Source organism: Gopherus evgoodei, chromosome 1, assembly GCF_007399415.2.
Source record: "Gopherus evgoodei ecotype Sinaloan lineage chromosome 1, rGopEvg1_v1.p, whole genome shotgun sequence".
In the NCBI taxonomy this organism is placed as follows: domain Eukaryota; kingdom Metazoa; phylum Chordata; order Testudines; family Testudinidae; genus Gopherus; species Gopherus evgoodei.
In genome coordinates, this window is record NC_044322.1 from 292,727,514 (window position 1) to 293,675,065 (window position 947,552).

Consider the following 947,552-nt stretch of genomic DNA (forward strand, 5'->3'; position numbering starts at 1 on the left):
CATACACGATAGGATTTAAAAACATTCCTAATGAATCACTTACACACACAGACACACGCACAAAACTGCTGCCATGCTGATTAAATTATCTGCTATTGCTTATGTCAGCACCTCCCCTTTTTGCTGCTATTACGGATTACATACTTGCCGTATCTAATCTTCAGAAAAAAAGAGAACTATGATTCGAGGGTTGTTTCTTTAAGTGCAGTCACCTGTTGGATGTCTAAAGTTTCTATCTATGGATAATTATAGCAGGGCCAGAGCCTCGCATTCCAACTTTGTAATTATTTCAATCCTCCTTACTTAGTTGGCCCTTACACTTTTGTCTTGCTAGCTCAGTGAAGCATATCAAGAATAGTTAGGCAAGACAGCACAATCCATCTCCCAAAGCATTGCTTCCCGGTGTTCAATGCCAGCGAGCCCAGGCCAACCAAACTTGCACTGTTTGTTTTTGCTAAAAAATAATTAATTTGAAAAACCACCCTGGAAGCACAGTGAGAAAGGGGTGAGGAGGCAGAAGAGAAGCAGTTTCTTTCCTGGGAAGCCAAGTGTCAAATTATTTCTCACTTATACACTTTATTCTGTACTTAAAATATCCTGCAGCCATAACTGGACAATAGCTGTGCCTGCTTATTCCTTCAAATATTAAATAACTCTGCAAAATAAGTATTTAATAGAAAAAAGCACCTTCCCCTTCATAATATTTAGTAAACAGAAACTTTGGACAGCGAACAGGTGACAGCACTTCAAACAAACCCTAAACCAAGGGTTCCCAAACTGAAGCTTGTGATCCCTCAGGGGGTTGTGAGGTTATTAGAAGGGGGGGTCACCAGCTGTCAGCCTCCACCCCTAAATACTGGTGCTCCTCCAGCATTTATAATAGTGTTAAACATAAGAGTGTTTTTAATTTAAAAGGGGGGGGGGTCGCATTCAGAGGCTTGCTTTGTGAAAGGGGTCAGCAATGCAAAAGTTTGAGAACTACTTCCCTAAACCATCAGTTCTTTCCTCATCTAAAGGATACACACTTTCCATGTCTAACCAGTAATAGGAGAAAAATGGGGAGCTCTAGGTCCCCTGAAAATTAAAAGATCACTGTCACCTATATTTTATTAAATTAGAAATCAGTCAGCTCAATTCCATAACACAAGTAACCTTTATAATTAGTGCAATAACATCCACGTTCTCTCATCCTGCCTCAAAGTCCTGTTCTCTCCTTACCTCACTCTTTCCATAAAGCTGGGACTTTGCTCACCACCCTAAAGGCCAGTAAATTTGGTCTATTCTGAATTGAGGAAGGGAATGTATCTGAGTGTCAAGCATCCTACATGCAGAATGCCTCTCCTAAACCAAGCCTAAGTGCCTTGCTGATTCCAACAGCATAGCACAGGTTGGAGAAGCAGACTTTTGGACCAACAGGTTAGAGATTATTTAAAGCTTGAACAAAACCCCTTTGTTTCTACCAGGAAACCAAGAGGCAGTCACTGTGAATTATGGAGCCCTGGTGATGTGATTTCAGTAAGATATCTTGGTGGCCTGCTACATTCTGTACCAGCTTCAGTGTCTTAATGGATTTTAATTATAGTACCATATCGCGTGCATTACAGTAGCCTCATTTTAGAGTGAAAAAGGGCGTGGATGATGTCTGTGGAAATGGACTGAGAAGGCTGTAGTTTTCTGGCCACAATTAGATTGGAGAAGGATTTTTATAATTGAAATCAACATTACTGACTAATTAATTGAAGTCTGAATCTCACACCCGAGCATTGTCTGCCTATGTACCACATGGAGCTTCAGCTAATCAAAAATGGTAACTTACTCTGCTGCAAACCGTGTGTAGGTCACAAATAAAGAATCATTGTCTTTGTAAGATTAATTTTTTATTAAACAGCAATACACAGATTAACATTTCTTACAAAAGACATGACACTGCGTAGCACTCTGAAATGAGGATCTCACAGCTGTAGGTATGTCCAGCTGTCATTATGGAAAATGTCCCCAGGCATGGAGTGCAAATGGTACTGCAGCAGGCTGGGAACATACAAAGAATGTTTGGGGGGAGTTTGTGAAGGACATGGAACACAGCTCTGTATGGGCTGCAGGGGGAGTCAAGCACACGTGTTCCGACTGGGACCTGAACATCTCTGTTCCTCCATGAGCTTTATCATCTGTTCCTGCCCTTCTCTTATCTGCTCCTGCCCCTGTCTCCTCTCCTGGATATTCACTTCTAGTTTTTCATTTACTGTCACTCTCCATGCTCTGTGCTCGCTATAAGCCTGCTCAGACGATTGCAGCACATCTTGAAATATGTCCTCCGCCAGTGTGAAGGAAGTGGCCCTCAAGGGCACATCTGAAGAAGCAAAAGAAATACACAGAATCAGTATTGTGCGTGCATTCAGTCTTGAATCATAAAAGTTGCATACACTGCTTTCTCACTTTCCATTGGCAAGCACGCAGCATAGCCAGAGCACTGACCGTGGTGAGTTTGGCCAGGGGAGCGGGGGAAGGAGGTGCAAGATAGGACAATGGGTCTGGGTGGTTTCAGAAGGGGATCAGTACAAGCGCTTACAGATACTATTCTGAACACGGGCACTGTTTTCCACAGATGAGGGGTGATCGAAGCTGAAATTACACTGAAGGTAACTAAAGAGGCAAGGATCCATCTCCTGAATGCGGGCGGCTTCAGACAGGATCCATATGCTGCTCACCTGTGTGCTGCTTTGGTTCCTGCAGAAGTAGTTGCCGATTAGCACGGCAAGGTTTTCTACAAGAGGAGAAAAAACAAACCAGCTCTGCCAAGGAACCTTTGGCAGAAAATTGCAGGAAAGTTTCCTGGAGGTCTTTATGGAGAATTCCCAGGAGATCTTGATGTGCATTAACAAACTTTTCTGTAAGACCCCCATCGCACAGCTGCACAGGGGAATGCGAAGCAGTTGCAAACAGTACCTAATGTTGTTAATTTCAATCCCTTCTCCCAAGTGCACCATGTAACAAAATAAAGGACACCTTTACCTCATGTAACCTTGCAGTATCAAAGCAAAATGAATATTTACCTGAGCTTCCCTCTCCTGCTTTAGGTGCACCAGAGCCAGGCTGGCTAGACCCCTCCAGAATCAAAAAGAGGTTCTGGCTTGCCACACCATTGGATGAGCCTGTCCCAAACCCTCCCTCCAGCTTGACCTCCTTGTCCACCCCTTCGTCCTCAGGGTTAACTCCAGTGGCCGCAGCCTCCAGTCCCCCAGAAGTGTCAAAGGGGCTCTGGGTGGTGGCAGTGGGCTCGCCAGTGAGCACGGCATGCAACTCCATGTAAAAGCGGCATGTTTTCAGTGCCACACCAGAGTGACAGTTGGCCTCTCTTGATTTCTGGTACACTTGCCTCGGCAACTTTATCTTAGCATGGCACTGCTGCGTGTCCCTTTCGTGCCCCTTCTCATCTATGCCATGAGCAATCTGCTCATAGGTGTCAAAAGTTCCTACTGCTAGGATCAGAGCTGCAACTGCACAGCCTCCTCTCCCAACAAGTCCAGCAACTTTGGTGTACTCCAGGCAGGAGCACATAAAGACACCTCTACCTCATGTATGGATGACTTGAGAATACCTAAGGCTGAATTTTATGGTCAGCTAAACCAAGGCACCCATTCTCATGGTGGCCAGTGCAAACAGTATAGACACACTGAAGTCGTACTTGAAAGCATGTCTGGTTGACCCTCGCAATTGGGAAGCAACAATCCATGACAGAGAAAGACGGTGGCAGATTTGTCATGTTGCTGTTAACTGCTTTGAAGCAAGGGGCATTAACATTTTATGTGAAAAACATGAACAGTGCAAAGCAAGGACACAACAGCCTGCAATGGTCATGGACAATCTTGTCTGTTCCACATGTAACCGTGCCTGCAGTTCTCCCATTGGTCTAACATCACAGATGTGTTCACCTATAGCATTCACAGGTGCCAACATTTTTTTCCTCCGGTGAATACTCCACTCCTGCCCCAAAGTCTCCGCCCTAATTCCACCCCTCTCTGCCCCATTGGACCCCTCCCCAAATCTCCCCCCCAGCCCTGCCTCCTTCCCCAAGCACACTGCATTTCCCCTCCTCCCCCCTCCCTCACTTACCGCACAAAACAGCTGTTTTGCGATGCAAGTGCTAGGAGGGAGGAAGAAGAAGCAGGACACAGCGGCATGCTCAGGGGAGGAGGCAGAGGTGAGCTGGATTGCGGGGGGCAGGGAGCTGCTGGTGGGTGCAGAGCACCCACCAATTTTTCCCCATGGGTGCTCCAGGGCTGGAGCACCCATAGAGTCGGTGCCTATGATAGCATTTGCTGAATCCTTGTACGTCCACACCAATGTGAGACTCCATCATCATTCTATGTAAGCAAATGTTTTAGTTGCCACATGTAGTTGACTCCAAATAAGAGAGGAAGATGTGCACAAGACAGCGTCTATTAAGATGTGATCTGCATACTGAAGAAGTTTGAGAAAACCCTGGTGCAAACTTTTAATTTTTTCTGCATTTTAAAACAAAACTTGGATATTGATTAGATTTACGGCTTTGTTACCAAAGATGATTACAAGATGGGAAAAATAAAGTTGCTCATGTGGATTCAATTATAGCATGAATGTTTAATGCCATAATATTACTTTACTAATACTAACAGACAATCACATTGGGAGCAGTTTTGCGAACCTTCCAGATTAAGCATCAACATGGTTGAAAGGATTTTTTACACATTATAATGTGAGCCAGTAGGTGGCACAAGAAAGCTGTTTCAGTCCTGCCCACAGTTTATCCCAGAGCATGATAGGATGAACCACCACCCTTCTGAACAAAATCTGATCTAGAAAGTTATGCACAAAGTCTATGAGTCCCATGTAGTATTTGCCTGGAAGGATGGTGTGGTTCCTATAGCTTTATTTTTACATGAGTATGTAGTATTTGCTCAATAAAAATTTGCCTTGATGAATGTTAAACAAATTCTGAAATGAGAGATGAAGTGTTTTGATCTGAATAGAAATCTAAAGTCAATTCACACACAAAAACATGCAGAGCCAGAGCCAATTTTATCAGGAGCCCATTTAAAGGGCCTGCAGATTCAGAAGACTGGAAATGGGACACCAAATTTTTCACATCTGGGTTGCCAGTTGAAATCCAGCAAAGGTCATTATTGACAGAAAGTTGTTACCCAAGGATGACTACTTATCAGTCTGTGGGAAAGGAGATTGTGAGCACAATTTGGATCCTGCTGGACAAGTTGCAAATTCATAATCAGCACTGAAGTGTCAGGCTATGCACTGAGTGAACCTAGATCAGCTCACACTGGGGAGCGGGTTCTGGGGCTTGCCCAGTGCCAGTGCTCCAGCTGGGGAGCAGGGCTGGGGGCCGCTTCACGTGGCTCCAGGAAGCACTGGCATGTTCCCTCTCCAGCTCCTTTGCATAGGGACAGCCAGGAGGCTCCGCTCCACATGCTGACCCTGCCCCAAGTGCCACTACCAGCTCCAGTTGTCCAGGAACCAATGTGCAGCAGAGCTACTTGGCCATGCCTCCACGTAGCAGCTGGAGTGGGGACATGCTGCTGCTTCTGGGAGCTGCTTGAGGTAAGAGCTGCCTGGAGCCTGTGCCCTGAGCCATCCCAAACCCCTGATCCCCAGCTCCACCCCAGAGCCTGCACCCCCAGTCGGAGCCCTCACCTCCCCCCACCCCAGCCTGGAGCCCCCTCCCACACCATGAAGTCCTCATTTCTGGCCTCACTCTGGAGCCCATACCCACTCCCGCACACCAATCCCAATTTCCTGAGCATTCATGGGCCACCATACAATTTCTATACCCAGATGTGGCCCTCAGGCCAAAAAGTGTGCCCACCCCGACCTAGATCCTAAACTATTCTCACTCTCCTGGAGGCTCCCAGATCAGGGACAGTGTGGGAAGCCAGAAGGAACTTCAGTCTCTCAGGCTGACCAGCCAGCTCTTTACTTCAGCACTGAATCTAGCTGAAATATTAAAAAAAACATTATTAATCCCATCAACCTAACACCTCTCTTTAACAGCATAGCATGTCAGGGTCACTGTGTAAACTAGAGGGCTGCACTCTGTTGCTTTTGTAGGCCAAGCAGTAGGTGTGCATGCTCGCCACGTACACTGGTGCCAGAAATTTTTCCCCTAGCAGCCCCTACCCTGAAAATAAAGATTCAGGGAGGTTGGACTCATTTGGAAGGAAAACTTATTCATCATCGAGCTTCCAGTTATGGGTGGAGAACCACCAGGCTCTCCTGGGGCGGTATGAGTTCAGCTCCCTGCCCAAGTTAGAGGACTCCCTTCAAGAGCGCGACAGGAAGGAGTTCAAAGCGCTGGTGGAGGAGGGCACAGCAGCTGCCAGGGCAACCCTGCAGGCAGCTTCGGATGCAGTGACCACGGCCACGCGGTCCATGGCCTCCATGGTGTCCATGAGAAGGGCGTCATGGCTCCTGCAATCTGGGCTGTCCAGCAAGGCACAGACCTTTCTGCAAGACCTCCTGTTTGATAGCAAAGCTCTGTTTGTGGAACAAATGGATACAAAGCTGCATGGCCTGAAAGACTCCCGCACGACTCTCCAGACTCTGGGTCTCTATGGTCTGGCTCCGGCTAAACCTAAGTTCAAGCCGCAACAGACTCTCGCTCAGGCTACCCAGTCAAAATACGAGACTGCTTATAAGAAGTCGCTGGACTATAAGAGGTGCCCACAGCGGCAGTCTCAGCCTGCTCCCGAGCCTGGGTTCTCCAAGGGCAAGCTAGCGGGGAAAAGGCGGTTTTGATGGGATGCCTGGGGGAGCCCTGCCAGTTCTCATCAGGGATCCACCCTCAAAGATTCCCTTCTCCAATTGGTTGTGTGGTTTCCTCCTGGAGTGGTCGCGGCTGACATCAAACCGATGGGTCCTCAACATCATCTCCCGGGGCTACACCCTCCAGTTTATTTCCTCCCCGCCCAACTACCCCCCATCCCCATCCCTCCTGGGGGACCCCTTGCACGAGGCTCTGCTTGAGCAGGAGATGGGGCACCTCCTGAGCCTAGGAGCGGTGGAAGCAGCACCGGGGGAGTTCAAAGGCAAGAGGAACTCCTCCTGCTATTTCCTTATCCCACAGGCCAAAGGGGGGCTCAGGCCCATCTTGGACCTGCGACGCCTGTAACAGTGCATGGTGAAGCTCAAGTTCATCATGGTCTCCCTGGCCTCCATCATCTCTTCCTTGGATCCCGGGGACTGGTACGCCGCCCTCAATCTGCAGGATGCATACTTCCACATTCATATATTTGAGGGGCACAGACACTTCCTCCATTTCATGGTGGCTCAGTAACACTACCAATTTATGGTCTTCCCATTTGGCCTGTCCACTTCCCCCAGGGTATTCACAAAATGTATGTTGGTGGTGGCAGCCTACCTCAGGTGCTGGGGGGGTCCAGATCTTCCCCATCTGGAGACTGGTTGGTCAAGGGCAGCTCCCAGTCGCAGGTGCGAGATCAGAACTCACTCCTTCTGTCCACGTGCACCACTTTGGGCCTGTTGGTAAAGAACACCAAGTCCACGTTAGTCCCGGTACAAAGCATAGAATTTATCGGGGTGGTAGGTGACACCACGTCGGCCAAAGCCTCCCTCCCACCAGACAAGTTCGAGACTCTGAAGGGTGTCATCAACACGATCACAAGGTTTCTGGTGACAACAGCCTGAGTGTGCCTCCAGCTCTTGGGTCACGTGCCGGCATGCACCTATGTGGTCCATCATGCCAGACTCAGGATGAGGCCCCTCCAGCTCTGGTTGGCCTCTGAGTTCTCCCAGGCCAGGGACAGGATGGACAAAGTCCTCATGGCGCCCAAGCCAGTGATCACCTCCCTATGGTGGTGGTTCTCCCCGAGAAACGTGCTCCAAGGGGTCCTGTTCAGGGGCAGGTCCCCATCACTGGAACTGGTATCTGATGCATTGGACCTGGGATGGGGGTCTCATGTGGGGAACGTTCAGACCTAAGGTCTGTGGCTGGCTCAGGATCTAACCCTCCACATAAACATCAAGGAGCTCAGGGCAGTATGCCTGGTGTGCAAGGCCTTCCACTTTGACCTGGAGGGCCCGGTGGTCAGGGTCTTCATGTACAACATGGCCTCAATGTTCTATATCAACAGGCAAGGTGAGGCCCAATCCTCTGCTGCGAAGCCCTCATGATGTGGGGCTTTTGTATAGCCCACGACATCTGCCTATAGGCCTTCCATCTGCCAGGTGCCCAGAACGCACGGGCAGATTGCTTGAACAGGGATTTCTCCTCTCAGCACAAGTGGTTTCTCCACCAAGAGGTGTGCACACTTTTCCAAGTGTGGAAAACTCTCCAGGTGGACTTGTTCGTGACTCAGCAGAACCATCGCTGTCCCCAGTTCTGTTCCCGGGGGGGTTGGCCTTGGATGGGGCACTATCTCCAATGCCTTTCTCCTGTCCTGGTCAAGCCAGTTTCTCTATGCCTTTCACCTCTTCTCGCTGATGGGCAAGGTCCTGGAAAAGATAAAGTCGGACAAGGTTTGGGTCCTTCTGATTGCCCCGGCATGGCCCAGGCAGCATTGGTACTGAACACCCACGGGCCTGCCGTGGCCATTGCTGTCCCGCCCAGACCTACTCTCCCAGGACCAGGGCCACTTCCTCCACTCCAAACTAGCGGCATTCCACCTCATGGCGTGGCTGCTCAATGGTGAGGTAAGAAGGAAAGGATGTGCTTGGAAGGAGTTCGGCGCATCCTTCTAGAAATTAGGTGCTCTTCCACGTGCCGAGCCTACTTGGCAAAGTGGTCTCGGTTTTCCAGATGGGTGGATGAGCATGGCGTTTCCCTGGTGGCCGCCCCGATCCAACTTATTCTGGACTACCTCCTTCACCTTAAGAGCCCAGGGCCTGGTGCCCTCGTCAGTCAAGGTGCACCTGGCAGCCATATCAGCCTTCCATCCGCCAGTGCAGGGCCACACAATATTCTCCCATGCTATGACTGGCTGATTCCTTAAGGGGTTGGTTCATCTCTTCCCATATATTAGGCCCTCTGTCCTGCAGTGGGACCTAAACCTGGTGTTGGCCCGTCTCACAGGGCCCCCATTTGAGCTGCTAGCCGCGTGCTCCTGGTCACATCTCTCATAGAAGGTGGCCTTCCTGGCTGCGATCACAGTCAGCTAGGCGGGTCTCGGCACTCAGGGCCCTGACCTCCAAGCCCCTGTACATGGTGTTTGATAAGGATAAGATCCAGCTCCACCCACACCCCTTGTTCCTCCCGAAGGTGGTCTCTGCCTATCACATGGGTCAGGACATTTTTCTGCTGGTCCTCTGGCCCAAGCCCCATGCATCCAGTGAGGAGCGCTGCCTCCACACGCTGGATGTGAGACGGGCTCTGGCTTTATACCTGGAGTGGACTAAGCTGTTCAGAAAGTCCTCGCAACTGTTCATCGCCTCGGCCAAGGGAATGAAAGGTCAGCCGATCTCCACTCAGCGGCTCTTCAACTGGATCACCTTGTGCATCCATACCTGTTATGGCCTGGTGGGAATCCCTCTGCCACCAATTGTGAGGACACACTCAACTCGAGTGCAGGCCTCGTCGGCTGCCTTTTTGGCCCGTGTCCCCATCCAGGACATTTGTAGGGATGCTACGTGGTCTTCAGTTCACATTTTCACCTCGCATTATGCGATTGTCTCCCAAACCAGGGAGGAGGCCGGGTTCAGCAGGGCTGTGCTCCATCCCAAGAACTTGTGAACTCCTACCCACTTCCAGCAGATCCAGCTTGGAATCACCTACTGTGGGATACACATGAGCAATCACTCGAAGAAGAAAAGACAGCGACCTTTTCCATAACTAGTGTCCTTCGAGAAATGTTGCTCATGTCTATCCCGCCCTCCTTCCCTGCTGCCGGAGTTGTCTGGAAAGAAGGAACTGAGGGTGGGGGGACCGTGCAGCGACCCTTATACCTCGCCATGGAGGTGCCATTCCAGGCGTTGCTGAGGTGCTCCCCTATGGGTACTGCTAGGGGACAAACTTATGGTATCGGTGCACGTGGTGAGCGTGCACACCTACTGTGGAACACACATGAGCAACACATCACAAGGAACACCAGTTACGGAAAAGGTAACTGTCTTTTCATGCCCCAGGGGCACCTTCCTCTTCTAGTCGCCCTCAAACTCCCTGTGTGCCACCCTTCCATCCCCTCTATTTCATGGACCCCCAGCAACCCCTCCCTTATGCCAGGGATTCTCTGTGTCCTTCATTCTCCCCCTATGCCAGGGGCACTGTGTGACCCTCTGCCATGTGGCAGGGGTTCTGTGTGTCCCCCAAGCTATTGTGCTTCATTGCCCCCCTCATTCTCTGTCCTTTCCCCCATGTTGCCATTCTTGCTCACACCAGGGTCTCCTATTTCCCCCCTACATCCCGCCAGAAATTCTCATGTGCTCTCACTACCAGGGGCTCTGTGCACCACTCCACTTCCCACTGCCCCACATATCAGGGGCTCCGTGTGCCCTATTCCACTCCACCATTCTTATTGCTCTTCTTTCTGATAAGTCCATCCAAGGTGTCAAAATCAAAAAGGGTTTTGGCCACTGAAGCCTAGAACATTCCCTGAAATTTTGGACTTGATCAGATGCAGCATTCAAAAGTTATCATGTTACAGACAAACAAGCAAAAAGAGAAATGATATCGAGCTGAGTGTAAGATCTCACTTTGTTCAGCCAACAAACTGCTGCAGCGCTCCTGTTGTGACATAACTTTTCAATCACACAAGCATGCCCACTCATCAACTTCTGCCTAGTTGCCAATCTCCCCACAACTCCTCTCTGCCCCTCCCACTGCTCTTCAGTTCCTCCTTCACCATTTGTTTTCCAGCTCTCCTTCCCAAGCTGCCACCCTGGCTTCTGCTACCCTCCTTTCCACTAAAATGTTCCTCTCACACACACACACCCATTTGCTTTCTTCTTTCTAGCTACCGCTTCTCTCTGCCTTTCTCCTCTTAGCAGGTCTTTCCATCTCTCCCCTGCTTCAATGGCTCCAGCCAAGCACTGCTTTCCTGATGCAATTGCTCTCCAGATGCCTCTTTCCCACTGGCCTTTCTAGTCCCCAGCCTCACCCCTTTTAAATACCTCCTTACCCACCTCTCCACTACTAATCCTGCTGCTTCCTGCCTACTTCTTCCCTACTCACTCCTCCAACTCTCCCTCATTGCAAAAGTTCCCCAGCCACTTCCTACCACTAAGCTTCTTTCCTCAGCTTGTCTTTCTAGCACTTTAGTGGCTTCCACATGCACACGCTCTTCCTGCTCCACTTGTCTCTTTCTCCTCCAGTTCCAGTCGCACTACTCTTTTCCACCTACTTATCATCCACTGTTCAGAAACACAAATCCCTGATGAACTCAAAGGTTCCAATCCAATCATAAGAAATTTCTCTACTTTCCCAGCCTTTCCCTTACTCCCATTTCACTTCCCACATGACATCCCAGCCATCCTCCTTGCTCACTTCATTTCCCCTCCATCACCACTAATCCATTTTGGTTCTTGTACCATGCTCATCAGTATAGTAGCTGAACACTTATTACCTTTCTGTCCCTGCTTAATCCATCCACTGCCCACAGCCCAATTAGGCTCTCTTTAGATCAGCCCCTTCTCCCATTTGCCTATACTCGGCTGATTCAATGATCACATTCTTTTCTTTTGTTTTCTTTCCCATCAAGACATTTTCTGGACAGATGCTCACTCTTAGTCTCCTTCCACCTCTTCATGAATCTCAAACAACAAGAAGAATTAGAGATTTAAAACACTTAGGCCTTGTCTACCTAGGAAAATTGACTCGCATACTGATAGCAGAATAAACTATTCCAGAGTAAGGTATTCTGATATAGCTCCCTGTGCGGACACTCAATTATGGAATAAAAGTCATTTTATCTGAAGAATTCTTCAGATAAAATGACTTTTATTCCATAATTGAGTGTCCGCACAGGGAGCTATTACTCTGGAATAATTGAGTTGTGGGGAGTTGCTATTACTCTGGAATAATTGAGTTGTGGGGAGATTGGCAACCAGGGAGAAGTTGATGGGATTAGCAAAATAGTTATTGTCATTTAAACAAAAACATTCATTAACATTTTTGGTAATGTCGATACATTTTGTGAAAAAATAAAAAAAAAAACCCCAAACCACAAAAAGATCAGTTTTGAATACTTTAAAATGAAATATATATTTTTTAATTTTACTTGAAAACAGTTTTCGTTTTTTGATCAGCTCTATAAGGAAGGGCCTACTCAATCTGTGTTGGGGGGAGGGGGTGCAGGATTTAGGTCTTTAATGAGGTTTGCATAGAATTTTTAAAGGTCTGCCGAATTTTGGCTTGAAGTTAGTGTCAAAAGAGTAAAAGCAAATATATCTACAGTTTCTAGTGAAATAAATCACAGGAGGAACAATAGGGAAGTAATTAAGATAATTTCCTGTTGTGCCTATCCATAGCTGTAGAACAAATGGTACATCTGAACACTAATTGTGAATTTTCACAGGTTTGGGGCTCTGAAATTTACATTCTTTTCAAGTAACTTTCTGTGTTAGAATTCCTTGTGCTTTTTTTTTTTTTTTTTTTTTACCCATTCACAGCAAAATTGATCCGTGTTTAAATAAACAAACGAATTTGGTAGGCTTTGATTTTCTCTCAGAACAGGTATTAATTATAGTATCTTATGAAAAACAGATCACAAATAAGTAATCTTTAAGGCACCTAAACGTTTTAAAAGTCCTCCATATTTGTTTTTTAATTATATTTACAGTCATACAGATATTGCTCCAGTTTCTCCCAAAACAACTTCTGCCTAAATTTTTATGCTGTAAGCAAGTTTTTACAGTAAAATTACACATCTTTCAAAATATGATGTATAATGGAAAATGCTAACAACTTTAATTTCAGGCATTTATTACGGTATTTTTGTAAAATTACGTTTTGCTGTATATTTTTTAAACCTCTCTCTTCCCTCGAATGTTGCTTGACTTCTTAGGTCCCAATTCTGCTATGAGCTCAATGCAATCGAACACCTGCCTCCCCCACAACCCCTTCCCCACAGAAATATCATGGCCTTTTGATTGTTTGTGGGGGCAAGGAATGTGATTTCTTTTGTGTTTGGTTTGGATACTGTCAGATAACTAAATTCCTAAAATATTTGACTGTCTCTCTTTCAGGGATGTTCCTTTATTGTCCACTCTATTAATGGGTATACTTGAAATATTGTTGCTAAGAAAAAAATAAAAACAAATAAAATCTTCAAATCAACTGCAGGCTCACATAAAACATTGTAAAACCATGCATGCAGCATTTACCAAGGCCAAGCATGTAACTCTGCATCATCTTTTTGAGGAGACCTGTAAATCATAACTCTGATTCTTTTGGGACATGACAGTGTTATTGTCACACGTTTGGCAATGTATTCCATAATGTTCCATACTACATGGCCTGGAGGACTGCAATATGCATGCAGAGCTCCCATTTGCCTGCAGAGAGCCCTAGTGAAGTCACTCGGGCTCTGCCAAAGTGTAGCAGGATTAGGGCCTAAGCCATTTTAGTGATTCTATTTCGGTCCTTGGGAGTATCAAAATAAATGGTAAGATTTATAGAGCTGTTGATGTAAAAAAGCCCTAAAGGTATCTGAGTTTCTGTTAACTAGTACACACATGACACAAACTGACAGAGAGCCAGTAACTGTTGGTTTTGGTTTCTAAATATTCAGACCTAGAGAGTTTTACATACTTTCTTGTTTGGAGGTATAAGACGGCAGCAGTTGGAATGGCTTTTTGTGTCATATATTGGGTCTATTAAACCAGGAAGAACAGAGTGAAATCATGGTTTAAATTAATATAAAAGGTTGGCTGTAGGGGCTGCACAACTGTTGATTGTAGCTCTTCAGTTTTAATAATAGTAGCTTGTTGGAATGTATAAAGAATCTGCATTAAGTACTAATGGAGGCCATCATACATTGATAAACAATCTGGCAACCGCTAATGGAAGGGTTATGTACCATACATAGAATTAAAGTTTTTTGTTCTTGATTAGATAAAAACCATATTACCTTGAATTTATGGATTTGTAATTCTGCTTCTTCTATGTGAATAATGGTACCATTATTTACCCACAGACCTATTTTTCCACCTTGTTTCCATCTTATATTGCTTTTAACAAGCTTACAGAGTCATAGTTGCTTGACTATCCCATGTGGGCAATACAGTAATTCCTCACTTAAAGCCATCCTGGTTAACACTGTTTCTCTGTTATGTTGCTGATCAATTAGAGAACATGCTCATTTAAAGTTGTGCAATACTCCCTTATAATATCGTTTGGCAGCCACCTGCTTTGTCCACTGCTTGCAGGAAGAGCAGCCCGTTGGAGTTAGCTGGTGGGGGCTTGGAACCAGTGTGGACCGGCAACCCCCCTATTAGCTCCCCGTTCCCCTAAGTTCCCTGTGCGGCAATCGCCCAGCAGGCTATCAATTGCCGGCAGTACAGCTGTCCCTCCCCTAACTGCCATATGCTGCTCCTGCCCTCTGCCTCGGAGCTGCTCCAGGGAGCCTCTTGCGTGGGGTGGGTGGTGGGTGGGAGAAGGGGGCTAATGTCAGGGTGTCCCACTCCCCCCTGCTCCTGCACCCCACTTACCCCATTTCCATGGGAGTGGGGGACTACACAACAGGGCTCAGGATGGAGGAAGCTTCCTTGGAGCAGCTGCTGTCTAAACTTGCTGATCTACTTAAAAAGGCAATGTACTTAGAGCGCGGTCGGCATACTTAAAGGGGCAAGCTATCTCACACTGGGTGTGTGTCTCTGTCTCTGTCTGACATGCTGTCTCCCCTCCCTCCATTCGTGTTGCCTTGTAGAGTGTGAGGCTACATTAACAACCTTGAGGGCTCAGCCAAAAGCTAGTTCATCATTTAGCAGTAAGGCATTCCCTGGGAAATATCTCACCCTCTTCCACCCTCTGACTTCACCACCTCAACCTAGCTTCACAATCATAGCTGTGTACAGTATTAAGCTGTCTGTTTAAAACTTGTGTGTGTGTGTGTGAGTGTGTGTGTGAGAGAGAGAGAGAGAGAGAGAAACAAATTTCCTGGAACCTAACCCCCCACATTTACATTAATTTTTATGAGGAAATGGGATTTGCTTAACATCGTTTCACTTAAAGTCGCATTTTTCAGGAACATAACTACAACGTTAAGTGAGGAATTACTGTAGTGTATACTTTTAAAATTATTTTAAGAATGTGAGGCCTCTGTACACTATGGTAATTAGGGCAGCAGAAATATTGGTAATAATGGGAAAAATGGAGTTTGATGCAATGAGAATTAAGTAGACTTTGTAATTAAATGCTCACTAGTCTTTAAAATTTTATATAGAACTGGGTGCATATTTAAATTAAATCTGTTCTATTTGGGACAGTTTATTAATCACGGAATTGAGATTACACAGCTTTGGCTTTCATACTATAAACATGATGACCCTTTTAATATGTTTTACAGTTGCTAGAATCTCTGTTTTCAGCTAACATATTATCTTTTATACCTTGCCAGTTCATACATTAAAGGTAATCTGTTTGCATTTTCTTTCTGTTATATTTCAATGCAACAGCCACCACAATACAGAAAAGGAAAAATATTTTCCTCTCTCAAGGTTTCAAGTTCTGTGCTTTTAGCCTTTCTATTACTTGTCACTTCAGGGGCAGAGTTAAGGTGAGCAACTGTTTAAGGATGAGCTCAAAAAGTGAATGGCCTCTGTGAAGAAGGCGGCATTTGATTAACATATTTATAGCATCAGTAGGATTTCATTGCAATTTTGAGGCTGAGAGTCCAAGAACAGTCCTTCCATGATGGAAATGAATGGGAGTTAAGCACCTTAATTCCTTTGAGGATCTGGGCCTTTATTACATTGAGGTCAAGAAGGATAAGAAAATAAGTTGCCTTTTCTCAAGTGTGAAAATAAGACTGAAAGGTATGGACTTAGTGTCAATCTTAAATGCTAACACTAGTGACAGAGGTGGACAAACTATGGCCCGCAGGCCACATGCGGCCCATGGGACGGTCCTGTCCGGCCCCCGAGTTCCTGGCCCAGGAGGCTAGCTCCCAGCCCCTCCCCCGTTGACCCTCTCCCCCGCAGCTTCAGCTCACTTACTGCACTGCTGGCGCACTGCTGGCGGGGCTGTGAGCTCCTGGGGCAACACAGCTGCAGAGCCTGGCCTATGCTGTGTGGTGGTAGCGGTGGCCTGGCCCAGCTCCAGCTGAGCAGTGCCACTGTAGCGCTGCCAACCACCAGTGCTCCAGGCAGTGTGGTAAGGGGGCAGGGAAGAGCAGGGTTGGATAGAGGGCAGGAGATTTTGGGGTGGTCAGGGGCTGGGATGTGGATAGGGGTCGAGGTGATCGGTGGGGATACAAGGGGTTGAATGGGGACAGAGGTCCTGGGGGGCAGTCAGGAAGGAGGGGGCAGTCAGGGGACAGGGAGAAGGGGTGGTTGGATGGGGCAGAGATCCCAGGGGAGCTGTCAGGAATGAGAGGAGGGGTTGGATGGGGCGGCGGGGTCCGGGGGCGTGTGGATGGGGCAGGGATCCCAGAGGGGCCGTCAGGGAATGGTGGGGTTGGATGAGGCAGGAGTCCGAGGGGCGGGGGTGGGCCACAACCCCCTCCCCTAACCAACCCTCTATACAATTTACGAAACCCAATGCGGCCCTCAAGCCAAAAAGTTTGCCCGCCCCTGGACTAGAACATAATTAAGTGGGAGATCCTTGTAGAGAGAAATCTTATCAGTAGGTAAGTACTGTGACACTAAACTTCAGGAGAGGGATTTAAAGAATAATTGAGGAAGTTAGTAACAACTTAATGGGAAAGTTGGGAAATGAAAATCCACACAATCACCATGTGGGCTTCCTAAGCATGTCTTATCAGAGTTACAGGTGGTATGCATAGCTAAGAACAAGGAGCAAGAAAAATACCATGTTAAATGGCAGGGAATATGAGATTTTTCACACTAAAATAATCTTTTTAAAAAAGCAACCTAACAAGTGATAACAGAACAGAATTTACATTTTGGTAGATAAAATGTAAAATGGAGATTAAGAGGGAATTTGAAGAACAAACAGCTACAAGTATAAAGACAAATATGAAACTCTTTGAGTATCTGAAAAGTAGGAAGCCTGCTGGTGAGACAGAATGTGTGACCAGAGGGCAATCAGAAAGAATGCTCCAGTTATTCTTCAAGGCCCCGACACTACACAATAAACCCCTGTACCTTGGCAGAGTGCCACTGAAGTCCGTGTGCAAGGGGCAATATTCAAGTTCTATGGATAAGGCCTCAAGTTCTGAAATTCTTCTGACTTATGTTGCAGCCATAATTCTGAGTAACAGAACAGAGAGACAGAAGAGAAGGGCATAAATGAGCATCTGGGAAACACGTCCCACAAGGTTAAGGTCTTGTGTATACCTGGGTGAGGCAGGGCGAGTGGTTTGAAGTACAGGGGAAGATAAGTACCGCCATGAGGAATGGGAGTGGGTGAACATCATTAAGAGAAGCCTGAGATAGAAAAAGAGAAGAGGAAACAGGGTAGCAGTGTGGGGATAGGGGTGGGGGAGGATTTGAGCTGAGGCGAAGGAGGCAGCAGCATGAATGGGTGAGGAAATACTGGGAATTTGTGAAGGGATGACGTGCAGTGTGGGGGTATTTTTCAGAAGGTAGGGATAGTAGCAAGGGAAAGGATAGAGACGAGGAATTGAGTCAGTGGGTTGGGATTTCATGGGCAAGGACTGAAGGAGGGATATTTCACTAGGGAGGTTGGTAAGATTTCATCAAGGGGTGGTGGTCTGAGGCACGAGTGTCACCAGATGTGGCTTGAGATGAGACAGTGAGGGTGATTTACTGGCAGTAGGGGAGTGCTGAGACAGTGGGCATGTAAGTGATGATGGTTTAAACTAATGGAACTAAAGTAGAGGTGTGTGTGTGTGAGAGAGAGAGACAGAGAGAGAGAGAGATGGTGGAGTTCACCAGAAGGGGGAGATTTTTCTAAAGGTGGTGAGGTGGGAGAAGGGTAAATTTCAGTGGGGAAATGAGTACAGAGGATCTTCGCTGGGTTTGGGAAGTTGCGTATAGCAGACAAATGGAGAAATGCCATGAAGTTGAGTTCAGGGCCTTGCTTCATTAGGACAATAATGTACATTTCTTTAACATTTTACTATCCTGCCCTTGTAAACTGCCTCTTTGAATAAGTCTGTGTTAAAAATCTACATTTGCATGGAATTTTGTGGATTTGGGTAATCTGGTTGCACTGCTAGAAGGCGACAGAAACATTAGACAATTTGCAACCTTTTAAAAAGGAACCAATTTTAAGGTGCCTAGTCTCAATACATACTAAATTTCCCCAAGTTTTTAAGAATGCACACCAGATTTAACCATATACATTTGAAACATGAGCGTTTATTGTTTTTTGATTTACAAAGGAGACCAAAATTAGCCTTCCAAATCCTGGTTGCAATTTAACTAAGGAGAAGAGACTCACTCCATAATAAAAGCTATGCAAAATTCACTATTTTAGGCTTACGATCCTTTGTCTGCATGCTGTTTAATACTTAACATAAAATAAAAGTGCATTTCTAGGCTTTGAAAATATCATGTGCTTAAGATTTTTAGAAGGAAAATGCTGTTCTGAAAATGTTTTCCAACTTAGTAAGTTTCTCCCTATTGCGGCTGAGGAAAACATTAAGTGAGATACTAAAACTATTTGGGACTTTATCCCTGAAAGCTCACCAGCACAGACACCCTTATTAAGACGCAAACATCTGATAGTCAGCATTTTTGCATTGGGCACTTAAACCAACCTCACCACAACATAATTTCTGTTAATAAATAACAGACTGTGAGGGTCACAGAGCCTTTTTTGGCATAAAAAAAACACCACCACATTTTTTGAGAAGCAAAAATATCTAACAATGGCTGATGCAGCTACAGCCCAGAAGGGATAGAAAATGTACATAATATATTGCATGGAAAGAACAGTTTCTCCGCCTCGGGTCCGTTTTTAGCTATTCTTTTGCCTCATCAGTGACTCTGGGAAGTGTGTGCAGTGGAGAAGAATTGGTATTGTGTTGGATGCATCTCTCTCTGAAGAGAATGCCCCTTTGCATACTGTCAGGAAGAATGCTACAGAGTGGAAGCAATATCTGCCACATAAATTCAGAACTCACCTGAAAGATATTAAATTTTACCGTTTTTACATTTCAATCATTTTCAAAATTGACAGCTTTATGGCCGGTGAAATAACAAAAACAAAAACAAAAACAAACAACCACAATCAAATCCAAGAATTTTCTTTTTTTGAGAGGGTTTAGACAAAAATGTCATTGATAAATGGAAATTAGAAAAATGTCAACGAGCTGTAGTATGTACATATTGTTGAGTGAATACTGTGGTAAATAATTTTAGTGCTGGGCAGAATTAAATTTTCTGAAGTTAATATCCTGCTTATTATTGAAAGTTTTCCAAAATATCCAAAAGGACTAAATGTTATGATTTGGACTAATCCCTTGCCTTGAAAAATACAAGAGGAATCATTCTAGACTGACAAGATTCAAGTATGAACTTTTTTTCTTCACAGGTGCCCCTCAAAAATACTGTCACAGAGAGTGAAACTTAGAAGTGAATTAAGAGATCACCAGAGCGCCGTTGAATGTTGGCCAGGTGACAGAATGCTAAAACTGGAGAGGAGAGGTACATGAGGTCAAAGTAGAACCATGGACTAAGTCTATTATTTATATTGTAGGAATCCCTAGAGGCCCCAGTTAGGGTCTAGGGCACCACTGTGCTAAACACACAATGAACCATCCCCCCCAAAAGAGTTTACATTTTAAAATCCATTAAGAGTTTTATTAACCAGATGGCCAAATTTGCAATGGAATCTGAATGAGATAGGAAAGAGATGGATGACAATGAGATATGCTCCAACTTCCACAGTTCCAGGTATCTGGATTTCCTTTGTTTAGGACACAAACTTCTATATCATGCTACCACATCTCTCTCCCACTGTCCCAAGATGCCTGCATCTACTGAAATAAGCAAATCATTCAGTGTAGTTAATATACCCCTTGTGAATCAGGAATAGGTGGATCATGCCGTTCCAAAACTTTAAAACCGCGAATGTCTAAAAACTCCATTACATTTCAGGGTATCTACCATGATATTCAGGGAATAAAGCTTGGTTGATCATGCTTCCTAGGCAAACTTCTGCCAGTTGATCTACAGAAATTTAGGGTATCCATGAATGCTGTAAACTTTACCCAAACCATCTGCTGTACTTGATAGTGAGACCTACACAGCTACAGTCTTAAGGACTGGTTAGCCCTAACATTATTTAGATTGGAAAGATACCTCAGTGTTTCTTAGCGAGTGAGAGAGAATGCCATGTCTTGACTATAGCCATCTTTCATTTCCAAAATTAAATGAATTCTGAGGGAATTAATGTAAATGACAAATTTCAGTTTGTCGTTTACCAGATCTGTGGACAGCAAAAGGAAGTTAGTAGGCATATACAGTAATTCATGAGAGTTGTAATCAGCTAGAGACTTTACAAAGCATCATTCAGTCCACTGTATATACAGGACTGTTAAACAAGAAAAGATTTTAATAGGAGAAATAAAACACCAGTAACACATACTATTAAACCAATTGTTTCTTACATGTATTGTAGGTAGGATCTGACAATGGTTCTGTTGAACAAGAACACCCTTTCTCAAATCTTCGGATTCAAACTTTTTGAGGTTCTGAGGTGTTCAGATAAGTTTATATTATCTCCTTTTCTGTCTGGAACCACAAGCACAAGGCAGGAAAAGATGTGCTTGTGGTATTTCTGGTCAGACCCTAGGGTCAGAAACCTCCCCAAAGACCCATTATCATTCTTATTCATGTATATTGTGGTAGCACCTGTAAGACCAAGATCATATCGTGCAAGGTGCTGTACAAACACCGTGTTGCTGTCATTGTGCCAGAGCCCTCACAATCTACATTTTCCAGCCCACTTTGCTGTGGGGGCAGCTTTCGGGATAACCTCTGAGCTGTGGGCATAGTTAACCAAGCCCCGGAGTGGGTGGCACTCGCCTGTTTCTGTGACCACAGGTGGGCTCCCACTAGGTGAGAACTGTCCATCCCGGCTGGGGCCCGGGCTTTCGGCCAGGCAGGGCTGTTCGCGGGAGCGGGCTCTCCTCACACGGGGACGCAGCGCAGCGGCGGGTTCGCACCGCTCTGCGCTTAGGACTCGAGCTGCCCGACAAGGACCCTTCCCGAGCCCCGCTGGGAAGCCGGGTCCCGGTGCCCGACGCCTCGCTGGGCTCGCCACGTGCGGGCAGGTGTCCCCGCGGGTAGGACGCCGCGCTCCGGGCAGTGGCAGGGCGGCCCCCCTCCTCCCCCGCACCCCATTGTTAAAGCCTCTCGGCCGCTTCCGCTCGCGCTTCGGCTCTGCTCGCCGCCGCCCGGCCCGGGGCGCTCGGGAAACTTCGGAGCAGCCGCTCAGCTCCTTCCGGGAGCGGGGCAGTGGGAGCCGCCGCGACTCACCTGGCGCCGGGGCGGACAGCGCCGCGGCCCCTTTCCCCGCAGCGGCGAGGTAGGGGAGCGGGAGCGGGCGGCGCGGGAGTCGTGCTGGGCGCTGCTGCGGGCGGGCGGGGTGGTGCGGAGACGGGGCGGGGTGGCCCCCTGCAGCGGGTAATGCGGAGCCCCCGGGACTAGCCCGGTAGTTACTCCCCCTCCCCACCCCGGAGCAGGCTGGGGGGCGCTCTCTGCTCTGGCCCCACCGGGGTAGCGGGCGCGGGAGCAGCCGGAGCGTGTAGAGCGGGGTGCCCCGGGGGGGGCGCTTCCCCGCGGGGGAGTAAGAGGGGGATTGTTGGCGGGGTGGACAGGGGCCCTCGGTGGGGGGGGCTTTTTGGGAGGGGCTGAGTGGTGCTTTCCCGTGGGGGAGCCGAAGAGGGGCTGTCCTGGGGGAGGGGGGTGGGATTGTTGGGGGGGGGGTTCGCAGCCCCCTTGGGGGGGTTCATAAGGTCCCCTCTGGGGGTGGGGGCGGCGAGTGAGGGTCCCCCCGGGGGGTGGAGGTGGGGCGCTGGGGGGGCGGGGCTCACTCACTCACTCCCCTGTGCTCTCCGCAGGCTCTGGTGCCTGGGCCCGTAGCCGCCCCTCCTCCCGGAGCATCGCCCATCTGCCCCGCTGGGAACATGGCGTCCGGCGGCTACCGGAGCAGCGGGGGCAGCACCACGGACTTTCTGGAGGAGTGGAAAGCCAAGCGGGAGAAGATGCGGGCGAAGCAGGCGCCGCCGCTGCCAGCGGCACCGGCCGGGACTGACGGCAAAGTCCCCGGGAGCGCCGCCTCGGCGGCCGAGCTCAACAGCGCCCTGCACCCCGCCGCCCCGCCGCACCCCCCGGAGCGGGGCGCGCCGGCCCCCAGCGGGGGCACGAACTGTGTCCCCGTCGCCGCCAGAGCCGCTTCCAAGGAGCCCCCGCCCCCAGCCGGGGGCAGAGCGGCCGAGCCTGCGGGGAAGCCCCCCGGCTCGCCGGAGGAGGAGAAGGCGGCGGCGGCGCCGGCGAAGGGGAAAAGCTCCGGTCCCAGCGCCAGGAAGGGGAAGGGGCAGATCGAGAAGAGGAAGTTGCGGGAGAAGAGACGATCGACAGGCGTGGTGAACATCCCCGCCGCCGAGGTGAGCCCCGCGCCCCTGCCTGGGGTAGAGGGAGAGTCTGGGGGGTGCTCAGGGGCTTGGTGAGCTCGCTACAGCCCTGCTGGGAGGCTGCACCTGAGCAGCCAGCGCCCAGCTGTGAGCTCTGCTGTCTGCCGATCCCGCCCTGGAGCTGCTCAGGCGGCGGGATTCCTTCTAGTTTCTTGCCGCGAAGGAGGCTTGTTCCCTCCTGCTCAGGATGAGGGGTGGGGAAGCTGCCTAACCTGTGAGCTGTGCTGTATCACAGGCTGCCGCTTAACGCGGGCTGAGCATCGTCCATCCTGTCCTCAACCCTTTGGGGACCAATACTCGGCCTGTCGGTGGCAAAGCTAAAGGTTTGGGTTTGGGAATCGTTTGGTGGGATTTTGGTGGTGTGCTGGACCAGGGTTGTAACATCATTCCCCCCCCCCCGTCATATTAAAAACAAGATTAAACAGTCCTCTGGTTCCAAACACTTTGGGCTGGGTCTGAGTCCAGTGTTGTGATGCTTGCATAGCTGCTGGCTTGGGCTCCTACTGAGGAAGGATTAGTGAACGTTGACAGGAACAGCATCTTCAATATATCCTTGATCACTTTTTAAAATAGTACAAGTATGACACTTTTTAGTGTGTCCTGGTTGAAACTAGGATGTGAAATAGTGTGTGTGTGTGCATTAGAATTGCAAAGTATTCATTAATATGAAACACCTTCCTAATTATAGTCTGGTTATCTCACCACTTAAGACTCAGTGTGGTGATCTTTTATCCAAGGTAATCTTTAATGCTTATCTTCTGTTTTTTGTCATCTATTACTCTAATCTGAAGGTGAGTTTTTAATCTTAATAAATATGTAAAATTAAAAAGTATATTGGTTCATGTTACTAATCAGTTACTTTACTGATCTAAACACTGAAGAAAGGAAATCATGGTATCAAGCTGTGGATAAATATTCAGGTGTAAATATACTTCTTAATCTAAAACAATTTCCTGCAGTGGAAAAAATGCAGTGGTTTGAAGTGCATTTTTTTGATGCTGAGAAGAATATTTTTATCAGCCAACACAACTGTTCTTTGTGGTTTGCTACTAGCATGAAAATCTGGCATTCATTTAAAATACTCTTATAGGAATTCAGAAGCATGATAACCAGATCATTTGCTTTTTACAGCTGAAGGCTAGAGGAGACTGAAAACAAAGCTGAATTGCATTCTTCAATTTTATATTGATAATAAAGAACAACACTATTTTAGAAAACATGTATATCACTCTTTCTTCTCATCTATTAGTGACTGCTGCATGAAAAACAATCTTTTGTGTCTTATGCAGCAGGAGAAGATGAAATCCTATTTTCCTCACCTGAAGTCACTAATCCTTTCTTTGTGATGATATAATCACTTTCACAGCAACCACTTGTAATACCAGAAGCATTGTCAGGTGAGGAATAAGCAGCAGGAACAAATGACGTCTTAAATAAAAAATTCTGTTTTAGGGCTCAGTCCCATAACTTTCACTCAAGTGATTAGCCTCATTTCTTGCACAGTCTTCACTTTGAAGTGAAAGGTTGCAGGACTGGATCCTAAGTACTCCCACTCTAGAAAGTGAGGAAAGTTGTGAGTTAAAAAAACACAACAAAACTCAGAGCTTGAAAACTTCCTTGATCCTACGTGCCTGAAGACTGATCCTTCTAGCCTGTGTGAAAAATACCTGTACCACCACACCTATTTAAATTAAGTACCACATCTGCATTTCCACCAAATAAATAGTTTTATATAATCAGTTAGTTATTTCTGCTCCTGCACATTAAACCAATAGTGTCCTGCCTTCTTATTGTTGCTCCCACCTCTACTGTCCTTCTCTTGAACCTGGGCCCTCTGCTTTTTGCTTGCACTCCCTTACTATTAGAGGAACAGTGGCTTAGGGCCTGCTACACTTTTTTTTTCTTTTTTTTTTTTTGGCTTCTCCCTCCCTTCAGTCACAAGTAGCCTGGATGGATCTGCTCCCTTACTTTCCCCTCTTATACTACTAAAGGAGTGGATTTGTTGGGGCCACTGTACTGCTGCTCTACTCCAAAGAGATAGCCAGCTTCTTTTTTCCCATTTGGTCCCAAATATCTGCTTGCCTTGGGTGACCACTTTTTTCTGTCTGTCTCTTTAAGAATAACTTCGCAAAATCTTTCACCATGTGTCAACATTCCTTGGAATAACTTAATGAAGTTTTTGACATGGTATATGTTTTGTCTTAAAACTTTGAATAACTTCATAGCCAGTAACAATAAACAAATGGTCCTTTCACACCTTTGTGTCTCTCTCTAAAATTAGGTACACTTTGACCAAGAAACTGATTTCTTTTTAATGTCAACTTTTGTTATAACATTTATATTTATGATGGTAGCTACATAAAATTACTTAACCTGCAGATCAGAGAGAGTGCTTTAAGGTGCTGATTGCATTTTTTATTTCAAATTGTTCTAGCTTGTGGGTAGAATTCTTAAGTGGTGAACATTGTATCTTGACAGGCAAATAGTTACATGAAACTGACTTTTTTGAGATCAGGCCAACTTCTTGAAAGTCTAAGACTAACATTTTTAAATAGGAGTATATGTAGCACTAAGAATTCAAAATTCAAGGCCAGAAAGGCCTCAAATCATTGTCTGATCTACATAACACAAGCCATTACATTTCATCCAGCTATCCCAATGTTAAGCCTAAAGATGTTAGACCCAAGCATTTCAGTTCTCTAAAGACTTAGGATATGTCTACACTGCATCTGGGAATGAACATTCTAGCCTGGGTCTGCAAAATTGCGCTAACGTGTCTTGTGCCATCTTGCTAAAAACAGCTGTGTAAACATTTCGGTTTGGGTAGGGTATCAGGCTCTGAAGCCTGCGGGGCTGTGAACTTGATAACCCAAGCCGCAACATTAAACAACATCTGCACAGCTATTTTTGGAGAACTAGTGTGAGGCTGTGGACCTGTCTGGAAGGTTCGCTCCCAGACGCTTAGTAGGCGTGCCCTAAGTTGTATGCCACAGACAGAGAACAGGCCACTGCAATGGGAGGGAATTGATTAGGTCAGATGCATTAATGTGGTGATCCACTCCCCATGCTGCAGATAGAGGTGAAAACTCAAGGTCTCTATCAATCTGACTGGAAGAAAAAAATCCTTGACCCCAAATCTGGTGGCCAATTTGACCCTGACCAAGACAAGACATCTAAGAGAGACGATTCTCTGTACCACCTCAGAATACTGATCCACTCCCCCCTCCTCCCCCCATGTTATGTTTCCCGCTCTGGACAATCTGTGACGCTTCAGAGGAAGGCTGATAACCTGAAAGTACGCTTGGCCAGTTATGAATGGGGAGAGAAAATATTCCTTCCTGACCCCTGCATGCGACTAGCTGAAACCCTGAGACGTGAGATTTGATTATAGTTATTGTCACTAAAAATTAGGGTGACCAGACAGCAAGTGTGAAAAATTGGGATGGGAGTGGGAGATAATAGGTGCCTATATAAGAAAAAGCCCAAAAATCGGGACTGTCCCTATAAAATTGGGACATCTGGTCACCCTACTAAAACCAGAGTTCATTAATACATAAATGTATTATCTGAACTTCAAGAAAATAGTCTAGCATAAGTACTTTATAAACCAAATTAATTATGTAATTAGTATTCTGAATTTTCGCTACATGTACTTCCTTTCATATGTTCAGCATATAGTTTGAGATGACACTGTGCACTTTAAAGCAACATGTGTACATAAGGTAAAGACATTTTCCCCTTTTACATGACTTTAAGACAAAACAAAAAAAACCCGTAAGTTTGCTGGACCTCTATACTTGGGTTGAAAATGTTAGAATGAGAAACACAGAAACAGTGGCACCGATTGATGCCTTCCCCTTTCAGGCCACTAGATAGATTTTTCTAATGCTATACACAGTGACTTAGCTGTTCTATATATTAACTTTAATAGGACAGAAGCATTTTTAACCCCATCAGCACTTTTAAAATTTACCCTGCTACATAGGCGCCGACTTCCCCTCTGCCTGGTGGGTGCTGGACCCATCTGCCCCGCCTCTTCCCGCCCCTGCACTATCCTCGCCCCACCTCCATTCCACCCCTTCCCCAAAGTCCCTACCTTTTTCCACCCCCTTTCTCGAAGTCCCCACCCCTGCCCTGCCTCTTCTTCACCATGTCCCCTGAGTGCACCTCATTCCCACTCCTCCCCCTCCTCACGGAAAGTCCTAAGTGCTGCCAAATGGCTGTTAGGCGGCTGTGTGTGGGGGTCGGGTAGGGGACGGGAAGTGCTGTGAGGGAGAGGAGCGGGGATGCAGTGTGCATGGTGGGTGGGGAAGAGGAGTTGAGGAGGGGAAGCTTGGCTGCCGGTGGGTGCAGAGCACCAGCTAATTTTTCCCTATGGGTGCTCCAGCCCCGGGGAGTTGGCACCTATGTCCTAGTATGTTCTAGGGATGTAAAATATTAAACGGTTAACAGCTAACCATAAGTATTAGTCTTACCATTTATATATTGCAATTAACATTTAAAAATGCCTCAGCAATACTGATGGGGTAGGGGGGCTGGAGCTTGTAGCTCCAACTTGGGGCACTGCTGGAGCAGCCTGTGTCTGGTGGAGATGGCACCACTGGGGGCAGCCCAGCAACCCCCTTCTCCTAGCTCTGCTTCTCTTGCAGCTGGCTGCAGCAGTGGGTCTGCCGGGGAACCACTGGCTCTGCCCGGGCACCGCTGCTTTTCCAGCAGCGACCCACCAAACTAGTGCACTTAGCAGGGCTGCCCGAGAGAGGGGGCAAGTGGGGCAATTTGTCCCAGGCCCCGCAGGGGCCCTGGAAGCCCTGGCCTGGTGGCGATCCGGGTCTTTGGCGGCATTTCGGTGGCGGGGGGCCCTTTGGTTGCTCCGGGTCTTTGGTGGCAGCTCCCCTGCTTTGCCCCAGGCCCCCTGAATCCTCTGGGCCGCCCTGGCACTTAGTAACTGGGAGAGCAAGGGGTAAGATCAGAACAAGGCACGTGGCGCCCAGCCTTGCATGCACAAACGATCCCCCAGCCTACTGTACTCCACTTCCAAGGAGAGAAAGCAAGGTGGGTGCTCCCCCCAAGCCAGGGGGGAGAACTTAACAATTAACCAATATAATTTAAATAATTTAATCAGGTACTTTAAAAAAATTATGTTTATATGCATAGTGTGTTCTATGACTCAACTGGGTTTTACTGTTTTTGTTCCTTTTCTTTGTGAGTCTTATATTCTCTAAATTCACCACTGAGATGCCCTAATGTATCGGTATTGAGAACTTTTAAATATGTATAGTGGCAAAAAAAAATCCTTAAGTACTCATAATGCTACTGTCCCTCCACCTCTGTTGCCAACAAGCAGGATGGCACTGGTGAAAAATGAGAAGTCTGGTCTGGTCTGGTCTGGGGGTGTGTGTGTGTGTGTGTGTGTGTGTTGGTAACAGTAAAAGGGAATAATCTGCTAAATACAAATTTGCATTGTAACTCTTATATAGTGCACAATAGTGTTCTAGACATAAGGCAGGAATAATAATAAAAGCTCCTGCTCCAGGAATATCCACTTCTATTTTAAATGTAATGCAATGGGTGAGTTCAACAAATAAGTAGTGGAATAGGGCAGGAGAAGGGTTACCTGTTTGTCTGTCCTGCTGTATGTCCCTATCTTTATGATTTCAATAGGTTATAATTTTAATGATCAGGTTTCTCATTCCTTGTTATCAACAAGAAAATAAGTTTTAGGGCTCCATCTTAAACACTTCTAGGAGTAAAGTGAAGCATGTTCTTGCATAATTGCATTGATTTCAATAAGGTCACTTTTTGCATAAGTGTCTGTAGGAGTGGGATTTTTAAGGGAGACTTGGAAATTACTACTAGGAAGAACTACTAATATTCCATTTTTGTTAATGGTAGAAGCATTCATCTTAGACCTGAGAGACTTGTTTTAGTTGTACAGTAGAGCTCCCTCCTAGTAATTTTGAGACACTTGTCTACTTGCTGGAAGTATTAACCATAAATCTACAAAGTATTTGTCATATCGTGTAAGCTGGTATGGTTTCTCAGCTATGCTAGTAGATGTTATATTTTCACATAGTACTTTGTAAATGTTCACTGAGGCTGCAAAAAATAGTAGCTATATTATGGACTACAATTTCCCCCATTATAATGAATTATATTTTAAAAGGGATAGTGAATCAAAATTTTACTGTTCAGCTGATAGACGCATGCATGTTTCTGATATATGCTGATGTAGGACAGCAAGCTAGACAGTTGGTTTTGATTTAATACCATCACTGACAGCATTTATGTTTTGCACTATGAAATGAAGTCATCTAAACTTAGAGGTGTTCTTTTGTTATTGACAGGGTGATGAATGATTTAAGAGGGTGCAAAGAACTCTGATCTGTATATCTCATACTTGTGGCTACCATATTCTAGACATAACAATCTCCTGACCTAGTTGTAAAGAATATTGAGAATCTATTAGTGAGAAAGAGCTAAAGGAGAGAACACCCTGGGGCTGAATCTGTTTTGTAGGGGTATTAACAGAAGTAATAGTCTATCTCTGTGTAATGGCTACAAGGATCTATCTTTCTGAAATCTACCTTCTCTTGGCTCATTCCCAAACACAATATTCAATAAATAGTAATATATCCCTAATCATTTTAGAGCATACTGTATCTGTGTTGCTTAATACTGCCAGAACTTACAGAAAGTGAAAGTTCTAAATGAGGCAGAGAAAGAAACACCCTAAAGGTAAAATTCCTGCTACCACAGTATTCCAGTGCGTTCTGTTGTGTGGCACAAGAGAGTGTAACTCAGTTTTCATTAGACAAATTTAGTGAGCAAATGCCCCAAGCAAAACATATTTTAAAATACCCCTTCGGTCAGTTTTAGTGAGGCTAACTCCTTCTCTACTCTCCCTCCCCTCCCTGTTAAGTACAGGCACTAGTATTATGGTAGAAGTCAAGTCACCAGGATTTAAGATCGGTATGATGCTTCAATGCCTATTAATGACGGACACTAACAGTGATTGCTGTGTCTTAGAATCCAGATCCTGGTGTGATGTTCCATTTGTTGCTCTTTCTCCAAGCACACTTAGAATAAGTAAAACTCATCTGATGCTGTTCTTCCTAGAAAGGCCAATATATGCTCCCTTGAACAGAGAGAGGGGCTACAACCGAACCTCAATCACTGAGGTAGTCTGTCTCTGTGACTTGATGAGCCATGATTCTACCATGAGCTCCCAGGCCACATCCACTTTGAGACCCTGTTTGTCTGCCATTGCATCAGTGTTGATTTCTGATGGGCAGAAGGGAACACTGTTCCAAAGATGAGTCAAGGCACAAGTTGCTGCCCCCAGCACAGGCAGACTGAGATAAAAGGTCATCAGATGCATGACCTGTCTTGGGTTCATTTGACCAAAGGCCAACAATCTGAGAAGGGTCTTTTGGCTCCCTGGTACCAATTTCCACCTCAGCATATGAGGTACCCTCTTAACTGGCTGACTACACTGCCTTTAGTAGTGACCCTTTGGCATTGCCCTGGCACTGAGTGCCTTGGTATCCAGATCCTCAGCACTGAGTCCTAGTGACCATAGCCCCAGTACATTCCGCTTTGATATCAGCTACCTCTGTGGTACCTGCTACCTCAGCACTATCTTGGCATCTAGGTCTTTCAGCACGTGTATGACTTATCTGTGTACCAGTCAGCTCACGTTGAGATATTGAGGGTAATTTCAGTTTGAGTTGTTAGTATGCCAGGTTAAAGAGATACTAAAGTCTCCTATTCCAAGATGGGGTACAACTGACAGAGTGGCCTCTTTCAGAGGAGTTTTCCTCCTTCTCTTCTTACTGAGCATAGCAGAGACTCATCTCTATCACCTTTCCATCCCTGGCTTTCTCACTGGGAGCCAGGGAAGGATTCTAGGGAGGAATCCATGATGGGAAGTAGAAAGAGGCCAGGGGTTTGTAGGGATTATCCTACTTAGTACCCCTGTGTGTCCTCCACTTCAGACCAACAGTGGTCTTCCTGGACACCCTGGGCTGAACAGCCATACTCCAGGAAGCTGGTTTCATTAACTGTCTCCAGGGCTAGGCCACCCTTTCCAAAAAGACAAATTAAGCTGCTTCAGACAAGCCAGTTGATATTTGAGAGGCAGAAGAAGGTGAGAACATAGCATAAGAACAGCCGTACTGGGTCAGACCAAAGGTCCATCTAGCCCAGTATCGGTCTACCGACAGTGGCCAATGCCAGGTGCCCCAGAGGGAGTGAACCTAACAGGCAATGATCAAGTGATCTCTCTCCTGCCATCCATCTCCATCCTCTGACAAACAGAGGCTAGAGACACCATTCCTTACCCATCCTGGCTAATAGCCATTTATGGACTTAACCACCATGAATTTATCCAGTTCTCTTTAAAATGCTGTTATAGTCCTAGCCTTCACAATCTCCTCAGGTAAGAAGTTCCACAAGTTGACTGTGTGCTGCATGAAGAAGAATTTCCTTTTATTTGTTTTAAACCTGCTGCCCATTAATTTCATTTGGTGACCCCTAGTTCTTGTATTATGGGAATAAGTAAATAACTTTTTCTTATCCACTTTCTCCACATCACTCCTGATTTTATATACCACTATCATATCCCCCTTTAGTCTCTTCTTTTCCAAGCTGAAGAGTCCTAGCCTCTTTAATCTTTCCTCATATGGGACCCTCTCAAAACCCCTAATCATTGTAGTTGCCCTTTTCTGAACCTTTTTTAGTGCTAGTATATCTTTTTTGAGGTGTGGAGCCCACATCTGTACACAGTATTCGAGATATGGGCATACCATAGATTTATATAAGGGCAATAATATATTCTCAGTCTTATTCTCTATCCCCTTTTTAATGATTCCTAACATCCTGTTTGCTTTTTTGACCACCTCTGCACACTGCGTAGACATCTTCAGAGAACTGTCCGCGATGACTCCAAGATCTTTTTCTTGACTCGTTGTAGCTAAATTAGCCCCCATCATATTGTATGTATAGTTGGGGTTATTTTTTCCAATGTGCATTACTTTACATTTATCCACATTAAATTTCATTTGCCATTTTGTTGCCCAATCACTTAGTTTTGTGAGATCTTTTTGAAGTTCTTCACAGTCTGCTTTGATCTTAACTATCTTGAGCAGTTTAGTATAATCTGCAAACTTTGCCACCTCACTGTTTACCCCTTTCTCCAGATCATTTATGAATAAATTGAATAGGATTGGTCCTAGGATGACCCTTGGGGAACACCACTAGTTACCCCTCTCAATTCGGAGAATTTACCATTAATTCCCACCCTTTGTTCCCTGTCTTTTAACCAGTTCTCAGTCCATGAAAGGACCTTCCCTTTTATCCCATGACAGCTTAATTTACGTAACAGCCTTTGAGGGACCTTATCAAAGGCTTTCTGGAAATTTAAGTATACTATGTCCACTGGACCCCCCTTGTCCACATGTTAGTTGACCCCTTCAAAGAACTCTAATAGATTAGTAAGACACAATTTCCCTTTACAGAAACTATGTTGACTATTGCTCAACAGTTTGTTTTTCTATGTGTCTGACAATTTTATACTTAACTGTTGTTTCAACTGATTTGCCCGGTACTGATGTTAGACTTACCGGTCTGTAATTGTCGGGATCACCTCTAGAGCCCTTTTTAAATATTGGCGTTACATTAGCTAACTTCCAGTCATTGGGTACAGAAGCCGATTTAAAGGACAGGTTACAAATCTTAGTTAATAGTTCCACAACTTCACATTTTGGGTTCTTTTAGAACTCTTGGGTGAATGCCATCTGGTTCTGGTGACTTGTTAATGTTGAGTTTATCAATTAATTCCAAAACCTCCTCTAGTGACACTTCAGTCTGTGACATTTCTTCAGATTTGTCACCTACAAAAGCCAGCTCAGGTTTGGGAATCTCCCTAACATCCTCAGCTGTGAAGACTGAAGCAAAGAATCCATTTAGTTTCTCGCAATGACTTTAAGCGCTCCTTTTGTATTTCGATCATCAAGGGGCCCCACTGGTTGTTTAGCAGGCTTCCTGCTTCTGATGTGCTTAAAAAACATTTTGTTATCACCTTTGGAGTTTTTGGCTAGCCGTTCTTCAAACTCCTCTTTGGCTTTTCTTATTATACTCTTGCACTTAATTCGGCAGTATTTATGCTCCTTTCTATTTGCCTCACTAGGATTTGACTTCCACTTTTTAAAGGAAGTCTTTTTATCTCTCACTGCTTCTTTTACATGGTTGTTAAGCCACGGTGGCTCTTTTTTAGTTCTTTTACTGTGTTTCTTAATTTGGGGTATACATTGAACTTGGGCCTCTATTATGGTATCTTTTTAAAAGCGCCCATGCAGCTTGCAGGGATTTCACTTTAGTCACTGTACCTTTTAACTTCTGACTAACTAACCCCCTCATTTTTGCATAGTTCCCCCTTTTGAAATTAAATTCCACAGTGTTGGGCTGTTGAGATGTTCTTCCCACCACAGGGATGTTGAATGCTATTGTATTATGGTCACTATTTCCAAGCAGTCCTGCTATAGTTACCTCTTGGACCAGCTCCTGCGCTCCACTCAGGATTAAATCTAGAGTTGCCTCTCCCCTTGTGGGTTCCCGTACTAGCTGCTCCATGAAGCAGTCATTTAAAGTATCGAGAAATTTTATCTCTGCATTTCGTCCTGAAGTGAAATGATCCCAGTCGATATGGGGATAATTGAAATCCCCCACTATTATTGGGTTCTTAATTTTGATAGCCTCTCTAATTTATCTTAGCATTTCATCATCACTATTACTATCCTGGTCAGGTGGTCGATAATAGATCCCTAATGTTATATTTTTATTAGAGCATGAAATTTCTATGGAACATGTGGATTCGCTTAAGATTTTTACTTCATTTGAATCTACATTTTCTTTCTCATATAGTGCCACTGGGCCCCCCCCCCCCCCCCAGCACGACCTGTTCTGTCCTTCCGATATATTTTGTACTCCGGAATGATTGATTGTGTCCCATTGATTGCTCTCAGTCCACCAGGTTTCTGTGATGCCTGTTATATCAATATCCTCCTTTATCACAAGGCACTCTAGTTCACCCATCTTATTATTTAGACTTCTAGCATTTGTGTACAAGCACTTTAAAAACTTGTCCCTGTTTATTTGTCTGCCCTTTTCTGATGTGTCAGATTCTTTAGGTGACTGTTTATCATCTGATCTGGCCCTTACATTATCCTCTTCCATCCTCTGCTCCTGACTATAACCCGGAGATTCTCTATCATTAGACTCTCTCCCCTAAGAGAAGTCTGTGTCCGATCCACATGCTCCTCTGCAGCAGTCGGCTTTCCCCCATCTCCTAGTTTAGAAACTGCTCTACAACCTTTTTAATGTTTAGTGCCAGCAGTCTGGTTCCACTTTGCCCATCTCTCCTGTATAGGCTCCCCCCATCGCAAAAGTTCCCCAGTTCCTAATGAACATAAACCCCTCCTCTCTACACCATCGTCTCATCCACGCATTGAGACTCTGAAGCTCTGCCTGCCTACCTGGCCCTGTGTGTGGAACTGGGAGCATTTCTGAGAATGCCACCATAGAGGTCCTGGATTTCAGTCTCTTCCCTAGCAGCCTAAAGTTGGCTTTCAGGACATCTCTCCTACCCTTCCCTATGTCATTGATACCTACATGTACCACGACCACTGGCTCCTCCCCAGCACTACATATACGTCTGTCTAGATGCCTCGAGAGATCCGCAACCTTTGCACCAGGCAGGCAAGTCACCATACGATTCTCCCGGTCATCACAAACCCAGCTATCTACATTTCTAATGATCGAATCTCCCATTACTAACACTTGCCTTTTCCTAGCAACTGGAGTTCCCTCCCCCGGAGAGAGAACCTCAGTGCGAGAGGCAACCCCAGCACCATCTGGAAGGAGGGTCCCAACTATGGGAAGGTTTCCCTCTGCTCCCATTGACTGCTCTGCTTCCCTGGGCCTTTCATCCTTCTCAGCAGCGTAGGGGCTGTCTGACCGGAGGTGGGACAATTCTACAGTGTCCCGGAAAGCCTCATCAACATACCTCTCTGCTCTCTTAGCTCCTCCAGTTCTGCCACCCTGGCCTCCAAAGTCCGTACGTGGTCTCTGAGGGCCAGGAGCTCCTTGCACCGACAGCGCACATACGCCACCCGCACACAGGGCAGGTAATCATACATGCTACACTCAGTGCAATAAACTGGATAGGCCCCACTCTGCAGCTGGGCTTCTGCCTGCATTGTCTCCTAGTTAATGGAAGGGTTGTTTAAAGGGTTATTTTAAAGCAAGAAGTTTTGAATGTAGTTTGGTTTATAGGTTTTAAGGGGACTAAAGGGGCACAGATAGAACCGATAAGGGACCCCCTCTCCCTTCCCACTCCCCTACCAAACTCCCTTGCGAAACTCCTTGTTAGCAGCCCCTGTTTGCAAAGCTCCCTGGTTGCTTGTGCGTGGCTTTATAAAGCCCTGGCCTGTGTGAATGCCCCGCCCACTGATTAAGGCTCAGCCAGTTACCAGAGGCTTCTAGCTTTCAAACCTTCCTGGTAGCTCTGCCTCCAACTTCCAGCCACAGCACACGGTCCTTCAAACAGCCAAACAAACAGACTGACACAAACAAGCTCAGCACAGAGCAAGTAACCCACAAACACACACTGCCGACAGTCACTTACCCCACAGATGCTGTATTTGCTCCTTCTTCACCTGGAGAACTCCCTTGCGAAACTCCCTGTTAGCAACCCCTGGTAGCTTGTGTGTGGGAGAACATGAGCTGCCAGGGGAAGAACTGCTGCAATCACTCCATCCTTCCTAGATGAGGCAGTTAATTTACCCATGTGTGCCTCAGTTGATGAATTTAGAGTATTTCTGGAACCTGATGAAATGCATGGAAGCAACTTTGCCTAGCCCCTTCAAAGTGTTTCAAGAGAAGCAGCACATGTCTGTCATGGTGGAAGACTGCCTGCATGTCACCACAGGCAGTGCTAGACATGTCTGGCACTACAGAATGCAAGATGGCCCCTGCAATAACCATGAGGAGGTCAGCATGGCTTCAGTCTTGAGGGATCCACAGGGTGGTCCAAGTAGCAAATGAAGGCCTCCTATTCAGGGGTAATGAAGTGGATGAGACCCTTCTCCATTTCCTTAAACTTATCAATATCACAGTCCTGTTTGGGCCTCTACATTCCTGCCTCATAGAGGAAGCAGTCGTGCCAACAGCCTTCCTTCAGACAGTGCTTCCTTGTCCAATATTACAGTGAGTCTAGAGAACCTCAGAACTACAGAGGAGGAGACAGACTCCATCATAAACAACTCTCTGCGTTTGATGTTGCCCCACAGTCTGAGGCTTCCACCAGGTAGCAAGCATGATGACATTGTCAAGATCTTGGTAGAACGACCTGTGGATCTCTGTGCTTAACACTCCCACCTCTTCTTTAGCAACTGTCTATTTTTATTTTCAGAAAGGTTGGTATTACCTTGGACTGGTGGATGCTGGAGAGCCTAAGCAAAGAGTATCTTATTCAGTTCCAATCCCTTCCCTTCCAATCTTCAGTATGTCAGCATTGTCTTTTGCCATTACAGGTTCCAACTTTTCAGTGCATTGGATTCTCAGGACTAGATTGTAGCCATTGACCTCCAAGATGCCTATTTCCATATACAGTAACTCCTCGCTTAAAGTCAGTTAACATTGTTTCGTTGCTGATCAATTAGGGAACATGCTCGTTTAAAGTTGTTAAATGCTCCCTTATAATGTTGTTTGGCAGCTGCCTGCTTTTTCCACTGCTTGCAGGAAGAGCAGCCTGTGCAGCTAGCTTGGGGGGTGGCGGGGCAGCCTCCCTACCAGCTCCACGCTCTCTTAAGTTCCCTGTGGGGCAGCCACTCAGCAGGCTATCAGTTGCCAGCAGTTCACCTGTCCCTCTCCCCACTGCCATGTGCTGCTCCTTCCCTCTGCCTTGGAGCTGCTCCGGGGAGCCTCTTGCTCGCTGTGCATGGGCGGAGAGAGGGGGGTAATGTCAGCGTGTCCCCATTTCCCCTGTTTCTACCCCTCCCCCCTGCTTACTCCATCCATAGAGCAGTGGGGAGACAGGACAGGGCTCAGAATGGAGGGAGCTTGCTGGCCGCAGCTATTCTGTCAACTTCCTGATATACATATTTAAAACGGCAATGACTCAGAGTGGGGTCAGCATACTTAAAGGGACAGTGTGTGTGTGTGTGTGTCTGTGTCTCTCTCTCTCTCAGAGTGTCTGTCTGTCTGCCATGCTGTCTCCAATCGCAGTTTCCAGTGGCCAATGGGAGCTGCTGGAAGTGGGGTGAGTAGAACTAGAATTCTGAAACAGAGGAGCATGCAATAGAGTTTCCAGGTGTCCGGTTTTGGACCGGAACGCCTGGTCAAAAAAGGACCCTGGTGGCTCCAGTCAGCACTGCGGATAGGACCATTAAAAGTCCGGTTGGCAGTGCTGCAGGTCTAAGGCAGGCTAATCCCTACCTGTCCTGGCACCACGCTGTACCCTGAAAGTGGCCAATAGGTCCAGTTACTAGGTGGGGCCGTGGAGCTATGCATGCTGCTCCCACCCTGAGCACCGGCTCCGCACTCCCATTGGCCAGGAATCATGGCCAATGGGAGCTGGGGTGGTGGTGCTTGTGGTTGAGAGCAGCACGCGGAACCTTCTGGCCCCCCTGCCTAGGAGTCGGACCTACTGGCCGCTTCTGGGGTGTGGGGCATTCACACCCCAGAAGCGGCCAGTAGGTCCGACTCCTAGGCCTGCCTTTGCGCTGCTGACTGGGAGCTGCCTGAGGTAAGGCTGCAAAGAATCCTGTGGCACCTTTTAGACTAACAGACGTTTTGGAGCATGAGCTTTGATGGGTGAATACCCACTTTGTCAGATGCATGTAGTAGAAATTTCCAGGGGCAGGTGTGTATATATACAGGCAAGCTAGAGATAATGAGGTAGTTCAATCAGGGAGGATGAGGACCTGTTCCAGCAGTTGAGGTGTGAAAACCAAGGGAGGAGAAACTGGTTTTGTAATTGGCAAGCCATTCACAGTCTTTGTTTAATCCTGACCTGATGGTGTCAAATTTGCAGATGAACTGAAGCTCAGCAGTTTCTCTTTGAAGTCTGGTCCTGAAGTTTTTTTGCTGCAGGATGGCCACCTTAAGATCTGCTATAGTGTGGCCAGGGAGGTTGAAGTGTTCTCCTACAGGTTTTTGTATATGCCATTCCTAATATCTGATTTGTGTCCATTTATCCTTTTCCGTAGCGACTGTCCAGTTTGGCTGATGTACATAGCAGAGGGGCATTGCTGGCATATGATGGCATATATTACATTGATGGACGTGCCGGTGAATGAACCGGTGATGGTGTGGCTGATCTGGTTAGGTCCTGTGATAGCGTCGCTGGTGTAGATATGTGGGCAGAGTTGGCATCGAGGTTTGTTGCATGGATTGATTCCTGAGCTAGAGTTACTATGGTGCGGTGTGCAGTTACTGGTGAGAATATGTTTCAGGTTGGCAGGTTGCCTGTGGGCGAGGACTGGCCTGCCACCCAAGGCCTGTGAAAGTGTGGGATCATTGTCCAGGATGAGTTGTAGATCCCTGATGATGCGTTGAAGAGGTTTTAGCTGGGTACTGTATGTGATGGCCAGTGGAGTCCTGTTGGTTTCTTTCTTGGGTTTGTCTTGCAGTAGGAGGCTTCTGGGTATACGTCTGGCTCTGTTGATCTGTTTCCTTATTTCCTCGTGCGGGTATTGTAGTTTTGAGAATGCTTGGTGGAGATATTGTAGGTGTTGGTCTCAGTCTGAGGGGTTAGAGCAGATGCGATTGTACCTCAGTGCTTGGCTGTAGACAATGGATTGTGTGATGTGTCCGGGATGGAAGCTGGAGGCATGAAGGTAGGCATAGCGGTCGGTAGGTTTTCCGTATAGGGTGGTGGTAATGTGACCATCACTTATTTCAACCGTGGTGTCTGGGAAGTGGACCTCCCGTGTAGGTTGGTCCAGGCTGAAGTTGATGGTGGGGTGGAAGCTGTTGAAATCATGGTGGAATTTTTCCAGAGACTCCTTCCCATGGGTCCAGATGATGAAGATGTCATCAATGTAGCGTAGGTAGAGAAGGGGCGTGAGTGGGCGAGAGCTGAGGAAGCGTTGTTCCAGGTCAGCCATAAAAATATTGGCATATTGTGGGGCCATGCGGGTGCCCATAGCGGTGCCACTGATCTGGAGATATATATTGTCATCAAATTTGAAATAGTTGTTGTGATGGAGTAGGGACTGTCTGTGTGGGGGGTGGGAGAGCAGGGGAGGACTTTAGGGGATGGACGATGCCAGAGCCTGTAACCTGAGCTAGGTAAGGGAGGGGAAAGGTCAACACCTTTGCCCGGGAAGGGGAACAAAGGAAGGGAGTGGCAGGAGGGAAGCAGTTTGAGTTTGGGCTTGGGGCTGTGTGGGTGGAATTCAGGGGATCCTAGCTAGGATCCAAGCACCCTGAAAGCCCAGAAGGACTCGGAGGAGGGGTCCTTACTGTGCCTGCAAGCTCTGCTGTAACCTGTGTTCCTGTTGTCCAATAAACCTTCTGTTTTACTGGCTGGCTAAGAGTCACTGTGGGTCCCAGGAAGAGGGGTGCAGGGCCGAACTCCCCCACACTCCGTGACAACTGGTGGCAGCGGCGGGACATACTGCACCCCGTGGACGGCGCTTCCTGAAGTAAGTGACTGGGGAGCAGTAAAACGAAGGGGTGGTTAACCCCTGGGAGTGTGTGCCCAGTGAGAAGGACTTTGCAGTAACAGGGTCCCCCGGGGGATTGCAGCGAGCGGTCCCAGGGGCGAAGGAGTCGGCAGCTCGACCCTGGCAGAGAGGTGGTGACCTCACGAAGGGCTGGTGCACTAGGGGTCCCCCCGGAAACCGTGGGGAGTGGCGAGCACCCCAGCCTGTGAGTGGCCAGCAGGAAGATGTATGCCAAGCGGCGCAAGTGTGACCTGGTGGAGCTGTGCAAGCAGAGGGGGCTGCGCCCAGGGAGACGCACCAAGGACCAGCTGATTGCCCAGCTGGAGCAGGGAGACCGCATGAATGAACGGAGCCCTGTCTCTGAGGGAAGCAGCCGGGCAGATGCAGCTCAGACACCAGTGTCTGTCCCCACTGGGAGCGGTCAGCCGGCGGACGAGGGCTTCCCGAGACCCCCCCTTCCTAGGCGTAGGGGAAGGGCGGGGAGGAGCCCAGTGTATACCGAGGGCACCGTGACACCCCCGGCCAGCAGAGGATCCGCCCGGCGAAGCTCACCCCCCAGCAGGGGATCCTCCCGGCAACGCTCGGCATCCGTGGAGCGGAGGCGGCTGGAATGTGAAAGGGAGCTGAGACGGGAGGAGCTCGAGTTAAAGAGGAAAGAGCTGGAGGAGAAGGCGAAACAGCGTGAACATGAGGAGAACCAGCGCCAACGTGAGTGGGAGGAAAAGGAGAACCAGCGTAAACATGAGCGGGAGGAGAAGGAGAAACAGCGTAAACATGAGCTGGACCTGGCCCGGCTGAGGAGCAGTGAGGCTCCGGCTGCGGTGAGTGAGGGGGGACCCAAGCCTACAAAGAGCTTTGATAAGCACTTGCTGCCCCGGCGTAAGGAGGGGGAGGACATAGATACCTTCCTGACGGCCTTTGAGAATGCCTGCGAGCTGCACAGGGTTGACCCTGCAGACAGGATCGCAGTTCTCACCCCCTTACTGGACTCCACAGCCGTGGAGGTGTACAGCCGACTGAAAGGGGCGGAGGCAGGGGACTACGAACTGTTCAAACAGGCCCTGCTCCGCGAGTTTGGGCTGACTCCTGAGATGTACCGGAAAAAGTTCCGGAGCCAGTGTAAAACCCGTGAGGTCACATACCTACAACTGGTCAACCGGGCACAGGGGTATGCCCGCAAGTGGACAGCTGGGGCCCAAACTAAAGAGGACCTGCTTGACCTATTCATACTGGAGCACCTGTACGAGCAGTGCCCGTCCGACCTGAGGCTGTGGTTGATGGACCAGAAGCCGGAGAACCCGCAGCATGCAGGCCAGCTGGCCGACCAATTTGTGGACAGTCGGGCAGGGGATGGCAGGGATGAGTCTCGAAGGAGCAGGCTTGCCTCAACGCAGAGAGAGAGTCATCCTGGGACCTCCCAAAGGGGGCCTATGGAGAACCCCCCCAAAAGGGGAACATCCAGCGGCAGGTCCCTCCGACCCACTCAAGGGGACCCACGAGATATGGGCTGCTATCGCTGTGGCCAACGAGGTCACATACGGGCCCAGTGCCCCAAGCTCAGGGACAGACCAAGCAGACCCAGCCCACAGAGGGTGGACTGGGTAAAAACCCAATCGGAGGAGGGGCTACATTCCCAGGAAAGGGGGGTTGGCAACATACCACCTGTGGATGCTCCAGGTTCCGGGTTTTTGGTTTACCGGGTGGGCGCGGGGCTGCCCCTCCGGAAAAAGTGCATTGTTTCCCTGGAAGTGGATGGGAGGAAGGTCACTGGGTACTGGGACACGGGCGCAGAGGTGACGCTGGCCCGGCCCGAGGTGGTGGCCTCAGATCGGATGGTTCCCGACACCTACCTGACCCTGATGGGCGTGGGCGGGACCCCATTCAAGGTACCCGTGGCAAGGGTACACCTGAAATGGGGGGCCAAGGAGGGCCCCAAGGATGTGGGGGTACACCAATATTTGCCCACTGACGTGTTAATGGGAGGGGACCTTGAGGACTGGCCTAGTAACACCCAGAGTGCCCTGGTCGTGACTCGTAGTCAGAGTCGGCAAATGGCACTGCTCCCCGACAACGGGGAAGGTACTCGACCTGAGGTGCAGGACCCTAACTCAGGGAACGGGGAACGCCCAGGGGCACAGTTCAGAGAGGCTGCGGCCTCAGACCCAGCCAGCAAGAGAGAGCCGGTCCCCATTCCTGTCCCAGCTGCTGAGTTCCAGGCCGAGTTACAGAAAGATCCCTCCTTGCGGAAGCACAGGAACCGAGCTGACCTTAGTGCGGTACAGACCATGAGGAGAGGTTGCAAGGAGAGGTTCCTGTGGGAGAAGGGGTTCCTGTACCGAGAATGGGCTCCCCCAGGGGAAGTAGAGTCATGGGGGATCAGGAGGCAGCTGGTGGTTCCCCAGAAGTTCCGTCGCAAGCTGTTGTACCTGGCCCATGACATCCCTATCGCAGGGCACCAGGGAATCCGGCACACCAGGCAGAGGCTGCTACAGAACTTTTACTGGCCTGGGGTCTTTACCCATGTCCGACAGTACTGCCAATCCTGTGACCCCTGCCAGAGGGTGGGGAAGGCCCGGGACAAGGGGAAAGCGGCTTTGAGGCCTTTACCCATCATAGAAGAACCTTTCCAGAAGGTGGCCATGGACATAGTGGGACCCCTCAGCAAGACGACCCGGTCAGGGAAGAAATACATCCTGGTGGTGGTGGATTTTGCCACTCGCTACCCCGAGGCGGTGGCCTTGTCCTCTATTGAAGCAGACACAGTGGCAGATGCGCTGCTGACAATTTTCAGCCGGGTGGGGTTCCCCAAGGAGGTCTTAACGGACCAGGGGTCCAACTTCATGTCGGCCCTGCTCCGGTCCTTATGGCAGAAATGTGGGGTCCAGCACAACTGGGCCTCAGCGTATCACCCCCAGTCCAACGGGCTGGTAGAAAGGTTCAACGGGACGCTGAAGATGATGCTAAAAACATTTATGAACCAGCATCCGCAAGATTGGGACAAGTACTTACCTCACCTGCTGTTTGCGTACAGGGAGGTGCCCCAGGAATCTACCGGGTTTTCACCTTTCGAACTGTTGTATGGAAGGCGGGTGAGGGGGCCCCTAGACCTGATGAGGGACGAATGGGAGGGGAAGGCCGCTCCCGAGGGAGAGTCAGTGGTGGAGTATGTCCTGACCTTCCAGGAAAGACTGGCTGAGCTCATGGGCCTGGCCAGGGAGAATCTGGCCCAAGCTCAGAGGAGGCAGAAGGTCTGGTATGACCGCACAGCACGAGCCCGTGCCTTCGCCACCAGGGATCAGGTGATGGTTCTTATCCCCATGAGGAGAAACAAACTCCAGGCTGCCTGGGAAGGGCCTTTCAAGGTTATCAAGCAACTGAATGAGGTAAACTATGTGGTGGAGCTGTCAAACCGGGCACATCACCGTCGGGTGTACCATGTGAACATGATGAAACCGTACTATGACAGGGAGAATGTGGTGTTGGCCGTGTGTGGACATTGGGAGGGGCAGGGAGATGACCCCTTAGTGGATCTATTCCCTGGGACAAAAGCTGGTTCCCCCCTGGAGGCGATTCCCCTCTCTGATCAGCTGACCCCGGGCCAGCACGCTGAGATCAGAGGGGTGCTGCATCTATACCGACAGCTGTTTTCCAACCATCCTGGACGCACTAATTTGACTGTCCACCGGGTGGAGACCGGGTCACATCCCCCTATAAGATGCTCCCCTTTTCGGGTCACTGGGAAAACTGCCCAGGATCTTGAAAGAGAGGTCAGGGACATGCTGGCTTTGGGGGTGATCCAGCCGTCTTCCAGCCCTTGGGCCTCGCCAGTGGTGCTGGTTCCCAAGAAGGATGGGTCAATCCGGTTCTGTGTGGACTATCGAAAGCTCAATGCCATCACCGTATCTGATGCCTACCCTATGCCCAGGCCTGACGAGCTCCTAGACAAGCTGGGAGGTGCTCGGTACCTCACCACTATGGATCTTACCAAAGGCTACTGGCAAGTGCCGCTGGACGCAGATGCCAGGCTGAAATCGGCCTTTATCACCCCTCTGGGGCTCTGAGTTTCTGACCCTGCCCTTCGGCCTCAAGGGAGCGCCGGCCACCTTCCAGCGCCTGGTGGATCAGCTACTGAGGGGGATGGAGAGTTTTGCCGTGGCGTATATTGACGACATCTGCGTCTTCAGCCAGACCTGGGAGGACCACATATCCCAGGTTAAACAAGTCCTAGACCGACTCCGAAAGGCTGGGTTAACAGTAAAGGCGGAGAAGTGCAAGGTGGGGATGGCTGAAGTATCTTACCTGGGCCATCGGGTGGGGAGCGGCTGCCTGAAGCCGGAACCAGCCAAGGTGGAGGTGATCAGAGACTGGCCTGCTCCCCAAACCAAAAAGCAGGTCCAGGCTTTTATTGGGATGGCGGGGTACTATCGAAGGTTCGTGCCCCACTTTAGTGCCATAGCCGGCCCCATCACCGAACTGTGCAAAAAGGGGAAGCCAGACAAGGTGATCTGGACTGAGCAGTGCCAGGAGGCTTTCCGGGCGCTGAAGGAGGCTCTGGTTAGTGGCCCCGTTCTGGCAAACCCAGATTTTGACAAACCCTTTATGGTGTTCACTGATGCCTCAGACACGGGACTGGGGGCAGTGTTAATGCAGGAGGATGAAAAGGGGGAGAGACACCCCATCGTGTACCTGAGTAAGAAGCTGCTACCCCGGGAACAAAGCTACGCGGCCATCGAGAAGGAATGCCTGGCCATGGTGTGGGCCCTTAAGAAACTAGAGCCATATCTCTTTGGGCGACACTTCACCGTGTACACCGACCACTCTCCCCTGACCTGGCTGCACCAGATGAAAGGAGCCAACGCCAAGCTCCTGAGGTGGAGCCTGCTCCTGCAGGACTATGACATGGACGTGGTCCATGTGAAGGGAAGTGCCAACCTGACAGCGGATGCGTTGTCCCGGAGAGGGGACCCTGAACTTCCCCAGGTCACTGGGCAGAGTGACCCCGCTCAGTTTAGTCTCGAAGGGGGGAGAGATGTGATGGAGTAGGGACTGTCTGTGTGGGGGGTGGGAGAGCAGGGGAGGACTTTAGGGGATGGACGATGCCAGAGCCTGTAACCTGAGCTAGGTAAGGGAGGGGAAAGGTCAACACCTTTGCCCGGGAAGGGGAACAAAGGAAGGGAGTGGCAGGAGGGAAGCAGTTTGAGTTTGGGCTTGGGGCTGTGTGGGTGGAATTCAGGGGATCCTAGCTAGGATCCAAGCACCCTGAAAGCCCAGAAGGACTCGGAGGAGGGGTCCTTACTGTGCCTGCAAGCTCTGCTGTAACCTGTGTTCCTGTTGTCCAATAAACCTTCTGTTTTACTGGCTGGCTAAGAGTCACTGTGGGTCCCAGGAAGAGGGGTGCAGGGCCGAACTCCCCCACACTCCGTGACAGTTGTGTGTGAGGATAAAGGCACAGTGCTCTGCAGCCAGTTGTGCTGTAGCATCATCAGGGATACTGTTCCTGACAGCTTGTATTCCATCTGTGTGTGGGATGTTCATGTAGAGAACCTCTACATCCGTGGTGGCTAGGATGGTGTTTTCTGGAAGGTCACCAATGCATTGTAGTTTCCTCAGGAAATCAGTGGTGTCACGGAGATAACTGGGAGTGCTGGTAGCATAGGGTCTGAGTAGAGTCCACATATCCAGACAGTCCTTCAGTGAGAGTGCCAATGCCTGAGATGATGGGGCGTCCAGGATTTCCAGGTTTGTGGATCTTGGGTAGTAGATAGAATAGCCCTGCTCTGGGCTCTAAGGGTATGTTGATTTGTTCTGGTGTTAGTGTAGGGAGTGTCCTGAGTAGATGCTGCAGTTTTTTAGTGTATTCCTCAGTGGGATCTGAGGGAAGTGGCCTGTAGAATTTGGTATTGGAGAGTTGTCTGGCAGCCTCCTTTTGGTAGTCAGACCTGTTCATGTTGACAACAGCACCTCCTTTATCAGCCTCTTTGATGATAATGTCTGGGTGGTTTCTGAGGCTGTGGATGGCATTGCGTTCTGCACGACTTAGGTTATGAGGCAAGCGATGTTATTTTTCCATAATTTCTGCCTGTGCACGTCAGCGGAAGCATTCAGTGTAGAGGTCCAGACTGTCATTTCGACCCTCAGGAGGAGTCCATGTGGAGTTCTTCTTCTTGTGCTGTTGGTGGGAGGGTACCTGTGTATCAATGCGCTGTTCAGTGTTGTCCTGAAAGTATTCTTTGAGTCGGAGATGGCGAAAGTAGGCTTCCAGATCACCTCAGAACTGTATCATGTTGGTGGGGGTGGCAGGGCAGAAAGAGAGTTCCCGAGATAGGACAGACTTTTCTTCTCGGCTGAGTGTGTAGCTGGATAGATTGACAATATTCCTGCGTGGGTTGGGGGTACCACGGTTGTGGCCCCAGGAGGCAGGTAGGAGTTTAGACAACTTACAGTCCTTTTTCCTTTGTAGAGAGGTGAAGTGAGTAATGTAGATCTCGTGTCTTATTTTAGTGAAGTCCGTTTGTATGGAAGTTTGGTTATTAATGAGAGTCTCTAGGTTGGAGAGCTCTTTTTTGACGTTTTCCTGTTTGCTGTATAGGATGCTGATCAGGTGGTTCCTCAGTTTCTTTGATAGAGTATGGCATAATCTCTCACTGTGGTCTGTGTAGTATGTAGATAGCAGTGGATTTTTTACCTTTAGTCCATTAGGTATGATGTCCATCCATTTGCATTTGGAAAGGAAGATGATATCTGTCTGTATTTGTGCAAGTTTCTTCATGAGGTTGATGGATTTCCACTCCATATGGCTAAATGCAGTGCCTTGCATGGTGTCAAGTATCAGAGGGGTAGCCGTGTTAGTCTGGATCTGTAAAAGCAGCAAAGAATCCTGTGGCACCTTATATAGACTGACAGACGTTTTGGAGCATGAGCTTTCGTGGGTGAATACCCACTTCGTCAGATGCATGTGCCCCAGCCTCCCCCCCCAAACCCAGATCCCCCTCCTGCACTCCAAAACCCTCATCCTCAATCCCAGAGCCTTCACTCCCCAGCTGGATCCCTCAGTCCCCCTGCACCTCACCCCCCTCCCCAGCCCTGATTTCTCCCCATCCTGCCCTGTGGAGCACTCTCCTGCACCCCAGAGCCTGCATCCCCAGCCAGAGCCCTTATATAGTCCAAACCTCTCAGCCATGGCTGTCCTCTTGCTATCCTGTTGCCAGCTATGCTATCTTGATTTTTATCATGTTTCACAATCTTTGGTGTTGAAGTACCTTCAGTGACATCTGCTTCTTGAGTCAAGCTGGAAAAAAGCAGAAACTTCTTTCCTTTGATCTTTTCATTTACAGTAGGTAAAAAATCTTAGGTATGATTTCCTCCTTCCTGCCCACAAATTGATGTCTGTTTAATTTGAAAAATGAGACTAAGTGAGTGGATTTGCATGGGTTGTTGGGAGTATATTTAGTGTAAGTTCTCTTCTCTTTCAGAGAGCTGTATATAACATTATAGGGAAAACATTCTTGCAGCAGAATTAGTATCAGTAGGTAACACAAGGTTGACATGAGCTATGTTTAACAGCAATGAAAACACTATACTAACGCTCCTAAAGTAAAAGTATATATTTCAAAATATTTTTCTTACAAAATTGTGAACACTGTTTTTAGATTTGCCCGTTTGACTATAAATCCAGCTTTCAAATAATGTCTGTTGCCAAATTGCAGTAATTACATTTTTGTCTAATGTTAGGGTGAACTAGTTTTGAGCAAATAAACTCATCCACTTAAAGCAATATGCTGTTGGAGCAAATCTGTATTGTGAACTTTATGTAACTCTTCAACTGTAGCTTTGAATAAAATGGCAAAACGTTGTGGATACATAGTTTTGGCTAATTGAAACTGTAAGCAATAGCTAAATCAGGTTTTTGGTGGTTTTTTTTTTTAAACTTGCTCATGCTGGGGAGATAAGATAACAAAGTCCCAAAACCGAAATTCCCGTCTTAAAACTTGATAACTCAAAGATTGAGTATGCAACTGTGGTTTTAAGATTTAAAGTTCATGTTTTGGTGACATGAATGGTTGTCTAAATGTTGGTATTGTGAGGGGAGGAGATATTAAAGCAGATGGCAGAACGTTGCAATTGGATGGAAAATGAGTTCTGAAAGCTTGAGAACTCTGTTTGGAAACAACGTAAGTATCTAATTCTGTGAGACGTGCCCTCTGCTCCCAGGTTTTGTCTAGATACCAAAAACTTCTAACACTAACTCATGACAAGTGGTAACAACAGTAGAAGATACTGTGTAGATAGATACGGTGTCCAGCATTTATTTATTTTACCGCTATGGAGTCTGAGCTACAGTGCTGCTTCTACCATTGTTACTGCTGGTGGAGTTACACTGATAATGAATTACAGCTATAAAGTTTGCCAGTGTAAATTGAACAAATTTGTTCCTGGTGGGAACATAGCTACAGTTTCTACATCTCATTGCCTGGTTTGTAACTTATTTTAAAAATAATGCAGCCCTCTCCCCTTTCTGTCTTTGTTCTCATCACCACCTCTTCCACTCCTGTATTTTTGTAGATGTTCCTGTCTTTTTGGTGTCTTTCATATAAAATGGAGAGCTCCTGAAACTGCAGTATTGGTGACACTGGAAACAGAAGTCCTCTTCATGCAGATAAAATAGGATAGTTCAACCTTCTGCATGCTACACTGCTGATGTGCTGTACTCCAGTTGTGGAATGATCACTTTAAGAGATGAGGGCAATCTTTAATCTTTGTTGTCTGGTGAGGCTTTCATCAAAGGTAGATTATGATGGTGATTTTTGTGTTGTGGATATTTGCAGTTGACCAGAGACTAGTAATTTATGTGCCACTGAATGCTGGTGACATGGGATGGACAGTGGTGAAAAGTAGCAGAAGTCATTATCAGTCCCCTCAGTTTCTTTTGACTTCAGCATTTATTTTTGTTTTGTTTTTGTTTTTTAAACTTCTGAGTGCAGTCTCTGGAACAGTGGTATCCCTTGACTAGTTTCAGCTTTAATAATTAGGTATAGCTATTCTGGACTCTCTTTCACTTTATCTTTAGGGTGCTTTATTCTCTCCATTGTATATTTCAAGTTTACTTGCAAGTATGGATTGACAAAAATTCCAGTGGGAGAAAATAAGTTCAATATAAGCAAAATGAAAATGAGCAATAATGTTTGTATACTTTTACTGGACTACACAAAATAATATTTCCTTCTGTCCTCTCACTTTATATTCTAATCAGTGGTTGAAAGTTTCCTTCAAATCTGTAGCCCGGTAACCTTTTTCTCTTGCCTTCTTATCAGGGCTGTCCACACTTCAGTCCTGTAGCAAGCCTCTTTATAAGCTAACCCTTTTTACATTGCCTCTTGACTGAAGAGAGATGATTGATCTACCCCTGTGACCTTTATAGAAAATCTGTGCTATGAGACTTCAGATTAAACCAATAGGTATCTGTGGAATAAGAGTACTAAAGGACAAGTATGGAGTGCATTTCATAATGCCCCCTAACAAGTCAGTGAATTTGTGTATAGCTTGTCAGTCCATGGTGTTCATTTTCAAAGCACTTGCTAATTGCTTGTGGTGGTTTGTAAAGTGTTTTAATCTTACCCTCAAGCTGGATGAACTAGAAATGCCTTATTTAATTACTAGGTTAATGGTCTCCTGCAATGGAGAAGACATTGCTTTTGGGTTAGTTAGGTTCTGTTGTTTCACAAGTGTAACTGTCATCCCAAATTATTAGTTAATTTCCAAGAGATTGTATTTCAAATCTAAACAGAATCTTTCTCCTTTCCCTGCTCTTTGTTCTGTAGAAACTACCTGGTGTTACAGTAGCTGCTGGAATTCAGGCAGTATTGACTTCTGTCGTAAGACCAGGGTATTAACCTTCATCCTGACCTAGGTCATGTGACTGGGGCCAGGAATTAAAGTCCGTTGCTTTCCAACATTCCTGTGTGACAAACCCTTATTACTCATGGCGTAGTTTAGTATAACAGACCATAGGCCTGGTCTCTCTTTTAGGGAAACTTTTTAACTTTCCACCAATGCTGGTAACATAGGGAGTTCTAGCATAGACAAGCTGCTGGCTTCTACTGGTATTTTTAACATTGTCACTTATTCCTGGTTCAGAGCAAATCTAATTGACATAGTATTAAATTCTGGCTACATTATGACCCTGTTTTGCTAACGCTGTGTTGGAACTGAACTGGATTAGGCAACAGCAGGGAAACTTTTAGAAAGTTTTTCTACTACGGAGAGGAAAATATTTATTTAAATGAATACTAGTAAGGTGGTAATTGTAATTCTAAAAGTAATTACATTTCTTTTACAACTAAACACTCTAGAGTTGAGTCTTTTGTTTAATTCATCACCATTTTGATTGGTTTTACCTTTTCTTCAGTTTGCTTGGACAAACAGATTGCTCATTTTCACTTTTTCTTGCGCACAACGTGCTAGGACAAGTCAAAGATACAAATTTAAACATGGTGAGAATTCAGCACCTCTCCTTTCTCAGTTATAACCCATGTTTTGTTGTCAGATTTTATAACGTGAAGCTATTAAGTCTGAAAAGGCTGTTCATATGGATTTTCTTCTTCCTTCAGCGCCCCCACCCCCCTGTATATAAATGAAGGGTATTCTATAGAAAATTGCCCAGATGTTTTTGGCTTTACTTCCAAGGCCATGTTGCTACCTCTCAGGATGGTAGTTGTCTGTCTTAATGCCCCAGCTAGTTCCAGAGTTGGGTGTTTTACGTGAGAATTTTAGATCTTAAGTATTTTAAACTAAGTTCCAGCCTTTCAGGTTGCAGAAAAAAAGTCTGAGATATGGTAGCTCTCTAAAAGCTCAAAAACCAGAAAGAAAGAAAATTAAAAAAAAACAAACCCAAATGTATCATTTTAAAAATCTCATGGTTTTCTCTTGTCTCATGATTTCTGAATGCTTGGACTTTGCAATACTGAGAGTGCCTCTTTTTGGACTGACACCTGAAAAGACTTGCATGGAGTAAATTGCAAAATACAGAATGGTTTGTTTAAAACTTTACTTTTTTTTGTCACTTTTTGTATTCGCCCTCTCCCTCCCCCCAGTACTGGAGGGCGCATGCTGGTGTGGGTGCAACTCATGGATTACAACCACACATTCCATTGCAATTAAACTTTTTTCTTTCTCTTTCTGATTTTGGACTCCCTTTGTTGCAGCACTGTAGTGACCCCAGGAGATGACTTCCAAATTAAAATTAATGTTTTCTACTAATACGTTCTAGGGCTGTCAAGCAATTAAAAAAGACTAACTGTGCAATTAAACTATAATAGAATACCATTTATTTAAATATTTTTCGATGTTTTCTACATTTTCCAATACATTGATTTCAATTACAACACAGAATACAAAGTATACAGTGCTTATTTCATATTTATTTTTGATTGCAACTACTTGTACTGTAAAAATAACAGATACTATTTTTCAGTTCACCTAATACAAGTACTGAAGTCCAAACTCTTTATCATGAAAGTTGAATTTACAGATGTAGAATTATGTACAAAACTACAGAACCCAAACCACTAAGAGTGTTGCTCTTTTAAGACTTCTGAAAGTATACTCCAGACCTCATGCCTCAGATTTTGTATGGTACTTCAGATTCTTAAATCTTGGGTTGAGTGCTGTATCTGTCTTAAAATGAACAACATGCTGGGTCCATCGGAGACTGCTCTAACATGAAATATATGGCAGACTGTGTGTAAAACAGAGAAGGAGACATACAGTTCCCCACCCTTCCCCCAAGGAGTTCAGTCACAAGTTTAATTAACACATTATTTTTCTTAAACGGGCATTGTCAGTATGGAAGCATGTCCTCTGGAACGATGGCTGAAGCATATGACTCTTTAGCACATCTGGCACGTAAATATCTTGACACTAGCTACAACAGTGCATTGTAATTAAGAAGTGAGCAGCATTATCTCCCATAAATGTAAACATACTTGTTTCTCTTAGTGATTGGCTGAACAAGAAGTAGGACTGAGTGGAGTTGTAGACTGTAAAGTTTTGGTTTTGAGTGCAGTTATATAACCAAAATTACATTTGTAAGTTTCACTTTCATGATAGATTGCACTGCAGTACTTGTATGAGGTAAATTGAAAAATACTATTTTTGTTTACAAATATTTGTATTTTTATCATTTTTACAGTGCAAAGTGAGCACTGTACACTTTATACTCTGTGTTGTAATTGAAATTGATATTTGAAAATTAAAAAAATCCATAATATTTAATAAATTTCAATTAGTATTCTATTTAACAGTGCCATTACTTTTATGAGTTAATTGCATGAGTTAACTGTGATTAACTGACAGCCCTAATATAGTCTTAATAAAACCATTGTATATTACAAGGTTGGTAGAATAGAATTTAGAACTTCTACAAGTTTAATTTTACCAGGTATAATTTGATAAACAGGCAAGGTGTGTCCAGATCAGGAGATGCCCTTCATTATGAAAATTAAAAATTAACGATTTAGAAATACATTTATCACTATCTAAATACAGAATGAGAATTTTTATTGTGTTGAACAAAAACTTGGAAAACCCAGATAGTAAAATCTCCCTATAGAAGCTGTTGGACAAAGATCTAGTTGGGAAGACACCAGCCTCCAAACTTAATCCTATAAAATGAAGATCCATCCATTCTGTTTCTCTTCAAAGTTGAATAATCCATACAGAGTCAGAAGATATGAATTATTCTATAATCTGTCTACGTGTCCATTCCAAAACTTTTTTTACTGATCTGGATGTGCATATACCAGATGAAAATTCCTGATGAAAAACCAAAGTTTCTTTTGAAATCTGGTCAACTGTCATGATTAATAGATCATATAGGTTTCTTACTGGAAGTCTTTCACTTCACATAACTTGAATGTGTGTGCAAAGTCAGAGATGGTGTGCAAGTGGCTAACAAGTGCCTTTTGCCTGTATGATTTGTTTGTGCTATTTCCGAGTGTGACAGAGAGCTGGAAGGTAGTGCGCCCCCATCTGGAAGTCCTTCGTGAACCTAAGAGCAGGAGGTACTAGACTAGGGATTCTCTCAACACAGTCTCTGGTGGTCTCCGAGTATGGCCCCCAGCTCTTGCTGGTGGTCACTCAGACAGTTTTTCCTAAAATAACTTAATTAACTTTAGAAAAAAGATCTATGAACATGTACACATCCAAATCACAGTCATTTATTTATGTAAGTTTTTTTTTTTTTTTTGCAGGCTGAATAATAAAAATAATGTAGAGTTGTCTCTTCTTTATTAGACCTAAACAGAATAGAAACACAGATAAGGTGCATGGCATGTTCTTATCTTGTGCTTTTTTGGTTGCATTTTTGTTTTAGATATGCTAGCTAGTAAGTCTGGTTTTGTGATATTGGTATGTTTGTTAATATCACTTTTCACAACAGCAGACTTGTTAGCTAGCTGGGGGGGAATGAAAAGTCATATTAACAAAAATACAAATATCACTCTTCACACCAGAGTTACTCAGCCCTGGCATGCTGGGGGATAAATTAAGCCTTGGACAAGGAGGGTAAGTAGGGAGGCAGTGAGGGCCAGGGCTGCTGGAGTGGATGGGTCAGGGGATGGAGCCTGTCAGGCCCTGCGGATGGGGGACCAGTGCCCGTGGCCGGAGCCCGCTGCCCCGAACCCAGAGCCCTGCTGCTCCTTGGAAGGTGGTGAACTTACACTACCTGTTCTCTCCTCTAGCGTTGTGACTCCAGAGTGGGGGCAGGGCCAAACCCATCCTGGTGGTCCCAGGGCAGGGGCCACTCTTTACTCCCATCCCTCTAGTCAATGCCCCAAAGGCTATGGCCGCAAGAGAAGCACCGGTGGCCATATTTGAGAGAAATTGTACTACACCAGGGGTTCAAATGAAAGCGCAGGACAATGAATGATAAAATGGGAATGGGCATGAGGGTCATAGGTTCACAATCAGAGATCCAGAAAGGTACACCCAGGATAGAACCCCAGACAGTACCCACTGCTTCTCAAATGTGTCAAGGGAGCCAGCGCATGTGGCCCAGATAAACTCTGCCCAGATACATGAGCCAAGGGAGGAGCAGAAATAGCCCCCACAGTCGCAGACCACCTCCCTGTCTAGCATGCTCCTCCTCCTGGGGTTATAAATGGGCACTTTGGCCAGCGCCAGAGGAGATTGATGAGGAGGTCTCTTGATTTCATGGGGCAATGGGCAGGATGTGCATAGAGGAGAAAGGTGTGTGTGTGTGTGTGTGTGTGTGTGTGTGTGTGAGGAGCTCAACAGGAGCTTCTGGAGCAGCCGGGAAAGGGGCTGCACCATGATGCACTGCAGGTATACATGTGCCAGGGTCTCCCTCACACCATGAAAAAGGACAGGAGTCAGATGGAAGTGAACTGCTCCAGGTACACACCCATGCTCACAGTACCAGCTGATATCCTCAGTGGTCTACAGGTGGTCCACTGGGGTTTCTTGCCCTCCACAGGTGGTAAAAGGTCCTGCCACTTGGTGTAGGGGCAGGACATGAGAGAGGAAATGAAACGTGTGGAGCATGAGCGTGTATAGATGTGCCCTTGGCACGGTTCAGAAGTGAACTGGCTGCATGTTGCACAGCCACCTTGGGTATGCAGAGGGGGTGGCTGGTGGGGCTTGCGGGGTAGGGGCCTGATGAAAAGGTCTGGAGGGCCTGAGTGAGAGGAGATCAGGGAGCACCTTCCTGCAGGACCTGCTCAAGGAAGTTTTGAGAGGCAGGGGGTAAGTTCGCAGGTGAGCCAGCACTCTGATCATGAGGCATCAGTCAGCTCCCCTAGAAAAGGGTGATAGGGGGATGGATGTTCAAGCTCATTGACTGATGGGGCTGGATGAGCTAGGTAGTCCAACAGCTGCAGGGTATAAGAAGGACACAGGAAAGAGAGTAACCAATGCTAGCTGAGCCCAGTGTTTGCAGAGATCTTAAGGGAGGGAGATCTCAGTTCTTCCCCAGCCCTGCGGAAGAGGGCTAAAGACAGAAGCACTATGTGTAATATTGCCGCATGGAACTCTGTTGTTGGGGATGGGAGTGTAAATAAATAACATGACGTTGCCACTCAGTGGACAGTCTGAGAGGTTCCTGGGGTGTCTTAGGACATGGATGGAGCACACCCTGTTACACCATCTTTATGAATGGAAATACTTAAATACTCCACCCTCCAAAGGAAGGTGAAAAGGAACAGAAACACTCAAATTTTGAAATATTTTTAATCCTAAAACATGGAAATATGACGATATGCAGATAAGCACAAGTGAAATTATTTTCTGACACATGATAGTCCTACAGCTAGTTTGAATGACATAATTCTAGATTTTCAGTGTTCCATAGTTGTACATATTATCCAGTAGTTTGTAAATAGTGATATGACACAAACAAAATTCTGTTATGTTTTGCAAAGTGGCTATTCTTTCTATTTCTTGTACTACTAACTTTACCTTGGGTTTTTTTTAAGTATATCATTTCTTTCAGCCAAGATGGGGTAATTAATATATTGATAAATCACAATCTTATACAAGTAAATTGCCCTGATTTTTTTTAAATTTGATTGACAAAACAGTTCTGGGAGGTACAGATAATCCTATAAAGTGTTATATAATAGGGGGGATTTCCCCTTTTGCTAATTACTAAATGTATACTTTAATATCTACAGTACATATAGTATGAGCAACTTAATGTTGCTATGAGAACGTTAACTTTTGCACTGTGTGCTTAATGCAGCATTAATGTTCTAGATTTAACTTACTAAATCTATTTTTAGCCATAATTGAGGATCATGTATAAAGCAAACTGGACCTTGCTTCATCAATGAAGTTTTACATGCTCTATTCTAAAAACATTTTCTTCACTACATTTGATTTCCATTGGGAAAGGGCACAGGTTTTGTCAACCGGAAGAGTTGGGGGGAGGGGGAGAGTCCCACTTGTTAGGCTTAGCAATATCTCTAAAACTTCAGTTATATAATTTAAAAAATCCTTCCATAACTCAAGTACACAGATGTGCCCTGTAAAGAAGCCTTGTAATTATTAGATTTGGTAAGCATTGCTTAAGAATCAGTTGTGAAGTGTGTAGCATACAGTATCCTTGAATGTATTGACTTACCCACCCACATTACTGATGTTTGGACTTTTGGCTTTACTGTGTGTCCTTTTTTTGCCTCTGGATGGTACTACTTTTTTTAAGTTAAAAGATGTTTTCCTTTCAAATGGAATAGTGTAGGTGGATAACTTTTGTTTCCCATGACCTCATGAAGCATGGGAAGTAACATAAAACAACTAAAATCTCCAAACCATGTTTTAGTCCGTGCCATTGAATGTGCTTGATCTGCAGCTCTTACTGTTGTATGGGATAGTGTCATTTTAAGTTAATGAAAACTATTGTGGCAGCTGCAAATATACCTGTGTAAAATGGCTAATATGCATTGTTTTCAACACAGTACAATATGCACTGTTCACCAGCTCATTAGTCTGGCATAAACTTCAATGAGCTAAAGGGGCTATACGTAGCTGCAAAGTTCAGGGTGGCTCCATGCAGGTGGGAGAGAATAACTTTTGTCCTCACCCCACCTAGCACCCTGAATAGTAGGGGAAAGCCTTCTGAACCACATACTGAAGAGGTTGCCCTCTGTGTACATGCTTGAGGATCTCCTCTCTAAGGAGGGATGGGGGCAGGAGTTGAATGGAGAAGGGCTCTTGCTGGAGGCTGCTTGGGAGGAGACTGGTGAGGCATTTGGGGCTGGGATATTTGGGCATGGGGAGGTGAGGGTGGCTGCAACAATTTGTGCTGGAGAGAGTCGTGGCTTGGGTAATGTGTCTGGGCAGTGTGGGGTGTGTGTATGCGTGCATGTGCGCACACCTATAGATTGCTTGGGACAAAAGTGTGCTAGGGCCAGAGCTCCTCCCCACCTTTTTATTAGTTGTTGACCTGCCATTGCTACTGCCATGGTTGCCTCAGTCAGCAGCAGGGCTTTGTGAGAGGTGAGGCAGAGAGGCTGTCTGACAGCTGCAGAGCAGGCACCACCACAGCTCACAGTGATGTTGAGGAGTGCTGTAGAACAGTGTTAGCAGCCCTGCCAATGCATGTTATAATTTGACTGGATGTTCATATTCAGAAGTGTCTGCATGCATTCTTTCCTATATGATGCATAAAAGCAGAAAGATGTTGAGTGCTATAAAAAAGATATGTTGCATGGATATAGATAGGTATATGTACAACAAGGCATTTAGCACTTTGCTTTTTTTCTAAATAAATTTGTTACAAGTTTAAATGCTAAACAATCTGCTCAAGTTTTTATTTGATGCTATTTTTTCTTTATATAGCTATTATCTCTACAACTTTTCAAAACAGTGAATCACTCTTGTAGATTTTTATGTAAAGTCTTTAATTTCCGTGGTGATGCTTGTGTGTTGTTTTATTTTTTTAGAACAGAGTGTATGCAAGTGTGGGGCATGTCAAAACTCCATTGTAAATTGGGCCCACATTGTTTAAAAATACATATCTTAACCTCCCCCCAACATATACATATATTTCCACTGGTACAACTAATTGATAGTAAAAACACTTCCATTGACTTGAAAATAATTTCTTAATAGTTAACAGAGGAATGTTTTGCCTTATGATACTTATTGACACCTTTTCTCCCACCTAGGGTGACCAGATGTCCTGATTTTATAGAGACAGTCCCGATATTTGGGGCTTTTTCTTACATGGTTACCTATTACCACTCCCTTTCATGCTTGCTATCTGGTCACCATTTCTCTCACCAGACAATAGAAAAGGAAAAGGAGGTTATGTGTATACTTAAGATGCTGTAGTAGTGCCACTGTAGCACTTCAGTGCAGGCACTCGTTGCAATGGGGAGGGAGGGGTTCTCCTCTCACTGTGGTTAATCTACCTTCAAGAGGCCATAGCTAGATCAGTGGAAGAATTCTTCTGTTGACCTAGCACTATCTACACTGGCGTTTAGGTCACCTTAACTACATCGCTCAGAGGTGTAGGGTTTTTCACACCACTGAGTGATGTCTGTGGTGTGGCTGGTAGTAAATCAGAAACTGGACAGACTGCAGTATCTGCCTACTCATCACTGGCAAGGGTGGGGTTTGGACCTGCTGCCTTGGCCTACTCCTGGGCTGCCCTCTGCAACCCCCAGTACCTTTTATCCCAATGCTAGGCCGCAGCCTTGGGCTTTCCAGGCTGGAGCTCCCCAGCTCCTCAGCCTTTCCCCAGCCCTGCTTCACTCAGGTACTCTGCTCAGGTCCCTGCAGCCAAGTCCATCTCCCTCTACAAACAGAGAGAGACTCTTTGAGCTTCTGGTTCGCAGCCTCTTATAGGGGCCAGCTGTGGCCTGATTGGGGCATGGCTCAACTGCAACTACTTCCCAATCAGCCCAGCTTAGTAGCTGCTTTCTCCAGCCACAGCCCCCTCCCAGAGCTGTTTTTAACCCTTCAGGGCAGGAGCAGGGGTCCACCCTGCCACACAGAGCTAGAGGTATAGAGAGGAGCACTCTTGTACGGAAGATGCTGCCTTTCTTCCTCCTCCACCCTGTCCCTTCCTGATTCCATAAAAATCACATTCTTACAGTAAAGGCATTAGAAATTAAGTGGCTAAGGACAGTGTCACAAGTCCAAAGATATACTTTGTTTATACTTTCTGCTGGTGTCTATTCAGGATCACTATACATGGATCCTTAACCTTCTTAAATCAACCATGATATGCTTTATCTCTCAAGTATTTGTTCTAGAGGTACAATCACCTCTTGAACTCAACTGTCTGTTGCAGAACTCCTCCATGTAAGTAGTAATAAAAACTTAATTACATTCAGTTTTCTGTGAAGTCAACTTTGATTAACAATTTATGTACACCTGTACCCTGATATAATGTAACCTAATATAACACACATTCAGATATAACACAGTAAAGCAGTGCTCCGGGGGGAGGGAGCTGCGCAGTCCTGCAGATTAAAGCAAATTTGATATAGAGGCAGTTTCACCTATAATGCGGTAAGATTTTTTGGCTCCCAAGGACAGGCCTTATATCGGGGTAGAGGTGTATTTTGGAAGATGTAAAGTCTAGTACAGTGGTCCTCAACGTTTTCATCTGGTGAGTGCCGGACAACAAGCCGAGGACTGTGGCTGGCGGACGAGCATCCGCTGAAATGCCGCCGATAAGTGGCAACGTCAATAGGCGTCGCTGCCTAAATGCCACCGACAAGCAGCGTCATCCAGAGGTGTCACCACCGAAATGCCGCCGAAAATCAGCAGCATTTTGGCGGCAATACCTCTGGATGCTGCTGCTTTTTGGTTGTCTGCCAGCCAGTACGCATGCGCACATAGATGCCCTGGTGGGTGCCATGGCGCCTGCAGGCACTGCATTGGGGCCCACTGGTCTAGTAGCTAGAACACGATACAGATTTAAAAGTTCTGGGTTCTGTTTCTGACTCTGTCCTTGACTTAATATGATTCTGGACAAGCTATTTAACCTTTCTCCTCTTTGCTTTTGTATTTTATAAATTGGTATGTTTCACAGTTATGTTCAGAATTTTTCCCCATAAAGCACTTTGAGATCCCCACACTAATATATCCTATATAAATATAATACTTAAGGTTCAAGAGCAGAAGTTTTATTGCATGTTGCCATATACTTGAATGGATGGATGAAGGTATGACTTATGTATACAGCAGGGGTCGGCAACCTTTCAGCGGTGGTGTGCCGAGTCTTCATTTATACACACTAATTTAAGGCTTCACATGCCGGTAATACATTTTAACGTTTTGTAGAAGATCTCTCTAAGTCTATAATATATAACCAAACTACTGTTATGTGTAAAGTAAACAAGGTTTTCAAAATGTTAAAGAAGCTTTATTTAAAATTAAATTAAAATGCAGATCTTATCAGTTTAGTGTGATCCTTCCCCTTGCTTTTCCTTGCTAAGTTTTCCAATGTCTGGCACGTATTTGGATACTTTAAGCTGCACACAGGCTTCTGAGTGATCACTTGTTAACTGGCTTCGAGAGGGACAGAGGACAGATTTCATGTGTGAAAATACCTTTTCACACAGGTATGTGGATCCAAATGCTGAAAGCATTGCAAATGCAATTTTCTTCAAACAGTTAAATTTCACTGGCGGGGATGTCCAGCAGATCAGAATAGAGGCCCCATGATCTCTCTCGGTAGCTTCAAGTGCGCGCCGCAGAACCACAAACTTTGATGTCCACAATTCTGAGCTTTTTAACTGAATGAATTGCATTTCAGAATCTTCAACACCCATCCACTGAAATACAGACAAATCCAAGTCGCTTTCATTGAACTTTTCAGGTTTAATTAGAAAAGAAAGCATTGGGCCAAATCGCTGGAAATCTTGAAATCTGTCAGAAAATTCTGATTCCAGTTCTTGCATGTACTTTCCAATCTTATCGACATTAACAGTGAAACGTGTTGATAGCTCTTTTATGAGTTGGAAGTAGCAGAAAGTACAAGTTTGAATACCCCTGGAAAAAACTGCTAGTTTCACAACAAATGCTTTCCAGGCTTCATAAAGATCCAAAACTGTTTGCCCTGCACCCTGGAGACAGAGGTTGAGTTTGTTTAGGTGAGCGGTGGTATCAGTTAGAAATATGAGCTTACACAGCCATTTGTCATCATCCAGTTTGGGGTAGTTTTGTTCGTTTTCCGACAAAAAGGCCTTGATTGCATCAAAACAGTTTACAAAGTGCACCAAAACCTTGCCACAACTTAGCCACCGAATGTTGCTGTGGAGTGGGATGTTATAAGCACTGTCCAGTGCTTGAAATTGCCTGTGAGTCAAAGCAGACAGAGCAACAAGGAAATTCACAATTCGCACCACTGTATTCATCACATTATTAAGCTCTGAATTAGAAATTTTAGCGCACAGGTTTTCTTGATGGATGATACAGTGAAATTTAACTCTTGGATGACCAATTTGATCTTCAAGTAATTTTGCAAATCCCTTCTGGTTTCGGACCATGGCAGGAGCACCATCTGTTGTCACACAAAATATTTTTCTGATGTCAACTCCTTGTTCTTCAAAATGGTTTACAAAACTTTCCAGTATATCTTCCCCCTTTGTTGTACCATGCAGGGGTTTTAGGCAACAAAATTCCTCTTGGATTTCATTGGAAGCACAGTATCTTGCAACAGATGCCAAACATGGAACGTCGTTTATATCCCCACACTCATCAACTGCAACACTAAACACTGCTGTTTCAGTGCAGTCGTCTGCTTTCCCTTAATGTTTTCTGCCATTTCACTTATGCGTCTCTCAACTGTTTTGGAAGAGATGGGCAGTTCTTTTATTCTAGATATGATTGTATCTTTATTTGGCAAATCATTGAACAGAATCTCCGAACTGCTGAGAAAAACTTTTTATATATTCCCCATCTGTTAACGGCTTTCCGCTTTTTGCAATACACTGTGCAGTCTTGTAACTTCCTTCTGTAGCTTGATTTTTACTTACACTTAAGCTTTTAAAAACACTGCTTTGCTTCTCATAGGCTGCTACTGCCTTTTTGATTGATTCAGTCTTGTTTGCTTCGTCAAGAAAGGTTTTCTCGTGCTTCGTTTCAAAATGTCGAACACTTGACGTGCGACAAACAACACTTTCATAACAGAAAGAACAAATAGCACGGTCCTTCTTTTCAATAAACCCAAATGCGTCTGTCCAAGCAGGCTGAAATGATCGGATGTCTAGCTTCGCTTTCTTAGGAGCTGCCATTTTGTCAAATGTTCCCTTCAACTCTCAGTGGGGAAAAAAATGCTGATAGAAGACAGGCACAAGGTCAAACACAGTGTGGTCTGAGATAAGCAATTTTAAGATGGGGGTGCTGAGCTGCACCACCTCTTGTCTTGTGTGCAACCCTCACTGTCCCAGGAACAGTGGGCCACAGCGGGGAGGCTGCAGAGCAGTGATCCAAGGCTAGGAGCAGAGCCCAGGGTGGCCTGCAGGGACTCCAGGCCAGAAAGCAGGCTGAGCAAGGCTGGAGATCTAGACCCGGGCTGGCAGGAGGTCAGCAACTGGAACCCCAGATCGGCAGCTGAGGTGAGTGAGCTGGCTGCGGTAGGGCTGAGCAGGGCTGGAGTCCTGGACCCTGTCTGGAAGGGGGCCTGCACAAGGTGAGTGGGGCTGCGGCATCAGGGGACCCTGGCTGTCAAGGGGCCAGCAGTGGGAACCCCAGAGCAGCTGCAGGCTGAGTGGCTCAGCCCGCCACCTCTCTGGGGTTTCAGCTGCGGTCTCAGCCTCCTGCCAGCCTGGGACTCCTTCCCTCAGGCCAGCAGCGGATGCTGAGTGGGGCTGTGGCTGGGGGCACCCCGGATGGCAAGGGGCCAGCAGCGGGAACCTCAGAGCGGCGGTGGGCTCAGCCCACCCTGTGTGCCATTAAAAATCGGCTTGTGTGCCATCTTTGGCAGCGTGCCGTAGGTTGCTGACCCCTGGTATATAGTAATTGCTGTACCTATCTTTGTAAAGAACCAAGATGTTCTCAGTACAGCACAAACATTTTAAAATACAATTAAATGTAATGAATATAAAAAAGGATTATATAATGCAAAAGCCAAATGATCTGGTGTCAAAAATAAATTTGGAAAAGCTGCTCCATGTGTTTAATGCTTAACAAAAGACAGAAGTTCTCTGGAAAAACCTTCAAATGTTCTTTTTATCTAAAGGCTAAGGGAGATGAACTGAAGCAGATATTTAGACCAAGTGAGTTCTGCACCTTAGAAACTGTTTTGTATGTAAAATATGATTCTGAAGTGCCATGGGGAAAGCCTAAAAATTGGTTGGTATCAGGTCACCAATATCAATCCAAATGAGATACTGCAGAAATTTACAGGATTCATAAGTCCTTGAGGCTGTCTAGAAGTAGGGAATTTGGCAGTGACAGAAGGAAATAGCAGCCCAGATGCTGAAATGCATGAGGTAATTGCCACAGTTCAGGGTAACTGCACCTGTATTTCCCCCTCTATAGTTCAGCAAGGTCAATCATGCTCAGGCTTCCAGCTCCTCTGGTTGTCACTTCTCTTGGGTGGAGACATGAATTTCATTCCGTCCTGACCAGGGTATTTGCAGGGTGATAAGTTTGCTGCTGTGTTGTTTCCAGCAAAAATCAGGCTGCCCTAAGGAAGCTACTCTGGCTTACTCTTTGGAGACTAATAACAGAGCGATTTCCCCGTCATTATAAGGTAGCACATAGCACTTTCTGTGGAAGCCTGTTGTATTCTTAAGGTAAAAGCACTACAGAGAAAACATATTAATAAAAGAACCTGCACACATACTAAAGCTTTACAGAGATCACCCCAACCCTAACATGGGCTCTGGCAGGAGCAGACCACTCAAGGAGTTTCCTTATGCTTTCAAGTTCATCACAGCTTTGGCTCAGAACAAGCACACAGTCTTATGGGGCTTCAGTAGGCCCAATCCTTTCAACCATTCCCTATGGGTGGGGCCTTCCGTCCATGAACAAGAGGCCCTGTCCCTTTGCTGGATCAGAAAGAAGGCCCTGATCTAATTTAATAAAAAAAAAAACAGGCTATTTATCCAAAAATCCTTTTTGTCTGTTTGTCCTTGGGGAATCCAGTTTGAATTAGTATGTCCAGTTTGTGTTTTTCTCTGGAGATATTAGTGTGGGTGAATTTGCTCCCTATCGAAACAGACCATTGCTTTTTTTAATGCAATAGTCTCTGAAGTTGTTAAGCTTCAGTAATGTTTATCTTAATTTCATAAGGTTTGTCTAATATTGTCAGTCCGTCACAATAATGTACTAACAACCCGAAATATTCTTGACTGTAACTTTTTGGCTAAGTTCATTACCATCCTTATGGAAATTTCAGAAATCTCTGGATTCTCCCCTCTGCCCCCAAAATCCCTCCCCAAAAGCCACTGGTAAAGTCATATTTTTCTTTACCATCCATTAGTACCTCACACTGATATTTCTTTATTTAGTGGACAGCAGTTTATTTCTAATGTTATCTAATAGGTGTATTTTGGCTATTTTAAGGATGCACGAGTTTGTAGGGTAGATTTATGCTAGTGTAATAAATCCTGTATCACTAAAATATTTAAGTGCATCCCCCTGGGAATAAATTAATGAAAAGTACTGTATCACTTATTTTGAGCATGGGCAAGAAAGCTTGGTCATTCTGTATTCTGAAGAAATCTAGATACTGTTAGAACTCTGCCCTCCCTCCACCCCCCAACCCACAAAAGGAAATTAATATGAGCAGGGTGTGTGTATGTGAGAGTAAAACTTATTATACATATATTTCTTGGGAGAACATTAATTAGAGGCTTATTTATAGCTAAGCTCTCAGTGGTTGTAGCATTTGCCTTCTATAGCAATAGTTTGTTTTTTAATGCAGGTGAAAGGCTAGTTGCTCTGAACTGAGCTGCTCTTTATCTGATACCTTTTTTTAGCTTTGGTTTCAGCTTCTGGCTCAAATAACCCTAGTCTTCCAAGTAACAAAGTGTATTGTGATAAGTTTAGTTTTTACATGACTTTGTTTTTAGATCATTTCTTACCCACTAAGAATGAACAATATTAGGAGAATTTAAACATTTCCATTTTTCTTATCTCTTTACCCCTTAGGATGATCTTCTTTCTAAAGCTGCCTGTTGAAGTGTGAACCAGCTCATACACACATGCTAAAGTTTTCTCAGGAGTCTCAAGTCAAGCAGCTAAATAAGTGGGTTGACTTTGAGGTTCTGAGCACTGAGTCCAAGAAGTATATTGGAACTGTGGGTTCTCACTCTCTCTAAAAATTAAACCACTCATTTAGGTGGCTAAGTATAGCTTTAGCTGTCTAAATTTAGGCACTAAATTTCAGAGTTGTTAGTCCTAATCTTCTCTATTAGGCATCTTGAATGGAAAGCTATTTTCCTACTTCTTGATGTTTGTTTCTAAGATAGAGGAATGAAAAACTCTGAGACAGATCTAATTACTTGGTGGATAAGGTCCTCCCCATCCCCCACCTTACATGGATTCCCAGTGCTAGCAAGACATGGAAGTTTTAGTATTTCCAAATATATTAGGATTTTTTAAAAAGTAGATGGGCCATAAACTGCCTTTAAAAATTACCAGGTAAGACAGCTTTGTGCATAAGTGTTCATAAAGACTTCTTGCATTCTGATGAGACTAAACATGTATCTCTGTAAGCAAGAAGACTTAAGTGGGTGCTTCTTACAACTAAATGCCAGAATTATCACCGTATTTGATACAGTCATTTTTAGGAAGATGCTGAGAAGGGAAACTGCAGGACACTTCCCACATCTGTAATTTTTCAGCCACTGCATAGTATCAAACTAAAATAGGCATAATATAGGCCTGTGGTGCATGTTTGTATTTTTCTTTTCTTTTTTTTTAAGAGCAAATTTAAACTTGGAGCCTGCAGATATCAGTTCAGTTCTGTTAACTTTACCTTAAAGTAATTTGAGCATAGGTGCTAATTTATGTTGACTGAGCAGCTCAGTGTCAGATATCGCTTCTTATTTTATGTGCTCTGGCAGGAGCAGACTTTCAAAATCACACCTAACAAGTTTCTTTATAGTTTTAGTTCATCACAACTTCATCTCAGAACAAGCACACTTTCTTATCGGGCTTTGGTAGGCCCTATCATTCCAGCCCTTCCCTAAGGATGGGGCCCTCCATCCACACGCTGCTCAACTTTTTCTAGAGTCAAAAAGTAGGATGTTGGAGCCAGTCAGTTGTGGGTGTGTGCACGCTTGTGTGCACTCTTTTTCTGTCTCCTTCGTTTGTCTCTTGTCTATATGTAGATTTTGAGCTCTCTGGAGTAGGAATTTTGTCTCTACATTGTCACAAGTTTAGCAGTTATTAATACTGTACAAATGGTTAAGATTAAACTAAAATTAGATGGCTGAACTACTGCAGTATATTATTGGCCATAGTAAATGCAATATGATAGAAAATATCTTCACTCTACATTTTATTTTAGATGCACATTTTAAGTAATATAGGCTTATTGATTTTTTTATGCAAGTTTAGCGTTAACATACTCAATATGTTTACAAGAGCATGAAAACAAAAATAAAAAATGGTTGTCTAGGGAGAGCCACTAGAATGCATTCTAGTTTTGAATAGTGCTGTCTCTTAAAATAAGAAATAATAGCCATGAAGGCAGCTCAGTCTCATCAATCTGTTGCCTTCTCTGCTTTACTTAGCAAGAAGTGCTTAAACTTTTGTTTTGTTGGCTCTAGTAAAATAAATCACAGTTTACTCTCACATATCCTGAATATTGTACATAAAACAGACCGGCTAACGCAGTGGCCCCCAAACTTTGTCCCTCCCTTACTTGCAATGGAATCTGTCTGTGACCTCTGCTGGGAACGGGGCCCAGAAGCCGAGGCCGGAGCTGGGGATAAGGGGCACTTCCCACCCCTTGTGGGGGCAGACCAGGTCCCACTGTGCCCTCTGAATGTTCTTCCATCCCCCCTCTCAGGGGGCATGCCCCACAGTTTTTGGGGACCACTTGGTGAAGGATTGACTAGATTGAGTCCCTTTTGATTTCTGGAAAAGGATTAGTCCAAAATCTGATTGAAGTGGGTTGGGGAAGACGTGAGGAAGTTTGATCTCTGCTTGCTTGTTACTCAGTACTTAATTATATTCTTTCACTTCCAATTTAATATCCTTTTCTTTTCCCCCTTTGTCTCTTGTTTTTCTTAATTTTCTTCTTCTCTTCCCTGCCCTCTGCTCACGTTTACATATGATTGTTTTAATAATAGCGCTTGCTTAATCGTAACCTCGTCTTGAAATCACTAGAAAATATATTGGAAGATGATGAAAGAAAGCACTAAGCTCTGCTGCAGGAGATATTTAAAATTGTGTTAATATCAACGAAGCTGATGGCTGGGTTCTCATCTTGTTTAGCAAATGCTTCTAAAATGAGTGTGTGTGAGGCAAAGCAGGCAGTTTTAAGCTGTCATGTTGACAAAGTCCAGAAAAAAGATTTGGAAAAGAAAGAAGATGGGTAATGGAGGATGTTCATGCCAAAGAGGTGCATATCATGCTTTTAATTATCCATAATGAAATGTATATATTTGTAAGCATGTCCTAATAGCAAATGCTGGTATTATAATGCACATAAATGTATATGTGCTCTAACTAAAGTGAGAAATTAACTATTTTTTCTATGTTCAGACAAATAAAGCTACTGTATTTACATAATAGGAAGTTTAATATGTTGACCCAAATTTGAGATAAACATTCAAAGACATTTCTTTTGGTTTCTTCGCAGTAGTGAAGGCACTAGGTTCTGTGTGGCAGTACCCTACCTGAGGTAGGCAAAACAAGAGACTGAATGGAGGGAACTAGAAAGGGAAAAGTAAGGGCTTCTCACAGAAGCTCTAAATGCTCTGTGGTCAAGGGCTGTCTCTGCATCTGCGTACACCTGTGTGTTCTGCTGATAGTGCCTAATGAAAGAGTGCAGGGTACCCAAATCGCAGCTTTATGAACTTGTCCATCTATGCCTCCTTTCTCCAAGTTAGGGGTGGCCCTGGAGTGAGTTCTGAGTCTCACTGGACAGGAACTTCTGTAGCTTTGTAACCCTCCTGAATAGTGAACCTATGTCCATTTGACTGTGAAAAAGATTCCCTTGGACCATGCAAGAGAAATGGAAAAGGCTTCCCCTGAAGATTTCTCATAAGCCTAAGTATGTTTGAAAGGCCCTTCTTAGGCCAAAGCTGTGTGGAGAGTTTTTCCACTTGGTTAGAATTAAACATACTCTAAAGTGAGGTCCTTTTTATGCATGGTGAAAAATCAGGGATAGGTGCAAAGGGCCACCTGGTTGTTATGCAAGACAAAGTACAGAGGACTACAGGACAACATAGAGAGCTCTCTTGTTCTGAGTGAGGTGACTGTCCTATGGTACCAGGAATTTAGTTTTAGGACAAGGAACTGCAAATCTACAAAACAGAGGCTTAAAAGAGCTGTGTAACCCAAGAAAGGCTAGGTTTAGGGTTCTAGAGGAAGTATACAAACCAGAAGGGCAGAGACAGGTTGTCACTTTCAGGAAAGATGACATCTCAGGGGATCTCATTCTCTCTTACCTTTTTACCAGTCCTCTTAATGTGCTTTAACACAAAAGCTTGAATCCTACAGAAGCTAGCTCTTTGATGAAAAGCTTCTGTGGGAAATATGAGATAACTGGGATTCTGGCTTTCTGGCCAGACAGACTCCTGTGCTGCAGCAAGAAGAAAACAACTGTTTCTCTAGCTTGAGTCCTACCATGTGCAGAAAGTTAGCCTCTGCAGTTGCCTCTGGTCACTGCTTGTATTGTGACCAGAGAAATGCTGAAACAATCTACCTCGAGTGTTTCTCTTGCAGTAGCCTTTCTTGTGGGATCTTGAAGTGTCATTCTACAATCCTCCTGCTTTCACTGATTGAAACCTCTGTTACCTCATTGGCTGAACTTACTGCTGGAGTTATGACAGATGAAAGCAGCAACAGTCAACCTGTATCCCATCTCCCATTGTTAGAGAAGTTATTGAAAAGGTTGTGGTGGGGTAACTCAAGCAGTTCTTGATTCCTCAGTTTTTCTTGACCTTGGTCAATCATCTAATTATAGACCTGGATATGAAACAGAAACCGCATTGGTTGCGTTATCCTCTTCCAAACAGTGGATGAAGATAGTCTAGATCTGTTCATATCCTTTAATTTTGCTGATGATAAGACTTCATGGAGTTGTTGGTGAAAACCAGTGGTTCTCAAACTTTTGTACTGGTTACCCCTTTCACATAGCAAGCCTCTGAGTGCAACCCCCCCCTTTTAAATTAAAAACACATTTTTATATATGTAACACCATTATAAATGCTGGAGGTGAAGCAGGGTTTGGGGTGGAGGCTGACAGTTCACAACCCCCCCCCCCGTGTAATAACTTACAACCCCCTGAGGAGTCCTGACCCCCAGTTTGAGAACCCCTGGTGGAGACTAACAAGTGTATGGATCTGCTCTTGAGTTGCTCTAGTTCTGTCCTTGAGAGAGTACATAGAGTAACTGAGGCAATTAATTTGCTCTGAGGGTTCTCTTGCAGAATGCCATAGGAGTATAGATTGTCACTTCTCTTGCTCAATGTGTATGAGACTGGGAGGAGAGTTAATGATGAGATAGGAGGTGGCAATGCTTTCCCTGTGCTGAAAACACTCAGCTCTGTTTGGATGAGTGCTAGTTATCTGAGACTTAATCCAGCTAAGACTGAAAACAGTGTTGGTCTGCTCGGGGACATAGCTGGAACAGAACTTATGTTGATCCTCTTCATTGAGGGAATGCAGTCATCGTTAGCAAAAGAGGTGTGTAACTTGGGGGTAGATTTGGAACCTGCGATTCCCCTGTATGCAAGAGTAATGGCTATGGCGAAGATGGCTTTTTGCTATCTTCACCTGTCAAGATAAATGTATCCCTTTTCTCTTTGATACTCTCCCCGCTTGAAGGTAGATTTCTATAATGCATTCTCCATAGGCCTATAGAGCATAAAGAAGCTGAAGCTAATACAAAATGTTGTAACCTGTTTGAGTGCAGCTGTATGTTGGGAGCATGTTAGACCAGGCTCCATGATCTGTACTGGCTTCCAGTAAGCTGCTAAATGGCATTCCAAGTGCTGGCTTTATAGGATAAAGTGCTGAATGATACAGGACTGCGTTATCTGAGAAGTCTGTTGCTTGCTGGATTTATGCTGATTCTGACTGCTTGTACATTGTTGGGCTGAAGAAATGCTGTGCACAAAGGGAGTGCATGTCTTAAAGAGGCTAGAGGAAATATTTTGTCATTGTTCCCATCCTCTCCCCCCTCTTTCTGTTAACTGGGGTATAAATTCATAGAGCTGTGCTCATATGTATGCAAGGCAGAATTTAAAATAATTTTTAAGTAGCCTCTGCTGATTCCAGGGATGAATTAGACTGAGGAGGAGCAGAAAAGGTGTGCCAATGGACTGTGAGGATTATGAACTGGGGGTACCTGACTACATGGTATGGAGCTGTTTCCAGGCATTATTTACTCCACAACTGGAACCAAAATAACTTGATTGTAATTCACACCATAAGTTTTATATAAAAAGAGTGCTCTTAGTATGAAATGTCTGTCTGCACAGACTTGCACCAAAGTAAGGGCTGGTCTATGGGGTGAAGGGGTGGGGATCGATCTAAGTTCTGCAACTTCAGCTGAATAACATAGCTGAAGTCGACATACTTCGATCTACTTACCACTGTGTCTTCACTGCGGTGTATCAATGGGAGAAACTCTCCCATCGATTTCCCCTTGTGCTTCTCGTTGAGTTGGAGTACCGGAGTCGATGCTGGAGCGATTGGTGGTTGATTTATTGTGTCTATACTGGACACAATAAATCGGCCCCCGCTGGATCAATCGCTGCCCATCCATCTGGCTGGTAGTGTAGACAAGCCTTAACAGTGTGAATTACAGTTTTAGTTATTTCTATTGCAGGTTCCAAGTAGGCAGGCCCCTGGTCTTTGGAATGCAGGAGATAGGATGAAATAGGGACTAAGAGAATGGCAGATCATGGAGGGGAAGGATAATAGGAAAAATGTGCAGTAGTGCAGTGGGGGTGATCTAGAGGAGGATGGAAGGAATTGCCAAGGAGAGGAAGCATGCAGAGAGATAGGGAAAGGCAAGAGACTTCAAATACTTCATTTTCTAGAAATAAAATTAATGTTTGTGTCGATTTAAATCCTCCCTCTCAAAAGCTTTGTCTTCACTGTAAAAATTGTTTTTTTGCTTTTTTAAATTTGAATAGCTGTCTTAATGTAAAATTCTAGTGAAGCAAAGGCTCGGATGAAATTGTAATTGGTCACGGTCAGCTTTACATCCTCACCTGGGGCTGACTTCAATCAGCTATGTTGAGGTACAATTTTCCCTATTCCTTGTCTCTATCAGGATTTTACATCCTTGATGGAGAGATGATTTTTTCACGCCTCCAGTGAGGACACAGATATCTCCCTCTCCCCCTTGCTCCTTCCATAAATTTGCCAAAGTGTGCAGGAGGAGAACTCAGTTTTTGTGGCCCTTATCAGATTTGCCAGAGTTGAACTCTTGTCCTTAAGACCGTATACACCAATCATACTTTTGCAGCTCCTCCGGAAAATTGTTCCCTTGTCTAGTCTATCTGGAACCCACAACTAATGTTAAGTTTCTCCAGAGAAATTCTACACCTTCTTTAAAAATGCTTCAGATTTTTAAATACTTGGAAATGAGTGGTTGGGAGCGACATTAAGTTCAAAAAATACTTTCTAGTAGATCACATAACCCCATTTCCTGTTCAAGGGATTGTCAATAAATTTTTAGTAACTTGTGTTAACTCTTGCGCATACTATTGCAATTGTTCAGGGACAAGTTTAAGGTGATCAGTTGATGTAAATCAGTAGGGGGAGAAGCACTGGGATGCTTGCTGGATTCCTTAACTGGGCTTTTCCAAATGTCTTAAACCTTTTGTATAAAAAAAGTGTAGAAATTTGTAAAGAGTGCGATATTGTTGTGGGGTGGTAGCTAGCTTCCAAGGAAGGCTTTCAGCTGTTTGTCAAGTAAGCTTTTGTTTGGAAATAAAGGAGCAGTAAGGGCACAAACACTTTTTTGTGGTGTACTTCACTTTTAGCTAGGTAAGTCTGATCAGAATACTAATTGTAACTCTCAGCACACAGTTACAAATCTACCAGCTAGTGTTTTTATAACTCGTTAGTGGCTGTTAGTGGTAGAGATGAGCTTAAAAATAAAAGTGCCACTGTGAGTGGAAGTGAAAATGTATTACCAAGGAAGCCAGGTCTTCTGCTTATTAAATCTACCTTACCCTCAAGCATTTTCTGCCCATGACTATTTACATAGATTGTGACCAAAAAAGGAACTCCCTTAATCACTTGTAGCTGCAGACTTGACTTAAAGAATTTCCTCAAAATTGCAAGTTCGGTCATGTCCTAATTACATGAGAAATAAAATGCCTGAGGCCAATAGCAGCGAGGGCAGATGGGAACTCTGTCAGAAGCACAAGAGCTTATAAAACCATTAAACAATCTTATTAGTCTCTTGTCTTCCCAACCGCGACTTTTCTTTCTTCCTCAAAATTCTGGCAGTGCCAAGATACTAGCAGGACCGTGTGCGCTAGTAATTAAGGGGAGAAAGGACCAAAAGTCTAAATGTCCTAACAAGTTCATTTGAGGTAATGATGCATGATATCTATAGAAAAATTCCCATTGACAGGCAAGGAATTTAATCCATAATAAATGTTTCTGACATGAAATAAAGAACCACCTAGCCATGAAAAAAATAATCCTGTAGGAATTGCAGCTGACAGACCATCTGAATATAGTTGCACATTCTTTCATTTATACTTTTTTTTGTTTGCTTTAAACAAAGGAAAGTAGGAAGATGAAGAAAACACCTCCCTCCCCTATCCCCAAATTATCTTAAAGGATTGGAGAAAGAGTTCTCTTAAAATCTTTTTAACTCTAAACTTCTATAGAGCTATATTTTTGCCTCTCTTCAGATGGATGTTAAAGACTTATAGTGCAACAGCAATCCAGTTGTTTTATTAAAGCGGGAAAAAATGAATCTTTGACATTTAGTCCCCTTCCTACCTACGGGAATCTTCTCTCAGCATTGTTCTCTCCTGACTGTAGGGGAAGGCCCCAGCCATGTAGACTCCTACTTATATTCACAGAGGTAAGATCAAATGGGGTAGCAATGACTGAAGAGATTGGGGGAGGAGGAATAGACTGCTGCTGCTTCAGACCCATAATCTTAAGAAGCACAGGGGGCCGGAGTACTTCTCCCTATCCTAAGATTCTGTTGTAACTGAGGGGAGGGGAGAGGAGATGTAGAAGGGACTTCTTCATAGAGTAGATGAGAGGGTGTCCAGTTATCCTTTGATCTGCTGAGAGGGAAAGGAGATTGGGGATGTCACCTCCATGCTTCCCTGGTTTTTCTCTGAACTGGGGGAGAATTCTGGAGGTGGGGTGGGGGGAGGAGGGGGAGGTAAAGTCCAAGACTAGTGAAGGTGAAACACAACCTCATCCCACTGCAGCAGCTTAAAGGGTGGCTATAAAGAGAGCACAGATGGTGTGCCTGCGATCCTGGAGATGGCAGGAGGGAGTAAAGAGCTCAGGGCCAACTTAAATAATCAGCCTGAGCTCCCTGTAGCACTATCCGCCTGCTATCTTTCTGAGGGGGAGGGGAAAAATTCCTTCCATGCACCACTTTTTGTTTGTGTAAATGGGTGTGGTGCACAGACATAGGCCATGGCTACACTAGAGAGTTGCAGCGCTGGTGAGGGGGTTACAGCGCTGCAACTTAGGATGTGTCCACACTTGCAAAGCACGGCCAGCGCTGCAACTCCCTGGTTGCAGCGCTGGCTGTACACCTGGTCTGCCTCGGGTGTAGCGATTCCAGCGCTGGTGATCCAGCGCTGGTCAGCAAATGTGAATGCCCACCAGCGCTTTTATTTACCTCCGGGGTATAAGGAGGTATCCCAGCATACCTAAGAAGCCTCTCTGGTAATCATGCACACTCCACTGCCCTGGGCTCAGCTGACCCCACCTTTAAATGCCCTGGGAATTTTAAAAATCCCCTTCCTGTTTGCTCAGCCAGGTGTGGAGTGCAATCAGTCATTCAATCAATCAGCGACCATGCCTCCACGCCCCAAATGAGCCCCAGCATGGAACAATGCCGAGCTGCAGGACCTCATCAGTATTTGGGGTGAGGAAGCTGTGCAAGCACAGCTGCGCTCCAGAAGGAGAAATTATGATACCTATGGGCAGATATCGCAGTCCTTGCTGAGAAGGGGCCATGAACGGGACGCGTTGCAGTGCAGGGTCAAAATAAAAGAGCTGAGGAGTGCTTACTGCAAAGCCCGTGAGGGAAATCGCCGCTCAGGAGCTGCCCCTACAACCTGCCGTTTTTACAAGGAGCTGGATGCCATACTTGAGTGTGACCCCACTGCCAATCCAAGGAGCACGATGGAGAGTTCAGAGCAGGGAGAAGTGGGGGAGGGTGTAGAGGAAGCCGACAGTGAGGCTACTGGCGTGGAGGGAGACACCCCGGAATCCCAGGAGGCATGCAGCCAGGAGCTCTTCTCAAGCCAGGAGGAGGCTAGCCAGTCGCAGCAGCAGGAAGTTGCTGGTGAGGAAAAAACTGAGGAGCGTGCTCGGGGTAAGCAGATTTTTATGTTTTGGGAGAGGAGGGTTTGGGTTATGGCTGCCTGCATGCATGCCTAAACGTGGAATAGCCCATTGATTTGCTCTATCATGTCTCTGTAATCTGCCTCGGTAATCTCTTGAAAAGTTGCAGCCAGAGCGTGCACAATGTGCTTTCTCAAGTTTATCGGGAGAGCCACCGTAGTCCTTGTCCCGGTCAGGCTAACTCGTCCGATCCACTGTGCAGCGAGGGGTGGGGGGCCATGGCTGCACACAGGCAAGCTGCATAGGGGCCAGGGCGGAATCCACATTGCTGTAGAAGACCCTCCCTCTCTTCCCAGGTAACACGCAGCAGTGATATATCTGGCAGTAGGAAACCCTGTTGAGAATTTAGGGATACTTGAGTGCAGGGCGCCAGGTTCGCGGTCCCCCCCAGCCCCGCGGTGCGTTCCGGTCTCCCCACCCCCTTTCAGCACATAGCCAGCCACGCGGTGCGCTCAGGTCTTCCCCCCGCCCCCCCCAGCAGGCAGCCAGCCCCGCGGTGCGCTCCGGTCTCCCCTCCCCCCCCGCCCCCCCGTACCCAGCATGTAGCCAGCCCCCCGGTGCCCTCCGGTCTCCCCCCCCCTTCCCAGCACGTAGCCAGCACAGCTGTGCGTTCCCTCCCCCCCCCAGCAGGCCGGCAGTTACGCGGACCCCCCCCCCCGCCAGCAGCTCGCCACCTTCCTGTTCACTACTGTCCCCTGTGCAGGACACCAGCTACCTCCTGTACCCAGTGCAGATAAACCCCAGTGACCCATCGGTCAATTACCCCTCCCAGGTGCAGTTGGTGCAGAAACACTCACCCCATTGCTCGCCATGCCTTCGCTTCCCTGGCCTCTCTGTGTTATGTGAGGTTTGTGGGAAGGATGCTACAAAAAGTCTAAAAACTCCTTCACTGTGTGATAACAAACAATGTAGCCTCTGTGTATTACATGTTTCTATCTGTTTTTTTTAGTGACCTTGACTAATGCAGCGGGATCACCGGCCTCACGTCGGTTGCAGAACTTGAGAAAAAATCCGCGAAAATCAAAAGAAAAATTGATCAAAGCAGTTATGATTCACTACAACAGAGAAAGTAGGAAGACGCAGGAATGGAGAGAGAAAATGTATGAGTGGAGGCAAACAGAAAGCAGGAGAAAGGAATTGGCTACCAAAAAAACCTCAAAGCAGATGATAAGCCTCCTGGCTCGCCAAACTGAGTCTTTCGAGTCTCTCGTAGCCATGCAGGCAGATCTGTACCGTGGTAACCCACACCCCTCCCAAAGCTCTCTTTCTTGTTCCCCAGTATTTGCACAAAACACCTTTCTCCAGCAGCCAGTTTCTTATTACCCCCAGCTGCCCCCAACACCTGTACGATCACCTACCAGCCCTGATAACTACAATTCTTACTCTGTGCACTCCACCCCCATTACCCTGCAGCATAGTAATCCTGAAGTGCAGCAGACATTGAACAGTAATCCAAACAGGACATATTCAAACCTCTGAATGTACAGTCCACCACCCTAACCCCCCTGGCCTTTTATGTACTGTTCTTTGAATAAAGGATTTTATGGCTTTTACAATACGTTTTATTATTGCAGGAAGTGGTAAATATTGTACCCCAAGGTAGAAAGGAGCACAGCAAAGGCACCAAACATTACTGTTGGCTCTCAGCATCAAATTGCTCCCTTAAGGCATCCCTAATCCTTGAAGCCCTTTCCTGGGCCTCTCTAGTAGCCCTGCTCTCTGGCTGTGCAAATTCATCCTCTAGGCGTCGAACCTCGGATGTCCATTCCTCACTGAATCTTTCACCCTTCCCTTCACAAATATTATGGAGGGTACAGCACGTGGATATAATAGCGGAGATGCTGCTTTCCCCCAAATCTAGCTTCCCATAAAGACATCTCCAGCGGGCTTTCAAACGACCAAAAGCACACTCCACAGTCATTCTGCACCGGCTCAGCCTGTAGTTGAACCGGTCCTTGCTCCTGTCAAGCTTCCCTGTATACGGTTTCATGAGCCATGGCATTAAGGGGTAAGCGGGGTCTCCAAGGATCACAGTGGGCATTTCGACGTCCCCTACTGTGATCTTGCGGTCTGGGAAAAAAGTCCCGGCCCTCAGCCTCCTGAACAGGGCACTGTTCCGAAAGATGCGTGCATCGTGCACCTTTCCAGGCCATCCTGAGTAAATGTCAGTGAAATGCCCACGGTGATCCACAAGCGCTTGCAGAACCACGGAGAAATACCCCTTGCGATTAACGTACTCTGATGCCAGGTGAGGTGGTGACAGAATAGGAATATGCGTCCCATCTATTTCCCCTCCACAGTTAGGGAAACCCATTTCTGCAAAGCCATCCACAATGTCCTGCACGTTCCCCAGAGTCACAGTTCTTCTTAGCAGCGTGCGATTAATGGCTGTGCAAACTTGCATCAGCACCATTCCAACGGTCGACTTTCCCATTCCAAACTGGTTCGCCACCGATCGGTAGCTGTCTGGAGTTGCCAGCTTCCAGATTGCAATAGCCACCCGCTTCTCCACTGGCAGGGCAGCTCTCAATCTCGTGTCCCTGCGCCGCAGGGTAGGGGCGAGCTCAGCACACAGTGACATGAAAGTGGCTTTTCTCATCCGAAAGTTCTGCAGCCACTGCTCGTCATCCCAGGCTTGCAGGACGATGTGATCCCACCACTGAGTGCTGGTTTCCTGAGCCCAAAGGCGCCGTTCCATGGTGCTAAGCACGTCTGTTACTGCCACAAGCAATTGAGTGTCTTGAGCGTCAGGCATTTCAATATCATCGTCTGACTCCTCACTGTCACTTTGCAGCTGAAGGAATAGCTCCACTGCCATGCGTGATGTGCTGGCAACATTCATCAGCAAGGTCCTCAGCAGCTCAGGCTCCATTTGTAACAGAAATCTCAGAAATCGCGCTGCAGACTCACAATGCCGCCAAACTGCTCGGAATGTGCAGCAAAGCACAACGGGGCGTTGGAACAGGAAGCAGAAAGACCCGCACACTTCCTTCCCCTTCCCACAAGCCACAGCGCCAAAATGGGACGAGGTGCTCCGTGGGATAGCTGACCACAATGCACCACTCCCAACAGCGCTGCAAGTGCTGTGAATGTGGCCACACTGCAGCACTGGTAGCTGTCAGTGTGGCCACACTGCAGCGCTGGCCCTACACAGCTGTACGAACACAGCTGTAACTACCAGCGCTGCAAAACTGTAAGTGTAGTCATGGCCATAGTCTCCTTTTGTTGAGAAGGAGAAAAGGGTAGCAATATGGGCTGCTAGAGTCTTGGGAGAGATTAAGATAGGTGCTTTCTCCCCACTTTTCTCCCTTTCTCATCACTGCCTCTACCATCTCTGGGGACAGCTGACCCTTCTGGACTACCACAGATTCCCCCCCTCCCTTTCCTCTCTAAAGAAGTGGCAGATAATGCTTCTTAAACACTCCTTCCCTGTTGGTGCTTCCTGACTGGGGAATAGGTTCCCTCTTTGCTCATACCCACAACTGACACATTTGTTGAGGGGAACAAGCGCTCTTCCTTTCTAGATCTGACTGACTGTTGCTCAGGGCAGCAGGGGTGTGTCTCTTCTTTAGCAACCTGCTGCTGCTGTTGCTCTCCCAGTTGGTCTTGCCCTCTGCAATGATGCAGGAATATAGTTAAGCAGTTAGCACAAATTTTGTTACATTATGCCTTTAAAAAAAATTTTTTAGAAGATTGGCTATTATTTAACCTGTGTGGTTTTTCTTATGAAAAAGCGACATTATGTGGATAGCACAGTGCTTTAAGAACATAATGACAGAACAAATAGTGAATAAATTGGCTATTTATATTAAAATTTGAAATGTATCCTCAAGTGTTAATCTCATTTAAATAAGGTATTAAAGTCATCATAATCCTAAGAATAAATCTCCATCAGTTTTGGAGGGTGCCAGGAATTAGTGTATGACTTGGCCAAATTAACTGTTTTACGGAGTGAACAAGCCTACATGGGAACATAAGAATGGCCCTGCTGGATCAGACCAAAGATCCATCTAGCCCGGTTTCCTGTCTTCCGACAGTGGCCAGTGCCAGGTGCCCCAGAGGGAATGAATAGAATAGATAAACATCAAGCGATCCACCCCCTGTTGCTCATTCCCAGCTTCTGGCAAACAGAGGCCGGGGACACCATTCCTTCCCATCCTGGCTAATAGCCATTGATGGACCTATCCTCCATGAACTTATCTGGTTCTTTTTTTGAACCCTGTTATAGTCTTGGCATTCACAACATCTTCTGGCAAGGAGTTCCACAGATTGATTGTGCATTGTGTGAAGAAATGCTTCCTTTTATTTGTTTTAAACCTGCTGCCTATTAATTTCATTTGGTGACCCCTAGTTCTTGTGTTATGAGAAGTAGTAAACAACACTTCCTTATCTACTTTCTCTACATCAGTCATAATTTTGTAGACCTCAATCATATCTCCCCTTAGCTGTCTTTTTTCCAAGGTGATAAGTTCCAGTCTTATTAATTTCTTCTCATATGGGAGCCATTCCATACCCCTAATCATTTTTGTTGCCCTTTTCTGAACATTTTATGATTCCAGTGTCTCTCTTTTGAGATGGGGTGACCACATCTGCACACAGTATTCAAGATGTGGGCGTCTGCTGCACATTGAGTGGATGTTTTCAGAGAACTATCCACAATGACTCCAAGATCTTTTTCTTGAGTAGTAACAGCTAATTTAAACACCATCATTTTATATGTATAGTTGGGATTATGTTTTTCAATTTGTATTACTTTGCATTTATCAACATTAAATTTCATCTGCCATTTTGTTGCCCAGTCACTCAGTTTTGAGAGATCCTTTTATAACTCTTTACAGTGTGCCTGAATCTTAACTATCTTTAGTAATTTTATATCATCTGCACATTTTGCCACCTCACTGTTTACCCTTTTTTTCCAGATCATTTATGAATATGTTGAATAGGACTGGTCCCAGAATAGACCCCTGGGGGACACCACTATTTACTTCTCTCCATTCTGAAAACTGACCATTTATTCCTACCCTTTGTTTCCCGTCTTTTAACCAGTTACCAATCCATGAGAGCACCTTCCCTCTTATCCCATGGCAACTTACTTTGCGTAAGAGTCTTTGGTGAGAGACCTTGTCACTTATGGAGCAATTTTCAGTAAAGAGTGAAATTTGGCGGCTTTGTCCTGAAATCTTAAATCCAACAGTAATATTCTGAGCAAATCTGGATGGATTAACATACACAAAAACAGCACAGTGAGTGCAGCTTTCTCATATTTACTCAATACTGTACCAAGTACTGTACCAAAGAGAATGTCATGTTACAAGCATGGAATAATCTGCTCATAGAGGAAGACTTCTTCCTAATATCTCATCAGTTAGTTAAATTACATATTGAAGCGTGAATGTTTATATCGCTTCTAAAAACAAAACAAAAAAATACATCAAACAATTTTTTTATTCTCTGTTGTAGCTTTAAATGTTCTTTTTATCCATATAACTGGATTAATCCTTTTTTGAATCCTCAGCGTTGTCATGTTAGTAAAGTCTCCTTGTTCTTGTGTTTCAGGAGAAGATACATAGGAGCCCTTGACTCGCCTTGTGTATACCATTGTTTTTTATAGCTCTGTCATGTTCTTTCTCTATGTAGTCCCAGTTTTTCTCCAGTCTTTCTTCCTACAAAATTCTCTCTATACCCTTAGTTGTCATTGCTTTTCTTTTTCTAAATATTTTTTGAGGTAGAGTAAGCAAAGTGAATACAGAATTCCATATTAGGGTATTCCATGGATTCATATGTTGTTGTAGTTTCCCAGTGTTTTCAGGAATTTTGATCCTAGTTTTGTATATTTGTTTTCTTTGCTTTTTTCAGTGTATACACTGAACAGAGATTTTCATTAAACTGTCCACCTAGATTCTTTTCTTGAATGATTGTTAATAAAAAACCAAGCAGTATGTAGGGTAGTTCAAATTATTCCTTTCAGTGTGCACCTGGCATTTGTGAACATTGGATTTCATCTGTAATTGTGCTGCCAGTTCACCTGGCTTTGTTAGGTCTTTAAAATTCCTTAGTTGTCTTTAGTCTTACTATTTTATGTCATTTGCATCTCTGCAAATTTGATCACTTTGCTGTTTATCCTCTTTTCCTGATCACAAATCAATATAGTGAGCAGAACTGATCCTAATATAGAGCCTTGGGGAACTCCTCAAGATGTTATTTTTTATGTTATGTTAGGTTTTATGTTTAATATGGCAAGATAGTTTTTGTCTTCTAAGCAGTTTTAAAATACATGCCAGTAATTTATCTCTGTCCCATGACTAGTTTTCTCAATAACCTTTGTCAACTATGTAACTTGTACATTGTTACCTCTGTCATCTAGTGTAGTAGTTGGTTTTTAAGGAGATTATATATGTTCCTTAGCAGTTTAGTCAAAACTTCACTTCTTATATGAATCTGTCGTGGTCATAATACTCATAGCAAAACCTCTGTTGTACCAGTAAAATAATTAAATATATATATATAATACATACACATACACACACACACACACACACACACACACACACACACACACACACACAAAGTCACCTTTTGGATTTATAAATGGTTTACTTTTTAAAACTTGAGTGCCAAAGACCTGACAAAACAAAAAACCCTGTTCATTCAGATTGTAAATGCATGTTGCATGTACTACCTTCTATTTCTTCTCCAAGTGCAGATGAGGCAGAGCAAAGGTCAACCTTTAACCAGCTCCTCAAGTTACGTTAGTAGACTAAGCAGATGTAAATGTCAGGAATTTGCAGCCTTGAATTTAGTGAGGGCAGTATCATCAAGCTGTGTGTTGAAAAATGTGAGGGGACAGAGATCACAACAGAGATCTAAATAAATTCACCCAAAAGCAGGCAGTGTGGAATTAAGGTGGACTAGAGATTATTTTTTAATAAAATTAGCTAGAAAATGTGTGGTTGCTTTTTTGTTTGTTTTGTTTAAACAGGTGTGAGCATTTGGTTCTTTTTGCCTTTTGCTTTACAGTTGACACTCAGTAATGTTGAAGGCTATAAAGTTAATACAAGCAAGTTTCATTCTGATAAAATGTCTATCTTAACATTTCTTATTGGAAAACCTTTGAAGAATTTGTCCTTCATATATGTGATACTAGCTGCTTAAATGCAAACACTTATTTATTGTGTATTGATTGTTAGTTTTAATTTTAATAAAGCATATAGATTGACCACCACCATTTTAAAAAAAATATTTTGTTTTCATTTCTAATAGGTTTATGAAATGAATCTAACTGCTGAATCCTAAAAGTTTCCTTTTCCATTGTTGAAAACACAATTCTGTGCTCCAATACCTGAGCTTTTCTTCTTTTTCAGGGAACTGTAAATTGCAGTTGCTCTAGATCATCTCCTCTCCATTTTAGGAAATAGTGGAGTTGAAGATAGCACTAAGATAGTCATCTTTCAGCCCAATCAGTCTGAACTTGTACTGCTTTTGTCAACAAGACAAATTCTGCAGCACCAGACAGAACTGGTCGGCATCTCTGTACAAATAGTACTACTATTTTTAAACTTACTGCTCCTCCATCAGAATGTCTCTCTGTGGGTGTTTTTGGGAAATTCTTGACACAAGCTTAGTGGATGAACAACTGATCAGAATGTCCTGTTCATTCTAGCATTTGGTATGATTAAATCTAAATAGAAAATAAAAGTTTTATAGCAAGTAAAGGTAAACAGAATTCAGCTTTGTCATTCATTTGTCATGTTGTGTGCTAACATCAAATAGATGTCCAAAAATAAGGCAGAAGGAATCTGATTAGATGTTTTCATCCCATTTGGATAGTGAATATTTGATCTAAATTTTTCATAACCACTAGTGCACAGTAGTTGCCACCTGTTAGCTGAACACCTAAATTGGCATATCATTTTATTTTTTAACTCTGTTTAGCAAAATACTCATTCTCTCTCCCCTTGCCCCCCCTTTGGAGGATTCTGGGGAAAGTCAAGATGTAGTAGCATGGTATTTGAAACTCTTTAAATGCAATTCATTTTGAGAACCAAGCAAGATCTAAAAATAAAACTAGGGGGCAGTAAAAAAAAACAAAAAAAAAAACAACTTTTGCATTTAACCTAGAAACTGTCACGATTCAGGAGAGAACCTTTACCAGCTTTCTATAGTGTCATTATGATTTAAATCAAAAATCAGTGATGATGTATTCATTTAGGTCCTGATTTTAGTGGGGTAGTTAAGCAGGTACCTCACTTTTAAGCTCTTGAATTATTCCCATTGAATAATTAAGACTACACCTGCTTAAATTAGACATAGGCTTAAGTGCCTTATTGAATTGGAGCCTTAATGTTGCTGCTGATTATAGGTTAGTTAGAGACTGTGAATGTGGTAGGGCACTTTTGGATGATTTCCTGGCCAGGGGAATTTAAAATTAGTCAGTTTCATGCTTTCAGAGTTTACATCTGAAACTTCACAATATTTTAACCGTGGGGGTCAAAAGGTGGTCAGCGGGTGAGGGCTGCAAGGCTATTGTAGAAGGGTTGTGGGATTGCCATGCTTGCTTCTGCCGTGCTGCTGCTGGGGACGCTGCCTTCAGAGCTGGCCACCCAGAGAGGAAGGCTGCTGGCTAGGCACCCAGCTCTAAAGCCAGCGCTGCTGCCAGCAGCAGCTCAGAAGTGAGAGTTGCAAGCTATTGGGGGGGGGGGGTGGTACCATATGTCCAGTTTTCCTAGCAGCTTCCTTTCTGGGTTGGGGGCTGGCAGCTGGAGGTGCAGCCTCTCCAGGTGGGGAGGTGACAGCTGTGGAGCTTCCTGCAGTGGGGGAGGTTCCTGGAGATGGGTTTGACCCTCCCCGGGAGCAGCCTCTGCGGGGGGAGAGGAAATCTTGTCCCTCCCTATCCCTGGCCAGCTGCAGCCTGCGCAGGTTAGGAGCCCCTGGATTTCACGGGAGAGATCAGATTTCACAGTACATAGGGTAGGGCTTTGTAAAAGATTTAAGGAAGCTGGGAGGAGCAGGTGAACAAATCAACACCGTAACACACACAACTAAGTATGTGTTTAAGAAATATAGCTGAATAAGACATGTCAGACTCCTAAAACATTATCTGGAATTTTGGACATGGGGAAATCATTTTTTTGGTGAACTCTAAAAATTGGCCTACACTGTCTTATTTTGTGCTGAATCACAGAGCCAACTGGTTGTAGTAGTCATATGTACACCTGGGTACATCTGTTGAAATGAAAAATAAACTTGGTTAGGCAACTGATTCCAGTTTACTAAATTCTCATCACTGGATTCGTTCTTGTGTAATCTCTTGTGCAGTCACTTCACCTTCTGATAAATCATGTACAATTCAGGTTTGTCTCATTCTTGGGTGTAGGAAGGTGTGTATGTCTGCTAAAATAAGAAGTTGAGGAGGGGAGCGGGAGATATGTTTATGCGCATATTACTGTATCCTGAAAGGTCAGGTTCACTTGATCATTCAATTCATATTTCATGTGCTCTGAGAATGTACATGCTAGAGTGTTCAGAGTGTGCCCTTTGCATGAAGTTGCAGTGTGTGCTTGAAGTTTGAAATAGATGGTTGAGAAGGATGTAGTAAAAAAAAAAAAAAAAATTCTTGCAATGCCATATGAAAGCTAGTGGCAGTGAAAAAAGATGAGCAGGCTCTTAGTTTTAGATAGTTCATGCTCCAAGTGGTGCTCTGAAGTGTGCATTTTTGAAAGCACACATTTACTCTGTTATCCCAGTCAGAAATCTAATGCCTCTTTACAACACCAGGGGTGGGGGTGGGGGAAGAAGAGTTGGCCAGGTCGTGGTGAGGGGTGGGGGAATATACATTAAATTAACCTATTTTAGTATATGGTTTCATTGAGGGATTTGGTATGTCTGTGAAATGTTGAGTCATTCCCCTAAACAAACGTCAGACTGAGTGGGAGCAGTCCAATAATCTGTCAATTTGTGAAATTTTACAAACTTGATAAGAACAGTCTTTTATAGTCAGATTTGGATGTGGTAGTTCCCTCCTGCTTTATACATGGCTATTTTTATATAAAGCAGACCTATAACTAGCTAAAGGATTCACTTATATGAAACACTGACATTTCCTCAGTTCCAATCAGGGATAGATATCAACTTTCTTTGTTAAAGCCATGATTTGTTTGGCGTATGGTCCTTTGAAATGAGCAGTTTTTTTGCTGCACAGTTAGGAAATGTTTCTTGCAACATCCTTCATGGCAAATGGTGCTTCTGATTACTTATTTCTTCCAGGTCTGTTGATTCCTTTGTTCTCAGAAGACATGTCTGGATTTATGCCCAATAAATTCAGGCAAAACCCCCTCTGCTTCAAAGTTCTGTGCAGGGAAGCTTCTTAGGAAATACTAAGCTAGGCTTTTGCTTACAATGTAGAAAAGTTAATAACTAAATAAACCAGAAAATAACAAAGTTCATTTTGGGCCTATCAACAGAATAAGCTTTGCAGAAATGGCTCTAATTATTCAATGCCCACATCATGAAAAATGCCAGCCAGAGGGAACAGGAACAATAAAACTCATTCCCAAATTTGTAATGGCTCCCTATGCAGAACTGCTTTCAGATACCTAGGAAAGAGCCAACATTATATTGGACCTCAGGGAAGCTTAGAGTTCAATTTCTTCCCCCTCAGATTTGTCCTATCCTAGATCTCCTGGGATACTTCAAAATCCCAGGAAACTTAAATGATTTATAGATTTTTAAAGATCAGAAGTGATCATTGTGATTATCTGTCGGACCACTTGCAGTTAGGTTATAGACTTTCACCCAGTAATTTTTTTCACCAAGTTCTGTAACTCGTGATTGAACTAGGTCATATCTTTTAGATTGTTCATTTTGAGATTGGGGTGTTTGAACCTGAAGATTTCTTGAGTATTCACTATGACCAGTAGTTATTGGGATTGGATATATACCAATAAATGCTCAGAATTTGGGATGGAAGGACTTCTGTTATGCCATGGAACTCTCTCTCCAGGAGACCTTCTCTTCACCTCAGTTGATCATGAAGTGCACATACAGACATATTCGTCAAACTCAGACACCCAAGGTTACTGAGGTTTCAATCCAGAGTACATAGTTGGCATTCATGCTTAGTCTATTTGACCTTAATTCCTTTTATGTCTGAAACTTTCCCAAGGATACCAGTCATTCTGATAGCACTCTTATTGATGAAAGGCATTTGCCTTTACTTTGACGTGGACAACATCCTCATTCAAGTCCCCAGAAGCCATCAATACCTCCTTTGCCTTTACAGCTTTTCAGGAACAAGTCTTTGTCCTCAACTGAGGAAAGAGTATTCTTGTTGCTTGTAAAAACATTTTGTTTTGGAGATCATATAGGAAGATTTTCCTTTAGATAGTCCCTATAAGAGGGCAAGTTTGTGAGGGTGTGGGGGGGTATGGAAACCAGATTTCAGCTGTAACAGTATCATTCATAAAGAGCCAGTCTGTAAATCTCAAGAATACTTCATTCAGTTTGTCTATTCTTCAAGGAACCAAACTCCATATGAAGGGCCTACAAATATATAAAATACAAAGAATAATTATTTTATAGCCTCCTTCAAGATGTGATGTGAATGGCAAGGTGCAAGTACTCTGAGAAGTGAAGTTCGTCTTCGAGTGCTTGCTCATGTTGATTCTATTCTAGGTGTGCAGCAATTGGAGATTTTTGCCTTAGTGGTATCTGTAAGGTTGGTTGTGGTGCCCCCTGGAGTGCCATGCTCATGCTACGGTATATTAGGCACCACTGGCCCTATGCCCTCTCAGTTCCTTCTTACTGCCCATGGTCATCAGTCGGAGTGCCTCTGTCTCTTGCTTTGCAAGCGGCCAGTGGTTTTTTGTACTGTTTCAATCTTGTGCTTCCAGTTGTAAATAATTCTGTTTGTTAGTAGTTAAGTAGCTCTTAAGTGTTCAGTTAGAGTCTCAGAGGGGACTTTGCCCCTGGTGGGGCATGCCCCCTTCTCTGGATTTTAAGCCCTGCTCCACATGTAACAGGCATATGCCTGTTAGTGACCCACACAGTAATTGTCTGCAGTTTCTCAGGGAGTCCCATGTGAAGGAGCGTTGTCACATCTGCAAGAACTTTGGTCCTTGAACACAGAGGGAACACTACATATGTCTCAGGGCCCTCCTGATGCAGGCAGGCCTGCGCCCAGCCTTGGAGCTGGCTCAGTCCATAATGACACCTAGCGCTTCGGCCTTGGTGTGTAGCACACCTCTGGCACTGGACTCCTCTCGCACCATGCCCTGTCGCTGGTACCAAGAAAGAAGCCAAAACCGATGGCACCGGGCAGGCCTGATAAAGGTGCCCTGGGCAAAGGGACCCTGTGTGGGCCTTATGCCCACTCCAGACCTGCACAAGGACTCTGCCCTGAGGAGTGCCTCCCCCCGAAAAGACCCGCCACTGACTCAGGCGAGCAGTACAGGGTCCAAACCAATGGTGCAGTCGATACCTACTCAGCTCTCGGTGCCTGCAGAACCCAAGGGGCTCCCACCACAGCCTGCGCCGTGTTCAGCAATGGAACTGGCTAAGGCTCCCTCCGAGGGCAAGCCCGCCGGTAAGGCATCTCACAGGACGAGCAAGCGCCACCGATTTCCGAAGCCAAGGCAGAGCCCTAGGTCACCATGTTCTTGGTCTCTGTGGCCCAGGTCTCCCGGTGGTCATTACCAGTCATCGGTACTGTGTTCCCAGTCCCTGTCTTCACACGGAAGCTCTCCCAGGCATAGATGATTCTCTTCCCCCCCCCACCCCCTCCCGGCACCAGTTCACGTCACGTGGTTGGTTGCCGACACCAAGACCTCGAGACTGCTCCCCAACACAGTGACACTCTCCCAACTCCCAGTACTGGTCAGAATGCTACCGGAAGCAGTCACCGGCGGCAATGGTTAGCCTTGACGGCCCTGCTGTGGTCACTAGAGGGCGATGACTTTTCCAGATCAGAGGTTCAGTTCAGCCCCTCATCCAGGCAGCAACAGGACTGGGCCCCAGAGAGCCAATGGCCGACTCAGTGGCCAACTCTCGCCAACCCTCAGTCGCCGCATTGGAGAGGCCAAACTCAGCACCCAGGGCACTGCCAGCACTGGGTTCAGTGCAGGATGCTCTGATGACGCTTGCGGGTGAGGAGCTGGTGCCCATCCTCCCTGTCAAGGGAAGATGCCAGCAGGTCTCCCCCAATGGTCTAATCATCCTCCTCCTCCTCCCCAGCAAGATTGTGGTGGGCCCCTCCACAGCTAGCCCACCGGATGATTTCAAGGAGCTTCTGGCGCTGCTCTGTAGGGCAGGTTTTGAAATTGGGCCTCAAAGCAGAGGAGATGGAGGAGGAGGCAGATATATTGTTCAATGTGCTCTTGGTGGCCACCCCAGCCCAGGTCCCATTCTTGGTGCATGAAGGGGTCTTGAACATTGCCAAGTCGGTCTGGCAAACTCCATCCTCTATTCTGCCCACGTCTAAAAGAGTGGAGAAAAAGTACTTTGTCCCAGCGAAAGGGTTCGAGTACTTACATACCCACCATTGGCCATATCTGCGATTAACGAAAAGAATAAGCAGGGCTCCACCAGTTCCACCCCTAAAAATAAAGATACAAGGCAGCTGAACTTGTTTGGTTGCAAGATTTATTCTATGGCCAGCCTCCAGTTTTGGGTGGCAAACCACCAGGCCCTCTTGGGCCATTACAATTGTAACTTGTGGGACTCTCTATTCCAGTTTAAATACTCCACGGCCCAGGAGGTGGCCCAGGAGTTTGCAACCCTGGTGGAGGAAGGCACTGTGAGGGCTCAGTGCTCCCTCAAAATAGCCTGGGATACAGCCAATTTGGTACTTGGGTGGTCGCCTCAGAGGTGATTGAAGTGTAGTTCCTGGTTCCAGAGCACAGGCCTGTCCCAGGAGATGCTGGCTTCTATCTAGGACCTCTCATTTAATGGTGTTGGCATGGTCTCTGATCAGACGGCCGCATGGCTACACGGCCTTAAGGACATGCAGGCGATTCTCTCTGCTCTCTGGGGATGCATGCTCCTCAGGTGTCGAGACAGCCATTCTGGCCTCCTCCGCAACAGTGGCAGTGTCGTTATGGGCCTACAAGGAGATGGGACACCAGGTTTAGCTGCCACTGCCTGTCGTTGTCGTCTCGCTCCTCTACGCAGCCTTGCCTGATGAAGCACCAAGTGGGCCAGAAGTGTCATTTTGAGGGTGTGCCCAAGAGCGACACACCAGCCATCTGCCCAGATCTTTTCTGTCCTTTCCTTGACTGCCTCTCCCGTTATTGTTCGGCATCTTCCAGGGTTCCGTTGGACCGCTGAGTCCTGGATATAATCGCTTGGGCTATACCCTGCAATTTTTGGACCCCACCCCCTGTCCCTCTTCAGAGACCCATCTCATGAGCATTTCCTCATTCAGGAGTTTGAGAACCTCCTGACCTTGGGGGCGGTGGAGAAGGTTCCTTGAGATATGGAAGGAAGAGGATTCTGTTCCCATTACTTCCTAATCCCGAAGGCAAAAGGGGGCCTCAGACCCATTCTGGGCCTGCTCAGCCTCAACAAGTCTCTCAAGAAGGTGGAGTTCCACATAGTCTCCCTGGCCTCCCTCATCCCTTTCCTAGAATTAGGGGACTAGTACACCGCTTTCAACTTAAAGGATGTGTACTTCCATGTCTTCATATTCCCAAGGCACAGATGGTTCCTGCGCTTCATAGTGGCCAGATGATATTTTCGGTTCAAGGCACCACCTTTTGGCCTGTCCTCAGTCCCCAGGGTGTTCACAAAATGCGTGGTGCCAGTGGTGGCTTACCTCAGAAGTCGGGGGCGGGTCCAGATCTTTCCATATCTTGATGACTGGTTCATCAAGGGCAGGTCTCTGGAGCAGGTGCAAAGGAGCCTTGATATATGGTGCATTCCGCCTGGGCCTGTTGATCAACACAGAAAAGTCCACGTTAATGCCAGTCCAATGCATGGTTTATTGGGGCAGTTCTCAATTCCACACAGCCAGGGCCTTGCTTCCTGAGGCACCTTTTTGGGCTATGACGGGCTTAATCTCCCACATAAAAATCCACTCATTATGGCCCACATGTATCTGCAATTGTTGGACCACGTGGCTGCATGCACGTACATGGTCAGCCACGCCCGTCTTCATATGAGGCCTCTGCAAACGTGGCTGGCTTCAGTTTACACTCCTAGCAGGCACCCCCTAGACTGAGTAGTCATGTTACCGAGCCATATCCTACTGTCATTGGACTGGTGGCAGGATCCTGAGTCAGTGCTCCAAGGAATTCCCTTTGTGTCCCCGACCCCATCGCTCACCCTCATCTTGGATGCTTCGGATTTGGGCTGGAGAGCCCACCTGGGCGAGCTCAACACCCAGCGTTGTTGGCTACAACCCAACCTGGCCCTCCACATTAATTTAAGAGAGTTCAGGACGGTTCAACTGGCTAGTCAGGCTTTCTTGCCCCACCTGAAGGGCAAGGTGGTGCAGGTCCTGATGGACAATACCGCCACGATGTATTGAATTAACAGGCAGGGTGGCACCAGGTCTTCATCCCTTTGTTGAGAAATGCTCAGCCTCTGGGACTTTTGCGTCAGGAACGCCATTCACCTGGTGGCCGCCCACCTGCCGGGGACCAAGAACATCTTGGCAGATTGCCTCAGCAGAATCTTCTCGTCTTGCTACAAATGGTCGCTCCATCCAGAAGTAGTCAGCCTGATCTTTCACAAGTGGGGGAGTCCCCAGGCAGAACAGGAAGTGCCATGTGTTTTGCTCTCTGCAGGGCAGGGACAAAGGCTACTTGTCGGATGCCTTTCTGATGTTGTGGTTGGGAGTGATGATGTATGCCTTTCCAACGGTGCCCTTGATCCACAGGGTGCTCCTGAAGGTGAAGCAAGACAAGGCCAAGGTCATCCTTGTGGCCCCTTCGTGGCCGCGTCAGCACTGGTTCAGCATGCTGCTGAGTCTATTGGCAGCATACCCCCCTGCAGCTGCCTCTTCAGCCGAATCTGTCTCGGAACCATGGCAATTTGCTGCACCCAAATCTGGTGGCACTGCATTTGATAGCCTGGCTGCTTAGTGAGGAGGAGCAACCATGTTCCGCAGCAGGACGTCTTCAACCCAAGCTACCTGTGTGACAAAATGGAAGCGTTCTATGTGTTTGGGCTTCAGATTGCTGCATCTGTGTGGAGGAGGCCCCTCTGCAGAACATCCTGGACTATTTGCTGTGCCTTAAGCTCCAGGGCTTGTCACTGTCTTCAGTCAAGGTGCACCTGGCAGCCATTTTGGCGTTCCAGCCTCCATTTCAAGGCAAGTCGTTTTTTCCCCACTCTATATTGCATGGTTTCTGAAGGGCCTGGAGCGCATTTTCCCGCATGTGGGGGATCCGGTACCACCTTGGGACCTGAATCTTGTGCTGTCACCACTCACAGGTCCCCCCCTTCAAGTCCCTAGCTTCCTATTATCTACTGCTTCTCCTTCCTAGTTGCCATAAGTTTGGCCTGTTGAGTGTCCGAATTCAGAGCGCTAACATCTGAACCATCTTACACGGTCTTCTATAAGGACAAGGTTCAGCTGTGTCCATACCCAGCCTTTCTGCCCAAGGTTGTCTGCCAGTTCCATACTGGTCAAGACACATACTTGCCAGTTCTTTGTCCTAAGCCCCACGCGACAAATGAAGAATGCATGTTGCATACCCAGATGTGCTCTGGCCTACTACATAGAACAAAGCCATTCCATAAGTGAACGGAGTTGTTCATGATGATGGCAGAGAGGATAAAAGGTTGCCCTGTGTCTGCCCAAAGAATACCTTCATGGATCGCAGCCTATATCTTCTGCTATGAGCTAGCGAAGGTGTCACCACTGCCGATAGTGATTGCTCACTTGACTAAGGTGCAGGTATCCTCGGTAGCTTTCCTTGCTCAGGTGCTGATCCAAGAGATCTGTCGGGCCATGACCTGGTCATCTGTCCACACATTCACCTCACATTATGCACTGACCCAGGATCATGCTGGCTTTGACAGAGCTGTGCTACAAGCTGCATGACGGCGAACTCTATGCCCACCTCCATTGATATTGCTTGTGTCACCTAGAATAGAATTGACATGAGCAAGCACTTGAAGAAAAAAGTTACCTGCCTTTCCTAACTGTTGTTCTTCAAGATGTGTTGCTTATGTCGATTCCATTACCCGCCCTCCTGCCCCTGTGTCGGAATTGTCGGTAAGAAGGAACTGAGGGGGTAGAGCTGGCATGAGCACGGCATTCGAGGGGGTGCCACTGCCGGCCCTATGGATACCACTAAGGCAAAAATCTCCAAGGGCTGCGCAGATGGGCACACACATGCCTAGAGTAGAATGGACATGATCAACACATCTCGAAGAACAATAGTTATGAAAGGTAGGTAGCAGGTTTTTTGTTTGTCTTTTTTTTCATCGTGCCTGTGGTAGACTAACAGCAGGATCATTCAAGAGTGGTTGCTCCTTATCATTCTGTCAGGATTCTGTAGTGATGCTGGTTGTAAACTTTTATGTGGGCAAGTTATGTGCTTTAACTGTCAACACTCGGGATGTGACGCCACATGGTCAAAAAGAATAAATTACTTGAGCTTCTCATACCCAGGGAGTCTCTCAGAGCAATCTTGGGAAAGCCCAGAAAGCAATCCTGTAATCCTAAAATCTGTTAACATTATCTCTGTTACCAAAGAATTATTTATTTTATCAATAAAGCATACATTAAATGGATTAAGAACTGGCTAACTGACAGATTTCAATGTGAAATCATTATCCAATGGCGATGTTTCTAGTGGGGTTCTGGAGGGTGTTACTAGCCTGGACATTATTGAATACTTTTATTGATTTATCAAGTAGTAAATACCAAACCATTGCTGATAAAAATGTGCAGATAACTCAGAGGGTGCGTAAAAGAGGCGTGTAAATTATTCATAGGCTGGAGAAAACTTCCTTACATTGAGGCTACGTCTACACTACAGCATAAAATCGAAATTATTAAAACCGGTTTTATAAAATCGATTTTACGCGTCCACACTAGGGCACATTAATTCGGTGGTGTGCGTCCATGGTCCTAGGCTACCATCGATTTCCGGAGTGGTGCACTCTGGGTAGCTCAGTAAAAGAATGAGACCAATAACTTCGATTTCCGTCCACACTAACCCTAAATCGATATAGTAATATCGATTTTAGGGTTACTCCTCTCGTTGGGGAGGAGTACAGAAATCTATTTTAAGAGCCCTTAAAATCGATTTAAAGTGCCTTGTAGTGTGGACGGTTACAGGGTTAAATCGATTTAACGCTGTTTAAATCGATTTAACGCTGTAGTGTGGACCAGGCCTGAGAGACTTAAGGAGACCAATCTGGTTAGCTTCTCAAGAAGATTGAGAGTTAATTACACTGCACAGTATACCTTCATGAGGAAAGAAGTACCAGGTACTGTACTAAAGAGCTCTTTAATTTGGTGGAGAAAAGTATAAGGAGGCAAAATGCCTGGAAAGCATAGCCAGACAAATCCAAGTTAGAAACAAGGCACAATTTGTAACAGGGTGATTAACCATTGGAACAAACTAACAAGGGAAGTGGTAAACCAGGGATCGGCAACCTTTCAGATGTGGTATGCCGAGTCTTCATTTATTCACTCTAATTTAAGGTTTCGTGTGGCAGTAATATATCTTAATGTTTTTAGAAGGTCTCTCTCTCTCTCTCTCTAAATCTATAAACTATTCTTGTATGTAAAGTAAATGAGTTTTTTTAAAAAATGTTTAAGAAGCTTCATTTATAATTAAATTTAAAATGCAGATGTTATCAGTTTAGTGCAGTGGTTCTTAACCTGGGGTGCATGTACCCACTGGGGCAGGGGCGGTGTAAGTTTATTTTGCGCCCTAGGCGAAACTTCCACCTGCCTTCCCCCATCCCCTTGCACATCGGTTCATTGAGGGGCAAATCTGAATGAGCCTTAATAGACCCCAGGTGACAGCCGTGCCCAGGTTCTGCTCCCCAGACCAGGTTCCCCCCCTCCCTGCCCCCTGAACTCCCCTGGAGGGTGCACAGCCCCCCCCCCCACAAGTCCTCCCCACTCTGATGGCCCCCGCCCCGAGTCCACTCACTGGCTTTGCTGGGGTTGGGCCGCTGCAGCAGCTTGGCAGGGAGGAACCGCCTTTCAGAGGCACCAGAGAGCCAGAGCAGCAGCAAGCCCAGCCATGGAGGAGCCAGCACGGCGCAGGGGGGCAGAAGCCCTGCAAAGGCGGCGGTCTCGCTAGTGGGGAGCAGCCACGCCCCCCCCATCCCTCCTGTCTAGGCTGTGGCCTGGCGCCCCCCTGGGGGCTCCTGCAGGCTGCAGCGGATGTATGCGGGCACCAGCCACCATGCGCCCCCTGGCTCCCTCCTCGCCACATTTCAACAATCAAAAAAGAGGGGAGAGCCCTGCCCTAGCCCCACCCCATCCACTCCCCACTTCCCACCCTGACTGCCCCCTCCTGAGACCCCCTCCCTAACTGCCCCCCAGAACCCCACCCCCTACCTGTCCCCTGACTACCCCAGCCCTTATACACACCCCCAACCCCAGACCGACCCTCAAGGACTCCCACGCCCCATCCAACCACTCCCCACCCCTGACAGGACCCCCAGAACTCCCAACCCTCCCCCTGCTCCCTGCCTGCTCCCCAGGACTCCCCTTACCATGCCCATGCTGGTCAGATACTGGCTCCACATGGGCTGCTGCGGGCACAGCCCCTCCCCTGCAGAGTGCTGAGGCAGCAGGAGGGGGGGAGCTGCGGGAGGGGCAGCGGCAGCTCACACTTTCGGGAGCCGCAGAACCCAAGTGCGGTGAGGGAGCAGTTGGGGGGGTGTATGTATGTGGATATATGCGGGTGACGGTCCCTGTGAGTCCCCTAGGTCCCCCCTCGCAACGCTTGGGCTCTGCACCTCCTGGGAGCGTGAGCCACAGCTGCCCCTCCTGCAGCAGGCTCAGAGTCCCGCGCCCTGGCAGCTCATGCTCCCGGGAGCCGCAGAACTCAATCACAATGAGGGAGGAGCTGGGGGGGCACGCCTGCCGCCGGTCTGGAGTCCCAGCTGGCAGCCTGGGGTTCTGTTCACTCAGCCGGCAGCCAGGTGAGAGGGGCTGGCGGCCGGGACCCCCAGGCAAAATTGGCTCGTGTGCCACCTTTGGCACGCGTGCCGTAGGTTGCTGACCCCTGTGGTAGACTCTCAATCTTTTGGTATCTTAGCTCATGACTGACTGACTTTCTGAAAGATATGCGTTAGCCATGGACAAGTTATTGGGCTCAATATGGGGTAACAGCTGTTTTACACAGTGAAGTAAAATATTTTTTTTTCTTTTGGCAGGGTATTATTTTGCTCTGAAGATGTCCTTCATTGACATGAAATAATTGAATTACAAATACAAGTATCGTGTTTTGTTACCTGACCAGTTTTATTAAAAAATAATTTATTGTATTAGTGCACACATGAATTTTCCCTTCATATTTTCTTAACTATTACAATAAACAACCTTTATGATCAAGCTAACTTTGCTAATATGAAAATTAAATCCTTTTCTAAAGGAATGAGGTGAGGAGATACTTCTAAAGCAAAGCATGTCAAGGATTTAAGAAAGTTTTTGGAAGTTGCGTCTTCTGTGATAAATGTTAACATTTGTAGCCACTTAATCTGTGAACCTTTTTGTGAATAGTGTATTGTAAATAGGCTAGAACATCATCTTTTTTTATTTTTTATTTTTTTTTAAACCAGTTAATAGCTAGCTGTCTTTCGGTGTAAGCTATGGAGTTTGAGTCCATAATTGAACTACAACGTATCTTGTTATAACTTAGTAAAAATATCTTTTTTCCCCCATCCTTGGTCTTAAATTCATACCAATTGCCCAAATACTTTTTCTGCAAAATTGCTGGGCTAAGTGCCATTTAATTATTTATATATCACACTGTTAATTCTAGAATACCAACTGAAATTTATTATAAATATTTTTGGATGTTTGTCTACATTTTCAGATGTATTGATTTCAGTTACAGAATACAAAGTGTCCAGTGCTCACTTTTTATAATATTTTTTATTACAAATATATTTTGTTGCCAAGGCAGCTCCCAGCAAAGCGGATATTGGTTTCTTTGTTACTTTAATTGCCTATTCATTTCTTTAAGTAGCCTGTTGCTTCTTTTGGGGTTTTTCCCAGGTGGGGGTGGGCTATTTTTTTTTTCTTCTTTCTTTTTTTTTTTCTTCCTGCTTTAGAAAGCCTGTTTTGGCTTCTTTGTGTATGTAATTGCCCATTCATTCAAATTAAGAAGCCTGTTGCTTTTCTTTAAGTAGATTTGTCATTGAAGTGTGTGGCTTGTTTTTGGCTTGGTGACTGGCAGTGGGTGGTGCCTCCGAAATGGGATTGGCTTGATTTGGGCTTGTTGTAAAAAGGCAGTGCAGTCCTTTTTTTTTTTATTTTATTTTTTTAAAATCTTGCAGACCTGGGAGCAAGAGTATTTTTCAGTTCACCTCATACAAGTACATTAGTGCATCTCTTTATCGTGGAAGTGAAACTTGCAAATACAGACTTTTGTTGTTGTTGCAAAGTATTTATGTGACAGATAAGGGGCATACAAATGGTTAGCCTATCTGGCACTATCTTGCAACCTCTGCTACAACAGTGCCATGCGAACACCTGTTCTCCCTTCCAGGTGACATTGTAAATAAGAAGTGGGCAGCATTATCTCCTGTAAATGTAAACAAACTTGTTTGTCTTAGTGATTGGCTGAACAAGAATTAGGACTGAATGCATTTGTAGGCACTCAAGTTTTACATTTTGTTTTGAGTGTAATTAATTATGTGACACAAAAATCTGCACTTGTAAATTACAGTTTCATGATAAAGGGATTGCACTACAGTACTTGTATGAGGTGAACTGAAAAATACTATTTCTTTTTTTTTTTTTTACAGTGCAAATATTTGTCATGGAAATCAGTGTATTTGAAAATGTAGAAAATATCAAAGAATATTCATTAATGGTATTCTGGTATTGTTTAACAGTGCTATTAAAACTGCAATTGTTGTTTTCTCATGTTTAATTGCAATTTTTAAACTTGTTTGGCAGCCCTAATATATATAAATACATAAAGTGAGGCTATTAGATACAAGCTGGATGAGATAATGCTTTTTTTAATCAGAAAAACTTCTGTTCTGAAAGAGACAAGCTTTCAGGCTTATACAGGACTCTTCGGGTTCACCTAACATTTAGCCCAATTATCTGACTTTACATCCATGTGTCTTTACGTATGCATATGGCAAATATACCCATGCTGATAGCATATTTTCATGTCATGGTGTACTTCTCGAAGAAAGCTAAATAAAAGCACTTCCTCTTCCTCCTTATTTTGCAACTGAAAAGCTATATATGTAGAATACTTTAATTTTTACTAAGCTGAAGTTAGTGTGAATGTCAGAAGGAATGAACTATTGTGTTATTTTCCAAGAATATAAGTCATGTAACATTTTGGTTCTGTAGAGGTAGTTGGATTAACGTGAACCATGTCCGGGTAACTTAATGCATGAGCTATGCATTACCCTTGCACGTTAGAAGTCATGCATTTGAAACCTCCTCATTTTTATTCTTTAGACTTATGATTTGAACTATAAATGGGAGTTCTGGTTCTCTGGCCTCTTTCTCGCGGTATTAATGGAGGTCTGTTTATTCTCAAATTCCATTAGATATAAAGTCCTACTTCCCTTTTTTACTCAACCTTTTGCCAACTGCTGTGAAATGTGTGGCATTTAAAGCAAAACTAACCCTACAGCTTACATCAGTCACAGGAATAAAACACTAAATAATTGTTTTCATTTACTAATCTCAAATGTTTCACAGTTATGATAGCTGGGTCTGACGTTTTCTGGGAATTAATGTCCATGTTAAGGTCCTCTGCTTGCTGCTCCTCCATGCTGATTACTGCCACCTAATCCCCCTCTCTGGCAAATATTGTTTAAAGAGCAGTTGGAAAGGAAGATTTCAGTACAGTACTTGCAGCTGGGCTAAATAGAGACAGTAACTACTGATGTTATAATTTTTAAATAAGTGTCTATAAAATTAAAAATACCTACTTTAATACTTTGTTGCAGTCTGTTTTCTGTTGTGAAATTGTGTGACTATTAATGTTTAATTTTGTTGTTTCATACCTCTTAGTATCGGAATAGTCCTTTCTGCTGCTCAAAAAAGGCTGAAATTATTGGGAAAATGTCGGTGGCTGTCCTTATCTCTTTAGCTTTATGTCAATTTTCATTGTCATCCTATGAATATTTGTGTTGAGTCAGTCTTCCCCATTGACTTGGATTATGAGACAGTCGGTGGAATGGACCATACATCCAGGTAGTGCTGCAGTGCCCAACTACCAATGGTTTCTCTGCTTAAAAAGTGGTTCCCATTGGTTAATTCTGGGGCAGCATTTGGCTGCTGAGTGCCATGGCAGCGACTAAAAAAGGCACTCTACTGTCAAAAATATCCCGCGTATTGTATCTCCCTTCCCCTACCTTTTGGTGGTAGAATTTTATGTATTGCCTACAGACCATTCTAAATTACTTTACAGCCTTGCCGTTTTGCAATACTTGTTTTTATGGTAGATAATTCTGGCCTTGTTTACCATGGATGACTCCATGGTGAATGGAGAACTAAGGAAGTTATGATTCCACAAGAAGAGAGAATCAAACCTGAATAGTTGAGAAGGGGGGTAGATTTAGTAAGATTATTTTGAGATTCTTTGATATTTTTTAATATCTATTTTACTCTAATGACTGATTTATAGGCGGGCGGGAGGGAGGGAAATCAGGTTTGGCATACGCAAGCAGGAAATAGCCTTTAAACAAATGCCAGCAACAACAAAACCAAAACCCTTTTAGGAATTCCACTTGAATATAAAAAATTACAGGTAATTATTCAAATTAGTACTTTTCAAAAATTCAGTTGAAATCAACAGCCTACTCTGGAATCCGAACTTACTAAAAGCATAAAATATCTGGTAGTGATCAGCAGAACTGGTAGAATACATTTGTAACTTTTGAAATAACTTTTTTTAAGTTTAAATCCAAATCATTGCCCAAAACACAGGTTTTGCTGTTCCTCAAACAAATTTCAATCCTCCTAGGAATGCATGGTATCTGTTCTAGGGGTTGTCACATAGTGATTGAAAAGACTTGCTTCAAAATGTAAATTCTTTGCAAATACATTTTTGGTATTTAGTTTAGAGCCTGATCCTGCATGCATTTATGCAATCATAGGCAGGGCTGGCTCCAGGGTTTTTTGGGGGGTCGGGGGGGGAGGAGAAGGTGCTGTAATCGCAATCAGCTGCAGCTCCACTGCGCCACCGTCTTCCTTGGTGGCAATTTGGTGGCAGGTCCTTCCCTCCAAGAGGGACTGAGGGACCCGCCGCCGAAGATCCCAACTTGCCACCCCTTCCCCTTGGTCGCCCCAAGCACCTGCTTGCTGGGCTGGTGCCTGGAGCCGGCCCTGACCATAAATTAAGAAAAAGGGCCAAAATCCCCAGTGTAAACTAGCCACTATTGTAATTATTCTGATGCAGTGGGGCACACTGTATTCTTCCTCCTGAAGTGGAGGGATTATGAATTAAACCATCAGGAAAGACTTTAAAAATCAAAGGTATGGCTTTGGCTATATATTTAAAAGAAATCTTGGGTAAGATTTCTCTGAGGTCCCAATTTGGATCTCATCATTAGTAAAAATAAGTAGTGACACTGAAGTCATGGAGTTAGAGTCTAGCATTAGAATTGGGCCAGAAGTGGCTCAGTTAATGATTTTCAGCTGTTTTTCATGAACGGGGAGATAATGAGTAATATTCAAAGCTTGCACTCATGGGAAAACTGAACATTAGGAATACAGATGCACTCAGTGAATTAACTGCAGATTACATGTCTCTAACAAAAGGGTCCCCAAGGAGGTGTGTTAAGTCAAGACATGCTACTTGCCTCTCCCTTCCGTTTCACCCAAATTCTGCTTACATGAAGGACTAATCTGGCATATGGCAAGGTGTTTGCCATGAATGAGGAGGAGGAAGTGTTCAGTGAGTATTTTTGTTCTGTATTTGGAACAAAGCTGTGCACTAGCATCGCTAGAGGATGATATACTTTCCATTTCATTAGTAACCAAGGAAGCTGTTAAACATCATTTACGAGGGATAAGCATTTTTAAATCATTTGACCTGGATAACTTGCATGTAGTAGTCCTAAAGGAATTGGCTAAGAAGATTGTTGGCATGGCTGACAACTTTAATGGATCATGGAATATTGGGAATATTTCAGAATACTGAGAGAGTGCTAATGTTATGCCAAAATTCAAAAAGGCCAAATCAGCAAAAAGGATGACCTGGGTAAATATCAACAGGTTAGCCAGACATCCGTTCTGGCAAAATAATGGAAAAGCCAAAATGGGAGTCATTTAATAAAGAATTAAAGGGTAGTAATGTAAGTGCCAAGCAACATGGTTTTATATAAAGTAGGTCTTGTCCAACAAACCTGATTTCCTTCTTTGAGGAGATTACAGATTTGCTTGATACGAGTAACTACATAGATGCAAAATATTTAGACTTTCCTAAGGTGTTAGACAGTACCTCACAGCATTCTGATTTAAAAATTGACACTGTACAATATCAGTGAAGCACATGGTAAATGGATTAAAAAATGGCTGACATCTCAAAGTACTTGTCAATGGGGAATAATCATTGAATTGAGGATTTTTCTATGGGGGTTCTGTGAGTCTCAAAGGTATTCATCAGTGATCTCAAAGTAAATAAATCTGCTGACTTAATCCTATTCAGTAAACAATAATGATCAACAAATCGTGAATGATGACACTTACTGTCATCATAAGACCAAAATTAAAATAAACTTACAAGTTCATAGAATCATGGGACTGGAAGGGACCTCAGGAGGTCAGCTAGTCCAGTCCTCTGCACTCATGGCTGGACTAAGTATTACCTAGACCACTCTTGACAGATGTTTGTCCAACCTGCTCTTGAAAATCTCTAATGACAGAGATTCCATAACCTCCCTATGCAATTTATTCCAGTGCCTAACCATCCTAAGAGTTAGGAAATTTTTCCTAATGTCTGACCTAAACCTCCCTTGCTGCAATTTAAACCCATTGCTTCTTGTCCTATCCTCAGATGTTAAGAAGAACAAATTTTCTCTCTGGTCCTTGTAACAACCTTTTATATACTCAAAAACTGTTATGTCCCCTCTGTCTTTTCTTCTCCAGACTAAACAATTTTTTCAGTCTTCCCTCATAGTTCGTATTTTCTAGACCTTTAATCATTTTTGTTGCTCTTCTCTGGACTTTCTCGTTTGTCCACATCATTCCTGAAATGTGGTGCCCAGAATTGGATACAGTACTCCAGTTGAGGCCTAATCAGCACAGAGTAGAGCAGAAGAATTACTTCTCGTGTCTTGCTTACAACACTCCTGCTAATACATCCCAGATTGTTTACTTTTTTTGCAACACTGTTACACTGTTGACTCATATTTAGCTTGTGGTCCACAATGACCCACAGATCCCTTTCTGCAGTGCTCCTTCCTGGACAGTCATTTTCCGTTTTGTATGTGTGCAACTGGTTGTCCCTTCCTAAATGGAAGTACTTTACATTAATCCTTATTGAATTTCATCCTATTTACTTAAGACCATTTCTCCAGTTTGTCCAGATCATTGTCCTATCGTCCAAAGCACTTGCAACCCCTCCAAGCTTGGTATTGTCTGCAAATATAAACGTACTCTGTGCCATTATCTAAATCACTGATGAAGATATTGAACAGAACTGGACCCAGAACTAATCCCTGTGGGACCCCACTTGTCATGCGCTTCCAGCATGATAGTGAACCACTGGTAACTTGCTCTCTGGGAATGGTTTTCCAATCATTTTTGCACCCATCTTATAGTAGTTTGGTCTGGGTTGCATTTCATACCTCAGTGTGTCCCTACACTGCGAATGAAGGTGTACTTTTAGCACGGTAGCTTTAATTTAGCAAGCACAGGTAACATATCCAAGTATAGACTTGGCAGCACAGGCTAGCAAATGGAATACAAGCCCTTTGGGGCCCAGGAGATGTAGCCTGAGCTGTCATGTCTACACTTAATAGTCTTACTCATGCTAGCTAGCTTTAATCTAGTGTAGGTATGCCTACCTGTGCTACACTCAAACCTTCACTTGCAGTGTAGGCACACCCTCAGTCACTGCTGCAGGTTTTCTACAGGATCTGGAAGACATTGCTGCATTGGTTTACACTGGTAGGTTTTCTTTGCTAGCACAAGAGAGAAACTTTTAAAATGAAAGCGAAGTTCTGCAGAATCAGAATATGATTTGAGGGCTACATAAATGAATCAAGAAGGCTGTATTCTGTTAACAAGGTGGGATTTTTGTCAACAATGACCCAATATGGTTGGTTAATCTATGTGTGCATTTCGTGCATCTGTGGCAGAAATCCTCCCCTCAGCTTTCATATAAAAGAGATATGAATGTCAGCACTTACATGGACTATTTCAAGTGCTAATGCTAAGCACATGCCTTTTCTCCTTTCTGTGAACTCTTTCAATTTGTAATTTTTTTTTTTAAATACACATTTTTTTGTTAACTCAGGGAAGCAAAACAAAAAATTAAGGTACTCATTGAAAATGGAGAACATAGCTAGCATGCATGTCTGCAGCCCAAACGCTTTTAAACTGTGTGTTTGCACACATTTCTAACTCAGTTTTTCCAGAGAGAGTTCTAGCCCATTTTGGACAAACTATTAGAACCCAGTACAGCTACAATATTTTACACCTTATTTAGCCATGTTTTGTTTCTATTAGCTCTGTAATAAAACTAGTGTAGACAGGGCTCTAGGCCTGGTCTACACCTAAAAATTGGATTGTGAAAAAATTCATACCTGTGCAATTTAGTTGTCAACCTAATCTCCACTGTAGTTGCAGGTAGGCTGACAGAATAATTCTTCCGTTGACCTCGCTACTGCCTCTGAGAGGTGGTTTACCGGCATAGACCAAAAAACCACTACTGTCAATTGTAGGAAGTAGCTACAATACAGCGGCACAGCTGCAGCACCGTAGCTGTGCCATTGTAATACAGGCTTGCCCAAAGCCTTAAGAGCATATTTAATAATTATCTGAACAGTGTGCTGGAAGTCTGGATAGAGCATAACCATGCTAAGGAAAACAAGTGGTTTTGTAAACCTAATGCAGCAGAAAATTTACCTAAAACAGGAATAAAAGAAGCTTAAAACCCTAGAATGTTAGGTGGAATGTAACTGCTGTGTTGCAGTCTCTGTGGTCTTTCTAAAAATTTCCCACCGTCGTTATCAGTAGGTCAGCTCCACTGGAAGTAGCAGTGTTTGATAATGGTTGAGTGTAAAAGATGATAATGCTTTAATTACCAAGATGTGTGTGTGTCTGCCTGCTCTGAGCACTGTTAGACAAAGTAATAGCAAAAAATTCTAGCAGCTGTAGAATATCTGTCCTAAACGAATGTTCTTACCATTGCTAACACCAGTGGAGAAGAACCAGTGGAAATGGGAAACTGCTACCGTGGGAATTTTTAGGGAAAAAGTCTTACAAGACACACAGCCTGAAGGTTTGAGGTGATGACCTCATCTTGCATTTGTAAACCTTTAAGCCAGAAGCACAGAGTTTGTTCTTTTGAAGTATGTACGGTTAATGTGAGGTGACAGTCAGGTCTAGAAATGTTCAGTTCAGAGGCATACACTGAAGCAGAATCAGTTCAGATACACATCCAGACTTTGGGGTGTTTGAGTCATATTTTGAAGTATAAGTCTATTATGTTTGTCAAACTGGACTGGAAATCTGGGTGGGAGGTGGAAGCTGAAGAGAGCACTGTGGTGTTTCTCAAACAGAATAAGGAATTGCAGAGGGGTCTGAAAATAATATTTATTTTCACTTTTTTTAAGAGCAATCCTTTTTTTTTTTTCCTTTTAAATCAGCAAATGAAACTTGGCCACAATTTTGGATGAAGGTTCAGTTCTGATTTTAGCTGAACTAGTTCTCCCATCCTTAAATTGTCTAAGGCCTTATAAGATCTGTCCTAGCTGAGCTATTTCTGTTTTAATAATGCTTATTTGTATATGATGCTTCTGGTTTTTTCTCTCTGCCAAAGCTATGCAAAAGCCAAACATAAAATGGGAGGAAAATGAAGCATTTCTAAAGTGTTTCATTGTACACTATTCTAAAGGCAATGTATGTGTTCAAGTATCCTACTGCTTTTATGGGTTTTAGTGCAAGTGCTACAAAGGTTAATAGCTAGCCTGTCACTTCTATTGTAGCAAAATATTCTTTTAGCTAAATCAGTGTTAGTTTCCATTTAAGGAAGAAAGTCTGCTAGAGCCAGTGGTATTTACTAACTGCGCCTATGAAAACATTCCTTTTTACCCTCATGCTCACTCAGCCTTTTGTTTTCCAAGTGACATTATTACAGGCTTTAGCCTGTAGTCTGAGAAATTAAAAGCACATTTTAATAACATGAGTAGCAGACTCCTTATCCAGACTCCTCCCCACCTCCTCCAAATGGATTTATTATAGTGTAGTTGTAGCAATAACTCTAAATGTTTTTACCTGAACCATAAACTTTCTGGCAGTAACCTTCTTGGTCAATCACTGAATGCTGAGAGAGTTTACCACAGAATAAAAGTAGTGGTAATAGTAGTTTAATTTGCACCACATGGGATTTGGAGTTTAATTCATCTCATGGATGAATATCTTGTATTCATTCTCTCCCTCCCCCACCACCATACCCACCAATCTGAGTGAATGGTTTAAACTCAGAACCCCCTTACACACAATAGAAAAGCCAGTAAAGATGACGCTTAGCCCTGCTACTCTTTGCCTTAGCAGTTGAGTCCCTTGCCAATAAAATATAGAATAACCCCCAATAGTGTGCATGCCTATAAAGATCGTAATTTCAATATATAATATCTAGCTGTTAAGTTTTGCTTTTCATAAATAGCTCTCAAAGCACTTTACAAGGGAAACTAGTATCATTATCCCCATTTTACAGATAGGAAACTATATGTAGTTGACTTTTTGCTTCATCATTAAAGTGTCTTATTACTAACCGTCACTAGGACAAAGCTGATATCTTGCTAAGTATGTGACCTGAAAATACACAAACTGTAACGAATCTGTTATCCTAAAACAGCAGCCTCCCACAGGATTCTGAAATCTTGACTGCTGAATATTGGGCAGAGGACTTCTAATATTTTACAGTTAAAGCATGGGATAGCCTGATGTTAAGTCCCTAAACAACAAAAACTGCATCACTCCTTGAACAAACTGAAAAAGACCTTGTTAGGCCTCATCTGCATGGGAAAGCTTTTTTTGGTAGAACTAGTTTTTCCTACATAAACTCCCTTGTGTCCTCATGCAAGTTCTCTTTTTCTTTTATCTATTTGTATCTGTCTGTCGTCTTATGCCCCATTTAATTCACTTTGTGTGCAACACTACTCTATTCTAGAATGAATAATATTGGTACAAGTTTTGTGTGGATGCATCCATATTTCAGATTAGCTATATCACTTCAGTAAAGAATCCTGTGGCACCTTATAGACTAACAGACGTTTTGGAGCATGGGCTTTCGTGGGTGAATACCCACTTCCTCAGATGCATGTATTCACCTACGAAAGCTCATGCTCCAAAACGTCTGTTAGTCTATAAGGTGCCACAGGATTCTTAGTCTGGATCTGTAAAAGCAGCAAACACGGCTACCCCTCTGATACTATATCACTTCAGGCAGTCCTCCCACTGCTGTCCCATGCTGCAGTGCTTTTCATCATCTCTATTTACTTGTGTGCCCTCGATTGCTATGGGGTCATCTTGATTGGATGTCACCTTCCTGTTTAAATGGTACGCTCTCAGATGCACCCCTTGAGGTAAGTTCATATAACCAGAGTCTATTATAGGGCATGGCTGCTATGTTTCTGTATCATTCTATCTGGGAGTCCTGACTTCCTTGCTCTCTGGAAGAGGAGCATGTCCAGGCTATCTGAACAGGAGTCCAATGCAAAGATCTATAAACAGCCGTCAGAACAAATGAGATTGAAGGGCACTGCTGGCACAACACTCATTGCTGTTCCAAAGCTCTAATAGAATTATAAAAAAAAAAAAAATTGAAATAAAAACGCCTTCAGCAGTGCTGAAGGAGCTGCACCCAATTTTTACCTGGGTGGCCACCACAGATCCCCAGTGTTCAGGACAGTTTGGAAGGCACCCAGCCAATCACGAATGCCGACAAGGCAATTTCCCTAGATAGCCAAAACTTTGGCACATCGGAGCCAGGGACCTAGGAAAGAGATGGTCCCTGAGATGTGAGCAGAGAACCAGCCTGACAATGCCATATAGAGAACTTCAATCAGTAAGTATTATGTGCTGTACTACAGTAAACTGTCCAGGTACAGAGTGCATAAGGGGGTTTAACAGTTTTGTTCCAGGCACTGACTACGTGCCACCATGTTGAGCAGTTGTGAATTGTGAGAGTGGAGAAAAATGTTCTCTCCACCTGTTAAACTTCTATTGTAAATCACCCATTCTCCAAGCACACTCAATAGTATCAGAAACTCAAAAGGATTTATTTCCCTGAAACCACAAATCATGCAGTCCTGAACCAGACATGCCAGTTCCCACTATAGAAACGTAGGACTGGAAGGGACCTCGAGAGGTAATCTAGTTCAGTCCCCTGCACTCCTGGCAGGACTAAGTGTTATTTAGACCATCCCTGACAGATGTCTGTCTAACCTGCTAGTAAAAATCTCCAGTGATGACAATTCCACAACCACCCTGGGCAATTTATTCTAGTGCTTAACTACCCTGACAGGAAGTTTTTCCTAATGTACAACCTAAATTGCCATTGCTGCAATTTAAACCCATTGTTTCTTGTCCTATCATCAGAGGTTAAGGAGAACAATTTTTCTCCCTCCTCTTTATAACAACCTTCTATAAACTTGAAGACTTACAATGTCCCCTCTCATTCTTCTCTTCTCCAGACTAAACAACCCCAGTTTTTTTTTCAGTCTTCCCTCATAGATCATGTTTTCTAGACCTCTTAATCATTTTTGATGCTCTTCTCTGGACTTTCTCCAATTTGTCTACATCTTTCCTGAAATGTGGCTCCCAGGACTAGACACAATTTTCCAGTTAAGGCTGTATCAGAGTGAACAGATAGAGCGGAAGTATTACCTCTAGTGTTTTGCATACAACACTCCTGCTAATACATCCCAGAGTGATGTTCCCTTTTTTTTGCAACCACATTACACCGTTGACTCATATTTAGCTTGTGATCCACTATGACCCCGAGATCCCTTTCTACAGTATTCCTCCCTGGGCAGTCATTTCCCATTTTTTGTGTGTTCAACCGGTTGTTCCTTCCTAAGTGGAGTACTTTGTATTTGTCCTTATTGAATTTCATCCTATTTTCTTCAGACCATTTCTCCAGTTTGTCCAGATCATTTTGAACTTTAATCCTATCCTTGAAAGCACTTGCAACACCTCCCAGCTTGGTATGGTCTATAAACTTTATAAGTGTACTCTCTATGCCATAATTGATGAAGATATTGAACAAAACTGATTGGTATGCCCTTCCAGCTTAACTGTGAACCCCTGATGATTACTCCAGTCATTTAGGCACTATTTATAGTAGCTCCATCTAGGTTGTATTTCCCTAGTTTGTTTATAAGAAGGTTATGTGAGACAGCATCAAAAGCCTTACTAAAATCAAGATATACTACATCTACTGCTTCTCTCCCCCCTTCCCCAATCCACAAGGCTTGTTACACCATCACAAATCCATGCTGACAGTTACTTATCACCTCATTATTTTCTAGGTGTTCGGAAATTGCTTGCTTAATTATTTGCTCCATTATCTTTCTGGGTAGTGAAGTTAAGCTGACTAGTCTGTAATTCCCTGGGTTGTCCTTTTTGTAGATGGGCACTATATTCAGGACCGGCTTTATGACCTGCGGGGCCCGATTCGAATACCCGGCGGTGGTCCGGGGCTTTGGTGGCACTTCAGCAGCGGGGGGTCCGCTTGGGGTCTTCCTCCACCAAAATGCCACCGAAGACCCCCCTGAGTTGGGGCCTCTTGGGCACGGGACCCGATTCCAGGGAATCGGGGGTATTGACCTAAAGCCGGTCCTGACTATATTTGCCCCTTTTTCAGTCCTCTGGAATCGCTCCTGTCTTCCATGACTTCCAGAAGATAATTGCTAATGGCTCAGATAACTCCTCAGTCATCTCCTTGAGTATTCTAGGATTATTTCATCAGGCCCTGGTAACTTGAAGACATCTAATGTGTCTAAGTAATTTTTAACTTTGTTCTTTCTCTATTTGAGCCTCCAGTCAGTGAAAACTGAAACAAAAAACACTTCTGCCCTTTCCACATTTGCTGCTATTGTTTCCCTCCTCACTGAATAATAGGCCTACCCTGTCCTTCGTCTTCCTCTTGCTGCTAATGTATTTATAGAATGTTTTCTTGTTACTTTTTATGTCTCTAGCTAGTTTAATCTCATTTTGTGCTTTGACCTTTCTAATTTTGTCTCTATATACTTGTATTATTTTTTTTATATTCATCCTTTGTAATTTGACCTACTTTCCAGTTATAGGATTTTTTAATTTTATTTTTTTTTTTAGTTTCAGATCATTGAAGATCTCCTGGTTAAGCCAGGGTGGTCTCTTGCCATACTTCCTATCCTTTTCACGAACATAAGTGCTGCAACTCGGGATACTGGCGGTACTACTGCACCCCTTGCTTGAAGTGGTTTCCATTATATACAGGGTTTACAGTTGGGTTCATTAGCTCTCAGCGTCCCCACTATATCAGTTTTTCCAGCACCCCTGCTTATGCAGTGGGACTGTTGGCTCTTGTGCTCTTCTCCCTTTCCATGGACCACAAGCCCCTCTGATTTTCAGTTCTCACTCTTGTCCTTTCCTTCCAGAAATTTCAATGAGACTCTTAGCTTCACATTTCCTCACTTCTTCATTTGACCTGCAGCCCTGGCTCAACTCTCCCACTCCAAAAAGGCTATTCCCTGAACTTGGTCTTTACCAGGCACTGCTCTCCCTTTGATCTTTCTGATGCTGATTTTCCTTTGTTCAACCATTACCTGGTGTCTTTCATCATCACTCATCAGTCACTGCCCTTTTCCTCTGTCACATGGCCTTTCCACGTCTTCACGTTCATCAGCACTGATGACTTCTTGTCTGCACTCAGCCCGCTCTTCTCTTTCCTTTCTTTCATTGATGTGGTTGATTCTCTCCATGCTTCAGTCTTCTCTTATACTCTTTTGCCCCTCTCTCCCAGTGCAGGGGCCATCCTACTAGCCCCCAACCCTAGCTCATTCCCTATTTCTGCTTCCTCCTCACCAGGTGTGTCTGGCAGAAATCCTGTGACCAAGGTTACTATCTATTACAAATTCATTCTCTTCTCCTTCCATTTTGCTAACTAAACAATGTTACGTCTCCAACTTAATTTAATCCAATCTTATCTGCCTTTTTACCACCTTTGACTCACTCCTCAAATCCTTTCCTCCTTTGCCTGCACTTCTTTCTCCACTCAAGACTTCTTCCAAGAGAAAATTGAGAAAATTACATGACCTTCCCCTGCCCTTCAGTGTGGCTTCCCTGTTACAGATGCAGAACTTTCTCCTCTGCTGTTCTCTTTGCTTCAGTGACCCCATCCCATCATCTCCCTTCCATTACTCTTACTCTTCTGTTTAGCCTTTTACTCTCTTATGATTGTTCCCTCTCATAATACAAGCATGCTTTAGTCTTTCCCATCTTAAAAACAAACAAACAAAAACCCTCAAGTCCCCACTTGCCTCTCTAACTACTGCCCCATCTCATGTCTTTCTTTGATTTCTAAGGTCAATAAATGTGATGTTTATAATCACTGCCTGGAGTTCCTCTCCTGCACTTCTATCATAGACCCTTTGCAATCCAGTTTCTGTCTCTTGCTGAAATTCTCTTGCCATAGTCTCTAGTGACTTATTCATAGCTAAAATGCAGAACCAGTACTCCATCTTCATCCTCCTTGACATGTCAACTGCCTTTGACACAATAATCCATATTATTCTTCTTGGAATCTTGTCCTCTCTTGGCTTCCTTCACTCTGTCCTCTTCTGTTTCTCCTCCTATCCATTCAGAATTCTGCTGCAAAGATTTTTCCTAGCCTGTCGCTTTGACCATGTCATTCCTCTTTGCAACCTTCCACTGGCTCCACCTTCTCTATTGCATCAGACATAAACTGCTTGTCTTCACTTTCAAGGGACTTCCCAACTTATCCCATCCTACCTGTCAGGGGCGGCTCTAGCTTTTTTGCCACCCCAAGCATGGCAGTCAGGCAGCCTTCAGCGGCTTGCCCACGGGAGGTCCCCTGTCCCGTGGATTTGGCGGCTTGCCTGCTGGAGGTCCGCCGGTTCCACAGCTTTGGTGTACTTGCCGCCGAATCCGCGGGACCGGCGGACCTCCCACAGGCGCGCCGCCGAAGGCTGCCTGACTGCCGCCCTCACAGGGACCCGCAAGGTGCCCCCCGCGGCTTACCACCTCAGGCACGCGCTAGTGCCTGGAGCTGCTGCTGCTACCTGTCATCTCTCATTTGCTGTTCAGATGTTGACTTTTGCCTCTTTGGCCCATGATACTAGCCTCCATCACTCTCTTGTAACATTTTCAAATAAGCCTGTGTTTTTCCTCCCATTATACCCCATGTGCTTGGGAGGAGCTCCCCATGCACATCTGCAGCTACCTGATTGTCTTCCTTCAGATGCCTTTCTTTGAAACTCCCCTTTCCGATGATGCTAACAATCAGTTGACAGCCATTAGATTGTTGGTGTGCTGACCAATATTCTTTGTTTGTATTGTACCTCATCAATCAGTCTGGATCCATCTCTTGTCCTATAAGTAGAGCTTGACTACACAGTGCTGCCGAGTGAACTAGAGAGGTGTGAATTGTAGAGCCCTCTAATGTTTTGCACTCTGCAATGTATAGGTCCTACTGGTGAAAACTAAAAGGTACCTATCCAGTTTGCACTGCAGCACCATGTAGATATAAATGGTAAATTCTTCAGGGGCACAGATCATCTTTTTGTTCGGTTTGTGCTAGGCACTGTACATTGAAGTGGTCTTATCCATGACTAGGGCTGTTGGATGCTATGGTAATACGGATGATGATGTCTCTTTTTGAAGATGAATTGAGAAGATGTGAACAAAAGGAGTAACTGCTAGACTCTATACAACTCAATGACAGAGAAACAGAATAATCACAGCATGTGAAACGTGAATAGAAATCAGAATTCTAAAATGCCATAGACATGCAGACAGATATCCACCACCACTTCAACATCCTGAAGAAAACACCAAAAGAAAATAATTCCACACCTCTACATAAGTAGTGTCCCTAACATCTCAGAAACATCCAATAATTCTGAAGAGACTGAGCAGACCAGAGTGCACATGCTTTCTGGGACGGTGGGGTGTATAAGTGCAGATGGAAAACTTGGATCCATCTATGAGAAACCTCCAACATTTAGAGAAAAATCTGACTTTATAGTAGAACCTTGATGATAATGATTTTTAACAAACTCCAATTTGTACAAATGACCATTAATATGAACCCCATGGCACCCTTAATTAAGTGTTGAAGAACAAATCAACATCTCTTCATATTCCAATGCCTTCAGTGCACTGGAAATTGCTTTGTGGTGACGTGAAGGATAAGGAGAAAGTGATGCAGTGCACCAAACTGCAGCTTAAGCACTATAATTTTGAAATGATAAAGTTTATGAACTCTTCAATCCACTGTTAGTATTGGTATCACATACAAGGTATTGGTTATTGCCTATTGAGTGTCATTGCTTAGTATTCGTGTCTGGCTTAAACAGTATGGTATGACCTGAATCCAACCCTTCAAGTGTGGTAGTGATTGATGTAAACATTGAATGACATTCAGGTGGATAGCAACAGAAAACAAAGTATTAGCTCACTAAACCAGGAAATAGAAACATATGAAAGCCTCATAACTAACTTTTAACAAATATTTTCAATGCAACTTGCTATCAAGGTTGTATTGCAAACTGATGAAATTATTAGTTTACAAATGTAAGAGAAAATACATTTAGAAACACAGAATTGATAAACTCATTTGCTCAAACACTTCCCCCAACCATCCACTCACCCTGTAACTCTTTAAGATGCTAGCCTCTTGTCATAAACAGATAAGTAAGAGTTAATAGAACAAAAGTGCTTCATATCTCTTTTGCCTGGAAAGAGTTAACAAGAACAGTGAGCCTGGCTGTCACCTGATCAGAGGACCAATCAGAGGACAGGATACTTTCAAATCTTGAGGGAGAGAAGTTTTGTGTGTGCTGTTAGTTTTTGGTGGTGGTTCACTCTGGAGGCTCAGAGGGACCAGACGTGCAACCAGGTTTCTCTCCAATCTCTCCAATACAGGCTCTTATAAGTTCAGAATAGTGAGTACTAGGTGATAAGGTGAGCTAAGCTTATGTTTGTTTTCTTTATTTGCAAATGTGTATTTGGCTGGAAGGAGTTCAAATTTATATTTTGCTGAAAGGATTTTAATTTGTACTTGAATACTTAGGCTGGGAGGGTATTCCCAGTGTCTATAGCTGAAAGACCCTGTAACATATTCCATCTTAAATTTACAAAGATAATTTTTACCTTTGTTCTTTCTTTAATTAAAAGTTTTTCTTGTTTAAGAACCTGATTGTTTTTTTTATTCTGGTGTGAGACCCCAGGGGACGGGGTCTGGATTCACCAGGGAATTGGTGGGGAGAACGGAGGAAAGGGGGAAAGAGAGGCTAATTTCTCTCTGTGTTAGGATTACTGTCTGTCTCAGGGAGAATCTGGGAGGGGAAGAGAGAAGGAGGGAGGAAGGTGCATTTTCCTCTCGGCTGTAAGATTCAAGGAGTTTGAATCACAGTGATCTTCCAGGGTAACCCAGGGAGGGGAAGCCTGGGAGAGGCAACAGTGAGGGAAAGGGTTTACTTTCCTTGTCGTAAGATCCAGAGGGTCTGGGTCTTGGGGGTCCCCGGGCAAGGTTTTGGGGGGACCAGAGTGTACCAGGCACTGGAATTCCTGGTTGGTGGCAGTGCTACAAGTACTAAACTGGTAATTGAGCTTAGAGGAATTTATGCTGGTACCCCTTCTTTGGACGCTTGGTTCAGAGTGGGGAATTATACCATGACACCTCTAGTATAAGGGAAGGAAATAGAGTGCAATAACAATATACCAGTTTGCTTGTTTTAAAGATGCCCCAAAATATTGTAGTGACTATCCTAGTCAGTCTGTTTTTAACAATAGGTATCTTTTTCAGAGTTCTCTTGTAGCATCTAAGGCATCTGTTTGGGGCTTATCTACATTAGAATTTTTTCCCCAAATTCCCCACTGTTGCTCCCTCCTAGCAGTTGCTTCAGCAGTGATGCACACAAGGGTAGCACAAGTAAGAACATTGTTTTCACAGTAGTTCTCTCTCTCTCTGAGCAAGGTGAGACTACATGCTGGTAACATTGCATACAATCTTGAACTGTTTACATTACCTCCACCAAGCTGAACCAAGCTCCACCAAGTTGGTGGTTGGAGACCCTCTGCTGAGGGGGATGGAGACACCCATCTGTCGCCCTGACCGTTCATCCCGGGAGGTATGCTGCCTGCCAGGGGCCCGTATCCGAGATGTTACAGAGGCATTGTCGAGGATTATCCGGCCTTCTGACTACTACTCTATGCTACTCATCCATGTGGGCACAAATGATACTGTGAGGTGTGACACTGAGCAGATCAAGAGTGACTATAGGGCTCTGGGAGTACAGGTTAAGGAGTTTGGAGTGCAGGTGGTATTCTCTTAGATTCTTCCTGTCGAAGGTAGGGGCCCGGGCAGAGACAGATGCATTATGGAGGTGAATGCCTGGCTACAAAGATGGCGTCGCCAGGAGGGCTTTGGCTTCCTCGACCACGGGATTCTATTTGAGGAAGGACTGCTAGGCAGAGATGGCGTTCACCTTTCGAGGAGGGAAAAGGCCTTATTTGCGCACAGACTGGCTAACCTAATAAGGAGGGCTTTAAACTAGGTTCGATGGGGACAGGTGAGCAAACCCCACAGGTAAGTGGGGAACAAGACCTGGGAGATGGGTCAGAAACAGGAGGGAACACGGGCTATAATGGCAGAGAGAAAGGAGAGTCAGGGCAAACCTGGGAGGCAAGATCAAACCTGTATCTTAGATGCCTATATACAAATGCAAGAAGTATGGGTAATAAGCAGGAAGAACTGGAAGTGCTAATAAATAAATACATCTATGATATTGTTGGCATTACTGAAACTTGGTGGGATAATACACACGACTGGAATGTTGGTGTGGATGGGTATAGTTTGCTCAGGAAGAATAGACAGGGGAAAAAGGGTGAAGGTGTTGCCTTATATATTAAAAATGTACACACTTGGACTGAGGTGGAGATGGACATAGGAGATGGAAGTGTTGAGTGTCTCTGGGTTAGGCTAAAAGGGGTAAAAAACACGGGTGATGTTGTGCTGGGAGTCTACTACAGGCCATCTAATCAGGTGGAAGAGGTGGATGAGGCTTTTTTCAAACAACTAACAAAATCATCCAAAGCCCAAGATTTGGTGGTGATGGGGGATTTCAACTATCCAGATATATGTTGGGAAAATAACACCGCGGGGCACAGACTCTCCAATAAGTTCCTGGACTGCATTGCAGACAACTTTTTATCTCAGAAAGTTGAAAAAGCTACTGGGGGGAAGCTGTTCTAGACTTGATTTTAACAAATAGGGAGGAACTCATTGAGAATTTGAAAGTAGAAGGAAGCTTGGGTGAAGGTGATCCTTAGAATTGCAAACTCTATGATTTCATGAAGGGTAGAAGGGAGTACAGCAAAATAGAGACAATGAATTTCAGGAAGGTGGATTTTGGTAAGCTCAGAGAGCTGATAGGTAAGGTCCCATGGGAATCAAGACTGAGGGGAAAAACAACTGAGGAGAGTTGGCAGTTTTTCAAAGGGACGCTATTAAGGGCCCAAAAGCAAGCTATTCCGATGGTTAGGAAAGATAGAAAATATGGCAAAAGACCACCTTGGCTTAACCACAAGATCTTGCGTGACCTACAAAATAAAAAGGCTTCATATAAAAAATGGAAACTAGGTCAGATTACAAAGGACGAATATAGGCAAACAACACAGGAATGCAGGGGCAAGATTAGAAAGGCAAAGGCACAAAATGAGCTCAAACTAGCTATGGGAATAAAGGGAAACAAGAAGACTTTTTATCAATACATTAGAAGCAAGAGGAAGACCAAGGACAGGATAGGCCCACTGCTCAGTGAGGAGGGGGAAACAGTAACGGGAGACTTGGAAATGGCAGAGATGCTTAATGACTTCTTTGTTTCGGTCTTCACTGAGAAGTCTGAAGGAATGTCTAATATAGTGAATGCTTACGGGAAGAGGGTAGGTTTAGAAGATAAAATAAAAAAAAGAGCAAGTAAAAAATCACTTAGAAAAGTTAGATGCCTGCAAGTCACCAGGGCCTGATGAAATGCATCCTAGAATACTCAAGGAGTTAATAGAGGAGGTATCTAAGCCTTTAGCTATTATCTTTGGGAAATCATGGGAGACGGGAGAGATTCCAGAAGACTGGAAAAGGGCAAATATAGTGCCCATCTATAAAAAGGGAAATAAAAACAACCCAGGAAACTACAGACCAGTTAGTTTAACTTCTGTGCCAGGGAAGATAATGGAGCAAGTAATTAAAGAAATCATCTGCAAACACTTGGAAGGTGGTAAGGTGATAGGGATAGCCAGCATGGATTTGTAAAGAACAAATCCTGTCAAACTAATCTAATAGCATTCTTTGATAGGATAACGAGCCTTGTGGATAAGGGAGAAGCGGTGGATGTGATATACCTAGACTTTAGTAAGGCATTTGATACGGTCTCGCATGATATTCTTATAGATAAACTAGGAAAGTACAATTTAGATGGGGCTACTGTAAGGTGGGTGCATAACTGGATGGATAACCATACTCAGAGAGTAGTTATTAATGGCTTCCAATCCTGCTGGAAAGGTATAACAAGTGGGGTTCCGCAGGGGTCTGTTTTGGGACCGGCTCTGTTCAATATCTTCATCAACGATTTAGATGTTGGCATAGAAAGTACGCTTATTAAGTTTGCGGACGATACCAAACTGGGAGGGATTGCAACTGCTTTGGAGGACAGGGTCAAAATTCAAAATGATGTGGACAATTTGGAGAAATGGTCTGAGGTAAACGGGATGAAGTTCAATAAAGATAAATGCAAAGTGCTCCACTTAGGAAGGAACAGTCAGTTTCATACATACAGAATGGGAAGAGACTGTCTAGGAAAGAGTATGGCAGAAAGAGATCTAGGGGTCATAGTGGACCACAAGCTTAATATGAGTCAACAGTGTGATACTGTTGCAAAAAAAGCAAACGTGATTCTGGGATGCATTAACAGGTGTGTTGTAAACAAGACACGAGAAGTCATTCTTCTGCTTTACTCTGCTGGTTAGGCCTCAACTGGAGTATTGTGTCCAGTTCTGGGCACCGCATTTCAAGAAAGATGTGGAGAAATTGGAGAGGTCCAGAGAAGAGCAACAAGAATGATTAAAGGTCTTGAGAACATGACCTATGAAGGAAGGCTGAAGGAATTGGGTTTGTTTAGTTTGGAAAAGAGAAGACTAAGAGGGGACATGATAGCAGTTTTCAGGTATCTAAAAGGGTGTCATCAGGAGGAGGGAGAAAACTTGTTCATCTTAGCCTCCAGTGGTAGAACAAGAAACAATGGGTTTAAACTGCAGCAAGGGAGATTTAGGTTGGACATTAGGAAAAAGTTCCTAACTGTCAGGGTAGTTAAACACTGGAATAGATTGCCTAGGGAAGTTGTGGAATCTCCATCTCTGCAGATATTTAAGAGTAGGTTAGATAAATATTTCTTAGGGATGGTGTAGACAGTATTTGGTCCTGCCATGAGGGCAGGGGACTGGACTCGACCTCTCGAGGTCCCTTCCAGTCCTAGAGTCTATGAGTCTATGAACTGGAGGGAAATTTAGAAAAAATTGGTAGTATAGATCAGGGTTTCTCAAACAGCAGCTGCCGCTTGTGTAGGGAAAGCCCCTGGCGGGCCAGGCTGGTGTGTTTACCTGCCCTGTCTGCAGGTCTGGCTGATCGCAGCTCCCACTGGCCACGGCTCGCTGGTCCAGGCCAATGCGAGCTGCTGGAAGTGACCGTGGAGCAGCAATCCGAGGCCAGTGAGAGCCATGATCGGTCGGACCTGCAGACAGGGCAGGTAAGCACACCAACCCGGCCCACCAGGGGCTTTCTCTACACAAGCGGTGACCCCTGTTTTTAGAAACCCTGTTTCAGCATGTACATGTGTACTAAACTGAAGCTCCAACCCATCTATTTGCTGAAGGGAGGCACAGTTTTTTGTCTCTTCCTGCTGAAGCCTCCTGGCTGATATGAGAAAAGGGAGCCTTGGCCACTGTTCTTCCGGCCTCGCCCTTTTTTTGGAGGGGATGGCAAAGATATTTTTCTTTGGATAACTACAGTGCCTGTAGCTGCTCATGTTGTAACTTCTCCAAGCAGCGGCATGTAACTTACGTAATTATTGAGTTTCAGTTTTACAGTCTTCTGAATAGCAGCAGTGAAACTGACTGCAAAACTTGTATTTCCATGACAATCCATTTGAAAAGATTCATGTAAAATGTGACTTATAACCACCAGAAGCTTGAGGTTTCCCACAGAGAGTCCTACTCCTATTTCCACTCCCAGGAACATTTGTCAATTTTTGAACCGTTGTCTTTCTTTCCAAATGAGGCATCACAATCAACCCCAAAGCATCCCACCATGCAGTCTGTAATCAACTGTGGGCCACCTGCTTTTCACTGACCCTTTGCTGCATTCAGATGTTCTTTGATAACAAAAGATTTCTGCCTTTAATGTGCCGCTTAGTTGAAAATCCATGCTTATGACCATGACCAATATAGATGCTGAAATGCTCTACTTTAACGTGATTACCTTCTGCACTTTTGAAAGTTCCTTCCTTGAGATCAGATGTTTGAAGCCCCTGCTTGGGACACTCATGTTTATTTTATTATTTTATGTGAGTAGTAAGAGTCTAGCATTTTTTTTTAAAGAAAAGTGGCTAATCCTAATGTCACTGTGTTCCCCTTTTCAATAAAATAGTTTCTAGATTATAGACTGAAAGAATTGAGTGTATAATACCTGCCCTTTTATCCAGCGTAGTCACTAACCTATTACGTGGAAAGCACTTAGAGATATGTGGAGTACAAAAGGCCCTGTATAAGATCCAAATATTTGTCACACCTCTCATAGGTTATTAAAACCTGTTGAGCAGGTTCCTTGGAGGAGTGTTGAACAAGCCATTAAAGAGTCTTGTAAAGCTCCTAAATAGGCAGAATTTGAACATTCGATTCTTATTTGAACGCTGTTTGCCTATCTTGTAGTCACCATTGTTTGGCCTAAACAGTTCTGTAGTGCTGATGTTCTCTGTTAAACATCTGGAACATTCCACACCTGAGATGGCTGTGTTAATTGGTTTTGATGGATATGTTTGTAGACTAGCTAATTCTGCAAAGCTGTTAGGTTCTTTCCATACAATGAATTCTGTAAAAATGAAAAGCAATTGCTACAGGTTCAGCTAAACATTTCAGGAATTGCCAAAAAGATATGAACTAAATAAATGTGTGGCGACTCCGCCTCCTTTGAAGGTTTTTGGGGAAATGTACTATATCCTGAAATAGGAGAGTGTGTGTGTGTGGTGGTTTTTACAGTTTCAGAGGTGTGCATGACACTTTTTACAAATATAGGAAGATGAAACCTTATGACTGAAGTTGGACAGTTATGTGACAAACCAGTTTTAGATGTGACAGTAAGAGCAGACAGCGCAGCAGTGGAAACTGAATGCTAAGAAAAAAGGTGACTTTGAATGAGGGATTTGTAAGGTAATCCTTTCATACTTGCAGCTAAGTTTATCAAGCTTTTATAAATAATCAGCTGAGGAAGCAAGATGTTGGTTACTGCCAAAGTGAATTCCAGTATAGCCAAGTTCTTGGGCTGATTCTTTTGTGATAAAAGGGAATCTTAGAAAATATTTTAACCGTTTCAGTTCGGTATCTCTGTCTCCGGGGTTGCCTGCTTAATTTTCAACACCAGTGAATCCTTAGCACCTCAAACTTTTTTTTAAGTTGCTGTTAATATATTGTTTACTAGATTAAAAGCTTGTTTGCTGTAGACTAGAATGAATTTTGTTCTCTAACCAGTTTCTGTACAATCATGTCTGTCTTGCCTCCTAAACAGTAAAGTTATTTTTGTTATAAAGAAGTTTCAAAATGATAAGCAGTGGTGCTTGAATTCTGCAATTTCAGCAATTGCTCATATGTGTTCAAATGTGATGTTTAGTGTAAACTGATCTAGTTTGAGACTTTTCTTCCTTTAGAAAAACACCATTTTCGGCTATGGAAAAAACATAATCTAATTGTTTTTAGTCACTTCCACTAAAGTGTTTGTGTACAGCTGTGATTCATTTAAAATGTTTTCTTTCTACTAAGTCAAATTCAACTGCAAACTGGCAGTGAGTTGGGAGTGCAGGAATATCTTTGTGTTTTCAAGTGAATTAGAATGAAGAAGAAAACTTCCTACTTTTATTTTCCACAGTAGAGGTTTATAGCAAAACTGTTTATGCTACAGCATCAAATATTTATTGAAATGCTAGAAAACCTAAGGAATTCCTGTGGATTGCTAGTATTAAGATCAGATGTGCAAATGTCACATTGAATATCTGCTGTACCAGAACACAAGTGATTTGAAAGGAAAATACTTTTTTAGAGATTTGAATTCCTTTGCATGGAGCAGCAAAATTTTTAAAAAAGCAAGAAAAGTATGATAATCACTGAGGTGTGATACAGACATGAGTACAGTACTCCGATACTGCTAACAGAGACATGAATTCTTGTATTTGTTGCGTTTAATGATGTGGAACCATTTTATGAAGCGAAGCAAACTATTTCAGAGAAGAGTGGAATGCAAGGCAAAACAACACTTCAGTTGACTGATATGTCCTAATGGTCCAGATAATTGCAGCAGTAAGAGAACCTGTTTTTAATATACTCAGACTGTGATGAGATTTTGTAAATTTCTAACTTTGAAGTAATACCTTTTTAATTAAATCTACCACTTAAAGTCAGTAAAAGTCTCAAGTTTTATCACATACCATATTTTACTTCCAAAACTTAGAACCATGGTCACTAGAACTGAAAGCTAAGGATAGCTCTTCATAAATATTGTTACAAATATTAAGTTAAACATCTTGTGTTTAAAATAGTTGTAAATATTACGTCTATTTGAGCACGTCAGTATGTTTTCAGCTAGTGTATTTTTTTTTCTTGAGGATGGACCCGACTGTAACAGATTTTGAAAGTTGCTGACAGCTTGTCCATTTCAGAGGGATGGTAACATTCCTTGTCAGGACTTCATTAGCTGTAAGGAGCCACAAGGAGCAGACGATCCATTTCACAAGTGGATCTCAGCAAACTTCTCTTAGTGCATCTATATGCAGTCATAAGGCACCATAGCATTTTGTGGCTCTGCACAGCTCACAATTGCCTTAGCACGAGCTGGTGTACGGGTTCTGCTCCATGTTTCAGTTGGAAGGGGAGGCAATCTCCCCGCCCTCCTCTCACGGTAATCATGCAAGTTCAGGCTTACCCGGCTGCTCTTCTGTCAGGGAGTGAGCCTGACGCTACGCAATTCAGTTGCAGTCTCATTTGGAGTATTTGTGTGTAATGCACTTTGACAGTATTGATTTATTGTCACTATTGTGTGTGTCCTTTGAGCTCATGGGCATGGTGATGAGGGGTGGAGGAGATGCACTGCTCAATATGCTGCTAACTTAATATTTTTCTCTAAAATGTTGAGGGTTGGAATCCCATACCAATCACGATGTTAATGTCCAAAACTGCTAAGGGTATTTTCAATACCATTCTTAGTAACAAATAGACAATCCTTGCATTGAAAATCTAATGATGGGGAATAAAATAATGGTGGGGAAAAAAGTTTCGTCTCACTATGATTGCTACAAAATCTAAATTAGGTGCATTTGAGATGAAGTTGAAGCAGCAGAGGAAGAGGTTCGGTTTTTTTTTTTCTGATTAAAATAGCAACTTAACTACTTCAGAGGTTTTGTATTCTGTGTACATTTTGTGTAAATTTAAATGGATAGTCTTTTAAAAATGTAAAGAGTTTATTTGAAATAATTGCTTTCTGCTTGTTTTTTATAACTTTAAGATTTATGACATGATAGTTTGAGACAGCTTTCCTCACTCTAATCTCAAAGTTGAAAACTTTTTTCCTTTGAGGTTTTCCAGGGTTTTCACTTTATTAATTGAATATTTTGAAATGGGGGGGGGCAGAATCTGCACTCAGTTTTAATCTTCGTTTTTATTTTTCAAGTGAAGTATCATACATCCACTGTGTGACACTAATCTTCACTTCACTTCATTTGAGAAATCTTGTATCAGATCAATAGTTCTTTTTGTAGAAGCCTGGCTTTGTGAGAACTAAAGATAAATTCCTGTCTCTTTTTCATTTTAATTGTTTGGGTTTGTTTTGTTTTATTTGAAGTCTTGTGTTCCATCAGAGTGAATCATTAGGATAATGGCTGGTCTTCAGCTTCTAGTGTTATAGCCTGTAGCATTTTCAATGTTATAAATGCTAGAGTATTCTGTCTTTAAGAGAACCTCTTATTAGTAAGGCTACGTTTTAGTCACAGGTATTTTTAGTAAAAATCGGATGGGTCATGGGCAGTAAACAAAAATTCACAGCCTGCAACCTGTCCATGACTTTTACTCTATACCTCTACTAAAAGTTGGGTGGGTTGAACTGTGGCTGCTGGAGGAGGATGGCCCAGGACCCCCGCTGGTGCTGTGGTCGGGGAGGTGGGCTGCGGCGGCACTGCACAACCCGGGACCTCTGCTGGTGTGGGGCGGGAGGGTGGAGAAAGGGTTGGCAGGACTGGCGGGCTCCTTACCTGGCTCCGATAGGCATGTCCCTGAAACTCATAGGGGGAAGGGTGACCAGAGGGGCTCTGCATGCTGCTTCCGCCACAAGCACCGATTCTGGCAGCTCCCACTGCCTGGGAAACGCAGCCAATGAGAGACTAGGAAATGCAGGGACGTGCCGGTGGGAGACAGGGATCCCCCCCTCAGGTAAGCACTGTCCCGCTCCCCAACTCCCTGCCCCAACCCTGAACCCTCTCCCACACATCCAAACTGCTGCTCCTGGCCCAGGGGCTGCCTGGCTTGGCTAGCACCAGCACCCGCAGAAGTCATGGAAAGTCACAGAATCCGTGACCTCTGTGACAGTCACGCAGCCTTACTCATTAGTACTAGTTAGACAAGATGGATGAGGTAATATCTTTTGTTGGACCAACTTCTGTGGGTAAAAAAGCTACACAAACTACTGAAAACAAAATCAGACCACTAGATTTGTTTAATGTTAAGAGTGCAACTGAAATGACAAAAGCATGGAAACTTAGAATTAAGGCAGAAAATTCAGATTGACATTCCAGACTTAGCAAATGTTGCTGTGCCAAAAAGCAGGTCCAGTGGTGTGTGTTGAAGTGTCAGTCTGGTTTTTCTACTTTACCTCTACATTTCCTTTATTATTTCCTTTGTTGGGCTTATACAGGCCTGCAAATGTTGCTCAAGCCAATTGGGTGTTTTTGGGGGGAACTGACTTTTTCTTAACTACTATTTTTTAAAAAACAAAATCTACTTAGTTTCCCAAACTTGATCTCTATATTTAAACTATTTTAGCATGACCAATATAGAATCAAAATCCCATGTTAATTTAAACAAAATGCATAAATCTTGAACTAACCTCTGAAACTATTAATACTGATATATAAACTTCATAGACTGCTTCAGTTTTTGTTTGCATACAAATCCAAAATGTAAAATAGCTTTTTTCAGCTGAGTATTTTGTTTTTAGAGTCTGGATGAATATGACGATGATGAAACAGGACAGAAGGAGCGAAAGAGGGAAGATGCTATTACACAGCAGAATACAATGCAGAATGAATCTACCAGTGCAGACCCAGGGGGCTCGTACCTAATACAGGTGAGAACTTAAAATTTTGTTCCATTTAAATTTTAATTCAGTTGCTAATGCCAGACTTAAATTTGGTTAATCTCATGTTTCTGATTTCTGTTTCAACTCCAACCAAGCAGTAAACTATTTTGTAAGTGGAAACAAGTTATCAAAACTGGTAATCCATTGTATTACTTAAAATGTACATTGATTTAGTCATCTTTCATTTTTATCACATTTAAAATGCTCTTTTATTATATTTGTCTTGTTACCTGATTGTTGCCTGATTTTCTTTTCTTCTGCGCTGCTGCTGGCAGAGCACTTCCTTCAGAGCTGGGCTCCCAGCCAGCATCACTGCTTTCCGGCTGCCCAGCTCTGAAGTAAATGTGGTAATACCATGACCCTTCTAAAATAACCATGTGACACCCCCCATGCTCCCTCCAACTTCCTTTTGGGTCACAACCCCCAATCTGAGAGATGCTGGTCTCCCCCATGAAATCTGGTCTTTTGTGTGCTTTTACCCTATATATACAGATTTCATGGTGGGAGACCAGATTTCACAGTCCGTGACATGTTTTTCATGGCTGTGAATTTGGTAGGGCCCTATATATAAGCAAGCAGGCTAGTCCTATGGGCTACAAGATACTGATTTATATATGTTTAAACTTCACACACTATGATTAGTTTATTGATGTTTCTAAACTATAATTAAATTGAATGATTTCTATGAACAAATTTTCAAGCACAGGAAACAGTTTTAAACAATTAGTGTAGTATATTTTTAAAAACTTTATTGTTCATTGCATTGTCAAAGGAAAAATTTCCATTAAGCAAATATGCTAAGTGTTTTTTTAAACATTATTGAATGTATATCTGCCATCTTTTTGTTTTTAATGGTTAGACTGACTAAACTTAGTCACATGGCAAAAGATGTCTGTGTTAATAAATAAAGATACCATTTTCATTTTCAGGAAGTCAACAGATAATCTCTCACTTTTTTGCTAGTAAAAGACTGAGTAAGAATCTACAAACTAAACTTTTTAATGTAATTATTAAAATAAAATACTGTAGTAAATCATGTGTGGTAGCTTCTCCTCAGTTAAGATTGAGACTTATAATAGAAATAAGTCTGATCTTGGATTCCTCTCTAAAATGATAAAAATGTCCGGTTTGAGATGCCTAGGGCCTAATTTTTCCAATTACATAAAATTATATGGTACTATATATGCTCAGAGCACGTGAGCTGTTTCTCCGTAAATAAAATACGATCAAGTCTGTATTTTACTACCTATCTAGGGACTATTTACTTCTGTAATATTCAGAAGTGAATACTGACAAGCAGGGGCATTGCATTTCAAAGTATGGCACCCACAGATTTCAGTTGTATTTGTGCATTGTGAGCACTTCTACAAATTACACCCCAGTGTCTCAACTCAAGCACCCAGAAAATGAGAACACACCTTTGAAAAGTTTGGTTTAAATGGCTTGCCTAGCATCACATAGGAGCTCTCTGTGGCAGAAGCAGGGACAGAATTTCGTTCTCCAGGGAATCATTCAAGTTGCCTTACCCATGAGCTCATCCTTTTGCTTCCTTCAATCCCTTGCGTCTTTCACTGCACACTTTCCAACTTCTGCAACAAATGAGGCAAGGGTTCTACAGTTGAGTCTACTTCGCTGCATAATCCTTATTCATCCCCAGAGCAGGTCCATCCTGTGCACTGAATGAGGCAGGGATACAATCTCCTTGTCTCTTTCTGTTCTCCGAGGTGCTTTGTCCTAGTCTCTTGCCCAGTTGGTCACAGTTTTATGGAAAATAGGTCTTGTCAGACAAACCCAATTTCATTTTAAGGAAATTACAGGTTTGGTTGATAAAGGTAACTGCATAGATGTAATAGTCCTAGACTTCTGTAGGAAGCTTAGTGTAGTTAGTATGATACAATGTGAATTATTCACTGTGAGGGTAGGCCTACGTTAAGGATTAGTGTTAAACCCATTACTGTTTGTGATTTGTAATGGACACCTTTATGCAGGAAGTTAAAAGGAAGATTCTGGGAAACATGCTTTTTTGTCAGTGACATCATTGTCAATTATGCCACGAAGATAAATACAAACTGGAAATGGACCTAGTACTATGGAAGGGCTATATTAGAAGAAAATGGCTTACAAATCATCTGAAAAGACTAAATACAGTAACTCCTCACTTAAAGTCGTCCCAGTTAACATTGTTTTGTTATGTTGGTGATCAATTAGGGAACATGCTCGTTTAAAGTTGCGCAATGCTCCCTTACCACGGTGTTTGGCAGCTGCCTGCTTTGTCCACTGCTTGCAGAAAGAGCAGCCTGTTGGAGCTAGCTGGTGAGGGCTTGGAATCAGGGCGGACTGGCAGCCCCCCATCAGCTCCCTGCTCCCTTAAGTTCCCTGTGCAGCAGCTGCCCAGCAGGCTATCAGTTGTCAGCAGTTCAGCTGTCCCTCCCCTCACTGCCTTGTGCTGCTCCTGCCCTCTTCCTTGGAGTTGCTCCTCAGAGCCTGCTGCTTGCTGTGCAGGGGAGAGGGCAGGAAGAGAGGGGCTAATGTCAGAGTGTCTCCCTCTCCCTGCTTACCCCCTCTCCATAGAGCGGGCGGGAGGGAGGAGGGTCATGACAGGGCTCAGGACAGAGGGAGCTTGCTAGCAGCAGCTGCTGTCGCACTTGCTGACCTACTTAAAAAGGGAATATACTTAGGGTGGAGTCAGCATACTTAAAGGGGCAATGCATCTCTCTCTCTCTCTCTCGCACGTGCGCACACCCCCCCCCATGTGTGTGTCTGCCATGCTGTCTTCCCTCCCTCCATTTGTGTTGCCTTAACATTAACAATGTGTTAACCCCTGAGGGCTCAGCCGAGTGCTAGTTCATCATTCAGCACTAAGGCAATCCTTGGGAAATAGTCCATCCTCTGACTTCACCACCTCAACCAAGCTTCACAATCATCATTGCTGTGTACAGTATCAAATTGTTTATTTAAAACTTATGGTGTGTGTGTGTGTGTGTGTGTGTGTGTGTGTGTGTGTGTGTGTGTGTGTGTGTGTGTGTGTGTGTGTGTGTGTGTGTGTGTGTGTGTGTGTGTGTGTGTGTGTGTGTGTGTGTGTGTGTGTGTGTGTGTGTGTGTAAAAAATATATACAGTCTTTTGTCTGGTGAAAAAAAATTCCCTGAAACCTAACCCCCCTATTTACATTAATTCTTATGGGAAAATTGGATTCGCTTAACATGCTTTTGCTTAAAGTCACATTTTTCAGGAATATAACTGCAACATTAAGCGAGGAGTTACTGTACATATGATGCTTCCTTGAGAGGGACAACGAGAAGCCAAATGCAGAGTTAGTCTATGCAACAATTTAAATTCATTGGTTCAGTGTTGAGCCATGATGGGAATATGGCTCCAAAAAGTAGTTGTTAATAGGGAGTCATCAAATGGGGGTATTCCCAGTGGGGTTCTTCAAGGATTAGTACTGATCCCAATGCTATTAAGTATCTTCTTAATGATTTGGAAGCAAATATAAAATCATTGCTGAATACAATTGCAGATGACACACAAATTGGCAGACTGCTTTAATAATAAGTCATACAAAGCAATCTGGATCATTTGGTAATATGGACCTGCCCATTTGATCAAAATGAATTTTTAATACTGCCAAATGCAAACTTTCATACATCTAGGAACAAGAAATAAAGCCCCTACTTGCAGAATATGGGACTGTATCCTGGAAAGCAGTGATTCAGAAAAAGATTTTAGGGGTCATAGTGAACAAACAACTGAACATGAACTTCCAGTGTGACACTGTGACTGAAAGGGCTAATGTGATCCATGGATGTGGAGACAGAGGAGTAGTCAGTAGGAATAAGGAGGTGATGATGATTATCTCTGTATACAATATTGGTGAGGCTAATACTGGAATACTGCATTTGGGCGTGGTGGTAACATTTTAAAAAATGTTGAAAATTTGGAGATGGTCCAGAAAAGTACCATTTAAGCTAATTTGAGAGCTGGAAAAATGCCTTACAGTGAAAGACTTGGAGCCCAGTCTGTTTTAATTTATAAAAAAGATTTGTGGTGTGTAAGTACATTCATGGGGAGAAAATACTGGAAATTTAAAGTGCTCTTTAATCTAGTGGAAAAATCATCATAATGACTGAAGTAATAGCCAGACAACTTCAAGTTGGAAATAAGGCACACTTTTTTAACAGTGATGTTTATTAATTACTGGAACAAATTAGCAAGGAAAGTGGTGGATTCTGCAGCTCTTGGTATCTTAAATTCAAGACTGAATGCTTTCTGGAAAACCTGCTTTAGTCAGACACAAGTTATTGAGCTAAATACAGGAGTAATTGTGTGAAATTTAATGGTCTGCGATGTACAGGAGGTCAGACTAAATGATCTCGGGTTTCTTTCTGGCCTTAAAGTTTATGAATATTTATTTGTACAAGACTTCAGCTCCAAAGATCTTGCAATCAAAATATAAGATGAAACAAGTGGATACAGCGAGACGGGGGCACCAAGATACAGCAGGACACTTGCAGCTTGGCTTTATTTTCTGGCAGTCTTGGACTGAAACGTACACCAGAGTTCTACTGAAGTACTTCGAAGTAGTTTTTCCAGAAACTTCCGAAGGTGTGCCTATGGCCATTCAAAGGAGGAAGCACTGAGCCCAGTTGGAGACTAGGCATCAGTCTTTACAAAAGAAATCCATTGAATTCTTCAAGTGAAAGCTAATGGGTTTACAAAATCAGAATATTGTTTTGTTAAATGACCATGTTGAAAACAGAAATGCCCATCAAACATGCAAATAGCAAAAGCTGCCAATCCTCAAAACTGGGGAACCGTAGATTGCATCTGTCTTAGATGTCATTAACTTACGTTGGAATCTGCTGCTGAGAGTCAAATTGAAACAATTCCCCTCCAGTAACGCAGTCAGCCTTTGTATTCCTGACCATATCTGCAGATGTTCAAGAAGGCCAGTACTTCTCAATGCAACTGGATGAAACTAAGGGTATGTATACAATACAAAAGTAGGTCGATTTAATATAAGTCGTTTTTTTAGAAATCTATTTGAGTCGATTCTGTGTGTGTCCCCACTTAAGACCATTAGGTCAGTGGAGTGCGTCCACAGTACTGAGGCTAGCATTGACTTTCAGAGAGTTGCACTATGGGTAGCTATCCCACAGTTCCCTCAGTCTCTGCCGCCCATTGGAATTCTGGGTTGAGCTTCAAATGCCTGATGGGGCAAAAACATTGTCGCATGTGGTTCTGGGTACATGTCATCAGCCTCCCATTCTCTCCTTCCCCTTCCTTCCCCCCCCCCCCCCCCCCGTGAAAGCAATGGCAAAAAATAATTTTTCACCTTTTTTTTTTCCTGGGTTACCTGTGCAGACGACATACCATGGCAAGTATGGAGCCCGCTCAGCTCATTGTCACTGTACGTCTTCTGCAGTGCTACACAGCAGCAGCTCCTTGACGTTGCAAGTTAGCAAAGACAGTTAGCAGCTGTATTGTACTGTCTGCTGCTGTCTCCTGGTTCCTCCTGGCTGGCCTCAGTGAGGTCTGTTGGGCGCTCCTGGGCAGACATGGATGCTCCTGGCCCCCCTCGGTGAGGTCAGTCAGCGGCGCCTGGACATAAATGGGAGTGGCTCCAGGTCATTCCCTTCCTTAAGTTTCGTCTAATGGAAATTTAGTCCTTACTGGAATATCAGGCAAGCCTATCAAAGAACCAGAGAGGCAAACAGCCGCTCCGGGCAGAGCCCCAGACATCCCGCTTCTACGATGAGCTGCATGCCATTCTAAGGGGTGCCCGTACAACTACCCCACCCTGTGCTTTCCTCATCCCCCACCCCTCCCAGGCTACTTGGCAGTTATCCCCCCATTTGTGTGATGAATTAATATACAATGCATGAATTCGAAACAATGACTTTATTGCCTCTGCAAGCGGAGATCAAAGGGAGGAGGGGAGAGTGGTTGGCTTATAGGGATGTAGAGTAAACCAAGGGGGCGGTTTTTCATCAAGGAGAAACAAACAGAACTTTCACACCATAGCCTGACCAGTCATGAAACTGGTTTCAAAGCTTCTCTGATGTGCAGCGCGCCCTGCTGCGCTCTTCTAACCGCCGTGGTGTCTGGCTGCCCTTAATCATTTACTCTTTTCAAACTGAGTTCTGATAGCACTGATTTGTCTCCCCATACAGCAATCAGATCCAGTACAGTCCATGCTGGAGCTCTTTTGCGATTCTGGGACTCCATAGTCACCTGTGCTGATGAGCTCTGCATGGTCACCTGTGATGATCAGCGCACCACGGTGGCGAAACAGGATATGAAAAGTTTGTGGGTCTTTTCCTGTCTACTCGGCCAGTGCATCAGAGTTGAGAGTGCTGTCCAGAGCAGTCACAATGGAGCACTCTGGGATAGCTCCCGGAGGCCAATACTGTTGAATTGTGTCCTCACTACCCCAAATTCGACCCAGCAGGGTTGATTTCAGCGCTAATTCCGTCATCGGGGAGGAGTACCAAAATCAATTTTAAGAGCCCTTTAAGTCAACAAAAATGGCTTCGTCATGTGGACGGGTGCAGGGTTAAATTGATCTAATGCTGCTAAATTCAACCTAAACTCGTAGTGTAGACCAGGGCTAAGATGTGGATTCTTCTGCTCAGCTTCTAACATTTGTGCAATCTGAGTTGGAAGAATCCATACATGAATTTTGTTGTCCACTGACAGGACATGCTGCCCAAAATGGGGAGGGAGCAGGCTACCATTTAATCTTTCCAATGGCTAACTCTCTTGTAGCTTGGTGGGGTTTGCATCACTGAGCAGGTGTCTGCACAGATGATGCCCAGGCTATGATAGGGAAAGCAAAGGGGCCATCCATTCTATTGAACAGCTTTAGCAGTAGAGATGACAGTGGAACTGCAAAAGATACTTAATGAGACTAATAAATTTCACAAATTTTACAACCATAAGCCCACTAACGCATGCCTTTTCACTATTTTATGCAAAGAAATGGGCTGTCAACACTGGAAACTTCTTTTCCACATAGAAGTTTGTGTGCGAAGTTTTTAATCTCTTGTTTGAGCTCAGAGTAGATGCAAGGATTTTCTGTGCTGAATATGGTTTTCTGCCTTGCTGAATACCTCTCAGTTCAGCTTTGGCTTGCTCTGAATGCTTCTCTCCAGGGGCAAAACATGACATGCATTCTCTTCCTGGGTATTGTAACCCACAGGAGGTCATAGCTGTTGTCAGGGCAGAGAGTGGGAGCTGCCGTGGGGGGAGGGAGCACCTCAAGACGGATGAGGGGAGCTGCCGCAGGGGTGGTGGGGCGCAAGGTGGAAGTTTTGTCTATTGCGAAAAACATCCTTGCGCCACCCCTGGTCATCCCAGTTCTTTTAATGACACCTGGTGGGCCCAAGCATCATGTAAGAAGCTGCCTGATTTGTAAACAGAGACACAAGAGCCAGGCTGCTGGGAGAGGAGATTAGGACTGGAGGCTGACAGAAAGTTTGAGAGGGGAAACACTGGGCTGGGCTGGGCAAAGAGACTGAGACTGGGAGCCAGTAAATGCAGGGTAGGGGGCTGAAATCAGATAAGGAGACAGGATGCTGGGAGAGAGCGAGGGCTGGCTGAGCAAAAGAGCCTGGGACAAGAAGCATGGGGAGAGAAGTGGGTCACAGATTGGAGGGGGAGCCCATGGCTGGAGGAAGATCAGCTGAGACCATGGACACAAGGAACATGGATAAAGGAGGGCAAGAGAGATGGATCAGATGAGAAACTAGGGAGCAGGTCAGATCTGACTGGGCAAGGAGATTGAGACTGGGAACCAGTGAGGCAGGAAAAAGGAGATATGGTGGAGGGAAGATGGATCTGGTGAGGAGCTGGGATGATGGGGAATTTGATCTCTTATTTGGGCAAGGAATATGATGATCAGATGATGGGGGTGAGGGCTAACGGGAAGAAGCTTTTCAAGGAGACTGAGACTGGGATGTGAAGCCTGAGGAGGGGACAGTGAAAATGACTAGGTTAGACTCGGACAAGGAACCAGCACTGGGGAAGAGACCAGATTAGGAGAGAAGTGGTCCAGCTGGTGGGGAAATGGACAGAAGGGTCTATGACCACTAGAACATATTTCCCCTAGGGCCTGGAAGAGAACCCAGATTTCTGACGATTCCTCTCCTGCTAGCAAATATCTGTGAAGTCCACTGGCTAAGTGTCCCGCTTCCTCTAATACTGGTCTGCATAATTAATGGATGACAGCGTACTCTATCAGATACTCCGTTAGCGCAAGTGTCAGAGGTCTGTGCACTGGGTGTCACATATACTTTTCATATTTAAATGTGACTTATCGTTTAAGAGAAATCACACAGACATCTGTTTTGGCAGAAGAAAACTTATATATAATTATAGCAAGTTGTATATGTAACGATTGAGAGTTTAATCTCTGCTGGAAAGTTTGATGTGAACTCAGTATTCTAACATTTGTCAGAATAGATTGAACTACGGATGATAGACAAACTTTCCTTTTTTTTTTAAAAGTAACATATTTTCATCATCTGTGTTCAATAAAATGTACTTTTAGTACATCAGTGGTTTAAATTTAGATAGTTTTGTTCCGCAAATGCATTTCAATGCCACTAGAAAACATTAAACTTACCATGAAGTGTTTTATAATTGATTATGAGTTCCTGTATAAATATAATCATAAGAACTACATAAAAATAACGCTGGACCAACTTAAACTTCCCAGAACTGGGCATGTCACAGTAGAAGCTTCTTACTTCATCTTTAAGGCTTTTGTGCCCTTTAATTCTAGGGGTCTTAGTGCAGCGTGTTCTTTCATGTACCTTGAATAATTGTAAAGACAGAATAAGATGCAATAAGTCTGGATTTCTTGTCTTTTGTTTCTCTATATTCAATTAAGACGTCTCCTTTAAGAAATTTTTCAGTTTTTTTATGGTTTTCCCTTTCACAGATCGACACAGCTGAGATGAATATTTATTTACAGGATCATGCGAGTGCTAAATGTCATACTTCCTAACTCTGTATTAGTAGCCTGATCTATTACTTTTTCTTTCACCCTCAGGTTCATGAAGTTGTTTTCCTATCTTGCTTTCCTCTTTAGCCCAGGCCGTACCAGCTGGAGCTTTTGTATTGGCATGAGCAATGGGAAGCATAATAACTCAAACTCCAAGCCATTTTTTTTTATTTGGTAGGCAGATGCCCTCAATTGAAGGAGCAGATGTCTTTGCCAGTTCTTCCATATGCATTCCTCTGCTGACCAGCATCACTTTGTCTCCTCTGGAATGAACATAAGACTGATGGTTTGCAACCAGGTCTTTTTCTCTCAAATAACTAGGGAGAACAAGAAAGAAAATTTTATTCGTCTGTTTAAAAAAAAAAAAAAGACATGGTGCTGAATGCTGTTGCAGCTCCTCACAATCTTCCCTTATGGTTTCATATAAATATTGAGCAGGAGTGGTGATGACAGAGGGCTGTGACATTACTCAGCTGAGACAGGGATGGTAGACCTACTACCTTGCACTATAACTTGTAAAGGTTTTGAAAGGAGCAAGTGAAACCCCTTTAAACTCCCAGGTCCTCTAATATAGTAAGTAGCATCACATGACTGATGTCAAAGGCTGTTGATACTAGTAGCATGGATGTCTGGCATCTGTCCGCTACCCCTAAACTAGAGAGCACTCTAGTTAATGCTGTTTTAATGCCAGAACCAAGTTTGAAAGTTTGGCTTACAAGGATCCAAGAAAATCAGAGGGTGTCATTACTGGATATGGTTTCAGAGTAGTAGCTGCTTTAGTCTATATCAGCAAAAAGAAAGAGGCGTACTTCTGGCGCCTTAGAGACTAATGTATTTATTTGGGCATAAGCTTTCATGGGCCCACGAAAGCTTATGCCCAAATAAACATGTTAGTCTCTAAGGTGCCACAAGTACGCCACTTTCTTATTACTGGATATGGCTTTCTCTGTCATTTCTTTGTAGTACTGACAAGGTGATTGTTTTTCAGCATTGGGTTTTTGAACTATGTCTGAACCACAGAATGTTTAAGATTTCCTGAAAGCTTGCTTTTCCTGAGAAAGGTATTCATTATATCACTCAGTCTTCACTGGCTTTACTTATCCGAGAGAGCAGATCCATGTAACTGGTAGTCAAGCGAAGTTCATTCCGCCTGGAATCTCCAAGAACTATTTTCATGCAAATTGTGACATGAGCTTGAAGGCAGGTTACACTGCAATGATGTGGGCCATTTGAGGATCTAGATGGAAGTAGTAGACCTGAACAGGGCTTGGCACGTGGTGGACTCCTGCCAAATATTTTCATACACGTCTAATTGAGTAAAATTAGATTCCTTTTCTATCTTGCAGAAAACATAGGCAAAAAATATTTTGCTATAGAAACAGGTGTATAGATGGGTTTTCAAACGTTTTCATAGTGTGTATCATAATGTTGTCCTTCCCACTTACGGTTGCATAACATCATGGTGGCAAAAAGTGCAATTACTTGCATGAAAAAATGTTGATATATTTTTACTGCCAAGTGTCTGCTCTTGGGGGGGAAAAAAAGCTTCATTTTCTTGCTGCTCTTCATTTAGTCTCCTTCCATCTTTTCTGTTCCTTGCTCTCTCTTCTATACAAGCTTCTCTGTTCCCTGATGGTCACCTCCTGCCCTATTGTTTGGCTGCCCTCTCTCCTGAATGTGGTGCTCAGCTATTTGGTCCTTTTTTATCCCTGTTCCCTTGGACATGCTCCTCACCTGTCCCTTGGTAGCACCATTCTCATGGAGGCTCTCACAGGTCGAATTAAGTTCCCTCTGCCGGACACTCACCAAGCTGCTGTGTTTTTGGCCCCACTCACTGAACCAGTAGCTTCCCTTGCACTGGGTAGGCTGCAGCACACCCTCTCCACGTTGGCTTCCAGGAACACATCCTGGGAATGAGCTCCCTCTCTGGCACCTTCATGAAAATGGGACCACATGAGCCAGGTTGCTGACTCCCTAGACTCCTCAGTAGCCTAGCAGACCCTCTCCTTCAGTTCCACCTTGTGGGTACTTTGGGTTTACTGTTTAACTCTTCAGGGGCATGTGTTGGGTGATGGAAACAGACAAAGTAGGCTTTGCAAAGCTTTCTAAACACAAATTACTCTTCACTTGTATAAGAAAAAAATATACACTCTTGTCCCTGCCTAAGTTTCCTCATTGCTCTGGATAGTTTTCTGGGCTTATGTCAGAGTCTTCTGTGGAGTCCAGGGTTCTCCTTAGAATACTGGTCCCTATGGGTGTTCCACTGTGTGCACCCATGTGCCTGAGACCAGAAAAATTTGCTATTAGTGTCTGCAGCCTCCTGCTCCAAACCAAGGACATAGTGGGTAGTACAGACCAACCATCTCTCCTTCTCAGTTCCTTCTTACCACCAGATGGTCTGAGACAGAAGTTCTCTAGTGTCCCTGAAGCTTATTCAGCCAGAATTCCTGTAAATGTTGTATGTTTTTATCATTTTTAGAAAAACTTAGTGTTATTTTTAATGTATGTCAGCTTGTTAAGGCTTGGGGGGGGGCAGTGTTCCCCAGACCCCACTATGGCATGGTGGGATGCCCAAAATCCCAGGCTTTAAAAGCTGTCTCTTCTGCTCCCACTCCTTAGCAAGCCAAACAAAACAGGCACAGGAGAACAGACTTAGAAAGAATCTCATGGAGCGTGCAGTGAGGCTGCAACCTGATAGAGGCCGGGCAGACCCTCCTGTACAGCGACCAAAAGTACCAAGGAATGCATTGCCCAGTTGGACATTGAATGTAGGGGTAGGCAGGAGCAGGGACAGACTCCTCTTCCAGTGCTCTACACAAAAGCAGAAAGCACTCTTGCATGCCTTCTGAGAGAATCCCATTGAAATTGTCTTCCAAGAGGACCTCTTCCAACCTGGGAGAAGCACTTGGATCCTCAGAATTTTGCAAAGAGCCTACAGTGGATCCACAGGCTCAAGGGAGAAAGACTGTACCAACATTAGAGGTGGGGTCAGGATCGTTATCAGCACCAACTAAACATAAGCACGTGCTGCAGTTGACTGACACCAACAAGAGACAAGCATCCAATGGCTCTTCAGTGGGTCAGCAAGAAGGTATCTATAGTGAAGCCCTCTGCTGCATTGGTCCGGAGGGTGCATAGAAACATTCCACACATAAGGACAGCTTTACAAGTCTACAGAACTACATTATCCTTCCTGACCCAGAGTATCCTCCTGCTTTACACCCCGTCCTTATGAGAGAGATTTTGACTTCATTGGTACCAGGATGGAGCAACCAGAGGAGCCACTCTCCAATCCCTTCTACTAGCTGCAAAACATCCTTGTTCATGGTTCCAGGGGCCTCACCATGATAAATGGATCCCATGCTCTCATCCTCAGAGTTAGATGCTGAGGAAGAACTATTCTTCCCTCTTCAAACATGAGAATAACCTCTGGGCCCCCTTCTCAATTGCCTAGGCAGGTTTACTCTATCCAGGATTGGTGATACACCGTGCCTTGGGGTCCTCCCTTTACCGAAGTACAAACCATCACACTGGCCTTCCTGGAGACTGTGTGGGACATATGTGCACAGTAACCTGAGCTAGTTCAATCACACCTCAATTGATGCCAACCATCTCCACCAAGAGAAGAAGAAATTTTCTCTTCTCTGCCAACAAAAGAGAAAAGGAATTGGGACCGGATCCACTGATGCCGCCAGTCCAGACACGGCATCATTGTCACTGGGTGAGGCTGTGGCATCGTCTTCTCCATCTGATTTTTTGAGGCAGTTTCCAGACCTACTGAGAAGAATAGTAGACACTCTGAAAGTGCAGTTAGAGTAGGTACAAGAAATTCATGAACGTTGTGACGTCCTGCAAAGCACAGGGCCAAGAAAGGTTGTGCTCCCAGTCAATAAAGCCACTGTGGAGCTGACAAAGCTCATTTTGGCACATTCTGGCCACCTGATCCCCCTACTTCCAAAAGACTCAAGAAAAAGTATTTGTGTGCAAGGTAAGGGAGCAGAATTTATATTTATGGAACCGGCCCCAAATTCCATAATCTTCAGACTGCGAGTAAAAGGAGCAGATAACGCCAGGCAAGATCCGCACCATCAAGCATAGACACTAAACACCTGCACCTGGTAAGCAGAAAGGTCTTCACATCAACCAGCATGCAGTTTCAAGTAATCAACACTCAGGATTTACTTTCAAAATATGATTTGATTAACTATTCTAAATGGATGGAATTTACCCAAAAGTTTCTTCAGAAAAACAGAACACAATTTCAGGCACTGATAGAGGAGGGAAAACTGATAGCCATATCATCCCTGCAATCTTCTGTAGATGCAGTCAAGAGAGCTTCACAAGCCAAGGCTATAGCTATAGGGGTTATACACAACATTGTGGATTCACTCTTTGGGTCCCTTGAAGTACAAGCGAAGGTGGTATATTTGTCCTTTTAAGGTAGGAATATTTTCAGTGACAGAACAGACAAGTCCTTACTTTTCAAAGAACTCGAGGGCAACACTGCTCACTGGGGATCTGCACCCTGGCACCAAAGTGGAAGCACCACAAAACTGTCCTGTAGACCTCATACAATGCCCTAACACATTTTTTCCATCAAAGAGCATATGAACCTCCTTGAAAGAGAGACAAGCTGCATCATGCTAAACAGAATACTCTTCCTTCATCTTTCTGTTCTCAACCATCAGTCATGAAATAGTTTTGATAGCAGCTCCAGAGCTGTGAACAAACCCAGATGCCACTTCCACCAAACAAGTCTCCATTGCCTCAGTTTGGAGATTGCCTAGCTTTTCAGGCCATGACAAAAGACAGATGGGTCCTCAGTATAGTACGATCAGGTTATACCATCAAGTTCTCATTCCTCAAGCATCTAGGAGAGAATGCTTGTCTAAGAGGTAGATGTCCTTCTTCAAGGAGCCATAGGGCTAGTTCTTCTTCAACTCTGAGGGAAAAGGTTCTACTCAAAACGCTTCCTCATACCAAAGAAGAAAGGAGGATGAATGCCAATCTTAGACTCAGGCAACTCAATATCTTCATCTGCAAATGGAGATTCAGAATGGTTACTTTGGCATCAGTTATCCCCTAATTGATCAGAGAGGTCTGGTTCACAGCTCTCAGTAAGAAGGATGCCGACTTCCATATAGCAATTCACTTCTCTCTCAGAAGTTTACTATTGAAAATGACCGCTTCCAGTAAAAAGCATTTCTTTTAGCAACTGCCAAAGGTATTGACCAAAGTTCTCTCAGTTCTGACAGCTCATTTCAAATGCCATGGGTTATCAGTTTCCCCCTGGCTAGTTGACTTACTACTGATGGGAGAATCCTACCAAGAAACATTAACAACCACAGACTTGACCAGCTTCCAACAGTCACTAGGATAAACACAAAGTCCACGTTGTTGCCAACTCTGCCTGTAGGGATGACTGAGGATTCAGTCACTGCCAAGGTGCATCTCCCACAGGATAGGGTATAGACGATAAAAGAACTTACTGTGCAACTGAGTGTGAGGTTCACTCCTGTCTCATCCACCTGGATCACATGACATCCTGCATTTGCATAACCCTTTTATTGAAACTATCTTTGTTGCCTGCTGGCCTGGCTTCACTCAGTTTAGTCACCCAGCAGAGCAAGTTAGTCTCCCTCCCTCACAAAGTGTGAGCCTCCCTGGTCTAGGGGAGAACAAGGACCATCTGGGAGTGTATGGAAGTCCCATTTGCTCCATCCTCACCACATAAAACATTGATTACAGAAGCCTCCATGTTTGGCTTAGGTGCCCATCTGGAAAATCATAAAGCACAGCGCTCATGGTTAACATGGGAATACAGAACGCACATAAACCAGCAAGAACTATGAGCAGTCTGAGAAGCATGTAAATAGTTTATCCCTTCAGAAAGTCTCTCCACCTCCAGGGTGATGTCAGACAACGTGTCTAAGGTATTCTGTATCAACTAACAGGAGTGAGATCCACCTCTCTCTGTATAGAAGCTGTAAAACTCTGAACCTGGTGTATCTGTTGACAACCAGTGTGAGACACACACTTCAGTGGACAGCCTCAGCAAATGCTTCTCCCAGGACTGTGAGTGGGAGCTGCGAGGGAGGCACCTGTGGGCAGGGGCAATGTGCGGAGCCTCCCTGGCTGCCCCTTCGCCTAGGAGCCAGAGGGACATGTTGCCATTTCCATGACCTGCCTGAGGTAAGCGCTGTCCAGAACCCGCACCCAAACTTCCTCCCGCTTCCTGAACCCATAATTTCCAATCCTCACCCGAGAATCTGCACCCCTAGCCCAAAGCCTGCATCCCCTTCTGAACTCCGCCCCAGCCTGGAGCCCCCTCCCGCAGTCTAAACCCCTCATTCCAGACCCCACACTCCCAGCCAGAGTCCTCAACTCCCTGCCCCAGCCCAGTGAAAATGAGTGAGTGAGCCAGGGTGGTGGGGAGAGGGAGTGAGAGGGGGGGCCGGGGCCTCGAGAAAGAGGCAGGAGTGGGGCAAGGGTGTTCGGTTTTCTGCAATTAGAAAGTTGGCAACCCTAATATCTGCCGCAGTGCCTCAAAGTAGTTGGCCAGATATCCAGAGCTTGGGAGTAGTGGGCATATTACTTTTGCTATTTGCATATTTATTAAGGGGTGTGTGTGTGTGTAAAACGTCCGTGTATTTGTTTGTATCTTTCCCCACCCCATTCCCCCCAGAAATCTCATAACTTTCATCTTAGACTGTATCCTCTTCATGGAAAGGACTATGTTTTCATGTGTTTTGTGCATGTCAAGTACAATGGAGTCTTGATCCTCATAGGGACTTCTGGGGTCTACAATATGTAAATATTAACAATTGAGTGTTAATCCCAGGGATAAAAGAGTGTGTGTGTGGTCTAATCTTTGCCTATCCTGTTAGCCATGTTAACCAAAAAAAGCATACATTACATAATACTCTTTTAAATGGTCTTTGTTCCAGCCTTGATCGTGTGCAAATCAAGGAAGATGAAAATGTGAAATTTTTTTGTCGAGCTATTTAATTACAATAGATCAGCTTTTATTTTTCTTTGACTTTTAGCAGATTCTTGTTTAAATTTATTTTAGTTGAGTAATAAGAATGGATGAGGTAATCACCACCCAACAGTTCCACAAATAAAAAATACTTTTTTAGAACAGCTACTTATAAGTGAGATATTACTCAGTGAATAAAGATTCTCCATATTTTGAAATAATATCTAGAGAATTCTTAACAGAAAAAATATTTAACAGAGTAATTTTGGAAATCTGAATATAAAATCTTATGGGGAGTTTATTACTGGGGGTGGGGTTCCTCTGCCTGGAAATTGTACAGTTACAGTGGCATAGATGGAGCAATGGGAATGTGATGAAACAGCATACATACCAATACTCACAGCTTCAGGGGAACATGGTGTGAACAGGAGACAGGATGGAAGCTGCAAGTATAGCTTGCAATTTGTGAAAGCTTTACTGTGTAAAACAACTTCCGTGTTATTTTTGTGTGAAAATTTCCTCCAGCAATGGTCATATGGTTGGGCTGGGGGTTGGAATCAACTGTAGGTGGGGTTTCAATGACACTATAAATCCTAAGGATCAGTTCTCTCAAGGAGATGGGGAGTGGGGGGGGGTGGTCGGGGAAGTAGAGGGGATACTTCTTTGGCCTCTCACTATTCCCATAGCTATTTGTTCTGGGGTTCTGGAGCATACACTCTGCATCCTCTTTCTCTGCAATTCCCTAAGTTTAAATAAACATTTGGTAGATTTTTGTATTTTGCAGTGCTTAAGTTCTGCAGATTCCATGGACCTCATCACAAAATTTAAGTCCAGCTTATTGCAAGCACATCCAGATTTTCTGTAAACTACATGTGACCCAAGTGAAATAACCAGTAGGTGGAAGGAAAGTTAATCTGAATTGGTTAGATGAGGAAAGAGAAGAAATAGTCTTAAATTACATAAATTGTTAACAGTAACGTTTATTGTGACAGCTTTCAACAATAAAGTGCAAGAGATGAAAGGCATGCCTTTGAAGTTACTTTTAAGTACACTATTGATGCAAAAGTGTTTAACTACAACCTCACTTCTTAAATACGGACTCTATCTCTGAAAATAATATTTTCCTACTATAAAAGTATTACTAATGACTTCATACATTCATCTCTTCTCTCTGCCAGCTTCTTTGCCAGTCCATTTACTTGTTTGTTTGTTTGTTGCTTGTTTGCTTGCACTCAGACTTTCTCTGACACTCAGACTCTGTCCAGTCAGACTTTCTGCAGGGAGGTCTTCTTGAGACTCTTAGATGAGTTACTTTGTCTTTTCAGCTCTTGAAACAGAGTGCATTGTTTTACCAATTCACACAGTGTTTTAAAAATTAATATAATCAAAACCAAGTTCACAACTTCCAGGTGGGTGCCACAATAAAAGGCTATAAATATAAACCAGAGGTACATTGTACTATTCTTATCTATTAAGCATGGGTACTATGTACTGTGAAGACAAGACACAGATGAAGTCATTGTCCTTCCCCAAAGATTTTGCAGTCTCAAAGGAGTTTTCAGTTTGTCACAATCATTTTTATTTCATTTCCTTTCCCCCTTTTTTTTAATTTCCTCAGGCAAGAAACCAATGTTTTGCTTAAACTAATAATATGTCTTGGAAAAGTTGTGCAAGGCCCATTTTGTCTTAACAGATACATAATGCAGTTTATTATAAAAGTGCATAGATTTGTATCTTTCAGTTGTCTTTTGGATAACTAATGCATATTCTAATCTTTCAAAATAGAATGACAGCCCAAAAACACAGTTCTTGGCATCATAGTTCTGTTCTGCTGCTTGCACTGAGAACCAAAATAATACTTTAAAATGTGTGTTTGTTATAAAAATGCCAAAATAACATAAGCCAAACTTTACCAAGTCTGCAAGACAACTTTGCTGATCAGAATGCTAATTTATGGGGAGGTTATTATGTTTATCTGTTGTTTATAAACTCTATCTCTGTGTTTGATAGCTTTTTTTAAAACACAGCAGAATGCTCTGTTAATTGCTTTTCCAGTGTTGAAATACTTGCCATTTGCAGCAAACATATAGCTAGCTTGACATTCTTGTGTTCCTGATTATTTCCCTTTTCCTATCTTTGCCTTCCTCCAAAACTAATGATCTTAATAACACTGCCAAATTTTCCAACCACTATACACAACTCCGAATATGATGAACAGCTCTGCAAATGGACTTCAGAAAAACTGAAGAACCACTTACTGCACCTCCCATACAGTAGAAGGGACTGCCACAGACAAGAAATCATCACATGTTTCCCACACAGTGAAAGAAAAAAAAATCAGAAAAGTTACCTGGAAATCATGTAAGTAATCCAGAACAACTATTAAAAGAAACCTGATGACAGCCGTCCAACATGAAAACAAAAAGTTGAGCCAACTACCCACAGAACACCACTGGGAGAAACCATGGAACCAGTACCTACAACCTGAACATTACACAACACCCAAATATCAATTTATCTAGACCAGTGTTTCCCAAACTTGGGACGCCACTTGTTTAAGGAAAGCCCCTGGTGGGCCGGGCCGGTTTGTTTTCCGGCCGCATCCGCAGGTCTGGCCAATTGTGGCTCACACTGGCTGCAGTTCGCTGCTCCAGGCCAATGAGATCTGCTGGAAGTGACGCAGGCCGAGGGATGTACTGGCCACCGCTTCCAGCAGCTCCCATTGGCCTGGAGCAGCGAACTGCGGCCAGTGGGAGCTGCAATTGGCTGGACCTGCGGACGCAGCTGGTAAACAAACCGGCTTGGCCCACCAGGGGCTTTCCCTAAGTAAGTGACGTCCCAAGTTTGGGAAACGCAGATCTAAACCATCCCTGACTGGAGCTGAATTATCTGTAAGGGATTGAACTTCTGCCCCATAACAGAACCATGCTACCATGTGGAGAATTAGAAGAATTCTTCAAAGAATTCTTTCACAACAATGACACCACCACTCCACAATTACCACATCCTCACCACCAGTCATAACAAAAAATAATCATCTGATGGGACATCACAGAGCAGACAAAACCACACTCTTGATCATTACGTTGATTGCATTGGGGGAAAAAATGCCTATGAAATCCTTAACAAAGATCACATCTACTGAGGGGACAGCTATCCAGTCCCTGGTATTTAATGATCAGATAGTGATCAAACCTGCAGACAAAAGGGACACCGTCATAACCCTCAACTATGATGATTGTGTTAAGGAGGCCAACTGACAACTCTCTGACACCACCTAATATAAAGAACTCAAAGAAGACCTCACAGGATAGTTTATCCTAAATTTATGGGTATAATTAAATGCTTTCTCAGACAACTCCAAGAGAAATCCTATAAACTCATGCCCCAGGAACCTACCCCGGATCCTTCTACATGCTTCCAAAGAGATACATGTAGACCCATCATATCCACCCATGGCACTCTTACTGGAGTAATTTCAGGACTCATAGAAACCATCCTCAAACAAAAGACCACACAAAGGACCAGCTTCCTCCAGGACACAACCAACTTGCCCCACAAACTCCATGACATTAACAGCCTCCCTCAGAACACTATCTTTGCCAACAGGGTTGAAATTTCTGTGTACACCAACATCTCTCACAATGACAGCATGTCTGCCTGCCTCAAATATTTATAAGAAAATGGATAACCCTCAGATAGCTACCCCAAATACATCATCAAACTCATCCATTTCTTCCTCACCATAACAATTTTACATTTAACAACAAATACTTTGTCCAAACCATGAGAACAGCCATTGATACTAGTATGGCTTCCCTATATGCCAACTTTGAAAAATTATTTCTGGACAAGTGCACCAGGAAACCAATGATATACCTGCAATACATGAATGATATTTTCATCTTCTAGACAGATGACTTAAACTCCCTCATGGATTTCCATTTCAACTTCAGCAACCACCACTTGTCCTTTAAACTCTCTCTGGAACACTTCTAGACTAGCATCAACTTTCTGGACACCACAATCAGTTTCATCAATGGAAGCCTATGATCAGCTATATACAAGAGGCCCCCAGATCACCACACCTACCTTCATAGATCCGGTAACACACTAAGAAATCTATTCCGGCACTCAGATACCACAGAATATGCTCTGAGGAGAAAGTCTGGGATATATACCTTAGCACACTTTAAAACTGCCTTCACCAAACAAGGATACTCCATCAGATAAGTAGATTGCATCATGGAATGGGCCAAATACCCCAAGACAACCTGCTTCAATACACAAATAAAACCCTCTCTGACTGCACACCCCTAGTTGTCACCTATCATAGAAGATTAGGGTTGGAAGAGACCTCAGGAGGTCATCTAGTCCAACCCCCTGCTCAAAGCAGGACCAATCCCAACTAAATTATCCCAGCCAGAGCTTTGTCAAACTGGGCCTGTCATAAACAGATAGCTAAGGGTTAATGTCTCTTTCACCTGAAGCACCTGACCAGAGGACCAATCAGGAAACAGGATTTTTTTTCAACTCTGGGTGGAGGGAAGTTTGTGTCTGAGTCTTTGTCTGTCTGCCTGCTTTTCTCTCAGCTTTGAGAAGTGATTTCTGTTTTCTAATCTTCTGTTTCCAAGTGTAAGGACAAAGGGATCAAATAGTGAGTTATATGGTTTCTTTTCTTTGGTATTTACATGTCTATAGTTGCTGGAGTGCTTTGATTTGTATTCTTTTTGAATAAGGCTGTTTATTCAATATTCTTTTAAGCAATTGACCCTGTATTTGTCACCTTAATACAGAGAGACCATTTTTATGTATATTTCTTTCTTTTTATATAAAGCTTTCTTTTTGAGATCTGTTGGAGTTTTTCTTTACTGGGAAACTTCAGGGAAATTAAGTCTGTACTCACCAGGGAATTGGTGGGAGAAAAAAGTCAGAGGGAGATCTGTGTGTGTTAGATTTATTCGCCTGACTTTGCATTCACTCTGGGTGAGGGGGAAAGAGAGATTAACTCTCGGTAATTCTGTTCTCCAGGACTGGAAAACAGGGAGGGGGGAGTCCCTCTGTTTATATTCACAGAGCTTGTGTCTGTGTATCTCTCCAGGAACACCTGGAGGGGGGAAGGGAAAAAGGATTATTTCCCTTTGTTGTGAGACTCAAGGGATTTGGGTCTTGGGGTCCCCAGGGAAGGTTTTTGTGGGGACGAGAGTGCCCCAAAACACTCTAATTTTTTGGGTGGTGGCAGCCGTACCAGGTCCAAGCTGGTAACTAAGCTTGGAGGTTTTCATGCTAACCACCATATTTTGGATGCTAAGGTCCAAATCTGGGACTAGGTTATGACATGGTGGCAGCGTTTATGGGAAAGATAGAATCCAGAAGCCAGTAGGAATATTATATTTTTCTTTTCTCTGCTAGGGGCTTTTTAGCAGAGAGGGTTTGGTTTTCAAAGAAACCAGAGAGAATTTTTTTTCTGCTCTCTCTGGCAGTTTGTGGCTTGCATATTAAGCAAGAAGCCATGAAGAGACTGTTAAGGGTCTTTTGTCACACAATAGCACTCCCATTAGGAGTCAAATACCAGCACTATATACATGCAAATAAAGTGGTTTTTCTGGTTTACTTTACCTTGAAAACAAAGGGAAAAAGGCACTGTTGCTAGGCAGACCCCAGGAGGCAACAGAGCCTGCAGTTCAGAAGATAAACACTGGAGGGCACCCCAACACAATAAAACACCCCTAGTTGTCACCTATCATAGAAGATTAGGGTTGGAAGAGACCTCAGGAGGTCATCTAGTCCAACCCCCTGCTCAAAGCAGGACCAATCCCAACTAAATTATCCCAGCCAGGGCTTTGTCAAACTGGGCCTTAAAAACCTCTAAGGATGGAGATTCTACCACCTTCCTAGGTAACCCATTCCAGTGCTTCACCACCCTCCTAGTGAAATAGTTTTTCATAATGTCCAACCTAGACCCACATCCCGACCTCACCTTGAGATCATTGTTCCTTGTTCTGTCATTTGCCATCACTGAGAACAGCCAAGCTCCATCCTCTTTGGAACCCCTTTTCAAATAGTTGAAGGCTGCTATCGAATCCCCCCCAACTCCTTCTTTTCTGCAGACTAAATAAGCCCAATTCCCTCAGCCTCTCCTCATAAGTCATGTGCCCCAGCCCCCTGATAATTTTCATTGCCTTCCGCTGGACTGTCTCCAATTTGTCCACATCTGTTCTGTAGTGCGGGGCCAAAACTGGATGCAGTACTCCAGATGTGGCCTCACCAGTGCTGACTAGAGGGGAATAATCACTTCCCTCAATCTGCTGGCAATGCTCCTACTAATGCAGCCCAATATGCCATTAGCCTTCTTAGCAACAAGAGCATACTGCTGACTCATATCCAGCTTCTCTTCCACTGTAATCCCCATGTCCGTTTCTACAGAACTGTCCCCAGCCTCTTGCAGTGCATGGGATTCTTCCATTCTAAGTGCAGGACTCTGCACTTGTCCTTGTTGAACCTCATCAGATTTCTTTTGGCCCAATTCTCCAATTTGTCTAGGTCATGCTGGACCCTATCCGTATCCTCCAGCATATCTACGAGTCCCCTCAGCTTACTATCATGCACGAACTCGCTGAGGGTACAAGCCATTTCATCATCCAGATCATTAATGAAGTTATTGAACAAAACCGGCTGCAGGACCGACCCCTGGGGCACCCCACTTGATACTGGCTGCAAACTAGACATTGAGACATTGATCACTACCCGTTGAGCACGGCGATCTAGCCAGCTTTCTATCCACCTTATAGTCCATTCATCCTGGAACCCATTTGGAGTATCATCAAACAATTGCAATCATACTTGATGGGGCTCTTTCCTGAAACTCCTCTTCTGGCCTTCAAACAACCCCAGCCTCTCCAGGCTCATTGTCAGAAGCAAGCTCCCCATAGAGTAAGACGCCAGTTCAAAGTGGCAGACCTGCCAGAACAATAGATGCAGAACTTGAAGATGTATCTTCACTGCTATAATGATCAACACCCTCCCAACACACCTTTCAAGATCCAGACGTCCTACACATGCCTATCACAACATATGGTGTACCTCATCCAGTGCACTAAATGCCCCAGTAACTACTTTGTGGGTGAAACCAGACTGTCACCGAACTCGCACAGAAAAATGATAAAAGACAAAAACACCCTCTCACCTGTGGGTGAACACTTTTCACAAACTGATTATTCTGTCTGACCTACCAGTCCTCATCCTTATAGGAAACCTGCACACTTTCAAAAGACGTGCCTGGGAGCTTAAATTCATAATTCTGATGGATGATAAAAATCACGGTCTTAATAAAGACACCGGATTAATAGTTTATTATAGTAATCTGTAACCAACTAACTTCCTTTTTTGTCTATGACTACAGGAGTGTGAACGGGCCACTTCAGCTTGAATGTTCCCTTTGAGTATGTGCTAATTACTTATGCTAAGCTATCTGTTCAACCTTGGATTTAGCTGTGACACTCTGAAGACAGGTCTACACTTAAAAACACTGCATCAGTGCAGTTGCAGTGTGTAAGTGAGGACACTCCTATGCCAACGGGAGAAGCTCTCCCACTTATGTAGTTAATCCACCTACTCAAGAGGCTGTTGACAGGAGAAACTCTTCCGTCGACATAGTGCTGTCTATATGGGGGCGGGGATTAGGTTGGTATATCTACATTACTCAGAGGTGTGGATTTTTCGTACTGCTGAGCGACGTACTTATACCGATCTAGGTCTGTAGTGTTGAGCTGGTCAGAGTCCCTTTCCCAGACCCAAGGAAGAGCTTTGTGTAGCTCAAAAGTTTGTCTCTCTCACCAACAGAAGTTGGTCCAATAAAAGATATTACCTCACCTGCTCGCCTCCCCACATTTTCAAAAGACCTTTCTTACAAGTGGATGTAATTGTGTAGCTCACCAGCTGATTTGTCCACACTAAAGAAGCTGCCTTTGGAAAATTGTCCCCAGGTGTTTGCATTATGTATATGAAGATGGTGATCATCAATGAAATTAAGTGATTTTTTGAAAAAGCATTATAAAGTTCCTCTTCTCCATGGAGAACAGTGAAGTTGTATACTGTCTTGCAATATTAAGATGTCTAGAGTAATAGATCCGTAGAGGTTATAGGAACTACATTTTAATTTTTTGGTGGCTACTAATTCCTATGTAAATGGTAAACATTATCTGACATGATTTCAAGATTTTTCAGTAATGTGTGTATACATTATATCCCGCCAATTGCAATTACCTGTCGCTTCAGTAAAGACATCTGTGGGAAGATGAGTGGAGAACCGTATGCTATCTGAATTTAGTCAGCCTTTTAGTGCCTCACTTAAGGGGTTCAGAATTATCACGTATAAACATTATACAATATTAGGACACATTCATGTGTTTTTGATGGTAAATGGGATGGAGACTGGTGTCCTCTATCCAGGGGATAAATATGGCATGCACAGTAGAAATGTTTCCCTCATGACCGGGGAAAGCACTTTTAGAAGTGAGAGCATAACTGCTCTTATGTACTGATTCGGTTCTTTGCCTGTTTTGAGACTGTCACAGGATACTAGTTAGTGTCAGTCATGGTGCTGGATCTTTTAATACCATGGACTGATGTTCTGGGGAGTTAGATTGAGACCACCAAATTCTTTTCACATAAAGTAGCAAACAGCCATCTCTTCACGTGCTATTGATCTGAGCCATATTTTGACTAGTGGTTGAAGGCTGAAAAGTGCTATATCCCATATTCCATTTTCTGACCATCTGGTCTCCCATATATAAATATTTATATAGGCACTCTCTAAATTAAAAAGAAGAGGGGGCAGAATGGCATTCTGTGTAATTGCCAAATATTAGATCCATGTTCACATTGACTCTTCTGTCACTAGACTAATAGAGGTGAAGAATGGAGATCAAGGAGAGGAGAACAAGGAAGGATAGTAATTTTTGAACTCAAAGTGCTGGCAGTGCAGACCTTGGTTCCAGAGGGAGTTGCCTCTTGTATGTGATAGTGAATTTTTACCTTTTTTTACTGTGAGGAAGTGATTAAAAAGATCATTGTTCTTTAATTAAAAAAAAACTTTATTCAATGAAATATCATTTGGTGATCAAATGTTATTCTGGAGTATGGAGGAAAAGGGCTTAGAATGATCCCTACTCCCTGGCACCTGATGATTCCACTGTGCTTGTGAAATCTTCCAATGACCGTTATTGCTGGGTTTATGGCTGCTTGGAGCTACCTAAGTGGAACAAAGCTTGCTAAAATGTATAGAAGAATTGAGCTCTTCAAGTCCTCTTGCTCACTTCAACCTATTATGAATCTCTTAAACTCTTGTTGTTATTGCCCCTGTTGTGTGGTATTATTAGTGATCGAAAAACAAACAATGCAAGAATCATTATAATAATAATAATTAGTATATATATAAAATAACTCAGTGTAATGATATAACTAGGGCATGAAAAACTAAGATCTTGTGGACAGTTCAGGGGGAAGGAACTTGGTCATATTTAGGCGCACAAGCAATGAGCTGTAATAATAAACTTTGTACAAGTTAGCCCCTTCCTGTGGGATTTCCAGTTAATCCTGTCTTCTGTTTCTCTTGTAGAGTACAAACTGTTTTGTGGCAAATTACTTTCTCTATTCTTGTTTTATTAAATTTTAAGCATGGTGTTGTTGCTTTATAAATAACGCAAATAGTTTAAAGAAGTATGTGATGCTGTTTGGGACAAAAGTTTTTTTTTTTTTTTTTTTAGGGGGTTAGGGACAGGAGCATAGGATGGCTGCATTAACTTATGAGTGGTGAAACTCTATACAACACCATATTGTAATGTAATAAATTGGTACTGTTTCTTGCATCCTTCCACTTTTATAAAGCCATAGTCTTCACCACTGTGAGTTCACTGGTAAAGGGCCAGGGGAGGGAGGGAGAATCCTAAGTGAATAAATCTTGGTAAACTTAATGTAACAATTTTAAATTCTATTTCCTTGGCCATCCAGAGCTAGAAGTGACTGTTTCCTCTTTGAAAGCTGTCATCTACTAGTTTTCCAATGGTATAAAAGTCCCACTTCTAGCCATCATGAATTGTAAAATAGCTAACACTTGATGTCAGGTTAAAATAGTTAGCTTGCATCTTTCCATAATGAGATCATAATTTTCTTTATCATCGCTGGCTAATTTACTTTTGTACTCTTATCTATACTTAAGACATTACACCCTTAACACCCAGGATGCGAAGGGCTTCCAGAGACCTTTTACAGGAGCGGAAATTACAATATCTCTTACCTTTCACTTCACTGATGAACTTAGACCTTTAGGTCATTATCATTAATCGATGAGTGTCTTGTTACATTCTTTACTATAATCCGTGATAATGATTGCTCGGCCTCATTAGGCACCTTTTCCCTTGCTTAACTTTTCTTGAAGTGTTTCCTGAATTTTAAACTATTTTTATTTATTGTTGCAACCAGCTTGGTCTTTGACCAAAAAAAAATTGATTCCTCTTCTTTTTAGGACATCTCATTTAAATATTTGTAGACTTGCCCTGTCTAACTTCAGCCATATTTTCACTAGAATGAACATGTCCTACTTTTCCACATAGATCCCCTCTAAACCTCTGATCTTGAATGGCCACTGGGTATTGACGTGATTATATCCTGGCATATAGTATTTTTGTTTCTTAATATACATAATGTATTTTATCACAGGTACTGTAACAGAAAAAAATGTCCTCTTGACTCTCTGCTTGTCTTTCATTTTCCTTTCTACAATGCCAGAATCAAAAAGTGATAAATTATTTTTTTAATAATAAAGAGAAACGGTGAATTCTGCTTTCACTGGAGCTTCACCTACTCACATTTGGGGAGTGGGGAGGGAGGAGGGAAAACCACTCAGAGCCTGAAGAGAAACAGGTTGCTGTAAAACTCTCTGAATGCACACACAACAGTTTGTAAATTTTGTTTTTCAACATTTTTAAATGGGTAATCATAGGATACTCCTACTAGTTGGCATAATAAAAAAAAAAAAAAATTGCATGGTCATATTTTGGCCAAGATCCCTCAGCAGGGTATAAGATGTTATATTCATTTCTGCTGTTTCAGAGCACACCTTTCTACCAACCCCTCCCCCCCCCCCAAAAAACCCAATACAATTGGGGAAATGATTCAGGGTAGCTCGGTTTCTGTATTATTACAGAAAATGAATGCAACATTGAATAGTTATTCAATAAACTATCTATCTTGCTTTAATCCCAGAGCATCTCTGAAGACAGTACAGCAGCACCATTCACTTTTGTCCATGATTTGTTCCTCTATTAAGCCCCGACTGCTCGTGTCCCTGTGTACAATATCCTGCCATTTAGTTGGTGGTCAGCCTCTAGGACAAACTGGTCTTGGTTGTGCTTACGTTATTTTCTTTGCCACCATGTCATCTGTTTTTCTTCTGCATTATATATCTATAATTATTTGAATGGGCAGAATATCCTTTCTTCAAGATTAGTACAGCTATTGCTGTTAGCCAGTTGTCTAATAGCTCCTCTTGCTCAGATACCCCCTGTTTTTTTCCCCTTGTGCTTTGATAGCACTTGTTGCACTGGCTTTTAGCAGTTCAGCTGTTCTGTTGTCTATTCCTGCAGCTTTCCCATTTAACTGCTTCACTGCTGATAGCCATTCTGCCTGGCAAGCTGCCCTGTTCGTCTTGCATATGTAGAATGCTTGCTTCTGGGTGAAATGCACGGTTCAGCACTTTGTCAAAATGTTCCTTCCAGGTTTCCAGCAACTCTTTGGCATTTGTTGTCCATTCACTGGCAGCCTTCTTCACCACTTGCATCATTGACCTGATTGGGTTTTCACATAATTTCACCTTTTTGTATATTGTTTACACCTTGTTTTCTTGATCCCTTTTCTAGTTCTTGAGCATCTTCTTTCCAAAACCGTTGCTTGTCCAACCTTTGATTTCTCCACTTTACATAATGCTTCTACTGCTTTCACCTTCCCAGCATTCTTAGCTTGTTCACACCTTTCCTGTAATATTCTTGTTTCCTTGTTTGTGCAGCTTTTGTTTGCTTATGCATTCCAGTAACTTCCTTTGCTGTTTTGTATTGCTTCCTTGAATATTTTCCATCCAGCCTGTAGTGAGATTTCTTCTTCATCATCGCAAATTAATAGCCTGAAATGCCTGGCAAGCGCTACCTTATATTCCTCCCTCACAGAGCTATCCTTTAATTTATCAAGATCAAATTTGACTCCAGTTGCACCATCTCTTTCTTTCACTTTAACTTAATCTTAATTTTTCCTGCTAGAAGTTTCATTATTACTTTTCTACTCTGTCACTGTTGGATGTTAGTCCATAGAAGTGCCATCTGTGCCTTTTAATCATACTGTGGTCAGTCTGGGATTTTTTGTTTGGCCATCCTCCTACATACTGTTGGTTCACAGCACCTTATTCTGTTATTCATTGCAACCTTCTAGGTTTCCCCAAGTTGGCTACACCCTTTCACCACCCAGAGGATGCATCTCTGTGCTAGAAGTATCACAGCTGTGGTTGATGGACCAAAATATCAGTTAAAAATACCCAATTTGGAGTGTTGTTGCTGCAAGAGATACGGTTTCAAGGTCATAAAAAATAAATGTTCTAAGCCAGGGGTAGGCAACCTATGGCACGTGTGCCGAAGATGGCACGCAAGCTGATTTTCAGTGGCACTCACGCTGCTGGGTCCTGGCCACTGGTCAGGGGGCTCTGCATTTTAATTTAATTTTAAATGAAGCTTCTTGAACATTTAAAAAACCTTATTTATTTTACGTACAACAATAGTTTAGTTATATATTATAGACTTATAGAAAGAGACCTTCTAAAAATGTTAAAATGTATTACTGGCACGCGAAACCTTAAATTAGAGTGAATAACTGAAAACTTGACACAACACTTCTGAAAGGTTGCCAACCCCTGTTCTAAACTGAATGCTATGAACATTAAAGAAAAATAAAACTCCGTTAATTGAAAAAATTAGATAAGTAAACAGAAACTCTGAATCTTGGGACTGCTTGAGATGTAGAAAGCTGTTATATTGGCACGTTCTAAATTTAACTGTAACACTAAAGAAAAACGGGTCTAGGCAACATTGTAGACACTTAGTAAAAACCTGCATCCATTGTATAGCAGTGGTGGAAAAAAGCAAACATGTTCATGGCTTGTATTAAGAAAAGTAGATTTTTTTTTTAAAGTAAAATAAAACCATGAACCAGTGATGAGCACACAGCTGATTCGGTCAAGTTCGAAGCTCAAACATACATTTTGCAACATTTGAACTACTGTCTAGAAGTATTTAAAGATAATCTTGCAAACATAAACTGAATGCAAATGAACATAGTACTGTCTTACTGAGTCTGCAGACAGAATACTTCAACATTGCTGCTCAGCGGTTACAAAATGAAATTAAAATGCTGATCAGTTTTACTTTTGTCGTTCAGCAGTGACCCTAAAGAATCGTAGCAGTTTCACTCAGCTGTCCTTTGACAAACCTAGGAGCAACAGTAGAAGCGGACATTGGAGTTTTGATAAGGAAGGGTAGAATAATGGAGAGAGATCTACCTACCCATTCTGGAAGGGTCTTCACATTTATATGATTTCTACTAACCAAAGGCTGAAATGAAAAACTTCCAGTTGGGATCTAGAAAGAGTTTCCTTGTAGAAATCTCAGACCCTGCCCCTTAACATCTGAGTGGGGCAGGGCTCTGGATTTTGCAGCACATGGATGAGGCATTCTGATTTCTCATCAGAATTTTGGCTCTACCTTTGCTGTGGGGCCCTTTCTTCTTCTTCCCACCCCACCCTATAGTTACTATCTGCTACTTTTGCACTAGTAGATCATAGACCGAATAATATAAAAGCTAAATGATTATCTTGATCTGAAATTGCAATTCTAATTTTTAATTATTTGTAAATTGCTTGTATACAAGATGATTGAGTGTTCATAAAAGCATTACTGTATTTAATGAAAAGTATGAAATTATATTTTCCTTTTGTTCTTTCAATTCCTTGTAGGAATCCTCTAGAACAGTTTCAAGCAGATGTAAAAGGTAAGGGACTTAGTTTTTAAAAATGTTTCAATATTCTTTGCATATTGTGAACCTGTCTAAAGTGAAATGAAGTTGATTAAACATTTGGAATATTTGTCAACAGTAGGGCCTTCCTCCCTCTGCTTGATACCATGACTTGATTATTGGGCCAGTATTTAATCACAGAACCTGAGTAAGAGACGTAACAATCTCTTAATAGTTTTTATTGTTTTGCCATTTTTTAACCAACTAAGTCAGCATTTTGTCTGATTTTACTGGAGTTGGCGCTCTCCATAGCATTCTCCACCAAACCAGGTAAGTTGGCTTTTGGCTGAAGTGTAACATAGGAGCCACCTGTTTGTCTTAATATTGTGTATGAAGTCACTCCACTTGTTTGTGAGACAGTTGTCCTTGGGATGATTTGGTACTGTCCTATTCACCAACATACTGCACCTGCACTTAGGACTAAGAATCCCATTCACTGTTACAGACTAGGGACTGAATGACTAGGCAGCAGTTCTGCAGAAAAGGTCCTAGGGGTTACAGTGGACGAGAAGCTGGATATGAGACAACAGTGTGCCCTTGTTACCAAGAAGTCTAACAGCATTTTGAGCTGTATAAGTAGGGGCATTGCCAGCAGATCAAGGGACATGATCATTCCCCTCTATTCAACATTGGTGAGGCCTCATCTGGAGTACTGTGTCCAATTTTGGGCCTCACACTACAAGAAGAATGTGGAAAATTTGGGAAGAGTCCAGCGGAGGGCAACAGAAATGATTAGGGGGCTGGAGCACATGACTTATGAGGAGAGGCTGAGGGAACTGGGATTATTTAATCGGCAGAAGAGAAGAATAAGGGGGGATTTGATAGCTGCTTTCAACTACCCGAAAGGGGGTTCGAAAGAGGATGGATCTAAACTGTTCTTAGTGGTACCAGATGACAGAACAAGGAGTAATGGTCTCAAGTTGCAGTGGAGGAGGTTAGGTTGGATATTAGGAAAAACCTTTTCACTAGGAGAATGGTGAAGCACTGGAATGGGTTACCTTGGGAGGTGGTGGAATCTCCTTCCTTAGAGGTTTTTAAGGTCAGGCTTGACAGAGCCCTGGCTGGGATGATTTAGTTGGGGTTGGTCCTGCTTTTAGCAGGGGGTTGGACTAGATGACCTCCTGAGGTCCCTTCCACCCTGATAGTCTATGATTCTATACCTGCCACTGGAGATAGATATGCCCAACATCCTGTTCTTTATTCATTAATGTCTTGTTCGGAGCCTTTAAAACAAGAGTCTTGTGGCCTTAATCTTGGTACTTCAGAGAAGAATAGAGCTTCATTAGTTTGTTTGGTACAGTGGGGGAAGAGTATAAAAATCCAATAACTTGTAATTTTTGGCAACCTAGCAGTAATATAGATACAGCCATCCTTTACTACTCAGTTTCAGTAAGTTTATTAGGAAGTATTAGTGAGAATCTGTTGACATGTCAGCTAAAACAAAACAGCAATAGATTTTTGTTTTAAACTCAACCAAAGAATGTTCTCTTTTTAATGTCCGTTATTCAAAAGCTACTTTACCATGCCTTTTGGTTTTTCCTGATTGCATAAAGATAATCTTTTTGTTCTCTCTACCAAATTTATTTTCTGTCTTCATAGGCTATTGTATTAGAATAGTTGTAACCAACCCATAGTATCCCTACTAGTGTAGAGTGTCATTCTACCCCACAGAATTTTTCATTCATCCTTTTATGTCTGTGGCTGATATTCTACATTCTCGGTAGTCTTAGGGCTAGTCTTCACTAGAAGCGGTACAGTAGCACAGCTGAACTGTTGATGCTGTGCTGCTGTAGTGGGTCTGGTGAAGACGCTCTATGCTGATAGAAGAGAGCTCTCTTGTCAGCATAATAAAACCCCTTCTGTGAGAAGCTCTCCTGCTGACATAGTGCTGTCAACACCGGCACTTAGGTCAATGTAATTTATGGCACTCAAGGGACTGGCTTATTCACAGCCCATAAGCCACGTAAGTTTTACCGACATAAGCGGGTGGTGGTCAAGCTCTTAGTACTTGTTTATGTGGTCTGTGAGTACTTCCCATTCCTACAGCCTTCTCTTGTTCCTGGCCATTCATTTTCTCAAAGAATAATGAATGGAGTTGTTGTCCATAGCCTCCCACCTGGTCTCTTGTCCACTTTGCATTCAAACCGTCAGTTTCCTCCTCCACACTACCTGGGCCCAGTAGAGAAGACTCACTCAGAGCACAGGAGAGACAGGCTCCCTACTTTCAGGGCCAGTGGAACTGGAGCTCCTCAGTAGGTTAGAAGGTCAACCAGTACTACAGGTTTTATTGCCTGTCAGTGTACAAGCCTGAGGTGGATGCAGATTCCCCTCTCCTAGTTAAACACACATTCTATGGATAGAGAAGATTTTGTCTTGAGACCTTGTGGACAGGAAGCATCCTGCTTCTATTGCGGGGGAGGGATAGCACAGTGGTTTGAGCATTGGCCTGGTAAACCCAGGGTTGTGAGTTCAATCCTTGAGGGGGCCATTTAGGGATTTGGGGATTGGTCCTGCTTTGAGCAGGGGGTTGGACTAGATGATCTCCTGAGGTCCCTTCCAACCCTAATAATTTATTATTCTATGATTGACAACTGTCATGACTTGACCAGGCAAACTGAGTCTTCCTCACTAAATGACAGGACAATGAAAGTTCAGTATGCAGATCTTAAAGTTTGCAATTGTGGGACCCTGCCTTTGGATTGCCTGTAATCAAAAACCCTTCAACATTGCAAGTATCTGCCATTCTGCTACCAGAGGAAGCATTTTCAGTACAGAGCCAGTCTCTCCTTTTTGATTTTTGAACCTTGTTAAGGGCCTTTATCTAAGTCATCTTAGACATGGTTGTGTGAGGGATCCGCATTGACCCTTTCCTGGATGACTTCTGCTCATCACATCTTCAAAGGAGAAGCATTCTAGGATTTGGCTGCAAGCATGAATTTGTTATAGGCAAAAGAAAATAATCACCTCTTTTCAGTACGCAGGCTGTAACATCTGGGTATTGTCCTAGACAAAATCAAATGCAGCTACCAGTCATGTCATTGTGTTGAAAATCCTTCAATGAGTTGTCTTGCCCATGCAGGCTCTATAGAGGGCAAAGCAGTTCAATCTCTGAAATAAGACTGAATTGAAGCCCAGGATAGTTTTTCATAACCAGGGAGGAATCCTCATCCAGATTTTTGGCGATAAGGAGCACATCTAGAATCCCAAATGACGAAGATTAGTTATGCAGAATCAAAGAAAAGCACCACCTAGTTAGAGCACACTTCCTCTTTGTTTTCCACCGAGCAATATTTGACAAGCAGATTATAGTCCTTGCTAACCCCAGCAGCAATGACATTCTTTAATCATGAGAAGGAAGCAAATTGGGCAGAAAACCACATGTGGTCTCTCTATGTCAACAAAAAGGCAAACTTGTCAGCAGAGTGGCTCATTAGGAGAGAAATAGACCCCACAACGTTTAAGATAACCTAGAAGTTGATTCCCTTTGAAGGATCTGCTTACCCTGATTCAATCTAGAGACTGAGAATTTTGCTCACAGTGAATGAAATCCAGAAGTGAGGTTAATGGGTTTTCCCTTCAGAAATGATCCGCCCCGAGCCTTCTTTGTCATCTTTCCAATTCTGCCCACCAAAGGCTGTAAAGAAAATATAATTGGATCAGTTTTTACAGTGTCACAATACTCCTCATAGCTCCAAAAAAGGCCAGGTTTCTTGCACCTTATCCAGATATAAATGTGCCTCCATGTCCAGAAATGTTTCTTTCTAAGTCTGGCCATTCACCCATCCATATCCTCCTCTTCTGTGCTCAAAATCAAAGAAAGAATTAATTATTTGAGAGTAATTGCATATATGTGCAGACATTTTCCTTTTGTTCCATCAGTGAATCCTAAAGAGATGGACTGGCACGTAGTAGCCATGCAGAGGGAAGATAAAATCTACCTAAAATGGCTGAAGGTTACAGAAAGTTGACTGCACTGCACTTAGGGTGAAATCCTAACCACATTGAAGTCAACAGGAGCTTTACAACTGACTTCAGCAGAGCTAGGATTTCACCCCTGGAGCTTTTTACTAGCCAGTGGTCAGGGCAAGAAAGCTTTGTTGGTAAAGGGGATCTATGTATTGGAGAACATAAATGCCATCGAAAAACTTTGCAATTCTTTCCAGTGGATGGAAAGATTCAACTGCTTCTGATGAAGAAATATGCAAGCAGCAATAAAGTTCTTGATCCATGTTCTTGAGGAACTAGGGATGCAGTTCTTGGCCAAAGAGTCCTACGGAACACAATGTTTTAATAAACCCTCAGCCTACGCTGACACTATGTTTATATAACTTTTGATTTAATCATCCTCCCTCCTCGCCTTTTGTGCTGTGAACATCTCATTGTTAAGATTGTGAGATAAGAAGACCAAAAAGAGAAAAACTTTCTCATCATTTTCTTCCTTGAACTTTGAGGTCCCTCCAACTGACCCTCCCACAGAGAACTATATCTGAGGAGTAGTAGCATTTAAGGCAGTGGTTCTTAACCTTTACTGCAGCCTGCACCCCTTTGGTTCTCAAAATATGTTCTCACACCCCTTTATCAAAAATCAAAATATGTTCTCGCACCCCTTAAACCTAGATATATTTTTTTATATTACAATGATTGTTAAAAAATGTATAATGTTAATACATAGGTTGGATGAAACAAAGTAGTTGTACTTATGTACCTGTGCTTAATTTGTGTTTTCGATGATTTATCTTCTAAAAAAAACTGGCATGTCTTGCACCCCAGGTTAAGAACCACTGATTTAAGGTGTCACTTCACTTGTTGCCAATAATTAAAGGCCCCATTACAAATATCTACTTTGTAACATGATTAAGTATTTTGCTTTAATATTTTATATCTTTGAAAGCTATAGCTTTGAGAGAGACTCAGTATGCAGTCTTAAACACCAGCCAGGACAAAAAATCTGGTTTGCCTTCAATCATCTAGTAGTGGGAGGAAAGCTACTGCTAACACTATGGGGTATGAAAGGCCTAAAAAAGGGATTGAATACTTTTTCCTTTCTCAAAGCTTTGCTTATACAAAACATTCATATAAATGCTCTCCTGTGGCAAAATCCCACTTCCTTATCTTCCAAATGTCTTCAGTAATACCCTAACCCAGACCTGTGTGCATTATTTTACTCACTGCAAGCTGTCAAACCCCTGGATTTTTCCAGTCCCCACTTTGCTATGTGGGCACTCATTTTTTGGGAGTCAAGCATGCATCCTCTTGAAGTAACTTTGATTTTCCTGAGTGGGTAGTGATTATATCACCTGGCCTAAGAAACTAATTTATTTGAATGTATAATTTTTGGTTCTTCTTCGAGTGATTGCTCATATCCATTCCAGTTAGGTGTGCGTGCTGCGCGTGCACGTTCATCGGAAACTTTTTACCCTAGCAACTCCAGTGGGCCGGCAGGTCGCCCCCTAGAGTGGCGCCGCCATGGCGCTTGATATATACCCCTGCCGGCCCCCCCGCTTCTCAGTTCCTTCTTACCGTCGTGTCGGTCGTTGGAACTGTGGAACACAGCTTGGCTGCCTTCCACGTCCCTAGCTCTCCTTCGTTATACGTTCATAGTTGTAGTTAGTAGTAAATAGTTGTTAAGCATAGTTAGTTGAGTAGTATTTTGTAAATAGTTGTAAATATTTGTTAGCCGGTTTGAGCCGTAGCCCTTCCCGGCACCCGGCACTGGGCCCAGGCCTGGTTCGCCGGGCTTCAGACAATGCATGGCCTGTAAGAAGCCGATGCCGACCAGCAATCCCCACGACACGTGCCTAAAGTGCCTGGGGGAATCGCACATCTCGGACAAGTGCCGCATTTGTAAGGCTTTTAAGCCTAGAACAAAGAAGGAGAGAGACCAGAGATGGAGGAATCTCCTTATGGAAGCGGCACTCAACCCGGCAGCTTCTCAGACCGTCGCCTCTACACCGGCACCGGACCGCGCCGGCACCGGAAAGACTCCCCGGCACCGTCCTTCCCCGGCACCGGGTCCCGAAGCAAGGCCCTCGAAGTCTGCAACTCCATCCAGGCAGACTCGAGTGGAGCGCCCGGCACCTATCTCGGCCGCGGCACCACCGACAGGGATCCCGTCGAGTCCGATCCCTCCTAGCTCCCCCATAAGATCTGGGGTTGAGCTGTTGGTCCCATCAACGCCGGAGACTTTTGCCTCGGCACGGGGCCTAATCGCTCTGACAGAGCCAGCTCAGCCTCCACCCCCGGTACCTCCGGTGCAGGTTGTGTCCAGAGGCACGCCTACGATGAGAGCGCCGTCTCGGGACTCACGTTCGCTATCCAGGTCCCGTCACTGTGGACGCTCCCGATCTTGGCGCCGATCGCAGTCCCGGCACCGCTACCCTCGGCGGTACCGGTCGCACTCGCGGCACCGGTCATCTTCCAAACAGTCCCAGTCTGGTTCCAGTCACCGATACCGGCACCGGGACTCTAGGAGCCGTTCCCGCCGTCAATCAACTCTCCGGTCGACCTCCCGGCACCAAGCTGGTGGCAGGTCCCGGTCCCGGTCGACCTCCCGGCACCGTGTCGGTGGCAGGTCCCAATCCCACTCCCGGCACCGAGTTGGCAGCAGGTACCGGTCCCGCTCCCGGCACCGAGTTGGCGGCAGGTACCGGTCCCCGGCACCGAGAACATCTTCGGCGTCAGGACGAAGGGATGGCTACCAGCTGCGTTCGGCTCCTCCATGGCCCTCCAGACAGCCGTCTGTATCGTCCCAGGCGGACAGTGTTTATGCACTGGACACAGACAGGCACGCGGCCCTTTTTCAAGACCCTCCTCAACAGGACCAGGGACCGCAGCAGTGGGGATTCTGGACGCCCTGGGCGTACCACCAAGCCCAGGGCTCCCAGCAGCTTCCTCCTAGGCCTGCGACAACGGAGCACAGGGCGCTGGAGGCATCGTTGTCTCGCCCCCCTCCCTCTCCGGATGCGGAGGACAGGTCCAAACAGCAGGACCCTGAGCTCCCTCCGGAGTCAGAGGCGCAGGCTCAGACAGACCCCCCTATGGGCACTCTCTTGCCAGGGGTCTCCTCATCTTCTCCCGATGAGGCTGTGGCAGGCACGTCTTCCACCAGCCCTCCCCACTCGACCTCAGGGCACACCAGGACCTCCTCAGGCGCGTAGTGCAGAACTTAAACCTGCAAGCGGAGGAGGTCTCTGAGATCGAAGATCCCGTGGTGAGCATCCTCTCCTCAGATGCTCCCACCAGGGTCGCTCTGCCCTTTATTCGGACTATCCAGGCCAACGCCAATACAATCTGGCAATTGCCGGCCTCCATCCCCCCTGCGGCGCGAGGCGTGGAGCGGAAGCACATGGCCCCCTCCAAGGGCTATGAGTACCTCCATGTTCACCCGACACCCTGCTCCCTCGTAGTGCAGTCGGTGAACGAGAGGGAGCGTCATGGACAAGAAGCCCCAGCTCCCAAATCCAAGGAGGCCAGGCGTATGGACCTCCTCGGCCGCAAGGTCTATTCGGCGGGGGCCCTTCAGCTCAGGGTTTCCAACCAGCAAGCCCTTCTTAGCCGCTACGCCTTTAACTCTTGGGTGGCAGCGGATAAGTTTAAGGAGCTGTTGCCACAGGAGGCGCGTCAAGAATTTGCGGCAATTCTTGACGAGGGCAAGAAGGTCGCAAGAACTTCGTTGCAGGCCTCCTTGGACGCAGCAGACTCGGCCGCTCATACCCTCGCCTCAGGGGTTACAATGCGCCGCATCTCCTGGCTTCAGGTTTCTGGCCTTCCACTGGAGCTCCTATATACCATCCAGGACCTCCCGTTCGAAGGCCAGGGCCTGTTCTCGGAGAAGACAGACCCCAGACTAAAAAGTCTAAAGGACAATCAGGTCATCATGCGCTCCCTTGGGATGCATACGCCCGGGACACAATGCAGACCCTTCCGGCCGCAGCAACAGCAGCAGCGCCGGTCGTTCCCCCAGCCCCGCCAGCACCAGGACCTCAATAGGCACCGTGGCAGAAATGGCAGGCGCAGACAGTCGGGGAACCAAGGGGGGCAGAATCAGAGCTCCTCCAAAGCCCCGCCTGGACCCAAACCTTCGTTTTGAAGGTGCGCCCGAGGGCGCAGTACCAGTTTCCCCCACGGATCCTTCCTCCCCGTTTTCCAACCGCCTTTTGTTTTTCCTTCAGGCGTGGACCCAAATAACATCCGACCGATGGGTCTTATGCACTGTGCAGATGGGATACCGTCTGCAGTTTACGTCTTTCCCTCCCTCCCGCCCCCCACCCTCGTCCCTCTTCAGGGACCCCTCTCACGAGCAAGTCCTCCGCCAGGAGGTGCAGACGCTTCTCGACAAAAGGGCCATAGAGGTGGTTCCGGAGAACGAGAAGGGAAAGGGGTTTTATTCCCGCTATTTCCTCATCCCCAAGGCCAAGGGAGGCCTCAGACCTATCCTCGACCTGCGGGAACTCAAAAAACATCTGGTGAAGTTGAAGTTCCGCATGGTATCCCTGGGGACCATTATCCCATCCCTGGATCCTGGAGACTGGTACGCCGCCCTCGACATGCAGGACGTTTACTTTCATATCGCCATATTACCACATCATAGGCGTTTCCTTCGGTTCGTGGTCGACCGCCATCACTACCAATTCGCGGTCCTCCCGTTTGTCCTCTCTACGGCCCCGAGGGTATTTACCAAATGCATGGCTGTCGTCATTGCATATCTTCGGCGCAGTTGCATTCACGTGTTCCCTTACCTCGACGACTGGCTGATCTGTGGCACATCAGAGCTGCAGGTCCGCAACCACGTCCGCAGGATCAGCGGCCTCTTTACTACCTTGGACCTCATTATCAACGTGGACAAGTCCACTCTGCTCCCCACGCAGAGGATAGAGTTCATCGGGGCCGTTCTGGACTCCACCTTGGCCAGGGCCCTTCTGCCGTTGCCCAGGTTCCAGTCACTGTCGGCCATTATTCAACGCTTGCAGGCGGCCCCCCTGACCTCTATAAGGACATGCCTAACCCTCTTAGGCCACATGGCGGCCTGCACATTCGTGACAGGTTATGCACGGCTCCGCATGAGGCCCCTCCAATCTTGGCTCATCGCGCAGTACCGGCTGACCAGACATTCGCTGGACACTGTTGTCACCATCCCCCAGGGGGTATTGGATTCCCTCCGGTGGTGGCTAGACCAGTCCGTCGTGTGTGCGGGTCTTCCGTTTCATCCGCCCCAACCCTCGGTGTCCCTAACAACGAATGCCTCAGATCTCGGCTGGGGAGCCCACCTGGGAACCCTGAGGACACAGGGCCTGTGGTCCCCGCAGGAGGTGGATTTACACATCAACATGCGGGAGTTAAGAGCAGTCCGCCTTGCTTGTCAAACATTCTCTCATCAGCTCCTAGGTCGTTGTGTCGCAGTGTTCACCGACAACACAACGACCATGTACTATATCAACAAGCAGGGCGGCACCAGATCTTCTCCCCTATGTCACGAGGCGATGCGACTCTGGGACTTTTGTATAGCCCACTCCATTCACCTCACGGCTTCCTTCCTCCCCGGTGTATGGAACACGCTGGCGGACCGCCTGAGCAGATCCTTCCTCACTCACGAGTGGTCCCTTCGCACGGACGTCGCCCTCTCGCTCTTCCAGAGGTGGGGTTGTCCCCACGTGGACCTCTTCGCATCCAGGGGGAACAGGAAATGCCAGGCATTCTGCTCCTTTCAGGGCCGGGAACCTGGGTCTATAGCGGATGCCTTCCTTATTCCGTGGACGACCCACTTGTTCTACGCGTTCCCTCCGTTCCCACTGGTTCACAAGGTCCTTCTGAACGTGCGCAGGGGCAGGGCCCGCGTGATTATGGTAGCTCCAGCGTGGCCCAGGCAACATTGGTACCCCATGTTGCTGGACCTGGCCATAGCCAACCCAGTCCCCCTGCCCCTTCACCCGGACCTGATCACCCAGGACCACGGTACTCTCTGTCACCCGGACCTCCAGTCGCTGCACCTAGCAGCGTGGCTTCTGCGTGGCTGACCAGATCCAAATTACACTGCTCTGCCCCGGTACGTGAGGTACTCTTGGGCAGCAGAAAGCCTTCCACCAGAGCGACGTACTCGGCCAAGTGGAAGCGTTTCTCCTGTTGGTGCACGGAGAGGGGTTTCCTCCCTATGGAAGTTTCGGTCGCCAATATTTTGGACTATATTTGGTCGCTCAAGCAACAGGGCCTGGTGATATCGTCCCTTCGGGTTCACCTGGCGGCTATCTCCACCTTTCATCCGGGTGGGGATGGCCGCTCCGTTTTCTCTCACCCGACAGTGACTAGATTCCTGAAGGGGCTGGAACGTCTATACCCCAAAGTCCGCCCCCCTGCCCCTACCTGGGATCTCAACCTGGTTCTGACTCGGCTCATGGGACCCCCCTTTGAGCCGTTAGCGACTTGCTCCCTGCTCTATCTTTCTTGGAAGACTGCCTTTTTAGTAGCCATTACCTCAGCTAGACGGGTGTCGGAACTCCGGGCTCTCACGGTAGATCCGCCGTATACAGTCTTCCATAAAGATAAGGTGCAGCTGAGACCGCACCCGGCCTTTCTCCCCAAGGTGGTCTCAGCCTTTCACGTCATCCAGGAGATCTTCCTCCCCGTTTTTTTCCCGACGCCTCATTCCTCATGCAGGGAGCAACAACTCCACTCGCTTGATGTCCGTCGGGCTCTCGCGTTTTATGTGGAGAGGACCAAACCGTTCCGCCAATCCCCCCAGCTTTTCGTGGCAGTAGCGGACCGCATTAAGGGGCTTCCCATTTCCTCACAGAGGTTATCCTCGTGGGTAACGTCCTGTATCAGGGCCTGCTATGACTTGGCTCACGTTCCTACGGGTCGTGTGACTGCGCACTCTACCAGGGCACAGGCGTCGTCGCTGGCTTTCCTCGCCTGTGTGCCCATCCAGGAGATCTGTCGGGCAGTGACCTGGTCATCGGTCCACACCTTTGCTTCCCATTACATCCTGGTCCAGCAGTCCAGAGATGACGCGGCCTTCGGCTCTGCAGTGCTCCATGCCGCGACTTCTCACTCCGACCCCACCACCTAGGTAGGCTTGGGATCCACCTAACTGGAATGGATATGAGCAATCACTCGAAGAAGAAAAGACGGTTACTCACCTTTGTAGCTGTTGTTCTTCGAGATGTGTTGCTCATATCCATTCCACACCCGCCCTCCTTCCCCACTGTCGGAGTAGCCGGCAAGAAGGAACTGAGGAGCAGGGGGGCCAGCAGGGGTATATATCAAGCGCCATGGCGGCGCCACTCTAGGGGGCGACCTGCCGGCCCACTGGAGTTGCTAGGGTAAAAAGTTTCTGACGAACGTGCACGCGCGGCGCGCACACCTAACTGGAATGGATATGAGCAACACATCTCGAAGAACAACCGTTACAAAGGTGAGTAACCGTCTTTTTTATGGTGAAATGACATAAACAGGTTGTCTTTATTTGAATGTTTGATCATAGAGTGCATATCCACAAGAATCAACTTCTTTGTTAACATAAATTCAGTTGAAAATGTAGCATCATGGCAAGGAATTTAAACACAAAAGAGTTGGAAAAAAGAAAGTATAGATATGGTGCACTTTAACAGCTCATTTTGATTTCCATTTACTAGCTCTGGAGCTATTTGGTTTCTATGACCAAGTGTTTTTAAAACGTCTTAAAGTCTTAATTTAAGAAAACAACAAACTTGCAAATCACAGTTTAAAAATAACTCAAAGGTTTTGCAGTGATTCATGGATCAGACAGACTTGGCTGGATCAATTTACAATAAGAGTCAGATGAGAACCTCTTTGTCAAGTCTGGTTCCTCACTCTGGCATTTCGAGTGCAGGGGATGGGGAGCACAAGGATTCTAAAAATTAATATTAGCCACTTCAGGCTTGTATTAAACTCCCAAGGTTACAGCTTTTCTCTGACCTTGGATTGATAGATGCTGCCACCACCCAAGTGCAAAAAAAACCCTTTGAGAACCCAGGAATGTGCACTTGGGAATTCCTTCCTGTGGGGTACCCTCAAGCCCTTTCACTCCCTCCTCCGGCAAGAGCTGAGAAAGAACAACATAGGCACAAACCTATTAGGACTCAAAAAATCAAATCCTGTTCTTAAAAAAGGTAAATTTTATTAAAAACAAAAAGAAAATACATTTGGAATTTAGGCTTTTTGCTAAATTAAAAAAAAACAATTACAAGGATTAAGCATCAAGATACCTCTCTTGAGGGCCAACTTAATGGTTACAAGTAAAACAAAAGCATTTGGAAGTTAGCACAGAGGAGTCCACAAGCCATAAAGAAATAAGAGAGAAACTTAATTGTGTCTTCCTAGACATTTCCTGATCTATTTATATGTGTCTGGTTTCAAATTAGTATTTTCTAGGTATGATCTGATGGTTTTTCATACCTGGCCTAAAGCTTTTTACAGCATAGTTTTAGCCCTGTCTCTGCTCTCCGGGAGAACAACACAGACAGACAAAGGAGAAGTTTTTTTCCTAATTTGAAGAAGTTCTAGCCTTCCCATTGGCTCTTTTGGTCATGTGCCCACTCGCTTCCATTTGCCTATGCAGGGAGACTTTTTAAGCCTTAACAGGTAAAGGAAGTAGAGAACAATTACCAAGTGAGATTTTATAGCTAACCGGTTGGCTAGGTGTCCATAAAAGGCTACTTACTCCCCACGCCCTTTCATTTATCATGCTCTTAGTCACTCTTGTGGGGTATGCTCACCTGTTCGTTTTTATTCTGTACTGGAAATTGATACAATATGGTTTACAAATAAAATAGAAGCCAAACTTCTTGGTTTTGTTTATTTGACAGTACTGAACACTGAGATGAAGCCCAGCAGGTAGAAACTGCCCCCTCTAAATTCCAAGAGGTTGTATGTTGTGCTCTGAAATGCATTTTAAAAACCCTTATGTTAAATAAGTTGTAAGAAATTGGTAGAGCTTAATTGGAAGTACTATGGTTGAAATTCATAGATTCATAGATTCATAGACTCTAGGACTGGAAGGGACCTCGAGAGGTCATCGAGTCCAGTCCCCTGCCCTCATGGCAGGACCAAATATTGTCTAGACCATCCCTAATAGACATTTATCTAACCTACTCTTAAATATCTCCAGAGATGGAGATTCCACAACTTCCCTTGGCAATCTATTCCAGTGTTTAACTACCCTGACAGTTAGAAACTTTTTCCTAATGTCCAACCTAAATCTCCCTTGCTGCAGTTTAAGCCCATTGCTTCTTGTTCTATCATTGGAGGCTAAGGTGAACAAGTTTTCTCCCTCCTCCTGATGACACCCTTTTAGATACCTGAAAACTGCTATCATGTCCCCTCTCAGTCTTCTCTTTTCCAAACAAAACAAACCCAATTCCTTCAGCCTTCCTTCATAGGTCATGTTCTCAAGACCTTTAATCATTCTTGTTGCTCTTCTCTGGACCCTCTCCAATTTCTCCACATCTTTCTTGAAATGCGGTGCCCAGAACTGGACACAATACTCCAGCTGAGGCCTGACCAGCGCAGAGTAAAGTGGAAGAATGACTTCTCGTGTCTTGTTTACAACACACCTGTTAATGCATCCCAGAATCACGTTTGCTTTTTTTGCAACAGTATCACACTGTTGACTCATATTAAGCTTGTGGTCTACTGTGACCCCTAGATCTCTTTCTGCCATACTCCTTCCTAGACAGTCTCTTCCCATTCTGTATGTGTGAAACTGATTGTTCCTTCCTAAGTGGAGCACTTTGCATTTATCTTTATTGAATTTCATCCTGTTTACCTCAGACCATTTCTCCAATTTGTCCAGATCATTTTGAATTTTGACCCTGTCCTCCAAAGCAGTTGCAATCCCTCCCAGTTTGGTATCGTCCGTAAACTTAATAAGCGTACTTTCTATGCCAACATCTAAATCGTTGATGAAGATATTGAACAGAGCCGGTCCCAAAACAGATCCCTGCGGAACCCCATTTGTTATACCTTTCCAGCAGGATTGGGAGCCATTAACAACTACTCTCTGAGTACGGTTATCCAGCCAGTTATGCACCCACCTTATAGTAGCCCCATCTAAATTGTACTTTCCTAGTTTATCTATAAGAATATCATGCGAGACCGTATCAAATGCCTTACTAAAGTCTAGGTATATCACATCCACCGCTTCTCCCTTATCCACAAGGCTCGTTATCCTATCAAAGAACACTATCAGATTAGTTTGACACGATTTGTTCTTTACAAATCCATGCTGGCTATTCCCTATCACCTTACCACCTTCCAAGTGTTTGCAGATGATTTCTTTAATTACTTGCTCCATTATCTTCCCTGGCACAGAAGTTAAACTAACTGGTCTGTAGTTTCCTGGGTTGTTTTTATTTCCCTTTTTATAGATGGGCACTATATTTGCCCCCTTCCAGTCTTCTGGAATATCCCCCGTCTCCCATGATTTCCCAAAGATAATAACTAGAGGCTCAGATACCTCTTCTATTAACTCCTTGAGTATTCTAGGATGCATTTCATTAGGCCCTGGTGACTTGCAAGCATCTAACTTTTCTAAGTGATTTTTTACTTGCTCTTTTTTTATTTTATCTTCTAAACCTACCCTCTTCCCGTAAGCATTCACTATATTAGACATTCCTTCAGACTTCTCAGTGAAGACCGAAACAAAGAAGTCATTAAGCATCTCTGCCATTTCCAAGTCTCCCGTTACTGTTTCCCCCTCCTCACTGAGCAGTAGGCCTACCCTGACCTTGGTCTTCCTCTTGCTTCTAATGTATTGATAAAAAGTCTTCTTGTTTCCCTTTATTCCCATAGCTAGTTTGAGTTCATTTTGTGCCTTTGCCTTTCTAATCTTGCCTCTGCATTCCTGTGTTATTTGCCTATATTCATCCTTTGTAATCTGACCTAGTTTCCATTTTTTATATGACGCCTTTTTATTTTGTAGGTCACGCAAAATCTCGTGGTTAAGCCAAGGTGGTCTTCTGCCACATTTTCTATCTTTCCTAACCATCGGAATAGCTTGCTTTTGGGCCCTTAATAGTGTTTCTTTGAAAAACTGCCAACTCTCCTCAGTTGTTTTTCCCCTCAGTCTTGATTTCCATGGGATCTTACCTATCAGCTCTTTGAGCTTACCAAAATCCGCCTTCCTGAAATCCATTGTCTCTATTCTGCTGTATTCCTTTCTACCCTTCCTTAGAATTGCAAACTCTATAATTTCATGATCACTTTCACCCAAGCTTCCTTCTACTTTCAAATTCTCAACAAGTTCCTCCCTATTTGTTAAAATCAAGTCTAGAACAGCTTCCCCCCTAGTAGCTTTTTCAGCTTTCTGAAATAAAAAGTTGTCTGCAATGCAGTCCAGGAACTTATTGGAGAGTCTGTGCCACGCAGTGTTATTTTCCCAACATATATCTGGATAGTTGAAGTTCCCCATCACCATGAAATCTTGGGCTTTGGATGATTTTGTTAGTTGTTTGAAAAAAGCCTCATCCACCTCTTCCACCTGATTAGGTGGCCTGTAGTAGACTCCCAGCACGACATCACCCGTGTTTTTTACCTCTTTTAGCCTAACCCAGAGACTCTCAACATTTCCGTCTCCTATGTCCATCTCCACCTCAGTCCAAGTGTGTACATTTTTAATATATAAGGCAACACCTCCTCCCTTTTTCCCCTGTCTATCCTTCCTGAGCAAACTATACCCATCCACACCAACATTCCAGTCATGTGTATTATCCCACCAAGTTTCAGTAATGCCAACAATGTCATAGTTGTATTTATTTATTAGCACTTCCAGTTCTTCCTGCTTATTACCCATACTTCTTGCATTTGTATATAGGCATCTAAGAAAGTGGTTTGATCTTGCCTCCCAGGTTTGCCCTGACCCTCCTTCCTCACTGCCATTATAGCCCGTGCTCCCTCCTGTTTCCAACCCATCTCCCAGGTCTTGTTCCCCACTTACCTGTGGGGTTTGCTCACCTGTCCCCCTCGAACCTAGTTTAAAGCCCTCCTTACTAGGTTAGCCAGTCTGTGCGCAAATAAGGCCTTTCCCCTCTTCGAAAGGTGAACGCCATCTGCGCCTAGCAGTCCTTCCTCGAATAGCATCCCGTGGTCGAGGAAGCCAAAGCCCTCCTGGCGACACCATCTTCGCAGCCAGGCATTCACCTCCACAATGCATCTGTCTCTGCCCGGGCCCCTACCTTCAACAGGAAGAATCGAAGAGAATGCCACCTGCGCTCCAAACTCCTTAACCCATACTCCCAGAGCCCTGTAGTCACTCTTGATCTGCTCAGTGTCACACCTCGCAGTATCATTTGTGCCCACATGGATGAGTAGCATGGGGTAGTAGTCAGAAGGCCGGATAATCCTTGACAATACCTCTGTAACATCTCGGATACGGGCCCCTGGCAGGCAGCATACCTCCCGGGATGAACGGTCAGGGCGACAGATGGGTGTCTCCGTCCCCCTCAGCAGAGAGTCTCCAACCACCACTACCCTACGTTTCTTATCAGTGATGGCAGCAGACCTCCCAGCCTTAGGGGTACGAGGCTTCCCCTCCTTAACTGTTGGGGGTGATTCCTTCTCTCCTGTATCAAGAAGAGCATAACAGTTATCTTTTACCACAGCAGGAGGGTTTGCAGCAGGGGTGGAGCACTGCCTGCTGCTAGAGGTAACCAGCTGGCTGTGTCCACCCTGAGCCTCCTCCTCCACTGGTGTGTCCGATACACCCTGAGGCATCTCCTCCTCCACTGGTGTGTCAGTAGTCCCGTCAGCTGGGACAGCTACATCAGCTGTCTCCACATGGATACTGTCCAAGAATTGCTCATGGATATGGATGTTCCTCAGCCTAGCCACCTCCTCCTGTAGCTCTCCCACCTGCTGCCTTTTAGGGGTTGACTTTAACTCTTTAATGTTAAAGCCTTCTAGAATTTGTTGCTAAATGTATTGCTTCAGTGACTAAAAGCTCCACCCAGAACAGTTTCAGCTCCTGGGTCTCACTAAACCAAAATACATAACCACAAAAATATTTCGTAACATCAGGATTCCCTTTATTTTTGTGGGGTTTGAAATACTGCCCTTAACTTTATGTTTGGGCCTCACGATAGACTTGTAGTCTCAATTAAGGTGTCTTATGTTGGGGGTGAGGCAGCTACCATGGTGCTAGACATGAGTTTAATTAAGATGGGATGGGGATATCAGGGTCCTCTGCAGGGTCTGAGAGAAGAAAGTTGAATGGGCACATGCACTCTGATCTTTTCACTTTTAATCCTCTTGCAGCCCCTACTGATGTTGTGCAGAGTTCTGCACGCTAAATTGTCCAGCATAACAAAAGTCCAATCAATCTGTGTATATATAATGTATAAAAGTAAGCAAAAATTCTAGAGAGAAACTGGAACCAAATAGATGTGTTTCTGGCTAAGAAAATTGATTAGGAGTCTTCAAGGCTCCTGTAACATCGTGGTTTGGCATAACATAAGGCTGAAACATTCTAGAAATACAAAGAAATGTTTATAGTTTAAATAACCAAAATGTATTTTTGACTGGGTAACTTCGATGAGATGAGGTTGGCACAATTTGTGGATGCTGCTTATTTGGGAGCAATTGAAAGAGCCAGTAGGACAATGAGGTGTGCGGGGGAGCTGGATTGGAAGGAGCAGTGCTCACATCTGTCTGCTGGAACCCACTTCAGTGGTGTTATGCAACACCCTAGTCTTTTTGTCTCGACCAGGCCAAGTAGGAGAGAGCGCACCAGATTATATTACCACCTTCGTTGGCTTTGGCTAAATCATGAACAACACCTAGGATGTGATCTTAAGCTCCTGCTTTTACACTCTCCTTAGTGTGTTATTTTCCTTCTCAGTATTTTCTCCTGTCTTTTTTTCTCATCCATCTAGTAAGAGTTCAGCATAGCCAGCCAAGACATATCCACCTGCTTGCAATACTGCTGCGATCTTGTGACCTTAGAGACAAGCTCAAAGTAATGCCTTAAAAATCCTGAGGTTGAAAAGTTTGGCAGGTTTCAGAGTAGCTATCAAGACAGTGCTGTGCCTACAATTTCTCAGCCCTATTGGTTGCAAGCAAAAGAAAACAGAGAAAATGTATTTTTCTATCTGTCCTTTTGTTTTTCCCCTTTTTGTGTGAATTTGCCCCTTTCCTCCCCCCCATATGTTTGTTAAAAGGTTTTGATTATAGTAGTTACAACTGGGGTAGCTAGCAATAACTTTACAGAAAACTCTGGACTCTGCTTAAATATTTAATGTTGTAACTGTAACAAGGTTATTATTAAACATCCTTTCACTTGGGCCAAATTCTTCCCCTTATCAACATAACAGTGACTAGTGTGTTCAACGAAATCCATTCTCGTTTGCTAAACAGTCATGCAAGCATCATAGTCTGACACCCAAATGATGACCTGCTCAACTTAATGCCCAAATATGCCTTTAAATATAAGAACAGAAGCCTCAGTACAGCTATAATTAAGCTGTCAGATGTTCTTCCTGAAAAATTATAATATGAATTACTATACACTCTGTAGCCAAGGCAGCAAGACATTTCAGCTTCAGGTATTGAAACATGCACAAAAGTTAATCCAGTGCTAAACAAAACAAACACAGCATTGTTCTCTAGAAGTTACATTTTCACTTGGGTGGGACACCAAGGAAATTAGTTCCAGTTGCAGGGCCTCCAACTGCTGTGGTAACCTCTTTTTCTGTGAGAAGCAGGAACCTTCTAAGATGCTATTTTGTATGATACTACAAAATCTTGTAGGTAAGTAAACAATGCCTTGTATTCAATATCAAAAGCTGCTGATTAGTACTCAGCAGGGCCAGTTTGTTTGTTCATTGCTAGAAGTAAATCATCCGTACGCTCTCAGTTCTATGCCCTCATCTGAACTAAAACTGATAAGATTAAACAATAATGGAGTACTGGTTTAGCTGGAACTGGCACATCACCCTGTTGATTATCTTCTCAAAAAAGGAAGTTCAGGACAGGATGATCATGTGAAAGGTTATTAAACTCCAAAGATAGTTTCTTGAGTAAACAATGTTAAAACAACTATCCTCTATGTAAGCATATTCAGTGGCTTGCCCTCCTGAAAAAGTACCTTAATAACTCTCAAAAGATAGAAAAGGGCCAGCTTGTGTCTTTTAATCTGCCATGAAAGACACAGCTTCATTTCACTGGTGGCTGGCTATAATAAATGTCCTAAACACATCCAGAACTTCATTAATCCAAATGGAGTGAAAATCAATTAATAGAGGTGTCATAAACAGATAGTTAAGGGTTAATGTCTCTCTTACCTGTAAAGGGTTAAGAAGCTCAGTAAATCTGGCTGACACCTGACCAGAGGACCAATAAGGGGACAAGATACTTTCAAATCTTGGTGGGGGAAGTCTTTGTTTGTGCTCTTTGTTTTGGGTGATGTTCGCTCGTGGGACTAAGAGGGACCAGACGTCCATCCAGGCTCTCCAAATCTTTCTAAACCAGTCTCTCATGTTTCAAAATTGTAAGTAACAGCCAGGCAAGGTGGATGAGTTTTATTTTTGTTTTCTCAACTTGTAAATGTCCTTTGTTGCTGAGAGGATTTTAACTCTGTTTGCTGTAAGTTTGAACCTAAGGCTAGAGGGGGTTCCTCTGGGCTATACGAATTTGATTACTGTGTAAAGTATTTTCCATCCTGATTTTACAGAGATAATTTTTACCTTTCTTCTTTAATTAAAAGCTTTCTTTTTAAGAACCTGATTGATTTTTCCTTGTTTTAAGATCCAAGGGGTTTGGATCTGTGTTCACCAGGGAATTGGTGAAGCCTCTCAAGGCTGCCCAGGGAGGGGAAGGTTTTGGGGGGGACAAGAAGTGCTCCAGACACTGAAATTTCTGTATGGTGGCAGAGTTACCAGATCTAAGCTATTTGTACCCTAAAGTTCAGAGTGGGGAAGGAACCTTGACAAGAGGATATATATCTCTTCCCTTCTGCTTGCACTCTGTTCCCACAGAAGTGTTAAATCTGATCAGATTGATCTGAGAAATAAATTGACGGTTCTTTGCAATGAGAGAGATTTTGTTCCTGTGCTGAAGCAGTCCTCAGACTCCCCAAAATCCAGAATTTATCTGCTGATCGGCATTTTGCAGACCAACCTCATATATAAGAACAACCTCGTTCATGAGAACAACATAAATACCAAACATTCTGATGCTGTTTCTTACACTTTCAAAGCGTTCCATCACAGACTCTACGACTTTTGTAAATTGTCTGCATATTTTGTTGACCTCTGAGGAAAGACATGTTTGGAAAGGAGGGTTAGATGCCACTATCTGTATTCCATGAACTGAAGATTATGTGCTGAGATTATTCTGCAGCTTCATATAGTTCATGAGACCAAGAGTAAATCCGGTGTTTTATCCATGATTATATCCTGCATAGTGACAGTGTTATCAATGACCAACCACTTTTTGAATAGCAAGGACAGGAATTTAGAGCTTCTGGTAGACATTGCCTTGCACCCTTGGTATATTGCCTTGGATTAAGCCTATAGGAGTGACAGGAAATAATTTAATTCCTATCTGATAAAGGGACTCTTCTACCCTTCCACAAATTTTCTAATATTAGTCACAAAAGGACTGTGAAATTCCTTTCCCTGTGACAGGTTTTCTTCCTGTCCACCAGATCTCAAGAGGTCCCCAGTGTTGCTCTACTTTCCTGGGCGCCGTGTGTGGCTATTGGTGGGGCACAGCTATCAGAGTAACTGGCCATAAGATAATCGATGGTGTAATAAATTCTCTCCATCAGTTTTCTGTTTCAGCTAAATGTCTGATTCCTCTTTTATATATATGATCTTTCATGATTCTTCTTCCAACGCCACTTCAAAATTCTCTTTATAGCATGCCAGGTCATGCTCTTGGCTCTACTTGCCTGTTCATGAAGATGTTCCTATCTGGCATCTCTGGTACTGAGGCTAAGTGAATCGACATCAGCTATGGTTAGTAGGGGCTGTTGAGAAGTCAGTCTAACTCTTCCATCCACTTCTTCTACCCTGGTCAAATACAAGAAAACATTTATCTTTGTGGTTTCCTTTAAAGCAAGGATGTGAAGAGAACATTACCAATTAAAAATATCTTATTTCCCTTAAAGTATCCTTTTCGCTACCACTGAAAACAATCCTCTCTCTAGTTTCTTTCTTCCAAATTTCACGTAAAAGCACTGCCAAAGATGATTGACTGAAGCAAGTCAATACTGTTCCAGTCTTGGCAAAAGGGTTACTGTTGAGTAATGAGACTAGAGATTGAGCATGTTAGTTTTATAGTGTTCCGAGTCCCTCCTGGCACTCAGAGTATAGAATAGTAGAAAATACATCTTTTTAAAAACCAAATATTCTAGGATTTATGGGGTTAATCTAAAATATTTCTGTTCTGTTGTGTTGCAACGTGCCTATCCGGTCCTAGAAATATGCTTTGGGGTTTTTTTAAACCTTGTAAATGAAGAATAAACAGTGCTAAATATGGTGATAACTTTAAGTTAGGAAATTCCTTACAATTGTGTCAGTGTGCCTTGGAAACTTCACACATACTGGAGCATAACAATATTTATATCCATGAAAAGATCATCTCATGCCAAGTTATGCCTGCTTTTAATTTGCACTTTATCCATCCAGGTTTGCACATTGTCAAGGGCTTTCTCAAATTATGAAATGCATGGTAGTTAAATGAGCATTTTAAACAGACTCCTAAGTGTTTTTAAATGAAATAATATATGGTACAGTGGTGGTGTTTTGCTTAAGCATCCTAGGTACCCTGCATCACATGCTCATTTCAGTTATATGATTTATGATTTGCAGTTCCCTTGCTGGAAGATGATTCCAACTAGGTTTTTCTGCCCTTCTCTGGCAGTTGAGATTGTGTGTGGGGTGATATTCATTTACTCTTCCACCCAATCACAAAATATTTGCTTTGTTCAATGTACACACACAAACGCAAACACACACACACACACACAAAATAGGCTGTCGATTAATCATAGATAACTCATGCAATTAACTCAAAAAAATTAATCCCAATTTTCACACTGTTAAACAATAGAATACCAACTGAAATTTATTAAATATTTTGGATGTTTTTCTACATTTTCAAATATATCTATTTCAGTTACAACACAGAATACAAAGTGTACAGTGCTTACTTTATATAATTTTTTATTACAAATATTTGCACTGTAAAAATGATAAAATGTATGAGGTGAATTGAAAAATACTAAGTACTGTAGTGCAATCTCTTTATCGTGAAAGTGCAACTTACAAATGTAGGGTTTTTTGTTACATAACTGCACTCAAAAACAAAACAATGTAAAACTTTAGATCCTACAAGTCCACTCAGTCCTACTTCTTGTTCAGCCAATTGCTAAGAGAAATAAATTTGTTTACATTTACAGGAGGTAATGCTGCCCACTTCTTAATTACAATGTGAGAAGAGGCATTCGCATGGTACTGTTGTAGCTGGCATCGCAAGATATTTATGTGCCAGATGTGCTAAAGATTCATATGCCTCTTCACGCTTCAGCCATCATTCCAGGACATGCTTCCATGCTGATGACGCTTGTTAAAATAATGCGTTAATTAATTGTGACTGAGCTCCTTGGGGGAGAACTGTTTGTCTCCTGCTCTGTTTTACCCGCATTCTGCCATATGTTTCATGTTATAGCGGTCTCACATGATGGCCCAGCACCTGTTGTTCATTTTAAGAGCACTTTCACTGCAAATTTGACAAAATGCAAAGAAGGTACCAATGTGAAATTTCTAAACATAGCTACAGCACTAAAGCCAAGGTTTAAGAATCTGAAGTGCCTTCCAAAATCTGAGAGGGTGGAGGTGTGGCGCATGCTTTCAGAAGTCTTAAAAGAGCAACACTTTGATGTGGAAACTATAGAACACAAACCACCAAAAAAGAAAATCAACCTTTTGCTGGTGGCATCTGACTCATGATGATGAAAATGAGTCTACATTGCTTTGGGTGGTTATCAAGCAGAACCCATCATCAGCATGGATGCATGTCCCCTGGAATGGTGGTTGAAGCATGATGGAACATATGAATCTTTAGTGCATGTGGCATGTAAATATCTTACGACACTAGCTACAACAGTATTGTCCAAATACCTGTTCTCACTTTCAGGTGACATTGTAAACAAGAAGCAGGCAGCATTCTCTCCTGCAAATGTAAACAAACTTGTTTGAGTGATTGGCAGAATAAGTAGGACTGAGTGGACTTGTAGGCTCTAAAGTTTTACGTTGTTTTCTTTTTTAATGCAGGTTTTTTTGTATATACTTCTACATTTGTAAGTTCAGAGAACCAAAAAAGTGCCACCATGGCTAAACAATGAAGTAAAGGAAGCAGTTAGAGGCAAAAAGGCATCCTTTAAAAATTGTAAGTCAGATCCTACTGAGTAAAATAGAAAGAAACATAAATTCTGGCAAATGAAATGTAAAAGTATAATTAGGCAGGCCAAAAATGAATTTGAAGAGCAGCTAGCAAAAGACTCAAAAACTAACAGCAAATGAATTAAATACATTAGAAGCAGGAAGCCTGCCAAATAATCAGTGGGGCCAATGGATGATCTAAGGTGCTGAAGGAGCACTTAAGGAAGATACTGCCATTATGGAGAAGCTAAATGAATTCTTTGCTTTGGTCTTCACTTCAGAGGGTGTTAAGAAGATTCCCACACCTGAGTTAGTCTTTTTAGATGACAGATGTGAGGAACTGTCCTGATTGAGGTGTCAGTAGAGGAGGTTTTGGAACAAATTCATAAATTAAACAGCAGTAAGTCACCAGGACCAGATGGTATTCACCCAAGAGTTCTCCAAGAACTCAGATATGAAATTGCTGAACTACTGATTGTGGTATGTAACTTATTGCGTAAATCAGCCTCTGTATCAGATGACAGGACAATAGCTAATATAATGCCAATTTTTTTTAAAAGGCTGCAGAGGCAATCCTGGTGATTTATAGGCCAGTAAGCCTAACTTCAGTACCAGGCAGATTGATTGAAACTATCGTAAAGAACAGGATTATCAGACAGAGAGATGAATGTGATTTGTTGAGGAAAAGTCAACATTGTTTCTGTAAAGGGAAATCATGCTTCATCGATATATTAGAATTCTTTGAGGAGGTCAGTAAACCTGGACGGGGCATCCAGTGGATATAGTGTACTTGGATTTTCAGAAAGCCTTTGACCAGCTCCCTCATCAAAGGCTATTAAGCAAAATAAGCACTCATGGGATAAGAAGGAAGGTCCTCTCATAGTGGTGTCCCCCAGGGATTCTTACTGGGACCAATGCTGTTCAGCATTTTCATAAATGATCTGGAAAAAGGGGTAAGCAGTGAGGTGGCAAAATTTGCAGGTAATACAGAATTACTCAGGATATTGAAGTTCAAAGAACTGTGAAGAGTTACAAAGTGATTTCTCAAAACTGGGTGACTGGGCAACAATGGCAGATGAAATTCAGTGTTGATAAATGCAAAGTAGCGCACACTGAAAACATAATCCCAACTATACATAAGGAGTGATGGGGTCTAAATTAGCTGTTACTGCTCAAGAAAGAGACAGTGGAGTCATCGTGGATAGTTCTCAGCATTCATCTGCTCAATGTGTGACAGCAGTCAAAAAAGCTAACAATGTTAGAAATAATTAGGAAAGGGATAGACCAGGGGTTCTCAAACTTCATTGTACTGCAACCCCCTTCTGACAACAAAAATTACTACATGACCCCAGGAGAGGAGGCTGAAGTCTGAGCCCACCTGAGCCCCACTGCCCCCAGTATGTGTGTGGTGGTGGTGGTGGGAGCATGGGGAAGGCAAAGCCAAAGCCCGAGCCCCACCAAACCGGGGAGGGAGGCGCAAAGCTCAAGCCCCACCACCCCAGACGAGAGCAGCAAAGTCAAACATATGAGGTGAGATTAAAAAGACTGGGAATTTTCAGCTTGGAAAGAGACAACAAAGAGAGCATATAATAGAGGTCTGTCAAATCATTAATGATGTGGAGAAAGTGAATAAATAAGTATTGTTTACTCCTTCCCATAACATAAGAATCAGCAGTCCCCCAATGAAATTAATAGGCAGCAGGTTTCAAACACACAAACAAAGGAAGTATTTCTTAATACAACATACAGTCCATCTGTGGAACTCATTGCCGAGGATGTTGGGAAGGCCAAAACTGTAACTGCATTCAAAAAAGAATTAGCTAATTTCATGGAGAATAGGTCCATCAATGGCTATTAGCCAGGATGCAACCCCATGCTGTAGGCGTTCCCAGATTTTGAATGAGTGAAGCTGGATGGGGATGACGGGTTGGGTCGCACAATAATTGGCCTATTCTGTTCATTCCTTCTGAAGCATCTGTCATTGGCAGCGGTCAGAAGACAGAATACTGGGCTACATGGACCATTGGTCTAGCCCTGTATGCTCATCCTTATGTTCTTCTGGACGCAATGATTTTTATACACAAATGGGAGTTTCTTGCTTGCAATGTTGTACAGTTTAATAGCAGAATTTTTTTAACATTTCTTGATTCTAGAGACAGGAATGAAATAGATATTCAAGCCTGCTAGCTAGCAGAGGGCAAATTAAATAATGCTTCACTTTTTTCCTGCATCCTCTGTTTTATATATGAATTGATATCTGTAGTGACTATATAGCTCTGCTCTCTTTTGGTAGGGAGAGTGCTGGGCCAGTTCTGTCAAAAGAATCTGCTGCTTCCTTTGATTTGGAACTTTAAGTTTTACTGTTTGTTTTTTAAAGTCTCAGACAATCAAGAATGTTGTTGCCTTATCTGTGCCTCATCTGGTGAAATGCACTGTGGTTGCTTCCCAGTCACCTGTTCCTGTTTTCAGAAGTTTGGTCACTGGGGGCTTTATTTTCCTCAGTAAGTTTTGCCATCTTCTCTCTTTAGAGACTGAGGGTCTTCAGGGGATCTGTTGGAGGGAGGCTGGGGATCTCTTTAGTCTAACAGCATATTCCTAGCCACTTGAGCATTTCATTGGTTGTGAAGAGCTGGCAATGTCAAAGGAATCGTATTCCTGTATTCAGTTCCACATGTTGGCATCATCCTCCCATTTCAGCATCTATGACTTAGTTTTGGGGGCTTCTGATACATAATAGCTGTTTTTCCAGCCTTAAGGCCTGCTCTTTTTCACAATGTTCAGTTGCATGATAGCCAGGAAGCCTCAGGTTGGTTAGCAAAAGAACAAATATGGGCCACGTGGGAGCCCCCAAAATGCTACAATGGATGGCTTCTATTGAATAATGTTAAAGTAAGGATGGTAGCACTAGGGCCTCACTTTTTCCCACTATTGGACCTCTGCTTTATCTGAGAGTTTCCTGCTCAGGAACAGTCTCCTAAGCCACAAGTGATCCACTACTTCCATAGCATGTTTGAATCTGAGGATCAGTCTAAACATCCCCATCATCACCTTAATATCCTAGCTTTTCCCAGAACCACCTATGACCCGCTTCACGTTCTTTTTGGCCTGTTCCCCACAAATCAGAATGTCAGTCTCTGCTTAAGGGTTTGCTCAGATAGCTTCCCTTGTGTCCTCAAGCAGTATGAGTAGGGACTCCCCTGCTTTTCAGGACTCTCAAATCAAAGGCTGTAATTGCCCTACCAAAAAACACACTGCCTGCTTCTTCCAAAGTTTTTTTCCCCTAGATGTAACTAGCAGTTGTTGCTCAACTGGGAATGGGTAGTTTCTGAGCATTGTGATCCAAAAGATTCAGATCACACATTCCTTAATGGAAATGCAAATCTTGACCCATTCTAATCTCCTTAGCCCCTCCTCAAGGTGAGGTGTAAAGGATTTAACTTTGCTGGAACCTCAAGAGAAAATTGTTGACTCTCATCCAGCTCAGGCAAAGGAAATCAATTAAGTCTGTCTGCAACTGTCCTAATTCTGATCAGCTATAGATATCAAGTTCTTTGAGTGCTTACTCATGTCCATTCCGTGTTAGGTGTGTGCGCGCCACATGCACAGTCACCAGAGATTTTTTTTCCTCAGTGGTATCCCTCAGATCAGCTCTAGCACCTTCTGGTGCTGCACACTCATGCCCCAGTATAAGGGGCCTGGCTGGCCCCACACCCTCTCAGTTCCTTCTTATCTGTGACAGTCGCTGGAACAGCTTTTCTTGCTTCGGCAAGGCATTCATACAGTGTGTTTTCCTGTTATTCTGTAGTTTTAGTTATCTTCGGTATTAATTTTTAGTATTAATGTACATAGTATAGATAGTATTAGTATATATTAAATTAAATTAGAAGGGCTTCTTTTGCCCCTCGGGCCGGGCATGCCCCAGTCTCCGGGCTTCTTACCCTGAGCCGCCTGTGGCAAGCCTATGCTGGTGACCGACTGTCTGAAGTGTCTGGGAGAGGGGCTTACGTATGAAAGCTTTACCAGCTCTGCCAGGACTTCAAACCTTGTACAGAAAAGGACAGGCTAGGCTAAGGCTATCGTATTGGAAGCTGCAGTCAGACCAGTGTCAGAGCCAAGCTGGTCAGACTCGGCGCCAAGCACCTCGGCTTTGGTGCAAAGCATCCCTCTGGCACCGTGTGTTTCTTGGTACTGATCCCCCCCCCTCTCCTGTATCAAGAAAGAAACACGAGAGAGTGGTCCAAGAGGGAACACTCTCTGGTACCAAAGAAGGACATATGAGAGGAATGCAGCACAGTGTGACCTGCGTTGGGCCACTCCTTCACCCCTGTTTCACTAGTGGCACTGTCGACTCCGCCCTGCTCGCAGGTGGTGTTGAGTCCAGTGCGGGACCATCTGCTGACACCAGGGCTGCGGGGTCATTGCGGCACCAGCAGGATTGCAGCACCTTCTATCCAGATGTCTTGGCAGCCAGGGACCTAATGAGGCTCCCGGTTCCGCCAACCCTGATGGGAAAGCCACCAGCTCCAAGTGTGTCGAGCAAAAGGGAGCATGTGGCTCTGAGCTCATACCTGGCACTGGGCTCTTTGGTACCTACCAGAGGAAAACTGGCCCTCCTATCTTCACGAGGACTTCCCTCATCCGGCACGAATCCCCAGATCCTTGGCATTAAGCAGTGGAAGTTAGGGGTACCACTATCCCATGGTCTCCTCAAGAAGACTCTTCCTCAGGCAGAACCCTGAACACAGCCAAAGAGCCACCACCATTACCCATCCTAAATTCCACCGGATCTTGGTACAGCCCCCCTACCCTCACCCCGACACCTGGTCTGGAGGACAGTGGCCGATGCAGGTCAAGTGGTTGTTCTGGAATTCTTGGGGTTTTTCCCTGGTATTATGACCACCGTCCAGCCACTCCTATTCGGTTGTGTCCAACAGGAGGGCCCCTCCACCGCACTATCCAGCACCTGACCCAGACTCTCGTACCAACACACAGGACTTAAGCCTGGCCCTAAAGTTGGGACTGGTACTGGTACAGGCTTATTCTTCCTCCTCCTCCTTCTCCTCCCCAGACAAAGTGTTCTTGGGACTGAGTGGTTCGGTGCCACAGGATGACTTTAGAGATCACCAGGAGCTATTAAAAAGGGTGACTTCTAACCTGGGGCTATGGATGGAGATTCTTAAAGAGTCCTCTCCTACCCTCACTGACATTTTGACCATGGTGGCCCCATCAAAGGTGACTCTACCCCTCAACAGGACTATTATGGATCCTGTCAGGTCCCTATGGCAGACTCCATTTTCTCTTCCTCCCACCTCAAAGAGGGCAGAGAAGAATACTATGTTTCTGCCAAGGGATTATAAATACTTGTTCTCCCACCCTCCTTCTGGATCCCTTGTGGTCACAGTTGCCAATGAGAGGGACAGGCAAGGTCAGTTAGGCACAACCCCCAGGCCAAAGAATTTAAAGACACTCGACCTGTTCAGAAGGAAGATTACTTCCATGGGTAAGTTCCAGCTTCATATTTCCAACCAATAAACCTTGCTTAGGATGTACAATTACAACATTTGGGATTCCATGGCGAATTTTAAAAACTTGCTGCCACAGGACTCAGAGTTTTCCACCTTAATGGAAGAAGGGAAGACCATAGCCAGAGCTTCTCTCCAAGTGGCCCTGGATGCAGCTGACACTGCAGCCAGAACAAAGGGCTTTGGCAGCGATCATGAGGTGATGCTCCTGGCTTCAATCCTTCAGGGCTGCCACCTGAAGTCCAGTAGTCCATTTAGGATCTTCCCTTTGAGGGTACCTCCTGCTTCTTGGAGCAGATGGACTCAAAGCTCCCTGGTCTGAAGGACTCTAGGACCACTGTCAGATTCCTGGCCTCTATTCCTCAGCACTTTTGAGCAAACAGTTCAAGCCTCAACAGCTGATCTGCTTCTTGGCTCTGGCACCTTGCCAGGACTTGTTTAAAAAATGGAGGAGCAATTATAAGTGCAGACAACTGTCCATCTCCATTTCAACCTTGATACCCTGGTTGCACAGATACCTGGGAGGACCCAAACATAATGCCATCAGGTGTCCCTTCAAGAGTTCTGTCAGTTCACACACCGTATCCTGCACTCCTTTTGTTTTCAGACCGTCTTTCCTACTTTAGCACAGCATTGTCCCTTGGCACCCCATGATCTGAGGTGATGAGTACAATGGAAGAAGGTTACACCCTTCAGTTTTCTCCCACCCACCTCCTATCCCCATCCCTCTTCAGGGACCCTTTTCATGGGCAACTTCTAATTCAGGAGAAGCAAGCCCTCCTTTGGGTAAGAGCTGTGGGGTAGATGCCTCAAAACTTGAGTGGGAAGAGATTTTACTCCTATTATTTCCTAATCCTGAAGGCCAATGGGGGTCTCTGACCCATCCTAGCCCTGCATCCCTTCAACAATTATCACAAAAAACTGAGGTTTCGTGTAATCTCCCTGGCCTCCATTATTCCCTTCCTGTATCCAGGGGACTGGTACTCCGCCCTCGACTTGAAAGATGTCTATTTCCACAATCTACATTTTCCGGGGCCACAGAACGTTCCTCAGGTTTATTGTGAACCAGACCCATTACCAGTTTGCCATCCTTCTTTTAGGTCTGTCAGCAGCCCCTCAGGTTTTCACTAAATGCACTGCGGTGGTAGTGGCCTTCCTCGGAAGGCGAGACATTCAAGTCTACCTGTACTTCAGTGACTGGCTTATCAAGGGCTGCTCAGAGACTCAAGTGAAAACCAGCATCAGCCCGGTCCACGGCACTGCACCTGTTGATAAACAAGCAAAAGTTGACTCTTGTCCCTGTCCAGAGAATAGAGTTCATTGGGGTGGTGCTCGATTCATTTTTTTGCCTCAGACTTTTGGGTCACATGGCCTCATGAACTTAGGTAGTACAGAACGCAAATCTATGATGCCAACCAAGTCTGAAGGGCCTTATGTATTCACTGAACCGTCACTACTTGGATTCAGTGCTTACAGTTCCCACCCCAGTCCTCGCCTCCCTCAACTGGTGGAAGGATCCCCAGTCAGTGGCTGTGGGCATTCCCTTTGTCACCCCCCGCCTTCAGTATCCCTAATTTCAGATGCAGTCAGTCTAGGTTGGGGGGCTCACCTCGAGCATCTCAGGGCTTGTGGTCCTGGGAAGAGCTCTTGCTGCACATAAACATCAGATTGCTCAGCGTGATTGGCTTAGCTTGCCAAATGTTCCTACCCCAGATCACGGGCAAAGTTGTACGAGTGCTCATGGACAACATGGCAGCCATGTTTTACATTAACAGGTACAGAAGAACATGCTCTTCTGCCCTGTGCCAGGAGGCCATTTGCCTGCGGGACTTGTGTGTGAAACACTCCATCTACCTCAAAGCTTCCCATCTTCTGGGAGCCTGGAACGTTCTGGCAGATCACTTCAGCAAGTTTTTCTGTTCTCACCACAAGTGGTCTCTTCACCTAGAGGTGACCAGATCCAGCGGTGGGGGGGGTCTCCCCATGTCAACATGTTCACAGCCAGGCAGAACAGGAAATGTCAGCTGTTTTCCTCATTGCGCGGTCACAGCCCAGGTTCTCTCTGATGCCTTTCTAATTCCATGGAGAGAGCTCCTGTTCTATGATTTTCCTCCCGTTCCTGTGGTACACAAGGTCCTCTGAAAGTCAAGTGAGACAGAGCGTGGGTGATCCTTATAGCCCCTGAGTGGCTGCAACAACAGTGGTTTGGCATGCTGCTGGACTTGTCATTAGAGCTGGTGATGCTGTTTCTGCCCTGCCCAGACCTGATCTTGCAGGATCATGGCCGTTTACTCCACCTGAACCTCCACCTGACCATGTGGAAGCCATGGTTGAACCCAGCAGAACAGACCTGTTCAGAACAAGTCCACAGGTCTTGCTGGGTAGTAGGAAATTCTCTACTAGAGCAACTTACCTAGCCAAGTGGAAGTTTTTCTCAGGTGGTCTTCCCATCAAAGTCTTTCTCCAACTCGATTGCCCCTCCAGTCTATGCTGGAATACCTGCTCCACCTGAAACAACAGGGATTGACTTTTTCTTCAGTCAAGGTGCATCCAGCAGCAACCTCAGTCTCCCACCCTCTGGTGGATGGTAAATCAGTCTTCTCTCATGAAATGTCCATCCGCTTCCTCAAGAGATTAGAGAGACTTTACCCTCAAATTCACAAAGGGATTCCACCATGGGACTTAAACCTGGTCCTGTCAGGACTTACAGGTCCTCCCTTTGAACAGCTGGCACTGTTCCCTCGGTCGTTATTCTCCTGGAAGGTTGCTTTCCCAGTAGTGATTACCTCAGCCAGGAAGGTCTCGGAGATTAGGGTCTTATGTCTGAGCCCTAGTATATGGTGTTCCTTAAGGATGAGGTACAACTGCATCCCGATTCAGCATTCCTTTCAAAGGTGATCTTGCAGTTTTATAGTAATCAGGCTATTTTCCTGCAAGTTTTCTTCCTGAAACTGCACAGGAATGCAGAGGAGCGCCATATCCACTCACTGGATTTGATTAGATGTGACCTGGCCTTGTGCGTTGAGAGGATCAGCTGTTCCGTAAAACAATGCAGCTCTTTGTGGCAGTAGCAGATAAGATAAAAAGCATACTTCTTTCAGCCCAGAGTATTTCATTCTCCTGTATTCATCCATGTTGCGAGCAGGCGGGCATCCCACCTCCTGCCATCATGACCACCCATTCAACAAGAGCTCAGGCTTTCATCATCAGCCCAGGCCCAGGTCCCGATCCAAGGTGCGGCAGCTTGGATCACAGAAACCCCTTGGAAACTGCCATATGATGTGCCAAGACTACTTCTACCCCTGCCTTCCCTGCCAGCTCGGGGCCTCAGCACCTGTCCTGCTGAGCCAGACACTCCAGTCTGCTCCACAAAGACCCAGGGTCTGAATTACTTGCCCCAAAGCTGCAAGTTTACCTGAAAGCAGCTAACAGAATTGCTCTTGTCTTTAACACTCAGGTGCCCAATTCCCAATGGGGTCTAAACCCAAATAAATCCGTTTTACCCTGTATAAAGCTTATATAGGGTAAACTCATAAATTGTTTGCCCTCTATAACACTGATAGAGTTGCACAGTTGTTTGCTCCCCCAGGTATTAATACATTCTCTGAGTTAATAAGTAAAAAGTGATTTTATTAAATAGAGAAAGTAGGATTTAAGTGGTTCCAAGGAGTAACAGACAGAACAAAGTAAGTCACCAAGCAAAATAAAATAAAATGTGCAAATCTATGTCTAATCAAACTGAGTACAGATAATCTCACCCTCAGAGATGCTTCAGTAAGTTTTTGCCTCAGACTGGACACCTGCCAGGCCTGGGCACAATTTTTTCCCCTGGTACAGTTCTTGTTCCAGCTCAGGTGGTAGCTAGGGGATTCTTCATGATGACTCCTCTTCTCCCTTTGTTCTGTTCCACCCCTTTATATATCTTTTGCATAAGGCGGGAATCCTTTGTCCTTCTCTGGGTTCCCATCCCCTCCTTCTCAATGGAAAGACACCAGGTTAAAGATGGATTCCAGTTCAGGTGACATGATTGCATGTCACTGCAACACTTCCTTGCCCACTTGCCAGCACACACGTAAAAAAGGAAGACTTGCAGGTAAAACAGCTATCTGCAGCCAATTGTCCTGGTTAATGGGAGTCAAGATTCCAAACCACCATTAATGGCCCACACTTTGCATAATTACAATAGGCCCTTAGAGTTATATTACATATTTCTAGTTTCAGATACAAGAGTGATACATTTATACAAATAGGATGATCACACTCAGTAGATTATAAACTTTGTAATGATACCTTACAAGAGACCTTTTGCATGAAGCTTATTCCAGTTACATTATATTCACTCATTAGTATATTTGTATAAAACCATGTAGACTGCAACGTCACACAAGTCATCTACAGAGTAGCGACCTGGTTGTTGGTTCAGACCTCCTCTTTCCACTATGCCATCGCCCAGCAGGCCAGAGATGATGCCAAGTTCAGAAAAGTAGTGTTGCAATCTGCATGTCTATGAACTCCAAGTCCAGTGCTTCGGATACCGCTTGTGAGTCACCTAACATGGAATGGACATAAATAAGCACTCGAAGAAAAACCAGTTACTAACCTTTCCGTAACTGTTCTTTGAGTTGTGTTGCTTATGTTTATTCCACAACCAACCCTCCTGCCCCTCTGTTGGAGTTAGCCGCAAGAAGAAACTGAGAAGATGCGGGATAAGCCGGGCCTCTTGCACCAATACATGAGCACACGGCACCAGTGGGCACTGGAGCTGGCCTCTAGTGACCTCAACAGATTCTTCTTCAGATTTCTTCTTTGCAGCACACAGGCATAAGGAAATATCTGGCTCTCGGCACTAGATACAGACAGCACTTTTCGAGGCATGCACCCCTTGAAGGAATTAACCTGAGTTCCTAGAAACTCAGGGACTTTAAAGCAACAGCTGTGCAGTTCTGTATAGATCAATGAGAGGCAGATTGCATTGGGGGTGCTGGGAAACAGGTACCGCTGTCCTGCCTTAGAGGCAAGAAAAGAAAATCCAGTTGGAGACAGAAAAACCCAGAAATTGCAGGTCTGACCAAGCAACTGATTTTGTTTCTCAGAGAAGACACAATTACAGGTAAGAAGAAAATTAAGTTTTATTCATGTTGTCTTGAAGTAATGGTCATTTACAATATGAATAAGTCAATTTTACATGAATGTATTGGCACTAGGAGAAAAATATAAGGAACACAGGAAATATTTACTAAACTCTGTTTTTTACACTAGGCATATTAATAATGTTTAATCTTTACTTCACAGTGCAACTAATGCACCTGAAGATGATGGTCCAAATCGATATTCCCGAACAGACAGGACAGGATATAGCAGATACAGCAGGGATGCAAATTCTTCTGGGAATTCTGTACCAAGCAGTGCTTTGGAAAAGAGGGTTGAAGAACTTGAAAAGGTAAATACAAATTGAACTGATGCCCAATGTCAATTTCAAAATAAAATACCTTATAAATTCCATGAGGAGATACTAGCGCCATGCCAACTCAGTGTGGAACTCTGTCCCTCTCTAGTGGTGACTTGGCCAGGCAGAGATTGATGAGCCTGCCACAGTCTTGGCTAAGACACATGGTTTTTTAGCTCAGGCAGTAGAGGTTCATGCAATAAGCTCAACAGGTCCCAGGTTTGATCACTGATGATGACTGGGGTGGTCAGTGTTGCAAAAATATTAAGCAATGGTCCTAAATTTTTAATAAAAAGTAGCAATAATTTCTTGTGAATACCAATATGCATACAGAATCAGACTGTCTGAGAAGAATGTGAAATTTGTATTACAAATGCTAAATTGCCATTTGCTCAACCAGGGAATAATACCAAGGCTAAAGGTGATTTGATCAGAGAACCAACCATCTCCTGTTCTCCTCTCAGGCACTGAAACATAACCTAATCCCTTACAGATGTTTTCCTGGGCCACTGATCTGTCATATTCCTGATGTTCCATGCTCCCTCTGAAGTGATCCTTATAATATAATCTACCAAATACTCTTGAATCCTTGTAGATGAAAGTTGCTAAATAAAAATATTGTTTGGGGGAGATCTTCCTTCTGAAAAGGATGGGAGTAAAACACCAGGAAGCTTTTATATATATTTTTAGGAATTATGTATTCCTTGAGTTAATTTACATTGCCTTGTAATCTCTCCCTTCCAAAACTGGCTTCCTCCCAAACCAGTCAAAGTACCAAAAGGATAGCAAGAGATGAGGGAGGAGTTTGAATAACTTCTTCAGTAACTGAAGCCTCATGTATGACAAATGTTTCATACACCTTTGTATCCAGGCCCATGGGTGGGTCTTCAGGCTCTTATAGGTCAAGGAGGCCAAGTAGACCTTAGTCATACATCGGAGCAAAATTCTGCCTCTGAAAAGCTCACCAGCATGGTTACTTTAGGGGTTGATATTTTGATTTTAATATCCAATTTGGGCTTTGTTTCAGAACTCACTATAGGATCAGGGCTTGAGTTAGAAATTAATCAGTTAAAAGGTCAGCTTTAGAGGTCATCGCACTGGTGGGCTCTTCAGGGCAGAATTTTGCCCTAGACCTGTGACTAACAGATCTGCTTGGCCTCCTTGAGCTACAAGGACTTGAAGACACACTGCAGGATTTGTAGGCCTAGCTATCTGAAGAAAGGAGATTTCAGGTAAGAAGCAAAATTTGCCTAATTACAGAATTTTAAAACTGTCCTTTTTCAAATTAATTTTTAGGAGTGCTGGAAGAACATTCAATCTGAGACTGTTAATTTGTGCCTTTTATAGGAACTAGCCAAGGAGAGGCAAGAAAATGTAAGATTACTGAGGATGACACAGGACAAAGAGGAACAGATTGGGAAATTGAAGGAAGAAATTGATTTATTAAACAGAGTAAGTACATGTATTACACAAGGATGAGAAAAGCTTCCAAATTCTTCCATCTCTTCTTTTCTTCCCCACTCTCCCTATATTTTCCAGGACAAGATAAGGAGGGAATTAGGCATTTATTTTGTGTTTAACTTTTCACCTCAGATTTAATAGACTTCTTTCTTGAAGTGGCATCTGCCCATTCCCAGTAATGTGCCAGGGTTATAACTGGACCAGAGGAAACGTTTAGACACAGTGCCTGCATGTTCCTCCTTGCTGCTCTGAATCTTCTGAGAGGCTATAAAAATGGGTAGGGCCGGGCTTAATCATTCATTTCTTTCTAATCATAATAATGAGGCTCCTGATCCTCTCTGCTAACACTTTGACCCAGTTCTCTGGAAACTTGGTTTTCCAATACTTTTCTTAGACAAATTTTATTGTAGTTTAAATAAAACTTTAGTTCCAGTGAGTATTGATAATTTATATAGTTTTTAGGAATATTTTGGGCCTTTAGGGATCTTCTGCATCCTATTGCACATTCCCATACTCATGAGGGTAGATTCCAAAGCTGAGACCAATGTTTGAGAGGTGCTCCTCTATTTCTGCCACCTTCCTGGTTTCAGATACCCAGAGACTGTGTCTGCACTTTCTGTGGGAATGTTATCTCCCACGTAGGTGGTCTGTCTGCAAGACTTTCACCCCACAGGCTAGGAAGGAGCTACAGAACTGGTTGTAGGCAGTCTTCCTACTAGAGGCTCTAATGGGAAAGATGTTTGCTTCAGATACTCCTGGTTCCTTGAATGCTTTAAGTTTTGAGAGGTGTTCCTCAGGTCTTAATGCCCTTCTGAGGACTAAGACACCTGGCCATATTGCTTCACAGGTATCTGTCTCCGTACATAGAGCCATATTTAAAGATTCAGCTGGTAAGGATCTTATGATATCCGTATCCAATTGCTAGAAAGGAACTGCCCTGTTAAAATGTTGGCTTCTGGGTGTAGACCTAAGCCTAAAGGTGTTAATAGTCATGGATCCATCATGTATGAATCTGACCACCTCCACCTGCTGGCTCATTCCATTGACCAAGGCTTGTTTGAAAGCTTCAGCTGTTCCTTCAGAGTATAGGGAATCAGTTTTTCCCAGTGCCCCAGTTGATGGCCTTTGCAGATCCATGACTCCCATTTCAGTTCAGGTCCCAGGCCATGAATGGCCCTCAAACCTGATATTGGATCCGGTTGAGGGAGAATTGCAACTGGGACTCAGTTCTCTCTCTTTGACCCTTACACACAAGGGACAGAAGCATAAAACAGATACACAGGGATGGCTTCCTTTCCTAAGAGAGTGACATTTCATCATGGTTCCAGGGAAAAAATTAGGACTGCAGATATGGGAATGAAAACTTCTCAAGTTTCTGTTTCCAATTCCGTAGGCCCCCTTCAGTCTGTCTGTCTGTTTCTCTCTCTCTTTCTTTTTTGAAAACCATAAAACCAACAAATCATCCCCTATGAGGTTGCCATTACTAAGTTAGCCACTTATAACTCTGCAGGGACCTTTTCAATCTGTCACCTGTGGTGCAAATAGTCACCCACAATACCATAACAACGTACTATTTCAATAAAAAGGGGAGGGAAGGATTCCCTCCACCCAGCAGTGAAGGGAAGCAATATCCTATGACAGTAATACATCACCTATCTCTCTTATCCTGTGGCTGCCCATCTGGCAGGAAAGGACAACATGCTTGCTGGCCACATGAGCAGGAATCAGCAAGACTAGCGTGAATAGTCACTGAAGGATTCAGTGAGATGTGACACTCAGTGATGCATTCTCCTTTGAACCCAAGGAAGAATGTCCCTTCATCAAGACCATCTTTATCTTAGACATGACATCAGCTGAGTTTCTAAACTGCAAGTGCTTTTGCTGACCCCTTCCTTTATGGGCTTCCATGAGGACGAAATAGTTCTTTCAAAGGCAACTAAATTTATGCACAAGATGGTAACTGGCTTTCATCTTAACCAAACCTTGAATCTAATAGTATTTCTTCCAAAACCGCCCTCGTATCCCCAGGAGGTGAGGTTGTAGCCTTTCTTATATGTAGATCAAAAGACTGTAGACGGTTGCTGAGGTTACATTTTGTGTTTTCTGGTAAAAGTAAAAACCTAATGCCTGGCCAATTGGATCAGGCTGTGTATTGGGGAAAGCTAATGTCCCTGTGCCAGAGGGACTGAGAGATTGCCTTAGGACTAGATGAATGGGCTCTATGGCTTATCTGAGGCGTAACATAATAGTTGAGATCTTTAGAACTGCCTCTTAGAGCTCAATCCACCCATTCACAGAACATTATACAATGGACCTGCATTAGTTCAGAATTCCAATTTTGGAGATCAGTACTACAATTACTCCTTCGCTAGTCAGCCTCATCCCACTCTTCTGAGAAGAGGATGCACTGTTTATACATTCCCATTAACAAGAGTTTAGCAGAGGCCTACTCACAGAGGTACTGAAGGTTCCTTACAAATAGCTAGAGTTCTTCTAATTGTGCCTCTGGACATTCAAGCTATTCCTCCACCTTCCCCCTTTTCCTTAGAGTCCTGTTGCTATTTACTAGGCGGTCGATTTGTGGTGAAAAGAACTGAAGCTGTTGTGATGCCCCCTTTTATAGTCTAGCTCTCCGAACACTCAGAGCTGCCAGCGGGCATAGGCTCGCACTCCGACTTCTAGGCATCACTTCTAGAGGTTTCTGCTGGTCCTGCTGCACCAGTGATGTGTCCCCCATTAGTGTGGATATACAAAGGCTGTTCAAGGGCTCTAGTCAGTGGTAAGTAAATCTTCACTTTTGTAACTTGTTTTTTTAACAAATCTAGAAAACTTCTTAAGTTGTGTCCCGTCTAAGTAAATTAGGTTAAATAACTTTTTACTTCAAAGATTTTTACTAAAATCAGTCAGCAGATTATGGAGAAGCTTCTAGAACAAAAGATCCCTTTGCATTGAGAACCCGGCAAAAACCTTGTGCCATAAATGGAGTTGTCTCAGTTCAATGGCTGAGCTATTTGATGAACTTCTGCTACCTTTTAAAAGAAAGGGAGAATGGGTACATAAAGTTCCCAGCTGTCTGAAAGGAAAGGCATCTGAAGATATTAAACTGTTTGTTGACTTAGTTCAACTTTGGAGTAGTTTAGAGTTGGTCATCTGTGACCTCACTGGGGAGTCACTGTTGTTAAATGTTTGGAGAGAATATATTCAGAGAGCATTTGCACTCTGATTAAAGTATCAGTTGTTTAGTCATTTGTCATTTTGGTATCTGAAGCCTACACTTCTTTGCCACTATAGTTCTTTTATAATAAACAGTATTAAATAATGTAATTTTTTAAATCTAAAGTGGTAAAAGTCACTTACATGTATGCATCCATTATTATTTCTTTATATATTTAAACTACAGTCAGTTGTTGTTACTGGATTGTATTCAAGTAGCCCATACTTACAGTAATCCTTGGAATGTTATTTTTGTAGCATAAACATTCCACAAAGTCTTTTACATTTTATCTAATTTTTGAATAACTCTGAAATATTTTTGTCCAAAGGCTTTTAAACGGTTGTTTCAATGTAGTTGAGTCATCTACCATTTAGTTATAGTACATAACTGGTTGAGTTAGCTTAAAAAATAGGCATAAAATTATGATTACGGAAAGCTGCACTTCAGCCATTTTATTGAAAAGGTGCTGTTTCATTATTCCTTACAACTGTTTGTTCCCAATACATCTGTTGCTGACATGGACTTTGCAATAGAAAAAGCAAAGCCTACGGTGGTTAGTTAAAATAAGGTGCTATGTGTTCATGCATTGTTTTTACCTCTAAATACAAATTACAATATTTATGGATCATATTAAATGTTTGGTTCATCTTTGTCTTCAGAACAATTAAATATCATCTGTTTCAGAAAGCCAGCTATATTTTGATACAACATCTCTAAAGTGTTTGTATTTTTGTTAGGCACATAAGACATTCTGCTGCTAATATCTGTACTGCATGCTACACAGGACAAAAGAGTAACTGTAAAGATACTGCAGTGTGACTTTGAGCACTGATTGCCAAGCCATGTTTTGGTTGGCAGGCTGGAGCTTTTTACTGATGGCACGCTTAAGCACCTACTCCCAAAGGTGCACTTCTGGGATGCCCCCATCAAAAGAAACAGGCATATTCATATGATCATTTTGTTAAGTGTCAGAGTAGCAGCCGTGTTAGTCTGTATCCGTGAAAAGAACAGGAGTACTTGTGGCACCTTAGAGACTAACAAATTTATTTGAGCATAAGTTTTCGTGGGCTACAACCTACTTCATCTTCACTTCTGCTCCCACAGTGAAGTTTAACTGAAAAGCAGCACAGCTGCTATGGTCGGCAGTGCTGTAGAAGAAGGGAAAAGAAGAAGAGAAGTGGAAGGAGAAGGGGCAAAGGTAGAAAAGTTAACCTGGTGAAAGGTAAAAAGAGGTGGATGGTGGAAGTTTGGAAGAGAAAAACCAGAGATGGGGAATTAGGGTTTTCAGCTTCCTTTGCAATGAAAGCATGTAAAATCCCCACAATAGTTATGTCAGATGGAAGGGGAAGGGGAAAAAAAGGGATGAAAGATTATCCACTCCCCCATTCCCTTAATTTTGAAGCACACACTTAACAAAAAGAACAGGAGTACTTGTGGCACCTTAGAGACTAACAAATTTATTTGAGCATAAGCTATCGTGGGCTACAACTCACTTCATCAAATGCATAGACTGGAACATTCAGCAAGAAGATAGTTGTACATACAGAGAACATGAAAAAGTAGAAGTAGACATACCAACTGTAAGAGGTGAATCAATTGAGATGAGCCATCATCAGCAGGAGAAAAAAAACTCTGTCCACATATCTATTCAAGTGACAACATCATAGGACCTAATCGCATCAGCCACGCCATCAGGGGCTCATTCACCTGCATATCTACCAACATGATATATGCCATCATGTGCCAGCAATGCCCCTCTGCCATATACATTGGCCAAACCGGACAGTCTCTATGCAAAAGAATAAATGGACTAAAATCTGACATCAGGAATCATAACATTCAAAAACCAGTGGGAGAACACTTCAGCCTCTCTAACCACTCAGTGACAGACTTGAAGGTGGCAGTTTTACAACAAAAAAAAAATTTCAGAAACAGACTCCAAAGAGAGACTGCCGAACTTGAATTAATATGCAAATTAGATACAAATAACTTAGGTTTGAACAGAGACTGGGAATGGTTGGGCCATTACACTAATTGACTCTATTTCCCCATGTTAAGTATCCTCACACCTTCTGTGGGTCATCTCGATTATCACTTCAAAAGTTTTTTTCTCCTTGCTGATGACAGCTCATCTCAGTTGATTGGCCTCTTACAGTTGGTATGTGTATTTCCACCTTTTCATGTTCTCTGAATGTATAAATATCTTCTTGCTGTACGTTCCAGTCTATGCATCTGATGAAGTGAGTTGTAGCCCACGATAGCTTATGCTCAAATAAATTTGTTAGTCTCTAAGGTGCCACAAGTACTCCTGTTCTTTTTGTTAAGTGTGTGCTTCAAAATTAAGGGAATGGGGGAGTGGATAATCTTTCATCCCTTTTTTTCCCCTTCCCCTTCCATCTGACATAACTATTGTGGGGATTTTACATGCTTTCATTGCAAAGGAAGCTGAAAACCCTAATTCCTCATCTCTGGTTTTTCTCTTCCAAACTTCCACCATCCACCTCTTTTTACCTTTCACCAGGTTAACTTTTCTACCTTTGCCCCTTCTCCTTCCACTTCTCTTCTTCTTTTCCCTTCTTCTACAGCACTGCCGACCATAGCAGCTGTGCTGCTTTTCAGTTAAACTTCACTGTGGGAGCAGAAGTGAAGAAGCAAAGGAGGAATAAGAGGCAAGCTGGGGAGAGAGATGGGGGAAAGGCAGGCACAATATTGGGGGAAGGAAGGACAGAAGCAGAGAAATAGGATGCCTCTTTTTTTAATGAACCCTGCTGTTCTGTGGTCCCCTTACACTCGCCTTCTGTTGAAAAAAGTAAATTGCACTTCTAATTTTCAAGCCATCTAGCTTTAATCAGAACTCTGACGAGGGCAAGATATCGCTTTTTTCAACTATTTTTTCAAATAGAAAATGAAAATTGAAAGTGTGCTAACAGATACGTGTCATAAGCCTCTGACAACAAACTTATTTAAAAAAGAAGTCTTAAAATTTCATGTGCTGTCCTATGCTAATAAACTGTGTGTGTGTGTGTGAGAGAGAGAGAGAGAGAGAGAGAGAGAGAGAGAGAGAGAGTAGGCTACTAGGGCACTGTGGTGCGTGAAAGCCCCTGTGTTTTGCAAATATGAAATAACATGGGCACGTGCCAAGTGGCTTCTTACTATTAATCTCCTGACACAGTCAGTTTTTTATTATATATTTCGAAAAGTAACTTGTCACTTGGGAATGTGAAAGAATGTTTTGTCATGAGAGTAGCATTGGAAATATGTGAATTTTTAGCAATTTTCGCTTTGCTTCATTAGCCCTTTTAAATATAGATGCTGTGAAACTAACACTTCGTCGGTCTTTACCCTATAATCTCTTGGTTTCATGTACTGATCTCTTAAATTCCAGGACTTTTAAATTACTAGTTTAAGAATCCATTTTTGTATCCTGACAAATGTGTTTTTTGTTTTTTTTTCCCAAAGGACCTAGATGATATAGAGGATGAAAATGAGCAATTAAAGCAGGAAAATAAGACCCTCTTAAAAGTTGTTGGACAGCTGACAAGGTAGAAGATTCAAACCTCAGTGAGGAGAGAGAGATTTAAAAACTACTGATTGATAAAGTCAACATTACAATAATACTTCCTGTGTTGCAGTATGTTAAAATAACCAAGTCTTTATATTTATTATTAGGAAACCAGATGGATGTTTATTTTCATAATACATTCTTTTTCATTCAGTAAAATGGCATCAACTTTTGTGGGTATTTTTAACCTTACTTTTCACATCAACAATAATTAACAATTATGACATCTTTCAAAAACATTAAATTCATGGTGGTTATATTAGGTTTTGTCTTCTGACTGCATATAATCTGGTTATAGTAGTTTAAAAATCAGAGCACCAGGATCACTTTTGGTCTTTGTTGGGTGTATATTTTTTTCTTGAATGAAAGGAAGCAATAAAAATAAGCTTTGTTTACACAGATCCAAAATATATATTTTGGGAGATATTTTCATTTTGTTTCAGCCACTGTTATGTGTAGGTGCCTTACTGATGTGTAACATTTTGCAGATTGATTACTTGTTCTGAAATACAAATCTTGTATGTTGTGAGTTTTTTACTATATTTGAAAGACAAACAATGTTTGAGTAGCGATTTTCTTCTGTATAGCAGTTGTCTTGGGGAAAAATAACTTGTTTTATTAAAATTCAATAAATCAACTGTAGTTACCAACACGAATTTTTTTGTAACATGTCTAAGTTGTGCGCTATAGTATATCATAATGCTTGTGCTTTAGCAGTGAAATGCAAATTTACTATCCTACAGTAAGTTTGTTTTGTGTATTGAGAATATAAACAAAGCCTGGAGCTTTCATTTTGCAAAAGAATTAAAACATAATTATATTTAAATCTACCTATTTTAAATATTTAGTGCTCATAATAAATGAGAGTTTTAAGGGTTTTTAAAGCTGTGATAAAGCTTGTTATAATGTATGAAAGGGAAGTTTCATAAATTATTTAGGCCTTTGAAAAACATGAAGTATGCAACATACAATAAAAACATTCACTCTTGATTGCCACTAATGTGTATGAAAATTAAAGCTTGCATATGCAGTTAATTTTATCCACTTGGGGCAATATTCTAGCATTGTTTTTTAGTGCAAGATGACACTTTCGTGATATATAAACCACTGTCTTCAGTCACAAATAATTCTAGCCTAAAAATTCTTGCTAGACTGAAACTTATGCTTGGACTCATCCTGGTAGGGCATAACTCATCCCTGATTTTAAAAAATATGTAAGTCATTTGATTTACAAAATCAGCTTTAAAACCTTCCTGAAGTTCCAAGCATTCTTCCTCTCATAACCTGAATATACCAAAATACAAAGTTTGAAACATCTACAGTTTTTGTTGCCTTAAAATATAAAGATAACATTAATACATAATGATAGCCATCTACAAAGATTTGCCCATAGCTTCCATTTTGAGTTAAACAGTCTTTGTATTTAATGAGACTAAGGAATTCTTAATTTTTTAAATCCAGGAATTATCACTTCATGTTAGATGCTTTGGTTTCGTTCTGAATATTGAACAGATTACTTTGCTTTGTTTATTTTATATTCCAGTGAGAGAGGAGAGATTGAGAGTTTAAGACGTATTACACAGTACGGTTACCTTCTAATATGCTTGGAAGTTGTTCTCACAGTAGGAGTGAGCCCACACAGTCTTACTCGGAGCTTAAATCTTTAATGCAGGGTTTAATTGGCACAAGGATAAAGATAATGAGTGAGCACTAATCTATATCTTGCTCCAGCAATAATAAGTCCTTAATTTGATCACTTTTACAAAATTGGAAATTTAAACATGTAGAGGGGGAATAAACAACTTTATATAATATTCACACATGTAAGCAGTCTTAATGGATCTGAACCTAACATTGAAACTTTCTTTGAAATAGCATCTATTTCCCTCTCCATTTAATCTGTAGGCAAAATTTAAGGACTTGTAGAGTATGCTTCCAAATTTATATTTGAGGTAATACCAAGAGAATTTAGATGCTCAATGTCATATTCTGAACATACAGAGACCATAATGTCAAATATAAACAAAGTTATGAACTGGATAGTTCTAAATTATATTTCACATAGAATCACAGAGAAAATGTAGGCCTGGAGTTGATTTCAGGAGGTCATGTCATCCAGTCCCCTGTGCTGTAACAAAACCAAGTATAGTTAGACTATTCCTGACAAGTGTGTGTATAACCTGTCTTTAAAATCTCCAAAGACAGACTCCACATCCTCCCAGGGAGGCCTATTCCAGTGCTTAACTATCTTTATAGTTAGAAAGTTTTTCCTTGTATCTAACCTAAATTTCTCTTGCTGCAGATTAAGCCCATTACTACTTGTTCTACTTTCAGTGGGACACAGAACAGTTGATAACCATCATTGTTATAACAGTCCATAACACATTTGAAGACTGCCATCAGATCACCCCTTAGGCTTCCTTTCTTAAAACTAAACATGCCCCCCTTTTTTTAACCTTTCCTCAAAGATCAGATTTTCTAAACCTTTCATCATTTTTCTTGCTGTCCTCTAGACTCTTTCCATTTTTTCTACTTCCTTCTTAAAGTGTGGTGCCCAGAACTGGACACAGTAGTCCAGCTGAGACCTCACCATGTGAGTAGAGTGGGACAGTTACCTTCTGTGTCTTAAATACAGCATTCTTGTTAATGCATCACAGAGTATTTGCCTTTTTCACAACTGCATCACATTACTGACTTAGTCAATGTGTGATCCACTATAACCCCCAGATCATTTTCAAAAGTACCTAGTCAGTTATTCCCTATTTTTGTAGTTGTTCGTTTGATTTTTTTTTTTCCTTCCTGAGTGTACATTTTGCACTTGTCTTTATTGAAGTTAATCTTGTTGGTTTCAGACTAATGTTCCAATTTGTCAAGATCATTTTGAATTCTAATTCTCGCCTCCAAAGTGCTTTTAATCCCTCACAAGTTGGTATAATTTGCAAATTTTTTATAAGCATACTCTCCACTCCATTCTCCAAGTCATTAATGAAAATAATGACTAGTACTGGACCCAGGACAGACCTCTACAAGATCCTACTAGATATGTCCCCACAGTTTGATAGCAAATGATTGATAACTACTCTTGGAGTAGTTTTTTCAACCACTTGTGCACCCACCTTATGGTAACTTCATCTAGACCTCATTTCCTTAGTTTGCTTAGGAGAATGTCATGTGGGACTTATTAAAAGCCTTATTAAAATCAAGATGTATCATATCTGCAACTTGCCCCCATCCATTAGGCCAGTAACCCTGTCAAAGAAGCATATTAGGTTGGTTTAGCATTATTTGTTCTTGACAAATCCAGTCTGGCTATAACTTTTAACCCTATTATCCTCTGTGTGCATAGAAATTGCTTAATAATTAGTTCCAGTATCTTTCCAGGTATTGAAGTTATGTTGACTGGCCTAAAATTACTTAGTCCTTTTTGTTCCCCTTTAGTACTGTTTTTTCTCTCCTACTGGACCTCACTCATTGTCTGTGAGTCCTTAAAGATAATCGCTAGTAGTTCTGAGATTTCTTTGGCTGGTTCCTTGAGTAATCTAGCGTGGTTTCCATCAGGCCCTGAATACATCTAACTTATCTAAATATTCTTTAACCCATTCTTTCCTTATTTTAGCTTCCTTTCTCTCTTCCCCCCCCCCCCCTTTTGTTAACATTGTGTTAAGTATCTGGTCATAATTAACCTTTTAAGTGATGACTGAAGGCATTAAAATAGTCATTAAACACTTCAGCCTTCTTGATGTTGTCTGTTATTAGCTCTCATTTCGGATTAAGTAGAGGACCTACACTTTATTCATCTTTCTCTTGTTTCTTATGTATTTATAAAAACTCTTCTGTCTTGTAGTTCCCTTGCTAAGTGTAACTCATTTTGTGCCTTAGCCTTTCTGATTTTTGTCCCTATATCCTTGTGCTATTCTTTTGTTACTCCTCCTTTGCAATCTGTCGATGTTTCCACTTTTTGTATGTTTCCTTTTTGATTTTCAGGTCATTAAAGAGTTCCTAATGGTCCCTTATTATTCTTCTGAGCTTTTCTTCGCATCAGGATAGTTTGCTCTTTTGTCTTTAATATTGTCTCTTAGATAATGATGTATTTCAGTTCATGAAAGAAAACAAAGCAAATGGACCAGTATTTCTCTATATCTCATTACCTCATCAAAAATTAACTTTTTTTTTAATGAATTAAGTAAAAGATAATGGCTGAAGTTCACAAACAATGTTTTTTCCTTTTGACACATTTAATACGAGAGGGATTTTTTAATGGTATGGGAGAAGTATTTACAATAGACTTTCCTGGGGGCTTTTGAAGTAGAGTTTTAGCATTCTTGAAAATGACAGTGGTTCAACTCAAGAACAGTGCCATCATTAAGTGTGGTCCCTTTATACAAATTGTGGGAGTTCAGACAGAAAGCAGCCCATGGCATTAATGTGGCTCTGCATAAATTCACATATGTAATACCCTGCATGATCTTATGCAACTGCACCATGACGATCCCCCACACTTCAGCTGACAGTCCTGTAGATCTTAAATATTTCCAGAGGAAAGTATTTCAGTAACTGCAAAAATTTGTGGTAAGTTATGGTATTATCAGGCTCTTGGCAGAAGTTTGGTAGTCTCATTCTATAGAAAAAGATGCAGTACTTAGACTGATATTTGTGTAGCCAATACTTTTTTCTCTTAGGGTATCCTTAAACTCAAACATACAACAAGCTTTTAATCTAAGTAGTTTGGGAGGGTGTTACTTTAGCTACTCTAGTATAAGGACTTTTTGTTGACCGTTTACAGTTTGTTTACTTTCTCCTACCTAACTACTTATTGCTGGATTGTTCAGAATTAATGTAAATTGGGGTGAGTTAAATATCAGGAACACTGAAATTGAGCAATAGCTTAATAGGCCTTAAAGTGAAAACTCATCTAATTTGAGAAGGTTGTATGTTTCCTAAGCAGATCTGGATATTTTGTAGTAAGGTGAACCTAACATGCAAAAGGTTTTGGTTCACTAATGCTCTGATATAAATTGTGCAAGTAAATTTATGAGACAGATTTATGTACTTTCATCTCTTAAAAATAGGACCAAACTACATAGACTTAACATATCTTGTTTTTTTTTCTTAAATTGTGAACTTGGTCACCTTTTGGAAATTTTAACAAATGTCTGTGTAGACTATTAATAAAACTAATAGGGCAGACAACTGCTTTATCTTATTTTCATAATGAATGGTGCACGATATATTCCATAATGGATGAGCTGCCATGTATTAATTCATATTGTACTGATAATGCATTATGAGGTTTTTCTATGACTCTGACTGTCAAGTTCTGTTGTGTAGCAGGCAGATATGTCTGAAGACCTGAAATTTAAAATATCACAGGGAGATAATGACCATAAATGGTATGCATTAATATTTTGGGGATTTTTTTCTGAAGATAAGAAATTAATGGTATATGAATATTTTAAATAATCAGAATAGCTTTTTTAATTTTTAAAAGAATTAAGCTGTCATCCTTATGCTTTGACATTAGTTGTTGTACTTATTAACCAGAGAAACAGCCTATGTTTGAAAATGGGTATTTTTTATATCTTAAAAGCCAAAAAGTGTTCCCTTTCTATAAGTAGGTTTTGGATCATACATTCAGAAACACATTTTTTCTTTAAATGGATTCTTTTTTGGGGAGGAGGGAAGTAAGTAATTGATACTAATTTATCTATTTGGAATATATAACTTGGAAACAGGAAATAAACTGATAGTATCAAGCATCAAAGTATCAAGCATAACCTAGCAATTTGTTTCTCAGTTACTTGTACTGAGAATTAGCTAAAGTGAATATGATTGTCATTAACACTATTCAATAATATAAAGAGCTTTTAATATAGCTCAAACCAGCTGATTTTAATCTACATCAAGTGGCATTTCAGCTTGCCTACTGTACTAGCAACATGCAGATTTTGCTGCCGTAAGAGAGGTCAGTGGGGAAGGCTGGCGATCGCATTACTTTGTAAAATGTACTACTAACAGAGAGAGATGTAGGCTTCAACTGTTGTGTTGGAGCAAGGTCTTTGCTACTTTTTTCCAGCTGGAAGCAAAGTAATTCAGTGTAGTAGCCAAGTAGAGAGGTGATTATTGGAAATTATTGAAGCAAATTTATTTTTAAATTTAGGTATTACTGTCTTGTGTCTGCCTCTCAGTATTTCTTGAGTTCATACTTCTCTCGGTGAAGATGTCAGTTGTATTGATACATTTTCATCAGTATTGACTAATAATCTAGACAGCTGGCATCACAAGCAAGTACGATGGCCTTTGTCATGAAGGAGAACTGCCAGAGAAAACTGTTTATTTCCACCAACTCATTCAGATGGGAAATAAGGTGTAAAATTTTAACAATGATGGTAATTAATTATTGAAACAATTTATCAGTGGTTGTGGTAGATTCTCCACCACTGGCCATTTTTTAAATCAAGAGTGGATATTTTTCTGAAAGCTATGCTCCAGTTCAAACAAATTTATTTCAGGGAAGTTTTATGGCCTGTTCTATGCAGGAGGTCAGAGTAGATGAGCACTGTGGACCCATCTGCACTAGTATCTATGAACCCAGTGAATTCACACTCATAATCAGCTAATGGGAAGAAAAGCATAAACATGTGTTTTCCAACTTAAACATTTGATTATAGCATTTCTATAAACAGTACAAAATGAACCAATTGGTTATTGGGAATGATCAGGTAACTTGAAGATGTAAAAGAAAACTTCCATACCACTGTAGGTCTATTCCCAGCCAGTAATGTTGGTGTCGATACATGTGTAGACATGACTTTTACTTGTGTTGTGCATTTATGTAGAACTGCTTATAGTATGTATGCAGGACACAAATAATGTAACTATGCAGCTGATGTACCAAGTCATGATTTTAAAATGTTAACTTACTAAAATCACTTTTTCTGTATCTTAATGTATACCTTTCTCCTCATATTGCAACAGATGTACATTATTCTGTTAATTGAGTCCTATTGCTTTTATTCTTGGATTTCTGGTATACTGTTCAGGGTTGTGGTTGTGAGATTTTTTGTGGGGGTGGGGAGAGGAGGCAAAATTGTTATACCCACTACATTTTTCATTTAAAAATTTCAGTCATAATCCAGTCTTAAAATTTATGTACAGTCATTTTAAAATATAAGTTATATGTATCTAAAAAGCTGAATCATCACTTAGTTATAAAGAACTAAATGTTTTTATTTTTGAACGTTGGCTAGTTGTTTCCTATCTTATGATAACATCTGTTTTAAAAAAAATGGTATTGAGAAATTTACTTTTGCAGGTAAAAGAGATCCCTTTTAACCTACCAATAAAGACTGTGTGCCTTTTGTCCAAATAAAAACAAAATGCTTTTAAGTCTGAGTTTGTTCTTGAATGTGCTCAAAGAGAAATAATAGACTATGACTAAAATTAATACCAAATACACTCACTGGGGCCTATCATCAAAGTTGGGAAGTTCTCACATGTAAGTTGCTGTTAGTTTCATTATTTTTACTCTGAAATTACACTTCAGACCTATAGATTTAAAAACAAAGTATAAATTCAGATCCAACTACAACCTTCTTTGTGTCTGGCTGCATCTAATCTACTTTAGAACCACCTTCCACCTCCACCTGTAGCCTTCTGCTTGGTGGTTCGTTTACCCTGTATCCCATTTCACCTTCATAGACTGAAATCATAACCTACCTTCAGTAAGGAGATCTGGAAATGCTGCTTCTAGAGCTGTAAGTCCAGCTATTTCACTTGGGTGAAGGTCTTAGAAGATGTATCCAAGATGCTTCCTCCTGGAAGTGCTGAGTGCACTGATTCCACAATACACTCAGTCCCTCTGGGACTTGCACATGTGTGAATGCTTGCACTGTGTGTATGTGTGTGTACGTACATACATTCATAAGTACTCACAGAGGCCTCAAGGGCAGCCTAATACATAACACTTGTTCTTTGTTTAGTACAGAGCATTAGGGAAATGGAACAGATTTAAATGAATTATTTTGAAGCTTGTAATATTGATTTTAATCTTTTGATTCAAACAATCCACTTACTACAGGAATACCACAATTATGATGATGATCAATGTGTTTAAAAACACCTGCTTTGAATAAGACATGGTATGTGTTTGTGTTTACTGATTGGAATTATTTTTTAAAGATAAACCTGCACAGATGGTATCACTCCTACGTTAGTTCCTTTATGTGAGACTGATGAAGGTTGTTTTTGATTGGTTGTTTTTTTAACTCTGGAGCTAATCTTTCCAGTGAGGTACAATTCAGAGTTTCAAATGTTAGGTGTTTGCGTTGAGTATTTCAGAGCACCTCTGGTGCTTTGGCATCTGTTTTCATGCCACTTCAATGTCTATCTTTTGTGTCCCAGTTCTTGTTAGGAAACCTTAAGTCAAAGTGCATAAATGCCTGCTCTGCTGCTTTGCTGCCAAATTTCTTTGTTACAATTCAACATCTATATGATCTTGGTATTGGGGACATATTTCTTTGGTTGGTCCAATATTTCCCTAAAAGCACAACTATCCACTTTTCTTTTGTAGGTTTGGAATCAGTGGAAAAAGGAAGACCATTTAACAGCTTCAAAGCATGTCTGTATGGCAAAACAACATCTATGATTGGCAACCATTTTTGTTGTGTTATCTGGTCAAAGTCAAACACAATTTAGAACTGATAAAAGGAAATCTTTCTACACAGTGAGTAATTGGACGGTAGAATTCATTGCCACAGGAAGCGGTTGAGGCCAAGAACTTAGAAAGATTCCAAAAGAGATTGGACATCTATATATGGATAACAAAATTATCCAGACTTCTAATTATTGTAAACTTTGGAAAGGATATTAAACCTCAGGCTTCAGGATTCAAGACAATCTCTAGCTGTTAGAAATCGGGATGAGACCTTTTGTAGGGGGGGCAGGATTACCCTCATCTGTTTACAAACACTCCCTGGGTTACACAAACCTGATTTATGGAAATCTGGACTTATGGAATAAGTTCCCTTTTCTCTTTTTTTTTTTTTGCGTAATTGTCAGATATGTTCCCGACTTAGGCAAAACCCAACTTATGCAAGGAATTCTGGAACAGAAAGCTTGCATAAATAAGTGTTTTTACATCTTTCTCTGAAACATCTGGTACTGGCACTTGTAGGAGAGAGAATACTGGACTAGATGGACCTCGTATCTGATCGAGTATAGCAATTCCTGTGTTCCTACAACATGCCTGAGTGCCAGATATTTCTGCAGATGTCACACCACATGCTGTAGAAACATAGTGATCATCTTTTGAGTTCTCTTTGAGACATCCCAGGGAATCTCTTGTAAATTCAACAGTCAGCTGGCCAGAATGTTTTGAAGGGTTAATACTAAAGTCTTAAGTCTGATACAAAATTGTTGAGCACCAGAACTCTGTGTCAGGACTATTCTCTCACAGGTAAACACAATGGGGTGGCTTTACATCCTGAAGTTCCTGCATTTATTACCAGTAAAGCTGATGGCACTGCCAAGTATTTACTCATGGATGCATTCAGGACTTAAAGTCAGTGATGCTGAGTTTTGACAAGGAGCCAAGCAGGAAGTACCAAGAGAGGACCAGTTGCTTTCTGACATGTTTCTGTCAGGGTCTCTATACTGAGGTCTCCAGATGTTTCCCTCCTGCATTTATGTATTCAAAGTAGAGAGGTTGATGGCAGTTTTGATCTTTAGCATGTGTTCAGTGAGGTGGCTTTATCACACCTGGTCCTTTCTGAGACAACCGTGAAGCCCAGCTATCACCATTGCATTTCTTTTGGCATGTATTGACAGAGGGTATTGTGGAGTTGGAGCACTTCTTGCACTGAGACATGCTTGCACCCAAGAGTTGGCATTTCTGGTTCAGGAAATTCTGGCCTTATTGCTGGCATTCATAGCTCCTCTTGCCATTGCCTCAAAGGTGGATCTCCCTGTAGGCCTGATTGGCTTTAGGCAGCTGGATTCCATCACAAGGTTTAGCGAAAGATCAAGCACATGCCTTAAACCACAGAACTTATTTGGGAGGTAAGTGCAGACCTTTTTACACTTTAAAAAGACTGCACTTCATTCTCTTGGACTAGTCACTTGGGTCCCTCCATCATGGGAAGAGCTCTGTCTGGAAATCAGGCTTTCAGATCTAGGGGCCTTAATGGCTGTCCTCCCTTGTCTAAGGGATCTGAAGTCCTTGTTCAGTAAGCACTCAAATGTTTCAAAAGCCTTTAGTATTTATATAGTCTTCTATTACCAGTAGCAGGCTGGGGCTTTAAGTCAGCCTCAGACAGAGGAATCTTTTGTCTTGTATATCCCATGGTCACCACAGACTCCTCCACTGAACTACAAGACTGGACTACAAGATCCACTTCTTTGAAGAAAAACCAAACTTCCTCTTGAAAGCTGTGGCTCATCCTGGATGAAAGGGATTAAATTATTTCCCCTGCCCCTGCCCCTGCCCCCCTTACTTTTTTTGTAGGTCATTACCCTGGTAGCTATCATAGAGTATGTCTACACTGCAATTAGATACCTATGCCTGCTGGCTCAGGCTATGAGGCTGTTTAATTTCAGTCTAAACATTCAAGCTTAGGCTCCCACCTCGCAGAGCCCTATACCACAATTAAACATCCCCTTAACTGGAGCCTGAATCAGCTAACATGAGCCATCCATGGGTTTTTAATTGGAGTGTAGACATACCCTTAGATGTTAACACTAAATATGTTTTCTGGGAAAAGGCAAACATGATTTAAACAGTTTTTAACAATTCACTATTTGAACATTGACTTCACTTCTGGAAATAGCTAAAGGACACACATTTGCTTCTTTGTATCACTTAAATGAGTGGTCCTAGATAAAAAAACAACCTTTTCTTAATCATGAATGGATGGTACTTGACCAGTTTTTGCCAGAGCTTCTCTTAATCCAAATTACCAGAAAATAGGTGTTGCAGTACACACAATGAGCACAAACATTGTGCTAAATGTCTACCATTTAACCATGTGTAACAAATCAATATTGTTGTGCCTATTCTTTATAACTCTGGGCATTGTAAAAGGAATGTAATAATAATTTGTAAGAAAATGGGTTTTTTTCGGTGTTATGTAAGACTATCTGAAAAAGCTCCAATATGGTTATTGGCATATTAACATTGACCCATTAGTATTTATCCCTGGAACTCAGATGGATTCTGTAGACCAAGAGTTTGGAATGAAATTATTGTTTTTCTGTACTAATTCATGTTTTTGACTCAAGGCTCTTAATAACAATGATGCATTTTAGAAACATTTTAGTATTTGATTGCAGTAGTGTAGGTGTGGTTGTAATCAGCCACCAAAAATGCTTAAAGGGTTGGGAGGAGGGGAGAATACAAACTACCAAGTCTTCACGAGTTTAGACTCTTGAATAAACTTGTACAATTCTCAAATTTCTCCATGGATAAATGAAAGGAAAGATGTTAATTCTGTCTATCAGGGACATTCTCTTCCCATCTCTATTTATGTGCCTGCTCCTGCTTACTGTATTCTGCAACAAAATATACGTATAAAATGATGTGACACTTCATTACGCAGGCAGCATTAAATAGAGATGGGTGCTGGGGCTGAAAGAGGCCAACTACTTCTAGTGGTAAATTTCAGCTTTATCCTATCCATTAGATACTGGCTCTGGTCAAGGTTAACAAATGTAGGAGAAAACACTTAATTAAAAATTCACACACAAAATAACTAATTATGGAGGGTGGAGATTTAGGTTATATACAACAAGGTTACTTTGGCAGAGCTTCCAGTTGTAGAGGGGAAAATGGGGAGCTGAAGCCTCTGTTTAATAAGGGCCTGAAGCCACTCCTGCTGTCTAGTCAGTCCAGGATCCACTCCAAACAATAGTGGCTTCAGCCCTTCCTTTTCCTCTACCCTGCACAACACTGAACTATAATTCCTAGAAAGCAAGAGACAATAGCTCCTAGCTGCTTCTTCAAGGAATACTTTAGAATTGTGTTTCTTAAAAAAATAAAATAAAAAATAGTCTTTCTCAGTCCTGTCTGGTTTGTAGGCAAGGAATTGGGGCTATATGCCAAATCATACCACTCTTTCTGAATATCCATACCCCCACCCTCACTCCAGCCCCTAACCAATTGTAAGGGGCTGCAAACTGGCTAGGGTTGGTAATACTGTGTTGATGTTTTTGACTGGGTAGTCTATCTCTAAAACTGGCCCTGGTTATTTAGCATTTTATGTATCCCTTGCAGTGATGTGCTAGGAGTGGCTATTGGGTTATGGTGGGAGTCTCTTATTAAAATTCTGTCAGCAACTTGCAGAGGAGTTGTGATTTCCCTTTCCGGGCATGCTGTAAAATAAAATGTGCCAAAGATGAATTATTCCTGGGGCTTCTGAAGACAAATGTTTTGCCTGTGGAATGTACCATGTTGCATTATGTCAAATGTTTAAAAACAAAAAAGAGCTCTCCTATCTTTTAAAACATAAATGGGACATAGTGTTATATTGTCAATTCATTTTATGAACTTTGATTTAATTTAAATCACATGTTCTTGTATGTAGGTGCTTGTGTAATAGTTTAAAATAGAGAATAAAAGGTTTAAAATCACCCAATAAGAATATATGTAATGTACTCTTGTGTACCTGTATTTTAGGAACCGAGTATTGGCTAAATATTTGCAGTCCTGTGACACTTCCCGGGGGTACCCAGTGTGGTGAAGCACCTTTCTCCCACCTACCCTTAGCATAAGGAAACCTTTTCTGTGCCAGCTATGAGTCAACTCCCTGATCCCACTGGCCACAGGCACCACAAGTATTCCCCACTCAGCTTTTGCAGGCTCCTGCTGTCTACAGGTTAGTGATAGGTCCCTCTGGAGTCCCTGCTGCACTGGACACTTACAGTGTTCACAGAGTCACTGCTCCCCAAGAACCCATACACCCCAGCTTACCAGCTTCACCTCTGGTCACTGCTCTGCTTAGCACACAGCACTTAGATAAGTTTATAGTGAAAACAAGTAAAAGATTATTTGATAAAGGACAGGGATTCAAGTGACAGCAAGTAGAAATATTGGAAACAGATAGTTACATATAAAAACAATAGGTATTCTAGAACCTAGACTTACTTAACTAGTTACTGTCATGTCTTATAGAGAAACACTCATGCAGCCAGGCTTCCCTATGATCTTCTATTCATGAGACAAGTCACTCGCTCAGCTTGCTTCCTTAGTGAAAAAGATCCCAGGTATCTCTCTGTACCCTCAGTTATACTCCCCAATCCATTGTGTTTACTAGCAAACAGACTGCTTCCCTGATGTTTTTTCTGTGTGCCTCTTTCTTGTCAGTTACACAATCTCTCGATTTGGCTTAGGCTAGATTGGCCTCTGTTGTGAAGTGATCAATACACACACGATAAACCAGAGAGAGAGAAAAGAATCTCTTCCCTCCTACCTGACAGGAGCATGTTTTACCACTGTCTGGTGACCTGCCTTAACTCATGTACCTTAAAAACGTAATTTTCAGTACAGGTACATTATTCCTTAGACATTAGCTGTACAAATATTTCTCAATGATTATGATGACCAGTGTGCTCTTGAGGCTTGGTAGAAACTTCACCCTTTGATAAACTTAATATGCGTATATCTGACTAAGAGATCCCTGTAAAATTCTGTGCAATCCCTGTGCCCTCTGCCAATTGGCATCAAGGTCATGTGTCTGATTTTGGTTATTGGATAGGGCTTTGGTTAAATGCAGAAATGCATTAATAGATTCCTCAGCCACTAATCTCTTCAGTTCTGCAAACACACACACAGCTGGTACAGAGGGTGCATTACATGCCAAGACAAGGATTTTTTTATGGGAAACTGGTTAAAATATTGCTCACCTATCATTTTTTTTATTGGCAGACAATAGAATTATATAGAGTTTCATATTAAACATGTTACATTTAAGTGACCCTGGCACTATATTTTTTTCTTAAGTGTCCAACATTAAAGATTCTTTTTGGTTTTAGAACTAACATACTTCGCTCCTCTACACTATTTTAAATTATTGCACTGAATTTGTTTTTGTCAAATAGCCATGTCCTACAGGAAATTCTAACTAGGATTCGCAACTATGCTGGCTGGTGTCATGACCTAACAGTTTTTACTACATTCTGCTCATCTCTAGTACTGGCCGCTCGCAAGCTATTTTTCTCCATGTATTGTAATGTAACAGTCAGGGCCGCCCAGAGGATTCCGGGGGCCTGGAGCCATCGGCAGCGGGAGGTCCACCGGAGCCGCGGGACCGGCAAGTGGCAGGGGGCCCCCCCGCGCGGCGAAATGTCTAGAGCCGGCCCTGTTCGGCGGCGGGGGGCCCTTCCATTCTGGGACCCACCGCTGAAGTGCCCCGAAGACCCGCGGCGGGGGCCCCCTGCCGGCTAATTACCGCCAAAGCGGGACCCGCCGCCGAAGTACAGCCCGCTCTTCGGCGGTAATTCAGCGGCGGGGGGCCCCCGCCGCGGGTCTTCGGGGCACTTCAGCGGCGGGTCCCTGAACGGAAGGGCCCCCTGCAGCCGAATTACCGCCGAAGAGCGGGTTGCACTTCGGCGGCAGGTCCCGCTTCGGCGGTAATGCGATGGCGGGGGTCCGCCCGGAGCGGAAGGACTCCCCCACCAGCGAAGACCGGGAGGGGAAGAAGCTCCGGGGCCCGGCCCCGCAAGAGTTTTCTGGGGCCCCTGAGCCAGTGAAGGACTCCGGTCCAGGGGCCCCGAAAAACTCTCGTGGGGGCCCCTGCGGAGCCCGGGGCCTGGGGCAAATTGCCCCTCTTGCCCCCCCTGGGCGGCCCTGGTAACCGTAGTTATTGTTACAAGTAACACCTATGACTACTAAAACTGAAAGAGATTAGAGGGAAAAAAAGTTCTCTACTTTTTTCTATTTTACTATGTGTACAGTAGTTTTTATTGTTTCTGCTCTGAAGTCAGTTGAATTAATCAGTTTCTCCTGGTTTTTTTTGTTTTGTTTTTTGTGTGGTTCTTTTGCACAGCAAGGCCTGGGCTACTCTATGTGTGAAAATCGATCTAAGATAGGCAACTTCAGCTACAAGAATAGCATAGCTGAAGTTGATGTATCTTAGATCGACTTAGATTGATTTACTTCACATCCTCGCAGCGCGGGATTGATGCCCGCCGCTCCCCCATCAACTCTGCTTCTGCCTCTTGCCCTGGTGGAGTTCCAGAGTCAATGGGGAGCACGTTTGGAGATCTATGTATCGCGTCTAGATGATGAGATGTGATAGATCGATCCCCGATAGATTGATCACTACCCACTGATCCAGTTGGTAGTGTAGACATACCCCAACAGCAGGAGAAAAATATTTTGTATACATGTTTCTTTTGTGACTGTAGAACCACAAAAATGAGCAGGGGGTCTCAAGAAAGGCACTTACCTAAACCTCTTTGAATTCCTTTTTATTCTTCTTCCAGACAAACTCATTAGATGTCAAAGTTAGTGTGCCTTCAAGTGCTCTCTTTCTTCAAACTGCCTCTCTCAGTAACAGTCTGCCTAGCTATCTCATCCTTTTTTATTTTAAAACCTGTCTACTGAAATTTCAGAAGGCTTTTGAACATTATCAATATTTTATCTGAGAGAGCTGATAACAGATCAAATTACTTTAGACACCTTCTGCAGGAGTCCATATTCTGAAGCAGTGGTTCACAGTAGCTATAATTTTCTCCACCAATGGAAGCAGCAAAGAATTTGCAGAAAACTGTTCTCCTGTAGCCTAGCAGATTTTAATGGTCTCCTAATCCAGTAAAGTAGGTTGCCTTGTAGGATGTATAACGGTTACTGGAAATCTTTAATATTTCAAAGATGGTAGTGACAGACTGAAAGTTTCGTGCCAGCCTACATAACATGACTGAGGGGGGGGTTCCATTCCAGGTACAAGTACATGGAACTACTTCCAGAACACTGTTAGGGTGCACAGTGACGCTGATGTCTGGTCTGCCTACTCGGTAGATTAATAAAGTACTCCTGCTCTCCAGACAGTCTGTTTGATACCTTTTCAACTCCATTCCATTCTCTTTGTTAATATTAGTTATTTTTATTTTAGTTTCATTTGGCTGCTGTTTTCTTGAGTGTTCCACATCACAGAAGTTTAGTTGGCAATTTTCTTCCATTGCAGTTGTTCTGTTATGCTTCATTTTACAGACATCCCTTGATTTTTTTCTTTTAGTCTTCAAGAGCTAAAATCCCCTGAGATGCATCCAGTTATTTATATATTATTTTATCTGCCAAAGGATATCCCAGTGGATTACCAGCTTCCCACTTTCTTTCTCTGAGCTTTGAGAGTTCTGTAATTTTTTTGTATATTTTACTGGCCTTTTAGTCTAATACGAGCAGCCTAAGGCTCTGACAGAAGCGCACACAATGATAATATTCTGAGGCGCTCCTCGTGGTGCCTCTGAACACCCAACATTTTGACTCTGTTAGAAGTCCTGTGTGGTTATGCACTGGAAGCACAGAGATGTCCAGAGCCTACAAGAAAGTAATCCACTGAGATGAAGAACGGTTACTGGTAAATAATTTTTTTCTCTTAAGCCTTACACTTGCACCGTCTTATTAACCTGCTATGACTAGAGTGTTGAACCAACATATTAGAGGGAAGAATTATTAACCAAGTGCTGATATGGGGGGTCCAAAAGATAGTATGACTCAACTTCAATTCATGCAGACTGGCAACATGTCATTTTCTCCCCACCACCCCAAATCTCTGAATTTTTGTCCCTTTTTTTAATGCATGCTTACAGATTACACTATGTTCTGATACCGAGGAACAGGGAGGTTTCAGAGCAAGTTGGCTATTGGTTGTTCTGGAGTGCTCTGAGGCAATGAGACGCAGGATATAGTTTACTAAGCATTGGCACTAAAGAGAGATTTCCCCCCCCCCCCCCGCACTATGGCACAAAGCCATACAAAGTTCTCCAAAGAGATTGGAACAAAACATATTTTCCCTCCTCAATTACACAAGAATTAAAATAACATACTGTTTTAAGACAGAGAAAACAAATAGTACTTTGGTTTTTGGTTGGTTTTGTTTTTGTTGGTTTTTTTTTTTTTTTAGTCTTTGCGTTTATCTGTGCAAAAAATGTCCTAATTCAGAACTGTGGTGAGGAAAGTTAATCCTATTTTGTTCCTTGAATAATCTTCCATTCCTTGGTTTGTTAAACATTCTTGGCACTTGCAAGACAAAGAAAAGATAATACATAGTTCTGAAGAATAACCTTTTCAGTACTTATAAAATCAGATCCCTGTAAAACAAGATCTTAATAGAAATTTATAACTGAATCTTTTAAATGTCAAAATGGAAAAGTAATTTTCAGATTTTAGTGTTTTAATAAAAGTTGTTAAAAATCCACACAGTAACATAATTTACCAGTCGCAGAACAAATATACTCTTCAAGCATGTTTTAGAGGATTTGTCTCTGTTAGCCTTGGCTATAGTTTAAATACATAGGAAAAAAAAGGCAGCTTTGGCTATAGTTTACGTTACCGAGTGCTGGAAGTCCAAGATCGCAACAATTAGGTGTGCAGATTAAACAAGTAGCTGGATTTTCTTAATAGCACAGCTATTAGGTAACAGGCTTAGCATTGTAAGCGGCAAGACTGGTGAAAGGAAGCCTTTGGAATCAAATTAAATTTAATAGAGTCAGGGAAAATGCCTAGTGGATATATTTAGTCTCTGATCTTTCTTGACCAGTGCTTTTTAGTCTGCTCAACTGTATTGCAGTGTTCATACGAAAAATCCCTTTTTTTGTTGCTTAAAGAATTCTAGGGTGTGTCAGCAAGAGAGGAGCTGGAACAAAGGTCAGACTGCACAACCGGTAGGGGACTCAGTGGAGTTAGGTACATGTGTGGGACGATGCATTAGCTTGGGGCAATAGGAGGAGAAGAGACTCAGACATGGGATGGGCAAAGACAGTGCTGTTGGGTGAGATGTTTGTGTTGTGGAAAGAGCTGCCCAGCTAGCCAAGCAACCCTGAGCTTGCAAAAATGTGTTTTCAGTTTCAAATCTAAATCCCGAGCTTTCTGACGCTAGGACTGCTTGTTTAGTCCAATAGGGAGTGATGGCAGTGTGAAGGGAGTATAGAGGCAAGCGATCTTCAAGGCAAGAGATAACAAAAGGAGCAGAAAGGTAACAAATCAAAGTACAGTATTGCAAATAAAATTGATCAGGGAAAGTGTTAAAATAACTAACAAATGAAAATGGAGACAGCTAGTGAAATGCAAGGGAAGAGTGAATGGAGCCGGTCTGCCAGCAGACAGCCTGTTCCAGCATTCAGCAAAAATAATAGCAGTCAAACAGTCATCCAGAATGGCCTCCACGCTATACACTGAAAAGTAAGGGCCAAAGGTACTCTTTTTCAGGCAGTTAATTCTTTTTAGACACTAGCAGTTTGGTCAATCATTAGTTGATAAAAAATCTGAATGCTACTTTGTTGCGATCTTTAGTGAACGTGGTAGCAGATGTACTATGTATATTTATTTTTAGGACACTTCGCTTACATTTTTTAAAACGTGTCAGTGTGAAGCAGTGGAAAGAGAAATGAAGTATCTCTCTGCTCCACATGGCGTGATCAAACAGGAGAACAGAAGCAGCAGCAGATTCTGGCTTTAGAATGAGTAACTGAAATTAGGGAGGTTTTCTGAGGATGAATGGGTGCATCCTTCTAGTCTTTTGTTTGAAATTCATATGTTGGAGATGGGCAAGCAGCTATGGAATGTAGGTTGCCAGGGCGGGGTGGGAGCATTGCACAGAGGTCTGTGACTCAGCATGCACTGCAGACTGCAAACTGCACACACAGTTTCCCAGGGAGTTCATGAAGCAGTGAGTGAAATGTCTGGGATTTGATCCTTCCCAACAAGACAAGAAACTCTCTCTGATAATCAGGATACAGAATGGGGCATTGAGATACAGTGGTCACCAATAAATGGGCAGTATTTGCCAACACATATTACTTAGTTCATAGAATCATAGAAGTTTAGTCTGTAGAAGAGAAAAGTGAAGGGGGATTTGATAGCAGCTTTCAAATATTTGAAGGGGGGTTCCAAAGAGGATGGAGCTCGACTGTTCTCAGTGGTGGCAGATGACAGAACCAGAAGCAATGGTCTCAAGTTGCAGTGGGCGAAGTCTAGATTGGATATTAGGAAATACTATTTCACTAGGAGGGTGTTGACACACTGGAATGGGTTACCTAGGGAGGTGATGGAATCTCCATCCTTAGAAGTTTTTAAGGCTCGGCATGACAAAGCCCTGGCTGAGATGATTTAGTTCGTGTTGGTCCTGTCTGGATCTGTCTGTGTTAGCAGACAAAAAAGAATAGCATATTGATGTAGAAGGTAATTATACAAATCTGAAGAAATTTGGACCTCTCTGGAGATACATTTGTATAAAAAATAGTAAGATGACTCTCAGAATGCCAGACCGTTTTTCCCCTTCCCTGCTGGTCCCATCCTTTCCTTCTCTCCCTATGCCTGTAGGTCTTCTCCTATTTTATTATGGTTTCCCCCGCCTAACATTTTATGTCTATGTAGTATTGTCTGGTCTTGTAGCTTTCCATTTGTAAAGCTGAGTAATTGCATAATTCTGTTGGTGATCCTGTGAAACAAGCAGTATTTTCTGTAAATCATATACCTGTTTGTACTTCTCATTGTCTGCTTCTTTATGAAAATCAATAAAATTAATCACAGACACACAGAAATCTTGAGCTAGCTCTCCAGATTATATTAAAGGGCAAGTCACCCTATTCATGAGGGTGTTTCCTTGATAAAGGAGAGGGAGCTGCTGGTAGGGTGTGTTCCCTGAGAAGTCCTCAACTCAGGATTACACGTCCCCTTATGCACTCGTGTTTACTATATAGGAGCTTGGACTTATTACCATTCTGGACACACTGGAAAGCTCAGCATCCCCCCAAACCCAGCCCAGCATTTGGAGAGGCAATGGAAAGATGATTCGATGGGGTTATTTATTGGCATGGGAGAGTTACATTCTAGACCCACATCTGATTATGATTGGAAACAGAGGAAGTAAATTGTTTTAATGTCTTATTTTTATTTAGAATTTTATGTTTTGGAAGGGGTGCCCAGAGCTTGGGATGGGCATTCTAGAATCTGGTTTGTATACACATCTAAGTAAATAAAACGGCAGTTAAAAAAACAGATATAACAACATTTATTTAGACTCCATCTACATTCCCTTATTCTCATGTAGCCCTAGTTTGGGGGCTAAATGTTACAGCAAGCCAAGTGGAAGGCCTTCACATTAGAAAAATGTCACCCTACAGCAAGCAACAATAATAAGTATAAGGCAGGAATTTCCACAATTTTCCATAATATGAACCTCACTATATAGAGTATTGTGAACACCCCGCCTTCCACTGAGGATGGTAGAATACCCCTGTGACAACTACAGAAAATGCTTGCATAAAATGTTATTCACACTATCTATTTTTTCTCTTCCTGGCATTTCTCCTCCTGTTTGGGTTCTCTCTGAAAAAAAACCAAGGATCATCATATGACCCACTAGCTCTCCATAAAACACTGGCACATACTTCTAAGGACCACTGTTGGGGAACCACCACTGGTATTAAGTTGTTTATGAATCCCACATCTCTTCCACATTCTGTAATATGATGAGTGGAACTGAAAGAACAAAAGGTCAGGTTTCAGGAGAGACCTTGTCTGGTGTCATACCAAGGGAGTCAGGAAAGCAAGCTGGGTCAGAGGCTGCTTGCATTCGAACTCTGGAGCCATAGAATATAACACTGGCCTCTCAGCATATTTAGTAACAATCTCTTTCCTACAATGCTGCCTGTCTACTGACTGCTTGGCTTATTGTTAATGAAATAAGTTCTGTGTCATGTTTAGAGAATTGTGATAAGCCTTGGAATTTAAATTCATAACTGTTAGACTCAACAGAGACCCTTCATTGTATGACAGCAGAGGTGTTACTTTCACATTTCATTTTAAGTGGTTCCTTGCAACATGTGTTAACTCTTTATGCTTAATAATCTGTTTCACCTTGAATTTAGAGGGGACACACTGGTTAACTTTGCCAGACCTGAAGAAGAGCTCTGTGGAGCTCAAAAGCTCGTCTCTTTCACCAACAGATGGTCCAATAAAAGCTATTACCTCACCCCCAACTTGTCGCTCTGAAAATTGTAGACTGTGCAATAGGAGATGATATAAATTTATGCAGATACTGCAGGATCAACATCCAAAGTCAACTTTTTTGCTTCCAATAGTCAGATTATTGGAATCATGCAGTTCAAATGAAAACATACATTTCAGACAAGATATTTCGAACAAATATTTGTTAGTGTGAGCTGGTCTGTTAAGGACTAGACTTTCTGTTAGGGTTTATAGGCTCTTTGAGATTAACTAGGGAGGGTCATAGTATGGAGGATCATGTGAGGGCAGGACTACTTAAGACTTCCTGTGCATCACAGTGCCTTGCTGAAAACAGAGATTCAAGCTGAGCAGTATATGTTGTGAGGCACTTCTGGAAGAAGAAACAAGCCTCTGGAGGGTCTTAACCTGGGAGAGCCAGGAACAGAGAGTTCTGGAGTGGGCAACAGCTAGCTGGGAAACTCTTCAGCAGCCAAGGGTTTGAAGTATATCTGGGAATTGTCTGGATCAGAGGAAATAGGGAAACACCCAGGAGGGGCTCAGCAAAAGACCAGAGGGTCAACTCACTGAGACCTGAAGGAGTAAATGGCCATGGGAAGTACTGGAAAGGGCATACTTGGGCTTGGGGCAAACTACTGCCTACAGTTTAGGCTCCCATGGAGTCATAGAGTTGGAAGGGACTTCGGGATGTCATCTAGTTCAATCATCTGCTCAAAGTAGGATCAATACCAATTAAATCATCTCAGCCAGGGCTTTGTCAAGCCAGGCCTTAAAAACCTCTAAGGATGAAGATTCCACCACCTCTCTAGGTAACCCATTCCAGTGCTTCACCCACCCTCCTAGTGAAATCATGGATCATCAGGGTTGGAAGAGACCTCAGGAGGTCATCTAGTCCAACACCCTGCTCAAAGCAGGACCAAATGGCCCCCTCAAGGATTGAATTCACAACCCTGGGTTTAGCAGGCCAATGCTCAAACCACTGAGCTATCCCTCCCCTCATAGTGTTGCCTAATATCGAACCTAGACCTCCCCCACTGCAGCTTGAGACCATTGCTTCTTGTTCTGTCATCTGCCACCATTGATAACAGCCTAGTTCCATCCTCTTTGTAACCCCCCTTCAGATATTTGAAGGCTGCTATCAAATCCCCCCTCATGGCTAGGACCTTCCTATGATGTAACCTAAAGAAGCTCCTGCCTCAAGGATAAAGACTGTTAAGACCAGAGGCAAAAGCCAGCTGTGCTGTGTAACACAGGGATTGTGGTCAGCTCTGAGGAGGAGGAGAGGAGGAGAGTCCTGCATTGAGAATGAAGGAACTACTAGCCCAGATAGGGCAAAAGACATCGAGTCAACACTGAAGAACATGTTCCATTTGGACTTGTGTGTTTTGTTTGCATTCTTATTCTGATATGGAAAGAGAAAACCAAAGTACTAAAATCATCCTACAAACTTGGAGCTGACCAAATCAGCCACAGAGAGACTGAGGCCTGGTGGCACCAGAGAGTAAACTGCGTCATTTTGTTTAATCTGAAATCTATTGCAGGATTACTTGGCATTACTGTTTTAGGAATATTAGCTCACAGTCCACCTGCATTTTTTTCAATGTATATAAGTTATTATATCTTAACACAAGTTAAATATAACTACTAGAGCTATAGTAAAAGGGGGAGGTGAGAATGCATGGGTAAAAAGAGTGATGAATTTTGGCTTAGTGCTATCTTTATAATAAGGTAAAGGGATGCCTTTTAAACAAGAGACTTCCCAAGTGTTTGTAATAAGGAAGAGGCAGTGCTTACATCATTTTACTCAAATATTCACTCGCTAATTTGATTAAAGAGGGGAATTAATTTCAGTCTCTATTCTCTTGTACAGCTCCACATAGTAATTTAATTTTACTGCAAATATTTCATGAAGCAGTTTTACCCAGTCCTTGTAACTAAAACAATGAAAGATTATTTTGTACATATAAAGAAAGTGCTTTTTTTCTCTCTCTCTCTCTCTGTCGTCTTTCTTGATACAAAGTTCTGCTCTCTTCTTAGCATTTGAATTCCACGAGAAACATGGTTTTGATAAAGTCAGGTCTCTGGGCCAATCTGTTTACTGTCTTCCACATTCAACAGTCTTTTCCTGACCTGCAATGTTATCCTGTCAACCCTATTATAAATTCCAGTACTGCAGGTCACTAAATTAGAAGTGCTCATGATTTTTAGTAATTCAAAGCCCATTTGGCAGGAACATATAGGGTGTGTGGTTTGGATTAGAATCAAATTGGGCTTCATTAATCTGAGTTAATTTAGTTCATTTGATGTGAAACAACAAGAAAAAAATCTTAGTGTAATGGTAATCCGCTTCTGTGAGGCATGGACAATAGTGTCAAAGTGTATATTTATTAGAAACTAAAAGATTAATGCAGCTGCAGCATTAGCGTTACATAAAAAATGTCCAGTACTGAAAGAACAATTTTTTTGTAGGGCAATTGAATGATCAGAATAACTAATGAACATATTCAGACAGTGAATGTAGCTTATTTTAAGCCTGTAAGAGTTAAAAACTGCAGTAAAGTATTTATTTATTGTAAACAAGACTTTAATTGTCTTTTTAATTATAGAAAGAAAACACTCTGATCTGAGTTCATGAAGTCAGTTTAGTTACTGAACCAAAAATACATTCCCCACCTCCTCACCCAGCCCCAACCCTCAACTCCCTTTGTGTAACACTGGGACAGCCAAGGCCTTATCTCCAGGGGATTTGAAAAAGGACTCTGGCACTTAAGCAAAATCCAGGCTGTTCTTTCTTGAAGTTCTGTGCATCTGTGGGCGTTGGAACAACGTGGAGCTTGCCAAATGGAGCCTTATGGAAAGAGTCTCCAAGACAGCCAAATCCCATGTTTTGAAGTCTATTGAATTTACACTTGCCAAAGCAGTGGTGATCGTCTGTGGGATCCTTAGTGATTTAGAATTGGACAGCATAAAGACTTGGTAATCCATTTACTGAAAACTCTTGGGACACGTTTCTACAAAATGTTTTCAGATAGGCTGGAGATTAGTTCCTAAACGGCCTATGATGGATGACCTGAGCCACCTGCGAGTGAACTCTCCAGAGTCTTCTTCCTGCTTCTTTGCATTACTGCACATTCCAGTCACTAAGGATTATGGATGGAGGTTTTCATTGGTTTAGACACCCTCTGAAAACATAAGCGCATGTCATCACAAACACGTGCAAAGAGTCAAGATTTTCCTAGCGAAGGGAAAGCCCGAAGAGTGATGAGACACCATATTCTTTGTTTTCATGAATATTTAGGGCTACAGTATACTGAATTCAGTTTTACTAATGAAAATTGACATTTTCACTTGAATGAAGTAAAAGGAATTTTAGTGGACAGGAAAAAATATACACAATACAATATGCAAGTTTATTTTTCCCCAGGCTCCTTAAATAAAATGGCGTAAAAGGGCTTGTTTCAGTGGCTTTATGTATTAGAAACATGGTACCTTTGCAGTATGCCGACTGAATTTTGGCTCCAATGTGTTCTGCTATCAAAATGATTTGTGGTACAAAAAAGGCACTGGCCTCTTGACCTAAGCATGTATAATCTGTATAGAACACTTGGTATTTAAAAATAATACCTACCTCTGCTGTGGCTTGATCACTTTTCTGATGAAGAACTGAGAGCACTAACAACATCAGGTGGAAAGGATAATATTGTTTCACCTTTTTGCTGGGATAACAAATAGTCATAAACATGTTTCCTAGTTTTCTCAGCCTCCGTGAGTGTAAAATAATGATTAAAATATTAGCATTGGCATCTGTGCCAGCCAGTTGTTTATGAAGGGAGTGTTTACTACTGCAGATTCTGTGAGGCTCCTGTAGTCGAGACACCTTTTTTCAATTCTGTTGTGCTAAAAAGCATGAATTCACAGTGTGTTTCTGCCACCTTGTGCTGACTGTCACCCACTGCAACTATAGCTTAGCCCCAGACAAGCCTATAATTAATACTGAGTGTTAGTGTACTGAAAACTTTGACTCTTATGTCAGGTTATGAGTAAGAGCCAGGCTTTTGTGAAATGGTTGCATTAAAGTTTCACAACCATTTAAGGTTATTTTCGTACATGAACACACACAAAAGCTCACCCAAACTTTTGGATAGGCTCTTGTCTTCAAGTTTCTCCTAGCTTTTAGGTCACCAGTTCATAGTTTTTTATTTTTTAAAGCATGGCTCAGAAATAAGGGGAAGAACAATTTTTTTGAAGCGCACAAGAGATATAATCAATGTATTTAACTCTCCTGTGATGGCTCTGGATTGCTTTCAAATTAACTCAGCAATTCACTCGGCAGCTTCAGGGTCTCTTCCTAGTGACAGATAAGCCGCACCATGACACATGCTTTAGAGTCTCATAAAATTCATTTCCTTATGTAAAGGTTAAAGCAGTTTTTCTCCTGCATGCTGCACGACTTGATCTTGTTCTTCCTGGGAACAACCTGAACCAGTCATGCATGTGTATGAAGCCGTGGGTAGATAGGTATGTTTTTAATTTTAAAGACGCTGCCTGTTTTGTTTGTCTATTCCCTCATCTTCATTCCACTCAACATTCCATTCATTCAGAGACTCAAACTGTTTACATCGTCTGCAGCCCTACAGCTATCCAAGAAAGGAGACATTTTAATTTTTCTAAAGAGCTCTGTCTCCGGGAATTCCCACCACGGATTAATGGGTCTGTGTGGGGAGCAGGCAGGAATTTAAAGCTCTTTAAGCCCTTGGCAGTAGCTAGGCATGTCTCATAGTCAGTTCATTTGGCTGTAGTCTGTAGCTGCCCTGGGCCACTGAGACAGAGTGACTCTCAGTATTTCCCCCTGGAATTGAAATTAGGAAGGGGTTTGAATTTACGGGGGTGGGGGTGGGTGAGGGGGTGAGACCATGAGGGCAAAGGCGGGCAATATGGCACCATAGTAAAAATTGAAAAATGTGTCACAACCATTTCATTAGATTTAACTTATGTTTTAAAATCATCACACACATTAAAGCTGGCTGCTCAAGCCTTCAATGAAGCATGACCTCTACCTCCTTCTTGTTGTCTTCTTTCAGAACACAACATTCTATTCAACTGTAGCTGTTGTGACTAGAAGTAGCAAGAGATGAATTCCTACTTCTTTCATCCCAGGAAACATAGCACAAAAATTGGGCTGATACACTAGTAATGATTAAAAAAAAAAGTCGAAGTCAAATCTTCATTCATTCATTGTATGACATTCCACTCCTGTGTTCAAATTCTCTGTTCTGTCCTGATCATATGGGAGTCCCATTGCTGTCACTGTTTAAAAGACAAACATCTGTAAAAGCTACACAGAGGTTGAGTAGAATCCAGAAGTCACTGTTGTAGATTTGTGAGAATAAAGTCTGTGTACTTTTTCAGCTGGCTTAACAAATACGTCTTGTCCTCTTCACTTAAGGATTCAGTGTAAGAGCCATCATTAGCCAACTTCTGGACTGAAGCCTTTATTTCTCCCAGTACATTTTCAGTGGCTATATTTCTGATAGATCCAAGTGTAGCTTCTGTTGCTGGACAAAGATCTACTAATGTTGTAGCAGATCCCTGGATGGCATTGTTTAATGACCCAGGAGATTTCAACAGTTGACTTACAGGCCAGAGAATGGTGATTGTCTTTCCTGAATGTAGTAGCAAAAGTAGTCTACCAGTTTCACTACTTAGATCTGTCCCATCTTGGTAGATACTTCCCAAAGCCAGCAATAATGGTTTCACTAATTTTAAGACAACAGCCAAGGATCACTCTTAAGAAAGCCAGTGGGTTTTCCCAGTTTGGACTAATTTGAACGTAGAGTGACCAGACAGCAAGTGTAAAAGATCGGGACATTGGTGGGAAGTAATAGGTGCTTATATAAGAAAAAGCCCCCAAAATTGGGACTGTCCCTATAAAATCGAACATATAGTCACCCTATTTGAACTTTAGACCCAAAGGATCTTCTATTTTTTCCAAGATGTTCAATTTTTTTGACTCTTGTTGAAAAAAGAGTATTACGAAGACATTACATTTATATCTTTTTAAATGTCTTTTGAAGAGTCTGCAGTTTGTACTAGTGCTAGTTGAGTAGGTCATAGAATTGTAGGACTGGAAGGGTCCTTGAGAGGTCTTCTAGTTCAAGTCCCCTGCACTCAAGGCAGGACTAAGTATTATCTACACCATTCCTGACATGTGATTGCCTAACCTGCTCTTAGAAAACCCCAGTGACAGAGATTCCACAACTCAGTAGGCAATTTATTCCAGTGCTTAACTACCCTGACAGTTAGGAAGTTTCTCATAATGTCCAACCTAAACCTCCCTTGCTGAAATGTAAGCCCATTGCTTTTGTCCTAGCCTCGGAGGTTAACAAGAACAGTTTTCTCCATCCTCCTTGTAACAACTTTATATGCACTTGAAAATCGTTATTATGTCCCCGCTCAATCTTCTCTTCTTCAGACTAAACACATCCAATTCTTACAATCTTTCCTTGGAGGTCATGTTTTCTAGATCTTTGATCATTTTTGTTGCTTTCCTCTGGAATTTCTCCAATTTGTCCACATCTTTCCTGAAAAGTGGATCCCAGCACTGGACACCATATTGAGGCCATATCCGCAGAAGAATTCCTTTTCATGTCTTGCTTACAACACTCGCTAATACATCTCAGAATGATGTTTGCTTTTTTTGCAACATTGTTACACTGTTGACTCATGTTTAGCTTATGATCCACTATGATCTCCAGATCCCTTTACACAATACTCTATGGTAATTCCTCTCAGACTTTGATTTACTGGCATTGTGCATTTCACTAGAGCTTCATGCCTTCCCCTCCCATTCCTATTGCAGCTACTATTGTCCAGCTGCAGAGTCAATGAACATGAGGGCTCCAGGCCTATTTTCAGAGCTCTTTAGAGAGGTCTCCTTTGATCATATGGCCATCAGCAAGGTACCCAGCAGCATCAAGCTTTGTCCTCTGCTTGCTTTGGACCACAGTTGAGCTTTCAGTGCTCTCCTCAACTATACTTTCAGTGCTATGAACTTCATGCTTTATTGCTTCAAGGCATCCCTCGATGCTGAATGTAGGCTTCAGAGCTCCAGTTCAGCAGTATTTGAGGCATCCATCTCAACACTCTGAATGTTGCATCAAATTATTTTGTTACTTTCCCCCTTCCCCCTTCTCCTCTTCCTTTTTTCTTTTGGATAAAGTAGTAATCAAATGAAATGATGAAAGTGTTCAGAGAGTGCCTACATCATTCCCCCTTTTCCCCTCAACAAAGCTAATGACTGTACTAAGAGAGATGGTGACTGATGACCCAGTGAGGAAACATTCCAAAGCTCTCCTGGCTGCCCTCAGTTCTTTTGCTCAGCATGGCTTGAAAGTGGCCTAGAAATCCTTGAAGGCATTGGCCTCAAAAGATCCAGAGTTGAGACCGGTGTCCCTACCTGCAGCACTGTAAGTCTGAAAAGATAAGCCCTAGATCCCTGCTTCCACTATTTTGATATGACAAACTGTATCCTCCTACCTGAACTGTTGTATCTTGAATTGGTGTATCCAGCACTGATCAGAACATCAAGGCTCTCAGCATGTCCAATTTGACCATGATCAAGTGAAGAATACTTTCCATGGAACCTGGGCTGTAGTGAGAGGGGTCCATTCAGTGACATGACATCCAGCGCAACCTGTGCTGGTAGGAAAGCTGCAGACAGTATCTCTGTCAGTGGTACTCTGACAGCATCAACACATTGTATTGCATCACATGTTTGTGATAAGATGATCATTGCCTACGAAAAGGAAGAGGGATGTTACTTGGATGCGGAGGCTTTTAAGCCCTTACCATCTAAACAGGAAAAACCTCCAGGTTTTTAAAGGTTTCTGAGTGAATGGCCAGATGATCCCTTGAAGAAATCCAGTCCCTCATGGCAAAAAATGCCATGAAACCCACCCCAGTGCGTAAAAGAGGAAAGAAGTCTTTTGAAAATCACTATTATTATTTTTATTAATTATTACACACATTTTGAACGCATCCACCACTATAGTATTTGGGTACTCAAATACATATTACTGCAGCTCCATCTTTGGTGCTAAAAATTTGAAGATTGTCTAAGGAGGAAAAAACTTTAATTCCCATCATGATACTCAACAGGAGACTGCATATGATGAAAAAACATCCTTTCCTTTTACAGAGCTGGAAACTGCAGCCTGCCAGTTTCCATGGCTGCATACCTAGATATGCAGGAAATCGTTTTCCTTTAGTCTTTTGATTTCAGTATCTTGCAGATGCATTTTGTTTCAGTGATATCTATATGTAGAGTGTTGAAAAGTAGCGAAGATTTATAGGAGAATGTGCAAGCCTTCCATTGAAAATGAATGGGGTGGGAGTTGGTTTAGTCCTCATAAATTTTCCTTCAAGTCTCAGCTGTATTTTTTCAGATAGAACTGTGAATATCAAACCAGATACAGAGAAGACTTAGTGACTAATTCTCGGTGGATGAGAAGTTTCATACCCTAGATTCTAAATACACATCCTCAAGGCTTGGAAATCCTCTACATAACTATGCAAGTATCACATCTTAATCTCTTTCTGTCTTCCCTCATTTTCCACATAGTGGAGCTATAACTGCACTAAGAGAAGTGGAATGTGTATCAGGGATCAACACTTAAGGAAATCATAGTCTGAACTGACTCAAAGGTGCTGCCTGTCAACTGAAAGAGAAGGCGGGATAATTCATCAGTCTAACTTTGTGGATCGCTAGGTGCAAAAATTGGGTTCTGATCTTAATCCAGCATGAATGAGCAATGAAGTACATAGAGTGCTTCCTTGTGCCATGCCATTTCTTTACTTTATGATACAAATCTTATCTTACAGCAGTCTAGTATATTTCTCTCAAAGAAGTGAGTTGTTTGTTTTCCAGAAGAGGTCCCATAATGCTTTCATTTAGGAGTAGTGACTAGTGCCCAGTAGATAAGCTTTTCATTTCTAAAGTGGAAGTACATAGCACCTCAGTCTTGCAACTACGGCCTTGTCTACACCACCAGGATAAATTGACCTAAATTACCCTACTCCAGCTTAGTAAATAACATAGCTGGAGTCGACATAGCTTAGGTTGACTTATTGCAAGGTTTTCACTGCACTGTGATTGAATTACCTTACTCTTCTCGGGGAGCTGGAGTACCAGAGTCAACTGGAGAGTGCTCTGCTATTGATTTAGTGGGTCTTCAGGAGGTCATCTAGTCCAACCCCCCTGCTCAAAGCAGGATCAATCCCCAACTAAATCATCCCAGCCCAGACTTTGTCAAGCCTATCCTTAAAAACCTCTAAGGAAGGAGATTCTTCCACCTCCCAAGGTAACCCATTGCAGTGTTTCACCAAGCTCCTAGTGAAAAAGTTTTTCCTAATGTCCAACATAAATCTCCCCCACTGCAACTTGAGACCATTAGTCCTTGTTCTGTCATCTGGTACCACTGAGAACAGTCTAGAATAGATCCATCCTCTTTGGAACCCCTTTTCAGGTAGTTGAAAGCAGCTATCAAATCCCTGCTCATTCTTCTCTTCTGCAGACTAAATAATCCCAGTTCCCTCAGCCTCTCCTCATAAGTCATGTGCTCCAGCCCCTTAATCATTTTTGTTGCCCTCCATTGGACTCTTTCCAATTTTTCCACATCCTTCTTGTAGTGTGGGGCCCAAAACTGGACACAGTACTCCAGATGAGGCCTCACCAATGCCGAATAAAGGACAATGCTTTTACTTATACAGCCCAAAATGCTGTTAGCCTTCTTGGCAACAAGGGCACACTGTTGATTCATATCCAGCTTCTCATCTACTGTAACCCCTAGGTCCTTTTTTGCAGAACTGCTGCCTAGCCACTTGGTCCCTAGTCTGTAGCAGTGCATGGGATTCTTCCATGCATGAGGGAACCAATTATGAGGTAAAGGCTTGGAAAGAGGTATAGAAGTAGTGATACAGAAAGGAGAAGAATGAGAAGAATTAACACTTGAGCTGTTTGTTGGCTAGATGAATGATGGAGCACTGCAGAGGTGAGCCATACTGTCATAGATTAGATTAGCAAATATGTGGGATCAACATCTGAGGTGGGAGGCATCATATTATTATGATAAAAATATGGGGGAAGATGGAGCCTAATGAAAAAAATGTGGCCTTGGTACAGCAATGGTCCTCAATAGGAGGAGGGGAAGAAAACTGTGAGATTAAAATATGGTCTGGGAGCAGAAAGGGAACGTATGAACATGTGCAGAGTAGAGAGAGGTACAAACCATAGGAAATTATCCATTAATGCAAATGAGGATAACTCAATCATAAAAAGTTAATCACTCTGACGATGGTGGGAGTTAGTTTCTTCCACAATGTATTTTGTTTTGTAAATCTTCTAACATTCCTTTCATCTTGATGAAGGTTTTATATGATAAATAAGATAATACATCAGCTGGGCAATGTGTGATCTACAGTGGTTTGGGTAAAAATAAAACAGATTTTATGAGCACATCATGATGATTAATATCCTGGCCTGCAGGCCAGTGGAGATGCATTTATCTGAGAAACTTTATGACATGCTTAAACTTCTAAAAAAGAAATGGGGCTGGTCACAGGATATTCTCAGAGAGGGCCCCCAACCTCTGGAATTTGCTCCCTATTTTGGTCCAAAATAACCAACATTTGATTATCTATTTGGGGGATATATGAGGATATGGTGACCAAACAGCAAGTATGAAAAATAGGAACAGAGTATCGGGGGTAATAGGTGCCCATATAAGAAAAAGCCTCAAATATCAGGACTCTCCCTATAAAATCAGGACATCTGGTCACCCTATATGAGGATGCCAGCCTAGGTATGATGTGTGTTTTTTTTTCTGGATATTTTTATTGTCAGCTGATTAAGGTAAATTATTATCACCATTTGATAATTAAGCTTGCTGGGTGGAGGAGTAAATTTATTTGTATATTAGTATTTATGCTACTGGATTGGTGGCCGCTACAAGTCTGATTGAGGCACAGTGCTCAGAGCTTTTGTAGGTCTGTTCTTTTTAATGTTAAATCTTAAGAAATAACAAACTGTAAGAATATCATCATAATTTTAACATGAAATTTCAGTTGTTATAGTGACTGTAATCCAGGGATCGGCAACCTTCGGCATGCGGCTCGCCAGGGTAAGCGCCCTGGTGGGCCGGGCCAGTTTGTTTACTTGCTGCATCTGCAGGTTTGGCTGATTGCAGCTCCCACTGGCCATGGTTCGCTGTCCCAGGCCAATGGGGGCTGCAAGAAGCAGCGGCTAGCACGTCCCTCAGCACATGCTGCTTCCCGCAGCCCACATTGGCCTTGAGTGGCAAACCATGGTCAGTGGGAGCTATGATCGGCCAAACCTGCGGATGTGGCAGGTAAACAAACCGTCCCAGCCCACTAGGGGCTTACTCTGGCGAGCCGCGTGCTGAAGGTTGCCTTGCTGTAATCTCAAATTTAAAAAATGCTCTAGTATCTAAAGCACAGAGAGTTTCACAGCAGATCCCAGACTACAACCCACATCTCTGCACTTCTTCCTTGCCTTTGTCTGGACCTCAAATTCTTCATCTATAATATGTTCCATAAGTATGGAGCACTCCCACCTGTGTCTAAGGCCTGTTCTACACTTAAAAATTAGATCAACGTAGCTGCAGCTCTCAGGGTGAGTGCCATAGTTAAACCAACCCTACCCCTGGTGTATACTTGGAGAGGTCAACGAACGAATTCTTCCATCAACCTAGCTATTGCCTCCTGGACAAGTGGATTAACTATAGCGATTGGGGGAAAAAACCCTTGTGTCGATGTAGGATGCATCAACACTATGGTGCTATAGCTGCAGCACTGAAGCACCCATAGCATGGACATGGTCTAACCCAATGCATAGACTGTAGACAGGCTCCATACATACTCACTTTCTGGAGTTTCTTTGCTATTAATTTAAATGGCAACAAAAATAAACGTGGAAGTGCTTTCACCTGAGCTTGGCTGGTTTCTGGGGTGCTCCCTGCAGTGCCCCTCTGCTGCAGATAGACTCAAATCCTTTAATATCGTCTGGTAAAGCTATTGATCTGGCTGCCATGGAGATTCAACAGAAGAGCTCTCCCAAATCTTTGCCAGATCCTACAGTACGCTTTTACATCAACATACTTCCCTATAAAGCATCTTGAGGCTCAGTTCGCTATTTGTAAAGCACTTTGGGTGGAAGACACTATTGAACCGCAAAGTATTTATAGAACACAACATATGCTGAATATAATGCTGATGTGAAATTGGGAATTTGAATTTGAATTCCCCTCTGTTTTCTCTTCTCCAGACTAAACAAACTCAATTTTTTCAATCTTCCCTCAAAACATGACCTATAAGGGAAGATTGAAAAAATTGGATTTGTTTAGTCTGGAGAAGAGAAGACTAAGGCCACGTCCAGACTAGGAATTAAAATCGATTTTAGATACGCAACTTCAGCTACGAGAATAACGTAGCTGAAGTCGAATTTCTAAAATCGAGGTACTCACCAGTCTGGACGGCGCCGCATCGATGTCCGCGGCTCTCCGTGTCGATTCCGGAACTCCGTTCGGATTGATGGAGTTCCGGAATCGATGTAAGTGCGCTCGGGGATCGATACACCGCGTCCAGACTAGACGCGATATATCGATCCCCGAGCAATCGATTTTAACCCGCCGATGCCGCGGGTTAGTCTGGACGAGGGCTAAGAGGGGACATGAAAGCAGTTTTCAAGTACATTACAGGTTGTTACAAGGACGAGAGCAAAAAATTGTTCTTAACCTCTGAGGCTAGGACAAGAAGCAATGGGCTTAAATTGCAGCAAGGGTGGTTTAGGTTGGACATTAGGAAAAACTTCCTAACTGTCAGGGTGGTTAAGCACTGGAATAAATTGCCTAGGGATGTTGTGGAATCTCCATCATTGGGGATTTTTAAGAGCAGGTTAGACAAACACCTATCAGGGATGGTCTAAATAATGCTTAGTCCTGCCTTGAGTGCAGGGGACTGGACTAGGTGACCTCTCGAGGTCCCTTCCAATTCTGTGATTTGGATATAATCATGGAAATACAGGACTGGAAGGGACCTTGATAGGTCATCTGGGTACTGGAGATTATCCATACTATAGAGTTCCTTTTCTTCCCACTTGACCCACCCCTGCCCTCCAGGGACCCACCCCAACAAATGATTGGGAATCAGACGCTCTGCTTCTCAAGGTTGTGATAGAGGGTGTCCTGCCTAATACCAGGGATGAGTGTTCTACTCACCATATTTCCTTGTTCCAAAAAGACAAACAACAAAAAAACAAGGCAGAGGCCTATCCTGACCGTCAACCTCTCAATATTTTCATCAGGAAGCTGAAATTCAGCATGGGCACATTGACGCTGATAATCTCCTCCTTCCAGGAGGGAGTGTGTGTCTAGACATGAAAGATGCGTATTTCCATGTCGACATTAACCCATCTCACAGGAGGTCCCTCTGATTCAAGGAGGGGCAGTGGCACTACCAGTTTCATTTCCTCACCTACGGTCTTGAGACAGCACCAAGGTGCAGCACTGCCCAAATGCTAGGTGGACTGCATCTGAATGGGCGTGGCTTGTGCATGCGTGGACCAGCTGCCACACATGGTCCAGCTCTGTGTCCATGATGCCAGCAGCAACGTGGGGTCTGGCTCCAGCCCACCCTGCATGAATCAAACCTCAGCCATCCCTTGGTAGGGGGCTCATTGACTGTTCTGCTCCGGGGCCCAGAATTGCTGTTGGTGGGTCTGACCTCGGCTGTCTATATCAACGAGCATGTTCTGCTGGGGGGGGGGCGGTAAGCAGCGCCTCTCATGGTGCTGCTCTCCTGCTCCCCTGGGCAGGTGACCTTCAATATGCTTTTCCCCCATTCCCCTTATACCTCAAGTTCTCCTGAAAGTTTGCCAGGATGGGGACATGGGCATCCTCCCAACACCCTATTGCCCCCAGGAATTCTGATTCACAGACCTCCTGAGACTTTCCACCAGTCAGGTCTGGCAGTTCCCAGTTCTTCTCACAGAGGATCATGGGCAGCTCAGGTGCCTCAATCCGAGCTCCCTCCACCTCATGGCCTGGTGTTTGGGTGGGCATCAGACTTAGAATGTGCCAGGGCCAACTCCAAGTTTTTTGCTGCCCCAAGCAAAAAAAATTTCCCGTGCCCCCCCGGCCCTGCCCCAACTCTGCCCCTTCCCCAAATGAACGGCCCCGCCTCCCACCCCCGGGCGCATCTCATTTCCCCTCCTATCTGGGGAAGAAGCAGAGCGGCGGCGTGCTTGGGGGGGGAGAGGGAGCAGTTCCTCCGTCCTCCCCTCAGGGTTACTTCCTGCGGCCCTCCCTGCCCCCCTCACTGCTGTAGTTCACCTCCACTCCGCCTGCTCCTCTGAGCACGCAGCCACCGCTCTGCTTCTCCCCTCTCCCTCCCAGGTTTGCAGTGAGCAGCCCACTTATCCTCATCCTAAAGACAATAGGTTTAGCTAGTGGTGCTTAGTGCCTTCTTTCCCCCAGTAGAGGGACTCCCTAGCTTCATACACCCAATGACAGTATGTTTTAGGAAAGCGTTGCTCAGAACCATCCCACCAGTTGGTAAACCCATGCCCCAGTGGGATCTTAACCTTGTATCTCTCACAGGGCCTCCCTTCAAATGTATGGCAATCTGTATCATGAGCCACCTTTCCATGAAAGTGGCATTCTCAGTAGCCATCACTTCAGCCAGGTCAGTCAGTGAGCTACTGCCACGATGGCAGACCTCCTCTACATGGTTTTTCACATGGAGAAGATTTCCCTACAGTTACACCCCAAATTCCTCCCCAACGTAGTGGCTGAATTCCATCTCAACCAATCAGCCACATGCCTCACCTTAAGACAAGAAACTGCACTCCCTTAACGTCAGACACGCCTACTATTTATCTGCAAAGACCATTAGAAAGTGTCCAAGACTTTCTGTTGTGAGGGCAAAAGATCAAGGGGCGGGTCAAGCCATATCCTCACAGACAATTTCTACATAGGTCATGGGTTGCATACTAGAATGCTATAAGATAGCAAACTCTCCCTCTCCTGGGAGAGTTACAGCTCACTCTACGCAGGCGCAGGCTGCCTCTACGGCATTGTTATTGACCATCCCATTGCAGGACATTTGTGAAGCCACAACACAGTGATCTGGCCACTTGTTTACAGCACACTACACCTTGATTCAAGCGACAGTCATGGCTGCAGCAGTAGGAAGGGCTGTATTACAAACTGCTTTGCCACCAGCCTCCTCGCACCTATCTCCACACTAATCACTGCTTGCATGTGTTAAATACTCATAGGGACCATGACTGAAGACGAGGAGGTTACTTACTGTAACTGGAGGTTCTTCAAGATGTATGGTCCCTATCTGTATTCCACTATTCACCCTCCTTCCCCTCTGCTTCAGATTTGATTGCATTGTGGTAAGAGGAGGAACTGGAATGGCGTTGACCCAGACCGCACCTTATACCCTCGGTCAGAAGCACGAGAGAAGACATTGCACATATGCAGATCAACAGACACTGCTTGGAGAAAACTTTGGACTCAGGCACAAGGCATATATGCACACCCCACGTGTGAAATGTGGGTAGGGCCCACACATCTGTAAGAGCCTCCAATTACAGTAAGTAACCTCCTCTTCTTGTGTCTTGCTTAAAATATTCAATGTATAGTTCATTGTGAACTTTTAGTTGCATCCTGCATGTGCATGCACGTAGTATGGCCAGGAGATCATCAACAAGAAGAGCTTGTTTTTGTTGTAATGGTTCCGTATAAGTGTAAGGGGTTCTGTCATCTTATTCATTAATGGCTTTTCATTAATGACGTGGGCAGCAGTTGTGGTTTCTACGCCTTATTTGGTATCTTTTGGAGCTATTACACACATGCATATGGACCACTGTAAAAAAAGTAATCAATATTTGTAGGCAGAAGTGCCTACATGGATATTTATTACTAAAGTATCTGAACTTAGAGATGGGTTCATAATTCAGATCTGTTCCAACATAAATAATTTTGTGCATTGCCAAATGCAGCACCTCACTGTTCAGCTCTTCTTTCAAGATCATTAATAAATATCAGTTCCAGTACCGAGCCTTTTGGAACGTTACCATTAATTTCATGGCATATTGAAAACTGATCACTTATTTTAATCTTTGATTTATTTCGTAGCCATTTTTTAATCCATGATGAGAGCTCTACCTCTCAACCTATGATCACTTAATTTCCGTAAAAAATTCCATCCAGGATCTTGTCAGTCAAGATCAGCTCTGAGGCAAGAATGAGCAAAAACTCTGAGAACCTTGAAAAACATTACCAAAGTTAAGTGTAGATTGTCAAAGTCAACGATGCAAGTTAACCACACATTATTAATTTCAGTGAATCATATTTGAAAATCTGAACCCTCATGGTGTAAGAGTAGGACAACCTTTTATAAGAAAAAGAAACTCAGAAAAGCATATGAAAAACCTGTTGGGTTTCTGAATGTCACAGAAAATGTCTCCAAGAAATTGGCTTAATAAAATTGCCATTCTCCTAAAGAAGAAAATGTGACAAGTGGGATATGCGTGAGTACACTCCATTTTGTCTTTTGCCAGAACAAGTGGATGATAGCATTTTTGACGAGGTGTGAAACAATTGACTGCAATGGTACATTCCGAGTGCCAAACTGACAGACTTTCAATCAGGATTTACAGTCACAGGCCACTTCCTTGTGATAAGTTTATCTTGTCCCATAGATCATTTGTCCTAAGCCCATACTTGGAATTTTTTTGATGACAAATCCATGTTCAGTGCACTGGAAACAACTTCTTAGAGGTGATGTGAGTTATGTTTTAGGAAAAAGAGACAAGATGAAAGAATAGGCATCCCTGGCCAAGTGCAATACATGTGATAAGACTATAAGGGCTGAGATGTCCCTGGAATCATAGATAAGAGGGCTGGAAGGATGAAGTGGTAAAATGTTGAGGGATTTGTGAAGGAATGTGGGATAGGCTTGGAGATTAGATTTAATGTATAATGGCCACTCGGAATTATGCCTTCCTTGTCTTTGGCAAAAGGCTGCTTTTAATAGCACTGCTGTTTAGTGGCATTAGTTTAGTAGCCTGTGTAGTGTTTTCATGACTTAATGTTTTTAAATAATGATGATACATATAGTACCTGTCAATACTGAGAGTTAATAAATCTTCCCTGAATCAGTTTAAGAGCTCAGCTTGAGGAGTCACACGGTGGGCACAATCCTGTGTGAGGTCAAGTCCCCATTATTTATTTATATTGTGAGCAGTGCCTAGAGACCGCTGATCCAGGCCTCATTGTGCTAGGCACTGTACACACAGACAATAAAAAGACAATCCATGCTCAGGGAGCTTAAAAAGCTCAGTAAAACTCTTGCTTCCCATTGGCAGGTTTGGTGTCTCAGAAGAGCCACTAAGTATCACACAGGATATGTCCTTAGTAATTAAAGGTAATTTTATACTGAATATGGGAAAAATCTTAATAAACTACTTGGTGATGCTACCTGTTTCAGAGACCATTACTGTAGTAATCGCCAAGTACCATACTGGTTAATACCGCTTTGCAGAACATAACTCTTCACCCCTAAACTTTTGAGTGAAATTAGGTAATCTCAATATTTGCAATATTCAGTGTCTACCCTATATTAAGTACAGAGGAGTGTTGCAGCTAACGAGGTAACCGTAACTATTTATCTTCGGCAAAATTGCCGAAGGCCACTACTGTATCACTCAAAGACAGAAAATGATGTGTTTGTTTTTCCTGTGACCTAAGAAAGTCCTACCAACACTGGTATCTGTAGGAGTGGGGAAAAATAACTTTTAGCACGCTGAACATTCTTAAAAATTAAAAAAACATTAAGTGTGGATAATAAAACTGTGCCTAAACTGACACCAGAAACAGGAATCTGGCAGTAATTTTTTTTTAAATGCGTATCTTGAGAAATCAGTTTTAAGAGTAAGGAGTTGATCTGGCAATATATAAAATGAAAATACTAATGGAAAAATAAATAAGGAAACTGGCCCATACAGTAATCAGAATATATAACGTTCTCATTCTCATTTTGCATAAGTAAGAGGCAATTAGCTTTCTTTCAGTAACTCATGATGTGAAAAGTGATTGAGAGATGTAGGTCCTTGCTAACTGAGGCTGTCAGTTGGGAAAAATATTTTACTTGACAGTTGATTAGGGGTTAAATGAGCTGAATAAAATGAGTAATTTTTGCTGCTTTTCCCACTTAGTGTAACAGTGATTATCTGAAGCATTTTTCCCCTTATGTTAGTTGTAAAGACAAGATTAACTGAGTATCCATGGTAGAAAAACTGATTTTGGCTGACATAAGGCTAGCATTTTGAAAATCAGCTAAAATGGCTGATAAGAATGGAAACTGAGCAGATAACGGAAGCATGGGGGTTTGTTTTGTTTGTTTTTTCCTATGCGCTAGGACAAAGTGGAAAAACTGTGTTCAAGCAATCTCCTGCTCATATGGGATCAGAAGCTACTGAGCCGAGGCACCAGATGCTTCTTATGAACATGCAGAAGCTTAGAAAGAAAGGAGAAAAAGAAGCCAATTTCTCCTGATGTTGGTACCACTTGCAGCTCATGGGAAATTATGTACGCTGCAGCACCTCGCAGTTTCTCTGACAATATGTGGCTGTAGATTCCATGCATCATTTACCTGAAAGCCTGACTGCTCTCAAGATCACTTTGAAGACTTGAGAAGACGTATGACTGCTTTGTCTTGCTTGGAGCTGGCAGCTACACAAGGTTTTGGTTGGTTGGCAGGGGAACAGTGTGACTAGGGGAGGAGAGGACATTCTGAATAGTCTGCCAGCATTAGCATCTTAAGGCATTCTCAGCAAGGTCAGGTTTATCTGGTAGATTGAATTGGGAGACTGGCTAAGGGTTCCAGAAGGCTGTAAAGACACCCACTGACTAACTCTGAGCATCTGCTGAAGCTGCTGCTGAGACAATTCATAGGGCTAGATAAGAACAAAAGCAAGTCTTCTTTGGTTACATGGCTGCTTTGTTGATACATATATTTCTTCTTAAGGCTACCATAAAATACAATGAGTTGTGTCATTTTCCATATTTTGAGTTTGATCCTGTAAGCTGCTTGGCACACCTGTGAGGTGCTGAACTTCTTCATGGTGTTCAGTAGGCTTTGAGGGCTCTCAAACCTGAGCTGCAATCAAGCCTATTATGATCTTGGCACAAAAGGTAGGAGAATACTAATGAAATTTTATTGATGACACAAAGTTAGCAGGCACCAGCAATACAGAGGAGGATTGGCCTATTATACAGGAAGATCTGGATGATCTTGAAGACTGGAATGATAGACATGGCATGAAATTCAATAGTACAACATGCAAGGTCATGCACTTAGACTCTAATAATAAGAATTTCTGCTATAAGCTGGGGGCCTTATTGATTGGAAATGATAGCCAAGGTGAGAGCCTGGGTATGTGGATTGGTCACAGGATGACTGTGAACCACCAATGTGAGCCTAGGATGTATCAGGCAATGCATTTACACAGATACAGTGTTATTAATGACTTTGTTCAAAGCACTGGAAAGACCTCACTGGGAATACCGTGTACATTTTTGGTTACCCATGTTCAAGAAAGACGAAGTTAAACTGAAACAAGTATAGAGAAAAGCTATAAGATGACCAGGGAATGGAGGGCCTCTCGTATGAGATGAGACTAAAAGAGCCTGGCTTCTTCAGTCTAGCAAAAAAAAGAAGGCTGAGAGGGGATACGAGTACTCTTTATAAGAAAAGACCAGGGAGGGCAAAGAGTTAAAATTTAAGATGAAGAACAAGATTGGCACAAGAACAAATAGATATAAAGTGGCCATGAACAAATTGAGGCTGGAGATTAGAAGGTTTCTAACTATCTCAGGGTGAGGTTCTGGACCAGCCTTGTAAAAGGAGTTGTGGGAGCAAACAACTTAGAAAGAGCTGGACAGATTTATGAGTGCAACTATATGACAGGGTTGATTGTTGTGTGTGGGAGCAGGAGTTAGCAGCCCTGTGGCTCACTTCTGGTTTGTCTTATGTGCCTAAAGTTCCACCTGGCCACCTGCAGCGGTCAAGAAGGGATTCTCTCTCTCCCCTGCTGAATGTATTCAGTTTTTTTTTAAAAATCATCTTTCTCTGCAGCATCTGGGATGTCCATGGCTGGAGATGGGACACTGGGCAGGGTGGACCAGAGCTCTGAGGTGACATCGAGTATTCCCTGTCTGTCAGGGGCATGGCTGGTTGGTTCTTGGTGATATACTCAGGGTTTAACTGCTCACCATATGTCGGGGAGCGGGAAGGAATTTTCCCTGAGGTCAGCTTAGCTGTGACCATGGGGAGGTGCTTCACCTTTCTCTGCAGCATGTGGGTGGGGGCCACTTGCCAGAATTATCTGTCAAATAATGTTTTTGTCCCTTGCCTGTGACACATAACAGTCTAGGTTCCTGTGGACTGTAATACTTTGGTCTAATTTTCAGTTGCTCGGTTCAGTGTGTTGATGGCCTGTGCTGTATGGAGGTCAGATTAAATGAGCTGGTGGTCCAAGCTGGTCTTAAACACTGACTGTAAGGCTGTCATTTATTCTTAGAAAGGGCAGCACTAGAGCCCCACATTTAGCAAAGCTTTTAAGCATGTTCTTACATCTGTCCTTGTTGAGCAAAGCACTTAAGCATGTGCTTAATTTCTCTTTGACAGAAGTACTCTACTGAATAGGGATGGGCTGCTGAATCAAGGCCTAGAGGAGAGAGGGAACCAGCCTAACACACTGTACTGTGCAAATGCTATTCGAACAGTAAAGAGGATCATGGAAAACTACTCTTAGCGCTGAATGCAAATGAAATGATGTGGTGGCAGTATAACTGATAAACAAAATAATCTGGGATGTGTAAAAAATGAAAAAAAAATACAAAACCAATTCGAAAACAAGCTATACTTCTTGAACAATGAGGAGTCCAGTGGCACCTTAAAGACTAACTGATTTATTAGGGCAAAAGCTTTCGTGACTCCATGCATCTGAAGAAGTGGGTTTTTTACCCAGAAAAGCTTATGCCCAAATAAATCGGTTAGTCTTTAAGGTGCCACCAGACTCCTCATTGTTTTTGTGGATACAGACTAACACTGCTACCCCTGATACTATACTTCTTGGTGAACAGTTGTGCAATACAGAGGTTGCTGCCAAAAGATATTTATCAACAATTACCACTGTGTGGGATTCAACAAAAGAGTTATCTCCTGGTCTGAGAACAGGAAAGCAATGACAGTAGGTGGAGTCCCACAGAGTGATAAGTATTTGTAAATGTTAAATGACTGTTAAACGCCTTTATAAACTTACTTCATTTTTTACCATTCTTTTTGGAAGGAGTTACTTAAATCCTGAACCATTTCTCTGTGCTTTGTGTTGCCACTGGTCATGTTCCTCCAGATATTGCAGTCAAGTACCTCACTATTTGGAGTGGAAATTAAATAAAAAGATGAGTATTTCTTCTGATGTTTGTCACTTTAACACAAAGTCAATGGATAGAAGCCGGTTGGGTGGGCTCGCTTGTTGGCTCTGTATAGAAGCTAACGCATTTCCTGAAGGGGCAGTATGAGTTCTAAATCATAATGTAGACATCAATAAACACTTAGTACTTCAAACCACTTGGGAAAACAGTACTTGAGCTGTAAAAACAATTCATTGCGCTTGACTGATGGAAAGTAATGGAAGCACATTTACAGCGTCCAGGTTTTCTTCGTAGTTAGCCCTTATATTTACAGAGACCAGGCAGCTCTTAAGTTTGAGATTTTTGGTTACTTGTCCACTTGTATCAGAGTGAAGCCAGACTGTGACTGGGCTCATAAACATTAGGGAGCAACATCTTTTTTATTTTAAATCAAAAGAGTTGAAACACTGAGACATCAACAGGAAATAAAACATTTTTATTGAATATCTATGTATGTTATTTTAATGACAACTCTACTGGGGGATTTACTACACAAAGTGAAACAAAATATAAACCACCTCATCAAAAATGAAGGTAAAATACAGCTAAAGTTGTCAGCTCGTGGGTCACGAGCAATATGGCAGGATAAAACACCCCAAACATTTCTACAAGATACAGAGAAAACCCACATGTAGAAACACTCAAGCAGGCAGTAAATATACACAAAGGCAACTAGGATCTTTCTACAGCATCAGATTCTAATACTTTACACAGCTTTGTCAGAAAGGTACATGTGGCTTCTTTGAATATATCATCTTGGTGATATAGCAGGTTCGGTCTCTGACAGTCATAGTACATTACAAACCAATTCTCTGGTGACATTCAGTCTGGCAGTGTAGGAAGAGAATGCATTAAGAATACCTTAACACAATGAATCGGTTCTGGCAGTTTGAACCTGCAAATTTCTTGAATGAACAACTTAAAGCTGGATATCATGAAGCTGAATACCTGTTCTTGGCTGCAACTTTGTCAACCTAGTTCCTTTCTCTGGTGGGATTTGGTCCTTTAAAAAATATTCCAGCTTGACACTTACTGTGTTCACACGTTATCTCAGAATATGCCTCAGTTGTGCCTTTTCCATGTTTCACGTCAAAAGAAACAACTCTAAAAATGATCAGTGTTGCTATTCTTATATTTTGGAGCGGGGAGAGACTATAGTGGTTTCATTCATATCCATTTTGTGCTTCCCAATTTAATGAGAGTTGGGTTGGTTTGCTACACATGGGCTGAATTCTGTAGGGCTACACCTTATCCCTCATAAGTAAAATCTGGAGGGGCTTGGGGAATTTATTTTTCAGTATGGACTCCATTGCTCACACCCCTGTTTAGTTTAACATAATTTCAGGCTATAGCTTTATTTTATTTTATTTAAAGAAAATCACATTTTTTGGTGTTTAGTGGTACTGAAAAGAACTAAGTCTTCAAAGCATTATAAATATATTCACAGTCCGTAAAATAAAGTCTCAAAGGATGAGATGTGAGATAAAATGTAATGCCCAAAATGACAGGATGAAATGCTATAATCTGAGATCATATGCTGTCTAGCCATGAGACAAAACTGTCTACAAATGGGGGGGTGGAGGGAAAGGGGGCGGAATGTGGAATATTGCACAGTGCTGGACAAAATGCTGTGTGGTCATCCCAATCTATATAACATCCTTGCCCAATGCATAGCGTGTCAGTTCTAAATTGGTCCATAGTAACTAGAACTGATTGTGCTATGCATTCCTTCGGCAGTGCAGTAGAAGGGAATGGCAGTATTAGTACAATATCACTACGGAATAAATTGATTGCTATCCACTGAGAAAACTACATTTCTAAGCACACACGGCAGTCACAGTGGTACACAGAGCAGTCTTTCAAGACTCTTATGGAAAGACTAATAGCTTTATAATAGTGCCATTTACTACAGAATAACATTGAAAACATTTAAAAACTCCTCATGAAACGAGCATCTAGTATACATAAGAGGTTGCTTCAGTTTTCTTGAACTTGTTTGTTTTGTTTCACTTGTTTTTAAAGGACAAATTAAAACTTAAGTATAAATAGTATATAAAAAGGTCACTCGCTGTTCTCTTTTGGCTTACTTTGAAGTGCATTCAGAACTATGGCTAATTTTTGTCTTCTTTTGATGGGATTACAATACTGTCTGTTCACCATGAAACTTGTATAATAAACATACACAGCTGTGCTTAAAAATATTCTGCATTCCTTCTAATCTGTTAGTATAATAAAATATTTTGTTACAAAGTCTAATGTGCAAACTCATTAGAATCCTAGAATGTGAAATCACAACTGGAATTCACAGTATGTTAATTTTGTATAAAGGTGATAATGGAGAGCTACTTTTTTTTTCATGGTTCTATGCAGCATTTCATTACTGCTGAAATTCCCTCCCACCCCCTACACAATCTCCCCCATGTTGTTGTTATGTGAAATTACCTCCCATGGAACTGCTTCCTCAATTGTCAGTGTAAAGCCATGATTTCAGTTTTTTAAATATATACAGAAAAAAATGATCTATTGGCTACGCTTCCTTGAGGTCAGCCATGGAGCTGCTCAGATCATGCTAAGTTGCCTATGAAAAAGAAGTCTACAAAATTGGATTCACCCCTCCAAGGTGTACTGCGTAGGCATATCTTGTTATTTTAAATGGTTCACTTGAAAGCTCAGATTTAAGTTGTCCTTTAATATGTCAGTGTAACACTACTAGTGCCTTACAAGTTGGAATTTTTGCTGGAATGCAGACGATACAATAGTTACCCTATAATATATTATCAGCTCTCCTATATCTCAGTCAATTTACATAATTTAAAATAGAACATCTTATTAAAAACATCTAGATATACACAGATTAGGAAACGTTTACAACATACAAATACACGAACTAGAAATAAATTCTCAGCATACTGGTATATACAACTGTGTGATACAATAAATAATTTCTGTCATGCTCTATCTACACATCATATTGCTTAAAAGAAGAGTAGATCTGGGGGCAGTGGTGAAATGAAAGGCCTTTAGAGGGCTCTCTACATTTAAAGTTGTGCAAATTAAAACAGGATTTTAAGTACCACTCATCTGTGTTAGGGACGCATGGCTGAAAAAGGAAAGGACCCATATTACTGAGGTATTTACAGATACTGGCTAAAGAGCACTATGTGGGCAAATGCAGAAAGGCTTATTTTGTTTTTTTGTTTACTTCTTGACTGCAAGCATGGCGTCTACTTCTTCCTCAACCTGTAAGGTGTGCCACTGTGCAATGGGTCGCCTGGGGTTGGCCAGCATGTCTGACCAGTGTCGTAGCTCTGCTCCAGTGCTGTTGTAGCCCACAAAGACTTTCCCGATAGCATCATTCTTGCCAATCTTGTCATAGTCCAAAACAGTCACAACAACTTGTACTTTCTAAAAGGAGACAAGAAAGAGCAATGAGCAAGACCTGCAGGTAAATACAGTACAGAACTGGAATTCAGAGCTTGTGGCTGAGAAGGGGGAGGGTGGATAGCACAATAAGTCGTAGCAGATTCCCAATGATATGAGAATTCAAAGTCTGAAATAATACGTAGCAAACTACTATGAATGAAATCAAGATCAAAATGGCCATGTCAATTGATTGGTATGGAAGAGATCTTCTGTTATGGCTACGGAATGCACAGTGCAGCTCAAGAGGTGGCATACACCAGTGTTCTTGTGCTCCCCAGATCGTGGACACACAGCCAGTGTGTAGGGTGTGTAGGGTGGCTCCTCCAAGAGGGCTGCACCCTGGGTCTATATTCATTGATATCAAGATAAGATGATGTAGCTCCTGTTTCTGCATGTTTGAAGACATGGACATTAGAAAGATTCTAAAAGAAAGCAGTGGTTGGCTGAAAGGAACCATGTGAGTAGGGTTTGGGTGTGTGTGAAGTAAAATACGATAGCCAGGTATGGGCATACTTTTTTTTTTAGCCCATTATGAAATACATCTTCAAAACCACATGCAAATTTTTATTATCTTAATCAGCTCCGATAGGAAAAAAGACTGCAAAAGTATAACCTTCTGGAGAAGAAACCCACCCACAGAGCAAAACCACAGCTGTTTATTCTCTTCTTTTTATTTGGGCTTCTGATGTGAAATCCCAAACGAACAGAATGACATAGGAGTCAGAGTCCTATTGTTTTTTGCAGGCAGCAACAGAGCATGTGAAATGACTACTGTGCACTTTCTTTTTCCATGGAACAGGCTTTTGCAGGCACCTTGGAAGTCAATAATAATGCTACCTAGCTCTTATATAGTGAACTTCATCAGCAAACCTTAAAGTGCATTATAAAGGAGGTAAGCATCATTATCCTCATTTCACAGATGGGCAAGTCATTGCCCCCTCTCTGTGCCTAAGTTTCTCCAAGGTTGGTCAGTGGCTAAGCTGGGAATAGAAGCCAGGACACCAAAGCAGGACAACAAACAGCATGTTCCAGGAAAACTACTGTAGGTGGATCCTGAGCCAAAGTCCCTCCCACAGCTTTCTTCTAATCAAATTTCTTATTCAAATAAGGTCTGAGGCAATATTTTAAGGAAAAAACTAACAGCGTAACTTGTGTTTTTTGTGGAAAGATGATTAGACTGGCATAGGCTTGTCGGGCTAACTTGAGATGTGAATCTAAAGGTGTTGACGCTGGTGTAACTTATATCCTCCCTACTGTGTAAATTACACCCACAAACTCAGAGGATCAGATTCAGAAGTGTAACTTACAACTTCTTAGACTCGTCTCCTTGTTAGTTGCACTTTGTGTTCCAGGCCTCTTTTCTAGTCCTCCAGCATGTTAGTGACAGCAATGTAGACTCAGGAGACCAAATTCAGAGTTGTTACATAAGGGTGTAAATTACATTTAGGTGCATGAGAGAGTCTAAGACAAGTCAGGCTAATGTAATCTACATGCTGAGGAGGATGGGATGAGATTGGATATTACACCGTTTTATGTATTGCCTCCCATATGGCCCAGTCTAAGTGAATCTCAGGGTATCTATGTTGTGCATCAGTAAGTGCGTGTATACTCATTTGGTCCTTATTATTTGTCTGAATAGCACAAACATAACATATTCCCCTAGCATCTGAGATGAAACAGCCTCAGGCTGATTTAACTTAACTGTATACACTTTCCCTTTGAGACTTTCATTTTAAAAGATGAATGTATGCCTGTTTTCCTGACTCTGCTTCATGATATTATAAATGTACCCAGCTCCTAGATTCATGATAGACTGGGATTTGTTTCTACAGGTAGGTTTTATGAATTGCGGGAAAACGTAATTTACAAAGATAAATATTTTTAGTGCCAAGGGGTCCATCATCCTTTTATTCTAAAAAGGCCAGATCCTGCAGTCCTTACTTGCAGTAGTAGTTCCACTACAATTAATGGGATTACTCCTGTGAGTAAAGGCTTCAAGAGCTGAGTCATAATGACTCTTTACAGCCCCTTTCCATGAGAGAGTGCACAAATCAATGAGCCAGAGGAGGATATGAGAGCTCCAGGCATGTAAGTATTTACATAATCATTTATGGCAAAAGTGCCCATCAAACTCAGACTCTCTTCGCCAAGACCATTCATGATAAAATGCAATATCCTTCATGCTTCTATTTCTAGAAGCCAGAATGATGTCTTACAACATAATGTTGCTTGCAGTGTATTTGCTTTTATTGTCAATGATCATCCTAAAAGGACATTTATGTATTAGAGCAGGGTATGATCATTGCCTTAAAGTGTATTGGCTTTATCTTAATGTAAGACTGTTTAAAATTCTTATTACGGTACAAAATAAAATGCCTGATGTTACTGGGAACCATTAGCCTAATGACTAGTGGAATTTTTTTTTTTATTGTCATACCGCCAAGGTTGGACACAGTACAAACAGTGTTGTGGCCTTGAGAGGGTGGGAATGGAGGGCTCAAAGGATTGATCATGAAATGAGTTTCATCTTTTGGTCACTGGTTCAAATCTGCATGGCTTAACTAGTGACTGAAAATCATTGCCATCTGGTGGCTGATTGGTGGCCTATTTAAAATGTAGGTTTCAGTGCAAATGTCTGTGAATATTGCTATAAAAGACCATTAATAGCAATAAGCACCTGCATTAGCAATCTCAGCAGAGTGGCCAGAGTGGGCATGGAGGCTGAACTATTCTTTCACACTCAGAGGCTAACAGCTGAACACTTGCAGAACAGAATGGGGTAGCTGCCTATTTTGCGCTTGTCCTGTGTAGGATTTCACACTCCAGTGGGGTCGATTCAGCACTTTTAAGATAGCAGTTCACTAAAGTCTTTTTTTAAAAAACTCTGTGCTTCAGGATCACCTCTCTCTGTTGCACAATTCTGTGTGCACATATAGCTGCAGACTGTTCACAAATACACAAATCTGAATTTATGATGAGGTTGTTGAAAGACATTATTTGTATCCTGTTTTACGGTCCACATTGGTGCTGCTAACAAGCTGTTTCTACTCGTTTTGACAACTCTGCTTTGCCTCCATGATCCCTTTCTTTGCTCTCTAATGATCTTGGACCTGGTATAACCATTATTGCATTACCTGACATGTTAGTGGAAGTTTACCTGAGCAAATGTTATATTTGAAGTACCAAAGGTCACAGCAACATTTACAGTATTCATTTAAATAATGTTTAAATATGTTTTTCTATAAATGGAAGTAACATAGCCACAACTTACCTTTGAAACTAGTTTCTTATAACAAACACCTAAATACAGTGACTTATGATATTGGTCCCCGATTACACATTTTTGAATTGAGACTTCCTGATGAGGGAACCAGTAATAAAACCATTCTAACAGAACCACAAGAAAGTTAAATTTGAAACAATTAAACATGACAGGTAAAATTTTCAAATGTACCTAAGTCCAATTTTCATAAGTGACTTAGGCCAGGCTCCTCAAAGATATTTAGGCCCATTGATTTCAAAGAGGGCTAGGTGCCTAAATACCTTTGAAAATCAGGGCCTTGGACACTTATGCTCCCAAGAGCCACTTACAAAAGCATGTAAGTGAGTTAGGTGCCTAATTCCCATTAATTTTTTTATATTTAGGTGCCTGAATACTGAGATATTTAGATAAATCTAGCTACTAAATCACTTTTGAAAATGGGACTTAGCTGCTTTTGAATTTTTTTCTTGGTCTGTCAGTTAACTTACTTGTGTTTAAGCATTTTATTCCAAACAACAGGAACTATAACTGCCAGGGCTGGATTAACCTGTTGTGGGCCCGGCGCCAAACATATTTGTGGGCCCCCATGGAGGCAATGGAGCATGGCACTGGGAGGTTAGTCCCTGGAGTAAGAGGCCAGCCAGAGGCAATGGGGCATAGCATGGCAGGGGAGGCCCTGCTCTTCCCAATACGAGGGTACTATTTACAAAGCAGCAGTTGCCAGACGCACAGTGGCCTGCCTGGCTCTGTGCTGCCAGCATGCCCCTTCCCTAAGGGGTGGGCCTACGCCACACCACACTGCCCCCTCCCCCTACGCCCCCCCTACTCCCTATGGCCAGAGGCCACCCGGACCCACTATGCCCAGCACCGCCAGCTCCACCCACAAATGTACAGTGCCCTGCACAACACCACCCTTGCCCTCAACCCTACCACAACAGGCAAGCACCCCCCCCACAGAACCATTACTACCTAGTGCCCCAACACACACTGATTCTCTCTGCCCCTTCACAGCCTAGCACCCCCCAATGCTCCCCACAGACCCATTCCCCCAAGCCCTGCCACCCAGCCGCACTCACCTGCCCTGCTGGAAGGCGACTGTGTCTACTGGGCTGAGCCAGCAGCACAGCCAGGGCTGGTCCCAGGGCCGGGAATCACTCCGGCCCCTTGGGAGTGGCGCGATCAGCTAGGTCAGGGCCTGCCCAGCCAAGCCCTCTGCACTGTCTCCCCCCACACCTGGCTGAGACTGGCCAGACTTCTGTACCAGTCCCAGGCAGCTCAGCTCCGGGGAGACAGGTGGGGGCTCACAGGGGGTGGGAAGCAGAGACTGCCCGGAGCCAGAGGTGCATTGGGGTCCAACCAGGGGGTTGAGAGGAGCAGGGGGTGGGGCCAGGGAGTGTGGAGGAGCCCTCAGCCAGCCGGTGGGCAGGCCGAGAAGTGCAAGTGGTAGGCCGGGGGAGCCAGTGGGGTCTTGGGGTGCAGTGGAAGCAGAGCAGGCTAGGACCCCTTCTGAGCATGGGCCCGACTCCATGGAGCCACTGGAGCCTTTGTACTGAAACTGCACATCACACCTCCATCCCCAGATACCACAGATATGATGAGGCTAATTAAATAATGAATATGATATGGGAAAAATGGCCAAAACTCATTTAACTCCTATCCCTATAATTTTTGTCATTGCATTTCTTCTCTTACCACTATCTTCCTGTTTGGTTTTTTTTTTTTTTTTTGGAATCATTGCTTCTGACCATAAAACATCAGTTATCCATTTTTCACTGATGAATCAACACTTCATAAGTTCTGTGCATGTTATCATTTCCCTCTTGAAGCAGTCACACTCATCTACCGTAAAGCGGGGCTGGCACATAGGTGCTAATGAAGGTATGCACACTTCAGAATTAACAAGGTCCCTGTTAAATATTTATGAGGGCTGAGAAATGGAATTCAGAGGAAGGGGAAAGCAGGGTTTGACATTACCTGGATTTGCTCAAAGGGTACCTCAAAGCTGAACGATTCATTGTAGTAGGGGTTCAGAGTGTTCTTTTTAATTGTTGTCTTTTTCTTCTTCAGTCTCTTACCATTCTGCATCAGATGGATTTTCACATAGGGATCTGAATAATTACAATGAAAAAGCGTAGTTAAGAAATGCTAATCACATTAATGTGTATTGCAGGGGTAGTCAACAGGTGGACTGCTGGCCAAATCCAGACCACCAGATGCTTTTGAATGGACCTGAAATCTTTGTATTTACTTATAATTATTATTTATTTATTATTTTCTCTGGAGTCTGGACCTTGATTATTCCCTGACCAAGAAATGTGGACCTTCACAAAAAATAACTGACTACCCCAGTACAGAGTAATCTCTGAAATGGCTATTAGGTGAAAAATTAGACATGCTCATAGCAAACAATGGTCATTTAAACAAAGTTTGTATTTACATTGGATGAAATCTGATCAAGTGCTATATCTGGCATTTAAATACAAACTGTACTAAATAAGGTACATATCAGTTCTTGTTATATCCACTTATGCACAAGTCCAAGGAGGAGGTAAATCCCAACCTCACTCTGCTCCATGGTATATTATTCCTCTCTCTCATATCAGCATAATCTCTTTAGTCCAAGGACTGTTACATGTTTGTACAGAGTCTAGCACAATAGGACCCCTTTCACTGAAACTGGCATTTAGCACTACTAGAACACAGAGAATAATGATCTGGGAAGCCAGTCCCAGCCACTCTAACTCTGCATAATAGTTCTATCCCAATCTCCCCACACGTGCTGGTCCTCTTGCTCCCCCGAACTCCCATGTGCACTGGGTTTGATTGTTGTAGAAGCAGCCAGATTACATAGTGGTAGGGGACTACTGCGCTCTTTGCAGACACATACATATATAACTAAGTGTTGTTACTCTCTACTGCATTCTCATTGTTCATGAGTTTGTATGAGTACTGGTGGCCAGACGTAAGGAACAGATTTATCACCTAATCACAGATTCTTTGCACAAGCTCAACTCCCAGTGAAGTTACTGCTTTGAAATGATATCTTGGCGGCTAGAACTTCAGTTGAAATTGTGCCTGCTTAGGACATGTGCAACCGAGTGCTTAGTGGATCCTTTTTCCCATTCAGAGAATAGACTTACTGGACCCAGTTCTCCTCTTGTACCAGTGTAAATTAGGAGTAACTTGTTTTACACCCATACACCATTAAAGCACTGAGGTAGAGAGAATCAGGCTCTGTCATAGTATAATTCCCAAATCTGAACCTTAGTGTCCAAAATATGGGTACTAGCATGAATTCCCCTAAGCTTAATTACCAGCTTAGATTCTGTAGCGCTGCCATCAATCAGAAATTTCAGGGCCTGATACACTCTGGTCCCCCCAAACCCTTCCCTGGGGGACCCCCAAGACCCAGATTCCTTGAGTCTCAAAACAAAGGGAAATAAACCATTTCCCTTCCCCCTCCTTTCTTTCTCCCAGCTCCTTCCCGCCCTGGGTACACTACGAGACCACCGTGATTCAATTCCTTGAATCCCCACCCGAAAGGAATGTTCCCTTCCCCCTCCCTTCTTCCCTGGAGAGAGATAGAGAGATAAATGGAGAGAGCAGGTTTTTCTTCCCTCCTCCCTTTCCTTTCTCCCACCAATTCCCTGGTGAGTGCAGACTCCCTTCCCTGGAGTCTTACAAAAGATAACCCAAAAAAATCAATTAGGTTCTAAAAAAGAGGAAAACTTCAATAAAGAAGGAAAAAACATAAAAATTGTCTCTGTAATCAAGATGGTAAATATACAGGGTTTTTTAGCTTATAGACAATAGAAAGAAGCTTTCTCCAGCAGAAACACAATTTAAGCTACTTCCAGCAAGTACACATCTGCAAATAAAGAAAAACAAGTTAAAAGACTATGACCGCCTTTGTACTTACTTACTATTCTGAATAGATAAGAGACTGTAGCAGGGAGATTGGCAGAAACCTGGTTGCACCTCCAGTCCCGTCCAGGACCCAGAGAGAACAAAGCCAAACCCAAAAAAACACACAAAGGCTTCCCTCCACATGAGCTTTGAAAGTATCTTGTTTCCTGATTGGTCCTCTGGTCAGGTGTTGCAGGTCACTGTTTGTTAACCCTTTACAGGTGAAAGAGACATTAACCCTTAGCTATCTGTTTATGACAGGCTCACTGTCTGTAACATCCTGTATATTACTGCAGCCACGACTTCACTAACAACCTTTGTGGCTTTAGACAACAATTCTGCAATGTAAGCCACAAGGAAGCCTCCCCTAGGGCAAAACAACAGGATCTGTGCCAAATGCCTACTAGCTGGAAGTCACTCTTGGCATATCTTGCATGAAGGTTTTTATTAAATTATTTCTGTCAAAGAGAGCATAACTCCCTTCTGTGAAAGCAGGTGAGGGGGAGGGAAACCAGTGAATGCTTTGTTGTTAAATTTCCTTATCTTTACTATGAGTACACAATCTTTCAGGACTGTCCAATAGAATCAGTGCCTGAAGAATCTGGGAATAATTGCAACCTCCTACAATAAGGAAGTATTGTGTGAAAAGCTTTAAAACTCTCCTGGCTTTTTCCAGTAGAAGAGTTATTGCCCCTGCAGCCTCAACACTTGGTTTAGCACCAGTGCTTTTAGGGATTTGATGGTGTAAAGCAGATGGTTCTCTGCTCCTAAAGAAGTGGTCTAGATTGTCGGTTTTGCTAAGGCTCCATGTTGAGTGTAAAGCTGGTTTGAAATAAAAGACCATTTCAGCATCAGTACTGGTTGGAAAACAGTGTTAAAGAAAATCACAGACGCAAAGGACTAGTTTCACAGAGACTTAGGAGCCTAAATGCCACTAACCACTGGCCTACAGCATCACTTTCTCTCACTCTCTCTCTCTGGCCCAATACATATTTAACGGCTCGGTTCGAAAAAGAAAGGTTGAGAGAGACCCCAGCCCAGAATATCTGAGTGGTTGGGGCACTCTCATGAGAGGCGGGAGAGCCAAGTTCAAATTTCTTTTTCAAGGAGGCAGAGGAGTGATTTGAACATGGGTCTCCCACCGCCTGGGTGAGTGCTCTAACCACTGGGAAAAAGATTATAAGGGGATGGGAGGGAGGGCCAAGGCATCAGCTACCACCACCACAGCAGCAGCAGCACCAATGTTGTCTCTTTCAAAAACCCTCTGAAGTGCCAACTCCACTAAAGGGTTAATGGCTGTGAATCAGGGCAGAGGCAGGATCTTCCCTCCAGTCTAGATTTAGGCACCTAAATCACTCAGAGGGCTGGTTTAGGCCACAAGCCTCTCTCAGCATTCCCTAGCATTAGCAGCTTTCTGCTCAGCTTGCTGGGCTCTGTGAATCTCACTCTTATGCTCAAAGGAAAAAGATCAGGAGTCCTTGTGGCACCTTAGCCCTCGTCCAGACTAACCCGCGGCATCGGCGGGTTAAAATCGATTGCTCGGGGATCGATATATCGCGTCTAGTCTGGACGCGGTGTATCGATCCCCGAGCGCGCTTACATCGATTCCGGAACTCCATCAATCCGAACGGAGTTCCGGAATCGACACGGAGAGCCGCGGACATCGATGGAGCCCCGTCCAGACTGGTGAGTACCTCGATTTTAGAAATTCGACTTCAGCTACGTTATTCTCGTAGCTGAAGTTGCGTATCTAAAATCGATTTTAATTCCTAGTCTGGACGTGGCCTTAGAGACTAACACATTTATCTGAGCATAAGCTTTCGTGGGCCACAGCCCACTTCATCGGATGCATGCAGTGGAAAATACAGTAGGAAGATAGATATACACAGAGGACATCTAACTCTCCCCAGACATGGTACAGGGAGCCTAAGTGCCTAACTTGGGGCTATGGATCCGCTAGGCAGCAAGCCACCTAAACGGTGAAGTGGCCCATTAACACATCTGTAGTCATAAGACAAAGAGGGGTTTAGTGAGTTACACAATGTTATGATTTATTACAACAATCTGTAACCCATTAATGCCTTTTTTTGTCCTTGGACCACAGGATGTTAATCACTTCACCTTCATTGGTCTCTTAGATTACGTGCTAACTATTTATGCTAAACAATCTGTTCCACCTTGTATTTAGTTGTGACGCTCTGAGGTCTGGTTTACATGACAGACCTATATCAATATTGCTCCGGGGTGTGAAAAATCCACACTCCTGAGCGATGTAGTTATACCAACCTAATCCCCGCGTGTAGATCATGTCTATGTTGGCGGGAGAGCTTCTCCCGCCAACATAGCTATCACCTCTCAGGGAGGTGGATTAACAATGTAGATGAGAAAGCTCTCTCCAGCTGGCATAGAGCATCTTCACTAAAGTGCTACAGTGGCGCAGCTACGCTAATACAGTGTTTTAAATGCAGACATGCCCCAAGTACCTTTCCTAGATCTGAAGTAGACTTCTGTGTAGTTTGATAGCTTGTCTCTTTCACCACTAGAAATTGGTCCAATGAAAGATACAACTTTTCCCAACTTGTCTCTCTAATATCTTGGGACCAACACATTTATAACAACACTGCATGTAACCTGTAGTAGCCATTCACCTCAGAAAGCTGCAATCTGCTACAGTGAAGTGTGGTGTTAGAACTGAAACTAATAATAAAATTTCAACCAGTAAGGTGAACATAAGAAATAAGAACGGCCATACTGGGTCAGACCAAAGGTCCATCTAGCCCAGTATCCTGTCTTCTGACAGCGGCCAGTGCCAGGTGCCCCAGAGGGAATGAACAGAATAGGTAAACATCAAGTGATCCATTCTGTCTCTCATTCCCAGCTTCTGGAAAACAGAGGATAGGGACTCCATTGCTGCCCATCCTGGCTAATACCCATTGATGGTTATTACTTTGTTGTTTCCCTCCCTTATTATAGCCAAAAAAATTACCTGACTTCATTACATAATTCAACAACTTTTACAACTACTAGCAAAAAAAGATTGTATTACACATTTATGATTAAAAATATTTCCTTTACATTGTGGATTATCCCTCTAGAGCAAAGCATGACAAAGAATATGTAAGGATTTAAAGGAAAGGATTTTTCAATTAAAAAAATAAAATAAAGATATCCCTTTTAAAAAGAGCCTCTCTTCCACAAACTAACAGAAGCAAACCATTGCAAGAACACAGGATAACAGAGTAAAAATAATGATGATAGACTGTTCTTTTATCTGAAAAGTCACAGAAAAATACTGCAAGTGATTTTCAGTGATAAAGCTCAGTGAGGACAGCTATACTTTCTAGTTTTACCAAAGGCTCAATTCTGCCAGCATTCCTCATGTTGAGTGATACCTTATATGTGAATAGTCTTACTGAGTAATGTGCTATTCAACATGAGTAAGGGTGATAGACCTGACCACAATGGACAAAAGTTGTACAGCATGAATATAGCCACAACTCACAAGGCAGAACGAACTTCTTTGAATCAACTTTAATGGTTTACCTAGATCAAACTGAGACAAGGGCCCAGATTACCTCCACAATGAGGGGATCCTCTGTTGTGGATCTCCCCAGGTCCATGTGAAAAAGGAAGGACTGTATGTGTGGAACTTACAGGTACTCCCTCTGATAGGGCTCCCTGGAGCATAGGACTGGCCAAGCTCCCCTGCTAACTTCATATTAAGATGACTGTGAGATTAAATACTAGTTGCTTCTACTTCATTTGCTTTCTCATTAACATTTTATTCACAAATGCAAAAAAGCTGTAAAAATCATCACTCAAATTGTGCATCATGGGTTTTACAAAAATATCTCACGGGAGGCTAAGGCGGCAGCTTTTAAAGCATTGGGGTGCCAACCTGACATCCTTTGCTTTGTTGAAGTTTACCGTAAAAATGTCAGGGTGTTATTTAAAGGAAAACTAAAAGATCTGTGCTTCCTCTGAAATGGAAGTTGAAGTAGTGTCAACTAGGCGGTAAACACACTTATTGATTTTAGAGACAGTGCTACTAAAATACCAGAATCATTCTGCTAAAACTAATACCCAGATCACCACCACTTTGTGGATTGGGTGTACTTAATTTGTTAGATAATAAAAAAACAGTAATGTATTTGACGTTCAAGCGAAAATAATGTGTATCTCAGAAAATGGCACGTTTCAGTCAATCACCTGTGTCAGCAACATCTAAATTTCAAGATCAAGATAGAGTCTGTAAAGTGCAACAGAACAGAGATGAAAATATTCTGACAAACAAAATATGGAGCTGGAGAGCCTTTGTCTGCGGATTTTAAGATGAAAATCAAGTTGTAGTTGATTAGTCTTAAATGAAAAATCAGTATTATTTTCCTTCAGAAAGAACAGAATTTACAGAACACATGAATTTCCAATTGGTGAAACAAATTCTCTTCAGCACAGCAATGTCAATAAAGCAGCCAGATACGAATGGTATTACTACAAGGGTTTATTTTGAACACAAACATAAAAATAGTGCTCATCTTTGATAAATATTTGTCAGGACTCTGTTCTGTGGCAATCTAATTAAAGTATGAAAAGCTAGCAGATAGAAAGTTGACAAATTTGGAAACTGTGGTAGGTGAAAACATTGGAAATTGATTACAAGAGTGACGTGTGATTGTTTAAAAAAATAAATAAATCTGCACAGCTCTGAGTGGAGATCAGAAAAAAAAAAAAACCCAACCCCCCAAATTCTGTAATGCTTGATTGAGCCAGCATGCTCATTAATAGAGGAATAACCCAGCCAGACTAATCTAGTAATAAATGCAGTTGCATAATCATAACATTTCACATGACAAAATAATATGTCAGATGATACTTGGCAATTAAAATTGGTAATTGGGCAGAAACATAGGGTTAGAATTGCCTACAGTCAATTTTTGTTTATGAAGTTCAGGGTGCTAATTAGCACATTACACCTTTAAGGAGAAACGCTGATCAAAACTGATGACAAAGCAGTACCACAGAATGCCAAGTGTTCAGTACAGTTTCCATTTTAGGGAACAGAATGAACTGTTGAGAACAGCCCAGAAATGTGTCCAATAAAGTCAAATTTGGAAATGCATGTTTTATACATGGCTCTCAAAACGTATTTGGACTAAAGATGATTTGAAGAGTAAAGCTATAATGAGAAAGATATCAGCGGGCTAGAATTGCTCTCTCCCGGCTGCCACTGCACAGAGAGATGGAATAGGTTTGTACCAAAGGTTGAAGCAAGAAGGGCAATGGAATCAATATAGCACCATTCTATGCTGAGCCTGCTGCAACTCCTCCTTGCAACTACTGTGCAGACACGGCTTTGTGGCGATGGGAGGACAGCATGGGGAAGAGCTCCTTGCCTGCTCTAAGCAGCAAACATATTGAATTTCCATGGCAATTGTACTGGGGTTAATGCCGTTAGTCTACCCTATGCTGTCTCCTGCCTTTGGAAGAGGTGGGGCAGGGGTTTGGTTGGGGGTGGCAGAAACAGCATAGCTCCTGAGAAAGGAGCACAGCAGGGCAAGCCCTCCATGTGGCGTCCTCACCATGGCTGGATTTTCCCCTGGATCTTGGGACATCCTTTCTCCTTGGGCACACAATCCCCTCCCTTGTGAGAGAGTCAGTATGATGCTTGTGGCTTTCAAGCCATGGATAATTTGCCTTAACTTTTCTCCTCTGTGTATTTGTGTGTGGGAGGAGATAATTAAGGCCTCAGAGCTAACCTCTAAAGAGTGTTGAGTGATCCTTGGAACTGGAAGGAAAGCCAGAAGGTGAAAGATTGAACTCTCTGGGGAAGCAGCAATATATGGCACAAAGGAAAACACTGAAAAACCTTGTATTTAGAAACAATTCCCTTGGCATAAAATATAATTGTTTTTTTTTTCTTGCCAACAATATGTGCATTAAAATGGGATTGTGGAGTCCTTGGAGTTTATTTGGTGTTTATTCCTCAGCCATTATTAAGATTTCTTTGATTGGGACATCATCACAATTTCCATAACAGCATAACTCACTTGAGCGTTATGAGACAGATCTTGAGATGTGCCGAGTATCTTCTGGGTTCAGCTGGGGGTGGGAAAGGATGGGCTGCAAAAGTCCATTTTAGCACCCTGATTCTGCAGTGATTTCTGAGCCATCCATGGCCTTGGCAATACAGAGCAGCCTTTAAACCCAGCCTAACCAGCATGCTGGATATTCTGCTACATGGGAGAATTCCTGAAAGCTGGCCTTATGCCACCCCAGGGAATAGTGGCCATGGCCAGGGCAAAGAGTCATTGATGAGGTTAGTCTATGGCTGCCAGAACAGCCCTTGAGCATCATATGCAACTGGGTGTAAAATAGAGCAGCCTTGGAATTTGTTGTCCATAAGGTCTATATTTTTACATATCTTGACTGACTCTTACTTCTTTACATATCTTTAAATCAGCCCCTCTAAAGGAAGAGCTCACAGAGTGGTGAATTTTGAGATGAAGCATTTTATAAATGTGGTTTCAGTAAAATCAAACAGCTTTCTCACAAAAACAGCAACTTTTTCGATAGCAAGGACTTTTTTATACCTCACGGAATTCACATTTATGGGCTACATTCACAAAAAGACTTAGATGCCTAAATGCCTCTACAGGTGTCTAAATCCCAGATTCGGGGTCCACAGGGATTCAAAACCACCTGCTCAGCTGCTGCTAACCCCTCTAAACTTGCTTGGTGCCTACATTTTTACAGTAGAAGTTTTCTGGGCACCTATGTTTCTGCCTCTTAGCATGTATACAGCAGCCCCTTACCATGTATCCAGATGCATAAGCCTCAGTGCAATGCACAAACAAGGGAAAGAGAGGTGTCTCTCCGTCTAACTCATCTCTGGGGTCTGATCTGGTAAGCATGCTCAGACCTCGCCTACTGAAGCAAGCGCCTATAGGTGAGCTTGCACAAAATGGCTGATGGGGTGGAAGAGGAGGAGGGGAAAGCTGTTGAAGTTGTTCCACTGTGAATAAATAATGAAAGAATCATTGCACCAGAGGCAGAGAGTGAAAGCACAGGAAGGTGTGCCATTCTCACTTCTGCACTGCCTTCAGAGCTAGGCTCCCAGCCAGCAGTCGCAGTGCTTCCTGCAGCTGGGGAAGATTCCCAGAAGTGGGTCTGACCCGACCCCGAGAGCCACCCCTGCAAGAGAAAAGGAAGTTCTGTCCCTCTCCAGCCTGGCCAGGATTAGCAGCTGGAGCCCGGCACAGGGTAGGAGCTCTCTCCTGGGGAGCCCCAGCCCTGCCCCTCCCCTACAATAGCCAGATATCACTGGGGAAATCCAATTTCATGGTCCATGATATGTTTTTCATGGCTGTGAATTTGGTAGGGCCCTACTCATATCAATCTATCCCATAGCTCAGAGCACTCACTTGAGGGGTGGTAGATCCCTGTCAGAAAACCTTCTCCCTTTAGGCAGAGGGGGGGACTTGAACCAGGGATTTCCCACATCCCAGGTGAGTACCCCAACCACTGGGCTAAAAGTTATGAGAGAGCTGCTCCTCCTCCTTTGCAAGACCAGCATAGGTACCTAACTTCAAGAGAGGGTTTGCAGCTGAGAATCCCAAACACAGTCTCTGTGCAGCCTGGACTTGGGCCTGGATCTGAAAGAGGGGTAGAGCTTAGCACACATCCCTCAGCCAGGCGTCCCTAGCTTAGTTGGGAAGCTGCCTAACACCCTGACTTTTTGTGAAGCCCAGTCTAAGGTGTCACTCTCTCTCCTCATTCACTGAACAGAGAGCCTAGAAGCCTAACTCAAGCTTTGTGAGTTTTAGTGATTTTCTAGGCACCTAAAATTTATTCAGCATCACTAGTCTTAAATTTCTTTGTGAATCCAGCCCTATAAGTACTAACAATAGCCTCTAGGCTGCAAACGAAGTTAAAATGGGGAAAGAAGCCAAACACTATTCAAAAATAACCACCTTTCACTGTTGTACAATTAAATGAATATGAAGTTGGTCTTAAAATGCTGAATCTAGAGAATCAGAGAACATTGGGGCAAAGGAGGAAAACTGACAAAGAGCCAATGATTTACTCATCTGAGAATTTCAGGCTGAGATTGCTAACCATGGAAAGCAGACAGTAGAAACAGAAATGTTCAGAGTGGCCTGAGGACTATTTAGACAGAAGCTGAGGCTGTAATTCCAACCACAGTGGTCTCCAACCAGAATTGTACAACAAATATTAGAACTCCAGATGGGAAAAGATGCATTACATGAAAAAAAAAATACAAAACCCCAAAACAACCCCCACTCCCAAACTTATTTAAAAACCGCACAGCCTAGTGCTTAGGAGCCTGCGGTAAAGCTTACTGCCAAAAAATGGGCAATTGATCTGTCTCACTTTAATACTGGCAGCCATTTCAACCTAGCTACAGATATGCAAAACAAATTGTTTTAGAAAGCACAGTAAATTTGGGCTGAACTCAGCAGCAAAACATGCCTTATGTTTTAATCCTGAGCCAAAACTAAACGCCCTTCTGTAATAGTAAAGCAACTGAATCAAGCACTTTGATTACAAATGAAATACCAAACTACAAAGCAGTAAACCTGTTTCCAATGCATCAAATGGGGCACCAGCTTACTCACTTCAAAGGGGGTAGAGCTGCTTGTTGATCAGGCTTTAATGCAGATACAAAAATCCAGCATGTGCTTCTAGTTTGAGTAAGAAGGAGTGGTCCTTCAATTTAAGGCAACAACAATAACAACAATAGAAAGGAATGGTATTATACTTTGTGGCTATGCAAAAACACAAGCAGCGCGGGTAATCATAATCAAGCTGTAGTAGACTTGACACTAAATGATGGCAAGCATGAACTAGTGGGTATAACTCAAACCTACATATTATCTTTAATGGAATCTTTCTCAATACAGGAATCCAAATTGTGCAGCTATAAACAGCATCTCAAGGGCTTATTTCAAGCTAAAAGACTCCACACAGGGGGAAGTGGCAATCTATCAAGCTGGAACAAGAGGTTCAATGGGGTGCTGCTGAGATCGGTGCTGGCCCTAGTTTTAGTTAGTGTTTTAATGATAATGATTAATGCTATGGAAGAAGAAGGGCTAAACAGGATATTAGTTGAATTCACAGATATTATTAAATTGGGTGGTAGAGCAAATATGAGCAGGACAGAGAAAGAATACAAAGGGGCTTGGAAAGGTTAGAAATATCAGGAAGCCAACGGGAAAAAAAGATTCTAATAGAACCACAGAAATGGTTTCTTGCTGAAGCATCTGGAATACTGGGTATAGTTCGGAGCTCTCCAGAACCAGGACACCTATTTAACAAAGTAATTCAGAGAAAAGTAACAATATGATTAAGTGACTGGAGTGACTGACATGATGAAAGAGTAGAAGAACTAAATGTGAGCAGCCTGGCCAAACACTAAGTGGGATTATGATTTCACGTGAAAGACAATGAACGGTGACGAGAGGAATTGTTCAAGGTGTCGAAAGGGGGCATATAACTAAGAGAAATGGGGATGAAAATAACTAAAGGAAGTTTTAGATTGAACACATATCAGAAAAGAAATTATTATACTAGAAGAATCTCCTCTGGAAAGTGGTTGAAGTCGCACCACTTGAATCAATTAGAAATGGATGGGACAAAGCATTATAAAGTATATATTGCTATAGGGAATAATCCTGTATTGGGACGGGCATTGTCTACGCAAAATGACTTGATAGAGAAAAAAAACTATCTCTACCTAACTCTTGTCTACATTCCCAGAAACTACTAATTGAGACCAAAACAATGTCTCATGGTAAAAACAGCCCGGTCGCTGTGAAGTAACAAGACCTGATCCAGTCCCAAACTGACCTGAGGGCAGGCAATACTTCCACTATCACAGGATAAGAAAAGAGAATCTGAGTGACAATGTTTATCAAAAGGAAGTATATTAACAACAGCAACAAGCCCAATTAGTTTATTAGCAATTTACTGTAACAAGAATGTACATTTCATGTGATAGTATTCTAATGCTGCATCAACCTTTCAGAAGTGGTGTGCCGAGTCTTCATTTATTCACTCTAATTTAAGGTTTTGCGTGCCAGCAATACATTTGAAGAAGGTCTCTTTCTATAAGCCTATAATATATAACTAAACTATTGTTGTATGTAAAGTAAATAAGGTTTTTACAATGTTTAAGAAACTTCATTTAAAATTAAATTAAAACGCAGAGTCCCCTGGACAGTGGCCAGGACCTTGGTAGTGAGAGTGCCACTGAAAATCAGCTCGCGTGCTGCCTTTGGCAGGCGTGCCAGAAGTTGCCTACCCCTGTACTACAGCTTTGTGGCATGACAGCATATCAACATGGTTCTGCTTTTCAGCACAGGAAAAGAGGATGATACAATGTTTAAGAATAATCTCTCTCCTCCTCCCCTATCCAGAGAACTGGAAGCAACATATTTGGAAAGATGATAGAAGCAGAGAAAAAGGCTGCCCCTTATACAAACTACTGTGGTATGACTCTATTTACAAGCTACTCTTTCCTTAAATGTATCAAACATGGTTATGACTGGATATGACATACTCCTAATAAAAAATAAGTGTGTTGAAGAAAACGCAGAGAGGACAGGGAGATGATGAAATAGGAAAGTAATGTACGAGTGATTAAAAAGTAATTTATTTTATTTTAAATTCACATCTATATAGCTACATACATTATAAAGGTAAGGAAACCAATTATTCACGCCTGAAAAATACTTTTAATTTGTATAATTTATAGAGAAAAATGTGCAAAACTACAGATTGTACAACAACTGCAGAATTTTGTTTAAAAGTCCATTGCTGCTGCTTTATTGACAATGTTTTTCTTAGTTGAGCTCAGGAAAACATGCAGTCTTTTGCCATCTGATAGCGTGAAAGAGACATGTTTTATAATTCAAATCATTAAATCAAAAATATCAAACCAATGACATCTAATACTGTATGAATGCTGCAGTACAGAAAGAATAAAAAATACAGTCCTGGAGTTTTCTTCTTATAGCTTCTGCAACTACAAAGACCATCAAAGAAACCTGATCTCAACACTTCACAGCTGAGTGAGAAACCAGTCCTAGCTACGTTTTATCAAAGCTGATATTTATTTTCAAGAGCCTATCATGACTTTCCTACCACATTTTATTCATCAATGGATTTATATAAAAAGGATCCTACTAACTCAGATTTTTTTCTTCTCAATCTGAAACAACAACTTTTTTCTACCTGAGAAATTCATATTTGCATGTAGCTCAATGATGTGGGTTCTTTTAAGTGTCTGCATTTTCCTAGCAATCACAGCTTTAAGGGAAAAAATTCCAGCTCTTCAGTATATTTGAATGATTGTTGTGTTGCTTTTGCCTACCAAAATAATTAGGTCACCAACACCAGGAGAAAGTATTTGTTTAACAGACCCCTCCCTCCCAACACACACATACACACCTCTTCCCTAAGCAGCCTTTTCTGAATACACTGTGAACAGCTTTGTATTGGTTCCCCAAGACTAACAAAACTTTCTCCCAAAAGGCAGGAGCAACCTTTAGTGGCTCAAAGCTTATATCAACAATCCTACATTTGAAACCAAAAGCAATAAGATATGGACATCTACTTCTACATTCTTATTGACAGAGGACACTTTCCCCACTCTTTGCTTCCCTGTGTAGGGGCTAGTGACAAATACAGCCTGTGTGCTTCTTGCTGCCTCCTTAAAGGGGTGAGGCACTGGAAACTGCGCCCTTTCTAGGTGTGAAAGGGGCTGTTCTGGCCCATGGTCTCTTGACACTCCTGGAGATACTGGCTCTGTCCAAACTAGGAAAAGTGGGCAAGTTTAGATAGGGCTTAGTTACCAAAAGCTAGAGAAACCCAACCTAAACTTGATCACATTTCCTAGTGCAGAACAACACCCTTATCTCTGTTTTAGTAGTTTGAGATGTTATTTAGGTTCAATTTGCAACAGCAACTTGATCTTGCCCAGTATCTCCTTCTGGGATGCAGTGCCTTGTCACATTACCCTTTGTTCTGCTAAGCTGTTTATAGACACTTAATATACTAATGGAAGGGTGAAAGACAACTCACAGATGTTATTCGGAGATTAGGCTTCCAGGATTTACTGTTTTGCCCCATTGCATGATTTCTGCTTCTAAATAATATTAATGATCAGGGCCCCACTTCCTAAAAATGTCTCAGTGGAACTTTAGATTGCAACTATGCTAACTGGTAGCAAGACATTAGCTGAACAAGAAACAAGCTGCTGTCTTCAAATCGGGGGAAAAGCAATTTTACTGTTTCACAATAAAACTAACTTCTTTCCGCTCTCCACTCAAATCTGAAACGTACTGAAGGCAGACTTTGAATACAAGTGCTTGCAAAGATACATCTGGGGCTTAGGTGCATCTCTTCAAGAGCTATTTGTTATTCTTCTTGAAAAGTAGCAGCCGCTAACTTTGATGTACAGTTCTCTGAATAACTGGAATGTGACTGAGCTTCAGACCTCAAAAGATACATGCAGCTGTTGAAACTGTTTGGAAGAATGAACATGTTATTTATTGTATAACACCATATGTGTGAATGGCAATTTACAGACAGGTACAAGATGAAAAAGTTCCTGTCTCAAAGACAAAAGCCCTGGAAAGTATATAAGTGCTAATATTCAAGGCAGAATGGAGAAAAAGTATTCAAGGCTATCAACAACAGTGGTGAGAATACTCCAACACCAAGAACATTATTCCTGTTATCAGACAAGAGAAAAGAAGACCTGGCAAACTGCATCATTAGAAAAAGGGAGGAAGTGTTTCTGATAATGTGATCAGCAACTTGTGGGCCAATGTATCTCAGGATGCTTCAAATTCTTCCAGCCATTCGCTGATACAAATAGGTATTTAATTGACGTTGCAGTTTTGCTACTTACTGCATCGCACTTTGGCTTAAAAGGAAGTGAAACATGACACAAACCATCAGAAATCTGAAGGTACATGATAGTTTTCAGCTACAAATTTGGACTGCAGATATTCAATTCGGTACGAAAGTGGTTGAGCAGGCAGATCTTGTAGTTCACTGACTACTTCGATTAAATGTGAGCAGTTCAGCATATTTCTCTTTGCCATTCTATTGAGACAAGATCTGGACAAAGTCTAGTCAAAGGAACATCTGCTATATCAAAAAAAACAACAAACCATAAATCATGTATGAATTTCAGAAGACCTTTGAAATTTCAGAGTTGAAAGAATGAGCCTAGTGGTTTGAGATTATTACACTTATTGGGAGGGTAGGAGGACTGATAAATGTTTGTATTCAAGCTCAATAAAATGATATGATAGCTGAGAGAGGATAGATGGTGTTCTCTATCCAAGTCAAGGCACTAGTTATTGTAAGTGATACAGAAACAATGGCAGAAAACATTATGATGGTGGAGATATTTTTAATTTAGGTCATATTTTCTATTTAGGTACCTGTATTGAAATCAGTGGGAGTAAAGTGCCTAGGCACTTTTCAAAATCCCACTAGGCATTTATCTGTATCTTAAGGTACCTACATAGCTTTGAAAATCTAGCCTTTTATCTCTGAATGCTGAGAACTGGGAATGTCACCTGTCAATACATTAATAGTTTAAATTCTTATTATTTGCTGTCCATCCAGAGCTAGGGCAAGTGGCAGCAAGAATCTTAAATATGTGGATATCAGTAAGAAAGACCAAATGGTCTATTACCAAAAAATAAAAACACAAACAAGTGATCAGTGTAATATTCAGGAAAAACTATATTTGCCTTTATGACTAAAGAAGCTAGGTTGCTAATAACAACAGGAAAATGACAGTGAGGCTTAAAGAGGATATAGCTTTAAGAAATATTTATCCAAAACCAGACTACAAAAAACTGTTCATTATTTTGGGTGAAATAAACTCCCCCCCTCCACAGTACCAAGACCCAAAGGATTAAATTTCTTCAGAGAATAGGGCCCACACAAGGTTATTGCTCAAACAGTAAAAATTTCTGGATTTCATGAAGTGTTCAGAAAATTATCTGGAAAGCACTTTATAAACATTACAAAAGCTGATTATAAACAACTGGTCTTATCCCGATCCAGTGAATGGACAGCAGGTGTTTCACAGCACTGAAAAGTTTTAAATGTTTTCAAATACGTTTTTAAATGAAATCTCTATGTTTCCTCAATTCCCCTAACATTTCATTCCTTGTGTTGTAACTAATCTATTGGTACTGTGACAGCAGCACACTTTCAGGCTATAAGCTTGTATTATAAAAACTTCATCCTGATAGAGTAGACTTGGTAAAGGAAACCTCAAAGTTATTGGACATATGAGTTTTGAAATGGTTAAGAAAGTCTGTTCAGGAAAATAACAGAAAACAATTTGTAGCATTGGTGTAAAGTAAGACAAAGTGGTGATTTCAAGAGTAATGAAAGCACAAACTTTTAGAGTACGTGGAGCCCATTTTCTGTTCTGTATTAGTACAAGTACACAGATTTTTGTCTCTGCAGGATTCTCTTCTTGCTGCATTCCACAAGCTGAGAGGAGCTCTTTGGAACTCATACAAAATCTCTTGCTACCATATTAGGAATCAAAATGTGTAGCAGAAGCTTATGGCTGAGTGGGGATAATCAACAGGGAATGTGTTTGCCTTCCAGCTAAATGAGTAAAGCAAAATGGTTGAGGAAACAAAATAAATAACAGTAATAATAAAAAATGACTAGTAGGCTTTAGAATATAGTGCCCCATCACTTCTATCAGACTTTCTACTAAATCTTGGCTAGAAACCAGCAGATCTTATGGACACACAAGGAAACCTTGTTACTTCCATTTTGTTGTGCCTCTGAGCCATGAGTCACACACCAATCCTTAGTTTCAAAACTTAGCCAATATTTTTAATAAATCCTTTTGGGTCAGATACACAGCCCATATTGCAGTGAAGAAACTGAGCTGGTGTTAATTGGCATAGCTCTATTGAAGTAAATGTCAGTTCACACCACTTGATAATCTGACCATTCAATTTCTACTGAGATTTCCTGTAATCATAAGTGTAGTAATTCTTTCACTGGAGATCTGTCTTGTACTTCATAGAAAATCTCATTTAAAGTACATGCTTTTTAAATGATCCAGCCCTTTGTGTATGAAAACAGAGCTGTAGTACTTGATATCATACTTCAAAACATATCTGTGGCTGCTTTTTGCACCATCTGCAGCAACAGATAGCCTACAGGCTATTTACCTCATTGTGCCATCAGTGTAAGGAAGAAGTCCCAAGTGGAAATGATTAAAATCTATAGATTTTACTTCAGTTGTGTCATAGTATCTTTCCCCAATCTGAACCTTAGAGTCCAAAAGTTGGGGTACTAGCATGAATTCCTCTAAGATTAATTACCTGCTTAGATCTGATAAGCTGCCACCAATCAGGAATTCCAGTGCCTGATACACTCTGGTCCCCCCAAAACCTTCCCTGGGGACCCCAAGACCCAAATTCCTTGAGTCTTACAACACAGGGGAATAAACTATTTCCTCCCCTTCTCCTCCCCTCCAGGTGTTCCCTCTCTGGGCTCCTGGAGAGATATACAGATTCAAGCTCCGTGAATCTAAAACAAAGGGATTCCACCCTTCTCCCTCCCTGTTAAGTACAGACTCAATTACTTTGAGCCTCAACAAGGGGAAAAAAATCAGACAGGTCTTAAAAGCAAAACTTTTAATAAAAGAAAAAAGAATAAAGAAAATCACTGTAAATTCAAGATGGAATATTACAGGGTCTGTCAGCTTCTAGAAACTGGAGAAAAAGCTTCCTCCAGCAGAAATACAAATAAAGAAAACCAATTAAAAAGACTAAACCACCTTTCTACTTGCACTTACTACTTGAATAGAAAATTAGAGCCTGTAGTACGTCCAGTCACTCTCAGATCCCAGAGAGAACAAAGCCAAACCCCAAAAACACAAACAAAGGCTTCCCTCCACCGAGATTTGAAAGTATCTTGTTTCCTGATTGGTCCCCTGGTCAGGTGTTTGGTTCCCTGTTTGTTAACCCTTTACAGGTAAAAGAGACATTAACCCTTAACTATCTGTTTATGACAAGTTGTACTTAAACATTAGGCACTAAGTACTGAGAAGTGCTGGGACTAAAATTCTTAATCACTACATGCAGCCAGATGAAGCCCGATGCAGGAATTTGAAGCAACAGAAGTCCTTTGGAGAATCTTCCTTATGCTTCTCTCCGACTCTCTGTGGGGAGTTCCACAGAGCTCTGACCTTGGTCCCCTTCTCTTCTCCCTCTGGACCTCATCTCTGGGTAATCTCATCCACAAACACAAATTCAGCTACCATCTCTATATTGACAACTCAGATTTACTTCTGTACTCCAGACTTCTCTCATTCTTTCCAAACTAAAATCTTGGCCTGTTTCTCTGGTATTTCCTTGTGGATGTCCAGCTGTCAGCTCAAGCTCAACATGTTAAAACAGAGCTCCTAATATTTCCCACTGAAGATCACTCCCTACTTACCCTCCTTTCTCAATCACTGACGACAACACCACCATCCTGCCTGTCACTCAGACCTGAAACCTGGGTGTTATCTTCAACTTGGACCTCTCTATAGGTCGTCACATCCAGGCTATGTCTAGATCTTGCTGATTCTTTATGTGTAACATTGCTCAAATACATCCATCCTTATCCATCCACACGGCTAGAACTCCTGTCTGGTCTCTTATTTTGTGTCTTGAATACTGCAACACCTTTTTCTCTGGTCTTGACAAAGGCAGTCTTGCCTCGCTCATATCCATTCAGAATACTGCTATGTAGATCATTCTCCTGCTGGCCTATCACTCTGATCTCATCACCCCTCTTTTTGCATCTCTTTATTGGCTACTTCTTTTCTACTGCATCAGATACTTGTCTGTTAAGCTACTTCAAGGCCGCATCCTATCTCTCATTCATTATTGAAATGTTGTCTCCCACCTCCAAATCACTAATGATGCCAGCCTCCATTGCTCCCTTGTTAAATTTTCAAACACTCATCTTTGTTCTTTTTCCCATACTGTCCTGTGCTTGTGAGGAGCACCCCATGAATATTCACAAAGTTATGTCATTATCCTCCTTCATATCCTTCCTTAAAACTCAGTAGTTGTAAAGCCCACCAAAAACTTGACAAAACAGCCTGTGTGTGTGCTGATAGCACAGTCTATCATGCTGACTAATATTGTCTTGTTGTTTCCACATAGTCTCATGACCGTCTAGTCTGTGTTCGTCTGTTATCTGTCCTCTTAAATTTAGACTGTAAGCTCTTTGGGGTATGAATCATCTTTTTGTCCTGTGTTTGTACAGCACCTAACACAATGGGGTCTTGATCCATGATGTGGGTTCCTAAGTGCTACTGTAATACAAATACATAATAAAATAAATATTAAAATAATAAACAAATAAATAATAATAATAATCAAAACACCCAACCAGGTAAAGACACATAAATAAAGGATAGAAGGGAGAGATGCTCAGATGCATATGAGTTTGAGATAATTAAACTTAAAGGAGAAAATCTTGAAGTCTTTATTCAGGGCAAAATCCTATTGAAGTCCCATTGGGAGTTTGGTCTCTGTGAGGATTGCAGTATTGATAACCTTAAGTAGTCAAAATTTATGAGTCAGTCCCCCTTCCCCCCCCTTCCCCGAATCCTGAGATTTACTCATGAGGTTTTAGAACATGATAAAATGTAGGCTTTTTTTTTTTTTTGTTTCCCCCAATTTACCCTCTGGTTTCGGAGCCTTCTGGTTCATGTTTTCAGGTCTTTCTCACCAGCCATGAGGGCTAGAATTTACTTTAAAAAAAAAAAAAAGAAAGAAAAAGAAAGCTGAGACTCTTTCATAACTGCTGGAACTTTAAGAAAGAAAGAAGCTGGAACTTTAAGAAAAACAAGATAAAATCTTGCGGATTGCAAGTTTCAATCCTTTGTTATATGAAATGCTGTTTAAACCCACACAGATTAATAAAGGCAATTAATAATATGGCTCCCATGGAAGTTGTGGGTAGAGGATAGCGACTAGGTAGTACATTTAAGTTGTCTGTTGTTATTTATAGTACATATTGCCAAAAACATGAGAGACAGAGATGTGTGAAGACAATCTAAACAGGATCATGTCTTGTGTAATGCTTTCTGTAATTGCCTCAAGACTACACAGGCCAAGACCATGGTTTATAAGCAATGAGCTAACCATGTCAAATCCAGTGACATGGCACAAATATGGAAGATCAACTTGAATCAGGGCCTCTGAAATTGTTTTTGCATATATCTTCTTGCTGTAGTGAATAACAGATGGCACAGTGTAGAATAGCGTTACATAGAAAGAAGGTTACAAGTTAAGGTCCCAATCTTTCAAAGGACTTACACAGTTTCTTAAATTTACACATGTGCATAGTTCTATGGACTTCAGTGGGACTACACACATGGTTAAAGTTAAGCATATGTAAGCAGAGCCTGAATGAGCTTTCCTCTGACATCTAGTGGTGAGCTGTGTAAAAGGACTTTAGGAGCTTTTGCATGGACACACCCACCCTGCCTAGGTGCTCAGCATGATGGGATTGCTTGTCCAAATAATCACTTGTGGCTGGTGTTGGATCCCCTGTCTCCTTGTTATTGTGTCAGGAGTAATAAAGTGTTGTTATCCTTGTTGTGTGAACTGAGGGTAGCAGAACAGTACCTAGCATGCCGCAACTGAACGGCACTCGCTAGGCAGGGGACATTGGTTCCAAAGCCCAATGAAATGAGAGAGGGCAGGGCTAGGTATTAGTACTGGGTGCCTTGTTTAAGGGTCCTGAACACCATTTGACCCTTCTTTTCTCCATGATATAATAAAAAAACAAACAACTAATTTAGACTCAGTTGAGAGTCTTGTTACATGCTGGAGAGCTGAAATCACTGATATTGAGGTCTAAGTATTAGACCTACTTTGGAACAGTGTCTCTTTGGCAAGAAGCTACCCAGTGTGCACCAGCAGTGAGGCTCCCTTACTAAGAGCTGAAATCACTGACAGCTGTATTAAGTGGGGAGCTCTGAAGATATCTTGTCAAGTGGTCAGTAGGAGGGCTGGTGGAGAGGGCCAGAGAGTAGTGCAGCAATTGGCCATTGGGATGACGACTGACTGCCTGAGCAGTGGAGCATGTAAGGTGCCTCTTTACCACCCACTTCTACCCAGGGTAGGAGGTGAGCTCTGCGGATGAACCTCTGAACTCTGGGGTTGCACTGGCCAACTGTGAGTGGGGTACAGAGAAGGGATGGGCATGTTAAAGGGACTTTTGGGTTGCTGGACTTAAGAACCTGAGGGAAAAAGGACACTGCCCAACTTACTTGCTCATGATTTGTCTTTATGAACCCCAGTGGCTCTGTTTTCCCAAATTAATGCTGAGTTACTTCTCTCCTTTTATTAAAAGTTTTTGCTACACTCAGACTCCGTGCTTGCAAGAGGGGAAGTATTGCATCTTAGAGGCACCCAGGGGGTAATGTGTAAGTGTCCCAGGTCACTGGGTGGATGGGTGGGTGGCTCGAGCTGGTTTTGTGTTGTATTGTTGAAAAGATACTAGATACTGAACCCAGCCCCTGTTGCTGCTGGCTCCATTTGGCAGAAAGGTTACACACATGCATAAGTCTTTGGAGGATTGGGGCTTTTACATAGGAGAAATGGTTTCCGTAGATAAAGCATGAATGCTTAACATAATAGTAAATATGAGTGAAAGTAATAGCACAACATACAACAACAACATAAGCCCAAAGCCATTAGAACACAAGAAAATGCTCACTGCTGCTTGGCAGTCCAGGAGTTCACACTGAGACTGATAGACTCTACTCCTACAATTCCAATCCTACCTCAAGCTTTGCAAATTCCTAGGATTATAAAGGGAGTGTTCAGAATGCACAAACTTCCCTGATTTCATCTGAGCTGGGAGAAAGCTAGCATTTAGATTGGCAAGACTCTAGCTTCCTAACAGACATGGCGGCTGGAACTCCCTTTATTTAAAACTATATCGTTTAGCTTTTCATCCCAGGCATGTTACTCACTACCTCATAATATAATCATGCTAACCGTGAAGCAGACCCTCTCTCACCTCATGCAAACTAATATTTCTGCTGCATGTCAGTTTTCTTTATATCAACATTCGAACAGTAGATATTTCATTCTGAAATCCACGTGGACCCAGTTTTAGACAGCTGAAATTTCCACAGATGTAAAACCATCTGTATGGTAAGTAGGAGTGGGAAGAGGAGTGGGAGTGATACATTGCTAAGCAACAGCAGTACCTCTACCTTCCAAAAAGGCTAGAATTGTATTTGTGATGGTAGTCTTTGCCTGGGAGCATTGAGGAGGAAGCAAGGGAGTTGCTGCATACATGCCTAGACTAAGCCCTGTTCCCTTGGGCTTCTTTGACTTCCCTCCGGGTCTTGTCCCACTAACCTTTCCCCTGACAGAGCAGGAGCCTAAAGCAGCCTAGAGTGGGATTTGATTACAGAGGGACAGAAAGGGATGCTCTATTCCAGCACCTCTCCATGTATGGAAATAAGCAGTGGCTGAGGGGATGGAAGAAGAGGCCCTGGCAGTTGTAACTTGCGCTTTTCTCTGGCCTTTGCTAAGGGAAAGGAGCTGCTATTTTGTAGTAATATGACACTTCCTTTCCTCTCAGGCATACAGTCTCTATCCTCAAAGGTCTCTCTTCTATCAATGGCTTAATGGCTGTATGCTGTCATTTCACCTATTTGGATATACTGACATTTTGAGCCTTCAATCCGATGGAAGTCAGTCTTATCTGGCCAGCCAAATGGTCAAAAAACTTATGAACGCAACTACGCTTAGTGGCCATCAAGATTGCAACAGGACACACTCTATTCACACAAAACTTTAAAAGAAAGGAAGGAAATAAAAAAATAACAGGAAAGATTTGTGCATTCCTTTCCACCTTTATATTGCATGCAATACGTCAGCACACTCCAGCACTCCATAAAGCTTTCATTTCCATCTGTACCAAAAAAGCACTATGTGATCCCTCAGCAAACTCATACTCCAATGAAAAACCTTAACAGAGACCTCATATGCAATTATATCAATAGGTCAGCAGATCTATCAGAAATTCCATGCATTTGGGACTTTAACCTATTTTAACCTGTTGAGGTTCCTTTCTACTTAGAGGTGACAACAAAACCTGCCACTGATAGAGTAGTTTACACAGCTACTGACAGTTTTAAGGAGGGATAAGAAAAAATAAAAATGAAATAACTTATTTTAAAAGGGGGGGAATGTTCAAAGTAGCTCCTTTGTAAATGTTTTCTAGGTTGTGTTCATAGCTGAAGTCAATACTTAGATTAGTGTACTAGATGGGACTTTAAACAACCTCTTCCATCTTACCTCAGAGATTGGACTCCAGCCTTCTGAGGTATTTAGTGAAGGAGGGACTGATAGACCTTTTTTTAAATTTAACATGTTTATTACAGTAGTGCCTAAGGACTGACCAAAAGTGGTGCCCCGTTGTGCTAGGCACTGTACAAACAAAGAGAAGTAGATGGACCCTGCTCTAAAGAGTTTAGAATCTAAATGCACATGACAGCCACAAGGGTGGGGGGAAGGAGCATAACACACAAGCAGTGAACACTGTGATGATAGCAAACCACGTGTTAGTTCCACACTTTTTTTCTGGGTGGAGGAAAAGGGCGGGTGGGTTAGGGGACATAGAAAGCGGTGTTGCCAACTCTCATGATTTTTTTCATAAATGATGAGATTTTGGGGGATTCTGAAGCTTGTCTCATGATGCCGCAAGAGGCTCTGATCCCCTGGAGACGTTCAACCCTGTTGGTAGCCAGCAGAGTGTCTTCCCTCCGCTCACCATTCTCACAGGATGGTGGCTCTGGTCCTCCCCTCCCTGCATAGCTCCTGGCCTGGCAAGGAGGAAAAGGGGATGAAGAACCCCTTGAGCTGCCCCTCAGGCAGGAAGAGGGAGAGGGGACCCTACTGCAGCCCACCTCCCAGGCCTGGAAGAGGGAAGTGAAGACTTCCAGGAGCAGAGGTGAGGCTGGCGTTGAATTGAGAGGGGTGGGGGCCTGAGCCGATGAGTTGGCTGGGTTGGGACATAATTGATGTGGGGATTGGAAACGGGATTAATTGCTAGGTAGGGGATGGGCAGATTGTGGATGTGGAGCCAAAATCATCTTACCTCATACATAGCAATACTAACTGTGTGTATGTCTGTCTGTCTGTCTCTCTCTCTCTTTCATACTCCCACCTACAGACATGGATGGGTAGGGGGCATTAAAAAAAATCAAAAGATAGACCAAAACCCACCCACAATATATTAAAAAAAAGCTAAAGATGTTTTGGGCCAATCTCATGATTTTCCATCCATTGAGGTTAGCAATATCGGGGGTGGGGGAGAGGAAAGGGTTGAAAAAAGAGAGGGCAGGGGAGGAGAGGATAAGAGGACTATAGTTAGGGTGACTAGATGTCCCAATTATATAGGGACAGTCCTGATATTTGGGGCTTTGTCTTATATAGGCACCTATTACTCCCCCACCCCTTCCTGATTTTTTACACTTGCTGTCTGATCACCCTAACAGGTGTGGAGTGAAGTTAAGGTGAAGAGGCTGCAAGAGGAGAAGCATCAGGGTTGGAGCCAGCAGCCCATCAGTATAGGGCAGTGGTTCTCAACCTGCAGCCTGTAGGCCGCTTGCGGCCCAATCAGCACACAGCTGTGGCCCATGTGACATCCTCAGGGCCAAACAGGTAGTGTATATATTGTGCGGATGCGACCCACATAACATATAGAGAACTGCATATGCATCCCACAATGGTAAATATATTGAGAACCACTGGGGCAGACAAATTCTAAACAAATCTGTAGAAAGTTCTCTGAATGGCCAAATACCCTTGCTTTGGCTGTTTCTGCCCCCACTGGCTACAGTCTGTTACTGGCTCCTTTTTTACAGTTTTCTCACAAGCCTCAGAACAGAAAGCCCCAACTTTCACAATTCTGTATATAGGTAGGTGCTAGTGGGAGGGATGGCCTGAACTGGGTCTCATTTTACTCCCTCTCTCTTCTGCAAGTGAATGATGGCATTTGCACCACAACCAATCTGTCATCGGTTTGACAGGCATATTTTCTGTTATGGCTGAAATTATAAAATAGTCTGTAACAAACACTATCAATGTATAACTGATATTCTAGGAATAAGCACATGAGGATATTGTGGTCACAACAGAGGTCCCAAACTGTTTTCGATTTCTTGCAAAAGGGGTATTAAAAACGTGAGATAATCCAGTGAAATACTACGTTTTGGTTTTTCACAATTCAATGAGATTTTTACAAATAAAGCTTTAAAGCTCCTATTAAAACAGAACTCTGTAAACCAAACTTAACCTGTGGTGCAACACTCACTGCATCACAATAATCCTTTTATGGATTTCCCGTTCATCCTACATTTACTCTCACATGCTGCCCTTGGAGAACCCCAAAAGAGAGCCTCAACCTAAGTCCCTGGAACGGCACCAAGGCACGGTGTTCTTCCTTCATCAGTATTTTTGCCTCTTAAGTGTTTGAACATGTTATAAATGTGTCTTTACATGTGACAATATTGTTCTTTATCCAACCCCAGACTGAGAAACAGTAGTAGACAGCTAAAAAGACAGAGAGTGATTTAAAAAACCACCCTTTATATGTTTTACTTTTCATGACTAAGTAGGTCACTTTGCCAAACTTTTATCATGGATAAGAAGCCTTTGTCATATCCCATTTTTCACACAGTCACTAATGCAACCACGGAGCACAAAAGCTGAGAGAAAACCTCTTATAGCTTTCAGTTACTGACTACGTCAGAATATAGTATTAGGCACCTAAGAAATTTTTAACCTAAAACTTTATTGCCTTGAAAAATGGCTGCTCTGGAAGGAAAGAATGCATTCCAACATTTAAATGGTTATTATTGTTGTTCCACAATCAAATACATTTTAGGGGAAAATTGTTGGGGACATTTTAAAGAACAATCAATTTTGTATCACAGTAATAAGCATACTTACTGTACGCCAAAACTTGTAAGATGCACTAGATCACTTTATAAAAATGGAAGAAAGATGCTTTTGGGAAATTTGTAGCCACTTTTAGTGCATTGCTCTCATACTAAAGCAAGCAACAAAACCCAAACCAAAAAGAAGGTAGTGGCAATTTTAAATATTGCCGGTTCAATGAGAGCAAAAGCTAGTATTTTATTTTCCAGCATTTTGTCTGAGTCACAGATGACCATACAGTGCTAAAGGTCTCTAGCAAAATGTCAGCTGAGTCTCTTGCCCTTCCTCATGACAGAGACAGCCCTCCCTCTTGTCTGAGACAGCCACTGCAATCAGAAGACAAAAAGTCACAGATGAAGTCTAATGCTTAAACTTGAATTATGCGAAACAGCATGATGCTGATAAGCTTATTTTACAAGTAAAGCAGTTATTTTTAAACATTCTCATTTGCCACTAGTTCCTGGGTATTATATTGGCTTTCAGGCTGCCTCCGCTCTCTTGTTTGAGTTCTGAAAGAGTGCTATACTCATTCTTTCAAAGTGGATCAAAATACACACTTCATTTTAATGCAACAAGCCCTTTAATGACTATAGATTTAATAAGTCCAGCTTTGCTAACAACTGGCTGCCATAAGATCTGTATCATTACAGAAGTGAGACTATAAAAATCAACTGTGTAAAAATTTTCCTTTAGGAATACTGTAGTGCTGCCAACTTTTGTGTAATTTTATCGCAAATATTGAAATATGCTATGTATTTCTGAAAGCCCCAACTCTTGGAGGCATGGTATCACCTGAAAATCTCAGCTTTCACTTAAAACAAAAAGTATTTTTGTAACCACCCTAATTGTAAGGAAAAGCTTGAAAACCTGAACCCTAAAGGCTCAGAACCAGGAAAGCACCCAACATTTATTATTTTTTAAAAATGTCAAGGTTTTTGAACACACGGCATTGGCAATACTGATACTCTCCTTTAATTATCCACAGAAGAACATAAATCACCTTACTACCTCTTCTCTGACTAAAAATAATAACATAGCCATGATATAATCTTAAAAAATAGCAATGAAACCCTTTCATTAACAACCCTACCTGCCAACTCTCCCACCTTCTTTTGTTGGGGTTAGAGTGAGTAGCAGTATGATATGCTGCCCCCTCCACGCCCCCAGCGTTTTCTACATGTCCCTGCCTGCTGCTCTCAACCTGCTGCAGGTGGGATTTGTCTCACATTGAACTGAACTGGGTAAGGATCAGCTTTGTCTTTTATAGGTGCTGCAAAAGTTTTGGAGACGGGCTCTTCTTAGAGGTTTCAAACTGTGTTGGCTGATTCACTACTAGACTGCTGTGAGCTAAAGCACGCACCAGTTCTCAAAGCTCTGATCTCGGGTTATGCTTCTTCACTGCTATTTGATTTTTCATCAGAGTTCCTATAGCCCACGTTCAAAATGTGGTAGGAGAAAATAAAAACCGCTGTCAATTATTGTTATTTAGGTTGCCACTCATGAGCAAAAAAGTAAACAAATTTAGGAATCTAATCAGACAAAAAGTAGATCATTGCAGTCCTTGTCACAAAATCTTCCTGTGGCTTCCACAGCAAAGCAGTTGTGCCGCATAATTCTGATTCAGGTGCCAGGTTGTCCTGCTCTGTTACTATGGCAGTCAGACTTAGAGCTTTGGCAACACTCTCAAGACTAGCATGAAACAAGAATTCACTCGAGCCCAGGATCATGATACTTAGGAAGAAGATTTTCATAGGTCAAGAAAGAACGCTTCTGTAGGCTAATATGCTCAACGAATAAATTCAGGTTTCTTTCCCGTGGTCTGTTAGCATGGATTTATAAGATTTGGATTATTTAAACCACAGTTGTCTTACTTCTTGTTCACATGTTGTTTGCAGGATATTAGCAAGATAAGATGGGTGGGACAGTATCTTTTATTGAACCAATTTCTGTGGGTGAAAGAGACAAGATTTTGAGCTTACACTGAAGTAGAGTTCTGCATAATCTCAAAAGCTGGTCTTTCACTCTTAGATGTTGGTCCAATAAAAGATATTACCTCACCCACTTTGTCTCTTCCTATTTACATGTCAACTGTAGCTAGAAGAAAATGTCTGCTGACTTTAAATATGGTTGCCAACCCTCCAGGATTGTCCTGGAGTCTCCAGGAATTAAAGAGTAACCTTTAATTAAAGGTCATGTCATGTGATGAAATCTCCAGGCATTTATCCAACCAAATTTGGCAACCCTAATCTTAAACTATACTATATAAAACCAAAGCTGCTACTCAGATATAACAAATATACACATCACGTTTTGCCTTTTTTTACATGAAAGGGCATCTTACTTCCATTGTTGTTAAACCATAATTATGTCCTGAATCTGATCACATTTCCAGGAGCCAGTGCACATCCTCCCTTGCAGTTTATTTTTCCTCAAATCTCAGTTTCATTTGTAGATTTTAAGGCCAGGAGGAATCACAACCTAGTCTGACTTCCTGCCACAGAATCTCATGAAGTGATTTCTGCATCAAGCCGACAACTTCTGGTTGAGCTAAAGCGTACCTTTCAGAAAGGTATCTGATCTTGATTTAAAGACTTCAGATTAATGCAATTGGCTCACACAGTCTGTATTTAGACAATCTGAGCTAACTGCATTAATATACTTTCTTGTTACATACATTATAAGCCTTTTGCAGTCCCCTGATTGGCTTTGATGAGATTTAAAGAAACCCGATGAACCCAGACATTGCTAAGGAACCACAAGTACCTTTGAATTTGATGTATTTTTTTGCCTTATTTCTGTATTGATTCTTAGGGTATAAGCTTACATAGTAGGTGCACTAAAAACTCAGTACTTATTACTCATATTCAGAACTGGAGTACCACAGCAAAAGATGGTTACTCACCTTTGTAACTGTTGTTCTTCGAGATGTGTTGCTCATATCCATTCCAGTTAGGTGTGTGCGCCGCGCGTGCACATTCGTCGGAAAACTTTTACCCTAGCAACTCAGTGGGCCGGCAGGTCGCCCCCTAGAGTGGCGCCACCATGGCGCTTGATATATACTCCTGCTGGCCCACCCGCTCCTCAGTTCCTTCTTGCCGGCTACTCCGACAGTGGGGAAGGAGGGCGGGTGTGGAATGGATATGAGCAACACATCTCGAAGAACAACAGTTACAAAGGTGAGTAACCGTCTTTTCTTCTTCGAGTGATTGCTCATATCCATTCCAGTTAGGTGAATCCCAAGCCTTACAAAGGCGGTGGGGTCGGAGTGAAATGTGGCAGAATGAAAACTGCTGAGCCAGAGGCTACAGCCTCTCTTGACTGTTGAACCAGGGCATACTGCGAAGCAAAGGTATGGACCGAGGACCAATGGAGCTTCGCGACAGATCTCGTGGGTAGAAACACGAGCCAGCAAGGCGGCAGATGAAGCCTGAGCCCTGGTAGAATGCACGGTGATGTGGCTTGGGGAAATATGAGCCAAATCATAACAAGTGGGGATGTCCGCCATCACCCAAGATGAGATCCTCTGAGAGGAAAACAAGCAAGCCCTCCCTGTGGCCCGCTACCGGGACAGAGCTGGGGCACCTTAGGAAATGGTTCTGTCAGCACAATATAATGCGAGCACTCCACAGATGTCCAAGGAGTGCAGTGGTTGTGCCCATTGCGTTGAGCTGTGGGTAACATGAAAGGCCGAAACCACCTTAGGGAGGAAAGCCGGGTGCGGTCATAACTGCACCTTGTCCTTGTGAAACTTAGTGTACGGTGGAACCTCCGTAAGAGCTCTGAGCTCGGAGACCCGTCTGGCCAAGACTAGGTTGAGGTCCCAGGTTGGGGCTGGGTGGCGCACCCGAGGGTGCAAGCGCTCCAAGCCCTTGAAGGGCCTCGAACCCATAGAGCGTGAGTACACGGAACGTCCACCTTAGCCTGCTGGAAGGTAGAGATGGCTGCTGAGCGTATCCTCAGCGATGATACTGCCAGGTCCTGCCGCTGAAGGCCAGAGGCAGGCCAAATAGAGGGGGATCGAGACCTCAGCAGGAGCAAGATCGAGCGTATTGCAGCTGTAGAAGAAACGCTTCCACCTGGCCCGGTACGTTGAGCAGGTGGAAGGCTGCCTGTCACCCCCGACTCAGGTACGCAGCAGCCACCGTGAGGCGAAGAGGCTGCAGGTCCGAGTGACGAAGCCTGTCGTTGCCCTGAATGATGAGGTCTGGGTGGGGTGGAAGGGTAATTGGGTCTGTTACCAACAGGCCGAGCAACGTGGTATATCAGTGCTGCCTGGACCACTCTGTAGTGATCATGATGATGCGCGCTCTGCCCCTGCGGAGTTCGAGCAGGACCTAATGAACCAGTGGGAACAGTGGGAAGGCATAATGCAGTTGGCCTTTCCACGGCATCAGGAACGCGTCCAAGATCGATTCCGAGGAGAGACCCTGGAAGGAGCAGAACACCTGGCATTTCCTGCTCTCGCGGTGAGCGTGGGAGAAAGGACGTCGCCAGCTCCATCGAGTGTGCCATGCAAAAGACCCGGAAATGGATGGCCTCCTGACAAAAAAGGGGGGAGGACTATGTCCCTCCCTGGATACTTATGAAGCACATGGCCGTTGTGTTGGCTGTAAACACCGAGATACAACGGCCTCGCAGCTGCCGCTGGAACCCCTGGCACGCCAGGCGGACTACTCTCATTTTTGGGGCATTGATGAGGAATGCCAGCTCCCTTGAAGACCAAAGGCCTTAAGCTCGGAGGTGACCATGAGCACTCGAGCAGAGAGATGATGCGTCCGTCGTCAAGGGCAGTGAGGGCTGGGGCGGATGAAACCGCATCCCTGTCCACACCAAGGAGGGAGTTAGCCACCACTCTAGGGAGCCTAAGGTGTTCGAGGGAATGGTGACTACCATGACCATTGGCTCCCTGTCCGGGCGGTACGCCGAGGTGGGCCAGACTTGGAGAGGACGGAGGCGGAGCTTGGCGTGTTTGGTTACAAACTTGCAGGCAACCATGGACCCAGGAGACTGAGACAAGAACGAGCCGAGGTCGTTGGGAAAGCCTTCAGACCTCAGATGATTGTTGCCATCGCCTAAAACTGCAGTTGTGATAAGCAGGCTCCAGCTAGGTAGGAGACCAGGATAGCCCCTAGGAAGCCCAACCTCTGCGTGGGAACCAGAGTGGATTGCTCTATAGTAATCATCAGGCCTTGACCTGTGAATAAGACCGTGACGATGCCCACGCGCTGAGTGGTTTGTGTCTCAGAGTCTCCTCGGATAAGCGAATCGTCCAGATACGGAAAAACGCATATCCGACATCAGCGACGGTAGGCGGCGACTATGGCCGTAAACCAGGAGTATTGACAGTTGGCTATAAAGCAGAGGCATCTCCTGTGCGGAGGGAAGATGGCATTGCGAAAGTACGCGTCCTTCATATCCAGGGCGGCATAGTAGCCCCCAGGAGGCAAGGATGGAATAATGGTTCCCAGGGATACCATGCAGAACTTCAACCTTATCCTAAACCGGTTGAGTCCGTGCAGGACCAGGAAGGTCTGGGACCTGCGTTCGAGTGGGGGACTAGGGCATAACGGGAGTAAAACCCCTTGCCCCTTTCGTCCGCTGAAGGGGGACAGGGCTGGAGCAAATTAAAGGTGGTACCTATGCTCCATCGTGCGCAGGACCCAGCGATCTGAAAGTAACTGGGGCCACGCCAGGAGAAAGCGGGATCCCGGCCTGTGACTGGTACACCGCCCTCAGGCGAACCTTGGAAGGTTCGTCTTCGGTCCCAGTGGTAATTGCGAGGGACCTTGACTTTGGCTCTTTAGGGGTCCTGACATTCGTCTGCGACCACCTTGGCCTTGCCGTTTGCCAGAGTTCTGCCTCTGGCTAGGTACAGAGTATGGCGGCTGGGGCCAGAAAGGCCTGCGTTTTGGTCGCTGGTGTATGCATGCTGAGAGAGCGCATTAGGACCCTATTGTCCATCAGGCTTCGCAGCCTGGGACTGTCCCTGCCGCGAAGAGGCCTTTACCAGCAAAGGGTAAATCCTGAATGGCATACTGCAGCTCCGGCCGGAGGTATGAAACCTGAAGCCATGAAATGCACCTCATGGCGACACCCAAGGCCAGAGTCCTGGCCGCAGAGTCTGCTGCGTCCAACGAGGCCTGGAAGGACGCTCTGGGAACCTTCTTTCCCCCGTCCTCCAAGACGGCAGCGAACTCCTGGTGGGAGTTTTGAGGGAGAAACTCCTTCACCCAGGTGCTATAATTATCGCAGCTAAGCAAGGCTTGTTGCTTTGCTACCCAGAGCTGCAGGGCCTCTGCAGAGTACACCTGGCGGCCAAGCAGGTTCATTCGCCAAGCCTCTTTCGGCTTCGGGGCTGGCGCCCGCTGGCCATCATATCAGAATCGTGGTCCTGAGCATAAAATCTGCGCATATGGGATGACACGGATGCGTGTCTGGACGGCCATGGAGGTACTAAAAGAAGGCACAGGCAGAGTCTCTGACTCATTCGGACCTTGCCCAACTCGGCACCGGGGACCGGCACCGGGAGGCGTATCGGTACCTGGAACGAGATCCAGACCCGCAACCAGAACGGTGCCGGGAGGTCGACCGAGATCTCGAGGCTCGGGGAGAGGCTACAGGAGTCAAGGCACCTGCCGCGGTGCCGGGAGTCGGAACAGTGCCGATAGCGGGTCGGCGAACGGGATACCGACCGGTGCAGCGAGTGCGACCAGTACCGATGAGGAAAACAGCACTGGGACTGCCAGTGGTGTCCGGCGTGCCGACAGGACTTGGAGTGTCTGCGGGACCGTGATCATGAACGGTGCCGCTCTGCTGTGCTGACAGAGGACGGTCACCTGAAGAGACTGTATTACCCGCACCGGCGGTGTCGGGGTCAGGCAGCATCGACTCTGTCATGGCACTGAGAGCCCTCGCCGTTGGTAACGTCTCCGGCGTGGAGGGAACAGCAGGCTCAACCACAGTGCATACTGGGGAGCTGTCAGGCACCGGATTCGACGGCCCTCGTGGAACCGGGATCAATGGTACCGAGGTCGTCAGAGCTTCGGTAGGTGTCGGTGCCGGGCGGTCCGAGTTAGATAAACTGTCTGGCTGCGGTGCCGTCAGCACGGAAGCAGCAGGAGCAATAAGCTCAACCACGGCGCGTGCCGGGGAGCCGTCGGGCACCGGATTCGATAGCCCTTGTGGGACTGGAATCGACGGTGCCGACGTTGTCGGTGCCTCAGAGGCGTCGGTGCCGGGCAATCCGACTTAGACTAGCCCTCTGGCTGCGATGCCGTTGGCACGGAAGCAGCAGGAGCAGTCGCTCAACCACAGCGCGTGCCGGAGAGCCGTCAGGCACCGGATTCTACGGCCCTTGTGGGACCGGGATCGACGGTGCCGACGTCGTCGGTGCCATAGCAGGTGTCGGTGCCGGGCGATCCGACTTAGACGAGCTCTCTGGCTGCGGTGCCGTTGGCACGGAAGCAGCAGGAGCAGTAGCTCAACCACGGCGCGTGCCAGGGAGCCATCGGGCACCGGATTCTACGGCCCTTGTGGGACCGGGATCGACGGTGCCGACGTTGTCGGTGCCGTAGCAGGTGTCGGTGCCGGGCGATCCGACTTAGACGAGCTCTCTGGCTGCGGTGCCGTTGGCACGAAAGCAGCAGGAGCAGTAGCTCCACCACGGCACGTGCCGGGGAGCCGTCAGGCACCGGATTCTACGGCCCTGTGGGACCGGGATCGACGGTGCTGACGTCGTCGGTGCCGCAGCAGGTGTCGGTGCCGGGCGATCCGACTTAGACGAGCCTTCTGGCTGCAGTGTCGCTGGCACGGAAGCAGTAGGAGCAGTAGCTCAACCACGGCGCGTGCTGGGGAGCCGTCAGGCACCGGATTCTACGGCCCTTGTGGGACCGGGATCGACGGTGCCGACGTCATCGGTGCCGTAGCAGGTGTCGGTGCCGGGCGATCCGACTTAGACAAGCTCTCTGGCTGCGGTGCCGCTGGCACGGAAGCAGCAGGAGTAGTAGCTCAACCACGGCGCGTGCCGGGGAGCCGTCAGGCACCGGATTCTACGGCCCTCGTGGGACCGGGATCGACGGTGCCGACGTCGTCGGTGCCGGGCGATCCGTCTTAGACGAGCTCTCTGGCTGTGGTGCAGTTGGCACGGAAGCAGCAGGAGCAGTAAGCTCTACCACGGCGCGTGCCGGGGAGCTGCCAGGCACCGGATTCAGTGGCCCTGGGGGACTGGAATCGACGGTGCCGATGTCATCGGTGCCTCTGCAGGTGTCGGTGCCGGGTAATCCAACTTAGACGAGCTCTCTGGCTGCGATGCAGGTGGCACGGAAGCAGCAGGAGCAGGGGGCTCAACCACGGCGCGTGCCGGGGAGCCGTCAGGCACCAGCAGGAATCGTAGGCTTTCTCGACCTCGGAAGAAGGGAGCGGTGCCGAGTCGACATCGGTGCCGAAAGGCCTTGGTAGTACCGGCGGGGTCCGGTGCCGAGAAGGCGCTTCTGTCCACCGCTTGAACATCACTCGGCGCCCAAGGTGGAGGGGTAAGTGAAAGTCCCGCACCTTTTTGTTCTCGGCTTAAAAGCCTTGCAAATGGGGCACTTAGCTGTCAAGTGTGATTCCTTGAGGCACTTCAAACAGGAGTCGTGTAGATCTCCCTTCGGCCGCGGCTTCTGGAAGGCCGGGCCCATTTTAAAACCCGGTGAGCCATGCATGGGCTCCGGCACCGGGATCATGGAAGGGGCTACTTCCTGAACCCCGCTAACTAAACTAACCATGTTAGCAAAGAAAACACGTATAACTATACAATATATATATATAAAAGGGTTATAACTGCATAACTATATACGAGAAATACGAGTAGCTAGGGAAGTGGAGGTCAGCTAAGCCGCGCTCCACTGTTCCAACGACCGACACGGGCGGTAAGAAGGAACTGAGGAGCGGGTGGGCCGGCAGGAGTATATATCAAGCGCCATGGTGGCGCCACTCTAGGGTTGCTACAGTAAAAGTTTTCCGACGAATGTGCACGCGCGGCGCACACACCTAACTGGAATGGATATGAGCAATCACTCGAAGAAGAACACAACCACTGAGGAACAGAAAATATTGAATTTTTTGATGGTAACCATTTTATAGAGAATTATGTTTAAAGATGCATTGCACAACAAAAGGCATTGTAGAAGAGTCTGTACAGACCGCTCATCTAAATGTCTATTTACCCGGCACATATGACACTACTGAATTTACTCAGCCTTGGTTAATGGGGTATACCATTGCTAATTTGTGACTTGGATTATCTTTTTCAGAATAAGAATAAGCATAACAGGGAAAGTTGTTAGCATTATAATTCCACATCCCTTCATGGTCTTCTATCGGTGAATTTATAGAGTAGATCAAAACAAGATTTTGTGTCCTGGTAGAGTTTGTCAGAAGTAATTGGCAGGGTGCATCAACCTATTCCTATGAAGTCCTTAATGTCAACAAAACTAGTTGATTAGTTTCAAATATCATGTCTTACAAGAACAGCAGGAGATCTCTAGATACGCTTTGTACCATAATTCCCCTGTAGAATTATTTTTACCATCTAAAGAAAAGGTGCCCTTGACACAACTCTAGCATTTATTAGATTCAGTACTGAAATTTTTGTCATTTTTCCTGGCACTATTTGTCAATGGAGTATAATAGTAAGAATGTAAATTGTCTGTTAAAAAGGCTTCCAGTGGACAACTACATGCAATATAACCAGTGCTGTTTTTGCAGAGATGTAGGTATATCAGTATCTAAAAACAACTTGCCAGGGTTTCTGAAAAACAAACAGAAAAAACCAGCTTAACTATATATTTAAATAGTTACACTATCAGTGACCTACATTTTAGTTTGACTTTCATCTTCACACTATTTTCTCTGCAGTTGTAGAAGCTGGAAATAATGACTACTGCACAATGTAATGAGAGATGAAAAAAGGCATATTGAAATGAATCCAAAACTGTACAAATTGATGTCTCAAATTTACGTAATAACCATCATTCTAGTAACAAGAAAGTTGTACACCCAGCTCAAAAGAACAAGGGAAACATTCTTTCTATAAGAAGTATATGGGCTGATTATTTTATACTAATTTGCTATCTACTGACACACAAAAGATGTTCTATTATTGACTTTGTGAATCCCAGCTCAACTTATGTGTTGGAGGTAGAATATCGGTACAACATGTTTTAGGAGATTTCACTCCCCCTTTCAATCCACTCTGTTACATGACAGACCAATCACTCTCTGTATTCAGTCACAAAATTATGAATTGGGTATATTTCTGAGTCACTAGGGCCTTGCCTTCAGTGGAGATTTTAGCCACCAGCGTAGCTGGATAAAGTGCAAACCCCTTATGTAGCCTTGGTGCATTTGTGTGATCTGTGATTTGCATTCGCTACACTTCCTTAATAAGGTCAAGAAGTGATACAAAATTAACAAATGCCTATGGCTACTGAAAAGTAAAGTATATTCCATATAATGTAGCTGGATCCTGTTTGTCAGTGATGTCAAACACACAGCCAATGGGCTGAAGCTAGCCAGACTAAATGTATTTTTGTGGCCCTCATGCCACGTTCAGAGCCGTTCTGTGTATATTTTTAATTCACATGTCTGCAAAGATAACCTTCCAGATGTGAAATGAATGTGAACAACTGCACTGTTATCTTTCTGAGTCTGCAAACAGGCAACCTGTAACCCCAGAGGCTACCTGTACCGGAGAAGAGTGAACTCTCCCACTTAGCATTCATCTCACTGGGGTGTTCTCCCTAAAGCTTTCTGATGCCATTTTCATGTCAACATTCACAATTCGTTGCTGATAATTTTGGAAGATGGAACAGAGAAGAGGGTGAGAAAAAAAGCCCCAAATATATGTGTGTGTGTGTGTGTGTGTGTGTGTGTTCCTCCCACTGACATCAGTAGGAATTGTGCTGTGGAGTGAGGGTAGGGTGCAGAGCTAAATTTATACTGCGCTTCACAGGTTAGAATTAAAAATGGAATTTGCCCATCTCCGCAGAAAGTTCTGACACTCCTGCTGTAGGATATTTCAGACTGAAGTAAATACATATTTTGCCTGAACAAGGACTTCAGGATTGGACTCATTGCCAGTAAAAACCATACTCACAAAAACACAGGTAACCTCAGAAATAAGGATGACGCAGGCTGTCAAAAAATCAATGACATGTCTATTGCAGTGTTTCTCAACCTTCTTTGATACCAGAGAATGGCTTACTGCCTTCCTAAGTTGTGTCAGGGAGATCTCTGGGACAGACGCCAGTCCACTGACTGATTGTTGAGAAACATTAGTCTCCTGAATATTAATTGCAGTATACTGGGACAGGTGAGCTATATGCAGGCAGAGAGAAATGGCCAATGGCAACTGAAGTCACTGGGAGTTTTGTCTGACTTATGACTTAGGGCCAGACCATACTTTCCCCAACCTCCTTAGTAACTCACATAAGAGCCTGGAACAACTACAGGCTATACTCAGAGGAGCAGAGGGAGTGCTCTCTCTCTATCTTCCAAGTGGTGAAAAGCAGGCTGGAGATTATTCTGCTCCCCATCAAGGATAGTAACAATCTCCCTGGAGCAGAATAGACAGTAAGCTCTTTGGGGCAGGGACCATAATTTGTTATATGTTTGCATCATACAAAGAATAAGGAGGCCCTGTTCCATTGTTGGGACACCTAGTTGCCATTACATAATACAAACAATAAATAATAATAATGCCTCTCAGTGCTCTCCATGAATCAACCCCCAGTGCACTGGTTTAATATAGTTGGAAAAGAGTTCTAACAAAACAAAGTCAGAAAGACATTTCAAACTACCGCAAGTAGTGTCAAGTTCTCTGCTAGCGTAAGTGGGCACATCACCCTTGACTTAAATGAAATTTTGTCAAATTACACCAACAGAGAATTTCACAAGACAACCAATTAAATCAGGTTTAACGAACAATTAACTCAGGCATGTTTCCTTCAACAAAATCTGATTAACAGAGATCCATTGGACTTCCCTCCCACCATTATGTATACAAACAAAGTATTGGGGAGGAGCACCTGGATCTGTACTATCAACATGTGCTTAGGTTTTATTGTTATGTTGTCAAATGGCATTACACTGTAATAATTAATTACAACAGGTGCACTGCTTTTGATACTACAGCACATCATCTTCACTAGACTAGCTCAATTGCAAGCTGCTTAGGATAATGCTGGCCCATTGTTTGTCTTTTTCCTTTAAGTTTTCCTTCTTTATTTGCTCTACTCTCTTATTCCAAGCAAAACCAGTGATAACGTTTCCCCCTTTGACAAGTGCCTGAGGGACATCCCAACTTATAGTAATATCAGTCTGCCCATTTCTATTCAAATCAGTATATTACTACTTGTATTTAGTCATATCCACTAGAAATATCAGGATAAACAGCAAGGAACGGTAAATTTGTCAGAATTTAATAAATGCTGTCTAAACTCATCATTTGGACACATGGGACACCTTCCAGTATGATGCAATCCCCTTAGCAGTTCAAAATTGTAGGATTATTTTCCTTAGGCCTCATTGTCCACTGCATTGTACCTTGCATTGTTATTTTCATCTGTGAAAAGTGAATATAAAACCCTGCCATTCCGATCTGGGGGCATTTTATACCTACTTTGCAAAGGGGTAAATGACTAAAACCTTTCGTCCACCTAGGAAATCTGGGTTCATCTAGTCTCTAGAACAATTCCTTAATGATTTTTCTAGCTTGCAATCTGAAGTCCAGCTGAAGGGCTGATGGGAGAGAGTGAGTCTATCTTCTCCCTCAAATGATTTCTCTAATTCCAGATTTAAATAACAATATATAAATGTTATAAACGTATTGTCCTCATTTGTATATGAATAACATTTTGTGTTCTCCTCACATCTTACTTGAGTTGTTCAGTCCCTGCTCCCTTTTGGCAACTGCAGTTACTGCACTTGCAGCTGTGAAGTCATTTGCCATTGCAACTATAACCTCTTCTTGGTACTCTACTGCTCGAGTAAGTTAAACATGATAGATGCTTTGTACTCTCCCCCAGAGACTGATGGCATCACCTCTATTCACTGCAGTATGAGGTTAGGCCTAGACAGCGTCCGGTACTGACTTTAAAAGATACATCCCATGGAAATGGCATAGCCTTCTCTGAAATGTTAGTTGCATGTTCTGTGTGTACAGTATGTACACAGTAAGAGAGTCTTTGATTTGTTTCATTACAATAGGTTTTCTTGTTTAGTTAACAATACAAACACCCATGCACACAAAAATATGCTGTGTAATATTATTTGCTATAAATGTCTATGTATACTGAATCAGAAAAATATAGTGAACTTCACACCCTGTCCTGCTCTCATTCCACCTTCTCCGGCTGAGCTCACTTGCCACCTTCTGGAATCGTCTCTTCTGATCCCTGTGACATAACCTCCTTCTTTTTAAGGGGTTCTTCTAATATAAATCTAATATAATGTTACCTACTGTATTGTCAGAGTCCTGATACTCTTACCATACAATAGGTTAGACAGAAATAATTCTTTCATGCCTACGAGTGGCTTCTTTCAGAACATGGCTGATGCTGCACATTTCCCAAGCACTGGCACTACCTGGTCTGTGAAGAGAGGTCATCTATCTCAGGGCTGTCAATCTGATACCGGCATTAAATTAACTGAAAATGTTAAATTAACAAAAAATGTTCTCATGAACTTCAGTTTTTGTTTCTCTTCAATTTAGATATGTAAGGGCCTTGAAACTCATTTTTATCATTACTATTCAAGCAGATTTAACCTTTGCCTTTGGATGAAACAAAATAAAACCATCAGTGGTTGTTGTCTATCTTTTCACAATGTATTTGGTTACAGCACAAGGAATGTTCTCACAGCCATTTAAAATGCTCAAGTGGAGCAGAATATTGTAATTTTTGGGAACTGATAAAGTATTTATTAGTGCATGAGGGTTCTCAAGACTAGAACACATTAGTTTGCCGACTGTTATCTCAGAAACTTGTGTGCCCAATTATTCTGTTCATTGCTTCAGCTAGGTGCCATATGTAGATTCATGTTGTTGTCTTGTATTTTCTCACATATTTTGCACTCTCAGGTGTTTTAGAATTTCTTTGGCTTCTCATCACAACAAGCAAAGCAGCTTGAACAAAAACTTAATCTATTTTCTATTCTTACTTCCTTTAGTGGTGTAATCATGTGTAATTTTTGCTATCTACACTCAACACTGTTGGAGGATCAACTAAAGATTCTGCTTTAATGATTTGAAAAGAGAATGTCTTTCTTTGCTCTTGGCAATCTTATCCATGTCTAGAAAATAATGAAAGGAGTCCACTTTAGCTCTTGGCCATCTTCCCAATATATGCTTTGGAGTTAATGACCTATGGACTGTGTCTTTCTTTATTAAATTAGTTTCTTCCTTTCCCAAGGAGCTTTTCAAAATTCTAAGCCCCAGGCTTCCAAATTCCCCTTAGCCCTGGTATTCTGGTACCAGAAAATAATGTTTCTCTGTTCTCTAAACCACTGCTCTTTTGTGACACATGTATATGTCTGAGCCACCAAAACAAGTCTACATGACTCATGTTATTCAGAAATTTGCTCAGATGACCATTTACTGGGTAATATATTTTTCCAAATCATAAAATTCTGGTAACAAGTTCTGTACTTTAACATTTGTTATTTCTGGTATTAAAATACAGAAATGTGATATATTATTATCTGTTATGTTTTGATGATAGTGTCAAACAGGCACCATTAAGAGATAATCCCTGGCCTGAAATACTTACAATCTAAATGCAATGTAAAAACCACAAATGCTATATGTAAACACCATCTTTTTTACAGTTCCAGAGACTACAGCTGAGACAGTCCTTTAACTCTGATTTTTTAGATGAGTCCTAGGCAGTAGGTAGATTTTTTTCCTCCAACAGTAAAGAAGTGCCCATTAAAATTGAACTTTTAACAACACTTACCACATAATGGTTATATGTAAAACAAGTGTCTGAGACTGCACTCTATGGCTAAATATTGACAAATGCGGACTTGTTAATGTCAACCACTGTATTAAATAAAGCTCCTAAGTTCTCCATGTTAAGTCATTGTGTGACCACTTGGATGGATATTGTACTAATCTGAAAGAGGAATCTGAGGCAAGAGGTCTTCTTCATTCCAAACACCAAAATGAAAAGTAAGATTTCCCCATATTGTCGAATTGGTACAGTACCTTGCATGATAGCGTATTTATGAGTGTTGAAGCAGGGTCAACTGTCAGAACTCACTAGCAGAGTAAGGAAGGTAATCAGTGTGGTTGCAGTCAAAATGGCTGAACAATTCTAAACTGGATTGTCAGGCCATTGTCTCTCTCAATAGATGGCATATTTGGCATGACCCTGGCTGGGTTTATTTTGATTAACCTAGTCATTTTCTACATGTTTTTCAAAAAGCTTTTTTTTCTCAGAATGAACTCACAACAAGAAAGTTATTGTGTCTCAAATCTGAAACCTCTTAACAACTTCTATATAAAAAAAATCCATCCAGTACAGCAAGGATTCATGATGCCATGATTAGGTTACAATCTCCTGAACATATTGGTTGCTAATTTTCTATGGAAACATAGTTTCAGTTGATATTTCACTGAATATTTTGTCAACTGTATAAAAAGAAGGAAAAAAGAATCATTTTAAATGCTAATAGGGTGGCCAGATAAGCAATGAATATGCATAAAACTGTAATTATCCACAAGAAATATAGCAAACAAAAGTGACATTCAAATACCACAAGAATTCATTGACAAATATATTTACATTTTACATTCTTAAACCTAGAAATTTAAAGAACAGTTCTCAGTGTAATAGTTAGCTTATTTCAAAATTGGATACCAATATCCAGATGTTTACAATAAATTACTCTTTGTAAATAATCATTACTGGAAAAGGGTAAACAATCAAACAATAATTTAGAGTTTTTGATATTAAACACCCTATATACAAACAAATTAAGAAACATATTGTCTGTGTAATTCAGGAGAAAGCCAATTAAGCCTCCCATATAAAGAACAATAAAGTTCTTTCATATATGCCAAGAAAACAGAATCAACATACTCTTTCATAGGTAGATGTGACTCTTCAAAACATGTTATGATATAGCAGGAAACCATACATTAAAACTGGCAATATAGAATGGGAGCTAAAATTCTCCAGTATTTTTGTGTGAAAACTGAATCTCCACTCAAATGCACTGGACTTGAAATGTAATTTAAAATGTAATGATAAAACTCCCTAATTCCTCCAAAATAATTAGGTTGCACATAAATTGGCTTCATTATTTAAGAAGTAATAAAAATGTGCAAAAGGAGAACAATGCTATACAAATTCATTACAAAAACAGGCTGCACAAATTTATGTATAGAATGTCACTCAGTCATAAGAGAAAAGAAAGTATTTTTAGTAGCTGGCAGTAAGAATGACTAGACATGACCAATAAAGAAAGGCAAAAAAACCAAATCCCTTGCTGGGGAACAAAACACAGCACTGCACTGCTACACTTATGGCTACATCTGCAATGAGCTTTTTAGCCCCTTTGGGATACATCCTACAGTATTTGCAGTTTACCCAGGATGCTTTGGAATCTACTTTCCACTCTGAGGAGAAAATTTCTGCCAACAGCAAGTTGCCGCCTCTCAAACAGACATTATGTTCCCACTCTAAGTCTATTATGCAGTGAGTTATGCTGTTTTCCCAAGCTATCATCCACAGTAGTTTGGTTTGCCCTGATTCCAATCCAATATGTGATCCACAGAAGGCATCAATATGGGGCCATTTTTAACGCTGAATAGTGCTATAGTATCATATCTACTACATGGCAATATCTTAGGCTTTTGAAACCATTTTCATCATTCTATGGTTCCTGAATCCCACTAGAATTTGTGGGCTTTGGTTTTCTAGACATTTAGCAGCAAGGTTGACATACACCTTATTGAAATCTCAAATAATTCTGTCATGTTTAGTTCCATTCTTCTTTCATTTATTGCCAATTCCTTAATGTATAGGTGAAAATCCAGATGGAAAAATAAATACTTCGAAAATAAGAGACTTTCACTTATCAAAAACTCTGCAATGCATTTGTTGACAGCAACGAAGTGCACAAATATGTGTATCCTAAATGCCTGCCAGTGATGAACATAGATGTGGAGCATCCGCTTAATGTTGTGTGCTGGATGTTTATTCATTCATTAGTTCCATATTGCCCTGATTCTGAAAACTACAAGTTGCTCTCCTGTGGTCTGATGTGGGGGCAACTTGAGGGCATCTGTACAGTAGTGCTCCAGATGGAGGATTCTTCCCATTCAATGGATTTATTTGTTCATTAATGCTAACATTTACAAGCTCTTGTTTAGTAGATAAATAGCTTTCTGTTGTAGATTACAGAGTTCTACTGTTAACTGTAACCCATCCCAAATTGCAGCTATTTGTTCTAGTGGCCCTTTTTATGGTACATTTTTTCTGCCATATTTTGACCCTCTATCCTTTCAGTTTTACTTTTCATTTACTTTTACCTTCATTGTTATTATTACTTCTGTGGCATAGAAAATTATTCTGTCACAAAACTTTAAAAGTGTTAAATGATTAATTTCCTGTTTCATCCACTTCAGCGTACAGGTTCTCTCACGTGTAAAAGGGGCCATGTCCCTATATCAGATTGCTCCTCTGGTGCTAACAGGACTATAAAGGACAACTGGGTATTCCCTAATGTAGGGGAGGCCACCGTGGCATGTCTCTATACCACCCACTGCATCTTCTTCCACACAGCAGGAGTTCCAAAGGAGTAGTTGCCGTATGGCCAGTGTGTGGTTTGCTTCTGTGAATGTGTCCAGTCAGTGGAATGGCCCCTGAAAAACTGTTTTCAGCCATTGTATGTTAAAGCAGCCCTGTGGCATCTCTAAGGTATGCTGGGGGTCAGTTTGCTCCTCTGCCAGGCTCAGTGTAGTCAGAAAGGTGATTGAGACCTTGACACATCTGAAAATCAAGCCTAGGATCTTTTATGGTTGTTTTTAAATAAAGAGGACAGGATTGGAATTAATATCTTGTCAACTATATTGAAAATACCAATGCAAGTTTAATTAAAAAAAAGCAAACCATATGATTAAAAGTACCCTAAAATCTCACTGTGGATTTAAATTATGGCCTTTTAGAATTTCAGAGGAGTTTTGAACATGTGAAAATCCTGCAGTGTGGTTATTTCTCAAAGTTGAGGGTCTCTGAGCGAAATTTGTCATGTGCTAACAAGATCAACAACTGGCAGTTATGTTTTCTCTTATATTTCTGTATCTATAAGTAACATTTTTTTAAAATTACCATTATCATGTAACCATCTTAATCTCAACAGTTTAGAATCTTTTCTAGCCATACTTCAGCAGATTTTAATATCTTTGGCTCCTCCAAAATGACTTCTTCTCACATCTTTTCAGGGGGCTACGATAAATCATTTAATATAGCTTTGTGAATAATTTCAGTTGCCTCTACGATCAGGGGCGGCTCTAGACATTTCGCCGCCCCAAGCAGGGCGGCGTGCCGCGGGGGGCGCTCTGCTGGTCGCCAGGAGGGCAGCAGGTGACTCCGGAGGACCTCCCGCAGGTGTACCAGAGCCGCGGGACCAGCGGACCCTCCACAGGGACGCCTGAGGGAGGTCCACCGGAGCCGCCTGCCGCCCTCCCGGGGACCGGCAGAGCGCCCCCCGTGGCACTCCGCCCCAAGCACACGCTTGGTGTGCTGGGACCTGGAGCCGCCCCTGTCTACAATCCTTACCTAATCTTTTCATTTCACCTAGGGTAAATAATGTGGCTAGTTTCAAGGGTTAATGACTGAGGTTTTCAAAGCTGAGCAGGGTTTGGAGTTTGTTTGGGTTTTTAAGCCCTTCTGTGCAACAGACATGTGCTTTAATGGGAACTGAGTAGCAGGGGTGGCTCTAGGCATTTTGCTGCTCCAAGCACGGCAGGCAGGCGTGCCTGCGGGAGATCTGCCGAAGCCGCGGGACCAGCAGACCCTCTGAAGGCAAGCCGCCAAAGGCAGCCTGCCTGCCGCCCTCGCGGCGCCAGCAGAACACCCCCCGTGGCTTGCCGCCCAAGCACGCGCTTGGCGTGCTGGGGCCTGGAGCTGCCCCTGCTGAGTAGCTAAAAGGCCACATGCTACTACAAAAATATATGGACTGGAGATTCACTGGATTAATCTATTTATTTTAAAATAATTGTTTAAATGTATTACATTTGTACATCACCATGGCACTTGGGTGCTTCATATAGCTTACCATACACAATTAAAATGACAATATTTGCAACATGCTGTCAGACCCCCTTTATCTTGCGTGCTGCTGTTATCGCTAAAACGACATAAATAGGTTGCCTGGGCTGCAGTATAGATGGCAGAACCAATGCTTTGTAATGGAGCTTCAGTTCTCAACTCAAGCACAGCAGCTCAGTTAGGCAGCCTTTAAACCATGCTAACATATAGGAAACAGTGCACTCCCATATAGTACATAACTAATAACTACATTTAAAAGCTACAGTTATAACCCTCTCCCCACTGAACTCTATCTAGACCTGTTGAACCACAAACAAGGAAGTGGCCAGTGTCAAGCAGCAATTCAATTAAAAGCCTCTGATGAAAGCCTTAATTAAAAGCTTATCAGAATAAATGTGCCTCATACTATGTCGTGAAGTCCATCAAACTCTGGTCTGACAGAGTGCCACAGGAAATGAAGATGCGACGCTGCCAAAACAGCCTTGTTGTCAGTCTAGAGAGCTCTGTCTCAGGAGTGACTAGTGAGAGTCTATCCTGTCACTGCAGCAAGGAAGAGAAGGAGCTCTTCAAAATATTGACTTCCAGACTATTCATGACTGCAATCAGCACCTGGAGTTTCACCCCAAAGCCAATAGGGAGAAAGGGCAACACACAGAGCACAGGGCTTCCAACATCCTCTCCCACATCAGAGGTGAGCAGCAGTATTTTGCACCCATTGCAGGCTTCTGAGTGGGTGGAGTGGACAGCTCCCAGTAGGGGACACTGCCATATAATATTGGCCCATATTCTCTTTGTTACTGAAACCTAGTCAGGACAGGAGAGGGATGAGAAGCAGGTAGGGTGCAGTCAGTCAGTTACTTACAACTCCTCAGTTGTGACCCTGGTGTAAATTTGAGCAACCTAGGAGCTATTCCAGCTTACACCAGTGGGCTGTAGTTCCCAAGGGACCAAACACCAGTTGAGAATTGGCAGGGCACAGACTTGCTTCACTCTACCTTGCCTCCCCGTCCCTCCCCTTATCACCTCCAACATGCCCCATACACCAGAAGGGTAGTAAATACATGGGCTGCTTATGCTGGATTTATGCCATTTGAGAGATTCCCTTTGCCAGACAAATATTGAGATAGTAGGGACAGATTCCAGCCATTTTGTACCATCTGAGAAGTGCAAAGCACCTGGAACCGGGGGATAGGATCTGTCTCCCAGGCTACAAAGACGTAGATAACAATGACAAGAGGTGTAGTCCTGGATTCACTGAAGTTAATAGCAAAACTCCTACTAACCTTAACAGACTCAGAATTTCACTCATGCTCTGCATTACAAAAGAGAAGTTGCTTTATTTTTTAACTAGCCATACATAGAAAGGGGCACTATCGGCTACTACTGCTTCTATGGAGATCTTGGAAAAGGATAGACAACACCAGGAATCCAAAAGAGGGAGGAGAATAAACTCCTATCAATTCCTTCAAACACATTCCCCCACCAAAAAGCGTCAGTCCTATCCAGGTTAAACCTCAGTCAGATCATGCTTCTCCAGCCCTCTATCTTGGATACACACTGGGAATGTAGAAAAGACACAATTTGGATTTGAGAAAATGTGCAACTGAACATCAGCAGCACATAAGAGTCCACTGCAGCCCCAAAGTTGAAGAATCTAAAGGAAAATCACAATAAACCATAAGAAAATATTTTCCATTCCAGGTAAAAAGCAGCCTATTCAGTGTCAGCCATGCCTCTAGTTTAACAGATGAACATAACTGAAATTCATGGTCATTTCCATAGAGCAGCATTTTTATAGTCCTGGGGCATATTTTGATAATTGATTGATAAAAATATTGAATAGTACAGGTCCTACTAGAAAAATCTATCAGAAAAGTAATCTCCAACCCAGTTACAAAGCCCTCAGAGAAAGTATCCAGAAATCATTATAACACTATATAATTAGTTTATGATTTTATCAGCATGTGTGTCGGCAGGAGCAAAAAAAGAGGCTGCTCTTCAGTGAGACAATTCTATCACAACAAGTCTTACAATGCTATTAATGTAAAAGCCTCTCATTGTCTAAAAATCCTTTGCCATGGCAACTTAAAATCAGCTGCTTCCAAATAATTTTAAAGCTTAACCATCCTTCCTAATCCTTGAGCTGCAGACCTGGTATTTCAACCAAGAATATTAAATCTTCCTAATAGTTATATGCATTGTCTCTACAAAGACCTTCATGATGAGCTGTTCCATTTACCCTACAGGGACAAGTAATCATTTCAGGTCTACAATCAATCAATTCATGGCAGAAATTATTGTATCAGAAATCTCATATTCAAATCATTCAAAACTCTTGCCACACAGTACCAGGATGGAAGTGAACAGCTCTAAACTGAACCATAATTTTGTGCTGCTTTGCACTTGGTGACAGCATTGATCCTCTTATCATCCTCAAGGATATCTGATAAGAATTATCTGATTCAGTGGAAACTTGAGACAGTTTCAGCTACAGAGGTACCAAATAGTTTAGCAAAATTCAGGTACATGCTACTACTGAATGGAGTGGAGATTTTGCCTAATTCAATCAGCAAGACTGAATACATAGGAAAGTTAAAAGAGAGAACAGCAAAACTGACTTTTTTGTGGGTATAAAAATGCATTCCATTGCATTTTCAGTCACGATTCTTTCAACCTGCATTTTATTGTAAGTACTGGGTTGGATTAATATCATATGATTCTTAAATTTACATGCCACTAACAATGAATTATAAATAAACCAAGAAAAACAAAAGCTCTACCCCAAACATTTATCATATGTGCACAAAATTGTCTGCCCACCAGTATGATTCCCAACTCTCATGTTAAGGTGGTAGGGAGGAGCAAGTACATTTAACACAAATTGGTTCTTGTTTAACTTGACTATTCTGAACTGTTACTTAGAGTGCAAGCTTTTTGTAGTAGGGACTGTCTTTTTGTTCTGTTTGTACAGTCCACAAATAATAAGCAATATGGCCACATATATGGGGAAAAGGTCAGCCTGGATTGCAAGGCCAAAAGGAGGCAAACTCCTCCCACAGCTTAGTTCTCCTGAGTGCAGAAGGGCTCAAAGAACTTGTAAAAACAACGAGGAGTACTTGTAACACCTTAGAGACTAACAAATTTATTTGAGCATAAGCTTTTGTGGGCTAGAACCCTCTTCATCGGATCCATAGAATGGAACATATAAGAAGAGTATATATATATATATATACATACAGAGAAGATGCCGTATCAGCTCTGCCTATTCTATTACTAATGTTACAGTGGCACCTAGAGGTCACATTGTGCATACATACAGTAAGAACTAGCCTCTACCTCAAGACCTTAATAGACAATACAAATGGTAGAAGGGAAAAAAGAGGCACAGAGAGATGAAGTGACTTGACCAAGGTCACACAGCAGGTCAGTGGTAGAGATGGAAACAGAGCTCAGGTCTCCTAAGTCCTCACCACTGCCCTATTTACTACAATACAATGAGCTACACTCTACCTTTAACTCTCTGAATCAAATTCTGTTTCCTATTACATAAACACAAGGCGTCAATACAGGCAAAGGGACTTATAAATCAGAACAGAAACTGACCATTTATCTTGGATTTTCTGCCTCCCCATCAACTATATCAACTGGATCATGCACAACAGTGGTGCCCAGGCCATGGAAAATACTGTAATTTACACTGATGGGAAGGTTAGTGGCAAATTCCAGACATATATCATTCATTTCTCTTTCCCTTTTAGTCATCTCTCTTTGTTTTACCTCTTGGAAAATGTCAGAGTAGTGGTCTGAAGTAATGGCCACAACTCTCATTTAAATAACATTTTATCATTTGTCACTGGGCTTAACTCTCATTGAAATCCAGTCTTGGGTTTGTAGAGTTAACAACTTAAGGGAGCCTAATACAAATCCACCTGATTCTTCCTAATGCTCCTTTTTGAATTTGGATATCTCAGTTAGCTGACAGATGACTAAAATTGGATGTAGTCAAGTATTTCCCTATTGATTGCACATCTGAAAAAGCTCAGGTAGGCATTAGCTTAAGCCCAAAAGATTATTTATAGAGCTACTTGCATTAGAAGGTATTATATAAATTAAAGTGTCTTTAATTAATAAACAAGGGGTATTATGCGGGGAGATTTCCATCCAGTTGAAGGCTCCTTTGCTTGTCAGAGCAGTGTCCTGTGCCCAGCATCCTATCTACCGACAGTGACCAATGCCATGTGTCCCAGAGGGAGTGAACCTAACAGGTAATGATCAAGTGATCTCTCTCCTGCCACCCATCTCCACCCTCTGACAAACAAAGGCTAGGGACACCATTCCTTACTCATCCTGGCTAATAGTCATTAATGGAGTTACCTCCATGAATTTATCTAGTTCTCTTTTAAACCCTGTTATAATCCCAGCCTTCAAAACCTCTTCAGGCAAAGAGTTTCACAGGTTAACTGTGCACTGTGGGAAGAACTTCCTTGTATTTGTTTTAAACCTGCTGCCCATTAATTTCATTTGGTGGCCCCTAGTTCTTATATTATGGGATTTTTTCCTTATTCACTCTCTCTACACAACTCATGATTTTATATACCTCTATCATCTCCCCCCTTAGTCTCCTCTTTTCCAAGTTGAAAAGTCCTAGCCTCTTTAATCTTTCCTCATATGGGACCAGTTCCAACCCCCTAATCATTTTAGCTGTCCTTCTCTGAACCTTTTCTACTGCCAGTATATCTTTTTTGAGATGAGGAGACCACATCTGTACGCAGTATTCAATATGTGGGCATACCATGGATTTATATAAGGGCAATAAGATATTCTTTGTCTTATTCTCTATCCCTTTTTGAATGATTCCTAACATCCTGTGTACTTTTTTGATTGCCACTGCACACTGCATGGATGTCTTCAGAAAACAATTCACGATGACTCCAAGATCCCTCTCCTGACTCGTTGTAGCTAAATTAGCCTCTATCATACTGTATGTATAGTTGGGGTTATTTTTTCCAATGTGCATTACTTTACATTTATCCACATTAAATTTCATTTGCCATTTTGTTGCCCAATCACCTAGTTTTGTGAGATCTTGTTGAAGTTCTTCACAGTCTGCTTTGGTCTTAACTATTATCTGCAAACTTTGCCACCTCACTGTTTACCCCTTTCTTCAGATCATTTTATGAATAAATTGAATAAGATTGGTCCTAGGACTGACTCTTGGGGAATATCACTAGTTTCCTCTCTCCATTCTGAGAATTTACCATTAATTCCTACCCTTTGTTCCCTGTCTTTTAACCAGTTCTCAATCCATGAAAGGACCTTCCCTTTTATCCCATGACAGCTTAATTTATGTAAGAGCCTTTGTGAGGGACCTTGTCAAAGGCTTTCTGGAAATCTTAAGTACACTATGTCCACTGGATCCCCCTTGTCCACATGTTTGTTGACCCCTTCAAAGAACTGGAATAGATTACTAAGACATGATTTCCCTTTAGAGAAACCATGCTGACTTTTGGCCAGAAATTTATGTTCTTCTATGTGTCTGACAATTTTTTTCTTTACTATTGTTTCAACTTATTTGCCTGGTACTGATGTTAGACTTACCAGTCTGTAATTGCTGGGCCTTAGTATAACTGAGTACCAGCCCTCTGATTTATTCACAGTATATAAAGGCTCGATCTTGCACCACTGAGCCAATGAGAGTTTAGTCATTATCTTCAACCGGATCAGAAGCTGACCTTGCGGGCCAGATTTTTAAAGGTATATAGGTGCCTAAAGAAACAGTTAGGTGCCCAGCAGATTTTCAAAAGCACCAGGCGCTCAATTCCCATTAATTTCAATGGGAGTTAAATGCCTAGGCATGTTTGAAAATCTCTCTAGGAGGATCCTATTAGTACTGTTAGACACCTAAATATCTTTAAAAAATCCGGTCTTAATGCCAACAATTCTATTTTGCAACTCATTGTATTATTTGACTCAGTATCCTTTGCCAGTGAGTTCCAGAGGTTAGTTATATGTGGTCTTTCCTCTTGCCTGTTAGAATGTGCTGCTGCTTAACTTAACTGAATGCCACTTTTTTGTTTGTACTATGCAAAGGAATAAACAGGAGCTTGCAACTTTCTAAAATCCCAACTCAGTGAAAATTGAAATAAAACTGTTGCAAAAGATCCTTGTTATTTTAATAAAGTTCTTTATTACATTAAACTGTCTTTATTTTAATATGTCGCATGTTAAGCTTTACTCCAATAATACCCAAAAGATACAGCAGAGTAGCATGTTTGATATCATCCTGTAAATGAATTGATATAAAGCTTGAAAAATATGCATTTGAACCAATCCTAATACTTGGGTTTACTTAGACCTTTCCAGAGAAAGAGTGCATGCCAAAAATGAATGAATAAATAAATAAATACATGCACAAGTTTTATGTAGATTAGTGTGGCTATTGCACAGTTTGTACTGTTCTATGTTACTTTGTGTTTTATGATCTTTATCAAACCCATCGTGTGAACATGCTTTCAGCCTTAACAATCTGTGGTGATGCATAAATTGCACCTCTTGGTGTCTTTTGGAAAGCCAAGGTTATTGCCTTCCTGACAATTTGCATGACATTACTTTCAAATATTTTTCTTTGTGATTTGGTTTTAAGAAACTACAGTATATCACTGTGTGGAAGTCTTGCTAACCTAATTAAATCATCAAGTGATTTATTGTTTCTAGTATATCCTATTGTCTTTCCTACATTCTGATTAGCTTGCTAGACAATATCTGATCAGCGTGCTAGGCAATATCTGATCATATGTTGTTGCTTTTCTATGCCTTAAATTCCGTTTTGGAATTCATGCTATACAGTCCAATTTCATTCTTTGCAAGTAAAAATTGACAGGAAAATTGCAGGAAAGAATCAAAGAGTGTTATACGTAAATGTAAAAAAAGTTACTGCCTTACAAGTAAAATGCAGAATATTTTAAAAGCCATGAATTGCCTAAGATACAGCATAGACGTTAATACGCATTTCTCTCTCTCCTTTTTCAATGAAAAGGGACACTCTCAAGACCTAGATTTGATCGTTCTTAAACTGGCATATTGAGAAAGGTCCTCTGGATTTTAGAAAATGGTTACAATCACCCCCAACCCTCTTCAAGCTAAAAACAAAAATCCACCGTCAACAAGAAATTAAAAATAAATAATAGACAAAGTTCCTTCATGATTCTTGAGAGGCAGCCATCTCCCCATCAGAGAGAGCTCTAGCTAAATTGCAAACCCTTTTCTCAAAACTGTGCTGACACTGCTGACCATTTTTTAAACAAGGATGTTTCAAAAACTGAAGGTGGAGGCAAGTTCTACACTGAAATCAATGGGACAATTTGTGAGTATGTATATTATCAACCTGCAAAGGAGGGCAGACTATGACCCAAGGTAAGTTAAAGCTGTGTTGGCTTGTGTTTCCCAAGAAATGAGTGAAGTTAGGAGGCAGGGAAATAAATGTTCATTGTAAAGGTAAGGACAAAACAGGTGGAGGGGGAAATACTGTTTTCAAACTTTAGAGAGAGTACAGAAATGGAGAGTGAAAAATCAAAGGTAAATCATGTAAAACCAGGCGTGACACGATCCATGTAACTAGAAGAATATATTTTATTAAAACAATATTGAAATCAATGCAAAGCAAGTTTGTACCATATGGATATTTGAGTCACTGCCAAAAAAGTTGCACCCGTATGTCCCTTTGCCAGACAGTGAACTAAAAGTTGTGTGATGCAGTAAAAAGTTCAGGGAAACCTCATCATGCTTGTGTATACATCAGATGTGATGCTCATGGGGAAATACTGTTTGTATTCTGGCAACAACAACATAAGGTACTGATAGAGTGATTGCTACCAAGTCGGTCCTGAAGATTCCAAGTAGTACAATATCCAAAGATCATTTTAAAAACTATTGACCCAAACCTATGATATAAACAGCTTGCTATGTTGTTGAGGAATTCCTTTAGTCATCTTTACCCAGGTAGAATCTTAAAGCACTCCTAATTTCCTTTTGGTTATAATATAACAACATTATTATACAATTAAATGTAAAAAGGTCACAGCTCCTCCTTTCTCATTACTGAGGCATGTACAACAGCTGGATTTTGCCTTTAGATGGCAGCACTATCAACATTCACAAGCTACAGCAGTTCAGCTTTGCCTTATTACCCAACACGTGAACTAAAGAACCACAAACAGCATACAAAACACACACATATACAATATATGTCATTCTTCCATTTGATATGCTCGATTGCTGTAATAGAAGACTAACAAAAAAATTCCCCTCGGGCTCTTCACATTTTGAAGCAGATTTCATGGAAATTTAACTCAATTTCAGGAGTATAATTGAACTAACAATCTGTTCTCTCAGACAGGACGCCCCTTGCTTGATATTATGCAGGGCTGGACAGATGCCAAAGCAGATTTGAATGTACCTCAAAGCACTGCTGAAGAATGATTGGGTTTTTCTAAAAGCAAGATGTGTGTTGGGTAGGTCAGGCAGCAGCACTTTGGGTGATTCTATTCTTCCTTTTCATCTTCTATCAGTATTCAAATATGCTAAAACTGTAAACAAGGGAAAAATATAGCAAACAGAATGTAAACAAGGAAAGCCAATGTGTCTATACTAGGAATGACTCCAAGTAAGCAAGCCCTTATGCAAATAGCAATGGCTATGGTATGCTTAGGGACTCTGTGTGTTCTGTGCTGAAATCAAGAGTGAACAGAAGCTGCAGAAACTGCTTTATAAAATCTGTATGATTTAAGTCATTGAGTCTGGCTGTTGAAATGCAATCCTCAGATTCAGGGTCCTCTCTGGATACAGTACAATCAGAAATAAAGAGGAATGTAATGGCTTCTGGGAATGGTTATGAACAGTATAGAAACAAAAAAGAAAAACTGTATTAATTTCTTTTAGCCAGGGCTTGAAACCAGACACACAATAAGTAAATTGGAACAGAGTGAAATACAAATCAGCAAAGACTTTTTGTCTCTGCAGTTGGCAGTTGTACAGAACAATGTACAATCTTTTATATATATATATATGGGACTATATATACCCTTGTCTTTGGTCAGCTTATCTTAAGGCACTGGGGTACTCCAACAGTGCAAAGCCCATCCTCTGTAGGATTTTGAGTTGACTGTGACAATGCCTAGATATTATGGCATAAATATATTAGACAGACAGAGGGGGGTGGTGACCAGGGTACATAGGAGATGTGCTGATTGATTAATTGATTTTGATTACAAAACATAAAAGAACATCTATCCCAGGTTTGGGGGGGGGACGCGACACATACATAATTTTAATTTTCACTATGACTATCTTTGCAATAAATGAACAACTGTGTCCCAGATGACTTAATAACAAAATAAAGCCTCCTCCACAGCAAGCATAGAAATAAAATCTACCAACCTGCTTCCCACATGCCTGGGAAGAAAAATAGGCCTTGCAATGCACCCAGAAGGTAAACAAAGTTGGACTTGGAGAGGAATTCCAACCAAGTCAGATATGGTAGAGGCAGAGACATGAACATACTGAATTACACAGTAGTCTCTGTCTCCTCACTAACCCTCCCAACAGTCTCTTATACACACTGAGCAACAGAAAGGACAGAATAGACCGCTATGTTATCTTACATGCAGAGGTGCAATTGCCCACCCATCACCCTCTGGCTCCTCTCAGGGAAATAAGAATGGAGGCACCTAAGAGTGATGCTGTCCCACCCAAGCTGGAGTCCAAAGATAAGTCGGTAGAAACATGTGGCCAGTGGGGGTAAAGGCTGCTGAGAGAGCTAAAGGGAGAGCATGGACACTTGGGTCCTGATTCTTCTCTCACTTGTGCCAGTTTACACCAGTGCAAAACACCTCATCCCAAGAGTTACTCCTGATTAACAGGTTTCAGAGTAGCAGCTGTGTTAGTCTGTATCCGCAAAAAGAACTGGAGTACCTGTGGCACCTTAGAGACTAACAAATTTATTTGAGCATAAGCTTTCGTAGGCTACAGCCCACTTCATTGGATGCATGCAGTGGAAAATAAAGTAGGAAGATATCGATGTACATACAGAGAACATGAAACAATAGGTGTTACCATACACACTCTAATGAGAGTGATCAGTTAAGGTGAGCTATTACCAGCAGGAGAAAAAAAACTTTTTGTAGTGGTAATGAAAAATGGCTCATTTCCAGCAATTGACAAGAAGTTATGAGGAACTGTGTGTGTGTGTGTGTTTGGGGGGCGGGGGAATAAAGATGGGGAAATAGTTTTACTTTGTCTAATGACCCATCCACTCCCAGTCCTTATTCAAGTCTAATTTAATGGTTTCCATTTTGCAAATTAATTACAATTCAGCGGTCTCTCGAAGTCTGTTTTTGAAGTTTTTCTGTTGTAATATTATGACTTTTAGATCTGTAATCGAGTGACCAGGGAGATTGAAGTGTTCTCCGACTGGTTTTTGAATGTTATAATTCTTGACATCTGATTTACATAAAAGAATAAATGGACACACTGTAGTGTGTGTGTGTGTGTGTGTGTGTGTGTGTGTGTGTGTGTGTGTGTGAGTGTGTGTGTATATATAATCTTCCTACTGTATTTTCCACTGCATGCATCCAATGAAGTGGGCTGTAGCCTACGAAAGCTTATGCTCAAATAAATTTGTTAGTCTCTAAGGTGCCACAAGTAATCCTGTTCTTTTTCTTGATTAACAGAGGTGTAAGCGTGAGGAGAATCAAACCCTTTAACATAATAAATGGCCAAGAGGAGATCAATAACTAGTGCTACAAGAGCAGTTTCTACCCCACACCCAGGATTGATGCCTGCCTGACAGAAGTCAAAGAAATCTGCAGATTCAAGTAATTTCCGGAATGGCTTTATTACAACCTTTTCAGTGACTAATCCCAACACAGTAAAAGGTTGAAACCAGGCCAATTGTTTATCCTCACTGAATTTTGGTTTCTTGAGCAGAGGCCAGTATGACACGCCATACCTCAAAGTAGCACCCTGAAAACCCCATATTCACTACTGTCTTATAATTATGATATGTTTTGTACAAAGTATACCTTGTGAGGTATCATTCTAAAAGTTTTGATCTGTTAAACATTAATATCCTGTTCGATTGTAAGTGCTATCATCACATGTAAAGATATGACGTATTGCTATATGTATTACTGAAATATGTTGTGAGGTTGGGAACACCCACAACCAGCCTTTTGGTTACAACAAAGGAGTAGCCATCAATAGTCAGATGGCATTAATGACTTATCAATACAAGGGAGTAGCCATCAATAGCCAGATGGCATTAATGGCTCACAAACACACAATCCACTATTCCAGAGAGTCCTTAGAGAAAGCACATACACAATGGAGACTGCTTGACCAATGGGAAGTGAATGACGCCCCCCTTGTCACAGCAAGGATCTTTCTAGCAGCTGGGCAGAGACAGTGACATCATCACTTGGCCTCTCTCTCCCCTCACCACAACTCAACACCTGGAAGGACATCTGGAGGACAATGACTTTGAACTGGGGAAGTCTGGTCCCAAGCGGGAAGGTAGTTCCAGCCTTTTACCATCTGTCAGGGCAAGAAAAATAGTTTGATTAAACTCTTGTTTACACTAAAAGTTTAGGATTTAGAATGCATGTTTACTTTCTATTTTCTTAAGGTAACGATCTCTGACCTTTGTGCCTACCACTTATAATCACTTAAAATCTATTTGTAGTTAATAAACTTATGTTCATGTTTTATCTTTACAAGTGAATGTGTCTAAAGGGCCTGGGAAATCTGCTGAGATAACAAAAGCTGGTGCATATCCACTTTCCTTTGATGAAGTGGCAAACTGGATTTAGACTGGCCATAGCTTCTGATCAGTGCAAGATGGTACAGTTCTGGGGTGCAAGACTGGGAAGCTGGGAGGGAATTGGCTGGAGCCTCCTGTCATCAACAGATAGTTAAGGGTTAATAGAACAGGAGTACTTCATGCCTCTTTTGCCTGTAAAGGGTTAACAAGTTCAGTGAGCCTGGCTGTCACCTGATCAGAGAACCAATCAGGAGACAGGATACTTTCAAATCTTGAGGGAGGGAAGTTTGTGTGTGTGCTGTTAGTGTTTGGTTGTTGTTCACTCTGGGGGCTCAGAGGGACCAGACGTGCAACCAGGTTTCTCTCCAATCTCTCCAATACAGTATCTTCTATGTCCAGAATAGTGAGTACTAGGTAGATAAAGCGAGTTAGGCTTATGTTTGTTTTCTTTATTTGCAAATGTGCATTTGGCTGGAAGGAGTGGAAATGTGCATTTGGCTGGAAGGATTTTAATTTGTACTTGTATACTTAGGCTGGGAGGGTATTCCCAGTGTCTATAGCTGAAAGACCCTGTAACATATTCCATTTTAAATTTACAAAGATAATTTTTACTGTTTTTTCTTTTTTTAATTAAAAGCTTTTCTTGTTTAAGAATCTGATTGTATTTTTATTCTGGTGAGACCCCAGGGGACTGGGTCTGGATCCACCAGGGAATTGGTGGGGAGAAAGGAGGGAAGGGAGAGAGAAAGGTTAATTTTCTCTCTGTGTTAGGATTACTATCTCTCTCAGGGAGAGTCTGGGAGGGGGAGAGAGAAGGAGGGGGGAAGGTGAATTTTCCTCTCTGTTTTAAGATTTAAGGAGTTTGAATCACAGTAATCTTCCAGGGTAACCCGGGGAGGGGAAGCCTGGGAGAGGCAACGGTGAAGGAAAGGGTTTACTTTCCTTGTGTTAAGATCCAGAGGGACTGGGTCTTGGGGGTCCCCGGGCAAGGTTTTGGGGGGACCAGAGTTTACCAGGCACTGGAATTCCTGGTTGGTGGCAGCGCTACAAGTGCTAAGCTGGTAATTGAGCTTAAAGGAATTCATGCTGGTACCCCATTTTTGGACGCTAAGGTTCAGAGTGGGGAATTATACCGTGACACCTCCTGTGGAAGAAGGGAAAGAATTGACAAGGATTTGTAGAGGATCTTAATGCATGTCAGTTTGTTAGCAAGAGTTAGGCCAGCTGTAACCCTAATGATGTGAGACTTGTAGAAGCGAGGATAGTGTGAGGCGCATGGAAAAGAACTGTGTGAGAAGTTGTCACGACCTTGCACTAATAACCAAATATGTAGACTGGCACCTTCCAGAAATGAGAAAAATAAGATAGCAGGATGGCCTATGTATAAACAAAATGCAGTTGCTTATTATTGTCCGTATTATTGCTTGTTATTGTCTGTAAAAAAGGTATAAATGCTTGCTGTAATTGTTTACCTGTTGAGAGACCAGTCCGGGACTGGGGCGACCCTGTGTCCTAGGGCACTCCCTCCCTCTATTGTAATTGCTAGAGAAATAATAAAGTATTTGATTTTGCTGCACCCAAACAAAAAACGAGAACTGAGTTTTTCTCCGACACTCCCTATTTATGGTTCACGGTTAGCTGGGAGATCATTCATAAAACTAGTTAGGCATGTCCCTGCCTGAGGATGTCTTTGTGAGTGCAGTGCCTTTCAGAGGCTTGTAGCTTGACATCAGCATCACAATGTGAGAGGCAACCCAGGGTGGTGGGTTTGGAAGGCTCAGCAGCCCCATAATCCAGGTTGCACCCCAGTGATCCCACCACAGTCAGATAATATTTTTAAGAATAGCCATCACCATATCCCCCACCTCCACATGCATACACACAAGGTAACATGGACAATCTCCAGCAACAGCTGAGACAGTACTTCCCTACTTGCCTTCACCAGCCAGGATGGACGTTGGTCCAATTGCCATTGGACCTCTTTAACCTGGAGCAGCCCTAACATGAGGGACCATGAGTGAAAGTAGCAAGAAGAGAGGACTCCCCCTCAAAACAGTGCTGTGTTTCCACTGCAGTAGACAATTCTGTAAACATCCACATGATTTTATTTACAAAGTAACATGAAACTTTTTTCTAACCATTCACCCTGTCCTACCAATACTCTATAACCAAGAAGATGCAGCTCAGATTAACCCAGATTTAATCTAGCTATTGACCAGCTGGAACAGCTTTGCTCTACAACACTTTGTAGATGCTATCGTGAAGTCAAACAAACCTTTATTCATCTTCTGCACATCCATAGCTTCTGATCTTAAAAAAATCTACATGTTGCAAGCCCATGCTTATCACTAAAAAAATTGCAAAGGGTGCAGAGAAAAGGCGCAAAAATGATTTGAGGGCTGGAAAAAATACCTTACAGTGAGAGACCTAAGAAGCCCAATCTGTTTAGTTTATCAAAAGGGAGATCAAGAGGTGACTTGATTATAATAAATAAGTACCTTCAAGGTGAAAAAATATCAAGGACTAAAGGATTTTTTAAAGGTATAATAAGAACCAATGGCTGGAAGTTAAAGCCTGATAAATTTAAATTACAAACAAGGCAAACAATTTTAACAGTGAAGGCAATTAACCATTGCAACAAACTACCAAGGCAAGTGAAATAGTCTCGATCTCTTCAAGTCTTTAAGACTGGATGTCTTTCTAGAAGATAAGCTTTAGACAAACACAAGTTATTGGTCTAGTACAGGAATAACAAGAGGAAATTCTATGGCCTCTGTTTTACACGAGTCAGACTACATGATCTAATGATCCTTTCTGGCTTTAAAATATATGAATCTATGAATTTTCAAGGTAACCTAAGACAATTAGATGCTCAAATCCCACTTGCAAATCTCGTCCCAGGGACTAACTTTAGGTGCCTTAATTTAAAAATTTCAGCCTTAGGTTTTATCAACTCATTATTCAAATGATTATAAAATATTTCAGCATTCTTGCTTTGCTTGACATGGGAAGTGGGTAATTCTCCTGAGCTTTTTTTCCCTTTAAAATTATATGAAATTTTGTATTTTTGCCGATAAAGAGCATTATGAATTAGTATAATTTATTTTAATTTAACCTCATTTGCTGTGCCCTTATTGCACCTGCTTATGCAAACATTACCCAATTGCTAAAGACATACCTGATGCACTCAGATGCGATTATGAAGTATTATACATACTTAATTTTGTATGGTTTATACTAACCATGGGACACAGCCTATTAAATATTCTCAATACAAGGCATAAAATATTTATTCTTTTAAGAGAATCATAGAAATATAGGGCTAGAAAGGACTTTGAGAAGTCATCTGTTCTGAGGCAAGATCAAGTATGCCTAGACCATCCCTCACAGGTGTTTGTCCGACATGTTCTTCAAAACCTCCAATAATGGGGATTCCACAGCCTACCCTTGTTAACCTATTCCAGTTCTTCACTATCCTTATAATTAGAATTTTTTTTCCCTAATATCTAACTTAAGTCTCCCTTGATGCAGATTAAACTCATTACCTTTTGTCCTAGTTTCAGTGGACAAGGAGAACAATTGATCACCATCCTCTTTGCAATAGCCCTTAACATATTTGAAGACTTTTTATCAGGTCTCCCTCAGTCTTCTTTTCTTAAGAGTAAACATACCCAATTTTTTTTAACCTTACCTCAGGTTTTCTAAACATTTTATCATTTTTGTTGCTCTCTTCTGGACTCTCACCAGTTTATCCACATCCTTCCTAAACTGTGGTGCCCCAAACTTGTGCAGCACTGTCGTCAGATGTACTAACAAGAAGCTACCCAATGCAATGAAAAATAGTCTCAAAAGAACAGTCAGTCATTGGCTGTTTACCCAGTCAGTTTTGATAATTCACTAATGTGCTGGGAGCCACAAGCTCTCTCAATGACTACCAAATCGTTAAACTCAAAACACTGACATTTTTATTTCCATTGGCCACTGAACTCTAATGATGCCCCTAGTCTTCCTCATTTAGTATGATCCCAAGTGAAGGGACATAGCGACCTTCTTGCATAATGAGGTACACTCAGCTGTTCTTAATTCACTCCCCCTGCCAACCCCAAATCTGTAATTTAGGCTGATAACATCTAGAATAAAAGGACTGGAGATTTCAGAGCCCCGGCTGTTGTAGAAGGGCAGTCAACAAACTATACCATGCAGCTATTGATACACATTGCTCTCTCAGCTCCATCATCGTCCTACTTTTGAAAGAGGCAAAAATGGTAATTCTACACTTTCTGTAGCTATTTGATTATCCTCTTAAGTGGTTAATTTCCATGTAACTAAGTTACTGTCATGGATATTCTATCCCTTTGTACCCAGTAGCCCAAAGACAGCTTGGCTTGTGTTGCCCAGGTATGACCAAAGCCCATGATCCTGATTTCTCTGTCACTTCTGCAGGGTTATGGAAATAAACCAGGACAGGTAAAGTTGCTGGGGAGAGAATGCCATTACATTACAGAATCAAGCTGATGTTCACAGAAAGCAGAAGAGGAAATGGATAACTGAAAGCGGAGAATCCAGGACTCAATGAAAGAAGAAATTGTGTTGTTCTCCTAATTTTCTTTACCTTGAAACAGAAGAGCTTTAATTTGGCATAGTTTTGTAACTTGGAACTTTGCTTTTATTTTTGTTTGGCAATCTAATCTCCCAGCTATCAAGAGAGAGCCTTCCCTATGACAAGTACACATTTTCTAACATATTTGATGAATCTTGAGTCTTCAGACTAGTAAATGAATTTCCACAAACAAACCACATGAAAAAGTATATATAAACTGGCAATACTGCTAGAGAATAAGAAATATGTAACCCATTTTCCTATATATTTTATTACAAGAAAAGTATACATTAGCAATAGAAGTGCCAGAACCACTATTTCCTATACATTCACAGGTATGTTTTCAGCACAGTATTGGGCATTAGGCGTCTCAATTCTTATTACTATAAACAACTACCACTGACTTCAGTGGAAATATAGGATCAAGGCTTTAATTTGTGATTTTTTTCCCTTTCCTTTGAGATGCACACACATGCCAGTTTCCCACCTAGAAACAGAACAGAGAAGCCTATAAAACAGTCACACACAAAATAGTCACATCAATCACCTGTGCTGCCCACACAGGGCTTAGACAAGGGGAAAAAAGCATGTAAAATGTAAGTAATGTGTAATCAGATTTTCAAATCAGTTTTATAATTTCATTAGAAAGTAATACAAGCTCCCTAGAACTTGAAGTGCACAGCAGTGCCAGTAAAATGCTTGTGGTGTTTTACAAATCATGTGGCTTTACAGAGTCCCTCCCCTACCCACAAAATCCTAAACTATATTTTTCAAGTTTTTGCCAAAATTTAAGCATTAATCTAAAAATATATTTATTCTGGTTCTTTCCCCCCCTTGATTTTAGCATAATATTTATTAAAAAATTATTTCTTATAAACAATTATAGCAAAAACCAAGAAATAGACAGCAGCTTTACAGCCAGTATCTCAACTGCAGCAGCTTTCAGTATTACTAAAAGCAAATTAAACCTGCTGGGAAGCCTATGTGCAACTCTGTTTGACTAATCACCTCAAGAACTCCAGCACTGCAATACTAGCTACTAGCTAGTATTTCTGAATCTATTTCACAGCTGCTCATATTATTATGATGTTCTTGTAGAGTTAAGCCAAATCTTGGATATTAATAACTACATTTTTAATAACAATTATTAACAAGTTAATAATAATTATATGTAGATAGGCCTTCCTCTTGCTTGGGGTTGCTGTACAACAGAATAAAAAATACAACATAAATTAAACAAAAATCTTCTTAAAATTAGACCATATGAGAAAATTTAGTTTTAAAAAGGCAAGATTATTACTTTTTAAAAGTGTAAAGGGAAGGAATGGAAAATGAGCACTGGAAGGATAAGTTCTCTTCCTCTACACTTTTTTTTTTTCAGATCTGAAGTTGAGATAATGACCAGTTTGTTTACAAGGTTCATCTATCAATCTGACCAGTTGATTGTTGATCACGCTATCCTTGATCAACGTGTATTACTATAGGGGTTTACACATGTAATTAGAAATATCTCCCTATCAAATAATCCATCTGCTAAAATAGCTACTGTATGTTAATTCTGAATGGATCTATATGTCTTTTGCTTGAAGTAAAGGGCTTGTACTAAAGCTTCGGAGAGCAATGTTTACAAGCTCGGTACAATTCTAATTTAATCGTTAATCGGCACGTGCAATCTATTTCTCACCCTAGGCATTGCAAGAAAACATAGCAGAACAATTTGACTCTGCTGAAATAATGTCTCTTCTTAGTAGGAATTGCCATATTTTAGACAGTTCATCTAATTCAATATGCAGTTGCAGTCAAGTAGCCTGTAGCAGATGATTCAGTGGAAAGTGCAACCCTCTCTTCCCTTCCTCCACTGACTCCCCAAATGAACAAACATAGGGAAATCTATGTTTCTTCCTAACCCAGGTTGATGTATGCCCTGAAGTATGAGGGTCTACAGCTCTTAATTTTGATATAATATGGAGATTTTTAGCCAATATAAATGTCAAATCCCTCCAGCTTTCAGCCTCAGAACTGGCTTCCCCAGTTGAGGAAAATGATCAACTGATGGATGGAAAGGACAGAGTTGGATTGGAGGGACCAACTCCCTTAGGCCTTTTCTATAATCCGAAATAGCAACCTGCCAGGTAATTTCTGTGCAGGTAAAAGACTGCACAGAAATTACCAGCTGTGCCAGAGCAGACAAAGGCTGGGATCAGAGAGGTACATTCCGGTTTACACAGTGATATGAAGGACATCATCAGGTGATATTCTGATCAACATAGAAGAGTCAGTTTCAAAACAAGGGTGCTATGAAGATGATATACCTGGTTATTTTGGGTTGATCCCATCCCTGCGCAGGTGGGCAATCTAACACAAACAGAATTTACCTTGGTGTCACACATGAGGCTGTTCGGGAGGGATTAGATAACTATGCAGGCTGCACTCATCTTTTGCCTGTGTTTCTGTCAGTCAGTGACAGCTTAGATGTTAAGGTGATAGTCATTACAGACAACCCTAAAATGGCTGGATAGCTTCTGTACAGAGTGTACAGACTCTGATGGAATCTTTAGGATTAATATTGGTGGATATGTAGTTGTTGTGGTGTTTGTTTTTTATTGTTAATTTTGCCTATTAATAAATCTCTTTTCTTTTCCTTTAAGGTTTTTTGCGTTATTCTTTCAATATGGCTAGTAGCAAGGTCACAGCACTCAGTGTATTTCTCTTCTACAATATTATATGTATTCATGTTGGCTGGCTTTTAAGGTTTTTTATATTTTAATGAAGTTATTAAAATGAAAGTTCTGATGTGCATAATTCATGAGCATTCACTATCTCTTCAAAAATTCTGACTCTAAACTATTTTCTTCTTGTCAATGACTTTTTTTTTATAAGACATCCAAGAAAGCCTTTTAAAATGTGAAGGTGGTGTTCAAAATAGATTTTTAATTACAGAAAACTAGCTTTATTTCTGTTGTAATATAATTTGATCCCTTGGGATAGTTTTATGTTTATGATATTTTGCTTTGCAGACAAAAAGATGCTGAAAATCTGATTGTATTTTCTATTTATAATCCATTAATACTGAGATTAGTTTAGAAACATAATGGGCTGGATTATGGGCCAGCTTCTCTTTTATGCCAAGATCTGCTTGATTTTGAAGAGAAGACCACTAAGGAGCCAATTACAATTCGATTCTCTTCCCAATTCTTTTTAAATCCTGACTCTGGCATAGATTAGAGCTGTCTAGGGGCTGCCATAATTTATGGAACCTGGCAACGGTTCTGAAGTCACTGTCCAATGCAGTGCACTCCAGCCATGCCCCTCTTCACTCTTATGGTCAGCTGTCATAGCCGCTTGCCACACAGGCTTTATGCCTGCTGGGGAAATGCAGACAGTATCTGCAGAGAGGAGGCTGTAAATCTGGGCTTACTTTGTGGGCTGTACGGAGGGGCTGAGTTGCAACCCATTTTTGAAATCTTTTTAACTTGTCCAAATAATATAGATGAAATTTTGAACAGCTCCTAAAGGACTTAGGAGCCTATATCCCATTGACTTGCGAAGGGACTTAGGTGCCTGAATTACTTAGATGCTTCTGAAAATTTTACCTATAAAACCACGTGGCAAGGTCTTACCAAATGTTGGCAAACAGAGAATCTTTTCATGCCCAACATTTCTAGATAACACTTTCAGATATCAAAGTGCAGTAAAATATTTAAAATGTCATTTTTACATACAAAATTGTTTGCCAGAAGCCCTCATTCAGCAACAGCAAGAATTTCCACTTGTTCTGTTGAGCTGAGGAACTAGGGCCAAGCAGTTCCAGTTTTCAAGCTAAGGCTTGCTTTAGTTGCTGCCTGATGTTGCAATTAATTTTAAGGCCTAGAAGTTTATTGCCCATTCCTGAAAGCACTTAAGACCATCCCTATTTAGGGAAGCACTTAAATGCACCGTTAACTTTAAGTATGTCCTTAAATCCCACTGACTACAATAGTAAATTAAAATGCTGTCCTGAACAGGAGTGTCTTAGAACAACAACAACAATTTCACAAATTGCTAAATTAAGGTTTATGAAGCTATTGGGCTACATCATGGCCAGTTCCATGTGGGGGAAGAGAACAAAGGACGACTGCGAGTATGTCTACACTGAACCTCCCAGCCCAGCTAAACAGATTCAAGCTAGTGTGCTAAAAATAGCAATGTAGTTGTTATGACTTGGGCTGGAGTTGGGGCTCTGAAGCCTAGGAGGTCAAGCCCAAGCTCCAGCCCAAACCATAATGTCCTCACTGTTATTTTTAGCATTATCGCTCAAGACCCACTAGCGTGAGTCTGTGTATCTGAGCTGAATGGGTCACTCCCAGCTACAGAGTAGATGTACCCTTAGGGTACTAGTTCCTACTCCCTTAAAGTGCTGCACAGGGATCTTCCTCCATGTGAAAAAGGCACTGCACACATTTACCAACACCAGCAACAAAACCCAAAAGGTGTGGGATAAGGCATGAAGGAAACCTGCTGCCCTCTCTCTGATGCAACTGCAATGTGTGTGCTGCCCAGAAGCATGCCCATGTCAGAATTCCACAGGAACTGGGGTGCTCCTCCTCCTTTGAACATGCAATACAGGTAACAAACTCTTCTGTGGGGCACAGAGTTCAGGTGTAACATAATGCTGTATCCCTTCCTATTCCCCCTGTCGCATGCCCTTCTCACAACAGGAAAGGATAACAAAAAATAAAATGGTTTTTAACTTAAAAGTTTGTGAAAAATAGAGACAAGTCTGCTGTTTTTCAAGTTTTTTTTCCATGTGACACCTACATAATTTCCATCTCCTGCTAATGGCCTCCTCCGAGTGACAGTAAGTGCTGTTGAATGTGTGGGCAATATTCAGTTTAAGATCATGTTTGATTGTTCACATATTCCCAACTCCACCGTGATGCACTTCTTTCAGTTTTACAAAATGAAAAGCAATTTTTGCTTCTGGGGGACAGAAATCACAAAACTATACTGGGAAAGTTCGTTTGTTGGGATCACATCCTGCTGCCCCAACTTACACTGAATAACATATTATTCCAAGGGTAGTTCTACTTGCAGAGTAAGATGCTATTTAGTGTGAAGCGGGGGCAGAATCTGGGTCTTTGTTTTGAAGGTTGCTTCTGCGTGATTTATGTGGGAGAGAGATATTCCATAGTAAAAACTACTCCCTCACTTTAAACCAAAATTATGTCACCTTTAGGCCATGCCTACACTACAAAGGTAAGTTGACCTATGTTAGGCTGACTTACAGCCATCGCAGTAATTACTGATGCCAACTTTACCCTCCCTCTTCCATTGAAGGTGCACATCCTTGACAGGAGTGCTTCCACTGACTGAAGAAGGGCAGTGTAGGGAACTCAGAACGAGGGCTCTCAGATCCATGCAGCTCCCCAGTGGGAGCCCAGCTGCCCCCCATGGCTCCTTGCCTACACGCTCCCAGTCAGGAGCAGGGGGAGGCTGCCCAGGGTTTCTTGCCTCCAGCAGGGAGATCTACACCTGGAGTCCAGCTGGCTGCCATGCTTCCAGTCTAGGGAGCAGGGAGCCAGAGCAGCAGGATTCCCAGTAGGGAGTGGGGAGCCTGGGTAGCAGCCCAAGCTGGAACCCTGAGAGGCAGCCTAGCTTGGAGGCAGCAGACAAGAATGACAGCTAACAGTCGCTGTAAGGAACGCAGCATCTACACAGTCACAGTGTCGCCCTTACTACACTGACATAAGTCCTACTCCTCTCGTTGAGGTGGTTTTATTAGGTCGGCATAACAGGGTAGTTACATTGGAGGGAGTAGCATTTCTGGGTGTACACCTCCGCTGTTTTGTCAACAAATGCTGACTTTTGTGACAAAACTGTGTAGTGTAGACAAGGCCTGGGTTTTTATATTAGAGATATTGTATTTGCTGCTATTTGTGACTGTCAGGCAAACAAAACTTTTTTGGAGGGGATCTCAATTCATGTGTTGCAAAATGCTGATGGTCAACAGCATGGAGGACTGTAATTTGCTGCCATCTGTGATCAATCATCTTGATTATTTTTTATTTAAATTCTATGCTATTATTTTTAAACACCTACCCTAGAATAAGTTTTGTATTATGTTCTGAACGGCTCCAAATAAACAGGTTCTGGCAGGAATTCATATATCTACAACTGACCTCAGATCAGTGACTTTCAGACACCCCACTTTCAGACACCCCACTGCTGGGTCCTATTGGGTTTGCTTGTTGCTGAGGAGTGGTGGTATCTTTAGCATGGTTGGTCCTAGCAAAGGAATGCAGAATCTAATTCTGTTCTAGAAATAACCTCTTGCACTATTTGAGGCATTTCAGCACTTAGAGCAATACTAAATAAGCTTATTTGCAAAACATTTTTATGATAACATTTTCCATCTGAAGTTGACAGAATGCTTTTAATTCATTGAGGTTTGTAAATTTCAAAAGATTTTGTGGAATTATCACCCCTTTTCAACAGATGAGAGCGCCAAGGTACATAGAGGTTAGGGCCACATTGTGATTCCTTTACTCATATGAGTAGCCCCATTACTACTTACACAGTTGAATTACTGTTTTCCAGTATCAGTAAGTTTGTAACATAGCCTGGAGTAGAATACAGATCTCCTGACTCTCTGCATGGTAACTGAGTCAAAAGACTTACCCCATGATAGAATACAAGTAGTAAAAAAATGGTATTGAAAGGATCACAGTATAGGGCTCAAAGAAGATGCACATTAGCATCTATTTGCAATTCATTCCATATGCAGCATTGATGAGGCTATTCCTGCAATACAATGTCTCCGCTGTCCACGTTTCAAAATGGATTGTGAAAAATTAGAAACAATTCAGAAAAGAGATACAAGAATGATTTGAGGTTCTGGAAAACTGAAAGACTGTAGAAGCTCAATCTATTGAGTTTACCACACAGAAGGTCAAGAGGTGACTTGATCACAGTATATAAGTACCTACCAACGAGAAGAGATTTCCGATAGTAGATGGCAGTTTAATCTAGCAGACAAATACATAAAAAAAAATCTAATGGCTGGAAGATGAAGTTAGACAAGTTCAAATTCAGAATGGCAAAAGTTTCAATAAAAGAATTAATAGGGGAATTAACCATTGGAACAACACACCAGAAAATAGGATGAATTCTCCATGACTTGAAGCTATAAATCAAGCCTGGATATCGTTTTAAAAGGATTTGCTCTAGCTCAACCAGAAGTTATTGCATTTCATCTAGGAATTGCTGGGGAAAATTCTATAAAATGGTAATGTCGGAGGTCAGCCTAGATCGTCATGTGATCCTCCTTGGTCTTAAAATCTATGAATCTTCATTATGGATGTTCCCTTGTCTGCTATCTTAAAAATACAAGTTTGTCTGTCTTATCATTATGGTCTGTTAATACCATTACTGTTAGCACATGATAGATAGTGATTTCCTAGGGAATCTCTAATTACTATGCTAAACCTTAAGGGTACTTGCTGCCTTTTAGCTTATTACAGAGCTAGATGTGATGAAAAGGGAATGTTTCCATCTTCTATTTTCCTGTAAGTAGAAGTTAGGGGCTATGACCCAAGCTGGCAGTCCCTCTATAAAGATAGCAGTAGTGGGTACCTGTGCCCCCAAAAGCACAGGAAGTAGCAGAAAGGAAGGGAGATCACCTTGTTTCCCTGAAGACAAAAAAATGGCACATAGTGGGGGAAGGTGGGGACCCAAAATTTGGTGGGGAAAATAAGGGACCTAGACAGAGGAACTCAGATTTCCTCACTTTGTGACCTTTCTTCCTTATGTTTTTCAAATGCAGTACGTAGTTTGAGCAAGTTCCTGAGTTCTGTATGAATATTTGACAACTCTTTCTAGTCCTAACATAGATTTGTAGAAATAAGCGAACACATACCTATGAGATCATTTCATCCATCATCTCCTTGCCAACTGGAGATCATTCCCTATGGTATGGTATCCAGTCCTCTCTCCACCATAGTGACATCACTAAACGTTTCTATTTCTAGATCATGACCTAGTTGTTATTAGAAACAACTCCATTCCCATTGTGTTTGTATAAACTAATGAGAAATTACAAATAGTCCCTTCTAAACACGAGGTGAATTAAAAAAAACACTTTTTGTAAGATCTCTCCTTGTACAAACTATCTTATTTAACAGCACATACTTTGATTTCTGCTGATGTGTAATTCATGCTTTAACTAGATTCTGTATTTTAGACACAGCCATGAATGGAGCTCCACCACTCCCAAAGGATTTTGGGGATGGACTGTGATTCATAATCCTGCTCCAAACTTCCCATGTGCAGGCTTCACCATCCCTTAGAATGGCATATGATCCTACCCACAGTGTGCCAGTTTTACTATGAACTAGTTCCAAAAGGGAGATGGGGCCATGCTTTCCTAACCCCTTTGGGGCATTGTGCATCCAATGGGGCAGGGAGGAAGCAACCCCTATTCTCCCACAAGTACAGGGACTGCAACTGTGACCACCCCCACACATAGGAACAAGAGAGAGAGTGTCCCTCCTACCCTTGTGCATGAGCCAGTCACAATCAAGCCCTTCCAGGGTAGACGTAATCACCCCCAGCACCTCAATCACTAGCCAGTATAGTGACCTGTTGTAAGTACCTGTATTATACAGTGTCTGAAACATTGCAGAGAAACGCAGCTCATTCTGCGTTTGGTGGGAGATTAGACAGACAATAGGAAGTGTAATCAGAGTTTTTCCTGTTGAATAATCCATATTTATCTCCAGGCAACAGGAAAGGAGGAAATTACAGTAAGGTTGCAGTGTCATCTGACTGTTTAATTGTTTAGATCTTGTCTAAATCCTGAATGCAATGCATAATGCATGGGGTTGTTTTTAAGTTATGTATGGGCTCTCATGCACACAGCTATCCAATGAGTACCAGTGACTGCAAAATTCACCAGAATATATGCAAGACTCTTCACTTTCTCAAGGGAGAGGGCTATTGTGGAAAAGCAGTTCCTTTGCTTTACAGATTAGCAGAGTATCCTGCTACATGCAGACTTCCTTAAACTTACCTGATAAGCCACCCACGTCCATCTTCTTCAGATTCTTTGCCTCTAGAATGACGACAGTCAGCTTGCCGGCAGTAGGCACATAACGAAGGGAAAAGCAGATATCACCCAACTTCTCTTGCTATGAAAACAAACAAGAAAATGTGCTATTTTTAATCAGTTTAAGTACATTTAAAAAAAAAACCATGGACTTCTGAAAGCCCACAAAATAGGTTAATTGGATTGTATTTCAAACACTTGCTTTAAAATAAAATGTGTAATATTACAGTCTGAGAAATCAGCTTCAAGCTGTTCAGTTTAAAAAGTGGGAAACCTGAACCCTGCTTCAGCAACTCTGTTTTAAGCTCATTGGGCTATATCCTGTGAGGTGCTGAATGCTCATGAGTTCAGTTGGCTTCAATGCAAGTTGCACAAAGTTAGCACCCCACAAGATCAGGCCTTCAGAGGTTCCATTTGTGCTGTAACACAAAGCAGCAGAGTTACAATTTTTGTTCCTCATATTGTGCTTCAGCTGGTTGGTTAGCATTCATCCAAATAATCATTACATTATTGTCAGTGAAACAGTAAACTGGGGTCATTCTTACCATGCTTTGCCATGCAAACAGAAGACATTATATGACAAGAAGTTTAGACATGATCTATAAGGAAAAGGTGAGAATTGTGGGATGTTTAGTTTAGAGGACAGAAGGCTGACTGGGGTGCATGATATCAGTCTTCAAATATGTCAGAAGCTGTTATAAAGAGAAAGTCATCAATATTCTCCAGGCCCACCAACACAGGCATCAGGTGGCTAGGATAGAATGGGTCCAGCCCCCCAAAATCTATAAACTCAGCACACATCTGCCCCTGCCACCACATACCCAGCTTGAGGAGAAGCCCTGAAGTGCACCACATGATGCATTCGCAGGCTCCTCCTAGCGCCAAGAGCCAATGGGACGCAGTGGGGAACTGGGCCCTGGCCAGCACTCTGGGACAGGATGGAACTGCTGCTGCCCAAATTGAACACACAGCTAGTTGAGCTGGCTCTGCAAACCCTGGGTCCAGCCCCACAGGACAGAAGGGAGCCACTGCTGTTGGGGTGGGTGTGGGGCTGGGTGGGCTTGTTCTCTAAGTCCCCTGGGTGAGTGCAGGGTTGTACAGGCCCACTCTCTAAACTTACCCCCCGTTTTCCCCATGCCGGCCCAGCCCTGAGGCAAGAAGCCACTGCTGCCAACATGACTTCTCCCTGATCGGTGTGTGACAGAATATTTCAGTCTCCCTGACCTGTACAGTCTTTGGCCTCCCTCTGCTAAGAATGTCAGTTATTGCCCTTGAAATGTCCCTTCATTTTTCGTGGTGAGGTGCAGTGCTTTGGAAAAATACTTGTAAATATTGGTATCGGGCATGGATATTTGTTCAGCGGGAAAGGAACTGAGACCACCAAATTGCTTCCCATAGACCTCTATACCACAGTAATAGAAGCTCTAAACATGCCATCGAAGGATTTGTAGGCCACTGAATAGCCACCTGACGAGGCCCATTGTGTCTTGGGTCACTCGTGGCACCACCCCTGGCACTCTGCCCCAGCACTCTGATCCCCATCTTTTAGGAGTGTTGGTGGTAGGGGTCCTGGGAGTGGCACTAGGACTCCTTGTCCTCCTAGGAATGGTAGCAGGGGCTTCACTCCCCTAGGGAGCAGAGAGGTCCCCTCTCTCTTGCAGAAAGGAGGAAGTGGCAGTAGTAGGGGACCTCAGTACATACTCTGCAGGCCGGTGAATGGGGCAGGCTCACTTTCCAACACCCCAGTCCTCTCTGGGTAGCTATTTAAGTTTTCCTCAGCACCTCACATGCAAACAATATCTTCACCCTCTGCCTATGCCCACCAAGGGTAGAACAAGAAGTAATTGTCTTAGTTTGCAGCCAGGGAGATTTAGTTTGGTTATTAGGAAAAACTTGCTAGCTATAAGGATAGGTAAGCATTGGAACACGTCACCTAGGGATGCTGTGGAATCTCTGTCCATGGAGGTTTTAAAGAACGGGTTAGACAAACGTGTCAGGGATGGTTTAGGTTTTCTTGGTCCTGCCTCAGTGCAGTGGACTGGACTAAATGACCTCTCAAGGTCCTTCCCCCGCTCTTCTATGATTCTATGATTGCAAAAGTGTCTTGTCTCCTTCTACTGTACTAGATTGGGAAGGGTCACAGTGCTAACATCTACACATCTTGAGTGCTTGGAGGCACTTCATTTTGCTTCGAGCGCCACAACATATCAGTGGGGAGCTTGTGACCACAACCTGCTGTTAAATATATTTCTTACAGTGATGACACTTCAAGGAAGGCTGAATTACTCTCAAAATTATGGAAACTTTGTGTTAAAAATAAGGACAAATACTTCTGAACTTTAAGATACAAGAGAGATATAAATGAACAAAAACACTGCTCAGAAATGATCATGAGGATGGTTAGATCTGCTATCTCCTCTGATTCACAATGGTGCCTCTGGGGAGTTATCTGTGTTACTTTAGCGAACAGAAGAATCAGGTTACACCAAACATTTCAATTAGGCATTTCAGATATCGCTGCTGCTCTTTCAAACATGGCACTTCTTTTGGCACATAATCTAATCCCACAGTTAATTTTGGGAGAAAAGAAAAGAACTATCTTTAAAGAAATCTTTCCATCCCACAAATGCATCTTTGCAGTACAAGTCTATTTATCTGACAGATTTTTTGTTTTGTCCAAATTAGCCAATTTTGAAAGTGCAGCTGGTCCCCAACTAGGAACATGGTGAGGACATGGCATCAGCCAGTTTTGAAGAAACTAAGTATACAAATCAGAGCCTCAGTTAAGAAAGAGGAGGAAAATCACTGATAACGTTTTTTAAACATATCCATAAGACTGCCTGAAATATTATGGACATGTAAAAGAGAGTGTCATGTCCTAAGGAGCCTACAACATAAAGCTGCATGCAAAGACTCTTACTCTGGCACAAACTCACACCATAGTCAAGGACTGGGCCTAAATTAGACATAACATAGGAAGAGATGACAGCAGATGGAAAGGAAGATAATTAGGGAATGATAAGGGAGGCATAAAAAAGTAACGATATTATTTTTGTCTATTACATGTGTTTCACGTCAGATCTATTTTTAATGATACACGGTTGTATTTTAATTGCATTATTTGGGCAGGTTTAATTTTTGCTTTCATAAGTAGCTCGTACTTCAGTACATGGAGAGGGAATGAATTCACAAAGGCATTGTCATTAACTGACTTGAACAAATGTATTATTTTACCCTCTGTAACATCCAGAAAAGCCTCCCCTATGCTGTAATCATATTTTCCCCACACTGGATGGGATTTTGTTAATTTTTGTTCAGTGACAAAGTTGCTGTCTAGCTCTTCAAGTTTGAGTGCCACTTTTTAATAACCACACACTGCTAAAAGTCTTCACGCAGAACTCTCCAAAGGAAACAATGGAGAGTCCTGCATAAAAATCAAGTTTTGGCCCTTAGATAAATATCATATACAAATAACTGTATTAAAAGAACATTTTTAAGGTTTCGAAGTCAAGCACTCAAAAGTTAGGAAATGATTTCAGAGCAACTTTATTTCTGGCAACAGCTATTAAGCATCTTACCTGCTTCACTGCTTTTGAAAAGCCCGCTAGGTACCTATCTGCATCTTTAGACATTCAGGGTAAATGTTCTGTAAGAGCTTAAATGCCTTAGGAGCATGTCTCATTTTTCAAAAGTGATTTTGACAGTATAATTTTTATTGACTGTCATTGAGATTTAAGCTCCTAAATAACTTAAGTGCTTTTGAAAATATCATCCATAGTGATTAATATATATATTTACTTTGCAGTTCTTGTTAAACTTCTCTATCAATGCTTTGAATAGGACAGTACCTCCTCTACACCATCATTTTAGAGTCAACACTCAATATGAACCAGATCCTGCTGTGTGATTTGAACCCATAGCCTGTCAGTATGGAGACATATATGCTATCCATGCAGAGCATACTAAAATGTTACACTGCAATTCTACATTAAGAACTAGATGGCTTGATTTCAGCAGGGCCCCATTTGTGTGCAGGGGCCTGCCCACATGGTTTTCAGTGCAGAATGGCATCCCTCAGGGCTCTGATCTGACTCCAATACTCTTTAATCTATACACCACAAATATACCAGTGACAGAGTCAAGGAGATTCACGTATGCGGATGATATTGCCGTGGCTCTTCCGTATACAAGCCTCCATACCATCAGTTGCACCCTAACCAGAGATATTAGCACAATGGCTGATTATTTCCAATGCTGGAAACTTAGGCCTAACCTGAAAAAAACCCATGGTAACTGCTTTCCATCTGAACAATAAAATGGCTAATACCAAACTTGATGTGCAGTTCTGCAGCAAGAGTGTCAACCACGAAGTCCAAAATATCTTGGTGTTATACTGGACTGGAGTTTCATCTTGCGAGAACACTTCGAGAACACCTGACCGTGATAAGGTCGGGTTTCATGTCGCGCTTATCAGAAAATTGTCCGGAACATCATGGGGTTCGGTCCACGGACCTTACGAACTGCAACAACTGGCTTGGTATATTCTGCAGCTGAATATTATGCACCAGTGTGGTCTCACAGCAGTCACACTAAACTCCTTGACACTCAACTCAATAATGCTATGCACATAGCAACAGGGACGCTCAAATCGACTCCAGTCAACTGTGTCCTGGTCCTATTGCACATCCAGCCTCCACAGATTAGAAGAGCTGCTCAGACATCTTGCTTTCTTAACCATGTCAATGCAAATGTGAGGCTCCCACTACACGATGAGCTGCAGGACCTGCCAAAGACAAGATTAAAATCCCACAACTCTTTATGGAACCGCATCAAGACCCTTACACCCAACTTCGATGCTGAGGCTCAATGGAGAGTGACAGAGTGTTTCAACTGCTCAAAACAAACAGCTTGTTGTTGACCCTACCAAGGAACCTCTGGGTTTTGATTTATGTCAGTGCGGCAGGGCAGCGACTCACTGGCACGGTGCCTCCTGCTGGCAATTTGGGAATAAGGTCTTTCCAGCCCGGAGCGCTCTCTGCAGGTCGGTGGCTCGCCTGCCGCTGGCCCCTGTGTCCTCCTGGACCGCAGTGTCTCTCTATCATCGGGGTTCTGCCCCCAGCAGCAACCCACAATCTGGGTCTCCCTACCCAGGGGAACTGCCAAATCTCTATCCCAACCTTGCCTCAGCGGCTACTGCCAGTCGCCATCGAGCCCCCGCTCACCAGGGCAGACTTCAGTCTGTAATGGCCACTCATCATCGGCAAGGCGGGTTAGGACCTGCTGCCTTTGCCTGTCTCTGGGCTGCCTCCCTGCAGCCCCAGTGCCTTTTTGGCCTTCTTAGCAGCCTGGGCTTTTAATAGGCTGGAGCTCCCCACCTCCCTCTGCCCTTCCCCAGCACTGCTCCGCCTCAGGTACCCTTCTCAGCCAGCGGGCAGCTAGGTCCATCTCTCTCAGGAAGCTAGAGAGTGTGTGTGTGTTAGCTTCTGGTCCACTTCCCTCTTATAAGGGCCAGCTGGGCCCTGATTAAGCTGGCCACAGCTGTGGCTGATTTCCCCATCAGCCTACCTTTTCCCAGCTGCGGCCCTCGCCAGGGCTGCTTTAACCCCTTTAGGGCCGGAGTGGGATGACCATCTAGCTGAAGTCGGCAAGACTGTTACAGATTGAATAGCATCAGGACAACTCATGGGAGATGTGGACAAACTTTCTTTAAATGGAAAATGAGGCAATCACCTCTATGCAACTGTGGTCACATAGGGTTGCCAACTTTCTAATTGCACAAAACTGAATACCTTTGCTCCGGCCCCTTCCTTGCTGCCCTGCCTCCGCCCCACCCCTTCTCTGAGGCCCTATCCCCCTCACTCCAGCCTCTCTCTGTTGCTCGCTCTTCCTCACCCTCACTCACTTTCAATGGGCTGGGACAGGGGGTTGAGATGCAGGAGGGGGTGCGGGGTGTGCACTCCAGGATGGGGTTCTGGGCTGGGGAAGGAGGTTGAGATGCAGAAGGGGGTTTTGGGCTGGGGTAGGGGGTTGGGGTGCGGTGGATGGAGGGAATTAGGGTGCAGGAGGGGGTTCCGATCTCGGGCGAGGGGTTCAGGGGTAACACATGGAGCTTCCCTGATTGCACTTGCAAGTAGCGGCCACAGGGACATGCTGCTCGCTTCCAGGAGCTATGTGGAGCCAGGTAGGCAGGCAGGGAGCCTGCCTTAGCCCTGTTGCGCTGCCGCCTGGACTTTTAACAGCCCTGTCAACTGTGCTGACTGGAGCTGCCAGGCCTTTTCAATCGGGCATTCTGGTCGAAAACTGGATGCTCGGCACAAAGGCAATAAAAAATGGAGCACATCGTATCTGAGTGTCCCCTTCGTTCTTTTGTTGTTCACCAGCTCAGTGCTGCAGCAATGTGCTGGCTATCAAATTTAGATATAAATGTGTAGTTGTTGCTACCTACAAAAACCATACAAAGAAAGAAAAAAAGGAAGAAAGAAAATGCAGAATCAGGGCTTTAAGTAGTAAGAGTAATTCTGCATTGTGCAGCCAGTATTTCTTTAAATCAATTTTTAATGATCAATTATTCTAAAATTAAGTATAGAACTCGAGAGAGCTCCCCTTATGATAAGGAATACCATTTTACCCCAGGTTAGGGGATTTAAATCCTCGATATTCATACAATTCAATAATGCTTTTTAGTTTTTAAAAGTTACAGGCTCTCATATGCTAACACATTAAATTAGACTTTCCCGGATATTTGCATGGGGTGGGGGACCACATCTTAAAAAGACAGACTGTCATGTCTCATATGGATTGCCTCTATTCCCATTCGCAATTGTGTAAGATCTCTGTGGCAACTACTACAATTGTTTACATGCAGGAGTAACTTTAGGAAAACACTTATTTTTAGCCTCTTTGCAGGCAATTTAGCATCTAGGAATGAGGAGGAGCAGCCAGTACCATGTGAACAGCTAGTTCACAGATCACCAAGCTTTACATGGACCACAGTTTGGGAAACTGCATTAAAACATGGGACCATCACAATGAAAAACCTGAGAAAACAGCTTAAGCACCTCTTTAAAAGCTCAAAGTACCATGTAGTACACAATTTTTTGTTCGAATCTGTGCTAGTGCATTCCATAAATGCTTCCTACACATCAAAGAAATTGCCTGTGGGGGTAAAGTATTGCATCTAGTTTTTATTCCTAATATGTACCGTATTGCATTCAATTTTATATTTCTAATGTGTACTGTAATTTATCTGATAACTTTTTTAAATATTCAGCAGACAAAATACTCTGAGTGCCTGCACTGCAGTGAAGCAATAAAAAGCCATCAGTAGAGGTGTGGTTTTTCTGAGATAATTGCCAACCCCTACAGGGCTACAGGATACAGATGAGTGCCTCTGGTGGGTTGATTATCTCATGCAGGGGCTTTATTGTCATTTTGAATTTCTTTCAGCTTTGTGTATAAATAATTTATTTTAATAAATTACTTTGATCACTGGATGGAAACTTCCAGATAGAGTGTTAGAAACGTCCAACTGTGAGGTTCACAGACATTAACCTATTCTCTTAGAATGTCCAACTGCCAATCAGAAGGCTCCTTCCATCTAAGCAGCTTGATAATTTCATTACTTTTAAAGAGGCTGCAATTGAGCAGAACAGAAATGAATTCATGACTTTAACAGACAGCACAGGCACCATTTTTGCTGCTTTACAAAAGGCCAGTTTAAGACCTATTGAGATAGAAGCTGTCTTGTAGTGAAGGCTCTGAGTGGCTCATGCTTTTCTGATGATTCTCCTCTTGATTCTGCACTTTTGTCTTGGTAAAATAGTTTCCTAATGAGGTATTGAAAAAAAATTGCTGTATACACAGATTACTCTCATTCATGGTACTTAATCTCTAGGAATAGAGCCCCGCTCTAGCATATAATATTTGTCATACTTTTTATAGAATGATACAAAAAGTTGATGTTTCTGACACACTTTAAAAAACAAATAAAATCCCCCAAACAATATTGGGCCTTATCATCTTGTCTGCTGTGCAGCGCTGAGAGGAGTAGAAAACTATCAGAAAAAGGAGCATTTAAAGGGGCTGCAATGCGGCTTTTGAAAGCTGCAGTTGCAATTTGTTGGGTTTTGTGATAGGTTTACATGTTAGCTTGGAAGGAGGGGGGAGAAAAGGACTCCTTCGTGTATCATCATTCCCTGGCAACCCAGCAACATTTCCAGACAGAATTTATGCTATGATTAGCATTCATGCCAATCAACACCTTCTAAAACTCTCTGGGAAAAGTGGGGATGGCCCAGGGTTGAATTAGGTGCTATAAAGACATTTCTCAAGTGAGGATAGGGTGACCAGATGTCCCAATTTTATAGAGACAGTCCCGATTTTGGGGTCTTTTTCTTGTACAAGCTCCTATTACCCCCCACCCCCATCCCGATTTTTCATATTTGCTGTCTGGTCACCCTAAGTGAGGATGGAGACTCATTGAAGGGCAGTCTCTCAACTGCATCAAGTTCTTCCAGGTTGGGCCGCATGCTTCACATTGCTGGAAGGCCATCCTCACTCCCTCTGCCCTCACATGCTTGCAAATCTTTCTTCTTGAGCAGGTGGTAGCTAGGAAACTCCACATGCTGAACCACACAGGCCTTCCTTAGTATCTTTTCCTCTCTCATGGGTGTTTTTTGCAAAAGGGGATGATGGGCCCATAATGCCAAAGATGTCTCTGTTTCTCTCATGCACACCAAAATCTGAAAGAGGTACCCTGTCTAGATGAGCATTGGAAGAGTTCAGAATAGTTCAGTGGTAGCATTGAATCTTTTTGGATTTGTCAATTTGTGGAGCAATTTGAGCATTACTCAAGCAACACAGTGTGTGCGTTAATTTTCTTTTCAAAATAAACTCAATCACATCAATAGCAACTGTGCTGGTAAAGACAGAAAGTCACCTGGGGGTAATTATTATTCACATGACAAGCCAGGAAATCTTCAAAAAGTGGCTTAGTGATAACATAACTATATATTTGCATAGGGGCATGTTCTGCCACCCTCATTTACACTGAGTAATATCTTGCCCATCATGAACTGCTCTTGGTGAAAGGTGCTATTCAGTGAGACTGGTAGCACAATTTCCCCCAACCTTTTCAAAAAGCTGATTATGGAAATACATATTTACAGACTTTCAAAATGTAGATTATAGACCCTCTAAATATACATTTAGGGACTTTAACAACACAAACACCTGGCAGGGACGGTTTAGATAATACATAGCCCTGCCATGAGTCCAGAGGACTGGACTAGATGAATTCTATGAAATTATTAACCTGACAAGCAGAACTATTCCTTTTCAGTGCTAAGATTATTTTGCTTCCATGTTATCAAGAAAACAGCTGCCTCAGTGTACCTATACAGGTGCTAAAAATCCCTAAGAAGTTATTTTTTAAAAATAAATCTTCTACAGAACTGCACAACCCACACTTCCTGATTAAAATATAGTAAATTACAAATCTATGTAATGGAAAGAGCAAAATCATCAATCTGATGTAAATTACATGCTGAGCAAGTAGGTGGAGATCTGGGTTTAAAAATAGGACTGGGAAAGAAAGGAGGAGGAGCTGCTTTATCCTGTACATTCCAGTTAGTTTCTTTTCCTACTACAATCCTACTCTTATTCCTTTCTGATACCTTCTGATCTGTTAGGTTAGAAATAGCAGAGGTCCCACCAGTGGTAGGATCTTTTCATAGAGAGGGAAGACAGAGTAGTGATAGCAGACCTGTCGAAACTGGGCTGTTTGTTTATTTTTAAATCCGACTGCACTAATTTACATCACCGGTTACTAGTGCATGGCTTCATGGCCTCTCTTTCTTGTCACAATAACAAAGCAGTGAAAAGTATGTAGAAAAATAATGGGCTCATATTTTGTTAAATGGCCTAATAATTTAATATGCTCCAATGTACTGGTAAATAAGAGCTGAAGGCAAGTTAGGCAACAACTTGGACCAATCATTTTGATCACAATATTTATTACTCGTCCTCTGTTAGCCTCCCCCTTTTGGCACTCTTCATTACTTTTAACTGTTTATAGAAAGCACTTTTACTGATGTTTTTTTAAAAAAGCAGAAGAAATAGGAATAAACACTGTCATTATGAATTGAAAATACTACTTCACGGTCATCAGTTTAAAAGCTATTACAATCAGCTGCCTCTTGTGGAATGAGAATAAGCTGTGGCTCAAGGCACTTGAAATCAGAGATTAGCAGGAATGTGCACTTCCATTTCAAAACAGGGAGCCACGCTACCAAACATCTTGAGTTCCTAATTAAAAAGGGGGGGAAATGTAATTTCTGAATAAATGAGAAGGGGGAAAATGAACTAAAACAAATACCCCAAAAGCATGATGGAATGGCATTTTGTAACTCTTTGCCTATGCCACAAATGCTTGCAGCTGGCTGTTATGCTTTAATGATTGCATCTCATTTGGTTTTGTGACTTGGCTTTTCCTCAGCTCCTGCCTGATCATATTTCTAAATGTCACTCACGTTTATGCAGACCAATGCACAAAACAAAATTAATTTAACTCAGAATGGCACATTAATATTATTACTTTTGACAGCATGGAAAACTTATTAACTACAGCATGTCACAAGGCTCTTCTCTGAGTGAATGGTCTAAGTACAACACCGAGAGGAAATGTAATACATTTGAAGGAATTTTTTTTTTCTGATTCCAGATATTGTAAGAAGTCAAATAGGAACGCTTTTCCATAATTATGGTAAAATTATGTGTCTATTGTAGCTACTCTAAAGATAATCTTTGTCCTATTGTGAGAGGACAAGGGAGGCCATAGTACAGTGCCCTTGCTTGATTTAAAGACATCTCTCATAATAAGTATGTGCACATTACTGCTTAGTTTATGCAGTTCCTACTATCGAAAGATTGCCTTGGATTCTGAAAGCGATTGAATCAGAGATTTTAGATTGATATTATACCGTGTATCAGAAAATGTACAAGGCCAGTAGTTACCAAAGGACTGTACTTAAAATGTTTGAATTTTAAAAGCTTAAGAATACATGTGAGCAAAGCTTGATTTTGTACACACAAACTAGCTCCTAATACATTATTATTTTTTGTATTACAGTAGCACCTAGAAATCGCAGTCAGGAGTCAGGAATTGGTGCTCCACTGTGCTAGGTGCTGTACAAACATGTAGCATAGATAGATTTCCTGACGCAACGACCTTACAATCTTGATTAAGGACAAAAGCAAACAGATAGATTAAACAAACCAGTGGGTGAGGATAAAGGGAAGGGTGGATAAGGTCATAGTAATATAATTATTTATAATTTCTGATAATTCTGCAAAATGTTCCAAAAGCTCCAGCTACATCCATTCCTCCTGCTGTGAAGATTCCAGAAAAAGATAAGCAAGAGGTTTCAAAATCCACAAATCCTCCAGCCTCAGTATGTCTTTTAGAATGAAACACCATGGCTGTGTCTGCTTCCATCACAGCAGGTGCTCCCTAGCTGCACACAAGAAAGCTCTGGTTCAATGTTAAATGTTTAAAAGAACAACAACCGCAATAAAGAAGGTTTGGGAGCTTGGTAACTAAGGGGTAATGTCCAGCAGAGGGAGAATACTGGTACCCTGAGTCCTTTCAAACTCAAGAAGCAGCAGCTGGAGAGCCAGAAGATGACCAAGAAAATTCAAGAGGATGAAAAACAAGAAAGCAGCAGCAAAGAGGCCAAGAAACCTAAAGTGGTGTCAATAGGAAAGAAAGAGTATGAAAAAGAAAACACAGCAAGCTATGGAACTTTCAGTACTCTTGGAGCTAAGATGGAGGCACACAGCCTGAAAAGGACCAGTGCTGCTGGGACTGAGAAAACTGGGAAGGGGGCTTGGCACTGCAAATGAAGAAACCATTATGGATTTATTCACAGCTCTCACAGACATTAGAACATTTTTTAAACTTTATAAATACTGCAGAAGTTATAAACATACTTCATTTAAGGCCTTATTCGTACTGTATGAAGTCCATTAAAGATATTTGAGCAACTATCTCTCCCACATGACTCTCCAAGCATATCGAGATCATATATATTTTCTCTCTCTACAAGTTCTGTGGGAGATGGGGTCCCCAGTCACGGATCCAATCTATGGAACTCCCTCTGTGGTTATTTTTGAGGCGTGGTGCAATGCAGATTGCTATTAAGATGGGTAACACCTTGATCATTTTGCCCATTCTTTTTCACAACTTCTTTTGTGGATCAGTTGATTTTAAGGAATGGCTGCTTTTTGTAGGAATTAGCTCTAGCTTTCTTTAATTTTATCTAGAGTTTGGACCCTGCCCCATAAACTATTTCTGGAGATGGACACTTTAGTAAATTGATGCACAAAATTAATTCCACTTAATTAACAATTGCATTATTACTTGCTTCTTTTCCAAAAGTATTTTCCTATATATACTTCCTCTGTTTTGTTGCAGCTGTGTCCAGTCTAGGAAGGGGGAGAATTCTTCTGTTTGTGAATACCACCTAGCTGCAGTCACTCCTTTGTGATGATATATTATCAGGGGAAACTTCCTGACAAAAATGCATTAGGGCAGTGGAATAGGATTGCAAGGAAGACATGGAACCCCCTTCACATGGAATATATACAATGAGACTGGACAGAATACTAGCAAACGTACAATAGAGAACAATCCTGCCATGGCAAGAAATTTGACTGGTTAATCCAATAGGTTATTTCTATCTCTGCCTTCTATGATTCATTTGCTACTTGAAAATTCAAACTTTAGCTAGGATCTGGTGACATAAAAGCACATTTATTGCATACTTGTGTGTTCCTGTAGCAATCAGTATCAAATATTAACTGACACTGTTCAGTAAATAATATATTTTAAAAAAAATTCTGGGTAGCTATGTCAAATGTCAATGAGCTGAAACATCTCCCATTGTAGAAATCAGGTGAAAACATTAGATTAGTTGCATATTTGGATAACACATGCAAATACTTAGGTTTCTTTAGGGGTTTTGATGCACAATGTAATATACAGGTTAATATTTAAAAAAGTAATATGGAAAGTAAGAAAATGAAGGAAATTACATCTAAAATTACAAAAAAGAAAACCACGGTTACTAAAGGAAATTTCCTCATGTGGGAATTTATTTTGCCTGGTATAGCACCTTTAACAATTGTGTCTACCTTCTGCACAAAAGTGCAAACAAAAATTAGAGTAATCAAAATCAATTCAAATGTCCTGCCTTTCACAGAAAACATCATTAGAAGAAATTAATGTTCAGCCTAACTGATTAATATAAAAGCCTAAATGAACCAAAAACATGTGCAGTATAACGTGAAACTAATTTCTGGCTTGGGCACTAATAGACAGTCAGGAGAAGAAAGTTCAGGATATTAGGATACTCAGATGATAATGCATTCAGTTTTCTGAACTGGCAGCAAGGCCAGGCATCAACAACAGAGATTCCTCAATGGATTTTAAATGTTGTTATGGAAGATAAGGAGAGGCAGAACATAAATAACTGGGTATCAGACAATGTAGAACTTTAGAAGACTACTACAAACACTTTAAATTGTACCCACAACTGATTTGGGAGCTAGTGGAACACATGTAGCCATCCATCCAACCCACTTAGAAGGTTGGCTGCCATGTTTTGCACCAACTTTAGTTTCTATAGGTTGGAAGCCCTATAAACTGCACATTACACTAACTCTGCTTGGAAATGCCATAGGTATAGATTTCCGTGACAAGGTCTGTGTTGAAGAAGAAAGAATGCAGTATCATGGTCAGCCACAAATGAAAAAAAGGCACTCAAGCCCACAACTGCTCTCTGGCATTATTTCTATGTTTGTAAGTGCAGATGCAATCCTTAAAATGAATCTTCAGGCCCACCAGGATCATCAAGTTAAATCACAATTCAAAAATAGCCAACCAGGATGAGAAGTTAGGCGATCAGTCTAACTTTTACTATGTTCTCCAATGGGGGTCGGGGGAAAGAACAGGTGTGTCAGTGATTTTAGTGAGAGAAAGTCGAGAAGGGTGTTGGTTTGATCTTCACAGAATAGTCTTGTTCTGAGAGTGATTCCAGTGTGAGAAACCCAGATGATACAGATGGTACTATACAATTCAAATTGTTCTTTACCACCTTTATAAATGTATGTTCAGAACAGCATTTATATCCATTTTTTGTTTTCTTAAATATTTTCTCTGTGCAACCTGTATGTACAACCTGTGAATATCTGAGAATGATAATTATTATTATGAATTTATTATTCACCTTGATCTGTATGACTGAAGTTAAAGATTCACTATAATCAGTCCTACAAAAAAAGATTGCATGTATGTAAGACACACTGCAAAGTCTTAAAACCTAGAAAAGTCAATCTCTTACTAGCGTAGCAGGAAGGAATGCATAAAATCCTGAAACAGAAATTAAGTGGAAGGGTTTTTTCTACACATTATTAGTTATATTATATATAATTGATTAGTGCCTAGTCAGGACTAGGGCCTCACTGTGCAAGGTGCTGTATAAACACACAATAAAAGGCTCCCCTCAAAGAATTTATAATCTAATTTAAGACATGATGCAGCCAACGGTCTTTCTAGGTGTACGATAACAACAAGTAAGTGTAACAAAGAGATGAAGGAAAGGGGAAAGGAAGTATGAGAGTTATAGCAATAAGGACGTATGATTACAGAGGTCAGCTATGTGCATAATGAGATGGATCCAAAACAGTTTTTAAGATATAAAATAGGTATTAGTAATCCCTGCAGGCCTTCCACCTGTCACAGAAAATAAATAGGAAGGGGCCAACGGGCACATGACAATATCATATACTAACTTCTTGTAATCTAATATTTTAAAATGTTACAGTACTCTACAGTAAAAGTCCAACACACTATAGTTTACAATATTGTGCTGTGTTTTAGACTATAGCTGCAATTTTTTTAAAAAAAGGCAATTCGTGCTACCAGTACCTATCATAGCTATAGTATGAAGTGCTTCAGCTGTCAGTTAAGCAAGTTGTTAAACTAAGCTGAAACACAAAAGGCTCAGAAAAGAGGCTAAATGGTTACTATGGTAATCGATGACATGGCCTAAATTGGTGTTTAAGAACTGTCAGAAAAAAGAAAATGCAGAAAATGACTAATTTCTCCTTTTCATGGACTACTACTCCCAAACCTAATGCATTTTTTCTGATGCTTCTTGAAAGCTCTAGTTCTCCACAGGGTGGGTACAGCATGGGCAGCAGGAACACTGCAACACCAATGTGCCTCAACTTTTTTGAGTGGACCAATTTCACCAGTGTGAAAGCTGATATTTCCTTAGTCTATTACAATGCAGATCTCTATGCTGAGAGACTGCCAAACAAGCTTGCCAATTATTGAAACCTATGATAGGGTATTATAATATTTAGACACAAATATCTGGCTCATGAACTCAGTTTATCTAACAACAAACAGCTAATGATTTTTGGTCACTTACTGACTTGGGGCCAGAATCTAGCTACACCCTGCATGGGTTTGCAAAGAGTGTGGGGAAATGCATGGAGCTCTCATTTCTTCTTGGACTCCTGTAAAGGGGGATGACCAGACACCTTATGAGGAATGCAGTTTCTGCTTCTGGACAGTACATCTCAGATATTGGCTGTCTAAATAAGGCTGAGAAAGAGGGATGCAGGCAAACCCATAGACACTGTCATAAACAGATAGCTAAGGGTTAATGTCTTTTACACCTGGAAAGAAGTACCTGAAACACCTGACCAGAGGACCAATCAGGAAACCAGACTTTTTCAGATCTGGGTGGAGGGAAGATTGTGTGTGAGTCCTTTGTCTTGAATCTATCTCTCTCGGCTATGGGAGGATTTCTGTTTCCTGCTTTCTAATCTTCTGTTTCCAAGTTGTAAGTACAATATAGTAAGGCAGTAAGGTTTTTATTGTTTTTCTTTTTGTATTTACATGTCTATAGTTGCTGGAGTGCTTTGAATTGTATTCTTTTTGAATAAGGCTGTTTATTTATATTTTTTTAAGCAATTGACGCTGTATTTGTTACCTTAATACAGAGAGACCATTTTTATGTATTTTTCTTTTTTTTTACATAAAGCTTTTTTTTTTAAGACCTGTTGGAGTTTTTCTTTAGTGGGGAACTCCAGGGAATTGAATCTGTGCTCACCAGGGAATTGGTGGGAGGAAGAAGTCAGGGGGAAATCTGTGTGTGTTAGATTTACTAGCCTGATTTTGCATTCCCTCTGGGTGAGGGGGAAAGAGAGATTAGTACTTTTGTTTTCCAAGGCTGGAAACGGGGAGGGTGGAATCCCTCTGTTTAGATTCACGGAGCTTGCTTCTGTGTGTCTCTCCAGGAACACCTGGAGGGGGGAAGGGAAAAGGTTTATTTCCCTTTGTTGTGAGACTCAAGGGATTTGGGTCTTGGGGTCCCCAGGGAAGGTTTGGGGGGACCAGAGTGCCCCAAAACACTCTAATTTTTTGGGTGATGGCAGCTTTACCAGGTCCAAGCTGGTAACTAAGCTTGGAGGTTTTCATGCTAACCCCCATATTTTGGACTCTAAGGTCCAAATCTGGGACTAGGTTATGATAGACACAAAACAAGGAACACATATCCACTGCCCCTCTGCATCTGCCACCAGATGTTGCAGAGCATAGAGTGCCAGAGCTGCTGTTACAATGTGTGCACACTAAGAGACCCCAGAAAAAATTATAGCTGACTAGACTAGAATTCCCCCTGCAGGTCCACAGCAAGACAAAGCCCTCTCCAATGCATCTCCAACATAGAGGGAAGAATCTTTCCCTTGAACTGGATTTCAACCAATGTAAATGATTGGCATACCAAACATCTGAACTAAAGACCTAGAGGCAATTGGTTGGCAAACCGCTGCCCGCCCCTGAGCAATCCAGGCTCTCCGTAAACCTTTTAAAAATAATTAGCTGAGATCATTTTGACCTCTCCTACCACGTTTCTAAGAAGCTTATAAAAAAACCTGTATAACGTTACTTTCCAAATGCCATAGCATGTTAAACATTCAAGTTTAATGAACTTGAATTTATCCATTTCCTCTATTCTCTGTCCTGTATTTCAACAAGGACAAAAAAAAAATTATTGTTTAAAAAAAAAAAAAAAAAAAGCAAAGCTTCTCTCTGCTATTCCTTCCTTTCTTGTTGTAACTCCATTTTGCTCCACTGACCTTCTGCACACTTGTCAGGAATGAACTCCATCTGGTATTATTCATTGTCAGGAATGTACTCTGCCTGGTATTATTCTTTTTTGTATATTGATTGATAAAAGATGTTCTAACACTAGCTGCAAATATATAGATGCCGGGAAGTACTTTTTCAGCAGACTTGCTCAAGATGCATTTCTGCCTGTGGAAGTCAAATGGGTAATTAACTTGTTTCTGACAAATAAGCACCACAAGGTTTTCTGACCTCAGAACACACTCTGTTCAGCCTGCTGCCCAGAAACAGAAAGGCCCCAAAGGAGACAGATTTTAATTCCACTGCGGAATATTTGGATTCTTTTCTACTGTTTTGGTGGTATGCTTGATGTCTGTATCTCCATGTAGTCTGAGGTGAATCAAGACACACAAATTGGCTTTTTTTCCCCTTTTGATTTCAATGAGCCAATTAAATCCCTCATTTATGACATAAAAATGCCCATGACCACCATATGCACATTTCTTTCCAGAGAGGGAGTACAGAAAGAGGATGCAACTTCAAGGAAGGTGTGTAATAGGATTACCAACATAAATGTGAGGGGCCTTGAAGGAAATATATAGTTCTGCAAATCCTGAAACAATAGTTCCAAGCAGGCAGCATTCACCCCCCTATTCATCTCAGTGGGGTGTTATCTCTGAAGTTATAACATTTCATGGTGCAAATTTCCTGGTAAATAGCAACTAATTACACTGGTCTACAATTTTTGAGAAGTCGTCTGCTTCAGAGATAAAATGTGATATTTATTATGTATTTTGATGTGCTGAATTCAAATATGACAATTAAAACAACTGATTGGCTACTGTTTCTAAGATATTTAAGTTTTTACATTTTATGTCTATGTATATTGTGTAGATAGTAGAGTTTTAATCATAAATTGTAAACCTAGGTCTTTTCATGTGTTTATGGTTATTTCACATGATAATATTTCACCTGTCCTGTTTATGTAACACTTTAAAAATCAGCAAAAGGGTTATATAAATAAAATGTATTATGAAACAAAAGGCAAAAAACTATTATGTACATAGTTTAGTCCTATTCAGTGTCTACTTGGCACTTCTTGGCTTGTCTCTTGTATTCATTAAATGGAGCATCTCTTGTCACTGTCCAGCAATAGTCCGCAAGCATTGATGGGCTCCATTTGCCCTGATAGCCTGCCAGGAGATTCCACTGCTGTAGTCTGGAGCCCAACAGCTCTGCCTTATTCTGAGGTAGTTCCAAATCCCTGACAAGGTCATTCAGTTCACCTTGTGTTATGAGGTATGGTTCAGAGGAGGAGGATGGGAGAAAATGTGGGTCCTGTGACATTGATGGGTCAGGACCAGAAGTTTCATCCTCTTCCTCTTCCTCGTCTGACTCAAGTGAGAATGATTCTGGTGCATCAGGAACTGGCAGTCCTTCTCCGTGGGGTACTGGGCGTATAGCTGATGGAATGTTTGGATAATGCACAGTCCACTTTTTCTTCTTTGACACACCTTTCCCAACTGGAGGCACCATGCAGAAGTAACAATTGCTGGTATGATCTGTTGGCTCTCTCCAAATCATTGGCACTGCAAAAGGCATAGATTTCCTTTTCCTGTTCAACCACTGGCGAAGATTTGTTGCACAAATGTTGCAGCATATGTGTGGGGCCCACCTCTTGTCCTGATCTCCAATTTTGCAGCCAAAATAAAGGGGATAGGCTTTCTTAACCATAGTGCTTATACTGCGCTTTTGTGATGCAAAAGTCACTTCACCACAAACATAGCAGAAGTTATCTGCACTGTTCACACAAGTACGAGGCATCGCTGCTCACTTTGGCTAAACAGAAATGTGTCCCTCTGCAAAATCAAACACTGACAAATAAGAGAGCACCACACTGTATGATTTCTAGAGCTGATATAGGGCAATTTGTTCAGCAGAGTGATGTAAGCTTCGTTATGATTGCATCATCCATGACTTCTAGGAATAACATGATGCAATTCATATCATGTATGACGCAATACCAGCTTCAGATTGCAGCATTCTCATCAGCCAGTTGAGTTCCTTGGACTGGTCACTGGGGCTCTATCTGGGCTTAAGTTCAAATATTGTCAAAATGTCTGAAGGAAAAAAAAATTAATCATGTGCAGTAAACAAAGAGATTCACAAAGCAATAAGCATTAAGGGGGTATCTCTGGTCCACTGTACTGAAGTGTTAACATCCACATGATGTATATAAAGTTAGTGGCAACAACATCTGGCCTATGCCACAGAGGAGCAAATTCCTTTCAACACCTTTTTTTTTCCCTACATTCTCTGCCCAAAATTTTACATGCTGGAGTTGGTGCAGGAAAATAGTCTTTCCATCAATTCCACTCCTCCAGTCATGTGAGCTTGAAGAATATATTATATCAGCAGCAATTATGCATAAAGATAGCAGGAGTAAGGTAAAATGGATTCTGGGCATGTAGTTCATGTGTAATGGACTGCCCAATATCAGGCAATCATTGAGCAGAGCGACCCAGTTCTTTAAAACTTGCATAGTGCATAACAAATCCTTATATAGAGACTTTTATCTTTCAAGGGCTTTAGCAACAATAACTTATTAATCATCCTTTTCCAGGAGAGAGGGGAAAAGATGGCATTCAAATCTGACTGGGTCATGAGAGTAGAAGGAAGCTTCTAATATCTCATTAAATTCTCACCCTCTGACTTCTTCCGAGATACTTTTAGGAAGAGGCTGAGAAGCACAGAGGAGCTTTGTGGACAAAAAGGAGGCTAACTGCTCATCAGATGCTCTTCTCCTCTGTGATTGTGCTGTTCATTAATGTATGTGTTATTATGTGCAACAACTGATTTCTATGTAAAGGGTGATAAAACAGGATCTTCATGCTAAAGTTGATTGAGGTCACTTAGGTGACTCTGGCAAAGTGATTGCTTATGACTGCCATTAACACACTTTGGAATACATCTTACTTCAGGGTCATAATTTAAAACATTAAGAGCATTTCAGCATCTGACTTCACATCTACTTAATTGCCAATGTATTTATAATTCCACTTAGTGACAAGTTGTTAGGATCTGAAAAACCTAACTGATGTTGTAAGCAAATAAATTACATGATATTCCTCATATAATGGATATTATAAATGAACAGACTATATACGGATTTTGCTTTTCAATGATGAACATTACATTCTGCAGTTATATGTGGAATATGCTATAAAATGTCACTGTAGTAATCTAACATAATTACATTTGTCCATACAATTTTAGCCAATTCCTTAGGGTTTTATCCTATTTTTATTATGTTTGGTTGTAATTAGTAGAAGACACACGCCTGGGTCTGTTGCTGTACATCTAGCCTAGGTAAACTCTGTTCTTGTCTTTGTAATGGCAGTCTTGTATTTAGTAAGTCTGAAGCAAAGGATGGTGTTTGATGTGCACATCTGAAGCTAAAACCCAGATTGATTCAGAATCAGTAGTAGAACCTGAGCTGTAGAAGCTGTAAGAATTCAGAAGACTAGAACCCACGGCTTCAGGTGACTGACTTTTCCATGCCACCACTCGGCAGCCATCACAGAGCTGAGATCAGAGCATTATAAACTCTGGGTAACTAAGCACCATAGGAAGTGCTGCCCACAGAAGACTTGACTGACAGCATGCCCCGTGACCTTTGATTGGTCCAGGTGCACTATTCAAACATAGAATATGTTCCAGGAAACTGTCTGTGCAACTTGGCAGTACTTGGCCTGTTGCTACCGCAGACCTTGCTTTTGTTCCCTACTTTGGACTCTGGCTCTGTTCTTCAGCTCTGACACTTGGCTTGATCCCTGGCTCTGGCTACAATTTCTGAATAGACCCCTGACTCTAGTGCCAACCATTGATTTGACTGTCGGCTCCTGACTCCTGGTTCTACCCGCTTGGCCAGACTCCCTATATCCTGGTCATGAGAGGAGCAAGTTTAAAGGTATTATTATTTGCATGCATCCATGCAGAAGTTTGCTATTAGCCTACCAAACCAGTCTCTCTCGCTCTTTTCTTCCTCAGTTACAAAATATCCATACTCATTATATCTTCATATAAAGTAGACTACTATTATTTTAAAATATTTCCTCATTCGTAAGGAGAAAACAGTATTTTGGGAATGCCCTAAGATCTTGAAACAATGAAGGCTGTTCAAATCCTGAGGGCCCAGTCACCTTAATCTTTGGAGGGAAGAACAGGGCACCAAACATAAGTTATTCTGTCCTCAGAGCAAGCTCTACTAGAGATTCTCCTGAGTCAGGTCTTGCCATTAGGCTGTTTGGTATTGTCACTGAAGAATTAGGGAGCAGATTGTAACATTGTTAATAGCTAAATGCCAAGAAATAGAAAATATAAAAACAAAGAAATGTCCTGCAAAATAAATCTCTCCAAAGCATTTACAGATTTATCTCTGTTGTTTTTGGAGAGATTTAGGTTCCAGAATTAGCATATGCAATGAAGTTCTTCTGAATCAGGCTCAACGTAAGACAAACATAGGATCCATAATAGACCAAACATGTATAAAGACTTTGGATGAAATCCATTGCATAGAACCCAAATAACTGGATTATGTGGTTTTATCTTCATAGCAGTTATAACCCAGGTGTTGCCCCTAATTTGAGTACTGTCCACATACACACAAACCCATAACTCGAGTCTGGTGGTACTTTTAATTCAAGTTGGCTAGCCCACTGTGAGTAGAGGCTACAGCCTGAATTTGCACAACTCATCAGCTGCTAGTACAACCACTCTTTGCCGTAATCCAAGCACTCGGTGTAGCTCAAGGATTAATTCTCACTCAAGTTAGGCTAACTCAAGGGGAGTCGACTTGAGTTAACTCTGCAGTGAAGATGTAGCCATAACTGTGAGTGAAGTGCTGAGTGGTTTGAGAAGTGAAATCCAACCCCTATAACCTGGGGCCAAGAGTTAGGGGGTAAATACTGATTATCAACATAAGGAAAGACGTTCAGAATTGCCTTTCCAATAAATGACCTTGTCATTGATCTCACCCATGCGGATGGGTGGGAAAGGATTGTTCCCTCACCACAATACACACACAGAGGAGACCCTCCGCATGCTAATTTCCTCCTGCCAGGCTAAGCCTCTCACTGACACTTTTAACAACACAATTCAGAAATCACCTCTCCTATATTGACTACATCCAGATACCTCCTGGCTCGTTTCTTGCATTCCCCCTTACCTCTCACTTCTTACTACATTTTGAAAACATTATATGGTGCTATAATGGGGGTATATTGTGAGACTTTTGTTTGCAAAACACAATACAGTATCACACCGTACTGCATTGTATTGCACTGCACGTTTCATAAATTGGTTAGTAAAGAACCCATAAGTGATTTTAGACTAGTGAATGTTTAAAAAAAAAACTCTTATGCAATCACTATAGCGTTATTATCTTCATCTGATTAAGTCCTTTAGAATCTAAATGGAGAATAACAAAATCCATTCTGAGGAGACTGTGTGCAAGGCTCATCTTTCAGAGACCTACTAAGAACAGTGCAAAATCCAATATTCTTAAACAAAGAGCTCTTCTCTGTTGGGATCTGGAGGTTTGTATAAGTCTGTCATGGGTGTGGGAAAGGAGAGAGGGGAGCAAGGTGGAAGTAAAGTCTGAGTCTATTACGTGAAATAGCTTACCTATCAAATGCATCACAGTTTGCATGACAACCCTCCCCTCATTCAAATTGCTCCTAAAATCCCACTTTTTCCATGATGTCCACAAGAAATGAGCTTAGAATAATTAATGATAATAACAAAAATGCCACAACTGGCACAGATGCAGTGATAGTTGTGTGTACTGCAGTGCTATATATTGTCAAAAGAACAACTGCTCTAACATTAAGAAATTAATCTAAATTTTTAGATAACCTAAACAATGATAATTTCCCACATTTATTGGAACTCATGTGATAGATGTGGCATATAATCAGAGATATAAAAAGAAATTGGAAACTTACTCCATTTACTATGGAAATGTATTAAGCGGTGGGATTCAATCATCTACAAGACAAAATATTTGTATGCAGTAGGAAATTTTTCCATGTCAAATTGCCTAATGGTTATAAAGGGAAATCGCCACATAATAATAGTGGGAAACCAAATCAAACCAGATTATACACAAATGGAAATTCTCCTCTGTACATATGATACCTGGAATATAGCCACGAGTGATTAGGCAGCAATAGAGAAGAGAATTAACCTTAAAATGAATGAGAAATGGGAATTATTTGTCTTTCGATGTATGTGTTTGAGATTAGGGACCTGATTTTCAAAGGGACTGAAGCCCTGAGCTATGCACAGTTGCACACCTGACCTGCATGCATAACAGCTATTATCTTTATTTGTTATTCATATTGTGATCACATCTAGAAACATGAATCTGAATCAGTTCCACATCATACTTGTGCCATACAAACCTAGGGTAGCACCAAAGACCTTGCAATCAAATTTGAAACTGCTTCAATGAGTGAATATAATGAACAAAGAGAGAAGAATAGAGGGACAATGAGGGAAATGATACATTCTTGGGGTTATTTAACCTAGCTATAGGCATCTGGGGAAAATATTCTTGTGGAGAGTGGTGTTGAGCCAGCTCTGCCTGCATCCTGTAGCAGTGCTTCCTGTCCTGTGCAGCTGGGCCTGGCTCCCTGCCCCAGCCCATTGGCTCTTGCCATTTCTGGGTTTAGAGGAACCTGTCACAGCATCACCAATATGCATGTTTGCATGCAGGCGGGGCCCGCCCCTGGCTATGCCCTGTCCCCTTCCTGGCCCTGGTGCTGCTGGACATGGAGCTTCATCTACTGAGCTGGGCATGAGCCTGGGTGGGGTGGTCTAGGAAATGGCATGTTGACAAATATCTTCCCACCATGCCATTAAGGGTTTGATTCTGGAACAAGCTGCGCACACTCAGCCCACTGATGGGAGTGGAGGACATTTAGTCTGTATCTTGCAGGAGTCTTCACCTTGCAGGATCAAACCACAACGGAACAGGGGAAGGCAATGGGATAAGAGACAAAGTGAATAAATAGGGAGGGGCAATGTTGTAAGAGGCTTTACATGTGAGGGCAAAAACTTAAAATGTGAACTGGTGGGAACCAATGAAGGGAACCATTAGTTAGCACAATGCTCATGCAAAATGGTACCTGTATGTGCACATTGCCAGTTAGATGTCTAACTTCTATGCGTACATACAAATACCATATTTCTCCGTGCATTTATGGCCACTGCATGTACAAATAAAGTGCATCATTACATGCAGCTCTAGGCTTTTGCCCTTTTGAAAATTAGGTCCACAATATATTTTACATGAATTATTATATTATCAACTTCCAAGGTCAGGAACAATGTTTTTTTTTAATTAATTCACTTCCCCTTTAATAAAAAGCCAGGTTCCAGTCAAGTCAGAAGTCTATTGTGCAAGTATTTGACTGACAGAATTAGCATGCCCTGTAAAACATCTGTCTGTAGCAACTTTAACATAATTTTGTATTAGCAGTGTGGGAATTTTATCAAAGAACAGAGGGACTAAGTCAAATATTACTGTGAACATGGAAAGTACATGTTCAACAGACTGTCACATTACAAGCTAAACCCAGCACTAACCTGTATTATTTTACTGGCTGTCTGCCCATGAGAGTAATAGTTTGTTTAAAAGGTTAAGTTTTTGTTAAAGAGGTAAAGGTTCAAATATTTTTCATGCATCTTTTGGCTTCATTTTATGCTTTTCGAGGTGCAGTGGTGTGAGACACTGATACTGTATGATTGTAGCTTTTATTGTGACAAAATAGAAGTCATGAGATAGTGAAATAAAAATCTGATTCCCTGCCATTCATGGCACTTACTACAGAGTGGAGTGATCAAATATACACTGGTTTAACATTTCCAACTCTCTCGTGTGCATGGACTTTAAAGAAGAGTTACCCAGGATCAGGCCGTCTTGAGGTAATATGATTCATACACTGCTTTTGACCTTTGCTACAAGAGCGGCATAGAAACATGCCACAATACACAGCTACCAATATTACAGACTTTTTTAGTAAGAGAAACCTACGAAAGATGTGATGGCCAAGAAAATGCCACAGAAAAATATCTAAATGCAGCAGTGACTTTCAAATGAGTATACACCAGAAAAAAAACACAAAACTGTTGGCTGATACAGTCATCAAAAGTTAACACGGAAAAGGCAGACTGTGAAATACATAACTGAAGATCTGAGAAGACACTGGTGATGAAGATATAAAGTGGGAAGGAAGAAAATTTAAACCAATATATTGTTCAGAGCAAGGAACCTGAATCCAGTATTCAGCTTTTCTTCACATGGATTGGGGAAGGATTTTATCCAGAGGTTGTCCCTCCAATCATAGAAAACTAGGTTGGAATCTAAAGCAATTTATTGGCTAAACTAGACAATAAGGAAATCAGACTCAGATTCATTCCAGCCTCATCAGAAAACTGAAACATACTGTACATTGTCTATTATTATCTGACAAATCAAACAGAAAAATAATGTAAAATTTAAGAAAAAATGTTCTCATGATAAGCAAAATGTGGATATGCTGGTATGAATAGGGTAACCAGATCATCCAGGTCAAATATCGGGACGCGGGAGGGTGGGGCGGGGGCAGAAGGGAAAAAAAATGGCAGCAGAGCAACCAAAAAAAAAATCCCCCACCCCCGATTTCTCCTCCCTCCGCAAGAGTTGGCGGGAGGCCCGAGAGACTCAGGGGAGCACGGGGCCGGGGTGAGTGTGAGTCCGGCCTGGCCCCGAGCAGGCAGGACTCGGGCACGGTACCCGGAGAGAGAGTAGGGGGTGGCCTGTGAGGCCAGGCGGCAGCTGTTCTCCCCATCTGGGCAGCGGGACTCGGGAGCAGCCGCTGCTGCAGCTCCCACTGGCGCAGGGGGAGGAAGCGGCCACTGGCCAAGCTCGACGGCTGTGGCTCTGGCGCCCACGAACCCCCCGAGCCTGGGCCTGCTGCAGGGACTCAGCAGCGCGCACACTGCGCCCAGCCCCTGGCCAGTCGTGTCTGGGCTGGCTGCCCAGCTGGTGCAATCCCGTGGGTGGCCCCGGAGTCCTGCAGGGGAACGCTCGCGGGCTGGGCTGCCGCTCGGGCATCCCGCTCGGGTCCTGCAGGGGAACGAATGGGACTGGACTGCCGATGCCTCCGCCACGGGATTGCACCAGCTGGGCAGCCAGCCCAGACGTGACTTGCCAGGGGCTGGGCGCAGCATGCGCACTGCTGGGTCCCCGCAGCAGGCCCGTGCCCAGAGGGTTCAGGCCAGGGCGCCAAAGCTGCAGCTGCCGAGCGCCACGTGCTTGGCCACTTCCTCCCCCCGCGGCAGTGGGAGCTGCAGCAGCGGCTGCTCCCAAGTCCCGCTGCCCAGGTGGGGAGAACAGCCGCCGCCTTGCCCCGTGGGCCACACCCCTACTCTCCTTCCAGGTACCACGCCCGAGTCCTGCCTGCTTGGGGACAGGCCAGACTCATACTCAACCCGGCCCCGCGCTCCCCTGCGTCTCCTGGGCATGGCATGTTTGGCAAGAGGCGGGGATTTGGGGAGAGCGTCAATGGGGCAGTGAGGGGGCGGGTATTTGGGGAGGGATCTAATGGGGGATGGAGGGGGTGGAGTTGGGGTGGAGAAAGGCGCGAACCCTTCCGGGCTCCGGAGCCTTTGCTTGTTTGTCCAGTGTCTCGACCTAACATAGGTCGAGACGTGGGACAAATAAGCAAATATCGGGACAGTCCCGATAAAATCGGGATGTCTGGTCACCCTAGGTATGAACAACATTGCAGAATGCACATTCTAGTCATTAAATATTTCTAAAGAATGCTATATGTGTACATAGCACTTTAGATAGCAAATTATTATAAATGCCCTTCTCCGAAGCTGATTGTGACAAAACAAATCTTTAGAGACAGCAAAAGGCAAGGGAGAGAATAATATTATGGTATAGTACAGTTCATTCCAATGCATTCTTTTTTAATACATCGTTTTTATCACTGAATACTGTTTGAATTGTTACATGATAATAACAATCTAGCATGTTAAAGTCACATGTTACTCCAGCCACACCTGGAGTATTGTGTCCAGTTTTGGATCCCTCACTACAGAAGGGATGTGGACAAATTGGAAAGATTCCAGCAGAGGGCAACAAAAATGATTAGGGAGCTGCAGCACATGACTTACGAGGAGAGGCTTAAGGGAACTGGGGTCATTTAGTCTGCAGAAGAGAAGAGTGTGTGCGGGGATTTGATAGCAGCCTTCAACTACCTGAAGGGGGGTTCCAAAGAGGATGGAGCTCAGCTCTTCTCAGTGGTGGCAGATGACAGAACAAGGAGCAATGGTCTCAAATTGCAGTTGGAGAGGTCAAGGTTGGATATTAGGAAACACTATTTCACTAGGCGGGTGGTGAAGCACTGGAATGGGTTACCTAGGGAGGTGATGGAATCTCCATCTTTAGAGATTTTTAAAGCCTGGCTTGACAACACCCTGGCTAGGATGATTTAGTTTGTGTTGGTCCTGTTTTGAGCAGGGGATTGGACTAAATGACCTCCTGAGGTCCCTTCCAACCCTAACATTCTACGATTGTATGTTAAAACCAGCAACATCTTCCCTCACAGTTTGATGCATAGAAATTCAAATTCTCAGATGTATGTTTCACTATTAACTGCAGGGGTAAATCAGTCTCACTATTCAACTGCAAATGAGGGTGCAAATGTTGTGGGTGCAAACTGCACCCACTCAAGGGAAAGGGCATCCTTTTTAAGTCTGTCCCACAACCGAGTGCCTATATTGTCACAAATGATTGGAACTAGGGGGTAACAAGATATAATGCACCACGAAAATCTTCTGATAGCAATACATGTTTACAAGATAGTTTAGTTCCATCAAGCTGCCATCAAGCTAACCTGAGAAATATTGACAGGTTTCTTGCTATAAGTCAATTCCCACTTACTAGTTTGACTGTTTCACCAGCCAATGATAAAAGTATGCGGCCAAAAAGATAACAATTGTTTTTCCTACCTCTTCCTTCTCAGCACTTTGCAAGTCCCGCCACTCCTCAGTCACATGGCCAAAGTCCACTGTGTTCATGGCCACCTTATATTCCCCAATGATATCATGTTTGGAGAAACGATCGAAGTCGTATACTGCCATCACTAAGGTTTTTCCACCCAGTTCGGAGTACGGCACCTATAAAGAAGAAAAAAATGACAAGCTCTCTAGCTCAGACAATAAAGATGGGTTCACTGCAATGCAAATCAATTTCTTTGGTTTACCAGCTGTCATCTTGGGTAAATTGAACTGGGGGAAAATTATGAGATATATTTTTGCAGTCATCTGATGCACTGTTTCCCGAGACTAGAATATGACACTCAATAGAACAATGTGGCAGCTCACTTATCACTCTCAAGTTTTTGCCCTCTGTCCTCAATCATTTTTTTGTGTGTGGTGAAACTGAAACTGGAGGCCAGTTATTTGCCCCAAAGATACATGAGCTTTAAACACTGCAGTATGGTTTCTGCCAATAAATCATACTGTCAACACTCAGAAAAGGGTAGCCCAGAGACTGATTAGAAACTACAGAATAGATTTTATGCATCTGACACAAGGTAATTAGAGACTAGATCGTCTTCTTACAGGGTAACTATTTATTACTTATTCAGGTATCTTTTTTCAACATTATACCTTTCACACCATAGATGCTAAAGTTCATTCTAAGACACAGTGTATGGTTAGAAATTGCGGCGGCAGCAGGCCAAGTCCAGACTAATTCTCCAGCTGTTCTGATGGGTATGGGACAGATGCTCTGGGTTAGGATCTTTATTAGACACATTTTTAATATTTGGGGTAAGCGATGCAGTTCAGGTAAGCTACACTTGAGTAGTTGGGTAGAAAAGCCTAATTAAAATTGTTTGAACTTGCATTGAAGGCTTGGTCAATTTTAATAAATTATCTATATTTTGCAGGTTTAAACGATTACCATATGTTTCAGTAAACATTTCTCTAGTAATTGTCTATATAAAAAGGGAAGCCATAGCACGGCATAATATTTAATCACATGAACACCCAAATGTTCTAGACTGTTGAGCTCTGGGTCTTCAAATAGTGTGTGACTATTTGGCTTTCACTTGCTTTTTAAAATATTGACTGACCCGATGGTATTTAACCTTTAGTCAAAAACTGTTATAGAACAATTACACAGAATATTTCAAGTTAAGGACCTGATCCTGCTTAAGTCTATGATAACTTCAATGGGAACAGGCCTGCGCATTAACATGGTACGAACACAATAGCAAAATGTATTTTGAAAATTGTAAATTAGTTCTGTAATGAGCGCTTTTTAAATAGCATAGTAGGTTTAAACGTACAGTACAAAAAGTTTTAAATACATTTACGCTTGTCTTTACAGCAATATTAAAGTGTCCCTTTTCATAAATTTATATTTACTGTGCATTAGACATAATGTACCCTATCAATTTGATAAGGTATGTTAGCTATTATTTAATTTTTATCTTCAATAACTTTAGGCACTGTATTTTGTTAAAGTTAAAATTTATTTGAATAAACGAAAAAGAAGATTTGGTAACAATGTCACCTCCTCTTCTTCCCTGCTTCAGAGGCTGGGAGGGTTTGTCTGACCAGCATGGCAAAGAAAACCCTTGGTCCCTTTAAGGATTGCTTCCTCTTGTTTCCTTCTTTCTCTGTGGGCTTCAGGAGCAGGCTCTATAGCTGATTGGTTAGGAGAGAAGGGAAACAATGTAAATCTATTGGCTCCTCCACGCATAAGGGGAAGGTTTATAAGCCCTTCCCCCTGCACAGGGTGACATTCTGCACCACAAGGAAATACTCCCCATTCCTCCAATTGGGATCAGAGGAGGACTGGACGTTTGGGCCTTGCTCTGGGCATTGCACTTGTCACCTTCTGTAATCTGGGAAGAAATTTTCCCCTCATTCCCATACTGGCCTGTGCAGAGCAGGGTTTTAACCTTTCTCTCAGCAGCCCAGGGACTTAGTGGGTAGTTAGGTTCTAAAATTCAAGATGTTGCAACTTGGCAGGTGCCTAGTACAGATACTCATTCAATAGGGTGTCTAGTTCCCTGATAAACAGGAATTGGAAGTGGATTAGAAGAAGGCATCCCCAAAAGAAGGTGGGGAATGGGGTTGGGGCTTCTAATGTCTGGTGCAGTAAGGAAACTTCCCCACTCCTACCTTAGCCCTTCTGCAATCTCTTCTTGCAATGGTGCGGGGGCCAGATAAATGGAGGGTGTGTGGAGGAGATGGGGGCTGAGCCCTCCACCAAGTGGGTAAAGACTCAGAAGGTACTTGTCCCTGCACTGGACATGTTATTACCAGCTAGTTTTCAGATGTGTCACTAGTTAATAAACCTGAAACCTAGTTAAACCACATTCCTGGTGTCCTGACTTTCTCTTGTGTCCAAGAAAATGATGGCATCTGGCAAGCCCAGCATATCGTCACCAATCTTATTTTTAGATGGTCTATGCCAACCTTCATGTTCAGTGACAGCTGGAAGTGCATGCAGCTCTCCCATTCAGTCAGGACATATGCCCCTGTCCCCAAGTGTTCCTGCACCCCCATGTGTCCTTTCATCCCCTCTCCACATGTATCCTCCACCGCCACTCAGACACACATTCCTCCCTCCCCATGTGGCCCTGCACCCCTATCCCCCATTCCTATGTGTCTCTGTGCTCCTACCTAGCTGCTCTTATGTTTCTATATGTCCCTGTACCTCCTCCCCCTCTCCCCATGTGTCTCTGTGCCCTCACTCAGCCACCTCCCTCCCTATGTAGCCCCCTCTCCCCAATCACCAAGTGGCCCTGTACCTCCCTCCTCCCTGTGGCCCTGTACCTCCACTCCCATTCAGCCCCTGCCCCAGACTGTCTCCCCCCCACTAGTCCTTATGAGCCTCTGCCTGACCCCGCCACAGCACCCCACTCTGTCTCCCCATAGCCCCTGTCTCCTGACCTAGCCTGACAGGCAGGGCCGGCTCAGCGGTTTTGCTGCCCCAAGCAGCCCCCCCAAAAAAGACGTGATTGCGATCTGCGGCAATTCAGCGGCAGGTCCTTTGCTCTGAGCAGGAGTGAGGGACCCTCCGCCGAATTGCCTGAACCTGCTACCCTACTCCGGAGTGGCTGCCCCAAGCACCTGCTTGCCAAGCTGGTGTCTGGAGCGGGCCCTGCTAACACATGAGGAAGGCAGGATCTTTCTTTTCCCTAGCTGGGGGGAGCTGCTGCTGCATTCTATCGCCACAGTGCACTCTTGTGGGCAAAAGGCAGAACTGCAGAAGTTATTTTCTGCTAGGAGCTGCTACTATTCTTGCACCACTGTGCCCTCAGATGGGCAAAAGGCAGAACTGCAGCAACATTTCAGCAGAAGCTTTTTTCTGTGAAAAAAAATTAAAAATATGCACAACTCATTAATTATTCATATGTGCAGTAGTACAGAATTCCCCAGGTGAAATGTACAATATAAAGGATGAAATTCTGACCCCAGTGAAGGCAGTAGCAAAACTTACACTAATTGAGATATTGAGGTGAACTTTTCTCTTTGCAAGATGCTGGATAGCAGCCCAGAAAACACAGAGATTGAAGATTTCTCTCCTTTTGAGAAATTATTCCACTCAACATCACCAAGAAATTGTTTCTGGGGTGTCCCTCCAGAGAGAACCCTTTAAATTACAACAGCACTTTACCTCCATATGCTAACAAAATAAATCCCATTCAATTGGATTCTCTTTTCCATGCATTGTGGGCAAGTTGTAGCTGTATAGGTTAAGTTTTTCCCCCCTTAACATTTATGATAATAAATGTGTTCATTTAAGAATTTAGAATGTTTTAAACAGCAGCTATTTCAAAGAACAGCTGCTTTTATCCTTCAAAGAAGTGAAACCAAGATAAAATCGTGTTGAAGTATCCAAAAGCAATGCATGTATGCAGCCATGCAGACAAACTACTGACGTTGCAGAAAGTAAAGCAACTATACCACTGAGCTGGTGCCTGCAGTCCTTATTTAGGCAAAACTACCATCAGTTTTGCTTGAGTAAAGACTGCAGGATCTAGCTCACTATCAGTACTGTGTCGTGGTACACCTAAACACCTCAGTCACAGCTTGTTAGGCAAAAGATTCCAGCATACATTTCCTTCTGGGTTCCAAAATGTGACTATTAAAGCTGTGACTTAAAATAAGTGGACATTATCTGCCTGTGAGTGAGTGTTTTGATTTATGCACTGTGCCTTACTGTTAGATGACAGATTTGTTTGTTGTTTCTTGCGTATGCTACCCTGGGATCTGTAATTTACAGATCTGGTTTCTTTTAAATATTCTCATAGGAAAGCTCAGTAAAGAAATGTCCCCAAAAAGGATTATTTTTATGAACATCTTCATGGGGAAAAACAGACTATGTATGCAGTAGTGGCTGTGACCTCTAGGGATATCTTTCTCACTGAGTGATTGCATAGCCTGAGTCTCTTATTGTTCCTGTTCTCAAACTGGAGCTGTCATTATAAGACTGAGCATATACATAGAAGAGCCTAAAGTAATAGAAGACAGACACGCATTAGGAAAATCCCTTTGAAATATGCTCCCTGATGCTTCTTTATTACATTTAACTGGACTTTCAGCATGGCTAGAATTTTCTTAAGTCACTATTAATACTGCTGCAGAAATTTTACAATCAAACCCTTCACTACATTTATTTAATATGTGCCCTGTAAGCTGGGGGTCATGATTTTGCCTCTCATGTAAGATAGCATGGTAAAGCATTACTATGTCAGGATATAGGAAAACCGAGCAAGATTGATCTCATACTTGTTCCCTTCATCCATATGCCTTGCTCATGCTTTAATTTATTTGGGAGGGGGAAAAAGAGCAGTATACCAGAATTCATAAATCAGACTGCAACAGATTTTTTAAAGAAAACGCTGGTTTAGGGAAATTCACATATACCTTTGTCAAAGTGTCACTCTATTTTGTAGTAGTCTCCAACTACAAGGTAGGGGCCAGACCCCCAGTAAGAATAATGAGCATAGCTTCACTCACTACAATTAAGCTAAGTCTAATTACATCCTCAAAGGATCTGGCCCAACGTGACTACATTTTTCATCATAAGACTGAATCTCAAAAGGTTTCTGCAACAGAGAAATCCGCTGTGCCTCAGGTCACCAACTAACTAAGACATGAGCAATACTGTAACTGAGCATGAGATGAACCTTTACTCTATATAATGAGCAAAGAAATACATTCCAAATAATTATCAAAGGAATACCTTGAACGTAAATTGCTCATTGAAGACAGGGTTAAGGGTCTTTCTGTGGACTTTTGTTTCATATTTCTTCTTCTTATCAGGCAGCAGGAAAACTTTCACATAGGGATCAGATGTTCCACCCATATCCAAAGCAGGCAGCTCAGCTGCCTGAATAATCCCTACCAAAAGCTGAAAGGAGAGAGAGAGAGAGAGAGAGAGAGAGAGAGAGAGAACGGACTACTGAAGAGACATTTAAGAAAAGATTTATGTAGTCAAAAAATGGCAATTTTTCTGTCATTACTACTTTTTCTTTTCTCCTTGTTGCTCAGCTTTAAAAGAAAAAAACAAACAAAAACATCTACTATCCTTTCAAGAGCCTCTGCACAGAAGGCAAATGGAGCAAAGCTATAGACTGCACAAAACCAATTATGGAAGAAGGAGGCTCTAGGCAGTGTGTTTTTAAGCAGAAAAGAGGCTTTTTAAAGTGCAGCTGATTACAATTAAATATGAAATTCGGTGTTTTTTAAAATTGCAGTCAAATAGGTTCCCAACTGCTAGAGTTGCTTGTAAATTCATTTTCTGTGCAGGGCACTGTGCAATTTTGACTATGAAATTTGTATTCCAAAACCATCCCCAAAGTACGTAAAAAAAGGAAATAAGAAACTTAAAAGGTATGAGGTAGAATTTTCATAGAAACAAGTGGGTCTTGCAATCTTCACACTTCACATTTATTTCTCTATGCAATCATCGGTCTTAGGCACTAAACAGTAACATTTTTAAAGGCATATAAGTGACTACAAGTCAATGAGGTTTAGGCTCTAACTGTCTACATCACTTCTGAAAATAGATTTAGGTGGCAAAGGCACTTTGGCTCAGATTTTTGAACACTGCAATACCTAACCGATTTAGGAGCTTGCCTCTCATTTTAAAAGGGATTCAAGCACTTAAGTGCCTAAACCCCTTTTCAAAATGTGACAGGCTCCTAAATCAATTAGGCATTGCTACACTGAGCACAGCAATGCCTATATACCTTTAAAAACCTGGGCCTTAGGCACTTTTGATAATTTTACCCACAGTATCCATTTTTGTCAGTCATAGAAGGATGGATGTCCTGCTCTAAAGTTGACCATGATTATTATTTGTATTACAGTAGCCCCAAAAGAATCAGCTGAGATCAGGGCCTTACTTTGCTAAACGCTGTACATATGGGTAGTAAAACACACTCCCTGCATTGAAGCTCTTACAAGCCAAATAGACAACACATACAAAGGGTTAGTGAAAGGCAGGATTAGCAAACTCATTTTACAGGAAGAGAATTGAAACAGAGAGTCCTTACGGCCCAGATTTTTAAAGGAGCATTTAGCCATCTTTGTACACTGGACTGCAATACTTAACTGATTTAGGAGCCCAAATCTAACTTGAAAAAGGGGATTTAGGCACACAGGAGCTCAAATCCCATCAACTCAGAGTGCCTAAATCCTTTTCTGAAAATGAGATTTAGGCTCTTAGATTAGTTAGACATTGCAACAGTGTGTGCAGCAATACCTAAATACCTTAAAACTCTGGGCCTAGGTGACTTGTCCAAGGTCACACAGGAAATGTGAGGCAAAGCTGGGACACACAGGCAGCTCCTTCTAAGTGACAATCCAGTGCCCTTCTTTGTTCTCATAGACCAGTTGTTTGAAAATTAGAAATAGGAGCTCAAGCAATTGGAACAACTAAATTCTCACCTGGGAAAATAACTGTATTCTCACAGATTCTTAAAAGTGGGATTTATTTATGCCTATTTTAAATTCAAAATGTGTCATATGTGCTTTCCTACCTTCTTAAGCTCCATGAAGCATTTTTCCTTTACCTCTACTTGGCACTTTTCCTTTTCTCTCTCATTGCTATTCTAGATGCATAATAGTTTATAAATACATGGACGGGCTCGGGATCTACCTCAAATCTTTCACATCAAAGAGTGAAAAATGAGCCCATGACAGTGAACAGAGCAGAAAAGGAATTCACTTCCATTTTAAAAGCTTGCGCTCTAAAAAGAAAACATCATGCTTGAGAGAGTATTTTGGTCAGCTTGTCCACATTTTTAACCCAGCTGAACACACCAAATGGTAATTGGGTTTCCAGCTCCATGCAGCTGTGCTGCACTATCACACCACTAACATCTAATCCCAAGGAAGTACCAGAGCTCAGAAGGGAAATTTAATCTTACAGTTAGGGCAGCAAAATAAAATAGGAACCCACACTATCATAGAATTTCGCACCTTAATTAAACACAGCACACTATTAAAGATGTGGTGTGGGGAAAAGAAATAAATGTTTTTTATGACATTCTATTTTGTTTATGGAAAATTTAGTTCTCAAACTCAATGTGGCATTTCCTTAATAAAATTCACAAAGGAAGTTTATTTTCATCTGCTATGGGATCTCAGATCAATTTATCACAAAAGATTGCAGCTTTTCTGTTCTTTTTTCTCCCTTAGATCTTCTACCCTTTGAAGATTCTTAAGTTTCCTACGGATTTCAAGTGATGAAAACAGGCCAGGTAAAGGACTATAGGGCAGAGAATTCTTACTACAGTGTTTTCTTGGAGAGTTGAGGAAAAATGTCCTTCATCCATAGGCTCTAGAAAGACTTCAGAATTCTTTTTGCCTCTTGCTTTGAAAAGCAGAAGCAGTGGCAGTTAGAAGTTAGTTGAAATGATTTGGGGAGTATAGTGTATAGTGCCAGGATATAGCCTTATGCAATGTTCTCCTGTAGATACAGGGAGTTTACTTAATTTCTGCCTATACTCCCCCTTCTACCCCTGAAACAAACATATTTTATGCCAAGAAGAGCATTAGATAAAGAATCTGAATGTATGCTAGTGGAAATATAGACTCATAGACTCATAGGTCAGAAGGGACCAATATGATCATCTAGTCTGACCTCCTGCACAAGGCAGGCCACAGAACCCCACCCATCCAATTTTATAACAACCCCTATCCCAGGACCGAGTTATTGAAATCCTCAAAATTGGTTTGAAGACCTCAAGCTGCAGAGAAACCACCAGCAAGCGACCCATGCCCCACGCTGCAGGGGAAGGCGAAAAACCTCCAGGGCCCCTGCCAACTACATATGGAAGTTAGTTTAGATGAAGAAATGTACAGGAATTTCAGTTAATATTCATTTCTTTCCCTAAATAGAGAATAATTTTTTGTTCTGACTAAAAGCCTTAAAGATAACAAACCTTTGATTTGATTTCTCAGATGAAAAGTTCACCCAAAGACAATAACGTGGAGAAGAAACATTCTTTGAAGTTTTCTTTCCCAAATAAATGAAATAGTCTTTTCAACGTGAGTGCGTGTTTGTGCATATGAGCATGCAGATTGTGGAGTGCAGATCCCAAACAAAGAAGCTTTGCACTCCATGCCTGGCAAGAAGCCAAGCTGAGCAGAGGAATGTGGGCAAGCTCAGGGTATGGTGAAGACATGAGAAGCAGGTCTGTACAAAACACATCCACGCCCCTGAAATTCCACATTTATGGCCGCTATTCCCGTTCACAGTCTTGAGAAGCAGCCAAACCTCAATTGTATCAGTTTCCAGCCTCCAAATTTCAGGTGGTGGTATTAGTGGAGATAGATTTTTTTTCTCCCCAACTCCCTGCAGAGTTCTTAAGGGCAGAGCCCTTTTATTTGGATTTCACTGACAGACTAAGGACTGATTAGCAGGCTATACATTTCTGCTCAACCCAACAGAACTAGATAAGAGAGCCTGGAATTCTAATTAATTAGAGAGACAGCATGGGCCAATGTATAGACCATTAGACTGGCGGTCAGGAGATTATCTCTCATTTGTACTATTGACCTGCTATGAGACTTTGGATGAGTCACTGCACCTCTCTGTCCCTCCATTTTCTCTCCCACACTTTGTCTAACTTGTTTGTTTAGATTATAAACTCCTTAGAGCAATGACTGAGTCTTACAATCCATTCAAAGCCTGCCTAACACCATGGGGCCCAATCTTAGTTGGAGCTTGTAGGCGATACTGTAATACAAATAGATAATAAATCAATCCTCAAGCATCATCATCATCATCATCATCATCAGAAAAAAACTTTGGCATAAAGTTTGACTAGAAATGAAGTGTACCCTTAACATGTATTAAACACAAATGGAGAAGGAATTGTTTCATAAAGCTTCAGGCTTGCTTTCTAATTTTCTTCAATGCAAGCTAGAATGCTAAGTATCTACTCTGCACGTCTGTATTTTTGCAGTCTCCTTTCACCTACACAACAGTGTATCACTGGCTGTTTGTTTCACACCTGATTGTTCTGGAAGTCATAATCCAAAGAGTATTGGATTTTCCCTAGCTTTTCCTCTTCTTTGGGTTCTTCTTTATCTTCCCCATCAGTCAGCCCAGTCTCAGCATCATCATCCTTAAGGGCCTGCAAAAAAGAAAAGAAACAATAATAAATATGACAAGCTTCTTAACAGTAACCTAAAATAGATATTCCGTCCTCAAATCTACTGTAAAGCCGTTAAAAGCAAGCATGATGGCACAAATCCATATATGCTGTTTACATATATTTATAGAGTTCAAGTTGTGCAAGAAAACTTTCTTTAAATCAGCAAGCAGCAGGGAAGCAACAGAAGTAAGAAGAAAGCTTCTTGGGACATGGCCAGCAAGAACTGTTACACAGTCTGAAAACAGAAAGCAAATGTCAACTTGATATTTTAAAAAGTCTGCTTTAATCCAGTTGCCTCTTAAAGAGGCCAATGTGGACCAACATGCTATTAAGTAGGCAAAGTCACATTCATTCCTCTTAAAGAGATCTCAGTAACATCAAATCTAGCTGTGCATGCTGTGAATTATTTGCAACAGAGCCACGCATTTCTGTAGGATTACGGCTGGTAAAAAGAGACTGTTGTGAGTGAGTTCTTCCTACATTTGACAGGTTGTTATTTAGGATGAATATGAAGGCAAAAGGTATCACCATGCTACTAGCAAATGCATGTTCATAGAAAAGGCCACCACACTAGTCCCATTGTCTTTTTATTCATTCTTTATACAAAGCTAGGCTGAACCAAACTGATTTACAGATGCACTGATTTTAGTAAAGTTAGAGAAAAATATAATTTTGTCTATTACATAAAACAGCATTCTTCTTTTTAAGACGCAGCAGCTATCTCAGTTGCTACACAAGAGAAAAACACAATTTGAAAACATCCTTTTGTGCTGTACCAGAAAGCAGAAGTATTTTTGTTGCAAAGGAATACATACAATTATGAAAACATGTTAAAAGTGCCACATCTTGCAAACTTTTGCCTGAGGGAGAACTAAATGATGGGGCTCAGGGTAAATAAGCCAAATATTAAAATAAAATTATTAATATTTCCTCATACGCATGAAAATAATATCAAGAGCACAAAGGCAAAGAATTAAATACTGAATACTTACCTGGAACTGATATGAGAAAACTGCATTCATCATAGATTTACACTCTTGAATGTTCCTTTTAGGGAGTGCTCGAAAAGCTTCTGAAATTTCTATAACTTCCCAAAAGCCAGTGATTGCGGTGCAGACAATATACACTGATCTTACTTCTATTGAAGTAAATGGGAGTTTAGTTTTTTACTTTGACATGAAGAAGTTTGGGCCCTTGTATCCCAATGCCCCTCATTATTGAAAGTCCTAAATGCTTTAGCTCAGAAAGTCAAATAGTAAGGACCTGTTCCAACAATCCTTGTTTTTTTTTAATTTAATCATGGAGATATACCTATCTCCTAGAACTGAAAGGGACCCTGAAGGGTCATTGAGTCCAGCCCCCTGCCTTCACTAGCAGGACCAAGTACTGATTTTGCCCCAGATCCCTAAGTGGCCCCCTCAAGGATTGAACTCACAACCCTGGGTTTAGCAGGCCAATGCTCAAACCACTGAGCTATCTTTCCCCTGTTTTTGTTATTAATAACCTCTTTGCTGAATATATAGGATATTTGCCAGCACTTGAACTTTAGAAAGAGGGACTTGTGGGAAGAAAAACAGGATTGTAAATTTCAACTCCTTTAAAATACTGGACTAAGATTTCCGGAGGGTAAAATGCTAAATATTTTGCTAAAATCAGAGATTGTTTTTTTTACCTAGGGATAACTGGCATGTTTGCGCCAGTAGATTGTATGAATATACAGTGTTATATATGCAAATTTTATCAGCATGAAAGTGGCGTTCAATATAAAGCACTGATTATTTTCAAAAGGGCTCATATTAGTCATTTTTAATAAAATGCAGAGTACAGGACAGTGAGAGAACCACTTGCTTGTTTTTGTTTTTCCTGTCATGCCATCAGATGTTAGAACTAATTGCCATTATTTGTAAAGACACAGATATCAGGTGGATGTATACACTTGAGATCCAGGTACAACGAAGGTGATAAAGGCTATACCTACAGTTGGCACTGGTTGCCAAAGAAATATTGGCTGCAAAAGCCAGACCACTCATGTCACATTCATGCCTTGACACCCTGTCTCACATATTCATGCTTACTTCATGAAACCTCTAGGAGCAGAAGCCCATGCGCTGGGTCACAACGTCACTTAAATTTAGCCCAGCCACCCTTCTGTCATGGGAGCTGGGAGGGGAGCTCCAACATTATGCCATCCAAAGCCCCCTCATTGGCGGAGGAGTGCCCTGCCTTCACCCACTTCTGGAACGTGTGTGTGTTGGCCAGAGCCAGATTGTTTCGGAGTGAGAACCAATCAGGAACTGAAGCTGAGTGGTGTACAGGGGAGTCATTGATGGGAAAGTAGAGCTGAATGATATTAAGCAGCTTTACTAAAAGACTGTCCCTCTCAGCAACCCCACTCAGTCTTTTTGTTTTTTTTCTGGAGTTGCGAACAGGAGACTGTGTGACACCACACCAGTTCTCACAAAAAATCATGCGTTACAACTTTGCCAACTTGAGTTCTCTGCAAAAGCATCAACCTCCTTAGTCAGTTGCAAAGAGAGTAGGTGCTGAGCAACAGTGATTCGAATAGGAACACTGAAGCAGAAACATTAATTTGTCAAGAAACACTTGTAAACTAAAGGTCAGATTCAGAATTGTCAAGTACTATAATAAACTTTTGTAATCAGATGCTAATGGGCTAGATCCTCAGCTTGTGTATATCAGCATACTTCCACTGAAGTCAATGAAGTAACATCAGTTTATGCAAGATGAGGATCTGGTTCAGATGTTACAGATACCAATTCTATTAGTGAATGATGGATGCAGGTTAATCATTTGAGCTCTCTTAGTCAGAATATAAATTACTGTATATTTTAATATGGGAAAAAAGGTTTAAAATGGATCAAAATCTTCTATGAAGTCAATTCAGTAAACCTGAAAAACAGAGATGGTGGAATATTTTTCTAATGAAAAATATTTCATTTTGGCTGTGATAAACCTATTTAAAATGTGAGTAATGTTTACATTTCTTAATCCCTGAGCTGCTGGTCTCTACTGAAGCATCTTTCCTATGGCTGAATGGCAATCTTTTAAGTGCTGGCAAAGATGGCACTGCAAAAATGATCTGCCTGGTAACAAAGGATAGCATTGGAGCAGGGCCAGATTAAGGCCCATGTCTTAGGCCCCAGTTTTTGGAGTCATCGTGTGATTACATCAGACTCTCCATTCTCATTTTAAAAAATAAAAGTAAATTTCTAGGCCCCTCAGTTGTGAAGAAGAATTTGAGGGTGCAACCATGTGTAATCGACACATAGGCCTGGTCTACACTATGCTGTTAAACCAATTTTAACAGCGTTAAATCGATTTAACGCTGCACCAGTCCACACTACATTGCTCTTTATATCGATTTAAAGGGCTCTTTAAATCGATTGCTGTACTCCTACAAAATGAGAAGAGTAACACTAAAATCGATATTACTATATCGGATTAGGGTTAGTGTGGACGCAAATCGACATTATTGGCCTCATTATTTTACAGTAGCTACCCACGGTGCACCACTCCAGAAATCAACGCTAGCCTCGGACCATGGACGCACACCACCAAATTAATGTGCCTAGTGTGGACGCGCACGATCGACTTTATAATATCTGTTTTATAAAATCGGTTTAAGCTAATTTGAATTTATCCTGTAGTGTAGACGTAGCCATAGATATGTGACTGAGTCTGCAGGCTGCCAGGAATAATAACACAGTTCGCCCATCTCAGAGCTAACACCATGATGCACTGCTCTGAGGAGCCTTGTTAACATCACCCCAGCAGAGGACTCTGTGGCAGGAGAAGAATTAAACAGGTTCAGCACATTCATCCATTCAGATATACCCTAGCTGCTGGGGTGAGTACTGCCCATCCTCCGTATCTGGGGGGCTGAGAGGGGCAGAGGAAGAGGAGACCCCCTGGTGCTGTCCCTGTCTCTCTTGAAGGCAAGGGCAACCTTGCTGCCATTTCTTGGGGGGAAAAGAGGCCAAATATTGTGGCCTTTGTCTTTCGGGGAGTGGAAAGAAGACCTCTATAGTGATGTTAGCCACCTACTGACTCATTGAGAAGTGGTCGGTGAGAATAGGTCTCTATAATCTAGGATACTGCCTGCAGAGAACAAGAGTACATGCAAGTAATTTGTAGACTCTAGGGAAGAAAAAATATCCTACACAGATGCCAGAGCTACAGAGATATCACTATCAAACAAATCGTAAAACACGAACAAAAAAATAAAACAGGGAACACAGGAAGTTATAACAGTGGTGAATTTCTTGCACAGTGCTAACTGCACACAGAACCCAATGAATTATTAGAATCCCTCCCACATGCACCGTAGAAGGCATTTGGAAGGTAATTGTTTGGTAGAAGAGAAAGAAAAGGTATCATATTACTTGTCTCTATCAAGCAGCCAGATCGTTCTTTCTGACCTTGGACCAGAAATACAAGAGACTTTTAAAACTTTGAGAATAGGATCAAGTGCGTTGATTTTACCAAGGTCAGGAGAAGAGGAGGGACTGGATGTTATCATAGCAAGCTGCGTACAATAATTTTTATCTTTAAGGAAGGAATTTGCTTTCAAATAAAAGACTGGCACTTTAATAGAATCTGGGTCAAAAGAAGTTGGCACAGAAGTTTCTCGTGCGATGCATCTACTCTGTTCCAAAGAGGAAGAAGCACTGGATTGTGTCAAAGTAGTTGAAGCACCACCGAGGGATTTTTATTTTATGTTGAGGTTCTTTGGATAGGGAATATTTAAAGGAAATGTACTGTGACCCTCAGGGTTTTTTTGGTCTTTTTTTTTTTCCAACTGTTCATAGTGTTTTAGTTTTTAGGTCTAATATTTCGTGATCTAGCATGCCTGTAAGCTATTTTGGGTTGTTTTTAGTACTATTAAAAAGTTTATCATTATAATTTCTCTTCCTTTTCAAGCCTGTACAATTGATTTCATGGTACTCAGGTAGTACTGGTTTACAGGGAGAGGGATGTGAAAAGTTTCTCTGATCATTTTTTAAAGGCCATTCAATATTTTAAGATTTGTTTTTCTGTAAAACATCCGGCATAAAAAGAATACATCATGGAGTGGTTTCATTTGCACTAATTCGGGATGACTTCATAATTCACTCATAAGGTTTCACCATTTCTGAGTAATATATACAAAAAACAATAAAATCATGACACCATATCATCATATGTATGTGTGTTTTATGTATTTGTGTGTATATATATATATATATGTAAACATGAAAAGCAGTGCAAAAAAATTCCTGTTAGTGCAACATAAAGGTGAAAGCTTGCACACTCATATCACAAAAAGTCAGGAAATGCAAAAGTTAAGATAACAGCTACAACATAACTCAGCCACACTAAATATCTTGTATGTTTTACAGTACTCTGATGATTATAAGGATTGTTGACAAATGTATTATTCGATCCATATTTGAATTACCATTGTAACTAGTTCTAGCCAATGGTCCAGACATCGATTAACATATGACACTCTGATTTCCCTTTCTGTGCCATGTTTTAGCTAACTCTTTTTAAAGCTCTTCTGCTGTTTAAGTGCCTTCCAGAAAACTACATTAGAACAATTCAAGTCAGAAGTGAGTGACAGTCACAATGTGCTTGTTCTTTCCTCATTTTCATAGCACAATTAAAGGGTGAATTTGTATACTTCTATTTCCTTATGCATCACTATGAACAAAGATCCTTGCTCTTCCTCATTTTCAGTAGTCTCATCTCTTCTTGACTCTCTTAGTGCTAGAAAAACTTGGGAGGAGTCAGAATTCTGTAGGGTTCAACAGTGTTTCATGAATTTTCACCCTACAGGCCCATTTCATGTGCTGACACCAGCCATCCTGCAGGGACAGCTGTTCTTCTGCTGGTTCTCCTGTCCTTCCTTTCCTCCCTCCCTCACAGCATAGCCCCCATCAGGGCCAAGCTCCCATTGATTGGGTTAACCTGTAACTTCTCAGCATCAGCCACAAAGGGGATCCTGAAGGACTAAAACAGCTCCAGACTCTATTTACTCACTCCCAGAATTTCACATGGAAACTCTGAAGGTCTGCAAGGGACTGACCATAGTGGGTCCTCTGATCCTCCTCAACTTCCTGAATCTTTATCAACACAGAGCCGAGCCATGTGAATCACAAAATGGGAAAATACTGCAGCAGGGGTTGTTCTCCTCCACCTACTACATAGAAAAGGAGAGGAATCATGTATGAGGGATCTCCATGCAAAGATCCATGAAGAAGTCTCTAGCCCATTATGCTTCTGGTCTCAGCTATCTTACAGCATTGCATTTTCTAGCTCCTCACTAATTTCACTGTGGCCACGTCCAGACTAGGGTATTAAAATCGATTTTAGATACGCAACTTCAGCTACGTGAATAACGTAACTGAAGTCGAATTTCTAAAATCGAGGTACTCACCAGTCTGGACGGTGCGGCATCGATGTCCGCGGCTCTCCGTGTCGATTCTGGAACTCCGTTCGGGTTGATGGAGTTCCGGAATCGATGTAAGCGCGCTCGGAGATCGATACATCGCGTCCAGACTAGACGCGATATATCGATCCCCGAGCAATCGATTTTAACCCGCCGATGCCGCGGGTTAGTCTGGACGTGGGCTGTGACCTAGCTAGGACTCCAAATAGGCTAAACTCTTTCAGTGTCATTTGTAGAGGAATATCTTCATCAATAGTGTCCTCAGGATTGTTTCCACCCAATAAGAGGACCATGAATTCATGCTTCAAGAAACATTTAACAAAAGCAACTGTGAAAGCACTCCAGTAGTAAAAACAAAACAAAATCATGTAGAGCACAGTGTGTAAGTCTACCTGTCAAGCAACGTTCACTGCAGTCTGAATTCCACCCAAGGCTATCCCATCAGCCAATCTTTTTGTTCACAGGGTAAAAAATAGGGTTATTTTTAATGCCTGCATGCTGCTCTGGCCTCAGGATTGTGCAAAGCTTTTTGAATGTGCAGGCAGGAAAACAATATTCATATTATAAAAAGAAAATTTTGTGCTATGTCCAACAATGCAGTTTGTCACAAGGCCAATTTCCCTCCTTCTCCCAAATTTGATGGCCAAGCTCCATATCTCTCTTTTATTTCAAGCCAAACTCAAGTGCAATCATTTAGGTTAGTTTTTTCTAACCTCCACAGGTGGATTCAATATCCAAAGAAAACAATGAGGAACTGCTGAAATCCCTGCAATATGAGTACACATCTTATCAGTTCCACACACATTCAAGAACAGCATAGCTGTGACCCTCCTGATCTTTTATCCCATAGGGACAGGAAGACCTTTAAAAGTTACTGGCTGATTTCCCATCATCCATCAAAACAACAGCTTGGTCTCCTCGCTATTGTAACTACATCCGCTTATCAGAGTCTCTCAGAAGGAGAGGCAAGTCTCATTCTTCCAGCATCTGCTTTCTCGCTATGAATTCATTAAAAAACCATTTTGTTTTTCAGGTTCCAGCGGCTAAGCCAGGCTTTGGTTACTGTGAAATCTACTTTATCCAGCACTGCTGCAAGACTGTTGTCCTGCATCAGCAGTTGGCCACACCGATGCATGTAATGAGCTGTATCCAACATGGAGAGTTTTGACATCACTTTCTCCCTTGTTATACAGGTTTTAAATGGTCAGTTACTCAAAATGTTTTGGTTTTGAGGAGTGTTGTGAGGTTAGACAAGGCTTTTGAAGTGTTTCATTAGATATCAGTGGCTCGTTTGGGTATTGTTTGTGGCCATATTGCTATCTTTGGTGCAATCTGAACATGGACTGGAAGCTGGAAGACACTGTACTAAGTGTGGGAGATATGGCACTGTTAGCTCCCCATGAGCAACCCCTTTATCTGCAGCCAGTATCAGTTTGGTGAAATTGAACATGATAATCTAAATTAATCATTATAACCAGAAAGTAACAGATCTAATAAGTTATAATTTATACTCTAACATAAAATTAAAATCATTCTAACTGTAAAATAACTTCCTATAAAATTAATAAATAAATAATTTTACTAGTAAAAATGTAAATAAGGGCATTCTAGAAGTTTGCATTAGTTTGAATTAGTGTGGACCAGTAAATTAGAGAGGTCATGTGCTCGTCAGAAGACATATAGAGAGGGAAACAGCATATACCACAGAATGGGAAATGGCCTACCCCATAGCAGGGAAGCAGATCATTACCAGATAAAGAAACTGGACTCAGAGGAGTCCAGTTCAGAAAAAGGATTACAGAAGAGAAGGCTAGTGTCAGCTGGAGAACCTTTGTTTTAGAAACCCACTTGCTTGACAGTTGACATTTTTGCTGGGCACTATTGGCCCTTGGGTGAAATCTTGGCTCTACTGAAGTCAGTGGGAGTTTTGTGACTCCTCATTGGGACTGGGATTTTGATGCTTGTTATTTTTGTGGGTTAATGTACATTAATTTGCTCTTTTTCCTAGCTATGTGAAGATATCGAATATTAAAAAGCTCACTCCTTTGGCATATTTTGTTTCCATGTGGACAAAGAGTTTTATAGCCCATAAGAATATGGAGTTAGTTTAACTAATCAGTTACACACTGAAGGGTAGTGAGGTGACATTACCATTGTATAATTTAAAGATTTTAATGGAGCAAATATCTTACTATTTTATAATTTAAAGAGTTTAATGGAGTAAATATCTCCTAGCCGTTAAACATTAATAAAACATGGTAGCATTTTTTGACATGCTTCCAATTCCATGCACAGGGCCAGTTAGATATAGTTAAAACAGCAGGGTCTCAGTGCATGAATGAGATGATGGTGGTCAGAGGGGGGATTTATTACAGGTTTATTAGGAATTGGGGAACACTTGGGAAAGGAGGAGCCTATACAGGAAGGATGGACTCCACCCAAACCAATATGGAACCAGACTGCTGGCATATAAAATTAAAAAGGTCATAGAGGAATTTTTAAACTAAGGGCTGGGGGAAAGCCAACAACTGCAGTGGAGCACATGGTTCAGACAGAGACATCCCATAGGAGAGGGGATACTTTATATTCTAGTAAAGAGGAGAGGACAGAAGCAGATAAAATACAGATAATAACCAAAGAGAACCATTCAAATGAAAGAGAGTTCTGTTCAATTACATCTCATGAAGACAGACAGGTAAATATGGACACATTTTATAAGTGCTTGTATATAAACGCAAGAAGGCTAAATACTAAGTTGTGTGGACTTGAATGCCTGGTATTAAAGGAGGACACTGATATAACAGGCATCACAGAAACTTGGTGGAAAGATGATAATTAATGGGACACGGTAATACCATGGTATAAAATATATAGGAATGACAGAGTAGGTGTGACTGTGGGAGTCAGCACATTGTATGTGAAAGAAAACAGAGTCAAATATAGGAAAAATCTTAAGTGACTCAAACAGTACCATAAAATCTTTATGGATAGTTATTCCATGTTTGAATAATAAGAATATAGCAGTAGGAGTATATTACCAACCGCCTGACCAGAATGGTGACAGTGATTGTGAAATGCTTAGGGAGATTAGAAAGGCTACAAAGACAGAAAATTTAATAATAATGGGGGGATTTCAACTGTCTTGATATTGACTGGGCACATGTCACCTCAGGATGGGATAGAGATATAAAATTTCTAGATACCATTAATGACTACTCCTTGGAGCTGCTTGTCGTGGAACCCAAAAGGAGAAAGGCAATTCTTGATTTAGTCCAAAATGGAGCACACCATCTGTTCCAAGAGGTAATATAGCTGAACATCTCAGTAATAGAGATCATTACGTAATTACATTTAACATCCCTGTAAAGGGGAAAATGCCAAAGAAATGCACCACAGCAGCATTTAACTTCAAAAAGGGGAACTACACAAAAATGAGACAGCTAGTTAAACAGAAATTAAAAGGAACCGTCAGAAGAGTGAAATGCCTGAAAGCTGCAAGACAACTATTTAAAAACTCCATAATAAAGGCTCAAACTAAATGTACTCCTCAAATAATAATAATAACAACAATAATAATAATAAAACAGTAAAAAGACCAAAAAGGTACCACCATGGCTAAACAGCAGAGTAAAATAAGTGGTTAGAGGCAAAAGGTAGCCTTTAAAATTTGGAAGTCAAATCCTACTGAGGAAAACAGAAAGGAACAAACTTTGGCAAGTAAACTGTAAAAATATAACTAGGCAGGCCAAGAAAGAATTTGAAGGGTGACTAGCAAAAGACACAAAAACTAAACAACAGTTATTTTTTAAGTACATCAGAAGCCTGCCAAGCAATCAATGGGGCCAATTGACAATCAAGCTGCTAAAGGAGCTCTTGAGGAAGACAAGGCTATTGCAGAGAATCTGTTAAATGAATTATTTGCATCAGTCTTTACTGCAGAGGATGTGAGGAAGATTCCTACACCTGGGCCATTCATTTTAGGTGACAAAGCTGAGAAACTGTCCCAGATTGAGGTGTCAGTAGAAGAGGTTTTGGAACAAATTAATAAACTAAACAGTAGTAAGTCTCCAGGATCAGATGGTATTCACCTAAGAGTTCTGAAGGAGCTCAAAGATAAAATTGCAGCATTACTAATTGTGATATGTAACCTATTGCTTAAATCAGCCTCTGTATCAGATGACTGGACAGTAGTTAAATAATGCCATTTTTAAAAAAAGGCTCCAGAGGCGATCCTGGTGATTACAGACCAGTAAGGCTAAATTCAGTACCAGGAAAATTGGCTGAAATTATAGCAAAGAACAGAATTATCAGACGTATAGATGAACAAGATGTGTTGGGAAAGAGTCAATACAGCTTTTGTAAAGGGACACCATCTCTCACTACTCTATCAGAATTCTTTGAGCATGTCAACAAGCATGTGGACAAGGGTGATCCAGCTGATATAGTATTCTTGGACTTTCAGAAAGCCTCTGACAATGTCCCACACTAAAGATTCTTAAGTATAGTAAGCAGTCATAAAATAAGAGGGAAGGTCCTCTCATGAATTAGTTACTGGTTAAAAGACAGGAAATAAAGGGTAGGAAAAAATGATCAGTTTTCACAATGGAAAGAGGTAAATAGTGGGGTCCCTCAAGGATCTGTACTGGGATTTGTGCTGTTCAAGCTATTCATAAATGATCTGGAAAAGGGGTTAATCAGTTACATGGTAAAGTTAGCAGATGATACTAAATTACTCAAGATAAGTCCAAAGCTGACTGCGAAGAATTACAAAAGGATCTCACAAACTGGGTGACAAAATGGCAGATGAAATTCCAGGTGGATAAGTGCAAATAATGCACATTGGAAAACATAATCCTAATTATATATACAAAATGGTGGGTTCTAAATTAGCTGTTCCCATTCAAGAAGAGATCTTGGAGTCATTATGGATAGTTCTCTGAAAATATCTGCTCAATGTGCAGCAACAGTCAAAAAGGCCAACAGAATGTAGGAACCATTCAGAAAGGGATAGATAAGATAGAAAATATCATAATGTCACTATATACATTTGTGATACGCCCACACCTTGAATATTGCACGCAGTTCTGGTTGCCCTATCTCTAAAAAATATATAGTAGAATTGGAAAAGGTATAGAAAAGGGAAAGAAAAATGATCAATGGTATGGAACAGCTTCCATACAAAGAGCAATTAAAAAGATGGGTATTGTTCAGCTTTGAAAAGAGATGACTACGGGGAGAGACAACAGAGGTCATTACAATTATGACTGGTGTGGAGAAAGTGAATAGGGAAGTGTTATTTACCTCTTCACATAGCAAAAGAACTAATGGTCACCTAATGAAATTAATCGGCAGATGGTTTAAAACATACATAAGGAAGTACTTCACACAATGCACAATCAACCTGTGGAATTTATTGCCAATGGATGTTGTGAAGGCTAAAAATAAAACTGGGTTAAAAATTATATAAGTTCATTTAGGATGGGTCCATCATTCCCTCTGAAGCATCTCGCACTGTCCACTGTCGAAATACAGAATACTGGGCTTGATGAACCATGGTCTGACACAGTATGGCCATTCTTATGTTCTTAAGTGATTTACCCCGGTGACACAGTGAGTCAATGGCAGGACTGGGGATGGAATCCATACAGCATGATTTTCAATCTCCTGCTTTAGCTAATACACAAACTCCTCCCAAGATAAAAATCTCTCACAAATAGCAGTGTTTCAGCCTGATGCAATTAGAAATGGCTGAGATATTAAATCTCCTTCTCCACAAATGCTTTGTGACCCAATAAAAGGTGCAGACCATCACGGCAATTATTCTCCAAGAAACAGGGCTGAATTTTGATAATTTTTCAGTGCCACTGTTCATCACAGAAGTGATTAAGTCTATTCCTTTCCCAAAGGCTGAGCTTAAGCAAGAAATTTGCTGTACCAATGCATTAAATTCAGACCCATTAAATCAGCAGCTATTACAGTGTCTCTAGAGCAGGATGTTTTTCTGCAGATGAAAAAAAAACTGCAGAAGAAAATTACGGGAGATTGGTAGAGAATGATAAACTGTAGCACAGAAAATTGTGATAGCTATATCTTTAAAAAATGTTCGACTCCCTCTGCACTCAGGTACACTAGTGTAATTCTGGAATTACCCCACTAAAATCAATCTGGTTTGGAGTAGACTTTGCCTGATACCTTAAAGTGTACTCACTGTATTAAGACTACAAAATACTAGGAATAAAGTAATAGTATGAGATACTGAATATTTTAGCACCAGTAGAAAGAGACCATTGTTTTGGTGTTTTTGAATAATTTTCTGTTTTGGTCTAGATTTGATACAGTGAAAATGCATATTAAAAAGAAATAAAAGCAGTACATTTCTTTTTTGTGCATATCAGTTTTAAACTTGAGCTTTCTAGTACATTTTGACTTAATATATTTTGAGTATGGAGAAAATGACAACCTTTTATCCAACCAAAAAAAAATCAATTTAGTTCAGCCTTTTGATGTGTCAAAGCTATGTATAAATCTTAGCTGAGGAGCCACAGCTGTCAGGAAACTAAATATATCAGAGCTTTAGATTAGGCGTGTCCAAATAGCAAAATAAACCTACCGCAAGTGACAATCCAGAACAGTCATGAGACACAACATAGATAAGGATGACATAGAAGGAAGAAATAAATATTAAAATATCCACACACAAACATTAGTAAAAACCATGGAGAAATGACCTTTTTCACAGATAATATAGTCTTTATTCACCTCTACACAAGAAAGGCCTGATCCTGCAACCTTCACTCATGCGATTGGTCCTGCTGGAGCAGACAGCTCTCCTTGCATGAATAAGAATTACTCTCATGAGTAAGGGTTTTAAGATCAGGTCCTAATCTGTCCTTTAACTATTCTCCCTCTTTATAGCAACAACATTTATTTAAAATATATTATATTAAAATTATGTTAAAAAGAAAAAAAAAACATGTTGAAATATGACAAATCTATCTGAATACTGGATATTACACAATTCAGTGTCTAACAGTTACCAGTGATAAGTTCTGACTCTGCATTCAGATCTACTTAGGGTGACCAGATGTCAGTTTTTAAAGGGATAGTCCTGTTTTTTTGGGACTTTTTCTTGTCCCGTTTTTTCACAGTTGCTATTTAGTCACCCTAGATCTACTATTATGGACCCCTGCGACTAAGCAGAGCCTCATTGGCTTCAGAAGGGCTCTAGGTGGGCACAGGGGCTGCTGCTAGCAAGATCAGGACCTAGAGTCAGTGGAATGTTATTGGTTTTAATGAATATTTATCAGAAGAATAAAAAAAGAAGTTACTTTGAGGGCCCAATCCTTTAGCTCTATCAAGTGGAATATTTCGCAGTGAAGTTAATGGGACTTCTGCATGCACCGTGGGCTGGAACTTGCAAGCTGCCTATTGTCTACCAGGAGGTATTGAGCACTCAACTTCCACTGAAATCAAAGGGAACTGAAGGCACTGTGTTGAATCCAGGAGGTGATCAGAACTTTGCAGGTTAGGGCCTAATGACTACCTGATTAAGCCTTTGTGCTTTGGCAACATTTCAGATTTCTGGCACCATACATGAGAGGGGAGGGATAACTCAGTGGTTTGAGCATTGGCCTGCTAAACCCAGGGTTGTGAGTTCAGCCCTTGAGGGGTTCATTTAGGGAACTGGGGTAAAAATCTGACAGGGGATTAGTCTTGCTTTGAGCAGGGGGTTGGACTAGATGACCTCCTGAAGTCCCTTCCAACCTTGATATTCTATGATTCTAATGCAATAATTCTTTCCAGGTGGATTTGCATAGACCTTTTTCATATATATTTGTCTGTTTGCTTTAAAATTTATCTCCTTGATATCTTGGAGGCACTCTCTTGCCATTTTATTTGTAACAGAGGCACTAAAATGATTACCTTCTGAAATACCTGACATTCAATTTAGCAATACACTGTCTTCATGTGGAAATGCTAAAATCTGTGGTGTTGATTCAAGAACAAATCATTAACTGATTTTGCTTATACTGAAAAACAAATACTGCAAATATGGTCAAGGTTTTCCAGATTAGGAATTAAAGATGATAGGAGCTTAGGGCTTATGAAGATAAGGCCACTGATTTAGATGCTGAAAAAGGCACCTAAGAGCCTAACTTTAGCAACCCATTTCTGAAAATGTTGGCAAGCAGATCCTCAACTGGTGGAAATTGTGATAGCTCCACTGGCCTCAATGGATATGACAATTTCCACTGGTTAAATTCTAAATATATGGACACATTTATTTTAAAATAAATAATAAGATATTAATTTCTATATGACTTGAAACTGTAGCTTTTTGTATGCTTTTTGCAAAGTTTTGATTATCTCCATGACAATGAATTAGTAACTGGAATTTGACCTTTGTTTTCCTCCAAAAAGGGACTGTGTGTCAAACTCATCATTATCTATTAAGCACAATTTTATATTTCAATGCTAGAGTCATTGGTCATTTATCTAGGTCACAACAAGTGTAATAAACACCACTTAATAATATAGTATAAGTACAAGAACAATCTTATATGATACAGAACAAATCTCACATAAATATCTACTAACAACTTGTCCTACAAAGAAATGTTAGGTTTGTTATCGTTAGTATCATTTGATAGCACACAACAAACAATACACTGAATTTTATCCCCAAAATGCTCAAACGATATTTTCAAATTATTTTCGTTTCTATGGTCAAAAGTTTGCTAAAGTTGGCCAGGACGAACTCAGCATTTAATGGACTGCTTTTTCAGACAATGTCTCAGAGAGAAATATCTCACAATTACTTAATATTGATAAACTAGAACAATTTCTATAGCTCAAGCACAGGGAGTCCAAGAATGCCTCCTCAAAGTGCCTGAATCAAGACAGTATAAGAACTTTCTTTTTCACATTTATCATATTAAGTAAAACAAAATCCTCATTAGACTTTTGCAAGGGAGGATCCAAGTTTTCTGCTCAGTAATATTCTGAGCTTCACCACTGTAGAATTTAACATATTTTGTGGCACTTCTGATGACAGGAAGCTATACACAGTGGTCACCATTAAAATGTTGATCCATATAGTCTGAAAGTAATGAGCTTTACCCACAATATTACTTATTCAGTATAGGGAATGCCTGTAATATCTTGATAAAGCTAATTGCTTTCAAATGTGTGTAAATGAAGAGTCCATTTTCAGTTATGTGCAAACTGTGCAAATTTAGTCAATGGGCCTGCAAATGTAAGGAGTAAGGAAATATTAAAGAGCTCTCCGGCTGGATACTGCATGCTGCTAAGGGCCTGATCCTGCTGCCGCTGAAGGCAACTGTGGAACTTCAACTGACTTCAGTGGTGCAGGATTAGATCTAAAGTGCACAAAGAATGTCTTCGGATTCTGATCTTCCCCATGCAAAATCTTAATTATTTGCAGAAGTGAAGCTGAAGCACCTACTCCAGCTGAAAAGATTTTGTGCTGCGGTTCCTTAATTCTTCTGAATATACATTATTTGAAAAATGTACTCATGTGCGTCCTTAGCTGCTGAAATACCTCCAGATGATCTACACAACAGTGTAGTTTTATCCCCACCTATCAAGCCTAGCACTAATTAGATAACTAGTGAAAATGGTTTCATTTATATTTTACCACCCCTGTATTTACCATACATCTGAACTCTTTACCACGCCATCCCACAAGAGAGCCAACACTGTGGAATTTTCCTCTGATCAAAAGCGTAGACAGTCTTCTTTCAGATCAATGCTAATCTATTCTGTGGCTCCAAAGGGAACACTGGATTAGATGCAGGGTCCTGCAACCTTCCAGTTAGTGCCCAAGTATAACATCTCTCTCACACACACAACAGGTCAGAAGCAAGGGTTTCTCTGCTGTTCTCAAATTAATGTTGTGCAAACAGCAGCATGATGATCTGTCCCCAAGCCATTCACTGGCTCTCAGCTAAAACAGTATTCTGTCACCTTTAATCTCCTTCTCCCTCCCACATATATAACTCTGCCTTCATCCCCCTGTCCAATTTTCTTTTATTCTTTCCTTTTCGTGTCCCTTTCCCTTGTTCCTTTGCGTCTCTTCGACCATTCTTCTGCTGTACTTTGCCTTTGGTCTCTCTCTAGGTAAGCTTCTGTTTTTGTGCAGCAAGAGATTTAGTAACCCAAGTGCACTCTTGCATGTCATTTAGTTTCACAAGAGCTTGATTAGTACCAGTCATCTAAACATGGGTTCTCTCTACCTCACTATTGCACCTGGTCCTAGTCAAAGTCCTATATAGACATGGCTGTAAGACTCTCCTACAGCTATATTTTTGAGACCACTATTTTCTCAAAACCCCTCTCTTTTATATAGACCAGTGGCAGTATTCCTCCTCTCATTTGGAGAGAAGTTAACTGGCTGCTTTGAAAGCATTGACTAGTGCTGCCACCAGTAGCGTTTGCCTGTTGAGTCGGCATCCTCCAGTGGGCACCAGGGGGTTACTAACTGGAACTCCAATACAAAGCACAGACAGCTGGTCTCCACTGCACAGCACCACTATCCAACCATTGAGCAATACCATAAATAGATAATTGTTAGAAGACTTAACACTTTAAACATAAATAGTGTCCAAGAACAGGATGGCTACTTTACCTGGTCTTTCATGGTCTTCCCTAAATCTTTAACATCTTTCATGTTAATAGCATTCTTCCCTCCCTTTTCCTTTCCCTTCTTCTTGTTCTTCTTTTTGAACAAGCATTTCTTACAGAGACAAAAGCAGCAGGTAAGGATTAGTAGGACTGCAACTATGGCTATGGCTATTAAGGCCCAAGGTGGCACTGGAAGAGAAAAAGAAACACACACAAAGTGGCACACTGTTAGTAAATTTAAAAGTAAAAACCAACAGATTTCATTTGTAGCCAAACCTTTTATCAACCTTTTGAGCATATATCTAAAAATGTTTTGTTGAATTTGTATATTTTCCTCAATTGAACATTTACACAGAGAACATTAATATAACAAAGCAAGCATTATCTATCTACCTACTTGGAAATAAACAACAAAGAATGTAACTTGCAGTTATTTAGATTAATCAGCAGGAATAATTTGATTTGTCTAATGTACTCACAAGGTACCCATCTAGCAAAAATTTAAAAACCACCTTTAAAATGTTAATCATGTTTAGAGGAAACTGTTTACTTCTCTCTGTATAATCATTCTTGTAACCCACCTGGCATTATGGCCTGGTAAATCAACCTAGCTTGAAGTCACGTGGCGCTGACTGGGGACTTGCCTCAAACAGAGCTTAGGTAAAGAAGTGCCTCTGAACCACACAGGCAGTTTTAATAAGCAGCATTTTTCCACTGTTTTATTTGACAGACTAGTGGGCTACTCATTATAGATGCAGGTCAAGGTTATCAGTAAATAATGACCAAGGTCAGAGGACTGCTCAGTCCAGCATCTATGCTGATAACCATCAAGTCCTTCTGATATTGGCAATGTTTCAGCGCACATTTATGTTTTTATTGAAATCTTATAAAGAAAAACATGTTTCGTTTATTCATTCAGTCCAGGCTTCTGGACACTGCTGTAATACAAAGAATACATCATAATAATTATGATGAATTGGTCTTGCAAAAATTAAGACGAGAATTATCTTCACATAAGTAAACTTAAATATGAGCTCTTCTGATTCCCATAGTTTTCATTGACATACATGACAAAATACATAATGTGATAAACAATGGGGTTTTAAAGAGGAGAATCATTTTTGTGTCTTGAAATGTATTCTGCCTATCAGATCTGCCAGGTATTCTCTCAACTCAATACATAAAAATCTCTAAAATTACACAGGGCACAACAAGAGTGGTATCCGAATTTGACAAATTTACATCAGTGAATCACAAAAGGGAAGTGGACAGTGAAAATACAGAAAATTTAATTGCTTAAAACAGCCAAGTAGAGTAGAAAGCATGATTACTGGAAGTTGCACTAGAGATATAAAAAGACTGTAGGAGAGATGTTTGAAATAGTTAAATAATAAATTCCATAAGACTTTATGTGTCTCTAAATGTTCATTTAATGTAGTTGCCATAAAAGAGATGCTGTACTGTATGTAGAATAAATGTGAACTGATTATCAAAGAAATGAATGTTAATAGATACAGTGAGCAGATTAGCAGCTGTTTAAGAAAGATATTTTATGGAGGTGGCAGTAGCAATTCCACAGTTAAGGCTGCATTGAGATCCACACTTCTTGAAAGACTAAAATCTCCATTTTATGCTTTAACAATTGAATTTTGTTTTCAAATTTGGCACAATACTTTAGAGGGCAATTGACTTTTCTCTGTCATTAATTTTTTTGTAAAGTATTTACTAACTTTTCCAGAAGAAACCATTTAAAATGCTGCCTTTGGGAAATTTTACCTTATTTTCTTCATGTTTCTTTGGGTTCCTCTGTTATTAAATCCCCCCGCCAACCCACAGTCTTTGTCAATTCCAAACATCACACGTAAACACAGTCTATGACTACAACAGAGGTGTAGGCCACTTTTAACATCTGAAATTAAACAAAGTGCCAGTCTCCTTACTTGAGTTATGCCAAGATTAACCAAAGGAACTGCTTAGATCCATCAGCTATTTCTGTTTTCCAGTGCTGCCAACTCACTTCACCAGCTGTGCTTTGCACATACTCCCAGTGATGTGGGGAGGCAGTTGACAACAGGAGGTATGACGATGAACTTCAGAAGAGAGGGGGGTGTGTGTGAGTGTGTGCGCGCGTGCACAAGAGAGAGCATGCATGCACACACCATGAGGAAAGGGAGGATAAGGAGAGGCAAACGGAATATACCCAAGGTGAAGGACACAAGGGATTGAGACTTGAGAGGAGCAGGATGGGGGTTAGCCTGGATGTGCATGTTGCCTGGGAAGAAAGACAATATGAGAGGGGGGTGTCTGGGGCAATCAGATGCCTATAAGCTGAATGAAGGGGGTCCTCTGGCACTGCTCCCTTGGTTCCCCAGAGTAATGAAGCAGCAGCACCATGAGGAGTTCTTCAAGCACTACTGCCTTGACACACAGACCCTCAGCTCCTTTGTTAAATTGTTTATTGTAATCCATTTGTAATTAATTGCAGACAATAACTCTTGTGTTATAATTAAATCACGAACAAATGACTGCGATGCTCAAAGTGATACAGAATTTTTAATTGATCTCTTCAAAGAAGACACTCCCCAGTTTTTTGTTAAAGCAAATACAGGTATAAAGGAAGGAATCTTTTAAAGCTGTTCAAGCTCTGGAGACTTTCAAAAAGGCTTCAACAGCCAAATCTTCAGGAAAAGAAAGGAAAAAAACTCAAACCAGACAGACTGTAAAGAATATTTTCTTCAATATGAGTGTACAATCTCTGTCAAGAAGATGGCTCATCACAATACTGCTACTGGCAGAGAGCACTCAGCCTTGTATTACTGGCACTGAAAGTACAAATGAGGTTTAAAACAAGTAAAATTGCAGCTGTATAGGCTTTGAAACAGAACCAGGTGTTTGTTTTCAGAATGTTTCCTAGAAATTTTATTTAAATCCTTCTGAATAGAATTAATTATGCTATATGATAAAGCCAAGATTTTCAAAGGAGACTAGTGATTTCAGGTGCCCCAATTTCTGATACCTTAAAGGGGCTTGATTTTCAGAAAGAGTGGAGCCTCTGAAAATCAGGCCCCTTTAAGATGTCTCAAGTTGGACATCCCAGAACAGAGGCACTCTAAATCACTAGTCGCTTTTGCAAATGTATGCCTATAGCCTTTAATTTTCTGACATACTGAATATGAAAAATGAGGAAGATAGCTATATTAATTTTATGAAGTTTATAATCTGTGGATATGATAGTTACTGTGGCTTTATGGAACCCTAAAGGTTAATTCCAGCTGGATCTCTTGCCAGGTATCCAAGAATCTGGCAAAGCTTCTAATTCAATGGACAATACATTGCTGGAAGGTGATATCGGACCCTCTCTGAAGAAATGTGTGGCCAGGTTCAGGCTGCTCAAAACCCCAGGAAATCTAGGGCAGGGACTCTTAAAAAAAAGTATCATTGAACTGTTGAAAAGGATAAAAAGGCAGACTGTGACCTGAGGGAGATGCATTCACTGATGGATCAGACCATCAGAAAGGCAGGAGCAGTAGGAGGTACAGCCTGTCTCGCCCAGCCCCAATGGTGGGTGGGTGTGCCTGTTACAAGCAGGAATAACATATAGCTGCAAGGAAAGGCTAAAGTTTAAGACAGATAACATGAATGTAGGCTTTTCATTGTTGTCTTCCCTACCTGATATGTTCTTGTGGACAAATAACTAATACTTGTTTTGAAGAAGCGGTCCTGAGTCACTGCAATTTCATACCTGTCACATGCTTTTGGAAAGAAGTCTATAACGGGCCAAACCCAGATGGACTGGCTGAAGGTAGCATGGTTTGTCAACAGGGATGCTGCAGCCTGGTGATCCAGTCTGAAGTGGGGTGAATCATGGGATTTGATGCAGAGAAGTTCAGGCGTAGGCCTGTCACTTGGAAAGGGTACCCATGGAGAGACAGAGGTTGAAAATGCAGCTCCCCCCTGAACAATAACACTGAACCAAAGAGATAAGCATCAGGACTGTATCATTAGCCAAGATATTTTAGGGACCATTTCTGTTGACCTCACTCATGTTGAGCAGCAATGACTCATGCAAGTAGTCCCACTGAATCCACCAAGTTCAAAAGCACAATTTAGGTGAGCGAGCGGAAAAATGGGAAGAGATGCAAAATTGTGTCCTTTGTATAAAACCTTTTTTTTTTTTTTGGTTCGTTTTACAAAAAATGCTTGGAGAAGTTCATTGCTGACATTCCAGTGAGACAATCTGAAAATATTAAATGCCAGGGAGGACAATTGATCCCAGAGAAAGAGGCAACGTGAGAGAAGAAGAAAGCTGCATATCAGCATCAAAGTACTAATGTTGGTGTACACTGCATAGATAGAGTCCCTCCTACTAAACTACTCAAAAATGCCTTAATAAATGTGAATATCTATAATATTATCAAATGATGTAAAAGCCATTGTTTGGAAAGTTTCAACACTGATTTTGACAAGTTCTAATTCTGGGCATGCATCACTGGCTTTCGATGCTCCCTAGTCAAATGAATCTGTATTTTTATAAGGACATTTGCAATAACTGTGGCATCAGGCTTATCATAATTCTCAAACATGTATTACTCTCCTGGTGTCAGCTAACTTACAGACAACTACAAGGTGACCAGAAATCCAATAAGTTTGATGTTTTGAACTGTATCACCCTAAAATAGACACATGTATGAATATGCATATAGGAACTGAGCTTGATGACAAGTTTGCTCCAATTATAATGGATTATTCTGGAATAATCAAAAGCAAAGTAGTACTTAATTTAGCACATCAGTTGCTGCTACCTCAGTAGAGCAGAACTTTTATGCCTGGGTTCGGTTTGTGAAATCGTCACATTTTCCAGTTTGCTTTTATAAGTCCTACTGATTTATGCCTGTCTTATATTATATAGCCTAGTAACATACACACAGGGTAGGATAGGGAAGAAAGAGATAATTGCCAATAGACACAAGTTACCATATTTGCCAACATTTACAATTGATCAGAAGGGACAACTTTGTCAAGGCTTTTTGTTTGATTTAAATTAAAATCTTGGAATCTGTCTTTGGAAACCGATTTGAAAATACCAGTGGAAAATTCCTGGGTTTTAGATGATCATAAAAAATATTTTAACAATTACATGATAAAAAAAACGTAATCCTACTTGGTATAAAAATGAAATTCTGTAGAACAACAGCTTGACACTGGTAAAATATATTCTAAACTAAATACACACCAAATCCCGGGCCCCCAAATTCCCTTACCTATATGTATTGAATAGAGATTGCTCCCCTCAAACCCTGAGTCTTCTGGCCAAATCAGACAGGTTAGTATGTTCGTTCAATATCAGGAGAAAAAAGTCTCCTCCCTTGGCGGGAGCTCAGATGTTTGGAAGGATAAAAGGCAGGGGAAAAAACAGATGGAGAGACTGGAGTAAGGGAGTATCAGGGAATGAGGAAAACAGCAGAAAAAAAGGAAAAATTGTATAAAGGGATGAGTGCTTTGAAATCACCCAAGGACAAAACAACGGAAACCCAGTTAAGTCTGGGAGAAAAGTCAAGCCACAAAAGAGAGAGAATGTAAGTGGGAGAGGGAAAGAAAAAGAAAGGAACAAAGAGGAAAAGCAAAAAACAGCATATGTAACATTAACATTCCTAAATTAAGTTTATTTATGTGAGCACCAGGGCTTTAGGTGCTGTACAGTTATTATAAGAAGTAGGGGTGAGGGAGGAAGGCACAAAACCCACCAAAACTAAAACAACCACCACCCACCAGACACCCACACCAGTAAGCATTTCCCCTTCCTCCATCCAGTCTTTAACATCAGAGAAAAGCCTGGTCCTCTGAAGTTTAAAAACAAGGAAGAGGGAAAGAAAGAACAGTATTCTTTGGATCGGGGGGGTGAACTGAATTCTAAAATTAAGGGCCCGTTATCAAGAAGACCCTGCCAGTATCCCACTCCTATTTAAGCTAGGGGAATAGTAGCTAATTCCCCATAGCTGATGGCAACTGCCAGGGTATACTATAGGGAAACAGGTGGTCTTAGGGTGGCCAATTTTGGTTGGATTTATTCCTGGAAGTTTCATCACATGACATAATCTTTAATTAAAGATTAATCTTTAATTCCTGGAGACTCCAGGACAATCCTGGAGCGTTTGCAACTGTAGGCAGTCTCTAAGGCAGTCAGAAACCAAACAAACATTTAGGAATGTATTGATCAAAATCAGCATCTCAGCCAGAAATCATGCTCTTTGTGAGACATGCTAATCAGTAAGCAGGCAGCTGCAATTTCCAAATGGTTTGAAGGTGTAATCCCATATGAAGCACACGGAAGTATTCCAACTGTGGTGGCAAAAGCATGGACAACTCTGACAACTTTCACATATGAAAAAAGGGTTGCAAGCTTCTTGCCAAGCACAGATGTTGGAAAGATGTTTGGAAAACAGCTGCTCTCTGTGCATCCATCCACAAGAAGTTGGGGATTGAAAATCTTCAGATTGCACATCTGAGTAACAAACCCCAGTTTTATTTTTAAGAAGTACTGTGCGGATGCACTGGTACTCTACTTTTTTGTCTAGTCTTTTCTAAAATATGCTCTAGACTTATTTTTGATGGTGCCAAAACAGAAAAGAAAGGGCAGCTTCACAGCTGCCCAACAGTACCTTTATCCTAAAGTCCACATCCACAAAACTAGTCTGCAACACAGGTGAAAGAATGAGACTGAGGCTGGCTGAAGAACATATGCTCTGGGAACCCACCCTGGAACGTAAACAGGGGAAGAGGATATCACAGCTGACTGAGGAAGCAGTATGCAGGTTACCAAAAAACACAAATATAAATACTGGTGTGGACTAGTTAGAATGCCAGAATGCACTGGGAAGGCATGAAGAGAAAAAACACCTATCATATCAATACAGTTTAAATATTAAACACTCATTACTTGCACATGTGTTTTTTCTCAGACACAGTTACATATGCTGTGTGGCTCTGTGAGCACACTTTGCATATTGCATTCACACTTTATTTCCATTTTCACGTCCTTACTTCTATCTTAGATTTTCTGTATGGTTCTGCTTAGTCCTTACTATAATGTGTGTTTAAATCCTACCTACCACTAGAGGGAACCAGGACAAAGCATCTCAATGAAATGGAATGATGCTGACATTTCTCCACTCTGTCTATTGTTTGAGCATTCAAAGTGGTGTTGCAGAAGGCAGTCGCCATGAATAACTTTTGGAAATTACTGAAGCTGTAACTGAGCTAAGGGATGTGTGTTATGACAGCAAAACTTCCCTCCACACAAAATAGTGTGACATGAAAGTGTGCTGATCAGATGGGTTTCACTTGTTGAATATGCTGCTGCCTAAACTGTTTGTTAGCTGTTATCATGCAAAATCACTGACACTTTGTATTGCTGAATATTCCAAATTTGGCTAATGAACTGACCTGCAGCCTAGCAGGCACGGAGGAGCTGCAGCCTGTTATCTGGCAGCATTAGACAGGATTATACACCTAGCCAAGACACCTGGAATGCTGGCTGAGCAGACCTGCTTACCTTGCCCTTCAAATGCCTGAGGCCAAATCTGCATAAAGTAGATGCTAATTTACATAAATATACTTTACTATTAGAAATGCAATTTGTTTAATTACTTCATCTTCAGGGCAGGTGGTAGGCTTCTCTTCCCTAGATAAACATCAGGCCAACACCCCATCTTCCTCTATGGCTGAGTCTTTTTTTCTTTCTCTCTCCTTGTCACCAATTTCTCTCTCTCCCATTTCTTTATCCCCCTCCCCACAAGAGCTCTCTGCCTACTCCCCTCTCACCTGCTCGTTTTGACCCATCCTTTCTGAGAGAGACTGCAGAGTCAAGAAAGTAGGGCAGAGGGGTTTCCAAATCTCTTCCTTCCCAACAGGCCCCTACCACACTCATGCATAGCAACTGGGCCAGGGAAGGAGATGAGCCTCTGAGTCTGATGCTTCCTGCCTGTCTAGCAGTTAGGGGGAATGCACCATAGCTGTGCCACAAACAGGGCCGCTCGGGGGGGGGGCAAGTGGGGCAATTTGCCCCAGGCCCCGAGCTCTGCAGGGGTCCCCAAGAGAATGGCGAGGCTCCCGCCTCAGCCCCTCTCCTGGAGCCTCAGCAAATCAAGCAGCATCCCCGGACAGCGCTGCAGCGTGTCTCCGGCGCGGCCTGAGCCCCTCCCCTCAGAGCTGCATGGTAAGGGGGTGGGACTCGAGCTCCAGGCTGAGCGGAGGGAGCTCAGGTCCCGCTGGAGCTCGCAGCCCCGCCCCCTTACCACACGGCTCTGAGTGGGGCGGAGCTCAGGAGGCCCACTGGAGTCACGCTGAGCTCTGGGTGATGGGGGAGCCGGGGGTAAGGGGCCGGGGCCAGGGGGGTTGTCTAAGGGGCAGGGAGTCTTGGGGACAGTCAGGGCGCAGGGAGGGGGCAGAGGCTGGGGGGCGGTCAAGGGACAGGGAATGGAGGGGTTGGATTGTGGGCGTTCTGGGGGTCTGTCAGGACTCATCGGGGGCGTGGATCGGGGTCGGGGCAGTCAAGGAACAGGCAGCAGGGGTGGGGTCCCAGTGTGGTGGGTGGGTGGGGTCTCTGGGGGACAGTGAGGGGACAAGGAGCAGGATGGGTCGAGGATTCTGAGGAGGGGTGGGCAATCTGGGGCAGGAAGTGGGTGAGGGTTAGATAGGGGGCAGGGCTAGGCTGTTTGGGAGGCATAGCCTTCCCTACCCTAACGCTCATTCAGCAGTTTGAGGCTCGCAGAAGAGCCAAGCTGTTAGCTTTTCCAGTAGGGCTACCATCCCTTTCTTCTCAAATGCCAGGTTATAGTCTCTATTTAATTTCAGTGCCATAAGGAGATTCATGTCAGGGGAGGGCAGCTTCATTTAAAATTAGCCACTGGGGGAGGGATCACATGAGAACAGCAATATCCTTCCCAACCCTACCAAGGGAGACCTCTCTCCCCTGCATTCCCTGAGGCTTCAAAGGGGTTAAATCAGTGGTTCTCAAACTTTTGTACTGGTGACCCCTTTCACATAGCAAACCTCTGAGTGCAACCTCCCCCTTACAAATTGAAAACACTTTTTAATATATTTAACACGATTATAAATGCTGGAGGCAAAGCGGGGTTTGAGGTGGAGGCTGACAGCTCATGACCCCCAGTAATAACCTCATGACCTCCTGAGGGGTCCCGACCTCCAGTTTGAGAACCCCTGGGTTTATTTAATTTTAGCACCCTGTGTCCATTCACGTGCATGTGCTATTTTGAGCATTTCAGTTTTCACGACATAGGCTCATCCCAGATTCTGGAACAAGCTCAAATGCTCAGTTCGTGGAGTATGTACATAAGCTATACTAAAGACAAACCCACAGTAACTGTCTTCAGTTTGTGAGGGACCCTATGGAGCCAGTCTCTAGGAAACAGATAAATGCATGGAGATTAAGTCCATTAATGGCTATTTGCCAGGATGGGTAAGGAATGGTGTCCCTAGCCTCTGTTTATCAGAGGGTGGAGATGGATGGCAGGAGAGAAATCACTTGATCATTACCTGTTCGGTTCACTCCCTCTGGGGCACTTGGCCTTGGCCATGGTCTGTAAACAGATACTGGGCTGGATGGACCGGTTTGACCCAATATGGCTGTTCTTATGTTCTAACCTAAATGAACCCAAAGTTATGGAGACAGATATGAGTCAAGGAAGCCAGCAGAGTATCAGAAATCTGGAAAAATCTCTGACTGGATGGGCTCAGGCGTTTGGTCACAAGCTGAGGTGGTTCAAAAGTTTTGGATTTTTTTTTAAGCAGAATTTTTTTATTGTTTCTTTGAACAATCAAACACAGCATGCAACAAATATTTGGCCACACACTTCTGAAACCAAAAACCAAGTTCAGGTTTTGGCAGACTAATTTCAGCTTTTCAATTAAAAAAACAACAAATTTTGATGGAAAGCAGACATTGGCCGTGATTATTTTCTGCTTTTTAAAAACCATTAGTTTTCGATCCAAAAAAAGTTTTGATGGAAAATATTTGTCCAATCCTTTTAATGAGCTTTAGTGTCTTTTAGCATTAGCTGATGCTGAGAACCAGTGATACCTTGTAAAGAAGTTTTCTCAAAACTGGGTTTGTGGTGAGATGCGGAAGGTTTATTTTTCCCAGGGCTGCCCGTGTGGGGGAGCAAGTGGGGCAATTTGCCCTGGGTCCCACAGGGGCCTCCATGAGAATATAGTTTTGCAATTTTTTTTATGGAAGGGGCCCCCAAAATTGATTTGCCCCAGGCCCCCTGAATCCTCTGGGCGGCCCTGGCCACAAAGCCTTTAGAATAAAACATAACAAAATGAAAAGCTCTGGATGACTTCCAGAAATGCCAATGGCAGCATGGGCATGCTGCACAACTGGAGAAGAATGCAGAAAGCCGGAGCCTCCAGCCAAAAGCTGGACAGGAGGCAGCTCTGATGCAGGCTTTCAGGAAAGGTGCATTTGCAAACATATGGTGATGCCAGGAAACTTGCCAGTGGAGGACACGAGGCAATTCAAGGAGCTAATAATCAGCTCTAAAAACCTGTAGAAGCTTGAGACAGCATTTTCAATCATGTTGTGGACAATGGTATTTTGTGGTTAAAGAGCATTTCACTCTTCCTGTGACATTTACTGTATGCTACACTTCAAGCTTTGATCAATAGTCTCAAGGAAAAAAAAAATGAAAAACTCAGATATCTGCCTATGATTTTAGACTGGGATTTTCAAAGGCAGCTAAGAAAGTTCAGTGATACTAACCTCCAGCATCCAAAAATCCTGAGTCAAGCCTCAATAATTCATTGCATTGGCTTAAAAATTATGAGATATTTAAAAATACAGTAATATATTTTGGGTAATTTTTATTTGCCTTCTAAATTTTTGGTCTTTTGGGTCACATTTTCAACGTTTGTCTTGCAGCCACGAGGGTTAGAAATATACTTCATTTTTTTCAAGTAAAAGCTGATATGCTAACTTGCTGCAAGAATTCAGGAGTTGGGACTTCAAGAAGACACAGAACATTGTGTGAATCAGCAGTCTTAGGAGTTAGATGCCCAACTCCCAGGGAAAGTCACTGGTTTGATTTATTGATGTTCAACATTAATTTAGAAGTCCTCAAAATAAGAATGATGACTCAGTTTTAACTTCATCAAGCATAGTACAGAGGAATATTAAGTTTTGTTGCTTAGGTCATATTGTTTTAGACTAAAGTGCTTTTCATCAGTAGACCGCAAAGTACTTTACAAAGGAGGTCAGTATCACTAGCACCATTTCACACGCAGGGAAACTGAGGCACAGAGCAATGAACGTGAATTGCCCAAAATCATCCAGTAAGCCAGAGCTAGGAATACAAACAAGGTCTCCTGAGTCCCATACCAGTGCTCTATCCCCTCAGAGCACAATATCAGCAGGATGTTTATTAGCTTATAAAAACTAAGTAAATTTAGTGCTCATAAAAGGTGTCAGGGTTGCAGCTCTGAGAATGATGTCCTCTGTTTATCCATCATATACATACAATGCAGGCAAACAGCAGCGCATGTTTCTTCACCATAGTGAGTCATTTCTACTGTAAATGAGCTACTTCTAGGAGGGAGTTCATTCAGTCTCTATTGACAATACCATACGGATGCCAGGTGTGATGGCAGTTTGTGAGAACAGCAAACAGTAATGACTTTAGGTCCCTTGTGTGATCTGCCTCCCTGCCCCCTTTCCTACTGCTCTCTTATGGTAAATTGTCCAAAAAAATCATGGACTAGATGTTGGAGAATAGCCACAAGTCATGAATTTATAATAAAAATGCTAAAATCCTCGTGGTTTGTATTATTTTAATCAAAATAGTATTGAATCTCTGCAGGGAGCTGCCTGGAATCACTTACACAGATCCCTGTGGGAAACCACTAATCCTAATATTGGACAGTTCCTGCTGTCGCTCAACCTTACATCCAGCTCAGAGTTTGAACTGGCAGCTGTTGAGGTTCTCAGTGCAATTGCAACTGTTTACTGCCTATCCGTATGACATAAGACCAACATGTTAAGAGCCAAGGATTTTTATTTTTCAAATGATGAACTTCATGGAATCCAATAGAGTTATGACAGAAATGCCTCATACAGGGCCGATGCAACCATTTAGGCGACTGGCACTGGGATTTGGGAAGGCACCATTTTCTTCGGCAGCGACTGCGGCGGCCTGATCTTCAGCTGCCCCGGTCGCCGCCGGCATTTAGGCGGAGGGAGCTGGGGCAGGGGAGTGCGGGGACGGCCGCCTGCAGCAAGTAAGGGGGGCGCTGATTGGCGCTGCAAGCCTGGGAGGCGGAAGAAGTGAAGCAGCGACAGCATGCTCGGGGAGGAGGTGGAGCAGGGGTGAGCTGGGGCGGGGGGGGCCTCAGGGCGGAGGGGGGGAGCTGCCACGGAGGAGGGGCCTCAGGGCGGGGGCTTGGGGAGGGCGCAAGGTGGAAGTTTCGCCTAGGGCGCGAAACATCCTTGCACCGGCCCTGGCCCCATAGGCCTTGATCTTGCACTGGGATCCACCAGAGTGACTATGTGGAGCTATATTGACTTTGGATAGACTCTAAGAAGGCACTGATGAAAAACTGGGTCTTTATCCATAACTTATCTGCAGCATAATGACCCAGGATTTAAGTATCTTTTGTTTTAAAATCAGGGAAACAACAGATTGTGAAAAACGGTTAACATTTTCAGTTCAAAAACCTTTGTAATTTTTCAAAAAGAAACCCTTCTTCTTATCACTTCAATAGGAAAGCATTGCTTAAATGTAGTTAACAGCTAGAGTGGCTTCATTCCCAAGTAGGGACAGGAGCTCTTTTAAAGTCTTCCCTATTTGTCAGCAATTTTTTTTCTCATTAAATTCTTAAATCACTTGCCTGGAGTATTGAAAATTCAACTAGCAAATCAATCAAACACCATACCAAAAACCCCAATTACTCTCAGAGGTTTATTCATATTTTTTTATATACTGAATGTTAGGTCAATTGTATTAGGTATGTAGTAATTGTTGAGAGGATGGGTTGTGTCTTTCCTGTGCTAGGAAGGTATCTAATGATTCTGAATATGCATATTTATTTTGCTGAACAGCAACCCCAACAAATCAATTCAGCTTCCACATTTCCTCATATTTTAACTGCACACATTTAGCTTTGAACTAACAGAGGTTCTTTTATATGCAATACTATCATTATTAATATTACATTATTTGAATTATGGTAGTGCCTAAAGGCTGCAATTAAAGCTCACGACCCCAGAGTACTCAGCAACGTATACGCACAAAACAAAAAGACAGTTCCTGCCCAAAGGGCTTAATTACAATCTAAAAGTATGTCTACACAGCAGGAGAAAAATCCAAAGGCAGAGGGCTTGGGTTGTGACACTAAAAATAGCCATGGAGACATTCTGGCTCGGGCTGGAGCTTGGGCTCTGAAAGCCAGGAACTAGGGTAGATTTCAGAGACTGAATTCCAACCTGAGCCTGACTGTCTACACAGCTATTTTTAGTGTCAGAGCACAAGCCCAGGACTGTAAACCTGGGCTCCAAGACCCTCTGCCATGGCTGTTTGGTTTTTTTGGGTCTAAGGCAGGGGTGGGCAAACTATGGCCCGCAGGCTGGATCCAGCCCGTGAGTCATTTTAAGACTGGCCGCCAGCTCCTGCTGAGGGGCGGGGTCTGTGGCTTGGCCCTGCACCAGAGCTCCAGCTGGGGCACTGGGTCACAGGCCACAACATGCTGCTTGGCCCTGCTCTGGCGCTCCAGCCGGGGTGCTGAGTCATGGGCCATAACACACGGCTCAGCCCTGCTCTGGCTCCTACTGAACTCCAATGGCCCCCTCTGGTGCTCCAACGGGAGCTGCACGGGCAGTGCCTATGGATGGGGCAACATAGGAGCCAGAGAAGGGACATGTCACTGCTTCCGAGAGTTGCTTGAGGTAAGAGTCTCTTGGAGCCTGCACCCCTGAACCTCTCCCCATGCCCCAACTCTCTGCCCCAGCTCTGATCCTCCTCCTGCCCTTCGAACCCCTTGGTCCCAGCCTGGAGCAGCCTCATGCACCTCAAACCTCTCATCCCCAGCCCCCCCCCCCTCAGCTGGAACCTGCCCCCCTGCCCGAACCCTGACCCCCCTCCGACCCTCTGAATACCTTGGTCCCAGCCCAGAGCACCCTCCTACATCCCAAAGTCCTCATCTTCAGCCCCACCCCAGAGCTTGTACCCCAGAGCCCTGACCGCATCCCACACCCCAACCCCAATTTTGTGAGCATTCATGGCCTGCCATAGAATTTCTATTCTCTGATGTGGTCCTCAGGCCAAAAAGTTTGCCCACCCCTGCCCTAAGGCCTCAAGTCTGTGATGTGTTGTGCGTGGGTGCACCAGTTCACCCTTGCCAATTACAGTGCAGGATTGGGGGAAGGGGACTTTAGCATGTGACAAGAGACAACAGGTGTGTAGAACACACAAATGAGAGTGAGGAAAAGAAACATCTTTGGCATTGTATGTAGCAGCCTCAGCTCCCCAACTGCTTAGCCATTGTTGAGTTCTTTGTAGGCATTACTACAAAGGTGAGTTGGTGGGGGGGAGGGGTAATTTTAATAAATCTGTGCATGGAAAATGGAAGCAATTAACCATTTACAATGCTGAGACAAGAAAGAAATCCCATGTGATTATCTATGGTTTGCATGAAACTTGTGTCTCTTGCATAAGAAATTGGTGCTTTTACCTATTATTTTAACTAGTCTTTAGGGAAATAAAATCGTGGGTTTTTTTACGAATTTTATTTTAAAAAACATACATTTTTATTTTTAAAGATATAATAGAAAATTTAAATGTGGGTTCTCCTATTGCCTAGTGTTTCCACCTCCTTTATGTTGCAAGGAACTCTCACCTCCAATGTAACCCAGATTTCTGAGACAGCCTATGCACAAAGAAACCAATTTCGAAGATGCATTTGAGGTTAATAGCCAAATTGCTTTTCTTTCCTTTTTAGAGGCCCATTTAACATGCTATTATGATGACGATGATGCTGATTGATTACTGGCTTCTGCTTTTCTGCAGAAAAAGCATGATTTCTGATTGGCTAAGTAGCAGAGCAGTAATGGTCATTAACTTCCTTGCAGAAGCCACTGCCAAGGTGATAAATAGATTTGGTTTACATTAGCTACTAGACTAAAGCATTATTTGACCTCATTAATGGCTTCTAATCAAATCCAAAGTTACATGTACCTAAGGAGAAAGACAATTATTTTAGGAGAGTAGACAGACTCTTTTTGCCAGTCCCAATAAATTCAAATGGTCAAACCTTGCCCCACGGAACATCAGGTGGGGCGAGGATTTCACCCAAAATGTTTTAAGCAAGTGTTATTGCCTCATTCTTTCCATTTGGCTTTGGAGAACATTGGTTTTTACCAAGTCAGTTAAACGTATTTAGGATTCAATTCAAAAACAAAAAATAACTACAAACTTCTATTCTATACAAGGCCAAAGAAGATTGTGTATCTTGGCAAATTGCTCAGCTTTCAAAAGCCATTTATGTTAGCACTGAAGCTCTGAGTAACGATAGCTTGGGGATGGAGAATAAGCTTCTGCTGTTGGGTCGCTAACATTCTTCATAACTATCCCAGCAGTCCATATACAGAAGGTCAGATACTGATCTTGATCTGTATCTGCAACTACTATTGGTCTCTGTGGGAGCTGGATGTTTGGACTGAAGAAGTGCTATATATGTACAAACATTTTAGCCTTGAATGAATGGATATTGTGGATGCTTTTTAAAACATCTACTGGTCAGATTTAGAAGAGTAGACCTGTGAGGGGTGGCAGCGTTGAATGCTTAAACTGAGTAACTATCAAAGATCAGGGAAATGTTTACAAAATATCAGGAAAAACCTATGTGAATATAGAATGCCAAAGAAGAATGTGGGGGAATAGTCTTTGATGAATTAGTCCCTTGTATTTAATTCAAGGGAGAAAATATCTGCAGGGTTGATTGTTAGGATATAGATATTCAGGCCTGTCTGCAAAGGCCTATACTTCAAGACTTATCACTTAGCTAGTTATAGAGGTATAAAAGAAAGAATCAAAAATCACTGTCTGTGTAGTGGCCTTCTCTTAATGTGACAGTCTGAGGCCTGGTTCTTTAGCAGCCATAAACTGGGAAATGTATGGTCACGTCCTCACATTCGAAACTAGTCATATTAATATAAGGCAATCTGGGACTGTTAGGAAGGTGATTAGATCTATCACCTCTAGAGAAAGGGAAGAGCCTAGAAGATGTAAAAGGAAACTTAGTTTGATCGCATCCTGTCTGGCAAGAACTCACTTATCAACAGACACATCTGGAGAACCCTTATGTCTGTATAGATGTAGTTGTGAAATCCTTACTTCTGTATTGTTTTATATGTTTATTTGCATGGTCTCTGTCTGGTTCTGTAATTGTTTCTGTCTGCTGTATAACTAATTTTGCTAGGTGTAAGCTAATTAAGGTGGTGGGATATAATTGGTTAGCTAATCATGTTACAATACGTTAGGATTGGTTAATTTTAGTAGAATGATTGGTTAAGGTATAGCTGAAAATATTACTGTATAAATTAGGGGCAAACAGGAAGTAAGTTGGGATTCAAAAAATAAGGAAAAGGAACTTGAATTTAAGCTTGCTGAAAGTTCACCCCAATAAACATTGAATTGTTTGCACCTTCGGACTTCGGGTATTGTTGCTCTCTGTTCATGCGAGAAGTACCAGGGAAGGGTGAGAGTGAAGAAATAAGCTCTCTAACATTGATTTTCTAGCATTTGCTAGGAATTAGGAACACCTAATCTATTAAATCATCATACAGCATAAATTTCATACAAACACTGAAAAATCTACATGGAAAGGCTGGATTGTGTGGGGATAATTTGGCTTCTCCGTGACTGTGAAATGACAAGACTGCAATCTGCCTTTTGGCCTTTTAATCTAGATTTTCTGTATTCTAACAGCAAATTGTTTCTCTTATCCTTCATCTATTGTTCTGGAGGGCACCAGTGTGAGACAATCATAATCTCTGCTGTGCTTGTCACTTCCCATACCTAGCAGGTGAGAATGGTGTAAGCAGCTATTCATTTTGCATTCTGGGAATAGGTTTTGCCTCATATTATGCTTTAGACTTGGGATAATTATAGTATGCATAATTAATTCACACATGCTCTCGGCTGGCCCTCAACCCCGTTAGACCATTTACTGTGTGTTACAGCCACAGCACAAGGTTCGCATCTGTCCGATGTGAACTGCAATATTTAGCTGAAATCTTGAGCAGGGGAATTGTCCCTCCCTGGGAGAAGCTCTGGGAGAGACTGTGTCTCACTGAGTGCACATAGGCATCATCCTAAAAACCAATGACCCTGCTCTTGCCCTGAATAGCTGGCCTGTTCTCCGGACTAGTGCACAGGGAAGTGGAGTCACTGGGGTAATGTGAGCATCCAGAATAGAGGGAGCTTATATTTCATAAAATAATATCTTTCTAGCTCTCGTGGCTGCTAAAAAAAATCTCTTCCAAATAGGAACTGAAGGCAACCACTGCTGTATTACCTCCGTGAGTTTGCAGAGAGCTTGAAATAATGACTTAGAGGGCTGGTCCAGACTAGGGGGGGGAAATTGATCTTAGATACGCAACTTCAGCTACGTGACTTCAGCTACGTGAATAACGTAGCTGAAGTCAAATATCTAAGATCGGATTACTCACCCGTCCAGACGGCGCGGGATCGATGTTCGCGGCTCTCCGTGTCGATTCCGGAACTCCGTTGGGGTTGATGGAGTTCCGGAATCGATATAAGCGTGCTCGGGGATCGATATATCGCGTCTAGATTAGACGCGATATATCGATCCCCGAGCAATCGATTTTAACCCGCCGATACGGCGGGTAGTCTGGACGTGGCCAGAGATGCAAACACTCCTGTGGCCTGTTAAACTCCTTGGAGTGTCAGCGAAAACGATGACACTTTAATGTCCCCATTAACCATTGCATTGTTGATTACATGAGTAGATCGACCAAGGAAGGGAAAAGGAAGAGAAGTCTAATGGTGGTGAGGATTGGGTATTGCTGCAGAAAAGGAAATGCAGAGGATGAACACAGGAGATGTAAAGACCCAGAAGAAAATGAGAAAAGGAGAAAAGAGGGTGAAGAAGAAAAAGATATGAAGGAAAGAAATAAAAAGTGGCTTAAGTGGAGGAGAAGAAATAGCCTACTGATTGTGACAATGTACTTGTTAAATAATAGTAACTAAATGGTCAGTGACTAGATAAAGGCCAGATTCTATCCTTACTCTGTGTGCAACCTTCCACTGATAGTAGTGAGTATCTTGCCATGAATGGAACGGCCAATTAGCCATGGAGTCTTAAAATTATGTCCCGGGAAAGCCTTTTTCGCCAAATGAATGTGACATATCTGCTACAGGTTAAATAAAAACCCAACCTCTGCAATATCCCCAACCTCCACTATTCCAGAGGAAAGCGATATTTAGAACTATATAATCTGAACTCCCCTCCACACACACTCTATTAAACAATAAACACCATGTAAAATCTTACTCAATTAAATGGCCATTAGGATCTGTTCCATACCTCCATAAAGGACTCGGATCTACAGTCCGGGGTTTGCTAACATGCTTATTTTTTTTCCAGTGTCCGTGTAATAATATTAATGCTTGGCTTCTAAATATTCCTTTTCATCTTCAAAGCATTTTATGAACATGAAGTCGTTAATCTTTATAATACTCCTGAGAGGTGAAGTATTATTCCTCTTTTACAGAGGAGAAACTGAGGCAAGGAGGACAAATTACTAGTCTAAAGCCACAGAGGACATGTGTCAAAAAAGAGATTTACAAAAAAGAGATATTTAGACCACATCTTTCTTATTAGGACGGTATCTTATCAGCATTTCCGCCATAACATAGTTTTGTTTTTCAGAATTTGTAAATTACCCCCAAAAGCTGATGCATATGGACTAGTCTTCTTTTATGCTGAATAATCGAAATAAAAATGCCAAGTGGGATCCGCTGCCTTGTGCTTTAGTTTATTTTTTTGTGTGTGGCAAAAGCCAGAAAAACCAATTTGCCTGTGCATCCACTTCATTGCTATAGATCAAGTTTTCTGTTAAGCTGAAAATCACAAAATCTTAAAGCAAAAACCACAGAAGTGGGTTCTTGCTGCAGTCTTTATATAAATGCAAATATACTGCAAGTAGTTAAGCCTTATGTTCAATCAAAATAAAAACATTAAAAGGAGATGTTAAAAAAAAACACACAATTAAGACACAGGCAAAATAATCACCACTGGAACTGGAACCCAAGAGCGAAATCCCTATTCCAGTGAAGTCAATTGCAAAACTCTCATTGACTTCCATGGAACCAACATTTCACCCCAGGTCTTCATTTACCCAGGCAAGTGTTTTGCCATTAACAAAAGGAGCAGCTGTGTTTTCTCATGCTAACAGAAACTTTGTTATAGTTAATTGACAATTCTTTCAAACCTATAGAATCACCAGCACTGAACAATTAATTCTTTGTCTCTGAATAAGTTAACTGTAGGAGAGAGATATACTGAGCAAAAGAAAATAGTGTCTATGCAGCATGAAGAAATGAAAACAAAGAAAACATAACTTGAAGAAAGTGGTTATTAAGGGTATATATAAAAAAACAAAAACAGCAAAGTCCAAGGCTAGCAACAACCGCCTTTAAAAATAAGTGTTCTTATAGTTATTTGGAAGAGTATTAATGAGTTTTCAGAAACATCTTACAGTACATTTATTCTCCAGAGCAATTTACCTCCCTCTTCCCTTGAACATTCTATCTTTTGGGCTGTTGTCTTTGTTCTAAGGTGCTGCACGATAATAACTACACATCAAACTCTGTGTTATATATATTCTTTGTACAGCACATAATCCAGCAAATAAAAGGTTAATTATTTTAAAACAAATGTAAATAAGCTGCTGGCTTGTTATTGGCCAAAAGTACTAAGTGATACACAGATGCAACTTTGCCTTTGTAATCTAATTAAGCCTTGTCTAATTAAGTATGGGGTGGATCTGCAAAGCAGCTTGAGAGCTGCACAGAACACAGTCGCACTGAGAATGCCTTCTGAGCTTGTAAAGAGCTTGCTGGAAGCTGGTCAGGCTGCTATTTAGCTCCCTCACTCTTTGGAATTGCCTTTTAACAAAATAACTTCTATTCAGTGTTAAGATCCTTCATTGCACAACACTTCATATAGGGGAGAAAAGCAGCATTGGACACTAATAAACTGAGATCCTAATCTTGCAAACACTTAAGCACGTGTGTAACTTTACTCGTGTGAATGAATAGTTGAGTTCAACACAACTACTCAAGCATGTAAAGTTAAGCATGGGCATAAATGTTTGCAGGATCAGGGTGTGTTAGCTTGTGAAGTAGCTGGAATATTTTTTTTTAAAATATACTTTCCCGAGTAAATAATCATTTCACAGACACTCTTTTGGCAAGAAAACTCAAAATCCTGACCTAACAGCTATCAATGCTGAGAATCAAAATGTGCCATGAGGAAATAAAATAACACCTAGAAATTAGTTCTCATGCCCTTCTCTTCAGCGCACACTCTCATGGGGTGTGAAACCACATCAACAGGGAATTTCAAAAGAACAAACCCCATGGTCTTCACCAGTCTGTCTAGACAAAGTACGATGGGAACCAAATAAGAGAAGTTTCAATCTGGGCAAGTCTACACTAAAAGTGAAGTAATAATGAATTTAAACAAGAACATGTAATATTAGTAGAACTAACAGTGCAGGTCTCAATTCTCTCTCCATGCTCTGGTCACTTCATTCTGCTCATGTAGTGGGAAAGGAGTATGAAGGGAGACAGATCCCAGGAAAAACAGCGGCATAAAGAAGCTTCCCTGTTCATTTAGAGCTGGCAGAATTGCTCTATGCCATCCCATCTTGGGGAAGGACAAGTGGGGCCAGATTGTGCTGTGCTATGGCTATTCTGGACTGTTGGAGGAGCCCAGAGATGGCTGTGGGAAGCCACTGTAGGGGCTGCTAAAATAGACAAGCTCCTGGCTGGGGCCAGAAACTGTGAATCACAAAGAAGGCTGAAGTCACTTTCCTCCTGCCCACGGCCTCTGGACAGGAGCAGTTCCCATCTGGATCCACTGTAAGGATAAAATAAGGCTTCATCATTGAAATGAGAGCCATGTTGTAACAGATTTAGGAATGTTAGAGTGTTTAAGGATGGCACAATTGATTGCTCTATGCTATATTTATTGTTTATCTTTATTCTAATATTTTGTTCGGTATACAATGAAACCCATTTACACTTAACTGTGTTTCAGTAAAACAATGATTAGAGTGAAATCCCATTACTTTTAATTTATTAAACCATTGAAGGGCTCACTCCTCAAACACTTATTCTCAGGCGCAGTACTCTCGGCTACAAGAAGTCCCATTAACAAGCACTAAGCTCACTAATGTGGACAGGACAGGGTTTTGAGGTGGAATTAACAACACAGATAAGGAAGTGTTTGTGCTTGATTTTTTTTTTTTTAACTTGACAGGGTCACTTTAACCTGCCAGAGACCATCAGTTGCCATCTGCAGAAAAAATCGTAGTTAATTTTCAAATAAAATGTCAGTCTCAATTCATGGATCAATCTTCATGGTATTTTTAAAAATTCTTATGTTAAATTCACTGCAGTGGAAAGGGCCTGCTAAGGAGCACTGTATAATTTAAGACCCGCATTAAGGTGAGGTTTAAGTGTTGCATGGACTCTCGTACAGACCTCTGCACTGGGGTGAATGTTGCCCTATGTGAATAAGTACACTCGGGATTAATGGCGTTGGGAACTACAGTATAAAGGCATAGGCCAATTGGGCCCTCTTAGAAGGTTTTTTTTTTTTTCCCTTCTGCTTATAAACTGCAGAGAGGTGTGAGTGAAAACACTTTAGGGCACTTAAATAAATAGATTTTTAAAAATCAAAATCCAAAGTAGAGTTTCTTTGGTGTAAAGTTCTCCAGATACCATAATTTTGTGGCAGAGTATGGAGGAGAATTTAAAAGAAATAGTTATTGTTAAAATTCTTATTTTGATCTCACTGTATTTTGTATCGTGGATTTTAAAAGGCTATAAGCAACTGGCTGAACATTCAGCACTTTAGACATAGTGCAGTTACTTGTATTGCTCTAGCCTTGATCACTTTGTTTTTCTAGGTTAGCTTGAAATATACAGAGCAAATTGTATATAGAGCAAACTCCTTTTATAACATATGTATGCCTTGTAGGGTCAGTAACCAGTGAAGTACCTGTACCTCAATCAAGATTGCAAGACCAAGAGCCTTCTATAACATATGTAAAAATGGTAGTTTAAAGTAAAAATATTTTGTAAATAAGACTGTATTTTAAAAAAAAGTTAGTTCGTATATGGCTATTTTAAAATATTCCATATTGGGACTCAAAGATCAAGGGAAATCAGATTATAAGACTCTGACCACAAAGACATCTTTTACTGTGCCATACTATTAACAACTGAACCTTAACTATGGGAACTGCTACAGTACTGGGGAAAAATAAAGCTCATGCAGGTCCAATACTCAAAGATTCAAATAAGGTCTCCAGCAACCGGCAGACAACCTGTTTCATTTTTGAGGAGATGGACTGGGTGCTCATAACCAGACCTGCCAAAGAGCCCATGAATCTTGGGATCAGGCTCATCACTGTCCACAAGTTGCAAGTGGAGTATGAGAAGGAAGACAACACTGAAAACTGTTTTATGGGTCATGCTACAAGTACAGAATGGCTATGGAGCCACAGCTGCTGCAACATACAGAATGCAGTTTGGGGCATGATCAGTGCAGATGGTGAGGTTTGGAATAGAGTCATGCCAGTTTTTATTGCTATGATGAAACTGTCCTACCGTGAGGAGAGAAAGCTTTCTCTCTATTTCCTCCAGTCTGCAGTGAGCCCAGAAGATAGAATTGTTTTCTTGCTGTGGCTAATATTCAACCAATCCACAATCAATAATCACTCATATTAGTAATGTTGCCTCCGCCCTTTCCATCAAAGCTCCCTGGATTGCACAACAGAATATGGAACTGCGCCATTTCCTAGAACGTCTTAGTGGATGCAGCATTTGTTAACAGCTTTAGCAGTATTGTGCAGAAGTTAAATGCCATGCGCTTTAGTGCTGACAGCTCAGAGATCCAGTATCATTGTAATGGATTTCATAAGCAGAACATCCAAAACACGTTAAAAGAAACTATTAAACTGTTGTGTAGGCAGTCAATTTCTTTTACTTATCAGATCCTGGGGCCATCAGTGAGGAGTTTTTTGCTAGACATACCCATGGGGGCAGGGTGCACAGATTGTAGCCAATTTCTGCAAAATAACCCCTTTGCAGGTGACTAGTAACTATCTTATGGCCTTGGGATGCCTTCAAGTAAGCCATTTCATGCCAGACAAATGCTACCACTTTCTGGGAGCCAGCATTGTAACCAGTTCTTGATGGATAGCTCTTCCTTTCACTACTCTGTGATCTAGCCAATGAGGAAGTTTATCCTAGCTTGTATCTTTCCCTGACCTTTATCTAAGATGACATGGAACTTTCCTGACAGCCACTGATGCACCAGGGTCATGGGTGTGTGTGTGTGTGGGGGGGCACATTTGCCTTCTGACCCTACTTCCAAATACCCTTCTTGTCCAACCATATAGGAGCATAACAGTTTTGAGAAATCTGAGCAGAGATTTAGCTTCTAGTTCACTGGTCACCAGAGGAATGTTAATAGAGTCACAATGGGTAATAGGAAATCAATGGCAGAAGCATTCAAGAAGGAAAGAGTGAATCCTCTGTTCACTATCTGTTCACTAGTCCTGCTATTGTGTTACTGAATTCTATATGTTTTGCAGTAAATTAGAGTTGAAGTTATTTAAAAAAAAAATCACTATCCAGTGGTCCGGTTTGCTATAAGGCTAGCTGAATATTTTTCAGACCTTCTTTGTCCTTTCTAAGGAAAGAAATTATCACAGTTGACTTGAAGTGTAGTGAAGAGCTTTAAAAAAATGACATCAAGGTCACAATTTGAATCTGGGATACAATGGTCAGCAGAGAAAGGGTAGCTCACATTCAGAGGCTGACGAGATACATTCACATGCTTCACATGTTACTAACAGAATCCCAGGCCTACCGGACAACCTGAGGATGCAACCACGTCTAAGACCACTCCTCCCGTCCCAAATGCGTAGTGTCCCTGCAGCACCTATATGTCAAAAGTAGCCTATGAGGGTGTCAGAGGATCTTAATAATTTAAGGCAGATAAGGAAGAAAAAATTAAGAGAAGACTATAGACTCCATGACTATAGACAGAATGCTGGTTTTTCTAGACAAGCAGAAGGAAGAAAGACAAAGAAAAAGATTAAAGAAAAGACAGAGGAAATGGAGACTCATGAGAACACTTGCAGTCAACAGATAGCGATATGGGCTTATAGCGTGCAAATGATGATGGCTGCATTAGTATCATTTGCTCCCAGACCACAAACATGACTTCTGATACTTTCGAGCCCCATCTCTAATCAACATACTTCACAGCAATGATTCTTATTTCCTCTACTCCAAGAATGAAGGGCCTATTTAATTTATTCCAAAACAGCAGATCTACTTCCTGTAGGTACTGTGAAGACATGAACTATCATTGTGATTTATCCATTGCATTTAAGCACATTAGCTGTACTTCAGTGTATCTTTTTGATCAGCTTGCAGGCTCTACATAGTTTGAAATGTTTTTTAAAATATTCATTATTGTTTAATAAAAATATTTGTGCTACTGGAAATGTTTTTCAATCAAATTCCTTATTACATGCAGGAACGATTGACTAACATAAAAATTATCTATTTACAATGCAATTTATGAAAGGTCATATAACATCAGAGTATAAACATGGAGATCTCATTGCTTCTCATTCACCACTCCTTGAATAACAGTCTGAACAAAACAATGGCACAGAGCCACCCTTACCATGCTTGTCTGGGAAAATGGATGGTGTCAGCAACCACCACCACTTTGGCAGTGCTGAGACAATCACTAACCTGCTGTTTCTCAACACCCTCAGAACCTGGGTATAGCTTCATCATCCAGGCCCATTCCAGGGCAATAAAGGATAAGCAGGCTCCCCAACTATTACAGTAATTACAGACTGTCACTGGAGTCCCTTCCCAGGGCACCCACTAGGCTAGGGGTTGGCAACCTTTGGCACATGGCCCATCATGGTAATCCGCTGGCAGGCCGTGAGACAGTTTGTTTATGTTGACCATCTGCAGCCATGGCCCCCGGCTCCTCCCTCATCGTGCTTGGGTTCTGCGGCTCCCGGGAGTGAGAGCCACTGGGGCACGGGGCCTTGAGCCTGCTGTGGGAGGGGCGGCGGCAGCTCACAATCCAGGGAGCTGCAGAGCCTGAGTGCGGCGAGGGGAGAGCCAGGGGGCACACAAGGACCACCATCCACACGCATCCGCTGCAGGAGCCCCCCAGGGGCACGGGGGCACTGGGCTGCAGCCCAGATAGGCACGTCCCCCAGCTCCTCACTCACCGCGCTCGGAAGTGTGAGCCACTGCTGCTGCTGCCCCTCCCACAGCTCCCCCGCTCCCGCTGCCTCAGCACTCCATGTGGAATTTTGCCTCCAATGTGGAGCCAGCATCTGACCGGCATGGGCCTGGTAAGGGGAGTCCCAGAGGGCAGTCAGGGAGGAGGGGGAGGGTTGGATGGGTCGGGAGTTCTATCAGGGGGCGGGGAGTGGTTGGATGGGGTGTAGGAGTCCCCGGGAGTCTGTCTGGGGGCGAGAGTGTGGATAAGGGTTGGGGCAGTCAGGGGACGGTAGGGTGGGGGGGTTTCAAGAGAGGGCAATCAGGGTCAAGGAGCGTCGGGGGTTGGGGGTTCTGACTGGGGAAATCGAGGTGGGAAGTGGGAGGGAGTGGATGGGGGTGGGGCTAGGGTAGTGATCTCCCCTCTTTTTTGATTGTTGAAATATGGTAACCCTAGGTGAGGGGGGAGCCGCGGGGTGCATGGGGGCTGGCGCCCCCATATATCCACCGCAGTCTGCAGGAGCCCCCGGGGGGGCACTGGGCTGCAGCCTGGGCAGGAGGGGTGTGTGTGTGGGGGGGGTGCAGTTGCTCCCCACTACAGGCGCTGCCGCCTTTGCAGGGCTGCTGTCCCCCTGCAACACACTGGCTCCTCTGTGGCTGGGGCTTGCTGCTGCCTAAAGCGGGACATTCTGGCTCTCTGGTGCCTCCAGAAGGTGGCTCCTCTCTGCCGAGCTGCTGCAGCAGCCCAAGCCTGGCAAAGCCAGTGAATGGACTGAGGACAGGGGCCACCTGGGTGAGGTGGAGAGGGCTCGTGGCGGGGGTTGGGTTGTGCACCCTCCAGGAGAGTTCAGGGGCGGGGAGGGAGGAATCTGGTCTGGGGAGAGCCCTTGGGGTCTATAAAAGCTCATTGGGATTTGCCCCTCAATGAACCGATGTGCAAGGGTGGTGGGGGGGGGCAAGGTAGAAGTTTCACCTAAGGTGCAAAATATCCTTACACTGGCCCTGCCCCAGGGCGTGCGTGCAACCCAGGTTAAGAACCACTGCACTAAACTGATAAGATCTGCATTTTAATTTAATTTTAAATGAAGCTTCTTAAACATTTTAAAAAACATATTTACTTTACATACAACAATAGTTTATAGACTTACAGGGAGAGACCTTTTAAAAACATTAAAAACCTTAAATTAGAGTGAATAAATGAAGACTCAGCACACCACTTCTGAAAGGTTGCCAACCCCTGCTCCAGAGTATCCTGAAAACCAGTTTCTCCACAAGAATAAGAGCATCACCTTCCACTGCCAGTGAAAAGTCTTAGATTCTGCCAGATTCCAAAGCTCATTTACAGAAAATTCTACCAATCAAGAACCCAAAGAATGGAAGAATTAGTGAGACGTTATAACCACTCCCTGATCACTGTTATAGTCACGTCAGCACTATCCCGCTAGCCACACAGATCACCATGTTCTGTGTGTGCCCACATAAACATAATAGATAGGAAGAAAGTTAACAATGCTATTTGCTGGTATCCTGGACCCCACTCAGGCAGGCTGAAGATGGCAGGCTTCTTTCTGAGTTAATAACGCTGCCCAGGGATGGTGTTGAAAACACTCTACTACAGGAGGTACTGTCCTTTTAATAAGTCATAAAATGTATGTACAGAGCACTTGTTGTTGTTGTTAAACATCCCCATGGGACTTCTGACAAGGATAGCAATGCCTGAGGGCCCAATCCAACTCCTATTAAAGTAAATGGAAAGATGCTCAATCATTTCAGAAGGAATTGGATTAAAATGTTTAGCAATCTGGCCAAAATTTCAACAGAGGTAATTATATTCTCCCTACCTGAATTCTCCAAGCAGTTTCACTGGAAGCTTTCAATAATTCCCCAAATAATTATGTCAAAGTAGAAAAATATTGCACATTTAGAATTTAACAACTAGCTAAATACCGTCTCTTTGATAAGCAAATTTGAAGAAGCATGTTGTGATAATGAGTCATTGGGTCAATGTAATGGAAAGGACACACACTCAACAAGCAGCTGTGGAAAACAATAATGCTAAAATGAATTGGGAGGAAAAACAGGCTTGTATTTATGAATATTTTGATAGGAAATTTTTCTGGTACTGAACATTCTGACATCAGTACATAGTGGCAATACACTTTTTTTGCTATTGCATCTTATTTTGTTTTAAATATATTTTCTATTAAGATAAAGTTATTAATACAGTACAACTATTTTACATGTGGAAAAACAATCTAAAAACAAGTGAATGAACTCAATATTCCATTAAATAAATTCCTGCATGAGTTTTTTTTCCCCCAGATTTCCTACCCTCTCTCCCCTGCCCATTTTAAATGAAACTAAATGCAGTTGAGGTATTAAGATTTTATGGCCCTGAACCAGCAAAGCACTTTAGTGTGTGCTGTACTGAAGTCAATGGATCACTGAAGTGCTTAAAGGTCAACAAATGCTTAAGTGTTTTTCTGGACTGAGGCCTATATGATTCTAAAACCTGTATTAGATTGTGGCACACCAGTCTGTTAATTGGATTCATTGTGTTGACACTGTTTGAAGTGGGGCAACTTATGTTGATTTTTTTTTTTAAAGAACCTTTAATCTTCAGTTCCTGCCTTAGTGGGGTTATTTGTTGTTCGACTCTGAATAGACAACTGAATCACTTTAGTTGTTCTTATTGTTAAATAAATTGTGTTTTGGTTTCCTTCTTTGGGAATCCACTTTGGTCACACAAGCATGGCAATAAGGCCCCAATCCTGCAATTACCTCTGTGCCTGAGGCTTGGTCTACACTGAAAAGTTAGGTTGACATAGGTACATTGTTCAGGGGTGTGAAAAAACCACACCCCAACTGACATAGATATGCTGACCTATGCAGCTATGTCGATGGAAGAATCCTTCTGACAACTTAACCAACTTTGCTTGAGGAGATGTTCCTACACCACATAACTACTCTGTCCATCAGTGTAGGCTGTGTCTACACTATGGGTTACAGCAGCATAGCTACATAGTGTAAACCTACCCTCAGTAAAAGCAGGCTTGGGATGTTGCAGGCCTCTAAGGGTATGTCTACACTGCAGCTGGGAGCATGCTTCCCAGTGCAGATAGACAGACACACACGTTGGTTCTGCTCAAGCGAGCCTGCTAAAAATAGCATAGTTGGGGTAACATGGAGGGCAGCTCAGGCTAGCTGCCTCAATACCAACCTGTCCAGACCCCCTGGGTGTGTACTCAGGTGGCTAGCCTGAGACATGGTCCAAGCTCCCCCAGCTACACTGCTACTTTCTTGTGCTAGCTCCCAGCAGTAGTGTAGACATACTCTTAAGCTTCTATTTATACATTAATTAAATAGAAAAAGACTTTAAGTAAAGATTTTTTCCTCTCCTATTTTGTCTGTTCCTTCCTACAGTATGTGTATTTAGATGAAGAGGGTGATGTGACTAAATAGTTCCATACCACACAATCATTATTAAATATATTACTTTGCTGCTTCAGAATTGCTATCAGTCAAGTCAAAATGACTTGTATTTTTTCCATGACATTTTATAAGGCCAAATGCTATGCCCGAGTTAAGATTATATTAGGTGTTTCTATTTGTCTACTAATCTTTTTTTTTTTTTTAAACCGTATTTTTCTGTGCATTGGGACATCTCGCCAGTCCTAGGACTTAAAACCCTTCAACAAATGTTTCACAAGGCAAGACAGTTTAGAAATTGGTATTCTGGAGTAGTTCATGTGAAGTGATTACCATCACAGAGGTCTAATATAAAAGGATATGCTAGACTGCCAGTTATGAATAGTAAACCTGCCTTATCTTCCACTGTCTTTCTTCCATTGCCCAAACTGCGCATAAATCTGCATCACTGGAATTTGCAAACAAATAGCTGGCTTCTGGATGGAGACCTAGAATATTACATTTCAGCACAGAGCAAGTGGGTTACTGTGAGCTGAGAAACCTGGTTATAAAAGGTCTGGACTTGGAGGAAGAGCAAGGAGATTTCTAAGCAAAAACAACGAACAAGTGATGACCCTACTCACTCAGGCCAAATCTTCTATATGACTTTGGCTAATAAGGGAGTGTTAATAAATGAAACAACATGGCAAAGAAATGGAGCAGTCTTCTATGGTGAGGAGTGATTCAAAGCTGTAACAACAACTCATAAAAATAAATATCACTACTACCTTGGAGAGGAAATCTTTGTCTTCACACATCCCCACTTGTTACTGTTAAAACACCAACAACATGTTGCCTTCCTGGACTACAAATTCATGATAGGAAAAGTAAACTTCACACCTTTAGTAAATGAAGTGTTTCACTCAGTGGGAACTTAGATAACATACTGAATGGCAAAGCCTTGCTTACAGAACACTATCCTGACAAGTCATCATGAAGACCAAGAGATGGAGGATATGTTTTGGTCAAAGGTCACAGTAGATTTCTATGCTATTTGAAAAGACCCACCTGTCCCCCCTTCTTTCCTTTTGACAATCCTTTTCTGAGTTTGGGAAATGATGCTGGTTAGAGTACTGAAATGTACCCCCAGATAATATAGGGGCAGTGAGAAAATTAGGCTGCTCTTGCCAAAGCTGATAATTAAGATTAGATTCACATTGAGAAGCCTGCATGGGATTTAGCAGATGGATTGCTCAACTGGAACTGAGTTTTCACAAGCCCATCATTCAAACAGGGTTTTATAGTCTCTTTTGTATAGTAAGAGTCTCACCTACCCACACCAGGATTCTTATAAAGGTTTGAGGCCAAGTCCTCTGCTGGTGTAAACTGGCATAACTCAAATTAAGTCAATAAAGCTATTACACCAATCGAGGATCTGGCTTGAAGTGCAATTATAAGTCTAAACAGAACAAGAGAATTCAGAAAGAGATGCAGTTCTACAGAAGAACAGCGAAATGTCAATGACAGGCAGTGATCCAGAATGCATACCAAAGTTTTTTGTCTACAGAATCAACGAATAGTAACCTATTCCTGGAGCTATATTCCGTGATTCCATCTTTAAAATGTTCAGAAATTATAAAATTGTTTGACTTCATATTTAGGAAACACACAATAGAGTAAATGCTTAGTTCCCTCCCATTCTGACAAATCTAAGTATTAGAATGCCACCTGCTGATTTAACAGGTGGGAAACTTTACTTGGTCTACAAGCTGCCAGAGAGCTATAGGATAAAAGGTAAGAGAGTACAAGGACGCTGTGGGCCTCACTGATCACCTGCTCGAGGGACCAGTAAGGTACTTTTCCCATTGGAGCCAAATTGGCTGAGGCCTAGTTTTTTGTTTTTTGCCTTCCTCATACCATTATGGAGACACAGTTAGGTTTGATAGATATAGGATTTTGGAGTTTAACATTAGGAATTGTATGAATGTTGTTAGCTTGTCATAAATAGCAGCCGGTGCTCAGTACGAATAAAAGGCCAAAGAGCAAACAAACAGAAAATCAGAGACATAGGATTTTGTTGGTGGACCCCAAGTCTATGGGCAAAAAGAAAACCTGAAGTCTGCAGATCGGGGTCCCATCTGATACTTTCTATCCCCTTTGTAGGGGGAAGCTGAGAGGATTTTGTAAAACAAGCTGAATTCTTGGGGTAGGCAGTGGACAGTTTACACTGAGTTATGGACTATATGATAGATGGCCTGTTTTGTAAACATTGCACTGGACCTACCTGAATGCCTGGTATGGGGAGATGGGCAAAAAACTCCCCCAACTCTGATGTTCAATTTTAATAAAGCTGTGGCCATCCACTTGCTTGTCCTGATTAATGCACATATTTTCTTACAGATGATGTATATTAGCCATAGGATTAGTTTTAGCCATGGACGACTTTTTTTGAATAAAGACCAGAGGAAGGTGAAGAAAGCTATATACAATGTACTTTGGACAACAAATAATGGGCTCAAATATTTGAAAGGATCCATCAGTTTTGTGCCTCAGTTTTTGGGTGCTCAACATGAGTGACTTTGGCCTGATTGTCAGAAGTGTTGAGCAAGCCTTCCAAGATATAGCAATGATTTTTTAAAAGTTAACAAAACAAGATAGTTAACATACACAAACTTAAATTAATGTTGTCATATGCATCAGGGAAGTCTTACTTGTTTTGGGATCTTTTAAAGAACCAAGCACATCCAGTGAAACATTACTGTTTAACAAGCAACAATAGCAAAGACGGATGGTCTATTCTTAATTTGTACCTCTGTGCCAACTTACTGCAGGTTTTTCATAACTTTGTGTGATAATGGCTTAGAGATGCTACGCTACCTAGGCACAAATAGATGAGTTAAAGATGCAATGCCAGGCTTAAATTTGAATGTCCTTGATTTTGTGATACCTTTATTAGATTTTTAAGTAACTGTATTAAACTTAGTACTAATTGTCATGTTTCTTTCACATAATATATCACTGCAAAAAACCTGAGTTATAATATATTGCTAATTGTGAGTTCATTACTGCCCTGTGCACCCTTTCTTCACAAAAACTGTCAGTACAATAGTGCATAATGAACTATACATATAGCATAATTTTAGTAGATAATCCGTCTACATGTAATTTTTAGAACATGCAAAATTATTATACAATATATGTAAATAATTTTTAACACTTTGTACTGCCTTTTTCTAATATAAAGAATTAAAAAAGAAATTCCCAGTGCTGAAATTAAACTTGTGAACAACATGTTCACAGTTTTCTGGTTGCAAATTAAATTCTCTACTCAATTTAACAAGAACTGCCACAACTTGACATATCCATAATGCAATAAAATATCTACACAGTCATTGTAATGACTATAAAGAAATAAACACAATGATGTGCTGGAGGGGACTGTGACAGAGTCTACTCACCACAGTGCCTGATGGCCATCACAGGGATTAGCTCCACAGACTGGTGTGCCCTCTCCAGGTGGTGCATCTCCCATCATTGTCTCTACCTGCAGACCTGCCTCAGTCCAAGTATCGCAAGGTTCTCTTCATGACTTGGCCCTCTGGCCGTGTCACCATTTGTGTTTCCGCCCTTCTCGGGGTGGGGGTGGGAGGAGTATCTTAGGTCAACAGTCCAGTCACTTCCCCAGTTGTGAGTGAGGGGGACCTGGGCCCGCCCACTACTCTTCTCAGAGCTTTCAGCCCGCTAATCCCAGCAGCCAGCCAGGAGCTCCCTCTTGTTCCCCAAGTCCCTACCAGCAACTGCTCTGCCCAAGATGCTACTCTTTCTGCAGCTTGCTAGTCCTCATGCCTTGGGCTCCCCAAAGCAACCGATTGTCTCTGGCCTTGCAGCTCCTTTTATGTAAGCCCACCAGCCCCTGATTGGCTGCTCCCTGCACAACCTCCCTAGGCTGCTTTTAAACCCGTCCTTTCTGGTGTGGGGTGAACAGCCCATCACAGGGACCCTTGCTGCTTGTTAAGAGTCCCTTCTTAAAATCCTGTCACCAAATCTATGGTATGTGCTCAAACCCCCTCTTTACTATAGATTACTTTTCTCCCTGTGGTAGAGAAAATATGATTGCACCAGGTGTTTTCAAAAACATTCATGAGAGGTCTCCATGAGGTCTTAATTGTCTTCCCTTCACTTCAAATCACACAATCAAAAAACTATATTAAATGAATGGTTTAATTAGTATCCTTTTCAGGAACAAAATATACAGTTTCCAGAAAATGTAATTAATAGTGTGTCACACTCTTTGGCAGGAAGATTTTGCTTTTTCTGGGGTTCTGGCTAAGAGAAAGCATTTTTTATATTTAGGACAACAAATTGATAGGTTTCCAGATCCCTCCCTCCACGGTTGAGTGTGTGTGTTACAGCTTCTCCTCTGTGCCCAAGTAATAGCAGGTATATTCTGTTACAGCTGGCTCTTCAACTGAGGTTGTAGCAACTAATATTTTTGATTGAGGTCTCTGGTTCAGTCCTTGGTATGTCAGCCAAGATGGTGGTCATCACATAACTCAGGGCTTGCCCTGGATTAGAACTGCTGTACACCTCAGCTGCCTGTGACAAGCTTTTTTTTTTTATTAGAGGAAGGATGTAGCCTGCTTGTGAGGGTGGGTTACGGGTCCCCTCTGTGCCTGATCTGCAGAGCATATGTGTCTGTTATAGCCCCTTTTAAGCTCTGTAGGTCCCCAGTTCAGTTCCTAGTCTGAGGGCCAAGATGCTGCCTGTTAGACATGCACCCTAATACATGATGTACAGAACATTTTAAAGAGGTGGATATCAATTAACATGTTACTAGGATAACATAGGTGCATCATTATTTCCTTAAGGGAAATTTTTTTGTTTGAGTCAGTTGTTCAAATATCAGCACCACATCACTAAATAGTCAAATAGGATGTCAGATTCTGTGATTTTCTTTACAAATGCTTCTTTTCAATTATGCTCTGCATAATGAGCTTTTAGTTTATATTTTCCACTCACTCATAACGATAGAGAGAGTAATACGTTCTGGAATCAGATTTTCAGTAACATCAACCCCGAGCACTCAAAAATTAAGGGTCAGGCTCCCCAAAATTGAAGTGGTTTATAAAATGAGATTTCTAAAAAAAATAATAAATTTGGGTTCTTTTTATTTGTGGTTTCTGAGTCTTCAGGGTGCATTTGGGACAGATCTTCTAGCCTGTCTCTACAACGAACTGTTTTTAAAAAGAATGAAAGCTGAGATTTTATGTAATCAGAGGACTCTAGGAGACAGGCTTTTAATGAAAAGAACAAATATTGTGAGATTTGCAAAAAAATTGCACTAGTTGACAACATTGGATCTTTGACTTGTCCTGCCACTGCCCTGTCACATCATCTCCCCATTTCTATTGTATGTCACCAATAAGGCACTATTCATAATTACTCATATCTGCCATCCATGTAGAACAATGAATGTCTTTGAATGACATGAGTCAATTGAACATGTGTTGCAAGATGGGGGGGTGCTACAGGAGGAAGTGAGCCTAGGACCATTGTGCTTTCTCCAGTGCTGGCTTACACTCGGGAGGAGTTCTCCATAAATATCCACAAAATTAACTTATTTACCCTCCTAATTCCTCCTTAAAAACTCTCCTCTGCCATGAATCCTATAAAATACTTGACAAGGTTTACACTGCTGGAGTACCGAGACAGTTGATCAATACTGTCTCATTGTTTTCTTGCATTCCCTTGTCTGCCTGTCTCCATCTGTTGCCTCTTGTCTTATACTTAGATTGTAAGCTCTTTAAGGCATGGATGACTTTTTGTTTGGTGTTTGTACAGCACCTAGCACAATGGGGTCCTCATCCAGGGCCGGGGCTCCTAGGTGTTATGATACTACAAATAATTCATAGGAAATGAATGCTGATTTTCCTATACTTGTTGTCTCTGTGTATTAGAACAGTTTTGGAACTCAATATCTCTTCCTCAGCACCGTTTGCATGATCTATCCACCCTTAGTCACACTGACCAGAACCTCATGAGTGTCCCATCAACCTCAGTGGTGTGACAACTATGAAGAAAGTTGAAAGCTGAATAAAGCCCCAAGTTATTTTCTAAATACAGTCAAAATGGCAGGCCCATAAAAGTTAGATTTCAGAAATACCATGTAAGAGTGTGTGTAAAAGTCCCAAAATGTGATTAGAAAGTATCATTCAAAGTAATAGCCCAGAATCCTGGTGTCAAGGGAGAGAGAAAAATCAAGAAATGAGTTTAATGCCTTTTAGAGGGGGTAATAAAAAATCTTAATCCAGCCTAAACTGGTAAATCAAGGGGGCCAGAATGGGGAGAAAAAGAAAGATAGGGAGGGAGAAACATATAGCAAGCTGTGGAAGTTATGACAGTTGAATTCCAATACAATTATTACTAAGGGTACAGGAAGCACTCATATTTATTATTATTATTGGGGAAATTCTGGTAGGCTTTGTTGTGGGGCTTATTCATGTATTGTTAAACTTAAGTTGCTCCCAGGAGAGTGTTACCTGTGGGCAATTACAGGAATCAGTTTATGTATGAATATATTTTTAAGAGTTTTTCAAGGTCATCTAGCATTTGAGATGGGTGCTCATTTATGTAGTGTAAAATTATAAACATTTGTCTATATATGTAATTATTATTATTATCATCATCATCATCAAATTTTTAAACTAAACATTTAAACTTCAAATTAAGGGGAAAAACACCCCAATAAAAATTCCACGGGGACTGTCAAGCAGCTTAAAGGGATTTTTTTAGAAAGGGCTAGCCCTCCGCTTCGCCCTTTCTACATCCCCCTTCTCTGTTCTGTGATTTATCCTTTTCCCTCCCTGATCTCTCCTTCCTTCAGTACTGTAAGGCCCTTGTCCCCAGAACCACTTGCAATACACTTTTGTTTACATAGTGTTCAATACAGAATTTAGGAGGAAGGGCTGGGATTCTATAATGTAAAGAAAATGAACATTAATATACATCAGGTACTGTAAGGACAAGAGCTTTGCTGGCCTGTAGAGAGGGACCAAGAGGGAAAATGATGAGAGAAAGAAAATAAATGAATAAAAGGAGGTCTGAAAAACTTTTCAAAGCAATTTCCCTTTCATCAGTTTGACAGTGCCATTTTCTTTCCTTTCGATTTGTTCTTCCTTCTCTTTCATTTAAACATTGGGATTTTTCTGTTTAAAATGAAGGAAGTAAAAACCTGAGCCGGAGTCTTTGTTGCTTGTAAACAGTTTGAAATTTCTGCATACAGGAGACAATTCAAAGTGGAAGGATTACAGCAGCCAATCAGCATAGAGAGATTTACATACAGTACAGTTATTCAGAAACTGTTCTGTGATTATGCAAATCACACTCACAACCAGAGTGCACAGATTTGCATTAGTGAGAAAAAAATCTCTACAGTTGTGCCTCAGTAACCTTATAGCATCGCTGCACTTTAATTGTATGAGTCACTGTAATAAAATAACTCCAATCATTTTATCCACAGTAGAATTAAAGATGAGACATCTTCCTGAACATTCTGCATGTCCTCAGATGCTCAGACTCTTTGTACACAACATGGGGAACAGTACATTGTTCTTGTTTAGGGGAACAGATATCAGTGAAAGGCCAGGATTTGAGCCTCTATTGGTAGGAACTGTAACAAGGTTTTTAAATTTTGTACTAACTAAGCTTATAGCAGCAATAGTGTAATTGGCCCCCTCTCTTTTCCGTGGCAATAATTTTATTCCCTCACTGTGGGAAGCTCCTTGGCCTTTGGGAGGAATGGAATTTTTGTATTATAAAGCACATCAACAATGATGAATGTCACTTAAATCCAATGCACCCCACACTGGAATTTTGTAGAGTAAGGTGAAATTTAACATTTTGGACTGGAATCTTGGCTGGTTTGTTAAGAGCCAGCTGATATTTGAATTTCTTCTTTAAAGCATGCCTACTGTCTTTGTACTTGTTTAGGCCTGCACATTACATTAAGCATGTGACCTTTAATGTTCTACAAAATGCACTATTTTAAAAGATTTTTGATTCCCTTTTAATCCACATTAAAATAAATCATGCAGTTTTCACTGAAAAATACTGGAAGGAAAGGTACATTTCAGGCGTGTTCACTGATCATTAAAGGAAGACAACATTTTTGTGGCTGCCATCAGGCAAGCCACAAATTAATGGCTTTTTACAAAATATCCATGACTTGACATTTTATGATTTGTGTGTGTAGGCAGGGAGATGCGACTGTAAACAATTTAGTCCACACACACAGTTTTTGTGCCAGTATGATTGTATTGAGTACGGATGCAATGTATACCAATATAGTTATGCTGATACAGCGCCATGCCCTAGCAGGCAAAACCATATCTCTCACTCTGTCTCTCCTGCTCACGTTCAACAGCTCTCTCGTGGCCACCCTACAGTGCCCTGTGCCCCTAGCTATCTTTTGTTTGGGTGCTATGCTGCCTCTCACCGTTTGTGGTCTGCATCTAGCCCTCCTGCTGCAGGGTTTGACCAGTCTCAGATGTGCTCAGAGCAGGCCTACAGGTTTGGGCTCTGCTGGCAAGATAGGTATTCCCCTGCCTAACTTAAAAATCCTGCTCCAGGGTCTCTGGAGCTCCAGTCTGAGCTATCACTCTGAGTACCATTTTGGGTGGTTTGAAAATGTCACCTGATGGAAGCACAGGCACTTAAAGGTGTTAGGCAGCACCTGAGCTGAGGTTTGGAAAATGCTAGTGGTGCTTACACAATGGACATAGACATATATCTGTTCGAGTGCCTAAATCCCTTTAAAAAGCTAGCCATTAGCCTCTTTGCGCCTTAGATGCCCATCTACAACATGGGGATAATAGCGCTTTTCTCCATCACAGGGGTGTTGAGAGGACAAATGCATTAAAGATTGAGGCACTCAGACTATCATGATGGGGGACCATATAAATGCGTAATATAGCTTGGTTGCATTAATTTTCTTATGGAGCCACTCTGCACTATGCAACCCTCTTTTGGGGAGTGGCAGCGGGGATATACTGGGAACACTACAGTGCTCACTGATGCTGCGCTGGTGGAGAGCGAGAGAGTTGTAGAGGGCCTGGAGACAGTGTGGAGATGCAATGAAGGTCCTGACTTTTTAAGGACCAGGGGTTTCTGTTCCAAAAATAATGATCTGGTGAAACTTTGTGAAGGAAAATTGTGATTTTTTTATCCCCATGCACAGATGTTTCCAGGCAGGGGAATTATCTAAAGGATGAGTAACACACATGGAAATCATCAAGCTGGTCATCTGATCCACTTCCAGCAGCATGCAGGAATATAGATAGTTGGCTTAACCGAATTCTTTTGGGGCGTGGCTGGCTTACTGGTATTTTGCATCCAATACAGTTCTTTTTTTCTCCATTTTAAAATGATAATACATAACAGTATTTCTCTAAGAGTTAACGCAGGTAGGAAGAACAAGTCATGTTGAAACTGTCAAGGTACAGACTCATGTCACTTTCAGTATATTATAAAATAGTGCATGAAACATGTATGATTTAAAAAAAAAATTTCAGCAAGTAATTTCCGAGGCTAATAGCAGGTTATTCTCCTTCATCCATAATGCTGTGCACCATGGGAGCTTTTTAGTCAAACAAAAGGCAAATTCTCGATATTAGGCTTTCCAGTTGTTTTCATTGTTATCTTAGAAAGGAAAGATGTGTTGCATTTCAAGTTCATCTCTATGTACGGACTCCATTCCCAGACCTGCAAACTACAGAATTTTGCATAGTACAAACCATTCATGCCCTTAGTCATATGAACATCAAAGCTGAAAAATAAAGGTATATCCTATATAAAATTCTAGTCTGCCTCATTTAGATAACACCTTGAACTATAAATTAAACAATAAAGGTGTTCCCAAGTTACCATTTTCTTAAATGCTTTTTTCTTTTCTTGTTGCTCCTAGTAGTTTTGTTTTCCCTATGATATCAGACAATACTGCCTGAATGTGGTCCATGCTGGACTGTGCAGATTACCAAACTAATGACATGAAGCCTTCTTGCCACTGTAATACCTCTATTCTTACAAGTGGGAATTTGGAGTGACAGACCAAAGCTGTTTGCTATCAATTTAGCAAAAATTGCATCTGCCAGATTGCCAAGATCCATTTCAAAGACAAAAATCGATTAATATTCTGATTTGTTACCTGTCATTATTGGTCACACTATATTATACCTTTCCACAAGTTATAACCTCTAGGGGAAAAAACCTATTCTGTTAAATGTAATGCTTTTCCAAATATATATTTTAATTTGCTTGTACTGTCTACTTTCTATTTTTTTAAGAGCATAGACACTGTTATGATAGCTGCTATTAAAAAAAACCTTAACTCATTTTGGAGGTTAGTCAAGTATCAAAATAACCTATTTGTGTCGCTGTGTGAAATTTTTAAAATGAAAAGGAATTTTATAATTATTATATGCAATATCACCTCAGAAATGCTTCTAATAATATTCTATTAATTGTACTTTATTTTCAGTTGTCAGAAACTAAGTATTATTATTAATAATATATGATTATATGTAGTAAAGAGGCTTGGTCATATAATAATGTTTTGGAAAATATATAACTATATAGTTAATGTTTTGGAAACTGAAAATAAAATTAATCAAGTGTCAGCATTCCTGGTGCATCCACCTGATTTGCTGAAAGGCCCATGAATATGTTTTAATATTTTCTAGTTAAACTGTAAAAATACTTTCTAAAAAAGATCTAGAATATTAGCAGTTGCTTTTCACCATTAGTGTGTCTATCCAACCATATTTTACTTACATGGGATTTTATTCAGTTCATTCATAAACTTCTCCTTTAATTTTGAAAATGCATCTTCTTTTCCACCTCCTGCTCCAGGACTGGCTGGTTCTGTGACATTAATTGGCAGCGAAGCAGCAATGGTGGTGGCTGGTGGTGCGGCCAGGGCCTCGTGACGACTTTCACTCACCATTTTTGTTTCCAGGAAAACAGCTACTGGAAAAATAGAAGCAAAAGAAAATATTTAAATGGTTTTCATATCAACAGGTCTCAAAAATACAGGACATCAGCTGATGCTCCAGCATACTGGGTAAATATCACACCATTAGCATATTGCTTCTTGTTGGTTCATACAATATTTATTAGACTACAGGGAAGGGTCTTTTCCAGAGGCAATATCAATGGCAGTTACTATCTTATGATCCTTCTCCAACACTGCTGAGTTTCGAACTGTTGAATCTGTTAGATACCTCACAGTTGCTATAACCCTGTTGCTTAGATTTAGCTTTTTGCCCTTTAATTTTGAAAGTGTAAGTAAACTCGCTGACAGCAGTTCAAGATAAACAAACATTACATTGTATTTACAGAATTGTGTGTGTGTGTGTGTGTTGGTAGGGGGTGAGAAGAGTCAGAGCCAAGATGTTTATGTAAAATAAATCAAAAAATTATAATCATACAAGAAAAACACCTCCAAGCTTTCTTGCAAAACCAATAATCTACTGTTGCACCTACTTAAGCAGAATTGTACATTATGCAGAACTTGGTTAGCATCCATTCCTGATCCTCACTTTTTGAAAGTAACTTCCCTTCTAGTCATTTCCTATGATGACATTTGCTACAGACAATATTCTCTTAAATGATGCACTTGTTTCACCAGTGTATTCATGAACTATGTCTATGAGGTAGTTAACTGAAGCCAGATTGAAGCAACCACAATGTTGACACACACATACTCCCACATTAACATACTTTTAATGTAATGTTTATTTGAGGTGCATTTTGCAAAACCTTTACTTGAGCTATAGGATAAAGAATTGTTATGGGGCACAATTTTAGTGTTACCAGAGCGTTGGTTGAAGCAGGGCCGGCTCCAGACACCAGCGGAGGAAGCACGTGCCTGGGGCGGCACATGCTAAGGGGCAGCATTCCGTCCATTCTTGGGGCGGCACAGTCCAGGTGGCTTTTTGTTTTTTGCTTCGGCAGTTCAGGCGGCAGTCCAAGTGTCTTTTTTTTTTTTTTTTTTTTTTTTTTTTGCTTGGGGCAAAAATGGTAGAGCCGGCCTTGGGTTGAAGTGTTTGTCTTGGTTTAGCAGTGTTCTGATGTTCCACTGTGTCCTAAATATCATTGACTTGACTAATCATCCTTCATTTTTTATTTCAGAAAACCAGAGGGAGAAGGGATTTGAGAGATAACAATCATTCATTATTGCTCCGAGTATACAACTGCTCTCACAGTCCCAGAAGGAACTTGGCCTACAGCCCTTCCATAAAGAAATTTAAATAACCACCAAATGAACAAAATCAGACACATGAAAATGAAATGAGCAAAAAACTTCCACGTAGCAAATTCATGTATCAAGACCCAAATCTTTCTCAGCTTACATCATGGGCCTCTTCAAGTTACTCAGGCAATAAGAACAACGAGCAGTCCAGTGGCACCTTAAAGACTAACAGATTTATCTGGGCATAAGCTTTCATGGATAAAAAGCCCACTTCAGATGCACTAAAAAACCCACTTCTTCAGTTAGGCATTGTGATGCTGAGCATCACAGTGCCTAACTTCTAGGTGCCTAGAAAAACCACTGGGATTCACGAAGCCCGAGTTAGGCACTTAGGCTCCTGTACAATAAATGGGCAGCGATAGGATCTACAGAAGCCAGCACACTAAACAGGATGCCGTCTAAGCTAGCCAATAGGCGATGCTGATCAGAGGGATGTGTGCTAAGCCCCATCCTTCTTGTGAAGGTAAGGGCCTAATTCCAAACTGCAGAGGGGCACCTTTCTCTGCTAGCGATTCTCAACTGTAAACCTTCTCCTGGTGTTAGGCCCCTATGCCATGTTTGTAGGCTGAGGATGACGAGGACTTTCTCCCTCGTAACATTTAGCCCAGTGCTTAGGGTACTCATCTAAAATGTTTGAGACCCCCCACTTCAATTCCCCACCCCCTGCTTGAGGGGGAGAAGGGATTTGCCTGCCAATCTGCCACCTCTTGGATGAGTGCTCTAACCACTGGGCTATGGGATATTCTGAGGTGAGGCTCCCTCAACCTCTCCTGCTCAAGCTGCTGCACTCGGGGTAAATAATTAGGGTCATTGGAGTAGAAAGACTGGATCCTGGGTCTCCCATATCCTGGGTCAGAGCTCCAACCACCGGTCTATAAAGTCACTTGCGTTTATGTTTGTGCATTTGCTCTTGTGCTCTCTCATCCTCACCCCTGTTCCCCTGAGACTGAAGATGTGTTTGTTACATGCTGTGTGCACTAGCTGATTTCTGTTAGCCTGTTTTTTGTTTGGTTACTGGCTGTTTTTTTGTTTTAGGGGCACTGTTGGGTCTCCCCCTTTGCCTGAGGTGAGGGTTCTCCATGGGGCCCACTTCAGATGGGTTTAGCGATTTGACCCGCAAGTAAGATGTTTTGTGTGTGTCTGCTCTCTCCTGCACTGGGGAGGATATATTGCTGACTGTAGGCAATGTTATTGCCTGTGCTAATATAAAATCTGCCTTTCAAATGAGTAAATCTATAGCAATTTTCCTGGTCCAGGAGCAGTTTGTGAATTGTTTAGTATAGGAGGGACTTCGGGTGAAGGAGTCTTTTGTTCATGTTTTCCCTTGTTTACTCCTGCTGCTGAAGTAGCTTTTTCCAAAGTCCCACATGTCCTTCACAATGAGATGATAGTGTCTGCTTTCTCCCATTATGGGAAGGCAGTTTCTGCTGTTAGGGTATTTCTGTTAGGATGCAAGAACCCAAATATGAGGCATGTTATATCATTCTGGCACCAGGTTTATGGGGCTCTAAATAACCCCGAATAGCCCTTGAACCCGTTTCCACATAGATGGGGTGGATACCACAGTATTTGCTACCTCAAACCATGAAATATTTCTTGTGTGGTGGCCCTGGTCATTTGAAGGGTTCCTGCTCACTGCTGGCTAGGAGGTCCCTGGTAAGAACGTGAGACCCGAGAATAGTGGGGAAGGGGCTGGGACATCAAGGGAGCAGCAGGAAACAGCCTGCAACTGTACTGAAAGATTCTACTCCCCCCCCAACCCCCAGCCATATATGGTCTGCTGTTGTCCAGGGAGCAGCTCCTCCTCTTCTCCAAGGAAACCTCTATTATGACTCAATCACTTGTACTGGACAGAAGCAAGTCTGGAGGTTGAGGAGCCCCTCCCTGCGGAGGAAGGAGAGACATATTCTAGAGATGGAGGTGAAGAACAAACCAACAAGACATTTATCCGAAATTATGTCTAAAAGGGCTAAGATGTTGGAAACTCCTGAGCTGCTGGCAGTGGCTGAGAATGGAGCTGCATGCCCTGAAAAGGAGCAGAGTGTTGCACTGGGTGGTAGCTCCATGCGTGGAGCTCCCAGTGGGGTACTGCCTTCCCCTGGCATGGTGAGTCCTCAAGCCTCCAATCCTGCATGCTGCAGTGATGATGCTACCTCCCACTCTTGGGAAAATAGATATGTCAGCATGCTCCTTCATGAATAATGAGAATGTTACAATAGCAGCTCAATGTTCTTCTGAGCTGCTGGAGTCTGAGGGAGAGGAAGAAGATGATGAGGATCTCTCTGACTCTTCACTGGTTCCTGATGTCCCAGCCAGTCAGCTGTATAGAAAGGGTGGGTACAGCATGATGGAGATTAGTAACTTTTTGGATAGCGCTAAAGAGAAGCGGGGAATTGACGTTGAGGCCTATTTCCCTGATTTAGTGTTTCATTCATTCATCTCTGTTGCAGGGTTTGCATCTGAGTCTGGCGGTATTACCAGCGAAGAGTTTGTGGCTGAGTGCTTGTGGCCATGTTGCCAAGCAGCAAGAGTCTACAACTGGTATTAGGGGAAACCAGATCCTCCTGCTCCAAGTTGCAAAGCAGGGTGACTAGCTGTTTGGATATGTAGTCTGTGGGGCAGATGCCACAAAGTCTACTCTCTAGGTCACTTCCTATCATGGCTTCTGCCCCTCCAAAGTCACAGCGGAGTCAGCTTATGGACTCACCAAGGGGGCTTCTCTATGACTGTGTCCCAGAGGCTTCTCTTTGTTAGTCGTGGCCCGCCCTTCCTGGTCTCCAGCAGCTCAGCAGTGGGGTCTGGTCCAGGTGGTGAGGAACTCCTGCAGCCTCTCTTAGGATCTACAAGCCTAGGGCTGCTCCCTTGTGTAGTCTGCCCTGTCTGAGCTGGGATGCTCCCTTTTGAGCTCTGCCTCAATTGTGAGCATGCCCAGCAGGTGTGGCTGGGCAGGGCATCTGGGCCCAGAGCTGCTCATTAACCCTTTTTCCCTGGTATGGGGCTTATACACCCCACCACAAGCACAAAGAGGGATACTTTGGCTAATTGTAGGAAACATTTCCATCTCAGAAAGTTGTTGAGCAAGGTGAGGAAATGTGTGGAGAGGCCTCTCCATGGCTCATTTTGCTCAAAGTATTTTCACTTTTCATTGTTTCTCTCTGGTCCTTGACACTCTCCTTCTAGAGTCTATGGTGCTGCTCAACTTTGGCACTCTAACTCTTAATGGATGCTGGGATGGTCATAAAAGGGCACAACTCTTTGAATTTCTCAGACAAAAATGGGCTGATGTTATCCTTTTGCAAGAGATGCATTCGGACTCTGATAATCAGGGAAACTGGTTGAAGGAACAGACAGCTTCCTTGAACCAATGTCACTGTTGGGGTGGCTGTTCTCTTTTCCCAGGGTGCAGTGGCACAGATAATCTCTATGAAGAAGACTGTGCAGGGTTGGCTCCTTCAAGAGGGAACATGTACCGGCACTTTTGTTTTCAATCTTTTTACTTTGCATGCCCCTACTCTGAGGCGACATCTTTTCTCCTTTCTGCAGACACTTGCTCCTGCCATGCTTGACTGTGATCCTCTGATATTATTGTCCTGGGAGGAAATTTCAGTTGCACTGTACATTATGTTTTAGCTGAAGGCTACTCCCCATACGGTCTCACGGGATTACACTGGACCACTTTTATACCATTAAGGCCAGAATGAATATGTATGTTCAGTTTTTCATGTATCCCACTCATTTGTCTGATCATCATCATATTTCTGACAGTGTGTTTCTTCTTGTTCCTGCCTGTGCTGCCCACTGGCACTTTATTACTAAATCACTACAGGACTTGAATTTCACTTAGATGTTTGCTGTGTTTTGGGAGTGTTGGAGTAGCACAAGGCCTTGTACTAGTCCCTGAGACAGTGGTAGGATGTCAGAAAAGTCCAGATTCAACTATTCAACCAACAGTATACCCATGCTGCCACGTGGTCTTTGCATCAGGCCATCAGTGTCCTGGAATGAGACATCTTGGGCTTTCATGACAACCTTGATGTGTGAAACCAGGTGCAGATTGACCAAACCTTAACTGAGGACTATCAGATCCTGAAGTGCTTGTTGGAAGAGAAGGTGCAAAGGAGCCCTGGTTCAGGCCCATTTTACTCAGCTGCATAAAACCGATGCTCCTACAATGTTCTTTTTCAGGTTGGAGAAAGAGTCTACGAGCTGTCAGGAGATTTTTGCCTACAGCTGCTGGGTGGTCATCTGACGGCTAACCCTGTTGAGAGCTGGAAAGCAGCTGTTTCTTTTTACATCACTCTGTACTCACCAGATGCCTGTGATGTGCTGGCAGTAGAGGAGCTGGACAAGGGGTTACCACATCTGACTGGTGAGGAACAGCAGTGCCTGGACACCCTTCTGTCACTGCAGGGTTTCCAGCAGCTCTCTACAGACAAAGCCACAAATACTGATGGGCTGCAATCTGAATTTTACAAGCATTTCTAGTATCTTATTGGCTCTGACTTTTTTTCTAGTAGTGGTGGAGTGTATCCAGGAGAAAGAACTGCCCCTCAGTGGATGCAGGGTAGTGATCTCAAAAAAAGGGATCTCTGTGATTCATGGAACTGGAGACCTATTTCTCTTCTCTGATTATAAGATTTTATCCAGGGCCTTAGCTAACTGACTGAAGGACTATCTGGACTCTTCAATACACCCCGATCAAATATATTGTATTCCTAAACACTGTATTTTTGGTAATTTGTTTTTAATGGGTGATGTACTACTGTTACCAAACTTTGTAATCTGGATCTGGGGCTTATTTCAATGGACGAGGAGAAGGCCTTTGATAGAATTAACCATAACTTTCTTTTATAAAGGATGGAAGCTTTTGGTATTGGGCCAGAGTTCTCTTCATACATTTCTTAATTGTACCATAATGTTTTTATTTTCCTAAAAGATTAAAGGGGGTCTTAGCCTCAACTTCCCAGTTCACAGAGGCGTTTGTCAGTGGTGTCCTATGGGATACTATATGCTTTTAGTTTGGAGCCATTCCTGCACCTCCTCATAAACTGTCTGACTGGCTTTTCTCTGCCAGTTTTCCTCACATCTGACAGTGACGTGCAGGCACTGTGCGCTTGTTTACAAGTGTATGAACAGGCATCATCTGCCGGCACTACTGGGCTAAGAGCAATTCAGTATCTGAGGTATCTGAGCCTCTAGCTATTATCTTAGGGAAATCATGGGAAACGGGGGAGATTCCAGAAGACTGGAAGGGGGCAAATATAGTGCCCATCTATAAAAAGGGAAATAAAAACAACCCAGGAAACTACAGACCAGTTAAGTTTAACTTCTGTGCCAGGGAAGATAATGGAGCAGGTAATTAAAGAAATCATCTGCAAACACTTGGAAGGTGGTAAGGTGATAGGGAATAGCCAGCATGGATTTGTAAAGAACAAATCATGTCAAACTAATCTGATAGCGTTCTTTGATAGGATAACAAGCCTTGTGGATAAGGGAGAAGCGGTGGATGTGATATACCTAGACTTTAGTAAGGCATTTGATACGGTCTCGCATGATATTCTTATAGATAAACTAGGAAAGTACAATTTAGATGGGGCTACTATAAGGTGGGTGCATAACTGGCTGGATAACCGTACTCAGAGAGTAGTTGTTAATGGCTCCCAATCCTGCTGGAAAGGTATAACAAGTGGGGTTCCGCAGGGGTCTGTTCAATGTCTTCATCAACGATTTAGATGTTGGCATAGAAAGTACGCTTATTAAGTTTGCGGACGATACCAAACTGGGAGGGATTGCAACTGCTTTGGAGGACAGGGTCAAAATTCAAAACGATCTGGACAAATTGGAGAAATGGTCTGAGGTAAACAGGATGAAGTTCAATAAAGATAAATGCAAAGTGCTCCACCTAGGAAGGAACAATCAGTTTCACACATACAGAATGGGAAGAGACTGTCTAGGAAGGAGTATGGCAGAAAGAGATCTAGGGGTCATAGTGGACCACAAGCTTAATATGAGTCAACAGTGTGATACTGTTGCAAAAAATGCAAACATGATTCTGGGATGCATTAACAGGTGTGTTGTAAACAAGACACGAGAAGTCATTCTTCCGCTTTACTCTGCGCTGGTTAGGCCTCAACTGGAGTATTGTGTCCAGTTCTGGGCACCGCATTTCAAGAAAGATGTGGAGAAATTGGAGAGGGTCCAGAGAAGAGCAACAAGAATGATGAAAGGTCTTGAGAACATGACCTATGAAGGAAGCCTGAAGGAATTGGGTTTGTTTAGTTTGGAAAAGAGAAGACTGAGAGGGGACATGATAGCAGTTTTCAGGTATCTAAAAGGGTGTCATCAGGAGGAGGGAGAAAACTTGTTCACCTTAGCCTCCAATGATAGAACAAGAAGCAATGGGCTTAAACTGCAGCAATGGAGATTTAAGTTGGACATTAGGAAAAAGTTCCTAACTGTCAGGGTAGTTAAACACTGGAATAGATTGCCTAGGGAAGTTGTGGAATCTCCATCTCTGGAGATATTTAAGAGTAGGTTAGATAAATGTCTATTAGGGATGGTCTAGACAGTATTTGGTCCTGCCATGAGGGCAGGGGACTGGACTCGATGACCTCTCGAGGTCCCTTCCAGTCCTAGAGTCTATGAGTCTTACTGGGTTCTTGGCAGTGTAGCAGTCCCTCTTTGTTGCCCCAACAATTGCTATAGGGGACCTCTAAGACTATCATGTTAGGGGTCTTTTTTGCATCTGAGCAATATAAGCTAAGGAACTAGGAGGCAGCCAAGGAGAAAGTGCAAGATCACCTGGCAGAAATGGCACTAGTTCCTTCCAGGACTGTTTTTGGGGACAGGTTTTTGATTGCCAACAAAACTGTGGTCTCAATGTTGTGGCACCGGCTAATGTGTCTGGGACCCTCCCCAGGCTTTTGGGACAGTATTCAGAGGTATATTAACCATTTTTAAATAGTTCTCATTGGTTGTGCCCTGCTTTGCTGTTCCTGTCATTAGATGAAGGAGGCCAGAAGCTCACTGATTTAGTCAGTCTGGTGACAGCTTTTTGCCTCTAGTCTGTTTACCATTTGCTGTACTCTGACTCCCTGCTGGCCTGGAAGTCGCTTGCTTTTTCTCTCCTCTGTCGTGCTGGGGGGATGTACTTTGACTCTCACCTATTTTTATTGGCACCTGTTCAGTTACAGAGTCTAGTTTTGCTTTGATTCTATAATGGTCTCTAATGCTTGGTGACTTCTGCGAAGAGCACAGCCTGAGCAGGTGTTTTCCAGTTTATGGCTCTTGGAAGAGCTGCTGTTTTTTAACCCACGTTTTCCTGATGAAGTGCTTTCCTCCAGGATCCTGTTGCCTGCCTTTACGCAGGCTGGGTTGACCAAGCTTTCCTACCTGATTGTTTCTAGTTGGTCAAGCTGGAAGTTGACAACAACTCTTGCTATTCAGACCAGAATCCGGTCTGTGCGTTTTTTGGACAAGGTCCTCACTGAATTCCAGGTGTTGCTTTGGCAAAAGACTGCTCAGTAGTTGTAGTATGTTTTTGCAAAGATTGCAGAGATTGAATCCTGAAACCTGTATTCCCCTCCCTAGCTGTGGATGAGATCCTTGTGCAACCAGGCAGATTGTTGATACTGGAAGGATTTGGTGAATATTCCTTTTGCAACCATAACCAAGAAGCAACTCTGTAATATATGAGTCAAAGTGCAGCATTTTGTCACCCTCTCTGATCTTCCTGATTCAGCCTGTAGGATGCCTCTGTCCCTGGTGACACTTTTAGTTTGGAGCCATTCCTGCACCTCCCCATAAACTGGAGTACATTGTACAAACCTCTTTCTAAGTGCTTCAGTGACTTGTAGCAACCAATTATTTTGTGCACCATATTACCCCGAGGCGTTTGTCCAGTATCCCTTTTGCTTGGTTTCAGACACCCCCTGTTTGATTCCTCTTTTTGTTTTTTTGCAGCAGTTTTCAGTGGTTTGGGATGAGTTTTCTCCAAGCCTCTCTTTGTTCTGGGAATGAGACAGTGCTCTCATTTGGATGGGTTCTGAGCCAGGCAAAACCCAGCCCTTTTGAAATCTCACAAGAACATAGTAGCTGGGGTTATGGGGTGAGATGTGCTAGAGCTGTTCCACGTACACCATTGTGGCCCAGCTATGGATTGATTATACTTTTCATAAACTGACATGTAACCTGGACACTTTTCGGGTGACTTGGTGTTAATATTTTGAGTGAACTTGGTGATGATGCTTTAGTGATTCATGTTAAATGTTCACTTAATTAAGCTATGTTTCGCTTTATTTTATAAATATCTTTTGTGTGTATATTTTGTAATTTTATAACATTTTAAAATAGTGAGCACTCACCCACTACGTGGGAGACCCAGAATCCAATCACCCTGCTCCAATGACTGTATTGATCCATAGTGCAACAGGTTCAGCAGGGAGAGATTGAGAGAGCCCCACATCAGACTATCCCAGAACCCACTGGTTACAGCACTCACATGAGAGTTGGCAGCTAAGTTCCCTGTAAGCTGCACGGCCATGCAGCAGCCTATTTAATGCCACACAGGCACTCAAGGAACCTGCCTGGGGACCTGCTGTGGTCAGGGGAGGAGCATCCCTCCCCCAGCTCCCACCTAGGGCGACCCCCAACCTGCTGTGGCCAGGGCACTCCTCCTCTGGCCCCAACACTGCTGTGGTGCATCCCAGCACGGCTGAAGTGGCCCGGCCCCAGTCACGACCGGGGTGGCCTGTCCTGGATTGGACCGGACCCAGGCAGGCTAGGGTGGCCCTCCTCTGGCCCAGACCTGCTGGGGCTGGGGGAGGGATGCCTATTCTCCAGCCCCAGAGCAGCTGCAGCATGGAGGGCTGCCTCTTCCCCCCATCCCAGGTGCTGCTGTGGGGAGAGAGAGCTGGGGGGAGTCCTCTCTCCCTACTGTAGCCCCTGAACACCCTCTTGCACCACAAACCGCTCATCCCCAGCCCCACCCCAGAGTTCGCACCCCCAGCCAGAGCCCTCATCCCCTGAACCGTAACCCTCTGCCCCAGCCCTGAGCCCCTCATCCCCGGCCCCACCCCAGAGCTGAGTGCCCCTGTGTTCCTTGTCCTGCTCTTTGCTTTTTACCTTATTCTCTGCATTCTGCATCTGCCCTGTGCAGCTTCCAGCCTAATAGAAAAGGACAACGATGGTGATGCACCAGAGGTTATATGATACAGCTTTGTCTAGTATTTAATTTCTTATGTTATTTGCCAACATGAATCTATTTACCTACTGCCTATAATGGTGTGGGGGAAGTTCAATAGTGGCTTGATCTAAAGCACACTTAAGTCACTGGAAATATTCGTATTGGTTTCAGTGGACTTTGGATCAGGTCTTAGGACTGTAACTCTCCCTAGTCACTGCCCAAATTACATTAGGGCAAAATGAAAATTGCAGCATTTGTGCCCAGTACTAAAAAACATGCCAGCTATTTCAGACTAGAAGGATCTCTCTCCATATGCTCTGATGAATGCCAAATACTATGAAACAAAACACGCAGCGCCGTCAGCTGTATATTTTAGTGCTATTTTTATGTTGTAGCATTTTGTCAATGAATGCCAATTAAATCAGAAGCAGAGTCTATGATATATCATAATTAAATTAAAATTATATTGCTTAATTATTTCAGGACTGGCAGTTGAATATCCTCACTTGTGATAGAAGACACAATTTCCAGTGGTGACTTTCAGCTAATTAAAAATTAAGGCAAATGTTGTAATTTATTTACTTATAATTTTGGAGTCACATTTAAAAAAAATGTACTGGAAGAGCAAATTTGAAATGTTTCTTAAAAAAAAAGTAAGGAAAAATAACGAAACAAGTAGATTCCTCTGATCTCGAGGAACAGTCCTCTCTAGATTCATAGCGCAATAAGAGGTCACTATATCTAATGAGGCATGCACAAACACTCTGAGACTTGCCATAAAACCTTCCACCTTTACATGCCAAAGACAGTCATATTTCTAAAAGATGTGTACGGGCTTAAAAGAAAAAAAAATCGTGATCCAGAAAAGTTCCCTGCACTAAATTTCAAGCTTCTGAACAGCACGTATGTGCACAGAGATGGCACCCAAAGGCTGCCATTATCATATTACTATCCTATTCCACAGGGATGGTATAAACACTGTAGTGGCGTTATTATAGAGCATAGAGTCTGAATGATTAGTGTACCGTTCTTTTGTAAAATAAAGATTACTTCAATACTATAGTGTGTTTGTGAAGGTAAAGCTTTATACAATAGTAAAATAATTGCCATTTATGAAGTGACAGCCAAAGAAACAAGCACACAAAATAATCAAAACTAAATTTAGGTTAAGAAATAAGTAGCCATGGAATGCAGTTATGATTCCCTTTGCATCATTAATACAGTTTTATTATATTATTATACTGACCTCTGTGGAATATTACATGTGGATTTACAGTTATAAGAAAAAGTGCAGTTTCCTTGTGTTATATTCTAATGCATTTGCCAAGTAGAGTAATACTGTCAACATTACATGACTTTGAAATACCCCACAGACAATTGTTATCCTTATGCATACTGATTCCTTTGTGTATCACTATTGCTATCCACACGTTAGTGCTGAGTTTATTAGAAGTCATATTTAAAACCTAGATATAAAACAAAGAACCAAACAAGCCAAAAGAGAATGTAGAAGTGTTATTGGGAGCTCTTATTAAGGAAAATTGTTCTCTTCTATATAGAAATTTGCAGGAATTAGACAGTAACTCTGGGAAAGATGATAATCTGGACCACTGAGAATGCTAGAATTTATGGCTCCAATTTCCACTATGCATGAATGATCGCTAGAGAATGGACATTCCATTAGTGTCAACTCAATTTCTTTCTAACTCTTCCTCTGAAGAAGGTAATACCTTTTTAGAGCAGGTATGACACTGTTAATTCTTTAGTATCTGAACAGTCTACAACCACACAAATATGAAAATCTTGGGGATTCATCAGAGGTTTCTTTATGGAGGCACCCGCTTCTGCCCAGCTGTCCCTTCAGAAGTCCTGCTGCAAGGAGATCCCTTGGAACCCATCTCGAAGGGTCATAATGAGAAGCGGGAGGCAGTGGATGTAGACAGAGTTGATGTAACCTATGGGGGCAGAAGGGGTTTAAACCCATGATTTAACCTTCCTTCTTCCCCATCCATAGGACTGGAGAGTTGGAGAAGAGGGAATATGCTGCAGAGGCAGCACTTTCCCCTTTCAAACACATGCACACTGAAGCTGAAATCTGAACATCTCACAGGAAAGTGGAAGGAGGCTGACCTCATTAGAATTCTGCTTGACCTGCTCTAAAGTGTTCTTGAAAAAAAACCTGAACTACTTCTAATAGGCAAAATCTTTGTTATCCTTTCAAGACATGCCAATTAGAGATGTGTGAAATGCTCACAGTGAAACCCCCCTCTCCTCCCCAAGCAGGTTAAACTTGTCAGTTTCAGGTTTCATTGAGAGTGAAGCTCACCAAAGTACATCACCTTTTGGCATTCCTTTAGGATGTGCAGGCTAGAGTCTAAACCAGTCAAGTTTCTATGGTTTTCTGCTTTGTACATTATGGGCATATCAGGTCCCAGAATGGGGTACACTATGGATCCAGCACAGCAGGAGCAAAAGGATCTGGTGGAACATGTTTAGCCTTGTTGACAAAGAATTGGCGCCATCCCTTCAAGGCAGAGGAATTGAGGAGAGCAGGCCGACCTTGTCTTTGTTTGCTCCTTTATATCCAAACTGAATGAGCAAGGCAGCTTGACCAGTGAGAGACTTACTGGAAAGTGTCTATTTTATTTTTCCCCCGATCATTAATATGAAGATTTTGAGAGATGTTTGAGATCTTTGGCCATTTCAAAATATTGCATCAGGATCAACTCTGAACCTCATCAATGCCATTAAAAAAGAATTATCAATTTAAAGGAGTAAGTAACATGATCTGCAAAGTACTAACTATTTTTTTACCACCCTCTTACAAATTAAAATGGCTGAAACTATTTTTTTTTTTTAAGTTCTGTTATGGCAAGTTTCATACCAGAATATTTTTCGATGGGCGGTTATAAAACTCTGAGCAATGATTGTGGTGCAGCTACAGTGAAGGGTACAGTACTTTAATCAGAATCAAATATTGGAAGTTTGCTTCCAGATAATGCATGGCATATACAGTACAGTAGATCTATTCAGCACCCCAAACACGTTCACCACAATAATTACATTCAGTTTTGAACATAATTACAAAACACAGTCTAGGAAAAAAGCCCACTAAGATAAAACTAAATACTTGGCAAGTAAAAATTACTTCAGTTGCTCTATCATTTTCTGTTTACAGCTATATCCTATAGCACAATGAAGGCGAGAGACAACATTATTAACCTTCAGTGACAGTAGGGCAGGATAAGTATATACTGGGAATGGAGAAAGGTTTCACATTATACTGAAAATGTACCAAATTCCATTAGTTTTTTCTTTAAATGAAGTGAATTCATCATTAACAAAATGGAAGCATTAGCAGAGTGTCTAAAGATATCTGAAATAAATGATCTCTTCCCAGGTTTAAATATTCTGGTGTTAATAATACATTTCTTCCTCATTCATCTCCCCATTAATGAAATAGCCTATCTTTCGAGCTTCAGTAACTGACATTTATTTTAAAAAGACAAGCTCCAAAAAGAGCTTTTCTAAGCATTTTGTAAAGATAGGCTTGTAACTATCTTTTCAGAAGACTGGAAGGGTCACAATAAAGATGTTATATCAAAACAGCCATTTCAAACCTGCCACAGAGCCTTCAAATACAAACTGTATTTAGTACAGTTTTAAAGAAGGTACAGGAAATGGCCAATGTTTCTTGTGAAAAAGGCAACATGATGGAGGTGGAATTGAAATCTCCCTGGGATCTATCACAGAATATCAGGGTTGGAAGGGACCTCATGAGGTCATCTAGTCCAACCCCCTCCTCAAAGCAGGACCAATTCTCACTTAGATTTTTGCCCCAAATCCCTAAATGACCCCCTCAAGGATTGAACTCACAACCCTGGGTTTAGCAGGCCAGTGCTCAAATCACTGGGTAATGTTGCCCTTTATGTGGAAGGAATGTATATGTGAACAATTATGAGCATTATCTGCCTATATAATAAATCCTGTCAAACTAACTTGATATCTTTTTTGATGAGAATACAAGTTTGGCTGATTAAGGTAATAGTGTGGATGTAATAGACAGACTTCTGTAGGGTGTTTGACTTGGTAACACATGACATTTTGATTAAAAACCTAGCATATAAAATCAACATGGCATATATTAAAAGGATAAAAAAATCAGCTAACAGCTAGATCTGAACATGTAACTGCAAACAGGGAATCATCATCGAATGGGTCTGTTTCCACTGGGGTCCTGCAGGAATCAGTTCTTGGTCTTGCGCCACTTAACATCTTTATTAATGAGGTGGAAGAAAACATAAAATCATCACTGATACAGTTTGAAGATAAACACAAAAAAATTGGAGGAGTGGTAAATAACGAAGAAGACAGGTCACTGATTCAGAGCAATGTAGATCACTTGGTAAACTGGGCATAATCAATATATGTTTTAATGTGGCTACATGGATACATCTGTGAACAAAGAATGTAGGCCATACTTAAAGGATGGGGGACTCTATCCTGGGAGGCAGCAACTCTGAAAAAGATTTGGGGGCTGTAACATTCCAGGATGCAATCCAGACCAATGAGGTGCTATTCAGTGTTCCCTCTAATTTTTTATGTCCATGTGCAGGACACATCACCTCCATATTGGTGCACATAACAAAATTCATGTGGTGGGAGTTGGGGTGCGGTGGGGGTGTGAGAGCTCTGGCTGGGGGTGCTGGCTCTAGGGTGGGACTGAGGATAAGGGGCTCGGAGTGTGGGAGGGGGCTCAGGGCTGAGGCAGAGGGTTGGGGTGCAGCAGATTCAGGCTTTGGGGTGGGGCTGGGGATGAGGAGATTGGGGTGCAGGCTGCCCCAAGGCTGCAGTAGGGAGAGAGTACTCCCCCCAGCCCTCTCTTGCAGAGTGGCCACAGCAGCTTGGGGCTGGGAGAGAGGCGCTTTTCCCTGGCCATGACAGCTCCAGCGGGGCTGGCCTGGGCCGAGGGAGGCGCTCCTCTCTCTGGCAGCTCCAACGGTCCTGGGGAGGGACTACTCTTCCCAGCAGCTCCTGTGGGCCTGGGCTGAGCCAGGCCAAAGGAGGGGCTCGTCTCCCCTGGCCACAGCAAGTCTGGGGCAGGTCCGTGCTGGGGCTGGCGGGGAGGGGTGCCTGTCCCCGCTGCGGCAAGTCCATGCTGGGGGAGAGGCATGTCTCCCTGCCACAACCCTGAGCCCCTGCATGAGGCTTAATAGGCAGCTGCACAGCTTAAAGGGAACTTAGGTGCTGCATCACTCCTGCACTGCAACTTTGTGAGTGACCCAAGTTGGAAGCCACAACAGCAAAGCATTGTGGGGCACCCAATCAGCCTGTCCATATGCAGGTCATGCTGAGAGTGTCTGTGTATAGCCTTAGCCTTGGTCCAGCAACTCTGACCACAGCAACTTGTCAACACACTCCAGCTATGCACTGGCTTCCAGCAGCCTTGGTTACTACTTGCAGGGTGAATTTCCCCCAAGAACATGTTTTGCACTGTCCAGCCTCTCCTGGACAGTTCAGATATTTTAGGTTTGTTGCTGCTGGCAGGGAACAACATAAAACACTTTGCAACCCCAAATGGAGTTACTCGAACAATTCACAACACTTGATTTGTTTTGATTAAAGAATAAAAAGTTTATTTAATTACAAATAGAGATTTTAAGTGAGAACAAGACATTAAAGTTAGAAATAGAAGAGAAATAAAGATAAAACGCTTCCTAGACTAAAACTTAGTGAACTAAACTTGATTCAAGGTGAAATCCCTTACCACATGTTTCCAGTAACATTGCTGACCAAATTCTCAGGCCAGGATCTGTACCCAAAGTCAAGCAGCTGTTTCTTTTGTCTTCTTAGATGAAAGAGAGAGAGAGAGATGGATAGGGAGAGATAAGCTGGGTTTTTTTGCCCCTCTTTTATAGTTCAGTCACCCTTTGGACATGCATTTTCCTGAGCGTTACCTTTAGAGAAAGCTCATTCCCGCTAAGGATGGAGAAATGGAGTCTGGTGTTAAAGGTTCCATGATGTTGTTCCATGATCTGTTTCTTCCTGCCTCCCTTCCTTGCCAAAAAAGGCCACTTATAGCTGACTGACCATCAACTTTGATGACAGCTAGCTAGAGGTGTCAGCTTGTCCTCTGTCTTTGAAAAACCGATTTACCCAGACTTGTCTGGTAAACACATTTCAGACCTAATTTCAGCTTATGTTTATAACTTCATAATGTTGTTGCACACATTTCATCATGATATTATTGACCAGTAAGTTATTAGTTTTCAAATGATGCCTTACAAGGCATATTTTTACAGAGATTATTACAAATGTGTGCAGGGCGTGAATATAAGGGTACATTCAATCACAGGGGTCATGGATCCCAATCTGATGCTATGGCTAAAGGAGCTAATGAGTTTCTGGGATGCATAAACGGGAATCATAAGTAGAAGTATAGAGGTTAATTTACCTCTATATTTGGCATAGGAATGATCGCTGCTGGAATATTGCATCCAGTTCTGGTATCCACAATTCAAGAAGGATGTTGATAACTTGGAAAGATTTAAAGAGGAGCCACAAGAATGATTAAAGGAGTAGAAAACATGCCTTATAGTGATAAGCTAAATAGATAGAGCACCTTGAGTCTACCAAAGAGAAGGTGAAGGGGGAACTTACAGTCTGTAAGTACTAAAAGGGGAAGAAATATTTGATAAAGGGATCTTCAGTCTAGCAGAGGAAGGTATAGAACGATTCAAAGTCTGGAAGTTGAAGCTAGACAAATTCAGACTGGAAATATGGTGTAAATTTTTAACAGTGAGCGTAATTAACCATTGGAACAATTAAGAATGGCCATACTGGGTCAGACCAAAGGTCCATCTAGCCCAGTATCCTGTCTTCCGACTATGGCCAATAACTAAGGGTCATGGCGGAGTCTCCATTACTGACCAATTTTAAATCAAGATTGGCTGTTTTTCTAATATATATGCCGTAGGAATTGCTTTGGGGAAGTTCTATGGCCTGCGTTATACAGGGGGTCAAAGCAGAAGATCAGAATGGTCTCCTCTGGGCTTGGAATCTGTGAATCTGTATGTTAAGAATAGACCACTCCAGCAGCTCTTCAAGCTTATAGGATCTATCAGGCCAGCTGACAGCTGTACATAATCAATATTAAAACTGTTTTCTGATGCTTGCCAGGTAAATCATATTGAGAACCTTATTGTGTCTGTCGTGGGAATAATGTGGCTGAGAGTTGAACACAGACCTTCAGCTTTAATTTAACATGCTGAATAGCCTCATAAAGCGAACACCAGCCACAGGCACATGTCTAAGCTATAAAGGACCGGATACACAAAAGTAGATAGGTGTTTAAATCCCTGCGTTAGGTATCTAAATAGTACCTTTTTGGCATCTCTATGGTACACAAAACTTATGCTGAACCCTGTAGGCACCTAGATTTTTGCAATAAGAGTTACCAGAGGTGCCTATGTTTCTACCTCTGGGCATGTGTACTTGCTGCCTCTCTCTAGATGTCCACGTGTCTATCTCCTGCCAAAGCCCCAGTATAAGACTGGCATTGGCTAACTAAGTCATGTGCTGGGCCCGATCCAGTAGGTGCCCTCTGAGCACACCTACTAGCTTGTGCCCCTCAGGCAAGTTCGCACAAAATAGCTATGGGGTGGGAGGAGGACATCAATTATAACTTTTAGCCCAGGGATGAGGATACTCATCTTGGATGTGGGAGACCCTGCAGTTGAAGTCTCCCCTCTGCCTCAGGGGGAAGAAGGGATGTGAAAAGCGGTCTGACATCTGTCAGAGCTAACCACTGACCTATGGGATATTTAGATGTGGGGTTCCTTCAATCTCTCTTGTTGAAGCAGTTGCTTAACTTCAAAAATCATCAGCTCACTGCAGTCCTGACTTAGGGACCTATCTCAGAGAGGGTCACACATCCCTCTGGTCAGCATCTTGCATTGGTTAGCTTAGGTGGCTCCTTGCCTAGAATTCTGGCTTTTGTAAAGGTGCCACTCTCCCCCAATTCATTGTATAAAGTGTGTAGGGGCCTAACTCAGGGTTTGTGAATCCTAATGATTTTCTAGGTGCCTAAAAGTTAGGTGCTGTGACGCTCAACACCTAGTTCCTTTTGTGTATCCAGGCCAAAGTTACTGTTTTGCGAATCAAAACATTTCTCCAGGGCTATAGTACTACATTAAAACTGTCATCGGTCTCTTGTCATACACAAAACTGAAAAACAGCCACTCAAAAAGCATATGGTACTATCAAGCCCTGTTACCGGTACATGGCCATTTAAAAGCTCTAGGACTACCACCTTTCATTGGTTAGGCAGATGACACAAATGAACATTAACTCCTGGTTCAAAACGATTCTGAACTTTCTTCCAAAGAAAACTGTGTTTCTAGGCCAAACGTGGATTTGCAGTAACTGTATCAAGAAGAATAAATGGCATATAGAATTTCTATCTTAGTCTCTAAATTGCATTTGCTTCCATTAATTTTCATTTTGCGACATGCCTAGACAATATATCAGCCCAATATAATGATAAGTAATATCAGTCAACATTCAGTTTCTGGGTGAGATTTTCAAAAGTGCTCAGGACTAGGGTATCTTTGCTTTCACAGAAGTCATCAGTAAACCTCCCACTGATTTCAATGAGAGCAAAGGTAGGCCAACAAATACTTATGAAGTGAGTGATTTTGAAAATTCCAGCCTTACCAACTTGATTGCAATAGCCATTCCACTATGCAAAGAGAGTGTCATAATAGCCATAATAGCTGCTATAAGGCAGACATAACGGCCTAAAAGTGGCAATTTGGGGTAGAGTAAAAGACATCATCCTGATAAACAAATCCCCATCAAACATTCTCAATACATTCCCCATTAAATGGGCTATGCACTGAAGCCAGGATTTGACCCTAAATACAGAAATTCTTAGTAACCTGTTTTTTCTTAATATTAAAGGAAACTGTGCTGGAGACAAAGTTGTATCTGTAGATGTTGACATTGTTGCTGTGTAGCAAGCAAGATTGGTAAGACTATCGAGCCTGCCAAAATGTCTGAATGCATATAATTTAACCGCACTATCTCCTGCGATTATCTGCGAATGCTGCTGTAAAATGACTGAGGTCCTTGCTCTTAACCATAATTATGAATAGGAATGAAGGAGAGAGAAAAAAGCTACATGCCTCCCACATGATCATTCTGTCATCTTTCACACTTACATCTTGTTTCCTGAAGCTTTAATCTGCATTTGTACTCCCCTGATATTTACTTCCAACAGACTTCTTTTATACTGCAGCACAAAACAAAGAACTCACATAAAAATGAATGTTCAACTGCATTTAGGCATGAAATTTTAATATAGTCCAGAGAGATTTCTTGCTGTTTCAAAATAATTTTAGAGTAATTCTACAAATAATGAAGCCTTTTATATCAATAAAATTCTTGTTGGGTGTATTGCATAAAATCAATTTCTATTCACATATTTGGCTACTGTCAAATCACTGTCTTTAAAAAAAGACTAGAAACTTATAACAAGCCATAGAGATTAAATATGAAGGGATAAAATTCATAAGCAGTAATACAACAGAAATTGTAAAATTCATGAAAGACATGCTATTACTGTAACATGCTTTCTTTAATATCTGAAGGCCACAATTCCAAATTCACTTTTTTTTCCCATTTGAATTTTCCTTCAATTGATATTTCTTATTTGTTCAAATTTCTGCACTCAGTAACCATGGGATTAGTTAAATTAATTAGGAACATACAGGATGATGCATGCATTAAAGTATTAAATACAGGGACCTGAGAAGTACAATTTAGTGTTACCTCACAGTGTAGTTAATCCTTAGAATTAGGTTGCGAAATAGCTGGTACTTTAAAACGTGGTTCTACTCTGACAAGTGGCTATATCTAATGGCACCTTCTTTCTGAAAAGATCTGCTCTCTGTGTATATTCAGTCATATCTGTTGACTTTAATGATTAAAGAATCTGGATTTAAGTATTGACTATTTTTTCTTCCTGTTAAATCTGCATTGCCAAGCAACTAAGAGAATGTGGGCTGGATTCTATTCCTCCTGTGCATCGTCATCAACAGAATTATTTACTAAATTCCAAGGGCCAGTCAGGTACATTTGTGAAAGCCTGTTGTAGGCAGTATGGCCTTATAGGCATAATTAGAATACTGGAGTTGCATGTGGTTGTGTACCAAAGGGCATAAAATTTGGCCTGCGTTACTGGTGTTATGTGGGAGAAATAACTCAGTTATCTTTCAGCTCTTTGATGAGTTTATACCATTGGCATTTAGAAAAACATTTTACTTGAAAATGGTTGGTATTTCGTATTAAAATTTCAACATTTGTCACCCAAGCATTCTAATGGAAAGAATACTTGCATTTGACTGATCATGAAGATCAGCTTCAAACTTTTGCAGATGTGTGTGCAATAAAGGACTCAAAATGTTGCACTCAAAACGTGCAGGACAAATGTAATTTATAAAATGACCATGAGTTTAGCACATAAATATTAACTTCATATACATAGTGTATATACACACACATAAGTTACATGAATAAATCTCAGATAGATACTGTATATTGATTAGTAATACGTTATTATTCAGTAAGGGTGAGAATGAAGCTGACCTAATGAGTATTACGTCTTGATTCTTGAAGTTTGTGATGTTTTCTGTTCCACTAATGTTCTCATAAAGGAACTTATGTTTGGGGTTATTTCAGGGGTGCTGTGGTGAAGTAAGGGGTTTGTCTATGATGCACAGTCTAAATTAATTAACAATGTTGACGTTGAGGTTTTCAAGAACATTTCATGTCATGTCAAAGCTGCAATAATGAACAGCCTTGAAAAACCACAAATGCAAGCTGACTTGGTCATGACAGTCTCTTCTAATTGTTGTCAAACAGTTATTATTATTTCATTAATTTCATCTCTCCAAGAAATGATGTCTTCTGGAAGCATCTGCCTCTAGGTTCGATTTTTAAGTTTAAAAGTAAGTTAAGTCTATGGTTAATCACTGTTTTTACACTTTTAAGGCAATCTTGTCAGCACATGTAAAAAACTAGTAGAAATTTGAACTAATTGTCTCATAATTGACTGATACTTTCCCCTGCTGTTGGAAGCAGAATGCTTGCCATCTAGTAGCTTTCCACACACAATGGGAGAGAAAATTATCAATCGATCATGCAACAATTAGTTCCTAATTTGTAACATTTTTCTGTTGAAAATAAAAGCAAGCTAATTTACGATTATAAGGATTGGAGTCCCTATGGTGAATTGGAGAATGATCTTTATAAATGGTCCATCTAAGTGATATTTACATTTTCAATTATTTTAGCAATGAATGATGATCCTAAGGTGAGTTAGGATATTAAAATTTTATCACAATCATTATTTTTGTTGTTGTTATATCTATGGATCCAGAGAAGAGCTAGGCACTCAAGATAAAGACACTGTTTGAAGGATTTTACAACTGAATATATACACAGAACACATGTGAAGACAACATCTGCATGAGGATGAGGAAGTAAAACAAAGGGAGAGGAAGAAAGCAGTTGAGGATTTTGAATTTAATGACATTTTAGCTCTTATATAAGGATTTACAGGAGTAAATCTTAAACTATAGACATTTTGCCCTGTGAAACTCAGTACTGAAACCATTTGAGATAGATCGGAACTAGGGCAGAAGTACTGTACCTATGAACTAAATTAATAGTTCTAAACTGTGTTTGGGTGACACTGGAGGCCACGGAGCAGCTCTTGGTGGTTCAGAGAGCTAGCTTGTTGCACAGCTCTAACTCTCCTCTGGCTAAACCACATTTAAAGGAGCTAAAAATGTCATTTTCCTACTAGTACTCTTTTATGTAACACGTAGTTGCCAGAGGAATGTTATGTGATTACGAATGGGAGGAGAGGTGTTCACAAAGCAATCTTGCTATTAATATCTGGCATGTATTATGGAAAAATGTGGGAACCCCAGAAAGCAAATCTACAGTGCTTGAAAAATTGGAAGTGCATGTTTTTCCTCTGTTCTAAAATGCCTGTCATCCTGGTATCTACGTGGTCTACAGCAATTAAAGATAGCAATGAGTGCACCCTTAATAGACATATTTTCACAGCCTTTCTTGTGTTTTTCCCCTCCTTTTTCATCTTCCTCTCTTTTCCTCTCATCATTCACTTCACCCTTCCAGCAAAGCCTGGGAAGAAGAGCTAGCCTGACCAATAAAAAGTGAGATGCTCACCTTCGAGACCACTGTGAGAGGGGAAAGCCACTTTGGAGTAGTCTGGAGCCAGACACAGAAAGGGCAAGACTGGCTATGGGTGAGCTGGTGAATCCCAGGTCTGCATGCAAGGTCTCCTGAGAAATGGCCTCTGGGGACCTGGAAGCAACATCCCTCAGCTTGGTACTTTTCCTTTTCAAGGTGACTCTCAGTTTATAGAGTTTTGTTGGGAAAACTGTCCACCCAGAAAGGAAGGGGAAGCCCTCCAGCTCTGAAGGTAAAATCAGTAAGCTCTTCACTGGCTGCTAGTCCAGGGCTGCTAGCTTGCTGTGCGCATATCTGAGCACTAGGGGAGAGACTAAAGATAGGGTCTTTCATACAGTTTTTGTAATCTGCACCTTGAACCCTGCTTCCCTTTGTGATGAGGGGAAATCCGAGGACCATAAGCAGCCTGACTCCTGCATGAAGAGGATCCCTGCCAGCAGTGGTCATCAGCCACTGTGCAGTGACTGAGGAGTCCAGATTCATCTCCAAACCTGAGGTGCACTCAAGGAGTTGTGAGTGCATAATCTGCTAGTTAGATAGTCAGAGAAATTGCACGGGAAATCCCAATGTCCTCAAGCCAGGGGATAAGGGATTGGGGATGTTATTACCTGCTGCTATTAGGTAACTTACTGCACTGAAGCCAGTTGGCCAAGCTGCTAACTGCTGCACAGAGAATATCATGGTCACAGGCTATCAACGATTCCTACAAAGTATGCGTACCAATGCAACACTACAACCAACTTTGTCTTGCTATATTAGGTCACATGACTGGGGAAATTCACTGCATATCTTCAGTGCAGGCAATAGCAACCCTAAGAGTATTGTCTTACTCTGTTCTATTTACTTCCTGTTTAATATAATTACTCTGTTGAATATATTGTATGTATTTGTATTATTTCCTGGGAGTCTCCAGCTATCTGGCAAGTAACTGGGCATTTCTTGTGGTTAGAATTTTCCTTCCAAGCTGCCCTGGTGACCCTGCCAGGAAGGAGCAAGGAGGGCAGAGACCCACTAAATAAATTCATATGGGAAGAAAATAAGCTATGTTACAACCTGCTAAGCTGGAGGTTGGATCCAGAAGAACCCAGGCCTGTCCATCAAAACCTGAAAGGAGATTGGTGTTAAAGGCGGTAACGAGGTGGATAGGGGGTGCTACATTCATCTGCTAACAGGTCTTCACTTTAAGAAGGAATAAACACAGCAGAAGATCCAGAAAGATTACATGGACCTTACTCAAGCAGAGAATACACAGTAAAGATACACTTGGGTTTTGCTGAATATCAACAGGGGATGTGCAAGTGAGCAAATGTTTGTGCAACAAAATATCAGATTAGCTTGAAGTCAAGAGAGAAATATGAAAGAACTCAACAATTCTCTTTGATACCCTGCTTCTCCACCTTATCATTTTTAAAACCTCACCTGTGAAACATACTAATGATTTGGTCATCCCTTCACACTTACCATACATACTCGTTCATTAGCCTGTTCGTTTACAAGTTGACCCCCCAAGATAGTTAGGTAAAAATAGCAAAAACTGTATGACCCTTTCATAAGCCGACCCTATATTTCAGAGGTTGGCAAACTTTGGCTCCTGGCCCATTAGGATAAGCTGCAAGTGGGCCTGGATGTTTTGTTTAACTGGAGCGTTCACAGGCATGGAGCCTCTCAGATTCCAGTGTCCATGGTTTGCTGTTCCCAGACAATGGGAGCTGTGGGAAGTGGCGTGCCACTTCCCACAGCTCCCATTGTCTGGGAACAGCAAACCGCGGCCACAGGGAGCGGAGGGGCTCTGTGCCTGCAGACGCTCCAGGTAAACAAAACAACAATGTATTAGATATTCAATTCAATGATTCCATATAGTTTAAAATAATCAAATATTGGTGCAGACCCGTTTATAAGCTGACCTCTGCTCTTGATGCGTCACCTCTTTCTAAAAATATTTGGCTTATGAATGAGTACATACGGTAATTTATCCTAGCATGACTATATGTGTGTTCTCTGATTGAAGCTTTTTCAGGTCAGAGATTCTGTCCTGACTTTGTTTTTTACTATATTTAACTTCTTGGAAAGCTCAGTGTTCAGCTATGACTTAACAAATTTGGCAATCATGGTCACTGATCTAATCAACACAATTTTATCCACCAAAAACATGGTTACTGACCATTCCATGATATGAGAAGCAGACACCCTGAAGTCAGAGAGCATTTAAGAGTATAGAACTCAGAGACATTAAGGAGCAGATCTTCCAATGGAGTATGGCTACTTTTACAGTGACAGCACAATCTGTTTGAGAAGTGGGTTTAACCATTTCAAGGAGTCACCCTGACAAAACATAGATTCTCTAAAGGAGAAAAGTCAGTATGCAGAGTTCTGATGTCGTTCATCTTCACTACTGCTTGTATAGCTGAGGCCATGGCTACACTGGCGCTTTACAGTGCTGCAACTTTCCCGCTCAGGAGGGTGAAAAAACACCCCCGAGAGCTGCAAGATACAGCACTGTAAAGCCTCAGTGTAATCAGTGCCGCAGCTCTGGGAGCGGGGCTCCCAGTGCTGCAAGCTACACCTGTAAGGGATGTGGTTTACGTGCAGCGCTGGGAGAGCTCTCTCCCAGCGCTGGCGCTTGACCACACTCACACTTCGCAGCGCTGCTGCGGCAGTGCTTTGAAATGTCAAGTGTAGCCATACACTGAGAAAAGAAGGTGCAGTCAGAGGAAAGAGGGAGTGACTGGGATGCCACATAGATCCTTTTCTTCAGTTTCAACCTCTTGTAGCACTCCTATACCATTTGTAGCTCACATAAATTAGAGAAGCCTTCTCAGCATAGGGTGGGGTTAGTATGCACAGAATCACAACAAGATCAGGGGACTGCAAACCTGAGCTTTTAGCCACCTTTGCACACATATTCCTAATATGTACTCTGTGCATTTCAGCTACGTCAGCGGTTCTGGATCCTGGACTGGAAATAAATGACACTTATTGGGACTTGGTTGCTGCACAATGACTACAGAATTGGTTGCTAAAGAAATCACAGAGCTCCTCAGAAGCTATTATACCAACTGTATAAAAAGGGAGCACAGAGGGATTTAACATGAATAATGAATTGTTTGCTTTATGTTTAGATGAACCTAATAAATAAGTTGGCATTCTTTCAAAGCTGTATGAGAAGAAAAGGTGGCTATCTGGGACAGAGCACATTGTTTCGTAGTGAGGTTGTCTGAGGAGCTTCAGAAATCTCTTTGGAAAAGCAAAGATGTATTGTGATGTGTGAAAGGAAGAAATCTTCTCTAGCAGACTGTTATCCTAGTTGCCAAGGGCAGGATCTTGATGAACACAAAGCAGCAAAGGATGGATAGTTTAGGGACTGTACAGTACAAGTAGAAAGCTGGTTATTATAATGGAGGCTAGAGTACCACTGGAATCAAAATGGATTCAACATACAAGGAATGTTACAAGGAAGACAAAGACTATTAGAAATGCAAAGAGACCATAGTTCAAGTTCTGGCTTGACGTCTAGTGGTGCAACCCAAACAAAGCCAATGATTTAAGTCAGGCCAGAATTTAGCACTTTGTTGGGAGACATAAACAAAGAACATTATATCCAGAAGAGAAGGTGGTACCAGAGAAAAAGTCACTTAACAGGTCAGGTCATTTTAAACAAATACAGTAAATACCAAAAACTGGTTTAGCTTTCAAACTTGGGTAACTGCATTATGTTCTGGGGTTTTTAAGTCATGGTGCTTTATATAAGGCAACCCAGACTTCATTTTATTTACAGTATTACTCCTAAAGGAAGTCAAACAGAATAGCTTAAGATCATTTCAAAAACTAAAAGGAAATTTGTGCTCAAACAGGGCCATATTTGACTTTGTTAGTTCTCTAACTTGCATATTTTCCTAGCACACTTGCAATACAAAAATAATGAATAATTTTACAAAGCAGCTCAATACCAATAAACAACTCCAACTCTCTCTCCCCCACACTCAATCCCCACAAATGAAAAAGAACCTCACATCTCTCCCCACATACAAGAGCCCATGTAATGCAATAGTCCTTGAAGAGATTAACAAATCTGTGGTCAGTATGAGCAGCACTGGAGTTTGAAGTTTTAGAGTCAATAGACCCTCTCTGAAAGCCCTTTCCTATTTAACTCCTGGATTTAGCTGTATATGTGTTTCAATTATCTCAGTTGCCCCAGTGTCAGACAGGGTAAAAGGCAGCATTTATGGTAGCCAGTGATATTTGTGTTTAATCTGCAAGCTCAGCTCAGGGAGTGGAATTCTCATCACTTTCCCAGTCATTTAAAACAATAATTCTGTGCTCTGCTAAATATCTCCTTTTCTAAACCAATACTCTCCTCATTGAAATTGTAGTCACAACTGTGAAAGAAATCTACTGCCAAAGTACTCCACTGGGAGAGAAAGAATATAGTGGCAGCTGGCTGTCTCCAAAGAAGGAGGGGCTCTACCTCTGTGAAACACTCTCAGTTCTTGTGGAAGATATGCTGAAGATGTAGGAACTGTGCTACTACCAACCAAACTAAAGCTTGTCATTTTAGTAGAATAAGAAGTCTAGATACAGTGCAATCAGAAAATTAATTGGGAAATCTCATGCCTGTGTGCAAAATAAAATTTAACAGAAGCAACGTAGTGGACTGATGCTTCTTTAGTGAGTTTTAGATTCAACAAATTCATCCTTTCGCCCTCCCACTCAAACATTCCTTTACTAACATTTGTGGATGGAAAACCATGATTAAAGCTTGGTGGTTGCTTGACTAATTATTTGTTTATCCTACACACCAATCCCATGAGTCCAAAATCAGTAGGGGACTCTTTAAAGAACACAACTCAGGGTTTGCATCCCTTTTATACAATTTACCAGCCTTCTGTAACAGTCCATGGTGGTATAACATTCCATTAGCTATGTGCACAGTATGCGAAATTGGGAATAGTTGAAGATTGCATCCTTTTAATCCTTACAAGCTGGGCTGGATTCAAACTGGTGACCACAGTAGCTGATTAGAAGTATCCCAAGGCACGTCGTCCCCCATTAAGTGCTGACTTACGAAGAGTTCCTATCTGCATAGCTGTCTATATACTTACCATATAAAAAGGCTGTTTGAAAAGAACTTTAAGGTTGCAAAGTTTAGAACTCAAAAGTTAGGGAGTATGACATAGAGGTTACCCGTGCAACTTTAATTTTATCCTTTGTGCCTATATATTATGATCAGTATTTTTTCTGACCTAGACCATCAACACTGTTTGAATCCAAGGTCTTTAGATCCACAATAGAGAATTTCCACTTGAGTTAAAGGAGTAACTGGTAACAGAAGTAGTCTATTGTTCTCTAGGAGGAGAGTACAACACACACTTTGCAAGACGGTTACACAACTGTGGAGTGTTGGTTATGAGAATTCCTGCTTTCTGTTTCTTGCTTTAAGAGGAGAGTGTTGCCTAGAGCAGTGTTAATATTTCTGTGCAGTTCACAACCCATATTTCTGACCACATCCTCATACTCCTGCCCTCCAAGCAGGCAAGTGTCACTCACCCATTTTACAAATAAGGTAACTAAGTGGTTGGTCACTTCAGCACAGCTGAGAATAGAACCTCATCTGACATATAGAGCCGAGCGAAGCCTCCTCTTCTATGCCACATTGCCTTTTATAAAGGGTATGTCATGGGCCTACACCATCACCTTTAGCCGAATGCCCTCCTCCCCCCTATGTATCACGCAGGTCTGTTTGTTTCTACATAAATTCACACTTCTTGACTTCCCTTCAAAGATTCTTTTTCTGCTTCCATCTCAGTTATTATCTCCAGCTGTTCTCACCTCACCTCTGAACTTGCTCCAGATTTCTTGCCTTTTTTACTTCATTTCTCTCCTCCAAGTCTCACCGCTGTGTCTTTTCCATATTACTCTGCTAACCCTGGAACAACACCCCTCTTCCTGTGCATCAACACCTTCACATCATTTCTTCAGCTCCCTTCTCAAAGCTTCTTCCTCTCCTGCTCTTTCCTGTGTTGTCTTTCACTTCTTTGCTCTACTCCTCCCACTTGCCTTACCTCATTCTCTATGGAGAGATTTTCAAAGGCATGAAGGGAACTTAGGTGTCTGCATTTGTGCCTTTAAAAATCTCCTCCTACATCTCTAACTCTCCTATTCTAGAATAAGACTAATTTTTATTTCTTGTACCCATTGTCTAATATCTTTACTTTTCTTTGCTTCTCTAATTTAGATTGTGCAAGCTCTTTGGGGCAGGGACTGTCCTTTTACATTCCCCAGAAAGTACCATGTAAAATTGATAATGGGACCCTATAAATGTCTAATAAGTCACTTACAGAATTCCAGACGGTTGCTTACAAAAAATAATACAGGCATCCATGCAATGGGTTAAAGCTGCAGAGTCATTAGCTCAACTACTAGAGAGAACAGAGGTTTGATATCTGAGCAGGTTTGATATTCTCCTTCTAAGAGAGAGTACAGGTGTGGAGAATCCATCCAATTAGTATCGCTGGAAATACCATATGAATAACAAGCAGGCCTTTTTTAACGTTGCTCATGATTGTGATGTTAGCAAATCACAACGGTGGGGAATGAAAGAAATTAGAATCTAAAATGAAGGGACTGTACCATTATGTATAAGACTGCTGAAAGGTTTCTTTGTACTAGAAAAATCATTATAATAATATAGGAAACAAAAGCCAAAAGCTCTTTACCCAACCCAGAGTGCCCTGCTGAGTACTGCACCCTGATGATGCTGTGTAGAATGTAAACAGCTACATTTCTAAGATCATCTCTTCCACTAGTAATGGGAAGTAGCACTACATAAACACAGAGGGCCACTCATAAATTGGAGCTCTTTCATCTGAACTAATTTGTGTCAAGGAAAGCCTGGAATCAACATACATATACATATATAGATACAGATGTGATTCTTCTTTCATGCTCTACTAAGACAAAAACATGAAAACCAGATATCTAACAGCTTAAAAAATTGTGTCTCCACCCCATCCCACACACTAATAAAAAGTAAGCAATAAGTGTTCTACTGACCATGCTCATAACAGATGTGTCCATGTGGAGGGGAAATGGAATGTGATACAGGGCCGCCCAGAGGGGGGGCAAGAGGGTCAATTTGCCCCAGGCCCCGGGGCCTGCAGGGGCCTCCACGAGAGTTTTTCGGGGCTCCTGGAGTGGGGTCCTTCACTCACTCTAGGGGCCCCGGAAAACTCTCGTGGGGCCTGGGCCCCCGGAGCGTCTTCTGCACCTGGTCTTCGCCGGCGGGGGGTCCTTCCACTCCGTGGCGGAAGGACCCCCCGCAGCCGAATTCCTGCTGAAGCGGGACCCGCCACCGAAATGTAGCCAGGTCTTTGGCTGTAATTCGGCGACAGGGGGTCCTTCCGTTCCGGGACCTGCCACCGAAGTGCCCCGAAGACCTGCGGCGGGAGCCCCCCGCCACCAAATTACTACCAAAAACCTGGCTGCACTTCGGCAGCGGGGGGCCCCCGCTTCGGGAAACTTCGGCGGCGGGTCCCGGAGTGGAAGGACCCTCTACTGCCGACTTACTGCCGAAGCGGGGGTCCCCAGTCGCCGAAGACCCCAGGCCCCGGAATCCTCTGGGCGGCCCTGATGTGATAGTCACTCCCCCCCCCCACTCCCAACCTATCAAATCTCATTTCTCCAATACTCTCTCCCTTCCCCCATATATACATCTATACCTTCAGTATATTGAAAGTATACACACACACATTCTTTTGGGCATAAGGTAATCTCCATCTGACAGAGGTTTAGATAGAAGCTTCCCTTACGGGCAGGTTATTACATAAACTACCTACTTTGGGGAACCCTGCACCTTCCTCTAATGCATCTGTCACTGTCAGACAGGATTCTGGACTACATGGACCATAGGTTTGATCAGGTATAATAAATTACTATATTTCTCCATACGTACACATGTGAAGCAGCTGCATTTGGCCAAATTCCAACTGTGATTTTGCTGCATAATTCACACAAGATAAGAATCATGATTAAGCTCAGTAAATATGGGAATTTAGGTGATAATTATCGAACACTACTACATTTAATTATCATAAAATAGTTACAAACATTTAAGAAGTCTAAACATTTAAATATGGTTTCAGTTAGGCAGTTGAATGTACCAGCAATAACCACTTTCACTGTTGCTGTTTCACAGTGCAATACTATATCTTGCAAAATTCTGAAGTCATTTTGGTGAGTGCCTCACAGTACCTTCTATGATCAAAGTTAACTTTCAATCAAAATTCCATTTTCATATGTTCTTGCCTAGCAAAAATTTTCCTCTCTGAAATTTTCCATGCAGCACATTAGCGACAGTGTGTGTGTCGTGGAGGGCTAATTGATGAGCAAAATCTCTTTGGAAGTCTGAATTAATCAAGAATGAGAAAAGCACACTTTCTGTTTTGAGTCCATGCAGACATATTTTGCTAAAACAGCAGAGCTTTGCACATCTGAAATGTTCAGGTTGTCTAGTCCCTACTGAGAACTAAGCTCTTTCGTTGGTTGAAGAAAATAAGCTGTGACTATTTAAAAACTCAATTTTGCATATGTGCAATAGTAACTTTGGGACGAATTATTGCTGCCTTTGGGACGAATTATTATGCTAAGTGCAATGCTAAATAAATACTATACTTAATGGGCCAGATCCTCAACTGGTGTGAATGAGCAGTTATGCATAAAAGGGCATGCTTACTGAAGATCTAGTTATATATATATAAATCTGTCAACAGAGAAAATCTTCCATGTTTAAAACTTTATTTATATATATATATATATAAAGTTTTAAACATGGAAGATTTTCTCTGTTGACAGATTTCACTGTGGAAACGGATTCTGTTTTGAAGTCTTTATTCTGCTACACAGCTTGTAAACTACACAGCAGGGATTCTTTCTTGGGCTTAGCTTGAGAACTCCACAGAAGAGACACTTTCTTTGGCACAATATATAATCACTGGAAGAGAAAACTGATGAAGCAATTTCAAATGGTGAAGCTTGTGTATTCCAAAAGCTTGAGGCCTCGAACATAGTTCAAAAGATCTTACAAGTTTCATGAATAGAAGATGGTTTGATTTTTCCTGTTTATTCTTGCAAAGAAACAGGGAAATTAAAATATAACGTTACCAAAGCTTTGTTACAAATTTAAATGTTCAATAGAGAGACAATGCCAATGTTGAACGTTAAACTAACTTTCCTGGTTATTCATATGAATTATCACTAGTCTTCAATTCTATAACCACACAATTTTCCTCAAATGATATTGTGGAAAATAATTTTCTGCATCAGATTCACATACAATTTCAGTCTTGTATGTTTACACTAATTTGTTCATTACAATGGACTTCATTACTGCATCTGTTAAATCTTTTTGAAAGGTGGCATGAGATACCAAAGTTTTTTTTGTATAGAATATAGAGCATGGTTTAGCAAGGTTCTGATTTACTGTATTTAAAATATTGTACAATCTTTTCTTGTAAAGAATTTATATTTGTGCACTGCTGGTTTGAATGTTAAACTTAAATTTCTCACTTTACAACTGAATTATAACTGTTTGTTGCCCATCATCTGATTTTAAAAATGTATAGTTCCAGCAAAGTATTTAATTGCACTAAATAATAACAGTACCATTATAATAAGTGTATTAACGAGGCAGTATGGATGGTAATGTAGTTATTGGGAGTCAATTCTGTACTTTAACTGAAAAGCTTCATATATGCCAAGACAACATCTTTCACTAATTATTTTGGAATATAGATCATTATACTATATTGTCTAAGGTAGTTACTATATACTTTTACTTTAGTGAACATAATGAGCATACATTCCACAGAGTAATACACAGTATTACAAGCTGCCAGATAGCTATCCATATATTTTAGAAACAGCATGTGATTCCATGAAAAAGCCTTACACACCATAAACCACAGTAATTAGGGAGTCAAGTTCTCCTTTCAACCTCAACTTTCACATTTCAGGTGGGATTCACGAGGAGGACTTAGATGCCCAATGCCACCTTAGGTACCACTGTCATTCACAAAATCCATGCTCAGATGCCTCCTAACTAACTCCATGAGTGCTTAATGTCTCTAGGCATCCCAAGTTTCAGTGGCTGGGTATGCGCTTAATCACCTTAATCCTGGCATCACTCCACAGTTCAGCTCCTAACACCTTAACCCCAGAGGGATTCACAAACTAGTCGTTCTCCTGCCTGCCAACCTCATCCAGTAGATATGCTCAGGATATGTCTAAACCCACAGAAAGTGGTGGTTCTCACTTATAAAACTTTTAGCCCAGTAGCTAGGAAACTCATTCAGGATGTGGAAGACTGGGTTCAAATCCCCACTCCACCTGATGTGAAAAAGGGTTTGAACTTGGGTCTCCCACCACCCAGATGAGTAACCTATTCTATGGGGTAATCTGGGACATGGCTCTCTCAATCTCTCCTGTTGGTGCAGTGATACAAGTCAGATGACTATCATAAAGGCACAGTGGCATAACCAATTAAATATGATTGGAGCAGGTTGAGCAGAAAATGGGTGTCCTGTCTTCCAGGTGAGCACTCCTTAACCACAGGCTAGAGAGTTATTCTGACGCTCTCCCTGGCCTCCCCTTCTTGCCTTTTGAACTTTTGGATGGTCATTCAGGAGTCATAAAACATTTCTTTTTTTCCTCCAGAGATAAAACACATTTTTTTAATTGTCTACAATCCCATAGTCTCACATCATCTAAATCTTAAAATATCTGATCAGAAAGCTTGATTTCTAATTCATCTTTGAAGTTTGGATGCATTTTTCATAAAGTTCTAAAAATAAAGAGTTCTGTCTTCTCTAGTGGTTTGTCATGTATATGTATGAAAGGCACCGCAACAAAATTCCAAGGTATTTTGAGAAGTATAAATGCAAGGGAAAACATTCAAAAACTATGATGCAGCATTTTGGTCTTTTGAAAATCTATAGTCTCTGAATATATCAGCATAATCAAATAAAATTAGATGGTGCAAATAAAATATAGTACAATGACAGGCCAAATAGTGCATGAAGAGACATGCAACTTGTGGTAGAGTCGCATGTGATTAATGATTTAAAACCCTTTTATATAATGTTTCTACAATAAAAGCATGATTTAAAAGTAAATATGCATATTTTGAACCTGACATCTCACTGAAACGTGTGGACAAAACCAGACATCACAAGTGATCCCAATGATACAAATGCCCAGGAAAGAGAGATGATACAGCTGGTCTGATAGTTTCATAGTATCAGAGCCTGCTGACAGATATGATGCGTGGGGAGAAGTGGGGGCATGTTGGGTCATACGCTCCTCAGATTTCTGCCTTCCATTTAGCAACAGCTAAATGTTCTGAAGGGACCCATCCACAGTGCAACTGCAGACTGTGCCCCACAGGGCAGCAGGAGCGGGCAAGGCCTGGGGTTGCCTCTCGCCAGGATGTTCAGCAGCGAAAAGGCAGCGGCTCCCCTTGGTACTCACCATGCATCTGTGCAGTGCTGCGAGGGAGGAAGCAGCAGAGTGGCTGGCTGTGGGCTGAGTGTTGCCTCCCACCCTCACTACATGTGGCTGCTTCTCCTTCCCTGCTGCTGGAGTCTCAGCACTTCTTGCTGCCTGCTTTGCAGACTGCCCTGGGCAAATGCCCCGTGCCTGTTCCCAGGGCAGAGGCTGCTTTCTCACTCCTATGAGAAGGAGAACTGCCCAGGGGAAACTGCTTCCCTCGCACTGTAGCTGGGCTCGCCCTGCCTTCCATTTAGCAACAGCTTCTAAGGTGAGTCATGGGGTGGAGGTGGCACTCCCTCCCTGAGCCCTGCTGTGTGAGGCTGACCCAAGTCTTAGAGTGATGCCTAAGCCACCTGGTGTCATGGGCCTGAACCACCTGACATCACTGACCCAAGCCACCTGGAATCACTGCTCGCTGCCTCCCCTCCCTCCCCTCAACGTTCCTCTTCACCCCCCTAGGGTGGTGCGCTCCACAGTTTGAAAACCTCTGTTTTAGACTTAGTGCCGACACGAGGGCCAGTCAAATGCCCTCCAGAACCTTTACATTGTGCGCCCCCCACTATCCATAGTTATGCATCGTCTCTGCCTGCTGCTATATGTGAAAGCTGGGTTTAAGAGGAGCTTTACTTTTCTTGTTTCCCCAGGTCAATGGAGTTCTGATTCCTTTATATCACAGGAGTCATGCAGCAAGGACCAGAAAATGTGCTTTGCTTCCTGTAGGCCATCAAGTCTCATCATCTGTAAACTGACCCCAACTGATTGGAGGGAGTGTCCTTCTAATTACCCAACAGACAAACTGCAAAGGATGTGAAGTGGTTTGTGAGGAGGAGGAACAGGGCTCAACTTATTCTTTCATGAAGGCTTTTATAATGCTCCCTGACAGATGTGGACCAGGAATACAGGAATGTGTAATAGAACTCTGCAACAAATTTTTGGGAATGTATTCACTGCTAAAACGCACAAAAATTACAAAATCTCCTTAAATACACCATGATCCCAGGTGTGTTCCAGCTGCTGCCTCTCTTTGAAAGCAGCATTTCCAATACACTCTCTTTTGATCATGCAGGGGAACACCCACTGTCATTGCCAGGAGATTGGACAAGCATAGCACTGAGAGAGAAGAGAGGTACTGTGAACATCTTGGATGGCACTGAACTTACAATGACACCAATAGGACAGTAATTACTGCAGAATATAGGTGCTCCATGTGCACCTTTTATGATCAGCACAGTCTTCTCTCTGCTAGGAACATTGCATTTTCTTTTAGGCCTTGCTTCCTGGACACATTCCCAATACGTGTTATTGACATTAAAGGAGCCTAGCTTTGTGATACAAGTCAGATGACAATCATAAAGGCACTGAAGAGTCCTCATACTGGATGGAGTGTGGATTTAAATAAAAAAAAAAAGAGATAAAAACGACGGTCTAGGTCACTTTAAAAATCAATTGCAGCGGGGAACTGCATAGTGGATTGCTTAGGAAATGTAAATAATACATAATCTTTTCATATATTATTTACGTATTCTGTCAGATGTCGACTTTTTAAACAGGGATCACTGTATATTCCCTAATCCTCTGGTTCTTTAACCCAGCATAACCTATAGAGGAATTGTTTGGCAATTTTTGTATGGTGGAAAAGGCTGGTACTGCTGCATGGAAAGCCAAGTGCTAGATGAGGAAGGGGGGAGTGCCAGTGTGACTGGCTTAGATGACGGGGCATGCCGTGGTGGGGCGGCACCAGCAGCAGAAGCTGTGAGTGTAGGAAGATTGTCTGGGAATGTGTTGTTCTATTCTTCCACTCCACAGGCTCCAGCTGGGTCATAAAGATTTCACCCCTCCACCCCTTTGCTGGTATGGTGTGTGACCTTTGTGACCCACTTCTAGCTGGTGTTTCATATTGATTGAGCAGTACTGTTCTAAATCCAGGCCTCTCTAGGAAAACAAACAGGATCAGTTCATATAGTACAAAGGTTATTTCAAAGCCCTCGGACTTTATGAAGGAATGTATAATGTGTTTTTATATAATACAACTTATTTTAGTAAGGCTACTTGCATAATCCTCCCCTTTCACAGCTAGCCACAGTCATTAAATGTCAGTTTTTCTGAAGCTAGTATACCAGTGAATAAAATATCAGTTAATAAAATTCCCATTCTTGTATACTCTGGATATGTTCTAATATACTTGTTTAAAAATCACTAGATGCAACCAAGGGTAGAGTCATGAGTTCCCCATATGCTGCATAAATTACTGCCATGGGATCCTCAGTGATCACTGCTACATGATTTCTCTGTCAATACAAAAAAGTGCTCAATAGAAATAGCCTGAACAGAGAAACAAAATGATCAGAACTTCCCCATAACACTACCTTTAACTATGAAATATGATTTGGGACAAACAAAAACCTAATTATATTAACCAGATAAAGCACTGGATGGCATTGCAGCTTCACACAAATGCAATAGAAAACTAAAGTGTTCCAGTAAAACTCTGTTTCTGTCACAGGCTCTGACATAATTACAGTAGCAGTCTCTAATGGAAAAGTCATATTCAATTGAACAGGAAAGAATCTAATAGTAATTGTTACAGAAATTACACTGAAAACGTATGGAATGATTACGTATCAACAGGATTTTCAACCCCCCAAAACAATTTAATACAGAATTATACCCATACATTTAAGTTTTACAGATTGGTTTAAAAATTCTATATGAAGTTCATCATTCCCTATTCATTTCCACAGGGCTTTTCCTACAAGAGCTATTACTGTTAAAAGAATAGTCCTATTCAGTTTTAGAAAAAAATCTTACTTTTTCTGTAGGCCATGAACTCCAAAAAGAGGTTCTCAAATCAAACCCTTGTCTTGGTTCAAAAGTAACAAATGCTGACTTGTTGAAGCTGAGTGAAAACCAGTAAGAGCCTAGTGTGAGTTGCTGTCACGCTAACCACCTCTGAAATAGCACAATCCAATTACATTTTGCAAAACAAAACAGAGGTGTTGCTGTGTGCAGACGTGAGGTAGGATTGAAAGCTATAAAAAGCAAAATAGAAAGGATTCCTTTGATTCTATTATTCAGTATGTCTACTATCAACAGACATTGTCCATACCAAGAACATTTCAAAAGGCCTTGGAGGTCTAAATCCTTGAAGCTGATGAATCCCTTCATACGGATAGAAAAATTTCAAGTACAACTTATGCATCTTCTTAATTTGTCCTCATCTTTAGTGATTATCTAGAAAATTTATTCAATAAAAATTACCAAAGGATTTTTAAATCATTGTGTAATGAAGAAATTGGTCTAATTCTAAAAAAGGCGATCAGTAATGCCAGGATACTTTAAATATCTCAACAGGCTTCATTCTCATTCTCAACACGTTTGAGAACTAATGACATAAAAGTGAAGGAGGAATTGTTTAAAGTGGTAAACAAGGGGTAATAGTTTGAAACTAAGAGAACATTTAAGTTAGATATGAGGAAAGAAACCACATATAAGGTCAATTAGACAATGGAACATTTTTCATGGATCATAGAATAATTCTGAGTATGTAGCACTACCATTTAGCATTATTAGATACAATGAATGCTGTACAGCTTTAATTTACTAAATTAGATGTGAGGATGGTCTAATGAACTAAAACAATATGAAGCAGCAGTCTGCACAGATGACTGTGTTAATTATATTCATCATAATTATTGTAGTAGTGCCTAGTAATGACCAAGATCAGGCCCAATTGCGATAGGCACTGTACAAACACAGAGTGCTACACAATCCCTGACATGAACAACTTAGATTCTAAACTTTCCTGTATGTTGGTCTCAGCACCTCAGGCCTGTACCTCTATATTAAATAGAATAGTGGGTACAACATGCTCCTTTTAATGCAATTAGCTATAGCTCTGGGTTTCCTGGTAATCACCAGCACTGGTGTTAACTAAGCAAAGTTTGGGCACCCTTGAAATTACATCTGTAAAAACTTCAGCTTTCTATGGGCTAAATCCTCTGGACCAAATGAGGAGCCCTCAGTGCAGCATAACTGGTGCAATTCCACTATGGAAGAAAGGACAAGGTATTCAGGGGCTGTAAAATGCCCTAGTAGTTAGTTTCGGTATACGTAGGGAGAGGCAAAGGGTAGGGAAGGGTTCTGTGGATCCTCGACTAGGTGAATGAACCAGCTTCAGCTCTCAGCATTGAGTAGTGGGTTGAGGAGGGCCAGTATGAATGCTCCACTCCGTGTGCCTGAGCTGCAGTAGCACGCCAGCCCTTGAAGTTCTCGTGCACCCATACTTTACAGAACAAGCAGGGTTTTGCCAAGCGCAAACACACAGAGAAGTGGCACCAATTATATACCTTCAAAACAGATTGAAGCACCTCATCTCCTTTAATGAGAATTTGATTTATAATTTAATTGTCTAAGAAAGAACTGAGCACAGTGGTTTGCTTTTGCTGTAGAGGTGATTACTCATTATTAGAGTGTGTTCTCCATTATTAACCTGGAGGCTTGTTTGTATTGTATCTGTAATCTAAGGTGCTGAATGAATGATTTTTATCAGAAAATACAGTTATTACAAAGATGCAGTCACTGTGCATATTATAGTTAGCTATCAAAATAAAATGTGGAATCTGTTCATTTAAATATAGCAAACTTAGTTTAAAGTTGTCACTATTTTATTTGCCTCTAAGAAAACAGAAGAGACATATTTCATATTGATTAATGGAAGTCTTCAGTGCACAGTGAGTTATGAGAAGCCAAGTGCCCCTAACTCACCTGAGAAGAGAAATGATCAGATCTACAGCACAGCAGGGAGTAACTTATTAAATTGATAAAATGGAAAGGGAATATTGTGATTGTTTTACCTGTTAGTAAAATGTATAAAATGCTTTCACATTAAGAAAAGAAAATGACTTCAAGGGCTGATTCTCAAGGGTATGGCACAGTCACAAATCTTATTAAAGTCAATGGGAGAGGAAGGTACTCAGCACCTTTGAAAGTTCGGCCATCAGTTATTAAAAGCCGGTATACCACACAAAGACTTTTCTACGGGCAGGTCTACACTAAAAGCACTCCATGGCGCAGCTGCGCTGATGCGTAGCTGTTAAGTGACAATACTCCTACGCTGATGGGAGAAACAGCTCTCCTGTCAGTGTAGTTAACCCACCTCCCTGAGGGCTTGTCTACATCAGAAAGTTGCAGCGCTGGTGAGGGAGTTACAGCGCTGCAACTTTGAAGGTGTACACATCTGCAGGGCATCACCAGCGCTGCAACTCCCTGTTTGCAGCGCTGGCCGTACTCCCGTTTTGTCTCGGGTGTAGAGGATCCAGCGCTGGTGATCCAGCGCTGGTAATCCAATGTAAACACTTACCAGCGCTTTTCTTGACCTCCGTGGAAGGAGGAAGCCTCTGGTAATCAAGCTGGTCTCCTTCCCCAGCTTGCTCTCGCGTTCCCGGAACCCCGAGCAAGCAGGTCTCCTTCCCTGCGGTTTGCTGGGTGGCTCCGGGAACGCGAGAGCAAACCGCGGCGAAGCGGGTCTCCTTTCCCGGTTTGCTCTCTAGTTCCCGGAGCCCCGAGCAAGCAGGTCTCCTTCCCTGCGGTTTGCTGGGTGGCTCCGGGAACGCGAGAGCAAACCGGGAAAGGAGACCAGCTTCGCCGCGGTTTGCTCTCCCGTTCCCCGAGCAAGCAGGTCTCCTTCCCTGCGGTTTGCAGGGGGTTCGGGAACACGAGAGCAAACCGCGGCGAAGCGGGTCTCCTTTCCCGGTTTGCTCTCTCGTTCCCGGAACCCCGAGCAAGCAGGTCTCCTTCCCTGCGGTTTGCAGGGGGTTCGGGAACGCGAGAGCAAACCGCGGCGAAGCGGGTCTCCTTTCCCGGTTTGCTCTCTCGTTCCCGGAACCCCGAGCAAGCAGGTCTCCTTCCCTGCGGTTTGCAGAGGGTTCGGGAACGCGAGAGCAAACCGCGGCGAAGCTGGTCTCCTTTCCCGGTTTGCTCTCGCGTTCCCCGAACCCCCGTGCAAGCAGGTCTCCTTCCCTGCGGTTTGCAGGGGGTTTCGGGGAACGCGAGAGCAAACCGCGGCGAAGCTGGTCTCCTTTCCCGGTTTGCTCTCTCGTTCCCCGAACCCCGAGCAAGCTGGTCTCCTTCCCTGCGGTTTGCAGAGGGGTTCGGGGAACGCGAGAGCAAACCGCGGCGAAGCTGGTCTCCTTTCCCGGTTTGCTCTCCCTTCCCCGAACCCCCCCTTGAAGCCGCCCAACAGCGCTGCAGTGTGGCCACATCTAACACCACTTGCAGCGCTGGTTGCTGTAAGTGTGGCCACTCTGCAGCGCTGGCCCTATACAGCTGTACTAATACAGCTGTAACTACCAGCGCTGCAAAATTTTAGATGTAGACATGGCCTGAGAGATGGTAGCTACATCAATGGGGGAAACTCTCTCATCAACATGGCGTTGTCTACTTGGGGCGTTGTCGGTATAACTATGTCGGTCGGGTTCTGTGAATTTTTTACATCTGAGTGATGTAATTTTACTGATATAGGTTAGGTCTACACTCCAGACATAAGAGGCGTCTTAGCCACCACCCTCTTGCTGTTGCAGACGCAATTCAACACAGCTCTTTTAATAAGTAATAATTTGAGAAGCTAAGCCAGGTGCTAGTCAAGCTCATTTTATATGTAAACCAAAAGATGACAGAGGTCCTTAACAGGCTGGTTGTGGCTGTGCTGCCCTGTGGGTTCCCTCCAAAGCTGTGTGCCATCCTGGCAATAGCATTAGTCAGTAGATGTTATACTGCACCTCCAGGTCATTTCTGTTATATGCTTTACAAGGAAGTGGGCCAACAGCAGCCTGTAGATGGGTGTATGGTCCCAGCAGACAGAGAAGAAAGAGCAGGGTTTTTTAATATATTTAATATATATGTTATATTTTAATTGTTCATTTGGACAATATTATTTGACAGCAAGAAAAGGATCCAACAGTGAGTGGAAACCCCAAAACTAAGGACCTGTTCCTGCAAGCAGGTATGCTAATATAAACATTTGTGTTCATGCAGGGCTCCAGACTTTCACAGGTTTCCAAAGACTTGCCGGGTATGGCAGGGTTCACCTTCATGGTGAACCAATGGTCCAATATGGCACAACTCACTTTGCCATAGGGTCTCTGCTAGTTGGTTGCTGCCTCTCTCTGGGTGAACAGGGAACTCAAGAGAGGGTCATATATCATGTCTTCAGCAGGACCCTGCCCTTCTCTTCTGGGCCTGTCTCCTTGTCCCTGGGGAGGCCCACCTAGCTACCAGGAAGACTCAGGTTTGGCTGCAATGAGACTTCCCTCAGAGAGGGTGAGGCAGAGGTCTGCTCTCCTCTCTGGTCAGCCCGCAACTGACCAAAGCCCTCTTTTCAACTCCCCTTTACACTCCTGACATTGACTGCAGCTGTAGTGAGACAGGTATAATTGGGCCCACAGGCCCCCACTGATTCCCTCCTGCCCATATGGGGTTTGTAGATCCCATCACACAGGGGTCTGCACTAGTTCAGTTATTTACAGGATCAGGGCAGAAAATAGCAACACCGCAAGATATTAAAGGAACCAATAGAAGTTGTTTACATCCATTACTGGGTAGGCAGACCTAATGCATATACCCCACCTGCTCCCGTCCTGCTCTGGTGATGAGCAGGGATGCTCTGCCAGAGTATATTTTTAATGTTACATGAAAATTGGTATAATGTGATTTAATTTAGCGTGTTTCACATTTAAGTGCCTTTTGAAGGGATATTGCCAAGTTAAATTTGCCTTAAAATTTAGGTTTGTAAAAATTAAAACTTTAGGTTGCATAACCATAGACAAACTAAAATTACTCCATCGGTTTAATTTTTTAAAATCCCAATGGAAACCATTTTTGAATGTAAACAAACCTCTGAAGTACCTACAACCCAAACATGGCAGCACTGTACAAAAGAAAGAGAATCTTTTTGCAAAACTAACTATAAACCCATCCCCGTTATTGACCAAGCTGAGAGAAATGCTGTAAGTTAGCAAACAGCATGGAGAGAAGAAGAACAGATGATAAAAACCTTTTCAGTTTTAATGACTGTAGGTTTTGGGGACTCTATTTTGTTTTTTTATTACACAAATAAGGAAATTTGTTTTTAAAAACATGATTTTTGAGTTGACTCCTTCCCTTTAACTACAGTATAGAAGACAATGTGAAAACAAACCTAGTCATGATCCTTTTCTTGGCTCCTCCATGTTGTTTACTGATTAAGGTACAATCATCCTTGATTTTATTCACTATTCTACTGTCCTACATTTCAAGGCAATATATTGCAATAGGTATTTCTCTTATATAGTCACCGTCAACCTTTCTCCTTAGCACTTCCCAGACCTATTTTCATTATAAATCTATCTGAGATATGGCAAACTTGCCAGGCTAGGTAGATTGGATTTTTCAAAAAGCATGTTTTATATGTACTGGATTGATATTTTTTGTTGCAAAATATTGCCAAGTACTCTAACTCTCTCAGAGCCACGTAAAGCTATATAGTGTTTAATGCCAAACAGATTCAAACCAATGTTTTTAAAAATGGTACTGTGTATAAATACAACCTCCCCAGAGATAAATTAGCCCATGCTACCCTTTGTGAAGTTCTGAAAGTTATGGACTATATTCTAACATGACTTCCATCCATGTGCACGCAATACTGCACGTGCAAATACTGGCACTTGAACTTTTCACACTGCCACCTCCACACCTAGGTGTTTATGGAACACCTGTGCATATTACTGTTTGCAAGTGCACAGAGGGATGCTGGTTAAAGGCCATTTAGAAAATTTGCCGCTACCTACCCACTTATATTCACATAAATTCCATTCACACATTGGCACAGCAACTTGAATATTAAACAGAACTTTTCCTTTAATCAGTCACTTGTGTAAAATATATGAACTCCAAGAAGTGGATGTAAATAAAATCCTGGGTCCTTTAAAAAAATCAATGGGAGTTCTGCCATTGATTTCAGTGGGTCCAGGATTTTATCCCATGACAATGAAATATATAATTTTGGTTTACTACACCTTATTAACTTCATTTTGTGCAGGATCTTTGTTCTCATATAATACATACAACACACTAATTAGCTGACATTTTGTAAAGGAAAGTATCTGCGTGAAACAAGTAGAGGAAGATTTTTGGTCCGATATGGCCCTTCGCATTACACCAGCACTGCAAAGAGAATTGTAATAATGGGACAGATGAGGATTCCCTCAGCACAGGGTTATCCCTGGGTGGTGTAAAAGTATTATCTCTGTACTGTACTAATGGGGAACTGAGGCATCTAAAAATTAAGAGAGGTTTGTGCCAGGACTCAAAATATAACTCAGATCTCCCAGATCCCATTCCAGTGCCTTTATCACAACAGCATCACGCATGCTGTGACATTGATAGCCCTCAATATATGGACATAAACATTCAACAACAGAATGGAAGTGAGACACAACCAAAACCTTAAAATGCTGTGCGGTTAATTTCTTGAACAAGCACATATCCAACAGCCTCTGCTTTAAGACAGAGCATCTCTCATGTCTTAATTTATGACAAATAGAGAGACAATGTGGGAGAGGTAATATCTTTTATCTGTTGGTGAGAGACACAAGCTTTTGCATTTACACAGAACTTTTCTTCAGGTCTGGGAAACTGTGGCCATGCCTACATTAGCCCTTTTGTGGCTAAGTTTTGCTGGCATAAGAGCTCACGTGCACAGTGCTATGCTGGTGGGAGATGCTCTCCTGCTCACACAGCTACTACCGCTTATTGAGGTGGTTTTATTATGTAGACAGGAGAGCTCTCTCCTGTTGGCATAATGCAGCTTTATGAGCTGTGCTGCTGTAAGCTTGTAAGTGTAGACGTGGCCTAATTCAAAGTGTCACTAATGAAGTCGACTTAATTTTGTAGTGTAGGCATGCCCAAGATTTTGACCTTACACAGAGTTCTTCAGGTCCAGTCCATTAGCATTCTTCCAGTCATAGTGAGAAAAAGGAGAAGGGTGAAATAATTGGGGTGGGGTTGTTATTGGGTTATAGATTGTTATAATAAACCATAAGTGTCTCTACTCAGTCTGTGATTTTTAGTGTCTAGCAAAGTTATGAATTTAAGCTCCCAGGCTCATCCTTTGAAAGTCTTATGCCGGTTTCCTTTGAGGATGAGGTCAGATATAGAGTGATTGGCTTGTGAAAAGTGTTCAAACACAGGTGACATGGTGTTTTTGTCTTTTATTATTTTCCTGTGTGAGTTCATTCAAGAGCGTAAGTGCTTCTCTGGTTTCCTCCATACAGTTGCTATTGGGGAATTTAGTGCAGGAATGAGGTACGCCACATATTGTTAGTCATGTGTAGAACCAATAGATCTTGAAAGGTCTGTTGTGGGGGGTGCTGATTATTGTAGCAATGGAGATACATCTGCAGGTTTTGCATCTATTGTTCTGGCAGGCTCTGGTGCAGCTTTGAACTGGAAGGATGTTAACGGGCCATTTCACCTTCAATAGTCCCTTGAAATGTGTTAACTGCTTATGCTAAACCGTCTGTTCAAATCTTGTATTTAGCCATGACACTCTGAGGGTATGTCTACATCTACAATTTTGCAGTGCTGGTTGTTACAGCTGTATTAGTACAGCTGTATAGGGCCAGCGCTGCAGAGTGGCCACACTTACAGCAACCAGCGCTGCAAGTGGTGTTAGATGTGGCCACACTGCAGCGCTGTTGGGCGGCTTCAAGGGGGGTTCGGGGAACGCGAGAGCAAACCGGGGAAGGAGACCAGCTTCACCGCGGTTTGCTCTCGCGTTCCCCGAAACCCCCTGCAAACCGCAGGGAAGGAGACCTGCTTGCACGGGGGTTCGGGGAACGCGAGAGCAAACCGGGGAAGGAGACCAGCTTCGCCGCGGTTTGCTCTCGCGTTCCCCGAACCCTCCTGCAAACCGCAGGGAAGGAGACCTGCTTGCACGGGGGTTCGGGGAACGCGAGAGCAAACCGCAGGGAAGGAGACCTGCTTGCTCGGGGGTTCGGGGAACGCGAGAGCAAACCGGGGAAGGAGACCTGCTTGATTACCAGAGGCTTCCTCAGGTATGCTGGGATACCTGCTTATTCCACGGAGGTCAAGAAAAGCGCTGGTAAGTGTCTACACTTGATTACCAGCGCTGGATCACCAGCGCTGGATCCTCTACACCCGAGACAAAACGGGAGTACGGCCAGCGCTGCAAACAGGGAGTTGCAGCGCTGGTGATGCCCTGCAGATGTGTACGCCTCCTAAGTTGCAGCGCTGTAACCCCCTCACCAGCGCTGCAACTTTGTGATGTAGATAAGCCCTGAGTTAGTTTTCCAAACCTGAAGAAGAGCTGTGTGTAATCTCAAAATCTTGGCCATGCCTACACTAAAAAAACTTAAGTTAAGTTGACTTAGCGCCACCACAGTAATTATACCACTGTTTCACATCCATACTAAGCTCTTTCCGTTGGCAGTGCGCGCTCTCACCAGGAGTGCTTCCATTGACTGAAACAGGGCATTGTGGGGCACTGACAGCTGGAGACCTGCTGCCCTGAGGCTGACAGCCCAAGCGATCAGCCCAGCACAGGACTGACATCCAGAACTCGGGCTGTCAGCTAGGCATGCGGCTAATAGCTGGAGCCCTCCCTGCCTCAGGTGGCGGAAAGCTCCAGCTGTGAGCCCCACACTGGGCTGACAGGTCAGTCTGTCAGCCCCTGGTTGCATGATTCCAGCTGTTCCCCGCATGAGGCTGACAGCCAACAGGCAATGTTAGTAACGCAGTGTTGACACCAACACTGGGTTGCCCTAATGCCATCGACCTAAGCGCTATGCCTCTCACAGAGGTGGAGTTAAGTTGATGCAGTGGGCGACTTACAACGGTGGGAGCTACATTTTAGTGTAAACTGTCTTACCTTGACCTAACTTTGTAGTGTAGACCAGGCCCTTGTCTCATCAACAATAGCTGGTCCAATAAAAGATATTACCTCAACCATATAGGCTCGCTAATATCCTGGGACTGAGGCCATGGCTACACTGGCGCTTTACAGCTCTGCAACTTTCGCGCTCAGGGGGGGTGAAAAAACACCCCCCTGAGCGCTGCAAGATACAGCATTGCAAAGCCTCAGTGTAATCAGTGCCGCAGCGCTGGGAACGCGGCTCCCAGCGCTGCAAGCTACACCCGTAAGGGATGTGGTTTACGTGCAGCGCTGGGAGAGCTCTCTCCCAGCGCTGGCGCTCCGACCACACTCACACTTCAAAGCACTGCCGTGGCAGCGCTTTGAAATGTCAAGTGTAGCCATACCCTCAGATGGCTACACCACCATTTCATGCAACAAAAAAAAACACTGGAGGTAACACTACATCTTCACAGTACAGAGGTAAATTTGAGATTAAGGTTAGTGAGATATCATGTAATGAGCTACAATCATGCTGCCTTTTGTACATCATATAGGCAGCCCTACAGAATGTGGTGCAAAGAGCAAAATGAGTCTGAAAACACCACAAATCTACAGGAGCAGGAGAAGCCACCATGATATGATCCCTTCTTGCCTCTGGACACTGTGGAAGTCCCCTCCATCAAAGACCCATGAGATTGTTTCTGTAGGTCTAAAAGAGGCATCTGGAAAGGGGAGCTCCCCATGTGCACAGCATGCTCCCCTTCCCCGAGCACAGAATTATGAGTGGAAAATCATGCAGGAGTTATTGCTGAAGTAAACTGGAGGGGGAAAAAGAGCAGGATTCTCAAACATTTTAATGTCCCATCTTCTCACAAAAATGATACAACAACCAGTTTATAAGAGTAGTAAAATATGCCAGGAGGATTTTTTTCTTAAAAGGATTTTGGCTAGTCAACTTTGAATGTCTCCTTTATTAACAACTACAACAATACAATAATTTTATTTACATAGAATGGCCTTGGCAAAGCATTTGAGCTGTTATACAACAGAATAAAAACAAATGCAATATAATAAAAGCCTAATAAAACAACAGAACCTGAAAGTCCAAAGACAAAACAAGGAAGGGTATTCAATCTTAAAGGAAAGAAAGACATTAAGAGAGCCATTCTAAAAACACTTTTGGGGATTTAAACAAGTATTGGAGATTTCGCTGTTGTTTTTTAAGTAAAGAGGGATGAAATTTCAGGCAGGGGATTCAACAAAGTCTCACCACAAAAAAAGAGATCTGATCACTTGCTGACTTCAGATAGAATGATGGAAACCACAAACAGTTGATGATCTGTGTCATCTTCCAGCCGTACCAAACACCACAATACATTTGAAAAGTATGACTTTTCATGCCCAGCTATATGTATATGATTTATACAGTGGTTACTGCTAAAAAGCCAACATTTACCCACAGGTAACTGCTATTCTAAGTCCAGAGAAATACTGAGGTTACAGATACCAATGTGTATTCAGACAAATGGGGATAGGGATACTCCTACTTCCCCTAAACCCTGGACTAAATCAAGGTAGAGAAATGTTAACATTTCCATAAACGCAGGCCAATAAAAGACTTAAGATTAATAAAACAAATATTGACCAATTATAAAGTCTTTTTACAACAGAAAACAAAATAACTCTTCCAATAGCAAATACCTGCCAATAAACACCTCTTCAGCTATTGTAATGATAAATAATTGGCCCCAAATTGCAATAGCCAATTACAGATCACTTAAGCATCTGTTTGAATACATGTAGATTGTAACATATTGTAGTCATACACTGTACATTTTGTACACTGTATAGAAGCAGTAGCCTGTGGTTACAGTTAATATCAGCTATTACTACTAATAATTGCAGTGGTAACCAAATGAGCTAGGTGCTTTCAAACACAGAAAAAAGACAAACACTGCTCTGCAGAACTTACTTGTTTTGTTTTCTCCTGCAGCAAGAAAGGAAATAGGGTCGCTACCAGCTTCTCTCCCCTCAACCCCTTTTAAATCCCCCAGTTCTGTAGCCCTTATGCAGACAAAAGTCTTGGCGAACTAAAGTTAGCAGAGGTCCAGAAGTAAAATTCAAACCCTCAGTTTGGGGCCAGGATATGGAGCTTGAATATCATTTTGCAGCAACCAACTCTGAAAACATAAGATCAATGTGTGAGGGTCACTTATCTGTGTAAATCTCTGCCCTCCCACATCATCTTCCCAACAGAAACCTGTTTGGGACCAACATGGAGGGTAAATGAAGAGGGTCTGGCACAGCCCTTCCATGCCTGGATAAATTTCAACCTGTGTCAGCAGAGTTTGCCCTGAGGGCAGAAGACGTTTGGCATTTCCGAACTGCACAATGTGATTTACATGGAGTTTGAAGCCTGGGAACAACCTTTCACTACTACAACCTTCATCTGCAAGTAACACAGGGAAAACCCAGTTCAATGTAAATGTCTCGATATTTAATCATTGTAACAGCTCTTGCTGCAAGCCCTCGCTCTAAACACTATAGAGCCTAAAATTACCCTAAAACCTAGCTACTTAAAGAAGAGTTTTTTTCAGCAAGTAACAATCACAATTTACTTTGATTATTTAGCTGAATGCTGTGCTGACTGGCATACTCTATTGCAGAAACACTGAAATAGTACTTCTAGGCAGACAGCACTTGGACTCAGCAGGCCACCCGGGTCTGAAGCTGAAGCCAAAGCCAAAGCCAGAGCCCGACCAGCCGTTTCTAAAGTCGAAGCTCAAGCCTGGCCACTTGGGGCTAACACTGAAGACCAAGCCCTGCTGCCCGAGTCCGAAAGACAAGCCCAAGCCCCAGCCCCGCTACCTGGCTCTGAAGCCCGAGCCCCACCATCTAGGTCTGAAGCCTGAGTCGGCTGGCGTCACCACTTCCCCCTATGGAGGCATAGAGGAACATTCGGGAGGGCATGTCCCCCATAGTTTGAAAACCTCTCCTTTAGTGACAGGTTTCAGAGTAGCAGCCATGTTAGTCTGTATTCACAAAAAGAACAGGAGTACTTGTGGCACCTTAGAGACTAACACATTTATTTGAGCATAAGCTTTCGTGGGCTACAGCCCACTGATTTATTTCCACTCTTAGAAATTAAATTACCGTACTACTCGTACTCCATTTACCCACAGTGATGCTGCAGATATCATCTAACTTAACTTCACTGGGCCCCCTGTGGTGTGGGGCCCCAGGCAATTGCCTTGCTTGCTACTCTCTAATGCTGGCCCTGCCCACTTAAATTTGACTTCAGTGAGACCACTTATTTGCTTATGGACCTTGAGGCATTAGGGCCTAAGACTGTATGTCTAGTATTGCCGCCTGCCAAAAGGCTAGATCACTGAAACAGCACTAACAAAAACAACCAACCAACCAACCAAAGAAAAAAAGTAAAGGAATTATTGAGAGGCAACATAAATGTCATAACCCCCAAACTGTTAAGAATTTCCAATAGAGTGTCAGAGAGGGGACTGCATCTCATTCACTATAGCAAATATTAAGGAACACAGGAAACTTAATGGGTGTGTGCAAACACAAGATGAAATTCTTATTTTCTGCTAGAGAGCAAATAAAAATATAGGAAACATATATTCCACATAAGAAAGGCAATTTTAACCCATAACAATGGGTCTCTCTCAGGCATACTTTAATCCACAAATTTTAACAACATTTTCTGAATCTAGGACAATTCTAAATTATTAACAGATTTCTCCAAACTATAGGCATTAAGTTAGCCATAAAAGTTCAAAAAAAATAATTATGGTTAATTTAAAAAAAAACAAGTTAACAGCTCCAACTGACAGCTTGTATGTCAATGCCCATTGGGCAAACACTATATTTTAAATTAAAATGTATTTTAATATTTTTTACTTTGCTTAAAATAAGTGATTTCTAAAACAATCATGCAATTATATCAGAAAATGGAAAATGGCTAATATTTCAAGCTTCATGCTTTAGGGTTCTTAACAGCTCTTGATTTATAATATAATCTGTATCTGGTAGGTACAAATTTAGAGATTACCATAAAACATAGACTTCTTAGATTACAGCGGTTCATATCTCAACAACGTTCATTCAGCTCTTCATCCTTCATAGACTAATTACCATGATGTTTACTGCAGAGGTAGAATGGGAGCTGGGTCTTTCAGATGACACCTTAAAGAACATTGGAGTCATTTTTTAACTTGACTGCCAAAAAGATAGGTATTTAAAATCATAGGCACATAAACGTGTGACTAACTATTCACAGCTGCTGTGTCCATGTAATGCTTTTTAAAGCCAGTGGGAGCTGTAGGTTCCCAGCACCTCTGAAAATCAGGCCTCTTATTTAGGTACCTAAATATAGATTTAGATGCCTAACTTTGAAAAGTTTGACTGGAGTTCTCTCTGATTTGTGGACTTTGTAGATTTCATGGCTCTTTTAGAAAAAGCAGGCATTGGAACTGGCTTTCTTAACCAAATTTACCCTTCCACAATTATTGTGCAATATGTTCTATCCTCCTCCCCAGAGGTGCTTGTATTTAAATAGTGCACTCTTTTGTGTGTGTAGGGGGGAGGCGGGGAGGGTTAGGTGGTTGTAGGTGTGGGTGTGTACAAATACACACAAGCCTGCATTCCCTATTCGGGCAAAACTACTTAGTGGGAGCCCTTCACCTCTCACATGCTTTGGAATCTTTTGGAGTGAAAAGCTGTTTAAAATATAAATAATAATTATAAAACAGATTAATTTTAATCTAACAGTGTTTTTAAGGTTTCACAAACAAGTGAGCAATACCTGTCCTTCAGTGTCTTATCAAGATAGTTTGCACTTAAACAGGCTATATCACCATTGTTATTTATTGTGTGTGGTTTCAAAGAAGGGAATTAAGAGTTTATGTGAAACAAAGTCAACATAATACAAAAAGTTTGCTGTGGCTTAATTTTCACTACATTTGAACCTTAGATGTTAACATAAATTTAGAGGTGTAGAGACATTTCTCTAGTCTAAAAGAGTAAACTAGGCAGTTCAGGTAATAGATTATGGATAATTTCATTGTAAAGTTTAATATTGTCAAACTACAAAATGGATGAAAAATACTGATCATTTGTGCCTCTGCCATTAGCATTGACACATGCTCATGCTTGTTGCCTAATACAAGAAACCTGCATGGAATTAAATGCCAGTCTCTATTTAGAGGCCACATTGAAGAAGTGGGAAAATGGAGTTTCTCTTGTTAAAATTACGTAATTAGAGTAGCTGATCAAGAAAAGGGTTGGCATGAGGTAGGGAGAAGACAGAAAAGTAATGTCTACCTCTGAGGGCAGGTTTTTTCAACTTCCTTTTTAAAAATTGTTTTATAAATCACTATTAGCACTAGTACATCCCGATCATCAACCTCTCTTTCATATTATAATTTATGTGCAACAAATGTGCCTGATTTAATATGCTTCTCAGTCCTTGTACTAATTAATGCATACTATTTTCCATCAGCAGTTGAGCTTAATCACCATCATTTAAAAAAGATATGAACAGCAAGTCAAAGTAATCACTAAGCCATCATAAATTTAAGCTAACTTTTTTTATGCATTCCAACTTCCAGATCTCAGCAACAGTCCTTAAGACACAATTGAGTAGTTTCAACCTAGTGATTTAAATCTTGCTGAATTGGGCAGGGAAACTGAAGTTTAATTATTAGAGATATTAGACATCTTATGAATCAACTGTAATAGAATATAACAGATACAAGCTTCTTTGGAATCATTTTCCACAGAGGTAAACACAACAGAACAGACGTTTATGGAGGAAGTCTGCTTAACTTGTGATAAAAAGGTTCTGAAATATCAGGGATATGAATAGACACCTTTGTCTGCCAAAAAGTGGTCAGAGAAAAAAAGAGTAGTTTTAGAATAATAGAATATAGGGTTGGAAGGGACCTCAGGTGGTCATCTAGTCTCCAACCCCCTGCTCAAAGCACAACCAATCTCCAGCTAAATCATCCCAGCCAGGGCTTTGTCAAACCTGACCATAAAAAGCTCTGAGGAAAGAGATTCCACCACCTCCCTAGGTACCCCATTCCAGTTTCACCACCCTCCTAGTGAAAAGGTTTTTCCTAATCTCTAACCTAAACCTTTCCCTCTGCAACTTGAGACCATTACTCCTTGTTCTGTCATCTGGTACTACTGAGAACAATCTAGATCCATCCTCTTTGGAACCTCCTTTCAAGTAGTTGAAAGCAGCTATCAAATCCCCCCTGATTCTTCTCTACTGCAGACTAAACAATCCCAGTTCCCTCAGCCTCTCCTCATCAGTCATGTGCTCCAGCTCCCTAATCATTTTTGTTGCCCTCTACAGGACTCTTTCCAATTGTTTCACATCCTTCTTGTAGGGTGGGGCCCAAAACTGGACACAGTTACTCCAGATGAGACCTCACCAATTTTGAATAGAGGGGAATGATCATGTCCCTTGATCTGCTGGCAATGTCCCTACTTACACAGCCCAAAATGCAGTTGGCCTTCTTGGCAACAAGGGCTCACTGTTGATTCATATCTAGCTTCTCATCCACTGTAATCCCTACGTCCTTTTCTGCAAAACTGCTGCCTACCCATTCAGTCCCTAGCCTGTAGCAGTGCATGGGATTCTTCCATCCTAAGTGCAGGACTCTGCACTTGTCCTTGTTGAACCTCATTAGATTTCTTTTAGCCCAATCCTCTAATATGTTTAGGTTCCTCTGTATCCTATCCCTACCCCCTAGCATTTTTATCCATCACCCCTCCCAATTTAGTTGGACTGCACCCTCAGCAAGTTTGCAGATGACATGCCATCCTCCAGATCATTACTGAAGATATCAAACAAAACAGGCCCCAGGACTGACCCTTGGAGCACTCCACTTGATACTGGTTGCCAACTAGACATGGACCCATTAATCACTATCTGCTGAGCCTGATGATCTAGCCAGCTTTCTATCCCCCTTATAGTCCATTCATCCATTCATTAAGACCTTCATGTTATTTTATCCACGACTGTAATGAGGAACTTCATGGACCAAACAGCAGCTGTACTACTGAGCCACAAGCAAGCTTCTGCTTGGCTATGTCAGTAAAAGCTTTGTTAAAATGCATCTTGGGGAGTAGATTTTGGAATACTGATTAGACATGGAATTCCACAAGCAGCAACATTTGTTTTCATTGTGGGTCCTAGTGACATCTTTAATTAATTAATCATTAATTATTAATAAGATACGTCCTCCTCCTCCTCCCCTGAGCTGAGATACAGGAACTTGTATTGAAATATTTCTCTGGGAGCTTTACATTGCTTTTCTAACCAATCTGGTCATCTATGTTCCAGGTGTAAGGGAGACTGTCACAGCACTCCAAAAAACTAAATTTTCACAGTGCAGCTAAAACACCAAAGTAATATAAAAGTCATCAGTAATCAGCAATCTGTAACTTCTACAGACAGTAATTAGCAGGCGGTAATGGATTTCTTTTCATGAAAGAAAATAATAGTTTGTAATAGTTTTTCTAAGTAATTTTAACAACTTTGCCTGGATTCTACCTTGTCCTCCTAGGAGCCACCAAATCCCTGGTGGCCTCGTGGCAAGGTTCTGAAGGTTGCAGACAGCACTGGTGCCTGCAGGAAGGCGCAATGCACTGCCTTACAACTCTGTTCCAGGAAGACAGCAGGCTGGAAAAAAGATGCGGCAACACAAAGTTGAAACTGACAAGAAAACAAAAGAGGGAAAGGGAAGAGGTAGCACTCAGAGGTATAAACCCACTCCTTAGGTTATTTTTTCTTTTTAAAAAAATTAACAGGACTGTGATTTTCAAGGGTTTTCATTTCTATTTAATGCAGAAGGTAAGGCAAGGAAAGGGCCAGTATTCCATTCTGACAGTGACATTACAGGCACATTGTTAGAAATGTTTCATGCAAAACAAGAACTAGCAAATTTCACTTTGGGTTAAAAATATATTTGCACAGCTCCAGTGGTGACTATGAGGGAATGAAAGGAAATAAACGAGAAATAAGAGAAAGATAGTTTAATGTTGTTTTCTTTGTTATTATGTTGATAACATCCAGCATGTACTGAAAAAAACTTCTGGGTCCTTGACTTAGTTTGAAAGAGAGTGGCAGAGGTAAGATTGTCTCTACATTGTTGGCCTTGGGGCCATTCACTGTAATCAATCCAATGCGGAAAGGGATCAGGTTGCTATTTACAAATTTCATTTATATGAAAATGACCGCTGGAAAGAGTAATGAAAGTCAGTATGTTAAAACCTGAGAAACATCTTTTTATAAAATATTCTTTAAATATCCTTACAAATATTACTGAACAACAACTTCCTATATTATTTGCTTGAAGTCTGTAAATAAAATGGGACACTCTACTATAAAACTATACTGTCCCACTCTCAGTTTGGATGGAGAGAAAGCCAGAAAAACTTCACACACACGCTAAAAAGAAATAAGAGTGATTCTGTTTTTCTATGGATTCCAGAGACTGCCGAAAATAAACAATTACAAACAAACGATTTCTGTACAAACCTCTAATATTTAAAATAATTCCAAATATTAAAAAAGAAGACCAGAAATGAACAGTTACGGGATTCAGCCCATTTTCCATTGCCATACAATTCTATTCTAAGTATAGAGAGTTCCTACTTGAAGCAAGATTGCCTTTGTTACCTGCTTGTTATATTTAAATCATTTTTCACTTCACCTATTGTATGCTGTGATCTGAGATGCAGATTAATATCTGTTAAGGCCTAATGTGCTTGAATTTTAGTTAAGCACTGGAATAAATTGCCTAGGGAGGCTGTGGAATCTCCAGCATTGGAGATTTTTAACAGCAGGCTAGACAAACACCTGTCATGGATGGTCTAGATAATATTTAGTCCTGCCATGAGTGCAGGGGACTGACTAGACTTGTGAGTTTCCTTCCAGTCCTACGATTCTATGATTCTGGGGGGGAATGTGCTATACGTGACCCTCCACCCCCTTCTACTTCTGCCAAACTTCTGTACAGTTGTGCTCAAGCAAGAGCTCTTTGGATCTACACAAGATGGGTACTGGTAAGGTATTTTCTATGAATACCCCTTTGCTCCGGAATGCATTTCCCTGCCTTGGTTTGCCAAAGGTCTGCTTTATCAATTGTTTGGACACACTATAAAACTCATCTTTATTTTGGAGCATTTGTGAATGAGACAGTGTGAAGTTTTCAGGATTTTTTGCAAAGGATTTCTATGGTTCCTGTGTTTATTGGTGCATTTTATAAATCAAAATAAATAAATGAAATAAATATGTATTGTAGCATTCCCCAATGACAACACATGGACCAATATGGGAAGTATTAGAGAAGACAGCTAAGTTCCAATTACTTATCCTCCCAGCAGGAAACAAACAGGCCAGCAATGCTCCTCTACATTGAGAGAGCTCTCAATGATGGAATTTAAATGACTTTGCAGATTAGCATTTGAGGTTGGATGAAGTTACATTTAGGGTATGGCTACACTTACAGTTTTCCAGCGCTGGTAGTTACAGCTGTGTTCGTACAGCTGTGTAGGGCCAGCGCTGCAGTGTGGCCACAGTGACAGCTACCAGTGCTGCAGTGTGGCCACATTCACAGCACTTGCAGCGCTGTTGGGAGTGGTGCATTGTGGGCAGCTATCCCACAGAGCACCTCGTCCCATTTTGGCGCTGTGGCTTGTGAGAAGGGGAAGGAAGTGTGCGGGTCTTTCCGCTTCCTGTTCCAACGCCCCGTGGTGCTTTGCTACACATTTCGAGCAGTTCGGCGGCATTGTGATTCTGCAGCGCGATTTCTGAGATTTCTGTTACAAATGGAGCCTGAGCTGCTGAGGACCTTGCTGATGAATGTTGCCAGCACATCACGCATGGCAGTGGAGCTATTCCTTCAGCTGCAAAGTGACAGTGAGGAGTCAGACGATGATATTGAAACGCCTGACGCTCAAGACACTCAATTGCTTGTGGCAGTAACAGACGTGCTCAGCTCCATGGAACGGCGCCTTTGGGCTCAGGAAACCAGCACTGAGCGGTGGGATCACATCGTCCTGCAAGCCTGGGATGACGAGCAGTGGCTGCAGAACTTTAGGATGAGAAAAGCCACTTTCATGGGACTGTGTGCTGAGCTTGCCCCTACCCTGCGGCGCAGGGACACGAGATTGAGAGCAGCCCTGCCAGTGGAGAAGCGGGTGGCTATTGCAATCTGGAAGCTGGCAACTCCAGACAGCTACCGATCGGTGGCGAACCAGTTTGGAGTGGGAAAGTCCACCGTTGGAATGGTGCTGATGCAAGTTTGCACAGCCATTAATCGCACCCTGCTAAGAAGAACTGACACTCTTGGGAACGTGCAGGACATTGTGGATGGCTTTGCAGAAATGGGTTTCCCTAACTGTGGAGGAGCAATAGATGGGACGCATATTCCTATTCTGTCACCACCCCACCTGGCATCAGAGTACGTTAATCGCAAGGGGTATTTCTCCGTGGTTCTGCAAGCGCTTGTGGATCACCGTGGGTGTTTCACTGACATTTACTCAGGATGGCCTGGAAAGGTGCACGATGCACGCATCTTTAGGAACAGTTCCCTGTTCAGGAGGCTGAGGGCCGGGACTTTTTTCCCAGACCGCAAGATCACAGTAGGGGACGTCGAAATGCCCACTGTGATCCTTGGAGACCCCGCTTACCCCTTAATGCCATGGCTCATGAAACCGTATACAGGGAAGCTTGACAGGAGCAAGGACCGGTTCAACTACAGGCTGAGCCAGTGCAGAATGAGTGTGGAGTGTGCTTTTGGCCGTTTGAAAGCACGCTGGAGGTGTCTTTATGGGAAGCTAGATTTGGGGGAAAGCAGCATCTCCGCTGTTATATCCGCGTGCTGTACCCTCCATAATATTTGTGAAGGGAAGGGTGAAAGATTCAGTGAGGAATGGACCTCCGAGGTTCGACGCCTAGAGGATGAATTTGCACAGCCAGAGAGCAGGGCTACTAAGGAGGCCCAGGAAAGGGCTTCAAGGATTAGGGATGCTTTAAGGGAGCAATTTGATGCTGAGAGCCAACAGTAATGTTTGGTGCCTTTGCTGTGCTTTGTTCTACCTTGGGGTACAATATTTACCACTTCCTGTAATAATAAAACGTATTGTAAAAGCCATAAAATCCTTTATTCAAAATACAGTACATAAAAGGCCAGGGGGGTTAGGGTGGTGGACTGTACATTCAGAGGTTTGAATATGTCCTGTTTGGATTACTGTTCAATGTCTGCTGCACTTCAGGATTACTGTGCTGCAGGGTAATGGGAGTGGAGTGCACAGGGTAAGAATTATAGTTATCAGGGCTGGTAGGTGATCGTACAGGTGTTGGGGGCAGCTGAGGGTAATAAGAAACTGGCTGCTGGAGAAAGGTGTTTTGTGCAAATACTGGGGAACAAGAAAGAGAGCTTTGGGAGGGCTGTGGGTTACCACGGTACATATCTGCCTGCATGGCTACGAGAGACTCGAAAGACTCAGTTTGGCGAGCCAGGAGGCTTATCATCTGCTTTGAGGTTTTTTTGATAGCCAGTTCCTTTCTCCTGCTTTCTGTTTGCCTCCAGTCACACATTTTCTCTCTCCATTCCTGTGTCTTCCTACTTCCTCTGTTGTAGTGATTCATAACTGCTTTGATCAATTCTTCTTTTGATTTTCTGGGATTTCTTCTCAAGTTCTGCAAGCGACGTGAGGCCGGTGATCCGGCTGCATTAGTCAAGGTCACTAGAAAAAATAAAGATAGAACCATGTAATACACAGAGGCTACATTGTTTATTATCACACAGTGAAGGAGTTTTTAGACTTTTTGTAGCATACTTCCCACTTACCTCACATAACACAGAGAGGCCAGGGAAGTAAGTCATGGCGAGCAATGGGGTGAGTGTTTCTGCCCTGACTGCACCTGGTAGGGGGAATTGACCGATGGGTCACTGGGGTTTATCTGCACTGGGTACAGGAGGTAGCCGGTGTCCTGCACAGGAGACAGTAGTGAACAGGAAGGTGGCGAGCTGCTGGCGGGGGGGGGTCCACGTTAATGCCGGCCTGCTGGTGGGGGGGGGGGAAATGCACAGCTGTGCTGGCTGCCTGCTGGGAAGGGTGGGGGAACACTGGAGCACACCGCAGGGCTGGATCCCTGCTGGGAGGGGAGTGGGGGAGCACCGGAGCGCACCGCGGGGCTGGATGCCTGCTGGGAGGAGCGTGGGGGAACACCAGAGCGCACCGCGGGGCTGGATGCCTGCTGGGAGGGGGGTGGGGGAACACCGGAGCGCACCGCGGGGCTGGATGCCTGCTGGGAGGGGGGTGGGGGAACACCGGAGTGCACCGCGGGGCTAGCTACGTGCTGGGAAGGGGGGGGGGGAGACCGGAGCGCACCGCGGGACTGGATGCCTGCTGGGAAGGGGGAGGGGAGACCGGAGGGCACCGCGGGGCTAGCTACGTGCTGGGAAGGGGTGGGGGGACACTGGAGCGCACCGCGGGGCTGGAGGGGGGGGACCGCGAACCTGGCGCCCTGCACTCAAGTATCCCTAAATTCTCAACAGGGTTTCCTACTGCCAGATATATCACTGCTGCGTGTTACCTGGGAAGAGAGGGAGGGTCTTCTACAGCAATGTGGATTTCATCCTGGTCCCTATGCAGCTTGCCTGTGTGCAGCCATGGCCCCCCACCCCTCGCTGCACAGTGGATCGGACGAGTTAGCCTGACCGGGACAAGGACCACGGTGGCTCTCCCGATAAACTTGAGAAAGCACATTGCTCATGCTCTGTCTGCAACTTTTCAAGAGATTACCGAGGCAGATTACAGAGACATGATAGAGCAAATCAATGGGCTATTCCACGTTTAGGCATGCATGCAGGCAGCCATAACCCAAATCCTCCTCTCTCAAAACATAAAAATCTGCTTACCCCGAGCACGCTCCTCAGTTTTTTCCTCACCAGCAACTTCCTGCTGCTGCGACTGGCTAGCCTCCTCCTGGCTTGAGAAGAGCTCCTGGCTGCATGCCTCCTGGGACTCCGGGGTGTCTCCCTCCACGCCAGTAGCCTCACTGTCGGCTTCCTCTACACCCTCCCCCACTTCTCCCTGCTCTGAACTCTCCATCGTGCTCCTTGGATTGGCAGTGGGGTCACACCCAAGTATGGCATCCAGCTCCTTGTAAAAGCAGCAGGTTGTGGGGGCAGCTCCTGAGCGGCGATTTCCCTCACGGGCTTTGCAGTAAGCACTCCTCAGCTCTTTTATTTTGACCCTGCACTGCAACGCGTCCCGTTCATGGCCCCTTCTCAGCAAGGACTGCGATATCTGCCCATAGGTATCATAATTTCTCCTTCTGGAGCGCAGCTGTGCTTGCACAGCTTCCTCACCCCAAACACTGATGAGGTCCTGCAGCTCCGCATTGTTCCATGCTGGGGCTCATTTGGGGCGTGGAGGCATGGTCGCTGATTGATTGAATGATTGATTGCACTCCACACCTGGCTGAGCAAACAGGAAGGGGATTTTTAAAATTCCCGGGGCATATAAAGGAGGGGTCAGCTGAGCCCAGGGCAGTGGAGTGTGCATGATTACCCGAGAGGCTTCTAAGGTATGCTGGGATACCTCCTTATACCACGGAGGTCAATAAAAGCGCTGGTGGGTGTCCACACTTGCTAACCAGCGCTGGATCACCAGCGCTGGATCCCCTACACCCGAGGCTCGACCAGGTGTACAGCCAGCGCTGCAACCAGGGAGTTGCAGTGCTGGCTGTGCTTTGCAAGTGTGGCCACATCCTAAGTTGCAGTGCTGTAACCCCCTCACCAGCGCTGCAACTCTGTAGTTTAGCCAAGCCCTTAGTTCCTTGGCTAAGTAACATTGGCATGTATACCACATATTATCACACAACTAGATGATGGAATAGTGTTAAAAAGAAAGAAAAAAAAAGCATGTGCATGCCAAAAAAGTGAAGAAAGGCAGGGAAGACTGAATTAAACTACCAGCTCAGGGCTTCATGATATACCGTGCATACAGTGTAATTTCTTGCAAAGCATACTCACTGGCAAATCTTGTGCTAAATTGATAAAGACCATTTAAGTTTCTTTATCATTCAGTGGCTCAGTAGAAAATAATACTATAATTTAAGTTCTAAATTAAAGCTTTGCTTTTAGCTTTTCCTGTGAGATCTTGAGAATTTACAATATCATTTTAGCCCAGAATTCATTCTATACCACTTCAGTGTGTTTTGAAGAGATATATTAAAACATATCCTGTGGATGGATGAGGAAATATCTTTTATTGGACCAACTTCTGTTGGTTAGAACGAGAAGCTTGTGAGTTTACAGAGCTCAAAGAAGAGCTTTGCGTAAGCTCCAAAGCTTCTCTCTCTCACCAGCAGAAGTTGGTTCAATAACAGATATTTCCTCAACCACCTTGTCTCTCTGATATCCTGGGACCAATACGGCTACATCAACACAGCAGACAACTCTCTGGATGGTCATCCAACCAATTCACTTCTGAGCCATTGGGAGGCAGATAATCATTCAAAAACCTCCACAAACCAATATTTATTCCTAATGCTGCCTCTTACAGGGCCCCCAGCTCCAGATGTCCCAACAGCAGCAGCCACCAACAGCAGCAGGAGGTAGAGGAAGGAAGCTTCAAACCCAAAAGGCCCCAGGCATCAGATGAACTTTCAGGAATGAACTCTGTCTTGACTGTGGTATCTCTTGTTTCTAACATCCTGCCACCTCCCAGATTTATGAGCTGAACCAACACGCGTTGAAATAAACAGGAAGACTCCCGTTGATTTCAATTGGCATTGGATCAGGTCTTTAGCCACTGCCTCTGCTCACCAGCTTCATACTCACATCCCCACCATGCATCTCATCCTTTTGATCTACCTTCTGCCTCCATCTATGCACCCTTTGTCTTCCTTCTCCCTCATCCTTACCCCTCACTGTGTCCATCTCTTCTTCTTCCTTCTCCTTTTACTCCTGCAAAAGACCTCCTCTATCTCCCCTCTCAAATGCTCATTTCCCTAATATCAACCCCAGTCTCTTCAGGCTAGTCCCACCTAAACAATTACTAATGTTGTTAGCTATTGCTGTATGTAAAATGAGAAGAAAATGTAAGCATTCAAATGCGGAATCTTTAAGAAGTGCTACAATATGCTCTCATCACATAGTTCTTGTTCTCCCATTCCCTTGCCCCAGGCACTGCTATCTGTTGTCCCCCTTATTGTGCTTTGCTTAATTTTAGATTATAAACACTTCAGGGCATGTACAGCATCTTTTATTTGCTTGTAAAGTGAATAGCAACCTTTGGGAAATATATAGATTATTAATAACAACAAAAATATAAGCAACAACAGTGTAAATTACAAATCTATCTCCACCATCTATGCAATAAAACAACAACAAAACCCAGACAAGACAGACATTCTGTTGTATGTCACTTATAGTCCAGAAAACATTTTTAATGAATTTATATTGTTTCCCCTTCTAGTTTTGGTTGAAATATCTGGCCTCCATTTTCACATTAATAATGCTACAAAAAACCATGGATCCCAAATTTCACAGATCTAAAGCAAACTGGCACCTTTTTTTATAGCAACATCTTCGTAGAATAGAAAGGTTCTCTAATTCAAAAGGTCAAATAGAAATGTTAATGAAAACAGAACCCAGTCAAGTCAAATAAAATAAGAAAATAAACAGAGATTTTGCTTCAGGCAGCCCGAATCTGATTTAAGCAGCAGTCTCAGAAGAATCCAGCTGTTGTTTACTGAAACGTAAAATAATGTGCTTATTCCTTTTATTTGACAGCATCCCTGCTCCTTGAAATCAGGATGTAACATTTTCCCTTTCATAGACAACAATCTGCAATCATTATATGTACAGTAACTAATCTGACCAATTACCTGAAAGCTAATTACTCTGATTTTACAAAACGGGTCAGCTATCTCAGTGTATGTTGAACCCATTAATTACTGGTACTTAATAAAGAACGCCAAAGAGTACATCCATACATTAATGTGTTACAGCAGAATTACAGATATTTTAATACTGGATTGAACAAGCCTCTGATCATCACTGTTTTATAGCCTCAGAGCTTAATCTAATTGTAGCTAATACAGAGCTGGACTGTGCAGGCCTTGGCAATTACAGTATTTTATTCATGTTAACAATTTACTTCCTCACTCCAAACATGGTCTATGTTTACTTATTTTATTGTATATTTGAAAGGACATCATCATTCATTTGAGATAGCAGGATAACCCAAAAGATTCAAAACTTTACTTGATTAAGAAGAATAAAGATGGCACATTTGTCTTGCCTAGAGAAAAACAACCAACCCAACTCAAATCAGCCTTCAGACAGTAAACCTGTAAATACTACCTGCAGTTCTAACACCTCACAAACAGCAATATCCAGTGTTTTTCATTCAGTAGCCCTTGATTATTAACTGAACATTGGTGAGTAGGTCAATGGTACTATAAAAAATATGGTCTCCTTTTCATATCAAAATCTGAAAACAATTTAAATATGTAGTGCAATTTTATACTGTTTATAAAAGCTAAAAAAAGGTCAGAGACATATGCCATCACAATCTGTACTTAAACATTTATTTCTGTCTCATGGTCTCCAGGCTTTCACAAGTGCTTTAAGAGGAGATTGGAAAGAATTTGCTGCCCACTCGTGATGATGCCTCATAAAAGGTTCTTCAAAAACGGATCAAAGGCTGTAATTTCCATGCCATTTCTGTCCAATTTCCTTTTCTCTCAATGTTTTCATTTTTTGAAATGGCTATGATTGCAGTCCAATTTTGCCCACACAGCACTATATGCCTAAATGAGCCATTTATCACAAACTTTTTGTCTTTTTTATGCTTGTGGTTTTATTTGCTTGGCAATTTTTTAACACTCCCCCCCACCCCATGCTGCATTGCAATTATCTTCAGTAATTATACCTGCAGCAGTTTACATTAATCTGTTCTCCAGATGCAGCATTAAAATTTGTAGAGTCCAATTACACCTTAACATGGGTGTTCATTTTAACTCCTCTTCCATCACCAGCACCAAAAGGTTTTCATATACGGTCTCCTAAAGAGAGATCTTTACTCATTTTGGCTTTACCACAGTGGGCATAAAAACCACAAGAGTCAAATTCTTATTGCTCATATTCCATATTGCTTTCTCCTAAGTAGCTCTGCCTACTTTACATATTAACCACTTCTAATTATTTCCCCATCATCTCTGTCATATGTATGAGTGACTTCCAGGTGGAAAAACTTAGCACAAATTTTACTGGCTCCTGTTACCACACCAGGTAAAACACTGCCTGCAGACAGAATGTCATGTTGTGAGACATGGCTGCTGTGTCACTTATGGTGAACACAAAAACGAACTCAGCCATGAGTAGAGAGGTTCACTGTTGACTGCCTAAGTACACTTAAATTGTCTGGTCACTGCTTGGCAGACACATTAAATCCAGGCTCTCTAAATGCAATTTAACCCTGCACAAGCCAACAAATTATTCTTCATCTTCATCTAAAAACACTCTTCTGGCTTTCAAAATTAATACATCATTGTAATGAAATTTCAGAATCTAATTCTCCAGCCCAGTGCACCAACACAGTGGTGAATTTTTCTATTTGCTACTCAGTCTTCTGTCCATTTCTACACTTCACCATTAATAAGTGGTTTTTGTTTTTTTACAGTAGTTTATGGCATACTTCATGGATTGAATATTGAATCACAGCTACATGTTATTCTCAACATTTTCATCAATTAAATATGTAAATAAGTTCATAAACCAACACAGATTGGTTTTTATTTAAAGATAAATCTTAGGATGCTGACCACTTTAGTAACACATAAATTCCTTCAGATGATATACCATAACTGATACCCATGATATGTTGTAGATTGATAATGTACATAATGACACATCAGTAAAAAAGACAGGTTTTTTGTGCTTGTTGCATTGCTTGAGCTATGGGAAACAAGTTATCTCATTCTCTTCTCTGAAGTCACGAATTCATCATAACATGTCTGCTGCATATGGGATTTTTGTGAAGGCTGCATTAGCTCATGCCTGGAACCTCTTTATTAGAAGGCAAACGGCCAAAGTCTGTTGTCTTCTACACCAAGGTAAACATACAAAAGTCAATATATTTACTGAAGCTACTGGCATAACTGAGAACAGAGTTTATTTGAGGAGTACCTTCCATTCTATGTAGTTTAGAACCACAGTGGTAAGAAAATTCTAATATATGAACAAGCTAAGCACATAGTTCTTGGGTCCCACACTACAAGAAGGATGTGGGAAAACTGGAAAGAGTCCAGTGGAGGGCAACAAAAATGATTAGGGGGCTGGAGCACATGACTTATGAGGAGAGGCTGAGGGAACTGGGATTGTTTAGCCGGCAGAAGAGAAGAATGAGGGGGGATTTGATAGCTGCTTTCAACTACCTGAAAGGGGGTTCCACAGAGGATGGATCTAGACTGTTCTCAGTGGTACCAGATGACAGAACAAGGAATAATGGTCTCAACTTGCAGTGGGGGAAGTTTAGGTTGAATATTAGGAAAAACTTTCACTAGGAGGGTGGTGAAGCACTAGCATGGGTTACCTAGGGAGGTGGTGGAATCTCCATCCTTAGAAGTTTTTAAGGTCAGGCTTGACAAAGCCCTAGCTGGGATGATTTAGTTGGGGACTGGTCCTGCTTTGAGCAGGGGGTTGAACTAGATGACCTCTTGAGGTCCCTTCCAACCCTGCTATTTTATGATTCTATGAATGAATAGAAATAATAATGTTGAAAAACAATAAAATCTAAATGGGTCTTTTTTATTATACACTTTTCCCCATAAAAAGGAAGATTTGCTTTGTGACATCCTTTGTGATGCATTGTCACTAAATCTGTACCACTTAAGAATTCTGGCTGATATTGTGAAGTTGTATTATGAAAAACTGCGGTGTCATGAATACCTACATGCATGTGGATCTATCACTCCTGACAACTCCTCTATCCTCCCCCCCTCCACATACACACACCAGAGAAACAATGGGGTGGGACTCAATGACTCTATTCAAGTGCAAACACCTGAACAATGGGTGAACTGCACCCTTAGAAAACCAGTTTTAGCTTAACTCCTCCCAAGGGAGGGAAAAAGGCAAGCACAGTGGAAAGTCACCCAAAAGACAGAAAGAAGGAAGCTAGGTGAGTTGCATAGTGAAACCCAGGGGAACAAGGTGAGGTGGCATTCAGAAGGAGGAAGCCTGGAAAAGGAGATAGTAAGGTCACAGAAGCTAGGTCCCCTCACTAATGAGGGAGAAAGACCAATTAGCATGCAACAGCCTGCATGAGCAAGGAACGCATTGCCTTCCTGGACATGGATATTTCCTCAAGGACTCACAAGGGAAGGGATGTGAGAAAATGAGGAATATTGCCATCTGAGATGTTTGTTTTGCAGGATCTGAACTCCCCCATGCTTTATATGATTCAGCATAAAGGGGTGTGTGTGCGCGTGTGTGTAACTGCTCAACAACTGCTGTGCATTCCTGAGAGAATTAAACTGTAAATCAGATGCTTCAGATCTTTTTGGTGGAGTTCTGGGAGAGCGGTGTGTTAAGTGCCACGGAGTCTGAAGGTCAACAGTGTGTTCAAAGGGGCTAGGCAGCTGGATGGAGGTTCCAACATTGATATAAAGTCTGCGCCCTGAGTGTCCTAGTGACTCTGATATTGGGTACTGGGACAACGGATGGACTTCAGGGCTTTAAACACTGTGGGGATCCCAAGCAGCTGCAGCTTGGATTCTCCTCACAGCAGTGCTAGTGAGTGGCCAGGACGTGACACTCACTAGGATCAGTGCTTCTGGCTTTTTGAACAACCTAGTGATGAAAATTAGTAGAAATGTGTTTGAAACACTTGGATTGGTGTGAGGGGGAGGGTGTAGGCGGTGGCAATTATGACTTGGTGGGGAATAGGAAATTCAGCAAGGGCTTTTGCCAGTTATTAAGCAAATGAAAAATGACACACATGATGGGGTTAATAAAAATAAAGACTGCAAATGACTGAAACATTGTTTAATTAACAAAGAACTAAACAATGTCAGTGCTTATGAAACTAGTTTAACTAAGATAGACATAGATATTTAAAAGGAAATGAAACACTGATTGATTGTTTCCTTTATTTAATTTAGCCAAATAAGATTATGGTGGAGTCAATACTAACTAATGCATTTTACAGAATGAGGTTTTAAATTTTTTCATCTAAAATTATCAGGCCAAATTCTGCTTTCAGCTGGATGAATATAAACCTGGAGTAACTCCATTGACTTCAACAGAGCTGCTGCATATTTTGACTTAGGTAAATGAGAACTGAATTTAGCCAAATTAATTTAACGTTATCTGACAGAGTCTACTGCATATCAATGAAGTTTTGTAAAATTTATATCCTTTGAATGGAACTTAAAAAATGACCATGCAAAGTTTTATAACAAGGATTAGTATAGGGTCAGGTGCCGCTCCCATTTTCACCAACGAAAAATTTAGGAGTTAACACCAGTGGATTCAATATGCCACTCCAGATATATTCCAGTGTAACCAAGGCAGAATCTCTCCCACAGGAAGGGTCATAATCTCTTTTAGCGAAAATGTGCTTTTTGCTCCAGAGACTGTGTGTTTCATCATCTCTATGGGGCTTTAGTCTTCAAATAACCCCTTCACTTTTGACCTCATTGCTTCTAGTTTGCCCCTTTTTATCTAGATTAGCTAACCCAAGAGGTGTTTACTTCTCCTGATTTAGGGTTTCCGAAGCAAAATCAAAGTTATAGATGCCATGACTGTAGCTGCAGCACTACTACAATATGCAGCAATGACAACAGCTTCTCTTTGTTATAATCTTTTTTGCTCTTTGACTATGTTGATCCCTCCATGGCTTTCAGCAGCAATTTTCACCCAGGGTGGCAGAGAGTTTGTTTTCTTCATGAAGAAAAATAAAGGTAAGAAAGCTAAACACGTTCATTTTTATAGTAAAGTAAAAAGTGAATGAAAATGAGATGAAGCTTGCAGGCAAAGAATGATGTTTTATTTAAGATTAGACTTGTCTACACTGAAGTTAATTCAGATGAAATTTGGGTGTGAATTTGAAGCAGGATAGCTATTCCAAATTAACTCCCTATGTTGATGCTCTTATTCCAAATTAGTTTACTATGAATTAGCTTAATTCACTTCCAAAATAGATTACGTTAATTTGGAATAAAACCATGCTTATTTGGGAATAAGAGTGTTACTCAGGAATAGCTGTTCCTGAACAACTCCCCATGTAGACGATGATTTACTTAATGCCAAGAGTGATATATGTTCTTTAACAGGAAGGGAACATCTATTAAACTTTACCTATGACAACATAACACACATAGAGAGCATAATACATAAAGGATTGATGGGAATTATGGGAAAGCATATGCATACATGTATGTGACACTCACTAATGGTGATGTTCCTATGATTACTGAAAGATCTCCTGCTAAAGATGTAATTTATACTTAGCATCATCATTAGATATTGTACCTACCTGCACATACATATGTATCTCTATGATCCTGCACAGCGGTACGACTTTTTTAATATTAACCCCCCATTACAAGAAAAATATCCAAGGTCTGCGCTCTGCTATATATCCTCACTTCTCACATGTATGGGTAGCATTTGGATTTACCTTGCACACAAAAAGATACATGTGGACATAGGCCAGCGCTCATCGCAATTTGCAGCCTGTTGTCTAATTCAAAGAGTAATCTTTCCCTAGCTTTCTGTGGCTGACATGATTACCATAATAAATTAAAGTACTGTACACTATAGGCAGGCAAAAACATTTCCAGCTTTAAATGATGAGGGAAGTACAGAATAATTCCTTCAAGCACTAGATCCACACACATTTAATTCTCACAATACAAGTTTTGATTAAAAGTCTGAAAATAAAAGAAGACTTAAATCTTACATTTCTGCACATAAAATAAATGAGTGTTAATAGGAGACAGTTACACAGTATGTTGCTGGTGTTATTTTTTCTCCTGATTTACTAAGGTTGCTGCATTTGATTGATTGCAATTTTCTCCATTTCTTAGCATTATGCCAAATGGAAACATTTTGTTCCATCAATCTTAGCAAGTGACACAATGTTCCCTGGCATGTGACATTAATAAAAAGTCATGCTGGCTGTCTCTCTTGGCTGGTCACATCAAGGTTGATCTTTGATAGCTTTTTATGTTCAGTGAGATTTGTCAATCATGCCTCTATTTAAATCTTAAATACATTTCAGAAAATCCACCCATTATAAAAGTCTTTCTTAAAAATGTACATGAGGGGATTTTTCATGTGGTAGCAACAAAAAAGCCTTAGCTCTGCTTATCTTTTTCTCAGCAATATCTTCAGAGCATTAGAAGTGAGGATTAGATTCTTACCTGGTACCCAATATAGTCCCTTTCTGGAGCTCTACACAAGTGTGCTGTAAAGTGACCTAGCACTGATTCCCCAGCTGCAACACTAGTCCAGCACTGGCTGTTCGTTAATCACTGAATAGTGATCCTGCCATTTCTGAAGAGCTTTCCTGAGATATAAAAGTAGACACAGCCACACAGGATTAATACATGGTGCCAGAAACAAAATTTCCGCTTTCTCCTTCAGCAATGCAGTTCACGTCTTGCAAAAGACAGCTACTCAAGCACATTCAAGGGCATTCCCCGAGAAACAATATGCTAATTCCATAGCTCAAGCTGCTGGGTCCTGGTGCACCTCAGAGTACACTGAAGAAAGATTCCCGAGTCAATGACAGACTATTTAACCTAATGACTAATGCTTCACAGTGTAATGTTTTATTACTGTCTCGTAATATCATACACACACGTGATCAATAAATTATTAAAAGCCATGATAGAAAATACAATGAATACTAGAGTCTAGTTCTAATTTAAACACTGTTTTTTGTGGAACAGTCTAGATCAATTAAAGAGGTTAAAATACATTTGATTACAGAGACTCAGCCAATGATCTAAAATGATTCTGTACACTTTGAGCATTTTCATAGCCTCTCAACAAGGGAAATATCAATATGTCATGTCTCTTAGCTGCTGCACTGATCTAGCTCCCAGGCTTTAGGTTTCATTTCTAAGTACATGTATTTTTTTTTTTAATGAACACTTAGAGTTATATAACACTGCTGCAGTTGTATCCACGTGGATAAAGAAAATGAACAAACACTAGCCAACCAATCCACAGTATAAGAATTCCCATAGTAACAAAAGTCATGGATATTACAACTATCCTCCTCATAGAGTTAAGCACTTATGCAGAAAAAAAGCCTATGCAGCATGAACACTATTTGAAACGGCTAAGAACAATTTATATCATGGGGAAGAGGGGCGAGGAAATGAGGAGAAAGGATACAGAAAGGTCTATGAATCTGCGCAAATCCAGCCTGTCCTTCAGTGAGACAACATATAGGCTGTTAGCAAGTGATTGCATGATCAAAGCAAAAAAGTGTAGTGCATAAGTGTTGATCTCCCAGCTGATACTGAAGCAATGAATTATCTCAAGTGAATGATCATTCACAATAATTATTTTTGTCAAGTAACAATTACTGCAACACATTCTTAAGGATTTTCTTCGTTTCCAAATATCCTATTATAAATGTTATGTAACAATAATAATTAAGTTTGGGAGTAGAATGCATTTAATCTTTTTCTTTTTTGTAAGTGTTTTGTGATATCCATTGTAACCTCTAGTGCTTTTATAGATGAAAGTTTGTGCAAAGTTGTGCATAAGTTAGAAATTAATTAAATGAATTTACATGCACAATCAGCAAAAATTTTCACACTGAATGATGAGAGAAAGTTGTTTTACAAAGTCATCCTACAGTGGGGGTCAACTTTGTGACACTACTGTAATTTATAGACTTTGAGGGTTTCTTGTGATGAAATACAGCCAGCTTAGCAATGTTGCCAGAACTCCTTGCAATTTCCATCTTTGACCACTAGAGATAACTGCCTTTAGCACCTGAGCACCAGACACCTGTGTGTGCTTGGAGGGGGCTGTGTCCAACAGCAGATCCAGAACAGCAGAGCTGACCCTCACTCCATGCTCAGCAGTAGCACTGTCTCCTCCTCCTCCACCACAGTACAGTGACGGGGACAGAAGAGCCCTCTGGAAGCCCTCCTTGGGCTGGCTGATGATGGGGCAGCTGTGGGAGATTGCCACTGGGGATGATTTGGGGAGCTCAGGACTTGTGCACACATTCTGCAGGCATTTAAAATTGAATTTTCACCCTATAATTGTCTCTCACACACACTAGCAGAGATTGGGGAGTTCAAAAACCAGAAATTAGCTAACAAAAATATGTATTTTTGAATTTCATTATTTTTATTATGAATTCTGATTGTACTGACTCGTGATTTTTGAACTCTTAGGGTTGGTAATATTGTCCTGATACACTATGGGGCTGGAGGGGTGAACAGTCATCTGAACAATGGCCCAGCACCTTTTTGGCCCACTTTAGCCCAGCTTGGGGCAGGAGACTTAGTGATGGGGATGGGGAATCATGGGAGGAGGGCCCTGCCTACACGATGTGGAAAATCAATGGGTCAGAGTGGAGAAGCAGACTAGCTCTGGGACAGGAGCCACTGTGGGGTGAATTTGGGATGGAATTGGTGTCCAAGCCTCCCACCCCCAAATCAGGACTTTTCACCCATGAGAGCATGATGCTACCCACACCCCTGTATCACAAGCCCCAGGGGGCAGGACTCATCTCTCCACCTAGCATAGTCCCCCACTTGAAATGGTGTCCTGTAGCCCCTGCTCTCCTATGTCTTAAGTCAGAGATACTTTGCTTGTAGCTTACATGCTTCATACTTAGCAGCTGTTTGTACATAGCTCTTACTGACTCCCCCAGTCTGATTCGCGGTCCCTAATGAAAACAGATAAGAGGTTTGGGCACCATCCCAAACCGCAAATCCAAGATAAGGAACTGCTGGGGTCTCTCTCTGGCAGCCAGAAGGGAGGATGGAGAAAGAGGGAGAGGATATATTGTGTTGAATGGAGCCATTCATTCCTGGCATTGTGTTGACATACTTGTGTTGTAGTGAGTTAATATGTGATGACACTGCATTGTGACATATTGCATATTGATGAAGTGTTACAAAGCAAACATGGCAACACAGCGATCAGGGCAGCATGTTGCAGTCATATTATGACTGTTTGTATTTCTGTTCATAGGGGAAGGAAACAGCTTATTAATTCCCACAGCTGTGTTTTACCATCACTCCTTTCGCACTATTTTTGCACTTCTAATTTAACACATATAGGTACCAATCCTACTCTGGCAAGACTCCCACAGATGTAAATCAGAGTTTTCCCATGAGTAAGGAACATAGGATTGGGCCTGTTGTGCTTTTAAGCTTTGTTTGCAACTTTGTATTCCCTTCTCTGTGTTCATTAAGTTAAATTCTCTATTCTATCTTCTAAAACATTCAGTTGTGAACATTTCAATATTTATGTAGGTGAGCAATCATCCAGTAAGGTAAAGAATTTTAAATTCAATTAATACAGTACAGTGCAATAGTTAATAAGTAGTACCTAGATGCTCTAACCAAGTGTAGGGTTCCCTCATGTTAGGGGTTGTACAAACACAGAAATAATCCATACACTGAACAGTTTACAGACGAAGCCCACAAAGGATGGGAGAAAGGAAGTGTTATTTTCTTCCTTTTACACACGAGGAAGAGAGGCACTGAGGGATTAAAGGATTTATCCAAGGTCATCCAGGAAGCCTGTGGGAAAGCCAGGAATTGAATCCACATCTCCGGAGTTCTACTTCCTCCATCACCTGGCCTCTCTCTGGAAGAGCTGGTTGGAAAAAAAAATGATTTTTATTCCCCATCAAAAATGCTATTTTGTCAAAAGGAAAGTGTTTAATGGAAATATGTTGGTTTCAACACAAATTTCAAACTACCCCAACCCAGAATAGTCAGTAGCCCAGTGGTTAGGTCACTCACAGCGGATGTAGAAGACCCATGTTCATATACTGGTTCTATCTGATTTGAACTGGGGACTTCAACTTGGGCCTTCCACATCCCAGGTGAGTGCCTTGATTACCAGGCTACTGGCTATTTTGAGGTGGGTTTCTTTCTTTCTCCGACTTTTTCACAAAATGTGAAAGGGTTTATTTTTGCCCTATGTTGGAATGGCAACAATTTTTGAAACCTCAATATTTTTCATGAAACAGATTTCTTTTCTCGCCAGCTCTGCCATCCATATCAGATGCTGGTGCTGATTCTGCCCCCAAGTTACAGTAAAATAGGAAACTTCGGAGGAGAGATCTTCCCTTAAGTGCAGACACGTCGCTGCCTGACTGTTGGAACACCGTATGCTTTTCTCTCTGCTGTGCTTTGGTCTGCACACCTATTACAACAGCCTAGCATCACTTCATTGTCTAGGCATAATGGGCAAAGATTTTGTTTTCCTATATAAACATCTATCAACAGAAACTTGTAACTAATTTTTCTCACAATTTCTTTTTCTGCCTTTTATATTTCTAAGATGTTTTATCTCCTCAGTCCTGGGTCATAGGCTACTAGTTTGGAAAAAGCTCACTTGAGACTCTGAGATAATGAAAATAGCCAAATAATAAAAGAACATTTAAGGCCACTACTATGGGATCTACCTCCATGGGTTCTGTAATATATCAACCCAGGCACCTGTTATAAAAAGTTCCTGTACTACAGCTGCAGCTGTAACCAGCCAGGGTAAAGTCCAGCAAAGGTACAACACATGGAATCAGTGCCAAATCTAGGCTTAAAAAACGAGGGATACCAGCGAACACTTTCAAGATAGCACTTTCACTACATCCTTTTCCTTCACAGAAGCTCCCCAACACCATGGTGACTTAGATCTTAGTCCATCCCCTGCTTTGCTGCACATTGGGCTACCCGTATTTGCCATCCTTGCCTGTCAGCTGCCCTTCTCTCCAAACCTTGATGTCATTCAGAACTATTCATTTCCATGTTATTCGCAGCCTTCCTCTCTTTCTTCTTGTGTTTTCTGGCTTCCATTCAAGGGCGGAATTTGGTAAGCATTTTTTTCCATTCTCAGCACATGTCCCAGCCACTGATGTCTTCTTTTGTAGATTATTTGTGAAAGGTACCTTGTCCAGTAATTTTTCTGACATCTTCATTCGTCTTCCTATCTCTATATGTTATTCCCAATATTCCCATGGTGCAGCATTATGCAATATGATTAGGAAAAAAAATCTATTTCCAAACTGTTCAGAATCTGGCAGCTACTTAGGGGTGGAACTGGTTCAGCATGGAGTCTGTTGTGGTGTAGACTAAGGCCAGTGTCTTTGTTCTTCTCCCAGTCAATCTGTGCAGATATGCACAACTGTGCAAATGCCTCTTATGCAGAACCATATATGGGATACTTTAAATAGGGAGATTAGACAGAATTGAGAAGGGAGGATTTGGTAATGGTAAAGTCCACCATGTCACACTTATTTTTTCCTTATTGTTTTCCTTTTGAATCTTCTCTTTCTTTCTAGTTTGTTTTTTCTTACAATCCTACCTTCCCTTTTTCACTGATCCTTTTACTTTAATTATGCTATCCCTAGAGCCAGAAATTTTATTTTAAATTTACAGAGTTTGTAGGAACATAAGTTGCTGTTGCACGGTATCAGACATGATCATAAGTGTTTCCATAATAGGATCAGAAAGCAAACAAGGATATGGTCCTTTGAGCCACATGAGCAGCACAGAAGACTGGAAAGCAATTAGATTTGGCCAAAATGAGAATATTCCTGGCATAGGGAGAGCTCTAAGTAGGCATGAAGCCAGTATAGCTATCTGCTGCACCACGACCCCGCACTTGTTTCCAGCATAGGAACTGGAGCACACTGCACTTCAGCTATATTGAATTGGTGCATGTTTTCTTAGGCACTATAGCCAGCTGGCATAAATTAGAGCAGCCCCCATGCTGTTCAAACCTACACCAGAGTTCACTGTAGCCTTGATCTGCCCTGACAATCAGGGAGCTGTGACTAAAATGGGGCTTACAACCCACCGCAGAATCTGAGCATTAGCGAAGTGATTTTTTTTTAAGAAAAAAATTACTACATAAAATACATAAGAGTAAAATAAAATTAACAATAATAATCAAGCTTACTCACCAGGTGGGTTTTCTCAGGCTGTAATTAGAAAGCCTACAATCTTATGCAAAATGTTCATGTACCTCTTTAATTACCATGGCACATTATTCTAATGTTATAAGTCATTAAGCTACCCTCTCTTACTTAACAGTCAGTGCAGGAAGTAAAAATAAATAAATAAATAAATAAATATTACAAATAGATTTGAAGCATTCCTGAATATTTTCTCATTAGCACATTTATCTTCCACTGAGTTTACAGGTTCATCCTCAGCATTAAAACTGAAGAATTCCTACTAAGCTCTAAAGCAAGAGAGGCCAAATTAAACATCTTAAAACTCTGATTGTTATCTAAGAAAACACTGTGAATGCATTTATAAAATACCTGCTTCAAGTAAAATCTTAGCAGTTAGAAGGCATTAAATTAAAATATATTTTGTTACGTGGAAATTTTCACAAAATGAGCTGAAACTCTATGGAAGGTGGTTTCTGTTATAAATGGATGAGCAGCAAGATGAGAACATAATAAATTCATTAAAATATTGTTTTGTTGCACTTTTTACAAATGAAAAACAAGGAACTTGCGCCAGTACTAAAAAATTATAGTCTCTATTCATAAACTCCCAAATCACATGGTGGGCAGCTTTCTCAAGCATTCACTTCAGAGATACAGACCTTTCTTTTAAATTAACACAGAATGATATTTTGTGGCAACAGAAATTTAACATTCCTTTGCAAAGAAAAATCTTTATATATTCATGAAAAATAGGCTAATAGAGATTTATGAAGTCGTGAAAGATATACTAGCTTAAGCAAAAACCCCACATATTCATTCTGACAATGGTATGGTGACATTTTCTCTGCCCATCAAAAACATTATTCATCTCCTCCAGGCAGATAAATGAGTAGAATTTTGGAAGGTTGGTCTAGTATGAAATCACCTCTGTAAGAAGCTGATTTTATGTGCTAATTACAGTTTTAGCTATAGCTCTACAATGCATGAAACATTAACTAATGACAACTCATAACTGATGAGTGAAAGTGATGTACACAATTGTAATTGAAAATGGTGTATTCAAATGCAACACTCTGATTATCACATAGCCTTCAATGCGGGTTAACATCAAATGGTCTTGTAACATGACATGGTAATTCTGGTAACAGTAAATGAAATGAATTGATATCATGGCCTCATTTTAGAGAGGTGTGTGCCAAACTCCCCAGGAATGACAGGATTTAGATATCTGAAAAGTAGTAGTACCTATACTAGCAAGACCTGTTTTAAATGTCCTTTTCCCATTGCTATTCTACTCATTTCTTTGTTTACATGTTCAGAGAATACAATTCTGTATTATTTATTAACAATGTTACAATCATTAATTACTGAATTAATGTAATAATGCAGTAATTAGTACATTAATACTCTTTACTTTGTACTGGAATCAATTAAGTATATTGAAAATAATTTGGGCATATCTAGCAGGGGGCTGAGTGTCCCAAGACCCTGTTTCAGCAAAGTATTAACTTCAGTTGGACTTAAGCACATGATTAAGTGCTTTGTTGAATGAGGATCAGAGTTTCTAGTGATGATAATGAAAGCTAACAGTACTCAGCATTTTCCAGAACCGGGACCAAAGGGGATCAAGTTCAACAAAACATGAACCAGTGAATAGAGTATGGCCAAGCAGAAATCACGTTTAAAGATACAGCTGTGAGAAGAGGGGTGCTCTGCTCTCAGCAATCAGAATTTTATTGCATTTGTTACAAGGCTGTTCTGTATTCTGAAATGAGGAACAGGAGAAGATTTGAAAAATATTATGATACAGTATCAATGAATCAATGTTCTTCCAATTAAAGATACAGGATGTATTAAACTGATATACTCTCCCCAATGTCAATAGTGTGTCTCTTGAAAGCCACCTCAATAGTTACCTATTTACAAAAAAATAAAAAGGCTTGATATATATTAAGCAGCAACAATAATTGAGCCTTCCACCCATGTTTGGGCGTGCATATTGTGGGCACCCCTAGAAATACAGTTTCAATACCTCCAATAACTGCATTTAGGATAGCAGCTTTTGCAGCATGACAATAACTGCAGAATAGCAAATGTTAAATTTGTAAATGATGCCCATTGTAAGAAAAAGCCTGGCAGCACAGGTTCTGTATAGAGTACAAATTACCAAAGGCTAGATTTTGTATTCCTTATTCAGAGTAACAGGGTCTTCTACTCTCGACAAGGCAAAAGAGAACATAGCAGGAGAGAATGGGCCACAGACATGAAGGGAGAGGTCTGCATGTTCACAGCATTCTCCTCCGTAGCTCCCCAAAAGTAAAGAAGTCTCTCAAGGAGTTCTGTGGATGGGCCTGGGAAAAGACAAGGTTTCAGAGGACGGATGGTCTAATGGATAAGGCACAGTGGTAGAAAGGATAGACTAAGACAAAGCACAAGACTGAGACTCAAGAAATCTGGATTTAATACCCTGCTCAGCCACACACTTTCTGTGCAAGTCATTGTATCCTGTGCCTCAGTTCCCCAGATGGGGATAGCCCTGCTTATCTCGTGGGGGTGTTGTGAAGATAAAAATCAATTAATTATTGTGAGATAATACTGTAATGAGATCCACATCAGCATCTAGATAGAAAGCTAATAGCAGCACTGGTATTAAAAGAAACATCCTGTCAAAAGAGTGAGAGGGCGTTCAACTGGGAGGACTCGTGGTGAAAAAACTCTGGATCCAACAAGCTCTCCCCAGCAGTCCTCAAGTTTTACTAGTGGTGCACTCAGTGCTTCCATCTCTAGAAAATTATAAACCTATCCCAAAAGGAGGTGTCATCTAACTCCTTTGAGCCCAAGCTTTATCCACTTGTTTGCTTATCCAAGAAAGTCAAAGGGAGTTTCGCATAAAGAAATACTATTGGAGAGTTTAACCCTAACATAACTAATTTTCATCTATTCCCTAAAGTGACTTGGTATGTCACTGGACTCCACTGCAGGTTAAAAACAGTTTACCACGCCACACCTTTTATAACTGGTAATCAATAGGCAGAAGGGCTTCCAAAAGGCAAGGAAAAGATTGTTTTACAGCAAGCTGTGGTAGTTTAAAGTAATAAGATAAGCCACCTGGAGATGCTTCAGGACCAAACAAACACATGGTGAGTCAATTGAAAATGATTCCTCCTAGACTTTTGAGAGGGTCAGGATTACAAGGACACCTTAAATGGGAATCCCCACCATGTAAGCTCTGTGCTGCCTGGAGTGAGTAGAGACAGCATATGTAAGTTGACCTGAACTCTGCCCAATATAGGGTTATCTTCTTCTTGCTCCTAAGCCTGCCTTACCCCTCTCCTCTCTCCTTTGCAGATCCCAACTCTATGGACAGCTTTCTGTAGGATTTTAGGAAGGAGCGATAGTGCCCTGAAGGTAACTGGTTCTTACCTATCTATGCAGAAATGCAAGATATGTGGCTGGGGAAAGGGCTACATGAGAACGTGCTCTGGCCCAAGGTCCTGTGATGTGTCAAAAGTATAACACTTTTGTATTATTTTATAAAGTAAGATCGATACAACATGCAAAGGAGTTTGCCAACAAATAGTTAAAACAATCAAACAATTCTCACTCAGAAGCAAGCGGGCGGGATCCCTGGAGATGATCATATAGACAAGCTCTCAGAGTGTTTTCTACCAGGTTCTGAAATCCCTTAGCTCCCATTAACACCAGTGGGTGTTGTGGATGCTCAGCAACTTGCCGGATGGGAGCCATATTTGGCAAGCGTGAGATGTGATAGGCTATTGTCTCTCACACGGAGGGCTCATTGGAAATAATACAAGGATTATTCACAGCAGTTAATTTCAAGCAGCTTTCCGTCATAGCCCATAGTAATCAAGCTAGATAGGCCTCACACAGAAACTATACCATAACTTCAATAAAAATTACTGAATAATTTCCTGATCTTGTGTCCAAGTCCACTCCTTTATCTTCTTAAGAGAAATTAACTCACATCTTCAATCCTTGGAAATCACAACAATACTAACACACTATTTTATATGCCATTTATTACTGATGTGACAATTTATTTTAGCAACACATTATTCCACATTGCAAAGTTATGAATGTATCCAATGACAATGGAAATGTACAGATTTAGGGATTTCTTACATTGATTGTTTTAGGGTCTTCCAAAATCTAAGCTTTTCTTTTACAGTGAGGAGGCTGCTAGCCCTTCTGCTTGTGAAGATAACCTTTGCAAAGTAAAACAATGGTCTATCATCTTGCCTAGCCTGCAACCTAACAGATTGACATAATAGCACCAAGGAAAAAAAGTATGAACTTCCTCATTCATCTGATTGTGGTTGGAGCTTCAATTGTTAAGTTTTTAATCTCAAAATGTAAATGTCAATGATGTCAACCACTTCTCTGTTAATGATGGAGCAAATACATCTAGTGAATGCACTTTTCTAAGGGCACATGAAAGATACCTGGCACTAACTGACATTCCATTTATATGAAGGGATGTTCTACAGAAAAACTGTTGCCTGCACTGTCATACAGGCACTTTCAAAGCAGCCACAGCTAGGACAGTTAAACAACAAAGTGAGACAGCTGGGTTGACTTTCCATTTAACTCAGAGACAATGTGAAAAAAATATCACCAAAAAATCCCCTTTAAGAAAGTGATCACATCTTGCCATTTGTAACCTTTTATCTAAGTTTAACAGATGCAGTATGCTTCTAACATGGAAAAATGTGCAAACTAGATGAACTCTCTGACAACTGAAATTTGCTCATTTTTATACAGAAAAAGGAGAGGTCCTTTACAAAATCTTGAAAGAAATCTCCATAAAATGATGTCCCTTTTCAAACATATCATTTGAAGCTAGTTTAACCAAAAGAGATCATCTCTCACTAATGAAACAATCATGCAAAAGAGCAACTTCAAAGTCTACACATTCTACCAAAGTTTCTTAAAACATTTCAAAATGCAGTCAGATTTAACCAGTGAATTTTACACACACGTTATCAAACTTGAAAATATGTATGCAGTGTTGCTGTAACTGTCTTGGTCCCAGGATATTAGAGAGACCAGCTGAGTGAGGTAATATCTTTTTTTGGAACAAATTCTGAAGCTGAGAGAAACAAACTTCTGAGCTACACAGAGCTCTGAAGAAGCTCAAAAAATTGTCTCTCTCACCAACAGAAGTTGGTGCATTAACAAAATATAACCTCACCCACCTTGAAAATGTCTTTCCCCTCTACTTTTATGAAGCTGAAATTGTTGATAGAATGGAAAGAGGAGGTTATTCAAGGAGAGACAAGAACAGGAGTGGGGCAGAGCCATGTAGTGTCATAATGGCTTTCACAAGACTCTTGAACTTGATGTGGAGGAGAAGAGAGATTCAAAGACAAGATGTGGTCAGAGGAACAGAACATAAGATCTTTGCTGTTGGTTTTGTATGGGCTACTGGGAGGGGGCACAGCAATGCGTGTGTTGTGCGTATCAGTGAAGAGGAAGTGACACTGACAAAGATGGAAAAGATAATGAGAACCTGGATGAGAGATTTAGGTCTTCAGAGCGCCAGAGAGTTGAATGTTAGAAATGTTGGTTAGAATTGCTTGAATAACTTTTTTTTGTTCCTATTGAATAAAAAAAAATGAACCATTTAATTACTAATAATTACCCACACGTAGATTTGGTGTAAGTGGCCATCATGGTTTGTTTTAGAGTTTGAGAAATGAACATGCAGTATGAAATTCATGAAGATTCAGATGCCTACGCCTGCACTCAGCATATATTATTTAATCTGCTGAAACTGTTTTCATCCTGGCCCACAAGTATAGACTATCAAGTCAGGTACTTGCTCACCTGAACTAAGTAGCATTCGTTCTTCGATATGTTTATTTTGTGCTTAGATTGATTTTTAAAACACCATCTTTATATTACTTATGTCACTGAGATGCATTAGGGATAGCTACTAGCAGCACTGAGCAAGCACATATATATAAAATGGCTAACTGGGAGGCACAAGAAACTGGTGAATAGGCAATATTATTCATATTGATAACAGATAATGCAACCCATATGATAATTTTATTTATATGTGCTAAAATATCTATATAGTCCATGAAATCTCTACACATATTCCCTTAATACCCACAATAGGTGAAATCTTGACCCCGCTGAAGTCAATCACAAAATTCCCATTGATTTCAATGGGACCATGATCTCACTCATTGAATTTAAATGTTGAGCTGTTTCAAAACAATATTATAAAAATTAAATAAGTCCCTTTTATGTTTTATATTCTGTGTGACATTTCTTGGATTATACCAACTGAAATAAACCACTGAATTTGTTCTAAGAGAGGTAATCATGATTTCTTTCTCCCCCTCCAACAAATTTTTACATATGATTCTTGTAGAGACTGCTTGTTGCTAGAGGAGTTGCTGTAGATAAGGGAAGCAATAATTAGTGCAAGAAACTTCACTTGGGGTGTATATTGAAACGAGATTTCAAACCTTATTAATTTTTGGAATAGAGAATAATGGAGGAAAATATAAAGCAATAAAATACTATGGAAAGAAAATGTAAGAATTAGACAGGGGTGAAAGTAACTTAGAAGATTTACCAGTACTCTGGAGTCCTCAAGAGGGGGCGGGGCCTTGACCAGAAGAGGTGGGGCCTCGACCAGCAGAGGCAAGGCCTTTAAATCGTTGGGCACTTTAAATCAGGATTTAAAGGGACCAGGACTGGGGCTGTGGTAGCAGCAGCTGGGAGCCCCGGGTCCTTTAAATCACCCTCAGAATTCCCAGCTGCAGAGCCCCTTTAAATCACCATCAGAGGGTGCTCCCGGCTGCTGCCACTACCCCGGGGCCCCGGGCTCTGGTGGAGCTTTAAAAGGCCTGGGGCTCCACTGCAGTAGTGGCAGCTGGAAGCCCCTGGCCCTTTAAATCACTGCCAGAGCCCCACTGCCGCTACCCCAGGGCTCCAGCAGTGGGGCTTGGGTGGCAATTTAAAGGGCCCCAGAGGGTAGCGGCAGTGGGAGCACTGGGCTCTTTAAATTGCCACATGAGCCCCGCTGCCAGAGCCCTGGGGTAGCAGCAGCAGCTGGGGGCTCCAGCAGTGATTTAAAAGGCCTGGGGCTCTGGCTGCTGCTACCGCCCCGGGCCCTTTAAATCGTCACCGGAGCCCTGCTGCCGGAGCCCTGAGGAGGTGGCAGCGGGGCTCCAGCGGCTATTTTAAGGGCTGGGGTGGTAGCGGCTGCCGGAGCCCCGGGCTGTCTAAATAGCCACCAGAGCCCCGTCGCTACCCTAGGGCTCCGGGGATGATTTAAAGGGCTCAGGGCAGTAGCTGCGGCTTGAGTCCTGGGCCCTTTAAATCACCGCTACCCCAGGACTCTGGCAGCAATTTAAAGGGCCTGGGGCTCCAGCCACTGCTGGGAGCCCCAGGTCTTTTAAATTGCCACCAGGGGAAACCGATCCACCTCAGTACGCTGTACCGGGGTATACTGGCTTACTTTCACCTCTGGAATTAGATGATTAAGCTTTTACATTTTCTTTGTAACTTCTACTCTTACTTGCTGTGTAACTAAATATTTTAGTTGATTGCAATTTGAATAATTAGCTTTTGCACACACAAAAGATTCATTAGTAGATTATTTTACGTTTCCTATGTCAACTCTCTTTATAAAGTTTTGGGAAATGCATGCTATAATTTTCCCTACATCACAGAGTGTGAGTATATTTCTTAAGTAATAACTCACAAGTTGTATACGTATAGATACAGATTAACTCAGGTACAGTGAATGTCTGAGTGCTTTGAACTAGACTAGAAATGAAAGATACTATAATTGCTACCCGTATATTGCACCATAAGATTATGCACTACTTTTGTTTAAATACCTCGTATATTTGCACCTCCTGCATTCTTTTCTCCCTGGGGTGAAGAGGTCTCTGGACTACCCCACAAAATGGAAAAAATAGTAACCATAGTGATTAATTTGTAATGGAAGAGATGCCAGGGCTTAGCCCCAGCAAGCTCTGGCACAAATTAAGCACTGGTTGGTTAGCCAGCTGGTCAGTGGCTGATGGCCGGGAGCCCGGAGGAGCTGGGGCTAAGAACTGCCATGCCTAGAGGCGCCGAGGCTCAGCCCCAGCAAGGCCCAGCACAAATTAAGCACTGAGTAGCCAGCAATATAAAAATAAAGTATTAAGAATGCCATTTTCTCTGGCCCCGTTATAAGTCATAAGCAGTGTTCCCGCTCATTTTTTTTCCATCCATGTGTGGAATGAAATTTTCTATGTGCCTAATTTTAAGCCACCCATTTTTGAAAACCTTTGCCTTAATTTCTGTGTTCCGCAGTTTCCCCATCTGTCAAATGGAGATAATAATGCTCTCCTACATTTACAAAGCACTTTGAGATCCTGGATGAAAGGTGCTATGCAAGTATTATCATGATACCATTGTTAGGAATAGGCCTGCTTGCTGTAGTTACTTTCAAATCAGTACACACACGGGGGTTAAAAGTTCATCTGAACATCACTGGGTTCACATTCTGTTTAGGGGATGGAAATGAAGGGACAGAGAGAAAAATCCAGTGTGTGTATGTGTCGGGGGGGAGGGGGGGAGAAGAGTAGAAAATGGAACAAAGCTTGAAGAGGGACAAATAAATATCAAGAGTCTGTAAAACAAGTAGCTGAGAAGGCGAGAGAAAATTTCAATTAAAAATGTTGTTAATTTACTTTATTAGGGCACTGGATTGTCAGTCTAGCTTTTGAGGGATTTTCTTCTCCTTAATACTGTACCTAACACAGAACGCTGACTTTGTATTAGTTTCTGTTTTTTTAAAATGAGACCTCTCTTGGCAAAGATCCACAGCTATAAATTAAAAGAAATTATTCACAAACCAACCAGATTTGTGATCACTGTGAGCCCCCAAAATAATTTGAAAGGTAAATTAAAAATCTGAAACTCCACAAAGTTCCTTTCCTCTAATTGTGATGTCAATCTTTAATAGCGAGAACTGTGCACGCATACAGAAATATAAAACCACTCCATTATACTCACAGCTTTGCAGTAAGCAGCAGGATTAGTCAGTTAACTACAAGATTAAAGTGGTGCCACCTACGCCATTTGGATCCAGTTCCTCAGTAGTATAAATATGTAAAGTCAAGATTTTCAAAAGCAGGTAGTTCTTTCGGGTGATTCAATTTTGGGGTGCCCAACTCAAGACATCTTCAGAGGTCTGATTCTTAGGAAGTGCTGAGCACCCCTTCAAAGGACCAGATGAGAACCCAAAAATTGAAGTGCCCCAAATCACTAGTCGCTTTTTAAAAAAATCTTGGTTTAGCCCCTTATAATTTCTGAAAATACCACCACCACCACTGACTTTCACAAGAAAGAAGCAGCAAGTTCAACTTTGTTAGAAAAGGGAGTCTCATGTGTGTTGGTGTCACGTCATGCCATTTTCCCACTGCTCAGATGTATTCTCATCTCCTTTTTCAGAAACACCACACCATTCATATTACAAATGTGTCTAACCTTTTCACTGGACCAACTCCATGTTAGACATGGCACTAAACTGTTTCGAAGTCACTGGGTACATCTACGCTGCAATTAAACATCCGTGGCTAGTCTGTGTCAGCTGACTCAAGTTAAGGGGCTCTTTAAATTGTGATGTAGGTGTTCAGGCTTGGGTTGGAGCCTGGGCTTTGGGACCCCACGAGGCAGGAGAGTCCCAGAGCCCAAGCTCCAGCCTGAGCCCGAATGTCTACATCACAATTAAACAGACCCATAGCACGAGCCTCGCGAGCACAAGTTAGCTGACAAGGGCCAGTCATGGTGTTTAACTGCAGTGTAGACATACCCAGTGATAAATTGGGAGAAAATGATCTTTAATACTTATGGACCAAAGTCTTAAAGGATAAAGCATAAGATTAGGTATTAGTTGGTGTCTGGTGTAGACCACCAAATCACACAAGGGAACAAAATAACCAGCTCCACATATCTGTCTAGATTGTGTAGGGGAAAAAAAGCTGTGTGATCACGGGGGACTTCAATTTCAGAGATGTATGCTGGACTCTGGAAGGTCTCATGCTGTCAGTACTAAAACATCACTGAAATTTCTAAATATTATGGATGATAATTTCCTAACTCAAGTGTTGCATCCAACAAAGGAGAATTTTATATTAGACCTCATCTTGATAAAGGAACTGACCACAACTAATGGTAATTAGGTACAACTGTTCATAACATATACAATGTGCAAACAGAATGAAGTCCAGACCAGTGATATATAAGTGGTGCTTTAAAAGGGCTAATTTCACAAAGCTGAAAACACATTATGAGCAAAATCAATCGAGATGAAGAATTTAAATCAGAAGAATGTGAATGATCATTGCGAATCATTTAAGAACACATTACTAGATGCCCCAAAAGACACAATCCTACAATTAAGGAAGAAAGTCGTATTGGCTAAAAATCAAGCTGATTTAGGGGGAAGTGAAGACAGTTATAAAAATAACATATAACAAATGAAAGAAAGGGGAAGTTGATAGTAATATGTATAAATCAGAACTCTAGAAAACTGATAAGGGAAGCCAAGGAACAGAAGGCGAAATCTATGGCCAGCAGTGTTAAGGACAACAAAGAGTTTTTAAAGTATATTAGGAACAAAAAGAATCCTGACAATGATATTGGTCCATTACTAGATGGAAATAATAGAATTATCAATAATAATGCAGAAAAAGCAGTAGAGTTTAATAAATATTTCTGTTCTGCATCTGGGAAAGAAAGATGATGTAATCATATTATGATAACTCTTCCCATTGCACTAATATCTCAGCAGGATGTAAAACAGCACCTAACAAATTTAGAAAATTTTAAACCAGACGGTCTGATTAACTTGTATCCAAGAATTGTAAGAGAACTGGCTGAGGAACTCGATGGACATTAATGTTGATTTTCAACATGGAGCCCGGGGGAAGTTCCAGAAGACGGGAAGAAAGCTAATGTCATTTCAATATTTAAAAAGCATTAACGGTATGACCTGGGTAATTATAGGCCTGTCAGTCTGACGCTGATCCCGGGAATGGTAATGGACAGGCAGATAAGGGACTTGATTACTAGAGAATTAAAGGAGGGTAATGAAATTAGCAAAAAACAACATGGATATATGGAAAATAGATCCTGTCAAGCTAACTTGATTAGGTTGCAAAATTGGTTAATAAAGGTAATAGTGTTGAGATAAAGTACTTAGACTTCTGTAAGGCATTTGACTTGGCATAGCATGATATTTATATTAAAAACTAGAAAGATATAACATTAACATGACACACATTAAATGGATTAAAATCTGGATAACTAATAGGTCTCAAAATGTAACTGTAAAGAAATAATTGAATGGGTGTGTTTCTCATGGGGTCCCAAAGGGATTGGTTCTTGACCCTCTGCTATTCAATATTTTTTATCAATGACCTTAAAGGAAAATATAAAATCATCACTGATAAAGTTTGCAGATGAGACAAAAACTGGGGGAGTTGTAAATAACTAAGAGGATAGGTCACTGATTTAGATCGATCTGGATCACTTGGTAAGCTGGGCACACGTAAATGGTATGTATTTTAATATGGCTAAATGTAAATATGTTCATCTAGGAACAAAGAATATAGGAAACAATTGCATGATAGGGTACTCTCTCCTGGGAAGCAGTAACCCTGAGAAAATTTGGGGTCATAGTGGATAAACAGCAGAACATTAGCTACCAGTGCGATGCCGTGGCCAAAAGGGCTAATGCAGTGTTTCCCAAAGTGTGGTACGTGTACCCCTGGTGATATGTGAAAGGGTTTCATGGGGTATGCAGCCCGTTCACCCCAACTGGCAAGGGGCTGGCAGTGGGCTGAGCCAGGCCATCGGCGGGACCCTGGGTGGCAAGGGGCCAGCAGTGGCCTGATGGGGGCCAGCGGACAGAACCCCAGACCTGCAGCAGGCTGAGTGGCTCAGCCTGCTGCTGGTCTGGGGTTCCGTCTGCTGGCTCCTGCCAGCTGGGTTCCGGCTGCTGGCCCCGCTCAGCTTGCTGCCGGCCAGGGGTCCTGTTCACCCAGGCCGGCAGTGGGCTGAGCGGGGCTGGCGGCTAGGACCCCAGATCCACAGCGGGCTGCGTGGCTCAGCCCACTGCTGGCTCAGGGTTCTGTCCGCCGGTCCCACTCAGCCCACTGCTGGCTGGGGGTCCTGTTCACCCAGGCCAGCAGCGGGCTGAGCTGGGCCGGTGGACGGGACCCCGGGTGGCAAGGGGCCAGAAGTGGCCAGAGTGGGGCTTCCCCCACAAATTATCTTCATTGGAGAAGGGGTACGCCAGTAAGACAAATGTCTCAAAAGGAGTACACAAGTGTTGTTAAGTTTGGGAAACATTGGGCTAATGCAATCTTTGGATACATAAACATGGGAACTTTAAGTAGAAATACAGAGGTTATTTTACCTCTGCATTTAGTATTGGTGTGACTACTGCTGGAATACTGTGTCCAGTTCTGGTGTCTACATTTCAAGAAGCATATTGATTAATTGGAGAGGGTTGACAGAAGAGCCACAAGAATTATTAATGGATTACAAAACATGCCTGTGATGGGGCACTCACCTCCTGTGTGCCTCCTAGCAGTTAAGTGTGGGGTGCACTCTTTTTTTCCCTATTCCTAATGTCCCCTGTAGATTGGTGACCTCGCTAAGCAGGTCTTCAGTGGCTCAGCTCTTCAGCCAAGTCTCACAGTCAAAACAGATGAACCTCTTCTGGGGTAGCAAAAGTCCAAAACCAAAACTAAACAACCCTTATCTGCTCTTACCAGAGTCTTCAGCCCCATCTCTTGGCCCTTTAAATCCCGTCACTTGAGCTTCTAAGCAAGCCTTATCCTATTCTTGGGATTCAGACCACTTCGCTACTGGTCCGTGGGTGAACCCGGGCCTGCCCACCACTCCACGCTGTAACTCAGGACCCAATAAACAGCATACATGTACTGCTACCTCCAGTTTGCTGCTGCTATTTCCTGGGCCTTTTCTCACACAAGCCCTTTCCTCTTCACCCTTACCTCAGAGCCCACGTTCTCAGATCCTCTTCATCCTTGCTGAATGCAAATGACACCAGAACACATCTTCTGATTCTTGAGCTTCTGTGACCAGCAAGGGGCACCCTTCCTTCTTTGCTCCACTGGTACCAACCAGGAAGTGACCTGTTCAGGCCCTGCAGCTGCTTTTATCGGAGCCAGCTGGGTTCTGATTGGCTGCTTCTATGCAGGCTCTCTAGGCACGGCTGAAGGACACACCTTTGCTGCTCCTCTCCTGGGGTGGGGTGTGGTAGGACAACAGATTCTCCAGCAAAGGGTCTCAAAGGTCCAGGTACACCCCTGTGACACTTTGCATCCCAAAGCACCCCGTACTTATGATGATGATGTAATTATATGTTTTGTGCGAAGTATGCCTTATGAGGTATCATTCTAAAAGTCTTGATCTGCTAAACATTAATATCTTGTTGGATTGTGTGTGCTATCATTGCATGTGAAGGTATGATGTCTTACTATGTGTGAGTTACTAAAGTATGACGTGAGGCTGGAAACACCCCAAACCAGCCTTTCAGGTACAACAATGGAGTAGCCAGACAGAGTTAATTGCTCTCATCAACATCCATCAAGGGAAGGCGGCAAGGAGTTCTGTGGCACCTTATAGACTAACAAATGTATTGGAGCATGAGCTTTTGTGGGTGAACGGACAAAGTGGGTATTCACCCATGAAAGCTCATGCTCCAATACATTTGTTAGTCTATAAGGTGCCACAGAAGTCTTTGCAGCTTTTACAGATCCAGACTAACACGGCTACCTCTCTGGTATTTGACATCAATGGAAGAATCCACTCACACAGGAACTCTGTTTAAGGAGGCCTCCTCTGAGGGAGCATGGACATAATGGAGGCTGTTTGACCAATTGGGGCGGATCCCCGACATCACATGCATAGAGTTTCCAGCAAGCTGGAAGAAACTATAAAAGATGGGGAGTGACATCATGACTTGTCTTTACTCCCCTAGAACTCAACACCTGAAAGAACCTCTGGAAAACAAAGGACTTTGAATGGGGGAGGAAACCTGTACCTCAAGAATCTGTAAATCCGCTCGTATCATCAGTCATGGTGAGATGTTGCTGAATCAAATCCTAGGTAACCTGCTTTGGTCTGTTTGTTATCACTTCAAATCTATCTTTCCATAGTTAATAAACTTGTATTAGGTTTATCTTACCCAGTGTGTTTTTGAGTGAAGTGTTAGAGAATCTTAGCTCTGCTAACAAAGGCTAGTGTATATCTGCCTCACATTGAGGGGGGACCAGACTAATTAATAAGCTTGCACTGCACAGATCCCTATGCAGTGCAAGATGGTATATTTCTGGGTTTATATTCCAGTAGGATGCAAGGCTGGGACATTGGCTGATGCCTCCATTGGTGGTCCATGAGTGGCTTAAGTATAGGGTTACCAGATAGCAACTGTGAAAAAAAAGGGATCGGAGGTAATAGGCACCTATAAAAAAAAAAGTCCCCAAAAATGGGACTGTCCCTTTCAAAACGGGACATCTGGTCACCCTACTTAGGTAAAGCACTCGCATGACTCAGTTGAGGGTTTCGCATCATCTGCTGTCTTGTTGAATGATAGGGCCTGGAGGGGCTGGATGTGTGTCATCAGCAAAAGCAGAGTGAGAGGCCAATAGTTTAATAGTTAGGCGTCACAGTGGTTTCAACAACTTCCAGGCTTCATCCTGGGGGTACATCCCGTCACAACCCCATCACAATACCCTATAACGATAGACTCAAAGAGCTCAATCTATTTAGCTTAACTAAGAGAAGGCCAACGGCTAACTTGATTACAGTCTATAAGTATTAAATATTTGTTCCCTGTGTGCATAATGGGCTCTTCAATCTACCAGAGCAAGGTACAATACTATCTAAAGGCTGGAAATTGAAGCAAATAAATTCAGACTAGAAAAATGGTGTAAATTTTTAAAAGTGACGGTAATTAACTACTGCAACAACTTACCATGGATGCAGCAGATTTTCCATCACTGACAATTTTTAAATCAAGATTGGATGTTTTTTCTAAAAGATATAGTACAGGAATTATTTTGGGGAAGTTCTATGGCCTATATTATACTGGAGATCATACTAGATCACAGCCATCCCATCTGGCCTTGGAATCTATTAATCTATAACAGAGTAAAGCAAATTGGGAATATGTTTCTAATATTTCTTTCCCTTGCCTTATGTCAGACACATTTTGATGCTGTGCATAGGACAGCAGAAACAGTCACCAAATCACTAACACATCAAGAGACATAAATATGGCTTTATAAGAATTCATTTCAGTTTCCCCTGTGTGACCTATCAATCTACCTTTTCCATTTTTTCCAATTTAAACAGCAGCAACCATCTGCTTAGTAGATGTTGCTGGCTGGAGTTCTGCACCTTCATGCTTCAAAAGCCAGAGCATTTCTGCTGCTGACAGCTAACTGATCACATCCATGCTTGGATGTGAGTTTGTTCCTGAAGCATGATTGGGTGGAACTACAGTCAAACTTCATAAGATGCAATCAGTTCCATAACAGTATCTCTGGAACTAGTTGCTTCCAATTAAGGTTGAAAACTACCAGCTGAGGGACATGTGGACGAGCTGTTGGCAAAAGTTTACCATAAAAGAATGTCGAATATGTTGTTACAAAATGGAGAAGGGGAAGGGATAAAAGTGGTCGTACCATACTGTGTTTGAAATCTATATTCAAGCGGTGTCAAATATAAGCATAACCAGGACCGGCGTCAGTGTTTTTGGTGCCCTAGGCGCATGGCCATTTCGCCGCCCCGTGCGCTGGTCCCGCGGCTCTGGTGGAGCTGCCGCAGACATCCCTGCGGGAGGTCCACGTGAGCCGCGGGACCAGCGGACCGTCCACAGGAACGCCTGCGGCAGGTCCACCAGAGCCGCAGAACCAGCGGACCCTCCGCAGGCATGCCTGCAGCAGGTCAACCGGAGCCACCTGCCACTTCCCGGCAAAATGCCGCCCCCCAATAATCCAGGCGCCCTAGGCGATTGCCTAGGTCACCTAAATGGAAGCGCCGGCCCTGAGCATAACAAATAAATGGCAATAACATGGCAATTACAAGCCAGTAAGCCTAACTTCAGCACCATGCATATAGGTTGAAACTACAGGAAAAAACGGAATTATCAGAGATGCATAGATGAATACGATACGTTGGAGAGAGACAACATTTCTCACCGATCTAATATAATTCTTTGAGGGGAGTCAACAAGTATGTGGACGAAGACGATCCAGTTAATATGGTGTACTTGGACTTTCAGAAAGCCTTTGACAAGGTCCTCTCATGGAAACTGGTGAAAAGATGGGAAACAAAGGGTAGTAATAAATGGGTTTTTAATCACAATGAAGAGCAGTAAATAGCAGGGTCTGCCAAAGATTTGTACTGTGACCTGCGCTGTTTAACATATTCATAAATGACCTGGGGAAAAGGGGTGAACAGTGAGGTGGAGAAATTTGCAAATGATACAGATTATCAAGATAGTTAAGTCCAAAGCTGACTGTGAAGAATCAGAAAGGAATCTCAGAAAAATGGATGACTGGAACACAAAATGGCAAATGAAATTTAATGTTGATAAATGCAAATGGACATTGGAAAAGATAATCCCAGATATATAAAGTAAATGATGGGGTATAAATTAGCTGTTACCACTCAGGAAAGAAATTTTGGGATCAATGCGGATAGTTCTCCAAAAATATCTGTTCAGTGTGTAGAGGTAGTAAAAAGCTAACCGAATGTTAAGAACCATGAGGAAAGTGACAGATAAACACACGTAGTAAAGGCCACTACACAAATCCATGGTACATCCATGCCTGGATTATGGCATACAGTTCTGGTCCCTCATCTCAAAAATATATATTAGAATTGAAAAAACAGAGAGAAGGGCAACCAAAATGCTTAGGGGCATGGAAGCACTTCCATAAGAAGAGAGACAAAAAAAGACTGGAATTGTTCTCTTAGAACAAGAGACAACTAAAGGGGGATATGACAGAGATCTATAAAATTATGAATGGTGTAGAGAAAGTGAATAAGGAAGTGTTATTTACCTTTCACATAACACAATTGGAGTCACCCAATCAATTAATAGTCAGCATGTTTAAAACAAGCATAAGAGTACTTCACAGAACACAGTCAACCCATGGAATGCATTGCCAGCAGATGTTGTGAAGCCCCAAAGTATAACTGGGTTAAAAAAAAGAATTAGATAAGTTCATGGAGGACAGGTGCACTAATATCTACTAGCCAACATGGTTAGAAACAGAATTCCAGTCTCTGGGTGTCCCTAACCCTCTGACTGCTAGAACCTGGAACTGGATGACAGAAGATGGATAACTCAATCAATTCATTTCGATGGAAACATCTGGCACTGGATACTGAAACAAGAAAGGATACTGGGCTACATAGACCATTGGTCTGACTGAGTATGGGCATTCTTATGTTCTTATTATATCAATATTTTCATTTAATGCCAGACACACTGGTTCATCTATGTTAGAATTTAGAGTTCTAGCATTTGTATATAAGCACTTATACATTTTGTCAATATTCAGTTATTTGCCTTCATGTGTTCTATTTAAATGGGACTCTTTTACATATGACTGTTCCTCACTAGCTCCTACCAGGACATTACAACTTCTTTCCTATCCTCTTTACGAGGATACAGAGCTCCTTCTTTAATAAATGTGTAACCCACACATCTCCTGGGTGTGGAACTCTGTCCCACAGAGTGGCACTGAGACCACTTAGTGGTTAATGAATCTGCTCTACAGCCTTAGCTAACAGCCACATGGCTTTTAGCGCATGCAACAGAGGGTCATGCATTTAGCTCCAGAGGTCCCAGGTTTGATCCCACCCACCTATGACCAGTGGCTGTCAGTGTTACAAATGCATCCTTAGGGGATGTCTCCACTCAAACCGTGTGCTCCTCTGCACCTGTCAGTTTTATCCCAGCCTTTATTTTAAAAAACATTATATGCCAGAAATCTGTTTTTTTCATGTAGGTGAAGCCAATCCTTCCTGTATAGGTTCTTGCTTTTCAAAAAGGTTCCTCAGTTTCTAATAATCCTAAATCCCTCCTTCTTACACCATCGTCTCTTCCATGCATAGCGACCTTGCAGTTCTGCTTGTCTTCCTGGCCCTGTGCGTGGAACTGGAAGCATTTCATAGAATGCTACCATGAAGGTTCTGAACTTTAATCTCTTATCTAGAAGCTCAAATTTGGCCTTCAGAACCTCTCTTCTACTTTTCCGTATGTCATTGGTACATACTTTGCTGCCACACCACTAGCTCCTCCCCAGCACTGCATATAAGTCTATCTAGATGTCTCAAAAGGTCTGCCACCTTCACATCTTGCTGGCAATTACCCATGCAGTTCTCCCAGTCATCACAAACTCAACTATTTATATTTCTAATAATCAAATCCCCCATTAATATTATCAGGCTCTTCCTAGTAACTGGGGTTCCCTCGCCTAGAGGGATAGCCTCAGTACAAGAGGATACCATCATATCATCTGAAAGGAGGGTCCAAACTATGGGATTCTTTACCTCCACTCCAGCCTGAAGGCCTCCTACCCTGAGAGACTTTAATCTTTCTTAACAGTACACAACCTATAAGATTGGAGGTGGGAAAGCTCTATTGTGTCTCTGAAAGTTTCCTCTATGTACTGTTCTGTCTCCCTTTGCTCCTCCACTTCAGCCATTCTGGTCTCAGGATTCTGTACGGTGTCTCTGAGGGCCAAGAGCTGCTTGCATTGTATGCACACATATGCCTCCTGCCCACGAGACCGGTAATCATGTATTCTGCATTCAGAGCAATAACCTGGATAACCTCAATCTTCTGCAGGACTTCTGTCTGCCTCATTTTCACTCTTGCAAGGTGTATTTTTGGGCACGGGAGATGGAGGGTTATTGGCCTAAGTTTAGAGTATGTTTGTTGAGTGTAACTGCCTCTCACACTCCCTTTTTAAACTCCCTCAAAAAAATCCTGTTTGCTGCTCTTGCCACTTAGGAGCTGCCTTTTTAAACCCCTGTTCATCCTGACTTAACGCCTGCCCCCTCCCTCCCTTCAAGGAAAGTTTAAAGGTAGAGGAAACAAAAGACTGGAAACTAAAGCCTTGTTAGTAAGCTCTCAGGCCTTGTCTACACTACAGAGTTGCAGCGCTGGTGAGGGGGTTACAGCGCTGCAACTTAGGATGTGTACACACTTGCACAGCACGGCCAGCGCTGCAACTCCCTGTTTGCAGCGCTGGCTGTACACCCGGTTGAGCCTCGGGTGTAGAGGATCCAGCGCTGGTCAGCAAGTGTAGACACCCACCAGCGTTTTTGTTGACCTCCGTGGCATAAGCAGGTATCCCAGCATACCTTAGAAGCCTCTCTGGTAATCATGAAAACTCCACTGCCCTGGGCTCACCTGACCCCTCCTTTAAATGCCCCGGGAATTTTAAAAATCCCCTTCCTGTTTGCTCAGCCAGGTGTGGAGTGCAATTAATCAATCAATCACTCAGCGACCATGCCTCCACGCACCAAACGAGCCCCAGCATGGACCAATGCAGAGCTGCAGGACCTCATAAGTGTTTGGGGAGAGGAGGCTGTGCAAGTACAGCTGCGCTCCAGAAGGAGAAATTATGATACCTATGGGCAGATATCGCAGTCCTTGCTGAGAAGGGGCCATGAATGGGACGCGTTGCAGTGCAGGGTCAAAATTAAAGAGCTGAGGAGTGCTTACTGCAAAGCTCGTGAGGGAAATCGCCGCTCAGGAGCTGCCCCCACGACCTGCCAATTTACCAGGAGCTGAATGCCATACTTGGGTGTGACCCCACTGCCAATCCTAGGAGCACGATGGAGAGTTCAGAGCAGGGAGAAGTGGGGGAGGTTGTAGAGGACGGCGACAGTGAGGCTACTGGCGTGGAGGGAGACACCCCGGAGTCCCAGTACACATGCAGCCAGGAGCTCTTCTCAAGCCAGGAGGAGGCTAGCCAGTTGCAGCAGCTGGAAGTTGATGGTGAGGAAGAAGCTGAGGATCGTGCTCGGGGTAAGTAGATGTTTATGTTTTGGGAGAGGAGGATTTTGGTTATGGCTGCCTGCATGCATGCCTAAACGTGGAATAGCCCATTGATTTGCTCTATCACGTCTCTGTAATCTGCCTCGGTAATCTCTTGAAAAGTTTCAGCAAGAGCGTTTGCAATTTGCTTTCTCAAGTTGATCGGGAGAGCCACCGTGGTCCCTGTCCCGGTCAGGCTAACTCGTCCGATCCACTGTGCAGCAAGGGGTGGGGGGGACCATGGCTGCACACAGGCAAGCTGCATAGGGGCCAGGGCGGTATCCATATTCCTGTAGAAGACCCTCCCTCTCTTCCCAGGTAACACGCAGCAGTGATATGTCTGGCAGTAGGAAACCCTGTTGAGAGTTTAGAGATACTTGAGTGCAGGGCACCAGGTTCGCGTTTCCCCAGCCCATGGCACTCTGTTGTTAACCCCCCCCCCAGCACGTAGCCAGCCACGCGGTGTGCTCCGGTGTTCCCCACCCCCCCTCCAAGCAGGCATCCAGCTCCGCGGTGTGCTCCTGTGTTCTCCACCCCCCTTCCAAGCAGGCATCCAGCTCCGCGGTGTGCTCCGGTGTTCTCCACCCCACCTCCAAGCAGGCATCCAGCTCCGCGGTGTGCTCCGGTGTTCCCCACCCCCCCTCCAAGCAGGCATCCAGCTCCGCGGTGTGCTCCTGTGTTCCCCAGCCCCCCTCCAAGCAGGCATCCAGCTCCGCGGTGTGCTCCTGTGTTCCCCACCCCCACTCCAAGCAGACATCCAGCACCGCGGTGTGCTCCGGTGTTATGCACCCCCCTCCAAGCAGGCATCCAGCACCGCGGTGCTTCTCCCCCACCCTCACCAGCAGGACGGCGTGAACGCGGACCAAAGAACACCCCCCCTCCCAAGCAGCTCAACACCTTCCTGTTCACTACTGTCCCCTCTTCAGGACACCAGCTACCTCCTGTACCCATTGCTGATGAACCCTAGTGACCCATTGGTCAATTCCCACTCCCAAGGGGAAACAGGGGCAAAACCACTCACTCCATTGCTCGCCATGACTTAGCTTGCCTGCCCTCTCTGTGTTATGTGAGGTATGTGAGAAGGATGCTACCAAAAGTCTAAAAAGTCCTTCAACGTGTGATAATAAACAATGTAGCCTCTGTGTATTACATGGTTCTATCTCTCTTTTTTCTAGTGACCTTGACTACTGCAGCCGGATCACCGGCCTCATGTAGGTTGCAGAACTTGAGACGGAATCCTAGAAAATCAAAAGAGGAATTGATCAAATCTGTTATGAGCCACTACAACAGAGAAAGTAGGAAGACACAGGAATGGAGAGAGAAGACGTATGAATGGAGAGAGAGTGTACATGAATGGAGGCAAACAGAAAGCAGGAGAAAGGAATTGTCTGCCAAAAAACCCACAAAGCAGATGATAAGCCTCCTGGCTCGCCAAACTGAGTCTTTCGAGTCTCTTGTAGCCATGAAGACAAATATGTACCGTGGTAACCCACAGCCCTCCCAAAGCCCTCTTCCTTGTTCCCCAGTATTTCCACAAAACAACTTTCTCCAGCCGCCAGTTCCTTATTATCCCCAGCTGCCCCCAACACCTGTATGATCACCTACCAGCCCTGATAACTATAATTCTTACCCTGTTCACTCCACCCCCATTATTCTGCAGCATAGTAATCCTGAAGTGCAGCAGACATTGAATAGTGATCAAAATAGGGCATATTCAAACCTGTGAATGTACAGTCCACCACCCCAACCCCCTTGCCTGTTATGTACTGTATGTTGAATAAAGGTTTTTTTTCTTTTTCACTACGTTATATTATTGCTGGAAGTGGTAAATGTACACCAAGGTAAAGCAAAGCACATCAAATGCATCAAACATTACTGTTGGCTCTCAGCATCAAATTGCTCCCTTAAAGCATCCCTAATCCTTGAAGCCCTTTCCTGGGCCTCCCTATTAGCCCTGCTCTCTGGCTGAGCAAACTCATCCTCTAGGCATCGAACCTCGGAGGTCCATTCCTCACTGAATCTTTCACCCTTCCCTTCACAAATATTATGGAGGGTACAGCACGCGGATATAACAGCGGAGATGCTGCTTTCCACCAAATCTAGCTTCCCATAAAGACAGCACCAGCGTGCTTTCAAATGGCCAAAAGCACACTCCACAGTCATTCTGCACCGGCTTAGCCTGTAGTTGAACCGGTCCTTGCTCATGTCAAGCTTCCCTGTATATGGTTTCATGAGCCAGGGCATTAAGGGATAAGCGGGGTCTCCAAGGATCACAGTGGGCATTTCGACATCCCCTACTGTGTTCTTGCGGTCTGGGAAAAAAGTCCCGGCCCTCAGCCTCCTGAACAGGGAACTGTTCCTAAAGATGCGTGCATCGTGCACCTTTCCAGGCCATCTTGAGTAAATGTCAGTGAAACGCCCACGATGATCCACAAGCGCTTGCAGAACCATGGAGAAATACCCCTTGCGATTAATGTACTCTGATGCCAGGTGGGGTGGTGACAGAATAGGAATATGCGTCCCATCTATTGCCCCTCCACAGTTAGGGAAACCCATTTCTGCAAAGCCATCCACAATGTCCTGCACGTTCCCAAGAGTCATGGTTCTTCTTAGCAGGGTGCGATTAATGGCTGTGCAAACTTGCATCAGCACCATTCCAACGGTAGACTTTCCCACTCCAAACTGGTTCGCCACCGATCTGAAGCAGTCTGGAGTTGCCAGCTTCCAGATTGCAATAGCCACCTGCTTCTCCACTGGCAGGGCAGCTCTCAATCTCGTGTCCCTGCGCCGCAGGGTAGGGGCAAGCTCAGCACAAAGTGCCATGTTGGAACAGGAAGCGGAAAGACAATCACACTTCCTTCCCCTTCCCACAAGCCACAGCGCCGAAATGGGACGAGGTGCTCTGTGGGATAGCTGCCCACAATGCACCACTCCCAACAGCGCTGCAAGTGCTGTAAATGTGGCCACACTGCAGCGCTGGCCCTATACAGCTGTACTAACACAGCTGAAACTACCAGCGCTGCAAAACTGTAAGTGTAGACATACCCTCAGCTAGCCTAGCAGGCCCACTTGGCTCAGCATACAGCCAACACTGTATTCTTTAAGCCAGAGACACAGAAAACAAGCAAGCACACAACAAACAAAACTAACTGGCAGACAAACTCACCTCAAAAGACATGTAGTCTTTCCTACTTCACTTGGACAACTTCCCTGTAAAACTCCTTTTGCTACTCCTGTTAGCTAGCAGCATTTTCATTAAGCAGCCTGAATATTGAGGAGTTGAAGGTGTCACCTAAGCCAATCCCAAAGCTATGGAGCCAGCTAAAAGGTGACAGCAACCAACTGTGAATCTAAACAAGCCTGACACGGGTGTGTCTTCCTATAATTTCATGGAAACAGGAAGAAGAGTATAGAAATTCTGAAGTGAGCACCCCCCCACACACAAATCCTTTACTACCCCACAGATGCTTCACAACTCATCCTGCCCATCTCTACAAGCAAACTATTACAAACTGCTAAGAACAGAGAAAACTCAAGAAGAAACCAGCCCAAGGAAATCCTCCCAAATATGTCAACATGGATTGGTGAAAGAAAGTTAACTAAGACATTGCCAATGTATTAGATTTAAAATCTCTTGCAATGATTTTATTAGAATGTTGAAATGCAATTGTAATTTAAAAATATTAACAGAATCTCCTGTTAACCACCAAATTGTGACCATGTATTCCTGAGAAGAGACCATTGGCAAACAAGTAAATGGTGGGATTTAATTTGTTTTGAGATTACAAATACTTGTAATAGGCCTGTTTTAAAACAGTTCCTTAAATGTCTTCTTCTAAGTAACCGATTTAAATATTTTCTTCAATTTCATGGGATTAAGATTGCTTATTTTGCCCAATTATCAACTGTCTGGTTATTAATAACCAGCATGATCCACATTTTCTTCAACAAAATTATTTTGACCATTTATAAACCACCTTAGTTATTTGAGGATATAGTAAGACTGGCCTCACAATAATGTTGGGAAATAATACTTTGGCCTCGATTTACTAAGAGACTAATGCAAAAGTACAATCATTTTTATAGAAACAGAGAGAAATATTCCAACTCTGTAACAACTAGTTTCTTTCAAATATAGATTTTACATCTCAGAATACTTATTTTCTTCCTGACTCTTTCTCTGCACGTTAGTCTATCAAGTGAAAGGCCTGTGTTTTTCCACTTTCACTTGTACAGTTTTGATGTTCCTGAAAATGAAAGATTAGTAGAAACTCTCAGTGGGCTTCAGTCTGGCAATCTTAGGCACCCTTGTCTTTATGCAGCTAACCAAGAATGCGCTGCTTTGTGGGGTTATTACAGTAGATGGAGCCAATGATACGTTTCTAGCAAAAACAGAGAAAGGACAATTGCGGTAGAGAGGCCTTTGGCCATGTAGCTTCTCACCACTGAAGATCAAGGTGAGTCTATGTTTCACCTCCAATAAAATTGGCTAACAAAAAACAAGAAATGAAAAGGAAAAAGGTTCTCTTCCCCTACCTACGCACCCACAGCACAGGACATAAGATCTCCTGTGTGAGAGAAGAGCAGATAAATAATTCATTTTGCATAAAGGTGAGTATTTTAAATGTGCACTATTGTATTTAACACTGCAGAGTGTGCACTACAAATGCCTTAAATCTGATAAGATTAGATAGAATAACAAGAGCACTGTAGTAATGGTTAATACTTGAATTCATAGGTGCTGGAACTGGGGATGTGGGAGGTGCTGCTGCACCCCGTGGCTTGAAATGCATTTGATTATATATAGGGTTTACAGTTTGGTTCAATAGCTCTCACTATACAAATTGTTTCAGCACCCCTGCTTGAATTAATCTTCAGACTGCTTTATCAGTAGTCCTCACCTGCAATAATCGTATGCCCCTTAACAGACAGTGTGGCTGTATTGCAGTGGGGAAAAATGTTCACAGGAATTAGCTTTTAAGTATGATGCACATGCTACTTGTGACCTATTGTTATTGAATCATCTTTTCACAGAATAAAAATGTGAATAAAGTGTACAGTCTTTTAATAAAATCCACGGAGCAGAAAGATCCAACCCTTAACAAAATATTTATCCTTGAAGAAATCATTAATGACTTGGATTTTTAAATGCTTTCTAAAATGAAAAGACGTTGTATTATGCACACCATTCTCTGAAGCAGGGCAAGTTAGTACAGATTTTGCTTAAATGTCACACTTGTTTTTTGATTCATTGCACAATGAAAGGCCACAACTATATTTCTTTCTTCTAGATTTTTTTCATTGAAAGATATCTAAGAAGGCATGATAATTTTATTCACACTCAGACCCCACTGAAGTCCATTTCTTTCTATTGATATTTCTGTTGGTGATTTCAAATGAGTCTAAAGAAACTTTTATTTGTCTAATTTATATGCCCTTCCTGTGCCTGCACCCTGCCAGTTTAGATATGTCACCTGTAATAACTATGAAAAATTGCTGTGTGCCTCATGCTCTATTTTTTTCCATCTGCTATAGAAGTTCACTCCAACTACCAAAGGGAGTTCAGCTGCAAGCAGTAACAAATCTAATTTAACCCCACTGAGTCACAATTCTCTGGTCCTAATAGCCATTTTGTATGGACTGAAAAACTCATCAAATGGGGAGATTCAAGTCTAGTTCTTCTCTTTTATGGTAATGAACTAGAAGAATGCACTTCTTAAAGATACATAGATAATGCAAAGACATCTTCAAGTACAATCGTAAGTATTGTAAAGTACTGACACTAACAGTCTCTTCATACTGGCCTCATGTAGCTTCCTCTGTTTTTTAACAGTACAGAGCAACCTAGGGAAAGAAATGGTTTGCTATATTTGTAGAACTAAATCATGAGGATTTGAGAGGCTTAAAACAAGGAGAAATCAGGTAGCTTTTGTTGTAAAGCTGAACAGTAGTTCAGTTATTTGCAGCGACAAAGTTACATATTTATTTATTCATTCTTCATTTTGGTGAGGTGTGATTCTAGCTAGACATTTACATGGCATAAGAAAATCCAACTTTTCACCATTTGAATTGTAAATCAATTAAAGTGGCAATAAGGCTACAAAAGTCACACTCCTTCCAATTAAAAAAGACAGTCTCTCGCTATCATGATCATTAGGGACATTCTTGGTAGATATTATTGGATTTCAGCTTAAAAGGCCAACAGGTACTTCATCCATCATTTCAAGATAAAGTTCTGAAGTCCCATGTCCTAAAGCCTTTAAAGTGCACAAGAAATCTTCTCAGGGTTCTGGGAGCTGTGGGGGAAGCCCACTACTTCCCAGAAGTAAACGGAGAGGGGAGCATCCTCTTGCCTTCCCAAGGGAGGAAAGAGGATACCCCTTTAGTATGACCCCAAAGAAATAAAGGGGAGATGCTGGAGAAGAGAATAGGCTTGCTTGCTGTCCTTTCCCAGAATACACTGGAAGGAAATCACTCATGCATCTCTTGAGTGCAGACATCTTTGGGGTGGAAGGGAGCAGCACTTTCAGCACTTTAAAAGCGCACTGCACTATGCCATGATTGTGAACAGAGTATAGTGCCAAAGGAGAGACAATTTGAGGTAAGCAGAAATAATTGCTCAGCTGAAATTCAGTTAAGAATTTTGATCAATGAGTGGTTAAAATATCAGTGACATTTTCGAAGTAAACTAGCAAGTAAACTACATGTCTTTCTTTACACTTAATACGTTTAGGATTTTCAAAGATGCCTAAGGGGTCTTCAGAATTCAACAGGAGTCAAGCACCTGACTCTTAGACCTCTGAAAATTCCAGACTAACTTCTTTTCAGAATTTCTACTCCTATGGAGATGAGCAAACCAGGTCAGACCTAATATGAGCCAAACAAAACCTTCAGTGAAAACTCTGTCCAAATGAAACTTAAGAAGTTTGAAAATGTTTTAAACACTTTTGACCCTATAAGTTTTCACTTTTAAATTTCTCTGCAATGCCATTACTGGCTAAGGTCAAAAGCAGCAATATTATGAGAAAGGCTGCCCAGACTTTGCTTTGGGATTTCCAGTCAGGCCAGAAGGAAAGCCTGCACGTATGAAATTAAACTGTATTTTGGGGTGCATATTGCAACAGAACTGAAGAGATCCTCCAAACCTTTAAACATCACTAATTTGTTTGTATATCACTAATATGCTTGCACTACTGTTACATAGCTGAGGTAGAAGAATGCCTTACTAGTAGCAGTGGTAGCCCATGAACTGACATCAATCAGCACTATTTTGCCTTATATATGGATATTTGCATTCTAGTACACAAAAATCTCTTCCAGCTCAATCAGGATGCAGGCAAATTGGTGACATAGTGAATGGTTTGGACACTGACTCCGTACCCTATTTAGAATGTACTTTGCAAGTGAGAGTGATGGAGAGTAGTCTCCAAATTCATCCTCTGTGAGTCTATGCCATTACAGAGAATATATTTGGAAATATATCCAGTTTTATCTAAGCCAGATTGCTAGTCCACACAGAGGACCTTGAGTAGGATTAATACACAGATCTGGGCGGTCATGTTCTGTCTTCAATAAGCCCCGCTCATATGTCAAAATATACAACTCACAACAGGAGGCTCTTACATTCTGGGAAGTCCTTGATGACCTTATCAGCCTACCAGTACCCAGAATGTCCTTCTGACTGCTATATATGTTGATATAGCTTGAATTTAAAAACAAACTATAGCACTATTGCCAACCCTAGGCATTCAAGAATTATGATTCAGGGTCCAGAATTATGAGATTGGTTTAAAACATCATGAGCTTTTAAAAATAAATAAAATAAAATAAGAAATCTGAGGAATTTTTTATTTACCCTCTAATTTTTGAATCCAAGTACTTGAATCACATTTTCAGTCTTTTCTCTCCAACCATGAGGGCTAGAAACTTAATTTTTTTAAAATGCAAAACAAAAAACTTTCCTGTAATCACTTGACTTCATGAGCTGCAACTTTAAGAAAACACCAAAATATTGCGAGACTACAACAAATTGCAACAGTTGATGATGTTAATAGGTCAGATATTCAGCATGCCCTTTATCTGTGTGAAGCAGCTGTAATATTGGCCTAAAAACAGGTAGCTGAAGATCCTCCCCCTCCCCCCTGCCAGACAGTAGGAATCTTTAGGTAAGAGAATCTCAGCTCTAGCCCATCCTCCTCCAATTCCACAGAAAGTACCTGCCAGGGACAAGAATGAGTGGGAGCATATCACTGACCTGCTGATCACCAGCGAGTGCCGCAGTCACGGGGGTTAGGTGGGGGGGGGGGGGAGACACTGGCAGCCTTCACCACCTAATTGCCTTTAAAAATGTGGCCCTTAGAGCCATCCTTACACCTGACCTCTCCAGCTGAGCTGAAACTTCCCTGTTCCTTCTGATTCTGCGAGTGTGAGAAAAGTGGGGGTTCAATAAAATGAAATTTTTTCTCTTAAAAATGTCAGCTTTTTGCAGACAATTCTGATATTTTGTCAAAATGCACAAACCCAAAAGTTTTCATATTTAAGCTGAAAACTCAAACGTTTCCGGCCAAAAATGGAAATGTTTCATTTCAAAATGACGCTTTGGTGCCTCGTGGCAGTTGTAATTCGAGTTAGGTCAGATGCACCGCAGTCAGAGACTGATCTGATGCACCTCTCCCCATCAAAATACCTGACTGAGTTACTTTTTCTTGTTGGCAAAAATAGTTTATGCACAATAATTTCAGATCTCAGTGTCACACAGTTGCCTTATGATGTTGCTCAACAATGTAGAAAATGATTGTCCAGTTAAAAACTAACAAACAACAAACCCTGCATGGGACAAGGGGAAGGACAAGGGGACAAAGGGAAGGACAGAATAAGGAAGAATGCCTCTCTAAATGTATTTGACTAATAGATGCTGGCAAGTTACACATTACTCATTTCTCTTAAAATATACGACTATGTGTTTTAATAAAAAGAAGGCACCATGCATGCAGAATTTCAGGTTTGTACAGTAAGCTCTAAATGAAGGAAATGCCATTAATTCTATGTTAATCTGACAACCCGACTTGTAATATTCCTTCTTCATAATACGTAGGAACTTGGCCTTTAAAATTTTAATCAAAGGGAACTAGATAATTCAGGTGACTGGTGAATACAGACATACGCATCCTTCTATATCTTGGTATCACCAGTGGGTCATAATGTTGCTAGGAACTGAAAGACATCACCTGTTTAGCGGCCTACACAAAAGGAATTGAAGATTTTTATTTAGCCAGTAATGGGCTAATGCCCATCACTTGCTTGACTGACATTCCTGTTGGTACTCATAGTACAGAGGACGGAGAGTGAATTACTGAATGGAATGTAACCTATTTTAACAGCAAAAGATGGGACCACAGAAAAAGGCTCAAGTGCACTGTTATGGCAATCTCGAGAAGCTTTCAACAATACTGTTTGTACCATATCTATTCTGTAGATAATAAAGGCAGAATTTCAGTTACCATCAATGCAGAACCTTTCATAAGTACTAATTTACTCTTATTTTCAATGTGGGAGACTACGTTTTGATAAACATCTCTGCGGTATTTTGGACGGAGTTCTTTCAGTATGCCAGTATCCCGAAAGTGCTTCCACCTCAGAGTATGTCAAAGAACTATAGAATGCTTTATACCAAACTAAGCAACACCTAATTATGATACAAATTTTATGCTGAAAATACTTACACAAAAACAATCTGCCTTCTCCCGCTCTCATTCTCAACTCCCTCCTCCTCAAACTCCAACTCCCCTCTGTTCCTATTTCTTCCTCCAGTCTCTCTCCAACTAAACCCCTTATTTTTACTCAATCTCCTGTCATTCACAAACCCCCGACCTTAGTTTTCAGGCAAACCAAATGTATATTAGTCACAAAAAAGAATTTTAGCTACAATCCTAAACTTTTTATCAATTCACATGAACAAATCCATAACTTAAATATATTCACAAAAATACATACACAAAGGGGTACAAATATAGCTGAACTGAGCATGAGTCAGAGTGAGCATAAATATTTCCCCTCATCAATGTACCCCAGGAAGTTCAGCTGTCTTTGCCGATAACTTTCTGGATCAGAGACAACACATTTACTTGTAGAGTCTTTGTTTTATTTATTTCTCACCAAGAAAATAAACATTAAAAAAAAAAACAAAGAAAGAAAAGAGAAGAGATGACTAACATTAAGCAGTGACATAGTACTCATCTATAAAATGTTCTGTCGCACATCTTTATCTCCAGGCTATCATAATCTGGAAAGAAGACCCAGGAAGACTCCAGTCAATTTTCCAGCCTATCAGTTCAGGTAAATAATTGCTAAAAGCAATAGTATCCTGTTGTTTTTTCTACTCATGCCCTTATAAAAATAAAGCCCGATTTCATTAAGGTGCTAATGGTGCATGTCAAGACTTGTCAACATCACTTCTTGCAGATGAAGTGCTACCAAAGAAACAATAGCTTTAAGCAACTATTTGTATTCTAAAAGTACAATGGGCATAAAGGTACACCAGCTACAAAGGAACCACTCCCTTCTCTCTTTACTTATCTGGGGATAGATCATGACATTCTGATCTATACTAGGACTGCGTATGAGGACATATTGATGGAGTAGAGCCAAGGCTCCATCTGTTCCCTGCTGCCTCCTGCTCACCCCCACACAGAGGGGATGTAGCAGCTCTGTAGAACCTTTGCCAACACAGAGGTGTAAAGGGGGTGCCTTAAACTCCCTTACATACTGTACTAGTCAGGCTATGATTCAGCCAATGTAGTATAGTTTTGCTGAAAAGACTTATATTCTGCTCTTACAGTAGGTTCATTATCTAAACTAAATACTACAAAAAAAAGAGTTCATCACAGAAATGTGCATGATGCCATCACACCTCCCAAAATCATCCATTTACAGTAAGCTTCAATGAAGAATAAAAGGATTATCCATTATCCGTACTGTTTAAAAAGTTAAGTGGATGTAGTATTCCTAAAAATTGCTTGTTGACAGCCCTGGCACTTGGAGTCTCATTCATCCAGAGAACAGGCACAGCACAGGCTGAAATACAAGTACCCACCATCCCCCTGGGACACTGATCTTCAACAATGACTTACAAAAAATTACAGGACTTTTGTCTCCAGTTTTATTCAATACTTGCCCTCTCTGCTTTGTTTTGATGTGGATGTTGTTTGCTTTATAAGTCATCATCTTGGCAAACAACACAGAAAGGTGGATTTTTCATTCTGTCTTGAATGCACTAAGAGCCAGGTCTGTTTTCAGCTCTTTCGGAAGGGAACTCCATAACGGGACCATCTAACAGGAAAGTTTTGTCCCTATTACCACTAATTTCACTCTAGTTGTTGACAACCCCAGTGTCCTCAAGTAATGAAGCTGTCTTTAATCTTAAAGTGACAGGTGACCTTTGAGGTTTCTGTGGCTAGGGCAAAATGCTCAGTATCATTTTAACAGTATACTAAAAAAATTAAATGCTCCTTGCTTAGAAGCTGTGTAGATCAGCAAAGCTGCACTTTTGCTGATATAACTTATTCCAGCCCTGGAGCAAAACAAGTTATACCAACAGTAGCACAAATTTGATGTTACAGCAGTCTACGCTAGAGGCTTTTGCTCACACAATTATGTTGGTCAAGGATCACAACTTGTCATGCACCTGACTGACACAGCTATGCTGACAGAAGTCAGTAATGTAAACCCTGTCTTGAACTGCCTCACTCAAGGGTTTTGAAGATTAGGAGCACAATTGTATTCAGTGGGGAGCAAATAGAGAGTCTGGGGGCAAGGTGTGATATATTCTTAGGGCTTTAGGTTGATGAGCAGGTATGCTGCTGCTTGCTGAACCAGCAGTTGTTTCAGGGACCTTGTTTTAATTCCCTGTTATGTGCTGCAATAGCCAAATCCGGAAGTGCAAAATAAGTGGATCACCATGACCTGGTTCTCATCTTTGAAGAGAGGTTGCAGACTTCTGAGCAGCCAGAGCTGGGAAGCATTATTTTTTAGCAGCTGTGGCCATCAGTGAATCCAGTTCCTCAAAATATTTGTCTTTCTCCATCATCATTTTAGCTTCAGAGAGTTTCTCTTGATCAAGGCACTGAGATAACTGGCAGATGGTGCTGCATGCACCAAATGCAAAGGTGCTGTAGAGCTGAATATTATCTGCACAGCGCTGCCTAATTAGTTCATGTTGTTTCACGATCTCTTCCAGGGGTTTTACATGGAGGCTGACTAACAGCGCACAGCCATATGGAAAAGCATCAGGTCCCAAGCATATTGACCTGATCAGAAGCTTCATTATAGGAAGGCATACTTGTAACAGTGCCCCGACACAGATCTTCTCTGGGGAATGAATTCAGGATCTCCAAATCTAAATACATGAACTTCTACTGCTTAAGCCGTGCAATTAGCTAAAATGCAGTAGCAGACTCATACATTTCTACACATGATCTAACTGCTAGAGGAGGACAAAGAGCCACACAATCATAGTGTGGGTTACAACAGCTTGGGAGCCAATGGCAACATTGTGACCAGGCCACCTGCTTGAGATGGCTTGAAAGGACTGTGGAAGAAAAGCCACTTCACACTGTCTGCTGCAGATATGTGGGGATTGGCCTTTTGCATACTATGAGCCTCAGATTTCATTCACTACTGAGCTCACTGGTGAAATGCAACCAGGGCCGACGAGGTGGGGGGAGGGAAGCCGGTACAAATTCCTGGGGCCCGGCGGTCTGGAAGGGGGCCTGGCTTCCCTGGGTTTGTCAGCCCTGTTTAGCCGGTCCGCTCTTGCTAGGGGGCCCGAAAAATTTTTTTCACTGGGGCCCGAACCCGCTCTCGGCAGCCCTGAATGCAACTTCACAGCACAGAGCTGTGCCACATTTTAGATTCATGCCACAGCCTACACGAAGTATATCAGCACCAAAGGGTCTGTCTAGACGATTAACAATTATTTACTTTGCCTGTGTAGAGTGAGCTGTAGCGTTTGTCCATCAAAATGCCCATAAATTGGTTTTTACCCAAACTCTATTTTGTGTTATTATAGATTATGGTGGCTATTATTAGTGACACACTCTCTGCTCCATAATAAGGGTAAGTTGTACAAATCTCCCTATAAGTAAACTATTAAATGCACTGAGCAGGAGTACAGCATCATTTTGTGGCCCTGGAATAACTAAAGATGTTGTTAATGGATGATTAGACAGTTCTCTCAGACACCAAGTAACACAACTGATTAACTATGTTAAAGGGATATCACTGTAGTATTGGCTAAATGAAACATTTTAGCTGTCTGGAAGCATACACTCTAGGACAATTTTTGAAACCTACTTAAATTCACCTAATTCTTATAACTCCCAAGCAAAACTATGTTACAGATTTGGGCCTCCAATTTCCCTATGTTGTAATGATACTACAGCAGGGGTTGGTAACCTTTCAGAAGTGGAGTACCGAGTCTTCATTTATTCACTCTGATTTAAGGTTTCACGTTCCAGTATACATTTTAATGTTTTTAGAAGGTCTCTTTCTATAAGTCTATAATATATAACTAAACTATTGTTGTATGTAAAGTAAATAAGGCTTTTAAAATGTTTAAGAAACTTCATTTAAAATTAAATTAAAATGCAGAGCCCCCTGGACTGGTGGCCAGGACCCGGGCAGCGTGAGTGCTATTGAAAATCAGCTCGCATGCCGCCTTCGTGTGCCATAGGTTGCCTACCCCTGTACTACAGTATTACAGAACTGTAGGGGAGGTCAGATGTTTGAAATGGCTGTTGATTTACTACTGCCTCATTTTTACAAACAATGTATTTGTTTTCCAGTTGACATGCTATATCCTTGGCTTCATCAGGAATATTCCACACTCCTGTATTCACCTTTGTCTGTTTTTCTAACTTATAATTTATAACATATCATGTCATCCAACATCATTTACCATGTCATGGAGCACATAAAAGAATATGAAGTGGGCAGATGAAGTCAAAGCAGTTTTGCATGCTTTGATTTAGAATTAGTACTGACTGTTCCATATGGCTGTCCCAAAGAGACCTTTATCATTTACTATCTAGTGTTGGCTTTACAACCAAATGGACAGCTCCTGTTGTGCAGGATTTTAGGGCATAAGCAAAGGAATATTTATGTTAAATTTGATTGGAATACCTGTGGAATACAAAAATGATGCCTAAATAGAATAAGCCTTTTCTGAATTAATTCAAGAAATTTGATGTATTAATAATGATTTATGAGTTACAAAATGCTGTGATTCATTGTTCAGATGGGTTCGAAGTTTATATATTTTTAAATGATTTATTAATTGATTGAGGATTTTATGAGTCAATTAGCCCTGAGTCTCTTTACAATTCCTCCTACTATCCCTAAGGTAAAAACCTCCACAGTCTGTGGGGCTAATTTTTTTTCAGCTGCTGATTTTTTTCAAAAAATGTTTATAATTAAAGTCAAATATTTAAGCAAGTAACATGACGTATGGTACACAGCATTTCCAAAGCAACAGAAGAAGCGTGTTCAACTCTGATAGTATTTAATTGCTGCTCTCATGGACCTTTCCTCATTCTGTGCCTTCTTAGGTCCCTCCTGAGTTCAGCACAGATTAAATAAAATACAACTCTGTGAGAAGAAAGAAAAAGGTAAGGAATACAATCCTCTTCCAAGGTTCAGAGCAGCTTTGCAAGCCACTACTTCAGTCCGGGTGACCACTGTCTCTGTTGGATGTTTTTAAGGAGGTACACGGAACTTCAGGAGCAAGGGTGATTGGATTATCTGTGAAACCCTACCTATAATCTCCAGCCAGTCCACTGTTTCTCAAAGTATCATTAGGCTTTGGTGCTACAGTGACCTTCGCATAGCTACAATGGCCTCAAAGAAGCAGAGCACAGCAGCTCACTCATTGGGTTTATCAGTGAATCTTTTGAAAAGAAAAATCCCTTTGTGAGGAATCAAATATTTTTTCAACACATTCTGTATTGTCTAATATTTGTGTAAATAAACTAGTCCTATGACAGCACATACCATTAAGCCAAAGTTACAATCTCATTTGTCTTAATAGTTATATTTTATTTCAAGATTGTGTGTACACAGATAAATAAGTATAATCTTGTCTGAGCCATGTACAAATAGAAACAATGGCTTTACAACAGACAAAATATTGTAGGTCAATCTCATCTCTGCCGTAAATCCATGGACGTTAAGCATTACAATTCAACAGAGATACAAAAGGGTTGAGTTTTGCCAATTGTCTTTGGTCAGAGTCCTTTTAAAAGTTAATTAGGCAGACTTCAAATGTGTTTTTCCTTTCTGAAGGCATGCATACTTTCTAAAACCCCAGTGAAAATTAAGACTAAAATGAAAACAAATAAAAACAAAGCAGTGCATGTTACTGAAAAAATAAACCACTTAATTTTCTCTCTCTGGTCACAAGGAATGACCCAATATTTGAAAAATAAAATGCATACTTCCAAAATGCATTTAAGTAGATGATTACATTCTTGTGCACTTAAAAGGGGCACTTTCATCAAAACAGCAGCCTTCTACCCTAGCAGTCTTAAATTTTTAATTTTTATTCCTATGTGAGGAATAACCATTAACAATGTATCCATTTACTCCAAATTGCCTTGCTTTAAAGTTCTACTTGCAATGAATAAATAATAACCATCAGAAAGGAACATTTATTGGACTTGATCTTCTTTTTCGCAACCAGGCGTTAGTGTTTGGTTTAATAAATCTTTTTGAATGCTAGGTGGATTACTATATTTGAATAGAATAACTTAAAATGTTTGATTAGCTGTTTCCGAGGTCAGACAAAATGACGTGCAAATCATTTTCATTGTAATACAGATGTGAATGTTTTCACTTCCTGTCTAGCAGGGACACTAAAGATACCACATTGTCCAGGACTGAATCCTACCTAATCTTTTGGTTCAATCTTCATTGCTGTCTTGTCACCAGCCAAGATGTCATGCAAAAACAGGGCTAGTGAGTGTTGAGCATATTAAAACAGTAGCTTCTCCTCTGGTTGTGCTCCCAATGTAGAAAATTGCTTTTGGGTTGTGCCTTCCGCAGTTATTTCTCTATTTTTCCTAGTGTAACTATGGCAAAGCTCCAAAGGACAAAAATCAATGCTCATACAGCAGACCAATTCAAGTTGCTCTTCAAACAACCTTTTTAATGTGCTATTCACAAGCTTTGAAATAATATGTGGTGAGGCAACAATTCTAGGATCATGAAAGTTACGTTCTTCTTAAATCAGATCTGTCTCAGAAGATGCCTATTAGTTCACAGAAGAACTCAATATATCAACAAATCATGAAAGGGGTCTTCATTGGCAAGTAGCTGCTCTTGTATATGATCACTTCAGAGATGCAATAGCTAAGATTTTCAAAAGTGATTTTTTTGAGTGCCTAATTTGAGATACCTTGCAGGCACTTTGATTTTCAGAGAGTAGATGCTCAGGACAGACTGAAAATCAGGCTGCTTTGAAGCATCTCAGGTTGGATACCTAAAATTACCAGTTTCTTTTGTATGCAGTGTTGGTCCTAGGATATTAGAGAGACAAGATGAGTGAGGTAATATCTTTTATTGGAAAAACTCCTGTTGGTGAGAGAGACAAGCTCACCCACCTTGTCTCTCTAGTTTCTTTTGAAAATTTTGGTTAATATGTTCAAGCTTCAAGCAGCCAGAAGATACCGAAGAGAAGTATTTCATCTACCTGTGCCCAGTCACAAAATTAAGAGTTCATATTCAGGGGGGAGAAGTTTAAAATCAGATGAAGTCCTGATTCTTCTGTTCACCAAAAATAGTATGATTTGCATATTGATAATATAAGCAACATTAAGGCTTAAAATTCCACCTGCCTACAAAAAAGCAGTGTCTTTTTAATAGAAATTCAGTGGAATTCATCCAGCATGACAGTAGAATTCATCCAGCCAGGTTACATTAATATAATGAAAAAAAGGCATCCTGCCTTCCCTCCCAAAAAAGTAAAGTCTGCTATAACATTTTGCTGTGTTGACAGGTTTGCAGAAAATTGTAAATATAAACCCACCCTCACATTTCACATAGTATGAGAAATCTGTTCTTTCAATTAGCAAAAAGTATCTAGAAGCCACAATTCTCAGTTCAAATGAGTTAAAAACAGCTATCCTGGAAATAAAATTTCCCTAGAAATACCATTGCATCAAGATATGAATGTGCTGCACAGGAGTTTAAATAAATGTTAAACATAAAATCTAGAGAAAATGAAATAAATAGTACCATGTATGGTTTGTATGTGCTTCTTTTGAATAAAATTGAACCATACTATTACACCTGACGTTGCCAAAACTGAAAAAGGTTAGAGGAGAAATATCTCTCTTTAATCATGTCCAGTTTATTCTGTGTATTTGACAGCTAAATCTGAAAGAATAAAAATTTTTTTGGCTTAGTGTCTGAAACAAAAAAATCTGAAAAAAATTTGTTTCAAGGTGACCAGAAACACCAATTTTTCATTTTTTTCTTGCTGAAACACATTTTCTTTGTTTAATTTCCAGTTTTTTAAAATCCTGTGTCTTATATAAACCTAGCTGAATTTCTTACTGAAATGTTATTTTGAAATGAAAATTTGAAATGTTTCATTTTGAAAATGTCCAAATGAAATATTTTGACTTAAAAAAAATGTCCATTGCTTTTTTTCTGGCCAAAACTATTCACCAAAAATTCTGTGTACAGCACTTGGCACAACTGGGTCCTTATCTGTGACGGGTATTCTTAGGTGCTATGAAGTTTGTAATAATTTGTCAGAAAAATTTCACTTCGCTCTACTCATAGCACACTGTGTCTAGTCAATTTCACAGTATCTGTTATGAAGGCAGTTTCCTCATTTGTTGGTATGGGTCTTTCACACACAAAGGGGAGGAGAAAAATATCAAAAAAATAGAAAAATGTTACTGTAAAAATCAAAAATTGGTAGAGAGGTTGGACTGTATCTGAAACTATTTAAATACATTTTTTAAATGATAATATGCTAAGTTGATGGTGTCCCTTTACATTCTAATCATCAACTTAAACTAATACAATTAAGTACCATTGGGTTAAGTAAAGAGGTAAGAGACTTACTAAGCCTGAGGTAGCTTTACATTATGCCCCCAAACATCTTATTCCTAGCATCTAAAGTTTATTTTCTACCTCATGAAATAATCCACTATATTTCTGTTTCTTTCCAATTTGATGCTAGAAGAATTTTTTTTAAAAATGATTATTATCCGAGTCAAAAGTTAATACTTTGATTTGTCTTGTCAAGATAAGGACAGAATGCACAGGCTTTAATAACACTGTGCTTCAAACCTTTCAAAAGATTTTAATAGATCACTTAAATATGATGAGAAAAACTGTCTTTTCATAAGAAAGAATCTATGTATAAAAAATACATCTGCAGCTAGCAGCAGGAAGGAAGTATGGTGAATAAAATCTTACTGAAAAGACAAGCCTAGAGCAAAGCAGCAGTGGGGTTTTGGCCATTTGTCCTTCACACTAGGGCGTCATCCCACACAAGACTAGACAAGGAGATCATTTTCACCCCAAAGTTGTTACACAGTCCTTACTGGGATAGTCCCTGCAGGCAGCAATCAATGAAACACAAATGTTTCAGTACCGATTGGCAGGTGTTTTTTTTCTCAGCCTCAAGTGAGTTGGGGTACAGAAAATAAAACAGCATGGAGAAAAAAGAATAAGATTCACCTTTATTATTCTGTCTGTACTAACCAGAATTCAACTAAAAATAAATACATTTTTAGTTCTTTAGATTCACACAAGCTATATTCACTCGCAGCCTGTATCCAATATTAATTGGAATTATTCACTATGTTTATTGGTCTAGGAAATGATTTTGTGCAAAAAGAGAAGCACATATTTGTTAGAGTGTTAGGTTTATACATGTTGGGCATCAATCATAATTAGGATCTGAAATACTATTTTCATTATTTCCAATGTGAATATTAATAATGGAGTGCTGTAAACCAGCATTGCTTTTTTTGGAACAGAATCACAGGTTTTTTAAAAGAAATATTTACTAATAAAGCACAGACTTATTTTAAAATAATGCTATTTGAGAATTACTTTGACATTTCCCCTCATCTTTCAGAGTAGAACATATTACTTAATGGATTTGATTTGTATTTGCACTGATACCAGAAACAAATAATAATGCTTATGTTCTCCCATAATTCTAAGACCATTTCATTGCTTTATATAAACAAATATTCACAGGTTTGAAAAGCATCATCCAAAAGAATCACCCAGGAAAATTCCAGTAGTATCCTTTAATAGCAGCTAAATTACTGTTTTTAGGCCTGCTCTTTATTATTTACTAAAGAAATCTTATTTTTGACTGTTGTACAGCATCACTGTTGTATGCATTCATGCTTGTTCATTTAAGCTATGTTAGGAATGATGCTATGGTTCAAAATGATTAATCAGTCAAAGCGCGAGATTAACCTGAAAAAAATGGTACTTTAGAAATTTACGCAAAGCAGGCTGAGGCATTATAACAAGGACCCCTATACCCATGGTATGATATATACACATCTCTTTAAGGTTTCCACTTACAATGCACCAGTCTACTTTGCATGAATTTTTAAAATATCATTTTTTCTTCATGTTAATCTTGTTCTATCTATAACTGATTTAACTTGGAGCCCCCCGTACACAGCGAGCTATGGCCTTGGGAAAGAACCATGTCAAATGCCATTTGATGCTGCTCAGCCAGGCACATATAAAGGTACATTGCACCAATAATAGTTGACAACACTGGCTGTGTTTTTTCTGCTTCGGTGGCCAGCTTGTCCAAATCCCAGGCAAAGCAACACACAAATAGTTTATAAAGAGCTATCGTGTCAGCATCAGCATTTCAAAGTAGCAATTGTAGTAGTTTCCTAATGAACATACAGTATTTCATATTCCAAGTTCTGAGCTGATGAAATACCAAGAAAAGGCGGGACAGAAATCCAATAGCTTGAAATCACCAAAAACAGAGCTTTTGACAACAAAATTACCTACAGTTAGCTTGACATTCAACTGTGATTGACAATAAGCAACTATTTCCTTTCCACAGTGCCCCCAAGGTCACTTTTGATGGTTTCCTCAGCAGCCATTAGTAGAGCCATCTGTATAGAAGCTTGACTAAAAATGTCTGATACGTGAAAATCCAGGATATATTTTCTTTGGCTGTAGCTGGTACACCAGGAACTTTTCCAACAACTCTTGCAGAAACTCCCTACCTATGTAACCAACAAAGAGGTAGTTTAAAAACACAAATAAACCATTTATTCCCTTGGGGAATTAATGGGTTTTGCAAGGGTGACCTATGCTGAGGTTAAAGAGGAGAAAATTCTTCCATCTAAATAGGAAGCACTTGAGCCTCCACACAGCAGATGCTACTCCAGCCCTTGGGTTAGAGCAGCAATAATGGCCAGGTGTTAGGTCAGCAGTTCATGCACCAATGACCTCTACCCCAGCTTGTCATATTTCTTCCCTCTGGATGTTCATGGACAGTTGAGGCCATAGAACAATGGTGGGCAACCTGCAGCCCACACGCCATATGTGGCACATCAGGGTAATCTGATTGTGGGCTGGGAGACAGTTTGTTTATGTTGACCGTCCGCAGGCACAGTTCTCAGCAGCTCCCAGTGGCCGCCTTTCCCAGCCAATGGGAGCTGCAGGAAGGGGCGGACAGCATGTTCCTGCAGCCCACCACTTCCCACAGCTCCCATTGGCCGGGAATGATGAACCGCGGCCACTGGGAGCTGCAGGGGGCCATACCTGTGGACGATCAACGTCAGCAAGATGTCGCGCGGCCTGCAATCAGATTATCCTGATGGGCTGCAGGTTGCCCACCACTGCCATAGAGCAGCCAAGACACAGAGGTGTTTTCCTCGTGACTTCTCCTGAACCTGCCTTCTTCCTCCTGTTCTTCAGCAGACAGCGGGGGGACTCATGAGAGTAACTGCTCAGCAGCAGGAGTAAAAGAGGAACATGATCTGGTCCAGTGGTGGGGGCTGTTCACTAGTAAGGGCTAGTAGCTAATTATTTAGTGTTGGCGATATTCATACAGTAATTGGGGGTCTGACTATTCAGAAAACATTCAAACCCCCAATGTGAATGACTCATCCTTCTTTTCTATTCTCCACGGTTCTCTCCCTCCATTAAGACTCTCCATTATTGGTATTTACTGTTATACTGCGGGGGACGGAGGTTAGGTGAGAGATGGGAAGTTTACTTATAGTAAACTCTCTTGCTTTCCAATGCTTTCAGTGACCAGCCATTGCCTTGATCCCCTATCTCCTAGTTTCTGTTTTCCCCCTGATGAGCATCAAGGAGCCATCAAGGTGGGTCTGCTTCAAAATACAAACTTTTTTTTGAATTACTGGAAAACAGTGGGTCAGGAAACCATTCTGCTGCTTCTACGCTGCCCTTTAAATTTGGGGCTCCGAGATGCCCCAGAGTGCACTGAGTCTAAGGACATTCTCTGCTCTTGTGATAGATATCAGTGAAACGTGCTGAGTCAAAGTACTACACAGCTGGATGCCATTAACATTCATGCTGTTTGTCAAATTCTATATTTGACTTGCTCATTCCCCTGCTCATCTTCTCTCATTCACACACAGCAAGCACCAACTTTTCCATCCTCTTTTGGAAACTGTCCATTTATCCATGTCATTACTCAAACCAAAGAACAAGACAGCCAGTGGAACTAATACAAAGTTTTGCTTTGTCTCCCTTGCTGTTATACTGTGCTTCGCCTCTTCAAACCTATGGCCTAATAGCTAATAATTAAAACTATTTGCATTTAACTAGTGAGCTGTTTCCTTTCAAATTGCTTCCAGCAATTTAATATTAATTACTATATTTACTTATTAACAAAATGGCATCAGATGTTTATTATTATTATAAAATCATTAGAATGCAACAGTCAATCAGAGCACATCATTTTCATGCAAGTGAGGGTTTCATTTCAATAAGGCTGCATCCTGCATGTGAAGCAGGGTTATGGAAATGTATGCCTTACTCTTCCGGGCTCTTACCAGCTGTAAGCACCAGTGGCTGTCTGCATGTACCAGTCTTGGCTTTCTGCTGACTTAATTGGCCTGCTGCAGAGATATGAGGCTCAGAAAAGCTGGTGGAAGAGCCTTTTGACAAATTCATCTAGCCATTCAATGCATAAGTCACAGCTAGGTACTGAATTTTTTAGTCCAAGACAAGAGTATTTTTGTTATACAACCTCCCCCAGTCCAAAGGAGGTGCAGGAGAAGGATGGGGTTAGGAAGGACCATAGCTGGTATCTAGAAATCAAAATTATTTAAGATTAAGAAAAAGAAAAAAAAAAGATACCTGACCTCCTAAGTGATTTTGCTCTCTGACTACTTTCTTCCTTCTATCACGTTTTAAAATTATCTTGCCTTTAACTTAAAATCCTACCCTGACTGACAGCCCAGTCTCATTCTGTCTGTTAGCTGAAGACAGTCTATATTTGCATACAGATGTGGTGTGGATGATGTCAAACAGCTCTCCCTCCCCACAACTTCATTGCCACATATAGAAACTGGTATGTAAGGCTCAAGTTAGAAGCCTAAACTAAAATGAAGACACGAGTCAGCTAAACTATTTAGCTTTTTAGATATTTTCTATGATGTTCATATGCTTTGACAGTTAACAGGACAACATTTAAAGATATCCTAAGGTTTCAATACCAGATTGCTACACTTAACTGACTTGTAGGTTTCAATTTCTAAAATGATTCTTTTAGGAAGACGGGCATCTCAAAACACTTTTTTAAAAGACAGGAATTAGAGTACAATAGAAAGTTAGATGGGCTAAGACAAAGATCAAATGCTCCTTCGGCATTTCTGTTTCAAGTATGATATTTAGCCTGCTTCTAACTTTTATCCTTCTGCCATCTTGTAACACGGATCAGCAATCTAGCCATTGCCCCACATTGTCCACGAGGTTTTTGCATAGTTTTATGGACTTTACTAATTTGCTAAATTCAAAAAAGGATTTTTGCTGAATTAATACTAGCCTCCTGTCTAAGTTACATTTACCTGTTTACTGGCTTTCCTGTGGTACTATCCAAGCCTTTGCTATTGTCACTTCCAGCATATTTTTTTCCAGTTAAAATTATGGTTTCATTTTTAGAGTTGCAAATGAAAACTGTTTGGTACATCCTTAGAATCATAGCTGGAGTGGGACGAAAAACAGTCTTTCCATCCCATGAAAACTTTTGAAAGGTTTCCCATTCCACATTGTGACAAACCCAAGACCTTTTGGCATTTCTCATGAAAAACAAGAGAAACCTCTCACACACTCCACCCTAGAATAGCCAGGTCAGGACATTGACCTAGGATTTAGAAGATGTAGGTTCAGCTCTCCCATCTGAATCAAACAGAACAGAGACTTGAACCTGTATCTCTCACATTGTGCTCTGGGCTATTAGTTATTCTAGGGTGGGTGTTTCTCTCAATGCCATGCTGGACTTGGGTATCTTTTCCAGATGAAAGGTCACTGAAACCAATATGTTCTCCTCAAAAAGTTTCAGTTCCGAGGAATCAACATTTTCCAAAGAAAAAGCATTTTGAGAAAAATTCCCAACCAGCTCTACTCATGATTTCCAATTTCTATGAGAGAAACAGCATAACAGAAACACTTTGAGACTGGAAGTACTACTCATTATATAATTATTTATGTATTAAGATATTCATGGATGTGAACATGTCCCTCCTGTATAACATGAAAGATGTTCTACTTGCACTTACATGATATTAATAGTGCTGTAACCTCTGCGTAGACATGTATGTTATACATGAATAAAGGCTGAAATTACCCTCCCCCGCCAGCCCGCACAAGGACTGGGAACACTTACGTATATTCACTTCTGCAGATGGATGAATTTCATGCTAAGAGGTCTAGAAAGTAAAGTGAAAACATGATTTTTGTTCTCTATTTAAGTCAGGCAAAAATGTAACAATCTGAACTTTAGCCTAATTAGGAACCTGCCTATTCAGTAGTGTTATCTTTATTTTCTGTGTTGTTCACTTAAAAAAAAAAAAAGTACCATGCTGCTTGGCACGAATGTCATTCTCTATTCAACACAGCCAGGACTAGATTAGCAGGGTTTTTTTCAGGTCAGGACTGAGTTACATTGGCAGAGGTCCACGGGAAAATGTTACACAGCACCTGTCTGCATCATGCCTGGTTTAAACCAATGACATTAAGCCATCAGTTTCAGCTTATAAAATTAAAAAAAAAAAAAAAAAAGGAAGTTAAAGATTTTTTTAAAAATGCATCCAGTGTAAAAATAATAGCATTTGACTAGAATAATATCTACTGGTATGTTAATTACATTTTTTGCATTCATTTGCAAGTCTATATTTGACCTTGATATTTTAAAAAGTTCTGACATTCAAAACTGCAAAATAATTTACTGAAAACATGTAGCAACCAGATTCCTGAAGAAAGGAAGATACTCCCATAGTTAAGGGTTTTAATGAAAATAAGTTTACAGCCTTGAATGGAAATAATCTGTCAAGAAATAAAAGTCTAAAGCACTTTGTTCATCCTTTCATGGGACTCATTTAAATCCCAACACAATGCACTATTAGATCCTATAATTGAATTTTTTCTCGCTTTGTCCCCCAGCTTAATAAGTTAGATTTATGCAGCTATTCATTTAATAAAAAGTCATTTGGAACTTTAGCTTAAAGATTGTCCCCTCCACACCAAAAGGTACTGATGTTGTCATTACATATAAATTATATAAAGATATGAGAGAGGGTAAAAAAATAAATTCTTTAAAATGCTATAGACAGGACAAGTAGCACCACCTTTACTTAATTTGCTCAACACTTCCCATTATGAGACCCTGTTTTCCATTGCTTATACAATGTCTTTGATAAACTTAAACATTTCATTTTGAAATTTCCCACACTGGGAGTATGCCTCATACTGAATGTTTAAAGAATATTTCAGTAAAAACAGTTCAGCCATTTCTCAGAAAGAGGTTAAAGGAAAATATGTTGTTTTAATTGATGTTAATTCTCACTGAGCGGTTCTAGCACCCCCAGGGACTGGAGCACAGAGACTTGAAATTTGCCAAGAGATTTGCTCTGGTGTCAGAAATGTGTTGATTCCTGTGAAAAATCATCTACACATAACTAAGTGATGAGCCTTTGAAAAAGTCTCAGTTCATAAATTCAGTAGAGATTGGGTAGTGTTTGGCAGCTAAATTTTCCAAAGATTCCATCTTCACTAAGGATATTCCTTCCCAAGATTGCAGAGGTCCTGGACCCAGGAACTGAGAACAGGGAACTTGTCTCCCCTAAGCTCTCAATAACCCTCTCACTGGCTCCCAGGCGGCATGGAGGAGGAAGCTGACTGACTGAAATTCAGTGGGGTGAGGAGCTAATCCTGGCGGACAGGGAATAGATTGGGATAAGGAGTCAGCATAGGGTTTAGGGGAAGACTAAAGGTGTGTATGTGGGTGGGGGGGTCGTACATGTACATACATACGTACTAGGACAGGCTGGGCAAGGAGACTGGGGCCAAAACTGGGCGAGTAAACTGGGATGGAGGTGGCGGAAGGTCAGTGTGGACTGAAGCCCATGGAGAAGACCACTCAGAGTGGGAACAGAAGTGTGAGGAGACTGGATCTGGCAGGGCAAGGAAACTGGGTTGTGAGGGAGATGTGGTCTTTGACAAAGAACTCAGAGTGGAAGTCCAGGACTGACTGGGAAAAGAGACTGGCACAGAGTGGAGGAGACTGGGATGAAGAGCTGGGGGAAAACAGGAGTACCACAGGGAAGGCTGAAGGAGATACAGGAAGAAGGGATCAGGTTTGGGGAGGAGTAACAGAGGCAGGAGGGCTCTGCCCACTAGTACAGTGGTTTTCAACTTTTTTTCCTGGTGACCCAGATGAAGAAAATTGTTGATGCCCATGACCCAATAGAGCTGAGTATGAGGGATTTGGGGTGTGGAAGGGGCTCAGGGATGGGGCAGAAGGCTGGGGTGTGGGGGAGAGGGCTGCAGGGTGGGTAACCAGCCAATGGGAGTGCAGAGCTAGTGCTTGGGGCGGAGGCAAAGTGTGGAGCCCCATGGCCCCCCCCAACCTACGAGCCAGACCCGATGCTGGCCGCTTCCAGGGTGTGGTGCGGTGTCAGAACAGGAAGGGACTAGCCTTTCTTAGCCAGGCTGCATCACTGACAGGACTTTTAATGATCTGGTTGGTGGTGCTGACCAGAGCCCCCGTGATCCAGTGCCCTACATTCCAGAACCCTAGTACTGGGTTGCGACCAGCAGTTTGAAAACCACTGCACTAGAAGACACTCCTCTACTATCTGGAATTGAACCCAAAGTTCCTCATCATTCCTCTGCTGTCAGCAAATATTGGAGACACTCATTGGTAAACTGAGTCTCTCATCCCTTTTTATTGTTTGTGAAGCACTCAGATACTATATAGATGAGCACCATAGGAGAGTCCATGAGGAAATTAATAATTCTGTCTTCAGAGCAGGACTCAAAGAGTGCACAATAAATAAGACAGGGCACACATCAAACGATGAGGAGAAAAAACACAATCTCTCCTCATTAAGTTAGTACCATCTATTCTGTGCATTGAATGAAGCAGGGGAAAATATAGGAAGTGATCATGTAACTAAAGACTGTATCAAAATACATATACACAACAAGGCTGAACTAAGGTTACACTGGCAACCTTAATTTTGACATTTCTTTTTAACTTCTGAATGCTTGAATTTAAAAGAACATTAATAAGGTTGCGAAGTCTTTTTATTTATACAACTGTCTCTCTCACACACTATATATGTTATGTAGGAAATGAAGACAAGTAGGAGACTAAGAGAATTAGCCAGCTAATTTTGCCAGCAGAGCGTGGCAGAGTTGTGTGTTGTTTTTTGTTTGCTTTACTTGCAGGCACCATACAATAAAGAACTGCCCTGGGAGGAAAATTATGTCAACACCACTGCTTGCTCTTCTTCTACCTGCACCTGTTGGGGCCTCCATCAGACAAGCATTATGATCCTTGAAGTTTCCCCAGGCCCTGATCTTGACTTGCTGGGAATGCAGTCTGCATACTCCTTCCATTGAAAATCATCTAGTGTGAGAAGAGTCTGTTGGTGGAGTCCCTCAGGAAGCATGTAAGAGAGCTGCAGGAGGAGGCAGCTCATCTGCATAGCATCCGGGAACACAAGAACTTCATTTACAGGATTCACATGGAGACATCTGGGATGCAGGATGCTAGATGGCTACAGAGGAAGAAGGAAAACTAGCTGCAGTTCAAGGAGGAGAACTGGCTGCTATCCACCTAAGGCAGTAGACAGTACTCTACCCACTCACCTACCAATTAAGTGCCCCGTCTATCAACGTGAAAAACTGGTATGCTGTAATGGCAACAGAAGGTGAGGAGCAGACCCCAATGGCTGAGGAGGAGCAATTCATCTCCAAGGCTGGGAGGCTTACAGCTACCACACACAAGTCAGGGAGATGTAGAGCACTGGTGGCTGGGAATACCCTTCTGAGAGGAATTGAGACATCTATCTGCCTACTTGATATGAAGACAAGGTGGGTGAGGTAATATTGGACCAACTTCTGTTGATTAGAGATAGAGCTTTTGAGCCATATGGAGCTCTACCTTGAATAATCCCTTAGAAAAGTGCGAACTACTTATGCTAAACAATCTATACCACCTTGCATTCAGCTGTGATGCTTGTGGTACCTTTCACATACCTGAAGAAGAGCTCTGTATGGCTTAATAACCTCTCTCTTACCAGCAGAAGTCAGTCCAATAAAAGATATTACCTCACCCACCTTGTTTTTCTAATACCCTTGGACTGACATGGCTACAACTACACTGCATGCCTGATATGACGTCCTGGGAAGCATGCTGTCTGCCTGGAGCCCACATCTGAGACACTAGAGAAAGGCTGCCATTTCTCTGATCGGTATGCCACATTGCTCATGTGGGCACTAAGTATACTATCAGATCTGACACTGAGCAGATCAGCAGTGACTACAGAGCTCTGGGAGCTAGGCTGAAAAGGTCAGGAGTACGGGCTGTGTTTTCATCCATCCTCCAGACTGAAGGTGTTGGCCCAAGAAGGGGCACACTCATCTTGAAGATGAATGCATGGCTGCACAGACAGGGCCGGCTCTAGCCATTTTGCTGCCTCAAGCACGGCGGCATGCCGTGGGGGGCGCTCTGCCGCTCGCTGGTCCTGTGGCTCCAGTGGATCTCCCGCAGGCTTCCCCACGGAGGGTCCGCTGGTCCCACTGCTGCGGTGGACCTTCCACAGACGTGCCTGCGGATGCTCCACCGGAGCCGCGGGACCAGCGGACCCTCTGTAGGCGTGCCTGCAGGAGGTACACTGGAGCCACCTGCCATCCTCCCGGCAACAGGCAGAGTGCTCCCCACGGCATGCTGCCCCAAGCACACACTTGGCGTGCTGAGGCCTGGAGCCGGCCCTGTGCACAGATGGTGTTCTCAGGAGGCTTCAGCTTCCACAACCTTTAGATGCTTTTCTGGGAAGATGGAAAGAGATGGGGTCCCCTTGACCAAGAAGGGACCCATCATCTTTGCACATCAATTTACCAGCCTAGTGAGGGATTTAAACTATGTTCAAAAGGGGCAGCTAACAAAAGGCCACAAGTAAGTATAAAAAAAAGATGATCTTAATAAAGGGTTAGATATTGGAGGGGGACATGGAAAATGACAATAGGGTCATAGGAGCAATAGAAGGGAAATCAGTGGTGGAATCTGCTCTATTTCTTAAAAATTGATACACAAATGCAAGGATTTTAGGGAATGGGCAGGAAGAACTGGTACATAAGCTAAATCATCACAAATTGGCATCACAGACGTGGTGGGATAAGTGTCCTGACTGAAATATTGGTATATAGGGTTACAGCTTGTTCAGGAAGGACAGCTTGGGTAAAAAAGGAGGAGTGTTGCATTATACTTCAAGAATATATACACTTTTTCTGAGGTCCAGGAGAGGTGAGAGGAGCCCAATTGAGAGTATCTGGGTAAAGATAAAAGGGTTAAAATAGAGTTGACATCATGGTAGATCATGGGGTCTATTATAGACCACCAAATCAGAAAGAGAAGGTGGATGAGGCATTTCTAGAACAAATAAATATCTAGAACACAAGAACTGGTAGTAATAGGGGACAAACTACTCATACATCTATTGGAAAAAGTAATACAGCAAAACAGAACATTTCCAATGATGTCTTGTAATGTATTGAAGACAACTTTCAGAAAGTGGAGGAAACAAGTAAGGGACAGCCATTTCAGACTTGATTCTTACCAACAAGAATGCATCTGTAGCAAATATTAAAGTAGACGGCGATTTGGGTGATAGTGATCATGAAATGACAGATTTCATGATTCTAAAGACAGGAAAGAGTGAGAGCAGCAGAATAAGGACAATGGTCTTCAGAAACCAGCTTTAAAAACTCAGATAACTGGTAAATAGGGTCCCTTGGGAAGAACATCTAAGGGAAAAAGGAATTCAGGAGAGCTGGCAATTTCTCAAGGAATCAATATTAAAGGCACAACTGCAAACTAACCCAATGCAAAGAAGAGATAGAAAGACCAGTAAGAGGCTAATAATGTTATAAAGAATAGCCAGATGGATTTGTCAAGAACAAATCATGCCAAACCAACTTAATCTTCTTTGACAATGTTGCTGGCGTACTGGATGAGGGAAAGAAGTATGTGAAATATCTTGATTTTAGTAAGGCTTTTGACAAAGTCCCACTTGACATACTCAATAAGCAAACTAAAGAAATATGGTTTAGATTGGTGTTTCTCACATATGGCCCCCAGGGGCTCTTCTTGTGGCCACACCCTTCTGGGCAGTGATGGGGAGGCAAAGCACTGGCCCCTCTCTTGGGCTACCAGCAGAGGTTGGGCCCTGGCACTCTCTGGAGCCACAAATGCCAGAGGAGCAGGCAGCCGATGCGAGTTCCCCATCTCCCCAGGGGCAGTGGGGCTCAGGCTTCCGGCTTCCGCCCTGGGGTGGCAGGCGGCAAGCTCTAGCTTAGGGCTCCATCCCCCGGCTGCAGGGCTTCAAGCTGTGGCTGTCGGCTCACCAATCCCCTATTCTTCCTGGACCTCACCACTTCCCTCTGCCCTCCATCGCCCTGACCTGCGCCACCTCCCTACCCACCCATCTATCCAGGGCTTAATTTGTCACCAGGCTTGTGCCAGGGCTGAGTAAGTCTGCTGTGAAAAGCGATACTTGTATGTTTGTTAATATCAATTTTCACTGCCTCCCAGCTAGACAGTTAGTCTGCTGTTAAAAGTGATATTAACAAACATGCAAATATCAGTTTTCACAGCAGTAGACTTACTACTAGCAAATCTAAAGAAAAGGAATCAAAGAGTAGTTATCAATAGCTCGCTGTCAAACTGAGTGGAGTCCTGTAGGGTCAGTCCTGGGTCTGATACTCAATATTTTCATTAATGACTTGGATAATGGAGTGGAGAGTATGCTTATAACATTTGGCAATGACACCAAGCTGAGAGGAGTTGCAAGCACTTTGGAGGATAGGGCTGGACTTCAAAATGATCTTGACAATTGGAAAATTGGTCAGAAATCAACAAGATGAAATTCAATAAAGAAAAGTGCAAAGTATTATACTTAGGAAGGAAAATCAAATGCACACCATAAAATGGGGAACAACTGGCTACATGGTAATACTGCTGAAAAGGAGCTGGAGTTATAGTGAATCACAAACTGAATGAAAGTCAACAATGTGATGCAGTTGTGGAAAAGGTTAATATTCTTGAGTGCATTAACAGAAGTCTCATACATAAGACACTGGAGATAACTATCCCCCTCTACTCAGCACTGGTGAGGCATCAACTGCAATACTGTGTCCAGTTTTGTAAGAGTAGTTAAGCACTGTAATTGGCTTCCACAGGAGGTTGTGGAATCCTTATCATAGGAGGTTTTTAAAAACAGGTTGAACACACACACCTGTCAGGGATGGCCTAGGTATACTTATCCATTCCATAGTGCAGGGGGATGAACTTAATGGCTTCTTGAGATTCCTTCCAGCCTTACATTTCTATGATTCTATGATTACATATATATTATATATGATTAATATTTCACTGTGATGTGACTTCATTTATTTTTTCATAGAACTAATTTAAGGGTTTGTTTCTTGACTAATCCTTTCTATTCCAGGCTTTAAAAAGCATTACATATAGAAGAAGTGCCATTTTCCATTCTTCAGTAGTCTGGACATTACATGTTTGCCATTAATTACTTTGACATTTTTAATGTCAAACCTTTGGAAAACATCAAGGAAGAATTCTCATGGACATGAACCCTCACATATACAAGCACAGAGACATACACAACAAGATGGAGCCCTCCTTCCATTAACTTTTATCCACCTCCCTTCAGCCACAATTTTACATGAATAAATCTCAGCTGGAATAACAAGATATATGGTTAATTTGCACTAAAGCAAACTCCAGCTCTGCTCCTTTTTGAAGAATGAGTATTTTTTGACAGGACTGAGGGTATCAGTATTTTCAAAGCTGTGTTTTCTTATCTACTTCTATATGAGTTTTCCTTAGCTATTTATCATGGAAACTTGTTAGATAAACAGGGACTGAATTAAAAAACTGAAGAAAATTTCAACAGTACACAGAACTGCATTTGATGAAACAGTCTGTTAAGATACACAAGCTAAACTACATTCTGGGCTTTCAGCTGCTAATGCCATTGCAAACAGCAATATCAATGTTTAAAAATATCGCCACAAGAAGAGTATGACGCAAAAATGTGTTTCTGACCTATTCTGCTGACCCTTTTCAATGTTTTTCTTATTCACTGATTTTCTATTGTAATTGTTGTTAGTAATATTCTGTACAAATGAATAAGTCATACTTCAATAAGGTATGAACACACAGAATTCACTTGCATTATTTGTGGACAATACTGAAAAGCGTACTCAGAAGGCTGCTTCGTTTGCCACAACTGGAACATTCACTACATCAGACTATTTTAGTTACTAAGGTGTATGAATAATGGACTAGGTGTTTTTAACCCAAACTTTTTAAAACACACATGCTACTACTTGCTAGGGCATGCTTTATGTGCAGTTTGTCCAGAAATAACCTGAATGCAAGTTTAGTGCTCAAACCAGCCCAATGTGACAATGTTGTATGTCTCTTTCTCAAGTACAAATTGTTGACCTGATCTGACCTGACCATAAAAATCCTGGATTTGCTGACTGATGTGTCACATTTGGGGCTAAAAAAAGAGAACTGATCTCCTGCCTCAGTGTTCTTGTAAATACCAGTGAACTGCAGTTGTGCCCCACATAAAAACTTAGAGTAGAGGAAATACATAGTTAAGCCATGTCCATTCTTTCTAAGATACAATATGGAGAATATAACTTACTGAGCTGGGCCAGAAGAAGAATTTTTAGCAAAGCAGTTGGCTAGCTGAACAAGTCATACAATTCTGTCATTCAGTGGCATATACAAGGAAACTGAGGGGGAAGGTCCATTCTCATTTCAGCCTCAGATTTGACATATGTCACTCAATCTGTGTACTCAGGATTTTAAAATACAGGTCAGCTGCTTTTTTGTGGGGCAACGTGTAATTACATTTTATTTGTCCAAACTGTTTTTTCATTGTTCTAGCCTTCCAGAAAACAAGATTTTCCCAGCCAGCTACACGCAGGGCCGTCAGCTCACTCACATTTGGAGCAATACAGAGCAAATACACTCTGTCAATACCGATAATCTGTGCTCAGGTTCTCATCCAATAAGGACTTGAGGAGAAGAAGAAATGGTGGGGAGAAGTTGGGCCACAGATAGGAAGGAGAAAAGACTGAGGGTAAAAGTTGAGACACAAAAGCAAATATCAAAAAGGAAGAGTCTCTGAAAATTAATGAAAACATTTGAAAAATTACTCAGATGGAAAATACGGACACTGGAAAGGACTGAGAAAGTGCACCAAGATATAGGAAAACAGACTGGAGAACAAGAAGAGAAAAAGGGATTTTAATTTTATAGGCAGTTTTCTTTATATAATATTTTGAATTTATGACTTGCTAATAATTTGGCTGGTTCTAGTAACAGCAACATGAGAAGGCCAGTGGCCTTAGAGAGGAAAGGGATGAAACTCTCCCCAGCTTTGACCTCATATGGTTGCTGTGGTCATTCTTCTTTTCCTATTGAAAAGCTGATGTGACAGTCAGATTTGCAATCCCTTTTCAACTTAATTAACAGAACTGGACTGGAAACATTTTTGTAATCTCAACTGGATGTGTTGTTTCACACATGGACTTCTCAGGATAGTAGCGTGGGCTTGCATACTCCGATCATGGGCTGTGACAGAGGAGCTCAGAAAAAAGGAATTGGTGGAAAGGTGGTTTTAAGTAGAGATAGCTGAAATTTTTTCATCAAAACAGTTTTCAGACAGAAAATGCTGTTTTGTCTAAATTGAAGGGTTTTTTAGAAAAATCATAGAGATTCAATAACATTACCTTCAAAAACAAATAGTTGGAGAGCAAAAATGTGTTTTGAAATTTTGTTTTGGGAACATTTAGAAATTTCATTTCAAAATGGAAACTATGTTTTGAAATGTTTTTCATTTGTATATGTTATTATTTTTACATTTTATAACATAGTAGTCAAAGGACATACTATGACATTATAATACGACATATTATAGCAATTAAAACAAAAATAATGGAATATTTCTTTATAATTTTTATACACATTAAGGGCAGTGGCTACTTTGTATTGCTTGAAACGTCCTACTTTGTATTGTTTGAAATGTCCTACTTTTTTTTTTAGAACCAAGTCTCACGCTTTGTGTTGTAATGAAACAGTGTGACACTTTGCATAAGAAAATCAGATAAGCATTAGGTGTACTATTAGAGCAGCAGCTGTTTTTAATATTCTTGTAATCTCCTGAAATAATTTTTCTAGATATTGAAAACTTGTTACTCTAACAGTACACCGAGTAGTTACCTGAAAATAAATTAACAGAATATTTTGACTATTATGTCATGTCATGCCAGCAATGTATAGTAGTAGGCATATAGTAGAAGGCCATCTTATGTGATTTACCAATGAGATGCCATGAAATAGTATAAGAAATATAAACAAAGAAACAATAAAATACATTTTGAATTGAAATTTCAAAATTTTAAAGAAATAAATTTTTCCAAGTTGATTTTTTTCAGATATTCTATCTTGCAGAAAATTCTAAAAATATTTGGTTTTGTTCTGATTCAGAATGAAAACAAAATTTTGAAATGTCAAAATTCCCTACAAAATGGAAATTATGAGTTTTGACAAACTCTAGTTTTAAGCCACCTTTTGTAGTCACCAATCTAGGGATGATTTGCGGTAGTATAATGTTGAGTAACCCTCCACTAGACTAAGAGGACTGGCACAACCCTCTCCTAACACAGCCCAAGACCTGGGCCAATTTGGCTTGAAACTAAGTTTTCCACATGTTTAATATGTTTTTAGCACTTAACTCCAAAATTAGATTAAATAATTAGCAAAAGCCAAAAATCTACAATGCTCTCTCGGGAGCAATCTGATCCTAATTATTTATTAATTAATGCTAAAGTTAGGCGATCATGCTCTATTTTATCACAACAGTTTCCATGACATGAGTGAGTTCAGTAAAATGATGCATCTAGTCAAAATGCTTTAAAAAAGTTAAAAGTAAAGGAAGTAAAATTCCTAGATGTGATATAGATGCTACATAAAAATACAATAGCTTCTTAGAATGCATTCGTACCTCTGAACAAGGAGAGTGACAGTAAGGAAATAAATAAACCAATATGACTAAATAAAAAAAGATTTCCCAGGTTATTTGAGCCTAACAGAAATCTTTCAAAATTAGAAAATCTAACCCTAGGGTAGCCAATAAACAAAACCAGATTAGAACAGGCAATATGTAAAAGGGGAAGTAGAAGGGCTAAGATGGATTTTTAAGAGCACATCTGATCACTTAATTGTTATTTAAATAAATGATAATAAATTGCTGCACATTTATCTACCCAGCAATAATAATTTCAAAATCTTTATTGGTCTTTATAGATGCATATTTATTTGGAACTAAGTATATGAGTTGGCAGTAACCAAAAACAGTTTACAGCGTAACTTTCCATGATAAACATAAAAACTTGGGGTTCCCCTCCCAGCTTTGACATTCAGTATTAATTCAGGTAGCACAGAATGAATGTAATACTTATTAGGGAATGGAAAGCAACAGTGCAGGCAAAAATCATACATCTTTTTTCACATCCGCTAGTTACGCACACTGAAATGTGGATAATTATGCATATTTCAGAAAACAACTCTATTACACAGTGACTTTGGATATAGGGCTATTACACACTATTACATGCTACTTCAACTACATTAAAGACCATTATCAACTTCCCTTTTATGACCTGGAGTATCACTAGACAATGAACAGTCCCTGAGGTAAATAGTCTTTTTCTGATGCAGCCATAAAAATCATCATCATCCTGTTTGCTGGTATTGTTTTGGGAAGAACTACCGTTTTCCATATATTTCAATAGCCAAAATGATAACTGAGAGCTATTTTTTAAGAGTCTCCAAAACCAGATATGCTGTTGATTAGTCAATGGTCCTGTGTTGCAGATTTGCATTCAGTCAACATTTTTGTTTAATTTGCAATATGGCTTGGACAGTCTGATTATTTCATAAAAGAAAACTATGGAATTTAACCAATTTATTCTTTTCTCAGAAAGATGAGCTACATGTGTACATCCCGCACCTAAAGATCTATCTATCTATCTATCTATCTATCTATCTATCTATCTATCTAGAGATAGCAGAGCCATAACAAGGAATTTTTGTACCCAAGGCAAGGTCTGGCTCCAGGCTCCTTGGCGGCAATTCAGCGGTGGGTTCCTGAGTTCCTGTAGGAGGGAAGGACCTGCCGCTGAATTGCCACTGCCGCTTCATTCATTCTTCCGCCACAATTTGGAGGGACTCAGGGACCTGCGGCCGAATTGCCGCCAAAGAATGAATGAAGCAATGGCGGCAATTTGGCAGTAATTCGGCAGCAGGTCTTTCCCTCTGAGAGGGACTCAGGGACCCACCGCTGAATTGCCGCCGAAGAAGTGGTGGTGGTAGAGCTGCGCCAAAGTGCCCTCGATCATGGTGGAGCTGGCGCCTCCGCTCTGTGTGCCCGAGGTAAGTACCTCACTCGCCTCGCCCTTGTTACAACACTGAGGGAGAGAGAGAGTATCCAAATGTTTGCATACCAGCTGTAAATCATAACCTGGGGCATCCGAACAAGCTCATTATGGGAATTCCCTTTGGTAGGCTATTGTAAATCAGATGTGTGTTTAATTCACAATTTACCTGAATGTCTTGACAGCTCCATTGGTACAAGCAGGTGATATTTTTGTACTTAAATTTCAAAGGCATCACAGAGTGGGTTGGATGTGATAGGCTCAGTCTCTGAGGAAATGTCCCATATTGTGCTATCCTCAAGCAAGCTTAAGAAGCAACAGTGACATGACCTAAGAGTGGACTGAATGCCTTCCCTGATAACGAGTGTTACCTACTGTAGCGACTCTTGAAAACGTTGCATTTCCATTAACAGGCATTAAGAGAAGTTTTACAGTAAAGTGCACATACACACACACTTCTGGACTAAAGTAATTTGTCTGAGCTCCTGCCATGGAGGAGACAGCCTCTTGGCAAATGTCTATCTTATGATGATGGCTGAGTAATGAGTGATGAAGGGAAAGCCAATATTTTAATACTCAGGGGCCTTCTGTTACACATAAAGGGCCAACTTTTCACATGAAAAGCTTTCTGCTCCTGGGAATCAACTACATTTTGCAAAGAATCAGGATAGTGTGTAGAAATGAAAATTAGGGGGAAAAAAGACAACTTTCCTGCATGAAAAATACCAGTGCCCAGAGTTAACTAGACATTTACTAGGCCTGATAATATCAACACCATAATAATTATTAATCAGCCACCCTAACATCTAAAGTGCAATGAATAAACTACATATTTTCAGACACAAAAGAAATCACAAATACATGGCAAGATGCATAGGGCAGAGCAACACACATTATGCAAAACTGATGAGCAAGAAATAACAGATTACTTTAAACATGGAAGAAATTAATTTGGTGACTTCCCTGTAAAATTCACCCAACTGGTTCTTTGTTAGCAAGACTTGCCTTGCTCACTGTTCCAGAAAAGCAGGGTAATGCTCCTATAAATTTCACCCAAAGCATCACTGTATCAGCAGCACCAGAAAATGATAAGGCAACCAAACTATGGAAGAGCTACTGTCAAAATCCTTTACAAATGCTCAAAGACTGTGCTTACTGGGGGCAAGATATTTGTGTAAAATAAATAAATAAAAGTCCAATTCACACATGCCCAAATAAATACATCCATACTCTTGTGTAAAGAAGCCAGTTCAGTAAGCATACTTTAAATTAACCAAAAATTAAGTGCTGCATATGTTCTGCAATCCATGTCCTAAATGAATTAGGAATACATGTATTAATTCTATCCTTTGTATGCAGAAATAGCAATGCGCAAAAGTGTTTTGCAAGCAAAGCTGCACTTGCACAGAAGCCATATTTGGAATATATAGCCTTATAGACATTATAATGTCATATATACAGAAGTTTCTGCTTAAATGTTTTCACATAATTTCATAATATACACAGTGCTCTCAGATCAGGCTTAATGCCAAATATTTCCCCCCAACCCCATTCTTAAACTATTAAACAAAATAAAAGTTTCTGTAGTTACTTTGGATGAAACAGCTTTAATAAGTGGAACAAGTCTCAAAGTTACTTTTAATAGCAAACTGCCTTTGAAATCAGCACACTGTACATTTTCCACCAAGCAGTCTCGAGTAGCAGGGATTTTCTGATAAGAAATGTACGTCCCTTCTTTATTGCTGTGGTTCTTGTTTTATAGTTTAGCTAACATCTTCTCCACTGCATCTCTTCTATTAGGATGTTTCAGAGTTCTAAACATGGCCCACTTCTTACACTACAGCACTGTCCTTGGATAACTCCGTAGAGAAACTCATTCCATCCCATCCATGTGTTTGACCATCGCTTTTGTGCTGACATTTCACACCTATCTCCGGCACTTTGCCCTCTTACAGGGCTCTGACTCTCTCCTGTAATAGATACCTAGCCTCCATGTGAGTTACTGAAGTCCTCGAATCATGATTTAAAGACTTCAGGTTACAAAGAATCCACTATGTACAGTAGTTTAAACCTGCTAGTGACCTGTGCCCCATGCTGCTAGGGTTGCTAATTCTGGTTGGATGCATTTCTGGAGGTTTCATCATGACAAAATCTTTAATTAAAGATTAATCTTTAATTCCTGAAGACTCCAGGACAACCCTGGAGGGTTGGCAACCCTACACGCTGCAGAGGAAGATGGAACACCCCCCCCCAGGGTCTCTGCCATTCTGACCCAGGGAAAAACTCCTTCACACCCCCAAATAATATCTGTTTTCTCCTCTAAAGCATCTTCCTCCCTCCATAGGCTAGATTGAATTTACCTAGAGGATGGTGTAAAACAAGTAGAATGATGCCTGATACCTCATGAAAAACTTCAGAGCACATTCTGTTTAGAAACTATTCTGGCATTTCCTATTTCCTGTATTTCTTTTCTCTGGCCTTTTATTACTTATGAAACTTAAAATTATGACAGAAAACCTGCTTCTTTAGGGTTCATCTGCTCCTTTTGTTAATCCCTTGGAGAAGAACAATTCTTATAAAACTGTTGATTAAATTTAAAAACTCTTACAAGTGAAAATTATCCAAGTCTTTCTTGCAAAGAATTTTTTAAAACCTCATTTGAGATGATTCTCACCAAGTGGTTAGCACAATCTCATCAAACCCACAGGTTTTGTCTGGGATAGCTCAATAAAGCGGAAATTCACTATAAATCTAGGGAAGTGGGGCAAGGAACTGCCTCTTTACCCCAGGATCAACCTGACGAGAAGACCCTGCTTTCATGGTCCACTCCTGTTACATGTGGAATGACTTGTGGAATGGAAAGCAGGTGCAGCCCTTATGATACTTCCCCTTCATTCTGGCCAACAAAACGATGGAGCAACTTCCGTGGCACTTGGATTGCATGCCTGGGCAGGGGACAGGCTGTGGTGGGATAGGTGGGCTTTGTGCATTTTCATTTCTGATCCTCAAGCTCCATAGTAACTTTAGCATAATTGCTCTCAGTGCTATGGAAATCCCTTTATTGGGGTGTCTCAGGGCATCTGTGGGATGGGTGGTCACTGGAAATAGGGCACCAATGAAACTGAACTGCCAGGGGACTAAAGGGTTTTCAGGAGGCCAACAGCCAGTGCAGAGGCACAGGGCCTCTGCACAGACAGCAGTATGCTTCCAGCATATCTGTTAAGATTTCCTTGACCACCTGCAAACCCTACCTCTTAACAAAAGAATTCAGAGGAAAATGCAAAGAGAACATAGTGAAGGCTTCATGCTTGGACCTCCTCTCATGGGCATTTCCTTAGGAGGGTGTGATTCCCACCTCAGAGGGAAAAAAAAGGAGAAAATTCAGGTAGGGAGATTTGCAGAAAATGTTACTGCAGATTGCAATATCTGCTTATAGACCTGAGATTTTTTATTCAGCTATGATTCACCACTGTCATACATTTCTTACATGAATATTAACTGCTTTCTTTGTAGCTCACAACTCCTGAAGTCTATAACTCATAATCTGTCATTCCCATTCTCCCTCAGACAAACATACTAATTCATCACCACCGGCAGCTCCGGGCACCAGCGCTCCAAGCATGTGACTGGGGCGGCAAGCTGTGGGGGGCGCCCTGCCGGTCCCTCTGAGGGCAGCAGTTAAGCAGCCTTTGGCGGCGCGCCTGCAGGAGGTCCACTGGTCCTGCGGATTCGGCGGCAGGTATACCAAAGCTGCAGGATCGGCAGACCTCCCTCAGGCAAGCTGTTGAAGGCAGCCTGCCTGCTGTGCTTGGGGTGGCAAAAAACCTAGAGCTGCCCCTGCTCACCACATTGGTTTATCAAGTCAATAAAGACACATGATTAGCAGCTATACATTTATTGAATGCTGTATACTTTAGTTATTTTTAAAAAAAATCTCCTGTTGTTGTTGCATGAATAAGGAGGATGTTGTGATCTATGTACCACTAATGTCTTCTTGCCTAAGCATCCATATTTATTTCCTGTGTTGTGTCAGTCTTTAGTTGATTGATTGCTACAGATTAGCTTTGTACCTCCAGGACACTAATGTTAATGAGAAGTTGCACCTTGGAGGGTTATCCCTGATTTAACATACTGCAACAAATGAAAGGACACTTAGAATTAAGGAGAGGGAGCTTTGTTTTGAACCCAAACAAGTACATCATAAAAAAAATTGTGGAGTTCCATAATCTCGGTGTCACAGCATTTGTATTTTTATGTACTGTATCTTAGTGAGCCTTTCGTGGAGATAGCACAGGTTTGTTTTTTTTTAAATGTTTGTGTTTTAGAATACTTTGTGTTTTAAAATTCAGTTTTATTGTAATAATGAGCCACTTTCCAGTGCTCCTGTTTAATTTATTTCAATTGAGCATTGAAACTTCAGCTGAGAAAAGATATTTGACAACCGAGGACATAATGTTCCAGCAAATAGAATTTAAAAAACCCAACAATCTCCCCCTCCCTCATAAACATAGAGTTTAATGGAGCTCTCATTAAAATACCTAATCACAGCAGCAAGCAGAAACCCTTCAAACAGATCAGAGACAATGCGTGTTATAGTCAGATAATTTAGGTACAGTTCCATTTGCTAATGTTAACAATTAAACTACCAACAAAAAGCTGAGGAAGAAGTGTGCTCTTGTAGCATTTACTGCATAATTTAAACAATGCTCCATTTGGGTCAATAGATGGGGAGAAAGTGGTGGGAGTGAAGCAGCAGGCGGCAGTTTGCAGATGGAGCAAACTAAGGGCTTGTCTACATCACAAAGTTGCAGCGCTGGTGAGGGGGTTACAGCGCTGCAACTTAGGAGGTGTACACATCTGCAGGGCATCACCAGCGCTGCAACTCCCTGTTTGCAGCGCTGGCTGTACTCCCGTTTTGTCTCGGGTGTAGAGGATCCAGCGCTGGTAATCAAGTGTAGACACTTGACCAGCGCTTTTCTTGACCTCCGTGGAATAAGCAGGTATCCCAGCATACCTGAGGAAACCTCTGGTAATCAAGCAGGTCTCCTTCCCTGCGGTTTGCAGGGGGGTTCGGGGAACGCGAGAGCAAACCGCGGCGAAGCTGGTCTCCTTCCCCGGTTTGCTCTCGCGTTCCCCGAACCCCCGTGCAAACAGGTCTCCTTCCCTGCGGTTTGCTCTCGCGTTCCCCGAATCCCCGAGCAAGCAGGTCTCCTTCCCTGCGGTTTGCTCTCGCGTTCCCCGAATCCCCGAGCAAGCAGGTCTCCTTCCCTGCGGTTTGCAGGGGGGTTCGGGGAACGCGAGAGCAAACCGCGGCGAAGCTGGTCTCCTTCCCCGGTTTGCTCTCGCGTTCCCCGAACCCCCCCTTGAAGCCGCCCAACAGCGCTGCAGTGTGGCCACATCTAACACCACTTGCAGCGCTGGTTGCTGTAAGTGTGGCCACTCTGCAGCGCTGGCCCTATACAGCTGTACTAATACAGCTGTAACAACCAGCGCTGCAAAATTGTAGATGTAGACATACCCTAAGTCCTCCAGTGTCCAAAGAGTTGATAAAAAAAATATGCAACTCTCACTAAATATTAAAAACAGTAAGGCATTGATTTAAACAGAGCCAATAATCCATTGTAATAAGAGCAAAAGCAAAGCTGCTATAGTGGTCGATGCTGACAATTAAATGTGCAGATCGTGTTATAGCAAATGGATTAATGTAGAGATGGCAACAACTTTGTATAATGCTATGCAAGCTTAACAGAAATCCATCAAAATGTGCAGCATCATCTAGAGCAGATGTGGGCAAACTATGCCCCGCGGCCACATCCGGCCCGTGGGACTGTCCTGCCCAGCCCCTGAGCTCCAGGCCAAGGAGCCTAGTCCCCGGCTCTTCCCACACTGTCCCCCCTCCTCCACAGTCATGCTGCCATGCGGGCTGCGAGCTCCTGCTGCTGCGAGCTCCTACTGCTGGTAAGGGAGGGAGGGAGAAGAGGACCCTGGGGGACAGTCAGGGACGAGGGGGTGGTTGGATGGGGCAGAGGTTCTGGGGGTGGTGGTCAGGGGACGGGGAACATGTAGGTTTGGAAGTGGGAGTCCAAGGGGGCCTGTCAGGGGGCGGGGATGTGGGTGGGTGGAAACAGGGGGCAATTAGGGGCGAGGGGTCCCAGGAGGGGGTAGTCAGGGGACGAGGAGCAGAGGGAGGTTGGATAGGGGGTGGGAGTCCTGGAGGGGGCTGTCAGGGGGTGAGGGTTTGGATAGGAGTCAGGCAGTCAGGGGACAGGGAGCAGGGGGGTTGGATAGGGGGAAGGAGTCCTGGGAGAGGGCAGTCAAGGGACAAGGAGCAAGGGGGCTTGGATGAATTGGGGCTTCTGAGGGGGGCAGTTGGTGGCAGGAAGTGGGAGAGGCCAGGGGGCAGGAGGTGGGGGCCAGGCTGTTTAGGGAGGCACAGCCTTCCCTTCCCAGCCCTCCACACAGTTGTGCAACCCCGATGTGGCCCTCAGATCAAAAATTTTTCCACCCCAATCTAGAGTGAAATACACAGCGTCATCTGAGGATCTGATATGTCTGGACAAATCAGCTTTGCTAGTTATTCATTGTTGAGAGTAAAATGTGCGCTGTAATTTTTTTTCCCCCTAAAGCATCTTCCCACAGAATACATGCCCTTCCCACAGAATACATTCTGCGTCCCCCAGTTTGAGAACCTCTTCTCTTAGCTAAGGTCAGGGAGTGAAGAAAACAGTTGAGAAAGAAAGCTTGCTCCAAAGTCCCTACTCCACCACCATCCACTGTAGCATGCTGCAAGAACTGTCAGCAGCTGGATGAGGATATGTGGATGTGAAGAAAACCGTCTTCATTCTCTCAGTTACCTCACTTAGAACTAAAAGGGCAATTGTGATGTGCACCACCAGCTGGAAGCCACCTCCATTCCATTCACAGTTTCATGGCCTGCCACAAAGCAAGGAACAGAGGGTGCGGAAGAAAGTAGGGAGTGGGTGTGACGGGGTGCTGAGCAGGAAGACTGCAGAACCAGCCCCCTGCCATACCAGCCCCAGTTAGGTGAATAAAGTGGAGCTGGCTAGAAAGAACCTGCCCTAAATGGGAAATGAGAGCCAGCTGCCAGCCCAATTAGCCCAAGGCTATATAAGAGGCTGGGAAGTAGGAAGCTAGGGTGGTGGGGTGGAGAAGAGTGAGCGAGTGTAGGCAGGGAGAAAGCCCTTCCCTTCTGGGTTCAGACACAAGGAAGTCAGAGCTGTGTACGCTGTATGGTATGAAGGTGGTGAGAGCACAAACTTGTAAATAAAAGCACCAGTGGTTTCAGAACCCAAGGGTCTCTGCGTGATTTTATCTGAGCCTAGCAGAGGCAGGAGCCAGGAGGGCCAGGTGCACTCTGTTACAGTGGGACATTAGGAACACAGGTGATGAGTGACAATGGAGGATATGTTAGACTAAGGAGGACAATTTATGTCACAGGGGTCAGGGACCTTTTCTGGGGAGTAAGGAGAGAGACAGAAGGGAAGGGGTTCGGGTGGATTTGGGAGAGGGAAAGAGAGACAAAGATCTGGAGAAAAGGGTAAAAATGAGAGATAGGAATCATAGAATCGTAGAACTGCAAGGAACCTTGAGAGGTCATCTAGTCCTGTCCCCTGCACTTATGACAGGACTAATTATCTAGACCATTCCTGATAGGCGTTTGTCTAATCTGCTCTTAAAAATCTCCAGTGATGGCGATTTCACAACCTCCCTAGGCAATTTATTTTAGTGCTTAACCACCCTGAGAGTTGGGAAGTTTTTCCTTAATATCCAACCTAAACTTCCCTTGCTTCAATTTAAGCCCATTGCACCTTGTCCTATCCTCAGCGATTAAGAAAAACAAATTTTTCTTCCTCCTCCTCCTCCTCCTCCTAACCATTTACATACTTGAAAAGTATCATAGACTCATAGACTCATAGGTCAGAAGGGACCAATATGATCATCTAGTCTGACCTCCTGCACAAGGCAGGCCACAGAACCCTACCCATCCACTTTTATAACAACCCCTAACCCAGGACTGAGTTACTGAAATCCTCAAAACTGGTTTGAAGACCTCAAACTGCAGAGAATCGACCAGCATCACGTCCCCTCTCAGTCTTCTCTTTTCCAGATTTAACGAACTCAACTTTTTCAATCTTCCCTCATAGGTCATGTTTTCTAGACCTTTAACCATTTTTGTTGCTCTTCTTTGGACTCTCTCCAATTTGTCCACATCCTTCCTGAAATGTGGCCCAGAACTGGACACAATACTCCAATTGAGGCCTAATCAGAGAGGAGTAGACTGGAAGAATTACTTCTTGTGTGTTGCTACAATCCTCCTAATACATCCCAGAAGGATTTTTGCTTTTTTTTTTTTTTTTTTGCAACAACATTACACAGCTGATTCACTTTTACCTTGTGGTCCACTATGACCCCCAGATCCCTTTCCTCAGTACTCATTCCTATGTAGTCATTTCCCATTTTGTATGTGTGCAATTGATTGTTCCTTCCTCAGTGGAGTACTTTGCATTTGTCCTTATTGAATTTCATCTTATTTACTTCAGACCATTTCTCCAGTTTGTCCAGATCATTTTGAATTTTAATCCTGTCCTCCAAAGCACTTGCCACCTCCCTGCTTGGTATCATCTGCAAACTTTACAAGCGTACTCTGTATGCCATTATCTAAATAATTGATGAAGATATTGAACAGAACCAGACCCAGAACTGATCCCTGTTGGACCCCGCTCGTTATGCCCTTCCAGCATGATTGTGAACCACTGATAACTACCCTCTGGGAATGGTTTTCCAACCAGTTTTGCACCCACCTTATAGCAGCTCCATCTAGGCTGCATTTCCCTAGTTTGTTTATGAGAAGGTCATGTGAGAGAGTATCAAAAGCCTTACTAAAGTCAAGATATACCACATCTACTGCTTCCCTACTATCCACAAGGCTTGTTACTTGTCAAAGAAACCTATCAGGTTGGTTTAACATGATTTGTTTTTGACAAATTCATGATGATGGTTACTTATCACCTTATTATCTTCTAGATGTTTGCAAATTGATTGCTTAATTACTGCTCCATTATCTTTCCAGGTGCAGTAGTTAAGCTGACTGGTCTGCAGTTTCCTGGGCTGTCCTTATTTCCCTTTTTATAGATGGGCATTAGATTTGCCCTTTCACTGTCTTCTTGGAATCTCTCTTGTCTTCCATGACTTCTCAAAGATAAAATCGCTAATGGCTCAGATATCTCCTCAGTCAACTCCTAGAGTATTCTAGGATGCATTTCATCAGGCCCTAATTTAATTTAATCTAATTTGTCCAAGTACTTTTTAACTTGTTCTTTCCTTATTTTAGCCTCTTCTGTTCCTACCTCATTTTGACTGACATTCACAACGTCAGATGTCCGATCACCACCAATCTTCTTGGTGAAACAAAGAAGTCATTAAACACCTCTGCCATTTCCACATTTTCTGTTGTTATTTTTCTCTCCTCATTGAGTAATGGGCCTACCCTGTCCTTGGCCTTCCTCTTGCTTCTAATGTATTTGTAGAATGTTTTCTTGTTACCCTTTATGGCTCTGGCTAGTTTGATCTTGTTTTGTGCCTTGGCCTTACTAATTTTGTCCCTACATATTTGTGTTATTTGTTTATATTCATCCTTTGTAATTTGACATAGTTTCCACTATTAGAAGGACTCTTTTTTTTCCAATTTTTAGATCACTGAAGATCTCCTGGTTAAGCCAGGGTGGTCTCTTGAAGTACTTCATATCCTTCTTGTGCAGTGGAATATTTTCCTCTTGTGCCTTTAATAATATCTCTTTGAAAAACTGCAAACTGTCTTCTGTTGTTTTCCCCTTTAGACTTACTTCCCATGGGATCTTACCTAACAACTCTCTGAGTTTGCTAAAGTCTGCGTTCTGGAATTCCATTGTCTTTATTTTGCTGTATTCCCTCCTACCATTCCTTAGAATTATGAACGCTACCATTTCATGATCACTTTCACCCCAGTTGCCTTCCACTTTCAAATTCTCAACCGGTTCTTCTCTATTTGTCAAAATCAAATCTAGAACAGCCTCTCCCTGGTAGCTGTCTCCACCTTCTGAAATAAAAATTTGTCTCCAATACATTCCAAGAACTTATTGGATAATCTGTGGCCTGCTGTGTTATTTTCCCAACAGATGTCTGGGTAGTTGAAGTCCCCCATCACCACCAAATCCTGTGCTTTGGATGATTTTGTTAGCTGTTTAAAAAAAAGCCTCACACACCTCTTCTTCCTGGTTAGGTGGTTTGAAGTAGACCCCTGCCATGACATCACCCTTGTTTTTACTCCTTTTATCCATACCCAGAGACTTTCAACAAGCCTGTCTCCTATTTCCATCTCAACCTCAGTCCATATGTATACATTTTTAATATATAAGGCAACATCTCCTCCCTTTTTCCTCTGCTGGTCCTTCCTGAGCAAGCTGTACCCTTCTATACCTATACCTTCTATACCATGTGTATTATCCCACCAAGTCTCTGTGATGCCAACTATGTCATAGTTGTGTTTATTTACTAGCATTTTTGAGTTCTTCCTGCTTATTCCCCATACTTCTCGCATTAGTATATAGATATCTAAGTTCTGGCTTGTCTCTCCTTTATCCCTGCTATAACAGCCTATGCCCCCCTCTCCAAATTCCAAACCTTCTTCCAGGTCTCCATGTTCTTGACTTATGGTACCTATGGGCTTTGGTCACCTGCCCCCTTCGAATCTAGTTTAAACCCCTCCTCACTAGGTTAGCCAGTCTGTATCCAATTATGCTCTTCACCTTCCTCAATAGACAGACCCCATCTCTGCTTAGCAGTCCTTCTTCCTGGAACAGCATCCCATAGTCAAGGAAGCCAAAGCCCTCCTGGTGACACCGTCTTCGCAGCCAGGCATTCACTTCCAGGATGCATCTGTCTCTGCCTGGGCCACTACCCTGGACTGGAAGAATCAACAACACCTCCTGCACTCCCAACTCCCTCACCCTTACTCCCAGAACCATGTAGTCACTTTTAATCTGCTGAGGGTAATGCCTTACACTATCATTAGTGCCCACGTGGATGAGTAGGAAAGGGTAGTAGTCACAGGGCAGGATGATCCTCGACAATCCCTCCATAACATCTCGGATAGTGGCCCCGGGCAGGCAGCATACCTCCTGGGATGCCATATCAGGGCAACAGATGGATGCCTCCGTCCCCCTCAGAAGACAGTCACCAATTCCCACTACCCTGTGTTTCTTCCTGGGAGTGGTGGCTGTGATCCTCCCAGCTTTGGGGATACATGGCTTCTCCTCGTCCTCTGGGGGTGATTCCTCATCGCTCATTGCCAGGGCAGCATATCAGTTTTCCATCACATGATATGGTGGATGGGTTGGGGAAGGGGTGGAGCACTGCCTGCTGCCAGAAGTAACTATCTGCCAGTGTCCTCCCTGTGACAGAGCCATATCCTCTTCCTCTGGTGGTGAGAGAGCAATCCTCTGTGGCTGGATAGCTTCCTCAGTCTTGAATGTCTCTATGTGAATACTCTCAAGGAATCCCTCATGGGCACAGATGCTCCTCAGCCTGGACACCTCCCTCCTGTAGCTCTCCCACCTGCTTCCTGAGAAATTCCACCAGCAGGCACCTATCACACTGGATGGTCCCCCAGCCTGGCTTTCTCAGAGTGGGAAATACAGGCCACAGTCTCTGCAAATCCACACCAGGATCTGGGTAGAGGCACCCATGGTTAGGCTGTCTGTCTGGATACAGGTGCAGATGGAGGAAACAGGAGCAGCATTGGCACTGGCAATGCAGCCCTTCCTAACCATAGTGACTATATTACAACTCCCACCTACAAATTCTCTCTCAAACTCCCTTTTTTGCTAGCTCTTCTTGGTGCTTAGCCTCTGGCTCTTAAGGCTCTCTCTCCTAGGTCAGCCCTACTCCCTCATTAATCACACAGGGGAGGGTGATCACGAGGCTGATCAAAGACGATCAAGGATGATCCACGGAACAAAGGCTCAAAACAGTCCCCAAACACACAATCCCAACTGACCCAGTAACTGAAATAACTGAAAACAACTGAAATAACCTGAAAGAGAAAGAAAAACTCAAACAGCCAGACAAACTCACTCAGCCCAGTGTTAGTACTCGCACCTTGTTCATTCAGCAGGAGAATCTCCTTCTCCCACTCTCAAACTTCCCTGTTTGCGGGGGTAAGATGAGTAAAACTCAAAGGAGAGATGAGGGCATGAAAAAATGCGGGATGGTAAGGGCTAAATGGTAGGAAGAAAAAAAAAAAGAGGCGGCAGCAGATCAAGATGGTAATATATCAGAACATTCCCCTTCCCTTCCCTTTTCCCAATCCCCATGACTCACATGTTGAAATTATAACAAAAACAAGGATACTGATGACTAAAAGCCCACTATGGAACTGAATTCTGAGCATTCATCAAACTTAGACCAACTATTTTCAAGCCACAAGAAATCAAGGAAAGCTAACAGGAATTTAAAGGCGTCTCTAGTTAACAACAGCTTAAATAAAAATGGTCTCAACATAATTAGACGCAGAGAAAATTCATTACCTAATATTTCACCATAACAGCTTCTTCTATGTATTTATGGTCTATCAAGCAAATAGATATTTATGGAGCTTTCAAAGTCTGAATTAATAATAATAAATAACATTTAGCATTTCTGTAGCTTTTATATATTCAAAGTGCTATGTAAACATTAACTAATTAAAAGCCCAGTCCCATTTCCATTTAAGTCAATGACAAAAGTCCTACTGACTTCAGGGCAGGATTATCCTCACAAAAACTCTGGGAAGCATGCAATTACAATCATCCTTATTTCAAAGGTTGGGAGACTGGCTCAGAGAACATTTAAGTGAGTTGCTCAGGGGCACATAGAAAGTTATTGGAAGATCTGGTATTAACAGTCAGAATTTCCTGACTCTGCATCCTATATTTGTTCCTCTAGACCACTGCACAATATTACTGATGACACCATGAAAAAAGTCTCGTGTGCACACCTCCCCGCCCCTTAAAATGTATATAAAATAAATCCATAGGGTCCAAAATATGGGGTGTGGAGAAAGAGAACATGGGAACAATAGTGATCATATTAATAATCAGTCTTAAGAAAAAATGTCTTTCTGTGTTTCTTCAAAGAGGAAAGAGCTGGAGACAAACAAGTGGAGAAGAGAACATCCCAAGGTATGATTCCCTTTACTCAATTGAAAATGAATATGCAAAAAAGCCATGGTAAGTTCCCTGGGAAGCAGTTGGTGTCTGAGTGCATTTGAGTGCGCCACTCATATGGTAGGTCTCAAATGGTAATTATGGGCAATAAAAACAAGGAAAATGCCAATTTACTGCAACTCTGTCACTTGGCACTGTGAAGATGTGCCAGTGGGAGGAAGTACAGGGAAATTCTCCCTTTGTAACCCCACAAAGGGTTGAGTGCAAGAAAAATGTAAGGTAAAAAAGAATGACGGCTAATTATAGGTCTGTCAGTCTGACATGTATCCCAGGCAAGATAATGGAGAGGCTGATAAGGGACTTGATTAATAAAGAATTAAGGAAGGATAAAACAGTTAATGTCAATCAATATGGGTTTATGAAAAACAGATCCTGTCAAATTAATGTTTTTTTTAAAGAGATTATTACCTTTATCAACCAAATTTGTAGTGTTGATGCAATGTACATAGAGTTCTGTCAGGCACTGACTTAGTACTGCACAACATCTTAATTAAAAAATTACAATGATATAAAATTAACATGGCACACATCATATTATTAAAAGCTGGCTACCTAATGGGTCTCAAAATACTACTGTCAACAGGAAATCACCATTGAACTGGTCTGTTTCTAGTGGGGGTCTCACATGGATCTGTTCTTGGTCTTACATTTTTTAACATTGTTATCAATGACCTGGAAGAAATTTCACTTAAAATATTAAAGTGACAAATATACAGCAACTGAAATGTAACTACTGCAGATTTCTACTTTACTTACAGTTTAGAACAAAACAAAGATACTCCTTGTATAAATAAGGGCATTAATACACTTTTTGAAAGGTCTAAATACATAATTACATAGTCTAGAAAGTAATTCACATGTTAAAAGCTCCCTAAATACATATTTGCCCAACAGACCATAACTCCTCAGAAGGAATCGTTGTGGTCTATGGGATAAATTCATAATTGCATAGCTAATAGTTTTAAACTGCACTTTAATAGACCTTTCGGGGTTCCTAAATTACTGCTAAAAACCTTTAAACATCCTATTTGTGTTCTGGGTCTGATTCAAATTAAAGAGTCACATTCTGTATCACGTGTTGCCCAGAGCACAATTCTGTTAAAAAAAATTAATAGTTAAGGTTCTATGTCCCAAGTGACATGTTATTCTTTTTCTTACCCTCTTGCTCTAAAGTATAAGTTCTCAACTGGAGACCACCATGAACATGTAGGTGTGTGAATAAGTGCCCAGGTGTCAAGACCACTTGACCCTTCCTATATTGTTAAATGGCAGGGGATGGCCTCTGCTACATGAGAGAAGGATTCTGGGCACGTCATGGTATGGAAAAGTTAAATAGTATTAACAGAGTTTTGTGAATGGTGAGGGATCTTACCCAGTGTTGTTAAATCTCTCAGTGAATGGTATCACAGGTCTAATAATATTTGTTTTTATTCCTAAAGCCCCAGCTCCTGGATTCATGCAATTCAGACAAAAAAGTAGTAAGATTCTAGCCTTCATGGTTGTGAAGAAAGTTTGAAAATGTGACCCAAGCGCAGTGTCAGGGCTCAGAAACCAGAAGGCAAGTAAAAAAAAAAACAACAACAACAAAACCAACCCCACGTCTATTATTCTTTAAAAAACTTCCATGATTTTCAAGCCAATCTCATGATTTTCAATTACCTGATTTATGATGTTTGAGTGCTTGGGCTTGGTAGCACTGCTTATTTGTCATTGTATAGCAATGCCTAGGCATAAACAATGTTATTGAAGATGTAGCTTTAAACTTGGCTTACAGCCACCTGTTGTCTTGCCTTTAAAAATATATATATATTTATAAATTAGACCATGTTATGTACCTGTAATTAAGAAAGCTTCTGCCTTCAGCTCAGATCAGAGCTGTATTGCATTTGGAGTTGTGGGAGCTGCTTGTTAACACTCCAAAAAATTGAAGTGAAAGGTGATTTTCTTGCCTCTGAAAGAGTTCACTCTCATTCTGGATGCTACTAAATCATTTCTGTCCCATTACTGAGAGGAAACAGAAAAATACATCTCCAATGCAAAATTATTTTTATTCAAAATGCCCTCAGCAGCATCAAGTAACAGATATTTTTAAAATAATTCCTAGGGGAAGAAAGTCGAAGACCCTTACAAGGTCTTCATCTCCTTCACCCCAGCTCACATATCAAAATGAACACAATGCCAGATCACCAGTAATGCAAAATATTTTTAAGAAATCAAGTATAAACTTCTCTAGCAATGTGCATTTAACATATTTTGCAAAGCAGTTGTATCCTTCATTGGTTATGGTTCTGAAAAAGTATTCGTATACTAAGAAAATGAATGACTAGGCCTCCCAACCCTCTCTCCCTTCTCTCTACAAGAAGCTCAATGTTAAAATATTGGCAGCATATCACTGACTCAAAACAGACGAAGGTCAAGTTTGATTTTAATATGTTCCAGACATACCTTTTCGCACACTGGATGAACCCATTTAAAATCAGTTTGATCTTCAGCCAATTGAACAAAATGTCTCTAACCTTAGGTCCAAAAAAAAATGTGTACAGGCTGAGCATTTGATTCAAAATCTCAGTGAGTGTGATATTTATGGTGGCTACAAATCCCTAAAATGAAAGTCTACATTGGAAATCTTTGAAAGAAAAACAAACAGGAAGACAAGAAAAAGTAGCATTGAAGAATAAGTCTTTACACAGAGCTTATCCAAAACTACCAAATTATTTTTAGAAGATAATAAAGACTCAATATCATGAGCTAGCATTATCTGCACACTGGAGAATGATCTCAGCCAGGCAAGATTAAATTATACATGCAGTTATTTGTAACATACTATTGAGAAGTCAAAGTTAAACCTTGTGTGCCATAACTGTCAAACATCTGGATCGATAGAAAAGAGAATTCTGATTGTCTCATAAGACAAAGTCAGTAAGGTATGTCAAGAGGTATGACAGGTTTGTGACATTTGCTATCTCTAGCATTTTAATGAAATATGGGTTGGAGATTACTGACTGGTAATTAAATAAATTTGTATCTGACTCCAAAGTGATTTTCTCCTGAATGAGGGAGGATGTGAAGGGACAGTCTTTGATCCAAAGAAAGAAAAACAACTGCTGATCACACTGTGCTTGACATGTGCACGCCAGGTTGTTGATTGCAGCTCGGAGAAGTGCATGTCTTATTTACTTGTTTTAAATGCAGGAATATGGCACAGTTGGAACTATGATGAGGTAGTAAAAAAAAACCTAATAATTTGTGACTTGAACAGCTTTTCTGAACAGAGATTTTTTCCACAAAATGTTAAATACAATCCACAACCAAAGAAAATCTTTCACATAAATTACAGCTTCCACCTTACAGAAGAAGTGGAACTGCTAAACACTGAGGATAGGGTGGAGATTAAAGATAATCTAGGACTGGTCTAACATCGAAACAAATACTTTTCCTCAGTTTTTAATAAAGGTAACAAGGACCTTAGGAGTAGTGGCAGAGGATCTCTTTCTTTGAGAGGATGACTGATTTTTTTAATACCAAGGAAATGTAGTAGATCTAACCTACTTGGATTTCAGTAAGACATTTGATACATTTCTACATGGGAAATTATTAGGGAATTGTAGAAGATGGGGATCAATACAAGAATTGAAAGATGGATAGGGAATGGTTGAAGGGAAGAATACAACAGGCCAGAGTGAAAGGTGAACTATCAGGCTGGTGGGAGGTTACTAGTGGAGTTCCTCAGGGATCGGTCTTGGGTCCAATCTTATTTAACATTTTCATTAATGACCTTCGCACAAAAAGTGAGCGCATATTAAAAATATTTGCAGATGACAAAGTTGGGAGGTGTCGCCAATAAGGAGGAGGACTGGAATATCATACAAGATCTGGATGATCTTGAAAATTGGAGTAAAAAAATGGGATGAAATTTAATAAAGTGCAGGGTCACGCACACATTTTTTTGCTATAAGCTGGGGATTCATCAGTTGCAAGCAACAGAGGAGGAGAAAGACCTCAGTGTTTTGGTCGATCACAGGATGACTGTGAGCTGCCAGTGTGATGTGGTCATGAAAAAGGCTAATGCAATCTTAGGATGCATCAGGTAAGGTATTTCTAGTAGAGACAGGGAAGTGTTAGTACCATTATAACAAGGCACTGGTGAGACCTCATTTGGAATACTGTGTGCAATTCAGATCTCCCATGTTTAAGAAAGATGAATTCAAACCAGAACTGGCGCAGAGAAGGGTTACTAGAATGATCAGAGAAATAGAGAACTTATCTTGCAAGAGGAGACTTAAGGAGCTTGGCTTGTTTAGCCCAATCAAAGACAGGCTGAGAGGAGATATGTTTGCTCTCTGTATATCCATCAGAAGGGTTAAACACCAGGAAGAGAGAGGAATTATTTAAGTGCCAATGTTGGCCCAAGAACAAATGGATATAAACTGGCCATTGACAAGTTTAGGCATGAAATTAGAAGAAGATTTCTAACCATCAGAGGAGTGTGAAGTTCTGGGACAGTCTCCCAGAAGGATTAGTGGAGGCAAAAAATCTAAGTGGTTTCAAGACTGAGCTTGATTAATTTATGGAGGAAATAGTATGATGAGATTATCTACAATGTTATCTATCTAATAGCCCATATACAACTGCTAGTAGCAAATATTATTCCTGAGGGAATTCTGCGCAAAAAAACAAACAAACAAACAAACAAACAATATTTTAAAAGTCTGCAAAATTCTGCAGATTTTATTTGTCAATAAGTAAATGTGAAGTCTCCAGTATGGCAGTGGAAAGCTCAGGTGACTGGCTGCAAAGAGGTGGGAGCTCACCTTGCAGCCCTCTCTGCCCCCCCTGGGCCACAGACTGAGCAGTGAGGCTGCAGCTGGCCCTGACACAGTGCAAGGGCCAGGCCTGCCCTAGAAACACTTTGGCACCTTACTCCTCTGCAACAGACATACCAGGTGTGGGCAGGCAGGCTGAGCTCAGCAGGATCCAAGCATATTGGGGGGGGAAGAGGGTTCTCTGTTGGGGCAATCTGGGTGTGGGCAGCTCAGTGAGGAATTTGGATGCACAGTGGCTCATTGGGTGGTTCTGACTGTGTAGGGGAGCGTCAAGGTGAGGGTGGTTGGGCTCAGCGGGGGGGGGGGGTCTGGGTGTGGGCACTCACTATTGTACAGAAAACAGGAATGGCTCCCAGCATACAGAAAGAGAGCACAACCAACATAAGAACCCAGGAGGTGGTATCCAGCTGCAGAGTCAGCAAGCGGCACCCTCTTTCAGCTGGGTAGCCCTGCACTCACAGAAATGGCGCGCAGGGGGCAAGGCAGTGGCACATCACCCAGTGTGCCCCCCCAATGCCTCACCTCTGTTTTCTGGACATGGGCAGTGGCACAAAATTCTCAAGGAGTAAAATATTTCGAAGGGCCAGAAATGGGGAGGGCTCTGAGTTACTACAGAAAATTATTTTCCAGGTACCTGGCTGGTGGATCTAACTGATTGCCTTATTTAGGGTCAGGAAGAAATCTTCCCCCAGGTCAGATTGGCAAAGATCCTGGTTCTTTTGGGGGGGGTGGGGCAGGGGACTTCCTCTGTAGTGTGGGGCATGGCTCATTTGCTGGTTTAAACTAGAGTATGTGGTGGATTCTTTGTAACTTGATGACTTTAAATCATGATTTGAGGACTGCAGTAACTCAACCAGAGGTTATGGCTCTATTGCAGGAGTGGGTAGATGAGGTTCTGTAGCCTGCAATGTGCTGTTCAGACCAGGGGATCACAATTGTCCTTTCGGGCCTTAAAGTCTACATGAAACAAGGAAAGCAAAGAAATTCAAAGTGCAAGCTTCTTGATGCATGGATCACAGACCCAATAAACTGCAGTAGCTTCCTTGGAAATGTTGTAGCCAGTCATGTCACTCCTGCTGCCAAATGTACATACACACTTAATTTTCATGCAAAAAATCCTGATTTTTTTCAAATGGAAAAATGTTCCCAGGAGTGTGTGTAGTAACCTAATTTAAAGTCACAGTAGCGTGTTAGTTATTTCGTATTTCAAAATGTCAAAAGTTAGTAAACCAACACACTTACCATGTACTTACTTTTCTATCTAAAGTGAAAATATTCTGTGAATTACAAAGAAGCATATTAAGCCAGTAAATTTGCAGTTATAGGGTATAAAATCTTTAAATCACTATTTGAGGACTTCAGTAACTCAGTCAGATGTTAGGTGTCTATTACAATGTGCAGGAGGTCAGACTAGATGAGCACGATTGTCCCTTCTGACCTTAAAGTCTATGAGTAAATGAGTCTAGAGCAGGTGAAATTCCACTGTTGTACCTCGGGTAATTCAACTGAAGCTGACAGAGCCACATCAATGCTGAATTTGACCCATAATTTTTAAGAAGCTGCTCCTTCTTTTATTTGCAGGGCACAGGGCAACACACACACACACACACACACACACACACACACTTACACTTTCAGGGTTGCATCCTTATATGTCAGAATTAATTTACACAGTGGAGTTGAAAACCGTGGAAAAACGGATTTATAATAGAAAATTTGACAACCAATGATTTCATATTTAGAGTCCATGGACAATAGACAAAAATATTACCAGCCCGTCATTTGTTTTAATGGCTAAATTCTCAGGGGGAAAAAAGTGACTTCTAGGGCACTTGGCAAGTATATGTTTGCCAACTGAAGAAAAAGCTAAGAAGCAGAAGATTGATTATTCTCTGCTATTTAATTTATCAAGCTGCTAAAATGATAGACGACAACTAAACTGAAGCCCCAAGGAGGTATGTAGACAGCCATTTTGCAAAATTAGGTTGCATAACTAGTATATCTCAAAACACTACAGAATCTAAATCTATGTCTGAGGTTTCTCAGCTGAAAATGTAATGTTGTAGCCCTAATATCAGATACAGACAAGTGATGGGGGAAGGAAAATAGTTTTTGGGCATAAGAATTCATGAGCAGGACAGTCACAAAGAATGTACTGCTTTCACCAGTTCTTAGAAGACAACAACAAGACAGATAAAAACAAATAAATCATACTATTCTGTGCAAATGCTATACCCTGCAGTAACAAAAAGTCTGGACTTTAATAGAAATTATGTAAAATCAATTTATGTGAGAACACTATGGAGTAAGTCAGGTAGTCTGGGCATTAGAATGAATTATTTTATCCATAGCTGTGGTATATGTACACAAGTTTTGATGGGCAATCAGAAAACTAGGAGCATGGGGAATGAGAGTGACTGCATGCTGCTTCTAGATTTTAAAGCATGTACATTATTTTAATGAAACATAACATTATCCTGATTGCCATGAAAGATTCAGAAAGCACTGACTTATTTCTTTTCAATTCTTTATAAATCCATCTTATACAAAATTGACCGTTTCAAAATCAAAATCTTCTTATACGATCTGTTTATTTGGATATTACAATACATTAATGTTCTATACTATGGTAGCTTCAGAACAGAAGTTAGAGTAAACAACACACTGTAATTCTGGGTATTTGTGAGCTAATAAGTAAAACACGAATTCAATTCTTCTAGAAGTAATGGAGTGAACTGCGCATGCAATTATTTTCAATAGAAAAGTCCACTCTCATCTCATTGTAGCAGACTATAGTTCAGCCAGGCTCCTCATGCACTGATTGTTGATTTGAGCAGTCTCCTAATTTATATTACATTACATGAATTTGTCTTTATTATGCATAAATAATGGAAAAAAACCTGTCATTAACCAGACAGCCATTAAAAACCATCAAAGCTGTCAATTATATGATAAACCAAAATATGTGTAGTGACAGATGAAATTTGATTGCAGTTAAATGTGGAAGGATGATGAACACCGCTTGTGGTACGCATATTGCAAGATTATTTTCTTCCTCCACAGCCGCACGATTCTGAACTTTTAAAATATCAAAGCCAAATGACAAGGGCTGCTGCATTTTAACTGAAGATAGTAAAAGTTAAAAATCACAGAATAGTTTGCATCCCCTGCTTCCCCACTAACTTGGTGTCTAAGCTTTTTAAGCTAAAGCTAAGATGACTGCCCCTTCCGTGATCCTCTTCTGTCTTTGCATGAACTCTCATTAAAATAAACAGAAATGAGCAGAGCTCTAGGAACTTCTATTAAAGTCAACAGGAAGATGGGAGGTAAGTCAGCCCCTTCGTTATCACTAGCTCTATAGCAAGCAGACAAAGATGTAATAATGATATGGGATGGCAATTTTTTAAACATAATGGGACAATTAACTTGCATGCAACTTAAGCATGTGCTTAATTTAAGTACTTGCTTAAGTGCTGTCTTGAATAAGAATGTTTTTATTAATCAGAGCTTTATAGATTTGGAAGACACTATTCATGTTATTGCAAATGTACTCAACAATTCTATATTGTGACCTTGCTTGAGTCATTCCTAAAGTGTAAGCAGCAGTGTATTTTTAACAACAAAGGAAACCCATCAGAGACACATAGACTAGACATATACCTGCCTAAACAAAGTGAGTGCATAACTGTATATGCATAACCTGTGATTTTCCTTGCTCATTCATCTTGATGGTGTGTATTATATCTTCAATGGTTTGTCATCAAGTTCCTAATATTACAATCATATGTACACAAATAGAATGGGCACTGGTGTCGGAGTCAACAGAGCTCCGTTCAAACACAGGGATATGCTCATGCAGATCCATTTGTGAGTTTGGGGCCTGACCCAAAGCCCACTGAAGATAATGGGAATTAGGAAAGTATCCCTATTCAGGACAGTACTTCAGCAAGTCCTTAACTTTGGGATAAAAACAACGAAGGTGCTGTCATAAACAGATAGTTAAGGGTTAATGTCTCTTTTACCTGTAAAGGGTTAACAAACAGGGACCCAAACACCTGACCAGAGGACCAATCAGGAGACAAGATACTTTCAAATCTCGTATGGAGGGAAGCCTTTGTGTGTGTTTTGGGGTTTGGCTTTGTTCTCTTGGGGTCCTGGACGGGACTAGAGGTGCAACCAGGTTTCTGCCAATCTCCCTGCTACAGTCTCTTATCTATTCAGAATAGTGAGTAAGAAAAAAAGGCGGTTATAGTCTTTTAAATTGTTTTTCTTATTTGCAGATGTGTACTTGCTGGAAGTAGCTTAAATTGTGTTTCTGCTGGAGAAAGCTTCTTTCTATTGTCTATAAGCTAAAAAAACCTGTATATTTACCATCTTGATTACAGAGATAATTTTTATGTTTTTCCTTCTTTATTAAAGTTTTCCTCTTTTTTTTTAGAATCTGATTGATTTTTTGGTTATCTTTTGTAAGACTCCAGGGAAGGGAGTCTGCACTCACCAGGGAATTGGTGGGAGAAAGGAAAGGGAGGAGGGAAGAAAAACCTGCTCTCTGCGTTTATCTCTGTATCTCTCTCCGGGGAAGAAGGGAGGGGGAAGGGGTGATTCAAGGATTTGAATCACGGTGGTCTCCTAGTGTACCCAGGGCGGGAAAGATCTGGGAGGAAGAAAGGAGGGGGGAAGAGAAATGGTTTATCCCCCTTTGTTGTGAGACTCAGGGAATCTGGGTCTTGGGGGTCCCCAGAGAAGGGTTTGGGGAGACCAGAGTCTATCAGGTGCTCTACCTAAGTCCTGATTGGTGGCAGCCTATCAGATCTAAGCTGGTAATTAAGCTTAGGAAAATTCATGCTAGTACCCATATTTTGGACGCTAAGGTTCAGATTTGGGAATTATACTATGACAGGTGCATCTGAAGACGTGGGGGGGTTTTACCCACAAAAGCTTATGCCCAAAGAAACCTCTTAGTCTTTAAGGTGCCACCGGACTCCTTGTTGTTTTTCTGGATACAAACTAACATGGCTACCCTCTGAACTTTGGGATGTAATTATTTGCCTAAAATTAACCACATCCTTAAGTGTTTTCCTGAACTGGGGCATTAGGCTGAATATCTGAAGAAGTCTGTCTTCTGTTCATTTTCTGGCCACCTGTAAGCACACTATAAAATAACTCATCAACATAATTCAAAATGTCAAATTCTATAGCTAAACAAGGTGAGCATTTAATGCAATATTCATTATATTCCTCCTATTTTTGAGATAAGGTCTGCACTTTTATACTAACTCTTGACATTTCAGGATTTTCATTTCAAGAAACAGTTGAGAAATAAAAATACTTTAAAATGGTAATATATAATTTATTATCCCAGGTCAAATGAATGTATAAGGAATACTAGTGTATAAGGAATGTACAATTCATGTCAAAAATATTAAGCTGAATGGTACAAAGCCAATGTGAGTTGAATGTACTCTACATAATTGGATGTATAGCCTGATCGAGTTAGTAATGTGACTTATTGCAGATGATGGATGTAAGATAAAAATAAATTTCTATGTTTATTTTAATTTCTAATATATACTCCAAAGAGGACATTAAATAAATTATGCATTACAAATGTTAAATAATCACTGTATTTTTCCATTTCTGTAATTATATATTTATGGATAGGGCATTTATATTCTATAACCATAATACCATGATTGATAAATTAAGTAATGGATACTCTGAAAAGATTCCATCATCCTATTCTGCCAGAGGGAGGGAAGGAAGCTGAATGTGATGGAGCACCAGTGAAAGTTAATTAACTTATTCTCCATATACACAAATAAATCCACACTCTTTTGAAACAGCTGTTTTATTTAAAAAGTTCTGGCCAGTTAGCAGAGGAAGACAAGTGAGGAGGACTCGTGAGAGTATGTGAATGTATAGGGAGGATAGAGAAATTCACCTTCTATAGACAGAAATATAGTGGTTCATGAAATTTCTTGCTATGCATAAACCATTAATGCAATACAAAATATTGGGGAGTTGCTACAATCCATGTACACCTCCATCAATGATCTGCTGCTAGAACCTAAACCTATGAGGCAAAATTATAATTGATTTATTTGCACCTTTTTCCAATGTCAAAAAGCTGTCCTTTTGCAGGTCTAACTTCAAATACAAATTGCAACAGCTCATCCATATTTCATGTTTTGCAATCCCTCTCAATTTCCTTAGATATGTGTGTGAGAACCTATTCACTGCATTATCAGGTTGCCTTGACACACATGACCCATACTATACTTGGAAATTAAATATTTTGCCTATTTTAGGACACTAGTTTAGCTTGTAATTTCAGTTTTATCCATAGTGGCTGATTTGTATACTGTAATATTTTAACCTGAAACGTACTAAAAGCCAAATCTGTGAAGAGGAAGAAAGGGTGATTTTTGGGTGGGAGTGTGTGGTGAGAAACTAACTGAGGTTAGGGGTTGTTATAGTGGGGAGGAGGAGTGGATGGGGTTACGATAAGTAGGAAATGGGGAAAAACAATTGCAGGAAGGGGTAAAGTTTGGGATGAAAGGACAAAAGTTGCAGGGAATGAACAAAGTGTAAAATACTAAACATTTTGCAATAATAAAAATATATTTAGTATAGTTAAAAATGGGAAATAAGAGCTCAGGGTTGGTTGCAATCATTATACTGGTTGATGGATAAAACATTTAAAAAATGTTGCTCTCTTTTTAGATAAGCTGAATAGGGCATGCATTCACTTTATGCTGGTAAAGTGCCTACTTTTGGGTGCTATATGAACAGCAGCAAAAATAGAGTTTAAGGTTTTCAAAGAAGCATACCACTTGAATCAGCATTAACAGAATGTCACACAATTCCTTTCATGATGTCAGTGATTAACTGACTCTTAAAACCATTCACTGAACCTGGGTACATACAGAGATCAAGGGCTGTATTCTGGCTTTTAAAAATTACATATATAAATTCCCCCACGGCCTCCCCATGGATTTTCTATGCAGCCAAAGTATATTGGCCACATTATGTTGCTGAAGAGTCTTCACAATATGTGATTCTATTGTATTCTATTTAGGATTAGACAACAAACTAATCTGAATAGAGATTTCAAATATGTCCATGAAAAGGCCCTCATTTCCAGTACAAAGCATAGTAAAGAATAGTATAGATCTTATGTACAATACACGCCCACAATATTCTGCCACAAAGAGGCAGCCTCTACTAGTGCATAATGCACAGCAGCTTTTTGGATTGAACTGTAAATAGAAATGCTTTAAACACAGTTATTTATGCTGATTATCAGAGAGTTGTCACTTCTGATACCCAAAGATACAGGACTAATATACCTTTTGCTACTTTCTGCAAAGAATACTATTGAGGATTGGAAATAAAAACACTGTGTGCATTTTTTCCAGGCCACAATTTGAACATCACCAACCTGAAAAATTCTTTTAAAAGAAGATACCAATATTATTCACAACACAGACATCATGGTTCATTGTCTGATCTCTGCAGACAATTTTAATTTCCTGATCCATCATGAAGCAGTAGAAATCAAAGACTAATCTTTACAGAACAGCTGTATGTTTTAAGCTTGTAGGTGACAATGTCAGAATTTTGTGATTCTGAACTAACGATTAAATCGATAACATGAGCACACAGAATTCTCTCCCCAACCTGTCCACATTGAATGAATTGTATATCTCAAACCCAAGAGCCAGCTATTGTTTTATCACTAAATACACAGAATCCCAGATTTGACCAATTTTCAGTTTATTCTTTATTACTTTGCTAACTTCCAGTATTACAACAATGCACTTTTGTTAACAAAACAAAAAAAAGTAACAGCAACACCAATATTTTCACTATGTACTGACCCAAAGATACATTACATGGATTATCATGATCTTATCTAAGAGGATTATAGGGTAAATTAATAAAAATCCATTCCAGTGAAATGAAATTGAGTTTTCAGAGAAGGCAGAAACTGCTTACTACACTAAATTTCTTACACAGCTAGAAGAAAGGCAAATGTGGAAAGTTACCTACAGTAGAGTAAAAGAAACCAATATTCATCTTTCTAGTGTGTAATCAAACTACTTACTGTTCAGAATACAGATTCTGTGACCAAATATTCTCTTTGTTCAGGATTCCAGGTTTCTGTAAGAAAAACATTAATTTGATTTTTCATATGCATAAAACAAATCAGGTCATTTACATCATGCCACAGGTTTGCCTTTTTAGTTAACTTGTGTACGCTCTAAGGGTACGTCTACACCACAAATGCAAGTGTCATTGCAAACCAGGTAGGCTACCAACACTAGTTTGAATTTAGCTAGAGCTGGTACTAATTTCACTAGCTTTAACAATAGCAGTGAAGACGAGGGAGTACAGATCCTGCTGTGGGCCAGCAACCAGAGAACATACACAGAATCCCGAATGGGCTTGTAGTGAGGCGACTAACCCTCATCAGCACATCTTTACTATCACTGTTACCCAGACCAGCTCAGTCAAAGCTATTTTGGCTATTCCTACCCATGCTACAATCACAGCTTCATTTACAATGTAGACGTAGCCTAAGATTTACAGCCCAGCTTTACCGCGGGAGGAAAATCTTCAAGGTTCCCTTTCCAAAGATTCCTTTGAACCCAGTGGTTTTTGACTCTTGTATCCTGCAGAAGCAGAGAGTTTGGCCCCCCGAGAACCCATGGATTGTCCAATACCTTCTGAAATCTGGGCCTCTGAGGCACTCCTGAGGCTCTCCTCAACTCTTATACTGACAGGCCTTCACCTAGGGACAACGCTCCCTGAAATCCTCCACTTAAATTTCACATTCTGGTTGTATTAACTCTTAAACAGAGTCCCCGTGAAAGTGAAGAGGCTGGGGACATACACTGTTTCTTCCCTGTTACTGCCACAGCCTTCTCCCTCCCCTGCCAGAGGAAGAGTGGGGAAAATGCTGCAGGGGTGCCTCATGCCTCACTCCACCTTGTCATGCAGTCAGTTATATGATAAGCAGTGATCACAGCATACCAGCTACCTCACCATTGTCGGGTGTTTTACAGGTATCACAGCAGAGATAAGTTTTAGAGCTGGATCTGGAGGCGTGTAACATAGTGACTTCACAGTTTGTTACAGGAGCAATTCCCATGCATAAAGGCAGCATGGTGAAAACAGGAAGGTGTTTGAGGGAAATTTGGACTACTGGGCAAAGGCAGGCATCGTTGGCAGAACTCGATGGTTGCTAGGATATAAGAGATTAAATGTAGGGAAGGGCCAATCTTTGAAGGAACTTAAAAGTGAAGATGAGCAATTTGATGCAGTAGAGACTAGAAAGCCAGGTGGAGGGTCACAAAAAGAGGTAAACGTACTTTTACCTCAATGTTTCTACAGAAGAATGGCACTGGCAGTACCTAGGGCTGGGCTCTTTGAAAACCTTTAAACCATATCATATCAATCCTTAACATATTTTTTTTAAAAGATAATTTGTTATTCCCTCCACCATACCACTCCAAATTAGTTAACCCTGCAACTATGTTTTATGACACAATTAGCAAAGCACTCAGCATGTAAATTATTCTAAATCTGTTTCCCTCCTTTTTTCTTTATTAAAGCATTAATTTTGGCTCCTGTGCTGTTCTTCTACTCACTGGGGTGCCCCAAAAATCATCCTTTCACATGTCACAGCTAGAGACACCGGCTGGACAATGGAGCTGGATGGGTTACATATTCCATTACATTGAAAAAAACAACAACATTATTTTGCAGCCCTTGGGATAGAATATTAATTTTTAAACTTTTTCAAAACTATATGTTCTAGCTCCTCCATCTAGCAGAGTCGCTGGTATGACAAAATGACAAAGAGTTCTGGAGCAATGAAGTAATAGAAAATTGACTGGCAGGATTACAGAAGACCATTATTTCAAAAAGAAGAGGTTAAGTTTAGAATAAATCTACCAACACGCAGCTGTGGGATGATCTAATATTCTCTCCAGATTTTTCAGTTCAGCTGTGAGTAATCGCATGCATGTATATAGAACAATGACTTTGCTCATTCTTAGATACGATATAAATTCTGTTGATTCTGCCATTGTTGGGCCTAATCCAAATTCCTGGATGCTTTGGATCTGGGCAGCAGGATTGCCACCCTGTGGTGCTGTGGACCCCGCACCGCTGCTTACGGCACCACGGCCCTGCAGTCCCTGGGGAAGAGGGCTCTATGCACTGTCCTTGTCTCCAGTCACCGCCCCCAGCAGTTCCCATTGGCCAGGAATGGGGAACTGCAGCCAATGGGAGCTTCGGGGGAGGTACCCGCAGGGGAGGTCAGCATGCGGATCCCTCTGTCCCCCCTCCCCCAGGGGCTGCAGGGACGTGGTGCCGGCTGCTTCCGGGAGTGGCACAGGGCCAAAGCAGGCAAGAAGCCTGTCTTAGCCCCACTGCATGCTGCTGCCACCCCGGAGCCACTCCAGGTAAGCAGCGCTGGGCCGAAGCCTGCACCCTGAATCCCTGCCACACATCAGCTCCCTGCCCTGAGCCCCCTTGAGCCCCCTGCCCTGAGCCCTCTCCTGCACCCAAACCCCCTGCCCCAGCCCTACGTTCATGGACCTGCATGCAATTTCCCCACCCAGATGCGACTCTCAGGCCAAAAAGTTTGCCCACCCCTGATCTAGATCAAACTTTGGTTTAAACGCTCCAAAATTTGGGAATTTGAAATTCAGACCCAAGTCTGAACCTTCCCAAATTGTAGCATATTCACATTTGGTTCATTACAAAGATATGCTTCAGCTAGAAATTTGCATCCAAACCTGATCCTGGGGTTCAGATCCATCTGTACATTTAGTATTGAAACAGATAGAACTATTGAGCCTCAGACAAATTAACACACACAGTCACACCTGCGCTGTTGTATACTTTCTCAGTCTTACTCTGTTTATATAAGCTGTCTGTGTCAAGCTGTGTCATATTATCACTATGTGTCTCAGATGAAAACTATTTCTTTTTACCATAAAGACAGAGAATGCCAGAGAAAGTTATGAAAATATAGATCCCTACTTGAGTATTAATCGAAAAGGACTGAATAAAAATATAGTCTGTGCCCCAGAGAAGACAAAAAAGTGAAACAAAATTATGCAACATCATGATCATGTCAGGTGGTTTATTAAGTGAAAAATAAAGAGAGCCTGTGTACCTTCCTTGGTGTTAACAGAGGGAGTGTCCCTCAAGGTAATAATAGAACACAGGTTAGGCTACAGTTTGCGACATATTAACAGCCTTGAATAAATAATTTTTAAAAAATCATAGCACAATGACCAGAAAGCTTTGCCTAGACTAAATACTGAAATTCTTCTCAAAGTTACTATCAGGGTTCAGAAATACAATAGAGATACAAAAGAAATAAAAAATACATACTGTAAAAGGAAGCTAAAAATGTCTCTACAATGGGAGTTCATCTGTGCTTCTATTGCTTACTATTAAACAGAATATTTTTGATGAGATGTGCTGGAAGATTAATTTACTCAGCTTTAGTTACGGGCTCCTGTGGGTCTTCAATGCGAAAGATCCCCTGTAGTGACAACTACATTTCCAAAGCTACAGATGTAGCATCTGTCACATTACTAGTCTCTTGCACAATTTGGTTTCATTTCAATGGTATTTGAAAGGAAACAGTTTTCTAATGAAAGCCATTAGAAATACCCACAGAATAAAATACATTTAGATATGCTTGGCTGCATTTTACAATATCTGTTTGAAGCATAATCTATATTTTACATATGGTGTCTACAAAAGATACTTCAGGGCACTAAATAGTCACGTAAATAACTTGCAACGTCTATTTCATTTATTCGTGATTACTCACCCAACAAAATAAAGCCTTTTGGGTCTTATTTTAACTCCTCCACCCCTAGTTACACAGAATAGTACCCTACTATGAGAACAGTTCCATTAAGTGAGGGGATCAAAATAAACCTTTTTAGGGACCCCTAAAATAAACCTAGTCCAATATGCCAAGTATGTCGATATAGGGTGAAATCTTAATACATTGGCAAGGGGAGTTCAATGGAGCCAGAATGTCACCTATAAAATTTAAAATAAATAGGGGTTTGTTTTGTTTTAAATCATTTAAATAGAATAGAAGTAGACTGGAACTTGTTACTAGAAACATGGAACCCCTCTACTTTACAAAAACATTAGCAAACTAGACCCCCCTCTATTTTATGCTTCATTCTTCTCTGAGAGAGAGACCTGTTTTCAAAAGAGTAGCTGTGTAGTAATTAAACATTTTTCAAGACTTGTTGGACCATTTGTGACAGTTTTACTTTATTACTGTTTTGCACGCACAACACCTCCAAGATGAATGGGACAGTCTATTCTATATGGAGATAACAATTCCTATCTCCTTAAATTTTTGGATCAATATGTCCAGGTTCTGTTTAGTTTATTGTGTATTTACATATCTATTCTTTTGAACACTGGGAATATTTTCCAAACTGGACTTTCTTTATTTTGAGATAATAAAGTAAATGATGGCATATGACAGATTTGGCTATAATTTTACATTTGAACTACATGAAACTTTTCTTATAAAAAACAGAAGCCACATGAAATTGTGCATTACTCACTGGAACAACTTAACAAATATTGTGGCGGATTCTCCAACACTGAGGATTTTTAAATCAAGATTGGGTGTTTTTTCTAAAAGATCTGCTTTAGGAATTATTTTAGGGAAGTTCTATGGGACATATTATATAGGAGGTCAGACTAGATGGTCACAATGGTCCCTTCTGACCTTGGAATCCATGAATCTATAAACTTGATTCATTTCTGGTTTTGCAGTAAATTTGAAATTTAGCTCTGGTTCACTGAGATGCCTTTGAATTTTTCATTGACCCCAAGCAGATTTATGGTTTTATATAGATACCAGGTGATGTCAAATTAGTTTTATTTTGAATTTTGGGATTGCAAAACCATGCAAATTGAAATCAAAGCGTGAAATAAAACTGCTGGGCTTTGTGGAGCTGGATTTAAAACCTCAACTGCAAATAGTAAATTTAGTTTAATGTCAGCAAAGCAGATGGGAATTTAAAATCTTGTTCTCAGCCTTAGAACCCTGACTACCATCACAGAGATAAAACCAGATTATCTGAAGACTGGAATTATACTGTATGCTGACTTACATGGATGTTCTTAAGACATAAAAATGGTACATCAGAAAACCAAGCTAATATTTTGATATGTAATATTATGTAGAAAGCTGGTCTGTATCTTAAATCAAAATATATAACCTACATAAATTTCAGATCTGCAACAAATTAGATTTATTCTGAATAGAGGGAGTTGTGTAAATTTGTTAAGTGCCTGACATATTCATATGAAAGTTGCAATGTAGTGCAATTTCAAACTTTCCCAATATTCATATTCAAATATTTAATAAGCTTAATTTGCTCAATATGTCTGTAACATTAACTGTAAATAACATTGATTTTGTTGAAGCCTCAAATAATTCACAGCACAGATCTAAGGATTAGTTTAGCATGGGATTTAAAGCACACACTGTGAATCCGTATACAACCACCACTTAAAACACTACCCATTCAGGCCCAGATGGATTGCTATAGCAACAGAATCCCAAATACCAGGTTTGTAAGTAACAAAAATGTAAATTATTGATGAATTCAGAGTTGTCTCTCTCTTGGACACCCTCCTATTCAGACACCAAACCTTATGGTTAGAGTGCAGAGAAAAGGTTGATATGCAATTTCTTCAGCACAGTAAGCACTAATCTCAAGGGATTTCATTAAATCTTTGGGCTTAAATTTTTATTCTTGGAACAGCAGTCAGCAGAGATTACATTAAAACAGGCACTATTCAGGTCATTACTGTCTGAACTGAGGCCTTTAATGTAATAGAATGGAAACTTTCTTTTAAATATACCAAGAAAAACAAAAAGACTAAATATCATTCATTCAAGTTCATAAATTTTAAATGACCACATTCACCACCATATAAACAAATGGTAGACAGTATACAGCAAAAAATAATATCCATTTTACTTCACAAATATGTTAGTACTGAATGGTTATGGGTGATGACTCAAACAGTTTGGTGAGAGAATAATGAAGGGAAGAGATGTTCAACAGTCATCGCTAGGTGGTATACCAAAAATGTGTAGCAGAAAGTGCTCTGCTGAGCAGACACACCACAAACACACATGTATTATACAAAACATTTGATTTAAATCTGAGAACTATTCAGTATTGTTAAAAAATGAAGTTTCACAGGCAATGCAAACACTGATCTGGCCATGTTTTCAAACAGCCCTCTAAAATTGTGTACAGGTCTAGATAAACTCCATGAGCGCTCCTAGGTACACTTACCATCTGAGAGCAAACAGGGTTCCTGCCACTAGATGTCACTGTACAGAGCAGGCAGGGCCAAGCCCGCCCTTAGCCTCTCTGTAATCTCTAGTGCACCAGCAGGAGAAGCCAATACAGGGTGTAGGAAAGGAAATTGTGTCACGTGGCTGCCTGCGTGGAGGTTCTACACAGAAGCAAGAGTGTCAGTTCCCTGTTTCTGTCCCTCTGCCCAGTGCAGGAGGATCATGAACCCCTCCAATGCAGCAGTGAATGAGAGGGCAAGGGAAAGAAATGGAAAAGGAATCTACTTGGAAGGGGAAAGCGAGACAGAGGGGTGGTGGTGGAGGGAATGGGTGCACAAAGGATGATAAATAGGACACACAGAAAGTGGAAGACAGAGAAGGAGCCAGGATTGGAGGATACAAACAGGGACAAAAGGCCAACCAGAGAGAGAAAAATGGGATTTTAATAGCAGGAGAAATGGGAGACTACAAGGGGAGGAGAAGCTTCATGCTCCTCCCAAGATGGAAGGAAACCCCTATCTCCCCTCAAGGAAAGTATCCCAGAGAGAGGAAAAGCCCTACCATCCCTTTCCAAACTGTCTCCACTACCTCTCCCCAAGAGGGAGATGCTGAAGGAATGTTGTCTTCCTCCAAATACATCAGTGAGTGCCTCCTCACAAGAAGACATCCAGAGACAAAAAGTCTGTTGAGAGAAAGGGTCTTTTGTGGGATCTCCACAGTTTTGGATAACTATCCAAATTTTCAGATATTTTTCTAGCCCCAGGAACTTTTTCAGGCCCCAGACTAGGGTTATCACCTGGCCTTATTTTAAAATGGATTTGCCAGTTGCTAGAAAAATAATTTAATCTGCTGTTTTTCTGTTGTTTTTTTTAAATGTGAGTCTAAACATGAGCATTTTTAATTATCATCACAATACACTAGAATAGCCAATGTTAAAAGTTTCTATATCCAGCTAAAGATGCTGCAGCGTTCCCATTTCTGCAGTTTAATCAATAACAGATCAAAACTGCTGAAAATGCAGCAGCTGTCTGCCCACCAACACACAAGTGTACCACACATGTATGAGAGAGGGTTTGAGTCATACAAGAGTGAGGAGATGTGGGCTGTTATCGCTTTAGATACTATAAGTGGCTGTTGGAGGGGGTTATCGAGTTGACTTGTGGTTGTGGAGGGTTTGCCATGCAGGGGTTGCATTTCAAAGGTGGTAAACCTACCCTGAACTAGGATATACATATTTAAATTGGTCTGTAGTTCACCAAAATCCACTTTCAGCCTCCAAAACATTCCAGAAACCTGCCCACTAGAAGAATTTGTCCCTGGAAACTTTTTTACAACGTAAACAACAATGCCATAGGCCTGGATCTTTTTGCCTCTTTTCATTCACATTCTAATCTAGCTATCCCAACATCTCAATGACCAGATTTTCAAAGGTGGGGAGCATCATTGCTTCCATATAACTTCACTGGCACCTCAGGGGAAAAAGTCAGTCCAAAACTGTTCAGAGGTCAAAGGGCTGCAGCTTACAATCTTCTTCTCCCACAGCTGACTCCCTGTCAGTCTTTCCTTTTCCATCCAATTTCATCTCTTTACTCTGCCATCCTCTCTTCTTTGACATGCTGTTTATCTGCTGTGCATAGCTGGCAGGCAGCTATAGCTCCTTCAATAATCTGGTTGGCACAGCAGTAGCTGTTGCCACTCCTAATTGCCTGCCTGCCTCTCTGGCTCTATCCTCACCAGTCCAACTTCTTCACTATATGTACTACCAGAAACCACTCTGTTGCACACCTCTGTGATCTCATCCTTAAGGTGTTGCCCCAGTTACCATCGTGTTATATGTTTTAAAATCAAATTCCAGACTGAAGGGCTTAGCTTCATTTTCCTTCATTGTCTTAAAAAGTGTTGGTGCTCAGGCCTCAGAGGCAATTTGGTTAATAGCGCCCAGCCTCTGAAGCACAAATTCAGGGATTTAAATATCTTGGTCAATATTGCTCTGCAGCAGATGGACACATTGAAATGGGGCAGCACAGCAGGGACGGAAGGCTGGAAGGATTCAAGGCTCCCATAGCTCTTGTGATGAATTTATATAGCTTTCTGCAACTTCTGCTTCATCCTCAGCTTGATCCCAAGTCAAAAGAGCACATCATTTGACAACATACTACTCTGATAACTGAACCATGATAACGCTTGACTCTGTATCAGAGCTCCATGATCAATAAACAATCACAGGAATCAGTGGGCATTACAGTGCTCTCTTTTCATGGGAAAAAAACCTGTTAATTACTTCACTGTGACACCTTTATTTACCCACAAAATTGTTCTCACTTTAAGCACTTGAAGTGAAACAATACACACTGTGTAGCCAATGACAGCATAGTCACAAATCAGTATATGAATCAGCTATTTAGAATCACATTCATATGAGGAGACATGTTTATATCTAGGGGTCCTGAAAAGATATGAGTTCTGAAACTTTACTATGGTTTTTCCCTTGTATTCAATGCCACATCCAGCTTCACCTTCACGGAGATTCTCCAGACAGCGGAACTGATGTGGTTCTATTGTATGAAGGAGGGGCGAGGAGTGGATATGCAAGAAGCCTAGGGAAGTTGTGGAATCTCCATCTCTGGAGATATTTGAGAGTAGGTTAGATAAATGTCTATCAGGGATGGTCTAGACAGTATTTGGTCCTGCCATGAGGGCAGGGGACTGGACTCGATGACCTCTCGAGGTCCCTTCCAGTCCTAGAGTCTATGAGTCTATAAGCATGCACCCCATCTCCAAGGAGCTCTCTGTGTCAGTGAATAGGGGCAGAACAATGGGTTATGGAGGGATTCTTCAGTATTTGGACTATAACTTCCATGTAGCAACTCTCCAGATGCTCCTAGGTGTGGGAAGAGAATTCTTTTCTCCACACAGGTCCCCCAGCTCCCAGTTCCATGTATCCAGTGCAAGGCCTGCTACTCTAGCTTGGCCCTGGGTCCAAAGCCACTTAGAATCTAAAGGCATAAGCATCCCTCAGGTTCTACATGAAGCACAAAACATAGGTCTAGATATGCACACACAGATAAAACCATTAGAACATGCATATTAATGCTATTAAGTCCTTAGTAGTTTATGCATCAGAAGTTAACTTGCATTTGCTTGGTAAAGATTCCCATGACATCAGTAGAAACTACCAACATTGATGACGGTAGTTTATCAAATCTGAATTGAAATATTTTCTGACATTCCTAGACAAAAAGTCAAAACGCTGCCACAATTGAATCATTTCCCCATAGGGAATCATAGAAATAAACAAACAACTTTCCCCCATATTGCTTCTAAACATAAACTAGGGGCAAAAGGGGAATCTGACAGATTTTCTTTGATTATATTAGATCTGAAATAAAACAGCTTTTAGCATGAAGTGAATTTCAGAAATCATATTTGGGTTGTTCACTACAACTCTAAATCAAAGCTTTTATTCAGTAGCAAATGAAGGTTATTAATCAGCCTTCCAACTCCTTCCCAGCCAGATAATATAGATCTTGTCATTTACAGATGGTGTATGTAATGCAGCTAACTCTAGTTTATCTAGTGTCAATCACTTACAAGAACTTCAGTATCTTCGATACTCACTTGGCCGTCTTTCAGTGTTAAGAGGTTCAATATCTAATTGCTTTTATCATAGGACAAAAGAGCCAACAAAATGCTATGCAATCCACTGTGTGACATGATTACATATTACAAAATGCTGCTGATCTTTTTGTTCAGAAAGTCTGATGTATAAAAATGTCTTGATACTGTTTTACAACGAAGCATTAATGTAGGCCCGCTATTCACTCATAAAACTCTCCAAAGAGTATCATAGAATCATAGAAGATTAGGGTTGGAAGAGACCTTAGGAGGTCATCTAGTCCAACCCCCTGCTCAAAGCAGGGCCAACACCAACTAAATCATCCCAGCCAGGGCTTTATCAAGCTAGGCCTTAAAAACCTCTAAAGATGGAGATTGCACCACCTCCCTAGGTAACCCATTTCAGTGCTTCAACACACTCCTAGTGAAAGTGTTTCCTAATATCCAGCCCAGACATCCTGCACTGCAACTTGAGACCATTGCTCTGTGTTCTGTCATCTGCCACCACTGAGAACAGTCAAGCTCCATCCTCTTTGGAACCGCACTTCAGGTAGCTGAAGGCTGCTATCAAATCCCCCCTTACTCTTGTCTTCTGCAGACTAAACAAACCCAATTCCCTCCGCCTCTCCTCATAAGTCATGTGCCCCAGCCCCCTAATCATTTTTGTTGCCCTCCGCTGGACTCTCTCCAATTTGACCACGTTCTTTTTGTAGTGGAGTTTTTGCCCAAAAGTGGATGCAATACTTCAGATGAAGCCTCACCAATGCCAAATAGAGGGGAATAATCACTTCCCTCGATCTGCTGGCAATGCTCCTACTAATGCAGCCCAACATGCCGTTAGTCTTCTTGGCAACAAGGGCACACTGCTGACTCTATCCAGCTTCTCATCCACTCTTATCCCCAGGTTCTTTTCTGCAGAACTGCTGCTTAGCCAGTCTAGGGTGACAGACATCCCGATAAAATCAGGACCGTCCCCACATTTGGGTGGCTATCCTGCGTCCTGACCGATCTTTGGTCGGGATGTAATTTGTCCCGATATTTCGCTCCACAGGCAGCACTGTTTTTTTTTGTTGTTGCTCTGCTGGCAGCACTTGGCTTTTTTTTTTTTTTTCATCCTGCAGCGGACCCTCCCGTCCCGCCTATGTGTCCCAAGATTTTCTTCATCTCATCGGTCCCCAGCCCGTAGCGGTGCATGGGATTCTTCTATCCTAAGTGCAGGACTCTGCACTTATCCTTGTTGAACCTCATCAGATTTCTTTTGGCCCAATCCTCCAATTTGTCTAGGTCACTCTGGACCCTATCCTTACCCTCCAGCGTATCTACCTTTCCCCCTCAGCTTAGTTTCATCTGCTAACATGCTGATGGTGCAATCCATCTCATCGAGATCATTAATAAAGATGTTGAACAAAACCAGCACCAGGACTGACCCTTGGGGCACTCTGCTTGATACCGGCTGCCAACTAGACATTGATCATTACCCGTTGAGCCTGACAATCTAGCCAGCTTTCTATCCACCTAGTCCATTCATCCGATCCATACTCTTTTAACTTGCTAAGTAGCACCTCAGTAGATCAAGCCCTATGGGTGAATTGTTTTCATAGCCATAATACACAAAGGGTGAGTAAAGATAGCAGCAACTTCAATCTTTACTGGTAGTTTAGATACATCAGTTCAAAGAAAACTATTAAGAGTAACCCAAACAGCTACACAGCCATAGTGTTAATCTGACGTACACAAGAACAAATGCACTAAAACTAGTATGGATTGTTGAAGAGTGACTGGGGTTTAAGTAGCACCTTAGATGTTCTCTCATATACAGCTCCTTCTAATTTTCACTATTGTTTTAATATTGATGATGGAACTCCTCTTAAAGTGATTATTATAAAATGGGTATTTGGCTTAATGAAAAGTACACTAGAAGTTATTGTAAAACAAATGCTTGAAAATAAAAAGTAAACTAACCATAACCAGGGTCTGAATGAGCTTTCCCCTGACATCTGGTAATGAACTGGGGAGGGGAGAGGAGAGGAGAGGAGAGGAGGAAAGACCTCAAGAGCAGACAGTATTTGCACTGACACACCTACTCTGCTTAAGGGAGCAGCAGATGATCTGTGTTGTTAAAGTGATTAATTTTGGCTGTTTTGGGTTAAAATTCAGGGGTAATGAATTGTTATCCTGTAAAGTGCAGCAGGATGGCACCTCACTGAGGGGATCACCCTAACTGAGGGGGTCATCCTAACTTTAACCTCATTTGCTAAGCAGAGGACAGAGATGCCAAATCCAAGTGCGATGGGGACAGGTGCTTCTCTTTAGTGGTGTGGCCCTGTTGAAGATTCCCAAAAGCCATTTGACCATCCATGTCCAGTGTTTAAAGACTGAGGTTACATCTTCACTACCTGCCGTACCGGCGGGTAGCAATTGATTTCTCAGGGATCAATATATCACGTCTCATCTAGACGCGATATATCGATCCCCGAACGAGCTCCTATCGATCCTGGAACTCCACTAACCCGAACGGCGGTAGCGGAGTCGACATGGGGAGCCACGGACATTGATCCCGCACCGTGAGGATGGTAGGTAATTTGATCTAAGATACTTCGACTTCAACTACGTTATTCACGTATTTATTCAGCTTTTCATATTCATATTTATACCGTTATTACTCTCGACTCCGCTGATAGAGTGCTAGAGAAGCAATCCTTGCAGATTAAATGCAAGCAATTTGTGACAGGATACAACGCATAAGACAAGCCCTAATTCTGCAAATTCTCATAAAAGGACAATTGAGAAACCATCAAGATGATCTTCAGAAAGTCTGACAGTCCAATCAGAAAGCAACACATCATGCATTACAATACATCTAGGTAGAGACATCTGGAAACAGCAAAAAAGGCAGTTAAGGTTATTGCTTCTTACATAGTTGAATGAAGAAAAGACACTTTGCTATTGCATTTGGCTATAAAATTATCAGTCTCAGCCAGATATTGCCAGAGGACATCTGATAGGGATAGCTGATTTAATCAGCTAAAATAAAATGTGCTGTATTCAATGTTGGTATCTCTGTATCAAGGAAAATTCAAACCAGGTCTATTTGAAACTCTAAAAGACATATGGCAAATATTTTAATTGGGCCAGTTTAACTAATGATGCTAAGAAATCCATGTAGAAATATTTGTAAATCTTTGTAGAACCACGTTTGACCTAAACCTCCATTTAATTTAATCTTTCTAGTTGTTGTGGGAAAACATTTTCATTTTATTATTAGGTTCTTTACAGCATAGCTACCTTATTCAGACTGATTTTATCCACTTTATAAATACTGATTTGCACTCAAGTGGCACATTAGAACAGTTTGAAGGAGAAAAATCATTTGTACTGTCTGCACTGATGTATGGAGTAATTTTCTGAGATTCTTTCGTTGTAATTTGCAAACACATTAGCAAAACCTATAAAACAAAAGCAATCTGTACTACCCATAGCACAAAACAGCAAGAAACAAAGTTAGAAAACATAACAGATGTCTGTATTGTCTAGACTAGAGGCAGGTATACACTCTAGCTCAATGCACAATCACCCTCCAGAATGGGTCTTGTTCATTTCTCCCACTGACATAGTGAGGTTTGGCCATTGTGTATGAATAATAATATATGGAGATATACCTATCTCATAGAACTGGAAGGGACATGAAATGTCATTGAGTCCAGCCCCCTGCCTTCACCAGCAGGACCAACTACTGATTTTGCCCCAGATCCTGAAGCAGCCCCCTCAAGGATTGAACTCACAACCCTGGGTTTATCAGACCAATACTCAAACCACTGAGCTATCCCTCACAACATCCTTGAGAATAGAATAAGTATTTTATAAGGATAAACTGAAGCAGAGAGAGGCTAAGTGACTTGCCCAAAAATCACACAGAAGTCTTTGATAGGACTATAGACATGGGCTCTAATTCCAATCATTTAATCAGTGCACTGTCCTAAGGTGTGAGTTTACAATGTAACAGCTAAAAATTTTTTTAAAAAAGCCCGTGTAACTCAGGCTTCACACACAGAGGCATCAGTGCCTGTTACAGAGAAGCGATAGTTCTTTATAAGGGTCTCGTGAGATGACATTTAGAATACTGCATTCAGTTCTGGGCTCATCAATATCACAAAAAGACTGTCACCTTTTCTGTATTTCCTGTAATTTGTCAAAAGTGATTAGGAACCTGGACAGATTGATTTATGAGGAAATTTATATAAATGTGGTAGGTAAGAACTCAGAGCAGACACTAGAACAGTAAGAATTTGAAGGATGAAAACACCCACAATTGAAGAGGAGCTATTTGAAGTTTTACCAGCAGGTGTAAGTAGGCATAAGAGAATGAAATCAGGAAAAAGGAAGTGCAGGCTCACTAATCAGAAAAAGCTTCCTTAAGACATAATAGGCTGGGGGATAGTCTGCCAAGAAAAGTGCTGGAAGCCTTATTGCTTGGGACACTTAAAACTAAATGAAGAAAAGCATTAGACAATGTATTATAGGAACTGTTCTTGTACTGGCAGGAAAAGGAGCTATTGACAAATACATTTTTCACTGTTTCAAAAATTTCTCAGTGAGTACCGAGTTATTATGGAGGCAACATGGTCTGGAAGAATGAGCACAGGGTTGGAACTCAAGCATTCCTGAACTCTAATCCTGGATTGGCCACTGACTCACTGTGACCTTAGTTAAGTTAAAACTCACAAGGGAGTTGGGAGGATTAATTAGTTAATGTCTGTACAGTGGTTTGAACACACAAGATCAAGTTTTTAAATATAACCTTTTAAGCCTTAATAGGTGTCTGCACGAATCAGACTGTAGGCCTGGGGACTTAGCTGGCACTAAGCAATTGCTGATTTCAACAGAAGCAGTATTACAGTGACGTTGAGCACTTCAGAATTCCACCTCTGAATTCTATCTTTTGTTTGCCTCTGATTCTCAGGCCAGTGAACAATATTTGGGAACAAAATTAGAGGCCAGTGAACAATATTCCCCGTTAAACTTGACTTTCCTCTTCTATTCCTTTGGTTTGTTGTATCAGCTTGTGTCCAATGTGTTAATTCAGATTGTGAACTCTCATGTTTGTAGAGGGTTTTCCACAAATGTTCCTATCTCCACCAAGCCCCAGTCATGAAGCCTTTGAAAAAAAAGAAGTAGCGCCAGTGGGGCTACTCACATGTTTAGGGCCAAAGAAGGGCATGTCTGGGAGCCACTGCTCTTCCTGCTCTACGGTTAAAATGAGATCCTATTCTGCCACAAAAACAATGAGGAGTCCTTGTGGCACCTTAGAGACTAACACATTTATTCGGGCATTAGCTTTCATGGGCTAAAACCCACTTCATCAGATTCACAGAATGAATAATACAGTAAGCAGTATAACTATTACAGCACATGAAAAGATGGGAGTTGCCTTACCAAGTGCGGGGTCAGTGCTAATGAGGCCAATTCAGTTTGGCACTAGATAGGGGAGGGCAGCATATGGCCCTAGAAAAATCAGAGAAGGAGGATAGCAGGAGGCAGGGCAAAGCATGATCCTCGATCTGGTCCTTGAGACCAATTACTAAAAAATAATCAAATTAATTTTTAGTTTCATAAATATACAAAGTCACACTAGAGCATGTTTCTGAGATACAATGCAGGTGTGCTGAGACATATGCATTCATCACTAGAGAAAATACTACAACAAGAACATTGTAATTGCCCAATTAGTATTTTTGACAGTAATTGGGTCCAAGTTCCTCAAATTTCCCTTGTGTTTTGTTTTTGCTTTTTTTTTTGATTGATTGGATTTATATTTTCCAAATTACCGGGCCATTATATTGCCCTGTTTTCTAGAGTTGCATCCTGCCTCTGTACAAAATGAATGACTGCTGCTAGAGTTTACATATTAATGTGTTTCCTGATTTTACAAGAAGCTTTTGCCTGTTCACTAAGTTCCTAGTGAGATCAGCTCTGGCAGGCAAACAAAAGTGTCAAACTGGGTAGTTTTGGAGGAAGTTTGGAGGAGTGTGATGGAATACACCCCGGTATTCACACCCTATGCATTATTGTAATAATCTTTGAACAGGGTATATCTTATGAGGTGTCATTTGGAAGCTCATATGTGCTGTCATAACTCTCCTACTCAGATCTGAACCTTAGAGTTCAGAACATGAGAAGTTAGCATGAGACCTCCAAAGCTTAATTACCAGCTTAGATCTGATATCGCTGCCACCAGCCAGAAGATTCCAGTGTCTGGCTCACTCTGGTCTCCCCAAAACCTTCCCTGGGGGACCCCAAGACTCAGATTCCTTGAGTCTCACAACAAAGGAGAATAAACCATTTCCCTTCCCCCTCCTCCCCTCCAGGTGTTTCCTCCCTGGGTTCCTGGAGAGAGATACAGATTCAAGCTCCGTGAATCTAAACAAAGGGATTCCACCCTCTTTACCTCCTCCCAGATTTCCCCGCCCTGGGGACCCTAGGATACTCCCTGCTTCAAGTCCTTGAAACACAAGTACCGAGAGATTTAATCTCTCTCCCCCCTCACCCAGAGGGTATGCAAAGTCAGGCTTAGTAAATCTAACACAAAGAGATTTTCCCCCTCCCTTCGTTTCTTAGCCTTAACCAGTGAAAAACACTCAAACAGGTCTTAAAAAGAAAGCTTTATATAAAAAGAATGAAAAAGGACATAAAAGGGTCTCTGTATCAAGGTGACAATATACAGGGTCAATTGCTCAAAAGAAAAAATGAATAAACAGCCTTATCCAAAAAGAATACACTCCAGCAACTACACACATGTAAATACAAAAAAAACCAACACAATATAAACCTATTGTCTTACTATCCTTGTACTTACAACTTGGAAACAGAAGATTAGAAAGCCTGGAGATTCCTGTGGTCGCTCTCAGAGCCGAGAAAGAGAACAGACCAAGAAAAAGGACTCACACCCAAAACTTCCCTCCACCCAGATTTGAAAAAGTCTTGTTTCCTGACTGGTCCTCTGGTCAGGTGTTGTTTGTCACTCCTTTCCAGGTGAAAACACATGTGCAGATCAGTAATCTCATGGTAAAAATGTGTGCAGCAGCTTTATGCATAAAAAGTTATCCATTTCCCCTGAATGATGTTAAAAAAAACATGTTCAGAATCATGGAGCACCAAACTGGCCAAACAGGTCTGTCTTGAACAAAGGACTATCTGCGTGTCTTAATTTGCATTTGAGCAGTAAACAGTCATCAAGGAGGAAGTGAGAACAAAGGATGCTCAAATAGGTGGAAGGGAACATCCTTCCACATAGTCTCTTTGTCTGCTGGTTTTCAGCTGGACATATTTTTCAAGAAGGGGACAGAAACAATAAAAAGGAAGGGCAAATAGCCCAAGGCACACCCATAGCCCTGCTCATCACAGTAGCCACATCTGAGAAGAGAAAACGAAACAGCTGTTGGACTGGGAGAAGGGTGGTCCTGATCTTAAAAGTCTGATCAGTAATCTTGCTGGAAGCATGTGGTGAGAAGTTTTGCTTGAATCTAATCTAGTTAAGTAAGGCGCTAGAAAGCATTTAATCTTTATTTTTCGTGTAACCATTTCTAATAAGGCATAAAAATCATGTGTACTCACTTAAAATCTCCCTTTGCAGTTAATGTTTGTTTTACCTAACCCAGTGTGTTGAAGCAGAAATGTCTGGGTAGCTATTTAGAACAAGTTAGTGTATATTATTCTCTTAAAGGAATAGGGACTTACTATATTTGGACTGTCTATGAGAAGACTGGGCAGTACAGAACATATCTTTCCGGGGAGAGTCCGGGACTGAGAGTGCAGTGTTGGGGTCATCCTGCAGTATAGCCAATGTTAGTGAGAGCCAGGGTATAACTGACAGGCTGCAGTTACACGAATATATATGGACTGACCTGTATGTTGATGGCTGGTTGTGAGCGGACCAGGTTGGAGACTACAACAGCAAGGCATTGCAAGGCACCCCAGGTTACAGGGCAGGAGTGACACGGCCGCTCACTGGTCTGGGTTGTACCCTGGTATGTCAGAGTGAATGAGGCTTTCTTTCTAGGTACAACTCAAAACTTAAAAATGTAATGGTCAGTAATAAATCAGTGCTTATGACCTGCGTTGTGTTTTTTATTTCTGGGGTATGAAATGCAACTTGGTGGCCATGTGGGAAGAAAAGATGAACAGTTTGTAAGTACAGACACTATGGAGCATTAGAGAGCTGAGAGGCATTCCTTTGTAAAAGATTCCGGAAACATCACCACCCCAAATTCAAGGAAGAAAGAAGCTGGACATCAAGGAACTAGAGAGAGAATTAATCAGAGGGTACTTGGCAGAGTGCCAGAGAAAACTGGACCAGGTGGCATTCTACATAGGTGGATGATGGGCAAGCTGCCCCAAGCAAAATTATCATCGGGTTCTCAGCATGGAAACTACAAAAGTTCTCTCTGAAGTTTCAGCTGCTCAAATGGAACAGATCATTATACAGGACACAACTGTGATGGCAGCTCAGCCCAAAGCCTGCAAGACAATCAAGTGTTCCTGGAAAGATCTCCAACCATCCAAAGAAGACAGAAGATCCCTGTTGTGGTGTTCTATACTAACAACCTTCTGCAAGGGACAAACAGAAGACAGGATGTTGTGCTGTCTTCCTGGAGCCAAAACATGAGATAAGACTCTGGGCTTGTCTACACCACGCAGCTTTTAGCGACAAGGCTGTGTCTACACAGGCTTGTCGCTAGAAGTCAGCATGTGTAAATGCTCTGTCAGTACTTTATCGGCACTTTTGCCGAAAGAATACTTCCAGCCCTGCAAGTGGCGTTAGCTTTGTCAGCAGGAGAGACTCCTACCAACAAAGCTGCATTCACACTGCCATTTGCATCAGCAAAACTTCTGTCTTTCGTAGGTGGGCTTTTTTAAGTACCCGTGAAAGACAAAAGTTTTGTTGACAACTTCACAGTGTAGACATACCCTAAGATTGGCTAGACTTCTGAAGTTGGAGTACAAGGAACCATACTGGTGATGATGCATATGGATGCTGGCTACACTGTTTCATGTAATACCTCACAGATGACTTCAGGGAACTCTGAAGGATGCTGAAAGAAAAGAACATCCAAAATGATTTTCTTGGTGATCCTCCCTGTCCCCAAGCGAAGGAAAACAGAAGTCAGAAGACTCCAGAAGCAAACCACTGGCTAGATACATGGTGTAAAATAGAGAGTTTTGGTTCTGTGGGACACTGGTTCACCTTCTATGGGGTAAGAGGGCTATACAGGTTTGATGGCCTCCATTTCAGTAGAAAGTGAGCAAATCTTCCAGGGCACTGACTAGCTAGAGCAGTCAGGAGCCTATTAAACTAACAGCAAAAGGGGAGGATGAAGAGGGAAAAAAATGAACACTCAATTAGCACAAAATTGAGATGTTAAGAGCAAATTAATCAAGACACCAAGGGCCATGGAGAAGAAACTTTTTAATGGCCTATACACCAATGCTAGGAGCATGGGTAACAAACAAAAGGAACTGGAACTGCTCTACTATGAGCATAAATTTGACTTAGTTGGTATTATTGAAACCTGATGGGAAGATGTGCATGATTGGAATGTTAAAATCAATTTTACAAATCTATTTAGGTAGGATCAAGCTGGCAAAAGGGGAGGGAGATACATCAAATATCTGTTTCAAGGTCACTGACAACTCAGAAGCAAGTGATCTTGAATTTTATGGATCAACACTCTAACCGATAAAACAAACAAGATGGAATACTAGTTGTTGTCTGCTACACACCAGTAAAATCACAGTAAAGAACACATTGACCATCTATCACAGCGGTTCTAACCGGGAGGCCACAGCCCTCCTTTCAGAGGGGCTGCAGGGCTGGAGCCTCGGTGCTCCCTGCCGTGGGGCTGAAACCCTGAGCACTGGTTGCCTTCCCCATTGCAGTGCCAGAGGGGGGGCAGTCCCAGGAGAAGCTCTCCTCCCCTTACTCCTCTCCCTATCCCCGAGGCCTCACCCCCTAGCCAGGTTGGATGTGGGAGCCGGAGTGGGCAGTGGAGCAGCTGCTGCTTTGGCTAGTGCCATAGAGTAGGCAGCAACGACATTCCCCTGTCTGCTGTTGGTGCCTGGAGTTGCAGCTGCTCCTCAGCTCAGACAGCCTGTAAGAGCCACCCAGGCAGGGGGACCTCACTCTGTGGCCGGCAGAGCCCTTGAGGAGCACTGACTAAAAGGGAGCCCTCCTGGCACACAGCCCCTAGCTATTCCCTCCCTGCATCCTAAGCTTCCTTCCTGACCACATACAGCCCCTAGCTACTCCCTCCCTGCACCATGATCTATCCCCCTGCCGCCTCACAGCCCCCAGGTATCCCCTCCCTGCACACTGAGCTGTCCCCCTGCCCACACACAGCCCCTAGCTACCCCCTGTCTGCACCCTGAGCCAACCCCTTGCCCACACACAGCCCCTAGCTACCCCCTCTCTGAACCCCGAGCTACACTCCGGCTGCACACAGCCAGTAGTTACCCTCTCTCTGTACCCTGAACAGTTTTCTAACTTTTTGAGCTGAACCCCCACCACACACAACCTAGACAGGCTGAGTGGCTTGCTGAGGTGAGTCAGGGTAGAGATGGCGTTGCCTTCCTGGACCCTGCTGTGTGGAGCTGGCTCAAGCCCCCTTGGTCTCTTCCCCCCAAAATATAATTCAAACTACGCCTATGCCTGAGAGCCCACCTCCAGCCCTGTGCCCTGAGTCTCCCCCTCATGCTGGGCCCTGGAGTTTTTATAGCATGTTGAGGGGGGCCTTGGAGAGAAAAAGTTGAGAACCCCTGATCTATCATATATGGTGGGGGAGTTGCACCATCATGGGGGGGATTTCAATATGCTGGGGGGTCTCATACTGCCAGTACTAAAATGTCCTTAGTATTTCTAAAAATTATAGATGACAATTTCCTAACTAAGGATGTTGCATTCAACGTTGGGGTCTAATATAGAATGCCCCCATCTAAACAAGTAAAGAGGAATTGATCCCAGAACTAAATATTAGTGGTTGCTTAGGTGAAAGTGATCATGACTTGATTACATTTGTTATATGCAAACAGACATTATCTCGGATTACCAGGCATGTTTTTCACTCAGGAAAATATGCACAAAGCTCTGTATGCCTTTATCTCAGTTTGAAATTGATCCTATTCCATGTGATTCAAAGAAAAACACACTTGACTTCAATGAGAACAGATTCATGTTCTTAAAAAAGGTACAGAATACCCAGTTGTTGACCTTACCTATTATGTTCCTTCTGAGATTGTACACTTCTGTGTCCAGAGTACAAGTTCAGTATTTTGTCATGAACCAGTTTGTTGCTTGGTGTCTCAGGTTAAATAGATTTTCAAACAAGTCATCTCAAAGGATTACAAAGGTAATACAGGCTGTCTTGGGTGCATCTAAAATATGTGAACTCTTTGTAGGATCTCTCTAATTCTGAGCTCTGCTGTTAAGGTTGTAACCAGGCTTCCACTCCCAGGAATATTGTCCTATCCCTACGAACTCCAAAAATAAAAATGACCATATTCTCAACATTTTAAGGTTGAGCTCTTAGTAGCAATGGATAATTTCAAGATGTTTCTGAGAAAAGAAGTAATAACTTTTGAAATTAAAAGCTTTAAAAATGGCTTCTTTTGTAAAGTTTTGTAAACTGTTTGTTTGTCTCCCTCTCTCAGCGCAACTACATTGAAATAGACCACAACATTTTAAACAAGCAGATTTCTTTTCTTGAACAATAAAACAGCCATGGTCAATACTGATAATTACTTTGCCTAGTCCTGATCATGGTGCCCCTAAAGTATGTAAAAGAACCCCTAGGAGAGTCAATAGTGGGCTCGACACCCCTGAGTTGGCAGTCAGAGAACCAATTAGTAAGAGCTGACTACCATTTCTTGTTTTACCTCAACTAAATATTTGTAGTAACTTTTAAAACACAATTACTCGGTGCCCAAACATTTAAAACTGCCCTTTTCAAGTCCACATTACTTTGAATTGTGGCTGCCAATGCCTCAGTCTCCTTTGATTTAAGGTTCACATCCACAATTAGTCAATTCAGTCTGTAGTTTAGGAGTCCTCACTGACACTGAGCTCTCACGTCGCAGTGACTATGAGTAATGCTTTCTACTATCTCTCGTTGGCTAGGAGACTCCATTCCCTACTGGAAGATGAAGATCTGGCCTCAGTTATTCATGTTTTCATCACCTTTTGGCTGAACTACAGCAATGCAACATACCTTCAGCACTAAACTCAAACTAGTACAAAATGCTGCAGCACATCTCCTCAGCAACACAGGCTACCGTGAGCACATCATCTGTCCTCTGCTCTCCAACACTAGCTTCCCACGGAATTTTCCATCTGTTTCAAAGTCTGGGTCCTTATCTTCAAAGCAATCCGGGGGCCGAGGCCATGGAGACTGTTTAAAGCTCCAAGACAAAGACTGTGGTTAACAACTTTGCTCAATGAAATTCTCAACAATAAGAACAGGAGTACTTGTGGCACCTTATAGATTAATAAATTTGTTAGTCTCTAAAGTGCCACAAGTACTCCTGTTCTTTTTGTAGATACAGACTAACATGGCTGCTACTCTGAAACCTGTCAACAATAAGAGTAAAGCTTGTCTGTGTGAGAAACAGAACCTTCTCTGGCAATGGTCCAACACTGTGGAATGAACCATCCCAGGAATTAAGGGACATCACAAATCTCACCACATTCCACTTCAAGTGCAAGGCACATTTCTTTGACCTCACCTTCTCTAACAAAACACAGAGCAATAGGCATATTTAACAACAATAATAGAAACTACACCCTACCAAAACAAGACACTCTGCACACTTCTCCCTCTGGGGACAGGATGAGAGAACAAATGTGATAAATGTGTACACTACTGAAAGGCACTCAGGTACTATGGTGATCTTAAAAAGCCATATAGAATAGTGATAGAATAAGAAGGTTGCTACATGAAAACATACTTAAACTGGCTTTTGAAAGGAAGCTTTTTGTTTTAGGATTTCTATTTTATTCCCACTAGAATCGAACGGCTCCAGATAAGTTTGATAGATACATTGACATTGCTCAGTTATTGGAAGGACATCTGCAATAACTAAATTGGCTCTGAGTTTCAGAGGTCAGCTCTTACGAGATTTATATTTAGAGTTCAGGATAAAGTTGATGAATGTAATGAAATATGGGATTTATAAATGATTTAGAACTAAATTTAAACATAATGAACATGTTTGGTACTTCCCTCTCCTTCCAATCTCTAACCTCCTTGTACCATACCATATTTCTGTTTAGTCTAAATGCCTCTGAAGATAGCTGGGGACCAAGTAGATTTCTTCCACTCCAAGTCTGCTCTCTCCTCCTTCAGCTCTGCTACTCTCCTTGTTGAGCGATACTTCTTCTCCACTCTAGATGAATGCTACACCTTCTACTTAGTCTTTGACTCCTTTCTAAAGCTCCCCTGCATGAGATTAATAGACTTCTTCAAACAGCTCAACATGATCCTCCCTGACCTCTTTCTTCCCATCTGTTGCTCCCCACTTTTCTGCCTTGAACATCCTTCCTCCCTCCTCTTCCTTCAAAAACTCCAACTCCTCCTGATCTTCAATTCCTCCTTGACTCCATACCTCCTTGCTTCTAACTACAACTACTTTTTCAAACTACAAGCCTTCTACTTCTCACCGCCACCCCTCCCCCAGCTTGACTTAATTCTTTTCTGAGTGTTTTCCCTTGATCCTACTCTCCCCCTTCTCCTCCCTGCTCTTTGATCTTTCTTCTGGCTCATTCTTCTCAAAAATATATAAATACTGCGTGGTAGTCCTAAGGTCCTGTACAACAATAATTATATTTTCCTATTACTAGACTCTTTAAGTTTGCTGAGTTACAGTAATGTAAGATATCAATACCCAACCATCCTAATACATGACATGATAGAGCTCTGTAAATGCAGTCAGTTTAACAAATGATATGTACACATTTGTTATTTTTACCTCTTTGTTTTCCCTGTAATTGTACTACATTTCTACATACAATGCCTAAGATTTTCCAAAGTGATAAGTGATTTTGGATGCCCAGCCTGAGATGCCTGAAAAAGACCTGATTTACAAGTGCAGTATACCCACAGTGAAAAACTAAGCGCTTTTAAGGGGTCTCAGTTTGGAGACCCAAGAACAGGCATCAAAATCACTAGCCTCCTCTGAAAATCTTGGCCTGTACATCTAAAAGTATGCATATAGACACATTATGTTGTTTTTTTAAAAAATAGACAACCATAGTAATCACTTTTAACCTTAATCAAGGTTAAAAAGCATGTCACCAGTATAGCAATGCTATCATAAAAGAAGAATTTCCTCTAGCAGAGATAGAACTTCCAGAATGTTGTTGTTCTAGTTCTCAGTGAAAGGATCTAACCAACTGTGAGATGGAATAGGTGGAGCAAACCTGCAGATCTTGGACATATACCACATAAGAACGACACATACATTAGAGTGGAGGAGTTGGGTGTGCAGCTGATGTTCTCATCCATCCTTCTGACTGGAGACAAGGGTCCAAGCAAGTACATGCAGAGCTTGGAGATGAGTGTGAGGCTGCACAAATGGTGTGACAAGAGAGGTTGCTGTTCTGTGAAGGAAGTCTGTATAGATAAGTGAATGTAAGTATCAAGAAAAAGTGACCTTATCAGAGGTCTGGAAGTTGATGTGAGAAAATATAAGTTACAATAGGGTCATAGGAACAACAAGATAAATACAGTGGGGGAATCTACTCAATATCTTAGATGTCTATACACAAATGAAAGGCATATGTAGAACAAACAGGAAATGCTAGAAGTCTGAGAACACAGACTAAATTATGACTTAGTTGGCACCACAGAGATTTGGTGGGATAAATCTAATGACTGGGATATTGGTATAGAAAGGTAGAGGAAGGACAGGCAGGGAAAAGAGGGAGTAGGTATTGCATAATACATCAATAATGTAGGCAGTTGTTCTGAGGTCCAAAAGGAGATGAGAAGCAGACCAGTTGAAAGTCTCTGGGTTAAGAAAAAAAGGAGCAAGAGACAGGTGTGAGGTCATGGTCGGGTGTCTACTACATACCATGAAGCCAGACGGAGGCGGCATTTCTAGAACAAATATCCAGCTCACAAAACCTGAGTAAAGTCCCCCCATTATTACCAGATATCCATTGGAAAAAGAATTTGGCAAAACCCAAAATCTTCAATAAATTCTTGGAATGTATTGGGGATAACGTCTTCTTTCAGAAGATGGAGGAAGTAACCATTGGGGCACCCATGTGAGACGTGATTCTGACTCACAGGGAGGAACTGGCTTCAAATCTGAAGATAGAAGGTAATCTGGGTGAAAGTGATAATGAAACAATTGATTTCACAGTTGTAAGGAAAGGAAGGCATGAGAATAAGGACAATGGATATTTTTAAAAACAGGATTTAATGAATTCAGATAACTGGTAGGTAGGGTCCCCGAGAAGAAAATTAAGGGAGTAAGGAGTTCAGGAGACCTAGCAGTTTCTCAAAGAGACAATATTAAAGCCACAACAGCAAACTATCCCAATGCAAAGGAAAGACAGGAAGAATAGTAAGTGGTCAATATGACGGCATCAGGAGCTCTTTAATTGTCTGAAAATCGAAAAGAAATTCTGAAGAAAAAAAAAAGAAACATGCACAAATTGCTGAGGATGAATACAAAAGAACAGCTCAAGCCTGTAGAGATAAAAGCAGAAAGGCTAAGGCACAAAATAAATTACTATATTCTAGCAAGGGACATAAAAGGCAAAAGAGGTTTTTGAAATACATTAGGAGCAAGAGAAAGATGAAGGAAAGTGTAGGTCTACTATTTAGTGGAGAAAGAGAGCTGATGACAAATGATATCAAGAAAGCTGAGGTGTTTAATAGCCTATTTTGATTCAGTCTTGATTACAAAGCTTAATAGTGACCACATACTCAACACAATATTAACAAGGAGAAAGGAACAAAAGCCAGATTAGGGAAAGAACAGGTTAAATAATATTTAGATAAATTAGAGGTATTCAAGTTGGCAGGGCCTGATAAAATTTACCCTAGGTAAGGAAAGAGCTGAAGCAATCTCAGAACTATTTGGGATTATTTTCAAGAACTCATGGAGGACAGGTAAGATCCCCGAGAAATGGAAAAGGATAAACATAATACTCATCTTTAAAAAGGAAAACAAAGAGGATCCAGAGAATTATAAATCAGCCAGCCTAACTTTGATATCTAGAAAGATACTTGATACTGTTATCTCCTAAAGAATAATAGGGTGATAAGTAATAACCAATATGGATTTTTCAAGAATACATCATGCCAGACCAACCTAATTTCCTTTTTGACATGGTTATTGGCCTACTGGATGTGGGGGGGAAAGATGTAGAAAAGATATATCTTGATTTTGGTAAGACTTTGACGCAATGCCACATACTAGTCTCATCAGCATGTGGTCCAGATTAAGTTACTATGAGGTGGGTGCACAATTGGTTGAAAAACCATACTCAAAGAGGTCGCTACCGAATGTGATACTATTCAATATTTTCATTAAATGACTTGGATCATGGAATGGATATAAAATGCATATAAAATGTGCACAGGACACCAAGCAGGAGAGATTGAAAGCATTTTGGAAGACAATATTAGAGTTCAAAGTGACCTGGAAAAATTGGAAAATTGCTCTGAAATCAGCAAAATAAAATTCAGTAAAGAAAAGGGCAAAGGACTAAGGAAGAACTTTAGGAAGGAAAAATAAAATACACAACTACAAAATGGGGAATAAATGTCTAAACAATAGTACTGCAGGAAAGTACCTGGGGGTTATAGTGGATCACAAATTGAATGAGAGTCAACAGTGTGGTGGTGTTGCAAAAGAGGCTAATATCATTTAGTGGTATATTAACAAAAGTGTCATATCAAAGACAAGAAAGGTAACTGTGCGGCTACATTCAGCATGGGTGAGGTCTCAGCTGAAGTTGTGTGTTCAAGTCTGAACACCACACTTTAGGAAAGATGTGGATAAACTGGAGAGTGTCCAAAGGAAAGCAACAAAAATGATAAGTTTAGAAAACCTGACCTATGAGGAAAACTAAACTATTGGGTATGTTTAGTCTTGAGAAAAGATGACTGAGAGGGGACCTGATAACCCTCTTCAATAGTGTTAAGGGCTGTTACAAAGAGGACTATGATCAATTATTCTCCATGTCCACTGCAAGTAGGACAAAAACTAAACTGCAGCAAGGGAGATTTAGATTAGATAGGAAAAAACTTTGTAACTATAAAGGTAGTTAAGCACTGCAGTAGGTTACTAAAGAAGGTTGTGGAATCCCCATCATTGGGAGTTTTTAAGAACAGATTAGACAAATACCTATCAGCAGTGCTCTTGGTAAACTTGGCTGGATTAGATGATCTCTTGAAGTCCTGTATGGTCCTCCATGGCTATGATTCTATATGAATGTAGTGGGCAGAATTTATAGCTGGAAGCTTTTTATCTTGAGAACATGAATATCTAATAGGAGGGCATGTTCATATTAACCTAGGCTAGATCAACAGTAACAATAAAAATATTTCCCCTTTTGTAACTACTTTTTCTTTACGTACCGGCCATAAAATTTGGTGGACAGCGAAGGGAAAAATCCCAATATATTGCGCATCTGTGATTGGGTCTTCCATAAAAGGGGAAACTAACCCCAAAATAATTTTGTAAATTAGTCAACCTTATGCTGAGTATTTTGACTGGGTGTAAAAATCAAGGTGCTTCACATTACAAGTTATTCATATTGCTTCATCTTAAGTCAGCTTTTAGTATTACTAATATTTCCCCTCTCAAGTTCAAAGGGGGTTTTTCTTGTGTTTACTTCCTTGTCTCCAACAAATACCTTGTGATTAGTTTTATCATTCTTTAAAATCTTTTAATAAAAAGGGACATTGATCAAAAATATATTCCAAGAAAGTAATTCTTTTTTTTTAATATTTTAGTGCACACTTCCAGATATTAGTTTGTTAATTTCCTTTTCAAAACTCATAAAAGTACTGTAGATTTTGCTACACTGATAATAGCTACAAAAAGTAAGTGTTACTTAAAGAGCAAAGATTCTGTAACAAATAAAAACATTAACCCTAATTTTGGAAATACGAGGCTTTGAGCTATCACAGAAAAAGAAACCCAGTTCATTAGCTAGGCATTTTAAACACCTGATTCTGTCTTTCCACTTCTGTCCATTTTTTCAGCATCTATGTCCAGAATTTCTCATGAAATAAGTACACAAACATTTCTTGATACAGTTGCAAGTAAAGAAGGCTTGCATGTACTGACCACTATTTCCAAAACATTTCCCTCAAAAGACCTCAGTCTTGTGAATGTTTATGGGTATGCTTAGCTTTACTTGTGTGAACAGTCCCAATGAAGAAAGTCGGCATCAAGTGAAGCACATGGATCAGCATTTAGAGGATCAGGGCTGAAGAGAAGAATAAGTTGGGGTTTCACAGGTGCAACTGACAGAAAAAATATGCCAAATGTGTGCACTGAAACAAAGTCACACATTTCATGCCCCAGCTAGTACTTTGCTGTTGCTTTTATTTTTGTTGCCTACTGCTTTTGTCATTAGGATGGTTTGATTAATAATGCTAACATCTGAAGTACTTGCTCATTGTTTTCTCAGTCCAAACTCCTGTTGACTTCCACAGAGCCAGGAGTGGCTCTAGACATTTCGCCGCCCTAAGCATGGTGTCATGCCGGGGGAGGGGGGGGCGCTCTGCCGCTCACCGGTCCTGCGGTCCGGTGGACCTCCTGCAGGCGTGGCTTTCGTGCAGCCGAGGGACCAGCGGACCCTCCGCAGGCATGCCGCTGAGGGCACCCTGCCTGCCGCCCTCCCGGCGACCGGCAGAGCGCCCCTCGCAGCATGCCACCCCAAGCATGCGCTTGGTGTGCTGGGGCCTGGTGCCGTCCCTGCACAGAGCCTTTGCCTGAGTGAGGACCTGATCCAATAGAAGTGCTGACTGCCTCCTGGGAAGAGCTCAGCACTTTGCTGAACTCCTCTCAAGAAGCTTTCTTCACCTTGAGCAGCAAGCAGTAGGGATTTGCGGATGTGACCAATTAAATATCCATATTTTTACTGACTGCAAATGCTTTGAGTTTCTTAGCCTATTGACATGGAAAGCATACCTCTTTACATGTCCCTCACTGAGGGACATCACTCACTTTAAGTTCCAAAATTACCTCCAGCCACACGAGTTTGGTGTTGCCTCCTTTTTGAGATTGATATTTACGTCACAAAGAAAGAATGGTGAAACTGGGCTTATAGAAAGAATTTACCTTAAAAGAATTAAGCTGAGAGTATTTTTAGATGAATTTGTCTGTCATCCTCATGTAAAGTTTCTGTCACACTCTGCATTCCACATTTGACCTTTAGCCTGGGAAGATGCTGGGAATTATGTTAATTGGAAACAGCCAGGAAAGTTCACAAATCGGCCAGGGCTTCTTGTCTGACAACGTAATGCTAACCACTAGCATGAAACAAATGAGTTACATCTGAGCCTTGTTCCTGGTTAAATTGATTTAGATAGATGGAAATTACTTGTTTGAAAATAAATCGGTGTTCATAGATATATGAATTAAAAAGCTGTTAATTTACTTTGATGGAGAAGGTCCTTGGTAACGGGCCTCATTTACATGCTGAGGGCACAAATATTATTAATACCAAGGTCAATGAAGAAGAGAGTAGGCCTTCCGAATAATTTATTTTAGTTTTGAAATGTCAGATCCTATATGAGCTAAGAATATAGTATTGATTATCTTGCCATAAACTGACACTAGTTTTGTTTCTCAAAATGAGGTTTTGCATCAGCTCAGTGTGCAAGTGTCATTACATGGTGCAGTGTATCATTCAAAAGCAACGTGTAACATTGTGGAGAGAAAAGATTAATCTGTTTTGCTTGATAGGGAATACCTACTGGTAAGATGAATTATGAAAAAGGAAAATATTTTAATACGAATAAAGAGACAATTAGTCCTTCCCAAGAACTTTTCCACAATTATTCTGTATCTGCTACATTGCAGGAAAAAAATAGGTTGAAGTATGCTACTGGAGCCAGACTTAATTGACAATGCTTCAGCATTATTCAACTATCCATCAGGCCATTTAGTACAAATGGAGTGTCTGTCAGACAGCAGTAACATGCTTTCATTTTTAATGTTTATGTTAATGAGCTATGCTGTTGCAAGCTCCGATAACTCCCATACCAATCTTACTAATGAACTGTTGGACTCAGGTCAGCTGTTCTCAACTGGTGTCAATCATAAAAACAAACATAAAAGATAAGTATACTAGAAAGTCACTGGAAAGAAGACTTAATAGTTAAATTAAGTAAGTTACTCTGTTAATATGGTTTTAAATTATGTTATCATACCCAAGCAGACACACATTAAATATAAAAAAAGTCTGTTTAAAATATTATTTACATTGCAAAGTCAAGCACTTGAGAGTTAGGAAAGGCCATGTCACAAGGTAGGGCTTCTCCCCAGCTCCCAAAAACATGCTGCCCTACTTACAGTCTCAGGCTGCTTTAGTGTCCAAAACATAAGCAAAAACAAACAAATATATAATAAAAACAAACAATTCTTCACCTCTTTTACCTCTCAGGGTCTCGCTACTTTCCCTCCTAGAGGCCTCTGGCAGTCCTACTTCTTAACTCTGACTCACCAAGCCCCCTCATCCCCAGGTGCTCTTTTTTAAAGCCCAATCTGGGCTAGCTGATGCACAGGGCTGGCGTTACCATAAGGCGAACTGAGGCGGCTGCTAGACTGAGGAGGGCGGGCACTAGGACCCAGAGAGTAGAAAATTGTGTCTGCTGCTGGTGCATATGTATTCTCTCTGCTCTACATGCACAGAGATGGAGGAGTATTGTGCTGGAGGAAGGAGGGCACAAGAGACACCACAAGCTGCAGGAAAAAACATGAGAGGCAATAACAGAAAGCAGCAGGAGCTGCAGGGAGAGAGAGGAGGAAAAAGAGCCTCTTATATACCTCTCTAGCACCCCCAGGAGCCTGGATTGATTAACACCAGCTTCTCAGGGAGCTTCTTGTTTCCTGCTGCCTCCCTGAGGAGAACAGGCAGTCAACTGAAGTACTAGGAGCCAGTTAGGCCCTTAAGATGCTGCTATCTTCCCTCACTCAGGCCCTGCTACCAGCCTGCTTATTTGTCCCCTTCAGTTGAGTGTTGACAGCCACTATAGTTGGCACAGAACAGCAGTCATGAGTGAAAAAAGAAAACGCTCCTCTGTGGCAGCATTCAGAAAAAGAAAGCAAGCAAAGGAAGCTTTTCTATCTAAGCAGGAAGGAGCTCTCCTGAGGTACATAGCTACAAATCTTCATGGTGAGCCTTCCAGCGCAAGTGAGGATGTGAGTGGTGAGGAGATGCCTGATCTTCCTGTTAGTCAGAGTGCAGGTGACCTGGCAGCTACTGCAGCATCCATATCTCCATCTCAAATGGATGTAACCATGCACATTTCTGAAAAAAAGTGTAGATCAGAGAAGAGTGTTCTGGAAGTGGAAGAAGCAGCTGCTGCTGTTGAATTTAGTTCCTTACATCTAGATCAGGGTAGGCAACCTATGGCACATGTGCTGAAGGCGGCACACGAGCTGATTTTCAGTGGCACTCGCACTGCCCAGGTCCTGGCCACCGGTGCGGAGGGCTCTGCATTTTAATTGAATTTTAAATTAAGTTTCTTAAACATTTTAAAAACCTTATTTACTTTACATACAACAATAGTTTAGTTATATATTATAGACTTATAGAAAGAGACCTTCTAAAAACATTAAAAAGTATTACTGGCATGCAAAACCTTAAATTAGAGTGAATAAATGAAGACTCGGCACACGACTTCTAAAAGGTTGCCGACCCCTGGTCTAGATGATCCAGGACTGTGGACCCACATGAGCATAGCCTGAGGGACTTCCTTGTACTGCACAGGCCACAGAAAGTGAAAAACTTCATGTTCCCCAAAGACAATGAAAATAGAAGTTTCCATCTAACACAATTTAAGGAAATTTCCATTGTTTGGCACATACAGCTGATCTGAAGTGCTACACAGTGCTAGGTTTTGGGTAGCAAGCAGTCTCACAATGCCAATGAGCCTTTTCAGAACATTTTCCCAGTAAAGAGACTCTGATGCAATCTTCTCTTGATGCTGATCATCTCTGGTGGCCTTTAACCTTAGTCTCATCTCAAACTTTTTCCACCTATGGAATGCTCTCTGGTATGAAATCACCACTGGTGACAAAGTGGAGAGGACATGGCTTATGTACACAAAAACCCATAATGCTGCATACTGTTTTTGTTACAAACTCTTCCAGTCTAATGTTCCAGCCACATTAGATTCTACAGGAACAAAGGACTGGAAAAATCTGGCTAGAAATCTGGTATGCCATGAGAAGTTAGCAAATTACCAGAGAGCATTCCATAGGTGGAAAGAGCTTGAGAGGAGACTAAGGTTAAAGGCCACCAGAGATGATCAGCATCAAGAGAAGATTGCATCAGAGTCTTTTTACTGGGAAAATGTTCTGAAAAGGCTCATTGGCATTGTGAGACTGCTTGCTATCCAAAACCTAGCACTGTGTAGCACTTCAGATCAGCTGTATGTGCCAAACAATGGAAATTTCCTTAAAATTGTGGAGCCGATGGCTGAGTTTGATGCTGGAGCATCTAAGAGTCACCATCCAAGAAATGTTCACACACCACTACCTTGGAAGAACAATTCAAAATGAGATCATACAGTTACTGGTAACAAAAGTCAAACAGAAAATTGTGGCAGATCTGAAGTCAGCAAGGTATTACTCTATTACTCTGGACTGCACACCTGACATCAGCCATACAGAACAAATGACTTTAATGGTGCGTTTTGTAACAACAGAATCTAGTGAAAATGTCCCTGAAATGGTGACTGTCAGAGCATTTTCTAGAATTTCAAGACATTGATGATACTTACAGGAGCTGGTATGACAAATGTGCTTCTAAAGCTGGAAGATATCGCAATTCCTGCAACTGACATGAGAGGTCAGGGCTACGATAATGGTGCCAACATGAGAGGAAAGAACAGAGGAGTGCAGACACGGATCTAAGAGTTAAACCCTCAAGGTTTTTTTGTCCCATGCAGTTCTCATTCATTGAACTTGGTGGTCAGTGATGCAGCATCAGCTTCTAGTGAGGCTGCTGAATTTTTTAATGTAATTCAAAGCATCTATGTATTTTTCGCTGCATCAACTCATCGATGGCAAATTTTGAAGCAACATCTGGGAACATCCTCTCTGACACTGATACCACTGAGTGCCACATGATGGGAAAGTCAAGTGGAGGCGATAAAGCCTAACACACACCAAATTGGGAAGATAGATGATGCCATAGTTGCCATTATGGAAGATAATGCTATGACAGGAACTGTTCATGGGAGAACAGCGGCAGAGGGAAATGGTATCACCAGAAACATACATAACTTCAAATTTCTGTGTGGCTTAGTGTTGTGGCATGACATACTGTTTGAAATAAATGTTGTAAGCAAGAGACTCCAAGGTGTTGACCTTGATATATATGGAGCAATGGAAAAACTGGACAAAGCAAAGTCATACCTAGAGTCTTACCAGTCAGATGAGGGATTTCAAAATGTTCTGAAGAGTGCACAGAAGGTGGCAGAGGAACTTCACACTGAAGCTATTTTCCCACCCATTCAAGAATACAAGAGTCACTGAAGAAGATGATATTTTGATTACGAGGCACGGGATAATCCCATAAGAGATCCCAAACAACAATTCAAAGTTGAATTCTTTAACCAGGTGCTAGATTGTGTGATACAGTCAGCTGAAGAACGTTTCATGCAGCTCAAGGAACACAGCAGTATATTTGGGATGTTGTATGATATTCCAAAACTCCTCACTATACCTGAAGAAGACCTACACCAGCAACGCAGGGCACTAGAGACCGTGTTGACACATGAGGATATGCATGATATTGATGAAAGTGATTTAGGTGATGAACTGAAAGCCCTTTCAAGATACATTTCAGCAGGATCAACTCCAAAGGCTGTTCTGGAATAGATGTGCACAAATAAGATGACCACCTTCCTTCCAAATGCTTTTGTTGCTCTACACATACTTCTAACACTTCCTGTAACAGTTGTCACTGGAGAACGCAGCTTCTTCAAGCTGAAGTTAATAAAAACACATTTAAGCTCCACAATGACACAGGAGAGGTTGGTTGACCTTGCAACCATCTCAATAGAGCATGAGCTGGCCCAGACTGTGGACCTTCAGCAGGAAGCAGTCCAAATCTTTGCAACCAAGAAGACATGGAAAACACCACTTTGATTATTCAAATAGATAAAAATGCCACTGCTTACTATGCAGACAAGAAAAGTTACATTTGCTCTTCAGGCATTTGAAAGTTAAGTGTTACTTAAAATTTTTGAACAAGGCATTTTAAGTTGTTAGTTCTCCTTTATTGGGGTAGGTAGCAAAGCAGTACCATGAGAGTAGAAGAACAAGAAGAAGGCAGAATTGAGACCTTTCAAAGTTTTGGACCAAGCGAGGGGCCATGGGGGCATCATTTGAGCTCCCCACCTCAAGTGCCAAAATGTTGTGGGCCGGCCCTGCTGATGCAGCAAGGTGCACTGGCCCTATTCCCTTTTAGAGGGCTAGTGTCATCCTGCATCACTTCTTCCCATTCAGGCTTAGCTAACCCCTTGAGTAAGCCTTTTAAAACCCATCCGTAGTCCAGTCCAACCCCCAAAGTGGACTCTCAAACTTTCTCCACATTCCCTACCGATGTTTACTCCAATTATTCCATGTACATTCAGACACAGAGGGTTCCTCAAAGTCTTAAAAAAACAACAAACAAACAAACAAAAACAGTCCTGGAGGAAACAAGTCCCCAGTCCTTGCCACTCTGGGTTTTATGCTAGCCCTATCGTTCGTGCCCGCATGAGGGAACCACCATTAGAGCATCATCCCCATTTCTGGCCTTACCAGTGTTTTTTTCAGTCTGTAGTTGCTCCAGCTTTTCCTTCAGCTGGCTGATTTAAAGAATAACTCACCTCTCCCTTGGAGCACCTCTTACAAACCTTGGATATATTTCAAATCCCACTCATCCTCCAGGGGCTCAACCTGTAACTTCAGCTCAAGTATTTCTTTTAGCTACTCCTTCCCTTTTAGGGCTTGCTGCCAGCACTGTTCAGAAGCAGTAAGCTCCACCCACCGCTTTTCCTTCACAAAAAACAGGCCTTGCCTCTCCTCCCCGCTCATGGTGTGCTCATGCATTTAGTGTCACAGCATCCATTTTTTCCTGCAACCTCTATACCTCTGCCCTTCTCAAAGACACTGTTCTTCTGAGGCCCTCTGGGTCCCTGCTGCACATTCATCAGCTGAAGGCCTGTCTGGGTCCTCGCTTTTAAGTGTTTCGCCTCCACCATGAGCTTCCACTCCCCTGTACCTCTCTGCCTTTACAGGCGCAGTCCTAGCATCCCTCACCATGCCCTGACTTTGGTGCAGTGCTCTCCTGCTCACAGCCACCTCAGTCCTTACAGCTAGAGTGCAATACCCGCTTTTCCCAGTAGGAACTCCACAGCTTCTCTATTGCCTGCTGTCATCTCCAGGGCTCGAGAGCTGACAAGCTCCTCCTTCAGCCCTGGCTCTCTGGTTTGGAGACATGAGCCAGCAAACCCCTTTTACTTCTCTCCTGCTTTCAGCCTCTCCCTGCTGCCCTCTGGGATTCCTCTAGTCCCCTGTTCTCTCGCAGTTGTCACCTGCCCTTCCAAGCTGAACCAGTCTGCTCTGACTCACTAGGACTCTCCTGTTTTTTCTATGCTCTGAACAGTTGAGCCAGTTTTAAAAGCACAGTTCACATAGGGACAAATGCTTCTTATATGTCTTTCTTGCCCTGAGGCAAAACATTCCCTCCTTTGGGCCGCATGTTGCATGATCCTCAAATGCCGCTTTACTGTTTTATACCTGTGCCCACTGATCTTTTCCCTTTGTGGGATCTCCAGGAAGTACTGCTGCTGCTGTTCCTTGAGTATGGATAGTCACTTCTGTAGATCAAGCTGCACCTCCTCCTGCTGCTTTAGTCGTCTGGCCACTTGCAGAAACTGGAGCAGGAACTCTTGCAGCTGCAGCCATTCTTCCATGCACCAACTTGGGAGGATGGATCTACCTTTAGCAAGGCAGGCTTCCACATACTTCAGCTCCATCAATTCCTGGTCACCCAAATTGGGTTGAGGGTATCAGTCAAATCTAAGTTTCAATTTCCCCTCAGTTCCTGGGACCAACTGCCTGTCCACATTCTCCACCATGTATAACTAGGCAGGGCTCCTCCCCAGCTCCCAAAGACACTGCCACACCCACAGTCTTTCGAGGCAGATTTACTATGTCAATCTTAAACAGAACAAACAAAAACAAACAGTTTCAGTCCACCAATTTTTCCCTTCTACATCACATACTCTGACTCCATCCTCACCCAGGGAACTCTTGACAGTCCTGCTTCCATCTCTTCTGCCTTCTTCCCTGAGCACCACCCTCCAGGGCTTTTCTCCCTGAATTCAGAATAGGTCCTCTCAGGGGACTCTGGCCATCCTGCAGCTTCCTAGCTCTGACTCACCAGACATCCCACCTAGGCCCAGGTGCCCTCTTTTAAAGCCTAATCCTGTCCAGTTGATGTGGCACAGGTACACTGGCCCTGCTCCGTCTTTGACGGGCCAGTTTAAGGTTGCCTGTGCAACCTTAATTCTGCCCACTTGTTCCTCTATCCTGTTCACTGAATGAGGATGAGGCAAGGGCTCTACAGAACAAAAATATCTGTATAGGAGTATGTAATTAAGATGATAACATATTGCATATTCATCAGAGAGAGAATTCAGATTTCAGGGGCAACCTACGTACTGGCAACTCTTAAATTTTTGAGTGCTTGACTTTGCAACCCAAATAATGTTCTTTTAACATATTTTTAAATGTCATTTCCTAAGTTCTTTTTTAAAAAGGTAAAAAACAAAATTACATGCTACTGTACATGAAAAGGATGTGAACTCTGAACCTTTCACACTGGTACAGAGTTCAACTACCTGAAATACAGGACAAACTGCTTTAGCAAGCCATAGGCAAAGGTTATCATACTGGTTGGGAAAGGTGGGAAGGTAGCCTTTGGTGCCCAGTTGTTTGGTCTAGCCGATGAATGGGGAGGAGGAGGCGGCGGCCTGGGCACTGTTCTCTCTTCTCCCACACCCAGGATAGTCTTACTGAGGTCATGTGCTGGGTTCAGGGGCAAGTGGTTGGGCAGAGTCCAGCTGGTTCTCTCTAACCCCCAACTACAGCTGCCTCAGCAACTTTCAGGCATTTCCAGTATAGCGTGTCCCCTACACTCCCAGACCAGGTTGAACTATTTCACATTAGATCATTTTATTGAAATTTGTCAAGGATCAAACTATGAACACACAGCACACAAAAGCCCATGGCTTGATTGGCTGCCAGGACCTCACACTCTGGAGTGCTAAACCTTTAAAAAACAACAGGGCAATGGAAAATACAGCCATGTGCTGCTGCTTTTGGTGACACTTTGAGCCTGGCCCCAGAATGTTCAATGATACTGGCAAGCTGCCAACATTTTCCTGCGCAAAGCACACCACAGAAAGGAAATGGTAATTTTCATAGTGTATAATTCAGCCAAACTTGAATGATATTTCAGAAGGACAAAGAAAAGGCATTTCTCTAAGGCTTAAAGATTAATCTGGGGAGTAAAAGGGGTAAAAGCCAAATTACAAGGGAACAAACAGAAGAAGACCAAGAGAGTAAAATAAGTTTGGTAGCAGATAGAAACAAGGGAGTAAATTAGTGGAAGGTTTTTTCCTATTTTAAGGAAAACAAAGGTGTATTGCAAAGAGGATGGAAAGAAACCCAAATGGTAGAAACAGATTAGAAAGTGAATAAGTTACATATTTATGAGAAAGTAAAGGTCTATTTTAATTGATTTTTCCCCAGTGGAATTAGTAAAACCTTGCTTTCTTGAAAATTAAGGAATACATGGCAGTTATTGATTGTGCTGACATAGACTGGCAAAGGTGCCAGATTTTACCTGTGGCTACTAACATTTAATATCCCAAGCATGTGCAGAAATACGAAAAGCTGACACTGTTAAGCACTTACAACAGTTGCAATCAAAGAAAATGACTCACTAAGTAAAAGACAAAGTTTTACGCTTTTCTTCAGGAAACAGTATTTCCAGTTCAAAAGTCAAGTCATACTAATAAAGCATAATGCATCTTCACAAGTACTCATGAATTTTATAAATGTATTTTTTACTTTAAAATTTATGAATCCACAGTCCCATGTTTCCACCACTGCTGTTAGTTAATATTTAAATTGATTCCGATTTTGAAAAACCTCTCTCTATTTACTTTTAAAGTTACTCATATGTCAGGCTTTAAATTAAAATAGAATAGCTATTTTGTACAGCACTGCAATTATAACCAGCATAAATGAAAGTCAGCTGAAGACACAACAGCTGTTTAAATATGAACAATGTTATTTAAAGGCAGACATAATACTTATGGACATATTTCATAACACATGAAAAAGACTGAACTTTCATTCCAGTTACCAGGAGGATGGAATCATTAAAGATCACTAATGTGTATGTATATTATTGCATATTTTAATCTAGAACTTGTACAGTGATTACTACTGTGCTTGATAATGTTTTCACCCCTCAGCCATGAGGCCTACTACAGACCAAACTTGTCCAATCTGCAACAACAGCTGCAGAATTTGATGGAGTAACTAAATAGATAAAGGGAGATCTTCTGACTTAATTTATCTCGATTTTAGCTGAGTTTTTGATAAAGTATCTCACAAGAAGCCAGTATAAAATAGTCAAAAATGCTTCTGTTCATAGTGGACTGGAGAAATGGAGTAACAAATGGCTCGCTTCAAATAAACCACCAAGCAGACATCAACCGATAATGACTTCCAGCCACTAGAGGCTTGGGTTGAATTTGAACTGTTAACATATGCGCCATTTTTGTTTAAAGTTCATATTAATGATTTAGAAATGGATTTGAAATGAATAATAATCAAATTTTCAGATGAGACAAGTCTTGGAGGTGGTTAGCAGGAGAGACATTGCCAAACTAAGAAGAGCATGAAAATAGGACAGGAATATGGGGTGAACATGAAATCATAACATTTAAGATTAATAAGTGTTACACACCTGGTGAAAGCAAATCAAAAAGCAATACAAGCCTATATCCTGCGTTTCAGGTTACACTGTTGAAATCAGCTTCTGATAATTTGAAGATAGAATACCAGTGTGTGACAACTGTTAAAAGAAAAGGCCAGTAAGGTCTTAGGATGCATATGGAAAGGGATTAGTTATGAATCAAAAGAAATAATGGTTACATTAAACCAAATCCTCATGTTTCAGGCTATATCCAGCCTCCCCAAATTTTTAATCTTTGAAATAACTGTCCATATGATTTTAAGAGTTGAAATCTCTACGGTTGTGAACTTGAGATTTCAATACATAAAGCAGATAAAAATTGACAATAATTTACCCTTTTAATGGAAGAAATGGTGTTCCTGTCAATCTTTAGATAGGCAACTTGAAGAGATGATTAAACTGTACACAATTTTATTTACTCAGAAACAGGGTAATAGAGGATGACTATATCTGAACTGGAATAATATAAGGAAGATATAATGGTGCATATGAAAGGAAAATCAGTGATAATCCAAGAGGAAGGAGGGTAGTCGGCTGTGTACTCTCAACTTCACATGAGCCACTGTCAGCAACAAAAGCTGATATATTGTTGATAGAATATCACAAGGGAAACCTATCTTTTGATAAACTTGAGTTCGCAGGAACCACCTACCACATGTAGGCTAGATTTCCCATGGCTCAAAACACTGCTTTCTCTGAAGAGATACCATTCCTGGAGGTACAGTATCTCTGACAGGTAAAGGTACAGACAAGGAAATCTTAAAATCATTTTCTGTAATTCATACTTGTCATGCTAGCTTCTAGGTTCTTCCTGTAGGGAACCCTGCTAGAGAATACAAATTTTAGTTAGTTTCTGATTGTTGTTTTCTCTGTGCTTTGTTAGTTCCCAATAAATACTACTTTTTTGTTTAATTTAAACTGAATTGGGTGTTGATAGTGAAGTAGTAACAGGCTTCCACTGAGGCAAAGAAAAGATGACTGAATATAGAGTCTTCCCCCAGAGCAGGGCCAGTTAGCACCGGAAGGTTAAATAACTCACAGATGCAAGGTACAAACATTACCTTGTATGCCACACTGGGAATGTCATGTCCAGTCCTGGACTCCAAGTTTAAGGACATTCATATTCTTGAAAGGATGCAAAGGAGAGCTGGAGGGTTTATCTGGGGATTAAAAAGTTATTTTATGATGAAAGGCTTCAAGAGTTCTGAATATGTCCAGCATTTAAAGAAAGAGTAAAAGGGCACTTGATCATAGCATGTATTGGCATTCTTGAGAAAGAGCTGATCAGATTATAGAAAATAGCTGAATTGGAAACTGGAAAAAGGAGTAACATGACATATCTGAGAGAAGGGAGAAGATGCATTTCTATGCTGTCACAAGAGGTGACTGGAGAAGGAGGATGTAGGAAAAAGAATGATAATAAGAGAATTGACACGTACTTACATTTTCAGTAACATTACTGGGTCTTCCTGCTGCTGAGCAGGGTGTTCTTCCCAGTGGATGCTGGATGGGCTAGATGGATCAGTACTTATCTACACCCTTAACATACAATGTGCCGTTTTAATTGAAGTCAGTGGAACTATGTGATTGAACAGGATTTAGCCCGCAGTTTTATTTTCATAACAGTCCCAAGTATGAATTGGTAACATTCAAAATAATGTGGTATTTCAAAATGGTTAACCTTTTAATTGCTGAACATTTAAAAGACTAAGCCATTGCTGGGAATCTATGGGTTAGAAGCGTTATTCCTGCGACATGTGCTATCAATTCTTACTTGGGACTGTAATGAAAAATATGCTATGGACCAAATCTTGAGTGTCTCACTCATATGAGCTGTGAGTTCAATTTGACTTCAGTTTGTCCTCCCACACTTCTGTACAGCTATTCTCCTCACCAAATGGCTCTATTTCTCATGCCTCATTGAGTCCAATGACGATAACTGCAATGCCTATCTGCCACCTTTGACTCTGCTCTTGAGTTATTTCAGACTTTTCTAAAGAGAAGGCTGACAAAATCTGGCATGAGTTTATTTCTTCCTCCTCCCTCCTCCTGTGTTTTCTTTTTTTCTCTTAGCTGCTGACTAAAGTGTTTCACACTCTGCCTCCAACCTTTTTATGACCTTACCTTAACCCTGTTCTCTTTTCACTGTTGCACTCCCTTGCTGCTACTGCTATCCCTCCCTCTTCCTTATCAACAATCTCACTTTCTCTTCTGATTCCTTCCCCTCCAGTACAAGCATGCTACAATAGTCCACATTCAAAACAAACAAACAAACAAAAAACCAGACCTTACCGTTGTCTCTTTATCTACCATCTTATTCATCCCCTTCACCTTATAACTACTTTGTTTCCTGTGACGCTGTCCTAGATGCTCTCCAGTCTGGACATTGTCCTCCCCTACTCCACTGAAACAGGTTCCAGTGATCTCTTCCCAACCAACTCACTCTTAGGGCCTCTATTCCTCATACTCCTTGACTGCTCTACAGCTTTTGGTATTATCATCTACTCCCTGTTCCTTGATATCCTTTAGATTTTGTGGTCTTGTCTTTTCTTCGTTTTCACCTTTTAACTACTCTTCCAGCATCTCCTTTTGTGGTTCCTCCTTCCTCTTCCCCACAGCATTCAGTCCTTGGTCACCTTCTCTTTAACTTTATCCCTGGGGGACCTCATGTAGGTTCATCTATCTTATCTATGCCTATGACTATATCTATTTCTCCCCAATTGTTCACTCTCCTCTTTTATATCTAACTATCTTTCCAATGTATCATCCTGGGTGACCTGCTATCAGCTCAAACTTAATGTTGCCAAACTTGAAGTTCTTATTTTTCTTCCCAAATGCTTCCCTCTTTCTTGCTGTGGACAAAGCCCTTATTTTCCCCATTACTCAGGCTCATAAAACTTGGTCACAGTCTACCTTTCTTGCACACAATGAGCTGCTACTAAGGGCTGGTTGCCACTATGGGGAGATTGACACTGCTGCAATCGATGCAGCAGGGATCGATTTAGCGGGTCTAGTGAAGCCCTGCTAAATTGATGGCAAAGTGCCCTCTGATTGACCCTGGCACTCCAGCTCTCCAAGAAGAGTAAGGTAATTTGACTGGAGAATATTTCCCGTCAACTCGGCACCGTGAAGATGCTGGGGTAAGTCAACCTAAGCTACGTCAACTCCAGCTATGTTATTTCTGTAGCATAAATAGCATAACTTGGGTCAACTTACCCCTGTAGTGAAGACAAGCCTTAAGTCCTATCACTTCTTCCTCTACAACACAGAAAAAACCTCCCACCCCTAACCCTTCTTTCTCAACAGCCAAAACATGTGAGGGTCTGGTCATTTCCTGCCTTCATTATTTAAACTCTCTCTGGCTTCCCTGTTAGCACATTGCTTCGCTGAAGTCCACCTATAATACAGCAGCTAAAGTTATCTTCCTCATCCAAGCAGATCACATAATTATCCTCTTGAAATTCCTATCATATCAAGTATAAATTATTCCTTCTCACCTTCACATCCCTGCTCCAAGCTACTCCTCAGAGCCTGTTTGTTCCTCACCCTATCGGTGATGCCAGCCTCACCCCTCTGTGAAGCTCCTTTTCTAACTCCTGGCTTTGTGACCTCTTCCAAGCTGCCCCCAAGGCAACCACAGTGCCACAGCTGCCTCTACTCTTCTCTCCAATTCAAACTTCTAAACACTATTGCGTGAAGTCACAAACACTAATCCACATTGGTTAAATAGTCTCTTCACCTCAATATTGTATTAGAGGGGAAGGAAACACATTTGCTAACTTAACAAAAACCCATACGCCTTCTAGTAAATCTTCTTTTACATACCTGTCTTTTTGTCTGAAAGACTTCGAGCCAGAGATATTTTTGTGTCTTGTACAGAGCTGTACATCTTTGGTGTTTATCTAAATATATATTAGATGAATAGGATTTTATCTTACATAGATGAGTGTTCAGACTGGGGATTGTACAGATTAGGTATAGGGACCTGACAAGCTTTCTATTAGACTACTACCTTGCATTTCACAACACCCACAACAAAAGCTGTCAGACACTAACACAGAGGTGTTGGTGCCTTCAAACATCAACTTAAAAATTAACTGCCACCACCAAGCTGAAAGGAGTAAAAAACCACACACAAGAGGTTGGAGGAAAGAAATTAAAAAAAAAAAACAAAACAGCAACACCTAGTACATCTAAAAGTGAAAGTGATGTAAAATGTCCTAATATAAACTTTAAGGAATCTGTTGATAATTTTGCATCGGTTAACTCTTCTAGCACTGCGTCTGCAAGAAACCTTGTCATGCATTTTAATAGTCTGCTATTGCTGTTCTCATTCCATTCTATCTACAAATAGCTGTGTCATAAACATTAAAATGGACAGTGTCCCAGCACTATGTTTTAAAAAAATGTCCCAACTGTAATAAAATTTCTTTAAAAAGTCGTAATTCTGTAGCAGTGCAAGGCAATATTGATTCCTGCCTGCTGCCACAACCAGCCATGCAGCACTGAAAGTATTACTGCTTCGTCTGCTCAATCAGTTCACCACTAACTCAAACTCTATGGCACACAAAAGTGGATGTTAAAAGAAATTGGGTTTTTATTTTATAGAGGTCTTAATTAACTGCTACTCTTTTCTACCCTTAAATATACTGCTTTCTAATGAGCTGAAAGTAAAGTGAATGACTCTTTTACAGCTAGACTGTCAGGAGTCATGCCATTTCAGATAAATCGTCATGGAAAGTGTAAAAAGTAGCTTTAACATTTACAAGATCTGAATGCTAGAAGTACTGCCAACATTTAGCACCAAGTTCTCCCTACAGATTTGTTTCAGAGAAGCCAAACCAAGAGAAAATTTGGCCCTTACATTTCCAATACAAAGTATTTTTATGCCTATTCTGATCTTTGAGGGCCTTCTAAAAAGTCATTTTTGTGCTAACAGAGGACTTCCTGAAAAGGAGACTCTGGGTGATATTGACATTTTGTAGGTGCACTTGTTCTCAACCTAAGTCCCTATTTAACAAAGCTCCTACACATGCACTTAAGTGCCTTTAACCTTTGTCAATGAGACAGCAGTTATTTAAATGTTAATGTTAATCAAGCGGGAAATATACAGTGCCAGATTCTAGCTCTGTAGGTGCCTTGTTCCAGTCCACAACAGAGGAATCTCTGGGTGGTAAAGGGAGTGCGTCAGAGGATGTGGTCTGGAGCAGTGCTGTGCTCCAGTGATCTTCAGCCCCTGGGATGGCACCTCAGAGACTGCTGCAGTCAGACACAAGTTAGAGCAGCAGTCAGGCTGCTCTAATATCCACTGGGTGCTAAATTAGGGACAGAAACTGAGAATAGAGGTAAAGTAAAGTCAAGTCATCTGTGCCCTGCACATTGTCCTGCACTGACTAGAATTAGGCCAGACGCAAAGTACAAGGCCACAAGGTTTATGGGTCCAACCTTCCCCCATTTCAAAGAAAGATAGAGCAACAAATCAACAAACCAAACAACCACCAAAGCAAAGAGAAAAAAAGAAAAAAAAACACTGAAAGATTTTGAAAAGACTAGTGATGTGGGGGTGCCTCTATTTTTGGGGTATCCAATTTGAGACAACTTAAAGGGTCCTGATTTTGAGGCCTCATCTAGGTATCTCCAGTTGGGCACCCAAAAATGAGCCACTCCGAATGAGTTGACACTTTTGAAAATCTTGGCCCACGCTTTGATTCACAAAGCCTTCTGGACTTCAGCCTCTCACACACTGGACTGTTTTCTAGAACCATACTGAGTACATAGCTAAGGCAGTTTCAATGAACAGATATCTTAAGAGTCTGTCATAATTACATTAAAAGTGGAAAACAGTCTATTTACAGAGTCATAATTCAAATCTTGCCTGGTAGTATGCAGAATCAATCTGACTTCAAAAAGATTACAATGTTTTTACTAAAAGGCAGAAACAAAAACATAGAGCCTGATAATGTAAGGTGCTGAGCACCCTCAACTAGGTGAATTTGACCAATAATTAAGATATACTGAAATAGAATTTGGCCAATAATTAAGATTTACTGGTCCATAGCCTTGTAAAAGCAGACTTCCAGGGCACATCCTACATTACAGTGGTATAAAGATTCAATCTCTTTCTCTATGAAAGAGAAAACCTCTTTTCTAGGGAAACAAAATAAATAAATGAAATTAATTATAGTTTTATTGTACTATCCCTACTATGGTAATATCAAACTTCTATATAGCACTTGTCATCAGTAGATCTCAAAGTGCTTTATAAAAGAGGCCAGAATTGTTATCCCCATTTTACTGATGGGGGAAACTGAGGCAGAGAAAGCCAGTGTGACTTATATAAGGTCACCCAACAGCCAGGCAAGGAATAGAACCCCAAGTCTCCTGAATTCCCATCCAGTGCACTAGTTGCTAGGGGATTAGGCCTCAGAAGATAAGAAAGCTGTACATATTATAAAATGAAATGGACCTTTCTGTATTTGCTGTCCTGGCAAATAAAATTCAGATCCTGATCGAATATGACTTTTAAAGAGCTTGCACAGTTTCTGCAAGAGAAGGATGTGTTTAAAGCCACTTACCTAAAATTCCAAATGCTTAAAACATACTTCCTGTCCTAAACTGTGATGTTCCTGTATAATGTTGAGAAACTACCATACTCTGTTCCACTCTAGAGGTTGCGGTATTCTGAGTAAATACACATATTACTGCAGGGGAAATTTTACACATAGGCGAACACTATAAATAATAATCTAAATTAGTGTCTTTACAAAATGAGCCCTTACAAATAGTACTTTTGGCTCATTAATGATCCTAAGTGATCAGAACCTCAGCTTTTAAATTAATCTGGTGGAGAATTTCAAAAGGTGCCCAACTCCCATTGCCTAAATGTCATTTGTACTTTTTGAAAAATTTCCCCTTATGTCTCCAACAATACAGACCCACTTTACTGAGATATTGAAACTACACACATTTATTTATACCACATATACAGTCAATATAAGCATGGATTAAATTCCATTATTACTATAACCACAGAATAAACAGTACAACCATGAAATAAACTGCTGTTATTGTGCACCTTTGAACTCTCTCATATTCTAATCACTATTGATACTTCGCATATGCTAACATGCCTTACTGCTGAAGATGATCAAAATTGCTTCTATTTCCTCTATGATTCCAACATATCAAATTCTAATATTTAAGAAGCTATTTAGAATCTTTCAGAATTTATTTCTCCTTCCCCCTTTCAGCCCTCCACCAAATATGGACCAGATGAAAACAGAGAAGCAAGTTACTCTGGTTCAAGATCAAGGACTGGAAATATTCATGTTTATACCTGTGACAGTTTATGGTCTGATAGTGTGACTTGCTTTGCCTACAAATACATTCTGTTCACTGGCAAGTTGAGATTCCAGACTTACCAGTGAGAAACAACATACATTTTGGTTCATGGAAGGTTGCAAGCTCTCAGACCTTAAAATAATGAATTCATGATTTATAAAATAGTTACTGAAGTTCACTTTAAGAGGTTTTAAAAATGTAATAGCATTTCTCCCCTCTGTATATGGGAACTAATGCAAATTGACTTTACAGTTAAGAGGATATGAAAAGTAATACTTTTACATCCATCCAAAAAACTGAAACTCAACAAATTTTCTAATATAACTTCTCTAAAATATATGATATAAACACAATACGTGCTGTGCTGCAGAATAAAAAAAATTAATGCACACTCGGCTGGAATGACCTACATAACTCACTCATTAGTAAATCTGATCACTGCAAATTCATGCTTATAAAATCATGATACTGTACTGCCACATATTACCATGTGTCTCACTCTGTGTGCGTGCAAGAGAGAGAGAGAGAGACACACACACCGACCATAATTCATTATTCACACAGGATTTTTTAAAAATCAGTTATTCCTTCCTTCAGCCTAACTAAGTATGGGCAAATGATATAGGAATTGTTAACAATTTAGTTGCAAAGGCAATATGATCATTAAATGAATTTTTTAGTTTTAAGTGATGCTATACTAGTTGCACAGCCAGAGTTAACGTGGCATATAAATTGAATAAGCTGGAGGCAAGAGTTCAGGGCAACTCAATAAATATAACATCAGACCATTTATAGCATAGTCACCTAGGTACTGAAATGGATGGTCAAGAGCCAAACCATTTCAGAACCACCAACCAGGAGAAGAGGAGATGATCAGAAAATATTTATATTTTCAAAGCATTTTTTTTTAGAGTAGAAATCAAGAGCATTTGGTCAGGGAGGATTAGATGTAACGTTGAATCTTTCATCTTGAAGCTAGAAATATATTGTTATTCCTTCTCCCAAAATCACAGCTATAAGACATAATAAGTTATTAATGAATGTAAATTATAAAGAATGAGTAGAAAGCACATGCCATGATGACTTTTAATTTACTATTCCCTCCATCCCTTTGGGAGATCACACTGACACACTTTATTCTGCTGTTAAACTTACCTTTTCCATACAATTTCACCTAAAGTTTGCATCTAGTGTTGAAAATCTTTATTGTAAAGTGATTTTAATTAGGCATTTTTGTAGCATTACAGATCCAGTATATACTAGACTTTGTTCAATAATGATTTAGAAACTCTTTGATGTGCCCTGTGGTCCTTGATTTTAAATATTTAAATTATTTCATCGTGCAAATAATTAAAGCAAAGGATGCACTTAAAGTAGAATTACAAAACCTTGAAATTACCTGAAGCAAACCTCTCAGTTAATCTAATCATTCGCTTAATCCATGCAAATTAAACATTCCCAGGCTTTCTGAATTGGAGGAAGAGACTGCCAAAAAATTAGCATTTACTACAAAAAAGAATAAGTGAAAGCTGAAAGAAACATCTAGACGAAGAACTGAGAGTCACAACAAAGAACCAAAAAAATTCTTTTGTTGCCTTAATCATAGAATCATAGGACTGGAAGGGACCTCGAGAGGTCATCTAGTCCAGTCCCCTGTACTCATGGCAGAACTAAGTATTATCTAGATATCCCTGACAGGTGTTTATCACTGGAGATTTTTAAGAGCAAGTTAGACAGAGATTCCACAGCCTCCCTAGGCAATTTATTTCAGTACTTAACTTCCTAACTGTCAGAGTGGTTTTTCCTAATGTCCAGCCTAAACCTCCCTTGCTGCAATTTATGACCATTGCTTCTCGTCCTATCCTCAGAGCAGGGGTTCTCAGACTTTTGTACTGGTGACCCCTTCACACAGCAAGCCTCTGAGTGCGACCCCCCCCTTATACATTAAAAACACTTTTTATATATTTAACACCATTATAAATGCTGGAGGTAAAGCACGGTTTGTGGTGGAGGCTGACAGCTTGTAACCCCCCCATGTAATAACCTCACAATCCCCTGAGGGGTTCCGACCCCCAGTTTGAGAACCCCTGCCTCAGAGGTTAAGGAGAACAATTTTCCTGCCTCCTCCTTGTAACAACCTTTTATGTACTTGAAAACTGTTACCATGTCCCCTCCCAGTCTTTTCTTCTCCAGACAAACCCAATTTTTTTTTTAAAGTATCAGAGGGGTAGCCATGTTAGTCTGGATCTGTAAAAGCAGCAAAGAGTCCTGTGGCACCTTATAGACTAACAGATGTATTGGAGCATGAGCTTTCGTGGGTGAATACCCACTTCATTGGATTCATGTCAATTTTTTTAATCTTCCCTCATAGGTCGTGTTTTCTAGAATTGTAGTAATTTTTTGTCAATTTTCCTGAAATGTGGCACCCAGAGCTAGACACAATACTTCAGTGGAGGCCTAATCAGTGCAGAGTAGAGCAAAACAATTACTTGTTGTGTCTGGGTTACAACTCTCCTGCTAATACATCCCAGACCGATGTTTACTTTTTTTGCAACAGCGGTACGTCGTTGACTCATATTTAGCTTGACCCCTAGATCCCTTTCCGCAGTACTCCTTCCTAAATAGTCATTTCCCATTTTGTATGTGCGCAACTGACTGTGTCTTCCTAAGTGGAGTACTTTGCATTTGTCCTTATTGAATTTCATCCTATGTACTTCAGACCATTTCTTCAGTTTATCCAGATCATTTTGAATTTTAATTTTATCCCCCAAAGCACTAGCAACCCCTCCTTGCTTGGTATCTTCCGCAAACTTTATAAGTGTACTCTCTATGCCATTATCTAAACCATTGATGAAGATATTGAATAGAACTGGACTCAGACCTGATCCCAATGGGGGTCCACTTGATATGCTCTTCCCTGCTTGACTGTGAACCACTGATAACTGTTCTCTGGGAATGATTTTCCAATCAATTATGCACCCACCTTATAGTAGGTTGTATTTTCCTAGTTTGTTTAGGAGAAGCTCATGCGAGCGGTGTTAAAAGCCTTTCTAAAGTCAAGATATACCACATCTACTGCTACTCCTCTATCCACAAGGCTTGATTTGTTCTTGACAAATCCATACTGTTACTTATCACCTTATCTTGTAGGTGTTTGCAAATTGATTGCTTAATTATTTGCTCAATTGTCTTTCCAGCTACTGAAGTTAAGATGACTGGTCTGTAATTCTCCAGGCTGTCCTTATTTCCCTTTTTTTTTTTTTTTTTTTTTTTAAATAGATGGACACTATATTTGCCCTTTTCCAGTCCTCTGGAATATCTCCTGTCTTCCATGACTTTTCAAAGATAATTGCTAATGGCTCAGATATCTCCTCAGTCACCTCCCTGAGTATTCTAGGATGTATTTCATTAGGCCCTGCTAACTTTAAGACATCTAAGTAATTTTTAACTTGTTCTTTACCTATTTTAGCATCTGTTCCTACCTCATTTTCACTGGCATTCACTATGTTAGATGTCCAATCACCACTAATCTTTTCAATGAAAACTGAAACAAGTCATTTAGGACTTCTGCCATTTCCATATTTTCTGTTATTGTTTTTCTCCCCTCCGTGAGGAATGGGCCTACTCTGTTCTAGCCCATTCCTTCAACTCTTACTCCAGCTGAATAGTACAGACTCATGCAAGCAAACCTATTAAAATGGAATCAACCTGTGACCAGGGCCGCCTAGAGGGGGGAGGGCAAGGGGGCAATTTGCCCCAGGCGCCCCCACGAGAGTTTTTCGGGGCCCCTGGAGTGGGGTCCTTCACTCCCTCCAGAGGCCCTGGAAAACTCTCGTGGAGCCTGGGCCTCCGGAGCTTCTTCCGCTCCCGGTCTTTGCCGGTGGGAGGTCCTTCCACTCCAGGCCGGAAGTATTCCCCGCCACCAAATTATCACTGAAGCGGGACCCGCCGCCGAAGTGCAGCCGGGTGTTTGGTGGAAATTTGGCATCGGAGGGCCCTTCCGCTCTGGGATCCACAGCCGAAGTGCCCCGAAGACCCGCTGCACGGCTCCCCCCCGCCGCCGAATTACCGCCAAACACCCGGCTGCACTTCGGCGGCGGGTTCCGCTTCGGCAGTAATTCGGTGGTGGGGGGCCCTCGCCGCGGGTCTTTGAGGCACTTCGGCGGTGGGTCCCTGAGTGGAAGGACCCCCTCGCCGAATTACTGCCAAAGCGGGGGGCCCCCGCCGAAGACCCCAGGCCCCCGGAATCCTCTGGGCAGCCCTGCCTGTGATCCTCATTGTGCCAACTGGCAGAGGGCACAGAGTAAATCAGTGGTACAGGAATCCCCTGGGTCTGGTGTCTATATCCTAGTCTCCCAAAGAATGTCACTTAAGGTCTCTAATGAAAGCCTACACCACACTGGTCATCATTATCATTGGTATATTGGAAGATATGTTGGAAATTATTTTCTTAAGGCCTTAGAGTTAAAGGGAGTGTGCATTCTTGAGACAAACTTCTCCAGATGGGAGGTGAGAGATGCTTATCTCCTTACTTAACCATTGTGTAGTGTGTATCTTATAACAGAAGTCTATTACTGTACCAAGTCAAATGCTAAGGAAGATCTTGTGTGTGGGGGGGGGGGGACTCCAAAAGAAAATTAACAGTGTGGGGTGACCCTGTCTTCAGGTGAAGATTGAAAAGTCTTGTATACCTGGGATGAAGATGAACGCCCCCACCCCCGGTATCCTTTGGTCTGAGAAGGCAATTGCCAGCAGGCTTTATCTTAAGAAAAAAAGATCTCAGCCATCCTTGGCAAAAATGCTGGGAAAAGGATTTGGGGTAAGCTATGCTGTAGTAGACAGGGGAATGTCTCGCGAGTTAAGTTTAGGCTCTAGAAAGCATGTTATGATTTTGTTTTATATATAACCATTTATTTCCAATATTCTTATGTGCTATCATTTGAATCTCTGTTCTTTGATAACAAATTTATTCTTGTTTTCACTTCAAATATATGAGTGCTACGTGTTAAGTGGAATGGTGATCCTGGGTTAAAACTAGTAAGCCAGTATGTACGACTCCTTTGGGAGTAGAGAATCTGACTGAGTTCAGTGGAACAAGGAGTGGACTACAATGGGACACTGGAGGACTATTCTTTTTGAAACGTGCCGTGAGATCTTTAACTATCACCTGCATAGCCTGAGAGAAGGGGTTTTGGTTGAATATTTCACACCTTTATATCCCTAGCCCATCCGGGATAATACAAAACCTACCCAGACACAAAGGGACTGATTCTTCATTGCCATGTACCTTGACCAATTGAAAATGACTATGCCAAGCAGGTATAAAATACTAGCAAATCCAAATGAGAGTGTTTCACTCTGTTTTTGCACAGGTGCGACCATGCAAGGTTTAAGGCAGTGGAGAGTCACACACAGTATGACAAAGTGAACACACAGTATTAGTGAAAAGTTAAGCTCAGACATGTCAGTGGTTCTGTTTGGATGAGGACTGAAAGTTGAGATACTGAACAAAGCTACAGAATATTAACCTTTAAGTCAAGAGAACTGGAAATTTCCTAAGAACAGATTTTCTAAGAATATTTTGAAACTTCAAAACTTTCATTCTTAGCCAAAGCTAATAATCAAATGAGACTGCTAAATTAAAAAGTATTGGCAAAAAACAAAACAAAAATGCTTTTAACCCCCTAAATCTCAAAAAATTACTTAATGCAAGATTTGGTCAAGGAATCAGGTTGTGAGTTATTTTATCCAAACCTGTTCACTCATCACATGTATTTCATCATGTGTAAGCAGATGACTCCTATCGAACCACCAACATTTTTATAGATGTAATATTCCACTTCTGAATGATGTTTATACACAACTAACAGGCAGTACAGAGGAGAGCCGCTGCAGTATTGAATTCAGTGAGAACAAACAAATTAGTGTTAAATAAATAGGTCTTTGAGGTGGGGATTGTCTTTTCCATTATGTGTGTGTTTAGTGCCTAGCATAATCAGGCCTGAACCCCTATAGAGGCCTCTAGCATGAAAGAAATACAAGAACCCTTTCAAAATGTGTCTTGACATTTCTCAGCTTCTATGATTCACATACCTGACATACAACATTTCATATTACAGTTATAAATCTTGCGTAGTAAACTGTGTATCTGTTAGGGAAAAATGAGTTACCTCTCACCTATTGTCTCATGGGAACTCTCAGATCTCTGCTCATCACCCTGCTTGGTACAGAATCACAGGGTTAGAAGGGACCTCAGGGGTCATCTAGTCTAATCCCATGCCAAGATGCAGGATTTGTTGGGTCTAAACCATCCAAGACAGATGGTTATTCAGCCTCCAGTAAAAGGTAAGATTGTTTATTTAACACATTGGATGATAGCAACATTTTCCCTCAAAATCACCTCTTGCTCAAGTTAATGAACACTATGCTGTAACGTTAACTACCTTCAGATTTATTTCTACCCCTTGCCTATGAGTGAGTTCATTAGCTGCTGATGAGAACTAATTGTTCAAGGGTTTTTAAGACTAGGATCTTATGGGGTAGATTCTTCCATTCTCTCATGTTGAATAGCATCTTAATCCATGATTATTCCCACAATCCCCAGTGGACTACTTGTGAAGTAAGGCGTTACTCAACATAGTCAAGGATGGTAGAACCTTGCCCTGAATAATATATATTGTATTTAAAAACATAAGAACAGCCATACTGAGTCAGACCAAAGATCCATCTAGCCCAGTATCCTGTCTTCCAGCAGTGGCCAATGCCAGGTGCTTCAAAGAGAATGAACAGAACAGGTAATTGAGTGATCTATCCCGTCACCCATTCCCAGCTTCCGGCAAACAGAGGCTAGGGACATCATCCCTGTCCATCCTGGCTAATAGTCCTTGATGGACCTATTCTACATAAGTATACCTAGTTCTTTTTTGAACCCTGTTATACTCTTGGCCATCACAACCTCCTCTGGCAAAGAGTACCATAGGCTGACTGTATGTTGTGTGAAGAAATACTTCCTTTTGCTTGTTTTAAACCTGCTGCCTATTAATTTCATTGGGTGACTCCTAGTTTGTGTGTTATGAGAAGGAGTAAATAACATTTCCTTATTTACTTTCTCCAAACCAGTCATGATTTTATAGACCTCTATCATATTCCCCCTTAGTCGTCGCTTTTCCAAGTTGAAAGGTCCTCGTTTTATTAATCTCTCCTCATACGGGAGCTGTTCCATATCCCTAATAATTTTTGTTGCCCTTTTCTGAACCTTTTCCAATTCCAATATATCATGTTTGAGATGAAATGACGAGATCTGCACTCAGTATTCAAGATGTGGGCGTAACCTGGATTTACATAGCGGCAATATGATACTTTCTGTCTTATCTATCATTTTCCTAATGATTCCCCAACATTGTTAGCTTTCTTGACAGCTGCTGCACATTGAGTGGATGTTTTCAGAGAACTATCCACAATGACTCCAAGATCTCTTTCCGTCATTTTATATGTACAATTGGGATTATGTTTTCCAATGTGCTTTACTTTGCATTTATCAACATTGAATTTCATCTGCCCTTTTGTTGCCCGGTCACCCAGTTTTGTGAGGTCCCTTTGCAATTCTTTGCAGTCTGCTTTGGCCTTAACTATTTTGAATAGTTTTGCCACCTCACTGTTTACCCCTTTTTCCAGATCATTTATGAATATGTTGAACAGTACTGGTCCCAGTACAGACCCCTGGGTCTGTAGTTATACAATATAAAACTGTAAGTTTGGTATAAAAAGGACATGTTCTGCAAGGCACAGTCCTTTCTAAGACCTGGCCCAACACTAGAGCTTGGTAAAAAGTAAAAATGATTTTGGTAACTAGTACAGACATGTCCATAATTCAAACCCTTTGGATAGTTTAGTATGGCTGTTTCTGCCCAAGAGTGGTTAGGATTGAAATAGTTGTATTACCACTAGGTACTGAGCTCAAAATTGGCAGAACGGTGTGAGGAAACTCATAACAGTTAGCTACATGGTTCCTGGCCTTAGCCTGTGCCAGCAGTCTCTCACTTTTATGAGATTAGACGTTTTATGACAAAATGTATGCTGCAATATGCTGTATCTTGCTTTGTCCAATTTATTGGTTTTACAAGCAAATCCATGTAAAAAGTGAAAAGAAAAGCTATGATTTGTAACATAAGAGGCTGCAGCAAACATTTTACTTCCTATGTATTTAAGCACCACAAAGTAGCAGTTATTCAATACATTAAGTCTTTTCTTTCTCAACAGATAGCTTGTTATATTGTTTGATTCTTGAGACAGCTTTGCATAAAATAGTTAAAGATCTGCAATGATGCTACAGTATACAGGGATGAAGAATGCAATATTAGACTGCTTATTATGTTACTTTTGATTAATACAATCAGAGTCTGAAAGTGCAGCTGACATGATGTTTGACCTTTAGTACTGCTATCCATTACTCGGTGCATAGAAGTCCAAGATTCTTTTGTCTTTCAGCAGTGCAAGTTTGGGTCACGGTAGACAGTTACAGACTGCTGTTTTAAAGCCATATAAATCATGCAAAGAATGGAGGGAGACTTTGGCTGTGGTTTTGTTGATGGATTTATTAAGTTTTTGTTATATTTATGTTGCTGCCAGGGTACTATTATCTGTCAGCACTTGCTACGATCTGTATTTTTAAGATATGGTCAGAGGAGGTATTTGTGAAGAGCAGTCAGAGCTAGGCATGGGCACTCTTATGGAACATACATTTGGATAACTATATAAATATCACACACACACAGACCTCTGAACCTCAAGATTTCACAGTTCCTGCAGAGGATGTTCTGCAAGACACTGAACGCTGAAGTTCTTTAAAATAAAAATAACCATCCCCTCCATCCCAAAAAATATAGAAACTCCTTTCCCACAGGATACATATAACTGTAAAGCTCTACTGCTTTGCTTGTGCGTGTCCTCTCTGTCTCTCTCCACATACAGATAGACCCACACACATCTATGTCATATACACAGTTTATGGTAAGTAGCATGATTCACAGAATGGACTAACTGGTTGGGGAAGTGAAATTTAGCACATTGTCAAATAGCTTCACTTTCACTTTTAATGATCTGAAATCATTAAAAAACACAACTCCTTAAAACAGAGCAACTGTAGCAGCAGGCTAATATATGGAAACCTTTGGCAGCTTGGCAGCTCCAGGGAATGAGCTCTCTGCTGCCTTCTATTGGTGTTCTATTGGTGAGCTAGAATGAGCAAGCCTTATTTGCATGTTTGTTACTTTCCCTCCCAGTGGGGGCATTTTGGTTAAAATTCATAAAAATGGGGTCCTGATCCATGACTGGAATTCCTAGATGCTACAATAATACAAATAAATAATAATATTCTTATTATGTGACAAAAGGGCAATACAAATGCACTTGATATGACCAGAGTGAAGATATGCCCTAACCAAAACTGCTGGGTAATGGAAATTAGAAAGCCAGATTCCTACCTTGTAGGGAGGAATGAATCCCTAGTAGCAAGGGCTCTACTCAACTGTCCTGCATACAGTACTACTGAACTGCCTCCAGGTACAACAACAGAGCTGAATGACCATGGGCAAGGAGCTGGATCCAGCGTCTACCAGCAACCCTAAGAGCTGTGATCACTATAGCTGAGTTAGGAGCTGGAAGACCTAGATCTGGAATTGTGACTAGAGGTGAGAGATGGCATGGAGGCAGTGGTGCAGTGACAGTGATACAGAGGCAGTTAGGAGTGACAGCACATAAGACAGCTGTGCAGCTAGAGGCAACAGCACAGGACAGAGATGGCATCATGGCTACAGGCAGAGACAGTGTCTTTTCATGGGAAGCCAGGCAGACCTTCTTTCCCCCATGCAGGGACTTGAGATAGACCTGCCTGAGTGCACTTCTGGGTTCTGGGACTTCATTAACACTGACAACAAACCAGGACTGTTTGTCAATCCAAGGTTGAAACCAGCAGGCCAAGAGACCGACGCAAAGAACTACTGCCCAAGGTGGGCCTTTTACTTACAATTTGTACAAAAATACTTTAAAGTTATTGTTTTTTGTTTCCTCAAATTAATGCTGTGGTCGTTTCCCCCTTAATAAAGTTCTTTGTGTTGTACACAGATTGAGTTTGCAAGAGAGGAAGCAGTGTTTGTTAAGGCTGGCCAGGGAAGGTATTTAGTTTCTCCCAGGTTTCTGGGTTGGGATTTGTGCCAGTGGCATTTGTAAATTTCAAGAGGAACCCCTAGATATTTGAACACAGCCCATTTTGCTGCTGACAGCCCATGGCAGAAGGTTTACATAATTTTAATCTATGTCTAATCCCAAGGCTAGCACTGATATTGCAGTGTTGCTATGTGATATTAGGTGTTCAAGGAAAGATGTGTTCAATCTAGCAGTCACCTCTTAACCAGCAGTTAGGGGTTGCTGGCCCTAGCCATGTACTTGATTAACACTAGCACTATCCTGGCTGAACAGAGACTTGTTAAAATGAAGTCAGTGGATCAGCAGAAGTACAGTTAGTATCTAGGAGGAATTTCAAGGTGATGGACAAGAACAAAGGAAAGGATGGGTATGAAAAGGCTGAGTTAAAATGATAATTGTAGGGAGAGACACACACATAGGAAAACATTGAAGTAAAGAGGAAAAACAGCCTCCCCTATGTCATCGCCATCTGAGCCTCTCTTTAAACTTAGTTCTATCGGCAAAACAGCAGTTTTCTCGGTGAAGCAGTCAAGCTCTCCAGCTATATAAATACCAAGTGACAGAAGAAGAAAGGAAGTCTAATTCTCCTGTCAATACATATTGAAAAGTCCCATTAGCATCAATGGGACTTGAACAGACAAATGCAAGGGGAGAGCAGACCCTAAATGAGTTAGGGCCCTATTCTTCCCTAAGCATGAGTGACATGACCACTAATGTCAACAGGAGTGTGTGAGCAGCGCCTTTCTAAACCCGCTCTATAATTAAGTCTGCACATCGGGTAGAAAAAAATAATCCTCACCCTCTTCTTGGAGTCTGGCTTTGCTAACAAAAAAAATGGAATTAAAATAAAGTTCAACTCCAGCCTTCTTCCCAGGATTGACTGCTCCAAGAGACTTCTATCCCAAGACTGCTTAGTTCCTCCACCCTAGATCCTCCATCTCTCTTAAGAGTTACTCCCACTTCTCTTATATTCAGTTAGGGAAATATGTCACCTGCCATAGAAATTCAGAGTCAATTTAACTCTTCCTCCTGTAACAGCAACATCTGTTCAGAGAGTGGAGTAGTTTAGGCCAACACTGCCAACCCGTTACAAGTCTTTACTTTATGATGTTCTGCATAAGACTGCTATCAAAGCTAAAAAATATCCATATAGCCCCAGCAGAATTTCATAGATAAGACTGAGGCACTTTGCCAAGCAGCAGCTGCTAAATACAGCAAGAGTTGAAGCTTTTTCTTGGGTGTTTGCTGCAGAGGGTCAGAAGGGGCAAAAATTGCATCAAAAAGAATTCCCTCTGGTCATGCAGGCTGTAAAAGCCCTTTCTCCCCTGGTAATGGTAGTAGTACATTCAACATGCTGCAAAAGCAATGGTAGGAAAGTAAAGTGGTAACATTACAAGTCAAGCAGTTTGAATTGATCTCAGTGACATAATGTTGTGCATTACTGCATCTTTGCACTCACGTTAACTGGTCATCAGGGCACGGCTGGCCAAGTCACTAACTGAACAAAATGCTCCTGCAAGAGATCATATTATGAGTGGTGGGAGCACATAACACACATTAGTGGTGGACAAAACCTCAAAGGATTTAGATAAGCACTTGGAATTATAAATGTTTATTCAAAATCTCTCTTAACTGTCCTAACCATAGGCTCCCAGCATCACCCTCCCCAGTAAAGAATACCCTCTCATCTAACCAGCCTTCATCTAGCAGATCCACTTTAGCTAAGAGGAGTGGCTTGGCTGGTCCATGCTACAGTAAGTCCTCACTTAAGGTTGTCCTGGTTAACGTTGTTTTGTTATGTTGCTGATCAATTAGAGAACATGCTTGTTTAAAGTTGTGCAATGCTCCCTTATAACATTGTTTGGCAGCCACCTGCTTTGTACAGCACTTGCAGGAAGAGCAGCCCATTGGAGCTAGCTGGTGAGGGCCTGGAACCAGGGTGGACCGGCAGCCCCCCTATCAATCAGTTCCCCACTCGCCTAAGCTCCCTGTGCAGCAGCTGTCCAGTAGGCTATCAATTGCTGGCAGTTCAGCTGTCTCTCCCCCCACTGTCATGTGCTGCTCCTGCCCTCTGCTCCCCGAGACTACTGCTTTCTGTGTGGGTGAGAGGGGAGAAAGAGGGGGCTGTCAGGGTGTCCCCCTTCCCCCTACTCCCATTTGCCACTTACCCCAACTTCTATAGAGCAGGGGAGACACAGGACAGGTCTCAGGACAGAGGGAGCTTGCTGGCAGCAGCTGCAGTCTCAGCAAGTTGATCTAATTAACAAGCCAGTGTACTTGAGTAGGGTTAGCATACTTAAAGGGGAAATACGCATCTCTCTCTCTCATATATGGTGTGTGTCTGTCTGTGATGCTGTATCCCTTCCCTCCATTCTTGCTGCCTTGTAGAGTGTGAGAGTTAACCCTTGAGGGCTCAGCCAATTGCTAGATCATCATTTAGCAGTAAGGCTTTCCCAGGGTAATATCCCACCCTCTGATTCCTCCACCTCAAGCAAGCTTCACAATCATCATCACTGTGTACCAGTATTAAATTGTTTGTTTAAAACTTAGAGAGAGAGAGAGAGAGAGAGAGAGTGTGTGTGTGTGTGTGTTTTGAAAAAAATTTCCCAGGAACCTAACCCCTTCATTTACATTAATTCTTATTGGGAAATTGGATTTGCTTAACATTGTTTCACTTAAAGTCACATTTTTCAGGAACATAACTACAACATCAAGTGAGGAGTTACTGCATCTTGCTAGGAAACAGGTTTCCTCTTTAGAGGACAGTGAGGTAGACAGCTTTCCCAAACCCCACCTGGATGCAATAGATAGATACCATGTGGAACTCAGTTCTATTGAACTACATTTCAAAATGGAAAGGCACTCTGGGACTTCCTGGAAAGCAGTGATGGATAGTAAAATTCCAGAGCACATTAGATAGCTCCTTCCCTTCCTGCTAACCTTGGGATAGGGATTCATACTTGTTCTGGGGATTTTACAAACTCAAAGGAACACAATGGGTCACAAGTTATACAGAAGATTGGTGATACAGTACATTTACATTTAAAAATACTGTATCCACGTCTCAGAAGGATTGGTGGGTCTTGCTGACACCAAGCCCACTGAGAAGGAAATAGATTTCTTGAGGGATAGAAGTCCTCTCCTCCTGCCAAAAGATCCACTGCAACAGGCAAGTAAATGGGGTTCAGAACTTTTTCAAACCTTCAAAATATTTGCTTCACATTTTGGTTTAGGGATAGGTGAAGGTTTGGACCAGTGCTTATTTTATTCAAACCAGTCTGTCCAACACTCCTACACGTCTTCATTTGCTGCTTCCCCCATTTGTTTTTTGTCCTAGTAAGTTTTGGTTCTTGAAGGCGGTTAAGTATTTTTATTCCAGGGAACCAACATTAACCAAACCATAACAATAGAATGACCTAGTGGTGATGTCTAACACCAGACCCTCCAGTACTCAAGCAGTAAGTGAACTGTGACATAGGCAGGCTGAAGAAGAGGATGGAAGTAATGACAAAAAAAAAAACCCAAAAAACAAACAAAAAACAAAACTAAAAACCAACAATCCCTGGTTAAATACTGGCTACCTTGTGTTATTCATAATTAAAGAGAAAGAAACCTAGTGGTTCATAATTGGAGTAGCTGAATCACAGAAACCGAGCAGAGGAAAATGTCTGGCAATTTAAAATCATCTAGCCAGCCTCCTTATGCTGTTAAAGATAGAACACGTCTGAGTGGCCATATGGATGAGCCTGCATTCTAAACATAAAGCTGCATATACATCTCTCACTATTATTATGGGATATTTTCCATGCAGTACTTCATGTCAGACTTTAAAGCTAAAGTAGTGTCCCGTGCTGCTTATAAATGGACAAAGTGCACGTTTTAAAACATGGAGTATAAAAAGACCATAATGTATCTTTCTTACAGCAGCAAACATGGAAAATGTATTAACACACACAAGGAGCCATTTTGCTGCTGGTGAAAAAGGGAAGCAGAATGAACAGCAGTGCAGAAATATACTGGAAAAAATGTGTGTAAGTCACAGTGCGCTGTACACAACTATTCACTTGTAAAGTATTTCCGAGCTTACCAAAGAAGTATCAAGCACCCCCTATGTTCATAAATAAGTACAATTTTGCTGCAGTTGAATGAAATTTCATGTGCTGTGCTTCTTTTATTACAAGTCTGTGCAAAAGACAATTTGTCCATTATTTAGGTGTTTGTTATATTCTCCAGTACATGTGCATTTTAGCTGATGTGGACAAGAGTTCTACCATCCAATACAAATCATAACAACAGCTGTCTTTTAGTAAATACTGTAAGACGACCTGCACCTCTCCTGCCAAAACCAATCACATACACTAAGGATGCCAACCTGCTGTCTTTCATCTGTTCTCCTGCCCCTGAAAGGTAGACCTACGTTCCCTACCTGTGTTATAAGCTCAATGTACAAAAGTACAATTTTACCTTATACTGTACTAAGATTTATAAAATAGAAAGGAAGCCCATTTCATTTCAGCCATCTGTTTCTGAGAAAGAAAGAACTGGAATGATGTTAAGTGATGGAAGCTCTCTGTCCTGTCTCCACTTGCTCCTTTCTTTTTATTTATTTATTTTTTTAGTGCTGTTCCAATAGATTTTAAAGCTTACTTACAAGAACCAACATATCAGATGTACCTAACTGTCCCACCTCCTGGCAAGGCTCACATTATAAAGAAAAATTTCTTCCCACCCTCTGTCTCTACACACACTGATCGCCCGCCCCCGCTGGTCAGTGCATGTTACATGCCCCTGCCACTGTATACACAATCCAAAGAGAACACCTGAGCGTTACAGCTAATAATTTTGGAGTTTGGCTCTTAAACTCAAATTATACAGACTCATGTGTTTAACTCGGGAAGTTCCTGTTCAATCCCTGACATTGACAGGATGGAGGCCAGCATGGAAATGGAAGCTATATCTGTACAAATAGCTTATTTTTTTGTTAGCAGGTAGGTCCAAATAAGTGAAAAATAATGTTGGTTCCACCCAAACCCAAAATTTTTCAGAACTGTCAGCAAATCAAAAAAGTTGGAAATGTTTCATTTTGGGTGTAACAAAGTGTGATATTCTTTAGCGTACAATCTGGACTGTTCAGCAGCTGTGTCCCCTCAATTCTCCAAGCTGGGACGCATTTTACTCTACTTTGCTATGAGAACAACCACTCCTGGCCAGTACATGCAACATCATTCCTTGATGAATTACATGAACGCTCTGGCTAGCCACTCATGAATTATATATAGGATGACACCAGCAACTTCCCAGTCCCAGATAGTCCCCCAGAAATATTCATCTTATACTGCCCAGCACCCTCCTGCATAAAACAAGCTCATAGAAAGTCTGATATTTCATTAATGGAAATTGATATGCACAGTCCTGTTATCGCAAGTGAAGGTTCCCAACACCTCAATCCAAACACACACTGGTTTAGATAAAAATCAATAAATCTAGTTTATTAACTACAGAAAGACATATTTTAAGTGACTACAGGTAATGAGGCATAAAAGTCAGAATTGGTCACAAAGAAAAAAAAATGTAAGAGGCAAACTAATATCTAACTTACCAAGCTAAGTGTACTTAAAAACAAAAGGTTTTTCCTCACTATAAGCTTACAGCAGTCTGGAATCTTATAAACTTTACATACAATGGTGCCACACACATTGTACCAGGAGAATAATGCTCAGCAGATTATGAATTTTAAAATGATACCTCAGAAGGCATACTTCATACAAAACTTATCATAGTTTTGTAAAAAAGGTGAACATAATGTAGTCTGTCATACAAAGTGTTTTGGTTTGGGCATTACAAAATCAAAAGAAAAAAAAAGGGTTGGATTTACAAAAAACAGCATAGAGGCACTGATAGCCTGCATGTATCCAACAGTCCACTGGTTAGGGCACTGTATATCAAGAACATTTTGCTTTGCCCAAAATAGTTTCCTAAGTGACAGCTATAAAAATAGAATTAATATTCTTTAAGACTAAACTTGTGTGTAAATTGCAACTTAGAAAATACCAGCATTTCGTATTTCTATAGACTATGTTTGATTTTCACCCCCAAAATGTCAACTAAACACCACCATACTGTATTTATTATTGTAACGGGGTTGCACTCACCTCTCAACAGTGCCCCCTGGCCGAGAGCATTTGCCTGCACTCTCTCTCTTGGCAGATCTTCAGTGATTCAGCCCTCTGGCCGAGTCGCATACACTGTCCACCTGTGATAAAAGCAACGCAAACCCCTTCTGGGGTACAAGTCCAACAGGGGCCTCTCTCAGTGCCCTCTGTGAAATCTCTCCGTTTGTCCCTAATCCAGAATGGAGCAGTGCTGCAGGGCTCCTTCCTTGGAGGCAGTTTCTTCATCCTCTCAGGGCCTTTCTGGCCCCAACTCTTCAGTTGGCCCACTACAGTTCAGTCCCCTTTCTGGAGTGCCTCAAAGTCCAGGCCACTTTCCCAGTGGCGAGGGGGTGGACGGGGGGAATCTGGGCCCACCCTCTACTCCGGGTCCCAGCTGAGGGACCCTGTAGATAGCAGCTGTTCAAAATGTCTCTTTAAATAAACTGCATTGCTGCTATAATTCCCTGGGCCATTTCCCTGTGGCTCCCACACACTCTTCACCCTTACCTCAGGACCTTGTCCTCATGGAGTCCCAGCAGCCAGCCTGGAGCACCATCCACTCTCTTTCAGCTCTAGCAAGGAACTGAACTCACTCTGGCCCTGCAGCTGTTCTTATACTGACCTGCTGGGCCATGGTTGGATGCTTCCCACACAGCAACTCTAGACAGCTTGGAGGACCTCTTTACTGCCCTTCTCTGGGATGGGGTGTGGCAGGGCCACAAGAATATTTTATAAACACACGTTGTGTTTTATTTTGTATTTTCAATATACAGGTCTTCAATGTTTCCACTCATTTAAAAAGGGAGCAAAATATAACACTTGACCTGTACCTACATTATCCACGCTTCCTGAATTTTATGACTTCCTTTACAGATGAATTCAAATTCACCCATATTTTCAATTCTGCTTCCATTTTCCCAACTGCTCAGTACTTAGAGAATCAATTTTATTTTGCAAACACAAGAATACAGGGTTCCTCTCTTCACAATTTTCTTTATCTTGACTGGCCACTCTGACTGGTTCATGTTACACTGAAAAACTAACAATGGCTTCTTTTCTCATCTCTGCTGTGTTTGGACAACAAGTACACCATAGAATCAAAAAACTGTAGCAAACGAGATAAACATGATAATTAACATGTCAGAAAGCTATCAGGAATATGTAACAAATAATCCCACAAGACTAATCACTCCTTGTTTGGATGATGATTTATTTTTCTTTGTGGGCATATTTGCCATGCCAAACCTGTTCCTTGCAATCTCTGTTTCCTTGAGATATCTGAAAAACTAAGCTTCAACACGCACACTGTATTTTTCCAAATATTAGTGTGATAAAAAGCCTTGATCGCTGCCTCGCTAACTAGAACATGTAGCTATTACTTTGCATTTTCCCTCTTTATTCCATTTTAAGAATCAAAATAGATAAGCACTAACAGAAGCCACTGTTACCAATATCAAGGAGGCACACACACACACAATATATATATTTGAACAAGTTGAAATTCTACATGTCAGTAGCAGTCAGGTTACTGTTGAAAACTGCTAGATAATTAAATCCAAGAAAGAACAGCGAATTTTGGGACCTCTCATAATGATGTGATGTGGTGTCAAGCACAGATAAGCAGTTGTACTTCCAAAAATACAAAGATTTCACATAATATCTTTAAAAAAATAGAAGAAAAGAAAAGAAACCAATTGTTTGGACAAACTGTTCAAACCAGTTGGTCATGTTGTAAAAGTCAATGAATTGCTTTGCTTGGTTCTCTGTCTCTCTCATAATGTCAGGAACAAACAGTAGTAGTAATGCTGAGAACACTTTAACCTTATACATTTCCAGAATATATAGGCATATATTATATATATATACCAGTTATTACATACTGTGGTTGCCATTGGAAAGTTGACCATAAATGTGGCGTTTGTGGCATTATTAACATAGAATTTGAATGATGACAGTTAAGCGGTGATTATAAACACACACATACTATGTACATTGTGCATTCTTTATCTGTATCAAGCTAGCAAGGCTGAATGGACAGGAAGTATGGTCAGAAGGATGCACCATGGCAGAATTTAGCCTGTTTGCTTTTCTTTCCTAGCACAAGATTCAAGCCACACTGGATATGAATAAACAAACAACAAAAATCAGTGGCTCTCCACTTCTACTATAAACCGCTTTGCTGAAAATAAAATTATTTCCATAAAATAAACTTTGGGGCAGATTCTGAGTTCATAAGCAGCATAAAGACAGACGAACTTCCTTGAAATCAATGTTCTTACAGCAGTAAAAAAATAAAAATTTAAAATTAAAAAAACCCATCAGAATCAGACCCAATATTTATGAAACAGTAACACTATACATATTTAGGACTAGGGTTGCCAATATTGGATAGGTATATTCCTGGAGGTTTTATCCCATGATCATAATCTTTAATTAAAAATAAAACTGTAATTCCTGGAGACCACAAGACAATCCTCAAGAGCTGGTAACCCTATTTAGGACCCAATCCTGCAGTCCTACATAGGCAAAACTCTGCTTTACCGGGAGTTTTAAATGTGAAAAATTTGACTGCAGGATTAAGCCCTAAGTAGAATTTCTTCATGATTTGGATAGGCTAATTCTTGTCCATGTTCTTAGTTACGTATCCTATTGTGAATCACAGGTATATGTGGGTAAGCTGTTTAGTAGCAATCCAGGTTCACACACAGTCAGATGAGAGTGCAAGTCCTGGAAGCCACAGTTCAAATAGGAACTTCAACTATCAGATCTCAAACATTTGCCAGTTCTCATTTCAATTAGAATGACTTATCTACGAGAACAGATTTAAACATTGGTGACTTATTTAACTCCCAGACACATATTCATATTCCCAGAAGAAGCTACACATGACTGAGACACACGATTGCGAACAAAGATGGAAATTAATATTTATCATCCTAATGAACATACTACTACTGCAATCAAGATTCATTTTCAACAGTATCTGTGGGAGAAGGTGTTGGAGGAGTAAGATTTTTTTTCTCCAATCTCCATCTCTCCTTCCCTTTCTTACAAATTGCAAACATTTGTATTGAATTTTTTGTACTGAAAATAAAACAGGCTGTAGGCAAAACAAGAGCCAGAGCTAAGGTCACAGATGGACTGAAAGACTTAGCTTCACTGGGACCCCCCTCTACAAATAGAAAAATAATACTAATCATTTGTAAGTGTATTATTTTCATAGGGGACAGAGCAGGACATATTGCTTTTCATTCACATTTAGCCTTTCACTTGTTTTGTGAACTTTTATTGGGTACTCTCCTGGCATTTCTCCAGCTTTGTAGGTTTTTGTCTGTCTTTTGACCTGTGAATTATCTCAAATTCTAGAAGCTCTCCATCACATCCATCAAAAACACACACACACGCACGCACGCAGCAGGAAGCTCTATCGGAATTAAGTCCTTACAATGTAAGCAAGAAAAAAGTGGTATGAATAATGTGTGACATGCATCACAAGTCTTGAAAATAACTTCAGACTATGAAAATACCTTTCAGCAGTTAGCAGGAATGGTACATACTATGGTATTTTAATCAAAAGTTGTATCAAGCTTGTAACAATATAGGGAATCTAATGTTTCTCTTGTGCTATGACTTCCTAGGGGAGAATGTCACCCAAGTGTCTCTAGATCTTTGGGCTGTAGTAGGCAGAAATACCTGTGTTTAGTGTACTAAGAATAAACTACATTTCGATACATAAAGCCAATTATTTCAGTTCATATTATTTCAAACATTTACTAATTCAAGAGGCATTGAAACAAAGCTAAAAGAATTAGTAGTGAATATTACTTCTGAAAGCATCTGTTTTCAGATAAGGAAGTCAGAAGTAATGAATGCAGTTTTAACAGTAAGTTAACTTCTGATTAAATATAAACTATTACTCCAGCAAAGAAGAACAGAGAAATTTTAACCTCAAAACATCCCTTATCAAAGACATTCAGCATGTGAATTGTAGGATACAAAAGAGCGAGAACTGGCCTTTATTTACCATTATCTAAGTACATAAGTTTTCATTAAAAAAATCTATTTTTTAAACTAGTAACCATTTGAATTTTTATTTCCTCTATGGTAATTCAATTCATTAAACGTAATTCTGAGTGTCTGGACATAATTAACTTTTATGAATATAATCAATATTAATAATATAAAGTGTCAGGACTGTGGAATTCATTTATGGTTTCTAAAATCGGAATATTCAGAAAACATGGGACTGAATAAAAAGATTATTATTCATAATTTAATTACAACTAACTTCAAAACACTCTCTTACATTCAGTACAAGAACTCAAAATGACAGATTGAGGGAGTAACTTGATTGGCTAATGAAGATTCTGAGCTGTGTAATAATAGAATTGGATGAAACTCATTAGCTAAAACAATAAAGCAGACATTTTATAAACACAACTACACTGTTCATAACAATGTAATGTATACAGTTTCCATGGATTGAGACATATATATGTAAAGCAATGATACATTCTGCTATACCCATCAATACTGTATATTAAACATAGGTTAAACCAAAGATAGATAACCTTGCCTAGAAGTGATATGTACAGTGGTGTACAAAAGCTCAAAGGCAGATGCCACAGCATATTTTTTTTATGATGCACGACTGCTCAAGATCATCTATAGATAATGAACCATGACAACTTTGAATTTGATGAAGCATAAGTTGATAGTGAAAGAAGGCAAAGGAATGCTAGAAATTTTTGAACAGTCAGCAAATGCAGACAGATTGTTTTTTGCTTAGCCTTGCAATCTGAAATAGCAACATAAGAGCCATAAAAATATGCCTCCACTAATTTGACACACTCTTGAAATCAGAAAAAGCCATGTTTAGAAAAAATAATAATTTTCTCTATAGAAAAGTATCATGCACTAAAACATTTCACAAGCTATGCAAAATCCACATGGATACCAAAATTTTTTTGGTGTTTTTAAAATACCTTATATGATCGGCATCAATGCAGTTTTCTGTTCACAGGGAAATCTTGAGTGAAGTATGTACCAGTCAGGTTCTAAATTCTTTACTGCTCAAGCTCACTTTTCTTTTTCACTTTAAAAAGAGAAAGTGAGAGAGATTCCATTTAAACACTGTCCGGCACCTCTTTACTTGCATTTGCTATTATCTCTTTGCCCACAACCAACTTCCATTTAGAAAACACATTAATTATTCATGGTTTGTTCTATCCCCTTCAATTCTTGATTGTGAGAGGTTGAGCGGCAACAACGGAGAATCAATCATAAGATCTACAAAAATGAACCTTGAATGAAGAAATGTCTTCCTTCTTTATGTTGATACTTTATCATTGACACATAGGGTTTTATTTATTTACTTTATTAAATGTGACAATATTTTTTGTTTTCTGCACTTTTTAAAACTGAGGCAAATGTGGTGAATTTGCCATTCTAGTGCACTCACACCAATGAGATACTTCTATGCCAGCTGATAAACATGTGAGAGAATGATTCCATAGTTTTAACTTCTTGATCATTCATTCATCTTTTTGCCTGTTTGAGATTAAAGGCCATAATACATAACCAAAATTATGTGAACGTTTATCACTCTCACCACAATGCTTTGCTGATATGGACTTTAGAAAAGTCAATGGAAACTTGGGGCAACTAAAGACAGGAATCCCAGGAATCCTTACTTTAGTCAGTGTTGAGTAAACTCTTTACTGTAAAATGTGAGGATAGAAGAATTTGGTCTGCAGGAATCACACTTCGTTTTGGGTCACAGCCCACAGGTCTTACTCAGTTAATATACCTAATGGATTCAGTTGACTACCGTGGGAGTTTTGGCTGGGTAAAGATTATGGGGACTGATCTATAGTCTACTGAAATAAATCAAAAGGCTCCAATTGATTTTAATAGGCTTTGGATCAGTCTTTATAGAATTTGGCCTTCTGAGCAGATGGCTTTTCCAATCTGCTCTATAAACACAGTTCACGCAATATGGAAAGTCTTCCTTTGGTTTAGCTTTATCAACAAAGAAAACAACCACAACAACATAATATTATGCTGGAAGATGTTAATGACTGAGAGCAAGCAGGTCTTTTGAGCTGTAGGCAGTCATAGACCTCATTAAAGTTTATAGGCACGTGAGCCACCCTTCATTCATTGAAATGGAAGGAGCAGTTAAGATCATTTATGGAATAAGATACCTGAAAAACCAAACCCCTCTTCCCTTCCCCCCGACACTGTGCCACAAAGGAAGACCGGAGCGAGAACTAACTCAGGGAAAATGAGAGGGTTTTCCCTGGAACTGACTGTGAACACAAGGGCTGGGAGGTTGTTTGGTTGCAGCTGTGGTTTTCTGTATGGGTGACAAAGGCAGAAAAGAAGGCATCAGTGAGGGTGGAAAGGCAGGCTGGGAGTGATAAGCAAGAAAACTCCCTGCTGTTGCTTATTCCAATTGGGGTCAGGAAAACAGGACTTTACTCATCATCAATTTCTCTTCCTAATGAAACAATGCAGCAGACCCTGAATATTGGCTAACCCACTTGGACAAAGGTGCAGCAGTAACAAAGATCAGTTCAAATTTTTTCCACGTTCTTGGCTACTCCTAAATTTCCACCCACATCTTACATCCGACTTCAGGTTAGGTAAATGAGTCACCTCACCTAGTGATTTAGTAGAAACAATTTTCCCCAGATCAATACCTACCGAAGATGGTGGGGTGTTTCAGACAAACAGGTTCTTTGATACAAGTCCACATTAAGGTGCTGCATCCAAAGAGCTAAATAGCCTTTGCTGCATATTATTAACATTAGAGTTGTGACTATAAGCCCCTGTGCTAGTGCTGTACAAACGCATAATAAGAGATAGTCGCTGAACTGAAATCTAAATAGACAAGGCAGTCAAAGGACAGGAGAAATGATGTGTCCTACTCAGTTTTCAGATGAAGAACTGAGGCACAGAAAAGCAAGTGATTTTTTCACATTATTGTGAAGTTCAGGCTTTTTCCTTATTTGCAAGGTCTTGGAAACAACTGTAGCAGAAGACATTAAATGCATTTTCTTAAAAATCACTGAAAGCACAGTATTAAAATTTGAAATTGCAGAAAAACCAGGAGATTGTGCTCAGAGATATTGCTAAATATTTTCTGAATATTTTCAATAGCTTTAGATTATTTTCTGCAACTCCTTTATTAGATGCTTGAAAATATCCTCTTCTCTTCTGTGCCATCAGGAATTTCAAAAGAATAGTTTAGTATTAAAAAAAGGAATAAAATGACAAAACAGAATTACGTATAAATCTAAGATTCTTCAAAATTCCCAATGATGCATTGAATCCTCAAAGAATATCCTCAGTTGCAAAATAATTACTTTCAAATCTAGCTCTTCCAGAGCCACTTAAGCAGAGGCATCCTTAATGCTGTCATTTCCTAACTTCTGAGTACTTGACTTTGTAACCTTAATCATGTTTTAACATTATTTTTTATGCAATTTCTGAGATTCAAATAAGAAAAAAAAAATAAATAGAAAAGTCCATCATGAGGCATCATACTGACACTCACATCGGTTATCAACAGGTTTGGAACCTTTTAATCTACTGCCCAGACCTCTGCCACTTGAGGTAATGATAACTGATAGCAGTAGTAATTTATTATGAGGATCATAATAAGGGGGATCAGACACACACTTTGCCCGTGAGTTTCACAGATATTTGCTAGAATGGTGAAATTCAGGGGTCTTCAGTTTCATTCCAGGCTTTGGAGGGGAATGTGCTCTAGTGGGCACAGATTCTGCATGTTCCCATTCCTACTCCCCAAGCTTGATCCCTTCTGCCCTGTTCCTTCCATTCTGTCCCAGTTCTGTCTCTTCCCCATACAAAGTTCCTTGGCCCAGTCCTATTTTCCTTGCCTACCAAGTCTCTGTCTCCAGTCCTCAGATGTCTCATGCCAGTCCCAGTTTCCTTACCCAGCTCTCTCTTGTTTCCTCCTTCAAGTCCCAATCTCTCCCCTTCCCCTGATGCTCAGGCCCAGATCTACAATTGGATTTAAGTGCCTGAATCCAAGATTTAGGATGGGAAAAGAGGCCTCCTTTATAGCCCCGCTTTAGCCCAGCACCATAACTACTGGTTTAAAGTTCATAAGGGAGATCACCTCCTCCTCCCAACCTCCTGGATGTTGTATAGAGTTAGACAGGTGCCTAAGCCATTCTCACAGGAAACACCTCAGGCACTTGACTCCAGGTGAGGGGTTCCCAGTTATGGATCCCAAGACCAGATAAGCAATTCCCTCCACCACAGCCTTAGGCACTTCACTCCATGAGAGGGTAGGGGCTTAGGATACACTCCTCTCACCAGCATCTCCCACTGGCTCACATAGCCAGCTCCCCACCTAGCACGCGGGCTTTTATGGATCCCATTAATTGCACAGGGACCCTAGGCACCTAACCTCCAGTTTGTGGATTCCAGTGATTTTCTAGGCACTCACAAGATAAACACTGTGGATCCAGGCCCCAGTCTCACCTCCTCCCCACAAATAGTGCTAATCTCTTTGCACAGCCAGTCCCAGCCCTCCCCTGCTCCTCATCTGGTTTGTCTCTCCCCACTTCCCTCCCCACCCTGATGCACAGTCTCCTTCATGAGGGTCCTCTTCCAATCTCCAGTCCCTCCCATACCCCCTGCCTGGAACAAGAACCCAGTCTCTTTGCCCAGACAGTCCCATTTCTTCTGAACCACAACTCCTTGTCAGATCTCTCTTCCACCCAGCCCTGTCTTCCCCATCATCTGCCAGTCTCCTTGTCCAACCCATCATAGTCTTTCCTCTCCAACTCCTAGTTTCTCCCCTCCTCTCCCACTTTCCCCACCCCAACCTCCTTGTCCCAACTCACTTCTTTGCTTCTCCCACCCCCACAAGTCTCGCTTTTCTCTTCTCTCCATTCACATCAGACACCTAGCCGGGTGCCAATAAGTTGTGGTGGAGACATTAAACACAGAAGAGACAGACTCCCTGCTCTCACCTCTAGTGCCCTGTCCTATTCCAGCCCAGAGCATCTGGCAACAGCCATTACAGGGAAAGCCTTTGTAACCCTGGGCTGGAGCATGCTTAGTTGCTTTGTGGGAATAGAGCATGCAATCCTGTCACGTGTAGGATCTCTGAGGGGATGTATCATGCTCAGTTTCTCCATGGGGTCAATGCTAGGAGCCATGAGAGAGTCAAGCATGCTTCCTTGGACAGAATCTTCAGAGATTTTAGCTATTAAGCTCTAGCAAGTCTCTACTGAGCATGTGCACACTGCAATTTTTCCAATATATCTCGGCCAAATTTGGGTGGATTTTCCCAGGGATGTCAAAGAACAACACTCTTGACACAAAGTCCACCCCTCTTCCAAATTTCAATTCCCTGATAATTTTCCCTAATCTCATTCTTGGAAACAGCTGCACCATTTTGTCTGAAATAAAATAATAATAATAATTAATAAATGTTGACCTGAATTTGATACGTTAGTTGTTATGGCTCACCACTGATCACATCCGACCAGAAGATTTATAGGTTCTTGTCCAATTCAGACTACAGAGTTCAAGAACTCAGAGTTCTATATCAGGAGAGGACTCTAGGGGTGCTTGGCAAAAAACACTTACACTGAGGACAACACCAACTTGATAAAAACTTTATTGAGATTAATAAAAGAATAATAAATGCTATGAAACTTATAACTGCAAAACAGTAAAAATTCCAAAACTTCTGGTGGTAACATTCTTATTATAAGCCCTAGTTTATGCTGGGGGGATCAATCTAAATTATGTAACTTAGATCTATTTACCATGGTGTCTTCACTGTGGTAAGTCAACTGCTGCTGCTGCCCCATTGACTCCACCTGCACCTCTCACCAAGCTGGAGTACAGGAGTCGAAGGGAGAGCACTCGGGAATCGATTTATCACATCTAGACTAAACATGATAATCGATCCCTGCTGGATCGATCGCTGCCCGTGGATCCAGTGGGTAGTGTAGAAATACCCTAAATTCCTTAATTTAACATACTCACACCTTTCCTTGAGGACCCAGTAATAGGAGGTGAAGTTCTGGCAATGGTTCTGGCTTCCCCCAATAGTTAGAGATATTGAGTAGTTATACTATACTGCACAAGCTGAACTGATAGTGTGATAGAAGATAGAATGATAGGTAGATAAAAAGGTAGTCTATAGAATATAGGAGAACTAAAGAAAGAGCTAAAGACTAGAAGAAGCACTAAAAGAGTGAGTTCCAAGACACTTCCTCACCAGGTATTTTATAGGACCCTGACACTATGTAATTCAGGCCCAACCTACTATACCCAAATTTTATTTCTGTACCCTAAGAAATTTACAGGTACCCTTATCCTATAGGTTACTGGATTATGACACTTACTCTCTATGTATTAATAAGGATTATCTCTAGCCAAAAACTGCCAACTCTTGGTGACTTCCAAGTTTTGGTGTACCCTGCGGTTACCAACCGGTTGTAGACACCGGATAAACCTGTTTAGTCATGTGTATAGTTCTTCCCTTTGGTTGACATACTCTTAACTGATTATACTTTTTGCTATATAGCAGATCTTACCAGATTTTACAGGCTGATAAGTTTTGCTGAAATGCAAGAAGCCTATGTATAATTATGAGGAAACACATATCATATGCCTCAACACATCCTAAATTCAAAGGAATTAATACTGATAAAATACAAGAATGAAATGGATTAATTCAGAAAGAAACATATTATTTGATACGGCTGGCTAGATTAGTAGGACATTATAGCTAGCAAAATAATTCCATGGGCTACATAAATAATAAGTTCAGCCTAAGGCAGACATCCAGAATGGAAAATTTCATCCCAATGGTTAAACTTAGTGAAGTTATAAGCAACTGAAAACAGGGTTTTATAATGGAAAGTGGTGGGCAACCTTAGGTGGTGACTATTTGTTTAAGAGTCTTCCTTGTGTGAAAACCCTATTTACAGCAATATTTTGATATCAATAGGAGTTAGTTTTTGGGAGTCCAGAAGAAATAGATAACTTAGTCAATAATGTACATTTTAGAATATTAATAGAAGTGATAGTGAAACATGATCCATGTTTTAACAAGTATTTGTAGGTATAAAAAGATGTTTTAAATCGCTAAGAACAAGTCCCTTGGGTTACAAAATGAGCACCTCACTTATTGGACAAACAATGCATAATACTCTGCATAATGAAATAAAGAAGCCTAAATATATGCAAACATGGCTATTGAGACAAAATGCAGCAGGAAAACGAAGCAGATGTTTTTGGTATCCTACTACATTATGAAACACAGCAGTGATAGATGATTTTAAATGCTTTGTTCTCATAATACTTCTCACTCTCAGTACATAGTTATTTGCATGATGCATGTAGAACACATGAATATAGTCAAATTTCTACACAATACTGCATCTATCAGCACTTTGATGGGCTATGTAGCAAACTGACAGTTTTTGCTGCATACCAACTGTTCTTTATGGAAAAAGTTCTGACATATCTTTTGTATAAATACAAATCACATGCAAAAATCTTTTCCATTTGCATTTTGTATCCAAATTTTCAGATTCATTAATACCTGTTCAAGCTAATGGCTTAGGCAGACCATTTTAAAAAAATGAACTAGCCTTTCTTCATTGAGATCCTGGTCCTCAAACAGCCTCCCAGTACAATTAGTGTCTTTTTTCAAGGGCAGGGGGAGAAGGAGAGAGAAGTCATCATGAATGGGCAGGAAAAGGCTCTCTTATCTAGAAAGGTCTGTGATCACCTAATACAGGATGGTAATAGCAGCACTGTAAGATGTAGGTAAAATCAAACAGTAAGTCTAAACTTTGTCTAGAAAAAAATTCAGTCCAACCAACCAAAAACAAAACAAAACAAACGTTGACTGGCCATTTCCACAGTTTGAAACAAAATGTTGGTTATCAGTTGATTACAGCAGACTTCATTATCCAGACCCAAGAAGGGCTGTTCAGTTGTTACTCCCTCTTAGAAGGATACAGAGGTCAGTGCATTCCCTTGTTTTGCTTGCATATGAAGACTGTAGTGTTTATTTAAATCTGAAGATAGTTTCAGTTGCATTGTAAAGACTAGAATAAATAGGTGTGCATTAGCCCAAGTAACTTCCCAACATCTCTTACACACTCAATGTAGTTTGAGAGAGAGAGAGAGAGATTTTACAAAAATTGAAATTTTTCTGCAAGAGGAAAATATTCTCTGTAGACTTAAAAAAGAGGTCTGGTGAACCATACAATGAGCTCATGCTGACATGATGTAATGATAGCCAAAGTAACATATCTGAATGCTTACAAAAATATGTTTATGCTACTGTAGCATCGAGAGGAAATTTGGTGAAACAGAGTATTTGGTATCTGCCAACTGATGCCGAGATACTTAATGAGACATTCCCAGTTTGTTCAACAACTGGACTGGCTGAAAAACAAGAATTCTATTTCACCAAAAAAAATTCCACAAAAAGCTTCAGTTTTGATGAATCTACATTTTCCAACAAAAAATGTTTAATTGAAAAAAAAAAAATCCAGACTGGTTTCATTCAACAGCTAGTGGATTAACTCATGTACCCTATATATTTCCTCAGTAGACACAAAAAACCAAACTCCTATGGGCCAAAGCATGGGTGCTGGAACAATTTTCATAGTGGGAGAGCTAAGAGCCATTATAAACAATGCAGAGCACATACCTTCTCCAAGAAATTTGCAGTTTAAGACCAAAAAAAAATCTAACAAAGAATGGGGATAAATACTGGGATGATAAGAGAATGGGAAGACAAGGGCTACAATAATGGATTATGCAGCTACTGAAGTTAGTAAATTAATGTATCTTGAGGGTTACAAAGCTTTGAGGGTTTAAGGTGTTTTTTTTTATTTCTAAAACATACACAAGGGAAAAACTGGGTCTCACCAAAGACTGTTTTGAACAGACTTGAAGGAGGAAAGGATGGAAGCTTGATGGGTATGGTCCAGGAAAGGGAATCCAGGCACAGGAAGTCTGTAGAATAGGTAAGCATGGAAGGAGACAAGGGAGGGGTTGAGTTGAACAACTTGAATCGAGCAAAGGGGATAAAACAGAAAGGAAAAAGAGACTAGTAAAAGAGGCAATAATGAGAAATTTTGCAGGTGCTTGAAAGCATGTACTAAGGGCATGAAGTTGATCAGGAATGCTAGAAGACAGCAAAGGTATATATAATAGACAGCTTAGACTGGTACAGAGCAGAGAACAAGGTAAACCAGTTTTGCAGCTGCATTTTGGATTGATTGGTTGGTTCATTGGAATAAAGTAACAATCAGGGAGATTGGAGCAGAGGAAGTTACTCTAGCTAAGGTGAAAAAAAGGATCAAGACCTGGACAAAGGGCTTGGGGGTTGGACTCAGGATGAAAGGACAGATTTCTGGTGAAGCTGTTATGGGAAAAACAGAAACAAAAAAAGATTTAAATGACAGTTTGAATGTTGAAGGAGAAGGGAGAGCGATCAAAAATGGAAATGAAGTTGTGAGCCGAAATGAACAGAGAGCATCCTGGAACTGCAAGTGGTGATGGAGAATGTTGGGAGATAGAATTCTTATTCTGAGCAAGAAAATTGTTCTCAGAGAGATTCCAGGTGTGCAATGAAGACACACCTGCTGCTTACACCCTTCCTCTCCTCTCCAAAATACTCCTTCTCTGCATCACCCTCTATTGTGGGTATGTGCAACTAACACAATCTAGCCCAGTGCAAGGAGCTTATGATTTGACCCAATATTCATACCTCCTTTAAACTTTTCAATCCTTTCTCAAATCAGATTTTAATCCTATACAAATGTGTTGCACTGTTCCTTTTTTAGTTCAAGATATTAGAGCCATAAAAAATACCAAATAGTTTCAGGAGACATCATTAATCTACAAGTAAAATTCAAATACTAATATAATTCTAAAAGATACTAAGTCATCTCAACTTTTATCTGATTGCCTACTGTACGTCTATCTCCTGCATCATAACAACATTTATTTTAGTCTGAGGCAGGTTAAAACTTATCTCTGTTCAACATGGGGACAAGAATCTTTAAGAAGTCTGGCATCTGTTCCTATACAGTAAGATCTTTCAGTCAGCCTTGACCTAAATGCACTAGGTGACGCATGCAGCTATTTGGATCACAGTTATATTTTGTTATGACTCAGTTACACTACAATCTTTAAGCTACACCACACTAAATTGGGGAAAATATAAAAAGTTTATTACATGATTCTCCTGTCTAAATGAAAATCACAAAACATATAAATAATAAGGGCTTGATTGGTATATAACAGATCCTCCTTGCCCTTTTATTTGATGCTTTGGACAACTGCCCAGGTTTCAACAAAATCCAGCTTATGCCACCGTATGCTTTTTCCATAGCTTTTGTACACAGCTTGTACAATAGCAGCTAGGATATTAACAAACATTTAGATACTACAAAACTTAATACACACTCTATAACCAAACGTTGAGTCTCCACATTTTTTTTTTGCAATTAACTCTACTAACAATGTTAATGGGCTGTTGTGTAGCATTACTAGAGATCATGTTCACAGTGGACCCCACAAATATTGCAGTGGGGAAACATTTGTTAGTATTGTCATTTCTGTCCTAGAACTGCAGTGAGAAATTATATTCTCTCAATGTAAAAACTATCAAGGGAAGATTTCTGGTATAGTCTTTGTATTCCAGAGACTAAGTGTTTTGCAATAATTTGTATTGAAACAAGTGGCCAATCCTGTATTTTTATAAAATTTGAAGGCTTAGTGAGTACTGTGCATATGAAAAATCCCATCCAGAGTGGCAAGGCTTGAGCTTATACTACATTTTATATCTGATCAAAGGGATTGGGCAAGGCTGTGTAAGCATGGGGAGAAGAATGCATTCTGCATTTTGCACCAATCATGAATCATGAACTGAAAATAAGGGAGAAACGGGCACATTCATTTGTGCCAAATTACTTTTTATGGCTTTAACTTGAGATGCTTAGGAGAATTCCTTTCATTACTTGGCAAAAATTATTGCAGGATACCAGAGTGTCAACACCAGGTGTACTGAGTCCCCCCTGCCAAAATATTAGGCTAGAAAGAACTGCATAAGCACATATAGTCCTATTCGAGAGATGAAATAACTCTGGACCAGCCAAGTAACTTTGCAACAACCATCTTGGGATTACATTCTGCAGGATATTTTCTCTAACCCACTCTCTTTTCCTGCAACTAAGGATGTAGCAGATAAGGGATGAGACAATAAATAATCTTTTACACATACAGATGTGCATCTGTTTATATAGAAACAACTTTAGCACAGATCCTGCCAGCCTGGTGGCATGGCTAACTCTTAGTAAAGCCAGTGCTGCACATGAATGGCGGTCATGCAGTAGGACTGATCCTGTTATGCTTGGCAGACGCTACAGAGTATGTGTTAGTCATATAAATTGTATTAGGTATTGTTTATATGAAACGTCTATAAGAATCATGACCTGCAAGTTTTCTGCCAACATCTGTGTGTTACCACCTTTCAGCATTACCCAGCTGATGCTCACACGATGTTCTAGGCCATTTGTCTTTTCTGTGACTCATGTTCTCTGCTCAATAGAATACTTGTACAATACCTTGCGTGTTAAGGTCATGAAAGAGAATCAGCCATCCTTGTTTCCAAGAAAATATTTGCCTTCTTCTTAATTTCCAGTATATCTACCAGGACTACATGCAAAGGAGTCTTTGTGCAAAATTCTTAACTTCCTTGCATGCTATTAATTCAGGGCTGCTGAGGGGGCGGTAGCGGGGGGGCAAGTGGGGCAATTTGCCCCAGATCCCGCAGGGACCCTGTGAGCCCTGGCCCAGTGGCGGTCTGGGTCTTTGGCGGTATGTCAGCGGCAGGGGGCCCTTCAGGGCTGCCAAAAACGCAGAGTGACTGAAGGGCCCCCCGCCGCCGAAATGCTGCTAAAGACCCGGACCATAGCTGGGTGTATACAAGCACCGCAGCTCTCCCGTTTTGCCCCAGGCTCCCTAAAGCCTCTGGGTGGCCCTGTATTAATTTAACTGATTACTTTTCAGGATGTACACATAACAGAGTTTGGCCCTCTCTCTTTATTTCCTTCTAAAAAACTATATACACTTTATTGTCCTATGACTCTTGAGAAAAAAGTGTCAGGGTTGTGCAAGTGAGATTATAAAATTGTGTCAGCATGGGTTCCCCAAATTATATAGCTTTTCAATATTGTCAAATAGATTATAACACTTCTGGAAAACCTGCTAGTGGCCCTTCATCATTCACCATCAAATTCTGAAGAGGCTTGTTGGCCATAACAGACATACACAAACTATTTGTCAGCAATTAACCAGGATCAGATGAAATCCCCTAATTGGGATCTCTCCTATCCCTTAGAATATTTTTGGTTTTAAACTACAATTCAAGTTATTAACTTTGATTTTCTTCTATAGGTAGGTTAGAATATACAGAGAGCTTCTTGCTTAGATGTCCCATAAGCTTTATCCCCATATACAAATACTGGAATATACAGTAATAAATAAATAAATCCGTAAGTCACTACACAATAAGCACATGAATTTTACACCATTTCTTTATAATGCAGCAGGTCCTGTCATAAGTCTACTTTCTGACCTCCCTCACCAACCCAATTTCATACCAATCAACTCATTTACTTGCTGCTAAAGCACAACATCTCAAGCTTAAACTATGAGTGTGACCTTCAATTTATGAAAGACTTCAAAAAACATGATCAATCTGCTGGTATAAGACCCTTGTGCTGATGGGGGGGGGGAGGAAAAATGTGTTTTTTAATGCTGCAAGGGAAGAAAACCTGCACACATAAAACTAACAAGCTGTCAGAGAAAGGGCAATTTTTTGAGGTTCTCTCTTCCTGATTTGTGTAAGTGCTCATTTAGAAAATATTAAAGTCAACTCATGTGATCAGCTGACAGCCTCTAACCCCAACATAAGAGTGTAGTGCTCTTTACTGATGTCCAACTGATACAGAATATCACTCTGTATCTAAAGACCTCTGTGTGACTTTTTAAGCTGATAAAACAATACTTTTTCCAGAGCTTTGACTATTGATCTTGCAAGTTACCAAGGTATCACATTGAGCACTATACACTGTACCCTGTTGGACAGAATTTAAGACAACAACTCATTAACTAGTAAGGATGGAGATGATGTGTCTCTCTTCCCCCTACCCCGTCAGCCATGATGAACTAAAATAAACATTATTTACACACACCCCTTTCATTTTAAATGGTTGTTTCTTAGCAACAGCATTTAGAGGAGAGGTTGCTGTTTGCGCCAACAAAAGTCTATGATAGTGTTGTTTTATTTTTTAAAAAAACACCTCTAGTCATGACAACTCACAATCATACAATAAAAAAAAAATCCCAAAGGCTATGAACTTATCACGTGCATCCAGGCAGAGCTTTCTCATAGCTAAGGATCAGATAAAAATTTTAATTAGCTCTCTTGAAAATTAGTGTTCACACTAAAAGAGGAGAAAAAAAAGTTCACTACCACTTCGTTTTCACATGATGTAGTCATTTATTGTTGTGTTATAGCTTAGTTGCAACCAGTAGACTGTTTACTTTAATGTGAGTTGTTTCTTCTTAAACTAGATTTATGAGATTCTGTTGCCTAAAAGACAACAATTCAGATAGGTCAATATAGTTTTTACATTTTCCTTTGTTTTCTTATTATTTTGGGTGGTGGGGTGAGGTGGTGATGGAGAAAATCTGTCTATATAGGGGAACATCAAAGGTCACATCCTCAAGAGCAAAATTAACCCCCGAAAGATACAGTGGAAGATAACATTTGAGATATTTGAAACTAATTTGTGCAAATACAACAAAGTACACTGTAGGGTACACTCCTGCCTTGGCAAAGGGAATCTTTAGTAAAAGGCGAAAGATTTATACGAACTGAAGAGAAAGCAGAGTATACTACACAACCTACTAGGCAGGGCCGGCTTTAGGCCGATTCGACCGATTCCGGGGAATCAGGCCCCGCGCCTTAGGCACCTTTTTAATTTTTTTTTTTTTAAACTTACCCCGGTCCCCGGCTGCGGTCTGCTCTGGGGTCTTCCACGGTCCTGCTCCTTTGAGCAAAGCACCGGCGGGAGCGCGGCACGGCCCCGCTCTCCCAGCTAGAGATTCAGCCGGGGTGGCGGGGCTTGCCACGCTCCGGCCGGGGCTCCAGCCGGGGAGAGCGGGGCGGCGGGGCCTGCCGCGCTACGGCCGGGGCTCCAGCCGGGAGAGCGGGGCGGCGGGGCTTTGCCACGCTCCAGCCGGGAGAGCGAGGGCGCGGGGCTTGCCACGCTCCAGCCGGAGGCGGCAAGCCTTGCGCCTCCGGCCAGAGCGTGGCAAGCCCCGCCACCCTGGCTGGAGCTCTGGGCCCTTTAAATAGCCCCCAGAGCCCTGGGACAGTGAGGGGCTCCGGGGGCTACTTAAAGGGCCTGGGGCTCCAGCTGCCTTTGCCCCGCCTCCCCCATGCATTCCCCAGCGCTCCCGCGGCTATTTAAAAGGTGCGGGGTGTGGTAGAAGGGGGGTTGGGGGCTACTTAAAGGGCTGGGGTTCCAGCTGCTTCTGCTGCACCCCCTGACCTGCCCACACCAGTCCGGCCCCCCCTGCCTGCAGCCAGCTCTGCACCCCGTGCCCACAGCCAGCCCCTGCCAACCCCCCTGTCCTGTCTCCAGCCAACCCCTGCCACACAGCCCTGCCCAAAGCCAGCCAGCCCCACACACACTGCTGCTCGCATCAGCCCTGCACACCCTGCCCAGCCCACACCCTCTGCCCTGTCTCCAGTCAACCCCTGCTGCACCCCACTGCCTGAAGCCAGCCAGTTCCACACTCCGCTGTCTCCAGACCTGCCAACCCCTGCTGCACCCCCCTGTGGCCCTGCCTGAAGCCAGCCCGCCCCAGACCCCCTGTCTCCAATCAGCCCCACACCCCTTGCCCTGCCTGCAGCCAGACCCTACCTCCAGTCAGCCCCTGCCCTGCCTCCAGCCAGCCCCATGTCCACTGCTGCCCTGCAGTTTCCAGGGCAGTAACCCTGCACACCTGCTTCAATGAGGGGGGCAGGGAGCAGCTGGGACCAACACATGTGCACACCCCTAGGCAGTGGCGGGGACCCACACATGTGAAATGGTGGTCATTAATAGCCAATCAGCAGCATATATGATGCAAAGTATATAATATATAATTTTATTATTCATATAGTTATGGAAAGTAAATAATACATGAAAGAAATGAAAGGCTTTTTTTTCCACTTTTTTTTTTAAGTCATCCCTGCCAGGGCCCCGCATTTCCTAAAGCCAGCCCTGCTACTAAGTCTTTCTATCAATACCTTCCTTCTATTAATATATATTAGATATACAGTATACCCACCCAACATCTATTTAATCATACTAGAACATCCAATATAATGATGGAGATACCATTTTCAGTTACTTTTATTTACTCTGGAAGCCATGGCTCTCCTATACCACGGAAGAATTCTTGTACAGCACTTAATGGGGAAGGAAAATAGCACACATCGCTTCTGAGTGGGTGGCAATGGCATGCAATTTTATACATCTAATTATACACTTCACCTAAACTAGACATTTTGAAAGATGAAATGATCTAATTGCAGATTAATGCTTTTATTTTTCCAAGGCCTCAAAATGAAATGTGCAGAAAATAACCAGATACAAATGCTTGATATTTCGTGAGTAGCACGAGTAAATTCTTACTTATAACGTGTCCCTAACTGACTAGCAAAGCAGTAGGATACAGCACCACCCATAGGAGCTGGCTTCCCCTCTCTCCCTTGGGTGCTCGACCCAACTTCTGCCCACGGCCCCGCTCCCACTCCACCCCTTCCATGAGGCCCCACCCTGCCCCTTCACACCCATGGCCTGCCCCATTCCAACCCCCTCCCCAAAGTCCTCACCCCAACTCTACCCCTTCCCTGCCCCTAGTCCAACTCCTTCCCCAAATCCGTGACCCAGCCACGTGTCTTCTCCGTCTCCTCCCCTGAGTGTGCCACGTTCCCGCTCCTCCCCTTCCCTCCCGGAGTGTGTCAACACTGCCAAACACCTGTTTGGTGGCCACCCCAGAGTCGGTGCCTATGGCACCACCTGGATCCATAAGCTCCTCACAGATATATCACTCACAAAAAACCTGCCTCACAGTAAAAAAGGAGAGATTACTTACCTTACAGTAACTTGAATTTTTAGATTTTTTTTGTCCTTATGAATGCTTCACCATAGGATGAGCACACACCAGTGCTTGCTCAACCAGAGAATGAAAAGCAGGGCTGCGGGCCACACCTGTGCAGATCAGCACCTCATGACTTCAAATTAGGTCATATAAGTAGGCATGGCCCCACCACTATTCAGTTCCTTCTCACAAGTAAAACAGAGCCTCCACATCCAAGGGAAGAAGGGCAGGAGGTGGAGAACCCGTAGTGACAAAACATGTCAAAGAACTCAAGTAACTTTTCCTTCTTTTTCAAGTAAATGTCCTTATGGGTACTCCACCATTGGAGATTTCCAAGCAGTAACGCAATCAGGAGGTGGGTGCTAAGGAGTGAAATTCATGATGGTTCAGAGGACATTTGCCAAAGTTATCCCTGGAAGCAGGTAAGATGCTTGGCCAAAGGTATGAATGGAAGACCAAATTGCCATCCTATATACTTCTCTTATGGGAATGTACTTGAGTAGTGCTATCGATGTGGACTTGAGCTCTAGAGGAATATGCTGTCACTCTATGAGGGGCTTCCAGCTCAGTGAATTCATAGCAGATTAAGATGAAACCCAAAACCCAAGCTGACAGTCTTTGAAAGGCAGAGAAGATGAAGTGTCGACCTATTTCAAGTGATACAAATAGCTTAGAAGAAGCCTGAAAGGTCTTAATCTTATCAAGATAGAAGGTGAGAGCCCTTCTGACATCTAGTGTATGTAGGCTGGTCTTCTTTCTGGAAGCATGAAGTTTTGGGTAGATCACTGGCAGGTGTATCTCTTAATTAATGAGGTATTCTGAAGAGACCTTTGGGGATAAGCAAAGATGGGGATGCAGTGTAACCTGTATTTATAAACACTAGTTCAAATGGAGGTTTCCTCAGGGAATTGAAAACTAAACTTAGTTCCCACTGAGAAGCCAGGTTCTGTACCGCGGGGCGGGGGAGAAACAAGTTGTATAAGCCCTTGAGGAATCTAGCTGTTGTAAGGTGGGCAAACACTGTGAAGCCTTCAATTTGTGAGTGGAAGGCTGTTATAGTGGCCAAACATACCCTCACTCAGCTCACTTATAAACCTTGCATTTTTAAATCCAAGAGGTTACACCCAGGATTTTGGAGAGTGGAACTTCTGAGGTTCAGATGTTTGGACAGGAACACCAGGAGTGGAAGTGTTTCCACTTTTGAAGGTAAGTTTTGCAAGGTCCAGGTTTTCTGCTAGATAGGAGAACTGACTGGGCCTCATCAAAAGAGATGAGATCCATGCCTGAGAATCATCTAAGAACCATGTTCTCAGGTTCAAGGAGAAGTGGTTGGGATGGATCTGGGCCCCTGAGTTATGTGACAAGAGATCCTTCCTGAGAGATATTCAAAGAGGCATTTACATAGAAAGGTAAAGGAAGTTAAAGTACTACATTTGCTTTGGGTGGGATGCACCACGAGGATAAACCATACCAAGAAAGAGCAAAGATTGAGTAATTTATTGAGGACTAGAGATAAAGGTTTGTAAACATACAGTAAGGTAAGGGGCCACAGTGTCATGAGGACATCTCCCTATGAGTTGCAGCTGTATCCTCCCTGGGAGCAGAAAAGATAGTATTTTGCATTGTTCAAGGTGACAAAAGAGGTCTGCTCCTAGGGAGCTTCATGTCTGGAAGATGCTGTGGAAGACAGAATCACTGATCTCCCATTTGTGTTCCTGAAGAAAGTGTCTGCTCAGGGAGTCTGCCATTGTATTCTGGAGGCCTGGAAGAAAGATTGTTGAGATTTCTGTCTGATGGGAAATACACCAGTTACACAATTTGTGCACAAGGACTGAGATCTTGCTCTTCCCTATTGTTTGATATAATACATTGCTACTCTGTTGTCAAGCATTACTCTGATGGTGTGAAGGAAGTGTTGGCAAACACAACAAGCTGTGTTCAGCTCCAGAATATTCAACTGGAGCATTACCTCTTGTATGGACCACTTGCCCTGGGCTATGGCCCCTTACAGGTGAGCCCCTCACATCCCAGAAGAGAAGCATCTGTTGTGAGGAACCTTGAGGGTGGGGGATATGAAAATGGGGTTCCCATGCAGACCTTCACTGGGTCTTTCCACCACCTGAGAAAGTCCAGAACTTTCTGAGGTTCTGTGTTGCATTTGGAGAGATCGTGTCTGTTTGAGGTGTACATCAACCTTAGCCATATTGAAGGCACTTGGGGTGCAGTCTTGCTTAAAAAGTGATGAATGTGGAGGCTGACACGTGCCTATGAGTTGTAGGCAGGTGCTTGCCATTGTTTGTGGACTGTGTTGTATTGTCGAAACTAGACTGGACAGAGTGGCGAATCTTTCTGTGGGGAGATTAGACTCTGTAATTGCCAGAGTCTGAGTGGATAAATGAAGTCTAATCTTTGGGCTGGGGTCAATGTAGACTTCTTTTGATTGATGCAAAGCCCAGAGATGAAATAGGGCTACAGTACTGGATGCTGCTCACTGAGTGGCTCTGTAGAGCTGATTGACCCCTGGGGAGCCAATCAGCCAGGTAAGGGAATATTGCTATTCTCTTCTGACATAGATGGTCCACTACTGTTGTGAGACATTTGTAAAGACTGTGTGGGCTGTGAAGTGCCCGAAGGAAAGGACTCGGTACTGATAGTGTTCTGAGCCTTAGTTGATGGAGATAAGTTTTCCTCAGTCTAGGGGTTCTGCTGCTCCTGGGTGTCTCCTGATGCCGAGGAGGTAGGTACCTGAGGGTGACTGTGCAGTACCTAATGGCAATCCTATGGTACTGAAGGTTGGTCAGTCATTGCCACTGAATCATACAGTACCAGTGGGTATTGGGGTCTCTCTTGCTGAAACCCTATAAAAATTGTTTACTGAGGTGATCCCAGGAATTGTGATAACCCCTGGCTTTAGGACATCAGGAAGGGCCTGGAGGAGCTTCTTTAGAATACTGGCTTAGTAGGGTGTGGTGGTAAGGTATCACCATGCGTGAATACAGGTGTATACATACAAAAACAATAGGTCACTGCGAGTGCCAGGTGATGTTTGGATTTTAATAGAAATTAATTTAATTAAAAATGTGTGCTGTTTTTTGATCACCTTACAGAGTGATTAATTTAAAAAAACCCACAAAAACAAAACAAACACACAACACTGATAATTCTTAATTAAAATTTTACTTCTTTTTTCCTCAGCCAGCTCTAGTCATTACCAGTGTCCCTTGGGGAATCCATTTTTGGCTCTCCAACTCTATCTTTACACACAATCCCTAACTTTGCCACTCTATCTAAGCTTAAACTACTGTCTGACTCCCAGAGGACCTCTCCCTCTCTACCTAGTCTCCCAACTCTAGCCTCAACCACTAATACAATGTCAAAGTAAAAAATACTCATCTCTCTCAAGTCCTGTACCCATCACTACCAATGGCAATTTCACCTTCTCCCATCTCTCAGCCTCACAATTATATTGCCATTTTTGATGCCTCACAAATTACCAGAAAATCCTGCTTCCCCACCTTTCCTACAGCTGCTCCAACTCTGTCTTTTCATCTCTATTCCAGCTACCAAAAGTCTTGTGCAGCTCTTGATCTACTACAATTTCCCTCTGACTGCCCTGACATCCCTCATACTCCATGCAACCCAACCAAAAAACAGCTATGAAAGCTCCTTATTTTGCTTTACTCTGACCAACAGGGAACTACTCTGGAGAAGCAGGTAAAATGTGACTAACAGTTTGGATTTAAATGCATTGTTGATACTGGCATCACAGAGACTGCACCTAAATAGCAGCCCATATTTGCAAAGGCACAATTTTCAATAGAATTTGATACTGCAGCATGTATAAGAGGCAGGGAAAACATGAGGAAAAGAATAAATATTAAATCTCTGATTTGCCTAAATTTCTAGTATTTCTTCAAGCCCACTAAAGAATATCCCAATGTTACCAAGAAATTATTGGTGGCAAAGCTTGATTTTCTGTATAGCTGTTGCAGAGTGTTCATAGACACAGAAGGATGAGTCACTGCAATGCTGACAGTCTCTACTGAATCCGAAACAAATTGGAGCTGTAATTTACAGTACAATAGCATTCGTGGCAGCGGCACATGCAGTCCAGGCTTTTTAAATATTCTGTGAATAATAGCTTAGAAAGACAACTGACAGTGAACAAGAACTGGATGATGAATCATCAGGTAGTTTAAGTAAAATTTTGCCTGATTAAATGCTTTGTTTTTAAGCCACCTGCACTGTGCTGTCTGATGTACCAGGACAGATCAAATTGTTCTCAGTCTTTCTAAAAACCAGACAAGCTTACAAATGATAAGTTTTATTATATTATGAAATTGATGCCAAACCAAAGTGCTGTGTATTGTGTGATTCCAATTATCTATCTTCTGGCTAGGGATTTAATATCAGCTATTGTTAAAGAAGCAGCTAATCCAGATTATCAAGTTCTAATGTCTGTGTGTCACATGGATGTAATTTATTTTTTGTCTTCCTGTCTTCAGAATGCATTTTTCTGCATCTTTTTTGTTGTTGTTTTCTCTGCCTACTGGTAACCAGAGACACTGGGCCCAATTCTGAACTCACTCTGGTTTTAACCAGTGTAACTCAATTGGCTTCTATAGGAGTTACCCCTAATTTAGATCCATGTATGATTAGTATGAGGTTCTGTCTAGACTAGGGGGCAGATTTACAAAGGTAGTTAGATGCCTAAAGATGCAGATAGACTCCTATTGTAATTAACAAATGCTCCTAAGCAAATTAAGCTCCTTTGATACTCAATGGGAGTTAGGAACCTAACGGGATTTACAAAATCTTCTAAGCAGGTTAGATGTCTATCTCCCATTTACTTTCAATGGCAGTTAGGTGTTTAACTCACCTAGGCATCTGGTGGGATTTACAAATGCACCAATCTTCATCTTTAGGTATCTAAAAACCTTTAAATCTGGCCCTAGGTCAACTAGCACAGACTCTTCTCCCATGATTTAGTTACTAGCGCATAATGTTCAAAGCAGCACAACAAACCTTAAACTGGAGGATACCTGACTTGCAGGCAGGGGATCTATCAGGTGTGCTAAAGGGAATAAAACTCTAATGTGGCTGAGTGAAGTAGATAACCCAACCCTAGTCTCCATCTCTAATTTCTGTGATTGCATGATTCTCCACCATCCAGCCCAACAATGTTACATTTTTCTCAGCTTGATGTTTCTTTGACATGCGATATTTAACATTTTCACACAGAGCCAACATTTTAAATAAAGATTTCCAATTTTGAGAGAGCATTTTAGCAGTCATTATTACATTATTACTCGATGTAATTGCTAATGCTAATCTGATCATATAACTTGCTAATAACCTGGTTTGCAGGTACAATCAATAAGTCAGATGTCTATATACTATTGATACATACAATTAATTGCGCTTGCAATTTAACATCACAGTTTATTATGAACACAATAATGTAATCTGCAAAATATGAAATACCTTGTTTGAGGGTCATTACAAAGTTGGTTATCTTCACCTATTAATTGTGTGCATGAAAGACAATATAGAACAAATTTAAGTGTATGGTCCTCATTAGGAGAGCACTCAGTTGTTCAACAAGCCATAACAGCTGCTGACTTCCTTGTAGCCAAGTTCCACAATGCTCCTGTTAAGAAATGACTTACGGTAGTGTTTAGAAAAGAAAACTTGCTAATAAAATGGCTTTCTGCAGATGGGCAATTCAGAGTTTTTTCAATCACAGATGTGCATCCAGAACACCTATTTGGTCATGTTGGAAAACTATATCAAAATGAATATACTAATGCATTTTACTGAAAAGGGCTTCATGTGTAGCATGATGGATCCATGGTAATTCCAAAGAACAACCGATTCCTTGTTTAATCTATTCAAAATACGAAAAGTTGTTTTATCATTCTTTAAGATGTCATGGTGTATGTCCAAGTGTTATAATGAATGTTTTTTTCCCCTTAGAATTCTTATTTATTCCTATTACAGCAGCACCCAGATATCCTAATTAAGATTAGTAACGCACTGTGCTAGGAGTTGTGCAAATATAAGATATTTATCTAATTACAATATTTTTGTTAAGGTGAAAGCACGATATACCAAGTAAGTATCAAACTGTCATGATTAACAAGTTAACTATTATTTGTACTGAAAATTAGACTCACATCTATGATAGCTCACATTGACTAGTGAAAAATCAGACAAAAGATCTCACAGAAACTGAAATTTATTTCCATTCAGATTATTATTATTCATCAATATGCTTATTACGATAGAGCCTCGGGGCCAAACACAAGTGGGGCCCCATTGTGCTAGACACTGTACAAACCTGTAGTGAGTATATTACACCTGATACTTTATTAAGAAAGAAATGTTTAAAAATATCAAAATCCAATTGATATGTGGCAAAAAGTTATTTACAGCAATGCACTGATTTATTTAATTGAAGGTTTGGAGATTTTTAAAAAAAAACAAACACAACCCCTGCCCCCCGCAAAAAAAAGAAAAAAGAAAAAACAGACATTCACAGTGTTACTAAAAACAGCAAAACTTGTTGAGGTCCTTTAAGAAACTGCTTATTTCTTGAGTGGCACTACTCATCCTTACTTATTTATTTTTTTTTTTTTTACCATTTTAACTAACAGGGTTGTCAGCCAGAAAGTGTCATGTGAAGGCTACAATTACAGTTTTGGCAGTTTAACAGAATCATTTAAATATTTTAATTAACATTTAAGTTCATATTTTGTACTATAAAAACACCAGTACTGAACCAAAACAAAATTTTTTTTTATTTAAATACCTTTTAGATATTAAGAATAGTTGCAAAGGAACATTACCTATGTCAACACTAAAAATTAAGACTATATTCAGAGCTATAGATCAAATGACATTTCTGAACTACCTCTCAGAGCGTATTTTAAATACGTACATTCTAGCATTGCAAATGTATGAACATTCTAGAAGAAATATACTTTTTCTGTTTTAGTCCTATTTCAGCTAGTCTCTTGTGGAGAGTTCAGATGTCAGGTATGAAGATCATATAAATGCTTAACGCTTTGTAAGATCACAAATGATTAATTACAGCCTACATTAGTATTCAAGAAGAAACTCGGAAGACCCTATAAGGCCTCTGGACAGCAATTCATTTCAGGTGAACTACTGAAATGATTTTACAGAATATGATTAAATAAAGAGATTGGCTCCCACAACCACCATCATTCTAGCACAGAAAATAGAGCAGTAACATTTTAACCCGTTCACAGTGCTCTATTAGTCTAGATCATATTGTTAGGTACATGAAACCTGGAAAGACTGATCCTTTCTTTCATGTAGATTTGCATATGAGATATATGGGAAATGTATATTTAACTCACTCAAAATAAATATTAATCAACAAGGTCACTCAGGGTCTCCACCTGAGGTGGATAAAGAAGGAGACAAGTGGGGTTAGAGCTGGGAGTGGCTACTTCATAGTGCATGTTACATTGAAAAGAAAGTCTGTATTAAATTGCAGTGGACTTGATATTGGTTGGACAGGCATCACACCTACAGAAAGGACAGCAACCTGCAGCCACAGAAGCATCTGGCCACATTTAAAATTGGCTCCTTTCCAATAAACAGAACCATGACTAGAGACTACGTGAATATTCACTTTCAGTGCCAAACTGAGTATTATACAAGATAATGGCCAGTAATTAAAAATGTTGCATGCAAGCGTAGTTGTAGCTGCGTTGGTCTCAGGATGTTAGAGACACAAGCTGGCTGAGGTAATAGCTTGTATTGAACCAACTTCTGCTGGTAGAAGAAAAAGCTTTCAAGCCACACAGAGCTGGTCTTCGGGTCTGGCAAAGGTACTCAGAGTGACACAGTTAAATAGAAGGTGGAACATATGGTTTAGCATAAAGGGTTAACACATATTCTAAGGGACCATTCAAAGTTGAGTGGCCTGTTAACATCTCTGCAGTCATAAGACAAAAAGAGGGGGTTAAAGAGTTATAGATTGTTGTAATAAGCCATAAATACAGTGTCTTTGTTCAGTCCATGATTTTTTAGTGTCCAGCAGAATTATGAGTTTAAGCTCCTGGGCTTGTCTTTCAAAAGCATTGTACAAATTACTTTTGGGGATGAGGACTGATAGGTCAGCCATAGAGTGATTGGTTTGTGAAAAAAGTGTTCACCCACAGATGATGTGATGCTTTTGTCTTTTATCAGTCATTTCCCTGTGAGAGTTCATTCGAGAGCATAGTGATTGTCTGGCTTCACCCACATAGTTGTTATGTGGGCATCCCGTGCACTAGATGAGGTACACCACAGGTTGTGATAGGCATGTAGAGGACCCATGGATCTTGAAAGGTGTGGTGTGAACCTTCAGGATGAGGTCCCCTGGATCAGACTAGGCTGGGCTTCTTCCCGGTTTCTGCTGCTTCCATCTCCTCCCTCTCCACCCGTTCCCCTTCCCAGTCTCTCTTGTTAACAGCACTACATCAGGCTCTTCTATCATCTACTGTGCACCTACCTCCTCCTCCCCATCAGCCTTCCTCTCTTATTTCAACTCCTAACCCTTTCTTTCTCATCCTGTCCTCACAATCTCCCCTGATGATTACCCATCCAACTCCTTAGCTGCACATTTTTCATTTGACTTGCAGCTCTAGCTCAACTCTCTGAGTATGTCTACACTACCCGACGGATCGGTGGGTAATGATTGATCTATTGGGGATCGATTTATTGCATCTAGTGTAGATGCAGATGAATCAATCCCCAATCGCTCTGCCATCGACTCCAGACCTCCATCATGGTGAGAGGAGGAACTTCTCTTTAAGTTCTGCCATCTTCCTTGCTAAACAACTCTTTCCCCACCTTAACTCAATTCCATGCCCACAATCCTTTTCACCACCTTTGACTCACTCCTCAACTCTTCCCTTCCTCCTGCTTCCACTTCTTTCTCTCCACAGATGATCTCACCAATTTCTTCCTCTGTCTCTCCCCTCCACATATTACCATGCATTAATCTCTTCCATATATATTAATACACACATTCTTGATCCCATTGCCCATCTCCCTTCCATCTCCAAACTCACTGAGCACACAGTCAACAATTCCCTTTTCTACTGCATCAGATATAAGCTGCTTGTATTCATTTTCAAAGCCCTTCATAGCCTATCCCCTCCCTCCCTCCCATTTCTCATTTGCTATCCAGAGGCTGACTCTTGCCTCTGATCAGACCATGATGTTAGTTCCATCATTCACTTGGTAAATGTTCAGACGAGCACCTTTGTGCTTTTTTCCATGCTGTCCCTCATGCTTTGAAGGAGCTCCCCATAAACATCCACAAAACTTATTATCCCCCAAATACCTCCCCAAAATTATGCCTACAAAAAAAAACCTGACAATAGTTAGACTGCTGGTGTGCTGCTGACCAATATTGTCTCATTGTTCCCTTGTACTCCCCCATTTGCCTCTATCCATCTGTTGTCTCTCTTCTTATGATTAGGCTGTAAAGTTTCTGGAATAAGTATTGGTACAGTGCATAGCACAATGGAGTCCTGCTCCAAAACTGGGGCTCCTGGGTGCTATGATAATGCAAATAAAATTATGCTAATGTCTTTTGACTGAAAATGTTTCATAAAGTAAGTCATCGTGTTGTACTGTGACAATACAGAATGTAATTCAAGAAACATATTGATGGTCTTCTTAATTAAATGGTTAAAATTAGCTGAAGAGAATTTATTGTCTTGCCTGCAGTTTGTTCATAACTATTTCTTATACTGTATTAATCATTTAAATATTATGCTACTGAGGTAAGGTGGTGTTTTCATAAAATACATTAGTCCTCTAAATCACTTACAATTCCTTTAGTATAAACTCCACGATGCTGACATTTTAAAGTCGCAATACAGCTAAAAAAATCTGGTCTATAGCGTGTTTTCATCCCTTTCACCTAAATCAGCTATCACCATGATTTATTAGAGAACATATTTGCATGCAAGACTTGAATTACCATAAGCCTTTCAATTAGGAACATGAATCAGGTTCAACACCTTTTGTGGTTATCCTTGTGAAACTCCTCCTGTTGCACGAGGTATTTTTTCCACACCAGTGGAAGGCCTTCACTCAAAGAAGATAATGCTAGGAAAGATTTCTCATGTCACTGTGTAAGCCATTTTTGCCATACGGCAAGTACAATTAAACATCACTTGCTATTTTTCATTGAGAATTAAGCTGAAGTTTGACAGACATGGAGTCATGGTGGCTGACTCCTTACTGTGGGATAGAAGCCACTAAAATTTGGAAAACATAAATGTGTAGTTCATAACTGCTAATATAGGGCCCGAATCTGTTGTCTTTATATGGCGTGGTGCGAAGTTAATGGCACTACTCTCATGAATAAACCCTACTCAGTATAAAGGCTGCAGAACTGGGATTTTAATTCAGATGAAAAAGTGGAAAAAATATCACTAAACAAATTGAATTACATAATACAGTAATTATCCAGCCTGTAAAATGTGTCCGTTTTGGGATTAGAACCAAGGTTCTCAAACTGCAGCACTGTCACTTGGCTAGGCAGTTGGTGTGCTGTGACTGAAGCTGGGCAAAGAACTGGTGTTGGGGTTCGGTGATAGTTCAAAAAAAAAATTTTGGAATCTGAATTTTTTGCTGAACCAAAAAGGTCCATTAAATGTTACATTCAATCCACAGGTCGTTTCTGAGCATTTTAAGGAGATAGATTCACAAAATGGCTGGAGGAGAAGGTGGCACTGCCCCCTTATAACCTTTAGCCCAGTAGTTAGGATATTCACCTGGGATGGGGGAGCCCCAGGTTTGAATACCTGCTCTGGAACAGGAATTTGAAGTCAGGTTCCTTCCCTAACCCCAGGCTATTCAGGGATGGCTCACTCACGCTCTCTCCTGTTGAAGCTGTTCCACGGTTTATAAATAATTAGTGTTAATTGGAGGGGGAAGACTAGAACCTGGATCTTCTACATCCCAGGTGAGTGCACTAATCACTGGGTTAAAAGGTTAGATGGGTTGTGGGGAGGGAAAGGAGACACCACTACCACCTCCACTTCCTCCTCTTTTGCAAATGGCTCCTCAGTCAGTCACTTTTTTGGGGGGCGGGGGGCTGAAGCTATTTGGCAAATTTGTGTCAAATTCATGAATAGTTTTGGTTCAACCAAAACTGCATTTTTGGGAGAATTAGCTATTCGCCTGAAAAGTTTCACCCACTTCTAGCTGCAACCTCCATTTATTATACTTAACTTGGTCTCCTCGCTCTATTGCACCCACCTATTGACTCATCTTATATTTAGATTGTAAGCTCTTTGAGGTTCTGTCTTTCGTGTGTGTGTGTGTGTGTGTGTATGTACAGCACCTGACACAATATTCCCCAGCTGGGACTTTTTGGTACAACAACTTGAGCTATATCAATTACATTATTCCACCAATTACAAGGGATGGGTTTGAGTCTCAAAGTTATGACCTCAGTCCAGTATTCTAAAGCATATGATGTTCAGAATTGTGGAATTGATTAGGCCATTACAGAGATATATACAAGAAATCTGTCTCTCTCTTTTTTTTTTTTAAGGTAAAAATCAGAAACTTGGATTAAGATAAGCATTCAAGAATGAGGGGAAAGGAACACCCATCTAGCTATATACCTCATATTAGTATACTCACCAAATATAGATGCACAGCTCCCTAGCCACAGCTGAAGAGAAAACAACACTGTTCAAGACAAAGTGCAAGATGGAGTGCTGAGCCTGATGTTTGGCAGACCAATCCCCCAGTGCAATTCTGAGCGGTCTAAATTTTACTGTAAGTTATGCCAACTGCCAAACAGAGTCAGGACTCAGCAGTTTGTAGTGAAACCCTGGCTACATTTCATGTAAAATAAAGACACATACCCCTCCCAGAAGACATTATTCAAATGGGACCTGGGCAAAAGAAACCCAAACAATCTTTGATACTCCTGTTTTTCCTCTCCTGGATATGCAGCAGCAATTAACCAACATTACTCTCCAGAGTTAGGCACAATATTGTTAGCATCATCAGTACTGTTCTCTCACATGCCAGGGAACAAACAAAATGAAACCATGTTGATTTCTATACAAGTTAAAACAAACAATGGGGTAGGAAGAAATCCAAATGATAAAAATAAATGGCTAAGAAGAAGTCTTAACAGAAACACCTGTGAGCTTCCTGGGATATGAAAACTTCAGAAGACACTGCTCTGCATTAATATACAGAAGAGATCTAACAGTGAATTATTTACATGGGTATTGATAATAGATAATGCAAAGGAAATTTTCTCAGTATTGGAGTCTATCAGCAATTAAACTAGTTTTTGTTTTGTTTTGTTTTTTTTGAGAGTGAGACATGCAGCTAAATTACACACTGTCCCAGCATTTGGCAGGTAAGAGAAAATTTAATTCACTTCTAATGCACCACATTACAGTCTGCTTGCATTATTCATCAGCATGCAAAATATTTTGTCTGCTCTTTCCAAAGGCCAAAAAATTACATTTCACTAACAGCCATGTTGTGGGTGAATGAGGTCAAGAAAGTTGGCATAAGGTTCCAAAATGTTTCTCCATAGCTAAGCAAAAAAGGCCATATTAACCTCAGATTAAATCCCAGAGCTTCTATATGGTATTTCCTTTTAACCTGTTCCACTTCAGCCCAACATAGCTCATTTTCCTCCCACAGCCATACATCTGTAACCTTTCTCTATTAACCCTATTACTGCAGACTTCTGTGAGCGTCCAACCTCTTCATCATCCAGCCTTGACATCTTAGTGTTCTCTTTGATAATTCTTTCACCCTTTCTCCCCACAGCTAGTAAATCCTATCACTACAATATTTATAACATACAAAACTCAGCCTCTCTCTCTCTCTCTGTGCCATGTATATCATAGGTATGGTAGTTCGCTCGCATCTTCCTTATGTCATATTCCAGGTCTTGAACCCAGGTCTGGGAGTCCTCAGACAGCTAGTAGGACTGTATCCTACTAGCATCCAATGAAGTGGGCTGTAGGCCACGAAAGCTTATGCTCAAATAAATTTGTTAGTCTCTGCGGTGCCACAAGTTCTCCTGTTCTTTTTGCGGATACAGACTAACAAGGCTGCTACTCTGAAACTAGTAGGACTATAGCCTCAGCCAAGACTCCACCCCCAGAAGCCCTGATTGGAGGATCACCCGACTCCACCAATTGGGCCAACCATGGTATTTAAGCCAAAAGGAAGCACAGGAAGGTGTTTGACCAATGAGGTGATTTCCTGTTGTGGCTGCATTGGACCCAGCTTGTGCCTGTCTCATGTACTCAACTCTATTCCTGTTCCACTCCTGCCTCTGCTCCTGCTCAGTGCTTGGATTCTTGCCTCTCCTTCTATTCTTGCCCTTACACCTTGCCTCCAATCACCAATCTGATCCTGGCCTCTGACTCTGATTCTGGCTTGACCCTTGGCTCTGGCATTTGGTGTCTGACCTCAGCTTTGATTAATGGTTCCAATTCTGGCTTGGCCCCTGACTCTGGTAATTGGCAGTTGACTCTGGTGCTGACCCTTAGTTTCATTCCCCAACCTGGACACCTTCTCTGCCTTCTACACCCGATTCCTGTCATAACTACAAGGCAAGACGGCCTACATAAAACTCTACTGCATGCCTGCATCTCTGACTTTGTCCTCTCCTATCTCTTTGCTTCAGTCTATACAAAATTCAACAGTGAAGATCATATTCTTGTCCTGACACTCAGACCATATCATCTCTCTTTTAAAATATCTTCACCAGTTTCCCCTTTCTTCTATAAAAAGCTTGAGCTTCACCTCCAGAACAAATTCATAATTCTGATCCTGCTGTCTGTGCTTTGCTCAAGCCTCCTTTCTTGATAGTCCAAATACTGTTTCTCAGTACACAAATAGCAGCCTACTGGCTATTTAGACAGCTTATAAAATGCTAGCTTAAGAATTCCGCTACGATGCTCAGACATTTAACAAAAAAGAGTATAAAAATACATTTAGAAATATGGGAGTGCCATAAAATCAGAGCATCGCAATAGAACTTAATTATTAAAAAAAATTTCAACTCACAAAGGTACGAATGACATTATAAAATACGACTTCCAAGCCTTTAGATCAGATCCTCACCAATGGCCAAGAAACACACTGGATTGGTCAGCAATAGAGCTGGATGAAATTTTCTGTTGAAACATTTTTTTGGTGGTGGTGGTGGGGCGGGGAATTGCAGATTTGGCAACATGGAAATATTTGAGCGTTCACGTTGATTTCACTGAACTGTTTGTCCAAAAATCCTAAAAAAATTCTGAAAAAAGGTCAAAAAGTTTTGACTCAAAATGACTATTTCAAGATTTCCTTTAATTTTTAAAAAATTAGAAATGCTTGAAGCTAAACTGACATGTTTTGTTTCAGCTCAAGCTAAACACTGTTTGATCTGAAATGATCTCTCTTTTTTTTAATTTTTCAAGCAAACCAAACAATCCTTTTATTTGCCCAGCTCTACTCAGGAGATGATTTGTGCAAAAATAGCGTTCCCACATCCCTAAGCAGGTCTGGCTGTGTTCCCACCCCAATCCTGCTTTAAGTTTCAAGAAATGACACTGCAACCTTAATTCTCCAGGGCATAAGGAAGCCTGTAAAACTGCAATAGGGATAAGGCATAGGAGGAACCATGTTGGTGAAGTGATCCTACTATGGCTGGCTTTATTAATTTCAGGATTGCTTTATGCCAACTCTCCTGCGCTGCAAAAGACCTGGGATTGTACATTTTGATCTGAAACTGGTAGAAGTAAGGAATTTTCAACTTCTATACACAATAAGAAATCCCCCTCATTACCTAGAGAAAGGTGAAATATATGTTTTATTATAGCCTTTTCTATGTTCTCATCAACATAGCTGTATATGAATGCAGTAATAGAAACAGAAAATGGATCTCCCAAGTCCCACTTCTGTGCCTTATCCAGCAGACCATCCTTCCACTCTCAATATACATACACTTTTGTTTAATATGTTGTAACAACATACTTGAAGGCCAATGGTTGATGCAACACTGGTATGCTATTTTTAAAAACTTATATGAACATAGTACAAAATGTGCATAGTTGAATGAATACAAGAAACCTGGATGGTTATGGTACATATCTGTTGAGCTCTTTCAATTAACAATAGCTTCACATGATAGATATGCATGTGCATTCAGTACTGATCTCTTTAGAAATAAGTGTCTTTGGATTATTATTTTATAAGGGAACAAGCTAATTTAACTAGACACATGACTTTAGGGATTTTGAATTATTCTAGACAGTTACAAAGGGATATTTAGAGAGCATTGTCCTTGTCATCTGTTGAAATAAGAATGACTAAGGATCAGAATAAGGATAAGGAGGATGACAGGTTAGTTGCCTCTTCAGTACAGTTACTCCTTTCCCTAGACCTAAGCACAGGATTCTCTCTAATGCTGAGTGAACAGGCAGGGTTTGGTTAGGCTGGCAAAAGCCCGCCTTTGGGGATGGTTGAGATCTAATTTCCAAGACATGGTTACTGTGCAGTAACGTAGAGCTGGTGACCGAGTTAAATTCTATCTGGCAACATCCAGATAAGTATCCTGTGGTCTGCCATTGTGGGGTAGTTTTGTACTTTATTCTTAAGCTTAGAAGGATCAGATTTTAAATCAGTGAATGTCAATTCCATTATACAAAACACACAAACTAACAAAATATTTCCATCAATAATAAACAAAGTTTACACATAGGCAAAGTAAGGAAAATGCTGCTTGAAAACTTAAGAATTTGATTTAAGGCTATTTACTCTGCATATTTTGACACATGATGTTGATCCTTGGTGTTTTAACAGTTATAAAGCTTGAACTTTTTGAATCTCAAAATTTGTCATCACAAAATAATTATTTTGACCTCCTCTCATAATTTTCTGCAACCGTAAAAAATTTAAATAGATAGAAATATGCTCAAAATTAAACATTGATATTGTCTCTCAAAAAGTTATATAAAATAAAAATTGAATTCTGCCCACCCTGTTTATTCTGCAGTGTTCCATTGGTGGTGATCAGCTCATAATACTGAGTCTTCCTAACACCTGACTCACAATGGCAGACACTGTTCCAAAAATTAGTTTGTGAAGTTCCATACTATTAGAATAATTACAAAGAGAAATGCAATCATTCAGTTCTCACTTTCAGATCATAGATTTAATTGCCTAGTAAAATGACAGCTCCTTTAATAACAACAACCCATAATAAAAAATCACCTATATCAGAACAAACAGTTACAAAAAGGCAGATGGTAGAAAAGACAAATGCATCATTCCATAAGGAATAGACATAACACTTCATTTCTATCCCATCTTACTGCATGTAATACAAGAAATAAAAACAGATTTCTTATACACTCCAACAGAAGAGAGAGAAAAGGAGAAGTACATCCCTGATTGAATTTTGCTGACAATTTTATGACCAGCCACTCATACGTATGGCCCTTCCTCTTATGTCTCACTACAACATATGGCTACTCAACATTACTTCTCTAGATTATGAATAAGATAGCTCTTTTCTGGTAAATCTTCACTCCACTGAAGTTGTTCTGGATTTACTTGGAATTTGGCTCAGTGACTCTACTTCCTTCAATTTAATCTCTTTCCTGAACAATTTTTATTCATCTTCTTTTACGCCCAAAAAGCTCACAGAAATGTTTCAATTTACTTTGCTTACAGATTACATAGGTGCATACAGAGTTGCTCTGGAATGCGTCAGTCAGGGTTAAATTGTGCGCACAATGCTTCCTGGAGCACCAGCTGGGCTGCAGTTGCTATGCCACCTTCAAAGTAAAAGTAAGTGCTGCAGGCTTCACCTACTCATCCCAAGGCATGGTCTTTTCCAGGTGCATCCATGCCCCCTTTACACAAGCTTGTGTCAGAGGTGCTGCCAAGTTCTTGCACTGCCAGAGAGCAAGAACTACAGTCATGTTCAGCTCCATCCCCTTTTTCCTTTCTGCACCTTGCCTAGGCAAAATCTGGCTTTTATTGTCTGTAAACTCATTTGAGAGCGTAATTAAAAATGCTGTAAAGGTACAAAGTATTATTTATATTATGGCGCTCTCTAGAATCTCTCTACTGTTAATTCAGTTTTATTTTGTTTGCTGCAAAAGTTACATAAGAACTCTACCTTCAATGTAATTCATACCCTACCACTAGCCACCTCAAACACTTGGTTTGCAAGTCCAAATCAATGACTTTGATCCCAGATCTCTAGAAATATAGGACTATAAAAAGCCATGTCTGCTTTGATAACTGAACTCCAAATTTACATTTAAATGAGATACAGATATTCTTTGAAAAATATCTCATGTTACTTTAAAACTATTAAAATGTTCAGTTTGGGAGTTTATTTTATGTAGCCCTTGAATATTAGCTTTGATCAGTTCTCTGCTGTTCCACTTTAAAAGAATACTATTTCAGCTGCAGAATGTATACTTGTTTAATGCTGGAATTTCATCAAGATCTCAGTAAAAATAAACAAAATAAAAAGGAGTTGGACAAATATGACCTTTCAAACAATGTATTCCTCAGTGATTTCTCCTACAATCCTTAGATCAACAGTACTTGGCAACACTACTGATGAAATGCATTTTTACTTTTGGTGCTACTTAAGTGCTCTTTTATTTCTGGCAATTTCTAATCTGTTAATTGGTTTTGTCCTCATTAGGGTCTGCATAAAACAGCCTTTATAGTGAGTGACACAAGGACAGCAGCTGTTTGCTTACTGTTGTCATACACAGCTTCACTGCCTGGACAGACTAGATCTACATCTCTGGTCCAATCTGTCATTTTATTCTGATTTTTTTCTGGGCGTCAGGGGGGATTGTGAGAAACTAGCTTGTTAAATGCATGTATTTGAACAGGTACAGGAATTACCTCAGGTGATAGGTCAGCAGAAAGCTAAAATGCAATGGAGCTCCTACAATGCTAATGAAACACTCCAGAAGCAAGTCTGTTACACTGCCACTAATTCAAACTTTATGGCAGGTTTTCTTATCAGTATAGCCACATTTCCCAATTTCTCTTTTCACTACTTGCTTTATCCATATTAAGGCCAGAGGAACAAGCAAGCTTTCAGACATGGCTTAATGAGTACTGGCATGATTAGTACTCCCTGATGGCTGTCTGAAGTGAGGTGTTCCGTCAACGTAAGCAGTCTGTCCTGTTTTCATAGTGTGCCCTGGCTTTTGAAGAGGACTTTTCTATAAGATGGGGGTGAAGATGAATATAAATATAAATCCATCTTTGCTGTAGCACATTCACTGATTTCATGTAGAATTTCAAAGAGAGTCCCTTCTTTGCCTGTTGACAGTTAAATGAAGTCTCCAGCCATCTAAGAAGAGTGACTGGAGGAAAATATAGTGGAGTTTTAATAATTACCATCATTTCTGATGCAGAGGTAGCTGGAAAACATATTTTGTCGTCATAAGCTGATCCAGGCTTTTCATTTTAGGGTGAGCCTGCAAAACCGTTTTTTCACATCCACTACAATCCACTCCAAAGGTAATTGAAAACAGCGTGTGCAAGCAAGGCCAGGATTAGGGCATTTAGAAGTCTGGAGTCAGTGAAATCCTCAATTAACAAATGTAACTAATTCAATGTATATACAGAGGGAGGAAGCATGGAGCCCAGCTGGTGTGCTTGGTGCCATGCATGGCTGCCAACAATTAAAAGTGTTTCAAGGAAAAAATTCTCTCTAATTAGCTCAGGTGCCTGTAGTCTATTAAGCCTCAGTCACTGAGGGCCTATGTATGCATACAAGTGAGCTTTATTATACAATCATCATAACCATTGCTGTGACAGAGGCACATATTCCCATTTTGCGGGCAGGATGATTAAGGTAGGGAGGTTAAACAACATGATTACGACCCCAGACTATATATCAGAGCTAGATGAGATGATAGGAATCCTCTGCTGTCAGTTCCATGCTTTGTTCATTAAACCAGGCTATACCACCTGCTGTTTCTCCATCCTCCTTTGTGGCCAGATTACAGTCTTTAGGTAGCTACACGAGGAACAAATATTAAATAACGGGCTCTTCAATCTAACAGAAAAAGGTATAACATGATCCAATGGCTGGGACAAATTCAGACTGGAAAGAAGGTATACACTTTTAATGGTGAAAGTAATTAACCATTGGAACAATTTACCAAGACTTGTGGAGTCTCTATCACTGACGGTTTTTAAATCAAGATCAGCTTTTCTCAAAGATATGCGCTAGGAATTATTTTGGGGAAATTCTATGGCCTCTGCTATACAGGAAGTGAGACTAGATGATCACAATGGTCCCTTCTGGCCTTGGAATCTATGACAGCCACCTACCCTCTTTTTTTGTGCTGAGCAGCATTTTTTTCTCAATTCTAATCAGCCAGTTGTTTCAGGGAGTTGTGAAAGTGCACAAAGAAAGCAGCTGTACCCCTGATGTTGCAGTAATATATGCAGCCTGCTCTTCCAGGAATTAAGCAAGAGTGCTGAACAGTACAGCCAGCACTCCTAATGCTCCTCCACTCCCTAGTCTAAATGAATCACTTCTAAGGGTATGTCAATGCTGCAGTTAAAAGCCCACAGCTGGCCCCTGTCAGCTGACTCAGCTCACTGGGCTCAGATTAGGGGGCTGTTTAATTGCAGTGTAGATGTTCAGGCTGGTACCCTCCTCCCTCCCCCCGCCATGGGGTCCCAGAGCCCAGGCTTCAGCATGAGCCTGAATGTCCACACTGCAATTAAACAACCCCTTATCCTGAACCCCTTAGCCCAAGTCAGCTGACATGGGCCAGCCATGGGTGTTTAACTGAAGTGTAGACATACCCTTTGTCAAGGTTCCTTCCCCACTCTGAACTTTAGGGTACAGATGTGGGGACCTGCATGGACACTTCTAAGCTTAATTACTAGCTTAGATCTGGTATCGCTGCCACCATCCAGAATTTTCAGTGTCTGGATCACTTCCTTTCCCCTCAAAACCTTCCCCTCCCTGGGTAGCCTTAAGAGACTCCGTGGTGAGTCCAGATCCAATCCCTTGGATCTTAAAACAAGGAGAAATTAACCATCCCCCCTCCTTTCTCCCACCAACTCCTGATGGATCCAGATTCAACCTCCTTGGATTTTAAAACAAGGAAAAATCAATCTGGTATTAAGAAAAAGGCTTTTAATTAAAGAAAAGAAAGGTAAAAGAAAACCCTCTGGGAGAAATTAGCATACCAGCTACTCTCACAGACAACAGATTCAAAACACAGAGGATGTTCCCCTGGGCACAAATTTAGTTACACAAAAAAAAATACCCAATTTGATTCTACCTCTAATTGCATAAGACAGGTTACAAAGAAATAAACAGAAACCTATTTATTTCTTTCTAAAACTTGCTACTCTGATAAAAGGCTGATTCCTTGATCTTTTTCACTCTGGCTGAAACTGAAACTCTAAACAAAGGAAAAACTTCCCTCCTTTTTGAAACATCTTGTTCCCCCATTGGTTCCTCTGGTCAGGTGTCAATTAGGCTAGGTGAACTTCTTAACCCTTTACAGGTAAGAGGCATTAACCCTTAACCATCTGTTTCTGACATCCTTAGATAGCCTTCATCTAATGGGGTGGGGAACATGAGTCCCAACATCACTTTTAAAATATGTATTTAATTAGCTATTTTAAAATCAAATTAAGGCAAAAATGATTTCATTTTTTTCCACCATGTGAAAGTCAAGTAAATTGTTCCTAAAATTCACTTTAATCATAGAAAGAGTCAAGTGCACAGAGCACATTACAGCACATCATGAAAACAATCTGTTACTGTGCATCTGAGATTAGAGGTTAGGCAAATGTGTACCAATAAATTTGATACTATACTATGAAGCACATCTAGTAGAAGATTAATGAAATCAAAATTAGTATCTAGAAGTAAAATAACAACACAAAAATACTGGTTTTCTAAAACACAGAAGTCACATAGCCATGACATTTAAAACAAACAGATTAATTAAAACCAACGTGAAATAACCGTCAGAGTCAAAGAAGCAGGAAAATTCAAAGTGGAAAGTCAAGGCTGATATTCTCTTTAATTCTTCCCAATATATCTTTGTGTATATTTAGACCATTCCATGAAGTCACGTCCATGCACTGAAATGGTAGAGTGTCCACCCTGGGATTGGCTTAAATCTTATTTTCTTACTACTGTATACTAAATTTTGTAAGGATGAGGCAGCAAAGATCAGATTTAAAAGAAGATCTTCAACACACACTGCTTTGTAATATATCCCAAAGGGGGGCCGGGAGGGAACTGACAATTCTCACTTTCAGTGTCATACCAGTCTAGAGTAAGACAGGTCTCCAAAACTATCCAACAAACAGTCAGTCAAAGTAAATTATTATTGTCTATTACATAGTTCTAGTAGCGCTCACAATATATCAGGGGCTTGCCAAAAAGGAGATTACAGTCCAAGGTTCCAATCCCACAATTAACTCTAGTTTTGGGAGAAGCGCCACTGACTTCAGGGAAGATGCAGGGGATCTGCCCATATGGAGTAACTTGCAGAATCTTGGTCCAAAACATCAGATGCCTTGTGATTATATATTTTTCAATATATTAAAAAGGGATCCATTGCAAAATGTCACAAATACTGATACAACAATTTCATATAAACCAACAAATCCCAAATGTGATTTTTTAAACAAACTGTGACAATCAGAGTGCAGACACCCCAAGAGAAGACTAGGGGGTCTGAGCCCCAAAGAATAAGCAATTGAATCAAATGGTTGTATACGATGTTATTGTGTATCAAAATATGTCAAGGTCCTTTATGAAAGCTTGGAATGTTCTGAACTTGGTCCCTATGATCTATGTATATAGATTATAGTTCTGAATGTATTATATATGTAGCAAATTCTAATTGTAACTGTGATGCACCTTATCACCTGACAACGGAGCAGTAAAGCAGGCAGGGGCTGCCTCCACAACCAGAGGAGACTAGTTCCAAGCACCTGGCATCGTACAACTCAGGAAAAAGATAAATGATGGCCATTAGAGTTAATGGAAAAACACTGAGAAATCCCAGCTACAAGTTCCCTATCTTAAGTGACCACAAGTCACCATGCCAGGAAAAAAAGAAAAAGAAAAAGAAAAAAAAGGCCTTTTAAAAAGGGAGTTTGAAACTGAAGTCTTGATCCAGAACCGAGGGACAGTCTCAAAGGCAGTGGAGTTTTGGGGGCTGTCTGGGAACACTAGATTGCCCCTTAGGGCTGGGGCATTCTGGGAAACTGTTCAAAGGCAATAGGTAACTTAGATAAATGTCTTTTTCTTATACAATATAGACATGTGAAGTCTGAAGTTGTGTCTTGATGTTTATTTCTCTGTGACTTGTATGAGTTTGCTTTTCCTTATTATTTCATCTTTGAATCTGTGATTTTGCTATTAAACAAACATTTTGTTTATTTTCACCCCAAGCAGGTGTCTGGTGTGCAACTGTGCGGCGTGTGGGTGCCAAAGTGACCTGATAACTGGGGGAAGTTTTCACACCTTCAGGTGTGACGAACCAGCGGGGAAAAGTCCAAGTGTCTTGCAGTTAAGAATTTGAGGTAGATGGATTTGAGAGATTCAGGACCAGCAGGTCTATTAGTGTCATTCTGCAAGAAGGAAGTAAGATGATGAGAACCATGGTGAAAACTTCATGCTTGTACGCTGACTACTGGTGCCAGGGCTCTGAGTCATAGTAGCATAGTATTAAAGCACCCAAAGTTATAAGATAGGTGCTGACAGAACCTCTTACTGGTCCAGATGATTCCCAAAACATCAGAGAAACCACCATAAATGAAACAAAAAAACACCTATGCACCAGAAAGAGAACATCAGTACAGACAGCCACCCTCTTGTTAAAGGAAAAATTTCCCCTCAGTGGTATAAGAGCTAACTCGTGACAAAGTAGCTGAAAGTACATATTTTGTCAAAGAGGAACCAATTTCTGTGCAACCATTTTGTTTTTCTACATCAACACTTCCACACAGTTGTCAAATAAATGCTAGAATTTTACATTCGTTATGATGGCAAAAAAGAAAGAACATTGCTATGCAGTACTTTTTATACTGATGCATCTGTGTAACAGGAAGTAGTCATCAGTATTGCCACTCTGAAAACCAACCAAGATATTACCTAATTATGACTTAGTTACAGTATACATCGTTATGCAAAACAATGGTAGTAGAAACAAGGATAATAAAACTTTCTAATTAGTCTTATTAAAGTCTATTTTATTTCCATAGTACATGAAGTTTGTATGTTATCACTACATACCAGAAAATTATTAAAGTGACGATTTCTAGAAATAAACCTGTTCTTATTTTTTTCCAGGTTTAGTTTTTCTGACTGCATTAGACACCTCAAATATACATAAATTATGAGATTCTAAATTAAGTACATATAAAAGAAGACTGTAAACATGAAGTCCATGTACTTATTCAACAAATACATTTGAAATGTCTAATTAGAGCACAATACAAGTCCATTGTGAGATTTGAAGCTGGGTGCATTTTGACTTTTTATTTAATGGAGTAATCCTGTCTCCTGATCTGTATAATTAAGGATAATGGCAAATGTAATGAAGTATAAATTGAGCTAACCAGTGACAACTATGAAAATGTAGACTTGACATTGTTAAAAGAAATACTTTGTACCCAGAAAATCCATCCAATAAACTGGTGTAATTATGTACCTACAGATATCACAAATTATAACAATTATGTAAATTGCTAGTATGTATAGTTACATGTAAAAAAACCTGTACTTAAATATCTATTTATAGAGTAATTACTTGGTGATAACACTGTAATAACACTTAATAAGAAGTGACCAAATGTCACTGATGTTAATCTTATCTTGCATGCTTATCTAATGTTGTTGAGCAAGGTATGGGGCCCAATTCTCCACTCAGGTATAACAGTTCAATGCTAACTTTCCCTGATATAATGGAGAGGAGATTCTGGCCTGTAACGCAGGTGGTTATAATATCATCTTTAGCCAAGAGAAATGGGATTCAGAGCAAATGAAAATTCAGAAGGGTTCAAACATTTTGGGTGGGTGTACAAATAAAGTGGAGGCACTGGTGACAATGTAATCTTACAGTAATTTCCCAGAGTGGGGTTAATATATGTCATCACCTCTAGAATAAGGTCAAAGCCAGGGTGAAAAAGCCTAGATGTATTCAGAAATTTTGGCCAGTTCCAGTTCCTTGTCTTGAGGTTAGTGAGCTTCTATAACATCAGCTCCTGGCACAGTCTGTGATGCTGAGCCATAGTTTGGGCTTGTGGTCATTTTTGCTTCATCATCCATTTCAATCTCTTTTCCATTTTTCCTTTGTATACCTTTCTTGCAGAGGGTTTAGAAAGAACAACCCCTCTTCATAATTTCCAACACCCTGTTTAAGCAGACACTTTCCCCAAACTGCTATTAGAACCACTGTTCACACTCATTCCCTAGACTTGATTAACAACGACAACAATAAAATAATAAATATTGGCTCAAACTTTCTCTCCAGATCTCAGTGATCCTAGGAGTATCCTCCCAGGACTGCTCAGTCCACATATTAGAGCCTGTTTCCTCTAAGAGGGATACACACTCACATGTCCTTTTTATATCAGTAGGTTAATAACTCATCTGACTCTGAATCAGTAGTGCCCTATTAAATATTCTCTAAGCAGGAGCAACACATACTAACAGGAGAGGCACGTATTCCAGGCAAACACAGCTAGCTTATTACAGTACCCATGCAAAGTGGGTCAAGTAATTATGATCCTTGAGGAGTTGCAGCAGAATCATTCTACCTTCACATCTCCTATTCCATCCAAGTGAAATAATCACAAAAATTAAATGAAATATTTAAAGTGCTTAAACATGTAGGCACTTTCATGATTATTTAATGTGGGAAGTGCCTGGGTTAGGAGACATGACTTTGAATCTGATGGAATTCATACAGTAAGTCATCCACAAGAATATAAAAAACATGTATGTTATTAACCATTAATTATTTTTGGTTACTCTGACCTAATCTGAAATATGAACAGAGAGAGAGAGAGAGAGAGAGAGAGAACAGGTATTTCAACAAGACAGACAATAATAATCATACAGTTGAATTATAGTGACAACAATAGTTTAGGTCCAAAATTTGTTTTTGTAAAGAGGATTTTACAAATTGAATAGAATGAAAAAAAATAAAAACATAATAATAAATCTAAACCACAATATACTGTCAACCAACGTCATTCAAGTTTGAAGGGTACCATGGACAACTTTAAAATCTGGGAGAAAAGCTGAGGACCTCAATCATTTTATACAATACTATGAATACATATGCACTTTAATACTGTTCTGTGTAAGAAACAAAGGTAGTATAACAAATTTTGTTATATTACTGTTGCAAATTAGCCACCTTTAACCTAGCAGAAACCATTTGGCAGAGTGGTTTGATTTTCCATTAACTTCACTAATTATATTCCAACTCTAAGTTATGACTGAATGTTTAGCATTCATCTCCAGTTTTGTTGCAATTTTTTTAGTAGCCTTTTCTCTCCTCCAACCTTTAATCCTCAGTGCACATTCTGTACAAGGGGATGGTCAGGGGTACCCCCACCACCCCCAGATACCTCTCTCATTTCTCTCCCTCACAGTGAACTGGAGAGCAGTGGATTGATGCTGGACTAGCTTTCCATAGACTTATGAGGAGTTAAAGCTCATCTGCCTAAGAGTAGTGGGAGTCAGTCAAGTAGCCATCTTCACTCTCTTTCCTCTATTTTCACCTCCGTCCTTAGCTTCCATAGTCCTGTCATTTATCCCAGTGTTACCCTTGGCTATTGACAATATACCCTCTCCTTTCTCTAATTTTATCCATGATCTCATCTATGCTGACCAATCCCTGGTTGCATCTGAAAACATTCTCCATCATCTCTCCCTTCAGAAAGTTACCCTGTCTCACTAATCTCTCAAGAACATAGTGTGACAATGTTATTATGACCTATCCCTTTAACCAGCTCACTGCTATAAAAATCTGCACTATTGTATGCATAACAAGTTCCCTTTGGCATGTAGATCTTCAAGTGTATAGGTTATCATTTAAAAACGCAGTAGAGATAGAGTTGCCAGGCGTCTGGTTTTCAGCTGGAATGCCCAGGCGTAAAGGGACCCTTGGTGGCTCTGGTCGGCACTGCCAACCGGGCCGTTCAAAGTCCGGCTGGAGGTGAGGCTGGGGCCTAGGGCTAAGGCAGGCTCCCTGCCTGTCCTAACTCCACATGGATCCTGAAAGCAGCCACCAGGTCCCTGCAGCCCCTAGACACATGGACAACCAGGGAAGCTCCGGGCACTGCCCGCACCCCAAAGGCCAGCTCCACAGCTCCCATTGGCCAGGAACTGCGACCGGTGGGAGCTGCAAGGACATTGTTTGCAAGCATGAGGGCAGCGTGTGGAGCCTCCCTGGCCACCCATGTGTTTAGGGTCTGTAGGGACCTGGCAGCCACTTCCTGGGATCTGTGGTAAGCTCCGCCAGTACCCAGCATCCTTAACCTTCTCCCGCACCCTATCCCTCAGCCCCAGCCCAGAGTCTCCTCCAGCACCCAAACTCCCTCCTGGAGTCCACACACACACACACACACACACACACACACACACACACACACACACACTCTGCACACCAACCTCCTGCCCCAGCCTGGAGCCCCCTTTCTGCATCCAAACTCCCTCCTGGAGCCCGCACCACCTCCAATACCCCAGCCCCCTGCCCCAGTCTCCTCCTGCACTGCAAACTTCTCACTCCTGGCCCCACCCCAGGGCCCACACCCCCAGCCAGTGCCCTCACCCCCCAACACACACACGCCAACCCCCTGCCTCTTGACCACCTTCTCTCTCCAGCGTTTATTTGGCTCCATCTCTGCACTCACTCTGTTACTGCTATTGTCATAATTAGATGTGGCTAAACTGTTCATAACTTATTTATCCGATTAATTTAACCCCCTGTCTATTTGGGATCTATCTTGCAACTGATAATGAACCAATTCAGGGAAAAAACATGATTTGCCAGAATTTGTCAATTTATTTATATGAACAAATGACAAATCTCTAGACGATATGCAAATTCTATAGATACTTATGATGATCATTCAATTTATGATTGGCCACCTAAATTACATGGTAATGTTCCTATTTCTTTATTGGATAACAAAGCTTTATACACTGGAGTCATGACTCAGGGACCCGAGGAGCAATGCTTAAAGAATTATTAGGCCATTTCAAATCTTTTCTTGTCTTCTTTTGCTCTTATAGCTATTTTATTTGGCTGCTTATGTGGACTTTAGATTTTAAAAATACCTGGGTATCTTCTTGACAGATGAAGAAAAATAAATACAATGACCCTCTAGCAGACTTTACATTCAAACTTCCCCTTGTCACACCGACACCAGGCAATTTTCATGGCTGTTGCTTTGCTCCCAAGTATATTTATCTATTGAGGCTTTTTATAAGGTTGCCCTTTCGCTGGGGTATCTAAATCGTCCCCTTTGCTTCCTGACATTAGCTACTGGCTCCTGATTCCCTAGATCATCTTAACAAAGGTAGAGGGAATATGTGATTGTCTGTCTTTCTCCCACTCATCCTGTGACATTCCACCAGTCCCCATTCACACATCAATATCATTAATTCACTTCTCTATCCACTCAGTTCACATTTGCCTCCCAGCCTTTTCGCTATCAAGTGAGATAAATTCACTTTTTTCTTTCACTCAAAGAGTGCATTAATCTGATAACAGAATTGTCCATGGGTCAAGAGTAGAGGTAGTTCCACAGAGCAGTTCAGGGCTGCCCGTGGAGGGGGGGAGGCAAGTGGGGCAATTTGCCCAGGCCTGAGGCCCCACAGGGGCCCCGTCAGCTGCGCCGGGTTTTCGGCAACACTTCGGCAGCAGGCTCTTCACTTGCTCCGGGTCTTTGGCGGAAGGTCGTTCAGTTCAGCGCAAGACTCAGAGCGAGTGAAGGACCCACCGCTGAAGTGCTGCCGAAGCCTCGGAGCGCAGCCCGGTGAGCGCAAGCGCTGCTGCAAGCGGCGGTAACCCCCCCGCCCCCCAAAACGCTGTTAGTGGCACTTAGGCTGCTCTACCGCTGCCACTTTGTTCTTCAGAGGCAATTCGACGGTGGGTCCTTCCCTCCAAGAGGGACTTGCTGCTGAATTGCCACCAAAGACCCAGCCCTGCCCCAGGCCCCCTGAATCCTCTGGGCGGCCATGGAGCAGTTGTCCATGGGCGACTAAGGGAATTAACAGAAAATACAGTATAACATTCTCTGGTGTTCCTGCTCCAACAGATAATATTAAAGTTAACTTGCGTCAATTCATATTTAAGCAAGCAACTGCTATCACAATCGTAATTAAAGTATTAAATATGTACATGTCGATCCATCAGTAGATTAAAACAAACAAACAGCAAGAGGAGTTTCTGATAAAGGTAAAGGAATACTGACTGCTTTGTTTGGGTGCAGTGAATGCCCGAAAACATGGGTGGTGTATTAGGAAGAGCAAAGCTAAAAGACTACATATTTAATCAAACCTTGATGTGTCAAACACAAACCAGAGGTGGGAGAGAATTGGAGTGTGAAAGACCTTGCACTAGTAATGCAGCTGATCTTATTAACTTACTGATTAATGAAGACCTGTGAGGAAGGAACTTAGAAATATGTCTACGTTCCCTTGCTTCATCATTCATATTGGTCAGATAACTGTAAAACCACATTCAAATATGTTTTTGTTGTTGAAAAATTAAGAGCAAATCTTCCTGTTGCTAGAAATAGTTTTTTGCAACTATCATGTTGGTGCAGGTCAGGATGCTTAAGGAAGCCCAAGGGAACATGTTCTGGAGCACGCATTTCTTCTGCTCCCCAAAGGAGCAGAATGTGGTTGCATCCACCTTTCCCATGCTGCCTACTGCATCATGCATACAATGGGGTTAATGGCATCTCCCACTGGTCCGGTGGAACATGAGTGTGCATGTTAGCCAAGCATAGAGCTAGAGCACCAGAAAATGTCTAACCTGCTCTACTACTAAATAGATGCCCAGTGGATGAAGACGACAAGCGGCTCATTGGACCTTCTCTCTCTTTCCCACCCACCTTCTCTTCCACCACCCACCCCAAAAAGTGCCCTGCAAAAACAAAGACACAATTTTGCCCCAGATATGCCAGATTCTTACTGGAAAAAGTTATCCACTTGCTCATTTATTTATTTTTCCTAAGAACCTGGCAGGTTCTCAAATTAATCATTTCAACTAAATACAGTTAACCACCAATTGTTTGCATCACAGGTCTTTGTATTCATGAAGAATCTAGAGAACTAAATCCCCGACAGAAGGTGCCTCAGAGGTTTTCCTGTTTGAAATGTCTAAATCCCAAGATATTAGAATCATTTTGCATCATTAGACACTTGCTGTCGCTGAAAGACTACTCAGAGGCTGGATAAGTTAAAGCTGCTTTTTCTGCAGTTTTCAGTCAGGTGAATTTGTTTCCTCAGTTGCTCCATAATGGTGATGTGATAAGTGATCTTTACTTAGCACTGTGAAAAACAGTGGGAATCAGCTAGTCAGGCTTTCGTTTCCTGGATCCTGGTGGCACCTTTTATTCTGACCACAGGACTGGAATAATAGGGAGCTAATGTGTCACCTAACAAACTACAGAGCTTTTTAGTAGTAGTAGATGCACTGGGGAGGAACAAGGCCATAGTGTTTATTAGCAAGTCATTGGCTCCACAGAGGAGTTTTCCCTGGAGAAGAAAAAGAAAAACAAGGATGTGTGTGTTGGGGGGGAGGGCGGGAGGAGAGAGAGAGATTTGGCAGTAGTAGCACATATCAAAGCAGGCAGCTTTAATATATTGCTGTTATAAAGAAGCTAGCATCAGCCTTGCATATGGGTGTATCAAGCATGTATTTAAGGATATTGTCCTAGGAAGGACAATATGCAGGAGATAATGGTGTAGGGACTAAAAATTATTGAAGGCGGCACAAATACAAGTTGCACTGGAGGTGCTTCACAAATACACTGAAGTAAAACCTTAAAAGATGTGAAAAGGCAGAGTTTCAAACAAATGACATTCCTTAGGAGAAATGAACTACTAAAGACATAATTAGAAGCCTCAATTTGAATGAATCTATCAAACATATAGTAATGAAAGTAATTAAAAAGCATTTTGATTGCTTCATAATGGGCAGGGCTCATCAGGTTCACTAGTAATCAAAATGCAATTCTACTCATTTTAAATGCAACTGTAAAGAAAAGTAAGGAAGCTAAAGAAAATTGAGTATGTTGCTGAATGAAAACTGCAATTTTGGTAAAATCCACCCAGGTGTACAGGGCTCACATGGGCCTTCTATACAGTAGAGGTGTGAAAGGAGCAGCAGGTCCCCACACCTCCTAGACACTATAGAGGTTATTCCATGCTGTTCCAAAGAGGCCAGTATTCTGGGGCAGAATGGGTGTAGACTCATGCTTATATAGTTTTAATCTCCTAAATAGTCCCAAGCATCCATAGGCTGCAGTAGTGATCATACAGAGATTATGCTGCAGCCACTAGCCCTGTCAACAGGTTGGCACATTTTTCAATAATCCATTCTCTACCCATTAAAGGCCTGATCCAGCTCCCACTGAGATCATTGGGAATTTTGCCATTGACTTAAATGGAAGGAAATTTGGACACTTGAACCCCCTGCATAATTCTTGGTGACATGCGACTTGTGCGGAGAGGGGATTAATTTAATAGTACATGAGTAAGATATTAAAAAATAAACACTCGCTTGTTAACGGTGGGGGCATAGACAGGAAAAACCAAATAGAAGATGCCATTTTCATTGTCATTTAGAATGACTTACCACTGATTTCCATGGCATTTTCATTGATTTCTAGGGCATTTTATTGGTGTAACACTGGAGTAACAGTGGTAAATTAAGACTGAATATTTTTTAGAAATGACTACACTATAAATTCTATATAGGATGCAGGAATGCAACCTTTGGCTCATATGCTCTAATATCTCTTATCATAATAAACAACACCTAGTTCTTATATAGTGCTTTTCACCAGACGGTCAGTATCACTATCTCCATTTTACAGATGGGGAAAACCACAGCACAGAGAGGTGAAGTGACTTGTCCAAGGTCACCCAGTAAGGCAGTGACAGATCTGGGAATAAAACCCACGTCTCTTAAATCTCAGTCCTGTGCTCTGTCCACTAGATGACATAACTGGAAGTGCACAGCATTGTCCGTTTTTGGTTTTAAATTTGAATTCTAATCCAATGCCAAGCATATACGAAACATGCATGTTAGATCACCTTCTCGCACCCAAGGAGTGCAATACAGCAATGGAAATGAGCTACTTGGCACGTTCCTGCTGTTATAACCTGGGTTTTGAAAAGTGACTGTATATTCTTATTTGAAAAATAATTTATAGAAGCATCTGTGGAAAGAGGAATTCTTGAGCATTTAGTTACCGTTCATTGTCTCATCTGATTAGCCTGATTGTAACAAAGAAAAAGGAAAATAAAGCAAGGGTGAGAAAAGTATCCACTGCAACAAATACGGTTCTGTTTACTTAAAAAAAATAGAGTTATGTATTCAGCATATTGCCATGCATGTTCTGTAAAATTCAAACAAACATCTTTTAAAATTGTTAGGGCAAAGGATGGAAGTAAACTTAAAGTTAGTAAAATAAATATTCAGTTATTTACAACAAAATTCTTAAATCTACAGATGGTTTAAGTGCAACATTAATATTTTTAAAAGCTCCCTTGATTTACCACTTACTGCATATCCCTCACCCCACAGGGACAGCTACAGGATTTAAGAGCACTTCAGCTATAGGCAAAACGCCACTTTTTATTCAAAAGGATAAGTCAAGAGATATTTGTTTCTCCCATTCCGGAGTTTTAAACAGTAGCTCTGGAGCTGCTTAGCAAATTATATTACACTTGGAATAAAAGGAAAAATCAAATGTGTTTTGTTTTTTCCCTGCTCTTTGCCTTTATCTTTGACTAGCCTCACAAAAGGTGAAATCCTGACCCATCCCACCACTGTGGGAAGGTCAAAAGACAAAGACTTATAATGGTCCTGCAAGAAACAGGATCATGTGGTGAGAGGAGGCAGGTGGAAGAGCAGATATGTAGCAGAACTCCATAAGAGGTACACAGAAGAATTTGTAGGTAGATTGATCTTACAGTACGGATGTCATAAACAGATAGTTAAGGGTTAATAGAACAGGAGTACTTCATGTCTTTTTTGCCTGTAAAGAGTTAACAAGTTCAGTGAGCCTGGCTGTCACCTGACCAGAGGACCAATCAGGGGACAGGATACTTTCAAATCTTGAGGGAGGGAAGTTTGTGTGTGTGCTGTTAGTGTTTGGTTGTTGTTCTCTCTGGGTTCTGAGAGTGACCAGACATGTAACCAGGTTTCTCTCCAATCTCCCTGATACAGGTTCTTATAGATTCAAAATAGTAAGTACTAGGTGATAAGGCGTGTTAGGCTTATGTTTGTTTTCTTTATTTGCAAATGTGTATTTGGCTGGAAGGATTTTAATTTGTACTTGTATACTTAGGCTGGGAGGGTATTCCTAGTGTCTATAGCTAAAAGACCTTGTACCTATTCCATTTTAAATTTACAAAGATAGAAAAACAGTAAAAATTTTCTTTTATTAAAAGCTTTTTCTTGTTTAAGAACCTAATTGGTTTTTTTATTCTGGTGAGACCCCAGGGGACTGGGTCTGAATTCACCAGGAAATTGGGGGAGAGAAAGGTTAATTCTCTCGGTCTTAGGATTACTTTCTCTCTCAGGGAGAGTCTGGGAGGGGGAGAGAGAAGGAGAGGGAAGATGCATTTTCCTCTCAGTTTTAAGATTCAAGGAGTTTGAATCACAGTGATCTTCCAGAGTAAGCCAGGGAGGAGAAGCCTGGGAGAGGCAATGGTGAGGGAAAGGGTTTACTTTCCTTGTGTTAAGATCCAGAGGGTCTGGGTCTTGAGTGTCCCCGGGCAAGGTTTTGGGGGGACCAGAGTGTACCAGGCACTGGAATTCCTGGTTGGTGCCAGCGCTACAAGTACTAAACTGTAATTGAGCTTAGAGGAATTCATGCTGGTACCCCATCTTTTGGACACTAAGGTTCAGAGTGAGGATTATACCATGACATTGTGTGCAGCATTTGGGATAGATAGATAAGATAGAATCCAAAAGCCAGTGAGGTTTTTATTTCCCTTCCTGTTAGCTATCTGCAGGCAGACTGAGGTTTGGGTTTAGAAGCAAAAGCCAGTAGGATTTTTTCTTTCTTTCTCTTTCCCTGCTAGCTGTGTGTAAAGCAGGCTAGAGGAGATTGTGTTTAAAAGCAAGGTCTGCAAGTTTTTTGGTCTCTCCCTTCTGAGTACTCTGAAGGCAAAGGCATTAGGGTTTAACAAGGATCTTTGTTAAACAAAGGGACTCCAGTTGTGAGTCACCATACACCAGCAAAACACATTTGCAAATGAATGGGTTTTTTTTCTTTCTAACTCTGTCGGGAATAGCTAAGTAGACGGAGTTTAAAAAAAAAGACTCTGTTGCTAAGCAACCCAAAGAAGGCAACAGAAAAGCAGCATTTCAGACAGTAAACACCAGAGGGCACCAACACAAGAAAGCAGAAACCATAACTACCAAGGACACCCTGAAACAGGAATGGGCAAATTGGGCGCAGAGGAACAAATCAAAGATGCAGATCACAAGAAAGACATGGAAAAGAAACAAAAAGAACTAGAAATAAAACAAAAAGAGATGGAACTGAAAGAAAAAAAATGGAGCTGAGAGAAAGAGAAAGAGAGGCTGCCCACAGCAGAGAGCTGGAGATAAAAGAAAGAGAGAGGGAAGAGAGAAGGAAGAAAGGGAAAGAGAAAGAGAGGCGGCCCACAGCAGAGAGCTGGAGATAAAAGAAAGAGAGAGGGAAGAGAGAAGGAAGAAAGGGAAAGAGAAAGAGAGGCGGCCCACAAAAGAGAACAAGAAGACAAAGAGGCAGCCCACAGAAGACAGATAGAACTCCAGAGGGAAGCCCACCAGCAGGCCCTGGCATTAGAACAGGCTAAGCAGAAGAACACAGCTGATCCTACCAACCCTTCGCCAGTTATTGTTCCACATCCCAAGAAATTTCCCACCTAGCAGGTGATGACACTGAGGACTTCCTAGAAAATTTTGAAAGGACCTGCCATGGGTACAGAATCACTGAAGGCCAGTACATGATAGAGCTGAGGCCACTGCTCAGTGGACCCCTAGCAGAGGTGGCAGCTGAAATGCCTAAGGAGAACATGAACGATTATAAACTTTTTCAAACCAAGGCCAGAATCAGAATGGGGCTAACACCTGAGCATGCCCGTCGGAGGTTCAGAGCCCTAAGGTGGAAACCAGATGTGTCATTCACCCAGCTTGCCTACCACATTGGAAAGAATTTTAATGCCTGGGTATCAGGAGCCAGTGTTAACTCTCTGAACGACATGCACCTCCTAATACAATTGGAGCAGTTCTTAGAGGGTGGTCCTGAGGAAATAGAAAGGTACATCGTAGATGGGATGCCCAAAACTGTAACTGAGGCGGGGGAGATTGGAGCCAGATGGGTGGAAGTGGCAGAAAAGAAAAAAGCTACTATCAAGGGGAGCGAATATCACAGGGGTCACACCGACAATAAACCCTATACCCGAGGGCAACCCAAGACCCCACCTACAACCCAAGGAAAGCCGCCGACACCCTATTCTCTCACCTCACCAATCTCCAGTAACCCACCTCGGCTCAGTGACCAGTCGGCTGGGCGATGCTTTAAGTGTAATGAACTGGGACATATAAAGGCCAACTGCCCAAAGAACCCCAACCGAGTGCAGTTCATTACACCACCATCACACCAAAGATCCCCAGGCCCAGATGCCTCTCAAATACCCTCGGAGCGAAGGGAAATTTTGAGAGTGGAAGGAAAGAAGGTTGTCGCGTGGAGAGACACGGGGGCACAAGTGTCAGCTATCCACCAATCCTTCGTGGACCCCAAATTCATCAACCGAAAGGCCCAAGTGACAATTTACCCCTTCATGTCACAAGCTGTAGACTTACCTACAGCTGAACTGCCTGTCCAGTACAAAGGCTGATCAGAAATGTGGACTTCTGCAGTCTATGACAATTATTCCATCCCCATGCTACTGGGGGAAGATTTGGCCAACCAGGTAAAGCGCGCCAAGAGGGTGGGAATGGTTACACGCAGCCAAGCCAGGCAAGCTTCCCGACCCATTCCTGTTCCAGAGCCATCCACAGAGGCCCCGTCTGTGTTAGCAGAGACCCAGACAGAGGTAGTGGACCCGGATCCCCTGCCTACAACTGCAACAGCCACAGTACCTCCAGTCCCAGACCCGGACCTGGAAACGCAACCCGCACCAGAACCATTGCCAGCCCTGACGCCAGTGCTTGCAAATGCATCTTCAACCCCAACGCCATAGGGTGCCAGTGAGCCTGAACTGGCAGAAGCAGCAGACAACCATACCCAACAGACTCAGCCAGAACCTGAAATACCACCTGGTGCACCAGCGGAGAGCAGTTCACCACCCACGAAAACAACCCGATCACCTAGATGGCTTCCCGAAGGACCAAGCCCAAGTCCACAATCTAAGGAAGAACTGGTGTCTCCAGCCTCCAGGAAACAGTTCCAGACTGAGCAGGAAGCAGATGACAGCCTTCAGAAAGCTTGGGCGGCGGCACGGAGCACCCCACCGCCTCTCAGCTCTTCTACTCGATCCTGGTTTGTTATAGAACTAGGGCTTTTATATAAGGAGACTCTTTCTGGTGGACACTGGGAAGACTGGCATCCAAAAAACAGCTGGTGGTTCCAACTAAGTACCGGGGGAAGCTCTTAAGCTTAGCCCATGATCATCCCAGTGGCCATGCTGGGGTGAACAGAACCAAAGACTGGTTGGGGAAGTCCTTCACTGGGAGGGGATGGGCAAGGATGTTGCCAAGTATGTCCGGTCTTGTGAGGTGTGCCAAAAAGTGAGAAAGCCACAAGACCAGGTCAAGGCCCCTCTCCAGCCACTCCCCATAATTGAGGTCCCATTTCAGTGAGTAGCTGTGGATATTCTGGGTCCTTTCCCAAAAAAGACACCCAGAGGAAAGCAGTACATACTGACTTTTGTGGACTTTGCTACCCGATGGCCGGAAGCAGTAGCTCTAGGCAACGCCAGGGCTAACATGGTGTGCCTGGCCCTAACAGACATTTTTGCCAGGGTAGGTTGGCCCTCCGACATCGTTACGGATTCAGGGACTAATTTCCTGGCCGGGACCATGAAAGAACTGTGGGAAACTCATGGGGTGAATCACTTAGTTGCCATCCCGTACCGCCATCAAACCAATGGCCTGGTGGAAAGGTTTAATAGAACTTTGGTGGCCATGATATGTAAATTCGTCAATGAACATTCCAATGACTGGGACCTAGTGTTGCAGCAGTTGGTCTTTGCTTACAGGGCTGTACCACATCCCAGTTTAGGGTTTTCAGCATTTGAGCTTGTGTATGGCCACGAGATTAAAGGGCCATTACAGTTGATGAAGCAGCAACGGGAGGGGTTTACACCCTCTCCAGGAACTAACATTTTGGACTTTGTAAACAACCTACAAAACACCCTCCGACACTTTTTAACCTTCGCTAAAGAAAACCTAAAGGATGCTCAAAAAGAGCAAAAGGCCTGGTATGATAGACACACCAGATAGCGTTCCTTCAAGGTAGGAGACCAGGTTATGGTCCATAAGATGGAACATAAGATGGAAGCATCATGGGAAGGGCCATTCATGGTCCAAGAGTGCCTGGGAGCTGTTAACTACCTCATAGCATTTCCCAATTCCTCCCTAAAGCCCAGAGTGTACCACGTTAATTCTCTCAAGCCCTTTTATTCCAGAGACTTACAGGTTTGTCAGTTTACAGTCCAGGGAGGAGATGACGCTGAGTGGCCTGAAGGTGTCTACTATGAATGGAAAAGTGACGGTGGCGTGGAAGAGGTGAACCTCTCCACAACCCTGGAATGTCTGCAGCGGCAACAGATCAAGGAGCTGTGCACTAGCTTCGCCCCATTGTTCTCAGCCACCCCAGGACGGACTGAACGGGCATACCACTCCATTGACACAGGTAATGCTCACCCAGTTAGAACCCCACCCTACCAGGTGTCTCCTCATGCCCAAGCTGCTATAGGATGGGAGATCCAAAACATGCTACAGATGGGGATAATCCGCTCATCTACCAGTGCATGGGCATCTCCAGTGGTTCTGGTACCCAAACCAGATGGGGAAATATGCTTTTGCGTGGACTACCATAAACTAAATGCGGTAACTCGTCCAGACAACTATCCAATGCCACGCACCAATGAGCTATTGGAGAAGTTGGGACGTGCCCAGTTCATATCTACAATAGACTTAACCAAGGGGTGCTGGCAAGTACCGCTAGATGAACCCACCAAGGAAAGGTCAGCATTCATCACCCATGAAGGGGTTTATGAATTTAATGTGCTTCCTTTCGGGCTGCGAATTGCACCCGCCACCTTCCAAAGGTTGGTAGATGGTCTACTAGCAGGATTGGGAGAATATGCCATTGCCTACCTCGATGATGTGGCCATTTTTTCGGATTCATGGCCCAAACACCTAGAACGCCTGAAAAAGGTCTTTGAGCGCATCAGGCAGGCAAGACTAACTGTTAAGGCCAAAAAGTGTCAAACAGGCCAAAACAGAGTGACTTACCTAGGACACCAGGTGGGTCGAGGAACCATAAACCCCCTACAGGCCAAGGTGGATGCTATCCAAAAGTGGCCTGTCCCAAAGTCCAAAAAACAGGTCCAATCCTTCATAGGCTTGGCCGAGTATTACAGGCGATTTGTACCACACTACAGCCAAATCGCTGCCCCCCGACCGACCTGACCAAAAAGACCCAGCCGAATGCAGTTAAGTGGACTGATGAGTGTCAAAAGGCCTTTACCCAGTTTAAGGGGGTGCTCATGTCTGACCCTGTGCTAAGGGCCCCGGACTTTGACAAACCATTCATGGTAACCACCGACGCATCTGAGCATGGTGTGGTAGCAGTTCTCATGCAGGAAGGACCAGATCACAACTTCCATCCTGTCGTGTTTCTCAGCATAATACTGTCTGAGAGGGAAAGTCACTGGTCAGTCAGTGAAAAGGAATGCTACGCCATTGTGTACGCCCTGGAAAAGCTGTGCCCATACATTTGGGGACGGCGGTTCCAGCTACAGACCGACCATGCTGCGCTAAAATGGCTTCATACTGCCAAGGGAAACAACAAAAAACTGCTTCGATGGAGTCTAGCTCTCCAAGATTTTGATTTTGAAGTTCAACACATTTCAGGAGCTTAAAACAAAGTAGCTGATGCACTCTCTCGTGAAAGTTTCCCAGAATCAACTGGTTAAAAATTGTCCTTACAATGTGAAGAATCTTGTAGTTGTACATAATTAGTAGCATATGTAAGGGTGCATGTGTTTATTAATCTGTTTATTCTACAGTTCTAGGGAGAAATCACTGCCAGTGTGGTTCCACACTGTCAGCGATTTGAGGGGCGTGTCATAAACGGATAGTTAAGAGTTAATGGACCAGAAGTACTTCATATCTCTTTTGCCTGTAAAGGGTTAACAAGATCAGTGAGCCAGGCTATCCCCTGACCAGAGGACCAATCAGGGGACAGGATACTTTCAAATCTTGAGGGAGGGAAGTTTGTGTGTGTGCTGTTAGCTTTTGGTTGTTGATCACTCTGGGGACCAGACGTGCAACCAGGTTTCTCTCTAATCTCTTAGATACAGGCTCTTATAAGTTCAGAATAGTGAGTACTTGGTAGATAAAGCGAGTTAGGCTTATGGTTGTTTTCTTTATTTGCAAATGTGTATTTGGCTGGAAGAAGTTCAAATTTGTATTTTGTTGAAAGGATTTTCATTTGTACTTGTATACTTTGGCTGGGAGGGTATTCCCAGTGTCTATAGCTGAAAGACACTGTACCTATTCCATTTTAAATTTACAAAGATAATTTTTACTGTTTCTCTCTTTAATTAAAAGTTTCTTGTTTAAGAACCTGATTGTTTTTTTATTCTGGTGTGAGACCCCAAAGGACGGGGTCTGGATTCACCAGGGAATTGGTAGGGAGAAAGGAGGGAAGGGGGAGAGAAAGGTTAATTTCTCTCTGTGTTAGGATTACTTTCTTTCTCAGGGGGAGTCTGGGAGGGGGAGAGAGAAGGAGGGGGGAAGGTGCATTTTCTTCTCTGTTTTAAGATTCAAAGAGTTTGAATCACAGTGATCTTCCAGGGTAATCCAGAGAGGGGAAGTCTGGAAGAGGCAACGGTGAGGAAAAGGGTTTACTTTCCTTGTGTTAAGATCCAGAGGGTCTGGGTCTTGGGGGTCCCCGAGCAAGGTTTTGGGGGGACCAGAGTGTACCAGGCACTGGAATTCCTGGTTGGTGGCAGCGCTACAAGTACTAAACTGGTAATTGAGCTTAGAGGAATTCATGCTGGTACCCCATCTTTTGGACGCTAAGGTTCAGAGTGGGGATTATACCATGACAAGGGATATGGCCGGCCAGCTAGTCTGTGAACTGTGAGGCCTTTCTACCTGCAAGATCAGCTGTGAAGGTGTTTTGCATCCTTCCCCTGCCTGTGCAAAATCCATTTACTCAGAGTTTGCACTGGAGCTAAGAATTTCACTTTAGGGAAATAAAATAGTGAAATATAACAACATTAGTGGTAAGCAGCTTTCTAGCTGGGAAAAAATCCTGTCTTTCTTCACATTTAAAAAAAGATCAAGCTTGCTTTTTTAAAATGGATCTGCCAGCCATAGAGCAATATGGCAGCTATCATCAGTGACAGCTGCTTTTAACCAGTAGCCTTAATTTAAGGGACATGAAGTTCCATGATTTTAGTAATTTCATCACTCACTCTTCCATTTTCTCCTTGTGTTCTATAATGTCAAACTCCCTGTCATAAACAGAGTGTTAAGGGTTAATGTCTCTTATACCTGTAAAGGGTTACAAGCAGGGAACTGGACACCTGACCAGAGGACCAATCAGGAGACAAGATACTTTCAAATCTGGGTGGAGGGAAGTTTTTGTGTGAGTTCTTTGTTCTTGGGTTCTTCTCTCGGAGGGTCTGAGAGAGACCAGACATTACTACAGGCTCTCTAAGTTTCTTTTCATCTAGTAAGTAAAACAGGCGGTTTAGGTTTTTTAATTGTTTTACTCTATTTGCATTTGTGGATCTGGCTGGTTAACTTTTATATGTGTAGTTGCTGGGAATATTTTGATTTGTATTAATACTGGGAGGAAAGTCTCTTTCTGGTGTCTGTAGGATATAGGACCCTGTATATTTACATCTTGAAATTACAGAGATAATTCTTTAGTTTTCCTTTCTTTTATTAAAAGATTTCTTTTTAGAGAACCTGATTGATTTTTGTTTTGTTTCCCTTGTGTTATTCCAGGGGACTGGGATAACTAACCAGGACGGGTCGGGGAGACAGGAGGAGAGAGAGATTTTATCTCTCTCTGTTTTCCTTGAATCTGTTTGCCTCTTTGTGGAAGGGAAGGGAGATGCTTCTCTGTATGGTGATTTAAGAGGTTAGATCAGTATCTCAGGATAGCCCAGGGAGGGAAGTTCTGAGAGGGGGAAGGTGGGGAAATGGTTTATTTCTCCTTGTTTTAAGAACCCAAGGGATCTGGGTTCTTGGGGTCCCCAGGGAAGGTTGGGGAGGTCAGAGTGCCGCAAAACACTATATTTTCGGGTGGTCATAGCCTATCAGATCTAAGCTGGTAATTAAACTTAGGGAAATTCATGCTAGTATCTCATTCCTGGACTCTAAGGTTCAGATTTGAGAAAGAATGCTATGACACTCCCCAACTCATCAACTCTTGTATTTAATATTTCCTTCTTATTGAGTTGTCTATCACTTAGTTTTGTATTTGTTTAAATGGATGCACCAACATCACCCAAATGCACCTTCTTTTCATTTAAAATCATGTTGACAAATAATTACCACATACTGAGTTTATCTGAGTTTACCATAGTTTCACTTATACTTACTACAGGAAGTATCTGTGGCGCAGTGTGTAGACTATAAACAGTAGTGGCTACTACTGTAATGGTGCCTTTTGTAAAAGATTGCCAGGTGCATCTTAGTAAAGCATACAGGTAGAAACAAGAATTTTGCCAAGTGTTCTGAAAAAAGAGTTCTGAAATGTTTCCTTTTATGAGAATATTCTTGTTAAGAATCTAGTCATTAAACTTTAGGTCCATTTAGATTTCAAAAATCTAAACAAGTCTGTTTTGTAAATACCTTAGACCTCTCACTATGACATACTGTTTTTGTTATATTGTGTTCCATTTGAATTCAAGCTAGACTCAACTGCATCCTACATAACTATCCCTGAATAAAAAGGCCTTTTTTTTTTTAAAATTCAAACATGAAATGTAGAAACGATAGAAGCAGGCAACAAGTCTCTAGTGTAGCATTTTGGCTCTATTAGTCAAAGTGTTGTATTCCTTAAGTATGTGTTAGAGGATAGATGTGCACATAAAAATACCATATGTCAGTTTCAAAGCTATAATTTACATAGTTATTTAAACTTATGCAAATGAGGACATTAAAGTTGAGATACATACCAATAACAAGAAATTATAAGTTAAAACTGCCACATCATCTTTAATTCCCTGCATGTGACTAGGTATAGCAGAACATATGGTTTGTAAGTTCTCCCACTGTTCTTAGAACTTCTGATAGAGCACCATATGTGCTATAATGCCTAGACACAACAGGACAAGTTAACAACACATGGTAGCCTTACTTCCCTACTTAACTCTAAAAAACCTCACGCTAATTGTAAGGATTAGATACAAAGCGTTAGCCTTTTCTCCATATAATTGATCCTGTTCTTATTTACAATGTACAATGAAGTAAAAAATGGTTTTAGCGTTTATTTCATCTATTACAAAATCTGAATAGTTTATAATTAGGGCCCTACAAAATTCACAGTCCATTTTTGTCAATTTCATGGTCATAGGATTTTAAAAATAATAAATTTCATGATTTCAGCTACTTAAATCTGAAATTTCACAGTATTGTAATTCTAGGGATCCTGACCCAAAAAGGAGTTGTAGGGGTGGCATCACAAGGTTATTGAAGGGGAGGTTCCAGTACTGCTACCCATACTTCTGTGCTGCTGGTGACAGCAGCACTGCCTTCAGAGCTGAGCAGCTGGAGAGTGGTAGCTGCAGGCCAGGAGCCTGGCTCTGAAGGCAGAGCCACTGACAGCAGCAGCACAGAAGTAAAGATAGCATGGTAAGGTAAGGTAAAGATGCCACCTTCAGAGGTAGCACAGAAGTAAGGGTAGCAATACCATGACCCCCCCTAAAATAACCTTGCAACCCCCCCCTTCAACTCCCTTTGGGGTCAGGATGCCCAATTTGGGAAACACTGGTCTCGTTGTCTCCCCCCCTCCCAATCTGTATAGTATAGGGTACAAGCACACAAAAGGCCAGATTTTGAGGGTGGGGAGGGAGAGGAGACCAGATTTCACGGTCTGGGTCGCGTTTTTCATGACCATGAATTTGGTAGGGCCCTAGTTATAATAGGGAAGTATTGCTTAGTTCTGGGGATAAAAGACTTGGAGGCAACATTCCTAGGATTTTCTACTCTGAACTCTGCCACAGACTCACTGCATGGCCTGGCATAAGTCACAGAGGTGTCTCAGATTCAAGTGTATATGCCTATACTTACTTCAGTGTGACCCCTCGCAAACACAGCACTTAGCACAGACAGATAGTTCTCCACATAGGATTGGCATCTTAATCAATTTGCCATAGTTTTCCCATATGTCAAATAAGGTAAATAATGTTTAATTAACTCAAAGGAGTGTTCTAACATTTAATAATGGTTGTAAAGTACTTTGAGATCCTCAGATAAAAGTTGACTATGGAACCCAAAGAACTAGAGCTGGGAAAAAACATGAGTGTCTTTGAAAATAAAACAATCTTCTTATACTGTGGTTTTGTTTTGCCAAGTAGGAGTGGTACAAATCTCTGAGTTTGGGAGGAACAGCATGGTTAGGTATTCCAGTCTGCAGCAAAACTCTGAGTGATTTTGAATTTTCAAGTTCTCACCAGTCCAGGTTTTATTTTTTTAAATGTAACAAATGGTGGCGTGGATCTAGATGCCATTTTATAGTTATTATAGCAAAAATATGCATTTATATAGCAACCACCATTCTGGAATGTCAAAATGCTTTATGAAAAGCTATTACAGGTAAATCTAGATTTTACAAAGTCTCAGAGGACACTGACTGTTTGTAAAGTCAGAGGAAAATACAAAAATCCTTTATTAGGTTAGGAACACCCAGGTATTTCTGAATAAATGTCATAAAATTTGGATTTATTTTATCTATACTATTATCCAGAAGGAGGAAAAGGCACAAAGAATTTAAGTGACTTGCTTGAGGTAAAAAACTGAGACTGTAGCAGAGACAGGATTAGGACACAATTCTCTTGAGTTCCTCTGATCGGCTCTAACCACTGTAATAACTTGCTCCTCAAAGGTTAGGGCAATTTGTATAACTAGTTAAGAATATAAACATAAGAATGGCCATTCTGGGTCAGACCAAGGTCCATCTAGCTCAGTATCCTGTCTTCCAACAGTGGCCAATGCCAGGTGCCCCTGAGGGAATGAACAGAACAGGTAACGACTAAGTGATCCATCCCTTGTCGCCCATTCCCAGCTTCTGGCAAACAGTGGCTAGGGACACCATCCCTGCCCATCCTGGCTAATAGACATTGATGGACCTATCCTCCATGAACTTATCTAGTTCTTTTTTGAACCCTGTTATAGTCTTGGCTTTCACAACATCCTCTGGCAAAGAGTTCCACAGGTTGACTATGTGTTGTGTGAAGAAATGCTTCCTTTTATTTGTTTTAAACCTGCTGCCTATTAATTTCATTTGGTGACCTCTAGTTCTTGTGTTATGAGAAGGAATAAATAACAACACTTCTTTATTCACTTTCTCCACACCAGTCATGATTTTATAGGTCTCTATCATATCCCCCCTTAGCCGTCTCTTTTCCAAGCTGAAAAGTCCTGGTCTGATTAATCTCTCCTCATATGGCAGCCGTTCCATACCCCTAATATTTTGTTGCCCTTTTCTGAACCTTTTCCAATTCCTATATATGTTTTTTGAGATGGGGCAACCACATTTGCATGCAGTGTTCAAGATGTGGGCATACCATGGATTTATACAGAGGCAATATGATATTTTCTGTCTTATTATCTATCCCTTTCTTAATGATTCCCAACATTTTGTTCGCTTTTTTGACTGCCGCTGCACATTAAATGGATGTTTTCAGAGAACTATCCACAATGACTCCAAGATCTCTTTCTTGAGTGGTAGCAACCAATTTAGATCCCATAATTTTCTATGTATAGTTGGGATTCTATTTTCCAATGTGCATTACTTTGCATTTATCAACACTGAATTTCATCTGCCATTTTGTTGCCCAGTCCACCCAGTTTTGAGAGATCCTTTTGTAGTTCTTCACAGTCTGCCTGCGACTTAACTATCCTGAGCAATTTTGTATCATCTGCAAATTTTGCCACCTCACTGTTTACCCCTTTTTCAAGATAATTTATGAATATGTTGAATACGACTGGTCCCAGTACAGACCCCTGGGAGACACCACTATTTACCTCTCTCCATTCTCAAAACTGGCCATTTATTCCTATCCTTTGTTTCCTATCTTTTAACCAGTTACCAGTCCATGAGAGGACCTTCCCTCTTATCCCATGACAACTTACTTTGCTTAAGAGCTTTTGATGAGGGACCTTGTGAAAAGCTTTCTGAAAATCTAAAGTACACTATATCCACAGGATCCCCTTTGTCCATATGCTTGTTGACACCGTCATAGAATTCTAGTAGATTGGTGAGGCATGATTTCCTTTACGAAAACTATGTTGACTCTTCCCCAACAAATTATGTTCCTCTATGTGTCTGACAATTTTGTTCTATAGTTTCAACCAGTTTGCCCGGTACTGAAGTCAGATTTGTCAGCCTGTAATTGCCAGGATCACCTCTGGAGCCCTTTTTAAAAATTGGCATCACATTAGCTATCCTCCAGTCATTTGGTACAGAAGTGGACTTAAATGATAGGTTACAAACTACAGTTAGTAGTTCTGCAATTTCACATTTGAGTTCCTTCAGAACTCTTGGGTGAATACTATCTGATCTTGGTGACTTACTACTGTTTAGTTTATCAATTTGTTCCAAAACCACCTCTAATGACATCTCAATCTGGGACAGTTCCTCAGATCTGTCACCTAAAAAGAATGGCTCAGGTTTGGGTTAGCTTTTAGCCTATCCCTTAATAAAATTGTTCACCTGTCAGTTACTGAAATTGTCTACTAGGTACTCTCAATAGCTAGTTTTCAAAACCTCATTACCTCAAATATTTACAAGAATTGTTAGTTCATATACCAATTGTACTTAGAAAATAATTTAGATCTAGTTTCAGTTTTTTTCTCAAGCTACAGACAAAATAGCAAACACTGTTCAACTTTGACAAACAGCATTTGGCATGCAATTAGTTCATAGATATCTATCTGTAGAACTTTAAGAAAGCTAAAAAAATGAGAACATTTGTAAAACTGAAAATAAACTGGAATAGCTGAGAAATGACAGCTTATAAATGAAAAGTTGATGTAACCTTTACTTATGTAGCTCCACCTGTGTTCTTATTATATAAGACATTTAAGAACAGCCAACTGCATGCTTTGAGGACTAGCATCATATATTACACTGTACAAATGTTCACAGGTACATATGAATGACAACTGCACACATTGTAACCAACTTTCTGTTCACTTTGCATGGTCTAACATTTTTGGCACTGTTGCCTTTCTAGAAGTAATCTTGCTATGCATCATGTTAAGGTCAATTAAAAAGCTCAGTGCATGCTAAACAAATCCAAGACTACCATTATTTTAAGCTGATAGGACCTTAGGGATGCCAGAGTTTAATTTGTCATATTTTTGTGGAACTGTCTAGGAAGATAACTGGTACCTTGCATACAGTCAGCTTTTTCATTTACTTCCTCGTTAGATGTTATTCTTAACTGACACTTCTTAGTATAAAAAAAATGCAATTACACTAATATCCGGAATATGTAACTACTGCAGGGATTCTTCCCCAAGGTTGCACTATTGCTGATCTCCAAAACAGGCAGGGTTCAATGCACATAAGATAGAGTTGACGCAGATTAATCTTGTACACCTCAGAAAATTTTACACGATTGCACTGAACATCTCAAGATAGGCTCCAAATGCCAGAGTGAGCCATTACCCCAATTCAAATAATGGTTCACAGATGCAGTAACTCATCAGAATTCAGAAAACATCTCTCATTAGATCTTGCAAAAGGAAGGAAGTTAATTCTTTTACTACTACTATACCTTGTTCCAGTAGTGGCCTATCTGAACTGAATATTTCCAGTATATAGGGCATTTTGATTATATTTGACAGTAGCCCAAAATGGCCCAATTAGTAACTGGAGAGTATGTCAATGTTATAATGCATAGTAAATTTAGAGTGGATTAGATTAGAATAATGTACGTCATGTCCAGACTATAAATCTCTTTCTCTGAGGGTATAGAATAAATTCACTATATTCCTCTACTTAAATCTACTAAATACTAGATAAAACTAGACTGCTAGAAAAAGCACCTAGAAAACTCTGGTCCCCAAATTTTGTAGCACATGTTAACAGTCAGCATAAAGAGAGTGATAACCGTAGATATGTTTTCTGCATAATATCTGATGCTATTTAAAGAACATTTAGTGATTCTTTAAACTCCAAGCTACATTCTTGTAAAGACTAAGGAAGACTGAACTATTGGAGTCTTTGGAAAGAGCTGATGACAGGATTGTTTTTAAATAGATGCAACAATTTTTAGCAAAAGAACAACATTTTCTCTCCCTGCCAACTAGTCACCAAGTTCTCCCTTCTTGTTACCTAGCAGTGGCAGCTGGTCCCCAAAATAAGAGCTGCGGGTGCAGGAACCACCTCCTACAGGTTGCCTTTCAAAATGAAGATCTGGGTCACTGGTGAGGGTTGTCACAAGGAAGGGTGCTGGTGGGGGATGGAATAGGCTGGTGGGAAAGTGGAACCACAGAGAGCTCCTGAAAAACTGGCACACACTACAGCAAAGGGCAGGTAGGAACAATAGTGTTTATCCTTCTGTGACCCTTTTACCATTCTGTCCCTCCCCTCTTGTCAAATGTAGTCACTCAGAAGAAAGAATTATAATTTGTTGGTAAGTGAAAGTTTTCCCTTCTCCCTCAGTTGTATGACTTTTTAGCTGAGCAATACTTAAATGTCAATACAAATGTGTTCTCCTGCAAGAAAAAAAAAGCATTATTATTAGAAATTATATCTGCTATTACATTTCATAGTCAGATGAAATATCTGATCAAGATATAGTTTGTACAACCACTCCTTGAGGCTCCAGCTCTGACAATATGCATCATTAATCAATTTCACCTGCTGTATTGATATTTAGCCATGGTTACAAGGTCTGAATTTCTACTCTGGATCTGAACTTCCACCAAAATTCAGAAGTGTTCAAATCTTGGGTTTTGGTTTGGACTCATTTCTGTTATTAAATTTTGCACAATTTGACATGTCCATTAAAGGCCTAATCCAACACCCACTGAAATCAATGGGAGTTGTCACTGTTATGGGAGTGCTTCCTGTGCTGTCCCCTTTCTGACTCTCTGAGTGAAGCCCTTGGGTTGTAGGCCCCATGCCTGTCTTGAGCTGGAATTTTGCATTTCTCCCACTGTTAGATGGGATCTGCGCACAACCACTATGCCAAACTATTACCCTGCAGGTCTGACTGGACACCTGCATCTGTGGCCAGTGATGCAGCCAACAGCCTTCTTAAAAATAAAAGTGTTTTTTTATTTATCAGTAAGAACAAAGCTTTAGAGAAAAAAGGATTTTAAAACAACGAACAATCTGCATGCATGTCTATTCTGCCTAAAGTCCTACCATTCTAAGATGACCACCTAGGTAGGCCCAAGTTCTCTAGACACCCTCAGTGGGCTCTTGTGTCTGCATCTCATTTCAGTTTGCCCCTCCCCCCACTATTTGATCTCCTTCCCCTGACAGAGCCCTTTTTAAACACTCAGAGTTGTTTGTTCTGCCGTGTTTTTCAAGTCTTGTCGTTTCCTGGACAAACCAAGTTCAGAGGCTGGCTGGAGACCAGAGACAAACTCACCAAGGCTAACAGAACTGGCACTTTCCCTCAACAACTCTAAAGCGTTTGCTGATAAGTAGCTATCTTGAACTATTCTTTTCCTTCCTGCCTGTATTTCAGATAGAGAGACAAAATGGGTGAGATATCTTGTATATGTTGATCCAGTAATCCAGACAGACACCTATTGAATTAAAGCAATAGATACATACAGTAAACCTCATCCCAATAGTTACAAAAAGTATTCATAAATTATTAAAGAGCAGCTCCATATTAACAGGAGTCTTTCCATTTACTTCAGCAGATTTTGTAACAGACTTAAACATTGTATGTTGAAACTAATTTACTAATATTTGATCAATAATCAGGTTTACTGTTCTCTATCCATGTTATGTATTAAATAGCTTGTAAGGTCACATAAAAACAATTTTCTACAGCTCCCAAAATAATCAGAGGTGGCATTTGCTTTCTTTTTCCTTTTAAACTATATTAAGTATTGATTTCAATGGAATTATGCCAAGTTATACCAGCTGAAGAACTGTCTCTATTCAATATTGTTCAGACTTTCATTATTAGAACAATGTGATTATTAACTGGTAGCTATTTTTTTGATGTCAGTATTAAAATAATTTTAAAAACCTTCTTCATAGATCTATAGGCAGAGCTGGCAGTGTTATCTATAGATAAAATCAAATACTTTTATAGATAAAGTAATACTTTCCATTTTAAAACCAATGTTTTCAGTTGCTTATAACCATGCCAAACTTTAACCATTTGGGCTGAAACTTTCTATGCCTGGTCTCTGCATCAGAATAAAGTTTGTCTGGAGAGTTGCAGCAAAAGTCTCTCAGCCTTTTCCAAGAACGAGCAAGGGGGAAAAAAACAGGTAGTTTTGCAAGTGTTAATTCCAAGTCCACCCCTGCCACAGTGCTTCTATTGTCTGAAATAGGAAGATTAAAATTTGACACAAGCACGGTTCAGAATCCAGAAAGATGCCTTGCGCTGTTCCCATGACAACATGCCTAGATTTGGGCACTGTATAAACTGATAAAAGTTGCCACTTGACCCGCTCAGAGCTTTTTGGAGGCTTGCTAAAGTCTCTGAACAGCCTTTCTTCATTAAGGATGCGCTCATACCCTACCCAGCTTACATCTACACAGAATGTAGCAGCAGCACACATTTGGTTTATGGGAAGTGTGATAGGCGTCAGGAAGAAAGCAGGGGTTTCTGCACCCATCTCTTCCATTTACTGGCATTAATCAGTCTGTGGAATTTATAGCTGTTGTTATTGAGCAAAGCCCAAGCAACCTTAATTCAACCTCTTTCTGTGTATGCATTATGACAGCAGGGCCAGTGCAACCCATTAGGTGACCAAGGTGGTCGCCTAGGGCACTAGCATTTGGGGGGCAGCATTTTGGGTCCTTCAGTGGTGACCGTGGCGGCCAGATCTTCGGCTGCCCCAGTCATTATCAGCATTTAGGCGGAGGGACCTGGGGCAGGAGGGCATGGGGAGGGCCGCCTGCAACAAGGGGGGGCGCGGCACACAGGGGAACTGCTCCCCACTCCAGCTCATCTCTGCTCCGCCTCCTCCCCTGAGCATGCCGCCCCACTCTGCTTCTCTCCCTCCCAGGCTTGCAGCGCCAAACAGCTGATTGGCACCACAAGCCTGGGAGGCGGGAGAAGTGGAGCAGTGATGGCGTGCTCAGGGAGGAGGCGGCGCAGAGGTGAGCTGGGGTGGGGAGCTGCCACACGGCTCCCTGGGCTGGGAGGAGCTGTGGCGGGGAGGGAAGCGCCTCAAGGTGAGAGGAGGGAGCTGCCGTGGGGGGAGGCACCTTAGGGCAGAGGAGGGAGTGGAGAGCTGCCATAGGGCTCGGGGGGGGGGGGAGCGTGCAAGGTGGAAGTTTCGCCTCGGGCGCAAAACATCCTTGTACCCGCCTTGTATGACAGTATTTAAATTATATAATCACATATTATGCTCTGGAGGACCCCTGCTTCATTGACAGTAAAGAAAGCTGAGGATTGCAGTAACCACTAGGGTCTCTTGAAGAGAAGGCACACAATGGGGATGCAGTGCTGGGTACTATTTCTGGCTCTCCCATAGACTTCCCGTGGGATGTTGGGAAAGACTACAATAATATGTACACAGAAGGTGGGCACATTTAAAGTTGTGTGGGCAGCCTTGCTTCTCGCATTTCCCTTGAGTGCTTGCTTAGTATCTTTGATTTTCTGTAGGTAATATTATATGATGCACATGTAACTAGATAGAAAAACACCACGGTAAAAAGGTTAGTTTACAGATTTGGGGCTGTCTTTATTTTGTAAAATGATACCCTAGACTAGCCTCTCTAATGAAGGCTATAAAAATAAAATTGTTTTTGACTGAGGCATTCTGATAATAACATAGGGCCAGATTCTGCTGAACTTGCACACACAGAGTAGTATGTTACTCTGTGACTAGTCCCAATAAAATCAACAGGACTCCTTGTAGAGAAAAGCACCACTTAATTTGAGTAAGGGTAGCTGCACTTGGATCACAATTAGTATTTGCACAACCTGCATTTTGGAAGAGATATTTTTAAAACTGTTAGATGAATGTCATTAATTACTTTATGCATACAACAAACTCATACATAATTACTGTGGGAAACTTTCCTACCGGTACAATCCCGGATTTTTTTTTACACAAATATCAAAGTCAGGTACTGCAAAGTATCAGAGGGTAGCCGTGTTAGTCTGGATCTGTAAAAGCAGCAAAGAATCCTGTGGCACCTTATAGACTAACAGACGTTTTGGAGCATGAGCTTTCGTGGGTGAATACCCACTTCCTCAGATGCATGTAATGGAAATATCCAGGGGCAGGTATATATATGTGTGCTAGCAAGCAAGCTAGAGATAACGAGGTCAGTTCAATCAGGGAGGATGAGGATGAGGCCCTGTTCTAGCAGTTGAGGTGTGAAAACGAAGAGAGGAGAAACTGGTTCTGTAATTGGCAAGCCATTCACAGTCTTTGTTCAATCCTGAGCTGATGGTGTCAAATTTGCAGATGAACTGAAGCTCAGCAGTTTCTCTTTGAAGTCTGGTCCTGAAGTTTTTTTGCTGCAGGATGGCCACCTTAAGGTCTGCTATAGTATGGCCAGGGAGGTTGAAGTGCTCTCCTACAGGTTTTTGTATATTGCCATTCCTAATGTCTGATTTGTGTCCATTTATCCTTTTCCGTAGAGACTGTCCAGTTTGGCCGATGTACATAGCAGAGGGGCATTGCTGGCATATGATGGCGTATATTACATTGGTGGATGTGCAGGTGAATGAACCAGTGATGGTGTGGCTGATCTGGTTAGGTCCTGTGATGGTGTCGCTGGTGTAGATATGTGGGCAGAGTTGGCATTGAGGTTTGTTGCATGGATTGGTTCCTGAGCTAGAGTTATTATGGTGTGGTGTGCAGTTACTGGCGAGAATATGTTTCAGGTTGGCAGGTTGTCTGTGGGCAAGGATTAGCCTGCCACCCAAGGCCTGTGAAAGTGTGGGATCATTGTCCAGGATGGGTTGTAGATCCTTGATGATGCGTTGGAGGGGTTACCTGGGGGCTGTATGTGATTGCCAGTGAAGTCCTGTTGGTTTCTCTCTTGGGTTTGTCTTGCAGTAGGAGGCTTCTGGGTACACGTCTGGCTCTGTTGATCTGTTTCCTTATTTCCTCATGCGGGTATTGTAGTTTTGAGAATGCTTGGTGGAGATTTTGTAGGTGTTGGTCTCTGTCTGAGGGGTTAGAGCAGATGCGGTTGTACCTCAGTGCTTGGCTGTAGACAATGGATCGTGTGATGTGCCCGGGATGGAAGCTGGAGGCATGAAGGTAGGCATAGCGGTCGGTGGGTTTTCGATATAGGGTGGTGTTAATGTGACCATCACTTATTTGCACTGTGGTGTCAAGAAAGTGGACCTCCCGTGTAGATTGGTCCAGGGTGAGGTTGATGGTGGGGTGGAAGCTGTTGAAATCATGGTGGAATTTTTCCCAGAGTCTCCTTCCCATGGGTCCAGATGATGAAGATGTCATCAATGTAGCGTAGATAGAGAAGGGGTGTGAGTGGACGAGAGCTGAGGAAGCGTTGTTCCAGGTCGGCCATGAAGATATTGGCATATTGTGGGGCCATGCGGGTGCCCATAGCAGTGCCCCTGATCTGGAGATATATATTGTCATCAAATTTGAAATAGTTGTGTGTAAGTATAAAGGCACAGAGCTCAGCAGCCAGTTGTGCTGTGGCATCATCAGGGATAGTGTTCCTGACAGCTTGTATTCCATCTGTGTGTGGGATGTTTGTGTAGATAGCCTCTACATCCATGGTGGCTAGGATGGTGTTTTCTGGGAGGTCACCAATGCATTGTAGTTTCCTCAGGAAATCAGTGGTGTCGCAGCCAAGCACTGAGGTACAACCGCATCTGCTCTAACCCCTCAGACAGAGACCAACACCTACAAAATCTCCACCAAGCATTCTCAAAACTACAATACCCGCATGAGGAAATAAGGAAACAGATCAACAGAGCCAGACGTGTACCCAGAAGCCTCCTACTGCAAGACAAACCCAAGAGAGAAACCAACAGGACTCCACTGGCAATCACATACAGCCCCCAGCTAAAACCCCTCCAACGCATCATCAAGGATCTACAATCCATCCTGGACAATGATCCCACACTTTCACAGGCCTTGGGTGGCAGGCTAATCCTTGCCCACAGACAACCTGCCAACCTGAAACATATTCTCACCAGTAACTGCACACCACACCATAATAACTCTAGCTCAGGAACCAATCCATGCAACAAACCTCAATGCCAACTCTGCCCACATATCTACACCAGCGACACCATCACAGGACCTAACCAGATCAGCCACACCATCACTGGTTCATTCACCTGCACATCCACCAATGTAATATACACCATCATACGCCAGCAATGCCCCTCTGCTATGTACATCGGCCAAACTGGACAGTCTCTACGGAAAAGGATAAATGGACACAAATCAGACATTAGGAATGGCAATATACAAAAACCTGTAGGAGAGCACTTCAACCTCCCTGGCCACACTATAGCAGACCTTAAGGTGGCCATCCTGCAGCAAAAAAACTTCAGGACCAGACTTCAAAGAGAAACTGCTGAGCTTCAGTTCATCTGCAAATTTGACACCATCAGCTCAGGATTGAACAAAGACTGTGAATGGCTTGCCAATTACAGAACCAGTTTCTCCTCTCTTCGTTTTCACACCTCAACTGCTAGAACAGGGCCTCATCCTCATCCTCCCTGATTGAACTGACCTCGTTATCTCTAGCTTGCTTGCTAGCACACATATACATACCTGCCCCTGGATATTTCCATTACATGCATCTGAGGAAGTGGGTATTCACCCACGAAAGCTCATGCTCCAAAACGTCTGTTAGTCTATAAGGTGCCACAGGATTCTTTGCTGCAGGTACTACAAAGTGTCTCTATTTCTCATATTATATATAAAAACTTATTTCAGTACACATTAAAGATCAGATGATGTGATGTCAGCAATATATATTACTAAAAGCAGCAAAGAGTCCTGTGGCACCGTATAGATTAACAGACGTTTTGGAGCATGAGCTTTCGTGGGTGAATACCCACTTCGTCGGATGCATGTCACGGAAAAGTTCACCATTTGATACTGCTGCCATTGCTGACAAGACATATCTGATCTATAATGTGTACTGAATTAAGATTTTATATTGTGCAATTAAAACAATCACGTTCAGGCTCCACATTAAAATGGTAGTCTCGCTTTGGCCCCATCCTACAAATGGACTTGGGTGAATGGATCTTTATTCCCACCACGTAGTCCCTGTTAAGTCAGCGAGGCTCTGCATGGGAACAAAGGACTGCTCTCCCCATTGCTGTGAAATCTATTTTTGTTGTTAAACCTATTTACATCATTTTACTAAACACTCTTTCTATATAGTACACGTGACATGCTTTATTCAACTGACTTTTTTTTTCCAGACTGAATTTGTTTGAGTTTGCTCCAGTTCCCAGTAAAACCAGTGGAAAGACTCCCACTGATTTCAGTGAGATTTGGATAGAGTTCATATGCTTTAAAAGTAACTTGCTGATATATCATTTGTATGTATACCTTTACTTCACTTACTCTAAGTCTAGAATTACAAATGTTCCAATGAAATAAACTCTTCATAAGCAAGAAGCAAGCAATTATGCTGCCCACATTTTGTATATTTTACCTAGTCTCTTCAAAAGTAAATTGGGGATAGGAGGTGTGATAAATGAAGGGGGCGGGGTGGGGAGAGCTACCTTTTATGGACATTCAGCCTGCCAGTTAGCTATTAAATTCCCATTGGTAGTTGTTCACTATTTACTTTACCTGTAAAGGGTTAAAGTGTCTGACTGCATGCACAGTTAAAGGGACATGAATGGGCATCTGGCCAAAAGAGCCAATGGGAAGGCTAGAACTTGTTAAAATTGAAACAAGACTCCCCTTTTGTCTGTCCCCTTTTTGTCCTGTTCTCCCGGAGATGAGACACAGAGCAGCTATGCTGTAAGAAGTTTTGAGCCAGGTATGAAAAATAATCAAATCATACCTAGAAACTACTTACTTGAAACCCCAGATATGTAAGTAGATCAGGAAATGTCTAGGAAGATGTGATTAGGTTCATCTCTTATTTCTCTATGGCTTGTGGACTCCTCTGTGCTAACCCGAGGTGCTTTTGTTTTGCTTGTAACCGTTAAGCTGGACCTCAGGGAAGTTATTTTGATGCTTAATCCTTATAAGTGGTTCTTTTTAAAATCTAGCAATAGTCTGAATTTTTAGATTTATTTTTTCTTTTTGTTTTTAATAAAATTTACCTTTTTTAAGAACAAGATTGGATTTTTGTGTCTGAAGAGGTTTGTGCACGTGTTGTTTAAATTAACTACTGACAACAGCTGATTTTCTTTGTTTTCTTTCTCAGCTCTTTCCCGGAGGAGGGAGTGAAAGAGCTTGAGGGTACCCCACAGGAAGAAATTTTCAAGTGCTCCTTCCTGGGTTCTCAAAGGGTTTGGTTTTGTTTTTGTTTTTTGCGCACTTGGGTGGTGGCACCATCTACCCATCCAAGGTCAAAGAAAAGCTGTAACCTTGGGAGTTTAATACCAGCCTGGAGTGGCCAGTATTAATTTTTAGAATCCTTGCAAACCCCACTTTCTGCACTCAAAATGCCAGAGTGGGGAAGCAGTCTGGACAGGAGGGAAGGACAATTTGGCAAAGTTGATTAATCACAGCTATATTATACTGAACAGTAGCAAAATGACAAGCTTATGGAGAACATTAATTCTTCTCCTTTAAAGTAAGGGAAAGTCTGGCCTCTTTCACTTAATCTTAGATGTACAAAATCTGCTGGACTAGAATCAACTGACACTTACCCAAAAGGAATATATTAGAATAACTGTAGAGTCAGGTTAGTTTGCTTCACATTTTATTCAAGTTTTGCCATCCAAGAAAACGTCACTTGTAAGAAATGGATTCATTTACTAGGCCAAGGATGCCTACTTAATAAAAAACCAATAAACTTACCCTTTGTGGGACTTACAAGCTGTTAAATTTTAAAAAGGCAGATTTTTGTTATTACTCATCAAACATAATAAAAAAGAACCTCTTTGCATCACTGCTGCAAAGAAGAGTAAATAAAATGTGGTAGTCCGTTCTCTCATGACAACAGTCCTCAGTAGAATACCAGCAAAACAAAAACAAAACAGGAACACAGGAAATTTCAAGTCAAAAGCAAATCTGGTTAGCTGGTGTAACTCACAATAATTATACTTACTAAACTGTCTACACTAATTTGTCTTATTGCTGTCCTTAGTTATTTATCCTAGGTACTATCTATTTGCTTTGTAAAGAATTATCCTGAAATTATTTTTGGTTTGATATGCAGACTTTTGTTCAGAATTCTGCACAGTATCTCAAATGTGGTTTCACTTATCTCTTTTGTGCAGTGCAAAAATAATATCCTCAGATGCTTGAGGCCTTTATGTATTCCCAAACTGTAGGGAAAGGAAGGAGCAGGGGTTACAACATGCTAAGGGTTTCAGAGAATTTTATCCACTGAAGTCACAGACCCATCTGTTGGAGCTATGTACGAGTTTGAGCTCTGGGGACATTCTCTCTCTTCTCGGTTTTATTTTTTATCTAAACCTGAACAAAACACTATATTTGAGGTATTAGTTATTTCTAAAACTTTCCTTCCAATGTCTTTCTAAACAATCTGTATCCTTATCGCTCATGGATTTTCATTTCCCCGTCATTCTTCAGGTAAGCCGAAGATGGGGAAGTTTTCCTCGGTGTGCATACAGTTATATACACACAAGCAATTAGACAGATTAGATTATAGGTAGAGTCTTATATTTCTTTGCCAGCTATCTGAATAGTGCAGGCACCTTCAGCTCACAATGAGTGACTGCATCAGGTGGTTTAGCTACCATTTCCCCTTTTTAAATCTCTTTCTCTTCTCTAGATTTGCCCAGTTTATTGCAAAATTATATTTCCCCTCAAGTTATTCATTCTGATATCTGCTATAATGACTAGAAATGGGTGAATATTTTTGACTGAAACATTTTTCAACCACAAATGCAGATTTGGGTCAACCAAAACATTTTGCAAATTTCTGTCAAATTTGTTGAATTGTTTTGCTTAAAAAACAAAAACAAATAGCATTTAAACAAAATGTAAAATGCTTTGTTTTGACATTTTCTAAATGAAACATTTCCATTTTGATCCAAAGTGACTTGGTTTTGACATTTCTTCAATTTTCATTTAAAAAAAAACAACAAAAAAGCATGAAATCAAAATGGAACATTTTGTTTCAACCAAAATGTTTTTTTCTGATTCTTCTGAACCTCTAATAAACGGACAAACCAGTTATTCTTGAAGCTCTAATAAAAACCTCCTCAGATACCTGCACACTTAAACGCTTCATATTGTGGCTCTGTCTATTATCTTAGTAACCGTATCAGTGCCCTTACTGCTCAGATATTAGGTCACTTATAAAAAAAAATACAGGGCATCAAAAGCAACTCTCTTCAGTACCAACTTTTAGAATAAACTCAGGAAAAACAAAGAAAGACTTTGAGCAAAACTCAAGCCTACCAGTTTTTTTCCCCCAGGGACATGGTTCAAGTGATTCCCAAGCTGTTAAAAGCTGTTGTTATCTATGCATTTCAGTTGGGAGAGGCATGAGTGACCCAAGTGATAGCCAGCTGTGAAGGAACCAGGGAGCAGGGCAGGCCTTAGGATTTATGGTGCCCTAGGCGAGATTATTAAACTGGTGCCCCTGTGCCTGATCTGCTCTTAGCAACACAAACATAAGCTTACAGTATTGGAAAACTTGCAACATTCACGTTATTAAAACCAGTTTAACTTAATTAAGCACACTGTAATGCTGATGGACTAGCACTAAAGAAGCAGCACTATAGAAAAAATTCTGATATGACAGAATGATGCAAATTATATATTTTTTTAATTTATCAAAATTTTATTGGAAATTTATATGAAGAGGTATTGAAACAAAGATTTGTTTTTAATTAAAAGCAATCTTTCTGGCTTTTTTGGCTGCAAAATCAGTAATAATGTCATCGTATGACAAAGACAAAGTCGTGTCTTATTCGATTGCAAGAATAGCAAGACCAGTTAAGCATTCCTGACTCATTGTAGAGCGGAGATAGTTTTTAATGAGCTTTAGTTTTGAGAAAATCCGTTCTCCTGATGGTACTGTTACAGGAGTTGTCAGTAGAATACGAGTGGCAATGTACACATTAGGATATATGTCAACAAGTTTGCGGGTATGAATAAACTGTACAATGTCCATCACCGATTTTGCATGTGGCAACATTGATGACAGTGTACTCAATTCTTCGTACAGTTCAAGTCCATTTAAATCAAAACTATCACCGTGCTTCAGGAGGCTCTCTAGGTTCTTGCACTTTGTCATTAGTTGCTCTTGTTTTCCTATTTCGTTGAATTTAGTTATGTCATACAAAAATCCAAACTGTTCATGGTTTACTTGCAAGGTATTAAACCTTTCATCAACAGCAGATACTGCTTTATCCAACACAACATTAAAAAATTCAACCTCAAAATTTCTTTTCTGGATCATCTATGGGCATGATCTGCTGTACAGATTCTTCACAAAGAAGTGTCCCTGGCCTCTTTAACTCATATTAACTATGTATTTACTTTATGAAAGTTGGAGAAAACATTGTGAAAACGTAAAACATTGGCTGCCCAACTTCTGGGCTGGCAAAAGTTATACTGACTCACAGGGAAAAAAAAAAAGCAGGAGAATCTTAGTACAACATACAGTCACTCTATACTAGGGGTCGGCAACCTTTCAGAAGTGGTGTGCCAAGTTCACTGTAATTTAAGGTTTCTCGTGCCAGTAATACATTTTAATGTTTGTAGAAGGTTTCTCTCTATATTATATAAATAAACTATTGTTATTATCTGAGGTCTTGGCCACCGGTCCTGCTCAGGCTACTGCCAGCTGAGTAAATGAAACCCCAAACCGGCAGCTGGCTGGAACCCTAGACAAGGATCCCAGGCCCTGCTCAGCCCGCTGCTGGTCTGGGGTTCTGACCACCAACTCCTGCCAGCCAGGATCCCGGCCGCCAACTCCCCCTCAGCCCGCTATCAGCCTGGGATTCTGCTCACCCAGGCTGGCAGGAGGCAGAGTAGGGCTGGCGGCTGAGCTCCTGACTGGCAAGGGGCCGGCAGCCGGAACCCCGGAGTAGCAGTAGGCTGACTGCTACTGGCACCCCAGACTGGCAGCAGACTGAGCCACTCAACCCCCCACCAGCCCTGCTCAGCCCGCCACCAGCCCACTCAGCCCGCTGCCGGCTGAGTGAATGGAACCCCAGGCTGATAGCAGGTTGAGTGGTTCAGCTGCCCTGCTCAGCCCACTGCCAGGCCAGCAGCAGGTGCTGAGTGGGGCTGATGGCTGGTATCCCAGCTGGCAATAGGGCAGCAGCCTGAACCCCAGAGCAGTGATGGGCTGAGCCACTCAGCCTGCTGCTGCATACCATCAAAAATCAGTTCACCTGCCACCTTTGACACATGTGCCATAGGTTACCGACCCCTGCTTTATACACTAGTAAGGAGATGAGCATATTACAGTTGTTGGAGGGCTCTTATCAGGAATAACAGGCTATAGGAAAGTCAGTCAACATTTTTTGTTTCTCTGATGAAAACTGGCCCACTCCCTGCCTCAAACCAAACCTGTCACTAATAATTGTCCACAACTTAAATTTCTGTTTTTGGCTAAGATATTGATTTTTTAAAAAAAAAAATATTGAAATTGGATTCAGGATTGTTAGCAAGAATTTTTGGCAAACAAAGTTGTTAAATGACACTCTAAATGGCAACACAGTACTGCTTTCATGCTTGGCTCACTTCCCAGCCTGCTGGTCCAACAGCTGCAGTAGAGGAGGAGATAGGTGGAAAACTGCAGGACCCCAAAATCCACCTCTTGGGGTGCAGAGTGGCAACAGCAGCAGCAAACCCTCAGGTCCAATCACACGCCAATGGGCACCACCACCAGCCTTATGGACCATGGTGAAGTTAGCACAGCATCTGATCTCAGGGACGGGGCACCCATGGAGCCTCAGCAGCTCATCCTGCCCTGTGCAGCTCCCCCCGGATGAGATGGATCGCTGGCAGCTGCCAGCCCGGGGAGAGGCGCTCCCCAGCTAGGGTGGCCAGATCCAGATGTCCTGATTTTATAGGGCCAGTCCCGATATTTGGGGCTTTGTCTTATATAGGCACCAATTACCCCCACCTAGAGTGACCAGACAGAATGTGTGAAAAATCAGGACAGGGATGGAGGGGGGCAGTAAAAGGAGCCTATATAAGAAAGACCCCAAAATTGGGACTGTCATTATAAAATAGGGATATCTGCTCACCCTACCCCAATCCCCTATCCTGATTTTTCACACATCTGGCTAACCCCAGCCAAGCCCTGTGTGACATTCCAATCCTGGCTGCCTGCCGAGGAAGTGAGTTAGTTACTTTCACTTTCATTCCTCAGCAGGCAGCCAGCCAACCCTCCCCCCACCTATCCCCCAGCACCTCACCCAACCCAGCCCTGACGGAGGGGAGGGAGGAGAGAGAGAGGGGTGCTCCTCGGGAGGAGGGAGAAAGGAGGGGGTGCAAGGGGGGAGAAGAATGGATGTTATGGGGCACAACAAAGGATACTGGTTCCAGAGCCGCAGAGCCTGCCTGACCTCACCTCAGCCGGGGGGAAAGAGTCACACTCACAGGTGAGCTCCTTCCCCACCCCTACCTCCTCCCCTTCCCAGAGACCCCAGCAGCCAATCCCATTCCTCAGACTGTGCTGCATTCGGCTCTCTCTAGGACCCAGCAGCCCTGCTTCTACACTGTCTGGGCTGCCTGCAGAGTGGTGCCCCCAGGCAGAGTGAGGCCCTACACGGCTGCCTATTCTGTCTATGCCTAAGGACGGCCCTGCCAGGGAGGTGTGAGTTCATTGTGTCTCGTGGTTCCAGGGATGAGCACGACACATGATCAAGAGTTCTGAGGTGACTTGAAATGACATTGAGTACAAAATGGAAGTAGAATTGTGGGAGAAATCTAGTCATGATGAAGACTCAATGGTTTTGAGGAGAGACAGATAAAATTTCCTAGAATCCTGGAAGCCATAGCACAGAAGCTTTAGAAGGATTGTGACCACTTGGAGAAAGATGACAGAAAAGGGGATCAGAAAGAAAAGATTGTAACCTTCTGACCTTTTAGTTTGTGCATGTAACATTCAAATTTTAGACTCTACTTGCCAGCTGAGCCTTAATCACCATCTGAATAAATCCATCAGAAGACTTCACAAAACAAAATGACTTTTTGACTGGTAAATCAAAACCTGACACTGCTCTGTGATTATCTCAAACTCATGCCTTTGCACAAGATTGCAGTAGAGGGGAAAGAAAGAAAGAAAGAAAGAAAGAAAGAAAGAAAGAAAGAAAGAAAGAAAGAAAGAAAGAAAGAAAGTCCTTAGTGTTCATATTTTTGGAAAAATGTCTGGTCTCACTAAATTTGCAGCTAACAAAAGAAAAATAATCACTGTTATATTCATAGTCAATTATTTTGGAAGAACACTGACAGAGGATTTAATTGGTTATAAATAAAGAAATTTGAATGCTAAATAATTTGGAATACTTATTAATGTTAATAGTTAAAATTGCAATAATTTTTTTCTGAAATTCTCCAAGGTTGTAAAATAAAACCCAGTGACAAGGAGGCAAATTTACTGAGTGTATAATGTTAAGATTCCAAGAACAGTTTAGAATAACTCTTGCCTACTAAATGTATTCATACTGTGAAAAACAAAAACAATAAACACTTTCTATACAGTTAATGGAATAAGGCACTTACAAATATAACAGTTTATGGTGCATGTTAGTGGAAACAATCATTTCTTACCAGTCCATAAGTTCTCTATATAATACATACACTTATGTTACAAATCATGGTTTGTATGTAATCCAATCCTTTGCTTAAATTGTAAAAGAGGATAATCTGCAGTTTAAAATTTAAAAAGGATGGGGGAGGGTGCTAGCTAATGACACTTCAAATGTCCAAATCTTATAGTAACTATGCTAGCATCTGTAGTAAGCTTAATAATTATTACCCTGGAAAATTACCTGACACTTCAGCCGATGACTAATTTTGCTACCTGTGGGGAAATGACCCTGTTCTTTCCCGCTTCCCCTGCACATGTAGCCAGTCAAATGTCAGGTAAAATTACTAAAGTCTTGTCCTTCAGTTAAGTTCATAAGGGCTGATTCTCCATTGCCTTACACCATTTACACATGTGTAAATGAGTGCAACAGTGCGTGTAAAAACCTACCAATGGAGAATTCTCCACTTCCAGGGGTAGCATTTTACATCTGCTTTTGCAATCTATTTGCACATGTGAAAATGGCGTAAGGCAGCGGAGAATCAGGCCAAAGATTCCTCATATATGCTCTGCAGGACTTACAGTTTCCAACATTGCTGATGAAATGATTCCACTGTGAACCCAGGGATGGCAAAAGAGTTTGGGTTGTTTTAGAAATTTTCTAAACTATGCAGCATGCAGACCAGTGTTAAACTTGTTGCTTGTTAAAAACTTTGGCTGGCTTGGGACAAAAAGGGAAAAACAAACCAAGCTTGATCCTCTTTCCCACTAATCATTAAATACCTACTCAAAGATACCTTCAGTTAAGGGAACTTCCCCAGTCAGATCCGTCTCTCATGTCCTTCTCCATCACTATTTTGACTAGACAGCTGCTCCAGTGCCTGTGCAACCATTTAGGCGACCTAGGCGGTCGCTTAGGGTGCTGGGATTTGGGGGGCACCACTTTCTTCAGCCGCCCCAGTCGCCAATCGACATTTAGGCGGAGGGAGCTGGGGCAGGGGAGTGCGGGGAGGGCTGCCTGCAGCAAGTAAGGGGGAGCAGCACGCAGGGGAAGTCCCCGTCCAAATTAGTTTAGGCACTGCAAGCCTGGGAGGCGGGAGAAGTGAAGCAGCGATGGCATGCTCATGCTCGTGCGCGGAGCAGAGGTGAGCTGGGGTGGGGGGTGCCTCAGGGCAGAGGGTGGGGAGCTGCTGCAAGGGGGGCACCTCAGGGCAGGGGAGAGCTGCCACAGGGGATGGGGGGCACCTCAGGTTGGAGGTGGGGGGGTGCAAGGTGGAAGTTTAGCCTAGGGTGTGAAACATCCATGCACCAGCCCTGAGCTGCTCACATTCAACCCAGCTATAATGGGTTAAATCAATTTCATCTGTTGATAGCCAGAGCTCTGACATCCTAGACTGCTATATGGTCCTGATGTTAACGCATTCTCAGTCTATGGGTTCATGGTTGTGCTATGCATTGAATACACTTCAATACTTCCTACCATTTCCTGTGATGTATTGATTTACTTCTCAGATTGTGGACAGATATGTGTTTCAGGGCACCCCAAAGTTCCATCCCATTCCTTTACCTTCCATCTCCCCTTTAAAATGTATCATTTACTAACTTTCCAGACTCTCTAGTGTTTTATACTGTGGCAAATTGTCTCTCAAATGCTCAGCAAATGGGAAACTCATTTAACATATTCAGCCCTTATGTCTTCCTGCTTGAGGGATTAGAGACCTAAGAGATAGATGGTATTGTAGAATTTTTGCAGACACCTAATAGCTATACTTTGAAGGGAGGTATAATTGTAGAAGCACAGTATCGATTTTCAATTCCTGGAATTCCAAACTAAATTCAAAAAATGGATAAAAACTACTAACCCCATATCCTGTTTTCCCTTTTTATCAGAACAGAAAATTCTACTCAAATAAATATATTCACAGCATATTCATTTTCCTGAAGTCAAACTAAATGCATTGCACTGAAAAAAAAATATCTTCACAAGTAGCATGTTGTGCATTTATTGTAATATGGCACTGTTATATTAATGTGCCCTGAACCAATAGATTGCAGGAGAAGAGTAAACATATCTTCCTTTCATAGAACAGTGCCTATTCCATTATACGGTTAAATATCTAGATGATTGTTGACTTTGCAGAATTGCATGAACCAATCATAATCAACATTAGATAGCAAAAGGTAGTAGGCAATTACAGACCAAAGGGGCTAGTAACATGACATTTTTGTTGAAAGGGATTGTGTTGTTATATTCTACCTTCAGCGAATTCGATTGCTTCCATGATTAAACTATTGCTTTGACCAAAAAGGGTAAACACAAACCAAAACACTATAGTCCAACAGTGACCAGTAATATCTTATAAATTTATAACTGAGAAGCATTTTTTATGAAAGAATTGTGTTGCAGCAAACAAAATAAAATAAAAGAATAAAAGACTAGAGGGGGGAAACCTTTGAGTTCCCAGCCTAGCTCTGACCATGTCTCCCTTTGTGTCATAAGGCAAGTTTACTTAACCTTTCTGGATGAAATCTGTAAAAACGAGGATAATATTTGCTTTACTTTTTTCACGGGGATTGTGAGGACTAATTAAGGTAATTTTTGAAATGTGCTTTGAACACAAAAAGCAGTATATAAAGTTCTAAGCATCACTATGTTTATATAAGACGACTCCAGGGGGGAAAGCAGGATCTAGTTACACTTCAAGTGTATCACTTTCAGAAACAAAAGAAAATCCTTCTTCTTAATGTCCTCTTCACATGATTGTGCACTGCCAAAACTATGGAGCTGAGGTTATTTTCCTTTAATAAGGTATTAAATCAAAATGTACTTTTACTAAGAAAATGTTTGATGGGTCTAATTTCTTTGAACTCCAGTTATTTTCATGTAATTGGATCATTCATTTACATTTAGCCTAGACTGCTCTTGGCCTAACTCATCTCTCATTAAAGTTAATGGTCAAGGAACACTTTGGAAAATCCTACCCTTAAACCACCAAAACACAATTTCTAACATTTTATAAATATCTAGCATAAAGGTATTCAAACAATGATATACCTTTGTTAAGAGACAAGAGAATTATCATTAGCTTTTCTGTAAATGCTCCTGGTCAGTTTTTGTGATGGAACTCTGGAAATACCACTGGTTCGATCCTGGTCCACACTAAGTCAATGGGCATTTTGCCATTGACCTCAATTGGAGTAGAACCACGCCTTTTATCATGATATTGTACAAATATTGGGAAAACGTGTATGTGAACACAGGGCAGATGGCAGGAAGAAAGATTCTTTCTAGCTTAGAGCCACAGATGTTAGCCAGGTCTCCAGAGTGGTCGATCATTTCAGAAAAAGGAGTTGTGAGTGAAGAATTACTGCTTAGGGGCTCGAGGCTTGTCTATAGTCAAGGATCTGGAAGCTGGTTAAACATAGTGTATCACAATTGCACCACAGTACCAGCATATTGCTGTTTTTGAAAAATACATCAAATATAGCAACGGCTCAAGCAGTGTTTCAGGGGAAAAGGTCACTTTCTAATGTCACACAAAACAGCTAGCCTCATTCTTCATTTACAGTCCTGTAGGTTGCAGCAAAGGAAACCCCAGAGTTTGAATAGAATAAGCTCTGAAAGGTAGGGAAAACTCATTCATGGAGCATACACTTCCTCAGATTTAGTGCCATAGCTGCCTCACATATACCACCACTGCATTTGTGGGATATTTTATTTAGTAACAGCTGTATGAACATTATGTATGTCGAGCATATGTAAATCCAGGGAACAGCACAACCTTCATGGTACAAATCAACAGTACCAAAGAAATAAGATTTAATGTATGCTTTATGTCACTCTATCCTATGCAGAAAAAGAAAGCATCAAGTTTAATGGATTTTTGCTAGGATTTATTAACTAGATGTTACTATGGAGTCACTGTCATAAAAATGATATTAATTGGAGTCCAATTATTTCTGTTCTCAGAGATGTCCTAAGAGGAGAGTAGGTGAACTTGTTTTCAGATCATGCATTGCAAAGCTAAATTTTTAAATCAGACAAATTTAAATAGACATGTAACCAATCTGTCAGAAATCCCCTCCATTCCTACGAACCTTCAGAAACCATGTCAGTAGCATTCACCTATGAAGGCAAAATACCCTTATATTTCCTTTTTAAAGGCAAAAAATACAAAGTGCTAGCAATCAAAAGTCTTGTGTGGGAACTTGGAAAACAAAGAACAAGAGAATCACTCTGAGGAAGTTGAAGTAAGGCAGACTGGCTGAGTGAGCCATCCACAACCTCTCAGACAGAAAAGCTGATCTCATTAGGAAGGAATAACTGGAAAAAGTATTACGAGATTAAAGCAAAATGAGAAAACTACAAGGGGTCTCCATAATTCAAAACCTCACTCCTCCAACATATCCAGGGAGCTAGACCCTGATGACATGACACCACACGGGCCCTGCAGTCAGGCTTCATGGGGTGGGGATGTAGAGATGAAGCATCCAGACTGAAAGGCCTTCTCACCACCTGTGAGCCTGCTCCAGATAAATTGCCACAAAGGAGGCCAGCAGGAGTGGAACAAGCTCATGGGGACTTAACGCTGGACATCCAAAATGGAGGCACCAAAATTCAGAGACCCCTTTTTGAAAATTTCAGCCAAGATTATAAAGTGACAGAGCCAAAATTCCATTCTGTATAATATTTTATACTGCGCTCATCGCTGTAGTATCTGAGTGTCTTCCAGTAGTGCAGGAAGCAACATGACTACACATCCATCATGTTTTGTTTGTTCTCTCAGCTGCTCCCCAGAAGAAGCATGTGGAGTGGAATGGAATGTCTTGATTTGGTAGGGGGCGTTGGTTTGCTGTTAAACATACCTGTTGCTATGTATTTATGTTAGAGAAGGCAAAGTAAAAGAATGTGCCTTGCAATTGAAATGGAAGGTGGCGAAGGCTGTGATAGTCCTTAGTTCCTGGAGAAGTTCATTCCCCAATCTCAGACAACCCCCAGAGAAAGTTCGGTTTCCTGCACAGATGAGCTTTACTCTTCCTCTTGAGAATTCCATAGTGCCAGAGAAGCGAAGTTATGGACGACAGTCTTTATCCCAGAGCTTTGAACGATCTTTTAGGTATCCTGGGTCCAGACCACAAGTGCTTTGAAAACAAAGACCAAGACCTTGAAATTCTTGGTTCAGAATTCTATGGGAAGCCAGTGTAGAGAGCAGAGGACAGGAGTGATTCGCTCACAGCAGCCTGCATTGCTGAGGAGACACGCTGCAGTTTTGTACTAGTTGGAGTTTCCCATGTGCTTCATCTGCCACTATAGGATGGAGTTCCCTAGCTGGAGATGGTAGAAAGCATTACTCATGGCTGTTGCAATGTGAGAGATAAGTGTCAGAGAGGAATCCAAGAGTACTCCAAGATTAAGTACTGAATTGACCAACTACAGATGTGAATCTTTAATCAAAGGAGACTGCACCATGGCTGCAAATTCCTCAAAATACTTTCCTCTGCCCACCAGTATCACCTCTGGTTTGCTCAGGTGCAGCTTCAGGTCAGTTGTTCTTCATTCAGGAACAAATCTCTTCCAAGCTCCCGGCTATCTTGGCAGTAATGGTGTGGTTGTATGCAGTGAACTATAGGTAGAGCTGTATGTCATCTGCAAAGGGTTGGCAGGAGAGAGATCATTTGACCATTACCTGTTAGGTTCACTCCTTCTGGGGCACCTGGCATTGGCCACTGTTGGCAGACAGGATACTGGGCTGGATGGACCTTTGGTCTGACCCAGTATGGCCATTCTTATATTCTTATGACTACACTTGAGTCCATGTCTGATTATTTCAACTAGTAATTGCACATAGATGTTGAAAAGCACCAGAGAGAATTGATCCTTGTGGAACCCCACAAATGAGAAGTCTAGGGGTGGAAGTGCAACTTCCCATCACTAATCTTTGGTTGCATCCCTCCCAAGAAGGACTAAAACCATTTTAGCACATTGCCCTGGACTCCTGCCCCTTCTCTCAGGCAAGACAGCAGTATCTCATGGTCAACAGCATTGAATGCTGCAGAGAGGTCCAGAAGGATAAGCACGGATGTCAGTCCTATATCCACTAAAGCAGTTTCAGTTTTATGTCTTGGCCTGAATCATCATTATGTTGGGTCTAGAATGTTGGCTTCACTTAGATGAGCTTATAGTCAGTCTTTGTCTAGTTTCTCTGTGAGATTACTCAGGAATGGAAGGTTTGACCCTGGTGATAGTTGGAAAGAACTGAAGTATCCAGGCTGAGTTTTTTCAGAAGTGGCCTGATTACTGGGTATTTGAAGGAGGAAGGGTAGATTCCTTCTCTGAATGACGCATTGGCTATTTTGGTTAGGAGAGGCACCAGCTGTTCATGACTCTTTCACAAGCCAGAAAGGGCATGACAATGAGATCACAGGAGTTTCTGGCTCCCACTATCACATATCCAGATCCCAAGACAATTTTGTATCCCAACCTGGGTGTGATGCCTAACATCTGTAAGTCATTTGGCATTCTTGATCTATTAGTCTAGGCAGTCCTGATACATATTTATGCAAGGAAAAACAATGTCCACACACGGTGTATGGAGCTCAATTTACTTTTATTTTACAATATATTAGCATTTTCTCCCACCTCTCTCTAATGATTAAAAACTACTAATCAAGCTGATGGAATCAGAGCTGTTGATTAGTGCACTGCATAATTAGAAACAATTCAGTAGCTGGAATGGGTTAAGAAGAGTTGTGTAAAAAGCACTCCTTGATTAGTACCGCCACCTGTTTAATATTTTTTGTTCATAAAGAGAAGAAAACTTGTATGTACATATACACATTTTAAAAATTCCCTGAGCTTTGCTTTACTTGCTCTGATACCCTATTAAAAACCAAATAATTAGCATTCTGAACCATAGTGGAAAATAGCAACCAGAATTATCTCTGGTTTAATGTTTTTTCTGGTTGGATAATTCTGTTATGATTTTCAGAGGGTATACTTCATCTTTAGAACAGATAGATATTACTTGGGGTTATTGATGTTGAAATTGGAACAAGTGGAACTAATCTAGAATCCTGTGTTGCTTAATCTTTTCTACTGTAAATTTTAATTATTTGCTATTTTATTACGCTTTAAGAAAGAAAATCAGCTTTGAGAAGGAAGATTAGAAAAGATGTTTATATCCCTTAATACATTTTGGACTTGACAGGGGGGTGCACATGTCAAAAGTGGGTAGTTGTTTTTTTCTTGAATGAGCTTTGTAATTCATTTGTTACTTTTCCAAGTTGATAGCTAATCATTTACAACATTAATATCATGCTGGAATCTGCAATTCTGAAGTTTCTAATTGTTTATTTTACAAGTTGATTGCCATTTCCAAACCCTTTCCCAGAAGTGAAACCAAAATTAATTTATACTATCAAAAGTCATCTGGTTCTGTATTTTTGTCCTTTTCTTTTTTATAGGTACAACATTTCAAAAATAAAATTAATTACTTTGATCAAAGGAGATCAGTCCTAACGCATGTAACCCATCCTCTATATAGAAAAGACAAAGAAAATATGTAGGTAGAAAAACTGACAGATAAAATAACTTTTATCCTTCCTCCTAAAATAGACAAAATAGACAAAAATATACTTTTACTAGTTTTATACTGGCCCTGAATCAGCTCTCATTGTGAGCATTTCTGTTGACACCAATGGGAACTGGAGCAAGCCCATAATGAGGTAAATAGACAATATATTTCTTTTGGTTAAATACCTCAATTATGTTTTCTAATTGTTAATTTAATACCATATGCAATGCAATTGATTATTAATGTTTAAGTGACTTTAGAAACTGTAAGTGGATTTTTAGATATATTTTAATAAAATTGGTCATTAAAGTTGTTGCTTTTTACAGTGTCTGGGGGAAAAAAGCAATGAATTTATTATTTTCCCTTTTGCAAGGATAAGCCAATCACCGACACAAAATGTATTTACAAGTTATTCTGACACTTGCATTTTGGAAGCCTCTAAAGTATCAATTCCTTCCAGCAAGTCCTTGTAAACTAAATTCTTCATGATACATAGATCCTATAGTAATGTTTTGTATTTGTGCAGCCCAGTTACAGCTCCATTGCCTTATCCCCGGTAACTTCCGCTGACAAGGTGATCTCTGGCTGCTATTTAGCCACGTCACCATGGCCAGTGCAAGGAAGTTTCGCGCCCTAGGCAAAACTTCCACCTTGTGCGCTCCCCTCCCACAGCCCTGCAGCAGCTCCCTGCCCCCTCCCCCACCTTGAGGTGCCACCTCCCACTGCAGTTCTCCCCTGCCCTGAGGCACCCCCCCCACGGCTATTCCTCCCCCAACCCCGGGAGCCATGCAGCACCTCCCCACCCCACCTCACCTCCCCAAGCACGCCGTCCCTGCTCTAATTCTCCTCATCTCCCAGGCTTGCAGCGCCAATCAGGCCAATACTACAAAGGCTGGGTGCAACCTTGGGATCTGTGACATTTTTTGCCTTTTTCCTTCCCAAAACAAACTTTTCTTACAGTTTTGGGATGACTTGATCTGGTTCCTGCTGCAGGTCTCCTGCTTTTAAGTTATTAGTTAGCATGCATAGCTGAGAACCATTTTCTCTATTGTCTAGAAGTGCACATTATTTTCTATAAAAATGTGTTTAATTGCTTTTGGAGGTAGGTGGTATGTGTATTTACGGCTTTAAAAATAATTATATAACTGTTCAGAAGCTAAGATGTTCACTGTCTGTATAGTTGTGGGTGAGAGCTAGTATGCAATATGTGATATTTACCTCTGAGAATCTCTCGGCTTCTACAGAACTGATTCTATGATACCACTCCCACTGCAGGATGTGTATTTATGGCAACTAGCAACACGGTCTATAACTTGGACTCCTAGGCACTGCCACACAGGGCTGCCGTGGAGGTGAGGGGATGGGAACAAACGCAGGGGCCCCCATGGGAATATAGTATTGCAACTTTTTTCTTTTTGTGGAAGGGGCCCCTGAAATTGCTTTGCCGCAGGCCCCCTGAATCCTCTAGGCAGCCCTGCTGCCACAATAACAATAAAAAACAAGATTACTGTGGTAAGCAGGGTTGTGGCCCACGAATTGTAATAAATCCTCCCTGAACTGAAACCCAGTATTTGCAAATATATATTGTCTCAATCATATTTCAGTCAAGCTTTAAGTATCTAGGCCTGTACCTTTTCTTATGTTCTGGTAGGATGAAGCAGCTGGAAAGCCAGCTTAACTGGCTACCAACAGTAGGCAGCATTGAGATGCCATGACAATTCCGTGCCCCCTGCTTCTAGTTCCACGCTCACGGGTAGGTCATGTGACTAAGATGCTTCAAATCACAAGCAGCATACTAGTTTTATTGATGGAAAGACAGAAATGAAAAATCACAGAGAGGATTAAAATAGAAAGGAATTATGTTCTCTACAAATTCCTTATAAACTGCTCACAAATTTTAAAATGTAGTCTGTCCGATTGATACTGCTGCAAAGGGAATAAAAAAAGAGATGGGTTTTTGCCTACTAACAGGATATATAGGGGAAAGGAGGTTTTCATTTTTAATAGTTTTTTCCCAAAATTATAATAATAAAATCCATTCATCATTCATTTGAAACTCACAATCTTGATTAAAGTACTGTATTGGGATGACTTTAAACACATCAGTGTTAATTAATAGTGACATTCACTCTGTACGGAATAGCTGCACAGATCTATGGACCACTTGAGTCCTCAAAACACTTGGGATCTAAATGGTGCATAAGTCTTTTGCTGGCTCTGCACAACAATTTCACTCTAAAGGTGAAAATGAATCAACTACATTGGATGCACAAGCAAACAATTCACAGCTACTTCGAGTGGTGCGATTTCACATTTCAGAAGTGACCACACCTCTAGCCACCTCATGACTATTCAGGCAACCTTGTTTTGAAACACAGTTTGTGAAAAATGTAATACCTGTGCAAGTGCAAGTTGTGTTCTCCTTTGGATTTACAGTTACTTTTTCTTCCCTCATATGTGTAATCTCAGTACATCTTCCTGAAATTTCAGTTCTGCTTATCAAAACATCAGACAATATCCCAAGTCTTAAACAGATCACTGCAGCAACTACTGTACCATCCCCACCTCTTCTTTAAGAGCTGCTCTACTAATAGAGCAAGATAAACAGTCAGCACCTTTCATTAAGAACCAGCCTCTGTGCGAGCACTCAATCAAATGGTCCTAGTAAATGAAAGGCACCAGAATAGCAGCAAAACAAAGAAAGGAATACAGACAAAGCAAAAGCTCAAACTGCAATCTCAAATGTCTGATGCCCTGTCTTGTCATACAATTCCCTCTTAGCTTTGGGGAAGCTGAAAATATTAGTTCTCTTTTTTAGTTATGAATGTTAGTCCCAAGTGGGCGGGGGGAGGGGAAGAAGGGGGACAAAACCACCCAGTGCCCGATTTTGAAGGAAATCTGCATTACTGCAAATTACCTCCATAATGGACAATACACTTAACTGCCACCACTAATCAGGACTCCTAAAACAGCCACACACTCAGAGGGATAGCATGGGGTACATTCCCACTTCACCTGTTTCCATTTCTTTTTAGCATAAGTGAATGCCTTCATCCTTAGTAAAGCAGGGAAGCAATAAGAAACTGGTGCATCCAGAGAATGTCTTCCTAAAGCAGGTTCATCAGTTTTTTGATGAGAAAATTGATTGTATTAGAGCCAGTCTCTGTCATACCAGGAAGCAGCATCAGTGTGAGCTGGCACACATTTAGATGCTCCTCAAGCTGAAGTTAATACTGTGTGTGTGTGTGTGTGTGTGTGTGTGTGTGTGTGTGTGTGTGTGTGTGTGTGTGTGTGTGTGTGTGTGAAGAGTCTTAGGTTGTGTCTGCACTACAAGTGCTATAGTAGCACATCTCCAGCAATGCAGCACGCTGCTGTAATGTAGACACCAGCTACAGCAACTAGAGAGGGTTTCCCATTAATGGAGTAAATCCACCTTGAGAGATGGTAGCTAGGTCAATAGAAAAATCATTTTGCTAATCTAGCAGTGCCTACATGAGGGTTTAGGGAAGTTTAGCTAAATCTCTCAGGGTTGTGAATTTTCACATCCTTGAGTGACGTAGCTAGGTTGACCTAAATTTTAGGTGTAGAGCAGCCCTTAGACTAGAAGGATTACTTCCACAAACATCTGGGCAAATTCTCTGTCAGAGCTTGTGATGAGTACCATTATCAATGCTTCTGTTGGGGGAGCAGAGAGCCTGACTGGACAAAATATGCCAGTGCTTAAGAAATCATGTGAGCATACTTTTTTTAAAAAAACAAACAAACACCACACTCTTCAGAGCTGGCCAGATCTTTTTAAAAGTTTAAGGTTTTTTTAAGTGAAGATTGACATCTTCAAAACAAACCTGAAGAAAATTAACTTAAATTAAGTACTTTTAGAATTAGGATCACTTGAAATAAAATAAACAAACTGAACTGTGAAGTGCTTTGTTTTGAACTAACTTCACTGTAGGTGCTGAGTTAGCTGGCAGAACATGGCAAAACATTATTCCCCCAATATGTGGTTGAATGTTGCGGTTATGTCATGGGACTAGTATTTGAAGATTTGAACTGCCTGACTTCCTGTGTGGCCTTGTGCAAGTTGTTTAACATCTGCAAAGGTTTTTTTGTGGAAGCAGAGTGAAAACAGACATGCCCTTCTAAACTTATTCATCTGTGAATTGGGAATAATGCCACTTGCCTTCTTCAAATAGGTGTTGCAAGGCTTACTTCATTAATAGTTATGAAATGCTTCAACATCTATCCAAGTCCAAAAGTGGTAGCATGGGTCCATGGTTAAAAGTTTGTACTGAGACTCAAAAAAATCAGGGCTCTGTTCCCATCTTTGCCACTAAATCACTATATGGTGAAGAGCAAGTCACATAAGCCAATATTTTCAAAAGTGGCCATTCATTTTAGAAACTTGTCCTGCTTCTCAAAGGTGCTGAGCACCTGCTGGTCTTAATGATGTCAATGAGGTGAGGAAGTCACAATGCTCTTGGAAGTATCGCAAGACATTCAGTAATGTTTGTGAGGCACTCAATCACCATAGGAAAGCCTATAAATAAATTATACTATTAAATGCAGAGAACTATTTTTATTATATATATTCCTCTGTGATAAAGCAACTCAGCATTAAGGTTCTCTCAGATAAGTTGAAGTCAACTTTGAAAGGTCAGTTATGCAGTTTTATAGTTATGACTATATCAAATCATCAAGTTGAAACTTTTTCATTAATTTTTAAATTCTTTCAAAGCCAGGAAAAAATAGTAGGTGATCATGGAATTATCATAACATATATTCACAAAGAGGGTGAATTAATATGCACAAACAACCTTAATTCTAGCATTTCCTAAATTTTGAGTGCTTGATTTTGTAACCTTAATAATGTTATTTTAATGTAGAGAGTTTCTGTGTAATTGGGTAGATTTTTAAAGCAAACAGAAGTCCCTCGTGTGGTATATTGCTATTCACATTGTTCATCAGCAGGGATGGCATTTTTAGATTCACCACACAGTCCTCTGTCAGTTGAGCTAATGGAGTAACTGATACCAATAGTATGTTGTCTCATACTCCATGTGAACCAGCACATATGCTCTTCAGATCCGGCAAGTTTTGTCACTAGAGGGGGATGGAACACCTTGTCATTTGGCTGTACAGATATGTACTGATAGCAAAGGAATGGTGTACACTCAGGAATCTTTGCTCTGGAGGGGTGTGTGGTCTAACTGGACACAGCCTCTTCTGCCCATTCTTCCTAAGCTTGACCCCTTCTGCCCTGTTCCCTCCAAACTGTCCCTGTCCTGTCTCTTCTATACCCCCAGCTCCTTTCCCCAATCCCATTCTCCTTGCCTACACATTCCCAGTCTCCAGTCCTCAGGCTTCTCTTCCTAGTCCCAAATCCCAGTCTTCTTCCCCAGAAAGTGCTACTCCCACTCCTCCAGACTTCCCATCCCAGCCTCCTTGGTCAAAGCAGGCAGCTTCCTCCTGCATGAAGCCTGGGCCCAGCATGCAGTCATTAAGAACACAGGAGAGGCAGTCTCCCTACTCTCAATTCTGGTGCCTAGTCCTAGTGTGAGGTGCCAAGCCCAGAGCTGAAATTCCAAAGGTGTGGTAGAGAATGGCCTATTGTCCCATCTCTCTGGTTAAATATTTTTGGGTTTCCTATAGGTTTATCTGAGCATGAAATATGCAGCTCTGTCAAACCAAATGTGCTGCACATGGGTAAAGGGGAATTGGCAAGTAGCCTATACTGATGTCTGGACCAAGAGGTTCACATAGTAGCACATGCAGAATAAATTATGGAATGAGAAATTTGGTTCATTGTTACTTATGGTTATACATTACCCAAAGATGTCTACAGTGGTCAAAAGTAGGAATTAGGCCTTTAGAATATTGCAATGGAAAGAAATACAATACAAAAAATGTCAGTGTCCTTGATAGATACAATTATATATAGGAAGGTAGTGAATGTTTCTCATTAAGAAGTCATTATTATCTACCAATGTTCAGTTGAACCTTGAGTGGAAGACTTACTGCAAATTACAGAGGTTTGCAAATTAATGAACAGAAGTTGGATTTTCAGAAGACTCTACATTATTTAGGAGTACCATTGAAAGTCACCTAGGCACTTTTGAAAATCTGACCCTAAATGAACAAACAAAAAGGCATTGCTAACTGTACGCATTTATTTTGTCACTTGTAGTTTAATTATTCATGATAATGGTTCCTTGTATAATAGTAAATGCACTGTACTAGCTTTTTTCATAGAGCTATTAGCATTCACTATTAAATCTTTCCTGAGAAATGACGAGAGACCACCAATATTTGTGGAGATTATAAACGGTGTGGTTTAGGAAAGTGCAGATTAGGGAGGTTGGCCGCCCTGCATCTGAAGCAGAGGGGACATTGTCTGGGCTTGCCAGAGGAAAGTAGCAGTGCTTTATGGGGCGGCGGGGGGAGGGGGGAAGGGATCAGGAGGTCAGAAACTGCTGCAAAAAGGTGGCTGGTGGTCAGCTTGGCGATGCTGACTCATCCCCTGGGAACATGAGGGTGGAAGGCTTTAAAAGGTGCAAGCCCTGGTGTTAGAAGCCCTCTTGCCACACACAGCAGGCAAGGTAGCACCCACCCTCTCTCCCCTCAATGTGATAAATATCAGGTTGGGTTAGGACCCGATGTGGGTATCGAGCGAAATGCAGTAGGTTTTTTTTTTCCCCACATTCTCCACAGCGGGTGTCAGGGAGGACCTATTATGGTGAGAAGGAGTTAAGATATGATGTCACACACTTTATGTAAGTGTGGGATGGATGTCCAGTGCAGGTACTCCATAGGGAAGGCACCCAATGACCAGATAAATGCCTTGCTAAAGGACTTAAAAAGGAGGTGCTTCTTAAAGGAACAAAATGGGAGGGCGAGAGGATTCAGGGCTCCTATGATCAGTATGGCAGGGAGCCAACCCCCTTTTTTATAGTTGCCTTAATTCTTGGGGAGGAGTGGAGGGGTTGGGTGGTAAGGTCCCAGCCATGGGTTGGCTGGGGAACCTGGATGGAAAATGAGGTGAGGGCTGGTGGAAGCCCCAGGTAGTTATTTGAATGGACATGGCATTTCCTGCACTGTACACTCTCATTTGTCAGGTAGTCCCAGACATCTAATAAAGTTGTGGCCTGATTAAATCTTTATCTAGTGTCTCCTGTCCTTCTTTTGGTATAGCTGGATAATCTAGTGTATCACACTGGTGGGACAAATTCTGCCATTTAACAAACACGCATAAATTCTCCTGTAGCAGATGGGACCTGTGCAAGTGATGTGTGGTGTGATGATGTGTTTTAACAGTCAGATCCAGGGACCTCAGATTATTATAATTTTGTAGACTCACTGAGGTTCATGTAAGAAGAAAGCACTCAGTGTTCAGCCCAATGGAAACCTGAAGGAGATCACAAGATGAAATTTCTTATAATTTTATACCAGTTGAAATACAGTTAAACATTTGCACCCCAAGTCAGAATCAGTCTATGAGAGGGGTGGGCAAATTTTTTGGCCTGAGGGCCACATCTGGGTATAAAAATTGTATGGCGGGCCATGAATGCTCATGAAATTGGAGATTGGGGTGTGGCCAGAAATGAGTTCAGGGTGTGGGAGAGGACTCTGGGCTGAGGTGTGGGGTGTATGTGTATCCATGGGGGTACTCTGGCTGGGGGTGCAGGCTCTGGGATGAGGCTGGGGATGAGAGGCTTGGGGTGCAGGAGGGTGCTCTGGACTCAGACCGAGGGATTTGGAGGGCGGGAGTGGGATCAGGGCTGGGGCAGAAGGTTGGGGCACAGGAGGAGCTCAGAGGTGCAGACTCCAGGCGGTGCTTACCTCAAGCAGTGCCCCGAAGCAGCGGCATGGCCCTCCTCCAGCTACTACATGAAGGTGCAGCCAGGTGACTCTGTGCACTGCCCCGTCTGCAGGTGCCGCCCCTGCAGCTCCCATTGGCCATGGTTCACAGACAATGGGGGCTATAGGAGGCGACAGTTGGGGCAGGGGCAGCATGCAACCACCCCTACGCATAGGAACTGGAGAGGGGGACAAGTTGCTGCTTCTGGGCACCACACGGCAAGCCCCCAACCCCGCTCCCAGGCGGGAGCTCGAGGACCAGATTAAAAGGCCTGACGGAGCAGAAGTGGCCTGTGGGCTATGAGATTACTTCCAATAAATTGGTTATTACTGGAAGTCAAGTCACAATTACTCTGCTAACATCATTATCTTGTTTGGAATATTTGGTCTAATATATGATTTAAAATAACTACATACTCTATCCTAAGAAATCAGACATATTTAAAAGAAACAACAACAACAACAACAACAACATCTCCTTTTCTAAATGATTTTTTAGACATAAAAAACAGAAGACAATTTATTAATATTTAAATTTTTTTAGCTTAGTTGAATAGATTCCATGTTGGTCAGTTTTTCATAGATTGGCATACTGTATCTCTCTAGTGCTGTTCTCTTGTGTTCATTGCTCAGCTTTTCTATGTTCTGATCTTTCTTGATGAAAGAGTTAACCCAGCCACTCTAATTTGAGCTTTTTTTAGCTAGAGAAAGATAAAGCAGGATTTAAAGACCATTTTCAACTATCCTTGTAATACAATAAAAGGCCACTTGCTTGTTCAACTAATTCTGACTTTAAGGCAATTGGCTTATTTTAAAGGCTCAGATCTTCAAACTGCTTTCATTTATAGAACAAAGAAAATAATCCAGATTCTGGAATAAATCCTAGGAAAGATCCTATAAATTTCCAATCTGATGGTGCTCTTCAATTAATGAATAGTAGTCAAGGTAACCTAAAACACCTACAGATTTTATCATTTACTGTTATGCAACAGGCAGTAAAAAAAACAAACAAGCAAAACAAAGAAACCAAAAAATAAGTAGCCCACAGTTATCTGTATACCATTTCAGACATTTTCTATCTCAATATTATTCATAATAAGAGTAATAATGCAACATTATACTGTCATTTATTTTATCTTGCCAGCGGAAGTGGATAACAACTTTGGTTAATAAGCTGCATAAAAAACTTTTTAAATTAACAGATTCTACAAGTTTCTCTCATATGAATATATAATAAAACTATTCTATTTAGCTGCATTTAACTGTCATCTAAGAAGCAGATCTGCTTTTATAAACTGAACAATCTTTTTATTATTATTAAATAGCACACACTATGAAAATTAGTTTCATTGGAAAATCAACGCAAATTTGTGAGACTAAGCAATGAACAAATACCTATTATTGAATGAATTAACTTCATTTTTTGGGCTAGTTACACCCTACAGTTTTTAAGATAAGCACATACATTTTCTCAATTTATATCAATTGCTTAATGGAAGCTTATTGTTCAAGTCATACAATAGGTGATGAGAAACCCCCCCCACTGTAGCCTGGTCTACTCTACAAACTTAGGTTGACATAAGCCTCATTAAGTCGATCTAATAATATGTGTCTACACTATTGAGTCCCTTTCGCTGACTTAAGTGACCTGAAGTTGACTTCTGTACTCCACCTGTGCGAGAGGTCATACTGCTTGATTCGACATCCATGGGTCAAGATGGGGATAGTGTAGACACTGTGTTGTGTAATTCGGATGAATTAGGCTCCAGGAGGTCTCCCACAGTGCTCCACTGTGACCACTCTGGAGAGCACTTTCAACTCCACTGCATGTTAGCCAGGTACACAGGAAACAGTCGTTCCCCTGTTATTTATTTATATTTACTTATTTATTTTAATCTATTTTTTTTAATTTCCAGCATTCAGATGTTAGGACCTGCAAAACATAATTAAGTATTCCATTCAATGATCAGCTCTTTCAATATGCCATTCTCATGTTAAAGTCCCAGGAACTTTTGAATGTTCATTTCCTGTTTGATAAGCATAGAAAGCTCACCAGAATAGCTGATCATTGAGACTCAACGCTGCAGCATAGAGGACACAGGAGGTGGTGGATCTTATTGCTGTGTGAGGAGAAGATTTTGTGCAGGCAGAACTCCTATCCAGCAGAAGAAATGCCAAGATACTGCAATGCCAACAGACCCTGGTCGTCGGCAGATGGGATCAAACCTGGGGTTTCTGGAGCTTAAAGCATGAGTCTCTACCACATGAGCTAAAAGCCAACTGGATGTTAATTAAGGCTGTAGAGCAAACTCATTAATCTCTAAGTGGTCTTGGAGCCACTAGATGGGACAGAACAGCACACCCAGGAGGTGCGTGGGTTACAATAGCACAAGGCACGAGGGAGAAGAGCTACACCAGGGACATGCAGCAGTGCCGTGTGAAAATAGAAGAGCTTCAGCAAGCATGCCAGGAGACAAGGGAGGTGAACAGTGGTTCTGGTTCTGCCTCACAGATATGCTGCTTTTCTGAGGAGCTGCATGCAATTCTCGGTGGCAACCCCAACACTACCCCAAAATGCTCTGTGGATAACTCCCAGGAGCCCTGTGTGACCTCAAGCAACAATGAGGACAACATTGTTGACTAGGAAAAGGAGGAGGAGAATGTGAGGCAGGCAAGCAAAGGATCCATTCTTTCCGACAGCAAGAACTGTTTTTTACCCCGGAGCCCATCCCTTCACATGACCAGTTGGCAGTGGATCCTGATGCTAGGGAACATACCTCTGGTAAGTACACATTTCCAGTCAAAATGTAGGGGTTACATGCTATTATTTTTTATGTTTAATCTTAACAAAAAGTAGGTGTAGTGGGAATTGATGGCCACGCCAGCTACGCAGAGCGTGCGCTCCGAAAAAGACTTTATGTGCACAGGATGGCTCGGGAATCCTCCATGGAGATCTCTAGGAAACTTTCATGGAGGTACTGTTCAATCCTTTACAGAAGGTTTCTGAGAAGGGCTGCCTTATTTCATCCACCATGGTATGACACTTTCCCTCTCCACTCCAGTATTAACTCTGCTGGCATCATAGCAGAACACAGCATTGCAGCTTAAGGACCAGGTCTGTACCCAGACGCTTGCAGCATCTGCTCCTTTGCTACCTGTGTTACCCTCAGAAGAGTGATCATATAGGGTCACCTAGGGGAAGTTTTCAATGCTAGCCCTTAAACCTCAAACAATTCAACAAGGAATCCACACCCTGTTTGGTGAAATATGGGTCACACTACCATGCTTTTCTAAATGTGCCATGGCTGTAGTTGGAAGGGATCACCATGTATTGCAATCTGCACTTAAAAATGGGGGGCCATCTCCTGCCCCCCAACCTGGTGCTGCTTCTGTAAAAAAAACAAACTATTTGGGTAACTTTACACTGGTGCCTGTTCTCAGGCAACATGGAGGTTGCTAGGTTGCAGTTCCAACCTGTGATCCCAAGGATGTCTTCAAAAAAGCTGCAGCACAAGACTTTCCCCATGCCTTGTGGCCTTACTCACCATGGCTGGAGCAGTGGACTGACTCTTGCGGTATCCAGTGGTTGTGATTATGTTGTGGTGTGCAGCGACCAGGATAGTAATTTAAAAAGAGCTCTGAAAAGAGTAAATTTTTAGTTGTGGTTTTTTTTTTAAATGGGCGAGATGAAATGAACTGGATTTCAGGAGGGAGCAAGTTACACACCATTAAACCTACCACAGCAAAGTTTTGGATTTCCCATTAATACTTATCAGGTGGTAGCTCAGGGAAAAGGTCTCAGATATAACCAGGGTCATTCTCATTCAGAGCTTTATATAATCCTCCATATCCTTACAGGTATGTTGCCCTCTATGTGAGCCAGCTACAAGGGTTGGGATGGATTGCATGTTTTGCTAGTAGATTTCACCAATATTGGCTAACAGAGGAACAGGGACAGTTTGGAATCTTGTGTTCTATTCCAGGTTCTGAAAGGCAGTGTCTTGTGGTCACAGACCTTTCGGCTCTGTACTCCCCAAGCCTGATCTCTTTAGTCCTTCCTTGTCTTCTCCTCACACTTCCAGGTCCAGTCCCTCCTCCCCCAGTCTTTCCCCTTCCTCATGCCTTGTTCTAGTCTCCTCTCCAAGCCAGTCCCAGCATCCCTCTGCACAGCTCTTCCTCCAGTCTGAACCCTCACCCCACTGATTCCCAAGGAATAATACTACCACCACATCTCCTTTGGCACCCTATTGCAGTCGCCTATCCCAGCCAGTCCTAGCTCCTGGTTCCAGTCTCCCTTGCCCAGGCTCCTGGTCCCAATCTATTCTCTCTGCCCTCACCCCCCGCCCAGGTCAAGCTCTTGTTCCCTCTACATTTGAATCAGGCTGCTTCCTCCTACACATTGCCTGTGCACCAAAAAGGGGAGCTTTGACTGTACAAGAAAGACTGTCTCCCTGTACTCATTTCCTGTGCTCCATGCCAGAGAAGTCACTATAAGCCAGGAGGAGCAATTCCACAGAAAGTCCTCAACCCCTGGGATGGCTAGCACATGAGCAGTCTGGTTGGCACCTAGGAACTGCAAAGGGATAAGCATGCTCAGGGCATACAGAATCTTCATTGAATTTGTGCGCCAAACTCTAACAAGACTACTGAACATGTGTGCACAGAGATTTTTCAAAGGCTGTTAACTTTACCAAAACTGGTGGATTTTCACAGGGTTGGCAAAAGGCAAATCCCTGACACCAGGATGACCTCCATACCAAATTTCAAGTCCCTGCTCTAAATCATGGAGGTGCTCAAGCTTCTTAACTAAATGGATTTCTTTAATATGGGCAAACCACTGTATTTTCTCCTAGTCTCATTCTTGGAAACAGTTTAACCATTTTAGCTGAAACGTTAAAAAAAAATAAAAAAATAAAAAAAAGAGAGCCTCAAGTAGATACTCCCCCTGAATTATTTCAGTTTTGCAGAGTTATAAGCAACTGAAGACAGGTCTTGTAATGGGAAGTGTCGGGAAACCTTAGTTACAGATGTTGATACCAGCTCTACCTATAATACACACATACATAAACATTCACGGCCTGATCCTTCCTGCACTGAAGTCAATGGGGGGGGGGGTTGCCAGTGACTACAGTAACATGAATGTATAGTATTCTTACTGCACGTTTATTAGAAATAAATTAATGTATTGCTATCATTATACCTCTTTATTCACTTATAGATCAGAAATTCTCACTGTGGTCCAAATGTAATCTTTTAATCTGCCTCAAAGTTCTAAAGTAAATGACAAGAACAATCAGAGGGCCAAATTCTGTTCTCGGTTACACCCGTGCAATCCCACTACCAGGAAATTGACAGGAAACAAAATTTGACACATTAATTTTAACAAATAGATACCATCAATAATCAATTAAACTTGAATCAATTTGATTTCCAATTCTAAGCAAAACTGTGTATCAACATTGATGTGTGCCTAGATGCAACATTTTGAATTTGCCATGATGTGTCAGTGGCAATCATGTAAGTATGAAGTATTTATTGAACATTAAAATCACAACCAGATTGACATACTATTGTAGCAGTAAACAGTATGAATCCAACTAACTGAACTCCATTGAACCATGATGGTCAGTCAACCATATTTTTGTTAAGTTCTTTGGCTATATCCTAACTTTGGATGAGAACATCAGCTGGCCAGGTTTATTTACTTATTTAGTTTAAACTATTTTTTTTTTTAATTTCTAGCATTCAGATGTTAGGACCAGCAGAACATAATTAAGTATTCCATTCAATGATCAGCTCTTTCAGTATGCCATTCTCATGTTCACAAAAAGCAGTGCAAGTCCTGGAATATTTGGTGTTTTTTAAAAGCCTCAAGCTCCCGGAATGATGCCATGATGTGAAAAACATCAGCTTTCATTTAACAAAAAGGTTTCAAGTCCTCATGGTTGCACCAAAAAAACAAACAAAAAAAAGGCTCAAAAATCAGACGACACATAAAAAGAACCTATAATTTTTAAAACTTCAAGATTAAGCCAATCTAAATTTTGGGGGGCAGGAAGTTAACTTGTGGTTTTCAACACTTGGATACGGTAATATTTAAAATGAGGGCTATTAGGTGGCAAGCACTTTTGAAAATCTGCCTCGTGATCTCTTTAGGTGCAATCAACATATGCTCTTGTTTTCAAAAAACTTCTAAAACAGTGTGCAGATCTTTAAACCATAAAAGCTAAAAAGAAGAAAGAAAAAAGTGTCACAAGCAATAATGTTTTAACATCCAAAGTGTTACAGCCACTTTATCACATTCACAGTGCAAGTCTTCTAGAAACCCAAAGAGAATTTAGCCCAAAGAGGCTTTAGAATCTTGAGCCCACCCACCATTTCAGGGGGAAAAAGGCAGCCAAAAGCCCTTCCTGGATAGAATCTTCAGAACTCTGAATTGGACGCAGCATTCTGAATCAGAATGTTTGGCTGAGGATTTAAAATTTCCTACCAGTACTCACTGATCACAGTAAAACCCAGCATTATAATGTCTGTCAGAATCATTGTAACTGGACTCATCTATCCAGGAGGAAAAGAAACAAGTTCTGACTGTTCCTTCATTATTTTTACCTGTATTTTCTGTACAACTAGCATAGCTGGAACTACTAAAAGTCTTTAGCATCCCATTTTACATCACTCTGGTGATTGGGAACCTTGGAGAATCCCGTACCTTCTGGTGCAAGGCATTGCTGACAGTCATATCTGGAGGCAGATCCCCACAAATTTGCAGAACTTCTGGAAACACCTTGTTCAGAAGTCTCCTCTCCAAGTCTCATTCTCCTGAGCCATCTAATGCCACAATCTCCATCAGTCATCACCAGGACTACACCCTCTAGTTCAGATACCTATACAGAAGACCCTTCTTTCATTTAATGTCCAAGCTACTGGTTCCTTTAAATATCTTTATTAGTAGATAAAGCTATTTCCTTTTTCTTTCCATTTGTGCACTACTCCTCCATCTATAGCTGTTTTTCAGTTTCTTTTTCAAGTCCCAATCTTAATTTTTTGATTTCTTTTCTTATTGTGACATTTGGCTAATATTTCCTCATTAGCCTAACAAACACTACCGGAAACTGTCCTTGACTTGTTTGACACTTACTACAAAACATCACTTTCAGTTGCCTATTCTTCCAGTTCTTTTTAGTCAGTTCTTTGCTATCTACTAATTTAAACTTTTGCATATTTTCAGGCCCCAGAGCCAAATACAGGAATCAATTTTTTTTCCAATATTATATGAAGTACTATTATATTAACAGAAATATACAAGCTTCTAACTCGTATAAAAAAATGTAACACTATTTCTATTCCCTGTGATGGCTTTTTGTCTCAGAATAATTGATAAAGAAAGGTTTCAGACAACATATTCATGAAATTAGATAGCTAGAAACTAAACTTAAAAAGGTTGAATTTATAACAAAAAAAATTTAAAAAACAGTGCTAACATGCTAGTAACACAATGGAATCTATGCAGGCTTTGTATAGTGAAATTGCTGAACTTTGGTTCTAACGTGGTAAGTTGAACTGAACAGTTTTCATGTTTTTAATCATATCACGTAAGTATGCCTCAGGCACATTATAAAAGGGTTTATTCCCAGTGTGTGTTCCGGAGGGATTTCCTAAATCTGTAAGGTTCAAGTAGATCATAAAAGACGAGACAGTAAAGCTAGTTAGCTAACATTTCAAATAATGAACAATGTGACAAGAAACAACATACGTCAGAAGAGTTACTGGCTTCTCAGTCATGAAGCTGATATAAGGAAATATATGGTTAAAAATTATGTCTTTTGTATACTGCTCCAAAGTCTGCAACGGAACAAAACTTTTAGTCCTTAATGAGAAAAAATGAATTTGGTTCTGAACTACAGACTATAAGTCAAGCATGAGATGACTTGCATCTCAGTTCATTTTTTTTCCAAAGATAAAGAAAAGAAAAAATATTCTTGAACTTCTAAAAGTGCTACCTTAAACATAATTCAATTTTACTGCACCTTTCTAGAGAAAATTGCTGACAAACATTCTTGCCTGTTTCTAGAGAGACTGCTAGGCCTTTGGGATATTAAAAACATGCTGAGAATTACTCTTCTCTTATGGTGCAAAAAACAAAAACAAAAAAAATTCTTGCCTATTTACTATTCCCGACTGAATGCCACTGCTCTTCTAATGAGCTAAAGGCTTGTCTTCACAGAGCTGGCAAAGTGGTTTGTGATTTGTTAAGCATTCTAACGTGCTCTAACTGCCACGTAGATCCTGCTGGCGCACGCATACTAGGTACTTTTTAGAGTTAATTTAGGAATGTTTGAAACAGGACTATGTTTGTGCAAACTACATACCTTTTAGAGCTCACCAGAAGAGTCTACTCAAGGAAATGAAAGTGCAGCATGTTAGTGTGTTTTACTCTTGTGCAGGCAAGTCAAGTCCTAAGTAACTTTCAGTAAATAAGTGCAATGGTTAATAACAAAACCTGCCATCAACTGTTTTATAATTGCTTGTTTAAAAGAGGTTTTTTGGTTTTTTTTTTAACCCTAGCATCATTGTCCATTAGGGATTATTTAGGGAAACAAAATTCTTGATTTAATGACATTTTCTTAGAACATTGTTACACAATCACTTATTACATTTTTAAAGACAGTTTCAGTATGTTCTATTGTTAACTGGAATTACCATTTAAACACCAATAGCATGCATTGTGAGATTTGTTTTATATTAGGGATTTAATCATATATTGTTTGTGGGTTACACAAGAAAGAAAATCACAGCAGTATTGTCAATCAAGATTTTACTGAATGTCTTACAATATTTGCAATATCTTAAAGTCTCAGCTTTTAGAGTCACATGATTACACCAGACTTTTTGCATTCAAAACAAAAAAGGGAGGGGGGGGAAAGAAAAAGAGGCTCTACCTCTCATGGTTATTGAGAATAGCTTGAAAAAGTGACTCTCTCTGCCAGGCTAAAAAAAGAAGCAAAATCAGAAGGCAAATAAAAGAACCCAATTTAAAAAAAATAAAAATAAAAATAAAACCATCACCAAACACAACTCATATCTACTCCAAAACTCACTATAGTCAGAGGATATATCTACATTAGACTTTTTTTACACTGAGTTAACAGATTGCCAATTAACTTGAGGTAGTTAATATATTTGTGAAGACCAGTGTGGACCATCTCCACATGCTTCTTCCAGGGAAAACGATATTTGTGCTTTACCTAGGGTTTGTTCCAGAAGGCAAACATTGGGGGTAACCACACTAGCCCTTACAAATGTACAGTTACAGGTTTAGCTGCATCTATGTCCCCTCTGAGTGCACCCTTATAGCAGGCACTAGGCCTTATAGCTTTACCTGTCCTGGGCTGGAATTTTGCAATTCTTCCACTCTTAGACCTGACCCTGGGCTGCAGATCCACTCCAAATCCACTGTGCTTACCCTGTAAACCCAACTGAGTTCAGGTACCTATTATTCTCCCCTATAGGAGCCTGTAGCTAGTGCTATGTAGCGACCGGCAGCCTTCTTAAAAACAGTAGGAAATAAAATAAATAGATGTCTTACTGTTTGCTTAACAGTAGGAAATAAGCATGGGGGGGTGGGGACTTTAGACAAGGTAGACATGCCTGTAGACTCTTTTAGAGAATCCTACATCCTTTGATGGTGACCTAGACAGGTCTAACTTCGGCAGACACCCCCAGCATGCGTGTGTCTCAGTCTGGTTTCTCTGAACAGCTGCTACCTCTCTTGATAGAAGGTGCCATTTAAACTTGCCAGAATTCCTTTGATCTTCAGTGTTTGCAGGCCTTTTCATGTCCTTGTACTCTCCCTTAACAGCTATCAAGTGTTTGCTGAGAAGTGGCTATCTTGAACTACAGTAGAACCTCCGAGTTATTAAAACCAGAGTTACAAACTGACTGGTCAACCATATACCTCATTTGGAACAAGTAGTATGCAATCAGGCAGCAGCACAGACCAAAAAAAAAAATAAATAAATAATACACTACAGTACAGTACAGTGTTAAATGTAAACTACTAAGAAAATAAAGGGAAAGTTTAAAAAAATATGACAAAGTAAGGAAATTGTTTCTGTGCTTGCTTTATTTAAATTAAGATGGTTAAAAGCAGGATTTTTCTGCTGTATAGTAAAGTTTCAAAGCTGTATTAAGTCAATGTTCAGTTGTAAATTTTTGAAAGAACCACTACAATGTTTTGCTCAGCATTATGAACATTCCATTCCCGGGGTGTTCTTAACTCTTAGGTTCTACTGTACTCTTGTTTGTCCTGCCTGATTTTCTAAACATTCCTTTATTCAGTTTATTCAATATATTCATATAGCAAACGTCCTCATAATCAAGTCAACATCCAGTATTAATAAATTATTATAGAGCAGTTCCAGATGCATCTCAACTACCTTGAGTTAATTATCAATCAACCTGAGGATAGTGCAGACTAACTTCAACTTTGAATCAGCAAATCCAGCAAAACTCCTAAGTGCACGTAAACTAAGATTATATGAGCAGTCCCACTGCAGTGTACGACAAAATCCCTAAATAGAAAACTAATCTCAGGTCATATGGGACTATTCACATGTTTAATAGTAAGAAGTGGTTCCATGTATTACTGTATTGGGCCTTACCTAGAATACATTTAAGAATGATCCTATTTATTTAAATACATACAGTGGATAGTTCTAATAAAAAGAGATCATGAGATAAAATCACTGGCCATTTCATGAAACAAGAAGGCATGAAAAGGGTTGGAGTTAATTTAATCTAGTACCTATGTTGATTTAAAAACAAATATTCCATCTTCTCTTAAGTGATAGATTTTGGGGGAGGGGGTTCCCACCCTTGCATATTCCAGAGAAAAATATGGCTTCATAATAAAATCTTCCATACAACACAGTTCAGCTAGGAGCTAATTATCTGTATTATATTCTTACTTCTGATCGGCTGGGGAAAATGAGAAAGTAAACTAAGCAGTTGTTGAGAGCACAAGATAGCGAACACATGGAGCAAAAGAAATACTTCAGGGACTGTTAACGGAAAGAAGAGATTTATTTGATGCCTATTCAGAATCACTGGGAATTTTGTCTAGATAAGGCTTGAAGAATTTGAGTTGGATATTTTATCTTATTATTTAGCAAACGTGTATTGTTAATTGGCTTTGTTGATATTCAGATATTCTTATACGTGTTGGCTGCCTCAAAACAAAAAAAATTTAAGTACTCTAGCAAATCTAGAACTGGCCTCAGATTATATTAAAGATTGAAATAAGTATGCTAGAATGGTAAATTATTTGTTACAAAATTTTTGTTTTGAGTTTGTAGAGCTCCTATAACGCAATGGAACCCTGGCCCATGACTGGGGTTCCTAGATGCTACCATAGTAATAATAATAATAATAATTAAAAAAAAATCTAATCTATAGCAATGCTGGATAGGGTTCACCAATGAGACAAGGAAGAGAGGTGCAAGTGCTAGTAATAGTTTACTTGGTAATGTAAGCTTAATATTAAAGAAAAACACACACACACACACACACACACACACACACACACTCCTTAGTATCCTCAGTCAAATATATTTTATTTACTTAAGGTATGTCTAAAATTCAATACATACATCTAACCATCTAAGGTGTACTCCCAATTACAGTGCAACAACATAATAAGAGCAGAGCCACCAGCAGCAGAAACTGAACAGTACTGGGAGAACATATGGGAGAAAGAGAAGACTCATAACACCAGTGCAAAGTGGCTGCACGACCTGAGAACAGAGCACAGCAATCTCCCAGAAAAGAAACCAGTTACCATCACAGTAGAAGACATCCAGCAGCGGGTCAAGAACATGAAGAGCTGGACAGCACCTGGACCAGACATGATCCACACCTACTGGCTAAAGAAACTAACAGCAGTGCATGAACGCCTAGCAGTGCAGATAAACCAGCTGCTGGCAGCAGGCTCCCACTCAAACTGGCTAACACAAGGAAGGACAGTGCTGATCATGAAAGACTCCTGCAAGGGAATAGAACCATCCAACTACCAGCCAATAACCTGCCTCCCCACAACATGGAAAATCCTGTCAGGTATCATAGCCGCCAAGCTACAGGACCATATGAGCACAGCTCAGAAGGGCATTGGGAACAACACCAGAGGCTCAAAACGCCAGTTGCTCATAGATAGAGCAGTCACCCAAGACTCAAGGTCTAGACAGACCAATCTGAGCATAGCCTGGATTGACTACAGGAAAGCCTATGACTCAATGCCACACACGTGGATCTGTGAATGTCTGATGCTATACAAAGTCAATAGGATACTAAGGACCTTCCTCAAGAACTCAAATGGGACTATGGAAGACAACACTGGAAATCAACTCAAGGCAGCTTGCACAAGTGGCCATCAAGTGCGGCATATACCAAGGTGATGCACTGTCTCCACTGCTGTTCTGCATAGGCTTAAACCCCCTCAGCCAGATAATTACAAGGAATGGATACGGGTATGGGTTTAGGAGTGGAACTACCATCAGCCACCTCCTCTACATGGATGACATCAAGCTGTATGCTAAGAATGAATGAGACATCGACTCGCTAATCCACTGGACGCGGATTTACAGTGAGGATATCGGGATGTCATTCGGACTGGAGGAGAAGTGTGGCCGGATGGTAGTGAAGAGAGGGAAGGTAGTCAAGACTGATGGGGTGGAACTACCAGCGGGCCACATAGCAGACATACAGACCAGCTACAAGTATCTTGGCGTCCCACAGTCACATGGAAACCACGATGAGGAGGCAAGGAAGACAGCAACATCCAAGTATCATCAAAGGATAAGACAGGTCCTGAAGAGCCAGCTCAGTGGGAAAAACAAGATCCACACCATTAACAGATACGCCCTGCTGGTTATCAGATACCCTGCCGGTATAGTGAGCTGGCCAAAGGAGGACATGGAGGGTGCCGATGTGAAGACCCGGAAGCTCCTCGCAATGCATGGAGGTTTCCACCCCAAGTCCAACACCCAGAGACTGTATACCAGCCGGAAAGAAGGCGGGCGGGGCTTGGTGAGCATCAAAGCCACTGTCCTGGATGAAACCCAAAGCATCCAAGAGTACATCAGTAAGATGGCCCCCAAAGATGAGCTGCTGAGAGAATGCCTGAGGCAGCAGCAGACATGGGAGGAAGACCAAGCAGAAGAAGTGCCATGGCACGACAAGATCCTGCATGGGATGTACCATTGACAGATAGCTGAGGTGGCTGACATTGGGAAATCCTACTGAGGCACTGATCATAGCAGCACAGGAACAGGCACTGAGCACCAGATCCATTGAAGTAGGGGTCTACCACACTAGAGAGGACCCAAGGTGCAGACTGTGCAGAGAGGCCTCAGAGACAGTCCAACACATAGTGGCAGGATGTAAGATGCAGGCAGGAACAGCATACACTGAACGGCACAACCAAGTGGCTGGCATTGTGTACAGGAACATCTGCACAGCGTATGGGCTAGATCTTCCCAAGACCAGATGGGAGATTCCACAGAAGGTTGTGGAGAATAGCAGGGCTAAGATTCTGTGGGACTTCCAGATCCAGATGGACAAGCAGGTACTGGCCAATCAACCAGACATCGTGGTACTAGATAAGGACCAGAAAACAGCGAAGGTGATAGATAGAGCAGTGCCAAGTGACAGCAACATCAGGAAGAAGGAATATGAGAAGCTGGAGAAGTACCAGGGCCTGAAAGAGGAACTAGAGAGAATGTGGAAAGTGAAGGCCAAAGTGGTCCCAGTGGTGGTAGGAGCACTCGGGGCTGTGACTACTAAGCTGGGTGAGTGGCTCCAACAGATCCCAGGAACAACATCAGAGCTCTCTGTCCAGAAGAGTGCAGTGTTAGGAACAGCTAAGATACTGCGCAGAACCCTCAAACTCCCAGGCCTCTGGTAGAGGACCCGAGTTTGAGGAAGACACATACCACCCATAGGGGTGAGACGGGGGTTATATATTTATTAAAAAAGGTGGTGAAATCAGCCTTTCAGATAGCTTTGCATAACTACATTTTACAACATCTTTTCCAGATTTTGGGCTGAGATATTTGCACATATCTATGGTTTCCAGGGACAGAAAAAAAAAATTGGAAAACAGACAGAGCAATTTAAGATTAAGTGATCATGTAAACATTTGACTGAGTACTGAAAGGCACTCTACAGAAGTCTATTAAGGAACATTTCATGTCATATGCAGTTTGTGTTTTAGGAGATGCAGAAATTCATTCAAGTTTGTCAAATCAAAGCATCATACATGCAAATCAATTGCAAAACACCAAGTAAAATATATATCAGATACAAATGAGAATAATGACAAAACTATTCACCAGCACTGTTAGGAAAGAATTAGATTTTAAAGTATGAACACATTACTTTAAAGTGCTTTTTCCAGATTGAGTGATCTGTAGCTAATACATACATATTAACTGGTCAATACCCAGGGAAATCAATTACATTTATTTCACAGAAAAGTAGAATTTGTGCATCTTTCTAAGCTCCTCTTTATTAGTCAATAATATCTGGCTTCACATTTCCTGCTTGAAGGTGGGGTGAGACAAACATTGACAGCTCCCTGATCTCCACTTGGACATCAGTATCCTAATACTATGGCAACTGATCTCTGAAATTGATAAACCAGAATTTCCTCACCTCCTATTCGATCTCAGATCTTCAATACTTGTCAAGGCAAAACAGCAAATTCCATGAAGCAGAGAAAAATGTGCCCCAATTGTGCCTCTTAGGTAGCACCATTACACATTTAAGGCCTGAATCAGTGTCTACAAAGTCAATGGGAATCTTTCCATGTACATCAATGAGTCAGGCCCTTAGTTAGCTAGAATAACTAATTAACTCTCTCCTGTCCTCTATCAGGACTGTCATAATGCTTTTATCTAATTGTACTTCCACTTCTGCCACACAAGAATTAAAATAGCCTTTGGGTGGAGCCTGTGCAGGGCCTGACTTCCACAGAGCGTGTGCTCAGCACATGTAGACGAGAAGCCCTTTTTAAAAAGGTGTTTTAAGTTGGATACTCTAAATCACTAGTCTTATCAATAACAAGAATTTACTATTCAGTGCTGTCATTTACCAATAAGAAACTGAGGAGATTAATTCATCTGAGTCTTTTTTTTTTTTTTTTTTAATTTAAACAGGGCACCAGGTCCTATCCTTGCCTGGAATGTGCATTGAGATCAAATCATTTATTACATTAAAATTCATTAGTTCTTATCTCACTCAATTTTTCTGAAACTATAGCAGTACAGACAAACTGTTCACTGAAGAGGCTTCTTGGATTATTTTACATACTGGTAATTCCTTTTCTGGCAGAAAAAGAAAACTCCCAAAAACCAAATAATCCTAGTAGCACACTGACCACATCTTGAGTTTGGGAGTATGACCCAAGGATATCTACTGCAAAAGCTATGAAGCACAACCTAAATGAAAAGGCATGATACATCACTACTTCCTACAGTGTAGGGAAACTGGAATATAATTTGTCTTCACTTGTTGACAGGAAAATAAACTCCTTGCTCTCCCACTTGTGGAGGGAAACATAGTAGCATAACATTTATTATGGTGTTGTTTTAAGTGTGGGGAGGGGAATCCAGGGAGATATAGACATAGATACAGTTTTTACAAAAAGCAGAATAGAAAAATCAATTCTGACTACCGCGTCCCAAAAAAACCAAACCACACACACACACACGTACAGAAGGCTCACTGATGTCACCAAATAACTTGAATGACTGCTTTTCCTTTTGTTTTACTGCTCATTACCGTAAGAAGTAGCAATCCTTGAATTCTCTTACATTTCTCTCAAACAACCATTAAAGAAACAGGAAATATAATTCAAAGGGCTCTATTCTTTGGGCTCTTTAATACTGGATGAAATGACCTTCATCATTCTGGGAAATGTTGAGATCATGCGAGTAATGACAATATTTTCCACACGGGACTTCTTCATTCTTTTGCAGCTATCGGCCGCAATAGCCGCCCGAACCTATACATTTACAGCTATTATTTTTAGCACTGCTGTAATATGGCAGATCAAATATATCTTTGATTCAGGAATGTATGTTTCTAAACACAAACAAACGTCCAGGCAAATAGATTCTAAGACCAAAGAGCCTCAGTCACAGTCTTACGTACAATAACAATCCGAAGAAGTGGGCTGTAGCCCACAAAAGCTTATGCTCAAATAAATTTGTTAGTCTCTAAGGTGCCACAAATACTCCTGTTCTTTTTGCAGATACAGACTAACACGGCTGCTACTCTGAAATAAATCTATGGGTTTTTGTTTTTTTTGTTTTTTTTTTTTTAAGAAAAACGAACATATTTCTGAAATGTTTTTTGATAAGAAAACAATGATAGAGTGTTCAGTAGGGATTAAGCCAATAGGTGTTTATGCAAATTTAATAGGCATTTGTAACCAACAGAATATCATCGAGAATGATGTTCTTTCCATAGGCTCTTTGAAATGTCTCACAGAATTCTACACAAGGATATAATTTTCTATTCATCTCTATAGTATTCTTTCATAAACAAAGATATTGATAATGTGTTACTTGAGATGATCCTTATCACAGAAAAACGGCTTTGTATCTCTGACTAAAATAACTAGCAATGGATGAAGGTTCCCATTGCTTAAGGATTTGAGTCCACATACTGTAATCAGTTGATGGCAATATCTTTAGGGTCCAATTCTACAAGATCTTTTGTGTGGGTGAATCTTTTTGCTTGCACTCTAGCCCACCGACTTTAATGGGGATCTGTATAGGTTAAGGGTCCATACGCACAGAGCACCTTTCAGGATCAAGGTCTTAAAACGTAGTTTCCATGCTTGCCTACTCTCTCTAGTCACACTTTCAACTTTAACCTCCAGTGGGAATATAGTAGCAGCACTGAAAAAATTCACTCTTTAACTGTCAAATAGCAACTTGAGTGACCCAATGAATCACAATAATAAACTCACAGGGTCAACAATGTGGTACATAATCATCTTGTTTTACTGTCTTATTGACAGTTATTTTTTGATTATGAACATGGCACCTTTTGAGACTTCCAGTATGGTAAATGTGTTTTGTCTTTTTGGCTTGCAATCAAATTTTGTTACTGCACGTATATTCATTTCAAGGGGGTAGGGGGATGGGGAGGAAATCAGAGAGGGTGAAGGGGAGGGAGTCAAGAAAACTAAGAAAAAAAAATGACTATGTCTCTGGCTAGATTATGTCTAACCAGAATGAATATAACAATGAGGGACTAAAACTGAAGCTTCCCAAAAATGTAAGATTTGTTTAGGCCCTTTGCCAGGATTGACCAGCACTTCTGAGGTCAAGCATGTTGAGTTTTTGTTTTCAAATCAAAACTCCTCATCCCTTTGGGTTTTTAATAGAAGTCCCTTGCCAAATTCACAAACATTTAAACATTCTTTCTGGTGTTTCCTCCAACATGATGCTATGTTTTTGAACATTTCAACAGCAACACAATGAATAGAATTTGGCTGATAAGAAACCAAGGCCTGAGCAAACTCGGAATGCTAGGTCACAGTTCTGTGGTGGCATGAACATGTTTGGAAATGATAATTAATTCTCCTTCTGTAGACAGGTGGTAGATGTCTCTGGATTTTTGCATTTCTTATCAGCTGAATCCTGTAACAGTATTATTATCATCATCAACTATGAAAAGAGCTACAAAGGCTTTGGAGTAGTTTATATATGGAGTTACATATATATCTAGAGAAAGAGAGACAGACAGACACACACCCACCCACCCCTATCTCATAGAACTGGGGTCCCTTTCAGTTCTATGATATAACTACTCCAAAGCCTTTGTAGCTGGAAACAAAAGCATTATAAATGAGAACGTTTGCTAAGAGATGGGCTCTTGAACCACTCTGAAAAGTCTAGCATGTCCAGCACCTAGGGCTCCCTTTGATGGCAGAGGCCTGCAGCTGAACAGATTGAGCTATGCGTATTCCAGTCCTTGCACGCATAGGCGCCATCTGGAAGGAAGCAGCTCAATCATGAAAGCATCAAGATAAAGAGGAAAAGCATACATTTGAGCTCCCCGTTTTAAAAAAAAAAAAAAGAAAGAAAAAGAAAAGATACTTGCTTATCTCATTACTCCTGTTTTAAGGGCCAGTGAAGATGCAGTTTTTTTATTTATCTTCCCATTAGAAAGGTTCCTTTACCTTTAACAGCACCACTTTTTGAAAACAGAACAAATAATAATGCGAAGTCAGTTCTTAAGCCAATGCTGATTCTGCAATAGGAGGCACCATGGGAGAAGCAGCATATGGTCCAATAAGATTCACAGATGATTTTTATAAGCTGATTTACAGAGGTTGATAAGCCCCACTGAATGTTAATGTACATAGATTGTGCCACGTTTCAAGCCAGTTCACTCTCCTCCAGAATGAAACCCGAGGGAGAAACCACTGGGGAGGAAATGTCACTATGGATCTACTCATGGAGACTGCTCTCCCACACCTCCCCAGTAATCTGTAGCATGGTTCTATTGAAGTTGTGCTATCAAGAACTCCCTCTGAGAACAGCAGACCCTTGAAGATAGCTACAGATAACCACAGAAAAAACAACAGTCCCTGGTTGTATTAATTTTTTCTAGGTACTCTCCATAGGGCTAGAGAAAGACAATTATGTGTCTTCTAGTAAACATTTATCTCCCAAAATTGACTGAGGATGAAGATGCACCGTCTTCCACAGGCTCTAGAGAAGACAGAAAGGCAATCTTACGGAGGCAGCACAGGAGGAAGTCAATGCATGGAAGATGCTCTTGAGCTCACAGTTCCCATAGAGGATGATCTGGGATTTCATTATCAAATTTAATATTCAGACCAAGAAAAAAAAAGACACAACATAAGCTAAAATTGTTAAGATTGTGTTTCAGTGTATTTTAACAGGTGATAAGGTGATAGAGAATGAAAACTATTTCTCTTTTTTAAAAGGTCCTTTTAATCCCCTCCTCAACACTACAACTTGTGTTTGAGCACAGGTTTTTAAAAATATAGTTTCCTCTATTGATGGCAACAAATTTTACATTATTTATACCATGGTCAAAGTATAATTGGCCTCTTTCACATGAATGCATATCAAAATACAGAGGGGAAAGTAGGAGAGGGAGAGAAAACAGATACATGAGAATTTCCATACTTGTAGAGAAATCAGTTGTAGACCTGCTATTTTGCATTTATATATAGTTAAATTAACCTTTATAAGCCAGAAATCAACTACCAAAACATCTCATTTAGCTGTTAGTTTGAAGGAAGATGGAAATGAGTGATACATTTTAGTGGTAAATGATATCAACAAGGACGACAATTTTGCTGTGATCTGATTTTTCACATGCTGTATTAAATTTCTCTTCTTAGACTGTTCTAATTTAACACTCCTCTTTAGAGCTGATGTAAAAATATACTTTCTACAATATGAGACTGTGAAACAGCCAGTCTCAGATTTTTTTTAAAAAAAATTTATAAGCCTAAAATATATATCATATCTTATTCTCCACGTTGCCAGCTTCTCTTTTATCTTTATATAGCAGAGTTCTTTTCCCCTGCATATTTTCCAGCACTACACTGAAAAAGTGTTTTCACACCCCAAGGCTTTAACATCACATACTGTTCCCATTTAAAGAACTGTGATGCCATGACTTTGAGGGGGTCACAAGCTACCCAGATCTTCTTAACAAGTTTCGACAGACAAATACAAAATACCTTAAAACGGGGTTTTTTTTATAATACAGCTCAAAAGCCATAACTGCTTAGTCAACTTAGACCAACATTGCAGACTGCAGAGAGGAGAAGCCATGGTTCCGCCCTCATCATTCTCACCCTCTGTGATATTTCTGGCACGACTGTTGGTGCTGGACTCCTTGGTTCCTTCAACATGACAGGCCTAATCTGAAGCTTAATGAAGTCCATGGCAGTTTTCCCATGGACTTCAATGTGCATTGGAGAGTGCCTCAGGAATCTCAGTTATTGATCAACCTTGTGCAAGGGCAATAAGAAGGGGGAAAAACTTCTTTTCACCCTGTCCCTATTAAACACTTGTAGACAGGTAGACAAATATCTAGCCTTTTATCTTTAAGCATTGCCCCCATCATATTCAGAACAAAGAAAACTTTTTTTCAAAAGCACTGTGTCAGGTGTTCATTTAAAGTTTTACTGGCTCTTAACTTTACAACTTTCTAAGTAGCCAATAGTAAAGTTTTAATTACCATTCAAAATCTTGCTCAAGGATAGAAAGTTTGTTCTTTCTTGACAGCTCTGCAGGTATTTGGCAAATGCACACATTAGTTCCTTTATAATAAGGCAAAACTGGCACAAACTCTGAGCTCTGAATAATGTGGTTCATTTTTAACTAGCTACTCCCTTATACTGTCAAGATATTGCAGTGAAATCCTCTGCCAGTGGGGGTGGGGGGGTACGTATGACTTTTAAGGAAATACAATCTTCTAAACTCCAGCAAAGTAAATAAATATATGATTGATTTTATTTTAACCAGATTTTTAGCTTGACACTGCCATTATTAAAAACACACACAAAACAATAATAATAATAATAATATCCACTTAATAATATCACACATAGTGGGTTTGAGAGAAAAATCTTTTAGCTTACAATGCTACTGAGCCTTTCATGTGCTAGCTTTATTCTACTTCCCTCAGTGATGTTGGGGCTAAGACCATGGCCGGAGACTCAGGAGATCTGGGTTTAACTCTACCACACTTCCAGAATGACCTTGAATAAATCACTTCAACCCTCTGGGCCTCCGTTCTCCCCCACCCTCCCATCTGTAAAAGGGGGTTTGTGTCTCTACTTCAACAGGACATCTATTAATGTGATGTGAAGCGGCCAGATATTGCTTTTATGGGGACCACCATATGGGCAGCTACCAACGTAAACAGGTTTCCAGACAGCACATACCGTAAGATGACAAAAATTGCACCAGCCCTGATAACAACTAGGGACTACTCTAACTTATGCCAGAGCACAGCCTCTAATGGACCCTCTGCCAGTAGATATCGGCACAGAAGAGTCCTGCTATGTCTCTGACACGTCCCGTCCCTTTCCAACACCAGAGGCAGCGGGGGCTGCTGAAACAGGAGCCTCCTCATCAGCTTGCCATTTACAGTCCATTTAAATTCCTTGCTAGCTGTTTACAGCCAAAATCCAACCCCTTTGTGTTTTCTATGGTGCAAAGGAGCTAGATCTCAGTTGAGAATCTGGCCCTATGTATATACTAGTTAAAATAAAATAAGCAAACAACAATTCACTAGGGTTATACGGGAAACAGGCGAATCAACGTACTGGGAAACTGGCATAATGGAAACGTGCTGCTTATAAACTAGAAAATGGATTTATTGGCTATACTAGGAAGCTGGTATACTGGGTAACCAAACAGAACTAGTTTCTAATTACAGTTAATAAATCCAGTATCCCAATTTCCTAGTATATCTCTTCCCCATTATAACTTGTATTACTACCAATTCCTGTATATCTAGCAAATTACAGTATGACAAATAAAGAATGTTCACTAGTTTTAAAGCACAAATCAGGATCCATAATATAATGATGAAGATGGTTAATACGGTTACAGCAATCTTCTGTTCAAAGTGTTCATTGATCGGCAGGTACCATAAATGACGGCACCTTTAGAGCACTTGGGTACATTAATATTTGTACTGCGGCAACATGTAGAGTTCCCAGTCAGGGATCAAGGTCCCATTGTGCTAGGCACTATAGGAACACAACTAAAATGATGGTCCCTGTTCTAAAAGGTTTATAATCAGAGTGAATGCTGCCTCTTCCTGATATGGAATATTTGTTTCTTTCTGAAACTGCTGCCACTGATTGCAACTCACCATTATAAACTCACATCGTTTTAATATGAGGATGAGGACAATTTGAGTACCATCCGCTCCTACTTTTCCTTTTCAGGCAAAAGGGAAGGAACGTGTGAACTATACTTTTTGTTTGTCAAACAACTGGGAGTGCATTTTCAAACCGATCTTCTCAATCATTTGTTGAGCCCTTGAAAGCAGGACAAGAGATGGGATATAAAGAAAAGTAATATCCGGTTAAGGCTTTTAGACTCGTGTTGTCTAAATTATGATTGACAGTGGATGATTTGTTTTGGGCAACTTTCTTCATCATTCACATGGCTTATTCACTGGTGCTTTGAAATCTAAATTAAAATTTAGAAGATGGAATTAAACTTCTCCTATGAAAGGAAATTACATTTTATAGAACTATGCTTTAAAAAAAGAAAGATGTGACTTAAATGCACAAAAGCAAGGACGTTCAGAGTGGAGTGTGCCACAAAGCACCAAGTCCTGCACAAACACAAGGCAGTATGTGACAACAACCGGCTTTGCAACAAGAAACCTTCCATCATGCAGGCTTCCATTTCAGGCTACCTGTATGTGCTACAGGGCACTTGCTACTTTGCCTGGTCCTCTGAGCAACTCCCTTGCTGCTATTGCTGGCAGCTTGCACTTATTGTGGATGACTATGTACACATCTGCCAGGATTCTGGCTGACCTTATGGTGAATTTGCTCATTCCATGCTGTTAGCCCCATTGAAGCAACAGTCTCACTCTGGCAGGTAATGTTATGACATATTTATCCCAAAACTGTGGGCACAGATTTTTGCAGCTACTCTTTAATACTGTACACATTTCCCCACCCCACCCACACACACTCATGTATGCATGGACTGAATATAGCCCATTATCTTTAACTTCACCAAGCCCCATTATAATTTCAGATGGTAAAGTGGGCAGTCTGATCATATATGCAATAGCCTCGTGGAAACGCGAAAGCATGATCTGACTGAAGATGGAACAACAGTTTTAAATTAAAATGCCTTTGCCTAAATGGCTTAAATCGGACCCTTATGGATATTTCAATGGAAATACTGAGTTGTGTTAGAACTTTAAAAATTATTGACATCATACCTGCCCCAGAAACTGTACTGAGAATTTGAGCAGCATAATTACCACTAAGCCTGCTTAAAGCAACTTCATTTATGCAGCCCTAGTAATATCCTGGGTGTAACTAGGGAAGGACTAGACAAAAGCCAACATTTTGCATGCCTACTTGTTTCTAAATACCTGATGTGCTCAGATACTGCAATGATGGGGCAATACTCAGGATAACCTGTGTGGTAGAAAATGTTTGGCCTAAAGGAGGAACAAATGTGCATAACCTTTTACATTATCATACAAAAAGCTCTACCATTAACAAGGCTCACTACTTTCTACATATTCATGTTGAGCCCTTCCTTCTACCCTAGTGCATCAGCAACAGATCTCCCTAACTTCACACTCTTTCATTTTCTCGAGAACCTACACAGCTAACACACTGCAATTTGTACATACGGAGTTCCTCAGAGCAGATGGCTTTAGTTCATCTCAGGAAGGTGTCCACTGTATGAAACTGCAGTGTGGGAGGGAGAGCACCACATGGTTTGCAAGTAAGTTGAGTCAATTTACAACAAAGAATTTGCCCTTGTTGCTCTGAAATGAGCCCTTAAGACCATTAAATTGTTTTGTCTTTTTAAAAACCAAAAAATTATTTGAATAAAAAAAGCCATTGCTTAGAGCCAAATTTCAACCCAATAAACATGCAAATTGATTAGTTATACACTACTCAAAACTCACGTTGATATTAAAAACAGAGAATTCCAATAGAGCCTTAACTAGAGGGGCACTGTCGTGTTTCATTAGGCTAGCACTGATTATCTTTCATCTTGCCAAGATGTGATACGTGCATTTTAGAATCCAATCGATGGATAAAGAGGTCCACAAGTTAGACAGAAAAGCAGAAATAAATTTTGGCTTTAGGGATATGTTTGAATCCTTCAAGAATAGTCAGAGTAGACAGTCTCAATTATTCCTCCAGGAATCTGATTCATCACCTTTAGTAAACACTTAGCTGTTTATTACTTTGGAAGCCAGTTGACATTTGGGTAAACAGTGATCAATTTAAGGACTGAAACTTCTTCTAGCTGCCTGATTGCGAGCTAGAAATATTTAGTGCCACTATTTTCTTAGACACTGCTGATTTTCATAGTGGGTTCTATGCCTTATTTACCTTTAAAAGTACAGGATTTATAACAAATAAATTAATTTTCATTGTGTAACCAGCTAACAGTTATCTTAATTAATGTACAAGTGGTAAATCCAACCTTTGAAGATCATGTATTAAAATAAGTTTAAGTCATTGTCAAGGTCACTAAAAATGGAAATAATTTTGAAAATAACAAATGCAACAGTGCATAGAGTTAGATTAAATGCCTACAAGCTAATTTTGTCCCAGTTGATTTTTCTTGGAGTGCTTCTGTTTTAGCACTTATCCCAACATGTTTAAATGGTACTAAATACACATTAATATATAAAACCTCATTCCAAGCCCATTTTGCAAGTATTTATAAAAAATAAAAGCAATACACATCAGATTGCTCATAGCTTTAAGGATTTCTAGCATATTATGAAGATATATTTGACCTCTGCCAAGGTTACTTGAACATGTTCCCCTTGTCTCTCTGCTTTAGCCACCAGGTATCTGAGGAAGTGGGTATTCACCCACGAAAGCTCATGCTCCAAAACGTCTGTTAGTCTATAAGGTGCCACAGGATTCTTTGCTGCTTTTACAGGTACTCAGAAAGATCAAAGTGAGGAACAAATTCATGATGTTTAATAGTAATCAGGACACAGGAAACAGCAATGGTAAAGTGCAGTGTAGAAGAATAAAAAGGTGATCAATTTGTAGATTTATATAAAAAGCAATAGCTTTGTTGCTGTGCTTACCAAATGTATGTTTAGTTAAAAATTTGGACCCTTCAAACAGAAACATCATTTCTTAATTCCAGGCACAAGAAATCTAGAAGATTGATGTTGCTCCACCACCCCGATAAACATCTTTTCAGTTAGGCCTGAGCCACCTAATTTCCCATCTTTTACAACTCAGTGACACACCCAGAGGAGAAGAGCCCCTTCCAACCATCCTTTCTTGCCAATTCACTGAAAATGAAAAGCACTCACTTATAAACAGTGGCAACAGTCTATGGCGTGGTGTATGTAAATATCATTTCCTAGCACCTAGGGTCTGGAAGGTGATGCATACAAGATAAAGTTACCCCTGGAGCAAGGTAATACATGCACAATGAAATGCCTTCTGGTTCAGAGGTCCAGGACAATGCCATCCACATAACACAAGACTGCCATTGGGTTTGTTTAGAAGAGGACCCTTGATGTAGCGGCTACTTTGGGATGAATCTGTATACTAAAGAAGGGGTATCCAAAGTGGCCTTTCAAAACCTGGCATGAAGAGTGATGCTGGATGTAAGCATATTACAGACATACAAGATGCATCCACTGTGTAGATTCAGGGGCCTTAAATCTTGCACAACAATACATGCTAAAGAACCACCTGTAGCTTGGATTTAAAAAAAAAAAAAACCAACAAAAAAACAGACTTTGATAAAGTCCCTCACTAATGCTGGTAAAGTAATCTTTAGAGAGAGAGGGATCTGTTATGGATTGGAAACAGGCTAAAAGATAGAAAGAGTAAAAATAAATGGTTCATTCATTTAGGATCCAAACTGATTCACGCAGCATTTAATCTAATTATTGCCCAGAAAAGTAGTGTTAGGGAACAGTGAGAAAGCAAAATATCTGTATGCCTAATATTATGTAGGAACACCAGAAAGACCTAGTAGACAGCCCTATCATATCACTTTTTTAAGCAGAATTCTCACTGATAAAATATATTTAGAGACATTGAGAGACTTCCATATAAGACAGTCATAGAAACTTATCCAAAGCCCACAGAAGTCAATGTGAAAACTTACAACAGGCTTTATACCAGCTCAAATACATGCTCCCCATATTGAAAGAATCAGGAATATACTCACTGAAATGTAAAGGACACAGATTAAAAAACTGATAAAAGGAATCATAGAATATCAGGGTTGGATGGGACCTCAGGAGGTCATCTAGTCCAACCTCTTTCTCAAAGCAGGACCAATCCCCAACTGTCCCCAAATAATCTCAGCTAGGGCTTTGTCAAGCATGACCTTAAAGACCTCTGAGGAAGCAGATTCCACCACCTCCCTAAATAACCCCTTGCAGTGCTTCACCACCCTCCTAGTGAAAAAGTTTTTCCTAATATCCAACCTAAACCTCCCCCACTACAACTTGAGACCATTACTCCTTGTTCTGTCATCTGGTACCACTGAGAACAGTCTAGATCCATCCTCTTTGGAACCCTCTTTCAGGTAGTTGAAAGCAGCTATCAAATCCCCCCTCATTCTTCTCTACTGCAGACTAAACAATCTCAGTTCCCTCAGCCTCTCCTCATAAGTCATGTGCTCCAGCTCCTTAATCATTTTTGTTGCCCTCCGCTGGACTTTTTCCAATTTTTCCACATCCGTCTTGTAGCGTGGAGCCCAAAACTGTACACATTACTCCAGATGAGGCCTCACCAATGTCAAATAGAGGGGAATGATCACCTCCCTCGATCTGCTGGCAATGCCCCTTCTTATACAGCCCAAAATGCAGGTAGCCTTTTTGGCAACAAGGGCACACTGTCGACTCATATCCAGCTTCTCGTCCGCTGTAACCCTTAGGTCCTTTTCTGAAGAATTGCTGCCTAGCCATTTGGTCTCTAATCTGTAGCAGTGCATGGGATTCTTCCATCCTAAATGCAGGATTCTGCACTTGTCCTTGTTGAACCTCACCAGATTTCTTTAGGTCCAATCCTCTAATTTGTCTAGGTCCCTCTGTATCCTATCCCTACCCAAGGAAAATACTTTACTCTTTTACACAATGAATTATTCAGTCTGTGGAACTCACTGCCACAAGATATTCAGGCTAAGAGACTCACAGATTCATATATTTTAAGGCCAAAAAAGACCATTATGGTCATCTAATTTGAGCTCCTGTATGCACACGCCAAAGAACCTCACCCAATAATTTCTGCAAGTCCATAACTGCTGTTTGAGCTATAATTTCTCTTTTTTTAAAAGGAGACAGTCTTGTTTTAAAGACTTTAAGTGACCAAAAATCCCTAAGTAAGTTATTCCAACAAAAAACAAAAAAAAACCCACCACAACTGTGCCTTATTTCTAGTCTGAATTTGTCTAGCTTCAGAATCCAATCATTGCATTTCATTGTGCCGTTTCTGATACATTAAAGAACTTTCTAACTATCAGAAATCTATTCTCCATGTAGCCCAAGGCACCTACTAACCTCTTAGATTAATTTAGTTTCTTACTAGAAGACGTTTCCTAGACCTGAAATTATTCTCTTGTCTCAAAAGCTACATTTCCAATTGGTCAACATCCTTTTTGAAGTTTGGACATTGAAACTGGACACATTTTTTCCAACAATAGTCTCACCAATGACATATAAAGTGATAAAACCACCTATGACTACTGGATATTTCCCTGATTATACATCCAAGAATTGCATATGCCCTCTGAGATACAGAATCACACTGGTTGTTCATGTTCAATTGCTTATCTACTGGACCACTTAAGTCATTTTCAGAGTCGCACTTTTCCAGGATATAGTAGGGGAACTGCAAGTGTCATTGACATGCTTTGTTTCTAGAAGTATGACCTTACAAATATACATTTGTATATTGCTCAATTGATTCCATCTTACTAACCAATCCAGATCAGTTTGTATAACAGACTTGCCCCACCACTATTTCCCACTTCAATTTTTGTGTGGATTTGCAAATGTTCTTCCAGATCATTGATAAAGATATTGAACAGTATTGGAGCTGAGAAAAGACCTCTGTGACACCCCACTAGAAATACCCCCTCTGAACGATGATTCCCCATTTATAATTTTTTTTTTTTATTTAATAGGGGTTGTACTGATGTTATATAGTGAGTTTCTGTTTTTTTGTTTTTGTTTTTTTAAATCAGAAGGTCATGGGGGCTAAATATATTATGTCAGCCAAACTTGTGATTTCAAACAACAATATGAAGTTTGACAAAAACCTATTTTCCGTAAAATCACGTTGACTGGCATTAATTATTGGCATCTTAATTCTCTACTGATTGCGTTCCCCATCAGCTTTTCCATGCTTTCGTCCAGGCGCAGTGTCAGGCTCTCTGTTCTAAAGTTTCTCAGGTTATTCCATTTATCCTTTTAAAATATTGGCACAATTAGCTTTTTTGCAGCCTTCTGGAACTTCTCCAGGTGTTCCAAGGTTTGTTCATAGAATTCAAAGAAGAGACAATGGTTAATAATACCAGCAGTTTCATTAGATAGGACAAAAATGTATAGGGGATAAAAACCTTCATGCGATTCATAAATCAACCATTAAACACCTGGAATTAAGAAGAAAGTAAGCCTATTGGAAGATTATTGCCTAGCTGTCCATTATGCAGGTACATAGGTGCTGACTCCATGGGTGTTTCAGGGCTGGAGCACCCACGGAAAAAAAAATAGTGGGTGGTCAGCACCCACTGGCAGCCCCACAGATCAGCTCTTCTCCCTCTCCCCAGTGCCTTCTAGCTGCCAGCAGGCCCCACTGATCAGCTCTCCCCCTCCTCTCCCAGCAACTCCTGTCCACTGGCGATCAGCTGTTCAACAGCATGCAGGAGGTACAGGGCAGGAGGGAGGAGGAGCAGGAAGAAACAGGGGAAGGAGCAGAACAGGGTGGGAAGAGGTTGGGCTTGGGAGAAGGGGTGGAGCGGGGGCAGGGCCCCAGGCTGAGCAGGGGTGGAGCATTCCTTTCCCCCCCCCCAAGAACTTTGGAAGAGCCTCTGTGCAGGTGTATATCTTACTTTGAGGCATCTGGTATTGATCTCTGTCAGAGACAGGGTACTGAGCTGCATGGACCATTGGACTGACCTACATTTCTAAGAGGTACAAATGAGCAATGGTCACATTTCAGCTCACAGGGTGCAGTATGCCACCCTCTTGCCTCTCCCCAAATAACCTGTTCACAGTCCAAAGTACTTAGAGTAATATTCCCCTGCTTGGGGTCCAATTTATTAAGTCTTTATTTAAAAAAAAAAAAAGTCTCCTCTGGCCCCTCAGGTGCAAATCCTTTCTGCTTGTTAAGGATTCCACAGCTCTCCATGGGGCTGCGGAGTGGTTCATGCCAGCTTTCCCTGTTCTCCAATAGCCAGGTTCCAAATCGGCTTTGCAGAGCCTGCCTTCTCTCTCTCCTCCTTGGCTCTCCAGAGGCTTCTGCTTTTATAGCCACCCCAGAAGGCTTGATTTTAGCCACATGACCTGCTTACCAGGAGCTTTGCTTTAAAAAAACAAAAATAAAAAAAACCTCGAACACCTGGGGAGGTGAGCTAAGTGTGTCACTAAGTGCATCACAGGCTGGGGCTGGACTCATTGCCTCTTAAAGGTTCAGTCACCAAGTGACAGGGATGAGATTCTTTGCTACAGATTTAGGTCTTGGATCCAGGTTGGATAGTGGTAGATTTTTGTCTCCCTAGCTCGCTCACATTACACTGGTGAATTGAATTTCACCCTCATTGCAATAAAAATATTTCTTCAGACAAAAAGTATCAAACAGAATAGGTAAACAGGATTATAACAAACTATGTTAAATCAGCAGTGAGCAGACAAAACGCATCGAGCAGACAAAAACACATCCTCAGTTCTACTACATAGGCACACAACAATAAAATTGTGCTTATCCATATATCCTGAAGAGTCATTGGAAATATACCCTTAAGACAGTTAAGTAATCATAATTATTTTTAAAATCACAATTAACGAAGAGATTTTATATTAATATTACAATTAACAACTGCTGAATGTTAAAACACTTATTTTAGGTAATAGCTAATTGGCTGAAAGAGAAAGTAACATCTTGACTTAGCAAATGTTTGAGAATCTTAAAGAGGGAGGCCCCAGTCCCTCTAGAAATAAAAGGAGATATTAAATGCATGCAGTTTTGAGGGAGTTTCCAAAGACAAATAAAAACATAGTAAGAAAATACTAAACTCTTTGGTAAGGATTTAATAAACCCCCAAACTGAAAATCCATAAAGCTGATGATAGCCTACTCATTAAATCCTTTGAATAAATAAAGAGCTTAATATAAAAAACATTTTGATTGCAACAGCTGATAAAAGTATTAGAAAACAGTTTTATCACAGCCGGTCTCATACTTTCAATCGTAAGTCTTGCATACAAAAATATGTTCTTCTTTAGAACAAAAAATGTCTAATTGTAGATTTCCATTTTGTTTGACTGGGCAAGTTTTTTTACTCATTGTTTACATAAACAACCTCTCCTCAAATCCACATAAATCCTGAGTAAAGAGAAAGATTTAGACAGGCAGCATATTAGCATTGTCTCTAGCTGGTCTTAGTCTTTCATCCAAAGAACCACTGAAAGCCTTATACAGATGTCTTTTTAATGTTGAACTCTCCACTACGCTGTTATTTTTTGTAAGAGATACAATATTATTTCCAGCATTTTGTAATCCTCTCTCTTTGATTGGAGTGTATCATGAATGAGTAAAGCCGATTGTAGCAAAGAGGACTGTCATACATAAAGATCCTGAAAATATTTGTTAACATAATGATTTGTTTATTCAGTTTGGCAAATGCTTTTATTTTAACCTGAAGTATCTTTTGTAAATGTCACTGGTAAACACAAATTCATAGTTGGCTAGCAAGCTTCCCTTATGTGTATTTCTAATTAAGCTCTTCCAAGATGCAGAATAATGTTTAAAACAAACATATCCTGTAAGGGATCAAAGTAACCCAAAGTGGTCAGATATTTTTCTTCGTAAAATTGAACATGAAGATGCACTGCATGAGCAGATTTGAGAAAAACATGGAATCTATAAGTAATGATGCTTCCATGTTTTCAGTTGAGAAAATTGGGAAATCTTTGCTTGCCCTTTACAATACTATTGTCAACTTTGGTGTCTCCCACACCGCATGTAAGGTCATAAGGATGCACTGTCATCTGTACTTTGATCTCATTTTCCAGTAACATTCTATATACCAGGATCTCCAAAACGATAACATCCTATATATTGTGGTATAGACAAGACACAGTATGACAAATAAGAGACTGTTTCATCTGAGGCATCAATTAACTTTGAGTTCCAGAAGGGTGAATGGCTCTAAAAACTTGTGTTATGACCCTGCGCTATAATATATATATTATATGAATTATGAACGTGTTAAAAGATTAAGAAAAAACTGAGTTTATGCTTATGGTTTCTTTATCGTAATTGGACAAATACAGATTTTTTCCAGTTCTCTTACATCCTTAAAACTATCAAGCCAATATAAGACAGTGAGTGTTTTCCAGATATTTGGTTTACACTAAGAATAAGATGTGATAAAGTTTTGTATTATAAACCAAATATTATTCTGTAGCCATGATTTATTGGCAGGATGAATTGTTAGTCTGATCTCATATGGAGTTTCCTATATTTCACTTACGCTATTATTGTACATTGTAAACAACTATTTTTATGCTTATGTGTAGAAAAGCAAACAAGTACTCTTGATCTATGGGCTAATGCTTAAAAGTCTAGTATAAATACTTGAAAAAAGCTTGAGCATCTTTTGTATCAAACATTAATAAAGCTCACTTAGGCGCTCTTAATGTGAAGGAAAATTGGGTTTGTATGAAATGGCTACACTAGGACATTTCATGCTTTTGCAAGTGCAGTAGTGCGATCATTTCCTACAGTATGTCATTATCCTCTGCCCTGTGGTTCTTTTAAAAATTCTCTCTTTTCATTCCAGCTGTCTGCACTATGTTTTTAAGCTACATAGTTTTCAAGCTACATACTTTTCAGTTTGTGAATAGCGTGTATTCAAATTTTGAGCAACTACATCACAAATCAAGTAACATACCATATTGAGGTATACTCCCTTTGGACACTCCTAATAGAACTACAATTGCAAAAACTTGGAGAGAAAAAATGTCTCTCAGACATAAAGCCAGGTCAAGTTCCCCACCCCACCCCCAATAAAGATAAGAAAATACTATTCTGACCATATCAGGAAGGAATATAAGGAATTTCCCTATATTTTTGCGCTCTGTCCATTTTACCATGACAAATGCTTATTAATTCCTACATACATACATCAACTAAAGGCAAATTAACGTATTGCCCATTTGCCATTGTAGCCAAATCTATCATTTCTTAAAAGAGCAGGAAAGTTACAGGTATTGTGTTTTTAAATATTGGCATGAGATCACCACTAAAATAATTACATTTATGTAATTCTGGATGCCACTCCACAAGGGAGAAGGTCTCCTCTCAGATTTACAACTGCTGGTAGTGTATGGTTTTGAAGAAGAAATAACTCATGCATTTTAAAAAGCACTTTTTCCATCTGTAAAAGAAAGAAGAACATGAAATACGGATGGCACAATAGGGTATCTGTTCAGAGGATCAATATGTAGTTGACAAAATGAGGGTCTAGTTGCAGGTGACAATACACGAGTGTCTAAAATTACTGTATTGAAAATACAGCATTTGAAAGGTAGGGAAATACTACTGAAACACAGCATTTTACACTAAATGTACAAGGTTATAGTCATCTAAGCACAGAGATCCCCCTTCTTCATTCACAAATAGATATTAAGAAAGAAAAAATAAGACGGACTTCCCCTCCACCCCCCGAAAAAGCAAAGGAAAAGATTTATTTGGATACTAACATCTGTCTGCAGATTGTGGCCAAGTGCTTTTCTGTGCTCATTTAGGACTCTACTTGGAAAGCTTTCCAGTTACATTTGCCTAGAGATTTCTCTCTTCTACTTCCCATCTGACAGAAATCATTCAGCTGGGTCTGATGAATAATGGTAAAAGGCAGCTTGTATCAGCGATGATTGAATTACACATTGTTAAAACTGCCATAAAGGCTCAGTCCAATGAGTATATTTAATTTACTTACTCTGCTCAGGGCTAGAAGCTTGCAGTTGTTTGAGGTCTTTATTTTACAAGACTTAAAACAAAAAAAGAACCACCATTTTCTGTGAAAAATTATTAAACATTTGTGCCGCTTTTTGATTATGATCCCAAAACTTTTTGTAATGTGATGGGTGCCTAAGCCAACACATTTAACTTTTAAACACAGTTTTGAACCCATATTAGCACCCTCTGTGCCCACAATATACACACTGTAAAATATTAGAAAACAAGGCAAAAGAGGAGTATAAAGGGGAGGAAGGAGAGAGTAGAAAGATGCAAGTCTAAAAGGTAGAAAAATGTAATTATATGAAAAATATAAAGAAAATTAAGTTGTCAGCTTTTTCTAAGAAAAGGAAGCAGGTGTCATGGCATTTAATTACTTTTTTAAAAAAAAACTGCAATACAAAGGATTAATTTAGTCCTCTACTATCAGAAAAGCAGATCCTCCAGGGAATAGTGCTTTGAGAACAACACCAGTGTTTCAAACAAGTCTTAATAAGAACGCTATCTGTTCAAAGATTGCAAGCAGATCTTGGAAACGAATCCTTCTCTATTTCGTTACCTGAGATTTCAAGTTTTTGATACTGAAACTCTTTTTTCGGGGTCAAACAATCATACAAGAGGGGGTCAGAGAAGGAATGAGATGTCAGGTGATCGACCCTTAAACCCAACAATTAAATGAATTTATTCCCAGCTGAACAAGTCAAGTGAAAGGCAGATCCACTTGGAAGACAAGTAAAGTCAAGCTGGTTTCCCTCTCCCCAGTAGGCGTTCGAGGATTTGCTTACTCGCTTGTAAGCAGTTTGATTGCTTTAGGTTCAGTTTTTTACCTCCCGTTTCCTTTAGCCTGCAGAATCCCACCCCTCCTATCTCCCCCAGTTTCGTCCCATGCCACTTTCAGTGGACTGGAAAGCAGTCTTCCCCGAGACAGCGGAAACACTGGGTAGCTAGGGATTGCCACAATTCAACCCAGCGTTCAAATCAGGAGACACCGGACAAACTGTTCTCCAGCATCCGTTAACAGGAACATGTGCGCTCTCATCACCGCCCACACAATAGACCACCTGGGTCTCCCTCTCTCTTTCTCTATACATCTCTTAATGCCCCCCCACACGGTAACCACAAAATCCAAATCACTGCAAGACAGCAAACATTGCAGACAGATCCAGCAGCAGCAGAAGCACTAACATCACTGCCTTACCTGGCAACCAGGGCAGGAGGAGTCTGTTTGTCCTTCAATGCTCTCCTCCTTGTCTAGTAGCAATCACACACGCTCTCTCTGCCTCTCATGGGAGGAGACTGCAATACCAAAAGGTGTGTGTGTGGCAGACCTCCCACATCCACCAGCAGGTTTCTATAGCCCCCTGCTCTCAGTGGGGCTCGCTTTGTGTTGGCTGTTAAGTTTCAGCTGCTGCTGGCTGGGCGGAGGAGGAGGAGGAGGAGAGATACTGGGGGCTGTGCAGCTCCTAGAGCATCACCACACTGCAGTTTCTCCAGGAATCCCTCCAGTGAGAGGCAGCCCATCATCCCCAGCCCTGGCTCCCTGATTGGCTGAGAGGCGGGGATGCTGCCTCCGCTATCCAATCAGGCTGCACGAATACTAGGTGGACCTGCTCAGCCGGCATCGCCCATCCCAGGGATCTGTTAGTCTCTGTCCCCCCCAGCGGACAAGGGGGCTGGGAGGGAGTTCCCTGCGAATGACAATCAAGGACATCAAATCAGTCCTCTGGACCGGCAGAGTGATAACCCCCAAGCAGTGCTGCAAGCGGCGCGCTGGAAACAGAGACGGCTGGGTGACCTGATTCGCCCCACCCCCTGGGACTTCATGCAATTTATAGTATGGCATTTACCGACCACAAAGAGAGGCGCAGTAAGAGAGAAGCAGGAGATGGGGGATGGGGCAGAGAGGTGAGCAGGAACCATAGGCACTAAAAAAAGTAAAAGAGCAAGATTCTTAATCAGCAGCAGAACCCAGGAGGAGGCTGCTGCTGCTGCTGCTTTCCGGGTGCAAACTGAGCTGGTGAACTTGTTCATTTCTCTGACCCCCTTTTAATACTTGTTTTTTATTTAATTGCCTTCTGGATGGGCGCTTTCCAACCCTACAGCTGTGAGGAGTTCGTGTGCAGTAACATCTAATCAATGGCTGCAAATAAAATTCGCCATAATTGAGTTCTTTGGTTTTTACAGAGCAGGTTTTATTGGCGTTTTCAGGTAAGGAAATATAACAGCTAACTTAATTACCTAGCTCCGTCCACTCTGAACTGGAGCTTTGATTAACACTGGTCTGCAAAATGTAACTGTACCACAAATTCAATTAACAGAAGCACATTTCTTCAACTTTTAATTAGACCTGTCCTCTTTGTCTAATGCTTAATAGAACATAAAGAGCTGCTCAGAGGTTCCAAAGGGAAATGGAGGCAGTTCTAGATGTAAATTTAGCTGTTACAAATATAAATAATGGATATAAAAAGAATAAGGTTCTTTCCTACCTAAATTACATTACTGCATGTAAATCGCAGGGTGTCGAGGTTTCTCAGAATTGCCAAATGGAAAACGTTAAATTCTATAAATAATAATGTCTCATTAATATCTTTCCTTTTCGTTGGCCAAAGGTACCACTCCAGGTCCAAAGGTGAATCCTAATCTACACTTTGTACACCACAGTTTGGCCAGTATAGGCTATTACAGGATTCCAATTCATATATAAAGCTTTAATAAATGGCAATACGTTCCACAACTATGTGCATGTTTTTATGTAGTATGCTTAGTGACAGATGCATTAACATATAAGGTGTAGATTATGGCATCTAGCCTTGGGGGAAGAGGAAAGGAGGGAGTGCACATCAGTGAGTAGTGGACGAGGGCATGACAACGCTGGAAGTCCTCATGCCCCAGCTGCCTTTGGAAGCACAGTGAGCAATAAGTCTTACTACACCTTCAGGAAAAAAAAGTATACTCTGCTTTTTCATACTCAACACTTCCCTAGTGTTTTCCAGGGGAAAGCTATGGCCCTGCTCCTGCTCAGTTCAAATGCACACCCTTTGGTCCTATCAGTGCTAGACAACTCCCCAGTTCTAGCAGTCAAAGTGTGACTGCTTCTTGTACAGCTATATTAGGCCATGATGATGGGAAGGGAAGAGGTAAAGGGGCTATTTGCACCGATCTAATGCACTGTGGAGGAACAGCTATAATTTAGCCCAAGAGGTCTAGCTATGCTCTGGGGGGAAATGTGGTATTTGACAAATTTCAGATGCAAAATCACACACCTATTTCCAGTGCATCCATAAAAACAGCTCTTCTGTTCCCAGATCCAAAGACCCCAGCAGCTGCTTTCTATATGTCATTTACTTGGTGAGTTAAAAGAAAGCTATTTCATTGCCAATAATTTTACAGACACAATACTGCATCCCTAGCACACTCACACATGCACAATGAAGTCAATGGGAGTTTTGTGTGCACAAGGAATGCAAGAATCAGGTCCTACAGGGTTGAGCAGTGTTTTGTTTATATAATTTAAGCCCAATGCGCTCCTTCTATAATGCAGGAAGAAATGAACAGAAATTAGCACATCTGGAGAAGGCAGCATGAGAACTGCATAGCTCCACTTCCCTATCTTAGAGGCCCTCCAAAGGAAGTCTGCCTGGTTTAAGGCAATGACGTATTTGGTAGGGGCTGGGTGTGTGTACGTGGTGGTGATGGTGGGGGGGAATTTGCATCATGCTCCCCTTCTAGCCCAGTCAAAAGTGCCTATGACTTTTTTATATTATACAAACTAAACATTATTTACCCTATGTAGTGATGCCTCCCTTACTGTAAGAAAACCTCACTCCCCTACTGAATATCTACTCACTACCACTCACCTCTCAGGGGAAAGAGGGTGAGTGTCTAACCCTGAACAAATTGCAAAAAAGTTCCTAAGGAATTCTTACAGCTATGAGAAAAGACAAGTCTTGCAACAAGTCTGGAGAGTAAAAATCATGGACAGGATGTGGGCAATAAACAATAAATCACGGAAACCCAGTCACCACATTGTGGGGCTGACAGTCCAAGTCCTTGCCACCCAGGGCTGACAGCCAGAGCCCCTGCCACCCAGGGCTCAAGTTGTAGTGGTCACATAAAATCACAGAGTCCGTGACCAACTTGTAACCTTACTCAGGATCCACAGAGGAAAGTCCAGTCTGACCAGAAGGGCCAGTTAGTCCTTCCCACTGCATTCATGAAGCACAATGATCAGCATTGTGGTTACTTCCTGAATAAATACACCCAGGCAGGGCCAACGATATTTCTAAAACATTAGATTAACTTTTCTTTTTTTAAAACGACATTAAGCAGTTATTACATGGGAAATCCTGCTTCAATAGGCTGCAGGACCAGACCCATATTTAACCTTGTATCTCTTGGTCATAGTCTACTCTAAATGATCACTCAGCAATGAGAACTATCAGAATACAGAGGCTTTGGAATGGAAGAACCTACAGTGCGCATCAGAGATGAAACTGAAAAACATGGCCTATCTCAAAAATTAAATAAAAATAGGAGAAAGTAATGGTATTTTTTCTTTGTCATTTTTATGCTTCTGTTCCCTGTAAGTTATGACTGGGAAGAAGGGGGTGGAGGGGAAGTAAATATGGACCACAGAGGTAAAATGGTGGTGGAGAGAGAGAAAAAGGGAGACCTATCTGTTCTACAAAATTTGAGGGAGCCTAAGAATGCTGGGAGCAAATAAAACCAAAAACACAAGCTCAGGCCATGACATGAATAAAGCTCTTACAAGTTTTACACCATATAAAGAGCAGATACAGGAATGATACATCATTGAGCTGACAGCAGATTCAAGAATGACAGAATGTGTAATATATCTGCGCACAGCACACTCAAACCAGCCATTGGGGCCCTGCCTCCGGGCCTATACTGCCACAGGATTCCCTTTCTAAGTCAGCCCCTGCGTGACTCAGGTCTAGTCTACACTACAGAGTTAGGTCGACCCAAGGCAGCTTATGTTGACCTAACTGGGTAAGTATTTACATTACAATGTTCCACCGATTTAACTCGCCCGCTACATTGACCTAATAACTCCACCTCTGCTAGAAGCATAACACTTAGTTCAATGTAGTTAGGTCGATGTAATGTCAGCATATACACTGTGTTACTTATGTCAACTTTAGTTGAATCCAGGAGGTTTCCCACAGTGCCCCACCATGACTACTCTAACCATGGTTTTGAACTCTGTTGCCTGGTGGCCAGGTACACAGGAATACGTCCCTCCCCTTTTAAAGGCCTGCAAATTTTAAATTCCATTTCCTGTTTGCTCAGCATGGAGAGTTCACATAGCAACTGCCCAGTTGACCGTGTCGGCTCCATGCAGCAAACATACTCATTCCTGGAGTCCACAGGAGATGGTGGATCTCCTGGCTTTGTGGGGAGAGGAGGCTGTGCAGTCACAGCTCCAATCCAGCCATAGAAATGTCACCATCTACGGCCAGATTATTTGGGGCATGGGGGAGAAGGGCTACAACAAGGACATGCAACAGTGCCACATGAAAATCAAGGCGTTGCAGCGGGCATACCAGAATGCAAGGGAGGCAAACAGTTGCTCTGGTGTGGAGCCTTAGACAAGCCATTGCTATAAGGAGCAGCATGCCATGCTCTGCGGTGACCCAAGCCCCATGGGCCCTGTGGATACTTCAGGGGAACTGGAGTCAAAGGCCATTGAAATGAATCCTGAGGACCAGGCATTGGACGAGGAAGAGGAAGAGGAGCAGAATGGTGGACAGGAGACCCGGGGATCCTGTGGAATGGCAAGCCAGGACCTCTTTTTGACTCCCGAATGAGCCACCCCCGGAAGTCCTGCACTGGCAAGCCTGATGAGGGGGAGTATGCAGTTTGCTTCAATATTGCAGGGACTCATCTGTTCAGTTACTTTTTTTTTTTTTTAATCAGGCTAGAAGGGATAGTGAAATAACCAACAGAGGTATATTTTCTACCTGCTTATCATTCCCCTGTACAGCTAGGCAGAGGGGACCCTGTGGAACAGTTTGTTTATGTGTACTGGGATATCCGGTGAATCCTCCATAGAGATCTAGAGGAAACTTTCTGAAAGTAGCCTGTAATCCTCTGCTGAAGGTTTCTGGGGAGGGCTGCCTTATTTCTTCCAACACGGTAGGATACTTTCCCATGCCAGTCAGCAATTACTTCAGCAGGCACCACTGAAGCACACTGGCTAGCAACCTATGGATCTGGTCTGCAGCTGGACCCATGCAGGAACTGTTCTGTTTCAGCCTCCATTCGCCTCAGGAGTGAGATAAATCACCACTGCTGTAGAAAATGGTGCCAGCATTCAGTTCAATTGCCCTATCCAATATACTGATGTCCATGGGCTACTCCCCTGTCATAAACAGATAGCTAAGGGTTAATGTCTCTTTCACCTGAAGCACCTGACCAGAGGACCAATCAGGAAACCGGATTTTTTCAACTTTGGGTGGAGGGAATTTTGTGTCTGAGGTTTTTGTTTTCTGCCTGCCTGCTTTCTCTGAGCTTTGGAGAAGTAGTTCTGATTTCTAATCTTCTGTTTCTAAGTGTAAGGACAAAGAGATCAGATAGTAAGTTATATGGTTTCTTTTCTTTGGTATTTGCATGAATATAATGCTGGAGTGCTTTGATTTGTATTCTTTTTGAATAAGGCTGTTTATTCAATATTCTTTTAAGCAATCGACCCTGTGTTGTGTCACCTTAATACAGAGAGACCATTTGTATGTATTTTTTCTTTCTTTTTATATAAAGCTTTCTTTTAAGACCTGTTGGAGTTTTTCTTTACTTCAGGGAAATTGAGTCTGTACTCACCAGGGAATTGGTGGGAGGAAGAAATCAGGGGAAATCTGTGTGCTTTGGATTTGCTAGCCTGATTTTGCATTCCCTCTGGGTGAATAGGAAAGTCCTTTTTGTTTCCAGGACTGGGAACGGAGAGGGGGAGTCACTCTGTTTGGATTCACAGAGCTTGTGTCTGTGTATCTCTCCAGGAGCACCTGGAGGGGGGAAGGGAAAAATGATTATTTCCCTTTGTCGTGAGACTCAAGGGATTTGGGTCTTGGGGTCCCCAGGGAAGGGTTTTCAGGGGGACCAGAGTGCCCCAAAACACTCTAATTTTTTGGGTGGTGGCAGCAAGTACCAGGTCCAAGCTGGTAACTAAGCTTGGAGGTTTTCATGCTAACCTCCATATTTTGGACGCTAAGGTCCAAATCTGGGACTAAGGTTATCCATTCGCCTCAGGAGTGAGATAAATCACCACTGCTGTAGAAAATGGTGCCAGCATTCAGTTCAATTGCCCTATCCAATATACTGATGTCCATGGGCTACTCCCCACATTGTCCCAACTCGTCCCCTTTACGCTGGGCTGTACTCCCCATGGCTGGGACTGCCACTGTGCTTTCTGAATCCCAAGGAGAAGTGTGAATGTTGTGCTTCTAACTTGTTAAGGAGAGTGAATGCACTCACAATAGTACTTCTGTCCATTGTTTCTTTAACAGCTGGAAATGTGACTTTGAGGGTCTCTCCATCCACACCAGCAGAGCGGCTTGGCCAGATAAGGAGGAAAAAGAAGAGGACAAGGGAAGACATGTTCCAGGAGCTCCTGCAAGTTTCTTGTGCTTCAGATTCTGAGCACAGGGCTTGAAGGGTCATGCCCAAGGACAGACTGCAAAGGGATAGTGAGGACAGGAGAAACAGGCAGCAAGAGATGATAGCACTCTGCATGGAGCAAAGAGACATGATTGCAGTCTCTGACTGAGCTTCAGGCTGAACAGAACTATGCTTGCCTCCCCCTGTAGCCCGTAAAGAACTGCATTCCGGGACCCCCTTACACTTCCTCCCTCAACCCCCACTCCATTCCACATATCTTCCAGGGCAGCAGCACTTCTTTTACCACTCCACCCCGCAGGAGAGTACACACAATCACAACCACACATACACTGACCTGTGAGAGAGACAGCTGGTGTATGTGTTTGTGAGATGGAAATGAATGTTCTTTCCCTTTCAAAGGTACTTTCCCCTGTATTTATAAAGTTTTTTTTTCAGTTTTAAATGTATATGTTTGCATGGGTTTTAGAATAAAAATCTATTTATGGAAACTTAATTCACTATTTATATGGAAACTTTATTATTCTACAACATACAGTTGCTGGGACTGACGTCATTCACAAATAATAGCAACAGATGCATTTGCAATGTTCTATTGCCACACACAGAGCACTTCTTACAAGGGTCATACCAGGGTGCAAAAAACACAGTGCCAGGCACAGCACACTACAGTAACGTATATTACTGTGGCACATTGCTAAAATGGTCCTTCAAAGCCTCCCTGAGCTGTATAGCTCCCCATTGAGCACTTTATATAGTCCTGATATCTGGCTGCTCAAAATCAGCAGACAGGCACTCCACCTCTGTGCCCTTCCTCTGCAGAAAACTTCTCCTTTGCTTCACAGATACTATGACGCACACAGCAGGCAGCTATGATCATGGGGATATTTTATTCATAGAGGTTTAATCTCATGAGAAGAGAGTGCCAGCAACCCTTTAAACAGCCAAAAGCACATTCAACAGTGATTCTGCACATGCTGAGCCTGTTGTTGAAGCGCTCCTTGCTCTGTCGAAGTGGCTGGTGTAAGGCTTCATGAGCCAAGGAAGTAAGGAGTAGTCTGGATCTCCCAGGATTGCTACTGACATTTCAACATCCTCAAGGGTAATCCTATGGTCTGGAATAAAAGTCCCTTCTTGCAGCTTTTTGTACACTCTTGTGCTCTTAAATATTCATTTGTTATGCACCTTCCTTGACCAGCCCGCATTGATATCAGTGGAACAACCCCAGTGATCAATCAACGCTTGCAATACCATAGAAAAGTAGTCGTTTCTGTTGATGTTCTCTGTGGCAAGGTGGTCTGGTGCTAAAATAGGGATATGCATGCCATCTATCGCCCCACCACAGTTTGGGAACCACTTTGCTGCAAAACTATCCACTATTTCCTTCACATTGCCCATAGTCACAGTCCTTCGTAGAAGGACACAATTAATGGCCTTGCACTCCTTGTATCACAGCAACCCCCACAGTGGATTTCCCAACTTCAAATTGATTCCTGTCTGATCAGTAGCAATCTGGCATTGCAAGCTACCACACAGAGATTGTCACTCACTTTTCCATCGTGAATTCAGCTCTTATTTTGGTGTCACTGCGCTGGAGGGCTAGAGTGAGCTCCACATACAGTTCCATGAATGTGGCCTTGTGCATCTGAAAGTTCTGCAGCCACTACTCATCAGCCCATACCTACATAATGATGCGATCCCACCAGTCAGTGCTTGTTTCTCAGGCTCAGAAATGGCAGTCCACTGTGTTCAGCTGCTCTGTGAATGCCAACAACCTTGAATTGTTTCTTTCCTTTGCAAACAGCAAAGCAGACTGCAGTCATATTCCCTCTCACAGCTCTGGAAATACTGCATGATCAGGCACATTCGTGACGCTCATCACAATACTGCAGGTTGTGTTCTTAATGCTCCTCACAGTACAGCAGAGCTATGCAGGATCCACGATTCTCTCAGAGACAGTGGATGCGGAGGTTTGCGGGTATTTTGAAAAGATGTACAAAACACAATAGGATGCCCATGGAATGATGGGATGGAGAAAACTGCATAATTGTATGCTAAACCCATGTTCCCAGTCACCCATGTGACTCATTTTCTCCCATGAGGCGTTGCAAACTCATCCCAAAACACCCTGTCCTAGAAGGAGAGCTGCACAGTGGGATAGCTACCCATGGTGCACTGCTTTCTGCATCTATGGAAGTGCTGCTAGTGAGGGTGCACTCTGCTGACACAAGGAGCATAATGTGGATGTGCAAAAGTGATTTAATTGCTGCAGCTGCTGTACGTAGCTTATGTGGACTGAACTTTGTAGTGTAGACTTGGCATCAGTAATGCCACAGCCAGTTAGATGCACAAGATGGTGGTTCTGCAATGGAAATGCCCTGAATGCCTGCGAAAGTGAATGATATTGATGGCATTGTTAACTTATTAAGTGGATAATTTAGAATAGTAAGTTAATAAGGATTCATCTATGACTCAAACAATGTCATCCAACAGATCTGTGTTACTTAGGGTTACAAGCATGCATTTCTGTTAGTAAGTTGCAGACTTAGTTTCTTGCACTAATCTTAGTTTATTTCTTTGATTTATTTTGCTTATTGTGACTCTCAAATATTGGTTTGTGGGCAGTCCACATAGCTAGTGATGAAGGAGATGGCAGATGGGTTAGGCTTTCAGAAACATTCTGATGGCATGAGTACAAGCCCTTTTTAGTTCTTCTATTTTTTGTGGTTTGAAAACACTCCATTTTGATATCCTACTTTCTTCTCTTAAGTTAAATGCACACCCCAGACTGAATTTATAAGAGATCCAAGGACAGATTCTTACTGAAAACACTAAGACATGAAATCACATCCTTAGCTAGTGGTAATTGGTGTCGCTCCACTGACTGCAGTGGAGCTATATAGATTTATGCCATCTGGGCATCTGGCCATGGTGCAATTTGGAAGTGTATTCTTAGAGATAGAAAGTGGAGTTTGTACCAGGAGACTGATGTGAAACAGATGGAAACAACTGATAATGGTAAGCCACAGAAGTGAGAGTCATCCTCTGAAAGACAAATGAATACATGGGGAGCTACCTAGCTATACACAACTAATGAAATCAAGTATATTCTAGTAGTTCCCCCTGTCCAGAGACCTTCAGTTGTATTTAGGTACAAGGGCATGTGGGAGAGGGGAAGAAGAGAGACAGATATCTTTACAATTAGTTCAAGGGTGTCATAAATCAAATTAAATCTGCCCAAGGAACCAAAGTGCAAGGAAAAGCTCCAGTGAGGGGAGTTCAGGTATAGTTGCACCAGCCAGCATCTGCTTTGTACAGAAGTCAGATGCATACTAAGGGGACACATTGCAGTCTAAGTCTGACGCCAATTTTTTAAAAAGGGTTTCAGAGGTGATTCTGGCAATTACAGGCCGGTAAGCCGGACTTCAGTACCAGGCAAACTGCTTGAAACTACAGTAAAGAACAAAAATTTCACATAGACACATAGATGAACATAATTTGTTGGGGTACAGTCAACATGGTTTTTCTAAAGGGAAATCATGCCTCACCAATCTATTAGAATCCTTTGAGGAGGTCAAAAAGCATGTGGACAATGGGGAACCAGTGGTGATAATGTACTTAGATTTTCAGAAACCCTTTGGCAAGGTCCCTCAACAAAGGCTTAAGCAAAGTAAACTCTCATGGGATAAGAGGGAAAGTCTTCTCATGGATTGGTAACTGGTTAAAATATAGAAAACAAAGGATAGGAATAAACGGTCAGTTTTCAGAAAGGAGAGAGGTAAATAGTGGTGTCCCCCAGGGGTCTGTACTGGGACCAGTCCTATTCAAAATATTCATAAATTATCTGGAAAAGGGTAAACAGTGAGATGACAACATTTGCAGGTGATACAGAATTACTCACGATAGTTAAGTCCCAGGCAGACTATGAGGAGCTACAAAAGGATCTCTCAGAACTGGGTTTCTGGGCAACAAAATGGCAGATGAAATTCAGCATTGATAAATGCAAAGTAATGCACATTGGAAAACATAATCCCAATTATATGTATACGTATAAATGATGGGGCCTACATTAGCTGTTATCACTCAAGAAAGAGATCTTGTAGTCATTGTGGGTTGTTCTCTGAAAACATCCACTCGATGTGCAGCGGCAGTCAAAAAAGCGAACAGAATGCTGGGAATCATTAAGAAAGGGATAGATAATAAGGCAAAAAATATCATATTGCCTCTACATAAATCCATGGTACGCCCACATCTTGAATACTGAGTGCAGATGTGGTCACCCCATCTCAAAAATGATATATTGGAATTGGAAAAGGTTCAGAAAAGGGCAACAGAAATTATTAGGGATATGGAACAGCTCCTGTATGAGGAGAGATTAATAAGACTGGGACTTTTTAACTTGGAAAAGAGACGACTAATGGGGGATATGATAGAGGTGTATGAAATCATGACTGGTGTGGAGAAAGTAAATAGGAAGTGTTATTTACTCCTTCTCATAACAGAAGAACTCAGTCACTAAATGAAATAGGGAGCAGATTTAAAACAAACAAAAGGAAGTATTTCTTCACACAATGCACAATCAACCTGTGGAACTCCTTGCCAGAGGATGTTGTGAAGGCCAAGACTACAACAGGGTTCAAAAAAGAGCTAGATAAATTCATGGAGGATAAGTCCATCAATGTCTATTAGCCAGGATGGGCAGGGATGGTGTCCCTAGCCACTGTTTGCCAGAAGCTGGGAATGGATGACAGGGAATGGATCACTTGGTGATTACCTGTTCTGTTTATTCCCTCAGGGGCACCTGGCATTGGCCACTGTTGGAAGACAGGATACTGGACTAGATGGACCTTTGGCCTGACCCAGTATGGCTGTTCTTATATTCTTATGGTGCCCCTTGTTCAGGGATCCTATTGGGTAACAGTTAAGTTTTTTTGAGTCTTCCTTTGAAAATAAAGGTAGCCACGGTGTACTGACATGATTCAAATCAATGCAGGATGGTATTTTCATTGCAGTTAGGAGAAAATCACCACTGAACTTCTGTTTTCCTCTCAGTCCTTTAGTCAGACAGTTTGTTATATAAAACGATGAAGTGCTGAACCACAACTTCCAGTTTTCCAAATGTTGTTGCTCCCCCTCACAAATTATTGATATGGATGTTATGGCTTCCCCCTGGTTTATTAATTTCTGATCACTCCTATACACTACACTGATGATAATATATGCTGTACTGCCAATGGAGTGTCATCACAGCTGGTTTGATTTATTATTTAATGACTGACCTTCAAAAATCCTACAACTCTCTCATCTGGGAATACCCTTGAGGGTTCTGCTGAATCAATCTAATTCCTAAGTAGAAGTCCAAGACTTACACAAGGACATCCAAATGATCAAGCCCCCTCTCTCCATAGAAGGTGGACCAATGTTCAACAAAACCAAAATCCTCTACTGTACACCACTGAGCTAGCCATTGATTTGCATCCAGATGCTTCTCCTTTCTGTTCTCTATGCCCTGTGGGACAGGAAAGATCTCAGAGAAGATGACATGGAAATTTTTATTCATCAGCAGCACACTTCCGATTTCCCTGAAGTCAGCTATTATCTGTGAGATATCCTGTGACAGTGTCATAAGTGCCAATATGAACCATCACCAACAGATCTTTGCCAGTTAGCTTCAAAAGCCTATCCAATCTTAGAATGATGTCTTGTGTCTTGGATCTGTTGTCTGCCTGTCATTTGCAGAATGTTCTTTAGATTCTTCAGAGTGTAGAACCTCCAGCAAAGACTTTTGTCTTCCTTGGCCGATTGGAGAACTTTTTGTTGGCAAACTTGATTCTTGTACAAGTTGGGCTGAGCTACCATCCACAGGTGTGTTCCACACATCTCCCCATTCTCTTGGACCAGCTGGATCTTGAGAAGTATCATACACAGTTTCCATGCTGGTGACCTGGTATTGATTGAAAACTTCTAGCTGTGTGGAATTCTTCCTGGTCCTCTTCCAGGGGCGACTCTAGGAATTTTGCCACCCCAAGCACGGCAGGCAGGCTTCCTCCGGCGATTTGGCTGTGGAGCGTCCGCTGGTCCTGCGGCTTCGGCAGACCTCCCGCAGGCATGCCTGCAGGAGGCCCTCCGAAGCCGTGGGACCAGCGGAACCTCCGCAGGCATGCCTGCGGGAGGTCCACTGAAGCCACGGGACCAGGGGACCCTCCTCAGGCAAGCCACCGAAGGCAGCTTGCCTGCTACCCTCGCGACGCCAGCAGAGTGCCCCCCACAGCTTGCCTCCCCAAGCACACGCTTGGCACGCTGGGGCCTGGAGCTGCCCCTGTCCTCTTCTCTCTGGTGGCCACAGCCTGCCCATGCTCATCTGTCTCCAGCCATGCAGAATACTGCTGTGACCTCCTGCCAGACATCCTCTCTGACTTCTTCTCTCTACAACTGCCTGTTTTGTGCCACTCTTCCTACATCAACTCTTCATCCCCAGCCACAAATCAATTAATTTTAGACCCTCAACACACCCCATGGGCTCCACTCACAAAGCTGCACAACAATTCTGCACCCCGCTTGCCCCCCAACTCATCTCTGTTCTTCCTGCACCTCTCCCACATTGTGTGGAGGTGGGGAATTCCAGGGGAATTCCCCGTCCTAGGCCTGGTATTGCAGCATTGGAGAGACATGAGGGGAGGAAGGAGTAGAAAGGAACCAAGCCACTTTTTTCCCCACAAGGGTTCTGAGTGTGAAGAGCCACTCTGAGATTCTAGGCTTTTTCCGCTTCTTCCTCCCACACTGTGAGCATAGTATCAGTTGGCTCCTTTCCTCTCCTTCACCCCCATCCAAAAAACTTCTCTGTATCATGAGACATAGGGGAAATTGCTCAGCATATCTCCTGCAGCAGCTGTGGTGGATTGTTCTTTGGTAGGAGGAGGTAAAGCAGCCAATCAGAGGGGTTCTCCCTCTGTGCAGTCCAAAATGTTGTAAAGGCTGGAGCTTCTCCCATTATCTCCAGACTGGCTCAAATAGGAACAAAAAATTCATTATTTGCAAGAGGTAAAACTTTTTCTGGAGCCACGAGAAGCCACAGTATTGGACTCCATTTTAGGTTATCTAAGGGAGTTAGTAAGTGTTGCTATTTGTATCTTACATAGCAGCATCTGGTGTTATGAAGGTAGTACTGGAAGGAAGGCTGCACTGCTGCTTCGCACTGAAAGTGGAGAGACACTAAGGTCTTATCTTCTCTACATTATTAGCTCAACTACATGCACTAAGTAGCCTCCCTTGAGAAAGAATGATCACACTGCAACACACTGGAACTACACAGAGTGATTTGATAAGCGGCTGATGAGTTGTTATAATTCAAGCTGTTGAATCCTCACTTCATTGCTAGCTCATGCATGAGCAATAGAGCAGGCCAAAGTTTTCAATAGAAAAAAAATGTCAGTGAAAAATGCAGATTTGGTGACACTGAAACATTTAAAAAAAATCTGTATTGATTTTGCAAGTTGTTTAGGTCAAAACAACCTAAAAAAATCGGGGGAAAAAATGAAATGTTTTGTACTGGAATTTTCAAAATGCAGTTTTGACTTTTCAATTCAAAATCAATATGTTCTGAACTTTTATTTAATTTTAGGGTTGTCGAATAATTGAAGTTAACTTGTGATTAACTGAAAAAAATTGTGATTAATTGCACTGTTAAACAATAGAATACTAACTGAAATGTATTAAATATTTTGTATGTTTTTCTACATTTTCAAATACAGCTATTTCAGTTACACACAGAATACAAAATGTACAGTGCTCACTTTATATTATTTTGGATTACAAATATTTGCACTGTAAAAATGATAAAATAAATAGTATTTTTCAATTCACCTTATACAAGTACTATAGTGCAATCTTTTTATCATGAAAGTGCAACTTACAAATGTAGGGTTTTTTGTTACATAATTGCAATCAAAACCTAAAACAATGTAAAACTTTAGAGCCTACAAGTCCACTTAGTCCTACTTCTTGTTCAGTCAATCTCTAAGAGAAATAAATTTGTTTACATTTATGGGAAATAATGCTGCCCACTTCTTAATTACAATGTCACCTGAAAGTGAGAACAGACATTTGCATGGTATTGGTGTAACTGGCATTGTAGGATATTTCTGTGCCAGATGGGCTAAAGATTCATATGCCTCTTCCTGCTTCGGCCATCATTCCAGAGGACATGCTTCCATGCTGATGACGCTTGTTAAAAAATAATGCGTTAATTCAATTTGTGACTGAACTCCTTGTGGTAGGGAGAATTGTATGTCTCCTGCTCTATTTTACCCACCTTCTGCCATATATTTCATGTTATAGCAGTCTCGGATGATGACCCAGAACATGTTGTTCATTTTACCAACAATTTCACTGCAAACCTGACAAAATGCGAAGATACCAATGTAAAATTTGTAAAGATTGCTACGGCACTCAACCCAAGAGTTAAGAATCTGAAGTGCCTTCCAAAATTTGAGGGGAATGAAGTATTGAGCATGCTTTCAGAAGTCTTAAAAGAGCAACACTGTGATGCACAAGCCACAGAACCCAAATTACTAAAAAAGAAAATCAACCTTCTGCTGGTGGCATCTGACTCAGATGATGAAAATGAACATGCGTTGGTCTACACTGCTTTGGATGGTTATCAAATAGAACCCGTCATCAGCATGGACGCATGTCCTCTGGAATGGTGTTTGAAGCATTAAGGGAGATATGAATTTTTAGTGCATCTGGCATGTAAATATTTTGTGATACTAGCTACAACAGTGCCATGCAAATACCTGTTCTCACTGTCAGGTGACATTGTAAACAAGAAGCAGGCAGCATTATCTTCAGTGTAAATAAACGTGTTTGTCTGAGCAACTGGCTGAACAAGAAGTAGGACTGAGTGAACTTGTAGGCTCTAAAGTTTTACATTGTTTTATTTTTGAATACAGGTTTTTTTTTGCACATAATTCTACATATGTAAGTTCAACTTTCATGATCAAGAGATTGCACTACAGTTCTTGTATTTGGTTAATTGAAAAAATGCTATTTATTTTGGTTTTTACAGTGCAAATATTTGTAATGAAAAATAAAGTGAGCACTGTACACTTTGTATTCTGTGTTGTAATTGAAATCAATATATTTGAAAATGTGGAAAACATCCAAAATATTTAAATAAATGGTATTCTATTATTGTTCAACAGCACGATTAATCACACAATTAATCATGATTAATTTTTTCATCATGTGATTAATCATGATTTTTTTTAAATCACTTGACAGCCCTATTTAATTTTATTTAAAAGTTTATATAATTTAAAAGACATGAAATCAAACATAACATTCTGTTTTGGGTCAAGTGAAACATTGTTTGACTTAAAACTACTACTTACTACTTTTTTCTGGAAATGCCAGCAAACCAAAAATTAGTTATTTGCACTTTTATCCTTGATCCCTCCATCCACTTTTGGCAGGCCAGTTACCTCAAGATTAAAGCACCACTTAACTCATGCTAGTGATTTGTGTGTATGGACACAAATCAGGTTGGGGCAAAACTAGTTATATCTCAAGTTAACAATGCAGTGAAGAGAAGCTCTAAGTTATGAGGGCTTTGATTCTGGTTTGTTTATTTTAGGTGGTGTAGGGGTGGTCAGAAGTAATACGTAATGTTTTAATATAGAAAGGGGGGAAAAACATGCACATATCCAAAATAAATAAATAAATACAGCTCCATAGAGAAGTAGAGGAGGAAGATTGGCTAAACCCAAAAATGGGTGGAGACAAGGGATTATGAAACTGATCTCCAGTATCAGAAGTTCACTCTAGCCTAGATGTTCAGTCACTCTAGGAGGTTACTAGCTTAATGAGTTTGATCCTGTAAAAAACTCAGTTCGGATGATGGTTTAGAGCTGATTAGTTTAAGGATTTTTGCCAGATGCCTCCTGGTCCCGCATTTTACAAAGGGGTGACTATTTCATACAGTTATTGATGCTGGAATTCTAAATTAAAATGGTTTCAGAGTAGCAGGCGTGTTTGTCTGTATCTGCAAAAAGAACAGGAGTACTTGTGGCACGATACAGACTAACAAATTTATTTCAGCATAAGCTTTCGTGGGCTACAGCTCACTTCTTTGGATGCGTAGAATGGAACACAAACATGAGATGTTTATACATATAGAGAACATGAAAAGGTGGAAGTATGCGTACCAACTGTAAGAGTCCAATCGATTGAGATGAGCTATCAGCTGGAGAAAAAATAGCTCATCTCAGCTGATTGGAGGCCAAGACAACCCTGTTGTAGTCTTGCCAGAAACTGGGAATGGCAAACAGATGCTAGGGTCACCATCCCTGCCCAACCTGGCTAATAGACATTGATCCTCCATGAATTTATCTAGTTCTTTTTTGAACCCTTTTGTAGTCTTGGCCTTCACAACATCCTCTGGCAAACAGTTCCACAGGTTGACTGTGTGTTGTGTGAAGAAATACTTTGAGTGGTAACAGCCAATTTAGACCCCATCATTTTATATGTGTAGTTGAGATTATGTTTTCCAATGTGCTTTATTTTGTATTTATCAGCATTGAATTTCATCTGCCATTTTGTTGCCCAGAAACCCAGTTTTGAGAGATCCTCTTGCAGCTCTTCACAGTCTACCTGAGACTTAACTATCTTGAGCAAATTTTGTATCATCTGCAAATTTTGCCATGTCACTATTTACCCCTTTTTCAAGATAATTTATGAATATGTTGAATAGGACTGGTCCCAGTACAGACCCCTGGGGAACACCACTATATACCTGTCTCCATTCTGAAAACTGACCATGTATTCTGACCCTTTGGTTCCTATCTTTTAATCTATTACCAATCCATGATAGGACCTACCCTCTTATCTCACAACAGCTTAATTTGCTTAAGAGCCTTTGGTCAGGGACCTTGTCAAAGGCTTTCTGAAAATCTAGAATACACTGTATCCACTGGTCCTCGTTGTCCACATGCTTCTGGACCCCCCTCAAAGAATTCTAGTAGACTGGTGAGACATGATTTCCTTTTACAAAAACCAAGTTGACTCTTCCACAAAAAATTATGTTAATCTATGTGTCTGATAACAGTCTTCTTTACTAAAGTTTCAACCAGTTTGCCCAGAACTGAGGTCAGTTTTACCAGCCTGTAATTGCTGGGATCACCTCTGGAGCCCTTTTTAAAAATGGTGTCACATTAGCTATCCTCCAGTCATTTGGTACAGAAGCTGATTTAAATGATAGGTTACAAATCACATTTAGTAGTTCTGCAATTTCACATTTGAATTCCTTCAGGACTCTTGGGTGAATACCATCTGGTCCTGGTGACTTATTGCTGTTTAATTTATCAATTTGTTCCAAAACCTTCCCTAATAACACCTCAGTCTGGGACAGTTCCTCAGATTTGTCACCTAAAAAATGGCTCAGGTTTGGGAATCTCTCTGATATCCTCAGCCATGAAGACCGATGCAAAGAATTAATGTAGTTTCTCCACAATGGCCTTATTGTTCTTGAGTGCTCCCTTAGCATCTTGATTGTCCAGTGGACTCACTGGTTGTTTACCATGCTTCCTGTTTTTTTTTTGTTTTTTTTTTTGTTTTTGTTTTTTGCTATTACTTTGAGTCTTTGGGTTCCCTGTAAATATCTGACCCACACTACAGTTGTAATGTGACACTGATTCATATTTCTTCATAAATATGGTCAGAGATGCAGAATAACCTCAATGATTTAAGGATCAATAAGTGATAACTCTAAAATTTAAAAAGACCTATTCTATTCTAAACATTATAAGTAAGCACCTTTTAACTTTGGCTAAATAACTACTTTCTGCCTGCAAATTATTGTGCTTCATCTCAGACCAAACTTGAGTGTTTTTTGTGGGAAAATGCTCAAGACATTTTTGTATTACAGAGTTCCAAAAAATTATGTTTGACTTTTGCAGAAAGACTAATTTATTTGACCACTTATAATACAACTCAAATATAGCTTTTCCAAGTTTTGGCTTTCCCTACAGTTAGCTCTCCACAAGAAGTACAGCTTTGCCTAGTCTGGGTAAAGAGGTATATAAAAAGGTTATTTACAGCTTTGTTGGCAGTGGACTCATGTCTCAGTCACTGTGATACACTGTAGTCTCCAGGATGAGCTGAAACAGATTACAAGAGGCATAATGGCTGTAGATTCATGGGCTTCTGACCACACTGTTGCTCCGAAAAAAATTCTGTGGTCCTTGTGTGTCCACCAGGAGAGGCAGAGTAAACAGTTAATGTTTGTTCAGTGTGTTGAATGTACCACAGTGTAGATCTGCCACTGGTATCACCTCATATCCATTCACATTCTCCAAATACAGGATGGAAACTTCAGCATCTTTGCCCATCTTTCTCTGCATGACTTCCCATTATAGTTTGGAGCCCTTTACCCCTATCCAACTTACAGATTCATTCTAGGAAGAGAAGATGGGACTGATATAATCATAATGACATATACTGATAAGCACCCTTCGCAAGGAACAGTATTAAAGCTGGTATAGTAATGAAGTCAGAAGGGCATTGCTAAAGACATGGCGAGTGTGTAGTGGGTTTGAAGTATATTTTGGAATAAAAAAGGATGCCCCTGTTTATTGACAGTATTCTCCAGGATGTCCAGATGGAGGATGTTCTTCCTCAACATGGTATTTCCTTGATTTAAAGGTTTGACAGTGGGATATACATGCAGTTAAGGCTACTTCAGGGTAACACAGATTGTCTCTCTGTAAGTACATTTTTATATCCTCTTTCAATATCACCAACATTTTTATATTACTTTTTCCCTTGAGATTCATTGTACATCTATTCCTTCAGCTTTATTTTAAAAAAATTTAAATCTCCCACAACAGAAAATATAACAGAATGAAAGTTTGTTTTGACAGTTTTCTAGATGTTTTACAGTCCTCTTTTTCCTTTTATTTCAAAGCTGTTAGAGTGAATGTTCTGGAACAGCTTTTACTACACCTCTATCTTCAGATAAAACCACTTCAGTCATTGTTTAGAGTGTGGCAGTTGATGGAAACCACTGTGATAAAGATATACAGTTCCCTTGATGTGGCTATGTTCATGGTAATGTAATCTCATCTGCTCTTACTGGAACCATCAGCAGCATTTGATACACTGGTTCTTCTGAAAGTATTATCTTGATCATCATCACTATTGTCTGAGATAACCTTCTGACCAGTCATTTTGGGCAATTTGTGCTTCTGATGTATCTTTGCCATAATATTTACAGTTGCTTGTTCCATAGAAGAACTATATTAGACCTACTTCTCTCTACCTTCTGCAACTCAGTGCATTGTCATCCCTTATGGCCCTGAACAGAAATACTGCATCTTAACTCCCACCCAAGCTATTGGGAAGTTCACATCTGGATCCAGAGCAACACTTTGGCCAGGATCCTGTAATTTGTTGTACAAGGGTGGAATACTGCACCCACAAAGAGTCCCAATGAATGAAACGGGGCTACCTGCAGGTGCAAATTACAGAATCTGCAAACTTTGTGACCCAGGCTCCTCCGTAAAATGGAGCTCACAGAAAAATTCTGGTCAGCCCTGAAATTTGGAGATGCTCACATTCAGTTCCCGGTTCAGATGCTGATGACTCAGCCCATTTTTAGTTTTAGGTGGAGTTATCTTTATATTACTTTTTCAGTATTTTCCAGGGTTCCACATCTATTTATTTATCATAGTATGAGAGATGTCCCCAACTAGAGGAGTAATGTTATTTATGTTTAAAAACATAGATAAGCCACATTTTGGCTTCATCATACTACTTACAGGTCTCTATCGGAAAATTCTTCCCACATTTCTCCAGACCCAATGGCTTAAGGACTAGATGTATTTTTTGAGTATTATTTAAATAGTACCTAACATACTTGAAATATGTCATTCTCCTTTACATTGAGAGGATTAAACAATACAATTTCCTTTATTCAAGTTCTCAGACAGGCCTATGTGCTAACTGACACAATTTTGGTACATGCCCTCATTCTGTTACATATGGACTATTTTAATGGTCTATTTGCTGGTTTATTAGCCTCTACCCTCTTCATATTAAAACCAATTCTCACATATAATCCTGTTACTTATATGCGTCAAATGACTTCCTGCTTTTTTTTATATATTATATATATATATATATATAGTTAGTTAGTTAGTTAGTTAGTTGTGTTGACCCTGACATTAAAAGCCTTTCACTGTGAAGTAGTATTCTACCTGCATAATTTGATTTCTGCATCTATGCCCACTTAAAAAGTGTGTTCAATTTAAGTCTCGTTCTAGAATTTCCATTCCTACCATCTCTGTTTTAAGTCTACACAGTCATCTTGCCAGATTTATATTGACTTATTAAAGTTTTAATCAAAGCTTAAAATGTATTTATTGTTTTGATATATCATGACACATTCATGTCTGCTTTATTAAATCAATTTCATCATTTTTCCTTCAGGTCCTGGATAAAAAGAAGAAAGAGAGGTGCATAAAAATGAACTTAAGTTACTAGCTTCTGCAAACGATTTGGTTAGTTTTCACATTTCAGACAAAGATTCAAGTTGGTTCTTTTTTTGTCAGAACTAGCTCAGCCAGCCTTATTTAAAATTAAGGAAAAGTGCTAAATTGTGTTTCAAATGCAAATAAACTATTTTAAAACTGTCAACAATATAAAGTGGGAGTCAGAACAACAAATAAAATATTATGGGGGCCTAGTTTTAGGTTTTATTAAGCAGCAACAAGTCCAAGTGAAGTCAGTGGCGTTACAGGTGCTCAATAGCAGAGTAACTTGAGAAAAATAGCCCTGCAGTTCTCCGATTTCTTATCTGAAAATGGATCTTTCACAATGGAGGCAACGGTGCATAATGATTATTAGATAGGTTCAAAGTGTTTCCACATTGATTTGCATGAAGCCTGTCTCAGTATCTGTCAGCAGTTCCTAGTATGGGCTAAAACTGTACAACATCCCTCTCTCATCGTGTGATCCCTCATTAAACATCTTCTCCTGCTTTTAAAAACCTAGTTATATTATAGTAGAACATTTCAAACTTTAAAATTTAAGTATTAGCTTCCATACATTTTTGATCTTTGTTTTCTGTCTCCCTCTTTCTGACTGTCATGATTTCACCCTTCTCTTCCTCATTCTCTCTCTTGCCTTTTTTAAAATAAATCCTAGGTTTCTCTGTTTGAAAGCTGAAAGGTCTGCTTATCACTTACAAGCAGTGAAATAAGTCTTCAGCCAGGAAGAAAAACTGCTATATCAGTAAGGCATGTGGCTGTGGTTACTCACAGAATTCAAATGCTTCCTCTCTTTCATGAACAAAATTTGAAAGTCATTTTATGCATGATTATCCAAAAAAGATCGGTTGCCAAATAAACATCCTATCAGATTCTGCAAGGAGCTGTTTTGAAACCAAGTGACATGGTATGATGCAATATGACAGGAATCATATGACCTGATTAAAATGATAATCCAGATGAGGACTAATTTATATACCTGATTTCAGTCATCTGTTCTCTGCTGCTTTCAATGCACATTCTTGTAATTCCCAGTTTAGCAAACACGATAGCAACCATTTTGAAGATAAGAAATGGAAAACAAAGTTGGGAAGTCACAGTATTGCCAACCCCCAATATTTGGTGTTTTTCTTAAGACTCTATTTCTAGAATTTTAGGATTATATGAGAATCTCAGCTTTATTTATTTAAAGTACGCTTTTAGTCCTGAGGGTTGTAGACAACACCTTGAAAACATTAAACTTAAAGCCTCAAAAACTCAAATAAAAAGATAACATTTTTTAAAATCTCATTTTAAAGTCAATCTTATGATTTTTAAAGCCTAGCTCATGATTTTTGAAAGCTTGCAGTTGCCAGTACTGAAGGCACCAAAGTAAAGTGCTGCAACCTACATCACTTAGCATTTACTAACAATGCATCAGATACAGAAAAAACTTCCAGTCGCTGCATTCTTATCTAAGCTTTAGCAGAAACAAAAGGCCAGAGGAACAGGAAGTCAGTAGACCTCAAGGAGAAGCTCCAGACACAGAATCCCTGTCTATGAAAGGTTCCTCTTGAGGCTGAACCAGTGCTAATACTTTGGGAACCCTGGTATAAAGGCTTCATCAACTGCTGGAGTCTTTATTACAATGTTAATTAAACCTGCTCCTCAGATACAGTTCTTGCAGAAGTAATAGCTATGCTCTCCCAAATTCAGACACAGAAAGCTTAAATTAGCATCTCATCCAGGTAAAGCTATAGATAGCATGTCATCCAAAGGAGGAGCTTCTCAGTTTGAGGCACTAAAATTCTCCTCTTCTTCAATTTGTGACAATCACTTACCTTCACAAAGAAGAGCTCCCTCCATTTAAGAGCTCAAAGATCTACCAAAATTAGAAGCTTCCCTTTCACTTGAGATATCCAAGACACCCCAACATACAGATAATATTCACCAGTAAGTAAAGGCTATTCCTCAATAAACAGCAATTTCTCTCCACCTACTACCTTCAAACACTGAAACTCCACTTCTAAGGAGTCACTTCTTCAGTGTAAACATGAGGTCTTCCAACAGAGAATAATCCCTCCTACCCAGTTTGAGACAAGGAAACCCACACAATGCAGATGCTTAGAGACACTGCCAAAAGATACATTTCCATTTTTTCAGAATCCTTATATTCTCCTTTCTCACATATTCAAAATTAATAGCTCCTCACTCCTTTTAAAATATTAAAGCATCATCATATAAAGAACCCCAATTTCAGACAGCAAAGACCCTTTGTAAGGGAGTGGACTCACCCTTGTGGCACCTCCTGCTGCTGGTCTCAAGGAATTAGCTCTCCAGTCTCCAGAGAGCCCTCTACAGGCTGGTGTCCCGCTGCCTCTTTCCACAAACATTCAGCTTCACTCTGCAGGTAGACTCTGTTATCACACGAGAGATCCCAGAAGCAATGGCTTGGTATGGAAACCAACTGCAAAATGTCCATATTTTGTGCATTTATTACACCTTGCCCCTTGGTTGAACGTACACCATCTCTTGTGCAATGTATTTTTCCACATCTTGTGCATTTAGGCTGAAAGGTTTTGGCATTTGATTAGTATTTGTCCTGCTTAGCCTGGAAGTTCTTTCTTCTTGCCTCAGGGATTTTACGATAAATGACTTTTAGCATTCATGCTGTTTACACCTTCTAAGCTAGTTTCTCATTTTTCAGTTTTTTCCAAGTTGCTCCTGCCTGCTGTTCTGCTGTTTGACTAGTTCAGATTGTTTGCTATCTGTATAGCTGTGTCTAGGGTTAGGTCTGTCTTCATCGGTAGCTGCTGTGAAAAGTTTCTTGACTGTTAACCCAATAACCAGCTTGCCTCTGATTTTTTCATGTTTTATAGTCCAAAAAATCAGTTTTAAGCTCATACATGCAGAACTTGTATAAAACATGTAACATTTTCCCCTAGCCATGAATTCTCTGGAGAAAACATGCTCTTTCATAAGCCACATTTCCATGAGGTATAAAGTATGCATTAGACATAGCCATACTCATTTCATAGCCATCTTTGTGACCATCTTCAGTAAAGTCAAAGGATTTAAAGATATACTATGCCTGCTTCCTCATAGCATAAATTAGAGAGCATATCTGAGTGTCTCAATTTCCTTGTGGAGTTTTATAGCAATGGGAAATTTTTCAAAACACTGCTTCCAGTCTCTCCATTCTGAAGGTCTGATCAAAGTTGAAGTTGTTGGATGTATGAAAAGTAGTGTGTTGATTAAATCCTGAAGCCTCTCTTGCCTTTGTTTCTTCTGTTTGCAACCTTTGTTGCTGTTCTCCTCTGGCACTATTTTACTTCTGACATCATGTCATGTACACTGTAGGTTGCAGGACTGCTATTAGTAGGAGTCTTCTATACCAGGTACAGACTTGCTACAGAGCTTCTTTCTGGAGCTATACTAGATGTGTTCACCATAAGTATCTTTAATGTACTGACAGGTATGACTGAGATTAATTTAAGTTAAGGTATGTTGATCTGTCATGGTGTCACTCACCACACTGAATTACCTCGGTCCCAGCAGTTCAGCCCTCAGGTGGAGGTGGCTCTCCCATCCTCACCTCTGCCTGCAGACCCGGTACAGCTCCTTTCTCTCACTGTCTGCTTCATAGCACAGCCCTCCAGCTGTATCACTATCCAGTTTCCCCCCTTTCTGGGGGACTCCTCCAACAGGAGTCCAGCCACTCTTTGCAGCAGCTTGGCAGTTCACAGCTGAGCCATTCCTTCAGCGGCTGCGGGGGGGGGGAGGGGGCACTCCACCCACTACTAGGGGCCCCGGCCCAAGGACCCTGCAAACTGCAACTTTCTGCTGCCTCTTTCTTCCTGCTCACTATGTCTATTCCCTGGGCCACTTCCTCACAGCCTCAGTTCCTTCTGCTCCTGTCTCTGGCTCCAGCTCCTTTACCCTCTTCCCAGGGTCTCAAGCCTGTAAGTCCTGGCAGCCCATCAGGAGCTCTCCCTAGCTCCCCTGGTCCATGCTAGCACCTGACCTTCCCCAGGTGCTGGTCTTTCTGTAGCCCTCTAGGAAGCCAGTCTTCTTCCAAGGGCTCCCTGCAGCAGACTAACCGGTTGTGGTCTGCAGCTTCCTTTTATATGGGGCAGCTGGGCCCTGATTGGCTGGTCCAGCTACTACCTTAATTGTCTGCAGCCACCACCCACTCACTGGCTGCTTCCCCTGCAGCCACTCCTTTGGTTGTCTGCTGCTCAGCCTCCCTAGACTGGTTTTAACCCTCTCAGGGCCACTGCGGGGCAGGCGCCCCATCACATGATCCCAGCACCGCCTAGTGGTGAACAGTGTAATACACTTTAGCATTCTATTACACTTCACACTAAAATGTCCTTATGCGTTTCCAACATTTGCCAGTCAACCACTCACCCTGCTGCTCACTTAATACAGAACTAGGGACTTTCCTCCTTGTTTTTCTTTACTGTAGAATAGACTATTCGCCCACAATGGTGAGAATAAGCTCCTTTTTAGATCGAATAGTTTACATTAAAAATAATTGATCATAAAAATGTTGCCTTTATTCTTGTTTATAGCATTGAAAATACAATAAAGATAGGAGAATACCATGGATGCTATTTCATTTCTATTGTAAATACCCAACTGATTTCTTGAAAAGACAGAAGAATAACAAAGTAGAAAGAAGTGTTCAGTGTCACAGTTTACAAGTAATTGAGAGTAGAACAACTTTGTCTATTGCACAGCAGATTTAATAACCACTAAAGAAAGTCTCATATCAAAGAAAATCATATTGTCACTTGTTTATTTTTTAAGATCAGATCTGAAAGATATACTAGCTGCAAGATATTTTCTTAACACCTCTCCTCAATACATGGAAGATTTATTACTCTTTTCCATGAATGAGATGACCTACATCAACACAGTCAAAGAACAGAGTTAATGCTCTATGACTTAAAGACTTTATTATGCTCTCCAATAAGGTACCATCTCTGCTGTAAATGTTAAAATCACTCCTAATTCTTCAAGGACCTTTTCTTGTTTCCCTACAATTTTTCTATACCTTATAATCATAGATGCAATTTATATCTGCAGATGCAAATATCGACAGATATAAAATTGATATCCGCAGAGCTGCAGGGCACTACCAGCAACCGCAGCGGTGAAAGTAGTGGTGTGTTGGGCTGCCTCTCGCAGAAGCCGGTGTCCAGCCTGGGCAGCTCTTCTGGCAGGATGTCCTGCCCAGCCCTGCCCACTGGGAGGATACCAAGCTCATCAGCAGCTGTCCCTTGTCATGCTAGTGTATTCAAGTGGCTCACACACTGCTGGACAGGGTCCCCTCCATGCAGCAGGTCTACGTCTCCTGTCCGGGAGCATGTGAGTCATTTGCACATACTAGTGCAATCAGGAACAGCTGTTGGTGTGTCTGTTGCCTGCCCCAGTGGGCAGGGCTTGGGGAGATACACAGAAGCATCACATGTGGGATGGATTATGGGGTCACAAGGCCCCCAAATTGCATGTTCCCATGGAGTGGCTGGACCCTCCTCCTTGTGGAGAAGCTGAGCCAGGGAACTGCACTGTACAGGCGGAGGCAGGGGACGGAGTGGAAGAACAACTAGGAGCTGCTTGGAGGTGCCACTGCTTTAACTCTGCCAGGAGAGGCAGACTCCAAGATTTTTCACTGCCTTCCACTGGTCTGCTCCTAACTACTCAGCAGCACTAACTCAATAGTCACACCAGTGCCAAATACTGGGGTAAATAACAACTCTACTCCCACTTGAGATTTTGTGTTTATGCACCCAGAATCACATTAGCTCTTTTGGCCACAGCATCATATTGGGAGCCACGACACCCAAATCTTTTTCAGAGTCACTGCTTCCCATGATGGAGACTCCCATCCTGTTAGTATGCTTTGCATTCTTTGTGAATGTACACATCTAGGAACATTTAGCCATATTAAAACACATATTGCTTGCTTGTTCCCAGCTTATCAAATGATCTGCCCTCTTCATTATTTACCACTCCCATTTATCAATTTTTGTGTCATCTGCAAACTTTATCAGTGATAATTTTATATTTTCTTCCAGATCATTGATAAAAGTGTTATATAGCATAGGACCAAAATCCGATCCCTTCAGGACCTCACTAGAAACACACCTGCTTGATGACAATTCCCTGTTTACAGTTACATTTTGAGACTCATCAGTTAGCCAGTTTTTAATCCATTTAATATGTGCCATGCAAATTTTATATTGTTCTAGTTGTGTGGTACCAAGTCAAACACCAGATAGAAGTCTAAGTATATGGCATCCACAAGCTAACGTGTAATCTCGTCAGCACAGATATCTAGTCAGTTTGATACAATCTATTTTCCATAAACCCATGTTGATGGACATTAATGACATTATCCTCCTTTAATTCTTTATTAATCGAGTCCTGTATCATTCCCTCTGTTATCTTGCCCCGGATCAATGTCAGGCTGACAGGCCTGTAATTACTCAGGTCATCCCATTTACCCATTTAAAAATAGGCACAACTGGCACAACCATCTTCCACAGATTTGCTATAAAGCCCTATTCCTACTTTTCTCTTTCCAAAAGGGTGTTAATGCTGATTTCTGATGAATTTACAGTGTATTCTAGCCTACTCAGCACTGGAGTTCACTTTTGCTTATAACAAAGTTTGCTTTCATGTTTGTTCACATCCTGCTGCATTGTGGGAACTTTTGAGATCCAGGATTATACTAAAACCGTCTTCTCTTCTTGAAAGAGCCTCCAGGCATGTTCTTTTGACAACTGCTTCTCTGCACAACATAAGAGAATGCAGAGTGAAGTTCAACATTATGAGAAACATGTCCCTCCAGTCCACTTTTCAAACAGCTTATTTTAGCCACGTATCTTAATATTTATATATGAAAAGGCTGGACTTTTAAAATACAGAAACTTCTCTTCTTGCTGCAAACAATATATGATTCCCCTACCATTTCTACCACATACGTGTGACCATGCTGCTTGTTTAGTGACTGTGTGTAGCTTCTAAAGCACACAAGGTTCAAACTACAAATGCCATTTGTTTACTTGGAAACAGGACAAGTCTGGAAGGTCAGGAACCTACCATGATGTTCATAAAGTTCAAATTAGATGTGGGCGGGAAACAGAGTGATGTGTGAGAAATGGAGATTTCAGTTCACACAAGTTTTAGCAAGACATCTGTGAGATGTGAAGGGGTGGATTTACTGCTGGAGCCTCCTTGTGGCCAGGTGTGACATAGTAGCTCTTCTCCTTCTAACAGCCACTTCACTTCTGTAGTGATCTGCCTCTGTAGTGGCACACCAGACAGGTCACTTTAAAGTGTCTCCTCTTTGAGGGTAGCCCAGGAACAAAATGCAAAGGAAATTAACACAAATAAATGTAATTAATAAGGAACAGAGGGAAATGACTCCCTCTCATAGGGTATCAGGATCTGGCCCTCCCTTCTCTCACGAAAGGGCCTGCAGGCAGTGGTCACTTGGGAAACTCTTGCATTAAGTCAGCTTTTCTGAAGACCTGAATGTCTGTTCTCTGGTCTGATCTACCCACAAGTGAGCTGTTCTGCTCCAGGGCTGCCCGGGGGGGAGTGGGGCAATTTGCCCCAGGCCCCGGGCCCCACAGGGGCCCTCACAAGAATATAGTATTCTATAGTATTGCAACTTTTTTTTATGGAAGGGACCCCTGAAATTCCTTTGCCCCAGGCCCCCTCAATCCTCTGGGCAGCCCTGTTCTGCTCTTCTTTTAAACTCCTGTTCCAGCCTGTGCATGCTTTGCAGGTGTGCTGGGAGGAGCTGCCTGAGCCCAGAGCAGCTCCTTAATCCCCTGTTGTCTAGAGTGGCATTAGTATACCCTGTCACAGAGATGAGAAGGGGTTTGGTTAGTTCCTCCTTTTCATTAAGGTTTAGATTCATATCAATGGTAAATTCATACCAGATCTGCAAGTTTTGTGTGTTCACCGAATGAAAACCATTACACAATGAGACAAGCATATTTTGATTTTGAAACAAATTCCCTAGTGATTAAAGTCACTTGAGTGAGGGAGAAGCTTTTACCCAAATTCCAAGAAGTTACAGGTTTGAACAAATCTTGGCAAGTGTTTCCAGAGCACCCCAAATTAGGACAGTTCTTCAAAGTTATGTCCAAATCGAAGAGAGAACAAATTATTCAACATGTCAGGCCACTGGTTAGCATTCTGACAGGGTGTGTAAACCCCACACTGAGACTGAAGGGATTAAACAGCAACTCTGCACCCAGATGACATCACTCAGCCACACCTGCAGAGTGTGCTTCAGATGGAGGTGGAGCTTAAAAGAGAAGATAACCAGCTTAAAGGGGGCTGACAAGACAGGGAGAAGGACCTACCTTGCTCTGCGATCTCCTCAGAAGGCTGGCTGCAGAAACCCTTTGGGAAAAAAGGAGCCTACTTCTGGGCCCCAGCTAGAGAGATGATGCAGTTAGCACTTTTGCTACAGATTGCAAAGCTTGGACCAGACAGTGGTGGATAGGAAGTGGACCAGGAAGGCACCCTTGGGTGCATGGCCTTTGGTAACCCTCACAGGATCCTGGCCTGGAGTCTGGTGGAGTAGAATGGCCCAGTATCCCCTCCACATTAAAAAGAAACTGACACACACACACCCTAACCACTAGGCAATACATCCAAGAAGGACCAACCATTACAATCCTGATTCACTTAGCTTATGAAAATTTGGGGTTCAACATCCAAAAATGTTGTCTGGAGCATTAAGTTCTTACATATGACGATATGACTCCTATTTGACACCAATATAACAGGATAAAGAAGAAAAAGAATCAACATAAAAGCAGAACGAAAAACATGTGTCTCAACTGCTGCTGAAAGAATATGGCCTGCAGCTCTTAATTTATGAGAATGAGCACAGAGGCTGCAATGGAGGAATATGTATTTTCAGCAATCTGGCTGGCTTGTCGAAAATCAATTATGAGCATTTAAAAATCATAGTGTGTTCACGGAATTCACTGCACATACTCCAATACTGATCCATGGAGTCTACTAAATAAGTATTATCCACCTTTATCTCAATTCAGTTTTTTCCAAGAACTTACTGTAAAGAGGTGTTCTGCAGATAGATCAGCAGCATTCCTTCTGCCCAGTTTTGGAGTACTTCTTTGTCTGATGCAACATACCTTAATGATTATTAAGTATGCTGAGGTATCAGGCAAAGGCCCCCATTGTGCTTGGTTCTGTACAAACACAGAAGACAGACAATCCTCTGCCTTGAATGATTTACAATATAAAGATGAATGGAAGGGGATGAGGATAAGCAAATAAATCTAGTGAAGAAAAGGTATAATTTTCTTAGTTATGTGTATTTTAATGTCAGAGACAAATAGAAATGGCTGATGACACTGCATGAAGAGAAGAGCATACCATCCCAGAGAAAGTGGCTCCTTAGTATTGAAAAGATAAACTTCTTTAGGGCTGACTTCTGATGTGTATGATGCTTTGGATTATCTAATGATGTAGAAACTCTTTGCAGTAGCCACAGATACCTCCCACTCCCACCCCCCAAGTTTAGGAATAACCAAAAGTTTCTAAATCTGTTTAGTTTCTCTCTACCACCAATATTTAATTAGGTAAACATTTGAGTTTTTTTTCTCTTCATAAACAGGACATGTTCATGTCCTATTTCTTGCCAAATATCACAAACTAAATTAATGTATATCTAGTTATTCCTCAGAGACTCAACATCAATGACTGCAAAGACTATTACAACAGGAATTCAAGGTACTCACTGAGTCTGATTTTAATTTTACAATATTCTGGTTAATAATGTCTATTAAAATATCCATTAAAACACCATCATGCTAATTTAACTGGGAAAACCTAATAGAATGCCATTGGAATGCATCCATTAATTTAATGTTAGAGACATCTAACTGATGTTATTACAAAGAGTAATGTGGCATTAATTAAAAGCAGGCTGGGATTTCATTGTTGAGAAAAAATATCCTTATGTACAAAACATTGAAATATTAGATGGCAGTATATAAAAAACTTCTTGATGCTGTTTCAAGGGCCTCCACATTTTACTCCAATTTTTCTTTTACTTTAAATCTTGAATTGTACCATATCTTTATATGAAACTCAGATGAAATGGATATAAAAGTCAGGTTATCACAGGACTGGAATGTTTCCTAGCTCTCTATTTTAAACTGTTGAATATAAAACTTGCAAGAAACTACACAAAACTATATGGATGGATGCCCTTTGTTGCTGCTTTTATTGATACAATGATCTAAATCAACTATCTTCTGAAATTTTTGTTTTTCCAATTTACAGTAATTCATAATAACCCAAGCTGTCAAAGGGTAAGAAAAGCATTGGTTTCTGTGCTGTTCATTGTGTGACTGATATGTGAGAGACACATAAATGTAAGTCTTGTCATACATCATAGCAATTGAGTTGAAATGTTGGCAAGTACCACTAAGACAATACCTATGGTTCGTTAAAAACAATGTAACATCATTCAGCTTACAAAAAATATTCAAGCCAACTTTATCAAAAATATTTTCCTCCACAAATAGTACAAGCCAAAATATTTCCCTGCCAGTTTAGATGCCAGGGTCTGATTACCTGATAAGTAGGTGTGATCTTACCTTTAACTTAAAAAAAAAAAAAAGACATTCACTCTCACCATGGAACTGGGAAAACAGAGCAGAAAAAATGCATGTGAATGCAATTATCATGAAGGCAACGTTCTTAATCATTTCTCTGATAGGAAACCAGATTTACATCACTTTGTAGGCTTATATTTTCTGACATTTTTCCTATTGTATTCTGATCAAAGAACTAAAGTGTTGGATGAGAAATATCTCAGGAAAGATCAAATTAAATGATTATGTAAATGTCCAAGGAAAGACAACTTCCATTATACATTCTGGCTGCTAGAAATCTTTTAGAAATTGAATATTTCTAAATATAATAGGTTCTCACCTAGAAATCCCATGGAGATTTTAGCTTTTTTTATTAAATACACAGCACAGTAGGTCTGGAGTTGCTTCTCTGTTAACTGAATTGACGGCTGAACCAGCAGCTTCAGCTTGTAACATGTCCAATGCCAGTCAACAAAACAGACCCAGATTATTTACTAACCAGTTGATTCTCAGGCTCATGCTACATTGAAATAACATATGAGTGCTGATGACATGACAAAACCTGAAAATAAGAACATAACTGAGCTGAAACTAACATCTAGCATCCTATTTTTCCCATGAGGTTAAAGGGCAAGATATGTACAGCAAATGCTATTTGATACACCTTATAGTCTGCATGTGCAATACAGTGCAGCAAGAGCTCAATAAGCACTGAATAGATCTGAAAACAAGTAGAATAACTATGTAGCTATGTAAGATAAGAGCAATCAAATCTTATTCTTATGCCTAAACTGATTACCTTCAAGGTTCAGGAAGAAATCCCAGCATTGCACAAGGGGCAGGGTCACAGTATGCTGGTTGTTTTTTGTTTTGTTTTTCCAGGGGCAGCTTTTGCCTTCCAGACAGTCATCAGATGCTGACTACTAAAGAAAGGGTTGCAAACCAGACTAGAAGGGCAAAGTTTGTTTCTTTACCCAAGCAATTAGCTGAGTCTATTCCTTTGTAATGAGATGTACTTTGTGAGATGGTGAGCACTGAAAAGAATATTGACACCCAAATCAACAAACCTTTTTCTCAAGTTCAAACTAAAGATTATTTGATATTTGACAAATTTTCTTTAACTTTCTATTTGTCATTTCCCTCTAGCCCACTTTATTCTACAGAATCACAGCCCCTGTAAGCACCTAGCACTGTGTGAGTGCATGTGTGTGTATTTGTAACATTGGCACCAAGCTTTCTAAAGAACGCCCTTTCTAAAGAACCATTTGAGCTATTAACTTGTATTTTCCCTATGCTTGTTTTCATTTTATATATTTAAATTTCTACCTATGACCACAGGCCAAATTCTAAATAACTACACCTTTACAACTGTCCTAAATAGCAATTATATGAAATTGAAGACATTTGGACCCGGTTTCTAGATATGCTTGGATAAAAATGTTAAGATGGCTTAAAGAATGGCGGACCTCTATTCCCTCGACCTCCTCCTCTTTTTCCCTCCTCTCCTTATTCGTGCATGTCTTTCCCTATTTTATTACCTTAACATATTATGTCTATGTAGGGCTGGCTGGTTTTTTACTGGCTGGGTTTGCAGCTTTGACAAGTTGTAAAATTGCATAATTGTATTAGTAATCCCGTGAAGCATGCGATATTTGGAAACATATGCAAGCTGTAAATCATTTACCTTTTTGTACTTTTGAGTCTGCTTTTTTGAAAATCAATTAGAAATTAAACATGAAAAAACAACTGTGTAGAGTGAGTGCACAGTTAATGTAAAATGCTGGTCTCGTAGTATTTTTATCGCCATTTTGCATAGGTGTATCTACTTGTGTAGCAAATTGCTCTCACTCCCTCAAGATTCAAGTGTATCACCTGTTGTGTAATGCTTCATGTTGGATGGCAGGAGACCTGACGCCATTTTCAAACATGGATTTTCTACGTGCACCAGAATGTTGCTAATCCAGCTCATCTTTAACCTTTCATTTTAATTTGCATTTCACAAGCCACATGCTAATTTGGCATGGATATTTCCAGTTTGGATGCATTAAGTAGTTTACATGTTCTTTGAGCAGTCTGCCCACAGTCTCCAGATGCTCAAGAATCTGAAATATACTTCTTGTAAATCTGGCTGGATCCAAGTGCAGGCTTCATAGTGCCCATACCATATGTACTGAGACCCAAATCCTGTACGAAATCCTATTTGACAGCAACAACGATTGGTTTAGATATTGTAACAAGGCAATAAGGGTATTGACCCAGCTTCTGCCAAAGAGTATTTAATCTCTAAGATGGTGTGAATTTTTCTGTCAGACTAAAAGTAAATATACAAAATTTCCCTTTCTCCCAAATTATAAAACTTTTGATATTAAAACTTTTTATTAAAGGAATGACCATATTATACATTTCCAAGGTAACAGACAGTTCAAATAAAAAGAAGCTATTTTAGCTACACAACTGAAATAACATTTTTAATGGTTTCAAGCTATATTCACTGCAACCCAGAGTTTAAACCAACCATGTAAGGCTCAATGGTAAGACCAGTAGCATACTACCTGAGTAAAGAGAAGAAAGGATGTTCATTACTAGCTTGTGTAGGCTACCTGCATCATCCAAGCCAATTAGGGGATGAAAACTAAGCCTGTACTGGGCTATGCTTCCCATCTCACACAGGTGGCTGTGGAGTGGGCAGCGCATTGGTTCTACTCACCATGTATCAACCAGCGCAACTGAGCCAGCAAAGGGCTAATGCAGATCGCTGCTCCCCAACTTGGAGCAATGGGGAAACAACAACCTGATTGTGGCTGAGGGCTGGTCCTGACTGCTGAAGTAACTAGAGTTGTAAGTTGAGTGTTGCCCCTAATTCAAGTCCCATTCACACACAAAACCCCTTAACTTGAGGGCGCTGGTGCTTTTAACTCAAGTTGTCTGGCCCACCAGGGATTATATGCTACATATCAAGTTAGCACTCACTTGAGACAGGATCATGCAAGTTAACTGTAGTGAAGAAATAGCCTAATAATATGTCTTCACTGCAGCATTAAGTCAGGTGATCAGCTCTGAGGCGTGAGTGGCCAAACTGTAAACCGTATCCACAGGTGTCCACTCAACTGTGTCCACACTGGTGTGAGGTGTTAGGACATCTGAAGCCACATCGCAAGGTTCTTATCACCTCAGTAAACTATGCAACAGCTGAGTAAGAGCTTTTGTTAACTGCAGTGAAGAGAAGCGGCAAGAGTTACTACTGTCCTACTCCTGGGCACTACAACTATATGCTGGCTCTCTCTCAGGAGAGATTCTAAGATGACAATGAAGTCTGTAGAAAGCAGCCTCCTCCCTCCAGGTTTTTATTTCTGCCTCTTGCCCAGATTCTCTTATTTACAGCATTTTTGGTAAGCAGCTGCCTGTTCCCCTCGCTCTTCCTGATTATACAGTCATACACAACAAGACGTGCAGAATAAATGATTGCCGTATGAACGCAGTGTCCCAGAAAGTAGAGCTGCTACTTGCATAGAACATTTATTCATCGAGAGCCTGCAAGGCCATTGTGTGAGCAGTGATCTGACTGTGTCAGCATATAAGTGAGGGCAGCCATTCCATGGAACCGTAGAGCAGCCTTCCTAGAGAGCGCCACGTTTACAGCAAGCAACAGCCAGGCAGCAGAGCTTAGTGCAAATGGCTTTGAGTCATTTGAACAGCCTATGGGGCTTTTAAATGAGTCACATTATTTATTCAGTGTAGCAGTCGCTGGATAACAAGGTTGAGTTTGGAGATTGCAAAATATGAATTTCCAGAGTTTTGCATCTATGATAAGGAGTAGGCTACAGCTCTACATAAAACTACTGGCAGATGTGTCATCCTCATTTTCAAGGCTCTGAAAGGGATCATCCCTGTATACGTTGTCTCTATTTCGATTACATTTCTTCTTAGTGCACAATATTCAGCCAGATTTTCTTACCCCTTGAAGCCTCTCCTCTGCCACTGACAATTCTGCTCCTTTATTCATCTCACTCCCTACATCTGGAACAGACTTCCTTTTCCAGTTCATCAAGTAACTTTACGCCTACAACTCATGAGATGAATCTGTTAAACAAGAGACTACGATTCCCATCAACCCCCATCCCACTGCATGTCCCTTTCCTTATGGCCAGGTAGAAGGAAAGACTGGCCCAGGAAATGACCATGCATTTCTGGAGAAGCAGCAGCTGTTGGGAAGCCAGGAGCAACAGAGAAGTCACGTGCAGAGGAGAACCCCCCAGAACCAGGCACGCAACAGGCCATGCAGAAGCTGGGGAACAATGTGCCTCAGACACTACTGTGCTGAGACTGGGGAAGAAGGCAGTGCAGAGGAGCCTCAGTGATTCACATCACCAAGTAAACCTGGCCTGGAAACCTGCAACCTCTTAGCTGGTTTGAACAGAAATCAGCACAGGGGAGGGCAACCCAAAGAGCCCTAACGCTTGATGGGATTGCCCCCTCTGTCCACCAGGGGACCAAATAAAAAACAATGTTGTCTCACTGAGTTGTAACTGCCTAAGCCACTTAGGGTGAACAGACAGCAAATGTGAAAAATTGGGACAAGGGGTAGGGGGTAATAGGAGCCTATGTAAGAAAAAGACCCCAAAATCGGGACTGTCCCTATAAAATCGGGACATCTGGTCACCCTAAAGCCACTGGACCTATGGTATCTGCAACCTTTCCCAACATTTCCTTGCCTGGTAGCCTAGTAAAATACCCCTTCATTTTAGGCATGAGTCTAAGTGGTTATTGGGATCCACTTGTGCTTACAAGACCTAGCCACTAAAATGCCTGCAATGTTTGCCTCTGAGTCACAGTATACTTGACACACTACTAACACCCCTAGAGGTCTGGTGTACTCCAGCACGGAGCAGCTACAATCATCTTTCACTTCTGTGGCGAGCCATCCACCGGTTAGCCTCTGCTACAGTTCTCACATTCCTAAAGCTTTCAGTTGTGCTCACTTTTTAACAGATGGTTAAAATTAGATCTTTTAAAAATCCCAAACTAACAAGACCTGTGCTAAAAATACTGAGTCCCTTTGCTTTTTGTGTCAGAGCTTTCCTGCCTTCTTGATGGGCATTTTATCTAATTTAGTCCCTGACCCCGCTGACTGATCAAAACAGACAGACCCTTATATCAATGTGGAGTCCCACTGAAGTCTATAGGGCTCTAAAAAATTCCATGAGTCTGTCCATAAGGGTCTGATTGCAGGCTCATTTCCTTGTGTTGTAAACGCTCCTGGACAGGAATATTTCCTTCATCCTTGCCTCTAGAATACCTTCTCCAGTAATGGAATATTATAAATATTTACACATTGACTCTTATTTTCAGCACAGCACAATAAATGGACCTAGCGGATCATAAGAAACAACCAGGTTGAGCCAAATTTTAATGTTTTCATAATATAAGAATTTGTGAGTAGAAGTATAAAAAGTTGGGCTGTCGATTAATCGCAGTTTACTCATGTGATTAACTTAAAAAATGAATTGCAGTTGAAAAAAACTGCAGTTGATTGCAGTTTTAATCACACTGTTAAACAATAGAATACCAATTGAAATTTATTCAATATTTGTGGGTGTTTTTCTACATTTTTAAGTATATTGATTTCAATGACAACACAAAATATAAAGTGAACAGTGCTCACTTTATGTTATAATTTTTTATTATAAATCTTTACATTACAAAAAAGATAAACAAAAGAAATAGTATTTTTCAATTCACCTCAAACAAGTTCTGTAGTGCAATTTCTTTATCATGAAAGTGCAACTTACAAATGTGGGGTTTTTTTTTTGTTACATAACTGCACTGAAAAACAAAACAATGTAAAACTTTAGAGCATACAAGTCCACTCAGCCCTGTCTTGTAAAAAAACTTTTTGTCTGAGTGATTGAACATTTACGGAGATAATTCTGCCCGCTTCTTATTTACCTGAAAGTAAGAACAGGCGTTCATATGCCACTTTTGTAGCTGGAATTGCAAGATATTTACATACCAGATATGCTAAGCATTCATATGCCCCTTCATGGTTTGGCCACCATTCCAGACGACATGCTTCCATGCTGATGACACTCACTAAAAAAATAAAGCATTAATTAAATTTGTGACTGAACTCCTTGGGGGAGAATTGTATGTCTCCTATTCTTTCTTTTACCCACATTCTACCATATATTTCCTGTTACAGCAGTCTTGGCTGATAATCCAGCACATGTTCATTTTAAGAACACTTTCACTGCAGATTTGACAAAATGCAAAGAAGGTATCAATGTGAGATTTCTAAAAACAGCTACAGCACTCGACCCAAGAGTTAAGAATCTTAAGTGCCTTCCAAAATCTGAGATGGACGAGGTGTGGAGCATGCTTTCAGACGCCTTAAAAGAGCAACATTGTGATGCAAAAACTATAGAACCCAAACACCAAAAAGAAAAAAAATCAACCTTCTACTGGTGGCATCTGACTCAGATGATGAAAATAAACATGCGTCAGTTCGTGCTGCTTTGGATCATTATCGAGCAGAACCCGTCATCAGCATGGAGACATGTCCTCTGGAATGGTGGTTGAAGCATGAAGGGACATATGAATCTTCAGCGCATCTGGCACGTAAATATCTTGCAACACTGGCTACAACAGTGACATCCAAACACCTGTTCTCATTTTCAGGTGACGTTGTAAACAAGAAGTGGGCAGCATTATCTCCTGCAAGTATAAACAAACTTGTTTGTCTGAGCAACTGGCTGAACAAGAAGTAGGACTGAGTGAACTTGTAGGCTCTGAAGTTTTACATTATTTTATTTCTGAATACAGTTTTTTTGTACATAATTCTACATTTGTAAGTTCAACTTTCATGATGAAGAGTCTGCACTACAGTACTCAGGTTAATTTAAAAATACTATTTCTTTTTTTTCTTACAGTGCAAATATTTGTAATAAAATAAATTTGTATTCTGTGTTGTAATTGAAATTAATATATTTGAAAATGTGGAAAACATTCAAAAATATTTAAAGGGAATTCTACTATTGTTTAACAGCGTGATTAATCATCATTAACTTTTTTTAATCGCTTGACAGACCTAAAAAAATGTTACAAAATGCTTAGCGAGGCAATTCTGTCCTCCCCCTTAATATGTCCCACTAGGTGTTTTTTAAAGAGCACTTTCTCCCACAGCTACCACCACTTAAAAATAAACATGCAAACAAGCAATTGAGGCAAGTGTAACTCACTCACCTTGGAACCCTGGGCCTCGACACTCAACCCAAGCCTGACAGGACCCAGTGACTTCAAGTGTCAGATTCAGGTTGGGTCTGATCTGAAAACAATCCAACCCTCTCAAGGTTGAGTCAGGTCATCTATGATCACCCATGGGCAATAACTGCACGCCCCTTTCCTAATGGCTGCTGCCACCTCGCTGTGCTGTGTGTATTGCTGTGTATGCGTGCACCGAAGAGTCTCAGCACTTTTAACTGCAGCAAGACAGCAGCAGCTGGCAGGAGCAGGCCATGCATTCGCTGCACTGACCCCAGGGGCAGGAGGTGGCCAGAGATGGATCACAGGCATGGAGTGTACTGAGTGGGAAATCCCTATTAGGCCAAGCCCCAAGGATGAAGCAGCAGTGGCAGCACTGTCATAGGTTGAGGGGGAACTGTCAGGGTCGGGCTGGTTCTAAAAACAACTCGATAGCCTAAGGTCAGGTTCAGATTGGCTGTGCTCAGCTCAGGTTCAGATCCACATTGGGCTTTAAAATTGGGCCCAAGCAGGCCTCTAACCTAGTGCTCTGTGCCACAGTTTTCACTCTTGCAGCTCCAGAGGCTTCAGTCCCCTGCTCTCAGATGGCTAAGGTCCAGTGCTTCTAAATTATTTAGTCCTCAAGGCAAATCATAAAAATGCTAACAAAATACAAATATTTTTCCATGCTTCACCTTAAGCTCAGGGCTCCCACTATCCTTCTGGCCCTTCTCCAGGCTTTCCAACCCACCAGGACTCCCCAAGTCTTTGATCTCTTACCTAGGGCTTGCAAGTTACCATTGCATCAGGGATTCCTTCCTTCTTAGTTTTGTTTTGGGGCTTTAGGTCTTGGGTCTCTCTCAGTTCCACCCACAGAGTCCTTTGAGCAAGGGAACTCTCTGCCTAGAGAGACCTTTCCCAGAGCTTCCCTAACCTTTAGTGTTCCCCTCTCTGCCCTTTGGCTGTTTGTGAGGCCAAGAGTCTCCAAGCACTTCCTGCCTCTACCACAGCTTCCTGCCTCTACCACATTTGCTCCGTACTGGTGTCTCTTCTGACTAAACACAGACAGAACTAGCCCTTTTATCAGCTAATTCTGTTTGGTCATGCGACTCCCCTCCCTTGAGTGTTTCTGCAATTATTGTTAGAAACTGTAGCCCTTCCAAGGCATAATATTTAATAGCTATGCAATCCTGGGATAGAGGGTCTGTGTACCCGAGGATCAGTTTGGGGGTGGACTGCAGAATTTCTGATTTTACCCAGTAAGAGGAAATAAGCATGGAAGAGTGTGACTGAGTGTACTGGCCCCACACTGGAGAGAAAGGGGCTAAAGCAGTGCTCCTTAGCAGCAGAAGCCATGTGTTGGGCATGCTCCAACTGATGCTGCATTATAAAAGGGTCAGTCCGGGCTGGCTGCTGAGCAGGAAGAATGGATCCTGCTGACACCATCTGAGTAACAGCCAGGATCCCAGGAGCAGGAGATGCTGAAGCCCACGCAGGGGCCCAGGTACTTGTGGACACCCCAGGGAGACTGCAGTTGCCACCTGAGGAGCCCAGAGACTCGGAAGACACCTCAACTTCAACTGCAGGAGTCATGGTAAGAAGTAGCCCAGGGAGGGAATAGCCAGTGTCCTGGCAGCAGTCGGTGTGTTGTGGGTGGATATCCCGCTGACTTAGTGGTGAACCCATTTGCCACTACCTGGGCCCTGGACTGGGACCTGGTGGAGCAGGGAGGACCTGTGTCCCCCTACCCAGCAGCCCACTTTGGGGAGTGGCACATCAAACCACCCCCACTCACTGGCCATTGGACCACTTTTCCCCGCAGCCAAGGGTAGCCCTACTGACTTTAACTGTGGGCCTATCCCTCCCTTCCCTTGCCTCCAGGGGGATGGAATATACTGGCCCTGTGACAGGGAGACAGATGCCTAGAAGTGAAAATCTGCCTCATACTAACAACCTGGCTCAAGAAACCGGATGGTAGAAAAGCCAGTATCCTTCTCCTCCATAGTTTCCTATGGATGATCAGGCAAACCAAACCTTCCCATTAATTAAAACTCTGAGGTAGCAACACAGTATCAAGGATCCCACTAGTTACTAGGACCAATAGGAAAGTTGCACAACATCTTTATTTCCCTCTTCCTTTGGGGTAAAACCTTCCCTGCTTTTGGCTGCTCTCTGCACCAGTAGAAACAAAGAATCCAAAATGGAGAAGAGGTTGTTTATAGAAGGACCTGCTCCTACAGGGCAGGTTACAATAATCGAGAGAGCAGATATAAGCATAGAGAGGGACTGTGAACACATGCTTTGCTCTGACAGCAAGCAACTTGGTTTCACTCTAGAGAAGGTAGAAGTTGAAGAAAGCCCAGCTATTTTCTACAGACAGTTCTCAGCTTTCATTTTCATTTTATACAAAGTCCCTATGTACATAGCCTTGTTTATTACCTAGTTTATTTTTTATTTGCCTACAACATGCTGTCATCCCCTTTGTAATCAAATTTGTATAAGCACCATGGCCCAGATCCAGCGGTTCATCCTTATTCAGCAAAGCACGTAGGCCCAGATTCTCAAAGCTGCCTAATTCCCATTGATTTCAGTGAGAGTTAGGTGGCTAAATACCTTTGAGGATATGGGACTAATGCACAAGCTGAATTTCCACTGACTTCAATAGCCACAGTACATCCAGAATGATCTGGAAAACAACCATATTTCTTCTGAGTTCTGTGATTAAGGTGGTAGTTGTGCTTTTATTTTTCTAAAGCTTGCAATGATAATAAAGAAAGTGTGTTTGTTTGAGAGAGAGAGAGAATGTATTTTTGCCATGGTAAAACATCACAAGGATTCTTTTTGTGCTCTGTTAAAGCAATGGAACTGCATTTATACTTTGAATTAAAAAAGCAGCAGAAAACTGATGTAACTCAAAAGCAAAGCAGTCAGGATTACTTTTTTTTTTTTTTAACATTTTAAAAAAAGCTATGCACATCACCCATCTAAAAACAGGAACAGAACACCGATAGAATTCAATGTATGTCATTTGTTCCAGTGGCAAGCTGTGTTCCATTCTCCCCGCTCTCCCCTCAGTTCCTTCCTTTTCCTCCTACCTTTATCAGGTAGGAGACTAGGTGGTGGCAGAAATGATAGTAAGGTGCATAAGCTTCAAGTCCCCAAGGACTCGGTACCACTCTTCTGGAAATCTGCTTTAGCTGCCTGGGTTCATTTTGCGCAATGAGCTTAGATACAATGCAAATCTTATTCCTTCATTTACCTATTTTAAGCTTCAGTTGATTATAAATGTTTAATAGACTACTAAGATCACTCTGTGGAAACATTAGTGGAATAGTCTTTAGCTCAGGAGCATCTCTCTTTTTATGTTTGTTCTTTAAAGAAGAAGAGTGTAAAATCTTAAATGTTTTCACACACACAACATAAGGATAATGGTGTAGGACATCTTCCTCCTCTGGAGTTGAGGCCAGGACAATTAAAAATAATTCTCTCACATGGGAATAATTCCCATTAGATGTACATGTGACAGCTTTATTCTAATGTCTCAGTTCCTACCCTTGAGTACAGCTAAGCTTTCAACATTACTCAACATACTCCCAAATTTCAGTGGGAGAATAGATGGTGGCAGCAATGAAGGAAGGATGGTAAGCTTTCCCTCCTAGCAACCTAAGCACCATAGGCCACATTAATGTCTATAAGCAATTTTGTGCAAGGGCTTGCCCTTTTGTTCCAGATTTGTACAAGCACAATGGGCAGTAGATCCATGAATGGAGCTCCTACATGCTACCGCAATACAAATAATAAATATTTTCAGCATATAGCTATAGATGTCATATTTATTGAGCAACGCTACAATGTTTTTAAGTGGATTCAGAATGAGCAGAGGTACTAAGGAGCATCATAACTGCTTTGAAGTAAATTGGATGACATTCATCATTGACACAAAGTATTTACTGATTCCTGTGAGTGGTTTTTTTTTTTTGGTGCTTTTTTCCTTCAGACATCCTGAACTGAGAGATTCATGAACTGCTTATTGAATTTCAACAGGCTGTTCATTAGTCGCTTAGTTGCTGGCTTGATTAAATAATAACGAGACTATTTCCATAGAAATTGACTCATTATTCTGCTAATTTTCAATATATTTCTGATGACAGTTATAGAGAAAGCCCCCTATATTTTGGGGTGAAGGGTTGGGTTTTGGGGGCACAACCCTCCAGTATTAAAACCCATTGAAAAGGTATCTATATTATTTAGCTATAAAAAATCTCTTATTTTAAGAATCCCTCCCAGTTGTCTAGAATGAGCATTGTTAATTTGATTGAGTAATGATTGTTCGACTGAATGTTGTTGTTACAACTTAATGTCCTAAATTGTATTGTGAGTGATTTATGGAAGTATTCTAGAATGTGATTGTATCACTGCTGTCTCCCCTTGGCATTGCCATGAATATGCATATGGTCAAACACGAAAAAAAGGGGCTATCCAAGTAAGCATACAAACAACCGGGAACCAAAACCTGAGCAACTCCTACAAGGTACTGAACATCCTGGCTGAAACAGCACTTGACCTCCCAAATAAATTCTACAGTTTTTATTTTTTTTCTCCGTGTACCTGATTTCATAACTTTTTTCTAAACTGAAGATTTATACCATAAAATGTGATGTTTATAGATGTTTCACTTTTAGCAGCCTTCCAAACTCTAACAACTTACCAGCTGAAGTCATTTAGTGCATCTTTGATATAAGCAGAACTAAGCGAAAAATCCAAAATTCCAATATTTCAATGTTCGGATCAGGAGAAAGTTGAAATGTCAACATTTTTCATTGAAGGAAATATTTTGAAATAAATTTGAATTGGAAAGGGAAAATCAGGTTATTTTTGACATTTTATTAAAACAGAACATTCTGATATTCCTGAATCAAAATGCATCATTCTGATTTGTTGAACAGACTCAAAACATTTAATTTCAAATCAGTTCAACAATAAACTGCATCTACCAACAGTAATGCATTGCCTCATGAGATTGGTAAATCCAGAGTTTAGCAGTGTTGCAGGTGAACATGGCTTGAGATGGAGGAAATGGAAATGAAATTAAAACAAAATGTTCTTTTGAACAATGTGGGGAGAGGGTGGTTGCTCTATAAAGAGACAGGCACTGCTTTGGGAGGAGGGCTCTGACAGCAAAAGGTTTTTTGACAATTGTGGTCTCGTCTTATTTATTCAGACACCCCCAACACAACAAAATATAAGCTTAAAAATATTAGTGATGGGTACATGTCAAAGTGTTTGGATGCTGATCATCAGCTTGGTTACTATAGCAAGCTCTCAAACATTTTATTTAGGCTATCAAGGATATTTCAAAATGTGGAGTAGGCCTGACTTTAACAAAGCGGCTCCCGACAGAGCTACTTCATTCTTCCAGCAGGAATACTAAAGTGGGATTCATGTTGTTGCAGCTTTGAGGATTATCACCCATATACCATAATCAACCTGACACAGATCATAACATTTGCCAGCTGACAATTGCCAATAAACCAATAAAATAGCAAATCAATGTAGATTTTTATGGGGTCTACTTGTGGTTTTATGAAGGATATATTTGTTTATAGTTCTCATTTACTATGCTGATTGGATCTACAAGCTACCAAGATAGACACAGGAGGTGGATTTGTGCACAGACAGGCACTGTTTTTTGTATTCTATTCTAAAATGTACAGTGTTTTTCTATGACAATGCTGTTTTTGAATAAATGTTAGTTGGATTCAGCTTGTTGTCTAATCTGTGTTAACAAACCATATGTTTAGTCTTAGCCTGAAAGGACAAAATCTTTCTTCACTGGTTTGTAATATTAAGCTTTCTGTTGACTGTGTTGGTATTTAATAATGTCCAGTTTTGTTTCTGTTTCTTTTCAGTGCTCAAAATCTATACAAATGGATGCTCTGCACAGAACAGTTTGCCACCCATATCAGTTTGAAAGAAACTGTTTGTTTGCAAATCTGACATTTATGACCTAATGTGCTTTGTTAGAAGAAATAATCACTTACTGTAGTTCTTTAAAAACCAACCCAATTTTGATACTGACTTTCAGAGGAGGTATGTTGGATTGTGCATCTTTAAAGGGACATTGTCAACATATTTAAATCCAAACCTGGTATACTTTGAAAGAAGAGAAATCTTTTGGGAAATGCCTGTTGGCTTCTAAATGAGAAATTATCACTATTGTAATTGTGGAACTGTAACAAAAAGTGATCTTTATATAGGACCTGAATAAAAATTAAATATTATTTTACTGGGTTGCTACAGAATTAGAACGTAAATACACAAACAAAACCTATTCCCTATGCACCTGAATCACTGATAGCCACAATACACAAAAAGTGAACAAAATGTATGTATTTCAAGTATAGTTAGAACCACAGAATAAAATCAATTTTTCTACATTTGTCAAAGGATAAAATTGGTAAGTAGCTACATTCTTAAACAATGGAAACTAAAATTAGAAAAGACAACTAAGTGAAATTACCTGATATTTTCTTTATGTAAAGAATTTCATTTTATGTTTTTAATCTCTAATTGGCCTCCTTTTCTTTTTAAATAAACAATTGTCATGCAGTACCGTCTGTACCACAACATTGTTATATGTAAGCATGCTTTGTTATGGCAGAGATCCCCCCAGTAAGATAACCCATCTCAAAGCAAGAATATACCTTCTAAATGTCCCCTTTCATGCTGCTCTCTTCCATCTGAAAGCTACTTTTCTACCTTCCTTCTTGGAGGAAGATACAGTCATTGTCTACATCTTTGGGCAGCATACAAGGGTAATTCATGACAACTAATCCCCATAGGCACCATAACATCCCCTCTGTCACATTATGTAGACTTTTTTTTGCAGCAACCGCTGTTCACGAGCAACATTTCCCCAGGGAACACCTTCCCTACTGGGAATTGTGGACACTCCCCATAATAGCAATAGCCGTTTAGGAGCAACATAGCAAAAGGGCACCAAGATGTTGCTACTAATGAGTGTCTACTGTACCAAAGAGGCAGAACATACCACAAAGACATCATCAATTACAGAATATAGCACTTGGCAAAGGCTGATCATCAAAGCTAAGAGGATTTCTCTTGCTGTGTAACTGTGCTGGTAAAGATGAAGAATAAGAGAATATACAGCAAAGAGAAAGAAAACAGGGAGACGATAAAATAATGGAGGAATCAACAGAGAAATTTAGGGGAAAAAACAGGAGAAACTGGCAAAGAGGAAATAGAAAAGGGAAAATGAAACACAAGAAGGGAAACAGTGGTGAAAGCAATGAAGGGTCTGACTTAGGGGGGTAAAGGAGAAATCATAGAGTGAAAAGAGAAGCAAAGGGGTGCATAAAATGGGAGAGATAGAGAACAAGGAAAATGAGAAAGACTGAGACACCAGAGGAAGTAAGAAAACCCTGCCAGATCCCATCCTCATTGCAGAAAGGGAGTAGGGGAAGCAGAGTAAAACTTCATTGAAGTCACCTGCTGAACTGTTGGCCTGTTACCTTCCAACATCTCCTCCAATGGCCCTGCAGAAGCAAGTTGTGACAGGGATACAGGAGAGTAGCAATAGGCATAAATACCCTTTTGACAACCAGCAACAGTTGTGCTTGTTTGCCAGAGGCATCCCAGGCAGCAGAGGGGGAATGGAATAGAAATCATGGGGAGTGAGGAAGGGAGCTGTGTAAATAACCAATATTTTGGTTTGGTGGCTGAACAAAAAAAAAATCATTTTGGGGTAAACAAAATGTTTTGAGAGGTATATTTTTGTATTTTTTTTTACCTTTTTAAAAAACTCTGAATAAAATCAAAGTAAAATTCAAAATAACTTTGTTTTGAATCAAAGTTGGAAAAATGCTTTAAAATGAAAAAAATGGGTAAATTTTACATGGATTTGTGAAATATATTGGTTGATAAAATCTGAATTTTTGAGGCAAAAAGTGTTTTGTCTTAAGAATTTTGCCCAGCTTTTAGCAAAACACCAAACATTTGAAGGGGCAGAATCACTGATTTGCTTTTGTTTGTCTGAGGGCAGCATGTGTTAGGAGAGACACAGCACAGAATGGCCAGAAAAGATCAGGGTGCTAGAAGGGGTGGGGAAAGGAGGCACATCATAGCTGTTTATGAATTGTTGCTTAGTGGCTTCATCTGAAAATTGTTACAACCCAGGCGGAGTCTCTTTTCTAATAATACTTTGTGTCACTAGGGGAGTTGTATGGTTGTCCACAGTTCCTTAGGCCTGAAATTGCTCATGTGTTTTCAAACACAGGTTTTAGGCTACTTACCATCTTTTTCTTCCCCATCGTCTTCCTGCTCCAACTCCATGGCTGACCAACACCCATTGGTTATGCAGCTATCTGGCTTAACAGACTGCATTTTTCACTTCTAGCAGCTCAACATTTGAAAAGACCTCTTTTGAAATCATAATAGTGTGACCTGCTCCACTGGGCTATCTTCCCAAGCTAATATAATTACAAGACAAAAGACTATATATTCTTGTCAGTGTTGTCAGCTGGAAACAAAACATCAATTGCCCAAGTGGATATAGTCTGCATTCATGTACAAATTAAACACTGGCTGCCTTTTCAGCTGAATTTTATTCTTGATCTTTGAATCTTAAATGAGTAGTAAGAGAAAACAACAAAGAATTAGAAACTAAACATAGTGTAGTTGAGAAATCTTTAATTTATGCGCAAAAAAATTTTAATCTGTGCCTTTCTAAACAATTAGAATGTTTAGTCATCCAACAGAAATGTACAAGTCACAAAGGGAATGACAAAATTAATGGAGAAAGTTATTAAAATGATTCTATTGCCTAAGTTGGTGACAACACATAATTTTTTTCTTTGTAGCCCTCACTATAATTTGCTTAATTTATTTTGCAAGCTGTATTTTTTCATGCTCACTGTAGCAGGTTCAGAAGAATTAGCTAACCATCAAGTGTTAAACATCTTATTATGCCGACTAAAATGTGTATCTTCAACATCAGAGAGAATCTGAAAGGCTGAACATCCATTATGATCCCTTTTTTTTTTGCTACTGACCAACTATTTGCCTGCCTCTTATATACAACCTCCCACAATATATTACCATGAGTACAATGCATGTTCAATGTAAATTCTTTGTGGGGGTGAAAGGAAGGCCAAATTCAAGCATCATGAAATATCAAACTTATCCATGGGCATTTTAAAGAGGAAGGTGAGCTTCCAAGAAGAGTATGGCATCAACAGTGATGCTGCAACATGGTGGAATCATTGTAATACCCCTCCAGATTAATAATTTAAAATACCTGACATACTCACAGGTCTTCAGATAAAGGAGAGTATCCTGCATTTAGTGACTCATATACACTGGAGATGAAAAATAACTATTATATCAGCATTTCTCATACTGGGGTCTGCAGACCCCTGGGGGTCTGTGAGGGTACTCCAGGGGGTCTGTGGGGCCCTCTGATCAACTCAGCTCCTCCCCCTTCCTCCCAGAGCCTCCTGCATGCCAGGGAACAGCTGTTAGACCAGGCTTTAGCTATGTGAATGCTAAATGGGCATTAAAATTTTCCATTGAGTCTCTTTTCTAACATTAAAGTGACAATATGACCTGCCACCCTAAGCATACTTAAAACTAAAAACTTACTAATGTGTCGGTTTGGTCCAAAGGCCCTAGGACTGCCAGAGGCCCCAGAACCTTGGAAACGCTTTAGAAACTCCCCAGGCCCATGTCCACTCTGTCTGCCTTACTAATTAAGAGGAACTCCATTGATGTGAAGTTGTTTGTGAAAGCTTGGGAAGGGGAGTTATCACAGCCCTGAACAGATAATGGTAGAGCATATTATGGAATGTTAAAAATGCTTCAGTGGATCTCAGCCTATGTTACTAGAGCAAGAGAGTCTATTCAAAATGTATTGGATGCCACAGAGTTGTGCAAATTGGTAGCCTTGTGCCTTACCGTTTGTTGAGCTGTCATCAAGGAAAAGGACCCCTGATGTATATGTTACAGGACTGTTCCAGAGTCAGGCAGCTGTGGAAAGAGGTGGACACAAGAGTGAAAATAGTGCCTGACTTCAGCCACCAAACCTCAGCTGAAAATTATATCTTAGGTTATGTACCTACTGCATTGGATTTAATTCTACCACAAGGCTGCAATGATAGCCAAGCAAATGATTTTTCAAAGATGGAGTAGTAGGCTTACGCTCAGAATAGAGCGGAGGTATTTGGGCCTGTCTGAGTTAGCAGCAAAAGAAAGAATAGTTTTATCCATGTAAAGAGCAATTATATGAATTTGAAGACATTTGAACCTTGTTTCTTGAATAGCATTTGAATAAAGAATGCTGAGTAGCTCAGATGACAGACTTTCATTCCACCTGACGTCTCCACTTTTTCCCTCCCTCTCCTACCACTCCCTATTTCCCCTTTTCCCTTATTTATGCTTTTATTAAATATATTGTTACCCCTGCCCCAACATGTTATGTTTGTGCAATATTGTCTGATTTTGTACTGTCTGGTCTTGCAGCTTGGGCAAGTTGTAAAGTTGAATAATTGTATTGGCTATCCTGTGAAATGTATGACACCTTTTTGTATTTTCATAAAGAAACAAAATGATTAATATTCTGGTTTGGGGAAGTCACAAACAAAAATGAGTGCTCCAGCTTCACTCTAGTAATCTTATTTTTCTACATACCTCACACATACACCTCCAGTGTTACATGGCAAAATACAGGCCAATGAGCTAGATTTACTCAAGAAAAACCCAGAGCTAACACTGGCAGGAATTTTGCAATTCAAGACAGAGGAGCACTGGCAGAATGTCCTAGGACAGCTTGCACACTAACACGTTTGCATTATGCTTCACTTAAGGCCCTAGTATTAGTCATTTACTTTCAGGGACACTAAATTCACTCATGATTTATTAAAAAATTTCCATTTAAATGTATTGTAAATCTCTGTTATTTAACAAGGGAGACAGCTTAGAGTTGCACGAAATTGATACCGAAGAACAGTGAGATGCCTTAGCAGGCCTTTAGGAATTATGGAAACCATTCTTAAAAACATCTAAAAAAAAGTCGAGGCAGTGTCTCCTCAGTGCTATGCTCTGAGATTCTGGTGCTGCAGCCAGCACTAGAAGGCCCAAAGGAGCTCTCAGCAGAGCTGATCTGATGCAGCAGGAGCAAAAACTACCTTGTTAAAAGACTGTAGCAGTAGCCATCCCTGTTCTGCCTCGGGTACAAAGTCTTCATGAACTCCTGTAGATTAATACAGCATCAATATAATTCTAAAGAGAAGGCAATGAGTTCCAAACCTGTGACTCCACTCAGGACAGATAGACCTTTCACCTGTGTGGAGTCCCTTTGAGTCGATAGGGCTCTGCACAGGTGCAAAGGTCCATTTACATGGAACCACAGCAGGCTCATGCCATGCTTATTTTGTGTATTTATCATTTTGTTTCGTACAGTAGGGGGGCCTGTCCCTTTGAAACTGTCACCAGCCCCAGTGCTTTATCCCTCTTTTCACAAATTTGAATTCCTTAAAAAAAAAAAAAAAAGACATCCAACATTCCTTTGTTGTTTTGGCTGTCACTCCCTCCTACACCTGCTGCACACAAGTGTCAGTGTCATACTATATTAGGGATTTACATGGCTGTAACAGAGTACGTGAGGAGCTTTATACTGGGTACACTATGTGGGAGAAGCAGGACATGGAGGTGTCCTTAGCAGGAGATCACACTGAGCCTGACAATAGCATGAGACGTTTCTGGCTAACTCTCAGATGGAACTCCAGACAGGTCTTTCTGGGAATACACAGCAGTAGCTGTAATGGGAGAAGCACTAGATCTCTTATTCACACCTGTGATAATTAGATTCTCCTAAGCTACGCTGGCACTGCACCTGGACTCAGACTCTTTGGCCTGGACTACTCTTAAAACTTAGGTTGACATACCTATGGCATTCATGGGTGTGAAAAATCAGTAGCTATTCCTCTATAGCACCCATAGCATGAACAAGGCATTTGATGCAAACCTTTAGCCCCAGAGAAAACAAAAAGGACAACTTGTGAGCATGCACTGAATTCAGCACAGCTCTATACCTTCGGTGGACAGAGGAGCAATCTCAGTGGCTGGAAGTCACCAGCCCACCACTCCTCATTTCATTCATGGTGTTACTGTACCAAAAAGAACTAGATGCTGCCAGCCCCTCTTTGCCTCCCCACCGCTCTCTTCTCTCCATTGGGCAGCTGGAGAGAAGGCAGCGAAAGGAAAAAGATCAGTGGCCACAAACTTGTTTTGTTTTGTTTAAAGAAATAATTGATGGGACTTTGTGCCATTAGTCCTCGTCGTATACAGACTATAACAGTGTACTTCATTTAGGGCTCAATCTTGATTTCATTGATGTGAATGGCAAACCTCCTGTTGATTTCAATGGGAGCAGGAGCAGGCCTTCAATGAAGCATCCCAGGTACATACTGCTGTTTTATTACTGCTACAATAGCAGCAACGTCAAAACACACTTCCCTTTATTGTTACAGGGTCAATACATTCATTTATCTGGACCAATCTTAGCAATGATAATCTAATGGATAACAAACAGCTAGTAAGAGGACTTTCTTTTGGTTATTCCTTTCATCTTTAACAGTGTTTCATTAGTACACACAGACCACTACAAAGGTTGTTGTCATTCTGTTTTGCTTTTCATTAAAGTAAATTAATGATGGCTCTTAAAATTTATAAAGGATATTCACTTCCAGCCGTCTAAGCCTATTAAGTTATCTTAAGGGAAGGAAACAATAAGACTGCATCAGCCAGGTTGACATTTATTTCAAACTTCTACTCTAAAATCTGTAGTTGACAAGGTCAAAAAGCTTTTGGCGAATTATGGGTCTGGAATTCTTAAAATGATTTGCAGCAAGGATTTATTATAAAGCCAAAATTGTATTGTCAGGAAGTAGCAGATATGTAGTGAATAGGAGCATAACACAGTCCATCTATTTTACATGCTGTCAAGTACTAAAAAGACAAAATGATTCAAAACAGTGTAAATGGGCAGTTTTGAAATTGTAGGAATTATTTCATCTTGTGTCAGCCTTTGGGAGTGAATAGCTTTGCAGATGGCCACGATATGAAAAAATAACTTTTTTTCCTTAAGTGGAAGCCTCTCTCCCTCCATTTAATTAAACGTTGTGATCAATAAATTGATAGAATAATGCACTTGGTGAAAGTGGAACAATGGATGAGACCATACTGCTGAGATCTGTGCACAAAGGGTCCCCTTTCTGGGACTTCCTCAGTTCTATTCAGAAGAGGCAAGATCAACCGCATTAGGGTCACCATCTCCCCACACTTAGGCCTGGAGAGTTGTCTGCATGATAAGGACTGTTGCCCACCTGGAAAATCTTGTCAACACATCTCAAGGGACATACACTGACAGCGAGTCAAGACAGTGCCTGAGGGCAGCATGGAACAACAGGTCTTTAGCATAGTGGCCCTGTACCTCCAGCAGATCCCCTGAGATCTGTGAGGTTGGACCACTGTGGGGTTGGGTGGGAAGCAAAGCCTGCACTCCCATTAGAAGGAAACATTGAGGAAACTGCAAAATGAACCTGACCCCTCCTCCAGGTTTTCCACAGAAGGGCATAGTCCAGCCAACTGTGAACACAATTTTACTTAAAAGGCAACACTTAACATAGTCATTCCTCATGTATATTTCTACTCTAGTTCCAAATAATCAAGTCTCTTATCTGAAATAGATACAGCAAGTGGAAAAACACAGCAAACTTCTAAGCACTATTTTCCATCTTCTTAGGCGCTGCCCTCTATAGCAATCCCTGTGCTCTGTCCCCACTGAAAGGGAGATGGGGAGAGGTGGAGAGGAGATGGGGTCATATGCTAGCATAAGGTGACATTCCCCCTTGCAGTCAGAGACTAGTCCTGTGGGGTCAATAAAGTATCATTCTCCTATTGTACAGATGGTGAAACTGAGGCAGAGTGGACCAAATCTTGCAGTGGTACACAAGATGCCTTTAACCAGTTAAGCGAGAGTAAATTAGGCAGTGGTAGGGTGTAACTAGACAAGATGCAAGATGTTATCCTGCATCCTGATGTAGAACAGAGCCTAAATTATCATAATCAACAGAGGGGAGTGTAACAAAGAAAACAGGTACTGTAGCAAAAGTGGGTGTATTGAGGATAATAGAAAGCTAAGATCATCCTGCTGGGTATAAGTGAGCAAAAGGGGCTTGGTTCTATTCTTAGTTATACTGGTTACCTCTGGAATAACTCCCCTGAGGTCAGCAAAATTACTTTGGATGTCAGCCTATATGACTGAGATCTGAATCTAGCTAAGGGTGTTGAAGCTGCAAGGTGTAAATTAAAACAGATCTTTACTATACTCATCCTAAGATTCACTTGCAATCACAGCTTTCATCAAAAAAAGACAGTCAAAGCCATCACTTAATGCTCAGCTGTGGCTGATTTCAAAATTCACCGTCTGGCACAGAACATCCAAGACCACGAAACGGATGTGCCAACTACACAGCAAGTCAACAATAAAGAAGCAGTTTAGTGTAGTGCTCAACACTTCACAGCCCAAAATCCACTAGGTCACAAGGACAAAAAGAAGAGATCATTAACATGAAGAAAGTCACTGTGCAGCAGACAGCAACAGCTAAAGTATAACGACAAACCCAGAGTCAATGAGAAGATTATAACTGGTTCCTGTGGAAATTAAATCCTCACATGGCATGCAAAAAGCCATGGTATTGCCCAGATAAACTACAGCTTGGAGCCTCCATGTACATGAGTTAAATGAATGAAATGTTCAGACTGATGTATGCTGGAGAATGTGAAGCACCACTATTGGATATGAGATTAAACTGCACAGTTACAGAGCTAACAAACAAACAGTTATCGTCCCTGGGTCTCTGGCTACTGAACAGTACCTAACCATTTTACTTTAATCCCCCAAAGCCCCTTCCTCTACACATTGCTTTTCCTTTATTTTTGCCACTCCAGTAGCTGTAAAGAAAACCAAAGTACTGTAAAAAGGGGGTCAGTATTATCTCCATTTTACTGGTGGAGAAACTGAAGTACAGAGAGAGGAAGTGACTTGCCCAGATTCACTCAGGAGGCCAGCAGCTGAGCTGGGAATAAAACATAGGTCTCCTCAATCCTAGTCCAGGGCTCTATCTACTAACCCATGCTGCTCCACTAAAATACTCAAAACAGATTCATTTTACATCCCCCATCACATCACTCATAAAATATTTCCTTAAGTGAAAATGTATTCTCTGAAGACAGAAAGATATATTGCAGAGACATTCTGAAATATTGTTAGGCTATCACCCAATTGTTTTATTTAACTTTTGGCACCCTGGCACCAGTCCTCCAGGACAAAGGTATTTTGTATAGCTCACTTGCTGGTTTGTGATATACAGGGAACCAAGTCAGTCAATCCAGATTAGTAATGGATAAACACAGTGCCTAATTTGTAATGAAAGAGATGCCAGGGTTCAAGCAAGTTTTTTCACACTCACAACTGACGTAGCAAGCCCAGAGGTGCTGGAGCTATAAACTGCCAAGCCTAGAGGTGGTTCACAGAACCCCGTGGGAAACAAAAAACAGAAAGCCCCAAAGATGACAAATGTGAAAGGAATGACATGTTTAGTCCAGCCAAGAGACCATCAGACCTGCTGTATGCTCACTGACTCTTAAAAGAGAAGAGGCAGCTGTGAAAGTGGGAAAGGAGGTTGCAGACTGGTTTTGGGGGATAAGGGAGGACAGGTTGGAAGTTCTGAGATTCTGTAAAATCTTGGAACCGTGCATGAATTTTTTGTATCTCCAGCGAACATACAGACATCCCATAAACGTAGAAGAAAATCCTAAATGAGCCACCTAAGATGCAGTTTGCTCTGTGACTTGGCAAGGCTTTTGAGGTTCTTGTCTTATCATACAGGAGCTGGTTCCTTGCACCTTAAAATATACTAAAAGGGCCGGCAAAAAGAATAGCTCTCAAGGTTAAAAGTCATGTAACTCATAAGTGGTCATACTGTTTTCAAAACTGTGAAGGAACTGATACAATGGCTCAATTATATTGAAGAATGGTTTAAATGCACATGAAATAGATCTGAGGGAAACATACAGTGATTTCTATACAAGGTAGGGAAGAAGTCTCCAGGAGAAGCCATTATTCCCATACGTTGTCCAGAAGATTTAGTAGCACTATTTACCATAAGGAATCTCTTCAACAGTAGTTTCACCTAGCATTTTCCTGAAGATGGACATCTGCTTCCTCTAGTAATGATATCCTTTTCAGGTAGCAGCTAGAAAGCTTTGCAGGAAAGTAGACTTCAAAATTTTATGGAGAGGCTTTATATCACTAAATCCTTCATATACTATTCTAATGTAAGCTAACAGTTTTTACAGTCCATTAAACATCTGAGCACCCCTTCTCTTTGTCTATGCATGTAGTCCATGCCTTTGCAGTATTTATCTGCTAGAAATGGCTTCTCTGTCTGCCTTTACTAAAGTAGTCCTCTGACGTAACAGCCTTTATGTTATTTCGCTAAAAGAAAATACATTCCCCTCTCCCATCACTTTGCCTTAAAAAAAAAAAGAATGGAGGCAGGCTTAAATTTAATGTTTTGCCTGTTTTTTGGTAGATAACTGAACCTCTGCATTGTCAGATAACTAAGGGTTTATCTTCAAGCAACATACTATTAAGGAATTTAACCGAAGGCAGTTATTATAACCAATCATATCTGCTTGAGTTCCAACCCATTGCACATATTGTATTGATCAGATAGTTACTTTTCTCAAATAAGGATATTTTCCAATTTGGGAACTTTTGAGTCTTTGCTTTTTACATGCCTATAAGAATAAGGAGACACAACTGAGTTCCAAATAACCATGGTTACTAATTATACAAAGCCTGTCTCCCTATGTACACTGCCCTTCTGGCGGGCACCTGCAATAAAAGGCAGGGAGATCCATTAGAAGGCACCCCAAACTATTTAAAGGAATGTTATTCAATTCCTATGCACTACAGGAACAAACTCAGTCCCTGGAGTGACTGTTTCCAAATCCAGTTGTCTAGCGCACTGTGCCAAGGACTGTTAATACCAAAGCATGGATATTTCCTAAAAGAATGATTATAAAAATACTTAAGAGAAAACATAACCTTTATCTCTCAAAAGCATCAGCAGGTGATGCATTTACTTCAATCAGCAATGATAAGTAAAGCTAAAGAGCAAAGAGACTCAAGGTTCTATAACCACATGACTTCAGATGATATTTAGGAATGGTAAGAAGTTCAGGATTCACCAATTTCAAAGGTCAAACAGGAATAAATAAAATAAGACAAGGCCATGGAATGGCTTTTAATAAAAAAAATACATTTTATATTTCAGAAGTGCCTGCTGACTGCGTACTCTATAAACATGAATAAAACATTACAACACTCATATGAGATAGGTATTGTGGTCTCTATTTTGTATATAGGGAAACTGAGGAATAGAAAGGGTAATGTCTACATTTTTCAAAAGTGGCCACAGATTTTTGGTGCTTCACTTTGTGGTTGCCCAACCTGAGAAAGCATTTGCCTGATTTTGGCTAACAGTGTAACCAAAATTCCAATGTAGCCCCTCCCTAGAGGTGTGTCTCAAGCCACCTCCCTGGTGCTTGCTACTTGGCATGGCTTCTCCCCTTTATAGGTTGGGTCCTCGGTTCTTTTTTTGTGACACCCGGTGCCTCCTCACTGTCCCTGGGAAAATGAAGGAGCAGCAAGGAGATGACACACTCCAAAACAACAATATAACAAAGGGGGAATTTCTTACTAACAGGAAAAAAGGATTTAGGGAAGAAGAGGGTTAATTACAAAGTACTAAACATTAATAAAATTAACAAATTTCCCATCTCGCAACATGCAATTTATCCCAAGTTCCCGCCTACCTCCGTGGCACCTTCTCAGGCAGATGATAAGTCTGGAGATAAATGCTGCAGGGCTGAGAATATTGGCCAGCTAAAACAAAAAGGGGTCACCTTATGTTGTCTTCACCCCTCCGAGGGGCAGGGTTCTCTTCTGTCTCTCTAGTTTGGAGTCCCGTTGGAGTCTCGGCTGACTCTTGTAGCCAGTGCTGGGTCCCATCTCCGACACTCTGGATGCTGGTCTCTCCAGGGCTGGAACTGCTCGGTCAGTGGAAACCCCGGTTTTCCCTCGTGTATGCCCCAGGTCAGCAACAAGGCAGCTATGTTTAAAATATGACCATTTATATGTGCACCCCCATTGTACAGCAACTCGTTTGTTAATGTTGTAGTGATGTTCCTGAAAAATGCTACTTTAAGTGAAACAATGTTAAGCAAATCCAATTTCCCCACAAGAATTAATGTAAGTGGGGGGGGGGGTAGGTTCCAGGGAAATTTTTGTTGCCAGATAAAAGACATTATATACATATAGAGTATAAGCTTTAAAAAAATTTAAACAAACAATTTAATACTGTACTTCCCAATGTTGATTGGGAAGCTTGGCTGAGGCAGGGGCATAGCGGGGCTGAGGGCTTGCCCTGCTCTGCTCACCCGGCATTCCAGCTGGTGAGTGGGGTCAGGAGATGGGGGTTTGCCCCACTCCAACCATCCAGCATTCCAGCTGGGGAGTGGAGTCCAGGCATGGGGGCTTGCCCCATTCTGCCCGTCTGGCGCTCCAGCTGGGGAGCAGGGTCAGGGGCTTGTCCACTCCCCAGCTGGACGGGGTGAGCCAAACAACCTTATAATGGAATATTGCGCGACTTTAAATGAGTATGTTCTTGAATAGATCAGCAACCTAATAACGAAACAATGTTAACCGGGATGACTTTAAGTGAGGAGTTACTGCATTGTTACCATTTAAAAATGGGTTTACTGTATGCTCTTGGCAATCTTCATATCAAAGTTTCTTGTTTCAGTGCTTGCTGTGCCAGGGAGCTTGACCACGCATTGACCCAGCACAAACCAAAAGCCTCAGTGCTTGAGATAACTGATTGAACAGATTAAATAAGCTTTCAAAATATAATTCCAGAATCTACATTTATTTTAAAACTACCTTGAATATATAAACATCCCATTTTCGACCGGAATACCAAGTCAAAAAGGGACCTGGCGGCTATGGCCTGCACTGCTACCAGGCTGCTAAAAGTCTGGTTGGCGGTGCAAGAGGGGCAAAGGCAGGCTCCCTGCCTGACCTGGATCCATGCAGCTCCCAGAAGTGGCCAACATATCTGGCTCCTAGGCACAGGGGTGACAGGTGCCTAAATACCTTTGAGGATCTGGGCCACAAACTCCCACTGAAATTAATGGAAGTCAGGCACCTAACTACCTTTGAGTATCTGGGCCTTAGTCTCTCTTCATCTCAGTTCCCTATCTGTGAAACAACATCACAGGGGTGTTGTGAGGATAAATACACTGAAGGTTGTGAGGATAAATACACTGAAGATTGTGAGGTGCTCAGATACTACCATAGTGAGGGCCATATGAGTACTGAAGAATGATGGATAGATAGATGTGTAGATGGAGCAATTTTGGGTACAGATATCAGCTTTCAGTCACATGTTGTTTCCTTCTTTTAATTCTGTAGCTGTAGCTCGCCAGGGCACGGGAATCCTTGACTTGCTCATCCTGTCACCGCTTCTTAAGGCACTTGAAGAGTAGCACACGGGTAAAAGAGATCTGTGTTGGCTTTATGTGAAAAACAGGCACAAATAACTTGTAAGGCAAATTCAGAATAATTCTGCAGAGGAAAATAATGTATCTCTGGAGAGATGCTTATGCCCATGCCCAAACCACAAAAGTTTTCCACATCTGCACTAGTTCAATAATCAAGTGTCAGCCTAGAAGTGATTTTTGCCTACTCCTGACAAGCCCTAGCTGGAAAGAAGAGGCTCCACTTTTACCAGCCAATATAAGCTGCTGTCATAATCCTGTTCATGCTTCCCCTGCTGAACACTCATGAAGCTGCTGGGTTTGGGTCTCTCACGCTAGACCCATGCACCTTTAAGCTTCCCTGGGTACCCTCCAGAACTCTCTCTGGCTCCAGCCTCTCTGGCATACTTCCCGAGTGAAAGCTATCTGTCTGATACCTCTTCTGGAAGTAGGATCCCACTGCCCAGCTGCCCTACATTCTCAGCACCATGTTGACCCCCACCCCTCCAAGACAACCCAGTTGCCTAAAAACACCCTTTCCCAGAGCTCCCTCCTTGTGGGCACGACAGTTATAGTTTACCCCTTCAGGAACACATGATAATAGTTTGACAGAAGGATTTCTAAGACAATCACTCTTTACTTCGGATGGCACAAGATAAACCCAGATATGTGTAAAACAAGAAACATCTTTACACTATTCCCTCCCCATGTCTTTTCACCACTCTTGTGCATTCTGTGGGATTTGCGTCAGTGGGTACGTCTACACTACAGGATTATTCCGATTTTACATAAACCGGCTTTGTAAAACAGATTGTATAAAGTCGAATGCATGCGGCCACACAAAGCACAATAATTAGGTGGTGTGCATCCATGTACCTAGGCTAGCGTCTATTTCTGGAGCATTGCACTATCCCAAAGTTCCTGCAGTTGCCCCCACCCATTGGAATTCTGGGTTAAGATCCCAATGCATGATGGTGCAAAAACAATGTCGCAGGTGATTCTGGGTAAATGTTGTCACTCATTCCTTCCTCCGTGAAAGCAACGGCAGACAATCATTTCGCGCCCTTTTTCTCTGGATTGCCCAGGCAGACACCATAGTATGGCAACCATGGAGCCCATTTTGCCTTTTGTCACTGTCACCATATGTGTACTGGATGCCGCTGACAGAGGCGGTACTGCAGCGCTAACAGCAGCATTCATCTGCCTTTGCAAGGTAGCAGAGATGGTTACCAGTCATTCTGTACCATCTGCTGTGCCATTGTAAATTGGAGATGAGATGACGGTTATCAGTTGTTGTGTATTGTCTGCTGCTGTCAAGGGTGCTCTTGGCTGATCTTCGCTGAGGTCAGCCGGGGGCGCAAAGATAAAAATGGGAATGACCCCCCCAGGTCATTCCCTCCTTTATGTTGTATCTAAAAATAGAGTCAGTCCTGTCTAGAATATGGGCAAGTGTACTAAAGAACCAGTGTATCAGAGAACCAGAGAGCACAGCCGCTCCGTATCAGATCCCACAGAAATGATGAGCTGCATGCCATTCTAGGGGGTGTCCCTGCAACAATCCCACCCGTTGCTTCCGTCCTTCCCCAACCCTTCTGGACTACCATTGCAGGGTCTCCCCATTTGTATGATGAAGTAATAAAGAATGCAGGAATAAGAAACACTGACTTTTTAGTGAGATAAAATGAGGGGGAGGCAGCCTCCAGCTGCTATGATAGTCCAGGCAGGACATTAAATGGTGGAGGGGAGAGGAGAGCAGCATCCCACTGCTATGATAGTCCAGGCAGTTCAGAATCTTTTCTTTAGACATGAAAGGGGGGGGCTGATGGCGTTCAACCCCCAGTTGCTATGATGAGGATGGTTACCAGCCATTCTGTACCATCTGCCAGGAATAAATGGGAGTCATTCCTATTTTTACCCAGGTGCCCCCAGCCGACCTCACCTGAGGCCAGCCAGGAGCACTCACGGGCTGATGTCAAGGACGGCTACCAGTCCTACTGCACTGTACAGTCTGCCACCGGGGAGGGGAGAGGAGAGGATGCTGCTGTTCATTGCCCCAGCACCGTGTCTACCAGCAGCATGCAGTAGACATACGGTGACATTGAAAAAAGTCAATAAACGATTTTTTTCCCTTTTCTTTCAAGGGGAGGGAGGGGGAGTAAATTGACGAGATATACCCTGAACCACCCCAGACAATGTGTCTGACCCTACAGGCATTGGGAGCTCAGCCAAGAATGTAAATGCTTTTCAGAGACTGCAGGGACTGTGGGATAGCTGGAGTCCTCAGTCACCCCTCCCTTCCTCCATGAGCATCCATTTGATTCTTTGGCTTTCCGTTATGCCTGTCACACAGCACTGTGCTGTGGACTCTGTATCATAGCCTGGAGATTTTTTTCAAATGCTTTGTCATTTCATCTTCTGTAACGGAGCTCTAATTGAACAGATTTGTTTCCCCATACAGCGATCAGATCCAGTTTCTCCCGTACGATCCATGCTGGAGCTCTTTTTGGATTTGGGACTGCATCACCAGCCGTGCTGATCAGAGCTCCACTCTGGGCAAACAGGAAATGCAATCCAAAAGTTCGCGGGGCTTTTCCTGTCTATCTGGCCAGTGCATCCAAGTTCAGATTGCTTTCCAGAGCACTGGTACACTGTGGGATATCACCCGGAGGCCAATACCGTCGATTTGCGGCCACACTAACCCTAATCCGATATGGTAATACCAATTTCAGCGCTACTCCTCTAGTCAGGGAGGAATACAAAAACCGGTTTAAAGAGCCCTTTATATCAATAAACCTGTTGTGTGGACGGGTGCAGCGTTAAATCGGTTTAACGCTGATAAAATCGGTATAAATGCATAGTGTAGACCAGGCCAGTGTCTTTTCAGGCAGTCAAAAACATTCCTCCTTGCTCTGGAAACCTGACCCTTTGTTCCTCTCTCCCAAATTTCTCAGTCTCTGTGGTTTTAAAACTGCTGGAACTAACAGTTGGTTTCTTTATTCTCCTTCTGAGGATTTTCTACCTCTTCATACCCTAGCTCTTGGCAGACAAGCTGGAAAAAGCTGATTTTACCTAGGATGCAGCCATCCTCTTGCTTTGTTCAGGTAAGACCTATTCGGGTATTGATAGTCTTTAATGGCTCAGCTGTTCAGAGAGTGACTCAGGTGCTCCTCCCTGTCTCCTTTGCACAAGGAATCTGAAGCAAGAATGCAGTAAAGATCATCATCAATGATTAAACATGGAGTTTTCATAATCGCAAACAGAATTAATAAATTATAGAAAGATTCTCTAAATAGTCCCATCCTCTCAGCTGCTTTGCTACTTTTTCCTCTTTGGTTTCTCCTGTTTGCACAAGCCCTCAGTGAATTTCAAATATTGTGCCCATGCAAATGTGGTGCCTCCATATCAGACAAAAAATGCAGTTTCCATGATCTACCTGTCAGACAAATATACAAAAGTGGAAGTACAGAATGGATAATATTAGAAGGGACATGTCTCATCAGACATCTGCCAATTAAACCAGATTTACAGAGGCACCAAGCCAGAGAATAAGGACAATGTAGATTTTTGCTAAATCGCACCCTTTTTAATGATCACTCCTCAGCTCACAGACAGATAGCTTAACAATAATTGCATCTATTTTGTACAAGAAGAGAATCCAATAATGGTAAACTTTATAACCACATTGTGCAGGTATAGCTGCTTACAGTGGAGGATTAAGCCCAGGTATGCAAATTAATTATTTATATATAAAGTGGGACAAATCCTACAGAATTTGGCTTCCTAACACCACACCTAATTTAATATAATGCGGAACTTAAGGACTTAGTAGTCCTTAAGTTTGTCTAGTAACTGATATAAAGCTATCTAGGTCAGTTATCTGTTGGTTTACTTGCTGAATTCTGTGTTCTATAATAAACAGTTCTTGATACCAGAATACATTTTCTGAGTTCTCTGACTTGTAGAAAAAATTGCAGAAGTCCTATCACTTGAAGAACCAAGGGTCAAATCATCCTCAGTAGTAATAAGCTTGATAGCATTCATCACCATACAAATTTTGACAGGTTTCCAAGCCCCTTTTAGGGCTTATGTCTTGCCTTCCCACCCCCCGTTTCCGTTGGCACGAAAGTGTGGCGCCGTCGGCCATTTTGAAAAAATGTTTATGTGTATGTGTTTGACTAGGGGAAGTGTTGTGTATGTTGGTGCTTGGTGACATGAAGAGAAAAAGGTTGAAAGAAGAGTGTAAAGAGGAAAAAAGAGAGTCTGAGTAAGGTTTAGAGGAAAAAAAGGAAATTTGAAAGAAGAGAGGTAAGTTATTGAAGAAAAGAGGCAGGTTATGAAAGAATAGAAAGATAAAACTTAAAGAAAAAGGAAATATTTGTTTTAGAAGGGCTAGTTTAAGAAAAAATTAAATAACATTGAAAACTAGGCTGAAAAAGGGGATTAACTACGGCGGAGCCTGCTTGGGAGGCCCAGGGTAAAAAAGTGAATAAAAAGGCATTAAAACTATTGAATACCAGTGTAGGTTAAGAAAAAACATTAAAAACTAGGTTTAAAAAAGGAATTTACAAAGGCAAAGCCTGCTTAAAAACACATGGTAAAAAAGCATTGAAACTACTGAATACCAGTGTAGGTTAAGAAAAAAGCTTTTAATAAAAATAATAATAAAATAATAATAAAAAGGTTAAAAAAACAAGAAAAAAGAGCAAAGATAGAGAGCACAGGGTAGGATCAGAGAGAGAGAGAGAATTTTTACCTTTGCTGTCTTTCTGTAGAATGAGGCAATTTTCCTGGTTCAGACCCTCTCAGACTTGTTATCACTGACTTTGGATTGGTCCAATCAGAGGCGGTTTTACAACAGCGTCATAGAATTCATTTTCCTGAACCAATCCTAGAGTCCCAAGATTTTAATGTGTTTTATTTACTAGGGTCTGAACCAGAAAAGTTGCCTCATTCTACAAAAAGACTGCAAAGGTAAAAAAAAAATTTTTTCTCTCTCTCATATTCTCTTTTTCTTTCTTGCCTTTTTTGATTTTACCCTGAGCTCTCTATCTTTGCTTTTTGCAAAGATGAAATCATTTTAAATGCTTTTTTTTAAAACTTACACTGGAATTTAACAGTTTTATTGTATTTTTCTTAGCAACTTTTTTTTTTATAGTTTTTACCAGGGGCTTACTAAACAGGCTCTCCTGTAGTCAATTCCCTTTTTAAGCCTAGTTTTTAATGTTTTTTCTTAACCTACACTGGTATTCAATAGTTTTAACGCCTTTTTATTCACTTTTTTACCCTGGACCTCCCAAACAGGCTCCGCCGTAGTTAATCCCCTTTTTCAACCTAGTTTTCAATGTTATTTAATTTTTTCTTAAACTAGCCCTTCTAAAACAAATATTTCCTTTTTCTTTAAGTTTTATCTTTCTATTCTTTCATAACCTGCCTCTTTTCTTCAATAACTTACCTCTCTTCTTTCAAATTTCCTTTTTTTCCTCCAAACCTTACTCAGACTCTCTTTTTTCCTCTTTACACTCTTCTTTCAACCTTTTTCTCTTCATGTCACCAAGCACCAACATACACAACACTTCCCCTAGTCAAACACATACACATAAACATTTTTTCAAAATGGCCGACGGCGCCACACTTTCGTGCCAATGGAAACGGGGGGTGGGAAGGCAGGACATAAGCCCTAAAAGGGGCGTGGAAACCTGTCAAAATTTGTATGGTGATGAATGCTATCGAGCTTATTACTACTATCCTCCCCAACTCTATGACAGGGCTAAGGGAGAGTACCATCGCTGTGACATTTTAGCCCAACACTGAAGGCAACATAAAACTTTCACTTTGATCCCTTAACATCCAGAGGTTATATGGGTTAAACTACTGCCAATTACACGGGGGGTGGGAGGCAAAGAGGCCCAAATCTTCACCTTCTGCATAGAATCATAGGAAGTAAACCCTATGAAGATGAAGTTATCTAAGTGGGAATAGCCTTTCTGAAGGACACTATGGCCCCAACACTTACTTTTTCAGTAATCTGGAAAAGATGGATTTTTCACTAATGCCAGAATTATTTCTCAGAGATAAAAACAAGTGCATAAAATAGGGTTATGAGTATGTGAGAACAATCTGGGACCTGTGGTGCGTTCTTCTCAAAGGCACTTCTACTTATTTTCCCTTATTGGATTCAAAGCATGCAAGCAGATGTCCATCTTAATGTTTTTTATTTTTATACTTGTATTAAGAAATACTACGCAGATGGTGGAAATGAGTGAAGATAAGATAGGAGAAGTACAGAGACTTATCAGAAGTGCTTAGGTCTATATTACTTTTCTTCTGCCGTGGGTGCCCACTTGAGACTGGCTTCACATGTGCAGCAAAGAAAGGCTTTATACTTTCACTGCAGAAACCAGGGTTGGATGCCTATCTGTCATTAAAGTAGGACAATGTGTCAGTTTACATTTAAATAACTTTAAAGTGTCTCTGCACAAAATTAATAGTTTCATAGACTTAAGGTCAGAAGAGACCATTATGGTCATCTAGTCTGACTCCTGCACAATGCAGGGCACAGAATCTCACCCATCCACTCCTGAAACAAACCCCTAACCTATGTCTGAGTTATTGAAGCCCTCAAATCATGGTTTAAAGAACTCAAGGTGCAGAGAATCCTCCAGCAAGTGACATGTGCCACATGCTGCAAAGGAAGGCGAAAAACCTCCAGGGCCTCTGCCAATCTTCCCTGGAGGAAATTCCTTCTCGACCCCAAATATGGTGATCAGTTAAACCCTGAGCATGTGGACAAGACTCACCAGCCAGCACCCAGGAAAGAATTCTCTGTAGTAACTCAGATCCCACCCAGTCTAACATCTCATCACAGACCATTGGGCCTATTTACCTGCTAATAATCAAAGACCAATTAATTGCCAAAATTAGGCTATCCCATCATACCATTCCCTCCATAAACTTATCAAGCTTAGTCTTGAAGTCAGATATGTCTTTTGCCCCCACCACTCCCCTTAGAAGGCTATTCCAGAACTTCACTCCTCTAATGGTTAGAAGCCTTAGTCTAATTTCAAGTCTAAACTTCCTAGTGTCCAGTTTATATCCATTTGTTCTTGTGTTCACATTGGTACTAAGCTTAAATAATTCATCTCCCTCCCTGATATTTATCCCTCTGATATATTTATAAAAAGCAATCATATCTCCCCTCAGCCTTCTTTTGGTTAGGCTAAACAAGCCAAGCTCTTTCAGCCTCCTTTCATAAGATAGGTTTTCCATTCCTTGGATCATCCTAGTAGCCCTTCTCTGTATCTATTCCAGTTTGAATTCATTCTTCTTAAACATGGGAAACCAGAACTGCATACAATGTTCCAGATGAAGTCTCACCAGTGCCTTGTATAACGGTACTAACACCTCCTTATCTTTACTGGAAATACCTTGCCTGATGCATCCTAAAACCGCATTAGCTTTTTTAATGGCCATATCACATTGGTGGCTCATAGTCTTCCTGTGATCAACCAATACTTCGAGGTCGTTCTCCTCCTCTGTTACTTCCAACTGATGCGTCTCCAATTTATAACCAAAATTCTTGTTATTAATCCCTAAATGCATGACCTTGCACTTTTCACTATTAAATTTCATCCTATTACTATTACTCCAGTTTACAAGGTCATCCAGATCTTCCTGTATGATATTCCGGTCCTTCTCTGTGTTAGCAATACCTCCCAGCTTTGTGTCATCCGCAAACTTTATTAGCACATTCCCACTTTTAGTGCCAAGGTCAATAATAAAAAGATTAAATAAAATTGGTCCCAAAACTGATCCCTGAGGAACTCCACTAGTAACCTCCTTCCAGCCTGACAATTCATCTTTCAGTATGACCTGTTGTAGTCTCTCCTTTAACCAGTTCCTTATCCACTTTTCAATTTTCATATTGATCCCCATCTTTTCCAATTTAACTAATAATTCCCCATGTGGAACCGTATCAAATGCCTTACTGAAATTGAGGCAAATTAGATCCACCGTGTTTCCTTTGTCTAAAAAATCAGCACCTTCTCAAAGAAGGAGATCAGGTTGGTTTGGCACGATCTACCTTATGTAAAACCATGTTGTATTTTGTCCCAATTACCATTGATCTCAATGTCCTTAACTACTTTCTCCTTCAGAATTTTTTTTAAGACCTTGAATACTACAGATGTTAAACTAACGGGCCTATAGTTACTCAGATCACCTTTTTTCCCTTACTTAAAAATAGGATATATAAGTACTGTTTACCTTGGGCTCTTATCAAATTGATTCTGATAACCTGATCTCAGAGTCACTATTAGCACAGATGAAATCATGGCGTACATATTCAAAGTAACCTTTGACATGGTAACTAAATTAAATCTAATTTTCTAAGGGGCTTGATACAACATTTCTTACTTAGGCAAAACTCCTGCTTCAAGCCAAAAGTGTTCTATATGTGAGCAGTCAAGGAAATCAAATCATTTATAGGTGATGGCACATAGGGTCACAGTGGACAAGAACCATATGGAGCCAAGATTATCAATACAAATAAAAACTTATTCTACACCACATATCTTTCTTGCTTCCTCATTTGTGCCATTGCTAGGCAACTGAGGATGGATTAATAATAGAATGCAAATGTATATCCATACTCTTACATTAGCCTTCATTTGGATGAGCATGGAAAGGATTTGTACAAATGGTCCCTATGTGGCTGATCAGAGCTCAGTACATCTTTACAATGAAGGACGACAAGAGCATCAGAGTCCTTATATTATGCACAATTTTTAGTGACAAACACCAGATTATCAAAAATGCAGCTTTCTTCCCTGTGGACATTTTCTAATCCTCTGTTAAAGCATTAGAGCAACTGGCTTTTACAACTTCTCATATTCTAGGGGCAATTTTTGTTACGGGTGATGTAGTAATACTGCACAAACTGGGCATCTCTAAGGCAAAGAAATTATCACCAGCAAGTAACCAGCACTTTGAGTCAGGCCTTTTTTGTTCAGTAATTGCTATTTCAGGTAGTACTACCAGAAAGCATTAGATTTTAGGGCCTGAGTAACTTGTCTGTCATTTGGCATCTACTGCTACTCAACTCCCACTATACTTTGTACATGGTTCAGTCATTATTTTAATTCAAAATTAGAACTGCGTTTGTAACTGTAGGGGGAAAAGACAGCTTTCAGAGTGGCTGATAATCCACACTGTCTCCATAGCCTGCTGGTTCTTAAAACAATCAACCAAAACAAACAAAAAAAAAAACCCCAAGCCCTCCAGCCCCTTAATAATTAGCACCCTTTTAAAAAAATATTCCTAAATGTCAAGAACCATGCAGTCTGATAAATATGGATGACATTTAAAAAGCGAAGTCAGTAGTTTCTACAAAAGCAGAAGAGGCAAAAGGAAACAGTGTGAATTTATGGGGGATTTATTTTTTACTCCATATCCCTCTTCACATATAGCAACTGGTTTGCACTATTGGTTCTTTCTGTTTTTCAGGCTGACTGTGACCTCTTTGTCTGGTATTAAATGCCTCATCTACATTCAGTAGTACGTTTACCAGAACTCTTCAGTGAAAAACCATGCATTTGAATGGGCCAGGTCTTTCCACTTATAACCATTCAGTACAATTGATTCAGACTCATCATATTCAGAGAACTCACGAAATATTTTAGTTCTCCAAGGTCATTTTAATTTAGTAAAAACACCACTCTGGGAAATGAAATACCACATATTCATAAACTGTTTTAAGATGTGATTTAAATCAGTCATTGTCCTCAGTGATGGTTCCTTAAACAATTCTGTCACTCACAAACTGATTTGAAGGAGTCATTGACATTCTAAATGATAGCAAACAGCAGCTGCAGATATTTCACAGAATAACTTTTAAAATTCCTTTCTTGTGTAAACTGGAAGATGAGCAATTTTAGCAGATCTAAGCACCTATCTACCTGCTGTATATTACTGTGCTGTGTATGGCAGTACCTCATACTAGAGGTCATTATTGTAACAACAGTAATTAATAACACTATAGTTGTTTATTAAATTAGAATATTTTATTCTGCTAATTGGAACCTCATGTGCAATTAAAAAGGAATATACTGAGCAGCTTTTAAACTATAGGATAAGATACTAGTGGCATCATAGCTACAGTGATGATGTTCTCCGTTATGGAGGTCATAAGTTCAATTCCCCCATGAGGTTTTAGGTTCCTACCGGTAATACAAACATTAGGATATGTACAACAGTGTATACACTAGAAAAACTAGTAGCCATATCATACTACCAGCAATGATAGTAAATGGTAGCACAGCCAGGGCTCAGGTGTTATCACCACTACGTAACTGAGACTTACTCAGAGTAGATTTTCAGGACACAGCAACAAGAACTCACAAATCTTGTCTGTGTTAGCAGCTTAGCATCTGTTGTTGTAATACTTACCCACTAACGTATGGTCCTTTGATTGCAATGCTGAACCAAGGCCACTTCTATCAGACTCTGGTGGCTGTGCCAATCAGGGAGTTGGACAAGAACCAATTTAAACTGGCATTTTTACATGTATCAAAACCAAACCTGAACCATAATTTTGTCCTTCCTACTGAACTAGAAAGGAACTTCAAAAATGTGGGTCACTAGTTAAAATAAAGTTAAACCTTTTTTAAGCTCATGATTAAAAAAAAAACTCTACAGTACTATGATCTTATTTTCATTATAAAACAAGACAACAAAATAACAAATAGGCATGTGATTGTTACCAGAAAGACTGGTGCCGGGGTAATGAGAAGAAAAAGAGAACAGAAGGAGTCCAGCCCACAAGAGTAGGAAGGAAGGGGATGCTTAGTAGCTTCCTACACACCACATGAAGAAGCAGCCCCTTCCCCTTCTCAGACTCCCCACTAGGAAGAGAAGAGGTGGAATGTTTCCTGGTCCCAGAAGTTAACAATAACTCCTCAAGCCCATAGAAAAAGGTAATGGCTCTCCAACCCTTCTCCCCTTTAGACTGGTCTCCTCCCACCCATCCCCAACCCCTGGGGCAGCTCCTTCCTCCAACTGCCACACTTGAGGCAAGGCCCAGGCCCCAAACTCAAATATATTCTTTCATGGCAAAAGTCCAATATGGCAGAGCAAATATTGACGATGTTGTTTTAGTTCGCTCAAACAAATTGTTCATGAAAAATAATTTGGTTGATTTGACAATGCAAACACATAAGGAAAACCTACGTAAAGTCCAAAAATAAATAAATGGTCAAAATCAAAATAGTTTCAATTTTAAATTTCAACTCTCTTCTTTGAATTTACTTCCACTATGATTGAAATTTGATTTGAACCAGTAACCAAATCATTTTTTTTGTTTTGATGGCTTGAACCCAAAACTCAACCCAAACATACTGAATGCAAGTGAGCCCAAAACTGAACTGAACAAAAATAAATACCAGTTTCACACTCTGGTCTCAGTATGAGTGAAATGTAGCCTTGCACTTCTAATTGCAAAAAGATTAGGGGTCAATATTTTCCCTGTCATTAAAATGGATTATAGTGTCCAAGACTATGTTTGATATGTTGAAGAGCATAAAATATATGGCTACATAATTACTGTAACAAGTTTTCACTGTTGGGATATCTTTCATATCAACGGGGAAATATATAACAAAACCCTTTGAAGTTTCCAAATAAATTTCCATTTTCACATACATGACAATTGGTTTCAGTTACTCTGCAGTTCCTTTACCACATGAAAGCTTCTGGCCAGCTCACTATAATGGCTTCCCATATGCAGGGCCAGATTAACTTTTTGTGGGCCAGGTGCCAAACATATGTGTGGGCACCCTGGGAAATGAAGGGGCCAGGGGCAAGAGCACAGCGGTCAGGGTGGGTTTGATTTAAATCACTAGTCAGAAAGAGTTGATTTAATCATGGCTTTCTACATAAAAGTCCACTCTTGTTCATTGTTATAACCTTAATATATATTGTTCACAACTCAGAGATAGATGTAGGTTTCATTTTTAGAAGGTCCACATTATATATTTTTAAACAGTGACTTATTTAAAAAAAAACTTTTCAGATGAGTTTTACAGCTATATGAGAAAATGAATGGTTGTTTGGTTATTTCATTTACCAAAGATAATTAAAGCAGATATTTATGAAGTCATTGGGAGATGAACTATCTCCAGTTCAACAGGTTAATCATTAATATTTGGAGGATTTTCTTGCCAGGCTGTATTAGGAGGAGAACATCACCAACCAGATATTTAAATTGTTTTATTTAACTAAAACAACGATGTTAAGTATTCTGGATTTTTTTCTTCAACAGCAAACATAATATTCTAAAAAAAAAGCATATGTCCCTCGCTTGTCACATTTATCTCCAGACTTCTTCTCCTTATCCAGATCTATTCCATCCCCAACAATCTTCTATTCATTTTTTAAAACTTCTTTAAACTTTTCACTTTTAGAGAGAGGTAAGGAATTGACTTTGTGTACACAAATTTGCAGAGGGACAATAGAGTTGAGGTCTGTTATTTCTCACATCTATATATTATTTATTTATTTAAAAACACCTTTGCTATTAACAAGCATGTTACCTCTAGAGACACAAATCCACAGTTTGAGAACTTCAAAACTAAGCATCTCTGATGGTATCTTCTAGACTGAACACTGAGTTCCATTGGGGAGATTAGCCTCAATAATCTATACAGAAGCCTATGGAACCCTATAAGATTGGGTCCTTAATCCATGAACTATTAGAACTCTTTTACAAAACTTTTCTTAAACATTACATGAATATATTGTCTCATACTCTAGAATTCGAATTTATAATCCATATTCCATGTTAAGATCTAATGTATCTTAATTAAAATTATCTTTTTTCCTCAAAAATCTCATTTAAATACAGTCATTGATTTTGATGCATCCTGACAGCTGGGAATGGTGTAGGGGAAGGGGGAGGATTGGTCTCCAGCTGGAGCGAGGCAGGAGCTAGGGGCAAGATGAGCACAGTGGGGTAAGGAGGAAGATTAATTCCTGCTGACTGGAGCAAGGCAGGGGACGGGGGCAAAAGCACAGTGGGGCGGGAGCTAGGGCTGGTCCCTGGAGCAAGGGAGGGGCTGGGGTAAACTGCAAGTGCAGCAGGGCTGGGGAGGGGGTAAACAGGGTCCCCACCCCGCCGCTAGCCCAGTCTTCATATCTTTCAGCACTAAGGTGGGGGTGCAGTAAGCACAGGGTTGGGGGTGCAGGATCTGGAAGATGCAGGAGCAGGCTGAGGGTGGGGTGCAGGGTCTGGCCAGGGGCTAGAGTGTGGGAGGGGCTCAGGGTTTGAGCAGGAGTTTGGGGTGTGGAGCACTGGGGCAGTTCCCATTTGGTGTGAGGGGTGTAAGTGGGAATGGGGGGGTTCAAGAGCTCCCATTTGGTGCTCAGGGTGGGGGTGGGGATGTGGAGGGTGCAGGAGTCAGAGCATAGGGTGTGGGGCTGGGTATGTGTGGAGGGTAAAGGAGTCAGGACGGGGGGCTGGGTGTGTGTGAGGGGGGGTGCAGGAGTCAGGGCATGGGGTGTGGGGCGGCTGGATACGTGGGGGGGCAGAAGTCAGGGAAGAGGGCTGGGGGTGTGTGCTGGGGTCATGAGGATGCTCCCAGCCTCCTGCCCTGAGTGCCTCAAGGCAGGGGGCTGGAGAGAGTATGCCTTGATTCCACCCCCTTCCCCAAGGCCCTGCCCCTGCCTCTTCTCCACCTTCTCCCCCGAGCAGCAAGTGCGCTGTGGCTCCTCTCCTCCCACTCCCTTGCAAGGGTGAACAGCTGTTCCGCAGCGGGGGATGCGCTGGGAGGGGGAGGGGCAGGAATGCAGCATGCTTGGGGGAAGGGGAGCTTGGTTGCCTGCAGAGCCTGCCCTGCTGCAGCAGGAGCTGACAGGACCAAGCTTCTGCCTACTGCCCCCACAGGAGAGAGCGGTGGGTGGGGGGTGAAGAAGACTGGGCCGGGTTGGGGCCCCTTTGGAACGTTGGTCCAGTGCCATGGTAAATTCGTTGCTGCATATATGGACTCCATTATATCTGCACATAAACATAAATGTGTCTCAAACATTAATTAAATTTAATCTCACAACACCTCTGTGCAATAGTGAAATATTATCCCAATTTGACAGCTAAGAATTAGGGTCAGTGCACTTTGGTCAAAGAAACAGGAAAGCTAGTAACTAAACCAGGTGTTTTAAGTCCAGTGCTTTAACCACAAGGCAATCCCATCTTCCTAGCATCAGTGTCCAGCTCAAGAGGATTCCCTCTTCCTGCATCCCCTGAAGTGACGGTGCACCAGGGATCTGCACAAATCTCTTTAGCCATGCAGTAGTGGATGAGGAGAAATAATATTTTTAAAAATGTAAATGGTATGTTTAAGAGATTATTTGGAGAATATGAGTTGATTCCCACAGTCTGGGATCCGCCACCTGGTGGTCACCAGTGCCTAATGGGTCAGAGAGAGCAATGAACCTTCTGCCCCTCTCACAGAGAACCTATCCAATTGCATCATGTTGTTCATATGAAAACATTTCCATTTTGGTGGTTATCAGTTTACATCCACAAGCATGGTCAGAATACAGAATACATTATTTCATTCCCCTGAATTCTTGCTAACTTAATGACAGACTCATAGTCAGTCTGGGTACCATTCTGCGTCCATTGAAACCAGTGGGAACTTTGCCATTGATTTCAGTGGGAGCAGAAGCAGGCTGTTTGTGATCTATTGATTGCATACTTCAGTTAAATCAAAAGTTAGTGTATTCAGGCCATTATATAACTCTTGGTGTGCATGCATGAAATGGCTATATTACTATTCCCTTAAGTATAGATTAAACATTTTCACTACATCTGTTGAAGGACCAACCAAAACAGACATAGGCTGCTGCAGCTGTCCGGAAGCCACATGATTTCCTGCATATTTTACTTCAAGTTGCAACCTGGCTTGTAAAAACCCATTCTGCAGTTGTGTAGGCTGCTATTTTGGTTGTGGGTGGTTTTGTTTGGTTCTGGTTTGGGTGTTTCTGCTGCTGATTTCTCAAATGAGCTTCTTCCCTTCTTGGGACTGTTTGATATGCACTGCACAGCACAGCAGTAGCTGTAACGGGAACAATGCTTATATGAAGAGAAACTTCTTCTCTTCTCCTATCCCTCTGGGAATGCACAGTAAAAATTGCCCTTTATGTTAGTATCCAAATGGCAAAACACCAGCCTGTGGATTATTAAACAAACCAATCTAAACCAAACCAAAACTGAAAATAATAATTAAAAAAACCCTATTGCTTAAATATTTCAAATCCTTTCAAAGAAAACAAGCACAACACAATGCTATATGTTTAAAAAACAACAAAACACTTTTTTTTGCAGAAGCAACCAAATGGATATTCCAGTACTATCAGGAATAAGGCCCTCAGCTGTGTCTTCTCAGTACTTCTGATGCCTTAATGAGCCCGGTAGGGCTGCCTGATGGGCCACCCTGCCTGATAGGCTAAGGAAACCAGCAGGGTGATTCTTAAACTTTGTAACAGCAGTAGCTCACTGGCTGCTCAATACTCATGCTGGTGGACTCTCTGCCTCCCTGTGCTTGACTCTCCAAACCCTGCTCCTGCTTTGCTTCTCCAGTGCTCTAGCCCAGATCCTGCCATGCATTCAGCTTTGTTCCCATCCTGTTCCAGCCTTGCTTCTGCCTCAGAGCCAGCCCTGCTCCTGCCTTCCCTGACTCCTGGTAATCCAATTCTGACCTCGGTTCTGCCTCTGCTTCTGCCTCAAACTCTTGGCTCTGGCATTTAGACTCTGACCACTGGCTGACTGCCTATAACCCAGTCTGATGACATGTCCTTCCTCTTGTAAAAAATAATTACCCAACTATTTGAGCCTATTTTTATAACATTGCCATATGTTAAAGGTAAATGTAAGTATGTTTTTGTCTGCAATACAAGCACTTCTTTGTGAACTTTGATTGAATCCCAACCCCCAAGCATTGACTTCTTCCTAGATTAGCTGAGTGCATTGAGTCTATTTAACTATTAGTTTTTATTGAAGGACAGATGAATATCAGTCCCTGAAGAATAGTGAATTAGCTACTCCCTTGTAGCAAAGCATTTTCTATTTTCAGTTGACAATAGGTTTACTATTAGCACAGCTTTTCATAATACAACCAGAGAGTAAAGTGGCAGGTCTGCAGAAGAAAATGGAAATCTTTTGAAATAAGAATTTAACATGCAGGGCTCTTGCTTTCCTTTAGTAACCCTCAATAAAGTGATGTCTCTAAAACAGTCTAGTATGCTAAAGGCATTTGGTTGGATACGTAGCAGGTCTAGAAATATTCCTATGAACATTAAATAAAACACATCATTATATAGAGTATTGACAATTTATACCATTAATTAAAAAAGCTTGCCAAATTCTTGGAACTACAGAAAACCCAAACAGGATTATTTAGTGTCTAAAAACAAAGTGTCTTTTGTTTATTCCCCCCTCCCATTTTTCTATACTCAGATTTCCTATCTCCCAATCAGAAACTGACATATCAGGCTAAGAAATGAAGCAAAACTGCCAGTAATCATAATCACAATTTTCTATTATCTTATTTAAAAAAATCTGAAAAACACATTTAAAGGGAAATTTAAAAAAACAAGATCATATTGTGATGTTTTGTTCAGTTTTAATTCATAGAGTGATTGGTATTATTCCTTTTAAACTTGAATGGATATTTTAATTCATGTCTGGGTTATTGTAATTCTAGTTTAAGGGCTGGGTTATGATACCTTTACTCACACTCATTAGTATCTGAAACCATAAATAGTCCCATTCAAATCAAGCAGATTTTGGGAAGACCATCCAGTACCAAATACATTTTTAAACATGTTTTCTTCAATTTAAAAGAAACTGGGGAAGGGGGGGGGGAATAGCAGTTACAGATGCCACTGTTGCAAACCCTGATAACCACAGTACTGACAAACATAGAGGCAGAGGACAGATGCTGTAATGATAGTAGCGGCAGCTGATGCTGAACACAAGGATCTTCTTTTTCCTCCCACTAAGCATCAGGGCCTTTGAAACCTAATCCTATTTTATTTTAATGCGGAGAGGAGTGGAGGAGTCACCCATCATCAGAGAGGTAAAGCTACAGCAGCAGTAAGGGGTTTGGAGAAGCAGAATGTGAAAAATAACTGTGAATGTCTCACTCTCAGATTACCATACGAGTAAATTCTCCTGGACTCTCTCAACATAATATCCAAGGAAATGGGGGGCACTGCACTTAGTTTTGGGTAATTTTTTGTTGTTGTTAATGTATCCCCACAGTTAGCAAAATATAATTTTCATGAAAGGCATTGGCAAATACACTTACATAAGGGATCAATCTTTGTACAATTTAATGTATGCAGGAGGACAGGGACACTGGCTGGCTCAGGTAATCACCAGTGTGTTCAGTTCAGTGCTGATTTAGTTCAATGATGTGAGGCCATCTCAGGCTGGTAGGAAGTGGCCTATATTAACTAAATTGCTGATTTCAGTCCATCTTCCACCGCACAGGCATCAACAGTACAGTTTGCTTCTTCCTCAGCAGCGAAGGAAAGGACTGAAGAGCCACCACGTCACACGATCCATTGTCTACAGCCAAGCTCTAAGATACAACCGCATTTGCTCCAATCTCACAGACAGAGACAAACCTATAGAATCTCTATCAAGCATTCTTAAAACTGCACTATCCACCTGGTGAAGTGAAGAAACAGATTGACAGAGCCAGAATGGTACCGAGAAGTCACCTATTACAAGACAGGCCCAACAAAGAAAGTAACAGAACACCACTAGCTGTCTCCTACAGCCCCCAACTAAAACCTCTCCAGCGCATCATCAAGGATCTACAACCTATCCTGAAGGACGATCCATAACTCTCACAGACCTTGGGAGACAGGCCAGTCCTCACTTAGAGACAGCCCCCTAACCTGAAGCAAATACTCACCAGCAACTACACACCACACAATAAAGATACCAACTCAGGAACCAAACCCTGCTACAAAGCCCGTTGCCAACTCTGTCCACATATCTATTCAAGGGACATCATCATAGGACCTAACCACATCAGCCACACCATAAGGGGCTTGTTCACCTGCACATCTACCAATGTGATATATGCCATCATGTGCCAGCAATGCTCCTCTGCCATGTACATTGGCCAAATGGGACAGTCTCTACGCAAAAGAATAAATGGACACAAATCTGAACTCAGGAATCATAACATTCAAAAACCAGTAGGAGAACACTTCAGTCTCTCTGGTCACTCAATAACAGAGCTCAAATTGGCAATTCTTCAACAAAAACTTCAAAAACAGGCTCCAACGTGAAGCTGCAGAACTGGAATTATTTTGCAAACTAGATACCATCAGATTAGGCCTGAATAAAGACTGGGAGTGGTTTGGTCATTACAAAACCTAAACTTAATTTCCCCAATACTAATTTCTCCCTACTGTTACTCACATCTTCTTGTCAACTATCTGTAATGGGCCACTCTTTCACCACTTCAAAAGTTATTTTTCCTCCCTTGGTATCCTACTGTTAATCGATTTATCTTGTTAGATTGACCTAACACTTGGTAAAGCAACCTCCATCCTTTCATGTATTTATACCCATTCCTGTATTTTTTACTTCATACATCTGATGAAGTGTGTTCTAGCCCATGAAAGCTTATGCCCAAATAAATTCGTTAGTCTCTAAGATGCCACAAGGACTCCTCATTTTTTTTTTCTTAATATAGAAATGTGTGTTTAACCCTAAGGGTGGTCACTCAAGGACAGCTATAAGGCACGCTGGCAGGCTGGTGCTGGGGAGACCACACAGTGTTATTCAGTGAGAGCGAAAAAAATCACATCCGTACAGAGAACCAACATAAAGCCTATACACCCGTTACAATTAAGCCCTTGCTTTAGAGCTCAAATGGGATTTGAGTAGTGCACAGGCCTTTTTCTGGCCCTTTGCACAGAGATGAACTGCCATCTGGATGAACAAAGCACTTCAGTCACTCACACACAGTAACAGTATACTAAAGATATAGGTCATGCCACTTGTCTAAAAATAGAGACAAATCTGAATTTTTCTGCACTGCCACTTGGAGTATTATCTTATTATATATCTGTACCTTCCTTCCTCTGCAGCATGCAGTAGTCCATATCTGTACTTCCTTAACCATGATTTTCATCATTAATTTTACTCGCAGAGGAGCCACCTTGTTGAAGTCAGGCAGGAAACTGCAAACCCTTTTTTTTCTGAAAAGAAAAATGTTTGAGTTAACATGCATCAATAATATATAAAGTGATGGGTGGTAACCACAGCAAAGATGAGGACAAACACTACTGATGTTTTGTCCAGAGATGGGCCTGAACACAAGCTCCAGATCTGAACTCTCCCTATCTTTGGGAAACTTTGAAATGTATCTCATCTGCATGGAGGACCCTTCTAACAGACAAAAAACCAAACCACTGCAACCAAACACACCCAAACTAGAAAGTCTTGACCCAAACTCTGCTACTCTAGAGTTACAATTTATTGAAAAGTTTTAATAAATTAGAAAGACTTTTCATTATATATTATTGTAATGATATTTTTCCCTCCCCCACCCACAATATTTGCTTTTAATAGCAGCAGTAAGTCCCAGCAGAGTGATAGAAAGGGTGCTGCCCTACATTAGTGAGATATATTGTCCCATTTCTTCTCTTGTTTGAGGGCAGCCACAGGACCCAGAAGCTAAGTGGTGACAGAAACATTCCTAGTGACATCTGGTGTGTTGGCAGGCTCCCTTGGCAATTAAGCTAGTAGCTCTGGAATCGCTTCTAGGTTTGTCACATGGTTAGTTTGTTAATAAGCTCCCTTGTAAAAAAAAAATCATTACAAAATATCTGATGTGCATGGAATTTTTGGAGTTGTGTCATAGTCCTTTGCCTAATTTTACTAATGCTTCTACTGGAGAGTATATATTAGAAGAGTATGTGTTACAATATGTCCCAGATCTGGGGTAAAGCATGGGCAATTTTTTATAAGCACACTTTGGCTGTATGCACGTTTGCCTCACATATAAATGTTGTGTAGAAGCCAATACACCAGGTTGACAAGAGTGTTACTGTGTAGCCAGTTATAATATACACAGCATAATCAAATTTCTAAACCTTTATGTTGATTCCAGATTACTAGATTGTACAGTTAATCTTGGGGAAATGGTTCATAGGATCTGCCTAGCTAACATACTCACCTATTTCTTGCCAAAGGTGTTGACTCAGAGTTATGTTGAAAGCAGTGTTGTTGTAGCTTGAGACCAACATAATACCTTACCCACGGTCAGGACCAGACAAGCTAGGACCACCTGCTCCCTAACTAATTTTGCTGCTGCACAACCAGTGAGCCCAACTGCACTGCCTTGGAACTGACAGAGTGGCCACAGCCACTGACTGTTGATTTAGCAGCCCTGCTCATAGGTCTGGCCCCCACAGCAGGCGAGCAGCTGCTCAACATGTACCATGCCCACAGCTGCACTTGCCCTTGTTCCAGTCCCTGCTCCAGCCTGCTTTCAGCCTCTGCTCCCCTTCAGCTTCAGACCTCTGGCTTTAATCCCTGGTTTATGACTCTGGTTGACCCTCCAGCTCTGGTATTTGGCTTTTGCCTTTCTAGTACTGATTCCTGGCTCTGCCTCTGAACTCCTGTTGTTTACCCTCCAGCTCTGGCATTTGGCTTCTGTCCCTCAGCTCATTTCCTGGACTCTTCCCACCCAGGACCCAGTTCTAACCTGTAGGTTGAATTCTCACTTCCAACATTAGGCATGACAGCCCAGTTGGCTAAACCCCTTTGTCTCAGTTATACTGAAAGGTAGCTGTCATGGTTATAAGGTGAGTTTTTCTTTAGTCCATCTCCAGTGCATCCCTTTGAGGACAGGTTTTGCTACCTTCACTCCTCTCTAGATGGCACCATGCAGTCTTAGCACCCCTAGATGGGCTCTCTGATCTGCAGCCCCCTCTTTATATCAACAGTGTTAACATGACATGCCCAACTGTGCTTTGCACTTGTAAGCCCTTTTCCTCCCGGATCATGTGATAGCATCTAATTCAAGTGACCAAAAACAAACAAAAAAAAGCTTATTGAAAAACAAAGCATTATTTGTAAATGGATATTTCCATTACATGCATCTGAGGAAGTGGGTATTCACCCACGAAAGCTCATGCTCCAAAACGTCTGTTAGTCTATAAGGTGCCACAGGATTCTTTGCTGCTTTTACAGATCCAGACTAACACGGCTACCCTCTGATACTTGAAAGCATTATTTGTTCATTCATCCAAAAGTAGAGGAAAGGGTAAGAACAATGAGGACCTAATCTTTCCTGTCAAGTTTTGGTAAAATCCATTCAGCCCAGTTACCTCCAATTGTGGGTTGGAAGAGCCACAAAGCAAGCTGTCAGTTTCTCTGAATCTCTCTGTCAGTTACTCATCACTAACCACTCACTTATCTAGACTTAGAGACACCCGAGCCACATGGCACATGAGACAACCCATTTTTCCCACTACTGTCTGTTCAGAGGAAGATGGCTATCAGAAGTTGTCTCCATGATGGCAATGATGATCATCCTGCAATAGGTTATTTTTTGTCCTCCATGCGTTCCCTTCCCTCTAAGTGGAATCCAATCTAAGACATATTTTGTGTCTCTACCACAAGGTAGCCTGATGACATAACTGATCAACAGTCTCCATCATGGTCTAATTACTGAGTCCACTATCTGCTGACCTGTGTGGTGTAACACTTGCACATTGGTTACACATGATCTCCAAAAAATCCTTCTTAAACAAAGCTGATTGAATGCATTGAACTTCCTGCTGTGTACTTCCACCATCTGCCATATTTCTGAAGCATACAGCCATGCTGGAAGGACAACAACATTTTACAAATTTAATTTTAGTATGTAGATATATCCTCTTCATTTTCCAGATATTTGACAAATGGGAAAATGATCCATTGGGTTTGCCGATTCTTGCCTTCACTTCTTAAGTGAACTGGCCATTAACAGACACTGTACTTCCAGAATAGGGTGACCAGACAGCAGGTGTGAAAAATCGGGATGGGGGTGGGGGATAAATGGAACCTATATAAGAAAAAGACCAAGAAATCAGGACTGTCCCTATAAAATCAGGACATCTGGTCACCCTACTCCAAAATAAGCAAAGTCATCAACTCTTTTGTACTCTGCTCCATCAGTCCCACATCTGACAGCATTCTATCCTATCACCATGATCTTGGTCATTTATTTGCTGATACAATGTATTGTTTTAGCATGCTCATAAAAAGTCTTCATTCCATCAAAGATAGTATCCAGTTGTCAGGGACTGCAGATCTTGAACACTAGTCCACAGGGATCTTAGGATGTAGGCAGTCCTGACCTTCCAGCCAGTGACCTGCTAACAGATGCCAGAATAGCAGCTGATTTCTCACAGAGGACTCTAGTCTTGGGATCTAATTGGTGGAATTCTAGAGGTTCCTGGTTGGTCCCCAGCTTCTACTTAACCCAAGCACAGGAACAGGAAGTTGTCCATGCAGCTGGGTTCTCCCTGCTTAGGACTGCTTCCCCCCATAATACCTGCTCCTACTGATCTTCCAGTAACCTGACCCTGCCTGTCTCCTGACACGTGACTCTTGGTTTTGCTCTCTGGTTTGCCTTGGATTCTGCCTGGTATCTGACCTGGCTTGATTCCAGATCCCTGCTCACACCACTAGATCAGACCACCCATGGCCCAGTCATGACACCAGCATGACTACGTCATCTGCAAAATTTAGGGCCTGCAACTTAAGTTTTGCTGAAACAGTACCAGTGCCCTCCGCAGCAGCCATCACTCTTGTAATCACAAAGCCTATGACTATGCAGAAGAGAAATGAGGAGGAGACTCAACCTTGCCGTACACCAGCGGTTAGAACTGAAGGGGTGTGTGATGCCATTTTGAAGACTTGGCGTGATGGATTGGGTTTCCATGTCTGGGCTTTGGGAGACTGTTCAGGTTGGAGACGTACATTGAAAAGTACAAAAATGCTATTGGGCTCCATAACCTCATGGAATATGGGAAGGAAGGAAGGAAGGAAACTTAAAGCATTCCATGTGTTTGCTTTATGTCCTGATACAGCCTGCGGATTTATCATGCAAAGCTTTAGTCAAATTAACTACCTTTTTTTGGAATTTCATAGTGTATCAGGAACTTCCAGGGGGGTTCTCTGTGGACTATCAAATGCTTTTGTAAAAATCAATCTTCTGCTGGTATTCTAGGCCTTTCTCAATAAGTCTTCTCAAAGAGAAAATCTGATCTGAAGGCTATGCACCAGATCAAAATCCCGCCTGTTCTTCCCTGAGTACTTTGTCAACAGCCATTTTCATTTTGTTCAAAATGATAATACAAAACACTCCAGTTATCACAAATAAACTGGTCCCCTTTTAAGGCATTTTACAGATCACAGCTCTTCTCCAATCTCTAGGACAGACCTTTCCCCAAACTACTATATACAACATGCACATGTAATTCAACATCCCCTCCTCTCCAGCTTTTAACTTTTCGGTATCTATCTTATAGCCTGGTGCTTTACCACTCTTCAGTTGTTTTATGGCCTTAGTTACTTCCACAAAGGCAATTACTCCTAGTGATAGAGGTAAGTCCACTATTTCTTCGCATCTCTCAATGTATTAGCGGGACTGACTGCTTAGGCACAGCCTGGAAATATTCATATCAATGGGTCTCTGTCCTTCCTTGGTGGTTTAATATCAAAACATCCTAAGCCTTCACAATGCCACATTTTAATCTGCGGGTCCAGGGTTTGAGTCCCTGGTCAGGTAGAGAGAGAATGATTCCCTCAAATTCTGAAAACGGTGTCTCTTCAGGATGTTGATTTTAGGGGAGGGATAGCTCAGTGGTTTGAGCATTGGCCTGCTAAACTAAGGGTTGTGAGCTCAATCCTTGAGGGGGCCACTTAGGAATCTGGGGCAAAAATCAGTACTTGATCCTGCTAGTGAAGGCAGGGGGCTGGACTCAATGACCTTTCAAGGTCCCTTCCAGCTCTAGGAGATTGGCATATCTCCAATTATTTAGCGGGGGGAGGGATAGCTCAGTGGTTTGAGCATTAGCCTGCTAAACCCAGGGTTGTGAGTTCAATCCTGGAGGGGGCCATTTAGGGGAACAGGGGTTAAAAAAACTATCTAGGGATTTGTCCTGCTTGAGCAGGGGGTTGGACTAGATGATCTCCTGAGGTCCCTTCCAACCCTGATAGTCCCTGTTTTAAGAATTGTGATATCAGTTGTTTGGATACTAGAAAAAGCTTTTTTTGAATCCTCTCTATTGTTTGCCTCCTTGGTTTCTATTGCTTTGATTTCCAACCATTCTCTGTCTCTATCTTTTAACTTCCTTCTTCACATTTTCTTGATGCAGAATAGCTTTTACTGATGTCCCAGTCTTGTTGAATTCTCTTCCTTAATTCTTTCCTTTCTTCCTACATACCCTCTGCCCAACTAACAGCTGTCCCTCCCCTTTATTCCCTTAAAGAGTCTTATCTTTGTCATTATTTCATTTCCTTTGCTTCTCCTTCCCTCCACACCAAGCAGCAGCCTTTGATTTAACTCCATGCAGTCAAGCAGAATAATATAAAACAGTAAGCTTCATCTAAGGCATGATATCCTGAAACCCCTGTAGAACATGATTTAAAATAGGAACAGTTATATGATGTATCAAATAGGCAGATGCTACTTTAATACCATTTTTTAAAGATTACATTTATTGTATTGCAAAGAGGAGCATTTTTCTTCCCTAGAAAAAACACAATTTGCATTTTGTGGCTACACAAACCCTGTATACTTTTTTTTTTTTATAAATAGGAATGGAATTTTGTAATCTTTTGTCCAACGTGATTAGCTTAATCCCCCAGCCCAACATAACAACTGAGCAAATTGCAAAAACAGACATTCAGTGCAAAACAAACATACTAGCTATACCACCTTGTTTGCTAAGGTAAGAATATTGACCTGCTTACCAATTGCTTCTAAGCAACAACATCCCGCATCAATAACTATGATACTCAACATGATGCCAATATTTAGGTCTACAAGTGTTTTCATTTTTTACTTTTGACTTTTCACAAACAAATTGAACATGCTGGACCAAAGCCATCTCTGGTGGTACAACGTGGACATGAATAGCTTTGCTAAGTGACAAATATGTGGAAAGAGGGGGAAGGTAACCAAATGTAAGCACAAAGGAGATGCAGAAATTAGGGTAGCACAAATTTAAAGGGATGCAACTAAGATTAATGGACTGAATTTAAAAAGGAAAATTTAGGCTGATTATCAAGACAGGTTTCCTTATACTGAGATCTGTTAGGTTGTGCAATAGCCTTCCAAGTGAAATGGTGATACAAATATTTAAAATTATATTAGAGAAAGAACTAGTAAATACCCCAAAAAGAATAATCTTGCACTGAGAGGAGAAGAGGATGGTTAAGATGACTTTGGGTTTCTTCAATTTCTAATTTCTGTGTCAATGGTTGTATATCTGAGAGAATCATACAAACAGGCTGCCATTTAATTCAAGGCATGTGCTTTCAATGACATTTGATTCACGGACTTAACTTGCGGGACAGTGCTTTAAAGAATAAACCATGCAAGATATCCTCAATTTATTTCTAAACTTGGATTAAACCCAGTTTTCAATCATATCTCTTACCAATAATAGTTCTGACTTGCTATAAAGGCATCAGGAGCCCAGGTTTGGGGGACAAGACTGTGCAAGTAATTGAAATTTGTTGGCAACAAGCACTTTACAAATTCTCATAGATATAACCTTCAGGGGTTTTGTTTGTTTGTTTTTTGCTTTTGTTGATTGTGCACAAACTTTCTTATATTATTAATGGAGTTAAACACTTGATTTGAGACACAACACACTATCCTGGTAACAGGAATAGAAAATCATTTTGTATCTATAAAAGGGGATGCAGCATACAAGGTTTTCATAATTTATATTCAGCTGGTTATAGTCACATTTATTAATAAAAGCAGTAATTTTAATTAAAATGCCATTCATATTGGCAATTTGTAACAGATATGCAGAAGCAACATAAATCAATCACTCATTTGTAATGGGTCTTGTTCTCAGTTAATTGTTATGTAGCTCCCAGTCATAAACATAAGCAAAAATCACAAAAATGTGGTTACTCCAGTGTATCATGCAGTCAAAATCTAGTGGGAATAGTGAGAATCATCACTTCTGCCAGCATTTATTCACATTAGCAAGCGAAGAGACTGATTCCATTTAAACCAGTATCTCCTGTGTTTCCAGGACAGATGAAGCACTGATACTGAGGGCAATTCCACACTAGAAATGCTACATCAGCGCACTACCTGTAGTGTGTCTGATGAAAACACTCTACGCCGATGGAGAGCGCTCTCCAGTTGACAAAATTATTCCGCGAGAGGAGGAACCTATGTCAGCAGGAGCACGTCTCCTGCTGACATAACGCCGGTGTGGACAGCATTTATGTCGCTGTAACTTGTCTCTCTCGCAGGGGGTGGTGGGGTCTTTTTCACACCCCTGAGCGATGCAAGTTACAGTGACTTAAGTGGTAGTATAGACCTGCCCTGATATTTTGACAGTAGCTCTGGCTCATATCAAGAGATGTAGGATTTGAAACTTTAACATACTTCACATTTTTCTGCAGTCTCACTGATTCATGCTGAAGGGGTGGGATAGAGAGCCTTGAAATAGAGAGCCTTGAAAAGGTCAAAATTAGTTTAGCACATTACAATAATTTCCAAGATTACATTAGACCTTCAATTCCTGATGCCCAGTTTGGTGAACAAGATTATTAATAGGAAATGAAAAATGCGCAACAGGACTCCAATCTCTTGATAAGGATTGTAGGGCACAGAAGATTGGGAAATGATCCTACAATTACAGTGTAAAACTTCAAACAAAGTATTAAGAGAACATTCAATTTGGAAAGTTAAGCACTCAAGAAATAAAGTTACAGCTAGCCTATGTACCTTAAATCCTCCTCCTTTTGCATAGGCCTCTAATTACAAGATCTCACACTATTATTTTCCACAGGAGCCCCAACCTCATTCAGAGCCTGATCTAAAGACCATTGAAATCCTTGGGAGTATTTCCAAAGGACTTCAATGGGGTTTAGATAAAAATCTACCAACGATGATGTACAGTGAATGAGGAAAGAGACTGACATTTTCACTTTGAAATAGTACTTAAAACAGATGCAAAGAGCAAGACAGCACAGTACAATCAATATCTGTCAATGAAAAACTAAAATATAATTTCTATTATCAATAGGAAGCATATTCTTTTTTTCAAAGAAATCAAATTAATTATCTTTATCCTTACTGCTCAATGAACCAAACTCTGCGTGGATGCCTGAATTCTTGACTTTCCACCATCCAACCTGCACTCTTTAAAGGGCCAAATTCTGAGTTACCTCAGTATAAATATGAACTCTCTTGTCTTCAGTAAAATTACTCCACATTTATCCTGATGTTAATGCCACAGAATTAGGCCCACCAAGAGGCAGGGATCAACTTTACTTCAGCCATTAACATTAGCTGACAAGTGCCCAAGCCAATCCAACTCCATCCAAAAGAAATATGCCATTAAAATCTCAGGTGTATGAAGGTCATTGGATGGTTTTGCAGATTGACTGTAGGTCCTTTGTCAAAAACTCAAAGAGGTAACCAATACCTATTTGTAGTTCTCAGTCCTTTTTCAAAGTGGGTAGAGACATTTCCTCTTAATGCCAATACTGCAAAAGCCATTGCCAAAGTCCTAGTAGAGCAAGTCGTCTCTCGATGGGGGATCCCTGTAAAGGTAGAATTGGACCAGAGATCACATTTCACTGGACAGTTCTTTAGGGACTGTCTTAACTTAATGGGAGTTCCACAAAGACTACACATCCCATATAGATCACAGTCATCTGGGACGGTGGAACTATCCAATTGGACAATAAAAGAGATATTGAGGAAACTGGTTAATGTCAATGGACATAAATGGGACACTCTCATGACTCTAATTTTAATGTCATTGAGAGCGACACTGGCTGCATCTACTGATAAAACACACTTTTAAGTGATGATAGGCCGAATGATGCAATTACCAAAACATTTAATTTGGCACACCAGTGGCACTCAATTAGAGGGAATAAAAATGGATACCTACCTGCAGAATTGGCAAAAATATTTACATCAAATCCACTTGCAGGTAGCAACCAAATTGGGAAAATCCAAAGGAAAGGCAATGGCTTACTTTGACAAAAACCAAAGAGAGAATACTTGAAAGGTTAAAGACCAAGTAATGCTGTTCTCGTATAAAACATCAGAACATGGGCTGTGTAACTGATGGATTGGACCCTTCTGAACCATCGATAAACTCAGTTCAGCAGTATATAAAATTAGGATAACAGGAGGCAAGTATAATAGAAACAAAATCTATCACACTAATCAGTTAAAGCTGTATTCAATCATTCAGGTTGCAGGAGCAATTTCCTCCTCAGAACTTAAGTGAACAGCATCTGACAGAATCGTGACAATTGGAATCCAGCAGATTGCAACCATGAAATGGACATCAGTATTTCTGATTTACTAAACCCTTATCGTTGCTCTAAGGTTAAGACAGAGCCAAAAATCATGAATTTGGAACTCAACTGTTACAACGCCCTAAAACCAGAGGACACAGTCGTGCTCGATTGCTTGAGCACGTGAAACAGGACATACCAACACAAAAGAAATGGACTATTATATTCAACTCAGGACTTCTCCACAGGAAGAGCAATTTAATGTTTATAATATGCATAACATAACCCAACTATTCAATGATACCCAGCGTAAAATTAATCAGCTGATTGCTTTAAACAATGATCAGCACAGGGATCGGCATTTAGGAAAGGAAATTATATGATCTTCATATGGGGAATACGTTGTAAATGCAATCACTGATGCATTATGATCCTTAAAATTGGGAAAGGTTCTTGACTTAACTAAAAATGAGCAACTGTTAAGTAAGTTGGTACTGTCCCAAGTATTTTTCAAAAGCTGGAAAAGGAACAATCCATGTGTTTGAATTCATGCCAGCATTTATCAGTGGGTGCTATAAGAGAAATGAGATCTATGACACCTCACCCCAACCGAGACACTTGTTCTCTTTCAAAAGACTGTATGATGGCACGATCCTTGTATGTCTCATTACCAGTATTTGACCCAAACAAGGATGTGTATAGGCAATTGGTTGCTGTCCATTCTATAGGTCACCTCAAAGTCAACATCTATAGGGAATGCATTAATGCACCTCCCCTGTTGGTCTATCACACTACAACTCAGACTTGGAAAGTGCCACAAATGGCCTGTTGCTCTAAAAAAGGGCCTCAGTACATGTATAGGTGCAACATATTTGAAACAGACATTGTTCTGTGTGGACTCCAGGGAGAGAAAGTACATAATTCATCATCGTCATGCCCAGTGAGTCTGACCAAGTGGAAGACTCTGATGGAGAGGGTGACCTATGCTGGAAATAACCAATTTTTCGTGGTTACCAACCAAAAGTGGTACCAATATGGCCCCTTGGGGTGTCCTGTCACAGAACCAAATTTTTGTTTTAGTCCAAAGCAACCCACTTTAATAGGAAATCAAGCTATTTCCCCTATTCCCACTTTTAAAAACATCACCATTATTCTGTCCGACCCAGCCTATCAGGATTTAACTATCCAAAGTACATGCTCACTAAATACTTAACCACCTACATGGTTAATTGGGTTCATTGGTGCAAACCAACCCATCAAAGGGGGTGTGTGTAGCCTGTAAGATTAATCTGCTTATTTGCATATATATATATTCTTCTAGTTTAAGTATTTCGGTTTACTGTAATAGGTTTATATAAATTTATATTAAAGTAAGTTTGGCTGTAATGCAAGGGACCTACAAGCCATATCCTGTATGTTAAGCTAACGCAAAGTTAGCATATCTATATTAAGACCTTTTACCTAGATAAGCACCCATGCATATGTGTAAGACCTTTTATCTAGACAGATAGATAATGGAAGAATGGCATATGGGGTTTCCAAGTTTGTACCCACAGACTTAACAGGTACACCACAAGGAAAGAACTGAAATGATTAAAAAGAACAAAAACAACATGTGTATGTACATGTCATCAATATGCACAAACATACTACCCTATGGAGTAAGCGTATCCTAACATTTTGTGGGTGAGGAATGAAATTTGGGCATAGGAGGAAGGATTTCCGGCACTTGTGCCCTCTAAAAGAGGTGACCCACTTCGCTAGGGTAGAGTAGTCTCTATTTTCTACTCTATTCCTCTTCTATCTATGCTAGCTATCCATGACACTACTAATTATTAGTAGGCCATACTCATTTTCTTTCAAACTTTAAGTTCCAAGGGAACTAGGCTAAGCCTGGTTTCCCTAAGCTTTTGTTCTTAGTTTATTAGGTTTTGATTTTAAGTTTAAGTTAATCAAGTAAACTTTAAGTTAGCTCTGATGGTTCTTAGCATTAGCTTCTTCTAAGCACTGCATCTCTCACTCAAGAATTGAGAAACCTGAACCGCGAGGCTTGTTCTGTGTCCCTCACCACCAGGTTATCGAGGAAGGGTATGAGCATATTAACCAAAGCTTTGTAGCATATAATACTATATGTCTCTTTTGAATAGCAGTAATGCAATTGTAACTTTGTAACTCTCATTATTTTACTGTTTACTTACTATTTCATTGATTTTAATAAAAAGTCTTTATGGCTATATTTGTCTCAGTGTGAACTTCCTGTCATATCCCTGAGGGTCCTTTGTAAAGTCTGTGGAGCCTGACTCGGGACAAGAACTTTTATCTTCTGATTTAACAGACTGGCGAACCTAAAACCCATACTATCCAAATTAATATTGTGAACACTCTAAATCAGGCAACAACTTATGCTGGCCTCACTGAAAACAATGGAAGTTTTTCTCATTGACTTCTTACTTTTCCTTTCTCCTAATTATTTTGCTTTTATTAGCTCTTCCTCTGACATCTTCATCCAAAACCTTTTCCAAGTTGAAATAAACTTTTGGAAACGAGCCCTCCACCCAGTTGTTGATGTCACAATTTTTTATTGAATCATATTTACACCCACACAGAAAACGAGAATGGGAAGAGAGGAGCTATTACTGTTTGCATCCCTCCTCAGTTTCAACTCAGGAAATTACAGGAGCTGTTATTCAGTCTTGGAGAACTGATTCTCTTTAAGTGAACTTCAGTAGGTTTTCTGATCATGTGGATTAGAGTCTAACTCATTTACTTTTATTCTTTGACCCCCATGGAAATTTGTGGGTAGAGAGTTGTGGGGAAAAGAGGAGAGGGAGCCTTTTTGTTGTTTTCCTCATCCCTCTTATCCCCCACTACTTGTTATATCTTGCTCTTCAAGACAAGGATTGCTGTTCTACTTTGTGTTAAATGATGTATAAACACAACAGATCCTCAGTCCTGATCCTCTAGGGGATAATTTAACACAAATAAATAGGTGGAGCTTCCAGTTGAGTGTGAGAGATGAAAGTCCAGATTTGATGATGTGTTGGACCAACCACACAGAGTTTACAGACTGCTATTACAAAGCTTTCAAGAGATATTACTCAACACACCGTACCAAAAGCATATTATAGACTTGATTAATTGAGACAATTTTGCATGGCCACACTGTGAGGATATTGTACTATTTGTTTGAGACCTCCAAAGTATCTTTCTTAGGGAGTGAGGATATGTAACACTTTACCAAGTAAAAGCACTCCATTATAATATAGCCAGCAGTAAGAGAAGATTTAAAGCTAGTGAGATTTTATGTTGGGGGAAGAAGTTTTGTTTTTTGCTTGCAGCACATATACTCCAGTGTATGTCATAACTGGAACTTTGCAAAAAGTGGGAATGCTCACTAGTCTATTATGCTTTGGGGCACAGACAGAAGGATGTTGAAATGGAATTCCCTCAGTAACACTACACCAAAATTGTAACACATTTTAGTTTTAATGATATATATTATTTCAGCCGCCTCTTCACCTTATCTTCCTACTGGAGCAATTGCCTTTGGAAGTTGTATAATGAAAAGCAAGCTCCCTTTCTGTTTAAAGAGAATGTATTTGAAGCTGGGTTAGACAGCCTAGAAATGTGTGTATGCAGCAGGAAAGGAGATCTGAGGGACAGTGAAATTCAAATAACTTCACTAAACAAGGAATGACACCATTTCTAAAATATACACAGTAAAATAATAGTAATGAATTGTGTTTATAAATTTAACTTTATCTGAAAGATTTTACAGAGATGTTATGTATGTACCCTCTTCAAAAGGCTAGTAGATGATAGAATAGGAAATTATGTTAGTATTTACTGAAACTTTAGGAAGATCCACAGAGATGTAATAGTGGTACCTCCTCCTCTTTACAGGCTGGGGTCAAAACCAAACCTGTCATTCACGGGCAACAGGAGAATGCCCTCTCTCTTGAAGTTCCCTCCCTCTATAGCTGGAATAATTCAAACCTACTTTCTTATATTACAAATTATGGAAAAACAACAATTTCTCCTAATGCAGAACATGGAATATTCTACCTACTGACAACAAACCCAAATCTCTGCATGTAAATTTCCATCTCTATTCTGCATAATTAAGGCTAAGATTTTGTCACGGATTTTTTTTGTAAAAGTCATGGGTAAGTCATGGGCAATAATGAAAAATTCACAGAAGCCTGTGACCTGTCCCTGACTTTTACTAAAAATATCCATGACAAAATGGAAAGCCTGAGCAGCTTCTGGTGGGCTGGGAGTCCTGGGGGCCCCTCTCTGCCTCCTGCAGTGGCCTGGAGCTTTGTGGGGCTCCTGCTGCCTGGGGAAGTGGCGGTACCTTGCAGCTCCCTGCCTCTGCAGGCAGCAAGGGACCCTGCAGCTCCCAGGCGGTGCAGGCTGAAGTCACAGAGGTCTTTGGAAGTCACGGATTCTGTAGCCTTATGCATAATCCATTTCTCTCTAGAGTAGGCTGGATCTGTGAACCCTATTACTCAAAAGAAGGGAAATTTTCAAGCAAGCACAGATGAATTTTTCTATTCTTCTTCATGCTAAGTTCCACAGATCAATTACAATGTCAGTCTCAGAGCTGGGTACCCCCAGGGTGGTAAAGAGAATCATCCTTTAAAGATGGTAATCTAAACCAAGATAGGTTATATAATCTCTTTCCTCCATTTTCTCCTGGTCACTAAAGTATGGTGAAGACTTCTGCCAAAAGGAAGGAAAATGGCATCAGCTAAAACAGGATAGCCAATATACAAAATGTGGGGAACTAATGGCCTCAGTACAGGTGACATGATTACTTTGCCCTGATATTATCAATGCGCCGAAGGATGGGACTGACATTAATGGAACGAGGAATATTTCTTGAATTTACTTAAGCACCGGGCACTGTGACAGTTGTGAGGAGTTCCTGTCTGAATGAAAAGTACAATACTGGGTCTCAGAGAAAGTTCCCAGCTCCATATAAAAACATTCATTCGATTGGAGGTAGTAGCTTACTCTAATGGATAGAAAGTACCATGACACATCCAGCAGGAGTTCAGAGTGTCAGCAGCAGAATGGGGTTTCAAAGTCATGCTCTATGACCTCACCGGATTGCATTTAATATAGGGATTTGTACAAAGCTTCACTCTCTTGAACATGCTGAGAATATTATACTACAGAGACTTGACCTTTTTGCTTGGACAGTTTTATAAACCCACAACAAAGCCTTCCTGGGAAATGGCCACTCAAGACTATGTTTCACTGGGTTAGCATGGTAGTTATACTGCAAACTTTGAACCAGCCAGTAGAATAAGTTTTATTTGTTGACTTTTCTTTTAGGGTCCATGAGAGCAATAAAATCACTTCATCCAAACATTCATTTTAAATATGTCTGGTCCAAGATGAAAGGACTGGTTTTGCCATAGCAGCCCTCTTCTTAGAGACAGAAATATCTGATGATACAGTGCTAGGTTAATCAGGTCTGACAGCCATTGCCTCTTCAGCCAGAATGGCAGAAAATATCCCTGCCATGTCTTGTTTGTATTCTCCTGCGGAGCAGTGGAAAAGGTGGGAAGACATAGTAGGGACCTTGTCTAGCTTTGCAAGAGGTCATATACCATCTACACAACCCAAGTCCTGAAAGAGAGAGACTGCAGGGCACTTTATTTACCATTTTCAGATGCAAAGAGGTCAGTTTTCAGACAGCCACACTGACTTGCAATGACAGAGATATTTATGGGTGTAGGAACCACTCTTCTAATCTGACTTCTGCTATGTAAGTCTTGGAGTTCATCTTCCCCTAGGTGAGCAGTACGCATCGAGATAGGAAGCTTTACTACATCCAAGACAGGAGACTCACTCTTTGGGATAGGGCTGATGGTGTTTTCTTCCCAGTCATTGTGGAAACCCCCCACTGACACATTTCAAGTTTCAGAGGGGTAGCCGTGTTAATCTGGATCTGTAAAAGCAGCAAAGAGTTCTGTGGCACCTTATAGACTAACAGACGTATTGAAGCATGAGCTTTCGTGGATGAATACCCACTTCGTCGGATATCCAACGAAGTGGGTATTCACCCACGAAAGCTCATGCTCCGGTACGTCTGTTAATCTATAAAGTGCCACAGGACTCTTCTCTGACACATTGACTATTACAAGCAGAGCAGGTCTGTTATCCACGGAAGCAGCCATGCTCTGAGACCTCAATGAATCATTGTGTTCCAACTGGTAGATGCTGTGCTCTTTTTCTTGTGCCCGTTCTCTGAGCTGTTGACCTGTGGCCCAGAGCCTGATATTATAGAAGTTATGAGGCAACCTTAACTCATATGTTATGCGCAAAAGTGCTTTTATAAGTGATGCTAATATAGCAGAAACACAAGTAGGGACATATATAAGATACAAAATATTATTATTGGCAATAGGCTGAGGCCTAAATAGGCAGAGTAAAGCGCCTACCTGAGCAGAAGTACTTGACCAAAGATCACCAGATTTAGCAATATACAACTTTTGACAACAATTAAACAATTAAAGCAAAAACAATTTTAAAATAGTAGCTTTTGGGGGATTTATAGTAAATGTATCCATGACACCAACTGCACATGTCAAAAGTATTGGGAAAGGAGTTGATGCAAATGATGTAGGCCAGCCGTGGAAGTTTGATTTTGGTTAGTTACTATACCAAAGAAAGCTTCCTGGAATACCACATGTTGGCAAAGGGCTGAAACCTCATCAGATATGGTCCAGGATCTGTGTGGATAGAATGGGAAAAAGATCTACTAAAAGTGTTTGCCCGACCCTAGTGGACACATAGGGATTGACAGGTTGATGTAAACTGGGCTATTGCCTCCACTTATGATGTACTTCACTAACTATCTTCTACTACGTATTTTCCATGGCTTCCAGGAGTTTGATAGTATGACCGCACAAGCAGCCTTTCTATTGTATGTATCTGTATTTTTCTCAGTTACATTAATTATTTGGATGGTAAATAAAGTGTTCATGTCTATACTTATGTGATTCACCAATCTCATCTATTAAACAATGTACATAACTCGCCAGTGACTAATGGCTCGTGCACGTGCACGCAAACTTATCCTAGTCTGCAGAACTGAATTGGAAGGATCCCCTAAAAATATCTGATTCTCTGAATTTAACATTTGAGGGAGCAAAGAATATACAATTGAAGTTAGATCTTTGCCAACAGGTGAGCTACAGAGGAGATACATATTCAGTAATTCTGGGTATCATATGAACTCTGCCTCTCTTAAGTATGCTTCTGTATGAGGCACCAATCAGAACTGGATTCTTGTTCTGTGATACCACTTGTTTGTTGTGTTGGCCATTTGAATCTTCTGTTACCAGCCTTCTGAGATGAGACCTTGTATTTGATAGTATTCATCCTCATTTCAGGCCTATGACTGACTTTATGTCCTTGCTCCAACAACATGGGGCCCTTTTGGATCTCTCAAGGGAGGTACCAGGGCCTGGGGGTCAGGATGGGTTCCCCAGGAGCTAGACCCCTCTTTGTTGTATAGGGTCCACTTGGGCCATATTGGTCAGTGTTTCCCCTCAAGGTCTTGACCTGGGATCTGAGTAGGGATACCCAGTGAGGGGGGGGGGCTGTTATAGAAGCAGGTGGAAGAAACTAATACTGAAGGCCCCTTACCACATTCCCTGGTGTTGATGGTGTCTGTTCTGTGTCTGATACCTGCCATCAGTGATTTGAGGGGAAGCAGAGAGGAAGGAGACTGAGCACTGCAATCTTCTCTGCAGTGCATTGCCCTTCTGGCTTTGCTCCCCTCATGGAGATGCAGGGGTGACCTTGTCCTAGAGCCAGTTCTTTTCCCATCCTACCTGTCTGCTTTCCTGCCAAGGAGCAGGGAGCCAAGGTAACCCTGCCGGGCCTGTGTGGAAAACTGTTTTGTTCCCAAAGAGCTCACTGAGTGCCCCAATAAAATGCTCAAGAAGGAAGGGAGCAAAAGACACAGACCCTTCCCTTCTGCCTCTGGCTTTCCTTGTCCTACCTCTCATCCCTTAAGCTTGCAAATACCTCAGAAGGGGAAGTGGTGCTGAAGGGACAACATCCCCAAAAATCAAATGCAGCCTGGGACACCACTAGGAATTGACAGAGTTATTACTGAAGCAACTTGTCAGTAACTGTAAGGTGTGGTTCTGCCCCCCAACTGCAAGCAGACTGCAGAGTCCATTGTGGATCTTGGCATGAAGGAGACATTATTTGCATCCAGTTAAGAGACTTTGATATGAGAATGACCTGGGATTTGCTAGCCAAGTGGCCGTCACTGGCCTGCTAATGTATTATTTTCTCCTACCCCACATAAGACAATGATTTTGATATTTAAAGATGGGGAAACAGAGCATCAGCGAATAGATTTCTGAGAAGAGGGTCACTTTTGCACAAATAATTTATTCTAGGCCATATTCTTATGTGGGTGTGAAGCCTGGAGAAGAGGGAGGTTGTGAGCATCAGACTAATCATATTTATACAATGAAGGGTGCAGACACGTGCCTTACTGTACATAAGTGCCCTAAAGGAGAAAGTAAGTTCATTTCTCCCTCTCCCACTCTGTACCCAGGGCCGCCAGGTGGTGGGGGGGCAAGTGGAGCAATTTGCCCCAGGCCCTGGGCCCCGCAGGAGCCCTCAAGAGTTTTTCAGGGCCCCTGGAGTGGGGCCCTTCACTCTCTCCAGGCGCCCCAGAAAACTCTCGCAAGGCCCGGCCCCCGGAACTTCTTCTGCTCAGGGTCTTCGGCAGCAAGGTTCCTTCCGAAGGGAAGGACCCCCTGCTGTCGAATTACCACTGAAGCAGGACCCACCGCCAAAGTGCCAGGTCTTCAGCGGTAATTCAGCGGTGGGGGCCCCCCCACCATGGGTCTTTGGGGCACTTCGGCAGCAGGTCCTGAAGCGGAAGGACCCCACGCCACTGAATTACTGCTGAAGTGGGGGCCCTCCACCGCTGAAGACCCTAGGCCCCCTGAATCCTCTGTGTGGCCCTGTCTGTACCAATTCACAAAGTACAGTGGAGGGAATGAACAGAACCCCATAATGAGGTAGCACAATGTTTATTTACTGGATTGCTGGATCTGCATAGACATTCTGTGGTGCCCTGTCAATGTCCCATGCAATACCATCTCAAAGGAAACACACTGGAGAAACTCCTATTCGAATGCACATGCATGTTAAACTGTCAGGCCTAATTAGTTTTGGAGCAAAGTGAGAACTGGAAACTTTTTGGAGCTTTCCCATAATCCACCCATCTGTAATATGCTCCTCTTTGTTGCTTAATGTGCCTTCTCACTCCACATGTTATCTTAGAATCAATCTACTTTCCTCATTTATTATGTCCATTTCAGAAGTGTACAATTGGGGGAAGGAAGGGGAAGCATACATGTATCAGTAACAAGCTCCTTCTCACCTGCCAAAATCATGAAAAATGGCTTAACTGAGCAAACCTCAAGTCCTTTCTGGATTCACAGCACACATGCGGAGTTAATGTCAGCTGTTTTAAAGCCCAGCACTGTTTAGATAAATGTGCACCGGTTATAATACAAAGGCATTACATTTATAATCTGAGTTGCTACCCTCACCTATTAAATATACCTCACATTTCAGTAAAGAGATCCCTACTTCATGTTCATGGAACATGTTTCCTTCTGTTCTGCATTCCTTCATTAGCTGAAACATTTTTTAAATATTTGACCTTCTGGTAAGACCCTCACAACAACGTTATAATGAGAGCTGACCACCTAATATATTTTTCAGCCTATTGGCAATTTCAAAAAGTTAGGGGAAAAGTGTTTCAGACAAAACAAAACATTGTTTCCAGTTCAAACATTTTTAAACATTTTTGGAATTTTTGTAAAACAAAATTAAAGGAAGTTTCAAAACAGAAAGTTGTTCCAAACTGAAAAATTAAAATGTTTCAAAAATGTTGAAACAAAACATTTCAATTTTGGGGGATTTTTTTTTAATTCAAAACAATTTGACAAAATGGATATAATTAGAGAAATATTTCAGTGTTGCCAAATCTTCATTTTTTCACTGAAAAAAAAAAAGTCCTGGTTAAAAAATTTCACCCAGTTATAATTATAGTGCATTGGGACCCGTAGTGAAATGTAGTCTTTTGCTTCTAGATCATCAGTTCAAATCCAGTCCAGGTTAGTAGTCACCCAAAATTGTGTACCATCTTATGGCTATTTGGTGGCTTAATTATCAGTGGATGAGCATATCCATTTAACAAAACAAAAAAAGACACTGCTCTCCAAATAAAAAATAAACCCACCACAGCAGACGTTAAATTGGCTTCTTTTTTGTTGGCCTTCTGAGAGGCAAAGGAACTGAGTATGGAAACTGAACAACCTCATCTCTTGTAGTGGTCCCTCCAGTTCAAGATAGAGACACTTCAACTGGTAAGGGAAGTTTGAACTTTGTACCTATTTTGTGAATGAACAGAAAGCTTCAGTTTCCTGGACTGTCAGCCTGACATCTTTCGCAAGACTGAGTCCAAATATGAACACATACTACAGTCAAATGGAAAAGATTAAAATGTAAATATTGAAGGCCTAATGAGAAACCTTGTGAAGGCAGGGAACAGACACCCACTGATTTCAAGTGCTCCAGATCAGGCTCTCAAAACATAGTCAATACTGAATTTTTTTCATGCATAAAATGGTATACTATCTTTTAAAAAGAGAGAAATATGACTCAAGAGTTTAACCTATTAACTGCTCTACTAAATTGCTGAGAAAATAATCCCTGTAAAAGTGACTTCTCATGTCAGAACCAGGTAGTTATACAGAAAGGAGATTAACCAGATACTACTGGAGTTATCGACTAAAGCTTGTCTGTGCTAAATCTGACCTCCTCCTCCTCCGAACAATTTTACAAGCAGCCTCTTCCTGGATTTACTGTAGCTACTGATAAATCATACCAGTAATATATCTTGCAAGTTTTTTCTATGAACAATTATTGAGAAAAACACACAAAAACAAATATCATTAGACATTCCATGATTCTGCCCTAAAATATTTTTAAAATATAGTATTCTAACATATATAAAAACATTTAATACATATGCTTGTAAGAAAATCTATGATTTTCTGTATTGGTTGTCCACTTCAGAAGCCATGACTCCAGCAAATTCAACCACTAGCACCAGCATTCACTGTGACCTGTGTCACCTCATGGGTATCAGACAGCAGGAAGCCAAGTAGCTAGTCACAGACAGCTGGTGTAGGGTAATGCATCCAATCTATACTCAAGACTATCAAAATGTAGAGTAGCAGCTGCACGGAAGCATAAATTGTACAGCTAATTTGGTTTTGTATACCAAATACATGCATCATATTATCACAGATCCTGTTAATTAATCCTGATGAAATCATAATGAAAAGAACATTGACAGTAATAGATGTGGAGGAGATGAATTTTCAGGCCTTTCTGACATCCTCACTGTTGCACTCGCCACATTTTCAAAACTAGCTTTCCTAAAGGTGAACTTCAGCAAAAGGACGTCTGGAGAGTTCCATTTTCTACAAGGAAAAGAGTTCCTTAATAACGGAGAACAGGGAACAAGCTCTAGCATTACTGTTGTTTTGTACAGCTATTGTGCAATGACTTGTACAAACATATCTGAAGACATGGTCTCTGTCCCAAGAAGCTATGCAATAGTTTACTCATCATGGACTGTTCTTTGATTGGCAAGAAGCTCCACAGATGCTAGTGGTAACCATACTTTAAATATATGTTGTGATGTTTCATTGTCCATTTTTCCACAGAAAATAGAAATTAATATAGTCCCTTATAACATATAGGCTACATGCACTGGCTGCACTATTTGTCATAGACCAGTCATTTGCTGTAGACAGTACAAACTGCACCTCCTTGACCTACGAGGGCTGTGCCCCTTAAGGGCTCATCACAGATGAGAGCATACAGGTTTCTGCAAACCTCCCACGGGGCAGCTTTGAACAGTGAGCAGCTGGAGCTTCATAAATGTTCCCCCAGCAAAGGCCCTCCAGGGCATGTGCTGAATTAATACAGCCCAGAGCCTTCCTAACCCTACCCTCTTCCAAACTGCACTCCCTTACTTTTGAGGACGCAAGTGCAGGCCTCTAGTGGAGCTGGGTCCTCACAATCCCCTTCTGATACATTTTCTGACGCCAGGAGCCCTGCATCTTAGGTTATGTCAGCAGAAGAGAGCACAATCCAGGACTGAATCTAACCCACGATCTATAGTATCCAACCATAAGCAAGCTATTATGAAACTACACTCTTGTGTAGAATGTCTTACACATACATACCCAGAACACACTACTGTTTTAGCAATCTCTTCCATCAGGGCTGCATGATGTTTCTAAAGTTATTCTTTCAACCTCTGTCTCTCTAACATAAATAACTATTTCCACCTAAAAAGCAATTGGCAACAGTAATTAGTTTATCCCAACCTTTTTCATATCTGTAACCCGGATGTTCTAACACCTCCATTGGGATGAGTATACTGACTTGATCAACAGAACAAAACTGCAGCAAGAGATGGAAAGGATGACAGTTTTAGTTTACTGAGACACTTCACTTCTTATTCCAGGCAAGTCTTCAGTTTGATGAAAAAAAAAGCAAGCAGAGAAAAAAAACATGAGAAATAAAATACCTGTCTTTGACAATCCTAGAAGATAGTCCCCTGTGGTCATCTTAAGAGACTATAAGGTCCTTATACTGCACTTTACTGAAGCGTACATAAACAAGGGACTTGTCTCACAGTTTATCTTTCATTTTCTTATTTAGTTATACCTATGAAGGCTCTACAGTGAGTATGGAGCCCAAAGTCTGCTTATAGCCATGTCACAGGCATTAAAGGCAGCTGCATTTTAAAGCACTTCACCATACTGCTTGACAGTGACTCTATCCTGACATACGAAAAAATGATTTGGTGATCATGCTTTCTTAGTTCAGCATCTCTCCTCAGCATGGAGATGGCCAATCATGTACCTTACTTGCAGCTGTTTTTATGATTATTCACTGGGGACTGACCTATAATAGAGAGCTTCAGTTAAAGGAGTAATAATTATCAGTGGTTCACTGTCAAATTGGTAGTACGTATCTAGCAGGAACCCACAGGGGTCTGTAGAGTGCCATTCAATATTTTCATTAATGACTTGGATAATGGAGTGGAGAGGTGGAGAATATGTTTATAAAATTTGCAGATGATCAAGATGGAAGGGATTGCAAGTACTTTGGAGGACAGGATTAGAAAAGATGTGGACAAACTGCAGAGAGACCAGGGAGGAAGAGGGACACAAATCATAAAAAGTTTAGAAAACCTGCCCTAAAAGGAAAGGTTAAAAAAACTGGGCATGTTTAGTTCTGAGAAAAGAGAACAGGGGAGGGAAGAAGCCAGATAATAGTCTTCAGATATGTTGAGGGCTATTATAAAGAGGATGGTGATCTATTATTTTCCATATCCACTGAAGGAAGGACAAGAAGTAATAGATTTAATCTTTAAGGTAGATTTAGTGGGATATTGGGACAAAGCTTTCTAACTACAAGGATGGTTAAGTACTGAAATACGTTACCAAAGGAAGTTATGGAATCCCCATCCCTGGCAGTTTTTAAGAACAGATTAGACAAACATCTGTCAGGGACAATCTAGGTATACTTGGTTCTCCCTGAGCATGGCTATATGACCTCTTGAGACCTACATTTCTGTGATTCTATGGAGTTGTGATATTGGCCATCTGTGCCTTTTACTGGATGTCTGAATTTGGGTGGATGGACACCAAAAGATAGTTCTGGAGCATGACTGAGCATCAGTTACTTGGATTATCTTCATGTATACTTTCAATTCAGAGTTGAATAGAGGAGGAGAAAAAGCCATAGAGACATAAAATTGGTAAGGTGATCTTTCACACAGGGGTGCCAAGCAGCCACATAAACTGCATTGGGAAAAGGTGTTGGTACTTGTCAGTAAATATTGATCCTTTTAGTCCTCTTCCTTGAAGATTAATGTTGTTTACGTATTAACTGTTCATCAAACTTCTTTATGGTATTAGCAAAGGGTGTTTTTGGATAGTAAAGCCAGAGTGTTGGTCCATAACCTGTGAGTGACCTATATCCAGGAATTCTTTAGGATTGAATATTGAACTATAATCCATCCTGGCTGGCACTTCCAAGTCTACAGGAAAACAGATGTCCAGAAAAGAGACCTCTTCCCTCGAACTACCAAAAGTGTCTACAGAGACATAAGCAGGACTGCTTGTTTGATCAGGAACAATTGTGATTGCAGATGCAGGCCGCAATGAAGAAATGGAGATCCATTAAAAAGATATTTTGGGGAACTGCCAGTTGACTCATCTTGTAGGGATAGTGACAAAATTAAAATGATCTATTTGCTTATAAATCTTGTAACATAAAGATACCATAGTGGAAATTCTATAAGTAGTGAGGTAAACAAAAATGTTAAAACATATCATATGGTGAAACTGATCATAGGAAAGTATTTTTCCATCCACAAAAGGGGTTTCTTTGTCTCATACTCTATAAAAAAGACAGGGGTATTGGGAATTAGAAGAATACAAAACTGTCAGCATCTTACCTGACACAGAGGTCAGCTCTTATACCAAAGGTGGTGATGTATCTATTCCTTCTGTATTCCATCTAGTGCTGTACTAATCTCTGATTAAATAATTCCATTTGAGCCTGTTCTTTGGAGATCTCAAATTGTTATTACGTTCAAACACACAGCAAAGGATTTAATTGGCTTTGCCTAATTTACATTCAGACAGAACACCACAGAATTTTCCTTGCTTGCCCTTTAAATAGATAGACTCCCAAACAGCTTTGCAGAACCAGAAGATTCAGGTGCTTTTAACAACAGGTTTCTGGTCAATGTATAACAGCAGACTTCTAAATATCCATATTTTGGAGTTATGCAGAAAGTCTCGAGCAGACAATAAGCAATTTCTCCAGGCAAGGAATCAAATGAAAGTATTTTTGTGTTCTAATACACATCAAACATCTTTATTTGAAGAAAATCCCCTGTCTTAAGAAGGGTACAATGATTTAAGGTATAAGACAATCTATTATACACCCTCTGACTCTCTTTAAAATGTCTGCTGTTTATATAAAGATGTTGAGAACTTTTAATCCTTTTCTTTTCCCAAAAAATAGTAGTTAGGGTCAGCAGTAAACATACGTGAATCACAAGCAATTTTAGAGAGTTCACAAAATTAGTGAGAGTTTTGATCCTTTTTTTTCTGTAACCATTTTCTCAACAAACAAAAAACGAAGGCTGACAATGCTGGACAGCCTCTCTATTGATGTTTCTCAAACTGGGCTTGCCTCTTGTGCAGGGAAAGCCCCTGGCTGGCGGGCTGGTTTGTGTACCTGCCCCGTCCACAGATCTAGCCGATCACAACTCCCACTGGCTGTGGTTCACTGCTCTAGGCCATTGGGGGCTGCTGGAAGTGGCGCGGGCTGAGGGACTTATTGGCTGCCACTTCCAGCAGCCCCCATTGGCTTGGAGCAGTGAACCATGGCCAGTGGGAGCCGCGATCGGCCAGACCTGCAGACGTGGCAGGTAAACAAACTGGCCTGGCCAGCCATGGGCTTTCCCTACACAAGCGGTGACCCTAGTTTGAGAAACACTGCTCTATATCAGCCCTAATTTATCATAATTAGAATCAGACCACTCTAATAGTCTCTCAAGTGCCAATGACCCCAGTAATATTACAGTCAATATTTCAAACCCAGGATGTTATTGAGGTACCAAAACATGAGGCAAAATAAGTTTGTGCATCTTTATATAGCCCTGTTCCTCCTATTGATTTCAAAAGGGGCAGGATTTAGCCATAGGACTGGAACTGTCCAATGTATTCATTCTGCCTTTTTCATCTTATAAAGAAAAGGACTGCAGCTGTTTTGCAAGTTACAAAAACAAAATTACCTGCTACCCCCCCAAAAAAAAATTCTGTTCTATATGGCATTCCACAATTATTCTCCATCACTAATTTTTGTATGAAGCTTCCTCACTTTACAAGATATTTCTGACTACCAGCACTTCAAACTGAATCTGGTATCAAAACAAGAAGTGCCCTTCCTGACTTTCTTTCTCCAGCATGGAGACTTTGGAATCTGAATTTAGTTGAGAATTTTGTACATGGCACACAAAAAAAAACAGAATACATCTTACCCTGCAAGTGTGGGGATGTGTAGGTAGGAGAGGAACAGGAATTTTAAAGGGCCTCAATATAGCCTCTATTTTTATGCATGAAAATCACTTGGGCACACAGATTTTTTCCAATTTATCATTTGTACTCACAAATTAAAGACATGATTTTTGCATGCGTACATTATGAACACTACGGAAATGATCGACAACTCATTCAAGTCAATGGAAAGACTCCCATTCACTTCAATGGACTTTGTATCAGGCCTTATGTTTGCACATAATTGGAATTTTGTGCATGTAGATACCCTCATTTGTGCCACAAATAATTTGTGCACAACACTTTGAAAATTTGGCATGATATTTATTGTATCTTCTGAGGAAGAAGGAGGCCTCAGCCCAAAGTAAGACCTTGTGTAATGGGAAAATTTTCTTCTCCCCTCATACACATATGCAGACTAAAAATCTGAATTTCTCTCTTGCAAGTTACAATACTTTCCAGCTCATTACCTCACTTTCTACCCATTATGTCAATATAAAATACTGTAAATAGCACATAGTAACTTAACACATCACGAAATCTTGCAATATATTATAAATAATAAATTCTCATGAGCATTATTTCAGCGAGACAACTATTTTCATTGTGAATATTTTGCTTCCCAGTGCTTAGCTGGCTGAAGCTTATCCCTTCAGAGAAGGAAATTTAAAATGCCTCTGTCAGCTGAAAACTGTGAAGGTCAAAAGACTCATTTACATTCAAGTTAGCATAAGAGGAATACTGCATTGAAAAATAAAATTAGAAAGAGTGTAGAAGCAATGTCACAATAACCAGGATCTAAAAAAGGAAGATTGGGGACTTGAATTGGGGAGGATGTGGGGTCAGATGTTTAACTTAGTTCAGTTTCCCAGCAGCCAGCCTGCTTTCCCAGTTGCTAAGAACACCAGAAGTCATCCAGCCAATCATGTTGATTTCACTCAGTAAAATCCTCACTCCTCTGGACTATATAACCAATCCCAGCCAAATCCATACCAATCCTATTGAACTGGATTGTCAAGCATATCCCCATCCAAATAAAATAAATGCACCATGAAAAGTTGCCACAAAGTTTCAATGGAGAGTGGGAAATGTTCTGTGCTCATTCTGGACAAAATTTCACTTCCGTAGAAGACTCTGAAATGTTGTGGTGCTCCATAGACTCAAAAAGACCAATTCCTAAGCATTTTCAATTTTGCTGTATTTCATACAGTTCTTGAGGTAAATCCTTAAACCACCATTTAAGGTAGCTAATGCTACAGTTATGGTTGTTCTGTGTGGATGTTTATAAGATATGTCTAACATCTAGAACTTTGGACAGCTACTTGATAAATTCAAATGAAAGGAAATAGAAAAGAAAGAAATAAGTTTCATTTCTGTCACTAATTTAATTGTGTGAAAGTTTCTTCATTTGGACTGAAATTTTCAATGCTTGTTCTCAGTTAAAATATTAATTAATCCATAAAGTCAGAGGAAAGTCACTTTAGTGATTTTTGAGATCTCTTAGCAGGATGTAAATGTACATTTTTAGCTTGAAAAGAGTTAACTTTTAAATCTTTACTCACAGGTCTAAAGAAAAAAGTGACAGAACATTAACAGTTCACATGTGGCTCAGTCAAAAATATTCTCTCAGGATAGTAAGAAAGTGGACATTACAAATGTCCATCAATAGCGGGATTAGGACTGCCGGCCGGTGTTTGCAAGACAGAAAGGCCAAAAGTCCAAGTTCAAGTGGTCAGCTGCAACTCCCTATATAACCAAAACGTTAGTTATAGAAACTGAATGGTAGAATTCCATTCAGTTTCACTACCATCTGCTATTGTTGTGGCAAGCTGAACAGTTTGGATCCCGTCGTCAGTGATGAAGTCTGAAGAATTGTTGCAGCCAGAGAAACGGGACCTTGTTAGAGAGCCAAAGCATTCTGGATTTATCAGAACTATTACAGTACTACTGCTTTGTACTTAGAAGATCTGAAGAAATAGAGGGTATGTCTACACTGCAAAGAAAGCCTGGGCTCAGACTCAGGCTAGAGACAAAATCCCCCCTCCATCTACACACAGTTCTGTCTGACTCAGGACTGGGCCCATGGGTGTTTAATTGCAGTGTAGATATACTCTATGAGGACCGGTGTAATGGAGATTCAGTCTTCCAGACAAAGCATCCTTTAGTCCTACCACTTTCAGGTGTTAAGGTTCAAAGATAACACTGAACTCAGAAACAGGGTCATTCGATGAACGTTTGGTGGGACCCTGCCTTTCCATTCAGGGCTCCCAAGCAGTCTGTTCTTCCACTGGTCCATGCCCAATTCTGGTTGTCTTTCGAGGAGGGCAGATCTGGCTGGCAAGCAAGCTCCGTCTCAGGGCTGCAATCACCCTCCAGAGAGACAGACTTCTGTCTTCCTTCTGGGTCAACCTCGAAGTGGGCTATTCTCCTCCTTTGAGCTCTCCTCTTCATGCCTGATGCTGGCTTCAGGTGAAGCAGAGCAGGGCCACCTGGGTCCACAGATTTTTTATAGCCCTTTCCTTGCCCGTGGAAAGCCTGTGAGCTTCCTTAACCCCCCCATTGCTGGTGTGGGTCTTCTCTGCCCCATCACATGTTCATACAGTAGGTGATTGTGTTATGAATGCAGATACATATTACTTACTGTAGATTTAGATTAATTCTCTAGCCTAAGGACTGAAAATATCATTATTAGCATTAAAGAATACTCAAGAATACTGTATCACCTAGCTGCATGTACTGCAGCATGGATGATCTAAATGCAGGGGTTGGCAACCTTTCAGAAGTGGTGTGCCAAGTCTTCATTTATTCACTCGAATTTAAGGTTTGGCATGCCAGTAATACACTTTAACATATTTAGAAAGTTTCTTTCTAGAAGTCTATAATATATAACTAAACTATTGTATGTAAAGTAAATAAGGTTTTAAAAATGTTTAAGAAGCTTCATTTAAAATTAAATTAAAATGCAGAGCCCCCCAGACCAGTGGCCAGGACCCAGGCAGTGTGAGTGCCACTGAAAATCAGCTTGCGTGCCAGCTTCAGCACACGTGCCATAGGTTGCCTACCCCTGATCTAAAATGTATTTGTTCTATGCACCTTAGTCTGACATGGCAATAGTTGATACTGTGACTGAAGATACTTGAATTAATAATTGAATGTTTGGATAATGATTCACAGCTGGGGTTGCACTGTGTACTTTAGTTTACCATGGTAACCATGAATTGGATGTGTAACAGTTTATGTTTTACTGAAAGCGAAACTGATTTGGTTAATTATTAAGAGTTTGAATTCATGGCTTACAGTTTATATTTCAGTATCTTTCATGTCTTTACACATAAACTATTGTCGGCCATTGTTTTTGTGACCAGCTGAGGGAGAGACAGGACATATCCATGGAAAGTTTTTCTTTTTAAAATCTCTGTATTCCTTTTGTCTGAGTGATCTCTGTGTGCTTAGCTTTTTTCTCTATATAATTCTTGCACAAACAGAATATGTCTGGATGGTTTCCACAGTAAATGACTGTGATAGGAACATTTTTTGAAAGTTCTAGTTACACCTAGGACCCATAGAATTCTGTGGAACCTTACAGGTCTGATTCTGCATCAGGCATTTGTCCCAGACACAAACTGTATGAGATGTGATTTAATTTGGCCGCAATTTTATTAACTTAGTTCATCTGGAAACTATGCAGCAATAACTTGCACAGTGCAGGGCATCATTGCTTCTTTAATTTGTTTTTACCTAGTAAAGGGCTGCCATCAGACCCCCATCCATCCAGAGCTGGTCCCCAACCTATTGCTGGAACCCCACCATCCTTCCCTCACATGAGAGGTAAGTGGGTTGTCTCCTTGCTGTACCAGTAATTGGGCACCTCACCCACCATTCTCTAGCTTCTCTGGAGAATACCTTCTCCTAAATCTACTTCCAGTTCCTCTTTATCAGGGAACTAGCATCCCAATGGAATAAGTACATGTACTGGACATCTGCCACAAAGAGTACTAGCAATTAGCTTGGCTGCCTCCTCCTCCCATTCCCACATGCAACAGATTTCCAGATAGGGAGGGAATTGTTAACTAACATCAGCCAAAAATATATCCACTCTCCACTCGAAGAGGTGTACCCGAACATCCCTCAGGTACTAGATATGATAGTAACAACCTACCAAACTAATTCTTCCCATTCTCAATGACACACACTACCCCTGGCCTTGTCTACCTATGGAAACCTAGCAGCTCCACACCAACCTCTCCACTGTAGCATTTCAGACCAGTTTACACTAACCCTTGGGAAAAGGTCTGGGAAAAATCTCTGTACAACCCATGTATAAAATCCCAAGTTGTTTTCACACAGATATAGTATAGTCATTTCAACGTGCTTCCTGGGTGCCAATGGAGTGTAGAAAGGCACAGAAAATGCCCCTCTACCATCCCAACTCAGATTCACCTTGCCACAGAGGCCCAATGTTACATCAGTCATACTGCATATAAGTACTGCAATATTTTCTACTCCTGTTTTCAAAGGAGCATGAACCTTGCAGTGTTGTCTTTAATCTTTACCATATAATATACAGGATATACATTTTGGCTGAGTTAATTTTGAATTTTCTCAAAGAATGCATTTTCTCAAACTTAATATTGTATTGAAGTAAATTCTCATTTACTAGTATTAGAGATTAGAAGACTATTATTCCAAAATCTGGAAGACAGCATAATCTTTATTTTCAGCATTGGTGGGCAAGTCTGAACCTCCACAGTGTTGGCCTTGGATCAACTGCACTTCAATAGTATACCCTCCTGGAACATTTCTTCCGTTGTTCCTCAGTGCCTTGTTAATTATTCTGTGGCTTCAAGTGTTGAGCCAATTGAATGGTTCTTTCACTGACCATACTTCCTCTTATTTTGATGACAAAAAAAAAGCCACACCATTCTTGTAAAGACTTCTGATGTTGTTATGTAAGTAACATGATATAGTTTCATTCTGGCTTCTGAACTAATGGAATAGCAGTCTTAACAATTTTATGCTCCAATTTGGACAGAACATTTAAAGTTTTACGAAAGAATCTCATCACAATTAAAATATTTGTGCTTCAGTTATTAATGCAGCATGCCACTGGATTGGCTCCAACATCTACAATTTATAGTAATGTGTGAATCTCTAATGGTTCAGAGATCCGTTCAGGATTGGCTAGAAAAGCAGAGGTGAAATCCTGGCCCCATGAGAGAGTTTTGCCATTGACTTAGTGGAGCCAGGATTTCACTCCAGAAATTAGGATGCTTATGCAAACCACTTGAATCCACAAACCTAGGAACACCACAGAACAACTGTTTTCATAGTATTCTAGACTGAATTACTTATTATTTGATTACCATAGCACCTAGGAGTCCTAGTCATGGATCATGACCTCATTGTGCTAGACACTGTAAAAACAGAACAAAAGGACAGTCTCTGTCCCAAAGACCTTACAATCTAAGTTTAAGACAAGCAGCAACAAATGGATACAGATAGGCAGGCAGGGGAGTACAAGTAAACAATGAGACTAGATTGGCCAGAATGATCAGCAGAGGTCTCAGCACACCAGCCACCTAACCATTGTCAAGTTTTATGTGCACATCACAACAAATGAGATAATTTATGAAGGGATTTGAAGGGGAATAGTCAGGTAGCTTTGTAGATGTGCATGGGGCACATCTCCCAAGTGCAATGGGCCACAAGGGAGAAAACACAGAGATGCTTGTTTTAAAATTTAACAAGTTTATCAATAGGCCTAAATCAAAACTAGGAAATGCAAAGCCACAGATTATTAAAAAGATGGAGCTGGGAAATGTGATGTTCTCTGCAATTTTTGAACCAAAGAAAAGGTCTGATTCAAATTCTGAGTTTAGGTTCTTCTTATCTTGTATTTTTGCCAAACTATTTTACCCATTTAAGGTAATTGGCAAGGTTAGGTTACTAATCAGAGGAGAAATTTGACAATCATACCTCAGTTAGACTATGTAAAATAAGATGTTTCAGTAAAGTTTGCTTTTAAATAGGGCTGGCTGGAATAACAATTTTGTTTTGTAAAAGATTTAAGTTTCAGAATTTGTTCTCATCACTATATGAAATGAAAATGATACCTTTTGAATTTTTTTCATGAAAACATGCAGAACACTGACCCTAGAATGGCCTGTGATTATGCACTGACCCTGGGATGTGGGAGACCAGAGACTTGAACCTGGATCTTCCAAAGCCCCAGCTGAGCACCCTAACCACCACTCGTAATTTTGGGTGGGTGTCTCTCTCATTCTGGACCTAAGAAACCTTCTTGGTAAAAAGTTTATTGAAATGTGTGTTCCACACATCAAGATTTTGACAGAAAACACATTTAGTCAAATTTCTTTTACCCAATTCTTCTAATTTTAAACTAGATTTTTGTTAATCTATTATGGATGGAAGGCTGTGGCATACAGTATCCAGGGGCGGCGTCAGGGTTTTTGGCGCCCTAGGCACAGGGCTGGCTCGCCAGTCCTGCAGCTCCGGTGGACCTGCCACAGTTGTGCCTGTGGACGGTCCGCTAGTCCCGCAGCTCTGGTGAACCTCCTGCAGGCACGCCTGCCGGAGGTCCAGCCGAGCAGTGTGCCACCCTCCCAAATCCTGGAGCCCTAGGCGACCGCCTAGGTGGCCTAAATGGAAGCGCCGGCCCTGACAGTACCACATGCAAAAGAAACCCGGGCTCAGCAACAGAGGAGTTACAAGCCAGCTATAGGCTTTGCTGGAGCTCTAGGCATAACTAAGCATATGAACCAGAGTAGGCCTTGTCAGAATGGTAACACACTAGGCAACAGCTAACCAAGTAAGCACATTTCTCACTTGAGAGGGTGACACAGAAACACACCAAATGTTCAAGTAGCTACATAAACACATTTCTAAGAGATGGCAGGAACACATCAACCCCTCATAAAGATAAGGAGGGGATGACAGGATAATGGATGAGGATGTTTTGTTTGAACTAGCAGGTATATGATTGGTAACTAAAAACATCTGGAGTGTAACAAGTAACTTGTTTGTATCAATGTATAAAGGAAGAAGTCATAGGAGGGGCATCTTTGCACCAGCCTCGGGGAGAGCATTATGTTATGTTGACTGAGCTGCTATCTTGTCAAGGCATACATGTGCTAGTGTGCCTGTAACAACTGAGCCAGGGCACTGGTACTTTGTCAACAATAAACCTGGCCAAGTGTTTTCGCCACCGAACCGAGCCTGTAGTCTTTCTTTATGAGTAACATTGATGTCTGATGAATCAGCAAACTGTACTCTATGCTGATGCTGAATACAGAGGAGCTCCAGAATCAGCAGCAACAACAACACTCAACAACACCAACACTACAAGCCACTCTTGAGAAGAATCATGTGTCAACAACCTGTCTCTCCACAATGGATTTTCTTTGGAAATATTTAATTACAGCAACCCCAGTTACATTTAGAAGCATAACATAATCCCTCGTCCATGACTGGACATGCTGCTTTTATTATGAACTATTCTAGGCACTTCTCAGTTATGTTTGCCAGCTGTAAACATAGCTACATTCACTCTGTATTTGCAAATGTTAGAAGGTCTGTGAGAGCCATTCATTCTAAAAATGAACAAATGGTACATTCTTTGTTTGTGTGTATTCATTGAACTCTTAATTAGCTTTCACCTCTAAGTAAATTAATGATCTGATTCAAAGAGAGATAACTGTTGGGGACTATGAATTCAGTTACCAGCATAGCTTTTACATGCAATTTATTCTCCTTTACTATGTCTCCTCATAAAAATATTTAAGAATTTGACATTCAACTGTGAATGTTGCTACTCTGTTTACTCAAAATCTTTAAGTGAAGGTCATAGCATGATTCATTACTTCTGGATACTTTATGGATGCATTTGGAAACTTCAGAAGCTATCTTTGTATTGATTATTATTTCCATCAGTCTGAGCTTTCTATCTTCTTTGCACAGTTGAGCCTAGTTATGAGTATTCTTTGACTGCTGTGCTATGTTTCTTGGTGATTATTTGGAAAATGAGCACTGTTTTCTTCAGTTTGTGTTACTTGCTCTCTGGAAAAAGTGAAAGAAATTTTACAGCATTCCAAACCAGGGGTATGGAAAGCTGCTGCCAAATGACAAGTTTCCCTGAGGCAGAAGAATTGTTCTTCAGAAGAAAGTTTCTGTTAAATGATTTATTAGAACTTATGCTGACCTCTAAATGGCTGCAGTGATATATCTCTGATCTGTTAAGCACTGATGCGCTTGGAGCTCCACAAGGTACAGAGACAGATAGGGACTTCAGTGGGACCAAGCTCTGCGAAAAGGCAAAGATCAAATACATGTTGTAGGAATAATTAGAGGAGTATTAGACAATCTAGAACCTAGATTGTGCTCATGTTAACCTGTATTATCTGAACTGACATTTGAAAAAACTACAAACAACTTGTTTCTAAAACCTAAATGCTTTATTATTTACTATTAATGGCATCTCAGTTTATGTCTTTCAGTTCTCTTGGTTATGATCTAATTTAGATTCCTACTATATTGCCCTTGCCCAAGTCACTCATGATCCCAATCTTGACACTAGAGTCAGTTGAAACTCAAAATTTCTATTCCACAGGAAATTCTACTGTTTTAAAGAAAAATGTCAGAATGAAGAATCAAAATTTCCCATGAAATGAAATCTCTGGGGAAAACCTAAACAAAAACAACCAACAACATAGTTTGGGGTCAACTGAAACATTTCAGGATAATAAAAATGGATTCAATTTTATAAAAATTAAACTGCGTCAATTCTGAATTTTTTATATTTTTTTATTTTATGTTATGAAAATACATTTTAAAACAAAAAAAAACACACATCAAAACATTGCATTTCCCCTTACCCTAAATGAGATTAGAGATCTCATTAGGGAGATGGTAGCTTAGGGACTTCTGCTCTGGGGGAGGGAGTCTCAGGGCTTCAGCCCTATAGGGCATGCCTGCCAGGGCTCGGAGCTTCAGCAGGAGGGGGGCTGAAGCCCCAAGCCCTGGCAGGTGCCTCTTGCGGGGCAGAAGCTCTCAGTAAGTGTGCCCCAGCTCTTGAACTTCTGAAGATTGTCGTATGTGGCTTGGAGGGTCAGTAAATTTGGCCACCCCTGCTATAGATTATGGCACATCCCGGGAGGGGGGAGACCCAATTTCAAGTCCCTTTTCCACATCAGGCAGAGGAAGAAATTGAATCCAAGTTTCCAACAACCTGGGAGAGTGGCCTAGCCACTGGACTAAATGTTATAAACAAGGCACCACCTCTACCTCCTGTTGTTCTGTGTGGGTATCGATGTGCTCTGAGCACGCCTATAGGATAGGGTCCCAAAAGCAAGATAGGTGGTGGAACACCTAGTTTGTAAATCCTACTGGAATTTAGGCACCTTAGGAACTTTAGGAACCCATAAGATTAAGCAGCAGATGAGCTGGGTTTTTTTGTGAAAGTCAGTGGTGCATAAGTGTTGGACTTGGCACCTAAAGAGGCAGTTAGGTACCTGAATCTCTTTATGAGACTTTATAAAATCCCACCCTTAGCTCTTTAGCCAGCGACCATGTCTGTCTTGTCTGCATAGCACAGAGTACACTTTTGGACACATGGGGCCTGATCCAAAGCTCACTGAAATCAATTGAGTCTTTCCATTGACTTTAATGTGCTTTGGATCAGGATTTCAATGAAGAAATAATCAACAGCAGCATCACAATAGCACTGAAGGCCCCCAGTAAGGATCAGGATTCCACTATGCTAGGTGCCATACAAGTAAATCCACATGAAGTCTGTAAGCTAGATAGTTTACAATCTAAGCCCCCAATCGGGAATGAAGCTGGATGTAATTTATTGCAGGATCAGAACCTAAATTAAGACAGCAAACTGCTGAGAAAGGGAGATGATGAGAACAGCAATGAAATCTATAGTTAGTGGCAAGTTATGTGCACGGCTGGATGGCTGAGGTTTTTTAAGTCACACAAAAATGAGAAACATCAGAGTTTCCTGCTGGCTAGCTATCTAGCCATAGTCACAGCAGCAATAGCAGCCATCACCAGCATCATCCTCTGACTATTTTTGTGTTTGTTTTTAAAAAGAATCAGACTGAAAGCTCATTGAGAACTTTACAACTTGAGCATTGATTGTAGAGCACCAAACAAAGAACAAAACAAGGTATTTGAAACCACAAGCGACTCTAATAAAGGGAGAGAGTAGCTACCAAACAGCCAACACATTCTGCCAAACAAACATCAAGGGATGATGTTATGATCCAATGGAGAATTTTAGTGAAGTATTTAATATGGCATGTCATGAAATTAACTAAAAACTAAATTTAATTGGCATGATATGAAAACTGTTACACGGACTTAGAATTATTGGAAGGACTAAAACAAAAGACTCATGATAAACCTATTGAACTGGGCAGAGAGATTATTACAGGATTGATACTAGTCCTCATTTGAGTTAAGATCTTCATTAATTATCTGGAAAGGGCGGTAAACAGTAGTTTAATAGAGTTTGTAGACTGCTTAACAGGGACCAGAAGACTGGATTATTGCATCAATGAAGACTGACATGTAAATTGGCATATGAGCTAGAAAAATGATATTTAGTTTAGGAAAAGGCAAACTAAATACAGAAAATACTGAAACAAGCATGTCAATGGATAGGAGAAATGGGAAACAAGTAATATAAAAAGACAAACTTAGCAGTGGTAATAGACAGCAAATTGGCAGTGATTTTGCACTGTGGTACGGCAAGCAGCACAAAGGGTATAGGGATTTTAAACTGCACTTAGAAGTACTGCATAAGAATATGGAGGCTACTTTGTCTATGCAGGACTCTGATTAAACTGCACCTACAGTAGCATTCAGTTCTGGACATCTCATTACAGAGACACAGTGACAAATTAGAATGAGTTCAGAGAAGCATCAGAGAAATGAGTAAGTGCATGTGAAATGGAATTATGGAATGAGATGAGAATTTATTAGATGAGCTAAATACATGCCAGCTTGGCTAAGCAATGACTAAAAGGAGATATAAGTCTACAAATATTTGAAGAATAAATACCAACAAGGGAGAAGATTTTTTTTTAATTGGTACAATGGAGCATAACTAGGAAAAATGGGCTCAAATTAATAAATAAAATTTAGCATTAACATCAGGAAACAATTCTTGGCTGTGAGGAATAATCTCTCAGATAAAATGATGGAAGAATAGAACATTTAAAACTGGATTAGGAGAAGTACTATTAATAGAATTTAAGGAATAATCCTGCATTGTCACAGTGATGTACCAAATAGCCTTCTCTAATTTCTAGGACATTATTCCACAGCTAATAAAACAAAACACTGCTCCTCCCTCAGCAACAGCAAACTATTTTATTGTGGTGGAATGAGAAATACCAAATAAACTGTTACTGTGAAGAGATAGCACAATCTCATTTTATGTACAGGCTAATGTTGGAATACAGAAGGCAAAAATCATGCTGTCGGCAGACAAGAGATAATAAAGCACATGTCTCTATAACTCCAACATATTACTGCTTTGATGTCCCACACAGCAAACTACTGATTTCTTTCAAGAAACTAAAACAGAAATAAGAAAAAGAAAAAAAAATCACAGTTAACAAGACAATGGGCCTTATCCTATCCTCAAGGAGAAATACTTCAATTTCTTTCAGTGGAATCAGGATTGAGCCGTTTATTAGAAAAAAAAATTGCTGTTAAAATACATTGCATATACAATATTACCTACAACTTTTACATTGTTGCTTTAAATTACATTCTTCTGGAATGTTGTAATTTCAAGAGCTTTGCATTCTGACAAATTGTTTTGTAGTTGTCTTCAACTAAAAGAGCAACAAAGATCATTTAAGAGTTTTCTGTTCAGCTGTCGCATTGTAAAGAGGTTTTAAAATGTTTTATAGTAGTAGTCCTTGCTAAGTATTTTGTTTGGTTGCTTGGTTGTTTTGTTTTTGTTTTCACAATCCGTGTTACTGATTAATTCCCTCCCTCTATCACACTGGAAGAAAGTAAAACATTAAATCACCGTACTCATGAATCCAACTAAGTATTCTAAAAGAGCTAAATCCTGCTTATCTTAATCAGACAGGGAATAGTCAAAGGAATCAGCCACATCAGAAAAGTAGCCAGGATTTGGTCAGTAGTGACAAGGATTTATTTATTTATTTTTGGGTAAGAGTTGAATTTTGAGGGTTCTGCCAAATACAATCAATGCCAGATAAAGAGATCCCTGGCAATTTTGCTTGTTTAGCCTATGTCAGCAAAAATACATGAACACTATTACATTTAAGAATTCAAATATCCAGCAGTTACCCACAGCAAAAACATTTATTCTAAGTATGCTGGAATATGATTCCATTCTTATTGCAGGGAAATCCTGTTGTCATTCTGCAGGACTTTTTAGCTCTGTAAAATTAAACAGTATGTGCTGAATGCACAAAAGAAGCTACAGCTGGGCATCATAGTACCTAACTTGCAGGCACCTAGAAAAATCACTGCTATTCACAAAGGCTGATTAAGGCACCTTATACAATGAATGGGGAGAGAAAGGCACTTAAGAATGAGACTCGCAAAAAGCCAGCACACTAGATGGGAAGCCACCTAAACTAGCCAGCATAAGATGGATGTATGCTAAGACCTGCCCCTCCCACCAAAATAGGCCCCTGGGGTAGTCTACATAGCAAGGAAACACCCATAGCTGGCCCATGTCAACTGACTCTGGCTCACTCTGGGCTTGGGCTATGGGACTGTTTAACTGTAGTGTAGATGTTCAGGCTCAGGCTGGAGCCCAGGCTCTGGGACCCAATGAGCCCAAGCATTATATTGCAATTAAAAAACCCTTTCACCCAAAATCAGCTGACACAGGCTAGCTGTGGGTATTTTATTCCAGTATAGATACACCTGAAGTCCAGGCTGCAGGGAAGCACTTCTCTGCTTGCCATTCTCAGCTGTGAGCTTTCCTGTAGTTAGGCACCTATGCCTTTTAAGGAAGAGGAACAATCCACCTTACACCTTTTACCCAGGTTAGAGCATTCACCTGGGATGTGGGAGACCCAGATTCTATTCCCCTTTCCTCTGCTTGTGTGGGAGGATGGATTTGAACAGAGGTCTCCCACCTGGAAGGACAATGCTCTAACTGCGGAACTATCAGATATTCTGATGTGGAGCTCCTTCAGGCCTGGTCTACACTGCGGGGGAGGGGAGCAGATCAATCTAAGTTACTCAACTTCAGCTACATGAATAACATAGCTGAAGTCGACGTACTTAGATCTACTTACAGTGGTGTCTTCACTGTGGTAAGGCGATGGCTGACGCTCCCCTGTAGTCTCCGCCTGCTCCTCTCACCCTGGTGGAGTTCTGGAGTCGACAGGAGAGCAATCGGTGGTAGATTTATCACATCTAGACTAAACACGATAAATTGACCCCACTGGATTGATCGCTGCCTGTTGATCCAGCTGGTAATGTAGGCAAGCCCTCAGTCCCTCCTGTTGAACCTGCTCCTCTGTGGCTAAAGAGAATCATTGGAGCATGAGGCCTAGACCTGAGCATCTCAGGTTGGTGCGCTGAACACTGAACAACAGAGTCATTCTTACACTCTGCCTCTGGCCAAATAATGACCTAAGTATTTATCCACAGTCATTCCAGGGGATTCATGCAGCACATAGGTCTGCCTGTACAAATAGGAGCCTTAGTGTCCAACTATTAAAGTCTATCTTTGAGGCTAGACCCTAATCCTTGAAAGCTGTTACCAACAGAAACCCATTTTGCCTGCCAACCTGCAACAGCATCAGGTTGTTTTTCCCCCTTCGTTGCCAGACTGATGATAAGACTGTCACTTTGATGCATATATATATATTTGTTAAAGACAAATTGGCAAATATTTTTGTTTTCTGCAACAAGATTAAAAGGGGGCACAAGAGGCAGGTGTGTACAGAAGTTGAACACCTGCATGTTATTTTACAGGAGAAAAGAAAAAATGGATAATCAGTAACACATTTTTCCTCTGAGAAGTCAGAAAACAAAAATATTGCCAACCTATGACATGTCTTCTTGAAAAGACAAGAGACACAGCTGTGCTCGGAACTGTGCACCTGTAGGATAAAAATCCTGCCAGCTAACAAAGTGGTAAAAAATACATTTAAACAGGAGAAACACAGTGTTAGCAAGTGTTTTAATTTCTGTAGAAAAATAAAAAAACATTAAAACATGCTGAGCAGTGTGTATCTTATAAAACGGAGTCATCATCTTGAAAACAATTTAGAGTCAGGCCCCTCAGAGTTATTTACAAGAAAACCATAACGCCTCAAATGAAAAGTATAAAACTGGGAAAACATGAGGGGAAGAGGCCTCTCAGAATCAGGGTGGTCATGGTGGGAGGCCCAAGCAAGTTTATATCTATTTGTTTTAGGCCCACCTTCAGTAACCCATCTGCCACTCTCACATGCACTGTCCCATTGAGAGCAAGTGCCATGAATCAGTAGCATGGTTTTTTGTAGAGCAGGGATTGGGCAACCTTTGGCACATGGCTCACCAGGGAAATCCGCTGGCGGGCTGGGACAATATGTTTACCTGCAGCGTTCACGGGTTCAGCCGATCATGGCTCCCACTGGCCTTGGTTTGCCGTTCCAGGCCAATGGGGGCTGCAGGAAGCGGCGTGGGCCGAGGGATGGGCTGCATGCCAAAGGTTGCCAATCCCTGTTGTAGAATATTTGTACATGTAAGTGGCACTGTGGTTTCATTAGTGATCAACATTGTGGTATATGCAGTTCCAATTCTGTTTTAGCCTTTAAATTTAATAGGTTTGCTCACCTGTTAGTGGGCAGGGCTGTGAGGGGATCACAAAGAGGATTTTCATGAGAGACACATGCTTTGCTTTCTTACCTGAAATGTTATTTGTCCTTCATTTCTTTAATCTACTAATACATTTTGGTCTATATGAATGTTTTGACACCACACAACATTTTGATTAGAGAACTAGCAGGATATAAAATTAACATGGCACACATTAAATGGATTAAAAACTGGCTCACTGATAGGTCTCAAGCTAATTGTAAATGAGTGTTTTTCTAGTGGGGTCTCCCAGGAACTGGTTCTTAGCTGTATGCCATTTAACATTTTTATTAGTGACCTGGAAGAAAACAAAACCATCACTGAAACTTTGCAGAGGATACAAAAATGGGGGGAGTGGTAAATAATGAAGACGACAGGTCACTGATTCAGAGCGATCTGGATTGCTTCATCATCTGGACTCAAGCAAATAGTGTGTGTTTTAATACATCTAGGATCACAGAATGCAGGTCTTACTTACAGGATGAGGGACTGTCATGGGAAGCAGTGACTCTGAAAAAATTTGGGGGGTCATGGTGAAACATGAGCTCCCAGCATGACACTGTGACCAAAAGAGCTAATGCAGTGCTAGGAGACAAACAGGGTGATCTCAGGTAGGAGTAGAGAGAATATTTTACCTCTACTTTTGGCACAGGTGTGACCACTGCTTCCAGTTGTGGTGACCACAGAAGAATGTTGCTAAGGAAGAGAGGGGTCAGAGAAGGGCCATGAGATTGACTCAATCATTGTAAGACATTTTCTCATACTTTAATCAAAGAGCTCAATCTACTTAGTTAAACAACTAGACAATTAAGGGGTGACTTGATTAAGGCCTAGAAATATTTACATGGGGAACAAATATTTAATAATTGGCTCTTCAATTCAGAAGAGGAAGAGATAACACAATCCAAATTCACACTGGAAATAAGGAGAATAATTAACCATTGGAGAGTAATTACCCATTGGAACAGCTAATCATCAACAGGGACAGCTTCAGGGTTTTTGCCGCCTCAAGCAGCAAAGAAAAAAAAAAGAAAAAAAGAAAGCCACGATCGCGACCTGCAGCTCTACCGCTGCTGCTTCAGTCTTTGGCGGCAATTCAGCAGCTGGTCCTTCATTCCGACAGGGAATGAGGGACCTGCCGTCGAATTGCTGCCGAAGAGCAGGATGTGCCGCCCCTCTCCATTGGCCGCCCCAAGCACCTGCTTGCTGGGCTGGCGCCTGGAGCTGGCCCTGATCATCAAGAGTCGTGAGGGAGAAAACGTAGAAAATGTAGGTTGCTAAACAGAATTTCATGCACTTTACACCTGTTCTTTTCTCTGTATGGCCAATTAACTTGCAGGTGAATATTAAAGATAGTGTTTTAAAATTAAAATTAAAGCTCTAAATACCTTGGCTAATGACTACCCTTGTACATTAACTCAGTAATTGTAATAATTGGATGGGTCTGCTCTAAGGATACATAGATTTCAAGATCAGAAGGGACCATTATCATCGGACTTCCTGCTTAACACAAGCCATAGATTATCACATGCTAATTTTTGCATTAAGTCCATAATGTCTGCTTGAACTAGCGGATCTTCTTAGTGAACAATCTGGAATTCTTTTCCTTTGTTGGTTCAGAGTACAGGCATTGTGACATTCAGGAGATGCTGAAGGATCTGTCTCTCTGTTTCCCCAGGCTTTTCCTGGGGAGGGAGTACACTGATTGGAGGGAAGATAAAGGGTAGGGATGTGATGGGGTTAAGAGATGCCAAATGAGGTTAGAGAGATACTGCTGGATGAATTTCTTTTTCCTGTAAGATATTTGCCTGGTGTTTTTCATAAGTATTTTATATAAGTTGATTTATAGAAAGAGTTTATATAATGGATTTACTCAGTTTCCCTTTCAATGAGTGGTAGCCTTTGGGGACTTGCAGGTCAGTTTCCCATTTGCAGCAGAAATCACTTATGTGGAAGTCAGTAAATAAAGATTCTCTTATTACAGGAGTGGTAATAGACGGCATATAGGCAACCCCATCTTGCCAAAAAACTTCAGGTTTACAGCTCTGTCCTCTTCCCAGAAGCAGCTATCCTGCTCCTCTCTGGGGCCTCAAGTATGTCTCAAAAAAGATGCAACCGGTTACACACACTCTGTACACCTTTTCCCCCCTCAGCCCCAGCACTTTTCATATGGAAAATCCTAGAGCAAGGCTGATCACTGATGCCTGGTCTACACTACAAACTTATGTAGGTATAACTATGTAGCTCAGGAGGGTGGAGTTTCCAACTCCCTCAAGCGCTGTATTTATACTAACCTAACCCCCAGTCTAGACAGTGCTATGTTGATGGGACAGCTTCTCCTGTTGACTTAGCTACCTCCTCTCAGGGAGGTGCAGGCTGGCAGGAGAAGCTCTCTGGTTGGCATAGGTAGCATCTTCACAAAGCACTACTGCAGCACAGCTGCACAGTAAGTATAGACAAGCCCTGAGAGTACATGTCCTGGAGCCTGGCTGTTTACCTTTCTTTTGTGCAGCTGCTTTGCAATGGAAAGAAACCTCAAAAAGGTCTAGTAGCCTCAGACAAAGAAGAATGTTTTAACCTACAAGATACCCTTAACCCTCTGGGTGAGATTTTTCTGTAGGTGCTTAAACATCAATGATCACTAATGTGCAAGACATTAGCATCTTTTAGCATAATATATTTTCACCATCTTTGCAACCAAGATTTCACAGATCTATTCTTTGAATGTATGAGAGATTTTATGCACGCAGTGTAGTTGTAGCCACGTCTCCCTAATATGCTGGGACCAACAATGTGTGTGAAGTAATATCTTTTTTTGGACCAACTTCTCGTCTCCCTCACCAACAGAAGTAGGTCCTCATATAGTACCTCACACACCTTGTCTTTTCGAGAGATTTTATGGCAGTCAGGTAACTCCCATTTGTGTTAATGGGCATTGCAATATATTCAAGGCCTTTGTGTAATGGATGAATAAACTCTTTAATGTACACCAGAGGAATTTAAAGCTGTTACCTTCCTGCACTGGAGTTTGCCCGAACAGCAGCACTAGATCTTTACAGTGGAATCACACCTCCACAACTTACTTTCAGCTGTGTCCTCTGCATAACTGAATGCCATCTGTCATGGAGGCAGCACAGTGGTGAGTCTGAATAGCAGCCCAGACTCATTTTTAAAATATTGGCTGTGACTACATGGCAGAATGACTGAAAGCTTCATAGGGGAGGCAAGAGCTTCCTATTGTAACATTCTAAAAAAATGAAAGACCCATTTCATCACACATACTCTTCAAGATTGTAAAATAACAGGCAACACAGTCAGTAAGAAAAGTTATTGTGTAAGCTTAAATCACCCCTCTCTATCTATTGGGAAAAATTTCTAATCTACTGATGCTGCCTCATCTTAAAGAAACAAAATATTCAGTGCACATTCTGCAGTCTCTATTCTTCTCCCCTTGATGTGTTCCACTCCCATTAAATATGCCAATAGTTTAAAAGAAAAAATGTCAGCATAGAGATGGTTTGAGAAAGAGCAACAAGTTCAATTGCTTCTATGGGTAGTTGGAATACAAGAAGAGCTAATCATGTATTAAAAATCTTGCTCTAGATCCTTTTATGAGGGCAAAGTTATATACTATTGCTTAAAGCTTGCCAAAGTAATGAAACTATGAATTTATGACGACTTTCTGCTTTCAAATCATATGCTTTAGAAAGTTGAATTCAACTTGCTTGTGCTGTGGGATATATGCTCCACATTTCATTATACGGTACAGAAGATGACAGCTGTTTGACCCAGCAGTGGATCTTCAAATTTAGGAGGAGAGAAGAGAACTGTGTGAAAGGAGACATTTGGGGGTATTTGGCAGGGTCACAATGTGGATGTGCACTGAATTCAAAATCCAGTGAAATAAATGGGAGTCTTCCCATTGACTTTAAAGGGCTTTAGATCAGGCCCTTAATAAAAGGGCAATAAGACCAAGTGGAGATTGATGGGTAAAGAAAATGGGTCCAAACCTTACTGAAGAATTACAAGGGAAGAAATCAGCTTCTGGAGGCTCTGGAAATACATCAAGATTGAGGGAACAGCTAAAGCCTACTGGAAGGTCAATGGAAGGCAACAACTTAAAGCCACTACTAACCAGAAACTCATTTGAAATGCCTGGAAGAACCCAAAAAATAATCTAATCTTATACGAACCTACCAAACATTGTAGTTTAAAAAAAAAACAAACCTAGATTTTTCTTTATAAAAAAACCATAATGTTAATTTTTTTAGAAAGCAGTGCAAGATATAAAAAATGTCAGGAGGCTGAGCAATATGAACTAAGAGACATTCAATTATACCTGTGCTGAAATAAGAAAATTATTTTCTAGAGAACTAGCCACAAAGCAAATGCTCTTTACAGATGAACACAGAGGCTATAATCACCACATTTTTTACTAAATGCCTGTACAGCACCTCACACGATAGGACTCAGACCTGCGTAAAACCCCCAGGAAGTTTAATTGTATGTTTATAATATTAAAGTAAAAATTTAAATCAAGAAATTTACTATACTTTTCTTTTTCAATGACTTCAACAAGCATGGAGAACTGGAAGTCCTGGTACTGCCAAGGAATTATGATGTGATTGGAATAACAGAGACTTGGTGGGATAACTCACTTGACTGGAGTACTGTCATGGATAGATATAAACTGTTTAGGAAGAACAGGCAGGGCAGAAAAGGTGGGGAAGTTCCATTGTATGTAAGAGAGCAATATGACTGCTCAAAGCTCCAGTATGAAACTGCAGAAAAACTGAGAATCTCTGGATTAAGTTTAGAAGTGTGAGCAACAAGGGTGATGTCATGGTGAGAGTCTGCTATAGACCACCAGACCAGGGGGATGAGGTGGACAAGGCTTTTTCCAGGCAACTAACAGAAGTTACTAGATCACAGGCCCTGGTTCTCACAGGGGGTCTTCAATCACTCCGATATCTGCTAGGAGAGCAATACAACAGTGCACAGACAGACAATCCAGGAAGTATTTGGAAAGTGTAGGGGACACTTTCCTGGTGCAAGTGCTGGAGGAACCAACTAGGGGCAGAGCTCTTCTTGACCTGCTGCTCACAAACAGAGAAGAATTAGTAGGGGGAAGCAAAAGTGGACGGGAACCTGGGAGGCAGTGACCATGAGATGGTCGAGTTCAGGATCCTGACATAAGGAAGAAAGACGAGCAGCATAATACGGACCCTGGACTTCAGAAAAGCACACTGACTCCCTCAGGGAACTGATGGGCAGGAACTCTTGAGAGAATAACATGAGGTGGAAAGGAGTCCAGGAGAGCTGGCTGTATTTTAAAGAATCCTTATTGAGGTTGCAGGAAAAAAAACATCCCGACGTGTAGAAAGAAAAAGTAAATATGGCAGGTGTTGTGGAAAAGACCACCACCCAGTTGATTTGGATCAGACAGCCTGAGGCACCTTTATTGATAAAACAAGATTACAAGTATCCATACAGGGAGAGACAGCATAACCCCATGCAAGAGGTAGGCTGCTCTGCCCTTTACAATTTTCACCATGCTAATAAAGGTTAAAACTGCAAAACATCATATTGATTACACAAGTTATTTGCCCTTTTCTGGCAAATTAATATTGTAAATCAGCAAGCTATTTTAACACCTATCATACATTTTGGCAGTGGGTGAGCTGGTCATTCTGTAACTCCACCTTGCAGTTACCATAAGCAAGCAATAATCATCATGCTATATTTTGCTTAAAACTGAGCTGGCACTTGAGTGACCCTTTGTCCCCCGCCCAGTTCCTCTTTTGTCAGTGTTCCATACCCCGCTTTCCTCATATCTAGTTTCTCCACACCCAGTGCCACAGTATGCAGATAAACAAGTTTCTTTGTTAACTAAAACCATGGCTTTTATTTTGCATTTATTTAGCTTGCATGGCCTGTAAACTAATAAAGCTAAAAGCATATAATTGTTACAATATTATATGTTAAAATCACAGATGCTTATATCAATGGCAGGGCTCTGCAGCAGGGACTGACAGTTAACTATTTCAATCATGGCCCTGATACAGCATCCGACCTGTGACAGCAACCTCCCAAAAGGCTTTGGTGGCAAGACAAGAGCCCATATAAACAGTTGCAAAGCTCTATCCAACGAGACGGGGACGGGGGTTTATGTTCCCTTACATAGATGACCACCTTGGCTTAAAAGTGAAATCCTTGATAATCTTAAACACAAAAAAGCTTACAAGATGTGGAAGTATGGACAAATGACAAGGGAGGAGTATAAAAATATTGCTCAGACATGCAGGAGTGAAATTAGGAAGGCCAAATCACAATTGGAGTTGCAGCTAGCAAAGGATGTTAAGAGTAACAAGAAGGGTTTCTACAGATATGTTAGCAATAAGAAGGTGGTCAGGGAAAGTGTGGGCCCCTTACTGAATGGGGGAGGCAACCTAATGACAGAGGATGTGGTAAAAGCTAATGTACTCAATGGCTTTTTTGCCTCTGTCTTCACAAACAAGGTCAGCTCCCAGACTACTGCACTGGGCAGCACAGTATGGGGAGGTGACCAGCCCTCTCTGGAGAAAGGAGTGGTTCGGGACTATTTAGAAAAACTGGAGGATCACAAGTCCATGGGGCAGGATGCAATGCATCCAAGGGTGCTAAAGGAGTTGGCAGATGTGATTGCAGACCTATTGGCCATTATCTTTGAAAATTCATGGCGATCTGGGGAGGTCCCAGATGAATGGAAAAAGGCTAATGTAGTGCCCATCTTTAAAAAAAGGAAGGAGAAGGATCCGGGGACCTACAGGCCAGTCAGCTTCACCTCAGTCCCTGGAAAATTTAATGGAACAGGTCCTCAAGGAATCAATTCTGAAGCACTTAGATGAGAGGAAAGTGATCAGGAACAGTCAGCATGGATTCACCATGGATTCATGCCTGACTAACCTAACTGCCTTCTATGATGAGATAACTGGCTCTGTGGATGAGGGGAAAGCAGTGGACTTGTTATTCCTTGACTTTAGCAAAGCTTTTGATACGGTCTCCCACAGTCTTCTTGCCAGCAAGTTAAAGTAGTATGGGCTGGATGAATGGACTATAAGGTGGATAGAAAGCTGGCTAGATCATCAGTCTCAATGGGTAGTGATCAAAGGCTCCATGTCCAGTTGGCAGCCGGTATCGCGGGTCAGTCCTGGGGCCGGTTTTGTTCAATATCTTTGTTAATGATCGGGAGGATGTCATGGATTGCACCATTGGCAAGTTTGCAGATGACACTAAACTGGGAGGAGTTGTATATACACTGGAGAGTAGGAATAGGATACAGAGGGACCTAGACAAATTAGAGGATTGGACCAAGAGAAATCTGATGAGGTTCAACAAGGACAAGTGCATTTAGGATGGAAGAATCCCATGCACTGCTACAGACTAGGGACTGAGTGGCTAGGCAGCAGTTCTGCAGAAAAGGACCTAGGGGTTACATTGGACGACAAGCTGGATATGAGTCAACAGTGTGCCCTTGTTGCCAAGAAGACTAACGGCATTTTGGGCTGTATAAGTAGGAGCATTGCCAGCAGATCGAGGGATGTGATCATTCCCCTCTATTTGGCATTGGTGAGGCCTCATCTGGAGTACTGTGTCCAGTTCTGGGCCCCACACTACAAGAAGGATGTGGAAAAATTGGAAATAGTCCAGCAGAGGGCAACAAAAATGCTTAGGGAGCTGAAGCACATGACTTATGAGGAGCGGCTGAGGGAACTTAGATTATTCAGTCTGCAGAAGAGAAGAATGAGGGAGGATTTGATAGCTGCTCTCAACTACCTGAAAGGGGTTCCAAAGAGGATGCATCTAGACTGTTGTCAGTTGTACCAGAAGCAATGGTCTCAAGTTGCAGTGGGGGAGATTTAGGCTGGATATTAGGAAAAACTTTTTCAATAGGAGGGCGGTGAGGCACTGGAATGGGTTACCTAGGGAAGTGGTGGAATCTCCTTCCTTAGAGGTTTTTAAGGCCCTGCTTGACAAAGCCCTGGCTGAGATGTTTAGTTGGGGATTGGTCCTGGTTTGAGCAAGGGGTTGGACTAGGTGACCTCCTGAGGTCCCTTCCAACTCTGATATTCTATGATTCTATGAAATGACAGTAAAAATATATAAAGGATCTCTGAACATAGAATGTTAACATGTTTTAAAGCAGCAGCAGAATTGTCCTAATGTCAGTTAAAATGAATCAGTATCAGACAAATGAGTATGCAGATTAATTGAGAGAAATTATGTAATACAGTTAATCTTTAGTTGTTTGCAGTTTGTAGCTATGTTGGTCCTGGGGTATGAAAGACACAAGGTAGGTGAAGTAATGTAACTTATTTTTGGACCAACTTCTGTTGGTAGAAGGGACAAGCTTCACAGAGCTCTTCTTCAGGTCTGAGCAATGTAACCAGAGAGACTCTCTAAGCTAAATACAACCTGAGACAGATTAGCCATAAGGGGATCGATCACACAAACTGTAGGAGACTTAAAATGAAGTGGGCAATTAAGGGTTAGTGGGCAGAAACTTCCACAGACCCATCAGCCACCCCAAAACAAACCAAAGAATCCATCTATGTTATAGCCAGGCACTCAGATACCACAGAATTTGCTCTGAATAGGAATTCCACAATACACACCAAAAACACTTAAAACCACCTTCACTAAACAAGATCACTCCACTGGAGATGTGGATCACATCATAGAATGGGCTATCCAAATATCTGAGGAGAAGATTTTGCTTACAAACATAGACCTTCATCCTGGAAGCTAGCTATACATATACTTAACTTCAAGCATGTGAGTTCTCCCACTGAAGTGAAAGGTAAACACATGCATACACATTTGCAGAATTGAGGCCTTATTTCCCCAGTCATTTAAACTGACCTCAGAGCAGATACATATTGAAAAGTACTTTAGAGAGCCAGTTCAGAACATGGAGGCAAGAGGAAAAACAAGCATTTTCAGATTTCATTTAAAATGATAAAGCTCTACAGGTTGCAAAATAGAAAGTATACAAATAAGTATTATTATTAAAAGATTTTCCTATATTTTGAATCACTTTGTATCAGATTCGATCTGTAATTCGCCAATGACTCCCACATTGAACAATCTAATTCTTGACCTCATTTGGGAGATCTTCCATATATTCGTTATCTATAATATGTATTTGTACATTAATACTTTAATATCATGTTTTTGTATAGCAATGACTTGTGATCATTTTAATTTTAGTGTAATACTTTCAGGGCTGGCTCTAGCCATTTCGCCACCCCAAGCATGGCGGCATGCCACGGGCGGCGCTCTGCTGCTTGCCGGTCCTGCGACTCCGGTGGACCTCCCGCAGGCATCCCTGCGGAGGGTCCACTGGTCCCACTGCTCTGGTGGAGCATCCGCAGGCACGCCTGCGGGAGGTCCACCGGAACCGCCTGCTGCCCTCCTGGCAACTGGCAGAGCGCCCCCCGCGGCATGCTGCCCTAAGCACACGCTTGGCGCACTGTGGCCTGGAGCCGACCCTGAATACTTTGAAGCTCTAGAGAAATTTTCTGTTTTATAAAATATTTTTAACAATGAAGGTACCTAAATATATTCCATCTACAGCAATTCTCTACCAATATGTATACACAAGGTAATGTTCACTGTCACATTACTGTACCAAGAAGTTACATCCATTGCCGTTTATCTGTTGTCAATGGGACTACATGTATTGTACAAATGTCAAGCCAGAAATATATTTGCTTTTCATCTATTCCAGCAGTGTATATACTTACTATAAAGCCTTACTATAGTCACTGAATCTTATGTCTCTATTGCTTTCTAAAGCAGCTTCCAGTTGTCTCAAAAAACACAAGTCAGATTATTTATATGACACTTAAATCTCATCCACCCACAAATCACCCTTTTCTTGAATCCTTAGACAAGTGTGATTTATTTTTTTCCTACTGCTCTTTTTGCAGAAGTAGGCAATATTCACTTCATGTTATTGTCACTTACGCTCCTACTTGCTGAAGCAGGGCTTGTACTTGCTGAAACACACAAGCCTTTAGAGTTCATCTGGCAGCTTATGGAGAATTTTGAGGAACCATCCTATTTAGAAAAACAGTTCTGCTTAGCATACTACACTTCTACTCCTCTCCCCTTTTTCATCACCACCCGAGTTATTTTTGTGAAATGTAAGGCTTTGTTTCTGATATCTGTTTGAGACATCGTTGGCTGCTGTGAAAATAGTTAGGAGGTCACAACCAGAATTATAACTTCATGAAGGAAATAAGCAGATGGAGTTTTTCATAAATTTCCTTTGTAACCAAGAGAAAAGAATTGCTGAAAATGCACATTGTTCAGCCTGAATAGAATGTTTTCTAAGATTTTTTTTTAAAAGCAGCTATCAGCCATCTTGCAAGAAACACAGTGAGGCAGGTGACACTTTATTTTTCCTATCTAGGAGGACTGTGAGGAAAATGAATGGTTATATTTAGAAAAGGAAACTTTTGCTGAACTATGGCCAATATTTTGACGCCCGAGTGCTTAAAGTTAGGCTTCCAATTCCATTTCTGGGTGCCTAAAACAAAAGTGGTTCCATTTCCAGACATGCCGAGCACTCACAGCAAACCTCAATTTCAGTGAGAAGTGTTAGTACTCAGCACCATGGAGAAATTCAGATCACATTGTTAGCTGCCACAGTATTTATTTTGACTTGTTTTTATGTTGATATACACAACTTGTTTAAACATATAGGCTGGGATGTTCAAAGGGGCATAAGAGGATTGAATCCTTTGAAAATCTCAGTCATACATGTTGTCCTATACTTCCTATAGATACAGGGCTAGAACAACAAGGTGGCACAGTGAAATTTGACTGGGCTGCACCAATGAGAATCACTTCCCCCCACACACTCCCCTTACATACTAGGAAAATGTTCATTCTGAGGAAGGACAAGAGTATTAACTGCCAGTCTTCCTCTAGTCTCCGAGCTTTAGCTCAGCATGTGCAAAGGTGTTTAAATCAGCTCAAACCCTGTCCTAGTCATACCTACTTCCCAGTCAATGTCACCACTTTTAGCACTATTCATGTGCAAGGGAGATAGCTACTGTAATAGGAAGAGAACCTGAGACATAAGTGCTTGTGTCAGAAGCCTGAGATGAGGCCTGGGCTAAACTAGTGGTCAAAGCTTTGCTGATATAAAGCAAAGTTAAGTTGTGAGCAAATTCCGGCAAGAACAGGGCTGATATTGCAGAAACACACATTCCTAAGAAGCGCTAGACACAAAATACTCTTGCAGACACATTCCAGAAGGGTAGTACCGGAAAACACTAATACTAAGTTGGTACAAACACATTCCCCAGAAGATAAGAGGAACATGCTGACTCATCTTAAAGACAAGGTCAGGATGACAGCAAGATGGCTAAAGATGCTTTGATCAAACCAATAGGTACAAGGTAATGGGTGCTGGTTAGTTATATCAGAGGGTGGCACCTAGCCATTTCAGGGGCAATATGTAACTTGTTTGTATTGGTGTATAAAGAGGTATCTCAAAGGAAGTGTCTTTGGCTGGCCTGGGGATAGTGGAAAGTCCCACCACTAACTGAGCTAGTCCATTGCAATAGCCGCGGCAGCGCTTTGATGTAGCTGTGTAGTCGCAGCACCAGTGCTGGGAGAGAGATCTCCCAGTGATCTAAAAAAACCCACCTCCACGAGGGGAGTAGCTACCAGCTCTGGTGCACTGTCTACACTGCCACTTTACAGTGATGCAACTTTCTTGCTCAGAGGTGTGAAAAAACACTCCCTTGAGCGCTGCAAGTTTCAACGCTGTAATTATTGAGCCAGGACATTAGAACCATGATTGGTTGACAATGAACCTGACTAAGTGCTTTCGCTACGAACTGAGTCTGTAGTTATTTGCATAGGTGCCAACTCAGTGGGTGCCAGACCTGGAGCACCCATGCAGAAGAGTTAGCAGGTACTCAGAACCCATTGACAGCTAACCTCCCGCCCGCCCTTCAGCACCTTTCCCCCACTAGCTGCCCCTGTTTCACGGTGTGCAGGTCAGCTCCAGGAGGGAGGGGGATGAGCAGGGATGGGGCATGCTCAGGGGAACGGGCGGGAAGAGGTGAGGCAGGGGCGGAGCAGCAGTAGGAAGAGGGGGGGCAGGAGCTTTGGGGAGAGGTGGAGTCGGGAGGGTTGAGCACTCCCTGGGTAGAAGGGAAGTCAGCGTCTATGGTTATTTGGCAGTCTGATCAAGGTCTGCTGTGCCAGCTGTCTGTGCAGAGCTGGGACAGCACACAGAGTGAACACACACATGCAGCCAAACATCTGACAACAGCTACACGTTTTCATACTTATACTTTCCTCTCCTTGTGGACTTTCCATTACCATGCTTTCTAACCAGGGTCTATGGGAGCAGAAGTTAATGAAGACTCTGGCATGGATCTAGCCCCTAACTTTATTATTATTTTGTCAGCTTATAGGGTATTAGACACACATCTCTGTTATCACCATTGAAGCAATATACCCAATTTCCCAAGCATCCTGCTAAAAACGTACAGTCATGTTTCAGTAAATACATACCATGTTCCTTCTACTGAAAGGCAGTGTTTGTGAGCATGTTTGACAAGTGTCACAGGCACCACTGTTTATCTTACAGCATGAAATTTACTGCATCCCCTCTCGCTGTATTAAAATATAATCTAACAATGTTTTTCCAGCCCTCAAACTAACATTTCATTATTTTTCATAGCCAGCTGAGGATATATTAAATGCTAACTTTGTTCATAGGGAATGACATTTTCCACTTTTCAGTAATGATTTTTTTTTAAATTTGTTTCTTTCCTCTAGCAGAGCATGTAATGTCATGGGGAATTGCACTGCTAAAGCATTTTTAATTGTGAAGCATTATGTTCCCATACATGTCTTGTGATCTTGGTTGCCCTACAGTACATGAAATCTATTTTTAATTTTTGGGAATGAATAAACATTTATAGACAGGTGTTCATAACTAAAAAACATTTGCTTTGAGTTACACTGGTATGTCAATAAGCACAGGCCATATTTTGAAATACACTGATAGCAAAGCTACGTAGTATATTAGCTCTTTGGGGTATTCTCATAATTCATTGCATTCTTTCTGTGCAGTGCCTCAGATAGTCACTATGTTTGAAAGAATTAAAATAGAACATTAAAGTTCCAGAGTCAGCATGGGGAAATGCCAGATTTAAGGTTCTCCATGAAACCTTAACAGAGTCAGAGTTTAAGGCCAGAAGGGACCACAGATTATCTAGTCTGAGTTTCTGTTTATTACAAGCCACCAACTCCAGCAGCACCCAAAGACTAAACCAAAAAAAAAAAAATTAGACCAAAGAATCATAGTTCCCAGTATACTAAACTCTAATGTGCCATAGGCAAAGATTAGGAGGGCCTGAGATGGATAAATGCCTGAGGACCCTGCAGTAGCAGAGAACTGAAAAGTAAGAAACATCCAGATGATCCTAGGGAATGACCCTACCTCATGTTGTGGAGGAAGTTGAAAAATCTTCAACGTCACAGACAATCTGACCTGGAGAAAAATTCCTTGTTCACCACACATATGGTGATCAGTTAGACCCTGAGCATGTGAGCAAGAGCCAGCCAGCCAAGGACCCAAAAGAGAGAATGTTCAGTGCTACCTCAGAGCCCTGATCCAGTGTCTTATCTCCAGCTATGACCATGCTTCAGAGGAAGAAAATAAAAAAATAAAAAAGCCACACCAGAATATATTGGAGGAAAAAATAAGTCCCTTCCTGACCCCTGCAGATGATTGTCAGAAGCCCTGAAGCATGAGCTTTAGGAACGTATGACACAAATAAGAAGGGACCCGCAGGGCTGATAAGCCCTGCCCCCAACCTTGACAAATACCCAGTCATACAATCTCACTCAAATTTGTCCACCTCTTTCTTGGAGCTACATTGTTTACCCCCACAACTCCTAGAACCTCACTCCACTGATGGTTAGAATCCTTCTACTTTCCAGATTGCATTTGCTTATGGCCAGGTTAGCTCAACTCCCTTGTTCATATACATTATGATAGTCTTCAGTTATGTGATTGGTACAGGATTTCAGCCTCATTTAATGTGCCAGCTCTCCACAGGCCACCAGCAAATGCTGCTATAGGGTGTAATAGGTGGAGTTGGCAGCACCGCTTGTTAAAACATATGAAAAGTAAAATGAAATAAATGTGTCAGTTCTCACATGGGCAGGAGAGATTTGCTAGAGCTTAACAGCTCAAATCACCAAAATTTCCATCCACACTGAGCATGTTTGAGCCTCTCAAAGCTCCTAGTACTGTCTTGACTTCACATGTATAACCAATGTGCCTAGCAGGGAGATATCTTGAACAGATCTAGAAAGAACGGGGAGAGAGGAGTGAGTTGGATCTGGGTAATTACTGATAGGTTGATACACACTTAGCATTCCACACCCAGAAATTTTTGGAATTGGGTGTGGTAGTTTGGGACAGGTTCCCCCTAACTGGACTCAGACGTCATTGAGGGCGAGTAGTTAGGGCAGCTGGTTTACATAAGGGCATGTGACCTGCATGGCTATGTTGGGAGAAGCTCAACCACAGGAGCAGAAAAGAGACTGCTTTCCCCTAACTCAGAAGCATTTTGCAGCAGATTAGTGCTATTGTTAATAATCCAACCCAGGCAAGCCCTGGCAGTGTTAGCTAAGGAAAAGGAACTTGGGAGAGAAAACTAACTTCTTTTATTTCAACTGTATGTCTTGAATGTTATATGATTTTAGCTAAACAGGTTTAGTTAAATTGTTTTAACCAGTAGGTTTCACCAACTCTCTTGTCAGTTAAATGTGATGTTGGGGGAAAAGTTTTCTGTATTTTTCTTGTAAAAAGGTGTTTTATTTATATACGTAATACTGAGTGGTTGGAAGGTTGGGGAGCTGACATACTAATAGAGCCATTCCACAGTCCAGAAGAGGAGGAGAAACAGTCTGCCTGGATTCCAGATGGAAATTTCTGTCAGCTAGAGGAGGGAAGACAGCGCTGCAGTGCTTTTGACTCAGCTGATGGTTGACGAACAAAAACTCTAGCTGAGATTCAGGTGAAATCAAGCTAAACTTTTGGAACTCTGAGTTACTTCCCACTGTGTGTTTGAGGGGACTAACCTCTTTAGATTTGTGGGGGGGTTGTTTATATTTATGTATAACTAAAGATAATTCATGTAGATTATGAAATAGCCTTACTATGTAGTAGAATTAAGCTATTATGTTTCTTTATTATAGGATTTTATAAAGTTGGTACTTGATTTAAATCTTTTTGGACTTGATTGTTGGGAGGTTGACTGTGCAATCCTTGCTGAAAATCCTCAGTGACTGAATCCTGGGTCTCCATACACTTTTCTATAGGAGCTGTGTTTAAGCACTAAGACAGGAGAGTGAAGTAAACTCTAGCCCACGGCCTATTCAAATGTTACACATGCATCATTCCCACAGAGCAGTGAGCATGCTCCAGGTCTCAGCTTGTGTGTGACTGGGCCATGCACCTGCCATCCTACAGATCAACTGAATAGGCTCCCTCCAGCCCAGAACTACAGTACAATGCCAGATTTTTTTGTAGTGACTGCTCCCAGCTGGACAGTGGAACTTACAGTAGGGAACCCATAGGTGCCAACTCCATGGGTGCTGCAGGGCTGCTCAGCACCCGCTGGCAGCCAGCTCCACATCTCCCTCCCATCCACCACAGTCAGCTGTTCTGCAGCATGCTGGAGGGGTGGGGAGGCATGAGGGCAGGGTGCACCTGGGGGAGGGGGTGGAAATGGGGGGGCTTGGGGAAAGAGGTGGAGTGGGGGCAGTGCCTGGGGCTGAGCACCTCTGGGAAAGGAGGAAGCTGGCACTAGTGAGGGAGCATCTCTCTTGTGCAGTCTCAATGACACCCCCACCCCACCTTACAGGCACTCAGGCAATGAGGAACAAGCATCCAATTCAAATGCAGAAGAGATGAGAGCCAGACTAGGGCACTTCAGAAGAGTAGATTGGGACAAGAAACCTTGGGGTGGAGATTTGGTAGCAGCCTTCAGCTACCTGAAGGGGGGTTCCAAAGAGGATGGAGTGAGGAGGTTCTCAGTGGTTGCAGATGACAGAACAAGGAGTAATGGTCTCAAGTTGCAGTGGGGGAGATCAAGGTTGGATATTAGGAAACACTATTTCACTAGGAGGGTGGTGAAGCACTGGAATGGGTTACCTAGGGAGGTGGTGGAATCTCCATCCTTAGAGGTTTTAAAGGTCCAGCTTGACAAAGCCCTGGTTGGGATGATTTAGTTGGTGTTGGTCCTGCTTTGAGTAGGGGATTGGACTAGATGACCTCCTGAGGTCTCTTACAACCCTTATATTCTATAATTAGGAGCCAGGGAGGGAAACAAGGAGCTGGTGGGGGCAGGGAGGTGGGAGAAGAGAGGAGACAGATCTGACACAGATCAGGAGTGAGTAAGGGGGAACTTGAACTGCATTGGCAAAGAGACTGGGATAAGGAGCTGAGGACATAGTTTGGATGAGTTGTCCGGGGAGAAAACTGGGAGCCATAAAGGTAGGGAACATGGGTGGGTAAGATATTAGGAAGTGAGGGAAGGAACTGAGATTAGTTGTTCAAGGAGACTGGGACTAGGACAGGGAAGGAAATTGGATGGATGAGACTATGATTTACTGTGTAAGGAGAGAGGAACTAACTAGGAAAGGAGCATGGGACTAGGACAAGCAGTCAGTGATGGAATAGAGACAGGACTAGCACAGGGTGGAAGGGAAGGAGCAGAAAGGATCAATCTTGGGGTGGAGACAAAGCTGTAAGAAGAGTCTGGGCCCACTAGAGTGTGAAAACTGGAACCCAGGATTCCAGACTTTCACCCTTCCTTTGCTGTCAGCAAATATCTGCAAAACTCCAATGACGTCTGTGTCAAGTCCACTTGTACTTTTAGTGCACACAGCAATAGCAGGATGTCCTCCTCAATCAATCAGTTACTCATTAACTCACGTGGCAGACATCTGTGTGGTGAACTTACAGGTTTCAACCCTGGTGATGAACCATTATGATGTCACATGATTTATTTTCTGTTTTTTCAGTTTGCTTTTTCAAAATCCTGGGAAATGTCCCCCACACAGATGCACTCAGCCCATTAAAATATAAAGGGTGCAATGTCACATACTGAAAAAAGTTAGGAAATACCAGAATTAAGGTTCCCTAGCCAACCTTAATTCGGCCTCCTGGCACATGTGCATTATAATAGTATGTGTTCATGTAATTAAAGACTTTTTTTCCACAGGATAGAGTTGTTCTGGGAATGAATCAGAGTTGCATAATGAATCTAAGAGCTCCTGCCTCATTTGTTGCAGAAATTGGAAGGATTGTGATGAATAAGGCAGGGATCACAAATAGAGAAAGGAAGTTGAAAGCTGCCCTGGAGCACTGGATTTTATCTCTGCCTCTGCTACAGAGTTCTAATGCGATGCTGGCAAGTCATTTAAACCAAATTTTTCACACATGGTTACTATGTGTTCTTCAGTTGCTTGGTGTTCAATCTGAGGTCCTGGAGTCTGAGATACAGAAATACTGAGCACCCACAGCTGCAATTGAAATCAACGCGAGCTGTGCTTTGAACATGTAAATGCCATATAATGCTAAGTACCCTGAAAAAAGTCCAAGTCCTGTGTATCTCAGATTGGACCCCCAAATTTAGTGGCTACTTTTGACCTTAATCTCTCTGTGCCTCAGTTTGTCATCTGTAAAATGGGAATAAGCAGTCACCCCTTCATAGGGGTTTTGTGTACAGGCAATTTTAATTCTGGAATTGCCTAACTTTTGAGTGTTTGAATTTACAACCTTAGTTTTCTTTAAAGTAGTTTTTTTGTGTGTAATTAAGCAATAGTGCTGCCTTTGCATATTCCTGTCATGTTCAATTTAAAACTCAAGTCATTCTTGAACAGAGTTCCCAAGTATCAATGGCAATGAGCTCACAACTAAGCAACTGTGAATTTCCACCTATATTTAAAGACTGTCTTTGTGTGTGTGTGTTTGTACAGTGCTTAGCACACTGAGGTCCTGATCTGTGATTGAAGCCCCAAGTAACTACCCCAGCATAGATAGTAATTAATTTCATCTCATAATGAAATCTAAATATTTCACCCAAAGACATGATTTTTTTTCTTATTATCAATACTTAACCAACTAATTCAAAGCTCATTTCAGTAACAAATCAAGTATGAAACAAAGTTAATTACATCATGGATCAGAAGTTCATTTACTTTATAATTAAAGGTTGGACTATTCTGTAGCTTTGTGTCACTGTGAGTCCTTTCCAGAGATTCCGAAAAATGAGAAGCCTCAGAAAGCAATTCTCTCTCTTAAAAAAAAAAAAAAAAAAAAAGTTGTGTTATACTTTCTATAAAAAGATAAATCCAGATAGAATCCAAAACATCTTTAGCTCCCTCAAAGAATACCATAAGAATATTCAGCCTGCTATTAAAACATGAAAGTACCAGCTATTTTAGTATTTAAGGTAATATAGTAAAGAATTATGTTTGAATCTGATGTTATGATGAATTGTAAAATAAATCCAAAATGTGTTTAGTTAGAGAGAAATCAAAGCATAAAATTACATATTTTCTAATGTCAATGTGAATTTTTTTTAAAATGCGAGAGTTGCATTTGAATGTATAGGTTGGTATGTAATCTGTAATTTGTTCAGCCATCATTTGCAAATATACAGATTTTTAGAGGGGAACACAAATCTTCGTATTAACTTCTGTACCGTCCCATGTTCTACCCTTTTTAGGACATGCTCAATCTTTCCCTTTCATACAGGCCAGTTTTTCTAACAGTCTCTGGAAAAAATATAAGCAGCTTAAGGATCTGTGAATACACAGACAAACTGGTCCATCAGCGACCACCACAGAGCTTCACATGAACACACACAGATCTCTACCTGGTGTGGTAATAAAGCAACCTTGACTGACTTAGCCAATAGAGGGAATGGGTACGTTGAGCAGACATAATAGATATTCCTTCCTGTAGAGATCAGTGGCAGACATTCATACAAATTAATACATTTAGTTGCAAAAATGCCAGATTCCAATATGTTAAAATGGCCATGTTCCTTTTGCCACTTTTGTGTTGACTTCAACACAAACAATAAGGATTCCTAACCTATATAATTCAAGTTACAAGGACTGTCATATTCCCCTTCCGCTCTTCTTTTATTGTCAGAAGACCTTTTTATTACAAGATCTTTAGGGGCTATGTCATCTCATGCCTGTTAAGCACTATGCCTACTTCTGGCACTGTATAAATAATGAGCACTGATTGCACCATAGCTCATAATGTTTCAGAGCCATAATATACACCATGAATCAGAAGAGATTTGTTATTATACTGTCTTCTACTTAAGTTGGAAATTTAGCGCAGAGGTTTTGTTCGTGGTTTAATAAAATCTAGTCATTGTAAGGCACCTGTGACAATTAAGGAGCTATGTAAAATAGTGCCAAAAGGCAATAGGAACTTAAAAAGTACTTACACTTCCTTGCAAACCAGCAAGAAAAAAGAGTATCTTATAAACCTCACAGTCATATTGTTGCCTGCTGCTCTCCTATTCAATAAACAATAGTTGTAAAAATGGGGAAAAGAGTTACTAAGAATTCTGATTTTTCTTTGCCGATTATGAATGGATCAAAACTTGTGCAAGGACTGAAAAGCAAATTATGGTAATAGAACAGCTATCCCCACCTATAGAGTGACTGAAAATCAAGACTTTTTTGCTGCAAAGCTTTTGTTGCTGCAGATAATAGCAACACAAAAGCTTTTAAAGACATTTCATTGTCCAATAGCCTTGTAATACTCTGCATTGAATTAGAATATCAGAAAACACATTCAGGATGATTGTATACTAGCCAGAAAAAGTAAACTGGTCGTTCCCTGCTTCTGATGAGTCATGTGAATGATGTGATTAAGCAGATAAATGTAGCAATGGTCAATGTATTGTGGATGGTTGCCTTGAGCTGACAACTACACTACATAACGTGTGTGTCACACTGTCCAGATTTTTTTAAAAAACAAAACACATTAGCAAATCCCCCATACTTCTAACCTCATCCTTAAACAGTTATTACTCACATTGTACTAGGCACTTTTCAGAAGTTAGAGACAAGGTTCACTGATGCGGACAATTTTATAGACTTAGGGTATGTCTACACTGCAATTAAAACACCTCTGGCTGGCTGGCGTCAGCTGACTCAGGCTTGCAGGCCATAAAAATCATAGTGTAGACTTTTGGGCTCCAATCCAAGCTGGAACACCTACACTGCAATTTTATAGCCCCACAAGCCTGAGTCAACCAGCCAGGGGTGTTCTAATTGCAGTGTAGACCTACCCTAAATCAGACAAACTTAGGAAGGGGAAGGCAGAAGGAAGAGGTTAAGACATAGGGAGAGAAGGGTTCAGGCAAATACAAAATAATAGATTAGTACTATGTTGTAAATAGAGCTTATGAACTCCACAGAAGTCAATGGAGCTATGCTAATTTACACCCTCTGTGGATTTGGCTCTCTGGGCTGGTTTTTGTTTTCGCATCTGACTTGTGAATTTCCGAAATGTGTTAAATTTTACATTAGCAGTTTCAAGAATGTTTTGTGGCAATGTCTGCTCACCAGTCAGGATTAGCTGCTCCCTGGCAGTGTGTGAATAATTCAAATTGCATGCATTGCTTTTGTAATTATTTTAAGTGACTTCTAATCAGGATATAAGGACCATGCCTCTACTCTCATTTCTAATTACAAACTGATGCTTGAAGGACTTTAGCTTGACTCAAGTGCTCTGATATATGCTGCTCACGCCTAATGCATGCTGGCCTTCTGACTATTTCAAGGTGGCATGAAAAAAGAAAAAACCAACCTCTTCGGTTAAGGAGAAATCATTTTCTACTATATGCTGCTGTAATGCTGATCTGATCCTCTTAGCATCAATAGTAATGTGATGATTTGGGGCTCTAACTCCTTCACAAAACTATTTCAGATAGGTTTGCAAATATATAGGTGAGGTGTAGGTATTAGAGGCAATGTTTTGTTGATCAGGAAACATCTCTATAGTTGGATTTCCAAAATGGGTCAGATGGAAGAATAAGGTTGTAACTAAAGCTCTCTAGAACTGTGTTCATTACGGATCTTTGGACACAGCCTGATTTTAAAGTGGCATAACATTTGGGAAGAAAATAACAGAAGAGTAGTTGACAGAGATTAGGTGCGGATAGAAATAACTGCTTTAATCATGTTTGACATTTCCCTGTATCCTAGGGCTAGTCTATCCGTTGAGTTTTAGCCCGCAGATGTGTGCAGTCCATGGGTAGGCAGCAGACTAGCACAGCCTTGCCTGAGGAGCATACTGTAGAACTGTCATTGCTTCAGTGCTCCCACAGCACTTACTCAATATGCTGTGGCTCAGTTCTCTTTCTATTTCTTTCCCCTTACCAAAGGCACACTGCCTCCACTGTCTACCCAAGGCCAACACCGAGGCAAGCAGACATTCACTGAGTGTCAAAAAGCAACTAGTTTAGCCAAGATACCATAGCTACTGGCTTTATTTGCAAAATGAAGCCTTTTCTGTATGCAAACGATAGCTCTCTTAAAACACACATAGATCTCAGCAAAGCGGCAGCACTATATTCACACTCATCCACCAACTCTCTTTACCGCTGTCTTCACTAGGGTAAAGAGTTATTTAACTCAAGTCAAATAATATGAGGTAAAATGCTACTGAAGACAAGGCAGTTCATAGTTATCACATGAGGTAGGATATCAAGGTAAACCCTACCAAGTTAGGCGGTCAAAGTAAAACACTCCCCCCGTAGTCTAACTTGACCTGCAAACACTCTGATGAAAGCTGCAGACTGCTTTTTCTTCAGGATTTTACCTTGGGTTATTTAACTCCAGTTGAACACACACACACACTTCTCCCCTAGTGAAGACATACCCTTGCTGGTTGTCAGGATGCAATTGTTGGGGGGCGGAGGGGTCTTCAGTGTGTCCCAAAAATTTAGCCTAAACAGCTCTCAGATACGGAATTCAAATTTGGGTATCAGGAATGGTGACTAGGAGGGAGAGTACAGGAATATTGTGCTGGGGTCATGAGGGGTGGCTAAGCAATAACTATCTCAGATATCTGAATTCCAAATAACTGTCAGCAAAACAAATATTTTCTGTACTATAAAACAAGGCTGCTTATCCTTATCCAAAACAGTACCAGTTTCTGGAAACATGTGAATAATACTGGATCTAGTTGCTAAATACAACTTTGACACCCACCCCCCACCCACTGCCCAGCTAAAAGTATTGTGAAAGTGCACCACAGCCCCACGTTTCTCATTATATATATAGTAAAAGAGGACTATTTCCATGTGTCTGAAGATTATAGTAGTTAAGATCTACGCAATTTCAGTTTAGTACTTACTAGTCATAATTGTGGGTGGGAAATCAGCCACTGAAGTGTCAAAAGGGCCTTATTTTTATTGGTGCATCATTTTGGGAAATATAACGTGCTTTAAATATGCTTTTAAAGTCATACCTTTCTAGTGCTTATTAGTAACTGATGATTAATTGAGAGAGCATTGTAATCCTAAATTCAGGGCATAAACATTGTTAATTGTACTGACTCAATTCATTATGAAAATTGTAATAGCTTTGTTTTTTTCAATTAGAAAAAACAAACTGAATTGGAAGCCCTATATTAAGAACACAAGGCTGTTTCAAGGCTTGTCTACAGTTTGGGAAGCGATTAATATGTCTAGTCTATTGAGAAACATTTATTCCTGGTAGGTACAACAGAAACGCGGAGGACAAAATTCATTCCAGGTGACACTTCACTGAGCTCTGTGGAGTTACACCAGCAAAGGATTTAAGTTTGTGTAGAAATACCTAGATTGTTCAGTGAATAAATATCAAAAAGTTTGTTCCAGCTTATTGTCAGTTAGTTGGTGTCATAAACAGATAGTTAAGGGTTAATGTCTCTTTTACCTGTAAAGGGTTAACAAACAGTGAACCAAAAACACCTGACCAGAGGACCAATCAGGAAACAAGATACTTTCAAATCTCGCTGGAGGGAAGGCTTTGTTTGTGTTTTTTGGGTTTGGCTTTGTTCTCTCTGGATTCTAAGAGGGACCAGACATGTAAGCAGATTCCTCCAATCTTTCTGAAAAAAATCTCTTCTCTTCTAATTTTAGTAAGTACCAGGAAAAAGGCGAGTTTAGTCTTTTGATTGTTTTCTGTATTTGCAAATGTGTATTTTGCTGGAAGTATTTTAAATTGTATTTTGCTGGGGGGAGGCTTCTCTCTAGTGTCTATAAGCTGAAAGACCCTGTAACGTTTACCATCTAAATTACAGAGACAACTTTTACTTTTTTTCTTTCTTTTTATTAAAAGTTTTGCTTTTTAAGACCTGTTTGATTTTTTCCCTTTGTTGAGGGTCAAGGGAATTGAGTTTGTACTTACCAGGGGATTGGTGGTAGACAGGGAAAGAGAAGGGAGGGGGAAAAGGGGGAATCCTTTTGTTTAGATTCACGGAGCTTGAATCTGTCTGTCTCTCCAGGATAGTCCAGGGAGGGAACTCCTGGGAGGGGGAAAGAAGGGGGAGAAATGGTTTATTCCCCTTTGTTGTAAGACTCAAGGAGTTTGGGTCTTGGGGTCCCCAGGGAAGGTTTTTTGGGGGACCACAGTGCCCCAAAACACTATATATTTTGGGTGGTGGTAACTTATCAGATCTAAGCTGGTAATTAAGCTTAGAGGAATTCATGCTGGTACCCCCATTTTTTGGACTCTAATGTTCAGATGGGGGAATTATACATGACAGTTGGTTTAAAAAGTAATACTTCAAAACACATTGGGACAACTCTTCCTATCCACACAAACACTGCACTCCTCATACAGTCACTAATTTTATTTGAAAAAATTAATGATCTACTTTCTGCTAAAACTGACATACCAAATCTGATTTCTGTGACTAATTTATCTCTGAGCAATTCAGCAGATTGCTTTACAGTCACAGGGTAAAACACCAAGTCCTTCAGTACGTTAACCATTGGGACCATCATGAAATACCACGTGACTGTAGAAGATTAGGCAGTTGAAGCATCATCCTTTCTCCAGAGGAAGAGATACTATGGGCTAGATTTACTACGGGACTTGGGTACTGGGGACACACAGCATTAGAACACAACTTATAGGCAAATGAAAAAAATCACTGGGGTTCAGAAAGGCTGGGTTCAGCACCTAGGTCTCTATACAGTGAGCAAGGAGAGGGAGAGGCACTTAGGAATGGGATTCATCAAAGGGTGCAGGCTGAGTCTGGAGACACCTAAAACTAGCTCATGGCAGATGTCAAGGAGAGCAGGGTGTGTGCCAAGCCCCATCCTGCTCTTGAAGATGGCACCTAAGTCTGGGCTGCAGGAAGGCACCTACCTCTGCTTGGGATTCAGTTGTGGACCCTCTCCTGGAATCAGGTGGCTAAGACATTTCTTGCCAGAAATGCTATTGCTGCTGTGGTAATGGTGGCAGCCACAGAATGACCTCTATTATAACTTTCAGTCCAGTGGTTAGGGTACTTCCTCATACCAGGGGGGACCCAGGTTCCATTTCCCCCCCCTTGCCCTGAGGGAGGAGAGGGATCTGCCACCTCCCAGGCAAGTGCCTTAGCCAGCAGACTAAGAAGCCATTCTTTCTCTCTATCCCGATGATTGAATTGATATACAACAGAACAGCTTCAATAGGGAAGATTGAGGAAGCCCCATGGCAGAGTATCGCATAGTATCACACAGCGACTAGGGCACTCACCTGAGAGGTGGCAGTTCCCTGTTCAAATCCCTTTTACCCCTCTGGAAGATGAGAACCCCAACCAACCAAGAGTTATGCAGGAGATTCCCCCAGGCTCCCAGACAGTGTTGGGTGAGCGTGCCTATTGGATCAGGCCCCACAAGCAAGTTAGGTGAAGGAGAGCATATCTTCCACTAGTCCTGTGGGTCTTAGACTTCTGGAGGCCTAGAGGGAGGCAGCAGTGCACATGGTCAGGGGCAGAAATATAAGCACCTAGGGAACCTTTGTGCCTGCAAGGTTAGACAGCGCTAATTGGGGGGTTTGTGAATAGCAATAGCACCTACATCTGGGACTTGGGTGCCTAGCTATTACTTTAGGTGCCCCTGTCGCTTTATGAATCTAGCCCCAGGAGTCAGGACTCTGGGTTCTGGTGTTAGCTCTCTGCCACTGACTCCCTGCAGGATTTGGATAAAGCACAACCACTCTGTGCCTCACTTTACCCATCGCTAACATATATATAAAACCACCAACTTCATACTGGTGTTATGAAATTGATTAGGACCTTAGCCTGCATTTCTCATAAACACAATTTTCAGTGAGAAAGTGCAAATATTTAAATAAGGATTCAAGAAGCCAGATTTAGTCCTCTCTTGGTATCCTCACTGCTCCCCTATAATTGAAAGCTCTTGATTTGTTCAAGTGTTTAAAATGGCTACTTGGATTTTCCTATTTTCAGCACAGCTATCCTGTAGAACAAGGAGACACAGAAAGTAATCCAGAGACTAGATTCAATGGAAATCTCAGGCTTGTATCTAAAGAATATAAAGTGAATAACACTGACTTGTTACAGTCAAAACTCTTATTATTCCCTGGAGTACCTAGGATAGAAAGTTTCTCTGAAGCGTCACAGAAGAAAACAAAACAAAACAAAAAAAAACCAAAAAAATTTTCCTCTGCCTCTGTTCTGGGATTTCAGAAAGGCACTCCCTTCCCCCCCCCTTTTTTTTTAATTAAAGGAAATTCAGGCAAATGCAAGCAAACAAACAAAACCCTATAAAGCCCAGAAGACTGTCTCTAAATCCTCTGGGAACTCCAAGGCCTAATGTGAAAGACGCACACTAAGTTAAGATCCCAGACACCACTACCTAAGTCAGAGGTAGTAAATTATTTTTTGTCAAGGTCCAAATTTCTTGGTCAAGGCATAGTCAAGATCCAGACTTCAGGTGAAAAAAAAAATAAAAAACCAACAATAATTATAAGTAAATAAAAAGATTTCAGGTTCCATTCAAAAGCATCTGATAGTCCATATCTGCCACCTATTGCTACCCCTGACCTTAATTAACTACAGGATGGGCTAGACTCTCACACTGGACCAGGATGAGGGTTGTGATACTGGAGCAGATGGTGCTGTTGTGGGTGGTCAGTGCCCCCTAACCGGAATGAAGAGGAGATTGTGGCAGCAGTGGAAGAGGAAAAGGACCCCGGTCTATGATTTGGGGAATTGAAAGCGAGAGAAAACTTAAAACTGAACTCCTATCTAGTCCTAGGTTTTGCATGTCACAGCGATTAAGTCTAAAGTTAACATTTCTATACACCTATCAATTTGACATAAGAGATGGGAACAGTATCACTTAAACTGAGAGTTTTGAGACAGGTTCTGAACATCTTCTCTGAGGGTAGGTATGCAAAGGCAGCTGGCAAACAGGGTATGGGGAGACTGCTGCTTCAGCAGCACCATTCCCCCATCTTTGTGAGTCTCATAGACGTCCTTTCACTCTCTCTGTCTCTCTCACATGGAAATTGCTCTCATATGGATAATTTCACACAGACAACCCCAGAGAAGAGAACTCTGCAGCCTCTAAGGAGAGGTGATGACAAGTACAATTTCTTGACCTTATCCACAGTTTAAAATGTTGCCATTTTAACTATGTGGGCATAAACAAAAAGCAAAATCCCCTTGTGTAGATGATTGGCTGCTTTTAAGATGTAAATGTCCAGGAGTGCAACAACACCTACAGAAGTCAGGCCCAGATTAACCAATGTGCACTGAGTGCAGTTGACCAGGCCGCCTCTCCCAGCTCAGGTTTAGTCTGACTCTCTGTCATGACAGGGGTTGACCCAGCCAAATATGCATTAATGGTGTTGTAATGTGGCTCACAGGCTGAAACACCCAGAGCAGAGAGCTGGGTGCAGTCCTGTGGGACAGCAGTCATTGCTGTGGGGTGAATGCAGGACAAGTTTGCTCTCCAATCCCCCAGTGCCCCCACCTCTGGGGCTCCCCTGCACACTGGGCCGGGATGAGGATAGTGGTGCTGGGGCAGACGGTGCTTTTGCGGGTGGTCAGTGCTCCCTTAGCGGAGCAAGGAGGAGGTGGTGGCAGTGGAAGGGAGAAGGATGCTGGCCTCTGATTTTAGCCTTTCCCTCCCCCCACCCCCATGAATTTACATTAGAATTTAGTAGTTTGAATCAGGGGGCTACATCCACACCAATAGAGACAGTTACACACTCTGACATGAGTGCTTTCCACAGTACAGTTTATTGCATACGATTAACCTCTAAAATACTTCTCAGGTCACTCTGTTCTTCCTCCTCACCCCAAATCACTCACTCATACTTACACACCACTGTTTCCCCAGGCTCCAACATCAGTCGTTTCTTCATTTCACACACCCTGACTCTGTTCCCCTCTCTCAGGGTATGTCTACAATCACACCTTAATTTGTGGCATATGATAGGTACGCCTGCCCACGCTAGCTTTAATCTAGTTGGTACAGGTCATGATATTAGGGAAGACATGGCAGAAAAGATCTCACCATGGGTCAGCAATCGAGTGTACCCCCAGGGTCCCTGGTGGGTATGTACTGGGGCAGCTAGCCCACTCTGAAGTCCATGCCTACCTGGGCTACAATCACACCTTAATTCATAGTGAAGATGTACCCTCAGGCCGGGACTACACTTGAAATTTATCCCTGTTACAATGATCAGTGTAGCTGCACTAATGTGACTACTTGTGCTTTGCCCATCTACCCTAGTTGTGCTGGTGTAACTACATTGGTGTCTATACTGGGGGTTAACCCTGATTACGACCAATACCGCATCCTTCTCAATCTCCGTCACACTTACCTCCTCTCTCCTGACCTTAGAGTTGAAAAAGGAGCCTGAAGCAGTGGCAATCTCCTCCCCTAGTTCCCTCTACAGAGAGGCAACTTCCTCTCTTCCCCTCTTTGCCACCATGGAAGAAGAAAGATGCACACTCATAGCTAGAAGTCCCTTCAGCACTCCCTGCTGCCATTCACAGGATTGCTATCAGCAGTATAATCAACCTGTTCACAGTAATTTCCACCCTTAGGCCTCCTGCCAAGCCCAGGACAGGCCAATAATCCCAGCTGATCCCTTCCACCACACACACACACACACACACACACACACACACACACACACACTGCAGTAACCCTGCTACAGTGAAGAGCAAGGTCTGAACATTAGTTTTTATACTTAAAAGTGTTATTAAAATAGTCCCTCAGAGTGGTCAAATCCTGCTCATCTCATTCATATAATGAAGTCAATGGAATGATTCACATTCAGAATGAACAAGACAAGCGAGATTTGGCATGTGCCATCTAAGGCTTTGTCTTCACTACCCAACATATAGGCGGGTAGCAATCGATTCCTCAGGGATCGATATATCGCGTCTCATCTAGATGCGATATATCGATCCCCGAACGCACTTATATCGATTCCAGAACTCCACCAACCCCAACAGAGTTGCGGAATCGACGTGGGGAGCCACGGAGATCGATCCCGCGCTGTGAGGACGGTGAGTAATTTGATCTTAGATACTTCAACTTCAGCTATGTTATTCACGTAGCTGAAGTTGTGTATCTGAGATCGATTTTCCCCTGTAGTGTAGAACAGCCCTAAATGAAGTATGGGCTAATTGCAGAAGGAATATTTGTTAAATGCAGAAGTACTATGTGACAGGAAATGGTGCAAGTCCTGTTTTTATGACCAAACCCTAGGAGAGTGTTTGTCAATCTGCTGAATGGTTTTATTTTCTCCGCAGTGATCAAATCCCAATGGACAGATGATCAGTTACTGAGAGATCATGAAATTCTTCTCCTTCAACTGTTTTCTGTTCTTTGTAGCAGTCACACTTTCTTTCGAGCCTACATCAATAGTCATTTTTATTTATTGATACAGGCTCCGTTAAGTAGTTTGATTTAACCAATTGCTTTGGTTAGCTTTGACACCGATTGACTCAAGTCCCAGCTCCCATTAATCTTTTCTGTCCACCATGATGAAGCTCTCTTAAATTTGTCCAATTCACAGAAGTGGCAGATCATTTTTCAACTTCATCTCATGCTACTCATTGAGAAAGAAGTCTCTTGCTTGCTCGACCAAGGGTAATGCTCTTTAAACTAGTGCACAGTATTTAAGAACTGAGTGATAGCCTGCTGGCTTTGATAGAACATTTTCCCTCCAACAAAGCTTTATAAAACAAGGCTGGAATTTAGCAATAAGTCACAAACCAGAGCAAAGTTTTGGGAATGAGCTCAGGAGAACTATTCCTTAACTAAGAAGAGAAGATAATGTTTCCCACTACGTAGCACCTTTCATTAAAAAACAAAATCTCAAAACAATATACAAAGATGAACAAAAAACATCCCCAGATTTTTTCAGCTGGATAGACAGAAGCAAGAGAGAATTTAAGTGACCTCTCAGAGCTGCTTAGAAACTCAGTAACAAAGCCAGCAAAGGGGTTCTGGCTCCCAGTCCAATATTCACACCATTAGATAAAACTTCCTTGAGGGTTGCTGAGCAGGCTAGTCTGCTCTTCAAGCACTCTATGATGGCCAGCATGCAGTATCTCATTGATATCAATTTCAGGGAAGGTTATTTTCTCTCCCTGCTTTCTAGCTTCTGCAGGCAATAGGAAGCCATGATGGGATGCTGTATCCATACAATGGAGGCAGGAAGTCTCAAGGGAAGGGAACGGTTAGCAAAAGAGGAAGTGTCTCCTAGAACAACAGAGCAGGAAACTCCATGCTTCTAAATGATTGAGCCATTTATGAAGGAATTAGTGACCTTCTAGTACAGTGAAATGTGCTTTCACACAGTTTTAATTTCATCCCATTGAAACACCACCTGCAGATCAGTTTTACACAGCCATCATTAACAGAACACATTAAAGCTTAGATTGCCTATATGAAACCATGACAGTACTAATCCAGCATCAAAGTTGTAGATATGTAACCTCAACTGCACCCAAGATGACTCCTCTATTCAATAAGGGGCTTAAGGGATGATAAGGAAGCATAGGCTAGGCCCACCAAATTAACCTAAACTGTAAAATTTAAGGTTGTTTGTTTTTATTAAAGTTCTAGCCCTTTTGGCTGTGAAGAGAGACCCTGCACTAGTTCAGACTCAAGAAGACAATCTTCCAAATGTGTATGGAGACTGAAGCAATGGACCTGTCTTACCTACTATGTAACCATGTCAGAGCAACTTATTATACAAAAATACCTTTTCCCTGACACAATTAAGGAAGACAACAACAACAAGAGAATTACATTCTCTAGACTAGATGGGATTTTAACATTTAATATAGAACACATTTAATTATGGTGGTAGTGAAAGATAGTAGACTATAATGTATTATTTGGAAATAGTATGTAGGCACATCTTATATAATTTTGATTTTGTTCTGACTTTACCTTTGAGAAGACATTAGCCAATAGTTGAATGTTTCAACAAGACGATCAGCATCTGAACACAGTGGGTTACAGCCAGAACTTTTGTACAAACTTCACTATAGTAGTTACTACCTGTATCACCATAATTCAGGAACACATGATTTTTGGAGCAGGTAATTGAAGAACTCACATCAAATGTCACAGTGCTAGTTACAACTGTATTTGCTGAAGTTGTTTCCCCTTCTTACCTACCTGTTTAGACAGCACATTTCTTTCTTCAGGCTACTCTAGAGACATCACCAATGGTGAGATGTATAGCTCTTTGTTCACATGCCAGCAACACTGCCACTCAGTCTGAAGGCTGGGTTTCCATGCCCTGAGTTTTCAAAAAGACAAGCAGCTGTTGGAGAGAGATTATAAGTTTAGAACAGTGTCTGAGAAGAGGGAAAGACAGCAGTTCAGCCAGGTGCTCCCAATTTCCTAGTAACTAATCAAGGAGGCAGGGTCCAATTGTGGGGATCTTAGGGCTATCCAGTCAATGTCATAGGAGTGACTCCTACACAAAGGAAAAGAAAATAAATGCAAATGAGATTGGAAGAAATTAGTCTGAGTTCTGATTTATGCATATATGCTGCATGCTTTGAGGAAAAATGCACTTGGTTTTCATAGTTAAACATTTTGCCTTAGCCATTTTCAGTGTCAAATAGAGTTTAAAAGATAATCCTCCAAATGTTATCCTGTTTAAACTGATCAAGTGCTTCCCAAGCTTCCATTGATACCACCAATTTATTAAAGGCTGGGTGGCTTTTCTTCTTTTTGCTGGTCAGATAATATCTCCATAATCCCTAGTGCCATCAGAGTAACACACATTCTTGTTGATGGCAGCAGAACTGATCAGCTACATGCTTTGTATACCTTTTGACCATATAACCACAGTAACTTTGTATGTGAGGCCAGGAGAAAGGGAAGGAGAAGTATTAGAATTATTTTACCTTATTTAGGATCAGTCTTTCCATGAGCTAGAGTCACAAGATAATAATGAGAACAGTTAACTTCCTTTCCCAGAAATATATAAAGCAGAGAGAGACAAAAGCCTACTAAGTCATAGTCCATTGGCTTACCTATGCAGTGTTGTTCCCCACAGTATACTGTTAATTTCTTTGTACTGTACATTCAAGTTTTAAATGACAAGGAATGAAGCAACCATAATTTCCCTTGGGAGTCTATTCTATGGTTTAACAGAATTTGTGATTAGTAAATAAAGAGAAAAGAAATGCTGAAGCTTGCTAACATGTCAGAGATTTTAAAAGGCTAAATACAAAAATTACACACAACTATTAAAAGAATAGCGCTAGGTTGCAAAGTCAAACACTCAAAAGTTAGCAAAAGCCAGAATTAAGGTTGTCTGCATAACCTTAATTCAGTCCCCTTGTGAATATGCACACTGACACAATCTCTAATTCCATGAGCACTATTATTTCCACAGAACCTCTGTCTCCTTCAGTGCACAGGTTTTCTATTTCAGTCCCAATCTTCTTACTTGGGCAGTCCCAGTTCCTCCTCTGTGGGCTCCTCATCTGATTTGTCTTTCTCTTTCCACCCTGGCTTCTAGCTGACTAGTCCAACTTATCCCAACCCTAGTCTCCCTCCCTGGGCTTCTCATTCAAACTCATTCACCTAGTCCAGGTTCTCGCACTACACCCTGACTCTTCCTCAAATTCAGTCTCCCCTTCCACTCACTTCCTTCCTCCCCATCCCACTAGTTCCCACACAAGTTTCCTTAACCAGTCTGACTCCCACCCCCAGCACCTCATCCAATCTCAGTCTCCCCACCTCACAAACACTTGCTCCCAGTCCATCCTCCACTCCTAGACTCCTTGCCCAGCCAATCCCAGTCCTCCCCTCCCACCAACTCACAGTCTCCATTTCCCCTTCTTCCCCCACCAACCTCCAGTCACAGTCCTCTCTCCACCCCACAGGTCTGTCTCGTCTCCTATGCATTCAAATCAGGCAGTTTATTTTTGCATAATGCCTCGGCTCAGCAAGGAGCAGCATTTGGGGCACAGTAAAGACAGACTCTCTGATTTCAGTTCGTCTACTTGGCCCCTGCATGGCAGCAGCCCAGTGCTGCAATTGCAGGCAAAGGGCTGCTCAACCACATGCTAGAACATGTCCAGGACAATCTTCAGAGAACCTAGTTGCTAAAAATCAAAGAAATCTGAGCATGTGCAAGGCATAATTTTTCAAACACTTATAATTTGGCCAAATTTAGGCAGATTTTCATGTAAACAGTAAAGGCACATCCCTGACACAAAGGTCACTCCGTGCCAAATTTCAAGTCTCTGCTTCTAAGCATGTGGGGATACAGCTTTTCAAAGAATCGATCACCAGAATTTGTTAACATAGTCAAAACATCTTTCCTTCTTAGCCTTGTTCTCTAGAACAGCTGAGCTGTTTTAGCTGAAGTTTATTTTATTTATTAACTTAATTTACATATATTGCCAATTTAAATTCCTTCCCAAGTGTCTGCCTAAGGCAAAACAGTTACAGTTATAAACAACTATAAACAGAATTGTAGCAGCACCACTACCTACACAGTCTGGGTGAAGGCTAGCTGCTACCTCAGTTTCTCCTTCCTCAGCTACGGTCTCTCAGTTTCCCAACCTGGTTTGTTTGCTCTAGTAACCTAGCACTTTGGTTAAGTCATCAACAAAAGACTAAATAAGCACACAACAAAGAAACAGGCAGATATCCTCTCAGGCTTGGTCTACACTACGAGTTTATTTTGAATTTATCAGCGTTAAACCAAAATAACCCTGCAATCATCCACATAATGAAGCCCTTTATTTCGATATAAAGGGCTCTTAATATCGATATCTGTACTTCACCCCGATGAGGGGAGTAGCGCTGAAATCAGTATTACCATTTCGAATTAGGGTTAGTGTGGCTGCAAATCGATGGTATTGGCTATCCGGGAGCTATCCTACAGTGCACCATTGTGACCGCTCTGGACAGCAATCTGAACTTGGATGCACTGGCCAGGTAGACAGGAAAAGCCCCACAAACTTTTGAATTTCAGTTCCTGTTTGCCCAGCGTGGAGCACCGATCAGCACGGGTGATCTTGCAGTCCCAGAATCAAAAAAGAGCTCCAGCATGGACCATATGGGAGATACTGAATCTGATCTCTGTATGGGGAGATGAATCTGTTCTTTCAGAACTCCGTTCTGAAAGACGAAATGCCAAAACATTTGAAAAAATCTCGAAGTCCATGATGGACAGAGGCCACAACAGGGACTCAACACAGTGCTGCGTGAAACTTAAGGAGCTGAGACAAGTGTACCAGAAAGCCAAAGAATCAAATGGAAGCTCACAGAGGGAGGTGCGACTGCTGACTGTAGCTATCCCACAGTTCCCGCACTCTCCGAAAACCATTTGAATTCTTGGCTGAGCTCCCAAAGCCTGAAGGGTCAAAAACATTGTTGTGGGTGGTTCAGGGTATATGTCATCAGCCTCCCTCTGACCCCCCGTGAAAGCAAAGGGAAAAAAAAGTCTCTCACCTTTTTTCAATGTCACCGTATGTCTAATGGATGCTGCTGGCAGATGCCGTGCTGCAGCACTACACAGCAGCATCCCCTTCCCTTCCTTTGCCTTGTGGACGGCAGATGGTACAGTAGGACTGGTATCCGTCATTGTAGTCCCATGAGTGCTCCTGGCTGGCCTCGGTGAGGTCGGCCGGGGGCACCTGGGCAAAAATGGGAATGACTCCAGGTCATTCTCTTCTTTAAGCTTTATCTAATGGAGATTCACTCCTGCCTGGAATATCATGGCAGCTGGAGGCTGCCCTCTCCTCCCTGCTTTGATCTTTGCTTGCAGAGGCAATAAAGTCAGTGTTGTCTCTTATTCATGCATTCTTTATTACTTCATCACACAAATGGGGGAACACTGCCACAATAGTGCAGGAGGGGTGGGGGGAGGAGGGAAGCAACGGGTGGCGTTGTTGTTGGGGCACCCCATAAAATGGCATGCAGCTCATCATTTCTGCGGGATGTCTGGGGCTCTGACCCAGAGTGGCCATTTGCCTCTCTGGTTCTTTAGTAGACTTGCCTGATATTCTAGGCAGGACTGACTCTCCATTAGACAAAACATAAAGAAGAGAATGGCCTGGGGTGTCATTCCCATTTTTGTTCATGTGCCCCCAACCGACCTCACCGAGGCTGATCAGGAGCACCCATGACAGTAGCAGATGGTACAGTATGACTGGTAGCCATCATTGTCAACTTGCAAAGCGGCAGATGGGTACAGTAGAACTGGTAACAGTCTTTGCTAACTTGCAAAAGGCAAAGGGATGCTACTGTGTAGAACTGCAGTACCGCATCTGTCAGCAGCATCCAGTAGACATGTGACAGTGAAAAAAGGCTGAACAGGCTTCATGGTTGCCATGCTATGGCATCTGCCCGGGCAATCCAGGGAAAAGGGCGCAAAATGATTGTCTGCCGTTGCTTTCATGGAGGGAGGATTGACTAATGATATTTACCCAGAATCACTCGTGACACTGTTTTTGCCCCATCAGGCATTGGGATCTCAACCCAGAATTCCAGTGGGTGGGTGAGACTGCGAGAAATATGGGATAGCTACCCACAGTGCAATGCTCCGGAAGTCAACGCTAGCCTCGGTACATGGACACATGCTGCCGAATTAATGTGCTTAGTGTGGCTGCGTGCACTTGATTTTATACAATCTGTTTCCAAAAATCGGTTTCTGTAAAATCGGAATAATCCCATAGTGTAGACATACCTTCAGAAAAAAGGGGTTGTTATCTGCTCTTCCTAGCCTCTCCTGGGTTCCTTTGAATCTCTCTCTTCTCTCTATTAAGCAGCAATTCCCAGAACTTTCTATTTGGAGTGTCTCTCTCTCTCTCCCATCCACACTTTCCATAGGCTTCTGTTAGGCCATGTGACTAAATCAGGCCTGTGAAGTGTAACAGTCTGCCATGTGACTCTGCTCATTTTCTCCACCTGCAGAGACCCGCTAAGTTTGTCTAGTATTGCCAACTCACATAAACTAATCACGAGTCAAAGGATTTTGCCACCTGCAAAAGGCACTCTCACAATGATGCAAGAAGCTCCTCCATTTACAGCTGTTCTACTGTATAATCTAAAACAGAGATGGGCAAACTTTTTGCTTGAGGGCCACATGTGGGTATGGATATTGTATGGCAGGCCATGAATGCTCATGAAATTGGGGTTTGGAGTGTGGGAGGGGGTGAGGACTCCAGACTGGGGCAGGGGTTTGGGGTGCGGTGGGGCTCTGGCTGGGGTTGTGGACTCTCGGGTGGGACTGGGTATGAGGGGCTGGAAGTGCAGGAGGATGCTCCAGGCTGGGACCAAGGCATTCAGAGGGTGGGATGGGATTGGGGCATGGGATGGGTGCAGGCTCTGGGTGGCACTTACCTCAAGCAGCTCCTGGAATCAGTGGCATGTTTCCCCTCTGGCTCCTACATGGAGGTGTGGCCAGGTGGTTCCAAATGCTGCCCCATCTGCAGGCGCCACCCCTGCAGCTCCCATTGGCCTCAGTTCCCAGCGAATGGGAGCTACGGGGGCTGTGCTTGAGGCAGGGGCAGTGTGTGGAGCCCCTGGCTGCCCCTACATGTAGGAACCAGAGCTGGGGGGGGGACATGCCTCTGCTTCAAGGAGCCATGGAATGCACAGAGTGGGACAAGCTCCCGACCCCACTCCCTGGCTGGAATGCCAAAGCGAGGAATGCCCCTGACTCTGCTACCCGGCGGGAGCTCAAGGGCTGGATTAAAATGTCTGAAGGGCCGGCTATGGCCTCAGGCCGTAGTTTGCTCACTCCAATCTAAAATAACATCTTGATTCTTTATGTCAGATTTGTGCACATTAAAGGTTGACTTTCCAAACTGAAATTGTCACACACTCACATTGGCAGTAGAGTGGAGAGAAGCTAAAGAGTCAAAAGAAAGATTAAAAAACATCAACAAAATAAGTAATAATCATGCCTTTGAGGTCAATTTAATGATTTTTGATCTCTTGAGGCTGGACCCAATTCCCCTTAAGGGACCAGTCAGTCTGTAATAGTCCTCTAGCCAAGAGCCTTTGCCACCTTCTCCATCACTTAGGCTACTGGCTGTTTCCACAGCCCTGAAGGACTCTCTGCCTTGCCCAATCCAACATAAAATTAAGGCAAGATCTCACAATAAAAAGCGGTTCTGTCCACCATGGCTACAGCTCCCCTTGCCTCTCAGTGCTGAAAGGGTGATACACCCTTACTTTCCTTTCCTTCAATCACCCTGCTTCACAGCCTACTGTAGGAATTTATCTCCCTCCAAAAGGTCCTTCTCAACTGAGCCCTCTTAGCTTTTTATAGGGATCACCTAACCACTTCTCTGCTGGGTCTGCTAATCAATCAGGGTTGGTTAGCTCAAAATTCGCTGGTCCTTAAAGGAGGAGACCATCCTGTTACATACCTCCCCCTTAGCTTTTTGTACAGTCCATGGGGAAATTTTACAGTCTCTATCCTTGGCAATCATGAGTCCCTCATTTCTCACTCTGACCCTTGCCAGTCCATTTTCTAGTCTGCAATCCCTCCAGCTCCCCTTTCAGCTGAAAAGTCCAAAGTAAGCATGAAACAAGACTTCCAGCCCCAGGCCCAAGCTGATCACGGCCTCTTCTTCCTGAGGATCTGTCTTCTTTCCAGCCTCTCCTGGGAAGCTTTCAATCTCTCCTTGCTGGGAAGAAAATACAGATCCTGGGAAAAATGGATGAGTGACCAATTTGAGACTGGGGCTGAAAGACTTTTGTTTTGTATTTATTTTAGACTTTTATTTGATGATCTAACCAGAGAGTCTAGTCTCTGCAAAAACTGAGCAAGGCCAGTCCTACCTATGTGCTGGTTATAAAATTACACAGGACCACAAACAGTTCTCTCATCATCCAGGCAGAACCCTCTCTTCCCACACCTACACACAACTTAAAAAAAAAAAAAAGCCTTACGTCATATCCTCTACAACAGGTTGTCAGCAATATTTGAACTGAAACTTTTGCACCAAAGCACAGATCTCCACCACTTGAGGTAAAGTAGCAGTGGGCTGTTATTCTGTTTGTGGGACGGCATGACACATACTTTACCAGAATGTTACACACACACACTGTAAGAACCAAGTTCAAAGCATGGACACTGGAAACAGGCAAAAACAAGAGACCATCCTCCTTGTGGTGGCTTTACCCTGTTCAACTGAATGCAGTGTCTGAGCGACTTTATGCATCCTAAAGCACTCCCTGCTGTCATCCTTATTAAATAGGCATCATGCTGATGATCAAAGTGAATATTTTTTCCAAGTGAGATTGTGTATATTTATTTATATATAAATACAGAAGTATTTATATAGGTATATTATATCTCTCTGTATGAAATATCCCAGATTGTGTTTTTAAATTGTAATTTAAATTGTTTTCACTGAAAGCATTTTAGTCGTTGAGTAGGTGAATGAGATGAAAAAATGGGGCTATACAATGTACTGTGAGAGGAAAGCAATCAGGGATTCAAAGTGAAATTTGAATAGTTGAAGACCTAAATTGCTAATTACAGATTATGAAATTTAATGATCAGTTGATTAACCATTTAATTTGTCTTTTGAAACCCATATAGAAGTTAGTAATGGCTTGATTTACATACAGAACATTTCTCAGTTTGGGGTGCCTATAACATTAGATTTAAATAGGTAGTTGGTATTTCAGTAAAGTGACAGGTACTTGTTAAATATCAATAATGCTAGCCTTAGGGACGAACACTGAGAGCAATTTGTCTGATTCGTTTCTTTTTCAAATGATCATAGTCAAACTCTGAATGTCCAACTTACAAATGTCATTTTAAAAACCTACTATCATCTCATTGGAAAACTGTTTGGTTTAGCAAAGAGTTCTGCTTATTTATCATCCATTTTCTGCATTTCTTTTCCCTTCAAAATTTTGTTACTATGGACATTTGCTTGAAAACAGGAATTTCGCTATTTAGGAACTCATCACTTCTCCTACAGAGGCTCTTCAAGTTAACTAATTGTCATGTTTCAGATAGAAGGGTATGTCTTCAGGGGCAGGCTAACTAACCCTTGTGTCCCACACTCCATGTGGGTGGAACTCCGCTCTGCACAGTATCAGCATCCTGCATGAAGTCACTTGCAGGATCAAAGCTTTAAGGAATAAAGATAATGGTTTTCAGGCAAATGTCCTTAATACTAAGAATCAATGGCAAAACAAATATTTATTTTCTATATTGTAAGCAGAATGTCTTTTTCTGCAGAGCTTTTCAATCAGGAGTAGCATGTTTTTAAACGTAATAACCTACACCCCTTGGTGAATAAAGTGTACACCACACATCATTTGCCCATGAAACCCAAGAGAGTATCCCCTTCACAAGAAATAGCATATGCTGAATTCTGGTATTCAAAGAGTGAAATTTCGTGAGAAACAAAAGACATTTTCCCTGATGTATTTATCTCTGTTCTGCTAATTAATGCATTGTTGATTAGGACAGTGTATTGAGACAAGTATACTTTAAGTTGTGACAACTTTTTCATTATAAATTCCTATTTATAAATCAGGGAACATCACCACACTATTTTTCACACATGGGTTGTCACACCACTTTTTAAAGTGATGTTGGGGATGGGGGGGGGGAGATCAATATTTTTTATCCAAAGGAAAGCCATTGAACCTCTCTATAAACAGACTTACCCTTCCCTTTTAACTGGTTTTGAAAAGGCTTGAATATGAATTCCACATCAGTTGCAGAAAAAAGGAAACATTTATCTGGCATGTTGATATTTTTGCCTTCTTGATAAGTTTGGAATGTTCAAAGTACTATCTGTGGAAACTGAGTAATGGGCACAGTGTGAGTGAAGTGATTAAAATGCATGCAAATGAAGTTCATCACAGGGCCACAATTTATCACATCATTAAGCCCACCAAAGTAATGTGTGTTTTAAACACACCATGTCCCAGTATTTACAGAGGTGGAGAAAATTTTCCAAGCAGTGTGCAAAAGTGGCTAATTCTCTTGATTTTCTGGATTTACAGTTCCTTCTGGTTTTGCTTGCTATGGTTACTTGTTCCTACAGTTCTTTGTTCCTATATTTCAATAGGACACAAAGCATGCAAGGTTTTATATATAGATTGCAACCAGTGGCAGCTACAGGAGGTCAGCACTTCTGAAAAATCAGGCTATTTATTTAGGTGGCTAAATATGGGTTGATCTGCCTATCTTTAGACACCCAAGTTTGAAAATGTTGACTGTTCTCCCTTAATGGGACAAGGAGTAAACAAGTCTGGGAGAATATTACACCTGTGCTAGACCTTAAATGCCGTAGGGTATGCTCTGCTTTGTTATAGAAAGGTGTGAAAAGAGCTAAGATTTGGAACAGTTACCACATAATTAAGCTTGATAAATGAATTCATGTAATGCCAACAATTATTAAAAATGTTTGTTATTAGCTATACATGTGGTTATAACGGCCATTGGTGAACTAAATAAAAAAACATGGGAACAGTGTGTGGGAGAAAATGAAGAACTCTGCACTGTTACAGATATAGCAGAATCTGTAGTAAGAGGCCAAAGTATATGGAAATGTGCAGTGACCTTTTTCCAAGTCCTTTCCAGCCTGAGATAAATCCAATACACCACCTATTTACAGCTGGCTCCTGTACACTCAAAATATCTTCTGAAATGCTTATATTTTGTGACACAGAAGTTCACACATTTGCAATATACACAGTTAACACTGACCTGAGCAGTATTAACTCAGTACTACTTTATTGTTCCTTTTGGTTTATCTATGTAGCATATATAGTACCTTGGCTTTCCCTTTACTCTTCTTGTAATTGTCAAGCCCACACCTGGTTTCTTGGAGTTTGCAGATCTTCGGTGTGGCACCCTGTTTATGTTGTCATTTGGTTGTGCAGTACCAAGCAGTAGGTTTTATCTTGTGCATAATGTTTACAGGCAATTTTTCTAGTAAATTGCTACATTTTCTCTTTTGAATGTTAAAGCAAGGAAACAACTATGCTAGCTATGAAGCACTATCATCTATCAAACACTGACAAACAATAGGAATCAATCTGCAGGAGGCAGGTGTAACATTGTCTCAATCTTTCTAGCACATTTATCTCAGATGAATACATATATATTCAGTTTGCTGTATAAGGACAAATTCTGCTTTGCACAGGCATGAAATGTACAAAGAGCAGCAGAACTACCACAATTGCATTGCATAAAGAGAGGTTGCCTAGGATGTACCATGCACTCTGCTTTATGAGTTTGGAATGATGGTGGCTTTCTGCATTCCCTGTGTTCTCATGGTAAAAAGGAAGTGGGGTTTGGGAAGGGTGAGTGGATTTCAAACTACAAATCAGTCTTGGAGTACATTACACATAATCTCAGAACAAAGTCTTCTTTGCAATCAGACAGCATGGAAAGGATTCAGCTCTGGAATATGAACAACTTGTCATGCCACTCCCTCTAACTCTGGCACTGTGGGGGCTGTAGTTGTGGAGCGACAGCACAGTGCCATGTGCCTTCAGAAAACAGTTGTGCTGTCATTTAATTCAACTTTACAGTAAACCAATACACACATTTTTCAGGAATATTTGTGCCATGAAAGAGGCTAGCAGCACTGCCAGCAAAATAAAAAACAGTGCTATGTGGATGTGCTAGAACTGTGGGTGACCTAGGTATTATCACAGCACAGGAGAATACTGGATGATATAATGATTCCTTCTTCATGCCCCTCCTCCTCTGCACCAACCTACGGGGAATGGATGGGGAGTCACTGTCCACCTCATCCCCAGCAGTCCCCTGGTGGCCCTTTGAAACCACCAGCTGGCATAAGAGAGAGCAGCCCTATTTTATTGTGGTTCATGGGTCTGGGTCAGCATTTTCTGGCCAGGTTTGAGTCCAGTGAATCTGGACCACTGAATCTAACTACTAGTTATTATTTACACTACACAGGAGAGGGAGACCATGACCATGAGCAGAGCGGAGAAGAGTTTAGCCATATGATTGAGCTGTATCAAATAGTATTCACTTCATTTTTTTTGCACTGAAAAATTAAACTTTTGTTCTAATTCAGTTAAAGGTGAAATTTCACTATTTTTAAAATCAACAAATACAGCTTTTATGGCGATTAAAAAAATCCAAAATCTATGCTAAGACCAATTTTAAAAAAAACAGAACAGACAACTTTGCCCTAAGGAATTTTTTTTAACCATTTTTGCAATGAAAATAGAGATTTAAAAATTATTAGCATTTACATCCTCCAAACACATTACAAACTCCATTGACTTACTACAGGAGTGAATTCAGATAAATCTTCACAACACCCACGTGGGTGTAACTGTTTCCCAATAGGGAGACTGAGGCGCTGAGATTAAATTATTTGCTTGAGACAACAGGGATGTGCCAGTATCAATGGGGCTGCTAGAACTCTGGACTCTATGACTTCCAATTCTGGACGTTGACTACTAGGCCACAGCTGTGAAAGATACATTTTATTTCAACATGAAAAATGTTGAAGTACATAAGAACTGGGTCAGACCAAAGGTCCATCTAGCCAATATCCTGTCTTCCAACAGTGGCCAATGCGCGGTGCCCCAGAAGGAATGAACAGGTAATCATCAAGTGATCTATCCCCTATCACTCGTTCCCAGCTTGTGACAAACAGAGGCTAGGAACACCATCCCTGCTCATCCTGGCTAATAGCCATTGATGGACCTATCCTCCATGAATTTATCTAGTTCTTTTTTGAACCCTGTTATAGTCTTGGCCTTCACAACATCCTCTGGCAAAGAGTTCCACAGGTTGACTGTGCAAATGTGTAAATTAAAGTTTAGGAGGCAGATCCAGGACCAGATTCTCAGCTTATCAGTGTCAGTGAAGCACTACTACAGTCAATGAAGGCCTGCTGATTTGAAGTAAATGAGAATCTGACACATAGACTACATTGGTGGAGAGAAATTCGCACCAGCAGAAAATCTGGCCTAAAACATGACTCTTTATCTAAAGCCAGAGAAAGTAGTAGTCTGTTTTGCTGATCACATGTTTTCCTCACACAGCTCAGTAAAATTTGTGTTATTTCATTTTTACCCCCAGAATACCCACACTGCTGTTCATTTTAGAATTTATCATGGGGCTTTTGAACTTCTGCTCCACCTCATAATGTGTGGCACCATCAATACCTCTCCCATCATGAATTAGTACAGGGACTGAAGCTGACTTAGACCTGGGGAAGCTGATCAATGGTGCACCCCTTTAGTTAGCTGATGTTACTGATATAAATGACTTTCAAAGATGATTTGTGTGCTTTGTGCAATGCGACTGCATTCACTGCAGGCACACAAGAGAAGGCGGCAGTTCAGGAGATAACACTGATGGATTACTGGAAAAAGAATCTTATTCAGAATACAGGAGCTTTAGCTGCTGACACCATTTAATCTGTTTTGTATAAAATGGGGGTGGCAACGTTTAGCATTCACTAAAGCAGCTATTCCTACTAGAGATGGGCAAATTGTGTAAAATATTCAGGAGATACTTGAAATCAGGGATTATATATTCAGATCCCCCAAACCAACTATTGCAGTATTTAACTTACCCCTCTCCCTCTGCCTCCAAGTAAGCTAATCCCTGTTTTCCTCACAAGTCCCCAGGAAATTTAACTCCGACCCTTTTGGGGTGCACCCTCTGCTCCAGCCCTGGGAGGAGCTCACCCTTCTCTCCCTTCCTCCCTGGCAGGAGTTCGCTCTTCCCTCCCACCCACTCCACCACAGCAGGAGCTCTTCCCATCTCGCTCCCTGCCCTGGCAGGAGCTCACTCTTCCTACCACCCCCACCACCATAGCTCTGGGGCTGAAGGAGTTCTGTGCCCCTGATAATTATTGGGGGACCTGCACGCCTGCTTGCCCCCCTTGTGTGTGCCCCTGCAAGTCCCTGAGCCTCTCTTTAACTTTGCCAGGATCCACAGAGCCTTCCGTCTCTTTCGTGCACCCAGAGTGCACAACCTCACATGAATACCTCAAAATAATCCAGCCTCACATGCCTGTGTGCACTCTGGGTGCACATGCCTTTCTTTCCAGTGTCCCCTCTTTCCACATCCCCTTCCTCTAAAGTTCTGCTAGTCCCTCAGTAATATGGTCTGCATTTTTTCTGTCTCTTTCCACTTCCTTCCTCTTCTCCTTCCTTCTGTCCTCTCCCCTGTATCTGCCCCTCTTTTTCCTCCCACAGTTTCCTCCTCTCCATGACTGTCCTAACTCCACCTCTCTTTCTCTCCTTTTTTTCCAGGCCAGTCCAATCTCTCTTCCTAACCCCCAACCACTCTGTCCCCCACTTAAACTGTATACGGCCATGACAGGTGAGGAGCCAGCATGTTATTGAAACACTATTCTGCACCCCTCCACTTCACCCCAGTTCTATGCCACTATCTGCTGTAACTGCTTTCTTAATTTACCCAAATCACCCATACAGCCCCTGATTTATTCTGCATAACTACAATAGGGAACGCCCACACAGAGACATCAGTGAGCTCAGTAATGGCATCCGCTCGCAATTTCTTTATTTCTAATGAAACTTTACTTCTTTTGGGAAAATGGTACCTCATAAAGGAGTAGCTGTTCAGAGTTACAGTTTCATGGACATTTATATTTTACAGTGAAATTCTCTAGCACTGCCTATGGCGCAGACAGGAGACATTCTGAGAGTGCTGAACAGGATCCTATATTAAAAAATTAGTGGATCATATGAAGCAATACACTTGATTCCCTAAAATCTGTCATAACTAGCTGACACCAGATTTGTACCCGATAAAGGAAACTAGACTACATATAATGGTAGCTAGAGAGCTGGCAGCTGCATGAGCAGCATGGACAGCCAAACATTCTATCACCTCCACTAGCATAGGTTACCACATGTACCTCAAGCGAAGTCAAAATCAACTCATAAAAATATTGTTGCTGAAGAAATCTTGTCAATATAGACATCAAATAACCTGTGTGAACTTGCCAGGACGACAGTCTGATTTGCACTTCAACCCCAAAAGGGAGCAACTACTATTGCTAATAGGTAAATTGTTATCCCTGTATTTTCTGTTTCTCTCTTGGGACCATCCATGAGTTCAACCTTATAAGGGCCCTGAACTCCTGCTGATCAAAATATTGTCTTTTGTACATGAGATTTGATAGCAGGGGAAGTAAAGATGAGCTTGCAGTTCTGTGAATACACTGCTTTTAAAACGATCATAGAAAAAGCACAGACCTTATTCTCAGACAGTAGGTCAGGATCAAGAGGTCAACATTAGAATAATTCATTCTGCCTCAATCACTTCACATTATTTAATAGAGTTCTTAGCGGAAATGAAATTAACAATCTTTTCAGAAGTTGGGATTTTTTATGATTATTTTCCTAATTTGCCTTGGCTTCCAAGCAACCCCATGCAGTGTTGTGTAACCAGATGATACAGCACCTAATACACACCGTAGATAGCATGCATTACTCCACTTGACTGGTAATGTGGAAATAAAGTCAATTTTCTTTTCTGCATTAAAAAAAGTAATGAAATGTATTTATTCTCTGGACTTGGTGATGTTCTGGAGGCAGTAAGTTTCAGTTTAATTTACTTGATAATAAACTTTAGCAAGGACACAGTATGTAATACTCAGAAAGGAAATTAGCATGTCACTTATTGTACAAGATGGTACTCACCAGATGCATGGGTGTTTTTCTGTATTCCTCTCATTCCTTGGCTTCTTCACCTCCATTCTCAGTCCTTTGTACTGAGAGACAAGCTTGAATGCTTATCCACAAACACACTTTTCTATTTCTCAATTTCCAAGTAAATCAACAACTTTTAATGGGTGACAGAACCAATGCATTTTTACAATATACATGCCCTCCATTAACATAATCCCAGTCACATCCATACTGGAATGGAGTTCTTATGGTATCTCTCTTAGATGCTTCAAAATCATGAAAGCAGGAAGTGCAGAATTACACAGCACTTCTTCACTAATGTCACGTGGCCTTTCAGTGACACCCTCCAAAATCTCCAGTAGCATTTCATATTTGTATCTTCTGGTGAGATACCAAGGTGAAGAAGGAAGCCCTTCAGGCAACTGTTTGGGAAAAATTAATTCTGCAGTGGACTCCAAAGGTTGCTCTGTGAGTATTAACAGACCTTAAACCTAATCCTTGTATAGCTCAGAGAAGTACTGCTTGTAGCATGCTTTCCATGGGTTTTCCCATACTACTACTGAAACAAAGAGATCAAGAATGAGAAGCACTTCAGTGTCTCTATTACCTCATGCCTCTAGTGGGCTGAGAGATTTTCACAATGTTATAGCTGCAAATATGGACCACCCTGTTGAGACTCTGTCAAATAAAATTAGCAGCAACCAGAACAATCCATTTTATCAAAAATCTTCTAAAAAGATCTCTTATGGTTTCATACATTTGTGGACTGCAACTGTCTTGATATTGAGGGTTAGGTGCCGTGACCAAGATTTTATGTTATTCCACTGGCCAAACATATTCAAAACTAGTGGTCAAAGTGTCTTTGCTATGTGATTGCATATATGATGTGCTTTGATTGGCATTACAGTGGTCAGTCTATTTAGCTGTTATGTGGTTTTCTACATGTCCACAAGTATAATCTTCTTCCCTTACTCCCAGCTATCTTTTAAACTTTATTAAGGTAATACTGGCTAAACCAGACTTAATCTCCTTCTCCAAGCTGACTTGCCATGTCCCAATCTCCCCTAAAACTCCCAGTCTTTCCCCCATCACCATCCCAGTCCTAGTCTCCTTTTCCAGCTGGTCCCAGTTTCCCCCTCTCTGCTCCTAGTTCCAACATTCTCTCTCCTCCTTGTGACGTTGGTTTCCAGTCCTACTTTCCCTCCCCAACCCTCATCCAATCTCCCTGATTCCCAGTCTCCTTGGTTCCTTGTCCCAGTCTCTTTATCCAGTCCTAGTTCTTCCCCCACACCTTGGCTTGTCATCATATCTGGCTCCTCCTCCTCCTCTCCCCCTACTCCCATTCCCCCTGGTTTCTAATCTCAGTTTCCTTGTCCAGCCAGTCCCCCTCTCTTTCAAGCTTCTTTGCTGATCTCAGTAGCCTTCATCATCCAGCTAACTGGCTCCAAGTCCCCCACCACATTTCCCTTACTAGGTCCCAGTCCCAATCTGTCCCTCCCTATCCAAGTCCCAGCCTCTCCAGCCGACCATTCCCAGCCTTCTCTCCTCCTCCTGGCTGTGACCTAGTCTTCTTGCCCAGCAAGTCACAGTTTCTCTCCCTGTCCTAGTCCCAAACTTATCATATGCTTGTCCATATGTACTTCTTTCATACGCCCTGGTTTAGCTTTTATCCCTTCTGCATTTAAATCAGATGGCTTCTGGTTCCATGCTTCCTGGGTGCCAGCAGAGGGAGGGTTAATGAGAACATAGGTGTGACAAGCTCCTGGCTCTCAGTGCCTGGCCCACTCTAGCCCGAAACAGCCATTAGAGAGAAAGTCCTTCTGAGCCCTGGTGGCCCTGACCTGGAGCATGCTTTATCACTGTGTGGGGATAGCACACACACACAGACTATTCACATGTAGGAGCTGTGAGGAGATGGAGCCTCCTCACTTGATCTGTGGGAATGGCACATGTGAGTTCCTGTTACATGTAGGAGCTCAGTTGCTCTGTAGGGGATATGCACATCAGCAGTCTGGTCAGGACTAGTAGCTGTGAAAGACTTGAGCATACTTAGTGGGGACAGAATCTTCAGAGGTTTTAGCTGTTAAAGGCAAAGAAGTCACCTCTGAATGTGTGCAGATAGCAATTTTTCAAAGGCTTTATAATTTGGCCAAATTTTGACAGATTTTCACAGGGATGGCAAGAGTCACCCCCTACCAGATTTCAAGTCCCTGTTCCAAAGTATGAGGATACTAGAGCTTTTCAAATAAAAGGTTGTGGCTGGATGACAACTCACCGGTGCGGCACCTCCTGCTGGTCATCCAGGGAATTAGCTCTTTCTAGTCTGGAGCGCCCTCTGCAGGCCAGTGTCTCGCCTGCTGCTGGCCCCCGTGTCCCTCCCAGAACCCGGTGCCCTTTTATGTCAGTGTTTGGCCTCCACAGTAACCAACAATCTGGGTCTCCCCATCCAGGGGAACCCCCAACTCCCTATCCCCACCTTGTGTCAGTGGCTACTGCCAGTCACCATCTAGCCCCTGCTCCCTGGGACAGACTGCAGTTTGTAAACCACTCATCATCAGCAAGGGGGGTTGGACTAGCTGCCTCTGCCTATATCTGGGCTGCCCCTCTGCAGCCCTAGTACCTTTTTGTGGGCCCTTAACTCAGTCTGCAGCCTGGGGTTTTGCTAGGCTGGAGCTCCACAGCAAACTCTGCCCTTCCCCAGCACCGCTCTACCTCAGGTACCCTACCCAGTTTCTTGGCAGCAAGGTCCTTCCCTCTCATCAGCTCTAGAAAGAATCTCTGTTGAGATTCTTGCTCACAGCCTTTTTATAGGGCCCGCTGTGGCCTGATTGGGGCATGGCCTCAGCTGTGGCTGCTTCCCCAATCAGCTTTGCGACAGCCCTCTCCAGGGCTGCTTTTAACCCCTCCAGGCAGGAGCGGGGTGACCATCCAACGACAAAGGTTTACCGAATTTTTAACATGGGCAAAACAATGTGTTTTTTCCTACTTCTGTTCTCTTAAAAGGCTGAACCATTTGGCTGATATGTTCAGAAAAAAAAAATCAGCCTGAGGCAGACACCCAGCATGGAAAATTTCATTTTGACTGGTTAAAGTTTGGCCAAGTTAAAAACAAAAGTAAAAACAACATTTTATAATGGGAAGTGTCTGACAACCTTAATAATAGGTGGGCCTGGTAGCACCACCCATAATAAACAAATAGGTTACTTAGATAGCCAATTGGTCAATGCAGTAATGTTATTTCTATTACTACTACTTCTAGGGCTGTCAAGGGAAAACTGTAGCATCATTTGTTAGATACCAATAACTGGAGTTAAATATTCCATTATCCCCTCAGAAACTGAAAAATAATAAGCAGAAATACATCTGGGCTCCTAAAGGCTCTCAGTTAATCTGATCATAGAATCATATAATATCAGGATTGGAAGAGACCTCAGGAGGTCATCTAGTCCAACCTCCTGCTCAGAGCAGGACCAACACCAACTAAATCATCCCAGCCAGGGCTTTGTTAAACTGGGCCTTAAAAACCTCTAAGGAAGGAGATTCCACACCTCCCTAGGTAACCCATTCCAGTGCTTCACCACCCTCCTAGTAAAATAGTGTTTCCTAATATCCAACCTTGATCTCCCCCACTGCAACTTGAGACCATTGCTCCTTGTTCTGTCATCCGCCACCACTGAGAACAGCCTAGCTCCATCCTCTTTGGAACCCCCCTTCAGGTAGTTGAAGGTTAGGGTTAACATCATGCTAAACCGTTCCCAGACATTTATGCATCCTGCAAACTATACTCTTAGTGAACTAATCTGAAATTTAACATTAGTATCCCTTAAAGCATTCATCTTAGATGAATACTACATTTCTGTATTTCCCAAAGTAAAAGGCAAGTTGGGGCTTGATTCCCAAATCCCACCTCCTCCAGCTAATCCTGCTGTAGAAATTGAGTCTTCGCTCTCTCTTTTCCTGAACAAAGCTGTTGCTATATTATTTATAGAGGAAGGCTCTGAATAGAACTATATCTAATAGGTAATAGGTTCCCAACACTTTGTTCTGGTGTGAGATTCTTGTGGGATAAAATTTCAGCTTTTTGTTGTTTTGGGAAGTGCCAAGGTTTTATTTTGCCACATAAATTACAAGTATCATGCTTACTTAATATAAGTGTGTCATTCAATGTTCAGAGACTCTGAATATTTGTTTCTTATGGACTATTATATCTCCCCAGCAATAATGCCAACTTCTCGCTCTAGCTTTTTGTCTGAAAAAATAGTAATCTTGGTCAGAAGGGCTGAAATCTTAATTTGGAGCTCTGCAGAGAACACAGTGAATGACATAATGTATGTATTGGTTTCTCTAAGCCTGAATTTATCCTGTTTACAGCATGTTGGCTGGTGGGTAACACAGAAAGCTTGTATTAAGCTATGGCCTAGCTATCACAGAAGTTGATTCCTTGTCATTTCCATTAACAACCAGATTCTTTGCTGATCTGTTCTGGTTGCTATCTTGTATCTGCAAGCTCCTGGGTAAATCTGGCAAAGCCCCTGACATTCAGTTAAGGTGTTTAATTCTTCATTACAATAGAAAAATCCTTAGTGGGTAAAGCACTTTCTGATCATTCAAAATCAAGCAAGTCAGGCACTCTGTTTTTCATAACGCATCTTTCACTACTTAAAAATTCAAAAGGACAAAATGTGACACCATTAAAAAAACAATAGCAGGGGTGGGGGGACAGCCTTGCAGTAAAGCAACAAGCTGCCCTGTATGGAATCTAATTTCAAATCCTGAGCACTTCACTAGCAGAGGCCAGGAGTGTTGTGGTGGTAGTAAACTCAGTGCTTGTGGAAATGGAGGGAGGACTTTTTGTTGCTTTCTATTGATCCCATCTCGTTTATACAAGAGAAGAAATGACAGAGTCCAATGATATTTTTGTCCAACTTCTTTTATTAGAGGAGAGGTTACGCCACTGTGGTGCCTATGAGGAAAGAGATAGAAAGTGCATACAACGGGGAAATACTCAGGATGCCAAAGAATTTGGAGGGCTTCCTGAGGGGGAAAAATTGTAAGAATATTCTCAGAAAATTTTCACTCCTCCAAACTCATGGGCATACAAACACAACAGTGTCGTAATTATGTCTTTTGATAATGGAAAGTTACATCAGTCAGAGCTTAAATAATGGAGTTAATGACTGCAATAAAGTAGTGAATAACATCCGAAATGATTCATAGCAATTTCCATAATTTTACTCTTTATCTAAATTATGTAAACATACAGTAGTAGCCAAAAACATTGCACAGAAAAATCCTCAAATTAAGTTCAAGTGTCAACAATTTTCCAAATGCATTAGAGATGGTGACAGTTTTGGGAATCTATCTATGTAATCTTATGAATCCCATTTGATTTTATGAGCTCAGTTTATAACTGTAACCTTCAGAGTGGATTAAAACTTCCATTTTATGGCAGAAGACAGACCATGTCTGTGCATCTGAAACAAGGCTATCAACAATTGAACAGTCTTAACTCAGTGATACTGTGGGGATGGCACGCTGAGAGACAGACTTAACGGTCTTCTGTAAGGAACCCTACTCCTGGGCAAGGAAAATGGAAAATCCCTGCATGAGAAGAGAAGCAAGAAGAGATGTGAGATCCTGCTTTTAAAACGGACAGGTTCTCTTGCAAGAAAAGAGGCAGACTACCTGCAGAATTAGAAGACAGAGTAAGATGGGTAGGAGCCAAAAGGATCTGACCCCCTTGAAGGACACTGACCAAACCCCAGACGACTCCAAGGGGTTGTTAGGTTTCTGAGGGAAGGAACTATGTTCAGCCATTTGTTGTTTTTCCATGGGTCTATAAATCTCATGTGCTATCTATGAGTCTAGTGCATGGGTTTCAGAAGGTCCTTTACAAAGACTGAGTGTTCCTTTAATAAACTATCATATAGTCCCTGAAGAGTTAAACTGTAAATTGGAGTGCCAACAGGGTTGCAGCTCTGGGATCAGCATGCATAGGCTACTGGGAAGACTTGGGGGGGTTCAGCATTGGTCTTGGGGCCTATGCCAGATGGACTGCAGGGTCCTAAATCCTAAGAAGGAGAACCAGACAGGGAATGTACCCATGAGACCAGAACTAGAAACCGTGTTTATACTCTGCTCAGATCCAAGTGGCTTGGAAGCATGGGGATCCAAAGGTTAGGTCTGGTTATAACTGCGTACTGACCATCCACAAGGGAGAGTCTCAGCCAGGGCTGTAACACCTTTTGTAAATTAAAGAAGGTTTAAAAATGTCTCAAACCAAGGAGGACTCAAAATATGTTAAATATGAGACCATAGAGTAGGTTTTGTTTTCTGAAGCACTGAAATAGATTTAAGAAAATAAGTACAGTAATATAATTCATAGAATTATAGGAATAGAAAGACCTTGAGAGGTCATCTAATCCAGCACCCTGTGCTGAGGCAGGATCAAATAAACCTATACCATCCCTGACATGTGTTTGTCCAACCTGTTCTTAAAAATCTCCAATGAGGGGGATTCCACATCATCCTCTAAAAGGCTGTTTCAGAGCTTAACTACCTTTAAGGTAAGGAAGTTTTCCTAATATCTAATCTAAGGGCTTGTCTACACTTACATTTTATAGCGCTCAAACATGTTGGCTTAGCAACTTTGAGTGCTTTAAAGCGCTAGTGTGGACAGGTTCCAAGTGCTGTGAGCCCCACTCCCAGTGCTTGGAGCTATTCCCCTCTTGGAGGTGGATTACCAGGAATACTGGGAGAGCTCTCTCCCAGCACTTGTGCGTGACCACACTCACACTTCAAAACTAGTGTAGACGTAGCCTAAATCTCCTGTGCTGCAGATTTAGTCCATTACTTCTTGTCTTATCTTCAATGGATATGAAGAACAATTGACCACAGTCCTCTTTAGAACATCCTTTCATATTTTTGAAGACTGTTGTCAGGTTCCCACTTAGTCTTCTTTTCTCAAGTCTAAATATGTCCTGTTCTTTTAATCTTTCCTCATATGTCAGGTTTTCTAAACCTTTTATCAATTTTGTTGCTCTACTCTACAGTCTCTCCAAGTTGCCACATCCTTCCTAAAGTGTGGTGCCCATAATTGAGCATAGTACTCCATCTGAGGCTTTACCCATGTCTAATAGAGCGGGAAAATTACCCCCGGTATTCTACAAATGACAATCCTGTTAATATATCCCAGGATGATATTAGCTTTTATTCACAACTGTATCACTTTTTTGACTCATATTCAATTTGCAATCCACTATAACTCATAGATCCTTTTCAGCAGTATGACCACCTAGCCAGTTATTCCCCATTTTGTAGTTGTGCATTGACTTTTCCTTCCTAAGTATAGTATTTTGCACTTGTCTTTACTGAATTTTGTTTTGTTGAATTCAGACCTGTTCTCCAATTTGTCAAGTTTATTTTGAATTCCAAACCTGTCCTCCAAAGTCCTTGCGACCCCTCCCTGGTTTATGTTGTCAGCAGATTTTATAAGCCTACTCTCCATTGCATTATCCAAGTCATTAATGAAAATTTTGACTACTACTAGACCCAGGACTGACCTTCAGGGACCCCACTAGATAACTACTCCTTGAAACACCATACTTAACCAGTTGTGCACCATCTTATAATAATTTTATCTAGACCACATTTCCCTAATTTGCTTATGAGAATGTCTCATGGGAGTGTATCAAAAGCCTTACTAAAATCAAGATATGCCACATCAATTGCTTCCTTGCTATCAGCTAGGCCAGTAATCTTGTCAAAGAAGAAAATTACATTAGTTAGGCATGATTTGTTCTGACAAATTCCTTATAGCCCTCTAGGTTCTTACAAATTGATTGTTTAATAATTTGTTCTAGTATCTTTCTGGGTAACGAAGTTAGGCTGACTGGTTTACAGTTCCCTGGGCCCACATTGTTCCTTTTTTGAAGAGAAGTACTATCTTTGCCCTTCTCCACTCCTCTGGGACCTCACCCAATGTCTATGAGTTCCTGCAGATAATTGCTAATAGTTCTGAGATTGCTTCAGCTAGTTCCTTAAGTATCCTAGCATGAATTTCATTGGGCCCTGCAGACTGGAATAGATCCATCTTATCTAAATAGTCTTTAACCTATTCTTTCCCTATTTTGGCGTGTGTTCCTTTCCTGTGTTGTTAATATTAATTGTTTTGCCACCATTAATCTTTTTAGTGAAGAACTGATGCAAAATAAGCATTAGACACCTCTCCTTTTGTGATGTCTTCAGTTATTAGTTCTTCTTTCCCACTAAGTAGAGGACTTACATTTTCCTTCCTCTTTCTCTTGTTTCTAAAGTATTTAAAGAACCCCATATTGCCTTTTATGTCCCTTCCTAGGGACACAAATTGAAAAACTGAAACAGCAAAAATTTAATCATATGGAACCATCCTAACCCCCTTCCGACTATGGGTTATCAAGGCTCTGATCTTAGGTCTACAGCACTGCCCTCTATACTTGACCTAATACAGTAACTGGTAGCAGGAAAAGGCTATAATCTTCTATATGGACCTGCCACTGAAGCAGGATGGTGAAATACAATTTGCCAGTGGGTTTCACAGCTATTTGCTAAACAGCAAAGGTGTTAAGACTGAGGACTAGTGGGTTCAATTCCCAATTCTGTAGGAGAGTATGCTCTTGTGGTTACAGGCCCTTCTGTCCTCCATCCTTCCCAGCCTCTCTCTGTCCCCTATGCTCCTATTCCCACCTCCCCTGTTCCTGCCCCTTTCTCCACCCTTGCTCCTCCTACCTTCCTTACCAGTTCCTGCCTGTATCCCAACCCTCCATAGTACTTGCTGCCCATCCCCATCCCTCTGTTCCTGTCCCCATACCCCTTATATCTTAACCTCCCTCCTGCTCCTGGCCTCCTCCCTGACTCTTGTTATATTTCCCCATCTTCTGTCTCTATACCCCTGTAATAATATGAGGCCCTGAAACATAAACTCTTGTATCAAAGGCCCAGTCTGAGGCCCGAAGCCTGAACCAAAGTACTTCCAGGCATTGCTAAGCAATAACTGGGCTGTGATCCAGAGGCAGGTCCCACTCACAGAAGATGGCAAGAAGAGGGCTGCTAGAAGCAGGTGCATCCATATATACATGCTAATAAGAAGAACTTGTGCCAAGATGGCACCTGGACATCCCGATAGGAGGACACTCCACAGAGATAACAAGAAACAGGCAGGTGCATCTTAAAGACAGGGTCAAAAGGACAGCATGATAGATAGATCTGTTTGTTTGAAACAACATGATCAAAGGGGGAGACAGCGCTCTAATGAGTCAAGGGGATGTACCTCAATACATAAGTAGGGATGAGTAATCTGTCCTGTAACTGTATAAAAATAGGTCCAGAAGTGCGCATCTTTGCCTGGCCTAGCGGGGAGTGGAAAGCCCTGCCACTGACTGAGCCGGTCCATGGCCAGGGGGCACAAATTTGTAGTATGTCTTGTAGAGTCTATGGGAAATTATTACTGTGCTTCATTTGACAATAAACCTGGCTCGGGTTCCTGCGTAGCTTACTAGAGTCTGTGGTCTTTGGGGGTTCTCTCAAGGTTTGCTGTGTCAGCTATCTGTGCAGAACTGGGGCAGCACACAGCGGGAACATGCACACAGCTGACTGTTATCATCATCAAACAAGAGCAGAGCACCACACCGGTAGCTATTGAGAACAACCTCCTCCTAGCTCCTGTTCCTAATCGCCTAGTCCCCACTCCCATCTATATCTTTTCCCTTCCCTAAAATAGGGAAAGAACAAGTTAAAAAATACTTGGACAAATTAGATGTCTTCAAATCACCAGGGGCTGATTAAATACATCCTAGAATATTCAAAGAGCTGACTGAGAAGATATCTGAGCCATTAGCGATTATCTTTGAAAAGTCATGGAAGACGGGAAAAGGGAAAATATAGTGCCAATCTATAAAAAGGGAAATAAGGACAACTTGGGGAAGTCAGCTTAACTTCTGTACCCAAAAAGATAATGGAGCAAATAATTAAGCAATCAATTTGCAAACATGTACAAGATAATAAGGAGATAAGTAACAGTCATCATGGATTTGTCAAAAACAAATTGTGTCAAACCAACCTAAAAGCTTTCTTTGACAGGATAACAAGCCTTGCGGATTGGGGGGAAGTGGTAGTCATGGTATGGACTTTAGTAAAGCTTTTGATATTGTCCTACACGATCTTCTGATAAACAAACTAGGGAAAAGCAACCTAAATGGAGCTACTATAAGGTGGGTGCAAAATTGGTTGGAAAACTGTTCCCAGATAATAGTTATGGTTCACAGTCATGCTGGAAGGGCATAACAAGTGGGGTCCCGCAGGGATCAGTTCTGGGTCTGGTTCTGTTCAATATCTTCATTGGTGATTTAGATAATGGCATAGAGAGTACACTTAAAAGGTTGGAGATGATACCAAGCTAGGAGGGGTTGCAAGTGCTTTGGAGGATAGGATTAAAATTCAAATGATCTGGACAAACTGGAAGAATGGTCTGAAGCAAATAAGATGAAGTTCAATAAGGACAAATGCAAAGTACTCCATTTAGGAAGGAACAATCAGTTGCACACATACAAAATGGGAAATTACTGCCTGGGAAGAAGTACTGCAAAAAGGGATCTGGGGGTCATAGCGGAACACATGCTAAATATGTCAACAGTGTAACACTTTTGCAAAAGAAAGCAAACATCCTTCTGGAATATATTAGCAGGAGTGTTGTGAGCAAGAAACAAGAAGTAATTCTTCCGCTCTACTCCATGCTGATTAGCATGGGTGGCTCTAGACATTTCACCGCCCCAAGCACGGCGTCATGCCACGGGAGGCGCTCTGCCGTTCGCCAGTCCCGTGGCTCCAGTGGACCTCCCGCAGGTGTGCCTGTGGAGGGTCCTCTGGTTCCGCGGCTCCGGTGGACCTCCCGCAGGTCCACCGAAGCCGCAGGACCAGTGGACCCTCTGCAGGCATGCTGCCGAAGGCTGCCTGCCTGCCGACCTCCCGGCGACCAACAGAGCGCCCCCCGCAGCATGCCACCCCAAGCATGCGCTTGGTGTGCTGGGGCCTGGAGCTGCCCCTGCTGATTAGGCCTCAACTGTAGTATTGTGCCCAGTTCTGGGTGCCACATTTCAGGAAAGATGTGGACAAGTTAGAGAGAGTCCAGAGAAGAGTGACCTATGAGGGAAGATTGAAAAAAAGCTGGGTTTGTTTATTCTGGAGCAGAGAAGACTGAGAGGATACATGATAACAGTTTTCAGGTATGTAAAAGGTTTTTAAAAGGAGAAGGAAAAAAATGTTTTTCTTAACCTCTGAGGATAGGACAAGAAGCAATGAGCTTAAATTGCAGCAAGGGAGGTTTAGGTTGGACATTAGGAAAAACTTCCTAACTGTCAGGGTAGTTAAGCACTGGAATACATTGTCTAGGGAGGTTGTGGAATCTCCATCATTGGTGATTTTTAAGAGCAGATTAGACAAACACCTGTCAGGAATGGTCTAGATAATACCTGGTCCATGAGTGCAGGGGACTGGACTAGATGACCTCTCGAGGTCCCTTCCAGTTCTATGATTCCTCTGAGTTCCTAACCCCCCTGTTTCCCCATGTTGCCTGGGCACTAGCACAGGAGAGAGAGTCTCTGCTCTCAGTTCCTTTGCCTGGTGACACAGTGGTGCACACCTGACCAGAGGAGCAATTGCAAGGAAAGTCCCGCTCAGCCCCTACAGTCCTGGGCTGAAGCATGCTTAGTCACTTTATAGGGACAGTGCCTGCATAGTCCAGCTGGCACAAAGGAACATCAGATAATTTAGCTGACAAACTCTAACTAGTCGCTGAGCACCTGCAAACTGAGATTCTGGCTAAATGTGAGTGTTGTTTTTTTTCATGGTAACAGCAAAAAGCACATCCCTGATACCAGCATGACCCCTGCTAAATTTCAAGTCTCTGAGCCAAAGCATGAGGCACTAGAGCTTCTCAAATAAAATGGATGTAAGAATTTGTTTAACATGGCAAAGCACCGCGTTTTTCTCTGAACTTGGTCTCACCAACAGCTGAAACTTTCCAAAAACAGTTCTGTCTGCGGCACATGCAGCATGGAAACTTTCAGACTGAACAGTTTGCAAATGTTACAAGCAACAGAAGACAGGGTCTTTCACTAAAAACTGCCAGATAACCTTAACTATAGGCATCACTACCTGCAACATCTATAATAAAAGTAAGGTGACAGAAATACTCAGAAATGAACAAATAAAAGAAACTCATCTGAAAATGTCCTCAGTTGTTGTTGTTCTTGGCGGCACTTCCCACCACTGAGCCACCTTGTGCTGTCAGCCTGACAAATCTTTCAAGTTAAGCAATGTTAGGCTGAGTCAGCACTATGTAGTGCTGGTGATTCAGGACTGAATCAGTGCCACAACAGGATTTTATCAGAGGCCACTATGATGCTGGAGGTTTAATGTTTTGATGGGATCTAAAATTGAGATCCTTAAACATTTGCTGTGATTTTTTGTAAATAAGGGTGTTAGCCCAGGAATCCAGAACAAAGTCCATCTCTGGTTATTGCAATCTGAAAACCCAAATTCCTCTACAGTTTCAATGGTATCAGCCAGTTTTCATACCCTAAACTACTGTGTATTGTTGATGAAATCTTGTAAATAGCAACTGTGATCCACAAGAAGCGGTTACATTCAGTGCTGGATAAAGTGCTCCCCACATATCTCTCCATAACATTTTTGGAGTGTTATGAAAAATTATTAATAATTGCACAGGGGTTTCATTTCTTCAGATAAAAAGTGCTATATAAATACTAAACACTATTATTATTTATTGTCAATAACCTGTCACCATCAGGTCAAGATGCACAATTCCCTTTGCAGTAGGACATGAAGCAACAGGGACTATATCAACACCAACTCAATGATACAGTTTGCAGTCACCCAAAGAAGAGTTATTTCAACACAACAAAGAAACATAATGCTGAAATATTTTCATTAATAATCTGGCACGTAAACTTATAATACTTTGATTAGTTAGAATTAAAAATAAAATCATTAATTTCCTATTTGAGTATTATAAACAATAACTAAAAATCATTCTGAAAATGGAGCTATAAAATGTCACTTTTTGAACAGGACCTACCCAGATGTTTAAAGAAAACTGGTGTCCCAGAATGGAATGAGTCAGGCATAATCTCACTTCACATTGCCTAAGCTATACATTGTCAGGTGTATACGTTTAGTTTCCTGTGGGCTTTTTAATTCTGCCAGATAATAAGAAGAAAATGTTTGTCATAAGATTCCTTTTTTTTTCCTTCCCTAAAACTGTTAGTATCCCACACTGGAGCTCATTAAGCCATTTTTTCTCTCTCTTGTCCTAAATAGCAACAAAATACATAGCTGCAGCGGCACAGGAGCCAGCCAACAGAGCTGTAAACAGGGGTTTGACTGGGACTTATGTTAGAGGAGAAAGTATTTGTAGCTATTTGTAGTTGTAGCAGGAGCGGCGCCAGGGTTTCTGGCATCCTAGGCAGAATTCGGGGGAGGCGGCATTTTGTGCGCTCCCCATGGGGCCCGCGGAAGCTTCCGGTTCCACTCCCTTTGCACCGCCGAAGATGACCCTCCACCGAAATGCCGCAGGCGACAGCCGCTGTCATTGAGCTGCTCAATTGCTTGCCGCTGTTTTCCGCGGCACGTCGGCAGAAGGCCCTTTTTCGGCGGCATGACTAGAGCGGAACCGGAAGCTCCTGTGTGCCGGGTGGGGAGCACACAAAATGCCACCCCCCAAATCCTGGCGCCCTAGGTGGCCGCCTAGGGTCACCTAATGGAAGCGCTGGCCCTGAGTTGTAGTTGTATGTGTGGAGGCTGGTAGGATCAGTGTGCTGGGAGAGAAGCTGAGCCCTGATTAGGGGGAGGCACTTCTCTGACTAGGGGTCCTATAACCGTAGCCAGCCAGTCAGGCAGTGGCATAGACAGCTGCAGCGGCACAGGAGCCAGCAAACAGAGCTGTAAATAGGGAAGTTTGGGGGAAGACTGAGAGAAGCAGGCAGAGGGTCACACAGGCTACTGAAGGGAGTGTGCAGTTTTCTAGCAGTGTCCTGGTGCATGTTGGGGGTTTGTTGTGCTGTGGGTGGTGGTGGTTTGTGTTGGTTTGTGTTTCTCAGATTTACAGGATTTAGGTGGGAAGCCTATGATAGATACAGAGGCAGCAATTGTAGTGACCCAAGCAATGGAAGACACAATGAAGATGACTGGATGTGGAAGCTGCGGCATGTACATGATCATGGAGGGGGTACCTGAAAAAAGAGTTTGTCTGCATGAAGTGCCACCCGATAGAGCTGATGGAAGAAAAGATCTGAGGATTGGAGATGCAGGTAGAAACTCTGGTCTAGTTTAGAAGGAGGTTAGAGCAGATGATGGAGCAAAGACATGAGGAGGCTGAAGGGAAAATCTCAGACTTGCAGATGGAAGCAGAACCAAAGAACTCTGAGGGGAGACTGCTGGGTGAGGAAAGTGGATGGTGGAAGCATGTGACTAAGCAAACCTAGCAGAGGAAAAGACAGGCTAGTGAAGGAACAATAGAGCTCAGGAACAGGTTTGTGGAGTTGGAAAATGAAGAAGGGACACAGCAGATGGTCGCTGAAGGTGAGAGGGCAAGGGAGAAGAGCAGCTAGCCCTATAAGGAGAGGAGAAGAGTCAATGGAGATGACACTAAACATGAGCCCCAAGAGGATACAAGATGGGTTGCAGAGAATTGCAAGGGTGAATAGGAATTGAGAGCTCTTGCAGCCAGAGGGAATAGGGGATAGATCGGAGAATCACACCGACACCAGAAAAAGGCAGGTCTACGTGATTGGGTACTCCTTCCTGAGAAGAATAGACAGGCCTGTAACCAGAGCTGATTCAGAGAACAAAAGGGTGTGCTGTCTGCCAGGTGCTAAGATATGGGATGTGGACCTGAGGCTGAAAAGGACCCTAACGGGAGCAGGAATGAATTCACTGATTGTCCTTCATGTGGGAATGAATGGTACGGCTAGATTCTCACTGGAATGTATCAAGGGAGACTATGCCAGGCTGGGGAAGACTCTTAAGGAAATAGAGGCTCAGGTGATCTTCAGTGGGATTCTGCCTGTTCCCAGAGAAGGGCAACAAAGATGTGACACGATTATGACAATCAATAGATGGCTCAGGCAGTGGTGCTATAAGGAGGGCTTTGGGATGTATGGCCACTGGGAGGCATTCATGGACAGAGGACTGTTCTCTCGAGATGGACTTCACCTGAGTAGGGAGGGAAATAGACTTCTAGGATGGAAGCTGGCACAACTGATTAAGAGAGCTTTAAACTAGGAATTTGGGGGAGATGGTTGGGAGATGTCCAGGTAATCGTCACGCCAGATTTTAACATTGAGAGGGAAGAAAATGAAGCAAGAAAGGATACTGTCATGGGTAGGAGAATGGACATAAGGAGGAAGGGTAGTGTAGATACAATTCAAATAGGTGATACTGGTGGTAGAATGTCTGGGCCTAATCGGGTAAAGAATGCGAGTGAAGCCAAACAACAAGAATTAAGATGTTTGCACACTAAAGTGAGGAGCCTAGGTAACAAAATGGAGGAACTAGAGTTACTGGTGCAGGAAGTAAAACTGAATATTATAGGGATAACAGAAACATAGTGGAATAGTAGTCATGACTGGAGTACAGGTATTGAAGGCTATGTGCTGTTTAGGAAAGACAGAAATAAAGGCAAAGGTGGTAGAGTAGCATTGTATATCAATGATGAGGTAGACTGTAAAGAAATAAGAAGGGATGGAATGGATAAGACAGAGTCCGTCTGAGCAAAAATCACATTGGGGAAGAAAGCTACTAGAGCCTCCCCTGAGATAGTGCTTGGGGTGTGCTATATACTGCTAGGATCTGATCTGGATATGGATAGAGACCTTTTTAATGTTTTTAGTGAAGTAAATATTAATGGGAATTGTGTGATCATGGGAGACTTTAACTTCCCAGATATAGACTGGAGGACAAGTGCTAGTGATAATAATAGGGCTCAGATTTTCCTAGATGCGATAGCTGATGGATTCCTTCACCAAGTAGTTGCTGAACCAACAAGAGGGGATGCCATTTAGTGGATTGGACTGAAGAACTTGGGGATCTAAAGGTGGAGGAAGCCTGGAATTATTTCAAGTCAAAGTTGCAGAAACTATCAGAATCCTGCATCCCAAGAAAGGGGGAAAAATTCATAGGCAGGAGTTGTAGACCAAGATGGATGAGCAAGCATCTCAGAGATGATTAAGAAAAAGCAGAAAGCGTAAAAGGAGTGGAAGATGGGAGTGATCAGCAAAGAAAGCTACCTTATTGAGGTCAGAACATGTAGGGATAAAGTGAGAAAGGCCAAAAGCCATGGAGAGTTGGACCTTTCAAAGGGAATTAAAACCAATAGTAAAAGGTTCTATAGCCATATAAATAAGAAAACAAAGAAAGAAGAAGTGGGACCGCTAAACACTGAGGATGGAGTGGAGGTTAAGGATAATCTGGGCACGGTCCAATATCTAAACAAATACTTTGCCTCAGTCTTTAAAGAGGAGTTTAGGGATAATGGTAGGAAGATAAATAGGAATGAGGATATGGAAGTAGATATTACCACATCCGAGGTAGAAGCCAAACTCGAACAGCTTAATGGGATGAAATCAGGGGGCCCAGATAATCTTCATCCAAGAATATTAAAGGAACTGGCACATGACATTGCAAGCCCATTAGCAAGAATTTTTAATGAATCTGTAAACTCAGGAGTTGTACCGTATGACTGGAGAATTGCTAACATAGTTCCTATCTTTAAGAAAGGGGAAAAAAAGTGACCCGGGCAACTACAGGTCTGGCAGTTTGACATCTGTAGTATGCAAGGTCTTGGAAAAAATTTTGAAGGAAAAAGTAGTCAAGGACATTGAGGTCAATGGTAATTGGGACAAAATACAATATGGTTTTACAAAAGATAGATCATGCCAAACCAACCTGATCTCCTTCTTTAAGAAGGTAACAGATTTTTTAGACAAAGGAAATGCAGTGGATCAAATTTACCTTGATTTCAGTAAGGCATTTGATACGGTTTCACATGGGGAATTATTAGCTAAATTGGAAAAGACGGGGATCAATATGAAAATTGAAAGGTGAATAAGGAACTGGTTAAAGGGGAGACTACAATGGGTCATACTGAAAGGTGAATTGTCAGACTGGAGGGAGATTACTAGTGGAGTTCCTCGGGGATCGGTTTTGGAACCAATCTTATTTAATCTTTTTATTATTGATGTTGGCACAAAAAGTGGGAATGTCCTAATAAAGCTTGCAGATGACACAAAGCTGGGAGGTATTGGCAATACAGAGATGGACTGGTATATCATACAGGAAGATCTGGATGACCTTGTAAACTGGAGTAATAATAATAGGATGAAATTTAATAGTGAAAAGTGCAAGGTCATGTATTTAGAGATTAATAACAAGAACCATTGTTAAAGCTGGGGAGGCATCAGTTGGAAATAACAGAGGAGGAGAAGGACCTCGGAGTATTGGTTGATCACAGGATGATTATGAGCCGCCAATGTGATACGGCCGTGAAAAAAGCTAAAGTGGTCTTGGGATGCATCAAGTGAGGTATTTCCAGTAGAGATAAGGAGCTGTTAGTACCGTTATACAAGGCACTGGTGAGACCTCATCTGGAATACTGTGTGCAGTTCTGGTCTCTCATGTTTAAGAAAGATGAATTCAAACTGGAACAGGTTCAGAGAAGAGCTACTAGGATGATCCGAAGAATGGAAAACCTTTCTTATGAAAGGAGACTGAAAGAGCTTGGCTTGTTTAGCCTCCCAAAAGAAGGCTGAGGGAAGATATGATTGCTCTCTATAAATATATCAGAAGAATAAATACCAGGGAGGGAGAGGAATTATTTAAGGTCAGTACCAATGTGGACACAAGAACAAATGGATATAAACTGGCTATTAGGAAATTAGACAAAGGTTTCTAACCATCGGAGGAGTGAAGTTCTGGAACAGCCTTCCAAGGGGAGTAGTGAGTGCAAAAGACATATCTGGCTTCAAGACTAAGCTTGATAAGTTTATGGAGGGGATGGTATAATGGGATAGCCTAATTTTGGCAATTAATTCACCTTTGACTGCTAGCGGTAAATATGCCCAATGACTTGTGATGGGATGTTAGATGGGATGGGATCTGAGTTACTACAGAGATTTCTTTCCTGGGTGTCTGGCTGGTGAGTCTTGCCCACATGCTCAGGGTTTAACTGATCACCATATTTGGGGTCAGGAAGGAATTTTCCTCCATGGCAGACTGACAAAGGCCCTGGTGGGTTTTTGTCTCCTCTGCAGCGTGGGGCACGGATCACTTGCTGGAGGATTCTCTGGACCTTGAAGTCTTTAAACCACAATTTGAGGACTTCAATAGCTCAGACATAGGTTAGGGGTTTATTACAGGAGTGGGTGAGTGGGATTCTGTGGCCTGTGTTGTGCAGGAGGTCAGACTAGACAATCACAATGGTCCCTTCTGACCTTAAAATCTATGGGTATAGCTACACTTGCTGCTGTACAGCGCTGGGAGTTACAGCTGTCTTCATACAGCTCTGTAGGGAAAGCGCTGCAGTATGGCCACATTTGCAGCATTTGCAGCGCTGTTGGGAGTGGCTGAACAGGCATTCTGGGATACCTCCGAATACATCTGGAGGCCAATTACTGCGCTTTTCGTGGCCACACTGGCGGAGCAGCGCTGCATCACCAGCACAGCATCACCAGCACTGCAATCGTTATACTCCAGGCAGAGCAGGAGTACAACCAGCGCTGCAGTCAGGGAGATGCAGCGCTGTATGTGCTTTGCAAGTGTGGACGGTGAGTAAGTTGCAGCGCTGTAAACCCACCACCAGCGCTGCAACTCTCCAGTGTAGCCAAGCCTTATGATTCGATTAATAGGGTGCCTGTAACAGGGCACTGAACCTTGGGAACACATGCATGTAGTGCACCTGTTATGGCCCCTGGCCACTCTAAAATTGGACACAGAGCATGTGACTGCTAGCAAGCATGTGAATCAAAGAATGCCAGATATAAGGATTCCTGCCTTATGGGGGGGAGGCAGGGTGCAGAGATCCAAAATCAGGGAAGTTCTACTGTAGGTTCTTCCATGGTAGCCAGGAGTGGCAACCTATGGGGGAAAGGGATGGACAAGCCCTCTCCCTTCTCTGCTCTGTGAGAAAAAGGTCTCAGTTAATGTGTTCTGTGTTACTTCGAGCCTTTTGCATCTTTTTTATTAGTAAAACCTAATCTGAGAAAAAAGATATGGAACTAATCTTGAGCATTTGGGTTTTATTTAAATTTCCCTGGCTGGTGAATCTGCCCTCCAGTTTACAGTCCAGGTTCTGCAAAGACGTAAGCATGTGCTTAACTATACACACTGCGAGCAGTCCCAGGTTGTTTGTTGTACTGGGGCCTGGCCTCTCAATTATTCGGACCTGAGGAATGGCTGGAATTTAAGTTCCCTATCTGAGTGCCAAGGATTGTACCTGAGCAAAGGGTGGGTTTGAAAGCCTCTCCAGTACTGACACATATCTGAGAAAAAAAAACTGAATCACTACCTAGCAATTCAGGCTTGGCTTATCTCATCTCGCCAGATAGGCATCTTTTACCTCCAGCATGCCTACAACACACAAATATGAGCACATTCATGCCAGAGAACCAAGCAGCCTTGCTGGTCCTTAAATCACCCTTCTAAACATTCCTTGGGCACCCAGCTCCCACTTATGTTCTTGATTAGGAGATCCTCACTATGATCTTTGCAATACTCCAGATTGACAGTTTCTGGTTAATTGATCCCACTATCACTTCTCTGTGATGCTGGATAATCATATGCATATAGGTACATTCAGTTTGAAGAATTTATTTCATTGAAGATTTTTTTGCGTGGACATACAACGTGATCCTTTATCCCAGCGTGATTCAGAAGCAGTGCAAAGCAGTAGGAAAGTTTCAAGGAGCATCTGAAGATTCCCCTGACATAGGAGAAGCCCAGGGCCGCCCAGAGGGGGGGACAAATGGGGCAATTTGCCCCAGGCCCCGCAGGGGCCCCCACGAGAGTTTTTTGGGGCCCCTGGAGCGGGGTCCTTCACTCTTTCTGGGTGCTCCAGAAAACTCTTGTGGGGCCCGGACCCCTGGAGCTTCCTCTGCTCCGGGTCTTCAGCAACAGGGGGTCCTTCCATCCCGGGGTGGAAGGCCCCCCCCGCCGCCAAATTACCACTGAAGTGGGACCCCCCACCAACGTGCCGAGTCTTCAGCAGAAATTCGGTGGTGGTGAGGGCCTGCCAAGGATCTTTGGGGCACTTCAGTGGCAGGTCCCGGAGCGGAAGGCCCCCCTACTGCTGAATTACCACTGAGGCAGGGGCCCCCCACCGCTGAAGACCCCAGGTCTCCTGAATTCTCTGGGCAGCCCTGGAGAAGCCTAAAGTCGTGCAAAACTGGGTAAAGTGAGGGGTGAGACATGTCAGGGGAAGCCTGGCCAATTCTCATCTGGTGGAGTGCTCCCTCTGCTTAAAGCAGCCCAAAACAGCCCC

General features: G+C 41.8%; 2 protein-coding genes and 1 long non-coding RNA gene across 10 annotated transcripts; 2 read left to right on the forward strand and 1 right to left on the reverse strand.

Moving 5' to 3' along the window:
* Positions 1–21,562: 21,562 nt before the first annotated feature.
* PAWR (pro-apoptotic WT1 regulator) lies at positions 21,563–197,109 on the forward strand. Of its 2 annotated transcripts, none has more exons than XM_030548642.1 (7): positions 21,563–21,616; positions 22,152–22,697; positions 121,776–121,904; positions 151,954–151,988; positions 186,220–186,367; positions 187,721–187,825; positions 194,508–197,109. In XM_030548642.1, the coding sequence occupies exons 2-7, from the start codon at positions 22,218–22,220 to the stop codon at positions 194,592–194,594; spliced, it is 984 nt and encodes a 327-aa protein (XP_030404502.1). In that variant the 5' UTR covers positions 21,563–21,616; positions 22,152–22,217; the 3' UTR covers positions 194,595–197,109. The 2 variants fall into 2 exon arrangements, with proteins under 2 accessions (XP_030404502.1, XP_030404503.1); XM_030548643.1 differs by lacking the exon at positions 21,563–21,616 and adding an exon at positions 21,840–21,877.
* Positions 197,110–237,766: 40,657 nt separating this feature from the next.
* SYT1 (synaptotagmin 1) lies at positions 237,767–763,782 on the reverse strand. 7 transcript variants are annotated; one of them, XM_030548651.1, is made up of 11 exons: positions 763,488–763,782; positions 636,776–636,885; positions 568,917–568,972; positions 411,672–411,866; positions 371,855–372,039; positions 354,612–354,725; positions 350,330–350,497; positions 345,070–345,237; positions 316,770–316,887; positions 246,011–246,144; positions 237,767–240,756 (listed from the first exon to the last, which is right to left on the reverse strand). In XM_030548651.1, the coding sequence occupies exons 4-11, from the start codon at positions 411,841–411,843 to the stop codon at positions 240,550–240,552; spliced, it is 1,266 nt and encodes a 421-aa protein (XP_030404511.1). In that variant the 5' UTR covers positions 411,844–411,866; positions 568,917–568,972; positions 636,776–636,885; positions 763,488–763,782; the 3' UTR covers positions 237,767–240,549. The 7 variants fall into 7 exon arrangements, with proteins under 7 accessions (XP_030404511.1, XP_030404505.1, XP_030404504.1 ...); XM_030548645.1 differs by having other exon boundaries at positions 354,612–354,734; positions 411,672–411,863; positions 763,488–763,781; XM_030548644.1 differs by having other exon boundaries at positions 354,612–354,734; positions 763,488–763,781.
* LOC115644390 lies at positions 552,509–562,923 on the forward strand. The gene is made up of 3 exons (XR_003998487.1): positions 552,509–552,635; positions 557,888–557,893; positions 562,911–562,923. It is a non-coding gene; the product is annotated as an uncharacterized LOC115644390 (long non-coding RNA).
* Positions 763,783–947,552: the final 183,770 nt, after the last annotated feature.

Coding starts and splice junctions, on each gene's coding strand:
- SYT1 (XM_030548647.1), bottom strand. CDS start 411,843: ATGGTGAGTGAAAGTCGTCACGAGGCCCTGGCCGCACCACCAGCCACC. Junction 345,238..350,329: donor ATGAGCAATTTACGTTCAAG/GTATTCCTTTGA, acceptor TCTTCTTTATAG/GTGCCGTACTCCGAACTGGG. Junction 246,145..316,769: donor GGACGTGGGTGGCTTATCAG/GTAAGTTTAAGG, acceptor GTAATTATTCAG/ATCCCTATGTGAAAATCCAT.
- PAWR (XM_030548642.1), top strand. CDS start 22,218: ATGGCGTCCGGCGGCTACCGGAGCAGCGGGGGCAGCACCACGGACTTT. Junction 121,905..151,953: donor GGGGCTCGTACCTAATACAG/GTGAGAACTTAA, acceptor AATTCCTTGTAG/GAATCCTCTAGAACAGTTTC. Junction 187,826..194,507: donor AAATTGATTTATTAAACAGA/GTAAGTACATGT, acceptor TTTTTCCCAAAG/GACCTAGATGATATAGAGGA.